We start from the raw sequence: 1,092,543 nt of genomic DNA on the forward strand, positions 1-1,092,543 counted from the left end.
GCTGTAGCATTATGCATCTTGTTCCATGGACCTCTTAGATCAAATGCAAAATAAAATCTGTCTTTTTCTGTCTATGTTGCTTAACTTCTCTGAACAATAGGGACACAGTGTCTGTTGCAGTGATGCTGGAATCAAGAAGGGTATGATTGATTATGAAAATAAGAACCAATTTTTTATGTAATGCCTTAAGAGCTCTTGCTGTTAAGGCTGGAATATTTGTGTCCTTGCATAATAAACCTGAAAGTTATATGGCTTAGGAAATGGTTATCACCTCATAAACAGGAAGCACCCTCAAGGTATCATCTACTATAGGCAATGTGATCACAAAAATCTGTGTTCCAGCTTTGCAGCAGTACTACATCAGTTCTTTTATGGCATCATTATGTTAAATGTTTTAAATGCAGGAATATTTCAGAATAATAGCAAACTATTTTCTGTTTCACTGCAGTTTCATTCAGGTCCATTAACATGTGAACATGAAATAGAAACAGAGATTAAATGACTTGTCTAAGGTCACAGTGATCTACTGGATTAGATGTGGGAACAGTGACAGAAAACACCTGACATCTGATATTGGTTTTGATTTGCTGTAGGACCTCGTACACATCACCTGTACGAGGTCACTTATGGGAGTTGTTATTAGAGCAAATGTGAACATGTATATCTAAGCTGCTTGTTACATATATTGTAAATATTCAACTCTGAAAGTAGAGAGGAGAAGTAAAATGTGATAGCCCATTTTCACCCAAAGCAATAAACATCAGTATAAGTTGCCAAGATATTGCTAATCTAAGTCTAATGTTTACACATTACATAATGTTTACACCTTAAATTCATACTTAGTTTTCTTCTTGTCATTGTGTGTAAACACAATGATCTGTATCATGAATATGTAATATAACAGATTTTGCAACCTAGGACAGCTTCAGTAGTGAACCACACTGCTGTTTTAATGCAAATGTTCTTGAAGCACTGGAAGGGGCAGAGCATCTCTGCACCTTTAACCTGTCAGCATAACTGCGTTGCTGTCCCCAGTGAACGGGGATGCAACAGAGGCTTGGTGTACACAGTGCTACTGAAGGACACTAATGGCAAGACAGAGTAGGATTTCACCAGCTGCACAACACAGAGCAGCTCTGTGGCCTCTGCACTTCTTAGAGCTGGAGAATGGCAGAAGGGCTTGGTTTGGAATGGACTTCAAAGACCATGTAGTTCCAATCACCCTGCCATGGGTAGGGACAACTTCCACTAGTCCAGGCTGCTCCAATCCTCTTCTAACAAGGCCTCAAACACTTTCAGGGATGGGGCAGCCACAGCTTCTATGGGCATCCTGTGCCAGAGTCTCACCAGTCTCACAGGAAAGAATTTCTTCCTAATTTCTTCCTAATTTCTTCCTGTAAACCTATTCTCCTTCAGCTTACAGCCATTCCTTGTGTTATCACCACATTTCCTTGTGAAAAGCCCCTCTCAAGCTATCATTTAGGTCCCCTTTAGGTACTGGCAGTCTGCTCAGAGGTCTCCCTAAAGCCTTCTCTTTCCAGCCTGAACAAACTGCAGTGCTAGTGACATGTTAACATGCAACAGACATGCTGCAACAGGAGCAAGTACCTCTCGTTATTTCCCTGCAAGCAGTAAGACAGCAGGAAGGGAATTTATTTTCCCCAAGCCATCATTTTGTCCTGAATCTTTTCCCCAGGTTTTTATTTCTGAAGGAACTAAGTTTCAGATGGACTCTTTACAGTGTTTCTGTCTTCTAGATGACACAGATTGCAGAGTTAAACAATAGTATTTTGCTGCTGTACTTATAGCTGCTCGAGAGTAAAAAAAAAAAAAATTAAAAAAAAAAATGGGCTTGTGTCAGGGCACTGGGGTGGAAAGGAAGAGAGTTCTCACTCAGAGCTCAGAGGTAAACATACTTGCTGCTCAGCTTTGCCTGTCAGCATGCTCACATTCTGAAAAATATCAATTTCTCTATTCAGATATCTGCAAATGTGAGTGCCACATGCGGGTCTCTTGCTCTTCAGACTTCAAAAACTGATTTCGTAGGTCTTTTCTATATATTTGAGGTCATCCATACTGAGAATAAGAACTGATAATCACCTGTCATATAAAAAAAAAAAAGAAGAACAAAAACGACAGAAAAAATCTGCTGAAAAATACCAGAAGCATGAGTAATTTGAGTGAAAAAGGCTATTGTTTTCTATTTGCTGAATTTATTCAACTTTACAAATTATTTTCAGAGGTGTATGCAACTAATGAAGAAGGGAAAGGGAAAGGAAAAGGAAAAGTTGGACAAAGAAGGAAAGCAAAACTATTTATAGGTTTGTCTCTTTTCAGGAGTTAATTGTATAAAAAAAACAAACAACTTAGTATTAAACTACTCTACAGTTTTGTAGAGTAGATTAAATCATGTGATTTTCCATTCATTTCACTGGTATTTCCCTTTGCACATGTGGTGTGGTGCAAGGATAATATAAAAATTTTTGGGCCAGGTTTTGTCCTTTAACACAAGTCACCCTTTTCCTTGAGTATAGTCATGCGATTGCAGTATGTAAAGCCTTTAAAAAATGCTTACTCCTATGTCATTAAATTTAATGGTCTAGAACTTCTTAACTCCATATTTTTTATATATAGTGACACTGACTTAGTTTCTTAGCTATTTTGTGTTTCCATTCCTGAAACATCTGGTTAAATCCATTCTTCCTTTGTCATACTACTACCGTCTATACACACTCACATCATCTGAGAGGATGTCCAACTATATGTAAATACTATTTTTGTCTTAATTGTCTTCAAATTCCTAGTTCAGGAGATTCATGCTGGGATTTCTGTACAATTTTTTCCCAAGCTTGGCTATTAATATTCCGTTGTAGATCAGCACATGATTTTCCTTTTGAATCACACTACTTCCATTTCATTGAGGACTGTACAAACGTATAAATTGATACTGCTGAGCTTTTTAGATTTAGCCAGCTGCTGGAAAAAAGGTTAATAGGCTTGGTTGCCTGGTGATACTATTCCAGTTCAAGTCTGTCAGATGTCTAATCATGTGTCTCAGCAGATGATATTGCCCATGATATTGCTCATAGCAGCTTTTTCTATCTTCTAAATTTCTATAAAGTTTGTAAAAAGAGGCTGTCCTATCACCAAATGCATGATTTAGAGCTGCGATTTTAAGAATCAGATTAAATCATGTATACATACATATATTTGAATCTATATTATGTAATATAAAATATTAATGTCATATACATAATACATATGTTAATATGGTTATATTTTTGTATGAAATTCTTTTAAGCACAACTTGTATGTTGACTCTCACATTAGATGAATCATTAGACAAAAGTAGGCATATAGGTTGTTTCAGGAATATACTCAGCCAAAAGAAAAAGAAAATAAAGGAAAATGCTTGGGGTTTTCTTGGATTTAGACAGTTTTAAGCTATATGTGGTTAAATTTGCCTTCCAAATGTGCCAGCCAGGTGTTTGCCCACTTGAAAACTACTCCAGCGACTGCAGTAGAGTGGCTGATTTGCTGAAGTGCAATAGTACTCAATTGGTCTCTTCAGTTAAGAGCTCAGTTTCCTTGAATTTTGGGTGTTTTTTTGTTTACATCACTAAAAAATGACCTTTTACAATTGTTTTTAAGTCACCTATCCCAGTGTGTGGGTGGATATAGATGTATGTGATATCTGCCTTGGCCAACACTTCATGGAATATGCGAAGGATGTGCTTATTTGTCTAATGGGTCAAAATTTACATCTGGGGAGAACTCCAAGTTAGTTTTCTCTGTGGATTAGATACCATATGGTCACACACACACATTTCTTGTAAGTCAAGTCTGTATTTTAAAAAATGACAAAAATGACAAAAAGCACATTAATTTTGCAGTTGTAGTGCTCATCTGTGATGGGGAGATGAAGCACATGAACATCATTTTCAAAAGTATACTAGACCACAAATAAAAGCAAAGATAATACTAAAATGTCTGAATACTTGAAAAACATAGGAAAAAAGAACCAACAAAACAAAACCAAGAGCTTTATGAGGTAATAATATATAGGGATTTAAAATTAAGAGGATTCCAGGCAGCACAGTTATCGTCATTGCCTCGAGTTTGCCCCTTAGAGTGTGTATTAATTGCTCCTTCCTATCAAACTTCACAGCATTCAAATCGGATCAAAGCTGGGTTTCATTTAGTTGGAAGCATTCATAGTAATTATTATTCCAAGGTAATTTGGTTTTATAAGGTGGCTGCTTAAACTTTCTACCTTTCAAGTGAAAATCCTTGCCAATTACACTGATAGGTAGATCAGCTCTGATTTACTTAATCAGTTTGGTTTTTTCTTTGTATTTATCTCCTGCAGCTTATAGTTCTAGGCTATTAATCCATGTTAAGGATGTGTTGTGAAAAAGGGAGATTTCCTCAAACCCCTAGTCCTTGATAGTCTGTCAGCCCACAGGAAGGATGAGACCCTTGTGTGCCATCAACCCATCAGCATCCCGTTATGGGGACCCTTAACTGAACAGTCCTCTGGATCAGAGGTGGCTTGACAGACTCGTTCAGGGACACAGAACAACAGCATAAAGGGGGACCTCTCAGTGGCTCTCCCCACTTTGTGACCCCTCTGTGGTCTCACCACTTTTTTCGAGTATGTTACCTGCTACCAGCAATGGCTAGCACCTGTGCAGGACACACACCAACAGTTTATGGAATAATGCTCTTTATTAATATAAAAGAAGGTTCAAGAATTGTCAGTGATAATATGTCACTGCAAAAAGATATTCAAAGCAATGCACAGACAAGCTCTAATCCCCAGTGAAATTAGTCACTACCGGCAGAGTGTGGTTCTTATCCAATAGGTGTCCCCAGGGGAGAAGCTGGGTTCAGCCTGTTGTTTGATCGCTGAAATTTTGATGAAGTCTTTCCTAAGTTCTCCCCATTCCTAGCTTACTTTAACATTTCTTTATGTTTAGGTGGAGCTTGAGTGACTCAGTCATTTTGTTACTGATATTCACAAAAGGCTGAATGTGCATTTTCAAGTTCACCATGTTTGGGCACATTTCTTCCTTGTGATTTCATTTTCTGTGGAGTGTGACAAGAAAAGGCACAAGCACGTTGGGCTTGGAGGATCTATAGGAATAAAAAAACTATATTCCTTAAAGTAAAAGAGGATTTTTTTTGTTTCCTCCCTCCCCTAGCTATTTATAGGAAAGTGTAAATGAAAGATGAGGATAAATTCTTTGTGAATTTCACCAGTCATCCCACCAAAAAAAACCACAAAAAAAAAAAAAAAAAAAAGACCAAAAAAAAAAAAAAGGTAGACAAATACCTGGAAAAAACCTCTTTTTTTTCCTTTGGCAGCTTGGCAGTGTGGGCTAGTTTTTAAATCTCTGCTGGAGCCTTTTAGAAGAATTACCTTATCTCTAATGGCAGCTGTCACTTTGTCTAAATCTACGCTTAGCGCTTTGTATTTTCTGCTTTCTCATTTGTGCTGTTATTCCCATTATACATCCCTTAAGGGCTACAGGCATAGAAAATAATATAACATAGCATCATAACAGGACATAACAGAACATAGCATGACATGACAAAACATAAGGAAGAAGAAAAATTGGATAGGAACCGAAAGAGTCGTTAAATCTTTACGGAAGTTTTTCAGTGAAGTATATGGTTTGGAAACAGATAATTGCAGCAGCATACCCACATGACAGGGTTAGATTGTGTTATTTCTGTAAAATTCCACTCTTCCCAATAATCAGTAGGTTTTTGAAACTGTGTGAAGAATATAGTACCTGGATAACAGCATTACCAAACAGATACAAAAGGCCAGACTAGGGCTTCTTTATTTTTCTACATTTTTCTTTCCTTTTCTGTGCATTGTAGTCTGTACAGACTTGGGCAATTTAAATTGATTTCCCTGACAGCTTTTTCTGTAGGTTTTCATTGTTGAAATCATGATAAGCTTTGCTCCTAACACCAGTGGAAAAGAAAATTAAATATACGCATTTGTAGGTTGAGAACTCTCATAGGTGTCTATACCCTCAATCTCTAACATCAGTAACGTGCTGGAGACATTGCAACAATAGAATGTACAACATGAGAGGAAATCCTATGAAAATCTGAAGACAGGCACTAGGTGTGTGGGTTTGGTTTTGTTTATTTTTAATGTGTTTATTTAACACTCAATATAATGTGACATGAACTCATGAGAGTTTCTTTTTTTATGTCAGTACTGTTGTGTACATACCCCCCCTAAATCAGGACAACTACCCTCAAAAAAGGAGGAACAGTTTTTAATTGCATTGTTTCCTAACCAAAAAGAGGAAAAGGTGTACTGAAGTGAGCTTCTAACTTGCTGTCATGGATCCAATTCCACTTAAATCAGTGCTGAAACTCCCACTGAGTTGAGTCATACAGGATCATGCCAAAAGTCCTCTGTCATCCTAGATTAGAGAGCACACAACTTCAGTGAAACCAGCTTTGAGTCCTGGGAGAGCTGGCACTAACTACATAACAGTGAATTTTAAGTATTTTACAGATGATTAGCTCTGTGGTTTTGTGTTCAGCAAAGTCAAAATAAGGCTGTGCAAAGAGCAAACTGGAAAAAGGAGGAGGATTCTACACTCAACACCCCCAAGGATATTATCTTCAGTGGCACTAACATGGCCTGATTAACATTATGACAGAAGTTGTTAAATCGGATTGGGAAAGTCGTCTGTATGGCATATCTTGTTCCTTCTCATACTGCCTTCTGATTTTTACTCTTTTCCCTGTATTATATCATACAAGTAGATTAGATAAAGAGAAATGGCTTTGAGCTTTGCCAGAAACTGGAAACCACTAATTAGCAGCTACTTAGAGTTGAAAAGTTGTACCATTTAATTAAAGATATTCATGGCATCATGGAATTAATGAAAATAACCACTTTTTCCTCATTTTTCTGCACACATAAATTTTCTGTGTTTTTCTGAGTCAAGAAAATTTTACACTGAGAAATATATTATTTTGCCCTTTTGTGTTCAAACTGGAAAATTGTGAGATAAATTTGGGGTTTGGCCAATTATTTCAGTTTTAAAGTATTTTTTCCCAAATTTTTACAATGGATAAATATTTCATGCAATATATAAAGTGTTTTAGCATAAAGACCAGTGGTAAAAAATGCACAATAAAACACATTGTAGCTCTCTGCCAGTGCAGCTTGCTGTTGAGTATGGGAATAGCACTACATGGTGCCAAAACATAGTGTTTGTCACACTGAAGACCATAGATCTGTTTCTGACCAAGAGATGAAGCATCTGTCAGGCTCCACGCTGGGATAATTCCTGCAACTTGCAGTCCAATTCAGTATTTTTTTGGTTTCCAGTAGCACTTTTGACCACTGCAATTACAAAATCAAGACCAAATAAAGCCTAGTGCAGCTGTTCCATATCCTTATATTGTGTTTCTTTGGTGTAGATTCAACTGTGAGCAAATGTGTCAATGGCTTGAAGATAAATTTAAACCTTTCTGAGATAAACAAAGTGAAACAAAACAAAACAACTTCATTTTCTGTAGAGGAGTAATTTTTGAGAAAGATTTATACGATACAAAAGAAAACTACAGGCCTGCAGTAAGGTAACCCATCTGTAAGTTTAAAGAGTTTTTTTTCCCATTGTTCACAATTTTTTATTTTCCATTTACAGAGAGATACAATCTGTTTTCTAATAGAATTATTTTCATAATTCTTTATGGAAATAGAACTTAAAGTGCATGAAAGGGAGTTTCATTTCATGAATATCTTTGAGAACATATGAACTATCAACATCTGCAACATGTTCAGAAACTCTGTCAGTATCTAATATCCAAGAATTCACTTAGCTTCTTGCCCGGACCTTGTATCTAAGAAATAGAGTAAAAGGAGAAAAAAATTATTTCCCAAGACCTTTCCTTCCTTTTATCTGGATAGCAATTATATTGACATTTTATCATTTACACATTATGGTTTTGATGATTGGCCTTTTTTTTTCTTGATTCAGAGAAAAGAGGTGAACAGATTGTACATTGGGCTTTGTTTAACTTCTGCATGGTTGCTTCTGCTGATGTTAAAGTTTAATAAGTTTCTTTCTTGCAGTATTTAAGGTTAGCTAGACCTTCACTGGTTTTATGAAAATGAACCAAATGTCTCCTTGGATGCATGGGCAAACTTATCAGAAGGACACATATAAGGCAAAGTGACTCCCAGTCTTCTGCCAGATGCAACCCCACCATCATTGACAAGATGAACTAGTGCTACAATGAGATTGATTCATAAGCAAAGAGTATTTGGATGTATCTAAGTGAGAGATTAATGTGACAAGCAAAGGATAATTCCAAAAAATAATAGTTTATTTTGGCTGAAGAAACAGGCTTGCAATGAATTAATGTCTTGGAAATGTTTCGGGATACAGATGCTGCTCTCTCATATAGCAATATATATGATTAAGACATCTGTCAGGTTACAAAATTACTTCCTTCTACTGGATGCTAGCCTGACCTAAGCTATAAATACTGCAATTTCCAGCCACGTGAACTTGAGCAATACTGGATTTAAGCATGAAGTACCTACAGAATCTAGTAAAAAACCTTGAAGAACCTACTTCTAGTACAAAATTTCCAGCCAGCCAAAGCTCTAGGAAGAAGACTAGGATTAAAAAGTCTGCGTATCCAACACATAATTTTTTTTTTTCATTTACACATAGACACATTTTTAATATAAATATGATAGTACTATAGTGGGAGAGTTAAGGAGGAAGTAAAAATGTGAGTGGTATTTCTTTGGCCTGCATTCAAGCAGGCATAAGGGTATAAATAATTAAAAAAATAAAAGATTTATATCACTCCACTGTACAAACAGAAGAGAAATGACAGCTGCCTCATTACAATCCCTTAGCAGGCAGATAGGACATATTACTGAATAAAAGACCTGATAAGAAATATAAATCTACCTACATGTAAAAGAAAGAACAATCACAACAAATTTTGTTCCAACCCAAGAATTTCCTTGTAAAAGACATTTCCACATGATTGTTTCAAAAATTTCTAATAGATGCCACTTGTCATCTGGAGAATAGCAGAAATACCTTAAAAATCTTGCAAATTTTTATCATGCTATTACCCTAACACTTTTACTCCTGTCTTTAATACTTCTGCTTGGAAGGATTGTCCAACCTAGCATATTCAACCACACCAATGATTTAAAAGAGCAGTTACGCCTTTAAGCTCTACTAGTTAAGCTGTAGCTCTTCACCAAACAAAATAGCTCACACATAAATAATGCAACACAGACTTGGGGAAAAAAACATCTCAAGTGACCAAACCAAATTACAGTAAAGCTACCCATGTCAGGTGTTACTTTTGATAACTACACAGCCAAAGTTTTTCTTTGGAAATAATTATAGAGCAATTGAAAATATTCATACACTATCGTATATATATATTATATATATTATATATTGTATATAAACACACTATTGTAACAGGATTGATTTTAATGTCGTTTAAATAGAGTTTTCTTTTTTTTTTTTCTCTTCCAGCAATTTTCTAAGTATAAATGAGTTGCATTTCCAGGACTCTTTTCCCTGTAGGAATTTTTTCCGTTCACAGAATTTTAGGTTGTGGTAGTTTCTTCAGTAAGCTTCAAAATTCTGCCTCTCTGTCTGTAATTAGTTAATATTTCTAAAGAGCTTTAAGAGATAAAAGGCTATATAAATGCTAAGTGTTGCCATTTCTTTTTGCAGAGGTAAATCTGATTCTCTCTTATAATGATGAAGGCCATAGCTCATCATCTTGGCTGATTATAGAACTTACGAGAACAGATTGCCCATAACCATTGCACACCCCTCTTTCCCATTTCGAAAATTATATTGCTCACAGCTTGACTCCTTAAAAGGTAGAATTATAATAGTTTTAATGTGTTTGAAATAGAATATCAACTAAGACTGGTTGCTCTGAAGAATTCCACTCAGGTTTATTGTCGAACCAGTCAAAGTTCAAAAAGCTTCAAAACAAAAAAGAAAAATAAAACAAAAAAAACCCCAAAACAAAAACAAACAAACAAAAAAAAACAACAACAAAAAAAACCCCAACAAAATTCTGAACAAGATGTTCTTTGAGGTTTTTGGTTTGGTATATTATGTTTTTGGGGGCTTTTGAGTTATTTTATATTAATCCCTTGAAAGGTACATTACAAGAGCTGAATTACGCTTCCTATTTCAGCCTGTCTGCATCTGCTATGTGGATTAATAAGGTATTCATTTCCATAGATGTTCTTCTGGCATCATTCTCAGCCTTTCTTTTCAAGCACAGAAGAAAATAGTTTATTTCTCACATATCAAGTATTATTTGTAGCAATAATGGTGAAAGAAATAGCAGGAAGAGAGTAAAAGAAGAGACTATTTCAACTGTTTAAGCAATAGCAAAGTGGATCTGGAAAGATTTTATTGAAAATGTCAATTTTATCTCCAGTTTATCTCCTCCCAACTTATTTAAATACCTTGACTAAAAACATTTCTGCTTGAGCTACTATGAGATTGGAAGTTCATTATGCATGCCTCCTTTTAGCTGTTTTTTACTGGACATGATTATGTTAGCATGACTTATTGAAAAGCAATTGCAAATATGAAGGGAAGGAACTGACTAAGAGCAGATGAGGAAGAATTTTTTTATAATTATGAGATGAACTTCAACTTTTGAAACCTGAAAAAAAAAAGTAAAATCTATTCCTCTTGCACTATGTTTCTCTTCTCACAAGTGACGTTTCATGATATGATTCTTTTGTGCTGTATTTAATACCAAATCAAGGACTGATTTTTGGTTTAGATGAATCTGGATGCCCAAGAAACTAAGTGCAAAAAACACCCAAAGCCAAAACAAAACCAAAAAGCAGTCTTCAAGCTCTCACATTAAAAAAAAAGAATTAAAAACAGTACTTCTTGAGCAGTTTGTAAAACATGAATGTAAGAAGATTTCTACTAAATTTTGATTTCAGTGTTCATAATTCCTTTTTGTCATAATCATTCATTACCAGCTGTGAACTGATTCTTAAATAAGTTTCCTTAAGCTATTAGTCATTGATGCCTCATTAGTATTGTAAATACTGCTTGTAGTATTTACAAATGCCATCCTTGCTTGGCATTCGAGGGTTTAGCCGAGCAGTTTGTTATTTTTTATTTATATTTCCAAGACTGAAGAGAAAAAATGTTAACCAGATGCAATTCTGCCTTCAAAACTTACTGAAAATAGGAGTCATCATGCTTTATAGTTTAAGAGATGCAAAATTAGCTATATTGCTTCAGGATTCCTTGTCTCTTCCTCTGGACTGAGACGTACAAGCTAATAAAAATCTATGGGAAATTCATTTAGCAAGATGAACATTAAATTTTAAATTTTTTTTTTCAGTTCATCATTCACATTTTTAAAAAAGTTGTTCTTTTGTACTTTTATTTTCTCCTAGTGACTCAAGGTGAAGTGAGATCAAGACTTTCAAAAAATCTGAAAAAAAATAATTACAATATTTTGAGCAAAATTTTTTAAAAGAAAATAGATTTTATGGGGTTATTGGTTGGGACCTTTTGTTTATTGCTTGCTTTTTTTTTTTTTTAAGAGATGTCAGAAACAAAATCACTGCCCAGTTAACTGTAACACTGAGTAGTGCCAAGCTTGGGATGTGGAACTAACATGGATGAGCCAATTCAGTGACTACAGTGAATCTGTGTAGGGTGGTGAAGGAGCCAAAAATAACAGTAATAATTACAGGCAGGTTTTTTTGATTTCTATTGTAACAAAAATGAAAGGGAAGAAGAAACATTGTGGAGCCAACTTAACATCAGTCATATCATTCCCTAAAAGGTGCTGCATGTTTCCTCCTGCTGAAACTAGTTTTAAAATGGAAGATTAGATATTCATGTGACTGTGAGACCTGGGTTGTTTCATGATGCCAGCTCTGTAAATTTCCTAGTAAAATCTGCAGGAAATGACAATGCTGTCCAAGACTTCCTAATCCTTTGCATCTGGAAAATCACCACCAGTGTCAGCATGACCAAACCATAAAAAGTCTTAGGCAAATTAAGCAAATACTGTCTATTAGTAAAGAGATCAGTGCTCTCAGTTTGGGGCAAATTGCTGTTATTTTTTATTTCTATTATTATGACACTCTGTCATTATTGATATAAAAAGAACAAGGAACATGTGCAAAAGTAAACCACATGCTGTCTCAGCTAGCCAAGAAAATATTTACCAGATGGGAGATGATGAGACAAGCCATTAGGATGTATCAGCCGTCATGGAACAAATGCCTCAGGGCTTACTTGCTAAACCCATGGTACTGACAACACATGGGATTAAGGTGTCCACCTGTGAAACTCTGTGAAAATATGCCCTGTGCTTCCACAGAAAGTGCAGTCCTGGCTTCAAGGTGACTAGAAGTAATAAGGCGAATAGTTTCTTTTCTAAAACTGTAAGACTTGGAGCATCATTCACTAAAGACCTTACAAGATTTGTGTGAGTAAAAATATTTTTAAAATTATAAGGAAAGCATGGTGAAACAATCTTCCCACCCTCAGTTAGTAGCTGAGAGATTTGAATTACTGATGTTCCCCTTTTTGAAGTTGTGCAGCATCTAACATTTTACAGATGTTGGGACTGTCAGTATCCAGGAGTTCTCTTCAGCAAGGACTGTGAAGAGGAGAGACACTACTCACAGCCTGAGATCATGCAAAGTAGCTCTTTCCCCTAGTCCTTGCAGCTTCATTTTAGCTACCTGACAGGTCATGTTTTTCCTTATTTCTGATGAACCAAAAGACAACTGACCTCTGCCTTGGCACCCTTAATAGGGTAAAATCACCCTTAAATTGATCTAAATCTAATAGACAAAAAGTCACACTTTTATACCCTTTCAGATTTTACCTGAAGTAGAGCAAATAGTACACCCACAATTTTATAGATGTTCCCAGTAACTCCAGTTTAAAATATGCTGTTGTGCTAATCTGGCAGAGTGTAGACATACACTTTACTTCTGTACTGAGATTTTTATAGGACCTATTATAAACTGTCCCCCACCCCTGTAAAAAAAAAAATAAAATCAACAACTGTGAAAATCAGCAAGAAAAATTCACAGAAATGCAGACACTTAAGTAGTAACTGAAGTGTTACAAAATTCTGATATAAAACAACAATGACTAATAAAACAGTAAATTTAGTGTATCATTGAAAGTTGTTGTACATATTATTTGGGATACTCATAGATGTATTGCCCTTCTGGGCAATTCCCACTCTTTAGATTTGTCATCAATTCGGGGATTCTATGATCATCTACGAATGACTTGAATATATAATTTCCTTACTTTTATTGCAGTGTATTTACGAACAATAGCCAAACCCCATTTATTTCCCAGTAGGAATATTTTTAGTAAGAGACTACTTCTGATTGATGAAAGCAGAATGAAAAATAATTTAAATATTTCCGTTTAACCAAGTAATTTTTTTTAGTCTCTTTACTTATTTGAAATAAGCTCTCAGCTAAAATGAGTCCACTGAGGGCTGTGTGGGGCTATAACAGGTAGAATAATATCTGTGTCTGAATCTTTATCTCTTCCTAGGTAGCTGACAAGGATTATCCATTTATCCATTTCCAGATTTTCTCTGAATTCCAAGAAATATACAGTAAAGATGAGAACAAACCTACTGAGAATATAGGCCAGACCACTTATAGGTTAGTGAGCATCACTACATATGTGAGCGTCTAAAAAAGGATCCTAACCACAAATCCTATCTTTCCATAACATCTTTCTTTTACTTCAGTTTACCAGGTGAAATGAATTTTTTTTCTTATTCTAGCTTGCATTAGTCTAAGCTTAATTAATTAGTAATTTAATTCAAAAAGCTTCTCAAACCTAATGAAACATATAGAAAATTTTGTATTGAAAAGACAGAAAGAAACAATTGTATTCATTATGTTCAGCAAAAGGTTGCTAAGTAAAATTTGGGGGTCACAAGTAAAATTTGAGAGTCATTTAATAATGGGGAGGAGGTTAAGGAGTCTACTATGATGATGCAATTTCACATTAGAGGTATATTATTGCCAGTGGAGGTGCTCCATTGTGAGCTGGGGATAAAGTCCTGTCTTACTGACTGGATGTAGGATTATCATAATTTATTTCTGTGTATGGAATTTCATTTGGTATTTTCTTTGCTTTGCAGTTTACCACGTAAAAGTAGTATTCCAAGTACTATGCAGCCATTTTAAAAGTTCTGAGAGAAAACTACTTACTGAGAGAGTTCAATATACATAACTCTTCCCCCCTACCCCCTAATTATTTCCATAGAAAATGTAGAGATTCCATCTTAAAAAAACCCTTAATAGTTGAAGAATATAATATGGTACTTAATCTATGAATAGGATTTTTTAAACTTTGGAAAAAAATTAGGGAGCAATTTTAAAAAAATGTTCATAAAATTAGATATATATTTCTGAGCAGTAATTATATTTCATTCTCTGATGCTGCCAAATCAGTCAGTTAAAATAAATTTATCTAGGAAATTGCAAGTAGTGCTTTTCCTAGTAGAAGGCCATAAACCAGGACATTAGTTTGCAGTAGGATACCTGCACTAGCAGCCATCTGAACAACCTACAGAGAGCTGGATCAGAGCTGCTCACTCAGGTTGGTTTTAAAGTCCAAGGAGAGGGACAAGCACTTTGAAAGTATCTCATCCAAAACAGGCAGCCAAAATAGGTGAGATGGACCACATTCTGAAAGTGATTCCTCATTTCCACTGACTACAAGGAACAGGGCAGTGGATTATTTTATCTTCAGCTGTGTGCTTCACAGACTTGCACACTGAGTTAAAGGAATTCCATTCTGATGAGAAAAAGCAATTAATCATGTTCAAGCCAAATAAGCCTTTGTTCATTTGGTGGCCCAGCATCTTTGTTTGTGCTAGCCACTCCCTGTATACCTGTATACATTTCACAGCTTCCCTCCTAGTCTCATCAAAACAGGATTTCAGCAATAAAAAAGAAAAAAAAAATTTTAGTTACCTTGTGCATTTCCAAATAATGAATCCCTGTGCATATGTCTACAATTTTTACTCAATATTTTTTCACTCTTTAAGACATTATTTTTGTAGTTCTATTTTTCCATTGGTGAAAGATAATTTGAAAATTAGACTAGCCTCAAGTTTGCATATAAAAGAGAAAAGGAAGGTAAGACCCCCTTGTAACTCCTCCCCTGTGAGTAATTTCAGTATCTCCACTGGGTTTGCAAGAAAATGCTATACTGCAGGACTGGAGTATTCATTTGAAATATAAGTAGCAGAAAAATCAGAAGTATTGATATTACAGCCAGAACTAGTATTTGGGAGTCTGCAAAGCCCCTGTAAATCAGGAAAGAGCACACTGTCCAAGGAAGCAAAAGGATTTGGTATCAGGGGAGAAGAAGCTGGAAGAGGAGAAGCTTTTCTGCTGCAGTCTGACTGCATTCATGATAGAAAAATATAGGAGCATATGTCTACCAGGAGTTGCCCATGTGTTGATGTGGAGTTGAGTTGAGCTATAGCAAAGGTGGGAAAATGAATTTTTAAAAAATTGATTTCTGAGTTCTCTGGAATGTTTGAGTGACCCAGGGTACATTGATGGCAAGTAGTACATCTATAACCCCAGAGCTCTTCAAGGTAGAGGCATCACTTTGATGAATCATCATTGATTCATCTCACAAGATGACTACACCTGAAGACCTATGATTGCAGTTACCCAAAAAATAACCAGGCTGGATCTAATCAGGAAACCACTGATTATTTAGTCAGAAAGGTTCCCAGAGTGGTCGTGGATGTCCCATCCGTGAAAATGTTCAAGGTTATGTTGGACAGGGCTCCAAGCAACTTGACCCAGTTGAACACGTCCCTGCCTATGGTAGGGTGACTGCACTACACTATCTTTAATGATTTCTTTTGTGGGGGAGCTCCTTCAGTGCGGGTTCTTTGGCGAGCAGCTGCAGTTTGAGCTGCAGTTCGAGCTCTGGGGTGCGGGAGCCCATGCCCAAGACAGTGAACAGCCGACCCTTCACGCAACAAAGGGCACCTCTGGCCCATATAGGTGTACACTGCACACTGCACAGTCATAGATACAGCAGGAGCTGAGAGCTCCACACTGTCCTGAGTTAGACTGAGTGGGTAAAATCCCAGGGTTTCCTTTGTTCAGGGTGCCTACTCAGAGGCACCAGCTTGAGCTGTTATTTAGTTGTTGCACCAAGATTAAATTGTAAGGATCTGGACATCTGCAACTCTACTATAGGAAATCTGGGATCAAAAAGGTAAGGAAACCTGCTCTGACTGTGAGTGTGGAGTGTGTAGGCTTAAAGGGGCCTCAGTTCCAGCTCAGGTGGTTCAAATGTGACTGTCAGAGTGGCTCCTGGATGGTCAGACGGGAGTTTCCTGAACACCATCTAACCCAAACCATTCTGTGATTCTGTGATCCAGTTTTCTTTTTTTTTCCCCCCTCTGGCTTGTTTCTGCTTCAAAGCTCATAATTCAAATATGATTCTTAAGTTAGAAACCGACTTTGAGTCCAAGTTACAGTAAAATGCAATTTCAAACCTTGGACTCACATTTTCTCAAGAGAAAAAGACCACAACACTAATTCTAAACTGAAAATCAAACTGTATCACTTTCTTGCAGTATAACTCACTTTCTTAAAACTGTTCCGCTATATTTTTTTTGAAAAAGGATGGTGAGCACATATATAATTCAAACAGGATTTTTACATATAACTTTCTGGCCATGCCTTAGTAGGCTTTTTATGGTCTCATCATGATTGCAATTTGTAGACCTGAACAATTTTTAGGTACCTCTTGAATATCACTACAATTACATTCTTTTTTTTTTTTCCTAGCTTTTCCTTTATCTTTGCATTTAAGTGTATTTCACTCTAATCCTCAATCTGCCATTCAAAATGTGTCAACTTGAGGAATACTAGACTATAGCAGTAACTGACAGTATTTTTAAAAATCAGTCTAGACTGTATGCAGTAGGTCTCAGAGAAAAGTGCTTGCCTATGATATATGGCATTTTAACATATTATTTTAAATTACTTCCATCAAGCAATGAAATGGCATTCAGTTCATGAGCATGTGAACAAGCTGTAGAATTTCCTTTGACAACATGCTCCTTGTGAGATCAAACTTGTAAAACATCACATCAGATTTAATGTCTAATACATCAACTAATTCCCTCGCTTTGTTTTTTTTAGTTCTAAAGATTTAATGTTGAGAGGATATTTTCCCCAAGTTGACATAAATATTAGAAATCAGAAGAAAATGTGATTTGTTCTTCCTACAAGAATTGTCTCTAAAAGACAGTGCAGCACTTAGAAATAATCAGCCAGCAGAAATAGAGAAGATAAGGAAATGACAGATTCATTAAACAGCTGTTTGCATCTGTCTTTAAAGCAGAAGCAGATTTTAGACAGCTGCATAACATAGAAATATGCTCTAATAGAGCAGAAAGGAGTAGTTGCATGCAATATAGCAATAACAGGAATTGTTGCAAATTTTAAAATGAGACAGCACTGTACAAAGTGACACGAAAATAACAACATTGAGGATTCTGTATTTTTTCTTCCTTTGATTTCTCAGTTGTCTTCCAGTCTGGAGAAGTGTAATGTATAAAATGAGGTGAGCAGCTGGTTTGATTTCCTTGTTTGCAAGAGGGGATGTGCATCAGTGTGGCTTGAGCTGGGCAGTGCTCAGATGAGGGCTGCTCTCACCTGTTGCTGCTGTGGTGTTCCTTGCTCTATGAAGCACTTCAGTGTGTTTGGCAACTGGCAGTCATTATCTCCTCTGTGAAGTAAAGGAGCTTATTAAAAAAGATAGCCTTGTCATTAATCTTTCTTAGTACAGGGACTACTATATTTAATATAGTTCTATATTGCATAAAATATTTAAAATAATAGAATACATATGTGTATATAATGTAAATATGAATATTTAATATGATGGTATGACCTGTGTGTCCCACGACAAGCACCTCAGTACTACCATCTTCCCAGGAGGGCCCTGACTGTGACTGGCATCTTTGTAACCAATGAAGCAGCTGAGAGTCTTGAGCCTCACCACCTACACCCCACTTCAGTGGCTAATTATGCAGTCTATAAAGTTCCTTTTCCCCACTTTTATCTTCTAGTGTACAAGCTTGACCTATACTCAGAAATATAATACAATACTCTTGTTTTAAATTAAAAACCAATTCCTTGAGGGAGTTTCTTATATTATTAATGATGAACATTTTTTTCCTCTTAACAAGGGCACGTGGCAATAGGACAAGGAGGAACAGCTTTAAATTGAGAGTAGGTTTGGATTGGATATCAGGAAGAAATTCTTCACTGGGGATGGTGAGGCACTGGCACAGGTTGCCCAGAAAAGATGCAGTTGACCCTTCCCTGGAAAGGTTCACGGCCAGGCTGGAAGGGGCTTGGAGCAGCCTGGTCTGATGGAAGGTGTCCCTGCCCGTGGAAGAGGGTTGGAACCAGATGATCTTTAAGATCTCTTCCAATGCAAACCATTCTTTGATTCTGTATTAGTTCGTAATCCAAACTGGAGACCTCACTTTACTTATTCTTTCTTTTTAAACAGTCTTGAACCAGAAATTACTATGCTATCACACTCTTACATTCCTATGCTGCCCCCATGAAATCCTTCTGATATAAATAACTCTGAATTCACCGTCATGGTTATTATATTTCTCTGGTATTTCTCTACATCACCTCTTCATTTACACCAAATTTCAGTTCTGGTACCTTGTTTTCTTTTAAATTTGGATTCTTGGCATACTGATCTGGGAAAAAAAAAAAAAAAACCTTTATGGTGGCCATGTTCTGCATTGCATCTTTATGAACTTGCAGCCATCTTTCAACTGAGTGACCTCTAGGTGTCTGCTTTTGGTCTGCCATGACCAGAATGAATGCAGCAGGAATTTACCCATTAAATCGTGTCACCACACCTCCTCCAGTGTGGAGGAGGTACAGATCCTTCCTTCCTTCCTTCCTTCCTTCCTTCCTTCCTTCCTTCCTTCCTTCCTTCCTTCCTTCCTTCCTTCCTTCCTTCCTTCCTTCCTTCCTTCCTTCCTTCCTGTTAATTTTGTTCACAAGCTAAGCAAAACAAAACACAATTTGCACCAAAAATGCTGCTGCTTTTCTGTGTGATCCCCTTAGCATTCTTTGTTTGGTCTTCTGTGCATTATTTATCTTAACTCCTTAGAAAATAATCAGTTTTTATAGGAATACATTTAATGCAATTTAAAAGTGAAAAACCTAGAGAGATTTTAGAGGTTTGGATCAAGATTTAAAAATACCATTAAAAACCTTCCAGACTCTAATTAGTCTAGGGACAATTTCTAAGTTACATTCTAGGTTTTGATATTTTATTCCAGGACAGTGCTGTTTTTTTTCTCTGTCACTAAAAGCCTAAATTATTACAGAAATGTATACTAGAGAATTCCCTTCATTCCACTACTGTATGTTTCTCTCTCTATTTTTCCATTACAAACTGATCAGGATTATTTTCCTGTTTTGTACTTCCACCACTGACAGTGCAAAAGAGAAACTGAAAGCTGAAGAGCTGTATCTGTCCTGAATGAGCAAATGCACAATCCTAGGTTCATCCTTTCAAAATGTTATGGTAACATTTGATCTAAAACAAAAATTATAGCTCTGGAAATTTTTGTGCGTTCACTCTCAGCCTTTAGAAATATATCAAATACTTAAATAAAGATCAGAAATGCTAAATCTTCTTTTGTCCTGAACGCCATAATAAGAAAATACCAGTTGATGTAGAGATTGGGATGAAGGCAAAGGAAGGCCTGATTTTTATTTTTTTTCCTAGAAGCATAGAGGGACTCCAAGAAAACTTAAATGAAGCAATAAATTAATAATTAATTAAAAATCTTCAAATAATTAATTTAAGAAGTCATATTTAAATCAAATTTTTTTTCATTTTTCTTTTCTGTATTCCACAATAAAATATATACAACTCTCTATGTGTATATACATATATATATATATATATGTATATATAGGCAATTTTTACTTCAAAGAGGCTGTTGATATTGATATTTTTGAAGCAGTATTGAAGCAATCATATTAGAGCTATCAAAACTAATTATTACATAGAAACTGATGTTACTCCCATGCTTGTATTGTAATTGATGTTTAATTTGTAATTGATCTTACTACCAAGGGCCATGAGCAAATATCTTTCACTCAGTCTCAAGGAGGAACCTTGAGGGGCATCCCTACTCAAGGGAGAAATCCACACACACTACAAGAAGTAGTTGGTTAGAAGATATTAACAATTGAAAGTGGGGTGAGACTTTTATAGTATAACGTGAATGACTGCTGGTCATACATCTCCAGGCCAGCTGCGTCAGATCAGCAGCTGTAGATATGTTATCAGTACTGTCACTTGTTGGTTCCTTTATGAGGTACTGTGTCTGCAACATCCTCACCACTGCCAGTTTCTGTCAGGAAACATTATCCTTCCACAGGGTGTTTAACTTTAGGGTTGATTAGTCAGGTTGGTTTCAGCACTTTTCAACACAAAAAGCAGCTTGACCCCCATTCTCCATCCATTATTGATGGCTTTTCAAACAGGGTGTTGTGAGTGCTGTTTTACCTCCACAGCAAGAACTGTTAGGGAAGCTTTTTCCTTTAAAGTTTCCCAATAATTTCTGTCTGGCATTGTGGACCATAATCTTCATTATCCTCTCAATATGTCAGTTGCACAGATGATCAGATTTGCTTAAGACTTAATTAAGCACTTGTTACTTTTACTAGGTTAAATGCAGACCAGTCCTACTACAGTTATTATAGAAATGGTAAAGCTTGTTAATAACTGGAAATCTCTACTATTGTTTTGCAAGAACAGGAAAATCTCACTGATTAAACATCAGTACATTTATGTCACTTTAATTGCAGCACGACACTGTTGGCCTGGGATTTAGCTCTGGGTTGTAGACATCTAGGAGCAGGTGTTGAACTAGATGCCTAATTCAGTTTTCTAGCTAATTGGGAGCTAGTTAATGCAGTCAGTGGAGCCTAGCTGAATGCATCTGCATTAGAGTGAGTTGGGCAATTCTCTAGGCTCCTTTCATTACATTGGTTACCACTGAGTATAATGAGAAATCAGCAATTCATCTCCCCTGCAGGCATATTGAGACATTCAAATTTAGGTACCTGCAGTCTGGAGTTGGGTCTACACTTAATGACCTGACTGGCTCATCTCTTGGAAAGGCAAATATTTTGTCCAAGCTGCTGGATAATTTGTAATGAAAGTATCTCCTAATCATGCTGTAATGGAAATAGAATATGTTTCTGGTGTAATGGACCTTCTTTCTCTTGTTTTCTTCTCTGTTTTCCTCTCACACATCTGTAAGATTTTTAGGTAGGTATCTTTTCATCTTCTACAGATCCCAAGTTGTTCTGAAAAATCTTTGTCTCACATACCACAGCATATACCTTGATTGTTCACCTCTTGTGCTTTTAATTGACTCATACCCCACTCTTTTCATCTTTTCTCTTTCTTTCCCTGAGTTTTCAAATTGCCAAGATCTCATTTTTGTTAATATTGGATTAAGCTGTATATAAATCACACATTCTCTGTTACCGAGTAAAGGGCTCCTTCCAGTTCCTTGTCTGGCAATGCTGCAACAAGACCATTTGGGAGGCTCAGGCAATGCCAAGCACAACTTGAGAGGTACAGAGGCTGTTCTGCCTTTTGTTTTTTTCTGAGCTCACTGGGATTTACACATTGGAAAGAACCACTGGTGAAGTCTAGCTCTGAACCACTATGCAGAAAGCCAGGGAGAAGGCCTGGAGCTTTACTCCTCTCAGTGCAAAACTGTTAGCCTTCTCCCAAGCTCTCTGCTGTGCTCCAATTAACTCCACACAAAATAAATCTCATCTGGAGGGAACTACTGAGTAGTGTGGACTCAAGCCAGTCAGAGTTGTTTGGTTCCAGGGTACTCATTACTCAGCAATACAAGTTTTGATCTCAAAATTCTGGTTAGGCCAGCATTTTGCCTTAGCTATATCGCTTACTCTTCTGATCCAATCTCCTGAGCAAAGAAACCCTGGGTTTTGAGTCAGTTTATTGTAAACTGAATAATACATAGTTTTATTTCTACCAATTATGAAGATATGATCCTACTTAGTGCTGGAGGACACCATACCAGTTTCTTAACTATTTTTCTTCTTTCATAGATGACACATAAAGATCACATAGGTAATTGTGTAAGCATGATGAAAGAAGCCTGAGTGTCCTAAACAAAATATAATGTGGGTCACATTCAGAAAGAACATGTGTGTAACTTAATAATCAAAAGAGAAATATTCAAGTGAGATGTTAGGATATCTTCTGGTCTAGGACCAATGTGGTATTTGTGCATCTGTGACTGGCAGCATCCAAAAGGTGAGAAATTACAACACTTAAATGACAAAAATTTGTTAAAGGAAGAGGTAGAAAGATTTTAATTTGCTCTAGAATTTGTGTCTACTATGAATTTTGACATTCTTTTGGTAGATTAAGTTTATTCATGATGTATATCTTTATTATTATTCACTTTAATAAGTTTATTTATCACATATACTATACAGTTAGCACATATATAATATTTATTAACATATATATAATATTTATTTCATATTCATAATTGGCCTGACTCCTTGCACATCTGAGATATACTATGTATCCATACATATGCTTGTAACAAAGGAAGAGAAAAAGAAAGGAAGAGAAAAAGAGTAAAGAAGAGTTAAAAGTTTTCTTTTAACAAACTTTGAATTTCTAAGTAACATACTGGAACTGCCAATTTAAAAGAATATAATAGTTGAAGAAAGCAAAAAAAAGTTAAAGAAATTATACAGACTTTGTTTCTCTTGAATGTAGAGAAAAAAACTACGTCCTAACTCTGTGTGTATAAGCCAATTTTGGAATACCATATTTAGTTTTTACTTGATCTAAAGCACTATATAATTTTAATAAAATATTGGATAACTAAGTATCAAGAAAATATTCTAAGGTTTGACCCCACAGGCATCAAAGTATCTCCATTTTTTTTTTCTTTTGCATTAATTCCTCCTTTCCCTTAAGATAGTCTAAGCCAGAAATAATTCTATTGGAATCAGCAGAGTTAAAATTCATGTAAGACCAGAACTTGGAAAACAAAATGCACTTGAAGTTCAGGCATGTTTATGTTTAGACTTTCCACTTTTCTTATCATAATAGAGAAATCTGAGCCTCTGAGCCAGTGCTGAATTTCCACTGTGTTTCAGATGGGAAAGGATATCTGCACTGGGAATATTGTCCAAACCCATGATTAGTTTTTTTTTTTTTTTTAAATAGCAAAGCAGACAGAAAACAGATGTTAATTGCTGTGAGAGAAAAGTTATTGGCAGAAAAGAGAAACTGAAAAAGCGATGTTTTAGCATAAAGCACCTTTAATTGGAAATGGCAATAACGCAGTGAAAAAGGGAAGCCATCTTAAAATGTAAGACATGGCTCAAGAGCAGCACTCAGGCTGTATTTCCAAACAGGAACTTTCTGAATTTTGAGGATATTTTGCATATCCTGCACGTAGCTAATAACATGCTGAAATGTCAGACTTATGTTTCATCTCCTTTCTCCTTACCTGCACTTGCCTTTGGATGGTAGAGGACAACATAGAATTACCATAGAAATACCTCACTTACCTTGCAAGGTATTTGTCATACAAATCTTCCTTTAGGGAAAAAGGAAATCACTGTGTTAGTGATTATAAGATCCCTTAAAGAGGCATCATTTCCCCTCTGAATCTAGTATTCATAGTTTAATGAAGTTAGAAGAGTCATTCCCAGCTAAGATGCCTCACATGCCAAATTTTATGTCTGTCTCTGCAGAAAGAAATTTAACACCAGTCATTCTTTACAGGGCAGTTATCTTCCAGTTCCCCCAATGCTGAAGGATGCTGTAATTGATGCAGTGGGTTAACCCCAAAAACTGCAAATCAGGATGAAAGCAGGGAGAGATGGAACAGGGCAGTGAGACGCACTACAAACCAACCAACCAAGGCTTTATTTCTGCTGCATCAACACTGAGAAAAATGACACTGGAAAAAGAAATTGACACACCTAAAGAAAATAAATGGAATTTTGGGGTTGCTTTTTTTTAACCTCCATACTAACTAGGTCTAACAATATTTGGCAGAAGGACAGAACACTTAAGCAAAGCAGCATTAATTCCTGATCACTACAGGAATGAAGTATCTGCATTAATCTGCATTAAATATCTGCATTAATAACATACTTAAAACTAAGTACAGCCTTAAGTTGGTCAGGATTTTGCTCCTAAGCAATGAAGCACACACATTGAAAGCAATCCTTTACCTTAAGCTGACAAGCTATTACTGCATAGCAATAATAGTTACCATGTTTTTCCTTTGTTCCCTTTTAATTAAGCAGGAAAATGTGCTAAGCATAATGTGTTTGAGTTGTACATGTCCCATTTCTAAAGGTATGGAGGTTTAAACCTACTTTATCTGGGTGTGCCATGGCTTCATCAGAATCTGTGTATTATTTGAGATCTGTGGATCAAAGTAATGCAACCATTGTCTCTCCTGCACCAAAGTGGGTAAGAGGTAGCAAATTACATCCATGGGATCTCAGGTCACAAAATGATGCAATGTTCGAAACAGCAGAGAAAAAACACCTTCCTCACAAATGTCATTACTAGAGCCAACAGCTCTACAAGCAGTCTGCAGAGGCTGCATGAAGAGCAGCATTTTTGATCATTTACCTTACATCCTCACCCACTGTGCCGGGGTGGTGGAACCATAATGGTTCCACAGGGCTGTGGCTCACGTTCTACAAAGTGCAGGAGACAGCACATCAACAGAACATGTATTTGCTGTATGACAAAATAAAAATACATTTTTCTGATGGAAATTGCAAGGCCGACCTCATCCTTATTAAATGACATGGTAAACAGTTTAGTCTTCACAATGCAGACACTCTTAAACCAATCAAAAAAGAATGTTCTTTTCAGAATTATGTATTAAATTCTATAAGTGACAGCTTCTATATCCTGCTCTGCATTGCTGGAACCTATCTACTTGCACTGAGGAATGGCTTTTCAGCCCTCCTTGGTAGATGGATGCTTTGAAGAAGTGGGCAAAGGTTCCTGTAGGTACTATGATATGCATGATCTTAGAAGTGGGAGGGTTCCCCCATCTTAGTGATAGTGGGATTTGGATGAACGCTTATTCCCATGGCCTATGAATGAACCAACACTTTTCATTATTGCCACAATGTCCTAAAACTTTGAAGAGTAATATCTTGATATTGCAAATAAAAATACACAAAGCAGTTATCTCAATTGTACTATTCCTGGTTGTGGCTAATTACTGGTACTCTGAGAGCTGAGAGTAAACAAAATTAAATTTTCTGCTTGTAGTTGTAAACTCAGTAGAATTTTAGGTAGGAGAAAAAAAATAAAATGGTGAGTCAATTTAAGCATGAACATATGAAGATCCTCATTAAAATGGAAACAGGGGAACGTACTGCCAGAAGTATAAAACAAAACCTGTTCCACACTGTTTATTACTTAGCATCCAGCAGATCATGCCTTCTAATCAGTGGGAATTTCTTGTAATGTTTTGATATTTAAAATTCCCTTTTCTCTAATTTTTTCTCTAATTTTTGTGGTTACTATTGCAACATGCCAAGTTGCCAAAATGGATTTTAAGTATTTTTTCCCTCCATATATGGACACATTTTGCACACTGCTGTATCCTCCCACCCTTGTTTGCCATCTCCTTACCAATATCTTGATTTGTTCTGTTGTAAACTGGTCACCTGTGCTTTCTAACTAGGGAAATCTTAATCCAGTGGAGACCTGGAAGTATCCTGAGCAGATTTAAACAAATCACATGGTGCTGGACAGAGCACACAGAAAGCAGCTAAGGTGCAACTTCTGCAGTCGCTGTCTTTACATGATGTTTGCTTTCAGATTTCTGTCAAATTATTTCATTCTGCTGTCTTCTGGGGAAAAAAGTGCATCAGTTTCTGGTGCCTGCCTCTTGCTTGTACCCAGCCTGGTTCCAGTGTTGCTGGTCCAGCAATCTGGGGACATAGAGTGAATGGCATCAGGGAGCTTGTGTGGCTGCGGAGTGAGTGATGCTGAGAGCAGCACCCATAGCACCACGGCCCTGGCTGCTTTGTTTGCAGCTTCCTGGTGATTTATTTTGCATGTTTTCCTCCCAATTGCACAGTGATAAATCTCTTTCATTGACATTTTGGAGAGAAATCTCTCCATAGTTCCCTCAGACAGGACAGGATGGGCACCACGCTCGTACATATTTCATTGCTTCATTGTAATTTGGGTTCTCTAAAATTGAGTGTTTTAACTGAAATTTTGCCTGCTCTACATTGTGTCCTTTTAGAAATGCTTCTCATCTTTGGGTGTAAGTTGAAGTAACTGATTATGTGATTATGGTTAAAGCTTGGATTTATCAGGAAACTGATGTTGAATTGTTATTGTAGTTGAACTATTGTAGTAGAACCACTAATATCTCTGATAGATGCTGTGGTCCCTAAATATAATCCACACATTGTTTGCCTTTTTTTGGTTTTGGTTTTTTTTTTCAGTTTCCCTATATGACACATTTTTTGATAGATAACTTCATAATAGTTACTGCTTTTGGTTGGGGCAGTCAACCAAGCAAGCTTGGTTCCTTAGTCTTCACCACATTACCCACATCCCATTTCAGCATCATTTTCAATTGTGGAATTCAGATCTGACCCCTAAATAAGCTCACGAGAAACACGAAGCGATTTGAGGCTGAGGCTCAAAGGGATGCATACATCAGGGAACTGGGGCAGAACCCTTGACTAGTTCTGTAAGTTCTTGATGGTACAACCAGGTTTCATGCCTCTGGGTGGAGTTAGAGACAATGAGAAACAAGCAAGGATCTGCTTCAGGCTGTTCAAGGAGAAACCCTCTTGCCTTTGATGTTTTGCTCTGAAATAAGCACAGCATGGTTAGAGCTGAGGGCAAGGGCTGTGCACAGACAGAGACGTATGCGGGCAAGTGCAAAGGTTTCAGTTTGAATATATTGGTTAGAGTTTTCCACTTCAAAGTATGTTTGGGGTTTTTTTGGTTAGGAGTTTTTTGTGTTTGGTTGTTTGAGGCAAGGGGTTGGGTTTGCCACTTCTCCAGTTTTACTTTTTATTTAAGTATGCAATGCAAACAGGTTAAAATCAGAGTGGAGAATTATATCTGCTCTATATTTAATAAAACATATCTAGTCTTATTGACAGTGTTCCTATAATGGAATTCAAGAAGGTTTTGAACCATTTAGCCTTTCAAAAAACAAAAATCCAAACTGCTCTTGCTTTGCTTTCCCCCTCTGTACTCACATCCAAAGGGAATCTGATTCTTCCTCCTTTTGCATCCTAACTGTATGCCAGCCTTTGTAGCAGCTGCATACTGATTACAGCAATTTTTTGCCCTGTCTGCAGGGTCTTTGTCCCTTTGTCAAATTTTGATAGTTAATTTATACCAAGCTCTTAGCTACTCTGCTAAGGAACATTTTTGATTACCTGAGCATTATTCCCACTCTATGCAGTGAGTTTCAAAAGAAAAAACAAATTCCAAAAAATTTCAAACCAACACTTTTATTGATATCATTTTATTATTTGATATTTTTCTTTACTGTGAACACAATCAATTGTTTCTTTATGCTTCTTTCTTCACTTTCTGGTCCCATTTTCTTGTTCATATGGCATGCAAATAGTTTTTAGCCTATCCTTAGCACAGTCCCTAATTGTTTACTGAACATGATTGCCTCCTGTTATTGCTTCAAGATTCCAATTTGACTTTAAAGATTGTAATCTCTCCTCCTTGCCCTTTAACACCTCTCAGTGCTATGACAGTAGATTTTCTGCTAAAACACAGTTGTTTTTCACCTTTCAAGGTCTCTTTCCAGTGCACTTAACATCAAAGTATGGACAATGAATATCTAAAATCTGATTCTGTTTTCTGCTTTTGTCCTGAATTGGTTTTGTCCTTATGTTTCCCATGCCCTCACTCCTCTTCTGTATATCCTCTGCCATGCTCTCCACTGGGAATCACAGCAAACACTCTAAAGAGCCCTAAGTTCCCAAAACAATATGTTGCTTGACTGTTTTTCCTTGCCTCAACTTCTGTTTCCATCAATTGAACCACAGACAGTATAAGATAGTTTTTTTCTGAATTGACCAATTAAGGAAATTGATTAGCAAACACAGTTCATACACTGATCTATTACTTGAACTATTTTCTAAAATAAAAAGGCACCTTTGCATTGCCACAGCAAGTATTGTTTTCATCTAGAGAGTCCAGGAGTTGCTTCCACTTCTGTATTGTACATGTAGCTTTAGATCAAGTGACCATAACAGTTTTATTTTATTTCTGAGAACTAGCATTGCATTAATTCATGTTTCTTTTATAGCTGTCAAGAAGAGAATATTCTATTAATCTATTGATTTAGGAGGAAAGCAATATCTTTTCTTTGTTTATTAATTACTTTTGAAAAGTGAAATTAATTCTCATTATTCACTGCTCCATTACTGAAAGGCACTTTAGAAAGAATTAGTCAAAGTTTCCAGAGTGAAAAATTGTAATGAAAAGAAATTCAAGAAAATTTCTGAAGAATTCAGCTGCAACATGCTGTTCTGCCCTGCCTCTGAAGGACACAAATAAAATTTACCTTGATGTCACTGAGAGTGTCCACCAGTTATCACAAATGAGGGACAAGTTAGGATAATACATCTCATTGTAACAATGTGTTGGGCCAGTCTCTTGCACATAACAAGTGGCAGAATGAGAAGAAATTACCTCAAGTATTGTCATGGAAGATTCATATTAAGAAAAATTTCTTCTCTGAGAGGGTGGTCAGGGATTGGAAGAGAAGAGGTTGTCCAGGGTGGTCTCATCATCCCTGGAACTGTTCTAAAGTTGTGTAGAAATTGTGCTTGGGGACACAGTATATTGATGAGCATGGTTAACAGTTGGACATGATCTTAGAGGTCTTTTTCAATAGAAATGATTCTATGATTCTATGGTCTGAGACAGATTTTAGTTGGGTTATTTTGAACAGCAAGAGAATGGTAAAGAGGTCTCCTATTTACTACAATCAGATCACAAGGTGATCAGATCACAAGGTAATCAGAATAGCTGAAAAATGTTGAAGTACAGAATCTCAAATGTGTTAGACTCTGCAATTCCAAGAGAAGTAGCCAAGAAAATAGTAAAACCCTTTGGCAAACCTTTGTATGCCTCACTAGGATATAGAGGAGTGAAAGGAGTAGATAAAGGAATTGCACTGCTAAAGTTGAACAATTATACAGAAGATGACATATTTCCCATATAGTCTCCTTCAGATGTTACAAAACTGGTAGATGATCCAGAAATAAGGCAAGACAAAAAGTAGCAAAACTGACAGCAATTTCAACTGATTACCTATGTAAAGGACTTAAAGTAGAGTCAATCCTAAATGGCTGCTGAGATTTTACAGTAATGGAACAGAGCATGCAAAGAAAGACTGAGATCATCAGAATAAAGACTTATGGCATTTTTCTGTCTCTTACCATAACCTGAAGAAGTCAAACAATGTTCCAGGTTAAAACATACTCTATTATGATATTTGCATTGATTTTCATATTAATTCATTATTCCATCTGCCTAATGTGCCATGGTAGTCTTAATTACATTAATCTTTATGCATTTAAAAAAAATTGTATTTAACCACTACAATACTGTTATGAGGTAAAGAGAGTCTTATCTGACAAATTATCCATACTAAACAGAGGATGAACTGCAGCACAAAGGAGCAGATTCCTAAGTCTTCTAAGGTGCTAGCATGCTCATTATCTTTTGAAATGGGGATCCAGTCCAAAGTTAGATGCTCTGAGTTAAAAAATCCATATCTCAATATGGAATGAGATTCACCTTGCCATACTCTAAATATCAGATATCCAACCTAAGCTAGTGGTCTGCAGTCTGTTTCTTTCCTGTTTTCATTTATTCTATAATTTAACATAATTCAACTTTACCCTGAAAAGAAAATAAAAACTGGTATGGGCATTGCTGCTCTACTAAGATAAATTTCCAGAGAAGCTTGCACATTTATCAGGGGGAAAAGCTTTGATTGGTTGAGAGTTCAAGGAATTCAATCCTGTCTTCCTCACAAACAGTTGTTTGTTTTTTTTGGTCTGTCATCTTCTTCCGCAAAGTCAGTTATTTTCAAGGACAGAGCTTCATTGACGTGCTGTTTCTCGTTGTTTCCTTTCTCACTGAAGAGATGACCTTAACAGCAGATCCTAAAATTAAGCACACAATGGGTGGAATTAAATCACAGTATCACAGAATGGCTTGGGTAGAATGAGACCTTAAAAATAATGTAGTTCCAGCCTCTCTGCCATGGGCAGGGACACCTTCCACTAGACCAGGCTGCTCAAAGCCCCATTCAATATGGCCTTGAACAAAAACCAAGGGAGGGGAATCCACAACTTCTCTAATTAAGTGGCACTTCCATAACTGTTTTGTCATTTTGTTCAATCAAAACCCTTACTGGGTCCTGGAGAGAGGTGAGAGGAGTGATGAAGTGGATTAAATGCATAGCTGGGTGCCCTTGTCGAGATCACAATTTACCAGCACTTATGTTTTCCTGTTCACTGACTAATTCTGAAACCACTTCAGTTGATCTCAGGCCCTGGAAAGGCTTATTGAGGTAGGAGATGAATCCAGAACATGCATAGACATATATAAAAAATTCCTTTTGAATAGAACAGTGAATGAGAATCAATTAATTTGCAATAGGACCTGACTTTACATCAGAAACACTAAAAGAGGGAATGCACATTTTTGTGAAAGTCACTGGAAACCAGGATGCTGGTTCTAACCTACAAAGATTCAGACAGGTCAAGAATAGCTAATAAATCATCTCTTCTTCAATCATGACAACCTTGAAGGAAGAATTCAGGCTAGAACTTTCACAGTGTGAAAAAAGCCAGAGCACATTCACTATGATTTATTTCATCTGGATTGTCTGCTTTTCCAGTCTGCATTTGTTAACCAGCTAGGTACCTCTTTCTTTTTTTACTTTTCCTTTGCTCTTTTAAGGCTGTGGAGGCTTTATAGTCCTGTGCTAACGGTTTTGGTTTTGTTTGTTTGTTTTTTTTTTAATTTATTTATGGAATAGATGCTCATAGCTCAATACAGATGCTGGTAATTTTAATCTAAGTTATTTTTATTAGTGTTTTCCTCCAGCTGTGCAAAAGACATTTTATTAATGTTAGGTAAACCTAGAACTTGTCTCTATTGGAAATCATCTGCCTTCTTTCCATCACTGGCTCCATACAGTGGTAGTGAGGATCACAGAAAGAGCCAGGCTCAGGGTAGGACTTCAGATGAAGCCACAAAGTGACAGAAAGCACAAATAAGCAGAGGAAGAGAAAGACCTCTCCTCTATTCTGCAACGACACACCTATCTCTGCTGCAAAGCTAGCTTCTTCAAGTAAACATATTGACATTTACGTCACCTTGCCACCCCACCTGTCCCTCTTGATGTCTACCTGCTCACATGCTCCATGATTTCAAAATCCTGTGCTGTGAACCCTCTGAGATGGCATCAGTTGTTGTGTCCCTTGCTCATATAGAGGCTTGCACAATGGGGCTTTAAAGCACAGCTCTAATTTCTAGGCACTAAGAGAATAATAATAAACAATATTAAAAGCTGTAGTAGCTGCAATAAAACATGCATTTACAGGGGTTAGCTTGATGCCTAGCTAACAAATCATTTAAACTTTTAAATACATATATATAAATAAATAGCAACAATAAATAAGATGAAACTGCAGCTGGGAGAGAACTCTTGTGGCTGTTAATTTTTTTTCCCCACTTATCTTCCTTCTGCATAAGGGATAATAGGTTTGCATTGCAAATTCCAGGCAGTCAATCTCTCCTCAATGACAGTTTTGCTATAATTCTCCTAATTTCCAGCTCCCATTTAAAAAGGTAACTGTAAATGGCATCCAGGCCATTTTTGCAGTCATCGGCAGCTGACTCAGTTGATTCATTTCCACAGATTTAAGTTGTTGCACACATAGTCAATCCCTCTGGAAAAAGGCTGCTTCCCCATATCAAATGGCTTGTGCAGACTCCAAATCCTGATTTTAAAATAAGCATAAAAGCTAAGGTTTTTAGGGTCTGTGTCATCACTCCAGCCCAGTTCTTGGGAGAGAGTTATATGCCATTTGCAAAATCTTCTCTTCAGGAGTTTTCATAATGATTGCTACAGCAGAAACACATGAACATACAAATATAAGATCTGGAGTAGCTCTTATTTTTCTTTTGAAAATCACATGTATATTGGTAATCAAATAATTTTGAGCTCAGCACTGATACCATCCAAAGGTCTGACCTCTGATAAGTAAAAAATATAGTTATGACACAGTAACTTGATATTATAAACCACTGGCCAGTGCTACTCATGTTAGTTCCCTCAATATGTTCCTTGCTATCTTTATAATTATTAGTCAACAGGAATTTCCTCTGCTAGAATCAAGAAATTCTGTGTAAATGCTGTGTAAAGCATATTTACAGTTTAAAAACTCTGTTTGGTCAAACAAGTATCACTATACATCTGTTGAATTTGTTCAAATTCCAAAAATGGCAACCAGACATTATGAAATCAGTAAAATCCCTAAAAAAGCTGAGACTGTTTAGTCTAGAGACCAAAAGACTGAAGGAAAACAGGATAATCATCTCCAAATATGCAGAAATGACCTTCAAAGAGAAAAGGAGTAAAACATTTTTTTTGTCCTCATTGAATATAGTTAGATGCAAAAGCTTCAACTGCATCAGAAAGCACTAGGTGAAACTGCTGGGAGAACTTTTTAACAAGAATGCAAAACACCAGACTAAGTTGCTTAGGAGACTGCAGCATCTTCCCCTGAGGGTTTTACAAAAAAGCCCAAATCAAGACCAGGAAGTGATTTTTGCACTCTCTACATAGGTATCAATGAATGTATTGACACTCTATTTTTTTATTTTATTTTATTTATTTTTAAATCTTATTTATTATATTTATTATTTACATTATTTTCTATTAATCTTTTACTTTTTTTTATCTTTTACTTTTCCCGGTTTTCCCGTGTACACACTTTCTACACTGTTTCAAAATACCAGTAAAGCTGGGAAATTTAGGATTAAATTTCTTTTGTAGAAGTACATTTTTGCTAAACTTTCTGCAGGTAGATGCTTCATCATGAGACTTCAGGTCTAGACCAAAAGTCAGTTTTTATTTTGTAAACTTTACAGAAATCACTGCAGTTCTGTCTTTAGGTATCCTGAAAATAACCTAACAATAGTCACAATGAGCAATGCTGGGTAAGCAGCTATGTAAGAGCCAAGGAGAAGAAAAATATAGCACAATTCTGATATGGCTTCTGCTGCTTCTGCTGTTGCTGCTTCACAAGACTGTTGCACTTTTGTGCACCTGCTGTCTACGCTTATTTTTAAATATATGAAATTTACAGGTAACAGCCCAGAGATGAAAGTAGTAAGAAATGTAACGGGTAGCAGAACTCAATGGAGCCCATATTTTTTCTTGCTAGAATCAGAATCTTGGTGTTTACAACAATGTCAAGTAACTTTCTTATGCTGCTGTTGTGATGCCATACTGACTTCTGCTGGCATTTACATTGTTGGCAAATGTGCTGCATGAAGGGAAAACAACCTCACCTTTGAGAATGAAAACCACAGGAACACATTTTTGTCAAGATATTTTATATACACATGTAGCTCTAAGCTCTCTCAGGTCTCTGCAAATAAAGGTGATCTCCTGTGACAGCTCTTTTAAAGACAATTCACTTAAGTGGATTCATTTGCATTTTAAAGAAGGGTGTAGGAGGTAGCAATTAAAGAAAAAATTCTTGGTTAAATTTGTTCCTTTTCATAATGTCTTAAACCCTTCTTCCTAATATCTAATTTCTACTTTACCATTTCTCCCTCTCATTTGACTAAAAAAATAAATAAACCCAGAAATATTTTCTTGACCAGATAATTGTTCAGGTTGAACTATGATGCTTTATATTGTGGCAAATGAAATGAGAATTAAAAAAACCCCAAAGTTAAATTATAAGCACATGTCTTTAGTCCTCTGTGTCTCTGCCTCGCCATTTATTTTTTCATCCCTGTTATCTGCATCATAATGACCTTTCTTTGGGAGCTGTATCATGCTCCTGTGGCAATATCATGGCATTCTAACTCTGATTGTGACATCTGTGTAGATAACAAAACTGAATAAACACCGATTCACAGTTTTCTGGGAGGGCATTTTCTTTTTTTACTCTAATATTTCTTTTAAAATTAGCATATTCAAATGGTAACAGCTACAAAAGAAAATAAAAATTGATTCAGTCTATTTATTACCAGGAAGCTTTTGATAAAAGACTTGAGGTTTCTTGTAATGTTTTAAGTTAAGATAAACCATGACTCAAAATTAAACTTGAAAAGCACATACTGTAAGTTAAAGTTATCCTGAATCATCAGATTAACCTGTTTGGGAGTTTTAAATGTGCCACTTAGTCTGAGTTTTTTGATCTCAAGGTGGGGTTATGTGGAAAACAATGCTGTGAGGAGCAGCCACAGTCTGTTTCAGGGTATGAAATTGCCAACATTGCTAAGACATTCTAACCTGTATTCGGCTCAATGTGTATTGGACAATTCATAGGAAGAAATGTTTTGCAACTCCTTCAAATATTCAGGATTTTAAATCATGAACTATCATAAAAAAATTGACTACATTTCTCTTAGTAAGAGAGTACTTTGCTTCATTCTGTTGTAAGTCATGCTTGGATGATTTGAATTCTGTAGTGTTTAACAAGATTCAGATAATTCATTTTCTCTCAGGATGATAAAAAGGATACAATGTCATTTATGGTTGTAATTCTCTTTCATAATTTTGCTCAGCAATATTTTTTTTAGTGAAATGCTCATTGAAAATGGAACCGTTACATGTAATGTAAACATTTCTGAATTGAGATGTTAACATTTAAAAATTGCCTCATTTCTCTTTAATGTGTTTTGCTGTTTTTCTTGCCTAATTATCATTCTTTTCAATATTTATGTTAACATGACCTTTCTCTGACTGAATGGCTTTAAGTGCTTCTCAAGTACTTATAGCATCATGATTTTTAAATTAAATTATGTTGTTGCAGAAGAGACTGCAATGAAGCCCACAGAATAGCAGGGAAAAGAACAAGTTTCTTGTCCCAGAATATGAATGTAGTGATAGTGTTTATTAGCTCACTCTTCGAATCAATTCGAAGCAACTGTATCAGAGGAAGTATGACTTTGTTTCTTGTTCATTATTAGAAGCATTCCAGCAAATTTAATGCTGGTCAAAATTGTCAGATTGAATAGCTGTGAAAGATTGTTTAATGTTGTAAAATGTTTATTACTTAGGTTTATTATGCCTTCATCCTGCTGACAGAATTAAGATTACACTACTGATTCTGTTTGCCCATGGGAAAAGATCACAGGAACACAGGCAGTAAGATCTGGCTCCACATCTTGAATTTTCAGGTCAATGTTGTTCCACAGCCAAAACCTACTCTTTTGAAATCTGTGAGGTCTAGGTCTATACCCTATGCAATAATAAGCAAATGCAGAATTTTCTTGTAAACAATGTGAGATGTTTACTTTGATTTGCTGCATATCTTTCAGTGTATGTGTTTGGTTTGTCTAGAATTTAAGAATAAAGACCAGACTATCAAATCAGTTTCACTATGAAAGCTGTTACTGTATTACCAGGCTTCCCAAATGTTTTCTCTTTTACCTTCACCCTAAAAAAATAGAACAGTTTTTCTCAATCCTTCCACTGTTCTCCATTTAGAGATGACAATGAGTAAGAATATGATGAGCTGAAAGACATGAATGACACACATCAAGGGAGAAAAAGGGAACAAAATAAATCACTGAAAAAAATTGAAAGAGACGCAGATTTTTAATATCTAACTTTTTAACATTGAAAAATGTGAACAAATATAAAGACAAAATAAGACTGAAGGAAAATAATGGGTGTTAAAAGACTTCCTAAAAATGAGACATAAAAGAAAAAAAAAAAACAAAAAAAGCTTGTAAATTGTAGCAAAAGGTAAGCTTTAACTGAAACAGTCACTAATTAGCAAAATTTCTGTATACTCATCTCACTTTTTAATTCCATTTGACATGAAAATGTCAAATAGAAAAAAAAGAACTGGCAGCGAACAGTCAATAAGTTCACAAAACTTACCACAAGCTTCCCACAGAACAAAGCCTAATCCAGAAGAATGCTGAGTCTTCAAGGTTTGCTGACCTCAGTGGTTGAGCAATTGGGAATGACCTGACACTGTACTTTGTGGAGAAGTTGCTTGGGCTGAGTTCCTTAGTGGAATTGAGGAGGAGTGGGGTTTTACCCTGTATGGAAAATGCATGTAGTCTGTTTCTTACTGACTTTCTCTTGTATTTATGAAGGTAGAGAATACAAAAAGGGAACTTTTTGCAAGGTCAATGCATAAGTCAGGAAGACCAGGATCTTAAGGCAAGTTACTATAGATGAGTGGTGTGCATGGATATTCCAGAATATGAGGACAAAAATAGCAAGGCATTCCTGGAATTGTAAATTGTCAAGGTTGGAAAAAACTTTAGTGATCATCAAATCCAACCATCATGCTAGCACCACCATCATGTTCAACACCAAAGCATCCACACATGTTTTTTGAACCCTTCCAGGGATGGTGGACCACACAACCTCCCTGAGAAGGTTGTTCTGAAATCTGACAGACCTTGTTCTCTTTCCCTGAAGAAATTTTTCATATATCAAATCTAAACCTCCTCTGGGGCACCTTAAGGCCCTTTCCTCTCATCCTCTTATTTTTTTTTTTCCAACATTGAGTGAAGTTTTCTCAGCCAACAAGTTTCTGTCACTCTTGTGCCAATAGCACTAATACAGCTTCTCTAACCCACCATCCTTCCTTCCTGGATGTCAGGCCTGGCCAGGTAAACCTTAACACTTGGTGTTCACAAAGGACACTCTAAAGTTTGGCAAGATATAGGAGAGCTTCCTCTGGGAGGCGTTCAACTAGAGTTAAACAAGACAGGTTCACTGCCAAGAGCTTTGGAAAAACAGCACGAAAAGAGATGAAGGGAAAAAACAGAGAGAGAAATAGAGAATGCAATCATCTTTTTTTTTTTTTTTTTAATGGGGAAAGATGTCAAACTGTCATGTTAGTCTCTGCTGAGGTTCTGAGCACGAACAGTTGCCAGGGTAACTGTTGTGCCAAGCCTCAGCACTTATGTATTTTTTCCATTGGTAATTGCTAATGTGAACAAGTGCTGGCTTGCACTTTACACCTGCCTGGCTTGTAAGTCTACTTTAATTGGATGTGCCAAGATTGAGGAAAAAGTAATCTGCCCTTTCAAGACAAGTGACAGATAGATGAAGTGTTGCTTAGGCCTTTACTGTAAAAATTTTGCTGACAAAATTACTATGAATTGTCTTCCCTCAGTGCACATATACTGCCTTTGTTTATGGAATTGAGAGTTTAAGCTTCAAGGTTCATTATGAGTAATTATGCCATAAAGTTTTTGGGAATATGTTGATGCTATGTGGCAAAATTCTACTTTTTCCCCGAGAGTTCAGAATGTCTTATATGCATATATGAAAACAGTTTTTCAAAGGGATGGAGAAAAATTAGGAAAACTCAAAGAATATTACCATCCTTATATACATATATGTGTGTATATATATATATATATATATATATATATATATATATGTATATATATGTGTATATATATATATGTATATACATGTGTATATATATATATATATATGTATATAAAGGTCTTAAAAAAAAAAGTGTTCTAAGTAAAAACCCTGGAGAATGAATAGGGACAAGTTTTAAAAAAAATATTCTGCTGATATTTTGTTCCACAACCTCAGAAATGATGTGGAAATTTGGAGTGATCAGTTTTTGAATGTCCTGTCCAAGATATTCTGAAGACTGATAGATAGCAGCAGCATCTTAAATTCTTAAAGAAGTTCCCCTGAAAACTTCAGACTGAAAACCAAGGAACTCGGGGACCACATAGTTTTTTTCATGTTTTTTTTCTTAACTATATGGTCTCCATCCATATTTTTGACTGTATTACAAAATCCTATTAATAAGGTCTAATTCACTACTAAGCTGCCCCAAAAGGTAAAGAAAAGTTATTAGAGGGCCTTCTTTTGCTGTTTTTCTCTCTCTTTTTCCATCCTTTTTTCTTTTTATCTTCATGATCATCAGGAGATTACAGCATTTCTATTTGCTATTTATTTGCTTTCCAGAGCTGTGTCAAGCCTGGCCTGCTCCATTGCTTAGTGTATTCATTGTGTGTAACTGTCTTTCTTTGATGTTGATTTCTTAGTGCACTTAAATGAAGTTTTCTGAAACCAATATGCCAGAGCAAATTAATATATGAATAATACATGGTGCTTATTTTAGCAGCTTTCATCAGAAGACCTCAAAGAACATCATGAAGAATAGCAGGGAGAAGGATGTTGCACTCCTTACATAAAATGGCACCATCAATGAGGGTATAAATAGGAGAAAACTATCCTACTCTACCAAAAATATCCTAAAAGTTAGACAGCATTAGATATGTCAGTAATTCTGATTGCATAACCTGACTTCATTCTGAGTTGTGCCAAAGGTTTCATGTGCATCTGTTTGCTCTTGTGGGACTGATTGAGGATTAAAAGGTTACAGTATAAGGCAGAACAGAGCTAGTCAGTCCAACCCACCAAGCTGCTAGTCAAGACAGAGAATTAAAAGAGAAATTAGTGAAATCCCAAACCTACTCCATAAAGCACTATGAACGCTAGATAGGAATTTCATGTCCAGAAGCACAAAGGACTCAGAGGAATGCTATTTTTAATTAATGCTATTGGTTAAAATATGATTAATGCTATTTAGGTTAAAAGCTTAAAAAAGGGAAGCTGCTGAAACTGCCCAGGACAGCAGAGGATTTCAAACACCTTACTTAAGATTCTTTTTAATGCATGTTTTCAGTGATATTCATGTACTTACGTAATTCCCCCATGAGATAGTCTCATGAGGCTAAATTCTCTCTCATATTTCTGCTTGGTCACAGTGTCATGGAGATGAGAGAATTTGGAAGTACACAGAAGTAAATGAGAGTGGCGTGTGGTAACCACAGTTGATAAGCCCCAACTGTAACGGAGTATTAGCTGGATGAGTGTTAGAGTCCTTTTATTAGTGGCTGCTGCACATAGAAGTGCATAATGTCATGCTATGGGTTAGTAGTGCTGATCAAAGTTTAGGAGTTCATCAGAGTTTACTCTATCACACTTTCCAATGTCATCAGAAAGAAATTTGATTCTGATGTGAAAGTGAAGAAATTGACCTAGATTTTTAGCTTCACCATGAAGATGCTTATAGAAGCATCTGTAATGGAGTTTATCCACAATGATTGTGACTAAACTGGAGCAGCAAAAGCATAATATAGTGGAGAACTGCAATGCAATAACAAATGTTGGTCTAACGACAAAGAAAAGTAAATTGTAGAATCAAGTGTAGTAAACAGATGATTTTAATTCACACAACAATCAAATAAAAAGTTATTATCTTTTAAAATCTGTATTACTGGCGAAATCACACTGGATGTTATACAGTGGTCAATTTTAATTTTATTTCATAGTCTATCAATCTGAAAACATCATAGCAGAGCTAACAGAAAAATAGATGGGCTCTGACATTATAGTTTAGTAAGAAAAAGTTGCTCCCTGGAGATATATGATCCATTCAGCTTTCCAAAGAGAATTTGGAAAAAAACACCTAGAAAGCAGACCAGGAAAATGTACTTCTTAGAAGCACTGTGGCTGCCTGGGGCTGATATCTGCCATTAATCCAGTATCATGTTGTAACAAATTGTATGATTGTCTTGTTACACTTGGCATTGTGAGGCTCCAGCTCAAGTACTAGTTAAGTTTTGAGCCCCTCACTTCAAAAAGGACATCCAGCACCAATGTCCTTTTGTCCAGAGAAGGATGAAAAATCTGGTGAAGGATCTGGAAAACATGTCTTTTGAGGAGCAGCTTAGAGAGCTGTGGCTGTATAGCCTGGGGAAGAGGAGACTCTGAGGGACCTTTTTGCTCTCTACAACTGCCTGAAAGGAGGATGAAGTGATGTGGTGTTCATTTCCTCTGCCGTGTTTTAAGTGAAAAGATGAGAGGCCTTAAGTGGCACCAGGGGTGTTTCAGACTAGATATTAGGGAAAAAAAAATCACTGAAGGATTGATTAGGCATTGGAATAAATTACTGAGGGCAGTGATGAGGTCAGTGACTCCAGAAATGTTCAAGAGGTATCTGAATGTGGTGCTTGGGGATATGGGCTAGGGGTGATTATGGTGGTGCTGGCCTGGAAGCTGGACTAGATGAGCTTGACAATCTCTGCTGACCTTGATGATTCTGTGTTCAAAGCCAGGTTGGATGGGACTTTGAGCAACCTGGTCTAGTGAAACATGCCTCTGCCCTTGGCAGAGGATTGGAACTAGGTATTAGTTATGTCCTTTGCAACCTAAGCAGTTCTATGAATCTGTGATAAGAAAATAGGATTATGCTCCTGTTGATATGTTAAGTCACAAAGTCAAGAAAGTTTATCAGCTGGGGTTGCAGCCATGTTCTTCCTGTGATAGTCCTTTAATCAACCACCCTTTGATTTATTATCTGTAAAATTCAGTATAAGGTAGACCAATTCATACATTTCCCTTTTGTACAATTGAAGTCAAAGACAAATCAGCAATGTCACTTATTTATGACCTACAATTTTGTTTGGGGGAGAGGCAAGGAATAACCAATGTCCAGTTTGCTTAGTCCAGTCTCACTATGATTTCCCTGGTAATTGCTCCTCACCACAAAATAAAAAGCCTCAGCAGGAAAAGGTGGGATCAGAAGTGGCTAGAAGGCAGAAGCAGGGTAAAGGTTTTTTACACTTTTCTGTATAATTAAATTAAGCACTGCATATAGTCTTTTATCCCCCTGTGAGGACAGGGTTTTTCTGGCATAGATAGATGGATAGATAGATAGATAGATAGATAGATAGATAGATAGATAGATAGATGATAAAATGAATTCTTTGTCTCTCCTTTAACTGTGATAAACTGTGTGAATGCAGTGTCTTGCAAGGACTATGTTGTTCCAGGAAGGACACCACTGTTGCTGGTAAAACAAGTTTAAATAGGCATATTCAAAATTATTATATTTATTTGTTTGCTTGTTTGTTTGTTTCACAGCTATTATAACAGACTTTTTTCTTCATTTTATTTTTCAACTTTCCTTTCTCCAAACCAAGAATTTGCTTTTCCTTTGAGTTAAAGAACAGCATTTCACCCTAAGTGCTCATCAATTGCAGCTGCACATTTAATTATTGTTAGACTTTAGAACTTTTTACTCGTTAGCATTAAACTGGTGCACAGCCATGTAGTTCCTACAGTGTGAGAAGTAACTAAAGTCAACTTATAAGAGCAAATCAAAAGAGAAGAGCACCACCAGTGTAGCAGAAATTAGAAAGAAAATAGAATGGAAGAAAATAAAGAAGGAAATCCTCCTAGATTTCAGAAGTCGTTATCATCCAATTCTTTCACTCACATTAGAGCACTGGTAGAGTACAAGGTAGAGTACATTCACTGAAATCCATGATGAAAAAACCACTAACTTTTTCCGTTAGGTACCGACTTCAGTTACACTGGCTTAAAATAATACACCTTACTCTTAGCTATGCCCAGGTAACTGCCAGCATGTCTCCTTGTAGCCATCCTGAGTTTAAAGTCAGGTTATTTAAGCTAATACATCTTCTCCTTGATTTAAAGTTTTATATTAACCTGAAAGGCAGGGAGAGCTGAAAATCATGAAAACAATAATTCATAGAACTCAATTGATAAGCTGTGACTCATTAAATCATTATAACTATATCACATTCATAAGTGTGGGTTCTTTCCTTGTTCTTGTCTAGGATTTGTGAAAGGCCAAGGCAAAAAATACATTTTCCTGATTTCTACACTATTAAACTGAGGGAGAAGCAAACACTTGACATAGTCATGATTTATATAAGTAAAATTTTGATCAAATAAATATGCAAATTACAAGAAGGAAAAAAAATCTGTTGAGGAAAACTATTTTTCTAGACACATTTTCTTTCTGGTTCATCTTTTTTACATTCATCACTTTAGCTATCAAAGGCAAAGGCAGCACATAGGCTTGGCTCTCTAAGTGTGAAGGACAATACACAAAACTTCAGTGACAAATATTGTCCCTGTAAATTTCAGCCACTGTTATTTTCCAGGCAGTTTGCCTGGGGTTTTTTGTTGTTTTTTTTTTTACTTTCACTGCTGGGTGTCAATAGCCTGCTGCTTAAAACATAACAGCTGGGAAACAGGAACAGAACAAGCTGGAGCTGACTATTTGCAAAGTCGCCTTTACCTGTGAAGTTATTTTGTGACTATGTTACTATGACATTGGTGACTGAGCTTAAACTACTGAAAGGGCTTGGTCACTTTTAGGTAAGTGCTAAAATGGTTGAGTCACCATCTCTGGAACTGTTAAAAAAACATGTGGATAGGGCACTTGAAGATATACATGGTTTAGTGGTGAACATGGTGGTGGTGTTAAGTTGATGGCTGATCTTGATGAACTTAGAGGTCTTCTCCAGCCTCACTTAGTCTATGATTCTAAGGCTCAGGCTCTGGGATGGCTAGATTTGAGGCTAAGACCCACATCAGATTCTGAACCTAGTTCAGAATTAGTTGCATCAAAATCCCTCAATTTGAATTTCAAACGACAGCAGAGTCTCCTTCTCAAATCACCTCATAAAACATAGGAACTAAGGGTTGTTTTAAGTTTGACTCCCCAAATAGTCAAGGCTAAGGGACCAGACAATACTGCTCTGACAATTTCAGGGAAAACAGGAAATACTCTTCCACTCAACAAAAGAAAAATTGATCAGCATGTTCAATGCAGCTAGCCAGAATTTGGGAAGAAGAGGAGACCAAATGGCCTCAAGTTGTGTAAGGGAAGGTTTAGATTAGATTATTTAAATATTCCCTTTGGAAGAGGTTGTCAGGCATTGGAACAGGCTGTCCAGGGAAGCAAAGGAGTCTCCCTCCTTGAAGATGTTTAAAAGATGTGTTGATATAGCACTTGGGGACATGAGTTATTGGGAGGCTTGGCAGTACTGGGTTACCAGTTGGACTTGATAATCTTAAATATCTTTTGCACCCTAAAAGGTTTTGTTTCTATGATTCTATGAATCTGTTCTGCTTTTGTACCAAAACTATCTCCTATGGTGTTTTAACAGTTTGGGAAGATGAAATGATATCAGAAGGGTCCTGACTTAATTGTTTTGGTTTTATATTACATTGTGTATTACCTTAAAAGTATATATGTATAAGTATATTTGTAACGTATGTACACATGTAAATGTGTGCGTGTCTTGAATGCTAAGTATTACAGCCTTAAGTGGATGGAGTATCTTTGCTGGCCTAGTGGGAAACAGGATGGATAACAAAGATGTGAAGTTGTATATAAGATAGATATTTTGATACTATTAGGTATACCTGGACCAGTTTTTTCCCATTGAGTGTATATATCAGTAATTCTAGGTTTAGGTCCAGGAATGGAGGCTCACTGACCTTGCTGCAGACAAATATAAAATTTGCTTTATGGTTTAATATGCTTTAATTGAAATAAAAATCTGCATCCTGTCAACAACAACTCAGAAAATCTCCTGTATAAGTATATGATATGAAATATGATATTAAAAAATGGTGACTTTCTAAAAGCTCTTTGAATCAGCCACACAAGAAGAGCCTTCAGTTTTGTTGTGTTGTCTTGGTTTAACACTCATTAAATGTTTCACAGTACTATGATCTCCTCACAGCAAATATAATTAAACTTCCTTTCCTCTGGCACTAAACAGAACTTCATTATTACTTTCTAATTCCATAACTGTATGAGAGAAGCAAACTTTCTGAAATTGAAAGTCTTTTTTCCAATTTCAGTTTTTCTTCCTCTTTATTTTTTCGGTAGGATGGACATATTTCTTTGTTTGGAAATTAAGATGTTCTCTGCTTCTGGGACATCATGGTGAAAATCTGTAATTAAGGTAAGAGAAATATCTTCAGATTTGCTACAATTTTACAGTCATGCAATTACTCATGGCTTCAGAAGTCCTGCCTGTAATTATCTTTCTGTACTTCTCCTTTCCTCATACTTCTTTTAGAAACTAAAGTTACTTTGTTGCATTTTTAATGACATAAAGACTAAATTGTTACAGGAGCTTATTTAGCTTAACCAGCACCTGTGGGCTTTTTGAGTTTGTTGTTAGAGATGCCATCACAGATTTAAATTTTACCAGCCTGCGGGAATAGATTGCCTTTCTAAAGAAAACAATTCTTTTTGTAATGTAATTCACCCTGCAGGAATTTTAAGGCCTGAGGATCTAAATCTGGTTTTGGAACACTTTATAGTTAGCATAAAATTTGAAAAACAGCTTTATAAACTAGGACCCTTCACTCCCACTCAAAGAAAATAAGACTTACAGGATTTGCAAGTTTTGATCCCTCCACCCCTAAAGAACTAATTTAAGAATTGATCTCTAGGTCACATCATTTTCCACTGAGGTTCATTTTCTAATATAGCCTGGATTTGAATAGGCAGTGTTGATGTATTGGGACTAAATTACACACTTCCTTCTAGAGGCATGGATTAACAAACATAAAGTTGTAGCATTTTAAAGGAGTGGAATACACAAACACCAACACAAGCCAGTGGGAGCAGATCTGGCTATCTCTTGTAAGGGCTTTTTCAAATCCCTGCTCTAAGCAGCATTGTGAATCAAATCAAATGCTTAAATCAAAGATAAATGTAGGAATGATGGGAGGCCAGTTCTCAGAAACAGATGGATTTACAGCCTCTTATGCTCTATGTGGTGGGATTACCACCAGCAGGTTCAGCATGGAGTTTGTCTGGCAGCCTGCTCAGTTTTCTGTATGGCTCATCACTTCTATAATTTGCAGTGCGCTGCTTGGAGAAAAGGGATGTAGGAATGTTGTTCTCTTTAGATCCCTCACTTATTTACTAATTAGAAAAACAGTGTGTTTTAAGCAATTATATAATTTCTTTAGGACACCTAAATGCTGTTCAGGTGTCCTAAAGAAAATTTTTAATGATTGCACATACATAAAATAATAAAAAACAGTGATATTTACTGAACTAAATACAGATATGGAGGTATGTAAAATGTGACTAATTCTTCACAGATTATTTCTGTCACATAATAGACTTGTCTAGATGCTTTCAAGAAAATCTTATAGACTTAATCTTTTTACAGTTGAATTGATGAGAGGTGAGTTTTGCTGGCTGCTGTTGTCTGGGATCACTTTTTCTGCATGGCATTGGCATGGTTAACATTGTTATAGTAATGTCCAGTCACAACTTCAGTAATAGTTTGGCTGCCAGATAAAGCCGTGATGCTTTAGTGATAGTTTGGTTAAGAAGTCTGTCATCATTGTTCAATTATAATCTATAAAGAAAATACCTAAGGTTATAACTGCGTAAATATGTTTATATATGGGCAACACTATGTGACCGTGGTCACAAGGGTTTTCAGGATGAAGAAGAGACGAGAATGTTGACTCCATGATCAGAAGGCTTGATTTATTATTTTATGATATATGTTACATTAAGACTATACTAAAAAGCAATAGAAAGGAAAAGGTTTCTTCAGCAGCTAGCTAAGCTAAGAATAGAAAAGAATGAATAACAAAGATCTGTGTCTCAGACAGAGCAAGAGCCAGCTCTGCCATGAGTGGTCAGTAAATCCAAACACCCACAGGAGACCAACCATGGGTCTACCTGTTGCATTCTACAGCAGCAGATAACCATTGTTAACTTTTGGTTGCTGAAACTGCAGCTTCTCACAAGGAAAAATCCTAAGAAAGGATTTTTCATGAAAGATGTCTGCGACAACACTACACACCCTCTATGCAGTCTATAGGTTGCAATTGATATTAAAATGATGGTTGAACCCATTCTTTACAGAAAATTGCAGATGATCAGTTTGTTTTTTATTTAGTTGCAAATTAAATCCTCAGTGGTGTAGCACCTAGAAATGCCCTAGTCATGCCCTTTGAAATTTCTGTGAGAACAGCCAAAACCATTCAGCATTTTTTCCTAAAAATACTCAAAAAATCAGAAGTATTTTCTGAGTTCTGCAGTTTCTTTACCCACTGTCATCAAGAATGCATTTTGCTGAAATATTATGCTCATGTATTCAATTTTCTTGGTCATATTTCATTATGTCTTGAAGTGTAAGTAAACTTGATTGATGAAAATTGACTGATTATATCCAAGTTCTAACCCAAGCCTTGCAACAGTTGTTAGCAGATGCTGAGAATTTTTTGCCCTACTCTACTTCAAAGCATAGGTCTGCATTTCAGATGATGTTTCTATAGTCCTGTGTAAGAAATAAAACCTATCATTTCTTGCTGAACTATATCCACAGCTCTGAATTATCAGTTCTTACCAGCCTTATGATATCTGGTAATTTATATGTAATGTGTGAAACTGGAAATGTGAGTTTGAGTGTAAATATATCAAAGCATCATTTTGACTGAATTTTAAGTTCTTTATATAACCTTGACTCCAATTTATGCCTATCAGCTTATAGGACTTCTATTACTTAAAGTAAACATAAATTTATATCCGCTGCTTCTAAAATCACTTTATTTCTTTTCAGTAGCATAAAAGTAACTTCTGACTGTTTCAGATGGCAGAAGTTTGAGTGGCAAATTGCTATTAAGAAAAGAAGGCCCATAGAGTTTGCAAACTCACATTTAGCAGGTCCTACAGTGAAAAATTCTGAAAAGCACAAGGATAGAACAACATGTGATTTTAATTGTAGGATAAAAATTGGAACAATTACATTTTTGCAAAAACAATCACCTTGTTTTTAGCTGTGTGAGCTAGTGAAACATCAGAGATTTTTAAGATGCTGCTTTCAAAGAGCGGTTTGAAAGCAATCTCTTGTAAAATGCATATAACCTCCAGAGTTTGAGCACAGTCCCTGTGTGCCCACCTGAAATAGCATGCAGCAGAATCATGCAAACTTCAGATTATTATTTTCCTAAACCCAGAATTTAAGTTAGACCTTCCTTAAGAATAAATAGCTGTTGAATATAGAGCAGAATCAGAACTATGGAACTGAAATAAGACATGATTCCTAAAATAAAAGCAATTTCAGACTTTAAATGAAATGTTATTTTATTCTGGTAGAGGCTATTCAGAGAATTTCTGGTGATTAAAAGGCATTCATCCAAGAATGGAAGGAATGTATTCAAGCCTCAATATGTTTTATTGCCAGGCTTCTAAAGACCCTGAATCCCAACCATAATGGTGAATGACAGCACTCTCTGTATTTTGTTAGAGAGAGAGGCAAGGCAGAACACCACAGCCTTTGTCACATGGATCTCACTCAGATGTCAGTGAATATAATATACATGCAGATTTATAACCTGATTTTTTTTAAAGTTGAATTATCAAATGAAGCCTAGTTGTAGCATTAAATGTCTAATCTGTTTGAGATTGTTTGATGGAAAATATGCATAACTTTAGTGGTGAAAATAAAGTCATAAACTGCTGTCTGTGAAAGGAACATGGATCTCTCTATTATCTTCCTTCTTGAGATAAAAAAACCAAAAAATAAGGAAAAGAAAAATAACAGCACCAAAAATGTGCTTTCTTATTGAACAGAAGCAAATAATTTTACATATAACTGTTGGAGAATCTCCGAATATTTTACTGAAGATATAGATGGTCTGCATCATTCAGGTACTGTCAGAGGAACAGAAGTGTCCTCTTCTGGGAATATATTGTTGAAATATATTTGTCACTGGATGCCATCTGGTCCATCACAAAACAGACCATGTTGTATTTCAGAGGTATCTATTCATAGTTCTTCCTAAGAACATAGCTACTGACAGAATGGGACAATATGCAGGAGGGAAGCAATGTATGGAAAGCACAGATTATTGCAAGGTACCTTTCTTCAAAGGTAATGTCCTGAAGTTCCCTGGGTTACACCACCCTGAAATACAGCCTGTTTGATAACTGGAGTCCAGTGACAACAAAAGCCATGTCTTCACAGTGTCTTCTGACTTAGGCGAAGTTTAATTTCAGTTATAAAACAAGACAAGAACTTGCTAGATGATGCTGGGAGCCTCCCCTGAATGCACTCCCCATGGTAGAGCCAGCAACATTTGTGGTCCTTGTACCCTGTGAAATTAAGCCACTGCTTTTTCAATGTTTTTCCAAAGGGAAATGGGCAGGGTATGGCATCAGGGTCCTTCTAGCACTGGGCTACAAGTGCTGACTATGGATACTGATAACTTTGTGATAACTTACTGTTGATGGAACTGTTTTCTGTGAGAAAGTACATTTTATCTGAAACCCAGAAGCTTAGAAAAAAAAATTATTTTAGCTTCCAATTAATGTGGATATTAAAAGAGGGAACATCATTATTTTCTTGGAACTAAAATTTATAGAGTAATGAGCAAAACATAAATAAAATAAGTTGTTTTGGCAAAAGCAGACATTGAAGTTTATGACTCTCAACATTCTTTCTGTAACAATTTGTTTCTGGTCAGAATTAAGAAAAGTTATAACAAATCACTTTGAGCAGAATTTGTTCTGTAATCAACTCTTTTCCACAATAGATCTGAAAGTTCAGATTTTCTTTTCCTGTCTTGATCACAAGTGTGTCTCTTGCCAGTTAAAGAGGTGTCAGGGCACCCTAAAAGCTGACCAGTGTTGGAGAACTGTTTTTTGCATAACTGGAAGCCAGACCTCACCCAATCATTTTGAGCATGGAGCAGCCTGGTCTAGTAGAAAGTATCCCTGTCCATGGCACGGGGTTTGCAGCTAGAAGGTGCCTTTCAGCTCAACCGTTTTATGGTATTGCATAAGAAGAAACTTGGCTTCCTCACTCTTTCTAATGTGACCAGACTGAGACTTCAGGCCTTCAGAGTGCTAAGATATCTGACTCTATGCCAGACAATCGTGTCAGAAAAACATTGAGGCAGACAATCTAGCCAATGCCTTGTTCAACAATCCTTCAAGCAGAACATTATGAGGGAGTCTAAGTTATCTCTGTTTCCTGTGAATAAGGAGGGACTGGTGAGATGCAGTGGGGGAGATAGCAGCCAGCTTCCAAATAGGATAAGCAAAGGTGATAAAAACGGTGATAAAGCCAAAGCTTTATGACAGAGGGTGGGGTTTTTCGTTTTTTTTTTTTGGGGGGGGGGGATTTTTTGGGGTGGGGGGCAGTTGTGCATTTTTGTCCTTTTATAAATTCTAATTTTGTTGGTTGTTATCAGAAACGATTAGTTCAGCTATCACAAGATAATGAGTTAGCTACAGTACTTTTAAAACAAAACTAAATCAAGACATTGTCCTGGAAGAACAGTGTTGATTATGAGTGGTGTGATAAACCAGAGATCATGTCATAGCAACTAACACATCACAGCAGTTAGGGCTGACTGGTTTGTTTATCAGCCTCACCATAATAGATCTATCATTGTTTCTTTCACTACTAAACCTCTTCATTATCATTTTCTGATAGTATCTAGAACTGGACTTTGTGACCCAGTTATTAACTCCTAGCTTTCTACATTCAATATACATCAGTAGCACAAAAAGCGATATGTATGTGTGTATATATATATATATATATATATATATATATATATATATATATACATATATACACATATGAAAACCTACTGAGTTATGATAATTGATATTTTGTAGTAGATACATCTCTGCTAATATATCACACCACAGCATATGTACAATGTCATTGTCTCCCTTGGGTTTTATATGAAATTTTGTAGAGATGAGACACATGATTTTATGATACCATGATGTACTCTATTCTCATTTCTTCCACTGTTGCATATGCAATTCAAAAGGCTTCTTAATATACTTCCCAAGGGACCTTTTCCTGTGCTTACTATTAATAGTTTTTGTTCATACCCTGTTTATTTCTAATGACAGCTTTAGACATAATTTTCTACACTTAAGTAGACATGGAGAATTACAGTATCAGATCAATATCTGGAACTATTATGCAAATTCATTATTTGTATGCTCCCCCCCAAAAATAAATTTAGAATAGAGAAAGATCTGAAGAAAACAGGTCTTTTGCCACATTTCTACTTTTTCAAGTCTATAAAATTCATGTATTTTGAGACAGATCCTGAGGTCTGCATGTAAAATCAGCTATTTCTTGTGCTTATATACCCTATTTTCCTGACAAAAATTGGGTATTTTTGTGATGAGGTTTCGTTATGGGGTTGTTGGGCAAATAATTCTTGTGCCTGCATTCCAGCAGCATACTAGTCAAACAGATATTTAATGGATACTGTAACTTCTGCCTGGCAAATGAAGCCCTGTTTGATAGAATTTCAATTTTGGTAAAAAAGTTCTAAATAATAATGGATCTTCTGATATGAAAGCAGAAGTGTTTAAAGTCAGATAATGGTATTACCACTTTATAGAAAATCTGGTTTCTAAACTCTTTATTTTCTTGTGTCTGTGGGATGTGACAGGAGAAGGTAATGACTGCTGTTAAAGGGAGACATCAGTTACAGTGCTGTTCATAAATGTAGTTTGTTCAGTAATAATGTCTTTTTTCTCTGGTTTTTCTTTTCTTCTTCAGGATTTTCTTATTTCAAATTTCTTTATTCTTTAAAGTTTAAGAAAAAAATTACATGATGACAAAGGGGGCCTATATCATCACTCTGACAGACAAAGTATTTCAGGGGGCTTGCTTACTCGAAAGGCAGATATGCCAAAGAGATCTTCAAGACACCTAAAAGCAAAAGCTCATCTTGATAGTGGGCTTAAACATTTAAAATAGTGCTGGTTTTTAACTTTATTCCTATGAAAATTTTAGCTGTAAACCCTGGCTGCAATAATTAAAAATGCATGGGAATCTCCAGTGAGCTTTCTCCCTCAGTCTATTTCTTTGTTTTGCATTTTGTTGGAGTATTTCTGTTAAAACCTCATTATGTCATTACTTTGCCAAAACTTCTGGCTCAAACTGCATTATGAGTTGTTTTACTGTGTATTCATTGCTGATGTGCTGTACATTGGCCCACACTGGATGCTCATTGCTGCTGGAGAGGTACTTAGTTCTCAAACAAAAATCTCAATATTTGCAAACCTGAGCTTCTATTAAATAACCATTATAAATTATTTACACAGATGACATAATCCATTTGAGTAAGATTGTGCTTAACTCCATAGGAGTTTTTATTCATCTAGAAAAAATAGTTTTCAGGATTTTTTACTATATTATTTGATTTGTGAATTTCCTATACAAATGCCTGCTTGAACAGTTTTCCATTAACTTTGACTTCTTCAGTTTTTGTTAAAGGAAGTGTTAAAAAATTGTTTTGTTAATTACAATTAACTAAGATTATACATCACACACCTTTTCTTTATTTTCCAAAATGTGTAAATATATCATATTGATATATATATTCTCTATATAATGTATACAATAGCGATACTTGCCAGGGAAGAATTTGTACAACCTGGCCAAATCACTTTCTGTCAAGCGACTTCTAGGCAGTACTGGGAAGTGAGCACAGCAAAGAATGATTCTCAGGGTGCAGTTTGGGTGCTGGAGGCTGACTAGTTTTGTTGGCAGTGCAGAGGGCTATTTCATGCTAGCTGGCCTCTACCTGAGGCTGGTGCTGGACATGTTCAGCTATGGATGTTCATGGTCTGGGGTTCACACTTGCTGACTGCTGCACTGACACATAGCAGAGACCTCTGGGGCTAACCAGCACATGCCCTCAGAGGTCTGTGTTACAATTTCTCTAAACATCCTGTGCACTAAGGTAGAGGCACAACATCAGTACCTTCTGATCACCCTGCTTTGAATTGCTTTGTCAGCTATTTTGGAAGGATTACCATTTTCAGACCTGCCACAGCCATGGGAAAATCTTCCTTACTGTGATCAGAACAAGCTTTACTGCTCCCAAGGAAAAAAAAAAAAAATTGAGACCGAAAAATTGAATGAACAACTAGTTGCAGTTGCATGAATAAAACATGAACTTACAATAAAACTTCTCTTCCAACATTTTACCAAGCTTCTAAAGCCACCTTGTAGGTTTTGTTATTTGCTTAAGAGACAGCATGCTCTAAAGAGTTCTTTTTTCCTTTCTCTTTTCCCTTCTCTGTGTGACAACTACTATGTCTATCAAGAAAAATTGCTTAGAAGGGTTTGTTTCCTCTGTAGTACAAGATGCTTTCCCCTCCTGATGCAGCTGTCCATCAGTCCCTGTAACTGGGTAACAGGAGGTCACATGAGACAGGATGACTCTGTCACTTCCACTACTTCTCTAGAATTACTTGAGCATTATTCCTATTGTGTATTTATTACATTTCATTAGAAAATTTTTGCCTGAAGGTTTCAGTCTTCCCTCTTTTGCTTACAGCTTTATCAGCCCAAGTGATATGTATTTTTTATGAGCTCTGTGTTATGAGACATAATACATAATGTATAATGTAAAACCTTCTAAGATTTGTGTTTAACTCCTACAAGCTTTGCAGGTTGAATACGTATGACATGCAAATGTTATTAAACATTCTCCAATGAATAAAATTGAAAAAATATACACTCCCCATTTGATAATTTGAAGGAATTTTGTAAGAAAAAAAAATTAATATGGCGTCAACATTTGTGTCATTAACTCATTCATAAGTAACTGTGCAAATACAGTCTAGCGACCTACTGCAAAGCAAGACCGCTGTGCAATTATGCTGGAATTACAACTTAATTACATAGAAATAACAATATCTGAATTTTACTTATACTGTCTTTTTTCAAATTGTAGTAATTAACCTTGAAAGTTCTAGGTTTTACCTTGCATAACAATAGCATGCATGACCTGGCTAAGTTCAATTTTTCTGCTCTTACGTTTACTTCTTATAAAAATTAACTCCTGATGTAGGATCATTCACTAGCCAATTTAAATTGAGAGTTCTTTCAAGACAGTCTGTAAACAATACGTAACTAGAAAAAATATACATGTGTCTATTTACTTATAATTTCAAAGTTTGGTCATCAAATATTAAGATGTCAGATCTTGTGTTAAGAACCTTTCCTTTGCAGACTTTTTTTTCTTTTTTGGGTTAAAAACTAAGGTTTGGCTCCATCTTCCATAACTCTAGATACGTAAGATGGATAAATTCCATTTCCTTTTTCATTTTTTGTAGAAGGAAAAACTTGACTAGCTCAAAGTGATGTGTATCTTTTAGGGGTGGTCTTCCCAATGTCCTCTGACTTCCTAAACTGGTGAATGACAAAGCCAGTTTTTCCCTCTGCATCTGCTTCTGTGTTCTTCACCTCTATACCTACCAGCACCCATAAGTCAAGTAGTCTAACAAAATGCACAAGAAATACAAATGTACAAGGATTGTGAAGTAGCATTGTCTTCTCAAAGTCCCAGTGCATACTCTTTATATCTTAGGATTTAAAGCAGATAACAACAGGATTTGAATATTTGTTACTTTATTATTAATATGAAACATTGCCCTTTATTCAAAAGGTTGTGTTTAAAGATTTTTGAAGCGTTCTTTGTCTTCAGACCTATAGACACAAGGAAAAGGGAAGTCTAATGTCCTGTTATCAGAAAGATTCATCCTTGTTTTTCTTGTTATTATTCCACAAAATTTCTAAATGCTGTACATAAAACAACTAAATGTTTCTAGCTAAATCCAGAGATTAAAGATGCATCAAATGAAATACAGGCATAGGAGAGGAGTCGAAAGTGAAGTAATCCTGATTAAAGGGTTGAGCAGCATTTTCAGAATAAGTCTCACCTAAATGTTACCCTTGTTGTTATCAAAACCAGATTCTCAGTAGATATTTTAAAGTCATGTTTTGTGCTTTGTTGTCATGGATTTTCTTTTTATAAAAATAGCTTAAGTTCCCTTTGCTAAGAACATCCTAAGCTGGACTCCAGCAGAACTACACTATATCTCCAAAGGGGGGCAGTGGGCGGGGTGTTAGATGTAAGAGGTTTTAAACCTGCATGTTGCCAGGAGCATCTGAAAGTCTAATCATGATGTGCTGTACATCCTTCCATTTCATGAGTCTATTTGTTCACACCTAATCAATGATGTAATTTTAAATAATCAGATTAGGACATTTTGCCTCAGGAACAGACAGCAATTCAAAGAGTTACAGACACAGTAATACCAGCAACAAGGATCAGTGATTTCTTATTCCTCATTATGACAAAATTCAATTTAAAGTTATCATATTTTATCACAAAAAAGGAAATTAAGATAATCCTGATATGTGCATTTGACATCCATACATCTTCTGTGCTACCAAGAAAAAAGAAGGCACAAATAAGAAAACAGTAATTTTATGAAGATGGGGAAGAGAACTGTATTATGTATTTTTGTTATAGGGGCACATTTATTACATTTTTTAGATATCTGTATATGCTGCTGTTTTCTCAATGTCCATTATGTTGTTATCTAACCATGAAATAATGTCATAACAGAAGCAAATGTTTGTTCTTAAACCTTTATTCACCCATATCAATAAATCTGAGAAGGAGTTTTCCTGTGGAGAAAAGTACACTGAAGAATAAATGGGTTCATGTGTTAATTTCTTTCTCCTTGAGTTTCAATTTAATAGATATATCTTTTTCTTCTAGGGTAAGCACATGGGATCTGACTAAAAATATTTTTATTTCACTGTTCACTGGAAATGCCAATGATTATACCTGTGTGCGCTACAAACATTTAGAATAATTATGTTCATTACAGTATACACATAAGTTTGAATTCATGTAACTAAACTGGTGGTATAGCTTTTAAATAAATCAAAACTATGTTTATGTTAGGAAGGAAAAGGGGCTGCCTAACTGACACAAAATATATCTCAGTATAAATTGATCATTAATAAATTTAAACTGGTAATTAAAAACGATGATTTAGAAGGGTGAGGTTCCAAAGCTGTAGTGTCATCATTGGGTAAAATTAAATCAAGTTCAATTTATTTCTGAAAAACATCAGAAACAGGTTATGCTTTTGATAGTGGGAGGGTGAAGTCAGTGAGCCAGGAGTTGTCCTCTTTGGTACCTCAGCAAGGTCAAAAGGGACACACTTTTGCATTAGAAGCAAGTAACTATGAGTCAGGGAAATAGCCAACAGTTTACCTCTGATTACAAAAAATGTTGTAGTAAAAATGGTTCATGAGAAGCATGTTGAATACCTCTAAATCTGCCAACTGAAGTAACTAGATTGGTGGAAGAGGAGTAAATGCTGATGGAGGAACAACAACCCAATTATCTCAACCACACCAGGAAAGGAACAATTTAGGGAGGGACGTTTTTGTTTCAACTTTATTTATTTTTTTTTCTTCAGGTAAATTCCCTGAAGTTTCTTGTTTGGTTAGCATTTCATGTCTAACCTGCCTCTTAAGCATATAATTCAAACCCATTAACACTCTTCTCTTGTTTTCTTACACACAGTGGTTTTAGAAGCAGGTATGGCCTGGTTCAAAGACCTCTGAAAGCAAAGGAGAACCTTGCATTAAGCTTTGGCAAAATCACCCTTTCTGTCATTACTGGTCTTGCAGTGTAAGGTGAAAAGTGCACCTTACACGCAGTGTAAGGTGAATAGTGCACCTTACACTAGCTCTCATTTAACCAGAGCTAGTTTTAGTGAACTTGCTACAATCTGAAGTCAAACTCTCCACGTATTTTTATATCTACAGAGTCACGTTTCCTATATGCTTAAACAGTTGAAAGGTGCAATTAGGAAATATCACTAAGTTTGCAGTCCTGATATCCTCATCTTCTGATTCAGAATGACAGGAAGGAGTGAGTGTAAAAATGGTAATTTTGTTACATCTGTCACTGCCATAGCCAAAGGTATCAGATCACTGTAAATTTGCCCATCGGTGTGCACATAGTAAGTAACTTCTCCTCATAGACCATTGTACATTTCCTGTAAGTATCCCTGGAAAACATTGCCTAGCTATAGGTTTTGGATTAATCAATCAACTTTTGTTTTTATAGCACCATTCTGGAAAATCCACTCATAGCATTTTCTGTAATAGAGATAAGAAAAACAAATCCATACTCTCCTTTTAAGTCCAAAGCATCTATCTTCTTGACTATGTTCACTTAAGACATTTCAGCTGTGCAAGTACCATCAGTTTTATACTTTTAGGAACTCTTTAACAACAAAACAAACCGACACAGCAGGCAATAAAAGTATCCAAGTCACAAAAAAGAATGTGAAGTCAACTTTGATTTGACCCTACAAAACATGTCTTAATTTAATAATTTGGGAAAATTAGGAAATATTGTGAAGTCATTTCTACAGGCGACAGTGTGGCTGCTGAAGGGCAGCTGTGGGATTATTCAGTTACCCATAGATATTGATAATGTGGATGTCTGCAGCTGAGCTAGGATCTTTTCAAGGTCACGAGCAATAAAAGGGTCTCTATGGCTCCAGTCAACTCAGTGGTTTAGGAACTCATGACTCATGGCCTTCAAATGTCTGTTTCTCTCTTTCAACCATTAAAGGCATTGAACATGGTTAGCTCTGGTGCAGACATCTACAGAAACCTCATTCATTTACTAAATGAGTTTTGTCATGAACTATAGCCTGACATCACAGTGAAGCTTCAGCTTAGCAGTGAAAGGGGAAAGAAGTCTAATAAGAAACTCAGCAAATTCCACATCAGACCTGTGTAAAAAGATGTTAGCAGCATGAGTTGGTGTATTTAATAGTAGTGTGCAATGCCATTAGAGTTTTGCAAGAAAATAATGCCATGAAATTATGAAGCAGAAGCTGTATTCACCAAATTAGATAAGATTTTGTAATTTTTTAGAAGAACTAAAATGTCAATACAATTATTACTTCCAAATATAAATAAGGTGGAAATTTACACAAAGTTCACAGAGGTGCCTAAATTCATTCAAAAGCTAGCTTCTCAGTAAAATAAGGTGCTAAATGGATTGATCCTAAATTACATGCCAGGTTTTATCAGATGGTTCACTGACCCCTGTTCCCACAAGTTATCCAGAGAAAAAGATTAACACATGTGGTGAATAGAGCTAGAGCAAACACAAATGTACAACTGAGCAGCTACAGAAATATACAGAAGGGCAAAATGAGGGAATTTCTCATATGTACAATACTCAAAGAGAGCAACATTTTGGGATCCAACTTGGAGTTCAAATCCTTGGAGAACTGGAGAGGAAGACCTCTGAACTATAAAGTGAATTTTCTGCTTCTCTTCATCTCACCGCCTCCTTGGCTGTTTTGCAAAACTTGCTCCGGTTCTGAGTTGTGTCTAATTTGTCCTCCAAGCACCACACCCCTCATTGTTTTGTGTTCACTTCATTTTATTTTGCAAGCTTCCGTTGTGCCAATTCATTTGGGGGCCAATGATCCCTCTGCCTTTCCTCTGTATGTTAGCACATTTACAGAGGAAAATTCAGTAGCATCGTACATATGCAACATATGTTTTTGCAGGAAAAATTATATACCACAGAATAAGTATGTCCATTCTGAAGGCTATAGAAAAGTGGCTTTTATTAGTGCAAAAAATCAAAGAGTTACAAGGTCACTTATCTCTTGCTGTCAAGATGCACCTACACATTTATTTGCACATTTGCTGACAAGCTTTCTTCCCCTGGCAGGCTTAAAACTTACTCCTTTCATCTGTTCTCAAGGTAAATGCAAGTCCAATATGCAAACAAAGGTCTGTTGAAACAGCCCTTCTCTCAGACCATGCTCTCCTGACCTGAATTTGCTCATTCAGTAGCAGTGAGATTCCAGTCATGTAACTGTACATAAAAAATTAATCATCTAGTGCTATCAATTAAGCTACCTATGGTCTTTTAACAATACAGGGATTTTCTGACTGTGAAAGGTGCTTTCCTTTTTTTGTGAAAAGTAGCACACACCCAAGGTGGTCTCTGCAATTTTTTCTTTTCTGGGTTGGCTCTAGGACATCAACGCTAGAGCATCAGAGACTGTTAATTCGTTCTGCTGTGCAGTCTTTCCCAGAACCTCAAAACCCAGTCCCAGCCAGCCATGCCCAAAGAGAAGAGAGCAAGTTCCTCCCTGCACTTCGTGGCATCTGGAAATCATAGGGGCAAAATCCTACCTTTTCACTTTCTCCAACATTCCACAGTACATTAGTTTCTCACATAATTTCCCTGTGACCATTTCTTTAATTGGAGCAACAAGTAAGGATAATGACGGGTTGGTGACAAAGGCAAGAAAGAAGACAATAATGTGAGCAAAATTCATTCTAGTTCTATCAGAGAGCCAGTAAACTCTTTGTATGGCTACCATAAGAACTATATTGAGGACTCCTATAAAGGCTAAAGTAATGGCTTGACTCGGGAAAATAAAATTAAGCTTTCAGAGCTTAAAGAACTGTACAATTTGCTTTCAGTCACTCATATGCATATTCAGAAACTCCAACTCCATGTTATGTGGAAAAAAAGGAATTGCAAAGATGTTAGTATTTTAGTATGTGTGCAGAAAAACACCAAATACCTGCACAGATTTAAGTACACTGCAGTTACCCCTGTCACAATGAAGAAATAACCCATTTACTTTTGACCAAGCAAGGTGGGTTGACCTTGGCTGAATGCCAGGTGCCCACCAAAGCTGCTCTATATATCCCATCTTCAGCTGGAAAGGGAAGAAAAAATATACTGAAATGTTTGTGGTCAATATAGGGACAGCAAGAGATCACTCACCAATTACTGCCATGGGTGAAACAGACTGGACCTTGAAAAATTTATGTATTGCAAATTGAATCAGAGAAAAAAACCAACCAAAACTGAAAACAGTTTCCCCCCTACCCCTCCCTTCTTCCTGGGCTCAACTTCATTTACAATTTTCCCTCTGTCCTCCCCCTCAGCAGTGCAGGAGGATGGGCAATGGAGGCTGCGGTCAGTTCATCACACATTTTCTCTGATAGTTCTTCCTTGTCAGGGAGTGGGGGGGACTTCTCACATTATTCCCCTGCTCCAGTGTGAGGTCCTTCTCACACGAGACGATTCTCTACAGACTTCTCCATCATAAGATTCTTCCCATGGGCTACAGTTCATTAACTGCTCCAACATGGAGCACCACTTCTGTCGGGTGCAGTACTTCAGGAACAAAAGGTTCCAGCATGGGTCTCCTTCAGGGTCACAGCTCTGCCATCAAACCTGCTTAACATCCCTCCATTGAAGAGAGAGCCAGGAGAGTGCCAGGAGCCTGCTCCAGCACAGTCTTCCCACGGGGTCGAGCATCCTTCAGGTTCCCCCTGCTCCAAAGTGGGGTCCTTCAGGGGTTACAGGTGGATATCTGCTTTACTCTGGATCTCCATGGGCTGCAAGGGGGCAGCTTGCTTCAACATGGTCTTTACTACAGGCTGAAGGGGAATCTCCAGTGCCTGGAGATTTTCTTCCCCCTGCTGCACTGACCTTCAGGTCTGCAGAACTGTTTGTCTCACACAGTTTCATCCCTCTCTTTGGATGCAGTTTTTGTCCATTTTTTTATCCACCTTTCTTCTTTTTCTAAAATATGCTATCCCAGAGGTGCTGCCATCATTGCTGTGGGCTCAGTCTTGGCCAGAAGTGGGTCCACCTTTGGATCTGGATGTTATTTGCTCTGTCTCACATGGGGGAAGCTTCTAACAGCTTCTCACAGAAGCCAACACCTGTAACTCCCCAGCCACCAAAACCTTGCCACACAAACCAGATAGAGTAATATAAAAGGTATGACAGCATAATTGTGTAGCAAAATAACTTGTCATTGCAAGTACATTCTATTGACAGAAGAGAATTTTGAGTTAATTACCTGATTTCTCAAAGCTCTTAGTTATCCACTTTCCAGTCACTAAGTATTGAACATTTGGTGATCTCTGATTTCTTACAGACTTCTTCTGCCATTCTGTTTGCTGGCCACTTACTGATGATTGTCCTGGGAATGCCCTGAGTTTCAAAACAGCAGTGTGTTTTCTACTGCTTAAGGTTGTCAATAAATTTAACAGATCTAGCAAGAAAAACACATCCTTATTCATGGGGCACAGTGAACATGAGGACTCATCAGATTGCCAGTGGGAGATTTAATAGTTTGGATTGCCCTGAAATGAGCTGCTATTTCATACCTCTAGCCTTCAACTCACAGAAAGCTCATTACTGACATGCTCCATAGTACCTCAGTAGAATTTTGGTGTTTGAGCAGACTTTATTCTTACAGAGACAAGAAAAACATCATTGAGAGGCTGCTTATCAATTATTTATCTTTGATGAAACATGAGTTCTGTGACAACTTTTCTACATATATTGTAAATACATCTCAATATCTTAGAATTATAGAGTCACAAGACAATTAAGGCTGAAAAAGATCTCTAAGATGGAGCTTAACCATTAACCCAGCACTGTCAAACCCACCACTAAACCATGTCTCCTAACATCACATCCACAGGTTTTTGAACATTTCAAGGGACAATGGTTACACCACTTCTCTGGGCAGCCTGTTCCAGTGCTTGACCATCCTTTCAAAAGAGATTTTTTTTTCCCTAATACCCAATCTAAACCTCCCCTTGTGAAACTTGTGGCCATTTCCTGTTGAGCTCATTATATGTGAGAAGACACTGACCCACACTGGGCTACAACCTTCTTCCAGGTCATTGTACATTGCAATAAGGTACCGTATGAGTCAGCTTTTCTCCAAAATATATAGCCCCTCTTCCCTAGAGTAATCCCAGTAATCCTTACAAGTGCAGGGAATAGTCTTATCTATAAAAATATATGTGTGCACACACATGATGTTGAAAACATGTGCCTTCCATTCATCCTGCATCTTGAGGAAAGTGAAGCAACCACGGGAAATATCTCAATTTTCCAGTCTTCTCCAGGAGAAACTGCTCAGCCCTGATGATCGCACCTTGGTGTAGTGTTATCCTACATGAGGACCCTGTGCCTGAAATTGTAGACACCTTTTCCTGCTCTTTCCCATGGCATTCTTTGCTGCCAACAAGGAACACTGTAATTTCTGGTTTCTGGTAATTGAAATCATCAAGCCCAAAAATTTTAACTATTTAAGCCAATTGTTGCTTAGCTTTTCTTAAGTGTTCAGTATAGCATATAAACAATGATCAGAGACTCATTAATAAATAAAATGGATTAAATAAGAAAGAGAAGGAGGAGACTATGGAGGATAGAGAGTAAATAAAAGTCACAGCTGGTCTGTGGCTGAGCAATTAATTTGGCACTAAATAAGAAACCCAGCCCGGTTCCATAAACCAGTCCCTGGGTGATACAGGGACCTCACCCAATCATGTTCCATCCTAAGCTGCAGACATCTCACTGGTCAGAGAACTGGGAGGTGTTAAGGTCAGACCAATCAGCAGCTTAGACCGGGTGTTTCAAACCCCTGTATAAAGTGAGTTTGAACAGTAAAACACTCTCTGTGATCACAAGGGTCTCAGAATTGTGTGTCGTTGACCACCGACCCTATGTAAACAGAAAAATAAGGAGCTTTATACCCTTCTCAATCTATTGGGATTCATCACCAACTCCTGCAGGGTTGGTAGTTATCTTCAGTCCTTTCCCATTTATCTGGTTATTTGTAATTCCACCAAAAAAACCCCAGAAATTCTATTTCCAGATTGTACATGCTGACTTTTGAGGAGGGAGTTTAAAATTCATTACAGGCATAAAAACAAATCAAGCTGACAGAATGCTCAAATATACTGTGCTGCCCAGATTTATAATTGAAAAACCCTCTGCTGCATGAAATGAGTGAAACAGAACAGATGAACCAGCAGACAAGCAGGAGACCAGAATTAAACAAATTTGTGTAAATAAATCCCACTTATTTATCAGATACCAGGAATTCATTTTCTCTGTATTTGGCCTCTCTGCCAGATAATGTGAGCAAATATTGGTTTGGATTGGAGGGCAGAGGGCATACAGATTATTTTTTTATTATTTATTAATTTTCTTTCAGGTAGATGATATCAAAGGCCTGTGTGAAGTTTTGGGAAGAAATGAAAGACTGAAAGGATGTGTCTGATTATGATTCATAATGCTGTGCGCTCAGTTCTCCTTTGGGATGCTCTAAATACTCTGTTTGGGAGCCTGGTTTGTTTTTCAGATATGGACCACCTGATGAAAAGTAGATGTCTGGCTTTGCCTAAACATTACTGTCGACATTACCAGAGTGTTTGGTTATGAAAGTTGAACATTGAACACTAGTTATATATCCAATTGTGGCACAGTTTAGCAAAAGTTAAAAGTACTAGCTTAGTTTTGATCACATAATTAAAGGTACATTTTTTTGTTTAGCAGTTGTGGATTAAACATTTAGTATTACTGTCTCTTTAATATGACCTCTGAAACTCTTGGACTCAGATTTCCTGAAGTCACAAAAATCCCCTTAATATTAAATATATAGTAAACAGTTGACCTGGCCAAACTGGTTGATTGTCCTTGGTGTCTATGTATGTCATGGTGGCAACTTTTAGGAAGAGGATTTGATTGGTAGAAGGAAGCCAGCCTTACTGTTTGGGCAGTGGTCCATGTGATTGTGAGCCATTTCTCATTGAATTTAACATGACTCCCACAAGCTGCAAGCCAAGCAATGCCAAGCCACTATGACCAAGAAGCCAATTGCTACAGGTAAGTCCAACAGTTCAGAGAGACTCTTCCAGCCCTTCTACTTTGTTAGTAGCATGATTGAACTACTAGTTCCTTAGGATCAACCATTAAAATAAAGGAAGAAAGGTGGTTTACAGTTTTTTCCATTTATTTTCCTCCTAAAAGTATTTTGTCCAGACACTTTCCCTGGGATCCTACTAATTTGTCATTTTTGCTTACAATATCCACCAATTTTTTTAACACTGGTAGTCAAACAAATATTATATGCTTGGCAACAGATAACTAGATGAGAACAACTCTGGAAGGTGGTAAAAAATATGAAAGAAATCTAATTAGAGCCTGTTTCTGAGCTCTTTGGCTCAGTGTAGTAAAAGTAGTTGTGAGAACAACCCATGAACAGTTATGTCTATCTACTGAAAGATGCTATTTCAGAAGAAAATTGGACATTAAAAATGTGCATAAGCCTTCAAGTTGAAAAGAGTTTTCTTCATCTTTTTTGAATTTATGACACACCAAGTGCTGTGCAGTGGAGACCTTTATTTGCTGGTGTTTAGCCATCAGAGGTAGCTTTGACATTAATATTGAAATACCAGAGGTAACCACAAATAAGGTTTTTCATTTCCTCTGGTCATCTTGCCAGGGAGATGACAAGAGTAAGTACCAGTGCTTAAGTTACCAAGTTGTAATCATTCAATGCTGACCATTTTAGAAATAGAAACTCCAGCAACCAGTCACGAGGAGAGTCAATATTTTATTCCTCTTGTGCAGTAGCACACCTAAGAGGTATGGAAAAACCTCAAGGTGAACTTGGATAAACATCCAAAAGCTCAAAGGCTTATCCAGACCTAGAGTTTACTAAACAAAGCAGAAGCTTTGTGATTTCTGGTGGATGTTTTCCTTAGAAATTTAAAAATTAAAGTTAAATGGATCATACAAAATAATTTGGAACCTTTGTATATGTTTGTTCTGAAATTTGGGTAAGTTTTCAAGGAGAAAGTTTCATGCCCATAATCTTCATAAAAATCCAAATTTAACAGCCTATACAGAAACAAAATGTATCTTTTTCTTCTGAGCTGAGTTTCTCCAAGTATACTTATTAAATGATGCTAACCTCAGAGAAATCTCAAAGCTTTCTGCTGTTAAGGAGTTAAATTTTGTGTCATACTGAGGCAGAAATTGATGTTGAGGGGGAAAGAAGGAGGGACAACTGTTTGAATTATTTTAAATCTGGTATCATTTTCCTACTTGTAAAAGGCTCGTTTAATAACCCAAGAAAATGCTTTTTTTCCCCTGTAGATTCAGTCTGGCTCAACAAATCTTAGCAGAGGATGGGACCTGAGGAAGTTCCACATTATCATTAACTGTGCTCCCTGGTGCCTTTCCCTAGTTCATCTCTCTACCCAACTTTTATAAATTATCTGTTTGGGAAATTACTTAATTGCCCATCTCCCAAGAGTTCTATGAGAACTATTTAATTAGTCTGGGAGGTGTTCTTGAAACTATTCATTTATTTCATTTTATTTATATTATGTCTGATTAATAAGTGCTAGAAGTGCAAACTGTTCAAAGTCATTGAAATTATGTCGGGATTTTCTTCTTTCTTACTTTTTTGTTTTATTTCCATCAGGCTGGCCAGAAAGGGAGACAGTGACTGAGGAGCTCAGAGTTTGGAGAGAGAACCTTTTAATACTTATCAGTGCCTGCTTCAAGTCCCTAGTCAACCATTCCTATGATTAAATGACAGAACAGGTCTATTTCCCAGTTCCAGAGCTAGATGATGATGATGGTAATTTCATTATATTTTCTCCATTGCTTTCAACTTGTCCTTTTAATTAAAATGTAAAGGAATGACAGATTCCCCTCTGCTCACTCTGACTTTAGTGAAAGTTCAACGTCCCAAGTGGGACTTGAACTCACATTATCACAGAACAAAAGTTCAAAGCATTAAAACAGGAGCCATTAAGGTGTCAAGCAAGTAAGCTAGCACTTACTAGGATCAATTTTCCACTTAGGCAGCCTTTGCCCAATTGTGCTAACTCCCACTGAATTTATACCCACTAATGGATCAAAGCTGAGAGGCTAGGAATTCTTAAATCAATCATTCATTCCCAAAGCTCATTAATATAATATTACAATTGCACCCACTAGCTTTTCCATGAGAGGTAGGTCTTTACAGGTTTGCTTTAATACAGGTGGCTTTGGGTTTTCTTGTTTTCATGTGGGCAGGATTTCTGATCCAGTATGAAAGCTTACTATCTGGATATTTCAAACTGACTTGCAGATTGGTGATCATTATTTATTCAATAAATTTGCATGAATGTTCAATGAAATGCTAAGCTACTATAGTAGTAATAAAAACAAGGACAAGAAAGTGTGATATTCAGTAGCAAAAGGACTTTTTCTCATTGTCATATATTCTACTAAACTACTGCTGTAACTTCTGGATGAAGACAATCACAACTCAGTTATGAATTTGTCTTTCTACTCCCACCCAGATAAGTAAAATCTTCAGAATGTAGGAACATTTTATATCTTCCACTTGTTCTTTTAGAAATAATATTAAGATTATAAACATTAAAGAAAACTTTTGCTTAATGGCATGAGGACAATGAAAACAATAACATTGAATTTATCAAGGTGTTTGAAAATAGTTACAATAGAAGATACCTCTCAGTTGTTCTTCTCTTCTCTTGCTATTCATTGCTTGGTTTTAAGAGGTAGACCTAATGTATATTCTCACAGTTCATCCACTGTAATATCCTAAACCTTAAAATTTGTTCATTGATGCAATTAAGTTGGAACAAAATCAGTAATTTGGTGGAGGTGCAACATCATCAGCAGCAGGTTTCTAGATAAGGACTCGAAGTCTCCTGGCTTTACCTATCCTCTTGAAGCATCTACCACTGACTGAAGTGATAGACTCCCACGATGCTGCAGGGTTGAGAGTATATTACAACAAAATCTCTGATTTTGATATTATCTAGCAGCTGAATTTATCCCAAAGGGTGATGTAGAAACAAAGGTGTGCAAAATATACAACCTATATATATATAGAATCTATGCTGCACAGTAAATAAAGGTAATTTTGTTATTGATCTGGTGTTCTTTAAAGATTTGATTAAGAAAGCTGAACAAACAACCCTTTTTGAAAGATTTTTTAGCCTTGAGACAGAAGTCCCTGTTGTGTGGAAAATCAGTGTTTCCAAGCAGAAATCTATACATAAAACACATTTAGTTTTGTAATAGCTACATACTTCTAGACTGTGAAATGCACAAAATCTCAAATTGCAAAATAGCTGCCTTTCAAAAACTGGGTGCTGAGGCAATGTCTGCAGCAAAGCTTTTCTTTGTATATTAAAATACCAGATACACATTGTTGCACATTCTGAAATGAATTGCCTTGCCATGAAAAACAGAAAAAGTTTGAAAAATAAAATGTAAGAAGCTCTCTGAGCAGAACTACATTATTGAAAATGTCTTTGGAAATAATATGGATTGTAGAGCAAACATTAGGAAGCCACAGTGATGTTACTCAGTCCTGCATGGATATACAGGGGAGATAGTATGATTTAATTATTCGCACAATATTTTAAAAAACCCTGATAGGTATGAACTTGATGTTCTGTAAACAACTGACAAAATAATAGAAGCGAGGGTTTGATCTGCATGCATTGCAATTGAATATCTCTCTATGCAATAATTCATAACATTCAGAGGTTAACTAAAGAGAACTTAACATCTTTCTGTTGTCAAGGTTGAGTTAATTTCTCATTATAAGCCATATTCTAACAATCTCACAAATATAATCAGTTGTAGGAGAAGCTGGTAGCAATCAGTACATTTAGGCTGCCTAATGCATTTCATTATGAGGTATTACAGTGACTGTTTTTTCCTCTGAGAAGCAGTAAGGCCATTGTCAATTAACTGTCACATTGTCATTTTTCACATGATCACAGGGGATGCCTCTTTAGTGCACAGAGACAAAGAATTTGGTTTGCAAGGAAAACCATTGAGTTGCTCACTTTTTCAGCCTCAATAACATTTTTATAACCTTGCTTATTTCCCTGTAAGTAACATTTAATGCCCACTGTTTTAATATCTATTATTCCTTTATATAAAAATGTCAGGGTTTTTTTTTTCCTGTTAACCCAAAAGGCTGCTTCTTTCATGACATTCTCCATTTTTCTGATACTACTCACTGTTCTCTTCTTACCTTTTGACATTTTTTTCAAAACTGTGTAATAAAAAATGTCAAAGGAAATTTAAATCACAAAATCCATAAAGCTCTCTGTGAAAAGTCAAACTGAGAATCTAGTGGTGGCTGTGTCAATGTGTGACATTATTTTCTCTGCAGTAGATGCTGAATTGACAATTGATAAATATCAGAATTCCATTTAAATCCTCTCTGTACATCCTATTTGCTGTTCATAGGTGATGAGGAATATTGCAAGCAAAATACATTAAGATGATCCAGGATGAAGTCTTTTTCATGTCCTCATGGATGGCAGTCAGTGTTGGGCTTTTCACATGCTAAGCAGGAGTTTGTTATTTCATCTTCAAGATTTTTGCTCAATTTAGGTGTGGACTGAGTGAATGGTCAATTTGAAGGGAAGAAATGCACTGAATACACCCACTGATGACTTCATAGAATCATTGAGCAGTTAGGGCCAGAAGGAACCCTAAAGTTCATCCAGTTCCAGCCCCCTGCCATGGGCAGGGACACCTTCCACTAAGCCAGTTTTTTCAGAGCCCCACTTGGCCTGGCCTTGAGCACTGCCAGGAATGGGGAATCCACAGCTTCTCTGGGCAACTCTCTGTGGTTTCGTAAACAGAAAGGCACAGACCATCCCAAGTCACTCTGGCTGGAGCATCAAACACTGCAGAACAGACTCTCACCTGGCTCATCCTGTGCATTTAATGATCAATAAATGCTCTTAATATGCACAGCAACATTTTTGATGACCATTTTGCAAAGGTGGTCTTTCTGCATTTTGTTAAACAATTTCCACACAAATAATAATTCAATACTGTTATGAAGCAGAATCAAATGTTCATATATAAAACAAGACGTATTTGTATGTATATCTTAAATTTTATTCCAGTTGATATGCAAGTATATTTTTTTTCTGTTTTCTGGTAGCATGTTAATAAAACTAGTTTGTATCAGATAAAGAAGTCTATCACCCTCAAGCTAGGGAGATTTCTTCTTTCTTTTTGTTTCAAGAAATGTCCTAGAGATAATCATCATAAAATTAAAGTCAGTACAGGTGGGTTCATGGTGCTGAGACAGTGGTGGAATCTAATTAAAAAATATGTCTGTAGGTTTTTATCTGTAAAATAATTCTGTAACATATACCACAAAGCTTAACAGTGTAATGATAGGAAGATGTGGAGACTGATATGAAATTGGGTCTGAGGTTCACGGATGCTACATTGTCTAGCTTTATCATTACTCATTGCATATTTATAGGCAACTTGACCAACATCCAAGGCACATTTTTTGTATGCAAATAGAGAATATAACACTCCATATCTGAAAAGATTAATCTCTTTTGCCAGAAATCGTTTTCTCAAAGTTTGATTAAATCATTTCAGATGGAGCTTTTGAAGGTCAGTGCCCCCCTTCCCACACATACCTTATAAATACAGGACAATGATCACGTTGTATAACCAAACCGTCTCAGGATTAAATGTGTCCAATCTTTAAAAAACAGAGATTGTACCAAGATTATTCAATTTATAGTCACTGTGGAAAACTAAGAAAATTAATGCAATTTAAACCATTGAAAACATCTTAGAAAACCCTACTCTTGTTTTATTAATTGACAACTGAACCTGAAAAAGTCAATGTCAAGGCAGTTGGACTCAGCCTGAAATGAAAATGTCTGTCACAGTGTTTTATCCTGACTATAAGTTCTGCTAATGGGTCTTTTCTCACAGACCCCATTGTCAACTCCACAGCTGTGACTGTCAGCAAAGTTAGGGCAAATGTCAAGTTAAGCTCAGCAATGATCAGATACTGGATTCTGATAGGAAAACAGTTTGGGTTAAAATTAAAAACTTAAGATTTGTGGGCAGTTTGTTCAGCCTATGTGTGAGAGGCAATTTTTTTTCCACAGAATCAATGAAATTGGAAAAGACTTCTGCAAACATCAAGTCCAACCTTTGACTGAACACTGCCATGTTATCTGGACCATGGCACTAAGTGCCATGTCCAGTGGTTCCTTGAAGACCCCCAGGGATGCTGACTATACAACCTCCCAGCTCTCTCAGCTGCTCTTCATCAGACTCATGCTACAGGCCTTTCCACGCTCTGGGCGCATTCCAGCACTCAGTGTCTTTCTTGGATTGAGGGGCCCAGAAATGGACACAGGATTCGAGGTGTGTCCTCACCAGTCCCATGTACAGGGGTCCTGCTGCACTGGTCCTGCTGGCCACACCATTGCTGACACAGGCCAGAATGGCACTGGCCTTCTGAGCCACTGGGGAACTCTGCTGGCTTATGTGCAGCTGCTGTTCACCAGCACCCCCAGGTTCTTTTTCACTGGACAGCTTTGCAGCCACTCTTTCCCCAGACCACAGCACTGCTGTGACCCAAAGGCAGGACCTGGCGCTTGTCCTCATACGACTGGCCTTGGCCCGTGGATCTGTCTGCAGAGCCTTCTGCCCTCCAGGAGATCAACCCTCCCACCCAGCTTGGTGTCACTGGCCAGCTTTCTGAGGGAACACATGATCCTCTCATCCAGATCACCAGTAAAGACATTAAAAAGGATTGGGCCTAACACTGATGCCTAGGGGACACTGCCAGTGACTGAGCACCAGCTGGATGTGGCACCATTCACCAGCACTCTCTGGGCTCAGACACCCAGCCACTTTTTAACCCAGAGAAGAGTGCATCTGTCCAAGCCGTGGGCTGCCAGCTTTTCCAGGAAAAAGCTGTGGAAAACAGAATGAGAGGCTTTGCTGAAGTCCAGGTAGACACCATTCACAGCCTTTCCCCCATCCACTGGAAGGGTCACCTAGTCATAAAAGATCAGGTTTGTCGGGCAGGACCTGCCTTTTCTAAACTCGTGCTCACTGGACCTGATCCCTCAGTTGTCCTGTATGCACCACATGATCACACTCAAGATGATTTTTCCTTGAAAATTTTTAAAAAGGTGATATTAAAGCTCATCCCAGACTTGTTTTTTCTTAGTGCTATGATGCTTTAGACCTAAATCCTGGCCAAATATGGGTCTAATAGGAGACAGCACAGCTAGAAATCTGGCCATCTTAGGCTGTAGCTAATGAAGGAAACAAGTGGTTTCATGATTTGTGGAGTCTGTGATTCTCAGGAGAAGTTTCACCTCATTTACCTGCAGAGGTTTTTAGTGTAGGCACTGAAATGAAATGTCCTCGGTCCTCCATAGAGGCAAAAATAATCGCTGCAGGGCCCCATTCATCTAACCTGGTGCAGATGTGCAGAGAGATATGAACCATGCTCCAGAATTATTTGTTTTTCTTCAGAGACTAAAGTACCCCTGGATGGCTAGCTTGGATGTCAAGTTCTCCATTGTAAATGCCAGACTTAGATGAGATTACTCTTATCCCAGTCTTCATAAATTTCACAACATATAGAACTAGTGGTTTTTGCATTATAATCAGGTAGCTAAAAAAAAAATGCCTAGGAAAAATTTGGATTTCCATGGATTTCATGTTTCTTCTTCTTGTAAGTAAAGCTTTACATAACTATGTATTGTTAAAAGCAAACTATAGAAAACAAAGTTGCAACTTGAGGGAATATTTCAAATATTTACAATTTAGATGGCACATATGTTCCCCAACAAAATTTTTTGCAAATTTCCAGCATAGTTGAAAGGAAAAGCCTAGTAAGGGGTCATTCTAGCTTTTTATTTATATCACAGTACTTCAGCAGCCTCCCCAGTGTCTTCCCTTTTCATTTATGCAACACCTGCCTGTAGTATCCTTCTAAAATTTTTTCACTACAATTTGTTGTCTCAAATTTTCTTTTTATCATATTCTTCTTCTCAATATATTTACAAAGCACACCTCAAAATAGTTTTTCATTGGTTTTCTCTTGTCCTTCTGCTATTTTTTTTAATTTTTTTTGCTATAATTTGGGTTACTAAGGTGTATATTATGACCTTGAAAAGCATCTCAAGACATAATTTGTCTAAAAAATATTCTACTACATGGAACATAATGACAGTACTGTATAATATTACTGTTAATAGTTAACTTGCAGGTACTTCTGAGCTTTTTGGATATTTTCAAGTTTGGCAGAACAATAGCACCTTCAGGTTGTTCATTGATTATGTTTCTCATAGGAATAGAAAAAGGATCTACAGGAGACACATAACTTCTGTTTTCTAGAGATGTTTTATAATTTAGCATTTAATACCTTTCAAGAGACTGAAGGCTTCATTTTTACTTAATCTGTTCAGTAGCTAAGAATTTTGGCAAACCTAATCATTCTTGCATCCAACACCTTCAAGAGAAACTGCTTACCTCAGATTAGGTCCTCTGCCTTAGCTGCTTGGTGTGGAAAACTAACATTCAGAAGAAGGAAGGGCAAGAGGCAATGCAAAACGTTAAGTCAATTTTTGGGATGCTTTCTGACCAAACTTAGGGATGAACACACCTAAATTAGGCGCCTTCTCCTTCCTGTGTCTCTATCTTTTTTATCTGTAGTTTAAACTCCTTGTGGTAACCTCAGGCTGATTTAGGCTGACATTTGCATGTCACTGTGAATGAATTCCTTGGAGGGGTTCCAAGACTGAACAGGCCATGCATGGTAGAAAGAAGCCCCAGATGCAAAGCTGACCTGAGGCACTCAGCCCATTCAGTGCATTTTAGCAAGATGTGGAGGAAATAACTGAGGAATGGGGTGTCTGAATACAGACAGCACCCTGAGAATCTCACTCTATCGCTGCCAGAAGCAAACTGGCTCACTGAGCACTGTGTCAGCTCTCCATACACACAGTGCTACTTCACATGTCTTTGAAGGATTTTGCAGAAGGTCTGAGGAGCCAGTGAAACATGAAGAGAAAGAGCTTCTCAGTTCTTCGAGGGAGAAACCACAGCTGTGTTCCATGCACAGTGCGCTAGCTTGGCATATAGTAGGATAGTAGAAAACACAGAATCTCCCAAAGGAGACAACACGCAGAATGTATCACGTCTTTTTTGTCCATAGATCTTGTATGTAAGGAGATCAAGCACCACAATTCTAGTTCAGCTAAAATGACGTTATCTTATACAACACCTTGGTTTAGATTATTGCTTACTGTTGGTATCTAAAGTGTAGAACTGATATAATTTTAGTGATTGGCAGTACTGTGCTATAACCTCCCTCAGCAAACCCAGTACGCTGCTTGTGTGCAGCTTAAAAGCTGACAATATCAGAAAGACCTGGCTGTATCCTTGATGGAAATACCTGTAAAACAATGATGGTGGAATAAGAGGCAATAAAAAACAATCTTTTTTTGTTGCTGTTGTTTTTCCCCTTAAAAAGTTCTGAGGAAAATATATTTAACATTTGTCTTTCAATGACCTTTACATTTGTTCTCAATCTATTTATAGTAATTAAACAAACACATGGAAATTAAGGAAAGGAGGAAGAAGAGTGAAATCTGGTAACAAAAGGAAGCAAAGTATGATAATCCACAGAAGTAATAAACATGGACAGCAGAAGTTATGCCACCCTCATATGTGTTTCTCCTTTGTAGATTCTTTGGTTATTAGGTCAACATTTTCCAACTCTGAGTAGAAGCATTAGAAAGGGAATCTCTACTTATTCATAACTATGTGAAATTTAAAGGAAATTAATATTTTTAATGTGTCTTCATAGTTCTTGAACTCATTTTGAAATCAGATTATTACAATTTAAAGAATTGGCAGTCAGTCATGCAAACATGCAGACACATAGACAAGCCCACATAGGCACATACATACTGTATTAGGACATTGCATAGACTTATGGAATCAGGCTACAAAAACACCTGATGTGAAACATGTTAAAATTTCATTGCTGATATAAACTTGTTCCAATGATGAAGAGTTAATTATTTACAATCAGAAATGAGTATGAAAATGCACAGAAATCACAGTACAGTGAGAGCCTTGGTGTTTTTTTTCTTTTTTTCCTTTTTCTTTTTTCTTTTTATTTCTCTCTGAAAACAAGCTTTTATGTTGAATACATGATTATAGGATATTTGAAAGAAAAGATCTAAAACAGAAGATTTGCCCTTATCTGTTGAGAAATAAAAGACACATAAAAGAACTCTAATGCCAGAGAATCAATTGGATTGAGCTCATAGATAGTGCTGTAGGCCTAATAGCAGGGGACTGCAAGAGACCAACATGACAGGAAAGGCAGGAGAAAGAAATACTGTATGATTAGATAAGGGAGACAGGTAAGATTGGGATTATGTGTGATTTTAGTCTCCCTAAAATTGTGGAGAAGCCTTTGAGATACTGGCTGATGGCATGTGGCATGACAGACATAACAAATTAATATTTTCTGAAGTAATATATCAAGGACTCTGCTAACAATAATTTATTTCTAGATTTTATGCATTTCATCTCCAAGATATTAAAAGGCACATATGAACTACTCATCTATTTTATGTAGTGTAAAAATGTAAAGATGGGATATTTCCTGAAAAACCTTACCAGAATTTCAGCAGATTCTGAATTATAAAATAATATTTTAGGAAAGAATTATGTGGGAGGGTGTGCCAGTATGATTTGCTCCTGGAAAGGAAAGACACATGAATAGTTCTTAGTGTCATTTCAGTCCCAGCATAAGAGCCTTTACACAGCCTAGATTCCAGTGTGCTTTCAGCTTGTGTTGCATTTCTCAGTTTCTGGAGCCTTTTATGCATTTTGAATGTTGCAATAAAACCTCCTCACACATTCAAACTTGCTCCAGAAATAAATCTGGGTCAGCAGAGGGTAAGAGCTGAGCATAAGATCAAAGAGTTGGAAAGCACTTCAGTATACCCATGGACCAACCCCCTAATAAAGAGTCATATAGAGCAGGATACTCAAGGCTAATTGTTTTCTGGATGTCTCAAAGGACAGAAAAAAACACAAGTCTTCTATTCCACTGGTTGACCTCCATCACAGTTGACCTCCAGCGCAGTAAAAAAGTCTGTGACCAAACACAGTCATCACAACATGACAGAGATTATTCAGGCAACAAAACAGTTATAATTTAAATAATCCTTAAAAAACTAAAACTGAGAACAAAGGAAAATGAGACTACTAAAGGAAAAAAATAAAAAAGAACCGGATCCAAGCTGAAATGAAAAATGAACAAGGAAGTTCCAGAAAATGCCAATATAGTAGAGAAATTTTGAAAATTTAGTACAGGAAATGAGCCAAAAACCCCTGTAAGGGTTTCATAACAGGCTATGTACATGCACAGCCTACAGCACAACAGCCCACAGCAAGTCATTTATTTATTCCACAAACAAGTAGTTCTCATCTATTCACTCCTTGTTTTCATTTTTTTATTTTGGAAGCAGTGAGAATTTACATCATCTTATGTATCACATGAATACAAAAAATTTTAAATGCTCAATCTCTGGTTAAATGGTATTTTGGTTATTCCTTAGTTCTTATTTGTTTGTGTAATCTCTACATTCTGTGAACTTTCACACTGAACTTTAATGAGCTGATAATTCTTATTTCTATTAAGCATTTGTTTATTGTACTTGATGTTTATTCATCACATAGAAATATATTTTTCATCCAGTTTCCTCTCATAGCAAAGAAACGTTGTCTCTTCCCAAATACACAATATCTTGTTGTCCACCAGCACCCTTGGGCTCTTCTCTGGAAGGAGCAAAGCTGCTTTCCAGCAGGTCAGCCCCTAGCCTGGGCTGCTCTGTGAGTTTATTCTTTCCCAAGTGCAGCACCCTGCATCTGCCCTTGTTGAATTTCAAAAGTTCCTCTCTGCTCATCTTTTCAATGTGTCAAGGCCCTTCTGAAGGGCTGCACAGCCCTCTGTGGTGTTGGCCACTCCTCTCAGCTTTGTGTCACCAGTGAACTTGCTGCCGAAGCATCTGTCCCTTCATCCAAACAAATGATGGTTAGTCAAACAACACTGGGCTCATTATTGAACCTTGGAGGACACAACACTAAGAGAAACAATCCAGTCCACTCACGTTTTAGGACTATATAATTGCAAAGGTGCCTAAATTTGACACAGAAATCTTCTTTCTGCATTCTAGTTTATTGTGAAATTATCCTAAATACTCCAAAATGCCTGCTTTTTGCCTGCAGGGCTATTGAAACTTCATATTGGGGGGAAAATATTTTTCCAACCCCTAACCGAGTGAGGAAGTTTAAAAGGTTTGTTATGTGGTGCATATGTGTTTTATCATACAGCATCTGAGAAAGTTAGATGCTCAGCCCAGAAATGGCAGAATTGTGTTCTAGACATTACCTCACCTATTGTGACTACTTCATACCCCACTTGTACCATGTAAAATTGCCCAGCTTCAACAGTTTTCCAAGCTATTTCTCTGGCATCTAGTGTCAATGGTGCAGGTATTCCCGCTCTTCTTCACTCCAGTTATCCTATTATTTAGAAAAGCAACTGTGAAAATTGCTAGTGCATTTTGGAATTCTATTGCATTTGAGCCTCTTCTGGTCATATGAAGCCAAAATGGTATAAAGCATGTACACACTCCTTTACAGTTCTGCGCTACAGTACAAAAAATTTGCTGCCTTTTAGAGCATTCACAGCCATGAGGAGTCATGCTTAGCAGCCCTGTGATTCTCTCAGAAGGATGTGGTTTATACCCATAGCATATGGGGCATGACAACTTATTTTTCAGGAAACTGTAGGTGTAGATTCACTTCATAGTATCTTGCTTGACACAAAGAAGCTGGGATTGAAGATGGAATAAAACAGTAGGTGCTTGGTGGACATAGGAGTTTTTGTAAAAAGGATTGTGTCAAATGGAGGCAGTGGTTACCCCAAAGGATTCTTCTAAGGTGTTTTTCTTCTGATTATTTCATTATCTGTAAATCATTAAGTCTATAAAAAATTGAACACCACTAAACCCAAAAATAAAACTTGGAATAAAATTTTAAATTTGACTATATATCACTGTATGTGATATCTGTAAAATATTGACAATTTTTATGTATGCTAACTCCCCTTCCTCAGTCTAACATAATTACAAAATTATATTAATCAGTTCTAATGACCAATAGTAATAATTAAGGAGAAAATGCACTGGGCAATGGACATTGTCCTCCTATCTAGTGCAACATGACATAATTCTCAGTACTTGAATTCCCTTATTGCCTGTGTATGCTGGAAATTATTGTTTCCAGAAGATAGACTAGAAATTGGAAGAGATCAAGAGATCTTACTGTTGAGATATTAATGTAATATTTTTATGGTATTTGCATTTTATGTACATATCCATATTTACAATATGATCCTGAGATTAGTTTAAGGAATATTGCACTATATAAGCCCTTCCTCTACAATTACCATAAATAAATGCATAACTATTTTTCTTTATTCTTAGCTGTATCTCTTTATACTTTGGTACTTCTTTTAAGACATAGCAACTTTCATACACTGCTTTTTCTGTCTTGCTTATTTTCTCATCTCACACAGAGTTGAATGAAAAAACTTGAACCATTGGAGTAAACCAGAAAATTGAATATCTAAAAGAAGAAAAAGTGAAAAACTAGATGAAAAATAATGAAGTCTGTAGGATAAGCAGCAGTATGACAGTAATGACAGCAAGAGTTGGACTGAAGTTGCTTGAACCTGCAACAATCATGCTTCAATATTAACTGACATGCACCAAAACAATTACAAGAAATTATTCTTAAAGAAATAATATGAAGATGGACATAAAATGATAAAATTATAAAATTAATGAATCAGAAGACATGTACAAGGTGAAGCAAAGGTTATGCAAAACTGACTGCAGCTGTGGCAAGGTGGGGGCAACTATCTTCTCCCAAGCCACTAGTGATAGGAAAAGGGGAAGTGGCTTTAAATTCTATCACAGGAGATTTAGGTTGGGTGTTAGGAAAAATTTCTTCACTGGAAGAATGGTTAAGCATTGGAACAGACTCCCTAGGGAAAAGGTAGAGTCACCTTCCCTACAAGTATTCAAAAAACAATTGAATGTGGCACTTCATGATATGGTTTCATAGGTGTGAGGGTATTAGGTCAAAGGGTGGACCTGATATCTTACAGGTCTTTTCCAACCTTAATGATTCTATGATTCCAGGAAAATATAACATCATTGCTTTGTACTATTTCATTCCTCTGGTTCTCCCTATTTCTTGTTTCTGTTTTAACATTCTCTTATTCTAAGTTTTTCAACTTAAAATAATTATTTGTTAAACTTGAAAACAGTGACATATATGCTGCTTTTCAGCAGGACCACTGAGGGCACAAAATATTAATCATGTTAAGATGCTCACAACACTGTTGAGTTCTGATTGAGTAATATTTCCTGTGAAAGGAATTATTTATCATGATTCACTGGTACATATTTTTTCTAAGTAGTTTATTCATCAGTGCTTCGACTGGCACAATTTTAAGTAATTTTTGTGACAATCCCTGTAATAATCCTTTTGACAGGACAGCTATTATATCTGTTAATAGAGAAAGAAGCTACTGACTCACCAGTGCATATATTTTCTCTTATTCAAGCTAAATGTGGATAAAGAAAAACCTCACATGTTAGGTTCAGGACTCTAAAACCTCAGATTACTCAACATAACCAGGGAAGCTTCCTTTTGCTTTAACAATATAAGAACACTGTATCTGATTTCCCCATTATGGTATACATCATCCTCAATAGATCATTTTCAGTGTGACATCCTCATTCATATACTTCTTACTTTAGATCCCTTAATTATTAATATTTTTTTTTAAATTATGCTCATCACAATCTCTCTGGGTGCCCATGTAAATTATTAAGAAGAATGAGTAATGGATGACTGATGTGAAACTAAATTGAAAGAGACTCAGCTGCACAATATAATATAGACCTTACCCAATGCCCTGTTTCTCCCCTAAGGCAAAAGCCACAGTCAAGGGGTTTGAAATGTGCCCAGAGGGTCAATGGGTTTAACCTGTACTGACCTTTACAGGGAAAACACATCAAAAAAAAGAGAACTTTCAAGTAGATTGTTCTCAGCCATTGTGAGGTCAAAATTATATATACATATAATTATATGAAACGTGGAAATAATTTCACCTATGTTTATGCTCCCAAAGTAGAGGTGTCTGCAGAGAAGGTAAGTTTTTAAGTCCCCATTATAGTGACTGGAGTTGTTGTCAGTTAACTCCAGAGAGCAGTTTCTGTCTTCATAAACTAAATACTCACTTCTCAATTTGGTTGTTTAAATATGGGCCCCTAACGATACCCTAGGCTATGCCAGGCATCTCGAGATGTGAGAGCCATGATGCTGAACTCACAGGAGACATTGCTTTCTGGGCTTGCAGCTGGAGGACAGATGGGACACCCCATCTCAAATGGCATCTCAAATGGTACCATAGCCTGTGATAAGGCAGCTGAATCATGTCCCTGCTGGTAGATCAGCTGACTTGATTTCACCACAGACAAAAAGTAGAATTAGAATTTAGGGCATTAGGAATTCCTGAAGAGGAATGAGTTCCACCTTAACACTTCAAATAAATGCAGTCACATGTGAACTTGATCTGAAGAGACTGGAAACAATAGTCTTCATGCCATTGTCAATATGGCAAGGAACTCTGCCTGCAATTGTCGAGCCTGAGATGGTCAACTATTTAAAGCATCTTGAAAAGACATGAAATCAAACTGGCAATGAATAGGTATCTTTCATTACTCTATTTAAAGCCCATTGTAAATATAATGTGTGGGTTTTCCATTTTAAAATTCTGTGCTTTGTTGAAAGCTGCAAACCTATTTCATGTTTAGATTATAGATATAATATTTTTCCTACAATGAACTAGAATTCACAGCAAGTGAATTGCATTTGACATCTTCTACAGTTGTTGACTTGTCAGCAGCAACCTTTATTCGTTAATATATTTTTTAATTAATTTCCAAAAACATGTATCTTCATTAACTTATTGTATTGTCCTTGGTCAAAAGCCTGAATATCTATTTTTCAAGCAAAAACTGCAAATTACAAAACTACTGAGGAGTAATATTAATGTTCTTGACTTCAGTCTTTTTGCAGATTTCTCTTCTTGGTGGCCTTCCTTTGTCTAATGAGACCACCAGATTTTCTTTCCAGAGTTCAACAAATGCATTGCAAAAATATGCTTTGCTGCACTTACCACTGCAGTGTTCAGTTGTTTCTATAGAGCAAAAGCAATGGGAAGATTATTTTCATTGTGATATCTTTTCATGTCTAAGTGTAGATCATCTCCCATGCAGCCGATGGCTGATGAATGGCTTCAAGACAAGAAAAACATGCATTCCGATTTTCTGTCTTTCCAGAAATCTCAGAAAATTACAGTACTGCCACTGTTTACAGTGTCCTTACCTTTCTATCACTGTCTGAAGAGATTCAGACAAGGAGACATTATTATCTAGTTGTCTCTCAAAAATACATCAGCAACAGGAGTAGGTTCACATCCTGTATATGATTTTTTTCACGAACATCTTCACAAAACGTGTTGCCTATAAAGTGTCAAAGGCGGTGTCCTAGATTGGTAGAGTTAAGATACATGTAGATGGGAACTCAAATAATCATTTTACATATCCATGGCTCTAGGGCAGAATCAAATTGACAATAGCTGATACATTTCTATACTTCTTTTGAAAACTCAAGTGATAGGAATTCCACTGCCATCCTTGGATATTCCATTCCTTAATTATTCTTATCATTATAAAGATTTCTTCCTACTATCTGACCTAGATCTCCACTGCAGTTTAACCCCACTACAACTATTCTCCCCCCAGTAGGTACATGGAAATTTTTGTTATTTCTTTCTCTATGGAGCCTTTAAAATATTTGAAAATCATTAGCAGATCTTCATAGGAGTTTCTATTACACAGATTCAACCACTATGTCTTTTGGACACTTACCTTCTAATTCAAGGTTTTTATTCCTTTAATTTGTTTTTGTCTTCTGGATCCTGTCTAAATGGTTTAGAGTTTCCTTGGAACATAGTGCTCACAAAAGGATATTCCAGAGCAGTGCAGTTTAAGGCAGTTGACTGGAAGTGAAGGTTGTTTCATGTCATTTAACTATAAAAATCCTGTTTATGAATTTGGTCTGAAGTTGCTTTTCGATGTGTCTGTATGAATATTACTGTAATTAGTAATCTCATTCTCCTCTTCCTTTTCTGGTGAGCTGTTCTGTACTCAAACTCCACTCTATATTTTGGTCATTGTAAAATGTACAGATAGTATATAGGTAGTTGAAACCCAAAACATTGGAAGAAGTTGACAAACCAAAGGCAAGTGATTTCCTGTAACATGTATTTGAGAGGCAAAGAAGGCAAATTCTGTGGCCAGACTGCGTATGAATAATGCATGTCTTTAACACTATACTCTCAAAAGATTTTCCTGTTTAAAAAAAGAATTTTGTACCTTGTTTTCTCTTATTTGTCTGATTTATTTCAGTGACATTGCCATTGAATTGTATTCTTCCAAGTTTTCTTTTGATTTTTTTGTAAATATCCAGCATATGTTCCTAATTTTAATATATATATAATCAATGTGATAACCAGTGGATGACAGCTCTTTTCAGTGAATATTTTCTTTTGTCTTTCCTTGATTTTTAATACTCTTCAAGCAAAATAGATGATAAAAAGATAGAATTTCATAGAAATGCACAGTAATAAAGACACTCTCATATTCTCTCAGGCAAATTCATCAGTGTTCTTTTAAAACTAATAAAAATACATTTTAAAGCAGTTCTCTCTTCTTTATGTTCCTGGAAGGAGAACTTTTAAAAAACTGTTGGCAACTTTTTCAATAGTAACAGAATAAAATTCCTAAAACTGTAACTCCTTAATTCTTGGGAATTTTAGATTTCTCTCCCCCTCATGTGTGCATATTAAACTGGAGATAATAACTTACATAAATTCTAAGAATTTTAGAAGTCAATGTCAGTCTTCAAATTTGAGGGGCCTTAAGACCCACAACATGCTAATGATAATGCATGCAATTTTTACTGGGCCTAATTAATCTTACCATGAATGTGTAAACCTGCCAGTATTGCCTGATGAAGAACAGCTACAGGACTGCACTTCCTCAAATACACAGGCTTCAATGTTTGAGTAGTGTGTTTCAAAGAAAATTTGTTTTGCATCTCTATTTAGAAATTATTTTATTTGGGGTTTTTTTTCCCATTGGAAGAACCACCATTAGATCTTTAAACCTTAGTTTTGCTGAGAAACCTTAAATCTGATGTTCTTCTGTCAACAGGCTGACACAAATAAAGCAGTTTCTTTTAAATTTCTTTTTTATTAATTTTTAAAACAATGAACATAGGAAAGTGTAAAGGAGAAGGAGTTAAAGATAGGCCATAAATAAGTGGTCTTCAGATACCACAAATAGCTAAGTAAATACCAATATGGATTAAAAAAAAGCCATTTGAAGCCCCTCTGGAGAGCCTTTTTACATAGGTGAATTATATATATTATTATGGACCACTGTATGAAATCCTTTATTTGACTGTTAGTTGCCAGAATGGTTACAGTGTAGATTTTTTCCTGGCAAATGTCTTTCTTGACCTCTGCTATCATAAATGTAACTTTAAAAATGGCACATTATCAACTAAACATAAATATTGAGATGAATTTCAGAGTTAGAAAAGATCACTTTTTCAAGTAACATAATAAAAACTGCCTTGATTAAGGGTGAAATTCGCCCCCTGCAGATCTGAAGGCATGTGAACCACTCGAGTGACATTTAAATCCTCCAAATGGAAGTGAAGTGGTGAACTTCACTCCAAGCACACATTTTAGGTGTTCTTCTTTACATAAAAAGTTTAGTTCCTAAAATTTTATTTTTAAAATTATTAGCAATGTTCAGAGCACTACACTTTTCATTGTGTCTAAATATTATTTTCAAGTCTATATCTCAAATGGATTTTGTTAATAAAGAAAATAATAGAGCCTCAGGAAATGGTGTAGTGACGGTAATAGACTTGGTTCAGTAAAGATTCTGCTGTTAATTAAGAAACTTTCATCTTTGAAGTGTAATATTAAAAAAATTCTTATTAACAAAGGTATGTCAGGTCAGCAATAAAGTAGATTTCCCTTTGAACATTATATCTAATCAATCCAGAGAGAATTAACACAATTATATTTTATCAGAAACATGGAGAGGGAAGGATCAACAAGGGGGATGGAGTGTGACTTTGGTATTAATTACAAAACTGTTTTAGGAAATAATCAATCCTTTGTTAATCAGGTCAGGTATATGAAATGACAAAGAAACTATTTATCAAGCCACAAGGGTGAAAGTCACACACAAGAGATTATAGTGATAAGTCTCTGAATTGTAGAGCAATCATATGAGCTTTTCTTTGCATTTTAGGTTGCATTTCTAATTGTATTCTATTCAAAATATCACTAATTAACTTAGAAGGAAAACATTAAATGCTATAAACTGTAAGAGACACATGAATTAAACCATTACATTTTTCAGTGTTCCAGTTAGACTCTCAGAACACATGATTATTATTTTTTCAGTTTTCATTTCTGAATGCATTTGATGTGATTTGATGGAAAGGATATGTTTAGTCTCTTCAATCATTCTTGCAATAAATCCAAACTGCTTTATTGAAACAAGAACCATGTGAAAATTTATTGAAAACTGCATAACAAACCAATATTATTCTTACATAGAGCAGTGTCATTTCCAAATTTTACAAGTTCCCTAGACCCTACTCTTCTTTCCAAAATGCAATACAAATTAACTGGAAAATAGGAAATTTTAAATTTCACTATAAAAAGATCTTTGGGAATAACTAAGCAGCAAATTTGGCAGCATTCCTATAGTCCAGTCACAAGAATGTCTGAGAGAGCATCTGTTTGTTCTCTTCTCTATTGCATTACATTATAACATTTAGCTCATAATTTTTCATCCTTATTTAAACTTCCTTGAAAAAGATTCAAGGTCTGTCAGAAGCACTACTTTTTCCCTACTTATTTCTTCTTATTTCCTACTTACTTAGTTCTCTGACTTTTTCTTTGATGTTTTTTAGTTAGTGCTTGGAACATCAAAATCTCTGCATAAGCCTGATAGGTGAAGTCCAAGAATAAATTCAATTCTGTTTCCACTTTTTTATCGATCGTACAATTTTGTAACTGTTCATATATTTTGAAATGTGCATGCAATTCCTAGTCTGTATGAGCTGCTGCCTATTTCACTCTCTGACACGTGGTAGCTCAGTGTCTATTACAGTACAGCCCAGAAACCATCCTCGTTGTACTACCTGACCAAACACACATGCAATGAGAGGTTTCGTTACATGGAGTTTGATGACCTGATGATCTTGGAGGTCTTTTCCAGCCATAATAATTCTATGATTTTATGACTGTTGATCAAAAATCTTTTTCCTAGGAATCATCAAATTAAAGAAATTGTCCTCAAACCACCTGCTCTTCCCCGGTCAGTTGTTTGATTCTCTTGTTAACATCTATCATAATGTTAATTGCCATTGGAAAGACACCTCCACAGTTACTAGTTTTAGTGCAGCTTTTAACTACTACCTCATGGAAGAAAAGAGATAATGGGATATACTATTCCTCTCCTGTGGGGAAGAAAACCAAACCAAACCAAAACAAAATCCTCTTTTTTCTTTCTTTTTTTCTTTTGGTAATATTTTTTCAACATTGTCTTACATTTTTTTTTCATTTTTCCAGGTGCCACTTTCATTAACAAAATACCTCTTCATTTACAAATCTTTTATCTCATCTCCACTCTTTCCTCTGCCAGGGATCTCTCTTGGAGATGTTACTGTCTTGCCTGTTGCAAGCATTTGCTGGATTTTTTGAATCGATCTCCAAGTGTCAGCTGCACAATGCCAATGCCAATTGGCACCCAAACAATATTCACAGTCAAGCCATAGACTTAACAGCTATGCATGGGTTTCCTTTTTCCAAATCCTCCCAATATCATCTCCTACTATATTCTGACATACTGTTCATAAAAAGGAAGGCTGATCCTGAATGCTAGAAATAACCTCTGACAAATACACCTGATGTTAACTGAGTACATTTCCATTTTTCAAAATACACCTGCTTTTTTTCTCCCTCAAGACCTTCATTCACCAGAATGTCTCTGGGCTATTTTTGTCAAGGTTTGAAAAATGGCTTACTGTGATTTTTTTGATGCAAGTTAATACAGTGATAAGCACAGTAAAGTCTCCAGGAATAGCAAATCATTTATTTACTTCAGAAAATAAGACTTCAGTGATGAATAAGCCCTATAAGGATTCTATAGTTTTAAGCAGCTTCACTGACAGTGAATATCTGAACTGGCTAAAAGAAAAGTAAAGCATGTTACTAAACCTGTAATTATTTTATACAGCTAACCAGCAAAGAAGTTTTAGAATGGAGGGTGCTCGGCAAAGTTGTTTGATATTAGATTTTACTAAAATGGATGACCTTTATTTTAAACATATTTTACCCCAAAATTATAGGACAAGAGAACTAGAAGATGCAGCTAAGAGGAGTACAGAAGAACATTTTAGGCAAAATAAATAATTTTGAACTACCATCACAATATAGACAATATCTTGAGTCACCTCCCAGTTTCATATGTTTTAATTAACTGATCAAACCCTGCTGATGGAAATATTCACAATGAAATAATTCAAGGTGCTGTGAGGCTTCTGCTCTGGAGTTCAGCCCACAACTGCAACCTCTGTCAGACCAGAAGCAAGACAAAGGCAATCTTTTCCTTTATCCTTAGTGATGTACCATTTTGCTTATTATTCTTGAAGTAATTTTCCCAAATCTCCCAATTGTCTTTTAAATCCCATCTCAGTTAAGTTACTCATAAAACACTATTGCAATTGAGAAGAGTTTGCAGAGGCAAGTACCTGATGCAATATCCTGAATTCAATAAGAATCCAGAATAATGCACTTCTTAGACTGTCAGCATAACACTCTGATGTTGAGATCCTTAGAAACCTTCCAAGTCTTTTTCATTAATTGAGATTTTTATTACCAAAACCAAAATATGAAGTGCTCTTCAGCCAGAAATTGTGAAGAGCCCATTTGTAGCATTTTTTAAGGAATGGCAATGTGTGAAGCAATGGTATTAGTGACTTCTAGCCAGGGAAAACTTGTAAATGGTCAAATGTCTGCTTCCTATCACAACCTCGGGTTATCTGCCAATATGTGACTTTTTGCAAGGGCATGTAGAGATAGGAAAAACGGGTGATGACTTCAAACTGAAAGAGACTAGGTTTTATTAGATATTAGGAAGGAATTATTTATTGTGAGGATGGTAAGGGAAGAGGTTGCCAGGAGAAGTAGTCCCTGGAAGTGTTCAAGGCTAGGTTGGATAGAGCTTTGAGCAACCCTGTGTCCCTGCCCATGGTAGGGGGATGGAACTAGGTGAGCTTTAAGGTCCCTTCTAACCCAAACCTTTCTAAGATTCTATGATATACACGTGGAACTTTGAAGAAATAAAATTTAAAACATCCACTTCTAAATTATGGTGATTCCTCAATTTTACTTCCCAGTAACAGTTACATTTCTGGTGGAAATCTATTCCTTCTGGATTTTTGGAACCAACTGTAACAGCTATGACATTATTTGGCTCCAGGCCCAGTTTGAAGAAGGATTTGGCAACTTTGTCTGATGAATGAAATAAAGGAGTTAGGCAGAAAAGTTTAAATCATATGATACTTTGGTAGCTGGGGTAATACTAGGTTCATGCATTGAGTAGAATTAAAGGTTTTTAATTCTTCTATGAGTTTTAGTATTTGAATTTTAAAACTTATATTCCATGCAGATCAGCAATGTGATATTTATGTTAAAAATGAGAAAATCAGCACTATTTATCCTTGTGGTTCTACAAGCCATATTATTCTGGACAAATCAGGACTCTGTGCTTAGTTATCTGAGGCCAAATCATACATCTGCAGAAAATGATAAATCCATATGGATTTTCATTTACACAGAACTGGTAATCTCCCTCATGTTACGAGGGGATTGGAATGGCAGGTACAAGATGATGTCCACTACTACGGCTCTTCTGCTCAAAAGCTTGGCCTGAATGGTCTCCTCACAAGCTCTTGAAAATCCAGAATAGCAGCAAATCAGAGAACTTTATGGTTCTGGAAGTTAAAAAGAACTTTAAACTTTGCATAAATGTTAACACTTTGCATATACATGTCATGAATGTATTGTTCATAGGACCTCACATAGCAAGGCAGATTTTTTCATTTTCCTCTTAAAAGACATTTTATTTGAAAAGGTAAAGACCCTCCATGCATCTTCCCGGTAGTCTGTTTTAAAGGATGAAAAGATTAATTCATTCTTCTCTAGAAGACAGCAAATGGAGGGTAAATAACTGTGCCAGAGAAACAGTCTGCCCAATGGGGACATTCCCTTGTGCACTATGAATTTCCCTGCTGATCAATAATAAATGTAATTTACTTTTTTTGAAGATTGTCTGGAGTGAGATGGGTACAGAAAACCCTTATCCAGCTTTTCTTATCTCTATTTCTTATGGTATGTCCAGAGGAGCAACATGAAATAATCAAAATTAATCCTGACATTTGGGGTTTTTTCACACACCATTAAAAAAACACTTTAAAGTATAAAAGTAAAGTGGAAGCCCCTGGACTAAAAAGTTAGAATTTCAGTCGTGGCTTTATTAAAAAAGAGTTAATTAATCAATTGCAGCAATAATGTTCTGCATTGGAAATCACATCTTAAACAGAGGGTCTCAAAGGAAAAGGAACACTGAAATGTCTTGGCCAAGATACAAAGAAGAAAATGTAGTCAGGCAAACTGTAATACATAACAGATTGTGTGAACCTTGTTTCATGAATGAATCAGAGCCATGACATCCTTTTGGAGATAACCTACTGGCTCTAAGATGGTGAATTTAGTCCCATTGCTCTTCACAGCTTAATGTCAACCTTACAAAAAAGCTTCGACAATTTGAAAAATAACACAGAAATAACTTGTAAACATGAAATAGGATCCAGAGCTCACAGAGCACAATGGGAAAATCCCATTTCCATTGATGTCAGTGCTATTTGCTTGAAAGTTCTTTAACGGACCTTTGGAAAGTAGGACTGTAGAGTTCTGCATTATATAGTTGAAAATTAATTCCTCCACAGCCAATCTAATGAGACTAAGAATACAAAATACTCACAAAAGAACAATAAATCAGCATGTTTTTGTGCAAAAATGTGCCATTTGCCTTTTTCTTGTCATCCCCAGCAAGGGACTTTTTGAACATGATATTATTCCATTAAATCTTCAGAGTATATACACAAATGCAACTATAGCTTTTGTTGTTCCCAGAGTTTGCCCAGCAGCTGAACAGTTTGGCTAAAATTTGGCATACTGAATCTTGATTGTTGGTTAAGATTCAAGAGAAACAAAAAATTCACTTGCTTACCACGTCTTTTTCTAGTCCACGAGAATTCCAGGCTGCTGATGTACAACACTAATGGGATGGCCTGAGCCACCTCCAGGGACAGGAATGCAGCCATACACTAAATCTTTTTGCTGGCTAACTTTTCACTTTGGGTTCACCTTTAGTTCATCGCATGTACACTGGTTTGAGACGCACCTTAGGACATCTGCATTGTGGTGCACTGCATGTCTCAGCTACACTTATTCCGTTCATATGTGCTGGGAACCATCCCACATTTTCTGCCATCCACAAACATCTCTGTTATGAGAATCTCTGGGTCTTTGAGAGGAACTCAGTGACTTGCAATGTAATGGAGTGACCTTGTGACCCAATGACCTTAAATATTGTGGAGTGATTAAGCAATTATTCTGACTATTTAATTTCTGCATATTCTGCATACTATAAAGTTAATGGTGTTCATAGCAACAGAGATAGAAAATCACCATAAATGCATTATATTTAAATCACTAGTCCACATTTCATGTCTTTATAACACTTAATAGAGCATCAATACAGAGTAAATTAGAAGCCAAGAGCAGCCAAACCCTATAAAATTACTTCCAAGTTACTTTGGCACTAATTCTTTTTTCTTAATCTTCACTTTTACTGTAATGTTAATTATGTAAATTAATATATTCAGAAAGCAGGGAGTCCTTCTGCAAAACAAAGATAAGATTGAGGCTATTCTCTTCTTCTCAGATGATGTCTACAGCCCCAAAACAAGGTACCTTTACCATTCATATTAGGTAATTCACACCTTTTATTTGTGTGTGCGTTACACTACAAAAAATCCTATCTGAATCATTAACAGCAGAGGAAAAGAAATCTTAAGGTTGAATAATTGGGGAGGCTGGCAGTGACAAAGAAATTGAAAAGCAAATTGAAGGAAATTTGTACAGAAGTGGACAAAAAAGACGGTGAAAGAAAACAACCTGATTTTTCATTTGGATAACTGAGAGAGGCTGTCAAACATTTTCACCTCCAGGGCTCTTTTTGAATTAGCACTAGTTTGACAGTTGCTGCTGTGAGGTGCCTCAGGATTAAAAGTGTGGAGAATAAAGATGTCATTTTGTCTCCAAGAGAAGATGACATTCAGTAGATTTGTATTGGATTGCATCTTTATCACAGCAAAAACCATGTCTCACTTGTTCTAGTAAGTGTCTTGCTTGCTTTTCATTTTCTGGACACCAAAAAATGCAGACTGACAGTCTGATTAGCTCATATAACTGCCATTAATGAGTCTTCATTCAATCACATTTAAGGGACATTTATTCTTTAAGATCAAGGTTATAAAGGACAAGGCAATAATGCTATACCAATTATTTTCTTCTTTCAGCTGTCCCCATGAAATACAGAAATTACTATGTTATTCAGCCAAAATGAGAAAATATTTATCTGAGTCGTCACTGAATGTAAATGTTGTCTCCCATGAGAGTCCTACCTGTAATTGAACCATTTGGAAAGCAGCATGGGTAGTTATATTTTCCATGTCTGTTTAATTCACATTTATAAATAAGTCTGAGAATTTAAAACAGAAAAACAAAAAATGAAAAAAGAAGTACTGATAGATTAATTTGAGAACTATTCCTAATGCTTCAATAAAAAAAAAAAAAAGCAATGTCCTCCCCTGGGAGAAATGAATTAATTTGTAGGGGAAATCACTATACAGAAATCATCCTTTTGAATAATATAGATATTATAACAACTTCAAAAGAATAATGTAAGAAGATATTTTGGAAAAAAAAGAAGATACTGTGAATATTTGTCCAGGATACATTCGACATATGTATCAGTGTTTTCTAAATGTAAAATTTTTAATATGTTCAGTATTTTGCAGCCAGAAATAACATCATCTTAAGTGGCTAGAACCTAATGATACTATTGATATCATGGCATCCTCATTTTTCCTGAGCTGCTTCCCTTCCCCCTCCCCCACTTCCTCCCATAGTTAGGATTCCATTTTGGTATGCATAAAATGTTAGTTAACTAAGGTATTCTTTAAATTAGGGGTTTCAAAAAAGTGGCATCTAGATGCTGGGAAATAAAGAGTCTTAAAAAATTATGAAGATGCAGTTCAGAAGCAGAACTACCAACAGAATTTATATCTGCTGCAGCGTTAGTCTTAAAGCCTACAAGTGTTAGTCTTAATGCCTACACTTAACAGTGTCCTTTCTGTATTACCAAATTGGCATAGAAATCCAAGTGGATTAAAGAAACCAAACCAAAACAACGATGACAAAAGCCAGTCACCCCCACCACCCCCCCCCCCCACAACAACAGCAACAAAAAACCCCGTCCTGAACTCACAAAACTTTATGGGAAATGTATATTTTTATTCTTTACTCAACCTCACCAAGATAATTATTGTCCCTAGTGATGCCTTTTGCAAAAAGAAATCATATTCCCTATTCAGGCTGTGCTTAACCTGATGAAATGAGACAAGCATTTTACTCTCCTTTGGGAAAAAAATAATCTGTTCTTTTTCTTATAGCATTCTATTTTCCCTAAGTTTGCTTTCTGATTTCTACTGAAAATGTGTTGCTTAATGCACTTCATTTCCACATTTGATTTCCACATTTGCCTTTTTCTTGATGGTTAATAATGACATTTTTCAGACATCTTGATGAACCAATGTCTTCTTCCCATGCTGTTTTTGAGCAAAAAGCCCCTAGCTCAGCTGAGAAATTTTAATTTTCAAGACTATTTGATGTCCTAAATGTCTTTACAATTCTATTCATTTCCTCCTTTGATCAAATGATTCTGCCATGATACTCAGATTCTGTTTCTGCTGTGCTGTCCTTCTTTGAAACATCGGCAAATTCTGTGAACTCACATTTAACCTCTGTATCCAAAACATTAAGAAACTTTCATAAGGCTCTTATATAGATCAGTTCTTGGGACTCTTTCCTGTTTACTGTCTCCTATTCTGTTTATCAAGTCCCTTGTTTACCTTTAAATTATTTTTTTACTGATCCTCTTTTTTCCAATTTCTAAATTAACCACCGATATGAGAATTTATGAAGTACATTATTGAGACATCAATTAATCTATTGCTTTTCCTTTCTTAAGAAAAGTATACACCTTGGAATAAACAGATCAGATTAAATATTTTGTTGTTTATTACGCTATCTATCAATTCTCTCAGGGTATAATGCAATTGCTATATATCTATAAAGCCAAGGTAAAATGGCCAGTTTAATTTTAGTTTCTGGGAGAGATATATTTAGACATGATGAAAGAACTTATTTTTGTTCACTAAAAATATGTTCGTATGTCAAATACAGCTGAAATTAGAGTAAAACTGCATCATGTCCTTATATTGGGTTAATAATTTCATTTAAATATTTTATTATTTTAATATTTCTTAATTTGTTAGGTAAAAATAACTTAAAAACAATTTTTTTTCAAAATAGAAAGTTTTTTCCCAAGAAATTAAAAAGTCATGATACATCATTTTCAAAGTGTTTTTTCTGTACAATACCATACAATACAAATTTGTCCAAGCTAACCTCATTTCACATAAAAAAAAATTGAACTGGTTTTGTCTAAGTAACATGGAACGAGAGAAAAACCCTTTGCATTGAATTTTTCCAGCCAGCTCTTTTATTACCATCCTTAATTTCCTGTGCTGGAGTTATAACTTTAATTAATATTTATAAATGAAATTTTACATTAAAATTCAAGTCATGCTGTGAACATGGCAAGATGTTGGACTGGTCACTTCTGGAACCTGCGCTCTGCAGGGAGAGACAGTAATAATGTAGGGACTATAGTCTCAGTTGTCCCTCAGCATCTCATTAACCAAGGACAACAATTTGATCCATGAAAATAATTTTTTAGAGAGCACAGAGCTGAGTGAAAGGGTATGAATTCTGAAATGGAGGAGAGCCACAAAGAAATAGCATCTGTTCCATCTGCTTTACTTTTGTAATTGAAGAACGAAGCCCATAGCTTCTGTTTGAACTGAAAGTTGCTTCATTTCTATGGGCATGAGAGGGCTCATTCACACAACTTGCTCCAGAAGTGTAAGATTGGTTTTAGATTAGTAGGTAGAAAAAGAGTTTTTCTCTCTTTCTCTTTGCTTCTACCAGAAAAATGGACTCAAATCCCACTGGGATGGGAAAAATTGGAAAGAGGGGAAAAAAATTTCCTCTGTTCTGTATAGATAATCTGTTGCCATAACTCATTTTTCTGTGATACTCAAAGGGTGTAAATCAGTAAAATTCCCTTCAATCATATTATTTAGCATTTTTCTTCTTGTGAAAACTTACCTTCAATGAAAATCTGATGATGTGTAGCAACTTCACATTTTTAAATGCTTGATTTTGTGAATAACACTGATCTTTTTGAAATGTAGATTTTTAGGCAACATTCTATGAAAGCAAAATAGAAGAGTTTCTGCCACGGAGACATGTTCCTTTCTATTTTCTCCTTTTACTGAGCTTTATCTACATGACATGCACTGTAAGAGTACAACACTGCTTTAACAAATGCAGAATCTAAATCCTAGTGAATTATCATTCTTCTTACAACTGCAGAAATCACTTCCATGACAAAGAACATATGAGATATTGAATGGTACACCTTTATTCTCTCCCACAGTTTTATTCTATCTTTCATCTCATATAATTACAAATTTTTTTGTACAGCTTTCTTTGGCTCTGTGTACAGTAATCTTATAGTAAAAAAAAAATTTAAAAGACGTATCCTCCCATAGACTGAATTTGAATGACAGACAATCTTGACTGCAGAACAGAGTCATTAAATTTAGAAGGTATTTCAGGTAGGAAAGTTTGATTAATATCAAACAAAGCCCATTTAATGCTACACCCTTTTCAGAATGGAGTGGCACATTTAATAATTATATGAAATGGCTTTAATTTCTAACACCTATTCCTTACAACTTTCATTTCCATAAGATTGACAGGATAAGAATACTTAATGCCCAAACAAGAAATTCTAATATTCAGAACCATCGAACTTTTGGTATTTTCTCAGTGTAACTCCATAATTGAAACAAAAATTGTGTCCCATGTTACTTCCTACTTTGTGATCCTTTCAGTACGGAAAAGAACAAAACAAAAACCCCTTAAACTCTTGCTTAAAGCTGTGTATTTCCTAGTCTTTCCACCAAGTTACTAGGCCAAAATATACCAAAACCATGTATTGAAGATGTAAAATTCCATCCAGACAGAAGTATTTTAAGAAGAAATTATTCCTTTTATTCATATTTATTCAACTATCTCTTGCCCTGATGAATAAAAAATGTGTATATAAATAAGAAATCTCCATATGTCAAAGAGATGTCAACACATGGAACAAAATAAATTATTCTATGCTACATTATAAATTACTATCTAAAACTGAGCATGTTATTTAGTTTTCCTCTTATTTCACATTCCAAACTCTAGACAACATCCCAGAAATGCTGCCTTTTAAAAAAAGCAAGCCACGATTGTTCCTGCCATGTTTTGTTTCTGCACACTCAGAAACAAAAGCCTGCCTCAAAAGATTTATTATGAAAAAAAAATTCCTTTTTGCAGTTATATTCTTTCTGAAGATTTCCAAACTCTTTATCCAGAACCAAGGTAATTGTCATATTGCAATACAAGACACTAAGGGGTATTATGCACTACCCATTCATTTGACAGTCCATGCTATTGCCATAAATCCAGCTGGCCTGAAGGATGGATCCACTGCTTATGGACTTTATTTTCCTTTATGCAGCCTTGAGAAAATCAAGAAATCTCTCTATCTTCTTGGTGATCCCTTTATTTGCTCAGAATCCTTTCCAACATATTGGAGGTGGAGGGCAGAATAATAAAAACAGAATAAAAGGAAATGGGCCAAAACAAGTGAAAGGAGTCATGGAATTTCTCTTGTGCTAACTCGCAGTGTTCCAGGACATTCCCCAGCACAGTGTTTTGGCAGTGTGCTGAACTAAGTTCTATGCCATGCAGGACAATAAAGGAATATTTTAAAAATTTTTAAAAAGAGGAAACTCCATGAACTTTCCAAACTTATCATCTCCCATGTTAATTCATTTTTACTTGCTAAAAGAAACAAAACTCACTTCTAATTTCCCCATGTTCCTCTCTGTTCTTTGGGATAAAATGGAGATGTTCTCACTGGAAAGAATATAACAAAGTGAGATGGATTAAACTTAATAGCTGTGACATCAATGTGTTGCTTCCATCTCTGGATTACCAGATTTATTTATTAATTTCATCCTTCTGAAAAATTATCTACTTGATGTCTGTCTGAATTAAGCTGTGTGTTGTACAAGTATTCTTGATTGATGCCTAACAGAGGTGAAGAACATGTACTCTGGTTTTAATTATATGGGAGTAAGGATATTATAAGTAATATAATAATTAGAATAAGTAACGCTGATGACACACATAAACTTCTTGTTTTCTGCAGTGAATTACCTTACTTTGGTGTCAGATGTCTATTTCTTAACATAAATTTGAAGTATACTTGCTGACAAAGTACTCTGTTATGTGATTTAGTTGTAGCGTTCTTTGCACACCAAAGGTAGATGAAATAGTTCTTCTAGAAGAGAAATACATGCCATACAGCAAGAAAAAATAACTGTATTTTCACTCTGGACATAAAAAATGGTATTCCGACTTGGTGAACAAAGAGGCCTGACAATCAGATGTGTCATCTCACCAAACACTCACAAGTTTAAAATTTGAAAGATCAGGAAGATTAGATTTTTTTTTTACATCCTTTTATGACCTCAAGATTCTTTGCAAAGCAATACAACACTTCAGAAATTACGAGTTATGAAATAACTAGTAACTTATGATCATCTTGATTGTTTTAGAATTTTCAATCAGTGAAAACCAGAATTAGAAATACAGCCCTTTCCTTACAGGCATCCTAAAACCTGACCTTCATCTTTATAGACACCACAAACCTGAAACTGTACTGATCAAGATTTATTGAATTCTCTTTGACTTGCAAAATCTGAAAGAAATGTTTCTTCTTTCATTAGTATTAAAGAAATGTGATTAGAGGAGAATTTCTTCTTTTAGGGGGGTTAAGTTTTTTCCTACTTGTTCTTATCTGATGTTTTTCAACAGATAATTTTATGTAATAATCTAGAATTTCTCCTCCAACAGTTTTCTGCTCAGTGTATTAGCCCCTAAAATGTTTATGTGTTTCAAAAATAACTACACAAGCTGAGATTGATTTTTCATATTATTTTATTACTCTTAGAAAACTCCTTTAAATTTAAACAGTTTGAAAAGCTCTTTCAATCATAAATAGCATTCCCTCAAGAGCCTCCATTTTGAGGATAAACACTCAAGTCCATGATTTTTGCTTTTTGTTTGATGCCTTTTACAATGAAGGAAGAAAAACACAGCAAAGTATAAACTTTTCCTGAAAAACACTGTTGTTTCAGCACATAAACAGAAAATACCCTTATTTTTAGTTTTAGATTTTGTTTGCTTTTTCCCCACCTTTCCTGTTCCAAAAGCAAAGTCTACATTTCTAAAACTTATAGAAGTATTTATTGTATCATATGTGCTGCTCAGGGACATCAGTTGTAATTAAAGTTGGCCCTTTTTGCATTGTTAAGAATTTTTCCATATTCCAATACTAAGCAAGAGTTGCACTAAGTATCTCATTTCTGTCACTTGTGCTAAAGGAAAGGTATGATGTAATGGGTAGTGAGTTTGTCCTCTTGGGTCCTGTTCCTGGCAAATGAAATCAGAATTCTGTTAAGCAGTGTTTTTCACACACTTTACTTGGGAGAAAATGCTGAGCCCACATTCTCTTTCATGAATAAACTTCATTGAACTGCATTAATCCATTAAACACACAGAAACACTGTTGAAACAAACCTTGGCACAGAAGGGAACAGCCCAGGTGATTTAATAAATCATCTCCCATTCATCACCTTTGACATGCAGCAAGCGCGCTCCAGAATTGGCTTCACCTCCATTACTGGGATCCTCAGCAGAGGTGCTGCCTCTGCTACGTTGTATATTTCCTGTTCCACATGAACAAGACCGTCAAAATAAAAGGAGTAGGGAGAATTAGATAAGAAGGGAAACCACCTTTCTCATTTCTTCTCTCACAGTCATCCCACTGACTCAAGCATATCTGTTTCTGCCTTCTTAATGTTTGAGAAATGATCAAGTTATTTAGAGTTGGACAGGATTTTATGTTCATTACATCCCCATAACAGGGATCTAGGTTTCTTCAGTGGTACGCTTCTGCATCTGAACAGTACACTTTTGTCTTAAAAGATCTTTGGGGTAGTGAAAACCTCAGTGTGTGAAAGTAGCCATAAAATAACACTTATCTTCCAATTGAAATTGAAGGTGATCTCAAGAAAAAGCTAATTGTGAGACTACTCTAGACTAATGTTATCCTTCTATGATCCTGTGGTTTTCAAAATGGAGGAAAGGATGTTCTTTCCATCTCATTATCTTTACTCTTGACCTTTTATTTCAAATGGACAAATTTTCCTTCTCTCACCCATTTCTTTCAAAGAAATAGGGAGGAGGGAACAACCTTGTAGATCTGATTTCCATTTTTCCATGAAATTTCTGATCTATTCAGGAATTTTATGACCATATAAATCCCTGAGTTGCCTGGAAAAACAAGGTTACAAATGTATTGGCTCTTTCTGGTGCATTGTGTTGAACAACATTCCTGTAGTTAAAAAGTCCATCCACAAAACAAGTCTTTTTCAGGGGTCCTACAGGACATATCCAAGTCAAAGCCAGTCTCCTTATAACACAGTAGCAATTTCTGAAGTCAGCTATGAACCTGGCTGAAAGAAAATCTAAATAGGCACATTGGAAGACCATAGAACTGTTAAACCTGGGAAAGACCTTTAGATCAAGTCCAACCCCCAGCTAAGTGCCACTACCATGTTTACAAACCAGGTCTTCAAGTGCTATAGCCACATACTTTTTGACTACTTCTACAGATGGTGACTACTTTACCATTTTTCTGGGCAGCCTATTCCAATGCTTTCCAATGCTTTATCCCTTCCTATAAAGAATTTTTTCTTAATATCTAACTACTTGGGCTCTGGCAAACTGTGAGGACAATTCCTCTCGTCCTATAACTTTTTACCTGGGAGGAGACACTGAAACCCCCACAGCCTCGTTTTGGGCAGTTGTAGAAGGCAATGAGTTGCCTCATGCGCTTCCTTTTCTCCAGGCTAAAAACCTCCAGCTCCCTCAGCTGCTCCTCATTGGTCTTGTGGTGCAGCTATTTCCCCAGTTCTGTTGCCTTCCCTGGATATCTTCCAACACTTCAATGTCCTTGTAGTGAGAGGCCCAAAAGTGAACACACAACTCAAGGTGCCACCTCACCAGGGCAGAGTACAATGAGGAATCATTACTGCCTGGGGTTGTAGTGACCCAGATGGAATTTGGCCTTGTTGAACCTCATACGGTTTGCCTTCTCCCATCAATCCAGCCTGTCCAGATCCCTTTGTAGGGTCTTCCTACTCTTCAGCAGATCAACACTCCTGCTCAGATTGGTGTTGTCTGCGAACTGTCTTAGGATCCACTTCGTTTCCTCATCCAGGTCACCCATGAAGATGTTAAACAAGGCTGGCTCAAACACCGAGCCACTTGAGACCAGCCACCAATTGGAATCAACTCCATTTGCCACCTCTCTCTGGTTCTTTCTGGGCCCAGCTGTCCAAACAGTTCTTTACTCAGGAAAGAGTACATCCATTCACATGATGGGAAGTCAGTTTCTCCAGAGAAATGCTGAACATACCCCTTGAAAGGACTCAGCTATTATCTGCCAATGAAAAACCCAGTTACTAAAGGATGGGCCAATATTGCTATATGAGGTTAAATAATCAGGAATTTCTGTTAAGCAGACAAGGAAGAAACAAACAAGCACATTTTTATATTTTCACTTTTTTAAAAAATAAGTATTTTAAACCTTTTAAAACAGATCTAGCAAATAAAACTGATAGGAATGAAGCTGAAAAGAAATTCAAAAGTATAAAAGTAATATCTTCCACTACATGAATCTTTCTCTGGCCCACATTACCTTGTGGGATTTACAGATATTTTTGTCAGTGCCAAAGTGGAGGGTAATGAGTGCTGGTGTGAGGACAAACAGATTACCCAGAAAAAGAAGGAAGGAAACTTCTTAAACTTTTCTTATATGAAGAAATATACTGATAAACTAATCACTGTGCATGAAAAATCTCAAAAAATATAGTGTATTTATTGGTTGCCAACTTGCTATATTCTTATCTGTACCCATCCAGGCTTATGAAGAATTTTTGTACATGTCTTTCTTATTACATACATCTACTGCCTGTGAAAGTTAAGGCAGGAGGGAAAGAGTTCTTAACTATGACAATTAAACCAGAGTTTCAAAACAGAAATTATTTCATTTCTGTAACATGAGGTCAATAATCCCATTAGTTGTTAATGCATTTGTATTCCCAGGCAACCACACTGCTGGCATTATAGATGCACATTCACAGTACTGGGCTAGCATTGCTTGATAAGTGCACTGACTCTCCATTGTAGTGGTAATTTGACTCTCCGCTGTAGTGGTGACCTGTGAAATGTCATTATTTTTATTGCGTAAACAGGAGATAAATCTCCATCCAATTTTTTTGCTGATGGATGGCTTTTGCATGGAGTTCCAGCTAAGCAAGAAGGGGCCGTGAAGACACTTCAAGGAGAGAGGGAAGGAAAATAATGGACAGAGAGAATATGTCTCTAAAAAATCAAAGTTGTCTGCTAAAAGTCAAAGTTATTCAGTAAACACCTCAATGGCAAAAACTCCTGAGTTTTCCAAGACTGCTGCTGTGACATGTAGAGTCAAATTGAAAATCTTTACTTTCTTTTTTAGTTACTCTTGTAGGTTTCATCTGGGACAATTTAAAAATGGTCATTTGACAGTTTTGACACAGTGTCATAAATTTGTAAGCCTGAACACTTTTAATTTTTCCAGCTATGCTACTTTCTCTTAAAACAAACCAAATCAAAAAAACTACCCTAAACCATGAGTTTTTCCTACTCATACTGTTTCTGGACTCGCTGTAAAGAGAAAAGAAAATACATCACATATATTTTTGCTTCTAATTGTTGAAATAGTATACTTGGTTGTATGTCTGGGTGTATTATCAATGAATTCACTAGTTCTCCATATTCTGACTTCCTTGTGGTCCTTTGAAGATGAATTTTTTTTCATTATTTGATTGTGAAGCTATTATTTTCCACCAAAAAGCTGATTTTTTGCTACTCATAATGGATCAGTACACTGTAAGGAGACACATAGTAGACATGAAGAGGTCCTTGGTATGATGATGTTTTTCCTATATCGTGTTCTTAGACCTGAGCTAGACGCTGGGCAAATACTACAGATTTAATTTTTCTTTACCTGTCGGAAGACAAAGTAAACAGTAGAGGAATAACTTTTAAGACAGCAATATGCTTGGAAGAGAGGATGTGTGGAGAGAAAGAGGCACCATCTTTTAATTGTCTTCTTAAAACACAAGAAATGTCCTATCAATATTTCCTACACTTATTCTTTCTCTGAAAGTAGCGGCATAAAAGGCCGTTTAGGGAGGATATGCAAGTCTAAACTTTGAAGGGAGATTACTTGTCCAAAATTATTGTAGTAAGGATTTTAGAGGGTACATACCTCCAAATTCCCTTTCATGTATGTTTAAAGTTTTCAGTTTTCCATGTCACTAAAAAGATAATAAAAAAGCCAACACCACCCACCCCCCTGAATCCTGCAAAACTGCTCAGAGCATGAATGCTGCTAAAGCTAAATCAGGTCAGCAGTGATTATTTAACAAGATGTGGAAAATCTCCAAGGATGTGGATTCTTCCTCCTGTTGCAGTGTTATGATCTTTCTCAGAGAGAAAGATCTTTTCAATATCTAGTCCCCTAAGCCCCAGTTTGTGTCCGTTCCACTTTGATTTAGCATCTGCCACTAATAAGAAGAACTGGACTCTGTAATCCTTGTAACTGTTCTTGAAGTAATTCCAGGATGACATTAGACTTCTTCTTTTACTCACCTTAGTCATATTAAATATCCTCATCTTCCTCTATCTCTCTACTTTCTGTAATCTAGGGCCTCAATCACACTTGTCACTCTGCTACCTCTGGTTTTGTTACACGCTTCTTGAATTTGAGAGGTCAAAGACTGAGCACTCTTCTAGGTGGAACTTTATCTGCAATGGTGAGAGTAACATCCACTCAGTCTCCTGGCAGTTCTCCTCATAATGTATACAAAGATGGAGCATGCATTCTTCACAGTGATTGTGCTCCTGGCTCCTGCTAAATATAGCGCCCACCCACTGTGCCCAGGTCCTTTGCAGCAAAACTATTTCAGCCTGTCCATTAACAGCCGTAATGATAAATGCCTTTATTCTGCTCATGTACAAGACATTGCTCTTCTCCTTGCCAAACTCCATGAAGTTTCTGCTCATTCAACCTTACAGTTCATCAAAGTCCCTCTAGACTAGGGCTTTTTTATTTGTTTTGTCAGTCACTCAATAGCATTGTATTGACTTTGCTCATTTAATGTCTAATTTGCCTCATCTAATTTGTCAGCCTAATTTCTCTAATCCTTTTTGAGCCTCTTGATACTCTGTGTCTCCACAATCTCCTCTGGCAACAAGCTCCAGCATGCTATTGCTTCACTCATATTGTTTCTACTTTCAACAAAACCCCAAAGTTTTAATATTCAAAGCAAAGTCAGAACACGTCTAGGGACGGTGATTATTTGTAATGTTACAACATACATTGCAGTTTCCTCAAAAAATCTATTTATCTTTATTTTTTTCCCTGTGATGCAGTATATGATTGTCATTAACATTTGAGTTCCATGGGGACATGGTTCTCCAAATATGAACTGTTCAGCCCTACTACTTGTCTTTCGTCATTAAGTCCCTAATTCAACATAAGACCTGAGCACATCCATCAGCACGTTCATGGCATGTTTTCTTGAATAATGATGATGTATGCACTGCTGCATTAGTGTTTAAATGGAGAAACTGCTCCTTTGCTTTTGTTTGTTTTTCTTTTTCCTCTGTCTGCATAATGAAACAACATTGCAACAGGTGTACATCATGTATCACAGCACGGTCAAAAATCACAACTGACACCTATCTGTTATATAGGGAAATTAAGGAAAGAGAAGGGTGCCAGTGTGGCCAAATACATCCTTTCTTTTCTAGAGAGAGAGTGTGTGAAAATCACTATGCTCTTTTAGAACATAAAACAAGGAAACATTATTCTTATTTCTATTCAGAGGGACAAAATTTTTCAGAGGAACCTCTACACTATGAGGAAGAGAGGACGCTTTGTGTCACTTACCCAAGTTGTCAGTGAGGATGTTATTTCAAAATCAAGTGATTTTATCAGGGAAGGAAAATATAACAAATCACAAACCTTTCCAAAGGGAGTTTCATTCTCCAGATTCTATCAGAAGTGTTTCTATAGGGTATAAGTAGGTTTTCCATAAATATTGTCTAATCTGTTTCTTTTTTCTTTGAGAGTGCTCATAAATTCTAACTTATTAATGGGCAGTTTGGGTAAAAAAAAGGTATAAATCATGACAAAGAAACTAGCTGAAGGGAAAAAGAAATATGGGATCCAGTGGGACTTTAACTTAATCATGGTATCCCAATATTTTCTTTTAAAATAAACCAGAAATGACAAATTCTTCTCATATTTGAACCCCTGACATCACTGGAGAGTTCTGAGATGTCAACACAGATGGAAGTGCAAAGAACAGAAATTTTAAAAAATGTATTTAATTGAGTTTAATACCTAAACCTGTTCTTCTGACAGTGACAAACCACTAATGTGAATAAAGTGTCTAAAATAAAATGTGTACGGATCATTTAAGATCTGTTTAAAAAATACATTTAAATTTCTATCAATTAAGGGAACATGACAGACTTCTTTGGGTCCTTTTCAGTTTGTCTACCTGCCCAGTGGAGAGATTTTCCCTTCTGCATCACCCCCTTTTCTTCTGCATGCTTCTGAGAAGGTAACACATACACCTCTACCTTCCATTATGTAGCTGAAGGCCACAGTAAGATTTCACTTCAATTTATCTTTTCAAGGCTGTCCAAAAACAACTCTTTCAGGGTCTGATTGCTTATACATCGCACATTCTTGAGCCTTGGGCTACCTTCATAGGTCTACTGCTGGACTTGCATCAGTGTATGAATAACTCTGCACAGCTGAGCACAGTACTGCACTTGTGTGCATGCCAATTTGGGGCAATATCAGGAAGAACATAGAGAATTAAAACCACATCAAAATCTGTCTTTTTACTGCAAGTCTTTTTACTGCAAACAGACACGTGTCATAAAGCCCAATTCAAGAACCATACCAGAATACATTTATATGCATCTTCCAGTTAGCATAGATCTATCCTTAATAGATTTTTAAATGGAGACCTTGACAACTAATTTTAATTTTTTAGCCACAGAAGAGTCAGAAATTAAGCTAGTAGATCTCAGTGTTTATTAAATTTAAATGATTGAATCTTTACTTGCTTTTAACCTAGGGAAACAAAAAGCAGGTAATAAAAATGAAGCTACCTGAAATATATTTGTTTTACATTTTCTTACTCCATTTTCTCCATGCAAAGTCAAAAGTGCATTAAAAAGTAATATTGTGCTGAGCTCACAAATATGCAAACGCCTCTAGATATCTTGTCTCAATAAAGTTTATAGAATGCATTCCCAAAGGTCTGACAACAAAACAGAATAAATCGCAAGGCTCATAAAAAGATAATGCATGCCATTTTTTTGCTTACATAAACACAAACAAATGCAGCAAGAGGCAGGAGTGACTCTGAGAGGCCTCTTCCTTTCAAACTAATTCCTCTTATCATCACATACATTTGTAATGAATTATCACTACCTAAGGCAAAAATAAATAAAAGATTTTGTGAAGCACATGGACATTTGAAAAAAAGTCTGCATTCTTGCAACTTCTATGGGAAATCATCTTTACTTCCTTTCCTCAATTCAGATTTGCTGTTGAGGATCATATCCTATGGGGACTACACTCTACAAAAGAAGGAGAAACAAGAGTGACAGAAAAAATGCCTAATGTTACCAAACAGCAGAAAGTCCCCAGCAAAGTCCATTGTTAATTTATAAAGAAAGGAAAATACATAGAATGATGTTACATATTCAGAGCACAAATATCCCAGGCAAATCCTTTCCTACATCATAAATTAAGGAGGTTGTTTTCCTCTTCTATGAGCAGGACCTTTAATCAAACAACGAGAGAAGTCAGGAAATGTTCCTGGTGTCAAAAATGAATCCTGAAAAAAATCTACATAACATTTAAGCCTTTTTAGCTGACTTACAGAGGTCTGACCAGAATTGTTAGTGAGTTATTATAGTCTCCCTGGCCACAGTTTTATACATTTTATTTATTGACATTTTTAAATGGTAAATGGAGTTAATTCCTGTTGGTGGCTGATCTCAAGTGGTGTTCTCCAGGGCTCAGTATTTAGGCCTGCCTTGTTTATATCTTCATTGATGACCTGGATGAAGGTATCAAGTACACACTCAATATGTTCACAGGTGATACCAAGTTAGATGGGAGTGTTGGTCTGTGGAGAGCAGGAAGGCTCTGAAGAGGCATGTGGGCAGGCTGGATAGAATGGCTGAAGCCAATGGTATGAGGTTCCATAAGGCCAAGTGCCAGGTCCTGCCCTTGGGTCTCAATAACCCCCTGCAGTTCTACAGGCTGGGGAAAGAGAGATTGGAAAGATGCCTGGCAGAAAGGGACCTCGGTTGCTAGTGAATAGCAGCTGAACATGAACCAGCAGAGTGCCCAGGTGGCCAAGAAAGCCAGTGACATCCTGGCCTGTATCAGAAATAGTGTCACCAGCAGGACCAGCAGAGGAGTTGCCCTCCTGTACTCATCACTGGTGAGGCCACACCTCAAATCCTGTATTCAGTTTTGGGCCCCTCACTAGAAGAAGGATATTGAAGTGCTGGAGTGTGTCCAGAGAAGGACAGTGGAGCTGGGGAAAAGTGTGGAACACAAGTCTGATGAGGAGCAGCTGAGGGAGCTGGGGGTGTTTAGCCTGGAGAAAAGGAGGCTCAGGTGATACCTCATTGTCTTCTACAGCTGCCTGAAAAGAGGTTGAATTGAGGTTGGGGGTTGGTCTCTTTAATCAACGAGTGATAGGATGAGAAGAAACGGCCTCACGTTGCACCAGGGAAGATTGACGTTGGATATTAGGGGAAGATTCTTCACAGAAAATTTTTCAAGCTCTGGAACAGGATGTCCAGGACAGTGGAGGAGCCATCACCTTCGGAGATATTTGAAAGACACGTACTTTTAGGGACTTGGTTTAGCGGGGGACTTGCAAGAGTTCAGTTAATGGTTGGATTCAATGATCTTAAGGGTCTTTCCCAACCTAAATTATCCTACTCCACAATTTTATGGAAATAACTTCTTCACCTTACATACAAATATTCACTATGAATCTTTGAGACACACAGAAGTCAAAGGAATTGTCTGAGACTGCAATGAACTCAACATTAGAGTCACCATTCAGAGTGGTTCCATGGTCATCATCCAAAGGTCAAACTATTTATGTCATTGTACCTGGAGACAGAAACAAAGATATCTAAGCTTTACTTATTTTCACCTGACCCTGAAATAGAAATGTCATGACTACAAATCTCAGGTGAACATAATAAAAAAGCTATTAATTTTGTATACCTTAAATATTATATTTAGCATCAAATATAGCAAATTAAAACAAGTTAGTTTGGGCTATTGTATCTTTGCTTTTACTTTTCCTTGAGTATACATACTGCTGATACTTAATTTTAAATCTTTTCCTTTGATCTGTGTTAACAATTTCATAAATTAAATGTGTATCTTTGCTGTTTCTTATGATCTCATTTCTCATTTATATCTTGATTGGAGATTCTATGCCCATAATGGGTGCCAAGTAGATGGTCTATTTTTGGTCCATCTTTATAGTTATCAAGCAGTGTTATATTCCCTAAGAGTAAGGGTGGGAGGAGCAAAATTATGGAAAAAAAGAGTAAAGAGAGAAAGCAAAAAAAATTCCATTCCAGGAATCATTTTGTCACAGATTAATGTAGGCAGCACTGTCAGAACTAGTTAGACCTAGACAATATGCAAGCTTTCCCCCACCACTATTTTTCATAACTTTGCTGATATTAAGTATGAATTTTCATGGCATGAACTATATCACTAGTATTTTAATATTTACTACTGTATTTTAGCTGTATTCATCAAGTCCTGAATAGACGGTGTGCAGTTTTTTGTCATTTTGGTGGGGTTTTTCTTTATGATATACCTCTGAAAAATAAGACTCTCTCCAGGATGATTTTCAATATTCTTCCAATATGGCTGGTGTGTTATGATTCTTCCATTCACATTGTAATAACTGCTGCAAAAGCAAAGCAATATCAGCCTATTTTTCAGAGTTCCTACCTAATAAAAATAAGTACGCTTGGACATGCAACTTCCATTATCATCAGTAATGGAACAATTACAATGTAAATCAGTGTGATGTTTCAGAATATGGATAATTTGCATATTATATGTGAGTTTAAACTTCCTGAAGGTATTTAAAATTAAATTGTAAAAGAAGGGAAAGATATTCTGTACAGCAAGTTGAGGTTCTTTCAGTAGCTGTATTACAAGCAAGAAACCATATCATTCAATTTTAAGACCTCAAGGTGTCCTATTATGAAGCGTGTCTCATATATCTATATATAAATATTGATATGAATTGCAAACATGTGTAGATGGAAAGAGATGTCTATTTTTTGCCACTTTTAATGCCTATCCTGCTGTACAGCAATTACAACGGAGCTCATTGAAGTCTTTCCACCGACTTTGGGTTTGTGGTTTATGTTCACTAATATTATTGCCTTAGTCCTATAGCACCTGAGATTCTCATGTGATCCCTGTCCAGTTATTAACAGCACCCAGGAGCCTTGTGTTGGATGGATTCAGTTTGGAGTGATTGTGGGCTGAAAGATGTGTAAACAGTAGAATAATGTTGGAATCCTGGATGCTGAGAATTTTAAACTTTCTGTGCTTAAAGGTACAGACCTACAAGAGAACACTACAATTGACCTGAGGCTGTGGAGAAGACTTTAAAAATTGATTGATAGCACTGGGATTACGGGTGTGTAGTTGGTTAGAAGCGTTTAAGATCACAGGGTGGAAAACTTAAAGTTTGGGGTTTTAGAATATAGAAATAAATATGAAGCAAGACGGAAGTTTTAGGGTGGAGACACATTGTTCATCTTTACCTTCTTAATCCTACTTCTTCATGGGTTTGGGAGATGTTTTGTAATTGTACAGAAAAGTCTGCATTGTGGGCTTTGAGGGATCAGTTATTGGGTTAAAAGGGAAAATAATCTAGGTGTCATTTCTTAATTGGATAGTTTAGTCTTAAAATACCTTGTACAAGAGATAGTTAGTCATTTTGTGCCTTGCTAATGAAAGGCTGCTGAACTCATGGTTGTGAGGCTGTTTCACTCATCAGAAATAATAAACACCTGAGTCCAAACATGAACTACCATCTCAAGTGCCTTCAATCCCGACCTTGAGAAACCAATTGAATAAAGCTGTCTTATATCCTGATTGAACTGATTTAACTCTCCCATATAAATGAAGTCCTACAGATACACAAGTGACAACACATCGGTATAAATGTGCCTGTACGAAAATTACCTTTCCCTTACAAAGAATGTAAGATACACCATTGCAAAGTGCTTCTACAGCTCCATAACCTGCCTATTTTAGGGGGTGCATCAAAATGCAGGGGTTGTCAACAATCATACTCTTGAAAGAAAAGTTATACTCAAACCAGCTGTGTAAGGACAGCGAGCTGAGATCAAATTTCTGTCTGTGGATAAGAAACCCAAAGTTACTAAGTTGGGTTCAGGCTGTACTCTGGGGCCATTTAAACTGTCCCTGCAGTTCAAAGCCTGAATCTCTGTTTTTCTGAACATTTTTACCTCCAACGATTGGCTTTCTTTTAAAGAATCCCCACAAAATCCAAGCAAGATAGATTATCTCATGGTCACCTCTCTGCTTACTGTCTCTTTCTTTTAGATGCTTCAATGTTATTGTGTCTGAGGACCAAATTAATAGAGAAAGCTCAATAAGGGGTGCTGCAAGACTACCCAATGTTTTTGACATGTCATTAGCCCATCTATGGCCTGAACACATCCTTCAAGGGACCACACCCCAAGTAGTTACAAAGATCATATAATTATAGATGAAGAAAAGCCTTTGATTAATTTCTTCAATAACATTTTTAAGGAAAACCAGTGGCTGTATTAGAATTCTCTAAATACCTTTTCCTTGATTGCTCTCCTCTCAGAGTTCATAATTCCTGTCCCTTCCTAAAGGACACTAAGTCCACAGTTGATGAGGAAGATGGGCATCTGTTTAGGGACAGGAACAACCTGATTCTTTTCCCTTCTCTCTGTTACAATTTCCTTTCACTTTCTAGGCTCATACACATGTAGGGCCATGCCTTCCGTTGACTGATTACTGGCAGGTTTGATTATAAAAATAGCACTCTGCAATTCAGCTGGGTTGCAGGCAACAATGAAGGATTTGATGGAGATATATTCTTTCTTTGCAGTCTCATTTATCAATGTACAGTTTCTCACTTGCCATTTATCATCTGCTTTTCTGTGCTTCCCTCGACATCTGGAGGATTTGTAGTCTGCTAAGTGGAGCAAGGCCTTGTCTTGAATACCTTACCATCCCTGTCTAGGCAACATACTCCTGATTTTTCCCCAGTTTAACTTTTCTTTAAATAAACTTGACAGGTTCAATATATCCTCACTGCAAAGAATATATTGAGAAGAGTAGTAAGCAATGGAGAACATACTAAAAAAGCTACAGCCCAAGGAAAAAAATAGTGAGACGGAGAGAAATGCACCTCTAATGGGTATATGAATTTATAATAAAAAGCAGTAGTGATAATTGTGTGTCTTTTAACTCGAGAGGACTATAAAACAGTGTGATGGAGTATACAGATGAGTGCCAGGTGGAAAGCAGGTCTTCCGTTTTGCAAGTACTTTCAGGATTTAGAGATGTGGGATAGAAAGAGGCTTCTTGCTCTTGTTGGTTATGAAAGAAGTAATGCATCCTGGCATATTTGAAAATTTTGCAAGATGTCTAAATATCTCACTGCCTTAGAGATGTTCCAGTACCAAATAGCTGAGGAATAAGGAGGATAGAAAGAAAAAAAAAAAAGGACAACTCGAGAGGGAAAAGAAGCAAAACAATAATAAAAGAACTCTTTCAAAGAAATTGAGTTAATAACACAGTTATAAATTGGGAATCACTTTGTTTTGATAGTGACCTTTCAAAGTTCCTTTTATTTTCATTTCCAAATGTCAAAACAGCGTATTTTGACAATTCCAAACCATGATATATTTTCTTTAAAATTGAAATGTGATATTTTTCACAACAGGTCCCTTTCTGCAAATGGTTTCACTTTTGAAGAAAGTTATTATTTTCAGGGTTCAGGAGAGAAAACAAAAGGTAAAGAATTTCTGGAAAATCATGATACTCTTTACCAGTAAAGTACGTGCTTGACATAATATGGGCTACCTGTCCAGTTTCAGAAAACAAAAGGTCGGGGCCCCTGTGAGTTTGAGCTTCACCTGGTAGGTCAGCCTAAATAGCGCCTTAAGCAGGAAGGGCATGATGAGCCGGGAAGTGGTCGGCCCTGTGTCCAGCACCTGGACTAGCCAAATCCCTGACCTGGCCACCAGGTGGAGGAATTATACAGAAGAAAGTGTTTTCCCTTTGCAACAGCTACCGAGTGCATTGACATTTATCTGAACGACTTTAGAATCTTGTCCGTAGTCAATGTACCAAAAGCTGGCTAAAGTCTGGTGGCTTGTCTTGACTTGTACCATCATGGAAAGGCTCTCTGGCACTGCTGGTTGTAGGGTTGGGATGTGACTTAGGAGAGGTGAGCTCACTCATTAGCTGTTGCAGACTGATATGGCATTAGGAGAACATTTTGGGACAGTTTCACAGGGGATCTTGCTGTGTTGCTGGTGCCACAGCTGAGCTCATTGAGTTTTTCGCACAGCTGAGTTCACACACTGAAGAATGAGCTGACACCCTTTGATACAGCTTGGTTCTCTCATATATCACAGTTCCATCTCTATTTGTTTTGCATCTCCAGGTTTTGTGTGATACTCAAATATATATGTCACAAATATTTTCAGGCACCTCAGCCATTTATCATTGGAACACACCCCCATTGTGTACTTCTATGCCCAAAAAACTTCTTGCATACTGGAGTGCAGCAACATCAAGCTCATGGGTGGGACATAGGAATCACTGAGTCATTTTGCAGTTAACAGGTTTTAACTAAAGCATCTGCCTTGGTTATTAGCTGCTTTCTTCTCTCAATTTCCCTATATAAGTCAAAAGTAGATCTCAATATTTTGAGATCTCTGTCCATCACTCAGACTATTTTGAGTTTTGTGATGCTGACTATCATAGCAGTTTCTGATCTCATTGCACACCAAATTAATAAAACCCAGTGTCCCAATGGACTGGGAGGAAGAACAACATGACAGAGCAGAGTCTTAAAGGGTGTCACTTATGACAACTCCATCCAAACTGATAGAAATGTGATGATTTTCACCAGCATCCAAGACTTCCATCCCCCCAAAATGAAATCCCACATCTGTTCACCCCATTGTCATTTCTTCAAAGGAATTCATATACCTTCTCAATATACACATTATGCTAAAATTTTTATATGTATTTAAAAGTACGTGGAAATTCTTTCAAAATATTCTAATGACGTAGAAGTACTCAGTTTAAAAGCAGGAAAAACTGTAATAGCAACAGAAAAAGCAGTAGTAGTTCAAGTAAAAGAATTTCTTGCCTTTATAATAACACTTTACACATTTGTCAATCTCTTAAATGGAGTTTCTATTGATGGACAGTGGATTAGTCTCAAAGCAACTGGCAAGACTCTCTTTGAAATATTGCCACTAATGGGTTCAGATAAGAAAATTAGCAAAAGACAAATAAAATAAACATAAATAGTTTTAATGGAAAGCTTTCTCTGAGCTGCTTCTGTCTTTCTTAATCAACTAAGAATAGGCTGTGATTACAGTAATCATTATGCAATTAATCACTATAATTACTTTTTACTGGAATAAGAGTTTAAAAAGCAACTAACATATTTTCTATTCTTGCTTGACTGGAAGACATTAAGTGCTTGTCAAGAAGTTACTAAAATTATGTCTTTGCAATTCTTTTCTTTTTGTCATCTTATTTTGGTTTTTTTTTTAATGTAAAAGTAACAGTGCAAGTTTATGCACATCCTATACACAGACAATATTCACACAAAACACGGCTGTGCAGTTCTCCAGTGGTAATAAGATGCAATTTTTTGTGTACTTAGCATGCCACATGTTTTTTATACAGAGTGCACTTACATATAGGTATCTATAGTTTGGTTGTGATCCTTGTATCAATGAAAAATCAACAGTAAATTAACAATTTAGACCAACTTATCATTGTGAAATTGAAGTTTTGATGTTCCTGGGCTTTTTTCTTTTTGACCTCAGGGTGAGAGTAGCTCTTAGCATCTGAAGGCTGGGCTATGTGTTTGTAGCTTCTCCTAAGACCAATCAGGGGACTCAGCCCTTGCAAATATTTCTCACCTCAAGTTTCAACGTAATGACAGCAAGGAAAGAGCTTGCTTCATAAAGAATTGCAGTTTGTGAACATTTTATACACAGATCCCTATTTCTGTATTGAGGCTGTAGTGGGAGGTGTACTGCCTGAGTTGGGCTTGTATTTAGTGTTCTTCCTTCACCTCTTCTCTCTTGGGAATTAGTCACAGTCCTGAAGAGACAATCTCCTACTGTTTTCCTTCCACATCTCCCCCAGTCACCACAAGCCTCCCAGGAACATTATCTAACCCAGCCCATCAGCATTTCTACCTGTCCTAGCTCACAGCCCAGGATACTTTTAGAATTTCAAATCTCTTTAATAATTTTTTTCTTACAGAATCTTTGCACTGCAGTGGACAGGTACAATCCTTTTCTGTCTACTTACTCTGCTGTTTCATACCACCTCAACTCTGAACATGTCTCAGACAACTATGTGCCCACTGAGGGGACTGTTTTGCTGTCTTAAATACAACCAGGACAATACAGGTTATACATGGCATTGTGTAAATAAGAAAACTTTTTCAAGGGGGTAACCAGCAAGCAATGCATGGCTGAATCCACTGATAAACAATCTAAAACAAGACCTTCTTGGACAATATCAAGGCTTCCAAGATGCTGAGGTCTTCTCCTAAGTAAGTCATTTTATGTTTCTTGCAACAATTATCCCTGGACCACAAACTTCTGGGTTACATGCTGTACTACTTAAGCAGGCAAGAAAGCTGTCAGAGTTAGGACTGATTTCAAGCACTGATTCCATCCAATGATTTTAAAATATGGAAGTAAAGATGTAGAGAGTATTTCATGACAACAAGTTCTTCTAAAAACTTTACTCTGAAATGTTGGTGTAGCACATGGGTTTAGTTACTGAGAAATTGCCCTATTTATAATTACTTTCTCCCCAGACACCTTTTAGAGACAGATCAGCTGTGGCTATTTTTTGTTTCCCTTGGCAGGAGGTAAAAATGCTTTTAAAAATGTTGATTGTCTTCTGACGATGGACTCTGACAATCTACTACTAACAGGCAAACTCCCTGAAATGACTGATAAATGGAAATCCTCCTCCCTACATCTTTCCAAGCAACTCTTTGACCGGCAGACCAAGAGAAATGCTTTTAAATAGCAGTTCCAGTCAGTGTGGAACCTTGCTGGTACCTTTCAAGGAAGGTATGAACCAACACAACTTCAGTTTGCCCTGCAGTAGAATTTTACAGGCAACTGCTGCAGCATTTGGGAAACTAGAGGACTTAGAGCAAAGATACTTGTGCAAACATTGACACATTCTTACAGAACATTTTTATTTGAAGACATTAATATTTTCTGACCTCTGGAAAATTTATGATTCTCCTAAGGTGAGTAAAAATGTTTTGTCTACACTGGGGCAAAAATTAACATGTCCTAATGGTAGAGTTTTTCTCTGTGGATGTCTGTGACACAGCTGCTGATATAAAAGTTATAAAAGGTAAAGATATGTCAATAACGTCTTTCTTTTCCATCCATTTGTTTTGAATTTTTTTTTTTCATAGAATAGTACAATTTCTTGAGTTGAATGGGACCCACAGGGATCACTGTGTCCAGTTCCTGGCCTTGCACAGGGCATCCCCAAGAATCACACCATGTGCCTGAGGGCATTGTCCAAACCCTTCTTGAACTCTGTCTGCCTTGGTGCTGTGAACACTTCCCTGGGGAGCCAGTTCCAGTGGCCAGCCACCCTCTGGGTGGAGAACCTTCTCCAAATATCCAACTTAAACCTCCCCTGACACAACTTCAGGCCATTCCCTAGGGGAATCCTATTAAAAAGTTCAGTACCAAAGTGACTGCTGGTTTTGAATAGTGAAGACAAGCTAGCAATTTAGTCTCTGATAAATCATACACACTGTGGGTTTTGAGGCTATTTTTCACCCTTTGCCTGTTTCTTTTAAAATAAATATAACTTGCAATTTTTCTTTTAATCCCAAACTAAAATAAATGTCTTTGAAATGGCTACTTCTTTATCATCTGTGTTCATAAAATATTTCATGAATTCACAAAGAATTTTAAGAGCTCTAAAACTAATTTTTTCAGTAACATTTTTGGCAAGACATGTGGGTCAGTTTTAGCCAAGTATGATGACTAATTTCCTGCTCTAGGCTTAAAGCTGTTTCCTAAGCATTTGAAAAGACACAGAGTTCCTGGGACATTTGATACTTAAGATGTGTCTCCATTTTGTTTTCTGCCAATTACACTGACGACTTTAAAAATTAGTTTTATCTATAGTAGGGCATTTTTATAGTCCTTGATATCAGTTTCCTTATCACATGCAATTTCTCTTAGAAAAAATAAGTAAGAAGTTTATGTCCACTCAAATTGTCACTAAGCTTGTTCAAGTTTTGTATAGCATTGTCTGACTTTTACAATCTTGCCAGGAAGCTTTAAATCTCCATATTATAAGTTATTTTGGGGTCAACTGAGCAAAACAGCACATGCTAGTTTCACAGCAACTCATGGAAGCACTTCCTCTCGCCTCCACTAGCAACAGGCTTTTGGCACAAAGGTTTTAGGGTTTAGTGTGTCAGCACTGCCACACAACAGCAACACAGATTTTCCCAGTTTGGGGTTTTATCACTGCCTGTCCCTGAGCCATTGCCCCCTCACTCCCAGCTGCTGGGCACCTGCATCCTTACAAAGGCTCACATGGAAAATAAATGAGCTTGTTCTGCAGCAGTGGGAGCAGTGTCCTATTTTCAGAGCAAAGCAGGGAACAGTTGTCCCCACTGCACCCCCTTAGGGAAGCCCTTTGTCACCCAGTGCTTCCAGCTGAGGGTGGAAGCTGTTGCTGAAGTGAATTTAAAGTCAAAGATCACATTTTCCTTTGAAAATACAGCTGATATGCCTAGCCAGCAGGGAAGTGTCAGTTCTCTTTCTCTCTCTGTTTTGTGTTTCACGAGACCAAAGATTTACCACTCCAATGGAGTAAAATTTGGGGATTTATCTTCATTCTGACAAAGCAAGAGTGTATTTTGCCTTTGAGCCATGTAGGTGAACACCTGTTCCCTTTGAGTTTTGGCTTTGAATCAATGGGGAACTTCATAATACTCTCAGTCAAAAAACATCCAGTTCTACCTGGCTTGGACATAAAACCCAAAAGCCTGTCTCGGGTTAATCTAAAAAAGATTTAATCGAAATATTTGAAGGCTTTTGTTTTCCTTTTGGTGAGTTTGGGTTGATCAGTAACAGAACCCAGTCCCATTAAGTTTGCATGGCTGCCTTAGGGGGATTTTTCTAAAGTGAAGTAATAATATTTTTCTGATGTCCAATATGCCTTTAAAAAAGAAATTTTGTCTTTTTTTTTTTTTAATTTATGGTGACTTAATTAATCCTTGCAAACCACCAAAGTAAACTAAGTCTTCTAAAATGCCTTGTGGTATGGTGCAACCTTTGTAAGCTGGTATTTAGGAACAAAATAAGCATGTCTGGAAATTGCAGACACAAGTCCCTGCACAACAACAAGATAAGAGGAAATATATAATATTGTGTTTAGCTGCAACTTCTTACACAAATATGCACCATGGATTTTTGAAGGGGTTCTGCAGCACTTTAATTCTGCTCAATTGACACCTGCTGATGAAAGGGAGCCCTGAGTGGCGATCTCAGATTTCTTTAGATCTGAACAAAACTGACAGTCTTTCAAACTAGGGCAGAAAAAACAGATTTTGTGCCAAGCTGGGCCATGCAGAAAGATGACTTTGACAAAAAGAACTAGGAAAAATAAAGAAAAATTAGGAAGGGCTGAGAGGGGCCTGTTTGCAGTGCTATAAAGTCACTAAAACCTTGAAGGTACCTAAAATATTTGATATTCATGCCACTATATCAAAAGGTTCGGACCTCCATTAAGTATTGAAATTTGTCATTTTAAATTGCTTTTTTTTGCTGGCACGAGCAATAGAAGTATTGAAATTTCCTCAGAAAGTGCTTATCTCATCAAGAGTAAAATTATAGTATATGAAATACTAATTACAGTATTGTGAAGAAAGGTGAACTTTCTGATGACATTTTATCTATTTGTAGAATACTAATTTTCTTCTTTCTTAAAGCAGAAGATGCCACACATGGTGGTTTCAGTTACTTTCTCATCAAAATCTCTTTTAAAAATATGTATATAAAAATGATTTTTTAAAATCTTTCAAATAATCCATGATTCCAAAGAAGCAGCTGAGTTTTGATCACACTTAAATCAGAGTTCATCAGTACTGAGGAGTACTGAGGAGTTTTTCATGATATCTAGTCAGCAGAATAACTCATCCTGGAGCTTTGGACAATCATGTAACTGAAAAAACCAATATTTTATTTTGGTTTATTTTATTTTATTTTACTCTTTTAAATTATATTTTTAATTTAATTTTATTATTTATTTTAATTGAATATTTTATTTTTAAACACATATTGCAAACTTCTGTTGGAATAGAGTAGTGAATTCATTTTTTTTTTTTTTGGTGGTTTACTTCTATTTACAGGGAATAATCTGTTTTAGATGACATACAAACTTATTTCAACCTTTGATAAGATCAGGTTCCATCCTCTTTTGAAATGTGATTATCATTGGCTAACATCTTCATTTAAGTATTTGGGGTTTTTGCCATGTGTTTAAACAAAATCCTTTGAAAGGAAAGATATACTGTTTTTGGCTTCAGAACTTTTTCTCATTTTTCATTTCTTTAGTGCATTTTTTCTTTGCTCTATGTTTGTTCTTTGTCAAAGGCTGTCAGTCTGATCTCATGAAATGTCATACTGGGACTATAAAATATTAAATAAGTTTGTATAAGTTTTGGATATCTAAGGAAAGTCATTTCATTATGTCTCAGTTGTACACAGTTCATTATGTTGTGCTTTGGTCAGGATGAAAATAACATTTTTAAAAAGTCTCCATAAATATTTTATCTGACAAATTTATCTTCTCTTTCTATCCAAATAATAGTATCTACAAATAGATGAGTTTACTTGCTTTTTCCCCCCATGTATTTGGGGATTTTTTTTCTTTTCTGTGCACAATGGCAAGCCTCAAATATCCTGTGTTCTCTGTGTTAAACTCCATCTAGATGCCTAGCAGAGATTTATTAAATCAACCACAGGGTTTTGCTTTCATTGTTGACAGCAAAAAGGCACAATCCGTTCAACCACAAATACATTTGCATGAATGTTCATCACAATGGTTCCACTTGCAATTTTAACATTTATTTCTGGTAAATATTTGGCCACTCATTCTACACAAAATGTAAACAGAAATGTACAGACGGGAAAAATGAATATCAATGCACTGGAAAACCACATATTTTTCACACCAAATTTTTTTTCTTCTCTTGCACATATTCTGACATTTTCTGATAGCTTTTAGTCTCTGTTTTTTGATTAAACTCTTGTCCAAACTTTTACTCTGTGTTCAGTCATTCCTGGCGTTGAGTAGGCAAATCATTTGGGTACTGATTTCCTGCTTGCGGAGTTTATTTCATTGCAGATTCCATGAGTGGTAGAGTTCACTTGTTTCTGATCAGGAAAGAACTGTTCAACGTGTCTTTCAACTGGGGTAATTATCTGCTGCGAAGGGACGTAATAGCACATAGAATTGGAATAAGAACCCATCAATTGATTTGGACTTTTGTCAGTGAGAGAGTATAGTTAAACAATTTATTTTAGTGACTATAATGAGTGCTTGCCTTTACCTGTCTTTTTATTTCAAAGCTGTGGCCAGTTGTGCATGAGGAGAACACAATCAAGTAAGGAACACCTATAAAAGCCAATTTATAAGGCTTGCTCCTGCAAACCTGATATATTACTTTCTTACTGATTTCAGTGGGTGGCCTGTGCCTGTTCCAGCTGCAAGCCTCAACCTGTGGATAAATCAGATCCTGTAAATCCTCTGTCTGAGGAAGAAGAATAGGAATCATATGCTATGTGAATATGCTATGTGCAAGCTGCTAATCATCATTCCACTGTAGTTCATTTCCACTTTTAGCACCAATTATGTAAAAAGGGAATATACTTCACTAAAATACAGGTTGAATTGATAGGAGTGGGAGTATAAAGAGTAGTGGTGAGGAACCCCTCACCTTCCCTGGGTTTGACCATACCACCATCCTCCCTGTCACTACACTGCCATTATGATCATGATTAGCTCCCTCTGATTGATGTCAGGCAGGTAAAGCAGGTTCTTGTGTTGCAAGAGGGCCTCCTGCTAAACACAGAACCACTTCTAATGGCTCTGTAAATCAAGTTCATGAAGATAATAGGTTTTATCTACAGATCTGAAGGTTGTTTATGGCAGGTGAAGTGCTCAAAAATACACACTGTCTTATTTCTCAGAGTAACATGTAGCCAACAGTTAAATCCTAATAAAGTATTTTTCCAGAATCCATTTGCTGTAAAGAAATGGCTGCCTTGAGCAATAAATATACACCTTGAATTCTTCACTAGCAGAGAGGAGAGTTTTCAGAGAAGATATGTGTTAAGGGCATGAGGAATATTCACTGTTGTAATGAATGATCATTTTGTATATACATAAGTATAAAAGCAATACTATTGACTCTTACATTTATGCCTTTCTGCTGAAATTTGAACCCGCAGACAACTCGGTAGGTGATGTTTTCATGCATCAGATAGGCATTTATCCAGATATTGAGCATATTACCATTACAGAATTTGTCTTACTGTGACTTTCAATTGTGTCCATCTGCACATATTTAAAATGAAACATGATCAATTGATTAAATGGAGAAGAAATTTATTTTTTTTTAGTGAAGTGTGATGACAATAGGCAATTTGACTTTCAAACATTTCAACCTCAGACATTCTTGGCATCCCTGACATCATGAAATCTATATTTTTTGAGTGTAAACCCTTCAATGGTAGCATCAGTTGTAGAAAAAGGTTTTATTTAATCATGTTTTCTTTGCTCCACTTATCCTCTTTCTCTGCTTGCCTGGATGTCTTTGGGCCGTGGGATGTCAATGTAGAATGTCAGGGTTTAGGAATGGTATTCCTCAATTTAGTATTTCCACTGAAACACCTCAGACAAGCGCTACGCTCTCACTCCTCCCCTCCTGTTGCGGCAGCTGGAGAGGAGAATTGGAAGCACAAAAAAGTAAAGATCACAGGTTGAGATGAGGAGCATTTATTAGAAACAGCAATGAAATAAGAAAGAGAACAGTAAGAACAATACAGAGAGTGTACAGGAAAAGCAAACAATTCACACGCAATTGCTCAGGACGTGGAACCTGGCGCCACCAGACCCCGTTCCCAGGCAAACCCTAAAGAACGTGACTCCCTGACCCTCTGTGTCCCCTTCACACAGTGAGAGGTCACCCCTGTATAACCTCAAGGTCCTGGTGCTGCTGCTCCTGCCTGCTGCAAAACTTAACCCCTGGTGTGACCAGAAAGGTGACATATTGTTTGGAGGGATTGGTAACTACTCTTCCAAATAGGATTTCCCTTCCAAAAACCTGCTTTAGCAGGACAGTTTCCCAACAAGCAAAATGCCTTCCTTTTTCTGTTTGTGTCCATTCTTATTCAACACATGGAGTAGTTGGAAAAAAAATTTGTTTTCTTTATTTTGTTAATAGTCTTTAGAAAGCAATTGTAAAGAAAACAAAAAGTTGCTGAAATACTATTTTGTGTAAAAGATAACCTGCCGAAATAAAACAGGAATTGATGCTTTCTGACATGAATGTATTACCTGATAATCCTTCCTCATGTGCTCTCATTACCTCCAAGATGTCTCCTTTTTTTAATGAATATTTATTTTTAATAGATTGACAAAATTTGAAGGATTTTTTAATGTTTCTTTAGAGATGTTGAATCTTTTGCTTGTGTTAAAGACTTCTTTTAACAGACAAGTGCATTAAGAAACATAATTTTGGGAATATTATAGTAAGAATTATCTCTGCATAGCACTCGAGAAGCACATGTGAAAAGCTGTAAAAAAAATAAAAGGCATGCACAGCTGTAATTGTTTTGATTTTTTGGTAAGGAACATGTATTATGGAAGAGAAAGCTCCTTTTTAATAGAGAGCATCTATTATCTGTCCCATATAAAAACACCATAAAAGAGAATTCCCTGCTCCAAAAAGTGTAGAGAATAGAACTGAAAAGCATAAAGGAAAAAATAGAGGGGTCAGACAAACAGTCTTTCAAATGTTCAGATTATAGTTTTGATTTTAAAATGTGAATAAATTGCCAGTTTTTATAGAAATCCTTCTGTATTATGAGGGTTATACAAGACAGTGTATAAACACTTTGATCCTCACAGAAAAAAAGCATTCAGGGCAATAGCAGAATTTCATCTGTCTGGGTCTCTGAAATAGTCAGATTTCATGAAGGGTGAAGTCTCTGGAGAATTAGAAAGCAGTTTGGGGTCATGTTTCCCAAAATAAGGATTGTGTTGTCTGACTGCGTTTTTTGAGGCTTCAGGTGTGTTGTGGAGAACATCCAAGGGAGTGCAGGGACAGGGCAAGGGGGAATGGCTACAAACTGAAAGAGGGTAAGTTTAGATTGCATATCAGGAAGGAAACGCTTGTTGTGAAGGTGATGAGGCACTGGCACAGGTTGCCCAAAGGAGCTGTGGATGCCTCATCCCTGGAAATGTTCAAGGCAATGTTGTATGGGGCTATGAGCAACTTGGTCTAGTGGAAGATGACCTTGTCCATGGCACTGGGACTAAATCTAGATGACCTGTAAGGTCTCTTTCAAACCAAACCATCCTATGGTTCTATGAACATTAAGATAGACTGCATTGATGACCTTTACTGATCCCACTGTCCTTAAAACCGTCATCCAAAACATCTACTGGTTGTAAAAAATATGAAAAGCAGAGAAAAGCACTGTTTTGATAGATTGTACTTCACTGTGTAAAATCCACACAGCGACACATTGCAATTTGAGGATAACACTTGGATCACCAGCTAGTGTCATGCTCATGCAGATGAGTGCTGGCCTGAACACTCCAGAAATTATTATTCACTCAGAGCTGCATTAGAAAAAAACACTTGCAAGCAGGTAAATGAGATGCTTGACACTTCAGGAAGACAAGAGAGAAATGAGAGAACCTGGCAGGATGACGTTCAATGGAGGATTTACACAACAACATAGTACTAATTCATGAGGCAAAATCCTGGATGGTGCAGGATTCAGGAAGCCAAGTCTGTGCTCTCTCTTAGCTTTGAACAATCAATTTAAGTGTAAGCCTAACTCTTAGCTGTGGTCCCAGTTACCTCAGGAGGAGTATTCATACACTTAAAATTAAGCATATGCTAAATATCTTGTACAATTGGGACACATTTACATCTTTAAGTAGGAGAAGCAGCATGGGTGATGGAGTAAGTAATTTCTGGATCTCAGGCAGAGAAACACATAAAATTAAAAATATGAAGAACAAATGAGTAAGAGCTGTTTTAGAGTGGTAAGTGTTTGCCTGTAAATTGTTAGCAAACTTGAGCCATTAACATGAATTCGCATGTTTCCAAAAAGCCAGTGTGGAGAGTTACTCTTAATGCATGTCATAAACATCTCTAATTATCAACAGACGTAAATTCCCTCAGTATTTAAAAACAGCAACCCACAAATGAAATGTACAAAATAACTCTGTGGCTATGCAGGTACAATTTTCTCATGTCTCACAGTTAGGAGTAATTTTCTTCCTCTGATCCCTGCTCAGCAGTCTTCTGTGTGGATATCCATGTTCAGGCATGGTGAGAGAGAGAGAAAAACCTCAATGAGGAAGTGTCTTGTAACATTGTATTTCTGCCCATTGTGTTGTCTGCGCACACAGCTCCCATTATGGCCCCATCCCCTGGAAATACTGAGGCTACCATAACATCTCCTTCTTTCATACTCTGTGAGGGAAAAAAGAGAAACAAAAGAGTCTGTGAGGCCAACGCAGCAGGGGAACAGTGAGGTTCATACAATTAGCCCAAGTCATAGAGAACACCTACTCAAATGATTTAAAGTATCTTCCATATGCCTCTGATCTTCCTCAGCCCACATTTCAAATAACTCTACTGAAGATTTCTGACAGCACAAGAAATTGTACTTTGGCCCATCTTTCGGAGATGGACCAGTATTTTCAAGCAGTTTGGGATTTTTATGCTCTTGAAACACCAAAGGGTCTTGCTTCATCCAGATATATTTTTTAAAAAGTAGGTTTTCCTTGGTCTTGCTTGGATAGCTGAAGAGGAAGATTCAGTAGCCATTTCCACTAGTCAAACTCTTCCCAGTCCTCTGCCCTCATATAAATCTGAGTTACAAAGGTTTGAACTCAGCCGCTCAAGCTGAAGTATTGAGGGAGCAGTGCATTCCGTGTTTAGATAGAAGCACAAGGCAGCAGATCCCAGTAAGTACTAAATCTCTTAGCTTAGTCACGTTCCTGCTGCGGTGAATTTGACCCATATTCAATTATTTATGAGCAAATAGGCTTGTGCCTATGGATAATAGGAGAAATGGAGTATAAATGAGTCTTTGCGGACATGTGCAGTTCATTGTCTGCATGTAGATTCTCACTTGTAATTTAATAAGATTTTTGTGAATATTTGGCCTATCAACTTTGGAAAATAAATTTTGATCTAAGTTTGCATTGTTCAAATATAGTGCTGTTAGTTCTTCCTTCCACTACATCACAGAAAAGTCACTGATAAAATTTATATTCATAAGCTTTTAGTCTTAAGAAACTGGCAGGAAAATTAAGTACACGTTGGACATTTGCCTATACGTAAGCACTGAAAATCCATCTCTTCCAATTCTTTCCCATTTCTTTAATTCTCATAGCACAAGCATTTTTCTGTGTGTGCAAGCACTCAGCTGGACAAGGAAATCACGATCAATAATACCAAATGAAGAGGTTTTGTGTGTACTCTGCATCCCACAAATATTCTGTGACGAAACCACTTATGAATGCACATACATCATTGTCTTTATTTATTTGTGACATCTCTGACATTTTGTAACTTACAAGCTAGTTCTCATCCATGTTTAGTTACAAGTGAAAAAGTACAGAAAGGAAAGAATAAAAAAGGAAGAAGATATCAGATTTTTTTTTTTTCTAGATCTTGGAGTACTAGGAATTTCTTTAATTTAAAGGCTGTCTCATTGACTGAATATGGAGCACAGATGTATAGAAACAAGAAAATTGAAACAAAAAGCATTCTGAATCTATCACTCTTATGTTGCACTCCTCACCATGTTATTGGAGTGCCATGTCTGCACACATTCTCAGCAAAGGCACAATTAGGCAGTGCAAGAATTATCCTGTAGGAAAACCATTCTCCTGGAATTCACATTTTACATTCACTGTCTGAGTGAATGTAAAAAACATGCCCTTGTGTTTCTGGGTAGTAATAGAAGCGCCAGAATCAATTATCTCTAAGAGCTCTTGGGCAGTAGGAACAGACATGTCTGACAAAGCAAGGGGCACTTGGCATGCCATTTATTGAGTCTAAGATATGTAACACAGACAGCAGCTCTCTCTGATTGCAGGATCCACTTCTCCTCAGGTCCTATAAGGGGCAAACCCACTACTAGAGATTAAGAACCAGGAATTACATGCCCAGACTGGATATTCCACATATACAAGGCAAGTTAGGAGTCTCTGGAGTAATTTCTATTAACTAACATCATGCATAGACACGCACTTGGGATATAAGATGAGAGAGAAGTGACAGGGCATGGGGTAGAGCTGCTGCTGCTGCTGCTGCTGCTGTGAAATAACATAGATCAGTCCGATGAGGCCATTTTGAAGACTGCTGCATATGTCTGCCCAAAGTGTGCTAAGCGAATCATCTGCTCACTGAAGAATTCATAAACTGCCTGTTAACATCATCTGGGGAGGGTAGGGTGCCTTTGACTTCTGCTGGCTTCCATGAACAGAGGTTTTCATCAGTAGCTCCTCATCAGTAGCTCCTGAAATCAGATATGCTACCCAAAATTTCTAAGGTTTTCTCCCCTAACTCATACACTTCCCTGGACTAGGTTGTGTTTGGTGGTTTTGGTTTGGGTTTTGTTTTTTGGGTTTTTTTAATATAAGCTCCTCTATTTAAGAAGCCAAGTAATATAACAAATTTAAACAATAGAAGGAGAAAAATTTCTATTTACAGTTATATTAACAGACTAATGAAAGATTTTATTAAGCCTGGGTCTCTTTTCCCTTCTCCTTGTTTTATTAATTGACATTCAAATAAAATGAATTTGCCTTATGACTCAGAAGAATACTCTGATCTGACAAATTAATAGCTGAATTGTTTTGGTGCGGTATTTCAGTGATTATCAGGAGGACTGTTAGTCACTGATGAACTTGCTCAAGAAAGATTAAAAACCCTCTTGTCAATCAATTTGCCAACAGTTGAAGCAATATGGAAAACAATCCTGCCTTGGACACCACAGCATAGCTTTGGGAATGCAGTAGGTGCTTTTGTTTTGCTGTTGTACCTGATCCACCCCACATCTGTCAAAGAAATGTGTGTAAGCAGCCACGTCAGTGGGACTGATATTTAAGCATCTGATTATTTTGCAAAACTCTGACTTCAGAAGAGGATGAAAAATCTTTAAATTTCTATTTTAATCGTATGGAAATCAAAGATGGCTACCAAAATACACCTCAGGATACATTTGCATCCAACATAAAAATATAGATAAATTATTAAGGGTTATCAAGCACTGTATCAGGCTTTTCAGGGCAGCAGTGGAGTCACCATCTCTGGAAGTATTCAGAAGATGTGTAGATGTGGAAAATGGGTATGAGTTTTAGTGGTGGGCTTGGCAGGGCTAAGTTAACAGCTTGACTCCATGACGATCATAGGGGCCTGTTTCAACCTAAATTATTCTTAGGTTCTCTGATTCTATTCTACATAAAAGCAATTACAAAAAAAAAGAGAGCGTGCCCTTCATCAGGTACCAAACTCTAAGAAACCATCAATGTAGCAAACAGACACAGCACACCTCACTGCTTTTTTTTGTTAATCACCTTGTCTCTTCTATGCTGTAGACTAAGAGCTGGGGCAAGGAGGCACAAAAACTCACTAAAGAGGTAGCTAAAATGAATGGAAATAACTTTATTTCTAGAACAAATAACAGCTGCATTTATGCAGATTTTTTTGTTTGTTTTTTTATCAACAATCTAGAGACAAAAAGGGTCATCCAGAAGGTTAGCACCTTGAATTCTGTGGTTTTTTTAAGATGGAAGGAATAAATGCCAAAAGCTTAAATTTCAGTTTCTTTGACCAAGAAATGAGAAGTCTGCTTCATTCTGATCAAATTCGATCTTTTTCAATGAGGAAGGCAAAACCCAAGAGCAGAATCCCAATTAGAGAGGGAATTAAAGAGAGGATAATTTTATCATGCTGATGTACTTTATCAATGCCACTGCATATGAGAGTAAAGAAGCTGCTCAGGACTAGCAGATGTTAGAAAGAGCTCCACTAAGCTAAATATTGTCAATAGTCCCCAGGTTACAGAGGTAGTGGCCAGGATAAATTCATTTTATGACATGCTTAAATTTCTACAGTGTCTCAAGCCTAAATCATAATATCAGATTATGCTCCTGCTAAAAAAAGTTTAAGACAGAGGTTGGTTTTCAGAGTTTTTCTATTTTGATACAACAAAAAAAATTATCTATAACAGTTCAGATTTTGGAAAAAAATAAAATGTGGGATTGATTTGACCATTCAGTTTAACAACCAAAGATCTTATGCATCTGCAGTAACCTTCCAAGTGACCCATAGTTAAACTAGTTTCAAAATTACATTAAAACAATTAAAGAAACACAGTGTTTTGATAACTGCTGAATTATTCTCTCATTGCTCTTGTTGTTTATCTAATGATTAGTTACAGAACTAAATCAAGATCATAGCCTTCAGTGCCAGATGTTTTATATGTGTAAAGGTTGTATGGACTGCTCTATCATCCAGCATTAAATTTGAAACTGTAATTTGGCTAAACATCAAACATTTTTAGGAAGAAGATCTACAGACCCAGTGCTTAAAGAAACCAAAATCTGATTTTGTAACCCCATCTTAGCATGTCAGCTATAGCTAAGATCTTGTATAAATAAGATCATATCTAACATGTTCTCCATCTGTGTGAAACATCTACAGCTCCTTTCTGTATCCTTAATATCTTTTCTGACTTTCCATCATGTTTATCAGAAGATCTGGCTGTCAATTATTCTTTGCTCCTGGATATTTTTTACTTGAGAAATCTCTTAAGGGAAATGGTGGCATTATGTCATGTACAGTGTCCTGGCTGGTCCTGAAGATATTGTGCTCATTGTGCAGACATTGCAGAGTTAGTCTATCAAATGCTCAATTCAACATGGCTCAAATTGCATGGTAACTTTAGTGAGTTCGAAACTGATTAAATTGCTATCTTCTTGGAAACCAGAAATGTAAGAAGATAGGCAGGAGCCTTTAATGGTTTGTTTGTTGTTCTTCTTCTTTTTTTTTTTTCTGAGACTAGCACTTAAGGAAAGATAGTATATTGGGGTCTTTTCATATTAGCCAGATGTACTCAGCCCTTTTTTAAGCAATTTTATTTCTACTGATGACTTGGATATCTAAACCTGCAAGTTATGAGAAGATTTATTTTCTGAAAGTACCTCAACCCCCCTATTATCTCTGCAAGCATATGTTGAAGTCTTTCAAGAATCTTCTTGTTCCTGAGTGTCAACTCAGAATCGAGAATGGATTTAAACTCTCTGGGCAAAAGATTATTTTCATTATTTGCAGCATAAAAGGGAACTGAGAAATTTAAGAAATTTTGGTGAATGTATCAGAAATAATGGTTCTGGTATTGACACAGAAAGATTTAATGATTGTCAAGAATACTGTCCCTTAAAAGGGAAGAAAATCCCAAACCAAAATAACCCAACCAAACAAAACCAAACCACTAGCAAACATCCCAAATCCAACAAATTTGTTTTCCAGACTGTCAATGGAATTTAAAACATCAGATGAGTTTGAAAATCTCTTTGTATTTACAGCTATTCTACTCATAAATGTCTTTTCCATATAGTTTTATAGAATCCTATTGATGAGACTCTTTACTGAAAAGCTAAAACCCCTTAGAGTTATTGAACATGAAAAGCTATCTTAAGGACAGTATTATTTAAAAAAAAAAAGTCTCTCAGAGCTTAAGATTCAAAAATATATTTATATACACTTATCTAAAACTAGCATCTTTTGTAATATGTAGTCTAACTTCTCAGTGCTGAATCTTGAACTACATGTACTTAGGCAAAATATTTCTATTTTTCTGAAGACTGCTGTGATCATGGTGAGATACCAATCAACTAATGAAGTCAATGAAGACATGCAAATGAATTGTGATTTAGCTCCTGGTATCTGTATCTGGTGTGTCTCATCCTATTACCATTTCCTTGACTTATAGCATTAATATGATCTGACAACTCTTAATATCAGCTGAAATGACACAATGGAATATGACAACAATGTAAAAGAATACACTGCTTACAGACTGTTTTTCACTCTTCATTTCCGACGGGCTCTATGTAAGCTAAAATAAACCAAAGTGATGAGATGCCAGTTTATCACAACTGTTGTGAATGCCTAGGAACAATACTGTCTACCATTTTACTGATCTGTTCTCATGCAGGTGAGATTAAATGCATTTTAAGTAGAGTTATGTAACCTAATTTATGTATTAGGTTATGTATAGCTCCTGTGTAGCCTGAGCACATTAAATTCATTAGAAGCTTAACTTGGAAGGATTTTCTTGATCTTGAGTGTATGGGCAGATTTTGCATGGCTGAGACGCTTCATTTATTCAAAGATTCTCAATCAACAAATTTCATTGCTCTTAAGCTTTTGACTGTCAGGTACTGAGTTGCTGTATACCAGCAACTCTATGAAAAATCTCCATTCTATTATTTTGTCACTTAATGGGGTTACACAGGAGGATTGGTCTCTGTCCCACAGCTACAATATACTACCACATCACCTTTTGGACTTTTTTTGTTGCCCCGGTGAAAACTGGTTAGCAAAAAAATTAAAGTTATCATGTGCATTAATGAGGGCTGATTAATGTATATACATGCTTCTGTGTCCATTCCACTTGCTCTCTGAGGGGTTTTGACAGAGCAGGTTTTCTTTCTCAAGGGAACAAGGTAGACCTCACTGAGAGCAGAAGCACCTTTAGATCTGAGTTTATTCTATTGAACTGTCTTGGAGCAAAAGCAGACAGACGTGCACAGCCTTGCAATGAAACATGGGTTTAAATAACAAACAGCGTTGAAAAACTGCTTGATCTTAATTCACATAAAGTTGTATCAAATTATCTACCACACATTACAATTCTTTGCCATGAGCTTGGAAGGATAACTGGCTCTCCTCAGGACTAATGTATGCATTGGAACAAACCTCTGGTTTTTTCACATTATAAAATCTTTGTTTCGTCTTGGAAGCACAAGAGTTTGACCTCTCCAGTAAATAGGATTAAAGTTCTTAGAACCTTGCAGGCATTTGCTAGTTATTACTCACAGCATTTTACTAGGAAGATAAGAAATTTCTGCTGCTTTATTTTATATCCCGGTAAAAAGTAGGAGGACAGAAAAGCTGAGGTATTTACCAAGGCTGTTGTCTGTATCTCACCTAACCCCAAGGACTCTGGACAGCAGGAGCTGAAGTTATGTGATTACATTGTATTTGAAGTAAATACAGGAAAACATTATCTTTAAAAGACCAAAAGCAGTGAAGCACTTTTTCTTCTTAAATACGAATGGTTGTATTAATGTTTTTCATATTTATTCCATTGTATTGTTTCTAAATGGGAGTATATTTTATAAATGTAAAGAAAATCTGAAGTTTAACCTTGGAGAATAAACACCATAAATGTTTACAGTCAGCAGTGCTCTGAGCAGTGCTTAAGCATCCAGATACAAGAAGCAGTGTTAATATTTCTCTGCCATTGCACATCAGCTGAAATCTCTCCTGTATTTTTCTACTAGGAAATTTTCAGATTTTTTTTTCCTGAAAGGTTACTTCAGTTTCTGTAATTATTCATAAAAACCCACATTTCCACTCTGATGTTGGGCTAACATACCCCTCACTGCTGCCTGCTAACACTGGTTCTTGATTCTGATCTGATTCCCTTCCTCACTGAGATTCTTCCTTCTTGTTATTTGCTAGAACTTGAATATGGCATCAAACAACTGATGAGAAACATGAGATTCTGGAGGGAATATGACAGCTAATGTCCTGGTTTTTGCTGGGATAGAGTTAATTTTCTTCTAAAGTAGCTGATATTGTGTGGTAGGGTTTGGGCTTAGTATGAAAACAGTGTTGCTAACACACTGATGTTTCAGTCTTTGCTAAGTTGTGCTAACCCTAAATGCAGCTTCCCATGCACAGGTGCACAAGAGGCTGTGAGGGAGCATGACCAGGACAGCTGACCCAAAGTGGCCAAAGGGATATTCCACACCATAGAACATCACATCAGTATATAAACTGAGAGGAGTTGGTCAATTGCTGCTGGGGATGAACTGGGCATTTGTCAGTGGGTGAGCAGTGGTATTATGCATCCCTTGTCTGTCTGGGGTTTTAGTCCTCTCTTTCATTTTTTCCCTGTTTTTTGTTTTTATTATTATTATAATCATCATCATTATTATTTTTCTGTTTCAATAATACATCGCTATCATTAGTATTCTTTTTAAATTTCAATTTTAAATTTCTTATCTGAAATCACTGATTTTACCTGTTTCTCCAATTCTTCTCATCCCCCTGGAGGTGGAATAGAGACAGTGGCTGCATGGTACACAGTTGCCATCTGGAGTTAAAACATGACATTAAATGAGAACTAATGCAGAAACTTCTTTTCTCTTGTGATATGGAACAGCTTTTTCTCCCTGTCAGATGCTTCACATCTGTCATAGACTATTTGATACCCCTGCATCCATCACATACTCTGTCTTAGATCAAATGCCATGCAGTTCACATCATTTCAATTCATCACAAAGCCAAATATGTGTCTACACGGGGACCAGGAAATACAAGCTAACAAATCCAACTAAATATAGTGAAGTCTTTGACACTTCTGTTGGTCTGTGCTCCAGGAGCAAACAGGGGTTTCACAAGTTTCTTGGTGTGGAAACCTTTCAAAGGAAATTTAACCCAGCTACAGAAAAATCCAAGTACCTCTGGTCATGTGAAGATGCTTTCACCTTTTCATTCACTTATTCTTTCCTTATAGTTTGATTATAGCTCAGGTAGCTCTGGGAGAAACACTAAGTTTCCTCTTAAGTTTTTCTGGAATTCCATACTGAGGGGATTCCCTGGAATGTCTGAATCTGCATTTTGGATAGGCAAGACAGGTTTACACCATGACCACTTTTTAACCCTTATATGGGTATTCTATACTGTTATTATTTTTATTTGAATTCAATAGTCATTGGCAGGAGATCATACGCAAATAGCATCGATTGCCAGGTGAGATTAGGAAAATTCTATTCTAAAGTTCAAGAATTATGAAGTAAAGGGTCAGATTTTTGAAATGAGCTGAGGTGTAGCAAGTGCTCCATAATCTTAGCATGAAATGGGGCTCCCATTTTCATCTCTCCAACAACGAGAATGGAGTATTTATGGACCTTTGACCTTGAGGGGATTTTGAGGAGTTCATTGGAAGAACTACATGCCACAAAGCCAGATATGATTTATTAATAAACAAGGGGAAAGGAAGGAGATGGCACAATGAGCAAGGAGGGCATTTACATTCAAACAACTTAATTTTTTATGTACTGTATAAATTCCTCTGTTTCTAAACCTCAGTGTTCTACTGCATTTTTCAAAGAAAACAAAAAAATTATATTTAGAGTGCTGAAGTCTTTGTGGTCCTTTCTGAATGCCGATTTTAAGGAAAACATATAGTAGTTCTTCCTCAGAACTCTGTGTGACTTAAGGTCTTGCCAGTGTTCTTTAACACGCCTTTGTCTGAGGCATGAAAATCTGCACATATATAGGGAATGTGGGCCTGGAGATGCAGCAGCTAGATTCAGTCTATTTCATCTGATGGGCTTTAAATCAGCATCAACTATTAAAAAAAAAAAAAAAAAAAAGGCAGCACAAAACTGTCAGAACTCAGCAATTATTTGATATTTTCAAGTGATCTGAAAAATGTGAAGTATGTAAATATCAGTGTTATTACCAAAGCCTCATGTTTATATCTCATTGTTTGTACAACCAAATGCTCATAGGCTTTTGAAATTGCCACTCCTGTGCAAGGTCAGTCTATCATCACATCATCTAATTTTATCCATATGAAAGTCAGTCATCGAAGGTAATTATCTACAGCCAACACAGAGAATATAGCACCTCTACAGGCAATCCATCCTAAATATCTCAGATATCTAGTCTTGAAAGGAATTAATTGCTCAGTACTGATGCCAGTATCTCTTCACTATAATCACAGGGAATTTAAGCAATTTGGTTATTTAAACGACTCAAATTTTTTATAATCAAAGTTGAGCAAAATAAATGGCCTTTAAGGCAATTTGTCTACCAGGGAGAGTTTTGGGAATCCACTTGAACTATGTGAGGTCTAGTGATTAGCAAAATCCTTAGCACTCTCTGTGGAATTTTCCCTGTTGAAAACCCTGTCCATTTGGGCCATTGAGGGTATAAGTTTTAGAGGGAGCTTTGTTGAAGATAGCCCTCAGAATCTACAAGGGAGGGATGGATTCATGCATGAATACATGGATGCTAAAGGCTGTTATAAAATGAAACAGCTAATTGAGTCTGGAGCCTTTGAGGGTTTGATGGTAATAAGCAACACCCAGGAATAGCGCAGTAATTTGAACATGACAAATTCTGGAGGTTTCTTTGATGTGTGATAGAAAGTAATTTGAATCAGCATGAGAGTCTGAATCAAACAACATAAGCCCTACCATAACCTGCTGGGGCTGGCATTCTTCTGGCTCGATAAAAGGTTTCTCAAGGCATTAAGTAAAGGCCATAGGGGGTGGGAACATAAACACAAACAGAAGCCACCAAAATGTTAACTCCAGTTTTCCCTTCCATCCCATCTCTCTTCCTTTTCCCCAGAATGAATTTGTCATGAGCTGGTTAACATAATAATGTGTGCTTTAAAAAAAAATATATATATATTTGTATATATACTGGACATCTAACAAAGTTTCTAGGGTGGAGGTCTTGTTAAGATAATTTTTCACTGACTTGTAACAAGCTTGGACACAAATATTTTACAAATGGGGCAATCTCCTATTTAAACACCATGGTTTTGGTCACATCAGTTTAACTCAGGTTCAGCATTCTCTGACAAAGCAAAGTTTGCAGCTCATCCCTGGCATGTTGGAGCTGAGGTGGCAGGATGTTCATCCATCGCCTTGCACAAACCTGGCTTGTTCATCGAGATCAACGTGTGCCATTGCCCAGAGGCATCTTTTGGGGTGGTTTTTCTTCCCAGAAGCACAGCTTTTGTCACATAAAATGTTGAGTCGAATCAGCTGCAGCTGCCACTCCACGCACTAAGATGACAGCTCAAGTGGAAAGCTTTAGCTGCTGAATGCTGCATCAGAACAGCTCAGCTTTAAAGCCTTGAGATTATTTAGAGCCACTGTGTTTAGAACCTTTAGGGGAAGAATACCAGACAAGTTAGATCACTATGAAAAATGATCACTAGGGACCACAATACATAATAAGGTATATAAATAAGTGTCACACAAAAGTGCTGTAGAAAAATGAAAAACAAAGTTTGCAACATTCTTCCATATAATGGCTTTATGGAAACATTACAACATTACACAAAGCTCAGAGTACAATACAAACCCCTGCAGACACTGAAATGTGGTAAGCTGTAGGGTACAGAAACCCACAGAGAAGCAAAAGCAAAGGTTTAATGGTATTTTAAATGTTATGACTACACAGAAGGAGAAATCAGCGATCTAATCCTTTTCAGAATTCTTTGTGCATGGCAGAATAGGCGGGAACTCTGATGCTGTCCTCTAAATCCAGCTGTGACCAAACAAGCACTGGTAAGGGCAGCAGTTAAGGGACAGAGTGTGCAAAGACAGGGCTTAGGATATCATCGAGGTCTGTGCAGCTGTTTCAGTGCTCTTCTTATTGCAGTGCACCACTGGCATGTGCATACATTTCCCTTTTGAGAGACCCCACCCTCATGCAACAAATAAATTATGCTCTCAAAGGAAGAAAGACTAAAAGGCTTCAATGTCAGACTCCATGAATTTGCCTTGAACTAAAATTCACTTCCCTGGGAGGTCCCTGGAAACCTAAAGGAAAGGGATTTGGCTTTTAAAGTAGGGTGCTGCTAGGTTAAAAGAAGTCACCACAAGATTTAAAAGTATTGTAAAATAGCTCAAGCTTCTGTGGAGTTTCATCATCTGGAATTCGAACAGCACTAATATAAGAAAAATAATTTAACAATGGATATTAGCCTCTGCTGGGCAGAACTGCCTACTTTGTCCTGTAACCCTTGTGTTTTTCTCTATGAATCAGATGCGGAAAAAAGGAGAGGGTTCATCACATGAAATTGTCATGGACATACATTTAATGTGCTAAAATTTCCTTTCAACATAGCTATCCTTTTACAACTGAGAGATAACCAAAAATGTTCTTGTTTTAGTTCACATTGCCTCCTGATTATTCTTTTTTGCATATCTTGTCAAATTTAGTCTTGAGCACACATATCTCAAGCTTGAAAAAGGAAAATGCAGATTAATGAAAATTATTAAGCAAACTAGAAAAGGAAAACAAAACAAGGAAATCAAAACACATCTTTTAAAAATATTTATTTTATTGCCTTGAAACAAACCTTTGTCTGTCATAAGTCCTCTTATTAGCCAGCTGTTTTGTTAACTGAAATATTGATCAAACCTGTCACACTTTCTTTGTCTGTCAGGAACAAGAGAAGGTGGTGACCCTTTCAGGAAATTGTAGTGACAGGTCTGTAATTTGATAATCACTTGTTCAGAAAAGATTTCACTTTGCTCCCTGATGTAAATTCAAGCTACTTAATTTCCTTTGATTTTTTTTTTTAAGTTTCAAGATTTGTCTTCTGAAAACTTCAGTTAGATGAAGAAATACAATATGGTTATTGTTTTTTCGGAATACACTAGATAGATTTTTTTCTCTCTTTAGCTGAGGTGACTGTGCTTACTGATGAGAAGCTATTTATCTTTTTTCTCCAATTTCTCATTATATGAGAAGAATGCCTATAGAAGAATCCTGCCATATTGCTTTTTTTCAGACTGGAACTATAACCTGCAGCCATTTCCAACTGGATTTTTACTGTTGATGTCAAAGGGTCACAGGATCATATAACAGTTTGGGTTGGATGAGACATTAAAGGTCATCTAGTTCAAACTTCTCTGCCATTGCCATGGACAATTTCTACTAGACCAGGTTACTCAAAGCGTCATTTAACCTGGCCTTGAACACTTCCAGAGATGGGGCATTCACACCCTATCTGGCCAATCTGTTCCTATGCCTCAGCAGCCTCACAGTGAAGAATTTTAACCCAATATCTCTTTTAAATCTGCCCTTTGTCAGTTTGAATCCAGTCCCCCTTGTCCTATGGCTACATGTTCTTGTAAATATTCTCCCTGTCACAACAGGCTGTTTTGTGGAATTGGCTATTTCCCATCTTGAAGTGACTGAGAAACTGAAAAAGCACCTCTCATGGGTTTTTTAGATACCCATGAGGCCCAGATTCAGGTTCCTGTTTCTCAAGGACTTTAAGATAACCCAATCACCTGCTTGTTCATCTTCCTTACCAGCACTTGAAATAGAACAGTGCATCCTGCAGAGTAGAAAAGCCTCTCTCTCAAATTTTTGAGTAGTCAAATAACTAAGTTAGGCAATCCTTCTGTAATTATTTTGTACCATTAAATGTTCTATCCATCAGAATTTAATTGTTGTAATTAACAAAAGAATTATTCTTCCTCTTCTCTCTATGTCACTGAAATGATCTTGTGCATGCCATTACTTGGCATCATTCACTGACTTGAAGATTGTGTGCCTTCATTTGATGAACAAGGCTGTCACCTTCCCTGGATTTTTCTTTCTTTTTGATATGATCAAAAGTAGTAAAATATTTTTCCCTACAGCTAAACTACAGCAATCATGCTCAGAGGTTACACACACCTGAACAGCTACTTCTGCAACAAATTTCATTTTCCCCTTAGATGAGCTACATTGAAACCAATTGGCTAAAAAGAAATTTGATGTTGGGGCACGTTATTAAATATAGCCCCAAACTGAAGGGGATTTTTAGTTTGCCATTATACTGTTGAGTGCCTGATCGTGAGTAATGTATGCATTCTCTTCAAGGGAAATACCCAAAATGGTGTCACAGAAAATTTTACCCAAATCCTGCCACATCTTGCAGGGTGGAGGTTCAGTTTTTTACAATCCTATATCAATCTTGAGATGCTGTTGCTTTTCACTTACTTAGGTTGTTTAAACTTGGAGTTTACACCTGATCACTAATGAGTTGATTCTGTCCTCAGATGGATTATCTGAGACCTATATGACTGTATTCTAGCCTTCAGAGATCAAGAACAAGGCCTCCTAAAATAAGGTGAAATTTGAAATCCATTTTACTTGATTTCATACAACAAAAAATTAGATTTTTAAGCCAAGATGAGGTTCCTTCTATATGTATTTAGCAGAGGGAAGCTATTTCCAACCTGAATACTCACGATAATGAACATGACCAGACCTTTTGAGGATGTCTCTGTTTTCCTACTAACCATAGGCAGAACCTGAATCAGAGTCAAACACAGAGTCACACGTGATATCCTGACTTGGAAGGGGCCTATCGGGATCATCATCAAGTCCAACACCCAGCCCTGCACAGGCACTATCCCCAAAGATCACAGTGGCTTGTGCCCAAGAACATTGTCCAAACACTCCGTCAGGATTGGTGCTGTGACCTCTTCCCTGGGGAGCCTATTCCAGATCCCAACCACTCTCTGGGTGGAGAACCTTTTTTAAATATCCAGCCTAAACCTCTCCTGAAACAACTTTAGGCCATTCTCTCAGGTCCTGACACTGGTCATCACAGAGAAGAGATCAGTGCCTGCCCCTCCTCTTCCCCTCATGAGTTTTCAGACTGCAAGGGTCTCTCAGTCTTCTGAATCACACCTAGCTTTAGAAACCTTGATGAGGTAAGCTCCAAACTTACTGACAAATTTTTCCTTATCCAATTCAAGAGACATCAAAATAACATTTTTCACATCTACAAAGTATCTGTAATTCCATGGCAACCTCTTCTGCCAGAATTTTGGATTGACATCTCATCTGTCTGTCTGATGTATACCCTCTTGCAGTTTTGTTATTGCCTCTGTAGCATCCTCAGAAGCTGTTTAAAACTCCCTTCATTCACACTGAAGCAAAGCAGGTGTAATTCAGTGAACAAAAAATAACTGTGCAGCAGCAGAATTAGGTCTTTTTTAAAACAAACAACTATGACAGGAGTATCAGGCATGTCATGTATACATCCTCTTAAAGACAGGGATGAAAAGGCTAAGGAGAAAAGAAAAAAGCAGAAAAAGTGTGTCACTTAGGAAGGAGTTGGCCAAGAATTTTATCTGCATGTTTCAGTAACTGTTGCTTTTTTCATTTCATTTTTCAGTTAGGCAAAATAGCGCTTTGGTTTTACCATTTTTTGAACTTACTACATAATAGAAGTATTTCTTCTAAGAAGTTAAGGGTTTGACAGAAACCTCCAAAAATATAGAGTATCACTGCTTACCGCTAGATGTGGCAAGGCTTACTGAAGTTGATATTTTTTAAGGTGCAATGTGATGAAATGTGGTGATATCCTGACTCATCTGTTGTAGCTATTAGACTGCTCATATTAGTATTGTGTTCACTCTTTCCCGGTGTCAGTGGAATATTTTCCTCCTCCTTTACTTTAGATAAGCATCACTTGGCTACACTTTTTGTGTAGTTTTATTCCTGGGTGTAGCCCTAACAATAGACACCCCTCCCATTGCTGCTACTTCAGCTCTTTAATATTTTTGAGTAAAAGTCCATTTCCTCCTGAGTACTTATGTCTCAACACTGTTGTTCTGAGGAGTTTTATCAACCATAGGTGGTGCTGTGCTGTAATTCTTTGATTATGTTTTTGGTTTTTTGTTTTTTTTAAGTGGCTAAAAGAGGCATAAAGGCCACCAAGAAAGAATCTGTGGTTATAGTTTTCAGAAAAAAATAATAAAATAAAATGGAAATGTATGGGATTAGTTCAAAACAAACTCAGTGGGTGTTCTGGTGTACTTCTGAATTCTCAACTTCTTTTACTCTCTATCTTTCTATTTATATATTTTTAAGCTTCTGTGTATTTTTTTTCCACCACCTCTGGCTATACTTTTAATTCTGGTACTTACTGGGTAGCCTATTTGGAAGATATCTCACAGCTTGACACCTTAATTTACTTTGTTTATCTGCAGAAAAGCATCATCATAGAAGCTTCTGTTCATATTTAACTTTATCAGTGTTTATCTTTTTGTTGATCTGTACTTATCATCCTTCCATCAGTATATGCTTCTGAAGTTCAACTGGAGACAGACTTGAAATCATGAAATGGAGTATTGAGCCAAAATCTGGTCTGAATTTCTCCAGCTAGGAGGCCAGGGTGATTTACCAAGCAAAAAGTGCAGACATTTACCTGAGTCCTTTGAAACCACTACTTTTCTGTATGATGATGACCTAGAAATGTCCTGGGAAAGCCATTTCTGGCAGGCTTTCTGTTTTTGTTTAGCTGAAATGGTCTGGAAGCACCCTGTCATAAGGTACCACTCTGAAAATTAGTGCAATAACTACAAGTAAGAATTTTAATTTTTTTTTTGTTCTCCCCCCCCCCCCCCCCCCACCACCACTGCACATTCTCTTTAGATTTGATTTTTGACCCAAGATTAATTCATTTATTTTGCCTTAAAACCAATGCCTCCTTTCCCATGTGTTGCAGGGAAAGAAAACCTTGCTCAATTCATGTGGTTAAAATCAAATCATTATGAAGGAGGTATGTCAATTCATTAATGACACATCATTATCTCACAATCAGTGAGCTATACAGTCAGGATCAATTCAGCTATAACACAAGCAAACCACAACATCTGACACTTGCAAAATGCTAACCAACACCTGTGCTTTTTGAGACATCCTCCCATAACTATTCCCCAAAAGTTTTAATCACACCCACATGCATGGGTTATGCAGATAGAGTTATAGAATCACAGAATGATAGAATTGCTTAGGCTGAAACATTTAAGATTAACAAATTAAACCATTAACCAAGCACTGCCAAGTCTGCCCTTTAACCTTGTCCCTAAGCACCGCATCTACCTGTCTTTTAAACCCCTGCATGGATGGTGACTCAACCAACTTACTTGGGTTGAGTTCACAAAATTTCTCCCAGGACACTGTAGTCAGAAGAACACAGCCCTCTCCTCAGAGCTGTTTTCCCCATTTTCACAACATCCCTGTTGGAGATATGCCGGCCGTACCACTGTGGGTACCCACATCAGTACCTGCAGTCCCTTAATTCCTACCTGTGTGCACTGAGACATGCACACACTGGCTGTGGGTCTCTCCTTGCTGTCCCTGCACTGCTAGGTAGGAAAAAAACTGATGCCCTTATCTTTCAATTTTTTTGTTGTGTTGTAGGCCACATTCTTGCAAACAACTGTGCACAATAGTTGACTCCCACCACTGCATGTTGCAGCACGGGACATGTCCTTGGGAATCCTGCTACATGCTTGGCCAGGCTGTTTTGTGGTGGTGAGCTCCACATGATCACTACTGATCAGTTATTTACTTTTCCATCTTTTGTTCGGTATAATCAAAGAAAATACACAGCTCTTTGTTAAAAATTCCCTGAAACTCCCTCTAGAATCACCCTGCAAGACCTCAGTTTACAGAGAATGTCTTGGTTTAATAAAAAAGGGAAAAAATCGTCCAAAAAAACATTTATTTTAAAACAGAGAATATCTTAATTCCTTTTTTCCTTTGCTTCCTGCTTGGCTATGCATCTTCATTCATTTTCATCTTGTAAACACAAGAAAAGGTCCTAGCAATTTTTTTAACGGAAGAGCTTAATAAACACCAGCTGGACTCCAGAGAAGCTCTATTTTGATTTTAAAAAATATTCATTTTGGACATCCCTGCAAATGTCATGGACCACCATAATATTCATGTTCTTCCTGCTTAAAAGAAAATGCACTGATCTGAAAAGCAAAAACTTTTTGATTGGCACTCAAGTGAGTAGAGCCTATACTGTACTTCTGTTGTCTTTGTTGTGGGCTGCCATCATTATATATGAGTGTTTAGCAGCTAATTGATGGGCAAAGTTGTATTCCAGATAAGATAACTTTTATGTGGAGATAATAGTCACAAATCCCATTCTGTTTATTATGGAAGATTTTAATCAAGCCAGGAAACTTCTTGATTCAGTCAGTCATGAAGTAGCTCAATCCAGTGCTGATGTTTCCTGGAAGTGCAGTCAACCTGTTCATCTCCAGTGAAAGGGGTTTTTTTTCTCCTGGCTGCTGTATGACTTATGCTGAAATAGTTAGAAAATATTCTAGTAGTTGCTGAGGCACCCAGAAAGGAAATCTCTAAGGTATTTGAAACCTTATATATGAATTGCTTTGAAGAGCAGAGTTCACCAACAGCCAGGGGAGCAACAGATAAGTTTATGGCTCATCTTGATACATGGGGGAGGTCAGTACCTAGCTGAGACTGTACATTATTTTCTTCCATTCAGCAATATATGCAATGAAAAACAGCAGTGCAACATAGAGGTGAAAAATGCACATGTCACCATAACTGCAGTCTTCTGTGGAAAAGTGAGGAAAAGATTCTTAGGTGCTGGAAGAGCAAGAAAATAGGATGAATAATATGATGCTTATAGGAAAGTATGTGTTTCAATGGTAAAAAAGTGTTGGTCGTACAGAAAAAGTCTTCAAAGGCATGACCTGAAAATATGAACTTGAGCAGGAGCATGTGCAAAGTCTGATGTACAAGAGGTCTATTTGGAATGTCTAGAAAATGAGAAACTTCTATTAAAGTGAGATCAGTTTGTAAATCCACTTTATATATACACTGGATGGGAAAATATCAGGGAAGAACTAGAACCACAAGTTAAATTTGTCTTAAACTGGACATAACTGTGGCTGAATTAGCAACTATGTAAAAAAAAAAAAACAAAAAAACCACAAAACAAATACTAGAAAAAAATCTAGACCTGGAAGAGTAAGGGAGAAATTTCTTCAGAACCAATTTCAAAAGGTAGTTTATGTTCTGAAAAAAGGTTCTGTGAGTTAGGGTGTACAAAGAACTGGAGTGACCAAAGAGATTTCTCTCTGTAATGCATCCCTAAACCTTTCTTCCAAATTTACACTGAATGGAAGCCAAACCATCGATATGCTCATCTGCCAATCTCTTGCTAGCAATGTTTCTGAAGGAAGACAGCATGGGGGAGAGATTCATATGGGTCCCTTGTTTGTGACAGCCTTCAGAAGAACATTTTCTTTCCTTGTATTCTTTGGCATCTGCTGGGATCATAAACATATGAATTATCACAGACTCACAGCTTAGACACTGTCTTGCTGTCCATCTTTTGCATTTCCAGGCACTACATATCAAGCAAAGACATGTAAACATAAGCAGTGGGGTGGAGAAAAATATAAGGGAAGGACCTAGGGATCTGAAGTCCCTCCTTTTATCCTAGTTTTCTGACAATTTTAGGGCCTACTAAGATGTGCAGATTATTAGAAACTCACAAACCCAAGTCTTCCAATTTTTTTCACATTCAGTTTTGTAGTGCACTTTTGTCTGTTGAGCTGGGGTTTACTTTCCTCACTTTCAAATGCCTTTTTCAGCACTTAACTTAAACTACTCCCCTTTTCCTCTCTGTCCTGATGCTAAGCTGATGTTCTGAAATTTATGTGCAATTGCCAGCCAATTACCTTTACTTGTTATAAACCTTTTTCCCCACCTACTTTCCTTTGTTTCTACTTATTCTTGACTGAGACAGAGGTCATGTTTTTTTCATCATATCTGAAGAGAACCTCACAAAGATATAACACTAGATAAATAGTCATTATTGAGGATGAAAAGGTGAAGTTAAGTCATCCAAAATAATTCTACATTTTAGAACAAACTGGGGTCATCTCAGCTTTCTCAGACACGTAGAAAAACTTATCCATTATGGATCTTTGTGGAGAAAAGAAGAAAAAGAGGCACCAGGTCTGCTTCTTTCAAACACAAATTTCCAGATTTTACTTTTTGCTATGTTCACTACCTCCCTTCCTTGGCCATACATTGCATATTTACATGCCTAGGTGGTTGTTTGTCTAATAGAAAATCACAGCAGATCTAGGAACCTTTTTCTGCCACGTTTATATGATAAATATTTGCATATGTATTAAAAATCAAATCTCTAAATCACACAAAAAATGTGAAAATAATTTTTGATCTGTTTAAGCAGTCAGTCAACATATTGCTAATAACATTGAACAGCATCTCTAAACTTCTAATAAATTCAGCTTATGGAAAAGAAAATGCACTAAGAGATTGTTTTCCTTACAGATGAATTCCATATAGAACAAAGAAATACACAGTGAATAAAATACTTTCTTTAGGGGCTGAAGAATTCTTCTACTGATCTAGAAAATTTACTAAAGTGATCCAAGTTATACAAAGATGGGACTTGGGTTTTGGGTTTGGGGTTTTTTAGCATCTTACATTTTCAGTGTTTCTCTGATTTTTTATTATTGAAGACTAATTTTATTTAACTTTTGTTTTGGGTTTTTTAAGTTATGTATACTTGTACCAGCATCTCTCAAATATTCAGCAAACAACTGCTTTCAGTCATGAGCCATCACAGTTATATTGACTGTCTAGCAAACTCTATACCCTTTCCATTAGGAACTATAAAATGCTTTTTTTTTTTCCCTTCTATATACAGGACATGAATAATTTCTGAAAAATGCTTCCAGTTCCACAGCGTTTCAACTTTTAAAAACCCTTATTAGGAAAAATATTTTAATCTTGAGGTCTTCCCCCAAGCACGCCTAATATTAACATTGCTGCATCAGTTTACAGACACTATGGCAACAAGACCTAAATTTTTCTGTGATGATCTATTCCAGCAGAATCAGATATAGATTTCAAAATAATCTTATTCTTACTTTTTCCATTTCACATTATATACCTTGTAAAGAATTGAGTAGAATACAATTTTTGTATTTATCAACAACAGCATCTAGTTTTGAGCAGTTATTAAGATATAGAATTTTCTCAAACATGTCATCTGCCACTCTGTAATAAAACTATGGCAGTCTCTTGGCTGACATCTTAGAAGATATGCACAATTAAATTCAATAGAAACATCACAGGTTTCTAGTTCCTAATTTTAGGGTAAATTTAAGGATAAATTTTTTACCTTAAATTAAATTTAAAGTAAAAATAAGCTATTAGTTTTACTTCAAAAAGGGCCACTCAGAGAGGCTGAAAAATCACTTCATTTTTTTTTCCTTTTTTTTTCCCCTTTTTTTTTTAATTAATTATAGATCAGAAAGAAATGCAGGGTGAGAAAAGGCACAGAGCATAAATATGGTTATATTAAGTTCACTTAAAATTCTCTGACAGGAATCGTCTGCCATTCCTCAGTTCTTCTTAAAGGACATCTTAAAGTGCAAACCAAATCACTCATACAAAATGTTTCTAGACCCTGATCTCTCCCCAGCCACAGAGTTGCTGAACTGTCACAGGTGCGCAGCAAACCAAGCCAGTATTTCAGACCCTTGAAGCTCACTGGTCTCTCTATAGAACAGAGTTTGTGAAATGTTCAATTTAATAACAATGACCCATCATGTGCCACTATGGCATCCGATAACCCAGGAAAATGCAAATCCGTGTGTCCCACATAGAGGGGAGAAGTGAGTATGAAAGGTAGGGCTACTGAGAAATGTAACATAATTTAATACGCTTTAAAAGACAAAACTCCTTGTAACATTACTTAGGCAGCAATTTTGATTCAAGTAATGTCAGTAACATTATTTAAAATCCTTTTAGATAAGAACACCCACCCCCGCACTCATCTCTTCATCAACTGACACCTGTCAAGAAGAAACTGTGGGGGGAAGGACTGCTCTTTAAAAGGAATTTGAATAATGTTAATACATTGCTCAAAAATATTTGGCAGACACTTTTCTTCCTAGCAGCTCTCTCTTTGACCTACATGTGCTTATGCAATACCCTTGAAGAAGAACAAGGAAAATATCTAAAACTTCAGACAGAGTTTAAAATTTCTTTTCTTTTAAGAGAAGGAGAACTAGTGGTAGTCTTAAATTACTTGAGTTTTCCTGAAAAAATAAAGCTGTATGAATGATACAGTATGTTAGAGACTGTGAAAATACTGCATTTAGAATCATAGAATGATAGAATTGATTAGATTGGAGAAGATTTTTAAGATCATTGAGGACAAGCATTAATCCAGTACTGCCAAGTCCATGACTAAACCATAATGACATCCATGCCATATATTCATGTATTTTAAATCTTTGGGTATATTCAGGCATTTTAGATCAATGGGAACATACAGGCAGATGTTACATGACCTTCTAGACACTGTCCTGACACGCTACCTGTGTTGCATAAGTTACAGTACAAGCCCTCTGTTGGTCTCCATGTGTTTGGCAACAGCCATGCCACATTCAACTTCTGGCTTTGTCCACAGCAGAAGCTGCCAAGAGAGCAGAAATGTGCCAGGTGTATGGCACATTTAGAATATAGATATAGATATAAATGATATAGATATAGATATAGATATAGATATAGATATAGATGATATAGATATAGATATAGATATAGATATAGATATAGATATAGATATAGATATAGATATAGATATAGAAAAAAAGGGTTTACATTTGTACTTCTTTCCTTTCTCATTGCCCCCTTTTATGAAAATGAATGCATGAGTAGCCATTTCCTATTCCATCAATCTCTGCCAGTACACTGAAGTATCAAAATTGTTGTGACTCATGCAGTCTGGGAAAGATAAAGTGAACATATACTACTTTGACTTTATCACTGCTCTGTAATTCAATTGCCTATGGTTTTTTTCATTCTCTTTGGTTTTGACCTTCCTGATCACATAGAAATATAAGCTTACATTGTCCAAATGTAGGTGTCTGAAGTTCTTTCAGTCAGAACAGAAAAGGAAGCTGCTACTCAGTACTTCTGAGTGACCAAAATGGTTTAGTTTTATGTTCCAGTGATTACCATCCCTGGTGGTGAATTAAGACTTCTGAGACTGCATCTGTATAAGCACTTAGAATAAGGTAGTTGTCCCTGTCCCTTTGTAGTGAAAATGGACAACATTAAAGGGAAATGTTTGACAAATATTTAGATTTTGGGTCTTGACACAGAGAAATTTCATCACACAAAGATGCTGTCACTACACAAGACCTATGTAGGATTCTATTTTACTTTAGGATTCCCACAAATTCAAAGAAGAAAAGAGGGCATGTCTAGAAGGAGGTTGATCTTAAGGTCCCCTATATTCCTAAGGTTATTCAAGTCAGCAGCACTGTTTCTCTTCAGCAGTTGGAAGCAGACCCTAAAGAAATAACTGTCAATGCAAGTATCTGCTCTATAGGCATTTAAAAGTTAGGTAATATAAACTTCTCTTGTTGGACATCAGCAACTTCCTGATAGCTCTCCAAGGATACTTACACCATGGCAAAGGTGCATAACTCAAGAACAATTATACTGCCAATGAATCCATGACACTGTACGCCAAAGCAGACATGGATATGTGCATACACAGGTAGCTCAGAACACTGCAAATCTTTCCATGGTGTTTGATTATGAAAGAGGCATGGATGTTTAAACCAAGATAGATAGCACAGTAAGAAAATTGTGTTTTGTGTCACTTCTCTTAAAGACATAAAATTGATATTGTCATCATTAATAGAAGCAAAACCCAAGGAAAAAGACTGGAAACCACTGAAGTAGGACAACCTTTTTACAGTGAAATCAATTAAATACATGCTGCTCTCTTAAAATGCACCACTTCATTTTAAGCAGCTTAAGGTATGAATAAAAAGGCCATAAAATGTTAATAACTATAATAACTGTAGCTTCTACAATATTTTTTAACTGTGCGGAACTGTAATGTGACAAGGAACAATAAAAAGAACTTGCAGACATTACTTGGGTTAGGAAAGGTTGAGAGATTTTACTGAGAAAGCTCTGCTCTTTCACCTCCTTGACCTTGAATGAATAAAGGTCCAGAAAAGTGAAATGACCAGGTAGTTTTTTCAAGCCATGGCTTGGGAATTGCCATCATATTTATTTTGTTGCTGCTGTTTATATATACTGTAATGCCTAGAGCCCTCGTCATGAGCTGTTGTGCTAAGCACTGAAAAATACAGATTAAAATGACAATCTCTGTCTCTCAGAGCTTGTATGTAAAATGTAAGGCAAGAGAAAACAGCCTCATGTGAAGAGACAGGACAACAGAAGGAAACATTTTCTTTCTTGGTCAGCCTGATAAGCAATGGCCAATTTCTTGAGGGTTTTTTCTTTTTCAGCAGGCTCAGTGGTAAAGGACCTGCAAGAAAGTACAGCTTTATAGAAGATTTTGGAAGGCCTCTGTCAGGAAAAGAGTCTGTCTGGTATGGATCCCAAAAATGTCTTTTACATATCTGGGAGCAGACTGAAGGAGATAGGACACTGAGCTGTAGATCTGAGCCAATCCAGAATGAGAAAGGTCCTTTGTAGGATATATGAAAAGAACAGAGCTGAGGGAATTTGGACCCATCAGAATCAATGAAGGGCAAAAAAAAATTCAGATATGTTGCAAATGGATAGCAAGCCAAGGAGAACAGGATGTGATGCTCAAGCCAGTTTCTGAAAGCTTGAAAAATGTTCAACATTCCTTCTCTGCTCTGCTCCTTGTGAGCACACAACTAATAGGAAGTAGAGGCATCTTTAGAATTATTCATTATTGCTTCAGTCAATGTCATTGAAATACAAGGGACTCATTCTGCCTTTGAGAATCACCTCACCTATCCAACACAAGAGAGAAGCATCTGGAATGTTCACTCTGGATGGGTAGCTTCACCCAAATTTACGTGCAAGCATTCAGGGGTTGCTGAAACTGATAGGCCAGCTAAGGTGAGGAGCTGGACCCCCATGTCCCCAGGTCCAATTAGCAGCAAGTCTGGGCACGTGCTCCCTGTAGGCACATGCCTGGTCACATGAAACAGCACATTCTGGCAAATTCAGTGTTTACATGAACACAAACAGCAGCAATGTTCTCATTCTGTTCTCTAGCAAGTGGAAAGCCCACTAGTTGGAAAAAACCTTTATGTATAGATATATAATGTGGATCCATTCAGTAAGGGGACTCTGTCTGCCCAGTAGCTGACACTGGAACACCAGTTTCCCACTTTCCCCCTCTAGAGACACACACACGCACACACTGTTAACTCGGTCAACTCCCAAACACTACAGTCTCTGCAGCATTTGGCCTGTACCCCCAGTCCCTACAGCAGTCATGTCATGGAATTGTAGAATCATGGAATCATGGGATGGCTTGGGTTGGAAGGAACCTTTATCTAGTTCCAACCCCCATGTCAGGGTATCCCTTGGTTAAGGGATATGCTCCACTTGACCAAGTTGCTCAAAGGCCCATCCAACCCAGCCTTGAACACCTGCAGAGACGGGACACCTACAGCTTCTCTGGACAAACTGCACTCAGCTGGGTCACACCCCCAGTTACACATAGACCCCACCAGCTTATGACCACTTCACCCTACTCACCAGGTAGCCTGACTTGATATTTACTGGTGATGGCACACTGCCATATGCACTTGCACTTGCTCCAGTTGCTGGTACCAAAACCACCAAACTCAAAAATCAACAGATGTTTCTGATGATGCTATACCTTGGTCTGCTCAGGGCTGCTGCAAAGCAGTACTTAGAGAAACCTAGGAAAGCAATCCATTGTTGCATTAATTCCTCTTGGCCATGAGAAAACTAAATTACCTATTATGACAAAATTGTACTTTTTGCCTGAAAAACTGTGACACAGGATTAGGAAGCTGGTGTTTGCTACTTATCCTCAGAAGCACCTAAGACTGCTTCTCCTATCAGCAGAAAGAAAAAAGTCACTACAAAAGGATCCATGCACAATGCAATCATCTTCCATTCAGAAAACACAAGATGAGGAGTCAAAATACTGTTTGCACCACCACCTTTTAAAAATGCTGAGTTGTTGGCACAGTTTGTGAGGCACAACTTTCCAGAGGAAGAGGGCAGTGGTGCCCTGCCTTCCTTTGGGATATGTTTCTTCTGGGGAGCTAAAGGAAATTAAAATTATAATTATACCTTCTCAGGTGCAACAGGAAAGTAATGCTGTTTCCACTGTCACCTCCTGTTGGGCAAAGAAGTGGTCACAGGAAACAGGATAGATCAGCAGGGCCAGGGGTTTTCCATGAGTTATACTCAGTTCATAGAATCATGGAATTGTAGAATGGTTTGTGTTGGAAGGGACGTTTAAGATCATCTCGTTCCAGCTCCCTGCCATGGGCCAGGAGACCTTCCACTAGACCAGGTTGCTCAAAGCCCCATCCAGCCTGGCCTTGAGCACTTCCAGAAATGGGGTATTCACAGCTTCTTCAGGCAGCCTGTGCCAGACCCTCACCATCCTCACCCTAAACTTAGTGTAGAACAGACCCTGTGCCAGTTCCTCTAAATGACCTTTAGATTTATGGGATCATTAAGTTTGGAAAAGTCCTCCAAGGTCATGGAGTCCAACCTTTGTCCAAACATCACCATGTCAACTAAATCACAGCACCAAGTGCCACATCCTGTCATTCTTGAACCCTTACACTGTACAGGCTTTGCATCTTATAGCGTGGGCAGAGGTGTCCATGGCCATGCTTCCTCACCATACAGCTTAGCCAGTATTTACTGAAATGTGGCAAGCACCAGGAAAGTATTTTTGTGCAGAGCACAGGCAGAAAAAACTGATATCTTTACTGTTTTTGTTCATGTACCCTTTCAAGATTTTTAATCTGTCATGAGTGACTGCATGCTAAATATCTAGGCAGATAGATTAGTTACATGCCAACCCAAAGAAAAGTAATCACCTCCTTCTGTAAGAATTTTTTTGCATGGGAGATTGCAGGAAATTAATTCCAAATTAATTTTTAATGGTTTAACGAAGCAATGTAAATACATATTATTAGGAAATCAATGTGTATATGAATTAGCTTACTTAAGTCACTTTACAGTCATATAGTCATGTAATTTGGAGAAGTTTTCATGATTTTTTGCTGTAGACATGAGTCCCAAGCATTTTAGAAGTGACAGATCTCTTTGGACACATCAAAAGCCATGCTCCAAAATATTAAGAATAGAGGCAATCAGAGATGTTTCCATTGAAAATTCCAGTCTGCATGTAAAGAGAAAAATTCCAAAAGCTGTTTTGGGATGAAAAATCTAAATACAGAAAAATTCCAGTTCTCAACAAAAATTTTCTAATTTGAGGCTGTAACCCCATAAAATAAAGTGCATTTGTTTGTTTGTTTGTTTGTTTAGTTCCTTTTGTTAAAAATTTATATAGCAAGAGACTGTCAATTAAAAAGAAAGTATGGTCATTTTTAAGCCTTTTTAAGCCACATAATTAATAAATCAGAATAAAATTCTTTAGAAGACAAAACTCAATCTTTTTAAAGTCATTCTAGCATTCCTGGAACCACTTAAGTGAAGAGTTCTGACCATTTAGAGGAGATCTCAGCACTAATTCTAAGATCTGTACCTAGATACATTGCAGTATTCAAGAATCGCTGCCTCCACACTTCTGCTATTCTTTTGTTTCTGATGTTTTAACTGCAGAACCAAATGGAAAGGACACATCTCCTTCCACTGTGCTGAAATACCCCTCAGGCAAAAGAAAACTCGGAGGATGCACACCCACATCTTCCCACTTTGAATCCAGAACTTTACTCCCAGGAAAGTGAAGTTTCATAAAACCCAGAAAATCATTTACTAAATGTCAGCTGAAAAGAGTAGGAGGGCCAGTTCTCACCTCTGAAAACACCAGGGGAAATAAAATAGAGCGGAAAAAACAAGTATGCAAATGTGACAATAAAAGACGATGAAAAGGAAATAAGAGAAGATCTGGTCCTCTTTATCAGCAGACAAATCTAGCTGTTATTAGACTAGTCTCAGGTCAGTTGGGATACTCAAGACCCCTAGTGTATTAAGGAACAGGGCCAGCAAACGAAGGTATTGTAGAGGGAGGAATTCACATTTGAGGTAGACACTCAAGAGTGCAGGTATATGCCCCTGCCTAGTGACACTGGGTTCATTTCACAGAACATGGACACTCCAAGAATGCAATTGAACTCATCACACACATCCAAAAAAGGTCAGATGAATCACAGCAAAGAAATATGTCTCTCCAGTGAGAAAAAAATTATCTTCAGTGACCAGCTAAGGTGGCAGACACACCACAGACAGATACTGATGACACCAGTCTCAGCCTTTCATCTTCAAACAAAACAAATTGTTAACTATAACTGAAGTAAAATTTTATATTTTTTTTACAATGCTTTCTATCTTCCTATAGAACTGAACACCCTGCAATTGTGGTGTGTAAAACACCTCATTGACCTCCAAGGGTAGCGATTTCTTATTCAGCAGTAATTAGGTGAGTTTATACTGTGGAAAGGTTACGGATGGACATTTAGCAATTCTGCAATGGGAACAAAAATTGAAGCAAGGAAATGTCTCCAATTTCTGATCAGGATGGATTTAGGACAGATGTAAGTCTCATGCTTCAGGGTCACCTATTCAAAGTTTGCTTAGCGCAGGCGAGCTGTTACTAAGTACAGACTAAAATGAAATCATTTGCCATTATTATTTAATTCTTCATCGCTCTGTATCAAAACTACCTCCACACTGCTGATGACATTACTTGCTAACCCACACATGCCACTGTTCTGCCCACAAATTAAAATATGATGCAGTAGCTTGTGGTTCCACTTTGCACTATTGGCTACATAGCCCTTGTGAGGTACAGACATAAGTCTCTAAAAATAGTATGTGTTAAATCTGTAGATTATATCTATAGATTATTCTTACAAAGGATCATATTTTGCACCTGGGAAAAGTGGAAAAATCCCATGTCTGACATAACAAGCATGTCATATGTTATAAGGGCATATAATAACCAGGACACAGGGGAATGGCTTCAAACTGAAGGAGGGTGGGTTTAGATTAGATACTAGCAAGAAATTCTTTGTGAGGGTGCTGAGGCACTGGAACAGGTTGTCCAGAGAAGATGTGGCTGTCACATCCTTGGAAGTGTTCAAGGCCATGTTGAATAGGTCTCTGAGGAACCAGATCTAGTGGAAGGTGTCCGTGTCCTTGGCAAGGTGGTTGAAACTAGAGGATTCCTAAGGTCACTTCCAGCCCAAACCATTCTATAATTCTATAAATGGATTTTCTGTACATATACAGGTCAACTGCACCTTTGCTGCAGTTGATTATTTGGACATTCTGTGTATTAAAAAAAGTGAAAAGTTGCTATTCTATGTTGGCCCATTACGAAACTATAATTAATCAAGTTGCAAAATGAAGATGAGTTTTCAGTAAAAAACATTTCATTTTACTTGGATTTATATATTCACCGAGGACAATTTTATAAAAATCCTCTTTAATAACAACAGCAAATTCTTTAATGCAACTACCAGCAATCTATCAATTAATGGCTTATTGTTGTGCTTGTTGTCCACAGATGGTGTGGATATACCAGGCAAACTGCATAGTTGCCACCAATTTCAGAAAAGTTGTAATCAGCCTTTAATCAATTTTCATAGATTTGGGGTTTAATATCAATGAAGCACTGCTGTCTCCCTACTTTATTCTCTATCATGTTTCTAAGAAAAATATTTGCTTGGGGGGATATTTTTTCTGGACTTACTGGGATGTATTCCTAGGACACATTGAAAGGATGGAGAGAATGGGGAGTGACCAAAATGAGTCCATTTAATTGAAAGAAAAGAAAGGCAAGAACTTTGTCCGAAATGCATGAACTCAAAAATAAATGAAGTTCCCCTGTACTTTCTTTCAAAGAGTCTTCACTCTAAGAAGAAATGTGTGATTTAGCCTCCAATATCCAATCTTTTTTTTTTTTTGAGTAAACTTTGATGAAGCTAAATATGAATTTCATAGAACTTCACTGTTGGTATTGCCTGCAGCATTTCGTTTGGTAATATTGTCACTCTTCAGAGGAAAAATTAATTCTTAAATATACTGGCTTACCTACTGGCAGACTCTGTCCCCTTGCATAAAGAATATATTTCAGCTTTTACTTTCCATATGTCATTATTGACAATAAAAGGAAAAATAAATCTTATATTTTTTGGTATCAAATACATTCCAAAAAACCGTGTCAAGTTACTTCTGGTGCTAAAGAGAGTTTTGCAGCTGGCCAAAATGATGCAGCATTTGAGGCATGCCTGATAAATCATTTTGCATCTTTCTCACCCATGTCCTTCAGGATAGGCTTCTGTTTCTTGAACTAAGTGTCCAGTATTGTACCAGATTCCCTGGGATATCCCATTAGGTTTTGAATTGCTATTCCAGAAGTTGCCCGGTCATATCTACCCACTCCATGGGAATGTTTTGAATAACCTGGCATGTCTAAAGCACCACTTCAGTATTTAGGCGATTGAATTCTTTCCCCTCTTTCCAATCCAGTGCTGTAACAGCTTCCTTATCAACAATAAAATTTATGAACTGAATTATGAGAAGCATAAATTCACACTGGGTGGCGAGAAGAAACTCTAAGAGGTGATAATCTCAATATTTATATACAATCCATGAAGGCTGGGCAGCTACATCCCCTCTGTCTGCCTCGAAGCTGTTTCAGAGCTTGGAGCACACCCCATGAATATGAAAAGAAATTATGTCTTTCTAATTATTCTTATAGAGTTTCTCCATGTGACATTAAACTGTGTGTTATTGCTGGTGTCTTTTCCTTTGAGGAAAGACTTGAAATTAAAAAAAGAAAATATGATAAGGATCTTGTACCATCATACAAGCAACTTGTAGTCCTGGTTGTCATATAAATTTCACTCTTACTTTTATTCTTGTCTTATGGTTGATTGTTCATATACAATGATTCTGAGATTTTTCATGCACTTATTTCTATTCTGTGCCCATGGATATATAGGCTTTCAGAGTATCTTCAGTGATTCCTTTAATAAAAAAGGTCAAATCAGAGAATTCTGTCCTTTTAAGTATTATAGTACCCACAATATTGCAAGTTTTATCACATGCTTTGGACTTCAGATAGAGATGAGGAAAATAAAGTTATCCTTCTGACCCCACATGCAGTGCACTGTATTTGGATCATATTTGTCCCAAGCAACATATGGATGACCATAAGAAGTGCATTAGTTGACATTTTGTGGCCTGCAATGGATGGAAAAATCTACCCTAATAACAACTAATTTAGCAATTTCTTCTGGCTACGGCATATTCAAAGCAGAGAATGGTTTAAATATGCCCATATATATATATACATGGTTTTTGGTTTTTTCATGGGAAAGGGTGAAAATCTTTTAGAATTATCTTAATAGTATTCACATTTGGACAAACAACCAAACTGTTTCTCATGATTCAATGCTAATAGGCTTTGCTCCTGAGGTGAGAGATTTCTTGGTGTAGGAGAGTCAGTACTGCCAAATACCTTAGTCTAGAACATTAAAATTTCAAAATTTTCCTTTTGTTCCAGTACATGAGACAATATAAGACACATTAAGAAAGATTTCTAATTTTTTTGATTTTATGTGCATGTGGTCTTGTAAATTATTTGCACTTAATACTTCCAAAGCACATACATTTTTAATGAATGCCATCTAAAATAAATTGAGGTTTATATATACAGCTTCTTCTCTACAAATCACTGGCCTAATCTAAGTATGGCTATATACAGCTAGAGAAGTCCTTCCTGCTTTACAAACTGAGAAATTAAAATAAATAGGGATGGTCACACCTCTGGGCATGTTCTGCAACAAGAATTTTTCAAAATGTGTTAATGCACAGAAAAAAGCCATGAAAATTACCAAGAAAATAAAATCCAGAGGCCAAAACTCTTCCTGTTCAACTGTAATCAGCTAGGTAGGCCTAATGACCAAATACAGGGAAAGGAAATGCTGTATTCATATTACTTAATCATGGAGAGTAGGGCAGGATTTGGGGGCATATAGGCCATGGGTGACAAGTCAGCTGTGCAGAACATCACAGCTGGACTCCAGCCCCTCCTCTATGGGTGTCAGGGCTCCTTGTGTCTTGTCTTTCTTGTGGAGAACATCCATATGATGGATGGGAGGCATCCTTTGCCCAGAACCCTGCTGGGAATTCCCTGCAGCCCAATAAGAGGTACAGAGGATCCTGGGATCAGTGTTCAATGTCTGTTAAGTCCTTTCACTGAATGTGGTTGACAAGCAGGAGATGAGGAGGCTGCATTCCAGACTGGTGGAAAGTTATTTCTTCCAGAAGAGCAGCAGAGCTGGATGGGGCCAACCGGGAGAGAAATGGGCTTCTGCATGCACTGGGAGCCACTGGGGCAAACACAGAACCAGGGCCAGAAAGATGAAGAGGACAATAAGGCTCTTAACCCAGAGCTTGTAGAGGAAAGTTGGGAAGAAAGGCGCCTCCCTATGGAACAGATCAACAGAGGGGTGTTTTGTTTCAAATTCATTTCCATTTTACTAAACAAGTTCTGTGGCTTCTCTGTTTTACAAAGTTTGATGATCACTTTGATATTCTTATATAAGTTAGGTCTAGATTTGTCAAGCCCCTTTGGGGTTTTTGGGGCCCTCTGTTTAAGAAGGAGGTGTTGACAGGCTCAGCTTTAAGTCCTGGCTGACTCTGGGACTCATCAAAGACACTTTCCAGACCCAAAGAGAAAATTACCCCCTGAAGCAGGAGGCCATAAAGCCACTATAAATATCTCCATTTGCCACACACCTTTTCTTCTCTCTGCCTCCTGTCCTTTGCTTGTCAGCTCTTGGTCTCCTTTACCTGCCTAGTGCTGCTTCTTCAGTACACCAAGAAGTCAGGTTTTCCTAGGAATTAAGATATAAGCAATAAAGTTCCTATCATATTTATTCTATAGCCTACCTTATAGTCTTACACTGCTCTGAGATAAGATGAATGATTACATAAAGCGAGGGGTTGTTTCAAGTGAGTCTCTTGGGAGCCGCGGATATTCCTGAACCAATCTGGGGTGGTTGCTATAGAGAATCATTAACCCGTCATTACAGAATAAATAACACGAGAGTCAGGAGAAGGTCATACCAATCCTGTCTCTTTTTGTAAAGTATCTTTAAAGTGTCTGGTCAATGTCACGTCTCACCTGCTCACCTACACAGCCGTTTGCATTTCTGCTCTATCTGCTTATCCCGCAGTGCAGTAAATCTGCAAAGCAATGCCATCCCTGTCATGCAGCTTTAGCATTGCCCTGTACCCTCAGTGCCTGCCCAGACAGCTAATCTGTGAAAGAAAAGTCTTCATTATTTCTAATGAAGGAGTTTAAATTTAAAGAACAATAATGTTATCATTACTATTTAATTCCTTATTACCTCATTTTTAATACAAACAAATGGGCACTGGCTACTGAGCTAAGAATTTCAAGATGATATTTAGCCACAGAAAATACACATTTGCAATAAAAAATAACTTTTCTTCCATTCTTGATCATTGCAATTTCCCTTCAGATTTTCCAAGCAATTTTACTGTTTGTGTTACAGTATTTTATAGCCAATATCACTGTCAAAGTTGCAAAGTGCTTGCATTTAAAATTATCTCTCCTGGCAGATGCACCTGAAACAGATGCAAACTGTTCCTCAAAAGAACTAAATATCTTGGTCTTTTCCCTTTATTTATGCTGGGGAAATGGCTTTCACCAGCCTTTTCTGGCAAAAAGCTTTTTTTATCCTTTTCTTTCAAAGGTCATATTTGTATGAAACTAAAGCAGTCTCTTAGGACAAGGAGGAACAGAAGTTCCTGCCTGTCTAAGCTTGGTCATTGAACAGACATATCAGCCCATGAAGCCAGTGTAGTTTGGAAAGCTGATCTGTTTTAACAACAGAATGCTGTATTTAATTACAACTGGACCAAGTTTAGCAGTTGGGCTGGGGAGTAAAATTTCATTGCTATTTATAAAAACACCCAAAACATGATGTGCAATGTATTGTGCATCTGTCTAATGTCAAATAATCTGCACTCCATAGAAGTTTCCATTCTTGTTGCTCAGCAGATAATGGCAGATAAACAGGTGGTACAGGAAATGGGGTTTTTGAGATTAGAGCGAGATTTGGGAGTGGGGAGTGATAATTTTTAAGGTACTTAGACTATTCACAAGATTCAAAGTTTGAGGGAATTGATAATGGTTGGACTCAATGTTCTTGGAGGTATTTTCCAACCTATAAGGTTCTCTGATTCTATTCTATTAAAAACTTGAAGAGAAAAACCTTTAAAAATTCCAAATACTGATGTCTGCTATAATTCCAGTTTCTTTGTCTCCCAGCTAGAATTCTATTTTGGAAATTAATAATTTCAAAATACTGATAGCATTTGAAATGGAGGAAAAATGCTAAAATGGATAGTAAAACTTTCAGTTAAAAGAAAAGTCTTTTACTGGCTTGAATGTTATTTCCAAAGGAAATACACATTATTTGGTAAGAAAGTGTGCATTTTGGTTTGGCCCAAAAAGAATACATAGTGAGTTTACACATATGCATATAAATGTTATGTATATATAATATTTATTCATTTATTTATTTATATCTGGGTATCAAGATTAACAGTCTCTCATCTCTAGGCTGCAAGTTAATGCAAATGTTATGAGCACATGAGATGGGGGGAGGGAACTTGGAACCCAGTTCAAGTATGTCAGCTTTAGGAAGGCATGAGCTCCAGTCAGAACAATGCCTGCCTCTAACCTCTGGGTGCACAGATATCTACAGAGCCAACTTGTTGAATCCATCAAACAATGCTTCCATTTATCCCTTTGATGGTGAATTGTCACTGAAATAGAGACTTTGACTAAATAGCTATGTACAGCTGGCAGCTAATGCAGTGTTGTCTATAGCAGCCTGAACAAGGTTTAATGGAGCTTTATTGCTTTTCATGGAGTTCTATTGTTTTCAGGTCTATTGTCCTACAGTATCTACTAGGATTATTTTAAATACTTTTGACACTTTTTGTTAAAAGGAAAAGACACCTGCTAGTCCTTGAGACCTGAGGATTTCTTCTTTCCTAGACTGCTGGATATAAGGCTGCTGTTTTTTCCATCTTGAGGTCCATCCATGAGCAGGGATGAATGTGCAATCCCACGCACACACTGAATGTGAACAGACCAGCACAAACAGGGAACCATGCCTTTAACAACACCTGCAGAAACAGAAGCAGTGTAATGTCACATGGACTTCAGTAGTATTGATGGCCCTGTCCTGTGCTTTCCTCTCCAGCTGGTCAGGCTTCAAGGTTATTCCCACTTCTTATTCTACTGCTTTTCTATTTTAGCATGCTGGTTCTTTCACCGCTTTTGTCGCTTCACAAATAAACAATCTGGACACAATTATTTCTCTCTATTGGCCCCAGTTCTGTCAAATCTGAACTCAAATAGTGTATTTCTGCTATAGTTGCTCATGTAATCTCAGCCCTAACCAGTCTTGCTGCTGCTGCTTCTGTGTGTACATTGTGTGTAGCCCTGACAAGGCTCTTCTCCTCAAAAAGCTCCTAAGCCCCCTTGTGTATTTATGGGTTTTGGCTGTGTCTGATCAGACTCTTCCTTAAACACCCACAGAATCCATCTATCCCTGCAAGCTTTGGCCAGAGTCTCACAGAGTAATTTGTTGCATTCCATGGTTTCTTGTGTGGTGTCCAGTGGATTTTTTCTCGCTCCACATTGAGCAGAGTTTAATCACCTGGCTTACATACCTTAACAACTCCTTGTCCCTAAGTTTTTATCACCCACTTTTAAGGTTAGATCCAAACCTACCAACCTCAATAGATACCTTCCATGAGCCTTGGATGAAATCTTTAATGCTACTGCCTTTCTTTGAAAGATAATTGGAAACCTTTAATACTGAAAGAGTGAGCAATTTTTTGTCACCATCTGGGCACAAATAATTTTCTCTGATCAGTAGAAGTAACCTTCCACATGAAGCAACTCTAGTAATTGGGAATCAGATACCAAGTCCATCTGCCTAATGTGTTGATTCTTTGGTTTGACCATCTGGCACTCAGGTAGAGGTGGATTAAAAGCATGATCTTTACAATATAATTGATTCCCCTTTGGCTGAATTCCCCAGGTAACCGTAGTATCATTATTTTCCCATTGCCGGTGTTTTTGACTTTCAGAGTAGAAATTTAAATTTAAAGCTGTTTAAGCTATATTTGTGTCTGTTATACTTGTGTTTAATTGCTAACCAGAAAACAGCAAGAAATGTTTCTTTCTGACATTACCCACCTCTTAAAATCAGTGCACGACTACAACGGATGATATCAAGATATCAGGAGTTCCTCATAAACCAGAACTAATGGAATTAACATTTCATATTCTCTGAGCTTTTTAGTGGACATTACTGTATCTGTAAGGGTTCTACATTTTTAACTCACTAATTCAGACATAAGGATACTACCTAATTAAGTGCACAGGGTAGTCCCAGAGAGTCTTTAGAAAAATGTTTGCATTCAGAAGCCCCAATTTATAAACTGTTATTCATTAAAAAAAAGTTAAATTAGTTCTCTTTTGAATAAGGATAGTATTTACAGCACCAAGATTTGGCTGAGGTCAGAATCTATTTCTGGTATTCACAAGAAAAATTGGAAAAGACAATGCATTGGGTGAACACTGATATATTGATTTAATTTTTTAATCTCTTGGTATTACTGACATTACACAGTCCTACACTTTCTAAGTGCAGTCCCCTTTCCCCTTTTGCCCTCCAAAATTGGTAATGTATTTTATAATATATTAACAAGGAAGAGAAGAACCACATAATTAAAAGCAAAGTTATTTTTTCTCTGTTGTGAAAGGTTATGCTCTGACATTTTTGACAATTTCTTCTTTAAACAAAGTTGCAAATGCATTTCTTTGCTTGGATATGTATCAAGTTCCATGTATTTTTAATGGTTGGAATCTTGCCATAAATATAAAAGCCTATAAAACAATTAGGAAGTACACAAGCTAATAATAAATATTAGATTTTTTTAATGGACTTTAATTAAATTATTCTTATCTGATTATATATGTTCAAAGCAACTTTTTAGCAGTTGGCTTTTTCCTAGATATGGCTATCCATGAAAAAAAAAAAGAAAAAAAAAGAAGAAAAGAAAAAAAGGCATCATCTTCTGCTTATTATCAAGGACTAAATACTGCAGAGGAAGAATTTTCTCTTCCTAAAGAAAAATATTAACATGCACAAAAATAAAAATACTTAAAAAGCAATAAAATGTCCTTTGCAGGCTTTAGGTGAAACAGAAGCTTAATCAGTGACAAAGGTGTAGTAGATTCTGGAGTTCTGATATTTAGTACTAAAACAGGGATATCTCGGTAACAGAGAAAGGCTTATGATGAATCCAAGATAATACAGATGGGAAGAGATCAAATTTGAGATTGAGAACTATACAGCTTGTCCAGACTGGGATAAATCAATCTCAGTTAGCTGGTGTTTCTAAGTCTAGACAAAGCCTCTGTGGCAGGCAGTAGGGGGTGAAAGAAATGCTCAGCTAGGTGACCTCAAGTAAGAATGTCAGCTTTTGTACAGAATGCAGCAATAGGGACTGGTTGAAAAACAGGCAAAGCAAATGCTGGAAAATTCATAGAAAGTGGCTTGTGGGAATTAGAAATAGTAATTAATTCTCCAGTGTAAATATTGGACATTTGCAATTGTCTAAATTAGCCTGAATTCAGCTAGGAGATGAAGTGTTGTTTATGTCTTACCTTACATCATACACTGCAGGAATTATAGCAGATGGTGGAAAACTAGAGAATTCTACCTAAGCTCTACAGAGAATCTGGAATCTGAATTAATAATGAAAAAATGTTTAAGAAATAAATTCAACCCAGTTTTTACCAACTCACATGTGGCCTACACACAGATTTTGCTGGGGAGACACAGCTGATCAGCTGTGTTTGCATGTAGATCACTAGGTGTGGGTGCTCACAAGCCTCACATGCTTCAGCAGAGCTGGGACACTGTCTCTTCCTTCCTGGTTTTGTTACTCTTACATGTTGTACTTTGGAGAGCATCATCACAGTTGTCCATGGCCCTTAAGACTTCTACAGAGCTTAATGAACTCTGATTAATTTAAGCTTCTTTTTGTAGGAGGCAAGTGTGCAGTTTCACAATGAATCCGAGGTTCACTTGATAGTAAATAACTCTCCCTTCAACCTTCAAAAGGCTTTCTGAGCAGAAAGGAAATAATAATGACAACTATATAGATGTCATAATAAGCAGGTTTATATGCCTTTCTCTGGCTTGGTTTCTTTTCTCTCCTGTGTGTTCCTGGGTAGTAGGTCTGAGAGTGGCCAGTATGGCCAGCCACAGCACCCCCGTGCAACAAAGTCTTCATCTGTGAACATACAGCCAGAATGTCTGAGTTTTTTAGAGGGAAGTTATCAAACTCATTGAACTCTTAAATGCTCACAAAAAAAAAATCCTATAAAATGAATTAACCTTTCAGTATACGTGATGGAGTAATGAACTGTTAAGATTTATCAGTGCATCTTTACAGAGAATTGTGTAACTCAGAATTTTACTATACCCAAGGATACCTTTGCCCCAAATTTGGGCCACCAAAAACCTTGTGTTGTACCACACTATTCTTTCATACCATTTCCCCTCTCAAGAGATATGATGACTTAGCTCTCCAGATCCTGTAAATCTACCCTGGCTCATTTAATTCAGTGGAACTTCTGAAAACCGCCTGAAACCAGCACCTAAAACTCGAGTGTACACTTTTAAATGCATACCAAAAACTTCCTGTATATTAATTCAGTTCCCTGAGGCCTCCCTTTTAGACCAGTGTTCCTAAACAGAATTCAATATTTGCCAAATATTTCACAGATCTACATAGACAAACTGTTCTGGTTCACAGTTTAAGATGGATCATTATGACCATGTTTTAACTTTTAATTGAGTATGTGTGTACTATGAAACTTGCACATTTTCTCATTCCAATTGAGAAAAAGAAGGAAAGTGTTAAGCACACAAATGAAGAGAATTATTTTTAAAGCAGACCTCTTCTCCTTCCAATAAAATAAAATTTTAATATTTTTACTGAAGGAAAGATGATAATTTTAATGTAACTCCTAAAGGAAACTACTTTTTAAAAAGCAACAAAACAATCCAAATCTTCTTAATAATACTAATAATCCTATTCATGTTCTCAGATGAAAAAATAAAGGCTGCTAATTTTTATCAGGATGTTCATTTTGTAATCAAAATTCTCACAGAGATGCTGCCATGTTTGTTAAATGTGAGCCTCATTGTATTAAGATAAAGGAGGTTTCTATTCATGCCACAGATTGCTTGTCCTTTTGAGATACATTTAGTCCATTTCCATAGCATGAAAAGAATGGAGAATTGTAATTAAGTGCAGTAGCGTATACAACACTATAATCATAATTGCTAGAATTATATTCACAATTTTCCTCACATGTTTTGCAGATGCATTCTCTTTTATCTACATGCCATGTAGTTCATATTCCCATTTTGTAGAAGTTGCCATCAATTTGTTACCACATGTTTTATGTGTCACCATGTTTTTTCCCCCTCCTCCTTTGTGGAGGAGAACAAGGGTCTGATTCACTAGAAATGTCCTGTAGATTTTGTTGTTTCTCCACTTCTCCAAGGCCCAAGGGAGACCATCCACTTTGCATCTGGTTTGTCATTTTCTCAGCCATGTACTGGATTATCCACTTCAAAAAAAAAACTGTACCAATTGTGTGCTCAACCCATCAGCCTGGAAGTTCAAAAAGTGCAAAGTACTTCTCTCTGGGAAAAAAAAAACTCTGTAAAATGCATTTGGGAACAGAGATTTTATTAATCGCTTGTGGCATTTGTAGGCCTCATGTGGAAACCAGCCAGAGTGCTGTAAATGGCATCATTTGTACCAATTTATAATGTAAAATGAAGGTCTCCATCCAGCTTTAGTATTAGTTACTGAGTCCTAGAAATTCATAGTTCATCATATATCAGGATTTTTTTCTTCCCTTGCAAAAAAACAGTCTATGGCAAGTTAGAAATTGTGACATCATCTGGAATTTAGGCTTGGTTGTCATTACTGGCTGCTCACCTTCTTGAAGGGATAAAGATCACACTTCTTTAGCATCTGTGAAATGATGGAGAGAAGAAGTGCAATAGGCCCAGTGAAGCATCAGGTAACATTGGACTTTGTGGTCTTGGAGGTCTTTTCCAACCTCAGTGATTCGATGTTTCTATGATTATTGTCTCACTCTGGCACTAGACCTGGACTAAAAGTCTGGCTCTGTCATTCTTCCAAAGAACTGGAAGTTTTCCCCCAGATGGTCAGGACCTTTGGTTAGGTCACAGGGAATGAAGAGAAGAGTCTGCACAGACCTTTCTTCACTGGTACTCTGTACTCCCTTCCTCCCACCTAGTACATAAGGTGTTCTGCATATTCTCTGCAGCCTTTTTTAATTGTCCTTTTTATTTTTATTTTTTTAAACATATATTTGCAGAATCTCTCAGCCAAGAAATGTAACACTGCCTGGATAGCCTCTTGCATCCAGAATAAAGTCTTCAAATATATCAGTGGTTACAATTTTGAGATTTTTTTAATGCATCACATTTATTAGTTTCAGAGTACTTGAAACATCTTGCACAAAAAATGAGACAAGTGTATCCAGTGACTGACTTCTCCCCCAGTCTCTGCATGGCTGATGATGTAATCCCATTTTAACATCTTCTTCCTATCATCTCAAAGTCCTCTGAACAAAAGAAATCAAAGGTTACATGTGAATCTTTTAATGGACACATACCAGTCTTTTTTTTGCTTCCCCAAGGTACCTTTTGTTCAAATTTAGTTAGAACTTTAAAACATTGCATGCTTTCTTGCTCTGTTTTTCATTTAAACTTTTGACTGGCAGACATTTCCTTAGGTACACCTTTGATTCTCTTGAGAAATAATTTGTCAAATTCAGAGCAAAATAGGGGGTTTGTAGTTCTATTTTGTCCTTCAGGAATGCATTTATGTTCCATGTTTATATTCTTTATTTATAATGGTAAATGCATAAAATATTAACACTGAAATAGGATCCTTGAGGGACAGTGAGTTGAAAGAGCAGCTTGGGATAGAGAGAGGGAAAGCATCCAAGAACAGATATTTGATTTATTTTGTAACTATAACAGATGAAACACAGCAAATGTTTTGCAAGGAGCCACAGTGGGTTAGTGTTGAACTCAGCAGAGTCTGTAACAGAAGATCAGCAGAGCTAGTGTTCACCAGCTCTGTGTGCTTCAAACACATATGGAAATGGAACAAGTGGTTGGGTTTCCTGGAAAAGATCCTGGTGGGATCTGAAAGGTCTGAGAGTTGCTCCTCCTGGTCACTATGAGTCCAGCTATGGACATGGCTCAGCAATGTGCCCTTGCAGCCCAGGAAGCTGACCATCAGAAACAGAGTGACCAGCAGGATCAAGGGAGGTGATTCTGCACCTCCTCTCTGTTCTTGTGAGACCCCTGCTGCATTACTGCATCCAGCTCTGGATCCAGCCCTCAGCACAAGAAGGATGTGGGCCAGTGGAATCCTAGAGGAGGACCACAATGATGGTACAAGATCTGAAGCACCTCTCCTATGGAGGCAGGCTGAGAGAGTTGAGTTTGTTCAGCGTGGAGAAGAGAAAGCTCCAGGAAGACTTTAGAATCCCTTCCAGTACCTAAAAGGGGTTATAAGAGAGCTGGGAAGGGACTTTTGTCTGGGGGAACAAGGGGGAATGGCTTTAACCTGAAAGAGAGTAGGTTTAGATTTGGGATTAGGAAGAAATTCTACACTGGGAGGTGGAACAGGTTGCTCAGGGAAGCTGCAGCTGCCCCATTCCTGGAAATGTGCAAGGCCAGGCTGGATGAGGCCCTGAAAAAGTTGGTCTAGTGGAAAATTCCCCTGCCCAAGGCAGGTGGATGGTAACAAGAGGTCTTTCATGCCCCTTCTGGCTCAAACCATTCTTTGATTCTTTATTTCTATGAAGTGCGCCTTCAAATCTCAGTGTCTGTTAGGATTGCATGGTTCAAAGGACAGCCTGTGTAGAGATATGAACTTTGAATCAATCAAAAGTAATTTGCCATCACACAAGGAGTGGAATTGGATGCTCGAGGCAGGAAAGTGATATTTCCTGTTTCCCTATCAGCAGTCTCAGCTTCTCAGTTTTGAGTCTTAACCCTCAAATCTGCCCTCTAACACAGGAAAACATTTTCATGCACATTCTAAAAATAACAATACTTAAGGCAAGAAATGAAATTTCTTCCCTGCCTAGAGTCTCAAGGATATCAGAACAAAAGCCAGGTTGCAATTCTTGACTCCAAGCCTTACATAGAGGTGATCCTGTGCCCCCTACCTTAACAGGGTACAAACCACACAGGGTTTCTGCACTGCCAGGGACATGCTCATGCTCCTTTCTCTGCATTTTCCACAGTGGAAACCATGATAAAACATCCTTTATAGCACCTTGGAATTCACCCTGTTTAAAACACATTTTCTTCTCTGTCTGTGTTTGCTCTAGAGATGAAATAGCAATTTATGTGTGACAATTTTCAGCATCACAACGCTGCTCCTTTAAAGATTGAAGGTAAATTTTTCTGAAATTACCCAGGTATTTTGTGCTGCCACTGCAAGCTTATGTCTAATTTGCTCTGTTATCCACACAAAAAAAGTCTGTCTGGCAGACAGCCTTGTTTCTGTACAGGGTTTTGGGTGTTGATGGGTTTGGGTTTTTTTTAATTACAGAATGGGAGTGTAGCCAATCATGAGACTACATTAAATAAAAAGGTGCTTCTGCTGCATTCAGCACTCAGTCAAAACAAAGAGGAAAGAGGCTTCATTTTCTCTGTGAAAATTCACTAATCTATTTTTATCCCATGGTATAGAACTGTAAATAAAATAATTTCATAGTATCCATTTCATGTATCAGTGCTGAGAAATTTCAAAGTTAAAACCTTAAAGCTTTGGTTCTACTTCATTGATTCAACCTGTATTTTGACATGATATCAAGGAAAAAAAAAATCTACTTTTAACTGGCAGCATGTGGAGAGTTTGTCTTAATGGAGAGAGGTCTGACCTGGGCTTCAGAGGATCTGTATTCGTTTTCCCTTTAACCCACAGGCTTGATGTGGTTTCATCTAACAAGTGCACTAAAAGATAGCACAAAAGTAGAAATATAGAGAGCTTATAGACTCAACAGAATTTGTAAGTGATACATAGACATCTCCCAATAGACTGGCAAAACACATTTTTAAAATAAAAAATACCCTCTCCAAGGGTGTTTAAGACTTACAGCCAGACTCAGTCTCCAATAGAGAGCTTCTCATTTCATTTTCACTCTCAGACTTCATCTGGGATTAGAAAAAAAATTGCATTGTATTACTTGAAGCTGGGATTCTCATAACTGCCAGGAATTTCACTATCTGCTGGATTTTTGCAGTCCTTGGAGGTTTGGATATGCTCCACAGGAGAGGCCCAGTTCTTGGAAGCTTATCTGAAAATCACTGATTATTTGGAAACACAGTAAGCAGGACAGACCTTCATGAGATGTCTAATAATTCCTACATGCTTTGGGTACCCTTTCATTCTTCGTGACACCAGTCTGCAAGTGCATGCCAAGAAATAATCAAAACACATTCTTGAAAGTTACATGTAACTTAAAACAAGTAATTTAAAAGTTATGTGATTCTTTGAAGAGTCAAGAAGCTTCTTTGGGTGTCTCATCGTTCCCTGAGCTCATCTAATGCAGCTCATCCTGCACAGAATGGAGGGCATATATGATCAGGATGATTCAGTGATGTGTTGGGGAAACCTAAGCAAGGTCAGAGTTAGATGGGGAGAAAAAAGTACTGGAAAGAGTAATTATACAGGGATCATGCTGAGACTGAAGGTGGCAACCCTCAAAGTTGTCACCTTTTTGATGTTGTCATACTGCTTTCCATTCTAAAGCCAGCCTAGCCTAAGGGATTTTTCATTGTGCCCACAACACAGCACAAGAGCACCCTGAATTTCCACACCCTTGAGGTGTAAACCTTTAAGGACATGTCTGTCTTCTCTTAGCCTGGTATGCTCCAGGCTCTGCAACAATTGAAAAATGTTTTTCCTCTCTCTCTACTAGCAGTCAAGCTGGTAGGAAGAGATATTTATTTGAGTCGAAAACAGGTTGGAACTAGGACAACCTAGGGAATTAAATTATTAAGAGCAGTGGCCCTGGAAATGGAAGACTAAGAATATAGATTGAGAGACGTTAAAGGGAAGCAAGTGGGCTGAGTATTGTGTGTGCTTCACAATATGTAGGATCCAGGAGAAAGGTATAACATCACTGTAGGTCAGAGGAAACTGAGGCCAGGTAACAAGCAGGAGTGAATAAAATGGACTGGAAGAACAAAATTCGTTGGGAGGGATTATGTCTGAGGAGAAGTGTGTGAAAGCAAACCTGGAGTTATTGAAGAGAAACAAGAGTATTCAAAAGGACACACTGAAACTGAATAACAAAGGAGGAAACTGAATGTAACGGTGTTCACAGGGGTTTTCAGACTGGGGAAGAGACGAGGATCTGACTCCATGTTTCAGAAGGCTTGATTTATTATTTTATGACATATATTACATTTAAACTATACTAAAAGAATAGAAGAAAAGGATTCATCAGAAGGCTAGCTAAGAATAGAAAAGCAAAGAATGATAACAAAGGTTTGTGTCTCGGACAGAGAGTCTGAGCTAGCTGACTGTGATTGGCTATTCATTAGAAACAACTCTATGAGACCAATCACAGATCTACCTGTTGCATTCCACAGCAGCAGATAACCATTGTTTACATTTTGTTCTTGAAGCCTCTCAGCTTCTCAGGAGGAAAAATCCTAAAGAAAAGATTTTTCATAAAAGATGTCTGCGACAACTGAAAGGCTGAGGAGGAAGGAGAGAGCCACTCTGGGCTAGAAGTCTGGGAGTAGCACTAGAAAGACTGGAACAAGATCATTTCATTAGCAGAGTCATGACAGATTAGGAAAAATAAACAGCAGTTAAGAAAGGCTGATATTTGTGTTCAACTAGAGAACCCATTCATACAACTGGTGTTGTGTGAGTGGGGAATGAGCCTCTGCTTGGTGCTACCAGCCCACACAGATAGTCTGCACACCTCTCAGCAGCTGGTTTACTGGCATGTTACTGCTTCTAACAGCCTGAAGACATTTTAGCAGTGGAAACTCTGCAATTCACATTTGCAGCATAAAGGTTTATGGGACTTGCAAAAGATGTGCCAACCATGTCTTAAGAGACACATCTCTGCTCTTGCTGCTGTCCCTTATTTTAGTGACAGAACTCATAGTGAAATCATAGAATGTTAGAGTATGCCTGGTTGAGAGTGGCCCACAAGGATCACTGAAATCCAACTCCTGGCTCTGCACAGGACAGCCCCAAGAGTCACATCATGTGCCTGGGAGAGTTGTCCAAATGCTTCTTGAAGAGCTGCCTGCCCTTCTGTTTCTGCCTCTTTCATTTACCTTGTGTAGTACTGAGGGAGTGCACTTAAGCAGTGGCCCTTAAGCAAAAGAGCAATTCATGGTCAGGAGGTGATACTTAGAAATTTAAAAAGGGGAACCCACAAGTCACTAAATGTGCTCCTGTGAAAGGGAACAAGTTAAAAATCCTAATGTTACCCTTGCCGGTGGAAACAGCAGAAATTCCTCCTGCAGTGCTGTGAGGGACAAGTTTTGTTAGGAGCATGCAGAACCTGAGGAGGATGTCGTCCAGCTTCCCTGGGCTCCAGATTGAGAGTGCTAGTTAATAAAAGAGAAGGACAGAGATTCAGCCTTACATGGTGTTTGTGGCATGTACCAGAATTTAAGGATTAGCAAAAGTCTGTGCTTTCTCTGAGCTGCTAACTCTGAGCTGTAGTGTTCCTCTGCACCTACATGGGTGCTGTGTTCACATTACACCCAGTAAAAACATCATCCCGATACACACATGGTCTAGGTTAGAAAAAACTACACACAAGGAAGGAAAGTTTAATGAAGAAAGCAAGGGAGGAGGAAGTTTAACAAGGAGAAAAGGGATCCAGCAAGAGAGTTATACAACACCAACTGCATAACAAAAAGGTAGTAAACCCAGAAGAAAATTCTTATTAAATGTTTATACTTATTAAATCTTTTAGTTTACCATGCAGAAGTTCTTATTTTTTAATTTCATTGTATGTAACTAAAGTTTCCAATCCTGAATCATGTAGGTTTTAATACTATGTCAAGGGATGAGATTTTGCTTTGTTTTTCACTACTGTAATTTTTTAAAATCTAATAAACTACATGTGAACACCCTCCCTAAAAGTATAATTATAACAATATTACAACAATCAAGCATCCAATATCTAAATGCATGAGAAACCTTAAATTATTTTATTCTTTTATCATACTTTACCCTGCACTAGAATACAGCTGGGGTTCATTAATATATTTGGAGCATTTCAAATGACAGAAACTCCCATATGGAATTGAACAGAAAAGCGTTCAGGAAAAACAAAACAAAACAAAACAAAACCCAAACTAAACAAAACAAATCAAAAACCCACCAAAACAAAAGAAAACAAAAAAACCTCCATAATGTATAAAAATAAGAAAACAACATTCTGTATCATTGCATTTCTGGGCCGAGAGAGATCAGGTCATTCAGAAAAATACCATCTGATCAAATAAGATATATAAATACAAAACCATACACACACACATATATCTACAGATACATACACACAAATTTTTTATGTTTGCCTAAGGACAGATAAGCAAATAAAACTCTCTGGAGAGCTTGACTTCCTGTTTGTTAATATTATTCTTTTAGTGCAGCTTGGGATGCAGAAGAGGGACAGCATCTCAGTGTGATTGTGTCTATGTGTATTGCAGGTAGTTACCAAGTCCATCGTTATCAGATAAGGTTTAACATCTAGCAATTTAGGACACACAAACTAGTTCACCAAGGGGAAATGATTTCTGTGGCAGTCCTCTATGTCAGTTTTGGTGTGAGGAGACCAATGCAATGGCTCGGCCTTGTGCTGAAGACATACCTCCACAACCCCTCAAATGTTATAAAATGCACAAGTCAAACTGAGATTTGTCTCCCTTTTTTATCTCAATGAAATGGCATAGTGATCCATCAAAAATAAAACTAAAATTTTAAAAAACCCTATATTTCCTATTTTTAGGTCCACTTCATTTTCATAATCACAGACAACCAGACTTGCAGGTGTAAAAACACCAGTGAAGGACTTTGTTCTCTTTGTACAATCCAATTTTCTAAGGATACAGCTGGAAAATGTTCATCTACAAAGCAAGAATTACCAAAAAACACACTAAATAAATTTTCATCAGTGTTCTCTTTACTACAGATTAATCCAAATACATATATTTTTAAGAATGCAAGTAATGCCTTCATATGCAATACAAAAACCTCTCCTGAAAAAAGGTTCTGCCTTGTAATATTTCTTCCCATGAGGTCAAAATGAGAAAATGGGACATCCATGACAGATGTTTCTTGCAATGCTGAATTTTATGCTATGAAGGCACTCAGCCTCTACTGAACAGATCTGCAGCATGAACACTTAAAAATGATTGGTCTTCTTTCCAAACGTGTTTCTGATGAATGTTGACAGATCAGTGTGGATCTGATGATCAATTAGTTAATGTTTGTACAGTGCTTTGGAGATGTAAAACGCTGTAAGTGCTGAGCATTGCTATTATTACGAGTACACTTCAAGATCCTTAGGTAACTGTTGGGAGCACAGCAGACACGATCTTAATCTATTAATAGCCCTTTATAAGTGCAGTCGTTCCGAGACTGCCAAAACATCCCTATTGTAGCATAATTCTTTTTTCTTTTCTTTTTTTTTTTTTCAGATAGCATGGGTGTCATGAATGTTAATAGCAAGGAACCAAAATTGCTCCTGTCATCTTCTTCCCATTTTTATACATATAGTGTATGAAAGGGTCTGTTTCCTTAAAATGACAGGAGAGAATCACATCGTCCTAAGACTCCAATCCTCTGCATAAGGTCTAATTTGGGATTTGACTGCCAGATAATTAGTAGTTGAGGTAGAACCACACTGTTTTGTGAGTCCCATGGCCCAATTAGTAAATCTGATTGCGAAAGGTTACTAGAAGGGGCCTTTAATCTTACCATCATTTTACTGTTATTGCATGTGGCAGACAGACCATCCTGTACCAGGGACAGGAAAAAGGAGAAATTTAGTGTCATAGCAAATTATCTGCTGGTGAAAATTGGTACATCTCCTTATTTACATCAGCTCAGAACTTGGCTCCAGGCCTTATAGACATTTCACATAGTGTCTGCAAATGGGTCTCCAGTAACCACTAAGGGTAAGAGGAAAGCTACTCAGTGAGGATGCACGTGTCTACTGATTTAAGGCAAAACCCAATAATCCAAAATCAGAGGTAGCAAGCTTTCTGAGCAAAAGAAGTCAGCGTAAATTCAATTAAGGCCAGTGAAGAAAGAGCAAGAAAACAATTAGGACAATAAAAATGTATTTCTGAGTTGTTCTCTTCTGCCTGCGCATGCAGGCATGCACAGTGACACTCTCACAACCCCAAGTGTGTGCCAGTGTTGGTAACTTCTGAGAGAGTGTTTGTCAAAAGGCTGTGTTCAGAGATAGGGTGGAGCTGCAGGTAAAGGTCATCACATGACTGATTTAATGTTCGCTTCTTCCAACCTGCCCTGATAAAAACACCACACCTGAAATGGGGCCAGCAGGGGCTGGAGGGACCTTCCAGCAGTCTGCAGTGATGCTGGAGGGGACATAACTGTCCCAGGTCCCCAGGGTGTCACCCAGCATTGAGAGAACGGGAGCAGTGTGGGTCAGGAGAGGGACCCCTCACCAGTGCTGTGTTCCAGTTGTGCAAGACGTGAGAGGGGAGAAGACAGGCTGGCAGAGGTGACCCGGGAGCTTTATCCAGTGCATCACTGCATGCTGGGCAACCACTGAATCTCTGTTCTGTTCATGCTTCTTCCCCAAAATGAAGTAACAACTCTGCAAAATGCTGCATGAATGTGAAGTAGTGGCAATACCAATCCTGTTTACAGGAGTATTTGCTCCTCTCAGTGTTATAGAAGTCTGTTATTAGTCTACAGATCTCATTTATTTTTACTCAGTGCTGTCCACACAATTACCAGTTCTCATTATGAAAATAATTGCTGCCTGTATCACTATGGTTTTGTTTGATAATATATTTCATGTTCAGAAGGGCCTATTAAAATTATCTAGCCTGACCTCCCACACAAGGAAAGCATTATATTCTCACTGAGACATTCTTACAACAACTCTCACAGTGGAGCTGTTAAAAATACCAGCATATGTTCATTGGCCATTGTACCAGACACATAACAAGGCATCACCCCTTCCCTGAACAATTAAGAATTTTACTGGATCCTGCAGTAGGGTGAGAAGAAAGAAATGTGGCTGTCCTTAAGATTATTAGTAGAATATGTGGAAAACCCAGAGAATAAATATAGCTCCCACTGTATTTATTGTTTTCCCTCCACAGCCATCCTTTTTGTGATGACTAAAAGAAAATCTTCCTTAGTAGTGGTAATTTTCCACCACCTCTTTTTTTTAACTGGTGTGATTTTTAGAATAATATTCAATTTATTTACTGAGATAGGAGACCTCTTCCAAACCTCTTTGGTCCTTAAGAACATCTGCATTGGTGTGACAGGATTTCTGCCTGTGCCATGTTCTGATCTTTCTTGATATTACACAGCACCTATCACTGTCATAGCCAGCAAAGCAGCCTGATGAAGATGGAAAGCCTACCATGTTAATTTTCAGAGGTGTGCTCTCAACCTGCTGCACGGGGCATTAGCCTCACAGCTCCCATTAACCCCCACTGTGTTGAGTCAAGAACCAAGTGCATAAAGGATGTCAGGCATTATGCACTGGGAGTAATCAGATATGCTGGTCACTTAGCCCTATCTGCACTTAAAAATGTGTGTTTGGAATAAAAATATTGGATAGCAGCAAAGCTGAAATGCTTGACAGCAGGGGTTGTTTTTCAGACCATCTAAAATACACTTGAGATGTGAACGTACAAGGAAAATTGTCCCAGATTGCTAATGCAGTGTTGGAATTTAAGTAGACTTTTACTTGAGCCATCATTGGTACTGTCACAGCAATTAAACTTTCCAGCAAGGTTTTCCTGCATGTGTGGAGTTATTTATGTGATTGTTTGCACTGTCCCCAGGCCACAGTCTCTCTCGAGCCTCCTTTGTGCTGAGTGTAGGATAAGTCCAAATAACCAGACAGTCCTTGCCCTGTTGAGCTTTCAGTCTGCAAAATGACATCCTAACTCCTCAGCTTGGTGTCACAGTTCAAGAAAAAGCACCCTGGCTGGAGGGGAAAGAGCTGAAACTGCAGGAGTGGTTCTGTCTCCCCCCTTTCATGGAGGAACATAACACATAACAACAGCTGGCTCTTTCCTCTTCACCCCGTGCTCCTGCTGTCAAATCTCTCTTGCTGCCGTGGCATCTGACAACCAAACCTTTCCTTCACCATCACCTTGGACTTCTTTTTTTACAGAAGCACATTATTAGCAACATAAATTATGGTCTGAGAATGGTGTCACTGAGCACCCAGGATTAAAATCTCATGCTTTAAAACAAAAATGCCAGTCAGACAGGTGTACATAACCTGGTCTGGGAAACATTTTTAACAAATGTGAGATTTCTTTTAACATAGAGATTTGGAAGGGAAAAGTATTTGCAAATTCATTTAAGGTTTGAATAAGTAAGAAATTGTCATCAATATTTTTTCTAGATATTCCTACATTTATTTAAAATAATCTATGCTGGAAAAAGGAAGATACATGGAAATACCAATTAATAAATGTTACTGCAATAAAATAGAGCAGTGGAACTGAATTAAAAATAAAATATATTAAACTTACTCAAAACAAGGCAAAATATTAGGGAGAGAAATATGCATGAAAAATAACATTTTTTCAGCTCTCTCAGCTTCTTGATTTGTTTTAATAACCAAGCCTCAGAGTTATGCAGCCCTGTTTATTACTCGAATTTTAGGGCAAGTTTTATTTAAATGTCGCGGGGAAAGAGTTCCAGGGAAAGGTCACTTGTATTTGAAATTGTCCAGACAGAAATTCCCAGTACCAAAACAAAATTACAGTGGGGGTTAGGACTGAGGTCGGATTTGGATTCCTCTTCAGCAACAATTTAAACACCATGGACTTGTGCACTACATTTAGATTTGCAAATGCAACAGACAGAATGAGTTATTTAGGTTATTTCAGGCTTATGGAGAGTTTGAAATGAATATTTCTTATCTGGTTTTGAAAGCACTGCACATGTTATAATTAGAGGTGTGATAAAAAGTCTCCATCCCTTCCTACTGGCATGGCAGCTCTGTTAGCCCTTTATTAGCTTTGAAGTTTACATGAAAAATTTGCATCGTCCAGGGACACATGGAAACTTCAAATTTCAAGTGACAGGACAAGGGAAGCAGGAATATTTGGAAATCCATTTTTATGAATGACACCACTGGTGGTTGTAGGTCACTCTGTCTTCTAAGTTCCTGACATTTCTTCTCCAAGCCCATAGATGCAAAAATCACAAACTAAACTAATACCTTCTTAAATAGTGTTTAAAAGTTCAATTCTTCTGTTTCCTTTCATTTCTTGTGTTTTCTTGATAATCCAAAAAAGACATGCAAGAGTTATTTGTGTTGAGGTGCAGCAGGGGTAGAAATTTCCCTTTTATTATATTTTTACTTCAATTTGCACATGCACATACTGGAGTGGATCACAAAGAGGCAGTAAGAGTTTTCTGGGCTCATCTGAGGGCTCTGGCACCTCTGCAGGGTTTCACCTCTGGGTTGTCTCGGCAGCCCTTATTAGATTATTTCTGCTAAACGCTTTGCAGCATTCAGGTCTCGCTTAGAGCCTGGCACTACTTGCCCCTTAGCTTGTGCCTGAGGATCCAGCCCTGAAGTGTACTATTTTTCCCCAGATCTATTGTTTGCTGCTGGCACAAGCAAATTCCAAAGGCAGGACACTGGAATGAAAAAAAAATTGCAGACACTTCTTCACTGAGGATTGAATGTCAAGAAGGCAGCTCTCTGCAGCTTAGTCTCTTATGCTATTTCTTCAACAAATTTAGGGGACACAAATTTTTGCTGAAAAACAGATCTATTTTGTGTATCAGAAATTTGTGTCACACCAATATTAAAGTGGAGTAGCAGATCACTTGGTTACAGCTAGAGTCCTTTAATTTACCATCATGAAAAAAGAATTCTTGGTAGGACATAGGGCCCCTAAGGCTGTGCAAAAGCAGTCATAAACATTAGTCTTAGATGAGAATAGCAGAGGAATTCCAGACAAACATTCTGGCTAAGATCGGACCACACATGTATTTTCTGATAGAGCAAGAGACTTTCGCTGAGAAGCTGTGATTGCAAGATTGCAGCTGGATATTGCTGACAGCATCTTAGGCTTTTTTTTTCTTCCTTCTACAATCATTGCTAAATATGAACAAAAATCTTCTCCATTGTCCATAATTTGAGGCATATGAAATGGGAATATAACACATTAAGCAAAAAACCACAATGCTTGTAGGAGGTTCTGTTCCAGTAACACGCTGTTTATTTGCTCCATTTACAGCAACTCTCCTGCTCTGGCTCTGAGGTATTAATCTATTTTTCCCAAGTTTCTCAACACTTACACTGAAAAATTTCCACTGACTGCTCAACAGCCCAGAGCCCTGAGTCACTGGTAGTCCGTGTAATGGACTTGTACAGGCATGTCAGCAAGAGCTGAGGACTGAGAGCTTCATGATTGTTCTTCCTGTGGTCCAGGCCAGCCCACAAACTGTTCAAATATGTTTACCTAGTTCTGTGACTCACTAATTAGTCCCACTGTGGTCACGCTTGTTTTTAATATTTCAGACAACTTACCCATCAATGTATATTCTGCAGTTACACTCCTAACTGCAACCCAGATTTCTGCTGGCACACATTTCACCATCACAGAGTGCTGTGGTAGCATATTGATTCCTCAGGAGCAGGCAGAGATTTCCTTCACTGTCATAGAGCTGGGACCAGCTGTCACTTCTCAATCACTAGAGTTCTTTCACTGGAAGCAATGCAAAAATAAGGAACTGGTCATTGCCTCATCTTGCAGGTCTGCAGGACCACTTGTATGCACCATCTTGCTTGTCTGAGACTCCTGGGAAAGCACTGTCCATATGTCATACAAGTTAAGGTGAAATATGGACTTGGTTTGCTGGGTCTGCGTTACCTGTGTGAGGCTTTGTCCTCCAGAAAGCCCTGTGAGTGTCACTTCATAGAATCACAGAATGGAATCATAGAACCATTAAGGCTGAAAAAGATCCAAAGCTACCCAGTGGCATTTTGGTACTTTTTGTGTTCTTTCCTTGTGTACAGGCTCATATGAATGTCTCATCACTTTTAACACAGGTTTCTGGACAGTGCTAAACAAAGGAAAATTTCACTAATATGCAATTATCTTCATTGAAAAAAATATCCAAGAGCTGAAATGCTCTCTATTTTAATATCTTTAGAAAATTTACCTTTGTGGATTCCTAATAAAATGGATAGGCAATAATTTTGAGAAAGCTGAGTTTGCCTTTAGGGAAGAATTAGACAATCTAAAAATTCCGCTCTGAAATGTCTCTTTTGTTGAGCAATTGAAGCTGCCATAATTAAGCAGTGTTTTGTTCTGCCACAGGTTTGTTTACATTTGAGAAAATGCAAGAGAACAATTAAAATTTAATAATATGGTAAACAAGATCTGAATAATTTATTCACAGCAAATAAAATGGATGTTGATAATCACTTTTTTTTTGAGAATAGAAGACAAAACTGACTTCTAAGACTGTATAGAAATTTTGTTCTTTTGTTTGGAACAAAATTTGATTGGATACATCATCAAAGAAGAAAACACAAGTATTTTTACTTAGGGACAACAGTAAATGTAAAGTATGAGCTCATTTGAAAGAGGATAAACTTGAATAATATAGAAATTATGAAATGGAAAATGCTGATTTTGAAGTTTTGTGTGCCAGCTTTTCCCCTAAAAGTAATTTTATATATGTGTACTCTGATGTGTAGTTATGCATTTCTTTATACTTTTAATGGAAATCATCAAGAACCTATTTTTTTTTTGCTATTAACTATAGTGGGATCTGTAAGATTAACTTCAATAGTGCATGACCAAGGTTATTATTATTATTATTTGTTACACCAGTATCTATACACTCTAGATAAATGAACAGATCAGAATCACATTGTAGCTAAGTAGAAAGGCTTACAAGTTAACAGAATGTTTTGTTAAACAGATTCTAGAAAACCTTTTTCCCAACAATACGTATTTAGGTTTTTTCTCTGGAGTAAACGAAGTCAGAAGGTACATCTTCCAATTCATAAAATATTTTCTATCTTATCGTTACTTACTTATACAGTCAGTAAAGAAAACATTCTTTATTTTCCTTTATATTTATTTGTTTTAAATATAGATTAATATTCTAAATACAGAAAAGAGTTCTGTGTGATTTGCAGCTCAAATTAATATGCTCAGAAACCATACTCATGGTTCATGGGTGGTTGCTTAACTCTGTAAGTCCTGGGTTTAAGTGATTCCTGGGCTAAAAGCAGGAAGGATAAGCTTTTTGGTCATTTTTTAAAATAAAAGAATACCACTAGAGCACCTTGCTGAAAAGCAATAGGAACAATCCTTCAGAACATTGTGTACTCCTGCCTCCAACATCCAACAGCCCAGTGCTCTAAATTTAAAGCCTAGCTGTGGGTTTGAGAGGATGTCTAGTCCAACAGAGTAGAATTATTGCTGTAATGCTAAGGAATGCAACAGAAACAACTAACCCATAAAACAACACAACTAAACCCATAAAATGCAGATTCAAAACTGTATGTGGACCATCTGAGGTTTAATATCTCCTGCAACCTATGGAGAATTTGATGCAATGTAGGACCAAATCCTGTGTCATGCTGGACTGAACTTTCAAACAGCTTAGCAGAACAGCAAGAAACTTTAAAAATAGCTCAGTGCCCACAGTGTTTTGTAACTGAAGGGCACAGCCTGTCTCCCATACAACCTGAATGTTGTATTTTTCATTTTTGTGGTATCAAATATAATAAGAAAGTAGAAAAACTGAGGACCATAGCACTATTCCAAGTTAACAATAAAAAAATGGGTCTCAAATTTCAGGATTATTTTCCTTTCTTGTAACAGGCTGTAATGCTATGCGACATCCACAGCAATTTACAGAGTCATTCATGTAAATATTCATCTAAATAGTCAGTCTTGTTCTTTCCATATGCTGTGCCTTTTTCCTTTCTGTCCTGTCCCAGTCCTCCAACATGGCAGTAATCTGGAGAGAAAAAAAAATTAAATTAAATTCCTCGTTTCTTCTGGTTACCCAACTGCACAAATGTTAATGTTGAATATTTTGGTGCAAGTTTTCTCTTTTTAGAGCGATAAATGAAAGCCTAGGGCTTGGGTCTGCAAAAACCTCCTCAGTGTGCTACTGGGGCAGTGTATGGGAATGGCATGAAGGATAAAGATATCAGGGCAAGTCTCAGAAAACTTGAATGAAACACGAAGCTGCTGAAAAATTTGAAGTCTGCAAGTCTCCTCTGGTCAGTGTCGAACCAGATCTCCATCACTGCAGTAAATGAAAGGAACCTTTGACATGCATCAGATATTTATGGCAAATTATACTTAACTGGTTCAGTGTGTCCAGAAAAGTGTTAAAAAAGACTGGGTTTTTGCTTTGGTTGGGGAAAATGGGTTTGATGATTCCTTCTCCACCAGTAGAGCTTATATAGTTTGAAGACCAGATATGAAATGGGCCAAGCAAGGGGGTCTCCACTCCACCATTCCTCTGGGCATGGTGTGAACTCACTGCAGCTGAAGAGGAAGACTGCTTCTGTGAGCCTGTACACACTCATAGCATAGATGTGATGTTGGCATGCCAGGCTGGAAGAGATACTTGCTGTGTTACCAGAAACAATAACTTTGACATTTAAAATATAACTTTCATCTTCAGGCCTAATAAAATGTATAGTAAAAAAGATATTCTGAAGTCTCCCAAATCTTGAAGTAGCCAACACAGTAGTTGGAATGAACTCACCAAAGAAATCAGTTTATGTTTCACTGCAGAATCTATGGCTTAACCTACAGTACCAACTCTAATAATATCAGACATGTAGTGTTAACTGCCTGAGACTGCTAAAGCTCATTAACTAACCTACAGGTTTTTTATTGTTGCTGCAAAGTCCATAAATGAAAAGATTCAGTCATCCATTAAGTGCACAGCATAAATCATTTGTACCTGCAGACTGTGTCTTTTGCAAAGCAAGAAGTCATGTGTACCAGTAATAAACAGGAAAAACTTAAGGAAAACTCACTAAGAACCTAGGCATCTTGGCAGGTTTTATTCTTCCTCATCCTTCACCACTAGCTCTTGTACTTTATTCTACAAAAGTTTCTCATTTTTAGCTCTTTGTTATCAGTGAGCAAAAATGCCTCCTACAGATGAACAGATATATTTTTTTCTCCATCTGTTGAGGCATTTTCTTTGCTGTGCTCTGGAAATTTGCCAAAAAGAAAGAAGATAACACTTCTGAACACAGGATGGATGGCAGACATAAATCCGATGAAAAGATGGACTACAGCAGCTGACTGATGATTTCACAAAGGCTGTTTTGTTGATTCTCACTGAACCTGAGGTTTTCTTCTTCAATTTGTGTCAGTGAGGACAAGGATGTTCAAATCACTCCCTGGAAGAAGTGCAGGGTATTTTTTAATTACATGACTTTTGTCCTTCTTGGATTTTTGGCACTCCAATTAAATGAAGCCAGACATTACCATTACAGGTGGGAATTCACTGGGGAGGTAAGAAAGTGGTACACAAGGTATCTGCCTACACTTCATAGCAATAGCCAACTGTATTTTCACTTTTCACTGTGTGTGAATTACACAGTTAAAGAACAAGATATTCAGAGAAATGGTCTTTGAAAGCCACTCAGTGTTTATGGGTTTTGGTGGCCTTTGAAAAAAAAAACAAACAGCTTGCTTCAATCAGGGTATCTTGCAAGGCTGAAGTTTTTGCTCATCGATTACCTTGCTTTAAGATACAGGAATAGTGGAAGACATATTAATGATTTCAACCTACATATCATTCTTTCATGGAAAGTTTGGATTATCCCTTCCAAATCAGGGAGGATATACCTCACCAAGCCCAAACTGGTGATTGAACCTTTCACATAAAATATCCATTCAAGCAGCAAAGCTCTTTTGGCCCAAGAGAGGGTTTGATATATACCTCAGTGTTAGTTATGATGCCTTTGCAAACAGGTACTAGTCCAACATGATAGAATTGATTGTGTGGTGGCTGCTATGGCTGAATGATACTCTTTGATTTACTGACCTGAGGATAAATCCACTTCCCAATGTCCAGTGGGAGTCAATGGAAAGTCTCCCATTCTATCAGAGGTTTATGGATTAGGTCCCTTCTGCACAATTAAAAGAAGTTCCTTCTCAGAGAAAAAGAAGACAGAAGAAAACAAGCTCGAAAGCCAGTTAAGGATGCTCTTCATTTCTTTCTCAGGGCTGCTTTAGGCATTGTATTGAACAAGTATATACAAACAGCCTCTCAGCCTCTTGTGAATTACAATTGTTATATGTTTCCTTTGAAATGAAGACTTGGCCCTTTGCCCTAAATAACACAGTAGTTGTTTGTGGGGTTCTTTTGGTTTTGTTGTTTGGGTTTTTGGGGTTTTTTTTGTTTGTTTGTTTTGTTGGTTGGTTGGTTTTGGTTTTTTATGATTTTCCATTAAATTACAAGCAGAACATTAAGTTTAAACACTAGCTTTCTTCCCTAAGGAATAGAATGAACTATTAATGTCTAGGTTGGTGTGTTTCAGTCAGACTTTTTTCTTCCCATTCTCTTCATTTATGTTATATTTAAACAAGTTTTAATTTTTAATTTTTTTAATGTACTTAGCTTGGGCAAATAAATATCTCCCACCCTCACTTAGTAATTTATGAGAAGAGGTCCTCCTTTTACTATCCACTTCCAAGTGTTCAGTGAGGCTACTTATCATTTTGCAGTTATCTTTGCCCTCTACAGTCCTGTTATTATACAATATTGAAAGGAAGACCTCCAGGACTTCCTACTTTACATGTAGTATTTCAACAGAGATCATATCATTAAACAGCAGAATGACAACAGGGATACACATTATTCTAACTAGATGAGCAACAATGATGATTTACTAGCACAAGGTGTAAACCCAAGTCCTCTTCTAGTAGGTACATCAAGTTGCATTAATGGCTCTTTTACAATTTGTTTATGACAACATTGCAAACTGGAGAAGTCAGGTCCTTTTTTCTAGCCATTCCCCCTTCATTTCAGTAGCTGAAATTTCAGTGGCTGCAGTGGTTTGACAAATATCAAACTGGCCCCTAAGAAGGGGCAAGGACAAGTTATCACAGAATCATAGAACCATAGAAACACAGAATGACTGGGGTTGGAAGGGACCTTAACATCATCTAATTCCAATCCTTCTGCCATGGTCAGGGACACCTTCCACTAGACCAGGTTGCTCAGGGCTCCATTCAACGTGACCTTGAACACTTCCAAAGGCAAGGCATCCACAGCTTCTCTGGGCAACCTGTTCCAGTGCTTACTACCATCACAGCATTGAATACCTTACCATCTAATCTAAATCTACCCTCTTTCATTTTAAGAGTAAAGATAGTGGGAAGTGAAATATAATTGGTTTTGTATCTGGTATGAAATAGTTAACATTCTGAAGCCAATTCCCCTTGTCCTGTCACAACATGCTCTAAAGTATCCCAATAATAGGTGCCACATTCTTCTCCCAGATGTGCCAGGAAGTTTCTATTCTGTGCAACCCTTTGTCTCTCAGCACCTCTGTTGACCAGATCAGGTCTTTGCCGGTTGAAGTCTGGTTTATCTGATCCTACAAGGCCATCTTCACAGATACATATCCTTCCTTATTTTACATGCTGGCTATTCTTATCTGTTATTGTTTCATGACCTTCAATGTGATTTTTATTCTCACTATGAGACTTGCAATACTTTCAAATATTTCTTCCATATAAACAGCTCAGGATTATCTTCCAAAAGAAAGTGGGGATGAAAGTAGATCAGATGTGAGAATTATAGAAATGGAACCCAAACCTCAGAAATCTAACACTTGCTGGAAATTCTTGCATCAAGGAAAAGGGCAGGCATGATTTTTTTCTTTTTTTTTTTGGTAGAGCCTGTGATAGAACATATACACTGAGGGAATTTGCTCAAATATTTTACAGTGTAGTATATTCTCAATAAGGCAAAAAAGCAGTAGATCAGTGAAAAAATACAGGTTTTTAATACTTTTTGCACAGTAAGTACATGAAATTTTGACTGTGCATGTGCCCTGAGATTTTTCAAGTCTCTGCATTGCTTGTAACTCATGAACAGCTGCCTGCTCTTCTGCTTTACCTAACTCCAGACAGAAGATTTTGACAAATAGTGTCCTTGAAAGTGTGAAAAAAAAAACTTTATCAAAGCAAATCCATTTATAGTTTCCTTCCTTCCTTCCTTCCTTCCTTCCTTCCTTCCTTCCTTCCTTCCTTCCTTCCTTCCTTCCTTCCTTCCTTCCTTCCTTCCCTTTTTTTCAGAAGTCCTTAATAGAACATTGCTGGGAAAAAAACAATAATAAAAATCAAACCAAAAGCAAATAAAAACTTCCCACCCCAAAACCACAAATCAATCTGAAATCATGGAAGAATCAGGTCTAAAAAGCAATTTTCTGCAGTCTTTTAACAACATAAAGGCTAGGTGTTCTCATTTGTGGTACAGACCACCCCTCCAAGAAATTGCATTAGAATCCACCAAACTAGCCACAAGGAACAGGCTGTGTTTAAGATTAGTTTGAGCCTTAAATATGCAAAAAAGCATATGCTAATAATGTTAAGCTCTTTAAGAACAGATTTTTCTCTCATCAGATGTGTTCTTGCAATATGTGATATAATGGATGGGATTCATCCACTGTGAAAAAAAAATGGGCACCTGGTAAAAACAGCCATAAAAACTCTTCTAAAATTGCTCTTTCAACTTGATCAACTCCTAATAGGCTTAAGTTTTTAATTGAAATTCCTATGAGAAGTCCTTCCTTCATTAAAAGAACTTCTTATATTGTTTCTAAATTATATCACTAAGCCAGTTTCTGATACCCTGATGCAGTAGTGAGTTTATCAGTGTTTTGATTCCAATTTTAAACAATAATTTTGTTTCAGTCAATGCATCATCCACTCCTGATTTAGCTAGATACAACAGTACAATGACCTCAGTAAGTGAGAAGAAGTAAATCTAATGAGAAAATTGTTTCTGGATTGCCCAGCAGAGGGAATGGTGCCTGATTTCCTTACCCTCTCAATTTACATAAGTTTCAGTCTGGCCAGGAAGAGCTGACCTTGGGCAAAGCTGGGAATAGTAGTACCCTAAGATATACTTCCCTACATAAGACTGAGGCAGTCTTCATTACTGAGACAGTGTGCACATTTTTAAGCAAATCAAGAGTTACAAAGGTGTATGAAAATCTATTTTAGTGAGAAGGTTTAAGAGACTTGCATATGGCTAAGTCCTCAATGACACAGCAGTTTCTAGCACCATTCTGGATTGGGATGCTGTGGCTGAAGGTAGGTTAGATGTCTGAGGTAGGAGAACACATTTTATGTCACAATGCAGCCTAATTACTGAATTATTAGAGGTGTTTTGTGTCAAGGATTTAAAGATGGGTCATTTTTCAAGTCACTCTCTGTCCCAGGACTCCTGTGGTCACTCCATTTTTCACGGTTTAGCATTTTCTTCCCTTAAGTTGCTTCTCCAAATGTAAGACTTACCCTACCTTCTCTACTAGCTGAAATCAGCACCAGGTCAAAGCAATTAATTCTCTTCAAAGAGTTGTATCTGCACAGACCCATATGGCTGCTTCCCATGTGACTCTGTGAGCTAATTAAACTTGACTTTATTTTGCCCTCTTCCATTTTCCTCTACCTGAGGAATCAGTTCTCCAGTGCCTCAAACTCTGCACCCACGTTCAACCCCTTTAAAGTCAGCTTCTTGCCACTAGGAAGTCTTCCTATGTATTAAACTTAATTCATCCATATATTTAATTCAATTACATAATTTTAATTGTGTAATTTTACATCTCCTTAAGCAGGAGGTTTTGGCACAGGTACAAGTTTATAGCTGAATAGATTTAAAGGGATGTCTGTGAACATCTTACTAGAGAAGAAGTCTACATTTATTACTGCCATGTTGAGGAGCTGGGATTAGGAAAACCAGGGCAGTTTTCCACGATCTTGGATGCTGGGGTCAGCAGGCCAAGTCATATGGCAAAGAGAATTATCCAATCTAGAAACAGCTTCTTCTTGGGGCAACCACATTTCTATTGCAATTATTTGTATGGCTTTAAGCTGAAAGGGGGTAGATTTAGCTTGGATGTTAGGGAGGAAACCTTTACTGTGAGGGTGGTGAAGGAACAGGTTTGTCAAGAAGAGATGTGCATGCCCCATCCCTGGTAGTGTTCACTGCCAGGTTGGATGGGGCTCTGAGCAACCTGGTCTAGTGGTAAGGTGTCCCTGCCCATGCCAGTGGGTTGGAACAATATGGTTCTTAAAGTCCCTTTCAACCCAAACTATTCTCTGATTCTATTAAATTTATTTGATTTGTGTTTGGTATACACTGGTTTAGAAAGCAAAACTAGAAAAGTATTTTATTTAATTCTTATGACATCCTACTACAGAATTGATCTTTATACTGTATTTTTCCAGTCCTTTGTACATTTTAGTTTTAAATACCGTGATGTAAGGTCGCAATTCAAGAGATTTCTCAGAATATGAAGTTTTCACTTAGGTCAGTTTAACAAAAGAAGAAACAATCCCACTCTTTGAGTGACCTCCTCCCCACAAATTTTCACTCACTCTTTCTGTCCTCCAGTGCTAAATCCCACAATGGGGTTACTACAGGCCATCTATGATTTGTCAGTCAATCCTTTGATGCATTTTCTAGAGCAGACTTTGGTCTAAAAAATACAGATTTGATTCATTAGTGGGTAGAGAAACTTATGACAGATTTTTGAGGCAGAAAAAACATTTTGTTTGATCTGTCACATGGCCTTTTATTTCAAGCTCTCTTTACCCTTTCTTATGCATAAATAAAATCATAGAATGCTTTTCATTTAAAGTGACCCTACAGATCATCTAGTCCCAACCCCCCTGCCATAAGCAGGGACACCTTCCCACTAGACCAGGTTGCTCAGAGCCCCATCCAACCTGGCTTTGATATTTCCATTGTTCAAGCAGCCATAGCTCCTCTGTGCAGCATATCCATCTATTGCTTTCTGTAGTAAAGACAGTGGGAAGTGAAATAATATTGGTTTTGTATCTGGTATGAAATAGTTAACATTCTGAAGCCAAGACCATCACTTGAATCCCAATATACCTCCCATTTAATCCATCTGCTGAGGAGGGATGCAATATTGTCAGTCATCAAGCAGGAGGATTTTAGCTATGCCCATAAAATACTCACATGAGTTCCCTTAGCTAAATGTTAATTAAAACACAGCAAGAAGTGGCCTGGGAACCCCAGTGGTTTTTTCTCTAGCTTTGCTATGTTAGGACTCTCCATACATGAAGTATTGAAAAAGGTTTGCTGTGCCTCAGAGACACAGGATAAGTGGTCAGTAGACCTGATTCCAATCTTATCTGCGCCACAGAGAGCTTGTCCAAAATATTTCCTTCTGCTTCGGGTTCCCCATGTACAAAACTTCTCTGATAGCATCTGTGTGCTCACAAGAAAAAACTCGCTGTGAGGCCTAATTAAGAGTAGTGCAAAGTCTTGAAATCCTCGGGCAAACAACAGATAAAAATATAACAATTGTGTTTATACACAGCAAAAATACCATTTTAGACAGCTCCACAGGGAATTTCCTGAGTAAAAATGGTTAAGTACTTTCCTTAAGCTGAAAAAATATGAACTGTTTTGTATACTCTCTATAAAGCAGCAAACAAGCAAATAATCTTGAGTGAATGAATTATAGAATTATTAAGTTTGGAAAAGAGCTCCAAGATCAAATCCAGCCTTTGGCCAAATGCCACCATCCCTATTTAAAGCATATCAAAAAGTGCCATGTCTACTTTTATTTTTTTAACACTTTCAGGGATGGTGATTCCACCACTTCCCTGGGGAGCCTGTTCTGAAGCTTAGCCACTCTTTCAGTGAAAAAAAAATAATTAATTGGTGCCAGAAAGAATCTACCTGGAAACATTCAGGTAATATGGTCACCTTTTTTTTTTTTTTTTTTTATAAATTTTCATAAATTTTTGTTTCTTTTCTTTAATATTGGAAGGATACAGAAAGAAGAAAATTTCTTTAGAAGTATCTATAATAGGTTTAATTGTCTATCATTTAGTGAGTTAACAAGGTGATTTTAAACAGAAGGCTTTCAGGGTATGCATGTGTGAGCCGGCAGTTTTCTTCCTTTATAGTCTTCCATATAGACAGAATTATGGAACCAATCATGTATATAGTAGGGTAACAACACTGTGCAAACAACCTTTTAAGTCTTACAGTCTGGGTATTTCCTAACCCCACCATTATTTTTAAAAATTCCTTCCGAAACCTTCAAGTGACTCAAAGCCCCATTTAGAAAAGTGTATCCAACCTTATTAAAAAATGTACACAGTTAATTATGCGGGGCATAATTTACATAACAGAACAGTGTCACCACAGCAGATCAAGGCAAATTAGTGTAAGAAACAGTACCAAACCTTCTGGCTTAATGAGTTTTGCTCATGACATGAACAAGTGCTAAGTCTTCCCTCTGCCTTACCCTGGTGTATATAATTGACCGTAACATTGCATGGTTAATTATTTGAGCATTTAATCTCAACATGAGAAAATACAGAATGCATTACCTCTTTCTTTTGTCAAAAGTTTTTATAATTAATATTGAGGGATTAAAATAACTGATTATAGCTTACATTGCCATAGAGCTGTTGATACAAACTGTGAGATCATTAGTTTGAGTCACACAAGTCCCTTCTTATCCAACTTTCTTTTATAATTCTTAGTATGTTCTGGCAGCTCACATGGAGCAAAATTTCCCCTTTCCTGTTTTTACCTAATTTGACACTTGCAGCACTTGATTTCAGAACCCCATAATGTGCAAGGAGAATGTGTGTCCTGGGAGATAAATTTTCTGTCTTCGGTTTAGGGGACTGTGAGTTGAAACCTTAAAGGGTTTTCTTTATTACATATTTTGTATGCCTGTTTCCCTCTCACTGGAATATGGATGGCTACATTCTCACCACATAATTATCTTTATTGCCTATAAACAGGCTGCATTTGACTTGAACATTTCAGCTTTTTTAATGTCTGGCAAAGAAACAAAACCTATAGTAAATTAAGTCTGATTTCCATGAAGCTCTATGTGCATTCAAAGCTTGGTATGTGTTTTGTGTGAAGCCTATAATCCTTGTATAAAATGTTTAATTAACCTCTTTCAGAACATTTGTAATATTTTTCCACTGAATTCATGAGACTGTGTGGGCACCCACTGCTGGCTAATTTACAATATGTTTGCTTCCACTTCCCAAAATGTTGTGTGTAACTTAGTGGATGATCCTAGATACAGATGATGTCATTGCAAATCTTGCTATTGGCTTTTACACCAAAAAGATTAGTGATTTTTTTCCCATTTTTCTATTTTTGTTCTTTTTCTTTTCTTCACATTTATTCAACACAGGGAGCTGAACGGTTTGCTTTGCTGTTGGGGCTTTTTTGTACAATACAATGGTTAACAATGTAAAGTATTTGTGCTGTTACCAGACTGAAGGTTTCTTCTGATTTATAGAAACATAGAGGCATTTAGGATGGAAAAGACCTCTAAAATCATTGAGTACAGCCATAAGCCTAACCTTTAATGGCTATCCTTGCTGTGCCTCAATGGCCAGCTCACAGCCAGCAGCAGCTGGAGGAGCGTTTTTACGAGTTACATCCTCTGAGATGGGCTTAAAACATGTTCTTCAATGTGTTCCCCCAGATGGCCTCATGTGGTGCTAGGGGAAGTTTAGACTAGATATTAGGAAAAATTTCTTCTCTGCAAGGGTTTTCAGCCATTGGAATAGGCTGCCCAGGGAAGTGGTGTAATTGCCATACCTGGAAGGTGTGCGGGTGTGACACCTGAGGACACAGTTTCTTGATCTCCAACGTGGTGCTGGTTTAATGGATGGACCCAATAATCTTGGAAATCTTTTCCAACCTCAATGATTTATGATTCTTTGATTCTATTATTCTTTGAATCTGTAGTCATCATTCTTGCCTTTCCCAGAGCTAAGAGACATCATGTGTAGTTAGACCCAGGAGAAAAATGCCCTTTTCTTTCCCACCTTGGTGGATTTTTGTGCTAAGAGGAAGAACTGCCTAGAGGAGTATTTATAGAGGAAAATGCCTGGTTTTTTTATTAAGTATGGGTGATCAGGAAAACAAAGATTAAACACATGAAGAGGTGAACAGGTGCTATGAAAGAACTCTGTATTCAGGTTCAGCTGTGTTGACTAGGTACAGGGAAAGTGAGGAAAGAAGTGATTGACATGTTATGACTACGGAGAGGCTTAGCAGCAGCCAATTTCCAATTGAAAACAAAAACTAGGCCCATGTTTGGGCCTTTTTATGAAATTTATTGCTGCAGGTCTTCCTCTGTACCAGGAAGTCATAAACTCATAAAACTCTAGATATTAGTGGTTACCTCTACTTCTTGAAGGGCAGGGGAGATGAGTAGAGTGGAAAAGAAAAAAACAGTGCACAGACTTATAGAAAACAGAAGAGGGATAGAAGTTACAAGAGATAGAAATTAAATTGATACCAAAAATTCAGGATCATATATAATCTCTTTCAGCATAACATCTGGCCTGTATTACTCTACTCTGGGAAGGACTTCCTTACCTTTTAAGATTTAAAACCAAGGGCATGAGATATTGACACAGAGCTGCAATGAAAGGTCCTTGTATTGTGGATAACTTCCAAAGTCCCTGACAGTGACACTGTCCTTTAGATTGGCTGCAGGATAACTCTTAGGTCAGCATTTTCAGGGGAAGATGGAAACAAGCAGTTATGCTCCTGCTTTGACCTCTTTATGAGAGACACAAGATGTGTTGCTAAGGATTAAGGTTACCTGTAATAGGGTGCAAAGGCACCATTGCCAGCTATTCCCAGTATGGTTTTTCATAGGAGAAAGTTTAAAATGGCTGCATGTGAAAGTAAATCTTGACAGCACATGACCTGGGAGGTAGTGAGCAGTGAAGAGACTTTTATGAACTACATTTGCCTTAATGTCTCGTTTTAGGGAGATGATTATAGGTGTTGATCTGGATATGTTGTCATACAGATAATGGAGTCCATTCACTCTCACATGTATCGACCCCAGTGGAATAGGGATAACCTATTTTATTGACAATAGACTATTAAAAAACCATAAAAATGGGCAAAAACATTCTTATGATTTCTAACAGATACAGAGGAAGAAATTGACCACTGCTCAGTGATCACCAAGGTAACATGCTGATGTTTCTTACAAGTTATTTCAACAGGTGAAAGGGAGAGGAGAGAAAAAAATAAAAGGGCTGTTATTCCTCTGTCTTTTGAGATATTTCATCAAGAACAGTGCTGGATGCCCTATGAACACCTTCTTTTCATCCCAGAAGGCTCCAGGGTTACTTTATATGACTTAGTTTCCACCATTGCTCAGATGATGAGATAAAGTCTTTACCAGATTTTATCCCGTTATCAGGAAGTTATTTCTCTTTAAATTTCCTTAGCCTGCTACTACATCTCAAGATAATATTTTGTATATTTTAACATATTAGTATAATATATAATATCCATAAATAATGATATAATACAGAATATCCATAAATGTATAGGAATTTCTTTTTTCTTCAATTCTTGTAACTATGTGGACCTTCCCTGACTTCTACTGCCACGAGCAGCAGTGGGGAGCAGTGCTACAGCACTGGCACTGGGTTTGCACCTGATATGCTGTGTTACACAGCATTAGCAAATCTATCTTGCCTCCTTTCCCCATGCTTACAATCTGCCAAAGGAAATATCCCAATAATACTTGAAAAATGCTTAGTCTGGAACCATGGGCAGATTTTTTGTTGCTGGTTCTGAGTAAAAGGCAAAACAGGAGAGGATTATGCAGCTGAATGAGCAGTAGTGATAAGAGAAATTCAGGGACAAAAAATGCCTTATTCCTGGAAAGCCAGGCAACACCTGAGGCTGAAAACAGATCACTGCTATGAGACTCTCACCAAGCAGAGAGAAACAACTGACAATAACTACCTGGAAGCTGCCTGTTGTCCCTAACTGCTAATACACTCTTCCATGTCAATTTGACACAGAATAGTCTAGCTGCAGTGGTCCACATAAATATGGTAGTGGCATGAAAAAGATGCTGCTATGGATGTCTGACTTGGGAGCACCAGAAACAGAGCCCATTTGTTCATCCCCTGACACCTGGCCCAAAGAACAGTGCCACCAAAGGACTCTCTTCAACTTGACCATGCTTTCCTTTTTGGAGAAAAATGAACATATGGTCACAGGAGATAGATGATGTGAGCCTTCTACTGAGGATCCCCTCATCCCACCTACTGCTTGCTCATAAAGCCTCAGCCAAGCACTCTGACCACAGGAATGAGCTCTTCAACCATCCAGGAGCATCTGCATGCAGTATGGTGTTAGCCTGTGTGTTTCAGCACTTCAGAGCCCAGAGCACATACTTAATATTTGGCTTGAGAGACAGAGTGCTGTTACCTTTCCTGTATTGGGGTTGACAGCTGCAGCTATAAAACTGCCCAGACAACTGATTCAGTGAAGTGATTTAATCATCTGGAGACACAGTCAGCAGCAGGCAGGGACAATTCATGCAGAGGCCTTGAGCAACCCTTTAGAAAGACATATGAACCCCAGAGCTTCAACAGAACTGTCTGAATCTGGTCCACCTTGGAAAACCCTTAAGAACTTTCTGGCTCTTTTCTCTTTTCTTGTGAGCTTTGAAAAAAATATTCTGGTTTGGATAGGTCAGTCCATAGTCTTCTAAAGAAATAAGGGCATTTTTACTTCTTTCTTTCTCTGTTTTACTTGGAAATATCTCATAGAATCATAGCATGGCTTGGGTTAAAAGGGACCTTAAAAATCCTCAAGTTTCAACCCCCCTGCCATGGGTAGACACATCTTCCACTAGACCATGTTGCTCAAAGACTCATCAATCTTGGCTTTGAACACTTTCAGGGATGTGACATCTACATTTTCTGGGCAACCTGTTCTAGTGCCTCACCATGCTCAGAGTAAAGAACTTTTTCCTAATGTCTAATCTAAGTCCCCTTCTTTTAGTTTAGAACTGATTTTCTTTGTCCTATTGCATCCTTCTGCATTCATCATTCTGTTATATTGTAAAGAATTGTGGAGTTTTTGATGTTCCTGGCTTGCAGACTTGTGGCTAAAGCATGGGAAACCTCATCAAATTAATATCACACAAAATGAAAAAAGGAAGCTAGCAGAAAATCTAAAGTGAAGTACCAAACCATAGACATTAAGGCAGGAAATAAGGACTTTGTCATAAAGAAAGTGCAATGAAGAAAGGATATTAAAATTCAGTAAACTGAATATTGCAATGAGTGTCACATCAAACACAGGCAACTATTTTTTGATGTGAAAATATATCTGATCTGGAGAGCACATTGGTGTTATTCTTGGTTTCAGATTGTGATGCGTCTGATCTGAACTGTGTTACTATGTTACAACTGTCCAACCTGCCTGGATGATATGGTAGCTGGCAGGAGACAGAACTGACATTTCTGGTCTAAAAGGCACTTGCGTTCACTTTGTTACGTCCAGACTTTTGGTATTTAGCAAACACCTCTTACTCTGAGGCAACTGATGTTACATTGCTATGGCTCTTAAGTTTCATTGCAGCTATCCAGATAGCAACCCCTGTGATCTGATAATGCTTCTAGTTTTAGCACCTATTTTACTTTTGTTTCTCCTCAAAATGCAAGCAATTGAGCCATTCCTTGCACCCTGGTTTTGTATCACTGGTGAGCACCGAGCATTTTCATTGTGGAAGTGAAAAGTGAAAGAGATGCTGGGAGGGTCCCAGAGACCCCCACACCAAAGTTTCATTGTAGAAACTGAGGGGTGATAACCAATGTCCCTGCAGGGAGCTCAGGAAAGACACTGAAGGATCCTACTCAGACCACAAGCCAGCATCAAAAGGCTTTGGAGAGTGCCAGCTGCCCAAAACAATGATCTTGGAGCCATAAGCAAAACCCCAATCGCACTATTGAAAACCAAGTCAGCTTTGGCCTGCCTTGACACAGGAATGGATTCCTGGTAGCTTGTCTTCACACAGCTTTTGAAGTAGAAGTGCTTTTCTTCTTACAAAATGAACCATATCTGTGCCCAAGCTTTCATTTACTGCTCTGCTCACACACAAGTTTGAGAGTGATGAAGCAGAGTTGAAGCAAAGAGCCTGCTTTATCTTGTCCAGCTTCCTTCTGTGCATCATAACTATTTATGTATTTATTAATTAATTTATTTAGAAATTTGGAAATACCCTGATGAATAAAAAGGTACATATTTTAGTTTTCTGATTATTTCATTTCCTTTAAGACTCCATTTGAAGCCTGCAATTATTTTTCCCAGTACAGCATTCCCATGTCTTGCCCATATGCCTGCCCATGGCACTCCAGGCACCACTGCTCGTGCAGTCTATGGTTGACCATGCAAGATATTCCAGTGCACAACAGTGGCTCTGCAAAATTGTCTCAGTCTTTCCATGTTGTATGTTCATTGTCAGTTGGCTTCTGCCCACAGGTCCTCTGGCTTCATGACTGCCAAAAAAGAATAAGTTCAGATTTTAGTTGCTATGTCTTCCTGTTCTCAAGTTCAAGTCGAAGGAGATTTGGAAGGGTTTGTTAAATACAACTTATCTTTTTTACTCAAATAAGCATAATAGATAATCCATCTGACATAGATAATCCACCAGACATAGATTGTTGACTGACTCCTACAAGCTTATGTTTCTCTATAGCCATTTTCTTTCTGAAAAGAAGCACAGCCACACTGAATGGAGATGTTTAATTATTTTAAAGAGATTATTTCATATTCTTTCCTCTGCCACATGGAAGCTTTCACCCATCTCACCTGGTGTGTGATTTAAATGCACGGTCTAAGCAAATTTTAACTTTTTGACTTGGATATAAAAACTATAAGGCTCATGAAAGAGCAAGGCTTGGTAGGATAGGTTTTCAGAGATCTACAATATATGCTGCAAGCATAAAATAAGGAATGGCACAGGGAAGGTAAAACACGTTGCAAAGTATCTTAGCACATAAAAATGGAAGAAGGAAGAAAACTCAGAAATTAAAAGTAGGCAAAGAAAATGTGGTACAAGGATATGCAGCCTGTGAAATACATTGCCAGATAAACAGCTTTGAAAAGGGGGATAAAGCTGGACTCCCTGGGTGGGCACATGCCTTCCCCACCATCTAAATGTGTACTGGAACAAGAGTGATCTGTGTGCACACCTCCCTTCTTTTTGGATGCAAAACTTGTGCTTTAGGGTGTAATTTAAGCATTAGCTGTTAGAATAAAGGGAGTTTTACAGTCAGAGACTTCTGATATTTTTGACAAAGCAGCATGTGTCTGAGATTTCCAGAGACTGCATTCTGGTTATAATGAGTCACTGGTCTGACCTAGAGCAGAAATTTCTTTGTGGCAAAAGGGATGTATTTATGTATGATTTCATAATTATTCCTCTTGTTCATGCTGTAGATGCTGCCTTTGTCTTGACTGTGCTTGATAAGGTCTGCATACAGCCAGGCTTGTGCTGACTATTGGCTTCTCTCCCCAGATAACAACATGAGGAATTTCAGGACAGTTAAGAAAGGGAGAGTAATATTTTCAGAGAATTATAGAATGATTTGGGTTGAAAGGGATCTTAGAAGTCATCTAGATTTAACCCCACTGCCATGGGCAGAAATGCCACCCACTAGACCAGGCTGCTCAAATCCACATCCAACCTGGCCTTGAGCACTCCCAGGGATGTGGCATCCACAGCTTCTCTGGGCAACCTGTTCCTTACCCTCTGAATAAAAACTACATCCTAACATCTAGCCTAATTCTCCCTTCCTGTAGTTCAAAACCTTTCATCTTTGTACTTATAACTGTCTTCTCATGCAAAAATCATTCTAAATCTTTTTGTAATGCCCATTTGATTGCTGAAAGGTCACAATGAGTTCTCCCATATATGTGGAAGTACAGCCAGTTCAAGATGTATTTCAGACTAATCTCCAATCATTAGTTGTGTCTTTCACAATCTAAGTTGTTTGTCACAGCAAGTACATGGCACCTGACAAGACCTCTGCTGCTTGCTATTAACTTTTTGGGACCAGAGGATTGGATCACTGTGAGGCTTGTCAAGTCTCAGCAGACAGTTGATGCTTTGGCTTAGAGGTTTATTTGGTGCTGCTCACTCATTGTAAACAAAAGGAAGAGTCTTCCATCAACATTTCTTTTCATTATTTTATTCAGTAATTGGATCTAAAGTAATGCACTTATCCCCAAATGTTGACACTCTTGCATTTAAGGTGACAATTTGTTGTAAACTTATTTTTAATCCTTTTGTGGATATTGTGGTATGTAAATGCACTATGCTGTGCCAACACTGTATTAGGGCTTAGGCCATTAACAAACAAATGCCCATGTGTCTGACTAACAGGCTTTAAACTTTTGTTCCTTACCTTATTTGTCCCTCCGGAAAGTCCTATTGCGTAAGAGCATTCAGTGTGTATTTGTGTTGAAAGTGTGTGCAGCACAAATGGTGTACCCCAGGATTCAGAAGTAAACTGGTCAAATTTCAAGTGTTTCTTACAGGTGAGAGAGTGGAATAAGGAAAATAAAGGAAGGTTAATAAAAAGAGACATAACCATAATAAAGGCACAGATAAAGGCACGGATATGCAATTGAAGAGATTTTGATAAGCCTTAAAAATGTTTTAAAAAAGATGACTGCAGTTTCAATGAATTTCTTATTTGAGGGAATTGGTATTTCAGTAGTAATCAGGCTGGTAGAAACAGATTTGGATATATTGCTGGATATTTGAATACAGCATTTCATAGATTCATAGAATCACAGAATGAGTTTGAATTGGAAGGAATCTTAAAGATCATGTATTTCCTTTCTGCCATGCCCAGGGATACATTCCACTAGACTAAATTAATCTAAGCTGTTGTCTAAAGGCATTGAATTTGCCCAAAATTCTCTGCATTTGCCTGAAAGCCATCATTTACCCAAAACAAATTTTTATACCTAACATGATAGGTGTTTACAGAGTCTGCAAAACTGAATAGAAGAAGACAATGTCCCTTTCTTGAAGGGTTTATGGTCCCTGGATCTGCAGAGCACAGAGCACATACCCCAGCAGCACATATCAGAGCACAAAGCACATATCCCAGCAGCTTTCAACATTTCCAGCAGTATTACTTAGCACACCATGGTGCTATCTTTAAATAGATTTTTTCGTAAGATAAGGCCTGGGTACAGCAACAAGACAGATATTGATGTGGCTTTATTTAAAATAAAATGTTTTAAAAAGGGAAGAAAACCCCCAAATAACTAAAAAACAATCAAACAACTACAGCAACAAAACCCACATCAAAACCACAAAAGTTAAAAGTTACAGAATTACCAGCTACAGCTGCCAAAACCCACTAGCAAAATAAGGTTAATCCCTGAGTTCAGAGTGACAGGTTGAATTTCAGGACAAACAAGCCCTCCTGTGTCCTTTGGCCCAAAAAAGCCCCCTGCCATGATGTTCAGAATAAACATTCCCAACAAAGCTAAGTGCACGTTCCCTGCCCGTGCTAAGTCGGTGGAGCTGGGAGGCAGGCATGTACTGATTCAACTGAGCATGGAAAATGGACACTGTCATGGTGATGGCTCAGTGTCTGAACAAAGAACTTATTCCATTTAAAAGTTAGCCTTTTCATATTGATTTCAGCCGATTTAAGGAATAAATCAGATGAGTTTAGTGGAGGAGAATGAAAGACTTTTGAATATATTCTGTTGCCAATTCTCAGCCAAGATAATTTATTTCCTTATGTCATTGTTTACATCCAGAGGGCACAGGGAGTGGAAACACAGACAGTAACAACAGTTTTTATACTTATTTTGCACCTTTTTTATGTCCACAAAGCCAGAGCAACAAGTAGCAATTTGCACACTGAATTTGTCCACTGATTTCAAAGTAACTCATATTTGAAAAAAATAAAGAATTTACAGACGTAATGGACTACATTTCTGCAACTGCTTACACATCTGCTTTATGGCAAGAGAGACTACTGGCCTAGTAGTGTGTGCCAATTAATGCACATGCAGAAAGAGGAGATTGTGCCTCATAAACACATGTGCTGAAGTGTGTGGACTTCACGATTTAACTTTGTTTCACAGTGTTCTAAAGCATGATAATGTGTAAACAGTTGTTTACTTATCTGAAACTTTCACCTCAGTCTCTCAACATTTCTGTAGAACTCGTCTCTTCCTGTGTGCAGTAATCCTCAGCTACTTGACAGAGCGATAGGTGTGCTGGGGAGCTTTGATTATGCTGAAGTCTGGCAGTGGCAGGGGATCAGAAGAGATGCTAGCCCCTGTTGCCTGATGTGCCCAGAGACCATTGGGCACAGAAGATGCAGGATATGGGGTGGCTCAGGGAGTCAGCTCACTGATTTTTGAGCTGTCTTTGGCATGTGTTAAAGCATCCTGGGGACTGTTTTAAACAACTCCAGTTGGGAATAAGCCAAATGCAGTAGTATTCTGGCCAAGTCCTGGCACTCTCCTTTCTCCAGGGCCAGTCAGGATTGATGGTATATTCGCAGGGTTCATTGACTGTGTGCCAGCAAGGGATGTTATAATGCCAAGAGAAATCTCAGCTGGTGAGATCTGAAGAGCTTCCAGGCTCTAAGGATTGCTATAGGAAGTTCATCTGAAAAACAAGTCCTGAAAGTGTGAGGTTCTGGATATCATTTTAAAAATGAGAAAAAGATGGCAGAAGTAAAAGGGAGCAAAGGTAAAGCACTAAGAAACTTGAGTAATAATAAGAATTGACACTTGGAAAAAATTTAGACTAGAAAAGACCTCTAAGAGCCCTGAATCTGACTGTTAACCCAACATTTCCAAGCTCACTACTAAACTATGTCCCCAGGTGTCGCATCTGAAAATCTTTTTAATACCTCCAGTGACAGTCACTCAACCACTTCCCTGGGCAGTCTCTTCCAATGTCAGGCAATCCTTTTGCTGTAAAAAATTTTCTTAATATCTAATCTAAACTGTCCCTGACACTACTTGAGGCCATTTCCTCTTGTTCTGTCACTTGTTATTCGTGAGAAGAGACTGACCGCTCACCTGGCTACAACTTCCAATAGAGCAATAAGGTCTGCCCTGAGTCTCCTTTTATCCAGGCTAAACATCCCCAGCTCCCTCAGCTACTCATCAGACTTGTGCTCCAGACCCTTCACTGCCACAAGAGCTTGTGAAGAATTATGAAGACACTTTGAAGTAGCACTGGTTTGGAAAGAAGACCAGCAAGGCCATCCAACAGCCAAGGCATGGACCATGGCACAGAAGAAAATACTAAAGAGCTAAAGCTGCCCAGTTTCTGCAGGTCCCCAAAATCTATTTGCTGGTCTCTGGTGTTATGCCTAAAACTACATCTTCTCCCTGCTCTAAATCCACTAGATCATTTCAAGACAGAAAATTAATGGCTTGGAGATCTCAGGTTTTAAAAATATTTTGGCAGAATATGGAAATGGATTTCCAATTACAGTGGTCAGGTTCCATCCTAAGACTGCCTTGTATTTTGCAGTATGTTCAGTCCTAGAGATCACAGTTCCTTGCTAGTCTCTGTTCCTTTCCATAGTCTTTTTATTGGAGAGCTATTATGACACCCTGTCCCTGAACTAATAAATATCTGACTAGTATCCACCCCAGTGATGTTGATGACCAGTTTATGTGTATCTTCCCTACATAATTATAGAGATAAAAAGGGAGAAGGGGAAAGCATATTTTTGTATATGTTGCAATCATATCCCATAAATACTTTCATCTTGTTAAACGAATAACTGGTTTAATCCCTTCTTATAAAATATGTTCTCTATCTGTGTCACTCATCTTTGCACCTGTGTCTGCATTTAGGGAAGTAAAAGATTTCAGCAACTAAACCTACCATAGCCTATCTTTGCAGTTGCTTCTGTACCCATATACTTTTAGTATCTGAATACTTGTAGCCTTAGAGTAGCTGACTGTTATGCAGTATTCCTCATTGTAACTTGGCAGATTTCATTGTTTGAATTTTTTTCTGTAGTTTAGTACATGTCTCATCACCACCACCATGGTTATTACTCTTGTTGTTGTTATTATCATTTCAAAAGGCTGCTCCTCTTAACAGCTCTTGATTAACCATGACAGCAAGATGGCCCTTACAGGAGCTGGTGTTCCAGCTCTTCCTGGCGCTCCAGCTCTTCCTGGCAATGCCAGTACTGAACAGAGGGTAGTTGTTTTAAAAATCTGCAGCATGAAAAAGTAAGGGCTTAGAATCACATTGGCATGTTACATCATCTAAAGGGCTTCTTCAAGGAACAGATTTTTAAGGACTGTGCTAATTAACATTGCCAATTGGCATTAGAAGTAAATAATTTGATTCAATTCTGGATGAGAGGTGCCCTTTAAGAGTACCTTCTGGTGAAAACCATCATTATAATTGGCATTGTTTCATATGTTTTTTGAACATTAACACACCTCTTTTCCTAACACCAGGCAACATCTCAAATAGATGTCCATTCTTTTACCACATTCTCTTTTAATTATCACTTTCTTTCTGCCAATGCTCAGTGGGAGTTAAACTGGGACCTGGTTGAGCCCTGGAGGATTTAATAACTTTGTGATAATTCACTGAATAGTTTCTGGGAGCCTGGTGCAAATTGAAACCTGTGCCTCTGGGGAAAGACATCTCTGAGAGGCCATCATGCTTCTTGGGTAATGCAGGAAGCCAAACCTCAGCTTTGTGTCAGAGGATTCTCACATTTTTGAGGTTTCATTTTCAAGTTCCATGCTTCATTTTTTCATTTTCTTCATGTACTGTTTGTCAGTGAGTGGGATGAGCTTCTAAGCTAGAAGCTAGATCTTGAGTTGTCCTGCATGTCTGACTGATGCTGTATGTTTTATTAGATCTGTTCTTAATAATTCTGCACAAACATGAGCCCTAAAGGAATCATCAAAACCTAAAAATTGTCCTCCTACATGCCCCTCTTGTCCATTTTCCCTTGTAAATATATCATTAACAGTGTCTCCTTAGTATGTCCCAATCATGCTTTAAAACTCAAAACATAAAGAATCAACTTCATTGCCTATTCTTATAATGACTCAATCCCCCAGACTTCCACTTTGATTCAATGCAGTTCCATGCACTGCTACTTTGCTATTCTCCAGTATTTTAAATTTTTGTGCAGGAATACATACAGTCTTCTTTTCATATTTTATTCATAGATGGTGATCCTAGTAAAACTGGACAGGAACTCTTAGGAATTTAGTGGGTACTGTTGTCCCTGAAAGCTCATTCACTTTCTCCATTGCCTTGACCCGTATCTGACAGGCAATTGTGGGACTTTGTGGCACAGCACTAAAGGACCCTTTCAACATATCAGTGCTATGTGACAAAGCAATGCTCAGGAATACTTTAATAAACACCAGTCCTGTGGTTTGCATAATTTTCATCACTTAATCAGAATTGTTCTTACATGCAGTTGTCTGGGTCAGACTGCTTTCTCTGGTTCCTCAAAAAGGTGAACCACTGGCAGCAGAATGGCTACTGCTCTGTCTTCCTAAAAATGCTGTTTGAAGACCTTTAGAGGTCATTGGTTGAACTTTCCACCCAGACTGGGACCGCTACCAACACCAGATCAAGTTAACCATGACTTTAGACAAATATAGAAAAACTACAAGAACTGGGATTCCATATCCACCCTGGATAACTACGGTTTTTCACAAAGTTGAAGACTGCTATGGAATGTCTCTTTTGTCAGACTAAACAAGCTCAGTTCTCTCAAACTCACTTCATATGTCACTTGCCTTGGCTAGTTATAATCTTGGCAGCTCTCTGCCACATTCCTTCCAGTTTTTTCCCTTAAATTAGCGAGGTCTAAAACTGCACCATTATTTCAAGTGTGGCCTCACTGGGAGTAAGTAAAGGAAGATACTTGTTTCTTTTATCTTGCTGTCCTTATGGAACAGTTTTGTTGTATTCTCATGCAGATACTGATTCATGCTTAGTCGACAACAACCTCTTAGGCCTTTTTCAGCATCCTCCATTCACATCAGTTGAATTGAGCCTATTGTGGTCATGCAACAGCTCAATCATTTGACTTATTAGTTGATTTTTTGGTCTTGCAAAGTAAAATGTGGTAACTTCTGGTTTTGTTAAGGATGTTGCTTCCCTTAGCCTTCCCTTTTTTTTTTTTTTCCTGATAATCTCAGTTCTGACACGCCTTTATTTGCTCTTGCATCGCATTAAACAAAACCATCAATCTTCAGATTCAAGGATCTTCATGACTTACCACCTACTAAGACACAGTGTCTTAGTTACCAGCTACAGAAGTCCACCCTTAGCACTTATGTGCAATACCTTCAAAAAGGCACCTTGGTGCTTTTCACCTGGCCCTCCGCGGGAACAGAAAGATTTTATTGCAAACCTCTGTGAAACTGTATAATGAGTATTTGTATGTGTATATACAACCACCTATAAAGATATAAATCTATTCAATATAGAAGCAGTCTCAGATCGATTGCACAGTTAGCTCATAAAATGTCTGTGATGCCTCTTGAGGATATCGTATTGGAAACCTTGTGTAGCTCTGGATCTCACCCCTCTGTAGCTACCTCTCTGTCCATATCCCATTTTGGTTTCTTATTTCATCCTGAGACAGTAAGTACTGTAGTCAGAAACTGATTTTTTTATTCTGTGTATATTTAGACACTAACTAATACAATTTAACCTGCTGCTTGAGCAGGTGTCCAGTCACTATCATCATAATAATGATAACGATAATAATAAACCCAAACAAGGCTAATTTTAGCAGACACCTGATCTTGGCTTTCTGAAAATTAGTCATTCAATATTCTTAATATCTAGCGTACAGTCTGTCTGGTTCTGCTTTGTCGTATGTATCACAGGGACAAAGTACTTATGTGCTTCTCTGTAGAGTAAATATATTAAATGGTCCTTTTATGTACCATAGTGACAATTTCCTATAACTAAGAATGCAAATGAGATACCCCTTTTCACATCAAGAGATGTAAGCTGGTCCTTTCTTCTCTACCATTAAGTGAGAAAACAGAACTGCTTCCAATTTTTACTGAAGCTGGGCTCAAGATGTAAAAACTTGCACCCTGCCCACAGAAATTGAAAGAAGAAAAACCAAAAAAAAGCCTTCTAGATAGAAAAATGCAGATTTTTATTTAGATTCTACAAACAAGCCAAATGGAGCATGCTGCTCTAGGGTTTCCCACTCTGTTTAACTGAATGGGACTTACAAGACAACTGAAAAGGAATGGTTTGCAAGGGCATGTAGTGACAGGACAAAGAGGAATGGCTTTAAAGTGACAGAGGGAAAGTTTAGATTGGGCATTAGAAATAAATCCTTTGCTTTGAGGGTGGTGAGACACTGGCACAGGTTTTCAAGAGAAGCTGTGGCTGCCCCATCCCTGGAAATGTTCAAGGCCAGGTTGGATGGGTCTCTAAACATCCTGGTGTAGTGAGAGGTGCCGCTGCCCACGGCAGGGACATTGGAACTAAATGATCTTTAAGGTCCCTTCCAACACAAACCATTCTATGATTCTATGACTGCCTTTTCCTCCAGGGAAGCCAGATGGCCCATCACAAGAAAGCATGAAACCTAAAGGGAATAAAAACATGCTAGAAATGTGTCACATGGGATAAAAAGAAAGCTAGAAGGGTGAATGTGGGTAACAGATATTTAGTGGAAATTGTAGTAGAATACAGGTTTAACTCTTCTTAAGTTCTTCTTACCCAAACTTTTATTTATTTTTTTTTAGACTTAACTTGAGCCATCAAGCACCCCTGTAAAGTAAATGAGAACTAGAGGTCATAGAATCACTGAATTATAGAATATCCTGAGTTGGAATGTTGGATGGGACCCAAGTCCAGTCCAAGGGATCATCAAGTCCAGTCCAAGGGATCATCAAGTCCAGTGCCTGGCCCTTCTCAGGACCATTCCCAAGAGTCTCACCATGTGCCTGAGAGCATTGCCCAAACACTTCTTGAACTCAGACAGATTTGGTGCTGCGACCACTTCCCTGGAGAGACTGTTCCAATGTCCAACTACCCTCTGGGTGAAGAACCTTTTCCTAATATCCAACCTCTGCTGACACAGTTTCAGGCCATTCCTTTGGGTCCTGACACTGACCACCACAGAGAAGAGATCAGTGCCTGCCCCTTTGCTTCCAGGGCAGTTGCAGACCACAGTGAGGTCTCCCCTCAGTCTCCTCTCCTCCAGGCTGAACAGACCAAGTGCCCTCAGGCACTCCTTATACGGCTTCCCCTTCAGAGCCTTCACCATCCTGGTGGCCCTCCTTGCAATGGACCCTAATGGCCTAATGTCTTTCTTTTACTGTGGTCCCCAAAACTGCCCCCAGCCCTCGAGGTGAGGCTGCCCACTGCAGAGCAGAGCAGGACAATTCCCTCCCTTGCCCGGCTGTGATGCTGTGCCTGATGCACCCCTGGACATGTTTGGCCCTCCTGGCTGCCAGGGCACTGCTGACATATGTTCAGCTTGTCATGCGAATAATATTTTAAACACTGCCTTGAGGAAAATTTGGTATTTCAGTATATTTTCACATCTTGAAATGTGAGCTGAAATAAACAAACAAAAAATTATTATCAAGGAATTGAATGTTTAAAAAAATCACAACTTGTAAAGGTGTGATTTCCTGTTAAATTTCCTTGCCTGCTTTTAGAAGTAAGTGGCTGGACTCCATGAATTTAGAGGTTTTTTCCAACCTCAATGATTCTACGATTCTATAAAAATCATGCAGTTTTTCAGTGCAAGAGTCCAACACATTCTTTTTTGAGTCACAGTCTTTAAATAAGAACAGTTGTCATGTTTCCTACTGATTTTTCTAATTACAAAAAGCTGTGGTTTTAAAGAACAAAATAAAAATTCCAGCTTTAAACTGTACCCTAGCTCTGATCGATAAACTGAATCTACCTGGTAGATGAGTTAACTGAGACTGTAATGATATCCCAATTTCGATTTCATTGACGTAAAGTGAAAGTGACTCCATTAGAATCAATTGAGTTACATCAGAAAAAAGCACCTTTAAAAGATGTTGGATTTCCACTCAGAAAGATCTTACTTACCACTAAATTAGAAGTTGATGATAAATCAGGATTGCAGTCGAGGAACCCAGTCTCACGGGCTATTACTTTAACAGCTGATCCACCACAGAACTCTTTAGACCTATTTCTTAGCCTATAATTATGAACTGTATATATCTAAGCACCTGCCTCCTGTGTAAAGAAGATAATTTCTTCTCAATCACACTGCTTAAAGTCCCCTTCTACTGTCTTGTTGCATAAACCTCTTTCACAGGGTTTTGTTCTTAAGCCACAATCAAAGAACAGATATGTTCTTTAGTCTTATGCAGCAAGTAACATTTGGGAAAGCAAAAGCACAGTGACAATGTTAGATGCCCAGGAAATAGAGGTGATGTTACAAAGTTTTGGAAAGCTAAAAATGAGCAGTGTAAAGCATAAAAAAGCAGTTTTAACTGTCAGTTTTACATCAGTGACCATACTGTATGATTCACTATCATGATAGACTAGTACAGCAATGATATTTAAAGATTTGAAAGGAGAAAGTTCTGATTTGGAAAGAACAGTTGTTAAATGCTTGTCTCCTAACTGCCCACTGTCACCCACAGGAGGAGTTGAGGGCACAGGGCTTGGTGGCTCCTGGGGTGGGAGAAGACAGAGGCATCCCCTCAGAGCAGAGCAGTGTCTCAACATCCAGAGCCCATCCCAATAACCACAGCCAGTCCCAGATGCAGCCCAGTGATGTCCTAGCAAGACTCCTAAGCCCTGAAAATAAGTTCTTGATACCAAAAGTGCCTATTAGGAACAGATCATGGACTGTACTTGACCATCTTAGGTTTGTTCTGTGCAGGGCCAGGAGTCAGACTTAGTGATCCTGGTGGGGCCCTTCCAACTCAGGATATTCTATGATCCTGTCAGCAATGTCTAGTTGTTGCCTGGGACGAGAAACGTGCTGAGAACAGAAGAGATCATTGCATGTCAGGATTCAAGCCCCGATGTGTACAATTGTACACATGCAACCATGTTGTTTGTGCCAGTCAGGTATGGGATTAGGATGGAGATTGCCTTGGGGACCTTCACCACCTGCAAGGACAGGGTCAGCTCTTTCACAGGCTCATCTCTGGGCCACGCAAATTCACCCTCTCCGGTATCAGTTCCATCAAGCTGGTGGTCACCATGGCCAGATGGTCTTGAGGTTGCATCAGAGCAGCAAATACAGTCCTGCCTTTAGCTGTGCCTGTGAACTCATCCTGTGTGTTGCTCTATCCCAAAAGTAAGGGCATGCCTAAAAAGGGGAAGATCTTTCTGTCTTCTCCGAAGTTTGCATTGTCATGAATGACTAGTGTGAAATATGTAGCTTGAGGACCCTGGTGCATCTGATAAGCAATGACTTTGCTCTTTTAAAAATGCTATTGCAAATTGCAACTGTAAAGCATTGTGTGCATGCTTAATAGGCTGCTTTATTTAAGATTATTTATCAAATTAATCTGATTATGATTCTTTTCTTAAACAACTATGCTACAATAACCTAGAACTTGTCCAGAAATAAACCTTCAAAACTCACTTTTATGATTCACCGAAAGGCTTGAAGTGCACTAGGAATAATTTAGCAGCACCTAAGCTGTTAAACAGCTTTCAGACAGATAAGGAATTACATGAGATACTCAGAACTGTAGAGCAGAATTCTTTGTTAAAAATTAAATAGTGTGCTCTTCTCTGCAGTATGCTCTTGTGCATACTTGTGATTAAGCAGGTTGTTTGGCATCTGTTGATGTGCTCCTTCTTCCCCTGCTGTAGAAAACTACATTAGGACTCTATGAGAAGCAGTAGGAACTCATCCCTAAATGCAATGTTTTCCACTCTGAAGGCAGGGTCCGAAGTCTAACTGAAGCAGCTACACCACACTTCAAGGAAATTGCCTCCCAGTAATCACAGGCAGATAGTCTGCCATGCAGGCCTCTTCATCCTTCCTGAAAAAGTAATAGTCATCCACAAAAAAATCATATGGAGTTTTGGGGAGATTTAAAATACTACATTCCACACTGAATCTGTATTATTTCTTCTCATATGGCTTCAAGGTTTATATGCATTTAAAAGAACCTTTGTCCTTTGCAAGGAACCTATTTTTGCCAGTAATTCACTCTGCTACTCTGACCTTATTTGCTGATGGCATAATTTGTCATGCAACCCTACATAAATACACTACATCAATAACATTTTCTCAAGGCTATTTTCCCCTGAACCACACAAGAGCAAATTGGTTATTTTTCTTTTAAGCAAAGAGGCAGACAACATATAACTTTTCTTGTACGGCTCTAATGTAAAGCAGGCATGCAGACAAGGCTTGTTTTGGTTTTATTGCTATATTTAAGATGAAGACAAGGTGGTAAACTAAAGTTCAGGGTTTTTTAAAATCTACATTTGAATGTGACCTTTTCCTTTCTTGTTCAGTTTGCACAGAGGAATAATTTTCAAAGTAGTGTGGGAAGGAACAATTAAAGTTAAATGTTAATTTTTAAAAATGAGGCCCAGCTTGCCTTCTAGTTTCTGAATTGCCTCTGGAATACAATTCAGGCTCAGCCTCCTGGGGAAAGGCATTGGAACAAACCACTGGTGTAACAAATAAGAAGGAGAATAATAACTTGTGAAATCAGACTGGTCTTTCTGAATAATTGAGGCTTGAGGTAGCAGTGTTCTCCCCCAAAGCTCTTTTTGCTGTAATTTCCTTTATTGCAGACTGTGGACTCCTACAAAGGGACCAGGAGCTGCACCCCAGGTGGCAAGGGCAGAAGATGTTGGAGTCTGTTTCTGGTAAGGGGAACCAGATGAGAATGTTCCATGTAAAGGGAACAGTTTCAGTGTCTTCCTTCATCATTGTTGAGGTCTCCACCACAAACTATCAATTGGCTAAACCAAATAGCTCTTGGCCCTTTAATGTTCTTCTTTTAAAAGTTCTTGGCTTAGGCAGATTTCCTCCCAGTGTGGGCACAGGACATCAGGACCAGAGGTGATCAAATTTTGCACCCTTCATGCTGAGAGCAATTATCATGCAGACCTACCCTGCTCTCAGTTTGACATGTGCTTCCATGTGTGCAGCATCTGTAAGATGAAGTCATGCCTGTGATCTACTGCCTCTGGCTGAGACCTCAGCCTCCAGGTAGTCATAATATCTTAAGTGTACATAAGCTGGAGCCTTTAATAAAAGTTCAAATAATTTTTTTGTTCACAATGAGAGGCAATATTCCAAATCACATCTGGAAGTGCCAGCTATTTCTCCACATCAATAAACACCATTCATAGATTTTGGTGGGCCTTAGGGAAGACTCCAATTTTATTACAAGTTCAAACCATGAGAGTACCATGCATCAATTCCTACCCAAAATGCAATAGTCAGAGTTGAAGAAAAGTGTGTGGTGTCTTGTGAAACAAACATCCTGTTCCAGCTTTATAGTTTCTAATAAGAGAAACTTAACCACAAAATTTTGAAAGTGATTCCACAGACTAATAATTTCCATTTAATTATCTTTTTTTTCTTTTCTTGCTGAATTCAAATAATGGAATCATAGAATGGTTTGGGTTGTAAGGGTCCTTAAAAATCACCTCGTTCCACTGCACTGACATCAGCAGAGATTTCACCTACTAGACCAGTTTGCTCAAAGCCCCATCCAGCCTGGCCTTGAACACTTCCAGGGGTCAAGCATCCATATCTTCTCTGGGCAACCTGTGCCAGTGCATCATCACCCTCAAAGTAAAGAATTTCTTTCTAATATTGAAGTTAAACTTTCCCTCTGCCAGTTTAAAGACATTACTGTTGAGGAACACACTCAGTGCAGGTATCTGGGTAAACAGCTGCAGTTGGAGCTGCATGTTCGAGCTCCAGGGGTGGCAGGCTGAGCCCAGAGGCTGTGAACAGCTGCCCCTTCACATAACAAAGACACCTGTGGTCCATCCTGGTGACCACAACTCCAGAGTTCCCGTGCTTGGTGTGGGAGGGGAAAAAGCACAGGGGCTCCTTTGTTCTTGGGTCCCTCCTTGGAGCCACCAGCTCTTCACTGTGAATAAATGGCTTTATGGAACAAGACATCAGAGACCCTGCCATGGCAAATCCAGGGTTGGGCCAGTCAGGAATCCAGTGTGGGTGTGGGTGTGAGTGGGGGGTGTGGGGGGAGTCTAGCAGGGACCCGTCGGGTCACTGGAGCCGCTGCTGTGAAGGGGCTTCGGTCCCAGCAGTGACAGTCCCTGGAGCTGGCAGCGCCACTGCCACAGTCTGTTAATGGTCAGACCAGGAAGTTTCCTTAAAAATTACCAATTGTTCCATCCCTACATGCCATTCATCTTGTCTTTCCTATATTGGTGTTGTTTTGCCATAATATTCTACACTGAAAAGACTGCTGTTGAATTTCTGTGGTCCACACAGACACTTAGGGACCATCGACTGACCCCGTAGTTTTCTCCTTGGAAAGATGGAGTACCTTCTGTCTGCTAGGATGCCAAATCACCTTCCAGGTTTTAGTTACTCCCCTGCTCTACTCTGAATTCTCTGCAGTTTTTTAGCATCTCTCAGTGCACTAATAGCAGAAATGGACAAATTATTCCATGAATGGTTTCATTATTGTCAAATGCAGATGTATTATAATCTCACAACTCCCACACACTATCCCATATTTCTATCCATTATTTCTTTTTACTGCAGTGTCACCTGGGATCTCATTATTAGTTGATTATCCACCATGGCCCTAAGTACTTTTCAGCATCACTATTTCCCAAGTTAGCAAACCCATATCATTATTGTAGTTTGCATTCTTTTCCTATATACATTGTCCTTGGCCATATTGAAGTAGATACTGTTTCACTGAAACCAAACTTTAAAATTTTTCATTAACCACTCCCACCCCTGTTCTGTCACTAAGAGATTTTTTTTCAGCACTAATGTAATTATCCCAGTCATTCTTAAAATGTCCAAATAACATAGAACACGGGAGTCCTCTGATGAGGGGAAACACAGGTACTCAGATAAAGTTCCATATTAATAATGATGTTTTCATAATGATACGTAAAGCAGTTTGTAAAATAATGTGCATATTTTTATTGTTATTGCAGCTTTTGTAATTTGAATTCATGAAACAGGACCTGTCATGATATCAGTTCAAATGTTTTGAAGAAATGTAATACATTTCATCAACAATATTTCTCTATCATTTAAACTCATCAAAATCAACATTTAAGTAAAATGACAAAACCTTTTTACTCCAACACACACTAACTAGTTGCTAGTTTGGAGTTGAAGGTTTTCAATAAATTATTTATTAGTTCAGTTCTGCATCTGCTATTCAGTTTGTGTAGGTTACTGCAGCAGAATATTTTTTTCTGTGGTTTGGATTTGCATCCTTCCCTTTATAAGGAAAGAGTTGTAATTAAAAAATTTCTCCCATTCCAAGTGGTATTTCACTTCTTTTTTTACCTAATTTCCAAACTAATTTGTCAATTAGATGAAATCACTACTGCTTTAAAATAATGCTTACAGTAACAATAAATATACTTAACTCAGATGCTCTATCAACCTTATGAGAAAAATTGTTTTCTTTTGCTGGTTCATTGTTTTATCTTGGAAAAAATACCTAGTTGCATAATTAACTCTGACAAATCACTCTTAAAATGAAAATGAAATATTTTTAGACCTGAAAACGGAAGAAACACAAATTCTAAATTATGTAAGATTTTTATATGAAATGTTTGTATCTAGCAATAAATTAGTTCCTTTGAAGACATATTTTCTGCATGAAAATAGAGAATATTTTCAGAATCCTAAATACCCAAATATTTAATTCATATTCATACCCCACTAACTGAATCTAACTATTGTCAATGCTAAAGGAGTATAAAATAAAGAATATTTATTAGAAATTTGATCACAGTTTTAATAAATCTGAAATTTCCATACAATTTTACCAGTAAAAAAGCATTTTTTAGAACATCCAGTCATGCTAGCATCTTGACCCTTTATGTCATTATATCCAAACACTGAAATGGCCTTTTTTTTCCAACAAGATCTGTTTGGAAACCAGGAATTTTATTTGTATCCTTAGGAAGCAGGGACTCTTGATTAAACCCCCCTGTTCCCCACACAAGAAATGAGTTTTGAATCTTGGCATATTTTTCCTAAACCAATGTTTCTCTTCAAAAGTATTACAGGGAAGGTGGAATTAATTAAACATAACTGCATGTAGCCCCTCTAAGTATGCCTCCATCTGAGATTATTGCCCTGGCTCCCATTTCTAGTCGCTGGAGGTCCTTTCAGGCCTTGACTTGTCTGGCTGAGTTCAGATGTCTGTTTTTGGAGAGATAAACTGCACTTGAGCAGGGGCTGCTTTTCTCACTGCTGGGAAAGGCTCTCTAGGGTTACTGGCTCAAATGGAGCTTTACCCACTGCACATATCTCACATTAGGGAAGGTGTTGCAGCAGACGCCTGTGGCTACATGTAGTGCTATTTTTCTGGATTTCCTGAGCCTGGGAAGGTCTCTCTGGCCTGTGAGAGAAAACAGGGCAAGCTTACTTACAGAAATCCACTAAGAGTTTAATTAACAGGGGAAACCAGTGTTTCTTGTTAATTTTCCCTAAGTGTGTCTCCATCATAAATATATTTGTTGAGTGTGGGAGACCATGAGGATACTCATTGTCTTTAAAACCCCTTTGTCTTGCTCAGCTGTTGAAAGGAGATATAATGCAAATAGAAATCATCCTAAAGACAGAAAAAACAGCTGATTTAGACCAAACCAAATTGAAGATTTTGCTCCCTGTAGCAAATACATCCTAAAGAATATTAAAAGACAATAACTGTGCTGTAAAACTGTGGAAGGTTTCTCACAGCAGAAAAGCATTACAGGTGGATCAAGTGCTTGGAAGTTAAAAGTAGACAAATTCTAAGTAGAGAGATATTAGGTATATTTAACACGGATTTGATTTTATAATTCTAACAGTTTCATGCTCAAATTGGATTTAAAGGTTGTACTCTAGTATAATGAGAAGTGATTCAGTAATGTTACTAGATTGATTTCTCTGATGTTTATGCAGATTATAGTGGGTGACTGTACAATCATGTTTTTCTTATGCAAAGTCCTATTCTTACAGAAGCCATTGACAGAAGTCCATGGTGTTCATTAGGAGCAGAATTACAGTGTTAGTCTCTGTTGTGTTGCACTAAATAGTTCATTTAGTTGGTTGTTTTGCACTGGGTGATGGGAATTTTGTACTGAGTGTGGTATGTCATGTAGATTATTGCCCCTTCCTCATCCCATGGTTTCTCCCCATGCACTCCTTTCTACACCCCTGCTGGTCTGCCCCATGGATCCCCTCCCCTCGCCCCTCCCCAATGGCATCCCATTGGCCACGGTCCTCTTTCCCCGCCCCCATCCCTGGGGATAAAACCCCACTGCAGGGGTAAAGGTAAAGGTTCGGCCTCTTTTGCCACCTGGGTGGTCGCTGTGGCCAGCAGTGTCCCCTCACAACCCAACAGACAGGACACTCGTCCCCACGTGGTGGAAGAGTGCTCCTCGTCTTTTATCTTCAGTCCGTGTGGGCTAAGGGTTCGAACTAGCTGGGTTGGACTTATATAAAGCCCAGAGAACCACAGATTATTGCAAGTCTCTATTATGCTATGCCTAAATACTATGTAATATCTGGTTTCTCAGCCTTTGTGAGTTTTTACAGGATGCACAGAGTTTATAGATGGATTATTTTATATTTCTGAGCTAATGTTGTATGCTGATACCTGGAGAGGGTGCTAGAATGTGAATACAGAGAAATTACTAATATCACAGAAACAGCTGAAGGGAAAAATAGGAATTACAGAGCAATATACACTGCTTATTGCAATCAGTGTACTTACAGCATAACACAAAACGGAATTTACTGCATTTATTCTAAGCAAATTAAAATTCATTGTTTAATCTTTAGTCTGTCCACTGAATGCACCAGTCACTGAAGTGTGCACTTCTGGGATAACCTGACACCTATGTTCATAATTAAAAACCAGTATAAATTTCTGTCATTTTTGAATATCTACCATTTTGGATGAAGAGAGAATTAGAACATACAGTAGAGCATGTCTTTGTTTCTGCCTGTCATGTTGATTGGTATTTGTCTTCAATCCCACATGGAGATGGTTTCTCTTTTTGAAAAGAACAGAAAAATTTTCTGTTGCATTAAAAATCATCAGGTGTCCAGAGCTGCACTAAATAGTCAGTTTTAAAACTGTCTGCGAGGAACAGGTTTTAAAAATAACAGAGAGAAAATCAAAGGCATTTTTTATGTTCTTTACCTAAGTGGGTTTTTTTTGGGGGGAGGAACTTTTACTTATTTTATTTTTTGATTTCATATATATATATATATATATCTGAATTCTACCAGAAGGGAAATCTCTGAATTTCTGAATTAAGACAGAATAACAATAAGCCCCATCCATTTTAGTGAAGGCAGCCAGTTTATTTTCATGTAGGCATGGAAAGTAGCTCCTCTGTTAGCACAGTATATTCATAACACCATTTGAACATACTTTTTCTAAGTCCTTTATTATACCATATATTTCTAGCCTTCCTTATGGAAAAAGGGAGAGTGGGGTGGGGAAATCTCCACAGTTCTATTGTCATTCAACATACATTTTGTTCATAATGCCATTTGCGCAGACTTCCTCCAAGTTGTGCATCACTTATGTATGTTTCAAGCTTTCCTACCATGGCAAGAAAAACAGAGTTTTGGTCTTCAAAGTAGTGGGGGGTTGTCCTCGAAATGCAGGCTCAACTCCTCTCTTTCTTTGTTTATGGATTATTGTTCCACATGGGAGCAATTTTAACAAGTCCTGATTGGACTGTAATCCAGAAAGAATTAAGCCATGACTTCTACCCTGACTTTTGTTACATTAAGAAAAAAATTGGTGAACTCAAAATAGCCTATCTGTGCTTCAAATGACTGTATTTTTAACAGATTAATTCCTTTTTTTTCTGCCATGGGAAAAGTCACATTGAAAAGCTATTGAGTTTGCATGCTGGAGGACTGACACAGGGTTCTCTGGTGATACCTGATGGACAGTATCAGCAGTGAGACAAAGGGGGATTATAAAATAAATAAAAGGATCAATCAATTGGAAATCAGTTGCAGAAAACCCAAGATTTTTAATGGGGGTTAATCTCACTCCTTTCAAACTATCAGAGGGTCATAGAAGGGACAGTTGGAAGGGACTGTGGAAGCCACCTCCAAGCTCAGAGAGGACCAGGGCCAGCACTGGATCAGGGCAGCCAAGGCTTTGTATAACCATGTACTTCAGAGCAGATTCAGACATGGGCAAATATTCTGAGCTCCACAATGGTAACACTGCCTTCTCTACTCTGGTTAATTAAACATAGATTTAAAAAAAAAATAAATAAAAGCCCTTCTTACTGACATTTACCAGGTTGTGCTAAATATCAATGCCTGATTTCAAGTAGGAAAAAAAAAAAAAAAGAAAAAAACTCTCCCCAGTGGTCATTTCCAACCATAACCATTCTCTCAAAAAAAGAAAAAAAGAGAGAACTACTAAATTAGGATTTTCAGGAGATAGATACTCTCAACTCATCTGTTTTATTAAATTCTGTTGGGGACTGAAAAAAATTTAGCTCCTATTCAGCACTCCATTATTAATGATTACATTTTTTTGCTGCATAATGGTTTATAAACTTTATTGCTGTGCAGGTATTTTAAGTCAGTGTCATCTATCCAGCTAGGAAATGATGAGGTGTACTGCATAGAATTTATTTCAATTTTGTGTTAATCACTATGTAATAAGAAACTGAAAAATGACATTTTAAAATATTTATAATGTTCTCAGCAATAACCAACAGTATTTTCTTGCAGATTCCACTTATTAGAGTATTAGAGTGCTTTCCCTAAAATCTAAGATATAAAGTTGCTCTTCTGAGATAGGTGCTTGATTCAATGCAACTAATAATGGAAGATCTTAGAAGTGGTTGAAATTGTAATGGTGTGCTAAAGAGCATAATGTGAACATAAAGAATTTCAGAGTTCATTTTGAGAGGAACTTCTTATAAAATCTTACATAGACGCAGAACTGATTGTATCCCTTTGCTTTTCCCTCCAATCATAAAACTGAGGCTGCAGAACTTGGAATACACTTTTACAGGTTTTAAAATATTTTAACAAGGAATATCAGAGCTAATTGAATTTGCAATAATGGTGGAGTTTGCGTTAATGCAAAAATGTTCTACTATTACTGATGAAAATCTCATTTTATTACTGATTGGTGGTCTGTGGGAATAATTTATTGATTTTCTTCTGAAACTCCTGATATGCCTGTAGCAGAGTGGGGCCTGTAGATATTTCGCCAGCAGCTCCAATTTTCTTTGTAGATGACGCAGAGAGAAATGCTAGCTGTGTGGTACAAGTCAGCTGTGGAAAAATACAGTCAAAGAACATTTTAAGAACCCCAGCTGAAGCAAAAGTGGCTATCATGGGACCGGTGGAAGGCACTGCTGCTATGTTTATTGATACAATTAACATCTGACTTCTGAGACAATCCAATGAGCCACAAATACAACTTGTGCAAAAAAAACCTGCTCCTTCAGTAAATTGCAAATCCTGTGAGACCATCATTCCGTCAGCCACAGCTCCTCTGTTAAACAACCTACCAAGCAAGCAGCTGCAAGAAACCTGAAAGGTGTGCTATGATGCTACATATTAATTTAACAGGTTGCTTAATAATCTGTAAATAAACAGAGTTATCAAGCTAATTAGCATTCAGGGAAAAGTTATGCTCTTTGAATTGCTGAAATTTAGAGACTGGTTAAAATTGCCTCAGACAAAGAAAAATAAATACATTCAAACAATAGTGAATATTGTATTACGAGGTAGTCCAGCAGTCTAGAAAGTCAAAACCCTGATTTACCTACATTTTATGCAACAATCTTAAAAAAAAATAAAATAAAAAGCCAAAAGAACTCAATTTTTCTAAACTTGTTAGGAAATCAGAGCAACAGAGAGAACTTCGGTGGATATTTTTTAAACATCCCTTGTCTTTGTCATTGATGGTTATAACCAATGTAAACTAGGACAGTAGTTTCTGAAAATTCCTTCAAATTTAGACATATATAATTAACTGTTCATATACTGTGCCAAACCAGCCTCCACTTGCTCTTCTAGATCCTTACAGGTGTAGATGCATAGAACTGCAACTGACATGACAACGTCAAAAGGCTCTTGGGCTTCTGACCCTCTTTTATTAGCTAAGTATATATAGCTAAGCACTGTTGTTTTCTTTTCTAATCTTACTAACATTTCCATTTCAAAAGGTTTTGAGGCTCCAAGGTATTATAGTAATTGTGCAAGCACATAGAGTAGATAAAAAATTAATATAAATAGTAAAGTTTCTTATAAAATACAGCATAATCTCTAAATAGTCTACATAAACTTTTTCTTGAGAAATGCAAAATATTTTATTACATTTATATATTACTTGCCACTTTGTGTAGCCACACAAAGACTGAGTTCAAATTTCCCACTTAACTAAAAAACAAGACAACTATAACAATTTTCTGCACTAATATTTAGAGATAAACAATTGAAAAGTAGTAATTTCTTGTTTTATGCAGTTATCAGATGCTATGAAAGGCTGTACAACTGAAAGTGTGTGGTCGGCATGATGAGAAAGCAGCACAGGAGGAAAAGTGGAAAAGTGAAGGGAACCTAAGAGTTCCTTGAGAGAGGAACTCACTTAAGAGTTAAGAGCTGTGGAATTCTTTTCTTGCATTGAAAAGAATGTAGTGTAGCAGTGTAATGATATTAAAAAACTGTAAGTGCAGTGCAATCTTTCTTGTTTTTCTCATATGGGATATTTAGTCTCTAAATGTGGTCTTTGGGCAGACAGTCCTACCTCCATGCTCTTCATTCTGTGCTCTTGGGTGTCTCCTGGGATCTCTGCACTCCTACTAAAGCCCCTGTGAAAGGCAATTAAAAAGCAAACCTATTGGCACTAGACTCAGCTTTACTATAAGGTGACCCATACCCCTGCTGGAAAAATGAGCAAGGTGCTGAAAACCAAAAGATGTTTATGAAAGATCATATCTCTGGAGGAAAAGGAGTCGTCAATAACATTCCCATTTATTTTCTTACTTAAACACTTTCTTACTCTCTAGACACCAGTTAGTTGCATTACAATATGGATCACATTCCTGCTAGGTTCTTATTTACTTCTATTGATGATGGCTTAGGATGCTTTTCTTGGTCAGGCATTCAGAACACACTGACAAAGGAAGCTTGAGAAATTTCATCCTGACCCTGCTCCAACAAACGATTCCTTTACTAACCCACACTCATGTATGTGCTTTATGTCCCTGTGCCATCTGTAAGGGGCACATCTAACAAGATTCCCAACTTTGCTTCAGAGGTTCAATCCCTGGCTGTAACTTGATAATTGTTGCAGTGGCTCATCCTTCCCTTCCCTTCCCTTCCCTTCCCTTCCCTTCCCTTCCCTTCCCTTCCCTTCCCTTCCCTTCCCTTCCCTTCCCTTCCCTTCCCTTCCCTTCCCTTCCCTTCCCTTCCCTTCCCTTCCCTTCCCTTCCCTTCCCTTCCCTTCCCTTCCCTTCCCTTCCCACTATTGTAGGCAAATTACATTGCAATAATAGGTGCTCATATACTGAGATCCCCAGAGTAAATATTTGAGGAAGGAGGACTGCATTTGCAGAGATACACCATAGATTACATATAATTTCCATCCAAAAAGAAAACAAAAGGTAAAATATTTCTTTTTAATACTTCACAAATTATTAAATTAATTCTTAACACGTGTCTTCCCAAAAGTTACTACATTCCTTCTAATGTTACCTTGGTCACTTAAATCAAGCTATACTTAGTAAACAGGAGAGATCTGCTGGTTTTTTCTGCCTGTCTGGTGTGTGAAGTCTGAAGAGATTTGTCCTGTTGCCTGAAGACAACTAAATTATATTTTTTCACGACTCCTAAAGGAAAGCAAATCTAGTGGAACAACTTCTCAGATTATAACTTCATTTCTGTGAGACATCCTGGGGGAGATATTCCTTGAGCTGTCTGAATTACGCTGTGCAAGGTTCTCAGCATGCTCCACACCGCCGATGTGCCCTCACATCTCACACCTTGTCAAGCACCGGTGATGCCCAGAGAGATGAGAATTAACCCATCATATCTTAGAAATGCCATTGACAGGACTCTGACTGCACCAGCCTGCAAGCAGATATGAAGGGAAGGGTGAAAGCATGCAGCAAACTATTTGCAAAGATTCCAAGAACTATTTTTTCATGCAATATTTACTCCCCCAAATCATATGTAAAAGCCCAGACTCTTCTTTACCTTGAAATTTGTCCTTTAAATAAGTCTGTATCACTTAAGAAACATCAGTACTACAAAACAAATCACTTTCCATTTAACATTTGTGCCAATCTTGTTTTAGCATGATTCCAAGTCATGAAACAGATACCAGCCTTGCAGTGTTAGAATGTGCAAAAATATTTTGAAAAACTAAAAAACTGAAAGAGTCTGCTTTTAATGAGACTGGCCATCAAAGAGAAACACACAGCTATGTGTAGGGATGCATGCAGTAGAATCTGTTTTCTGAGAGACTGCCATAAAGATCAAGTGCCATCACTTGTGTTGAGCTAAGTGTCTAATTTAGGCTGCTACTTTTGGGGTTGCAGCCCTCCAGAAATCCTGTATCACAGCATTTGGAAGCAGAGACTTATACACAGACTATTTTCAAGTAGTAATAGTGGATCAATCTAGGTCTTCATTTCAGTGTTTCAAAAACATACACACTGGCAGTGCCTAAATGGCACAGCAGAATGCAGAGCGGGTAGTACAGCAGATGCTACTATTTCTTACCCTTCAGCTATGCTTCTTTAGATTTTATTAGAACAAAATAAACTCAGCTAAAAATTCGTGTTAATATGTCTGCATTAGTTAACAGCCTGCTAGGAATTCTAATTATAATTGAGTTTATCATGGAGTACTACAGTATGCCCTTTCTTTAAATTTCTAGAGACCACTTAGGATGCAGATTGTTAGCTGTGTAAATATTTGTTGATATTTAAGATGCATAATTCATTTGTTTCCCCCAAAAAGCTGTGTAGCCTTTTTTGAAATACTGTTCAAATGATGTTATTTTATTGAAAACTATGCTGCTTAGCCAGTTAGGGTTCTTGCAAGAGATGAAGAGTTGTGAATTAGGGTAGATGAAAGAAGGTGAATAGGGTAGGAAAATAGGATAGATGAAGAGTTGTGAATTTGGAGATAAAGTTCTGATAATCCCTTTAAAATTATTCTTGGATATTCACTTAAGCATTGTGACTTTATATTTTTAACCCAGCTTGTAAAAGACAAGACACAGAATTTTTAATTGATTAAGGTAAAAGTATCAGTTGCAATGATTATTCATCCAGAGATTCTTACTCATAAGGCACAGAGGAATTCCTTATATTTTCCCTTTTTCCTATGAAGGTGCTGTAGGAATTCAGGGAGTTATTATTGGTCAGGATTAGATCAGAAACAAATTAATCATCAAAATTTCCATCTAATTCACAAGGCAGGCACTCTCTTTGGTTTATGTAGTTCAACACATTTCACAGAAAAATATGGCCATTAGCTACTGTTGCCTTATAAATAATATTTCAATTAGAAGTCATAAATAAATTATCATAGCTGCAAATCACTCTAAGTATCTCTTATTTAATGCTTGAAGAGTTTTTCTTTTTCTTTCAGCCTGGGTTTATCATTCTGTACTCAGTTTATAAAGATTAATTCAAAATACCATGAATATGTTGATTTGAATTTCATTCAAGCCCCATCACCCCTTTGACTTTTGCTACTTCCTTATTCTCCTAACCATTACATTTGTTGCTGAGCAGCAATCTTCACTTCGATCAGAGTTACTGTGCCCATGCCAGAATCAGCTGGTTTTCTCATGGGCTGTCTGTGGGTTAGCTTTCTCTCCTGTAGCTGGAAATTTGTAAGATAAAGCCTGTGAAGAGAAAAAAAACCCTCCACAGAACCCCCTCAAAGCTCCCCAGAATTTGTTCATGTACAGCAGCCTGTATTGTACTTCAATATCCTGTTTTGACATAAATGTTGCCTGCCAGAAACCTGAGTCTTTAATGTAGAAATAATAGTCCAGCTCTGACTTCTTTGCTTATTTGCTATATTATCATGTGTTCATTCTCTGATCACTGACCTCAGTAGCCCTTTCAAGCTAAAAAATTATATTTTCATGTCTTTTCCATTTTCTCTGGAAAAATATCAAATAATGACCTTTTAAAAAATACATTTTAGCATATGTGTCCTCTGCAAGCAGAAACCTTGCAAAAGAACCCAAACCAAAATGAAAAAACATTCCCCCAAACTGGATAGAATTCTTGTTTATTAGCTCTTGGAGACTACTGGGCTTTCTCCTCTTTTGAGTGAAGTTTCATTAACACTTTCTTGCCCCATATTAGTAAAATATGGACCTGATGACTTGCTCCTTTTATGATAAAGTGGAAAATTCACCAAAGACAAAAATGGAATGTGACATAAGTAGGGATGAATTACCAAAGGAATGGGGAGAAGAAAATATATCACCAAATATTCCTCTAATGAAACTTGTCACTTCTTAATGAAAGGAGTTGAAGGAATTTCTCATTTAAAACTGTTTCCTCTATGAATGCACATGTGAACTATTATTTAGGGGCAAAAAGCTTCTCCTCTAAATACCACTTCTTATATTCCATGTTTAATTGCAATGTGTTCAGACTCCTTACTATGATTCACCTTCCTTAGTTGTTAGTTCTCTTTATTATGCTATTCGGTTTTAATTCCACCCTCATTGAAATACTCATTCACTTGATCAATGTTAGCTAATATTTTTGTCACATTGCTGAACTCTTCCTTCTTCCTTCTTAATTTTTTCTTGTTTGTTTTTTCTTTTCCTTCTAGTCATCTGCAAAGTTAAAGTTTTTCTCTACTTGGTAATTTAACACACCAGGATATTCACAGTAGACATATGAAATTAATAAAGATACTGGTCTGGAGTGTCTTACCACATTTTTACCCAAATGATAAAATAATATTGCAAAACAAGAGAAGTAAAAGGGAGGGCTTTTTTTTCCCTAACTTTAAATATTTTAATTTATGTGAGGTGAGTTTCAATGAAGTAAAGGAATATGTTCTTTCCTAAATAATTTCAGGTGCATTCTTTGAATGGCACTGTGTGCTGGTTTATTACTATGTGGACATGATCACCTAATTATAAAGGCAAATGGAAGTTTAAAACTTGGGAATCAAGTCTTCCTAGACAGTTCTCAATGAATAGAAATTCTACATACATATTTATGGTAAAATTTTTCACTGAGTATTTAATTCCCTTTTGTTCTGTGAGAACCTGGATATAAAATCAAGAGATGTTACATTGCACTTTCATGCCTCTTGGCATTTTCCAGGAAAAGCAATGTAAAATTTGAGTTGACCTTGCTTTAATACAGTATAAAAGTATGTGCTTGTCAAAGAAATATGACATTGTACTAATAGTCTCTTTCTCTTAAATTGCAGCCTATGTAGTATTTTGCCCTCACACAGAACAATTGTGTACTGTAGTGTGTAACATATAGAAAAACAAGAATTTAAGAAACCTAAATATTTTCCATGTGATCATATACATGTAAATGTACAAAATTCCCAATAAGAGCTTCTGATCTGCCTTCAAAAAAGGTCAGCAGAACAATTTTAAGCTTTATTTTTTTCTAATGCACTAGCAATTTCAAAGTGCAACAAGATAACAGGGCTTCGTGCATCCTGTTCTCAAAAGACTGTGTTTCCCCTGATAGAGCAGTGGGCTGATGTGGTAATGCCACTTCCAAAACTCAGGCTAGACCCACTTCATGTCACATCATGGCACATGGGCACAGCCTCTCAGGTGCTCTAGTTTCTGGGTATCTGCATTGCATTTCTCAGTTCGGTGTGTGTCACACACTGTGAAGATCCCAGAAGTAAACCAACAGGAATACAGGACTTCTGGGGCAAAGGTAGCTATGTGACCAAGCCTGTGGTCAAGTAAATGTGATCATTTTACTTGACAGTCTCACAAAAGTTCTTTCATGGATGTCTGTGAACTGCAGAGCCCAAATAATTAAGATAAATGTAATTTGAGAGAACTGATGGAGTTATTGAGCTGTCAATATCAGCCACATAACCACCATTCTTCTAGGTGAAAGTGTGACCAGCCCTAAGAAGCTCGTAAAAAGAAAATGTATTTTAGCTGTTGATCAGAACTCGAAGTCTCTTGAAAATCCATATTAGTGCCTAAGTTATTAAGACTTACACCTCGTCCTTTCTTCATAAAATAGATTCTTCATAGGATTAATAGAAATATAAGGATTGGAGTCTAGAAGAAATTAACACACTGGACAGGATAATAATGCTTCCCATCTAGCCTGGAAACAAGGACACAATGAAATCCTCTCCAGTCAAAGAGATGTATCCTTGTACATCTTCATACTAGTGCAGAATGGATCCTCAGCTAGCAGAGACTGTGATGTGGTTTTGCATACTGTTCCTCAGCCAGGAATTATTTCCACAGAATAGTGACTTTTTCTCTAGGTAGCAGAGGGACCTTGCAATTGAGATTGCTTTCCTGCTCCTCCACCACCACCCCCTTTATTGCCTGTTAATCCTAATGAAATTTTTGACTCTTAGAAATCCAGCCTTAATATATTTTATGTATGGCATGTTTACATATAGCACCTTTTTCTTAAGGTGCAGCTGGTATTAGAAAGCAAAATATTTTTTAGTAAACAAGGAAAGGAAAGAAAAGCAGCATAGATTATACCATCCAACAGACCAGTGGTGTCCCTGCTTCAGTGTTGAGTAGACCACTAATCTCACACTGAATATTGCAGAAACTGAGATTTAGAAAAGATTGGCAGCATGGAAAAACTCAAAAAAAAAAAGAAGAGTAGAATTCCCACTGTACAAAAAATACCATTGATCAGTAAAATCAAACAAAATTAATAGTCATTTGAAAGTTTAACAGGAGACCAGATTAATCAGACTGGACATCCAAGTAAAAACTTATTAGTGAGATAAGCAGAATTCTGTTATCAAGAGATTAAAGACAAGAATTGAGCTGGATTTATTGCCCAAAAGAATATCCAGAAATAACAGCAAGAGCAGAAGAAGATTTTGTGAGAGAACAAAATTACAGCATTTTTTAGGCTTTAAACACTAAAATATTATTTCATAGATTAGTTTAAACCAGAAGAGATCACTGAAGCCAATTTTGTCCAATCTGCTCCTCAAAGCAGGGCCAACTTAAGCCAGATTTCTTGGAATCTTTTCCAAGTTGGATTTTTAATTAAGAGATAGACATTGCACAATCTCTCTCCAAAGGTGGCACAACCTCTTTGTGCCACCTTTTCCAATGTTTTGTTACCTTTCATCACGTATAATCAGAATTTCCCATCCTGCAGCTCCACCTTTGCCATTTTTTGTTCTGTATTTCTGTGTCTGTTTTCATCCACATTATACTGTCTGACTAGACACTTATAAACAACAGCAAGTTCTCCCTTTACCTTTCTGTTCTCCAGATTGAGGAAATCCATTTCTTACAGTCTGTCACAACCAGATCCCAGACTGTGTTACTGCATGGAATTATTCCTTCTCCATTCCAGGACTGCCTACTTTCTCTGTGGTGAAGTTCCTTCGAATCCATACCTTTTGAGTATCCTCTTAATGACTGACCTTATCAGCTTATTGAGTGCTCCCCACACTGATCTAGCTTCACCCAAAATCTTGCTGAGGTGCTCTCTGTCCCACTGCCAAACCATTAGCTGACTTTAAGCAGAATTATCTTTAGGAGTGATTCCTGAGAAACACCACTGGCAATCAGCACTCTTTTGGACTTCTTTTGGACTTCATTCTGTTGATCACAACTCCATGACCCAGCAATACCCATTTGTGTGACGTTTATGTATCCTTCTGTTGCATCTGGTGCTGGCCAGTTCTACAGATGTTTCCAAACATGACAGCTTTAACAAGTGACCCAATATGACCTTCTAAGAAATATTTCTCCGTGGTTCTTTAGCTTTAGTGAGCTATTCAATAGACTTTATAAATAAATGGTTCCCAATCATGGAATGTGCAGAACTGTTTAAACGAGTCAAATAAAATGCTGGAGTAAGAAACATTCCAGTCTCCTTTGTTTATTTCAAGCTACAGTTGGTGTTTAGATTTGGTTTCTTCTTGCAGACTTCTGTGAAAACTATTTTCACCAGGAGGATTCAGCTTCTGAGAGTCTTTTTTTCTTTTCTTTTATTCAGAATACTGCAAACAGTCCCTGATAAAAATTACATTAGTGTGATTTGCTGTTCTGTCCTTGCTTGCTATTGTACTACTGTGCAGTTAGTTCCTGACAAATCAAAGACGAGGGTATGAGTATTGCAAATCAGATTTGGAAAGTGTTTACTTCAGGGAAATTTGTACAGTTAGCATAGCATATTACATTCTAAGCAATGATTCACTCATTGTTCTCAACAAGACAAAAGATGAAACTAAAAGTAATATTTTGATGCACTACCATAAAAATACAAACCCTCTAAAGAAAAATTAATGGACTTTGTTTTATGTAAGAAATAAAAAGACTGGCCATTTCATGACTCTGCCTAGTAGTATAACAGCAGCAAATGGAACATCAGCTCAAGTATTGTAGTGTCATGATGAAGCAGGTACTTCTTCCCATAGTATCTGCTGCACAGTCACATCAGGTGGGGTTTTTGGTATCTGGGGTTGTGGGGGGTTTTTGCCTTTTTTTTCCCCAAATAAGCAGATTGCTAGTATTGAAGTGAATTCAAATTTTCTTAGCATCATTGGCATGAATTATTTTCCTGCCATAAAAGTTTTGCTTCAGTTTCTTTTGGCAATATTTGTTGTTGTTTTTTTATTAGCATGCCTAGGATAGTGGGAGTAGAGATTATAAAAAGTCTTAGCTGGAGTGTCAAATAAGGAAGATTCTACATTGAGAACAGCCTTTCCAAGCTGCAGGCCAGATGGTAGCTTTGGGACTCAGAAGCTGAAAGAAGTAGCTGGAGTTATGTCAAGACAAATAGTTAAAAAATAGGAGAAAAAGGAAGCAAAAGAGATTGTCAAGTCAAATCAGCACAAGCAACTATTTGTGCTACCCTTTTATATATGAATTAATGGATGTATTACTCACATATTAACTTAGCAAACAAATCTAAAGGAAGGAGAACCAAGGCGAAAAACAGAATATTTGAATAACCCTATACAAATATAATTCACTCTATTCACCTGTGGGATATTGTCAACCCATGATGTCATAATACAACTTTTGAATTAAAGATTGACACTGCTACTTGTCCAAACCTATGGACACTACATGGAGACCCAAATGCCCGGACAGCACAGTGCATTGAGAAGCCAATGTCTTCTACTTGTGCACCTGGAAACCTTATACCCTGATGTGACTGTACCACTCTGTAGCCTGCACTATACCACCACCCCTCTGGAACCAAGGCAAGGACTGGTGTACTTCTAGCTTCATATTTCAGAGCCATCTTAAAATATACTGAAGGATAATAAAGTGCTAAAATAAAAACACCTTCCAGATTATGGAAGTTTTCTTTTTTTTCAGACCTGACATTTTCAACCCCACCCATAAAAGGTGACAAGGACTGCTCAAAATAAAGTTCCTTGCTCATATGTGCAACTTTAATAGTGGGGTGATACCTTTCTTACCTTCAGCAGCAGCTAAAAGGAGTCAAAACATGACTGCTGTTACTGTGCTGTACTATCACAAAGGAAAAAGATAGATTGATCACTTCATTTTTTACTGAAAGTGGCAAAAAATACTGATATATACATATAGATACACACACACACACAAGAATTTTGCAGTCCAAGTCAGATCAATCCAAATCAGGTGTATAGCAAACACTGAGTAGCAGGAATTGCAAGCAAGGGGTAACTTAGCACCATTCAAAGAGGAATATGCTGTTGCTGCCATGAATTGATCTCAAAATTAGTGACAATTGTTTTTCATTCTTATGGCATATTCTTGCTGGAGGAAACATTCCAGAGTAATAAATTCTACAACAATTTATGTATTGAGAGAGAAGTGGAGTCTATAGGCCGTATTGAAGTTAACTGTAGCTCTTAGCTATTTGTTTAACACTGAGTTTCTGCCTAAGTGTGTGAGATAAAACAGGTTTACATAGCTAAGTTTTATATATAAGAGTTGCTTTGGATTACAAGAGAGGATTATTTACAGATTAGAGAGGCTGGATTTTTTTCTTATAAAGATGTGTAAAACCTTTCATATTTAGACAATGTGTTTCCTATATATAAAACTAGAAGGGGAAATCTCCTTACTGATAGAAGATTGAGGATAACTAGCTGGAAGGGAGTAACAGAATGGATTTTATGAGTAAGATTTAAAAATCTTTTTGAGAGAGCCTAACTGCTTCCATTCTCAAAAGACAAGAACTGTTGCATTTTAAAACATTTGGAAAACAGTTAGGCTTGAAAGGCAGACAGAGGGGAAGAATTTCACAGAATTTAAAACCATACCTCTCTTTTCTGCAACTTACTGCAGGCTGAGAAATTCCCGGCATGCACTGACAACATGTGTTTAAAGAAAGAACTACCATACTTGAATATTGGGTTTATGTTGTGCTGGAGATGTTGTGGAAGTCTTTAGAGAACATACTGGTATATTTGCTACCTAATAACTTCAACAAGCAATTAATGCCCTTTGAGGAGATATAGTAAAATTCTCAATCAATTTATCTTATAATGGAGTTTAAGAGGTGGTTTCATCATGGTCTACAAGCACTTAAGTGAGGAAAGCCATCTGATGGTAATGACTTTTTAATTCACTAGGAAGTCATAATGAGTTGCAGTGAGTAGAAGCTGATGCTAGATAAACCGAGGCTAGAACCGAGGTACATATACTAAGTAAAGCTAATTAGGCACTGAAAAAGCCTTCTTGGATGCATGATGGATTCCTCACCACCTGAAGTCTAAAAGCTGAGGTTAGACATCCTTTACGGGAGTTTGTGATAGTTCAAGCAGAAGCCATAATCTTGATACAGGAATTAGCATGTAAAGTTCTTTGTTATGTGCTTTTCAAGAAATCAGACAGGTATTTTACTGATCTGTTCTGACCTTAAATCCACACAGACTAGGCAAATGTTGAATATTTTTTTTATGTTATTCGGAAACTCCACAGATGTTTGCACATAATGGGATTGAAACAACAGTTTGGTGTAAGTACACCGGTGTAAGACAAAAGGTACCAGACAAAAGAGGGGACACATTTCCTCCCTCCTGAGCTTGCTTTCCAAAACAGGTTTCTTGATAGTTATCCAGAACACTAGAATGAAGCCTGTTCTTGCAATGACTCTCCAAGCTAGAACAGGGATATATGAATCTTCACAATGCAGATGATGAAAGATAGCAATAATCAACATTTATTTTCCACACTCAATTTTTTTATTGCTGAATTTGGTCCTGGACACTGGTGCAACGTCTTAGATCACCATGTTTCCTTTTCCAAATGAGGCAAAAAAATGTTATGATTGAAAACTCTTGATTTGAAGCAGAAAGTAGTGATTGAGGTTCTTGTTACAAAGCCAGGATCAGTAACCAGTTTTTTTCTTTTTGTTTTCCTAATCTACCCAAATGTAAAAAAATAAAAATTAAAATACTCAGGAGGTTAGTGTTGGAAATGATGGAAGAATATTCATCTCAAACTAAAGACTGAATCAATGGCATTAGAAATCAGAAGATTTCCTTGTTTTTTATTTGCAGCGTTTGGGTGAAAGAGTAAAAAAGATGTTAGGTCTTCCTGCGGAAATATCCATAAGAATCCGATCTGACCTTTCTGTTTAAGGATACAGTATAACATTTTTTTGATTTAGCTCAATAGATACATTAAAATTCTGCCCATTTAATTTTCTCACACCTGATTTCTCTCAGAAAGTAGAGAGAGTTTAGATACTTGTCAGCACATAATAAAAATGCAATCTTTAGGCTCATTCTGTTGATAAAGGAACTGATACACCTAACTCACTTTTTACACATGCTATATAAAATTTTAAAGGACTTTGCCTTTCTTAGCAATTGAATGCTAATTAAGGGTATTGATTCCACTTAATGAGTTGCAAACACTTTTTAAAAGGTCAGACCCGAAGTGGGTTATGTGGAAATGTATAGAACTTTCAATATTTTTATTTCATTGCTATTTAAGTATGCACCTGAAGAACATTTGATGAAATGTTAGAGAGCAATGAATAACACTAATGTTTTCCAGCTATGTAAATGAGTTGGATTAGAGCTGACAAGTGTTCTCTGTTATTTGGCCACCATCTCACATTGTATATCCTCAGCTTTTCAATTTATGTTAAAAGGGGTTGAGCTGGAGAACCTGGGCTCATTTAGCATTTCTCCTTCTCCAGCAGTAGCTGCAAGCAGACTGCAGGAAAAAAGGATGAACCGAACATGCAAATTTGATGCTTACATGTAATATTTTTCCATCCTCTAACCATCTTCAGGTTAGGGAATTTCCTGAATCTCTGTAGTTTAGCTGCTGTCTAGTAAATCACAAAAGCTTTTCCAAATGCTTCTTTAAAGACCATTTTTCTTATTTTTTGAAGGTATGTACAGAAGCAACAATCTTTTTTTTTGTCTTGTGTAGGTTTGGATGCAAAACAGCATTTCCTGTCAATACATATAATTGTGAACAGTCTAAATGCAAAACTGTATGCATAAGGAGTAAAAAAAACTCACTTGTATTTAAAAAGGTTGAAACACCATGGTTATAAAAAACATGGAGAGGAAAATCTCCTCACTGGGAGTTAAAAAGATGTGAAAGTTCTGACTGAAAATATTTATTGGGAATTTTTACATATATCTCCTACTGAAAAGTGGAGATATATGTAAAAGAGATACATGTAAGTGGAGAGTTGTATATCTGGCCCATTATGAGACCTCTCAAAAAAACCCCATAAAAGAACATGTCCCCTAAGTGTCTATTCATCAGAATCAGTATTAAATATGACAAGAAAAATGTATTTAATTTAATTAGCTAAATATTTTTATCAAGAACTCAGTTGCAGTGAACTCTAGCTCCTTGCTTTTCTCAAATATTGTGAGAAAGTTCAACTTGAGTGACACAGTTCTGTACGTTTAGCATGACAGCTGATACTGGGAAATGCCCCATGCTCATTCTGGGGGAGTTTGGACAGAGCAGAGAAAGGATTTTCGTATCTGATTTTAAACATCTACTATCTGAGCTAGTTAAGCAGACTCCAGTTATAATCAAAGATGAGAATCAAGGGGTTTTAGGGTGAAAAAACATGTCATCTTGGAGAAGAAGTCTAAAAGAGACAGATGTCTCATAATGTAGCAGTGCTGTTCACTCTTCCTGACTGGAAAGAGAGCCTAGGGTGACTGGCTCAGATGCAGATGTCCAACTTAGGTGTGATGAATCTCTCTCTAGGGTTTCTCCTGTCCCTCCTTGTTAACTATAGAAATAATCCTTCTTCAGATTGAAAACTTTGGAAATAAGTCTTGTAGGAAGCCAAATATCTTTATGGCTTTAAAGCATTATAAAACTTTTGCCATTTCAAGCATTTGTGAGCAGTGACTAAAGAACATTTGAGCTGGAAGCCAGCACTGCTGTGTACTTTTGCACTGTTTTCCTACTCAAGTGTCCTGAGCTCTTTCTCTTGCCTTCAATATAATCTCATTTTGTTGTAATAGTCTTTTCTTCTTTTCTCCTTTTCAATGCTTGGGTTGTTAAAAATGAAAATATGCCCAGAGACAGATGTAAAATTGCTGAGCTTTTCTCAAATCACTTCAGTCCAGTTTCCACTGTGTTCATCCTTCTACTGATATTTTCAAATACTTAAAATATCCATGTTGCCATTTCTTTCAAGTTAAAACTTGGTGTCTTGGATTAATCTTGATACAAATATAAACTCCAGGTCTATCTACAAAAATATAATACAGAAAGTAACAACAAAAATCTTATTATGAACTGTAGGACTTTGGATTTCATTTTGTAAATATGTAGCACCTAAGAAGCTTGTTTTTGTTTTCTTTGCACCATGACTGGCAGATTTCTAACTATTGTAAACCAGAAACTAGCTGCCACTAAAGAAATTTTATGAACGAACTGGTGTTAACTGACACTAGCAGTGCCAGTTAGCAATACATAAATGAATCATTACAGTGACCAGATACATCACCACATAGTTTGTCAGTCTCTCTCTTTCCACAAAATCTATACAGCATTCACAAGAATATCTGAGCTGCTGACAAGGAGCTCAAGACTTTCTGTTTAAATCACAGATGAATTCTGGAGAGGAATACATGACTCATCACATTACTAGATAACAGAAATTGAACTGCCTTAACAGTGCTGGCTTCATGAGCATTTTACCATGTTCCATGAAACTCCAAGTAGAAAATTGATTTTTGCATAAAAAAACCAAAAACAACAGTGAGGGGGTTGCAGGGGTACAAGTGTGTTGTTCTTCGTCTTTCCAAAGATCACACTTCTTTGGATATTCATGTGGATGTAAGAATGCAAGTAGGTGCTTACTCTGTAGAGTTGTCCAGTCCCCCTTTTTTTTCTGTAGCTTTCATCAGAACTCATCTTCCATGTAGTATTAACTCAAGGAGCATCATCTTTAACCTGGGCTTTGATCACACATAGAGATCTCTAAAATCGGACTACCTAGACAAGCAGGTGGAGCATGGTTTGACATTTCAGTGTAGGGCTACTGAAAAAGGTGATGCAGTGATGGTTCAAGTGCTGAGTGCTGCTTTACACAGCTACCCTGCTGTTAAAGTGGTATTTTGCAAGATAATTGTAACTTGATAGGAATGTATGCTACTCTGAAAAATCAGTGAGGATGCCAGCAAGAGACCAATTCTATATTGTCTGTATGTTTGAAGCAGGTGTTTATTTGCAAGAGAATTGACTGACAATTACTCATAAAAAGATCCTCTTTGGGGGACAGTTAGAGAAGCTAGCAAAAGTTAGTCTTCTAATCTGGATCACTCTCTAAAGGATCCTTTCCCTGAACTGACTATAATGGAAGCCTGGGGAAATTATTCTTAAGTTGTCCATGACTTGAGTTAGCCTTTGTGAATATCCCTCTGTGAGATATACCAAAGTAATATGTGTAAATGCTTACTATAGTCTTTAAACTGACTGCTCCTTCACATCACACTTAAAGTAACACATAGGCAAAATGGATGTAAATATAAATTAGTTTTGAAGTACATGGAGTTCTAACATTCCCTTTGTCAGCCACAAAATCTGAAGAGGAATCAAAGTGTGGGTGACCTGCCTCCCTGAGGTAACTTGAATGGCAATAGATAGTTGTAAGGAAAAAGGGAATTCAAGGCCAGATTTTCATTTCATTGCATTAAATCTTTCATGCCATGCTCCTAGTCTATCTTCCTTTTATCCATCTCCTGTGTGTATGATTTAATAGCAAGATGGATTGGAGAAATTTGGGGCCTGAGAAGGTGCAGTAGAATCCTATGAGTATATATATATGCAAATACTCATTTTTTACACTTCTATACAAACTCCCTCAACAAGGGAGTGTTCTGCCATTCCAGAGATATTGCAGGGTGCATCCCAGCCATCTACATGATGGTGTGTAAGCTGATGCAAGACCTCTGAGGTGTGTCCTTTAGGAATTGACCTGCTCTTTGGAATCTAAGGTGAGATGCTTCACCCTATTATGTAAGTGGCAGAGGCCACTTGTTATGTATCTGGTAGAGGCCAGTGTTCTGTGGCAACTAGGCTGAGACAGCTGAGCTGCCTTTTAGACTCTCTGAAGTCCTATCTTGTTGACTTTCTAATTTAAGAAAAAGCTCCATAGAGTTCACATTTCCGGACTCTAAATTGACTTCCACTCAAAATCATGTTTCCAAGCAGCCACATATCCTAGCAAACCATAGAATCATATAGAATTATAGAATGGTTTGGTTGAAAGGGACCTTGAAGGTCATCTAGTTCCAGCCTCTCCACTGTGTTTCTTTTCACAGTGATACCACAATGCAGATCTATCTTTCTTTGCAGTCCTGCTCTACCTTCTGTTCCTGTGCACGTGTCAAAACATCTTCAGTTCTGCAGTGTAAATCCTGAGAATTCAGTGCAAAATAGTCAATAAACAAGTTCCATTAAACAAATTTTTAGGTTTCTTATGGCTATATTACTGCAACTATTGAAATTCATGGTAAAGCATGATTTTATTGCTTAGTTATGACTCAAAAATCACTTTTGCCCCATCAGATTCCAGTTGGCTACATTAGTTTTTACTTTAGGCTGTTTGTACAAACCACCATTTTCTCTGAAGGTCAGAGGTACTATTTTAGGAGGGTGAATTTGTATTCTTTTGTGACTGATTGTCATAGATAATGGAAAATGGCAACTGGTTTTGTTCTCAGTGAGATATGTCTGTAAGTAATTATTAAGAAGGACTAGAACTTTCTATGGCTGATTGTCTCTTCTTTTAAAACTATAAATAAAAACTGAGAGCAATTAGGGCTAAAGGACAATCTGGATGTAATTTGTGTTCAATGCCTAACACAGCAGGACTCTAATTCAAATGGTGTTATATGCCATGATATTTCCACAGTTCTGCAATTCCCAGATTTGAGCCTGAAAAAGCTCAAACACTATAAAAAGTTATTTCTAACAAAGTGGATTTCTGGAAATGTTGGAATTACATTAATCTATTCTTTTGCGATATCTGGCACAGGTCCCCACATGCAAGGCTTTCCCAAAGCTCTGGCAAACACATTTTTGACATATCTTCATCCCAAGAAAAATCCTGTCTACAATAATGCTGGCCCAGCTATAAAATATATCATAAATACAAGGTCTAAGGGACAAAAGTAATGTATTTAGAAGCTGATTCTTTTGGAAAAAAAAGCTTTTAGAATGGCAAGAAAAGTAAAATGAAAAGCGGTAGAAAACCCTCCAGCAACACTGGAAACACCAACAAGGATTATTTATCATAAATAAAAGGCATTCAAAATGGCATGGCAAAGCACAATAGCCCCTAGTTGTGCAGAGACTGGGCTACCCAATTCATATTGGAGACAAATGGTATCTTATAAAGCTCATGGCATGTTAAATGCTCAGTTCTGAACTGCAACATGCCTGAAGTTTTTTAATTAGAAATGCAGCTGTGTCAATTAGATGCAGCATATAGTACTTACACTTTCTAGTAGTACAACTGGGGAAAAATACCTGCAAAAAATAAGTCTGTGTGAAAATCAAGCCAGCTTATAACTTGTGTTCATGTGTGGCGAGCAATTTATCTTCAGCTTAAAAGGCAGAAGAAAAAAATAGCAAAACAACACAAAACCTTTCAGATATTCTTTCATGCTTAACTACTCTGCAATCACTTTCTTTATTCACTCAGCATTCAGATTGCTTAATACTCTTCATAGCTTGTTTAGGTAATTTTTATATAATCACATAAATCAAACAATAACATTTCAAGCTTGGTTGATCTGTTATTTTGGTCCAGTAGTGAAACTGTGCATTTAGATCTTTCTTCAGACTCTCTCACCAGAAAGATAAAATACTTTCGATAAGTCATTTGGGATTGCCAAAACCTGTGTTTGGTTTGACTAATTTCTGCAAGCACAGAAGCAGGTCAGTCTGAACACCTGCCTCAGAAAGCTTCAAGTGTTCCAACATACAGGATGAGGTCTATCCCTAATGTCCCATTTTTTCCCCATCAGCCAGTTATTGCCCTGACTTCTGCTCCTCAGCTCCACTATGTGTGTACTCCATAATTCTGTGTTACAATCTGGGAAGGCTGTCCATTGATGTCAGCACCATGGAGCAGCTGCAGAAATCATCATAAAATACCCCAAAAAACCAAACAAAACAAACAATCTAAAAATTACTCTACTTAGGACTTTTCTTGATGAGTAGCACAGATGTCATGTTAGACATGTCATTCTACCTATCCAGAGAAGGGCAAGAGAGCTGCTGAAGGGTCTGGAGCACAAGAATTATGAAGAGAGGCTGAGGGAGCTGGGGGCATTTAGTCTGGAGAAAAGGAGGCTCAGGGGCCTTCTCACTCTCTACAAGTACCTGAAAGTAGGTTGCAGTAAGGTGTGGGTTGATCACCCAAGTAACAAGCAATAAGACAGGAGGAAGTGTTCACAGGTTGGGCCAGGGGAGGTTTAAATTGGATATTAAGAAAATTTCTTCCTTAGAAGGGTTTATATATCCTTGGCCAGATTTCTGCTTTCTTCAGATCTGCTAACCAAGTACTCTGACAGCTGCAGTGTGTCTCCAATTTTATTCCAGAAAGAAATAGAGGAAAAAAATCCACATACCTCTCTTCCTAACTACTGACTGGGTGGAGATGCTGCTCAGATCTGCCAATGGTGATGATCTGAGGCAGGGCTGGTATGCTGTCTCTAATTTATTTCGGCCATCTGCTTTTCCTCCTTCTAATTGGTGCATGTTAAGAGAGAAAATATTCTTAAAGAGCATTTAAGATGAGGATGCTCCTGGACTCACTAAAAACAGATTGAAATATAATATTTGTTTCTTATTGGGCAGATTGGTCTGTATCTCAGCAACCATTTCATATTTGGCAAGGCTATTCCTTTTACATAAAGTGATTACATGTACTAAGGTTGTTATTGGTATGAAGGATGCATTAGTAAAAGTGAGAAAAAATCTTTTTTAGCAGGTTCTGCTCACTTGTATAATATTTATGTTATAAATATTTGCAGTTTCTTTGTAAACATTGAGCTTTATGTGTCTTACTAATGCTTAGGAGATGAAAAGTGTATTCAAATAGGGGCCCTGAACACGGGTTTGTGTGCTCTGCTCCTTCACTATGAAACAACAGCTTTAAGGTTTGTCCATTGACTTCTCTCATCATCTCAGGGGAGGCCTTGGGAAAGGTGCATGAAGTTTAATCTGCAGTATTTCTGACCCTATACAATGGGTTTGTTCACGGGGAGTTAATTTTATTAAAGCCCGAACTCTCATATAAGAAAATTTCACAACCCTGAAGAAGCCTGCCTTCTGAGCCACTGCCACTTTGCAGATTGCAGGAGTGGGAGACAGCTAAACATTGTCAAAATAAAAATAGACAATGTGATTCTTGTTTCCCCTGCACGTTCTGGGTGGGATTCATGCTCTCTATGTCAACCAGCTGGCAGGTTGACATAGAGACATAGAGGCTGAGCTGACCATCTAAACAAATCGTGTGAAGAGAGGAACATCCACACAGGTGACTTGGTTTGCTCTCAGAGGTACTTCTCCTTCTCTACCAGCTTCAGATAAGAGTCTAATAACTACCTTAGACTAAGCTTCAAGAATGTAAAGCAGAGCAACACAAATTATACTTTCAAACAGTTTTTCCTCTAGCAAGACTGACATTGGATTTTCAAGGAGCACCAGAAAAACCTCTTCATTCAAGTAGATCAACACAATTTAGTTTTTATTCATTTTTATCATGAATATGCTTTTTTATAATATAAATTAATAAGCCTTTTTTGATTAATTTAATTATTAAGACCTGCCAGTATTTTGCTATATTGTTTTCAAATGTCATTTTTCCCAACAGTAATCTTAGTTAAATGCCTTGTAATAATAGCTACACTCTCCTAGTAGATATGATATTTCAATAGCATACAGTAATTCTCACTGACACTGTATTTGCATTTCTTATTTACAATATTCCTCAAAGAATTATGGTTTGTCTTTATCATTTTACAGGACACTGGTAATAATATATGGATTCTGTTGGAGACAGATAGAGTATCGTACAAGTATTGGATGAAATATTTACCTGGCAAACAGACTTGCTGGTAAGTCATTGTATTTTTTCTTCTCTTTTGCCACATTTCAGGTCCAACAATGTGAAGGAAGGTTTATAATCACGTTCAATTGGATTTTCACTAATTAAAAAAAAAAAAAAACCAAACAGAAGAAAACAAATTAAATTGTATATATTAAATATTTGTAGTTCCCTTTCCTAAATAGCTTCAGTACTACTATGTCCTATTTCCTCTCTCCCTTAGAAAAACATTTTCAGTTTCCACTTTGTGCTATTGTGTATCATGAGGCATTGTAGGTTTTTTTTATCTACAGGTACTCCCTCATCAGAAATGTCCAAAGTTCATTTCACAGGCTACTGCAAGATTCATAAAACTTCTTGCGATTTTTTAAATCCTTTTTTTCACTTTTTTTATTTTTTGGATTGGTCTTGTTTTATTTACTGTAGATATTGTGCTTTTGGTTTGGTTTTGATGCTAAAGAGTGTTTGTGGGGCTAGAAACATCAGTGCAGCTTTTATTTGTAGCTGATTAATATACGTCAGGTGCTAAAGAAAATCACACATTTAAAAGATTAGTTTTAAGGTCACTGGCCAAAATTTCCCAAGTTACAGTCCTATTGGTACCTCTGGTTTATTGTGTGATGTTGAGTGAGTAATTTCTGAAGAGCAGAAACTGTGCATCTGTGAGGAGGTACAGTAATGCATGTACAGTAGTGTATGAACTGAACTATTCTTCTTTACGTAATTGGAGAGATCACCAGGTAGCTCTTAAGAGTGACTAAACAGTCACTTATGTTCACTAGGCCTGATAAAACCTATTGCTTCTTAAAATATTAACAAAAATGAATAATATAAAATATATTTTTTTGTTTTAAATGGAGTTGCTTTAACTCTTGCATTTTCAATATTGTTTGCAATGCTGATTGCTACTTCCATCCATTGGGTCTAAGATCTGCACTTGAAATGCTGTTAGTGCTGGGATTTTGTATCAAAAATGTGGAAAAGAGACCAAAGGTGAAACCACCATGTTTGGATTGCTAGGTTGCTGCATAAAGATACATGTTCTAGAGACTGATGAAATACAAAGGACATTTTGTTTGTTGTTAGCCAAATAGACTGAAATACTTGACACTTTGAAATGTCTTGAGTTGGTCTCCTCTGTTAAGTCTTTATTGGGAAGAAAGAAAATATCTGGGAAAAGTATTAGTGTTGCATTTTCACACATTACCTGGATATGTACTAGGAGGAGGGGATCAAAGTATGTCCTTGGCAGAAGGGGGATTATTTCTACAGATAGTGTTCAAAACTCATCTGAATGATTTCCAAAGCAACCTCATCCAGTTAGACTTGCTTTTGAAGTAAGGGTGAACTAGACATCCAGAGGTCCCTTCCAACCTAACTTATTCTAACATTCTGGGGTTCTATGTAGTTGGGTGAAATGTGTGATGATCAGAAAACTATTTTATGATATACACACACCAAGGTACTTTACTTAATCTTCAAGAGAAATTTCATGATTTAATATGAGATGAGAGCAACGGGCCTCTAAAGATGCTGAGGGAAGTTGGGGAGCCAGAAAAGGGGAAGTGGGATTACTTTAGTAAGGTTAGGATCCAGCTGTGGGAGATAATTAGGTACTTAATACCATAGATGTACACATAACTTTTCCTGTGGTTTTAAGATTTTATTTTAAATGCTTTTGTTTTAAAGTATGACTTGCTCTCAGAAGCCTGTATGATCACTGAATGCTTTGATTGCTGGAGGGCACAGATTTCTACATGCTGAGCAAAACTTAAGCTCACTTGGGGAATCAGGACTGATTTTGCAGAGGGAACTCTGTCCAGTCTCCCTGCCAGAGGGCCATGAAACACCACAGGGGAATATGAGTGAAGAATACTATGTTTCTGTAAAAAGGAAAAATGTCATTTTGCAGTGTGGATAAAAGTATAGCCTGCAAAATGCAAAATTAACCACCTGCTATGCTCTGTTCAGTATTGATACAACCTCAGGAATATCCATGATGGGACACTTAAAAAAAAGCTAAAGACTAGCTGGACATGGACCTCTGAGGATAAACAAGGATGAGTATGCAAGATTCATGAGCAAGAATGAAAAGAAAGGTGGAATTGCTTGAGCTGATTTACAGTGATGAGCTTAAAATAAGTGATGGGCTTTTCAAAAAAGAAATAAATGCTTTATTCTCTCCATTAAATTAATCCTGGAGAGAGAAGAATGTTGGGAAATTAAATTGAACTCAATTCAGGGTGGGTAATAGCAGAGAGCTTAGACAGATTGGAAAAATACAGTGCTGGAATACACTGCTTGGATGTATTTTGGAGGGTTTTCAGAACAGGTTGGAGAATCTTCAGTCAGATATAACTGATCCCCATTGGGATATAGGATTAAGTCCATCTCCTGTGGTCTTTCCCAGACCTGCTTGTTTCTAGTACACTGCCCCTGAATCCAGAGCAAAAATTACCAGATGATCTTGCTCAAGGAAACAGTTGTGTAGAAAGGGTGGAGGGGGAAGGGAGGCTGTGGATAAAGTCAGCTCTCTGCTGTACATTATAGTGGCCAACAAATGCAACCTTCACCTGATGAAATTTGTACTGTCTGTCTCAGCATCCACTTGGGCTTGTTGGAAGGTGAATCCCTGACAGGAGGCTCTCATTAACAACCATCTCAAACTGCATTCTCAATGTGTTGAAAAGCATAAAGGCAATATCTATTTGCCCTGTTTGCTTTAAAAGGGTGTGGCTTGGATACCCTATCTGAAACCAACAGCCCTTATATTCCATACATGATCATATCACATTGACATATCTACTGATTAACGTCATAGATTGATGCTTTTAGCAGCAACCAAAGCCATATTGGGAATCTGAAGGCTTCTAAACACACCAGAAAACATCTGTGATGGACATACACAGCAACTGTACCACATGCATGGGCAGAATATCATTTTGGAAGCACAAGAAATCAGCACTGTGTCTGGAAATGAAATTATTATGAACTAAATTGATAATTACAAGAAGTAACAGCTCTGTTTCCAAACACTAGGAATCATAATCCTTTTAGCAAATAATCATGCTGTTTATATGCCTTACAATTAGGTGCATGAGAATTGGGAGATGAGACACTTCTCTGTATATCTCAACTGTATAAAAATATAAGTAGTTATAACAGTTCTTTTCTGTGTAACTAGTAGAATCTGAACTCTTTTGACAAAGGCTTTTTAGAACTGAGATCTAGCTTTTCATATCTTGTGCTCTTGTACTTCACCAGCTTGAATAATATCAATTAGAGCTGCTGCTATACAGTCACCTATTAATTTTCTGCTTCTCATGCCTTAGCATATTCCTAAATTTGGGTGTAGACTGTTCTGCTGGATTGCTTGAATAAGAAAAAATCAATTTAAGATAAAAACAATAGTTCTTTTATCTGCAAAAATTTCTGCCCTTAACACTATTGATACTCATCCAGCACAGGTGCTTTACTATATAATTGTTGGAAACAGCTTGAAATAAAACATAGAAATAGGACTGGCAATCTCAAAAATATTGCCATTGCATTAGGTAAAGGCAGTTGTAAGATTGCACATGTATCATCTTCCAGTCTTTCACTCTCTGATGATCAAAACAGTAGCAATAGTACAGGCAAAGACAATAAGATTGCTAATATCCACTCAAAAACCTTTTCCTGAGTGGCAAATTATTGTGGAGTCAAGTTAGAAGTAGATATTCACACTGCAGAAATCATAGGCAGCCACACCCAAAGAAATGCCAGGACTGAATCCATTGATCAAAAATGTTTCCATCCTTTACATTTCCTTATGGGTTAAATAACAATAATAACATTGAAGGGAGAGACTCCAGCTGCAGCTGGAGGATTTAGAATAAATAGTTAAATACAACACACAGCAGAGTCTGGGAGCTTTCTTCCATACTTGAATACAGCAAGCTGGTTCCTTTTTTATAGGAGACCCCAGGTCAAGAGGAAGTAATTAATCCTGCTTTTGATGGAGAAAAACTTGTAGTTTATCCTTGGAAATATTTAAAAATGCAGTTTTACTTTAGAAAAGTTACATTCATCATCATTGCTGGTTTTCTGACATTTATGGACATTTTCTGCCTGGCAATGAACAGTCTCTTTCTCTAGTCTTGAATCACCTGAAAAAGTCAATTTTTAGGTGAAAATTTGTTTGGAATTTGACTCTTCACAGCCCTCTCAGCACCACTGCATTTGTTTAGATCTTGTGAAACCCCAGCGCAAGTACTGCATCCAGTTCTGGGGTTCCCTGCACAGGAAGGATGTTGACTTGTTGGAGCAAGTGCAGAGAAGGGCCACCAAGATGATTAGAAGAAAGGCTAAGAGAATCAGGATTGCTCAGAGTGGAAAAGAAAAGGCTTGAGGTTGACCTGATTCTGGCCTTTTGGTACTCAAAGGGAGCCTATGAGAAAGATGGGGAGGGGCTTTTTGCAAGAGCATGTTGGACAAGGGGGAATGGATTCAAACTGAAAGAGGGTAGGTTTAGATTAGCTATTGTGAAGAAACTCTTCCCTTTGAGGGTGGTGAGGCACTGCCACGGGTTGCCCAGAGAAGTTGTGAGTGCCCCACCCTGGAAGTGCTCAAGGCCAGGCTGGATGGAGCTCTGAGCAGCCTGGTTAAGTATAAGGTGCCCCTTCCTATTGCAGGGGAGCTGGAACAAGATGATTTTTAAAGATCCCTTCCAACACAGGCCATCTAACAGTTCTAAGATTCTAAATTGCACTCAGGTAGGTAAAGTGTGCTGACAGAATCTATGCTAGGGTTCAAAACTGAGCAGTAAGATGGTTCAGTAATAAGAGTTTCACCTTTTTTTTCCAAAGACATGTTTCTTTTACTTTCTTCCTTTTACCAGCTTCATGATTAATTGCAAAAGTCCAAATCATGAATGGCTTTTAATTCAGCATGTAAAAAATTGGGCTTTTATATATTTTAATGGATTTTTTTGGCCAAGTGATAGTGAAGCTAACTGTACATGGATGTGCGTTATTTATTTAAAGTGTCTGACTTTTGCTGGTCTTAGTCATGCTACTCTTGTTAACATAAGGTGATAGGTGTATTGATTACAATTACAGAATGCTTAGTCTTTTAAAGGTGTGGTTTAATTTGTGTTTGTGTCTTCTTGAAAAGAAATAGTTCATTCTGCTGAAAGTAATACAGCCATTAACCAAATACCTGCCTAGAGAGTCTGGGAAGTCATATTAAGCGATAGTCAATAAATTTCTTGGCTCTCTTAAAAAAAAAAAAAGGCCAGTTTTTGCCAGAATTGCAAGAAAACAGAGCATTCCTTAAAGGAGAACTGAAATAACACCGGTTTTGGGTGTCTGCTAAGTGTTTTGCCTGTTTCAACCCTGTAGGAGGAAAAGGTGACCAAAGGAAAAGTGATTGCATTGCACAGTGGTTCACATCCATGCAAATGTTCAGAAGAAACTCTGACTTCTCAGAATTCATGCAAGATCATGTTGGTTTAATACTACCATTTTATGGAGCATAGTCTACAGCTTGGTAATCTGAGAAGCATAAGATTTCAGTCAATTCATACACCTTCTCCATCCCCATCACCTCCTCCTGGAGGTGCTCTATCCAGAACGGGGGTGAGGAAACAAAACGTAACAGAAACTGACTTCAGATTAGATTTGATCTTCCAGGGAAAAGACATAAAGTGGTGGACTTAAAACAGAAAGTCAAAAGAATTTGCAGAAACCTACAAAGAGAGTAAACTGGGTTAGTGGTGTGTTGTTTTCATGTGTTATTCCTGAAGTCTGGAGGTATTAGCTAAAATTGTAGGTTAGTTTGTAAGTAAGGATGGCTCACTCTCACAAGACATCTGTTTCTGAAATTAAAAAGCCAACAACTTCATGATTGTACAGATAGCAATCTTCATTTAATAGAGATCCATGATTCAAAGAGGTATGTGACTTAAAATCTTCTAGGGAACACAAAGCAATTAATAGTTGGAACTTTTTATAGCACCTTTTATCCAAGGATCTCAAAACACTTTACTGGCTTTAATTAGGCCTCACACTATGCAGTATCTACCTGGAATAGAGAAATGTTATTTTTTAATTCTGCATATAGAGGAACATGTGATACAGAGGTTAAATGACTTGACAATGATCATGTAGAAGCAAATAGTAATGGTAGGAATAAATCCCGAACCTCCTGCCTTTCAATCCCATGTTCTATCCATTTGCTAAGTTTCTATCCTCTGCATTAAACTCAAGGCTTTTTTCTTACCTGTTCTGTAACATGTGTGATTTTGACTACAGGATCAAAGCCCAGGCAATTAAAAAGAAATTCACCCTTTCCAAAGGAATAAAAAAATTGAAAAATCAGTGTAAGACCACTTTTTGCTCTCAGGTAGAAGAGAAACACTTACTATTTACTGCATTGAGAGCTGTGAAAGATATGGAAGAGCAGATTCCAGAGTAAAAACGTTGTCTTTGGAGATAATGAGTAAGAGTTTGTGTTTCTGCCTAAGAGGAAGAATAGGCTGGGCTGGGCTTTTTTTGCAGATGATATAAATTGTGAAGAATGCTGCCTGCAGTATGCTCAGGAATTCAGTGTCAGGAAAAAAAAAAATCAATCTTAAGGCCATGAAGGAGATAATCTCCTGGGGAAAGATAATAAGGAATCATCTCATGCAAGTATAGCCCCTGTAGCTGGGAAGTGTTGCATAAGAGACACAAGCATCTATACCCATGCAAACTCTTAAATGCTAGTCCTTGGCAGGAAGCAGGGGGAAAGAAAGTCAATATGCTTAAATTAGCAGATAATAGAGATAATTCTGCTGCTGTGTTTCTAATAGCAACTTGAATTAGGCTATTGGATAGATAATATGATTTGTTTCTTGTAGTTTAAAGTATATTTTGAAAATGGTAAGGGAAGGGAAACAAGCAAAATAACCAGGCTAACACTAGGAGCCTGAATAAAATCTGTGTTGCTTTCACAGCAACCTAATTTAAAGAGATGGATTTTTTTACTTGTAGAATTGGTTATTTGTCAGATGCTGATAATGGTAACTGGTAAGAGAGAAAGAATTCAGTTCAGTCCTTATGTAGAGAAAATCAGGCAGTTCACGAAAACTTGATTCATTTGCGTTACTAGAACATCTCTAGTCTTATCTTTACATCAAAGCTTGGAAGTGTGAATCCGTTGTTGTTTTTGCTTTAACTGACTCTCACAAATTTCACCATCATAAGCCACACTAAACACTAGAGCTGGCCAACCAGTGCAAATACTTCTTTACTATTTTTCAGTACCAGAAGATCCTAGAAGTTGTAGGACCATGTATGTATCATGGGAAGAAATATTCAATCAAGTTTAGAATAAATAAAGAAATGCTTCCATTGATTAAAGTGTCCACCATTCAACTGATCCCAAGAACAATTATACAGTCAGGTCACAACAATGTTTCCCAGGCAAAACAAGCCTATGCATCCTCATTTCAGAGGTGATGCTGTGAATTAATTCACAAGGGTTTGTTTCCACAGGTTATTTGCCAAATGTTCCTTGGAAATAAGCTAAAATACCAAAGGTATAGGTTAGGAAATTAGAAACTACTTGCATTGCACTTAGACACAGGAAAAGATGGCACTGAAGTGCTTTCACCGTTCACACTTCACAAAATCTGCCGCACATAGACTTGACTTTTAAATAAATAACCAGTCTTTGCAGTTCTCATCACAGATTCTAAAGAGGCAGATGCAGCCATTGCAAATGATTTTGCTCTGTGTTACATTTGTCAAAAGCTGTCAGAACGTAGTAAAAAGGTGTTTGTACAGAGTAATATACTGCTTGAACTCCTGTATGTCTCTTAGGCTGGAGATTTTAGGTTGCTGATTTGTAAGAAAGAAAGAGTTCCAAAAGAGCCTGGCTTTTTTTTTTTTCTGGCTTTACTAATTTATTTATGGTTCACTTCTACATATTTACATGTCCGCAAATTACAGTCAACACTCAAGCCTGAAAGAGGAATTGAATCAGATAGGAAAAGACCAATCTGCTTCACGCTGAGCTACAGTTGCATAGTTAGATAGTAGGAATTGTGAAAAATATAATCATTATTTTACCCATAATTTGGGATGCCTTTAATCATGTCTAAAATAGCTTTGTTTAAAAATGAAGTTTGTGTCAAGATTGGAGAGAAAGGGGAGGATTTGGACATATGCTCCAAATAACTCAACAAAGTTTACAAAAAATTTTCATACACACATACAAATGTGTGATTCTACTATCTTTTACATTGTGTCTCCATTCCATTAATAAAGCTCACCTGACCATAAGAAAAAAAAATCAGAACCAGATCAAGGCTATTGGGTTCTATATAATGCACCAATTTAAGGTGAACATTTAAAAAAATCAGTATATTACATATTTTCATACATTTCAGGAAATACTATATTTATCTGGAAAACAGACAAGAAAGTTACATCCGACTGGTGAACAGGTACATGTTGGTCCTGTTGCTGACTAAATGAATTTTAGAGCCGACATAATATTACAATTTTAATTCATTCTAGTTTTGTGTGAATATTATTAGCTGAAAATTATTTAAGGGAACCATGAGGCAGGGGCAGGCAAGCATAGAAAAAAGAAAGCAGGAAGAAAGAGAGTTGTTGAAGAAAGAGAGTTGTTACTATCACTTTTGGCAAGCTGGTTTAGTTACATTCATAAACATACTAATTAAGGAATGAACTGATGACAGAAAATGATACCTTAAAGACCATATATGAACCAGTCTTCATTAGTGTGAAAAGTTTTAAATATGTACCAGTGCTTGAAACTAGTATTTCTTATGTTTTATGAGATGAAGTATAAAAATGAAGAGGAGCTGAACCTGCTAACACAATTTTTTCCCTTTTTAAAATTTGGAGCACAGGGAGAAAATTGCATTTGTCTTTTGACAACCTCCAAAGACACTACTTGATTGTCCTAATTTTTCTGAGAAAACCTTGACCATGTTCCAGGGGCAGAAAGGCCTCAAGAGTCTCTGAACTGCAAATTACTAGAGATTAGCAGTTAACTGGGGGGTGAGTTCAAAATATTGGATGGATCTGCTCTATTTTTATGCCTCTGCTCTAACTGTGGTATGATGGACACTCATTCTCCACTGAAGAAAAACAGACTGGCTTCCATTTGAAAGACCATTCTCCTCATTTCCTTTCCCACTAGAAGAAACTGGCAAAGATCACATTCTCCAAAACTTGCATTTTATAAATAAATTTCAGAGAGGGATTTATTTCATGCCATAAGCATGGGTCAGAATTCGCAAAGTAGATTTGTTTTGAATTTTAGGCTTTGAAATGCAAACTATATGCTTGACATAAAAAATATAGCATATCTTCCCAAAATGACAAACATTATTTGATTCTGTTGGTTTTTGCTTGAGTAGAGTTAATTTTTTTCAGAGTAGCTGGTATGGGGTTAAGTTCTGAATTTGTGGAGAAAACAGTTTTGATAACACAAGGGATGATTTTGTTATTGCTGAGCAGGGCTCACACAGAGCCAAGGCCTTTTCTGCTCCTCACCCACCTACCAATGAGGGGGCTGGAGGTGCACAAGGAGTTGGGAGGGGACATAAACAGGACATCTGACCCTGACTGACCAAAGGAATATTCCAGACCATATGGTGTCATGCTCAGCAATAAATGAGGGGGAGACTGGCCAAGAGGTTGCTGCTTGGAAAATGACCAGCTGGTGGTGAGCAATGGTTTTCATTTACATCACTCGTCTTTCTCTGTTGTTTTCATTTTCATTAGGATAATTGTAGAGGTAATAGCAGTTGTACTAACTAGAAGCAATACTAGCAGCAGCAGGAGTAGTAGTAATAAGGTAAGATTTAATTTTAATTCAGTTATTAATCTGTTCTTACCTCAATGTGTGAGTTTTCTTTTCATTACCATTTGAATTCTCTGTCCCCCATTCTGCTGGCGTGGGGAGTGAGTGGGTGGCTGTGTGGCACTTAGTTGCTGGCTGGGCTTAAGCCATGAGAGATCTTTTTGACACCCAATGGGAGTCTCAAAGGGTTTCATTTAATAACAGATTGACCAGAGTGTATTAGAAGGGATTTATACTTGTTAACAGTTTTGGGTCACAATATTGATCCTTCTGTTCTTGATATTATTTTATCTGATCTGTACCCTTCCCTTTTTCTTGCTGTACATGTTAAAAAATGGTGTTGGCTTTTGCAGCTTGCTGTGCTCTGTAGTGGTTAGAGATGTTTTGCTGGGGAGATTTGTTATTAAAAACACTGACCTTGGTATTTGGGCTCTGTATTGTAGGTGCCATTTCATGAGGGCAATTAACAATAACGCCTTTTACTCATTTGTTTGGATGTTGGGTTTTTTTATTTGGGGTTTTTTTTTTGGGGGGGGGGGGAATTGGTTTCTTTTTTCTTGGTGGGGGTGGGTTGTTTGGGGTTTTCTTGGTTCTGTTTTGTTTTGTTGTTGTGGTTTGTTGGGGTTTTTGGGGTTTTTTTTGTGGAGGCAAGACAGAATGACAGCTTTTTTCTTCTATGAAAGTTGCAATAACTTTTCAGTATCTTGAACAACTGAGAATAATTAGAATATTTCTATTGGTATTTCTAGGGACTATTGCTTTGGTTTTGCCTAAAGCTAACAAGAAATATAGGAATATCACCCAGTCCTTATAAGAGTATGGTGATGCGTGGCACAACATGTGGGAGAATATGGGGAGGTGTCTCAAAGGTGACCTCAAATGTTCTGAAACTTAACTCCCAAAAGCTACAGGATCCACACAAAGTGGTAGAATGTTTGCAAAAAAAAAAAAGCAAACCACAAATGCTGTGGCTATTCCAAAGAGCACAACCCTGCTGGTTATGATGCATCACCCTCAGTGAGAAAGATGGAAAACAGACCAAAAAACAGTAGAGCTAATCCAGACACTAGATCAGTCACCTCCATAACTAAAAGGGAGAAATGGAATCACAGAATGGGTCAGGTTAGAAAGGACCAGAGTGGAGTCATCTGGTCCAATCTCCCTGCTCAAGAAAAACCCCTAGAGCACATTACACAATATTGAGTCCAGATGGTTCTGGAAGATCTCCTGTGAGGGAGAAGAGGACTCATTTAGTAAGATATGAAGAAGGTTTTCTTAAGAGGAAAAAGAAGAAAGAACCAAAAGACACAGCCAGTTCTGCAGAAAAGCAGTCACAAAAACAAGAGGAAAAGACTGAAATCATAAATGCAACAGAAACCTCTTCGTCCCTTTCTCTAAGTGAGCCTCAAGATATATGAAATGTTAGTTACCGATGATGGTCTATTGGGGCCACTAGTCAGGAATTAGAGCATAAGGAAATCTGGCAGCTGGGATCACTTGATGAAGATAAAGCCATTCACAAAGGCAAAAAAATAGCTCTGTCTTGTCCACTTAACAGAAGATAAACACAAGATTTCTTAAGTTTTGTAGGTTTTTGGAGAATGCACACTCCAAATTACAGCCTGATCATAAGATTTCTCTATGGAGTGATCCAGAATTGTGACTTTGAATGGGCCCTGAGCAGAAACAAGCCTTAAAAAAAATCAAATGGGAAATAGCTGTGCAATAGTACTTGGGACAGTCCAGACAAGACAAAGTGTGAAATATGTTCTTTGCACCTCTCAGCCAGGGATAACAGACCCACCTGGAGCCTCTGGCAGAAAATGCCTGGAGAGACTGAAGGTCAGCAGGTACAGTTTTGGTCCAAGGGTACAAGGGATCTGAAGGCTCTTTGTTATTTTTCTGTTCATCACTATAATTATTGTTAATAGTAGTATTAATTATATTAAACTGTTCTTATATCAACCCATGAGCTTTCTCACTTCGGCCTTTGAATCCACTTCCACCCATCCTGATGCAGTGAGGAGTGAGCAAACAGCTGCCTGGTGCTTAGCTGCAGACCAGAGTTATACCACAAAATTCATATGATAAACCTCCAGAAAGTCTCCAAATTAATCTTTACAAAACACATCCATGTTTTATATTTTTTCTTCTATCACTGGGATAATGTGGGTCTTTTCAATTTCCCACGTAGCTAAACTACACTACTTTGTGCAGTGATTACATTTGAATAAATTGTTTTAAGGTTGATAGTATTTTTTTTTGCCATTACTCTAGGTCCTCTGACAGAAGATGGTGAATAACATTGTTAAAGAGAATTTCACGATGAACAACCTCTTCAGAGTTTCTGTTATATTTTTCTTATCTTTAATGGGCATGTTGCTGTTCATAATTTAACCCCCTATAGGGATGGGACCTGGATACATAAACTTCAGTCAACATTCCTACCTTCTTTTTAGAAAGAAATGAGTGTACATTTAGGGAATGAATTTAAGTGTGGTCCACAGGCTGGAGGGCATAAGTACCAGGACCAAAAATGATATTGTAGATGAAGCCAACATAACGAACACAAAGCCCACCACCAAGATGGCCACTGCTCAGTTAAAATGATTTTTCTAAAAATGTGAAACTCATAAAATTCAAAGCAGTCTTCCTTCTTGGACTGTTCTATTTTCACTGGGATCATCAAAGCAAATTTTGCCAAGTTCTAATCTCTTACAAACTCTTGCTGAATGTTCAGTTAAATCTGTCATTAGGGAATCATTAACACATAATGATTATTGTATTGCTGTGAAGAGGCATCACTTCTAGTATAAATTTAAGATTTCACACACTCACACTCTAAAGCCAAAGCCAGCAGTTCATTCAGAGGATTTATATGTACATTTCTATGCCTCTAAAATAATGGGATTTAGTTTTGCTTTACTTTTTGATGCCAAAATCCAGAACTTTGATTAAGCCAAATCCTCAAACATAATTAAGCTCCAAGTTCCAACTGAAGGACTTGAAATCTTAGTTCCAGAGAGAGCTCTGTAGTCCCTTCCTCGCAAGAAAAAAAAATCTTTGCTAGTAGATCATGTACAAGTGACAGAAGTGGTGGGCTGAAAACAATTCCATTGTAGGAAATTAGAGTTAATACAGCTTGTATCTCCTCTATCCTTTGTAGAAGTTGGGATGGACAGTCAAGGAGCTACTCATGCACATCTGCCTGATGTACCTCTGCTTTCTATTTCTGCGATGAATATCAATTAAATAGAAATATGATGAGATGATAATTTCCTGAGGACTGGAGCTGGATGACCCTAAAGCTTGAAGAACCTCAGAGTTTGCTACCAAACCTATGACATCCATGTACAATAGAAGTCCCAGGTTCCCATCAGTCTTAGCCATAATTTATTAATTTCTTATTTTCTTGAGCATGATAGAAAGATGTCCTCGGTTCTAAAACTGCTCTTTCCCAAAGGAAAACATACCACATCAGTTAAGAAAAAAACAGGAATGGCAAGAACAGCCTTCCACTACCTGAAAGAGATGTATAAGGAAGGCTGGAGAGGAACTTTTGGCAATGACAAGCAGTGATAGGAAAATGGGGAATGGCTTTAAGATGAAAGACAGTAGATTTAGATTACATATCAGGGGTCAATTATTTATTGTGCTGGTGCTGAAGCAATGGCACAGGTTGCACAGAGAAGTTGTGGGTGTCCCCTCCCTGGAAATGTTCAAGGCTAGGCTGGATGGGGCTCTGAGCATCCTGATCTAGTGGACGAAATCCTTGCCCATGGCAACAGGATTGGAATTGGATGATTTGTAAAGGTCCCTTCCATGTGTTTCTATGATTTTATTAAAAGTGTCAAATACAATTGGGTATATGTTACAACAGATATTCAGCACAGACACCCACTAGCAATAAATTCTACCTAAAATATCACCTGTAATGCAGTCTGTTTGTGTGAATACCTTATCCAGAAGGTAAAGCAGTCCTTTCTATTGGTGTGATTGTATGATACAGCATTGTCTTTGTCATGTATTCACTGAACATATCAGTTCATCTAGCTCATACAAACTCTATTCATTCCTTTGAAGCTTCAGTAGCACATGCAGCTAGAACGTGTTTGAAAAGTGATGAAAGTATAAGGCCTTCTTGACAGAAGTAAAAGCACAGTTAAAGAAGCTCTGCAGTAACTGTCAGTCACATTTTGCAAAGTTATTATCCTGTTGCAGACCTCTGTTTAAGAGGCCTATCTCATTACCAAAATATACATAGCTATAACTATCTGAGAAAACAAAAAAGAGTTGTTTTAACTCTAATTTACGTGTGTGTGTGTGTGTGTGTGTGTGTGTGTGTATACACTTTTGAACACTCGTTTGTCCCTCTCTGTGTCCACATTTCTTCCTCAAAATGGTAGTTGGAAATGTAGGTCTCTGAAGCGGTCACGCTGGAGTAGAATTGTCCTTCTCGGATGTCCCGGCTAGCCATCCAGCACCGCTAGCAGTAGGGGAGCGCTATCCTGATTTCCATGGTTCAGGACAGCAGCTAAGGCAAAGGCTCTGTGCCATGACAGCCGTGTGACCTTGTAGTAGGAGATGGCTTGGCTTATGGCTACAGTCAGCAGAAATAAGAGAGCACTCTCCAGCTGTGGTGAACCCAGGTTTATTGGGTCCCAGGGGAAACCGACAGTCAAAGAGAGATGGGGGAAGTTGCAACAGCTTATAAGGAGGGAGGGAAACAAGGGACGAGTCAGTCCTTGGATGAATAGGGTTTCAGAGGGGAGTGGGATGCAAAAGATTGACTAAGGGAGAACACCAATGGGGATAACTTGAAGGTGGGGCCCCAGCCCCTGAGCCAATCACTCGACACTCTAGCTGGAAGTTTCTAGAGAGTTCTAGAGAGAAGGGTGGGAGGGCCGAGTGACGGACAGGGGACTGGGGGGGGGGATTTGAGAAAGGATACATTGATCTCCAAGGCAACTGTGGAGGAGTTGGGATAACTGGCAGCACAAGGGAGGGAAGGGAGAACCAGGGCAGAACCATTACGTGATAGGGGGGAACAGAACTGTCCAACTTATACAGACACAACACAACAGGTCTCTAAACCAAACAAACCATTCCTAGACATGAAATAAATTCTACCAAAAACTTTTCCTTAGATCAGAATTATATGACCATTTGTTGTATGTTTTGGTTATTCCAGATCATGTGTATAAAAAGGGAAAAAAATTTAAAATCTCACTAACTCAAGAAAATATTTCTTAAATAATAGTAACAATGAAAGAAATGGGGAAAAGCTATTCAGCGTGGGTATTTCCTTGAGCAGCTACACTTTGACATGAAGTGACACATCTTTGGATGCTGCCTTAGGAAGCACTAAGAGTCAAAACTTAGCTACAGTGTCTACAAAAGCTGCACACCAAAATCTTATCTATTTAAACAAAGGCTGTTAACAAGAAATCTCTGTTTTACTACCTGTTGTTGTTGTTGTTCAAACTGACTCAGCTTCTACCAAAAGTAGGGCAGAAAGGCTTCTTTGCTCTTTCTGTAGAAGAAAACATGTCTAGCATACTGAATTTATCCATCTGCATTTCTCTGAGAGAGGATGGCAGAAGGAAAAGAACTCATATTTTTACATACAAACCTCATACGAATTTCAGACCTCCACAAAGAACACCTAAAAATGACAACAGTCTATAAAAGTCTTATAGCTAAGAAATTAGAGTTACTTGCAGGGCAAAGCGAAAGGACGAAATTCTCAGTTACCCTAGCGAATAACACCTTGACAGGAAACTTCCTCTCTCAACAACTCAAATGTGAATTATTCAAACCACAAAATAATGTATCACAGAAGTGATGTTGTTGTTTTGGATGTTAGTGTGGGGAACCTCTGGAGATGATAGCATGATGCAACCCCTCTTCTTAGAGCAGGTTGTTTAGGGGCTGTAATATAATATAATTCCAGTCCACGCTGGAATATACCCACTTTTGGACAGCCCGCCACTTCTCTATGCAACTTGTGTTCAACCATTGTCACAATAAAAATACTGTTTTCTAGTTTTTAAATGGAATTGTGTGCATGTGGAATTGTGCAGAGAACACACCAACCAGTGTTCTCATCCACTGAGCCAATCATCATGGAATGAACAATATCAATCTAGTTAAGTAGGATTTCATTTTCATAAATGAGTGTAGACAACCCAATCCCTTTAGCCTGGAAATTGAAGCCAATCACCTCAAGTATTCTTCCCTACCAACCTACAGAAGTGATCCTTCATGTAATGGCTGTGCCTCAATTCTGGCAGCCAGGAGTATGAATTTTAGGACCTAGAACATGAATATGTGATTTGGTGAGGAAAATCCTGAAAGCCACGACACAAGTTTAAATGCAAGTGTCTTGCTTCAGAAGCAATGTATTCAACCTGTATTCAACAAGAGGATCTATAAAAAGAATTCAAAAACTGGCAATTAACATGACCACAGACAAGTGGAGATAATGAAACTAATTGTGTCTCAGTTTGGATTTGAGATTACTTTGGTTGGAGTATATCAGATAAACTATTCAGAATGTAAATCAAAAGACTCTTCCTTAAATGAAAAATAAATGAAAAATGTACTAATATTTAATCAATTCTGATTGAGTTTAAAAGCCTTATGTGATTCATGGGAGGATTTGATTTATCAAAATTTTTGTGAAAGACTGGATGGAAACAATTAATTAAATCAAGGAAGATGAGTTTAGTTTAAGTACTCAAGTGGTTATGGAACAGGTTGATGGGAGAGTTATAAAAGGTGTGTTGGAAAAGGAGCTATAACTGAGAGAAAAGATATTCATGGAATAAGTAGTTAGGGGTGTGTTTTCATGTAATGAATACATTGATTGCAAGATCAGTCAGCAGGCAGAATATTGTACAGGGTAAATGGGATCATTCTGAGGGTGGGAAAAAAAAGAGGGAGGACATTTAATAGTGAAAATTGAGATTCAGGCCTCGAGGAACTTGGAACATAAAGTCCACTTTAAACTGAATGCTTTTATCTGGAGGTGATAAGGAGACTTCTGTTTCTTCCAGTCAATCACAGGACACCCTTCAGTACAATGTGTAATATGACCATGAAAAATAGCAAATGTGATTCTGTACCCACATGATCTTTCATGTACTAACACCACCACCATTTGAAAATATTATCAAATTTGCAACAGGTATTCCAGTCCTAGAATATTGCGCACAGTTCCCAGTTAGGACATTCATATTTAATAATTATCAATGGAATTGGAACTGAGGAAGAAATGGCTATGCAAACAATATATAGAACTGAGAAAACGTTAGTTAGATTCATTGGAACAGATGTTCCTAAATGTTCTGCTAAGGCACGTGAAGAGCAGGAGGGTGATTTAAGACAGCCAATGCAATTTCACCAAGGACAAGTCTAGCCTGACCAGCCTAGTGGTATTCCATGTTGGAGTGACTACATCGGTGGACAAGGGAAGACGTGTGACTATCATCTTCCAGGATTTCTGTAAGGTCTTTGACAAGGTGCCCACAACATCCTTCTCTCTAAATTGGAGAGAGAGGGATTTGATGGGTGGACTGTCAGTGGGTGATGAACTGGTTGGATGGTCACATCTACAGAGTTTTGCTCAGTGGCTCAACGTCTAGATGGAGATTAGTGACAAATGATGTCCCCTGGGGATCTGTACTGGGCCCAGTAATGTTTAGTGTCTCCATCAGTGGTATAGACAGTGAGATCGAGTGGCACCCTCAGCAATTTGCAAGTGACATACACCTGAGTTGTGTGGTTGACATACCTGGGGAGTAGGATATCATCCATAAGGACTTGGACAAGCATGAGAAGTGGACTCAAAGGAACCTTGTGAGGTTTAACAAGGCCAAGTGCAAGGTTCTGCATCTGGGTCAGTGCAATCTGCAATATCAACACAGGGTGGGGGTTGAAAAGCTGGACACGAGCCAACAATGTGCTCTTACAGCTCAAAAAGCCACCTGTATGCTGGGCTGCATCTAAAGAAGTATAGCCAGGTGAAAGGACTCCACTTTCATGAGGCCCCACCTGGAATACTGTGTCCAGCTCTGAGGTCCTCAGCACAGGAAAGACATGGACTTGTTGGAGCAGATCCGGAGGAGGGCCACAAAAATGATAAAAGGACTGGTGCACTTCCCCTGTGAAGACAGGCTGAGAGAGCTGGGGTTGCTCAGCCCAGAGAAAAGACTGCTCTGGGAGGGCACTTCAAAAGTGGTTATTGGAAAAACGGGGCCAGGCTTTTTAACAAAGTCTGGTGTGATGGTACAAGGGGTAATTGCTAAACTAAAAAAGGGTTAGTTTACCCTAAATACAAGAATGAAGTTTTTACAGTGAAGGTGGTGAGGCACTGGAACAGGTTGCCCAGAGAAGTAGTAGATGGCCCATTCTTGGAAACATTCCAGGTCAGCATGGACTGGGCTCTGAGTCATCTCAGAAGGTGAAAGTGTCCCACAGTATTCCAGGAGGGGTTCGACAAGATGACCTTTAAAGTCACTTTCAGCAATATCATTCTATGGTTCTATGATATCATGAACTTTTTTTATCCAAGAAGTTTGAGCAATTTACAAAAGAAATTATAGAGCAGCCTGACAGAACAGGAAAAAAATTCCAAAAATAACAACAACAAAACAAAACAAAACAACGAACAAAAAACCAAAAAGATAATCCAGTCCCATTCCTTATGCTTTTGAGAAAAATTGATCAAATCTTTACTTTCAGGAGTTCCCTGAAGATCTTGGTATCCTTCTTGAAAGATGTCCTGTCAGCTGATCTAACGAATATAGCATGAATGGACCATTCACTAAACTCACACAATAATTCTTGTGAGATAAAGATATTTACAAAAATTTTAGTAGTACAGCTACTCATCAATGTTGTTTTACTGCCTCCACAGTTTTGAGCTCTGGCTATGATTTTGGGATTCATCAGAGGGATGGCTGATTCCCTGGGGCTTTTCCTACCTGATACATGGCTATAAGAGCTCATGATGCAGGAAAGAGAGGAGTTGGAGAAAAGAACTGGGGGAGATTATGATATTTTTTTCATTAAAAAGACAGGTCTATACCTCTGATCAAAGATGAGAAAAATCCTGTCATGTTTGCAGTGAGCAAGAACTTTCCATAAGAGTTTATTAGGTTGTATCAGTGGACAGTTACACAGGCAGCAAAGCTCTGTTAGATCTCTCATTAATCTCTTTGATAATGTGGTATTGTTCCCTAATGTACAGTTATTCACCTTTTGTTCAGTCTACTTTTAAATGTCAAGAAATGGGGTTTACGTTATTCCCCTTTGGAGACTACTCTAAGGATTAATAGGTCTCAGTCTCTTTTGTCTTCTTTTCCCACTTCTCCTCTCAATAATCAGCCATTATTTTCCATTTCTCAGTTTTATCCAATAACTCATAGCCATATCCAGCATTACAATAAATTAATTCTTTTTTTTTTTTTAACTAAAACTTTCAAATAGCTTCAGGCAGCTATCATTTTCCTCTCCACGTCTCTAGGCATGTTGCTATTCCTAAAAACCAGCAAATAGAACATGAATGGAAAGGAGACATTTAGTGACTATAGATCTCTCCTATTAGATGATGTTTTTAGGTTACTGTGTGTAAACTAGCCTTGTAAATAAGATATGGCTTATGCAAAAAGTGAGAATAGAGATAATGAATTGCTTACAAAGGTGATTTATACAGTAACAATATGAAAAATTGCATTTTGCACATCTTCTGTATAAAATTTGCACGCATCCCATAGAAACCAGCTAATGCTCTTCAGCAATTCCATCCTGACTTAATCAGCACACACAGCCTCAAATGAAGACTTCCTGAACTTTTACCCCTTCTCTTACTACCTAGTAATTATAAAATTTAAATTGCTTTGCTTCAAAATCTACTGTTGTCACAAATTTCTTATTCCCCTGGAAAGAAATTAAGATAATTCAGTCCTAGTATATAAAACTCAACATTAACTAAGTAGAAAAAACAAGCTACTGCACTTTTCCCTAAAATGCAAGCAGCTTTTAAATACTCTGCACACACATAAATCATAACTTGTTTTTCTTTCAAATACCAAATGGGATGTATCATTGTAATCAGTGGGAGGGTATTCATTCTGCTTGTTTAGTGAGGGTGAATATATATTATAAATAGAATAGAATAGAATAGAATAGAATTAAAATATGTTAATATAATAAAAATTAATATAATATAATATCTGATAAGAGTGCAATATGTGCTACTGCCTTTTGCAATTACCCTCTTCTGTTTTTCTACAGAATCCTCTAACACTCAGGGCGTCGGGTGTTATAAACCTTTAATTGGAAGGCCAGATTATATTCTTTTTTTAAGGAAGCATAGGATTCCTGAATTGTTTTTCTTAACTGTCTTCTGTGGAAAGATGACTAGAGGTGACCAAAGAGCAAAACCAGTGTCTATCTATATATCTGTTTATACAAAAATATAGATGTACATGTGCTTGTGCACACATATATATACATATAGATAATGTAATATAGTATGCAATTTTAAAGTCTGATTCTGCTGATTGTATAGGCTAAATCAGCCTCCTCATTAAATCAATTTCAAAGGGAAATGAATATATTTAAAGAGTGAGACATGTCTAGCATTTCTCTTGATGAGCTATATCCATTTTAAGTACACTAAAGTCATCAGAGTTACTGTGGGGATGCAGTCATCTTGGTGTTTGCATAGGATTAAAAATGTACCAAGGCATTTAAGTATTGTTTCAACTAATTATACTCACTACTTTTCATTTGCCAATGCTGGAATACTGAGCTGTGTTCCAGCTCTCAGAGATTATGCTGCCAGTGGTGTGGACTCTGTTTCTGTGGATATTCTATATAGTAAGAGTGAAGGATGTAAGCAAAATATATTTTTAGGAACTGAAACAAGCTTTGAGCACTAGGTTTTGAGGAATGCATATACCAGGAGCAAGAGTATTTTATCCCACCAAATTGTTATTCAAGTTGGTAGGGAGGCAAGAGCCTTTTGACTTTTACATGCCTGTCTTTTCTACCGCTTTACAGAATCATAAAAAGTTTTGTGTTAGAAGCGACCTTAAAGATCACCTAGTTCCAACACCCCCTGCCGTGCGTAGGGACACCCTCTGCTAGACCAGGTTTCTCTAAGCCCCATCCAGCCTGGCCTTGAACACCGCTGGGGATGGAGCATCCACAACTTGTCTGGGCAGCCTGTGCCAGTGCCTCACCACCCTCATAGTGAAGAATTTCTTCCTAATATTCAACCTAAACTTTTTTAGTTTTAACTCATTGCCCCTTTTCCTTTCACTATGTCCTACTCAAAAGTCCTTCTCCGGCACTCTTCAGATTCTTTAGGCAGTGAAAAGTCCTACATGATGTTCCTAGAGTCTTCTCTTCTCAGGCTGAGCAACTTTGACTCAGCCTTTCCTCACAGGAGAGATGTTTCACCCCTATAATAATTTCTTTATTTCTCCTTAACTTCATATTAGCCTGCTTGTATTTTGGTGGGGGATGAGTGATGGTCGCAGCTAGTCAGCTGTTACATGCTAGGCAGCTTATTAAAATGGGTGTGAGATCTACCAACATTGGTACATGGATAAAAGTTCCCAGAAAAATCTAGTTTGGTCTCAGATATTTGGTCTTGGTATCTTTTTCCTGTAAAATCTCATTTACTCAGAGAAAACTGCACAATATCCTGAACAAGGATAACGCAGTGGTCAATAACTGAGACACCCTTTGCAGAAATACAGGAGCAATGTGGCCTAACACTTGAAGGGAGGATTCAGTGTTCAGCATAAGTAGTACTTTATCCAGTATTGCAGAAAATCAGAAATGGTGTCTGCCTGCCTTGCATATTGAGCTTACAGTTTCAAGGTCAGAGATATGACCTAAAGAGCAAACAAACCGTTATGTAAATAATTTTTGTCTAGATTAGTGGATGTGGCTCCTATGTTTAAGTAGAAGTTTAAATGGTTTGTATTAGGAGAAAAAATCCAAACAAATAAACCCAAAGTAGAGACAATTTAGTCAATTGCTGGGATTTTTTTTATGCAGCTCAAAATGTTTTAGTCTGGTTACTTAGAAGAATAAGTTTTATTGTATGTCCATGCTCATAATGCCCACCACCCTTAACCATACCAGGCTAATTCCAAACCCAGTGATCAATATAGACTGGAGCTACAGAGAGAGAAATAGACACCAAGTCTCAAGTTTCAGTGGCTGGGTATAGAAATGAAATTTTAAGGTTCTTATTGAAGAAAAGCTCTGGGATGGCTTCAGTGAATGTCTTTCCAGGTCCAGTGTGGATGCCCATCTACAAATAGCATCTGCTTCCTGCCCCAGCAGTGCAAGGGGAAGTTTTGATCAGGGGAAGTTTTGATCAGGGTAAGAAGACACCAAGGACTCTATGGTGAACTGAAACTCTATATCTTGCAGTACTTGAGAGTTGTTGGGCATGCATTTGTAGGAGTACGTGCTACTTTAGTGTTGTTCACTGAAACACTTGCATAAATCATCCCACAGGAGACAGTACATGAGAAGAGCTCAAAATCTGTGGTGGCCAGGATCTAATTCCCAAGAGAAAAAAAAAGAAAAAGGAGAATTATCTTGACAATATTCAAGGCATTAAACTTGGGAATGTAGTTAACTGTTTCTTGAGATAGTATAACAAAAAGAAATGTAAGATATTGAGGCTTATAGGAAATTATTCAAAGGAACTATCTTGTTCTAATCTCCTTTTTTTTTTTCCACATATGCAAATAAAAAACTTTCTCTAATATTGTTTCCTACTGCATTTCATTTGGAAGCCAAGTACATATAGGTTAATGAGTAGACTGTAAGGTGAGAAAAAATTGACTGGATCATAAGAGTTAAAGAATGGTGATCACTGGCTGACAGCAACAAGCAGAGCATCCCACAGTTCATACTACATCCCATACTGTTCTGCACCTTCATCAAAGACCTAGACAACTATCTAGTATACCTTTAGCATATTTTCAGGTGACTATAACTTGGATAGAGACTGAAAGCAAATGTCAGAGCTTTTAGCGAGAGTGGCCTAAACAAACTTGAGGAATAATACAACAAAGACATTATTAGATTCAGCAAGAAGAAGTGGAAAGTTCTACACATATGGCAGAATAATCCCAAACATCCAGACAAGATGGCAAGAGTCTCACAGAGTAATGGCCCCACTGAAAATTCAATAGTCTCCAAAGTGGAATATGAGCTACTGAATGTGTTTTCACCAGAAAAGGGAAATATTACTCATTGAAAAGTACAGCCACCAGATCAAAGTAAACTATCATTCTCTTCCCAGCACTGGTGAGATTTCACAGAGATTGGTACTCGATTCAATTTAAAAAGTAATGTGGAGAGGGGTTGTGAGGTTCAGCAACAGCCAAAGGCATATGGCTGGTCCACAGGCAACAATACCTGGTCTTGTTTAGTCTAGAAAATAGAGTCAAACAGGTGAATCTAACACTGGCCAAGAACTGCATGTAGGGGAGCTTCAGAGAAGATTGACCCAGACTCTTCTGTTAAGTGAAAGGTGGCAAAACAAAGCATAAGGGAATAACAGCCACAATCTGTGGGTTAACAGGTTCAAATCAGATATTAGTTAAAAAATAAAAAATCACTCAGGAGGTAGTACAGAATTGGAACAAGTTACCCACAGAAGTTGTGAAATGTCCATCCTTGGAGGGCTTTAAGACTCTACTAGGCAAAGTCACAAGGTGTGCCACACCTAGTCATAGGAGCACTGTCACTGTTTCAAGCAGAAATGTGTGCTCAGAAGTCTTCTCCAGATAACATTTTTGTGAATCCATTGGTTTATGAATCAGAGGTCATGTTTCCCCAGTGAATAGAGTGATTCTCAGTGGAAAACTTGGTCAAGCCAATAATTCCTGTTAAGATTAATTTTTCCTGCTGTGAAATTAGATCCTTTACATTTTTAATGCATATAAATTATGTCATATCTTTGGTCAGGAAATGAAAGCAAATCACAAAGCTTGGTTTAAATATTTGGAAATCCTACCTATGAATATATTGGAACATAAACTACCTCAGCTAAGGTACAAATTGGAAATGAGGAAATGGTAGAGTCTTAATTAAGGAAAGAGTAGAACAATACTTGGAGAATAGGATCATAAGTTCTTAAAAAAAAAAAAATGCACCTCTGACCTGTTCAGATTCTCTGGAAAAGTTAATGAAACAGTACATAAAGGTGATTCAGTGGACATAACTTACTTTAATACTTTTTCATAAGGAACTCTCGGAGAGAATAAATCTCCACAGGGTAAGGAGCATAGTCTTGAGGTGGATTAGAAATCACTTAAATGAAATAAAACAAAATGAATGGTTGTGAAGTGAGTGATCCTTCTGCCTCAGTCATGCTGGATCAGTTTCATAGGCCCACGTGATGAAAGGAATGGAACAAGAATGAGAACAAAGTATTTACATATGGCACTAGGCTGTCTTGAGATGGAAAGAATCATATGGTACCCTCAAAAATATAAATGCATTAACATCTATACTGCAGTAGCTTCTAGTGTTGTTACCTTGCTGAGTTAGCATTTACACAATGCAGCAAACACAATGTTTTCTCCAAGTAGTTGTCTCCCACAAAGGAAGTGGCTTCACGGCAGTAGGTGAAATTCAGCGGTAGCAAACATGGTCAACATTCATTGAAATTAAAATGAAATGCTAAGGCAATTCTAATAACATTAACTTTGAACTTGTCTTCAGTTCTGCATTCTCCTCTGTTTTAATTTTCTCGGTTCTTGTCCCTTCTGCTTTCTTCTTCTTTAGGAGGTCAACATCTGCAAATTTCCCCCAGAGTTTCTCTCTTCCTTAGCTTGATTTTTCAAGGTCCAGGTAGTTCCATCGACTTCAGTGTGTAAGTTTTTCTTTCTGTTTCACTGTCATTCATCATTCCTGAAGATCAAGCACTTATTCCCTCTGTGACCTTTTGCTTCTTTATTTCTGTCATCTCATACACAATGACCTAAGTCACACTCAGCTTTGTTTTGATTTCTTTTTCTCAGTCTTAAATACAGCTTAATAACATGCCTGGTTCTACAGCTATTGGCTTCCTGAACAAGTAAAGAAGCCACTTGCTGAGGAATTTTGAAGTTTATTTTCTTCTCTTTCCTTTTTATCATAGTTGCAAGACACGTTCTCTGCAGTTCTGATTCTAGCATCTCTCCTCTTTTCCTTTATGATGTAAAGTTTCAAAGGTTCAGGTGAACTTTAGATAGCTCTCAATGCAAATGAAGCAGCAACCCAATCTTTCTGCAGAGGTTAACTACTTTGAGAAGTCAATGGAAGCTAACACATACCTCTGAAAACTTCCATTTTCACTAGACATCTCCGTCATTTCATTTTCTGGAGAGTTTTCCATTTGTGTCCTGAAGGTACACTGCTGGGAAAATCTTGCTGCAAATTTGTACCTGCACAAGCATGATAAAGACAAGGGAAAACCTGTGTTTACTTGGAGCTTTTGATTTTGCCAGTGATGGTACACAGCTCTTTTAACAGGGGAACAAACTGGCCTTCAGCAAGAATAAGGGTGTAAACTTGCACTCCCAAGACCTCAGTTTGTATCCACAGGGAAATGCCCATGTTACACTATTAGATGCTTTCTTCAATACCTAATTAGCATGAAAAAATAATACTGAATTATCCCAGCTTTTGAAGAACCTGATTTCAAGAGGACAGAATGAAGTAAGGCACTTACCCTTAAATGTAGTATTGAAATGATAAATTTAAACCATCTACAATTTGGGACATCTCCTAAGTAAGGCTAAGTAGACACAATCAAAGAGAGGGTCAGATTTACCAATGAAAAAAACAAAAACTCTTCACGGAACTTCCATCAGGATGAATTTATTTGTGTGTTCCTTCTACCTTGTTTTTTCTGATAAAAGTTCAAAATAGCAATAAAATTATAATTTAAGTTATAGGGACAGTTTAAGTGAACTCAGCTGAAATTGGAAAGTAAATTTTACTTCTCACAGTGAGTCTGATTACCCATATAGACATTTATCCCTTTATGCTGATAAAAAATGAATTCCTTTAGCTGATATATATTTATAATGATAGCCAAGATAGGGCAGTCCTAGGTAAAACTGTAAATTGGTTGCAGAATGTTGGGGTTTTTTTAATATAAGCTTCTTTTCTCCTTGTTTTTTCCCCAAAACATCAAGATACAAAGGAAGAATAGATTACACAGATCTCAGCTGTGAGAAACATTCAAGGTAAAGAGCTTTGTCACATGAATAGTCTTACAAATATTTCAACATTCACAGGCTGAAGAGGAAAATTCTTATTTTACTCATAGTATTGTTGTGTCAAATCAGAAGTTAAGAAGGTTTTCTATTTGTTCACAATCAAGGAATCTTGCTGAAAAAATGAACACCTCTTTGTAGCAAGGTACGGCTACCTGACACCTCTTTTCAGTGTAGGATGATAGAACTGTTTCACAAGAGGCTCCCTGACTGACGTTTGAGTGGGTGCAATATTAAAAAAGCTTTGCTTTTATCTTATGGGTTGTGGTGTTGTGACAGACTTTGGATGTCTTCACCTCAGAAAGTATCTGAGGAGGGAGGTGGCGTGTTATGCCTCTGGCCTCAAACTCAAGTCAAGATCCAATTCTGCTCTTCAGCACATCATTCCCACCACTTTCAGGTTAGAACTTCCATGGGATTTAGCTGCATAATTTTAAATAAGTCTCAATGGAAACAGATTTTTTTAATGATTCCTAGGTCTATCAATTGTTGTAATACTTATAAACTTGACAACTGCCTCTGGCAAGATGCTTTGAAGTGCCAATGTTGTCATCTGAAGTGAAATTCTGGAATTCAGTGACATTTAGGAGCTATCTTGAGTTACTCTGTAAGCAGTTCTTCACCTATTTGTCTAAATATATTAAGTTCAGGCAGCACAACAGTGTTCTTCAGCCACTGCAAACTGAAAGTACCAAGTTTTCTGGTGATTCAGACACAAAACCAAGAAACTTTTAGTAGGAGCAGAAACTTTTAGTAGGAGCTGTCATTACTGTCACTGTCATTAGTGCAAGTAGTCGTAGTAGGGTGAGATCAAGAGGAGATGCTTCTCATACTTTTCATTATGGCTTAGGCAGTTCCTTTGCAAAATAAGTCTCAGGACCTTCCAGTCCAAAAAAGCGAGCATTAATTTTAGGTAGGTTAGAGGTAAACCTGAGTTTGGACTGGTGTGGGAAGAGGGACACCTTCTATCTGTGCTGTTTAATCTGCACCACAGTGCAATCAGAAATGCAGTAGGTGAAATAAAAGAAGACAAGATGAAGCACAGCTTTACATCCCAAAGACAGGCAGTACTTACTTGAGAAATGTGCATCCTGAGGTTCTGAATCTACTCTCAAAATAGCTTGTATGTCTTACCTTCAGGAGTTACTGGATAAAATGCAGAATTTGTATATTTAGCATGTTGCTAAAAAAGTCCTTACCACAATCCAGAAACTAAAAATGCCCTTGCCTCAAGCTGTATCTCTCTCATATCTGTATGGCTCACAATCAGCTACAAAATCTTTTTTTAGACATAATGGAACATAGTAACTGGAGCCTGAAATCTCTAAGCCCCTCATCTGCCTGAAGGCCTAAAGTCAACTTTTCAAGATAGAGCGTGACCTTCACTCTCAATAGACCTTCATCTTTACACAGCATCTTTCATAGCACTGGCAATTGTTCACCGTGGTATTTACTGCAGAGGAGATATAGAAGAGAATATACCCCTTACACAAAAAGGGCCTTCACTCACATTGCCATCCTTCCCATTTTATGGAATAGAGCACAGAGTGAACAACAGTGCTCAAATCAATAAGGACATAACACCCACTGTTGCCACAATTCAAACAGCCACAGGACAATCTGTTTTAAATTAGCACAAGACAGATTTATAGTAAGTCTAAAATGTGGTGACTGACTTATGGAAACAGGCTCAAGCCAACTTTAAGACAATCCAGGCTTCAGGGTAGCAGTGGCACCATGAAACCTACTGTGAGTAACCATCAGAGTTATCTTCAGCAGATTTCCCAGTCTGTGTTGTTATGGGGTCCCAACTGCTATGTCTGGAAGGTAATTTAGCAAGTTCATTCTAGCCTTTCTCAGCTAGTTCAAATCTATCCTTTCTGGATTGCACTGCACATTAAAAAACTAAGGATTTTCCCAGAAACCTTTAATCAACTAAATCAAGAGAAAAATGCAACTAAGAAACTTTTCCACCAGGTGGCAGGTAGTGTTAGACACTGGGATGATCTCAGCATCAGGCATTGATATTTTTAACACACATTTTCAATTTAAAGAAGATTTTTGTTATGGTTTTAAACTGTGATATATACATTCAAATTGAAAATGGCTTCTAGAAGGAGATACTGACCCAAGCTGGATCCACTGGTGACTTTGACAAGTGACTTGTGAATATGGTAAGAAATTTATAATTGTGAAGGCATAAAGTCTGCTAATTTAGTATCTGATCAAAATGTTCCTTTCATTTCCCCTGTTTAATTTAACCCTTGTGTCTGATTCTTGTGTGACTCTAAGATCATGGGGACAGCAGTGATGGTGCTTATGGATTGGAAATGGATGTTCTTTGACAGTAGCTTGGCATTACTCTGTAAAATCCGCATACGAGAAATTAAGAGAGATTATAAACTACTGAATTGCAATTGGCATATGAGTAAGGGTTTTGGCAACAGCAGGGGAGTGATGGGATAAAGATAACTTCTGGCAGCACTCCAGAGAAAGCTCTATGCATGGAAACAGGCTGAAAAGCTGTGAGAGGAAAAAAAATAACCTCAGAGTCAAGGGCAAATCTTGGAATTTCCATCCCTGAAAGCAAAGTGAAGAATGACAATCACAGAGCTAAAGACACGGGTAAGCCATAACTCTTACTGCATATTGTGCCTTCCAGCTTTGAAGGATTCAGTAGGAAAAAGTTATGGTGTAGCCAAGAGATGACAGAGCTGAGACAGGCAGATAAATGGGAAACTAAAGGATAAAAAAGTCAGGGAAGACATAGAGAAGGCTGTCATCTAAGGGAAAATGATGGCCTATATAAGCCAACTGTGGCCAGTAGCCTATAACATATTTTCATGAAGTTTTCAGGATATATTATCTGGAGCCTTTTCAAGAGTTCATTCAAATACCAAACTTACATCTTAATAGTTCACATTTTTATGAAGGCTTAATTATGACAAGAATCCCCAAATCATTACATGAAATAGTCACCAAAATTCAGTTTGACACTTTTTTATTTTTTGCATGTATTACCCGAGTTAGGCAAAAGGTTGACAATGGGCCAAGATATATGCACCTTGCTCTAACCAGGTCCATTTAGCAGACTTATAGACAGAGACTCATTCTGCTCAAAATAAGAAAGGATATGTAACTATTACAAAGGAGTTTTATATTCAAAAATCTTTAGCGCAATGATTTAATCTTTACAAACACGCCTAAAGAGAGAAACTGAGTCAGAGACTGGTCAGAGGTTAGAAAAGTATTGGTGATGTTTAGAAGATTGAAGTTTGTAATTCTCAGTGTCTTGATCTGAGATCAGTAAATAACTCCTGGCTCATGCCATAGGAAATCCTATAAGGATGTGGAAATCCATCTAGGTTGCTGGTTCTGAGCTAATAGAGAACATGCTTTCAAAAGTCATCTAAGTGGGAGCCGATCATGATAGCCATATGTATACAAACAAACCTGTAGCAGAAAAATATTTCCAGGAGCTGGATTTCATCTGTCCCGTGATACAACAGTAAAACTGGGGTCTAAGTAAACTCTTGTTCCCCAACCTCTCTTGCCATGTTTCAGAATTTATTATGCATCTGGGACCACAGACAAGTTGCATAAAGCTATTCTCCTCTCAAATGTGGGCTGTTATGATCCAGCTGGGATCTGAACCAAGGATCACTCTTGGACAGACACTGATGACATCTGATGTCCAACTCTGGCAACATAATGATCATTAGGGTTCAGTAAATACTATAATATACATTATATATATATATATATATATATATATATATATATATATATACACACTATAATAATAGAACAGCTTTCCTCTCCTCTTGAAAGCTCCTAGTTTCACCAGGAGCTACCCTTGTCTATTTATGCACATCTCTCCAAAAAAGTCTTCCTGCTTCCCTTAAAGGAAACACCTGAGAACATCCACACATTTTCCCCATCTTGTTCTCCAAGGATTCTTCACCCATCTCCATCACTAGAACCACAGTAAGAGCTCCCTGAACACCATTCAGTATCCTTTGGCTTAACAAAGTGATAGACACATTTCTTTCTATTTGTCCAGATGTGGTGCTCTGATCCTTGTTTTCTTCCTCTGTAACAGGAAACATGTTCGCGGTACTAGAGTGTATTCAAAATACCTTTTTCTTTTTTTGCTATGAAGTTGCCCATCTTCACAATCAAATACAAAGAAAAAAAAGACAAAAAAAATTGTGGTCTCGCATATTCCTTTAAGATGTGATTAAAAAGCAGAACACAACCTGCAAAAACTCCCCCACCACAAAACCCCCTCCAAATGGAGCTGCCAGAAGCTGCTGCACAGGACTTCACACTTTTTATCTGTCTCACACTTCTAGCTCCTCGACTCCCTCTTTCACCCAGCCTTGTCATCCTTGGTAGACCTGGTTTCTCCTCTGTCACCTGGAGCAACCACTCTGCATTCTGCTGTCTCCTAGATTCAGCAGCAGACTTCAAATCTCTGTTTATGCCTCAGTTCTTTCTTTCCTGCTCCTCCTTGCCTATTTATGATTGAAGCGTGTGATTGTATTATTTACAGTAAGTCTGTAAAACGCTTGTGGAAACATTTTCCTGGACAGAATATCTGAACTAAATAATTGCATTCTAAGTGCTTCTCAGATTCCTTGTGGGCGATGGAAATAAGCATAAATATGCAATTTACCTTATCTTCTTATTTCCTTACCTTTGTAATGTTAGACAGGAAAAAAAGAAGCCAAGTTTTATCTGACTGCAAAACCAAAGGTCACACACCTCTGAATATTAAACATGTTTTTGCAAGGAGCAGTTCTGTTGCATTCAACAAGACACTCCAACCTGGTACCCAAAGTTCATCATTAAATGGTACTATGACGATTTTTTGCCTAAGAGGACAGAGTCCAAACCACTGAGATGATTGGCAGCATTTCTAAGTTAAACCTTATTGGAGAAATACTGTGCTGTGGTTGTCAACAGTAAGACAGGCTACAAATTTACTCTTGAATATAGCTGTAAACGCCCTTATACATGCCATTTTAGAAACAAAATATAAAGACAACAATATTTACAAAAGGTCATTAGCTCCAGAGGAAAGTACCTACAGGGAAACAAAATGGAAGGGGAAATGTCAGAAGGAAAATGGCAAGGAAGGGATGAGCATGGGTCAGTCAAATGAGGAGGGGGGACCGAAATGTTGCTTCAAGTCATTATGAATAGCACAGCCTGTGAAAGCATCTCTCTGTGGCATAAAGATTCCCTCTGAGATGCAGGACAACAGATCATAATACCCTGAATCTTGCTGGCAATACCCATTAGGGAGAGAATCCAGCATAAGTTGTCCATCTAATTTACTGTATCTGAGATTAAATTCTACAAGGAAATGAGGGGGAATGCTAGGAGTGGGTGGTTGCAAATCTACCACTGAGCATGTGAGAGGCAGGTTCAATCTCTGCAAACATTATTTTGTTAGGCTGTTAAAGTGACGTTGGCACGTCAGCATGTTAAAGCAGGGGCAAAGAAGCACATTTTTTATCTTCATCTTTTTAAAAATTCAGTGGTCCTGGCACTGTCATTCCTTCCTGCAAATAAAAGCCCTCCCCAACTCATTTACTGTTCCTTGTGCAGTGTGTGAGGCAGAGGGAGTTGTTGGCCCTTGCAAATGATAAAGCCAGCCTTGCTAAAAATCCCTGTTGAGCTGCTGGTCAAAGTCTAATTCTTTTGTTTTCAAAAAAACTGTCAAGTGCAGCTGAGCCATTTCCTCTATAAAAATGAGTTATCTTGCAAAAGACCTCCCTTTTGTCATTATTCTCATATATAAAGTTAGATTTGTTTATAAATGAGTTTGCGTGATGTATATTCCACCACAACTGTCTGTATTATTTCTAGGTGCAGTTATTAATGCAGAGAAAAAAAAAGCAAGGGTTTATTTTTATATCACAGACAGTTTCTTCAGGAAAAACACATAAACCTGTTCTTGCAAATTTAGCCATTTCTTATAAAGAAGCCATATTTCTAATATTTCTGTTATCACTACTGAAATAAAAAAGATTTAAGTATTACTTATAATTTCCGGAGGTTGGTTTTACATTGGAAATATGAATATTCAGTGTCATCTACTTGGTTAATAATAAAAATGGCATAATTATAAATAAATACACTCTTCATTGTGCTCTCCATTTATTAAAAAAAAAAAAAACCAAACTAATATTCTTAAAAGTGGTTGCTGATTTGAACTGCTGATTTGAATGTAACTTGGTGTTGAAGTTCAAGAAAAATCTTTCAAAATCCTGAATGAACTTTTTTAATGTAAAAAAAAAAAAATCAGATAATGCTAGGCTTTATAAAGCACGGGCTCTTCCTGTGGTCACTGAAATTAATTGCTATTAAAAATAAATAAAAAAGATACATCAACTCTCCAGATATACCTCTGTGTGAAACCAGTGTCTTTGTAGCTAGCCATCACACATAGAAAAATAAATGCAACCCTCTGCCAACCTGAAAAATACTGAAACAGTAAAAAATACAATGGTATCATTGGGTACTGAATACAGTAAAAAAATCCATCTGTAATTTATTACTCTTTGTCCCCCCATATGCAAAATTTGAGTTTGAGATGGCTGAAGGTGACTTTAACCTCATTCCTGTTAGAAGGCACAGTCCTGTTGATATCCCAAAACCCTTTTGAGACTAAGGAAAACAACAAAATACAGTGCTGAGGGTTGGTAATTCATATTTTGTTCCATGTTATTAGTCAAAGGCTAGAAAACAGGGAATTTTAATGCTTTCATGATTCCTCTAAACTGAACACTACGCTAGCAACATTTCTTATTATAACAATATAAGCTGGGCGGTGAAATTTTTGAGCACACTTTTCTTAGTCTTTTTTTCCCAGTCATAGTGAAGAATTTCTTTTACACAGATTCCTTTATATTATATAAATGCCCATTTGCCATTACTGTGAACCAAGCTTCTCTGTCCCAAAAAGGGCCATTCTGCAGGAATTTTGTCTAAGTGATTTGCCTATCTGTCATTGCAGAACTGAGCCCTAAAATAACAAATAAAAATGAGCAAATGGAATACAGGCTGAAAGAGACATTAAAAAATAGGTTGTGATGCCTGCTGTTCTTACAGCTATGTGAAAATAATCTTACACACCTGCTAGTCATTCTCTACAAGTATCATCATGGAAAGATCGCAAATTTCTACAAACACCTGAATGACTAAATATTGTTGAATATTTTGATTTTATCATCAGTGTTGGTGAAGAAATGCAGGTTTCAGAAGTGAAGGAAGCCAACAAATAATGAGTTGGAGTAACAGTCCTAAGTCACCAGCCCAAAATCTTTCTTCAAAGCACAAGATCAAATAACCTAATAGCACACGGTACACTATGATACCTTGCCACAGCTGTCAACATGTCCCATTTTTGAAGACTGGCCTTTTAGCTCCAGTTGCTGTTGAGTGTATTTGCCATGAGGGCATCTGTCACTCTGAAGTCCCACTGATGCCTCAGTCGTGACAAGATACTAGATTGGTGTTAATCACGAGGCAAAGGCAGCAACTGAGGGAAAAGGGGAGGCCACATCAATCATATGCATAGATAACCTGCTGAATACAAATGGATGCAAAACTGCTCTTAAATGCTCCCCCATGCAATGCATGCAGTAAAAAAATGTTCCCTACCCATCTACGTGTAATGATCAGAACAAAACACCTCTCTTCTATGGTGCATTCAGTGCCTTCTGTAAGTCTTTCCACACAGTTGGATTAAGATGGACTCATGTTATGCTTCAGTGATATATCATTCTGCACAAATATTTCAATAAAAGAAAAACTAACACTAATAGAAATTCAGCTAGTCACTGACAAGCACCTGCAACATATCAAAAGGAGATAAAACATGAAATCAGCATGCACCTCAAATGCTTAGGAAGATATGCAAATGTCAGAGAAGCTACAATCAGAGCCATTGCAAAATCACAAGCAGCAGGATGAAAGCACAGGGTTTGTAATCTAGTCATCATGCAATGATTTTCTTCCTGCTGCAAAGCTTGCTAATTACAAATCTATCAATTATGATGCTTGAAAAGCCCTACCTCCTACTCAATGAACGTTTTCAGAGGCCAAATGCCACTCTTATCTCTTGGAAGGATAAAGAAAATCTTTGTTATAGTTTGCAAGTTTAATACCACTCACCTTTTTTGGTACCCTGATAGGATAAAGGGGAAACAATAGGACAAAGGGTAATGTGTTCAAACTGAAAGAGGGCAGGTTTAGATTAGATATTACGAAGAAAATCTTTATTGTGAGCATAGTGAGGCCCTGGCACAGGCTGCCCAGGGAAGCTGTAGATGCCCCACCCTTGGAAGTGTTCAAGGCCAGGCTGGATGGGGCTTTGAGCAGCCTCGTCTGGTGGAAAGTGACCCTGCCCATGGCAGAGGAGCTGGCACTAGATGATCTTTAAAGATCATCTTTACTAAACCATTACATATAGAATGTTCTGTGATAGGGAAAGGGTGTTCCCTCAATGCAGGACTTTGACCTACGTCTACATTTTGTCCTCCCATGAGCTCTCTATATAAATTTAATCTAGTTTCATAATCTCTCTCGGAGAGTTCCTGAGCCTGGAGAGATTAATGGCAACCTCACTGCTTTCCCAGGCTGAGGTATGGAGATGGTACACGAGGGTATTGTAAAATGAAATTTGGGCTACAAGTGTACCTTAATTAACAGAGGCAGAACTCCGCTGCAGAAATTGCTGCATTTAGTCTTAAGTGAAAATGTTCTTGTATATGTTGTACAGCTCATAAAGTGTTTTGGGGCTTAGGAAGTAAAAATTTGCATAAATCAATGTACTTTTATTGTGTGATACAGCCAAAATTACGTACTTGCACTCAAAGTCTAGAATAAGGGAAACATTTTGTAGGGTCATTTCTTAATTCTTTTATTAAGACAGTCCTTGCTTGCTTGTAGCATTGTATATATGGGATGATTTGACAAAGAAGATCACAATTTTATTTCCCTTTGTCGGGAACCCCATCATCAATTGGGCATCCTTAGATCCAGCAAGCAGATGTGCACTTCCCACAAGCTAACGTGAAGGTTTGACAGATTTTAGTAAACATCCATTCAGTATGTCCATGGGAACCTTTCTGATAGATGGACAAAGAAAGTGGGTAATGCTTATTCAAAAGGGATAGGAAATAAAAATTCTGAAAAGCATTGTTGAAACTCCTTGATTATTCTTCCAGCAAGCATACAGTTTACAGCAGGATTTTACCAATGATTCTCTGTCTAATTATTGCCTGTGGTAAAATAATTTGGTTTATTTGTAACACTGAGGTTAGGAAGAATTCTCTATGTGTACAGTCCTTCTGAGTGAACTTTGTATTAAGAGGAAAAGGAAATACTTTAAAATATCTACTTAAGTAACTCAGTGTCAGCCACTTTGTATTCAAGTGTTTACTGCCTAACAATTTTTCCCTTGCTTTACCTTACCTATGCTTTAGAATGGACCTACAAAAGGGCTTATTGAGTATTCCATGGATTTTTTTGCTTCCTTTTAAAATTACTTCAACTTGGCCAACCAGCATCAGATTTTTGCTGAGGTATAGCAAGCGTAAATTCTCTCACTTCCTCTGAGAAGCCCTCCCCAGTGCTTTTGCATGTGTTTTTGTGTGCGTAAGTAACACAGAGGAAAAAAGCCAAAACTGTAGTTTCTCTTTCACATACACAACACCCTTCTCCTCAGCTGTCCTCTGCTTTTGACATATTGCTGGGACAATTCCAAGGAGGCTTGTTTTCTTGTTTTAGATTTAAGTAGGATTTTCAGCCAAAGACTTCACAGCACTTACATGTAAGGTGTGTAAGAGGATGGTGCCTCATTTCTTAAATAACAAATAAACCAAGGTGAAATGCACTAAAGTACACTTCCACAAGAAAATGTAGTAAGTCAGAGATGGAAGACGGGGATAGCAGAGCATGTTTCCTTTCCTAACTGTAATTAGGAATGGAAGAAATGTCATTTCTGACAGGGGAAGATCGATTTAAATCCTTTGATTTTTATCATTGCAGGCTTGAGATGAAGAAGGCTAATTATCTTCCCAAATTAATAAAAACCTAGCATCTGAAGTATACTCTTTCCTTGCCATGTGCTACAAGTATTTTCTCATTTAATAACTTCTGAAGTCCTTGGCAGCTCTTTCCTAGACTTCAGTCAGATCAGGCACTTGCTATCAATGAGAGGATTTAAAATTAATGTCTAGTGTGGATAAAGTAGGACATCCATAATTACTCCTTCTTGTTACAAGTCATTTGCTGTTTTAACCTTTTGATTCAAGGGTGCTGAAGAATGCAGGCTGGTCCTCAAAAATCAATCCTGACTTAGAATTTCATAATCCATTTCTGCTGTGGGCGGGATTTGCCTGAAATCATATGAAGCTGTTTCAAAGAAAAATAAATATGACCTTTTCTTGCACTCCTAAGTTTGCTTTTGTCTAAAGCAAGGGAAATACATTTTTGGCAGGGGTTGGGTTGTGGTTTGGGGTTTTTTTCCTGTAAATTATTGTTCACAAAAAGGAAAAGAGGCTGAACACTGAAAACACCATGCCCCGCTATATACCTGACCAAAGCATAACAGAAACCATTCCGTTTGGATCAGATATCCCATGATGAAGAAAGGTATCTTTTATGGCAGCATGCAACTACAGGATAGGATGTCACAAACAACTTCATATCAAAATTACTAGCCAGCAGAGCCTTAATGCCTAAACCAGAAATTGAATCAACCCCAAATAAGTTTCTTAACAAGAAACACCATTGTTTTCCCACTTTAAATCCTGTTAATGGATCCTCAATATTTTGACTGGATACAGAATTTTCAACCTACTCATCCCGTGAAAGCCAAAAGAATAAATAGATTCTTTTGCAAGACCAAAGTAAAATCTCATTTAGTTTCTCGTAATTATAATACTTTGGACAACAGCCATACTCAAGAATTTCTCTTTCCTCTGGGATGAATTGGTCTCTAAGTCAGCAAATGTATTAAACTGCTTTGTTCTTTTTATATGTAAATCTATACTTGGAAAATCATCAACTAATTTTAGTCTGTTTGGGTTGACATGATCTCTGTGCCAAAAGTTATATTTGCATTCTAGTTTGGCTTCCTCTTGTCTATCAGAAAACTGATTGATATATGTGTGTATACACACGCACGCACACACACACGCACATATATATATAATAGATATGTGAGTGTTTCTATTTATAACATATATGTGTGTGTTTAACTCAATGCTGACTAGTTTCCCCTAGGGTATAGAGATTTCCACCACACACAATTCATGGACAAAATAATTTTAAATGGGGATTTCATTAATAGCTTGCTGATCTCACCATTTCAGCATTAAAACACTCCATTGTTTATAGCTGTGTCCATGTAATCAACTATCCTATTTATTTTAACTTCCTGTTAAAGGCAAATGATAAACTTCTCCAAATATGGAAATTCTGGGTTGTATCAATTAGACGAGGACCTGGATTTGGCTCAAATACACTTATATAAACCTTGGAAAAATTGTTGCAAGTGAAGTCTTTTGTTCCTTGGTAGCATACAAAATACACAAAACCCCTCTACTTACCACCTCCAGATTTTGTGGTCTACCTTTAAAATTTTAGAAATATTTTAGTCACCATCAGCTCTCTGTATCTCATTGTTTTCATAACTATGAAATCAGGCTTTTATAATTTAATTATTTATTTATATCAAAATCATCAGAGATTTTTATCTTTATCTACTCTAAAGAGATTACAAAAACCCAAACATAAATAGAAGTAAAACAAGACAGTTACAGGATGTTGGAACTGAACTTTAATCTTTATCAGTAGTACTTATGTCCTTTTGAAAAAAGAAATCTCTCTGAGAATTCCTATCAAATGTTCATGGTGTTTCTTAGTTCCTTATCAATTCTATAGTCATTCTTTATTCCATAACCCAAAATCTCAACTCTGGAAAAGCATGCCTGGTTTGTTGAGTGTTTTTAGAACATGTCTATTCTCACTTGCATTTTCCTTCCCAAGAGTGAGCCTTTTGGAGTGATTTGGTGAAGAACTGACTGCTGAAGGGGTAGCTGGTGTCATTGCAGAAAACAATTAAGTATTTTGAGAGTCACAGCAACAATAGAGGGAAGAATTTGACTAGCCTGGGTAATTATGTTAGGTTTTTCATTTAGCATGTTTTGGTTTGCTTTTTAGTCTCAAACAGATCATTTGCAGCATTCTTCGGCAAAACATGCTGTTTTAAAGACACAATGCTGAGAATAATGGTTTCAATGAAATGTAAACTCAACTGACGACCACATTTCAGATATAATTACAAACTGATATCTCAGCTGCACTTCTTCTGAAAGCTGACAAATCTTTTTAATTTCATGAAATCCAGGTCAGCCTATGAAAGTACAGCCAGAATGCAGAATTCTACATGGATTTGACATGAAGCCAGACAAAAACAAAGGCTTTGACAAGCTTTCTTATTTTCTATTTCAAAACTAAAACAAATCAGAGGGGAAGGATCACCCACCCATGCAAATTAAAATCCTGAAAAATATTCAGTGTACTCCTCAAACCAAAAATTTCTGAGCTGTCTCAAATCAACCCCCTGGAGATGATTGATTCCATGTAATGAAGCCAAATAGGGGGATAAAATTATCAACCCCTGAAAAAATCTCGACTATGCACTTAAGGCAGCATTTTCAAACTTTAATGTGTTTTGTCAGGTAGTGCACAATGCCTTCATTACCACATGCAGAGAATTACACAATTCCTACTAAATAAATTCATTAGTAGGGGTAGTCAGCACCTACAGGATATAGATTTCTCAGTTTCAGCTGTCCAATTACCTGGAAAAATTTATTCTAGACTCACAGACTCTCGTTCTGTCACGGGAAACTCAAGGTGTTGCCACACAGATCACAGAATGGTTGAGGTCAATAGGGACCACTAGAGGTTGTTTTGTCCAGTCCTTGAAATGAAACATACTTGGGGTGTTGTAATTCTCTTTCAGGAATATAAACAAATATTTTTGTTGAATTCCATATTGGAACTGGATAATCTTTAAATAAACCCATTTGATTACTAGCTTTTGTAGCTTCCTCCCTTTACCTTGTAACTCACAGCGACTGCCATGAAGAATTATAATATTTACAGTATGCAGCATGGAATTTTATCCTGCCAATCTGAAGTAGGTTTGCCTGGTCCTATTTTAATAAAATAAAGAATAGCACATGGAAATCAGGTGTAGACCGAAGGCATTCGCTGCAGTTACTTGACTCCCTTTGCAGATAATTGACTCCCTCGTTTTCCCTTTTGAGGGAAGCCAAAGGACATCACAGGAGAGGAGACAAGGAGAGAAAAGCAAATAATATGTTTCCCTTCAGCATGTTAATGATCTTTGTACATTTTTTAAAAGATGTTTCATGTATATATACTATAATATATATACCTATTGAGTGGCTGGCCCACGAACAGCAGCAGTGAATCTCATTTGTGTATTCTAGACACATGAGACAGGGAGAGAGATTCATTGATTGAGTCTCTGTATTTTAAGTGTTACTATATTTACTAGATAACAAATTAGAGATTTGTTAGACAGCAGGCTAAGTAGCTGTCTGTGAACTATGTATTTATTATGCATGGCTCTTCCAGAGTCATTAGAAGTTGAAAAGAAAGACTCGCTAGGATGTGAAGGGGAATTCAGTTTGGAGCTGCTTGGGGACCAGAGTGATGTGTCTAAGTAACAGTCAGAGTTAATTATAGCCCCCAGGTTACAATTCTGGGGCTTAAATGTAAACTTTTCAGATATGTTAGCAAACACTAATATTACTATACAAATGGATAGACCACAGCATAGAGAGTCTTAACAAAGTTCTCCTTGGTATCTTCTACATCACTGCAATTGGAAAGATCAGAGAACACAGTAAATCTGATTTTCATTCCTTTTACTCACCTGCTAGATAGTACATTATATCCCTTGTGTGAAACTTCCTGAATGGAATGCAATGGTGTCTAGATGCAAAACTGTAGACTATTTCATTTCCTTCCCTTTCCATTTTGATATAACAGGGACTTTCATTTCCTGTCTTGAGCAATTTTCAGGTCCTGCTCACATTGGTGATGCTCAGCTCCAAAGATGGCAGCTAGCGACAGACGAAAAATGATGCTGCTGTAAAAGTTAGGAAGAAGTAGAAAAAGATATTGTGAATCCTAAAGTTCAAGCAATTCAAACAAAACAGCACGTCACAGTGAGCAGGAGAACATATTAGTCATGTTTTACACTAGCTGTTTTTTCTTAACCAGAAGCCATCAAGTATCTGATTAGTGGATCACTCAGAGGCTAGATCATCTGATATTATAACTGACTGAAAGTTTTACATGGACAGATCTTAACACTGACCTTGTCCTTCTAGTAAATGAAGTTATTGTATTTAGAAGGAGCCAGATCAAATAGTAGGATTTCAGTGTTGGTATATTATAAGGAATAATAAATATAGGAAAAGTTAGAAAACTGCCATGGCTCCTTTCACTCTTCTCAGACCTACACTAATTATAATTTAAAAGATCTTCATTGCATACCAAATTAGGAACGCTTCTATCAGGTTAGAAAAATGATCCCTGCTTCTCAGCACCCTGGCTCTGAGAATGACCTGGGGCAGATGCTTGGGGAAGGGTAAAGGAAAACAAGCTGATACTCTTTCTAGGACATTCTGCCAGGCTTCAGCTCTTCATGGGAGATTTTATTTCCCTCTGGATGATTTTGTCAGATCTAGAAGCTAAAATTGCTGATTCAAGTGTAAAATGGGGATTTTGATGTTAAAGGCAAATCAAGCTGGAATCTCTATAGAAGTTTCTGCAATACTGCTGCTCCAGTAAAAGCAACTAATTTCTATTGAAATCAATTTGATTTATGTATGACTCTCTGAAGGCAGAATACGGCCCTGTGAAATTTCTCATCAGTAAATAAAAGTAGGTGCTTTCTCAGAAAAACAACTTCTTTATTTCTCTGGGATCATAGAATCATAGAATCACCAAGTGTGGAAAAGACCTCTAAGATCATGAAGCCCAATTGATAACTGCCAAGGCCACCAGTAAACCATGACAATCTACCCATCTTTTGATTACCTCCAGGGATGGTAATTCCACTACTTCCCTGGGCAGCCTCTTCTAATATTTCTGATATTAGAAGAGGCCTTCTAGGCCACCTGGGCACACTGCTGGCTCATGTTCAGCAGTTTTCAAAGAGTGCTCCCAAGTCCTTTTTTACCAGGCAGCTCTCCAGCCACTGGGCCCCCCAGTAGCCTGTAGCACTATCTGGGTTTGCTGTGACCTAATTGCAGGACCCAGCACTCATACATATTGAACCCCAAACAATTGGCCTTGACCCATCAATCCAGCCTGTCCAGATCCCTGTGCAGAGCCCTCCTACCCTCCAGCAGATCAACATTACCACCCAACTTGGTGTCATCTGCAAACTGACTGAGGGTGACTTAATTTCCCTCATCCAGATCAGTGACAAAGATATTAAACAACACTGGATATTAAACAAATACTGAGCCCTGGGGAACCCCAGTAGGGACCAGCTGTTAACTGGATTCACCTCCATTCACCACTGTTCTCAGAGCCCAACCATCCAGCCTTTTTTTATCCAGCAAAGAGGGCACCCTTCCAAGCTCTCAGCAGCCAGTTTTTCTGTGAGAATGCTGTGGGAATGGTGTCAAGTCTTTACTAAAGTCCAGATAGACAACATCCACAGCCTTTCCCTCATCTTTCCCCTGGAAAATGTCCATGAAATGTCCACAAAACGTCTGTTGAATTGGTTTATGCTTTTCCGGAACATTGTTATTATTAAAAACCTTTTCAGTGCCATCTGTGGGATTAATAAAATCTGTCATTTGCAAAGATCTTGCTTTCATCACAGGTGATAAAATATATAGAATTTTCTAGTATGCATATATTGCATTTAGGTCAAGGTACAGAGGACATTTTAAAAATAAAGCTTAAATGAAAGAATTGCTTCAGCCATCAATGAAATGTGCTTTTAGGGGTGAAACACAACAGCTGTTTAACATCACAAAGCAATATCATTGAATAATTTAGTTCTCAAATTTGAAAAGAAAGGAATATTTATTCAAGGGAAACTCCAGATGGAAGTTGGGAAGGCAGATTGTCATTCTAAGATGGTGTTACAATTTTAACCAAAAAAAAAAAAAAACAACCCAGCAATTCCTGCAATACTTTTATTCTTTCACAATGTTCTGTAAAATGCTAGTTAGCAACAAGATTTTGCCCATTTCAAAATGTATCATATGTATTCAAAATGTATTATAATTCTGCCATTATAAGACTAAGCATTACTGTCTCCTTTTAACAAGACTCAGAAGAGTGCCACAATTTATATCAGAGGACATGGGGATATGAGATTAAATACAATGGATCACATCATTAATCTGTTTAAGGGAATATTTTTCTGCATCATTAGCTAGTATCAGATGTTTTCATAGCTAATACTAAACATTAAAGTTATCAGCAATATATAATCTGCAAACATGGAATAAACTGTAACTAAATTTAATCCTAATTCTCATCAGTTAGTTATTGACTTAAATTTAGTGTATATCCATTTTTTAGGTTAAATCTCCCTAACGCCACTGTTAATAGCAAAATATTACAGGAATATGAATTTTGCTGCCATTGAGCATATTTTACATAATCTTTTTTTTAAGATATATATTACTGATGACCTTGTAGATATGTGCAACATGGGCTGAAGAGAACTTCAGCAGGCAATTTCCTTGCATGCAGAATATGATCCTAGCAGGGTATGCTTCAGTTTGATAAGCCTAAAAGGAGAGTTTATTGTGTCTGAAATTTGAATTGAAACATGCTCTGGAAAATTTGATTGTATATTGAGTGATCAGTTAATGAGACCAGTTTTAGACCACTAAGAGCTTCAGCTGGTCATACCCAATTTTGCTTTTCTGACAAGAAAGTGCATCTTTTAAATTCCCAGACTTGTAGTAACAAAGTCAATCACCAGAAAGTTATTTAACTAGAAGTCTTAAAACCTCAAGGCATAGAAAGTTATTGCACCTCATGGATACTTACAAGAGATGACAGTAGCAAAAGAACTGTAAATCAGACAAAGAAAAAGAAAATTTTAGAAGAAAAGGGCATGTAAATTTTCTGAAGTATAGACCAAAGAAATCCCCAGAAAAATTTAAACAACTTTAAGTATATCTGGATAAGGAAAAGGAAGTGGGGACGGAAAGGAGTTCAAAGTCCAGGAAAGATGAAACGAAAATGGAAATGTAACCTGTCGATTTGGAAAAGTGCACTTAAGGATGTATTAGAGAAATTCCTGTGCTATTTTGAAATCCTGACTTTGAAATCTGACTACCGAAACTGGCCCTTACAAAAATGCATTTGCGATCTTTTCTCAAATGCAGTGTTATGCAGTGTTACACCTCAATAAAATGAATTTATTTGGGATCTTCTGAGCTCCTCCTCCCTTCTTCAACACTGTTTTGAGGTGTGGTGGTCTTTTGGGTGCTTCCATTTCAACCTGTGACTAGTGCAGTTTGGAACTTCTGAGGGACTTTGTAAGATCAGAGTCTTACTCTCTGCAACATCCAAGGTGATATTAAAACATGCTTTCAGGACAAAGGTCCCTCACTAAATAATAAAAGAAAATTTAGATTTGGAGGACAGATAGCATGCAATGTTGAATACTATTATGACCACTTATTTTCTGCTACATTAGCAGAGAGGGTAACTTGTGACACAGATTGTTCTGACATGATACAGCAGCTCCTGGAAGGTACTTCATGCCCCAAAGAGCTTACAGTCCAAGGTAAGCAGCTACCAGTGAACACAACAGCTGGGGAAGCAGAAGGTAGCAGTGAAATCGTAATCAGTGAGATAAACTGATGAGTCATAGCTCATCAGCTCATAAGCCAAAATACAAGATGTTATCTAGCACTGTTACTATGAGACAATTCATCATGTATGTTCTGCATTGTGCTCAAAGTCTTGCAAATACGGGAATTGTGGACTGTGGAAATTTTCACTTACTCCTATTGTTGAGTGAAATGTTAGCAATCAAACAAAAAAAAAACAAACCAAAAAAACCCAAAAAAAAACCAAAACAGAAAAAAGCAAAAATATCTTAAATGCTCTTTCAAGACACAGCAGTGATAGGAGGAACCTATGGTGGTTGGAGCCCAGACCAGTTTACCTTTAAAGGGCTGTAACTCTCACTTGGCTTTATCATCAGAACACAGTACATTCTTACCAAGTAATTGCAAGAGGTGATCTGATGTATTCTGCATTCTTTTGAAGCTTCTAAAAGCTCCCCTCAGACAGATCACACCAGTTGCTTGTGGACTACTGCTAACAAATCATAAAATACGAAAAATATCCATATCCAGCAGAGGTGGTATGGCTTCATGGATATCTAGGAAAGATCAAAGCAAATCCTTTCTATAGGGAATCTAGTACAGCTGCCAAGGAGGTGTATCCTGTACCACAAACTCCCAAACTGCCAAATATATGTATCATAGAATTATAGTATGGTTTGGGTTAGAAGGAACCTTAAAGACCTTCTAATTCCAGGCCCTACCATGGGCAGGGAAACATCCAGACACCCGCTAGTTGGAAAAGATGTGAAAGAGGGCCCAGAGGTACTGCTCAGGAGGGTGTTGAACTGTCAGAGGTGATGAGATGTCTCTGGAAATGGTCCAATTTCCCAGCATTTTGTGACATGATAACTGCAGAAGCCTGAACTGAAGCTGTCTAGAAATATGCTAACTGACAGAAATACACAAAATTTTTAGGCTGTAAACATCGGCTGCTAGGAATCTCTTGCTACAGTAAATGCAATTCAAAGGTTTTGTTTTTCCAAATTGAGTTTGCTGGCATCTAAGTCAGCTATTGACTATGAAAATGCACTTCAGAAGTGAAAAGAATGCGTCATATGCTATGTAAATATGAAATATTTTCAAAGGATTTAAAAAAGAGTGTGAGCATACTTAAATAAACCTCATAAAGAAGAAGCTAAACAGTCAGTATTGCAGTTTTTTCATTAGGCTGTGATAAAAGATTGGATTATAGATGGAACAAAACCACTTAGAAACTGCTACAAGAGACTGAGTTAATTTTCCAAGAAAAAGAGGTGACTCAATTCAGAATGAAGCATATGGAGGTTATTGGTGATAATAGAATAAATGTGCATGAGAATCCATAATGCTGAGAGCTCGAAATCATGGAAAGTGTAGAGAAAAACAAGAATAGCACATGGAGTAACTGCTTAAGACCAGCACAAATTAAGAAAATGTCAGATATATTGGAAAATTGAACAAGCTTCAATAGATTTTGCCACTTTTCAAAAGTTTCAAGCCATCATTTCACCATCATTGTATTTGGCTGTGGATAGTACAGTGTTAAGGTAGTGCTCTGTAAGGGGGCAGAGACAACTGTGACACAATTTGGATCAACTACCAGAAACGAAATGGCACATTTAAAACTTTTAAGACAGATGCTAATACAGAAGCCAATCTGTTGATAGAAGCATTCTGGAATCTTCAGTAGAAGAGCTGAAGATTCATATATTAGAATGGTAAACAGGCTAAATGTAAGGGAAGGGACTGTTTGTACTCCTTAAAGGAATATATGTCTCAATTGTACATGTAAATAAAAATAGAAAAGCTGCAATGTTTAAGGACTAGTATAGAGCAAAATATTTTGGGGTTGAAAACGCATCTTACTGATGTTCTTGATAAAATTATATTCGTTGAAGATGAGAATTGCGAAGAGTTTTAAAAGGTGTGTTGCTGGGAATTGATAGGCTGTTAACATGATACTCATAACTGTAATAGCTTATAACGTCTTTCTTCATGCTGTGTGGAGAGTTTATGTAAAAGGGAGAGTTAAAAGGGGAGATTGATAGGCTTTTTTGCAGTAAGAACTGTTGGACAAGGCTGAAAAGCTGCACCTGCTAATTTAGACGGAAGGAGAAAAACCCATGGCTCACTAAAATCATTAAATTATTATTTAAAATATTACACTTGCATCTGAGGTGTTATGTTTAGGAGGACTCTTGGTGGTTGCTCTTAGTAAAAAAGATTCCATGTCTGTGTAATCTTAAGAATCTCTATGGGACACATGCTTTTACCAAAATGACATTTGTGTTTTCTGAGGTTCTCAAGGTATTTTTCTTTATGACATTTGATCTTCTGAAGGATTGCACTTTATCACCCAGGGCTCCAAGGTGCTTTGTTATGAGTCAGACACAAGAACAGAAAGCATAGGTAACATATCCTCATATATTTATCGTCACCACTTCTACAGACAAAGAGGAAACACACAGTCCTTGAAGTACATTATAACAGACATTCACAGATAATCTGAAAGCTTTTGGTCAGCAGTCTAGAGTGTTTATCTATTCATCGCACTGAATACCACCTTAGATTTTGACAAGAGTCCAAAATTAATGATACATCAGCCTTGAGGTACTGACATGATACAAAACCAAGTTGTCTATGAATACCTCCAAAGACAATCTTCTCAGGATAAAGAGCCTATTTCCTTTATCACAGAAAGTCTTAAAACCTGTGTGTCAATACCAATAAATGAAAAATGAGTAATTGACCTTATTTTATGGAAGTAAAAATGCTCTCAAGTCTTTCTAAACAGTCTGGAAGGCTGTGTTATAATAAAAACCCTGACAGAGAAGGAGAAAGAAATAATGAAGAGAAAAGACATCCTAAATTTTCTTACAGAAGAAAAAAGTTATTCTCAACTAACTGTCCCAAGCAACTGAACCCAGAAGTTCCCACAGCAAAGCACAAGACTGAAGTGCAATTTTTCTAGATGTGTAACTTCATAAAGTTACACCTCCCAGCAAGACAAGTCAACAGGCACCATTCTGTGCAGCGTGACCTTAGTACACGTTCTGTTGGAGCGGTGCTGTCCCTGCAAGATTTCATCCTCTCAGTTTATCCATCCTGCAGCAGGTTAGAAGCTTCTGGAGATCTGCACTAGTGCCACTCACTGTTCATTGAGATAGAGCTAGGATCCAGAAACTCTGTTTTGAACTGACTTAGATATTTGGTGAAAAGTTGGAGGAGAGAGACTGGGTGAAACTACATTTTGTTGTTTTCGGACTGAAGCACCAAAAGAATGAGGCCAGCTGAGGCTCTCAGAGTGTGACTCAGAGCAGTTCCTGAGTAGAGCTCCCAATTCCTCTGCTCCATGAAGTCAGCTTTCACTGGCAGGGAAGCAGCTGGGTGGGCATGTGGTGGCCAGGTACAAAGTTCCATCTCCCGACATCTTGATTGTCTGTGAGGAAGTGTGGTGCCTCCCACATGGGCTTTGAACTACTGGGCAGCCAGCCCATGACCTAACGCCTCCCATTCCTCATGTGATGTGTAAAGGCAACTATTACTACAGTAACCATCCAAACAGATGATGATGGGAGCTTTACATGAGCAGAGAAGAAAAATGGACCAAGGAATAGGGCAGCAAAATCTTCCTGTGGTGTTCACCTCTTGTACTCCTTCCTCATTCTCTCTTTAGCTACATTTCAAGCAACCCTGTCTTGGTGCACAGAATATCATCCCATGAGGCAGTGCTGAGACACAGCTATTAAGAAGAGTGAGCACTGCAAAGAAGACTTTCCAACTTTACAGTAAGGTAGGACCTGTCACATACAACACTCATAGATGCACTGCACAAAGCTAGATCATCTTTTCTTCCCAAGTCATAGGAATTGTCTTTCCCTAACTCTCTGGTTCATTTTTTTCAGCCTTATATTCTGGGTTTTACCCACCTTTGTCACCCATGATCCATTGCTGTTTTAATTAACTCTATTCACTACCTTAACCAGATGAGACTTGTATTTTGGACTGTAGCAAAGCTAAGCTTGTTCACCTACGATGTGTCTTAGAAGTAAACTAATCATTCAGTTTTTAAGGGTTGTGTGACAAGGAAAAAATACCATTTCAACCAGTAAGGTATAAAAAAGTGTCTAGACCACAGAGCTCAATACAGTAATCAAGCCCACAAACCACTAGGAACCTGATACGTCCTTTTGATCCAAAAGGAGTAACTTGAGGATTCATGCTTCCATATTGTTCCTGTAGCAACTATTTTCCCAGGATTTCACTGAAAAGGTTACAAAAATAGTGGGGAAAATGTAAAGTACATTTCTCAGTATTGTCATATGTAATTCTTCAAGTGCTCATGTTAGAAATTTGTTCATCCATTACATTTCTCTCCCACCCATGTAGGAGAAGGAAGAATCATATACAAAATGTACAAATAAACAAACAAAACCCAACCGAGACCCAAAACCATTTCTATCACAAATCTCTGACTCCCACCATGACTAAATCAGTTCCTATCCTCATTTTCACAGGCAAAACAAGAGGTCTGTGGTTAGGGAGGGTAATTGGGTCAGCTTCCCCAAACAGAATTCAGAGAAAACAAGCAGATGGCTAACTCTTACACAACCAGAAAGAAGATTGTTACTGCTTGATCCTGCATATATGATCCATCTTCTTGCTTCTCCCACCATTGATCAGCTCAACTTCTTTTATTTGAGCCCTTCATTTTGTGCAATGCCTGAAATTAGACCTAGCTTTAGTAAGGCCATATCTTACTGAATGAAGCAGCTGGTATGTTGAAATCAGTTGAAATGCTCTTGAATGTATGAGATGTTCAGATATCATCCAAATGCTCTAGAGTTCACAGAGAATTATAGTTACAATGAAATGCAAAACAGGTCTGACAATTCACATCTGACATTCAGCCTGGGATATCTTAGTGTCCATCTTTCAAAAGAAAATAGACCAGCAACCCATCATCTTGATGCTGGATTTTTGTAAAAGTATCAAGTTGGACACTCAAAATAGACTCTTTTTTTTCAATGTCTTGGCCAGTGTTTTACATTTTGTATGTGGTTTAGTGCAGCTGCAGTAAAAGAGGTCTAATATGTTGGCTTGTCTGAATAGGGCTTGGTTATATAAAACCATGGATATTGTGCTAGCAAAGGGTTTCTTGATTGCATGAAGAATAGAGTGGCTAAAGAACAGAACATCTAAATAATAGGTATCAAAAAATGACTCAAATGCAATGATGAATATACCATAGCTTTTATGCATGAGGAGGGAGTAATGTTGAGCCTTTTCTCCTTTAGGAGCTGTGATATCATGGCAAAAGTATTTAGGCCAGAATGAGAAATGTTTTGGGAAAAGTTACATAATACATTTTTGTTGTTAGACTGGACAGAAATGAGAGGTGATACCTTTATATCATGCTAATTCCTCTTCTAAAAGCTGCAGAAATTTTGTCATTGATCGTAGTGGAATGGAATATGATAGTGTGAAAAATAAAGCTGTGGACTGCTTTTAAGGAGGTATTGTTTTACGGGAGCAGTGAAGTAACAAGGCATCCATTATAAGGATTTTAAGTCAGTTTTTATTGTCTAGGAATAGCCAAGAATCTTAGTGCTTATAAAGGAGCTCTTCATTGCCTGAGCTCTTTTTTTTCCTCCTTCACTGTTTAACTCCATACAAGAGCCAGAAGACGACTCAGGCAATGCTAAACTGCATTTGAAATCCCTGATTCAATGTTTTTAGTGGGTTGAGATAGTAGTACATAGGCCTCTTTCTGGCTTTTATGCATAGGAAATAGCTTCACTCTATTTGGAAAGAGAGGATGTTAATCTCCTTCCTACATTAAAAAAGAACCACAAAAACCTGCCACCCATATATGCACATCTATACTTTCAGTATGTCCTAGTTTTCAGCCTGGAGCTTTACTGTGGTGAATTGTACTGCCATGATGTCCCTATGTTTCAAAGTTAGGGCCTAGACAAGTCTCAGTGTATCCTCATATTTCACAAAGATACTTCTCTTGTAGACATCTGGTGTGTGACTCAGCTCCAGCTTAAAACAAATATCCTTGTGTTGCTGCTTGGAAATATCTATGTGTACATTAGAGGCTTCATTCAGCTCCCCATGTAGAGATGGGTGATACTCTTTAGGGTCTTCCAGCTGCTCCTCTAGGTGACCAAACTCTTCTACAATTTCTGTGTCATGTCCTCCAGTAGTTGGTATCCACTTTGGCTCCCCTAGAACATGTCAAATGGCACAAGAAAGCTTGAGCAACCTAATTCAGTTCTACATCTTCACTGAATACAGTAAGCTTAAGTGCCAAGTGCGACAGTAGAAGCATCCTATTCTGTACTGAATTTCAGTCCTAAATTCCCTTTTTTTGTCTCCAAAGTTGTGTTTGTAGGTCAGGTCTGAATTCAAAGAGAGCACATACAAGCCCAGACATCACCGCTCTGACTAACAGACATTATCAGGATACCACCACAGGATAATTGAAAGTTGACAGATGCTTCTTTACCCTTTGCTCTTCAGTCAGCTGTGGGGATCACAGGCTGATGCTTGAATGCAGAGAGCCTGTCACTATGAAGGCAGAAGTTGAAGGGACAGGACAGTTATCAAGGAAAATTTATCCAGCCTTTTTAGTTATAAATACAGGATTTTCTATTATGTTTTAAGAGACAGGTGTGACTTATACCCCAATGAAACATAAATCCTCAGGTTTCTTCCATGGATTGGAAATCTTCTGACAAGTTGTAGTGCAGTTGGTTTTGCTTACAGAATTAAACAGGGCTGTTTAAGGGTTGTTGTACATGTCAGAAGCCATTTTTTTACCTTGCAGAGGATTTTGTGTCATTAGGAACTTGAAATATTCCCTGTCTACTCAGTGAAGCATGTTATCCCCTCAGCTGAGCTAAAGGCCCTGTGGGGCTGCTCTAAGCGGGAACACAACCTTTCTTCTCATTTAGTGGCAAACAAAAATTTTTTTAAAAGCCAAATGCTTTTCAGTAGTTTGTTTTCTAAAAGCAGGATCATTTATCCATCCGAATTACCATCACAGCTAGTGATGTATAGGAGAGAAATGCTTTACCATAGTACAGAAACTCAGAGGTGTTGCACAGCTGGGATGAAGCAATGCTATGATTTCTTAGCCATGAAGAGCTTTATAGCATAAAGCCATGACTTAATGTTGAAATTGCATGAGATATTGCCATCAGAATCATTGCCATAAATAGCTTTGACATTTCTATACTCTCACACCCTTACAGCTTCCACCTCATCCCTTCACTGCTGCTTATCCCTCTCCCTTTGCTGCTTCTGCTGACAGAGCTGCACCAGGGGAGCACCATAAACCACATCCCTCACATGACCCATCCTAAAAGTAGACTTCCTCTTCCCAAGATGTTTCACTGAATAAGTTTGCAGACTTAAGTTATGTCATTTATAAGAATGATCATACACGACTATGGGATCAAACCACCTGTCCCTTTAGCTGTGTATCCTCTCTCTGGCAAGAGACAGTAGAAAACCGCTCAGGAACCTCCTGCTGAAGGAAAAATACTGCTCATTTGCCCTAGCAGTACTTCAAGCACAGCTGTGGGAATGACAAAACACAGTTTATAGATGGAAATGGGAGAATGAGAAAGAGAGAGGCAAACCCTCTCTGTATTGCACCTTTAACTATTTGTCCAAATAAGACGTAGCTAACTCACAGAAAAGAGTTTTGTAAGCTGTTTACTACTGCTAGTATTTATTCCAGATTAATTTTTGATTTTTTAAAATATTGTGTTTCTAATTATCAGGATTATGAAAATTAAATGCATCCACATATCTTTCTCTTCAGCTGCACTAGAGCCCAGACACTAGATCATAATTGACTTTGAGCACCTCTTGTTTCTGCATGTTAGAGCAGAAGTTGCAGAACAGAAATGGGAAGAGTTAGGAATACAGTTCGGAAGGTAACTTCTCCTCAAGGTCATGGGTCAAAGAAGAAGCCAGAGCAATGTGAATGCTATTAAATCTTCTGTACTGCAAGCAGTCTTCTAAATATGTATATATACACACACAGTCTGGCTGCAACCTGAGTATATTATCATTCATTACCCGCCCATTGGAGACCTTTGGGATAGTCTCAGAGAAAAGAAGAACAAGAATTGTATTAAGACTTCATGACTGTGATGCCAGGAGAACAGCGCAAGCCTTGCTGAAAGTGCAAATAACAATTAGCTCTTCAATCTCCTGGGAGTCAGGGGGTAAAACTGATGGAACATCTGAGAAATGCTTCCTGAAGAGATAAAATAATTCAAAAACCTTAAGGAAATTTGCAAGACTGAGAAATTTATTTTCCCGGTTCTGATTTTAGAAACTAAGAGGAAAGGTTACATTCAGATCCCTGTTTGAACATTTTATTAATTTAAGCCTCTAGCATTGTTTTTTAAAGTCAACACTGTTCAAGGTCAAGATTTTGAATCCTTGGTTTTGTCTGTCAATCCTTCCACAAACTTCCTCTGTAAGGCAACAGGAAAAGGGAAGAAAAATATAAGAAAAAGGAAATACTTTTAAAGCTTTGAAAAACAAAGTCTAGCCATTGAAAATAAGTGACTCCACAGAAAAGAAATATTTCTAATGGGATTTGTCAAAAACGTATAATACTTTGATTCAACGCCAGCAATTATCATCTAGATGGATGCTACCCAGAAAGGTAGCTTGCAAATGCTACTCTGAGAAACACCTCAGGTGTGTTTCCATTTCTGCCATATCATGAAGATCTGTGTAAAAACTAACACCATTTTCTTTGCCACAATGGGAATGGGTTCCACATACTTCAAAGAGCAATCAAGATAAAAAAGGGCTCCTATTGTGTCTCCAGAGCAAGAGTTCAAAGTATGATATCCAGAATTCATTTCCTATTGATGTGAACAAATTGATGGCACTGAAAATTACTGCCATGGAAAATTGAAAAGAAATGCACTTTAAAAAATCAAGGAAGTAAATCATAGAAATCACTGAAAAATACATTGTTAAGAACAAGCATGAATATAGATAAGAAGACATCACTAACCGACACCTCAAAATCATGTAAAAATGTTATCATTTTGCTTCTGGTGATAGATACTGAACACCAGAGTAACAAGGCTCTCCTGCTCTGTTTACCCTGAATATTGCAACTAATATGTTTCCAAAGTGCAGGGAAATATGCATTTGTTCAACAAATAAAAGTACCAGTGAGACACATTAAGAGTTAAGCTTCTGAAATGTAAAGCAGCACGGGGACAGCACCTGCTACTGAACTAGCTAACATTTTCTTTCATAGCTTTTCATCATCACGTGTCGGAAACATTGCTGTTTTCACTTGCTTTTTCCTATGCTTGGCATTTGCCTTAAGTGCTCATAGATGTAGATTTGAACAGATTGGTAGCAACAAGAGGATGATATGGTCTGCACTTGGTGTTTTCTTCCAGGCTAAGGATCTTTTTGTAAGCAGCAAGAATTTTGAAATTTAAGTTTGTGAGGTGAACTTCAGTATCATTGTGCCAGCACATTAGCCAGCACTTTACAAAGTGTTTCATTATGAGATTTAAATATTAAAGCCATGGCAGGGAGGAGATAGGAAAAAAGGAAGGGGTATAGGAACAAAGAATGATCTCGATATATTAATTCACCTACATACAAGAAAAAAATTAAATAAAAAATAAAAGATATAAAGGATATTTACTTATCATATAAGTGAAAAATACCTATAAAATCACAATAAAAAGTCACATTAAAAGTCACAATAACATAGCTCAGATAATGCAATTATCTCCTGCTGTAAGTAAAAAGAAATGCTCCATTTTTCCAGTCTTGCCATGCTGGCCAGTGCTGGCTATTTAAATGCTGAGTGCACTTTGTTGCTTGGTAGAAACCATTACCTCTTAAGTATTTAGCCGTGTGTGTAAAGATTCGGCCTAGAATTGATTTCCTTACAACTATGTTATAAAATCCAGCAAATAAGATTTTCTGGAAGACATGTTGACAGGTCCTTAACTAGATAGTGCTATTGAATGCCAATATAATTAGCTGGGCAGATCACACAAATTATGCAGACTGCAATTCATTTCTGACACTGCTCCTTTTATCAGACCTTTCTAATTTTGCACTTGTCCCTTCTGTCCTTTCAGCTGAAGACTAATATTGTACATACCTGGACTTACACAGCTGATAAGTCCGATTGCCATGAGGTGACATGAAGTCCATTCAGAAAAATTCCATACACAGTGCCTTAGTAATTGCTACTTTTGATAAGGCCTTGCAATGATAGGAGAAGGGGGGATGACTGAGCTGAAGGAGGGAAAATTTAGATTAAGTGTTAGGTAGAAATTCTTTCCTATGAGGGTGGTGAGGTACTAGCAGAGGTTGCCCAGAGAAGCTGTGGGTGCCCCATCCCTGGAAGTGCTCAAAGCCAGGTTGGATGGGGCTCTGAGCAAGCTGGTTTAGTGGAAGGTGTCCCTGTCCATTGCAGGGGGGTTGCAACTAGATGTCTTTAAGAGCCATTACAGCCCAAATCATTCCAGGATCCTATTAAATTATTCTAATATTTCTTTTTTCTATTAGTGTTTTCAATCTTCTACTAATTTTGGAGAAACCAGAACTATAAACCCTGTAGATTATTGGTATCCATTGCTTTTGGTTTGCTGATTTTTCTCCTTATAAGTGACGCTACTATAGCAATAAGGAGTACTTTTGCAGCCAGTCAAATTTCCTTCCAAATTCAGAGAAATTCAAGCAGAAGACATTTAATAATTAAGGTGTTAATTGTGGGTGATTCAACTAGTAGAAAATAGATGAACCTGAAAGTAACAAATAAGATATCTACTGAAACAGAGAAGGTACTCATCAAGGGAAATGCAGATGTTAATGTAAGACGCCTGATATCTCCTGAGGATTTTTTAATGTCCTATTTCAGTAATTCAACACTCTGAATAAGTGCTTCTACGTCCTAAATGACTACTTCTGAGGCACAAAGAGAAGAAGTATCATGTAGCTTCAGAAACTTCAGAACTCAGAAACTTTTTCATTCAGAGGGTGTTTGGGGACTGGAAGAGGCTCCCCAGGGAAGTGGTCACAGCACCAAACCTGATGTTCAAGAGTTCAAGAAGTGTTTGGACAATACTGTTGATCACATGGTATGATTCTTGGGGCTGTCCTGTGCAAGACCAGGAGTTGGACTCGATCCTTGTGGGTCTCTTCCAACTCAGGATATTCTATTATTTTAAATATGACTAGAATATTTAAAACAATTTCCCTAGGAATTTTATTTTTGTTATCCTAAAATTAGTGGGGTTTTTCTCCTCATCATTCCTGTAACTGGGCAAAAATTTTAGGAAGCCAACACTTGTGATGCCAGAAAAAGAAAATAAGTGCCACAGAAGAGATGTAGGAGAGTTGATTTATCTGATTTATGAAATAAGAGACTGCAGCAATATTCCTTTTATTTAATCTTGCAACCTTCCCTGACTAATTCTTCACCAGCCAAATGCCTTGACTTTGTGCTTTTATCTGTAGTTATCTACATTTGCCTGGAAGGGTATTAAAGACACAGAATGCAATTTTGGTTTCCCTGTGTGTTCTGTAAATCCTGACCGTGCAAGGCTTTGCTTACACAATGTAGCTATACTGTATATGTGAGCTACATCAAACCACTTTGCAAAGCACAACAATTCTGTTTCCAGTCATTTTTGCCATGATGTTCTGTTAACACCTCTGGAAATGCAGTATGGACAATAAAAAAGAACATTAACTTTCTTATAGAAATTTAAGCTTCCCTACAGAAATCTTTCTTGCAATATGCAACCTTTATTAAATTCCTTTGACCAACTTAAAATTGCAGAGAAAGGAGCTCAGTCATTAAGTATTTCATGTAAAGGGGATTATTCCATCTCTTTGTCTCAAAGTCTTCTGTCTTAATTTTGTCTTAAACCCTTCTAAAGATTTCTCTTTATTCCAGTCCTATTAAATTTTAAGGGACTCTTTTCTTTTGTGACAGAATGAGCTGTATAGACCGTCAGCTGCTTGTTGTGCAAATTTCCTCTTGTGGAAATGTTGCTCAGTAGGACACCACTTTCCAGAGCCTGTTTTGTTCATCTCACACAGCTCCCCAAAAAGCCTCACATTAGTAAGGTTCAACAAGCACTTCCCATTCTCCTCTCTTCATGGTTGGTCACATCCGAATTTGCATCATTACATATTGTCTTTCTCTTATTTACACAGGAGTGAGGCACAGAACTCAAGGTTAATGAATCCTGATTAACTTTGTCTTCACTGATTTGGAAGGAAATGTCTAATGGATTTTTTTTTTTAAATGTCTACATGCAGCTTGTATAATTGGGTAAAGGACAGTTTAGACATATCTACCAATGATATGCATTTGTAGATCATAAATTTTGAATAAAACCAAAAGAATGGTCATGTTATGTTTATTATGTTTTCCTGAAATATATTTTCAGTGTCCTTAGTAAGTTCTTCCACACACCTGACTTTTTTTTTTTAATTTTTAAGAAGTCACTGAAATTTCAAAAGTTTTGGTTGCATCTGGTCTAAATGGAGTAGGTATGACTCTTTTTGGCCAATAAACATCACTTTAATCAACAACAGTGGTTATGAAATAAACCAGTTATTTAATAAAAAGGGGTGTTTGTAAGCAGGGTGAAAGCTGTGTGGGAAGATTAAATCCAAGAATATAATCTGTGCAGATTAAAGGCATTCCCACCTTGAAGCTGAATCTCTTGACAGTCCACCTAGACAATACCTATCCTTCCATTAAGACTTTAACAACTCTCTGAATCCAGTAAAGGTCCTTTGAGAGTTAAAAAAACTGAGCTAGTGCTCATGGCAGGAGGTTGGAACTAGGTGATCCATCTTTAAGGTTTCCCCAACCCAAATCATTCCATGATTCCCTGATTTTGAATTTGCCTCCTTCATGTCCCAAAGTGATTTTCCATTTAGGGAAAAATCCAACAAATCCAAAACCAAATAAATGGAAATCCAACTACTAAATATCTTCTTAGAATATATATTATCCTTTAGCTATAGAAAGTGTGGCACTTACCTGCAGAAAGCTTACGTAGAAGGAAGCCTGTATAGTGTCAAAAACAGGTATATTCAGCTAGTTAGGAGCTTGTGAAGACCTGAAATACTGCCTTAGCTTAACTAAATCAATTTGAAACTAAGCCAGCTAGTGAAGACCAGATGCCTTTTTTTAACCCTTGCTTGAATTGCTCTGGCAAAGGTAAGCAAAAGCCTCAAGTAAGCAAAGCAGAGAATGATGGTAGTTAATTTAATTGGCATGCTTCTATATTAGAAGCTTGTGCTTCCTGTACCACAATCATCCATATAAAAATTCAAAGGTAAAGGTAGAGCCATGACACCAGCAAACCACTTCTGTTTGCTCAGTTTTCTATTTTCCCTTTCCCTTTATGCTTTCTGCCACGGACACGATTCATGGGGTTTGCTGCTGGAAGGAATCCTTAGATCACAGGTTGTGGTCTCACAACTCCACAGCTGCATTACCATGGCTTAACAAATTACCCCTGACTCTGAGCCACTGGCACAGTTGTGTGGCATGCTCATGGCCCACCCTAAAACTGATGTAATGCATTGAAGCTTAAGCTTCACTGAAAGACTTTTAAGCTAAGTTCCATTACCTCGGAATTGGGACAGATTAGGAGCACACATGGGCAGTTATCTTCCAAAAATACATCTCCTCCAAGAGACAGTAACCTATTAGTCTCCCATAACTCCTCAGTGTTCCAAAGCTATAAGTCTTGCCTCCTTTATAGCTTAAGCCATAAAACTTCAACAAGTTGCTCTGGTATTGGACGTGCAGTAATCTCTCTGGAGCAGGAAGCACCATCTCACTGCAGCACTGAGCTCGGTGTCACTGCACCCCACACACTAATGAGCTCATTCAGAACATCGTGATGTAAACCAGACAGTGTCTACAAGTTAGAGGGGAGTTTTAGTCTGGCATTTCAGGAAAAAGCCTGCTGTAGTCACATTGCATGTCAGCTTCTTCTTCCTTCAGTGTGCTTTCTTGGAGCCTCTGAAAAGATGGTCTTAAGTGAGAAATTTGGCACAGACATAAGGGATCAACTTTATTTTTTCCATAAGATTCATGCAAATAAACAGCTATGTAATGGAGTGCTGCCTCAAAAATCCCCCTGCTGAGAGGAAAACTGTGCTTTTAGGTCAACACTGTATTAGAAACTAGAAAATCCACTTGGGAGAATAAGTTGAAAATTATCTGATAGGGAAAGACTTTGCATCTTATTACTTCTCAATGAATATATGGAATTTTATCTTGTGCTTGAGATAGCACAAAATATGAGTGCAACTTCTGAAATAATCAAACCTTCACAAGATGTTTCTTCAATTTAAATTGCTTAATAACTAGCATAATGGCAGGTTTTCCACTGTGGCTTAGTGTTGTTTGCTGGCTCTCCCTGACCTAACTTAAATGTCACAGTTGGCATCAATAGCAGTGAGAGTGCAAGCCACACACAGTCCATATTGGGAATGGCAATACAAAAGTGCCTGCATCACTTGGATCACAGTCTGGCTTCATGAAGTCAAACAGAATTTCCACATTTCTTGGCAAAATTTTTGTTACCAGCGATGATATTGAGCCTGAGCCCTGCTGCATCATAGCCCTGCCTGTGCCTGGCTGCTAAAGCTGAATGAGTTTTTCCCCAGTCAGAGTGCCTCATTTTCTCTGACTTTGCAAGGCTTTATTTCTAGAGTGCTGCCTGGTAATGGATTGTTCATTCACCATAAATGCTGGAAATATCCCCCAATAAAACAACCTCAACAGCCTCAACAACTACAGGGTACTCCATGAAACATGAATAGGTCGTACAGAATTTGTCTAGATTGTATCCTAAAAAAATCTGTATATGTAACGTTCTTAGAGGAACATTATTTTTCCTGCAATGGAATACATATGTATTTTCATCCATGGAAGTTTTCCAGGTCAGTTTGGACAGGGCTCTGGGAAACCTGGTCGAGTGAAAGGTGTCCCTGCCCATGGCAGGGGCAATGGAATGAGATGATCTTTTAGGTCTGTTCCAACTATTCCATGATTTTGTGATTCTATGATTCCTAATGCATGTATTAATTTCAAAAGGTGGATACATTGGAATTCTGCATCCTTTCTTCTATTTTGAAAAATTAGAACATTCTTTTCGGTATTGTTTAGTGTTTTAACATTATGAACTAGAATTACAAGAGTTGCTGCAGGTGACCTCTGAATTGGGTATGATGACTCTGCTAAAGAAGATTTGAGCAGTTGCTTATTTTTTACTCTCAGCACTATTTTCAGATGCAGGGTTCAGATGCATGGCTGCTTGGAAGGGAATAATATGGCTTTGAGGAGAACTGATCATATAGATAGGAGCATAAGGTCAGCTTGAAACTGCTGCTAGGAGCCCTCAAAATTCAAGTTATTTTAAGTAGGTGGTTCTTATTGTATTTGTTAACCTCAAGGGGCAGTTGTTGTGGAATGCAACTGAAATCAGTAGCATGTAATGAGAAAAATGTGTTTAGCAAACAGATGTATCTGAGAAATGGGAGGGGCCCTATATGACCTTCAGCATCTTCCTTGTGAGGGAATGGAAGGTAAACCATCCAAGTGCACACCTAGATGTATTAACATTGATTTATTACAAGTCTGTAGGAAAAGGAAAAAACAACTTTTATGTATTACGTGTGACTCCAAAATGTACCAAATGTCCAATCTAGTAAAGGAGTGGAAGGAAACTGCCTTGTGTACTTGGTGATTTTGATATGTTGCTATTTAAAGCTTGTTTAAGCACTTTTCCACATGCTGAGGAAGAATCTACCAGGCATCATTAGAATGAACAAACCCTTGTAGGGTTGTTGGTGTCAAGTTTTGCATGTCACATCTGCTTCCAGGCCTATGGTAGTGATTTTTAGATTGATCTAGAGAGGTCCCTTTTGTAACAAATTGTTTCACTCAGTATTCATGGAGGGCTGGCAGCTGTGTTGGCTTTCACATCACGAAGGACAAGCCATTGTATTTAGACAGTGATGTCAGCAGATGTGTGGTTTCTAGCTTTCTTGAGATTTGTTGCCAATCTGAGTCCTGTCTGAGAGAAAGTCTTCTTACTGCTCCTTTTCCTCTTTCTCTAACAGTCACACTGTGGCATAGTATGTAAAAAGTTATCAAATGGGATGAGCAAATGGATTTATACTGAATTATCAGTGAACTGGATACAGTTTTGCATACAATCTAAGTCTCTAGATCACTCTTGTCAATGGCCATTTGCATCTGCCATCCTTCCTTGATATTTATATAAAATGTAGCCAATATATTAATGTGGGTATCAAGAAGACTATTAAGAAACACTGTTCCAACAATGGAGAAATTGAGTCAAGTGGTGGAGACACATTTCTCCAAGGGTATGGGGATATTTGAATTTCAGAGAGCAAAGACCTTTTTGTCCCAAACTCTGGAACAGCAAGAAAACTAGATGCCCTTGAGGCTACCTTGGCCTGGTCAGAAGATAATTCAAACAAAAGACAACATACCTCCAAAAACTATCAGCTTTGTTACACCAAAAACTGAATCTTGCAGATATCTGGTGATTTAGAGGAATGCACCTTACAGATGCAGTATTTGAGTCTTTGAAGATTTCCTCAACTTTCCACCCAGCAGTGTCTGCCCTATTATCCAACCAGGGACTTTCCATTTCATCCCAAGGTGCCGAAATCTAGTTCTCCACTAAAAGCAGATTTATGAAACCTACTTACACTGTCTTTCCACGAGAGGCCAGATTCCATACACAAGTCATACCTCTATCCACCACTGCATGGGGCTTGGAATATATCCCTGCCAGTGTTCAAGATCATGTTGGATGGGGCTTTGAACAACCTTCTAGTTGAAGGTGTCCTGGCCCATGGCAGGGGGGGTTGAACTAGATGATTTTTTAGGTCCCTTCCAACCTGAACCAATGAGAGATTCCATGATTTTATGACATACTGAAAAGAAAATGAAGGCTCTTCTTTACAGCGTTCCAACTAGCAGCTGAGCTGGAATAAGCATTGGAAGTGTGGGGATCTTGAAATCAAGTCTTTGCACCTTGTGGAACTAAACCTGCAACAAGAACAGATCAGACCCTGACTGCTGTACTGCAAGCAACTAGGTGGCTAAGGAAGGAATTTTAAGCAGTCAAAATGGGTAGCCTGTGGGCAGGTGATGGAGAACTAAGGCAAGTCAGGACATTTAAAAATATATTTCCATTCAGTCTGGAGTTTCCCCCTCTACCACACAGATCACTTCCATAATAGTGAGGGCTTAGAATACATTCTCAATGTGCCTTTTGGAAGCTCAGTTTACAGAGTAAACTTTTTCTGAACATTCCAAGGAAGAGACAGTGGGAACACAGCAATGGAGAGGAACAGAGTTCTGAAATGAGTCACTGTTGTGTCCTCAGGAAACTCACCTGTAAGAGCTGCTCCACAACCTGGCACTCTAATGAAGCTCTTAGGTAGAAAGTGAAGGGCTTTTAATGTGTTTCATAGCTGCACATGCTCATTTCCAACAAAAATAAACTTTGTAAGACTTTTTTCCAAAGATCACAGCATACACAGATGACTCATGGCTGAATTGTGTATTTACCTATTCCCTTGCCCTTTTAATTGCAGAACAAGCCAGTGCAGGCACTGAGGGGAAAGAATGATCTTCACATTCTTCATTACTCATTTGTAGCTTCACCTCCTTTGAGTTATGACTCATTTTCTTACTCCTGGGACATCTCTCATATAAACTGATCATATAATAATTCACTAGAGGGGTGAAAAATTAACTTGTCTTCTTAATACACAAGTTAAGAAAATAGGCTAATATTTCATTTCCCTAGAAGAAACCAATGTAATAGGAGCAGGCAGGTCATGCTCCAGAGTGTAACCCAAGTACAAATACACCTCAGCCAGACCAGGGGACTGGTGATAGAAAACTAGGCTGTTTCCTGCATGCTCCTAACTTACCTCAATATTTTTTTTACCCTATTTCATTCCTTCCTCCTTTTTTTTCACCATACTTTTAGAAGTTACTTGGGTGTGGCTGCACTGCAAACTGAAGCCTTTTTCTGAGTATGTGTGCATGGAAAATGTAGTTGTTTGGCACTGAAAAAGTCCCACAAGAGACAGCGTTTCTGCAGTGGAGACAGGTGTTCCATATTCCTTTTATTTTTCCTCTCTGTAATGTCTTGCATCATTCACCATGGGAGGGAGATATTCAATTGACCTGCTGTTGGTTTAGGATGACAAATTAATTTCATGTCAGTCTCGAAACAGCCCGTTTACAGGAATCAGCTGGGACCACCTCGGCATGGAAGAGACATTTAACTCTTGACAGACAGGCAAAAGTTTCTGAATCCCATTGCTGAGCCACCCACTCAGCATCCATGACTCTGTGATCCACACAGTCAGGGGATACACCTGGTGACAAAACTCAAGCCTACCAAAACTTTAGATTAGCCGCTGAGTTGATACTTTCCACAAAGGGGAAATTCAAGAATAAGGCTGAATTGTGAATGCATACAGCCTTGTCTCTTCCTATTTATTATATGCTCTCCCTGACACAATTACATACAGCAAGAAGAGTGTTGCTGCTTCACACTGAAGATTGCTGTGACAGAGGAGCACTGCTCACCAGCACAAACCCATTAAGTTTTCATTAGACCCCCTTGCCCTCTTTTTCATCTTTCTTGTCTCCTGCCTTCTGCGTTGTCTTTTATATTCTCACTTACTCCTACCTGGTAACGCTTCATTGCTCTCTCTCACTGCAGGTACCTCACTTCACCTTTGTCTTGGCAATCAGTTTGTTGTCCATTTCAAAGCTCTTTCATAGACAATGACCACTGGATCTTTTGGTCTTACATGTCAAACCCTAACTGCTAGTCTGGCTTGAAAAGTGGATGAGTGTAACAATGAGCTGATGCTGAAAGAAGTTTGTGCCTCTGTTTACATGTGTAGAAAACACAGGTGAAAGCAGCACTTTCACCCAAAAAATTGTTGCCCTGAACTTTTTTCTTTTTTTTTTTTTCTTTTTTCATATAAGTGCAGAAATTCTTATACAAAATAAATTATCATAAAATGGTTTGGCTTGAAAGATACCTTCAAAATCATCTAATTCCAACCCTTCTGTGATGGGCAGGGACACCTTCCACAAGATCAGGTTGCTCAGAGCTCCATCCAACCCAGCCTTGAACAGTTTCAGGGATGGGGCATCCACAGCTTCTCTGGGCAACCTGTTACAGTGCCTGACCACCAAACAATTATGCAACAATTTTTGACCCAAAAAATGCAGGGTCTTCCTATTGTAATTTAAATATTTCAGTAATAGGATTGACCCATAAAGTAGTGTCCTGGGAGGTCCCAAAAACCCTTACGCAGATTTTGGCCACATCATGCTGTAGAGACATGACAGAAGATATGGTGGCTGAGAAAGGTGCAGAGCCATATGTCCAATCTCCTTGTTCTGGGGTTTATAGTATCACCGTCAGCTATTGGATGCTGTGTGCAGTGCACACACATCTCCTGGGTAGAGCACAACAGCTGTTTGTCAACACACAGCAATGATGAACTGTCACAGAGGCACAAACAGGAGGAAAGCCTCAGCCAGCTCCATTTCCCTGCAAGAGAAATGTAGGTCAGTGGAATATCATTACTGAAATTGCAACAAATCTGGGACACTGGGGCTAATAAAACTCTTCCCGTACAAGTGCCACGTCATCATTAGTGACCACAAGTCTTCATGCCAGTATGTCCTGCCTCTGTACCGTGACATTGCCTTGCAACAGTGGAAGGGCACAGTTCAATACTGAGTTGCATCACTTGGTCCATTTCCAATTTATTTGCCAAATTAGAGCTTTCTTCAACCCTCTGGCTGTCTTCCATGCATGTGCTGCCCAGACCTGAGCCTTCTTAGCTGTCTGTTATCTAACAGGATCACAGCCCTGCTAGAAATGACCTATATTTGGCTTGTTCTCCAGCATCTAATTTTGAGCACTAAAAGCTAATTTTCTTTTGTGCTGGAAGAACATATGGGTTCATTGTGAGGGAAAAGAATTGTTTGAGTGCTCTATTGAAGTTGGATATTTTTAGGTGCGTGTAAGATCAAAGCTCTGATATCTCTTGGTGCAGTATTACATGTACCAATATGTAACAGCAAAGGAATCTTTTTCCAAGTCTCCATTCAGAGCATTTTCATTACATTATAAAGCTGCTTTTGACATTTTTGTGTCATATACAGCTCTTTAATGCAGCATTAGCTGATGTGAAGTGTGCCAAGCCCATTTAAGCACAGAATGTGTAGATATGGAATGAAACAAGTTTATCAAGATGGCAAACTTCAAGGTTTCCAGAGGCTGAGCTTAGATAAACCTTATTAAAACATGATAACTGTCGAAATAGGGTTCAGACTTTTCCAAGCAGTTTTTGGTAAAACTTGTTTCTCAGAATTTTGAAATACTGGTTAAGGGTATTTCACACATTAATTTGTTCTGTCTGCTTCAAGTCCTGGCTTCAAGTCAACAGAAATGCATCCAAGCTGTCAAGTTTATATGTAGGCTTTGCCAGAGTGTGAAGTTGTTTATATCTAGAGTTCTGGAGCCAGCTGACATCTAGACACTTAGGAAAATTAATTCAAATTAATTGGAGGTGTGAACTTGGAGCGTCACAGTTCAAGCATCTTAAAACCCCATGTGGAAACTCTTATTCAGATGTAAAGTGTCCTCAGTTCTGAATATAATCTTCCTCTCAGATGAGCTATATCTAAATTCACAAGTAAGATCTAGTATCATCTTTTAAAGCAGAAACTGTTGACAAGGAAATTTCACAGGTGCACCAAATAAGTGATAAACAAACTACTTCATATTTAGGACTGGTTTGGTTGCTGTAAAGTTGTAAAAAACATTTCAGCCTTTATCCAGTCAAGGAGCTTTGAGCTATTACAAGAGAGATAAAGTAAAGGTCATGTTTTATGACTCATTAATGGTCATACTTTTAATATAAAATTACATTAAATAGCTTTGTTTTGTGTCTAACAGATCTGAAATCAATTGATTTTCAGTAGCAAGTTCAGTATTCTTCCACCTAGTTTGCTAAAAGATACAAAAATATAATAACAAATAATCCTTTCATTCAGTGCAACTGCTATTTCTCTCATATCACAGTCTAGTAGGCTGACTAGTTTATCACCAATTTTGTTGTTTCCTCATGTGTTAAACACCTAAGGTGGATCTTTTTACATTTTGAACATTGAGATTGTACAGTGAGCACACAGACAAGCACTACCTTCTTAGGAAAGAATTAGCTTAGCTTTTGTAAAGGGAAGTTCCATCTTACTGTATGCTGCTGTTTAAATATTACGTTGTAATAAAAATACATAAATAATAATATATAATAATAATAAATAATAAACAATAAAATAAATATTACGTTGTAATAAAAATACCTCAATAAAAAAGGATAGAGTGGTCATATTGTATACAGATTTTGAAAAAAACTAAAAATAAAAAGCTTACCTTTGGTAAGTCTTTATGTCAAACATTATTAAAGTAAGTTGCTATAGGAATAGAGAAAGTAACTCTGAAAGGTAAGAAAAGGATAAGTAGCAAAGGCTTATTTGTTGCTTTTCAGGATGGAGCATAGTCAGCACTGGGAAGCCCCAGGACTGGTGTCAGTTTTATTTGATATCATCATCAATGCCCTTGAGGAAGCAGAAAACAGTGAAATATTTATGATTACAAATTATATTAAGCTCTATCAGGTAGTCAAATGCTTTATAACCTAACAAAACATAGCAAAGGGACCACAAGCTAGCAGATGAGTTCCTATAAAAAAAAATACAAGGCAATGAATTAATCTAGAGAGAAGACTGTGAAGCACAGAAATATGATGTTGCACTCAGAAAAGAGAATTGCAAGGAGATATTCTAGTCACCATGGATATTTTCCTGAAACAATCATTTCAACATTTCAACAGGTAATGAGACCCAAAAAGGTCAATAACATTGTCATCAATGAAGAAGAGGACAGAAGATAAGACAGTGCATTATATCCGTGCTTTGTAAAACTGGTTTGCACCCACATTGTGGATAATACATTCAGGCCTCTTTTCCCCAGGTCAAGAAGGGCATAGTGGATGTTGACCAGAAACAGAAAAGGGCAACTAAAATGATCAGGGGATCAAGTGACTGCTTGAAGTCATGAAGGCAGTGGGTAAAGTGAATTTAGAAGTGCTGCCATTTAGCAATACAGGAGCTGGGTGGACACTTAACCAGAGCATGCAGAAGATGGGTTTAGCAAGGAGAAAAGCCCTTCTTGAGCCTCTGAGCAGGAAATTACAGGCATTTTCTTAATGACTGGTCATAAAGGCAGATAACATCAGCAGAATCAAAAAGGGACTGAACAAATTGCCTAAATAAATCTCTATATACTTCCCTAACACGGCCATTGCAGATGCCTGGGAAACATAGGAGAAATGAACTGCCATGGGTGGGCAAGCTTGTATGCTCTCATTATTTATCATCACCTGTCACTCCTGAAGCTTCCTCATAAAAGGCATTTTTAAAAATTGTCATCAAAGTTTTAAAAGCAGTAATTATTATTACATGCCTAGAGTACATGCTTTTACAAGAAAAGACTGCTTGCTCCTCGCCTATACCAGCACATACCCTGTCTAGATACTTTATGAAGTCCACTGCTTTTGCACCTCTCAGACAAGTTTAACAAGGTCTTATTGGAGATCTGCAAGTGTGGAGAATAATGAAATCTCACAGTGACACTGCCTTCTTCTTCCTACCCTGGAAAGCCTCCAATGTTGTCTTTCCTTGTATATCCTCCTCAGGAAGACATTTCTCTTACTTCGCCATCCTCTACCCTGAGGAAGATACTCAGCAGGAGCAAAAAATAAAACAAAAAATATGTTTAAAAAATCCCTAGAAGATAACAAGAGCTCTGACAGATTTGGGAATCACAATTGCCCCCTTGAAAAATTATCCCTTTCCATTATTTTCCATGTGTATCCTCCTGTTTCCATTCTATATTACAATTTTTATCAAACTGACTAGAACAATTTTATCATCTGTTTTTTCCAATACTTCCTCTGAAAAAAAAATCATTTTTCCTTTTCCCTTTTTTTCTTTTCCACATTGGCACTGTGTTTCTGTACTGAGCACTCTGTTATAGGCAAAAAAAAAATACTCAACATAATTAATCATTTGACAATTTCATACTTCAATTTTTCTGGAACTCTTGGGTGAATACTATCTGGTCCTGGTGATGCAATACTGTTAATTTTTTTTTATTCCCTCTAAAATTTTCTACTGATAGTCTAATTTGAAACAACTATTCAAATTCACCTCTTTTTAAGGAAAGTTTCTGGTGTGACAATCTCCTCAAACTTATTGATAATGATCATGGTGAAGATTTTTTCTTGCTATAGCCCAATCTTCTCTGCATGATCTTTTTATTTCTTGATCATCTCAGACCTAGAAACATTCTGACATGCTGGGAAAAAAGTTTTCATTTTCATGGTTTTACCAATGCATTCTTGATTTTTTTTCTCCCTTTGTCCTTCTTTACTATACTTTTATATTTAACTGGCTCTTTTCTGTTTCTCATTTTTGGAAAGTTTCATTCTGCTTTTTGAGGATTATCTTTTCAGTTCAAACAGGGGTTTTCACCTTAGTTGTTTTACCACGTTATCTTTGGCGTTTTGGCCTTTTTTCTTTTCTTTCTTTTTTTTTTTTTTTCTTAATCTTTCTATTCTTTTTGATAGGTTAGCCCTTTCACAACAGCCTCTACTATTCACCCCCAACCATGATGTGAAAGGACAAAAAATCCCACATCCAAAATACTGTCTGTGGCTTGACACAGATACATACAAAAAGCTCCCAATTTCAAACAGAACTCATAGGCTGTACAGAAATTCCCTGCTGAGATTTTAAAATGATTCTTACACTTTCCTTACTATGGAAATTATCTTTTTTCAAGGACCAGAATTAAACACTAATAGGTTCCCTTTTTAGTTGTTTAGATATTTAATGGAGGTGTTGTTTCTATAAATACACACTGCAATTGCTTAAAATTGATTCCATTGCTTATTTAACAACTCTAATTTTCACTGAGTGCAGGGCTAAAAATGCTAGCACATGTCTTGTTCACCTGGGTCAATTTTAAGAATAATTTGATCTGCTAGATTTGCTTCCTTTTCAGTTTAGCTTTCCTGATGTAGGTTGAAACCTGCCCTTGAACATGTGTATGGCTCCCATTAATATCAATGGGAGCCATGTGTGTGTACTGAAGGACTAAATTCTAAATTTACCCCCTAAGCACTTCCCCCATAATGACTGAGTGTCCTATTACAAAGTCATTCTTTAATTACCATTTTTAGCACAAACTTATTCCTTTTAATATAGTCTAACTGATGCTACAACTAATTATTTGAAGTGTCATTGCATAGTAATAGAAAATACCATTAGTATTTTCTGGTGTTTTCCACAGTCAAACTGCTGTACAAATATTTACTTACTTTTTCACATAGCATTTTTTGGACTGCAGTGGTGTAGCTAGGTGAACATTTCCCAATTTTATATTCTAATACTTGCCTACAGCTATTGCTCCACCAGTACGGCAGAATACATAATTTTACATTGCCTGTAACATTTTTTTCTGATTGAACTTCGTTTCGCCTCTTTGTGTTTCACAGAGCTCCGCCACAGCCACATCTGTGTTTTCATTCTGAATTGGATTCCTTCACAATCATAGTCACTGCTTGCAATTAAACGTACAGAACCTGCTGCTTTAATTGAGTTCAGTCCAATTTGTCACTTCAAACTTCAGAAAATTATGTGGAAGGAAAGATTTACTTACCAGTTTGATTCAGTTAAGTTGATGGAAAACCTTTTGATCACTCAGCCATTAAACACATTTCAGGGCTGTGCCAAGCTAATTGCTTGAGCTTGCTGAAGTTTATTTGTGTTTAAAACAATCTACATTTGTATTTTCCAGGGCTGTGCAAACCATTATCTTTTCAGACACTTGTGTTTCCTTACTTATGAGTTTTGAGGGTCTGATTCTACTCTTACACACCCAAGATTAAACAAAACTCTCTCCCTTTTGGGAAAACAAGGGAGAAAACTGTGCAGTAGCAGGTGCCAACCCAAATTTGTATGTCCATCTGTTAAATGGTGCAATCAGAAAGTGACAGAGCCAACGCAATGTTTATTCATTACAGAGAACATGCTCCTGGTTATGACAGTAAATCTAAGGGTGCCTCAGCAGCTGAAGTGTAGACATGCCCTTTGGGATCCTGCTGGACCAGGGTGGAAGCATCCACTAGGAGCACAGCTGGAAATTACTAATAACAAGGCCTCCAGCTTTAGGGGGTCATGATCAGTAATGTTGCTGCCTTGTTTCTAAGAAATATAGTGGGGTTTTTTAATCCCTCGATTCCTGGATAAAACCATTAATGGGAACTGCAAATTGGTTTTGCTTTGGTCTCACTATATGAAGTAAAGGAAAATCTTATGTTAAAATCAAAGTGCAAGGTGCAGAGTCTCCATCTTTAAGACATCATTACAGGTCATGAAAGGCCATCTTAGGGATGTTTTGTTAAACAGTATAAAAAATATTCACATTGTCAGGCCAGTCCCCTCAAAGATATTTCCAACATAAAACTTCAATACTTAAACTCTGTAGATGTTAAAAGCAGATAGGAGCCTTGAGCATTACAGAAATACATATGATAATCTTCCAAGTTGAGATATGGAAGTGTGAAATATGTATGCAAGAGATGGAGATGGAGGGGACAGTCATTACTATTCCTCATATTTCCATTACATATATTTCTGAAAATGAGGACTAGAAACTACTGTCACCCACCTAAATTGCAAGATGGAGTTCTGGTCTGCTTCCTATCTACAAGTGGGCTACAAATCTTAAGGTATTATAACAAATTCTCACTGGATTCCTTTAGAATCAGTTATTCCATTAGAAAAAAATGATTTGCACATTCAGAATTTGAGGGAATCATCAGTCGAGTGACATACAAAATAGAGATTCTCTTCTCTTCTTAATCAGGCTTGTGTGGGTTTTAGCTGATCACTGAATTTCTCTGCCATAGACTTCTTATTTGGAGAAGGGAAATATACCAATTTTTTACCTTGGAGGTTAGTTCATAGGGTATCAACAGGTCATGGAATGTTTCTCAGGTATCAATATTTCAGATATCTTGGTATTTCATGAAGTGATTCAGATTGGTTAAGTAAGCACTTTCCACCACAAAATTCATTTCCCCAGTAAAACTGACAGCAACAACACAGATAAGAGCTCTAAAGTTCAAAAGGACATGTGGTCTTGGTCTGCTTCACTTGAAAAGAGGTTTGCTCTCTAGCAAAAATAGCCCATCTCATTGTCTTCTTGGTCCACAGCTGCTATGAAAGCACCCTGATAGACACATCAGATCTCAACAACTCAGCAACTGAACTGGCAATCCTCCCCCTGACCCTTAAAAATTCAGCATAAAGATATCATGTAAGAAGAAAGATAATTCTTGACAGTGACATTTCTGTGACTCCCTTCTCCTTCCTTGATAAAGTATGAAGGCGTTTCATTTGAATTGCAAGCAGTCACCCTTTGGCTTGAATATTCTCCAGAGCAATGCTTTCTCTTCAAAGATCATTGTAGTGGAATAGGCTGAGAGGAGAAGCACAGAAACACCCATCTTAGCCAGAGTTCCTTAAATTGTTAGAAAATTTACAGCAGTTTCTAGATTGGACCTGAATACCCAAAGCTCTATGCAGACATCTCCTTTAATTTGCTTTTAAGGATGCAAAAGCACAAATAAAACAATAATGAATCCTGTATATTTTTCAGGCTGTCATTTACATGGTGCTCTCAATAAGGTTCTCTTTACATTATTTTAGATTGCAATATTTATATTTATAGCCCTGATTTCCTGGGCACAATCTCTGAGGATACACTTGACCTAGAGCATACGTCTTAAAAGTGAGGTTTCGAACATTTAACTGCTATCACACAGGTTGACTTAATTACCATAAGCAGAAAAAAAAGACCAAATGTGAGTTCCAAAGGCAATTGTGTTTTGAACCCAGGGAAGCATCTGGTAAAGTGTTTTTAACAATCTTTGCATTTTAACTAAATAAGTAAGCGTTTACAAGGCACAAGAGAAGGAAAATAAAATCTGGCTGCTTCCCAGATTAGCAGCCAGCTCAAATTGGTGAAGACAAAATAAAAATAACTTTCAGCCTCTTATAGTACTTTTGCATTCCTCTGAATACTTCACAGTCTCAAAACTGTCCTTGTCAGAATTTCTCAACGTCCTGCTTGGGTTTTCTCTGTTTGTCTTTATTTTCTGTTATCCTTTATATAAAATTCACAACATGCTAGCAAAAAAGTTATTTTGCTACACTGCCAGTGCATTTATATGTCTGGACTAGCATAATTTTCCTTTAGAATTTCCTTGGTGCAACTCAGTTCTTAGCCAGTCCAGTAAGCCTATTTTGGTGGGAGAGTTGGTATCTCATTTACTCAGAGCAGATCCAGATATTTCGGTGGTTAAAGTGTTGATCTTTCTGCACAATAGTCCTACTCTTACAATTAGATTTATACCTTGCACTGAGGAAGGCTATCACAAGATGCTTGAGTAAAATGGTAGTTCAATAGGCCAAGGGGGAATTACTTTTAACTGAAAGAGAGTAGTTTTAGACTGGATATTAGGAAGTAATTCTTTCCTGTGATAGTGGTGAGGGAGGCACTGGCACAGGTTGCTCAGAGGCTGCCTCTTGTGAATGACTGTTTTAAGGTCATTTAAAGAATCATAGTGTGGTCTGGGAGAGAAGGGGAGAGGAAAAGCCACCACACTGCCCCATCCCTGAAGTGTCCAAGGCCAGGTTGGATAGGGTTTGGAGCAACCTGGTCTGGAAACCCTGCCCATGGCATGGGGGTTTGAAGATCCCTTCCAGCCAAACCATTCTAGGATTCCATGACACTGTGGTAAGATATCAGCTGAGCAATATGAAGTGCTCAGCCAGACAAGTTTACTGGCGCATAAGCCAAGGAACATACCCTGTAGGGTCCCCTATCTGTGAGCAGAAAGACATTCTCATGTAAAATCATGGTAGAGGAGCAGGCATGAACCTTGAGAGGTGGCTTGCTAATGTTTTCCAACAGTAAATGTAACTCAAAGCTAAGTAAAATGAGTCTGTAGCTACACAGCCCCTGCCAGATGGCTACAAAGAAGTCCATCCCTCACTGTATTTTATTTTTGTTCATTCAATAGGTTTATTTATGTGCCTGTGTGTGCATATTGGGAGATATTTCACTGTTTATTGAAGTGGAAGGAAGAGTTCTTTGGTGGTGTTGGGTTTTAATTAATGTAATGAGCCTCTATCGTAGACTGCTATTGCCTGTGATATGATAGACACTTCTCTATACAAGGAAAAAGAAAATGCAGATAAGAGAGACAGACTAGGGATCTGCTATAGGTAATTAGATCACTTTTCCAGAGAATTGAACATACGTATGTGCATGTGTGTGTGCATAATTGTAGGAGCTGTCCTGGCTACTGTAGTGTGTGTCCTAGAACATGTTCTTCTTTGCTTTCATGTTTAAGAAGCAAAAATTAAAAATGGTCAGCTGTACCAATAACTCAGCCTCCATTAGTACAGTTTCCAACTTCCTTGTCCCCTCAGAGAATGAAGGTAGCTTCCACAGGAGCATTCCTACCAGTGAGAGAAGGTCCATGAAGACATCCGTCAGTGTTCATATCCATGAAAGTTTTTGTGGAGTCTGCACCTCAGGCAGACTTCAGTGCATCCCATATACCTCCGGGTGGAGGGCAAGGACTCAAATACAAGCTCTGAATATTTTCCTTCTTTCTGCTGGAAAGCAGTTTTAGTTACTTATAGGCAAGTTTTTCTTGGAGATTCTCTGACACAGACAACTGTAACACTAGAAGAAGATTTTAAGATAACAGTCTTTCAAAATAAAACCTGACACTAATCCTAAAGATAGGTTTACAGAAAAAGAAAAATCCTGACTTCCTCCCACAACTGCCTTAAAACTGCTAATCTACCGTAGAACATGTAGTTCATGCTCTCCATAGTCTAAATCTTGTCTTCTGAAAATTCACCAAATACCTAAATTACACTAGAAAGGAAAGTATGAAAGTTCCAACAGAATAGGAGATATAGAGAAAAACTGAAGTCAGAGGTAACATCATTTATTTTGTCTTCTTGGGATTATGTTGGTTAGTGACATTCACATTTGCATCCATTAATTTTTACGTATACATATATTAATTTATATGCTTATGCAAAGGAATTTGATGTGGGTATATATATGATGAAAGTATGAAAGGCCCGATTCCACAGCACAATGAAAGCTGCAAAGTTATTTCATGATCCATCCAAGAATGACAGAATAGGGTTAAAGATATTGTGCTACACCTGTGATTTTATTGTAGCCATCCTGAAATGCCTGTTAACCTTGTCTGTTAAATCACATTTTAAAATTTTTGTATGGAAGTGTTTCTGAAACAGCATAATTTCGATTTTCCATTTAGCTTCCTCAGAGGGGAGGTTGACTGCATATATCTGCTTCCCAATTTATTCTTTTTCAAAAGGAGGCCATGAGCAGTCAGAGCACATAATGGGAGTTGTGTAATGGGAGTTATGAGGGCTAAAAAGAACCTCTAAACAAATTGTACCTTTTAAAAAACCCACAGAAAAAAATAACCCAAACAACAAAGAAACAAAAGCCATTAGTCTCATTAACTTCATAGCATTCCTGAAATAACTGACAGTAGCAAAGGGACCAGCACTGATGAAGTATTGCCCTGATAAGCAGCCTAAAAGGCACGTTGCAGAGAGACATGGAAAATTAATTTATCACTTTCTTCTTTGCAAGGAGTGTGAAGCTGTGCTCTTTGCACCTGTGGCTAATTACTACTGCCCTAAATTGAGGTTATGAGGAGGAATAAGGAAAAATATGCCCAAGAGAGGAGTTTGGACTGCAGAAAAGAGAGGATGGATATATGGATGGATGGATGGATGGATGGATGGATGGATGGATGGATGGATGGATGGATGTGGATGGATAGATAGATAGATAGACAGACAGACAGCTAGATAGATAGATGAGATAGATACATACATAAATGCATACATAAAACATACATACATACATACATACATACATTGGCTGACTGACAAATCTAGGAAAAGACACAGATGGAAATCCTGGCCTTTGTGAAGTATATTGTGTTTAAATAAAAAGGTTTTGACAGAAGGGGGGTTGCAGGGGTGGATTCTATGGGAAGACAAGCTCCCTTTTCAACTGGCTCCAAGATGGACTTGCCACTCTTCAGAGCTGAGCAAATGAGCAATGTTGGTGATGCCTCTGTGATAACATATGGGAAAAAGGGCTAAAAATGCTATTCAGTGAGAGAGGGGGATGAGAAAAATGTGAGAGAAACAGCCCTGCAGACACCAAGGTCAGTGAGAGAGAGGAGGAGATACTCCAAGCACCAGAGCTAAGATTCCTCTGCAGCTCACAATGAAGACCATGGTGAGGCAGCTGTGCCCCTGCGCACATGGAGGTCCATGGTGGAGCAGAGTTCCATCTGCAGCCCATGAAGGCCCATGGTGGAACAGGCTTCTGGCAGAAACTGTGGCTTATCGAAAGGAGCCCACAGGATCAGGTCTGCTTGAAGGGTCACCAACACACACTTGAACTGTCTGTTCCTCAAGGACTGCAGCCCATGGAATAATGCACTCTGAACCAGTCCTCGAATCCAATGGGAAAAACCCACCTTGGAGAGGTCCATGCAGATGTGACTTTGCCCTGTGGTGGGGACACCATGCAGGAGCAGGGGAACAGCATGCAGATGGAGGAGCAGCAGAGATGAAATGTTATGGGCTGACCACAACTCCCATCCATCCCCCTGCACTGCTCAGGGAGGAAGCAGTGGAAAGGTCATGAGGGAAGTTGAGCCTGTGAGGAAGGGAGGAGCAGATAGCTGGTGATTTTAAACGTATTTATCACCATCCTATTTTTGTGTTAATTATCTAGAAATTAAATAAGTTTCACCAAGAAAAGTCTGTTTTGCCTTTGAAGGTACGTGGTGAGTGATCTCCCTGTCTATATCTTGACCCATGAGTTTTTACTGTATTTTCTCCCATCTTGACGAGGAAGAGTGAAATAGCATCTTGGTGGGCTCATGGTAGTAAACCATGGTCAATCCACAACCTGATGGCAACTAAAACCTTGCAATTTGGCTTCTGAGGCCCTGTCTTAGTGGACAGGGAAAAAATGACTTGAGTGATAAATTGTCTCTTCCAGCTGACTCAGTGGAAAAGCCAGGTAGGTAGGGGGCCCCAACTTCCCTACCCCTCTGAAGACAGCCTCCATGAAGAGAAGGTCTGTGCCCCCTTAGTCCCTGTCTCCCCCTTAGTCCCCTTCTCACAGAGAATGTCTGCACTGCTACATATCAAGAGTATGTTCTACAAGCATACTTGCAGCTCTCAAAGGGTTATTGCTTCTTACGTTACCTGGAGTTACCTACATTTAAAGAGTTTTTTTGGTAGTTTCTGCCTTGCAGCAGGTGTCATGGATAGAGCCAAGGATGAGAGTTACTCCAAAGGTTGCACAATTTGGTAAAACTTGTATTTCACTGAAAGACCATTTTGTCCATAACCAGCGGTAGAAGGGGGGTGCTGAAGGAAAAGCAAAAGGACAAGGCAAGCATGGAGCTGTCTTTCTTCCAGCTACTGATGATCTGCAGCTCAGGAAATACCAGAGCCAGAGTAGGTTTCTGTACATCTAGGAATCATCAAGGTTCCCTTTATAGCCAACAGAAATAATTAGGCTTTTCTAAGGCCTAATTATCTCGCCATACGGCAGCTATTTAAAATCAGTCAAATTAATCATTCCCTAGGAGGACTTATTTCTTTCCTGTGACTGTGAGGAAGAGAAGCTGAAAAAGAGCTTGCATGCAGATGTTGGCCCTGGAGATGAGTGAAAGTGAGGTGAGATGACTCCTGTAGCTGTAGGTGTGCAGGCAGCAGGGTGGAGATAAACCTTCTTGGAACCCAAAATCAGAGCAGAGCTTGCAGTATAATGATTTCCAATGGTCTTCCTATGCGGATGCAAAAACACAAGGAATATTTTAAAGACATCCTTGCCCTGAGTACATCAGAGAAAAACTGGTAAAAAATGGCATGTATTGTCTACAGAAAATATATAAAATATCTATTTCTATAAAGTAGGTGGGGAATGAATAGAAAATTGGCAGAGTGTCCTGTGAGGAGTACACAACTGTGCTATTCCTTGCACTTGCATGGGGGGCATGACAGGGATCTGTGTTTCATAATTCATCTGAGACTTTATCTGCTGTCATGGCAGAGAAGAGATCAGACATCTTCAAACTCTCCTGTTCCATTAGTAGTTCCTCTGATCAGCACCAGTTTCCCTTCACTCCCTCCCTCCTTTTCTCTATGTACTTCATGAGAATTAAAGAGTAAAATTCCCTCTTCCTTAGCTCTGAGCTGCAGGAGGGCTCACTTTCCCAGCCAAAGGATGCACAGTATGGGGGTATGCTCTGCTGATCCTCTCCTTTTGAATGGCTTTTGAAAGCTGATGTGATTTGAGTAGAATTTCGCTCTAGGACTTTTCAGGATCTGCTGTCTGGTGAGTTTTATTCTTGGGTGATTAGAAAACAAATATTTGGAGCCAGGTGGCTTGTTGCAGAAAAAAATGTTGATATAAATGAGGAAAAAGAGCAATTATTTTGAAGTTTGCTTTCTCTCCTGTGGCTAATTCACCCAATTATAAGCTGTTTGCTTGGTTCAGGAAATGGGTCAATGAAAGGTTTCCTACAGGCATGAAGAAAAACTTGCACTTACTTTAGATAAAGAAAAACAAGCAAAAAAAATTGTTCCACCAGAAATTGTCAACAGAGGAAGTCCAGACAGTTCAGCATTCCTGGCCTCCAGAGATCTCACTTACAAAATAAGGTCTTGAAGTTTGAAACTACCCTTTAACTGTGTGCTTGGGAAATACCTAAAGCTCTGGATTGCCAACCCACATGAACTTTTAGGTAGTTTCAATGTGGGAATAATGTGATAACAAATTAAGTATCTGCATTCTTGTTGGACAGAGTACGTGGGATTCAATTAACTGAAGTGAGACTTTTGTTTGCCTTCAGCTTTGACTGGCAAAGCAAGACTAACTTGATTAGTCCAGAGGCAAATGCCACACTAGGGTGTGTGAATAGCATGAGTGGCTTTGAGTTGAATGCTTGTTAATATTTTCTTGGTTTCATTCAAACCTAAAAAACCCAAGACAGTAAGAAAGAACAAAAAAAAAAATAAAAAATAAAGGAATATTTCTCTGGCATGATTTAAAAAGCTTGGCTAGTTTTCAAGTGAATACAACAATAATGCAAGCCCATAAGAGCTGAGCAGAGAAGGGACTAAATGTGAAGAAGCTGAGAAACAATACATTCCCTCCCTATGATTTCAGCTGCCACCTTTTCTGCCCCCTGTACCAGCTCTCACTCTGCAAAGGTCATTCACAAGTTTGTCTCAAATCTATTCACCTCTGTAAAAGTCATGTGTACAGAGTTAAACTCATGTAGTTCATTAAAGCACAACAAGGTGAAGATAACTGTAATTGTACATAATTAACTTCTTTTTCCCTGTTCCTTAATAGTTGAGATTATGGATGTTGTTTCCACAGTCTGCAGTAATGAGGCCTGAACTCTCACTTTCTTAAAAAATGGGCTATAATAAGGCAGATGCTAGATGGCTGCAAAAAAGTTCTTCAGAATATCTGTGTCTGTGCTGATAATTCCACCTTCCAGTGAAGGTGGGAGGTTTCTTCTCCACAACTATGCTTTTCAGGCTAGACCCAAGTAGATCCAAGTTGATCATGATAAAGCATCATAGAAATGGGTAGTTTAAGCAGCTGGATTTACTTAAAATTGCTGAAATCTACCTCAATGTGTCAAGAGGTCATAACAAAGTCCCATAGCTACTATGAGACAATGAGTAAAGAAAGCACTGAAGATGCTGTTGTGTGTTACATCATTATTTTGGGTTCCATCTAGACTACATCTGTTAGAATAAAGCAAGGCACAGACATTTTTATTGCTTCTAAGAGTAGGCACACCATACATCAGTGTGCCTGTCTCTTGTGATTCAGGCACTGTTGCTATCACAGGGTAGCTGCTCCAGAGCAATAGAAATTGTGGGGGGTTCCTCTGAGCTCACTGACTGGCCAATTTAGATAGCTTGGCTTCTTCCTTTTCCTCTTCAAGGTCTTTTTAGTCAAAACAAGATCATGAAACATTTAATTTGACATTTATTACTTCTAAATATTCATAAGAAATTTAATATTAAGGACACGCCTCCTGCAGAATTCAAGCCTGACTGAACCTCTTGTTGTATGCATGTGAATACCAAGGTAGGGGCACCAGGCAGAGCTGTGGTATGTTTTGCACAGATTGGTTTTGTGAGTAGAAGAAATTAACTTCCTGTGTTCTGGAAGAGCAGACGGGGCAGCTGGAGTTGTGTCCTTCCCTAATGAGATCACCTTGTAGATCTCTCTGACCAAAGGAGTTCATTTAAACACCACTAAAATCATAGCATACTTTCCTGTGTCGTTGGCGGGCTTCCAGCGCATAAGGGTCTTTTGGCCAGCACAGAACCTAAACCACAAGATAGTCTGGAATCTGGGCATAGGAAGTTAAGTAAAAACCCTAAGGCTCCCATGATTTATGCTGGCAAACAAATGAATTGCTGGAATACAAATAAAGCCTAATTTGCCTTCAACCCAACCCCAAGCAAGCTATGCCAAATGCCATGATGAAATGAGGATGGAATCAAGGAATCAAGATGCTGAAATTATCTCTCTGTCTGTATTGAAACATTTTCCATGTGACTGTATTCTTCTACTCTGTTTTCTTATTATCACTCTTTTAGTGTTATCGTATTATCTAGCTCATTAAGAAGTATTTCCCCTTCATTGTAAAACCAGCACTCACATGCCCAATAGCTTTTTCATTGCAATAATACTAAAAAAAGGACAGTTAGAAAAAATGCAAGAAATAATATCACTTTTTTTTTCTTTGATTGGCAGAAGACTGTTTAAATGAGTGAAATTATATTGTCCAGATTAGAAAATGTCTAAGCAGTGGAGAACAGGATGGGTTCATACTAGAGTAGGCATGTAAACTGAAAATTATTAATCCTAACAGCTGACTCTAACAACAACAGAAAACATAAAAATTTTCTGCTTCTAAAGTTGTTTGTTTATGGAATTGTCTGTGAGATTTCAAAACCTTTTGAAATAGCTTCTGCAAATAAAGTTCCAGAGAATTCTGGTAAGGATGATTTTACAGGCAGCTATTTTGTTTTAGCACATAACTATATGTAATTTGTCTAAATATTTTGTTAATTGTTTATATTTTTAACATACTGCAGTGTGTGCATTCCTTTTTAGTATTTTCTCATTCATCCTTTAAATAGGACAGAAAAAGTTATGTCTGGGTTCCTCTGGCAGATAAAGTCCTTTTGTACACGATAATTTAATTCCCTTGGCTTAAAACACATCAAGTTACAAACTATGTGCATTCTTCAGGGAACACATAAACTCCCACATGCAGAGTATATCAGATGAAATTACTTTAAAATAATCCTGTAATTTTTTCCTGAGCAATGACAGATTTTTATTTTAAAAAACCCAACGAAAAACCAACAATACCAAACAAAACTGTTCCCAGGAAACATTTTGATAAGAGCTTTAAGTTGATTACTTTTTATATCCGGTGTCCTGTTTGGCTGATAAGCTCCCAGTCTCTATCCTTTCACATTGTTTTATCTTTCTGTTCTGAACTCATCTACTCAATGTCATCTTACAGTTGCCAGCATGATGGTGGTGGTGGAGGGGGAGCAGAGAAAAAACGTGAGGGTAGCACAGTCCAGCACCGAGTCAGAGATTAGGGGTCAGTCTGCCCACACAGATAACTGCTACATTCTCAGGAATTAAATTTGTTAATCTTTGGAATGCTGTTCATCTTTCATTAATCATATAAGCTATAACAGAGCCTTTGATCTAAATGCAGTGTAGCCAGAAACCTGCTGCTTCTTTTGGCTCTGATTTATGAATTTGAGTTGTCAAAAGGAGTGCCCTCCCTTCTTCTCTTAAACCTGTCTCCTAACAGTATTCCACTCTATTTGCAAAGAAGTGGGATGATTTCATGGCTAAGTCACTGTGCTGGTGTTTCAGCAGTCTGGATTTGGTGCACAGCCCTTGGCAAATGCTGCCTGCCACTATCAGCAGAAAGGTGATTCTGTTGATTGACAGGAGTCTATTCACTGCTGATCTCTGCTGGACAGTATCTGAAGTGCTTTGTTTGGTAGGGTCACCTCTATCAACTTGGCTCTGACAAAAGCGTGCTATTCCCAAAGGAGGATTGAGTCCTTTGCTGGTTTACATCAATTCCAAAATGCATGGCTTCCTTAATGCACAATTGGAATTGTTTGTTGGTCTGTATTTTGTCTGTATTGCAAATGTATGATATGAAGTCATGGTGAAATTAAATAATGGGATCTCAAACATCAGTGGCACTGTGAAATATAGTCATTATACTATGGATTGATGTGGATTACTGACACACTCAAAAATGCAGTTAAATTGGATAGCTAGTAAAAAATGAAAAAAGAAAAAAAAAAAAACCCAACCAAACTCATTGCATGTGCACCTATGCCACAAAATTCCTGCAGATATTATCTTGGAACAGCTTCACTGGCTTCTCAGCAACTCAAAACTTCTTCAAAGTGACCACACACCCAGCTCCCCAGAAAGTAGTCACAGCACAAACCTTGACAGAGTTCAAGAAGCATTTGAACAATGCTCTCAGGTACATGGTGTGATTCTGATGGCCATTCTGTGCTGGGCCAGGAGTTGGAGTTGATGATTGGTGTTGGCCCCTTCCAACAGAGTAGCTTCTATCATTCTGTAATTCTGTGATTCCAGCCCCATGACTGATTCTGCTTTTTTGAAATGTGTAGTTCGCCATGCATAGGGCAGGATGAGAGGGTCAAGAAGATTACATGATTCAACACGATGAGAAGGTAGCTTGGAAATTTGAGAAGAGGAAAAGTAGTACAGAGACGTGTGACAGCACCAAATGAACTGAGCTGATGCCTTTCAACATGGATGCTTAGATGGAAAATGATCTGAGACTCACTCAACTCATCAGCTTCTGACACCCATAGGATGCTCCACTCCTTCTTGGGCACTGTCTGCCATGAACCTTCAGCCTTGTTTCCTGTTCCACCAGATACAAACTCTATATTCCAAACTTTGCCCCTTAACTGTGAGCTTTTCTTATCATAGATTTTCTCTCCAATCTTTCCGTATAGATAGAAGTGCTGTTCCTCTAAGACTGAATCTTGATATTTAATTCCAGATTTTTAACTATCTTCTATAAAGAGTCACTTCTTTGATCATATTCAGCAGCTACAATAAATAGGGGTCCTTCCTAGAACACTGGTTCATGGAAAATATATTTGTGTGCAGTCTCTTACATTTTCAAGTAATATAATCAATATTAATCGTTGTACTACAAAGTAGGATTTATTCTTCACTGTGAATGGAATGGAATGGAATATGAGTTTCAGTAAATCTTCTCTATTTCAGTACAATACAACAAAAGCCAAATTAAACTACAGCTTTCGGAATTTCTGCAGATGGTATAAAAGGAATATATAAAAACTTAGAAAAAAAAGTCTGTTTCAAAAGTGTCAAAACATAATTCAACATATTTAGAGCATCCTTGTAGAATAACAGATAAAGAGAAAACATAATTGATTCATGAGACACAGTTGGAATCATCAGGTTTATACTTTGCTCTGACACTGTTTCTCTGAGTGACTTCTGGTGAAACCAGTCCATTTCCCCATGACCCAGTTTCCCAGTCATAAAACAAGGAGCAGGTGTGTGCCTACAGTACCCAGCAGTTGTGAAGATCATTTCTACAAAATTCTTGGGTAAACGCAGAGACATAAGAGTCCTGTAAGGTTGGCACTGAGTTTTTTGCAGTTTGCTTGAATCGAGGAGAGGCAAGATAATGTGAAGAACAGAGGTGTTGAAAATCCTTTTTGAGGGCTGATTACATTCTGCTTTTATGTTTATAGCACCTTCATATTTGGAAGAATCTAAGGGATAGGTTGATTTAAAAAAATACATCTGAAGTATATTCACTAGTTGGGAAAAAAACTTTCCAAATTTTCAGATGTACTGACTTAGTATTTTTTACTGAATCAGTAACCTAAACTCATGTGATTGGAATATGCTTATTTCTCACCTCTATTTCCTACTACAGTCTTTCTCAAATAATCATTCACTATGAAATTATTGATCCTTATGAGACTAAGGTAAAATCCAACTAGGGAAACTAGGAGTTGCTGTAGTAAAGAATGTGAAAGGAATAAGAAAGGGAAAGAAATGGAAAAAATAAAAAGGGAAGAAAAAAACAAAGAGAAAGATGAAGTATAAAAAAGTTGTGATTTTGGAGGTCAAAATGCCATTTTGAAAAATTGTGTAATTGATAAGATATAATTGCTATTTGTTACTTTTCATCTTTTCATAAGGCTTTCATTGGCAACAGGGGATGACTGACTCTCAGTGGCAGAGTGGTTAGTGTCAGTGTTATGTTACCACGGTTCACAGGCCCCAGTCCAGTTCACAGACCTTTCCATAAAAAACAGTTTAAAATTGCTGATAAATTGTAATAAGTTCTATGAAACAATGAAATTTATTAAATTCTACTAGTTTCCTCTTTAGAAGGAGAAGGTCCTGAATAAAATAATGAAAATTGTGGCTGGGGAAAAAAATCTCACAGAATGATGGAATCATAGAATGATTTGGGTTGGAAGGGATTTAAAGATCACCTGTTTTCAATCCCACCCCTGCCTGTTTTGAAACAAAAATTAGCTTGTTTTTTTCTTTCTGAAATTTCCATTTGCATTTTTTGCATACCACCCAGACACTTCTCATGTAAATTTCAACTTCAGAAAAAGTAGAGATAGTAGTGTCTTCATGGAAATGACAGACAGCAATGCTTAAATCTCTTTCTGCAGCAGCCTCCTTGTTAGGTGGTGGGAAATTCACTCAGTGTCTCTCCTGGTACATTATAACATGTTACATTTAACATGTGAGGTGAAGCCTAGGCAATTACATCCAGAAAATATTCAGGCACCAAATACCTTACGCTGAATTTTAGTGCTGACATCCTTTGGAGCCATTCAGAAATCAAATCAAATTACATGTTGACACTGCACAGAGAAGAGTGGCACAGGGAGACCTGACTTGGAAAAGTGTATGGAATCTGAGGTTTCTAGGACTGTTTCAACACTGTGGCCTACCGACAGCAATAAGTCTATTTCATACATACAGTGCAGCCAGGAATGCATCCATGTGGCTCACAGGACCAGAGCAGAAACTGGAATGAGGGCTACTTGCTCATGGCAGAGTTCTCATGTCCTTGAGTCACATGATTTACTTCTGGCCATCTGAAACTTCATGTCATGGAATCATGTAGAGCTATAAAACCACAGAATTCCTGAGCTGGAAGGGACCCATGAGGATCACTGAATTCATCTCCTGGCCCTGAAGAGGACAACCCCAGGAATCACTCTGTGTGTTTTCTTCCTGCCTGTTGGTGTACTTTCAGCAGGGAGCTAGAGCACAAACTAGTCTGTACTCAGGGCACCCTACAGATCTGTGAATGGTGTTTTCAACAAGGGAAATCATTTAACCCAAGTCTCCCACTTGCTGAACCAGGCTAAAGTTGGACATCACCCTTACTTATCTACTTGTGCACAGCAAAGAAATAACAGAGGTGTTAAAGTGTTGGAGACAGTTTTGGCACCAAATTGCAGTATCATATTGGCCAGGGCCAGCAGTGATATGTCCAAGAGGCAGGAGTTGAAATCTTACAGCAGACTTTCTTTTTGGCTCGTGCAAGCCTATTCTGGCCCAAAGTTGTGAATTTTGTTATTATGGATTGAATTATGCCTGGCATGGTTTGAGATTTATTTTTTTCCTGTAAGACTTTTAATATAGCTAGAAGCTTTGAAAAGTCAATAGCCAAAAAATAGCAAAATAAGTAGTTAATTTTTCTTTTAAAATTTATATTATTAGTGGTACTCTGTCTTATTATGCTGTTTATTTTTTTACTTCAGACCAAGTAGTCACTGAGTGAAAGTACTGAATGATGCACAAAACCAGAGGAATTCTGCTAGAAAGCAAGGGTTTATCCAGTGGGGGGAATATAGAGACAAAAGCTGGTCCTTCCTTGGATACACTCCAGAATTATTGTTGGAAGGAGAATGGGTCACTTCCTTTAAGCCTAATGACATGGAGCTAGAGAAGTGCCTGACTATATACGGTGATGAGGCAAGCTCTGTTGTTAGAGACTGAGTAAACACAAAACCAAAGCAAAGCTCTGGGAGGTTAGAAAAATCAGAAAAATCCAACGATTAAGAAAATGATTACCAGGAAAGAGGTACTGTCAATACATTAGTCTTGAAAGCTGGAACTGAAAGGGAGATGGGAGATGTGTTCCTCTTCTATCAAATGTATTAAAAAGGGATTGCTATTGTGAAATGTGGCTGTAAGCAGTCTTGTCCTCTAACACAAATGTGCAGATTTGTGGAAGCTAAACTGAAATGGCAGCAGGCTTGTTATTACTTAAATGAGTAAAAAGTTTTTGTAATACTGCCTCTAAAGAAGCATGGAATATGAAGGAACATACAGTGAAGACTTGCTCTGGGCTGGAGTGGACTGGGCAGCAGTAATCTGTGTTTAAGTGCTGAGTTAGGGACATTCACTGATCAACTCTGTTGCACGACTCTCAGGAGGCTAAAGCTGATCTCAGCTGGTTAACAGCCACACTAAAATTGGAGTATGGGCCATTGTAAAATGCTCTTCATTGCTTACTTCTAGCAAGAAAAATCATGCTTTTTTTCTTGATTTGCAAGTGATTTTTGATGACAAGAAGTATCTGAGACTGACAGAACTGAGACTTTCTTGCATCAAGATTCATCTGGCAGAAGGTGAGGGCAGGCTGACAAGGAAGTATAAGGGGAATAGGGAATATTTTGAATCACTATTTGCAAAATTAGTATAAAAAATAAGGCTTCCTATAACAGAAAGTGATGGCCTCAAGGGAGAATTTTTTGCAGTGTGGTCCTATTTTACCCTGTTTGCCCTCACATGTTAATAGGGAGATACCATGTGAGATACCAAACTTCTTATGCTGGCTTTATGATAACTGAAAGTATTTCTCCCTCTTGCCTCTTCTGAGAATGTTTTTTATAGAATTTAAATACTCCTAGAAAGAAGTATGCCTTTAATTAAGTCAGGATCTGGCCACGAGTTTGAAAATTGAATTTTAAAATATTGACATGCAACAGATGTAATTGAAGTGTTAACATATTTACATGGGGTTGAGGGTTCTAGTGTTGTTACAGTTTTCTGTAAGCACTACTTATACTAGGAACTGCATTTACAAAACAATTTGTTATTTTGACTTCTCAGACCAAAATAATTAATAAATGCCACTAGACCTTATGAAAGCCAAAGAGGAGTTCTGAAAATCACACTCTTCAGGTATCCAAGTCTGACCTGTGAATGTCGAGCCATCCAAGTTCATCAGTATTTTGAAAATGCAACCTCCTGTAAAGCAAGTTATTGTCTTAAATTCCCACTTTTTATCACTCACTGAATTGCATCCTTTGTAGGAGAGGCAGGATGTAGCAAGACTAAAGCTAAACTCTTCCACACTCCTCAAACATGGTGAGAGAGAATTAAACTGAAATCAGTTGTTCATTCATTGAACCACAGGAAGACATTCAGCCTTGGGGGACTTTTTTTCCCTGACTATAGCCACATGAAATTTAAGTATCTTATCTAGTCAGAGGAGATAGAGGGAGAAATATAACTTCATAGGACAGTATCTCATGTTGGACAGAGCTGGTTGTCTGTATGTAGCTATCTCTCTCCATTAGCCAGTTTGGATTAGATTATTTCTCTGATAAGTATTTCTAAAGACTTTGGATGTGTTGACTTGCGATGCTGCTGAGGGAGTAACATAAACTACCAGGCACAAGATTTGCCTCCCCTAATTTCAGATATCTGCAGTGTAGGTAGCATTATGTAAGCTGGTTGACTGGATCCCTCCAGAGTGAGTCAAGAAAATCATAAATTTGTTTTAAGATTAAGTGATTCTGCTTCTGGAGATGTGTTTCCGCTACATGAAGTCAGAGAATTACAAAAGAAGGTAACTCATATTGGCTAACTCAGATGAAGATATCTACACATTGTGGAAGTTTTCGTTCAGGCAAATATTCCTCCTCTGGAGCAATACCCATATTCTCTAGATAACAGACTACGAGACCCTCTCTACTTTCAAATGCAGAATTTAAATAACTTGCAAACTGTGCTTGTTTTGGTAGTTCAATAAAGTTGTTATCCCTCATGTAAAGGCTTTATCATGGAATTTTAAATTCATGCTATTAGTTCAATAGATTGTGACATATCCTCATACTTACTGCCTGTGTCTGTACTGGAGTACATGTAAGCACAGAGTGCCCAATACACAAGCCTAGCTGTGGTTTAACATACAAATGATGTGAATTCTGCAGGTCACCAATTTGTAAAGAGCAATGTAACCAGGGCATTATTTAGCAATGAGAAATATTTTGAAGATGTGTAGCCAGTGTCTCAGAGACACTTCTTCACTGCTATCATGCCAGTCTGAATGAAGAGTTGTGGTACATCTTGTACACAGCCCAAAGTACAAAACAGGGAAAGTGTAGATGGCATCTTAATGCAGAATTGATTTTTCCTGCTACTGTCCCAAGCTCCAGAGGTAATGTCTAGAACAATTAAATAAATAAACAAATAAATAAATGTCTAGAACATTTATATAAAATCATGTCTAGTTGTTTTGCTTGACAAAGTCACCAGATAGTCGCCAGTCACCAAGGCACTTGCTCTCGCCACCAAAAAAATGTGTGGTGAAAAGCCACAAGAATGCTGTTTTTAGTGTAATCTGCAGAAAACCACTTTCACTTGTGGTGAACTTTTGGCTCCACAAAAGTGATCTAGCCATTGCTGAGGTCAATGGGGCCAAGTTTTCGCCTTATTTAACTCTTTCACTGTCCCTGCAAGTGTAAGACCCTAAATAAGTATGTTAATTATTGTTTGCTTAGGGCTTTGGAGAGGCTGTGTACCTGCAAAGGGCTCATTAACAGTGGTAAACATCAGAGCTGTGTCCTCACTCCTCAGCCCTGGAAGCACAGCTGCTCTTCTTTCTCATCTATCAGCTGTAGTCTTTTCAGCATCATCTGGGTCATCTGAGTTGTTCAGCAGCTGTACTTCCATCTAATAAAATTCATGCTCCTGTGGCAGACATTGATCAAAATCCTCCTGCCATCCTTATTTCAAACTGCAAATACATTTTAATCTGTTTTTTCTTCTTAATGCTGTAATGGGAGAGAGGGATAAGATTAAAGTGAAACCCCAAACTATGTAGAAAAGGGGCACAAGCAAATAAAATTCTGTGGCAGGGGGTAATAATTATGGTAGTAAAATGTATTTCTAGAAGAGCTTCAAGTTTATGTATTAGACCTGGGCATTAATATACTCCTCTGCAGCCATGTTCCTGAATCCTGGGAGCAAGGCTGCTTGCAGAAGGTGCTCAGGAAGCCCTTAGCTGGAGCAAGACTCAAGAGAGCTGTACAGGGTTCCAGCATTTCCCCCAGCACCTCCTTCTCTTCTGATACTACAGAGGGTCTCATTGGGTGTTTGAGTGAAAAGTGCTGGGTTGGAGACGACAGAGTAAAAGAGAAAGAGGAAAAGAGCTTGCCAAGCTCAAGGGAGTATATAAATATATTATAAAGCTCTGGAACACTCAATAATTAATCCTAAGCAAAGTCTCCCTTTATATCTTAGAACAACAAAACAAAGCCTTTGGAATTCCCTCCCCCCACTAAACTCAGTCACTAAAGCAAAAGGGTGTTTGTTTTAAACCTTGACATACATAAAATTATCTGCTATTCACTCACATACCATAGAAAGGTTTGAGTTGGAGTGGGCCCCACAGATCATCTATTTACAAGCCCCCAGCATGGCCAGGGACACCTTCCACTGTACCAGGTTGCTCAAACCCCATCCAACCTGGCCTTGAACACTTCCAGAGATGGGGCTGACACAGCTTCTCTGGACAGCCTGTTCCAGCACCTCACCACCCTCACAATAAGGAATTCTTCCAAATACCCAGCCTGAAACTTCACTTTTTCTGTTGAAAGCCATTCCCCTTTTTCCTATTACTCCATGCCTTTGTCAAAAGTCTCTCTCCTGCTCTCTTGCATATGTCCTGCTTCTCCTTTGAAACTTTTCTGAACCCATAATAAGAGACCAACTTGCCTCCTACTTTCAGTTTTCCCTCACACAATGCTGTACAGGTTTTAATCAGGATTTCTGGAGCAATCCCAAACACTGCTTGTCTTTGTTTCCCCATGCAGTTCAGCCTTCTGCAGTGGCTCTCACTTTTAGCCACACATGCAGCAGGTGATGTCTGTATCAACCTTTTTTGCTGCTGAACCACCTGGGTTGTCTTATTTTCTGTTCTCTGTCTTGAGCTTTGTCTACGTCATTTAACTACAGGGTGATAAGGCTGCAGGATGTGTCTTATTGTAGCTGCTCCCAAGGCAGATCCAGACAAGCCAATGTGGTTGTGTGACCCTGGGAAATTTGTCAGCTGTGATGGTGCAGTGAGATACTGGAATTCAGTGTCCCTGGGCTGGCACTGGCTCCTCTTCTGCAGGTCCATGCTGCCTATCATGAAATGCAGGCTTGGGAATTTACTTGGTTTTGTAGAGATTTTTCTTGTGCTGAAATATAGCAACCCCTTCCCAGGAACCTCCTCTGAATTTTCCTCCTATGTTGTGTCCCAATAACATGTTTGCAAACATGTATCTGCAGAAAAAGTCGCTGATAGTTTAATTAAAAATACAGATAAAGTCACAGCTCTGTGAAATGTCAGCACTCTCTCCTGAAAATAAGCTCCTCTTAACATCGGTCATGTTTATAATTTCCTTCACACTAGAAAAATGCCCTGAACTGGGTCCCTCTTACATTCAGCAATGAGAATAAAACATAACCCCTGACCTGAAAAAAAGATGATTTTTGCAGGCTGAATAACTAAAAGGCAAAAGAGTCAGAAACGAGCAGAAAAAGGAATGTTTTCAAATGTCACGTTAGATTTACAACGCTGGTACTTCTCATTCTTGCTCAGTCTTTGTTGAATCTGCCTTCCTTTTGTTTGTCCAGGGGTATGTTCTATTGTGTGTACTCAGATGATCCAGGGTTTGGAGGGAAGGCTGAAACCAATGGAGTTATTTTAGGACACAAATTCACAATGGTTAATGGAAAAGGAGGCCCAGGCTTCAGTTATTACTCAGTTTTGTTCTCAAAATGGCCCTGTTGTATGGCTGTGCCAATGTCATATTTGCTAAATAAAAGTTTCTACATTTGAAGTGGTTTAAATACAATAATGCCCAAAGAAATTTAAAAAGACCAAAACAAAACAAAACAACAAAAAAAACCCAAACCAGATTAAAATAACAGAAATAAAATTAAGTTAGAATAAATACAATGAAATTAATATAAAATAAAATAAGATAAAATCAATACAGAACAGCCTATTATTGCTGTCCAACACTCAGAGCAGGAGTTACCATTCTTCTCTTCCATTTCAAATTAGCTGGTATCAATAGAAACATAATGATATTCAGTATCCCATTAGAGATAATGAAACAAATACCTTTTTATTTTACTTACACAGCATGAATTTATACATAAAATTTGCTAATAACCGAAGATTTTTTTTCCTCTTAGTGATGTTAGCACTGAATATAATCATTAACTTTATTTTCAGAAAATGGAAAAATAAGTTGAGGATAAGCTGATGCATTGGTTTATTCAGAACCAAGCATAGCACAATGGTTTTTATTATTACCTGAGATAATACCAAAGCTGATTTTTCTGGAAGATCCTGTAGTGTAATGATCCCGAGTTTGCTGGGTTTACACCCATTCACTCACCTTCCCAACTATAAAACATCTCTAATGACTCTTAGAGTTAATTTTCTGAAGTGTTTAGTGTTATATACTTGGGCATTTAGTGATGAGAAGCCCTAATATAAAAAAGGGGTAATAGGAACAGAACACAGGGCTTCGATTCAAATAATTTCAGAGAAACAATAAAAAGTATTGCCATTGCTTTACAACTAATCCTTCAGGAAATATATGCACTTGAAAAAATGTAAATTTCTGAGTTGAAAATTCAACCTTATTAAATATGATTATGTCAGACTGAGAGTATTGTTTTTTTTTTCTCCCAATGATAGCATGGTTAGCCCTGTGAAATGTGCAGAATAGATCAAAAAGTCTTTTCTATATCATGTAATGTTGCAAGTAGAATTTTGACTCCACTAATTATTCAGGACAGAAAAATAAGGAATTGTCAAAAATAAGCATAGGCAGAGTAATGCTTGCTTTTACCAAGCTTTTTAGGGATTAGGGACTGTCATTTTAGGTGTGTCTTTTTCTGAGTACATTGACTGTACTGAATAAATAATAAAATAATTACAAAGACCAAGCATCTAAAACATGAGGGTGAGCAGAAATAATGAGGAAAGAAAAGGAGGGATTGTTTTGTTACTCAGTCAGATTTGTTATGGAATTGTGATCTTTTAGCAGTTTCCTATATGCAAAGTGAAGGGTAAATCTTTGATTTAGGCCCCCAACGAGTTATTTTCCTAGCCCTGTGTATTCAGCTGAGTGAATGAGGAAAATCGATGTGTGAATGTTTGTGAAATTCCATTTGTACCTAATGAGAGAAAAGATTCATCGTGTCTGAGAAAGAGCAGAGGATGTAGACTCCAAAACATGATAGGGAAAAGGCAGAATTACGTTCTGCTCTGCTTCATACCCAGCCTTTATCACTGCACAATCTGAGTGCTTTCCAGTAGAGCATTTAAGCACTATGACTAACAACTGTCACATAAAGAACTGTTCTCCCTATCGCTTTTCCCATCACCACTCCCCTTGAAAAGTGGGAGAACTTGATGTGCAGGAGACAGTTTAATTTTGGTAGGTTTGGGGAGAGGGTGTTGTGTCTTTCTTTCTTTCTTTCTTTCTCTTTCTTTCTTTCTTTCTTTCTTTCTTTCTTTCTTTCTTTCTTTCTTTCTTTCTTTCTCTTTCTTTCTTTCTTTCTTTCTTTCTTTCTTTCTTTCTTTCTTTCTTTCTTTCTTTCTTTCTTTCTTTCTTTCTTTCTTTCTTCCTTCCTTCCTTCCTTCCTTCCTTCCTTCCTTCCTTCCTTCCTTCCTTCCTTCCTTCCTTCCTTCCTTTTGTCTTATGCACATCCAGCACTCTGTTTAAGTTGGAAACAGCTTATAAGGTCTGTAGTAGTCCTGCAGAAGTTTTTTTTAAACTCTCATATACTCAGTAGGTCCTAAAGTTAAAAGGTTTCTCTGTGAACTTTGAGGGAAAATGACCAATCTTGAGTCCTATCCAGGACTCGATGGAGCTGTGCTAACCACAGATTGAATCACAGAAGTGTTAAATCCTGAAAATCCTATTGGTAATATTGTGCATGGAATTTGGGGAGACTCTGAGGATGGGCCCAAGCTTTGATGTTCATACTCAGTCCTAAAGTCCCATATCAGTGAGGAAGAGTTTTGCTGCAGGAGGAACAGACTGAGGATTTCACAATTTGGCTTTGCTAATGATAACACTGATAAAACTCAAAGGTTTGTAGATGTTGATTCTGTTATACTGTGTTCTCTGCAGATGACAGTGCTGATGTTGATTTGAATTACATTTGCATTCATGAATTTCTTTCTCATTTTAATGCTCAGATAACTGGGAGCAGGACCAGTACATCTGGGTTTTAGATTTTCCCTGAAAAATGGTTGTTGAGATTTCTGTTATTAATTTTTAAAAGAGAACTAAATATATTCAGTCAGACTGTAAAAGATAAAATTATTAATTCCAGTGATTTTTTAGCCTTCTTTTATTTCAGAATTAACATCTTGAATTGGACATATTCCCCTCTAAGAGGTGTCACCTGTTTGAATTTCACTTGATTTCTCTCCGTTGCCTTTTGCAGATCTGTTAGAACTTTTCTACTGACCCCATTGTGGTTTGTGCACTGGTTTTAAAAATCAGTTAACTGTCTAAATTAAGAGTTCAGAGATTTAACAGGCAAAAGATTCACTGCAATGATTCTTTGACATTTCTGCTGTATTTTTTTTTAATTGTACCTCCAATTGTGATGCCTTCATATGAAGACCTGACCTCTCAGATATGTATAAAAGGAAATTTGAAAATATGACTCCAGTGTAGCCTTTTTAGTATCCTGTTGATACTTTCAGGAGAGCAATCAATGATTTTAGAATAGTCAGAGTTTTAGAATATTCCAAATACTGCAGGTATTTGGATCAGTTATAAAGAGGAGGACGCAGCTTCCCCTCTCCTCTTCCAGGACTATCAGGAAGGTTTGGGAATGAGTAAGGCAGAAAGAGTAGGTGATGGTATTGGCACAGAAAAAGAGGCATGTGCTGCATGCAGGCAGGACCCCAGGGTACATCCCATGGTTCTGGTCCTCCAACTCCTTCCAGGGTATGTGACTTAACTCAGTATTACTGATAGCAGGTTTAAAATGTATTACAGTGAAGAATGGAAAACTAATTGCCATAGTGCATGATGAAGACTCAGGACTGGTGGAGGGAAGAAGGCTGTGTACTGAGCTGGCAGATAGTAAGCTAGAGAAGCACGGAATTATTTCGCGCTGGGCATACTGGTTGGAGGGGGAAAGGTGGCTACACCAGCTGGCAGCTTTTTGTGATTTAGTCCCAGCTGGTTCTTCTAGTGAGGCTCCCAAAGAGACTAGAAAGCTGGCCTGCTCACTCGAAACTGTTGTGAGTTGGCTGATATGCTCAAAGTCAAAAGAGGCTGTTCAAAAAGCAAAATTTTGGAGGCTAACACAGAAATTTTTAATAACTTCCAGGCTAAATCTCACTGCTTTGGCAGCTCAGCTCATCAGTTCAGTGGAGTTCTTGAGATTGGTAATCTTCCTGCCCTGGAAAAGCTTAAATATATACTGATGTGCACTGAATAAAGCCCTACAAACATTATACCATGTATAGACTTAAAAGTGTCTATGAGTCTTTGTAGAAATGATGTTTTGAAATATAATGTCTTTAACGGAGATCCCAGAAGTTCAAATGAGATAACTTATTTATATGTTTATATTGACAGAAAATGGAAGAAAAAAATGCATTTTAAATAATATTTTTCCACTATTTCAGTTGTTGCACAGTACCTGTCCATGATAAGGGCATTGATCCTAGATGATCTTTAAGATCCCTTCCAACCCAAACCATCTTATGATTTTGTTATTATTTTTTATGTAGAATTCTTCTATCCACGGCTGTGTCCTATTCTTGAGATACCAATGTAGTAGAATCAGGGCTCATTCTCCTTTGAAAAAGTAGTAACCCTGTCTCATTGCCTGTATGGTTACCACTCAACTAGCACCTTTCCAGCTTGTCTCCTGTCACTTCCACTTCACTTTTAGTCCCTCTTAGCTCTGTCCAAGCTGCTGCAAATAAAATCATCATCATTTCTATCTGGTAGTGGCTATCCCCTTTCTTCTCCCTCCTTTTTTCACCTTTATAATCATCTGCAGGACCCAGTTGCTTTGCACTGATTTGAAGCACATTGTTCATGAGCCCACATAACCCTCCCTGGCAGCATCTCACTTCAGCTCATGTTATTTCATGTGTGCTGTCTCTTCCATCTTGTTCCACTCTCATCTCAGAGCAAACTTCAAGCACTGCATCTCCCTCTCCTCTTTCATTTGCTTGCTTTCAGGCTTGTTGCTCCTCAGGAGCAATCACCCTCCCTCTTAGCAATCCTCCCACAGACACTGTTGATGTGGTAATAATTCACTAGTGCAAAAGGTGACTATATTTTTTTATAATATATGTTATATCTATTATATATTGTATTATTAATAACAAGAAACAAAAATCAAAATGTGCAATTATGTACTTAAATATTATATATGTACAAATAGAAGATTAAAAAATACTAAGGATGACAGCATAATTAAATCAAACCTGTAATCTCTCATTTCTCTTACCCTTTCCTCTCCCATTTCTGCAAGAATCACTCAGCCCTGCTCCTTCATGGCAAGGCAGAACTCTGTATAAGAGTAATACCAGTATGCATGGGGGAGATGCTTCAGGAGGACAATCAAAAACACAGTGTCAAGCCTTAAGCTCTAGAATTTGGAAACTGATCTGTAAGGACACTCCTTTTTACATCCTAGGAAAATTCTGAGAGTGCCTTCTCACTTAAAGCACCCAGATTCCTGTTGAATAAGAGTCATTGCTTGTCCATCTGTTTGCTTTTTTTTAATTAGTAAGACTGACAAGAAGCTGCCTGCCACATTTTTTGTTGAATTCATTCTATTTATCATGGGTTGGCTGCAAAGCAACTCCCTGCTTCAGTCAGATGGAGAGACCTGGCAGATGGGACATCTTTCAAGTCATTTTTACGTGTGTCTGTGAGTATATGTGGTCAGAATAACCTTCACTGTGTCACTTTTATTTAAACACTTTTTTTTCCCACCTTTGACTGTAATATATTGAAAATAATACAACTTAAAATATTCCACAAATACAAACTCATTTTCATAGCCTTGATGCCTTTTAAATATGTCATCAAAGTTTATTTTGCTAGCAATAAAACCATAAAATGTGATAATTTATGGAAGCAGCAGTGTCAGTGTATGAAATTAAGGAATATGTGGTGAATGGTATCAACAAGAGAACCAAGTTGTAGCAAACATCCCAATTTTTATTATTTGGAACCCTGTCAGGCTCTGCCCTAAGGCTCTGACACAGCAGCTGTAGCTACTTAGTAATGCTGAGAATGGCCAGTCTGCCCAGAGGCTTTCGTTTTAGATTTCCCTTTATTGGTAGATTTTCTTTTTCCTTTATGCAAGACATTTGTTGCAATGAAGTTTTCCACTTGACTCTACCTAATTTTATGTCCTTGGTGAGGAACACAGGGTGGTTTTCAATTGTGATCTTTCCCCATCCTCCTTTAGTGTCAGCCTAGACTTCTTTAAATTGCACACAGTCCTTCCAGGCTGCTAACAGAAGCAGAAGGATCCTTTGGATAGCTAAGAAATACATGAATATGATGTTGTAGGCATGTACATATTTACTCACAGTGCCTCAGCACATCTGTACATATGTGTTCTATTAAAAGGAATAAGCACAGTAATGACTTGTAAAATACATAGTAAGGATCGAAGCAGAACACCTTTTCCATTCAGAGCCAGCTGTGAAAGAATGCAAACCCAAATCAGTTATTTTGGCTGAGCAGGAAGCTGATAGGTCTTTTTTTTTTTTTTTTTTCCCAATTGCAGATTTAGGTAAAAGTCACAGAGATAAAGATTGTATTACCTTGAGTTGCTGAGAAGAATCTCGTTGCAGCTGACCTGGAAATCCCAGGGTGATTTGTCCACTGGAAAGTCAAAATCTTTTGTGCTCTTTTCACCTTGTAAAATAACACAGTATTTCACTTATGTGTGGTGGCTTATGGATGAAAGAAAAAAAAAAGCATTACCATATCTCTTCATTCTTAAAAGTGTTTCCAACAGATCTATCCAAAGTCTGTTTGCAGTATTTGAAACTCCTGTAGCAGGTTCTACATACATAATGTCAGTCCTTTTTTTGCTATGCTGTTCTTAAAAGATACTCATCACAGTCAAATTTGGTCTAAACAAATAAAAACAAGGAAACAAAAATCTAATCAAATGAATTACTGAGGATAAGCTAAAGTAGATAAGGACTTTTTGCATAGTATACCTATTGTGCCATATCAAAATAATTTATTCATACTTAAAAAGTTGTGTAAGTTTTTGTCTGAGCATTTTTCTTCTATCCAGCAAGAAAAAAGGATCATACCTTACTACTTGTGAAACTTGGTTTTGTCACAATGGATAAATGGAGTAAAGATTACTTTAAGATTACTAATAGATACAGGTAAAATAAAGAAGTAAAAAATTAAATTATATGTGTACACATATATATTTATACACTTGTGCATACACATACATATACATACATAAGATAAATTATTATTTGCTTTTTGCCTTCCAAACAAATAGTGGAGGAAAAAAAGAGTTGTACTTGAAATATTTCTGATAATATTTAAAACTCCATAACTGCTAACATCCAAAATTGTTGAGAGTAGTTATGATGTTCGAGGAAAATTTTAGCTACATTTACATTGAGTCAAGGACTTTGCAGATTCTCACATCATCCCCACATCCCCACATCTGTGGGGAGTCTGCAGCGGGGCATAAGCAGCTGGGAGGAGACTTGGCTGGGGCAGCTGACTCCAGCTAGCTGAAGAGATGTGGTGATGGTTTTCCCAGGGAAGTGATGGAGTCATCATCCCCAGAGGGACTTAAAAGACCTTTAGATGTGGCACTTGGGGACGTGGGTTAGTGGTGGGCTTGGCAGTGCTGGGTTAACCATTGGACTCAGTGATCTGACAAGTTCTTTTCAACCTAACAATTATATGATTCTAAACCTGGATTTGTTTGGGGTACCTCAGCCTGTAAGTATAATGGTATTATAAAACTGACATGACCTTTTTGCTTTCAAAAGTTCATTCTGTAAATGTAGCTTGAGATGCACTTTCTTCAGGACTACAAAAACAAGCTGAATGTAGAAGATACTTGTCATATTTCTAATCACCGCCTTTTACAGATTAAATATGAAAATTGTATTATTTGAAAATGTGTTATCTGCTACAGTTAAACAATACATTTTTAAGATGTACTAATCTTTGTCAACGCTTAATGGATGATGATTAAAAAAAGTCATCATCAACACATCAGGCAGTTTTCTGGATGGATGTGTTTTTCTAGTGTGGGCTGAATCATTAAGTATAAACCATTCTGTATCCAAGGAGAAGAAAAGGGATGGGAATTATAATTTTTACAGATGCAAAGCAGTTGTGAATGAGAATCCACATGATCATCTGCCTTCACTTTCCTGCGAGGCAGCGTGGAGACATGGGGCAGTAATCTACCATGTGGGGAGTGGGAGGGCTGAGCATCTCTTCCCTAAGCCTGTGGGATATGGAAGAACTCCAGCCAAGGCACCAGGACAGGCAGCTACTGCTGCACACAGACAGCAAAGGTGAGGTCAGAATGAGGCACAAGCCCCTTGGCTTTTGCCCAGTGCACAAGTCTCTCACACATTGCAGGAGAATCACAGACAGATCAGGAACGGCTGTCTTCTTGGATTATTACCTGCTTGTGTCTGGAGGTCTGGGGCCAAGAACTTGGAGAAAACCCAATTTAGTGCTGGGGAATGGATGGGCTGCCAGAGCTTCAGCAGCAGGAAGGACACACTCAGACCTCCCAACTATATCCTTCAGTGACATGGCTGTCCACAAGAGACCTCACACTGGCAGATCTCTCCTTCAATTTTGTGTTATCCAGTAGCACAGCACTTACTCAGTAACTTCAGTGTCTAATTAACAACCTTTGCCTGTGTGTTTTGCTTTTCAAATGAATGTGCTGTAGCTCAAACTTGGGTTTAACTGATGAAGGGCTACTATGAAATCTAGACGCATTCTTTGAGGACATAATCATGCTACTGTTTCAGTATGAATTTGGAAGTTTCTGATTCCAAACATGGGCTGGTACAATTTGTTTGGTTTTATTTGTTCTGAATAAGTTCTTTACAACTGCCTGAAAGGAGGTTCAAGCAAGATGGGTATCTTCCAATAAACAAATAATATGACAAGAGGAAAAGTCCTTCATTTGTGCCAGGAAACATTTAGCTTGGATATTAGGAAAAACTTCCTCACCAAAAGGTTTCTCAAGCACTGGACGAAGTCTGCCCAGGGAAATTGTTCAATTTAACAATTGGAAATTGTTAATGACCACCAGCCCTGGTGGTCATTTAAATAATATGTATGTGTGGCACCTGGGGACGTGTCTTAGAGGGGGCTTGGCACTTGGCAGGGATGGGTTAATGGGTGGACTTGGTCATCTTAAAGGTCTTTTCCAACTTAACAGTTTCTAGGATTCTGTGAGATTAAAGATCAACTTACAGTCAGAAAGCTCTTCCTTCTCTCAATGCATATAACCTATGACCATGTCAGCTCTGCATCATCTACCAGTATACTAAACAGATTGGGAATCTCTGATTCCCCTTTAGAGGCATATTTCTCTATCCTAGATTATCCTTTTAATATAATTCCCAAAATCTTGTTTTAATTAATGTCTTTGTTGGAACTATGATTACTGGGAACAGTCCAGGGGAAAAAAACCTCATAAGTCACATCAACTTGATGACTAAGCATACAAAGATTTTATTTACATTCTTTCTTATAGCAACTCATAGTTTGTACTATTTTTTTCCAGTTGGTTATCCACAGAGAAACTTTAGATCTTGCTGGCCATAGCCTTTCCCTGCCTTTTAAGTATGGTCTGTTCAGTAAAGCAGTATCTCTGGTTTCCATGTGCCAGGATTTTGTGTTAGTCTGAATTAAAATGCACTTTTTATTAAATTAATAGCACTTAACAAAATACTGAAAGGGTCAGGATACCTGAGATGCTCCCTTTCTCCTAGTCTGCTGAATTTTATCCCTATTGAAACTGAGTAGGAGATGAGATTTAAAGGTTTTTAGTAACTACTTAAATTTATTTAATTATGTTCAAATGAATGCTAAACTTCATTTCCTCTCCCAAAGATGATGTAATCAGGCTGTTGAGTCTACAACTTGGTTTGATGGTAGATAGCCTTGAGTATTGTTAATGCCAATAGTTTAATATCACTCTGAGCCGCAACCAACCTTATAAAAAAAAAAAAAGATTGCTGCCTATAATGTCAGAAAAACAAACTGAGCTGGCCTCCTTACTGATAATTTGAAAGGGGGCGGGGGGGGGGGGGGAACAACACAAGAAGACTTGCAACTTGCCATAAATTTCTCATTTGTACTGTCTGAATGTTGCATTTATTTTCCCTTATACAAAAGTATAAATGTGATCTGTTAAAACTTCACTCAAACTTCCTTTGAAACATATTTATCTTTTGAGGAAGGCTTTTCTTCACAACAAAAATTATTGGAATAAAATCCCAATATTACCAGGTGGAACGTGCCCAGGCTCGTCTGACCCTTGCTGCTGGGCCAAAGGTGGCAGCTGTGGTGTTTCACCTCAGAGACACCTTTGGCTGGCTGGATGCTGCAGCTGGGCACTCGGAACAAGTCCAGGCATGGTAGAAACTCAGTTTACCTCTGATGGAAAGGCTCCAGGCTAGGTGAAGAGGAAAAGGAGATGGATTCTGCAGAGGGTTTAATCCAGAGTTTATTCCAGAGTCACACATGTCTGAATCTTGTAACAGCTCCACAGAATCCTGACTGCATGGTCGCCGTGTCTTTTCAGCTCGGGGACAGGGGGAGGGAAGGGACAGGTGAGCCACCAGCCAGGTGGGAGGGGGGGAAGGCTCAGGGGACAATGACACTTGGACGAGCCAATGACCCCAGAGCTGAGGGGCATCTTTTGAACTTTTGCCAATCACACGACGCCCCTGATGGAATGATAAGATTGACTGACAGCACTTAGCAAGGAGGCAAGGGGGAGGGGAAGGGAGAAGGTGTTGGCACACCTGGGAAACTACTGGGATAGCTGAAACAGGAAATTGCATCACACTGCAACAAAAAATTTTATCCAGAGGAAACATAGTTAGTTACATTCAACAAATTTACAAGGTCGTATGGTTAACATAGATTTTACTACCAGAGGTCTTGCTGAGGACCATACATTTTCTCCCTGATTATGTGATTTCCTCTTTGTTCAGCATGCTCCAGTCCATTCTTCCTTCTGGTCTCTCTGTAGCTCATTTCTCATGCTGTTGTGCTGCTGTGGGAGCTCCCATTTTAGGTGATATAAAACTTGTCACAAGCCATGTACTCAGTACTTTCCTCCTCGATGGAGTGGCTGTTCACACTGGCACCTGAGTCTAGAGGGATATCAGGGTTTTTTCTCTTCAGAGCATCCCAGTTTCTGCATAGCTAGAGTTTTCAGAAGAAAATCCCATCTTTTCTCACTCTGCAGCCAGTCCTTGCCTTCAGGCAAAGAGGAATGTATATAGGATGATGCACCAGTTTCCAGAAGACCAAGACAGATGCTATGGCTGGTCATCATTTTCAGTCTTCTCCTGCCTGTTATGTGGCAGAAGGTTTCACCAGCACATGCAGGACTTTTTGCTGGGAGTGCTTGGAGAGTGTAGATCCTGTGGTAGATCCAGTAGGACACGTAGGTAGTGTAGAGTAGGGTTAAAGACTTTCCAATTTTAGAGAATCACACCTGGAGAAGATCACACCAGGTTTAAAGCAAAGAGGATAGTGTGTCCCTGGTGTAAACATGGCAATAAGTCTGTATATTTTGGCTAACACAAAACAGAGAGAGGTCTACAGCAGCTCTGCTAACTTGGCATGGGGTCTGTTACATTTTCTGACTCTAATTGCTGAATCATCACTCCTTGCTTGGGGACTGCTTCCATGCAAACCAAACAGATGGACTGCTTTGGGATCCATCTGGAGACAGCTATCTCTTTTTTTCCTATAGAACATTGTCTGAAGAATCTTGCAATTTGTTTTTCAGTTCTCACTTACTACTTTTTCATGCCTGACCATTTTTGTCCTCCTTATGCATTCAGCCTCACATCTGGAAAGAGCTGCCTGACACACACAATATCCAGCACCTCCACAAAAATAAAACGGAAGGCCAACTGCTGAAAGGGGGAGGATGCATACAAAATGAGCTCAGCATATTTTATATTGTAATTAAAGCTATTAAAGTACTTCTGAATCCAACACCAACATTTCATATCATTTGTAGCAGCTTTTGAGTCAGAAAAAAATTTGAGGCTTTACTTACAGACAGCCAGGAAACAGCATCTTCTCAAGGCCATAAATACCTTATTGCCATCAACATGGTTTCCCTGCTCTCAGTGTTTTCCTGAACTATATAAGCAAGGATCAATGCTGAGAAAAGTTGCATATCTTTAGTAGTCATTGACTCCCATTGAACCAAGAGCCCTTGGGTCATTGCAGGATCTGGTTATTCACTGATCATTAAACTGATAACAACTGCCTCTTCTTAAAATTGGTGATATTTCTAGTGCTGGCCCTCCAGTCAAAAAAAACCAAAACTAACAACAACAACAAAACAAACAGCAAAAAAAACCCCAAAACTCAAACGAGGGAAAAAAAAAGCTAATTATTCTCAATGGAAAGAAATACTGAACTAGATTTTCCTCCTGTGACTCCTCATTATTCATAATTTAAATATTTGGATAGGAGTACATAAACAATGAATAATAGGAAGGCAAAAGATGAGAACTGTTTCACTGAACAGGTCAGAAGATTAGATACTGTGCATCTTACTGTTCAATAGATATTAAATTCAACTCCATGCATGAAATACAGACTTTCCATTAATGAACAATAAGACACAAGCCTCTAAAACATGACTTGAGTTATACATATATATACATATATATGGGATCTTATCAAAAAGTCATCCCTCTTTTTTTTGCTGAGTCCAGTAGCAGGGTGTAGTCTCTGGCAGGTCCTAGTTATATGGTTTTGCTCTGAAGATTTGATGGGGAAAGAATTGGGGAACAGAACTCTGTTTTGAAAACCTCTTGTCCTGGACAGATTCAGGTTAGAGGGCTTTGATGGACAATAAAGATAAAAAACCTTACAGAATCAACTGAAAATTTCTCAAGGCCTTGTCCAGGTTCATCTCCCAGGACTAGGAAATCTCAATTTCCAGTTTCCTCAACTCCTAATACATCTTTCATAAGAAAAGTTAGTTAAAAGTATAAAAACCATATTCTGTTCTATTGGATTGTTCCACCCCTTTTTCTCTTCATCATTTGCCTGTTATAAATTCTGATATTTTAGAAATGTTCACTTATATTTTTTTCCATTCTAATTCTATGTTATTTATACTCTGTGCAGTGGCTAAATAGTCCTTTTCATCTTCTTTTTTCACACATTTTGAACATTTGCTATTGATTAGCACATCTTTTTCCTTCATCAAGCAAAACTGAAAACCTCCCATAAAATTCACCAAGACCAAGCTTAGTACCTTAGTCATCACTTTCCCAAGTTATTCAGAGGCTGTTTCCTCACAGATCAGTCCTCCTACTTCTTTAATTGTTGGAGCCAATGCCTCTGAAGTGCCTCCACCTCTGCATGATTTATGAGGTGTTTCCACCAAGAACCTTTGCAGAGGTTGTGTCACCAGTTCTGGGCACAAAGAAGAGGTTGTAACCACCTTGTGCAGAAACATGGTGGTGATTCTTCTCATGCACTCTGGAATAAAGTCTTGATAGGGTTTTGGGAGGAGTTGGGTTTTGTTTGATTTTTTTCCCCCTTTATGTATCAATTGTAAATTTATGTTTAATTTAGACACAAGCACATTTTCAGCAGCTGTAACCTGCCATCTAAGGTGATGATACTTCATTTCAGTGTTAGTTGTTTCACTTCAAACTGTCACTTGTGCTGTGGGATTAGAACTCCAGGTTGCCCTCAGCTCTCTGGTCATCATTTTGAGAACCTGGCTGAAACACTTCACAGGGTGAAGATCACCACTTTCTGCCCCATGGTGATGCTTTTATCTGCTTGTTTGGTTTTTCATAAATGCTTGACCCACTATTTGACCTAGATGACTAGTACAGATCATGTCGGAAATAAATACTTCATAAATTTTAAGGCCAGAAGGGAACACTATGCTCATCTAACCTGGCATCCTACAAGCAAAAGGCCATGGAGTTTGACAGGTAGCTTCCATCTTCCAGTTTAGCTGGAATATGTCTTTTAGAAAGTCCTGTATCAGAGATTTTCAGTCATAGGAATTCTGCCTTATCTCCAGTTAAGTTATCCCAATGACTAATTGCCCTAACTGTCCCCCCAAAAAAATAAAAATTAAAAAATTATGCAGCATATCCAGAGTTAATTAATTCAGCTTTGGAGTCCGGTCATTAGATCTTCTTGTTACTTGATCTATTAGATTGCTATAATAAATCTCTTACCCATGTAAGCAACTGCACTTGCAAAAAAAATTACAAACTCAGAAGCTTAGATATATCATCTGCAGATGTTTGTTAAGGAAGAAAAAGAAGATTTAAACTGAGGGCAAAAAAATAACTATTAACTTGCTGATCTGTTTGTGGGAAATGCATTTTCCCTATAAGACTATTAAAAAAATTGGATAAATTGCTTATCATAAATAATTGGAGAAGGCTGACTAATAGACCAAATTGCCTTTGGCCTTTCTGTCTTCCTACTCCTTTTGTAAGATACTGCTTCAGAACTTTGGGGGGCTATTTATGGTGCTTTGTTGTTTTGTTTATTTTATTTTCCCTCAGATATAATTTGATTCAATGATGACTGTCCAGTGAAAGTGTTTTTGTTCTGAAAAGAAACTGTGAAAGAGAAAAAGAAAACAAATGTTAATTTCTGTTCACATAAACTAATGGCATCCATGATAAGTAAATTGGAATAGAAAGTAATTCATAAGTACAGCAGGGGTCTGGTTTTCTGTCACTGTGGAATGTAATTAAAACGGAGCTTCCATAGATATCAATCTGGAGTAATCAGAACGTTCCATCTGTTACTGCACCCATCTTGACTGGTTCCTGAGCTGTGGTATCTAGCTTCTTCCAAGACAACTGTTTCCTGACTAAAGCAAGCTGCCCAAGCAGTGGCCATTTCAGTTCAAATGCAGGTTGCACAAAAATTATCCTTTACCTTGAGATGGATTGTCAGGGTCTTTCCTGCACTAAATAGGTTGAGTTTGTGCTGAGTATGTTTTCTCACAGTATATGGTTTCATAGTTTGTTCTAACTCTGCAAAGCCCCTCATGTTTTGGCACAGAGCAGAATTTTCAGCCTCCAAACCCCATGCCAGCATCCTGTGCACAGTCTGCCAAAAATGATTGCTTGAAGATCAGCAAAGTGATGCAGACGCTGATCCAACTTTGTGATTCCTTTGTGCAGGAGGGAGGATTGCTTTGGGTTCTCATCTGTAGTACCTCAAACACATGCCTTACAGCCCTGGGTGGAAATATAAAAATGTGCTCCACTAATCAGAATGCCTGATTAGTTATGAGCCTCCATCCATTTGTGCACTAGGCAAAGAGGGCAAGAGTGAGCAGCGTGTCCTTAAGACACCAGCATAGCATTTAAAACAGCAGGATACAAACCCAAGGGACAGGCTGAGGATTACTGGAGAGGCTGGTGGCACAGAAGCCATCAAGATCATTTAGAGAACATAAAGACTTAGCTCTGGTGCTATAATAAGATTAGGTGCCTGTTTTTTAGAAATACCTGCAGTGAATCATTAACAATCCTTAGATAAAGCAGTGTTAATTTGATCCCATCATGTTTGCTGCCTTTCACCAGACCATGCAATTAGCATGGGATGAAGCACAAGGAAAGAATCTTTTATGAAAGCCTTATGAAAATTCTTAATGGGTGGGATTTAAACCAAATGGATTATAAGCCTTTATTAGCAGCTCACCTGTAAATCCTGATAACTTTCCTTTCTGTGAGTTTCCAGTGTAATATTTGCACACCCTGATTATAAATTTTGAGGAAATAGCTTATAACCGTGGTTAAAATGCAGCATTAAAGCAGTTAAACAGTCTCCTTATTAGCATTAGAACTAGAGACAAAACATATTATACTTGGCTAATAAATTTATTTTTTATGTAATGGAAATGCCATCAAAGCATAGTTAATCTGAATTGAATTAGATTATAATTGGAGCTCTTGTGCACAAGGAATGAAAATGATTCTTTATTGTTGCAAACTGACAATGCAGCATTTGTTACTCCCTCCTCACTGGCCTTCTAAGTGGCAGCTGTAATATAAGTGTGCTCATCTCGTGAGTTGTGCATACAATATTACTGTGTCTCTGAGAATGGAGCTTAGCAGTAAGACAGAGGAAAATGGATTGCTCTGGATGCAATTCATTGCACCTTAACCCCACTCATTTAGAGGTAAATGTATTTGAGAAACAGACCTGTGCATAAGCATACTTGCTTTTTGTCCTCACTTCTGGCTGCATGTTCTAGTGTGAGTGATGTGAACCTGAGTTCTCAGGACTCAGAGGAAGAGTTAAAATCCTCTTTTACAATGTTAAAGAAAAACAAAAAGTTATGGCAGCCACATGAAGACCTGTGTAACCCTATCACAGCCTTTTTGTACCTTAAGTGTATAAGAAAGATAAGAACAAAGGTTTTAGCAGGGACTATTGCAATAGGACATGGTCTAAAGGCTTTTCTCTACAAGAGGGTAAATTTAGATTAGATCTAAAGAAGACAATTTTTACAAAGAAGGTGGTAGTGCTCCGGCACAGGTTACCCAGACAGATGGTAGATGTCCCATTCCAGGAAAACATTCAAGGTCAGGCTGGAGGAGCAGCCTGATCTAGTTGAAGATTTCCCTACTCATTGCAGAGGGCTTTGACTAGATTTCCTTTAAAGGTCCAATGGTTTTCAGGCTGAGTGTCAAATATTGTATCCCAGGCTTTAACCATATACATCCACTTACTGACTGGTCACCCAAATAGCTGGAGTAATTGCCCCAAGAATTTATATGTGAAATTTACCTCTCTAGTGAACATGGCAGGATAAAAGGATGCTCATGTCAGGACTTCTGTGTCTTTCCATCACCTGCAGGGCATCAGGAAATATTTACACACAATTGTAATGTGCAGAGATCTGCTCTTACACTGCTGCACCGATAGATTCGCTGGAGAGAGGAGATGCAGTGAGGGCAGGGGTGGGCAGTGCTTTGCTAAGAGGGAATTTTTTGCATGCATGTATAATGAGGACAGGTATGTGTGTATTCCATCAGCCACATGGCCCAAGGTCCTGTGTGCACTCTGGTCTCTGCTTTAGGAGGAGAACAGGTGGCAGCAGCAAGAGGAAACCCAAAGCAAATAGCAAAAAGGGTAGATGTCCCCATTCAGAAACAAGCACACCTACCACAATGTCATTTAAGCACATCTTCAAGGAAACAGTGTGAGGATTGCTATGCACTTACCCTGTCACTAATATAACTCTTCCTCTAGTGTGGATCTGGGGTCTGGGAAAAGAGGAGAGCTGCAAGAGTGATTCTCTTTTTACCTTCTTTTCTTTTACTCTTGTTTCCCTATGCTAAACCAAAACAAATGAGCAAAATGCACTTCACCCACTCATAAAACCAATCAGTGCTGTAAACAAAGAGAAAGCAGGATATTAATAAAGTACAATTCAGCTGAGAGCAAAGGGAGCATCCTCTGTAAGTCTGTCTGATTTGTGTCATCTATCCCAAATTTACAATGTGGTAATTTCTTGTTGCTTATAAACCATTAAAATTTGCAGCACAGTGAGCAGCTAATGAAATTTTGCCTGCAAGTGGTATAATATCTTGGATCCGCAGGGAGACCAGCATACTCATGTCTTATCATTGCCTTCTGTGGTAGGTAAAAGTGCCCAGTGCTACTGGGCTTAGGCCCAGTGTGAGTTAGTTGAAGTTCATTACTGACAACCTGGGGCTCAGTTCCACTTATCTGCAAGTTCTCATTTAGCTTGAATCATCACAGTATCAGAGCATCTTCCAGAAAAACATGTTAAGCAATCAGATTAGTACATCTGGTTTTATCTCTCTTTTCTCTTTGTCTCCCTAACAGCAGCACAGGGCAAAGAGGCATTTTACAAAGAAGGATGACATTGCTACCCAAAAAAATTTGCATCCCAAGCCAGCCTGGACAAATGTTATTAATGTTTCAAAGTCAAACACTGAAAAATATAGCAAATCCAAAATGAAGGTTTCCTGTGAAGTGTTTACTGTCTTTTATTTAGTATTCATTAAATAAAATTAAAGCAGGTTTTGTTGGTAGGGATTTTTTTTTTGACTCCTTAGTTGTCTTTATCTATATTGTTTTAATTTTTATATGTGTATAAAATTATAAAAAGTACTATCCATGTGTATATAATTTTCACCTTTTTGTGGCTAATAGACTACAAGCAAAGAATTTGATTTACCTATGTTCCTTTTAGAGGTGTTCAGCAATTTTTCCTTTCGTCCTTGAGGAAAGTTAATTAACTGATATTTATATCTTTCGTTGAGGTAAGGGAGAGGCATTAGCTCCTATTTTCCCTTGCAGGGCTCATGTTTCAAAGCATAATACCATATAATAGGGTTCATCCTTTCTACTTTTGTCAGTCCCTGTTTGCTCTTGCCATCACCAATCCCAGCCCTCTTTCAGTTTTCTGCTTTATTTTGTTCTAGTTTGGCTTTTTCCCATTTTGCATTTTGGCCTTACAGCTTTGATGGTGTCACGTGGTCAAGATAAGTAAGTTCCTGCTAACTTAGTTCCTGACTCCAGCCTGGAGTAAATGGGGATAATTATTACAACAGAAAGTCTGGCTTTACCCTGAAGCCCTGTTTTGGAAACACTTAGTCAATTTATCCCATGTCATGTTGAAAACCTACAAAGGAATAAAAACTGGGAAATGACAGAAAAAGTGATATTAAAATAAGGGTCAAATCCTCCTTTTCCCACTAAGAACAAAAGAAGGTACATGGACTTTAACTGAAGCAGAATGGATCTGTGGAAAACTGTACCATGCAAATCCTATCTCCAGCTTGCTCACATATCCACAAGCTGTACAGCTGCCCAGAGCAAGAGGATGTCCCAAAATCTCATGAAAACAAGTGCTCCACATGTCACCCTCCCATTCCCAGCCGTTGTCCCGTGGCTGCACCTCTGGCTATAGGGCTTCAAACTACTCAGCTGGAAAGTCTGTGCTGACAGACATAACTTAAATGTTCTCCAAAACCTTTAAAGAGCAATTAGATCTCTAAAATATATTTCAAATCCTTCCTGTTGAAAAGATTTGGAGTAAAAGAGTCATAAGAAAGCCTGGGTGGTCACCCTGAAGCATGTAAGAAAGGTGCCCTGGTAAGGAGAAGAGCAGATCATCATGTTGTACGTCTCTTTTGCTCCTCAGAGATAAATCAAATCTAACAGAGAAGAAACCCAGCCACTTTAACCTTAGTTTGGTCCAGCCACTGAAAAGCTAGGCATTGTTTCTGGGAATGGCTGAGCCCTTGTTTGGTCCTGGCTACAGTCATAAACAGAGCTTGTGCCTGGAAGAATCTTTGGCAGGAAGCTTCAACTTAGCGATGATTCTGTCCCTGGAACTTCCTGCAGCTCAGAGTTTACCATCCAATGCATACTTCTGACAAAATACATTTTGTGTATTTTGTGGGATATGGGTCAGACAGAACTGCTCATGTGGTAGCAGCCCTGCACCTGAAGCCCTGTGGGGTTGCACCAAAAAGGATGTTAGGATGGACTAGTCCAGAGAGCGTTAGCAAAACAAGTCTCATACATCCCTTTGATAAGTGGGAAGGTCTGAGAAACCTCAAACCTCTCTGTGGCCTTCATTTCTCAGTGTCTCCATTTAACCGCCCACACGTGCTACGCCTGTCTGTCTTGTCTAATTTAGAGTGTAAATTCTTCAGGGCAGGGACTGTCTCTCACTGTTTGTTTGCATGGTGAGGTCCTGATCCTGATTGGCAGCTCCAAGTACACTACAAATCTATTTTAATATAACCCTAAATTGAAAATTCTGTATCCCGGAGCCTTAGGGAATGTGGGACTGCATTCGGGGAAAGCAGAAGCTCTGAAAAAATACTGAAAGGTCATTGCAGACAATGTACTGAATATAAACTGTGAATGTGGAACTGATGGCTAAGACACAAGGCTAATTTTGCTCTTGGTCAAATTTAAACAGGACAATGGAGGCATCATTAACCATGGATTATTTTACTGAGGGAAGCTGGGGCTGGCATGAGTCTCCATTTCTCATGTTCATCCTTTCAAAAAGTTGTGAGAAAATACAAAGGATATCAGAAAGAGACAAAAATTTTTTAAAGGCTGGAAACCTCACCAAACTCCAGTTTCTTAAATGAGGCATCCAAGTGAGAGTCATATTTGCCCTAGAATAGTTAAATAGATACTGAGAGAGACACCTTCAGGGCATATTTACAGTTGAAACTAGCTAAATTGTCTGGAGGAGCCTCCACTGATTAAGTAGGGATGCTCAGGCAAGTAGGTACAGGTAGTTGCCCGAGTTTGTCAATCTTCCCACCCCAAGAAAGAATAATTTTGACACTGAGTGTATTTAGCTTGTGGAAAGAGGGATAGGAGGAGACTTGCTGACACTGTAAGCACCTACACAGGAAGACAGTTTTCAGTAGGATGGGGCTCTTTCATCCCTCAGACAAAGGTATAACAAGATCCACTCACTGGAAGTTAAAGCCAGACAGATTCAACCTAAAGATAAGGTGCAAATTTTAGCAGGAAGAGTAATGAACCTTGGGAACAATTTACAAGGGAGGTGTTATATTTTCCATGACTTGGAGGCTCTAAATCAAGATGTGGTGTCTCTCTAAAAGATATGCTCTAATTTAGCCATTAGTCATGAAGTTACAGAAATTGCTAGGTGATATGTAGGTTACACTAGATGGTCATAAAAGCACTGTCTAGTGATAAAATGCACTAATCTAAATAATCAAACTAAATATTCCATCATAACAAATTGATTTTACATATGCTGTACCAGCTCAATGTTACTCAGTTAAAATTCCCTGCACTTTTATTGTCTGATGCAAGTGGACAAGGTACTTGGCTTCCTCTGCACCTCAACAACAGGTTATATATTCATGCCTCCTACAGACTGTTTATAGCCCAATCCATCATCTCCTGAACTCATCATTTCTCAGTGTGAAAGCTGCAATATTGTCCATTCATATATAAATATACATACATACATTCATACATACCTCCATGCATACATCAGCGGTGCCTTATGGAGTTTTTTAAGAAGCACATTTAGGCTCCTGAGAATGTTTTTTTCAGAACTGAAGTCCCTGGAGAAACTGCCTGTTTCACAGAGGTGCTGTAATTCTTCTGGACTGCACTCTCCACTCTTGAGGGAGCCTATGAAGGCAAATAGCTTAAAGAGGAAAAGATTAAAGGTGAGGAACATGGTTTCCTGAGCTTTTTTTAGTTGACATGGCTAAAAGAATCCTAGGAATTACTTGCCTTATTTTCCCCTTCTACTACTTTAAGATCTGTAGATCATTTTCATTGTACAGTGTCATGGTTTAGCCCCAACTTGCAACTCAGCCTCACTCAACTCCTCACTCACATCCCAGCAGGAATGGGGCAGAGAATCAGAAGGGCAAAAGTGAGAAAATCCATAAATTGAGGCAAAGACAGCTTCATAGAGAAAGCAAAAGCTGTGAACACAATCAAAATCAGTGAAGGAATTAATTCCCCTCTTCCCACAGGCAGAATGCTCTTCAGCCATCTCCAGAACAGTGAGGCTCCATCATATTATAACAGTGACTTGGAAAGACAAATGCCATCATTCCAGATGTCCTCTCTTTCTTCTTTCCCCAGCTCCATATGCTGAGCATGATGCCATGTGGTCTGGGATATCCCTTGGGTCACCTGGGGTCAGCTGTCCCAACTGCATCTGCTCCCAACTCCTCGTGCACCCCCCAGTGCCCTTGCTGGTGGACTGGGATTGAGGAGCAGAAAAGGCCTTGCCTCTGTGTGAGCACTGCTCAGCAATAACAAACCCATCCCTGTGTCATCAGAGCTGTTTCCAGCACAAATCCAAAACACTGTCTCAGTCTCCCATACTTTGAAGAAAACTCCATCCCAGTCAAAACCAGTACACCCAGGCGGTTGCAGAGAAACCTGAAATGTCCACTGTAGTTAAGAGAAGTTGGTGTTTACTCTGGAAGGAACCTTTTCTAGGAGGATTCTGTGGTGTGGTGCTCAGCACTGAGGCTGTCAAAGTACATTTGTCTGTGATATGAGGGACTAAACTTCATTTTGCTATGCATGCAGGACAGCTGTCAATCATACATGCCTGAAAGGTGTGCAAGGTGTTCAGATAGGAAGAAGCCAGTGCCAGCTACGAAATGAGAACAGGATTTCAAGTGCCAGGATACTCTGAATATTCATTACTGCGGTTTTGGATTTGGTTTTGTTTTTTAAGAAAATGATGAATTTGAGGAAAATTGAGCAAATAATTGCTGTCTGTGACAGCTGCAATTAATGTGCTAATAAGGGAAGGTCTCTGAAGCTCTTCTTTTCCAGTAACTAAGAAATTTCAGATACTTACCCTACTGCTGCATGTTGTCAGTGATCAGTCTGTAGGAAAAATAGCTATTTGGGGAGCACAAACACTCTGAAAATGAAAACTAAACCACAAAGAAAAGTTTCCCAGCAATGCCTATTATTAATCCAGAAAGACGCTAAAGGAAGGAAGCTTGTAGGGTTAATTCACTAATCTGAATACCAGGAGACCTGGACTTCATGGCAGCTTCTTAAGCATATCCATCTGACCTTGGTGAGCCAAATCAACCTCTTGTTGCCCTCAGTTCCTGTAAATAGCAGTTGTTTTCCTCTACCGTTTTCCCCTCTCTGTAGTCTGAGTTCAGTGGTGCTGTCCATCATTGCTCTGAGGCTGTATACTACCCAGGCCTCTTTAATCTCAGATGTTGCACATTGCATTTATGAAAAATTATAGGAAAGGGTGCTGCCATCCATGCAAATGGAAACTTAAACTCTACAACTAGCAGAAAATGGGCTTGGGTTTACACTCCTGGAAGGAAAAAAGTTTCTCTCCATGGAGAGAGTGAAAACAATTAGCAGTCACCATCATTTTCATCTCCATATCACAAAAGTACTTTGTGAAGGCTGATAAGTACCATTAACCCCATTTTACAGATGGGTGGGAAACAGCATCATGCAGCTGCAAAGTGAGTTGCTCAAGGCCATAGAGTAACTCAGCAGAAGTTATGCAAATAGAAACCAGGTCTCCTGATGCCAAGCCTTATTCCTTGGCCCACACAGATTCTACACAGGAGACCTGACCTAATTCCAACATCCGTGAAAGTGGCATCTTCCTTTGCAACAAGCCTAAGCAGGTATATGGAATGGATGAATGACCCCACTTCTCCAGTGCTCACCATTCTTGTGCAATAATTGCTCTGCAGACATTTTTGTGAGCTTGATGAATGTTTTATTTACATGGAAATGTCTCAGCTAACACCCACAGTAAACACAAGGCTGTAGTCAAAACGTTAGTGCATCTATTATCACACAGAGTGGGCTGAAAGATGTGACTGTGTCTGCTGTGAGCAGCCTTGCCCTATTAGCACTTCAGTGGTGCTTCACTGTCCATAGGGGAGACAAGCCATGCACTGTCACATGGTGAGCCATGATTTAAGGGCTCTCACCCCCTGAGGCTGCTCATTTCTCTAGTGTATATTTGAAACCAATTTTGAATTATGTTTGCAACTAGGACTCTGAGAAGGATACCCATTGGTGGGGTGGTGCACAGTAAATTATGTATCTGGGTTTGGCAGTGGTTCAGAGATGTTGCAAATACCTGGTGTGCAGGTTCCTGATGCAGGCTTTGCTCTGCCAGAGACGTATTATGATGATTACAATGGTGGGCTGGGAGCTGAGAAGCTGTTTGGCTGTCATGTCTGCAGCAATGAATCACGTATGGTTGGATCCACCCTGCTTAATTCAGGTGTTTCACGGAAGAGCCTGATTTCATAGTCTCAGGGCTCTTCTGCAATTGATAGATCCATAAGATCTCAGTCTCCCATTGGAGCTGCCTATATATGTTGACTGACAAAAAAAAACCCTCATTACATTCGTAGTTAATCTGCTCCTTACAGCTAATTGGTTTGGTGCAATTCCAGTTTTCAATGTTTCACTTTTTGACTGCACAGTGTAAGATTATAGGGTCTCTCATTAAATGTAAGGATCATGTACCAGTTTCACAAGCTGAATACTCACAAACTAAGGTCACTGGGACTATGATCTTTTGGGGATTTCTTTGTGTTTTGCACATTAAAATGGGTATAATGATGTTATACCTAATTCAGGGGAGAGCAGCAGCACAAAGTGAAGGCTGCATTACTGATCTATTTGCTCTACCCCAGATTTTATAGCCTGATTCATATTAGCAACGTTTCTGTAGTATACTAGGGAGGCCAATAGTAGCTTGTTCAATGATGACCAATGCCACATGCTTGAAGTGGCCAAAGGATCCTCAAAGTGTTTAGGATTAAAGGCATAGTGGTTTACTGCATTGGCAAATACCAGCAAGAAATGGATGTACAGAAAGCTGCTGCCAAAATACAAGTCCATGATGGATGGAAAGTGAAATGGAAATACTAAGCAAAATATTATCATTTGTTATTACTACCAAAGTGTAATGTGGTCATTTTTTATAGCTGAATATGTAATTTTTTTAAAATTCTTTTGCCTCGTTGCAACTTTGGGGAAGCTATAGCTGGTCTGCTAGCTGTGAATCTTTGCCTGCATATGTACAAGTCTGTGAATGTATAAGTACAGGTACTGATTTGCATGAAAGAATGCAATGGAAGCCTTTTATATTTAATGTAGGAGATAAAGGGAGAGGCTGCTTTGTCAGCAGTTTGAAGTATTCTGGAATTTGGCTATTCAAGTAAATTTGTAAACATATTTTCCAAGGCACAGAAAGCCCAAAACCATTCACAAATAAAGTATTACCTTGTCTTTTGATAGCTTGAGGTGGGGATAAGATATGGGGATGGTCTAACATGATTTGGAAAAAATCCCTACTAATGAAAAATCATCTGTATGACTCATTTCTAGTCTGTCTGATTTTTATTTGTGGATTAGGTTTTCCACTGACTAATACCTATTTGTCTCACTCCTACTTATTTTAACGCTATTAACACATCCAGTAACTGTGCTGATATTTCAGAAAATACCTTCCTTTATAAAATTCTAGTGCTTAAGAATATTTTAGTATTTTAATATTGCAGTATTTGAGTAATATAATTTACCTCAGTATCAAAATGTATGGTCCCAGACTTTGCTTACCAGTTATAAATGTGTGTGATGTGGAAGCACCTAAATTTGCCAGAAATAGGAGAGTGTGTACACAAAGGGAGAAAGGGGAGATGAAAAGGAAACTGCTGGGTCAATCTTCTGAACATTTTAAATGGTTAGACACTAATGTAAGCTGTATGGGGAATAAGCCAGAGGAACTGGGAATCTTAATACATAATTAGAATTATGTCTTAATTGGCTTAGCAGAGGTTTGCTAGGCTAATTCATGTGACTGGAATATTGATGTAAAAAGGTATGGCTTGTCCAGAGAGGACAGTGGAAAAGAGAGAAAACATGGTTTGTAGACCAAAGCATATCATTGGCTCTGAGAGACAGAATTCGGTGTGAGACTTGCAGAAACTATCTGGCTGAGGTAGGAAGGAAGCCAACAGAGTGATGGGATGGGCTGATGTAACCATCAGGTAGGCAAGTTAGATAAATGCCTTGAATAGCTACTGGAATCTTTCAAACCCCAGGGGTTGTTGTCTGGGGGGCATAGTGACACCAAACTACAGCTGGAACAGAGACACTGCAGGAAGAGCAAATTCCTTGGTTGCTCTGGAAGCTGCCTGTTATCTCTAAAAATTGGGAAGGTTGGTGTGAAAAAAAAAGCCTTTGTAGGTACTCTTCTGACCAATATATATAAATTGGTTAAGAAAATAAAGTAGAAAAACACATATAAGAGGATGACAACCTAATTCCTTTGAGGATAGAGTAACAGAAAAAAAAAAAGTATTTAGGAAAAGGTATATTAATAAATTCAACTGATTGGTAGAAGCGATCTCAGGGGAAGCAAATGTAGGGGGAAAGAGTTCCCAAAAGCTGACTAAGACAGCTCTGGGGCTTAAATTATCATGTGGAAGGTGTAGGAAGGTTAATAAGGGTTTGTCTGATGCATGATCTCCATGCTATGAAATTTAGAAAACAGTTAGAAAGAGAATGGAAGATAGGTCAAATCAGTGGAAGTAATATAACTAGAAGAAAATAGGCACAAAGAAAGGATAAAATGTTATGCAAAGGATTTACAGTAATATAAAAGCATATTGGGTAAGTGCAATAGAAATAATAATAAGAGGAAGATAAGAGCATGATGAAAAAACCCAGCAAAACATGTTTATTTTTAACTTCAGTCAGTTGATTTGTTCACCATGCGGTCCTGCAAACTGTTGTACTGGCACAAATGAGTGGTAAGCAAGGGAAGGAGGGATGGCAAAAAGAAAGGAGGAGGGGCAAGCTGCCTAGGACAGTTCTGTCACTAAAGGAAACATAATTGCAGGACCATTACTCAGTGGACAAAGAAAGAAGTTAACTGATGATGGGGCTGAAGCATTCAATGACTTTTTGCTTTTTTCTTCCCTAGAAAGATTAACTGTGATTGGATGACTAATAAAATTCATACCAGGGTCAAAAGAGTGAGAAACCAATAGTGAAACAAGGAAGGTATGGTGAGCAATGATTTGGACCAGTTAGATGTTTTCAAATCAGCAGATTATATCACATAATATTTAAGAAATAAAGTGTTTTGCTAAGAGTTGTCCTCAGTAAACTGGGGTAATGATAAAGTCCCAGTGTCAACCCTCTTCCTTGACTTCAGTAAGACTCTGAGACATCAGACTTTTAAAGATATGCTAAAAGCATCTTCTGTTTGTGTAGAGTTTCCACAGGAAGGTTGACAATGATCAGTTTTTTGTCTGATTCTGTTCAGTGTTTCCCTGAGGTTTGCAGTGATGAAATAAGCACCATTTCTTTGTACTGTAGGTCACATGTAACAAGGAGAGCTTGCAAACAGGTAGGAACAGTATAATGTTTGTAGAATTCAAATTCATCTTTTTAGATACTCCAAAGATACTTCTGCCTATCTGTGTCTCTGAAAAACATCAAGTTTGGATCTAAACTTGCTACTCTATACAACAGTGAAAAAAAATAATAATCATGTTGAGATCATGGTGGATGGAAACCTGGACATGACCCAGCAACGTGCATTCACAGCCCAGAAAGTCAATAGTATCTTGGGTCATGTCAAAAGAAGCATGATCAGCAGGGCAAGGGAGGTGACTGTACCCCTCTGCTCTGGTGAGACCCCACCTGCAATGTTGCATCCAGCTCTGGGGTCCCCAAGATAAGAAGGATATGGACCTGCTGGAGCAGGTCCAGAGGATGCCACAAAGATGCTCCAAGGGCTGGAGCACCTCTGCTGTGGAGACAGGCTGAGAGAGTTAAGGCTGTGCAGCCTGGAAAAAAAGCTCTGGGCAGACCTTAGTGCCTCTTCCAAGACCTTGAGGGCACTTATAAGAGGATGCAATAGGATAAGTTGTAGTGGTTTTAATCTAAAGCAAGGTAGATTTAGGTTAGCCATAAGGAAGAAATATTTTGGTGTGAGGGTGGTGATACACTGGCACAGGTTGCCCAGGTATGTGGTAGAGGTGCCATCCCTGTAAACAAGCATTCTGTATCACACTGTATTTTCACTTGTTCATTTCCAAGTCCTTTACAAAAGAGACAAGTATTACTGAGTATGGGCAAAACAGAATACCCTACTAAAAAAGCAAAACTGGATTAAAGAAGCCTGCACCAAAATGCAAAATCTTTAAATCCTAAAGTACTTGAATACACCCCTGCTTCTGTCAGGATAAAATATCTCTCAGAATAATTGCTTGCTGGATTTATCTCAGGGAGGAAAGGCTCATCTAGCACATCCTGAGTCTGCAAAACTGCCTAAGTAGTGGTGTGTGTTTTCTGGTACATGCTGCTTTCAGGAGGATCCCTGAATAATATCCAAACTATCCTTCATGAAATACTTGGCAAATATGGTCCCAAACCTGACAAGAAGCCAAAAATTAAGATTTTTTTTTCCAACATGCTGTGCTCTGCTGCTGTGCTCTGGTGATTTGAGCCAAATGACTTGATCTGTTTTCTGATGATAAAGTTTGCCGAGCTCTCTAAGTAGCTGTAGAGTGGGGGATGATGGGAGAGGGGAGGGAGTGATTGTAAAGGTGAATAGCTCTGCATTGCACAGCAGCCAAGCCTAGTCGAAATTCACAGTCTTTGAGCTAGGTAGTACAGGAGTCACCTGGCAAGTGCATTATGGCACGGAGTCCTTTTTGTCCGAAAGCACATATGCCCTCATTCACAGCACGTTAACAGGCAGGGTCCACAGCTCTGCCTATCAGCAGCAGTGGTGTGAATTCAGCCTTCCCGAGCCAACCTGGCTTGCCAAAACCTATGCAAATGGCATTCCTGAAAGGCCGTTGCCCCTCTGTGCCCATACACAATCCAGCTGTCCAGCCTGAAAAAGCTGAAACATTTTCTGGGAGAATATTAACTTCTGCAAGGGTAACCACTGAGGCTCTTGTTAAGGCTCATGGAAAGGAGAACTGTTGAAAGTGAGGGGAGACTCACTGAAAGGCAATTATGGAAAGGTCATTTCCTTGTGTGTACACCTGCCATATCATTGTATATTTGTGTGTGATATCATTTATCATGAGGAAAGGAGGAGGAGCAAGAGACAGATATCTATGAATATATCTACCTTCAATAGAAGACTGGGAGAAGAAGGACCTGTCAAACTTCCAAACAATTGATCCTCAGGTAATTTCTAGCCCAGTTTTACAAAAGGCTTCCACAAAGCAAAAAATCTTGAGTCTGAGTGAATTTGCACATATCTGAGATAGATTTGACTCTCTAAACCATAGCACTCTTGGCCCTGCTTAAAGCTCTGTTTTCAATGTAGCTGTTGCAGAAGCAGAGTAACACACTGCTCCTGTGAGACTGCTGCAAATCCCAGTAGTTGGCAGCTTTCACAGCACACTGCAAGATTTCTGTTGGGTTTTTTCTGAAGTTTTGGCCTATGATTAATTGGTTTAATTTTTTTTAGTAAAGTTCAATTTCTGCTTTACAGGCACCATTAGTATTTGAGTGTCTGCTTCTGTGGTGATGGATGCCAGGTAGAGTTGGGTGGGTTTGGAAATGGTTTTCCTGTCCCTACAAAACTGTTCAGGTTTAAAAAAAATTGATCTAAAGTCAAACTGAACTATCTGAAGCAGTGGGGGAAAGCAGGGGAGGGAGGGGAAAGAACATGTTTGTGTTATGCCATTAGTAATTATTTGGTTCAGAAAAGCCACTGTGGACATTAGGATTTTCCTGGGTCTCCCTGAGGCATATGTCTCTCCCTCATCTTCAGATGCCCAAACTCTTTGGGTGTATAAATGCATGTTTATTGGAGCAAGGACTTCAATGTGCAGATTTCTCTCATCCCAGATTAGATTTTAAGCATGGGACTAAAGAGCTTGTCTCTTTTCTGGCCGAATGAATATTTCATTATTTATACAGCTGCAGGAGGACTTGCTGGTCATCAATAGCCAGGTTTTTTTGAGTGAGTGACTTTCTGCTTCACAACCACATAGCCTCAGCCAGAAACCTCTTTCTCACAAAAATTTAGGCTGAAGTTGATATGTCTTTTCTGTCACTGGCACTAGTTTCAGCAAACCAATATTTTCACATGAAAGACAGAAAAGCAGATTTCATTAAAAATTGCAGGCCAGCAGTTTTGCTAAGCAGCTGGTCCCATACAAATCCACGGCCACCACGGTTTTGATTGTCAATTAGTTACAATGTGGTTTATCTGGTAGTGCTATGAACATACTCAGAGCTCCCAGCATCCAAATCCAGCTGCCCTGAGGCACTTGAGAATTGCTGATTTAGAAAAACATGAAGTGGATTATATGTGGCAGGCTTCTGGTTTGGCCCAGTCAGCTCTGTGAGCTAAACCCTGTTCACAGAAGAGAAGAGCATTTACTCTTTAATTGAGAAAAGTAATTTGAGATTGTTACATCTCATAATTGTCTAGAATCTTCAAATGGCAAGATGGCTGGGTAAAAATGTATTTTATTTTAAGTACCTTGTTGTGCTCCAGTGATAAAATGTTAAAAATGCAGGATGGCAGATATTTCAAGGGGAGTTTTGAGAAAAAAGAACGAGGGCTGCTATGTACACCTGTGCTAAGTTCTTTTTTCTGTCCAAAACCACATGATCTGAACTGCAGTGGGATTGCTTATTTATCTATTTATTTACTTCTCATGGGATTCTCAAAGCTTTTATTTTCACAAGATGATTGACTTAGCACAGTTGACTGCAAAGTTCTGACTGCAGAGTCTTTGCATTGCATTAGCACCTAGAGACATCAGTTGAGATCAGGACCGTATGTGCATACAAGGCTATAGTGACAAGCAAGGCTTGTCTGATGAGCCTATGATTTATTTCAGCCAAAAATGCAAGAATGTGTTTTTATACTACTTTTTAAGGTGAGGAAATAGCAGGCCCAAGGTCATGCAGACAGACGTCACGATAGACAGAAATCAAATCAAGGTTTCTCTAGTTAACTTAGGAGATAAGCATTTTTTTCATTTCTGATTCATCAATAAACAGAAAAACATAGAAAAGTACAGATGGAAAAACCCCCTTCCCTTCCCTTCCCTTCCCTTCCCTTCCCTTCCCTTCCCTTCCCTTCCCTTCCCTTCCCTTCCCTTCCCTTCCCTTCCCTTTTGTCTTTAAAAACAAGTCACTTTTTTTGCTGTATCTTTTTTCCCACTGGCAAAGCTACATTTGAGAAATGAAGATAAAACACATACAAAATATTTGTAGCTTATTAAAATTATTTCAGATGGTCTTAAGGCTATATTTTCTCAGGATATGTTGATAAGGAAAACACAGCAGCCACTTAATTTGATTACAAATAATTAGACTCGTAAGTGTAAACATGAGGTGTAGGAAGACCTAAGCACTCTGATTTAAAATACCAATAGCTGTGCAAATTACAAAGTCTTTCATGGGGTTCATTGAGTCCTTAATCACACAAATTCCCAGGGTTTTAAGAGTCATTCAGTCTGGGAAAACAAAGCTGAGTTTGAAGGACAAAGATTTCCCTGCTAAGCATCTCTAAATTCTCTTTACTTCATAACAAGAAGGTCACCAAACCAAATCAGGAGATAGAGATGAGGGGAAAAGGTTATGCCCAAGGACTTAAAGGAATTTTAAGATAGCTGCTGTGAAGAAAATGTGCAACAAATCCAGGGAAACTCAGCTGAGACCTAGACTTTTAGAGTAAGTTATGTAATTCCAGGCAAGGAAAGAGTCAAGGAATATTTTTTTTTTTTGGTTGACATCACCGAGAGGCAGAATTTTATATTATGGTTCCCAATGTTTGTTCATTTTCATCCAAGTCTCAGGTCCACTGGGGATGTTTTGTGGAAGGGAGCTCTCATCTGCTTCAAGGAAAAGAAGGGGCTAAGAGAATAATGTTGAGCAAGAGGATGAATCTGAACTTGAGGGGAAATGGTGCAGGAGCAAACCTAGTTACAGTAAGAAGTTGGGCATGGCCAGTATCTGTGCAGCAGGAGACTCAAGAAAATAAAGGAATTGCCCCATGGGATATGACAGGACCTGAGGATGAGCAATTGAAAACACACAAGGCAAATGTGTGGATCCAAGGGCTCAAGGTGGATATCAGAAGTAGTATCTTTAATCTTCAGAAGTCTAGTGAGTCTGCAAGTGATGTCTGTGTCCCTTACCCTTTCTGCCCCTCTACCCATGCAGGGATGGTGTCTCAGGTGACAGTACCTGCTGCCTGTAGCAGCATGGGTCAAGGATCAAATAAGTCAGGCCATGACAGCTATCCCAAGAGGTTCTCCATGGCTTTCACCTTTATTCCTAATCCTGCTTCATGACAAAACCACACCTTTAATAAAGAACCAGTTGAGTACACAGTGACTTTGAGTTACAGTAAAGGCCAGTCAAAAAAATATCCCTGGATCCACCACAGACTTGGTCTAGGACCTTGAGAAGTCTCCTGCTCTCTTCATGCCTCTGTTGACCCATTTATAAATTAAAGAACAGTAATATTTATCTCTCTGATGAGATGATGCCATGAATCAGAATTAATGAATAGATATCAATTCTCCTGAGGTCCTTAGAGTACAAACTTGGTGACAGTCTAGTTTTCTCTCTGGGTTCCTGAAGCCTTATGCAGTTGCTCTGCCTGTCCATCTGTTTATCAGTTCCCTTATGAAAACTTGAGATCATTTTTGAATTAGTCATATTGAACAACAACTAGATATCTCCCAGAAAATATAATGAGGTACTGATAAGGTTCATGAAAATTAATAAGAAAATGGGAGGAAAAGACTGAAATTAATACCCTTCAAATCTGGGAGCAACCCCTGGTCAGATAAATTATGATGGGACATTTTTCTGCATGGTCTGACCCTGCACAATCAGCCTGCATGTAGTGACCAGCAGTCATTTTGGAACCAGTCACAGCATGTGGGGCCTTTTGCCAGCTGATAATTGCTAGACTTAAAATAGAGCCCAGAGGCATGGAAGGTACCTAGGGAAAAAGATTATCTACAGGATATCTGCAGGCTTTGGAAGTGGGAGTTGAGATCATAGGGGAAAAAAAGAAAGTAAAAGAAAGGAAAAAAGAATGGGATGCTGTTGTGGAGGGTCTATAGATAGCATAGAACACATATTCCAAGGTTTGCAGGCTTTTTTAGCTTCTCACTCACAGAAATATTTGTTAATTATTATTGGAACATCTGTTTACTGTTTTAAATGTCTGATTTCAAGAATTGACCAAATGACAGGAAACAAAACAGAAATGTGAAACAATTTTTTTGTGACAACCAACATTTATTTCTGAAAGCACTTATTAATAAGGAAAGCCTCAGAAAGACATTTCAAAAATGTGTATTTAAGTCAAGAGCCAAAAATATAAGAATAAAATCAGCTTCATCTTTTATACTGACATTCTACAGACAGCCTTGAAAACCTGTTCTAGAATAAATCTGAAAAAACTCAGTAGCTGCTAGCAATTTTACAAGGAATCAAGCCATTGTGGGATCAGGTCATGGGATCAGGTACTGCTCCTGCTTTGACAAGGAAAGATTTGGGATGTCAAACATTCTGCATGCTGCAATGCATATCACATGATCAAGTGATGTTCAGTTTTTAAGGAAAGGTATTAGCCAGCAGCTTTATAACTCTGTACCTCCCTTGGTATGGTGATAAAAAAACCCCAGCATTGATGCTGTCTTCAAATTACTCTACTGGTCTCTACATAAGAAGTGTTTGGTGTGAAAGCTGAACAGTACAAGAGATGAAGCTAGGTAGTGGTAGTGGTTGGATGGCAACGTGTTGCTTTCATGATCATAAATGGTGTCTTTGTCCAAGATCACAGTTGGAAAAGAATTTGTGTCTGTGGTCTTATAAATCTTTTTCAATTATTACTAAATATATAATTGAATTCTTAATGGGCATAATTGTCATATGTCAGATCTGGCAGAGAGGGGATAAGAAGTCAGAGCTACCAAACCAACTGAGCTCCTAGGAAGCTTGCTATGATGATCAGATATCACAGATTAAATTGAGTTTGGATAATCTAAATGCCTATGAAGAGCCAGGTCTCCTATGCTTTCATACACCTTTGTTCATTGCCTGATTCTGAGGCTATTCTACTGTCTCTCAGATCTTTTTACTTTTCCACTCAAATTTTCCCAGGCTCTCCTGATCAAGAAAATTTATCTGAGAACATTAACAAAAGAACAGAGAACTTCAGAGACATCCTCTGTCTGGAAATTCTCTTCTTCAAACTTTTTAACCTCCTCAACATGCCCAGGAAAACACTCACTTCTAAAATACCCTATATCCTCATCCAGAACAGGCTCTGCCTTCCTGATCATCACTCAGCTGGGATCTACACAAGCCCTCTATTTGCATGGGCAAGTGCTAGGGCAGCTTTTTGCACAGATATTTCCATTCAGCCCTGCCAAGCAATTCAGCACTGCCATGCCCTGGAGGGATCTACATAGGAACTTTTGTGTCATCGGGTCTTTCACATCTAAAAGCATTTCTATGCAGAAAAAAACTGAGGTGCACTGCTGGAGTAGTCTGGAGGAGTTTCCTCTCACAGTGCTTATATGCTCTTCCTTTTGAAGAGACAGGCCTATCATTCCAAAAAATTTGCAACATAGTAGTTAAAAGAAAAATGGGGAAAGCCAATAAATCAGCTGCAAATAAAATCCAAGGAGGTAAATTGGAGTGCTTAAAATTGACCAATGTTCTTATCTTGAAATCCTGTGTACAGAGAATGTGTGTGTGGATATATATGTGCATTTCTGCATATCTGTGCACAAATTTAAAGAAATTCTCAGGAGTTTATGCAGTATTTTTATATAGTCTATCGAGACTAGTTTTACTTTTGTATATTTAAGCTATTTTTTAAGTTCATGAATCCAAGACACTCTCAGAAGTATCTGCATATGAACTTGAGCCAAGTCCTAAGGGAGACTTGTGTGGCATTTGCACACCCTGTTGACATTTAGAACAAAAGTCAAGCCCTGGAAACATAACAAAATTATGGGCTAGCTCTCTTTTCGGTGCCTGCATAAATTAGCAAGACTGTCATCCTTGTCATTTAACACTACGGCTGCACCAGCGTAGAAATCCACATTAACAGCACTGGCCCATGGGTCACTGAACCTTGAGAAGAGGGAAGAGATTTTGCAATGGGCTGCAATGACTTTGCTGTAGAAATCTTAGCAGAGCTGCTGCAGTTACCATGCATTATGGAGGTTTCAACCAGGGATCAGTGGTAGTGGAGAGAATTTGCCAGACTTTTCTTCTGTTTAGGAGCACATATTTGCCCTTAATTTGTCTAATGGCCCAAAACTCTTCTTGGAGTTCTAGATCTCTGCTAAATGAGGAATGCAATCCTCTAACAATCTTAGCTCTGATGTAATATTTAATAAGTATATTCCTGATTTTAGTGGTCACAGAGAGCTTGCACAAAGCCACCAGCCTGGTCAACAGTATTTCCTTCTTTCTGGAACTCTCTGTCCAAATTCAATGTGGATGATCTGGCAAGCTTTGAAAGCATTCTAGTTTAAATAGGGGAGCCTGAGATTTTCAGCATCCTTGGTTTAAAAATGTGCTTCTGAAAGGGCTTGGCTTCAGCCCCTTTAGTTGCCCAAATTATATTTATAGTCACACTTGGCATCTACCTGACACACATCTCAAGGCAGTTTTACAAATCACTGCTCTCCTCAGTTTACAAAGAAGTTAAGAAGACTTGAGTGCTCAGTAGCAGTTGTCCAGCCTCCTGATCTGAAGAGTTATGCTCTGAACCACTGTGTCCCTGCACTATATAGTCTGGAACAAAACTCAACAAAGCTATCTTGATTCAGTCTGAATACTACTGTGGTAGGTCTAAAGAAAAAAAAAAAAAGACTAAATATAAATTCAAGCTACAGATCCTATGGTTTGAGCATCAGTAAGGACATTTTAATGCTATATATAGAGAAAGTGTATATATAGTATTAAGGAGATGAGTGTATTTTATCTTCGGTCAGTGCATAAAGCTGTCTGAGTGTAATAATAACTCTCAGCTGAGTCTACCTCTGCATAGACTGCTTACAAATCACTGCAAACATTTGTACAGAGCAAAGTACAAGACACTGATGAATAGAAAAAAGCTGGAGACAGAGCCCTGTCCTTTGCAGGGACGCTCTGAAGAGAACTTTATACTTATTACAATGTAAAACTAAAATGCACAAGGATGGTGAAGTAATATTTAGCTCCATAATATTTCTTGTAGCTTGAGGCCTGATAGAGCTTTATAAAGCTGATGGTCAAATGCTGCAGTTCTTCTGAAAACAGTCTTACAGTGGGAAAACATTTTGTGTTAAATATTTTAACAAAATTAGCCTTTTTTCTAGCACAGGATAGCATAGGCCTCTGAAAGGTTCATTATTAACTAACTGTTATGGACAAGGAAAACTGAGGTTCAGCAGTGCATTGTCTAAGGGCTCAAACTTCATTGTGTCACTCTCTGTTCAGAGTCCTGTGAGAGCTGTGGAAAGAGGCCATGGAGGCTGGAGTACCACTCAGACCATGCATTAACAGTTACAGACCAGAATAATTTTCACTTGTCACACATGCTATCTAATTTTGTATTGCACCTTTACAAAACCATATTACATTTTTTTGGGGGGGTTGTTGTTGTTTGTTTTGATTTATTAATTTTATTATTTTATTTTATTTTATTTTCAACTTTAGGAAAAAATAGTGTCTTTGGAAACAAAATTAAGGTCAGCGTTTCCTCCCTCATCAGCCTTATGTACCCATTCTTTTCCCAGCAGGCTGCTGGACAGGCTGCAGCCCTGCCAAACTACTCTGTCCTCAGCCAAATGTGACAATCCCTGGAAAGCTCTTGGTCCAGATCTTGGCTTGCCTCAGGTCTCTCCCTCCATCACTGTCCTTGCTCAGGCTTACCCTACTACAGGCTGTCCCTCTAATGAGAGGGGAAAGTATTTTCCTTTTCATTCCCTTTGCACAGGAAATCACCCTCAAAGTGTATTCCATTTCTGATTTTGTTTGTGTGTCTGATTTCTTTTCTGGTCAAAGAAGAGTGGAAATGACAGAGAATGCTTGAGAAAGTACAATGGAAATAGTTTTAAAAGTCAGTTAGAGAGATTTTTATATTTCACATTATATCCAGTACCATACCCTACCTGCAGGGACATTCATTGCCTGAATACTTCATACAGGTGGAGATAATCAGGAATATTAGACAAAGATCAAATGTGGTTGGAATTAAAGCATCTCTAGTGTGGCCAGCATGCTCATTCATTTAGTTATCTTTCCTTGCTTGAAATAAGGAAATCAGAATTTTCTTATCAGAAGGAAGAAAGACAGAAGAAAATCTGTTGTTTCCTATTCATTTAGAGAGCAGTCCTTTTAATATACATCTTAAAACATTCTGGTTACATCTTTCTCTGTCTTTTTCTTTTTTCCCTTGATTTCCTTTATGTTTTCCTTTTTCCCTATTCCTTCTCATTTTTCTTTTTTGTTTTCCCTTTTTTGTTTTTCCTTTCCATATTTTTCTCCTCTTTTTTCTTCTTTTTTGTGTCCTTATTTCTTTATTTTTTATTTTTTGGTTTTAAATACAAATAAAGAAGTGCCTATGGAGGTTGCCATTGATTTGATACAAAAGTGGAAACCCAATTTTTCACACTTCCAAGGAGAATAAAATCTCAAAGACATGAGTGGCCACTACAGGCTAACATCACTTCTGTAATGTCTTTTGTTTCAGTACATGGGATAAATTTAGTAATTATTTGCCAATGGGAGCTAATAACCCACATTTTTTGTTTTACACAACAGTCATAATGAAATTTCTCAAAATTCAAGTGTTAGGCATTTAACTGGAGGGACAGTACTTAGATTATGTTCTTCCCTAATTTTTCCACTTATATTTGGTAACCTTCGTATGACAGCTCCTGTCCATGTCACAGATTTTTAGGAAGAATTCTGCTTTGGCATCTAGTAATATCTTGATATACAATGGTTTTAGTCTCTCTCAGCTGTCTTTTTCCATAATCATAACAAGATCTGTCCTACTTGTTTAACCCTCTAGTCCCTGTAGAAATGCTAAAATGCTGCCAACAGATAGGGGTGCTCAATAGCACCCACCTGATGCAAAGCTAAATGCCAATGTAGATACACACATAAGATATGGAAAACTTCATTTTGTTTTTAATTTACACCTTTATTTGGTGGCTTATTTAACAAAAATAAGCTCCTGTTTGCAGCAAGCATCTCTGTTGGCATGGATGGCTGTCATCATTCAGCCTGTGAGGAATTGCCATCCCTTTCCCCTTAGAAATAAATAAATAAGTAGTGAAATGATGGAATCTCTCCATATCTACCCACTCCCTATTGTTCTTACTAAAGAGGTATTTGTTGATTTGTTTTACTGAGGCTGGGTTTACAGCTAAGATTCAATAGGAATCACAGAGCAAGCTTGTTTCACCAGAGGTGTGGGTGACTGATTGAGGAGGTAGCATCTACCACACCACTGGGATGGCAGAAAGGCTAGGGTTAATATGCATCCTTTACAAAATTAGTCTATCTGAGGAAAATGGTAGATAAACAAGAACATTTCTTGCACAAAACATAAATTTGACTTCTTTTTTTCATGTTCTAATGGACAATATCTTTGTAATAAATGTAGTGCTTTCTTCATGCACTGGAAATTGTTGTGTAACTTGTTTGTGGCTTCCTGCAGTGGCACTGTGGTTTGGTTTTTTTTTTAACTTTAAAGGGTTTAGTGTATTGATGGCAAAGAGCTACTAGATTTTGATTCCTCTTGTAAGAGCTCTCATAAGAGGATAATGACAAGGCTGATATCAGCAAAATGAAAGAGTATCAAAACCTCCCTGGCTCTCCAGGACTTTCACACTACCTGTACTCCTAAAGATTGTGGCACTTAGTGGCCTTACAGGAGTGGTGGTCATAGAATAAAGAATCACAGAATGGTTTGGGATGGAAGGGACCATAACGATTATCTCATTTCAACCCCTCTCATGGGCAGGGAATCTTCCACTAGATCAGGTTGCTCAAAGCCCCAACCAGCTTAGTCTTGTTGGGACTGGTCCAGCTGGGGCTGGTCTCACAAGGCTACTGGAGAATGTCATCAGGATATATCTAAGGGCAAATATAAAATATTAAATATTAGGAAGTGTTCTGCATACTCAAGAGAGAAAAAACAATCATCTTCGTCTGAACTATCCATTTCTATAGCCTATAAAACCATTGATGTTCACAATCTCTAAGTAAGGGATTAGATGGCGAAACCTATTAGTTACACTGTATTATATCAAATATTTTAACAGCTCAAGATGATGCAAGAGGTGGACAGGGAAGACAGCTTGCAGGCAGGTTCTTTTTCTCTTCACTAATTCATTCAGTCCCCCACATTCCCTTGACCTGTGATCTTGTACAAGCTGCAAAACAAATGCATGGTTATATGGACACCAGTACACTGAACAACCCCAAAGCATTCCCTAACTGGTGCTGCACAGTGCTGGAGCTGGGGGAGGCTGTGCGTGACTGTGCAAAGCTGTGAGAAATCAGACAGTTCATTCTTCTTTCAAGAAGTGTTACATGTCCAGGCTGTGGTATTCTGGCTCTTTTCAAAATGTGTCAGCTTAAACAATCTCTGCAAAACACATCCCTTTCCTCTCATCCTTTTTCTTCCTCTGTGCTGGAAGAGCTGCTGTGTTCCACCCCCCAGTCAGCACTGAGACTTTTGTATAAATGAAAGTTACTGAAAGGATTTGTGGCCACTTCATTATCACTGCTGTGCCAGATGATAGGGGTTGGAGCATTTTTAGTACCTACAGAAATACTGTGGGATGGAGGGAGGCAGGTAACAGTCTGAGCTGCCTCCAGCAGAGGGAAGTGGTACACACACGCTTCCCAGCGTGCTCCATGCTGCCGCTGTGCAGAGCAGACAGCAGAAATGTCAGGTCTGGAGTTCGCAGAGCTGAAATTTCTCCCCCCTCACCCCACCTCATTCCCCTTGCCAACACAAATGCCTGATTTAATCCCCTCTGGTTCTTTGTCACATTGATCTCACCCTCGATTTCCCCCAGACCAAGACAGGAGGTGTCTCCCATCCAATTCTCAGTAACACCCCCCACCCTGCAATGAGACTTTACATAAGACATCGGATTTTAAAGCCTAGAGTAACTGCTGGGAAATAGAGGTGCAGCTAAGGCTTCAAAACAGTTTTGGTTTTAAGTGTAAGGTTTTAATATTATATTCCAGAGGCTATTTTAAACCAGGGCTGCTTTCCCTGAAACTCATCAGTAGATATGACAGAGGAACTGGGGCTTGTGCAGATGGTCCCAGTGCTGCCTACAAGTGAATCCCCACACAGATGCACACTCAGACCCCTGCACACCAACACACAGCTGGGGGCTGCCCAGACACAGTTTCAACTCTTCTTTTGTTTGTCACACATCTTTCTGTCGCAGGATTCCTTTTTGGAATTCCTTTTACACAAGCTGAACAGAAATGCACTGCTATGTCATACGGAAGAAATCATTTGACCACTTCTTCTTGACAGTTTTACACTTCTAAGATACTTGTGACTCTTCCCTCATCTTCTTTGCCTTTGGAAAAAGCAAAAGCCTGCTGGAGATTAATTCAGGGGGAAGCTAATGTCCTTTACCTATACTTCCTTGAACTGCCTTAATACTGTTTGCAAAGCAACCAGATGACTTTGTCTCATCCTCACCTCATCTAGAGCTGCAGGGAGGCAAGTTTTTCCTCCAGCTTTCAACCTTTTGATGCCGGGATTTTCCATGCTGAGATACAGTAGGTGGGTAACAAGAAGATCCTATTAAAGTGAAATGAAGTAGCAAAAGGATTGCCAGCTGAGCAAATAAGAAACATATAGTACCTATCCATCCTTCCCTGCATTCATACTGCTCACTATGAGAAAGAAAAAAGAAAAAAAAAAGGTGATAAAGCGGGAAGTGCAACAGAGAGCAAGAGCAGCAGTGACAAAGTCTTGATTTCAGAAGTAGAAAATGCATCATTGCTGCTAAAGACACAGCTCCTTTAATGAAGAGGCTGCTGCAATATCATCGCAACAACTAGCAACCCACATGTTAGATTACAACAGGTTGAGCCAGTGCACGCTCCCCTGTGCCACACTCTGAAAAAAAATAAATCAAATGTCTGTACCTGAGGCTCCTTCATTTCCCATGCAGAGCTCTCCTTTAACGTATGCTTTTCATGGTACCTTTCTTTGCCAAGAAGGGGCTGAGAATGGCTTATTTACCTACTTACCTGTCCTTGAGCTATGTGGCTTTTCTTTGAATAAATTAAACTGGCCGTTTCGAGTGATGCTTTCAGCCTCTCCAGTCTGGATCTAATTCTCAGAAGAGTTTTTGCTTAAAACCTGTTTTTCAAGTTTTCAACCAAGTATTGACTGCCTGCAAGATGCAGCTCTCTGAAAAGACTCTGGTGCCTATGGGTAAGGAAAAATATCCTATCTGTCTACCTTGCCTGCTTTTAGGCTTCCTATATACTTATGATAGACTAAGAGTAGAATGAGGGCTTGCTAAAACATGTCCTTGTCTTTTTTCAGTTAATTGCCTTGCTTGTTTGCTGCTTGTGACTCTGGGACCAGATTTTCAGCTGCTGAGACTTTCTTTAAATCCACTGCTAGGAGATAGGTTTATTTTTTAATGCTATAATAGCATTTTTAATATTCCTGAGTGGATATACAAATTAGCTTTGCTTTGTGTGACTGATTCTGTCTTACAGGAAATGGTGGTAAATACTTGAAAAACTGTCATAGTTAGGAAGTTTGATTTTAGTCTCCAAAGCAGAGGAAAATCTTGATTTCAATTTTTGGCAAAGGGTGTTTTTGTCATGTATTTTCCATGATCTCAGAAGCAACAAAATTTCAGGGGCCAAATGCTCATTTGTATGAGCTGACTTATCTCTGAGGCAAGGAATTTTATGGTTCATCAGAAAAGCTGTCTGTTGTCATGGACATGGGGTGATTTTTTTTCCCCTTGAGTGCCTAGGAGAAGAAATAAAAAAAAACAAAACAGTGAGACATAGAAAAACATGCTGAAATATCATGCAGAAAAGATGCCTTTTCTTTTTAGTACACTGTAGAAAGTTCTAAAGATGATGTCCCAGGCACATTAAAGCATAACATGTATTAAATCTGGCACACAGCTAGAGTAAACTGTTGTTTCTCTGTTGTTTGGTTTCTCCCTATGCATTACCACTGTATTCAAGCATATTGTGTTTTTACATATGCATATTCTTGTGGAGTGGGGAAGAGAGGAAACCATAAGGGTGGCAGAGACCAAAAAAACAGAGGTCCCTTTCATTGCTGGAGCTGTCATCAGGATCAGGGTGCAATACATATCATCAGAGTTCTCAGCAATGCTCAGGGAAGAAGTGAAGAGAAATATTCAATCCCAGGCCCTTCTTTGGAAATATTGGTTCACTATGTACTACCATGAATAGCTAGAACTAATTGTACACCATGCTGGGCTCTTCAGAACAATTCACTTCAAAATGGTCTCTGACTAGAGATCTGCATGCCTCAACCCAAATGATTTCAGGATAATTCTGTTGCAGGTCTGATGCACCTGAAATCAGAATTTGGACCTAAATAAAATAGCTGTTATTAAATTATTATTATCATCATCGCTATTATCTCTGTGTAAACAAAATACCACATACCATGACGAAACTGCTGCTTTTATCTCTCTTTGTAATGCTCCAAATCCTGTAATCTAATTGTTACACATCCTTGCTCTAAAGAAAGGCTCAAATATTAGCTTAAGGTTGTAATAGTAATTAGCACTGCAGAAGCTTAAGCTATCTGTGTAGATCACAGGGTTTGCTTACCACATACTTTATCAGTAGGTTAGCTCGGGCACCTTATCATCTGACACTAGGAATCCTGAGTTCAGCTGATTTTTTAGGAGTCTGTCTGTTCTGAATGTTTGTTCTTTATCTCTTAGACTGTGGTTGAACATGCATCAAACACAGAAAGGAATGTAAGGGGTGAGGGAGCAGGAGAATGGGGAAAACCAAGTGTTCTGGCAGTGAAATGGTACTAAATAATACCAAAATGTACTTGAAAGAGGAGTGGCAGTAAGATCTGTATAATTGATGATAGTACCAAGACAGAAGTAGGGTTTCATTCTCCACTGACAGAGCAAGGGTAGTAATTCACACCCAAACACTGCATCTGTCAGCTGAACACAGAGGTGAGCAGAGCAACTCTGCTGCCATATACACCAGGGAAATTCCAGCACCAGAGGTTTGGAGACTGGGTGCTCTGGCTTTGACACTGTGGCAAGTTTACTGTATGCCTTTACTGAGAGCATTTTAAATTGGACTTTTGAAATGCAATCCGGTTTGTCTTCTGGTGCCTCTGTTTATTAGCTGTGGAGAGGGAATAATAAGGCTCATTCCATAAGATGTTTTCTGCTAGTGTCCTCTTTTTTTGCTCTTGCCTTTATTTCAACCATCTGAAACAAGGTATAGGATTATAAGGATCCTTACTTTTAACAGAGTGGTTGTTTTTAAACTCTGAGGATAAAAGAGAAGGAAAAACCTTACTCAAGATATTACGTCCAGATATATCAGTGTCCTTCAAGAAAAACCAAGTCACTCTATTGACATCTTAAATCATAGATCCCTCCCCACAAAATCACACCCTCCAACTTTTGTTTCCTTCTCCCCTTCAATAACACCATTTTCTCTCTGACCACAGCCCTTGGCAAGTCTTCCTTCCCATGTTTGTCTCTCCCTGTGCACACCTACTCCCTCTACAAAAGTCTCCTCTCTTCTGCTGGCTTGCCAGGTGCATTGTGCGAAGATCCAAGAAGTCACTCACAGGTAGCTGAGCTGGCTGGTTTGCATGTACTGACTGGCCAGCTGGCAGCCCAAGCCAAGCAATTAGCTAACGAGCTTATACCACAGCCTTTCACTCACACGAGCTGTGCTTTGTCTCACACGCCACTGATTTTCATAATATATGTAGGATATTTATATCTTTTAAGCTTTTACCTCTCTAGAGAAAGGGGTGAAATTAGCCACCAGGTTCAGAATACATTGCTGGGCACAGGATTGACAGATGGAGAGCCAGATGGACAGACAGCACTCCTATAAAAGCCTTATTTCCTTAGGAAAAGAGGCCGTTGGGTCTAAGCACTACTAGTACAGGGTTACAGGATGGATGGGGCGGGATTATAACCCTCATTAACAGATGTCATGTGTCAGACACTCCTGCAGAGAGATGCAGAGGGAGAGTAAGGGAAGCACCTTATTTTGCTTGCAGGTGTGAGTTTCAGTCCTGTTCTGACTCAAGTAAACTCACAGCAGAATGGCATAGCTACACATTCAAAAGGGAAAAGGAAAGGAAGGCAGATTTGTCACTAGCCCCATTAGTCCTTTGCGGATTGTCATTTAAAGGCATTCATGTGGCCTTTCCTAATCTCACCCAACAAGCTCATGAAAGATTTTTTGATGTTTTCTTTACCCAGCCCAAGAGGGTAAATGAAGTAGCATATTAAGATTGTAGTCCCTTACCCTGAAAATTATTTGAACCCATCCTCTGGCCCAGCTGCACTCTGAAAATGGCTGGATCAGGCATGATCAGGTCTAACAGGCTACATAGTCTATATCTGGGGATTTCAAATAGGAAAAAAGGCCAGTTTTAAATGTACTGCTTACTGAATCTTAAAACCCAGCACATAACCTCATTTTCTAAATCTGTAGTCACTAAATATGAAAATGCTACAGCAAAAATTCATAGACACACAGAACAGCTTGGATTGGAAGGGATCTTAAAGATCATCTAGTTCCAACCCTGGTTCCATGGACAGGGTATTTAATCTCTGCAACCCTTCTCTGGGGTTTAGTAGTAGTGGTGCACTAGCACAGGTTTTGGACTGGTCCTTGTTAGACTCATGACTGAGTAACAGTCTATAGGATCAACCACCTGTTTTATTTTTTACCACTAGATAGAAATTTTTGTAGCATCCTTCCTTTGTAGTATCCTCAGCACCACAGTGAGCTACCATGTGAGGTGGGGAATGTAAAGGAAGTAAAGTAAAATGCCTTAATTGGGAGGCTTATCATGTGCAGAGTTGATATATGAACAAAATCTGGCCCCAGAGGTTATGGAATTCCTGCCAGGACAGTGGATGGAAACCCTTGGTTGAACCCAATTTCCTGCTTGAAGAGCTGTTGCTCAGCAAGCATGCTTTGAGTTGTCCTCACTTATGGATTCATCTGAAGCCTGGATGTTGGGTTGTGGATGCTCACTGCAACATGGGCAGTCCTGAAATGGAGAGAATAAAAAGTTTCAGAAAGTAATGTCAATTGCTGCATTTTAGAAAGCAATTGTGTTGCTCGCAGTTTTATTTAAATTTGTAGGATAGCTGTGAAAACATCTCATTATTTTAATGCTGTGCATAAAGTTATCATAGCCAAGGGTAACTAGTACAATAAAATAAGCACAGATGCTGCTGGAGCTTTTCAGAACAACTTTTACTCCACACTTTCCAGTAATATGATGCACCTTCAGTACTGAAAGCTTTGTAATCAATCCTTTTACTTTTCTTTCACTACAGAAGTTCCTCTTAAAAACACGCTAGATCTAATCTTCAAAAATATTTGCTGACTTCTGAAACATGTTCTCATGCCTCTGAGTTTGAAGTTAGAGTGGAATATTTATTATGTAGGATGGCAATCCAAATAATCTTATTTTATCTGAAAGTATATAAAGGTCGTATCAAAATTTCATTGGAGTTCTGTCTGAGGAAAAAGAAGTTGCTTGCTTATGAAATTCTGTTATAAATGCATTTAACATCTGGTCCTGCAAATGTACATGATTGTTTCTTTGTGACCCCTTGCAACGAATAAAGGCAAGAGATGTGAGTAGAGATGTGCAGGATTAGATCCCTTACTTTATGTAATTTTTTTTCCTATGGCATTTCAATGATAAAAGACCAATTTCTGCCCTTGCTTAACCTCCAGCAACCCCACTGATTTCCTTGTTCATTCCAGATTGTAATGAATGACTTTACACACTGGAGCCTTTTTATTCTTTCCCTTCCAGATTGAGTGTCTCAGCCCAGACAATGGGCCCCTGCCTCCAGGAGTGTGCAACTGAAATAAATCCACGGACTTGAGCAGCCGTGCTCCGTCGCGACCGCAAGCCGAAGCTGGATTCTGACACACAAACTTCCATGGAACGTAAGCCAGGGGACAGCATACAGGTGAGCAGCATTTTTAACTCCTTAGCATGGCTTGTGTTCATATCAGCCCTGACTCATGGGTTATATACATAGGGTATGTATTAAATATCACTGTACTTGCACCACGTGTGTCTAATTGAGATAATTGTGGCTGTTGGAGTGCTGGTGGGACTTGCAGTCTTTAATGCACTTATCCCCACAACATCTAATAAAGCAAGGAAGTCTTTTTATCTGTATATTATACAAAGGAAACTGAAGCCTAGACAGTTTTTTTTGCTATGCCAGGGAACTGAATCTGGGTTTTCCAAGCTGAAAGCTAGCACTCAGTCTGTTGGTCTGTCTTGAAATAAGCAGTACAAATAGCACAGAGAACAGCGCTTCTTGTAAATTGGGGATACTGAACTACTTCACTGTGATACGTCAGACATGATAAATTGCTACTGTTAAATAAAGTGTTAGGGAATTGTCACGTAGCTATGGAGAGGCCACGCTGTTATTAAGGATGCAAAAGGCATCTATTTCAGCTTATTCTTCCATATCCATATTGACTCTGAAGTGCAAACAATGATGAAAACTAAATTTTGCCAGTAAACTAACACAATTTATCTGGAGGACAGCGTAGAAAGTGGGAGCAGAGCTCGATCCTTCCCTGCTTGTGAGTGGTGACATGTCAGCTGATGAAGGCAGCCCAGGCAGAAGGCAGGGAATATTCATGCTATTTACTGTTCTGGTGAGGATTCAGTGAGACAAGCTGGGGGTTGAGTCCTAAAAAACTAACAAGGATTGGAAATGTGTATCAGAACCAGTCACTGTACTCAGATCTGCTGTGTCAATACCGCAAGATCATCATTTTCTCTGTTGTCATATAATAATGTGGGTACTTTGCCATCTCAGAAGTCAATGGTTGGTTCAACACATGAAAAGGAGGTGCCAGAAGTGAAGGTGTTGGGGAGGTGGGGGCTTTATTCTGCTGGCTCAGACATTATTCTCTAAAGGGCAGAGATGTCTCCAGATCTATTTCTTTAGTAAGACCAAGACTCTCTGTGATTGAAATAACTGGCTTTTTATTTCCCAAGAACATCTAACATGTGAATGGGACTATTATTATGAATTTCGCTATTGCACAGGCATAAATCTGGAGTGATCACAAAGTTAGTCAAGATACATGGCTTTATTGGAGAATTCAAAAATATCACACATGCGTCTAAACAAGAAGATTTCATCAGAAAAAAAAAGTCTTTTTCATGATGAGGTTATGTCTTGAATATGGCTGTAGATTGGCCTTCTAAGTTTTATTTGGTATTGTTTGATATGCTGCAGTATTTCATTGTAATTTAATGGCAATTCCTATTCACACAGCTATTCTAAATAGGTTCTTACATGTACCTATTACCTTGGTAGTCAGGTTTCTATATCAAATCCTGAACATTCCATTATTATTAAAAGTATAAAATCCATCTATTCTATCTGCTTTGTACAGTAAGGTGAACAAAATTGGATGTAAAGTCACAGTGTGGTAACAGGGTAATTATTTTTTGGAGTTTCTTCTAATATACTTATGGTCAATTGTATTGAAGATGTATTATATCACAGTTGTTCATGGCTGTTTTATCATGTGTTGTGAATTGAGAAATATTTTATCCTATCCCTGGATTTAAAAAAGCATGCTTAAGATTTTTAGAGAGGAAAATATGTCTTTGAAAAGGTGTAATTTGATCCTCTTAGCAATGTATACAATTCTTGACATGATCTACACCTTCTTGATGAAGATCTTTCTTCTTCCTAAGACATCACTGGAATTTCTGGGGATAAGAGAGACCTTATTCTACTTCAGTAGACTGAACAAATCAGCATCTCATTTGAAGTTCACTTTATATGGTAGATACAGTATGTTTACACAATCCCAAAATCCTTACTTCAAGAACAATTGTCTTCCATGGAAGTGGCCTCCTGAAATGTATAAAAAAAAATAAAAGGAAGAAAAAAAAAGGAAAAAAGGACATATTTACAGAGTTAAAATATAAACAATACACAGGGGAAAAGAATGTAATAGGCTTAGGGAAAGGAGAATACAGACCTATATGCTTACAGTACCTTCTACCTAATTGCCTATAAAGAATTGTCTTGTGCATATTACCCACATCAGAGCATGGTCTATAAGCCTGGGTGTCAGCTGCAGAGCTCAGCTGCTGTTTGTAAATGGTATTAACTGTGCTCTTGGTTTTTCTGTGCTTAACTGTATATAGTTTTGTTTTATTGGCACTGTACTGTAAGCATATTCTGCACTATGCAAATATAAGAGCTGAGAAGCATATGGGCCGAATCCTGCAACATTCACTCAGGCAAATGGCCAATTCACTTGATGGGAACTTATTCCTGAGTAAGCAGTCGGAGCAGACTCTCAGCTCCATTGTATGCCTCGGCTTGTTTTCAGGTATGACAACAGACATTGGTGCTTTGCAAGGAAGGAAAGGAAGGGTGTAAGACCCAGTACTGAGGGTAGAGGGGCTTAGCTCTGTTCTTCTCAAGAATTAAGATTACTGAGATGCTACAAAGGCACAGTCAGCATAGAATGATCCTCTCCAGCCTTTAGCAGCCTGTTAAAAAAATCTGCTAATAAAAGGAAAGACCCTTACAAAAGGAAAGAGTCTTCAGGATGAGAGGAAAGGGCCTCAAGTTGTGCCAGGGGAGGTTTAGGCTAGATATTAGGAAAAGTTTCTTCACTGAAATGTGACCAGATATGGGAACAAGCTGCCCAGGGAAGTAGGGGAAATCACCATCTTCAGAAGTGTTCAAAAGACTTGTGGATGTGGCACTTGAGGACATGGTTTACTGATGGACTTGACAGTGCTGGGTCAACAGTTGGGCTGTTCCAGTCTTAGTAATTCTGTGACTGAATACGTGATAGCATTTCTCTGTCCCCAGTCTGGACATAATCTCATGGTACCAGTAGTGGAAACATCTCTCTAGTCAATGCAGATGGATTTAAGCTGCAGGAATTCATGGAGTGAAGAGAAAGGTAAGGGAAATCCTGCTTTTGATAAAGAGGACCAGTGATTTCTGCTCCAGCACCTTGTTCAAGAGCTTTGTCAGAGAGACATAATTCAAAGTGGGAACTTCAGGATTCAGCTCTGCATCCAGCTCTGGTTCAGCCCTGCCATCTATCATACAGGAATGGGGTTTCACCCTTTAACTGTGTAGGTGGCTAAAAGCTCTGTCCCGTTTCCTGATCTCTATATATTACATAGTCCAAGCTGTGGTGACAAGCAATATGTGTGGACTTCAGGTCCAAGACCTACAAAAGCTCACACAGGTGCTTTTCTTAATTGACTCCAATTTTGTCTACACTGCCCCTCACAGCTTGATATGTATCAGAGAAGCTGGATTTGATCTAGCTACCATGGGAACCAGTGCAGCACTGATGCTGTAGCACACATTTCAGCATGATCCCCACACAGACCCTGGTTACCCACTTGGGGCTGCTAAAATGTGTTGAGCACTGGGCTGTGTGCTCCCAGTGCTAATGTCATCCCTAATAGTTACCCTGATATTAGCAGTGGTACCCATATTTTTCTTTCTCTTGCAGACATTTCTTTCAGCAGTGCCTGATTGGAAACTTAAGCTGCAGCCCTTACTCATGTTCCTCACCCTCATCCTCATGCACCTTTTAAACAAAATTGCTAATTCAAATAGAGGCTTAAAGGTCAAACACTCCAGACCTGGTTTTGCAAACCTTCTTGTACATGACTTCTCCCCTTGTATTTAAAAAAAAAAAAAAAAAATTCTCATCAGGAAATGTTGGCAAAAAGGTTTTAATTACAGAAATCATTTTGCACCCTATGGAGAAAGCATGAAGAATGGCATATTTCCACATTTGAATTGCACATTCATCAAGAAAAGAGTGATTTCCCCTTAAGAATTTTCTGGAGGAGTAGAAAAGAGCATTGAACCCTGGGGTGTGTATTTTATAGTCTCTGAAAGGCAAATGGTTTCACTTCCATTGATTAAAATACATGGGTTTTCCCTCTGGATTATTCTCCTGGATGTAGGAAAAAACTTAAAATCTTTAGTAGTGGCTGTCAAGTAGTGCAGCCCCTCAGGAGATGTCCCCACTAAGGCAAAAGGGCTCACCAAACCAACTGCTGCTGAACTTGGCCAGCAAGAAGCCTTTGACCACCACATGTTGCTTTTTTTGCTTGATGAATGGGGACTTTACAAAATGTGTTTTCATTGTTTCGTTGGAGAGAATGTCAACATGGAAACACAAACCGGCATTGGGAGCACCAGGTGCCAGTCAGAGTGGCAGCTCCAGGACTTGCTGTCCTTGCTCTCTGGCACACAAGGTCTAACAGGCATCAGTCTTGTCATTCACCTTCTTGTCCCACAGATGTGGCTTCTTTACAAACTCTTCCAGACCCTTCATGGAGGAAAACTTGGCTCAATAGTCACTGTTCTCAAGGAGCAAAGTGCAAAGTTGCTGGGGTGCAGGACCCAGGCACAATGTTGCAGGCTGATGAACACTGATACTTTGAATGTACATCTTCATAAAATATGCTCCAAATTGTTATGCAGCACACTTCTTTGACCACAGTAATTCACTGTGAATTGAAGCAGGAGCAGGATTTTCCTAAGCAAAGTCACTTTTTTCCATTAAATTACTATTGTTCTTTTTTTTACCAGGAGCATTATTGTCTAGTTCTGTTAAAAGAAAAAGGCCAATTACACAAACAGTGCTGACCTGTTAAACTTGAATTCACCAGCCAGAATTCAAATAAACACCATTCTACTCCCCACTTGAGTTTACTGATTTTTTTCTTAATAATGTCACTTGAGTTTAAAAAAAACCAAAAAAAATGTCTGAGGTGAATGGGTATATCAACTAAGTGTTTCAAAACCACAGGAAAGTAATGCAAACTGTAAGAGCACTAAGAACAAGAAAAAGAAAAAGTCATATGTAATTGGAAGAGAAGATGTTCCATTTCCTTTCGAAAATCAAATGCAAACTGCTCATGTGACTGATTTAGTATTGAACAAGAGAGGAAAAATTGCTTCTTGGCATTTAAATGGAAATGTTTCTTGTTCCGAAATTTTGGAAGCTTGCATACTGTATGATTTTTGAAAGGCTTATACAATTACCATTGAATTTGGATGAGGTCTATTCCTAACAATATATATATTTCTCAGTTAAACTTTTTCCTTCCGGAGACCTAAATTACCTTTGTCTAGAGTCTAGATTCCTGATGTGGAATATATTCCAGAGGTAATAAGGCCAATGCAAATATATTTCATTTTTAATATGTATGTCTGAAAAAAATCAGTGAACAGCAGCAGCTGTTTTGCAATGCAGACCTTTATGTCGAGGACTCTGCTGTTTTAGGATGATCTGATTTGCTGTGCACCTTTTTACTGAGATTTCTGGATTTGGAATAAAACACATATCTTACCTCTTGCTTTCCACAAAGGCTAGAAATTTTAGGACAGAAGAAAAAGGCAGACCACAGCAGACTTGCACCTGGCTGATTTAAAGGTATGCCATGAAGAGGACGATTCCCATGTAGCTCAAAGCACTGCAGGAAGTACTGCAGTCCATTATGTTCATCACTCCTCTTACAATGCGGTTTTAGGGCTGAATCCAGTGTCACTCCAAGATTTGTGATGTCAACACAAATCCTGTTGCTGAAAAGTTTTGTAAGAGTAAATTTTGAGGAGGGACTCGAAAGAGAAAAATGTGATTATTTGGTGAATGAGAAAATGATAGGCTGAGTGTAAATGGCAATGGGTGATAGAGGCTGACAGGGATAAGTTATTGAGGACATGCCCAAGGTCAGGCAGTGAAGCAGTAGCAGGGCCTGACACTTAGCAACACTGAAACCCTCTCTTTCTTCAGAGCATGTTGAATAGCAGCATTAAACAGACCTAAATTCTTGTCACTGCCGTTAAAAATTATTAAAAAACAGATAAAACCAAACAAATTCCCCCCCGCCAAAGAAATAAAAGGCAGAAACTGGTAGCATTGATCTTCTTTCTGAGAATTTGATTTTAATTATCAAACAGCACAATTCTGTAAAATAAGTTAAAAAATAGTAATTGATAACGATAGTAATGTCATCTCCTGACACCATTGTGGATGATGCCCCCTGACCCCAAAAGCAAGACATTATGCAAGCTGCCTAACTAGAGGCACAGGAGAAACAGAGGTTTCCTCCTCCTTACGATGTGTGCTGAAACTAGAGCCCACCTGACCCCAAGAAGAGAGGGAGTTTCACCATGGCCAGGACATGAAGGCACCACCCGAGGCAGATCTCCACTTCTTGCCTCCATCCTGATCCCCACTCCATTCTCATGCTAAAGCCAATGCCATTCCGACCCATCCCCATGCCTAATCCATGCCCAAGACCAACCCGTTCCTATCATACCCAAGCACGTCCTCTCCTGTCCTATTACCTTCTCATTCTCATGTCCACACTTGATCCATGTCCTCACCATGCCCATACATCTGTCCATGCCCACATCACGTCCATCCCTCCCCATAGCCCCGTCCATCCTCTCTCCATGCTATGCATGCCTATGTGCATGCCCAAATCCCCTTCACGCCCATGCCATTCCGGGCCCTTCTCCCAATGCCCCTGCCTATGTCTGTGTCCTCCCCGATCCATGCCTATGCCATGACTGCATCCTGCCCATGCCTGTGCCTATTCCCATCTCATGCCAATGTCTGTGTTCTCCCCATGCCCGTGTCTATGTACATCCCTTGCCCACGTCTATTCTGTGATCGTGGCCATGCCCAGGTCTGTATTTCCTCAGCCCCACGTCCCTGCCGTGCCCGTGTCTGTGTCCTCCTGCCCGGCCCCACGCCTCTGCCATGTCCATGCCCATGCCGCCCCACGCCTGTTCCCACCCCATGCCCCTCTCCACGCATCCGCAGGCCGTGTCCGAGTTGTTCCCACGCCGCTGGGGTGGGCAGCCGCCAGCCGCATGTGCGCCTGTCATTCCAGCCGGGAGCGCCGGTTCCTGCCTCCCATTCATGTAACCTGTGTGTGTCTCTCTTTCTCTCTGTGTGTAACAGCGAGAGGGAGAGAGCGAGCGAGGCACGGAGAGAGGGAGGAGGAGGGGGGAAGCTTTAAATAAAGCCTTTGGATTGCAGCTGCTTATTTTGGGCAGTCCTACCAGGACGATTCCTGTCAGGAAAGAAGCTGGACCAGTCGTTGTTCTTTTTTTTTTTTTAATTTATTTTGATTTTGATTTTTGGGGGTGGCAGCGGTGTATGTCTGAGCTGCCTGCGGAGATGAGCTCCGGTGCCTGCCTGTAGTTTCCACTTTGGGATCGCTGGACACAGAAGTGGCATTTCGGTGGGGGGAAGCTGCAGACATGGTAAGCTTCGCTTTTCCTCTGAAAAGTGTATTAATGCCATAGACCCTTCTTGAATTTTCCCTTCCCCCTTCCCTCTTCCTACCAAACAGCCAGGCACACAGTCTGGGGCTGGGGCGAAGCTCCCTGAATCCCTGGCTTTCCCTCCCCAGCATCCATCCTTCCCTCCTGCCCAGCTCCCTGCCCTCCCCTCGCACAGTTTGCAGCAATTCGGAGGGAGGCAAAGATGCTGCGGGAAGCTTCGGGCTGGGGCGGGGGGGGATCAGGCACCCCCAGACTGCCAAAACCTTGCTTCAGGGTATGTTTGGAGTGGATTCTCCCATCCAACCTTCCCCCTCCCCAACCCTTCCCTCTGCACCCCGAGCGGTGCGGCTGTACTGGGGGAAGGCAGCAGTGCAGATTGGGAGGCACTGGAGCAAGGATGCAGCTTTAAGATCAATCGGTGTTATTTATGTAATAACATAAAAGCAGGGAGGAAAGGAAGCAGAAAAAAATAGAATAAGAAAGAAGTGCCTTGGTATTTGTCAGCCCACAAGGCTCCTTCGGCTCTGAGTCCCCCATACTCGTGTCCTGCTGCAGGGTGGTGCGTGGTGGGAGAGTGTGTGTGTGTGTATGTTTACATTTGGATCCGTTTTAGAATCGGGGGTGAGGATGGGGTCTCCCATTTTCCAAGGAAAGGTGGGTTTGCCTCCAACAAAAAGCAAAAAAAAAAAAAAAAAAAAAGAAATGCGCCTGACTGCAAGTTGAGTGACAAGTCTGTTTCTTAGGCATTAAATGTTAAAGCCCTGCTTCCAGCCATGCCCTGGCAGGATTAAAAGATCGCCCAAATAGTGTGGTGTTGGAGAAATGATGCTGGAGTGCCTGGAAGAAATGCAGTGGTTCAGACTCGTGCTTGTATTCTCAGCAATTTGCATTCTCAAATACAAATTTGTGCTGTTGAACGTGAAACCAGGCTGCTACCAAAGGGCATTTATTTCCTGGGATTTGTTTTGATTGAAAATATAGTGTAAAATATCTGGGATATTTTACTTCAAAAGAAGTGGTAGTTAAGAAATTTCTAAATCTTTAAAAAATAATAATTAGCTCCCCCCAAAACTCTAGAAGTATTCACAAGGCAGTATTTATTTACTTTCTTATCATGACCACACTTAAAAATTCACGGTGGTTACAACCATGTAAGCACATGATTTGAAAACAAAAACAAAATGAAACAAAACAAACTAACAAAAAAGAATCCCAAAACCAAAACCCAGCCAAATAACCATATTTATGCCACTATCTTTTTTTATGGGATACATAGTCTGAAATACATTTTTCATACAGCCAAAACAGAAATTACTAAATGCTCATTGAATAGATGGGTAAGACCTTTCTGCATCTTGAATGCATTTTCTCATTGTTTTTCCTGGAAAGTTCAATTTCTTATGATTTAAAATAATAAATAAAGAAAGCAATACACCAAACTCCTAAATCAAACTAAAAATTAGTCTCTCCACCTCAACCCTATCTTCCTTCTTAACTTTTTGCAGTGAAGCCTCACCTTTACAGTCGCGTCTTTTTCTTTTTTTTTTTCTCCCCCGAGAAAAGTTCCAGGTGAAGGGGGGGCCATAAAATGAGAAAATGAGAGCAAGTCTTTGAAGTTTGAAGTTGTCTGTGTGCTTTTTATAGGTAAACTTCTGCTTTAGTCTGGCAAGTTGTTAGCATGCTGCTCTCTACTCTGGGGCGCCGGAGCTGGGTAGGGGAAATTGGCAGCTCCCAGCCTATCCCAATCCCATTTCTTTTGCCTTCGCTGACCCTAATAAAATTGCCTACTAGTAGTGTAGTCCCTCCTCTCCTATGGAAAGTGCTCTGCTCCCAACATGTGCACCATATGTGCCTGCAACACCCAAGGCTTAGCATACATTCACCTTTATCATGCCAGCAGTCCATGTATGCCACCCGCACTCTGGCTCTGGCAGGAGCCGGGGATTGGCCGTCAGGAACCCCAGCCTCTCCCCTGGTAGCTGGGGGAGGCTGGGGCTGAGCCAGTGATTTGTATTTAATTTATTTCATTGGCCTCTTCAGAGCCAGGCGCCTCCCACCTAGTGCCTCTGCCTGTAGCACTTTTATGGGCTTGGGTGGAAAAAACAAGGAGTATGTGTATATATATATATATAGAGAGAGAGATATATATATATATCTATATATATATATATATCTCTAGTGCAGTGGGGGGGAGCATAAAGGGAGGAAGACGCATCTCTTGCACAGTTTTGCAGTGAGGCAGGACTTCAGAGCAGCTCACTCGGCTCTGCCTGTGTTACAAGGCTGAAGGAATTTGCTCATTTGTGGCCATTGCGAGCTGCCCGTCCTTGCAAAATTCCCGGCTCCCAGACTCTGCCACGCTGCTGGATCAGTCCTTGCTGAAGTGGGCTGGTTTGTAGCCAGGAGAATTATTTGCTGCCATGATCCCTTGAGAATGCAATCCCCAAGTCAGTGCATGGCCAAAGAAAAGTAGGTTCTGTGCTAGTTTGCAGCCGGTCTGGAGGCAGAGAGGGGACCGACAGTGAGGTCTCGGTGTGTGGCCGGGCATTTCCCAGGCACCTGAAAATGTAACCTGTGTTGCACTTTCTTTGGGAGCAGGACCACTGCTCTGCACCCACCATCCTGGGAAGGGGATCTGCACACACAACTTGGGCAGGGGAGGAGGGGAGCTGCCTTTGCAGACAACCTGTTTTACTTTTTTCCCCTTTTTCCCCCCTTAAAAAAGAATCACCAAGATTGGGAATTACTGCCGCTGTTCTGAGATGCACTATATCTTTACAGAGACTCTGCCTCTGTGCCTCAGCCTCCTTTCTCATACATACACACATGAATGTGTTCACATCTTCACAAGGGGAGATTTTCAATTAATCTGTTATTTATGTGTGTGACCTGGAGAAGAAATGTGATATTTTGGTGAAGAAAGAGGGTCATTAATATGGAAAAATGTTCTCAGATTGTTCTTTAGCAAGGAAAGGGGTAAGAGGCAAAAGGAGATGCAGAAGTTTACTTCATAGTTTCCTTTTCTTATTAGCAAAGGGTCCTGGTTTAGAAAGGCTTTTCTGGGGAGATTTTGCCTTCTCTAATTTTAAAGGATAGGGAAAAATCATGGAGAGATGAGGGTAAAACTGCTCATCTGGTTTTCACTGGTGGGGGGAGATAGTCCCCCCTCCCCCTGATTTAATTTACTGCATGGATGGAAAAAGAGAGACATCTCTCTAATTTCAGTGGGTCCGCAGAAGGAGTGAGATTTGGGCTGAGAAGACTGCAATTTTAAGTCCATGTAGCTTAATTTAAGTCCATGTAGCTGAATTATTTTCCTTGACTCATTTAAAATAGATGCTTTCCTTTTATTTTGGTGAGCAGATAGTATGCTGGCAAGGGAAAATGTATTTTTGTTTTACAAAGTGAATTTTTTATTTTATTTTATTTTATTGGTTTCCTGGAGTGCATAATAACAAAATGTTATTTCATTCTGTCTACAACATGCACACTATTCCAATTAAAAACCTACTCTGATTATTTTTAACCTGGTAGTTTGCCATTTCTCTGCTCAGGAGAATAAAACATTGAGTTCTTGCACTTTAAAATAGCTGAGATGCTTAAGCAGAACTACCTTTTCCCTGGGAAAGTCATTTCCAGGTCCGTTGAGTTCCCGCTTCAATGGTTCATTTTCTGACAGAATCACATCTTTACAAGAAGAAGAACTATGATCTTTTGTAACTTGATGTTTCCAGATCAAAAGTTACAAATATTGCAGTAATACCATGAAGAGAGAGATTTGACAGGAGGAATGTTGCATGGCATACTTATTATTAGGATTTCAAATCAAGGCGGTTTTAAAAATTTATGGAGGAGAAAAGCAGAATTAAAAAAAGATGAATAAACAAAACCTTGCTAGTTTGATATCTTTAACATCACTTTTCCCTTTTATCTTAACTGTGTAGACAGTTGAGATTTTATTTTTTCTTTTCTTAAAGCTTACTCTTGTGTTTAAAAAATGTGTAGTTGTAATTTCCAGAGATGAAGTAGCTTGAAACTCGCTCTGTCTCAGATTTGATTCAAAGAAATGAAACCCTGTAAATCAATGTCAATTCAGATTTAAAGACTGGCTGTTACCTGCCCTGTTACAAGGTCCATCAGCATAGCTTATTGTAACTAAAAGCTAAAATACTCCGTTTCTGCTTTGAACTGACAAATTGGCGTTGTTGGGTGCTTTGACAGAGTAACTTGCACCACTTGCCAGTGAATCGGGCATTCATGGATCCTTGACCGATATGTTTCAGAGAAAAAAGTCCTATAATGTAACACTTTTTTAAAGCATAAGTATATATGTGCATTTCCTCTTTGCTCTAGATTAAAAGGAAAAAGATCATGGAGAAATTTATATCTTAATTATGTCAGTCTAACATGAGGAGTGGTGCTGTAGCGTGGCTATAGGACTTACAGTAGTTAGGAATAAATGTACAATTTTCATTCTTCTGTGCTGTTTCACCCTCAATTCCCTTGATAGATAAATAATTTTGTTAGAAACATATAACTTTTTTTTTTTGCCAGCTGTTCTACTCTCCCTGGAGCATCTGTAGAGACAGAGTTGAAATGTGAGTAGGAGGGCATGTTTCTTTGTCTGTGTGCAGTGACAAACACTTCTTACAGAAAGTTCAAATTTTGGAAAGTTTAAGCCTTACTCACGAAAATCCTTTTGCCTTTATACCAAATTGCTTGGAATGGAGCTGTTTGTGCTGTAGGGGGATTCAAACTTCATTGAATGTTGCCCTGCTGGGTATCAGCAGAGGTGATCTTTTGAATGTGAAGATGTCCATGAAAGCAGGCACAGATCTCTCTGTTCTTCCAGTGTGTTGGCAGCAAGAAGAAGGAAAGCACATTATGAAACAAATTAGGGCTGACAGATAAGTTTCCTTTTCCAAGTTAGAGTTGCTTTCTAGGATGTGACACAATCCTTGTTCTTTTTTTTGAGTGGGGGGAAGAAGGAAGAAGGAGAGAGGAGTTGCTGATGGTCAGTTTAGGAGGAGGAGCTCACTGAAGTGCATTTATTTATCAGTTCATTTAAATGGGCATGGCCCAGTGAGATTTCACCGATATCTCCACATTTTAGTGAAGTAGCAATTGCTGTGGTCTAGGATAAGCACTGCAATCCAGAATGTTGCTCCACTGCCCTAATCACTGCTAGGCACTGGTGGCAGATGTGCTACCCCAGCAGCAACAGCAAACATGAAAGCAGGAGATGTCTCACTCCCCATTAATTTAGGTCTTGTGATTATTCAGTGCAGTTTTCTCTTTAGGCACTGAGTAGAAGCTGTATCACTTGCCTGCACAGGTGTTTGCACACACTGAGCCTTCAAAGTATTCTGGAGATTCATTAGTTATACAGTAAAAAGTTAGAAACAGAAGATTAAATCCTATTTTTCTATTTTAGTCTAACCCTGCATCATGTATGCAATAAGGGCTCATAGGCTTTGTTCTCAACCCCTCAAACTCCAAAATGTGTACTGTAAGTCTTAAAATTGCTTTTAAAAAATCCAGTCTGGGCCTGTTTGTTCTGGGAAATATTTGGTCTATTCATAAGATCAGTCTTGCTTTTCTATATCAGGAGCTGCACCCAATGAACCTTATGGATCCCTTCCAACTCAGGATATTCTATGATCCTATGATATCATGCTGTGTGGAGTATAAGAGAAGTCAGGATTCATTTCCTAGGCAGCAGCATCTTCAAGCACTGTCTGTTCACATAAGAGCAAAGTCCTGGAGGCCTGAAATTCATAAACAATTTCTTCCACTGGGTCATCTGGACTTAAATGGGTCAGTCTTACAAATGAGCTGAACCCCCAAATTTTATAATGGAAGGTTTTCAATATTCTGCTAATTCCTTTTGAACTGCCTCCATGTCTTTGGATGCTGAAAACCATTTCATCCTTATCTCTGTAACATAAAGAAGAATAGGAAGGGAGAGTTTGGTTAGCCAAAAAGCTTTTAGAAGTGACTGCCAGAAGTGGTTGGAAAAACTGACAGAGCATGAGAGACACTGGAATTTGCTTTCTGCCTGTTGATACAAACAGCATTAGGTGGTTGGGCTGTGGGCAGCACAGATCCTGTCAGTTTGGAACAAGCAAATGCTTCTATTTCTAGAAAATTACCCTTTGGGCAGCTGGGTTTAAGGTGTGATCAGCCTTTTGGCACAGATTTTTGTTCTAGAAAGCAGAGAACCATTTCAAGAGCCAACTGGCCGATGTGTTCCCGCAGACAGACCTGTGATCATGGATTACTTACGGTGTTTCCTTACGGTGATGCTAAAACAATGCAAAGTTCACACAGCCTTTAATTGCTTCTTGACACTTCAGCAGATCAGCCTCTGAGCTGTCAAGATGATGATCCATATGCTGCAACACTCTGACACAATTTTGAAATGTTGAGTTGAATGGACTTGCCCAGCATTGCCCACAGTCCTGGGGCATCACTTGGCTACCTTAATCTGAAACACATTTGTCCTCATTCTACAATGCTCTGCTTAGTGAGTACAAACCTCCCAGCTCTGCAGCGGGTGAGACAGGCATTGTAAACCTCCTCTTCTACTCCCCATTCTCACTGCTTCATCTCCAGGCCAGCTTGGGTAAAACACTGTCTTGTAAATAATGACTGTTTCATTATTCAGACACTTGAATAAGGCAACTTTCATTGTGATTTTTACTTAAATTACGGGTCTCCAATATATACTTTTAAATCATATTATTGGTCTGTTAGTCTCATTTTTGTTGATTTCTTTTGGCTTTATGGAGTCATCCAAGAGATAGTAGCTTTGTGACATTGCCTCATTTTTGTCACTCTCTGTGTGTCAGAGTACTTAGTTTAACAGAGTACTCTGCTCCTCTAAACAGATCTCTCAGTCCATCCCACTCAGCCTAGTCTTCTCCTCATGCCCTGCCTCATCCAGCTCCTTTCTACAATCCTGTTTTCACCTCTCTAACCCCTGCTCTCAGAGTCTCTCATCCCAACTTCATTCAGTTCCTACCAGCTTGAGGTCATGCCAAGAACCAGAGAGCGTCTCTGATTGCAGTTCTGACACTTGAATACAGACCTGGCACTTCCCATAGCATAAAACATCTTGTCTTGTCATACACAGGTAGAAATGTAAGTGATGGAAGCTGGCAAATATGTACAAATGCACCCAGGAGCATGTAGCAACGGTGTTTTTATCAGAGATGTCTAAACTTGGCTTAATTCAAACAGATAGGCACAAAACTCATTAGAAGAAAAACAGTTCTCTCCCAGGCAAATTTCAAGTCCTTCCTCTAAAGTCCTAAAAATCCCAGAGGAGGTTTCAGAAAGAAAGCTAAAGCCTTTTTTTTTTTTTTTTAACGTTAGTAAAACAACATATTTTTCCTTAGCCTTGTTCTCAGAATCTGCTGAACTGTTTTGACTGAAATTTTCCAAAAAACTTCAGCCTGAGGCAGACAGCTGGCATGGAAATTTTCAGGCCAAACAATTTGCTTAGTATAGTTATAGGAAACTGTGAATGCTGTTTTATTATTAAAGCTGCTTCACTCTTCCCATAATTGACAGCACTATCAACTTTGCCTTTCCCTAATAAACAGAGAACTGGAGATTGTGTTACAAACTAATTTCGTACTTGTGTGTTTTATAGATTTTTTTTTTTTATATTGGAAATTTATTATAGATCTGACACATGCATTTCAGCATATGTTAGCAGATGATGAAATCTCAAGCTTCTTGGAAACTGAAGTGAATACAAGTAATGAGAATCCCACAAAGTCACATCAAAGTGATACAGCATTGCAGGATTTGTAGGATGGAATTAAATCCAAAGAAATCTCAGGAGATCTTGCACTGATGGAGCAAACCCACAAATTCCCATGTATCCCACCCTCAGGTTCAGTGTCCTGCTGACAGAGGAATTCTTATTTAGTATAGCAACCTTATATTGTAACAGCAACTGTTATCACAAACCAGAGCCAAAAAAAACCCAAAAAACAAGGGGGAAAAACCAAATGGAAACCCAGAAAACTGAAAGAACAGATAATTGCATTTTGATGTGGCCAGCTTTTTTCTCTGTTTATCATCATCACAGGTGACTCTCAGGCTGCAGTTTCACATCAGATCCAAATTCAGGACCCTCTGGCATGGAAGGAGAGGGGTCCTGCTCTCCCCCTCTCCTCCCATCCCAATGTCCTCCCTCCCCAGCTTCTGTCCTTTGACTCCTTCAGAACATGTCTGATGATTTATGCCTTTTTGACAAGGGCACTAGCGGTAGGACAAGGGGTGACAGTTTAAGATAAGAGAGGGCAGATTTAGATTAGATGTTAGGAAAAGCTCTTTCCTGTGACAATAGTGAGGCAGTAGCACAAGTTGCCCAGAGAAGCTGTGGATGCCCCCAGGCTGGATGGGGCTCTGAGCAACCTGGTCTGGTGGGAGGTGTCACTGCACATGGCAGAGGGAGCTGGGACTAGGTGATTTTTAAGGTGCCTTCCAACCCATTCTGTGATTCTATGATTCTACAGTTTAATTTATCAACCCAGGACAAAACAAGCTCCATCTTTTGCTTGGGGTTTTGGTTTATTTCTGATGACTTAGTGACTTACATTGAGTCAATGTGGTGGAATCATTTGCCAAGGAGAAGAGAGAAAGACGGGGGTACAAACAGCTTTGTGGTGGTGATGGGGGTTTAGGCTAGTCCCATGACCAAGGAGTTTTTCCTAGCATGCCAACTAGTTACAGCAGTTTGATTGTACTGATATGAAGTCTAATTTTATTCATGTTAAAATACAGAGTGCACTTTTTCATTACAGTCTTCTATCTTCAGGACAGTCTTTCAAGCCATCCTGTTTAGTGGGCCTTGAAGCAGCTGTCCTCTAACAATTTGCTGGACTCTTTTTGAACCCAGCATGTAGTTGTGATTGCCACAAGAAAAAGTTTCAAAATTTAAAGTCATGCTATGAGTGAATAAGCCTTCCTGTTTTTCTGCTTTAACCTCTCAATTTGGTAATTTCATTAGATGACTCCTACTTTGTGGGTTATACAGCAGGATAAATTCCTTCTACTCTTTGGTTTTGTTTTTCTATTCCAAGATGAAAATCCTCACCCTACTTTATCTATTCTGCAAGTCTTTCCATATTCCTGATAATCTTTTCAGCCTTTTCCTTTTCCTCTGTCTTTATTAGTTCTGCTCTGTATTTTAGACATGGGTAGAACCAAAATGTATGCAGCATTAAGACAGAAATGCATGTTACCTTATAAAACATCATCCCATATTATATTTAGCCAGGAGAAAAGGAAGCTTGAGGGGACCTTATAGCTTTCTGCAATTCCCTGAAAGGAGGGTGTAGCCTGGTGGGGGTCAGTCTCTTCTCCAAGTTACAAGTGACAGGACAGGAGGAAATGACCTCAAGTGGCACCAGGGGAAGTTTAGATTGGATATTAGAAAAAATTTCTTCACTGAAAGAGGGACCAGGCATTGGAAAGGGAGAGGGACTCAGGCTGCTGAGGGAATGAGGCTGTGATGGAATCACCATGGCTGAAAATGTTCAGTAAGTGTGTGGATGTGATTCTTAGGGACATGGTATAGTGGTGGCAGTGCTGGGTTAATGGCTAGGCTCAGTGATCTTACAGGTCTTTTTTAATATAAATGATTCTATGATTTTTCTCTTTTCATTCTCTATTTTTTTCCTAATGTATCTCAGAATTTTTCCTGTGCATTTAACTGGCACGAGCAGAGAGCCAGTAGTTGTAGAGGGCATCCCATGGAGACCCCTCAACCAACCTTCTGTGGGGCACCAGTTAATTTACAGCCCATATTGTGTATGCATTGTTAGAACTGTTTTTCCCTTTATGCATTATTTTGCTTTTAGTGATACTGAATTTCATCTGATGTTTTTATCACCCAGCTTGTTACCCAGTACTGTGAAAGTAGGTTGTAGCGTAATGGTTGGAGGCTTCATGAGAGAATCAGAAAGCCCAGCAATGAAACAGGCTCTCATTTTGACTTTTATTCTTGTCCTGGGGATAATCTGAGCAAATATATAACCAACAAAATACCCTTTATATAAAGTAAGAACAACCAGCCTGCCTGTCTTGTGACATCTGACTGTGAAGTTGTCTGTTGCTCAAATGTTTTTCTTCTCATTGTCAGCATCTAACAGTCTTTCTTTTTCTCATACTTCTTTCTAGCCAGTGTTTGCTCTTCCCAAAAGCAGGAAATTATGCCCTTGCTTCCTCCACACAGCACCACCAGAATCCTGATACCAAGGGACAACTTAATGATCATCTTTTCACAGCCTGACGTTTCCCCTGTACCTCCATCTTCTTTCTATCCTAAAATCCCTCTTGTGTTCATGATGCACTGCAAAGACACCTGGGATTTGGAAACTTTTCCTACTCTCTTGGTTTTGCTTTTATCTCACAAGAAAGTGTGAGCAGACAAAGCCACCTGCCTGTCACTTAGAGCCCTGTTTCATGGCAAGCACTTGGGTCTACCTGAACAGGGCTTTCTTTAGGGCTTAGCTTTTATGGATTATTATTGTTGCTGCTGTTCACAATCTTATTTGGGATTGAAGGGATGCACAAATGACTCGTTTAGAAGCTACAAACCATTGCTTGCAGCCCTGCATATCCCCCATATGCTTTAAAATGTCATCTGTTTGTGGCTTTCTGTGCTGAACGCTGTTGATCACAGGCTCTGGAGAGCAACTTTATTGTACACCTGCATCACTTTGCTTTGTATTCTTTTATACCTCCTGCATAATTAATATTTTTTTCAATTTTATGTATTTATTTATTTTGGCTGATGTCTTCTCCAGAGAGTATCAGACACAGCAAGCATCTAGTTGAGAAGATGGTAACAGAGAAGAAGGGTATATCAGAAGCTGATACTGGGGAATAAAAGTGGATCTTTTAGGGGGTGAGAAAATGGGGGAATACCAGGAAGAGAGGGACCTCTACCAACTCTTTCATCATTAGTGCTGGATTCCTGCAGCTGGTGCTCTGTTGTGCTCTGTGACCTGAGGACACTGATTCTTTTTTTCCTTTGTTTTCTTTCTTCCCACCCTCCATTTCAGAGCATGGAAGACTGAACAGTCTGTAACTTCTCTGCTGTGCAAATCAGTAAAATTGGGATACCCAGCCCCAGTAAAGATGCCTAATCTAATGTGTGGGGGCATATATTCTTCATATCTCAATACTCCTGTTTGTTTCTCTCTCCTTCCCTCTGCTCAAATGAAAACACCTGGAGTTAATGTTACACAGACTATGTGGGATCTCACCTTGCCATCATGTTTACTTATTAAGAAATTTCATTAAGGCCTTTTATATAAAATGTGCACTGCTTTGACAGACTGAGTGTTTGAAAGTGGACACTCCCAGCAACAGAGATTTTTTTTGAAGATAACAAAAGCCAATCACATTGCATCTTGTTTCAATCCCCAAAGCACCACAACGTTTTAACTTAAACCAGGGCCAGATCCAAGAATCATTACTGTTAATTCAAAGGCTCCTGTAAGTTTTAATGGTCTCTGGATCAGGCCTTTTCACTCCTGCTGTGGAACAGAGCTGGCTCCCCCAGTGCAGAAGCAAAAAATGGCCATGAAAATTGAAGGCTGGTTTGGAAACGGATGTCATTTCCACTGCTGGACTAATTGAGTATGTGAGGCTGGGAGTGGTATAGGTTTGAGGTTTTCTTGATGTTTCCAAGTAAGTCAAAGTTCCTATAATGAAAGCATGTAGAGTGGTGTTTTGTAACTATTTTTATACCTACATCAGACTTGATGTTAGTGGCTTTGAATTATTTAATGTTTTTCTTCCTCAGCTGTCATCTCCAGTGAGCTCCCATTGCAGGGCTGCGGGAGTTGTTGTGTAAGGAACAATGCAGGAGCCTGGCATTGGCTGCTTGGGGGGGTGATGTTGCCTGGTTTTGTTTTGTTTCATGTCTTTAATCCAATTTTATCCTTTTTCTTGCTGGTGAGAGGGACATCAGGCCAAGGTATTAAATCATACTGACCGACGTGGGCTGAATATGAAGTACATGCCAGCTAAATACACAAATGGGGAGTTTTCTGCTTAAACCACTGAGCACTAATGTCTGTCACATAGGAAGAGCCAACTATTTAACATTCAGTCTATTCAAAAAACATTATTATGTCCCAATGGTAATTTAAAATCACATCTGTTAGAACCATATGTGGGGAAAGTTTACCTTTTTTTTAAGCTATTTTTTTAAAAAATCCCAAGTTACCCTGTTTATAGGGTTATCTTCAATGTGGGCCTCTTTCAAAATTTCAGACTGATGGCCATGAAACGCCATCAGTCGAACAAATGAACTAAATGAATTCAACTATTATCTTTTTTCCTTTGCAATTAATGTGTGGGCTTTCAGAGGATATCTGCAAGTAGACATCCAGGTTTGAAAGGAAATCTATATATTGGGATCATGCTTCATGCTTCTGTTGTCTGTAACCTGATATTTGTTTGTTCATCTGAGTTATTGGATATTTCACAGGTTTTATTTGTTGCCGTTTAAGCTTCTATTAACAATGACTATGACCTTTGAAAATAGCTCTTTTGGGCAGTCAGATTCTCTAATTTTTACTTTGTGGAATTGCCACTGGGTTATTCTGTCCTTAAAAACAAAAGATAGAGATTTGTTTTCAAAGCCTCCCATCATTATTATCTAACCAGCACTAACTGGCATAAACTTGAGATCCTTATACCTGAGCAGTGCTAATAGCATATCTGACATGGCGAGTGGAACACCCAGGTCAAAATATCTGCTATAGGTCCCTCATTACATGGTGGATAAAGTGCTCTGTGTCACCTCTACATTGAGTGCAACATGTTTTGCCATGTCTTTATGTACCTGTTCATCCCAGCTAAATGCAAGCACCTGAGTGAATTGCTTTGACAGATGGTAATTGGGGGCAAACAGATTTCAAACACAGAAGTTAAAGGAGCTCTTTATTCCTTCGCCCTGTTACCTGCTCCCTCTGCTTGCTAAGGGTCTTCAATAAAAGCTGGACAAAACTAAATTCCCAAGTGGTTGGCAAGCACTGACACTCTCTGTGCTTGATGTGTGTGCACACATTGTGCATTGTGTTGTGGTAGGGAACATTTCCATTGTGCCGCCCCACTTCTCTGAATTCCAGTTTTGGATGGTGAAAACAGGAAGAGCTCTGCTTTGGTTATGGTGGCCAGGCTGGAACACCAAATATTGGTATTCAAGCTGTGATCCCCTGTGGGTAACTAAAATTGTGCGTGTTACGTGATGAATTTAGAACACTCCAGGCCTCAAGCCACCATTCCAAATAACCCCTCATAATAAACGACAAATAACTGCTCTTCTGGGACTTTTATATGTGTCAAAAGCTTAGCCTTTTGCAGAATCCCACAGAAATCTCAGCCCTTCCCTGAAGTAATGGATTTTCCCATTAAGTGCATCCACATCTGTTAGCAGCACCAAGCTTTCTACTGTTCATCCTTCACAAGTAGGCCAAGTACCTCAACGAAAAATAATCACAAAGTAAATAGATAAGCATGTAAGTACTAATAAAGCCACTGTTCATGAGTTACATCTTTCCAGTGGCATTCACAGCATAGAATATTGTGCATCCCCCTCCAGCTGTGTTTTAAGCTCTGAATTTCTTAGCTAAACAGGGTGCTCATGATCCCAATGTACAGAGCACCTGACAACACAAGAGTTAAATATTCAGCTATAAATAGCATGCCTACTTTGATGGGATGCATTGTATTGTAATTTTAGCACTAATTAAAGTGGTTGTAGGCATGAAATATCTCAGTCTTTCAGAAACATGTGTAAATATCCAAGATTAATCTGGTTTTGTTGTCTGAATGTTTTGGCAGAGTTGTGCCATTGCATATGAAGTTTTACGAGTAGCAGTATAATAAAGATGGGGTTGCATGTCAATGAACAGCATTTTTTTATTCATTTTGGGTTAATCAAGTGCTGAAGTTAAATTGGAATGCATTAATTTGTTCTTGGTTTAAAATGAGACTCCACTGTGTCCTGTAGCGAGTTTGATGCTCCGAAGGTTTTGTGGGGTTGATTGCTTCCAGATAAGTCAGAAAGTAGCTATGCTGAAAAAACCCACTTTAATTTGAATGATGTGCATGGAAAATGTGGGGGAAAAAATGAAGAAAGCTACAAGAGAAACAACACATTTTTATGTTTTTGGCACAGCTTACTTCATATTCCTACTCCCTGTCCTTGTGTGATCCCTGAACACTTGATGGATGAGAAAGATAATTGTTGATCATTTCATGAAGCTCTGCCAGTAACACATACCAAATATAATTAAACCTTCAATTTTATGCTTTTAAATACATTTTCTCACCTGATATAGCAATTAACCACTTTCTGTCAGAGCAGAAGGAGGCAAGGTGTTTTGGGTCCTATTTCCTAGCTCCACTTAATGTGAAATGTGGGGGTTTCATTTTCAAAACAATTCCACTTTTCTGTTAGATCATTTCACCTTTGAGGTTCCATGAGAGTCATTCTGGAACGTCAGGAAAATTGCCACAAATGATGATTTTGCTTGTTAAGCTGTTTTGCATGGTCGAATTGGATCAGTTCCAGTAATTTCTTGTCTCACTAGGTAAAACACTGCAAGACTTTTGCAGCTGGGACAACGAACAAGGGAAGTTTAATGCAAATCATCTCTGATTTTAACCCTATGTCTATGGTGTATATTTCAGGCTAATTCCTTGCAGACAGTCTTTTTAAAATTTCTGTTGTCAATCTGATTAATTTTGTCCAAGGTTATTGTTTTTTTGTCTGTAATATAGACAAAATATTTGATTGTGATCAATTTTGATGCAGCCATGATTCTACTCAAAAGGATGATAAACATTGTCCTTTTCTTGGGTAAGAATACCCAAGAAAGTATCATTTTTGAATGACAGCTGTCAAACAGATGAATCAGCTTTAAGGGAAAACAAAGGAAATGACAGACTGATATTGAATGTTAACACCTGGTGGACACTGAGCACAGCCATCCATAGCTATGGGTCTCTGACTGTCCAGAGCCCAATTCCACTGGGACATGCAGGACAATGCATTTTGCTCTCTCCTTGAGCATGAGGGCATGCTCCATTAGCTGAGACTTGTTTTTACAGCATATGTGCCAGACAGCTTGGGCAGGAGCTGAACAACCACCAGTCTTGCAGATCGTATCCCACAGGGCAAGATAGATGATTCCCTTTTCTTGGTTGTTACAGAGACATTAATTAAAGGGCATACTCCCCAGGACACCTTTTCCAGATCCTGGGTCAACTTTAAACTTGAAACATAAATATAAAACAAATCCAGACGTCTTGATCTAGTTACACTGACTAGTTATTGAGAAGACACCTTGACCATATGAAGTAGTTGAAAGGAGGGGACATGAGGACTTCTGGTCTGTTTGCAGCTCTCTTTTGTGAGCCAGGAGAACTCACTTGCGTTTTTGTCTCAATTCATCTGTCCATAGAAAAAGTTTCCTAATAACTTCCTATTTATTTCCTCTTTGCCACATCATTTTGGAGTCCAGGAAGCTCTGTCCCATTCTCCCTTCCCTAAATATATCACTGCAGTGTCCTGGCAGCATTCATTTTAGGCTACAGAAATTCAGTCCATCATTCAGTGCACAAAATTATTGAATGGGAATCAGATTTACAGTCACACTGTGAAGAAGAAAGTTAGTTGACTTGTCTTTCAGGACATTTGGTTTTATTAGGTTCCTGCACATGTTTACTTTGATCCCTTCAATGTTATCCTAGAAGATGATTCCAGGCCAGATTGTAAAAATGTCAGTTTCTTCAAACATGTGAACAAAATCCTTTCTAAATTTGTCAGATCTTTTGAATTACAACTCCAGTGTTCTGCGTGAGACAGAATTGTTACTTCCACTTTGAAAAGATTAGCCTTTTAGCTGTCAGGAGCTCACAGGATCCAGCACTGTCTGTAACAGGCTTTGTTCAGAACAGGTGCACTCCCAGACCAACATTGTCCCAAATTACCTAGAAATTATCTGAATTCTGAATTATACCAAAAGAGCTGAATCCTGTGTCACTGTTGCAAAAAGTATATCTATCCTTTCTGCAGATCCCATATTCATCAGAGATTGATAATTTCAGAGCACACACTTTGGCTGGACAGTGTCTTATCCTTACCCCATGTGGAGTTCTGCATTCATCTGTGGGCCCCTCAGCACAGGGAAGACATGGACTTGTTGGAGCAGGTCCAGAGGAGAGCTGCAGAAATGCTCAGGGCTGGAGCACCTCTTCTTTGAAGACAGGCTGAGAGAAATGGTGGTGTTCAGCCGGTAGAAGACAAGGCTTGGGGGAGACTTTATAGCAACCTTTCAATATGTAAAAGGAGCTTGTAAGAAAAATGAGGACAGACTTTTTAATTGGGCCTCTAGCAATAAAACAAGGGGTAATGTTTTTAAACTAAAAGAGAGTAGATTTAGATAAGATGTAATGAAGAAATGTTTTTATAATGGTGAAACACTGGCACAGGTTGTCCAGAGTAGTAGATGCCCCATCCCTGAAAATGTTCAAGGTCAGGCTGGCTGAAGCTCTGAACACCCTGCTGTAGTTGAAGATGTCCCTTCTCATTGCAGGTGAGCTGGTCTAAATGAGAATTAAAAGTCCCTGTAAATCCAAACCATTCTATGATTCTATGACTCTGTCTTCTAGGAAAGGGGGGAAAAACAATAAGCAAGGAAGGGGGAAGCACAGCAAAGCAGACCTGGGTACAAAAATCATGCCAAGTTCCTGCCCTTGGTGATCAAATTTTCTACTTTCTCATCCCAAACATAGTTTTAAAAGAGGAATAAGGTGTCAAAACTATCTCAGATGCAACATTAGTGGCGTGTTGGGTGACAGCCCTGTTGAATCAGTTTAGATACAGTCCCCTCATATAGGAAGCTGATAAGAGGTAACAATATGGTTAACTTTCCTGCTTGTTTTATCAGCAATGACTCAGTGTTTACTACCCTGAAAACTGAGGTGGAGACAGAAAATGCCAAGGGAAGCAGACTAGTTGGCATGCAAATAGAGAAAAGATCTGCATTCCTGGATGAAAGCAAGTTCCTTTGTTGGCTTAATTTTTCCTCATTAGTTTTACAAAAGAACCATGTAAAGAATAAAATCAAAACATACAGTTATCTCAGCTGTTCGGTCAAGTACCACTTATGTCCAGGCTGTTTTCTGCCTCTCTGAATGAAGGTGTTGGGAGAAGTATGTGACTGGGAGGTGGAGAAAGCCTCCTTAAGTCTTAAAGGTTTCTCTAACTAACTTGTGATTGGTAGGAACAACAGATGTACTAAAGCCACACAAATCAGAAAACTTATAAAAGGCCCATACAGGATGAGTCAGATTAATAAATAAGAAAAGATCAGATCTTCCAACTAAGACAGAAACACCGGGAAAGGAGGATCCAAAGCAAGATGATGAAGCCTAAATCTTTTCAAACCTTCATAACAATTACGTTAGTTTAGACATCATTTTGGGGGGCCATCCAGAGGAGAGAAAAAAGTAGGAAAATATATTTTAGGAAGATTAACCCAAGAAACCTCCATTTTCTCTTACAAGCTACAGTGAGATAACAAAACTCTGAGGCAAAGATGACAACATTTTTCCCAGTATCTGTCCAGTTAAAGCAACAATTCAGTGAGCCTATCCAGAGCTGACGCTGTGTTTCTCTTTGATAAAGGGCCAGTGCAGGAGCTCTGGACAGTGACTTACCCTGTGGTCTCCAAAGAGCAGTTTACTAATAGAAATTAAAGTAGCCACCATGGCACAACTGGTATCAAATCCGTTTTCTCCTCTCCTATTAACTTACAGTGAACATGGCGAGGCAAGTTTCCTAGCCAAAATCCATTGTGCTAAGAGTCAGAAAATCCTGTGGGTTAGGTCCCTTTCTTCTTCAGATCTCCTTGGCAGTAATCTGCATTGGCCAAGGCCCAGGGAATTCTAGCTAATAAATTATTATGTTGGAGGGACTGCTCACCCTGTAGCCATGCTAATTAGGTTCTTACCAGCAAATCAGGTCAGTTTATATTCTTGACTTTAATATAGGACAGGCATATGAGACCACGTGTTGTAGGGGTTTTTTATTGGAAAAATTAGGCAGAGTCACAGATTGTAAGAAAACTCATCTGAAATTCTAGGTTTTTCTAAGTCTCTCTGAAGTAAAACTGGCATGCCAGTAACTCCCTGTTATTTCTTGTTATTGGCTCTGTATCTTGACGGTCCTAACTGGAAATTCTTTGTTACTGATAAGACAGCTAATGCCGAGGTAAGAAGGTATGAGAATGACACAGATGTCCTTGGTATATATTCTTCGCACCCCAACTACTCTTTGAAAAAGTTCCATATGATTATTAATAAATCCAAGGCATATTACTTCCAACTTGAAAAACAGTGACTGAAAGAGATAAAGACAGAGGCATTGCAAAATTATATATTGCAGGACAATGTTGAGTATCGTTCAAAAAAGAAAAAAAAAATCCAGAAAAGTGTTTTACAGTAAAGGGTTTAGCTTTTGGAATCATGAGGGGGTCTAGTATTGCCAAGGACTTATGATGATAGAAGAGCTGCTTTAGTAATCAAACTATGTAAGAATAAAGCCAGGAGGTTAAAGACCCCTCTGTGAGATGAGTAAGTGTATAACGGTTTAAGTATTCCTGTTACTTGCCTGTAGTTATCTGCAGGTGTCAGCTGACTCTCAATAACCCCAACACATTAATTCAAAATGGTTTTTATCCTTCATAAAGTATATTGGATACAGCAACACAGAATAACTAAGCCCTGTCTGTGTAAGAAGAGCTATTTCTGTCTGAAGTTTTACTCATAAAGGGAATTGTTCACTTACAGTGTGTAAGTCTCTCTCCATAAGTTATTATTGATATTTTTACTTTCTTATGTGTCTTTCCAATTCACTTTTTAAAAGATTATAGACTCCATTTCCGAGATTTATGTTGCTGCCCATGTTTATCAGTGACTTGGGATAAAAAACATGGCCATTGCCAATAGTTTGCAGGTAATCTAAAAAGTTGGGTTGATGCTTTGAGGCATCAGGGGGAGTTAGTAATGGAAGAATAGGAGATACTGACAGACACCTACATGTTTTGGTGAGCTGTGTACAGGCAAGTGATCTCATCTCTAATGTAATGAAATATAAACTCTTCAAAGAGAAGTAAAAGCAAGGCAATCTTTTCATTGAGGATCCTCTATTCAGACACTCCAAAACTGCAAAACACTTCTCTGGCATTATGAATAAATAGGTAAAAAAGGAGCTTTCAGTTTAATGTGAAACCTTACTCAAGCACAGAAGCCTCATGTAGGCATAGTGAAACCATCTCACTATGTGGCATGAGTTAACTTCTGTTGAAATACATTTTTGGTTGGGTACTCATGGAAAAGACAAGGATATTGATAAACTACAGAAGAGATATGAGAATAATTAAAGGCTTGGTAAGAGATCACACTGTGAACAACAAGAAAAACACTAGTTGTTTATCTCCTCAAAGTGCAAGTTAAGGAGTGATGGGATTATTTTGGCTACTTGCAGAGGCAACAGAAATTCACTGGCAGGGGCCTCTGCTGGACAGATGTAGCAAAGAGGCATCAGTAAAAAATGTCGGGAAACTGACTCTAGACAAAGAGACCTGAAGCAAAATGGATATTATTTACTATGAAGAGAACAACCTGGGGAGGAATGTAATGATTATATAGGTGAGGAGTATGTTTTGCGGTTTTGTACCTTTTAGTAAATATTTTGTACCTTTTATCAAGCTTGAATTACCTACACCCTACAGTATGTATTGCATGAAGAATCTTTCTAGTGGTCTCTCTTATCTGTATAACATCTGAATACACAATATATATCTATTTTGATATTCAGGACCTCATTCTTGCAATCTCCCATGTGGATAGTAGTGATCTTTGCCCTGTGCATGTTTAGAAATAGTGACAACTACACTTCCTGAGCAGAGCTTTGATTTTCAAAACTAATCAGGGGTTTTTTTGGTGGATTTTTTTTTTTTTGCTTGTCAAGAGCTTGCTCTGAGGTAGTCACTTGTCCTAAATCTAAATAAAAGAAAACTGAACATGTAAGAAGGTTTTCTTTTAATCATCTGGATTGATTGCCATTCTTCATGTTTTGCACTAATCTGCATATGAACAAAATGAATGCAAATAACTTATAATTTTATAGCAGTTTACATCCCTGTATACCCCATATGTGACAAGAGATAAAGAATGTGAAGCAGCAGAAATTCAAGTGTCTCCTACTGGGTCAAGATTGAATTGGAATTTATGAATAGATACAGAAGTGAAATAAATCTTCTAAAAATGGCCAACTCTGGAAAGAGAAAATGGTTCTTTTCCGATTTTGAGCGGTTTGAAGTGGAGAAAGCATGGATATGAATATATAGTATTTATTTAATCTGAAATTTGTTATCTCTTGCTCATCCAGAGAGATCTCGGTACAAGCAGATGGGTCCCATTATGCACCACATTTGGTTTTTTGCAGTCTCAAGTTCCCTCTTAGTTTTCTGGTTTGGCCCAGCCTGCAATACTGCTTTCCCATCACACAGAGTTCTGTTTTCCTTTAAGAAGAACACAACAAGAAATCCATTAATCTTATTAATTGCAAAAATTAAGCAATTAATTTTTGCAATTAATAAGATTAATGGATTTCTAATTAAAAAAAAAAAAAGCAAAGAAAAACTAAGGAAAAAGGAAAACTGTTCTCTCCTTTCTTTGGTGTTACTGAAATGGAAGCTGGAACTCTGATCTGCTCCTAGTATTGTTCTATATTGCCTATGTATGCACCTCTTAGAGTAACTCTATGCCTGCATGGAAGTTGAGATATAAGCACTGGGAATGGCTGTGAACAAGCATGTGAACAGGTCTGGAGGCAGAGGAGGCTGCTGGCTTAAAACTTCTGTGCCTTGCAGCAGCTGCTGAGTTGCTCATTTATACATTCCCTCAAACTGCAACCAAAATAAGACAACTTAAATCCAGAATAATTTGATCCAAGTTTCACTTACTTGGACATTTTCAAACATCTGTAAACCTGATTAATGTGGCCACTGGATGGAGAAAATCGTGGAATGGTTTGGTTTGGAAATTCCAAACCAAAACTAGACCAAACTAGACCATCTAGCTCCATTCTGTCTGCCATGGGCAGGGATACCTTCCACTATCCCAGGATGCTCAGAGCCCCATCCAACACATGAACACTTCCAGGGATGGGGCATGTCCAACCTCTCTGGACAAACAGTGCCAGTGCCTCATCACCCTCACAGTGAAGAATTCCTTCATAAAAGCTAAACTAAACCTACTCACTTTTTAGGCTGAAGCCATTCCCACTTGTCCTATCATTCCCCATCCTTCTCAAAAATCCCTCTCCAACTCTCTTGCAGCCCCTTTGGGTACTGGAAAGTGCTCTAAGGTCTCTCTGGAGCCTTTTCTTCTCCAGGCTGAGCAATCCCCACTCTCTCAGCCTGTCTTCATAGCAGAGGTGTTCCAGACCTCTGAGCATCTTTTTTGCCCTCCTTGTTCTTAACTGGCATTGGATTTTGCAGCCATTTACACCAGTGCAAGATAAATCCTACAAGAGAATACTTGGACAAAGTCACTTCAGAAAGTTCTGGACTACATGGAGTAATACACCTTTTTGTACATAAAATTTAATAAAGAGCAAGCTAAATGAGAAGATAGTTTGAGGATTGTGGCATCCATTTGTCCCTTGGTGATTTTGGCCCATGGCTTTTCATAGTTTAAGGTCAAACAAAAAGAAGAGCAGATTCCAAAAGACTGGACTATAAAGAAAGAAATATTCCTGTCCACTTTGTATTTCCAGGAGTTCTCATTTCAGTCATCCCAATTAGAGCAGAGAGCAGCAATATCTTGTCTGCTGTCAGCAGAGGGGAGGGAGTGGGACAGGGATTTCTGCTTTATGGGAATGGATGTGCTTTTGGGGAATGGGGATGGCAGAAGCAAACTCAGCATTATGGGACCACATTACTTGTCTTTGGCAAGAAAACTTGTTGGACTCTACAAAATTTATCAGACCATAGGTTCATGCGAATTACTACAGGTGATGGTAACTTGTAAATGCAACAGTGCTCATGGCCTTATTCCTTTTTTCTAAATTACTATTTTGTTTGGCAAACAATAGCTTTTATTGCAGCTTAAAACCCCTGACAACTGATTATTGAACCAAAAATTGTGACATCATAAAATACCTACTCCTTGCATGAAGTCTTCCTCATCATTATCAAATTCAGGCTTTGCTGACATGGGGCCAACTTTATGTACTTCCTCACATTCTTTTAGTTTTTCTTCACTGCATTCCTGTTTTAACAGATAATTCCCAAAGCACTTAAAGAAGTGGAGAATTAATGAAGAATTATACAAAAATTTCCTCCTTTTCTAAGGGAATTTCCCAAATTGGGGCCTGAAATGCCTAATATACTGATTTTAGAAACACCGTATTTTTTATAATGAAGGTCCACTGGCAGTTTAGAAAGGGATGGTTAATCTGAAAAGCAATTGTTTCTCTGTGATACCTTTAGCCATATTTGTCACTGCTTTTATCTTTGTCATTTTCTGTTGTCCCAAGAATTGATTCTTCCACATGAAATTTAGCCTATCCTCCATGTGTAAAATTCCCCATGAGCAAAAATAATAGTAAAGGTTGCTACACAACATATGACTCAAGGCTGAGGTAGTTATTCTGACTGTCTATTTTTATTTAATGCTATATATCTATTTATCTTTACCCCTGGGATGGGTTTTCATTCCCATTACTGTAATTATAGGCTGGTGTGACTCCACTGGCATCACTGGAATGATATGTTCACCATCAGTGGTTTTATCGAGTGGTGAATCCCTATATCCTGGAAATTTGGTTTTGATCCATAGACTCATCCATGTTAAACAATGCAATATAGTGTCTCCCACAGTTATTTATGAGTCTGCTACAGTAAATGAGAAACAGGCTTCAGATTATAGGTGCTCTTTTCATTTCTCCAAGATGATTGAAAAGAGAGTTTCATCAAGCTCATGTTATCAAGTCACTGACCATCAAGTCACTGTTCACTGAAGTCTCTGTCCATTGTTTATAGACAGATTTGTGAGAAACAGAATTTCTTTACAGAGTGCTCCTGCCTCATAGAGATAGAAGACCATTTAGTGCCCTGGTATTTATGTTTGGTTAAAGGGGGTCCTTTGATTAGCTCCAGATTTGTACTATAATGACTGTAAGGGTTAAGGTAAGAAATGTTTTGCTATATGTGGTAGGTCTGTAGGACCCACTTAAATAGGAGAAGTAATTTTATCTATCAAGCTGTTGTGTGTTGACTCCAGACAGCATCTAACACCCCTCCTAGCTATTTGCTCACTCCCTCACAGTGGGATGGGGAAGAGAATCTGAGGGGTTAGTGAGAAAACTCATGGGGTTGAGATAAAGACAGTTTAATAGGTAAAGAAAAGATTTTGTACACAAGAAAAGCAAGTCAAGGAGTTAATTCACCACTTCCCATGGGCTGGCACGTGTCCAGCCACACGCAGGAGAGCAGGGGTCCATCATGTTTAGTGGTGACTTGGAAAGACAAATGCCATCATTCTAAACATCCCTCCTTTCTTCTGCTCCCAGGTTTCTTTATAAGCACAGCACCATAAGGTCTGGGATACCCCTTGAGTCAGCTGGGGTCAGCTGTCCTGACTATGTCCCCTCCCAACTCCTTGTGCACCCCCAGCATCCTTATGGTGGGTTGGGATGAGGAGCAGAAAAATCCTTGACTCTGTGTGAACCCCGCTCAGCAATATCTAAGTGTAGTGACACTGTTTTAACCATAACTTTGAAACAAACTGCTATGACAAAAATTGACTCTATCCCAGCCAAAATTAGTATTCAAAGTCCAAGATGAAATAAGTAGAGAAGGAAATGGAGGCTGGTGGAAGCTGTCTAAAAAGCTGGATATTAAGTGGTTTGAACCATGATCTCTTCCATGCTTCTGAAAATGTCATTGACTTCAGAAGAATAATCTGGTTTAAAAAATGCTGTTGCTATCTCCCAGCAGTGTGTTTGTTGGGAAATCTGGTACTTATATGATAGTTCAAGGCATAGAGCAACACAGTCCTAGAGTCCATGATATTGTAAAGTTACAAAACATCTTTTTACCTTGGAAAAAGGAACCAAATTCTGTTATTATTGTATATTTAGTCCCAGGGCAACACTGAAATTAACAGTATTTCACCTGGTTTGTGCCAATCAGAGTATGTCCAAAAATGCTTTTCATATCCAGCTCACTTCCAAAATCTCTCAAATACAATGTTGGATCCTCAAAGAAAAGTGCTGGGCCTTGTACCCTTCTTAAGGATCACTGCACATCAGAGAACTGCATGCAGGAGCCATTGATGCAGAAGCTTGTGCAATATATGTGTGTTTGTGTCACATCAACAGCAGAAGGTCACATTTAATTTTCTCCCAGAAGACCACCCTCTGAGCTGACACGTGGAAATTAAAGATACTACTCATTATAGCAGTTGTGATTTTTCTACCCAAATAGCTTGTGTGGGAAGGAGATCAGCCTCCAGTCCCTTGAGTACAAACCAATCTATACTTCAGCCCCTCAGCTTGCTGAGCCAGCAGAGCAGCTCCTGTTTGCTGCCTAATTTCAGATAAGAGTTAAACATAAATAATAATAATAACAAAAAGTCTGATTATCTTGCAAAAAAAAAAAAAAAAGTTCTGCATATAAGCTTAGGGGAAAAAAAAAAACCTGTAAAAAGGCAAAGAGGGAAAAAAAAAGCAAAAAAACAAAACCAGATAAAACTCCAAAGTGAGTATTTAGTTCCCTGGTACTAAAGTACCCAGTAGCCAGTTCTCTTTACATCTAAATTAAAGATGTAAAATGAAAACCAGGGCATTTTGAAAATATGTGGGATGATGTTGTCATTTTAGTTATATTCTATATTTCTATCTGAAGGACAGATCCTGAAGTGGCAGATCCTTGATTATCTTCTGAAAGAAGTTATATATTTTTATACCAATTGAGGATCTCATCTCATTAGAAATCTCCTGATTTTCCTAAATGAGTTGTGCAGCAGTCTCATGGTTTGTCATTAGGACTTCCCCAATGTCTGCTCATTAAGGGCACTTTCCCTTTGTCTGCAGGCTTGGCAATAAATAATTACCTATCAGATTCCCAGCATGAATTCTGAAGGGTTTTGAAAAAGGAATATAGGTAGGAAAAAGAGAAGAGGGAGTAATTAAATGGGATTATTGTGGAAAAGACAGCGGACAGAGAAAAATAGGCAAAGGAACCAAAGAAAAGAAACTAGGAGAGATGTTTCCATAATCAGGGAACAAATTAGGAGAACTCCAGGATAGGAATAATATTTCCTCTATAAGTAGCAGAATCTGGGGGAGAAGCGGTAAGAAGATGGAGAGGTAAAGAGGAGGAGAAGAAAGAGATTCATGAAGGCAGTGAGGAAAACACCACACAGGGAAAGTGACTGAAAAACAGCTGAGGAGAAAGACAGGGATCCAAAACCAGTGGGAAGATTGCTCTTCTAAGAATATTGTTGTATTCTTGCCTCTGTTCCCTTTCAAACTGAACTGCTTTCATTTGTTTGCTTGTTTTATTTTTAAATGGCTTTTTCAAGGTACAGTTTTATTTGAGTTATATGTATGCTCCGCCTGTGATAGCAATCACCTGCTTTGAATTTGCACATTTAGCATGAATAGTTCTGTGTTGACTTTCTTTTTCTATATGCACACATGAAAAATAGTGTTTAAAACGATAAATTCAATAGATTTGCACTTAGGAAACTTCAGGAAATGAAAACATAATAATGCAGAATAATTCTGCTTTAATCTGTTCTCTGTAGTCTGACATCCCGTAGTCTGGGATTGATAATCATGTTCATGATATGTGTGATTAAACAAGAAGCAGCGAAGCCTGGAAAATAAAGAAAACCAAACGAAGAAAGATTTAATCTCTGTATGTGTGTGTGTGTGTGTGTGAAAGTCCACAGCAATGGGGAGAGAAGAACTTCTCAAACCAGGATGTGTCTCAAAATGTTTTCAGCTCTTGAAAACACAAGGACCAGGGAGGAGAACATTAGTTCAAGAGATAAGAAGATTGGAAAGTGAGAAGGATCAAATCAAAACGACCTTCAGTTTATCTCTGGAGATCATGGAGAGAAGAGATGCTTGTCTGAAAAACAGAAACAGTATTACTAAGCATGGAAAGGAAAAAAAACAGCAGAAAATCATCTCTATGGTTTTTCATTTTCCAAGACAGAGCAAATATATGTTGTCTTCCCATTGCAAAAGAGCAATTGAAAGGTATTATCCCCATTTTAATAGCTTATAGTAGTAATTCCTTGATTCTGAACATATAACATTTAGGAAAAAAACATCTATAGTGAGTCCAAGAATGGGGAGAACACACTTTTTCATTGTGATTAATATCCTGCTGTTTCTTACATATGGTCCATGTTGAGTGAATAGACAAAGGTACCCAACCTTGTGGACAGAGGTACTCAGCCTTGAAATCAGTATGCAAACGTAGCCTTAATTAGGTGATTGGAAGGTCCAGTTTGCCTGACACCTTTTTTTTCCTGATTAAACTTTCCTATAAAGTCAAGAGATAGTACCAGTAGTGTCATGTATTTATGCTCCATAAATAAATTTTGCCTCTGGTTTTTGACAAGAAAGAAAATAGAGGAACTCAAAGCTAGAGTTTGGGTGTCTCCACTGGCTTACTTTTTAATGGTTATAATGTCTCATTTCTGTGAAGCAAAGGAAGGTAATCCTTATTGGTACATGCTGCCCACAGAATATCTGAAGTCCCTGACTGCTTCTCCTGATTAGCTCTCTTCACAGAAGGAATTCCATAAGGAATGATGCTAAAAGCCATGGGGTAGGTACTGGGGCAGGGGGGCAATACTTAACAGTGTCACCAGCCTACTTGAAAGAAAAATGTATCATCTGCATGTGTGCAGGGGACAGATGGGATTTAACTGTGTCTGATTTGTGTGCACCTCAGGTTTATCATAAATCCTAATGCTTCCCTTCATCACTGAGCTCTGCTAACCCCAGAGACACCTATGTTTAAGGGTCTCATTGTAGCTCTTTTTCTCCTCTTCCTTTCCAAGTTCTGTATCCAAATGCATGGCAAGGGCACCCATAACTTACTTCTTTTCTCTTTTCTCTCTCATTGTGTGTTAAAAAATGAGGGCTAAGGAAAGAACTTGAGAAGGAAGGGAAAAGGAATATGTTCCTTCAGTTAAATCCATGGTGAAAATTAAATCACACATATATGTGTGATTCATTCAGGAATATTTTTTCCCTGTCTGGATCCTCCTGTTTTCTCATTTACAGGCATAAAAATTATTCCTTACACTTCTCAGTACTCTTCAGACAGTAAGACTACAAATATTGCTTTTCCTTGTTAGCTAGTGTATCTTCTATAAGAATTGTTGTTTGACTAATTTTGGTAAAATGAAAAAACAACTCCAAATGTCCTTTTTTTAGGAACAAGGATAGTTTTTCAAACTTTGTACCATGCACTTATCTTGTGTTTTTGCACAACAGAGGAGAGAATGCACAGATTTTTAGCCACCACTTTTTAAAAATCAATAAATAATAATACAATAATAAGATAAATAATAAAGCAAAATTTTTAAATAATAATAATAATAATAATAATAATAATAATAATAATAATAATATTAAAATAAATAACAAATTAATAATAAAATACAATGTGAAAGTTAACTCTTTTAACCATTGGCTTCAGACTTTGAGCAACCTATTAGTCTGATTCTGTCTTCTGCAGATCATCTTCTCTGCAGCACAGTGATGTAAAATAAATTACTTGCCTAAAGAATTTGCGGTCACCAGAGAAAAAGCACCATGTGAATGTGTCATATCGTGATACGGGAGAATAATCATGAATAGCTAAAATAGCTAAAATAAATCAATTGGGAAAAATAGTACCTTGGGCAGCGAGACCAGCAAAAAAATAGCTCCAGTGACTTGGTCCGTCTTTCATCTTGAGTGATGGAAATTTATAAAGACTCAATGAAACATAAAACACTCACTCCATGGTTTCTTTTGTTTGGAGAACAATGACTTTTGTGTGCAATTAAAGGCAGAGGCCTGGAAATTTTTTCCCATGTGTTTTCATGTGCATGGAGCTTTGTGTCTTTAATATACCTCTCTCTGTTTAATTAATTATTCTTTAAAAATACTGTAAAAGTGCCTTTTTCATTTTTGCTTTTAAGTAGTCACTAAAAATTGCTAATATTACTTCCCTTCTAATCGCATATATTACAAGGCAAAGCCTGAAAGAAGGTTGAAACATGATATAAAATGTGCTAATTTGATAATGAACAGCAATGCACAGTATTGTCTTCTGTGCATTTTTCTTATATAATTCCTCTTGATCCCTTGGAATATCAAGTGCCAAATGAAGCAGCTGACTTAATTTTAATTCTTCTCCCTCCTTTTCTTCTGGTCATTTTTCTTCTGGTCTTGTCAGAAATTTTAGCTGTGGCTGGTTTTGATTCTGTAACAGTGAATGTTTCCTAATGTCAGGTATGGATCGGAGCAGCAGTAGTGGCTGCATGCACTGTCCAGCCCATCACAAGAAATTTTGGGCCCCGGAGCTTTCAGTGGTGTTTGAGCAAATCATGTAGACTATGTACCCCAGGAGGCAACACTTCCACTTTATTCAACTTCACAAGTATAAGATGAAGGTGGCTGTCAAATGGGGTACTGAAATTCAGTGTCTCCAGCAAATCATCCCTGCACGTCTTAGAAGCAGAGAATACTCTGTCCTGCTTTTTCTGTCACTATCTGGCTTCCGGCAATCTGTCAGCACTATCCACATTTGGGCAAAATTTGGAGTCTGTAGAATAGCTAAAACTCTATAGTAACCAGCTGCAATGAAGTGTAAGTGGAGGCAATCACAGGAAACGTTTTTCTCCACTGCATTTAAGACTCTATGTTCCTTTCCAGGTTATTTGGATCCCCAGAAATGATTAGCATAGAAGAGTCTCCAAAAAAGCAGATGGCCTCAAGGCTCTATCTTGTGGAGGGATCTTGAAATAAAAGGTGTCAAAAATGTAGTGGATATAAGCCTTAGTGTGGCAAGTTCTTCACAGGGCATCTTCTATCTTAGTAGGAGAGCTACTTGGTCATTTTCCAAATATCACCTGATACCTCCAGTCTCTGACCACTTGTCCCTGAGTACACAGTGGCAATTACTTCTACCATCACTTGGGAGAATGACTTTAAATTCAGTGGAAAAGCATGTCCCTTAGACCAGGCTCTTCATCACATGCAAAGCCACATAGATAAAGTCTTACGGACTGGTGGTAGGAATGTGAATGCCACACTGTATTTCCCTGTGGTCCCATGTGCTTATAATACATTATTGGGAGTTTGTCACTGAATGTGTGGGAATTTTTTTAGCATGTGTAATGGGCATCCTTATTTTCTCTGGAAAAATACTTGATTTCATGTAGGACTACACAAAATTTAGAATTACTTGGAAAGGCAATAAGTTCTTCATTTTTAGAATTACAGAAGTATGACACTGAAATTCTTCATCCAAGAATATGTCTCCAAATCATCATCAGGGCATTGCAGATCTTGGAAAGATAAATCAGCTGCACAGAGCTCAGAAAGGTGAACTTATGGATGTTTTATTCAAGCCTGTCAATGAGTTCCTTTAAAAGTTCAGTAGCTCTCTCTGTGAGGGCAATCTTTCTAAGACACACATTGTAACTGACAAATGGCAAAAAAAAAGAAGGGCCAAGATGGAAAAGAATTTGTGGTGAGGTCTGAGGAGTTGGCAGCAAAGAGTGGGAAGTACCATCTTTTGTTCCCAATTGTACTTCTTAGTTGTGTAGCAAAGCAATTGTAATGAAAGTCTTGCAAAACAGGCTTGGCTTCAAATTTAATGACTGAGTTTCCGTTCCAAGGAATGAAACTTCAGGACATCCCGAAACCAATGAACACACATAATAGTCAATGCAAAAGAAAGTATCACAGCAATGCTATTTTGTATAGTTGCTACCATTTGGTGATGTATGTGAGCTATATTTTCTTTCTAAATGTCAAACATACTACAATTTGTTAAAATCTTGGCCTCAGCAGAAGCAGAACAAAGCTTCCTTTACCCTCAGGAATGCCTACAAATGTTTCCCAAGAAGCACAAAAACTTGATGAGGAGTCAAGTGCAAACACTGAAAAAGCAATCAGAATGTGCCCCAGTGCAAAGTGAATGACAATTTTTGTCTGTTATCAAAAATAAAAGTATACACCTCTAGTAAATATGGCATCTGCTAAAGCAAATTCTGGCCAAACTCTGTTATAACCCATCCAAATACATACTTCATATTCTGGTTCATCTATCAGCTTCTCCTATAATCCACTTCACATAAAAAGAAGACTAATGATAGGCCTGAAGACACAGGAGCCAAAGTGCATCAATGTAGTATATATATGCTTTTGATGATAAGAAGGATGACAACAAAAAGGTTTCATCTGCATAAGCTATTCCCATTAAAACAGAGGTGCAAAGTATGCTAACTTGGGTCATAACCAAATATGAACCAAAATTATTCATGAAGGGTAGGAAGCAAAGCACTGAGTGATATTCTGCAAAATCTATCCCTCCGTGGTTATTCAAAAGGTAGAAGGAAAGGAAAATGATGGTCTGACCTAGCCTACTTTTCACCTTACACTTTATTCTTTACCCTAGAAAAAAGAAATTCACAGAGTATAATTCTGACTGTAATCTGACATCCTTCCCCATAGCTAATTTCTTTTTGCATCTTTTCCAAAGTTTCATTTTAAATGCCAAATATTTTGGCCTGTGTCTAGATTGCCCTGTATTGCAGTAACAACAGCCTTTCACTCTGCTTTTTAGCTCTTATGTCTCCCAGATTGCTTTATCTAAAATGTTTCTGCTGAAGCTTTCCTATTATTAGAGGATCATGTAGGTTGGAACGGACCTTAGAAGACCTCCAGCCCATGTTCCTGCTCACAGCTGGGTCAACATTGAAGTGAAAACAGATTATTTACAGATTCTTCCAGTCGGGCCTTCAAAATCTCAAAGGATGGAGATTCCACAATTTATTTGGGCTTAAATATCTCATACTGGATTTTTTTTCCCTTTAATCCAGATGGATCCTTCCCTGTCATGCATCACAATTTGGCTCTCTCTTCTTAAAAAACTTGCTCAGAAGTGCTGTAATGCAGCTATGAAATCCCTGCTGAGTATCCGGGCTGAACCAACCCAGCTCTCTCAGCCTTTCCTTGTACATCATGTGCTCCAACCTCCTGATCACCTTGGTGGCCTGTGTTGGACTCCCTGAAGTTTGTCAACAGCCTTCTTTTGTAAGGGGCCCAGCTGGATGCAGTATTCCAGATGGAGCTGGCTGGAGTGCTGAGAAATGGGAAAAAAGTACTTCTCCTGAAATATTCATTTTCTCCTTATTTCAAAAACTTTTTTACCCCTGGCTTCAAATCTGGTTGGATTTTGTTAGGTTTTTTTGAGTTGTGGTTGTTTGGTTGTTTTTGTTTTTGTTTTTGTTTTTTAGAAAATTCTCCCCAAACATTGTAGTAGATATTTGCCCTACAACACATGATTACTACTATTTACTTTATTTGCTTTTTACATTAATTTTCTCTGATTTCTCTTGCCATTATTTTTCTTCCCTTTTGGATTTTGCATTTTCTTCCACTTTTTCAGAGATTTTCTTCCGAGTTTGGTTGTATTAGTATTAGTATTATGATGTTTCCAGGGCTTTTCTGTATCAACCTTTATACCTCTAATATAGCCAACTTTGGAGTAGTTACAGGAACTGTTCAGCATGAACCATGCTCTGCCGTCCAACAATCTTGTTCATTTCTGAGTATTTACCCTCTAAGTTTAAATATCCTCAGCATTCTCCAACAAGTAACATCCAATTAATGACATTCTTTATATGTTGAGAATATAAACTTGTATTTTCCTCTTCAGATCCCTGGATCTCAAATAGTACCTTGTGGAAGGAGTTATCATGTGGAGCTGACTATGGAAAATGTCAAGTTTCTTGATGAAAGCAGGAGGCTGTCCAGTTAAGAAGAGAGAATTCCAGCTTTCTACTCAGCAGAAGGCTTGGGGACTGCAGTTCCTAACCAGACATGGGGGTTTGAAGTACTATGATTTCTCCCCACCAAAACACTGTCAAAGCAGGCAGGAAAGTAATTAGGCCTAGCATGCTTTAATTACTTTTCCCATTTTTTAATTTTTTTAAACTTCAGGGGTGCTGGCAACCAGTGCAATAAAAGGAAGTGTCTTTTTCAGCAACAGATCTTCTTCCATGTGTCCCCACATGGTAAACAGATGAGGAGGTAACCAAATACTTGCTGAGATACTGCTCATTATTTTGTTCTTAGCTAAATGGAACACATAATGTATTTCCAAAGTTAAGATTAATGTGATTGTGAATGGCCTCAGGGTCAGAAGAATATCCTGGTAAACAACAAGATTCTTGTATCTATTATCATCTTTATGGATACATTTTTAGAATTGCAGCTTCCTAGTGAATGAGACATCTGCAGATAAGAGATGCATTTGGTGGTAAAACTGAGTTTTGACCTCTCTATTCCATGATTTGTTTGATCTTTGCTCAACAGGAGTGAGCAGGAACACATTGGGTAGCAAAATTGCAAAACACAGCGCTGAGTTTTGATATATGTCTTCCAAACTTTACTTTTGTACATCAGCTTTGAGAGAAGGAGGCTGAAGACCTTTGCAGTGGCTACTTTCTGGTCATGAAATCATTGTCAATGTCTATTATTATAACACTGAATCTAAGATTGTTAATTTCCTTTGGGTTTAATGAAGGACAGGGCCCAGAAGGAGTCTGTTTACCCATTCATTATTCTATCACCATATGTTCTCAAATTCCCTGTCTCTTTCTTTCCCATTTGGAAAACAACTATAAAAACCTTGCCAGTTATCGAGATCTGCAGCTGAAAATCTCTGAATATTGGTTTGATTTTGCCTATCACATCCTGCTGCCAAGGGAATGATCTAAGAAGAGAGGCAGCACCTTTGCATATGCTCTCAACATGTTTTGCTTGAAAGGATTCCCAGTAACTGGTAGTTCATCCCTCTGCCATTTTGTCTCATCTTCCACCATCTTGTCTCACAAAAGGCAATATTAGGAAGGAGAGCCCTGGAGAAAAGAAATGTAGACAGTGAAAGCAAAAAGGTTAATTAACAAGTTAGAAAAGTGAGTGGATGTTTTTGTTGCCTTTTCTCTTTCAAAGTAGGGCACCTGTTGAGCTGTGAAGCTTAACAAGGAGCAAGCAGGGGAAAAAAACAACAGCTCTGTTCCTTTGTACTGGTTCTTTCAGTATTCTGCTTGAAATTCGAGTGGCTGCTGGAAAGAAGCATTTCACTCTGTTCCTCCCTGTTTCTTTGTGCCCCTGTTTGTCATCATCAGGGGAAGAGAGAATAAAGACTGAAAGAAAGGATGAAGAGCAATCGGAGATCACAGGGATGAAACCCTCAGACTGCACCTGCAAGACCAGATTCTGAACACTGATTTCATCTTCCTCACCAGTTTGGGATAACAAAACACATACTCGGAGATGGAGTATGGTTATGTGCCTGCAAACCCTGTAAGCTTCTGGCATTTCCTAGCTTAAAAGCTGGTTCTGCCCCTTCTTTCCTGCAGTTTCAGCACCTTTGCTTCTAGGTAACCAAAATAGCTGCCAACATGCCTGCATTTTACTTTTTCTGAAAAAAATTGTCTGTGAAGAATTTCCTGATTTATCCTTAAGAAAGGAACTTGGCAGGGATTAGAAAAAAAAAATGAGAGGAAAAAAAATTAAAAATTGGTGAAGACATTCTGGAAAAAAAGTTTTGTAAAGCCATTTATTGATAGCAAGGATAGCAAGCAATGAACACCTTGGGACAGGCACATGTGGGAACAGGGGTTGTGCATTCCTTTCTCCCAGGCCTTTTTCCCTTCAACCTGTTCAGCTTCTCACATACACATTTTCAATTTGTCTTATGGCTGCAGGAGGATAACAAACAGCTGAATTTTCAGGATCTGAACACAGTGTTTGTTCCTTGCAGAAGCCATAGAAATTATTTTTCACCTCCATTATAGCTTATTAGGGAAAGAGACTCTGTCATTACCAATATTAATGCCATACAAAAACCTCTGGGAGCCTGTGAAGTAAAGAAATACAAGATCCTCCCCCAAAAGCAGGTCAATGCCAGCACAAATTATGTTTTTTGTAGAGGCTTCAGGAAAAAAGAAGGATCCTCCTAACATACAAACTATATTAATTTCATTCCTCTTCTGTAATTGCAGTCTGTTTTTATAGTCTGTCCCAAGCCTTTCAAAGAGACAGGTTAGATAATGGTTCAGACTGTTACAAAATTGTCTGTTTTCTTTGTGAACTGTTTCACACACCTGTTTTTCCAAAGTTTTAGCTCTGCTGAGTTATTGACAAAACATCAAACTCAACCCAAATTCTTCTGTAAACTTGGAGAGTGTGTGCAGGAAATTATTTGGCACACTTCCGTTTTCAAGCTGTCCCACTCATGAAGCAGCTGATCATCCTTTATTCTCTAATTAATAGATGCCTACTGGGAAGATTGTGTTATGTGCTGCATTTAAAACCATAGAATCATTTGGGCTGGAAAAGACCTCTAAGATCATCCAGTCCAACAATTAACCTAACACTAAATGTGTTATCCCACCACTAAACCTAAGCATCACATCTACATGTCTTTTAAATGTCTCCAAGGCTGGTGAATCAACTACTTCCCTGGGCAGCCTGTGCCAGTATATTAGTATTTAGCTCTGCTCCATTAAAAATGAACAAACAAACCCCAACAAAACAGTTTAGCTCCACTCTTTGTAAATACTATGTGTCAGATTCCTGTTGGCATGCAGTCTGTAGTAGAGAGAGGCAGTATGGCGAAGGCCCATGGACTGAATGCTTTAAACACAGAACTATTAGAATCAAGGGCTCTCTTGTATCTCCCAACCAGTTTTACATTAAAAAAAAAAAAAAAAGAAATTTCACTGGTTTCAGTGAAACTGTTCATGATTTATTGTCACTTAATTGAGAAAAGGATGAGGCCAGTCATTTCTAGTTCTGCACAAGGGTAGAGGCTTCAACAAAGTGTCCTGAATAGTAAAACAAGGTACAGATAGGTACTGCTGGACATATAATATACAGGCAGATACCATTATGCTTCCTTATAACTAATAAAAGCCTGATACTTCTAGTAAAATATGCAAATAGCCATTTCCCTCTGAGAAAAGCTTGATTAAGAGAAATGATCCCTCTTAGCTCTTTGGTCAGATCATCTGGTAGCCCCTGAATTTCTTCTGATAAGGACATGATTCAGAGAGACACACCTGTCTGTGCTTTTCAGCAGTAATTTCAGCAGAATTACTGAATAGCTCAACTGCTTTGCTGGCTGGAGCAAGATAAATCAAACCATCAGGTGAGGGATTCTGCTAAATCTAAATGTTCAGGAGTGCATAAGATTTTCAGGAGATAAAAATAAATATATATATATATTGCAGTTTGAAGCTGAGTGGAGCCTTGCATTTAGTGGAGTTAATTTCTAGTTTTCTTTGGTGTTAACATGAGGACAGAAAATCTTGCTGACTGTGTCCCATGTAGCCCAGTCTTAAACCACAGACAAAAGTGGCAATAAAAGATGTTTAGTGGGATGGTGTGAGTGAAGCAACTATAATAGTCTCAAGTTTGCTGGTATCGGTATATGGCCTAGATAGTATGTTATACTGAATCCAAAAATATAAGAGCACTCCTCAAGGCTTGAAAAAGGCTCAAAACTCCCATGTGAATAAATCATTATTTCTACTTTAAACGTGATGCATATAGACTAATTGATTTTTCTAGCAGAGAGGAACACAACCCAGGTGACCACCTCCATATTCCTGTACTTTAAGGAGACTACTTACATTGCAATTAGATTAGATTATATGCAAAATAGACCCTTCACAATGTTCTTCAGCTGTGTTAGCTTCTTTATGGTGCATGCCAAACTGTTGGGGTTGCTTATTTCATGCTCACCAAAAGAACCAAAAAAAAAAAGAAAAAAAAAAAAAAAGGCACTGGCACAGCTTAAATATTCAAAATAAATCATGAGTTTCTGTCATATGGAAACAAAAAAGTAATGATACAGTGAAAGGCTACATTTCCATAACTCTTACTTGCATCTACATATTTCCCATTTGAAAAATCAATGGGAGCTGTGTGACTCTGAGAAACACAAAGGCAGCCTGCCTCCTCCTTGGCAGCCACAGCTCTGTCCTCCCGCTGAGGAATCACCTATGTGATTTGCATCTGATTTCCTTGCTAACCTGGAGCCAAACAGGAGGAGATGCACCAACAGGACCTGAATATTTAGCAGCATGAGAAGGAGGAGTAATTGATTCCCATTTTGGGCATGCTGGTGTAGCTCCGTTTTGCACAGTCAGGAGGGAAATGCAGTTGAGTTAAGCTAATATATTAATCAGCTGTTGGCTTCTCCAGAGGAGTCTTTTAACCCTGTAAATATCCTAGAATCATATCATCACAAAATGTTTAGGTTGGAAAAAACCTCTAAGACCATCAAGTCCAACTATTAACCTGACACTGCTAAGTCCACCCCTAAATCATGTCCTTAAATGCCACATTCACCCATCTTTTTAAAATCTCCAGAGATGGTGGCTCCACCACTTCTGTGAGCAGCCTGTTCCAGTGCTTGACAACTCTTTTGAAAAAGAAATTTTTTCTAATAATTATGATCTAATTCTGAGGAGCTTCAGGTCAACCCTTAACATATGGAAATCTATTTTTCCATCTATATCAGGCTGACTAAAAGTATACCTTGATAGTGGGATGATATTCTCTAATATTAAATGATTAAATAATAACATGGCTGCTTGGATGCTTTTCTATTGTGTATAGCTAGCTTGGTGCCACCGGAGTTTCTTCATCTTTTTAAGGCATGAACAAGATGACCAAATATTCAATGTATATAAAAACTAATGCCAGAATTTGGTTCCACTCTCTGCAATATAATTTCAAGTAATGTCAAGCTGGTTCTTTGAAGGTGCATGCTCAACTTGTTTATTTTTTTATTCCTTAAAAGAAAATCAGTTTCTAACTGTGCATGCTTTGTCCTGATTGCTTTAGTACCATTTGATTAAGAAAAAAAACAGAAGTGTTCAAAGCTTATTTCAGTTCTTTCAAAAGCTCTGTACAGCAAGGGAGAAATACATTAAAACCCTGCTGTTGCAGGGAAGTCTAACCAGTCACAGGCTTTCCCAATCACTTGAGTTCTCTGCCAAGGACCAGACTCCCGTTTTATAGTCTATCTGGTTGCACCAGGAAAAAATAGAAAAATAAGAATTACCAAGATTTGTGCAATGCACAGATAAAAAGCAAAAGAATCTGGGTTTAGGCTTCTTTTTTCAAAAATTAGATTCATGTAATCTCATTGTTCTTGCATGAGTAATGTAAGACATGGACATGGTATACTGGGGGACTTGGTAGTGTGCAGTTAATTGTTGGACTTCATGATCATATAAATCTTGTCCAACCTAAATGACTCCATGATTCTCATTCTCTTTTTGTCAGTGCCCCTGCTACCCCTTCTCAGTCAAATAACAGTCCCAAAGGTTGTTGAGTCCTGCAGTGAAGGTGACCCTCTGAACAATCTAAGCTGGGGGGGCTCAGGAAGGGCTCCTCACTTGCAAGAGAGAAGTGTAGAATCTCAGGAGAGGGCTGAAAGTGTGACTCTAGCTGGAGTCTGCTCATTTTTAGACACACCAGTAACTAATTACAAGACACAGCTCCATGGAAAAATATATGTCTGTAAATTTCAATTAAAATCAGCTTTCCTGGTCTTAATGTAGCAGTGGACCTCATGGCAGGATACACAGAAGCCATCGGGTTTGTTAAGGCTGTGGTTTTAATTTCTGTGAAACACAAACATCTGATTGCTTCCTAGGGTGTTCTGAGTGATGAGAAATTAATTTTTGGTAAATGTTTTGCAATCCCAGGAGTTATACAGGGAAAGGGAAAGCTTATAATTCTTAATGTAGGGCCCCCTGACACAGTAAACTCTTCTGCCATTCTTAATCCATTTGCTAATTCAGCACCATTACAATTTCAAAATCAACATGCATTTATAAAATAAGTTAAGTGACAATCAGGACTGCTATGGACCTCCAGGTTAGCAATTAAGAAACTATTAGCAGTGTGAATTTAGTCCTTTAAGTTGTTTGTGGTTAGTGTTGGTTTGGTTGGGGGTTTTCAGTGTTTTAATTCAGCCTATGTAAAACCAACAAGTGTTTAGCCATGTAAAAGTGAATTTGAGGTTCCTGCTTGAAAATGTAATATAGTAGCTTCGGGTCTTACTGACTGATTAGGCTCAGCTGCTGGAGGAGACTGGATTATCATGTCACAGGGCTGCCTCTTCTAAGGCTCCTTGTAGGGCCACAAAAGATTAAAAGAAAGCTGAGGAGAGGGCAATTTCACTGCATTTAAACCAGTCTGCTTTATTCATTATTCAAGTGGCTGTGTTGTCCGTGAAATTTTCAAGTAGTGATTTCCTGGGGAAAAAAAAATTGTTCCTTCTAGCTTTTCCATCTTACAGAAGCATTTTAACCTGCTATCCTTATTTCCCTTGATTTTAAAGCATAAATACATGCTTCCTTGCTTCTTTGGGAGTGAAGTACACCTTACCTTTAGTACATTTACAAGTGATCAGATTTACCCTTAATGCTTCTACTGTTAAAAGGGTCCCTGTCCATGGCAGAGAGGTTGGGAAGAGATGATCTTTACGAACCTGAACCATTCTGTGATTCTGATTTTATTAATTTTATTTTACCATTGAAGCTTGCTGCTGGTGAGCAAGGGATGTTAAACAATCAAGAAAGCTTGCCTTGAGGAGCAGGGGACCTGTCTTCTGGGCCAAGGAGAGATCTTCAGAGCAGCAAGGACAATATGAATTGCAGCCTTGGGTTGGCATAGGTTGGTGGCTTTTATGGAAAGAAATTCATTATTAATTTAAGTGCTCTTGTCAATGAAGGTCCTGTGCTACCCTCAGACCCTGCCATGGGGCAGGGGATTATCCAGCACCAGTGAGAAAGATGTTTGGGTTGGTTCCCTTTTGCATACATGGGGTTCAAGATTTGTCATTGCATGAACACCGCTCACGTAAGGGCTTGACAGCAAAGGGAGGGCTTTGCCTTTTGGCAGTGTGTTCAGAGCACCAGAGAATTCATCTTTCTGATTACTGCACCATCAAAATGTCCTCCTGAGGCTCCAGGGAGAAGGTGCACAGTGAACTACAGGCATGTCTCCCTCTCACACTCTCTTTGAGCTCTGACAGCTCATTTCACTTCTCCCTGAACTGGCAGCAGGCAGTGAGAAGAGGCTGACTTCCCCCATCACCTTTTTCTTTGATGAATTCCTTTCAGCCTTGAAAGACATCACCTTTGGGTGAAATGACCAGTAAAACCATGGAATTATATTTCGATGCTCAGCCTTCATTAGAGTTCAGCAGCTCATCTGTGCATTTAATGAAATTGAATCTGAGTTTAAAATTTATAAGCAAAAAGAAATTGTTGGAGGAAAAGCTACAGGAACACCATTTATTCAAAAATCTATTGCATTCTATAGATTTTGCATAAAGAAAAGGCAAAGGTGGTTTGCTGCTGTGTGGATTTGAGTTCCATGGAGGTGGAGATGCTTGTAGAAGACTTCAGAGGGGAGGGTCCCCATGAGCCCTGATGCTTCTACATCCTCTGTATAGAGGGAAAACTGGAAGAGCAGAAATTGTGAGCACAGCTGGGCACTGCAAACTCATAGCATTTCCAAAGTGGGTGATCTCTCATCCTGCTTAAAGTCAGCACTAACACACACAGATCACTGCCAAAATCTCAAGGAAAAATGGTGAGATAATGGGAAAGCACAGCCTGAGGTCTGTAAGGACTGCAGACTTTCAGAAAGCTTCCATTGTGCTGTTGGGCCCACTTCAGAAATAATGCATAGGCACATGATTAAATGTGTGCTGGAATCCCATGGATCTCTTTACGACCTTAAAGATGTCCCAACATCCAGAGATTTCCTTTGAAATCAGGATGGCTGTTACCTTCTTGCCAAATCAGGACTCAGGCACTTTCTTGTATGCAAGTCTGAAGCATCAAGGGCAAATGCCCCCATTTGCATTTTTCTGCTGGAAATCAGACATTTAAGGGAGATTTTTTGCTAAGGGGAACCAAAATATGAAATTTTGGTTTCCCAAAATTCATAGACTTGCCTTGATTTATGTCACTCATGCATTTTCTGGTTTTGCAAATCTCAGGAAACACATGGTGGTGCTTATACCCCTCCTGTCCTCAGGATGCAGGTCTAATGAGGGAGGTTTAATTTATATCCCACACTTTTCTTGATATATACAACCTGACATAGTAAAAACTATAACTTTGTCTATGGTAATGCTTTATTTAACATTTCACTATGGGAAGCATTTTTTAAAAATTCAGAATATTCCTTTCTTTGCACTGATAAGCACAGGGTGTTATCATCAATCTCTTTAGACAGTCCAGGAACCATGTATTTGACGAGTAGCAATATTTACCTTAGGAATGTATGTCTTCTACCCATAATCTTAACAGAGGTTCTCTTAAGCTCATGAGATGGCTTCCAGACTATAAAATGAATAGGGGAAATATTGCAGATGCTTGTTATTTTAGTTAATATTTTATTTTTTATTTATTTATACAACAGATGATGTATATAACATACTATATGTGGTATATCACTTGTTCTATATTATATTTTGAACACGAATGCAGATAGGCCATTATTCCGGCTGTTTTTGAAGGAGCACAGCCAACTAAAATTACACTACAAGCAAAAATTTTTAAAACCTAACTGTAAAAATGACCATTTAAACATTTACTTTCTTTGGTATTGAGTGAATTTGGAAAAGAAAGATGAATTAAATAAAAAAACAATTAAAGAACCTTTTTTTGTGCTTCATAGTCAACTTATTTTTCTGATTTCCAGAAGTGAGAAACCTGGCTTTCTTATATTCCAGGCAAGGGCTGCTTAAATAACATCTGTGTATATTTTCATGGGAACTTTTGTTCTTTTTCTATTTGAATAATTTATTAATATTACTAAATATGTCAATAAAGGTTCATTGAAACTGAAATTTTCCATTTAGCACTCCTTTGGAGCAGAGTAGAACTACACAGAACAGACTGTGTCTAACAGTGTCTCCTCTTTTTTATTTTCCATTTCACAGGGTGCCATGTTACAGGAAATTGGAATGAAATTTTGTTATGTATAATTTCTTTCAGTGTAGGCATGTAGTAAGATACAAGCAGAAATATGTTCTTTTCTATCTTATTCCCCAGATCTTGTTTACAAGATGGAAACAAAATAATTAGGTGATGAGTCTATCCGTAATCTTTGAAGGGAGAAAGTAGAAAAGGTATAAAACCTCTCAGCAATTCTGTGGTTTGGGAAAAAACCCAACAATAATCACACACAAACAACACTAAAGCTAAATTCCTTTTAAATCTTTAAAGACATCCTGAACAACATTTCAGACTACAGCCAGAAATGCTGCAGACCAAATCTTCATTGGGCTTGTCTTCATAAAAGTTGAGATTGAATACAATTCCCTGAGAAGCTCTGGAGACAAGGGCAAAGCAATTCAACAGCAGCACATACATTTTTAGAAGCTTTTTACAGCCCTGGCCATTTTGACCTCTGCAATGGTCTTGCTGTTGTTTAGGACAGAAGAAGTCTCTTTTTTATTTTTTCCTGCCTCACATAGCTGTTTACACGACATGCTGCTTTCCTCTATTCTGAATCATCTTGTTCAAAAGGATTTCCTTTGCCCTGCAGAAACTGGGGGGCTGGGGTGAAGGAAAAAAACCTTGACAAAACCAAGTGCAGCCACATTCAGGTCAGTTATGTGGGTACTGTCAGCTCACACGGTGCAGATGGGTCCACACAATTCTTTGGAGAACACAGATATACTTGCTGCTATTATTTCTCCCAGAGTTTTTCCAGGTCAGATTCCAACCAATGCCAGTCTCCACGACAAACTCCTTTGGAAGACTGCTCTCAACACTGTCCTGTTCTCAACACTTTGTGACCTAATATAGAAAAATGGCACGGGGGTTAAATGACCTGGCAGAGGCTCTACTGGACATCAGTGGCAGAGCACAAAATAAATCCTGCAGTTCAAGGCACAGGCTGCTCAGCACCCTTCCTGCTACCTTTGGTGATGGTCACTGTAAGGGGCACGATAACATTCATTTGACTAGCCCAGCTCTTCCTAAAACTTCCAGCTACATATTGTGGCCTGAGACTTACCATAACCACTCTGCCTTGCTTGACTTATCTTTACCACTCAAGGATAAACATCTAACAGTAGGTGCAAGCGCCTGGAGGCAGGAACCTGCTGTTCTGTGTGGTTAGACTTGAAAGTAGCCTGCATACTTTGGGGTGCTGTAGCTGAGGCTTTGAGAGATGCCTGTGGCAATTAGTCATCCAGATGCCATTGAAAGTCAATGAGAACTGGGTGAAATTCTGAGAATGGGTGAGCAGCCAAATGCTACCATATGGTCATAAGCTTTTCCTCTGTCTAGCACAGTGATCAGTATAAAATGGCAGGGAAGTGAGGCTTCAGACTGTGAATAGCAATTGAGATAAGCATAATAAGTACAAAAGCTAGAGCCTTGCTGCCTTGCTCTAACTGACTTAGCAGACATTATGACACTAGCAGGCTAATTCACTCCTGAAAGTTGTGAGTTAAGCATACACTGGAGCACAGGAATTTCCTGCATTATTTTTTCCCTTGCTTTTGTGGCAGTAAAAAGAAAGACCAAGGTGGTCATATAAGAACAGGGATTGCACTTCATCTTCTCTCTTCTTGGGATCAAGAAACAAATCAAAGCAGAATTAGTTTGTCTCAATCTCTCCTCTTCTCCTTGGATGCATAATTTGCCTCCCATTCAGATGATCCTAGCATTAATCGCATTACACATACGAAAGCATGAAAGATGAAAGCATATGAAATGTTCAAGGCCAGGTTGAATGGGACAATCTGCTCTAGTGGGTGGCATTCATGCCAACAGCAGGGGACTTGGAACTGGGTGATCTTTAAGATACCTTCCAACCCAAGCCTCTTTATAATTCTACAGGGGAAAAGAAAAAAGGTAACTTGTACAATTTCCATGCATATAAAACATAATTCTCCCTGCCCTGTTTATTTAGAGAGCACTTTGGAAAAACCCGGATGGGTTTAAGATGAAGAGGGACATGTGCAAGGAGAAGATCTCCTGTAGTCCCTCTTCATCTTAAACCCAGCAGGGGAGGGATGCTTCAGTGCTCCATCAGCACCTTGGTTTTGTCTTGCACTGTTCCTGTGAGGAGTCACATCATGCCTTGTAAAAGCGACACCACTGGAATTGTGTTGTGCAAGAACAAGAGAAAACAGAAATGCAACCCCAAGCTTTAACTGCACATGTCTGACAGCATCTTATTAAACTCAGAGTAGTCATCAGAAAAGTGAGAGCAAGCACAGGGATGAAAAAAAGAGGCTGTTTCTCACAGCATGAAGGAAAAATGTTTTCTACTAACTGAAAGAAAACAAGGCAGTAAAAACAATTCCTAGGTTGGGAAAGGTTCTTTTTTATGCAAGTCCAGTTTGGGATGTCAATTTATTAATGTGGTCTCTACAATTTAAATCTCCATCAAGATCATCAGCCCAAATATTTGCGCATGCTAATTTGTTCAACTGAGGCCCCTTTATCTGTCATATTTCTGTAAATTGTGTTTTCTGTTGGCTCATTCTTAGGGACAGCTTGCCTCCTTTTGGATTTCTTATTAAAAGATAATATTGACTTAGTTTCCTTTACACTGAACAACAACCTTTTCTCCTGAAGCCTGCCTTGGCTTGTGCCTGGATATGTGTGTGTGTGTGTGTGTGTGTGTCTGTATGTAAGACAAGCTGCTCTCAAAGACTCATTTCCTGCTGCTCTTAATGACAGGAATAATTAACATCATCTTCCCAGGAATACTCCAAGTCCTGTGTCCCACTGGCATGTCCTGTCTGCCAAGATTTCAGCCTAGATTAGAGAGTCTGTATAAGCTTTGGGACCTTATTTTGCTTGCACTTCCTCTTCCTCATACCAGATTCTGCTGGATGCCAATGAGGGTAACAGGACCCTCAGTACTAAACCTCACTGCACCACAGACCCTCAGCAGGGTAAATACCAGGAACCATTATGAATCCAGCAAACCTCTGCCTGCAAGGGTCTGCCTCTGTACCTACCTGTTCCCAGAAGCCACAGCTCTGGGGATTGCTTTGCCTACCTCTCCTTGATTGCACTCAGCTTTTGTCCTGAAAAATCCCTCACTGGCTGCCAGAATTGCTGCTGGCTGCTCACTGCCCTTCACAGATCCAATGCTGGGTGTTGCTGCTTTGAATTGTACAAGGCAGCTGTACAAGGGCAGCACCCCAAGAACTGAGCAGCAGGAACTTTCCCTGCCCTTTCCCATCATCTACATACCCAGGGCTGGGCAGTCAGGGAAGGTCATGCCTTAGCTGAGGAGCAGCGGTGTGTGCTGCTGCTGCCTGTGCTGAGCGCCCACCCTCCCAAACCTTGAAGGCTGTAAATCTGAAGACTGATGAGTAATGACTTTTCTGAGGGTATTTTTTTTTCCATTTCTACCCTTGTGCTGGTGCACTTAGCACTCTCTCTCTCACTGAGATTTCTTTGTGTGGTGGTGGAAAGCATTGTAGAGGAAAGATTCAGCATTGCCTCTCCCTCTGGAACTGTGATGATGGATGGCAAGCTCTCCCTCTGTATAAAATGCAGGCATACACAGCATACTCCTCTCTACTAGTCCCAGTTGTTGCTGTCTCATGCTTGGTAATGGCACTGGTAGAACACAGATAGGAGCAGATAGGGATGTTGGGAGCTTAAGGGATAATAAGAAAATTCCTTTTTACCTGTATTTTAAATTTCTCCACTTGCTTTACCAATGAGTTTAGATAATGTAATCTTTCTTGTGAATTTCTGTGGTCTGTTTTCATGTTTAATACTTACAAAAATTTCATTTCCACTGCTTTGAGACAAATTAATTTCAATTCTATTTCTTATTGCCTCTTGCTTATATATGGGAAAATGAAGTGAAACTCATCTAGACAATAGTATGTGGAACTCTTTCTTTCATGTAGGTATGAAGAGGTAGGATTTTTTTTCTATTTTTTTCCCTGTAATCTTCTTCTGGGACATTGAGGAAAGAACTTCATTATTTTAGAGAATAGTCTCAGCATTCACATAAATCCACAGAGGACTTCAGTTTTCTGTTAGGCTCACCCCTCCCTTCACACCCTCCTTTCTCCTCCTGGGGAAACCAGTAGTGTTGTTCACTGACTTAAGAGACAATTCAAAGGAATCGCACAACTTTATTTATGTATCAAAGCAATGTGATGAAGTTCACACTCTCTTCTCCTCTAATGCACAAATCCTGAAATTAAGTTGCTTGGTCTCTGTAGGAGTGATTTTCATTAAGGAAAAAAGCACAGAAATTCCTTAATAACAATCAGACCTATCCACTTCAGCTAAAACCCACAAATTCAGACAGAGAGCTCAGAGAGATCCTATTTATATCTTTTCCTGGGATACTGCAATATGCTTCCCATTTTGTAGAGATCATCCTCATTCTTCAGCTCTTTTTCCCCTACTCCCAGACTCCAACAGGAAACCAGCCCACAGAACAAGACTACAATTGCCGTGCTTCATTGGATGCAGAAAATAAATAACGTGTCTCCTGCACCCATTACTTATCCTTGCTGTGTGTTTTTAGCCTACCTCCTATAAAAAGAAGAAGTTAATTTATAATCATGCTGTTTGTCAGAAGTGTTTGTTCACATATGTCTGTCGGCAAGTTGTATAAATCAATTAGCCCCAGACAGACACACTCTGTAGCTTTCTGTGTTCCCACAGATGTCACTTTCTCATCAGCAGAAATAACAGTAGCCTTTGCTGGCTCCTAAGTTGGGTACATGTGGAAAACAATTAAGTATGTCTTCTGCACATGTGTATCAGAAGTGTTCCAGTTACCTGGCAACCAATCAAAAAACTGTGATGGAAAGCCAAACACCTGAGTACAATACTGTGGCCATTTGCATACATGTGCATATGTAAGCCTGTAAAGATATATGTAGAGTTATTTTAGCATTAAAGAGTAAGGACTTGGGGATTTTCTTAAAATAACTGAGTTAGTTTATTACCATTTCTGCAAATGTGAACTTAGGAATAAGGTAGAGGAAGTGATGGGGAGGGATTTTGGGAAGCCACAGTGGTATGCTGCAGTCAGGGGGATTTATGGGAAGCATTGAAGAGGCAGGTAAAGTTTACAAGCGCTGCACAGGACATAATTGCACTCAGCTGGTGCTTTATCAGCTTACTAACTCCCCTAGTTTGCTTGAAGAGTCGTAGCAATATATCCTGTTATTGCAATATATTCTGTTATCATCTCAAATCTACATAGAAAAAAACCGTCATAGATTATCCTGAAAGGGACCCACAAGGATCACTGAGTCCAGCTCCTGGCCCTGCACAGGATAGCTCCAAAATGCAAACCATGTACCTGAGAGTATTTTCCAAATGCTTCTTGAACTCCTGAACATCACAGTTGGTGCTGTGACCACTTCCCTGGGGAGCCTGTTCCAGTGCTCAGCTACTCACTGGATGAAGAAACTTTTCCTAACATCTAACTCAAACTCACCCCAACACACCTTCATGAGGATTGATATCTCTTTGGTTGCAAAGTTCTTGCTATTAAAAGCTTAGGCTGGTCAGTGCTTCAGCTTCATCTTCTGCTGCACACAATCGAACAGCAGTGAACAATGCACTGAAAGAGATCTTCACCCATGCTAAGTCTGCAGGGAGGATCATTGGATTAAAACACTGTTTTGCTTGAATGTGAACAAGTGTGTGATTTGAGAGAATGGCAAAGAGTGGGATACATGTGATGAAGAGGAGGAGGTAGAGAAAGTGAGATACACTGAGAGGAGGTGTGGAGAGGTGTGGGAGAGGGGGAGGGACATGGGGACATGAAGAGAGGAGAGGCTAACTACCAGTAGGTGTGTAGCTTCATCTTCTGCAACTCTTGCACCCAGACAAGGTTAAAGAAGAGGAAATGGAAACAACAGGGGTGAGAGCAACAAGAGGTCCCCAGACCACGCAATAAAATCAGGCTGTGAACCTTAGGGAACTACAGCACACTGTGTGATCAAACATAACAGATCTAGTGGACATCTTTTTTCTCTGGTTCTCTCCTTCTTTTTCCTCACCTTCACTTTACTTTCTTTCCTATAGAACAGTGGAGGGGTTAATCTTTAGTACCTTCCAGTAATAAAACTGTTTTAATTAGCATTAGTTTGGAATGACAAGACTACAAGTAATTAAGTTAGACTGGGATCTAGTTGGAATGAAATTGATACCAGGGGATAGCATAAACATAAATCAGCATTTAAATAAACTGAAATCAGATTGCTGTAATTAGAAGAAAAATTCATTGGCACTAAGAAGTAAAAGTAACACATACAGATTTAATAAACATAGTGAAGGAAAGTGAGGAGCCTGGAAAAATATAAATTGTTCCTTCCCACATACCCGCTGTCAAAACAAAAAAAAAAAAAACAACATAAGAGTTCACTGTTTGGTTAGTATTAAGGAAATACTATTACATTGGCACGGGGGAGAAGTTAGAGAAGATTATGAGTGTCTGTACAGAATGACTTACATTAACCTGATGCATTGCAAGTAAGTTCTAGTTCTGAAAGTAATTACTGGCTACCAAACCCATCTGGAATCTGCAATCAAATGATGAAAAGAGACGAATGAGTCAAGGAGCAAGTGATTACTTCTCCAAAGTTAAGACTGGCATGTGCAGTCAGAAGCCAGCAGCAGGCTCATGCATTTTTTTCACGCTACAGAAAGAGCAAGCCAGCATATGCCTACCAACTTCTCCTGGGCTTTTTAGGCTGCTTACCACCATAGGACATGACATTTTTGTATGATTAAAAATGATTCATTAGCCTTTTGAATTAAGGGAATCATGTACCTTCTTTAAATGTTATGGCAATTAAGAGATATTAGATGAAATGCCCTTTTTAAAAAAAAAATATTTTTTTGCAAGACAATAATCTCCTTTCAGGCAAGATAACAGATTTTGAGGAATTGATGTAGGAAGGAAGATTAAAAGAACTCTGTGTGAAGTGATTCCAGTTCTGTTGGGACCTCTCAGGTAAGAAAACCCTACCTGAGCTGGGAGCAATTCACCAAGGGCATTCGGGCAGATCATGGTGACAGTCGCAACAGAGTAAACTTTGCTTTACACTCTGGGTCTTCAGCTCTTTTTCAGACAGGTCTTACCTCTGACAGCAGGGTCACCCAAGATGAAGTTGTAAAGGCCAGTGTGGATCAATGCAGACAGAGAATAGAAGCACAACATTATTTATGCACTATGCAACAGAAAGTCTCAGGCAAGATTTATATAGACAGAACAAAAGATGTGGCTGTGTTTAGAGCTCTGCTGACTAATGTGAAAGTTTGCTCAAGGCTGAACTTTCTCTCTGGGGTATTTTTAGTCTGTGCAGGCTTACTTTGGCCTGCACATATGTCAACTCAACCCACCATATGCATTTCTGACTTTCTGGTCATACCTGGTGGATATGAAAACAGGTTGAAAGAGTTAGGCTAGTTCAGTCTGAACAAGAGAAGGCTCTGGAAAGACCTGGATTTTCATCCACTACCTAAAGGGGCTGCAAGAGAGCTGGAGAGGGACTTCTGAACAAGGGCATGTAGTGGGGGGAGGAAGGCTTCAAACTGATAGAGGGCAGGCTGACATTTGATATTAGGAAAAAATTCTTTCCTGTGAGGGTGGTGAGGCACTGGCACAGGTTGCCCAAAGAAATTGTGTCTGCCCCATCCCTGGAAGTGTTCAAGGTCAGGAAAGTATCCCTCCCCATGGGCCAGGAGGCTGGAGCTATATAGTCTCTAAGACCCCTTCCAACAAAAATATTCCATGATTCTATGCTGTAGGAAATCCATGTGTTATAGGACTGAAGTATTATGGAATCATGAGATCTACCACACCTGTGCTGATGTGTAGATTTGTCAAGTAAGTCTATTATCTACCACTTGCATCAGACTTACTGTTAACATGTGAGTGGGCTGTCCAAAGTACATAAGGAGTGATAGGGGCATCCCAGCTGAATTATACACCTTGTTTATCCAGAAGAGCATTGATATGCTCTCATATAGAAGACATTCAGTTGGGATTTCCGAATATTTTATAGTCATATAACAGCTCAATAAGAAAGGGACCTGTGGAGGTGTTTTTACCCAACAATTTCTTCTAATTAGACCTTTTTCCAGTCACAAGAATGCATATTTTGAGCCCTAAATTTCCATCTTTGAATTATCTTTAAAAAAAAAGTTTGGTTAGAAATAGATAGTGTTGTTGAGGTTAAGATGAAGACATTTATTTAAATGGATGTAAAAGCATGAGTACATGTTCCTATTGTAGGCCAATACTATTTTAATTTATGTATGATATTCAAAACATTAAAGAAGCAGGTGCAATTTCTGACTCAATCTAAGAATCTGAAAAGAAGTTTGTGTTGCTTAAGTAATATGGTGCAATGGTCTAATGGTGTAATATGGTCTGTTGAACATGATGGTAAGATGGAGTGAGAAAGACAGAGATCTGATTCTTAAAACTGAGGACAGAGAAAACAAGAATTGTAGGAAAGAGTAAATAAGGTCTTTGGCATGGCAGAGTGACATTTCCTTTGGCTTACTCAAGTGTAAAAAATGGTGAAAGTAGTGGATTTTTATAAAAGTGAGCACTGCTCATCTCATTCTAGTTACTGGGAGTTCTGCCATTAACTTAATGGGACTGAAATTCCAGTTCTTGTATTTAATCACTGGAAATATATTTTTGTTGATAGTAACAAAGCACTATTACACCACATATTAGATGTTACTTGTACACATTAAAGCTGCTCCTTCCACAATGATCCCATTACTTGGCCTAGGCTAATTAACATTTTAATTTTAATAATAGTGTTGTCATTTGCAGGGAAAGAGTCAAGATCAACCAAAAAAATTAAAAGAAAAACTTTTTAATGTAAGTTAAGCAGGCACTCTGACCTTACTTAACCTCCCATTCACTGGAGACTAAATGAGTGTTTTTAATACACATCTGCCAGTTTAATTTCAGAGCCTTAGGCCTAAATTGCTCTCTGAAGGTCATTAGATTTTTCTAGATACCTCTGGATAGGAGGGCACAAGGGGCTAGTTTGATGATGGGTCTTTCACTTGTTTTTAAAATGACAACCCATGGAGCCATCAGCTGGAAATTGTTAAGAGGGATGGGGAACTGACTGATGGTACCCTGGTTATGATGACTGTCATCTCGCACCTGCACAGCCCTGTCTGGAATCTGTTTTACAGATGCTGCTGGCAATAACTCTATCATGTACCTTTGTCGTGTCTTTGCACTATGGGTGAAACTCAGCATTGTCTTGACATCATCCTGCCTTGTTACATGAGAAATCTGGGGACAGAATGAGAAATTCTCCTACCAAGTGACAACACAGGGAGAACTTACTTAGCTCAGCTGTAACTGCCAAGGCTAACATAAAAACAGGACAGCTAAATGAATATTGTACTTTCACCTGGAGTACAGCATCGAGGTCTGGAGCCCTCAGCACAAGAAGGACGAGAAAGTGTTAGAGCAGGTTCAGAGGAGGCCACAAAGATGATCAGAGGGTTGGAACAACTCTTCTATGAAGACAGATTGAGAGATTTGGGGCAGCACAGCCTGTAAAAGAGAAGGCTGCAGGGAGACCTTGGAGAGCCTTCCAGTGCCTAAAGGTGCTACTGCACCTCTGCCTAAAGGAGAGCTGGAGAGGGACTTTTGACAGGGGCATGTAGGGATAGGACAAGGGGGAATGGCTTTAACCTGAAAGAGAAAAGGTTTAGATTTGCAATTAAGGAAGAAATTATTTACTGTGAGGGTAGTAAAATACTACCCTCAAAGCTGTGCATGCTCCATCAAAGCTGTTGGATGCTTCATCCCTGGAAGTGTCCAAGGCCTGGCTGGATAGGGCTCCAGGGAACCTGATCTAATACATGGTATCACTGCCCATGGTTGGAGGAGGTTACAACTAGATGATCTTTAATGTCCCTACCAACCCACACCATTGCTTATTTATGACATGAAAAAGTCTCCATCAGAAGGACTAAAAATGACATAGGACAGGTCCTCATTTTCTTGCTTCACCTTCTGTTCCATACTCGTTCCATGTGAACCAAGGCATTAACTCCTGTGTATTCCTAACAGCATCCCTGTTCTTATATAAATTCTTTGTTAAAACAATCATTGTTTTCTGGATTTTTAAGAAATCATGTCTTGCCATGACAATGTTGCAAAATGGAGCCATCTTTGCTGTGTTTTCCTAGCAGGGAAAAATCACATGAAAGTTTTCTGCTAGGCTACTCCTTCACAAGAGCATCAGATGTATTTGGTGCAGCACTGCCATCTCGTCTGGACAGAGCTTCCATTTTCCTCCTTGTGTCAGGAATTAGTAGCATAATTTTATCACTCTTTAGAAGAAAAAGTTGAAGGGAAGAGGCAAGAAGCCAGATTTCACAGCAGAAGTCCCTAGAAAGCTGGGGACCCAGTTACTTGCTGATGCTGCTTTTTTCACAGTTATCAGCTCCCCAATCACCATGTGTCTCTTGCTGTTCATTTTTGAAAAAATTCATCTTTAGTCTATCAAAAATATATAACAAAGCTACCTTCTGAAATCACTTACATTGACAAAGTGTCAGCAATCCTGAAATAGTGTTTTGATCCCCTACTGTGCCAAACTACAGAGTATGTCTAAATACACTGGCAGATCCTAAAATACACCCTGATGGATAGCAAGGACTTGTTGCACAGAAAAAATAATTTTTTGCAAAAATTGGGACTTGCTCATATGAGAGTGTCCTGCCTTACAATACATAAATCTAGAAGTTATCAGCAGAACATAACTTTTGAGCAATAGTAACATTAGGCAAGTGATCTTGTTTGTCACTGTAGCACAGACCATAATTCTAAGCAACATGAAATATGCATCAAAACCTGACTATGGTTTATCTTGACAGATACATAAAATATTGCAAAGGAAGGTGATAATTAGGTTTCGGGTTCAGATGAAGTTTCTGGACAAATTTTGGGTTTAAATCTAAAATGAGCACAATGCAGGAATCTAGTCTGAAGGCTAGATAGGATGAAAATCTTCACAGAAGGAATAACACCAGCAACAGACATATAGTAGAGTCAGTAGGCAGTTGGAGAAAACAGTAGGTAGGATTTGCTATGTTAGATAAAAGCAACAGGTTTGTGCTTTTTCAGAACCTCCTATTTGCCTTCTTCTTACTCGAGCTTCTGCAGTGAGGTGGGCACATTTTCCTCATTCCCCACTCTCCATTCTCAGTCTGAGGAATGAATGCCCCATCCAAGTCTAATGAAATAAAGAATGGGGTCCCATTGCATTGCATTGCATGTCTTTAGATAACTCTGTATGTGTTGTGGAATGAGCAAGAGGACCTCCAGGTACCCCATAGGTATGTTGTGAACAATAGCATTACATAAATATGCAATTGTTATGTCAACAAGGCAATTTCTGAGTGGGAAACTTTGTGGTCAATTCCAGGGTTTTGCCACTGCTGCATGATCTTGGTGAAGTCACTCACTTCAGCATGAACAAGCTGATCAATATTTAATATGGTGCTAACCATACTTAAAACCTTTTCAAGGTCCCTGACATTCACGGAAGACAAGTGCAACAGGCAGACTGTGTATTAGTCAGCAGTGTTCTTAGGGTTTCTTATCTCAGGATGATATATCCATGAACCATGTTATTGCTCCTGGTTGTCTCCTTTGCCTTTTGTAAACGGGATTGGCACTGTGGTCCAGCCCCTGCAATCCTCGGGATGCAGAGTCGCATCTGTTGTCAAAGGGTTTTGCGGGAGGATTACCACGGCTTTTGGAGAAATCCATGACAAGGACACACCATTCTCTCTCCTTCCTGCTGTCTTGCCAAATGCATGAGTTTAACCACCGAGGACAGTTTTTTCTTGCATCTCGCAGGTGTCCATGTCCCAATCCGGATCTGTCCTGATTTGCGAACAGATCCGGGAGGGCAGGGCAGGATGGATTCGAATAGACGGAGCGAGGAGACACAAACGAGGTCAAATGGTGGCAATCAAAACGATAATTCACTTTTATTCACCATCAAAGAAAAGAGCAAGGAATAACACAGAAAAAGAGCAAAAAGCCAATAATTACAGGAAGCGAGACAGGGAATGACCACCAAGAAGCTGCGGCGTCCCGCGAAGACCCCTCTCCCTCCCGCTGCCAGCGGCCTCAGCCCCGCTTTACGGCAGTGACTCGGCGCTTTCACGCCAGCCTGGCCACCATGGCAACCGCCCGCTCGCCACGTGCGCATGGTGCGCGCGAGCGCTCGGCGGCACGCGCAGCTCGGCGCTGAGGGCGCTCGGCTGCGATGGCGGCGCGGCAGAGCGCGGGGGCCGCCCTCGTTAAATTTCTGTTTGTGCAAGCTCTGGTGGAGGTTGAAGTGTTGTGCAATGCCAGCTCAGAGTTCAGTCAGTTTCTCCAGTGGAGTTTTATGTCAGTAATATGAAACTGAAATATTATTTCTTTCAGATTTTGGTTTTCTGGCCTCTTCTCTCAGAATTGTTCACAAAACCCAGCACTGCCTCCATGTCCCTTTGCAAGTCCCGCCATCGATGTATCTGGCTCTGTGCCCAGCTCTCAAGAAGTAAATCTCCACAGTCAGACCTGCTGACGAGCTCTTAGTTTCTTTTTTGCATGTTGTTGTTTGCTTGTTGATCCGTGCCGTGGGACAGAGCACAATTAAATGAAGAAAAATGAAAACATGGTGCTATGCCAGACAGTTTTGCTGCTGTCTTGCTGATTATGAAAGATGAGTGTGTTTCTGGGCAATAAGACAAGAATGGATAATGCTGTGTCCTTGATGTACTCTACCTCAGGCAGCATCTTCGGAGCTCTGGTCCTTCCTCAGGACTTGTGAGAAGAGTGCCAGCACTGATGTAAACAGAAGCTGCCCTTGTCCCTGGGCTTGTTTATTGTAGAGCTTTCACAACCTAAAGTGCGTGATTGTTTGGGATACCCAGACAGGCATTACTTTGACATGTATTCTTTTGTACTGATAGGATAAGGAATAATGGCTTAAACAGAAAGAAGTTAGGTTCAGATTAGATATTAGGAAGAAATTCTTTACTATGGGGGTGGTGAGGCACTGGCATAGGTTTCCCATGGAAGTTATGTCTACCCCACCCCTGGAGGTGTTCAGGGTCAGGTTAGATGGGGACCTGAACAGCTTCGTCTAGAGGAAGGCGTCCTTGCCCATGGCAGGGGGCTGGAATGGAATGATCTTTAAGATCCCTTCAATACCTACCATTCTGTTCCGTGATATCTTTGTATAGGATGTAAATCTCGCCTCTGCTGAGAAAGCCTGCTGCTACTTTGTACACAAACGTTCCCGTCATAAACCCGCCCATTCTTTACTGCGCCTGAAGTTTGTTGTTCCTCAGCAAACACACAGGATCTTGCATAACATCTGAGTGCTATTATTATCCATTACTGTTTGCACATTTGCTTGAAATTTATTCCCACATCTTTCGGTCTTCAAGGTCTCTGTTTTCTTCCTCTCTCCTCCTCACTCCTATTTCTACCCCTACATCTGTCTCTCATTTTCCCACCATGTAAATTCAGAGGCTCTACTACCACTTTTTATTTGCCAAACGCTGATGACTTCATTCAGCAGCTGTCTTGCTCTGGAAGTTTATTCTTCTGACTCCCTGTTCTTTCATAGCCATGTGGCATCCTTAATTTTCCGTTCTGAGCCATCACCCATGCACCCATAGAACCACGTAACCTTGTTCTGACCCCCTTGCCTCTTCTGTTCTCTGCTGCCCTGAAACCAGTATCTCTTACTTTTCATCCTGTCTTTGACCCCCATCTTCTTCTGGATCGTTCATTAAGGTTGATGACCACAAGATAATAAATATTTAATATAGTTATTCCTGACTGACTCATTGCAGTGTCCTCCTGACATTATTCAAGACAGAGGACTCCCATGGTGAAGCAAGGTTCTGGCAGATCTGCCCATCCAGAAATATTTAATGCAATGCTTAGCACCTTATTATTACAGGAGAAACTTTTTAAAGACCAGATTGAAAGGTCTTTAAAGGATAACACCATGTTTGGACATGATGTTATCTCATGGAGTTTGAATGTGAGATCTGTGGACTGGATGCAATCATGCAAAGGTCTTGGATGTAGAGTACTATCAGATTTAGAGCTAGATTTGCTGGATACTGTGGTAGGATCTCCAGTTTATTATTGGGAGAGCAAGTCCTTTCCATCCTTGAAAATTATAAATTCCTTTGCTGCAATGTGTAAAAAATATAGGTGCCTGGATGAGATTATTGTTTCTTGCCATTTTTTGAATACCTATACTGTTTTATTAATTTTAAAGTAACACTTGCAAGCTGGCGTTTCCTTCTAGAAGCCTAAATTATTTAACCCAGAGAATTATTTAACTCCAAACTCATTTCCTGTGTTCTCAGAGATAGAGAACTGAGGATGCTCATATGATATGAAAGGGAGCCCATGTTATGCTGGTAGTAAAATTGGATATCTGTCTCAATCCAGAATGTCCTTTCCATCCTTGTAACACAGAAAAGCCCAGCTTCAACAGCAAACTACATCCAGCATATAATAATCAGCCTCAGGAGTGATTTCAGCCAGATATTTCTCATGTTTTGGCTCTTGATCTCTGTGCTGGTTTGGGGTCTCACAAGATTAAGAACTCATCCTTGTTCTCTTCCCAGAATGTCCACCTGAAATTTTCATGGAGGCAGATTGTTAACTGAGAATCAGAATACAGTGCTCATTTTTCTTCTTCTTCAAGACAGTAATTTTTGATTAATTTTGCTTCATCGTCTTGATGTTTCATTGTGCCCGATGACCTGAAATGCTTTTTGTACCAGAAGGTTCTATAGAAATGACTGCACCCTAAATTATGTTAGAGAAGAACTTAAAAATTCCATTTCTAGCTATGGATTTAGTCTGAAATGAAGAAAGCACTGGTCGGGGACCATGTGTGGAGCAGCTTTCTCATTCGCACTGATAGCAACACTTGCGAAATGCAGTCAGCCATGAACAGGATGCTGCACACATCCAGCACCTGCTGGGCCTAAGTCTGCTGGAGATATACCCAGAGCAGTCAGTTTTCCTTTTTTCACAAGAGGGGAGAGAGATGGATTTCTTTAGTCCTGGGGGGATTAAATGCCCAGTTGGGTTGACTCGATAACATGGAATGAACAGGGTCAAAACAACGACTTCAACTTTCAAGTGCTGGGTTTGTCTGCATCAACGTGAACAAATTCCCCATTGTATTCACCACAAACAAGTTATTCTTCCCATATCAGCCTGCAAGAGCTTTTTGTTCCGAGGGGTTTTTTACCTACCATAGAACAAATATATTTGTTGTCAACACTGCAACCCCCCCCCCCCCCCCCCCCCGCCACTTTCCTTATGTCTGAGTTCCCATGTGTCTCTCTTACACTATCCTAGGGCATTAATAGACTGTAGGATCTTGTTCCAGGCCCTTATCTGGTTTTCATTTCAGTAGTCCTTTTTGAGAGTACTCCTATACAGCAACTTACCCGTGTATCTGTCTGACCTCCTGCACCAAAAACCACTCTTGTCTTTTAAGCAGTGAAATAGATTTTCCTTCTTTCATCAGCCTGGCAGGCAAAGCCCCAGAATTTGCCCCTAGCCCCACCCCTGCAGAGTTTATATCAACATTGCCAGAAATGGATGTTGAGGCAATGGCTTTCCAGGTCTCAACAGTGATATTATCAGACCATTAACCTGAGGAAGCTCTATCTCTCTACCTTCGTATTTTGACACCTCTGAGGTACTTTGCACTCTCAAGCAGCAGACAGCTTCTTTGTAGCACTAGTTCCACATTTGCCTTCTAGGATCTATAAAGCTTATCTGCTTCTCCTGTGCATTTTCCTTTTTTTTTCTTCCTTTTCTTTCCTGAAAGTCCGTTTTTCACTTGGTGTAAATGCAGGCAGTGAACTGCAGTGAAATTTACAGAAACCATTCTGCAGCTCCTGTATGAAGAGCTGTTAACCATTTGCTATTCTTGGGAAACAATTAAGTATTCCAGGTAAAATGCAGTAGCATAACACTTAGGGCAAACCATGCATTTAACAGAATGCATTCTTAGTAATGGGTGAATTTTAATGGGATTAAGAAAAAACATTTCTTCAGGTGTCTGGGCATTTAAATTGCTGTTTGTAGGTAGGTGAGAATATTGTCCCTTTGTCTGAGACGCTGCATGCAGCTAATTTCCTGTGTGTCTCTAGCTTAACCCCTGAAGTCTATTATATATAGACAGACTGAGAGAGCTGAGGCAGTTCAGCCTGGAGAAAAACAGGCTTCAAAGAGACCTTATACCACATTCCAGTACATAAAGGGGCTCTCCAGGAGAGCTGGAGAGGGTCCTTTGACACAGGCATGGAGTGACAGTAACAGGGGTAATGGTTTTAAGCTTAAGGAGAATAGGTTTAGATTAGAAACTAATTCTTTACTGGGAGGGTGGTGAGGCAGTGGCAAAGGCTGGCAAATGAAGCTGTGGCAGCCCTATCCCTGGAAGTGTTAAGGTCCTGTTAGATAGGGCTTTGAGCAACCTGGTCTAGTGGAAGGTGTCCCTGCCCGTGACTGTGGGGTTGGTCCCTTCCAAACCAAATCCATTCTATGATTCTGTGATATTTGAGTCTAATATATATCGAATATAATATAGTTTTCCAAATGGACTGAATTTTTTAGACTTACAGGTAACCCATATGAAGCAACTTTTAAGAGCTGTGTGGCTAGGTATTGGATTTAGTTTTGATTTTGTTTTTTTTTTCTTTTCTAACTTAAACAGGAATGTGCTAATTCTTGCTCACAAATCAAGAAGTCATTTAAAATAATTTAAACTTTATTCACTGCAGTGAGATCATTATCCATGTTTAATTTGTGCGTCATGTTTTGTTTCCTTTGTTCAGTGCGTAGGATGAGTTGGGATCTAGGCCTTAAGCAATAATCTGAATTGCTTGCTGCTGAGACCATAGTAGCCGCAACACACAAGAGAGGGTTTTAGAGTAGTTGCTCTATGGACTTTAGCCTGTTTTACACATTGAGAAGGAATGGAAACTATCCTCTGTGCTGGACAGTGTGGGCTCATAAATGGACAGTTTATGTCTTGCTGGGCATTTGTGGAGTGTGGAGCTGGAGGGTTCCGCATGGGCTGCTGGATCACAGAAACATTAACACATAGTGAGGAGGCATCTTCTTTCACTTCCTGCTGGATGAATGCAAATCCCTCATCACGAGAGGCACGAGTAATTTCTGTCATAGCAGGAGTGTCTCTGGATATATGATGTTAGACCTGAAAGGTGACTCTGCTGTTTGATCTCAGCAGGTACATGGTCGATCTGAAAACACGGACTCCTTACTTAGACAGGCAGCACTCATCATCTGATGATCAAAAGAGGAGAGCTGCTCATTCACCAAGTTAAATTGCAGAGAGCTGCAGAATTATTACAGAGGGGTATCATCTTTCGTTACTGATGCAATGATGTGCAGAAAACATTGCAGTATGTATCAGGATCAGTGAATCATAGAATCCTGAGGCTTGGAAAATGCTTCTAAGATCACCAAGTCCAACCATTAACCCAGCACTGCCAAGTCCACCACTACTAAATCATGTCCCTAAACCATGTCCCCCATCTTCATGCTTGTCATGTTTCCATGACTTCCCTGAGCAGCTTCTTCCAATGCTTGACCACCATTTCAGTGAAAAATACTTTCCTGATATCCAATCTCTCTCCATTTTGATCATTCTGTAGTTCCAGTAGCCTTATGTTATGTATATATATAGGCCATCTCTTCTTGCAGCTGCAAGGATGCAGGGTAGGATCACGCTCATCACCATTCACTGATGAACACAACTAAACCAGCTGCTGAGCTGTTTGCTCTAGCAATTACTCTGTTTTTCCTGCCAGTGCTTAAACTTTATGGGGTTGCAATACCTCATATACCCTAAAGCTAGTCACTTTCTTTTTAATGTCACTAAGTGTTTAAAAACTTGTTGATTGAATTCACAAAGGTTGTGTTTACTAACCACGGAACAACTGTATTCTTTTATATCAGGCAGAATTTGCTTATATGAAGTCAGTTACCACTGCTACAATTCTGGTGTATTAGTTCTGTTACATAATTAATTCTTTAAAAGCAGAAAGGCATATTTTCTCCTGCATCCGGTTGCAGGTACAGGTTAGGACAGTCTGTGATTTTTTTTAACCATATGCCCATTCCTTGGGACATTCACATTGGACAGCTGAAAGCAGCATTTTCCAACTACCCCCTACTCTGAATTTATGAGCTATATCAGCCAGGCTGCTGCTAGAACATCTGTGAGGGTGGGATCACAGCTTTCTGTAGAATTTCATTGTGGCCCAAATGCAGCTGAGAATATCTGAATCCAAACCTTTGGATACTGAGTAAGTGGGAAGGCCTCTGTGTATTGATCTCAAATATGAAGTGTGGTCTGGTTCTCAAATGGCTTTTTGGAAGTGTTTTGAATATTGTTGATGTGATGCTAATGGCAAAACTCCCTAAAAGAGTATCTGTAATAGCCAATAGCCACCTTGCAGTATCCTTAAAATTTCTGATACAATTATATTGAACTGCTGTATAACAATTTTGTGTAAAAACTGCATTTTTGCCAGTCCACAGAGAAAATCTTCAAGATAAATTTTACTCCTCACTGAATCCTCCAGCAGTCCAGATGTTTTTTCTCAGACTGATGTTGCTTTGTCCAACAGCAGTCATCATCACTCCTGAGCTACTGTTCTGTCTGTACACAGTGTGTGTTCCTGGAGCTGAAAAAGCTGCTAGTCAATGAACTTTTTCTCTCACTTTTTTGTCATTTATACCTCCTGCACTGTTCAAATAAGCAATGGGTTTCCTATTTAAGAAGCACGGTAGTTAAATTATAAGATTTGTTTAAAAACCTCTGGAGGACGGAAGTCATAGACAACAAATGGTCCTTATTTCATTTTATCAGACTTCTGAGTTCCACCGTGTAAGTACACGCTGTGCAGCACGGCTGTGTTCTCGTGGTTTGACCCCGCGACACACACGCACACAAATCCCTTCCCTTTGGTTCAGCTGGCCACCTGGCTTCCTTTGCTGTTAGCTAGCTCTGGTGTTGAAAGGGACCATGAAAACATCCAGACTGTCTCAGTCATAGTCTCTCTCAGCTGCCTCTGGCAAGCTGGAGAATCTCAGTGTATTTAGTTGTTCCTAATCAGACAGCTTACCTATACTTTTGTGTCCTTTAAATTTCTAGTTTTCACATCTTTTTGTCAAGAAAGTTCTGCTGTTTGGGAATCTGCATATAATTGCATATGCAATAATTGGACATACTGGGACTTTATTCAATGTTATAATAATACTTTTATTTCTGTTCTCTGTTTATTCCCTAATTTCCCTGGTACTTTGGCTTTTGCCATATGAGTTGCCACAGCATCATAGAAATAGTCATTAAAACTCTCAGGCATTTTTTAAGAAGTTCAAGGTCATCTTTGTGTACATGAAGAAGGAGTTCTTAACAGGACAGCTCATATCCTGGTCTGGTTTGCCCTCTCGAGGGGTTGTTTTTTTCTATAGATTGTTGTCTGCAGAGTATCCAAGATGGGCATTTCACTGGGTGTCTTGTGTTATACAGGATGAATCTGGACCTACACAGTGTAGTCAAACTGAATTTTTGAAATTAGTAAGGTGTAATGCTTAAATATAATGGCTTGTAACATAACATGCAGTCATGCAAAATGATCTTGCAATCTCTTCTGGCTTTAAATGATGAGTATATGTGATTGCCAGAGTCATTTTTAGACTATGTTTTCAGACCCTGCTTCTGAAAGTGTAGGCTGATATCTAAACCAGCTAGCATCAGTGAAAAGAGCAGTGCCTGAATCGGTGCCAGTCAAAACATGTACTCAGTAGCCACTCTTGGATAACAAAGACAGTTTCTGAGAGGATAAAACTAAAGGAACTGAAAATACTATCAAGACTCTGACAGCCTCCCCTGTCAAGTCAATACATGACTTGTGGGTGTCCTTGAAGGGGTATAAAATTTTCATCCAAAAAAGTTACAGGAATGGTTTAGAAATCTACTGCGCCAGCTGCTAGAAAGAAATAAATTAAAGATACAGGGAACTTAAAAACATAAAAGTTCCATGCCAAGAAATATTCTGAACACCTGTCTCACACTTCTCAGGTGAAAGATGCAGAGTTGTGTTGAGTTGTTGTCATAAAGGGGATCAATCTTCAAGAACAAAACTTTCTCTCTAAGAAATACTTAAAGGAACTTTATCATTGTCACATAATAGGAACAGGACTACTCTTTGGAAAATATCAGAAATATAAATACTTCCTTTTTCTTATTAGACTTGTATGTATGTAAATCTTTAATGATTTCTTCCAGTTAAAAAATTAATATTTTCAGTAAATAACAACAACAAAAAGAAATCCTTGAGGAACATTTATATAGCAATGGCATGTAAGTCTTCAGTTTCTAATTCAGTTAGTCACCAATTTTCCAATCCTCAGAGTGATAAGTTCCTTATTATCAGGGTGTCCTTAGTCTTCTTTTAAATTGTGTAGTAAAAATATTCCCTACAATATTTATGTAAATAATAGTTGTGATTTTTTTTTCTGTAGAAAAGAAGTTTCTATTAATATAAAGAAGCCACAAGAACAGAATGCTAGAATCTTAATAATATCACTCCAACATTTTTGACTCCTCTTTTGCAATATGCTTGGTTTTTTATATGGCTCAAATTTTTTAAATTCTTGAGTTAATGAATGGTTCCTTTTCTCACATCCTCTTTGATCTTCAGGTCTGTTTCTGAGAGCTAGAAGTCTAAGTGACAGTCTTAGCTCTCATGCAAAAAGAAAAACAAAATGGATTTTGTCTTTCATTGAACACATACAGTGCTATTTTGAAATGAAAGATTAACAGTTTCATAAAAAATTTAAATATATTAGGAGAATGAAAATGGTTGTTATGTGATACTTTAGGCACAGACGTGAAAAGACAGATTCTGTACAAAAGTGATCAAACCAGAAAATGGCAACTAAACCTCAAACATGTACACAATGCATTAAAAAGTGAAAGTTAAAAAAAAGTATGAAATACATAGTTTTTTTGAAGAACCTGAATTTCACAGAAATTACAAAAAAATAAAAGTCCATTAGGAAGCCATAATATCCACTTGAGCTCCAGGAAACCTTCTAATGACAAATTTCCAGGAATGGGAAGCTCAACCACTGACTTGTATAAATCTTCTTAGTAGCCTCTGATACCTCAAATATTTCAAATCTTCTAACACTCCATTGAGCAGGGAAGACTGCCTGACTCCCTCTTGGAAGCCAGTAGATTATCATTCTCTTAACTGTTAGCATTAATTAATTCAGGCAATAAAACACTGCAAATATCTTAGCAGACCAGCTTTCTCCTGGCATGCAGTTACTAATTTACACTGAACCAGTATGGCTTCATTCCAAGCCTGAGCCACAGATTCTTGTCTTTTGTAAACATTAAGTATCATTCATCGTGTTAGTGAAGCAGCCTTTTCCTACTATTTATTTGTAGCTACACATATAAGTACACATATAAGTGTATGTGTACATAAACATATTAAAAAGCACATAGATTCAAAGAGGGGTGTGGAATTCTGTTTTGAAAATAGCCATTTCAGGCTGTGATTTCCAACCAACTGTTTAACAGTTTGTAAAGTGTATTTCTTTGAGGAGCTTCTGATAAAATATTTCTGATTAAGGATTGATATGGCACATTTTCTTTTCCAGTTCTCCTAGAGATCCATAATGCATTGTACCTTTCCAAGAACCAGTGCGATCAACAGCTCCCAGTCAGAAATGGAATACTGCATCCACTGTAAATATGTAGAAATATTGTTAATTTAGGGAAGATATGGACCTATTGGAGCAGGCAATAGGTAGCAGTAGGACAAGGGGTAACATTTTTTAACTAAAAGAGTGTAGATTCAAACTAGATATAAGGAAGAAGTTTAAAATAAGCATGGAGAAACTCTGTCACAGGTTGTCCAGAGAGGTGGTGGATGGCCCATCCCTGGAAATATTACAGACCAGGTTAAATGGAGCTTTGAGCAACCTGGTCTGGTGGAAGGTATTCCTGCCCATAGCAGAGGGGTTGGGCTAGGTAAGGTTTAAAACTCCCTTCCAACCCAAACCACTCTTTTTTAAATTCTTGAGTTAATGAATGGTTCCTTTTCTCACATCCTCTTTGATCTTCAGGTCTGTTTCTGAGAGCTAGAAGTCTAGCTTCTAGCTGATGAGTCTGATGCCGACAGACCTCTGCCTCTGGGACTCTGTTGTCTGTATCAGCTACTTGATGGAAGTCAAGAGGCAATAAAAACTGATGGCAAGCATTGTCTCCTTACTTCACACAAGTAACAGCTTAGGCGGGCTTCAGTTTCTTAACGCTGGGCATTTAAAATTTAACTTTGCAAGTCATTGTAGATTGTGTCATCTTTTACTTTTCTTCTTGGCCTACAATTCATGATGTCGGCCACATTCCAGTGAATGTCCCTTTGTTTATCTCTCAGGCATTAATAAAGTCCACGGCACTTCCTCTTGTCTGATTTGTTTTTAACTTTTCTCTCATGTTGCTTAAATCAAAGCACATACTCAAAGGTGTTACTTCAGATAACCTGTAAAATTTAAGAATTTATCTCTAAACTCTCTTTTCCTTCATACAGAGTTGAATATTTGCACACACCCTCTCAGGATATTCTCTTGCCCATACAAGCTAAATATTCTCCAAAATAGTTTTTAAGTGCTGGATCGGAACTCTTCCAGGGATCATATCAGCTAAAATGGGAACAATCACAGGTTAATGCTCATAGTTTTGACGCTCTTTAATTTAGGCAGCATAGCTCTTTCTGATTACCAAATTTACAAAGCTACTATCTTAATATAGTTTTGCTGACTCAGATAAAATACTCTGTTCAGTGAGCACCTTATACGCAAGAATTGTGTTCAGTGGCATGCCGATACATATGCCACCTTTGGCCTTTTAAATCAGATCATCATCTTGCAATGACAGAGAAATAAACTGATGAGTCTTCTAGGTCAGGTGCATCACACAACAGTCAGGTTTTCAGCCATTTTTGCAAATCCTTTGCCAACACCTGTTTCTGATTCTTGAAGGAATATTGCATCTATTCCCACTTACTTACTTATAATAATGTTTGACATAAAAGGTCAGATCCCAGGCATTACTCTGTTTCTTTTGTGCTCATTCATTTGCTTCTTCAATTGCAGATATTCCCGAGACTGTGCATTGGAATTATGGAATTGGCAGGGATAAGATACCATCCTTTTAATAGTGAGTCTCTTAGGCTAGTAAAAGAATGCAACCAGCACGTACACTGTCAGAGCAGAAAATTTCCTCAGGAGCAATTGTAAAGCTGTTTCTTTATTCTATGTACTTACAGCTCATTGTTTACAAGAAAGCTAAGATTGCCTTTGTTTATGCATAAAAAAGCTAGTTTCATGGATACCACAGGTGAAAAAAAAAGGAGCTTTTATCACCATATGAGCTGCATTTCTCTCTGAGTTACCTGGATCTCTGCACTTCTCATTCAGATGCTTCATGTAAATGCTTACAATCCACGCTGACTCTGTGACTTGTCTGTCTTGTCCAAGCGTGTGGAAAATAAACAGATCAGGGCATCATCACAGAGTTGCTGAAGTGCTTAAAAGAGCAACATCCTGATCCTCAGACCATTTTGTAATTTCCTCTGTCGAAGTTCCTTAGGAGATTGTAGGAGCTCATCACTCACAGACACGGTTCACACCGAAAGTACCACAGATGCATGTTGTGTTTTGGTAACCTGGCTGGGGGGATAGTCTTCATTACCAGTTCCTTGTGATTGTAGAATCTTCAAGGTTGAAAAGACCTCCTGGATTATCCACTTCAACCTTTGACCAAATACCACCATGCCCACAAAACCATCTTTGCAAAGTGTCATGTCTACTCTTTTATGATACTTCCAGGGATGGTGACTCCACCACTTCTCTGGGGAGCCTCTTCCAATGCTTAGCAACTCTTTCAATTAAGAAATTTTTCCTAATATCCAACAAGAACCTCCCCGGCACAGCTTGAGGCCTTTCCCCTTGTCCTGTTGCTGGTTACCTAGGAGAGAAGACCAACGTCCACCAGAATACAGCCTCCTTTCAGGTAGTTGTAGAGATTGATAAAGTCTCTCCTGAGCCTTCTTTTCTCCAGAAAAGACCCCCAGCTCATTCAGCAACTCCTCATAAGACATATGCTCCAGACCTTTTATGAGCTTTATTGCCCTTCTCTGGACAGACACTGTTGATATCAGAAAAACAGAAGTTGGATGATACACTTCTCCCAGATAATCTGCATTTTTTTATTTGCCATTCTATTACTGATATTTTGCTATTTCAGCTTTTAAAGTCCACTATGAAGCCTGCTTTTCCTCTTTTTTTTTTTTTCACCAGTTTGAGCAGTAAAGCACAGTGAGGAAAACCTGCTATGCAGAAACTGTACTCTGTAGGTGATTAAACTACTTTAATGTGCACTGCACCTTCCTTGCTCCTCTTTTTACTTGTCACAAATTGTGAATTTATCACTACTACCTGCAACTAAGGAGAGTCATGAAATGCAAACAGTTTACAAGCTTTTTTCTGCACCAGACAGGTTTCAAGTTTCCTGAGGGCTCTGAGTATTTGTTTTTTCCAAGAAAGCATGAGACAGTTAATTCCCCAGCACTTCTTGCTGGTCTTTTACATCAGCTTCTTTGATAAATCATTTGGGATATCACATAATCAAGTGTTGCCATAAAACATTTATACAGATCTATAAACTAGATTACATTGTGTGGGGAATCATTAACCTCCTCTGCTTCAATTGTGCTGTTTGTACTAAAAAGGTGCAGGTGTGCATATGTACAGAACACTAGCTTTCATATTTATCCTCTGGCTCAAGAGTTAAACCCACACAGCAGCATCATCAGAGACAACATCTGGAAAGAAACACCTGGGGATTCCAAATTCTCTCTTGGTTTTGCTGGTGATGGTGGGGTTTTATCTCTGCCAAGACCTTGGCTTTTCTTTGTGACAATGGCAGAGTGGTTCTGAATAATTAAAACATTGTGCATTACTGTTTGGCAACTACTTTAATATTCCCAGGCCTTCCTGCTCTGGCATAGTCAGGGTATGTATTGAATAATTTTCCCTCTACAGTAGATGTTAGAGCTCATCTCACAGATGAGAATATGAAGACTATATCCAAGAAGTAAATTAAACAGTGTCTGGAAACAGTCCTAGGCACTACAATACAGTAATTTCTGCTGTTGCACTGTCAGAAGCATCTGTGATATGGTGTTTGCCTGTGTCAACTGGTGCCCTCCCAAGTAATACTTCAGTCTGGATCAGGAACTAAAAAAGAAAAACAGAGCTCATTTCCACCAGTCTCTTTTAGGCATCTATGTTGTTTTGGAGACTATGAAAGGTTGCTGGCTTAGATGCTCACTGCTCTGTGCCAGTTGGCCTCAGTGCTTGTGGATGGTTTTTGTGTATTTAAATTACCTCTGAAGATGAAGCTGAATTTAGCCCAGCCTGTGAGAACATCATCCTTGGGGTGAGTTCTCACAACCGTGATGAGCTCAGATGTCACCCTTGTCCTTCAGTACAGATGGGGCAAAACATTGGGCATATCTTCCCAGCCTCATAGTTTAGTTAACATGGCACAAGGGAGCAAATGGGTTAGATTCAATCCTATTTTACAGCTGTTTTGCTAACTGTGTAACAATTTCTCCATTGTACCAATGGAGAGTCTTGACTGATGGAAAACTACAATTACATGGGTCCTTATAAAGGTCTAGTGCACACTCTCAAAAAATCCTTCCAACATAGCATGAAGTTTGTTCAAAACACAGTCATGGCCTCAACCCTCACTTTGCTGACTTTAGTAAATCAAATAACAGCAAAATAAAATCAGTTACACAGAAAAATCAATCAGCCATCAAAACCACAAATCAAAGCAGGAGCAAAAATGGAAAACTCTTCTTCCTAAAACCTAAGAATTATTACCAAGGAGAAAAGCCATAGCAGCACCAAGAAGTTCTAGAACTTTTCTATTGCTCTTGGTTGCTCATGAAATATTGTATAGTCTGATTCTTTTTTAGATGCTGTGGTAATGGAGAATAATAGAAAGTTTTAAAGAAGGACAGATTATTGCTATGTTGAATCAAACCATTAATATTTATATGCTTCATGAATAATTTCATGTACTTGTTTGAAAACTTTACAAACATTCACCACCCTGTGGAAGAAACAACTGGTTCCCTGGTTTAACAGCAGAGAAATGGGGAGGAAAGACTGTATACTTTGCTCTTTGTCTCAAGATTAGAGTGGAAAGGTCTGTCTCCCGGTTCTGCATGCTGCATACTGAGCTTCTTGATAGACGACATAATAACAGTGTAGCACAGCACCCTTTTTGGTGTCAGATCTGCATGGAAATACTGGCCCATAAAGTGAAACATGGTTTTGTTTATATAATAAAATATTTCACAGGTATGACATATGGGTAAGTGCAGAGCAAGGCTGACAATTTATATACACATGTGGAATATAAAGATAGGATTGTACATTCATAACTGCTAACAACTGCTACTGGAATTGTGTTTCCAAGTACATCGGTTGTTTATCCCCATTTCTGTGCAACTTGCATTGGGAAAACATCAGTCTTTCTCTTGTAGGTTCTCCTGTAGCAAGTCTCTCTGCATCACCTAACAGACAAAGCTCTCAAATTTCTAAATATAATTTTTCCATATATATTCTAATAGACATCTGAAATTTAAATAAAAACCTGTCAGCTATTTATTTGAATTATCATTTCTTAATAGAAAAGTAAAGACAAAGTCAGTTGTTCCTTCACAAAGGATTCCTGGAATGCTGTTGACAAAATGTCATCAGCATAGTTATCTGCTCCTTTAGATCATACAGCTTTTTTGGAACTGGGAAATTATTATTCTGAACATTCAGTTCATTTTTACTCCTGAATATTTTCACTTTTTGAAAAGTAGGATTTTTTTCTGTTTGCTTTTCTGATTTCATGATTATGGCATGACGTAGATCAGGTGGGGGTACTAAACACACAAGATGGTTTCGGAAGCACAGTGCTGATGTCCTAGAGGGAATCCTGTCTTGTGAGAGGAATAATCAGATATCCTTCTGTTTAATTTTTGAATTGTATCAGTGTCAATTATGTTACAAATTCAGTTGTTCTAGACTGCCTTTTTAGCCAGTGAACAGAAGCACCTTTATCTATCAATAAATTATTTCCGTTCCACAAAAGGATAATGCTTTTAATTTAGCAGTCAGTTAAATGTTCAAAGTCAGGGTGAGAGGAATCTGTCTCCCAAAATCTTCCAGTGCTAAGCTTTAGCTGGATGAAGAGTTACTCATTTTGGTAAATCGTGTAGAAGCACCTGGAAAAGTCTTCAAATGCACAGAAAGCCTCTGGAGACCATTACCCTTGTCCCTGAGATGGAAGAGCTCCACAGCTTTTGAGTTTATTATGATTTTCCTGTTCAGATGATGTAGACTGTGCAAGCTGGAACATTTTCAGGGGGCGGAGCAGAATGTTTGCATAACTACATATATAGAGTCATAGAATCACTTAGGTTGGAAAACACTGCAGAGATCATCGACTCCAGCTGGTGATCCAGGATTGTTAAGTCCACCACTCAACCATGCCCATCCACCGTGAGTGAATCTCCTCCAGTGAGTCATAAAGTATTATGAGATTCCTCACCTGGCAGATGCTTGGTCATTTCCAAGAGAATGCTGGCACCACTCTGTTCCTGGGATTTCTCAATGCAAATTTGTCCCCTCATGCTTGACTATAATGGGGCTATTTCTCATGCTGCCCAAAGCACATTTTCCCAGTAATGATGTCTTCACTATTCTATCCCTTTTACACATAGACATTGGCTGTTCAGGGAGTATGGGAAGGAGTGGATGAAAACCCATAATGCCACCATCCACCCAGACTTTCAAGGGTGATTATATTGTCCACAGGGCATAATGCTTTTGCCGTTTTCAGTTTCTCTCTAGTGTCTGAGTTGTCAGCAGGGTAAACAGTCACCTTTCTTCATAAATAAGTAGTGGCTTTGTATCAGACCTCAGACCAGTCACAGACCAGTAAAGCTCTAAATTGCAGTGGAACAAAACATCTGCACAAATGTAAGAAGCTCATGCAATTTCTTCTGGTTAGGTTTCACTTTGACATTGTTTACCCATCCTTAAACACAAACAGGGAAGGTCTATTATTTGATCAGACCTGACTCTCAAACAGGGATCTCATTATAGTGGCTTTCAACAGTACAATTGTGTTTTCAAGCTTTGAGAGGTGCAGCAGCTCTTCATTATTACCAAAATGGGAGAGAGAAAGAAGTGGATGTTCATTTCTCTAAAGGCTGAACCCCATTTTTAATGAATCTATGTATCAGGATCCTTATTGGAATTAAAAAAGAGGGAGGCATCTGGCGCTGTAGTGAGCCAGGGAAATCTACAGTCACAAGCACTGCTAATATTTCCCTGGTACTGCCTTAATTTTGTAATCCATCATATATAAATGCTCCCCTCACAGACAAAATTTTTCTTTTCTACTCTTTTTTCTTTTCCTCCTTTCCTAGTTCACCTTTGCAGATGAGATTGGGGTCTTGGGGAATAGAATCTCATTTGAATTCTGAAACCAACTTTTAAGACTAACTCAGCACATCTAGTGAGACAACATCTGATCCGTCCAATCTCTAATCGATTTAACAGGGGTAAGGGCATGGGCAGACAGGACTTAGGATTTCCCTTCTTATTTCCACAAGCCCTTCTGGGTATTTCAAAAAGCTGCTAAAGTTCACATTCCAGGACAAGGTAGAATGTCTTTGAGGCATGGAGTAGCACACATTTAATGAAGATAGAAAGCCAATCACTTAGCATCAGATGAGGAACAGCAATTTCCTTCAGTCTGGCACTTTGTGTATTGAACAAAATTGCATGAGAGCTTTGAGCGCTAGGAGAGCTGTCAAGCGGCCGTTTGTCTGGGAGCTGGAGCAGTCCCCTCGGAAACAGCTTAAACCTTTTAAATGAAAGCATTACAAAATGTACATCTGTGTGTAATATATTGGCCATAGCCTCAACTGTCAGGGGCCGGGCAACACCGTGTTGATATATATTTGTGCCTGATAGTAATTTTCATGCTTACACATGTAAACACAGCCTGCTTTATGGTTGTAGAGTACTTGGCTGCTTGATCAGCAAGCATCATGCAAAATGTTTGCCTTAAAACTGATTCAGCTGGGTTGTGTGACCATATAACATGTAACTCAAAGTTTTTGATACTCCCTGGACTACTCTATTGCAAATACATTGAGACTGCTTGTTAGATAAGACAAAATGACAAATTTTGTCACCACATTGACAAGAATTAAAGGTTTGGGAGGAACATATGCTAATAAACATCCTTGTTGCCATATGCCATCACCTATATATAATAGTAATCCAAATTCAGAACTTAGTTATCATACCATCAAAAAGATATATGAATGTGAACTCTGAAGAAATGTTTGTTTTACTCCTTTTTTTAATAAAGTAATTTATTTACTCATACTTTTTTTCCTGAAAATGGAAATAAATGAAAGTGGCTAAAAAAAGATAGACAAAAAAATACAGGGATGGTATATATTAAAAAATGCATTCCCTGGGAACACAGTTGGTCTCATGTTCTTACGCTGCTGAAGATATGGGGCAGGTTGTTCTGAAATCAGCTATTTTAACATGTAGAACTGCTTTAAGTGAGAGGAAGATCAAGCCTGCTTTTTCCTAGTCCTCCCTCACTGTGAGATTTCCTTGATCCTCTCCCTACTCATTTTCTCCTCCAAAGCCTATTTGCAACTTGTACTCCCAGTAGCCACTTCCTTTAATGAAAAGTAATTCTGAACACTGAGCAGATTCCACTTCAGCTTTGACACTGGAAGTGGATTTAAACTATCTGACAGAGCTGGGGACTAGAGCTGATTGGGCATTTTGGCAGTTTAAAACTATTGCTTTTCTCTTCTTTTTTTTTTTTTTTTGCCTTTGGCATCTGACTTTTTTCCTTCTCGCTACTCCCATCTATTACTTTTAGTTTCCAGAGTATGCCTTATCCTCTCAATTCTGTCACCAGCTTCCTCCAGGAGTATTCAGTAACAGATAATGGTCTTAAACACCAAGACCATCTCCATACCCAACTCAGAGTCCATCCCATCAACCATGAATTTAGCCAAAGGGATTCTAAATCAAGAACCCCACAAGATCACCTTCAACCTTCATGATGTGGTTTATTTGCTATAGAGTATTTGTTGAAAGTTGGACATATTGGAGGTCTTTTCCGACTGTAATGATTCTATGATTCTATTTACAAATGAGAAAACTAGATGAGAAGCATCTTACTAAACAGAGTACAATGGAGAGCTCATCTTCTGTTGTATGTACAAAGACATGTTTTCTATTGTTTTATATTGAACTCAATGTGATATAACATAGGAAAAAAAAAGTTCCTTAAAGAAGATCCTATTCTATCTCTTTTCTCTGAATAACAATAGGAGATGCACATAAGAAGATTACAATTGTGACCTCCATCATGAAATTTTGAGTGCTCTTCTTACTTAAACTCCAATCCTTCTCTTATTATCCAGGAAGGCTTTCTTATTGTTTTTTTTCCTGTCATCAGAAGGAAAGTGATGCTGAATTTAGGGGAAATACAATGAGAATTGGTCCAAAAGTTCACTGAAGGACAGAAGAGGTGTACTACTGTTTTTCAAGAATCTTTGTGATGATTGATGGGATTGTAGTTGCTGTTTTGTAGATATTACTCATGCCCTGACAGTGATCCATTGTGATCAAAAGAAACCCACAGCAGCAAAATAAACAAGCCTAAAACAGTCCTATTGTAAGGAAGTGTGAGGGAAAATAGTAGTTATATGACAACTGGGTAGATTTTAGAAGTGGAAAATTGGGAAAGATGCCAGCCCATGATTTAAAAGACAGCTACTGCATGGAATGGGAGTTCATAGATCAGCAGAACAATCTATCAATTCTCAATAAAATACCAGGAGCAGATTAATGCAACCAACCCCCTGGGAAGTGTGGTGGGCCAAGTTCAGAGGGGCACTTGGAACAGAAGCCTTGGCTCCAGGCCACACCTGGAAAGTATGGTTATTTGCTGGTAGAAAGGAACCGTTTTCATTCCCCTTATCTCTCAATTCCTCCTCCAGCCTTAAGTTTTCATAGAATTATAGAATATTTTGGGTTGGAAGAGACCTTAAAGATCATCTAGTTCCAATCCCCTGCTATGGGCAAGGACACCTTCCACTAGACCAGGCTATTCAAAGTCCCATCCAGCCTGGCCTTGAGCACTTCTAGGGATGGGACATCCATAATGTGTCTGACATATGATTCTCAGTTACTCTGCTTTCCCTGTAGGTAATCTCACCACTTGATTCAGTCTCCCCCAAGCAGATACCCCACCCTCCTGAATAGTGTTCAAGCTGACAGTTTCTGTAGCATCATGGCTTTCTTCTCCTACAGAATAAAAGAGGGGACAGTACAATGCAAAACAGCAATAAAATACAGAGTTTACAGACTGAGCTGCTTCTTTATTAACTATAGACATCAGCAGATTACTTATCTAGCTGGTTGTGCATGTTTCAAACAACTTCATGAAGAAACATCTTTTGAAAGCAATTAATCACAACATCTGTCTCTGACTGAAGACCTGGAGTCTGGGAAAATATTCACAAGACATAGCTCTCAATATCCTTATCTGTTTTTGGACAGTTTCCTCAAAAGTCCATGTTGGTCACTTGAATTGATGAGTCACTGGTCCAAGCTAGCATAGTCATTCCTAGAGGAATCATGTAGACATCTTGGTTTTATTAATAGAGAGAAAAAGAAACATTTTCTGGAGGTGGTTCTCATTGCTCAAGCATAGAAGCAGCCTGGTGACTAACAGCACAAGAACATCTATCTCTGAAAAAGTTTTGTCTTGTTCCTGTCATGAAAAAGAGGTGTTAAGTGTAGGACCTCTTCAGATGTTGGGTGCTGGCAGCTGACGAAGGACTAGAGTAAAAGAGATTAGGGATGAGTTTCTGAGAGCTGTGATCATTTCACTTGTAGATTATAAAGTCTTTTTAACATGAAGTTTTCCAGGAGTAAAAGTTTGCAAGCTTCCAAGTAAGTGATTGGGTTCTTTTAGATCCTGCTGCAATTGAATGGGGTGAAAAAAGCTAATGGAATGTGGTGTAAGATGAGGAGTGTGAGCATTAGTAGAAATACAGCATTTCTTTATTATTTGCATTGCAGCAAGTGACAATAACATTGCATTGCAGGGATGACAAGTCCCAGTTACAGTTAGACCTCACTTGGAGAGATTTAAGACTCTGCAAGAGACCAAGAGAGAGTGAAATTACTGAGGTGATCCAAAAAAGATTACAAAGGAAGTTATTGGCAGAGCTGGGAAAACAGCTTCTGACTCCCAGGCCCCTGCTTACGGCAAGAGACTGTTGTGCTATCAACAAAGACCATGATTTATTCTTTCTGTGCAGCACCATTTATTATTGAACAGCTGTTGTCAGTCCTTTAGTCTATTTGAAAAAATCTGAAGAAAGGAAAGGTCTGTTCTTCCCTGAGAAATGGTTTACAGTTTTCTGGATATGACTACTTTAACTGCCTATACTTTTTCCTTTTCTAATTTCATCCCATCACATTTAATTCTCTGCCTTCAGCAACCCTAAATAATTCCTACATGAACTACTGTTCAGTAATCTAAAAAGACAGTAAAGTGTGTCTTGACATCCTAACCAAGATAGTAAATATTTAATATAATGCACTCTGTTAGAAGCAAAGTGCAATTAAATGAAAAGTCAGATAAAATGAGCTTAAATGCAATAAATACCAGTTACTATTCAGTGCCGAGAAGTTGCAAGTGTATTTGTTTCCTCTCAGTTAGCACTATTGGCAGCCTACTTTTTGTGGTTTTGAAATGGCAACAGACACCCACATGCAAGCCTGCTTCATCAGGTCTCCTAAAATAATTATTGATATTGTTGGCTTTATTGTTTGGCATCCCATTTTTTTTTTTCAACTGCAAAAATCTGTGTTGCTGGATTATTTTTTTTTCATTTTTGGTTTGCCTGGAAAAAAAGTCATAGAAAATTTGCAATAAATATTGAAAAATTGCTCATTTTTATGAAATAGATTTGGAAAAGAAAATGCAGATTTGATCCAATACCACTTTTAGCCTGCATGGTGGAAGAATACAAACAGAAGCAAAAACTGGTTTTGTGTTTTCATGTTCACTTTGAACTGGTTGTAGTATTCTTTATTTATTGTCCCATACTTTTATGTTCTCACCTAATGCTCTGCTCCCTCCAGAACTACATATGCTTTTCCACTTCATTTAGGGATAATGAGTTATTTTTTGTCCACTCATCATCTAAAAGCGGAGAAACCATTGTTTGGAGGAATAATTTTTGTCTTGTAGTATATGGGATGGCAGTGCTAGTTGAGATCCAAATTAGACCAAGTTAAGGATGGCTTCAAAGCTTCCTAGAACAACTTGTGAAGATTACTGCAGGCTTCTAGTCTTTAGTCTTTTAGAATTTTGCTAATCTTGACTATGCAAGATCAACTATATTTAGATTTTGTACTTATTGTACAAATATTAAAAATATTTATACAAATAGTACAAATTTTACAAATAGTAAAAATATTGTCTACAGTTACATGCATTTTCTAACCAGAATCTACAAATAATAAGTGTGTCTTGCTGTCCAGTGAAACAATTCAAGTAGAATCACAGAACTGTAGAATGGTTTCTGTTAAAAGGGACCTTAAAGATTATCTTGTTCCAACTCCCCTGCCATGGTCAGGGACAACTTTCATTAAAATGGCCCTGTGCAACCTGGCCTTGAACACTTCCAGGAATGGGAAAGTACATTAAGTCCACTAGTTAATTTAATTATTCTGATTTTAAAAGCACTGAAACAAAACCATCTTTTATGTTTTATTCTGAAACAATCACTTGAAAACTGTTAGCTTCTTGTATCAGAAATGTAATCCAGATTGCTTTTTTCTGTGGGATGAGGTAGAATCATAGAATGGTTAAGGTTGGAAAAGATCTCCAACATGGCCAAATCCAGCCTTTGACAAAATACCAGTCTCCATTAAACTGTAATGCTAAAGGCCATATCTACTCAGTTTTTTGAACACCTTCAGGGATGGTAATTCCACCACTTCTCTGGGAAGCCTGTTCCTAATATTTCACACGTCATGCTTGTAATGTTTGGAGTTTCAGTCACATAAGAGCAGGTTATAAACACACTCCCTGGTGTGTATGTTTTTCATGGATCATAGTCCTGGGGGACATGACAGACTTTATTTTGCTCTCCAGTAATGATGGATCCTTGTGAAAAAGCCAAAGTTTGGAAAACTTGTCCCTTTAATAAAAATCTCATGTGGCTGGCTGACTGGTCTGACCATGAACCAGCAGAGTGTCCAAGTGGCCAAGAACCTCAGTGGCATCACAGTCTGTATCAGCAATAGTGCGGCCAGCAGGACCAGGACATGATTGTCCCCCTGTACTTGGCACTGGTGAGGCCACAGATCGAATCATTCAGTTTTGGGCCCTTCAGTACAAGAAGGACATTGAGGTGCTGGAGTGTGCCCAGAGAAGGGCAGTGGAGCTGAGGAAGGGTCTGAAGCACAAGTCTGATGAGGAGCAGCTGAGCGAGCTGGGGGTGTTTAGCCTGGAGAAAAGGAGGCTTGGGGGGGACCTTATCGCTCCTACAACTGCCTGAAAGGAGCTTGTAGCCAGTGGGGTGTCATTCTCTTGTCCTGGCAACAAGTGACAGGCCAAGAGGAGATGGCCTCAGGCTGGGGGAAGTTGAGATTGAGTATTAGGAAAAAATATTTGACAGATTGTCCACATTCTATGGAGACGTCCTCCTGCCTGGAAGTGTTCAAAAAAGACACGGATGTGTCTGTCCATGTATGGGACATGGCTCTAAGGTGTACATGGCAGTGGTACTAAGGTGATGATTTGGCTTGATGGTCTTTTCAAACCTTAATGACTCTATGATTCTGTTCTACTACTGTCCACATCATCCAAAATACACCATTAATGCTAATATTCTGGAATTTGCTCTCACATAGAATATTTTAAACTCAGTAATAAAATCACCATTCCTAAGATACTATCAGTTTTTATACTGTTAATTAATTCAAGGGGATGTGCTAACCTGTATCTGGATGCCATGGTCTGTCATTAAAATTGATTTGTAGTTACAGTTAAATACACAGAACGGGCATTGCTTCTTTTGCTGCTTCCCCTTAGTTCTGTACCCTTCATTTTGAAACTCATTCTACCGTAGTCTCATACAATGGCCTATATCAGGATTTTTTTTTTTTTAATACAAGGTGTGTCACAATCAAACAGGATTTTCCCAACATTTCTGAATGAGATGTGCTTTAAAATAATTTTTTCCCCCAATTATCATCCTCCTTAAATGATGTACTCATTGATAGATACTCAACCCTCGTACTGCAGACTGATGCATAAACTTGAAGTGTAATAAAGAGTTACTTTGAGGAGGTACATACAGGAATGGAGTTTCACTTGCATTCATGTTGGAACTGTAAGGACAGCTTTACAATAAAGATTACCACTGAAATCAATAGGAACATGGTGAAGGAGGTGGGAATAAACCTGCTGAATAGGGCATTGTTACTGCACAGTCATTGTTCATTTTAGCACCACATATTAATAAGGTATTTGTTGCTATCACTGCAGCAAAGAACTGGTTTTCTTTTCTACAAAAACATTTCAGGTGTTAAAAAGATACACAGCTTACATTGTAAACATAAATTTTTGAGACTAGTGAGAAAGCAGGAGCCCACTGGCTTATAAAGCTGCTTAGTACATTGAATTTGATTAATTTTAAAAAGTGTGGGAAATGGCAATGGACAACAGAAGACCCCTTATAGGAACAGGAAAAAAAAGTGCTTAATATGCTATTCCAATTAATTCCCTGGAGGATTAGGTAGAGGAGTGTAATTAAGGTTTCAGATCTTTATGGAATGTTCCATGTTGTTAAACAAACAGTAAAAATCATAGCTATTCCTATAATAAAACTTAAAGAGATTTCCCATGTTGAAATAAACTTAATGTACAGTATCATATGGGAGGCAAGTATCTTCATATTTGGTAAGTTTAATGGGATTCAGGGACTATGTTATGGCAGAGCTTGAGAAGCCAGGTTATGATCAGAATTTCACCTTCAACTCTTCGTTTGTAATAGATTTATTAAGTTAAAAATCTGTGCAACAGTTGGCTGCTGCAGTTATAGTTGTGGTAAACTATCTTAACTTTTCTTAGTGAAATGATGCAAGAAACACTTGACTCTTCTGTATACCATTGAGAGAAATATCTCCTACATAAGTTTTTAAGGTAGTAAATATATGAGAGGGGTGGTTTGTTTTTTGTGCTGCTTCATTTGTTTTTTTATATTACCACTATATACTGAAATAATGAATATCATGTTTGTAATGGCACTGAGATACAATTTGATAATGAATAGCAGCAAGTGGAATAGTTGAAATTAAATTACAGAGGATGAAAGATATCAGTAGGCATCTGTCTCAAGACCTGAAATGAAAAAAAAATTAAAACAATTATTCAAAAACTGGATAAAGAATATAGTACTCAAGTACTATTTTAACTGCCTAGAAATCTGCTGGGTAAAACTCACTGTTAAACATGGATCATCAAAAATGCTCCTAACTTACACAGATGAAAAAATTTATGATGTGAGAAAAAAAGAACTAAATATGAAGAAGTTTTTATGCTTTTATATTTTAGTAGATAGAAAAAAATGAAAGAGTAAATAATGATGTCAAAGATGTCCACAATGATCTGCTGTTGTTTGTTGCTGTTTATGTATCTACAGCCAGGTCTACTGGACTCGCCCCATGTCCATTGAAATGAAACAAACATTTCTAGGGTGTAGCTTGTTAAACTTTGTTTTGATTCATATTTAGGGATGAGACTAGTTGTAACCTGAATGTGTCCATTTTTTAATTCCTTTGACTGTGGAAGGTTTTAGACTTGTTCAGGAGTGGATTGTCTACAATTAGTAAGATGATTGCATTTTTCTTTCTGGTTAACATGTAAAGGTAAGAGAGAGCTCCAGGGCTGCCTTTTGGAGGCACTCTACAGGCAGTCACACTGACAAAAAAATGAGTGGTCCAGCAGTGGACATGGGTGTAGCACACAATTGAATCAATGCAAGACATAAAAGGATAAAAGGACTGAAATACTCTGATCAAATCCTGTCCAAATCTTAATAAGGATCTTCCAACTTCTGCCTTGAAATAAAAAACTATGTTTAATTATTGAAAAGCAGTGCAATGAGAATGGGAGATGGCATAAATATGTGCTTTAACTAAGAGAGTGAGATCTGACCTAGAAAAATGTAGGCTAATAAACCTGAGAGGGAAATAATCTAAAGCACAGTTATTAAGTCAGACAAAGATACCTGGAAAGTGGAAATGTCAAAGGAGGCCTCGGGGTTTTAGTGGACAGCAAATGATATATCTGCATGCTGCAATGCTAGAGGATTACAAAAAGGGATGTTGTGACTTTGGTCTGTATGTGCAGTGTCGTCATTCCTTTGTCCATAGGGAGGTGATTTTTTTGCTGTACAGCAGTGATGAGATTGCACCTTGGATGTAGTGATGGATGTTGACGAATTGAAGGGAATTCCAAGAACAGCAGCAAAAATCATTAAGGGGCTGAGCAACCTGACTTGGTAGGAAACAGAAAGTCATGCTCTCAGAGGATAAAGGGAAAAGATTGTTTCTCTTATCCCAAGGTGACAAAGACTGGCATGATGGGATTATGTTGAACAAAATAAATTTTGAGCTGCAAAGCAGGAAGAAATTCCTGCTTACAGTGTGACTAAGAAATTGCTCATGCATATGGTCAACTATTTACACTGATAGAAGGAGATGTCAGCAGGAAAAGTTGAACAGAACTTAATTTGTTCTGGCATTTGTGCAGTTACTTCTTCTAAATTTAAATGAAATCAAACACAGTAACCTGTGTTTTCAAATTGTGCATTTTGTGCATCTGATGACCTGAGATATCCTGCAAGTATCTGGTTTGTTGCTGGTCGTATTAGACATATAATTATGACTTTGCATGAAGTTGTTTTCTGAATTTCTCTGGGAAATAAACATTAACATTAATACCTTGTGATTTTCTGCCACCTTCTACAGGTGTTTCAACACAGTGGTTTTTGAATTGATTTCAGCCTTCTAGCTGATGGGCTACATGTGTACGCCCTTCTGTTCAGCAGAATAAGTCAATGTTTATCCAGCCGTTGTACAGGCTTTTTCACTGGTACTATTTTGTATTGTTGATATTGCAGTGGTGATACAGTCTTCAAAGAGAAAGTGTTTTAATGTGCAAAATGCTTTGTAAATACCAGAACTCATAGTGCAGGCTAGGTTGAGCGGGGCTTCGAGAAACTTGGTCTAGTGGAAGGTGGCAGGAGTGTTGGAATTGGGTGATCTTTATGGTCCCTTCCAACCCAAGCCATTCTAGGACTTCATGATTTCCTAAGAACCATCAAGAGCAGGGTAGAAATTGCTGATTTAAAGTGCTTGCCTGTGTGAGCCTTTCAGACACCAAAATTCTATAAATACTCAATTAGAAAAATATTCACCATCCCTAAGTTGAACATCGCAAGATGGTGGCATTTACTGAACAAAAATGCACCAATGTTTGAAATTGGAAGGAAGCAATGAGCTATTTGCATTGAAAAGAAATTACAATCTCTGTCACTTGCACTGAGCTCAAATGCCTTTCTAATGCATAATGTATTTCAGATTGTGTAGGGATGTATAGCATAGAGTACTTAAAGACTACTTGCTAAGAGGTTTTACTAAAAAAAAATCATTTAGTCAAGTAGCAACAGAAGATTTCAAACCACTGAGTCACTTTTAAACCTTTTGAGTAGGAGACTTCATCAGATGCTCCATAGAAGAGGGGACATTGCAGTGGCAGGGATATGGATTAGTAAGTATTTTCTAGCCATAATTTCAATTATCTTGTGATGAGACTTTTTCACCACATTCCATTCATATTGGACTCCCTACACAACTAGAGTGTATGGCAAATAATAGAGGAATCTTATTTCTTTTGCTATTTAGCTCTGAAAAATTAATGGTGATTAACTTAAAATTAGTTGACAGGAAATAGAATCTTAATGCTGTTAGAACTTTAAACTATGGAATATTCATTCACTTTTTTATCTCATAATCTGTTAATCTGCTTTAATACTTATGGATAATGATAGTTATTATTTTCTCATTATTTTTACTGCCTCCTTCCTTCCCCTTGTCAGCTGAATCAATCTTATTTATTTAAGAATAAATAAACTCATTTCTGTAGGCATTTTTGAAGTGTGTATTTGAGAGGATCATCAGGTGAATGTCTGCCACATCATAAATTTTAGGTGTAAGCATCTCAGGAATTTCTTTACCCCACTACCATATGTAGGGCTGGAATCAGAACTGATCTGGAAGGGAAAGAGTCAAGGGACAAGGATCTGCTCCACAATTCCTCTTGCAGTCACACAAGCAGTAACTAGGGTGCACTGGGCAATGCCCTGAAATGCTTGCCAGCCTCCTACACCTTATGGTAAATCTGCTCCTTTACGAAGAGATCCCATGGTTAAAGGACTTTGATTCACAGGATCCTGGCATAAGCTGAGTTGGAAGGGGCCCACAGGGGTCACTGAGTCCAGCTCCTGGCCCTGCACAGCACCATTCCCAAGAGTCGCACACGTTCCTTACAGCATCATGCTAACACTTCTTGAACTCTGTGAGGCTGGTGCTGTGACCGCTTCCTTGGGGAGCCTTTGACAGTGCCCAGCCACCCTCTGGGTGAAGAACCTATATCTTCTATCCAACCTACACCTCTGCTTACAGAGCTTCAAGCCATTCTGTTGGGTCCTGTCACTGGTCACACAGAGAAGAGATCCGTGTTTGTCCCTCTTCCCTTCACAAGAAAGTTACAGACTGCAATTAGTTAAATTCAAGTTCTAGCAGTCTTCATGTAAATCTGCTCTGTACTTTCCAGTGTACTGTCATTATTTACTTGAGGAGTTACTGTGAAAAGGTGTTTCTGAAATTCATTAGCTTATATTTTAACTGAAAATCTTTTACTTATTCTCAGAGAGGGAACAAGAGGCTGTGCACAGAGTGTGCAAAGGGGTTCTGCAGCCAAGATGATTAGGACAAATTTAGTGGACCTCTTTCATTAGCTGTGGAGGTTATATCCCATTGACTTCTGTGGCACTGCACCAATGTAATTTAAAGCACAATTTGTTCCAGTAAAGTTGGATTTCATCTCCTGTTGCAGTCGTTCTAGCTTCTAAGCTACTTAGTAGTGTGAAGAAGTGTCAAAGTTTTGCTGGCGTGATTGGTTGTGATTTAAGATTCTTTGTGCATTTACTTTCTGGTTCATAAATGACTATTCAAGGAAGGCAACATAGGAAAGGTTCTTTGATTTCATTCGATTATGGCTTGATTCCATGCCATGGTAATTTCTAAAGAAATGTTCTCACACATTCTACATGTCTCAAAATATTTAACTTAAAAACATTTCCTCCATTTTGCAGTTTGAAAGGTATTTTACTCTCAGTGATCTTGGAAGTCTTTTTTCACCTAAATGATTCTATGAATCTACATCTAGGCTCCCTCTGGGTTCTGGTTAGACTTAACTCCACAGTTAGGTTTCACATGTAAGACAAACATATTCAGGTGGAATACAGGAGAAATAATAGCTTTTCATAGATTTGGCCCAGTTAACTGTAGCTAAACTACAGTTTGTTTTACAAAAAGAGAGAAGATAGGTCTTTCACAAGAAAAGGCCAATTTATGCAGTTGGATGGGTTCTGGTAAGAAGAAGGGCATTTTGATGCTCTGGTTTCCTGTCTCCCAGGGCATATCCTGTGCCCCATGTCTCTTTACTGTAGAATTGTAGAAATGCTGGCACCTTGTATACTCATAGTCAAATGCCATATGGGACTTCCTAATATCAATTGAAAACCTAATTAATATATTTTTTTAATGGCACAGGAATTCATCTGAATGTCACTGCTTTAAGTTTTTATACTTTAAGTCTTGACACACACCAAATAGCCTTAAACAAATCTAGTAACTGTGAGTTCAAAACACTTTGTTGTCATCCAGTGCCAGAAAAGCAGTGCTGCCTGTTATATTTAGATGCAGACAGATTGAACTCTTGTAGCTGAACCAGTACCATGTGGTTTGGTCCCCTAGTTGAAGAGGTAGACCAGCTCCTGTTTTTGTTGTTGTCGTTGCAACATTAACCTCCAGGAGGTTTTGTTTTATTGCTGGCCTATTCCCCAGATTACTGTTTTCAAGTGGAAGGGGAGGTAAATCTGACAAGAAGGCAATAATTCATAGAGAAAATGACAAGCAATAATGAAATGCTGCAGTGGTGGAAAGATTTCCCCAGCAGAAATGTGCAGCCTGGCTCACCTGATGGAAGTTCATTGTCTTCAGTGTGTCTCCTCCAGACATGACTTTGGCCCAGTGCATTTTGTTAAGCATGAGAATACTTTGCTATTTCAGAGCTCTCATTTATTTGTAACATTGACCCGAATCTAAACAGTTGTTATGTGAATCAAATTGTAATATCTAATGACCCAAGTGCTGTAATATGAACGTGCTGCCTGGGGAATTGCACTGTGTCTTGCTGGTTTGCATGGGTTGGTCTTCTGGCAAAGTCACAGGAAAATGAGAAGAACATTTCCATAACAAGGACCAAGGACTTAAGTAAACTTGGTTTTCCCTGTCAGGTCATTCACTCTAAGGAAATAGGTAGAGGGTAATAATTCTTTCATGAAACCAGGTAACAACCTTTTAATAAGCATCATTAAGTCTTTAGGTTGAAATAAGAGGCTATCCACCCTTTTATCCCATATTATATTGCTGAAATTCCTCGTTGCCATCCTCACTGTGGTTAGATGAAAGCCCCCTGTTTTCATATCGATCACTAAAAGCACTTTCCCCTTGTACCAGTTCACTGCATCACTTCTAAATGCAGTTCATCTGATCTCTTTTACTTTGGCTGCTGCTCATTCAGGGCTACAAAAACTGTATTTTCAGACAGGTCTTGGAACCAAATGATCATATTTCTTACCTCATTCCAAGGAATAACATTAGGATCTTTGTTTAGGTGGGATTCAGAATAAAAATAAAGCTCTTTTTGCTTTCCCATGCATGCCCACACACGTGCACACCCATATGTATATACACCACTCTTTCTCCACAAGGGTTATTTGAACCCAGAACAGTAGACATCTGTGTATGTTTGTGCTTATTTCTTTTCAGTAACACACTTTCCAAATGCTAACTGCTGAGGGAGTGTAACTGCACTGAAATGTTAACCCATGTACAACCTAAACTCTGCAGGGCTGGGGGTTGAATGATTCTTGTAATTATTCTTTCTCACTGGCAAAGAAATGTTTCTCTTTGACAAGGAAATTATTCAGGCAATGAAGTTTTTGGCTTAGGAGTTATGAAGAATTTACTTGTAAACAGCTCTTAGCTTATGTTGCACCGTTTGCCTTCAGTAACTTGCATGTGGCTGTAGATCTTCTTTCCACATGCAGTTTCTGTATGCATGGAATTTTACAAGCATAGGACTCTTAGTGGAGCACTTCCATGTCTGTTTTTTCTTCTTCTCTTTTATCCCTGCCAGACCAGCACAAAAAATCCATATTCTAGCTTGAAGGGAAACCATCCGCAGTGATAAGAACCAGCCTCACATGCCAGATAGATTGGAAAATCAGGCTAACATTTTAGGGACTGTTCCTGCACTAAAGTGAAATGACAGGTGTAGACCCACATAACAGGCTGGATTTTATGTATGCACATCAGCACAGTATCTGCGTGTTCAAAATATCCATCAGTGTTCAAAGCAGTCTGCAAGCTGCAAGGTAAAAAAAACCAAAACAAAACCAAATACACAGAAAAATTGTTTTTTTAAATAATGTGACTTTTCCATAGTCTGAATCTGGCCAGTCATAAGCAGTGATTTCCCCCATCTTGTTTACATTAATATTCCCCATTTTAGTGTTCCCCAGCTTCATTTTATGGTGACACAGGCAGCACTTTCTCTGCTCTTTTCCTTGGGAGCAAGCAAATTTTAATATTTGTCTGTTACCTTGGATTACATTGTCAGTAAATGAGAACACTAACTCCTGGCAAGTCTTCACCCTCCCTTCCCTTCCCTTCTCTTCCCACAAGATTTAATTGATCGGTTTCATCATATTCAGCTTAACCTTATGCAAGAACATGAAACAGCATATGGTTTTCATTCCAGAAAGATAATTAACCCCCAGGTGATTTCAGTCAAGTGGCAAGAAAAAAAAAAATATAGTGAGGTTGTTTTTGGAAGGGACAAGAGAAGGAGGAAGCAGGAAAATTATGTCACCTCTGGTAGCTTTTTGAACTTTGAGCCCTGAAATCTCAGTTTTAGTGAACACACTCAATCCACTCATTATGAGAAGACTGAAGCATGTTTAGGGTCCCCTGATCATGAAATTGATTCCCTAGGGCATCAGTGTGCACACTGCTCCCTGCATCAGCTAGCCAGTTGCTTTTTCAGCAAAGAACTCTTACTCTTGTTGGCAGATCACAGAAGCACCACCTCTCCCAATCAGTGTTAGCATTTAGAGAGTTAGTATTGTTCCTGTCTTCCCTTCGTTCCCTTAGGGAGACTAACTCCATGGTATTCCATTGGACCTTCACTACAAATTGTTTTAGTTGGTCTCCTCTTCCCATTGGCAAGTTATAAACTAGTTTTTATGTTCGTTCTGCCTATTTTATGCTTTTCTTTCTGCGACATTGCATCTGTGCTACACTGGCTGATGTATGATAGGAGAAGGGCTGCTACGTTTGTACATCAAATTCTATATCTGTAGTTTGCCCTACACAGTCAGAAAATATTTGTAGGCTTTACATCTGATAAAGGTCATCTTCTGAAATGCAGAGGTGCAGAAGAATCTTCCTGAGTCTGAAGATGGATTTGCTGCAATGATCTTTGCTATGGTTCATTTCTTTTGTAGAAGGAAGAAGCTCCACACATTTGGGACAGGTTTATCGTTGCTTAACAAGAACTGTGCATCATGTCAGTGCATTGTAGCTGCAGCATGGGAAATTTTTGAGCAGGAGTTGAGGTACTTGAAAATTTCAGGGGAGTTAAGAAATAAATTAATAGTGAGAAGCAAATACCAAAATGCTTCCTCCTTAGTCTGCCACCAACTTCAGAAAGGAAAGATGCAGAAAACCCCACATTTTTCTTTAAAAAGTTTAAATGGGAGACAGAGCTCCAGGTGTGTCACTTGCCTGCTAAGGGTAGGATGACATGAAATATGAAGCTGTCAAGCAGAGAGCAGAACTGATCCAAATCTGACAAGTCTAACATATTGAGCTCAATAGTTTTGACTCCCTCCTCTCCAGTGTCATCAGCCATCAGGCTTACAACTCAAGTGTTTATGCAGCACTGGACCATCAGCAGTCACCCCTCTCCCATGAAATGGTCCCCACCAAATGCTGTGGAATGGCAAGTGTTTAGTCCTGGAGACCCATGCTGAAATGAGACCTGCTTAGTAGCACATCTTTTTCAGGCACTACTTAATTCAAAATCTTACATTCTCATTACTCCTACTTACTCTCACTGGCTTTCCTGCTGGAAGGGACAATTCTTCCTGCTGGAGGCCTGGGAGGGACAGTTTTTATAAGTCATTCCTTCAGCTACCAAAAAGTCACAGAAACAAGGTGGTATATTCTGTCCTACACCAGGTGATTGCTCTTACATCTCTTTGTAAAAGCATTCTACACTCATTTGCTAGATTTATTTCCATCTTGGAGACTGAACACATTTGAATGAGTGAGTCCTGGCAAACATTTCAAGCACCTGCCTTGCTTCTGGCTGAATGCTGAGCATTCATACAGTTGGGCTGTTGCATGGGTCTTTCAGGCTCTGAAATCTTGGATCTGTTGAGATGGTTCTCCTGCAGCTCCATGGGATGCTCCTTTTGTCACCAACCATCTGCCAGTTCCTTTGGCTATGCAGGTATAATGTGGGCATGCCAGCCTGACTGGTGTCAGCACTGAAAATTCCCCAGTACTGTGTGCAAACAGAAGGCTCTGTTCCAAGTGTGAGGAAATACTGTATCATTCCGAGGAAAACTCCCCAGGCCCCTTCGGGGAGAAAGAAAAAAACAATTCTCCTTCTTGTCAAGATCAAAAGGGGATAGAAGGATAGGGAAAATGTCATTTATAGTAGGATGAACACATAATTAGCTAACAAGCTACATGGAGGGGGCTGTTGATAGCATCAAAATCTATGTGTATCAAGTTCAGGCAAGGTAGCAACATGTGACCACAAGGTAGAAATTGTGTTGGCAAGATGGACTTGACCCAGAGGATCCTCTTTGAGTTCCATGACGTATTACAGTATTACTTTTGAGCTCTTCCTTCAATGAAATGGGTCACAGAACCATTTATTGGCAACTCAAGAAGTAGGTGAAAGCCAATTTTGAAAGAAACGCTTTGTTTCTACTAGTTTTAACATGCGGTCAGTATTCCAGTAAAATTATCTGTGTTTTACTTTCTCCATTCTCATGCAGAGTTATTGGAGTGTATCACTGCTTTTGTACTATCCGTGCTGACAATGATGACACACAAACAGTGTGCCTGGAATCATACTAAATATTTGCATGGCAACTGTGCCAAGTAGGGCCAAAATGTTTTACAGAAGAGTTCACCTAACTGCAGGGGAATTCTGGAGGTACCATACCAAACGGTGGCCACAGGTTACTTCACATTTTCACCTGCATGCAAGAAAATTGGCATGAGGGTCTCCTAGGATTTTATTCATCTTTGCATGGTTAAACAGCTGGAAGCAGTAGCCAGTTACAAGCATTTTGGCTTTTGTGTGAGTACATGGAAGAGCCCAGAACAGAAACTGAGGAATTCACTACTGTGGCTTTATCTCATGGACTCAGAACTACAGAATATCACAGAGGCTTGAAGGGAGCTTGGAGATCATCTAGTCCAGTGCTCAAAGCAATGTCAGCCACAAGAGCCCAGGGATGTGTCCACTCATGTTTTGAATGTTGCCAAGGATGGAGTCTCTGCAGCCTTTCTAGATAAAGTGTTCCAGTGTTCAAGCACTCTGCCCCCAGTCCAGAAGCTTTACAGGACTAATGTTTTCGTTTCTCTGTGGTTGATTCTCTAATACAGAAGACACATCTGTGTAGAATAATAATGTTTAGTCAGTAGACCAAAAAGCTCTCTTTGCCAGCCTGACAGGTTACCAAGGCTGAGTCAGGGAAGTGTTCATAAATAATTGAGTTTTCTCAGATGAAGCAGTGTGACTCTTGGCCTCAGTATTATTATTTATCTTATTTAATAAAGGGTGTTCTGGGGAAACATTCAGAATCAAGAAGAGTTTTGTTAATGCTGAAGGACGGTACTGGTATCATAGCCAATTAATGTGCCTGTTCCTACCGATGATAAGTGGATCTGTCTCCTGTTCATCTGGCATTGAGCCTTGAGCCTTACATAATCATTTGTGGCTATACCCAAGGGTTTTGATAGTTAATGTTTCAGCTTTTACAGGTCATCAGAATTTTTCAAGAAAGATAGATTTGGTAAATAGTAGTCTGCAGTAGTCTGGAAGTGGAAACAAAACAATATTCAGAGGATAAGGTCTGTAAAATGGGCCAAAACTCGTCTGAGGAAGAATCTTTTCAGTTCTATTTCAAAGTTTAGGGATAGGAAGAAAGAAATGTGTGACAAAAGAAAAATGCATCAAAGGAGCTCTGGTGAATCCAGGCTGGCTTAGCCTTCGTGGGTTAATAGATAATTTGAAACTGCTGTTTTCAGTGGCTCTGAAATTGCAGGAAGTGGTTTGAGGCCAAGAGGGAATAATGACTCCAGGAGACATAATTTCTAGGGAGTAACTGAGGTCCTGCAATTCTGCTTTGGAGGAAACACAAGCCACAGAATGAAATTCCTTGCAGTTTCAAGGTTAGCAGAGAAGCTGATGGCTGGAAGAGAGAAATCTGAGAAGGGAAGCAGAAAATATGAAATTATCTCTGTGTGTCTATGTATGTGCAATGTTGTGCCACATTGCCAAGCCTTTTGTCCTTTAGCCAAGAATCTGAGCTGAAAACCCTTTTTTTAAGGTCCTTCCAAAATGCACCACAGCTCTCCAAATCCAAGTATTCATGTTAGTTCAACATGGAAATGTTGGGATATGGGTTTTGAAATGTTTTAATGATTACTGTCCTCAGAGAGATAATGGACAGGCAGAAGATAGAGGGAGGGAGGGAGAGAGGGAAGGAGAAAGAAGCTCTGCTCATTTGACATTTCTTCAGATAAGAAGACAGTGATAGCCATGCACAACTTGCACCACTCTCTTTGCTACTTCTGATGGTTTTCTATCAAAGGACTTACATCTAAGAATCATGGACAAAGAGAAAAGCAAGTCTTTACAGATTGATCCCACCAAAGCGGCAGAGGCACAGGAGTTAGCTCAGTCTAAATTTAATCTGCCAGTTTCCCTGGAGTCAGTGGAGAGAGGCACCTTCACAGGGCAATTCAGAGAAGGAATCTGACTGCAAGGGCAGCATTAACCTTTATGACTGTTCTGCTTTTGCCAAGAGTCAATGGGATCAATTCATAGCTGAGTGGAGAAGACTTATACCGGCTAAGAAGCAGTCCCAGTATCAATAAAACTACCACAGTGTGTTCTCTGTATCACAGAACTGCCATATGTCTCCACTTATGGGGATTGGGTATGGGGCTGTGGAGGGAATTGCTTTTCTGGGCAGGTTAATGTAACAAAAAGCAAACCGCTCTGCAGCCATTAATCTCCCTAAAGCCCATAGTCTCAGTCCTCCTGTGCTGTACTCAGTGCTGTGCTTCATTATGGAGTCTTTAAACACCTCAGCTAAAGAGAGAGAAAGTAATTTAAAAAGAAAACACAGCTTTGGCTCCTTTAGTTGGATTTTTTGAGAAGTAAGGTTCCTCTTGGGTTAAACTTCTTCGACTTTTCTAATTTTGTTTATATTGTATTACAAAGGCCAAATGCTATTGAGTAGACCCAAAAAGAATGCCCAATATTAGAATATTTATTAAATCAAGATAAAATAAGGTATGTAAAATTGTGAGTTTTAAGTATTAGAGCATTTTGTTATTTTTATTTTTCCTATTTCCAATTTAGTAATAAAATCAAATGGTCATGCTCTTATTTTTAATAATAATCTTACAGTACCTTAGGAACTGCAGCTTCAACAAGAAAACATAAATGAATGCTTATGGTATAAACCCTACTTTTATTTAGTACCTCGGAGGTTTGGTGAAGGGTTGTTTGGGCCTTTTTTATCATCCAGAGGTATCCAATAACAATTTTCTTTATTTTAATTATGTCTGGAATATACTGCTCATTGTAAACAAAACACATAGTTATATAATGTGCATATTTTAGCTCAGGGATTTGAAGCAGTCTACTGGGCTAGGATACATGCTCTATATTTCCATTTATTTTCTCATTGAACTTTTTCAGGACTTCTGAGATACCTTTGAATAATCTAAACTTTCTGTTATGACTTTTTCTTTTCCTTGTCAAAATAAAATTATAAATACATTTGTGGAGCTCTTGGTGAAGTAAAGAGTTACTGTTTCTGATAGTTGCTTCACTGCTGTAAATCAATATACTGCTACTTACATCAGCCAGGCTACTGTTTACCCCAGCTTGAACGTCTTCTCCTTCAGTTCCAATATTAACTCAGTTAAAAATAGTAGTTTTATATTTAAACCTCTGCTTCCTGAAGTGACAGTAGGTGGGCCAACTTGTAACATGATCAACATTTACAGCATTATCTCTACTGGAATTTATGCCAGCTCCTAACAAGCAAAACATAGTGGCTTTCTGGAATCCCACTGCTTTAATTTTTACAAAAAGGCAATATTAATTAAAGAATGAAAAATATGAGCTCTGATATAGCATGCATACACGTGCATAAGTAGCATACTACACAAAATTTTTGGTATCTTGTTATACAACTCATTCCCTGAAAATACCTGTGGAAAGGGGTGATGTGCTGCACTTGTATATGTGGAGAACAGGAGTGAGATGGGGGGATCACAGAGTCCTGTTGTCAATGCATAACTTGTGATTTAGTACAAAGTTTAATTTTACAATAAACTTAGAGATATTTGAGGTGCCCCAAACTGTTTTAGATGCCCAAGGTTATTTAAGAGACTGGCAGAAAAGATGCAGGATTTGCAAGAAACCCATGTCTTTCTGGACAGCAGCTGAAGGACAGTCAGAAAAACTAGGGCATCTCTAGTTGCACTGGACAGTTTTATGTGGACAGCTGAGCTGGGCTGCATCTTGCATCTGCAGTCACAACTTTTCAAGCTATTTTTTGATAACACTGAGAGGCATGCTAATTGTGACCTATCAGAAACTGTTGGCCCTTAGCAAGATCATATACTGGCTCATTTTCTCTGCTGTGCCACACATTATATTAGTGAGTGTTGTCACTAAACAGAGTGACATTACCCAGTGTGTCTCATGATAAATATAGATTCAAGTACCTCTAAAACTGAGAGTTGTCTTCAAGTCCCTATTAAATATAGAGCTGCTAAAAAAAGTGCCCAGGACATTACTGAGTGAAGGTGTCTGAGCAATATGCAGTAAGGGACTGAGATAGTAATTTTGATGATGTATGTTAAAACAGTTGGACTCATCCAGGTGTCAGACATAGGAGTGTCTCTGCTAAATTTCTTCCAAAAAAGCAATATAATCTGCAAAAACCTACAGTATTTTAGTGATATTTAAAAATAACAAAATATACTTTATTACCAGCATTAAGCATAAAATATAGACAGAAAAGGAAGAAAAAATGCAGTTAGAAAGTTTGTCCCACGAAAAACATACTGCCTCTTTCTTCATGCTTAAACATGTGTGCGTGCTAACTTAGGTCCAGTTTCATTCCATTCAGCTTGGAGCACCTTACATTTGATACACTCCTTATCCAGCCTTTAAGACCACATCTAATGTGTGAAGCCACCAATGGATAGTGGCATGGTGTCCATATCTTGGGCAGGAACAGGCCTGGAACATGTTATAACTATTCCTGGGGAAATCAGAGCATGGAAAGGCAGCATGGACATGGCTGGCCTGTAGATATGGAGGTAGATACCCATTTATCCAAATCAGTACAGACATTAAAGACAGGTACCAATTACTGTCTGATGTGATAGCCTGGCTTTTGATGGAGGTACTCTGGCAGATAAGAGGGAATCTGGGTCTTAGAATCCTGACAGCTGCCATGCAAACAAGCTTTACAAATCCATGCCAGTCTTGTCTGACACTCAACACCTGGCTGCTTTTCTGTAGTGAGGATGGCTGGACCATTGCAGTGGCGCACTGATTTTTGTGGATGGTGATCACAAAAAGGGAATTGAGAAGAGACCACCCGAGTTATTCTGACACATGACTTCAGTGCTTTCTATTCTTAGACAGATGAGGATCTGAAATATGTAAGTACACTATCATTGTTTTTTAGATTTATTTGTAAAGATGAGTCAAAGAAGTACAACTCTTAATCTATCATGGGTGTGGTATTTAGACATTTATAATTTTCTTTTGATGTGTGTTTGTATCTGAGTTGATAAATCAAGATTGTTCTCATGATATTTTAAGCAGTGTTATTTGTCTCCATCCTTGTTATTTTTAAAGAAATGAAAAGAGCAAAACCCATGAAATTATATTTGCAGTGTCATTTAAATTTATTGCCTGATAAGTAGTGATCACTTTAAAAATCCATTTTTTTCCTGTGTTGTTAAGAAGAGGTTTAACCAAAGTGATTTAATCAAGATGAGAAATGATCCCAGGTTCCTGAAGCTTGAGTAAATGATATTGTCAATGTTAATATGCTGGTCTGGAAGTTCATTTAAAGTATCAGAAATAACCTAAATATAATTTCATGGCAGCTCATATACTACTTAGCATAATTTATTCCTTACCACAGAACCTCCATTCCCTGTGCTTTACCAGCATTTCCAACTCACCAAATACCTACCAACACTCATCTATTTACCCCTGCATACTCCCAGTTCAAGTAAAGATAACACTTTTTTTCCCACCTGTCACTATAGGACACGAAAGAACACAAGCACACACCACTGTTCTCAAGGTGAAGAAAAAAGGGCAGTTTATTTTCTGACTCTAACATTTATAGTTTTCCAAAAGTTACAGCGGATTGGAGGGTGACAGTGACACCTTTCCAATGACACTGGTCAAACCAACAGTCTATCAACTTTCTCCTCCTCCATAAAGGAATGCAAAACAATGAGTTATTTACAGAAAGTGTGTGAGAAAGTTCACTACAAGAATGTCAACAGAAGGCTTAGAAGATCTTAAAAAAACAGGGTGACACCCACCAAATAAATTCTATATTGAAGTACAACTTCATCTTGACTCCCAACATGTTTCTTGAATGAGAGCAACCAAAATATCACGTGGATATACTATTTCTGATTCATCCAATGATGAGGTGCCTTTTAGATCTCTATTATCTCCCATAAATATGTTTGTCTGCAACAGTTAATAAGTAGAGCTTGTCAGCTGCAGAATGCTGTACCTCAGGTTTACCAATGAGTGTCCGTCCCAAAACATTTCAAAGAGAATGAAAGAAATTTGAAATGTTCCTACATGCACCAGGACTTCAATGAGCCATAAAGATTTAGAAACACAACTGGGCTTATTTCTACAAAATGAAGCCAGGAACACTGTACTTTAAAGTACAGAAACCAGTTAACAAGATTTGTAATGTACTTGTAAGGACAAGGCTGAGTCCTATGACACTTCTGGTTTTGAAATTCATCACAGGAGAATATTTTTACTCAGATAGGGTTCAGAGTGTAGCTTTATGTCTCAAGAATGTAAGGATTCTCCTTTGGTTTTAAGCAATAAGCATAAGCTTATAAATGTTTTCTTCCCCCAGTCCAGGTTATAAAATATATCTCAGATTATTGTGTTTATATTGTAATGAGACTACCCTGAATTCTTGCAGCTTTGGGCAAGTTTTTAAACATACACATTGTACCAGCGACAGGCAGATTGTTCTTGAAAGGTCTGAATTAAAATAAGTGTATTTTAAAGAATATTTTGATTTCTGACTGTAGCTGATTGGTAGAAATTGGTGTAACAACAGTGCCATGATATCAAAACCCTTGTTCATGTGGAGGTTCCCAGAGGTATTGCAAGAAAAAGAACTATAGCCTAGGCATCTTCACTGCACTAGAGGGAGAAAACAAGGCTTTTCAGGACAAATAAAAAGTTGTGAGGCAATAGTAGAGCTCTGGCATTTCATTTCAAAGAAAAAAATAAATAAAAAGCTTCTGAGTGGAAAAATGAAACTGTTGGACATTTTTGCAGCTGTGCAGATCTGTAAAGGATGCTGATGCTGCCATGAAGTATCTGCATAACTCTAGATAGAAGCTTTTGTATCATAATTTGTTCAGCAACTATCAAAATATCTCATTCCTGAAAGAAAATGCCCTCCTCATAAGTATTAGGACTTTCTTAAAGGAAGAAAAAAAAAAAACTTGATTGCCAGAATTAGATTTTAAGAGACCTATCAACCTAACCCAGACTTTTTGACAGCTATGGAAACCAGCCAAAATTGTATTAAAAAGTGGTATTGTGCTAGGGGTAACTATGCCCTGTCAGATGTATTGCATATACCCGGCTGTGCGCATGGATGTTTATGGATATGCCTATACAACGTCAAATCAAGGGGAAAAAAACAACTTACGGGAAAGTGAGCTAATATCTGGTTGTTCATGGCTAAAAGATACAGCGTGAATGCATTGTCCTGGCAAATGAAAGTGAAGAACATAAATGAAAGGGTATTCCCATAGTAACTTAGTGGTTCAAGGACATTTGTCAGTACTACATATCTGCTGGAAAAGAGTGGAAGGGGGATTCATTCATCTTAGTTCCCTGTGGTTGCTATCTGCTTGGAAATCGCATCCATTGCTACCTGTATAGGGAACCCTGACAGCTGGGGACAATTTGAGTTATTTGAACCATGCATCTCTCCACATGTCACCAGGAAGGGGATTTACATTTGAAATTGGAATTGGTTTATAACCTTGCAGAAGTGCACAGGAGTAATACATGGATCTTATCAGTACGTCTGGCCAGTTTTGAGTTCCTGTAGAAATGTTGCCACATAAGGATCTCCTGAGGTACTCAGATATCAGTGTGATTAGCCTGGCAGACAGACCTTTGTATTGGGGAAGCAAGGTCAATGCTCCTGGGACAGCAGGAGACATAAAGATTCAATAATAATACCTTATTATTCTATCAAATGATATTTGCAGAGCGTTTCAAAATCATTATGTGAATGACAAAGGATGCTGTATATATAGAGAAGTAAAGGCTGACATTTCCACGGTGCATGTAGTTACCAGAATTCCATGCAAGTTTGAGCTTTGGAAGAAAAATAATCTTTGGCTGCACACTGTGCATGTGGGGCCTCCATAATAGACACACAGGGAGCCACTGTAAGGCATCTACAGAATCAAGGTTATTGCTTTGCTGGTGCCATGTCCTCAAAGACCCTGAGGTTCAAAGACCTGTTTCTACAAGGTAGGGGGTTCATGGAGGCAAGAAACATATAGTTCTTGATATTTTTTGGTTTTGTTGCTTCTCCAGGCCCCTCTTGACCTAGCTGAATTCTGGTAAAAGCTAGACTATGTGTAGGTAGGAATATCTTCCCTGAGCCAGTTTATGGGAAGTGTTGTGATTCCTCTTGTTAAGAATGGTCAGATTAGTTAGCATGGTTTTTCTTGGTTTCTGCTAAGAAACTGACTTTTTTTCTGATACTTCTGACAGTCCTTCAAGTTACCCAGACTGCAGATTAACACACTACAAAATAAAGCACTTGGTCCTCCATGTCAGAGTTCATCTCTGTTGTTACGCAAAAGGGACACAGGAGATGATCTCAAATAGTCACCTGACCGTGCCCAGACCATATTATTTCACACATTGTACCCCTCGTGGTTTGTTCTCTGTTATCACATTGCAGTTTTGGGTCCTGCTCAGCAGTCAGAAGTTAAAGGCAGTGGTGTGGCCTAGTGTGGAGAACACAGGGCTGAGCTGAGGTAATTTTACATCTACTCTGGATTTGCAAGGGTTTGATAGATTATATCAGTCTATTCCACACATTTATACAATGAAATTAATAAGATTGGCTTACATTAGAATAAAAATACCCCTTACAAATGCATAGTTTTATTATATATTTTTTCTGTTAATGACATATTCTTTCCAGAAAATGGGCCCAGGATGGGAATAGGTGATATAATCAGACCCTTGAAGCCTCCACTATGCAAATTAATTTCCAGTACCCTAGAATATAAAAGTACTCTTTCATTAGACATGGATCATTTCTGTAATGAATGGTTGGCATTGCTGCATGATAATTTATCAGGATTTGGGAAAGGCATAGAATGCCAGCAAACTGGCAGATAAATTTGATTTTGTTTTTAGAGCTGGGACAAAAGAAAACATATTTGCTGATGTGTGGAGTAATTTTTTTCTCAGACATAAACCAGTTAGAAGAACTACAGTATGTGAAGTGAGGCACAGAGTTCTCCTAGAAACCAAAAACAGCTTTATAAACTGAATATTTTTAAAGTAATTTAAAGATTGACAATGTGCTAGCTTCAGGTTTGAAGTCACTATCAGTGACTTCAGCCTTTGAGAAAAAAAATTGCATAATAGGTGGAAAGTGGTTAAAGAAGGAAAAATGGCCAACAAATTTTTTAAAGATTTTCCACATAAAGGTAATCAGGTATTTGAATAAGTTGACCAGAAAAGTTGGGTAATGTCTACATGTGGTGACTTTCAAATAGTGGGGCAAGTTCTTGATCCACCTAATATATCTGGTCAAACTTGAATTATTTTGTGATTCTAGGAAGGAAGGCCATCAAAGATGAAAGTTCAAATTAAAATCTGGAAAGATAATTTTTTCATCATCCAAAGGCATCTCTGTAACTATGGATGTTGTAGTGGCGCAGGTTTTTTCTCTGTTTATTTGCTTCCAAGAGTGAAGGACAAGGCCACCTTCTCTGACAGCCCTTTGAAACAGTGTGAGAAGAGGTCAGATAAATTTGCTGACACTCATATTTAGCTTCAGCTAAGCATTAGCTGAAGTTCCCTTTCTCCAAGTTATCACTTTTGTAGTGGGGATTTAGCACTAGTCTTTTCTGCACTAGATATACCCATGTAAAGTAGTGGGATGAGATTCTTAGCTGGATACTTTCCCATCCTTACAGGTTCTCTTCATGTGTCATGTCATTGGACTGCTGTACATGAACAATGAAGGGAGCTGTTATCAGTCCCTTCAGAATATTCCTGTTACGGAGGAGGTTAATCCTTCTGGGTCCTCAACTCAGGCTGTTCCTGACAGCAATATGATGGACACAGTAGATAAATCCAAACTGCCTGAAGAGTCAACATATGGGCCAAATGGCTTCTCCCATTTTTAAATTTTCCTCCCAAAACCACTGTGATTTGCTTCAACATCAAGCAAGACAGCCACCCAACAGATAGGTCATACAGACAACACTTAGATACTCTGGAATTCTCCTACCATCTGCTTCCAGATTTCTCATCTCCACTCAGTTCCATCCTTTTATCATTTCTTCCTTTTCTACCAATGATGTGAGTGGGGGAAGCACATTTTTCCACTTGTCTCCTTGTTTCTGGACTAAAAGAAGGCAGGCCTATAGGCAGGAAATCACCAGTGCGTATATCAGGACTGAGATTTGTGAAGAAGGCTCCATAATATCCATTATATCTATGCTGTTCTCACAGGTAACTCTGCACTGAGCCAGAAGAGCAATTTCAGGCTCTTCAACCCTCACAGAAGTAAGATTCCTAAATTGGATATTCTTCTCAGGTTTTCCTGAAGTTGGATCTAGGTAGTCAAAATGTTCTTTTCTTGGCCACTGCTTTGTTGCACACTGTATTGTCTTCCCTGATTCTGATCTGTGCCATTTTTGGTGGCTCCAGCTGCTGTATCTGTGTAAGATACCCCTTGAAAGGTGTTCTCCTGCCTCTCCAAATTCACACCCTGCTGCACAAGTCCTAATTCACCATATTTTAGTAAAACATACACATCTGAAGGGTGTGTGAAGCATAGGATTGTCTGAGCCACATTCTTCTGCTATGTCAACTTCCACGGCACTTGGGTGGCCTTCAACTGATAGGAGAGATTTGAAGTTTCATACTGTTAGAATAGTTAAGGAGGTTTTCACAGGGAGAAGATTTACTGCGAATCTTGCAAAGTAGATCTTTGAAGCAGTTTTCTGAGTATTTTTTTCAATACCTATGTGGCTAGATAGCACAGTCCTCAGTGTATCAGCAGGTACAGCAATTATGTATTTTAAGTTGGTTCTTAAAAATGCACCCAGCCCTGTAAAAATACCTTTATCCTTTGCATATAATAAGGATGCAAGACTTTTTCACCTGCTTCTTATCTTCCTATTGCAGATAGGGCAGGTGGGAAGCAGGCCTTCTGCGACAAGAAGGTGAACTCTGAATTTGGTACGTGATCCAAAGGACAGAAACAGTTAATTCCTCTGGTCATCTTCTTTTCATTAGAGATGGCTTTTGAAAACAGAATTAAATGAAATCCAATGTCTTTTTCATAAAATACTTGAGGGAAATCATGTATGATACCTCTTGTCAGTCAGTCCTGTACTATCGTTGTTTCTTCCCCCCCGTTACCCCCCTCTTCTCCCCTTCCCTTTTTTCTTTTAACTGACATCTGTCTGGAAAGACACAAACAAATCACAAGCTGGTATCGTAACTAGGATATTGTGGAACTCTTTCAATCCTTCAGTTTTTCTGCTGATAAAGATAGATAAATTGCAAAGTCTATATTAATAGGTGCAAGGGGCAAAAAAATGAGAAAAGCTTCAAAAGGCATATGCAGAAACAATTCTGGAGTATATTGAGAGGATTCTTTTTGAAATCATATTTACCCTCTTACTAGTAAGTTTTAAAAATAGATGCCAGGTACTGCAAACTCTAAAATCATCGTACAATTAATTTGCCTTTTCTCTACAATAAGTCAGACTCAAGATAAGGATATACTTAACATTTGAACATTTGATGTTCCCTTTCCATTAAATAGTGATGATATTTCTAGCAGTTCCCAGTGTTTTAGCTGAAGTTTTTAGTGTTTTAGTTATATGCCTAGAACTTTTCAAAAATCAAGTTCAGGACATGTATAAAATTCTGTAGTAATATTTCCTACTAACTCTGCTATTTATTTCCATTTCACTATGGAGCAAAACATTAGGTTATTTTACATTTACTAGTGTTCCTGTAATCAGTTGTACTGCACTTATCTAGGACCTCTTATGAAAATTCCCCATCTCTTGAAGTGTTAAAGGCCATGTTGAGAAGGACTTAGAACAACCTGGTATAGTGGAATGTATCCCTTCCCATGGCAGGCATACTGGAACTAGATGGTCTTTAAGGTCCCTCACCAACCTATATCATTCTATGATTCTTTATCATCTGTGATAGTTTCACACTCAGTCAACCCCACACAGCTTCACACCTGGCTTTAGCTGCTCTTTCAAACCATCAGTACACAACTTAAACTGGAGTTCATACAGATCCACCTTAAGTACCTCATGCTGGTTGTGTAACAATAGGTGAAAGTATATGTAGGTCAAAGGATTGCTGAGCATCTTTAGCAGAAGAATTATTATGCACAGCAAAACAATTTTCTTTCTAACCTGTGCAATAGTATCTTTGATGATGGCATTTTCTATGTTAGAAGGATTCATTTTAAATTCAAACATTATAGCCCACCAGATTAATAAACAACATTTGTGAAATAATAATAACTCCCTGAATGTGTTTTTTCACTCAGGAGATTGGACACTGATATTGAATGGGTGTCTTTTTTCAGGATCTGGTGGTGATAGATGGCACACTTTTTGCTGGGCTATTGATGTACAGGGAGCCAGACTGCCCGATAGCAGTCACAGCACACATAAAGCCTGGATGTTCCTGCTGCAGTGTAGAGTTGTATAAGAGAGCATGGACAGATATTTTGCTGGGAGGTTCTTAAGTTCTGAGTTTTTTGTTTTTTCTTCGTTTATGAGTGGAGACGTGAATAAATCTGATACCTTCAGAAGATCTTTAAAAAAATATACAAATAAAGAACACAGAAAGACTTAAAAATTTCATCAGGTTTAAGTATTAGCAAGGATAGTTAACTGGACATCATCAGCTCTGTTTTGCTGAAGACACTTGAGAAGGCAGAAATTTTCAAGATAAGAAATCTGGCTTGAATCAAGTGTTGCCACAAAAGATTTAGAAAATACTATTTAGTTTTAGAGTGATAACTAGAACACCTTTTTTTTCCTCCATTAGTCACTCATATGTTCAACTTTTCAATACCAACATGGAATTAAGTCTGTGTTTACCATGTCTTCACAGTGACCCCTCCAATTTCTGCTAATTTTCAAACTTTAGCTGAAAAAATAAATAATATAAATAAATAAATAAAATCTGAAAATAAAAAATAAAATAAATGGACCATTCTTTCATGGTATGACTGGGAAAAGTCTAGATGAGAACATAGTACATTTTGACTGAGTGTTCTCTGCCCCTCATAGGTGTGATACTTACATCGTACAACAGTAAGTGAAGATTTACATCTCTTCCCAATGGAAATAATTGGTTACCAGCATAAGTATGCCTTATGCCACTGCTGCTGTTCTTCCCCTGTTGTAAAGGAAATAAGATGCAGAGAATCCTGATGCTCATAAATTCATAAATGAGTTTAATTGAAAACTGAGTTCTACAATACTATAGCCATACAGGCAACTAACTGCCCTTAAAAGTGACCAAGGCATATAGGTAAAGAAGTATGGTCTTGGCTTTTGAAAGCCTGGAATAGTGGGCCTGCACAGTTCAGGAAAGAAGGCAATGATGGTATGACACAGTCCTGTAATCTCATCAGGGAGCTTTAGCTCCATATCCATTTCATAATCATTTAAAACCACAACTGTATAATTGTTTTGCTAAAAAAAAAAAAAACAACAAAAAACCCGCAAAGTTCTTTCGGGATTCAGGATGAATATTTGGTCTACATTAGAACACATGGTCTCTAGAGAGAGACTAATATACTTGTAGCAAGGCAACATGTATTTTGCCTTGGAAATACATACAGCCTATTCTGCTGGTGTTAAGGAGAGTATGGCATAACTGTGCAAAGGACAAAGTGGCATTTGGATTTGACTGGTTGCAAACCATGACAAATCTGAATCTGAGTAAGTATTTAATTGTATGAAACCACTGCCTGGCCAGGCCTGTCAGCAGATTTGGTTTTATTTCATCAAGCGTCATGCCTTAATGCTGCTGATAGGCAGGGAACAAAGTGAAAGGCACCAGATCCACAGCACTGCTTGCCATCAAGAAATGATGAAGGCAGACCTGAGAGAGATTAATTTGTAAAATAAAAGATGAAAAAATACATCTGAGCAGGAGGAACAGCACAGAAAAGAGGGGTAAGAGTGAAGGGAAACAAGAGGGAAACAGCAAGTAGAGCAAGACCAGAGCTGAAATGAAGAGATGGTGAGGAGATGGTAAGAACTGTGGGAGCATAGTTAGGGGGCTGAGGGAAGAGAGGAGCTGAATTTCTACCTATGTTCTGAAGCTGCTTTTCAATAAATGAGTGTATGGATTACATCAAGATGAAGAAACCTACTTTCCCCTTCTGTTTAAGAGGCTCCCATTGTCTTAAATCTGTGTTAAGCCTGGCAGTTCGTATCCTTGACCTTTTCTCCTGGTCACTCACTAATCACAACTCCTTGGAGCCAACACTTTGCTCCTTCAGTTGCCTGCAGATGCTCCTTTAGGAAAGTGTGGAAGCAGTACAGGCACTGGTGATAGAAACTGATCCCTGGGGAAATACCAGTAGTACTGTGGGAAGGGTGTTCAGGCTGATGGCTGAGATGCAGAGACACACGCATCAACCTGGGCACTCTTGGTTCATAGTAATGACTCTTTGTTCCAAAGAAAGAGAAATTTTCTTGGTCTTCTCTAACTTTTTGTTTTACTTGTGCGCTAAAATGAGTACCAGGCCAGCACAAGAAGGGAATATTGACAAATCAGTTGCTACTCCATCATGGAGTAATACCAAGCAGACTCTATACTTGTTATTCTAATCACACCTTCAATTCACAGTGACAGATAATTCTCCAAGGGGAACTGGCCTAGACAATCATGAAAAATAGGGTGATTAGAACAATGTTTGACTTCAAAGGCTATTTGATGGGACGGACTAAAACATTGGTCCTGCACAGGACAACCCCAAGAATTACACATTGTGACTAATAACATTGTCAAAATGCTTCTTGAACTCTGGAAGGCTTGGTTATGTGTCCATTTCCCTGGGTAACTCAATATCTAAGTCTTAATTTTACAGGCTGGTCTTACTTTTATTTAAGTGGAAAAGCTTACTTGCAGCAGTTTTGCCCTAATAGTTTAGTAGATTATTTACGAATATAATGTCATGTCTGGACTCTCGGAGGTTCCTTAAAAATTTGATTTAATTTTTCCTTTATTATTGAGAAACATCTGTCCTGGAACCTGAATGTTAAAGAAATTTGAATCACTGTATTCACTGAATTAGTACGCAAGGCATATAGCTGCAGGAGTGCTCCACATTTCCTTCATCTGCAAAATGCTTGGATATAAAACAAGCATCAATAATTTTGCTGGATGTACTGCACAGAAGGAATTTAGCTTTAAAAAGACAAGTAAAATTAAACTTACAGCTCTGGGAAGAATGCCAATCTTTAGTATTAATAATTAATTCCATTGTTTTTAATTCACTTATAATTACATAAGTTGATTTTTCTTTATTGCTAATTAACAAATATTTAATTACTTTAGCAATTCAGTAATGTTCTTGATGACAAAATATTTAAAAGAGGATGCAGTGCAGAGAATGGCTTTAAGGGATTTTGAAGGGTTTTTTTTTCAAATTGTAGTTACTTAATGCCAACCAGCACTTACAATCTGCAAAAATCCCTTGTTTGTAGAGAGGCTGTGTCTTGAAAAATAACTAAAGGTTAATTATTGAATCTATCTCAACTATAGTAAGTCATATATTAAATTAAAAGCCTTTATAAAATCCCCACAATTCCAAGTGACCCAGACAATTAGATAAGTAACCTAATTTAATGGTATCATAATTTCAAAGATTTTTGAGGTCACAGAAACCACTAGCTCTTCCACCTTGACCTCCCATTTAATGGAGGTGATGGAATTTCATTCATTCCCAGTTGGAACCTAGCAACTTCTATGGACAACTCTTACCTTCTGAAGAGGCATTGAGCACATAAAGAGACTGAGATCCCATCACACAACTGTGCTTTAGTGGTCATGTGTACTAACTATTAATATTTAATTCACACTTTTTTCTAGTATGAATGTGTTCAGCTTTGCCTTTCAATCTTGATTTGTGCCTTTCAATACTAAATAGAGTGTGCTTCGACGTCTGCCTTCTCCTCTTGGATTTATTTGTGCACCCAAAGTTTTTCTCTTCATGTCTTTTCTAGTACTTTTACTTTTCTTGGCATATCATTTATTGGGACAGGGTAAGTTAATTGATCAGTTTCTCTATTGATTTCAGGCTGCTTCTGTTTTCTAGCAAATGACTGGCAAATTCTGAGGACTTATTTTTTTCAACATTTTTCTTAATTCTAACTTGGGAAAATAATTTCAGTTTTTCCCACCACCGCTCTTTTCTTAACTAAGACCTGCTGTTTAATTTTGAATTCCTGGACAATATCTATAAATTAAAATTAGGCCCTTCATTGTCACACAGTCCCAAACAAAAGCCTGTCAGTTAAAAAAATAGATATATTTATGGGTCACCTGCTCTGCTCCTACAACTGCTGATAACAAGCACATGGGAAGGAGCTTACTTTAGCCAACTTTTACCTTTCAGTCCAAGTGTTTCCCATTATTGTGTAGCTACTGACCCTATGAGAAAAGAATTCTTTTCTGGTATTTCTGTGTTAGAACCACAAGAGCCATGATTTAATAGACGTGCTTATAGCACATTATACATTACAGGCGTCTTTTCAAAGATTTCAAAGCCACATCTTGACAGTTTCATTTTTTTAAAAAGGTGCCTTTAATAACTGTTTCTTGCTGACTTAAGAAATGAGGGAAGAAAGTGTAACTTCAAAGTGTTGGCAAAATAATATGAATTATACAAATGTAGTTGTAAAGTTGTTTCCAGTTACAGTAGTAGTAACTCGAGACTGATAGCTGGTTTCCTCTTTTGCAAGTGTTTCCAATTTAAAACATATCTTTTGGAGTTGTTCCATGCTGTGTTGCTATTCTAGAACAAACCAGTTCATTCAACTGTATTTTCTAAAATTATTGGAAGCAAAACAATAAACAATACAAAAAATACTAATGAGTATCGTAAGTAATTGAGATACTCCCAGTTCTTTCAACTAAAGTGCTAAAAGGCATAATTAACACAAGTGGAACTAAAGAGATCTGTAAAAATTAAAATCTGAACATCAGGACTCGAGTTGCTCAACACAGGGTTGATAAACCTACTGACAAGTTTTACAGATATACTGTCATAGGCAGAGATGTTTTTGCCTGCTATGCAGTATGGCAAAGTAAAAGAAGGTAATGAAAGATATTAATATTTAAGTAGTTAATCATACATTATTAATAGCATTTAAAGTGGCATTAATTAGGACCCTTGCATACCTTTTCCCATCAGTCCTCTATGTTGCTGATCAGACTAATCATGTAACCTTACTGTACCATTGTCCTTTGACCAGATGCATAATTATTAATTATTATTCTTACTGCTGGCACTGGGACAACTAGACTTCACCTTCAGCACTGCTTTCACAGTTGCAAAATTTTGAATTTATGCAAATAAACCCATGGACCCCTGTAGGTTTTATTCTTTTATTCCCCTTTTTCTCCCTTAGACTTTTTTGTCCCTTCTTGTACCTTTTCCTGTTGTTGCACTTTCCTTCTTCTTGTCTTCCAATAGCAAGGGTGGATTTCTAACTCTGGGAAGGGAAGACTTTTGGTGATGAGGACACTTAAGACCAGGCACAGATTATCTACAGTGATTGTGAAGTTTCCATCACTCTGAGAACAAGTAAAACAAACATCTGTCAGGCATGACCTCCCTCTAGTTTACCCTGCCTCGGGGCAAGGGGAGGATCTGGATGACCTCTAGAGATCTTTTACTAGGTTTCTGTGAGGGGAATAAAGCAGGTTGGGCTCACCCCAGCTCATGATTATGACCTGATCTGTCCCATGTTCACATACCTTGCAGTGCTGTATAAGTCCAGGGAGCATCCTGACCTTGCCTGAAATATGGTGCATACCTGCCTGTAGATATGTGCTGTGACACATATGTGCACAAAACTGTGCACTTGGTGTGGTGCTTGGTGTACAGGCTTGGGGGCATGGTTTGGTGGTGGACTCGGCAGTGTTGGGTTAACAATAGTTGGACTCAGTCATTTTAGAGATCTTTTCCAAAACTAAATGATACTACAATTCCATGGATTTTCCCCCTCGGTCTTGGAAGTATATTGACAAAAAGAAGACCTAATAATGATTTTAAGTGATCTTCCGAGATCACTTCAACATGTTTATTTTTCTTCTTGGTCATCTGCAGTATAATTCATAAAGAGACATGGTTTGCTGGCAGTCAAAATAGAAGCCCGCCAATTTCTTTACAGTGTTGTCAAGACTTAAAAAGATGAGTTCTTACTAATGATGTGAGGTGTGCGTAATCCTGTGCCCAGAAAAGGATTATATGCTCTGACAAGGTCCTTTTGTTAGTGTTTTTGGGCTAGCAAATACTTTTTGTATTGAAACCAGTCCCCTTCCATTCTCCAATTGCAGCACCTGGTCCTGTTGCACAATCTGAAAATTTGTGTCTTCCTCATCCATACACACTCTGTGATTGGCTATAGACCTAGTAATGAATATAAAATCACTACAGGTTCACTGTTGCAAAGTGACTTTTCCTTTACTCCCCCATTTCACTGCTTTCATCCCCTGCCCTACAGAAAACCTGAATGAAAAGATAGAAAAACAGGTAAAGCTCAACCCCCCATCTCTATCCCCAGTCTCAAAAACAGAGACAGGTGTTGCATTATGCAGGGGGAGTGTTTTCTTCAGTAATATTATCCTGGGAATTATCTTAGAGAGATTGACCTGTGAATAATAGCCAAGCCTCAGGGTTAGCCTCACAGTAATTATTGCTAGACATTTTCACTAGCCATATCCTTTCAGGTCAAGAGGCAAGCATGAGGACTCACATCCCTACTTCACGGCAAATTATTATTCAATTACAGTGACTTTTGAACCTGACCAAATGTAAATTGATTTGTCCTTCCTTTAAGATGTTTATTTGTGAGAAAAAGTCCAGGGAATTTAAAATGCAAGATACGTAAGCAGCCCAGACGGTATGAAGAGTCTGCGACTGTAATGAAATACTTCGGAAGTTCTCCATCCACACAGTTTTGGAGGGATCTGTATTTCACAGGTGTGTCTTTATAGCAATTTGAACTATTCGGTGTCAGGCATTCTTCAGCAAGCTAGTTCATGACAAAGAAGTCACCCCAGTATAAGCATCTCTGTGCACAGAGAGGACATTTTAGAAGAACAAGACAGTTGTGATGCAGCAGCTCAGGAGCTCTATTAGCCTGACTCTATTCTAAGATGCACTCCCAGGATGGGTTTCATCCCGGCTGGAAGAAGCTAGTGGTATCAGATCAACAATTAGAGGATTTGTGCATGCCTAGCTCATGCGAAGGTGTAGTCAATACCCAAAGTTTAGTGAGGGATAAATCCTACCCTGCGCATGTTCACAGTAAGTGTCTCTTTGTATATCTATGACCTACCCTCAACTTCGGACGAATCTTGCTTGATTAAACCCTAATTGTGAGTCTCTTCTTGGAGCCAGAGTTGTCATGTGGTGGGGTACCATAGCTCTGTAAGCTGGAAAAGTGTATACAAAGCTCAGGGAAAAGGGGTTAGATGTTGGAGTAAGAGTACAAGTCCCATGGTAGCTTTTTTTCTATGAGAGAAATCATTTTAGGTTTATGATGCAGAGGCAGTAGAGAACTGTACGTGGTTAACAGCTTTTGGATAATGTAAATTCCTTTATTCTTTCAAGGTCATCAGCGTGAAAACCTATTGAAATGAATCCTTAAGTGGACATAATCCACTTCAAATCATAACTTGCAGGTATCTGTCTTAATCTGACTTATTGCAGGAATGCCTTAGACCATGGAGAGGGAACTAATTTGAAAATGCACTTGACTTGTTGTTAGTTATTGGTATTCTGTGTTTGATTTTGATTTTGCATGGGGCTTAGCTTGCATGGGGAAAAATCAATAAAATCTGTTTCAGTTTTGTTTATAGTCTGTTTCTCCCTCTGGCTGCCCAAACAGTGGTGGTTACATATCAGGGTCTATTCTAGGACATGAATGTCTAAAACCAGGAGGGTTTAATTTGATTTTTTTTTTCATTCTGGGTTTTATAAAGATTTTGTTTTAAGATAGTATGAAAGAGATTTCTTAACAAAATGCAAGTTTATTTTGGAAAGGAAGATGACAGAAACCCAGGCTGGGATTAGGTGCATCTGATCAAATGTAAATATTCACAGCTGAGACAGTCATCATAGACTTGTTTTTTTAGCCAGTGGAGAGAAACAAGCACATTCAGGTTGAAAGATTTTTCATTTCGGAAGACACACCTAAAATAAAACCACATCATATACGCCTAAAATTCTCTGCTTCTTTCTGGGGAATAAAAAGCAGCCCAGGATGACAAGTTTGGACAGAGACTGGGGATGACTAAAATTATATGATTTTCCTTCCTATCTGCATGGGATCTCTCTCTATCACTCATGCTGAAATTGCTCCACTGTGCAGAAGAGACACTCTTCTTGGATGAAAAATCAGGGCTAGAGATTAATGTCCTAACTGTGCAGCCATATGGTGATGATCCCATTTTTGCTAGTAGCTTGGCTGCCTGGTGTTCTTGCCTGCAAAGGGGAAAAACTTCAACAAGGAGGAAAAAGAGCATTCCCTTCCAAACAGCCTTTAAATTGGTTCTAAGATCAGTTAATAGAGAAGGAGTAAGGTCCTGTGTTAGAAGAAACCCTGTCTCACCTCTTTTTGCAGAGCAAAGTTTGAACCTAAATCTATTTCTGTTGTGAAAGTTCAGATCGATATGTTTCTGCATAAAAGAGTAAGGAACTGTGCAAGGTACCATTGTCCATGTCTTGGATGAACAAAGAGAGGGTTACTGAGGTTGAGAAGGGGTGGCCAACCTAGGAAACTCAAAATAAACCAAATCATTGCAGTTTTTAAGCCATGAATGTGGGCAGTGTCAAGGGGACATCCTCTCTTTAGTGACTTCCTCTGCCCTCTTTCTGGAGACAACTGTGATTAAATTTTATGCATGGTCTTGATGGGTAGCAAAGAAAAAAAAATTAATAAAAAAATTAATAGACTTTTAGACATGATGCAGAAGATCCTGCTGTAGTGGAAAATTCATAAGAGAGGTCACAGAAAGTAAAGCTTGACAATGACAATACAGAGGAAGTGTCAGAGTACAACTCTTACTGTAAGTTCATCCTTTCTTTGCCAGATAGAGCAAATTTGTACTGAGTGTGTGTGAGCCTTAATTCCTTGCTGATGATATGCTCTGATCTTTTGGTTAATGGTCATACATACACTATTTTGGATAGTTTGTTGTATTGGACATCCATATATTTTAACAGTACTCTCCCCGAGAGAAAAAAAATGAGAACTAGAAAAACATCCACATAAAATATTTCAGTGGCTTGTTAAAAATGGTTGGTTTAAGCTTGCTGGCCTAAAGAAATAAAAATGCAAGGGAATCAAGGTAAAATCCAGCCTCCACAAAGGAAAATATATCTGTCCAAGCAAAATGTTTCGGTTGATCCCATTCTGTGGTTTGTTTTTTTTTCTTTCGTGTTAAGCTTTGCAGCTGCCTTTCTTGTGAAAGGGAAAACAGTAAGCAAGCTCCCTCAAGTCAGTCCAAGATATAGTTGGTCCTTTTTGGTTTTTTTGGGATTCAACCTGTGAATCAAAAAGGCCAACAAAACCAGAGTCTTGCAAAACCCCTTCAGCAGCGTAAACCAGTGGCTGTAGTATGCATTACTCATAATGATAGTGGGTGATGTTTTTATTTTGCAGTGAAATATGCTATTACTTCATTTTAAACCTAGGCAAAGTTTATCTTCATGACAAACTGATGCTGGTTGGAGTGACCTCATAATGAGGTCCAGTGTATGGGAATGCTGCCCTGAAAATATATAGGTAATACTGGAAAATCAAAAGACAATGAAGACAGCAGTGACAAAAAGTCAGCAGAGCAACAGTCAATAAGATGTTGGCTGGGAAATAAAGTTTGATTATTAAATTTAATGAAGTGGTGTAATACTAGATCTTCTTACACATGGATAAGAAGAATGCTTGGTGCAGCAGAATTGAAGTAGTAATAATACTAATTTTCATGAGGAATTTTATATTCTACTATAGTATAAATATTTTCTGTTAATAATAATAGTAAAAAAAGCAGCCATCACACACATATGCTGGCTAGATTAGACTTTAATCAAATGCCTATTGGAATGATACAGAATTGAGTTTTTCAATCAACATTTACCATTATGATTTAAAAGATGATTTAAAAGACAATTTAAAAAGTTTTTTGCCTTTCAAAGAAAATGAAATATTTGTATTTTTTAGCCTTTAGGTAACTTGATTGTTCCTTTGAGTTTCTGTTGCTTAATTGGTAAATAATGAAAAAGCATTTTCTGACTATTTCAGTAAGAAAAAAAAGTAAATTAAAGGTTAAACCTTAAAAATAGTGTGTGAAAGTTCAGAAGGGAGGAAGCAGGTGTGACAGCTCAGAGGTGAAAAGAAACCTCATTGTAATCTTCACTGGTTAAAAAAAGTCAAATTTTTGTAATTCTTTAGCTATGTTATCAGACAAGACTTATAGTAATTCTCACAGAAGGTCGATGATCCATAGGTATTTAATGTATTCATGAAAGTTGTGCTGAGTATTGGGAGAATTCAGAGACTGAAGCGGAGACTTCCACATGAGGAACAGAGCCAGAGCCCCCATTGACTTACAAATGCAGTGAGCAGAAATATGTGCAAGCCAGCACCTGTGCTAGGCAACTGTGCTATGTACATCAACACATGTCAAAACCGGGCCTCTCATTAGTTCCCACCTCAGGCTGTGTTGGATACACAGGAAATGCATGTCCAAAAGTTGGACATGACTCACAAGGAAACAGGTGAAAAACCTGATGCTGTCACTGCTAAGCCAAGCAACAAATTTATTCTGCCTGACATTTCTTGTGACTGGACTCAAAATCCTTTTGCCCTCTGCAGCAGAGCGTAGGCAACTCCTCCAACCCACCATGTCATTACAGCCAACCTTGCAGCAAAATAAGAGATTTCCTAGATTTGTCAGCTAACAGACTGGCATCTGTTTCTGTTTCTCTGCTGGCAAGTTTTTTGCCTTTTGGCCTTTGCTGTGCACACGAGGGATGGGACTTTGCATCCAGAAGGCAAAACCCTGGGTTGAGCATCAGGAGAGGAAAGAACTGCTTTTCTTGATCAGGTCATTCCAATCCCATGACTTGTTTGACACCCAGCAGTCCCTGATTACTCAAAGGCTCTGAGAAGTTAAATATTTGACCTTACTCTGATGTCTAAATTGCTCTTTAATTGCTTTATTTGTAAGCCAAGAAGCTGTATACCTCTTCCACATTCTCAATGAGTAGCTAATTAGAGAAGATGTGAGGTTTTCCAGGCAGCAGTTTGTTGAGATGACTGTGCCGAGATCCATAACTGTGATACAAGTAAACAGTCCTTCTTCCATTGATACTAAGAGTGGTGAAGCTGATGCAAACCAGCTGGGCCTGGTCTTACAGTTTATTTAACAGTAAACTATCTAAAAATATTGATTTGCACTGTCTGTGCTTCTGCTCTCTGCCTCTGACCCGTGGCCTCCTCTTGTGTAAACACACATTCTTTGGTTGGTGAGAGACATAATGATGGTCTGGTTCCATAAGCTGAAATCACGTTTGTTTAAAAAGCCTCTCTAAGGACACTTCACCCACTGATGGTCCTTATAAATCTGACACTAATAACAATATTGTGACCTGGATAGCACTGTGGTGGTATTGACCCAAAAAGGCCCAGGCTCAAACAACACGAAGATAATTTTAACACTTTAGTATTTATACGCCAAGAGATTTCGAAGTTTAAATTGCAATATAGAAAAACTTCTTTGATGCCATGGACCTGCAGGGGAAGTGGCTGGCTCAGTATGGAAGACTAACTAGTACTTGGCTTGGCCATGCTCTTGTCTCCTGCGGTGGCATGTCTGCGGCAAAGAGGAAAGGATGTTGGTTGAATTTTGAGGGGTATGTTCCTCTTCATCAAAAAATGATTTTTTGTTTTTTGATGAAGAGGAACAGGGTGTTCCCTAGTGGAGTGACTGTCCCTTTAGCACCTATTATCCAGTCCTGCCAAGAAACACCAACCAGGACAGGAGGGCCACACGGGGAAAAGCACTAATGTAATGTCCTGAAGTACAGATATTTTGGAATATTTAGGAAATATTTATTTGCTGCAAAGGTGAATCTAGGTCTTGGTGGGAGAGTGCAATGGACTAAGGTTGGAACTGAGAACACTCATTGCTGCTGGTGGTAGGTGGGGAGGAGGAAGTTCCTTAGTCACAAAAGAGCAGTGTGTATGCTCAGATGAGCCTTTTCCAGATAATTCTGTCAAAGACTTCCATTCCTTTTTCTTTCTAGTAAAAAAGTGGTACTTGCTTTTATTGGACAAGGCCAGAGGGCCATTATCACCAGACTGTGATATGATTATCTCTTGCCCTTCACCCTGGTATCTCTGTAGAAGAGATGTAAATCATTTCAGTACTGCTAGTTGCATTTCAAACCAGGCTGTACTTGCAGAAATAATCAGTCCTTCCAGATTTAGTTAACAAAGGACTATATATAAACCTCTGACTGAAGCTGGTTATCACAGGGGATGTCAGAAGCATTCTGCACCTTTTTGATCAAAATACATAGAGTCTAACACACTGGGTAAGAATCACTTCACAAATATGGGCACTTGAAAGAGATGTGTCTTAAGGCAGATGAGATCAGTTTCATACATTTGAATCTTCTGCCCAGGTGAGTGGTGGAATCATCATACCTGGAAATATTCAAAAGCTATGTGGACATGACACTTGGGGATATGGGTTAGTGGTAGACTTGACAGTGCTGGCCTAACAAGTGGACTCTGACCTCAGAGATCTTTCCCAACCTTAGCCATTCCATGATTCTATTTGCTTTCCATGACCTGTTCTAATAAGTTGCCTTCTGGAGGTGCCTGCTTCTACTGGTTCAAAGAAAAGCTGAGGGAGCCTTGCCTGTACACAGAGATCCAATGGAAATTGATCAGCAGCCTAATCAAAAACCCAATATGAATATATAATTTATTGTATTCATTCCTTTTTTTGAAGTCACGTGTTCAGAGTTTAATATCCAAACCAGTCATATCTTTCTGGAAAGATCAGATGGATTGAAAGACATGTTAAAGGAATATATAGAATTCCTGGCATTGAAGCAAGTTGGAGAAAAATTTCCTCTAAGCCACATGTTTGGGTATTAGGAAAGCATTGAAATTCTGCAACTCTGGATGCAAATATACAAGTGGTTTCATATGTGTACTTAAAGCCGACCAGTAAAAAGCAGGGCTAGCATTCTTGTAGCCTGCTACAGAGAAACTGAGATCCTTGTCACTTATTAAAGTTTTATTTTGTTCCCCCACGAACAAGGCAATTAATTATTTAGAAAACCAATCAATCAGGGGTTAGATGTACTAATCAAACACATTTCAGCTGCTAAGTATTGCTCACTTAAGACATTGATCAGCTGTAGGATGCTCTGTAGACCATTTAGATGAGTATTTTCTGACAATGTGCTTTAAACCCCCTTGAGGTCAAATCTTTGACACCGTCTGCTGGACCGTGTGGAAGGTTGAATGCCAGACTGTCTGACAGACTGTAATTATTTTCTGTCCTGTTGCCCTTTCTGCAGTCATTAGGGGATCAGATTTCTGAGAAACCCAGAGAAGTTCCTTGTACTGCAAGCAGCTAATAGCCTGAAAATGAGCCTCTTTTGTTATGTTGATGATTTGCCACTGGATGTTGTTTGAGGCCCAAGATCGATTATTTAAGGCTAACTGCACTGGTATCATGTATTCTTGGTCTTGTGCAGTTCTGTGCTTTCTTGCCGTTTCCCTCATGCTGATAGATGTGTGGTCTGTATTGAAGTGCACTTAGTCTGCTGGTGGTACCTTCAGCTGCTCTGGTAAGGACAGATGCCAACAGGGAGCCCGACAGGAGTGCTGATCCAGGACTCTCTAGCTAGATGCTGAATGAGCATGAGGGAGTCTAGATTTTCTGCCTTTCAGGACAATGCCCTGAGTGTTCACAGAAATAGCTAAGCGAAATTAAGACGACATTTCCCAATAAATAATTGAAGAATGAGACACATTGTTTGCAGTCCTAACATGACTGCAAATTTAGGCTATTGCCTAGGAAGTTACTATATGAATTCCCCTTACACTGACCCCTGTGGTAATTGGAATTTCAATTATTCATTTTCAATTACAAGCATAGCATGATGATCACAAATGTCATTAAGTATTAAATTACATCTAATGATGGATGGATGGAAGGATAGATAGATGCCTCTCCAGATCTTTTCTTTATTTAATGCTGGTAAAACAAGCTCATGGATTTTACAAAATATCTTTTTAAAATTCTAAAAGGATGGGAAAGTGCCATTTGTTTGCAGCAGATAAAACCTAGTTAATGCGCATTACCTGAGCTCAGCGTTAAGTTTTTATCATCTGTGTCATTAAGACGAGTCGTCCCCAGTGTGTGTGTACAAAAAGGCAGGTACCTGGGCCTGCAAAGAGTGGCAAGGCAGAGAGAGGCCATTTGCATCCTGCCTTATTAGAAATTATATCCTGGTGCTCATAATTGGGATCTTAGTTTGGCAGCCTGTTCAGTGTGTTTCCATCCTACCTTTGCATGTAGAGCAGGCTTTGTCACACACTGTATTTTAGCAGCCTGGAATTGCAGAATCACAGAGTGACGGGGGTTGGAAGGGATATTAAAGATCATGTAGTTTTAATGCCCTTGGCATGGGCAAGGACACCTTCCACTTGATCAGTTTCCAAGCCTCATCCAACCTGGCCTTGAATATTTTCAGGGATGGGACATTCACAACTTCTTTGGGTAGCCCGTGACCATGCCTCACTGCCTCATAGTAAAGAATTTCTTCCTAATATCTGATCATAATCTCACTTCTTTTATTTTAAAGCAGTTCCACCTTGTCCTGTCATTCCATACTCTTGTCAAAAGTCTCTCTCCAGTTCTCTTGTAGCCCACTTAAGAACTGGAAGGAGCTCTAAGATCTTCCAGAAGCCTTCTCCAAGCTGAACAACCTCTGTCACAGGAGAGGGGTTCCATCTCTCTAATCATCTTTGTGGCCTCCTCTGGACTCTCTTCAACAATTCTATGGAAGTCTTGTTGGGGAAATTACCAGGATGAGGCAATGTCAGAAATACACTTGACCTGTTGCCTTCCCTTTTGTTCATCTCCCTGGGCAATTTTTATGCCCACACCCAAGAAAGAGGTTGAGAACAGGGTTTTTAGGCCAGGTTTGGCCCTGAACCAGCTCTGAACCTGCAGGGTGTGGTGGGAGGCAGAAAACCACAGGAGTGCTCTTGCTTTGAAGCACATGCAAAAGAACACTTACCTCCTGCTTTAGTTATATTTTGCTGTTCTGCCTGTGGTGTTCAGACCACCACAGCAGGAAAAATTATGAAAAGATTTCATAAAAAATTATGAAAAGATAAGAGAGTTCAGAACTGCCCACAGGAGAGCCAGGATGCTGGTTGCAGCAAGGTAGAGTTCATGTTGGCTCTCAGATAAATGGGGACATGAAGCACTGGCTTTTGGGGTCACTGCGGCCAGCAAGCTGTTGGAGCATTGAGGAGAAGCTTGCTGCTGAAATCCAAGCTAGTTTAGCTTCCACAGGAGGCAATGGGTGTTGACAGTGCTAAGAAAGAAGCATTTTAAGACTATGATAAATTTAATTAGATCGACAGAAATTCCTACTTTACATGCTTGGCTTTTTTTTTAGGGTAGTGCAGTAATCCCACTTTAGGAGAAATCCTGTTTCCACACTATTGCAATGAACTGCTCTACAGCCAGGCAGCCAGTCTAAAAAAAGAGCCTTGAACTATTGATTTGAACATGTGCATGGATGCCAGACTTCTGATTTTACATTTCTTGTGTCTTACTTTCCCTATTTCCAAAACTGATAATGATAAAATTTATTCAAGTGCTGTTGTGATACTTAATTATCCCACAACTGCAAGGTACTTTCACAATTATGTCTGAACATAAATAATGTCTATAAACTGGTTGTTGTTCCAGTCACAGTTATCTTTTAAGCAAAGCAGACTTGAGGCTCACAATTTTAAAATAGCTTGTTCACAGCTTCATATTGGCAGAGGCATTGTCAGAGTCAAGAGAGAACCTAGAGCTTTTTCTTAGGTATCCTTTTTCTATCAGGCCTTAGTTTCTCACTGTCCTATGGGAATGAGGGTATTCTTACCAAGTCTATATATCTATAGTTTACATTTACCACTTCTACTGTTAACCCATGACCTTTGTGCAGGGGTATCATTTTTCATGAATGCCACTCTTTCTACTGTCCAGGTTGGTTGTTTTACCGTTTCCACTGCCATCTTAATCTTTTCTGTCTTCCCTCTTTGTCTCCTTCTCTTTTTCACATGTGTCTATACAGGCCATATATACATGTGTATATACAGGTCATGACTTGGAAGCATTCTTTTACATTACGACATGTAGCCCTATTTGGTCATCAGCCCTTCAGACTTCTTCCTCAGGTTTTATTTATATATTTATCGACTGTCTCCTTTTTCATCCTGCCTTTTCAAAAACTGTCTTGCAGTGCTGTAGCAGCAGTTGGAGAATCATCCACCACTGTGACCATGGGTTGCTGTTGCAAGGCACAGCATTTGCAGCTCAGCCACAGTGTTGTGAAGCTGATTAGAGTTTCAGGGCCCCAATAAGGTTTGTGTTGCTGTCAGCATGTCCCAGGAATTGCTACCTTGCAGATTTTGCAGATGTGATCTCATCTAACTGATGAATGACTCTTCAGGGACAGTTCTTTTTATCATTTCTGCCCCCCCACTCCCCCTCCCATCTTACTCAGGTGATAAAACACACCCCTTCTTATGCACAAACCTACCATCTTCTGACCTTAAAGATTCATAGAATCACAAAATGGTTTGGGTTGCATGAGACCTTTAAAGGTCACCCAGTTCCAAACCCCCTGTCATAGGCAGGGGCACATTCCACTGGACTATGTTGCCAGGTTCCATTCAGCCCGGCCTTGAACATTTCCTGGGGTGGGGCATCTATCATTTTTCTGGGCAACCTCTGTTCATGCCTCACCACAATAGAGAATGTCATCTTAATATCTGATTTAAATATCTCTTAGTTTAAAACCATTCCCTTTTGTCCCATCACTCCATGCCCATGTCAAAATTCCCTCTCCGGCTCTCTTGGAGTCGACTTACATACTGGAAGGAGTCCTGAAGTCTCCCCAGGATCTTTCCCAGACTGACCAACCCCAGCTCTCTCAGCTTGACTTTATAGGAGAGGTGCTCCAGCCCTCTGATCAGCTTTGTGGCCTCCTCCAGACTTGCTCCAACAGGTTGATGTTCTTCTGTGCTGAGGTTCCCAGATCTGGGTAGAGGACTTCTGGCGGGGTCTCACTGAAATAGAGTAGAGGAGCAACACATAGCCAGACTCATGGTAGGATGCATTGTTTCTACAATTCTGCTGCTACTTCGTTTCACAATTTTATTTTCAACCACAGCTGAACTTCAATGCTCTTAAACAACCTTAATCTGATAAAGCTGATTGCAATGTTTTTCAAATTTTCCTGATATTACCTGATTGTTGAGTGTTTGCAAACCTGCACCCCCAGTAAAAGGGAAAAAAAGAAAAAAAAAAGGTAGATTCTGCTTGCACAAAATTCACTGGAAATTTCTCTAGTAATAGATCAATAGTAGTCAAAATGGCAAGAAAATATTACATTGTATGTTATTATGCTATAAATATTTTAAATATTGTGAAATAATGGTATAATTTTGCATTTTTTCAGTATTAACTTCAGAGAGATGCAACACATAGCAGAGAAATTATGAAATTGACTCTAGTTGAGGAGAGAATTTCTGTGTAAGAGGAAGAAGATTGAAACAGTAATTCAGACAGAGATGACAAATAATTAGTTAAACTTATGTAGCATAGTTTTTGTACTTTGTACGCAGTTTCCATTTAACATGTCAGGAACCTGGCTTTAAAAACAAGGCAAGAAGTTACTGAGTGAGAGTGTGTGGCAGTAAATTTAAGCTGGATACATACTTCTTTTTAAAAAACCAATGTACAGTATAGCAAGTATTATCTGGATCTCCAGGAGCCGGGAAAAAAAGCATATACAGTTAAAATCTGACAAAGAGGCAGTTAAAATTCAGAAATCTCTGTGCAGACCAAATCATCTGCTCTAAAATAGACAGAGTTGTATGCTTCTACTGGAAGAGAGCTGGCCCTGATGAAGATTGGATGGAGACAGATGGCAGTTCTTAAGACAGCAAAGAGAAACCCAACAGCCAAGTTGAGTTCTCATTCTGCCTGCTGGAGGTCAAGCATTCCCATGCCCACAAGATCTCCCATGAGTGCACCAAGCCCAGGGTGCCCTGCAGTCATCCTATCCTGTCTCTCCTCAACTGAGTTGAAGAGCAGTGAATGAAAACTTAGAGAATTGCAAGGGAGCCCAAAAACAAGGTCCGAGGAGACAGCCTATATGATATAGAGGTACAGAGTGACCATTTGCTGTTAATGGAAGTGCAAATTGACAAGGGCTTGGCTTCCATATGCAGGTACCAATGCCCAGATAAACTTTTAGACAGGGAGGTCTTCTTGGTCTTGCAAACCAAGGTATAACATGATTTATTGGCTGGAATACAAAGTTAAATTCAACCTTGAAGGAAAGTGCAATTCTCTGGCAGGGAGGGCAATTAAGTGTTGCAACACCTTACCAGGACTGGTGTTAGACTTATCATCATTCTGGTTCTTTAAAACAAGATTAGCTATCTTTCAGAAGGCTTAACCCACCTCTTGGGAAGAGCTGTTTCGTCTGTGTGTTGTGAAGGGCTGGAGACAGATCCCTCTGGCCTTATACCCTGCGCATCTCTGAATCATTCTGCAGATGATGAGTTGAGGCACCAAGGATGCAATTCACCCTGCTGCAGAGTGATATGACTACACCTGTGTACTGCTTAAACCCCTTCCTGTCTTCAGACTAGAAGGACTCATAGAATATAGGCATCCTGCTCAGTACTTACCACAGGAGATGTTCAAATCCCAAGTGTCTGCCCTGTCCCTGGAGGCTGCCTGAAAGGCAGACCCCAGAGGGCTATACATTACTTCTTAGTATGCAAAATTGGTAGCAGGTTAGTTTAATAAGATGAACAATAAACAGAAGCCATTCAAACAGTGCTTTATATGGTTTTTTTGTTTTTCCGGCTCATGAAGCTGTGCCCACAAGGAAAAAGTCATAGCCTGGGACAGTTTGGCTCCCAGACTTACTGACCTGGTGCATATGCACCCTTCCACCCATCTTTTTGGACAGGCCACTCTTACATGGCTTTCATTCTCAAAAAATGTGATTCATCTTGCTTAGACTTCAAAGTCTCCATCTATGCTAAGCACTTTGGTCTATACTTTGGCTTGGTGTTAAGGCAGAGGCACTATTAAAGGAGGCATTGTTCACAACTGTTGCAGATGTGATGAATTATGTCCCAGCAGTGCCTCTGTTTCTCCAAAGGTTAAAGAGGGAATCTGAAGTATAAGCTTGGTGGTCTTAATTTGAGCAAGTCAATCTATCAATAGCATCTCAACACCTCTGGAAATTTAACCTTTACTTTATGTTGGGCTAGCTAGTTATTATAGATTAACAATAATAATCAACCATGACCCACATTATTTATTCATTCTCCTGCTATGCTGCCTGCAAACTAATTCCTGTCTGGAAAGTGAAGCATTTGAATGCTTTAGATTCTCTGCAAATACTTTGGTTTGGCTTTTTAGAAGGGTCTTAGTAAGAGGTACAACTGTGACAAAAGTAAGTATTAATCTTGTCTGTCTCTATGTTTTGCGTCATGTGGCATTGTTTGCATCCAGTTATTTCCAGAACTTTAAAGGGAATCTGTCATTCATTGTTACCAATTAGCTGCCTTTACAATATGACCTGGAAACTGTTTTCCCGACAACTTGGTGTTATTAATAACATGCATTACAGCTGGGGTGTGCCAGCAGTTCAGGAGTCACAGAGCAGCATGACAGTTTAATTTGGTACCTTGATGAGATTTTTGCCTGTGAAGTTGCACAGAATATAAAAGACTCTGGCAGAACAACATTGGTGGGAGCACTTTAGGGGATTTCCAGACTGTCTTACTTGAAAGCATTTACATTCAGTGATTTGAAAAAGCATGTATCATAGCTTAGAAAACTGAAAGGGACAATTCTAATCACACTAATAATTAATAACATTATTAAAGTTTTTCAGTTACCACATAGACTTTCATTGACCAGTCAAAACAGTTTCATCAAGACTAGTTTAGAACCATTATTTCTTGTGGTGAAATGCCATGCATCCCCAGCATTGATGGAGTCTCCATGAAGTTGTAGACCTATAGGCAGGTCTTCAGCTTATCAAGTGTAGTATGCATGGCTGAAGAGCTGTAGCCATACCAAAGCACTGACTAAAGTGCATCACTGGAGCAAAAGATGTTTCAAATACTACTATGAGTCACTATATACAACACATCCTAAATTTGGCAGATAAATCACAGATTTGCTCTTGCCGTCACAGACTGTCTGTTGCCCTGGTGCCAGTGCACATTAATCTGACAGCAGTCAGTGGCTTTGCTGTGGGGAGGCTTATGGCTGGGGTCTTTACTGTGGTTGTACTCTGGGACTGCAGTCCCACTTTGGTGAAGATAGAGGAAGGCAGAAAGCAAATCTCTGCTTTATCTTACTCATTTGGAAACTTTCTAAATCTACACAAAAAAAAAAAAAAAAAGTACACAAATCTCCCAACACTGTCTTTTGCATGATGAAGTATCATCCCAATCCAGTTAATGACAAAATGAAAAAATGTCTGTCCTGAATCATTTATGAAGAAGCTGGGAAAATCTGGACCTTCTCCAGATTTTTGTTTAACCATTCACTAGAGAATGTAATTTAACAGTGTGTCTGTGTCTGTGCAAGTCTGCAAGAAACTCTGGAGGACTGTAAGTGGCTCACACTTGCTTGCAGTCTGTGTCAAATTGGAAAACTAACTCAGCACCAGACTTTTACACAAGCTTAAGGAGATAGAGGTGCCCACTAAGTACATTCTTGTTATTAACTGTATCACTACTAGGTAGAGTAGCAGGAATATATTTATGCAGTTACTATCATCTCTGAATGCTACAGAGACATTTCCTGTAGCATAACAGGGCAGCCAAGCAATCTAAGAGATTACAAAGGTGTCAGGGAAAATACTCATGGTAAAGTGTCATTGCATATTGGCATAGAAAGTTTCCTGAAAGTTCACAGCTTACAGTAGATAGGAGTCAACACAGGTAATGAGTGAACAAATGCATCAATGGGCAGATGAGTTCTCCGTTTCCCTCTCTTTTCTGAATGAAGCTAAGCACTGTACTTATTTTCCAGCTGAGAAGTGAAATTAAATTGTCTGGGTACTTGATGGCCTACTGTTTTTAGAAAGCTATTAAGATGCTGCTGTCAAGTGGAGGACAGCTTTCTTGACCCTCTTTAGCTGGCTTATCTAGCGGCCACCTGAGGACTTCATCACTTCACAGGAGGTGTATCTCCAGTGGTGACCACGTTTAACTGTGTCTTCCTCTAAGTGGCAATTTAACAAGTGAGGCAACACACCAAACTGACTTCTCAATCAGGTGGGGGGGCCTTCAGGAGGAAGGGAACATTCTGTGCCATTTATCTTGCCTCTAAGGACAGCAGTGGTACAACAGCTTTCCTGTTACTTCAGCTCGTAACTTTTTTGCTGGGACTATGAATTAGAAGCACTCATGCTAAAGATAAAGAGTCTCTCTGGGATCAGAATAACAAGCAGAAAGATCCAACTCTTTCTTTTAGAGGTTCTGTAGTGATAACATGGGCTTGTATAATACTGGCTTTTCATGGAATGTCTAGCTCCTAGCTTGTCGTTCTTAGCTGATCCCAGAAATTTGATAGTGGACAAAATTTGATTTTGCTAGTGAGGACAGTCACTGAAGCACATTAATGCCAAGTCCTGCTCACTTTGCTTGTCACTTTGTTAGCCTTCACACAAGAGAAAATCAACAGATTTTTTTTTTTTTGACTGAGAGAGGACCCTAGACATTAATAAGCAGATGTAATGCTCAAAGCCTTTTTTTTTTTTAAATCACATATTTAGCAACAGCTTTTTGACCTTAGCTCATTTCAAGATCTCTGTGGTCTGAGCATCCCACATCCATGTAAATTCTCTGTCAGGGTAATATTTTCTAATAAGGTTTTTGAGTAAGGGAGGGTAGACACATGGGCACAGGAGCACAAGACAGCTGCTTTTTGGGTCAGCAGCCCAGATACTCAGATGTTGTATAAGTGCTCTGCTCACACAAACCCCTGGTATCCAGAGACAGCTCTTTATTTGGTCACAAATGCATTCCTATTAAGGCAGCAACTCTTTTGGCATCTTCCTCCATTGGTTAGTCAGGCAGAAGTTAAATGTGATGCTTCAGGGGTGTTTAAGGCAAAGTCCTCTGTTTTCAATAACTAACCAGTGAGTGAGACTCAGATTTGCTCTCCTGGATTTCCAACACTTCCAGACAGAGGTATTTTCTCTCTTTCTTTTATTTTACTCCCTGGTCTTTGATCAATGCTGTTTAAAGGGCATAATGTTTCACCTAAAGGGGAGTGGTGGCAGATAGCAATCATTCATCAAAAAGAAACCCTTTCAGAGACAGAGGGAAGCAGAAAAGACAAATGGCAAAAAGACCCTCTAGGCAGATTTCTGGTTAAATACTTCTGGGGGCTCAAGTTCAGACACTTGCTCCAGGAGCAAGCAGCCTTTCTCACATGCTGGTTTTCAGTTGCTCACAAGCCACGCAGGTGCCTGAATTTTGTGATCGTGAAATGGATGAATGATTGTCTGCTCCGTCCAGCTCTGAACCTTTCACTCAGGATTTCTGAACCGTTCTTTGCAAAGAGCAAAGCTGCCCATCAGACAATGTCAGCAAATGAACCAAAAGGAGAACTGGTTTCACTCTGAAGTGAACCTATTGTGTGGGCACTTTAGAGTGTGGTGACAGCAGCTTAAGATGCTCCTTTATTTTTCTTCCTGCAGATTGTTCTTTTTAGAAAGCTAACCCTGAATCCGATTATTTTTATGATCTAAGAAAAGGCTGTGGCAACTGTTTATCTTTCTGTGTTTCTATATGTTCTCTAATCTAAATCTAATCACTCTCCATTCAAAAGCAAAAGAGACTTCTGTGGTATTCTGAGAAAGATCTTCTACTTGTAAATCAGCATATTACCATTGAATTTCAATTAATTTCACCCTTGGCTAAGTAAACTGCAAGGAATCTAGGTAGCTGAGTGATCTGGCCTTTTGGTTTAGTGGATTATAATGTGCAAACTTGTAGGAAATAAAAGAATGGGTTTAATTACAGGGCTTTACTCTGTGATAACATAGCTGTATATTTTTTTTGAGTTCACCAAGTATATTTCTCCATGGTAGATATTCTTTTGTACTTTTCCTGTTTTCATTTCTCTTTTTTGATAAAAGTCATTACAGATCCCGCTAAAAGAAAGTAATGAAGAAAATGCTTTCCCTATAATTTTATAGGAATGCAGCCTTCAGAGCAGAAGTATTCTTCAGACTTGGGTGACTAGCTTGCATTGACATGAGTTGGTATCACTGCAGAAATATTTTTCAAATGCTTGGCCACAAAAGAAAATTATCAACTTGTTGAAATCACACCTCCTAGTTGTTGCACAAATCTAACCATGAGTAGCTTTAATTACCCAGAAGTAAAGTGGTGAGCCTTCTTAATACAGCACTCAAGTTCAATTTCCAGTCTTGCTTATATCTCCATTGATTAATTGGTTGTAGGACCAGGGAAGTCTGTGAGCTGTGCAAGGGAGTAAAAAAAGAAATATTAATACAAGGGAAAAAAGACAAAAATTATTTTAAAAAAATCTTGTTCCTGTTTGTAAAGGACACATGCAAGGATGGAATGTGTTTGCAGGATACACTGATGTAAAATTATTGACAATAAAATTGGAGGAAATTCTCTTTCTGGAGGCAGGTGCCCTTTGCCCTCTGTCATGGTCCTTATACCTGCTGTCCTAGTTACCCAATCCAAGCACCTGCATGAGAGATCGTGGCTATTCACTCAGGTTTCCACTTCAGGAAATCTTGAGGATCCACTCACTGAGGATCCTGTGGACTCCATGATGTGATGTGGCACTCACCCCTGTTCAAACCCAACCCCAGAACTGGCTATTGTCTAGAAACAACCTTTCTCTCATTTCTTCTTTGCAGAAGTTAGGTCAGGGTGAAAAATGTAACATTATAACTAAAACCAAATTGCCTTTCCATGCCATACAATATCCACATATCCATAGGTGCATTAGTCATACTCCTAAAAATTAATAGCAATAATAGTAACAACAACAACAATAATGTGCAAGTGAGTTGATCACATTGAGCTGAAAACTGAGTAGTTTCCATGGCACTTAATTGTGTTTTGTGTGGTTCATCATTCAAACAGTCTCAAGTTCAACATGGAAAGAAGAACAAGAAAAAAAACAAAAGAGACAATGCCTTAAAATGCTGTATACTGAGAGGGTCTCAGAACTGGTCCTTCATTACCCCTGAGCACCAAGGCAGAAGTCCAGCTGCATTTCTCAATACCAGAATAATTTTCTAATAAATTCAGAAATGTGTCAGTAGTTTGAAGCAGCACCTACCACACATTCTCATCTCACTGGGGTCAGCCTACAGCCCACGATTCCAACCCAATTACAGTACAGCAGAATTTTCACCATAACTTAAGAAAAAGCAAGATTTTTTTTTTCTCTGGTCTTTTGGCTCTGGTTCTGGACTTGGCCAGGAGGCTGGTCTCTGCTGGCCACAAACGTGCCACATCCAGGATGAACTTGCTGAGGTCAGGATGCCTGTGAGCAGTTCGCAGATATATTTTCTCCACCTAAATATAATTTTCCAGCAGTCTAGAGTCTGCTATTACAGTATTAGAGAAGTTCTATTTCCTGTGTACATCCACCTTGCTATCTTCTTGAAAAAGAGATAGAGTATAGCAAACCATTTAATCAGTTTAAAACTCTTTTCTAACTTTATGTCCACTTCTTTCCCCAGGAAGTCTCTTAGACCTTCCTTGCTAACTCTTCTCCATTACTTTACATGCAGGCCTGCAATTTATGATTTTCTTCTTACTTGGTTTTTTTATTTTTTTGGTCAGATGTCCAGAGAACTTTTCACTGGTTTGGTGCCTTGCAAATGCTGCCAGGGCCAAGAGAAAGAAAAGCATAATCAGGAAAACTAAGTCAGGAACTTGGAATCAATCTGTGAATTTCAGACCAATTTTTGCTCTATACTTTTCCACTGTAACTTTAAACAGATCCTTATCTTTCTCAGCATCTCTGTTTTACTGATTCAAAGGAAGAAATTCCAGTGACTGCTCTGTACACTGGACTTCAGAAGCAGCTAGCTTATCTAGGAGCAGGAAAGAGAAAATGAGAGATGTTTATGTCATATCATTTGATAAGGTAAATCATACTTTTGCTGCTGCTGTAGAGTGAAATGGTATGCATTCTGTTTCGTAATGAATAATCAAAGCTATTCCACTTGGAGTTTTTAACTCTTGAAGCAATGTCACAGTGGATTTTTAATGACCCAGAAAGGAGGACAAGGGCCAGAAGTGCAGGTTGGGACCACAGCCTTATTGTCTTTCTTGTTTCAGACTCCTTAAATATCTCCCCCCCCCCTTTTTTTTTTCTTTTTTCCTTTTTCTTTTTTCTTTTTTTTTCTTTTCTTATTTTAAGCCTTTGTTCTCTGCCTTTCAACAGAAAGTTCTGTTGTATGGTTTTAAATAACTTTACAGGCTGTTTTTACTATCACACACACACACTACATTCTGCAGAGTGAATGGCAACACTGAAATCAAGAACCATGCTTCTCCAACCCCAAACAAAGGCACTTCTACTTCTCGGCAGCACCAGGATTTGACCTGGGGGTCCTCTGGAGCAGGGACTACAAAAGATTAACATTTCAGTCTGCTGAGCCCACCAGTGCAGTCTTGCCTTATCTCATAAGCTCTGCCAGAGGAATGAATTACCCTAGTTCATTAAGACTCGTTTTGAATTGTGGTGAGAGGTCACCACATAAGTCACCTCCAGTCTATTTTGTGAATAATATGGATTATGATAAAAGCTGGTTGGGAGGTTGAAGCCCAAGGATTTTGTTTTCTTTATCCTTCAAGGTGGGTAGAATACAGGGTAGGGAAACCCTGATCTGGACATTTCCTAGCACTGCATAGTAGATTATAAAAAAGTCCTTTTTTGTTCTGTTTTTTTTTTTTAACCCATGAATGGGTGACCTCTTGATCTCTCTGACCCCTTTATTTTTGCCGTGAAAGAACTAAAACTAGCTCTGCCCATACAAAACCTTCTTTCACTTCAGTTTTCTCATGATTAAATTCCCTGCTGTGTTTTTGTTTAAGTGCTCTGATGCTGTCCTTTGGAATTGGGCAGATGTTTGACTCTTTGAAATGGTGCTTTTTTTTTTTTAATTAGTAGTGGGCTGCAGTTAAGGCATGTTTGTCCACATCAGGAATATATGGGAAGTGTTTCTACAGTGGCATTCATGTCTCACCATCTAAAAGTACTTTGCAAGTGATACACTGGGATACAGTAATTGATAATTTGCATGAAAACTTACTTTGCTGCACAGAATGCCTTACAAAATAAAACAAAGGCTGCCTCCATGTTGAGTAGATGACAGGGAATACATTAATTACAGTTGTAGACCTCTTCAAAACTAACCATGTCAAACGTAGGTAATGGAGGGTAAGGTTGAAGGCAGATGGCATATGGTCTACTTTAATAACTTATGTAGAAATAAGTGGGAGCCAGTCATTGGGGAAAAGATGTGAAAATAATGTTGAAGGAAATGGATGTGCTTCAATTATCAGTTAGTGCTGTACGTGCATAATCCCACTAGCTTTGTGGGAGCTGTGTTAATTCATTAGTGTTGAAAGCATGGTCTTTAGGAGAGGGAAGGTAAACTTGGATAATGTTTAGACCTGGTGTTGGAAACAGAGATTTATCAGGATTCAACTAAATCCATATCCTTTTACCTGACCCTTTGTCAGGCCTCTGTAGACTGTGATTATTAAAGATGTGTGTTCACATAACATTAGCAACTAATTGAGATCAAGGCATCATTTTGCTACTTGCTATACAAATAAACTGAATTTTGTCCCAGAGGAAAGATAGGCTTGAGATTTACCAGAAGTCAGTAATATACCAGCTGAGCTAATGAGTCAATCTTCAAGTTTTGCAATGCTGGGCTTAGATTTGCTCTAAAAAGATGTAAGAATTAAATTCCACTGGATCTGGGCATGTCTTCCTGTACTCCTCAGAGAAGTGAACTAAGCCCCATGGCATCCCTCTCTTGGCTGCATTCCAGAGGTGCTCTGCATCATCTAGGTGCAGCTCCTGGCTGGATTTGGGGGTCCAGGGTGTAATACTCCTCTTCGCCATCTTTCTCACCCCTGTGAGCAATCCAAGTACCTAACTTTAGGTAATGCCTTTACCCCATCTATTTTTAATTCTATGCAGTCCAATATAAACCAAATAAACCTGAAAGAAATAATATACAATATATTAAATAGACTTGTACTGGCAACCAACTTGCACTGAAGTCCACCCCCCATGGGAGCAATCGAGTTTAATTATCCACTTTAATATGTGTCTAAGGTTTCAAGCACATTTTTTTCAACCTTTATTTAAAAAATAAATTTCACCAGAGGACTGATCTTGTTCTGATCCATCAGGAGGGTGCCTAGGATTGGTTTCAAAATGTAAATATAGCCCTAATATTTTAACCAAGAAAGGAGATTTCACATTAAAAAAACCTCTGAAACTCCAGTCTGGGAATGTCTTGCATTCAGGCTTGTCTTTCCATGAGATGCCATTAGTGTAGGCAAAGTGAAGCACAGGGAGGGTTCAGATTTCAATGGACAAGGCACAGACAGCTCCTGTTCACCTTATGCTTGGAAACTAATTTCAGTGAGATGTGGCTGTGGGTGAGTTAAACAGATCTGTAGTTTCCTTCCTTCCCATACTTCTCAAGAAAAAAGATCATTGTCTTTTCCACAGCCCTGGTTTACAGAAGGATGGATATGAGGAAGGGAGTGTGAGAGAGATTTAAAAATGTGTCAGCTTTATCCTGAGAATTGCTGTGCTGAAGTAAATTATTGCCTAGAAGTGAATTATCATTTTTGTGAGATCTTAAAAACCAACAGCTGTGAAATTGACTTCTAACTGATTTTAATTGAGATGGACCAAAACTTAAAATACCAGAAATAAAAATCCTGGATGCTGTATTTGGTCTGGCTGGAATGGAGATACTTTCCCCCCTAGCAGCCCTTAGAGTGCTACGGCTTGGTAGCTAGAAAGCTATCGATAATGTGCCAGTGCTTTGACTCCTGCTGGGCTGGGCTCTAGAGCATCCTGGATGACTCTCCAATATTTCCCCTTCACCAGTACACTGGGCTCTTGGGAGGGGGACACAGCTGGGACAGCTGACCCAAACTGACCAAAGTGATATTCCATATCACATGAGCTCTGCTCAACAGTAAAACTTAGATAAAGGAGGAGGAAGGGGGAACAAAGTCTCTGTCTTTCTTATAAGCCTCTTTAAGTACTGAAAGGCTGCAATAAGGTCTTTCCCAGAGCACGCTCTTCTCCTGAAGAGAGTTGGCTGAACAACCCCAATTCTCTCGTCCTGTGTTCATAAGAGAGTTGTTCCATCCCTCAGATACATCTGTGACCCCCCTCTGCACCTGGTTGAACAGATCTGTCCATGGCTGTCTTGCACTGGAGGCCCCAGAGGTCACAGGACAAAAAGATCAAAACATGGACTATTTCCCAAAATCAAACCCTTGTCTTGCTGGAAAAATTTACAGAGATGTTGTGAAGAACATCATTGTTCATGAGCTATGTCAGATATCTGTGGTCTTTCAGAGCCCTGGAGGGAACCACTGATGATGGTGGACAATCACTGGGGCTTCGGCAGCTGGTGTGATCCCAGCAAGAGATTATTGCAGCTCTGCTTCTTTGTGGGGAGAATTATTTTCAAACCCAAGAGAGTTAAAGAATGAATTATCTTTATTTAACATCCTGAATAAAGCTATGACAAGAATGTGAATATAAAACTATACTTTTTTTTCTGAAATCTGTAATATTTCAGAGCACGGAGCTAATCTTAGCAAATTTATTAGGACACCTGTATGGTATTTATTGAGTGCAAGTATGAAACAGAATGATAAAAGCAGAGTAGTAAGTATAACAGGTTAGTGACACAATGTGACTCATTTAAGCAAACATTCTCCAATTACTTTGTTTACTATTGTCTTTTCAGAAGGCTTAGTTTTAAAAATCATGTTTTCCTAAAATTACAGGGTTTTTGTTTTCTTTTGAGCCTCTTTTTTGACACTACTGCAAACCCCACACTAACTCAGAAGCCCACAGAGCTGATAGTACACAAAGACACCTTTTTGGATGACATTGTTTAGGAGTTAGTTAGTAAATGCAACCTAAGTTTGGATGGCATTCTCCATGGAGCCGTAGGCTTCTGTGCAATCACTTTTGTTTTGTCATTGCATTCAGACTGAGTTAGCCATTCTTTCTGCCAAAATGGCTCCCCCAGGGATCCTGAAGGCTACTGCCACTCTCTGTGAGACACTTTCTGGTTTGGTCTCATAATCAGAACAAATGATGAGAGTGTAATAGAACACAGACGGCAATTGAGAAATTATGAGCAATCTATTAATCTTTGGGGGCTAGTATCACAAAGTAAGGAGTGTAACACTACTCCCAGTTTAATTGAAAACTCTCTGCATAAAGGACAATTAATGAGAAATGAACAATTTTGTGTTTCAGGAGAGATGAAGTGATGGAACTTCAGGGTATATCAAAGATTCAAGAATTGTATTTGACTCTCTCCTGTGACAGGTGTGCAATTACTTAGTCAAAAAGACATGTGCAAATGTCTTATACTCTGTTGTGCTGTTCTGGCAAACAGGCCAAACTTTGCCCACTTCTTGCTCTCTTTCTCACACCTCCTCAGCATACACTGATGTCAGCGGAAGAACAACAAGGTTGTTAAAACCATTGGAACTGATGCCATGAAGAAAGTTGTGTTTTGCAAGTTGATTATTTGAGCTAACAATGTCATTGCTGTTGTGCTACAACTCAACAGGTTTAATGGGCTCCATTTCATACCAAAAGGGGGACATATGACCTCCTTTATAAAAGTACCTTGGAAGAAATAGAGCACAGAAATGATTGTCTGGAGAAAGTTTTTCTGGTTTTTAGTGATTTAAATGCAGGCTGGTATGCAGAAACTCTTGAAATTTCATCTCTCCTCTCAATTACTACATTTGTTCCCAGTCTGTGTAACCATCATATGGGGCTCATAGGAGCTACCTATACCAAAATAAGGAGGTGTGGGGATTTATCATTTAGCTTTGATTGCTAGACGGAGTTTGGCACATTTCAGGAATTTAAGTGTAAATAAAATGACCAGTTTGGGGTCAAATTTTGGCCTTTTCTGTCTCCTGTAAAAATGCTGCCTTTGATTCCACATAATCAATAACACAACACATTGGCCTGGAGACTTTACAGAAATAAACAATTTAATTGAGCTTAATGTTTCCTTGTTAGCACTTTGTCAAGGACAGAATAAGCTTTTATGAAAAATAAAGACAATTTCCATTCATTTCCTCCTGGTGTACTGTTTTCGATGAGGTCAAGCAATCTGTTTGGACATAATATGCTCTCACTTGAGATTTTTCTGATTCAAGGTGAGGAAAGATGAAAAGCTGTGAGTGCAGGTTATTTTGAATAATATCTGTTTTGTAGAAGTTGCTGCTTTTTGTTCTTTACAAAGAGATTTCTTTGGGAAAGAAAAAAAGGCAACTGAATAAAATAACCCTTAACATACAATAAATGGGGTTTAGATTGTTGTAAAATGGGTTTTATTGATTGTGTTACATGTTTGCTACAAGTTTTGGAGAGGTACTTGTATTTCAGTACTCCACTTCCATTGCACTGGCCTTGGCTTACTATCTCAGATCTGTATATCTGTAAGTATGCATGGGAGGAATTCATTAAAGTACGATAAGCTGGAAGATGAGTATGAAGGAGAGAGTGAGCATTATCAGAATGAGGGGAATGTAGAAATGTGTGAAATGTTTTTCAGTTTGGGAAAAGCATATTGCTTATTATCTTCCTGAAAATCTGCAGTTGCACAGCAATCAAGGCAGTGTGCAGTTTTTGGCTGCCTTGTAATATTGACAGACACCTGTAATATCATAATTAAAATGCTGATTTAGGTAAACCATAGAATCCTAGAATGGTTTGGGTTGGAAGGAACCTTAAAGACCATCTTGTTCAAACCACCCTGTCATGGGCAGGGACACCTTCACTAGACCAGGTTGCTCAGATCCCCATCCAAACTGACCTTGAACTACACTAGGGATGAGGCATCCACAACTTCTCTGGGAAACCTGTGCCAGTGCCTCACCACCCTCATAGTGCAGAATTTTTTCCTAATGTCTAATCTAAACCTACTCTAATCCTGCCCTTTGTAAATTTAAATCCATTACCTCTTCTTCTGTCCTTCTTTGCCCTTGTCAAAAGTCCCTCTCCAGCTTTCTTGTAGCCCCTTTAGGAACTGGAAGGTGCTGTAAGGTCTCAGATATGCTGTGCCTGAGCTGCTTCACTGCTTCATCTTAATACAGGTGTGGACATGACCTGGAAAGTGCCACATCAAAATAAATAAAGATATAAAAAAAAAAAAGCGTTGGGCAGGATTTATCAGCACATTCAACCAGACTAATTTTAGTGTCTTGTGAATCGAATTGTGAGCTAGATGGCAAAGTTCCTTTTAAACTTGATCTATTCAGTGTAGACAATGAAGCCTAGAGGGCTATTTATCTGACCCTGAGATAGACACCTGCATTTGACCAGCCAAATGGCTTTCTAGACTTCACTGACTGTGCTGATTAGGTCTCCTCTGACTGTAATTGAAGTGTAGAAAGACACCTGCCTCTCCTGTGGCGGTCTAATTTCAGGTGTCTGAATCTGGCCCTTTATCCACCCTTCCTCTACCAGGGCTGAAATGAAAGCTACACACTTCAGAAGAAAACAAAATGATTTCTACTTCACCATAGCTCCTGCTATTTTTTTCTGACTGTGTCTCATGGTCAGTGTCCTACTCAAATCATGAAGATCAGGGACTTTTAGCACTTTTAGTTGCTGGTTTATCTGAGAATTTATCTTTGATGCTGTTAACCTTTTCTATCTGCCTTTGCTCACATTCAGATTGCCTGAGATGTACCAGGCTTCTCTACAGCATCAGCAGATTTGGCAATAGGATTAAAGTACAAGCTGGAACTGGTCCAGCTATTAGCAGCTAAAATATATGATGAGACTTTGATCACTGCCAGTGATTGCCATAGTTCTCCCAGTGGCAGCTTTACAAGAGACCCAAATATTTTGCTTCATTTCTTCCTTTTTGTTTGTGTGCATTTGTGCATGTATATATTTGCTGTCATCATTATTCAGGTTTCTACATACTGGGCAGAACAAAACATGAACCATTAGGCTGTTTTTTGAAACCTTATCTCTTTCTCCTATACTTTTTACATGCAGTCTCAAACCCTATCTACAACTTAGTATGTTAAGCAAAAATGTTACTGCCTGTTTCTTCTGTAGTGCATCTGTTCTCTACATCATTAATCCTAGATTTGCACAGGAAGACAATTGACATTTTTCTTACGGTAGGATAGAGTTACTAAAAGACAAGAAACATGGAAATGATACAGACAACAGGGTTTTAGAAAGCTGTTAGTTTTAAGCTAGGGTAGAGTTGTTATTTGCATTTCTTGCTTGACAGCTGCATTTGGGAGCTTTCTAAAATGTGGCAGCTAATACAGACTGCATATTGTTTTACCAAAAAAATTGGGTTTTTTTCCACACCTTTCTGTAAGTCTGTGCACAGACTGGGTGATTTCTTATGTTGAGGTGGGAAGGATATGCCAGATAACAAAACCAGTATCTATGGGGCTGACCTAGGCTCATCCTAATAGCACCTTAGAAACATTTGGTTTCTTAAAGATCATCCCAAATTAATATTACTTGTCTTGAACCACATTAAAACATACTATTACCACGTTGGACTCATGATTTGTGTATCCACAGATCTCCATGTCAAAACATGGTTAAAAATTAGGTCATCTAATTAACTGAAACTAAGAAGGTGTTGAGTTGTGCCTTTCTGCCACCCCAGTAGAATGCAACAAACTTGGGAAATGACGTGTAAGACTTAATAACAGCTATGGAGCTCCTTCTGCTCTGGCAAGCAAGCAGATGGATGTTCTTGCAGCCAGTCTCCAAACACTTCCAAATGCAAAATGGGAATTTGCATCCCAGAAGATGCAAGAACGCTTTATCTTCTAAGCATGATTAGTTGTTTTCAGCTGAGCAGTTGCATGGAGACAGGAAATTTAGAAGAGCTGTATTGGAGTGAGTCCATTCAAAGAGCTGTTCCAGAGACTAAGCCCCATTTTGCATGCATATACAGGTTTTTCTGAGTGCTGTATTTATTAGATAGTCATCTGCTGGATATTAATATCAACAAATGTGACTTATGTGCTTAAAAAGGGGGTGGAGGTGCTCACATGAGCTGCATGATGCTGTGTGCTGAAGCTTGTTGTAGTCTGTTGTTGTCTGTACTGGGTGCTACTGAGTTGTCAGCTTAGCTTGCAGCAGGATTCAGGTTATTTGCATGTACTCCTTAACAAATTTGAGCCAGTTAGCTCCAAGAAAGCTTTCATTACCTCAAATGGATTCTTAGTCATCGAGAGCCTTCCCCTTTTAGGAATCGTAATGTATAAAAGTTAACCAAATGCAATGCACTCTTGGCTGTGAATACTGGTGTATAAAGCTTTTAGCTGTAACCTGATTCACATCTGCTCTCAGCACTTAAGCTGATGAAAAGTGACAAGCCTGAACGACTGCCACTGACCCAGCCTCTTTCTGTCTTTTTGCTAAGTAAATGGCAAAAAAAAAAATCATACTAATATCGATAACAATCTGTAATTTCCCAACCCTTTGCAGCATTATGTGTGTTTCTAAGCACAGAGTGCTGGCTTCAAGGGTCACAGTCCAGTTAGTCAATAAAAAGCACCAGGACTTGTTATGAGGATGCATGCCAATTTGGAGAAAGTAATATTTGTTTTCTCCTGGCAGCCTAAAAAAGCCAAAAATGACACCTAACCTTCTGCTCAGGCTTGAGATGGTTATCTGTATAATTTACTAACTGATCTTTGAAGAAGTTTGGATTACTTGAAATGTGGACACAAACAGCCTTCCAACTGCACAGATAAAATCTTGCAGTGAAATCTGCACATTCTGCAGCCAATGCTCAGTGTTCAGGGAAGTGCCAGTTGGACGAGCTGCAGTGTAGCACCATTGAATCCCACAGCAAGGGGATAAACACAAACATATTCCTCTGGACTGTGAAGCTGAAAAATCCTTCTTGCTTTTGCACTTCTCAGTGTTTTTTCTCATGAAATTCTTTGATTTTGGAAGCAATTCTTATTGTCCTTTCCAAAGGGATGAGTACCCATCATTGTGTGCGTTATCATGTGCCTCTTGATGTTTTCTGTATGTAGAAGAGACAACTCCTTTACTGCCATTAGGGAAGCACAAAGCTTCCAAATACACTTTGGTGCCAGCTCCCCTCACAGGTGGAGAAGGCAGTAATTCTCTCTGCATTATGGAATGCTGTGATGTGTGCCACTGGGGCCTGCATTTCCAAGCCAAGCAGCAAGCAGCGTTACCACATTGCCTGTGGCCAAACCCATACTAATAGGCTCAGTATTAGCAGGATATAAGAGCTCAGACTTGTAACCTTATTAACACAGTCACACTTTTTGACCTGGAGCTGAGCTGAGTCCTGTAGACACAGCAGTGTCATACCTGCTCACAAGATACTGCCCAGACCTATAAACACTATCTGAGTGACTGAAAGGTGAAAAAGAATCTAAGAATCTTCTGTTATCTGCATCCTCACTTTCCCACATATGTGCAAAAAAACCCCAAAACAACAACAAACCACAAAAACAAAACCACAGTACTGGAGAATATCAAGGAACAATTTCCAAAGGTAATCCCTTTAACTATCCTGGCTCTAAAAGGGAAAAGTACAGGATGGTTCAAGGGAAACCCAAACTAACCAGGTGCCATGACTTACATAGCTACAAATCAGAGGGCAGATTTAGATTAGATATTAATAAGAAATTCTTTACTGCGAGGGTGGTGAGACATTGACACAGTGCCCAGAGAAGTCATGGCTACCCCGTACCTTCAAAGTGTTCAAGACCAGGCTGGATGGGGCTCTGAGCAACCTGGTCTAGTGGAAGAGGTCCCTGCCCATTGGATGGAACTAGATGGTCTTTAAGGTTCCTTCCAACCCAAGCCATTCTATGATTCCATGAAATTCATTGTTGCTGTCAGTTCTAATAGAGAGTGAATATGCTGCTGGGACTGAGTTCAGTTGAAATTATTGAAAATCCATATTGAAAAAAAAAGATTTTCAAGCCACCTGGGATATTTGAGGACCTTTTTTATGCTTTTTAGATGATCAGACTTCAGAGAAGGGTGGGCTATTGTTAGCGACCAGTTTCAGTTAAGTCAACAAAAGTTGCTAGTAGTATACTAGTTGTTAGTAGTATACTAACATTTTTAGTGTACTGTGAAACTTTTTGGACTCCTGCAGCAGAGTTTTACTAGAGATTCAAGGCTCTTGGATTCAAGTGATATGTGAAATGAGTGCTGGAAATTATTCTGATGCTCTTTGTTTTGCTGCTAGGACTTATCTTTCCAATACCCTCCTGACTAAAGCTAACAGGGTGGGAAAAGTAGGAATGTTTTTTATAGAACCTGTGACATACCTTAGCATTAGCAAGGGAGTGTTTAACTACTGCTATGTGGGTGTGCATTCAGCTCTCTGTGAGCACAGACAGCAATTAATATGAATAAAAGTGGGGGGAAAAAAAGGAAATCTTCATGAACCCACTTGGATGCCATAGCTGAATTGTATTCTCTGTGAGTTAAAGCTAGAAAGGCAGACTTCCCTAACAGACATTACTTTCTCTTCCAACTAAATGTAGCCTGAGCAGTTGAATCCACTGACAAGGCACCTATTTTGGATAAACCATTTCATCATCAGTATTTTGACATCTTCCTCCCCTAATAACCCTAGTATTTCCATTTCTTAAATACATCCCCATGCTCCAAGTGTTTTGTACCATTTTAAATAGCTTACTCATCTCCAAGATGCTGACATCTCCCAAAGTCTCTGTGCTATTTAGACACCTTCTTTGTCATCACATAGCTGTATTTTGTATGTTTACTATTAGAAGTCATTCCTCATTAGTGAATCCTTCTACATTCCTGTGAACAAAGGGCTATGACGGTGCCTGCTTTTAATGAACCCCTGCTGTTTTGACATATCTTAGGCTTCATGAGACTTGTGGCTGTGAATGCAGCAATAGTCCCAGAAAGCTGTGTTCCTCATGATCTTGTGTGGATCATCAGAGCTGGACTGAAAATGGACAATGAAACTTTTGACAAATATGGTCCTGGGAGAAGAGACTTCCTTCTTGCAGATTTCCTTCTTGCAGGAAGTCTTTGGAGTTTTTCTTCCCTTACTCATTCAGATGTCAAGGATGAATGAATTCCTGCCGTAGCTTGAACCAGTTATTCACTGATCCAGAAGACAAAGATGCACAACTGGTAAACTATTGTACCCATAGTATAAAAAATGATTGCACTTTAATCTTAGACAAGGAACATTTTCAGGGTAATCCCAACAGGTTTACCATTCCAATTAAAAAAATAATGGCAACTTTCATCATGATTAGGTTTTCCAAATAATCCTTTTATTATTGTTATTATTTTATAAGCTTTTTTCATTAGCATCTAATAGGCCGAGGTTTCCATCATGATCTGTCCTGCGTCCTGCAGTTCTCAGGTCTCTGTGGCACACAATCTTCTGCACGGCCAGCACCAGAGAAGCTGTGAATGGAACAGAATATCTGCACGCTGCAGAAAATGAGGTGGGGAGGAGAGGTGTGCAGTGAAAACACATTTCACAAAAATAATATTGCCTCAAAACCAAGAATAATAAAAAGAATTTTATTTCCCTACCTCTGTGATTGAGTTTTTAGTGTTGTTCCATACATCTCTTACACTCAGACTGTATATAAGTAAAGGATTTCAAAGTGCTTTATGAATAAATAAGGAATACTAGTCCCTTTTACATGATGGGAAAGCGGTGACAGTAAGGTGAAATAATTAAGTTGGTGAATGGCAGAGGTTGCACAGCCAAGCTCAGCATAAAACCTTTTCCTCCAACACTTGAAATATATTTTTGGACCATGTAAAGGTGGTTTGGGAGGAGGAATAAAGCTCCATCACTTTTCACAAAAAATATGTTTGCATTTTTTTTCTTCACTGTTACTACTGTGGTGGGCAAATGTTTGTGGTAGGCAAAATGCTGGCTTTGTAATGGTGAATGCTCTCATGAGTTTGTGTGATATTTGAGATTAAATTAGATTCTCTTAGTGAGAGAGTATTCTTTTTACACCAGCCAGGAGAGAGAAGTTTTGATTTTCTTCATAAAAGCAGGACAGAAAATATCCAATTTTTTACTCTATTTAAAATAATAGTCCTAAATAACATGAGTTTCATGAAGACTTGCTCACAGGACCTTGAAGTCAGATATACAGAAGGCACTGCTAAATATATATGGTTAGAAAATGTGTGTTGTGGTTGTTTCTGTCTGCCTTTGGATAAGTCATTGGACTCAGTGTTTGGCTCAGTTACAGTGGATTATTATACATTTCTTTCTCCAAGCAGCCATGCTGATTGTGCCCAAGCACTGTAGCCTGCCTAAATGCTTCCTTTTTCTTCTTGTCTGTAGAAATACTTGACACTCCCTGGCGGAATGAGGCCCATGGCTGTACGGCAAATGTCATTCTCCTGCAAGTGCAGAATAAGTTCAGAATTGTTTGGCTTTGCTGCATTAGTCAGTCTTACATAAGTGAACAAACAAGAGTCAAGTCCATAGTAAGCCCCAAGGCAAGATATTGGCAATAGCAGCAACATCTTTGCAATGTAATCCAGCTTTTAGATCTAAGTCAGTAATAGCTTTCTTTATCTTCAGGCACAATTGCATGGGCCTGAATCTTCATTTGCATTTATAATTTAAACATGTATGTGTAGATCTTCACGTGTGATAACAGTTGATTTTTAAAGGGAAGTAAGATCCCATGAGAGAGAAAATGAAGGTGCTTGGAGTGCATGGCACAGTGCTAGAGATGTCACAGGAGATCTCTCCTTATAAGATTGCAGGCAACACTGGAAAACTGGGTTCCAGATAACCCATCATGGGTTGAAAATAGGAACCAGATCTCTCTAATGTTACTGGCTTTTTCCATACAAAGTGGATAAAACATTTTTACATAGTGTAATATAGGACAAAGACTAATTTTGAAGCAGGAGCTTCTTTTCAAAGGTTTCAGTGTTGATAATGTTAGCAATCTTAATGCTAGTCAAACCACATTTGGGATTCAACTTTCACAGTCAGATAATTAGACAAAAATCTCACCCTTCATTTAAAAAGGAAATTATTCTCAGATTTTCCAGTCAGAAGGAATGAAACTTGAAACCATGTCCTACTTCTGCAAGGAATTGTTAAGATCCAGGAGAAAAACTTCTACCCCTTTTCTTTTCTTTCCCCCCACCACCTTCTTGCTGAAATTGCTATTGGCACATAAATATGTATGGACTCAGGAAGACTGTGATGTATAAGAAAAGATAACTTTTTTTGGCCAATAATTGGCTAAAAAATGTTATCTTTAGGGAATGTGTCAACCCTATTGGATGGAAACACCACCATAAATGTCACTTCATCTACTTGTTGGATTTTCTCACCCTATATCCTCAGCTCCCCTGTCCATTTTTCTAAGAAGACTACAACAGGTAGAAGATGGATAACTACAAAGTATTCCTACTGGGTTTCAAACTGGCATGGCAGCCTTGCTTCTTTGCTGCCTGTTTGGCAGTTACTTCCCTTCTCTCCAATTTTGTTTCTTCACCTGTAAAATAGCCTCCTTCCTAAAACACTTTTGAATTCCACAGATTTCTGAAAAAGCTGAATATGAAGAGTGGAGCTGATATGTTAGAAAGGGAGGGTAGCCACTTTGGCAAGGAAAAAGGGGGAAGCAGAGGGTTCTTAAATACAGCATAAGAAAAATAGAGTGAGCAACAAGCTAGGGAAGGAGGGAAGTTGAAAGCAAAGAAAATGGATGGATGTGAGAGATCAGTTTAATGTGGGGGCTTTTAGAGGATAATAGCTAAGTAACAGAGGAACTTGCATTGGTCAGCTCTGAGGCTACAGAGGAATCATAGGATTATAAGTCTGAAAGAGGTTCAGAAAACCCCAGGGCAGGATCAGCTGTATCTCTGTCATTTCTGGTGCATGTTTCTGTAATTTGTTTTGAAGACTTCCTTTGATGAAGACTCCACAAACTTCTTAGATCATTTATCTCTGTGTTTACCTTACCCTTAGGAAGTTCCTCTCATGGAAATAGTCATGTAGGGAGAAAATGAATGTCATTTAGGACTGAAGTAATTTAAACGTTGTGGTGCCCTGCATATTGACATAAGATAGGTCAGGGAGCAGAGTCAACAAATATGAGCCTTTAAAATTGATTTGGGAAAAAAAATCCTTTCTTTCTTTCTTTCTTTCTTTCTTTCTTTCTTTCTTTCTTTCTTTCTTTCTTTCTTTCTTTCTTTCTTTCTTTCTTTCTTTCTTTCTTTCTTTCTTTCTTTCTTTCTTTCTTTCTTTCTTTCTTTCTTTCTTTCTCTCTTTCCTTCCTCCACTTCCGCCACTTCCTTCCTCCTTCTGCCACTTCCTTCCTTCTGCCACTTCCTTCCCAGCTTGTCTTCCTCTTTTTTTGGACTTCATGAGCGCTTTATAGGAAAAGAAAGCCATGAAGCCGTTACAGCACATCCTACTTTTATGATGATTATGCAGGACTGAACAAAACCCCCAGGAACAGTCATGTGCAGAGGAGACCAGTTCATCCATTCTGCTCATATATCCTTTTGTTTTTCTAGGCACTGAATTGTCATTATTAAAGGCATCAATACAAAACAAATGCCATTCATACCAGCATCTACTGCAGAGCAATCTCACCTGCACTCACTATGGCTTTAAAGTACTACATGCTTCATGCTAGCAGGCTCTAACCACAAAGGACCAGTAAAAAAGCTCTTTCTGTCCGACATGAATTAGGACACTCAGTTAAAAATTCATAGGAAGATTACATAAAACCATATGCTGCCTTTATTTTTCCCCTTTTGCATTAAAAATGTACAGCTGCTCTGCATTAGACATTCCATTAGCCTGTGAGTCTCACAATCTGGACTTTATAGTTAATGATGGGGGGAGGACTAACTGAGATGGGAGAAGGGAGAGAATGAAAGTGTTTTAGGCCAATATTGAAGGCTTCCTTAAAAAAGATAGCATATAAGGTGGATGGAGAGTTAAAGTGTGGGAGTAGAAGGCTTGCTGAAGAGAGCTACATAAAAGAAACCTGTTTTCGGTATTATTGGCTTGCTCTCAGAACCCCTGAGTAGCATCAGCAATAATTAAAATGATATAACCTGTTTCCTGTGGTCATTTGGGAAGAAAATAAAAAATCTATATTCCAAATGGAGTTAGGAAATGTTTAGACTCCTCTAACAGTGTTAAGTCACAGAGAGTTTTATGGCCACTCCATTTCTTCTGCAAGAGACCCTTTAATTTAGTTGGAAGTCTTGAAGGGTCCAGGTTTATTATTAGATAATTTACTGTGTTGGTCAGTTAATTGCCTGGGATTGAATATATGGCCACCTTAATGTACTAACAAAGTGAATCATTTAGCAATAACCTTTCTATACATTGTAATGAGATGCATTCTAAAGAGTCTTCTTGATGATGTTGTGTCAGTAAGTGTCCTAGAAGGCTCCGTAGGGAAGCTGGTAAAGATGCTGGTGGGTATAGGTATTTGCAGTATGATGGTCACAGGCTCAACAGCAAACAGGAGAGCTGCAGAACAGTCCGCTTACACAAACCTGCTCTGAGTCTGTCTTTGCTCACGGAGCAGAAGCAAAGAGAAAAAAGGAGTGATGGGTTTTATTTACATTGTGGACTCAGGTCTGTGTGTTCAGCCATTCCAGCTGGCATGTGCCATGTCCATACAAAAAAAAACCCAAACCAAACACATCTGGTAATCCAAACAGTATTTAAAATATCTTCAGCAGACCAAAAAAAGAAGTATTTTGTTGATCATTTATGAATTATGAAGGGGTTGTTTCATTTCCAACCTAGGCATATTTCAAGCTTTGTATTTATTTATTTATTTATTTATTTATTTAACATCAAATACAATAATGAGATACAGCACCAGAGTCTGTTCTCTCCCTATATGGCTGATCCCCAAAGACTCATCTTGTATTTTCTGAATATGTTTATTTCTTCTTTGTCTTACCCAGTATTAAAAATCATAAACATTGTGCCTTCTTGGATTGAATATGGTTCTTTGCACTTACACAAGATGAGAAAACGAAGCAAATAATTTTTTTGGGGTTGAGTCACAAATAAAATTTTAATACAACGTATTATAAAATGTGTGGTGCAGTCACCATTGTTAAGCTGCATGTTTAATTAATGTTGCCTGAATGCAGGTACTAAGCAACAAGAACACAGGAGCACATTACAGTGTCTTAATTAAATTATATGCTGTACGGTCATATTTAATTGTGCACAGAACATGCTTTCTCCTTCCTTTTATTCCTCTGTCTTTTGTTTCTACATCATCAAGTAGATGGAGTATATTAAAGGTACACATTATTCACAAGAAAGTGAGGAGGTTTTCCACACAATTTTTGGGGGAATGAATAATGAATAAAATTCTTCTGGTGCTTTGTTCCTTTAAGCATGATGCAGGATGAACATCTGATATGGAGCATCACAGCAAGTAGCAGGAATGATACCTCAGTTCAGACCATACTGTCTTGGAATTTAAACTGTGTATCATGCATCAAACAGAGCTCTCTGCATTGTCTTCTTGGTCTAAGAAATAATTTCATATGTGAATGAAGGTAATGCCTATGAATTTGTGGCTGATGACCGGTTCTTTCAGAGTATTACACAGACTGATTGGTTTCTAATAGTTTAGACAATTTATATTTTTTTTTAATTAGAAATGCTGGAATCAATCACTGAAATAAACACTGAGGATAAAACAAATATCAATAAAGTGGATATTTCAAATCTAATAAACCCTAATAAAACTGCAGAATGAAAAGAATCAGTTTGGAAAGCTGTGAGCTTGGTTACAACCCAGAGCAGATGTCATGGCCAGACATAATCTCTGCTGTCCCAGGGAGCACAGCTGATGTGCTGCAAAACCTACAGCCTCAAGAGCTGTGAAAATGGACTTGTTTCTGCAGGTTTTAAGGAAGCATCTTGACTGTTGTGTCTGGGAACACAGCTTTATGTGACTGTGAATCACCTTGAGCAAGTTGCTGTGTGCCAGGGAGATGCAGCACAGCCACAGTTCTCCAGGTCAGTGCGCTGAGTGGGAGAAATGCTGATCTGAATTTTGGATGAATTAAAGTGAGGTGTTGCAGTAGTGCCAAGCTTGAACTTGGCCAGTCTTAAAACTGAGTCTGATACAGCTGGATTTGGTAATACTATTTTTAGCCAAATTTTCCCTTTATGCTACAGAGAACCCTTTGCTTTGCTGCCAAACCTGGTTCCTTCCAATGGGGATATCATAGTCTACACCTCAGCCTTGTCTTTGTAGTAGCATCTTAGTCTCTTTGTAGTGACAGAAAAGATTTTAAATTATTAAATTTGTTATTCACTGGAAATGCCACTTTGCATGTTAATCAGAGGGCTTCTTAGAAGCCTTTGCAGCAGTGTGGTCTCAGAAATAGCATGTTTTAGGCCTTCCCTGTGCTATATCACATCTAGCTTTTCTCCAGCTAACCTCTCCCATGCTGGAGCATGCCTTGGCTTTTAATGGCTTGAGTAAGCCTTCTTCAGAGGCAAGACATGCCCAGCAGTGCAGGGCTGAAGGCTTCTCTTTACTGGTGACTTCATGTACAACCAGGTTGTAGCTAGTGATCTTGCAGAAATTTGGGGTACAGGAAGTAGGAAAGAGGACAGCACAGTGAGTCATGGATGCCTGCAGGAAGAGTGTTGGGATAGTGATTGAAGCACGTGAGGTGGTATCAGATCAACATAATTCTCACTGCATGAGACTTCACATGCTCCTGAACTTCTCCTCATACAGACTTTCTCAGGCTGGGGTTCTGGGGAGTAATGCTACTCTTTTTAACTCTGCAAGCAGAGAAGATGCAAAGTAATAATTATTGTCAGGGGAACTTCACCCACAGAGGCCTCAGTCTCTGTCATAGATAGCTTCAAGATGTCAATGTGGACATGAAAACCTGCATCCTTAACAAAGCTTAAGGAAATGTAACATTGTACCAATGCTTCAAAAAGGGTAAATGGAACAACCCAGGTAATTACAGACATGTCAGATTGACATTGATCCCAGGCAAAATAATGGCTTGGTTGATGCAGCTCTCAAATAGTAAAGGCATACAGGAGAGTAATGCAATTAATGCAAATCAATGTAGTTTTCTGAAGAAACTATATTTCTTGTCAAATAATCCTGATGTCTTTTTTAGGAGATTACAAGTTTGGTGTAGAAAGGTACTAGTTTTTATGTAATAGACTTCTTGACTTTGTACTGCATGGCATGTTGATTAGGAAACAAGAATGATAGAAGATGAAACCAGAACTCATTAAAATGTTAAAACCTGGATGAATATTATGTGTTAAAATGTGTTTGTGTATGGGAATATTAAGCTGGGCTGTTTCCAGTGGGTCAAGCACATATGATTTGCTGAATTTCAGCTTTTGATAATTCTAGGAAGAACACAGAAGAAGATGTACTCATTACTGATAAAATTTTCAGATTTCATGTTTTGAGGGAGTGATAAATCATGAATAGGACTGATCAGTGATACAGAACAATCTGGATTGCTTGATAGCAGGGTGTGAGACAAAAGTAAAGTCAAATGTGTGGGAACAAAGGCCACAGATTGGTTCTATTTTTAGAGTCAGTGATTCAGAGATATGCTGGGGTCTTAGTTTATCACTCACAGAACACTGATGCCAAAAATATGTGACATAGGTTTTGGGGACCTTGAATAAAATTAACTGTATAATCTTTGTGATTTGTGCTGATGAGACTGTTATCAGAATATTGCCTGTGGCTTTTACAGGGATGTTTAAAAACTGGGGATGATTCAGGAAAAATTCCCAAGAATGATTAAGCAATTGAGAGTCATGCACATAATGTAAGATTTCAGAATACCGTAAATACAGTTTGAGTTAAAGAAGCAGAAAGAGGCTTGATTAGGTTCTTACATGTACTTTTTCAGAAAATAAACATTGCAAATGGCTCTTCAGTCTGTTGAAATGAGCTGAGAGTATCTTGATGCAGCTTGAACTGAGACAACCTCAACCTTGAAATTAGGCACCAATTTCTCAAGGATCATATTTAATCCTGCAAATAACTGGGGATTTTAGAATCAAGATAGGATATCTTCTTAAAAGATAAGATCTAGTTACAAGCCATTATGCAGGAATGAATAATGGTGATTTTGAAGGTCCTTTAAGATCCATGAATCTGTGAGTATCAGTGTATAGCAACTACATGTGTTTTTGCCAGAGTCCGTGGTAAAGTTTGGATTTGCTTCATGGGTGAAAGATCCATGCCCTCCATATGTTAGCTCATCCTGCTCCTCACACTGAGCTCTCTTCTGTGACCACCTATGCAGTAACACATGCTGCCTCCTTTTCTACTGAAGAAAAAATTGACCTGTTCAAGAAGGGTAGGTCTCTGAAAAAGCTCATTTTCCAGAAAGACAGGGACATATAAAACATTTTATAAAAGCAGTGTTGGATTCTTTTTGCTCTGGGCAAGAGCTGCTAGAATTTGATGCTAGCCTCAAGTGGCTCTCCCTTTGGACCTTCTCTTGTTCCTTTCTCTGTGGCCCAACTTCCATCACATTTGAGCTGAATTCCCAGTTTCTGACTGTACCGTATAGAAAGCAGTAGAATAATAAGTGATCAGAGCTAGGGTCTTTTGCCCATATTTAACAGTGTTCCTTCAGCTGTCTACCAAAGAGTACTCTTGAGAGGACACAGAGATGAAAACCCTAACTCCTCATAGTGATGTCTACTCCTAAATAATTGGTTAAATAAATACATGCCCCTACTAATAGTGAGAGCTGTTTAGGAGAAGATTGCAGCTGGTGTCATATCCCTAAACCTTGATAGATACTGGGTATTTAGCAGGAATCCTTTTAACCTTGTACCTAGAGGAAAACAATCACTTGGCTACTGGGAAAGAACTTCAGAATGAGTTACTCTGAATATTTTTCTGTTAGAGCATTCTTTGCTTCCCACCCTTGATGTTTCTCTTTCTGGGAACCTTTGCCTATATGTATGAATCTGTGTTCAGTAATAATATTTATCTCTCATGGCATCAAGAGTTGCACACTTAATCTCCAAAGCACTTTCTGAGCATTAATTAATTAGGTCTCTCCTTCCTGACATGTGGTAAGGATTTGCTATCATCATCTTCTCACTTAGAAGGCACAGAAAATTTGTGATTTGCCAAGGGTCTCCTCAGTAACCAGTGTCAGAGCCATAATTAATGTTGTGGCTCCCAGTTCACTGTCCTTTGCTCTGATCCTTTAATGTCTCAATAGTGTCATTCAGGAAAAGTAGTTTAGAAGAAACAAGTACCAAGGTAATTTGCTAAGAAAGTGAAGCCACGCTCTTTGTAGTCTATTGTGCATTTTGTCATCTCACATTATTACTGGCTGTATTTGCCTGGGCTTTTTCTAAGAGAGTGGTTGTTATTGTGGACCAAACCCAAACCAGAGAGAGTGCTGAAATTAACAATGTGGTTAGTCACGCTCAATTCTCCAGCCCAAAACCCATCTGTGTTTAAATTGGTGAAATGGGTGTAGTTTTTAGATCTGAGTTGATTGTTTATTAACCTGAGGAATATTTTAAGTCCCATGTGATTTCATACCATAAGAAAACAAGCATCATGATACTTAATGTGCTGGATGGTGAATATAAGAAAGGATGTGCTTTTCTTTCTCTTTTTTCTCTCTTTTTGTTGTTCTTTCTTTTTGCCTGCATCTGCTCTTACAAACCACATTGTCCCTCCTTGGTGCCACAGTGCTTGCCCCTGTTATGACTTTGAGGCTGGATAGCCGCAGTGTGCATGATAGTATCAAAGCCCAGGGACAGCTCTGGTAATTTGAGATTCATTTTCCTTCATCTGTGAACAGGAGCAGACTATTATCAGCTTGATCCAGGGCTGTCTGTGTGCACCATCCTGCCCATCAGCAGCAGGAAGGGATTCCATGTGGATATTTCCCTTCATTTCTGGTTTGAATATCACAAGCACTTGTTTTGGGTGCTGGTCACCCTTGAAAAGACCAAAGCTGACTTAGCTAGCACTGATCACAGGGGGCTTCGCTAAGCAAAAAGGTCACAACTCAGGTTTCCTCTTAGGTTGTCTTTCTGCAGACAGGAAAGTCTCGGAAAGGGAGAGGAACATTTCTGATTCTGGTCCTTTTGTCGCTTTCCTGTTGCTAGAGATGATACAGAAGATTCAGTGACCTTTTCCATGAAAGAGAAGCTGAGGCTGATAGCAAGTGATGTGGGCTGACAGACCCCACTCGCTTCTTCCCTGCAGATGTGGATGTGAACAACTGTCCCACTGATGCTACCACATCTCTTTACCAAAGCTGCACAAAATGAGGTAGTTCAATATCTCAGTGTTGAGCTCTCACTGCTGTTATCACTACTTTTATCACCAAGGTTCAAGCTCCTGTTGCTCCCATATTGATGCTAAATTTCTTTGGTAGAAGAGTGTGGTCTGTAGGGCCAAGGAGAAGTGGCAGTATAATGAAGTCTGTGAAAAGCTCATTGTGTGTCCAGACAATTCCACAAGCTCTTTGGGCCTTTGAGGTGGGTTGTTGTCCTTAAATCTACTTGTATCCAGAAGCTTGCAAATGGGGCAAAAGTGAAACAAGAGATAAAGTTCTCTTCCACTGTCTGGGAGGCCTAAAGGTCTTTATCCAAACTGAAGGCTTGACTTTTGTGCTCAGAGATACAAGATGTCGTTTCTTCTGGACAAGTAAATTATCTGTATGCTTTCTTTGCCTATTACCCATGCAGGGGGTGTATGATAGATGTATGTAAGCACCTGGACTTGGACTGAGAACCTCAGTCCATACCTTAGGCAGCAGAGTGAGAAGTAGCTAGTAAAACAATGATCCTGGAATATGGGTTTGACCTTCATGTCACCTTACAAACCCCAGACTATCATGGTTCCCTCCTGCAGTTATTCTAATGAGCTGAAAAAATGGTTTTGAACATACTTCTTGGAGTGTTGCTGAGTCATAAATACACTCTAAGTGAAGACTACATAATGTTTTCCTGTTTGTCCATTAAATATAATAGAGCAGTAAGCCAGTTACCCAGAGGTGAAAGCCTGTGCATTCCATATTGCCAATTTTTACACATGCAAAATCTAAGCACATAACTTAATTCCAGTGCAATTATAGAGCTTTGTTGTGATTCCTCTAATCTCTTTTTCAGTAATTTAGATTCTAAGCACTCCCTGTTCAGGTCAGTAGTCTGCCATAGAACAGCCATCCCTGTTTCTTACTATTGGTGGGAACTTTTTCCGCTATAATCACTGGTGAACAGTCATTCCCACCTTTGTGTCCTGGCAGACAGGATGTAATCAGGTGGTTAGACACTGCAGGGATGTTTCTGCAGAGCTGGATCCACGTGTATTGTGACTGAGGCCAGATTCCTAGAGTTTGCAGCTCTGGGTCCTTGAGCTATTCTTATGGCCATCAGTCATCAGTTTTAAGGGCCAGGTGGAAATCCATCAGCAGCTTAGTTTTATTTGCATCAGGGAGTAAAGGAAAGCAGAAATTGAAGTGCAGTATTTTTTCCTGCCATTGTCCTGGCAGGAAAGTCTGTACGTGGCTGTAAAGTGCACATGCAGTAAGCCAAGTGCTTCCTGAACACCTTGGACTTCCAATGCACACACCAAAAGCTTGCTATGTGAGTCCTGTGTGTTCCTGGGGTTTGCAGCAAGAATCAGCAGTATGACTTTTGCAACCAGAAATTATGGAGTATGTGCAAGTCTGGCATTTCCAGAGGGAAATATTTGCTTTCCATGCCTGCACCACAGAGCTGATATGTTCAAGAAAAATGGAATTGTCTGTAATTTCCAGACCTGAGGCAGGCAACTGGATCCCACGTCTGATGGGCTGACACACATCAGACATCTAGAAGAAATGTAAAAATCCTTAAACTTTTTTCCAGAAAAAAAATCAACTTGCTCTAGACAGATTTTATATCCAGCAGAGACAGCATCTAGGAGACCATGGCCTTTACTTTGCTCCCAATCAGCAACATATTTTTGCTGTTATCCTGCAAATAGGAGGGTCATGCAGCTTTCTCTAAGCCACTGGTCTTTGTTTTTTATTCTCTGGCAGATTTGTCCCACTGCAGGCTAGGACACATAGACTTGGTGGTACTGTAAGTAAAACTGCTGCAGGCTTTGGACCGAGGCAATTTGCCTTCAGGGCTTAGGAAAGAGCATCACAGATGGACTTGGGAGTGGATTCACTGGACTAACTGAGAACTAGGTCAGTTTGCAGGGAGGCAAGATATCAGATTTAACACACCAGTGTTTAAACACCAGTCTGTCTCCGTATGAAAGACACCAGTCTGTTTCCATAGTTTCTGTTCTTGAACTACAAAAGTAGAACCAAGTTAATATCTCTGCTAAAAAGTACCAATTCAAGAGGAAAAAAACCCCAAAAACCTGTGGTTTCATAGGTAGTTCAAAACATGCCATGTCTCCAGGATAAATAATTCATTAATTTGTTTAATTCCATTGCATTTCTAACTTTTGGAACTCTATGTTCCCTACAAGATTGAAGGATAATAGAAGAGGCAAGAAAGCAGATTTCTCATGAATTATCTACTTGTTTCTTCTGTGTAGGTTTGCAAGGAGTATTCACTAGCCACAGAGCCCCTTGGGCAACTTTTTGTTGCGCTTGGTGCAGCATTCGTGTGTGTACCTCTGTGAAAATGATGGTATTCAGGTTTTGGTTTTACATGGTCCAAGCACTGTTGCTGTAAACAGCATTACTTTAGTTGCTGTTAATAAAACACTCTAATGTAATCATTACTTACCTGTTCCGGGTCCTCCCAGCAGCAGTCTGGGTAGACATGTCTATACAATTAGAATTAATGCAAACCACTTAAAACTTGAATGCCTAGTTTATTTTCGAAGGGGAAGGTCAGCATCATTATCCTTGGTGGATTCAATTACCAAATCCTGCATAATCACAGACCATGCTTCCTGTCTGCTAATCATGACTTGCTCTGCATACATTATGTGCAAATATAACCAAAACAAGAGATGGCATTTCCATATGTTTTGTGCCTATAATTACTTCTTACAGGTTGTATTTAACTTTCTTAGTATAATGTAAAATCCTTTTATTGGCTTTGTTTTTTAAAAAAACATAAAAGAATAATAAAAAACAGTGGCAAGCAGAAATAGGAAAGCATCTGTATGCAATTAATCCTTCTGCTTCATTAAGACCCCACAGAATCTGTGAACGTAAGTCACAGCAGTAGAACAAAGTTGTTAGAGACATCACATTTGGAAATGCCTCTCGTGAAGAACAGCATGTGTATTTAGTGGCTTTGAAATCACTTTGTTTGGTTTGGTTTAGTTTTGCTTAAGGAAGAGAATTCTAATAAACTTGTATTCAGCATTTTTTTATCATTAAAGAATTTACTGCTACTGTAAACAAATATCCTAATGACAAGAACAGGGAGAACTAATACATAATAGAAAATAAAGTTACCTAATTAAATATAAACATCCTCTAATGAGAGAAATTGCATTGTTGTATGGTAATCTTTATCTGTAACCATTGTGAAATCAACAGGTGTCTTTCCCAGAGCTCAGTCACTTTTGAGTCAGAGTTTCTAAATATGTGTCTTCTCTGTGCAATATTTAGGGCTTTGGAGGATTAGAAACTGGTAACTTTTTATATTCTTGAAAATACCATTTTCCCCATGCCTGTTTAGGTATTGGTGTGTAAGTCTATGCCCACACTTGCACTTCTTGTTGAGACTGGGACTCTGAAGCATAAAAGTTTGCTTCATTTTCTGCTGCAGATTTTGTTCCTCTGACATCTTCAGGGCATGTGAACATCCTCTCTTGTGGAACACTGTGGTAATATGCCATCTGGATAGAAAAATCATGTATTAATCTGAGGGAACAGAAGATCTCTAGTTTCTACCATGCCATGACAGGTATTGTGAAGCTGCTGTCACACCTGGTTCTGTACTTCCCATGAGGTGTGGAAGACTCATCACCCCACAACTGCCGTGTTTGACTAGCACAGAGAGGTGCACAAGCATCAGCACAATCCAGTGCTCCTGTCTCCACAAAAGTCCCTGTCATCTGAGGACTGGTCTGAAGCCACTGGAGGAATGAATCTCTGTCTGTGGGTGCTGCAGCACCGCAGGCCTGCTCGCAGCACTGCCGCTGCCACCACAGTAGTCCCTGCATGCCATCCAGCACAGGGGGGCAAACAGGTTTTTGAACTTGCTGTAAGAAGTGCATTCACTGTCATGAATGCACAGCAGTGACACATTGGGAGGGTGGGCAGGCTGAGAAATAGGCTGTGCTCAGGGTTGCTCTTCTGGTTGTAAACCAAGAAACCCTGGTGTAGGGACTGAAATGCAGAACCAGAGAGCTTGGAAGTGTCCTTATGGAGTTGCATCACAGAAGAGCAAGGAAATGTGGTGGTTGACTCTAGGCAATGCAGCTGTATGTGCAAAAACAACTTCAAGAATTCTTAAAAATTTATTTAGATTTTCTTACCTTTTAAAATGCTATGGAAGCTTTTATTCTGAGGTAAAAAGGTTCAGCCTCATTAAAAGAACAGAAACTTCTCAAGCAAAAAAGACATAGAATTTCTTACTAAAAGCATTTTTAATGTTTAAGCATTTGCATGCACTTAGGTTTTATTAAATTCTGTCTCTGCATTTACCTAAATATTTTTATTTATCTTTTCCTGGGATGAGGTTTGAAGTATAAGCTAACAACAATTATTGGATCTCTTTCGACAAAAGAATTTTGCTAGAGGGGAACTGAGTATGTTTTAAATGTACAAATAAGAGGTAGAGGGTAACAAGTCACAATTAGCATAATTAAATGAATCTCAAAATGACATTTTGTAGAACTTCACTCCTGCATGTGATCAATATTTGAGCTATTTTGAGAGCTGAGCATAGGGAAAACTTAGAAATCAATGTGGAACAGACTAGACCTGATTCTGGCTTTGCTTTATCTCAGATTTAAACCACTATAATTGGATGTAATTGAATTTTGGTGGTGCCCTTTCTCATTGCATTAGGGTAATTTATATGAGAATCCAACTCATTAGCTATGGGATTTTGCATATTGGAGAGTGGGATCATGTTTAGCAACAAGCAGCAGTTCATATTCCTTTTCATTTAAACAGGAATTGTGTAGAACTCCCACCAGGTAGTACCACTACAGTGTGCAAAGACTTTCCTTGAAATTCAGTTTCCAATATGCCAATAACTTTTCAAGCCTACAGTAAAAGACCCCCTAAAGCTTTGCAGTCTAAATAACTCCTTGCCTCAAAGAGTTTCAGTGAAGAGCTTTGACAGCTCTTGGGAGAGATATTCTAGGGTGAGATTTACCTCCTCCAGCGTCAGACATTCCAATGTAATTTTCTGCATGTGAGCTCCTCAGCTTAACTCCTGCAGTCAATGGAGGGGCAAAATAGACACTCTTCAGGTATGATTTCTCTGACCTGTTTTAGATGTCTACCTTGGGATGAGATGGAATTTCACCCCAGAAGCACCTTTCTTTCCTTTAAAGTGGATATCAAAGGATCAGATCAGATGTGAAGTTGTACTTTCTAGGTGTCTAAAGATAGGAGAGATTAATCTTGTCAAAACCCACAAAGCTCACAGTCTTCAGAACAATGCAGCAGAAATGAGATGGATAATGTCCTTTAAAACCTATACTTTAAAATGGCCAGAAACCCCCTTTAGGAGAGTGGTGAAAGTTCCTGTAGCAAGTGAAAAATAGAGCTTTGCTGCTCTGTTGATGCTGAGCCGTGATTTTTCAAGCTGGAGTAATACAGAATCATTTAATGCTTTGGGTTGGAAGGGACATTAAAGAGCATCTAGTTTCAACACTTCTGCCACGGACAGGGACACCTTCCACTAGACCAGGTTAGAGCCCCACCTAACCTGGCCTTGAGCACTGCCAGGGATGGGGCATCCACAGCTTCTCCAGCACTGTGACAGTGCCTCATCACCTTCAGAGGAAAGAATTTCATTCTAATATCTAATTTAAATCTCTCCTCTTTTAGTTTAAAACCATTCCCCTTGTCCCATCACTACATGCCTTTGTCAAAAGTCCCTCTCCAGCTCACTTGGAGCCCACTCAGGTGCTGGAAGGTGCTCTAAAGTCTCCCTGGAGTCTTGTCTTCTCTAGGCTGAACACTTGCAACTTTCTCAGACTGTCTTCAAAGAAGAGGTGCTTCAGCCCTCTGAGCATCTTTGTGGCCTCCTCTGGAGTTGCTCCAACATGTCCGTGTCCTTCTTATGTTAGGGACCTCAGAGCTGGACACAGCACACTCTGGGATGGCTCTCACCAGAGTGGAGTAGAGGGGGGCAGCCACCTCTCTTGACTGCCCGTTACTCCTTTCATTACTTTCACACTGATTCCTGATGGGGCCACCTAATTCAGTCGTGACCAAGGGGCCACTGTATTGAATTTGGTGACAAACAGGTGTTGGTACAGTGCCTCAAGAAGGTGAAAAGTTCCCTGCAGTTACTGCATGGTGAGATCAGCAAAGCCCTTCTTCTTCTGGTGTCATTCTGCTCCCTCCAGTCCCCAGTGCTCAATGTAGTGTTGGGAACCCATCTGGCCTTACTGATCTCTCTTTCACAGTGGGGTCAGCCTGTTTCTTCTCAGCAGGAGGTTGCTCTTGATCCTACTCTGTTGTGAAAGGCAGGGAGCATGAGGATTGCTTACAACACAATGTGTTTTTCTACCTGTAAGCAGAAGTCTAAAGAGACTGAGATTGTTGTGGGAAGGTCAGATCACACAACTTCCCACAGTGGGGTTAAAAAAAAAAGAGTAGTAATTCAGCTGCTTTTATAAAGCACCTTATGAATCATTACAATTTGTATTTTGGGTTGTGATTTATACTGCATATAAAGTTTTATCCTATATAAATCTAAGAATCAGTATTCCTCTGCTACCCTTGCCCCACAAATGGTACATCTAGTTAGTTACTAACCTTCAACTCCAGGTTTTCTAGGGTTGTGAATAGTTTAATGACACATGTCCCTTTGTCACAGAAATTTCTTGAGACAGTAGCCCTCCATTTCTATGTATCTCTTTGCAAGCTGCCTTGTATCTGTGACCATCTCTTTAAATAATAAAGTTTGCACATAATTTTGTTTTAATATGCACAATTTAGTGAAATGCTGAATATTGATATGCAATACAAAACAAGCTGGTGACCAGATCATGGTGAAAATTCAGGCTTAATTTCTGACCCTCTACCAACTTTACATTCCAGCAAGAACATGTATTTAAATATACTCCACCTGTTTAATGTGCCAGAGAATTACATTGATTGGACCTTGCTACCTAAATTAGGGAGACTGTTTCTGCATGTATTAATTGGACCGTGCGATTTAGTTGTTTCTCTGACTTTAAAATCTGGGGCCCTTATTATTCCTTTTAAGCTACACAGGGCACAGAGGAATCATTCTAGCAGAAATGCACTGGCAACAGAGCATGTACTCAATCCACCCATAACCTCTTATGCCAGGCAGGAGCTGATGGCCCTAGTGCTGATCATACACATGATCAGAAACATTCAAGAGTTTGGGTTATGAAGTTCTTCTGAGAGATTGTATATTCATCAGCAGTGTCCATCAACATTGTGCTTGGTTATCTTCTTCTGCTTCACTAGGGAGGAAAGATGCTGTCAGCTACATAAACTTGCTGTCAAAAACCTGAGGGCAGCCTTTTTAGTAGGCTCCGTGGTAATAGGTCAAGCAGTAATGATTTTAAACTAAAAGAAGGTATAAATAGATTAGATACAATTAAGAATGCTATTGCAATGAAGATAGTGAAACACTGGCACAGGTTGCCCAGAGAGGTGTCCTATACTTGGAAATGTTTAAGGCCAGGCTTGATGGGGTTTTAGGCAACTTTATATAGTTGAAGATATCCCTGCTCATTACAGGGGAGTTGGACTAGATAAGCTTTAAAGGTCCCTTCTAACCCAAACTAAATTCTTTGATTTTATGGAAATGGCAGCAGGTTTCCTCTCAAGGCTTGCTTCTGACATTTCTTGGGATAATGAATGTTTTTTTCCTCTTTTTCCTGACAACAAATTCCAGAGTCTAAGCTGTTTTCTTGACATACTTTCCTGGGATGAGCAGAACAGAAGCATGGGTTAGTTTTGCTTCATTTGGTTTATGACTTGCATACAGCATTCTTATTTTTGTAATTGATCCATCTTCACTGGTTCTGCTGCTCTCATGACACTACAGGGAAGCTGCTGAGTTCCCTTAACATTAATTTGCTTGTACAAGGCAAAAAAAGCAAAAATATTCAATTTTTTGTAAATGCAAACTGTGTTGTGTTTCTGGTATACACCAATAGGAAAGCATTTGCAAATGTTCCTGTCTCAGTTGCTGAAACTGCCTCTCCATATGTTTTCCTGATTAAGAAATTCAGTCCACCAAATGGCAGAGTTTGCTCAGCTGGAGTTTACTGTTTGGTTGGGATTAATAAGCAGTTCTCCTCTTCCCATACATCTTCCTGTTTAGCATAAAAGAAAACAAATTACTTTGGGGCTTTCCTGCTTATTTGTACTTACACAGAAAGTATGTTCTGGGAGCTTTTACAGTGCGTTGGCCTCCTCATAATGCCGCACGAGGCTGCCTCAGCCACTGGTGCCTAACAAGGTCTGTGCCTGGGCAGTGTGAGAGCCAGCTGGTTAAGCCGTGAATGCTGAGGGAGAAAGAAATAACTGACTGATCTGGGTTACACAAACCCTTATGGGGATTTATTGGTAGATTTTCTTTAACAAAGACAAGAAGCAGCAAATTTAGTGCTTGGATTGATTGCTCAGGTAGCTAAAAATCCTCTGAGGAGAGGACAAACACTGCCCAGGCCAAGTAGAGCCATCATTTCTCATGCTGTCTTGTATATGTGCCTGTTTCTTTTTTAACTTTTCCCATATGGCAACTGCTTTATAAGCTCCAAAATCTGTTGTTCTGATTCTGTTCAACTTTGAAAATGTCACTGAGTTTGACAAAAGGGTCACACAGCTTTCTAAGAGAGCAGTAAGAGCTAAGGATTTTTAAAGAGCCAGATATTTCAGGTGCTGATACCTGCACTTGGATTTTAAAAGATCCTATAACTCTCACAAATCCAGGCTAAACTCAGCAGGCTTGGGGTGCCTAACACTAATAGGCCTCCTGGCAGGTTAGGGTGCCTAATACTAATAGGCCTCCTGAACTTCCTAAAATTCTGTCTTTTGTGACCACTGATCTGACTAAGTCCACCAACAAGCAGTGGCACATGATGACTGTTTTGAGCAATGATGGTTAGATGGTACATTGATAATATTTCTGATTTTTTCTTCCTCTACTTTAGAATGAAGTTTCTCCTTTTCAACTTTATACATCAATAATTTTATTTTCTGAGTAACTCTGACATGTTATTACATACATACATGTATTGCAAATATCCAAAGTGATATTTTTCTGTTGGAGCCCACTGTCACATTTCGTGTTACAGATTCTGCTCCTTTATAATTCCTTACTTTTTCCTGCTGATAAAGTTTCTGAAAAGATCATTGCATCAGATGAAACTTTCTGATGTTTACTTCTGCTCAGAGTTTTTCACTGCCAGGTTGGAAACCAAATTATTTTCAGGCTTTTTCTCACATGTAGAAGAGCAAGAAAAAGGAAATAGTGTTCTGATACCTAAATAATCTAGATTTTTTGCATTTTCTTTAGTTTTCTGAGCAGACTGCAGGGACTTGGCTAAATGCTTGATTAAATGCTTTCAGATGAGAACTGAGCCCTGAATCCTTACAGCATAATAGATGAGTAACTTGTTAGCAGAGACTGACCTGAAAGAGATTTCTCTTCCTGACATCCAAATACCTTTGCACTTTAAAAGATTTATTTTAGGATCTGAATTTTTCAGTGGAATACAGCCTATGGCTGTCTAACCATGTTTGATAGGGATTTATTGTGGTACAAGCAACGCAGCCTGTCTGCAAACCCTTGCAAAGGGTAAATTTCACTGCATGTGGAGGTATCTTTTCCTGAAAGCCCCTTTAATTGGCTCAAATCCTTCATGAAAGCATCTTTGGGAAGCATCTGTTTCCAAAAGTGTCTGTTGAATGAAATGTTCTGAAGTGCTCATTTAACAGCAGAGCTTACAGAGAGCTGTACTGGCTGAGGGCAGAAGTTGCCGTTTGTGGTACCGGATCTCTGTCCTGCGGAGATGTGGGTGGGAGACAGACACATGGCATAATTCCCCAGAGCATCTCCCAGCAATCTGCTGCTCTGGGATTGCTTGGGCCAGAGGTGGTATCTTTGTGTTTAACAGCCCTTGATGGATTTCTCAGCAGCTGTCTGCTCCTACCTTTGGCATGTATTTATGCAGAAGAACAGGCTCAGAAAGCAGTTGTAGAGTCTTGTTACACATCAGCCAGGAGAAACAGAAAATGAAAACCAAAAACCTCCAAAGTTAGAATGTTTCCAGACTTTTCCATTTCCAATTGCCATTGTAATTCTAGCATTTAACCAGCCACTTTAGAGCACTTGTAGTCTTTGCCAAGCAGCCATGAAAAGTTGCCAGATTTCATTCTTTTGTCTTGAGAAACACATTTTGTTGTGCCTCTTTATTGGAAGTAGTGTTATTGTTACATGGGTGTTTCCTAATATCAGCTGTGTGTGGGAATCTCTGTTGTGCAATCAAAGGATAATTTCCCTCTAAGAGTTACACTGGTCCTTTGAAAGGCTATAGTATTTCCCGTTTCATCTGTCTGTAGCCTGTGGCATTCTACAGGGGGAGGAAAAGCAGCAGCAGCAGAGCCTGGTAAACTCTGATATATGGGCTGTTTGGCAGACAGCGTGGGTTTCATGCTGTTACCCATATGCAGAAGTGAGCAGCAAAACCCTGCTGATGAGCTGGTGAATGACCTGGAACTGTCTTGTGAAGAATATTTTGATACAGGACACAAGTGAACAGTAGGAATGTTTTCAATGAAGTGCAATACAATCTTTAAACTAGTGCCTTGGATAACTAAGTGAATGGCTGTTTCTCTTCCATTGAGGCAAACCATCTCTTTTGAACAGAAGCCCCTCTGCTCCAAAACCACCAGCAATATTTTTTTTCTCTCAGATTTTCTAATTAACACATTAATTAAACTTAAATGTATAATAATTTTGGCATTAAAGACACTTAAAAATTCTTATCCCCATCTTTTTGCTTCTTTTGCAGAGTCTGATTTTACAGTCGAACAACTCAGATTTAAAGAAAGGAAATAACACTCTTAAATCTGCATCATTTAATGCACTTATTTAAACTGCAGTGATTCAGATGGTGGTGCTGCCCCAACTCAGTGAGAATAGTAGGGATCCAGCAGGACTGAGTGCCTCAGAGTACAAAATCTTGCACCAGCTTTTCTGCCAAAGACAAAGTATTGTAGGATGACAAATTTGGATTAAATATTTTTAGTTTTGATTTTGCTTGGATTTTTCTGCTTCAAGCCTCAGCATGTGCCTAACATCTTACTCATTTTCTCCAAGCTAGTCTCTTGGGCTAATAGCAGATAAAATCTCCCCCCAAAAATGTTGCCTCTTTCAAAGCATATTTTCTCTTGAGTTCAGTGTTTGTTGTTTTTCTCATAATAAGTAGGAAAACCTGAAGGCAACATGACTGTGAACTATTCAAGAGTGGAGTCTTAAGAGCCAGTACTGAGCACCATTAGCACTGGATGAAGATTAATTTGTAGAAGTCTAAACTGATGTTGCTTTAGAAGTGTAAGATCTTCAGTTCCTGGTGTTATAAGTGACTAACTCGAGGCAGACTTGAATCCTGTTTCATGGCAGTGAATGCTTTGCATTATCAACCCCCTTTGGAAGCATCTCAGCTGGAGCAGCTAAACCCTGAGGCCCTATAAACAACCACACTTTTGCAAATCTTGGATTTCCTTTGGATCCTTCCTCATGACAGCTTTTTCCTTTCTGCTCGATTCTATACCACAGATGCATCTTCTCCCTGTTTCTATTCGCCTTCAGGGTAAACATTGTCTGTTATCTGGGTTTGTATGGTAGGCACCATTAATGCTGTTTAGAGTCTCTAAACACTACTGGAATGCACATAAATGAAATCAGGAACTACAGATTAACAAAACCAAACCATTTCAAGAATGAAATAACTTGTGGGAAGCTGGAGATTTTTTAAATCACCTGTAAAAGCATAAATAAGTGCATTTCTAAGGTCTTTAGAGTACTGTTTACTTTTGTAGTTATAATCTCTGCTGCTGTTTCTTCACAGGACTATTTTTTCTTGCCCTGGAGTTACAGAAATAGAAGTTGAAAGACCTACATAAAATCCCCAGCATTTATGTGTTCTGCCTGATTTGTAAATATGCTTGTAGCAGTGCAGAAAGCACCTCCGTGCTTTCTTCCTCTGTTGACAGTCGTGCTTGGAGGAGACTTTGCCCCTTAATACAATTACTGTTGCACCACTGTCCTACTTGTATTACCTTTAGAAGCCGTCCTTCTCTGGATTGCTGAAGAACTCCAGCCATCAGCCAGCTGTGGCAGGAGCACTGTGCTAAGGTTTCATCATGTTCTTGTGCTCTGCCTTCTCCTCTCTGTTCATGATCTGGAGGGTCACCCCTCCCCACAGCAGGTGGGGTGGAAATAGATGATGTGTAAGATCTCTTCTGACACAAGCCTTTCTCTGATTCTATGATTTTATGATTACTATGCCTTAAATTGTAATTTGTCAGGAGCAGGATTCCTTGCTGGAAGGGATCTTTGTCTTTGCAGATGTACCAGGTGGGACACAGATACCAGGTGGATCTGCAGCCTTTGTAGAAGTCCAGCATTATCTGAGCTTCCCACCTTGGAACGATAACTGTGATGTAAAATCCAAGCAGGATAGTATATAAGTAACTAAAATCCACCTGCATGTCCTACCTGTGACCCAAAGAACATTAGTGATGTAAGTAATAGCTAATAATCATGTCACAGCAATATTGATTAGGTACTTTTTTGTATTTTCACACAGCTTTTTTGCAGATCCACCATATGTATCATGCACTTGCTTCCTTCCCCATACAAAGTTATAGTCTCTGGAGCAATCTTTTGGTTTATAGCAGCGATTACACTTGGATAGGTGATTCCAGAAATTTAGACTTGCCCAAGGGGCCTGAGGTCTCAAAGAAGGTGTCCATGTCCTCTCTGTTTGACTAAACAGCTATGATTTTTTCCTGAATTACTTGCTCTGTGTGAGGTCTGACAAGAGAATGGAGCACGGTGTGATGGTCACTAAGGAGAGATGACCTGAGCAAAAGTCTCAGAGGCAAATATCTCTAAGCATTGGCAGGAATTCCATGTCGGATCCAAAATTCCATTTTGCGTGGATGCAGAGTAGTCTCTCCAGCAATTCAAACTTCAGACAAAGGACTGCCAGTATTACAGCCCTCAGGCTCACTAGGGGAGGGTTTGTGGAGAAAACAAAACAAAACAAAAGATAGGTTTTTGGGGATTATCTTTGGTTGTTTTGTTTTGTTTGGATTTTTTTGGCTGCTTGGGTTTTTTTTGGATTTTTTTTGTTTTGTTTTTTGGGTTTTTTGTTGTATATGTGGGTTTTCTAAAAAAGGCTTGGGAATGGACAGGGAAGGTGAAGGCAATCAAGCTGAATGCAAAATGGATCCTACCATCAGAGCAGCTGCATAGCAGAACATACAGTTTCCAGCTCTGCTCTCAGCAGCCACTAGGTACATTGATTCAATTTGCAGTGGAAAATGATGCAATTGTTTTACTAGTTCCACAAAGATAAATGTCTGTATTTCATCAGAACAAGCACATAAATGAGAAGCAGCTCTATAATCTATCCTTCTTGATGACACTGGCACTGCGTACATTTGGCTCTGAAATTATCAGCTCAGCTATGCTGGCAAGTCACTTGCTTGAACAGAAACAACTTTGAAAAGGAAAGTTTAATAACCCAATGGAAAGTTTCACATTCTTCTTTCTTCCCCTGTTCATCCTAAATCAAATACATATTTTTACTCCATTTATTTCTCTGGAGCATGTTGCATTTCTGTAGGTTAGGGATGAGCATTGTAAACCTCCTTGGGGCCAAACACATCTGCATGAGTTGGCTTTCAGATGGTTTTTGGTCATGAGGCAGTTCCAGATGTTGCTGTTCACAGTGTGGTGTGTACTTTCTGCACAAGATGCAGCTTTGGTGGCTATTTTTTTTCTTTATGCTTCTTGCTTGCCGTAGGCGAGAGTGGTTTAGGAAGCTGGGGCTGGTTTATAAGAGTGATATGTCTAAAGTACATGACATAAAGAGGGATGGACATTAATATTATTCATGCATCAATAGTTGGCAAGAGTTTGTCATCAAATAAAAACAATCAGTAGCTTATCTTTGTAAAGTGAGGAAACTTTCAGCATGATGACAGCCAATCTTCTTTTTATGGTCCAAAATCCCCACCAAGGTAAGGTTGTGGCAGAGAAACAACTCCAAGGAAGTCAGAGCTTGCAGAAAAAATTTTGAGCAAATACTTCTCTTGTGCTTCTTCAAGAAATGTGTATCTAGAAAGGGACAGCTTATCAACAGATGATTGCAGAACAGCAAAGGAAAAGGAAGGGCAGGACAGGTCTTCCCTTCTGAAAAGAGAACAAGGAAAAAGCTTTTGGAGGTCTGCAGTCCCTATTGCTCCCCAGAAAAGTCTGCCAATTTTGCATGCTCAGCATGTCTTTGTAGTTTTTGTGTATACTGAACGATGACAGATTTTATCAAACTAGGCTTGCAGGAGAAGCAGAGGCTATATTTTACTTTCCTATTGCTGCCACTTTTATTCAAGTCTTTAGACTATTGCTGTGTCTCTGGCTGCATGGGCAGCTGCCTTACTTCCCTGGCACTCTGTCTTTTGCAGAAGAGAACTAGTGTTAAAGTAAGAGCCAATGTGTCTGTTACATTTGTACATGTAGCAATTAGGGCACCACAAATGGGTTCGCTGTGTTTTCACGCAGAACTCATCAAACTATACTTCTGAAATTGTTGGTAAGCTGAAAATTTACAACAACAGTGGTATATTTGATTTTCCTGGGAATGAATATGGTGGTGATAGCTGAGACAGTGGAAGCAAGGAGAGATTGCTCACAAAGCAAGCTTCCTTAGGCAGAATGCACAAGGACAAGCTCTGAGGAGACAACTTTTCTGGGCAACGCCATCAGATCTGCACAGCGCAGAAACCCCTGCACATGCCAGGTGTCTGCTTTGTCACTAATCTTAGTAGAAAAGCCAAGGACTTTATAAAAAAATAGCACTTCCCTCGAGTTATATTTTGAAGCATTCAGCTCCCCTTGTCCTGAATCCTAAATAGATTAGTGCCTAAATAGAAACACAGTGACCATCATGTTAAAAGTCATTCCTTTGCATTGTGAACTCATCACAAGTCTTTCAAAGGAGTTAAAGAGCAGAGGGAATATTTGGTCTGTATTTGTTGGTGTATAGTAGCATGTATGTTCAAGCTTAAGGGATATCAAGTTTGTTTTAAAATCTGCGTCCAAGTGAGTGCACTGCTTTGGGATGGCATTTTCTGAAATGATAAAAAAAATAATAGAGAAGGCTAAGAACCAGTCAGCTGAATTGTACGAGCACCTGCAGAAATGTCTCCAGTAATGGAGTTTTAAATGCAGGAAATGCTGGTGAAGCTCCAGCATGCTGCACCTCCATGCTGTAGATAAGCAGAGGCCATCCTTCCCCAAACCTTTCACACTCCAGTCCTTCACTTGATTTTTCTTCCATTTGGGATGAAGGACAGGCTGTCATTTCCTGTCCCTTCAGATGCCATCTCACACAGCATGGCCTGCAGACTGTGCAGTAGAGTGGGTGCCAATCACCAAAAACACTCCAGGAAAAACGGACAGGGAGAGCAGTGAGGATGGCATAAAAGGTTAATCTCAGTATAGCAGTTAAGGTTAATTATTGGGGCCATCCTGGTAAAGTTGTATAACCCAATAGTTACTTATTAAATGAATACACAATGTTTCCTTCTTTTATAAGATAGGATGGAGGTTTTTTTTTACTCCATAGATCTGGAAGAGGCCTGTCTTGACCTTAACTGACAGTATCTGGATCTGTTTTGACTGTATTGATGAATAAGACAACAGCAACGTGATGGTGTGGAGAGCCCTGGGGAATATATATAAGGCACATTAGTATGGCAATGCAAACTCAAACAGCTATTGACAAGCATGAAGTTCAGAAGCTGTGATTTTGCCTGTAGCCATGACTGCTCCCCCTGCCTTGAAAACCCTTGTCAAGACTGATCATTACCATGTAAGGAGGCAAGAACAAGGTGCCATTTTCATGCAGCAAACCCGGAGGTATAGGGAAGGGCAGAAAAGGGCTTTGGTAACCTTAATGCTAATTCATCGGGAATGAAGGCAACAGGGAAGAGAGGCTCCATGTCTGGATCCCTTTTCATGGAAGAGATTAGGAAAAAGGTCTCAATTTTTAGGAATCCATCATATCTAGGAAATTTCAGCTGAATTTAATAGGATGGTACTTGCTTTTTGTGATGTGATTTCTGTAGTTCATACTAAAGGCTTTTCTGGAGTAAATAGAGAGTAAGAACTCATTTATAGAATCTTATGTGATGTTTTAAAAAGTCCTGTATTATGGATTTCTTTGTTAAAATAGTAGATAGCATAATTTCTATAGAAACCAAATCACACTTCCATAGAATTTCAGTGTGGGAATATTCGACTTTTAATCAACACAGAAGTACTACCATTGGTCCTTTTGTTTAGGATTCTTTTGTCCAACATACAACAGTCACACATCCTACTGAAAAATAGTCCAGGGCACAAAGCTAAAGGAAAATAATTAAGTAAGTTTTGTTTCTAGATTTGAAGGTCACCATTTTTTTGCTTGAATAGGGGTTAACATTTAATTTTTCTATTCCTCAGTTTCCTCGGTAAAATGAAGATAACACTCAAGCACACTACAAGAATGCATTCTCAGTCACATTTAATTACTTGTTTAGTGATTCATGTGAAATTTTATTTTGTTGAAGCAAAAACCCCTGGGTGAGAACCACCACAGCACACTAGAGTAAATCTTTATTTGTGTCTTACAAAGTATGCAACTTAGCAAGTGAGCACATGGGCCTAAAAGAGTCCCTCTGCTCTGCAAAATGTAGAGTGTCAATTGTTTTGGCAAGCATGACTGACTTTTAGTTGTTTAGGATAATTCCCCACTGGCTATTTGTATATTTTCTCTGGTATTTTTTTAAGAAATAGGATTTCATATTGTAAAGAACAAGACTGAGCATAAGGCATTTGAATTCACCACCAAGTTCCCTATGTAACTCTGGCAAAATCACTTAATCTTAGCATTTTCTACCTGTATTAAAAAAAAAAAAAAAAAAAAAAAAGGTAAAATTATTGTAATCTTTAGTCCCAGAGATACAGTTTGCATGTTAGAAACAGAAATGAGGTCTGTCCTTCACCTGACACTTGGAAATTCACTCAGACTTCTGGCTTTTCCAATTTAAGGTATCAACTACAGTTTTCAATGTGACAACCATCAGAGCACAGAGATTTTCATGCTTGTTAATAACATCTTTTCATATTAATAAAAAGAAAAGTGAATTGAAGCTCATTGTGCCAGATGATTTTCTCATTTTGTGATCTCACTCCCTCATTTTCACCCTTCTTCCTATGTTTACTTAATATCTTTGCAGATCCAGACAGTACATATTGTTTGCAGAATATTTTATTGAAATATTTGTCTGTCCAGAATATAGAGTAAGAAAACCTTGATTCCAGATTGCTTTTCCTGGCAGCTACTGGAAGATGTGGAATAAAAAATAACAACAAATAAATCTTAGAATCTGAAAAAAAGAGGATGACTTTTAAAACTTCAAGCCAGGAAACACTATCTAAAAATGGAGGAAAACAGTTTAGAGAAGGAAATCAATCTTACCAAATTATAAGTCCTCATAGAATTTTTCCTGCTCTCTAACAAAAAATATGGTGTATTTGAGGGCCAGCTTTGTTGTTCCTACAATATAGTATGAGACCCATTAATCCTCTAGAAGACAACAAGCATCCCAGTCTGCCCATTTCTCTTGAATTCTGTTTGGCAGGAATCAGATCTGTTTTTACTCCATATTCGAACACTGTCTGTGCATCATGGCCATAAATTCATGTCTTTTTGAGTCAAATTCCCTTTGGCTTCAGTAGCCACTTTTTGGGCCACAAGTGAGGAAGGATTAACAAAGGATTTGTCAGAGATTAGTAATAGATCAGTCCATGTTGACTAGAGGTTTTGAAGGGTTTAAATTTGCAAGAATGGAGGAGGATGGTGGAGAGTGACATTGAGAACATGGGCAGCATGCTGTCTGAGCATATCCACAGCAGCAGATAGTGTAATCTCATTTGCTGCATTAACTAACTCAGGGAAAGTTGCTGAGATACATCTTAGAAGAGGAACAGGAAAACAAAACAGTTACCAATGGATTCCACTGAAATTATAGTGGTGCATTCTCCTATACAGGAGCGCATCTCTGAGTTGTGGACTCAGACTCACACAGTGTCCTCAGAAGAGTCCTCAGCCTAAGGCAGCTTAAGAGGAGGAAGAGAGCAGATGCATAAATGTTGTCTCAAGGTCTAAAAAATAGTGAGAGTGAACAGGAGCTCTCTGCATCATAGACTTGAACAGGTTAAAGGACTCATAGTCAAGAAAGCCAGAATAGCAACACCACTGGCATCTATTTCAGAACAAGGACTGCAGCATTTCCCTGATGTCATGGTTTAACACTGACACAATGCCAGTGCCCCCCATGAGAATACCCTCTCCCTGGTTTCTGCTGTGAGATGTGACCAGGAATAAGCAAAGCAGGCTCCCACATAGGAAAAAAAAATTTATTAACTAAACTACAAGGGAAAGGGAAAAAAAAAAAAAAGAAACACACAAGGAAAATGAAAACTTCACAAATACATCTCCTCCTCCTCCCCACCAAATTCCCAATACAATACATCCCCCAAATCATTGACTCCCAGTCTGGCACTACCCTTCAGAATATTCAATCCTCAGTTCATCAAGAGGAGAAGGAGTCCTTCTTGTGCCAATGGTGACCTCTTCCTTTCATGTCCAGCGCTCTCACCACTGAACACGGACCAGAGCTGCTTCTAGGGTCAACTTTTAAGGATGCTTCCTCCCACTCCAAAAAGTCACAGTCTCAACTTTGGGACACCTGTCCCCCCCATATTTTTTCACTCCTGGGACCGAGGGGTACCCACACCAAACCCTCTTGGTCCTGAGGCATTGCCTCCCCCTAGAATGCAGTCCCTGTATCACAAGGAACATGGTTCTGTCCATGGCTGTACAAAAAGAGTCCAGCAAAAGCCACTCCATCATCTCTTCCCACTAAGATTCCTCTCTATTCTTCCAACATCTCTCACTTGCCCAGACCTCTCTCACACTTGCCCATTTCCTTCTTCATCTTCCACTCTATCTCTCTTCTAGGAGAGGTCAATGTTCTGTAAAGTTCTCATTCTCTGAAAAGGGGTTAAAAGCTCCTACAAGCGGCTGGCTGAACCCCCCGCTTTTTCTCCATCCCAGCCGTGCTGCCGGCACAGGCCCATGTTTATCCAGTTTCAATGTTACAGTCCCAGGCACCGGCTCTCTCTCTCTCTCTCTCTCTCTCTCTCTCTGTCTCTCAGGGGGGGCTGCCCGATGGCTCCCGGTGTCTCTCTCTCTTTCTCTCTTCCACCCTTCCACCCCGGGGCTCAGGCCTACCTCTCCCGGCCACATGGCTTTCCCCTCCCCCTGCCCAGCCAGCAGCTGGGCTGGGGGAGAGACCCGAACTCTTTCCCGCCGGAAACCCAAGAGAGCCTCCCAGGGGAGAGCCCTGCTTTAACCCCGTGTTCTCAGAGGCGTGTCCAATGTCCCAATGGCCACATTAGGTGCCAATATTAAAATCTGAGCACTAATTGGCCTAACCACAGCATCCCAGAAAACACATTTCCTGTCAAACCACCACACCTGAGCAGTGCCCTTTCTGAGTTGCAACATATTAAGTATTTGTGTGGCTGGGACTTTCTCAATCAATGCCAAAACATGGTATATTGGTGACTACTGGAGCTTTTGGCAAGTTTATAACTATTCTCACTGTTCTTTGAATTTAAACAATTTTAGTCAGAATTTAATTAGCTTCTGCTTTCAGAAATTTTGCTTTCAGAAATAAATGTTGCTGTCTCTTCCTTTGATGGTCCCTCTGTTAGCAGACATATTTCACTTAGTACCATGGATATTTCTTTCTGATACAAACTAACCCCATAATGAAGGAACAGACCTCTGAAGTTAAAACTGAAAGAGGAACTCTTTATCAAGGATTCTTCCAGTGCTTACCTTTTTTTCTTTGATACTGAGGGAAATTTGTTGCTTTAAGAGTGTCTTAGAACATGACACAGAATAAGGTCTTCTTCTTTAGCCTGTTGGGTGCAATTTCTTCAGTAATTCATATGGCCATACCTACTGCTTCCTGAGAGAGCCAATGGGTCCAGATTCTTCCAAACTTGAAGTGTCTGTATCTGGTGTTCATTTGGCTAAGTATTCCAGTGGACATAGCTAGTAACTGTATATTGTGCTGTATTTAATAATAATCCCATTATTTCCGGGTGGGGCGTGCCTGGCCCCGTCTGACCTTTTCTGCTGGACCAAAGGCTGCAGCTGTGGTGTTTCACCTCAGAGATACCTTTGGCTGGCTGGATGCTGCAGCTGGGCACTCAGAACAAATCCAGGCATAGTAGGAACTCAGTTTACTTCTGATGGAAAAGGTTCAGGCGACGGTGAAGAGAAAGGAGAGGATTCTATCATAGAGTCTTAATCCAGAGTTTCATTGCAGGGTGGTAGACCTCTGAAACAGCTCCCAATAGAATGTGGCCACATGGTCTCGTGTCCTTTTAAGCCCCCGGGGACAGGGGGAGGGGAAGGGACAGGTGAGGCACCAACCAGGTGTGAGGAGGGGAAGGCTCAAGGGATACAGACACTTGGACAGGCCAATGAGCCCGGACCTGAGGGGCATCTTTTGAACTTCTGCCAACTACACGATGCCTTGCTGGAATGTTAAGATTGATGGACAGTTCTTAGCATGAGGGCAAAGGGGGAGGGGAAAGGTTCGCACACCTGAAATGGCATTACACTGCAACAGTGCTGGATGCCAGTTTGAGTCCAAGTGTTTGCATGTTAAGTCAAAAATAAAATTCTCAAAATGTGATTATGGAAGATGCAGAAGGTGGAGTTTCTTCAGCAGTTGTCCAAATATTAAGCATACTTTTTCCTTCCTTGCTCAAGTTCTTTCAGCTAAGTTGGATTCTGTTAAAGTACCTTCAGTACTTGCCTTGGGAACTTTTGATACAAACATGCCAAACCGTGCACTCTCTGATCTTGTGGTTCTTTAACTGGTGAAAGCTTGTGGACTCTGCCCAAGTGAAAATACAGAGAATGATTTAGTGCATTTGGACACCTTAAAGAATTTGCCTTTCCTAGAGGTGATTTACATTTGCATTTGTTTTTCTTCTCAGAGCTATGGAATATGTTTGACAGACTTTATATGAACCCCCTTAGAAATTGTTTGGTTTGGCTATTATGATGCTTCATCCTTCCCACATTGGGAGTCCTGTGAATTCTTTACTAGAGGGTATATGTCAAGTTTTCTGTCAGGATAATGCAAGCTGACAAGTCAGCAGGGACATGATAAATCTAGACTTGAGGTCTTTTTCATGGTAGGGGAAGAATAAGCTAGAACTGTTTTTGTAGAGAGGAGTAAATCTCAGTGGTAATTTGTTCAAGCAAGGCATCAGACAGCGTTGCTCAGAATGAGTTTATTGTGAGCTTGATAATTAAGAAAGTTGCCATGAAGCTTTACTATCTCTTTTTCTTGATTGCAGTAACCCCTTCTCTGTCGTATCATTTCCCTGTCTTCTCTGCTTGCTCTAGTAATTTTTCTTTAGCGTTGTTTGGCTGTAAAACATCTCTTTCCTATTCTCCTTCGTTCAACTTTCATGTCTTTTGACAGCTCTCTTTCACATCATCTTATGTTCAAACCTCTTGTGGTGTTCAAAGCCTCTGCCCTCGTCCCTCAAATACCTCAAATATCTGTCCTTCTCCAACCTCTCCCTGAAAACCCACTTCTATCACTGTGTCCGTAAGAAATGGATTGAGATCAGCCATGAGATGGCAAATAGGACCTGCTGATATTTCTGGAGCTGAAGTGACTGGCATGCAGAGATTTAGCTTAGATAAACCCCTGCTTTTATGACTGTGATCTTCTCCACAAAGCTCCCTTGTATTATCTGCTTGAAAAAGTTATGATTCTATTTTCCTATGCAAAAAAAAAAAAAAAAAAAAATCACTGAAACTGAGACACAGTCTGCTTTAAAATTTTCTGCTCTGGAAGAAAAAACTTACTTTACTCACCAGAATGTGTCCCTGTGAATATTTGGAGCTGAAGCATTTCAGCTGAGGCTTAACTTCTCCGTCTGGCTGCGACACCAAATGAACAACTTTGCTACATATGAACAATATGTATACATATACATAGTAGTATGCTGTCACACATTGTATCAGCCTCAAAAGCCACTGATTTTTTCCTTTTACATTTCCTTTGTGTGTACCATGTCCCTGACCACAGTGTGCTTGCAGAGCCACACTCTGGCGACTCCAGCAGCAATTGTGTTTTCACATCACTAAGAGTAGAGCTTCCATTGATGTCATGGGAGTTTGGTGTGGGATGCCAGCAGAGGATGCACAGGAGGAGAGATAAGAAAGCACCTGATAAGAGTTCACAGGCCTGATAAGAGTTCTGCCGAATAGATAGGAGAGCAGCATTTTCACCTTAATTATCAGTCTCCTTTTTTTGTGACTCGATGAAGGATGCTCCATTTTAATAGAACATCAACACAGGCACCTAGGAACTGCCTGAAGTCCCATGGAAAATGGCACTGATACCATCTTTAAAGTATGCATCCTCCTTCTCCTGTGAATTTTAAATAAAGCACTCAGCAAGCAAGAGAATATTGAAAAACACAGTGATCAAACACAGTCCTTGATGATAATCTCCAACAAACTAGTTCAGTGCTGAGCAAGAAACCAAGAAGAATCTTTGGAAAGGATTTACTTTTTTAGTATGTGCCTTAAAAATGAATTGCAATATTTCAGTTTGTATGACAGAAATGTGGAGGATTTTTCGAAAGGCAGTGGTGATAACAATAGGCTTATTAATACTAAAACCCGAGCTATATAATTATAATAAAACCGTTGAGTCTCATTTCTTTTATATAGATGGCAGTATGCAAATAGGGAGCCATCCGCCTTGATAGCTGCAGAAGCTATGAAATCCTTATTTGAAGAATTTCAATCCGTTTTTCCTATAGCATTCAGTGCTCATAGTCAGAAGCTTCCCCCCTCCTCCCCTCTTCTTTCTCAATATAACAATGCATTTTAAACTGCTCCAAAATTGCAAAGCTATTTCACAGTTTCACAGAGAGAAAATGGCTTGAGGGAACCATTTGCTTTTTTATGCCTGGAACATCAAAATAAAATACCAAATGGGAAAATGAATTCTGTTGTATAAAGGATGGGAGCAAGTCAGAAGGAGCTTTGTGGTGGAAGGTGAGTTGTCTCGGGAGCCTGAGTAGGATTGCAGAGCCTAGCAAGGGACATCAGAAGCAGGTGCAGATACATTGAGGCTCCCTGAGCATGGCAGGAAACCTTATAGGAACCCACAGCTCTTTGTTCCTTGCTCATTTAGGGACATGTTCTTTGTGGTCCCCATCACAGGAGAAAGGAAGGCTATGTGGGATGTTAGAGATCTCAGCGATGTAAAAATCAGTAGATTTTTGTGGTATCTGTGCTTGTGAAATAAAGGACTCTACATAAATCCATTCTCTTTAAGGCTTTGGTACACCTTTATGGTTTTTTGTGAGTGATGATCCCTGCTTTTAAGCAGCAAACCATCAAGAAATGCTAAACTTTTTTGAGAACCTTAAGACGTTTATTGCTCTAAATTAAAAAGTAGCTAATAAGCTTTTCTCTCAGTGTCTTCAGTGGGAATCAGGATATGTTTAAATGCCTCAAAAATGGGTATGTTCTCAGCAAAGTGGAAATGTAATCAAACTGGAAATTAATTTCAGGATTAATGAAAATTTTGACAAAGCATTCACTGATGACCTGGTAATCATGCACTAACCAGTGGGGAAGGCTCAGAGCTTGGCTGCATCTTTGATTTCAGCTGCTGTACATTGGCCAGGCTGAGATCTGTTCTTGTATTCTCTTGCTTACTCAGAGACTTCTTCAGTGAAATTTGAATGCTGCTATTCTCCAAGGTCCAGCACATGTAGTTCAACACTCTAGAGTGACCTTGGGCAAAGTACTTTGTGTCTCTACTTTTTCTCTTCTCTGCAGGTTGCAGGAGAACCTGAGCACTGTAGTCAAGGGCACTACATAACGTTGAGAACCATGGACAACATATAAAGGTCCTCTTCTCTGACAGCCAAAGAGAGTTGTTCAAAGACTTACAGCATTTTCATAGTGGTCTTTACCTCTTGATAGCCAAAGCCATCCTGGACAAGGGAAGGAAGTGTTTCTACTAAGGCACAGCACTTCTTTAACTGCAGGGTTTTTTGCTACACTTCCAAAGGTCTTGAAATGCCTTTCCTGGGGTGCATGATTTATCCTTAGGGACAAGGCTGATTAACTTTATCATAAATTCATGGTGCTTTGGGAATACAAGATAGAATTCTAGAACTGAAAACTTAAAGGTGATTGAAGTGAAAAGGAATTGGTTACATACAACCTCAAGTAGCTCTGAAAAGCTGTGACTGCATTATTCCTATGTGGCTCCTCATGTAGTAGGGAAAGAACTACACTTGTACCTGAAAGAAATTTAGAGACATTCATGGGCTTGTTTTTCCTTTGAGGGCATAAACCTGGTCTACACAGGGACAGATTTTGTTGGTATAGCTGTACCTACAGGCCTGGTTTATGAAGATTTATGTTTTTACTGGCAAGAGATTTTGACTGTTCATTTAGCATTAACTCCTTGAATGCTGTTTTTTAATGCTAGTGACAAAAGTGGTTTGAGGTGCTTTAACCAGATCATGGCAACAGGTCTTGGTGGTATAGATTAATAACATCAAATCATGCTGTATGTTTACACAAAAGTACATATTTCCATTTGAGCATATTTCTGTACATTGAGAACTGCTTGTACATACAGTGCTATATATAAAACTATCTATGGATTTCATTCTATATGTGTGAATATGTATTTATATAAATCTATGCCAACATGCACTAGAGAATTAAATACCCAGTGTTCTGTGCCATTCCTTAACATTAGAACTCCCTACTCAGTATCCATATTTTGTTACAAAGTTCAGTTAGAAATAAAATGGCTTTTTCACTCATGCAACCAGAAATGTCCTTCAGATGTGCTTGAATTTAGGCCACTAGATCTTCAAAAGCACCAGACAGGAGCACTATATCCCAGAACAAAATGATTGTCACAGTTTGGTTCCCCTAAACAGAACAGACCTTCTCACACCACGGAGCATAGAAGGTGAAAGACACAGGAAACCAGACAAATTGTAACTGTTTCCCTGCTGCAAATGATATTTTCTCTAAAAAATATTTCTTTTCCTTTAAGGAGAAAAATTAATAAAAAGAAACCTTAAAAACCCTAACCCCTTGGTTTAACAAGTTGCATACTGTAATGTCATTTAAGCTTCCTGTGAACTATTTTTTGGACTACAAGTGAACAGGACGAAAAATATCAGAAAGTCTATCAGTTGTCTTTTTTTTCCCCACTGAGCTCTAGCTCTCATAGGAAAGTCCAGATTAGGTTTAGTGACTCCTCTTCTTAATGATTTATTGAGGTACCTATCTTCAGAAATCCTGACTTAGTTTAACATTTGTCAATACAAAAACACATCGATGCTTGAAAAGATTGAGGTAGGTATATACGGTAAATGATATAAACCTGACTGTACTTTGGATTCTGCAGATAAAAGTTTTTCCTCCTAATTTTGGACTGCCGAAGTCAGAAGTCTTAAGGAGTCAGAAATAATCCTTCCAACTGATGGATTGAACCTGAATTCCTAGAAAACTTAGAGTTCAGGCAGAAATGCTACTAAATGCTGTGTTTTGAGTGCGGGAATTTCTGAGTTTAAAAGAAATGGGACAAGAAGAGAAACAGATAAAGGGGGACAAGTCATTTTAAAGGAGGGGAGATCAAGGGAGAAAGTGTTTAAGTTTCACGTCTGTGGTATCCAATTTGACTGGAATAAAGGAAATCACGAAGATATAGATCATACATCTTTTACTCCATACATCTTTTACCTCCCAGGAAAAAGGGAGGTAAAAGACTTGCACTGCAACATGCATCCCGGCTCGACATTGCCAGTGCGAGACTGACCTTCAAAGCTGCTACTTCATGGTAAAGGGGCTCAATATTGATTTTTGCATTCAAGGTGGCAGGATGTTTTTCAGTTTGGTATCAGGATTTCAAACAGCCACAACTCTTCACAAGCATTTAGGAGTACCTAACACAAAGAAAACAGATATGATGGAGTTAAATAAAAGATCGAAGCCTCCTTCTAGATACTTTTCAATTTTTTTTCTCCTTTGAGTACAGGCATTCCTGTTCAGTCCTTCTAAATTACATTCTGATGGTCAAGTTCAGCTGTCCCTCAAAAGCAAGTTTTTACATTCATGTGTATTTTACAGACATATTTTTGCTGTTTTACAGCAGACCTGACTGTTACTTACAATTTCATGGTCTAGTTCAGAACTGAGCATGGCTGAAGACATTTTTTTAGAGTCACGAGCTTGCTTTGGTGAAATTCAGCTTCATAATAGCAAATTAGTATAACAAAACTTAATGCTCTGGGATTCATCACATATTCAGCATCCCAAATGAGCTATCGGTAACAGTCAGTCTTAGTTCATCATTTAGTTAAAGCAACCAAAGAGGAATGAGGAAAAAAAATGGATCCATATACCTATTGCAGTTTAGCATTTTTGAATGTAGATTTCACTAAATCTTCTCAATCCTTTTCTTTGCTCTTTCCCTTTCTACCCTCCAAAAGACAACACATCTAGTTGTTTTAGGAAGAGATCATGTATCAGATTTACAAAATAAACCAGAGACAAATTTCCTATGAGGTATGGCTGGGGAAACTCTATTGAAAACCTGATACCATCACAACTTTAAAGTCTGTATCCAAAATACACACACTAAGGCAGGTGAGGATTACAGTGCAAATGAGGAATCACAGGTGGGACATCTTTCATCAAGGCAGCAATGGAGCATAAAGCCAAGGCTTTGTCTGTTCTTGCATTTTGTAAACTGAGTAATGCCACTGGCTCATGTTCCTCCACTGGTGGTACCTTTCTCCAAGCTAGAAGGGAGCAGTACAGAAATTCCCAGCTGTATTTTGTCTTCTCAGTGTACTCCAGTGCTTCTCCTTCCCTGCTTAAACCTCTGCATGTATCAAGAAGCAGCCAGCAGCCAGCCAGACTGCTGCTATCAGCAATGCTGCCTTAAAGGCTGTCTTATCCCACCGAGGTGAATATCAAACTCCACAAGCGGGATGTTACAGGAATACATCTGTGAAGACATCCCTGCTTGCTCTGAGCAGGTACACACTGTTCTCCTCATTATCCCTGCTAACCAGGCTAGCTTCTGCAACTAGTCCTGCCTCTCTGAAATGTCAGATGTAGAGGAGCAGCAGTGCCAGCAGCCCAGGCGCTGTCTTTGTCAGTACTCCTGCTGCAGTATGGAAGAAATTCCTTCTTAAAGAAAGCATGCACAAGTCTTAGGAGACTCTCTGAGAGTCTGCAGAGATGGGAGGAGGAGGAGAAAGACACCTGTCTGGATGAACTGTAGCAGTTCTGGGGTTGCAACCCCTGGGCTCTCTGCACTGCTCGGCTCTTGACCTGGCTCTGGGTAAATCACTTGAAGCTTTAATACATGGATTTTCTCTTGCCATCCTTAAGCTCACATCAGGCACATCAAAAGCCCACCTCATCTCCTGTCTGTTTCTGACAGTAGCCACGTGTCAGCACTTAGAGAGGTGTTTGAGAACAGGGCACAAATGCCATGGTGTTCCCAAATACTCTTCAGCCCTTTGCTGGTCAGATTATAAATTCTTTAGGATAGCGGTAGTCTTACCCTGTGCTTCTACAACAGGATCCCAGTCAATTTTGAGGCCAGGTAGTGTTTGTATCATATAAAAATAATATTAATTTGTGGCCTGTGACTGACAACTGGAGATGGGTTGACAGCAACATGTTTGCTGCTGCTGCTTTCAGACAGACTGGGAAAGTCATTCCCAGTCTGAACAGTTTACTGCTCCATCCCCATTGCAGGGATTAACACAGACACTGCTAGCAAGGACCCACTGAGGGTCTAAAAGTGTTACAGATGATAAGTGTATAACAGGAAAGTCAATTATCAGCTAGTAGATCCTGGTGTTACCTTCCAAGGCACTGAATTATGGCCTGCCGCTTGCCTTTTGCAGGTCACCTTTCACAGTGTTACAGACCCACATTAAAATGACTTGTGACTAACAACCGAGCAGGGCTTAGTGCCTCTTTATCACTCTGCAGTGAAAGGAAGGTCTGCTCTTTAATATTGCAGAAAAACCTTTGTGACTGAGATTTCAGACTGGCTACAGAAGATTTGCATCACTAAAAAGAATTGCTTGGTTTATGTTTTGACACAATTCAGCTCACTGTTTGCATTATTCAAAAGCCTGACAAAATCTATTTTTACAAAGATCTTTGGTTTTTGTTTTGGTTTTTTGTTTTACACACATACTATGGTAAATGCTTGCTCTGGTCTGGTACCTGCTTGAACTACCCTTTTTAATATAAATGCTATTATTAAAACGTCTAAAGGATTAGGGATTTCTAAAATGCATTTTAAAAAGTAGGTCAGTGGCACAGCTTCCATAGGATATACATTTTAAAAAAGGTAAATAAAAAATAAATATATAAATACGACCACAAAAAAAGGAAGAAACTGAGAATTGCATGCTCAGGGAAATTTCCCTTGGAAGTAGGCGGTTTGTTTGGGATCCCTGCAGCTGTGTTTATGCTGTTTAAAAAAAACCCAAAACCAACAAAAACCCAAAAACCAAAAGCAAAAACAGAGAAAAAAAGATTTCTAGAGACTTAATTAACAACTAAAGGACAAGCATCTATAGCCTAAAGGACAAAACCAAGAAGCTCCCATCCTCATTCCTACCTTAGCCAGAGCTGATTTGTTTTGGTGAGTTCCAGCAGGAGTGGTCAGAACCAAAACCATGTAACACCAACGGCCAAACAATGTCAGCAACTGGCAAGTCAGGTGGAGCTCAGCCACTGGCCCCAGTAGTGTAAAGGGGTTGATGTGATACCTGGGACAAGACCTGCTTTCACCTGGAATAGAGAGTCTGGGGCATGCTCCATCTTAGAATCACAGACTTGTTCAGATTGGAAAAGACCTTTATGGTCATCGAGTCCATCCATTGACATAGCACTGCCAAGTCCACCATTAAACCATGTCCCCAAGTGCCACATTTACATGTCTTTAAATTACCTCCAGGGATGGTGACTCCACCACTTCCTTGGGTAGCCTGTTCCAGTGCTTTGCAACACTTTTGGTCAAAATAATTTTCCTAATAAACAATCTAAATTTCCCCTGGTGCAACTGGAAGCTATATCTTCTTGTCCTGTCACTTGTTGTCTGGGAGAAGAGACCAACCTCTACCTAACACCTCCTTTCAGGTAGTTTTAGTTAATACTAGAACAGGTGAGTGAGGTCACCCTGAGTCTCCTTTTCTCCAGGCTAAACAGCCCCAGCTCCTTCAGCTGCTTCTTATCAGACTAGTGCTCCAGAATTTTCATCAGCTCCGTTGCCTTCTCTGGACTCACTTCAGTATGTCCATGTCTTTCTTGTAGTGAGGGGCCAAAAACAAGACAGGATTCAAGGTGCAGCCTGACCAGTGATAAGTATGGGAGGAAAAGCCAGATGCAAGTCATCATCTCCCCCTGACTCTCTGCCTCAGTAGAATTGTACTGACATTCACCAAGTGTGAAAGCATCATCAGTTTAATGCACAGCCTTTAGAAGGGCTGCACATCATGAGTCAGTTACAGCAGCCCTGAAGAAGCCAAGTACTACAGTGTTCCTCTCTGAGTCACAATTTCCTCCATGCCTGGCTCTTTCCTACAGCTAAAGTTGTGTTATTTGGTAATAATCCACATCTCATGTTCCACATGTACATACCAAGAAGTGTTGAGGGAGAGCTTAGGCTCTGCTCAGGCATGCTTCCCTCAGCCTGAAGCAAGTAGGAATGAAGCAGTGCAGCTGTGAAATAAGATTGGGATTCACCTAAGGTTCCAAAAAACAGAGGGCAGAAATATTGTGTCAAGCAGAGCTAAAGCAGATATACAAACAACTGCTCAAGGGAAAAAAAAAACAAAACAAATGCATGTACTTCAGGTCAATTAAAATGCCTCAATTCTTGTAGAGTTTCTAAACTTTTTTTTGAAAAATAATATTACAAATAACCTAGAGAAAATTTATAATCTAAGACCTTCTTTGCAAGAAAAGGTTGAAATAATTCTATTTATAAAGAATAACCAACTTACAGACCTGGTGACCATATACCACCAGATTTGGTTGCTGCTTTTTTATTTGTCAATTATATAGTTAAGGTTCACAACTGAAACTGAATTTTTGAAGAAAATGGACCAAGTTGCAAAGATTTGGCAAATCTACAAAAATTTTTAAAGTGCAGTGATCTGGTGAAGAACTGAAAATTCCTTCATTGGACAAACTGAGTATTTAATCTATCACATATACATTAAAACATTGAATTAATTTTGAGATGGTGGGTGGTTTTGACTCACAGAAAACATTAACCAGGCCTTTTTCATAGTATTCATTGTCCTGCTGCTGTGTTCACACAGAGTTGCTCAAGTAATTCAGATTGCTGTATGACACTTCCTCACACATTCTAATTTGCAAAGATCTTCAGGATTTTCTGAAAGTAAAGATCCTGCAGTGATGTAAATTGTTAGTATCATTGCATTCACAAACTGTGTTCTAAAACCGCTTAATTGTATTCTTTTAATCCATTGGAAGAATTACTCTTGTTCCTCAACTAAGTATCAAGTTAAGAATATTCTTGTCTTTCTTTTTTTTCCCTGGAATGCAGTTATTGTTTCATATCATCTTGGAAGAATGGCAAGAAAAAACAAAAAACCACGCAGAGTGACAATCCAAGTCAATTGACTGGTGCACCATTTATAGGTTGAACTTAGATCAGTGTGGGCAGTAGATTTTTTGGGAAGTACTTTCTGGACTTATCAGCTTGGGGTAACAAGTTTTCAAATCTTACCAGTGGCCATATAGCATGAATTGTGAAGAAAATGTATCCATAACAGAACCGAATGCATGCATGTAATCTGCCCACAATCTGAAGGTGTTTTATTTATGTGCTTGCTCTTAATTGTCTAATTAATGAGTGTCTAGTGATGGAGATTAGTGTAACTCATGTCCAGCATGTAATTTATAGAGCAATCCTAGCCTGCTTGATAGAGTTTCCAACCCATGAAGGTATCTTCCCCTTCTACCAGCTTGGTATGCAAAACCTTGATCTGGGAAACGTAGCTTCCTGTTCTCATTATAATGCTCTATTGGCACAAATTGCCTTTTGATGTGGGGAAAAAAAAAATCATCATTAGCAATGAAGCTTACTAGTAATGGATTGCTAATTAATTTAATCCATGTGATGGTCTTCCCTTCACTCCATGTTGCCTAACAAAATGCCAGCATGAAGTGAACCCTCCAGTTACAAGTAAGCAGTGAATGGACACCATCCCTTCCTTAGCCCTGGAAGACACATCCAGCTCTGACCATCACTGAAGCAAATGGTCAGAATGTTTTATGACTGAATGAGAAAGCATCTTTAAAATTAATCCAAAGCCACTTGTCTTGTGTGCCATTTTTCTCTTCATCTTGTATCAGACAGATATCTCTCTAGACTTCAGGAGGAACAGATGGATCTATCTGACTGCATCTTCATTTCCTCAAAGCATCATATTTGCAACCATCTACATCCAAGCCTAATCAGATTTGATGACACGACTAGCTCTGGTTAATGCCCAAGCTCCCCACCTGAAGTACTGCATTGAGTTCTGGGGTCCTCAAGATAAGACAGAGATGGACCTCTTGGGCCAGGTCCAGAGGAGGCTCTGAAAATGCTCAGAGAACTGAAGCACCTCTGTTAATGGAGACAGGCTGAGAGAGCTGGGGTTGTTCAGCTTGGAGAAGGGAAGGCTCCAGGAAGACCTTAGAGCACCTTCTAGTGCCTAAAAGGGGTACAAGAGAGCTGGAGTGGGACTATTGAAAAGGACACAGAGGACAAGGAGTAATGGCACTTCTAGATTAGATATTGAAAAGCAACTCTTTCCTGTGAGGGCGGCAAAGCACTGGCACAGGTTGCCCAAAGACGTTGTGGCTGCCCATCCCTGGGCAGGTTGGATGGGTCCCTGAGCAACCTGGTCTAGTGGAAGGTGTCCCTGCCCATGGCAGGGCGCTTGGAATTAGATGGTTCACAAGGGTATGGAAGCAAACAGTTACTTCTGCTTTTGTATGTCTCATACACAAGAGAGGAAGGAATATCATTTGTCATACCCTGATGAAGGAAGGTGAGTGAGGCTTCCACTCAGGAATAACAGAAATTTGAAGAGGGCTTTAAGCTGCTTCAGCAATAGGAGTGGTTCCAGTCATCTACAGTAGTGACTTGAGGACCTAACGAAGCAAAGAGGGCAGAGAACTGCTGTGTTCTAGTATGAGCAAAGTCTGCCAGGGGCTGCAGTTTGTTCTGCTATGGAGATGACATGACTAAATAGAAACGGAAGTTGTGCTGTAATTTCTTGTGAGAGCAGTTAGACCACCATTAGGAAAATTCCACGGAAAAAACAGGAGAAGCGTTAGACTGAATCCTTTTCCATTTCCTGGTTGCCCTCTGAGACTGTCATTTTGCACTTCTGCAACATAGCCCAAGTGTCATGTCCATCAGACCTGCCCTTCTGCAATGTAAGTTTGCCAAAGACAGAATAACAGTGTCAAGTAGCCTCCACTATTATTCCAGCCCTATTATAGGCATTCTTTTGTGTAATGCGCAAAAAACCGAGTCTAAATTACTATTTACTATTGCTATCTTTACATGGGTCATATGGGATCTTCCTTCTCCCTAGAAAGAGCTCCTTGGTAAGTGGTAAGACTTCAAAATGATAAAAAACAAACAAGTCTTCTCATATGCATTGAGACTTGCATTGTGGAGAATCAGGAGAGTCAATTTGCATTCAGTCATTTATTACCATAACTCATTGCAGCACTCAAGTGGGTCAAGCTAATGTTATCACTGAGCATTGTGATGGGGATGAAAGTTAGTGCTGGCTTTGTGTCCCAGAGGCTTTTAGGAGACAAAAGCAAATCAGCTAAAGAAATAAAATAATATGCTGATGAATTTTACTTTTCTTTTAGCTGAGGGTCACTACATCTGATATTGTGAGGGCTTTGGTTTTTTTCTTTTTCTTGAGCAGTACAGTGAATTTTGCTTGGAGGAAGCCAAGTGAATCCAGGTCAACTTGATTAGAACAAATGAAATAGGCTTTGCGTATGATGGAAATTTGCCCTAGTCCTTAGCTGCAAAGAGCACAAAATCTCATGGGCTTGTGCAGGTTAAAGCCTGAAGAGTAAGGCTGCAGCCACTTCCAAGTTATTTAAATACCCCACATTATTTACAGTTATTTTGATTTCTGTTTCTGTGGTGGAATTCTGAATCCTTCACTTGAATCACTCAATATTCACAGCAGCATAACAAGGATCCATAGCCTGTCATGTTTGCAGCATGACAGGATGTAAAACACCATTGCCTGTCCAGATCAAACAAGGTCAGATTATTAAAAAACAAATCAATCTGTTATTGTTTAATGTGTGGCTCACTGTGACTTGCATACGTGACTGACCAAGACAAGCACATCATGTTGTGTGCAAGTCATTTTAGGTAAAGATGGCTCATCAGGGATGAGATAGTTAAGGGGTATGCACATTTTTGGGAGGATGGCAGAAAAAAACATGCAATTGACCTTCCTGGGAAGAATTTAAGTCAAAAATATAACAAGGTAATGAGGTATTTATTAAAAATACTCCTTCGCACTTTCATAGGTCTGCTCATATGACAGATGACAGCCAGCTAATCCTCCTATGCACTTTGCTAAGTGGTTATGTAAGTGCTGTCCCCGTTTTGTAGGTGGGGAAAGAAAGGCTGGAAAAAAACCCCAATCATTCTCATAGCAACAGAGAGAATTCATGCAAGAGCTGGAGTCTGCAGGAATTTTACTTTTCCCTTTGCATTACTCTTATATGTACACGATGTTCCCTTAGTGGTGACTTCTGAGCTCTGTTTTTGTCTCATTCTTTCTTCTCTCTGTCTTAAGTGACCTGATTTTATCTTTTTTAATGTGAAGAGAGGCTCAGCAGCATCTCTTGTTTGTGTGCATACAGAGGCTTAGAGAAGCACTTCAAATGTGGGGCATCTGTTGTTGTAACCCTTCCCTCACCATGATGCCCCCTTCTAAAAAATGCCCGGCTTTCTTTGCCTTGAAAATCATCAAAGGGGTCTGTAAGAAAGGGAAAACAGAAAGTTGGACAAACTGATCGTGTATAAGCTCATCCTCTACTGGAGATTTTCTTAAGGCTTGGAAGTTCTGCAATTTCTCAAAAATTAACTCTGTAAGTTCAAGAAAAATCATAGTATCTATTTCTATCACACTACAGTCAGCCTGTTTTCTGTCTCCCCCTTCATGTGATTATTTTACTCTGAAGAAGATTTTCTTGATAAAAATCTTGCTGCTCGCTGCTCTTTGTAGCAAGATGTAAACACCATGCTGGCATCTTTAAAGATTTTGTGAGTCTTTATTCTGCAAGTGTGAGGAGTGAGGCAGAGCAAAGGAGTCTGTTATACACTGCTGTCCTGGTGCAAATGAGAAATTCGCACCCAGCCCATGTGCATTTGATTCTCCATTACAGCTTCCAGAGAGGGCTCGTGCTTTGTGCAGGGATTTGCTTACCTGTTTACATAAGGCTTCACCACCTTTTTCGGTCCCACCTTCATACGTGGGATTATCCAGATAGATGAACTGTAAGCTCAAAGGAGTTTTCTAGGCATAATCTGTTTTATCATCTAGCCGATTTTTGCCACATACCTTCACAAATCCCCTTTTGTTTAACAAAGTCCTATCATAGGCTGTGGTTTAGCTTAGGAACCTATTTGGAGCGACATCATTTATAGGAAGGGTGTCAGATACACGTTCCCTGCCAAAGTGCTTTTGAACTTATCTGTCCTGTGTAGCTAATGGGACAGAGCTCTGGGTTGCTTCACTTTTAAAGATAAAGATAAAAACTGGCTCTGTTTTCTTAGAACAAGCATATTATGTGCTTGGGAAGTTGGCATGACTTCCACCAAGCCTGGGAGTCAAGTGGCTCCCAGGTGGCTGCACTTGGAGCTGGATATGAAAAAAGTTCTTGGCAAAACTTGCCTGCCCAGCCTTTATGAGCAGTGCAGAAGCCTCAATTTTTTTTTTCCATATGTGTTAGCTTGCTGTTGAAAGAGAAACATGAAACAGGTAGCTTGGGGTTGCTTTGTCTTGATCAAGGATTTGGATGGATCTTCAAACATCCCAATTCTTGAAAGCGTGTCTCTGCAGCTAGATCTAATGTTTGCAATTAAATTAGGTAGAGCTGGTGCCCCAGTGCTGCAAATGTGGAAGCCAACACTGTTATGCAGGTGTAGAACTGGCATTAGAGCAAAACTCAGTGAGCTTTATATGAGGCATTAGGCAAATCCCTATTTAACAGGTTACAGTTTTCAATTTTCAGTCTACAAATAGGAAAAAAATTTAAGACCTGACATCCAGACCTAAGAGTTTTTCTTCTGACACTTGCTGTTTAAAAGCTCTATCTGCTCCCCGTGCCAGCCGGAGACAAAATGAGCTCTGTGCTGTTCACATGCTTTCGTCCTTCCTCTGCAGTGTTTTGTTCTCCAAGGACTAATTGCCAGTGTGATCCAAGCAAGAAAAGAAAACTTTCTGCAAACTCTGCCATCTCATCACGAACTAGCCTTGGGGTAAAACTGTAGCCTGGAATATACTGAAGAGCTCAGGTACCTGACACAGGCATTCACTGCTTTATGAGATGCCATAAGGTGTTCTAGAAGGTAGACATGACATAGGCAAGCTGTGGGATAGCCCAGGAGATCTCAAAATTAGAAGCCCCTACTTAGGCAAGTGAGTAACTCCTTTGGAGTTTTACTGTTGAACTCATAAATGCTAAGATTTTTTTTTTCCTCTGGATGTGGATCCTGTAAATATGTGGCATAAAGTATAAATATATGGCATAAAATCTGACTTTCATATAGAAGCAAATTTATTTTAGACTCTATAGTTTTGGAATAATTTCCTCATTATCCTCAGCCAGTGTGGGAAAGCCAGGGTGGGGTCTGAGTGCATGGAGGGATGGTTTTGTGAAGCTGATGGAGGGTGTTGAGTTAATATCCCCAGTCCCCCCAGACTGCTGTCTGGCACCTCATTCATCTGAAGACCTCTGAGCATATAAGGTCTGTGATAAACAAAGGCGGTCTGTCTTGTGCCTCTGGGTTTCCAGTGGCTTATTAAAGATTGGATTGTTTAATGTTATCCTTTAACAGAGAGATATTTCTGTGGATAGGGAGACTCCTGTGTCACTGGAAAGGAAAGAGCAAGGCTTTCATGTTCCTTGTTTAAACCATTAGGCAGTGATGTTTTGCTGTTTGACATGCCATTGCTTCTTGCGCTTTCTCAGCAGTCCCATTCCTTCATTCCTTGTGGTTAATTATTGCTCTCATTCTCTTTCCGGCACGTTTTCTGCTCTGTTACTGGATCCGTAGGGGAAAAGTGACTGAGGGAAATAAGCACAGGACCAAGGAGCAGAGAATTAACTGTCCCCATGGGAAGCTTGAGTTACTGGCTGCCACACATGCACATTTTCATTGCTAACAGTGAAGGAAAAGTTGACAAAGAGCTTGTCACCAAGAGCAGAATACAGAGGAGCAGGAAGAATTTCTGCAAGTCGTTTGTATTGCCCACACATGACAGCCCAGTGCATGCAGTTCGCATTCAATTATTACTTTTTATTATTCATTATTTTCATTGCAGTAAAATCCACAGGTACCAGCCAAGATTGCAGCAGCATTGTGAGAGATTCTACTCTAGCACAGACTGGATTTTTTAGCAGTATAACTATGTCTTCTGAGAATATAAACATTCTACTAAAATAACTGTACTGTTACAAACCATGGTACTGCATCACAGCAGACCTGACTTTGACTTTTGCAGCTTATTCCCTTTCCCATACAGAAAAGATATTATGTAGGTGTAGACATTTTGCTGTTGTTTTGAGTATTTGTATTTGAATACCGCCACAGCAGTTGAATGCTGCTGTAGTTTCAGGCAACATCAGCCCACAGCTAAATGCGTGTGAGAGAGACCCTGTCCCAGACGGCATCACATCTCAGTAGACAAGGGGGAAAGGAATAGGAGGCATAGATGAGTCATAATTCTGTTAAATGATGGCAATGGACAAGATGCAGGTATCATCCCTTAATCTGGATGGCATTGGCCTTTTGCAATAAGAGACAAACTACTCTTCACACTAATTCCATGTCAGTGTCAATGCATCTCTACTGAAGTTAATGAAAAGCAGGGGTAATTCTAGCTAGACCCCACCTGTCTAAAGGTCTTGTTTGTTGTTTGCAGCTCTGGGGCTTCTCAAAGAGTAGCTGGCTGGAATCTTTATTTTTGCATCCTGAAAGAACACTTCCATACTGATCCACCTTGTAGTGTGTCTTGGGCATCTTCTTCCCAAACACTAAATAAAACAGATATAAGAAGGAATTCAGGTCCTGTTACAGTTTGATATAGTTTCTGCCACATTTGGGAAGTTGGCTTTGACTTGTGACCAGAGATGTTAAAAAAATTGTGAGAATAAATGTACCTGGAAGATTTTTTTAAAGGCTAAGTGTGACAAGTATTAAAGCAGACAACTTCTGATGACTTTCTCCAGATTTTAGTGCAATGGCTCTGAAGGCAGCTGTTGGGCAGCTCAGGAGCTTGTTGGTCCTATAAGTGGGAAGGTATCCTTTTTGTAGAAGAGATTATTACTCAAGTTGGGTAGCATGGTCTGTGCAGCATGTAGGCTTTGTTAATGCTTTATATATCCACAAAGCTTTGTGCTTGAGATAAATACTGTCACTATCCATGTTCTCAGAATACTCTTTCCGGTTGGCACCAATGGCATAGTGCTCATTTGTAGTGGGTGTAGAATCAGAAAAAGACTGAACAAAGCAAATAATCCTATAAATTCCCAGGAAATATACTAGGTTGTGACAACAACCTCTAAATGTTGCTGAATTTTTAGGATATTTTTGTCAAATATAGTTATAAAAGCAGCAAATGCCAGTTTATAAACTTTTCATGGCTGTGTGGAATATTTCTATTGATCTGTATGTTTTAAACACCCTGTCTGTGCATAAAAATGCATCAAAGCATATGAATTATCTTGTTTTATCACTTCCTGATTGATTATGATCTCCACAGTTCTAACCAATACACTAGTAGATTTAAGAAACATTTTTATTTCAATTTTAGCCTAAAGTAGAGATACACATGTCAGAGCTGAAGTGATGTGTTGACTTCGTGTCTGGCAGTGAGTGACAAATATGAGTGAGAAAATTGCTGGTATGGATTTAAATCTGGGAAAACAATAGGTTGAGCTACTTAGGCATGGCATGACATGGCAGTGAGCTAAACTGCTCCTCTGGTGAGATGCTTGTATGTGGTGTTTTAAAATATGTCTGGTATGCATGATGAAGACATGTCAAGTATAAACAGTTAAAGGACCAAAGAAAGGCAAATCATCAGTGGGAAACAATGTCATGATGTCACAAAAATAAGTAAGTCATTGCAAAAAGAACTGGGATCACAACCTTCAAGCTGGAATACTAGAAACCTTCTGAGATGCCAATATGCCAGTACTGCTCCATATTACCGTAGCTTGGGAAAGAAAATCAGGTATTCAGAAACATCTCATAAGCATCAGATACATCACAAAAGGGTCCCTGGTAATGGGAAAAAGAGAAAAGTGCTGGAACAAGTGCTTGTGACTAGTAGATGGTCAACAGCCTCCTTTATTATATGAACTGGAGTATCAGAAAGGGACTGGAAAACTGTGGGCTAATGTCCCTGGAAATAGTAATGTATGGAGCTCATTCCATATAGACAGGAAACAAATCAGTGTATCCTGCTTCCCAGTTAGTGCTGTCTCTAGGCAAGACTGAGTCATTGTCTCCTTGTTTTGTCAGCAAAATGGACAATTCCTGTGCTATCTGTGCCATCTGTTAGTTAAATACTAATTTTAAGTGTTACCTTATCTGGAAATTTCTGCATTAACTAGCAGAAGGTTTAGGTTCCTGATTTTATGTGCATTGTGTTGCTTGTAAATAAGTGCCTAAAATACTCTGAAGTGTTTTATATGAATTCTCACTTACTGTGTTTGTTGTGGTCACCTTCTGCATATGGACATCTAGCCAGGAAAAAGTTGCCTGAAATCTCCACTTACTGCACATTAAATTGCCTTGTTATGCTGTGAGTAGCCTCTAGACTGCTTGCAAAGGTTCTTGGCTGGTGTTTCTTACTGTGTTCTGATAACCATCAGATAGATAGATTACAAGGATATATATGTTTTGTCTTCATCCCAGCTTCCCATTTACTTCCCTAACTGTGGCCTGTGTTGGTATGAAAAGTAGCTCTCTATCTCTCTCTTTCAGAATGCATGATATGACGCTGTTAGCAGGAAAACACAAAACTTGTTACCCAGATCCAAATCCTTTCAGAAGATCTATCTCCTCAACTCCTATAAAACAGGAAGGGGAAGAAAAGGACTGGATATGGGCCCCTGGTGTGTTAAGCAGAAGACTGTAACCAATAATTTTACAAAATTTTACCTGTGTTTAGCATCATCTATTGAGTCTGCACTTGGCACAACTGAGTTTTGAACTGTCAGTGGACTGGTCTATCTCTAATCACTGGATGTAGGAGCTCGAACCTTGTTTCAAGTACCAGGGTGCTAGATCAAAGGACTTCTTACTTCCAGTTAGTAGTAATTATGCTATCTTTCTCTTCCATGGATAGTCTGGGCTGTACCACAGGTCAGAGCATATTTTCATTGCATGCTGATTTAACTCAGAAGGTTTCTGCTGGATTAGGTGAGATACAATGCATATGGGAGGAGAGATCCTCTATCTGTAAGTGCTGCTGTTAAGAAATATTTCTGGATTTCAGACTCATTTGGAGGCTGCTTAATTTCCAAAATAAGCTTCTCTGATTCTCCATACATAATCTGCATACTCTACAAGCAGACAGGGATCAGCTATTCACTCCACAGCCTGAAATGCCTGAGGCTCTTGTCTCTGCTTATATCCATTAGAGGTAAACCAAGGCTGATTATAGGGAACACTGTACTTCTGATCATGTCAATGAGCATAGCTAGCAAGTGTTCTGGGGGCAGATTCTCATCTCATTTGCATTGGTGCAAATCAAGAGTAATTGAGTTATTCCAGATTCAGAGCAGGCGAACTGCCTTAATAGGATTTTCTGTCTCAATAAAGATATTATTGAATTCAGCCAGTGACTCTGTTTTGACACTGTTTTCCTTTGATTTTATGCTGATATACGGTGTTTAGCATTAGTTCAGAGCAACGTCTACATTGTGTAGACAAGGACACTTGGGAACAAAGTACATTTGAGTCGCAGTTTTGGGACCACATATTTGCTGAACAGGGTGAGGTAGAGCAGTTACTCCTAAAAGAGGCCGTTTCCAGCAAGTCACGTACCTGCGTGCGGGCCCCAATCAAGCCCAAGCTCCAAGGAAGCCAGTAGCCTCTTGTGCCATGATTACTTGCTGCAGAAATGGTTGAAGAGAAAGGCATCTCATGCAGCAGAATGACATTAAGCTGAGAGATAAAAGGCACTTAAAAAAAAAAAAAAAAAAAAAAAGAGAAGCTTTAAAGATGATTTAAAAACAGAAAATTCTTCACATGACTCTTTAAGACAGCATAAGCCTCTTTTTGTTTCCTGTCTATTTCGGCCTGTTCCTGGTCAAGAACGCCACAGCTAATAATTGTGTCAGAAAACCTTCCTGTCTGAAAATGATCTCTTCCTAATGGATAGATGATACCATATGGTTTCATATGTCATAGATGGAGAGAGAACATATTGGACGACTGGCCACAGCTGGCAATTCGTGTTAGTGCCATATGGATAAATGAGCGAGCTCTCCTGCATTGTGTATTTCAAGTAAACCATTTATCTAAACAGGTGCTGACCCACTGGGAATGCATTTTTATGGTCAAGCTTGAAGCATGCAGCGACACGAGCAGCTCTGTTCACCCCTCCTTTGTCTGCAGTGCAAACCCACGACATTTATGTATCATTTGCCTCCATTCTGCATAACTCCAATGTCCATAAAAGCGCACCTGGGCAGACTCTTTGTAAATGAGACCTGAGTCTGGCTCATTGAACTGTGTGGATATTGTAAGACCAGTCTCCTAAATCCTCTTTGGGAATCAGCCTGTGATATTCACTTCTAATAGACATTGCTATATCATATGCAGGGGATTAAAACCACCCCATTTATGAGGCTATATAAATAAAGAATCAGACTTTCCACCTCCTTGAGCTACTGTGCTCCATCCCAGATGAAATTTTTACACTCCTTTCCTCTCCATGCCATAATTGCCTCTTTGTCTAAACATGCTTCATTTTGGAATTCCTCTTGCTTACATTCCTAATATGTGTGGTTCAAGGTACTCGCTGACTGATTTATGCTAGGCTTGTGTGGCTCCCTTGGAAATGGAGCAGAACACATTCCATCCACCTGCATAATAAAACCAGCTGGTGCAGGGTGGGAGCGCTCAAACTGCAGCAGAAACAAAATTCACCTAAGTTTTGACTCAGTTATCTGTCTCTCTATCAACTCTTCTGATTGTCTGTAGTATTAAAATCATGCCTAGGGAGCAAGCCCTTATGAAAAAAAGCAAAGTCTCTAATTATGCTGTTTATTCTAATTATTCTGTTATTTCTGTGTCACTGCCAGCACCAGATACTGGGGTGAAGGAAAATGTTTTTTCTGCATTTCTGAGCAAGTATTTTGATAAAAGCACAGCCCTTTTAATATGATCCTAACATTCAGAAAGTTTTAATATCAGTAAAACTCTCTGGGCTCCTTCTGGAATCACTGAATCACAGAGTGGTTTGTGTTGGAAGGAACCTTTAACAGTCATCTAATTCTTCCCCCCTGCCATGGGCAGAGACACTTTCCACCATACAAGATTGGTCAGAGCCTTGCAGTCCTCACCTTGAATGTTTCTAAGGATGAGGCATCCACCACCTATGTGGGCAACCTGTGCCAGTGTCTCACCACCCTCACTGTAAAAAACTTTCTACCTACTCTAAATCTACCCATTTTTAATTTAGATCCATTACCCATTGTCCCATTATTGCAGGCCTTACTCAAGTCTGTCCCCATCTTTCTTATAAGCCACTTTGAAGTTCTGAAAGGCTGCAGTAAGGTTTGTTCTTTGCCTCTTTCCATCAGCTCTACAAGCAGTGTAATTCTTGTTTTTATCACAGGAGGTAAGATTTTATATGAGAATAAATTTAGTCAGTTTGGTGGTAAATCAATCTACAATCCAAAGCTCAGGTAAGTAATTTCATTAATGAGATTTGATTTGGATTCCCTATTCACAGCTGTATCAACCCTATGGTATGCAAAGAGGGAAAGAGTTATTTTGGCTAGGAAAATCAGGAATTCTGCAGTGGTTGGAGGAATAAGCCCTAACAGTCACCCCATGCTTTTCCCTGCTCAGCAGTTTCACATCACTAATAGTTCACTTGTAGCTGCTTGTGAAATGAGAAAACAGAATAAACCTCAACCCAACACTATTTCTTATCCCCTGTCAACTACTCTGCTGTACCCACATTGAAGATGCCTGTTCCCTTGTGTTTGTTCATTTGTGCTCATCTCTTCCAAACAGGAGTTAAGCTTTCGTAGCGTAACAGTAATAAGGCAGCTTAAATAGCAACTTCTCAGCTGTGTTTGGTGCACACTGTGCTGCAGGAGATTAAAAAGAAAATCAGAAAGTGCGTGATGGAGATTAAGATGGTTTTGAATTGCTGCATAGAAGACTGAGTCCCCTTTGTGCCTCTTATTTGCTGTTTGAAGTACCGTTACTTAAGCTCAGCGTTAGGGGGGAATGAAAAAAAAAGTCTTCCTGAGAGGATGTGAGAAGCCATTTCAAAAGACGATGCCTCTCCAGTAAATAAAGCACAAATGTTTTGGGTCAGCACTGAAAGGGTGGATGAGATGGAGTTTCACCCAAAAGAAAACTTGTTTAACCAGAAGTCTTTCAAATCTCCTGGCTGAGATAAAGAAGATCAAAGTGTTTAAACACGTTGATCCACTACTGAGGAAAATTTAGTGCTGGCAACAGACAGCAGCTGCAGTGGAGCTGGTGTGTCTAAACTCACAGCGGGGAACTAATTGCTCTTATGGATATAGGTTTGCTTTAAAAACCAGGTCTGAAGGATAGTCATTCTCATTCAGAATGATGGAGATCTATTGATAAGAAGTAAAATACCAATCTACACTACACAGCAGCAGGAGGAATATAGTCCTGGGGGCTGAGCAAGAGGGATGCATGAGGATCCTCTGCTTTTATTCAACTTCTATTGTGTGGGGAAAGTTCCCATCAATTTACTTGAGATGATAACATTAGCTTGACACTCTCCTTGCTAATTAAATGTGGAAGAGTAGCTGAAGTCAAAACTTAATGTCATTGTCCTGAGAGGTATCTTGGAAAGGGATGCTTTTGCCATTAGAGAATTACAAATTTTCTGTAGAAGCAGAAATGTTATTTTTATGCAACTTATTAGCTGGGCAGGGATGCGATAGTAGTAAGGCTGATTAGAAAAAATAATTCAGCGAACTATTCCTGAATTCAGTGAATTTTTCCTGGTACAAGCACAGCTGTAAAGATACTTGTGACAAGTCAGGTGGAGGGGCTGTTATGGCATCTCATTAAACAGGTTCCTTCTTGCTGTCCTAGCACGTGAAAAAATGTGTGCTCCTGTTTAATTAAGGGGCTAAATAGAAGGTCCAAATTGAGGGTTAGTGATGAGGCTTTTCTCATGGCACAGGAACTAAGTGGGATTTTTGCATTTGGGTGTGAATATTGTGAGGTTTGAGTTCTTCTGAATGCCCATTTTTTATTTATTTTAAGGGAAATTAAGAAAAATGCTGCAATTCTTATCTACAGCATGTTCTTTACAAGGTATCATCAGAGGTACTCAGTAAGAAAAAAAGGCGGCTCAGCCACCCCAGTCTTTCCAGTTGAGAAGGAGAGACGTCATGGCTCTGGGAGGAAATTAAATGCTCCTGTGCTGAGTCACTACAGTACAGTACAATATACCAATCTAGCTCCAGCTGTTCAGCCCTCATGTGCTATTTGTAGTTATTTGGAGAACAGAAAATCTCACTATGTGCATATATATGTGCATGTGTGTATGTACATATATGTAGATACATTTGTTTGTGTGTGTGTGTGTCCAGCCACATAAATAAATGTGTATGCTTTGACCTTTTTTAATACCACCTCATTCTTGCGATTTTCCAGAAGTATCTAAATTATTCACCCTGGGTTTTCAGAATAGGCAAAGTAGGGAGCAAAGGGCATTCAGAGGCCACAGACTTCTCCTGTCATCACAAATGAACGCCTTTTCATAGCTCTAACCTTGATTGCTCCCTTGCAGTAGGGACTCCTGTTAAAGCCATTCAAATGTCAATATGCTGCCTAAATACATGAGGTAAATTCTTCTATGGTTTCCAGAGAGGGCATCACAGCATGCCTACATTTGCCTCAACATGAGGGCCAGCAGGACAGTCTACCAAGCACACAGCAACGGGTTAGACATAATGTGTTGTGGGCTGCAGAGGTAAAATACAGCTATGAATGTATCCTCTGATGAATTAAAGGTTTGATTCATTTGGGATGTCGCAGGACATCCAACCTGGCCTTTCTTTACTGATTTGGAAAGGTTCAGGTCTTCCTTAAGTGACGTGTCTGACCCACCAGCCCAGAAGATGCCTGACATAGGTGGTGACATCTCTCAGGGTCAGAAGCACACTTGGTCAGCACCTGTAAACCACTGCCCACACCCCGTTAGGCCTGTCAAGTCTTGGGGTGTGATCACATTGAGCTGGAGGGAGAGGCACAGGAGAAGGAATCACAAGTCCCTGCATGATCCACTGGGAGTGTTTCCCTTTCTCAACACCCTCCCTAGCAGTGTTACAGCACCAGGAAGCGAAGAGTCAAGGGCGAGGAACACATCCTCCCAACACAGAAGCACTCAGATTCAGGAGCAGTGTCCTTGCCCTCTCTTCACATTGTATTGTTCTTATTAATGCAACTATCTGGCCCACTACCTGTTGGTCCACTCTAGAAGCAATATAATTTTTTTAATTTCTGAGAAAACAGCTTTTAAAAATATGTTCAAATATTATTTAATGTCCATTTCAGGTATCATTAATTTGATGCAATGGTTATATTGAGAGCTTTCACTTCGTACATCTTGTTAATCATTGCTGTTGCGTATTTTGTATTCTACCCTTAAGAAATTTGCCAAGACAGATTTTTCAGTGGATTTTTTGAGGTGAAAGTGGCAAGTGGCATAAAAACTTTGCAGGGAATTCCTACTTTTCTTCAATATTTCCAAGCCAGAGGATGTCAAAGTTAAAATGTACAAATTACTTAGAAAATTACCAGATTGGATCTGTAAGGTGAGATGCAGCAGTATTCATAGTTTACAAGAAATGTGGGGTCCATATAGCTTAGTCCACAATTTCCAGCCTTTATTAGGATCAAGTTTTCCATCCTTGAGCTCAATAGTTGTGCTGCTCTAAACTTCTCAATGTCAGCTTACCTACCCTCTGGCAAAAAAAATAGGGGCAGCAATTACCCATCCTTTGAATGCTTTGGAAGGGTTTTGGATTAGATCAGCAATGGATAAAGGGGAAAACTATTCCTTCCATTTAACAGCTTTAACGAAAAGTGTATTGATGGTCAAATTACATTTTATTGCTGGTCAAGGCTCTGCTGAAAGACCTGAAGCCGCTACAGAATCAAGGAACAATTACAGAAACATCTGTTGTGAACTGGGCAACATACTATGATACTTTTCTAGGCAATACAAAAACTCTTTCTTTTACAATGACATTTAAAATACGCAGTTCAAATAGGCCAGAAGAAATGTTTTTACTTATTAAATTAACAGAAAAAATATTTTTCCCGCAAATAAAGGAGTAGCTGAAAAAATGATCCAGAAGCCAAAGAAGAATTGTTTTCCACAGTAGACCAGGAAAATATTTATTTTGACTATGCTATTGCATAAAAGTCATATTTTAATGCTTTGAATTTTGCTATATGGATTATGAGCATGTCAAAGCAAATTTTGAAGTACAATCCAAAAAAAGGTTTTGCATGTGCAAGAATGATGTCTTTCTAAAATGTTTGCAAGCCTTGATCAGATGGATATTGAATCCTATAATGTTTTGGGTTGGAAGGAACCATAAAGATTGTCTAGTTCCAACCTCCTTGCCATGGCAGGGACACGCTCCACTAGACCATGCTGCTCTGAGCCCCATCCAATTTGGCTTGGAATACTTCCAAGGAGGAGGAATTCACAACTTCTCTGGACAGCATGTTCCAGTGCCTCATAGTATGGTGTGTTAATTTTAAACTCTGCAAATAGAGGACCAAGTTTTCTGTGAGAGAAAAGTTGTTGCCTTTTGATACAATTTCTTTGTCCACCTGAAATCTAAGTTCAGTGAGTGAAATTTGCACAATCGAAGCAGCTCAATCAAGGTTGCAACTTTGCAGGCTGATGGAAATGCCCTGTTTCTTTGCTCCAGTTGACCAGAAGAGGATTTTTTGTCCTTGAGTTCTCCTGGCTTGATAAAATAATTTATTTACCAAATTTGTTATTGTAGTCTATTGCAATACTTTGAACAATGTCATTACTGAAATGCTGCTCAGCTTTTGTCAGTGTAGCATTAAAATTAATGACTGGTGGAGCAGTTATTCATTTACACTGAGAAAACATATCTTGGGGTGAGACTCACTGACTGGTAACTCATTCAACTAAAACTAGACATGTAACTTAGACTAGGCCATAGCTCTTTAACTTCTATTATACAGATGTCTGAAGTTAGCTGGATACATCTCTGATGACCAAAGCATATGCAAGAAAATGAGACTTAGGTATGGCACAGTTAAAAGTAGAACATGAAAGCTAATTTTTCACACAAAGCATATCTGGTGATCTTCCTTCAACTGAGAAAGAAGAGCTTGGTATGCAAAGAGCACAGCACTGCAATTCATTGATGAACATTAAAATGTAATTCTTCTGCAATGCATTCGACATCCTTTACTTGTTATCATTTTGTTATCATTTCCTAGAAGTCCAATTTTTCACTTGAAATTACTACACACCAAGAAAATTATCTTATTTCTGAGAAACCTCCAAAGCCTCCACTGTGCAACCTTTTTTTAATCTCTTCTATAAGCTACTTAAAAAACAGCTTCACCCTTCTTAAAGGAAAAAAAAAACAAACCCCAAAACCATAAAAATAACAACCAAACAAAGAAAACATAAGAGACAAAATACAGTGAAATGGCCCTTACAACAGAACTGGAACAGACTGGGATGTGAAAAACACCCACTGCACTGGGGCACCATTCTGGCTCTTGAAGTTCAAAATTGCACAATTCCCTGGGCAGCTTGTTCTAGTGTCTGACAACTCTTTCAATGAAGGGATTTTCCCTGATATTCAATCTAAACCTCCCCTGGCACAATTTCCTCTTGTCCTGTTGCTTGTTACCTGGGAAAAGAGACCAAACCACACCTTGCTAAAACCTCCTTACAGGGAGTTGTAGAGAATGAAAAGGTTATGGTGGTGGTTGAGCTTCAGTCACTGCAAAGCAAAATGCCATCTTACAGAAGGGTGTCCTTTGGCTCTGCATAACCCAAATAGACTCTCTTCTGCTTTCATTTGCTGCCTTTTGGAACATGCCTATGATCTCCAAACATATCAGCCATGCCTTTCTGTTCTCCATGGGGGAACAAAATAATGAGATGTTGTCCTGTGAGCAGGGCTTCATTTGGGAGGATGATTTTCAGCTCATTTCTGCTTGTCCTGTCTCCGCTTCCTGCCTCGCTCCACTTAGTCGCTGTGTCAGCGTCATCTCTTGCAGCACAGGATGATAATGGAAAAGGAGCTGGAGAGAAATATGCAGCACAGACACAATTAGAAGCAGCAGAGACCAGTATATGCAGGCATATGTATTTACTCCTGGTCCTTAGTGTCTCCAGTTCATCAGACTGTCCCCATTCAGCCACAGCCCTCTGAGGAAACACTTGACTTCAAGCACATGTTGAAGCTCTGATGTCCCCGGTGAGACTTAAACCTGTACTTAATGGTAAATGTCTGCTAAAAGAATTATTTGCAGTTGGAACATGTTTCCTACCTGGAAATGTGTAACTGCTTTGTGGGTTCTCCTATCAGGAGCAAAGATAAAGTATTCTTGGCTAGAAAAGCAAGTTAGTATGAATGTCCTAGGTGAGGATATGTCCATGATCTTTCCTCACCCTCCCACTGGCAGCCAAGTAGCCAGGCTATCTATGACCATTTCTGGTGCCTTTGAGGTTGGCACTAATTGCTGTCTCAGGAAAAACAAGGTGGGCCCTGTCATCAGGAACTCAGTTGATACCACAGTAATTCAGGGGCACCTCACCTACTGTGAGTTAATCAAAGCAGGACACCAGCTAGGAAAATCTCTGCTCTTTCCTGCTCTGAACACTGCTTAGACCCTCCAGTTGCTTTTTTAGTATATGATACATTTGGAAATAGAGTGTCTGAAAACCCCCAAGCAGGCAAACTCCAAAGCAATCCAACCATCAAAAGTCTGGACTAAAGAGCACAGGTGGCAAGAAATTTTTCTTTCCTTGTGTGTGAAGATGCCTTGTTTTCGCAACACTTCTAATGAAAGCATTTTTATTTTTGGATGCTCTTTAGGGTAAAATGCAATACATCAAAATAAATCATTGCATCGTATGCCTGTTACAAATGAAAGCTGATGCACCAAATGTCAGGGTTGCTTGCTTTGATGAATCAATGAATATTGACAGTTTTGCTAACTGTGTAAGAAAGAAATGGCAGTGAAGGGGAAATGTTGACTTGATACAAATATATAAATATAGTAATTAAATTTCAATAAGATCATACAGATTTTGTGATAATATTGTTTCAAATAAGGCAAAATGTCTCCTTGTGCTTTAATAGAGAAACCGTGTATCTTTTCCCTTCCCATATTTTCACTTACTAAATGAATTCAGCAAACACCGTCTTTGAAAAGGCATTCATTTCAACTGTTCTGGAAAAAACTTCTGATCAGACCAAGAACATTGGCTTCAAGGCCACTCTCCTTCCTGTGAGACAGGGAGTATCTGTGTGATAAATTACCTGTGGGTGAATGCTAAGTCTTTAATGAGAAAAAACATGCTCTGTTGGATTCAACCTTTCATGTGAAAGCTGTTTGGGACCTTACCTAAAAGAATGTGCTAATCAAGAGAAAACCATAACTACTGTCTTGTCAATGGACACAAATGAATAAGCCTGGTTAAAATGAGGTTGAAGTGAACTCAGAAAAAGAACCAAAAAAGAGTTTTTCTGTGCTGTTTTCTGAGAGCTTGCTTTACACTGCACAGTGATTTATGGCAATTGGAATCTCACTATTTCTGCAATTAATATTAGTGGATGCTTCCTATTCAGAGGAATGTTAATCATAATAATGCAAATGGAAGTATTATTGGAGCTATGCTTCAGAGTTCGTATTTCACATTGAGCTGAAAGTTCAGTACCCAGCATCATTCTCAATGGAGCATTCACATTGTATGGATAGATGGATGTGCACTAAAGGTAAAATAACTGAATTAATATAAGCCAGAATAATATGCCTGGCATATAGCTTCCCATTTTCCCATTTTACTGTAAGGATCTGATTTTCAGGCTTTTTAAACCAATAATAAATTATAGCAATGCACTGTTAATTACACCTTACAGAAGTGGCGTATAGTATAAATTGCACTGGTGATGGACTTAGATTAAGTTTCTCGTGCTTATTTTTAGCATGTCAAAGGCAATTCATTTCCAACTGGGCCATGTTTAAAAGTTTGGAGTGAAAAAACTGTGTAATTATTTCCTAATAGAAAGAGAATATTGGTGACAATATTTTATCCTACATATCTTCTTGCACTAAATATATTAATGGGAAAGGAAGAAGCAAGAACACATATTAATTTCAACATGTGTTTAAAAGATATAATGAGTATTTATAAATTTTGCTTCTGCAAATATTTTCTAAATTGTCCTCTTTGTATTGTTACCTCCCTCTGTGCTCCCTTAGATAATTTCTTAGCTTGTGATTGGTTTCTTTATGATTGTTGATGCTCTGGAAATATTTGGTCCCTGTCCTTTTTCATTCTTTTTCTTCCTTTCCTTTCCTTTCCTTTCCTTTCCTTTCCTTTCCTTTCCTTTCCTTTCCTTTCCTTTCCTTTCCTTTCCTTTCCTTTCCTTTCCTTTCCTTTCCTTTCCTTTCCTTTCCTTTCCTTTCCTTTCCTTTCCTTTCTTTTTTTTTTTTTTTAATGGGGGTGGAAGGGTTTTGTTGGTCTGTTTTTCTCCCCACGTGTTTTGATTTATAAAGAGGGTGAGTGGGAAGAGGGGATAATAGCAACATTTAAAAAAAGTCCTGCTGGCTTTTATTAAAAAATGCATAAACTTCAAGCTTTTGAAAATAATTCAGAGCTCATTCAGAAACATCAATTAATATTTCAGAAAATAAATTACCCACATAAATAAATCAATGCTATACATGCCTTTTTGCTGTAGCAGAAAGGTGTTTTTAATTTTCATCCAAGAGGAATGTAACTACCATATTAAAATTGTTTATCAGGAGGTGACTGTGGAGGATACTGTGCATGTAGTCAGTAGGACCCTACTTTTTAGGGAGCACAGAGCTATGACTGGAGCTGAAATATCCATCACATGACATAATTATACTCTTGATAGGAAAGGAAAGAAGTTCTTAGGTGGGGACCACATTTTAGACTTTGTGGATCTGTATTCAAATCCAGTATAAACATCCTGTATAGCATCAAGGAAAGCATTTTGGTCCAGGACTTCAAGAATATCTCAAAACTCAGCTGAGTGAGAAAGAGATGCCCAAATAACTTTAAGGACTAGATCCAACAGGTACTGCTATAAGACTTATTCTGTGTCCTGTGGTCTGGATTAGGCAGTTATATGTTCTGAATACCTGAGTCTCAACTTTTCTGAATCACTTTACATTATTTGGGCCTGTTCTTTCAAAATGGCATTCAGGTCATGATATAAATACAGATGTTCTGACATTTAGGGGTTTGTATTGTTTTGGTTGGATTGGGTTTGGTTGGTTGGTTATTTTTTTGTTTAAGAGATGAAATCACTTTGATGTTGCATTTGATGGGTCATCCCAGAGATATACATGTAGGCATGTCACAGTAACTTTCAGAAGACAGGTGTAAATGCAAGAGCAACCTTAAACCCTCAGTTTCTAACCATGACTGCTAAAGGAGCAGAGCAGACCACTTCCTTATATTTTCTGTGCTGCAGCTTATTCTCCAAAGTGAGAATAATAACACTTCCCTGCCTTAACAAACAGTTCTAAAATACTTATATTGAAAATCAGGAGTGGTATAGGTATTATGGTGACAGGGGATCCTAAGACTACCAGAGTCCTGAGAGAGGAAAGTGAACAATTTATTCTCACTACCTCCTCATTTCCAGGTCTCACAGAAAAGCATTCTGGTGAGTGATGGCCTCTTCTGCTTTTGTTTTCTTCTATTTGAAGTGAGCATCACCAAGAGAGGATACTCAGAAAATTAATTCAGATTGGCTTAGATAAGGACTCTGTGATGTTGATTAAAAACTATCCACAGGGCCATTAGTGAAGTGAGATAATAAATGAAAATGTGTTGAATCACGTGGGTTTTCTAGTGGGGGAACATCAGGGAGCATTCCTGAGTCCAGTCTTCTTTAAATATCTTCATTCATTAGCCAGAAGACAGGAAAAGAGTACATGTTAATTAAAATCACAAATGATCCAAATTGGGAGGCACTGCATAAATCAGCAAAAATAGAGAGACTAGAAACCTTAGGCAGGAAATGACAAAATGAGATGCGGCTTTGAAAAATGCATGTGGAGGAGAAATAGTCTGTACGAGAGCACAATCAGCAGCAAGGAGTGTTCTTGAAGAAGCAGAATTAATTGGAAGAAGACAAAGGATGTGGACCATGGAGTAAAGGGCAATGTAGCAGAGCAGCTATTTAAAGGTGACCTTTGCACCTTTTCAATAGACAGCTTGGATTCAAATTAATTTGCAATTGGCAAGATTCAAAGGTCAATGCAGTTTTGGATCATATATGCAGAAAGAAGTTGCCAAAGAAAGACATGGAATCCCACGTCCCTAACAGTATGCTACCATATCACTCAGCCTTCTATTATTTTTTTTCCAATTCTTCAAGACCTTGTGCACCAGAGTGAATGTAAAATAGATGCATATCTGACAAAGTGGGTAACCTGGGAGAGCTGATGGGTCTGACAAATGTGGCTTTCAGTGAAACTACACACACCGTCTTTCTGTGTTCTCTGCCTTTCCAGTCTATATGGGACATGGTCTCCCTGAGACAAGGAAAGGAGCTAAGAAAAGGGACTTGAGACTAACTAGCTAATGAGAGGCAGAAGAGGAGCCCCAGTGCTGCTCTACACTTTCGTTGAACCTGCTACTTGTAGTGTGGTAGGTTTGTGACACATGCATCATTAAATTTGGACTCTTAGATGCCACACACAATTTCACAGGATATAGTTTACTGATGTGAGAGTGGAAACAGCAAGAGGCATCTTTGGAAGATCTCAGCCATTTCTCTCTAACAAAGGAAGAAGACTTAAGAAACTAGATATTTGGGATAACCATATAAACTAAAAACATATATATTTTTATTTTTATCTTCTGAAGCCTGCGAAAACACAGAAGAGGAAAGGAACAACTGCTGTGTTAATTGGAAACTCTTGAACCTCCAGTAGAGGAGTTGATGAATTACTCTTTTGGCAAGGGGGTGGATGTTTGCACAGTTGGTCAAGGACAGGCACCAATTCTGAGTGCTGTACAAAAGAACTTAGTTTGTATTTACCAAATGCATTTCTTTCTATGAGATAACTAAGCATACCCTAGTAGTGCTGATGTGACATTACAGCAGGAACCATGTATGTATAGATCACTGTTTTAGATACCCCGTATAACAGTAAGTAGTTGTTTTAATTTATTTTTCTATAGCAAATAAGTTAACAATCACTGAACAAAACACTGATTTTTTTTCTATGTCTGTGTATTTTTCAGGTAGACTGAGAATAACACGTCTAGGTTAAAACAGTATCCTACAAGAAGCATTTGATGGATTGTTCCTAGATATTTCTAAGAAGGCAACTACCAAAAGTGAGTACTAATTCCAGTATCTGGGATGTTTTAATCATGTTTTGTTGTTTAAAATAAAATTATGATATTTGTAATGTTTGTTGAGGAGATTTCCCTAATTGGAGTCATGAGAAATTTCACTAATTTCTCTAGAATGGGTCTATTATTGACCCATGTCTATTTTTATTAGTTGACAAGGATAATGTGAATCACAGTCTCAGTCATGGATTCATTTCTGCTGTGCCAGGCACTCTAGAAACATAGACATTCTCTGCATGAAATTACTTATGTCTTAGTAGAAGTCAAGAAGCTATGGATAGTGACAGACAGAGGAGACCCATGGATGTGATAAGAAAGTGCTGGTCAGTATGACAGGCAATGCTAATAGCACACCTGCAACCTAGTCCTTGTCAGAATTTTAGATGTTGCTGCAGAGAAAGAAAGTCACTAGCAAGGTAATTTTATATGTGTTTATGGAGATCAGCATGAAAGAAAATACAAAAGCACTCATTTGAAAATCCAGTGCATAGACCATGGAAAATGCATGGGTTGATTGGATGCAGACAGCCTAGTTTTGATAGAAATGGGGAAGGAAACTCAATGCTATATCTGGAAAAATGGCCTTTGTATCCAGGGAATATCAGGGCAAATTTACACCTGTGATGTAAGTGACAGAAAGGAATTCTGCAGTAATTGACGTGTTCAAAGATAAGGACTGAGATAAGAGATTTACCTAGATGGGTAGAGAGCAAGGAAAGGCATTATTTGTAGTATGATACACAAAACATACTTTGAATGTATGTGTAGCTTCAGTGTTAACTGGGAAGTGGCATCTGGAGTGGACGGGAATATGAGTTGAAGATGATATCAAGATTACAGGATAGTGGCATTGTCCACAATGATGAAGAGGGAATGTTGCTTGGAGATCATTGCTGGGACATGTCAAGCAAAGCTGGGACTATTCAGTAGACAGAACATTACAAGGAAATGGTAGAAAAGCAGAAGCATGAATCAACAAATTGTGGAATATTTGATGCTGGCAGGGACCACTGGAGATTGTCTAGTTGCCTTTCAAATCAAAACACACTTTCTTGGAGAATGTTGCTGAGGGGTGATATTTAAGAACTTTTCACTTAGAACTGAAGAGCTGGGGCACCTGTGGCTCTTGCCACATAAAGAAGCAGCTAATGTTCACCTCAGCCTGGGAATCTTGAGTGATGAGTGGAGAGAAAGAAAGAGAAAGAAATGTCTGTTAATATTAAAACTACAAGTACAGTAGGAGGAGTCCTAAAAGTCAAAGCCATGAATATAAAGTGATATTTAAATTAAATTGATGCAGAATTATGTGTACTTGCTAGACAGAATGAAAGTGATTAGTGAACACCAGTGCTTTAATCACCAGCACTACACAGATACTGGCATAAGAAAGAAGAGGCAGTTCCCAAAGCATGAAAATTTTGCCTACGAGTCATGTCCTGGACTTTGTTCATTACTCCTTAGGGAGAAACTATGTACTCCTATAAGGAATTAAATTGTGCTTTTTTTTTTTTTTTCCCATAATCTTAGAATTATAGGAAGGTTTGGTTTGGAAGAGACCAAGAGACCATAAATATCATTTAATTCCAATCTCCCCCTGCCATGAGCAGGGAAGTATTAGGGCTGGTGTGAGCTGAAATGTTGTGTCTGTAGCAAGAGTTCAAAAAGTTAACCCCTGAGAAAGATCTCACTGCAAGATAATGACTAGGCATAAAAAACAAAGAGAAAGAAAAAGGGAAAAAGAAAAAGAGTAAAAGTATTTTCAAAGTCAAGGTTTCATAGTAAGTGGTAACAGTATAATGAGGTGACAGAAAGCTGAGTGGAGTAAGGAAAAGAAGAAGAAATCTCTAAAGTAAAACTTCTCAAATTTCTGGGAGTCGCTGCACATGATAAGCTCTCTATTAAGAGATAAAAATTTCAGAGGACATGTCTAAATACCTTTTTACTAAAGGCGAATTCTTACTCGTCAATGTAATCTGAAGACTTTTTCATTACAAAATACTACTTGTTTCAAAATGCAGTCTTTTACAACCATGATGCATTTGATAACCTTTTTGCTACCAGGAGATCTGAGTAGTGACATAAGGTCAAAGAGTCAATAATAGAATCCAAATCAGCTATTTCCTGTGGAATCACAGTATTTTTCCCCAGTTACGTCCAACGGGGTAGTGGAGTCAGTCATGCCAGCTATGAGGCACATTTTCCCCTCAACGGGTCTTTCCAGAGCTGTTTCAAAGGTATGCCATACTAGCTGGTCCCATACTATCTGCGAAGTCTTGGAATTATAGAATGTTTGGGGATGGAAAGAACCTCAAAGATCATCTAATTCCAAACCCCCTTCCATGGGCAAGGATGCTTTTCACTAGACTAGGTTGCTCAAAACCCCATCCAACCTGGCCTTGAATGCTTCCAGTGATGGAGGAGTCACAGTTCTCTGGGCAACTTGTGGCTGTGCCCCACCACTCTCACAGGAAATAATTTTTTATTAATACCCAATTTAAACCTGACCTCTGCCAGACTGAAGCCATTCCCTCTTGTCCTGTTCCTCCATACCATTGTCAAAAGTCTGTCTTTCAGCTATTTTACAGCCCCCTTTAAGTTCTGGAAGGGGCTCTAAGGTCTCCCTGTAGCCTTCTCTAGGCAGATCAACCCCAACTCCATCAGCCTGTCTCCACAGGAGGTCTCCAGCCTTCTAAACACCTTTTTGTCCCTCTTCAATGCACACACAAGATGAATATGAACAGTACAAACAACAGGGTCTGTTATTTTACTGTCTCATTAAAAGTAACAACATGCCTCAGGGGATATAGTGTTTCTCAGGAGCCGCCAACATTAATCTGGAAAGAGGATGATTTTTGGAGCTGCTGTCCTCTTGCAGCTCTCAGTGGAAACTGTAGCTCATTGCTGATCAGACTGCTCTTACTCAGGTGAGGAAAGAGGTAGTTGGTATTTGGTACCCAGCTTGAAAACACTGATTGTCATTGTTGACTGTCATGCTATTCTGCTGCAACCTGTGCACTCTTTTCCTTTCTATTTTCCTGTTAAACCATAAGGCAACTCTTATGTCTTTGGGGACTTTTGCAAGCACTTTATATTGATAAAGTTTTGGGAATAAGTTTTTGTAAAAATCCCCTTGTCCCAACAAATTAGAAACTGCTAAACAATGTGTATGTGTTTTCTAATTTCCTTAGGTCCCCTGTCTTCTTAGCCTTGATCAACCTGTCACCAGAGCTGTGTGGCATATCTTCTTGTTTACACTACAAATCCAAGATAAGCATCTTCAGCAACTGTATATTTATACAGCATCTAACACATTGTGCTCATGATATACTTAAAGCCTCCAGGTGCTATAACCATAGAGATGTTACATAATCCTGGGGAGCTTGTCATTCTTCCCACAAGGCATCTTGTTTCAACCCACAATATAGAGAGACATCCTTCTAAAAGGTTCTATTTATTCAAATTAATGTCATGCAGTGTTAATTAAGCATTGATACTTAAGGCTTATTCTCTGAGGTGCCAGATCATCATTTTTCTTGAATAACCCTTGAAGTTTGGCTCAAGGTACCGAAGGTATGATAGAAGAGCCTTGTCTTGGAGATGACTAGATTAATTATTTATTTAGTTAGTTATGTATTCATTTGCTTATTTATTTTTGCTGTCAAGTGCATCAGTTTCCCTAAACCTTTATCCTCCCATTATTTAGCAGAGGAGGAACTGGAAAACAGCAGGAAGGCTGTAATTAGCAACTTGGTTGTGGAGTATGCAGCAGGTGGGGGGTGGCTGTACAAACCAGTATGAACTCAAAAGTTTATTACAAGAACTGTTTGTACATTGTCTGTCAATCATTTTCTCCCTGTTTAGATTTACAAGTGAATTGCAGATGCGTTTCTTGGACACATCAGATTTTGCTTTTCTTTTGCTTTGCTGCAGAAATCTATTTTCAGCCCAGTTTTTTTCCTCCTCTTGTGACACGCAGGAGATATGATCTCACACCCTCCAAAGAACCAATACACAACAGCAAAGAAATAACAAAGATCCCATCATTACTCTGTTTGGAAAAAGAGATAACTTCATAGCAGGGGAACCACCTTTAGCTGCAGATATAGTGTATCTCAGAGAGATGGGGATACTTATTGCTCATCTTCTTGTAGGTTTAACAAATACACCAAAATATCATAGCATTTTCCTTCTGGAAACCATGTGCTGTGTGGAGAGCATAATGACATAGGCTTAACCCACAGCCTGCAAGTGCAACAGCTTTTAGCCATACCCCCCACCTCCATGAACAGGCTGAGCCATCCCAATGTTCTGGCACAGTTTTACTGCTTTTATGATCTTACAGAGTTTCACTCAGGATTTCTTTGTGTATCTCTGGATGATCTCATAATGTACTTTATAGACCTATCTAGCAGTGCCATGCACGAGGCCCACACAGCTTGTGTGTGCTGCTGTCACAGCCAGTGACTGCAAACAGCACAGATGCCTTGGTGGGAGCTGTGCATCCTCAGTTCCCTCTCCATGCCTGCATATCTTCCCCTTGCAGCAGATGTGTAGCTCCTATAAGCACTGTGCCGTTGTCCTAGAGCTGGTCAGAACCCCACTGTGCCATGGCCAAAGCTCTTTGACACCCCTTACTTTGCAGCCCTGATTGAGCAGCACAGCCCGTGGTGCCACATTCCACCCCTGGGGACTGTGTGCAAGCCCTTGTTTGTCACCCACAGCCATGGTACAGAGAGCTAACTTATTGAGGACTCAAGGCAACTATGCATCCATGAATTATCATCCCAGTTTTCTTTTCATAAAACCATAAATTCATAGACTTACAGAATGGTTTGGGTTGGAAGGCACTGTGAAGACTGTCTAGTTCCAACCCTGTGCCATGGGCTGGGATACCTTCCCCTAGACCAAGTGGTTCAAAGCCCCATCCAGCCTGGTCTTGAACACCTCCAGGGATGGAGGACCGACATCTTTGCAGCCTCTGCCAGTGTCTCACTACTCTCATAGTGAAGAATTTCTTCCTGATACCTAATCTCACCCTGCCCTCTATCAGTCTGAATGATTTCCCCTTGTCCTGTCCTTCCACACCCTTGTCAAAAGTCCCTCTCCAACTCTCTTGTAGCCCCTTTAGGCACTGGAAGATGCTTTTGCTTACTCATGATAGCTGAGGTAAATTCACTTGTTCATGGCAAAGCTTTCAAATTTTCCAACTGTCCCAATCTAGGCTTGTTTTAATTTACATATTCTCATTAGACATTGACTTTTAGGGTGAGGTGACAGTGGGTGAGGGAGCAAAATTTGCTTTGGGGCACATAAGCATACTTTCCATTTTGCAGGAGAGCATGAAATGTTTCTGTGTGGAAAAGCAGAGCTTTTTCATCCCATTTTAATGCTAATTTTGCAACTGTGTCTGACTATCCTCAACTCTGCTGCTGGGGAAGTTTGTATTTTGTGTGCATTCTCACCGAGGTTAAGAAGCCCCTGCAGGTCGTGAGGCAAAACAAACAAAGTGAGTAGAGGCATTCATTTCTTATGCAACAGAGTAATCTAAACAACAGAAGTATGGAAAAATAATTGAAAGTGAGTTACAGGATCTGTCTTCACCTGGTACAAGAAAGCACCCTTGAGTACTGTTGCTGTAAAACTGTTCAACATGTGTTTAGCTCCTGTGAGGAATCCTATTAAGCCCTAAATTGAAGGACAGGCTTAAGTACAGAAGACAATTTAAAATATACTTCCACAGGTGAGATTCTTCCCCAGTTCCATTTTCTAATAACAGCATAGTGTTACCAGTGATAATAATGGACAGTCATCAATTTGGTAAGGTTTAATGCCTTAGAAGTAGAGCAGTCTCTTTTTTTGCTCTATTGCTAATTTTTGAATAGTTTATTTTCTTCTTTATTTTCTTCTTTCTGCCAAGCAGACACAGTTGTTATCTGGTCTAGGCAGAGAAATAAGTTCTTTATTTTATCAGACTTAAGCTGTTAGCAGGAATGGACTAGTCTGACTGAGCTGAAACTACCATTCTGAGCACAGGTAGTGCTAGTAATATTAACAATATACATAAATGATATGTGTGTAGGTAACTCTTACACTGTTGGTATATTGTCAGTATATTAACCTAACATGGCATTGTTGGTAAAGGTAGCTACACTGGGTTTTAATAGAGATATCGGCACCTCTGAAATACAGGCCAGCTCAGAAAAGACAAGTTCCATGCAACCGTGCTCACAAGGATCTTCCAAATCTAGCTGGACCAACCAATACATGTGCGGATGAGAACAGCAACCTAAGTAGAGAGAATCCAAAGGCTGGAGAAATGTTTTTTTAATCTGGACATCTGGCTCGAGGAGGATTGTTCATCCCTGCATGATAAAAACAATTTGTTTTCTTCAAGGATTACTAAATGGAAGGTACTTATTGGGAGGGGCAGGCAGGTGCGTGCCTGAGGCATGCACTCAGACCTACAGACCATTCAGTCCTTTTGAGAAAATAAAAATTAGCTTGGCCAACCTCATGCAGATTTGTTGTCCTGTTTGAGGCGAACACACAATTCACCTGCAATCCTCATTTTTTGCTGTCTGTGACAGGGAACTGGCACTTTCATGTGTAATTACCAGGCATAAAGGAATAATTCTTCTGGCTGTCCCATCAAGGATGGCATAGAAGAGACTCCCCAAGGAGGTTCTTCAACAGGCAAATGCCAAATACGCTGTTTATATTTACAGGATCTTAATTCACCCATATTAGACTGTGTATAAATGATGTGGCTCTGCTGGGAAGTGCTCAGCTGCAGAATTTGCTCCAAGGGCTGTTCCCAGTTAGACTCAGCCACACCCTGCCAGATGTTGGCAAAATATCCTTACTGTCCATAAAACATGTGCTCTGGAGTCACAGATGATGGACCTGATGAGGTGAAAGGATCTGAAAGGACATTTTAGCAGTTCTGCACACTTCCTTATGAAGAAAACCATCTTTGACCCTGAGAGCCTGAGGACGGAGTTTCAAGCTGCTATTTATCAGGACAGTGGTTTTGAGTTTCTCTTTATTTTCTTAATTCTATTGTGGGGGGTTTTTTTAAATTTTAATGATGTGACATTTGCCAGGGAAAACATTTTCAGCAATAAATCTCATCAAAATCTCCACCAAAATCTCATCTATTGCTTGACATTAATTTCAATCCTTTCCACTGCAGCTGTCTCCCTGCAGGTTTCATCTTTATGCTGCAAGACAGGGATTTGCTCATCCTGCTCCACTGCTCTCAGAGCAGCCTCTGGGTATTAGATGGTAGTAGAACACAGGGGAAAGTTTTTTATTTTTGTAGTTAAATGCAGTGGCATAATTTTCACATTGTTGCCCATTGTTTGATCTTTTGATCTCTTTAACCAATTCCTTACCATTCCTTAGTGATCTGTTAACACACTTACCCAACTAGCAGAAGTTCCATTTAATCTGGGAATAAATCCACTGGCAGAACTGTTTTTCCTGTTTTCAATTGCCCTGCTTATGTAGAGAGTCTACAACAGCCACCTCTGTTCCATTGGCTTTTGGAGAAGGGACACTGTCTCTCTACATCTCTGTCCGACCATGGCAAAAGCAAAAACCATGTGTGCCATGACAAAAGCAAACAGCACATGTGCACTGACATGGTTTTCTCTTTGGACAGGAGAACTGTGTAGCTGCAGCATTGAGCTCTCCAGAGAAGAAAGCAGGAGATCTGCTGTAGGGGGTCAAAGAGCTGATGGCATCCTAAAAACCATCCTCCCAGGCATTATGCTATTAACTTGTTTGGGAAATTAAATCAATTTGCAAGTACATGCAATGAGTGTAAAACTGAAATTCCTAAAAAGGTTAACATTGAGATTAGCTGGCAAGACCTTGGGGCAGCAGATAGGCACCTCTGGGGCACCTCTAAGAGGAGAATTCAGCTTTCTGCCTGGACATACTGCATTCTTCTTTGGCAAAATATGTGAACTGGACCTGTTAAATGTTGGAAATACAGCAGAAGAATTTCCCAAAGAATTAAAAAAAAGAAGAAAAATAAGTGAGCTTGTTTGTTTCCTTGCTCAGTATTTTAAAGCCTGTCGTTGTCATCCAGGGGGGAAACTGAGGGAATCAACTGGGACACAAATTGCTTTGTGATGGCATGACTTGCTGAAGTGATGAAATGCATGATGTTTCCTGACACATACATATTCTTAGTAGCTGCTGATGAGACAGGATGAGTGGTAGTGCAAATGTTTGCCAGCTTGGGGATGGCTTCTGATAAAGAAGGTATGCAGAGCTATCTTTGAAGTCTGTCACAGCCAGGCACATATGTAACTGAGAACAGTGGTGGGTGTTCATTCTCCAAGGACACCTCAAAGATTGTGTCCAAAAAACCCACGAATCATGTCACTGGAACCCTTTCCAAGTCATGATCATCTTGGAGTGCTGACCATCCATGTCGGGGATGCAGGATGTAGGCTGTAGATTTGCAATGTTAAGCAGCAGGATATGGATTTAGGAGTGACTCTGGGCTTCAGTTTGAAAAATGGTTGCTTGTTTTCCCCTGAGATGTCTTTCCATAGTCCTGCCAGAGGAATTATCAATTTCACAGCTTTCTGAGACAGCTTGGACTTTCTGGGAAGACACCTGTGTCTATTTTTCCTCTTGTTCTTTGGCCATCTCCTTTATTTTTCCAGGCTTGCCTCGAAACACTATGAGTGCGTTTTGAGTCTTAGGTCAGTTACTCCCTGGTGAAAATAAATGTATTTAGAAAATCGTCTTGAAATCCAGATAAAATAATTAAAAAAAAAAATACTGCCCTTCAGCTCACCAAAGCCTGGACCATTTTTGTCTCCTTTATTTTCTTTATGACCTTTACAAAAATTTTCATAAAAAAAGGTGGCTGCTGTCAGACCTACAATGCTTCTCCTATCTGTGTGTCTCTGTTGCTGGAGGATGCTAATAGCAGAAGAGAGATAATTGTGCTTTAATTGGGTTCTGCTTGTTCAAAGAAGGAGGGGGTAAGGGATGCTTCTTGGTTCCCATGGCCTTGTAGATAAGTTTCCATATAATGCCAATTAAGAGCAAAATAAGGAGTATGCAAAACAGGTGACAACTGCTCTCACCAAGAATCGTTCTTTTGTGGCTAAACCAATAGGGCCTTCAACCAAGGGTGCTCTTTTTGCTTTTTCCCTTGATTTTTTTATTGCATTTTGCATAAGCTTTGCTGTTGAATGGATCAAGTATAGAAGAGATTAAGATAACTGTGACGGGGGGAGACTGCCAATTGTGTATATATATATGTGAGCATGTGTGTATACTTGCCACAAGTAGAAAGAAGAGTCAAATTAAGTTATTTTTTTCCCCTATTAGTTATTTTTATTTTGTTTTTATTTCAAAGGGATCTATTGTGTCTGGGGAGAGGTCAAGGGTTTTTTTCTTCTCTTTTTATGCATTTTTTTTCTTTATCCTTGTTTGTTAGTTTTAAGGGTAATTATTCATCAGGGCCTTTTCAACTGTCAAATGCAACAAAAGATAATCCAGCTTCTTCTCTCCCCTGCCCCCACAGTCGCCTTTTCCTCCAACAAAAACAGCCTTTGTTGGGATTGGTCATCATTTCACAGGGATCCTTCTTCATCCCACAAGTTAGGAACACTCTTCTACTTTATATCAAAGTGACCTCTTAAAAATGCAGGGAGACTCGGGATGTTGCAGCTGATGCTCTGCCCTGGCTGATGTTGCCCATCAATACTTACCAGCCTGACAGCTTAGATGCTCTGAGCACTTTCTTTTCCTTCAAGCAGGATTTCTAACTTACTACAAGAACTGTTTATCAATTTATCTACAATGAACAACTCGGCATTAATCAGTCTCCATCTAAAGGACTGTCTGTAATAAGTGACATGGGTTTGCAGCTGCATTTGACTGGGATGAGCCCTCTGACTTTCCAAATTATGTTTTCTTTTTTCTTCATGACTTTCAGCTCCTTGCTCTTGAGGAAGCACATAGAGAAAAGAGCACTGCTCATTGCCAATGCATTTTGCAGCAAGAATTATGGTCCTTATAAACAGATCAATATATGCCAATCTCCAGCTTCACACAAATATTTGCTTAGATAGTAAATTGATCTTGTCCTTGATTTGCCATAATTTAAGTCTATGAAGCTATAATCAAGACTCCTTGATAATAAAAAGAACCCATCAGCAATTATACTCATTCACTTCCCCATATTCAAGGCTATTTCAGCATTTCACTGATAAACTTCTGTTTTCAATCAAATTTGCAACATAAAAATCAACACTGCACACCAGTTAATGATGTTGGAGTGCTTCGTGTGTGGCATTTTGAAGTTATATCAGTGTGGAGATAGGAGTGATTTCTCAGGGACTTTATCTGATACGGAAAAAAAAGATTTTGCTAAAACTATACCTAAAACCTTCTGTCAAAACTCAAACTGAGTATCATTCCTGTGGATTTAAATGTACTTTTATATTTCTGAAAGTTTCTAGTAGCTAAATTTCTTGGAAACAGGAGTATCTAGGAATGCTTCTGTCATATGCTTACACCTTAATCACTTAGCGATTTTTTATGTAACTATCTGGTAGTGTGAGTTAGTGTGAGAGCTTTTGCACAAAATACTAGACTCCCTATCCCTAAATGTTTTTGTTCTATATAAAAGGAAATGGATAGGAAAGTGTGTTTGTTAAGAAATGTTATTACTATTTTGCAGGTGACGAGTGTGACCTGAGGGAGATTTGTAGTCTTACAGTGTCACAGAGGAAGCATTTTAAGGAAATAAATTGAAACATCCCAGAGTTTATTCTGGTCCACATTCCAATAGTTTGGACTCCTTACTTTCAGCAGATCTATACCTATTTATATATAAAATAAGAACTCAATGGAAGGCATATTATAGTAACCACTAATAGGAATAGACTTGTAGGCAGATGCTGGTAAGAACACTAGATGGCAAGTGTCATGGGTTATACTCACTGGAGGAAGGGGCTAAAATCCCTTCACTTTGAAAGTGACTGTGTGCGTGGCCATAAGATAAAGTTCTGCATCCTTATGGTTTTTCAAGGTGGACATTACTGTTACTTTGAGTCATGGCAAGGTTAACAAGGTTTTCAAGGTTAACCCACTGTTGTGGTTTAGCTCTGGTAGGCAGCTAAACCTTACAAAACTGCTGGCTCACTTCCCCATGTGGGTTGGAAGAGAGAATTGAAAGAGTAAAACTGTAAAAGCTCATGAGTTCAGATAAAGATAATTTAACAGGCAAACCAAAGCGAAATAAGAAATCCATGTACTACTACTATGTTTGGCTATCCCTGAGAAGTGAGGATTCCATCAAATGTAATGGTTTCTTGGGAAGACAAGCATAGCACCATACCAGTTGCCATGGACAAACGTAACTCTATCCTCGCAAAAAATTTTATCCATCACCAAAACTTTTTCTGGACTAGATGTGGCTTCACCGTGGCATATCCTAGCATTGGAAACATCTATCCTCATCCATAACCATTAAACCAGCCTGAGAGTGCTGTACAAATAGCTGCATTAACTTATCCTCTGAGTCTCTCCCAATACCTTGTTTATCATGTATGGATGCACCAATTTTTAAAATGGACCTATGTTTGGAGTGCTGAAAAAAATCACTCTTTTAAGTAAAGAACTACATGTGCAAAGAAAAGGTTTGGGTAGGTCAGAATATTACATAAATAATGAACAAATGTATAATTAAGTCAAGGGGTAGACATCACACTTTCATTCCTGTTAAAGATTCATGGGGATTTTTATAACCAAATAAATTCTGGTTTGATTCCTCATTTGGAATTCTTTCAAACTCTGCTATACCCTTATAATCTTTGCTAATTCAGAAAAAATATCTGCTAAGGACTTCCTTTTCCTCTCTAAACTGGAATTAGCATCCTATATGGATGAAATACATATTGTATAGTGCAGAGTGCACCTGTGCTCACTGCAGTTCCACTACTGCTTGAGTAGCTCATATTTCCTAAGAAGCCTGGAGCATCCAACAACATTAGCAACCCAAAGGCATCATGGTCCTGTCATAGACATCTTTTTGTGAAAATCTTTTCTTAGGATTTTCTTTCTTCTGAGAAGCTGAGGCCTCAGAAACAAAATGTAAACAATGGTTATCTGCTGCTGTGGAATGCATCAGATGTGTCTGTGATTGGGCCATTTTGAACGTTTACAATTAATGGCCAACCACAGACCAGATAGCTTGGACTCTCTGTCCGAGCCAGCTGCCTTTGTTATCATTCTTTTCTTTTCTATTCTTAGCTAGCTTCTGAGGAAACCTTTCCTTCTATTTCTTTTTAGTATAGTTATAATGTAAAATATATGTATATATCATAAAATAATAAATCAAGCCTTCTCAACATGGAGTCAACATTCTCGTGTCTTCCCTCATCCAAGAACCCCTGTGAACACTGTCACATGGTCCCCTAGAGGAAGACAAATAGAATTAGACCTATTTTATAGATAAGAAAATTGAGGTTAGTTTCCAGCTGATGTCTGAAAGTAAGCCTAAGTCACTGCTTTCAGCTGCGAAATTATCTCAGCGCTGACAGCCTATGGCACTGGCTCTTTACCTTTGCTTTTGGTATCCAGACATTCAGTTCCTACCATCCCTTCCTCTGTCACCCATGCTGGCTGTCACAATATTTCAGGTTTAGTTGTCAGGAGCGCAGAGGCCCCTGCTAATCATAAAAACCTGGTGGATGTTCAGCACCTTCTGAGTCCCTTTAGTGTCTGGATTTGTGCATAAATTGAATGTGACTTTTCTCTGGTTGTCACCCAAATTTTCTGCAGACAAATGAGTTCTGACCAGAAAAATAAGAACTGCAGAGAGACCTGGAAGCGTTCACCTACTTGGTCTGCAAAAGGCCTTGCAGACTGTTTTGTTGATAAAGTAAACAAATTGCTATTTAAGGCCTGGACTCTAAATAAAAGAAAACACATGAAAAAGTACCTAATAAGCAGCACTCATTATCAGTTTATCAATGGTTCCATATTCTCCTACTCTATTTCTTTTATCAGTCCCACCAATACCTGGAGCCAACAATGATACGTGGAGTTGTCCTTTGGGATTTATTGCCACCTCCTTATGGCTGATCATTAAAAACAAAATTAAAACTCTAAAAAGAAAAGTTGAATACTGTGTATTTCCATAGGAAAAGCAAGTGAAATAATTTTGATGTTAGTTTCTATGCCAGCATGCTGAATGCAGTCCAGAGTTGCTGGCCATGGGGGAAATAATGAATTTTGCCCAGCAATTAACAACTGGGGATATCTTTACTGGGTGCTGTAGAGACGTGTGTCACATCACATCAGCACAGCCGTCCTGCCCCTGCATGCCTAACCCTGCTTCCCCTCACTTGAGGGTCATCTCCCAGCAGTCATGCTGGCACCAGAGATTAGAAACTCAGCTGCACAATAGCAGGTGGAAGGCTTTATTTTCTACCGATGTTAAAAAAAAAATTATATATAATAAAGGCAGTTCCTTTCTGTGTTGCTCCTGCCATAGTCAGCAGTTGTCAGGGTGGAAAGGTGGAAGTGATGAAGGATTATCATCCCTTGCATGAATGGTGGTGTCTTCTTTCTTAGAGCAGCTGCATAGCCCTTGGGAACTAAACAAGACGAAAGAGATGTGTCCAGAAGTAGAGATGTGACACGTAGGAGAGCAATTCAAGAGCAGTCCCTTCCAGCTAAACCATCCTGTTTCTTTTTTTTTTTTTCATAGAAATTTTATAACCATTTTTAATAGGATTTCACTAACCCCTCTCTGATTACAAGAAACAGTGGATTTCCATTTTTCACAGTACAGTAAGATAATGAATAGGTGAGTTACAGCCTGGGATCACCCTGCTTGTCCCTACTTCGGCAGTACATCTCACATAAGAAAACCCTCAGTGTCTCTTTTAAGCTTTGTAAAGAAAAGGAATTTTAAGTGTTCAGTTCCTCTCATCTTCAGTGAACAAATAAAGCAGGATGGCCAAATTGAATACAAAAGTGTAATTTTTTATTTTCTATATGTTAGGGGAGTCTAGAAAACTAGCAAGCGGCAGTTGTTTTGTGAGATTAATCCTATTTCCTGCATCCCTTGGATATAGATATGGTTACTTCCAGAGGAGATTTATAGATCTTAATGAGGAAACTACCCTCAGGAACTTCCATTCTGTCTGTACTCTTTAGTGGAAGAAAATCCATATTTTCATACCTAGATACATCAGCCAGGTTGGGTGAGATGGAGTTGAACCTCATGTTGCCCAAAGGCCACACAGGTGTGAACACTGCCTTGGTGTCTTCATGGAACCATTTATGTCAGAAAAGAAGTTTAAGTTCATTGATTCCAACTGTTCTTTGCATCCCCGAAGACAAAGTCCACCACCTTACCCTGTGCAGCTGCACAGCCAGTGCTGCAGGAATGCTGTCTCTTAGTTACCATATGGAAAAATCATTTAAAATTAACCTTAAGGCTTCTTGATGAGTGTTGTATGCTGAGTGATTGAAAAAAAATAGAAGCAATGGGCTAATGGGTGTATTAATCAAAGCAGGACACACAACTTGAGAACATTAAGATAAAGGCCCCCTTTCAAATACAGAGAAGGTGAGGTCAAGGCCGACTTGCTGTTCTTTCATACTCAATGGCTTTTAAGGGGATGTTATGCAAAGGGTGGAGAATTGGTGCAACTCTGCATAGATTACCCAAAAAAAGGAGACTAGAATGAAATAAAAAGCACTAAAAATGCCAGAATATGGTGATACAAAAATCTGTGCTTCTCAAAGTATGGTCTTTGAGAATATAGAGGAATTGAAATATAGAGGAATTGAACTTGATTTTGAAGTCCTGTATTTCATAGATTTGTGTGCTCATTCCAGAGAAGCACATAATCTGGAGATGTTAAACTGAATATGTTTTTTTCAGTTTAATAAACTAATAATTTACTGGCATGTTGATCTTCCCAGATGTTGAATAACTCATGTGGGCTTGTTGAGTACTTAAAAGATCTATCAAAATTTTGGGTCCTGAGAAATTAAGCAGATTAAAAAAAAAATCATAACCACTTGGCAATTCATAGAAGTTGAATTTGCCATGCCTTATATTTTAGCTCTCAGCAGTGCAGGCATCCACATTCTGGCTAGTCACTCTGGACTTTATCTACTGTCAGTGAAGGGAAACAGCCTTCTGCAGAGCTCCTTAGCGGATGTATTTTATATGCGTGCATTAGGATAAGATGAATTGCACCTGTAAATCCCATGAAGATACTTATACCACAGACATTTTAATGAGGGTGGAAAATTTGCCCCTTTTTCATCATTTGAACTGAGGTCTGATGTTATCATGTCACAGATTTGCAAGCTCTGTCATCTACCTTTGCCATGTTGATAATGCACCTTCTAACCCAAATAAGTACAAGTTGGACATCTTTGATGTCCAATAAGTACAATTGGACATCTTTGAAGAGTAAAGCTTGTGCTTTTGTTCTTTATCTCAACATTGCTCTTTTGCCTCACGGGAGGCTCAATACTAATAATCAGTCCTGTTCCCATAAATTTAAGCCACAATAACCCCTGCCTAAGTGTGTGGGAGTTCAGGTCATTCTTTGCTTCCCAGGAATGGACTGCCAGGAAGGAGAGATCTCAAGGAGTTGGAGAGTTTGAGGGACTCACATTTTGAAGGTCTGAATAAGAATGACTGAGAATATTACAGCAAACCACCTATTTCCTGAGGAGGTGGAAGAAAATTTCCCTGAATAATTGCCACTTACAAACGATTTTCCTCTCCACAAGATTTAAAAAGAGGCATTTTTAAATAACATAGCACACCTCCTCTTCAGCTGGGAAGCTGAGATGCTGTGTGAGTAACTGGTTTTGAGAAAGCATTTGCCTGAATCGGTGGTGAAGCTGCAGATAGTACTACCTCCTAGATCTACCTCCCAGTAACAAAATTGCTCTTTCTCTGGTTACTTTTGTGACCAATCACAAAACCAACACACATTAAGATTTCAAAAATCTGTGCATTAAAAAAAAATGCAACTAGCTAAACTTCTGTAATTCCTTGTAAGTAGTGAAGACTGGATGTGAATTTAAATACATAGTCTGGGGTGTTAGACAGAAAGATGGATGTCAGAGTGGCTGTGATAATCTGAACTGTGTAGTGTTACAGGTTCATATTTAAAGATGGGGCTGAATGTTCCATGCTGGGGAATGAATTCCAGCTTAAGGATCTCTCTCTCCCACAAGTTCAGTGTGGATATGGTGCCTAGTCCTTCACACCTTGCTAATAAGTGATTTAAGAAGATTCCTCCATAGATTTTACTCTTGGACACCATACATCTCCTCTGTGGCAACAGAGAAGAGAATTTGTGGGTGCCCCATCTCTGGAAGTGTTCAAGGCCAGGTTGAATAGGGCTTGGAGCAAGCTGGTCTAGCAGAAAGTGTTCCTGCTCATAGCATCAGGATTGGAACTGAATGATCTTCATGGTCTCTTCCAACCCAAACCATCCTCTGGTTCTATGCGGCAGAAAACATGGCAGACAAGACATGATCCCAAGGATCACATCCAAACCCTAGACTATCTTGGTCTAATATGCTACATCAATGTCCAGTCATGTTGTTTAACGTTTACGTATATGTATAAGGAGTAAAGTCTTAAAAATAGACACACACACCAAAAAACACAAACCTTTTTGGCATTTATACCGATAAGGCCAATTTTATTGGCAAATATTTTGCTTGGCACAGATTCAGCATGTACTAATAGCTTAATAATTTTGGCAGACACACCAATGAAAAATGTTACTGAACCAGACCCAATTATGTGTGTAAAATGTAAACAGTTGTGTCTGCTGGGGATAACTGCAGTATGTTGTCAAGCCATGACTGTGAATTACATATGGTAGATTGGTCTAAATTTGTTTCTGACAAAAGACCATCTGATGACATTGTTTTGGGGCCACACTATGGATGGAAGGACATCATCAGCAGAGTGGATTACCAGCATGGCTTTTGTTCCACCTCTGAGGTCAGCTTTCCAAGTTTGGCAGCCCTGGTAGAAGTTTCAGGCTGGATTTCTGCTGTTCGTTTTTGGTAGACTCTCCACAGTGTCCTCACACTGAAGTTATAATGAGTTAATAATTATTTCTTATTCTCCATATTAGACACTAGAGGAATAGCTATTTAGGTTATTTCTTACTCTGGAAAAATTCCTGTGGCACTGGCAGAAGCTGAAGCCTTGAAAGCACAACAAAGCCCTTTTTTACCTCTTTTATGTACCCATTTTGCTAAGCTGGGTATACATATGCCATCGAAGCTGCCATTCAGTACTCGCAAGTGAAAAGCAACTCTGGAACTGCCTAAAAATGCTTTCAGGAAGAATTTGATTTAAGCTTGGGCTGCAATTAAAGAATGGCCATGCCGAAAGCGGGGTGGGTGGGCATTGGAAAAAGAGGGGTAAATAACGAATCTTTTCAGAACATGGCTGTGAGGAGCCCCCTCCAGCCCAGCACCTGGTGAAGCCATCGAGCAGGCCCTCCCACCAGCTTAGATTATACTAACAGTGCCACACAGCAGGCTTCTGCTAAAAGCAGGGAGAAGTCTTAAAAAGAGCCTTTTCTGATGCATTCAGGTAGAAGAGTGTAAAGTAAATAATGAAGCCGAAGGGCAGCACACAAGAGCATGACTTTGCATTCCTTTCGTGCCCGCTGCCACAAAGCTCAAAGAGAGCACAGAAAATGAGCTGCTGAAGGATGCCGAGTGCTCTGGTCCGGCTTTGCTGAAAGCCGGTGTCAGTGGGGCAAGGAAGTTTGAGTCATTTGGAACATAGCCTACCACCAATCTCTGTCCTTATCAGACTTTTCCAGAGAGCCTATAAACATGCACACTTTAGTAAATGGCATGTTATAAATATGGGTGAGTAACGGCGTTGCAGTGGAAGAGCAAACAGGATGTTATTTATCACCACCTTTCTATGATCAGCATATTCTTGTAGAAGAAGGTAGTTATTAGGAGAGGTTATTGACAGCACTTTGCCAGGCTTCATATGAGTAAGCCTAATTTTTAAATAACAATGGCTTATTTATTCAGTCATTCTGAAAATTAAATTTGCAGCAAAAATTCCCTAGCTTGGGAAGTCAATTTACTTCCTTAGCTCTAGAGCAACATTGCATTAATTGTTTTTTCAGGTATCCACTGACATAAATAGAGAAAACAAAGGAGAATTATTGGTATCATTAGCTGGAAAATGTGGGTTTGGTATTGATTCAATTAGATTTTTATTTGTGTACAGTTACACACATTGTGAAATACATCTATAATAAGGAATGAAAATTGAACAAGTAATAATAATTATATGGCACAGAAAGTAAGGAAATGGCTCACTTTCTGTTGAGTTCAATGACTTTGAGCCAGGTGATATAAGAAAAAATAAAGTTATGGGTTTGAATAAGTGTGGTTTAACTTTGTGAGTGCTACTGATACAGAATGAGTAATTCTGATAGTGTATGATTAAATTTCAGGAAGAGATTCATTAGGGAAGATAGGACCATGAACAAAATTCTTTAAAGATAGGAAGTTGTTTGTTTATTGAGGACTTTGGTGCAATCTCTCTCCTCCTCCATGAATTGATGTATAATAATCTCCAGTGTGTTTTAAATAAACATCTTCATTCTCTTGATCCACTTTCCCTTCTGAATAGTGTCAATGGAAAGTGGAAAGTAATCCTACTTTGGAACTTTTCTGAGGTCACACTCTCTGTTTGCTCTTGTGTCCCAAATCTTTACTACATTAGGAAAAAAAATCAAGCCCAAATGAGAAGTGCATTGGCCAGAAATTTTCTGTTTACCTGCTTGGGAACTGATGGGAGCTCTCTCTTCATCCTCAGTGCTCAGTCAGTGTGTGGAGTAAGAAACTGGGCAGCATTGTACATCTGCAAAATAGGTTTCACAGGAATTCTTCCAAAGGGGGATGGAGAACTGCCTTGAATAGTGCACATATTCAGGAGTTCCATATTCAGAGTTAGGAACCCAAAGCAGGAATCTTGGAGAAGAATTCTCAGTAGGATTTCAATGAGGAAGAAACATCAAGTCCATTTGCTATCACCGTTCTGTCATTTAGAGTTTTGCACAACTTTGCTTCTTCCTTGTCCTTCAATATTTATTACTTTATTTTCTCTTTCCCCAAAAGACAATTCCTATCTATTTCCATTTGCCCAAACATCCTTTTTAGTACTGACTTACTCCAAATTTAGGTCTCCATTTCCATTGGGCAGACACTTTTCTTCCCTGGTACTTGTATGTTCACATGGAGCTGTAAGTTCATGAGAGGACATGAGTAATAGATTTCTAAAGGACAAGAAAACGCTCAAAATGGAGATTAGAAACCTTGAGAGAGCTGTTTTAACACCAGAATATAAATCAGATGTATTTCAATTTAACACCTGTAAGGAATTCATACTCTGTTTTTGTTCTAAATTGTTGTGTAGGACTAGCTGGATAGTTGCCCTTAATCTAAAAAACAATGTTTATCTATGTATAGGGAGGTAAAAATATGCAGATTAAAAGGGGGAAAATCCAGTGGAGAAAGGTATCAGAAGTAATATGCACTACTCCTTCCTTGACAGACAACTTAATTCATTTCTCTGGGCTGCATACATGAGGCAGAGATCATAATAGTGCTTGTTATTTTTCTGGCCAATGGTGGGAGAAAACTAAAATTGTTCAGAAGTATAAATTGCATTGCTTTCCCCCTCTACCATCACAGCAAATTCTGGTGGTTATAACCCACTCACCTGAGCCATTTAAATGGAGAACAGTGGCAAAGTCCATCAGGAACGTGCAGATATGCAAGGAGCATCTGATTGCACCATGACCTGATAGCACAGTGCAGACATCAAAAGACTGATCATCAGTAGGAATGATTTACAATAAGGCTGAATCCTGACCCTTTGAAAAACCTGATATGCTTGGCTAGGCCTACAGCCACACCGTTACCCTATACTTACTATACTGCTTTCTATTTCAAAAGATCTCTAAAAAATCTCCATGAGAGCTGCTCACACGTTGCTGACTGACCATCCTTTGGGGGTAAACAGGTTTACAAATAAAAAATAAATAGAGAAAGAAATTTTTACCAGACATAGGAAAAAATATTTTTAACAGAAGAATGCTGATGGCCCTTTAAAGGTCACCCCCCCCCCCCCCCCCCCCCCCCCCCCCCCCCAAAAATCAGACAAATGTAGTGGGAATTTAATCCTCACCTGGAAAAGGAAAAAAAGCACATATCCAGGAAGCTGCATACAACCAGGTTTGTATCAGAAAGACAAAAAGCTGGTTCAGGAAACAGAACTGCCAGTACCTTCACCAATCATACACAAATTTCAACTCCTCAGATTATTAATTTTTTTAAAACCTAAATCTGACTTTAGATGTCTATTTCATGACTAAACTATTCATCTGCTAGAAGTTCTTGTTCCACTCTAAACAGAATCTGGAGTCTGAGCATACCTCAAATATAAATACACAACTTCCTGATGTGTAAATTTGGGGATCTGAATCCCACTTGCCACCTGGACATGAGGTACACTTGGACATTTTAAGTAATTTTCAGACTTACGTATGTTAAGAATTACACTTTAGAAATATTCTTACATGTGTATTTGGTGATCTCCTGTAGGATCTGAGATTATCCTCAACATTCTTTCTGTCTCCCTCAGATTTTACTAGGAGCTATGATGAGCAATTTTGCAGCACAGTTCTCTGCTCAAGTCACTGGGAGTATTTACTGAAAAACCTGGCAAATCTGTGTTGCAATGGTACCCAAGCCTGGTTGTGCTCAGCACTGTGCAAACTTATAGTAAGATACATATGTGGCCTTGAATAATATGTTAAAGGTGAAAAGATTTGGCTTTCCATGAAGGCTGTAGACAGTAGCACCCTGGGGAGAAAAGTTACCAGTAGCTCCCTGGTAACATCCTATCCTTAAGTTTGCAGTCATCAACTCAATTAACTATCGCTCATTAACTGGATTAACTGATTGACAGGAGAGTGTGTCTTTGACAGAGCAGGCTGTGCCAGGAACACCAAGAGTCTTGCAGGTTCGTCAAAGAATTTTCCCTGGGTGATATTAGCCAGAATGACAAAGCTTTTCCAGAAAAGTGGCAGGTGGTCCATTGAGGAATTTTCGCAAGATAATTCCCACCCTTAAAGGGGATTTACAACACTGGCCATGCCCTTAGTTTGCCCTGGTTTTTATTGGTGGCCCAGTGTAGATTTTACCTCTTGTGGTTATACGTGCTGAAGGTCTTTCCATTGTTGCGCTGTCTAGAGGAGTGATTTACAGCTTGTGCTCAGGGTGTGTGAGTGAATGTTGTGTGGGCAAGGGCTTGGCTTTGTTGCTGAATAACTCAGTGTGTGCATTAGGAGCCTTCCTGCCAAATTAGGCATCTTCAGGGTGGCTTTGCTGTATCTGATGTGGGCTACTCCAGTCCTGGGGGAAAGACGGATCCATCAGAGTGTCTTAATTTAGGTAGGTCTTAGAATTTGATATAATTGCGTGTGACTGTGGGGGCCTAAACATAAAGGCATTCCCTTCTGGTACTCAGGGAGATAATGATGACCTATGAATGGTGCTGTAGCTCTTTTTTACCCATTTCTTTCTGTTTGCTAAAGAATAAAACAATGGAGTGTGGAGTTTCAGCTCTCTCATGAGCTTAACCAATTACTGTTTTCCTTCAAGCTATATAAATTGTGTGCATTTAATATTTAGTTATCTCCAGACTGTTTACACTAATTTTCATTTATACAATGCATCTAGTAACAGAGGTAGAGTGCAATTCTTTCTCTATTTCTCCTTTGAATGAAAGCCTTGAGGGAAGCCTGCAGTTTTTGATCATGCTCCACTTTGATGTAAGCAAATGTTTAAGTTATGCTCTGGCAGAATGTCTGAGATTCATGTTCATGAATGATGCAGGATTTGTCCTCCTTCCTTAGTGGCTCTATTTATAGCCACAACTGTTTGTATTTTCCAGGTTGCCTCCTTCTCACCTTCTCTCTCAGTCATGAGAGAGAAGGTGAGAAGGAAGCAACCACAAGTCCCTTGTCTAAGCAGAGCTAAGTTTGTTCTCATGCTTTGCTGTGTTTTATATTCCTCCATGCTGCATTTCATGCCTCTATCTATAGAATAAATGAAAGGTTTTTCCCAGCCTTGGGCTCCAGGGACCAAAATCTCTACTGCTCAGTGCTCCCCAGGACCATGTAGTGTGCAGTCATGTAGCTGTAAAGAGCCTCCAGAGGAAACAATTCACCTGTTTCAGTGTTCGCAGAATCACAGAATGAGTCAGGTTGGAAGGGACCACAGTAGGCCATCTGATCCAAGCATTGCTCAAACAGGGCAATCCAAGAGCACCTTGCACAGGATTGTGTCCAGATGGTTCTTGAGTATCTCCAGTGAGGAAGACTCTACAATCTCTCTGGGCAGCCTCTTCTAGTGCTTGGTCACCTGCACAGTAAAAAAGTTCTTCCTTTTCAAATGGAGCTTCCTGTGCATCAGTTTCTGCCTCTTGTCTTATTGCTTGGCACCACTGAGCAGAGCCTGGCTCCATCCTCCTGACACCCTTGTTCAGGACATTAGCTCATTCCTTGTTCAGTGCATTAGTCAGGGCCCCTCCAAGGAGGGGTTTGAGGCTGAACAGGCCTAATTTCCTCAACCTTTCCTCCTAAGAGAGATGCTCCAGTCCCTTAATAATTTTCATAGCCCCCCACTGGACATGCTCCAGGAGCTCCATGTCTCTCTTGTGCTGAGGAGCCCAGAACTGGACACAGCACTCCAGACATGGCCTTACTGGGTCTCAGTGGAGGGGCAGGATCACCTCCCTCGCCCTGCTGGCAGTGCTTTCCCTAAGACATCCCAGGATACCATTGGCTTTTTTAGCAACAGGAGCACTGCTGGCTCATGGACAGCTTGTTGTCCACCAGCACCCCTGGGCTCTTCTCTGGAAGGAGCAAAGCTGCTTTCCAGCAGGTCAGCCCCCAGCCTGGGCTGCTCTGTGAGTTTATTCTTTCCCAAGTGCAGCACCCTGCATCTGCCCTTGTTGAATTTCAAAAGTTCCTCTCTGCTCATCTCTCCAAGGCCCTTCTGAAGGGCTGCACAGCCATCTGTGGTGTTGGCCACTCATGTCAGCTTTGTGTGAACTTGCTGCAGAGTAATCTGTCCCTCCATCCAAGTCAGTGATGGATAAATTGCATGATACTGGGCTCAGTATAGAACCTTTAGTTCCCTTAGAGTGCTTTCCTCTGAGCTGAGCACTGCTTCTAGTTCTGCAAGGGTGTAAATTCAAACCAGCCTCCATCTATAGACAGTACAGGCTAAATCACAAATTCTGATTGTTTGGGGGTTTTTACCAGCATGTAGGTTTTTTTTTGTTTTTTTTTTTTTGTTTTTGTTTTTGTTTTTGTTTGCTTTTGTGCTTTCAGAGCTGCTCTTTGATCCTGTGAGACAGCAACCCAAGGCTGTGTTTCAGTCAGAATGGTTGGCTGTGTTAAGGGCTGAGATGTTGTGATAGGGTTGTGAAGGGTGCTAGGAATGGACAGTCATTCTCCATGGGAGTATGTGCAGCTCTGAGCTGCTGCAGGCTAGAAGTAAAGGAACCGGCATTTCTTCCCAAGGACATGTCTTCAGTGCATTGTTTTTCCAGCATTTCATGGAAGGGGTTGGGTTGAAATGGACCTTAATCACCTAGTTCCAGCCTCCATTTAATGGTAAACTTTCCATTTACCTCACAGTGGGAATGAAAATTATCTATGCCTAGCAGAAACCATAAAGTACACTAGGATACTGGTAGGGAATTCGTGCAAATACACCTGAGTCCTTTGTCAAATGAAATCCCTGCTTTTCCATAAGTTTCTGTGATTCAAGGCTACTATAAATGTCAGTGCTGATGGTATATTGAACCCTAGGAGTCTTGGATCCGATCAGGAGGTACCTTTAGAAAGGGTGATAAATAATGACAAGAAGGGTTGTGCTCAGTGCACACTCAACAATCAGTTTCCCTAATCAAGGCAGAAGAAGATGAAATTGGATACCTCCACAACATGACTTTCTTTAGGATGAAAACAGAAAAAAGTAGCCTCGGAACATAGATGGTGCTTTTAGGGACACAATAGCAAGATCCAAGACAATATGATGATCAGAGGTTTAATTTAAGCCAAATGACTCAGAAATGCAAGTTAGAGAAGAACCCAACAATTAATTTCTTTGTAACAGAACAAAAGCTTAGCAAATGCTATAGAGTTTGCTTTGATGTGATTTTAGAATCATAGAATTCTAGCATGGTTTGGGTTGGAAGGGATCATAAAGACCATCTAGTTCCAACCTTATTGCCAAGGGCAAAGACAACTTCCACTAGACCAGGTTGCTCAAAGCCCCATCTAACCTGGTCTTGAACACTTCCGGGATGCTGTCCTTTTTCTCCTGCTTGATTCTGTGAGGGAGTTTGGGAGTGGGTTTGTTTTTCAACTACTTTGCATTTCATCACTTTCCCTACTTTTTGCTTTTCAATCTGAGTTTCACTAAGGCCAGTGCTCAGAGCAGACTGTGTGGACAAGGAAACAGTAAATCAGATGGATAGAGAGAGCCTCAGTGTCTTGCAAAGCTTGATGTTTCATGGCCAGTTCGAGAGAACCCTCCGGGGAAATCCAGCTGCTGAAAAGATATTTTCCAGTCACCCATTTTGGAAATTTTCTCCACTAAAAAGAAGGACACATTTGCCAAGCACATTACATTCTAACTCTACCCTATATTGGCTGTGTTTTAGTACTCTGCATGGTAGCTTGACATTTGAAGTCTCACAGTTACGATATTTCCAAGTAGAAACTTGCAGTCTGATTTACTGTGTCCTAAATTTTTAAAAGTTGCCCTTCACCAAGTTGGGTGGAAGTGTCAATTTGCTGGAGGGCAGGAATCTCAGCAGAGGGATCTGGACAGGCTGGACTGATGGGCCGAGACCAGTGATGCGAGATTTAAAAAGACCAAGTTTGAGGTCCTGCACTTGGATCACAATAACCCCTAAGGCAGCACCACAGGCTTGGAGTAGAGTGGTTGGGAAGTGGCTCAGAAGAAAAGAACCTGGAAATGCTGTTCAACACTGCCATGTGCCCAGGTGGCTAAGAAGACCAATGGCATCCTGGCCTGTATCAGGAGTAGTGTGTCCAGCCAGACCAGGGAAGAGATTTTGCCCCTATAATCGACACTGGTGAGGCCACACCTTGACTTCTGTGTCCAGTTCTGGGCCCTTCAGCTCAGCAAGGACATTGAAGCATGCTGAAGCATGTCCAGAGAAGGGAAATAAAGCTGGTGAGGGGTCTGGAGCACAAGTCCTGTGAGAAGAGGATGAGGAACTTAGGGTTGTTTCACCTGGAGAAAAGGAGGCTCAGGGGTGGCTTCATTGCTCTCTAAAACCACCTGAAAGGAACTTGCAGCCAGGTGGGGGTCAGTTTCTTCTCCCTGACAACTATGGATGGTACAATAGGATGTAGTCTTAAATTGTGCCAGGGGAGGTTAAGGTTGGACATCAGGAGGAATTTCTTTACAGAAAGGGTGTTTAGACACTCGAATGGCCTGCCCAGGGAGTTGGTAGAGTCACCATCCCTGAAGATGGTAAGGAAAGACTGGATATGGTACTTAGTGGCATGGTCTATTGACATGGTGTCTGGTCCATAGGAACTTAATGATCTCAGAGGTCTTTTCCAACCTAATTGATTCTGATCCATTAAAATGGAACCTCTATTACAACTTTTTGAGACTAATTCTTGACTCTAATCTCTCTGGATTGTTTTCCTACTTTTTAAAATTATTATTATTATTTTATAATTTTTTTACCTTTCTTTTTATGTTATTCTTCAAACTTGGAAAGGTTCTTGTTCACTTCATTAGTGCTAGTTGGATGTAGTTTAATCAGACTATTCCTGTTCCAGTAACCAGAAGTTATAATGTTATTAGTACAACATCCACTGTTAATATTGGCAAATGCAGCTTTTTAATGTTACCCATTTGCTATTGACTTGCCCAAGGTCAAACATCAGGGCAGTGGCAGAGTGCAATAGGTCCCTTATCTGGGTGTCCCTGTCTCTGAAACCCTTTCCCAAAGCTCTGTCTGGGCAAGCTAAGTCAGAGAGCAGAAGAATATATAAAAGCACACAGTGAGTGCAGGATCAGGGAAAGGATTTAAATAAGGCCTTCTTTTAGGAAGAACTGATGATAGAAAAATACTGTATGGAAAGAATTGAGGCAAGGTTTGAGATGGACAGGGAAGCTTATTTTAAGTTTTGAAAGGGAGTTGTTACTTTACAAAAGACTGGTGTTGTTGATTATAGTGAGTTGCTTTAGTTAGAGAAATAGCCAGAGAAGTTAGGGGACTATTTAGGATGCTGTACAGTGAGCAAGCCCAATGAACAGCACAAAGATCAGACCCTTGTTTCCCATTCCTTCTTCTTTTCTTTTCCCAAAGGCAGTACTGATGAATGCTGATCAAGAAATAATAGAGAGCAGAAGCCAAAAGGCACAGGCTTCCCAGCAAGCCTTTGAGTCTTGACCACCTCTGAGATTTGTCTTGCCACGTTGCAGATCTGTGAGAGTCAACAGCTGTGTTATCCCTTCTCTTGCTCTTGTAAAAAAAATAAAATACAATAAGAAAAATGAGCAAAGGGAAGAAACCATGTGGAGAGAGAAAAGGAGAACATTACATGGGCACTAGAGACATCAAGGCTGTGTACATCTGTGAAACACAGTTCTCTAAGCCTCGTGATTGTAGCTGCAGCATCATGAGTGTACTCAACAGGGTTCTACTTGAGTTTCAGTTAATATAATTTTAGAAGCACTTTAAAGTGCTGAAACCCATTGGAAATAATTCTGAAGTAACCCAGTGGACTGATTTTTCTTCCACCAGCTTCCACTTAAAAAATAATGTACACAAACATCCTATAATAGGAGGCTAGATTCTGTTTCCATTTACATGTGTGGAATGAATTCCACATGATTCCACCATTAAATAACATTAAAATATTCAATAATGTCACTCAGAGAACTAAATAGCAAAAGGAGTTTATTGTTTTTATATTTTCTCATACATATTTGGATTTTTTAACTGTGTTTTCTTGCAGTAAAATGCAATGATGAAAGCAACATGAATAGCAGATGAAATTATTTATGTTCACAACCTTCCAAAAGAAGCAAAATTTAGCTGCATAAACACAGGTTAAATGCAAAGTGGAATGAGGGTGCTCAATGTACTTTGTTTTCCAAACAGACTTCTAAGAAATCATGTCTTGGCAATAATACCTGATTGTAATACAATGTAGAAGTGTGACGATACTTTGTTAATGTTTTGAAGAAGGCACAGGGAGTTAGAGTTTATTATTGCATCAAATTTTGCAAGACTCATGTAACGTGCTTGTCTTTCATTTACTTCACATTAATTGAATTAATTGCCACTCTCTACAGTTTAATCAACTGCTAAGGATCACACCATCAAGCTAGAAATAAATGAAGGTGGATTAATGAAATAGTCAAGGAGTATGTCCAAACACTCATCTGGTGATTTCTTTTTTTACTGTTTTTCTTTCTATATTGTTGAAAGACCAGTGCTGTACAATTGGACTTCCACTGTAAAATATCAAAATTTTTTGCCACTTTATCTCTCCTGTGTTCATTTATCTCTGTAAATATAGGTAAAAATCTATCAAATGAGAATTGTGGGCAATGACTTTCCATTTGCATTTGCTGTCACTACCTACATGGCTTTGGTCTTCTCTCCTGCATAGCTCCCTCTCAGCCCTTTCCAATGACCAGAGACATCTCAAATACACAATGAAACAAGTTTGATCATCAAATTGACTTTTTGTTGCCCTATTTTTGTATCAGTTTAAAAGGAAAACTGTCTTACATCCTTCAAATGCTCTCCAGGCCTTCTCAGTAACATGCTAGCGAGCTTGTCAAGGGGTGTCTTTTTGTTCCCACAAATCGGCTCATGTGAGATTTCCATGCCACATCTCAATTTTGTATACACAGCATGTTTTCCATATGCAAACTCCATCTATAGCATCATTTCTTAACTGGAAAGGGTTGTGAATCTACTAACTTATGTGTGTCTAAGGAATTGTTTTCAATTCATGTGGAGGAGGTATATATATCTGATGCTGAACTGGGCTTGTCTGTGACTGTCTCCAGTCTGTTATGAGAGTTTTCATGTCGTTGCAGAACCACTTTGAATATTGCATTCTTCATCCTTCTCCAGGAGATGCAATATATAGTAATGATAACTTTGAATAATACTTTATTATACAGTAAATCGTTGCCAGATAAGAGCAATTAATTGCATCTGATTCTGTCAGAGCATGTGTAATAAAAGGGTCTGAGGGTCTGATTTTCAATACTGTGTTCATTTCACTCACACCATCAGTGGAAGGATTGTTAGCACAGATGTAGTCCAGAAATGTCAAGAGACAGAACACTTCAAAAGATAGATAACAAACAAGATAAATTTTCCCTTTTTTGGTAAATATTTCAGCAGATTACATCTTGTGGTTATCTGGATAACTTATCATAGAACCACAGAATTGTCTGAGTTGGAATGGACAAATAAAGATCATCAAGTTCCAGCCCTCCTGCCATGGGCAGGGCACCTTCTACTAGACCAAGTTGCTCAAAGCCCCATCCATCCAGGGATGGGGCATCCACAGCTTCTATGAGCAACCTGTGCCAGTGCCTCACCTCCCTCCTGGGAAAGAATTTCTTCCTAATACCTAATCTAAACCTACCATCTTTCAGTCTGAAGGCATTCCCCCTTGTCCTGTCACTCCATGCCCTTTTCAAATTACCCTCTCTATCTCCCTTCTAGCCCCTTTAGGTACTGGAAGGGGCTCTAAGGTCTCCCTGAAGCCTTATCTTCTTCGGGCTGCACAACTCCAACTCTCTCAGCCTGTCATTGCAAGAGATGTGCTCCAGCCCTGTAATCATCTTTGTGGCCCAAAGTTGTCTCAGACCTGGGTTTATTTTGAAGAAAGAACTTGCAGCTGTGCACCACAGAAATCCACATGAAGATGGAGTCCACAGACTATCAGCTGAAGAATAAAACTACCTTAAATTTTTCCTGACCAAAGACTGAGAAAAAAAAAAAAATTACCAACAAAGAGTAAATATTTTCTCTTGCTAGGCTGGGAATAGCGTTATGACACATTTACACTCCCATAAATGAGATCAAATTTGGCCCCTCTTAATTAATCCTGGGTCATAGTGAGACTTCACAATTCTTTACTCTGGAAAGCTTGAAATAACTTCAAAGAACATATTTTAATTGACAAGTGTATTCACTGCCAGAGATGGGTATAACAAGAAAAGGGGATTAGCACTCAGCTGAGCTCTAGAGGAAATTTAAGGCACAGATGTACTGTACATCAGATAAAGTCTGCGTTACTGCTCACAAATGTGGTATTTCATTGTCTCCACTAATGCTAAGCAGTTCACATCTGTCAATTAAATGCCTCTCCATTCTGGTGTCCTCTCTGTAGTGGTAGGTCTGTTCGCCCTGACTCACTGTTACTATTGAGTTAGTGCAGTTAGAGTTGCACATCTTCAGAGTATTTGCTTCCTCCCTGAGGGTACTACAAAGCTGGAAAAAGCTGACAGTTTCCAGATCTCCAGTATGTGTGCCTCACAAAAGCAAGAACACTGGGGTGTTTTGAAGCTTAGTGCTGTTACCCGGTGGCCCTGACTCTCCTCTCCATCAAAGCTGCAATGAGAAGCATCTCCTGCCCTCAATCGAGCTGTCAACCCAACCGCCCTCCTGGGCTGCCTTCCAACAGCTGTTGCCATAAGTTAAGGATTGCTAAGGGCCCATGACAAACTGCTGGGAATTACCATTGAGTAAGAAATCTAGACCACACTCCACCCAAGTAACAAGCAGATATTTGGGTCAGGGAGAGACTTATTCAGAAGTTCTGCAGTTTCAGAGTTTTTCCTTACAGAGAGTTGATCTCCCAATGCTGAGGATGTGAATTCAGACTTACTTTGGGTCGGCAAAGCTTTCTGGTTCCCTGGAGGGTACCTCAGCATTGCGATATGGGTATGGATCTCCACTAATTGGAAGCAACTTGTTTTCTCTTTCCATCAAAAATCTTGGTGGTCCCAAAGTGGTTAGGAGCTTGGTCCACATCTCCTTGGTTTGGGCTACTGAGGAACAGAGACAGGCTTTTGATACAGATTTGTCTAGCTCCACTGTAAATGACACAGTATCATAAACTTAAGAAATGGAAGAGAATCTATCAGGCCCTTCAATCCCCAATCCAACCTAAGACTGCTCATTTTTGTACAACACTCTGTTTCTATAGTGCTTTGGGGAGTCACAGAATGGATCAGGCTGGGAGGGAACCCTGGGTAGGTACACCCTCGCTGCTCCAGCACAGTCATCCTAAAGCACATGGCACAGGATTGCACTGGATGCTTCTTGAATACCTCCAGTGGGGGAGACTCCACAATCTCTTTGGCCAGCCTGCTCCAGTGCATTGTCACCCGCACAAGTAAAGTTCTTCCTCATGTTCAACTCCAGATGTTGTTGTTGTTGTTGTTGTTGTTGTTGTTATTATTATTATTATCATCTTTATTATTTATTATATTTTACTTCCCTAAGGGATCTTATCATTAGGAAAATATTTCATTGTGTTAATCAGAAATTTCCTTTTTTTATTCAAATTTTTTTCTGAATTAAATCATAGCACTGATAATCAATTTTTTTTTCTTGATATCCTTCAGATTCCTCTGGATTTTATAGCCCCTTTGTTTTTTACTGCTTGCCAATCTGCATACATTTATTGCAGATGTTTAATGCACCAGTTCTTCTTACTTACTCGCTTCAAGCTTTACTTAAGTATATCCACATGGATATACTTTTGCTAATCACCTAGGGATATGTGAAACACTTCAAGCCTGCTCTTAGCAGTCATGTAGAGAGAGACAAACACTTCCCTGCTGTAGAAGGTAGCAAACTGTAAAGACTTAGTGATGACACCAATCTGTGAATTAAATAAAGGGGTCACTCTATCTTCCCCATCCTTCCTCCTAGGAACACTTTAAATCAAATGTACAGAAAAGCATCACCACTCCGTTGATTGTTCATGTTCTGTAGCTTGACTGTGATGTAGGAATAAACCCCATCACAGTTTATTTTTAAGATGTTAGGGAGTAGCAAAGCAGCTGAGGCCTCTGCTGAGATCAGCTGAACCTTGATATTCTGTCCCCTTCAGCCTCAAGGGACTAGAAGGAACCTTGAAGATCATGTAGTTCCAACCCTCCTGCCCAGGGATGGTGCCACAACTTCATACCCATCCACAAGCAATAGCACTAAAATACAAGACGCGTGATTGTCCTTGGGAGAGAGAAAGATGTGGAATAATTAATAAAGAAAAAAGAATAACCATGACCTATGCTATGCACTGTGAAGCACATATAGAGAAATGAATAATCCTTGTTTCTGGTCTGCCGATAAAATTACCTCCTGTTTTACAAGTGTGGAAGGCAAAAGCAGATTTTCAGACAGTCCTTTGCAGGTATTGATCTATAGAGACATGATTAAACCATTTAAATTTTATTAGTAGTAGAGTCTGGATTTACATGCACTGTACTGGGATCACTGGGACTCAGTTGAGCTGGACTAGGTACAACATTTTCTTATTTGGGACAAGGCAACAAATTTTTCTGCATGGGTTATGCCAACTTCCTCTTACCTTGAAGCTTCTAATGCACCATGACAAACCCTGAGATTCTCTTTCACTTTTTTCTTGTATTTCAATAACAAATTATGGAATATGTGCACCCTCCTCCTGACCTTTAACAGATAAAAACTAGGTTTTGCTGCTGCTGTTACTGTTTTAAGGAGATAAAAGAGTATCTGTCATATTTCTGGTATAATTAAGAAGATAGAAATATTACATGAGTACCCTGCTGTCACACTGACTATGCATTTCAGTGGCTCAGGTCATAGTTAAGGGAAGTTTGAGGAACATCCTATTGAAACAGGCATTGCTGATTATCTTCACTGCATGGTGTTTTCCAGGCTCTTCTTCGAGGTACTATTTTTTATGTCCTGCAATGAGTCACAGGGCAGTGACACAAACAGCATGGGCTACATGGACCTTCTACGCCACACCAATCCCCCTCTCTGTTTCATGGCCAGCATCCCCAGCCAAGTGTGACAGAATGCATCTGACCCATTTATCAGCCAGCTCGCAAGTGGTTATCAGGGCCTGCCAGCCTCAAGCTGCCAGAGCCTTTTAGAAACAAATGCTTCAGGTTCACAGCTCACAGTTCTGCTGTGCATTTCTTCCACCATGTCAGTCTCTTCTTAATTTGGGTAACCTTTACTGCCTCTTACAGCTCCTACCTTAAATTTTTCTCCTGTTTACATTTCAGATCCTGGAGCACACTTAATTTTTTTAAGCTCCTATGCATGTTCACATCCTGTTTGTTTCTTTCATAGTACTGTAAGCTAGTTCTCTTGATTTGGGGAGGAAAACTCCATGGTGGCTATAAGGAGCCTGCATCCATTTAAGGTTTCTTCTTAACTTTTCCTGGTGTCGTCCTCTCCCTCTGTGCCTGCCAAATTAACAGGCTCCACCAGGCTCTGCATAACCTCCTCTTCCCAGATGATATGGAAGTGTTTCCTGCTTAGACTTGAGCCTTGCAGGCAGGACCTCCAGACATTGTCCTGGGACTAACAATGTCCAACACCAATTTTTTAGGTGTGGTCCTCCATGAAACAGGACCACACCTAAAAAATCCCCACAACCCAGTCACCATCTGCGGGTGCCTCTCTGAGACAAGGCTTGTCTTTGGATGGTCTTTCAAGCTGATCAGATCTGAAATAGCAGCAGTTACTTCACTCTGTGAATTAGGCTGCTCTGATTGCAGAAAGTTGGCCAGTCCTCTGCCATCAAACTGGTGTCTTTCTAGAGAAGTAAAACATATGTCTGACAGTTTCTGTCTTGAGTCTTCATATTGAATGAGACCTGAACAGCAATACAGATAATAAGAAATGTCTGACAATCTAGCTCTGTTTTATTTAAAAGACAGTTAAAGAAAATTGCTTACTAGATGAATTTAGGAGGAGCATGTGAAGTCACCACTGAAATATCCACTCCTGAGTTCATTGAAGCATCTGCATATCTGAATACACTTAACTGGGAAGGAAAAAAGCCAAGCCAAGGCAAGGGAGGAAAAGAGGAATTTCAGCTGTTAAGCCTGCAAGTTTAGGATGGAAACATGCTCTCCAGTGGATAATGTTTACTCTGCAGTGACAGAAAAGCATAAACATGCTTTCAAAGTTGAAACCGACCTAATTGAAAGACTTAGGCTGGATCTGGACTGTGAAACAGAAGATCTCTGTTCAGTCCCTGGTTCTGCTGCCAGCTAAGGCAGTGTTTCACCACATAGGTATGTCCCTCTATTTTCTTCCTCTATACCTCCGCTTCTCCAGCTGCAACTGGAGTTCTGCTTTACAGCACACCGTCTGTGGTCATTTCATAGCTGTTTTTAATGAGTAAGATCATTTTATTCATCCCATCAACAGCTCAACAAGTAAATCTCTATTACTAATGAGTGCTAAGTCCTTTAATTATTCTACCTCCCTGTTTACCTTGGTGTGATATCCACATCTGAGAACCATAAAATTATTGAAAACAAGTGGAAATCAGTAGAAAGGGCTCAACCAGAAAACAAGCCAGTCTTTTTTATCATGATGGATGGGCAGGAGTGTGGGTCATTGCTACAAATAGTATCACTTAGCTGCCTGTGCTTTGGCCAGGGCCAGGGCATTTGACCTGCCTTGGCCACACTTTCTATCATCTTGTGAGTCATAATTAATTCATGTAATGGATGGCACTTTGCAGATGTCAAGCAAAGTCACAGCCCTGGCCTTCAGGGAGACTCCACCTCTATATCAACCATCCTGAAGATAAACACCAACATAAATGCTGCTAGGGTAGGTAGCCTTGGTTTGGTTAGGACTCTGATAAGTCTTCTTTCACAGAAAAATGTACAAAGAGCCCAGGCTTTGATTCATTTGTTGGTATGCCACTCCAGTACTAGCTCACTCAGTTTTCATTGAAAAAAATCATTGAAGCATATAATGGTTTAGGTTGGAAGGGATCTCTAAAAGGCCATTTGGTCCAACCCCCTTGCCAAGATCAGAGACATCTTAAACTTGATAGGGTTGGTTAGAGTCCCATCCAACCTGTTGAATGCTTTCAGGGATGGGGCATTTGCCATCTCTCTGGGCAGACTGTGCCAGTGTCTCACCACCCTCATTTTAAAAGACTTCTTACATATATGTAGTCTGAATTGATCCTCTTTTAGTGTAAAACAATTACCCCTTTTCCTAGCTCAGCAAAACCCGCTAAAAGTGTTTGTCCCTCGTGTAATGTGTAATTCATAAGTAATTTTACAGTAATGTTGGGAATTCATCTTGAAGGCAAGATTTCTGAATTAGGCCACCAAGCTGCTCTGCATTTCTGTCCCATGGCTCTAAGAGAGAGCTTTGTTTTCTTGTTTGTTTTTTCTTGTTTTTCTTCTGAGAAGACTCATGTCTGACCAATGTTGGCAAGAAGGCCAATTCTCCAAATATGGCAGGATTAAAGTGTTCTGAATCCTGTTGAATTCCATGTGCTCATGGGCTTCAAAATCAATTGTTCATAATGTACTTTATTAAGGTGAACACTTGAAGGGAGAGAGGGGAGAAGGGAGAGAGAGAGAGAGAAGACATCTGTTTCAGAGCAAAATGAAATCATAGCTGCAGGCAGGCATGGGAGAGATCAAGGGATGCTTTTAAAATATTAACAAAATTGCAAAACAATCCCTAGGGGTGCTGTAGGAATATTTGATTTGACAACAATGCAGTGGCAATTCATTCTTTGCCAAGAGCTGGGAGAGAGACCATTCATGTCCAGTAATCCCCCTGCAAATGGCATCTTTCTTTCTTAAACACGCCTTTATTATTGTTCACATTGTTTGGTGATTTGCAGAGCTTCATGTAATAGCTCAAAATCAGAGATTAGAGTCAGGAGGGCAAGTTGGCAGCATTTCCTTTCTGGCTGATGTTGCCTTCACTCCCAGACAACCTGTTCTAAAAGATATCTTCTCCATCAATGGGTTTCTAATGAAAGATCAGTTTCATTTAATTTGCTTTTTTTTCCTCTTAAATTAAAAAAAAAAAAAAAGAGAGGAAGAAAGAAAATTAAATTGAATGTTAAGAAAAGTTAAACTGCTCAACAATCTTGGGAGTGAGGAGAAGGAGCAGGGTTTTCCTTAAAAAAACAAACCCAAGGTCTCAATTATTGATTATTGTTATATTTGCACCTGCCAGCTCTGAGATGACCAACATGCAGCTCTTTCAAGCTCTGGAATGCATGTAAGGCAATGCTAGATTGGGTTTTAGAACAGGATATCACACTTATTTCAGGGCTTGCATAATTAACTCATAATCATAAGAAGAGGGTTTTCTTTTACAAATGGATCTAAAAACTATTCTAAATATAGAAGTATCTATTTCCTTACAGTTTGGCAAGAGGCAGTTTTGGCTCTGCTTATGCTAGTAAATGAAACAATACCAAGGGGTTATTGTTTATATTGTTGAATAGCAGCTAAACAGAAATTAATAGAGGTTCCTAGCAAGGTTTTGACCTGGGCATACAATTTCCGAGCACAACTAAGGCACCAGCATAGCCCAGAAACCAGTCCCAAAATGCAGACTACATCACCCTGTTTTGGATCCCAGGAGGGTTTTTTATATAGTTGAAGGCTTCTCCATGACACTGGACCTCAGTTCCAGGGATTAGTCCCAGACAGTTATTTACTGTAATAAAATATTTAATTTACTAATGTAGATATCTCACTTGTGTCTTGGATTTCAGTTGATCTGAGTTCCCAGATTAGATTGGTGAAAAATCTGGTTGAGGACCAACACATTACTAGCATTTCTGTTTAGCAATAAATATGACCATCAAAGCCATTTACAGCTTTTGTTGCTGCTTGCTTGTTTGTTTGCTTGGGGGTTGGGGGGGGGGGGGGGGGCAGGGGGGAGGGGGTGTTAAGTTTATATACATTTGTTTCCAAACCTAAAAATTACTGAGACCATTTCTTATGTCTTAGTGAAATAGTTAAATTTCAGCCTTAGCCTATATAAAACCCTGGGCCAACTGTAAATCTTCTATAGTTCTTATACCAGTTTATATACCAGTTTATAATAAACACAGGGAAGAAAAAGGGTGGGAGGTGTCAGCTAAGGAAGGGACAGAGAGAGGCCTGTTAATAATATTGACACAATTAATGCACTGCTTAAGCATTTTCCCAGGAGTGTTTCTCTTTCTGCAGTCCCATGGGAGAAAGTGTTGGGCTCAAGGTAGGGATCTCAGCCACTGTCTCTGCCCCCTTCGCACTGCATTTACCTACTTTTCACAATTCTGGAGTCAGATACGTGATCTACACCTTCCCTCCTCCTTCTCCCATGGAACAGCTGCCCTCTCTGACACAGATAAGCTAATTTGAGCTGAAAAGCATGAAGTAAGAAAGCCACAGGCATGTTTGCCTTGGGCTAGGATCTTGATGGTGTCTGTCTGTGATCCTATCACCCCTTCCCTGTACATTTATGCTGAGGCCTCATGTTGAGAGCAGCTCTGCACAGCAGCATAAAATCAGGAGCTTAAAATATGCTCAAGCCCAGCTGCTCTCCTGCCCTTGTCACAGCAGAGACAGTGGAATGGAAGGTGGAAGGAGGCTCATGCTTCCATCCTCGTGCCAACCCAGTTTATGCAACATTAATAAATAGGTGTGTGATGCTGGGCTTTACACTAATGAGGCTCCAGGTTAGGCACATTTATTTATGCTGCTGCCCTTAGAGGACCATTAACTCTAGAAGAAAGGGTGATGTGGAAAACCAGTCAGGAAGGGAAATACTCCATGTCCCCACAAGTACAGCCACATCACCTCTTGTCACACCCCTGGGCTGTATTTTTGGCATCAGTCATATCGTGTGTTTTCAGAGCTGCAGCTACCTGCTCCTCAGCAGGCCACAATGACCCCTTGGTGCAACTTCTTGCTCTTGATTTCCCATCTGAGAAAGTGCCAAAGAAGGCACTGACTGATATAAGAGTTGGCTACAGAGCACAGTCCCTAGACCATATGCTCCTTCTAAGGATGGTGCCCTTCCACTGTCCCTTCTGCACGTGGCTTTGGCATGTTCCTTCCCAGCTCTGCTTCAGAGGCAACTATTTAAGAAACAGTCCTCTCCAAATCCGGGCCATGGGACCTCTGCTTGTTTCCATTAAGCATATAATTATGCAGAGAACATTGTTTGACCCCCTGGCTCTGGTCCAAGCCAACACACAGGCAATAAGCAATGCCAGGGTAGGAGTTAAAACACATATGAATAAGAATTCACTTGCAGCTCCTTGCTTTGATGCTCTACTTATTCCTCCTTATACACATCCTTCACCAAATTACAATTTGTAGCCTAACAGAAGCTCAGGTTAGCTGAGAAAGTTCAGCTATGGGCTTCTCCTCCACATTCCAGGAATAGCTGAGGTGTGAGGGAGGCAAAAAGGCACTTAAGATCCTCCAGTCTGGCAAAAATCTTCATACCCTCTGTCCAGATGATGCAACTTCTGGGTATGCAGAGCAGACTGGAATTATATTGCCATCTTGAACAGTACAGCAGGATGACACAGACGTGGGACCTGCCTTTACCCTAAGCACAGAATTACTGTCTTTTATAAATCCTTTCTTAGGCTGTAGCTTTGGCCAGCAGCAGATTCTGGCTGCCCTACACTCAGTCCCACCATGTAGCAATTGGAACCAGATTGGATCCCTGGATCCCTAGTCTGCAGAAAGAAAACCACACTGATTTATTTTAATTTCTGCAAGCATTTCATGCCAGATGAAAGTCACACAGATGCTAGTATTATCTCAAAGAAGGAGACGTGCATGGGTAAAAATAACTAGCCAGGGTGAGATAGGGAAGAGGTCTTTAATTTTTTTGTCTGTGCAGACATTCCTCTGCCTCGGAGGACTGTGAGGTGCACAAGCCTTGTGGTACCCAGGACCACTCCAAAGCAGTTACAGGAAAAGAAATTAAAATCCAATTTCCTGTTACAGGGAAAAGGGGAAAAATGTATTTGAGAGAGGAAGGTCATAGAGATGGGAGGAAAAAAAATTCTCTTAATTAGATTTATCCCTGACTAGAGCCCAATCAACTGACCTGCACATTTGGCTTTTTTTCCATCATCTTCCAGTGGAAGGTTTCCCTGCCCATGGCAGGGGGGCTGGAACTAGATAATCTTAAGGTCCTTTCCAGCCCAGATCATTCTATGAATCTATGACATCTAAGTGTCCTAACAATATCCCTTCACAGAGGAAGTAGTTGAATGTTCTTCAGTTTATGTCACAGCACCATGCCCTCAGCACATTTGAGACAGAGCAGCTGAAGATACTGAAGCCCACCCTCAGGTGGGGGAAAAAGCCAAGGAGCATGGATCATCCTCTATATTTCCCTAAGAGCAAGCCAGATTTTTAAAAGAATCACATACTTCACCTCTTTTCACTTTTAATTACTGTTTGCAGGGTGCAACTCCCAGCAGCAGGACCTTGTGTCCATGCCAGCATAGAGGGGCAAGGGTCACATTTACAAAGTCAGATGCACCAAAAAAGCTGCCACTGGTGTCAGCTGGACTGAAATATTTCCATCTGCACTAATGGCCTCTGAGTGAGCCCCAAAGAGCCTGGTGTGTGTTCCCCTCCTTTAGTTTCATTGTGAGTGTTTGCCTCCAGCCTGCTGTGCCTATCAAGGATGGAGAGAGGCATTTTCTCTTTCATTTCCATTCCCATTAATACAGTTGTATTTTGTGAGGTGTTTGTTTACATGAGCCTTCTCAGTTCTCTCCTCTCAGGGGAGCCATTAATTTATCTGCTTTGCTTTTCATCAACGGGAGTTGACAGAGGGAGTTATGGGTTAACTGCTCTGTTTAGAGCAAGTGGCAGGTGCTGGTATCACTCAAACTAAATGAAAATATAAATATCTCTTTACCTACCCAAGAAATCAGCTTAAAAACCCGAGTGTTTAAGTTTAACCTGTTTGTAAGCCTAATGACCCAACTCGGCACTAAACGTGTTTATTGACAGCTTGAAGGCTGGACTGCTCCAGACCCCAGCTACGTATAATTATGGAAAGAAAATTTTTAAAATGCCTTAATCATAAAAGGCACTATGCTTATTATGTCAGAAAGGAGCCTAATTTTGGAGAAAAACCTGCTCCATCAAACCCAGGCCCCCTCAAGGGTCCATGGGGGCAAATCAGCAGCCCCAAGGTCACAGGTTGCATCTGAGAAAATTGCCAATGTGCTCTCTGACATGTTTCTTCATAGTTTCATTTTGGCTCACCCTGAGAAGGAGATTTTCAAAAGACTCCAGTTTCTTAATTTCATTCCTCTTTGTCCTCAACACTGACACTTTTGGAGACTGAAATACGAGGCAGTGCAGCCCATACCATAAAAATGAACATTAAAAGGTTTTGTACAGAGAGCTGAGCTTATAAAGCCCTATTTTACTCCCCAAGTGAAATGAATGGAAAATACTTCTAAGTAATTTAAAAGACTGTGGATCAGATGCACAAAAGTTACAAAAGCCATGGTGGTATAAAATTCAATGCCAGTCAGGAGATGGCACAACAGATTCATTCCTCATTGGCCAGAAATATATGAATAAAACCAGTGTTTTGTGGAATGCCTTAAGATATAGCTTATACACAGCATGATTTCCAAAGGAAAAAGCTAAAAAGTAGTAAGAAAGTTCTGGGTTGTTTTTAACATTAATTTTTCCTACACAGGATACCAACAATTACTACTGAAATAAAAGGAAAGGGGAAAAAAGGAAAAAAAAAGGAAAGAAAACCAAGGAAGTGAAGGGAGGAAAATATGTTGGGTGCATTTAACTGGTTTGCTTACATCAGTTTTCAACTCTTCTTGAGAACAGTATGATAAAGGTAATGGAAGAGAGAATAAAGTCTCAACAGAAATTCCAATGAAGGGCAGAGAAACTTTGCTCTGTAAGCAAGGAGGAGGACTAGATGGGCTGTGGACACGGAAACCCCTGAAACCCCTTGGGGTTTCAGCATGACAAGGCGGCTTCCATGAAACAGCAGCAGCTCTCTTGTCAAGGAATGGAGCAATACTATCTCTCAGAGTCACAAAATGTACATCTGCCCATAGATGGAAGGGGCTAGTGCTGGAAAAGATATTCTGGAATGGTTATTAGAACCCTCCAGTTCTATTGCTTGAAAACTGGTTAGAAATAGGATTTTTAGGTCAGGCAAGTTATTGCATGCATGACCTAAAGTGGAAACAGCTCCATCTGCCAACTTAGATGATAGAAAAGACTACCTCAATCTGTCTTCCTTCCCTTCCCAGTGTATTTCTTCTTGCTTGAGCCTTGCATCTAATTGTGAAGTGCCCCTGTAGAACCAGATTGATATTAATCTCGCTTGCATAAAGTTGGGATAGGCTACAAAAATAAAAAGGTAAGGATTTGGGAGATAAGGGCTCTTTTTCTTTTAATTTCCAGACAATTTCCCTGATCTGCTTATGGTGTGGTTTTATGAACAGCTGCATCAGTATCCCCAGGGAGGCAGGAAGCAGCAGGGCGGCTGAGCCCTAGCAGGAGGGAACATCTCAAGTAGGGTTTGTCATCAGAAACATTGAAACAGGGAACCATTCCTCTACTGAGGCTGACATTTTCAAACCCAGGAGCCTGCACTTTGGTGAAAACAAACTTATGTTTAAAGGATTCTTGGCAATTGGATTTCCTGCAGATTTCTGCATCCAACAGATGCAAGCATTGATCCAGCTTCACTTGGGCAATGATAAGTACAATAAGACATTTGGCTTCAGGAGTGTGTGACTGAGGATGTTGCTGTCTCCTCTGTCTCCATCTGTACTCTTCCTTTACAGACATAATTGCTAATAAATTAACATTTGTATACTGCCTTGGAAATCGTGAGCTTAAATATAGGTTTTTATTAGCTCATATCCTGGCAAAATATTTCTTTCATACAAATTACTTTTTGTAATTGAATTATCCCTTGCAATTTTTAAAACTTATGAAGTGGTTAGACCCCTGCTATTTATCATTCTTCTCTGCAAGAGTTTGCCAAGGTGGGAAGGAAATTGGTAGAAAATTTATTGCAAAAAAGTAGATAAGCATTTTACTTTAGGGTTCTTTTATGTCCATGGTTCCAACAAGCCTAATAATCTTTGCAAATCATTAGCATGTTATAGCCCAGAATCCATCCTGAAACTGTATGATCTCACCTCATAAGTTTCTTGTTAGACTCCTAGACTCTCTCAGACATCTTCTTAATAGTGATATGTCTCATAAATTATTTATTGAAATGACATGCTTAAAAGCATCAAAAAAGACCTTTTACTTGGCTGTGAAACAGCTGGAGAATGGTTATATCTGTTTCTCATAAAATGGGCCCAAAAGGTTAAATGCCTTGTCCAGGATCACACAATAAATTAGTGGTACAGCAGGGCATAAGACAAACTGGTGCTATTTCCCAGAGTCTTGCTCTTGCTTCTCAGCAGTAGACATAACTATCTCTTCATCTCAGCAACTGTTGCATGGCCCAAAATGAAGATGGTTTACTTGCTACTGAAACCCATGGTCTCCATCTCTTAAATTCTCTTATTATTTTGACATTGGTGGAGCTGGTAACCTTTGTGCTTTGGGTGGGCTTTGTTGTTTTTTTATCATTTCCCAGAATATAGGCTTTCCAGAGATAGACAGTCACCTGTGACTTCACATGAAACACTTAGGATTCAGAGACAGCCACTGAATGAGGCTCCATGTGTTTTCCCAAGTGTTATCTGATAGGTCTCAGCCAAATGATGGAGGCTGTTAGTGAGTTTTGCTTCATTGTCTTTTACTTCCTAAGGCATATAAAAGATTGTGTTTGTTGCATCCATTTGAAACAAATAGTAATAATTAACATTTATATAGCACTTTTTGCTTTTTAAGCACTGCTCAAACACTAATTACTCTTGGTTTAGTGTAAACTATTGTAAACTCACTGTTTTGCAATCTACTTGCATCTTTTGTTGACTGAGAGCTAGTTCAATTTCTTCTAATCTTTGGTCTAGTTAGGCAGTAAAGGTATGACTAAGAAGAGACATTTACATCTTCAATTGCTTTCTCCCCTCCTCGGCTCCTTTATTTGCTTTTTCTTTTTCTTCCCACAATGTCTTTTTGCTGAATATTCTTTAAGATGGATTCCTTAGCATGGCAGCAAAGCTTTTCTTCAGCAAAAGAGTGGGCCTTTCAACTCATTCTGTTAAATGTTATCAAAACTTGTTCTTATAAGAAAGATTTAATAAGTCATTCTGTTTTGCCACAGAAAGTCAAATATAAGATATTTTCCTATGGCAAACCAGAAGATTTATCACTTAGTCTCTAAACTAGTGATCTTAATACCAACAGTGCAGAATTCATTTTTCAGTTTGGACTTGGATAAACCCCTTAATCTCTTATCTAGCATTTTACCAACTGAAAGATGATTGAATTTCATTATTACTGGCACAGAATCCAAGAACTCCAGTAAACAGGCTTCTGATGTGCAAACAGGAGCTGGGGTTTGCGTAGTCTGTGCCACTGACTTCCTGCATTATTTGGTCAGGTCACCTCCTTTCTGTTGGTCTGTTCTGCCTGTAAAATGGGAGAGATGAAAATGGACTTCCTTGAAGGCTAAATCAGTAAGAAATCTGAATTTTTGCTGTGTGTTTAAAAAAAAAAAAGGAAAGTAAAAATATACCCTACTGTTACTCTGTTAGCTTTGGGCAAGTAGAAAAGCAGCATTTTGCAAGAATAGAATAAATGTAATGTTTGATTTTTTTACCTGAACTACTGTATCAGTTATCATTACCTTATTAAGATCCCTCCTTAATGCACCTTTCAGTCAAGTGGCATTTGTACATCTGGAAGAGTGTATTGATGTCTGTTTTGGAAGGTGATTGAATCATAGAATCATGAAGGATTTGGGTTGGAAAGGGACCTTAAAGATCATTTAATGAGCAGGGACACCTTTTGCTAAACCAGGTTGCTCAAAGCCCCAACCTGGCCTTGAACACTGCCAGGGATGGGGCAGCCATAGCTTCTCTGGGCAACCTGTGGCTGTGTATCAGCATCCACACATGGAAGAATTTCTTCCTTATAGCTAATCTAATCCTACCCTCTGTCTGTCCGAAGTCATTCCCCCTTGTCCTATCACTCCATGCCCTTGCAAATTACCCTCTCTAGCTCTCTTGTAGCCTCTTCAAGCACTGGAAGGTGCTGTAAGGTCTCCCTAGAGCCTTTTCTCCATATCCCTGTAAATGCAGTGCTAAGATGCAACCCAGCAGTCAGGTTTAAGTCCTCTTGCATGTGCTTAAAATCTCTTCCTAGAGGTGATATCCCACCTTGTTATTCCAATGAAGGGGACCTTTGTTTCAGAAAAAAACCCCAAACACTTTCTATTTCTAATTTACTATTTTTACCTCTCTCTTTTTTCCCCCATAGACATTTTACTTAAGAAAAATACACTTTCTACTGCATAAGCTTATTGTACTGTTGAAAGTGAAGCTCTGGACACAGTAGGGGTTACACTGATTAATCAATCCCTAGCATGTCTCAATGCACTCTGATTATCTCACAGAGAAGTCCTAAAATGAATCAATTCATGAGCCCTTGCAGTATTTTTTTACAGATAATTCATGTTTTAATAAACTTAGTTTGAAGTTCAACCCTTCAGGGAATTTTATCAGAACAAGAAAATAGGTTGGTTTCTCTCCCCGCTAAAGGAAGGCAAGGAGAGATTACCCAGTACCACAGCATCCATGACAAGAGCAGGGACATTTTTACATGTGATACTGTAGTAAGACAAGGACAGGTTGGCCTTGTGACTAATCCTGCAGGAGTTTCCTGGGTTGCTTACATGAATTCAAGTAACTGGATAAGATAGTTGCCCTTGCCTGTAGAAGAGGGGTGGTAATACTTTTTCCCTACGCTGAGTGTCCTGCCTGATTGGGTGAGAGCTTCCCCCTGCTGCAGGAAGCTTTTCATCTTATTGTTCTGCAGTGTCTATAGAATTAGTCTTAATAAATAGGCAGATACAAAATAAATCTGTCCCTAGCAATACTTTTTGAGCATAATTCTAAGTATATTCCTCCAAATTCAGTTGAGGTTATGGCATTCCCTGCTATTCAATGGCAGTAGTGGAAGGCAGTGCTGTCCAAAACTACTCTTCTATTGTTTTCACAGTCAAGCCAATGACAAAAAGGAGAAAAAATTCAGATCTTGGAAGTTTTATACTACAGGTCTCCTTCAATTCCAGCTGTCATCCTGTGAGCTGCTCAAACCCCAGGCTGCATCTGAAAGGTGTAGAACAGAGGATGCTCTGTTCAAACAGGAGGTGCACATCAACATGATACGAGGAATATGGAGGAATATGGATACAGGGCGGTGGCTGCAGGCAGAAAAGGCAGACATGCTTTCTTTCCTAGAAGAGTCTCAGCCTCCATTCAGCTCTTTTCAGAAATAATGTGTAATAGCAAAAAGATACATCTGAGAGTGGGTATGAGTTCAAGGTCTCTTTTCTTATGGAAAAGGCTGATGGCTCATCAATACTCCATGAAAAAAACCATAAACAGTAACTTCAAATGAAAAAAGTACTTGTTCACACCACACACAGTCACATTGAGGCACCGCACACAGGATGTGGTGAAGGCCAAAAGTATTTAGAGTCAAACGGGGTTAGGCAAACTCTCAGAGGACAGATTCATGAGGGACTGTCACACCCAGTGGTCCTGCAGAGAAATTTGCTGAAGTGGATAGAGGTGAAAGACCAACCTTGATTCCTAAATCACCGTTCACAACCACTGTCCCCTTTTTGTCTTCCAAATTGACTGCATCCAATCCATACAGGGGTAATAAAGATGGATAGTTTCCTTGTTCAATTTATTGACAGGGAAGTAGGGATACAGAGCTAGTGTATTTTGGCGTGGGAATTCACTTATCTAATTGTGAAATAAAGAGGTTGGATGGCACAAGGTGTGCATGGGAATTGTCTTGGGATTGTTGCTACATTTTCATTTGAGTCACAATTTAATTACAAAGACTTCCTGTAGACCACAACAGAACACTGAGAATTAGACACAAAGCTTACCCAGGAGTGGGTATAAAGCTTAACACCCTGAGTGAGTCCTGTACCAGGCTTTTCTTACTGTCTAAGAGATGACACACTGGCACAAGGTGCCCAGGAGAATTGTAGGTGCCCCATCCCTGTAAGTGTTCATGGACAGGTTGGAAAGGGTTTTGAGCAACCTGGTCTAGTGAAAGATGTCCCTGTCCATGGCAAGGAATTAAAAATTGGTGATCCTTAAGGTCCCTTCCAAAACAAAGACATCTTATTTGTTGTCATGGAATCCATTCTACAGTTCTGTGACTAGAAATTATCTTCTTTTTTGTTTGTTTGGGTTTTTTTTTTTGCTGTTGTTGTTGTTATTTTTTTTAAACAAACAAACCCCAGGATATGTTTTTATTTTCTGGAAGAAAATAAAGGAAAATTTCTCCCAAACAGATTGAGAAAGGCTATGCCAAGGGCTTTCACCTAGGAGGCTTGAGACACATTCAAAAGTTTGTCCTGACTCAGATGAAGGACATAAATTTTAGCTTCCTGTATCCCAGGTAAGAGCCCAAATTAGAAAAATGTGGGTAATGGAGAAAGAATGGGAATACTTTCAGTGAATACCAGCATTTTATGTCACCAGTTCTTTGTCACTCTTGAGATTTGCTGATAAATGAGCTGGTTTCACATAGGGTTTGGATGTGTGGCACATCATACACCCAAACCTTGAGTCTGACAAAGACAGTTAGGAAAAATTTGTAGGCTGATCATAATAGAGTGTACGTGGTCAGGCTGTATCTTGCAGCATTTATTATTTAAATGCCATTATGCACTCTCTATTACATTGAGGTTCTGAAGAAAACCCACTTCATCCAAGAATGGCTAATAGACTCATAATGAGAATTTCAGTATAAAACTAAGATTTTTTTCCAAAGTAATTTCCATTTTGGAGTAAGCCAGAGTAGGGTTCTAATGGCTGCAACTGCAGACTGCTTATACTTGACAAAAATCATTCAAAAGAATTTTTAACTTCAGGCCCTAAAATCTTCCAATAGCACAAGTTAAATGTTCCAGCCCATGACAGAAGACTTAGGGCGTTACAAACCAGAAATAATTGAGATAATTGCATTCCAGACTCCTCCATGTTTTCCCACCACTACTGTTTCAAGCTTTCCTGGGCCTCCAGCTTAATGTAGTTTTAGATTTATTCATGAAAAGGTCACAAACCACATGTTTTGGACAAGGCACTACCAACTGTCTAGCAAGTCTCTTACCAGTAGAAGAAAGGCTTAGTGGTTGAGACCAGAAAAGGGAGGTTTTGTTACTTTCTTTGAGTACTGGATTGAAGCCAAGCAGTATTAATTCAACTCTTCATTCTCCTCCTCTCTTGTGCCTGCTTCTTTCCTAAGTCTTTGCCAAAAATGTGAGAGGATGTTATACCTATAGCTTAATTTATTTCTTATTAAGATCTCTTGGGATTTGAAACTCTGTTATAAATCTGAAGCTTAAGGTTTAATAAAAAACACAGGAATCCTTTATGTTGTGGAAGAATCTCCCAGAAACAAGGTAAATGGCATCACACTGTTTAAGCCACAGTAGTGTATTTGCTAAGATCAGATCATTGCTGATTCTGATCACCAGGCAATACAAATTTGATTTGAATAACCCCTGAGTACATACTGAAGTATTTGCTGAATGCTTCAGAAAGAACATTCACCTCTACATTTATGCCAGCTTTGTGGTTTAGATGAGGTAGAATGGGAGGCAATATCTTAGACAATTTTTGACAAATAAAAATGACCAAATAAGATTTCTCAGGTTCAGAATTTTGTATAAAGAAGGCCTAAAGGACTGAACTAGTGCATAGCATCCCTGCCTGTGGCAGTGAGGTTGGAACTAGATGATCTTTAAAGTTCCCTCCAGCTCAAGCCTTTCCATGAGCCTAAGAAATCACAATAAGGAGACTTGAACAAGGCATTTCATCCTCATGGAAGTGGTAAGACTGTCAGAGTGGATTGCCTTCTTTCAAATATGATGAAAGAAGGTGATGACTTAATTTGGTGTAGGATATTAATAATCACTGACACAAAGTCATTTAATCATCTGAACTCGCAACTTCTTTGATTGCAGCTTAGGGTCCTGAGTTGGAGCTAATTTCCTAAATAACATTGCTGGTTTGCCCCCAGCATCTGTTGGTGTCTTTGAGAAGGTTGATATAGAAGGTGAAAATTTGTCTCCCTTTTGACTCTAAGTGCGGTTTTCATCACTCACTATGGGATTTCATAGGTCAGATACAACTACAACAGTCCTTCTGACTGAAGGACACTGTTGAACATGAAAGAGCATCTTGTTAATAATACCTGAGGTTCATGCTACTGTTCTCCAACAAAGATTTCAGGCATGCATTGGCCACAGTTTTTTTAATTAATTATACTACTATGCTTATGTGACTTGGTTCTCAAAAAAATCAAGGGCTCAGTATCAGACTCAGACTTGGAGATGAAGTTGCTGCCCTCAGTTGTGTTGTTTTATTCTTGTACCACCTTAAGCAATTTGCTTTGACTTCCCATGGCTCATCTCCTCCTCTATAAAGTGTAAGAAAGGATACTTGCTCACTATTTACCAGCTTTAGGTCTTAGTTAATGATTCAATTTGTGCAGCCCAAAGGAGGGAATATAAAATTAAGCTTACTGCTCGGCATCCTATGGCTGTGCTCATTCTACAAGGGGCAGCAGCAATAAAAAATAGGGAAAAATATTGCCCTAAGCAGTTAAATGAGATCGAGTTCAAGAAGACAAAAAGCATTCCCTGCCAAGTAAAATAATGCCATTTTTGGATAGGCAGTTTTGCAGAGGAAAACAAATGAGAAGTGAAAAGTACTTCTTTTGCTTCCTTCAGCACAAAGGTGGAGGTGGAATCAACCCACCAGAGCTCATGCCCACGTTTTCTTGCAGACAAGATATTTCACTCTTCCAGCTTTCTCATCATCCTGTTGCCATAACTATATGGGAAGTACATAAAGCTATCTGTGCTGTTTAAACCCTCACATTTTGACAGAAAATTGGATGATATGACATGCTGCCTCCCAGAACAGGCGCTGTCTATCACCTTGCTGCTAATCTCTGTGATTAGTGACCTGCAATGTAAGTCAGCTATCAAAGACCACCTGTCCTTTTTGCTATAAGCACCTCCCAGCATATCACTTTGTGGTGTCACACTCCCTTGTCTGGTTTTTGATTGATGCAAGTTTCTCTTTTGAGCAGTGACTCAGAAAATAAATCATACCCCTTGCCATTCATTGAGTGCGATTCTGCAGCACAAAGCTGGTGTGGTTAATCAAAGCTCCAAAGAGCAACACAAACCAACAGAACTGAGAATGAGGAGGAAAGGTATAAAGGATAAAACATCATAAAAAGGATTGTTTGGGAGCCAGCCAAAGCAAAAGCAAAATAAAAAAGTGCTGCAAATAAGCATTATGTTTGCTGCACTACTGCACCAGAACCAGAACGCTGATTTTTTTACTCCACTCCCTGACATGTGTGCAGGGATGTGAGAAGGGTCCCACACTCCTGAAAAATATAACTATATCAAGGAATCTGATTTTACAGGCTTTTACTTCTAAGTAACCCTTTCTGGGGTCAGTGGGATTTTTCTGAGTAGAGTAAGTAAAGACAGAAGGAGGCTTCTGTTGTGAGCTGTACTCCAGACCAGTTTGTGATTCGGCTGGGATTGGATCCCCACACACAGAAGGCTGTCAAAAATAGGAATGGCTACTGCAAGTAATTGGCCTTAAAGTAGAATTTTAAAAAAGGAAAAAAAGGTGAAATTTTATATGTTATGCAGAGAGCAGTAAGATGAAAGAAACAAACAGAATTAGAAACAATGCATTATAGGACAAGAAAGTCCTTTCCAAATATAAATGATTCAGAGCAGAAGAGTTTTGTGGCTTTTATAGAGGAAAATGAACACGGAAGTGAAAAGGTACATATTAGAAAGCCTGGTTTTTTACATCCAGTCCAGGAAGTTTATGGAAGCTTTTAAAATTATGAGGAGCAATCATGAGCTAAAGACGGAAAGAAACTGCTGGTTGAGTATGTAATTGAGACGAGTGTGATTCTTTGTGTTTGTCATGTGCCAGAGAAGTCAGGAAAAATGTGAGGTGTTGATGGCACTTATGAAATTGTAGCAGAAGTAAAATCTAGGCACAAGGAGTAGCAGAAAAAAAATAATAAACTACCACAGAAAAGCTATGAGGCAAACTCTCAGACTACAGAACTCCGTTGAAAGTAAGGTATCTAAACCATCTGGGAATTAGGCCATAAAACTGAGATGACAAGAACTGCATGTCCATGGAGAAGTGCTGGAAACTTACTTAAGTCAGGTAAATGCAACAATTCAGTCTTTAAAAATAGCTTTAAAAAATCATTCATTATGTTTTATGGAGGTAACCTTTCTATTTGGAAAGTCAACCCAAGTTGTGAGGGAGAGAGAAATAAAAAGTTGAGAGGAGTTAAATTTATAAAGACATGAATGAGTTGGGAATAGAAACACTGTTGCAGAGGAATGTGCATATGGATGGTGCAAATTTACAGGGCTATTTTTGATGAACTGTAGGAGAATTTTCAGTTTTTCAGCACCTTTCCTTACAAAAAGAAAACCCTTCATCTGGTGGGAATTCAGTCAATTTCCTTATGTTTTTTTGTCATTTCCTAAATTGCAAGGTTACTAATGGTAATTACAGACCCTGTTTGTACCTTGTGGCTCTAGCGCTGCAAAAAGATTTCCTTGGCACATGTTACTCTCCTGCTAGTGGGATTTTAAATGACCAGCCCTAGGTAGGAATTGCTACAATACTTGGGAGCAGACAGAAACCACCTTTCCTCATTTCTTTCTTAGAGAGTAACTACTTCTCACTCACATTCTGCTCTCTTCATCCTCCATAACAATAAACCACAATTTCAGTGTTCATTATAGCGGCTCACAATACTGGGCTTTTGTGAAGGAGCCTGTTTTAAGGTGTTATATTCAAAAGTATAACAAACCTGCTCATGTTTGTTTCTAAGGTTTTCAAACAGAGATGCTATAAAGGGGACAAACAGATTCAATAACAAGTGTAAAAAAAGTCATAATTTTTCAAGCCAAAAAACTCTTTTTTTTAAAAAGACAGGGGAGATGACAGTGCACTGAAAGGCAATCAGATGCTCTATTTCTTTTATTTCTTTCCAGTGTGAAAGCACCATATGTTTGATTCAATGCAAAAAAAAAATCTCCTATTTGGTAGATCTCTTACATGCTGCTATTGTTCTATAGCACAATGCAATCTCCTTCACTATTGCTTCTACATTCAGGCCTTAGTTTTGTACCCTTACTCTGCAATACATTTAACATGTCAGTTTTGGCCGGTGAGTAATCCCATTTGCATTCACTGTACTGCATTTACCTTAATGAATTTAAGTCAATGAGTTTGGTGGGTTTAAAAACATTTATTTGAAGTCAAAGTGGTGCTCAAGTCTCTGTGGATGACTTAGATAAAGCCTGTTAAAGACACTCCTCCTTCCCCGTCTCCCCTCCTAAGTGTTCAATAGTTTCTATGCATTTTTCTGACAAACAGAATGTATAAACTTGGTCTGCCACTGTCTCTGGAATAGACTAGAGACAATGGATTTTTTTTTTTTTTTTTTTTTTGTTATAGTAGTGCCTTAATTCCAAGGAGGAATGCTACAGAAGGCATACAAGGTGTTGGAATTGGGGTGTGTCATTGCAAAGTTGGTATTGGAGGTTTTTTTTGGACTAAAACCCTTTAGCAGTTTTAGCACAATCAGAATTGCCGAAATAGGACTGTGTCATGGTTTAACCCCACGAGAGGCCCAAGAGTGTAACCCTGCTTCTTTGCCCAGCTACCAGTTTGCCTCACAGTGTTCCTGTCATTCTTGCTTCCTCCTGCAGTGTCTCTTCGACTCCAATATTTTTGTAGTTGTGCTTTTGCCAGACAGCTTTTCAAGCAAGAAATTAATAATAAAATTTGTCTTCAGGCTTCAGGATTACTATTATGATTTTTAAGTTATCAGAACCTCTGCTAGGAGTCTCCCGTCCTTCACACATCCTTTGTTTAAAACTCCTCAGTTTTAAAACCCACAAATGCTACCTTACACCACATCCCTTTAAGCTGACCTACAAAGCTCATAGCACATCCATCCTCAACTACTGCACATTAGCTGTGTGAGGGCAGATGTACATTTGGTATTGGGAAGAAATTCTTCCCAGTGAGGGTGGTGAAGCACTGGCACAGGTTGCCCTGAGAACCTGTGGATGCCCCATCCCTGGCAGTGTTTGAGGCTTTGAGCAACCTGGTCTAGTGGAAGCTGTCCCTGTCCATGGCAGGGAGTTGGAATTAGATGATCTTCAAGGTTCCTTTCAACCCAAACCATTCTAGGATTCTGTGATTCTCTGAAATCCAGGACACAGCATCTGAGGCAAGTCTAGGATCTGAGTCATGGATGAGAAAGATTTGATTAGTACATTCAGGGTTTAGCTTTTCAAGAAAGAAATGCCAACAGAATGTGATTCAGTTCTTGCCATATACTTCCATATGTATTTGCTGTGAAAAAGACCAAGAACTGATAGGTTCTTTATGAACCTTTCGCTTTCTGTTTTTAAATGCTGATGGTAAACAATATCCTGGGGTGGCATTTAGAGAGTCAACTTCTGTTCTTTAGCAGTCAGGAGGATTCAGTTTCAGAGAAGCTCTGTGCATAATTACAGATTTTCCATGTTTGGTTTGTGTATTTCATCATTATTTTTCCTCATAAACAAGTTTAGATATTAACAAACATTTTTTTCCATCTTGATGCAAGGCATTGCCTTTATTTTTTCTGTTTTCTGTCACATTTAATAAACTTGAAGTAAAAATACTATTTATTAGTTATTTTGACAAAAATACTTTTAATACCTTTTATTTCTGATATCTGTTTTCTCTGTGTGCAGATATGTACACTTGTATTGCAGTGTTTATATACATTGGTTTTTCCACAGAAATAAATCCCAGGCCATGTTGTTACATGAAGCAGAAAACTATCATTTATTTACACTTTCTCAGCTCTGCTTAAATTTTAATATATTTCCAGCTGAGTAAAGATGAGCCCTCTGAAAAGGAAGACATTTTTATGCAATTTCCATCCACATGTCACTCCTTCAATCCTTCCTTTCTCCCTCTCCCTTCCCAGTTGCCTTCTTATACCATCTCAGTCTTTTGTTCATACATTCTAACCTCATGATCTGTGGAAACATTTTTAAAACCACAGGACAGCATTTTTCCAAAGCCCTCCAGTTGCCCAAATAGAGACATTTCAGCATTACCTGATTTTCCAGAGATTAGATGACTGATGAATACATGCCTCCTTGAGGTGTCTGAATCACTTCCTACAGAAAGAAGACACACAATATCACAATCAGTTTCAAATTCCCGAGTGTATGTCTAGTTCAGACAGATGCAGGTTGGTGCATATATGTATCCTGTTAGCAGTGGCAATTATTAAATGAGTCACACATAATTGAGACTTTCTTTTTATTGGTAATTGTTCTAAGAGGGTTTTTCTGGAATCCATTAAGTAACATCCCTTTTCTTCAGTGTAAGAATGTATAAAGAAGGCAAATTAGCCACTGAGGGCCCAAAGGCATGACATTCTTTAATTCTCTCTTTCAGGTTATTCCAATCTGACCGCCACAGAGACGTCATTATTTTAATGTTGAATAGTCAGACAAGGGTGCCATGGATGTAAAGGAAAGGAAGCCGTATCGATCTCTGACTCGGCGCCGCGACACTGAGCGCCGCTACACCAGCTCTTCAGCCGAGAGTGAGGACAGCAAGGCACCCCAGAAATCCTACAGCTCCAGCGAGACCCTGAAGGCTTATGATCAAGACTCCAGGCTCACCTACAGCAATCGGGTCAAAGACATGGTGCACCAGGAGGCTGATGAATTCTGCCGAGCAGGTGAGTGCTTTTCAGCAGATGCAGCTGTAAGCAGCATGAGGCAATCAGCTGAGAGCCAGAGTTGAATTGGAGGCTACCTTTGAAAGACTCTGAGGCCAAAAGCATGATGTAAGAGAGAGACTTAAAGAGAGCAACAGAGATCACCTTCACTGTATTGCGCAAGACACTGTGTGCAGCCCAGTGTCCTTAAGTGGCATACCCATATCCCATGTTCATTAGCACTTATAAGACACATTTTCTATGTCTTAGTCTTTCTGTCTGCAGCAGCACTTTGCCACTTCCCACCATGAGACTAGAACCCTCTGTGCACATGCTGCACGGTACTGACGTGGCATGGAATGTTCCTGCCTGCTTAGGAGACCTTTCACTGTGTCACATGTCTGCTCTGTCATGAAGGAAGTCAACAAGGATGCTGAGGCAGGAGGCAACAAGTGGAGAGTGTCACTGTCCATCTGGTCTACAGCAAAACCCAAGAGGCCTGGAAGAAAGGAGACAAATGGGTTCCAGTTGGAATGACCCCTCTTGGCATTGTACACAGCCTGCAAGCTTTAGGTTTGCCTTTGGGACACACTTCAGTGTTAAAGGAGTAAGGAACATCTTTAGGACTTACAGGAGCGCATTTAGTGAATCTGAGTCCCAGTATCTGTGAAGATGCGGAGTTTCAAGAGTCACCACAGACTCCACAGTTCTAACAGAGATTCCAGATGCCCTGAAGTCAGTGCAGTTACAATTTTCACTGCTGGTATTGCCTGTATGAGGTAGATTTCTGTCCCCTACCATAAGACTCATCTTCATTTTTCTGTAGAGATGTAGTTCAGATTCCAACCAGGACTTCACATAAATTGTTTTTAGAAGTCCATCAAGAAAAGCATAAAATGGTAGAGTCAAATAGAGTAGGCAGCATTCCAGAAAATGGACATAAACTAGTCTACCCAGAGTACTCTGAGCACATCCTCTGCAATTTGGAGAAGCTGATTCCCCAAAAGGAATACATATAATTACACTCATTAAAATTGGGGGCTGCTTGATTTTTCCTCAAAAATCATGCACTTGTGCTTTTGGTGCAAGACTCCTCTTCAAGGCACACGCAACCAAAATGATTTGCTGAAGTATCTTCATGCATATGGCTTTGGTGTTTGAGTTTCAGATAGCTGCAATAGGCAACAATCAACAAAAGGGCCAATAGTTGATGTAAGTAACACTGTGACATCATGAAAGCAGTTTCCCTCTTAGCAACTCTGAAGTACTTCATCCCCTCTAAGGAATGTATGACATTATAAAGAAAAGGAAACTTTTTAGGTCATTGCATTTGCTTACTTCATACAATATATTCACCATGCAGGATAGATGTGAATTAGTCCAGGTCAGTGGTTTTCAACTTGGAGGTCCATGAGGCCATGCAGATCTATGGACTTCTCCTAAGAAGTCCACAAAAGATTACTTTTCCTGAAAATCCAGTCTGTTGGCAGGGAATGTAATTTTTCTATACACAAGTTCATGCTTGCCTAGGAAAATTTTGAAGGTACTGAGAAATAGTAAAAATGACTGGTCAAAGTAGCTGAAATTCATTGAAAAGTTAAGATTAACCATGTCAGAGTACCAGTTCTGTTTCTGATATAACTCTCACAAATGGCTACACTTAAAGCTTTCTCCCAGTTTATCCTGAGGGTCCCAAAACTGGCCTGAAGAGTGTTAACAATTCTCCCAGACTTTCTGTACCACATTTTTCACTGGCAGTAAGCCATGAATGGACCTCTCTTTGTGATGCTGCTTGGCTTGAGGCCAACTGAAACCAAGCCTTATTAGCCTGCTTGACATCAACAAGGCAAAGTGAATTTCTCTCCTGCATTGGTTTGGAAGGCAGAGGAGGGAAACATTTCAAATTGACCAAATAAATTCAGTAAATAAACAAGTCAGCATTTAAATGGTTTTAGCTAGAGTAAGTGTCAGCAAATGTGCAAGTCAGCACAGGAGAAAATAGACCAGATCTGAATTAAAAAGTCTTGGATATTTATTATCCTCCTTTTATTGACTTGAGTTCTTCCAGCTTAAAAGGTAACAGTGAGCATAGAATATGAAAATCAATGCATCTGCTGCTGTTTATTGCAAATAAATTTGATTTTGAGTTAATTGTAGCAGTCATTTTTCATAATTTATGAGCTGCTGTTGCTGGAGAACATCAGTCATGCTGCACATTGATGTGCCTGATGATGCTGAGTGTGGCTTCTTTCAGGCAAAGGTGGAACATGACATCAGTGACTCAAACACGCAAGGAAAACCAAAAGATATTTTTCAGCACTCCACAAGGGATGGTTTAGAAAAACCATGGCCTCAAACATAAGTTGAACCTAGAAGAGAAGAGCAAGGTCTCTGGGGAGATACAGCTTCCTAGCATTTATAACTTAGGTCAGGTTTATTTGCTTCCTTATGCGATGAGAATGTAGAGGACAATCTCTCAAACTACTTTGTAATTATGTTAAATTATTACTTTGCCACAAGCTTGCATTGTGCTTCCCAAGCAAGGGTCGGGCAGAGGTGTGAGCCCCAAGCAACCTTTTCTGTCCACTCTGTCTGAAAGCTTTAATCTTGTTTGGTCAATTAAAAAGGTGTGAAGTTCATGAATCCTTTATGCAGTTGGAGTGTTGTCAGCTGCAGATCTGTAACCAGCTGAATCTGAATTTTCTCCTGCCATCAAACAGCTCCTTCTCTGAGCTATACATGAAAATGTTGTCCAGTCCCACTATTCACCTTTCATTCAGATACCTTCTCTCTGTTCACGTTGAGCTATAAAGTCAACTGAAAAAATGAAATGAAAAAATGTAATAAAATAGCATTTACTTTTGGCCAAGTGTCATCTGATGCATGTGTGCTCTAATATGAGAGACCTTCCCCAGTCATCAGGGCTCAAGGACAAACTAGGGTATTTCCACACGTATGAAATCGTACTCTGGAAAAGTAGAAAACTGACTATTTCTGTTGGATACACATTTTCTACCATATGATATTTGACATCAACAAATAGAAATGTGAGAAAAACCACACAATTTTGGGGTCTTGAGAAAGGAGAAAATGGTAATTCAGCTTTGGATACAACCTTGAGATCCAGATTTGATGAACAGATTTCAATAATGAGTAGTTATGAACTTCAGTGTTCAAAGGAAGGTTAGTGCCTGAAATTTCCTGGAGATTGTGCATTCAAATTTATCTTGTTGAAATATGCCTGAGCTGCAAACTGCTCAGTTCTTTAATCCATTCAAGGCATAGCATAACAGAAGCAGGGGTGCATTGAGCTGTATAAATGCACTGTGCAGCTAAAGGCACTCATGGCTGGCCAAAATCTTTTCAAGATATTCAGGGTTGAAAAATAAATGCATGCATTAATAAATAAATATGGATTAAAATTGCTCTCCCCAGCCTCTTGTGGAACTTTCCAAACAAAGTGTGCTAATATTTGAAGCCTTATTCACATCAATTCAGTCTGATTTTGAAGCTCTGCAGGTAACTAGACATGGAGTCAAGAGTCACTTTCCAGGTCATATTTTTAGTCAGCTAAACAATTGCATCTATTTGTGGCCAAATAACCTCTGCTGTGACTCTATCAGAATGAATAGCTAAATGTGAGGCAAGGTGTGAGTGGTCAGCATGGGGAAAGTGAAATCGCCAAAGGAAATTTAAATCCCCAGTATGTAATTTCAGGGTTTTCAATGAGCAGAACTCACTCAAATTGCCTATTGTAGGGAAGTTGTCAAGTGTATGGTCGGACTTTTGATCACTGCACGCCTCATTTTGCTTTTCCCACAAGAAGATTACATTTTGCCTCTCCTAAAGTATTGCACCATTTCTACATCCGTTTTTCGTTTCAAACTTGATGATTTCATTGAACATGCTCTGCATTTTTGTCAGGTTCCAGAAGCAGGAATCCAGCGACTTTTTAGTCCTGGCATGTTTGAAAAGAGATTGTCATGAGGTGGGGACTGGTGTCTTCTCCCAAGTAACAAGGAATAGGACAATAGGAAATGGTCTTGAGTGACACTAGGGAAGGTTGAGATTGCATATTTCAAAAACTTTCTTCAGTGGAAGAGTGGTCAAGGATTGGAACAGGCTGCCTACAGAAGTGGAGGAATCACCCGTCTCTGGAATTGTTATAAAGAAAAGTGTAGATGAGATGCTTAGAGACATTGTCTCGTGGTGGACTTGGACGTAATGGTTGGACTCGATGATCTTAAAACCTTAGTGATTCTATGATTCTGTGATCTCTTGGTCTCATTCAGAGCAAGACCACAGAAGAAGGGTATCTTTGGTATGATGTTGCTGTGTGTTACTGTGACACTGATGTGCCCCACGTGAAGGTAGAGGATGAACACTTCAGCTCTTGACTTGTGCTACATGGCACCGTGCCCTATTAAAGAATGACCCAGCTGATGTGTTTTTCTCACAGGAGCCAACTTCTCTTTGCGAGAGCTGGGACTTGAAGATGTGACACCGACACACGGGGCTTTGTACCGGACCGACATCGGGCTGCCTCACTGTGGCTACTCCCTCAGCGCCGGCTCGGATGCCGACACGGAGGCAGATGTGGTCATGTCACCCGAGCACCCAGTGAGGCTCTGGGGACGCAACACCAAGTCCGGGCGCAGCTCCTGCTTGTCAAGCCGGGCCAACTCCAATCTCACCCTCACTGACACAGAGCATGAGAATACTGAAACAGGTAAGTGGTGACAGTGCATGCAAGTGTCAGCCTTGAGCTCTATAAGGAATGTCTCTTCCTACTACTCCACCTTAATCTTCCTTAGGTTTAGTGATGGGGTTTTTTATCAGACTCCATGAAAACACTCTTCTAACAGCCCCAGTCGTGGCCTTTTTACTGTCCTACAGAGTCTTTGTTAATGAACTGCTGGAGAAGCTCCTACTTATTTATCACTGCGACAGAGATCATTAAATAGCTGTAATACTCTCCCTGCTTTTTGCAGCAACCTTTCAGAGGGAAGGCATTTAAATCTCCCCTCCTCTGGCCAATGCTACTCTTATCTTTGCTCAGATTTTCTGGGCAGATAATTTTCTTCTCTTCCTTGCTGGTTCCTTGACAGGGGCCGCTTCATTTATGTAAATTGGCTGACTGCTCTCTGAAGGAAAACAATGGCGAAATATTTTTAGAAGCCTTTTTCTTTGTGTGAAATAAAACCTGAAGGTCACAGATTTTTTTATCTCTGTAACTTTGTGTCCCCAGCTGCGGGGATTCCTGCGTGCCTTTGTAGGTCTGCGAACCTTTTGGTCAGCAGTTCTGCCCAGCAGTGTAGGAGAAGGAAAGGGGACTTTGATTCAATTGCAACTTGACCCAGGAGTTCATCCAGTCCTATATGCCTTTGCACCTTTAATTCAATTATAGCACAGCCTGCTTCTTGATATAGCTGCTGCATGCAAGTCATTGGGCACTTGTGCTCGGCGTAGAAAGCTCATGTGAAATGACTGTATCACTTGTTCTTTTCATGCTTTCTGCCACAGTATTATAGTGACAAATGATGATAAGTTTTCCTCTGGAAGCCATGACAGTGAGACATACACCACCCACATGATTTTATGTTTAACTCCAACAAAATTACAGTTGAAGCTTATTAAGTTTCTACTCAGAGATAATGATACATTAGGCAGAGTTCAAAGATAAATGGTCTTCTGTTCAAAGGATGTACAGAAGAATCTTTATAAATTATCTTTACCATACTTTTTAAAAGATTCTCAGTGTAGTGTCTTACAAGCAGACACACAGTGGCAGGTTGCATTGTTTTCCTTCTGATCCTTGTGTTTTGATGAAAAATCAGAGGGATGATCACAGTCAATTAAAGTTTTGCAGATTCACAAGAAATTGCTAGAAAGCAGGCAAAAGCAAGCACCTTGCACTTCCATCCCATTCTCCTCTATCCAGGCTCTCTTTTGTGCTTTCCATGTGATGTGTGAGCAGCTGCAATCCTATCCCATACATTTTTTCTTTCCATGCCTACTAAGAAAAGAAGTATACAGAATTCTAGGTTGGTCCCCCCTTTGGTCTTAACAGAGAAGAATTGCATTATCTATGGGAGTCTTTTTCCCTGCTCTCTACACCTGCAAATGCAACTTTGTACCTACAGATCACTTTCAAATGAAGTTACACTAGAAACAGCACAGTAGCAACTTCACATGCCTTGAAAGGCTTTACTGAAAGTAATCACAGAGGGTGAAGGACTCATGTCAGGTTGGAGACAACATTCAATTCCTCTTTCCTTAAGTTTAATGGCACACTAACCATTTGTTGAACCATCACTTCATAGCAACTAGAAAAAGAGAAATGAGAGGTGGAGAACATACAATGCTGTATAAAAGTAGGAGTTTCCTTGGAGGCTAGGCATTTGCAGTCTTAGATGTTGGGTAGTTTGAATGAGAAAGGCTGTATCATACTAAAACCAAAAGTCTGTGTAGCACAAATAAAACACAGATTGCTGTGGTGTCCAGTATGTAATAGTATTGTTCATACTGACAAAAAAAGAGGTGGTGGAGCTTAAAGGAAAATATTAAGATCTAAACTGTGCTGGCAATGAGCTTCATCTGATGCTTAGACTTTCCTGGGAAGATGTCATAGACATCAGACCATGTTCAGGTCAGAAAAAGTGGTCCAGAACTGAGAAAAAGTTCACTTTAATGTAGGGACTGTGGTTGAATTGGTGATATAAACATATGCAAACAAATGTTGCAAGGTAGAAAGAAAAGAAGGTTAGGGAAAATTCTTTTAAGTAGGCAGAATTTGAGCATTTTCTTTTGTAATTGCTTGGCACAGATAAAGGCATGAGAAATCTTTGTGCACAAACTCCTCACAGCCTGAGATCCTCTCAGAAGCTTTTTCTGCTGAACATAAAGGCATTTTCTCCCTCCTCACTCCACATAAGTAGTGTTTCTCTGGGCTGCTAGCTATCACACATGCTATTTTGAGAAATCCCAGATTTATAGAAGAAACATTTTCAAGAAGACATGAAATTTTGCTAATGGCAATGTAAAGTAACATAATGCTATGACTCAGTTTACAGGATGCCTTTATGAGCCAATATTAATTGTTGACAGTATTGATAGAAGTTATAGCCTTTAGCGGAAGTCAATATGGACTTTATGAACCTGCCATCAATAGAAGAGTTTATGGGGCTCATTAAACCAACTTCTCCAATGAAGGTCAAAGTCAGCAGTTTTTATGCTGTTCATTATTTATCTAAAATAAATAATCAGAATTTACTTCTGATGCTTGTAAATCCGAAGTTGTCAAAGGATGATTCTGCCAAAACATTTATTATGTTCCTAGAAGAGGAGAGGAGTCACTCCCTTGAAAAGTAGGTTTGTTTTTATTTCAGGAGTGGTGATGCCTAAAAGGAACAGATATGCTGCTCAGAAAGGACAGTCACAGTCCATCCCTGTCCTTAAGGAAGTCTATGAAGTGCTCTGGTTTCACAGCATTTTGTAGTCCATAGATCACTTAAACAGGGAGCTGGCATGGAAAGCCATCCATAGCTTTATCTAAACTGTTATGAGGTTTTCACAGAATCCCAGAGGTGTTTGGGTTGGAAGGAACCTTAAAAAACATCTAGTTCCAGGCCTCTGTCCTGAGTAGGGACACCTTCATTATGTTGAATGCTTCTAGGATCCAAATGCTTTTACTAAGTTAAGAGTTTGTTTTCACTAAAGAGCTGAGTTATAACTCTGGCATTGCCCTGAGCTCACATCCTGCCCGCTCAAACAGCCACGATGGCTTCCCCTCCAGTGGACAGTGCGTTTCACTTGACCTGGATAGTCACTTTGCACAGTGAGGGGACAGAGGCACAGCTCAAGTTGCTGCATCTTGCCTGGGGACAGTGCCATCATTCTGTATTGCTGATGTAGCAGGCACTTTATATGGTTCAAGGGGTTTTCTGCAGCATGATCATGATCTGAACTGGAACTGTGAACTCCCATTAACAGTTCAGAACCAAGCACAGAGGGAGTCTGGTTCCTGGAAGTCTAGGAGATTTTAGGAGAACTTCTTTCCTATAGTAGATTGCACTATTTCTCAGCAAGACTGATTCAAGCAAAAGAAGTTCCTGAAGTGGTCATTTGGAGTGAAGCCTGGAGTTTCCTGGCGGTACCTTAGCTAACCCCGAACAGGATTTGTACTGAGCCAGCAATTGTTTACCATAGAGAAGAGCACATTGAAGAAAAATGAGGTAATAGTCTTCCAGAAATTGGCTTATTTTTCAGCAACTTAGTCACATACAAAAAAAAAAAAAAAAAAACCCAACCCAAAAAACTTCTAGTCATAAGAACATCATTATAAAAATACAGTACCACAGGATAATTTAAACTGAAAGGCATTGCTGAAAGTCTCTGGTCCCTCTCCTGCTTAAAGCAGGGCTAAGTTGGAGGTCAGGTTGGGTCACTCAGGGCCTTTTTCAGTTGCAATTTGAGTATCTATCAGAATGGAGAGGCCATAGCCTCTATATCCCGGCTCTGGAGGTGACCACGTTTGCTGTGAACAGCTCTTTTTCTAAGAGCTGATATGGATTTCAACTGCAACTCGTGTCCATTCCTCCCACTGAGCACCTCCAAGAACATTCTGACTCCATCTTGTGAACATCACCCATTGCAAAAACAGTTGAAAGACAGCATCTAGAGTCTTCTCTCCTCATAAGCAGTTGGAAGGCAGTTTGGCACTAGAGGAGATCAGAGGAGTCTGAGGACTTCCAGTACTTAAAGCTTTTAAGTGTAAACTAGACAAAGATCTGCTGAGAAAGGTCTAGACTAGATGCTGTCTTGGTCAGAGTGGCTTTCCGTGTGGATCTCTCAAGCATCCCTCTTTCTCCAGTTTCAATTCTTGCAGCACTGCTGTGCCTTTTTCCTCTGGGGCTGTGCAGGACTATTCAGGCTGGGCTTTTGTACTGTCTAGGGGACTCCTAACATATGTGGACATGGACAGTGTTTGTGTGCAAGCATGCAGGAACTGGGCTGTGTCTATTTCCTTTGGGTATATAATAGAGATCTTAATCCAGATCCACCCAAAGTATTATGAATCATGTTGGTAACCCCTGGACAAATTTGAACTTGAGAGATAGGCAGAAAATGCATAGATATTCCAATACAAAATCCCTACTCACAAAAAAAAAAAAAAAAAAAAAAAAAAAAAAAACGAAAAAACCAAACAAACTCACAAACAAAAAAACCAAAACCCCACCAACAAAAAAAAAAGCAAAACAAAAAACTACCACCAACAACAAAACCAGACCACTTTTTCCACTACCTTCAGAGTGATAATGAACTATGTGGTTTACTCAGTACAATCATTACAGTGTTACTGTACACCTGGGTCAACAGCATTTTTAAAATTGGTCTTTGTGAAAGTGGAATTGCAGCCCTTTAAAAACAAACAAACAAACAAACAAATACAGCATAACTTTCAGCTATTCCAAAGAAGCCATTCCAAACCATTCCAAACTAAGGATTTACTTTAGTTGTAATCTGGGCTCAGCGTTCATATACACCAAGGCAAGTAGTTGGTTAAATATGAGAAGGAACAAGAGACAGAGGAAGCAGTTTTTTTCATTAGCAGGACAAGTCAGCCATGATTAATGCTGTGAGGAGTGGCATGATGTTTCTCTCTGTCATCATCTCTTCCTTGGAAGAATGTGGGCAGTATCAAATGGCCAAAAGGATCTCACAGACAGGATGATTAGCATCAGATGGCTTAAGACAGTTCAGCTGAGTTGAAGATGCTCAACTGTGATCTATCATGTAAAGAAATTCTTGCAGCAGAAGTGTAGCTGAAGTGTGACTTCACCTCACTGAAAGATTAGTGGATATGAACTAAAATTTCAGATCTATCCACCCAGGAGGCCAAAATTCAAGCTGCAGGACCTTTTCTGTCAAATTGCCCTGTGCAACGTCTTTCCATCTTCACAATTCAAAGACATGTGGGAAATATCATCTTGCAAAAACTTCTTCACCCCTTCTATGATTGCAAAAGGGTTTACTATTGGACTCCAATCACCCATTTAATGATGAATTGGATATAGGCTTGATCACCCCAACACTTCCACCATACATCTGTTGATCATCTCTGTTTAGGATGTACAGTTTCATCTCAGGGTTCATTTATCTTTAGCTTCATTTGTGAAAGCACCAGACAGTGCCAAAAATTATATGGTGACTATAGTAATACAGACACTTACTGGTGAAAAGGTTTAAAAGCAGCATTTTGGACCCACATCCTACAAAGAGGAATAATTTCCCTTGTGTCCCATCCCTGGAATTGTTCATGGCCAGCCTGGATGTGGCTGTGAGCAACCTGGTCTAGTAGAAGGTGTCTCTGCCTTCCCAGGGCAACCCAGGGGTTAGAGCTAGGTGGCCTTTAAGGTTCCATCCAACCCAAACCATTCTGTAATTTTTTTCTTTTAGTCAATGCTGTTCTGGATTGCATTTAAATGAATGCATTTAAAACTGCCAAGCAACAACTAGCTCAGTCTCCAAGCATGCTCTCCAAGCCTTACCAACTTAACCAGAAAGGTAGTAGATATGTTACACTTAATTTTTGCTTTCTCATCAAATAAATTGCCTTTCTGAAAAATTCTGATAGGCTGTTGTGAAACTGAAGCATAGCGGCAATCAGGAACTTTAAAGCTCACATGATAGCTCTGCCTCCTCTACCATCCCAGACTCAACTCTTAGCCGTGTTAATTGACATAATACATGATTTACAGAGCATTCCTTGCAGTAACCACCAAATTCTCTGCTTCCACTGCTTAAGCCATTACTGTTGCTAGAAAGAGTGCTTAAGAAACTGCGTAGGGTTTTAGGACTCAGCAGAACTGAATGCATATAGAACATATTATAAACACAGGGGTACATTAAAGCAGGAAATAATTAAAGACAAATATTTCAAACAAGGAACACCAAAGAAATACTACAATTTTATTTCTCTGGGGCAGTTAATAAATATTACTGATGCTTTCATTTATTCAGTAGTGACTGATACAGAACTCACCAAAGCCTTTGAAGGCTCCTGTTGCCATCAGCGGTGTTACACCAGGTCCTAGGTACATGTGGATAACAGTCTGCTTTTTTGAAAACAGCATGCCCAAATGGTATAGATCCTAATACTTTTGGTTAAATACACCACAATATGCTGTTCACTGCTAGTTTTCTGATAGCCATTTTGGCCTCTTATTAAATCAAGCCACATTTCATCAGCTTTTTGAAAATATTTTCTCCTCAGAGTCATTTTACAACAGCTAAGAGAGCTTTAGACAAATAGTAATTATTTCTGTGTGTTTTCCTTGTTCTCTTAGTTTGTTGGGAGCTCTTCTCTTAATGTTGTCTGTATTTGCTACTGGGTGCCTTGCAAGGTAGCTTCTTAATAGCTCTGACTCTCTGCAGAGGAAGAATTTTTACTCAGTTTTCTTTGCATTCACCTTCCTGTTTCCCAAATCATGTTGACCCAAATCACTGGCCCAAAGTACAGTTCAATATATCAGTGCAATTAGCAGTCCTAGAATTACTGTGTAATCTCTGCATTACAAATTATTTGTTAATACCCCAGTTGATAATCCATGGTGACTTTTCTTTTTATTACCATGTTTTGCTGAGTAATTTCCTTTCAGGCTTCATCCACTCCATTGTTAATATTGTTACCGTGGTTGCAGCAACATCATCTCTTTATTTTCTCCTCTGAATTAAACAGTGCATTATAAAGCACTTCCAGTAAATGAGAGTGTGCTTCAGACATGCTTCTTCTGCAAACCATGAAGGCAAAAACGTGATGCTCATATTCTGGAGAATTCAAAAAGGAATTTTTTTTAAAAAACACAAAACATTTTTCAAAATAAATAATAATTTTAAAAGGATGTACTATGAGCTATATTTTATTAAGTTTTCCTTGTGACTTTTTAGTAAGGGAAAACAATAATAAATTAGAACTACCCAGGCAAGATCAGACATCTGCTGGCTGTCATCTTTCACTTGTCTCACATCAGTTGTAACCTTAATATTAACAACATGTTTCAGCTTGAAATAAAAAATTAGCCAGAATCCTTACCACTAAATATCCATCATCAATTGCAGAAGTTAGTGAAGAACTACACAAAGTAGTAGCACATCCAGAAGGGAATTTTCACTGATACCTTTCCTTATTTCAGTTTCTCAAAACTCTCACACTGCCCCTTTCCAGATAGAATTTGCAAAAAAAAAACCCATTTTAACTGTGTGTGGATACTGTTGGGATATGGCAATTTACTGAAGCTACAATGCAGAGATATTCAGAGATTTGGTGATCGCTTAAAATGTGAAGGTCAGGGGAAGAAATGTGCCTTCAGGCTCTCCGAGCGTAAAGATACTAATATTCCAATGAAGAATGTTAGTCCTATAAAGGAGACTTTTAACTGTATGACCATCAAATGCTACATTTTCCACTGAAAAATGGCTCCCTTGAAGGCTGTTACATCTTCTTTACTTGTGATCCAACTTTCTAATCACTGACATTCTTGATGATAGATACCTCATATTTTCTATCCTCTTACCTTTTTTGTCCTTTTTAGATGTTAGTCCTGAGATACTTCTTGAAAGTGAATAGGTGAGTCACCAACTCACCCCTTCACAAGAGTCTTAGGGAAAGTTTTACCTGGATGGGACCATGAATTCATGGGGTTTAGGACCACAGACCCTTATCTCCCTTCATATTCAATGAACTCCCTGCCCACTGGGAGTAAAACAGCCTTTCAAAATGAGGATGTCACTGCCTCTCAGACAGGGTTCAACCCACTTGAGAGACAATTGACCCTTTGGTAGCACCACAAAGGGAACCAGAAGCATCTTTGCTCCCCATTTAAGAGGTGAAGGCATATGAGATTAATCTGAATTTAGTATTTCAAGTGCAGCATTAGTGGTCAGTATCTTGATTCTGTAAGTGAAGGAATTCCCACTTATTTCTAGGGCTAATTTATCTCATTGCTGGCCTCTTTGTCCCTAGAGGAAAAGAAGTATTTCCTTTTTTTTCTTCTTTTTTTAATTTTCTTTTTTTTGTTGTTAATTTTATTCCTGTATGGTGTGTCCCATAGAGAATGTACTTTCTGTATTACTGTAATCTGCATCTGAAAGGATGCTGACACTTAAGTCCTTCCCAATGTTATTCTTCTGTAATGAACTGCAGTTCAGTACAGGTTAGTGTGTAGGTTTCACGTTGTTATTATTATTGTGATGATGATGAAACCATGAGGCAGGGAAAAAACGCTAAAAGACGCTCATTATTAACCTGAATATTGGTGAAGAGGGCATGTAGAAACAACATCAACAGGTAAGAATTTACCGTTCTTGTAGTTATGTGATTAATTTTTGTCCTTTCTTTTGCCACTTTAAACTGCCTTGTCATGGTGATTTTTTAAAGGAAAATAATTGCATTTATTGATATTGCAGGCAAGCTGCCAAGTATTTTGGAGGCAAATCTATGCATTTTTCTATGCATTTTTTACACTGTTTCTGAGTGCCATAAATAATTTCTTGTGGTGTGATACACCCCAAGGGGAATAAACCTATGTTCAGCAGCATGAAACCTTTTGACAGTACCTTTGCTTCCAGCCTGGTTTTGAGGTGGGATTTGTGCATCATTGTCAATCAGGAATGGCTACTGCCATGGACTGAGGATTATGGTCAGGACACTGAGGGCCATCAAAAAGCTGGCATGGCACTGGACATCAGTACTGGAGTCGGGGTGGACCTGCAGCTCAATGGTCACTTGGAGCAGGATTTTATTTTTAGGGTCTGACCTAAACTCTATTCTAGGCAGACAATTGATCCCTCTGGGATACATGAAAGAGAAGCAGCATGGAGAAAACCCAAGAATTAGAGGAGACAGTTAATGTTCCATCAACAAGGATGGGGTGATGGTTGAGAACTCAAAATGGCTGGATATCTACCTTGTGTGGCCCACAGACTCCTGCTTCCAGAGTTAGCCAGCTGGTTAAGCATGGAACAGGGAGACAAAGCTTGTTTCCCAATTGCCTTTTCTCCATTTTTTCCTTCATCTTGGATCTCTAGGGGTCACATCGAGCTGCAGTGGGTAGGACATGTCCATTCACCATCCCAGCATTTCAAAGACATGCATTATTCCCTGAAGAGTAGAAGAAATTGGGAAGAAAGCCTGGTGCACCTGGCTTTCAATACCCACTATTCCCTCTACGCTATTCCCAACTGGGCATTTCCAGATGCTCATGTATTTCTAAATTCCCATTTGGACCACTGAATCTGCTTCTGAGTTCAGCACACAGTGTTAGCCCACATCTGGTTAAGTCTCCAACAATGCCCCTTGAGGTATCTGGCTTTGTTTCTTTCAGTGAAGATGTGTCTCCATCTAAAAGCAGAACAAAGTGAGAGGAAAGAGCATGTTATTTTTGGTTTACCCATGCCCAGAGGTGCACACTGAGCTCCAAATAAAGGAAAGCATAGCTTCTGCCATGAGAATTTATTCATTAAAATCTCATTGTTTTATTTCTCAAAGGATTTTGATTAACTTTTAGCAACTTTATTCAATCAAGGGCAGTGATTGAAAATGCATTACTGCCCTAATTCTGCAAAGTTTTCAGTTTTTCTTTGGACTGCCCCTAAAAACTTTAATTATATGCTCTAGGGCAGATTGTTGTTTAGTTTTCTCCACCACAGCAAAGATCTTATTGAATCATGTATATAAAAAGAAAACAATAATTCACAGCTATTTACACAGGCAGATAGTGACAGGACAAGGGGAATGGTTTTAAACTAACAGACAAGAGATATAGATTAGATGATACAAAGAAATTCTTTACTGTGGGGATACTGAGGCACTGTGACAGGTTGCCCAGGGAAGTTCTGGATGACCCATCCCAGGAAGTGTTCAAGGCAAGGTTAGATGAGGTTCTAAAACACTTGGTCCAGTAGAAAGTGTCCCTGACCATGGCAAGGGGCTGGAACTCCATGATCTGTAAGGTCTCTTCTAACTGAAATAATTTTGTGATTTTATGATTACATCTGAGGGACCAACTTGTTTAATAGGTTGCCACCCTGGGTACCCATCCCCATGACCTTTCATGGGTTCTCCATCCCTATGGTCATGATAGTGCAACTGCTTATGGATCCCAGCTCTGACTTATCCCCTAAACCCATGTGTTTTAAAACCTTTTTTCAAGGGTGCCAGCACACAGATCTCCTGATTTCACAATTTCCACTCAGCTCCCATGCCAGAGAGATCAATTCAATGTCGTATAGAGCAGCAGAAATCCTACCCAACAGAAGATCCTCCTGATTTGCGTCAAATAAGGGCCAGTGACTGAGGGTGGCATAACAGAAACATCTGGGGGCTATTTAAACCAGTGTTGCCAGCAGGGAAGGAGCATTGCCAAACTCTCTTGGAAATGCACTCCAGCTCCAGCTCTCCAGCAAGAACGGTCACTGCCTTTGTTCTCACCAATTCATTTTCTGTGCAAGACTTATTTTCTTCTCAGTCTCCAGCATGGTAAAGTACTTCTATTACCCTTAGTTTGAGAGGAGGGGGTGAAATTATGACCATATTCCAGTTTCCATTTAAATGCAGTTTTGACGTGAATTTCAAATAAATGTAAGACAACAAAAAATACAAAAACCTCCAGTAATCATCTACTGAATAAGAAATCTGTTGTTCACCATTTTCTCTTCATAAAAAATGTAAAAAAGTAGGAATCTGAATAAATGCATGCTAAACTATATAATTGCTGAAATAAATATGTATAGATATAGGATACTTTCTGATTTAGCATAAAGAAGCAGCAAATTATACCAATCAGTGAGAATCAACCAGTTTTAAAAGAAAATAACTGAAAAGCACACATGCAAAACAAGATTAAACCTGATTATTTAAATCAAGATTCTCTGCTTCCTGGTTTAAACCATGATTATAATTTAGATGAGGCCACCCTGCCACAAATAGTTTAGAGACAATGATTTCTCCCACTCGTATAATGTGCAGATTTTATAGCTGAGGTAGAGTCATGTTGCTTGTATGGAACATTTATGTACTGAGCCTTTATCTCCAGCCACTTTCTTAGTTTTCTACTAGTTTGGTTTAATTGTTTGAAGAAGGCAAATGGTAATCCTCATCTGAAGGAGTGGGAATCTGGTATCCCACAGAAAAATTCAAGATGCTTTTCCTTTGGGAGTTTCGCTTCTTTCTTAGAATGGAGCACTGCAACCTCAGTCAGATGCTGACTTCCCAGTAACACAGGGACTGGAAAAGCAGCTGTAACCCCAGATTAGAGTATGAGGGGAAATGTCTCCCTCTCTCTGCTTTGGATAATTACATTCCACTTAACAAAATTCCCTTTGCTCCTATAGTTGGAAGGGGTGTTTCTCCTTCATTAATTGCTCTGGCTTGCTGCTGTGCTCTACCAAGCAGCTGTTAATGTTCCACCCCAGAGGAGTCTGCAGTTCAGTGATGGGTGAAATGATTAAGGCTTGCAAAGCACTTGATCATTTGGAATGAAAGGTGTGACATAAACATACCCCATTAGTTTCATTAGTGCTCAACAAAGCAAACTTTACCTGTAGCTGGTTCCACTACTCCTTGGCATTTAATACAAGGTGTTCCCTCTGGAACATGGGCAATTTGCTGGATGCATTCTTAGCTGTCCTTAAAGAAGCCTGTCACCCAGACTGGTGATTTGACCCGTCATATATTGGGGAACTGCCATGAAATGAGTGCTGTGTTTGCAGAAATTTGAAGGTTTGTTAATCCTGCCTTAGTTCTCAAGAAGAGAAAGGTAGTGACTTTGGATATTACAGATATTTACTCCTGGTGTCTGGAAAGTAGAAATTCTGACACGGGATCAGTCTACAAAGGAGTATAAGGAAAGGGCTTAGAGGAATGTTACCTGATGGAGCTGTAGAGAAGCATATTAGAAGTTTGGTTGATAAAGATGGTTAGGCTGGTAAAGGTTCACTTAAACCTTCTATTTATGCAAATAGAAGAAAGATGTATGTATTTGTAAATTATGTGCCTAAACTAGACTTGCTGTGACACACAGCAGCAGGGTTCCATGTCTCTTGTCAGGTCACAGTGTCCCTCAACATCACCTGAATATTTTTGGCTGTTGACTGTCCATCAAGTGTGGTTCCCCCTGATGGGAGTCCTTGCCATTCCATCTGCACAGGACCCCTTCCACTGGTGTGCTGGCTACTCTCAAATCAGAACAAATTTACCCTCTTTGGTCACTTTCCTTCTGTGACTGGAGCAAGCAGAAAGCAGAGATCAACTCACACAACTTCCGTGGGTCCTAAGGCTGAATGGGATATTTTCATAGCTCCCTTCAATGGGGGTCATGTGTGTGAGCTGTTAGACTTTATGATTTGTGTGAATTGAAGCAGAAACCTAGAGAAACATCAGTGGACAGTCTTATCTCTTCAAGGCAAATGGATAAACACTCTCATTATTTGATCAAAAAATATTGAAGTTTTGACAGGAAAAAAAAAAAAGATATTGCCATGTTAATTGTTGAATTGTTAGATAGAGAACTTCCAGGGCTCGAAGGGTAAATATTGAGGCCATGAGTTCTGGAACTCAGTTCAGTGCTTCTCAGCATTTTAATGGATATCTAGAGACAAAACTTAACCAAAAGAGTTCAGAAAATTTCTCTCTATAAACTGCGTGACTAAGGAGGAGACCAGTTCCCAAAGGAATATTTTGGAAGGTAATAATGCTTTTTCCTAGGGAGATATTTTACCACCTCACAATAGAAGATTTTTTGAAGACCTTTAGATAGAGCCTCAGTCTGGACTCTGAAGCAAATGCAGTCCTCAATCATTTTTATCTCAGTCATTGGCACCAGTGTTTTGCATTGACTACATCAGATTATGGTTAGTCCCACATAAGCACAAAAAGTAAGAGAAGTTCAGGAAGGGTTCCCAAAGAAACCGTAGACCCGGAACATCTATTATTGCCCCTGAACAGTACTCTGATAGATTCGTTTCCCCATAGACAGTGATGAACTTAGTCCTTAACCTTCCCTTAGTTCTTTTCTTCTGGAGTTTCTCACTGTAAGTAATGTTTTCCAAACCTTTAATGCTCTCATGAGCCATGCACTGTTTATCAATGTCCTCCCTGAATTGGATTTGGTTAATTCATTCTTGGCTTTGTCTAAAGTTCTTGCCAATATATTTGCATCCTTCAAGAGAAGAATGTCCAGACCAGATTAGAGATGGGGAGAGGTCAATACCCCTTTTCCCCAGCAGGCACAGAGAGCAGATAGATTCTGCAAAGGAATCACTCAGATGCTTTCCTGGAGAAACTACTAAAAAATCTCTCCCAGAGCTGCTTCACAGATTGATGTTTTATCGATGGTGGCATGTGGGGGTTGAGAGGATAGGAGGGACAGATGGTCCATAAGGTTTCTTTGAGATACAGCCAGACTCAAAGAAGAAAAAGGAAGATTGGTGAATTTCTGGAAGAGCTTATTTCCTCCTTGGACTTGAACAGGGTGTTGAAATTCATCCAACAGACTCTGTAAAGCCTTTTGGATTCTAAGAAGACGACATAGATCTACAGCCTCATTATTGCCTATTGGGCTGTAAAACAAGGCTGTAAGGAATGAGGGAGACAATAGGGTTTGCTTCTTTCCTGTTTGTACCAGCTCCTCTCCAATTGGAAATGTACTAATATGCCTTTTATGAAATAATTATTTCATCATTGTTTCCTTTGGCACAAGTATCTGATCATTCTGATTCCACATAGAGAATTACTTTGAAATGAATAATTCCAAATCATTTTCCAAGAATAATTATATTAATACATTTTCAAGTCTAGATAAGCCTATGAATAGCATTCCAGACTAGGATGAAAAAAAAAATTATCAGATTTTTACTTGCATGTTTTTGGAAATATGCAGACATACCTTCCCTTGCAAAAATACTATCTTAAAACTGGTTAGTTACTCTAGTTTCTAATATTTTAAAGTAAGAGTGTTATAAATTACAGGGAATTCAGAAGGTCACTAGCAAAGAGTATTTTGAAAATATCACTGTGCTAGGAAAGTTGGTATGAAAAGAGCAAAAATTAGGATTTTTTGAGGATCTATGTATCCCTGCAGTTAGGGAGTTAGGAGGCAGGCAGTAACTCCCTTTATCATGATGTGCTGTAAAATCTCTGAGATGCCGCTCAAAACCATTGAGATCCCAGCCCACTTGGGCAAGAGAGAGAAGAACAGAAGAGCTGGTTTTGTCCATCTGTTGAAGACATGACCTTGCCCTGGGGTCATTTTTCCTACAACGATTGCATGAAAGGTGTCTGAGGTGGGTTGTTGCAGCATCTGCTTTACACAGCTTTGGGGAAAAAAAAATTTGTTGCATGACTCAGACTCATCCAGCTTCTCCTCAGCATTTACTATTTCTTCCACTCAGATTTTGCATTCAACATCCTCACTCAAACAGCTCCATTTCCTCCCTCCCTTTCTCCACCTTTATTTCTTCCTGATGAGCAATTCAAACAGCAAACTGTTCCTCTCCTTCATTCCCATCAGTGACTCCATTCAAAGTCCTGCCCATGTTCTTATTTTCTTGGCAGAGCTATATTCAGTGAATGCATTTGTTTCTTTAGCTAAAGAACAAAAATATCTGCAAGCAAGCTCATTTCCCTCCCAAACTGCTTAGGAAACTAGTGCTGGGAAGGGGGGCAAAGTGCTTTGTCAAGTGTTAGAGGAACAAGAGAGACATCTTCTCCCTCCTGACATCCCTCTTTTATTATCATTTGGAAGACTCTGTTAGTCTCTCACTTCCTTGGGGACTAGAAACATCTTGAAAAGATCTTTCATGCAGGCAGATAACAAACTCACTGTAGAGCTGCATCAGAAAAGGAAAAATTACTTGCTAGTAATGATGTTTATCACAATTCTTCCTCCTTTCCCAGTGCTACAAAGGAAGCTATCTCTCAAATAAAGGCTAAGTCTTGTCCCTTTTATTTTTTTTTTTGGCAAACTACCCATTGCGAAAATTCAATGCATGTAAGCTTGGCTGATGGAAGTTTTATACAAAAAGTGGGTGGAAGGAGATGACAGTGTGGGCTGATATGATTTATTTGAGATAGACCTGATCTGATAATACACGACATGAAAAAAGCCATATTGTTTCCGCTTAATAAAGTGGCGTGAGGGCTGTTCCTGTGTCTGAGCAACATCAGTAAAGCCTGGGCCAGATGTTGGGAAACTCACACTCCCACTGGACTGAACTCATCAGCCTAGTCTGCTTGGCTTTATATCACACTAGGACAGAAAAACACAGCCATGTGGCACCGTGGGTCATTGCTTTGAAGGAGACTTTGATTTCATGTGCTCTGCAGGGATGTTAAAAATCTCAGAATGCTTTAATGGAAAGGGTGACCCAGGTTTTTGTGCTAAGGTGTCTTTCTCATCATCATTGTATAGTTAGCACTGAAACAACTGGCTACCATCCTCAACACTACAGGCAAACCCATAATAGACTAATAACTCCCTGTTGCTAAAAGATAAGGGAAGTAAACTTCATGACACTGCTGTAAAATGGCAATGTACAAGTCTGCAAATTGATGATGTGCAAGCCTGCAGAGTGTGTGTATGCATGGGCAGCTGCAAGGCAAGGTGATTCCTTGGGATGTATTTCCATCTGTGTTAATTGTATCTGCTTGATGTTGCATTATCTGCCATTGAGAAGACCCGGACTAGACCTCAGGACTCTTTGACACTCAATCCCCTGAGTCTACCCAGAATGTTACTGAGATCTTCAGGGAATAGGAATTGATCTTCCACTACTGACTCCAGCCCTCTGAAACACTCAAGAAATTATGGTGTACACCTCTAGCATGCTCAGTCCACTGAATTTATGGGACTAAAACAGAAAACTTTCTCGCCTTAGGACATGGTATTATTTATTAAGTTCAGAAGGAAAGTATCTGTATATCAATTTTCTTTTTCACAAAGGTAAAAAGAAAAAGTACTCCAAAGTGGACATTAATTGCTTAATGTCCAAGTAAGCAACAGTTCACCTAGTAATATTTCACCTAATGTCTCATTATATGATGATTAAAGTATCAAGGTGAGTCAAGTTCAAGATGTTGAAGACCTTTTCAACATGACGAGAATGAAATGCAGTTTTCCTGGAGAAGTGCTCAAAACCAAATAAAAATATTTAGGTATAGAATCATAAAATAGTTTGGATTGGAAAAGCCCATTAAGGTCATTGAGTTGAATCATTAGTGAAGCACTGGCAAGCCCACCATTAAACCGTGTCCCCAAGTGCCACATCTACGCATCTTTTAAATCACTCCTGGGATAGTGACTCCACCACTGACTGCCCTGGGCAACCTGTTCCAATGCCTGACAACCTTGCGGGTCAAGAAATTTTTCCTAATATCCAGTCTAAACCCCCTGGTGCCACTTGAGGCCACTTCCTGTTGTCCTGTTTCTTACTACCTTGAAAAACAAACTCACTCCAGCCTTGCTACAACCTCCTTTCAGGCAGTTGAGAGAGCAATATGTGAAGTATAAACATATGAAAACAATCTAACCAGATGCAGAGAACAAATTTCTGGAGGATCACAATTCAGTCATCAGTATCCTCCTGTCTCAATTTCTTAATAAATATCTGTAAGAAGCTGTACAGAAGGAGCAGGTACACAACTGAGGTACCAGTTCGAAAAGGTCATCTTTTCTGTTTTTAACAGACAGATCCCTTTTTCAAGAGGAAGATGTTGCTGCTAGAAATGTATATAAATATATGACTTTTTAATAAGGGCATGTAGCTCATTACCCTCTGCAAATTAACCATATCTAATCATAAATTTCCTAAAAAATAAAATAGCACATTGCATCTGTTAGTCTTCATTCAGATACAAACCAAATATGTATGAGTACTGTAGTATAAACTGTTCCATCTGTTTCCATGAATATATAGTCACGCTGGTCACCCCCCACACAAAACAGAAGGGTCTTTTGCTCTTGGCATCTGTCTCCACTGAAGAACTGTATTTCAACTGGAAGCAGTTGAGCTGGAGTAAGAGTAGTACTACTGTAAAAGACCTTGAATCCTGGTGGCCATGCTGACATGGTCATCATATATGCATGGCTTCAGGAATACCTGAGGAAAGTATTTTGGGTTTTATCACTAGCACAGAATTGATATTCACCATAAATTCTTAAAGAAACAATAAAAGAAATGTCTGTTCTTTCTGGGGATACAGAGGGAATTGTGGGAAGCTATGGAATGACAGACATTACTCGAGAGGCATGAATGGACAATGTCAGAATTTGGTCTGTAATGCTGCTCTGGGTTTCATCCCACATATACTTCTGAGCAGATCACTTCCAATGTATTGCATTGCCTGTTGGATCAGGAGCTTTGGTGCCTGACCAAGAGGAGATTTACAAGCAAATCTGAATCTGCAGTGCAGGTCAGTGTTGTGACAAAGGCAAGTCACTATTTTTAGAAAACATGAATTTGCCATTCAGTGTGTGGCAAAGTCACCACCATTCTCACATTCTCTTGCTCTTTCCCTTTGGCCTGCACATCTCAGCTACTTGCACCCACATCAGTGAAGGATGCTAACAAGCAATGGCTTGCCAAGATTCAGTTCCTACTAATGGATCACCAACCAGTCCAATATAGCCAATTCCTCTACTGGAAGAGGAATTTACAGTCCACAGAGACCATGGTGTCTCTACTGGGGACTGTGCTGGTACAACCTCAGCACTGAAAAAAGCCAACCTTCTTCCTCATACAGTTGTTCACTGCTGTCATAGTTTCACTTGAATTCCCCTTCTTGCTCATCAGGCTTCAGGATCTGTCTCCTAGCCCAACAACTTGCTTTTTTTGGGTTTGACAAAATCAAAGATCTGCTTGGGGCTTTGGTCATGGGCTAGAGAGCTGTTTCACCCAGTGCCCCTGAGCTTACTCTGGTTTCACCAGAGCCATTCAGCAAAATAACGGACACAAGTAGAGCCCAGATCAGTTAGTTTTGCTTTAAATGTCTAAGATATTATCCTGATAGGACACTGTGCTATATTGTGTGTGTGTGTGTGTGTTTTGGCCCAGTTCCCAGAGGTGTCCTAAGTTCAGCTGTGCTAAGCAAAGCAGATTCATTCAGACTCTTTAGGTACTTCTCTGAGTTACCATTTTACCCTCCAAAATCACATCCCTTTTGCTCTGGTTTCCATCTTCTTTTACACTTCCATTAATATGGCTATTACAGTTGCCACATTTGCAACTTATTTCTGGGCAAACAGGATCCTTCCTCCTATGATTTCCACTTGGGTTGCTGACAATACATCAGAGCAGATAGAGAAGTGGCAACTTCATAAAACACTGCCAAATTCCCAAGTTGTGTGCAGACAGATGCCCCCCATCATCATGAGAACGAAATCATGTCCTGAAACAGCAGTGATGGTGAATACTCCTTGGTGACCAGCCTGGGAAGGCTGATGAAGAAAGGTGTTGTGGAGAGAGATCTGTCCCAGCTGGCCACTGGTGCCAGTGCTGTCATTTTAATTAGCTGTGTGTGTATATACGCTTAAATAATACACGGTGTACCTCTTTATCAGTAGGATGGGTTCACTAAATATATGTCAACTGAAATTACTTTAGAAAGAGCCTCCACACTCAGCTTTCCACCTGTTTCTCTACAACAGCTGCCCAGACTCTGTAAAGCACATGAGATGAAAGGCTACAGCACAATACTTTTATTACATCTAATAGATGAGCAATCAGATCTGAACTGACCAGGGACTGAGCATATGAGGCAAGAGGAGAATCCTTTGGGGAGAGCGTTACCATGAGAGTAATACAATTCAGTATTTGTACCAGCAACTCTGAAATTCAACAGCAGTCAACCTAGTACTAGCATCCTTTTAAATATCATCTTTCATTTCTTAGCAAACAGCAATATCCTGTAACAGCATTAGGGCAGGAAAGGGAGGGGAGCTGCACAGCAACCAAACTCACACACAGCAGGCAAAATGGGCAGGCGGGAGCATGAAAAGCAAAACACTGGTGAATTTGTGGGTGTTCTGAAAAACAAAGTACAGGGACATACTTGTGTCCCTCAAGTGAATTTTAAGGAAAAGGCAAGAAACAGAGACCACCAGTGAGATGGCTAGGGGAAGAAACATTCAGACAGAGGTCACAGCCCTGCTGATACTCCGAGCCCATGATTCTGTTTTCATTCCTGGGGCCCAGCAAGCTAAAAGACAGTCTAGCAATATGCAGGGAACCCAAATGGGTCAATTAGCTGAATATCTGTGCAGTGGGCATTTGTTTCATCTTCAGGAGAAAGGAAAAAAACGAAGAAAGAATGAAACCTGCTTTGACCATTTAAGACAGCTTTTAGGGAAAGACAGTGTAAAAATAAAATAAACAGCGGCCCAATGATTTGTAAAGCCTTGAATTGGCAGTGGGAAGACATTGAAGTTCTCTTTAAAAAATTTATTTTACTCTGTAAGGTTATCTTTTCAAAATGCATAAAGAGCAGCAGGCTATCAATGAGTCTTATGTTGTACTACACTGATTTCCTGGACAAGCTCAATATCAATAACTCAAAATCTGGGAATAAACCAATAAATGTGGATGGCAGCTGACCTTAAGTGTAACCTTCAAACTGCATTTTTGGCAAAGGGGAAAAGCAAGGAAGATGATAATGAAAGTTCTAGTTTTTGCTGATATTAATATGCAGAGACAGCAGAGCCTTCCTGATAGATTTTCATTTCATGAACAAATTGGATGAGACTTACAAGATCACAAGGTGAAATGCTGGGTTTGAGAACCAAGTGTCTCACACCTTAATAACCCTTTGCTATGAGGGAGGTATGCCATGAAGAAGAGTGTTTGAAGGTAGTGGGCTTGGCATCAGGAGACTCAGAATCTCCTCTTGCTTTAGTCCCTTCTTGTGTCAACATATTCAAATCTCTTTTTCTCTCTAGACTTCCATTTTCTTCACAGAAATACTAACTATAACACTTTTTTACCTCCTCTCCCTCCTCGCACCTATATTCTGTTGAACATGTTCAAGAAGGAAAAATATAAACTGCAACAAAAAAAAAAAAATGGCAATCTGGATGGCTACAGTGCAGGGAAGCTTGGGATTACTGCAAAGCCAGTCTGGGTTTCATTTCTCACAGGAAGGGTTGGAGGAAGAGGGCAGGGAAATGATAAAATTGCAGACTCTAAATATATCCGCCAGGTAAATACTAGGGAGGGACCAGAGGTCTTTAAGCTAAAAGATGATGCTGGCACAAGAACAGATGACTACAAATATGCCAAAAATAAATTTAGACAGGAAACAGATTAGAAGATTAGACAAGAAAGTAACCAATTTTTAGACAGTCCTGAGCAGGCTTGCATGGGACAATGCTTCTTATGTTTGGTGGTAGTGTTGGTGACCTTGAACATCCCTCTTAATCCCACATTTGTCTTTCATTTCTGTGTCATCCAGCACCTGCAGTGTCCTGTGTAACATGGCAGAGAGAGCTGTGTCAGGCAGGTCACTTTTCAGTACCAGTAGCCCCTGTTGTAATGCACTGCCAGTTCTCAGGGCTGAGAGTCACAGCAGAGGGAGTGGATCACAGACAAGCCATGTTTGAAGGCTTGTTTCCCATGCAGGAGAACAGAGGGCTTTCTTAATTGCAAACTATCTCTGACAGAAACGATATCTCTGCATTCACCACAGGAATACAGGGACAAGGGAAATTTGAAAGTAGCTTGAAATTAACCTACCCAAGTACTGTTATCCTTGCAGTTTGTGTATTTTTGCCTAGCTGCAAATTCAAGCCATTCGATGAAAAGTCAGAGCCCTGCTGGGCAAAGTGCTGCTCATTTCACATTAAGGAACAATCCTCATCCTAAGGGAATTGCAAGACTTGCCAGCAAAAGAGGTTATTGTCCCCACCTCACACATAGGGAAATGTAACAGGGGCTTCATTAGGGCTTTATATTTCTAAAAATGGCCTCAGCTTGAGCCCCAGGCTCAATCTTACTTTCAGCTCCTCTGAAAACAAGAGCAATTGAGGATGAAGCCTGATACTAAAACAGCTAATTTTTAATTTTTTATTTTTTTTTTTTTTTTTAGTAAACACAATGCTGTTCTTACACTTTTTGACTCTTGGATCAAACTGTCATCCCTGATGTGGTGCATTTCTTCTTGTGTTTGGTGGCTGTTGAAGCCACTTTCAAACTACTCCAGTACTAAAGCAAGTAGAGGATTCCAGTGTGCCTCTATGGGGCAGAGCTGCCTGGCCATGGACAGCTACCCAAAAGGAGGCAGGGATGAAGTAGTGAGATGGAGGTTGGTCTCTTCTCCCAAGTAACAGATGAGAGGATAGGAGGAAATGACATCAATTTGTGCCATGGGAGATTGAGATTGGATATTAGGCAAAATTTCTCCACAAAAAAAGGATTGTTAAACATTGGAACAGATTGCCCAGGCAAAGGGTGGAGTCAGTGTCCCTGGAGGTGTTTAAAAGACGTGGAGACATGGCACTTAAAGACATAGTTCAGTAGTGGGCTTGGGAGTGCTGGGTTAATGGCTGGACTCGATGATCTTAGATGTCTTTTTCAACTTAAATAATTCTGTGATTTTATGTATTAAATAATTCTGTGATTGTATGTACTTTAAGAACTGAGGCAAAAACATGGCTCTTAGTTTTCCTATATAATAAGAGTTTAAACTAAACACTTGCTATTGTATTTTTTTCTCTGTTACTTCAAGCTATCCCATTTCTATATTTTTTGCCTTATCCCTTCATCCTTGATGCTCCCTGTTTAACAGAATTATCATAACCCCTAAAGAACATGTTGTTCAGCAGTGATGGCTTAGTATTTATATCGTACATTTGCCCTCAAAACTTTTGACATGGGATAAGAGAGCAAAACAATTGAAACATAATATTCTGCTACATGATGATAATTTTCCTTCATTGGTGAAGATTAGAAAATGGCATTATTGTAAAGATCCAATTACCTTTTTTATGAGCATTGTATATTTGGAAAGTAATAAAACAGAGTTATAAAACTCAGATGATTAGGAATCTCAGAGATGCTCTGCATTTTAAGAGGAGGGTGTGGAATATTCTTTTAATTGCATCTAAGCACAGCCCAACCAATGATTAGTTACTTTCAAAGCAATAAACATTACCTGGGAAGCAATAAAAGGAAATGCAGGAAAGTTATTTGATGGATGATTCCCAGAAGACATAAGGCAAGGGAAGGGAATGTGGTTTAGTGGTTAGAATAACAGCCGTGGAGTCAGGACTCCTGCCGTCTCATCCAAGCTGGAAAGCTGACTTACTAAATGTTCTGGAGTTCATTTTATTTTATTCAGTGTTAAAGTTGGTCTAATAATACCCAAAGAATCGATAAGAAGCTAAATATGCAAGTGTTTGTCAAGGCTTTGAAAGGTAGGATGAAAAGAAGTCATTATAAATACAAAGAAAGAGCTGAAAAACAAGGAAGGTATTTTGTTGAAGTCAGACTCTATAAATGCCAACACAAGTGAAAATGGACTAAAGGAAGTTCCTGTCATATACAGAGGCCAGAGATCAGCTCCTTATTTTTATCAAGGAAAACACAAACATCTTTGATTTCAGTTCTTTGAGAGCTCAGTGAAATTTCATTTAATTTCCATAGTAATTTCCATAGTGCCAGCTTTGACCCTGCAGCCTAAACCTGTTTAACACAATCCCATGCCCTCCATACCCTAGAAATACTGATTTCTCAGCTAAAAAAATCGGTCAGTGTCCAGGCAGAGCACGAGAGCAGAAAGCACAAAAGAGGGATATGCAGCCGTTCAAAAGCCAGAACAAGCTTCCAGAGCATCCTAGAAAGCCAAAATCAGAACAAGAACCACCCATGATTCATGACAGTCCACAAACTGCACAGCAATGATTTTCAGGTTCCAGTTAGAGCAATAAAAAAGATAAAGTCAAGAAAGAAAAAAAATTCTTATGTTCTTCCACGCCTTTGAAAATTATTCTGTTACCTTATCCTTGAAGGCTAAGAGACAATGTGACACGCTGGTTGTTACTTCATCAGTCATCTCCATTCCTAGAACTGTTGGAAGCCCTGATGAGAAAAAATAAGGAACTGAGGATTTAGACACATTACTTGAGTGATGAATATAAATGTATTGAGAAATTTGAAAGAGAGCAAGAGGTAGAAGCAGCCAGACACTGGTCCATCCCTTATGCTGGATTCTCATGTTCTTGTCAAACTTCATGTGTGTTTTTGCCAACAACACAGAAAAATGTGGCCTCTGGCTGCCCTTTTTGAGCACGTGGAGGCTGTTTAAAAGTGCAGAACTGAGTTTCTGAGTCTCCCCAAGAACACATATCTAAGAAGAGGTATGAGCACAAAGAAAAAGGGCTTTAGGGGACTGGTTGCTTTTTCATCTATACAAACCTGGGAAAAAAACCTATTTTTAGAGTCTTTGAAGCTGATTGTCCTTATTTCCTCTGCCATAGCTAGGTTTTGGATGCCTATCAGCCTTGGTAAGCATTATTTTTAGTTCGTATAACTCATTTCACTGATACCAGAACTAACTTAGTGTATGAAAAACATGAGCTGCTTCAGATAGACTGTTTTCCCCCAAGTTCCAGGCTGTGGTCTTCAGGGACAAACACTGTCCATAAAATAATTAGATCATTTCCTTCCACTGATACGAACAACCCGCCAGAAAATGAGATTGCATGCATGCCTGGGTTTCTGGTTTTTCTGTTTCTGTGCTAAAGTATTTCTTTTCCTTAATTACAAAGAATTTTGACCATGTTTATGCCAGATTGATACAATCTTTTTGTATATAGCTACGTGACACTGCAGTGTTTTATTCTGTAATGCTGATGCAACTTTCTGAGTTCCTGATATATTGGTGTCTGAATGTGCTTTGGGATCTAATGCTTCTACAACAGCAGAGGGAGGAAAGTTCTGTTTAAGGACCCTAAAAGGTTGTTTGAGATCATCTGGTTTGTCCTTTTACCATCATATTTTTTTATAAGTATTCACAGCATGTAAAGCACTTCAACAATTTTAATGCCTAAACAGAGAAAGCATCCAGGAGCTTCCTGTGCTTCTCCAGTGAGGCTGAGGAGCACTGCTCATCTCATCTCTGCTTAAACAAAGTGTCTCTAGTTATATGTCATGAATCTGGAACAAAAACCTGTTGGTGTCGTTGGATATAATCAAGACCTTAAAATTAAGCATAGCTGAAGCTCCCTGCAAGATCAGGACTTCAAAGCATGATGCTAAAAGGTGCCAAAAACCTTTATGCTTCATTTAATCATCAAGAGCATAGGATATTCAACATTTTGCCAAGCTGGCCTCTCCAGCTGTGTTACATTGGGTTTGATTGCTTTTAGTTCACTCATGTTCATGCCCCGTTCAATTTGATTTGAATGGCAACCAAGCCTACAAAGGGACTCTGCTGAGAGCTCCACAACCTATCCAGTTCTGTCTGTAAATGGGGCAAAATAATATGTTAGCTGCATTTTTAAAGGACAAAATCGCAACAGTTCCTATTGAACCACTGGTTTTGAATGTGGGGTATTGATGGCACAAAACTTGAAGGGAAAGGAAGTACAGAAAATCAGGGAAAAGTCATTTGAATAAAGATAATGAGAAACTTAGGAACCAAGTGAGGGGAGAGAAAAAACATATAGTCTGATGGTTTGCTCATTACAGTCAGTGATAAAAATCCTATTGACTTTAATGGCACATGATCAGGCTTCCCATGTGTAAAGTTAACATTGAATAGGAAGCAGCCTTGTTTCTGAAGGATTCTTCTGGTGCTATCATCTGGAACTGAAAAAAACCCAAACATATAGGAGCAAACTTTTCATTATTGGGTACATTAACAGGCTGCAAATTAGTGAAAATCAGGTTCAGAGTTGTTATAAAAAGTTCAGTTGGGTATAGGAGCATTCTTTACCATTCTAGCTCACTTTGTGGCAATATAAATGATTTCTCATGTTGCAAAAAAGCAGAGAATCAAGTCTGACTGTTTTTTATTTTTAAGTCAACAGCTTTTGGGATACCTTATGCTCTGCCAAATTAGCTGAGGATCTGGCTCAAGTAGCACAGATTATGGGGGGAGAAAAGGGAGGATTCACAAACTCAGACTTGTTTTGCAGACCCAGGGTGATGCGGAAGGAAAAATCATGTCTCAGATTTGCAGTCATTCATTTTCCATGAGGTTAAACTACCTTTTGTTGAAATAAGATGAAAACACCCATTTGAATTATTTGCCTCCATAGCCAGAGACACTGACTTAGTCCAGATTCCGTCTGCATTCTTAAACCTCTGAGCAATTGTTGGCAAGCCCCACATGAGTGCTGGGGTTGCAACTAAACGTTTTCACAAACATCTGCTAGATCTGTCTGATAATCACCTTTCCTTGGTTTTTTTTGTTGTGCATGAGGTTTTTAAGAGTCAGAAATCTATTTTAAAAGCTTCAGAACAATAGGATTCAAGCCATGGCACTGTCTATAGGAGCTGGTATCTCCCATTGCTTAATTGCGAGGAGCATTTGAGTCTTGGACACCATCCCGGTTCATAATGTTGTTAAGTTGATAGGGGAGCTGTAAACTAGGCTTATTATATCCACATTCTGCTATCCTCTGCATCTGACATTCCTGGAGACAACTCGTGAACAAACAATGCTGTATATTTCTTGTGTTCTGCAGTAAAGTCCAGATGACAATAGATGAAATAAGCTAAATGAGAATGGAGATGACATTTCCTTATGTCATTTCAGTGTTTCTTTATTTCCTTTCCATTGAACACACATTGTTCTTGACTTTTCTTTCTAATCTTGAGTGTGGTTTTCTAGCCACTTTGTTCAACTGCAGAAGTAGCTGCATAGGTAACAATTTGTCTTGAGACACTCCTGTGTCACTTTAAAGAGGCTCTTTCAGAGCATTAAATCGTATGTGAAGGGATTTAATGACCCTGTCTTCAACCTGCTCAGACTCCAGCATGAGTCAGTAAATGACAAGGATTGTAAAAAAATTGTTTCTGCAGAAGATGCAAATGATTGTTGGATTCATTCAATTAATGCAAATAATTTTCCTGTGTCTTCATGAATGTTATTCCAGAGAGCAACCATAAACAGAAGAGAGATTATTGCCAGTATGTGGCATAGGGTCTGTCTAACTCTCAAGATCATCGAGCAATAATGGTTAATATGAACAAGGTTATGAATTTTTATATCCACACATACAGCCAAATACTCAAAATCCTTCAAAAAGCTTGAATATTTCTAACTCATCAGAGGCTCTTCCCTCATTATTTAGAGTTTTCTGGACTGTTAATTTTAATTTTCTCATTCATTTTGTTTAAATTGTTCATTATCTCGCTGCCAGGGTAAGTTGAAGCTTGATGAAAGCACTTGCTGTGAAGTTGTCTAACATCTGAGGCTTTGAAAAGTTTAAGGCACTTTGAAAACTATTAAGAATTACATTTTCTAAGTTGTTTGACATTTGCCAAGAAACTTACACCCCTGCCCATCCAAATACCATTGTGAGGATGATGAAGAAATACAGAGAAAAAGTACTTTCAGGTCCGTACTGATTTCACAGAGTTAAACACAGACATTAGAATGCTGTGCTTCTAATGTCCTGGCATTTGCATAACTCTGTGCAACGTGACAGATAAGAACAGTGAAGTAGAATTTATTTATGACCTTTTTTCATTATTACAAAGGAAAGTGATTTTCCTATGTCATTGAAAATAGATTATTTTCTTTTTTTGTTTTTTTTTGGTATTGCATAACTTGCTTCATCAAGAGCATATTGAAAATTCATCATATTAGCATATGTAAACTGGTAAGTCTGCCAGGCATTTTTCAGTTGTGCTGGAGCAAGGTCCAGGCAAGAACTGAAGTTTGTTTCACACGTCAAGACAAGAAAAGAAAATAAGCATTATTTTAAGTAAAAAAATGTCACAGTTACAGCAAGATCAGAGTGTTCTGCTGAGCATATTTAGGTTGTTTCTGAAGGAGAGCAGAAACACACCGTTCATTCCCATCTTAGCTGACGCTGCAGAGCTGAGTCACCTCTGAAAACTCAGGCTCACACACATCCAAAACTCCCTCCTTGCCTCAGGACATGCTTTGCTCCAGTTCCAGTTTCCAGTTTCCCCATCCTACATTAAACCTGGCTGCCCTTCAGGTAGGGAAATCCTACATTGCTGTCCTAGCTCCAAAATCCTTTCACTTCCTTTCACAGGATTGCAACATGCATCTAGTTTTAGTCCTGTTGCTCTGCATTACCCCACTGTTCAATAACCCTTCTTGTACTGTATCTTTCCTTCTCCCTTTGTACAAAGAGGAATTTAGATCCTTTTTTGCCCTTTCCCAGGAAGTAAGGGGATTGATATCTAGCTAGGTTATGAAAGATATATCAGGAATTCTCAGTTGTTTTCTTGCTTTACTCCTGCATCATGGCCTGACCCTGTTAAAATCATTTGCATCCAGATCTAGATGCACTAAAGCTGCACACAGTGTAGATGAGGGGCTGCACAGCTGCTCCCACCAGACATGACCAGCACGGCAATAGAAAAAGGAGAGCACTAAAGCAAAAGCAATTTTTTAGTTTCTCCTTTTGCAGCAGATATCTCCCTGTGCATCTCTCCAGGGTTGCTACAAGAAGCCACACGCGAACAACCCCAAATTGATTAAAAGGGATTTGCCCATGCAAATTGATGTGGCTGATGTGGTCCCTGCACAGGGCTATTTCCCTGTTCTGATTCTTTGATCAGTAATTTTCAGAGGAAAAAAAAGAGTAAAATGCAATTCAGAAGAGAGAAAATAAATAACCTAGGTTTCTTTGTGCCCACACACCGTAGGGCAAGCTGGACAATGGGCTTACAAGGCAGGTCCTCGTGACAAACTGTAACAGAGGAATCTCAGCAGGACAGTGGAGAGACTGAACACTGAAGCTTTTTAGCCTTTTAGCAGCAGTACACCTCCATGAAAATGTGGAAGGAGAAAGCAGCACAGATCACATCTCACATGGTTCAGACCAATTGTTGTTGGGATGGCTCCAGTATGGAAGGAGAATTGGTACAGCAACAGACTTCTAAAATCTCAGGCTTAATTAAATGTAAAAACCTAAAATCAACATATTTAGGCATTTTTTTTTTTTCAGACATCAACGAGTTAGTGGCTGTTAATTAAGAAATGATCCCAATGAGAGCTGCTGCCTAATAAATCATTCATTAACAGACCACTTTAGTGGGGCTGTTGTTTCCAAGCACTATATTCAGCTGTTTGAAACAACCTTCCCATACTTCAGGGGAATTAAGCAGTTAGCATTTGGTCATTACCTGATGGTTAATGATGCAGAGCTCTGTGAGCTGGTCTGGGAAGTGATGGTTGTGTTCTTAGGTTTTTTTTTGCAGATCTGGATGATTCCAAGGGAGTGGTAGGAGATTTGTGGGGTTATTATGGTGGTTGGTGCCTGATAAAACCACAGATGGATGATGGATGTGTGTTGCAAAAACAGATATGTAGACCTTGCTTCTCTCTATGCTTTCAATGCTCAGAAGATTTTGATATCCCTATACTATCAATTAGGTGAGATTACCTCTTCTGCTGCTCCTCCAGGTCAACAGCCCTTGAAATTTAAATAGCTGAATGCTTTTCACTGCACAGTTACTCTGCACTGCTGTTGGGGTTTTTCCACTCTACTTCTTTAGTAGGGGTTTAGAAATGGCAACACACGGATTAAAGATTTGTTGGTCCTTCCTTACATTCTTGCTTTTCAGTTGCAGTTCTGTTTTCTTGTTCAAAGTCAGAGGCTGGATACAGAGGTGCTAGTTCAATGTTTTCAGCCTGTGGGATAGAGGAATCCTCTCCACTCTCATTGCAGGGAGAAAGTGTATGTATCATTTTCTGTCCTAACAGTGGTGATGGGACTCTAAATGCCAATCCCTAATTTCCTCGTGCATTAATTCAATTTCAAATTTGAATCCCAATTTCAGCTGGCATGGGAAGCTATTCCATGGATGCAGCATTTCCACTCTACAAAGAACTCTGTTTCAGAATGTTAGACCAATCAGATTATGAGTATATGGATGGACACATATGGATAGCCCACCTGTAGTCTGTAAATAATTCAAATGTTAATTGTTGTGTTTGGCACTTCAGTGATGGCTTTTCCTTCAGTAACACCTCTAGCCCTCAAGCAATTATCAGGATCCTGCTGTGTTGAGTCTGATACACTCTGTTATAAAGGGCAGTCCACAGCCCAGAGAGTTTGCTCTCTAGTTACACAATCCAGGCTTTCAGGAAAACATCATTAAACAAACCAAAAATGTGCAAGATTCTTTTATTCCTGATCATCATGTCAATTAGCCATGATCCACTTCTGCTGATTAAAAGTTTGCATTCAGTACATTGCTGGGCTGATAGAAAAGTGCCTAATGTATTGCCTCACAGAGGTAAAGTTCCAAAAATTTCCATGCCATTAAAAATGAAGTAAATAAGGATTCCGTCTTTCCTGATGCTCCAGCTCACAGTATTTCAGGGAATAACAAAGGTCAATCCAGCCTATATAGTGTAGAGACCCCAGCTGCTTGTTTTAGGGCAAGGTTTGTTGTTTGTCTTTAGCCATTGATGTGATTAAACACCTTGTAAAAGTGTAGCATCTACACTTCTCTGTGCAAGGAGAAAGAATACACAGTCTTAGAATGAAAACACAGGACTAGAGAAATTTATTTCTGGCTCTTCCTGAAAGAGAATGGCATTGTTCAGTCTGGAGAACAGAAGACTCCAGGGAGACCTTAGAACATCTTCCAGTACTTCCAATAAATCCCGTCATTTTACGTGGGCAGATAGTGATAGGAAAGGGGGAATGGCTTTAAATTAGAGGAGGAGAGATTTAGATTATATATTAGGAATAAATTCTTTAGTCAGGAATAAATTCTTTGCAGTGAAGCAAAGCATTCCCAGAGCAGCTGTGGATAACCCATCCCTGGAGGTGGTCAAGACCAGGTTGGATGAGGCTTGGAGCAGCTTGGTGTAGTGGAAGATGTCCCTGCCCATAGCAGGGGTGTTGGAACTTTGTTTGGTTGATCTTTAAGGTCCCTTCCAACCCAAACCATTCTGTGATTCTGCCAATAACTCCATAGGCGTCCCTTGCTGTTAGCAGCACTGCCTTGGTTCCCTATCTGCTTTGCAAAGTCTGTGTGCAGGCTCTTGCCTGCTGTAGGAGATGCTGCACGAGCACAGTTATCCTGACAAAACTCATCCAATATCATGGGGATGAGTTCTTAGAAATCTTCCTACATTAGAGCTTTTTCTTTTCTTTCAGTCAAGTCTAACATGAAGGTGAAAGAACCACTGCTGTCCTTCACTGTATTTTCTTTGTTGACTCATCAGCCTTTCAAGGTCCTTGAGAAACACTGCTGGAATGTGCTTTCCTTTGTCTGGTGTGTGTGTGTCGCTCAGAAGCTCTTCTCATCTAAATTGTCTTTACTCTTTGTGAGGCCAGAGGTGGGTGCTTCCTTTTGTTAGCACCACTGTTACTACTGAATAAAATCTTCATGTTTATATTTTATATATTATATATAAAATTTCTATTTTTATATATCTATCTATATCACTCTCTCATCAACTTTACCCTGTAGTACCAGAGCCTTTCTCTATAATAGTGAATTATTTATATCTTCTTGTGGGTAGTGGGGTTTTTTCTATGCTGGACTGCACTGTGGTGTTTTCTTAACTCATGAGTGGTTTGCCACTCAAAAAAGGACTTAAAAGCGTAGCACTGTTACAAAGAGAGGATCAAAGCCTTATCCCAGCATCCTGGTTGGTTTGTCCTTTTCAAAACACTTGAAAACAGAGACAATATGCTGTCTGTGATTTGATCCTACCTACTCTGGGGCTTTGTGTACTTTTCTTGTTCACATATCATATTTCAATGATGCCAGTCCAGCATTTTATTTATAAAGCTATTCAATCACCTGTCTTTAAAAGGTGCTTTTTAATAGGTGCCAGCATTGGACCAGCTGAGCCCAGGCAATCCTGTTGATGCCAAGTGCAGGAACAAATAAAAAATAGATCTTGTTTGAAATATATATTAAATATATAAATATTTATTATCTATTTAATGTATTTTATATTAAGATGTATCTATATGATCTATCAATGCATACTACAATATGTATATATTGAACATATAAATATATTAAATGTTAAAACTTCTGTATGAACATTAAGAGAAGCTTTTTCATCAGCCTCAGAGAACCAGCTTAGGGTCTTTGGGTCACTACATTTTCTTCCCTGTTTCCACATGGTAGATATGTGGGAGGTTTGGCACAGAGAACTTACTTTCCTTAACAATGTGCAGACTTTTACAAACCATATGTTGCTAACTTTTCTGAGTCAGAATAATTAATTTATATTCCACCCAGGAATATTTATTGCACTTTCTAAATTGCCTCAGAATCTGTAGATCAATGTTCATCTATATATAAATATATGCATGTGTGTATATATATATGCACACATGCACATGAATATATTTAATGTATGTATATATGTACATATATATGTGCGTATGTGTGTGTGTATACGTATATACACATATGCATATAATAGAGAATGTCTCATGGTTGAAAGGTTGCAGCAAGTTGCAGGGGAGGGCAGAAACATAAAATGCACAATGATATAAAATATATCCACCTTCTCTTTAGATCAGGAAAACCACAAGAGGGAGAATTTCTCACCAATTTCCCTTCTGCTCTGGTATTTTGAACCACTTTCTTGCAGAGGTTTTCTTGTTTTCTTCCCTCCTTTTCCTCCTTCCTATACTTGGCCTTTTTATGCTTACCAGCCAAAATTCAGAGCTCACCACCTGTGCACTGAGCAAGCAATCAAGTACTCATCAGCACAAAGATGGATACCAGTTGTTTTTACAGATTCATGATCAAGAGGATGCTTCCATTTTGGTTCCCATTTGAATGGAAATCTGCTCTGTCAACATCAAAATCAGGCTTTAAATAGATGTTTGTCATTCAGGCTTGATTGTTGCAACAGCACCAGAGAAAAGTGGGTGAAAAGCCAGAAAACATTACTTAGTCCCTGGGTATTTAATAGCTCTGCGTGACCCAACAATACATCCTGATGCTGAAACCCCTGTTAGAGGCAGCACTTCCTAAATTCTGTGAACAATATACTCTGAGCAGTCACTGTGTAGCAGAGAATTTTAACTCAAGATAAAGATATCTTAGTGAAATTCCCATTTAAGGATGGAAAGGGGAGAAATGTGACCTCTGAGATCATCAGATTCAACCACTAACAAAGCACTGCCAAGCTCACCACTAAACCATTTCCCAGGTGCCATGTCTACATATCTTTTAAATACTTTCAGGGACAGTGACTCCTTCACTTTCCTGGGCAGCTGGTTCCAAAGCCTGACAACCCTATCCCTGAAGAAATTTCTCATATCTAATCTAAACCTCCTCTGGTACAACTTGAGGACATTTGCTCTTGTCCTATCAGATGTTACTTGTGAGAAAAGACCAACCCTCACCTGGCTACAATCTCCTTTCAGGCACTTGTAGAGAGGTATAAAGTCCCTCCTAAACCTTCTTTTCTCCAGGCTAAACACCCCCATCTCCCTCAGCAGCTCCTCATCAGACTGGTGCTCCAGACATTTCACCGCCTCCATTGCCCTTCCCTGGACACACTCCTGCACCTGTAGTGAGGAGCCCAAAATTGAACAGAATTAGAGGTGCAGCCTCACCAGTGTCCAGTACAGGGTGAATACCAAGGACAGAAGAACAGGTGGCCACATTCTTATCTGATGCTGGTCTCTGTGGACACATTTCTAGTGAGTCAAGAACAGTTTGTGCTACTGGAAAATCTGGTCCTATTTCTTGGAAGAATAATTTGGCCACTCTAAAGAAGAAGCACATTGCATCATTTTTTTTCTGGGCTTTGTTTCGAAGAGTCATTGCCAGCTGACCAGAGCGAGGGTAACAAGAGCTACTGAGGTCATTTGTCTCCCTCCTCCCTAGATAGCACATATGGCATCATAAGGAGCTCAGCCCTTGGCTCTTAGGGAAGACAAACTGCAGGCTCATTCTACAGAGGAAAACTTGTTGAAGGATTACAGAAAAACAGATAAAATAGTTCCATTAACCATGCAGGAGAAAACAAGTATACTTCTCTCAGTCTTCACTGTATGATGTAACTGCCATCCTACAATGCACTTTCCTGGCATGCCAGATCACATCTTGTAGTAGATGGAGCTTCATGTTAAATTATGCACTGCAAAGGAAGAGGATCAGAGCCCTGAACATAGCAGTAGGCATTATTGGATTTACTTTATTGCCTATTGCATAGATTGGAAATAGCTCAGAAGTTCTTAACTCCTCAAACAGAGGAAATTTTGCCACCCACAGGTTGAAAATTTTGGTGAGAATCTTGCTTTCATTTCACAAACAAGTGGTTAAAATGTGTATTGTCTGCATTGCCAAAGACCAGTATGCAGAGTTATTGAATAACCTGTAAAAATTAATGAATTTAACTTCATAATAATGAGACTTGAACACAATGAGAATACAGATTTCTTCTTTCTCTTTACCCTTTGTTTTTGAGCTTGCCAAACATGTATTTTATGGCTTTTTTTCTGTAAACCAATTAAAAGCCCCGACCAAGTCAGGAAACTGAGGGAAGTTCTAAAGTTTTAAGAAATTTGCCTAAACCAGGATCTTCTGCACAACTGTGAAGTTTACAGCACTGTCTCATCTCGTGCATAGGGAGCTGGCCTGAAGCAGGAGGAAGGTGGCAAGGACATAGAGGAGGGATGCGTTAGCTGCCAAAATTACTTCTTTGTGTTCCTGCTGGTAAATATCAACAGGGTGCTAGTTGTAAGGCACAAGCAGAGAAGTTACTCCTTTTAATCCTGGACCACTGGGAAAATTATGGAAGGGGAAGAGAGAAGGTCTTCTGCTTAGCCTAAATGTATGAGCTAAACACAGTCAGTGTTGGATACAAAATACAGAATAATTTTTAAAAGTTCTAATTCCTGAAGTAGGATAAAACATGTACTTACAGGTGCGCATGCAAGCACCTGTGATTCAGTTTTTTTTTTTAAGTTGGTTAGAAAAGGTATATATTGATTTACATCAAGTGGACATTTGGCTCCATGGCTAGGATCCCACATGCCCAGCTCTCCTCCATGTCAGATTGTCTGAATCCCAGACTTTTCAATGGTGAAATACCAAATATTCAATGGTATATTTGAAATAATATTATATATATCACAATATTATAACTATGTCTAATGTATATAATCTCAGCATTAGTGAAGCCAAACTGACCAGTCCAGTATAATTTTCTTACATACCAGGTCCTAGTTCTGCTTCTTACTGATGGCAAGAGGCTCAGATCAGTACCCTGCGTGGGAATGCTGTGCTTCTGCTGTGCAGCTCATGCTGCCAGGGCATCACACACTATTTGTATTTACAGCTAAAGACAGATATGCAATTGTGCCTTGACATATACATGCAAAGCTTTCTGTTCCTGTTAGTTTTGGAGCTCACTGTTTGGATCATGTTCTATTATTACAAAAAGTTAAGTCTCGCAGACAAGGTATTTACCCAATCCTTGACAGCATGCATTAGCAGTTCAGGCACCACAGGTAGCTCACAGCTCGAGGAACTGAAAAAGCCTTGAAGAGATGAGAAACACACTGCCAAGCACAGAGCCAAACTACTCATGCTTTGTTTCTTGTGATCAGATAACTTGCTTATCCATTTAATTTGACTCTGTGCAGATTTTGTAAACAATGAAGAGAAGCAAATTGCATGCCTGGGCTTTGGTAAATTCCTGGCTTCACCATTGCTACTCAACCTGTTTGCTGCAGGACATTTTACTCCTTGGCCAATCTCAAACCAAGGCTGGAGAGAGGGGATAGAGGATATTAACAGAGCCTAATTTTTATAGTTTTCAGGAACTTACCTCTCCTTTACTTGTTTGGTTGATTGGTTTTTGCCTAGGAAAAGACACTGCTTTTCCCATTCTTTCAAAGTGAAATATATCATAGAATCACAGAATGGTTTGTGTTGCAAAGCACCTTAAAGATCGTTTCATTCCAGTGCTGCTGCCAGGGGCAGGGATACTCATTAGACCAGCTTGCTCAAAACCCCATCCAACCTGGTCTTCAGCACTTCCAGGGATGGGGCATCCACAGTTCCTCTGGACAACCTGTGCCAGTGCCTCGCATCCCCTAATATCTAATCTAAATTTACCCTCTGTCAGTTTAAAGCTATTCCCCTTGTCCCGTCACTACCTGGCCTTATAAAAAGTTCCTCTCCAGCTTTCCCCTAGGACCCCTTCAGGTACTGAAATATTGGTCACATGCACGTAATTCCTGTCCTGGACTGCAATGCATAGGCATAACCCAAGTGTCTGGTAATGATGACCTGTGCATTAAGCCAGAACATAAAAACAAAACAACAAAACCCCACCAGTAATTCTGCTCTACAGCTGAGACTCAGAGGCTCATGCTGGTTTTGCCATTTAATTTGCCACAGGATAATTAGAGCCTCCTACGACGATTTTCACTTTGTGGAGAGGGAGATGCAGACCCTTCAGCAGAGTCTCCCTCCATGCAAAAGGCATTTATCTCCTGCAGCTCTTTTTTTGCCAGCATGGGGTGCAGGGGCTGGAAATTGACCACAGCAGATTGAGAAAGCATTTTTACTCATGGATATAACAGTGTTTATGCTTTTTATTTTTCCATGTGAGATAAGCTTATTTGTTTTGTTAGTGCATTAGAAAAACACATTAAATACATTTGAAGTGGCAGGAGAAGGAAGAGTTCGTATTTTTTGTGACCCTATAAGACTTCATACCCATTGCAGTGAAGGCTCATTTTCTCCTATGAAGTTCTATAGGTCTTGAAATTAGCCCTATGTGAGGCTAATTTTTCTGTGGGGTTATGACAGCTCCCTGGAATTAAGCATATTTTCCTATTCTGTGATGTTTCAAAGATTACTCTTCTTCCCTTGGGAATTTTTCTCTTTACTCTGTTGAATGGCAGTTTTAATAAAAAATTCTATGCAATGAAGGACGTACATAGAGCTGGTGACCTAGACATCAATATAGACATGGATCAGAGCAATGCCACAGCTTACTATGCCTCTGCATTGTAGAAGCATCTCTTTGCAAGAAGGGTTAATTTTTGTAAACCTACTTTGTGCTGGACACAAGCATGAGATGGCTAAACTGAAATCTGTGCATGCAAGATGCTGAAGGATCCTTGCTCTTATCTTGTGGTTATTTTACTCTTTTCAATCCTCTTTAATATATTACATCAAATACTCATATTCACTCCCATTTCCTTAATGAACTGGCTAACAATATTATTTTCAAAGAAGGTCCTTAGATTTCATGAGCCCTACTTCTCTCTTCTCTAGTATTATTATACAATTTATATTGCACTTGATTTGCCCATCTCATGCTTACCCATCTCATGCTTGCACTTACACTACAAAATCTAAATAACGTTATCCAGCCTTGCAGCCACCACACATCTCACCTTGTATTTTACAACAAGCTTATTCTTCCTGGTGACTCTCAATTTCTCTGTGGATGCAAAAGAAAAATAATTAAAAAGAAATGCATTTAAATCCCAAAAGATACATGAAGATGCTGCTTGCATTTTTCTGTCTGATAAACCTCTGCATTTTTCTGTAGTTTCTTATAAGTCTCAAATATTCAAATATTTGGTGCTTATAAAGTGGAATAATATGTGTGTGTGTGTGTGTGTGTGTGTGTGTGTGTGTGTGTTTTGGAGGTATGGCAATACAGAAGGTGTTACAGAGTTTTTAAGTCTGTGCCAGTAATGGATTAAACCCAGGTTTTATACTTAAATCTGAGGATTAGTTTTCTCTGTAAAACTTGGCACAGACATCTTATGGCTTCTCAAAGACATGTCTTGGTCTAGGCATGGCATATCCAAATTCTGACTCTGGCCAGAGGTTGATAAAAGATGCTAGTATCCCGGGTTCCTCACAGACAAATGCAGGGGAGAAACCTGCACTATATTAGACACTGAGAAAGGAGCTTTCCTTTCAAATATTTCTTTGAAAGCAACTTTCTGTGAGGAGAAACAACTCCAGGCTACTTAACTGTAAAAGGGACAGCCTGTGGATCTGATCTGAATCTGGGAGTGAAGAGAACTATAGTCTTAGAATCAGAATCATTTAAGTTGGAAAAGACCTGTAAGATTCCTGAGTCCAACCATCAATCCAGCACTGTCAAGCCCACCACTAAACCACGTCCCTAAGTGCTGTATCTACACACCTTTTGAACACTTCCAGGGATGGTGGTTCCACAACTCTGACCAGCCTGTTCCAGCACTTGACAGCTCTGTAGTAGTGTACCTTGAGCTATCCCAGATGCATTAAGGAGGGAGAGATTCATACTCTTGGTCACACATGTGAGGATTCCAACACAATCCTTAGCAGCGGTGCTCAGACTTTTTAAGGCATTAAAGCAGTAAGAGTGAGACAAAATCATGACAAGACTTGGTTGATTATGTGGCAGGCATGGCAAGGAGCTGCAAAGGTGTGGGATGGCTCTTGGTGAGCCGTGCATGGCTTCAGGTCTTCTTTGGGGTGGCCAAGCTGACTGTGCCAGATGAGCATGAGAAGCCAAGGTACGGGCCAGTCAACAGCAGTACAGACTAGGATATAGGTATCCCTCAGAGGCTGGCTAACAGAGACAGGCAGTCACAGTGGGGTGTCACCTGGAATAGATCATAGAATTATAGAGTGGTTTGGGTTGGAAAGCACCAGTTCTAACTCCCCTGCCATGACACCTTCCTCTAGATAGGTTTCTCAAAGCCCCATCCAAAGCCCAGTCTTGAACACTCATGGGGTGGGACATCCACAGCTCCTCTGGGCAACCTGGGTCAGTGCCTCACCACCCTCACAGTGAGGAATTTCTTCCTAATACCTGATCTTACTGAACCCTCTATCAGTTTAAAGCCATTCCCCCTTGTTCCATCACTACACGCCCTTGTTAAAAGTTCCTCTTTGGCTTTCTTGCTGGTTTAGATTTTCTCAATACAGTTTTGCTCAGGAGTCCCGACATCTGAAATTCTGGATGCTGCCCCTGTACTCCAAAGTAGGAGCTGCAAGTTGTCTACCTCTCTGCCAGGTTCATGTAACATGGACACCCATCCAGCCATCCAAATACCAAAGTGTTTAACAGCTCTGCCTCACCTGCTTACCCTGTGCTTCCTGTTTTATTTTTATAACTAGAATTTACAGTTGCACCCTGCAGCACCCACAAAACACAAAGGAAGGAATCACATTCACCACAGCAGTACTAACTCCAGTAAATGGAGCTGACAACTTCCTTTCCTCCCCCCAGCTGTTCATCTTCTGCAAGGGAAAGAAAAGACAACCCATAAAGAGAGACTGAAAAAGAAAGTCACATGAATCCACACAAATAGGAGCATCTCACACAAAGAACAAGCTCAATCAGCTGGGCAAGGGACCTGGTGGGAGTGACATACCCACCACGCTGCCAATTACAATGGAACCTGACTGCATTGTGATGGAAAAGACCCTTTTCTTCTCCTTCCTTATAGCTACTTTGGTAATGGGCAATTTATCTTAATAACAGTAGGAAAGAAAATACTCTAGTGGAAGTGGTCTATAGCAACTAACTGTGAAGTAGGCAGAAAGAAATGCAGAAAAGAAAACTTTGCTCCAGCCTCCACCACTCTTGTGTACATACAGTATTTCCTTAAAAATAGAAAGGAGAGGCTTTTTAAATCTTCCTTTATGTTTGCCTTCCCCAGGATCTAATGCTACTTCCTGGGCACCTAGTGCAGAAATTCAGATGGCTTGAATCTCACCCACAATTTTTGGAGCTCTATTTGCAGCACCTCCGAACCTGGCAGCACCTAGTAGGCCACTTCCATCTGCCTTGAGCTGCCATTCTTCTGGTGATTTCTATGGGCTGTTTTGCTCTGCAGTGCAATCCTCAGGTATATTCTGGCCTTAGAGAGTGTTTTCATTATTTGACCTGCCTAATCAGAACCAGTTTTCAAACTCCATTTTTATTAACTTGGAAAAAAAAAGAGAGGTTTCAGACAAAGCTGATGGTAAACAGATGCTATTCAGCTAACTGTGGTTGGTTCTCTAGGTACTCAAACACAGGGATGGGTCTGAAAAGAACAAAACCTTCCCAGCACTTGTTTTAATGAGTAGGCTTTCTTGTATTTGATCATCTGTTTTCTCAGAGGAAAATGTTAAGAAGGCTTGTGATTAGCCAGAGGCAATTCACTACCCAATATAACACAGACATGGGGGAGTGAACTGCTGATGCTCCATGTCCCCTTCCCCCTCCCTCCCCATCCTCAGCTACTGTTGCAGCCAAAGCCAAGCCACTGGATGCACAACCTGGAATCATAGGATCAAAATAATTGCGAGACAATAACTTCTGTAGCTGAGCAAATCAAGGCAGCTTGCAGAGACTGTCAATCCCCACACTTACAAGCCGCAATCTATTTTCACTACCGTAGGCTGCCAGGTTAATTAAATGGGACTCCTCGTGGTGTCAGGAAGGAAGTCAAGCAGCAAGTGTTTGTAGACAGAGGCTTTAAAGAGAACAGTGTATGAGAAAAGAAAGAAATTTCCTGGGAGCACATACTTCTGTACATTTGTTGGGAGATGTAATATGCCTTGGCTGCTGCAGAGGGTCCCTTCCTAAGTGGTGTCCTAGTTAGCCTTGGTGCAGTAATGCCTCTGCTCCTCACTTACAGGGATGCTGGGATTCATCAGCTCAAAGTATTTTGTCATCAATGCTATTCCCTGACAAAAAGCCAGTCCAGAGAGCTACTGAATGCCTCCAGCATCTATGTTTTTCAGGATAAGCCGTGAAAGTCTTCACATCATATTTTTCTTTTTTTCCTTTTTTTTTTCTTCTTTTTACAGCCAGTGAGATAATGTTCCTGTGTTTCCTTCTATTTTATGACTCATAAAACTCACTCTCCCTTTAATGTAGAAGCAGCAGCATCCTCCTTCTTTGTGCTGAAAAATGCACAATTACCACAATTAAGACAGTCATATAACATCCGTCTGCTTTATTTTTCACATTATGGTGAGAATGCTGCAGGAGTTTCCTAGACTTGATAGCAGGACTAGAAAAATGACCATTTTCAGGAGTTCCCATTTCCTTATGTAGTATCTCTTCACCTTGACTCCTTTAGGCATTTAAAGCCCTAAAGTCTCAAAGTCACACAAGTAGTTGTCTATTACTATAAATCACATCAATTTTGTTAACTGTTCAGTGCAACTGTTAACACTTACCCAGGTTGTGTCATCCATGATGACATCCATCTTGTCTCATCCATGATATTCCCTCCTAACTAAGGTGCATCCATCCTTCCTTGACTGTTTTTCACACCACGGTCATGTAATTAGAAAAAGAGGATGAATACAAGGTTATATAGGATATATTTCAATTAACATCACCTGTTTTGTATATTTAACCCAGACAGCTATGAAAAAGGGCTGTGGATTACCTGTGGCATTACTGAAGTTGCCCCAGAAGTTCAGAACTGTGACAGGGAAAGGGACCAGCTAGATTGTCAGACCAGAGCTCAGGCAGCAGGAGTGTCTGCTGAGGTGGGAGATAAATCTGCTGGCTGAATTGAGCAGTCCAAGTATGAATAAGCCTAAACCACTTCTGTTCTTCTTTAGCACAGAATAATTCTGGTGGACTTAGTGTTGCCTGGATAGACAGTGTTGCATTGCAGACCTGAACCTAACTTAATAAATTATGATTCCCACATTATCCTTTAATGGTCACTTGGCCATTCAGTTAAAAAAATTTGAGGATATATCTTAAAGAGCCATCTTGATTCTTATCATGTTTTTGGTAGATTCCTTGCATCCTCCCAAAAATTCCATCTCTGACTTACCTAAAACAATCTCTTTTCTATATTATTATTTAGCTATTTGTCAGGGTATGAATATCCACTCCTTTCATTTATGTGCAGATACAAGTTTTATTACTAAACAGACAGTAAACAAAATCAAGCTTTTCTTCTCATATGAAAAAATAAAGAATTTAATGGAAAAAGATGGATTATCTATAGGTTTCTGAGAAGTCTTACTCAATTTAGAAGATAAAATTCTAATTCTCTGTCATGTTTAATGTGAGTTCAGAGTTATTCCTGTGAAAAACCCTTTGGCATAATTCCTGTTCACCCATTTTACACTTTCCATAAGAGTTGTAAGACTGTATATTTGCAAGAAAGAAAACCTTGGCTGTTTTTAATGCTTCATTCCTTTCAAAATAAGTATAGAGCTCAGCAAAAATTACTATCAGACCCCAAGTATCAATGACCATTCTTTATGCTAATCTTTCCATTTCCTGCTATTACCAGTTCCAGGGTCAACAGCTAAAAAAAATAATATTGAACTATTATAAAATCATCTGTCATTTTATTTTCTCCCCCCAGTCTCTTAAAGTGTGTCTGCAATGAATTACCTCCGTGTCTGAAATGAATTACTGCTCCATCCCACACAAACACACCATCATTACCTGCCCCAAGCAAGGTCTGGAACTATATTGCTCTTGTATGTTAAACAATAGTCAAGCAATGGTGAGATGCAATTGATTATGTGAAACGTTAGAAAGCTTTAGTAAATCAGCTTCTCTGAAGTCATCTGGGCTTTAGGTGTAGCTGGTTTTGGTTTAGAAGGTTATTACACCTTCTTTCTTTCTATCTTTCTTTCTTTCTTTTTCTTTCTTTCTTTCTTTCTTTCTTTCTTTCTTTCTTTCTTTCTTTCTTTCTTTCTTTCTCTCTTTCTCTCTTTCTTTCTTTCTCCTTCTTTATTTCATCCTTTTCTTTCTTTCTTTCTTTCTTTCTTTCTTTCTTTCTTTCTTTCTTTCTCTCTTTCTCTCTTTCTCTCTTTCTTTCTTTCTCCTTCTTTATTTCTTTCTTTGCTTTCTTTCTTGTTTGCTTGCTTTGCTTTCTTTCTTTCTTGCTTTCTCACTTTCTTTCCTTCCTGCTTTCTCTCTTTTCTTCTCTGCTCTCTCGTAATTTTTTTTCTTTTGCTTGTTCTTTTGTTTTCTTTCAATTCCTTCCTTCCTTCCTTCCTTCCTTCCTTCCTTCCTTCCTTCCTTCCTTCCTTCCTTCCTTCCTTCCTTCCTTCCTTCTTTCTCTTATCTCCCCTCCATTATTTCCTTCTTTTTCTTCTCTTTGAAAACTATCTTGATGCTGACCCTGAATAAAGTAAATTGTCCAAATCTTTGAGAAACATGCTCTGTCATTACCAAGATCCTACTCCCTCATCAAATCCCAACTCACACTATAGACAGAGATAAACTTTTCATCTTGAAGTCAGATTGGTGCCTTGCTCTGATCTCTTTTACTGGAAACAGCTACTTCATTCTTCTGATGCTCAGGAATGTTAGTCTCATTTTCAGTCTCAAATTATTCACATCATTTTATACTACCTCAGTTGCTTTTCCCTCTTGCCAGTGTTTACCTGCTTGAAATATTGTATATTGCCTCCCTGCATTTGTTTTCCTATATTAGGCATGATAAATCAGCTTAACAGGTAGTTCTCCTCCTTTGGTTTTTGTTTGTTTGTTTGTTAGGAATGGCCTATTGGAATTTAATTTTATTTCTTCAGGGGTAAATCTTCCTAAATCAGAAGAAGCCACCTATCACTGTCATTCAGGTAACAGCACATTAATGAAACTGTAATCTAGAGGCAGTCCTCTCCACTACATTGCAATTAAAATCCCCCTAAACCACTAATTGCAATTAGAATACCACTGTCCTATAACAACAGGCAGCCTATTAAGTGTTAAGACAGAGTTTGGAAGACAAACCAGAACATCCCTTCAAATTTTAGCACAAAACTGGCTAAAGTTTGTGTTCAAATTTATGTCCCATTCCAAACCAAACTTCAATCCAACCAGATTCCCAGCACCATTATACAAGCTGTAAACAGTATCCATACATTTCCATTTTTTAAGCAAAAGCCATGTGTACTGATGTCACTGCAGTGAGATTCCACAGACATAATGTGTGTACCCTTTAAAAAGTTTACAGTGGAAATGGGGCTACTGTGAGATTCACTTTTAATGCCATGTGGCCCAGGCACTTGTTGCTCCCGGTTTCAACTCTTGGTTTCATTCCTCTGCTCAGGTGCTGCTTCTATTTAAAGGTATCGAGTTAGCTTGAGGAGAAAATATGCTGGACCCCAGTATAAATGAGAACAATCCCTAGTAGAGCTGCTGCATGATGCGCATAAATCATGCCAAGAAGAGGTGAAGGCTGAACTGTGCCGTATCAGGCAAGAAATGCGTGGAAATGAAGCACAAATGCATGGCAGGGCAGCGGCTCATGCTGCAGCACCTTTCTGGATGGCACAAATGAGAAAGTCTGTGGAGCTGAGGCATTGTATCACTATAATGGGGGTCAGGATCCAGAGCAGCAGTACTGTATCTATTATTGGGAAATAGCAGATACAGACAAAGAAATAATCAGACAGTGCTTTGCCCTGCAGATCTCTTACGGTTTTCGTGTATATTGGGATCAAGGGGCAGAACCTTCTTTTCAAGTGGTGTGCTGGGTTAGAGATTTGGGTCTGATGTGCACTGAGATTTCTAAGACAGATTTCAAAAGCCTGTATGATGAGCACTTCAGGCATGGGGAATAAAAGGATTTGTAGTGTGGTCCCAAACATTCTAGTTTGCATGTCTAGTCCACATTAAAAAATTGCTTGCAGTGCTGTTTGTGTCATCTGTTACTTGACCTGCTGAAATGCAAATAGATGAAGATCCTGCCTCAAACACAAATCTGTAATTATTTTGAATGCTTAAAATTTTTTCATGGGATTTTTCCTCAGCCTACACCTGCAAGGAAAGGAAGTCATGGAACCATAGAATCATAAAATGGTTTGGGTTGGAAAGGACCTTAAAGATCAACCAATTCCAACCCCCTGCCATGGGCAGGGATGCCTTCCACTAGAGCAGGTTGCTCAGAGCTCCATCCTACCTGGCCTTGAACACTTCCAGGGAGGGGGCCTCCACAGCTTCTGTGGGCAACCTGTACCAGTGCCTCACCACCTTCACAGTAAAAAAATTCTTCCTTAAATCTAATCTAAACCTCCCCTCTATCAGTCTAAAGTCGCTCCTGCTTGTCCTATCACGGCCATCACCATCTCCATATCTAAAACATACTGTTGAGTGAAATGAGGGGACTTCCCAAGGTTTTGAACAGAAAGTGGCGAAAATTTACTACTTTTGAGGCATCGCTTAAAGAAAAAATACCAAGAACCCCTGAAACATCCTAAGGCAGCCAGCTATCCAGCATCCATCCACTCATCTATGATATGCAAAGGCAGAAATGGCACAGGCAGTGTTGAAAATACAAAATGTTCCTGTTAAAAGGGAGACTCATTGCTGAGTTTAATTACTTTGCTCTGTGCATAACAGAGCTGAGAGCTGGTAGAAGATAGGACAAAACTGGTTGGGCATGGTAGGAATGATGTACATATCTTTTCCATCATTAGCCAGGAACAATAATTATGGTTTAAGAACAAAAGCCTGAAACAAAGCCTGAGCAGTGCAGAGGTTTTGCAGGGGTTCCATCATATTGCGTACCTTCTCTGGTGTATTTCTAAGCCAGGGGAAAGCCTTTCATACAGCTGTGGCTGAGCCCTCACTTTATAACTGAACTTTAGATTTCATCAGTGATTTATCAGTGATAAATCGAGTGTCTCACAGAAAGTTCTGTTAAACCACTAAGCACTAGGAATTGCATCAGATCAGCAAACATGAACAAGAAGCAGAGTCTGTCCACAGAGCAGTGAATTACTTGGCAAAGGCTCAATGGCTTGGGGTAATTCCAGTGTTTTTAACAGCAGAGAAGCAGCGATGCTCCCAGCTTCTAGTCTGCACATCCTGTGTATGCTCAGCACCTTACCCTTTCTGATCAGTCCTTACACTGCTTCAGTGCCCTTCACCCAGCTACCTGATGGGTAGCCTGCCTTCATTATTTACTGTTGGCAAGATAAAAACAATTCTCTGTAAAATAGCCAGTGGGGAGTGGGAATTTTTATGGCTGACTGCAGAATTTTCCTTTATGCTTTTTATCATCCCTATTTATTGTCACCTCTCCACACCACTCCAGAGTCTGTCTGTTTCTCTCTCTGTTTACTTTAGGTATAGAAATTGTGCACCAAAGAAATGTGCATTTACCAAGGGGTAAATGCAAGCCATCTTCCTTGGCTGGCATTTATGGTGATCTGGCCCCTATCCAAAACATCCGTCCTGGCCCATTTACAGCATTGTGTGGCCAGCATTCAGCTGCTCTGCAGGGCCCTTAATGCTGTTGGCCATGGCTCTCAGCAGCTCTCATCTCAATAAAGCAGCTGAACAGTGAGTCAAGAGGCCGCCGACACGGTCTGTGCCTATCATGAGGTTTTTTGGAGGACATGGGCACACAGTCAAACCTCACAGAATTGCTGTACTTCGATGAGTTACGGCTGTGCAGCTGGGCCACATGTTCTGAGCTCCCTCTCTGCAAAATAGAAGAATTTAACATTAGGAAAGAATAGGAAAGCTACATTTTCCATCTCACAATTAGGAATATGCCTCAGGATAGGAGCAGATTTACCATGTGAAGATCACAAGTGTGTTTCTGTGCTTCTCAGCATCAGCCAGTGTGGAATGGATCTCTGCATCACACAACATTGTCCCCTCCAGACACATGGGACCTGCACCCACCCTGTTGAGATATGGCAGCACAAGTGATGGCATATTAATAGGCCTCCATAATTCAGCTGCATTTTTCTGTGTGTCTTGTCCTAGAGAGAGAGTTCTACAGTCACTGTGGATTCATTCCCCAAAGCAGTATAAGCAGTATTGTTTTCTTTATATCATTAGGGCTGCTATCTCTCAAAGGGACTCTAGTCCTCGTTCCCTCATGCAAACATCTGACAGATGTTCAGAAGAGGAATGGGATGGTTCAGGAAGTCTTTGAGAAGGACAAAGGAGGGTTTGTACTTAGCAAATGCAAATTTGTGGAAAAAAGGAGGAGTATCTCAGAAAAGGTGATGGGAAAACTGCAAAGGGCTGCAGTTGCTCCAGTGGCAGTTCCACAGATACTGACTTTGGGCATCCTCACTAAATCTACTTAAGAATAAAGTAAGGTGGTGGTACTTCCAATTGTTTTGTACAACAGCAATATCCTCAGAGATGTCTGCTGTTTCTGACTTAATCAATAAAGGCCATTAGAAGCTCACTTTTCTGCTAATACTACTCTGAGTACATCTTGTTGGGAGGGTTTTTTTTATGACATTAAATGACACAGTACATTGATTTCTTGTGAGGGATACAGCTTAGGGTTTTTGTCATCCCATCACATAACACAGTTTCCTTGCTACATTTCTAACTGCTGCAACTTAATATTCACTGTCAATTAAATACCTTACTAAGGAAATTTTTTTTTAAAAGAGAAATGAAAGCAAATGTCTTTAAAATATTTATATAGATATAGATTCAGCTGGTATGAGAATGTCTAGTCACCTTATTTATACACACACACACATATATATATATACACACACACACGCGCACACACACACATATATATACATATATACACACACACACACATATATTTATACAGGTAATACCATCATCTTTCAAATGTTGTTTTTTAAAGGAAGTGGGTCCTAAATTTTCTCCTGAAAAGCATCCTGCAGTGAAGTTCTCTTGACTATATATTGCATACAGTAAAGCATGATACTTCTAAAACCTTTGTCCTTCTACAGCAAGCTGAACAGCATTTATGAGAGGATAAGTGCAGACCTCAGGACTCAAGCAAACTATGCCAATGAGGCTTTGGGATCTGAAGTTGAGCTGGCAGGTCCTTAACACATGTGTTCCTATTGTGGGGTTGACAAACTAGTCCACAAATCAATGCAATATCCTTAGGCCATTCCAAACTGAATTTCCTTCAAAATCATGGAATGACGAAGTGGTTGATGGTGGAAGGGACCTCTGCAGATCATCTGGTCCAAGCCCTCTGCCCAAGCTGGACCACCTAAAGTCCATTGCCTGGGGCTGTGACCATTGTGACTTTTGAATATCTCCAAGGATGAAGACTCCAAAAACTGTCTGGGCAACATGTGTCAGGACTTGGTCTACCTCCCAGTAAAAAAAAAGGTTTATTCCTTAGCAGTTTCCACAGTCTATTGTCAGTCTGCTGAGCCCTGCAGCTCCTCATGCAGTCAAAAACAGCAACAGAGTTGAATTTGAATGCCAGAGACAACCATAAAAAAAGCATTATGTTAAAGATTCTCAGGTCACTTAGTGAAGGATTCATCTCAGGAGTTTTAGTCAGGCAGATCAGAGCCATTAGTTCCAAGCTGGTCCCTTAGGCAGTCCTGGTATTCAGCAAAAAGAGACCAGTATCTCTAGAGCATGATGACCGCCACCAAAACAAGCACCTCAGGGAACAACTTGCACTTCAGAGGTGCTACAGTATTTGTATTCTCATCATTATAGGAAGTGCACTGCTGCTGAAACAAGACTGCTGAAATCAAGTGCTTTAGATGCCTCTCCTGGTTCAGAGGCACTCATTCTCTGGCAGCTACTGGGAACAGTTCTGGTGCTGCTCACAGAGAGGGAAGATTCTAACTCAAGTTTAGTTTTTAGAGGGCTGAGCATCTTCTGCTTGCTTCTTCAGAAAGAAACTGGGATCTCTGGATAATGGGGCAGTGAAGAGTTTGCTAAAATGGAAAATATTATAAGTGTTAGATTACAAATAAGCCACATGTACCATATGTACATGATGGAGCAGATGTAAACATGCTTTTTCTCTCTGCTAGTCTTGTCCAGGCTACTTTGAACTTGATTGTAACAGTGGATAAAAAAACCAGTTGATTATATTTAACATGGACTTCAAATAAAGGTCTTTAGCAGAAGAGATTAGGGAAAAGATGTATGATTAGAATAAATTCAATAAACCCTTTCCTGACTTGAAAAAGCAGTGAAGAGGGGTTGGTGCCTATAAACAACAGGGAGATCATGCACTCAGTGCAGAATTGTGTGTAGGAAAATGTTTACATTGCTAGAATATTAAAACTGGATTTTAAGAATAATACCACAAACAGCCTAATGTCTCATGGCTATGGTGGCAGGAGCTTGATAAGAAAGCAATGACTGGTTCAGGGCATTTCAAATCAGACCTTCAGAAATTAGATTTCAATGCCAAAGTCATTGTAGTTTTCCAGTTAAATAGAGAATAATAATAGAGAAGAAAAGAACAGATCTAAATAAACACCTCATTTTATATTTAGAGAAATAGATGGATTCAAAATGGAAGAAGTCTTGCACAGCACAGAAAATATTAGGAAGAATGCAAAGGTAAGAGAGAGGAACAGTCACTTTAAAGAAAAGGTGAAAAAAAAGGTGTCTCATGGAAGTATATTACATCCTGAATACTACAGAGACAGTAAATTGGCAGCCTTATTTACTCCCACTCATAAAATAAAAACAAGAGCCATCCATCGCAACAGAAGGGCAATAAATTTTGAACTGATAAAAGGCAGACTTCTAAAGATAATTTTACCTGTAAAATTCACTGCAACACAGTAATGTTAAGTTAAACATAAGCAAATTTGAAAAAGGAATGGAAATCTATATTAATAGCAAATATAACCAGAGTCATGTTGGACAGGAGCTAGTAGAAATCCTTCAGACTCTAAGCAAAAAAAGCTTTATTTTTTGCCAGAAGTTAGGATAAGCCTTCTTTCTATGGGAAAGTTGTTCCATAATTGGTCATGAAAGGTTTCTTACATTTTCCTGTGATTTACCAAAACATGTAGTATTAGTCACTGTTGGAGAAAGACTACTGGATTATATGGGCCATTGATCTGACCCAGCATGGCAATTTTTATGGTCCTGTGAGCAAAATCCAATGGATTTGCAAGGAAACTGTACAGAATAGCAGCTTCAGTTTGAATTTTTCTTACTGCTACAGAGGCCACAGAAGAAGCAAGTAAATTCCTGGCAATGACATATTTCTGCAAGCAGGTGTGGTAGCAGTACAGGTATCTAATGCTTTTATGCCATTTGCTAAGGATTATACAGCAGTAATCTCTCCCATTAACTCTTTGTCTTGTTCTGTGTTGAAGATCCCATAATCTTCTCCTTCCCTCCACCCTCTCAGAATGTACTAAAACAAAAACTAAATACTGCGTGCATGGACTAAAACTTGTTAACAGAGATTAATTATCAAAGCACAGAGCTGCTGTTTATTAATCTCTCAGAACTTTTCAAATGAGCCTATCCTCACAGAATTGTATCAATTGTGGTTTTCTTTTCTTTCTTTCCTTCTTTCTTTCTTTCTTTCTTTCTTTCTTTCTTTCTTTCTTTCTTTCTTTCTTTCTTTCTTTCTTTTTCTTTCTTTCCTTCTTTCCTTCTTTCTTTCTTTCTCTTTCTTTCTTTCTTTCTTTCTTTCTTTCTTTCTTTCTTTCTTTCTTTCTTTTTCTTCCTTTCTTTCTTTCTTCCTTTCTTTTCTTTTCTTTTCTTTTCTTTTCTTTTCTTTTCTTTTCTTTTCTTTTCTTTTCTTTTCTTTTCTTTTCTTTTCTTTTCTTTTCTCTTTTCTTTTCTCCCTTCCTTTCATTCCACTTATTATTGATTATCTACTCCAGGGTAATGGATGTCTTTGTCACTTCCAAGTCCCCTTGGAAGTGCTGGTCTGTGCCCATCAGTACTGGTTTTTTTCTATCTCAAGGAGACAGAGACACTTGTTTGACAGAACAGCATTTCTGAATGCATTCTCAAAAAAGGCCAGAAGCTTTTAATTTTTCCTCAGATTCTAAACTAAGCAAAACTGAGGTCCATGCTCTGTTCTTGGCACAAGGACAATGAATCAGTTTGGTGAAAATTCCACTAGAGATGGTGCATGGTTGCCTTTTTTTAACCAAGTAGTGCCTACCAGCTTTCAGAACAATGCTGTGCATCAGCAGCTATGATGGGCCAGATCCAACTTAATTAGAAACATGTGGTCACACACTGGGCATCATGAAAGGAGCACGGAAACTTCTCCTGGAAAGATGCATGGATGAAGGAGGATGGATTTGGCCCCAAACACAGAGTCAGGCTGACGCAGGAGGGTCAAACCATGACCACAGTGAACCCAGCAACATTAAGCAGGAAATTTATGTGAACTGGAGCTTGAGCACTCTTTTACTTTCCATGTAAGCACAGTCACAACATGTTTATACTGAAACTTGGTAAAGATTCCTTCAAATTATACGTACTAGAGGTGAAGTTAATCCAGCCAATATATTGCTTGCAGCATTTCATTTTTTCTAGGTACCAGCTTTCCTTTTACAGGATCTCATAAAAACAAAACAATATGTTGCTCTCTTATAGATAACCTGAAAGCAGCAGTTGGTGAAGTAGTCCCAGTGTCCAGAGTTACATTATATCTTTGATGTCTGGCTCTGCAGTACAAATATTTCTGTAGAGCAAGACATAATGAAAGTTTATGAGCTTGTTAAGGAACTGACTATTACAAAGGACCATGCTCATTTTGACTCTATTAGAAACACAAGAAAAATAATTTGTCACTTTCCTGTGACTAGAGGGATCTCAGGGCAAATCTCAGATAAGGCATCAACACTGTCAGTGATTACTCAGCCTTTTTTCATTACAGTTTATAAAGCCCTGAATAAGAAACCCGTTTATACTGGCATTCCAATCCTGAAAATGCAACTTTACAAGACCCAGCTGTGGAAAGGACATTTATTTCCACTTTAGAGATGAGGCAAGCGAATCATGGGTGATGGGTAACTTGCAGAAGTTCACAGTAAAGGGGCTTTGGCTCACTGTGAATGACAACATAACAATATCAATAATAATTCTAGTAAATAGAAATTCTGGGTGCCCCTTCTGGGCTGTAGCTTGGAGATTTCTGCTATTCTTTCTCAGCCATTTCTATTTGATTTCTGTTTTATTTTCCTAAACTGAGCATAAGGTAGGTAAAAAAAAAATAAAATTTCTTTCCTTGGAATTTAAAAGCTTTTCAGAAGTATACAGCTACTAGATGATGTTCCTCTCTGACTGATATTTAACACATTTTTTCTGCTGTAATTGAGAGCACAGTCATGCTGGAGGAGAAATTCCAGAAATGTCATTGCAATAGTTTGAGTATTTTCTCCATTATGTGTCTTTACAACAGATATAACCTTTTGCTTCTTGAAATATAATTGCATAGGGAGATAGTTTTTTTAAGAAAAGAATTAACAATGCTAGCAAACATTTTGCAGAGATTTTCCATAACAACCTGGTTTTATGTCAGCTTCTCTAGAGCACAGCATCATTTATAGTATAAAATTAATTGAAAATCAAAAATTGAACAACAGGAGATCTTTACTTTTCTTATAGCACATTCCTGGAATTATCTGCAGTATAGAAACTCCATAGAAATGTCAGTGATTTTTTTGTCAGCAATTATCCCACATCAATATTAGGATTCTCTCACAATTCCCCCACTCCATATATTGATATAGGAAGATATTGATATAGCTGTGATAACTTTGTATCAATAGATGTGGTGTTGTGCATTGATAGATATTCAGAATGATCATAATAAAGGCAGGATGTGCCACTGCAATTACTTGTTTTCAACCAATCGTCTCCCCAAGCCTATTATTAAATTAAATGAAGTATTAATATATTATTATTATTATTGCACTGAAACAGTGATATGAGCTTGTTTTACTTTACTACATGGGAGAGCAGATCATGGCCTTTCATGTTCCTCTTTTCCAAGGCAGTTTGCACTCTACTACTGCTAAGTTTTGGCAAAATTATATTCAGAGCTGGATGTGTAGCACTTCTGATCACTGAGGCTTCGTTCAGGAGTAAACCTGTGTGCTACACTGAGAGCAAATCTACAGGCACAGGCACAGTGTCCTTTTGGGTGTGCAGGATGCTCGCATGGGTGCTGACTTCAGTCTGCCAGCAGGGAAGTCCAGGACAGACATGCATTTGACTTGGGTACACTGAAGGAGCCTCCCCACGGAGTGTAAGGATGCAGCCAGAGCAACATGATCCAAGGGAATGTTGTGGCAGTGTGGGGAAGAGGATGAATGCCTGCACCCTCTTGCCTAGTGGAGTTTAGCTGTGATTGATAGGCCGATAGGCCAGTGCTGCTGGCTGTACCATGGCATGACTGAGTTGTAACAGCACCCACAAGGTCCACTTCTGAGTTCCACAAAAAGATCTGGTCTTCGTGTCTGACCTTCTGAAGACTCATCCTTTCATCCTTCGATTTCTAGCCTGAGCTCTTGGTCATCATTTTTCTCTGGCCACTCCTTCAGTCAAGGTTCCAGCCACTATCCTCCTCATGAACTGCTCCCCTTGCACTGTGTCCTGCCCCTCAGCTCAGTGGTGCTACCAGTCCAGTCTACCAGTCAAGCAGTAATTCCTCTTCTTTGTACAGTAAGGAGCCTTAGCAAAGAACTCTCTGCTGACAGCAGCAGTGCTGCTTACGAGTTCTGTTTGGTAGAAAAGATCCTAAGGGACAGGTAACAGGGTTTTTTTCTTATTATTTTTTTTTTTTAATGATTTGGAGCAGACCTATTTCAGTAAAGCAAGGAATATCCCTATTCCACAGAGAGCATCTTTGCTGCAATCAGCAACCGGTGAATCAGAAATGCTTCACTGTGCAGGAGGTGAGGCACTGTCCCAGGTTGCCCAGAGAAGTTGTGGATGCCCCATCCCTGGAAGTGATCACGGCCCCATTGGATGGGGCTTTGAGCAATCTGTCTATGGAATAGGTCCCTGCCCATGGCAGGGGGTTTGGAACTAGATGATCTTTAAGGTCCCTTCCAACACAAACCATTCTGAAATTCTCTGATGCAGAAGCAGAACACAGGGGGAGCTCAGCCATGCCTTGGCAAAGCCTCTTTTGCTACCAAAACCATACAGTGCAGAGTTACCTTCAGGCTATTCACATGAGGCAACAGTCACCACAAGAGTAAGAGGTTTCTTACATGGCCACTTATTCATTCTGCTCACTGAAAGTATTTGACAGCAATAGGTCCCAATCCTTTGCAGTAGTGGTTTCCTCTCCTAGTCTAACATCATTCAGGATTGGAGATTAGTTGCCAGGAGGCTGTTCTGGGAGTTTGTTTTCCTTTGAGTCAGGCATCACTAACCAGACCTAGCACTTCCTCCAAGGCTTTATGAAACAAATCTCTAATCCAGAAAACATTTCGAATTTTAAGACTAATTAAGTGTCATAATGTCAGCTAGAGTAAATAAAGCACAAAAGGAAAGAAATAAGCTCTGGGAGTGGAATGTGCTTTATTGAACACATATCCAGTATTCTGACCATCACTGTCACTCAGGAAGACATCATCCAGTAAACCTGATCAGAAAAATCCTCACTGAACTGATAAGGCAGAGTAACTCTTCAGGTGGCTTAGCTGTCACTTGAAAATCAGCTTGCAAGCCTGTGGGCTGACATTAGTGCTGGAAGGCAGTGAGGGTTTGAAGCTCAGGTAGAGTCTTCTCTGGACTTCAGAAGGATCAACATCAGATCCTGAGAGCTCTCTGCTGCTCTTTTATTTTCCCTTGCAAAGGGAAATAAGTCTCTTCAGGTGTATTTTTTCACTTTTTAAAAGATGTGCAGAAAATTCAGGCATAGTGAGTGATTTCCATCCCAGGTATGTCTGTTGTGTCATTTCTGTCACTGCAGAGCTGGGGTTTTAAAACTCTACCAATACAAGAGTTGAATTGTAGTGTGTATAAATATACTGTTTATGAAATTTCTTTTTCTTTTGGCTACCTGTTTCATCTTAAAAAAAAAAAAGAAAAAAATTTTCAGGAATAAATAGGTTGAGAAATGTTATTTAGTCATTCTTAGTTACAGAAACTACAGGTCTATGTATCTTCAATCTGGCTTTTTCTTCCTCTCCTCATCTTAAAAATATCTTGTGGTGTACTATAAATAATGAGCAGAAGGGAAAATGATGCTTCATGCAGCAGGGGAAAAGCAGCAGTTTAATCATGTTCAAACACAGCTCTGGAGAATGAATGAATGTTCCTCCATGCCTTTCCAGGCTTGAACAGGATAGACTGAGTCTGCAGGGATTTGTGTTTCAGACCTTGGTGTCAGTATGCATTACTGTGGGCTTTGAAAGATGCTCTTAAGATGTTTCTAAATAACCAAATGGAGCAACCCTCTCCAATGTGATAATCTGTGCAGTTACTACCGCAACTCCAGCAGCAAGGAAAGAGGGAAGGGAGCAGAACTCTCTCCCAGCTGTGCCCCAGAAATCCTTTGCCATAGTAAGCAAATAACATTGTGTTTAATCTTTCACTTCAGGAAAGGTGAAAGTATCAAGAAGGTAGATGACGGTGTAACATCTGCATGTAGTTTAGACGTGCAGGCGTAGGATTTCTCTGTGCCTGGATGACAGCATTGAAAGGGTCCCTAACACAGCTCAATAAGTAAAGAATGTGCTCAAGCTTTGTTTAAACAACACAGGGAGATGGATTCACTTTTTCCTGTAATGAACATGAGGCTTTAGGCACGTGGCACTAGATTCTGCTGCTGTTGTGCAAAAGGCACAGCCCTTGGAAGAAAAAATGAGAGATGCAGCACAAGGTATGATGTAAACTGTAATAAACTCTTCTGAAATCTCCATTTTTGCCTGCCTGCCTTTCAGTGACAGCATTTAAACTCATGTTTTAGGGCCCTTTTATGCAAAAAAGCCTTATTCCTAGGACAGCTCTTGCAAAATTCATGGCTGGTATGATTCCATGCCCTTATGACATGACAGTAACATCCATTTGTATCTGTTTGGCACCGTGTAAGTAGGTCGCATGATTACAATGAAGTTAAAATTAATTTTGCCTTTCTTTAAACGGTAATGGAACAGTTACTAACTGATTAAGGAAAACATTAGCGAGTAGCATTATAATTGATTTGAATGCATGTGTGTTTTGTATTGGTTTAGTTTGAGGGCATTTTTAAACAAATAGGACTGTCATTGTGAGCCTTAATTAGATAATAAATTAATAGATAAATGGATTAGAAAGTTCAGTATGGCTTTCACAATTGCTGCTAGCGGCATAAAAATGAGGTGCTTGGTATTAGCAATGCTAATAAATGGCCTAAGGAATGCACTTGGGAAGAATGATGATGTGGCAGCTGAGTGACATGTGAGGACCATGGTCTTTCCTTTGCCCACACCTACTTTGAAAACAAAGGTGCTCCTGTGCTTTCTTAGGAAAGATAACATGGTGCTGATCTGGAAGGGTAAGTATGTCAGTTCCCTTAGTGCACCTCAAGGCCTGCAGATTTAATGTGGGATTCATGAAAAATTCACTAAGCACACAGGACATCTTCTAGGGGTTAGGCTGCTCAGCCATCAGTTCAGAGATCTGACGAGGAAAAAGGCTCAGTGTGTGCCAAGTGTATTCATTAATGGGAAAACTGCCTAAGAGGGAGGGAAGTCTGGATCAGTTGGGCTGGATACCGAGTTCATGAGAATCATTAGGATCCTTCTGAAATAGACCGATTTGGTGGATGTTGTGCTGCTTATTTAATTCCATGAGGCAGTAAATCAAGCCATATGGGTCTTGCTGCTGTTCAAAGAGGTAGTGACAGTAACTCAGATAACAGACACAGAGTGCTGCAGGTTGGAAAGTGATGCAAATAATCACTGGCATGGGTTCAGGCTGGATGTCAAATACCTGAAATTAGAAAGTTGGAAGACCACTTTGGTATGTATTGAGTGTTACACAGCTTGCCTGAGGACACAGGGTAACTTGGATTTGTTATTTTTGAGTTGATTGCCCCTCAGATATAACTGCCTACTTCAGGGGTGGCATTAGCCCACAGCAGTTGGTCACCATAATTAGAGCAAGTTTGCAGAAAAGGGTTTGAAGCCTGAATTCTATTAAAGTCACTTTTAGATTCTTAATAGAGTATCAAAGAATGGGAACTTTCTGCAGTAATGTGTACTAGATGGCCAGTATGGCAGAAATATGAATATTACTGAAATATCTTCAGCATAAAGAAAAAACACTTGGCAAGACTTTATTCCTATTTTTTAATGCTTTTGATGTAATCTCCTCTGCTAGTCACCTGAAGCTTGATTTTTTATGCCAATGATTTTCAAGGCAAAGTGAACTTTTTTGGCAATCAGATCACCCTTGATAGAAATTAACTGTTGTGACAAACATCTTTTGTTATGCATTTCAGGAGCATTCAGATAGATGCCTACTTTAATTGTAATATGAAGCACTCTGTGTAAAAATTCTGTTGCTTTTTTTAATGAGGATTACAGGAAATTAGTTCCATTTCACTGAAGGTCATCTTGATAAAAAGTGAGTAGTGTTTTACTCCCTCAGCTACATCACTTTTCTTATCAGTCTACCTAAAATATGAATCTGTATTCAAGAAATACTGCAAATACTGTGCAGCATATTGCATGGTCTGTAGACCTAACCACTTGATTAATTAAAAATCTATCAGAGTAAAATACATGATAATATATGAGCATAGTGTCACACCTGATCTTTGGAAGAGGTAAACAGGATGCAAATGGTCTTTTTCACCTCTAGTTTTCAATGGTGGAGACATTTGTCATCTGTTAGGTTCTTTAGCAAGTTTCTAATTAGTATCTTTTTCAAGTCTCTTTCCCATTCAAAGGGCTCCCATCCAAAGAAAATCTAAAAAGGTTCAGAGATAGTAAATACATTACACTGGGTTGTTGCATAAGCTCACATAACCCCAGTTCTTTGCCAGCTCCTTTCATGTCTGGTGTAAACCCTAAAGTCCTGCAGCCATGTATCGTGCTGAGTGCTATGTAGTGCTGAGGCCAACCATTAAACCAAGGCAAAGGAGACCTTGACAGAACCGCTTCTGATGAGCTTGGTGCACAGGCAGACAAGCCCAGGTCTTATTGCAAAGGCTGCATCCCTGTATTTATTGACATATTTATCCTCAGATTGCCAGAGTGGCAGGGAGAGTTCTTAGCCTTAGGACCCACTAGCAAAACCAGTCTTTTTAAGAAGCAATGTGGGTTTAAGCCGGGCTAAAAAGGAAAGAGAGCACAGCAGGAAGAATGCAGTTTCCATTACACATTCAGGATCTGGAAAAAGGTGGAAATCATATAAAATCCATAAAATGGATTGCATTGGAAGAAACCTTTAAAGCTCATCTAGTCCAACTTGATCAGGTTGCTTGGACCCTCATCCATGATGCCAGGAATGGGGCACCCACTACCTCTCTGGGAAACCTGTATCAGTGTTTTACCACCCTCGGCATTAAAACTTTCACTGTTCTGGTTTTGGATTTTACTTAATTTCTTTCTGTTTCAAGTGTGTAGCTGGGATGGTCATTCATTTAGGCCAGCTCCCCATCTTTGTACTTCTGCTCCAATCTTGCACCTTCACTTCTGAGAGTTTGAACTGCTGCCAGGTGAGGAGGCTGTGGCTTGCCTTCTTGCAGGCTGATGCAAACTTTTGCTTTACATAAAGCAACTGAGCTGGAAGAAAGGGGACTTGTCAAAAAGGAGGGAAGCTAAAGAAAACTTTGATCAGAGGTTAGTCTCCAGAATCAAAATGACAGCAAGCTTCCTGGGCTTTTTAAAAGGCAACAGAAACAACACTGGACTTCTTGTGAGTAAATTGCTAGCACTGTTTCACATATAGCAATGGCTTTTGTGACTCCTGTTGAAATTTATCTTTAGTTTGGCAAGAATGTTGCCTTGAAGTGCCATAAGGATCCCATGTTGAGGTAGGCATTGTTCTCTTGTCATGTTTCAGACCTAAGTTCTCTTGCAGAGTGTGTAAATCAGCATATATAATACAGCCACATATTGAGCTTATGAGTGCCACACATGGCCACAAGCTGAAATTTTTCAGAAATTGTCTTCACATACTTCTGCAATTTCTTCCTCCCTCCTCTCTGTCCCTGATTCCAGAAGGATGACTTGGAGCAATTTCCTATTCTTGTAAGATCTCACCTTTTTTTTCTACATACCTCGCTTTCTACCACTAAAAATCATGTCCTTAGGGAAGGATTTGCACTTTGCATTCAACTGGTAAAACAGCCAGTTTTGTTTAGCAGATTTTTGTTTGGTGTGAATCCCTGCACTGTACATACCTGTTTCAAACATTGTGGAAAGAAAATGTTTCCCTTCTGGACAGGAATATTTGTTAAGCCTTGCAGAGAGTTTAATGCATGCTGGTATTCAGAACCTATTAAAAAGAAAAAATAAAAGAGGGAAGATGAAGGGGAAACAGACAACAAACAAACCAAACCCCCCTTCTTGTTTTTTAAATTCCAGTTCATGGCTTGCAGTTTAATATTCTTTCTACAAGAGATTGACTGAGGACCCTAAATCAAGCTGATTGTACAGTGCACATATTAAAATCTACATTTTGGTCAGAGAAGTCTGCATGCAGTCTGAAACACAGGACAGAGCACTGAAGCAGAATAATTATGGTTCTTTCTGTAGGTCTTTTCCATTCCTAATGCCTCCAACTCTGAACCATAACTTAGTATTCATGTTTAGGCTGTTCATACAGTTTTTGCTTTTTTCAAACCTTCCCTCTTTGCTACAGGGATCAACAACATTGTCCAGTTCACTGACCTTAAAACATTTTTTGTGCTTCAGTACTTGACTTACGCTTAAGTTCACATATTGCCCCCTGTGCCAACAGCCCAGCTCCAATCCTGCCACTTCTCTACAAGAACCCACTCCTTCAATGGGCCACCACCATGTGATTTGATAGGTTTCACTGAAGATTAAGACATCATGTTCTGTGACATAACTGAATTGGAAAACCCTGAGTGTTAGAAATAAATTGGTTTGAGATATCTGAATTGGTCCTTTTGGATCTGAAGACTTGATCTAAGTTTTGGATCCATTAGATGTATATATTCACATCCCTGTGAACTTTTTGGTACAGAAGTCAGGAAAATAAACTTAAGAAGTGAGCGTTGTCTTCAAGAAAGTAGGAAACCTTTTTGCTCCATATTTATAGTAAGAAAGCCAAACAAATGCTTAAGAAAGCAATTGTTAAATTTATGCCTAAACCTGGACAAGCACTTAAGTTCCCAGCACTCTTTATCCATGTCTGTTATCATGCTTACTGGGAATCTGCACTCACTGAACCAGAACTATTTAAACAGCTTCCTGCAAACATCCCATTCCATCATTTAACCCTAATAGCAGATCTCACCTGTTCTGCAAACACGGGTCTCAGTTCTCTGAGGGAACCTTTACACCAGTTTTTTTTAATATGATCATTTGCCATGTGGACATTTGGCTCAAGCTGGAATATGCTGGGGTTTGGAACAGAAGCAGGATGGGTATTCTGTGCAGCAAACACAGGTCTGGGAACTGAGCTGACAGCTTTGACAATTGATTTGCCTTAATACACAAAACAGGACAGGTTTTGACATGATATAGTGATGGACTAGGAGACACCATCTTAATCTTTTGGGTGTCATGGAGAGGTGATAATTTCTCGTCATCCTCCCTAAACACAGACTTGCAGATGGGGATTAGGAAGGGGTTCAGGTCCTACAAGTCTGAATCATGTTGTGATGTGTTCAAATTCAGTTGTCCCAATCAGTCAACCAAACCTCCTAGGAACAACAATCTGGTCACACAGCCCCACTGACTCCCCAAAAGAGCCCTGGGGATGTGGCTGTCTTGCCCTGCATGTCTCACGTTGTGTCCTTCCAGAGGGATTAGTTGCTGTATTATTTTGATAAATGAAGCAGGGCAGGGTGATGGCATGGGCTTTTTCGAGTTGAGATGTAGCTAGAAAGGGAAAAGATAAACTTGGAGCTCTTAAGGATTAACTTATGGTTTCTAAGAATAACATAGATAAGGCAGTCTCAATTAGATTGAGCTTAAAATCACATATAACGAATCTGAGATGGAAGAGATTGCTGTATCTGAAAGACAAGTCACCACTGTTCTTCAGATAAGCTCCCAGATTTTCAGATGAGAAAAAATAAATATTGCAAAAAAAAGGGTTTCCTTACTTAACCTTCTCAGACAAACCCAAATTGCCTACCATCAAAAACCAAGGCAGCCCAAACACAGGGATGGTTTCACCACCAAATCCTTCTACTTCTTCTCCTATGTGGTTTTTTTTTTATACCTATGTTAAAGGGTTGCACTTCTCCTTACATGTGGGACAGCTTTGGAATGGTTTCCTCTCTTTTTTAACAAAACTAAAGGTTTGACCAAAAGTTTGCAAGTGAGGCAATCTTTGGTAACAGAAACAGGCAGGGCTGTCTCACCCCAAAGTCTGCACAAAAACTATGCCTGCTTTTTATCTGTCATGGATGTAATTTATTTTTATAAATGCTAGAATTCACCCACAAAAATAAAGCAGGGCAGCATTTCATCATGACTCTGTTTCCTCAGAGGTATTTCCTACAAGGTGTTGGATTCACTTTCTATATGATAAGCAGCTATGGCTGTGCAATTACCAGTGAGCATGTACCAGTTCTGAAGGTCATGCTAAGAGACTGTATGTGCCTTGCACAGCTGCTTCTGTTTAACATCCCTAATAAAGGGAGGGAGACATTTGATTTTCATCAAGGTTTTAAGAAACACCATATCTACAGAGGCCGGACATTTTCCTTCACACTTCATCAGGAAACTTTTCGAGATGGAAATGCAGGACGAGGCAGTTTATCACAGAGATGACCTGATTTTGGCAAGCCTTGGAGAGGTCACAGGCTTCCCACTGCCACTACAGAAGTCTTTTATCCTCAAATACAGCAGAAGTCATCTGTATACATCTTCTGGTCTATATTTTGAGTCAGCTGTAGGATGTTCTATTTTTTTCATAGTTCTTACTACAAGTTTAAGACAAAAGTGCATATGTTTGTGAAGAGATGGCTCATTTCTTTTTTTTTTTTTTTAATTTAAACTGCCTCTTTATAAAGGTCACCCAAGTCCAGAGTAAAAGAGGATTAATTACTAACAGCCATAATTTAGAGACAAATTACCCTCTTGATATTTTGGCTGTCCAGGAGACAACATGTAAAAGCCATCTATCTGACAGAATGACACAGCTGACTGCAACCTACTGTTGTGTTGAGCATTGCTGTGCTTCATCTCCCCTGAAGAATGATGAGAAGTTTAATATATTAATAAGAAAGTATATAAAAATAATGCTATACTTCTATGCTACTTTTTTCACTCAAAGAAGCCAGGCTGTTTTTCTCCTAGTCCAACTGGTCAAAAAGTTATTCTACAGAGATACACATTGATTTCAGTGGAGTTGTTCACAGAATAAATGCACTTCTGCATGAACACAGCCAACAGGAACTCTCTTCCCTCGGTCTCATTAAATAGTGCCTTATACTATTAGTAATTCAATTAAAATTAGTAAGAATAGTCCATGTGGAAAACTGCCTTTGGTAATCAGCTCCATCAAGGCGCGATATGCATTTTGTTCAGATGCTCACACTTGTCAGTGCTGGACTTCAAACTAAGAATTGCAGAAATGTGCCTCCCTCCCAAGCCTTTATCCTTCAAAGTAGGTAGGTACCTTGAAAGATCCGAATCTCAGCCTGGTTTGTGCTTCTCTAGAGACCTGACAAACCTGAGGGCTGGTATGTGTCTCTGGTATGTGCTGGCAGCAGTGCCTCGGGGTTTGTGATGGCTCTAGTCTGTGCTGGCAAGTCTCTCTAGTCTTTGGCAGTCCTAAAGAGGCTTTTTAAGGTCAGGGACACACCATGGAAGGGTGGCTGTGAGGCAGCAGCTCATTTGTATGTATGCAACTTCTTCATTTCCAGAGCTGACATGTCTGAAGCCAGCTGTGTGTGCCTCCATCTCCTGAGAGTCTCACAGAAAATTTCTAAGCCTATTCCATCAATCTTACATCGTAGCTACACATTTTTGTCATGTGGCTTATAAATACGTATGGATTTCCTATAGTGCATGTTTCTACCTACAAGTCTTTTTATAAAGACCAGGTTTTTTTGTAGCACACTTATCAGATAATATCTCTCTTTAGAGGTCAGTCATAAATATACTCATTCCACTTTATTGTTCATAGTGGCTTCTGCTTGATTTCTGGTAAGTTCAGGCTCTGGAACAATCTCAGATGCTCACTGCACTATTGCTTCATTCTCCTGAGACCCCACCTGCAGTGCTGCATCCAGCTCTGGACCTCTCAATATAAGAAGTATGTGGACCTGTTGGAGCAGTTCCAGAGGTGGCCAGGAAGATGCTCAGAGTGTTGGGCCACCTCTGCTATGGAGACGGGAGGAGAGAGTTGAGGTTGTTCAGCCTGGAGAAGAGACGGCTCCAGGAGATCTTAGAGCACCTTCCAGTGCCTAAAGGGGCCTCAAAAGAGCTAGGGAGGGACTTTAGACAAGGACATGGAGTGACAGGACAAGGAGCAATGGCTTGAACTGACAAAGGGCAGCTTTAGGCAAGATATTATGAAGGAATTCCTCACTGTGAGAGTGGTGAGGCACTGGCACAGGTTGCCCAGAGAAGCTGTGGATGTCCCATCACAAGTGGAAGGCATTCAAGACCAGGTTGGATGGGTCCCTGAGCAGCCTGGTCTAGTGGAAGGGTTTGGGAGCAGGTAATCTTTAAGGTCCTTTCCAACCCATGGCAGGGTTTGGAAGTAGGTAATCTTTAAGGTCCTTTCCAACCCAAACTGTTCTATGATTTTGTGATTCTATTGCCAAGTTGCAATATTTTAAGAAAGAACTAAAGTAGCTGTTTAAAGAGTTCATATAAGTCATTTATGAAAAGAAAAAAATAAGAGGAAAAATTTGTCACATAGGAAGAGTTTGGGTGCACAAAACACCTGGCTAGACATTAATCAATGAGGTGTCTTCTTTAACACTTTCCATGCTTTCATTTGGGAATAATGTATGATTCTGCTTGCTATTGCAAGATAGTTAATTAGCATTCATAGATTTATGACTAGGATTTTACCAAGTAGCAGAGAAGCTGGTATTATTAGTGTTCACTGCAGTCTAGTTCTAGTCCCTTTTGAGATGAAGGCAGGTTTTATTAAAACAGACCTTTCACAAAACTCATCTATTCATGGCAGATTTCTATTAAACACCACGGTGTAAGGGGCAGATTAGTCTAATTTGCTTTCTTTTCAGTCTTGATGCCACTTTTCGTTACTAATACTTAAGTTTCTTATGCAAGTGGGATGATCAAGTGGATAGAGCCCTATGGTGGGAATCAAGGGAAGTGGTCTGCTCTTATCTGACCCACTAGAAGATTTTGGCCTGGTAGCTTTATTGCTCATCTGTTTTTCTCCTCTAAGAAGCAAACTTGTTTCTGTCAGTCAGTTTGTCAGATATATTGTGCTGCTGGACAGATCTGGAAATTGAGTTTGGATTTTTAGTTTCTTCCAGTGATTCATAAGGCCTTGGTGAACAGGTGGCAGAAGAAGATGCTATTATTCAGAAACTGTTCTAATCAGTTCTAGAATTTGCATAATGCAACGGAGATTTTTAAAAAACCCCTCAGGCTCAAGGGCATGTGCTTATCACTTGCCAGGGATCTGAAGGGAGCAATTTCTGCCTACACAGCAATGTGCAATTTGCTGGATGTATCATTTCTCTATGAATTTTAGCACTGGCTGTGGTAAGAGAGACAGCTGAATTAAGGAACAAATGAGATTGGGAAAATGGAATGATTTGAAAAGCACCGTTCCAAAAACTATAACCCAGTTCCATCAGTCCAGTTTTCCATTACATGGTTTAACAACCACCTTTTACTATTGGGAAGGATAAAATGGGAAGTGTAAAGAAGACATTCATTAATCCATCTCTTGGCTGGCTTCACAGCTTCCCAGCAACAGCAAGTAAGAAAGAAGAATGGATCATAAAACCTCTGTTCCTCTGACTGACCTTTGCCCACAACAAAAGCAGACCTTGAATTTTGTTTACTTTTTTAAAAAGCAAGAATTTTTACAATGCCTGGCCATGGAATTTTGGATTTATCTTAAATATACCTATTTCTTGAGGAAACACAGAAGTTAATGGTTTAAAGAGCTGTTTTCACAGTTAGGGAAAATCCATACTTATTTGAGCTTTAAACTAGCATTTGTGTATAATCAGACACAACTGCTTTCTCTACCCTAAAACGTTACCATTTTTCACCCAGCATTAACAAAAGTAGCAGATATGCCTGTTGCTGTGGAGATTTTGAGCCACAGACCAATCTCAGTTCTTCTACCTGACTTTACTCACAAGTTACAGCATCTGAAGGGGTTTTCCCATGAAACATTTTCTGAACTTACATGTGTTTTATTGAGTAAACCAGATGGAAAATCATTTGCACAGCTATGCCTTCTCATCCTGTGGGTCCAATGGCCAAGTTCATTACCAGTTCTTTTTCTGTGTATCTTATTTTGCAATGCCATACAAAACTCTCACGTCTTTTTGTCTCTTCCCCATATCCTGTAAGTTTTCCCTATTAGTTCCTGGTGGTCTTCCCCATTCTGCTTCTAGCAGATTTAACTTCTAGTGACACAGTGCAATGTGTGTTTTCAGACTTCAGTTCATTATTTGTTCCAAGTAGTCCTAACAGCCTTTGCTCCTGTTGCCTATATTTACATGCTCACATGGATGGCATCAGTGACAGGGAACAGCAAAGCTCAGAAATTAAATCTACATAAAAATGATAGATCTGTCCATAAATGGACACATTCAGATTGCTGAGCTTTTCTTTTTATCTGTGTGCTTGAGACCTGTGTTAGATTTTCTTATGTTTTAAAGTATAGGTTTCTTTAATGTAATTCTCATCATGTTTTCACATCATTGTATTACTGGAGGTCAGAGTGCCCCACCAAAAATAGAACGATGTGGAGAAATCTGTTTGGTGCTCTACTACCAGAAGAGCCTTACATGATTATATTACCAATACAGTTATGCTCCCATGTTGGAGCAGAAAGTTATTTCTCAAAATAAGCCACCAAACATCTGTATGCCATTTCAGACCTTGAAATATTAGCCTAGGGGTGGATTTTTGTAGGTGTGATAATCTGACAAGTTAGTCAAGGAAACACAAGCACAGGTAGAATCTTTTATTAGAAGTGATATACTTGGAAAAAGTGGACAAGCTTTCTTCAAATCTGAAACAGAAGCAACAGACTTTGCAGCTAAGTGCAAGTTTGAATAAATTTTTAAGAATTTATAACTGAGTGTATATATTTTTGCAGGGTAAATGGCACAGAACAATGGCTATCTGAACTCTTTTGCATGACTGTGTGAGAGAACTTTTAATATTCACACCAGAATGACCATTTTAATTCTGAAGTAGCTTTATTGCTCCCTGGTTCCAGAGACTCTTCTTTCATTGACTGGAAGACAGAAACACTCAAATAGCACCAGGTGCTGGTTAAGCTACCTTTGGGGACACACATAATAAAAGTCATGAGCTTCTAACAAAAAGGAAATGTCATGCCTTTTCACATTTATCTTTGCATCAGCTTCCGCATATAAGAAAACATAAAGAGAAAGGAAAAGATAAAAAAGAAAAACCAGAAGGCAGCACAGTTATTGTAGATCAGCAGATAGATCCAAGCAGAACTGCCTTTGAAATAGCCTTAGATAAGGAGTGCCTTCAGGAACCTTCAGATGCAGAACAGTTTGTCAGCAGCACCTTTACCTGTCCACGGCTAGAATCCCAAACGTAAATGAGTTTTACTGTAGCTCAGTATAAACTGAGCTGTGACAGGGAGCAATGAGCTTGTGTTTTTCTTAAAGCATCTCCAAATGTGTGTTGTTTTCCCATGGGCGTGTGGTGGGTTAGTTTATGCCCAAAGGCACAGGGATAGACAGTAGCTTTTTTCAGCCAAGAACATTAAAAATACAACTCATCCTTTCTGTACAAAGTCTGTGTGCAGGTAACTCTTGATAGTTTGAGATATATTTGGAAATATTCACTGTTTATGATTATGTCTGTTAAAAATTTTGAGCATTGCCTCTTAGGCATACCATTGTTTGTTTGATTATAGAAATAAAAACACCAGAATTTACTTACTGTCTTTACCATAAGCTCTTGGTTCTCTGCAATTATGAAAGAAATCAGCTCCAAAATAACAAGAAAACCCTGATGTGCTCTGTGTCAGGGCCTCTCACTTGATGACTTCAGCATTTCAGTTTAAGAAAGGAAACATGAATTTAAGTTCTTTCCTCTAAGGACTAAGATCTGCAAATTGCAGCTTTTATGCATCCTTCATCACACAAAACTTAGGAGTCCAAGAAATCTAGTGAAATTTGGGAAACCAGATCCCAAACAGTTTGGGAGAAAAGCAGTCTGTACACTAAAATCCAAATTTTGCTCTTTGTGTGTGTAAATAGAAGTGGAAGAAAGTAGAAGGCCTTGAAGAAAAGCAGGGGATGTTCTAATCAACCTATCATATGGAATTCCTTCCCACCTGGACCAGGCATAAGAAGCCTGAGTGTCTCCTACATTTTTTCCTACATGATTTTCTTAAAATCTTCCAATGCAACTAATAGGAAACATTTGAGTGTCAGTCCTTCAGGCCATCTTCTAATGTTTGATGATAACACTGATCTCTCCTAAAATAATTTAGGAATTGGAACCTTCCCCCAGGAAGTGGGAAGCCTTGATTCTTGGCTCCACTCAGTTTGGGTGGTATTAGTGACTTTTCAGTTTTTTGAGAATTGAAGGGGGCTCTGTATCTCAGCAGGGATGTGCCACAGACAGGCTTCTCTCTCTGATAACACTCTTTTTAATGTTAAAAATTAGGGAACAAGCAGGTTAAGTAGGAAGACACTTAGTGAGCAGAGAAGCCTCCACAACTGGGTAGCCCTTAGAAGTGATCAAGTTTACTGACCATCCACAACCTCAGGAATCTCCCCAGAATCATTTATTTACATTTATTTTGCTGTCTCCTTTGATTTTCACACTTTATGAACAAGGCAACTGATCATATATAGAATCAAAGTCATACATTTTGAAAGGACTTTTCTACTTCTAGAGTTTTCAAGGGGTTTTTTTATGTTTGTTCTTATGTTGTTTTTTTGTTAATGAAAAGCATCACTTGAAAAATAGTCCTAGAAAAAAGAGCCTCTTTTCTGTGCATATAAGTGCTGCTCAACCAAAATTTAAAAGAGTATGGGGAAAACATAGCTCATATGAATGCAGACATAGATAGCCAAAAGGTAAAAATTAGGACAAAACTGAAGCCAGAGTGGCTCACAAAGGGTGGTGGAACTGCTGTAATGTCTGCAGAAGTGCCTCAAGTGCTGTTTAGTCAGAGGTTCTCTACTCATAGGCATTTGGCTGACACACATGTGGACTGATGAAAGGCAGCTGGGTCTGCTTGCTGCTAGCAGATCAGAGTCTTTAGTTCTAAAGGAATCATAAGAAAGAAAATAACCGTATAAACTATTGAATAGTGTACAGAAGGTCAAGCCTGCCAAAAAGGTCAGGCAGGTAATCATCAAAATTGGAGATAAAAGAGACCACGATGTTATACAGTCTGCTCACCAGCCTGCTGAGGAATGTTCAGTGCAGTTTAGCAGAAGCCCTCTGAGAGTGGGCATTGTTAGACCTCCAAAACTCTGGGTCAGGCTGGCCAGACTAATTGATCGGGAATTTAGGCTTTTTATAGCAGGGATTCTATGCTATAGTGAATAACCACTTCAGATGATGGACAAAACCAATAAGGGCTGTTTTATCACCCAAAACTTAGGGATTCTCTTCTCCCATTAGTATTTTACCATGATTAAAACCATTACATATAAAAAAGAAAAGCAGAGAATATTTCATAAGAAGCATGCAAAGCTACCTGTTACATGTTAGTTTTGGAGCAAATAGATTGAGGGAAATAATTACCAATGATCTAGAATACATAGCACATACTGTTTCAATAGTCGGGAAAAATGAGGTATCTTAGCCATCCTGCTTCCTTTCCTTGCTTTGGTTACTAGGCAGTATCAGAAAGAGTTTCCCCCCTATACCATTGAGTATTATAAACTGTTTTATTGGAGCACTGCATGGTGCAATTAGGCATTGATGGGAAAGGGACAGGTATATGAGGTGGACCAGTAGTGTGTTCTGTTATGGCAAAACCAGCAGCACATTTTCATGTGGGCTCAGGTGCCTTATTTCCAAGAACTGAATTATTTTCTAATACTGCTCTCATCTTTTTAAGAGTTTTTTTCTTGAGTATGAATTAATTCCTTTAACTATCTCTCTGAAAAACAGACAGAGGCTGGGAGAAATAAGAGATAGAGAGACCATTCAGTGAATGAGACCAGGTATTATTCTCTCCATATTTAGCTTTACTGCTTATAGCCACTCTTCTCTGAACTACTGGAATTTTTAAATAATTCTGATGTGCCTGCAATTTGTGTTTTGAATTATCATTACCTTCCCTCTATCCAGAAAATCATCATTTGGGTCCAATCTCTTTATAGTCACTTGAAAAATTTCATCTTTTCCACTGTGCAGGGAACTGAACAAAAGTCAAAGTAAAGTTTCTTACAGGGTAAAAGTCAGTAAAGCCATGATTGAGGTATTTAAATTGCAGCTTTAAAGATATTAATTAATGCTTTGGAGAAAAAAACATAACAATAACATCAGTGGTATCTCAAACTTTCTGAATTTTTGCTATTACATTTCAAGTTATTTTGTTGTCTGCTGAAATACATAAATTATTTTGGAGGGAAAAGGATTGTTCCCATGTTTTGGGACTTGAAATGTCAGTCAATACCTGAAAATTCCTCTTGATCCATTTCTTTTCTTTTTGTGGGTGGCTGTTAGTATTTAGTTTCTGAGTTGTTCCAAGACTGAAACAAATGTAAAGCAAATCACAATTTTTGGTCAAACACTTTTTTTCCTTGCTCAATATTGTCATATTCCTGCATTACCTTCTTGGGCAAAACCATAAAATGGCAATCTTTCCCAGGAGAGAAGAGCATCCTCTACAGATGCATAGCCTCAGATTCAGATATGTTTGCATCAGCAAAAATTCAGAAAGTTTTCTGGGAAGACAAAGCTGAAGTCAGGTTTATAAGGTGAAATTTTGGAATACAGCAGTGAGGGTGCACATCTTCCTAGCAACTTTCTCAGTTAAGTGTGTGATGTTCACTTGGACCTCCCTGGAAACACAGCACTTATCCTGCCTGCAGATTTTAGTGAAGGGACACTCTCAGCCTCTCCCTCCCTACAGAACACTGAAATGCTCTCCTCCACTGTAATTACAGCTACCTGAGCACAAACAGCTTCTCTATTCTTACCGCTTGCATTGCAAGAACACCTAATGGCTAAACACAAGATCAAAGTACTGCAGTTTTGCATGCCTCACATGCACACAAGGAGAAGGAGTCCATGTCTGAAAAGCCTGCAGAATGAATAGACAAAACTGATTGAAATTGCTGGAAGATGCAGGATAGGTCTGGTTTTTAATGAGCTGTGCCAGGCGCAGGGTATGTAGAATCTTCAGATGCATTCAGGAGTATGAGGTGGATGCCAAATGAGAGTCTGGCACATAAGGATCAGATCAGACAGGTCTGAAAGAGTTCTTCCCCAGGTTACAGAGTGGGGAGTTACTCTCAGAATAAGTTGGAAAGGATTAACACCCACTGTCAACCTGGTTGCAGACATGAGCCATAGAGGTGCTGCAGGCTGCACATGGCAGCACAGCGCTGAGCACAAGTGTTAGTAGGGCTGCAGCCCCTTGAACACAGCACCATGCTCTGCTGCTGGTGTCTGGAGCACATGGACTGAGTCTCAGCACCATCCTGGGGCAGTCATCCTGCTTCCCCTTCTGCAGGAGCCTCACACTTTCCACTGTCTTCAACTCCAGATCCCCAGGGCTAGCTCACATACAATGTGATGGAAAATAACCTTTCCTCTTAATCAGATCCCTCTAAAAGTTCATCTAAGAAGAGTCTTTCAGCACAAATTGCCTTGATCTCTTTCTCAGCTGAAGAAAGAAAGTGATCTTCTGAACCATGACTCTTTGATGTTGCAGGAAGGGCTGTTTGCCTACTTTGAAATCATGCACTGCGGAAAAAGTCCTCCAAAAATCAGGGAGCTTGGCTAGAATATAAGAATTAACAGTGACTGGAAAACAGGTCCCATACAACTTTAAGGATGCAAGCCTCCAACCCTCATGGGGATAAAGACTGGGATTAGGAGGAGACTGCCCCAGTAAGTGTTAGAGGCTGAGCAAGTTAATTTGTTTTATGCAGTGCAGAAATTCAAAGCCAACAGTAATCTTAACAGTAATCAGAACAGATACAGTCTCTTTATTCAGGGAACATTCGGGTCACCCCAAATTTCCTCCCCAGAACACTTATGCCTAGACAAGTAGGGTCTCACTGCAGTACACCTTTATCACCCCTTTGCCAGAACCTGCAGTTGTTATGTTTTCTTTGGACTGTACTTACTCAGGCAGACTGTTTTTTCCCAAGAGAAGCATAAAATAGCCTTGCATCTGAGTTTTCCTTCCCGAAACTTTTATCTCCAGCTGCCTGTGTGTTTCATCACCAATTCTATTGCTACTGTACTGTACTGTAGTGTACTGTACCTTTGTCTTTGAGCTTGGGAGGGAAGTGTCAAGAATGCACAAATGATGGGCCAATTACACCTTTGTATTATGGAGCAACCCAAATTGTCACTGCCAAAAGCATCTCAGTGAGATTGTCTTACCTTCAGGCAGATTCTAGACATTAAACCCTGGGTTCATGACACTTTCACTTAAGCACAAGTAAGGATCACCAAGGCTCCCTGTATAGCCAGTGAAGAGAAATGTGACATTCGAGCTCAAACTGGAGACAGAAAAAGTGGCTGCTGGAAGATAAAGGTTGTATTTCCCCTGACTGTAGGGAGACACTGTAGTGACTATGCTGCACAATGTCACATTATCCTTCTGTTTCCTCAAGCAGCTCTGGGATTTCTCTTAAAAACTGCAACCTTCACTCCTTTCAAGAGATGCTTATTTGTGACTATCTAGTTAACAGGTGGAAATACACGTTTTCTTCCTTAAAAGCACAGTTTGCCTCATCATGTACTGTTTTACACATATGTGTTAGAACCCATCCCCAGGGGCCAGGACAGTTGCAGAGTGTATCACTGATCGGGAGCTGAACTTGTGGATGTTTGGCGCTTTGGCTGTAGGATGAATTAGTTTTGCTGTCTGTTACATGGCTCTAACATCACGTGATTTTTGTTGGTTTCTAGCACTCCATAATTTTGTCTCCTGGCATTACTTTAAGGTTAATTTTAGAAAATTACTGCCAACCACCCTGCATGACATTTCTGTAAATTTTATTTGCTAGGGCAGGTGAAAAAGCCTTGCAGTGGCCCACGCATAATAACTCTTTCCTGCTGGGATAGCAGGAGCATGAACAAGTTCTTTGCCTTGACCAAGCCTTTCAGGGAGAGTTCTCCAAGGCTAGTGTAAACCATTTTGTTAGCACTAAGCTTAGAGAAAGCAATTTCCATAAAGCCTACAGTTTGGTGATCAAATACAGGAAAATGGACCTTTTAGGAGATTTGCATGTAATCACTTGCAGAGAACTTCATACTTTATATTGGGTGTTTGGATCAGATAGAGCATTAGTGTCAGACTGAGAGAGGCTACTTCACGGGCAGCTCATCAGACTGCCTACTGATTACATTATTCTTTTACAAGTTGGTTTTGAGTAAAGCTGCAGAACCATTTGTAATGCTGAGCCATAAATAGAGGGTCGCATTTTCCTAAAAACTTTAGATGATGTGAATTACTTGCATAAATATTTTACAAGGCATGATATAAATATTCTGCAGTGATTAGGATTGTTTATACTGTCTCTATCAGAAGAAAGTCTTTCTTTCTTGATCCTTACTTCTTTGATTTTGAAAAAGATACAAGGAATCTCCCACATATTTGGAATTTATGTTACCTGTTTGTGCTTTTAAATAGCAGCACAATTTGAGCCTTGGTGACGCATCTTGTAGAAAATCATGTAGCTAACTTACACAATCTGCTTCTACTGTTGTGCCTACAAATCAGCAAACTGAGTATCTGGCTCGGGCAATTGCCCGTGTAATTTTCTGAAAATCTGCCGTATTATTTTCTTCTGTTGGCAAAAAATTCTAAGTGTGGCTGTGCTGCTCCAGAGCACCCCAAGCCATGGAGGAACTGCGCTTCAGAAGGGAACAATTTTCTCCCTACTACTCTCCATCTTGCTCAATCAATAATTGCTTTCTGCTGTTTTGGGTCAAGTTAGTAACCTCTACTGGGGGAAAGGGAGATCTGAGGTCTGCCTTGTTTCTTGTCCCTTTCTACCTTCTGCTTCATTTGGGATAATTGCATAAGATCCAAATGCTCGCTCCAGATCTGTGCTGGGACAGTGGCAGGTAACAGGCATTCAGCTGTGATGCTTTTATATATCCCAGTATTTCATTCCTCACAGAGCTGTTGCCAATCTAGAGGTTTTCCATCCGGAGGAGAGTCTAACCAAGGTCTGCTCTGTACAAACAAAAATGCTTCCTAGCCCTGCTGACAGTGATTTTTTGACTTCCTCAATAGAAAATGCTAGTAAATGGCTAAAGAAAATCATTGCCTATCTTCACAGCATAGTGGAGGGGAAAAACACAATTTGGAAGAGTAACACAAATCACCCACAAGGCAGGTGAAGTCCATGTAATATGTGTTCTTCATGCTCCACTTCAGCCCAGGGGAATTTATTCATTCCTTCTTAACCTCACATGGCCCTTATCCCCCCAGTATGCCAGTCTTCATACAGGGCATGTGATTATTTCTCATTTTCTAGGCACAACTACTCATTTCTTAATTTTAGCGACATGGCAACTGCCCAGGTTTTTCTTGTTAAGATGATATTCATTTGTCCCCTTCATTTCATTCTTTTTCCCCTCTGGCTCTAAAGCTATAAATCAAATACATGAAATTAAATTAACTGAAATAAACATAAGTGCAGGTGGAAATTGAGGAAATATAAATAACTAAAAGTAGTTTTCCAAGACTGCTTTTTTAATCAATTCTAAACACAAGATATATATTGCCTGTTGAACTAAGAATGTTGTGACCACCTATTGTTAAAGAGTCGCAATAAATCTGCGCAACAATTCCTTACTCCTATGACTCACTGACACATTTTACCAGACAGCTAGTTCAGCTTACACTTTTTCCAGAGGTGTATTCTGCTGTTCACTAGAAAGGCTTGATATGCTGCCATGAGAAAGACATGAAGGTGTTTGTCCCTTAGGAAAATTCCTTTTTTCTCCATCTCTGAAGGAGTGAGGCTTCTGGATGCTAAACCAGTCTTCTAACATGTGATAAGCTGGGCTCATCTTCGTATACATTCCCCTTCACCTTGCAAAGCAAAATGGCAGATATTCTCCCTCTCTCCTCAGTCCAGCAGCATCTCTGATGCCCTGAAATAGCAGTGGAGCAAATCACTGCCTTTTCTATTCTGCAGGGAACCAAACACTGCTGTGCAGGCAGGGCACTGTCCTTTCCACTTCATCCTATGTGTCACCAGTCAGGGATGTCCCGGTGCCCACCCTGCTTGCTACTTTGCAAGGATAGCTCTCACACAGGATCTCAGCTCTGCAGGACTGCTTCATGCTTGTGGGGTTTTAATCAATCAGATACACTCTGAGATGAAACTACCTGAGTGTTAGACTTAATTATTAATTTATTTCCTTTATCATACAGAGGTACCTAAGGGTTATTTAGGCAGGTCATGGTTTTCTCCAGTACAAGACTAGCTACAAATTAATATTGATCAATAAGATTTCACAACAATGTCAGTACAGATCACTCAAAATTCCTGTGTAAAGTAAGGAGAAGACATAAAAAACAGTTAAAAGAAGTTTGTCTGTTTACACTCTTTCCTTTGACAGGATAATAAACTCAGCCAGCACACTACAGAATACACTCCGCTATCATTTACACAGCCTTCCTGTGAACCCACAAAGCAAAGCCTCATTCTAAAGGCCAGAGCTGTACTGTGATGTCTTTTGTTTGTAGTGGTCCTTAACATCATTGGTGCACCAGTTCTAACCTTGGTTAGAGACTTTGCTATTTTAAGGTGGTACAAAGGCAATGTCAGTGATAGGACTTAATGCCAATGTTCTTATGTGAGAACTACTGCAGTTGTTGTACTGAGGTAATTGCAATCACTTTACAATCAATTGCCCATGCCTGTTGTTTCTTTATGGGGGGAATCCAGCTAATTAAAAATATTCTGAATGTGACAACAGCCTTTTAGACTGTTTCTGTGGCTAGAGATACAACGTGCAGGTACAGGAAATGACAGGATTTTGAATCAAATTATTACACCTCTCTGTGCCTCAGTTTACTTATCTGTTGGCAGTGTAAGTCTGGTCCCCAGAATGGTTTGTGCTATAAGGGACCTTAGAGATCATCTAGTTCCACACCCCTGCCCTGTGCAGGGACACCTTCCACTAGAACAGGCTGTCCAAAATTCTGTCCAGCCTGGCCTTGAACACTTCCAGGGATGGAGCATCCCCAGCTTCTCTGGGCTACCTGTGCCAGTGCCTCACCATCCACACAGGGAAAAGTTTCTTCCTAGTATCTAATCTAAATCTCCTCTCTTTTAGTTTAAGACTCTTCCTTCTTGTCCTATCACTACCTGCCTGTGTAAAAAGTCGCACTTCCTCTTTTTTACAAGTTTCCTTTAAGTACTAGAAGGCTGCTGGAAGATCTCCACAGAGTCTTCTTTTCTCCCTGCTTAACAACTCCAACTCTCTCAGTCTGTCTTCATATCACAAGTGTTCCAGCCCTCTGACCATTGGATCAGCCAATCTGATAACAGATCCCAACAGATCTGATAACACTATTTCAAAGTTTACATACCTAATGCTTGTAAAGCCCTTAAAAGTTCTTGGATGAAGAAGTTACCAGGTGAATAAAGCTGATACTACTTCTTTATTGATCACAGATAATACCATTCTGGGTATATTGAACACTATTAAATCCTGTTGCCTTGTCATTTCAGCTCTGTGAGAAGTCAGCCGTTATATATACCCACTCTTTTTCAACCTCTTTTGGGACAAATTACAAACATATGAGTATAATCCACTGAATATAGTCCATGAAACAATTTACTGACCTTCTTTAGAAGTATCTCTGTGAATGTTCTATATTTCTGGCAGCCCTTCTATTCACACTAGCATGAATACACCCGTTTTAAATCAGCTCTTGATCTCTGAATGCCAAATCCTATGAGAGATAAAGTAATTCTTAAATATTACAGCCAAATGTGCAGCATAAAATGAAGGCGTGTTTATTGTTTGTCTTACTTTCCCCAAACTATTTAGGGTCTGTTCTGCTCGTCTCTTCCCTAAATTTAAAGTAGTTGCCTGAATATTGCAGAGTTCCTCGGTTAAGTTGAGAAACAGATTCTTTGTACTAACCTATTTCCAAAGTTTGTGTTTCCTAAGTACTTTCATAAATCTACCAGACACTGCAACATATCTTCCCATGAATTTTTTTTAATTTTAATCTGAAATACTGGCACATAGATAAAATACAAGGTTCTGTTCTCTTTTCCTCTGAATATGTGCTAGTATCACATCATTCATACAGAGACATTCAACGACTATTATTCCTGCCTCAAGTCCAAAGAACATAATTTTGACTGTTCACTGCAAGTGGATATATAAGATTGTTACAAATGGATGCCAAGGGGCCCATACTTGGAATCCGTTTTGTTTTTCTTTGAGTTAAAAGTTCCAAATTGCAAGACTGTACATAATGAATGTGTTATCTAGTCCTTCTGTTTTGTATTTTTGAAGGAGAAACAGCACATTCTGCAAAATAAGTTGTCCTACTTGCTCAGGTTCCATGGCAACCCAGTATTGCTGCAAATTCATTTTGCTCTAATCAATTAGAAATTTTGCTCTGGCAGCTGGAATGAAAGTTTATGGGCTTGTTTTACTTGGACTTGCAGTTGCAGTAAATTCAATGAGATACTTGTCTGAGAAGGAAACAAACTTGTAGCTTTCGTCTCTCTCTTGGTTTAATTTTTGTGAAAAGGTCAGATTTAATTCTTGGTTTTCTGTCCAAGCAGGAAAAAAAGGAGGCAATTCTCTTAAAGGATCCACAACTTAACACATGCTTGCCTTACAGCCTTGTTGACTTGCTAAAAAGGAAGGTATCGCTTTGCTTCCCGTGCATTTTATATCTGGTTGTTGTCAGCAGAGCTGCCTAGTGCACACCTTCCATTCAGCAGCTCCTGTTGAATCCACCCCGTCATTCACGCCCAAAAGGCAATTTTCCACAGAGCACAGTGGTACGTGCCAGTGCCCTTCATAGCAGCACAGGCCTGAGTGGCTAGTCTGCACAATTCCTGGAGAATCTGCCCTTGTAAAGGGCAGCTCTCACACTGCTGCAAGTGCACATAACGACCATGAAAGCCCATGGGATCTCATGTGCGCTCTGCAATGGTGTAGTTGATTAAAACCCAAAGTTGCCATTAGAAAGGTTCTGGTATTGTTTTTTTTTTTTTTTTTTTTTTTTTATTCTTGTCAAAACTGCAATACTGGGAGATGGGAAAACCTCCTTCCAAAAGAAACTCACAACAACTTGCAACCATGTGGAAATGGCAGAAACTTTGTGATGTGGACTGAGAAAAGCACTGACATTTTGCTTTTAGGGTTACAATTCCAAATTCAGCTCATTCTGCTCCTGCTCTTTACATCCAGACTACAGAATTCATGTATAGTTATGCCAAGCATACTGTCTAAACAAAACACAGGGAGAGCTTTGGGGCTCTACTGTACTTGTCCACTTTTTTTTTTGGTTGGGTAGCCACACCATTAACTCCCTTTTATGCATTTCACTGGTATTTGTGTAAATGAATCATAGGCTTGAAATAAATTTTTAATCTAGACTGTCTTTCTCAATGGCTGGAAAAATTTGTCCTCTCCTTACAAAGTACACTGAAAAACTGTATGGGTCTACAGGAAGACATTGATTTTACACTTTTTTTCCATTTCAGTCACCAGCACTCCAAAATTCAGCCTCTGACTACTACACAGGATTAGAAATACAGGTCACCCTGTTTTGTAATGAAAGCTTAGCAAATCAAAGTTCTGATTTAAACTTTGTTACATGTCAGGGCTCATCAAATCTCTATTGCCACAAAGAGGATGACACAGAGTATACTTTGCTTCTTCAAAAGCAGATCAGAATTAGAGCTGAATCTCAGTTTTCATATCAAGGACTGTGACAAGGAAAGCAGTGCTCATCCACTTGCATGTGGTCCTTTTTCTTCCTGTCTGTCTCCAGCTCCTACCACTAGTTAGCATAATGGGAAGGTTACAGCCTTGGAACCATAAAAAGGGTCAGGGAGTGTGAAGTTGGCTGCAGATTCCTTAAAAGCTGCATTCCTAAAGGAGGAACTTGTCTGTCTGGAGGGTTGTCAGAAAGAAGGCGATCCAGACAAATCCACTGCTGATCGTAACAAAACACACAGGGCTCAATTTTGGCTCGTGGTCTGCATGCTGCACAGGCTGCTGTTCACACAAGGGAGTGTAGCCTCTCAACCAACACTGGCTTTTCTCCTTCAGGTGACAAGTGTCTCTAAGCACAGGTACAGTCCGGTATTCTCCTTGGATCTCAGGGTTTGCCTCTGATGCCACAATTTCTTGTCTGATTATAATTGGCAATTTATAGGACTGGCATATGCCAAGGATGTGACATCCAAGGGCTTGTGATGAGAAAAACTAATGACCAAGGTGGAAGGAAATATACATGCAGAACCAGCTTTGGGGGATTTAAATGTTAAACCCACTTTATTGTTTTAGGTTTGTGTCCGTTTCTAAAGTGTTCACGTTGTGTTTACTAAGAAATATTGTACAGCTATGTTGTGAGCTATGCAATGTTCAAAACGTGTTTTTATAAAAACGGATGATTTTTTAAGTTTGCTGATTTTCTTGTGCTGACTGTTCTTTTATTTTGATGGATTTTGCATGATAAAATTTCAGTATTCGGGAAAATGTGAGAAATTAATCATTATGATGTTCAGATCAAATGTAGCAAGGGGAAAAGTTCATGTTTAAATGCATTGTCCTGTATTATATGTCTGTGTTCATATTCCCCCTGTTTTTATTGATGTACTGCACATATCTGACCTCCACATTTGCCTGATAGTTTTTTTTTGTCAGTCTGGCACTTCTGACTTCCCCGTTTTGTTTCAAAATATGTTTGGAATAAGACCCTGATAACCATTAATTGCTTATAGCAAGCTTTTCCAATTGGATCTACTTAACCTACATGTACCTGATTAAATTTTCTTGCAGTCAGTTAGAAGCTCTTCCTCAGTCAGGCACAGGTCTATATAAAATATAATCTTAGAACCCTATTTGTTGTGTTTTTCATCATTTAATCAACGAAACGACGCTGGTCTGAGCTGTGCTTCTGCTCTGTTATCAGTGTGGTGGTTTGCTCAGTTGCTTCTACCCCACACAGCCGTGTCCACACCTTTCCTCCACCTCTTGCCTGCATGGTGGAGGTCTTGAGCCGTTTGCTTTATAAAATAGAGGGAAGGGAATTGTTAAACCAATCCCCAAAAGGACTTTACACTTTTCCCTTGAAATCTGAAATAATTCGCCTCACAATACGTCGGGCAAAGCTTTCCCGTTAGTAATCCGGAGCGCGGCCGCATCAATGAGTACGACTCATTGACAGTGAGCGCCCACGCCGTGGGAACAAAGCGCATCTCGGATCAGGGGCTCTCGCCAATGTCAAAATCTTAACAAAACCAAACCAAACCGAAAAAGCCCAACAAAAAACCTGACGGATGCGAGTTTTAAAGGATGGATACTAGGAGGACAGGAGTTTTAAAGGACCGTAACAGCCCGAGGGGCAGCAGGTAATGGGGTCAGATACGTGCAGTCGGCCGCCCCTCAGGCAGGGCTGCCCCACTGGGGCAGGCGGTGGGGTGGGGGGGCGGCCTTCCCTGGTGCCCCGGCTCGACTTTTATTGTCTCTCTGTCCGTGTTTTGCCGTGGTTTTTTTGTTCATTTTATTTCTTTCTGTGTTTTTCCCCCCCTCCCTTCTCTGTGTGTGTGTCTGTGGCCCGCAGGTCCCCCCCTGCCCTGTTCGTCCGCCTCCTCCACCCCCCGCTCGCAGTCCCCCTCCCCTCTCCCCTCGCCGCCGGCCAATGAGGGCCCGGGGCGGTCGCTGGGCGACGGCGCGGCCCGGGCGGCCGCGGGCTCGGACTCTGAGGAAGAGTTTGTCCCTCAGACATTCTTAGTTCAAAGTGGCTCTGGAAACCTCTGTGCCGCCGCCAACGGTGAGTGACTTTCTCGCTCTCTCTTTCTTTCTTTTTTTCTCTCTCTCTGCCTACTTTTTTATGCCCGTCTTGACAGCCTTGCGCGGGGATGTAGGATGGCTGGGAGAGCGGATGTTCCCTTTGGGTTGGTTTGGGGGTTTTATATAAAGAGTTAAAAGTTGCCTGACAAAGGTTGGCAGCTTTGGGCAGGTCGGTGCCTGGTGCGTGCACGCTGCGCGGTGCACAACCCTGTTTGGTACCCGGGCAGCGCTCACAGACTTGGCGTGACTTGACGGCTGGAGCCCGCTCCCTTTTGCGGGGCTGCAATTTCGGGGTGGTTTGGCTTTTTCATTTTATTAACTTCTGGCTGAAAGACTGGGCAAAGAGCTTTCCCCTTCTCTGTGAGGGCGTCAAGGTACAGCCTGGGGGCTGGCGGGGCCGGAACTTGAGAAGAACCTGTCACCCAAGGGCAGCATGGATAGGAAAGGAGACGGCGAACACGAAGAGTTCCTGTGATAGTTGGTAGTGGCATCAGCACCGTCCCAGAGGAGGGTGTCTGTGTCCAGTCTCCCTCCGAGGCACTGAAATGTGTCTTCAGGGGAAGTATTTGAGGAACAGCAGCAGAACCACATCCTGCTGGGATGCTCTGAGGACTCCCCGATGGCTTGCTGAGGGTGCTCAGCACCACCGGATGGTCCACGATGCTTAAGCAAATTACAAGGAGAGGAACGAAATTCACAGTTCTCTGTTGCAAAGACAGTGAGTCATAAACGGAGAGGTAATGCTCATTGGCAAAGAAATGTGAAATTTCATCAAGGGTAGTGTAACCTGACGAAGTGCAGATTACAGCAGTGGAATAGCAGTGGCCACTCAGGCCGCTGCCATCCGGCTTGAGCGATAATTGCTCACAGGTCTGATTTATGATGAAGGAGAAGGCATTCAAAGATATCTTGAAAGAGAGAAAGAAAGGTGAGAGAGAGGTTTACTGCAGCTGGCAACAGCTTAACTGCGTTTATGTTAAGCTTCTAAGAAGGTTTCCTAGTATGCTGTTATCTTCAAGTAAGGAGAGAAAGTTTGACATTTAATTTGTCTGCCCTCTCCCTTTCCCAGCTTCCCTCTTCTTTTGTTGCATTTGTTATGGTAAAAACAAACTTTCCTTTCAAGGTTTTTCAAAGGAGAAGGTTATCTCCTCTGAATTGTCATCCTAAGGAGAGTAGGGGGAAATACAGTGTTGTATTCATTCAGGAAACTGATTAAAATTCATATCCTCTGTTCAGCTTTCCCCTTCCCCTCCCACCCTATAACACACACACATCTGACTGCTTGCAGTCACAGAACATGGAAATCTGAAATAATGTCAATTACCCTCTTGTTGGAAATAAAACCTAACTCACACTCCACCTCATGTTTTCCACGTCATAATGTATATGTATGTACTTTCTCTTTGCTCATTTAGGAAATACATGTGTACACATACATGAACACCCTCCAGGTAAAAAGAGGGAAGAAAGAGCAAGAGATTAAAAACCTTAATCTCTTCTTTTACTAATTAGCTGAAAACCAAAAAACTCCTTGTTCAAAGTCCACAGTGGATTATCAATGTGCTGATGAGTTAGTTAGACTTCAGGCTTTTCAGCAGCCTGCTTATTTATCCTTTTTCTTTTTTTTTTTTTCTCAGTGCTTTTTGCATCAGCTTGTAGACATATTCCATTCCCTGAGGCCTTCTTTGTGTGCAGGATTCAGTAGGTTGGTAATAAATATGTCCCACACAAAGACAAGGCATCTGGGGTCTCATTTGCCTGCTTATTCTGGTTGTTCAGTAATCAGAAGTGCAGGTAATGGCAGGACACTGGTGACCTGCTAGGATCAGCTCAGCGTCACTCTGCTATCAAGAGGAAAACAAAGGTGACTATCACTATGACTTTGCCACCTATCAACCCATAATCTAAAAGTTCATGTGAATGACAACCACGGACCATACAAGCCCATCATGCTTAAAACCCAGAGACTCTTCTGACCTCTGTAAATGGATTTAATTGCTTTAGTTCTTTAATGTTCTGTTTCTATGAGGCTTAGTCAGCTTAAATTTTAAATGACAAAGGCAGGTCTTTGTGTTCCTTAAATGGTGAAAATTAGTAAAAGCTTATTTTGGTTAGGACTAAGTTTAATACAGTTAGAGCACTCGTTCTCAGAGAATAGTAGCTGTCTCAACAGCAGGACAGCCTGAGAATGCTGTTCAAAGGATTTGTGTTGCACTTTTTAATTGATTGTGGCTAGGTTTTCCTACCACAGCTGTGTAAACTCAGCCTTAGAGAAGTCCATCCAAAGTAAGTAACACCCAGGGAGCAGCACTGCTGTTACAAATCCCCATGTAAATTGCAAATATAATGCACATGGAGCTTAAGAAACATGCTACTTTTTTAATATACAGTAGGCTATTCTTTATCTAAGTTCCTTTTATTTCAGAAAGGTAATATTGTCCCTGATATTATTTTTACACTTCCAGAAAAATGTCCACCTAAACTTTCAAATGCAGGCTGGAACCAGCTAATATGTATATAAATAATGGGCATCTTATAGGGCTTGAAGTTTTGTGATAGATGTGTTACAAACCATGGTTTGATTTTCTTTATTTCTAAGTAATTTAGGACATTGAAAGTCCAATTTTTTATTGTACCTATTATATTAGCAGGCACATGATTTTAAGGAAAAAGAAACAGATTTTTCAGACTTGGACCTTTTCATTTTTTCTTTTTATATATGTCAAGTCCAGAAGGCTTTTTACCTAAAACTACCCAACATAACTAAGGTGTGAATGTCTCCATTTCAGAGAATCCTAGAAAGCTTTGTATTGGAAGGGCCTTTAATCATCATCTTGTTCCAAACCCCTGCCATGGGCAGGGATACCTTCTGCTAGACCAGGTTGCTCAGAGCCCCATCCAACCTGGCCTTGAACACTGCCAGGGAGGGGGCAGCCACAGCTTCACTGGGTAACCTGTTTCAGTGCTTTATCACTCTCATAATAAATAATTCCTTCCTTATATGAAATTTAAATCTATCCTCTTTCAGTGAAAAAAACATTTTCCCTTATCCTGTGAGTACAAGGACTTGTAAAAAGTCTCTCTCCATCTTCCTTATAATCCCCATTTTAGCATCAAAAGGTCACACGCCTTCCAATCTGCAGACTAAACAGTCCTGTCTCTCTGAAACATCTCAGGATGTTTCCCTTCAGAAACCTTAAAATTTCCTGATTTTAGGATTTCAGCACTATTTTAAAAGTTGGCTGACGTGTGCTATCTTGGTGGACATTAAGAAACACTAATTAGTTTTTCAAGTTTCTTTTTATACTGGTGTGTAGGTATATATGTGTAGGTATATATGTGTAGGACACGGGAGAAGCCAGAACTGTCTGAAGGCATCCAATCTTTAATCTCGTTGTACTAAGAAACTTAACAACTGCTGTGCTTGATCAGAACATGCAGTCCCTGACAAGGGTATGGGAGAAGAGGCGTGAACAAGTGGGGCTATAGGGAGGATCTTGGCCCACTGAGAAAGTTGGAGGACTAGCCAAGGAGGGCTGTGGATGTGGGTGCTTAGCTCATTAGTGGCAGCTTTCTTCCATTTGAACCAGTAAATGACATGAAAAATACATTTTAAAAAATGAAGTGCCTGTAGGGAATGGTGTTCAGGAGGAGCACATCAGCCTGACCATTTCTGCCCATGTCCCTTCAGCATCCACAGCTGTGGCACTGGGGACATTAGCAGGTGCATCTCTGAGGTAGGGAGATGGCTGTTGTACAGAGTGACAAAGCCCGGATTTGGAAAGATATATAAAATCTGTGGAAAGCTGACGTCCAAGTTCCAACACTGGTTGTGTTGCCTCATAGTCAAAGCCAAATGTGTGACATCTTTCAACTCCTCCATCGGTGAGCAGGCGTTCCATGAGAAGTGTGCTTTTGTCATTTGGTGGGGTCTGCTGTGTTTCTCTTAAGCTGATTGTATCAGGGAGACTGGATGTAGTCACTTAAAACAGCCTCTGCACATGGGAGCCACAAAATCCCAAATCACCTCTGGTTTGAGGTATTTTAGTATTTTCAAATACTAACACAATATTTGAGACCAGAGCATGGAATTTAATTAATTCTAACGGAAGTAAAGCAATACCAGTAAATTGTAAGAATATCTAAAACTGATTCTCTGGTCCTAGAAATTGCTTTGGTGCTACTGAAGGTAACATCTACTAAAGTCACTGGGAAGAATCTAATACAGTTTGGAGTCTTATCACCCACCTCTGAATATATGTACCCCAGTTTCTTTGGTTTCTCCCTCAAATACATCCCTATTACAAAAACTTGTGGCTCACCACTGCTTAACCAGTTTTGCACCTTTTCTACCACTAAGGGCATTTTTCACAGAAGAAACAACAGTGGAAGGTCATGATGCCAGTCACCCAAAGTGACACTGCTGCAGGAGAGAGAGGGAGAGGAGAAAGGCAGGCATAATTCTCAGTATTACTGCATTTTGAATTCCAAGACTAGGGTTAAAAGTTGCATAAAGCATGGATGGTGCAGCCCTTACCTTGGCACAGGTTACATTGGCAGTGGACAAGGAGGGAAATCTATATTGAGTGCATGCATAAATATCCTAAGGTTAGATCCTGGGAGACGTGTGCAATTTCTCTATGATCCATGATTTTGGTGGAAAATAAACCACATCAGGATCAGCTTGCCCCCAGCATCTACACCATGCTTCTTCTGCACAGTGGGATCTGCATGAATGAGCTGCTTGACCAACAAAATCCATGGTCCCATAGTTAATGAGCTATAGGTTCTTGTATTGCTTTTCCTACTTTTTCTTGTTTGGAGTGCTAGACAATTTGAAGCAGTAAAATCCCCCAAAGATTTTCATTTTCATTTCATTTCTGACTAAATCTGGGCCTCCTGATTTGTAACCTATTTTCTTTAAAGTTTTTTTTCTTAAGCTTTAAAAAGCAGCCTTGAGATGTTAAATACAATCACTGTTTGGAATTTACCTCCCTTCAGTAATTTACCTATCCTTCAGTAAGAACTTCTCACTATTTATTCAATGGTTTGGCCCAGATTTGAGAAGATAAATCCTTTGTAAGAAGGCTGCTGGGGACTCCTATAGCCTTATCTTTTTTTGTCATATAGTTCAATTTTATATAAATGGTGCATTTCTCACAATTTACAGTAACTGACCAGATCATGTGCCACTGCTGCTGCTATGGCTGGATTTTCTCAGGATCTAGAGGGAAGTCATCTTCTTGAAACACAGGGCACTATCTGCTGAAAGTTTTTGATGGGTCTGTGAGCGCTCAGTGTTTATTTCTTTTGTGTCCGTGGTGTAGTTGGTGCCGCAGCGACGGCTGTTCTCGGATCGCTCAGCAGCCCCGTGTGACCACTGGCAGGCTGGATGCAGCATCAGCCTGCTCCGCATCAGGCAGCGCTCCTCTGATCTTTGGGCCCAAATTCAGACACAGCAGCTGTACGAGTCCTGCTCAAGCACAGGGTTAGGTGTTCACAGCACCAGGACTGAAAGTACAGAGAGATCAAACTGCAGCAGGGAGGCCAAAAGACTCTGAATATTAAAGGATTTTGAAGAAGGAATAGTATCATGTGAGGTGTCTTAGAAGTGGAGAATTTTCAGGAATCTGACTGAGGAGAGCAAAAGAACCTTTGATAATGTAATCTGAATAATTGATATTTTTCTCATCTAAAAACTAACAATAAATTCCAATTAAATTCAGTTTTCTTTTATGGAAAGCTTTCATTTTTCTTTCCAAAAAAGCTTGTGAACAGAGGCTCTATTCTCTTGCTGTGTTTTGTCCTTGCACAGTGCTTTCAATTGCTTCTTTTTTACTACTCAAGCAAGTGTGTTAAGTAAGAATAGCAATTAATCTCTGCATCCTTTATCAGAGATTTGCAGAGTCCATTAGCAGTCAGTGTTACTCATAATGGTAATTCATAATTACAGAAGGGAAACAGGAATTGGAAGATATAACCAATCAATTTCCAAGTGTCTTTTAAAAAGTTTTAAATATTCTTTGTTATTGCATTTCCTATTAAAACTTTTTTAACATCATCACCCTCCTCCCCCTCCTCTCCTCCTCAACACTACATAAATTTAGTAAAAACATCCTAAGGAGAAGAAAGGTTTAAAAGATGTTTAGTTTAGCAGTATTTTAAAAATATTCTTTAATAAAATTATGTTTTTTTAAAACAGTAGTGATGATTAGATGAGGTGCTTCAACAAAAGCATTTTGAAAATCAGTTTTACATAATTTTTCAATTAATTTATCCTCTAATTTGGGAACATGCTCAGAATTCAGCCTGAGAAACTATAACCTTAATTCCTCTCTTTTAATTTTAAGCAGAAAACAAACAATAAACTTATTAACCATAAGCTTTCAATTTAGACAGAGACATTTCAAGCCACCAGGATTTGAGTCATCCTGAAGAGAGTTCTCTTTTTGCACTCACTGTGGCTAGAGCTGTGTCTTGACTATGGGTCCCCAGAAGCCTGAGGGGTTAGAGTGGAGATGACCATTTTGGCTTGATTTTCACAGTTGATGCTTACTCAAACTCACTGAAACCTTCCAAAAATTTACTTACGTATTTGAAAATTTGTCCTCACATCATTCCTCTGAATTTATCTCTGATGTAAAGATGAAAACAAGGTTGAGGTTTTGAGTTTCCAGGCATCAGCTCTTGCCTTTTAGACCCTGAAGATCAAGTAAGAAGCTGTTAACTGGTGGCTGTGAGGAGGATCAGATCATGAATTATTCCTGTTCTTATTCACTGAGCAGTGGAGCCATCCTGTTGAGTTTTTGTTCCTCCTGTTTCACTCTTTCTTCTATGAGGAAAGATCAGAGAAATGCCAGTGTGTGAGCTGCAGATCTCTCAGAGGACATGAGGCTCTAGATGTGCCCACTTACATTGCTATCCCTTAAGCTCTTGCTTTGTGAATTCACTTTGCATCCTGAGAATATTTGTTTAACCTGGCAATTGTTTGGCTTCAGGATGAGCCAAAGGTGAGAAGCAAATCATTTGCTATAGGACTAGATTCTTATCACTGGTATCAGTGGGAGGCATTTGGATTAGATTCCTAGCATAGCCAGGGGCACATCCTGACCCAGCTCAAATCCTTTTGGCTCAATCAGAGGGACCCTTGGTCAGGAGGGGATAGTATGAATACACAGAGAGGCAGCTGGGGGGCTTTTGGGAGGTTTTTTTGCAAGGAATAAATATCTCAGAAAGAATAAAGCAAAGTTATGATTGTCACATTCAGTGAAGGGCAGCAATGAAGCAAGTCACCTTTCCAGGCCAAGGAACACACTGAATCAGTTAAAGCAGATTTATAGCTTTTTAGCTGTGATAAAGCCGTATCAGTGTGTATATGAATTTACATAGGAGCAGGAGGTTTTTTTCCTTTCTTTTAATGCAAGCCACATTGGAAAGTGTGCACAAAGGAGCCCCACTCCAAGGAAAGACAACTGGAACAAATTATATGCATTCAGACTTGTTAAATGGAATTGGCAGCAGAAATATTCCTGGTAACCTGAGATTACAGCGGCATTGGTATAGTTAAGGTTATGTCAGCATTTCCATTAGAAACCCCTACTTTCAGGGGTTTATATCTGCAAAAAAAATTCACTGTGGGTCGAAACTTGACAAGCTGTGGAAGGTCTCATCTGAGATAGATTTTTTTACCTTTTTACAAAATTGGGGAGAAAAAACTGTTTGAAGAGTCAAGATACAAGAGCACAAACAAAAATAGCAGTGTTCTGGCTTTGATCCTTTTTGACATTAAAAAACCCCATTTCTTTCTTTATAATGTAACTATCAAATGTACAACAAAATCTTGCTCTGAAGAAGGAATTAATCATTACACTATTAAAGGAAATGAAACATTAATTTATGGCCCATTAGATGCTTTTTCACTGCAGGACTGCCAGTGTTTTGGTCTACCTGAGGTTATACTGAGAGATTTGTGACTAACATGAAACAAAGACCCCAAAGCAGTAGCTTCTGTGTGGAAAAAATGCTTTCAGGGCAGCTTTAGAAGAACAAAACATTGAAGGCAGAGTTGTCCAGGCACTGGAGTGAGTACTAGGAATTCAGCCTTCTGATTTCTGCCACAGGCTTCTCAGATACAAAACTTAAACCACAGTTTTCTCAGTTGCAAATGAGAGCTATAGCAAACCCTAGGATTTGGTATCCTTCTGAACGGCTTTCTTATTTATATGCTATTACTGCAACTAGACATGGTTTACACTATGGTGAACAAGTAGACAAGAAGGGACCTGTGGCTCCAAACTTGCAGACATCAGGTTTCAGAGAGTAAGCTAATCTTTTTTCTAAATCTTTTCAGATTTTTCTGTGCACAACATTGAACTTTTTGTTTCTGGGTAAGTATCATCTCTGAGCTGAAGCCTGTGTGGCTGAGGGTCTGTATATGTTCTCAGTTCCTGCAGTGCCTTCTACACTTTGAAAAGTCATAACTGATGTTCATCAGAACTTTTTCCACTCACCAGATAAAAGCTGCTGTGGAAATGCAGAGAAGTGTATTATAAAATACAGGAAGGAAGTCTGAAGCTCATGTACTCATGGCTGCACTGTGTTATTTCTGTGAAATGGATCTCTCAGTTGGGAATGAGCTCAAACTTTGGGAAGGCTTGTTCCATTAGCTGTTTGCAAGCCATATGTCTCCATTTTTAAATGAGGACCTGGGGGCTTTGAACTTTATTTATAAGCTGAAATTTGCTGGTCACTGTGAACTGGTGATTAATTTGTAAGGGAGAAGATGCCAGAAGTCTCACTCTGACCTGTGTGTTCTTTCAAACTAAACATCCAATAACTGCATAGCCTCAGAAGATGTATCCCCCCCCCACTTCCTCCTCCATAGTTTCTGTACTTTGCATTATTCACTGTGTTTATTGTAACACACTATTAATCTCAACCACAGCTTTCAAACCATCATGTGACCCCAACAAATTTTTCAGCTAAAGCAATGATAGCTTTAGGTATTTTGGGTGGAAGCTTTTGAGGCTCTGAGTAAAAGAGAAAGGATCAGGTTAAAAAATATTTGTGTCAGTAATTCAGAGGAAAAAGTGTTTTTTGTGAATCCAGCGTGATTTTTCTGAAAAATGATACTTGAAATATGACATGAGAGGATCATGCAGCTTCTTGCTGTGTGTGTATAAGCCATGGTGTATCCTTTGAAGTTGCTTCCCATGTGTACCTGGGTGCAAAGCAGTAGAGTATTTTTTCAAGGGAGAGCAGTCCTTAACCATGTGTCTTAACAGCAGGACCAAGCCCATAGTGCCCATTCTTGGTAGTAAAGCCGATGTGACGGGCAGTTATGGCACAGAAGGAACCTTTGCTATGAAGAGCTTTGTATGAAAGACTGTCACAGTTCTTTAAGAGTCAGTTGGGTTGAAGCTTTGAGATCCACAAGCCCCAGTGTACACACCCAACTTAAAAATTCAATTTGATGGAAATTTGGAAAACACCAGAATTTGAAGGGTTAAAGGTTTTGTTTGTTTCTGAGTCCTGCCATATGAATTTAGAAAAAAGCCCCCAAGAGAGATGGAATAGCTGGCATAGTGCTTTAAAAGCATGATTGGCATTAGCTCAGAATCTACATCTGCAAGGTCTGTATTTTGTAGTAAGTAGTTCAGTGGGAGTCAACACCAGTCAAAAAACTGATGGCTGGTTACAGTTGGTGACCTTGGCCAAGTGACCTAAATGCTGGTGCTGGACTCTTACATAAATAAAATGGGGGATAATCACTATTGTTTGCTCCTTAGAAGTTTTGGAGATTTTAATATTCTTAATTTCAGACTGATTATGAAAAATACTGTTGTATTCCCTCTCCATTCAGCTGATAAATCCGTAGTGTCTCAGAGCTTTACTGCTAGCTTTTAACACATGCTCTGTCTCTGGAGGTAAGGGATGGTGATGCTGCAAAGTTTAGTCAGCCTTTTTGTAACACATCTTCTCAGTCTGTCCTCACTTTTAACAGGAAAGATTTAGTAGATGTTTTTTCTCTTTCCATGTAATAATTAGGTCTGTTAATGGCAGCCTAGTAGTTGAGGCCTTTTCCATATAAAGTAGCAAAAGTGTAAAGATAAAATGTAATATTGTATGACAGAAGGTGATAAAATTCAGATGTAGTATATGGTATTTCTGTTTACAAGAGGTCAGCTAATACTGACATGTCAAAGTACCATGAAAATGTGCAGCCATTCACTAAAGACAGCAGTGGTGGGCCAAAAGACCCACATTACACGTGGGCTATGTGACTTCATGTTACTTCATAGGTGCAGTGACTCATTAAGGGTAGAAAATACTCTAAGGTCACTGAGTCCAACCGTTAACTCAGCACCATCATGTTCTGCACTAAACCATGTCCTCAGGTACCACATGCAGCACCTTTGGAACACTTCCAGGGATGGTGATGCCGGGACATCTCTACCAAATGGCAGAGACCTCGATATCTTCATCTACTACTTTCTACCACTAAAACACAAATGTATGTGGAAAACAGTTGCTAACAGAATGGTGGTTGATGCATTTCTCCCTAGCTACATGCCATTTAAAATTCTAAAACAAGCAAAGCTACTGAGACCCAAATCTTTTGCTCATCAAGGGTCTCAAACACCAAGTAGCCTTATTTGTAGGAATAGTCAAAATAAAAAGGCTGGACTGGCCCTCATTAATTACCGCCTAGTTGTTCCTATTCTTTTACGTCTTAGGACAGCAACATTACTCAGAAATTAACCTTGCAAAATGTAACAAGCGTCTTTGAGATACCTTTCAGGGTAACCTAAAAGCTGCTAATCCAACCTCTTGTCTTTCTTATCTTTCCTAACTGATATCCTGGCAAGGCAGTAAATTGATAGAAATCATAAAATACCTGGAGTTGGAAGGGATTCATACCTGCAGGTCATAAAATATATTGGTCCTTTCTGGAGGATCTGAGCCTTTTTCTGTTTTGCTACATTTCTGTAGGTTCTCAGGGTGTTTCTAAGTGTCCTGACAATTGAGTCTCTTAATCATGCTGTCTTTCATTTTCTTTCAGTCGAAATAAGACCCCAATTGTAGAGATAAAAATTGGCCTCTCAGAATATTTGAGGTTAAGTAGGTTATAATTTCAGCATTTTGGACACCTCAAGATATTAGGTGTTTGGTAAGTACAGTATGCTGTAAATAGGAAAAAGCATTCTGAAGCCATAAATGGCTATATTTCTTTCAGCATTTGGGAGGGAAGGGGTGTTGTGGTGGCCAGGTCAGTAAGATGAGAGCCTGTCATCATATGCACTATTCAAAATCAGCCAGCCATGACGGCTCAGGAATTGGACTCTAGGTTCTCCCACGTGAGGGGAGAATTGAGCTTTGTGACCTACTTCAGAAAAATTAAAGTAGCGACACATGGCTCATTAGCATGACAGCTCAGGGAGTGGGCATGGGGTGTAATAAAGTGCTGCAGGACCTTGGAGTGCTCCAGCAGAAAAGCTGGCAAGTGTAAAATCGATGCTTCTGATACATTAGGTGGTAATGGAAGAAGCACAGCACAGAAGTGGTATGATCGGATGATTTAGTTAGAGCCATAAATCTAGTGGCAGTATCGTGGCAACGTGATAGGACACAGCATTTCATAAGGAGCACAGCATAAAGATTCATGCATTAGTCAAGTCTGGGGTTGAAGCACATGTGGGTGGGAGTTGCATTACTGATACAAATGATAGAGTGGTTCATCCTTGCAAACACACTGAGTAAAACAAGGGCACTTGGTGGTAAATGAGTGCTTTAGACAGAGGTGCCAGTATTTGCATTCTGTATGGATATTTCTGGTGTAAAATGATTCTGGTGAAATAGAAATCAGCATGGATTACTCCGGGTTAAAACTACTACTTTCACACTGGCCCCTTTCTTGCCTTACCCTTCCTGGCCAAGTGTGGAGATTTTGTAAAAATTCTCCAGAGTCACATTTCAGCAGTAAAACTACTGCTACTTGATGGTTGCTTGTGATATTTTTTAATGTAAATCATCTCTTTTCCTTGCTACTCAGTTTACATAAATCCTGCCCAAATCACCTTAAACAACTTCTCTCTCTAAAACTGAATGGCTACATGAAACTATCAGAAGGATCTACATTTTACCTCAATTTAGGTATCTTGTTTTAAAATCAGTCATCCTCTTAAATTACCATAATTTTTTATGCCCTTCTTAACATGGCAGTCAGTTTTTCTACACCTCTCTAATAGTGAGAGACAATTGAGCTTGGTATAGCTTCACAGATACAGTGAGCACCCAAAGACAGGTCAGGTAAAACCAGAAAGAAGTGACACTGCTTCCTGCCATTAACATATGCTTGATTAAGAAAAATATCATTAGGACTAGTACAGAGGAGTAGGATGTCAGAGGAGATAAAACAGATTGAAGTATTTTTGTAGCATGAATTATAGAAACCCTTACTGTTGCTGCCTGTAACTTTTCTGATACACAAATGAAACTTGAAACAAGAGGTCGTCTCAAAGGGTAATAGCTTCCAGCCAAAATGTGCTTCAATCTACCAGACCACCCATCCTTTCTTTATCAATGAGGTCAAAATAATAGCAGTACTTGACACTTTTACACAGATGGGTAAAATCTATTGTGTTGCCAGTAGATATTTCTAGAAACCTAACCCATGTAACTATATATTGTGCCTTTCCTGTGTACATCTCTAAACAATTAGGAAACAGTAGGTCTCCTGGTACCCCCTTGAATCAGATACGTGTGATTATCTCCATTTTACAGAGGTCACAACTGACTAGCTCGAGGTCACCCAGGCATTCTGCAATACCCCCACAGCAGGATTCATGTCCCGTTACTCTCCCATTTCTTTAACAACCAGTACTCCCTGTTTTCTGCCCAAAGCTACACAGACACACCTAATCAATTGGAATGAGAGCTAAATGATTTTTAAACATAGTGGTGGAATTTATAAAGGCAGTTTACTTACCTATTTGAAAATTACATCCCAGTGTTTAGTCACATGGCTTTCGGAACATAGAATTTTGGCTTCTGCTGAATATTATGGTAGCTTCAATTTAGAACAGTTTGCTTTGTCTTCCATTTATTCTCTGTAAAAACTCTTGAGCAGTTTATATCAGTGTCAGTTCATGCCAGAAGTTCTTCCAATCCATCTTGGGATTAAACACAAACACTTCTCCTCTGACTGAACTGTGGGTTGGTTGCTGTCACATGGAAAGCTGACTAAAGCCCTTTAATTTATGAAATGCTACATATCCTCAAGAGATTGCCTAAATATTTTACTGCATGTCACTTTTTGTTGGAAACCAGAACCCATATTTTCTGTGCCATCCATTAAGTAGAACTTGTTCTAATTACTTCTGCTTCTAAATAGGAATTTGTATGTGCTAACTTTTATCTGAGGACTTCAGACATGTCTCAGGGTTCTTGCATCTTTTTTACTGCTTGTCTCCATCTTGGCTTAGCATAATATTTATGTGAAGAATTTAGAGGTGATCTTGAAGCTTTAATTTTTTCTCCCAAATTGTTCTTTTCAGGGTAAAGAAGTAGTATTTAAGATTCTTTCAAAGAATGTGGGTAACCTCCATCTGCTGAGATGCTGAGAGTAGGATCTAGCCTTGTAGCATGCTACAATGCTTGATAAATTATTGTGTACAAGAAGTAATGACAATGTTTGAAGTTTTACAAAATAATTTCCCTGGAAGGGTTTAGGCACAGTAGCCATGGAAAATTTACTTCATATAAACCAAGAAACAGAAGGAAGGAGAAAGGCTCTTTTGAGATTGGCATAAGTGACTTGTGTAGCAGAAGGATAATCTCTGCACACACCTGTGCAGCAGAAACACAGCGTGTGGATTAGTTTTGTACTTAATCTGTCACTCTGGCATTCCCCCTGTGAGCTGCCCAAGTGGTTTGTGCTCCTCAGCTCAAGTGTCACTGCAGCTTCAGCAGCAGCCGTGTGAGTGTGGTGGGTTTGGATAGCGAACAATGCATGTTTGTTGGTTCACTTTGAGTCTGGTGTCTGAGGTGGAATTTTAATGGTGTGAAAAATGAGAGGAGGAAAGAGAAAATAATAACCTGAGCACTGAAACACAGCACTCAATACAATTCCTCAACCTTGGCATTCACATCTCCTGCCATTCTCATAAGCACCATCCCTTATCCCAGTAAAGTGGAATTCTGCTGTTAGTGTTTTTTTGCCAGAGAGTGGAGCATAAGGGGAGTCTAAAGTGCCTAGCGCTGCACTTATAATCCTTCCTGCATGCCTTTGCACTTGCTGAACCAGAGTTTCTCTTGTATTACAAGTTTTCTTGTGTTTTCTATTTTGTGCTCTGAGAGTCAAAGGTCTTGAACAGAGAGACTGCATTTCTATAAAAAATGAGTTTTGTAAATTCAGAAAAGTTCTTCTTGACTTTCATAGTGCTCCATGCAAAAGGAGGGAAGCAAGAAACAGAGAAAAGATGATAATGATCTGTCTGTGATTTCTGCCACTGCTGTGCATTTTGGAGGAAATGGCACACTTGGATGAAGATATTTCTTGCAAAGGCCAAACTTCTGGCAGAAAAAAGAGCACTAAATTCCAACCTGCAAACATTAAAGAGAGAAGGAAGAAGAGTGTAGAAAAAGACCTAAAAGCATGGAAGAAAGCTTTGTTTCAAATATATTTGAGTTTCAGATTGGCTTGGTGTACTTCCTGCGGTGTTGGAGTGCTGTAAATTGGAAGCGCTCAGGTTGGAGACAGGTCTGAAGCACTGATTTCTGAGCCCAAACAGAGTTGTTCTTACTGCCAGACTAGTTTATTCAGCTTGCTGGATGGGAGCCAGAGGAACTGACCGCCCTGTGAGCTGAAACCAATGCCAGGCAGCCAAAGAATAACATTGCTTTGACTGAAATGGCAACTGTTTGTTTGTTCTTCCAGCAAAAGGGGGGAAAAAAAGCAGCTTTTAGTGCTGGTGGTGACAGAAAAGGTTAAAAATCGAAGAGAAAAAAAATTATTGTGAAAGAGGATGAAAGGTTTGGGGCAAATTTTTCTCCCTGGTTACACTTCTCTAGTTGCTTGGTCTTCTCTGGTTTGTAATTTTAAAAAAGGCTCTTCATTAGTTTTACAGATTTTCTTCTGTCTTCTGCTAAAATATGGTAATTTTTATTATACGAAAAATTGCCCTTACTGGTAGTGATTATAATGTACAAAAGGGACTATACTGTGACAGTGTAGGCACTGTCACAGCAGCATGTGGTAATTGTGGAGATTGTAAGGGACAGTTTTCCATGTGTTAACAGAAGAATGCTACCCTGAGTAAATCAGCAGTCGAATGGGACTTAGGCCTCAATTTCAATCACTTTAGCAGGAGTTTAAGGTGAGGAAAATATGCAAGCTCAGTTTATTTTCAGGTCTCTATATTAAGTGCCTTGTGGAAAAGGCTGGCTTTCCTCCTGACGGTGCTGTGGGCTGTCACACTGTGAGTTTGGGATGTTTCCCTTCTTGATCTCAGTTTGTAGCGTACAGCAGCTCCCAAAACACTGTATTGCAGAAGCGCCTGAGTGCTGAAACTGCCTGAGCTGATGGACTTGTTTGCTGCTGCCATTTTGCACACACTGTTTGAGTTGATCTTCTTTCTGGTTTATTTCTCCTGAGAGCTTTCATACCGTTTGGATGATGAAGGCTGGCCCCATTGCACACGAGAGGCACTGGCAGAGAGCTGGCGGAGTTTTGCAGTGGGAATGGCTGCCTGCTGGATTATAGCTGGTCTAAGGTCAGGCTGGCAGCACCCAGCAAGCTCAGCTGGAGCCAAGTTACTGTCTGCTCCCTGTTTGTGCCACATTCATCCTCAGGGAGCATCCCTGTGTCTTTTTCTTGTTGCCATGCAACTGTCAAAGCTGCTTTTTTTCCCACTGGCCTCTAATGTTTCTGGTAAGACAAACAGTACCAGTTAGGAGATATTACTGGTGATATTGGTAACAATTTTTTTTTCTGCATGTGTCAGGGAAAATCCTGCATTTTTTTTTGCTGCTTCTAGAAATATTTGGTGTTTATTTTGTTATGCCAGCCCTATGAACTTTCCAATTACCCATTAACTTTAGTCCAACTAAAAGAAGAGTAAAATGAAGTTTCTAGTGCTCTTTCTTTTATTTTATAAGGTTTGTATATGGGACAGGTACAGACAACCAAAGAAAAAAGGAAAAAAAAAACCAAAACATGCTATTAAAATAGATCTTAATTTTAATAATGAAAACTATTTAAATATTATCAAAATTATTAACTTTTTTAACCTTCAGAAATTTTTAAGAAGTCATGTCAGTCACATGTGTTTTGGGGGTCTGCTTCTTTTTTGAGAGAGTTTACCCAATGCTTTTGGGTTGGGTAGACAATATAGGGGACAAGAGCTGGTGAGGACAGGTGAGTTTTTCCTATTATTCGAATGAAGAATGCAAAGAGGAACATGGAAGATGGTATTCTTAATTTCCATTTTCCAGATACTGTTGGAGAGGAGCATATTCTTATGCAGATATTCTGAAACTCAGGGATGGTTTCAGAAATGACAGGTGCTGTAGAGAAACCTGAAAGGAGTCTGAGTCATCCTCTGGTTCCTTTTTGTTTTTAATGTTCCTGGAAGATCTCATCTGTCCTTTGCATTCCAGGAGTATCACCTGGATGTATCCAAGCTGTTTGGTCCCTCCAGCCTCACCATACTGTCAGCTTTCCTTCTGTCTCCCAGAGGGACTTTGGGCCTGCTCCCACCATGTCTGACACTCCAAGGTTAAATTTGAGTCACAGGTTGCTTGTTGGGAGGTTCTGTGGTTTGTCACACTTCCTCCCTGGCAAGCATGAACGGGCTCCACTTCACACTCCACTAAGAGCCAAGAGCCCCACTCCACACTCCACTAAGGGTTAAATTGTATTTTTTTGTGGTAGTGAACTCCAGCACAGTTCAGTTTTGCTCCAGGTGAGTGGAAGGACAAAGATTTGGCCCACTGAATTTATACTGCTCCTTTTCAGTGATGTGCCAGAAGGAGAGATTCCTCCTTGCAGCAGATGTGCTCAACTTTGGAATTGCCATTCTGGGTATTTAGAAGGGAGGCAGAATGACAGGCTAAGCACCAGCATTGCTAATACCTCAAATAAATGTTTTTCTGATTAATTAAAATAAATTGGCATAACAAGAAACACAGTGTGCGTCCTCAAAAGTGCAAAGTTGTTTTCTAATGCAGCTTCCTGTTAGAGCAAGGGCTTTAATTATCTCTGTTTGTGCTCAAAACCAAATTTGGATTTTGTTTTTTCTTAGAAATCAACATTGCTTGATTCCCATTGCTGTTTAAAAGGCAGCAGTGTAAAAGGCACTTGTCTTAAGCTATGAAATGTACTTTCCCCTATGCACACAGACTGTTCCCTTCAGCCTCCTTTGGGAGTGACCTAAGCACAGCTCTAGGTAAAGAACTTTAATCTGTGTTTGTACAGAATCACTGTCTTGGTTTCCATTATTTTATTATTTAAACATAATAGGCTTCAGTAGTTCATGAACAGGACATTGAAAGACAAAGAGTTGTGATAGTAGAAAAAGCAGCAGATTTTCCTAATTCAATATAGAGCCTAAAAAGGAATGAAAGGGCTCACTGGACATGTCAGTCATAAAATAGTCCCACCACTATCAGTAGGAATGGGAAGAGTTGTGTTCTTATAGTAGTTATTATAGGTATTTGCCAATTCCTTACACATGACATTAATGCACAAATATATTTCTTAATATTTCTAGATTTCAGATTAAGATGAAAATGAATTTTCTAATTGCTTTTTTGTGTGCAAAGTGTTAAGCAAATTGCTAAATGCTGCCTCCTTCACCATAAGCAACGGTGTTTATGTGTTAGAGTTACACTAGGCTGTCTGAATAAACTTGCCATGTATTACTTTCTTTGATGCAATCAGGTTTTGGACTGGATCCATCCTTGCATTGGAAATCTCCCAGGTACTCTTGCGGATCTTGCTTGGCTTGTTGCTGGTACTTCCTGAATGATCAGTTTTTGTTAGCAGTCAGTGCTGTGGCACCGTATCGAGTGCTCTCTTTAACTGAGACACAAACCAAAACCTTGACCACTTCTTTGTGGTCCCTTAAAAATCTCTTGTCATCTTTGTAGTACATGGATATTGACCTCTCTGTTCTAATTGCATTCCAATTTCAGTAATTCTTCTCTCCCCCTCCAGATTTCTCTGTCTTTGCAATTGGTTCAAATAGTCTCTTTTATATTTTTTCCCCACAATTTGTATTCAAAACTTTTGGCTTACTGTTCAGTGGAGTGAAACATGGTGGACTGGGTTACCCAGGAGATGAGGCTAGGAAGCCAGGTGGTCCCTTTTTATCTTGCAGTGCTGTATCTTAGGCATCTGTGATGGATTTCACTGCAGAGGCACTCGAATACTGGTGGTGTGTCTCCAGTGTCTCTTTACCTACTGCATAACAAGGTGGGGAGGAGCAATTAATTCCATTGTCACAAAACACTCTATTATCATAATCTCCAACCTAATGCAAAGCAGTGTTACCTTAATGGTTAAATAGCACCTGGCTACTGTGTGACAGTCACTGCCTTTCGGACAGCCTCAAAAACCAGTCCCACTGCAGCTACGCTGCCTTTAAAATCTTTGCAGATTTGCAGTAGAAGTTAGTGGATATACTGTATATTGAAAGAACAAATGCCAGAATAAGAAAGTTTCTGTTGTATAAAATATTTTTTTTTCTAATGCTCTTGTTTATGCATCCCAGCTGTCCTTATTTTGCAAGTCCTGTGATTTGAGTTTTTGTAAAAATGTTTGTTTATTGGTTTTTTCCTCTCCCTGCCTCGTACACACACCAGGAATTTTTTTCTGTATGATAGCTCAGCTTTTATTTCCAGCAAAATAAAAGAAAACAAACCACAGCTAATTGGCTCTTTGTTCTCAATTTTTTGACAAGTGACAAACACTGAGATCAGATTGTAGTGCATATCCTGCAGCGGTCATATGGAGCCTGAGTTAGGGAATCACGAATTATCTGTAACAGACTTCCACTTGCTATCACACTGCCTGTGTTTGGGGTATTTGTGTTTATACTTTCTCTGCCCCAAATGCTTTCTCTCACACTTAAAGGGATAAGCTGTGGCCTCCCAGCATGATGTGGAGAACAGCATTCAACATTTATGACTTTTTTCTTTGCTTTATTTCATAGCTTTTGAAAGATGGAGCATTTGAACCATTTGCTATGAAATGGTGAAGGTTTGGGTAGTACTTCTTAGGCTCAACTCATCCCAGAACACCCACCAATATATGACCTGCTGTTGCCTGAGAGCTGTTTATGACTACATCAGTATTTTTCCAGTGCATGCTGTTCTAGAAGGTCTGTTCTACTCAAGTTTATGTCAAAAGTGGAATTCCTGTTGTCTTCATTAAGAATGGACAAGGACCAAACCGTGGGTAATCAGAGAAGGAAGACATTTCCTTCCATGGATTAGGGCAGTTACTGCTATAAATTGCCTCTGCCAGCCATACCTTGTAAAATCCAATGGACATTTTGCTGCTGGGGAGAACATTGCATCTGATAGACCGTGTAATTAAGGAGTTATCCATTACATTCTGTTCTCCTTTGTGCAGGACAAAATGCCCCAGCCATGTTGTTAAAGCAGTGGAACCTCCAGCAGAACCAGAGGTGAAGTTCCACAAGGGTTTAGTTGAAGTTGTGCTCCACCATGTCATCTACTTGGTTATTTCTTTATCTTTACCATAAACAGTCTTCATCAGCAACATATTTGTACTAAGATGACATAATTTCCTTCTTTAATTTACAAATGACCACCTTTCTGCCAGTGGGCAGTTTATATAACCGTGTGAATGAACAGGAGGGGATCATGTGAATTTAATTTACAGATCCTTCCCCCTCCACCCCAGAACTGAAGCCAGCACTGACTATTCTATAAAAACCATGATGATTATTTTAAATAACCATTTGTCTGCCTCGATAATTCTCTCTTCCTCATATCCTACTGTGTGTCTCTAAGCAGAGGGGAACCTCTGAGGGCTGAATGGCACTTCCTGGGCACAGCCAACACTGGCTTTGCCAGCACATTCCCTTGCATACCTCTTTGTTTAGGTGAGTACCAGGGAAAGGAAGAGGAGGCTGGCATTTCTTTCATCACTTCTGAGCAAACATCATGCTGCTATTGGAGACTGCAGCTCGTCTCAGGGGAGTTTCCTTGACCTCCACATTTGCTGCTTGAAGCCACATACTTTAGAGTCAGACACCCCACAAAAAGACCCGGAGACTACCAAGGCTTTAACTGGGTACTTTTTCTTTTAAGGGAGAGCTGATGGGGTACGTGAGAAGTTCCCCTCCCCCCTGGTACCTACTCTGTTCTTTCTAAACTATGCAGAGACTGTAAATCTTCATTTGCTGAAGGAATAGCAGGTATGGCCTGCTGGTACATAGCTGGCAAGTAGAAAGCAAAACATTTTCCTGGGTTGTTGAATATTGACATTCCTTAATTTCTAGTAAGTTATTAGAATTTCTAGATTTTAGGGACAGCAGTTCTGTGGTCAAACAGTTATAGTCTGAAAGGAGGGGCAAGGTTTCTGATCAGTTTATTGTCGCTTTAGAGGCGTGTTACTCAGGAAGATTGAGTAACATGGGGAATTTCTGTGGTGGGAATGCCAGTACCAGAGAAATCTTGTCGTCATAGTGCCTTGCTTCTCCAGTTTAGTGCCCAGAAGAGAAAATCTGAAGACCTCCTTGGACACCACGAGTGCTTATGTCCTTATTTTCTGTCATCCATTGAACATCAAGAGGAATATGGTCATTGAAGTTGGGAGAGCTATCGGCTGGCCAGGGTGTCTTGATGGCAGAGCTGTTATCATCTTTGCAGACCATCCCCCAGATGATCTGTCTGTGTCCTTTGCTTTAACACTTGTAGGTCAGATTGGGCTGTTGGGGCTGGTAGGCTGCGTTTGAGCTGGCATTGCTCCAGCCCAAGCAGTAATTCTGTATCAGTGATCACTGGGAGATTTGATTATCAGGGATTTATTGATACACACACAGTGGCCTTGTGTGCAAGTTGTCCTCTTGCTTTTAAAGGACGCTAGAGGACAAGGTGAGATTTATTTATGCATATAAAAATGCAGGAAGATTCCCAGGGGATTTATAAAGAGTGCCTAGCAGGCAAGCAGCCTCACTGTCCTGACACTTATGAGAGGTACCTCGCTGCTACAGGCACTTTTGTACATTTACTGAAGGTGTACTCTTCAGAAGTGCCCAAGTGATGTATGAGCCTAAGTCACAGTAACTTTTGGGAACACTTAGACTCTAAAATGCATGGCATACTTTTGAAAATGAAGCCTCACTTGGGCCTAAGGCTTTTTAGAAAATGCACCTCTGATGCTTTCAGAGGTATTGACCTCATCATTTCTCTCTTGCACTTTCACACACCTAAATATCCCTATAGACTCAGCCCTATGCCGCATCAAACCTTGTATTTTACCACTGTGACAATAAGTAGCTTCATCACTTTGTACTCACAAACTAAAAGGCACTGCTTTAAAGTGAATGAAGAAGAATGAGGAGACGTGTCCCTACAAGTGTAGCTTATGTCATAAATCACAGTCATAGGGGAGCTGATTGTTTTGGGATAGTTTTGTCCATTCTGTAACACTGGCTGTGTGCCTTTGAGAGGGAGGATTGGCACACAGGAAGGGTTTGCTTGAAGCTATCACAATGATGAAGTGAAATTTAAAATTACATTAGATGTTTGCTTAACAGGCAGCAGATGAGGCCCTGCAGATTCTCAAATCCTCCTTGCTACACTGTAAAATGGAACCATAACCATTTGTTATTCTAGTGGGGACAAGGAGATCAAGGCAGGAAGGAATCACCCTTTAATGATACTTTTTGACTTTTAAAAGGTTTGAATGTGTTGCTTTTTCTGGTTCTAACCAAGGTTCTGGTCATAATATGAAACTACCTTTTCTTCTCTTGAAAGTTTGAAATATTTTTGGGATTGCACCAGTGAGATCTTTAAAGGCATTTTAGTCCTCCTTCCCAGATTTTGCATGAATTTATCAAGCCATTTGAGGTAATATGGTGAGAGCTTAATTTAAAGTTACTCCAAGTGGCAAGGGAGTTGGCAAATGAATTTGGAAACACCACCTCTGGTCTCTGAAACTCTTAGCTGATGTGCTGAGCCTTCTCTCTTTGAAGGAATATCTCTGTTTACATAGCTTACATTGCAAAATATAAATTAGGGCTCTAAAGGATTTCAATGATTTAAATACAGGTTTGCACTTAGCCAATGATTGCAGTATAGTTTTTCCCATCACAAGGCTAATTTTAATTAGACTTGGAAATGGAGACTTCTCAGTATAATAGGAGGGCCTTTGTTTTCTCTGTGTTGTGACTAAAAATGGCACATCTTGCTCTAAGTTAGTGTATAAAAAAAGCTAGCATTTTCTAGGTTGTGAACTTTTGACACCAGTGAGAATAATTCTGCCAAACAAAAATCCATTGCTGTTCAGATTCCTTGCCTGGCTGTATTAATGCAAATGTTCCTCATAGTCCAGCATGAAGTGGTGTATTATAAACCATTATAACACAGTCATCCTTTTTTCTCAATTTCAAATCATTAGCATAGGTCCAACAGTATAGAGGACCAATTTCCATGATAAAGAACGTCCTCTCCCATTTAATCACTTACCACCAAATGAACCATTTAATGCCACATTCAGACATACTGTTTGAGGATTTCCCAAGGCTCCCCTTGATCCACTTGCGCTCCCTTATCTGCCTTTTGTCTCTTGTTAACCTGCTTGCTTATTATAAGTTGGGGAAGGGGGAGGAAAAATCAAATCCATTGCAAGAGGTCCACAGCTGTTAACTTATTTTTCTTCCTTCAAAAGTTGTTTGAGATTTCTTGGAGCTTCTTCTTAGCAGTGCCTAATCACTGTAGTTAAACAGATTCTGTAATTACCTGCCTCACATGAAAATGGCTTGATTACTGCCTCTTTGTCCAATCTAGTTCAACTTCAAATGACAGCTGAATTTTTTCTAGATGAATAGCATATGCTTTAGGAGCCTGGCAGGGTGGTCTTGATTTATTTGCAGCCTTAAAAGCTTCTAAAAGAAGAGAAAAACTTAGTTCTAATTTAACAGAAGAGTGGAGGTGCAAGGCTTCTGTGTTTATATACTGAGGAGTAGCCCCTCTAACCTTTGCTTTGAGCAGAGCATGGCACTCATTCGGGAGTACATGGGTAGGTAAATTCTATTCCACAAGAAGAAAAAGCTGTGGAATATGCTTCAGGTGGTGTACAAAACCTACCAACACTTTGAGTAATGATTCCACACTCTGACAAATTCAGACTGTGATAACAGTGTTATATAAGCCAGGAAATTGAGCATTTGACTCCAACTGTATTTAACTTAGCTGTGGCTGTGCCTAAATAGTGTTGTCTGTGTTCAAAGAGCCGCAGTTGCCACAAGGGATGTTCATACAGCACTCTGCAATGGTTCTAGTCTGGCTGTGTCTGTGCTTGAAACTTGGAGTCTGGGTATCAAGGAACAGCCCACACTCATTCGAGTAAAAATATATCTGCTAACCTAGAAAACAGTGAGGCTGTGTGTGCACAGGCCATTGGGCCTGGCTCCTGGATTCTGGTATGTCTTGAATGTGTGGCGAAAGCTGTGTCAGGAAATGCAGGTGGTGTTGTCCAGCCACTCACAGGAGCACTGTGCCAGTGGGTGTGCAGAGCCAGAGATCAGCCTGGTTAGTGCTGGACTGGGTGATGGGTTTGTAACGTGTGCTCCTCCTGGTGATACTGAAAGAAAAGGAAATGCTTTTGTGGATGCACAAGTGAGCAAAGCATCCTCTTCTCCACTGTGTGTGAAGTTTGTAAGGTGGGAATGGTACAGCAGAGAGTAAACGTTCAGGAAAGAAGAATGAGCTGGAACAGTTTGTCCCTTCAGCTTCCATTGCAGGATTGCTTCCTGCAGTCCAACTTTATATACTTTCTACTCTTTTGTTTTTAATGTTCAAGCAATGAAGTTTCCTTTAAACATAATGTGGAATTAGGTAACATTAAAAACACATCCAGAGATGTAAAAAAATGACAGTCTGTGCCTATAAACTAATGCAAAAAATAATATTTATTTAAACACTGTGCTCCCTAGGACAGCCTCATTTCCTAAGGGTCTCAAGAGAAGAGCAATCATACGGTATAATCTTGTTAATTTAATAAACGTCAGTGCAATGCAAACAATAAATACAGAACATTCAGACTAGAAATTGCAGTAACTATATTAAGCAACCAAAATTTCAGTTTATTATGTACTGACTAGCTTCTTAAGATAAAGATATACTATTTTCTTTAATTCAAACAATACGTCACATTTTTAGTAATAATAATAATATTTAGCAATTACATAGCATGATTCATCTTCAACATACTTTAAAAATAACAATAATGTTTTAATCCCAAAGACATGAGTAGGTAAATATTATTAATCTGTTGAACAGATGGAAAGATTTATATGGGTTAAATAGCTTGTCTTGGACCACAAGGATAGTAGTCACAGTCACTGGTGGGATGAGGACTCACGTTGCTCTGTTTTATGTTTACAACTTTTTCGTCTGGTAAATCACTTGAGGGATCTCTGGAGACCATCAGTCTCTTCCACAATGTGTCCCCAAACTCTATACATTTCTGAAGCTGTTCCCATTCCTCACTATTGTTTTTTGGTTGGTTTTTTTTTCAGCTGAGTTGGCCTGTGTATCTTCCTTTTTATGCAAACATGTGTCTTCCTGGAAGGCCAATTATTTCTTGACTTTACATTAAAGTAGCTGTTTAGATAAGAGAAGAGATAATTCCCCTGGATTAGTATCTTTGGATTTATTTTTCTTATAACCTTGTAAGAAAATCCAGCCAGATCCCTGTGTCTCTTTTTTTCTCTCTCTCCCCCCTGCGTGTCTTGAGATACAAATTCAGGATTAACATTTCTCTTCATCTTTCTTTTATCAAATGTTTATTCAAGCAAGAGAAACAAAGAGGCATGGTTGTAAGCTCCAGGACACCTACTGACCCTTAGACCTGTGCCTGTAGACTTGCAGAAATTATTATGTGGGAGATTATTTTTTACTTGGAGCTCTCACTGAGTGAATTTTACTTTCTTAATAGCCACACATCCAGTTTTCAGATCCTGCCAAGAATAAAAACATAGTAAAATTAGCTGCCTCCTGGTATTCTCAGGAATCCTATTGACAACAGGATTAGTCCAAATGGATTTACATGGTAAGAAGGTGGATTGCTCAAGGACCAAAGTTTTTTAAAATTCAAGCAGAGCTGGTGCTGGTATACAGTTTTGAAATCAGTATGAAAAAGGAAGGCTTCATTTAATATATTTACAGGATTATTCACTCTGTTTACTATGTAGGTATTGAGTAAGCACTGAATGAGGAGTATGAAAATGTCATTTCAGGTCAAGAAGTGCTATTAAAAACACCTCATGAATATATATTTTTTAAGTTTTTACAAATATATATATATATGTTTTAAATTTTTACAATCCCATTCAATAAATTTTTTTGATTTTATTTTTCTTTTTACACATAAGTGCCTGATTTTTGGAACTGGTCAGCACCCTGTTTCTCAACAGTTTCAATGTGAGCTGACTTGTCCTGTGCTTCTGTATGGGAGACCTAGCCAGTGAGAGGCGTAGTCCTGTAATTTAACTGAAGTTGTGTGTGTGTGTTGTGGTCTGGTGCTACTGAAATTTAATGAAGATAAGTAAATATTTCCTTCAAAAGCAAACTGGATAGGTGGTAGTCATCACAAAATGTTTAGATGGAACTAGAACTCTTCTTGTTCTAGTGATTCATGAAGTATTAAGAGAGTTGCTTACATCAAAAATAGTAAATAAGGATGGTGATTTAGCTTGATGGCTGTAGAACTTTGAAAGCCTGCTTCAGATGCCCTGTACAGCAAGGCTTTTTCTTTCTATTCATCCTTGTGTTGGTATTGAGAGCTGCTGGGGACAATGATAGAAATATTACCTTTAGCCTGTGGAACTGGACATTCATATGTGGGTTGAAAGAGAGCAGAATTAGGGGACTATGAAGTACTGAATGCAGGAGTGGTTGTTTGCAGGTAATAGGATAGAAGAGCATTGTCTGGCACATGATAGAAAGATGGCACATAAGGTAAAGCTGATGAAATACAGCTGAGGAATAAGACTGTGATTTACAGTAATATCTATGCTATTATTTGAAGTGTTCCCTTCAAAACAGGTTATTTATCTTCCAGAAGTGTGGGAATCTGGCAATGCAGATGTCAGAGCTGATGGTTGCCTGCGGTTACACGTGAAAAGCTTTCATGAACTCTTTGGTGCCTGTGACCAAATGCACCATCTGGGTTTTCCAGTGCCTGTTTCTTTGCTTTACTCATGTTCCTCTTCTGTTTTCTTTTAGTCTTCTTTTGTTTGGACTTCTCAACCTACAGAGAATTTTATTTGCCCTGCTTAGGGCTCTATGGCTGATACTGTTTAACACTGGGTCTTCATTAACTCCTTCCATTGTATTTTTTTTGCTTACTTTTCAAGCCCCCAAGTATTGCTCAGATCCTTGTCCTTTGTCTTGTTCCCTTTAAGCCTTCAGTCTGCTAGTAATGCCACCTGCAATGCCACCTCCCCCTGCAGGCTCTCCCATCTTTGTGATGGCTGCAGGGTAGTCCCCAGGTTCACCTTGTTTACTAACCCACCCTCTTGACATCCTCGCTGGAAAAACATTTCATCCATCTGTCCCCAATAAGCAAATTAATGTCACTGTTGCTCTTCCCTGGCTTGTCAGTTGGTGATTCTTTTACTTTGAATTTAACTAGGGACTTCTAGTTAAATTGTTTGCAACATTTTAATTTTCTTTCTAAGAAAATATTGTTTCTTTCTCTAGCAGTAAAGACACTGTTTTGTCCGTATATCTGTTAGAGAACTCAGTTCTCTAGGGACCTCAGTTCTTAGGGACCTCAGCAACAATTTTTTTTGTGACTTGCAGTAGCTCAAGAGGAGGTGCAGCCTGAGTATCTTCACACTGCTTTGCATGCCGGGAGAAGCAGGAGCTCACCCAGGAGCATCCCAGTGCCATTGTCTTGGCACCTGAGCAGCTGCTGTAAGCAGTGTGTGCCTGAGGTGCCGAGCGAGCACAACCCAGTGTTGCAGTATGGCTGAGCCTCTTGCTTTCTGCAGGGGTGGTTCTGTTACCCCTGTGGACAAAGTGGTGTCTGAGCAGCTCACATGGGTAAGTTGATCTTCCCATTAGCTGGCTGAGACAGGACAGTGCTGGCAGTAGGGCTGTACTGGTGTAGGCTCCACGACGTGTAGTGAATGAGCAGGTGTGATCCCCTCCAGCAGGCAGTGGTTTTACGGATACGCCGCATGGATCTACATCTGAATTACACCAGCACAAGTCTGCTGAAGTTAACAGATTTATTCTACACTAACATTAAATGAACTACAGAGCAGGTTCTCTCTCATACAGAATTCATTTTACCATCAAGTTCTTCTCTGATCCGATCCAGCAATAACTATGCAAGTTGCTGTACAATACGGTGCAGTATGTGAAATAGCTTCACAGTAGAAATTGCTATGATAACATACAATTAGTCTGTGCATTGACACTGAATAGGGAAAGGATGCTGAAACAAAATCTAAACTGTGTAGGAAGGGAGACATTTAACATCTCCAAGAAGTACCTTGCAGAAGCACTTGTCAAATTCCTTTTCAGTTGTCATTTCCCCTGTGCATGCATGCTGTACTATTGCTTGCACAAAAGCCTACCTTTTAAAATGTCTTTCAGTGGGTACTAAAAATAATTCTATCATTGTCCTAAGGGACTTGGAGTGCTGAATCAAAAATATATTAAAATATTTAGTGCCATAGAGGTAATTTTCTATGATCTAAAATTGCTGATCTAGGTAGTAGTCCTCATTATTGAAACTTTTTGAACCTTGATACATTCTCAAACACTTTGCTGTAGTTTAAATGGAAATCTAAATTTTCTTCACAGTTACTCCAGTGCAAACAGGTACCTCCCACAGAGACAGGAGCAGGATTCCAAGGTTCTGAGAGCATCTTCAGCTGCTATCACCAGCTAGTGGAAAAACAAAAAAAAGTGAAGAAAGTAAGAGGGAAGGGATGACATCTCAAGGTTTCTGCAGAATCTGTTCTGTCTTGGGATGCCTCAATAGAATAATTAACCAAATTGCTTTCACATGTGTTTCTGTAAACCCAGTAAAGTCAATAAATAGTCTTTACATCAATTTATCTTCAGATGTTTTATTAGTGGTAATACCTAAGGTTCAAACAAGTCAGTTTACCCCTCATTGTCAGGGTTATGTCAGCTGGTTTTGAAAGTTAAACTTGCAAAGCGGGTATTCATTATGTGAAACTGTTAAACACAGTGTTACTTTCTACTTGAACACTGTTGCAAATATTACAAAATAGCAGTTTAAAGCAATTCTATGAAAGGATTTCCAATTCCAAGAGAGCATAAACATGTGGAATAGTGTATAGGGCAATACATTTTCCTAACTATGTATATGCACTTCTATTTTCCAAATCAAATGCATCTGACTTTGGTGAAAAGTAAATACTTCCACGTGTGGTAGAGATACAAAGTCATGGCATATCCATTCTCTCATTTTGTAAAGGTTCTTGCATTTTCTCAGAGAGGAATCTTCACAGAAAAAGCTGGTAATTACACTTCTCATCCTCTCACTTGGATACAGCTGCAAAGATATAATACAGTAGCAGACTCATGTTTGAAATGGCATTGACTCAACTGTAAGTCCCAAAGGTCACCATCATTAAAATCTAGGGCACGAGTTTTACACATGTCACTAAGATCACGCAGATGAAGAAAATAATCTACAAGGAAAGAGATTTTAGGAGCCTTTAATTCTCCTAGCTTTTAAAGCACTGGTTATATAATGCCTAAGCTAGTGGGGCTGCAGAAAATAAAAGTATATGAAAAAAAAGGCAAAAAATTACGTGTGAGGTCAGTCAAGGCAAGTAACACTGGTGCTGTAAGGTCAAGGCTGCCCCCAGTCTTCAGTGCCTGGACTTCCCCATGTTTTCCTTCATCCAGCAGGACAATATTGGGCATTACTATTCACAGGATAATGAATTAATCATAAGAGGAGGCTGGCAGATGCAGTTGCTCAGCTTCTCTCCATCATATTTGTAAAGTCATGGCAGTCAAGCAAAGTCCTTGAAGAGGGAAGATATCACACTTTATTTTAAAAAGGGTAAATATAGGACCCATCAACTAGTCAGATATTTCTGTGTCTGATAAGGTCATGGATCGTATTCTCCTGGAAGGTATCTGTAGGCATATGGATGACAGGGAGGTGGTTAAGAGACAGCAACATGGCTTTGTGAAGGGCAAATCAGACCTGATCCAGTGTCCTTTTGTGATGCAGTGACCATGTGGGTGGAGAAGGGAAGAGCAACTGGTGTAATGTATCTTGGCTTCTTTAAGTCCTTTGACATGGTCCCACACAGCATCTCTGGTGCTCAATTGGAGAGCTGTGGTTTGATGGTGTGGGCTGACCTTGGCTGGCTGTCAGGTGCCCACCAAGCCACTCTGTCACTCCCCTCCTTGACAGGACACAGGGAGAAAATACAACAAAAAGTTAATGGGTCGGGGTGAGGACAAGGTGATCACTTAGCATTTACAGTCTCAAGCAACACAGACTCAGCTTGGGTAAATTAATTTCTTTTATTGCCATTTAGCAGAGTAGGATAAAGAAAAACAAGAGGAAATATAAAACTACATTGTCTGATTCTGTGATAGCACTGATGAAAACAAAAGTCCTCGAACAAGTGTTTGTCCAGGCAGTGGCATTCGTTCCCAGCAGCCTGAGTGTAATGCATGCATTTCTGTAAGTGTACAAAGGACTCAGCCCCCTTCAGCATCTTGGAGTACCAGTCATTTGTTTCCTTGGTGTATATTGATTCCTGTGCTATGTATTGACTATCAGATCTCTTTCTTGTCATTTTCTGTATGTTCTGTGCAATATCCAGATAAGCTTTTGTTGTGCCTCCCCACCCCTGTCCCTCTAAATCCTTCAGCATGCTTCCAGCACTTCTGATACTGCCTGTTTTGTGTCAGGTTACAGGATGATGAGCCACTGCATCAGTTCATATAAATCCATACTGAATTTAAATGACTATTCATTTTCATTGTAGTATCCTTGTTTTTCATGGAATTTTTGATTGTGTTTGCATTGCATTATAACTAAATGAGAAAATGTAAAGTTTTCAAATTTTGATGCAATAGTAACTATTCCATGGGAAAATATGCACTCTAACTGTCTGTGCAAAGAATAGAGCTAGGAATTAAGAAGTATTTTGTCATTGTTTACAAAGATACAGAATGATCTCTGCTTACCTGGAGAGAGGGCTTGAAGAGAAGGGGGATGGAAAACAAAAGACAGAGTGGTGATTACTATAATCATGTGCATATAGCATGTATATAGCAGGTAAATTATGAGGCAGATAATCTGACAAATGGTCAGGGAATTTCCTTTAAGATCTGTATCTCAGACTGACCTCACAACAAGCAGATTGAACAAAAGTTCCATACTGGTGGATGAGATACAATCTTGTATGATTAGAGGGAGAGGTTGACTGTTCAGAAGAACCTGATAGAAATTCTGGCACTGATTTAATTATGATCAGATTTGGGTGTAATATGTTACCATGGCAATTGTTTCCTAATTACTGAGTTCTCACAGGGATAGTACAAATGAAAAACAAACAAAAAAATTCAGCAGGAGTGTTTGATCTTTTCTACCACAATTGCAAAGGACTGGGTCTGATGTAGAAACGATGGGGAGATATTCTGCGACCCATAGCATATGAGTTTCATTTAGATGATCCTCATGGTCCTCACAGCACAACTGGAGGGTCTGTAAGGGGAAAAGGAGGAGACAGATAAGAAGATCATGCCTAAGAATGGAATAATGTATGATTTACTGAACTAGATTCTGATCTAACTAATTCCCTGGATTCAGTGGAATTTAGCTTGGATTTACATTGGTGTAAACAGGATCATATCTGATCCAGATCTGAATCACTGAAACTTATATAGCCACAAGAAATATATATGGCATTTCCTGTAATGTGTGGTATATTATACCACTGTAGTATTTGCTAAGTCACATCTCTTGAACCTTAGCCTATTTTGGAAGGGCAGTTAGTAAGGAAAGAGAATTATTTTTTTAAATGTCATGTTTGATGTCTTTCTTTCAAGATAACTTCCAACCTCCATCACATTGCTGTTTCATTCTAATTTAAATCATTAGATGTAGGGGAGGACAAGCTAATCCATCCTGAAGAAAAAAAATAATCAATGCCAAGTAGGTGTAATTAGTAGTACTTTCCTCTGGTGAGTCAATGGTGTAGAAAGAGCTGAAAAACCACTGCAGACTGCATTTGTTCTTTGTCATATGTTGTGACTCCCTCACAGCTTTCATAATGAAGTTGTTTAGATCTCCCCTAGGACAGATATGTCTTTTTTTCCTAGTTAAACAGACTGACAAGCTGTAATATGCCATGAATAATTTTATCTATGAAGAAAGATCCAGACATACAGACTCATGTGGGCAGCAGGAGTTTTAATTTTCTTATTTGTTGAAAACCAAAATAAGCTTTTGATGAAGTGCTTACTTCACACTTCATGTTTTTACTGAGTTTATTAAGTATATTTATAGGTGTAATACCTTGGGGATATTCTAGCTAAACCTGAATGTGCTTCCAGTCCCTGGGAGGCTAGGTACAAAGATTTGTGAGCTATATATATGTTGTTGATCGCTCCTTTGCATTCATTCTGATTTGCCAAGAGAGTCTTCCTTTCTTGCCAAGTTTAGTAAAATAAATTAGAAAAAGGAAATAGTATGCCAAAAGATGAGAGCATGACTACTCCATGTGTTTAAACTTCTCCACCAGTCATGTTATTTGTTTCATAAACCTGAGCTAGTGGGAATACACGTGGAATAAATAAGTCAGCATTTGAAATGAAAAATAAAGAAACAAACCTTACATCTTCTCTGGATGTTGGTGTAGAAGAAGATGCTTAACAATAATATCTTGCACAGTTTGCACAGATTTTGCCTGTTGGTTTTGTGCACTCTTAATGGTTTAGAATACTTTGTGCAGGATGCCTGGCAGTTTTTGGGTGCTCCACCCACTTCATTTTCCCCCCTTTTTACATCTTGCTGGAATCTTCCTTTCAGTTGTATCTTGTCCAGCGTAGAGTGTTGCCTCTCTAAATTGCATCAGAGCAGTATCTGGGCAGGCTTTCAGAAATGCCAGGGTCGTGTGCTTAAGGAAAAGTGTAAGAATGCATTATGTACATGTATAGAGAAGCCTTCACAGCTACGAGAATAAAAAAAACAACCTAAGTTGCCCCTCCCGGGATTTTTCTGTTTAAAGAAGCACAGTTCTCCTTCTTGCTGCTGATCAAAGGTATCTGTGGCTCAAGCTGTGTTTTTGTTAGATCTGTGAGGAATCACATTGGCATAACTTTGACCCTGGCTCAGAACTAAACCACAGTTGCTTCTGGCGCTGAGATCTGAGCAGTAGATACCAGTGTGGCACTGCAGCCTGCACCAGACACCAGCTGTCGTGGCACTGACCCCTCAGAAGCCCTCTCTTGTCCAGGTGAGTGCATTTACCAGCAGGTCAGTCAGGCAGCCTGTACACTCTCACACTACCACTTGAAACATTCTGTGTTTCTGTGCCAGAAATGTACAGCAGATGAAAGCTTATGAAAGGCTGTTCAGATCACTACCGAGATGGAGTCTTTGCTAATTTTTCAGCAGGAAACCACTCTGTTCCCTTTGTTGTGCCAGGTGCTGAGTTTCTGGACAACCTTACACAGCTCAAACAGCTGCCTTTGTCTGCAGATCAGCTGTTTGAGCCATAATGCTGTTCCTTGCCAACCAGAGCCTTCCTTTTGTTTTCCTATCTGTTTGTTTGGTGCGCTTCACAGGTACAAAGCCTTTTGGAGTCAGCAGAGTATTTATCAGCAGCTCCAAGTCAGCTAAGAGGTAGAAACACTGTCGATACTTGTTCATGGATCACTGCTTGATTTGCTAGAGAGTCTGGTCTCCAAGGAAGGATGATCATAGAGAGAAAGTTATCAAGTTTCTCTTGATCTCTTTGGGTACAAGTGTTATTATCTGCCATCCTTCAATTCTGAGCAGCTAATTACCCATGGTGGGATGCAAACTTCTAATAAAAGAAAATTTTCAGAATCTGTTGATTCCCACTCGACTGCAAAGTGCAGAGTTACTGAAAACTTGGGTGACTGTAGGATGCATATAGAGGATACACCATTCCCTGCAGTTTGAATGACTCCCAGTGCATCATCCACAATTTTGACAACTTTTATCATTATGAGGGCGCCATTTCATTGGACAAGTCCCTCATCATAATCTGGATGCTGTCTTTCTGAGGATTACCTTAAAAAGATCTTAATTCTCTTACAGGGAGAAAAAAAAAGAAGGTTCTTTCTGCACTGAAGGTGCACTGAAAGTGCAGAAGGTGCAGAAAGAACATTTGGGTGATGTCTCACTTCACTGGAGCTTTTATACTGATTCCTTAAAAAACTTCGAACTTCCTTCAAGACAAAAAGTTGATTGTCACTACTTCTTTTTCTCACCATAAATCATAGAATCACAGGATGGTTTGGGTTTGTAGGAACCTTAAAGATCATTGAGCTCAAACTCCCCTGCCTTGGGCAGGTCCATCTTCTACTAGACCAGAATGCTCTTGAACTCAAGATGGAGGTAGCCTTTTATATAAAGAAGACCATTTGCATATGTGTAACTAAGGAAAAGTTTGGCTTGGTAAAGATTGTTTTGTAACTCATGATAAAATCTGTATTTGTCCCCCCAGTGCAATCACCGTAATTTTTACCTATTTCCTAAGAAAATAAGGTCTAAATACCTGTATTGCCTGTCTGCCTGACACCCTGTTATCTGTATTTTTAAGCTGTTGCCCAGTTTTGGCTGCTTAATGGGGTGCAGAGGTCTCAAAGATACCAAAATCCTGCAAGTTTTGTGGAAATTGACACCTTTGTGACAGGAAAGATAAGAAGAATTGCACCAATGCCCATTCCTTTTGTCAGCAACCATCAGGTTAGCCAAAACATACAAATTCCTAGATGGAAGAGGATTAAGAAATGAAATACATATGGTCATGTGTGCTTAGTCACAAATCTTTGTGCTCAACTTTGTTTTCATTACTTCGGAGTTCACTATTTTCATGTACAAATTGAGCTCTGTTCCTTTCATCATTCAATACCTTTAATTATAGCTATAATCATCTAATATGGAGTCCTGTTATTGGATGCTCTTAACTAATTAGTGCTGTAAATTACTGTAAGAATCCTGGGTGAAAGTTCCTATGCAATAAAAATTATTATTTGTGTTTCTGGTTCCCAGTGTGTCTCAGACAGATTATTTTAAAAGCACCATGTCCCAAATAGGGAAATTATCACTTTACTCCTCCATTAAACGCTGTGCAATTACACAGAAGCTTGGGGGGCTGTAACTGTCAATGTTACTACTGTGAATTTAAAGAAATGGAGAGTCTGCATTCCCTGCTGCCCAGAGTTTTTCTATGAGGTCAGGCCACCTCTTGAAGGTGAAGATCCACCACCTGAAGATCCCAGCAGAGTTGGTTGGGTCTGTGGGGTCACTTCAGGGAGCAGTCTGATGCTTTGCCTGTGGATCTTTGAGTAGATACAGATTGGACTGGGTAGGAGAGGAGTACAGGGAAATTTGAGCATATACATCCAACCCTTCTGGCTTATATGGCTTATGGGAGCTGGGTATAAGGATAGCTTGGCAGAGATTGTGAATTTCAGATTGGACTGATGGGGGAAGATCAGGGATGGTCCAGATGAAAGTTGATAGTTTAGAAGAAAAGTTGTAGACGAGATTAAGATAATTTGGTCTGTCAGTGGTCCTTCTTGAGGGCTAATGTTTCTCTGCCTTACTCTGGCTGTTCTTCTCTGGCATCATTTGTAATTTTTCTGGCTAGTTTCTGGCTGCTGTTGCATTTCCCTCACTCACTGTATCCACAAACCCTGCTCATTTGTTTTTCTTCAGTGAGTCATCAAATACTGATTAATCTCGATGCATCCCCAGAGTCTAAAACTTTCCTTAGGAGCCAGATATTGCCTACACTGTGCACAAAACCTCTGCTGACATCAAGAGTTACGTTGCAGATCAAGGCGAGTATTGACAATACAGGAGTTTTGCTGCAGATCAAGGGCAGTGGATCTCTGTGGGAGTTTCTGCACGTTTCTTTCCAAATGGCTATGCTGGCAGGGAAGTAGGCTGCTGGATTCGTAACAGCAGACACAGATCTGTCCCTGTCATGGTTCGATCACTGGAACTGAAAAATAAAGAAAGCCCTGCCTGGTTTCCACTATTAAAGTTACCCTCAAGTATTAAGATTTTTTTTTTTTTTTTCAGAAAATGAGCTGTAAAATTCCAACCTTACTAAAGTCTTAAAGAGTTTGATAGTTGTTTTCAGTGCAGTCAGGGCTTCATCCTTCATATCAAAGCTGTCTTGCTCTTTGGCAGGCTTGGTGGCTGTCCAGTGATGAGTTGAATGATTCTTTCCTGTAGTTTTGATGTCAATTTGGTAAATATGTGAAGTGGTTTGACTTAAAAGTGAGCAACACAAAGTTCTATGCGTAAACAAATTCCGTGAAATTCAAGCCTAAAAATTTAAAGTATCCAGTCATTATTAATTTAAATCATGTTATTAAGTAATTTTACTTCTGCTTCAGAAATGTATTTTTGGAAGAGATTCCCTCACAGTAGGCTGAATAGGATGTGTTCTGTTAGCATTTGTAAAACCCTGTAGCCAGTTATTCATCCCACTGTTTAATTTGCAACTTGTGGTTTGTGATGGGTCCATTCCAAGCTCTACATCATTCATCTAGAGGGTTGAGGAGGCTCTGGGACTTTGAAGGGAACAAAAATAAACCCTCGTTATCACATGTTATTTGTGAATTACAGAATAAAATATATCTTAATGATCATCTGTTTAATTAAACCAAAAAATTTTGTCACCCTCCTGGAGTTGTGTCAGTTAGTGCTGGTGTGGTGGCGGACTAAAATAGCTTTAACACAATTGCCCCTAAAAAAAACAAGGCAGTATTTTAATACAACTGCATTCTGAACACCATTTTTTCCATTTAAAAAGAGATAGAAGGGATATAAATTTTATAGGAAATGTTTCCAGCATGAAGCTGGTACAAATTGTTTTGCTCAGAGAATAACTAGCAATGTTTGAAACAGAGTTTCATATATAGCTGAAATGTATATTGTCAGGATACTTGGAAGTCATAAAAAATCCCTTTTCTACACTGAACAGTTGTTCTAGTTCTCTGACAGGGCATATATGAAATTATTGTTTATTGTTTTGATCACACTAAAGCCTTTGATAATATAGAGATGTGTGCATGTTTGCATTGTCTTCATAAGCCACTGATCTTTTCTAAATCATGCCGTGCTCACATTTGTTGAACAATATTATAAGAAAATTATTACTTTATTTTGACATTTTTCCTAGGAAGCTCTCCTAAACTGCTTCAAAGAATGTCAAGAGCACTTACAGGAAGTAATGAAAAGAACCTTACAAAACTCATCTTTCATGATAATCTGCGCTTAAAGCCACGCGCTTCATGCCAAAGCGTTATCGGAGTGCGCTGTCACTGTCCTGAACTGCCACGTGCTAAGGGAACCTGCAGCTAATACCAGGCTTCAGACAGTGCTAGGACTCTCTGTTTCCAAAGAACATTACTAAACAACCTAAGCACCTGGCTCTGGGATCTGCACTAATATCACTGATTTGGGGCTTGATTTTCAAATTATCCTGGTAAACTTTTTAAGGCCACAGGTATCACTGAGTGGCAGAAAAGGGAGCTCGTACCTTACTTCTGTTAGACCACCTGAAAATCTTTCTCTCTTTGCATATGTAGAGATACCAGTAAGAAATCAGTGACAGTTTCACACATGGACAGTTTGTAGGCTTGTGTCGGTGAGGAATGACTTGCAGAAATAGATCTGCCTTTCTCAAACTGCTTATGCCTTGTGCACATGAGAATAACTGCTGAATAGCCAGGTACCCTGGCTTTTCTCTGTTTCCCCTGCACTGAAAAAAACCACAAAAAGCACTAGGATTATAAATAACAATTTTTATTATAAATAATAATTCTTTTTTGCAGAAAAGCTAAGGCAGTCTTTTTGTTCTACCAGAGGCCTTTTCATTTTAAATTAGCCTATTTTCCAAGATGGAAGTTGAAGGGCAGCAGTCATCACTGCCAGTAAAGGCAATAGCTCATGGAAGGGAAACAAAAGTTAAGAGGAGGAATTAAGAAAAGATCAAAATCTTTTTACTATAACATGTTTTTTCCATCTCTGTAGCACAGTATACGTTTTTCTCACTGTATCAAGGCAGAGAGATACACAAAGGTACATCCAGAATATTAGGGTGAAAAATTAACATCAGAACATGTATAAATGTCTTTATGATCTATTAATAATTAGGTGCAGTGTATTTATAGTTTTGTTTATGTAATTTAAGCATTACAGGTTTGCAACATGAAGTGTAGAAGTAAAAAAAAAAAAAAAGAAAGTGATAAATGAGACTCATCATGAATATTTCCTCTCAGACATGTGTTGTCAAAGGGTCTGTATCAATTAGTACAGAGATTTTTTTGGGTGGAAGCATTATGAATAGTTAGAAAACCATACATGCTGGATAAGCTACACTGCCATTCCATCATGGTGCTCTTGTGAACAAAGTGCAGCATTGCTGAGGGGTGTCTTGACAGATTCATAGTTTTGATTTTCTTTTAGTGGCCTCTTCAAGTGTTAATAAAAATATAAAAGTTTTATGTCTGTTTCAGAATTACTTGGAGTGCAGCCGTCTGCTATAGCGCTTCCAAGAATGCCAAATAGAACCTGAAGGGAAAGGTCATGGAGCCCAGCTCTCACAAATCAGATTCCTGTGCCAAAGGGAATAAGGTTTCCCACATGTGCAGAGAGATTTTACTCATCTGCACCCATGGTTTTCACTAAAGGAAGTCAGTCGGCTTTGTGTGCGTGGTGGATGGGGCGGGTAGGTAGTAATCCCTGTGACAGACATCATGTCAGTCACAGATGTCAGATGGAGTCGTCACCAGTTTATGTTGTGCTTTGGAGATGTTTAAAAGGATTTTCGTTGTGAAACCTTTAAAGGCAGGAAAAAAATTAAAAGGAGGATAGGGGCAAGGAGTGGGTAACAAAGGAAAAACTGGAGAACTGGTTATGTATTGTGCAGTGCCTCTGTTTGGTAGCGCCTGGGGGGCAGCATGCAAAGAAGTTGATCCAAAGTCATGAAAAAAAAATCTCTGTTTGCCTGCAAAGACTTGAATTAGTTTATTTCAGTTGCTGCCAACATAAAATCTCCCCATTTCTTTCTCAAGACTGAATAATTAAAATCATTAGTGCTTGTTAGCATTGTGCTGGACCACATCATGTTGCATTCCATAAGCACTTTGCTGTGAAATAATGGAATTTTGTGTTTCCACAGACTTGTTCATTTACAAGCCTGGGTGACATATAAATGAAAAAGAAAGAACAAAACCCTACCTCAGGTGTTTGTGCCATGCAACTCCCTGGTGGCTGTGGGATTTACATGCCATTTGAGGTGGAAATCCAGACCCAGAGCTTGCAAGTTAACATTAAATACAGCAAATTAAAAAAAAAAAAAAAAAATTGCAGGATATTAATCTTTCACCCTGACCACTATGAGCACATACGTGGTCCTGACACATGGTCAAACTGCATGAAACTTGTGTGCTTCATATTTGCAAGAGGATGGGCTCTGGATTGTCATGGCTAACAACATTGTAAAAAATACATAAACCAGACTATTTCCTCAGCTGGTATTAATAGTCAGCTTTGCTGATGGAGCTGGGGATCTGTCAGTCCTGTCTGTTTGTGCACAGCTAAGTCACAACAGTGTTGCAATTTAGATAAGATTTTTGAAGGGCGTAAGCAAAATAGAGACTTTTTGTTCATTTTATTTTTATGGAGAAACAGACAAAGATCAGGTCTATATTTCAATTTTTCTAATATAGGTATAGGAAAAAACAAAAAGCCAGCAATATCTGAGAGCTTTGCTGGCAAAATCCTGAGTTTATTTGTTATAACAGCAGCCAGAGGCACCTTTTGGTGATGTACTTCTGTTTCAGGAACCACTTTACACAAACAATTCAGAGATTTGCTTGTGTAACTGTAAAGGTAATCATGTCTGGTTTGGACAAGGGTGAACTGGGTGGTTATCTGTTTCATATAAATGTATAAATATTTGTCTCCATATGTTACAGTATGAAAGGATCATGAAACAGACACAGGAGAGAGTGTATGGATAGAAACGAGCAAATCTCTCCCTGTATCAAAGAGTTCCTTGGGGCCTCAAGTCAATAAACTGCAGACATCAGAGAAATGCACTACATTTCTTTCAAGAAGAACAGTCTTAGGTGTAATAACAGTTGTGTTCTTAAATGTGCAGTGGAGGGGGCAGCAAAACAGAACTTTTTCCATTTCCCCAGGCCTGAGGGATGACACCCAGCTGCTTTTGCCAAGTCTGTGCAGGTTGGACACTTTGGACAGGAGAGTAGCAATGATCTAAGTGGCATAGTTGGCTAAACTACAGCTACTGGGATATCATGGGTGACTACAAATGAGAAAAGAGAAAGCTGCAGGATCCCAATTCTTCAGAAGCTAGGTTTTGAAGTTTTAGACACACAGGTTTAGAAGCATTCAACGAGCCTAATTTGTAGCAACTTGAAATCAGAGCACGGATGCACCATCCTTAGCTCCAGGCCAGTGGATTTTCTTGCCTGACATTATGGTGCTGTACCCTGCTAAGATGCAGTGCAGGTGGGTTATCTTCAGTCATTTAGCTGAAGGGAGCTTACAGGAGCCATCAATGCTGTCAGAATGGCACAGCAAACTCATTTGAGCATCCTTGTGAAAATTAGGAGAGTAGCAGTTATGGGTTTCCAAACATGAGAACCCAGACCTCAGGGGCTGAGAACACAGTGTGGTTTGCTGCAGCATCTCACCTGACTGGTGTGGCTCACAGTCAGGTTTTATGTTTGGGGCATTTCTGAGAGGCAAGGAGCTCTAATGAAGCATTGTTTATTTGTTTGTTTATATGCTTAGACCAGAAAGGCCAGCAGTTCAAGAGCTTGAGACTTCAAAGGCTACTCTTGCCTCCAGTGTGTGGTGTCAGGGTAGTTAAAGATGTTTCTTTTCAGTAAGTCCAGCAGAAAATTCAGCCTTCAGGGCTGCAGGAAAATTTGCTTAGCTGGGCACAGTAGAAGCTACTTTCCTGTGCTTCCCATAAATTATTTCTCAAGTTAAATATGTTATTTGAATTTGCACTCTGCCAGATACTGTGGGTTTTTTTCACTTTCCTTTGTGCTAAAGACAATGATTCTTCATAAACTGTCAGAGGCTAAACAGTAATATTCTGCCTTGATTTTATTAGATTGTGACTCCCTTTTATTGAGTAATGAACATCATGAGTTAAAAGTCTGCATATCATCCTTTGATGGTGACCTGAACCTTTTTAAAACCATTACTTGTAGGGCATTCAATCTAGTCAGATGCATGCTGATGAAAAAACACCCACCCAGAGCTCCTGCTGACTATGTACAGGCAAAGCTTGACAGCCCAGCATCAAACAAAAAATTGATTTCAAACCCAGAAGTCAATATCTTGCTTTTGCAAAGGCACTTTGGCACTTGAGAGGAAAGTTTGCATGTAATGTACACATTTGATGAACAAAATGCAGAGGAGATGGCTTGTTTGGACTTGATTTGGTGCACCCATGGTTTTCTATAAACAGTAAACCAATGAAGTGTTGATCTGTGCAGCTGGAGGGGAGCTTCAACTCATTTTACACATGCATAGATAGAATCTAAATGGGCCTGATTTTTGATGTAATTGATCTAAACAAATTAAGTTTCTTAAGTACAGGTATGACCTGGTAATGTTTCAGAATGAAGTCTTAATAAGTTTATAAAGTCTAGTCTTGTCAGTCAGTAACAAAGTGCCATGTTATCTGCTGTCTAATTTTGAGATCCCTCATTTTCACTTGCTACTTGTTATGGTCAGTTTGTGAGGTGAAGAATGACTGCCTCTTTCACACGTGGTATACTGTTTAGATTGTGATAGTTACAGAATCAAGTTTAGATTGTGCTAGTTACAGAGTCTTCCTGCACTGTTCCTGATATGTGTAGCTTTACAAACAATATCTAGAATAGCTCTGGCCAGTGTCTGGAGACATTCACGGGGACAGTGAGTAGTGTCATGAAAATACACTGCAGGTTTTATATTCTGCAGCTTTTTTTGGTGCTCAGTCTTTGTAGCACATGCTATTGCAGATTCATTGTCCAAGTTGCACATTTAGAGGGATGCTCAAAACTATTTACATCTACATAGCTGATGTTCCTCTAGTAAGTGGTTTCCAATGTTTGTGGATTTCTCTGAACAGAAGACTGCACCAAAGTTGTATGGGAAAACTCTTCTTTAGGCTTTAGTCATCCACAGTCAGTTGCATGTTTAGGCAGGTAGCATCATAAAGGGTGAGATACAAGGTTGTGAAGATTGCAACACAAGGAGTTCAGCTGAAAAAAGACTCTGAGCCAGAATACTCTCTAGAACCAGGACACAGACACTGATGTTTCTAACTGCATCATGAGGACTATGCTCTTCTCTAAGTGAGAGCCCTTAATGGAACAGCTTTAATAACCCTGTTATTCTCTTACATAAAATAAAACAGAGGAAAAAAGGTAAGGTTAGCTGTCCTGTTGTTGTTTTGTTACGTAATGTAGGTTATACATCAGCACTTTGCTTTCCTTTTATGTTTCAGTGTCATTTTGAAAACTGGGGACACAAGATGTTGCTACAGGAAAAGATGTGTTTCTCAGTCTGTTGAAAACACTCCACTTGATAGTAGGAGAAGCTAGTCTTAAGTGAAATTCAGTGGTTGTGTGTATTAAGGAGAGATACAGTCACTCAAGTTGTAACATTGATTCTAGTTTTTAAGTGTTAGTGAGGGAAAACACTTCTGCGTACACTTCATCTCTGCTCAGATAAATCATCTGACAGCTGAGTGACCTATTTCACTCCATCTCTTTTCATCCACCCTGTGGTGGCTTCCTCACTGGACTGTCCCATGGAGACAGACACTGTTGTCAGACATTGCTTGAAGGAGGAAATTCTCCTCTGGGTTGCAGAATGTCAGTGCCAGCCATGAGGTGGACCAGCTTGGTACAAAAGAGGTACCTTTGCACACTGCTTCAGCTCAGTCTGGATGTTACACTTTCAGCTGGATTGTCTGCAGATAGAAGAAAAACTGGGTCTGCAATTTGTCCTGGCTGTAATCAAAAGCCACTAAGGTGCCCTCCAAGCAGGCAGTTCCTCCCACTTTGATTTTCCTCCTAATATTTTTCCATTATCAGCCAAATTGGGGGTTAAATATCCTGCTCCCTTTTCATTTTGTAGACACCATCATTGGCTTGGCATGTGTCTGATAGGGAACCTGTTTCTGGCAAGCAGTCTCGCTTCTAGTAGCAAACTTCCTGTGTCCCCTACAAAGGTGGTGGAAAAGACCCAGGTTAGTTTTTCCTAGTCCACCTGACCTTAAGTGCCTCATCAGATTCATGAGAGAAGCACCCCAGCTCCCATACCCAGTGGCACCAGGACAGGGAGCCCTGTGAAGGTGAGTTCAGCTGGCTGGTGCAAGTGCCATGAGTGTACATCTGCTGCAGATTGAAGTGGGTCCTGTAGCTGAAGCATGGCTCTTTGCTGTTCTGTCGATTGAATGCAGAGTTCATTGTTTTTAAAAAAAAGAAATTGTTTATTGTTTCCTCTGGAAGGGCTGGCAGGATGGGGGCTGGGGGTGTTTCTCCTTGTGAGTGGGCACAAGCACGATTGTCCAAAGTCACACTAGCAAGTTCATCATCACAGCTACTGTGGAGCTCAAGTTCAAGGGAGCACAGAGTGATTCATTCCACCTGGCAATATATACAGTGAGTAAAGAGAAATATTTCCTGTACCTAATCCAGACACCAGTTAGGCATCAGTCTGTCTGAATGTGAGCAGACGTACAAATGACAAATGTGTGGAGGAACAGAATAAGCTGGGAAAAAAATGAGAATGTATTTTTCACTCAGAGGTTAGCACATTTGCTTTGAATACAATCCCAAAACCTAATGAATCAGAAAGTGTAATTGTTACATAGACTAATTTCAAAACAGTACTACTCATTAAAGATTAAGGGAGAGAAAAGGAACATGAGGTTCGGACCTTTTATTGAAATTTTGTCATACTGGGTCCTCATTGGTAATTTTTTATGGTTTACATTTATTCAGCTCTTCATTCACAGCCTTCTGTCAAGGCTCTCTAATACATATCAAGTACAAACTTCATTAACTGTATTATCTTTCAGCTCTGCTTTATCTGTGATTACCAAGCCAGTGTTTGTCAATTACATTTTAATGTTAGGAAACAAGTTTAAAAAAACCACAAAAAACATAACATAAAAGCAGCTTGATTTCTATCTGTTTTTTGCATTCAGATTACCGAAGTTTCCTTGCATTTGAATACAGACATGTTAGGTGGTTTGGCTAACTATTAGAGAAAATGAGGGTTATGGGGAGCTCTTTAAGTTCTGGCTATTTAGACTTCCAGAGCTGCCAGGCTGTCTTCTAGAAATGAACTTTATCTCTGGGATGCTCTTTCATTGGCACCTGGTGTCTGAGACTGGGACTGGTGTCTAAGACTCCTTTGCTATTGACAGGTCTCTTCTGTTCTCCCTTCAAGGCACAAATCAAACTGTTTATCTTGACTCTGAGACTATTAGAAATTTGGATGGGTGAGGGACAGGTGCTTTACAAGGAGTTTGTGTTATTCCTTGGTGTTCTGTTAGCTCAGCTGATCCCTCTGAGTAGCTCATGTCAAGTTTTTCATTCTGACAACGAGTGGAGAGAGAATGATTAAGTCTGTGTCTTTTTAGAAACCAAAGAGGAAAATTGCAAGAAGAAAAATGTTGAAAATTCTCTCTTTTGGAGTAAACAAAGATAACTTACAGATAGTCACATTTAGCTTTCTCATACTTGGTTAAGAAAGGTCTTGGGGAATCTTGTTCAATTTATGCACTGGCCACAGTGTCCTGCTCCATTATAATATTTTCTGAATTCCTGTGCTGCTGTTGTCCCAGTAAAGGCTAGCTGGTAGATGTAGAGAGCTGTAGCAGATTTCCTTTGTATCCTACCTACGTGGTGGGATCTGTAAAAATTCAATTCTGTAAAAACTCAATTCTGTGTAGTAAACAGTGGATGATCCGAGCATCTTCCCACTGTGTAAGATCTACGCTCGATCATGATGTAAGAGAGCCATTGCAGCCAGCATTAAGTTCTCCTTCCTGGGGAGAAATACAGTCACACAGTTTGTATCACTCAAACATTGTGGGTCTAGTTAATACTCATAGAATCATAAGTTTGGGTTGCATGGAACCTTAAAGTTCCAACCCTCTGCCATGGGCAGGGACACCTTTTATTAAACTGGGTTGCTGGAAGACTCATCCAACCTGTTCTTGAACACTTCCAGCAGTGGGGCATCTGTAGCTTCTCCAAGCATACTCACAAAAGGGGACAGTTGAAATTTTAGGAAATCAAGAAAGATTTTTTTTTCCTTTTGCTTGGCTTTCATGATCTGTTACAAATCCCATAGGAGCTGTGGTCACAGCAGAGGGTAAGAACCTAAACAAGTTTTTTTGCATCAAGGAAATTCTGCACAGTTGCAGTAATTTTCAGTAGGATAACTTCCTGGCTTGTGCTTTTGTCTGTACCTTATTTCTGATGTTCCTTAATTTGGAAGAAGACAATAAAAAAAAAAGGATCGTAAGGCAAGGAAAATAATTACTAATTCTAGTCAAGGTATATTAAATTCCATAGTGCTCAGACATGACATAAGTGTTCAGAATTTGTATATGAGTGAAATAAAAAACATTCTGGAAGGAAAAGCTATCTAAATGTCAGAAAAAACAAAATGCAAGCTATAAAATCCTGTGAAAAATCTCATAGACCAGAGTGAGATAGATATGCTGTCTTTACTTAGCAAAGAAATCATGGAGGATATGAAAATAGAGAATGAAAATAACACATTTTTACTTGATTCAAAAGCATTATCCATAATAGCATCTGCAATGTGTCTGTAATAATATGGTGTAAATTGAAATTTACATAACAGATCGTTGAAAACAGTCTCTGACTCACAATGTGAAAATGGTGTGCCTCCTGAAGGAAAAGTCAACCAATAGCAGGAGAATTTTGCAGAAGGCCTATTTCTTGTTTCAAGATCCACCCATTTAGCCCCTTTGGAGATTGCATAGTATTCATCTCAGATATGAGCTATGCTGAAAACTTAAATAAGCTGGTCTTGGAAACCTCTGGTATGTTTCTCCTGAATAGACAAGTCATTTTCTCTGGGCTGAATTAAATTCTTATTAATGGTGATAGATTGACAGCCCTAAAAGTTGGAAACCATCTATTTGTTGGATACCTTCTATCTCCCTCAGCTGCATTTAATACTCTCTTCCTATCTTGATTCCTGTCTGTTGAGTAGGAAAACAGTCATTAATTTTACTAAACCAGGAGTAGAATTCCTTCACTGTTGTTTCTATTGTCTCAATGGTCAGGACTTCAACTAAGCAAGAGTCCCCAGTAATAACCAGTCCAAAAATGCTTGGACACTTTGATTCACATGGTGCTGCAGAGCTGAGATCAAACCTGGTTTAGTTCTGATACTTGTCTATAAGGTCTGCGCTCATTGCTCTTCCCTTTCATTTGCTGGCTGATGTGCAAGTCAGAGGCCAGTATTATTGGCATTATAGGGCTTTTTTAAGTTTGTTTGAACTTGCTAAGTCAGATTTTTTAATAGTTCCTTAAATTCCTGTGAAAAGTCTGTCTGTCCAAATGTAGATGACAAGTATAGACCTCTGTTTGAACTTGTTTTCTGTGTTACTGGCATAAAATAGAGAGACCAGTATGTGTGTGACTTTTCTGGGTATTTAGGGTAAAATTGGGATTTTTTTAAGATTGGGACCCTAAAACCACTCAGTTCTCCCTATGGCATATATACTCCTATTTGTGTGTCTGACTTGACAAAGCCAGAGGTAAATATATGTCCAGTCAGAATAATGGCACCCCTGTAATTAACACGTATTTTTTTGCTAGACCACTTCCAACACCATAAGATTCTAGTGTAACCTGCCATAGTTAATGATGAGGCAGTGGGAGTCAATAAAGGGTGAGGAGCGGCAGGATTGCTCTCTCACACATCTCCCTGTTTTATCTAATGTGTTTAACTATCTGAGAAGCTGCAGAGACACTGTGAATGCTTCTTCTGTTCCTCTCCTAAATCCAAGTCCTAATCCAAATTTCAAAAGTACCATTACATGTCTGATACCATTTGTTGTAATTTATAACTACATATGGTTTTTTCAGTTCTGAGGTCTCTAGTGAATAAATGGGGATTAATTTCTCGTTATGTAGAAGTCTGGTAAGTATTAGACTGATAGGATAGACACTCTTTTCAGATAAGGCATCACTAAAGTGTTGTGTACTACAGAATCACAGAATGGGTGATGCTGGAAGGGACCACAGCAGGTCATCTGGTCCAAACTTCCTGCTCCAGGAGGGTCGTCCCAGAGCACATTGCACACAATTGGATCCAGACAGTTCTCAGATATCTCCAGTGAGGGAGACTCCTCCACCTCTCTGGGCAGTCTGTTCCAGTGAACAGTATTAATGACTTTTGAGCATGAACCCACTCAAAGTAGAGAGAGATATGTGTCCTGTTTCTCATATGCGGTGTGCTATACTGTCAATCTCCCTCCAGTTCCATCAAATACTTTAGTTTTCTTCATTTCCAAAAAACAATGAAAAAAAATGCTTTATGGTTATCTAAAAAAAGTAAAAATAGAGATATGATCAGCATTTGCTTCATCTTTCCTGGGTGTTTGTCTTCCTCAGTCTGCATCCCTCAGTCTCTTGGCTAAGAAATACTCTGAGTTTTACTCAAAGTAGCCATACAACTGATCTTTAACATCTTCATTCATTTTTTGTTGTTTCATTTTCCTGACACCGCAGATTTTATGCCACATGCATTTTTTACTCAGTTTGAGTACATTTCTAACAGTACAAACTACTGGATTTTGTTAAATTGTATAACCCTGACATGCTTTTATGGCTTTCACCAAACCCAATCTGTGATTAAATGTATTCTTTGTCTTCTTCTTGACTTAACTATTGAAAGTTCTCAGGCAAAACGGGCAGAACAAACTTCTCTGGGAGCTGTATATCCATCATTAACTAGCTCTAACATGTTATCTATCCAGACTGGTTGTATTTTTCATGCTTTATCACAAATCAGTGCCACAGATAGATTGCAGTTTGCAACCTGCAGTTGTTCATCAGAGTTAACTTGGCTGTCAGGACAGCCTTTCTGCAGTGCTTTAAACTTTCATAACTTTTGTGCATGAGACTGAACTATTTTTCTAGCTGGCTCAGGGATCAGTGCTGTGGTATTAGAACATGTGAAACAAGGCTGTGTTACCCTATTGATTTTCATTTAGGATGTGTGACACCCCAGCCTTCATACTTTTTAGAAGTGTCTGCACATAGATTAACCCAGTATGGAACTACTCAAATCATGAACCTTAAAAGTATTTTACTTATGTTTTAGATCATCCTCCAAATATTCAAAATCATTCAAGACTTCGAACTCCACCTCCTCCAATATCACATGCTCACACCCCAAATCAGCATCACGCAGCCTCCATCAATTCCCTGAACAGAGGGAACTTCACTCCACGCAGCAACCCTAGCCCAGCTCCTACGGACCACTCTCTCTCTGGAGAACAGCCAGCCACTACTCAAGAGCCAGCCCATGCTCAGGACAATTGGTTACTCAACAGTAACATCCCACTGGAGACAAGGTAGGTCACTTTCTTTAGCACTTACAATGTTCTGACTCTGTGTGCTCAGGATGTTATGGACAATACACACATCTGCATAGCCACCTAGTTTGTGAACTGGTGTTTGACTTATGCATTTTGCATTGTATTTATTATTCCTTGTGTCTTTTTATTTGGACTAGGAGAAGAGGAAATTGCTCTTCTTTCATAAACTAAAAATGTTGTCTTTAACAGCTGTTTATAAGGTTATTTTCCTCATGTATAATTGGAATCAGGATCATAGATTAAAATGTTCTTGGTTTTCTTTCTTTTATTTTCCTTTAATGTCTTTTCTTCCTATGTAGTAGGATAAATCAATATCCTATTTAAAAAACTGAAATCAGTCAGTATATTGAAAAGATTTAGCCTTATAGCTGTGCCTCATCAAGCAGTTCTTTCATAGTACGTAATTCAGGAAATCTTGTATCACCTAATGAAGAGAGGTCAGCTGCTGCCCTTTTCAACATTTCTCCAAAAGCATGAAACACTGGATAGCCCAGCATCAGCCATCTAATGGTGTTTGCATTTAGCTCTCAAATTCTTTTCCACCTATGCAACAGCTGAAGGATGTAACAAGGATGTACCAAGTTCTTGTAGCACATAGCTTTGTTCAGGTTCTGTGTAGGTTCTGGAAAAGAGAACTCTCACACTCCCTCAGCCTCAGTCCTCCTATCTGATGGTGAGTGCATCTACTTGCAGTCCCAGTTGCTTTCTCCAGAGGTTTTGCTTCACTATTTCCTTTGCTACCAAGCAGCCACTGGGGATGCTGGAGTCATTAGCTCCCATACATGGTGTCTGTTTCAGTCTGAAAAGGAGTCTTCATAGCCTAAAACATGGTGCACTGTCTTTGTCTAACCTTCTCAAACCAACAAGATTTTAGACAGCAAAAATCATACAATAAATGAAAACTGAGACAGGACCCAAATTTTTAACATCACTGCCTGCAGGAATCTCATTGAGAGGCAGCAATAGTTGTAGCTGTATCATGGGACAAGTTGTACCCAGTTCTGCAAACTTCTGCTAAGAGAATGGTTTTTTGAAAATGAGCACATGTGTCAGTCTTTCTGAGGATGAGCTATATCTGCTGGCCTTCTGAAACTTCCAAAACAACCTGAATATCACATTTTGTGGCATTTAAAGATAATTAATTTCTCTGTGACTGCTTGATTAAAAAGACTCAACTAAGAACCTGGATCCAAAAGATTAAGACAAAATTATAAGCAAATAATGCAGTTGTGATTTGGCAACAGTTTTAGTAATTATATTGTGTTAGTAATTCTCAAGCACAAATACCAAAGCATTGAGTTTCATGTGATAATTCTTATTAAAATTACATTAAAAAATACTTAGGCCCTACTCCTGCAGCTTTTTTTTGATAATCCTCTATAATTCTGAAGGAAGTCCTGTACCTTTTCCTAGCCAGGTGGTGAATTCTTTATAGAAGAGATAATACACTGTTTTAGTAGTGCAAAATCTTAAAGGCTGTCCTCATTTATTCTCTGAGAAATCATTGTGGATGAAAATTTTTCAAGATCTGAAGCAGACTGCTCTTGTTGCAGGTTGGATTGGTCATGTTATTGCTGTTAATCAGACTGGCAGTTGGAGGTCTACCTGCACAAAGAGCTCTTCCTGCATCACTTGATGATTTCACTCTAGCATCACACATCAGTCACATTTGTACTTGGTCCTCAGTCTAATCATTTTATTAATTTGGTAGAAAATGGGTCATTTCAAGACTGATGGTGAGGCTTTTGACACACTGGTTGAAATGGTGTAATTTCACCCAGTATTTCTTTTTGACAACAAGCATGTTGGAAAATATGCAATTTTGTGCCAACAGCAAATGAGCACTACTCACTGTTCCTTCACTTACACAACATTAGGAAAATAAAATGTGTTATAACAGTGTCATAAAGAGAGTAGGCTGAACTGCATAGACGATCAGTGTATCTGGATTAACTTCCACTCTGACAGTCAGCTCTTCTGGCATGCAGAGGTCTTCCATTTCCTTCAGTGGGAATTGTGTAGACATAAAAGATCAGGCTTCAGAGCTTTTTAGCAAACTTGGATGCCCAATTCAGCCTCTTCCATGAGACTGATCTTCCCCATCTTCTCCACTGCAAAGATTTTTAGAGCCAAATAAAAAGACCATCACCTATGAGAATAAAATGTCCAATATGTAGAAATATAAATCCTGGCCAAGAGACATTAATCCAAGAATAAAGATTTTTGAAGTTAGGAGATTATGGTAATCTCATGTCAAAAATGGAATTCTATTTCCGTTGGGTTTTTTTTAATCCCATATTAGTCAACAGAGAGAGAACACAAGAAGAAAAAAGCTGTATCTTTTAAACTAGCATTGTCCCAGGCTGTGGACTGTGCCTGCAGTTACAGAATTTAACCAGTTTAAAGTGGCTTGATTTTGACTGCCATGGACTCCAGGCAGTTTTCAGAACTGGGAATTCAGACTGGTTTGTCACTGCCTGGAAATTTCTAAATTGTAATGCAAGGGCAAGCAGAGATGTGCAGCACAAATATACAACTGACAGGATAAGCATATCTGAGAATTTTGTATGTTGCAAGAGGAAGAGCCCCTCCTCTTCTCTCCCTCCTTTTCATTAGTTTCCCTTTACTCCCTTTTCTCTGTTTCTCCTTTCTCCTTTTTCTTTTCCTGTCTGCTCCCTTTTTTGTTGCTTTAAAAGCCATGTATTATCAGGGTTGTGATGAGAAGATCTTTGCTCAGCAGTCACTCCTGACAGGTAAGTTCCCCCCATATTTATTCCTCAGTCTTCTTCCTTCTGTGGCCTCCTTTCTGTTCCTTTACATGAGACCTTGTGGGAGCAAACAAATGCCAACTAGATGGATGTTTAGTTGACAAATCAACAGTTTTCAGGAGACTTCCATTTCCAGGAAATTTCATGTGGTAATCATGTAAGGTCAGATTTCTCCCACCACTACTGCTAATGAGAAAGGAGAGTTTTTTGTAACTAGCCAGCGATTTACAGGTAATCTCCAAGGGATCAGGCTCCGTGAGCCTTCCATGAGGAAGACAGTCATGCATCAGTCCCTGAGGTGACCCAGCGACCTGTCTGTTACAAATGCATACATTATGAGATTGTGTAACCCTCCCCTCCTCTGTTCTATTGACAATCCGCAACTGAAATTCATGGAACCAATTTGACATGGATTTTAACTAACGATGAACTTTTATTGATTGGTGTGTTGCTAGGTGCCTTGCCTCTTACCCATTAAATGCTCAGTGCATGCACATATGCTGCTTCTTTTTGCATTGAACTCAACATCCAGTCTTTCCTGCATTCCCAGGGAATGTAAGGAAGCCGCAAACACTTGGGAATGGATTGATGTCTCAAGTGCCATGGCACACAGCTCATGCATGTTGATCCACTTTACTCCACAGCTATGAATAGGAGTTACTTCACTTTTATTCAGATCAAGGAGTAGATCTGTTCTGTCGAAGCAGCCCAAAGGCCTCCAAAAGCAGGGAGTTGAGCTAAACAAGTGCTGGCATAAGCAGCAGGAAGAGGAGGCAGTAGAAATGAAAATTAGGTTTGAGAACATTTTAGAAGAAACAGTATCAAGGTTTGTATAATGTGACAGGGCTGGTTTCTCTTGGTTGAGCATGTTACCTGAATCCAGTTTTTTTGACAGGAATTCTTGTTTGAGTTCATGTTACTTACATGCTCTAGGCTCTTAATCCTGCATAAGTGATAAAATGTCACAATGCTGTTATATTTTTTTACTAGTTTTTGCCAGGGGATTTATTCACATTCATGCTTAGATTCAGTTTTGATGCTGAAAACAGACATCGGCAAAATCAGGACTGTATTTTGTTTTAAAAAACAAGGGAAGAATGTTCTTTTGCCAGGTCTTGACAAACAAGCCCAAATGTGAGAAAGACACAGTTTGTTCCCAGCTGTGCCTCTGAGTTAATTCTTTATGTTCCTGCTATTCTCCTCAAAAAGTACAAAACAGTTTAGCATTTGTAGGTCAAAATGTGACTTATAAAAGACCATGCTGGGAGGACAAATACTGCAAATTATTGCTGCTCTGTGCAGTGTCAGTCCCAAGCATTTGCATGTGCAGGCCCTAAGTATCTTGCTTATTGCCTGTATTTTCCAGATTATAGCCAATACTCTGATGTTGAAATTTGTGTTACAGCTTAACCTGTTTCTGGCTTATATCTGCTTATCACCAAGAGACTTTCATTTGGAATACTCATATTGAGCAAAAGTCACATTTTGAAAATTTACATTTTACTCTATTTAGTGAGTTATTATTCAACAAGGGAAATAAATTAATCAAATTGGAAAATAAAAAGTCCTCAAATCCAAAAATGAAACTAAAGCAAAGGAGTGGCAGATTTTTGCTGGAAATCCTTAAGAAAGTTAGATGCAAGAGTGCTACCAAGGTACTGGCCACAGTGGGATTGAGATACTGTGCTGTCCCTTTTCAGAGTTAGAGTAACACAGGTGCAGGAGTATAACCAGATTACAGCTTGGCTGGATTGAAATCTGGCCCTTTGGATCCAGGAGTTTGGAAGGTTTCATGTGTCAGTGGCAATAAATAATGTGCATTGAACAAAGACATCCACTTTTTTGATACATGCACATGGGCGTGTGTGCTTGTATGTGTGTATATGCATATATATAGTGTATATATAAAGAAATGAACATTTTAAAAAGCTATATATGTATATGTGTAGCATCTTATACATATAAATATATGGTCCATCATTCTAATTCCATGCACAACTGCACTATAACCATTGTGGTTTATAAGATCACACTTCATATATGCATGACTCACTGGCTTCATTCATGTTTCCATATGTATGTAGAAACATAGCAAAGCAGACATTCCTAGAGACATTGCAGGACAACCTCATTGAGATGGACATTCTCACCTCCTCCCGACATGACGGTGCTTACAATGATGGGTATGTGACACTTACGTGGTCTTCCTGTTTACTGTACAGTCATTATGATCTTTGCATGAAAGCCTTTGGTCACACCAGTGATGTTTAAGGGCAACACCATTGCTGACCTCTTCCAATGTGACTTTAAAAAATGAATTTCTGGGGCTTAGAGCATTGTGTCCTGTACATATTAATGGAAAACTCATTAATATGCTAGTGAGCCCCTGCATGCCATTTGCTTTTTATCCCCTTATTGTTTTGAAAGTCATTTGATTTGTAAGAAGTACCTACAGCAATTTCAACTCCCATATTAACCAAAATTAATTGAATTTTCATAAAAATCTGAAACCTTTATTGTGCTGACAGCCTGGTACTTCACTGTTTAACTGATGTCTTCCGCATACATTATCTGACAAGTGTCTGCTAGTGGTGTATGTCAGCCAAGCCTTGGAGTTTGACTTTAACTTTAACATTCTGGCACCTTTATGCGAATTTTGATCACATAACTTTTAAATTATAGTGGACTTTTAACTTGATAATTGGTGCCAAAACTGTTGAATCTTGTGTTGGCATAATTGGGTAGCCATCATTCACACAAGAGCTTATTGGTGTACTTGAGCACTGCAGGTGCCTCTTTGCTCAGAACAGATACATCCCTATCTAAAGAAATACTTTTCAAAACGGGGATAGTATCTGACTTATTGTAATTTTTTTTCTTTTTTTTTTGTAAAGCATTAGTAGAAATAAAAAATAAAGAATCTTTCTCTAATGCTCAGCGGTCATGCTTAGAATACCAGTAGAACCATGGCTGTATTATTACAGACACCTATTTTGGATAGTTATGTTACATTTTCCTGCATGAATTGGTGGCTTTTCTGCACTATGATGTTTCTGCATGTGATGTTTCCCCCATCACTGCACAAGTAACTTCATGGGGAAAATAGAGTCACTTCTTCATCTGGTATTAGCCACTGACTGACTCCCATGAATCCATGCTGATTGCATTTACTCTGGCTGCAAATCTGGCCCCAAATCTGGCCCCATAAGCTGTGGCAGAATGTGCAAAGGGCACTGGGGCTGTTTGTCAGTCCTCATAAGCTGCATTTTTGTTTAACAGAAGCATGGTGTCAGATTAGTCCACTCCATTTCCCTGGTTTCATTCCCAGAATCTGAATGCCTTTTACAGCATGATGTCCCACCTAAAACAGGTTTTTCATTTAGTATTCCCATGGACAGAAGTTCCATTGGGACATTTCATTTCAGAAACTCATGGGCTTCAGTGTGTTCTTTTCATGCTGACTTCCATGAGTGTCGCCCAAGGTGCTCATGGGCTGGCTCTCAGGCTGCGTTTGTCATAATGGGCAAAATATGGTGCCTCCCAATGTGTCACTGGACAGGAAATGCTGTTGCCTTTGACAGTAATTCACACTTTTATTTTAAAAGTAGACTTCAATCCAAGGTGCACTGGACTGCTTTGTGAAAGCAGGTGCTTCTCCCCACTGGCAACACACAGCACTTTGATGCTTTTAGCCACACCATTGTCTGACACTTAAATTTGCTGAATGGGGACAGTGTGAATATTCCCCTCTGTGACAATTTGGGTGCTATGTAATGGCTTAAGCTCCTTTTCCCCATCTCCATTCACCAATGCCACACAAAAAACGCTCTCATGCAGTGATCAATAAATTGATAAACGCCCTCCCTTCTTTAATCTGACCTCTGCTCCTCTTCAGCCTCCGTAGGGCATTTCTGCGGGAGTGCGAGCAGGCTCCCAGTTCTGCCCGTACCACCAGTCTGTCGTAGCTGTGCTTGGGGTTTTCATCTCACTCTAACGCCAGCTCTTCCACAGAGGGGACTCCTGCCCTTGAAGAGTTCTCTGTGGCATTGTTGGCACTTTGATTTTTTTTGTTTGGTTTTGTTTTCTTTTACTCTATGTGACTTGCCTTTGATTTTTATTCTTCTCTTTTGTGCATGCCGTCCATGTCTGTAGCCAGCATTGTGTGGAGCTGCTTTCCTCGTCCTGGCAGCAGTCACCATTCTCCCACCCCACGCCTCCTTCAGCATCGATTTGTGTGAGGAGTCACTTGCTGTTGGTCTTTCTTCCCTCAGGCACTTCCTGTTCAAACCTGGAGGCACTTCTCCCCTTTTTTGTACAACGTCGCCAGGATATCCCCTGACGTCCAGCACTGTGTACTCGCCTCCCCCTAGGCCCCTTCCCAGAAGTACCTTTTCTAGGCCTGCCTTTAACCTGAAGAAACCCTATAAGTACTGTAACTGGAAATGTGCTGCTCTGAGTGCCATTGTCATCTCAGTCACGCTGGTGATCCTGCTGGCCTATTTCATAGGTAAGCTTGTTGCTGTTTGTTTTTCTTTCTTTTATTTCATTTCTCTACAAACCCTCCCGTACTGCTAATGTTTGGGAAACAGAGGGTCAAGACTGTGGTGCAAAGTGATGGGTAAATAAGGCATCTGTTGACTTGTTTGTGTTGCAGTGTTGTGGTAGGGAGCTTAACACCTGTCATAAAGCCAGAAGGGCTTAGTAAAACATGAGTCATATGAGGGAGTTGTATTCCCTTCAATATCATGGACTGTTTACATTCTGCAAAGAAAAGTGTACCTGGAATGAGGCAAAGAAACCAGGGTTTCTCTAATCATCCCATTAAAACAGGATGTCCCAGACACATCCAGGTCCCTCAGTGCTGACTTTGGTGGGACAGGTCAGAACCAAGATACTGGTACACAAAAATGTGGTTTAATTCCAGCATTTGGTGACACACCCATTTCAGTGACATTTAACTAATTATATTGGAGTTGACAGAGTGACCAGGAGGATGGAGAAGGACTGGGTTGAGATTGTGGTTCATCAGGGCCTTTTTAGAGTAGGTGCTGCTCGTGATATTTGCATCTTGTGTGGAAAAGCAGTGGATTTTTCTTTAACTGTGCATGATCTGAATTTCTTTGTTTTATGCAGCTGTCAGTGTTCATTGCAAAAAAGCATTCTTTTTGTGTGTTGCAAAAGTAATTGAACTGCTAGAAGTGAAAACTGTATTTTTAAGCCTGTAAAGCTGGAATGTTACCATTACTTTTTCTTCAGTTCTGTTTGATATGTGTGTAATAAATGTCTTTAAAAAGTCCATTCCTAGACTTCTATGTTAAACTGTCTGTGGTGCAAACTCCAGTTGTCAGACACTTTTAGATGTGATCATGGGTAAAAGAGCCCATTTCTCATGGCTCAAATGAGTCTTTTTGATTTTGCTGTGACTTCCTGTACGCTAATGATCTATAAAAGGTTGTGGTTAGAATTACAAATCTTAGTCTGGATCAAAAGATTTTGCTTTCATTTTACATGAATATGATTAGCACCACCACAAAGGATTGCTTTTACTGTGTTCCTTTTATATACACTTCTTTAATGACTGATACTTTTCCACTTCTGCCTTGCATCATACTCTGGTCACTTTTATGTCTCCTGTAAGAGAAACAGGAATGATTAATTAACTAACATTAAATCAGCAGCAGTTTGATGAAATATGCAGTCAGTTTTCATCATTTGCTATGTACATTTAGAGTCACCTTTCTCATTTGTCTGGTATTCTCCTTATGTCCTGAACATGGTTCCTTTGGACATAATCTCCGTGTACCAGAGGAGAAAGGAGAATCATTTCAGCTCAGCATAGCAGTGCCAGTTCATTCTGGAGGAGGAGGAGGAGGAGGTGTGTGCTGGTTGATAGATGGAGAGGAGTTTGTTTGCTGCTTTCCAACTCAGAACACTATCTCAGAGTTCACAAAAGATCACATGCCTGCTTAAAACCACAGTTAATGTTGTTAAAAGGAAGGTCCAGTGAGTGCCCTCCCATCCTTTTTATCCTCTCCATTGAGGTGAATTCCCTGGCATTTGCCAGACACCACAGAGGGCTGGCAAGGTTCCAGAAATGCTGAGCAGGTTGAACCACTGTAATTAAGGGTCATAATTACTAATTTCTAAAGGAACTACCAATTATTAAAAATCAAATCCAACAGTTCAGTTCAGCATAAACATATTTAGCAAAGATTGTCTCTACCAGACCCAGTGTTCTGATCAACGAGAAAAAAGGCAGATATTTAATTAGATTTTGATGAAAAATTGTGTTTAATTTGAAGTATAATCAATTATTAATTACTGTAATGAGCGATTCTGGCGGGGTTTACTAATTAACTCATTTAAAAATTATGAATAACCTTTTCATTTGTAATTATTTTTTACATCCTGTCAAGTTGCAGATGAGAATTGTATCACCTAACCCAAAAGAAAAGAAATGAATGAGACAGTCAAAATGTATTTTCACTAAGTTAAACTGAGACATTTTGCATTTTGATATGAACTACGTAATTCTTAACAGGAACTTTTTTATTATTCCAAGTAACCTGGTCTGTTTGCAAACAAATTACTGTTTTTCCTCCAATTTTGGGCTTTCTTCCCCCTGCATTTTCTTACAGATAATTTTTCTCATGTAAGCAGTACCTTGCTCTTTTAAATGCCATGGGGACAGTCTGAGTGGTAAGGTATAACTTAGTAATGAGTAAAAGGTCTAATCTGTGTAACAGTCTGAGTATTGGGAACTTGACTGCTTTCCATCTGCTCTTGTTAGTTAAAATGGAAGTTATCTTTTAATGACCATTTTCATTCTCCAGAGCAAACTGAGGTTATTGAAAAGATTCCCATTTAAGTGAGTGGACTTTAGGTTGGGTCCCACTGCAGCAGCTTGGCATTTAATCTGGTTTTTTTGTACACTGGTTAGATAATGGAAATACTTCAGAGTGGTATATAGGCCTTCAGGATGTCCCTCACGTTATCAGGCTTGTCACAGTTTTCTGTTTAAATACTAAAAACTGCCCACTGCAGGCCTTACCTGTGTGTAGAAGTGTGGAGCTAAAGACATATTGAAGAGACCCTGCTACGGGCAGTACTTCCTGCGTGACAGACGCTCAGGCACAACTGTGGTGGGTGCCCATCTGAGGCTGGCAGGGCTTCATGGAAACAGCAAGGCACTGGTCATTTCTGAAGTTTTTTGCTGAAGCCAGTTTCTTTTTGAAATTCATCTGGAGAACTTCTTAAATCATTTGTTTGAGGCTAAAAGGCAGTTTCTATTATTTCATGTAAGTCTTTTTGACATTTAGCAGCCTGAGGTTCATTTATCTTGCTGGGCTGTTTCAAAGTGAGGAGAGGAGACATAAATAGGTGTCCATGGCAGCTGAATGGCTGCCGTCATGTGTCAACATTGTGATCAAGGGGAAGGTTTTACAGTGCTGAGTCACTGGTCTGGAGAGATAATGACCAAAAAAATATAACAGAGTGTATTAAACACCAGAAGCTGATTTTCATTTGAATTAACCAGCTTTTGATTGACTTGTTGCCCCTTTTCTAAGAGTCAGACACCATACTAAGGCAGTGGTGACAGTGCCCATCAGTGGTTTGCACACACAGAGCTTATGCAAATCCCACGAGCTCCACAGAAGTTTGTCTCATGCCATGAGAACACCAAGGAAAAAAGTACAATCAGGGCTGCAACATTATAGTGATGGAACCATTGAAATCAAAGACCTCTCCTTGAGCAGCTCAGAACTGCCCTGCAAATTTGCTATTCCAGGAGTTCCTGAAGAGACATGACTTTAAAATTGAATTCCCTATTTTAGGATTGTCCATTCAGTGGACAGCTAGACAAGAAAAATTTTCCTGGCTTTTGCTGGGATTTGGTGGGGTCTGTATAGCATCATTGAGTTCTGCCTTGGAGGGCTAATTTCTAGCAAGATTCTAATGGCAGATAGAATCTCACAAACTGTGTTGCTATGCTAATACTTTGCCAGCAGTTCCTGTACCTTATAGATGCCAGACCTGCTAGCAGAGCATTGTAAAGGGTCTCTGACATTGCTGTACTGCTTGGGAGGAAGTTTAGAAACAGAAAATACCTGTTTGATTGTCCAGATCTCCATGCCCAGCAGCTGTTTGGCTAGGTCTGTGGAACAGTTTCTGAATTAATTAGTGATGGAGAATGGTTTCTGGCTGTTTAAACAGAAGTTATTATCCTTTCCCTGATGTAGATTCCAGACTAGATGGAAGTGCAATTTGATGGTGTTAGGCACTTGCAATTTTCCTATACTTAAGCATGTGCTGCGGTTGCATTGCATGAACAGCAAGAAAGATGGGCATTTGATTTAGATTAAAGCTAGGGCTGGAAAATATATTATGAAGCCAAAACCGTCATTCCTTTTTATTGGAGTCAAGAGCTCTCTACTTTTCAGCTCTGTGTTCATTTGAAGTCTGTAGAGATGCAGCTTCACTTGAAGAACGGTGTTGCTTGCTGCAGGCAAAATGCTTTGACAGTAAACGTGTGCTAGGACTATGATGTGTTTTATAAAGAGTCTTTCTTTTTATTGTCTAAGAATCACCCCAAAAGCTAACTTTAGCTCTGTTTGTCCATGATTCTTTGATGCTATGGAGCAAATCCAATTTAAAGCAGCTCTCCAAAGCTCTTAGAAATCTAATTAGTTAGCAATGGATGCATAGTGTACCAATTACCATGGTGTTTACATAGTAAGAGATCAATAGGGAAAGTTGCTAATGCTTAATTATTAAACTTGATCCATATCTATTAATCCTACATTTATACCTTGGTATTAAGGTTATAAATAAATATAACCTTAGCAATTTATTACCCTGCCAACAGGCTACTTTCACTTTCTGCTTTAATATTTATTTTCTGATCCCAGATTAAGTTCTATTTTGCTACTCTTGACATTTGTTCTTTTGATTTACAAGGATTTTAAATCAAAATCTTTGAATGTTTTTTATTTCCATCTTGTCTTTGATAAAAGGCAGAAATGGGAGCTAAACAATCTGTTCTAGGAAAGCCTTTATGTTATGAAGTCAATCTGTTACCTCAAAAAGAGCTTTGAGGTCCTTTTTGGGTTCCTTCACATCTTCACAAAATCACTGTGTTCTGTTCACTCAGTAACTGCAAACTCATTTACTTCATTTTACTCTTAATCAATAAAAGTGTCAGATCCAGTCTAAAAGGTGCTTTAGTATTACCAGTGATATATTTTGTGTATTATAAATGTTTGTGAAACTACATTCCAGGACACTGGTTGAGTTGGACCACCATCACGAGCCTGCACTACATTTTTTTCCTGTGTAGTATAACTTGAATATGTGGGGTTTTGGTTTTTTCTATTAAAGCTGGCTCTTATTGTACCAAATGCAGACAAACACTGGTGGGGCAAGAGGGTTAGTGCCTCCATCACTAAGCAGGACAGTTTAGATTACATTTAGCTCTTCCTTTCACACCACTGACATTTAGGAAATATGTGTCTTACTCTTCTCGTGTGTATGCTTCTCTTAAACTGCAGCAACTCCATTTCCTTCAACACTGGTTCAAATGCAGTCAGAAGTCAGTGGCATTGGGCCCAGTGTTTGCAACAGGAGCTGGAAAAATCTGCATGTATTTTTATAAATTCCTGGTTCTGGAAATTGACCTGACTGAAGATAAAATATAAGTCATGACAGATCTTAACTCTTCAATCCAGTTTTGAATGATCTTTTTTTGTTGTGTTACAAATTTTGCCCCTGTAGATTTTCTCAGAAAGGCTAAGGCATGAAAATAGTCTCAATCCCATGGAGAGATGCCATCAATTTAAGAGTCTGTCTGACTACTCAAAAATGCATGGAGTTGCAGAAATCTTTTTGCATTTTTTGTTCTGTAGCAGAGAGATGCGAAGGTCACAGGACTCCGTGTTCACCTCAGTCACACTTCACTATGTTAGAGAACCAGCAAGGGCAGCTGCTGTGGGTACAATTTATAAGAGGCTGGTGAGTAACAGTGAGCTCAGGAAAGCTGCCTCAGGTAATCTGGCAGAATAAACTTTCCCTAGCCATTTCCACAATGAAATAGTGACTCAAATGCTTCTTTACTAGCATTGCCCCACCTCCCTCTCAAATTGCATGCACACATGGAGAGTAATTATTGGAGAAAAGAGAAAGACACAAAATTAAATCAGAGAGTAGGTTTAGATAGACACTGGAGAGAAATTTTTTACTGTGAGAGTGGTGAGGCAGTGGCATGGGTTGCTGGAGATGTGGCTGCCCCATCCCTGAAAGAGGTCAAGGCCAAGTTGGATGGTGCTTTGAGCAACCTGGTCTAGTGGAAGGTGTCCCTGCCCATGGCAGGGTGGTTGGAAACTAGATGGTTTTCTTTTCTTTAAGGCCCCTTCCAACCCAAAGCATTCTAGGATTCTGTGTAAATTAACTACAGTGGGTTACATTCAGTCTTACATTTGTGCCTGTTTTGTTGTCATTTGCTGCAGCTTTAAGTACATGGCGGTATGAATTATAATGTAGATCTTTTATTTTCTATCACTTGCAAAGTCATCAAGAGCTCTTTGTATTATTAGGTGATTGTGTGCATCTTTTTTTTTTTTACTTTGAATTTTCCAGTGTATGTTTGGATAGCAGCTACTCTTAGCTTTATAATTTAGAGCAAAGGAAGTACAAGTGATTTATCCATTATTGTGCCTGAAAATAAAAGTGATAAAGGTACAAGATGCCACTTTAAATTTATTCTTGTGAAGATCAATTCATTCAGATGGGTGTTAAAAACCTTGCCATAGAAACTCCATTAAAGAACATTCACTGTTTCAATCTAAATAAGATTTGTAACCTGAACTTAAAAGTGTTGTGATTAGAGAAATGATGGATAGGCATTTGAAAGAATCACAGAATCACTTAGGCTGGAAAAGACCTCTACGATCATTGTGTCCAACCTTCAATGGAACATGACAACGTCAAATAAAATACAGCAAAAAGTGCCATGTCAAGTTGTTTCTTGAGCACCACCTCCCTGGGCAGTCCATTTCATTGCTTAACAACCCTTTCCATGAAGAAATTCTTCTGTTGTCTAGCCTGCACCTCCTCTGGCACAGCTTGAGACTGTGTCCTCTTGTCCTGTCACTTGCTGCCTGGGTAAAGAAGCTGACCCCCCCCCAAGCTCCTTTCAGGTGGCTGTAAAGAGCAATAAGGCCCCCATTTGAGTCTCCTTTTCTCCAGGATAAACACCTCAGCTCCCTCAGCCACTCTTTGTAGGACTTACTCTCTAGACCCTTCACAGGCTTCCTTTCCCTTTTTGGACTCAAAGGAGAGACACTTCTGCAAGAAAATATTACTAAAAAAGTGGAGCAGAAGATATTGCAGACCTGCTTATTTTGCCAGACTTGCCCAGTCTGTGGAAACTGGGAAGTACTAAAATGTAGGTATCCATGTGATGACAATATATTCTGAACTTGGCGGCAAAATTTCTGCTTTGCAAAGTAGTTAGTACTTCTTCAGAGTCTACAGTATACTGGGACAGTTTACATTTTTTCTCGACTAATTCAGTGCTTATTGGAGGCAGGAAAAAGCCTAAGGATTCCCATAACTTTCATTTAAAACTGTTTTCTCAATTTTTTGTAAGTTAAAATCCATTAACTATCACATCATGCAGACTGACCTCTTTGCACATTGAAGCCCAGCAAACCCCAGCTCTACTTACTCTACCTGTTTTACATAGGTAAGTCACATATGTCCTTCAGCTGGCTTCTTCCCAGCTTATATGTGTAAGCATCCCATTAGGTCTTTGTGGACTATAAAAGTTACACTAGGATATTGTTGTACAGCATTTTCTTGTTCTTACTCCTAAAGTCATTTGCTCTCTCTGCTTTCCAGTTGCCAGTGTCCCATCTCATGGACAGTTTGTGGTCTATTATCCAAAGTATATAGGCTGACCATTGACACTGTTTGTTTGAATAATTGAAATTTAGTTACTGCCCTGCTCTCCTGTTTTTCTGTTCTGCCCTCATCATTGTATTTCTCACTTGAAGTATTGAGCTACATGTTTAGTGATCCATGATTTTATATTTACTTACATAACACTGATGCAAATGTTGAGTAATTTCAGACTAACTATCAGTTGTTCAACTTCACAAGAAATTCTAACGTGATGATTATTCAACAGCAGTGATAATTTTAATGTCTTTCAGTTAGTTTTTAAATACATGTATGCATGTCTTTATATCCTTCAAAAATGCTTGTTTGTTTAATCACATCAAACTAAATCACATATCTTACCAAACTGTAATCTTGTCAAAGAATGAGTAACTGTTTCTTAAGATCTGTTTTTCAGAAAAGCAATATGGTTGGCCTGAGATACCATACATTGACTTTCTTTATTCTCTATCAGTTCAATTCTATGGTTTTTGTTATTTTGTCTATAATAGATATCAGACTACCAAAACCAAGTCCTGTCCTTTTCCCTTCTTAAATATTTGTAGAACATTAATCTTGTTCTAATTTCGTGGTAGCTGGTTCAGTATTAATCAGTGAGTCAGACTCTTCCTTCTTCTTTACAGGGTACAAGTTAAATGAGCCTGCAGATTTAAAAATGTTTGTCCTTAAATAGATGTACTTCAGTATAATTCCTGGTTACTAATGGACCGGAAAAAACTTATTTCCTGTGAAATGATTGCATTATTGTAGTTATTTTCAAAAGCTAGAACAAAAATTCTTACTGAATGCTTCAGTCTTTACTACAACATTATTAGCAATTTCCCTATCTCCATCAATATTGCTGCTCATTTTGCTAGGTTTCAGTACACTTAAAAAAATGTTCTATTGTTCTGTGGGTTTTTTTCAAGACATATATTTTTTTCTTGATGTCCTCAGCTTCTTTTTGCCTCTCTCCCTGGCTTTAGATTTATATAGATTACTCTCTGTTCCCCTATTGTTCTGGCTTTTATATATTACTTTTTTTTATTTCCACATATTGTTTTATTTTGACACTGATTGAAGAGGTCCTTTTGTCAAAGTCTGATCCTCTTTCATCATTGTAGGATCACTGGAAGAATGACTTCCATTCAGAAGTAGATCACCAATATAACTGATTATTTAACCAGTTGAAAGTGGGTTGTGGCTAAGCATCCAGCGGGCTCCATCTGATCTGGGAGTCTGCATCAGTGTGCCATGAAACCACGCATTAGTTGGCCCTTTAGATGTCTGATCCTTCCTTAAAATTAAGAATCTTTAATACAAGGAGAGATTAATGTAATTCCATCTGGTTTTATTAAGTGGTCAGATATGGGCTCTCAACCCACGAGCTTTTATCAGTTGCTTTTAGTGAGGTTTTACAGTTGCTCTAAGCCCCCAGAAAAGAAAATAACAGCAGGCTGACTCCAGAAGTGCTGTCCTTGTCTTTATGACAGTGGCACAGATGTGCTGCTATAATCTTTATTTCATGAGTTAGATTGACCTTTGCACACAGATGCTGAAAAAATCAGTTTTACGGATCTTTATATGTCTTGTGGAAGGAGTTCTCTTTGAGTCCATGTTTTTATTTCATACTAATTAGTGTGAAATAATGGAATTTAATTGCAGTTAAGTGGAGACAGAAAGAATTGTTTCCCGTAATGGGCTTTTTCAGTGTTTTTAAATACCAAACGCTTTTGTGGGTAACTAGTCATAGAGTAATCTCAATTAGGGATGTCACTGGCAGTGAAAAATGCTCCTTGGTTATAGTTTAGTGTTTATCTCCCATTGTTTTCTAGCATAAATTAAAAGATGGCTTCAAAGCCTGCTTTGCAGCCAGGTTATACATTTCTATTGAATGTGCGCAGCGATGTTTTCTCAGAGGTTTTTACCTGTAGTTAAAATTGAGCTATGTAGTAGATAGACATCTTTATAGGGTGAGGTGTTGTTGTTAAGTATACTGCTCAGGTAACATCCTGATGACCTGTAAAATAATGAACAGAAAGTCCAGTCCACTCTTTTCCTCTTTGTCAAGATTTCAAGCCACTGTTTATGCTGAAACTTAAAAGCTCCAAAAGGACCACTTCCATACTTCCCTTTGAGATAGTAGGCTCTGGTGCTCTATAGACAAGAGGTTGTTGAATCTTTGTATTTCAATGCTAGCCTATAAACTCTCCCATCATCTCCAGCTTTTCCTATCTTCCTCTCCATTTGATTTTATCATACCTTAACTTCCAAGTGTGTCCCTGTTGCACTCAGAAGCTCTTGCCTAGGCAGATGATGAGAACAGGATATGTTGGCTGTTTTCAAATATGGTAGCATGTGAAACAGCAGCAGCATCTCACCTTGCTTGCCCAGTACAACTGCAGCATCACTTCATTGTGAAAATAAACTCTTTAAAAAGCAAATCAGAACCAGGCAATTGGCAGAAATGATGGCTGTGCTTACCGTGTTTCAAAAGAAAATCTAATTGGAGTATCAATGGACAAAATCCCTTTCAATTATGGCAGAAATGATGATGAAATCAAGCATCAAAAGAGTTTCCAGAGGCTTTTGGTAAAAAAAAAAATAAAATCCTTCAATCTAAGCATAATGACAAACAGCATTAACCTTGATAGTTAGTAACAATTTATTGATTTTAGTATACCTTCCCCAGTCAGACTGTATCATGGGGTACTCCAGGTTGTGGAACATATACGTGGGACCATTCTAGGCGCCCAACTGGTCCAGAAGGGATACATTTCTCTACTGTTAAACTCCTATGGGTATTCAGACCCAAACCAGCTATTAAGAATAATCTCTGGTCTTTGCCAGCTGAACAGTGCACAGGAATTTGGAAGGTATTGGCTGATCAGAGCCACTGCCATGGGTAGAGTTCTTTCTAACAAATAAATGTTACAGAATATCAAGTTATCCTGCTTAGTACTGTTTAATTCATTACTATCAACTTAGTCTTTGGGGATGCAGGGACAAAGCAGTGTGTTGTGCCCCCGAGCAAGCACCTTCTTACATTTGTATTTAATGATAAACCAGAATTATCATGGCCTAAGTTATCACAAGGGAATGTCTGGGCATCTCCCTACAAGAAAGACATTGAGGTGCTGGATGGAACATGTCCAGAGATAGACAACAGAGGTGGGGAAAGGATGGACCACAAGTCTGATAAGAAGCAGCTGGGGGTGTTTAGCCTGAAGAAAATGAGGCTCAGGTGGACCTTATATCTCTCTACAACTGCCTGAAAGGAGATTGTAGCCAGGTGAGGGTCAGCCTCTTCTCCCAGGCAGCCAGTGATAGGGCATGGGGAAATGTCTGTAAGTTACACCAGGAAGGTTTAGATTGGGTATTAGGAAAGGTTTCTTCATTGAAAGGGTTGTCAAGCAGTGGAACAGGCTGGCCATGGTGAAATCACTGTGCTTGGAAGTGTTCAAAAGGCACATGGATGTGGCAGATGGAGATGTGGTTTAATGGTGAATGTGTCAGTGCTGGATAAGTGATTGGACTTGATGATCTTAGAGGTCTTTTCCAACTTTAATGATTCTGTGACTCTATAGCCTAAATAGATGTGAGAGTAGGCATCTGGATCCACCAGGTGATGTGGCACTCATTTAGGCAAAATTCTGCTTTTGGATCTACTGTTGTTCTCTATTTATATTGCAGAAGTACTGAAGTGATGGAGAATGGTGACACCTCTTTTTTTATTAGGTAGAATAAGCAATGGTGTGTACTTTATCACACCTCTGATCCACCCTGAGCTGGCTACCACAAAACTAGAAAATCTGAGTTCACACATGCTCAGTAGGGACCTAGTTAGAGTGCAGTAGCAAAATTGTCCATGCCGTGTTCCTTCCCTTTCCAACCCCCTCCTACTGCTACCAAGCAGACTGCACATATGGCATCCCTAGAAAGCAATTCAATGTGCTACAATGCTGGAGTTGCCAGGGTTGAGTGGTAATTTCTGTGCAATTGTTCTGCTCAGCATTGGGCCAGTGGAAAAAAATAACCTGTGATGAGGGAATTAAAGGCTATTACAGAGTAAATATGCATACAGAGGCTGATGTAAAATCACAAAAGCAATCTTAATTCTGTTCTTTGCTCATTTTTGAGTGCTTGACTTGGCAAACTTCAGGGTTTTTTAGCAACTGCTTTTTTTAGGTAAAATTAAATTTAAAAATGGCTGTGGGTCTTTCTAGAACACTGTGGGTTGCACTTGCTAGCACTTGCCTTATTCTATGTGCTGGATTTAGTTCTAAGTCCAAGGGAACAAATTGTCAGGTTGTGTTTTGTTATTGAGAGAGCTTTTTACACTGATCTGAACCTTTCATTTTGATTTATAGCACCTGAAGGTATTGTGCTGGATTTTGCTCATGGTCTCTGGACAGACACAAAAATTATTGTACTGTTAATTGTGCTGTGTCACCCACTTTATCCGCTTTCTCAGACTGTGCATTTGTATCCATTTGCCAAGCTTTTGTACAGAAAAAAAAAAAAGGGATTTTTTCCCCTCTAAAGAGTGTTTGTTTTTCTAATATATGTAAAGAAAAACTAGAAAAGAAATTAAAACATTCCTAGACTGCTTTAAACATACCTGTGCTTTTGTCATCCAAAGCAGCTAAAACAACAAAATACTCCTGAACACTGGTACAGTTAAAATTTCTTCGTATCTCTTCCAGCAGGCTCAAGGCTGACAGGATTCTGCTTAGAGCTCAGTTTTGACAATGCTGATGAACACTCTGGCCCAGATCTACAAAATGTGTAAATTTGTTCTGAACTTTAAACACCTCCATCATCCTCTTGAAGTCACCAGATTTACTTAGGCTAAGTAAAGCTCAAGTTAAACCTGTGCTTTGGACATCAAGGGATTCTGAGATTGCCATTTTGTTAATTTTTCTTGTATCAACTAGCACAGCCCAACTGGGGCTCTGGTGCTTTTAGAATGTGCATAGTGACTAATAACACTAATGCAGTTTTCAGCTGATTTTAGGATTAAAACACAAGCGGTGGTCTCAAAGACATTTACTTGTCTTACTATAATAAAATCATGTTCGTGTTCAGAAGGACAGATGAGCAGGCAGCCATCTGAGAGATCAGCTCGCACATCAAATTCTACAGCAATATTTAGATCTTCATGCTTAAACTGGGATATTTGATTTAAACTGTGATCCCACCTCTGTTGTGTTGGGGTTTTAGAATAAGAGCGATATATTTTGTGACTTGTGCGCAGCAAACTGTGGTTTTTAGTGTTTGGGCAAATTATTGTATTATTTTTGGAAGGTAGGTTTTCTGAAAGTTCTCTAGTTGAGATAACAAGGAAGGAAGCATGTGAGAGCTTGTGGATTTACCTATGTAAATGACACCTTTTTTAATTAGTGCCTTGCAGTTTATATGTGTGTAATGAAAGGGCATTTGTAAAATTATACTGTCCACAACAGGCTAGCCCAGAATTTTAGTAAATGCAAAGCAGGATAAGAGGCCCTCTGGTAGAGCTGCCTGTCCTCATTTCTCTAATTGAAGTGAATACCCCAGTGGGAAATCGATTTTTTCTAATATTATATACACAAATTAAAACTCCATTTAGAGGTATAGTGGGACCATCTTATAATTGACTTTGATCTTGAATAAATATCTCCATAATATTTATTTTAATACGGTCTCTGCCAGAAAGGATATCTAGAAGGCAAAATATGATTTTACTGAGAAAGGCCTGAGCATGTGTAACACCAATTCCACCAGAGCTTTGAGGGCTGAAATAAGTTTCTTTGTTGCAGTTGGCTGCCTAATAGCAGCCAAATGCTGCTGAGGTCCATCTTTCCACTTCCTATTCTATTTGAAATTAGTGTAAATGGTAAAGGAAATTACCAAAGGTATTTAAGCAGTCAGCTCCTCAGATAAGCCACGCCACTTTTATGTCTGTACTTTCTATAGGTTAACACTTGAAAAATATCCTCCTTTAAAAAGCATAAAAATATTTAAATATACCCATTTAAAACTGCATTTTCCCTTTCCTGCAAGAAATTACAAGCTACTGTAGCACTGGAGGGGCCAATGATCATCTATTAATGATTTGAATGGACAGGCAATCATTCAAAAGACTTTGATCCTCAGGGGCAATTAGGAAGACATTGAATAGGAAGTGCTGACTCTTTGCATTGAACAAACATTGAGTTTAACTGCTTCATTTTAAAACATGCCTTTCTAGTCACTTCCTTGAAGGTTTCAAAGAAATGTGGTGCTTCAGCTGGAAGCCTTTCTTCTTCCTTATTAAGAACAATTGGGAACTAAATTAAAATATAAAGTGTTTTCCTAAGAAGAAGCTAATTGTATTTGGTAGACCATCTGCTTCTATTGTGGAAATCGTGGATACAGCTCTTCTTCAATCAGAAGGGGTCAAAGAATAGCTAGTGTCAAATCAAAGCAAGTAAATGTGTTTGTGGCAGGATTTCAGGTGATTAGCACGATGCTTTGTTTTCTCAAAAGGTAGTTCCCACCTTGCTGGCAAATTTTTAAAAGGTAGGAAGCTCTCTGTCATTTGAATTCCTCCTTTGCACGTGGTGATTCTGATTGAGGGAAGGAGAAGTGAATTATCTCCAAAAGAACCATTTTTGGTGCTTGCATAGTTTAAACGTGAAGCAATAGTCAGGCAGCAAGGTAGGATCCCAGGAATTGCTAGATGTATCCCATAGCATATGTCAGTACTGAGCTGGCTGTGGAAGCACCTACATCCTATTTTAGGACATTTGAGGTCCTAAAAAAGTCCCACAAACAAACAAACACAGATACCTCTCTGTTTTATCAGCCAAATCCTTCCTCCTTTAACCCTGAGATGGGTGGATGCAGGTTGTCCAATTCTTAGATGAAGCAATCACATCCCAGCCCAACAAAGTGTCTTCAGCCCCAAACTATGAAGGAGGCTTGAAAACCCTTTTTTTTTCATTGAAGGCAGATCATTAAGCATTTAGGAGGGGAGGCAAATGGGGAATTTACAATGGTGAGCATTACCCTTAATGTCCCTCCTGGTGCTTTTTTATTTTTCTTAACTGTTGTCTTGTGTCAAATAAATCAACAGGCAGGAAGCAGAGCCGTGGGACCTCCCAGCTGCAGGCTCAGAGTCTTCACTTAAACAACATGTAATCAAGCTGCCTTTTGGGCTCCATTCCTTTGTGACCTGTTAATTTTACATTTCTAGCTGCACAGCAGCTCTAATCCATCTGGGTTGTGGAGAGCCTGGTATGCAGGATTCTCTGTTCCCACATGACTGCAGTCTTGTCCTGGTGTGCAAATTCACATTCATTCGGGCAAAAGATGATTTATGAAGTCAGGTTTTCCATTTCCTGAGTGAGAGTTTTAGGCCACAGATGGAAAGCATTTATGTATAGGAAATAATTTCAGACACTAGGAATGACACAGAGTGCTGTACAGAGTTTTTGGTCACAAGGTAACTGCCGAAATCCACATAAGAAGTGGCCTTGCAGAAATCCCCCTCTTCTTGCCCCATGGTGCCTGGCTGAGTGACCCGGGTATGTATGTGTAAAAGATGTGAATTCATGATACTACATAACACTGGCATCTTCAGTCAAGATACTAGGTCTCAATTCCAGATCTGTGAACATGTTCTTGGGGTATTAAATCACTACAACACTCAAAATGTCCCCATGCTCTTAGATGAGCAACAGCTTGGATCTGTCTAGTCCAGGACTTGACCATACAAACAAGTAGAGCAGATAGTATATGCTGCATCCAGCTTTTTGCCCTCTTCCTACACCAGTAGGGCCATAAAGCCACTTCAGCCCTTGACTGTCGTGTGTTCTGCCACAGAAGCCTTGGCCAGCACTGAAATGGAACAGTAGTGTAAGAGAAAAACTGTTTGATTTTTTTCTTTAATGTTTGTTTTACTGTTCCCATTCTTCCTAATCTTTGTTGATTTATCGAAGACTGACAAACCAGTGATTATTTCATGCTGAAAGGCTCCTTTTCATAACACTGGATGTCACAAAAATATGGTTTATTCTGCAACAGTCAATTCTACCACTTAGACAAAAATCATATGATTTCAGTGTAGAGACAGTTATCCAGATAATTACAGTCAAGTTTCTTCCAGAGACAGGACTGAAAGCAATACATTTACTTGGTTAAAATTAACTCTGAGTAATTCAGTGGTGAGATTCAGCTTTTTCTCAATTAGGAGGAAAAAAGCAAAGCTCAGGTATCATTTTGGAGAGCATGTTATTTTAGATCTGACTAAGCACGAAGGTTAAAGGGGAATATGTAATCACCACATATCTTATGCTTGTTTCCATACAAAGAGGGGAGAGCACAGAAACAACCTGTAAAAATGTCTTCTCAACCACTGAGCTTCAGCTGTTTTTCCTATTCCAAATCCCTTATACTTTTTTGTTTAACTTATCTTTGCTCTATTCTAACCTTCTTTTTCTCAGTTTCTCTCATTCCGTATTTTTCTCATCTTCCTCCAATATCTCATTTTTATTCTTGTCCATTGTGACATCAGTCCGTCTCATTTGTTCCTTCTCACACAGTGTTTTCCCATTTTCTCCTTTTCCCCATGCTGCACGGGCTTGTGTTGGCTTAGGCTTAGCTGTCAGCAGTGCAGTGAGGTGCTTGTAGAAACCAGTGGAGTAGCAAAGCCAAACTTCTCCAGATGGAGCCCAGTACACGTGAGCTGGGGAGGGTGGGGTGGCAGTGTAGAGGTGGACTGTGAAGCTTTTCCAAAGCTTGTGCCCTCCCCTGTTATTTAAGCAATTATACTGACATATACGAGCATATATTCTTACATAAATATGGATTCAAAACCTGGAGTATTCTTAGTGCAAAGCAACTGGCTGGGATTTTCAGATGAGAATCCCAAAAGACTTCTGTCTTGCCTTTATGCCCTTTACCCCTGTGCTTGCTGTAAGTCCAGGCTCAAGTAGGGATCATTAATGTGTTTTGTTAGGCTTTGATTCTGAGAAAGTCTTTATCCATTGTTTAGGGCAAGATCAGTTGTAGCTGGAAAAAAATTGCTATTTTCTTTTTTTCTTTGTTTCTGTAGCAGCTTTGCCTGGGTGAGCAGTCACCAGGCCAGCTGTGGTACCTGCTGGACTTAGCCCTGAGAGGGCAGGGGAGAAGGAAGCAGCAGAGCCTGGGAGCTGCTGTGAGAATGCTTTTAACAAACACTATGGAAGCACCTGGTGGCTTCAGCTGTAGCCTTAATCCAAACATCCTAATTGATTGGTTTGGTTATTTATTACACTTAGCTTGCTGCTTTGGGCAAAGCAACAAGCTAATAAAGGGCCAGCAGTTTGTTTTTCAATTTTTTGCTGACTGGTGTGCTTTTTGGGGGTCTCTTATGCTTCAGTAAGCATGTCTTGTCTTTTCTTCTCCCTGTGATCTATCACAATCATCTGCCTCTCTCTGCTAACTCCTTCATTCCATCAACCTGTCCTAAGAGATGTCCATTTTGTTGACCATGTGAATTATTATCTTTGTTTGTCCTTTTTTATTCTAAATGCTGCACCACTTCTTTTGTTCTCTGCTCCGCTGAGTAAGTTGTTTTGACTTTAGTGTTTTGTTGTCTCATAAGCAAGTGGCAATAATACAAAGATACTCAAAAGCCTAAATGTCTTCAAAAGAAACTTGGAAAGAATGTTCCTCTTTATTTGACTTAACAGCGTCTGCTGCTGCTGATTTTGGTGTCCACAAGTAGCTATGGAGTAGGAATAATGCAATATAGGAAAAAATAATATGTTAAAATCAGAAGAATCATGATCCTGAATACTTGGTTCTATCAATATGAGCTTTGATTTATTTGCATGATTAAATAACTCAGATCATGCTAAAGTCTTAGCAAATTTTCTCTGCTAAAGTGAATCTGAGTCCAGAAAAGAACAGCCATATCACACTGGCATGGTTGAATGCTGAATTCTGTGAAGTAATCAAACCCTGAAAGGACTGGAGTTTGATCTCCAATTTTTTTCCACCAAGAAGGCAGCCACAGGTGACTTAGGACTAAGGATAAGGGGATTTAGTCTGGCACAGAAAATTCTGTTACCCATTCAGCAAGTTTTAGGGCATCTTTTGCTGGCACTTAGCTACAGGGGAAAGGTCATGCAAGTCAAAGCTTTAAATTCAAAACATGAGCATAATGGGCCAGAGGCCCCAGATGCCTTTATATCATCTAAGTTGGTGGTGGTGAAACAGCCCAGAGAGCAAGCAGGGTTTCTCCCTAAGTATTGTTTTCATTCCAGGAGAAGGGAGACAAGAGTTTTTTTCTCCATGGGGAATATAACCAAAGCTTCTGCAAAGGGCCTGTCATGGAGCTTTCTAGGCAGTAAAAGCTACATGGTATTTTACAAAAGTGTACACTTTAATGATTGTTAATTGCTGAGTGCTCTTTTAATACATGGGGAGCCTTCAATATCTGAAAATCTATTGAGCGTCATGGTGGAGACGGAGATGTAGAAGGACATGGGGGCTTTCAGGAGGGCATTTACTCTGTGTCAGCAACGTCTTGTGTCTAGCTGAGCAGGGGTGAAAAAAAGCCAGAAAAAATGTCCACAGTGGGTTCCATTGACCCCAGACTAAGAACATCAGGAATCTGAAACTATGTGTACAGCTTTACTTCCCTCTTAGGAACATTAACACTTCAAAATATATTATTATGGCTCTCATTCATGGTTACAGGGCTTTTCTATGATTATGGTGCTTAGTTGATTTTTTTTCTGTGAGAAAGAATTTGCACAGATCAAGGTTGATTCATAAAACCTTTAAACACAACTGTGTGCAACAACAGCTTTACACATCCCATTGAGATGTAAAGACTCAAAATATCCAGTGCTATTACCACTTTACTTTTTAGCACCAGTGTGGCAGTTAGAGCAAGAAGAGAAATGAATCTTCCACCAGGTTGCCAATCAGACACTGCTGGTATTTGGAATATAGTAATGAAATCACTTATTCAGGTGACATCCTCATAAAATACCTGCTACAAGAGTGTGTTTCCAAAGTAAATCAGACTCTTTGTTCTTGTTTCAGGTTGACTTTTGTGGTTATTGCCTACCTATAGCAGAAATTGCATGATATCTGTTTGCCATATGAATGGGGATATTTATAGGCTTTTATTTTGTGCTTAAAAACATCAACTCAGAAATACTGAATAGAGCAGTAGCTCTCAGCTTTTTCACTGTTTTCGGAATTTTTTAAGCCACTTGATAATCAAAATGCTATTCAAATAATTCTGGTTTTCAACGTTTTGCACTTTTGTGTGCATGGTGTGCATAGTTGTCATTCTCATGGCTTATCATTGGAGAACTTCTTACAGCCTTTCAACACTTAAAAAGGAGGCTTTTAAGAAAGATGTAGAGAGATGTTTTACTAAAGTTTGCAGTGACAGGACAGGGCCATAATGGTGTTAAAATGAAAAGAGAATAGATTTAGATTAGATATAATGAATTGTTATTTTCAGGCTGATGAGGCGCTGGCACAGGTTGCCCAGAGAAGCTGTGGATGCCCCATCCCTGGAAGTGTTCAAGGCCAGGTTGAATGGAGCATTGAGCAACCTGGTCTAGTGGAAGGTGTTCCTGCCCATATTAGTGGGGTTGAAAGTAGGTGGTCTTTAAGGTCCCTTCCAACCCAAACCATTCTGTGATTTTGTGACCTATGTGATGATGAGGTCAATGTACGCAAGAAGCTTTTTGCTTTAGACAAAATCTACTAGCAAAGGACAAAAGTTAACATTAATACAGTCTTTTAACTACTGTGTGGTAACACAGCATCTATGTTACAGATAATTTGGTTGTATTTTCTATTTTGGGAAATTGCAAGACGCTTTTCAAACATTGAGCATTGAATGATGACATGGAATGGTTGATCCACTTGCGCAAGTGGACGGATAATGTGCAGAAAAGCTGTAGCATCTTCCAGAGTGTCAGTTCTGTTGTTAAACTGAAGCAAGATGATCACTTGTTAAGACATTTCCTCTCATGTATTTTAAATTAATTTTAATGCCTGGAAGAAATGCCCACTGCACCCAAAGCAGTGTTGAGTTTTTCACTTTTATTTGCTTGCAATTATTTTATTTGTAAATAATGATCTACAATAAAAAAATTCCTCCTAAGGGGAGGAGAAGCAGCAATAGCCTTTTGGGGAAACAATGGCCCTGCAATGTGTTCCTAAAGTCTGTGTGGCACTTAGGTTGTGATGTCCAAAGGACAGAGGAAGTCAAATGGTGTTACAAAGAAAGCAGACCACTGGCTCAGTTCTGCCTAGACCAGGAATGCCACTATAAGCTCATGCAGGTCATTCTAACATGAAGATGTCTGAGAGATGGAGCTGATGTTAAGCACTTAGCACCAGCAGAACTTAGGCCTGACTGCTGTCTAGGAATGCCTGAGTTTGGAGGACTGAAGAGTACAGTTTCCATTCTGCTTGGAACTACAAACATGCATGTAACTACAAAGATCCCATGTTAAATGTAGGAACTTGTGTGCTCAGAACATCTAAGCCCTTGAGCTCTGTAACAGCTCTGTGGCACCTGGGTAACACTCTGGTCCTTGGAAACGTCCAGCCTGGATGGAATTATAAGACAGCATCCAGTACTGAGCTTACAACAGAACTGCTGGCAGAGAGCTGCATGAAATGCCTCTTGGAGCTTGCAACCCTGTAAGCATACAGTAAGTTAAGTGAATTAACACAAAATTGCATTTTAATGCCCAAACAAGTGAATTGAGTTAGTCCTTTAATCTACTGTAGTTCTCCTTTTCTTTTCTGTGTACTAGAAAAAAGCAGATTCCTACCTGATGAGGTTTTGTGAGGTTAATAGCTATGAAGTGCCCAGGCACTCTGATGATGAGGGCTGTATAAACACAAAGATATTATGCAAGCATAGTGATGCCAAATGCTTAATGCAGATTCCTTGTTCATGGTCTGATTTCCTCTCTTCCCTTTCCTCCCTCTTCTCAATTTCTCTGCCAAATAAATATATCCCTTTTAGATGAAAATACTTGTTCCTCTTCTTAAAGTACCCTTATACCAAGAAGGAATGTTACCAACACTACTGGTAATATAACCAATAGTGTTGGTAACATTTCTTCTTGGTATACGTACCTGTATAAAAACAAGTGTTGAACAGGCCCTCAGGAGACATTCCTTGCTGTGCTTCCTTGCTGTGTGGGAGTTTAAGGAGTGTATTTTCTTTCCTAACGGAAAAAATTATTAACAAACACAGTCTCCATTTACATGGTAAAAAAGAATTTTGCACTCATGTTTTGTGATGTTGTAGTTGTGCAAAGACAGCCTTGTTTATGTTAGTAAATGATAGGTGACCTAATTGAGACTGAAGTGGAATAAATCCCGTATTTTGCTAAATTGCCTAAACATGCTGTCTTCAGAGAGCTACTCAGATTACTTTTCAGTTCTCTTGTAATCTCATAAAGATTGTTTCTGATGCACAGGTTTAAATAAACTAACCACTTGTCCCTAACAATGGTTGCCAATCTCAGGTGTACGTTTGTGAATAAAAATAGAGTTGTAGGCCATGGAAATGCTGTTTCTTTACTGGGTTTTTGGGTTTTGTTTTTTTTTTTGTTTTGTTTTGTTTTGGGTTTTTGTTTGTTTGTTTTTGTTTTCGGGGGGTTTTTTTGTTTATACTAAATGGTATGATGTTAGAGCCATTGTATAGTTTCTTGGAGAAATTATAGTGTAAAATATCAAGCCTTTCCCTTAAAAAAGAAATGTCATTCCAAATGTAGCAAATATCAGATCATTCAGCTGTGTAGAGCCTGAAGCTAAGCTGGATACTGATTGAGTATGAAATGTTTATGTTGGGGATGGAAGAACTGATATGGTAAGCCACAAGCCACATTCTTTTGCTTTCTATTTGGAAGGGGCAAGTATTAGGTGTATAAGCATATGATTTCCATACTCCTCACACATGCATTTGCTTTTTAAGTAGTTTGTCTTTTTCCTTAACTTTACTTGTCTTCATGTAATGCCTTGAAATAGACTCACATGTGCCCTGGGTGACTTTGCATGGCCCAGAAACCTACAGAGAGCTTTGCCCTGCTATGACACAAATCTAAATGGTGATGCTTGTTTTCAGTTCTCAAGGATATGTCTTTGATCTGAATAGAAGAGGCTGAGTTGTATGAAAGAATGCTCAGGCATAGTTGCTCACATTTGTGATGCAGAGCACAAAGGCATGTGCACAAGATGGGCCTTGAATTGCCTGTTTTTACTTGGTCTTAACCAGAAAAAGCTGTCAGAGATGTCTGTAAAGGCTTCTGTGTATAATTGATGGGTAAAAAAAAAAGAGAACCTATATAATACACTTGTGAATATGGCAAAACAAACCGGAGTGCAGTTCCTTAGAATTTATTGGTATGTTAAGAAATAATACTTCTTGTTTTTCTGTGTTCACCTCATTGTCATCCCAGCCTTGGGAGGTTTGTGAAACACTGTGCCTGGTTATGGAGACCATGAGTCAGGAGTGGTTCTGCTGGAAGAAGCAGAGCGAATTGTTACAGGTGATCTAAATCAAGTGTAAGTGGGTAGAAAGACCTAGGGAGCTGGTATGGTAGAAGCAGCAGGGGCTGTCTAATTACATTAATCCTATTCTTGTCCTAAAGCAATGACCACTAATAAGGCACTGGAGCGAGGGTTTAGAAAGAGAAAGTGCCCCTGTAGTTCTGAAACTCTCCCAAACAGAAAAAGATGACTTTTCTCATTGCTCACCACAGCCATGCACCTGTTTGGCCTAAACTGGCACCTGCAGCCGATGGAAGGGCAGATGTATGAGATCACGGAAGACACAGCCAGCAGTTGGCCAGTGCCAACGGACGTCTCCTTATATCCTTCGGGGGGCACAGGGTTAGAGTTACCTGACAGGAAAGGCAAAGGAACCAGTGAAGGTATGGTTGGTGTGTGTCCATGTTGTGAGTCCTCTGTCTGCCTCTAAACTCCAGCCGTCCAATCTCATGTTCCATTACCCTCAGTGCTGCCATCAGCAGGTGCTTCTCCAGTCTTTCATGTCTAGAGCTAGTAGCTGTCAGTCCTGTTTCCATATGTTTCTAAGTTTCATACCCCTCTGATGTCCACTAATGCAATAAAACTGTGAAACCTTCTCCACACATTCAAGGCATTCTCACAGACTACAGAAGGCCAGCATGAAAACCCTGCCTCGAGTGGTTGTTTTCATGGAAAAACTTTGTCTCTTGAAAATTAAATGATTCCTGGAGCACTGGATCAAGCTTCTTCTACAGAACTACAAAAATGTTTGAGTTGGACTATTTGTTGCCACTTAGCAAATGTTTTGAGGACCAAAATACTTACTGAGAGCTATTACACTGTAAGTTTTGGCATTCCAGAGTTGAGCATAGCTTTGCAAAAGTAGCCAGATAAAAAGCCTGGTCTCCGTAAAGTATCATGGTGTTGACAGAAATTAGAAGCAGCTTATGGGTCCTCAATTCAGCAGCACCTTACTCAGCAGCTTTAGATCACTGTGTTCTTTTTTTAGAGGCACCACTGTTAAAAGTACTTGTAAGCTCTGCAAAGTCTTATCCCTCACCAGACATAGCTGGAGAAATGAGAAATGCAAACTTTCAGAAAGCTTTTTTGTTTGTGCGTTAAGCTTCTCTATATATAATTATGAGATACCAGTAAGGTAATAGACTATTCTTGATAGTTATTTTGGTGGAAGTTTTTTTTGACAGATAAGATGTATGCTAGTGTTCTTGCAACTCACTGAACTCAAACGTTTCCACAGAGTTCCCTAGGCTTTGGCCGACAGCCTGTGTTTACATGTTTAATTTAAATTAATTGTAGCAGGTTTTTCCTATAAGAGTTTTTCTGTCATTATTAGTCCAAATGAAGGCCATAATTAGGTGTGTTCCTTAAAACAGTGCATTTACTGGTAACTGATAGCCGCCATCGAGTTGCTACAAGGAAAAATCAGCTAAGCAGGTTATTCTCAGCAAACCTTACTAGACAGTACAGCAAGCTGCAGACAGCCCTGCTGTTGTACTCAAAAATACTTCACGACAGATCCTTTTCTTTTCCCCTCTAACTTGCCATATGGTTCATTTTTGAATCATCTAGCTTTGATCTGTCCATTTCCTTTTAAAAGTCAAAATAAAATGTAGTCATTCAAAGCTGCCATCCAAGTGAAAGACCTTCACTTGATTTTATTTTAGCCACATTTATAGTGACACGAGTAGAAATTTTGATTGCTGCTCTGTTAAAAGAAATCTGAGAAATAGCATAGTTGTGTCATGAGAAGACCCCTCAAGTTAGTGCTTTGTATAAATCTTAGGGAATCTCTAGGCTTTAGAGGAAAATACCGTGTCCTGACTAAAAAACACATCAGCACATCTTAGGTGCAGGAGTAATACTGTCCAGCCTTCAAATGCAGCTCTCTCCCCATCAGATAACTGTGTAACTAATTTTGGACTAGCAGTGCTGCCAGGCTTCTGTTCTAAACCAGAATGTCTGTGATTGAAATTTATTTTAAAGAGAATTGAAATATATTTGAATGTCTTCTGAATCAGAATGAAATAGGCTAGAATGTGTTAGGAGCATCCTTAGAGCTGATCTGAATGAATCATTACCAGTGTCTTGCCAGCTCTCAGTAACAGTCATCCTTTCTCATCTGTGGCTGTGCTCCAGAACAGCATTTACCTCTGTTCAAGCCCAACCCCGTTTACCAAAGCCCTTAATCACATGCTTACATTTAAGCATGTAATTGACTGTGGTTAAGTCAGAGCTGTGTGTGTTTTTAAGTGTTTTCATGGGTGATGGAACCATCCTGTGAGAAATACAGAGAGATTCAGCAAGGTCTGAAATGAAGTAGTTCAGTTTGACATAAAGAAATTAGGAAGAGTTGCTACAGTAACTAAAAAGTTCAAGGTGATGTACAGAAAGAGCAAAGTAATTGACAGCCCAATTAAGAATTCAGACCTGAAGTTAATTTTAAGGAGTCAGGTATTCTGATTAAAAGCCAATTTCTGATTAGAAGCTGAAATGGCTTTTTTATTGTACTTTCTTTGTGAAGTATCCAGTCCATAGGGCCTGATCTTATTGTAGGCTGCAACTGGTGAAACAGAGAGGGATTTCAGGGACTGAATTCACAAGAGAGATTCTCCTTGGACTTCTCTATCAGGACAAGCTTCAACCTCTGGCAACATGACATAACAGCTCTTAGGATATGTGCTTTTCAGACATACAACTGTCCACCAAGAGGAGACATAAACTTTGTAATTGTGTGTACAAAAAAAAATATTTCTGTGAGACTGTCTTTTGTAATCACAGAAGCATTTTCGTTTGCATGAGCAAGTGCTGATCTCTCTACAGAATACACCCTGTGCTCATTTTCTTCAGGCTCTATCTTGCATAGCAACATCTGTCATATTAAATTCTCACCTTCCCTGATTCACTCTGATGTACAATCTTTATTAATGAACAATCATGGGGTATATCAAATACTTCAGGTTTTCATCTGAGTATCTAAGAATCTATAAAACATGTCAGTGGTAATCAGAAAAAATATATCCTTCATTTGAACCAAAACATGTGATGTCTTTAGCTCTTCTTTAATAGAATCCTCAATCTTTTCATCTTACAATAGTTCAGTAAGAAACTTTGCATGAAGACGTTGGAACTGTTTCTCATAATCCTGGGAGTGTGAAAAGAAAATTTTAGTATGCCAAATAAATACTATCAATCCAGTTGATAAAGTAATTCCCTTCAGAATGTAGCTGGTTGATTTTCCGTGTACAATTATACTCTATTAGCCCAGAAGGATTCAGAAAGAATGCCCATTTACCTAAGCTGTTTCCTGTTATCTCCTTTAATATGTACATGGACTGAAAAAAGATAAAAAGTCAGCAGATTTCCTGCCTGTACTTATTTGAGAGTGATGAGCAAAGATAAATGGAGATCTTATAAAATTAAGAGTAGCTTTTTTTGTGTGAACATGCAGCCTTTGCATATATAAACCTTTTGGACTGGTATGCATAGAACTTCTGCCTCAAAATAGCTCATGCCATCAAGTACTGCTCCAGCAGTATCCTTGCTGACTTTAAATCAGGGTTTAGTGTAACTGGAGCCAAAAATTCTGCAAGGAAATATTCTCCATCCTTAATAGTTAATATGCATATAATTTCTATATTGATTTTCAGAGACAGCTAACAATTTACATCTGTTTCTGGAGAGTTTGTGTTGGGATGGTATGTGGAGAAATTTAAGACAATACTATATTTAACATTATGTAATCTTCATGGAAATGTCATTTGAAATAATAAAATGCAATGTTTTACCAGTCCCATTTACAACATGGCAAGTAAATTCTGACACTATTTGATATAAATTCATGATAGATGGGAAAGGATTTTTTCCCCCCATCCTCAAATGTAGGTACTGGAAGAAAAAAACATTCATAATGTGATTTTCCTACAAAAGAATGTATGTAGTCAGAAGTTTGCTTCTCATTTTGTTACAATTGTTTGCTCTGTGAAATGCAGAGTAGTCTGTGCTGTAATGGCATGGAGATAAGAAAAAAAATTTATTTGCATTTCCTAAATTAATAATTAATCCTTGTTGGTGACATGTTGCTCTCCTTGTTAAAGCCATAATCTTTCAGGTGATGCTACTACATGCTTTTCCACTAGAAGTGTCCTTAATAAAGGCTATTTGCTAAGCAGTTGCCTTCTTCATCATCCCTGTGCCCTGCACCCAAAGCTGTGGCCACTGGTTATAGCACAGGCTGAAAAGGGAACATTCTGGCACCTGATTTTTCATTCTGCCCCTCATTCCCTAGTCTTCCTTTGGGTCAAGATTTTTTGAGGCAGCCATCTGCTTTGGGAGCTATAACTGCATAAATTTCCAACCTGGAATTCCTCAGGTATGTTTTTAGGGGTACCAAGCTCCCTGCTGACTCCCTTGGACATTATGGCATGTCCTGATCCCATTTGAATACCCAGGCTCTCCAGCCTCGTAGTTTTAGAAACAGATGCCTCCATTTGTCTTCTGAAAGAAAATGGATAATAATAGCATATTTTACAGATTATATTGAAACCCAGTTAAAACCTCTAATGGTTCTTCATAGATACTACTCAAGTGCAGGATATGGTCTCCTTTTTGTATCTCAGTCCTTTTTTTTAATTTGCTTTTTTTTTACTATTTCAAATACTGTTACCACTGTCAAGGATTAATTTAATAGAGAAACATTTTCCTTTCCCCATTTAGGCATTGTTCATGCTGCTGTTCCCCCCCCCCCCCACCATTCCACTCTGTGGCACATCTATCTCATTCTCACTACTACACTTCTCTTTACTAATTTAATGATGACTTCTCCATTCCTAAACTTATATTAATGTAGGATATAATGTCAGATGATTTATTCTTGTCTTTGGAATGTAATTACACACTCTCTGATGTTACAGTTTAAACAACACGCCATTTTTCTCCAGGTTGCTCTTCCCATGCTCATGTTTTCAAACAAAACAGTTATTGAAGCCAGAAATAATCCTGCCAGTTTTTTTTTTCCCATAATCGTATGGATTGGCTAGACAAAGTACTCTGAAGACTTCAGGACACTAATAGACTGTTTCTCAAGATCAGTGTCAGAGATACCAGTATGATTAGATTACTTTCAGGATCTAAAGACTAATTCAAGAATTTTGTTCCTGTGTTTTGGCAGGAAAGCCCAGTAGTTTCTTTCCAGACGACAGTTTTATAGACTCCGGAGAAATTGATGTAGGCAGACGAGCCACACAGAAGATCCCTCCTGGTATCTTTTGGAGATCTCAGGTGTTCATCGACCACCCAGTGCATCTGAAATTCAATGTGTCTTTAGGAAAGGCTGCTCTCGTTGGCATCTATGGCAGAAAAGGACTCCCACCATCACACACACAGGTAATGGGACCTTATTTCCTTAATTAAATTATGTTTCACTTACTAAATTATGTTGTCTCAAATTGATGTTTGTATGATGTATTATTTCATCTGTTTCTTTCAGGAGTTTTTTGCATGCTTGTAAGATGCCCAAGATCATTTATCCAGAGAACGTGAATCAAGGGATAATTGAAAAAATTTACACAAATTTATCTGGTAGGCTGTAGGCAGGGGAAGAACAGGCAGTTGTCTGAGGCAGCAGGCTGCCAGAGGAGGAGGGTTTTGTGAGGCTGGTGGTAACTGAGGCTACCAGCTGGTTTCTCCAAAATCAGATTATACCACCTCCTTCTTCCAGTGCTTTGCACAAAGGCATCCAAAGGAATCTTTTCTTAAGCAGATTCATATTCATCAGGTCTGTCTCTCTTTCAGCCATTGCCTTTCCTGTCTCATGGTAAGGGCAGCAAGACCCCATTGGTCACCATTATGGGAGCAAGATTCACTTCTGTCTTCCATGTCAGAATGCCTTTAGCCAACCCTTCACATGATGTATGCTGACTATCTGCTTAGACTGAGGTTTGTAAGGGCCCAGTAATTAGTTATAAAAAAAGAAAACCAATTTTTTACAGAAAGCCACCAACTTAGGCAGAAATCAAGATCTAAGTTACTATTCTGTAGGACTAAAATGAAAGCAGATGCTTTTTTAATACACCTGGATAAAAAAAAATATCAAAAAATCACTTTGTGAGAAAAACTCTGAAGAACCATCCCCTTAAGTAAGGAATTTATACTTTTTTTTTTCTCTCCTTTCTGTTTCAGCTTCTAAGCTGCTCTTACCCAGATTGATTAATACATTAGGGCATAATACACTGGTAGTGCAAAGTATCTTACTCCCACTTGCATCAGCAGGTTATCAAAGAATTAGCAGGTTTATGTTAGTGTATCTTGCCCTTGCCCTCTACTATTAGCTGAAAATACTAGAGATTTATAGAAATATCCCGCCTTTTTTGGTTTTGAACAAATAAATATGTTTATTATGATCTCTGTGGATAATATGGTATTTTATACATATTAACACACCTCCCACTTATTTCTGTCAAAGAGATGTCATAAATCTATGCTTTTCTATGTATACTTTTCTGCAAAATTAAAATATTTCAGTAGGATCAGCACATCATAATTCCAGTACCACAGTAATGGTGTTACTGCCCTTTTCTAATCTGTCTCTTTTTACAGGGAGATTCAAACATTTATCACTTAAAAATCCTGTGTTAGTTAAAGAAAAACTCAAGTCATGATTGCATAGTACTAACTTTAGATCAGAACTCTGTATTCATTTTATTTGTTTATTATCATCTTAAATTTTGTTATGGAACAGAAGTTATTACACAGATAAGTTCAATTGTTTAAGTAAAAAACCTAAAATTTAACAAATAAACCTCACTTTTTCCACAGAGTGCAGTCATTGGTTTCCCATGAGATCATAATTCCTGCAAGCAGATGTGCTCAAGTGTGGGTACCATTGTCCATGAGGCCAGAGGTCCTGCCAGGAGCCTGCTCCAGCACAGGCTTGGGATGGGGTCACAGCCTTCCTTCAGGCATCCACTTGCTCCTGCATGGTCTTCTCGCCAGGTTGCTTGCAGAGGTCTCTGCTCCCCTTTGGAGCGCCACAGGCTGCAGGGGCACAGCTGCCTCACCATGGTCTGTGCCACAGGCTGCTGGGGAATCTCAGCTCCAGCACCTGGAGCACCTCCTGCTTCTCCTTCTGCACTGACCTTGTGTCTGTATAATTGGTCTCACTCCCCTCTTCTTTAGCTGCAGTTACTTCTGTGCAACAATATTTTTACCTTCTTAAATATGTTATCAAGGAGATGACAATTGCTAACATCACTGAGGGGCTTAGCCTTGGCCAGTGGCAGGTCTGTCTTGGAGCTGGCTGGCATTGGCTCTGTCAGACACAGGGAGAGCTTCCAGCAGGTTCTCAAAGCAGCCACCCCTGCAGCCCCCCCTGCTACCAAAACCTGGCCATGCAAACCCAATACAAGGCTCAAAGTCATGGCTATCCATGCTTAAATAGCAAACTATTCCAAATTCTCTTTGGGAAACATTCTCTGGCTGTGGTGATTGTTTTCTATTCTAGATTGCCAACAACTATGGTCACTACTAATAAGTAGGAAGAAAATGTAAGTTCCAAATTTCTATAGTCTTAGAAATAGATCATGCAGAAGCCCATAATAGTTTACTATTAACAAAAGGCATTTCTTCTCATTCTTCTCAACAAATCATAATAAGTTACACAATTTTGTTATGGTCTATTAGATTTAATCTTCCTAGATCAAATCCTTTTTTAAACTCATTTTAATAAATCATGAATTTTAGGGATAGGTCATCACTGCTTGCAGAGGGCTTTTTTCCATTTGTACAGTTTGAATTGATTAACATGGTATTTTATCGATCATTTCCTTGCTAGCAGTAACTAATTGCCTATTAAAAATCTTTGAATATATTAAAATGCAATAAAGCCCAATCCATTTGTGGGTCAGTTAATATTTACAACTAGTAACTAGTAGCTTGGCCAAATTCATCAACATATGCAGCAGCATCTTGCAAATATTTATTAAAAAAACCTTTTGTTTTTGGCAGAAAGCCCCAACTAAGCATAACCCAGACTGAAGTGGATCAGCAGCAGCTCACTGTACCTGAGTGCCTTGAAATTGTTTTCATCTCACTACATCTAATATATAGCAGGAAGTGGATGCTTGTAAGCACAATCCACAGGATATTTCTTAGATGTCTGCTTTACAATGAGGCAGGTTGCATCCTAGAAGTATCTCTGCTTGCAATCCAGTGATTCTAGAAAACTAATTCAAGCTGCCATGGAGATAGCAGCACTCGGTGAAGTGAACTTTACCTATGGTTTCTTGAATTCTATTTTAAAAGTCGAGTCAAGCTGTTGCATCATGCTCCAAAATGAATATGAAAATACTTTAGGTTTTCTCTTACTGGTTTTACCTTCTCCAGTTCGCTTGTTCCTTACTCAAACTCAAGCTCTGTTGAGACATTCCCAGCACCCAGACACCATGATGATGTCCTCTGTCACTGTCCTGCTCAGCTGTGTCAGGCATGGTCACACTAAGACCTGAGGAGGCATCAGCCTAGGCAGGAGTTTATGCTCAGAGTGGCTGCAGAGACCTGGGTCCCAAAGTGTCTTTCAAACCAACTACTTGCCAGTATCCTCTTAAATCCTTCTGTTTTCATAGAATCATAGAATATGCTGAGTAGGAAGTGACCTATGGAGATCACTGAGTCCAACTCCTGGCCTTGCACAGGAGACCCCAAGATGTGCCTGAGAGCATTGTCCAAACACTTCTGTGACAACTTCCCTGAGGAGCCTGTTCCAGTGTTCAGCCACACTATGAGTGAAAAACCTTTTCCTGATATCCAACCTTAACCTCTCCTGACTCAGCTTCAGGCTATTTCCTCAATTCCTGTCACTGGTCACCACAGACAAGTAAGAGATCAGTGTCTGCCCCTGCACTTCCCCTCAATGAGGCAGTTGCAGACTGCGGTGAGATTTGCCCTCAGTCTCCTGTTCTGCAGGCTGAACAGACCAATGGCCTCAGCCACTCCTCATGCAGCTTCCCCTCCAGAGCTTCACCATCCTCATCGCCCTCCTTTAGATACTGTCTAAGAGCTCAATGCTTTTCTTATATTGTGGCACCAAGAACAGACCCCAGGACTCGAGGTGGGGCTGCCCCGGTGCTGAGCAGAGTGGGACAATCCCCCCCCTTGCCCAGCTGGCAGTGCTGTGCCTGATGTCCCCCAGGGCACAGTTGAAACAGAAATGCACATTTTTAAATGCAAGTGTTTAGAATTTATACTTGCCTTGTATTGTTAGATTTTAGATTGCATATTTTTATAGTTTATATACATATATATATGTCATATTTTTCCTAAACTGAAACTCTGTCTCTAGCAAAGCTAACTTGTATAGACACCCAAAAGGAATGACCTTTGCAGTATGGCAGCTTTTACATTCTCAAAAAGACATTTCAGCACCAAATTTGTGATCTGTATACTGAAATACAGCCAAAAGAAAATAGAAGTTAAAGCAAGGATCAAAAATAATTTCCTCTAAATAAATAATTAAAAATACATAATTAAAATAATCTAGGGATGAATTTTGTCATTTTGTATGCGAGCTATGTCATACATAGCTTATTGCTCAAAATGTTCTTGGAAATAAACACATCTTTTTTTAACTTAGTAGCTTAACTTTTTTTAACATTTCCTACATAGGAAAGAACATGTCATCAAGTCCTTATCTTGGTTGACTTTGAAGACCATACCAGACAACTTAATAACAAGCACCCAAATTTTGCTACAGTAAAGTGTAAAGGGATAAGCAGCCTAAATGTTGATGCCACAGTCAACTAACACTCAGCAGCCATTCAGTGCAGCAACATTTATGGATTCAGAAATAGGTCGTGTTGTTTCTTTCTGCCTGTTTTTCTTCTTCCTTCCAAAAAAAATCACAAACTTACCTGATCAGCTTGATGAGAGAGGCAAAACCAAGTGAAGTCAGGGAATAGAAAAGCTAAATAGTGCCTCAACTGTTGGATTCTGCTTGCAAGGTGTCCTGGTCATCTAAACACACGATACAAGTCAGATTAGATAAGGTTCATTTAACATTTGTGATGTCTGCTAGGCTTATATCTGCCTCATCCCATTAATATAATACTAGACAAAATACAATTATTGTGGAAAACCAGTGGAAGGTTATTTAAATAGGGGACTAAAGGGAGTTGCAATACTAGTATTAACGCAAAGCAGTTGTTCAGTTAAAGTTACCTTTGCAAAAAGCAAATGCATCCTCTTGAAGAATATACCTACAGCCACTCCTTAAATGAGACTTTTCTATATTATCTCTTTTCCATCTTCATTTTTTTATGATCTTTTAACCACCTTTCCTTTAACCACTTTTTCCACTTTTTTTGTTTTAAGATAAAATCCTTGTTGGCTAAGCAAAATACTTCTGCAAAACCTCTACCAGAGTTCACTTTAAAATATTTTTTATTTTTCCCTTGGTGACCCCTAGCAACTCCAGCAAACAACCCAGTTGGGCTAGATATATTTTTCTGTCTTATTTTCCATATTAGCCAAGATATATAAAAGATAACAAATAAGCTGCTTAGTGTCATATTTACAGTGCAGTTGAGGCATGGTCTCATTATTTCCTGCCTATATTTCTACAGAATGAGAACACCTCAGTAAGGCCAATATGCTGCAAGTCACCTTCTAAACAAAGATGATTTCAAGATTTATATAATTACAGGAAAATACATTCAAATACTAGCTATTTCCAAAATGGTTACTTGCAGGTAGTCCAGGAAAGTACTTGAGTTACTAGAGCAAATCCTGTTTATGATACTTCTCCAGACCCAGAATAAGAGACTAAGCTTGAGGATACCTGATAAGCACACAAACATCACTCCCTCTTATGTTTCAGTTTGACTTTGTCGAGCTCCTTGATGGAAGACGTCTGCTGACCCAGGAGGCAAGAAGCTTGGAAGGACCTCAGCGGCAGCACAGAGCTTTTGTGCCCTTGGCCAGCCACGAGACAGGATTTATCCAGTATTTAGATTCAGGAATATGGCATTTAGCCTTCTACAATGATGGCAAGGAATCGGAAGTGGTTTCTTTTCTTACTACTGCTATTGGTAAGGATTTCCTCTATTATTCCTAAACTCCTAAGTACGCCTTGGGGCCAGGTATTAATGCATATACTCGAATTGCATGATGGCTTTGTGCGGTTTGGAGAAAATGCTTGGAGGGGATTGTATTTAGCAATATGCTGAATACTGTTAGACCCTAAATGTTGAGTAAGTATTTTGTAGGTCTTTTAAGTAACTATAATCGTAACAAGATTCTGCACAGTGCCAAACATGGATTACAAGCTGGAAAATCCTTGCTTTATTTTCTTACTTTGATTTTCCTTTTATTTAGTTGGCTTTTGTTGGTTTTGTTTGATTTTTTGTTTGTTTGATGGGGTTTTTTCTCTTTCTGTAGCAGAGGTGTAGGAGTGATTGAAGAACAGACAGTAGCACCATTCCCCAGTTCTGTGTGACAGACAGTTCTGCCATTGAACGCCATCAAAATCACTCAAGCTGGAGTTCAGGCAGAGTACTGGGGTTAAAACTCCAATAAAGGGCACTGTAAGCCTTGGTAGTAGCAACCACAGAAACAGGAATCCCTGTTTCTCCTTGCTAACAGAAGGAAGCTGAGATTGCTTAAGAACAAATTAACTAAATAGGTCTTCTGACTTCTCTGGCAGTAAAATGCCCTGTCAGTTCAGCTCACAGGCATGGATTTGTTGCTGTCCAAGGAGAAAAAGATGCTGCCAGTGGGTGCCTGACAGCACACTGAGTATTCTTCTTCCACCCTGCAAATATCTAAATCTGTTTCCGATTCAGTAATATTTAATTTTACATTTGTTTGACCTGCTTAAACTGTTCATATACCAAAATTCATTTGGTTGTAATTTAAAGATTAGTCCATAAAACTAGCACTCAGCTTTCTTCTGACCGCAGTGTTTAATGGACTTTTTTTCTTTGCAGAAAAAAGCAGACTCATTCCAAAGCTGCCATTAATCCCTCTCCCAACAGAGGCATTGGTGTTGAGTCTCAGCTGTCTGCAATAGTTACCTAAGAGCTAGGGGCTGTAATTTGTCTTGGCAGGTTAATTAAAAAGTTTAGGTCTTACTAAAGCAAAGTCATTAACATCCCAGTATTCCATTTTAGCACTAAAGTTTATCTAATGCAGAAATGGAAACTGCTGTAATACTGTGATTTAAATTTAAAACCTGGGAATGTGAGTTTCTGTCTTGTTTGCAGCTGAGCAACACTAGCGGTAGTTACTTCTAGAAGTATGTTAGCTTAGGAAATTGAAGTCTTACTTTATAGAATGCAGATTTACTTCCATTTAGTTTACGTTACTAATTTGATTTTTTACTTACAACAACCACAGAAGCTTAAGATATTCTTCTGAAGGCAGCTTTTTCTCCTTGTTGAAGAATGTCTTCAGTTCAAAATTTCCCATCACAGGAAAGAAATCAGTAAGGCTCTTAGAGCAGAAAACGTGTTTAAAGCACTGTCACTATTGTTCTTGTTTTCAAAGTGATGCTTAAGTGTTCTAGCCAGACTTTTCTCTTGGCCTTATTGCACTAATATAGGGAAAAACAAGGAGATAAAAAAAAAAGAAAAGAAGCATTCTTAATTTGCTTTTGAGCATCAAGGGAATGGTGAGGGTGAGAAGCATGTCAGATTGTCTTCAAGGCAATCTTTTTTTTTGTTTGTTTTGCTCTGCTGTACCTTCATGACTGCATGATAAACAGAGCAGTCCACGATATGGAGCCCATGATATATTCAATATATCCCCTGCTGACCTTGAATCATTCAAGGTTTCTGTGATTCAGAAACAAGGAAGTTTTCTTTTGCTACACAGGTGGGAATCACTTTATCCACTGGCAGCTTTATATCAACACAAAGCTGTAGTGTAAAAAACCTGTTTAGGTACAAGCTATGAATTTTGAAACAGACTTAAGTAAAAATTTTAGGTAGGAAAATGTGGCTTATTGGCTAGAATCTGTCCAGAAAAGTGCAGCATTTGTATAAGTACCATAACAATCACTGTAATAGCTTTAACAAGGTGGTACCTTTCTCCTCCATCTAGTTTTCAACAGGTTGTTTGAAAAAAAAATAAATAAACAGTCAGGTGTTTTATGTAACTCTAATGCTTCAGAGCCTTTCTAGTGTATTCATGAAGTCTGGCAAGACATGGCTGCTAGATTGTAAGTACATAAATACTGTGGTACTGTAGTGATACTATTTTTTTTCACTGCCCAAGTGAAGAGAATAAGGCAACCTGACAGTGCTTATGAACCAGTGTGTAACATTGCAACACAAAACAAATAAATCAAGTCACACATGATGGGAGCCTTAGATCTGTCTGTGCAGGGTTAGGAACCTTCAAAGGAGTTGTGTTGACTGTCAGAGGCAAGCTGCCATTTCATTTGATTCCTGTGGCAAGACCACCTAAAATATCTCCCTTTATTATTCCACTAACATAGGGTTTACGGTAAGAGCAAGTTTGAAAAGTATAGCTGTGATGCAGGAGGAAGTAGGATCCAATGATCTGAGAAGCAGACCAGCAGCCTAGAACTCCTGAATTGTGATTGATGTGTTAATTCCTCCCCAGCCTAGGCTCATGCTTCAGCTGCTCACTGTGTAAAACTGAGGAGAGTGACATTTCTCTGGAGATGCTGTGAGGATGATAGAACTGCTGGGAAAATGAATGAAGCATTAATTAATAATCACAGATAGTAGTAGAAAGCACAAAATTGATAATGGTGATCGTAATGATAAGTTCATAAAGCCAAACTGTGCAGTCATTGCTTCAGGCAAACATCCCCTGCGAGTGAGGACTCACCAAAATAAATGGCAATAGCTTTTACTTCAGCAATAAACATGTTGGATGGAAAGACTGCTGATTTTCCAAGTCTTATCTGCTATGTTTCAACAGACCGAGCTGTTCAGAGCCAGCAAATCATTGCAGGCTCTGTATGACAGTATCAACTGCAATTACTGTGCAGTGCTTGCCTGGAATGATTTGGCTTCCATTATTCTAGTGAAAACTGGAGAAAAATGGAAAAAGGCATCTGTATTCCCAGTTTGATAACACAGAGATAATTTCATAAATTGTGAGGCTGTCCATTATACAGCTTTGGAATGTGATAAAGCTATAACTAAATCCACTCAGGAACGTTAGCATAGATTTTGAGGGCGGGAGATGGCAACTTGGCCTGTTTTCTAAATGGGTGTGGAATCATCATCACTGAAGGGCTAGGTGTTTTCAAAATGTGTGCCTGTTACATGCACTGAATGTAAACCTGGGGAGAATACAGCCTTGTAATGCCTGTCAGAGCTTAAACTTCTGAATAATAGAGGAAGTTCAGATGGAGGGAAAAATATTATTCTGGAAAAGTTTTCCGCCTTTAACAGCATTTTTATATCCCATTCTTCCGAATTACAATTCATTCCATTATAAAGGAATGGACGGTCAAAGTCTCTCAATAATAAATTAACCTTTTTGTAAATTACATTGGTGGCACTTTCTGAAATTCCTAATAGAAACACTTCTTTGAGAAGCACCTTGTGGCTTCACAATCTGCCACGATCTGCCTGATAGTGGTAATTTATTTAGAGCAATCTTGTCTAGTGAAGCAAAATTGTAGGCTGAGGAATCAGCTGGAATCAGCACATCTGCGACAGATTTTGGCCAAAAGTCTGCTCAGTAGAAGCAAGAAACGTCTGAGAACCTGAAAAGAGCATCTGTGGAGTCAGTGTCTTTCAGCAGCTGTTACTGCTGAGCTCAGGCAGTCTCGACTGTGCAGGACCATTGAGAAATCAAAAGGAAAAGCAAAATCAATTGTCTGTGAGAGGAGAGCATCGCTGTTTGCCAGCTTGTCACCCAGCAAGCGACAGGAAACACATATAGAACACCCGAGATAGGATGCAAGGTCTCATCTCATTCCTATCTCATTCCTATCTTCTACATGAGACAATGCTTAAGTTAAGAAAAGGACCATTCTTTCTCCTCCCTCTGCCATCTGTAAAAAAACCCTGCTGTAAGTAGTTTCCTCCACTGAAGTGCAAGATGAACTCCTGTGTGATTTATAAGGGGCTGCCAGCACATCCAGCACCTGGTAATAGACACCAAAAGGCACATGCCCTTCCTGCAATAGCCCAGAATGGAACCTACCCCATGCAGTCCCTAGGACAGCACTTCACACTCAGGAATGGAGAGTGTGAGCAGAGGAACACTTCATAATAGGACTGAGCTCAAAGGAGAAATTGCAGGGCACAGAAACAAGCATGGGACTGGGAACCCTCCTTGTGTGAGCGGTGACAAGAATGGCTTCCTTAGCACTGTATGAAAGTGCCTTTGTATTTAGCTTATTCTTAGCAAAGGGAAAAGTAAGCATCTGAGTAGCTCAGGTTTGCTTCCATTGCTTTTGCTGCTTATGTTTAAGCTAACTTAAACTCTAGCAATTTCCACTTCAGAGAGGGATACAGAAGTGTGACCCACTTAAAGTCTCAAAGACATTTGTGTTATTTACACTTGCTTTGCTAATGTCTGGAAAAATCTTAATTGGTTTAATGTAAATATTGAGGAGTCAGGATACTGTGCAGAGTAACATGGGATGTGATCTGTTCTGGCTTGCACTTTGCTTTTAGCTTCTTAATGCCACAGTTACTCGACTTAAAAGTCCCCCATGTACTATTAGATCTTCAGGACTCTGAAGGAGGAGAGGTGGTTTTAATGTCCCAGCTACCCTTTTCTGAACTTCTCCTTAGGCTAAAGAGGCTGAAAGTTCAGCAAGTACTTTGCTGAATCAGAACTCCTTAACTGCTAATGAGACTCCAGCTGCTCCGTGGAAGAGCTCAGTTCTCCCCTATTGCATGAGTATGGTCATCTTAGCCCTTCTGTTTCAGAGAGGGACATGCAGAACTTCCACCTTGTGGTAACCCTCTGCAGATAATTAGTTAGTAACCCATTCCTGCCCACACTCACAGCTCTTTTTTTGCTCTGGGTAGAAAAAGAAATACAGCAATATGAGAACTGTGCCAGGAAGGAAAATCACCTAATTTTTGATGTTATTGATCTCTGTGCTACAAAATAATAGCAGAGCTTTGCAGGCTCTGTAAATAGTTGTTTCGACTTTGGCTCTGTATGCCCATCTACAAGCAGATATCTGATGCTCTGTCACATGGGTGATGCTTTTTTTTGATTTCTCTCTTGTTGCTGCCAACCCTTTTTTTGATACTTTGTTTCCTGCTTTCTGCTCTTATTTAGCTTCTCTGAGTGTGGCCAAGCTCATAGGTTTCAGGTAGTATTTAGAAAAGATACAGTCACTCAATTCATGTAGAAAGCAAAAAAATGCATTTATGAGTCCCTGCCAGGCTGTGCTAGGTTTTTCTTTCCTTGTGTATTTGATGTCATGAATGACATTCTGTTGACAGGTCTGCTTGACTGAAAATGCTTATCCTCAGAGCGGGTTCAGGTTATGCTGCAGAACTGCAAAGTGTCTTCCTTTAAACATCCAGCTGGCCACAGAGTGTGAGGGGTCTTCTGTGAGAATTGAACTTATCCATACAGAAGGTTGGCAAGAAGACAGGAGACTGCCCTCTCCATCCTAGCCAAATCCAGCCCAGTCAGATAGGTTCAGTATCACAAGTCGAGACAGAAGTGTGGGGTGAACTCCCTCTGCCTGAGCTTTGTGAGCTGCAGGAATTCCCCACTCCAAGCAGGTGTTATGGTGTGCTTGGTGAAAATTCACTTTCATCCAGCCCATGTGCAAATCTAGTCTGTTCTCTTTATAGGGCTTAATAAAAAACAAGTGTGGGCTGAGCCTGGATTTGGAACTAGAAAGAGGGGTGTGCAGAGGTGAAACTTTTCACATTAGCTTGCACTCCTTATATCCAGAGTTTGTTTGCTATTCTCAGTAAAACAGTGATGATGATTTTGGATAGATAGTGACACAGCCCTTAAAACTTTAGCAGCTGAAAGTCAACAACAGCTTTATCAGTGCAGCCTTAATCTTTTCATGTTTTCCCTCAAAACTGATGAACAGCCTTATTTCCCAGTGAAGTGAGCCAAGAGGGTGAGCATGTTCCAGTGTTGGAGTTTATCTCTGTGTCTGCCTTTTCAGACAACTCCTACCAGATCAAACATTCCTCCTGGTTCTTAAATCCCTTTCAGCTTCAGTCAGTAATGTTTGTACGTGATCCCATGGTACACTGCTTCCTAAATGTTAACTGCAGCTTTCTGCCTGCTGCTGCTAAGATCAACAGCACTTCCAAGGAACAGGAAGTCAGACCAATTGTTTCAAATCTAGATGTTACTTGTAATGACCTTTTTTCTCTATGCAAGTGTCTGAAACAATTCTTGCATAATAACCCTTCTTCCCAAGCCATAATGGCAGGCAAAATTATTATTTCTGGATTTTGCTATTGAAGATGTAAGGCATCTCTAATAAAGAGGAAATTAGGACATGTCTCAAAGATAATTAAATAATAAGAAGCCTGTAAAGGCCAAATGCTTGGCTGTGAAAACTTCCATGGCCTCTCTGTGTAGAGGGTATCTCTTCACTGATGATCAGTGAATAAAAGCAAGCAGTAGAAAATTAAAATGTGTAAAGCTAGCTTAGTTTTAAAGCAGAGATGCGGTAATTTATTTAATGTTAGATTTTAACTTTTTCTTTAATTTTTTATTTTGATTTTTATATGTACACACCTCTTTCAATAGCTCTTACAAGTGATAACTTGAGTGGAGAAAATAGAAAAATGGACAGGTACTTTCATTTATATTGTTGTATAAAAGAAATAAGGCCAGGATGGATGCCAGTAAGTATTCATCTCAGTAGAAGTTAGATGTCTGAGTGTCTTTAATGTTCCAGATTTTGTCTGGTTTTAATCATGCTTTAAAGTGGTAGAAAAATGAAGGTAGATTTGTCATTTTTAAAAGCTTTGCCTACATCTGTACTTACATGGACTGCTAGCATTGAACTTGCATGTCCATGTGCTGCTTTCAGGCAGGCAAGTTCTCTTGATCTGACAGAGCTTGTACAAAAGGTTTATTGATTGGGTTAATTACTTTAGTTTTAGGGTCAAGAAAAGGTTTATTTATTGCTGAAGTATATGCCTCTTTCTTTCTTTTCTTTCTTTCTTTCTTTCTTTCTTTCTTTCTTTCTTTCTTTCTTTCTTTCTTTCTTTTTCTTTCTATTATTCCTTTCTCTTATTTCTTTCTTTTCTTTCTTTCTGATATTTCTTTCTTTCTGTTATTTCAGTCCCTGTGTTTTTCTGTTCACTTTTTTTCAGAAGAGCATAATTCTGCCTTAATAACATGGCATGTAAGTGCTGTCTGAGGGGTTCTGGAGAAATGTGTAAAACAGTGCATATGGTTTTCGTTTTTACACTTTTGTATATAGCTCTTTCCACGCAGCCCAGACTGTGGGCTTATGTAAGCACAGCTTGTTTTATTCCTCTGTCGTATTACCAAGCTGCTAGAGCAGCTTTGTGCATGCTTTTCTTTCCATGAATGCTCCCTGCTAAAGCACAGAAATAAGGTTGTGGGAGTTACTCGTCCGCTTTGTCAAACAAAAAGGAAACTCTGTACTTGAACAACAGACACTTTAAAGCCTCACTTTTCCAAAGGCTGTATTCACGTGTACATACTTGCATTTGAGACCACAAAAAAAACCAGAAGCCAACAACATCAGCACCTCAGGAGTCACTGGACCAATCTTCATTTTGCATGGGGGCCGAGCAGATGAGAGGGACATGGTCTGTGCAGTCGCTCCTGGCACATGTTGACTTTTTAAATAATAACAGTTGGTCTGTATATTAGATGTGTGACTGCTTTCTTTTGTGGAGTGCTACAACAGTCTCAGAAAAAGTTCCATAGATTATCTTAAACTGATTTCTAGACAGCTTGCCAGAGGCTCTGAGAAGGAGCAAGATTTGACCACATATGTGCAGCAAGTCTGCAAGGGGCAGGAACAGAGCCATAAGTACTGCTTTTTGTCTGGCTCTGACAGAAGACCACCAGAAGAGAAGAGTTCAATGCAGCTGCCTGAGATGCCCCAGAGAACTGGGGGCATCCCTACAGGGGGGAAAGGCTGAAAAAAGAACCTGGAGGGGAGTCAGGCTCTTGTGTAGCAGCGGCTACAGGTCAGGCATCCTGCTTGGGAGCATGTCCCTGGCACCAGGCACTTACATAACTGAACCTCACATATCAGTCATTCCAGCCAGTGCATCCTTAGTTATCAGGCTGGATATATTAACTAAAGACTTGGAGTAAAATGAAATTTATTTTTTATGCACCCAAAATTACAACATTGCCAAGGTTTCGTGGCATTTGTTTGACCAAAAGAGATTACATTTGTAGTTCTCTTTGTGTGTATGCAAGAATGGTTTGGGCTTTTTCCTCCTGTATTACACCAACTTAAAACATCATTTAAAATGAAACTCAAGGCCAGATTTAGCCTTGCCCTGAGCTATGACAGCAGAAAATGTAATGTACTGAACGTGAAGTAACTTCCCTCTTGCTAGTACAGCTCCAGAAGTTGAACCCTGAAGGCTGAATAATTGTTGTTTCCTGTATTAGTTTGTAACAATTTATGAGAGTGGGAAGGAACAAAAAAAAATTCTATGCAATCCCCTGGGGAAATATGGGATATGAGAGTTTCATCTACTGGAGTGAAATTCAGGTTTAAAAATATTCCAACTGCAAAAAAAGGAATCTAAGAAGAAAATAACTGTTCACAGTGTGTCTTTCTAGATCTCCACAGCCATGTCACAGTTACGTTACAAGTACGGATTAAAGTCTTATTGTGCTTGGAAGCTGCATTGTAGAAGGAAAATTAAGAAGGCTTCAGTCCAACAGCTACTCTTTGTTTAAAATCATTCACTGAATTTTTTTTCCCAGCTAACTTCCAACCTGTGATCACATTTCAAGTGCTTTGGAACAGAGGGTGTTTTCAGATGGTCAGTGTATGATTCCTTAAGAACTGTATTTCAAGACCCTTTTGTGCTTTTAGCATTGCTCACATTGTAAGAAAACAGTGTTCCCTGTTTGGCCCTATGGACAACAGAAATACATTATCAGGATTTCCTGAAAGTTGGTGAAGTCAAGGGAGATTTTACCATCAAGTTAAATGGTCATATACATTGACCAGTGCCCAAGTGCTTTTGAAATCCCATTACACTTTATGCTTTCAGCCATCTGAGAGCTTCAGATTATAAGGCATTCTGCCCTGGAAAGATTTCTTCTTAATAAGGAAGCAGTAAGAGAAAGGAATGAATCAGGGAGATAAAGATAAAGCTCTCTCTCAAAGGGCAACCCAAATTCAGACCAAATGTGGCAAAGGTTTCTGAAATAATCAGGCTTGTTCTCTTCTTTATTTACTCCCCAGCTATTCCCACTTGGTCCCTCTTTCTATAGAACAGAAGTTCAAAATAGGACAGAAAAAATCTGACTTTTTAGTATTTCCAGCTGGGACTGGAGTCAAAGGTGCTTGAAATAGTGTGAGAAAGACTGATATGATTGTGGTGAGAGCCATTTGAGTACCTGGATATACATCTCAAACCAGGCCTAAAAAACTAAGTATAGACAGCTCAAGGGAAAATGTGCTCACATGATGTACTGTGAAATTTGGCAAAATCAGCAGCTCTTGATTTCAATAAGTGTCCTGACTGCCCCTGAGCACCAAACCTTCTGTGCTTCACCATCACCTTGTAAAATGTCCCAGCCTGCAGAGTCACTTCTGGCAGGGGCAGGTGTCTCTTGTCAGTACCCTCATGGAGATGGGGGTGTATCTGCACTTGCAAATTGCTTTTTTAAAACATTCTTGCAGAAAAAAGAGGAGGGAGAATAACATTCAAGTCAATATTGTGGATATGTCCTCTCTCCCTTTCCAGGTTCAGGAGTGATTTAAAGAGCTGTTTAAAAGACTGCCTGCTTGTGGCCCTTTTCCTAATTTAGCATCCTTATATCTGCATGTGAAGATTAGTGTTCCACTGGGATGTGAGAGCAAAACAGGGTTATATGCATGGGTCCTTAATTAAAACAGACCTCCCAGCCTTAGGAAAAAGAAAATAAAATAAAAATCTGGCACAACATCAACCAGCATTAGTAGTATCAGCATCATGCTAGGTGCCCTACAGAAGAGGAAACTGTGAAAGAGCACTCAAAAATAATGACTGAGTTTCCATGATGATGTCAAGACTTTGACATCTCAGGCTGCCAGGTGTGGAATACTTGAGCTAGAAGTATAAAAGCTGTACAAAATAAAAATGAAGCAGAAAAATTGAAATCTCAGCAGGTGATGATGTACTGTAAGAAGGAATCAGTCCTTTAAAGCTTCATCTAGGGAAGGAAGAGGAGGAGCAAGAGAATACCAGACCCAGCATTTCCACATTTCCTTTGTTTCCAGGGCATTTTCTTTCCACTTACATTTGTTTTCATTTTTTTTTTCTTTTTTTTTTTTTTTTTGGCTCATAGTGTCAAATCTGATGCTTGAAGACATCTGAAACCTGTTTTATCCCCTCTCACCTCCACATCTGCCTTGGCATTGTTATCACAATTAGAAGGGCAGTGACAGTTTTCTAGGCTGAGAATCCAGCCTCTCCTGCAGTGAAATTCAATTGAGTAGCATCATTTCTTTGAAAAATAAACAAGACTGCAAGCTCTGCAACTGGGAAGTAAATTAAATGTGTTCACAGAGCTTCAGAATCCTCTTTGCCTTTCATGTTATACTGCTTGACTTACTATTAAAATTATTGCTAACATAGTCAGGGCAGTGACAAGGAGCATTTTTGTTAAAGAGAGATGTTATTGCAATGAACTTCTAGGTATCAGTTTTATCCTGGATGAGCAGATCTAGGAAAAATAGTATGTGGCTTTCTAAGGTTGCTCTAGTGCAGCAGCAAAGAGTAAGGTGAAATAATGTGGTGTCCCTTCACTCTCCCAAGCAATATAATTCAGTGTACAGTGAGAGGAATGCTGGGCACGCCTCATGGCCCTTTTGTACTGTTGTGGCTGACAGAGGATTTCAAGGTCAAATACAAACCATGGAGTCTCCCTGCTTGCTGCCTTGCTCCCTGTGCCCTCCCTCCCTCCCTCCCAGCAAAACATTTCTGTTAGCCAAGGGAGCACAACTAGGCAGAAAATAGATCAGTGGACAGCTAGGAACAATATATTTCTGTGTGACAATAAATATATGTATTTGTTTGATACAGTAAACAGTTCTATTCTAATTATTTTATTTACCTCCTTTTTTAGTTTACTTGCTGTTTTTGAATTAATGCATCTTTGTATAGAGATAGTCACCATTTATTAGGAAAGGGTAAAAACCTTTTATTGTACCAATTAGTATGTATGCAATATCTTCCTGGGCTGGTAGATGAGTAGCTGTAGCAATTTATTTTAGGCTGTGCAGCTACATATATCTTCTCACCAGAACTGAACAAAAGATTTTGAGGCCATTTCTTACATAGTGGCGGAGTAGACTACTAGTTGAAGGGACCAGACAGGATACTTAAAAAAACTCTGCTCTTTTCTTTGCATCTCATTTCTAATATGGAATATTCTCACTGGTACAAGTTTTTTGTATTCCTTGAACCTTGATTCCTGAACTGAGATTGGCATTGATTCATTAAGGCCTAATTGTCCTGCTCTAGTGCTGTTCCTACATGTTTCTGACACTAAACATTGCCATCTCCAAAGCATCTTTTTGAGATTATCAAATGAAACAGTTACATTTGAATTCATACAGCCACACAGCACTGAATGGCATTTAATCAGTTCTTAGAAAGCAGTCCTGGTGCTTATTAACACCCAAAAAGCTACTGCCTTCAGTTGCCAGCTAGATAACTATTTTTTCTTTGCCAATAGATAGTTGCCTCTAAATGCCTAGGGAATGATGATGCTTGGTGGCAAGTGCAAGCTATAAAATATTTATCTTTAACACACAATTGTATTACTGCAGCCTCTAATAGGATTTGGTGTCAGGCAAACATCTGCCTTGGCCTCTGGCCCAAAGATAGGGAAACAAGCTATTAAGTTGGATATTGCATAGTAAATAAATAAGGCAGAAATACTGTTAAAGTAACTATACTGCTGACCAGCAAACATGGTGAGTATATAAAAAAGAAGTCCATCAAAAGTCTAGAAATTTGTCTAGCTTCTTAATATGTTTATTGTGTTGCATCTGGATAAAGGTAATTCATGTCGGTAGTTGTGAGCCAGGCTGACAGATCTTTATAGAGTTCACCACAGTAGAATTGGCTTTCATGGGGCTTTTTGTCCACAGCAAAGTGGTCCCCTGAGCAGACCATTAGCCTGGGAGCTTTGTCGCTGTCACATGGGTCAATTTATAATGTGAAGCAAATGCTGTGTTGTATTTGTGTCCATGCCTCAGATTAACAACTCTAAAAAATGGGAATGGTAACAGTTAGTGATTTCATATTGAACTTGATAATACCCTTAAACAAAAGATAGTGTAGTGTGAAGTCTTACTGTGGGTGGGGGCTGGATCATGCCAGTTTATGGCCTCTCTCAGAGGAAGGGGTGATTACAGTGGGAAAACTAGCAATGGGACAAAGGTTTCAGCCAAGTTTCCCTCAAAATCTGCCAGCTGTGAGTTTACTTGTACTGAAAAACATCCCTGAAAGAAATGGCAAAAATAGCAGATCAATGTTATTTTTTGCAATATGTTGAATTATAGCTGCTGAGGATACTTGGAGAATTTTTTTTTGTTTCTTTCTTTGCTTTGATATTTAAAGCTCATGAGCAGAAAGATCCTTAAAGAGTACTTCAGAAGAGTTTTGCTCTTGAAGAAGTCTAGGCTTTTGCACTTAATGAATGTTTTCCCTTTCTTATTTTTATGAATCCAGAAAGTGTTTTGTACATCCTCCTTTTCCTGTCTGGGGTAGGCTGTCCTAGAGTAGGGAGTACCTGCTCTGTGAGACATGGCATTAACATACCATTCTCCAAAATGACAGTGTGGCTCTGAAGACCAAGTGTCTCATTATGTCATTTAGACTTTCTGTCAGAGAAGTATGAGGATATTTATAATGGAGAACTGAGAAGACGCCCAGAGGGCTTGAGCACCTCTTCTATGGAGACAGGCTAAGGGAGTTGGGGCTGCTCAGCCTGGAGAAAAGACGGTGCCAAGGAGACCTTAGAGCTCTTCCAAAGGGTTACAAAAGAGCTGGAGAGGGGCTTTTTATAACGGCACGGAGTGATAGGACAAGGAGGAATGGCTTTAAACTGACAAGTAGGCAGGTTTAGGTTAAATATTAGGAAGAAATTCCTCGCTGTGTGATGAGGCATTGGCACAGGCTGCCCAGAGAAACTGATATGTGGTTGACATATCCCTGGAGGTGTTCAAGGCCAGTTTGGATGGGCTGTAGAGCAGCTTGGCCTAGTGGAAGGTGTCTCTGCTCACGGGAGGGGGATTGGAACTGAGTGGTCTTTAAGGTCCTTTCCAATCAAAACCATCAGTGATTCTGTGACTCCATTAAATGACTTGCTTTTTCAGTTGCTAATTAGATTGTGAAGCTGGCAGAACACTTAATTCCATAGGCAAGCTTCTGCATTCCCTCTTAGAAACCCCACACCCCAAGTTTTGCCCATGTGCCCCTGGTGTGAGTTGTTTGCTTTCAGAAGTTTCACTCCTGCTGGTGGTTGAAAGGTGGCATGGAAACTGTGTTTTCAGTGTTCTCTTTTCATTCAGAGCAAAACCTGATGAAGGCATCATGCATCATCCACTGGCTGGCCCTCAAGTTATTAATCTCTGCCCTTACCGGCTGGTGTCAGTCACATCTCTTCAGGGATTTGGAAGCCAAGAGAAAACTGTGGGAATCAGACTGGAAACAGAGAACATATGTATCTCTTTCTAAAATAGAATTGTTCATGGTCTCACAGTGAACTTTAACAATTAAAGAAAACAAAAACATTGTCATAATTCTCTAAAGGAGTTCCCATGGTACTATTCATAAAACACCATATGGAATTTTGTATATATTGGAAAATACTCCTCTAATTATGTGAACAGCTTACAGAATAAGCTGTGTAATGGAGACTAGAAGCCAGCCATAACTGCAGTGGCCTGTTTTTGCTTATTGACTGATAGTGTGCCATCTCTCTAGCAATGCTGACTGTGAACATACTCAAAAGGAAGACAGCTGCTTTGTGCCACTGACTTAGGGACTCCCTGAATGTTAAAGTTGTGTCCTTCTATCCCATATGATAATAATTTGGCTAAGCCCTAGCTTCGGAAAATGTCTGCCTGATTCTTTATTCTTTCCCGGGTTCTCCCACCACAACTCCCTAATCTCTGATGCCAAGTCACCCTCCTCCTCCTGTTTAGCTTGAAATGTAGTTGTTAGAGCACTGTGCATGAATGCATGTGCACTTACACATGGCAGAAGGGCCAGAAAATTTTCTGAGGTGCCCAACTGGCAGTCTGTAACCACTGAAACAAAATTCAGTCGTAGGATGAAAATACAGAGGTTTTTATGAGAAGCCTGGAGTGAGTATAACTTGCTAATGCCTGCAACTTCAAAGTAGAAAGAAATTCCAGGTTGTGATTCTGCCTAAGAATATAAATAGGAGCAAGTTCAATGTTGCACACACAGCTTGCAGACTTGCTCCTCACAAGCCTTAGTCTCTGCCTTGTTTTGTGCTCATTAGCTGTGGAGCTTCTGAGGAAAAAAAGTGTGTTCATTTAACACTTCCTTTATGGAAATACTTTGGAGTTGTTTGGGAGTAGCTTTGAGACAAGGATACACTGCATGAACCTTCATCACTTTTCAGAATTGATTCTCAGTAGTGAAGAACTTTTGGGAGTGTGTGAAGACCATAATTGCCCTGAATCACCAGGAAAGTTTGCATCCTTAACTGCTAAAAAACAGCAAGTGGCACAAGTCACAGGGGGAGTAGAGTTTCTTTTCACTTCATCTCATCTCTATCAGGCAGGTTATTCCAGGGCAAATAGAGGTAGTGTAAAATGAGAATACATTAAAAATGTTACTTTTGGCAATATTAGAAAAACAAGGGACATCAGAGAAAGCAGTGAAATGGAATTAAAGGATTTTTAAGGGCCTACTCTATTATTAATAGCAGAGGGTATTCAGGCCACAAGTAAGAGCTACTGAGGTGCTTCAGTGAGGAAGGTAACATGGGTTTCATCCACCTGTTTTTTAATTCCTTTTGAATTCCTTTAGCTACTCTATGGCAGCTTGGCCACACTTGAAAACTATCTGGGAAACCAAAGAGGTAGTGACAGATGAAGTTATATGTGTGCATATCACTGCAGCTTTACAATGAGGAATGCCAGATCTGCATATGAACCAGAAAATAGATGTGAATATTTTTTTTAATGTGTTAGTGTCAGTCACTGTCAGCAGGGATTTGACCAGTTATAGGTGTCTCTGCTAAACCAGTCAGAGGAGGAAAGGATGCACCACCAGAGTAAAGGTTCTTACATGGATTCACCCAGAAATTCTTGAAAGGTTGGTTACCTAAGCACAGGTCTGCTCCATTTCTGTGATTACTCTGAACTTCTAAATCCCTTTATACATAGTCATTGTAGTGGACAATGTAATTCAGTTTAATCTGCAGTGGACATCAAATTGGTGTGCAGAGTCTGACCTGTCTTGTCCTAGGCATCACAGACACACCAGCTGAACCCACTGTAACTGCAAAATGTTGTTTCCAGTAAGAAAGATTACCATTTAGCTGATGTAGTGCATTGTCACACTTTGGAGCAGTTGCCATACTTGATGTATGCTACTTTTTACATACTTTCTAGATGTTTCTGTGGGTCTTTTTACTATTTTATTTAAATATTATATTACAAAAATATACCAAGAAAGCTATATGGATATTTACTCTTTTTCAAGATTCAGTTTAGTCCGTTAAAGCAAAAACTTGGGAAAAAACTCTTTAAAATAGTTTTTAATATTCTGAAGGTGTTGTTAATGCTGGGAGTCTGTCCTGCATCATGCCCTGAGGTATTCCACTTGACTTCAAAGGTCACATGATACATCTTTGCAGGGTTGCTCCACCTTGCAGCCCCTGACCCAGTGTGGCAGTGGGGTGGTGAGGTGTCATGGGACAACTGCACTGATGCTGAATAGCACAGCCTTTCTCTTCCCAGTTTTCAGGCAGCAGGAAAAAAAAAATTCTCCATTTTTTTTTTCTGCTGCATTCTTTTTTTTGCCACCTTTGAGCTTAACCACCTCATTGGAGGGTCTGACAAGTGCCAGAAGCAGCACAAGAAGAGGGAGCTTAGAGTTGTTCTTAAGATGAGAAGATTAGAGGAAAAGGACTGACCTTTTCAGCAGCAGGAGTGGTTAAATCTCCTTGCCCATCTCATTATCTTGTTTCACAGAACTCACACTCTCTATGTTCTTCATGCTTGTAAGTATGTACATAAATAACTTCCTTTTCCTAAATCTTTGGGTATATTTCTTGAAGAACAGAAAAATACAAGTATTGTAAAAAAAGCATAGAGAAAAAAAAAGTCATAAAGTGAATTAATTTTTGTTTTCAGAAAAACAAAACTCTGACATTAACCCATGTCAGAGTTCTGAAGATTGTATACACGTGGGCTAATATTAATTTTCATTTACAGGATAGATTTGTGTTTATACCTGATATGAAGTGAGAGATGATATTCCCAAATATCACTATAAATGCACAAGGCCTTAGTTGTTACTTCTTTATTCTAGGAAGCATGGCTGCTCTTTAACTGGAGCAAAGATGGCAGTTCAAGCCTAAAGGGTTGACTGCATGTTGTGACTGTATTTCCACACACCATCAAGTGAATACCTGCTTAACTAGTGAGTGTTAGAAAACTGACAGCACTTCCTTGTACCTTTCTTGCTGCATGGAGCTGTCTGCTTATGAGATGTCTGAAACCAAGACTTGAACCATAAATGCTTTAAACTGGTTTTATTATTTAAATTTGCTGTTGTCCTTTGTGAATTACTGAATTTAAAATGTCAGCCTTTATTTAAAATTACAGCCTTTAAAATGTCCTTCAGAAACCTCTGCTCTTTGGCAAACACCCATCCAGAAACTGGCTTCCTTTCATTTGTGATTGGAAACTAATCTGCACATCTCTGCTGTCGCTGGTTCTCTTCACTTGCACTGATTGGGAGTTTACAAATAACTTTGCTCCCACAAGGTCGCATGAAGTGTATCTGTGCAAATGCAATCATTATTCACAGGGCTGAGATTTTCACCCCACTCCATGTGTACCACCAGTGCCTCTGCTCTGTAACCAAATCCAGTTTTCATCTGATAGGCATCTCCCTCAGAGAAGATGTGAAATAGCACTGTAGAATGAACCATGGTATTTATTACAATGTCTTTCAAAGCCCCACTCACATTTACTCAGTTTTCACTCAGTTTAGTGTAAGAAAAAAGGATTATTTTCATTCTCTTTTTGATGTGTTTACAAGCTTGTGTTGTTCTTTTATGAAAGATATGTTTTAGTCCCAATATTCTGAACTCTCTTCGAAAGAGAAGTGCTAGATAACATTTTGCTTACCTGTTAACTTCCCCTGAAAAATGAATAGCTGGTGTTTTTGCCAAAGTCAGGCAATTTAAGATGATAACTAGAAATAGAAGAAAATGTGAAATAGACCCAATCCTGTTCCACCAAATAGAATATTAGCCCCAGCACTTTGAGCTGTTAAAGATACAAACTATATAAAGTATAATGTATTATATTCAATATAATATTGCAGAGCAAGTAAGAAGAAATTTGGTTGAAGGTATTTCGTCAACAAGCAGATAGGATGAACCAAGGGTCTCTGTTCAGTAAGTTCAGAAGGGAACATATCTATCATCACTCAGCTCTTTTTGGCGCAAATAAATGCCTCAAGGTCACTTAATCAAGTCAACAAAACTGGACCAACAGTGTATGTTCTGCTGTGAGAATGGTGTGTATTGTATCCCTGCAATAAATTCAAAGACGAGAAATGGTCATAAAAATATACAGGAAGAAAAGAAATTTGGAAGTTTCCAGGTACTGAGAGAATGCCCAACCTGGTAGGTGCTGAGCAGCTCATATTTAATCACAGAATTTGCAGTTGAACCATCCGTTGATGTAAATGGATGAGCAGGGTTTAGTGCAGCTCACACTAATGCTTTCACCCAAGTGCAGCAATTGCTTTGAAGTTTCAACTGTCCTGCCCATCCAGAGCTCTCCTAAACTCAGAGGTGTTTTCTTGCCTAAAGAAGTGTCTGAATTCTCTTTTGTTTTCCAGAATCAGTGGATAACTGTCCCAGTAATTGCTATGGGAATGGAGACTGCGTGTCTGGGACTTGCCATTGCTTCCTTGGCTTTCTGGGCCCTGACTGTGGCAGAGGTAAGAATTTATGCTTGGTTAACTGTTACCCTCTCCCATTCAGTTAACTTTTTTGTCTTGGAAATTATATTCATGACAGTGCTTTCTGCAAAGTACTCTTCACCCAGTGTGGGGATGCTGCAGTAGAGTGGAAAGAAGTTGATCTGTGAATTTTGTTTGCCACAAATTTGCTAAAATTTCTATCAGCAGTTGAGGCACTCATGGGTGTTTACCCTGGAGAAAATAAGGATCAGGGGGCATCTTACTGGTCTCCAGAACTACCTGAAGGGAAGGTGTAGTCAGGTGGGGATTGGTCTCTTCTCCTAAGTGATAGGACAAGAGGAAACATCCTCCAGTTGTGCCAGGGGAGGTTTAGATTGGCTATTGGGAAAAATTTCTTCAGCAAAGGATTCAGGCTGCTCAGGGGAGTGGTGGAATCACCATCTCTGGAAGTGTAGGTGTGGCATTTAGGCACATGGTTTAGAGGTGGGCTGGCAGGGCTGGACTCAATCTCAGAGGGCACTTCCAACCTTAACGATGCTTTGATTCTTTCCTAATGGTGCCTGCTGTGCCCTTAGCAACAGCACAACCCCTTGGGCTGCTTGTGGACAGGCAAATGTCATGTTGGAAATTTTCTCTCTGGAATTGACTTTAGAAAACAGGACTTATAAATGTGGCATTATGGTTTGTTTAGCAGAGCACTTTTATCATGGTGTGGCATGACAGTATAATGATACTTTCTTTTAAGATACTGATTGTACAAAAAGTACCTGGCAAGTCTGCCTGAGCCTGGCTGTGGGGAATAGGGCAGCATTAGCCTAAGGCTAGGAGTGGGATAATGGCAGGAACAACTGGTTACTCTGGCCAAAAGTGAAAACACTGGGAGGACTGGGAAGGAGACTTACCCCAGTAAACAGTATAATAAATTTTTCTGCTCAAGTGATAAGTATTTTTAATAAATGGTTTTGGAAGAGTTTTCTTTGGCCTGAATTTTTTAGGTTATTTAAACATTTAAAAAACAAACTGAAATACTTTTAGTAAGAACACATTTCCAACCAAGATATGAAAACCTTGCATGTGGGAAATGACAGGATACTGTGCATCAACCTTTTCAAGGCCTTTTTTGGCTCAAACAGTCCAACAAACTAAGTACAGATTTATAAATCTGGAGAGGGAGGTAGCATAAAACGTTAGTGCCCACCCAAGGAGCTGTGGTAAGGCTGCAGGTCAGGTCTTTACCCCACCTCATCGCTGCTTTAGAAAGCAGGCTGGCGCCTTCCCAAGAGAGAGCTAAACTCTGTCCAACCCCAGCCCTCTCCCCCTCCAGCTGAGCTGGGTCACATCCCAGCAGCGAGGCGGGAGACAGAGATAAGGAGCCGAGCACCCCTAGGGCAGGCGGGAGCTCCCTGCCAAGGCAGCGGGGCCGGGCTGAACCCGGCGGGGTTTCAGAGTTCACAGCCCAGTAAGATGGATGTGGCAAGCTGTGTCCCTGAGAGCTGTTATGTCAAACTTCTTGCTGACTCAGGTTACACTTGGTTTGCATTTCCTTACACTTGGTTTGCATTTCCAAGCTCCTTTTCAAATCCCTAGAGCTGGAGACAAAAGGAGTTTTTTCCATGTCCCATAGCATATTCCAGCTCACACCTCCTAACTTTCAGTAGGGGCAGAAGTTCAGGGCTTATTTCCCCCAAGGCTCCCTGTAGAGTCTGTGGAGAAGAAGAACTTTCTTCACTGTGAGTCAGAGTACTTAAATTCTTGTTCTGAATCCACTTGCAGAGGAGCTCACCTCCCCTCCCCGGCTACCCTGAACTTTCTCAGGCTTTTCAAGGGAGCGATGTGAGTCTCCCATTTCACCAGAGCACATGCTCTAGCTGCTATGAACACCTTTTGTTAAACTCTGTCTTTTCACTCAGAATCATCTGGGTTCAGATGTTGCACTCTGCCTTTAGGAAGACAGGAAAATACCTGGAATGCCAAATTTATGTTTGTATATGCATGTCCATTCACTGAGTGTGTTAAATAGATCATACTGCCATGGGCATGAGATCCAAGGATTCCAGGATTGTCTTACTGTTGGTTTTCAGGGGCATCCAAGACTCTTCTTTTGACCTATAAATCCCTCAAAAGGCAGCAAGTGTAAGGCAGTTACAGTATCCATCTGCAGCCCTTCACGATCCTTGGATGGAGCAGTAATCCTTAACAAGCGGGTTCCTGCTCACACGAAGCATTCCATGGATTTCCTGGGTGTTCCTTTATTTCAGTTCAGCCTTGTAATTTACCATCCAAATGAATGGGAAACTCTGGAGCAGAAAGCCTTTCACTTTTTAGTAATGGTTAATTACTAATGTATTATTAACTAATTATTTTTAAAAAATAAATGAGAGCAAGTCACCAGAGGTGTATTCCATAGGCTTTTTGAAGGTTTTCTTGGACATGGGAGGTTGCCCTTTCAAGTTCTGTTTAAAGTAAACAAACAAACAAATGATCTTACTCACTGATGCTCAACTTTGCAAGAAACAAGAGTATGCATTTGGATTGCTGCTATCATTACCACACTAGAGAATTTCTGTAATTTTGCCATCATAGACGTTGTTGGAATCCGAATGATCAAATAATAATTATATTTCTTTATATATGGAAAAGAGTTGCATAAATAACAGGAGAAAAATTCAGAAACCTCTTTTGTCTTTATTCATTATTGCATGCTACAGAGGAGGTCTTGTTCTCTCCATTGCCTTGACATTTGTAGCAGTGCTTTCCAGGTGATGCTGAAGGACTTCTCCACAGAAGGCTCTGTGGAGTGTCAGTCCCACTGCAGATGGCCAGTAATTTATCTGATCCTTTACTGAGTAATCAGCTGTCTTGTCAGGAAACATGTAAGTCTTTCTCAGCAACCTCTCCCTGGTTAAAGGCAGTTATTCTTTCTTCTTGTTGAAAAGAGCTGCAGACTATCCCCTGCCAGTGCCTTGAAAGAACAATGTCCATTACTGAGCATTGAAATTTGAGATGGGAGGGGCAGAAAATTCCATCACTTAGCTGAAAAGTGAAATTACAGAGTGAGTGTGCTGTGAGCCGTGCACACAATACAGTGTATCTTACACAATTTAAGTCTCATATTATATAGGTAGATACTATCTTGCAAATTATGCACTTGCAATGCACTACGGCATCGTGTTTCCTTTAAAGTGAACAGAATGCTCCTTAGTAATAACAATTGCCAAATTCCTTTCTTTCCTAAACCTCTTTTATCTTGGTCAGGCAAATACAGTTCACTGCATATCGAACTGGTTTAACAGTCAGAGTTGGCAGTGCTTTGTATTTTATTGAGGCTGCTGTAGTTCTGGAACACTCAAACTGACTTGACTATAAGGACGTGTGGAAACAACTCATGATGCACTTTGTGAGATTACTGTCTGAAAATATGGAAGAAAAGGAGAGGAAAGCTTTCCTTAACCATGTAATACCCCTTCCCACACATAATCAAAGTCAGGAACAAAGCAAAAGAGGATTCATCACATGCCTAATCCAGTTGGATTAAGCAGCAGAATGGAATATTCATTTCACATTTGTCCTGCATAAAATTGTTCATAAATTGCCTTTCTGAGAGGCAGATGAGAAGGCCAGCTGCTCTCACCTAAGGCTGATGTGCTACAGTGAACAAGAGCAGTCTGTGTTGAATATATGTCCTTGCAGCAGAGTTTCAGCAAAATAAAATGAAAGAGAATAGGACTTAAGCAAGAAGTTTCAAGGCAGAGTGAACAGGAAAAAGCTGTTGTTTCTGAGGGACTGAAATCAGCATCTTCCTTGGCAAAATCAGAAGAGGGGACAAAAGGAGCATAATGTGGCTGGTGTGGAGAATGCCATAAGGAGAAGGCATCATCTGAAAGCAGCTGGAGAAAGTTTGCAGGACAGTGATTACAAAAATCTGTGGTCCTGGAGGCTGAGTTCTGGTCCTTCATGCCCTCTGCTTCCTTGGGGAACTTGTTCTGTATCCTTCATTTCATCCCATCTAACTGCCTGGCATTTTCCAAATTTAGCTCTGAAAATGCTTAATCCTGGGATCCATCATGCCACAGCTTGAGCTTGTCATTTTCTTCTTCTTCCCTTTATCACAGGGAAGAAATCCTGTATCTGGGTGGCCTTGAGAGTCACCTGACTTCTCTGGAAACAAGGACAATTAAAAATACTTTATAAGTCCTTTATAAATTATACAAATTTCAGAGGATAGATTTACATAACTTTTATTACAGGGAGCTTGGAAACAGTAGAGGCCAATTTTGCCTTGTGGCTGGTGATGAATGGAGTCCAGCAGAGATGATGACCAAAAATGGGGGCTGGGCATTCAGTTAGAACCATAGAATTGTTAAGGTTGGAAAAGACCTCTAAAACTCTTTTCATCAAGTTCAGCTATTAAGCCAGCACTGCCAAGTCCACCACTAAGCCAAATCCCCATATGCCACATCAACACATCTTTTAAATTCCATCAGGGATGGTGACTTTGTCACTTCCCTGTGTTGCCTGCTCCAGTGCTTGACAACCCTTTCAGGGAAGAAGTTTGATAGCTGATGGTATGACATGAGCTAAATCAGGGAAATAGTCTCAATGTGGTATTCTGGGCTCTGAGCAAAGCAACTGAAACCCATAAAGCTGAGAGTTAATTCAGAAAAAAACAGGGGAGTGATTTGTGTGCCACTGAGGTCCACAGCAGAGGCAGTGTCAAGGAAAGTCCGGCAGCAGGTCAGGGATAGTGATAAGCAATCTAAGGTCAGTGATGCTCCAGAAAGAAGACATCAGTACATTGTGAAATCAGAATACGAGAAAACTATGAGTTCAGTTAGTGAAAAAAAGGTGTCAGAGACACAAAGCAAAAAGATAGTCTAACTTAAGAGCACTGTTTGTTTGTTTTAAACACTCGCAGGAGAATACAGTTAACAGCTGGGTATCATCCATATAAAAGATTGGGTTTTGGCAAAACAAACAGCAGCATACCCCGGTGAAGATTGTGTATGAAGAATGTAAATTACAAGCTCGACTCTTGTGCTTCTTTTTGAAATGATTTTCCATTTGTTTTAATGTGATTTTTGTTGTCTGTCCATAGCGTCCTGCCCAGTGCTGTGCAGTGGAAACGGGCAGTACATGAAAGGAAGGTGTTTGTGCCACAGTGGCTGGAAGGGAGCAGAGTGTGATGTCCCAACCAACCAGTGCATTGATGTCTCCTGCAATAACCATGGCACATGCATCATGGGCACCTGTATCTGCAACCCGGGATACAAGGGCGAGAGCTGTGAAGAAGGTATTTGCAGGATGCATTCAATTAGCCTTTTGCTTTGATTGTTGTTCTGTAATTATATGGATGGAGGCAATTCAGCATCGGACTGGCACTTAAACAGAACAATAATAGGCACCTTACAGATACAATAGATGGATACAACATAAAAATGATATGTTGTCATAACTCCTTGTTAGCTATCATACTTGTTCAATAATTGGATGAAAAGCCATCAAATGCTTCAGATAGAAGAATCTAGTTGAAAGACCAGAACATCTAATCATATGTTCAAATGTTCTTATTAAAGCATCATTTCCATTTACACATCTAAACGTATAATTACTTTTACAGCGCTTTCTTCTCTGCTGCACTATACCAAGCAATTTCAGTTGCTTACATACAGAAAATGGTGGCGTATGAGAAAAAGTCCCTGGTCCTTGTCAGCTTTAAAAGCTTAGAAATGCTTAGGACTTGAATTAAATTCTGCTTCAAAGTCAGATATTATTTTAATGGCTCTTCCATAGCTTTTTTCTCACATTAGCCCCCCAAAAATTTCATTTACATTTAGATTTATGGCTGCTTTTAGTACTTATCTTTAATCTTTTTGTGTAGGAACTCACCTGCCAACATAAACCTTTATCTTCCTGAGTCTGTGACTGCTTCTTACTGCTAATGAAAAAGTGGACAGTTTTGCAAGTGTATAAATCATTCAGGGAGTATAATTATATATCCAAAAGTGCATTATTTAAAGAATAATGTTCAAAACTTTTGAAAACTATTCTCAGAGTTCTATGCTGGTGACCTGATAAATAATTATTCTTAAATTGCACTTCTACAAGTACATATATAAGGCCTCTTCCCTGCTTGATAGATTAAAGACATCATTTGATACATTCAAGAATGACAACGGCTTGAATTAATTTATGGTGGTCTTCATGTATGCAGGATAAAGATTTATCTAAAATGGCTTTATTTTATAGGCAATGAAAATAGGCTGAATTGGATTCAGACATTCAAATACCATCTAATCTAGCAATTCTTTTGATGTGTATAATGTATTGGAGTGGGACATCTCTGATGTAGCATGGCTTCAGTGTCAGTAAATGTTAGAGATGAAGACAGTATCAGCTCTTGTAACAATAAGCCATCTCTTGTGAAAGCCACATTTTGGCTTAAAGCACAATTCAGTGAAGCTGTGGGGCGTACAAAACCCAAAGATTGTGGCTACTCAAGTATCTTTAAAGCATCTCTGTAGATCTCCTATTTACTAGATCATATCTTTACTGGATAAACAGAAATGAAAATATCCCGATTTTGCCTCCAGCCAGAAGTGTTTAATGTGTGTAAATCAGAGTGAGATTTGCCCTTTTTCTAACAGGAACCTTTATTTCCCTGGTCACGTTTAAAGCAGAAAAGCCAGGCACTGCTCAGTTATTTTATGTTATCACTGTAGCAGGGGACAGTGTCAGTCCCACTAGGTCAAAACTTGAAAAAGGAGGAAGAACAAAGAGAACGTGGTTTTTTCTTATGGGCTCTTTAGTATTTTTCCAAGCATGCATGTTTTTGATACTCAAGGCATAATTTGTACTACGTTGTGAGGGGGGGAAGCAGCTCAGAAATATGCCATGTGGGAAATCTTGAGAACATATATATACATATTTAGATTTAGTAAAAAAGTTGATTTATACTATTTTTTAAATTGCTTTTACTCTTTAATTTCTCTTCTAAGAAGGGCCATCTGGTATTGATTACTTTTTATTATTTCTCAGTTCTCGTAGCTTCACTGCTTGGTCCATGTTTGTAATGGGTTTTCATTCCAGGGTTTCTCCTGTCTTTTCTTTTTCCCCCATAGAAGTTCAGCAATGTTTATAAAACATCAGCCAACAATCCTACGCGAGATTTTCTTTTCTCTTTCCTTAGTTTATTGGCCCATATTTTATAAGGCATGGCCTAAGCCAGCGAGACATTGCAGGGAGGGGAGCAAATTTAAGAAGTGAAATATGAGAAGTTACTCTTTGGGCACCGAATAAGCCTAATAACTTGTGTGACCAATGAAGCATGAAGCATATTGGGGAAAAGTGTAGAAGAGGCACTAACCTTGCTTGCTACATGATTTATCTCCCTGGCAAAGATTCTGCACAAGGCTTAACTATAAACAGGGCATTTTCCAACCAAGAATTTGGCCATTTGGGACATTTTCCAACCAACAACACGGGCATATGATTTTTTTTTTCTTTTCCAGGTATACCAGATCTTGTCAGCTCTGCCCTCGTGCCCAGCTCCTCATCTCTGCTTCCCCCAGAGCTGAGCAGCTAAATTTGTCAAGCAGAACTCCCTAAAAATATACCATTGTACTCCATATCCACTAAGTAATTGATTAAGAAGAAAGCAGAAGCCTGTAATCCTGTCCCAGGGCCCTTCCAATGGTGCAGAAAGCCTAAAGAGATAGATCCAGTGAGGCTGAGATTAAAGTAGCCGTTGTGTGTGACATTTTCTGAAAGGGCTCATTTCAACATGAAAAATGGCCTTGGGATTATGATAAATGGGGGGTTCTGACATGCACATTCTCCTCCTATAATCGTCTGTGTTAGAGCTGAGATAGCAGATTGTCTGCCTCCTGTGATGGAGGCCCCTGCAAAACTCACCTTTTTCCCAGCTGACCTTCAGAGGGGATGATTAATTGCCTGGAGGTAGCCTCTTGTCAGTTAGCCTGTGATCTTTGTTCTCTATGTTCAAACCATCTGCTGAGAACTGACGAGGCTGCTACTCCATCCCTTAGTCCTTTTCATACTTATTACTGCTGAGAAAGAACAGGGCCAGGGATTCAAGGGTCTCATGCTAAAATTGGCACCCTTGCTCCCAGCTCGCTAACAGTGAAGGAGATTTATGGACTCATCCTTTCCAGCCTCTTAAAATTTTTGAGGATTGTTCCAGCTATGAGCAGAGCTCCAGGAATCAAACAAAAAAGAAAATTCTCTCTCATGCCTTGGGATAGTAATAACTGAGCCATTACATGTCAGACTGAGAAGAGTTTGAGAATCCAGGGAATTATCAGAGCAGCTGTTGTGTTTCCTTTTAAGGTTTCTGGATCTTAAACAGGTCAGTGGAATTCTTATTAGCTTTTCCAGGGGTAAAAACTGAACCACAAACCTGTCGTGTGTGTGTGGTAGCCATGTTCTGCTCTGCTGTATCAGAGCCAGAAACTGGACAGTTTTCCTGTGCTGCTTAGCCAGACTGACACTTGTCACCAATCCCCAGGGAACTGCCACACACCGTTTCAAAAGAAGGGAAGAATTTTTCTAGGCTGTCCTATCAGCTTTTATCTATAAATAGACGATCGACTCCTCCAGTCAGTTTTTCTGGGAGGGTGTCTGGTGCATTTCATATTTTTCGATTGCTGGGTGAAATTCCCCTGTGGGCAGAGCAGCTGACAGTTGCCTACAAAACACATAACTCAAGAATCAGGGAGGGAGGACATTTGGTCTTTTGGTGTACATTGCTATACCCCTAACTAAATGGTCTCTGATTTTGTTAGGAAAGTTCCTCTTTTATGGGGGGAAGTAAACCTCAAACATTTTAAAAAAATTGACCAAAAATAAAATCAGAAGAACACCATTATAAAAAAGGCATGATTTTATTTTAATCCTTATTCAAGAAAAACTGTCTATGGATATATTTCAGTGTGAAATTTCTTTAAGTCTCCATGAAACCTGTATAGATTTAAGCACATTCTTCAATTTAAGAATGTATTTTGCTGAATAAGAATGTCAGCCTCTGCTGAATCTTTATGCAAAATTCTCTCAGAAAACTAGGGCTCAGCTTCAAATTCATTAGTAATAGTAATTTAGGTTATTTTAATAGAATAAATGAAGACACACTATGTGTACAATAGAATATTATTCTTATTCTATTCTTAATTTATATTAGCCTGTTCTTACCAGAAAGATCCCTTATTAGTGCAGACCTGCATAAAAGAATGGATTTTATCACTAGATTTTTCTCTGCTTTTCATGTAGGTGTTTTAGGTCTCACTGCCTTTTAGGGCCACTGACTTCTTGCATGAAGCATCTGTTTTGTTCACAGCAGGGCTTTTTGGTTGAAACCTTGAGATACTGTGTAAATATGTTTGTGTAGACAGCAGTCTGATAGCTTTTTTCCTGAAGTCCCATTTGCTTTCTCTGTCTGCTTCCTCTTCCTTCTCCCATGTAGTGGACTGCATGGATCCTACCTGCTCGGGACGAGGCGTGTGCGTCCGAGGAGAATGTCACTGTTCGGTTGGCTGGGGAGGAACAAATTGTGAGACCCCAAGAGCCACTTGTCTGGATCAGTGCTCTGGTCATGGGACCTTCCTCCCGGATACTGGACTCTGCAGCTGCGATCCCAACTGGACTGGCCACGACTGCTCAATTGGTAACGTCAGCGCTGACTTACTGTTGGTCTTTCGTTAAACTTTGTGAATCACTCTGCAAAAAGGTGCTACAGATGTATTCCAGTGAAGCACTGGAATTTCTCCTTCCAGTCATGCCCAATGTAGGGCATGACTGGAAGGAGAAATTCCATAGCTCAACTACATAAATAATCCTGCTACCATTGCTGAGCATAGAGTAATATCATAAATAACTCCATTAAAGCCACCTAGGTTTGCTATTGTTCATTATATGGCTGTTAATGTAATTGATGGTCTACATATAACTTCTTGTTCCAGTGATAGTTCTTGATGAACCCCAGGACCACTAAACTGTCTGTTTTGATTTTTAGGAGATGACTAAATAATCTTTAGTGGCTGTAAACAAGAAGGACGATTTGGTAATCTGTCAGATCTCCTTTCCCTTCTGAATTCAAAGCTTGTGCTTTTCTAGGCTAGAGGAGGATGAGTGCCTCATGAGGTTCATATTAAAAGACTCTCTTCTACCAGCTAAAAAATAAGTATACTGAGTGAAAGTATTTATTAGTACAAGCAGCTACCAAGAAGACAGATTTTTATGGGCAGTTTTGTGTAGAGGTTTGGAACAATGACCTTCATTCCTCCTCTGAATTGTCATCTTGCTCAAAATCTGCATCAGGTGTGAGAATTGAAGGCTAAATAAAAATTGTTCAGGACCCTTTTCTTCCACATGAAATTAGCTCTTAGATAAGACCACACTGAGAAATAGTGGAATACATTAAATAGTTAGAACTTACAGAGCATCAGTCCTTTGGCTTTTGTCCTGTATTGTGTGCTCACAAAAAAAAAGACCTCAGCAATAAGAGTTTCTATACCTTACACAACTGGAGTGGAACTAGGCCAGAAATCCAGGGCAGCTCAGTATAGGCAGTGAAATGAAAGGAATTTTCAGCAAAGCAGCCCAAAATGAAAAGCTATTAGGGGACTGGATATAGTAGAAAAATTATGTAAACAACATTTTCACTGAGGAATTGCTATCAGGAGTAAAGAAAATCAGGTTAACTGTTTGCAAGTATTTTAAGAGAGTCATTTCCAAGGATGAGACAAACTGAATAAACTGGTGCTAAGAACATAAGAAAACCCTTTTGACAATCATCATTTAGGCTGGGTGTTAGAAGCTTGTCATAAAGTAAAATCGACTGGACTGAGGAATAATCAGAAGAGGAGGCCTGCTCTACTTGCCTAGGGCTGAAGCTAGGTTGATCAAAACTTTTGCAGATGTACGTAGGGAAACTATCATGCATTGAAGGGAAGATAAATTTGGTGCCAGGCTTTTCCTTTCCCCATATTAATCTTCAATTAATATGGGGAAAGGAATTCCATAGGAATTCCAAAGGAATTCTATCTTCAATTCCATACTGTGTGAGTTTATTTTTAAAACCACCATAAGGGAAAAGGTAGTCATGTATTTGTAGTTTGTAGCATAGATCATAATTGAGTCATTATTCTGTGTTTGTACAGAGGTTTGGGGATTGCAGGGATGGATTTAGAAAAATGTTTATTTCAATGTGCAAACAGAATTCACTTTCCCTTTGTTAACCTGCAGAGTCATGTACAGATGATTTATAAGCTTTCCTTATACTGCTTTTATAAATCCATCTAGTGCAAACTTTCTCTGGCAGCATGAAGTTATTTGAGACAAACTTGAGCATCATTCCAAGACCTTTTTCCTCACTGAGCTGCTTGTAACATTCAGGTTATTGTGCCTCACAGCTAAAATCACAGCTAAGATGATTTGTAAACTTCCATTTCTAGCCCAGACCTTTCCACTGAATTGATGACTTGATTTGAAAGACAAATTTACTCACAGGATATGTGGTCCTTTCTTACATCATTAAAATAGAGTGAGCAGGCATGCTATTGCATGTAATAACACACTGCCCAGCCCACTGGGGTGGAGGTTCTGTAGAAGGGTCTAAAAGGGACGGATTTTTATTGTCCTTTAAAACAGGACCAAACAGGACAGAAGAATTACTAAGGGGAAGAGCTAAGTACTTGCAGAAATCACCCTCAGCTCAGCAAAGCAGTTAGGTCTGTGTTCAGTCCCAATGAAATGTATAGAACTGTGCCCATTTGGATTTGTGCCAAGGATGGCCCCTTTCATAAACCACATGGAGAGGCATGCCCTGGAAACAGCATAATTATCTGAAAACCCAGAATATGAACAGGCACAGTGATTTTCCAGCTCTTACCATCTTGAATTTAAGAATAGCACCTGTCTACAGTGTTGTATGTTGTATTCATTTAGGTTATCAGGCAGTATGGAAGCAGTAGCTGAAGTCTGTGGATTGTCATATGTAGAAAGTAAAACTAGGGCCTCTTTGAACCTTAGACTGTGTCTTTCAGCTAAGTAGGTAGATTTTACCTGCCTTTAGTGGTAATCTTAGAGAACACACACTACTGGGTAAAACCCTCACTTTTCACAAAACAATAATATTAGAGAGATTTCTATTTCCTGTTTATATTATCTTTTTTCATTCCACTTAGCCTTCATAGACAAGCTGTGCCAGTTCAGTCTCTTGTGAGAGATTCCCATTCTGAACTGCATTGTAGGAAGAAGTAGTTATATGGTTTGGGTTTTTTTTACTTTCTGTGTCTGCCCGCTGCCAAGACATGCTGAGACAGGGCTGCTGCTGTACTACCTCAGAATTGTCACTCAGGGAAAATGCTTCTCAAACATATTCCACCCTTTCATGCAAGGGACAGTTTGTAGATCACTTTTCCCTCCATACACACTGGTTTTTTGGCTGATTCCTAAATACTAGAAAGTGTATCTTAGAGAAAGGTACAGAAGTAATTCCAAGCGATTACTTGTACTGAGCAATAAAAGTGGTATTTTGTTTTCTCCATGGGATAATTAAATCACTTCCCTTTTGCATCTTAGTACTGTTGCACAAGCAAATTTAAAAAAGGCCTTTATAACCCAGTTCAGCTGAAAAGTCCAAGGCAATGCTTGGTAAAATAAAGGGAATTAAGGAACCACTTATCCTATCTCCATTCCTCCAGTCTGCTATCACAGATTCTCTGTATCCCAGGCTTTTGGGTGGCTATCTCCCTTCACCTCTTATGAGCCCTATCTGGCAACTAATACAGCCATCATGGGGCAGGTCTCTTAACCTCTTATTGTCTGAGTGTAGTGGGAAGAAGGAAATGGCCTGTGCTGCAGTGTGAAACAGAACTTACTGTGTGATATAGTCTCACTCTTGACCTATTTAAACTGGGCCAACTATTTCTAGTGAATCAAGAGGCAGCACACCACATACCTTAAGACATGTTTGCTGACTGCAGTGAAATGAATAGGTGAGTCATGTCTTCTGCACTGGGGGAATGCACCATTTACCAGGGGGATTTCACTGATGCATCAGTATAATCCCAGGCCCATCAAAACAGTATTAGGCTTGGATGCAAAGTCATTATTAAAGGAATTAAGTCATCTGGTGTTGTCCTTCACTCTCCTCAAATTTACATCAGCAATTTTCACACTGTTCTGTCTTTGGTAGTTGACATCTTTACATGCACAGTATTCATTCAAATCATTGCAAAGTTGAATATACTTAGCAGCAATAGAAATTATGTTCTCTGTGTCTTAAGTGTACTGACTTTTTCTGGGCAGTTGACAGTGGTTGTAGATTGACCTGCATGCAGATAAGGATCCCTTCTCCATCACTCATTCATAATGACTCATGCAGTTTATGCACAGTTGACACCCAGGCAGTACTTCAGACCCTTAAAAATACACTGGAGAAAAGCAGTAATAGGGATAGTACTTTGTATGTGGTAGTCCTAAATTGCCAGTGGAGACATAAAATCATGGGCTGCACATTTAACAATAAGACTTAGAAACTGGAAGCTGGGGCTCAGTAAAGACATAAGTTATGATATCTTACATCATATTTTGAAAAGACTGAGAGAGCATGCCTGGCCAGAGACTGAGGCTGAGCTTGCACGACCGTATCTCATGAAATCTGGTACTTTGGTCCTATTATAGCTCCTCTCATCACTTCTGCTGCTAACCTGGTTTTCTGAGGATATGCCATTTGGCTTTATGACTTTATGCCCTTTTGTCCCCACTGTGGCAGGGATGAAATGCTGCTTCCCAGGGTCTTACTGATGCACTTTGTTATGAAGGTCTACAATCACAAAAATATTTAGGCATTTAAAATTTGCCTTAAGCAAATGCAAATCATCAATCTTTGCTGCAGGGTTGTGGAGAACTTCATATGGCAGATATTCCTAGATAAACTTGTCCTCCAAGCACAGTGGGGAAATAGTGTGGGTAGCCACAGGGTAGCAGAAGACCAGGTATTTACCCACCTTCCATGACTTTACTTACTTTAGCAGGTTGAGAAGTTGGATTTAAAATAAAACTAGCATGGTGTGTGAATCCATGTCTCTGGTTGCAGGGAAGCCATATTCTTATAAATTATTGCACAGTGAATTGAAGTCAGTGGAAAAGCTCCTATTTACTCTGCAGGAGTATGGATCAATTGAAGGTTATTCACAAACAATTATTAGATTTAAGACCCTGTATCAGTTACTGGTAATGACTGAATTTTTTAGTATCAATTTCATAGTATAGATTAACAATGGCGACAGTCTTTCAAGTAGCACGCAAGAGTTCTCCACCACAAAGTTGGTACAGTTTATTGAAACAGGCATTTTTTTCTCTATTCCAATTAATAGATAAAGAGACCATGAAGAATGAAGTTTTAAAGAGTTAATCTGAAGTAGATGCAGCTTACATTGCAATGTCTTTTTTTTCACCAGGAATTGTGCAGGAGACTATTGCACACACGTGTATACACACACACACACACATACACACACACACAGAGTCACAGAAGCAGTTCTCATACATTTTATCACACCATGTCATATCCCATTGTTCAAACAGTGCCATGGTTAACCCAACATCTGTGATAAAATTTGATTTCCTTGGGCTTACTGGTATCAACTTTTGCAAATAAAATCCCATGTTAATTTCTTATCATGCCCAAGGCCACCAAGATAAAAATCCATCCTTAGAAAACATTCATATAAGCCTTCTGTAAACAATCATTTCTTCAGGGGTAAAAATGTCTCTGTAAAAGATGGATATAACATCAACTTTGACGTGGTAGAGGCTTGTACCATACTACAGACCAAGACCGCTTTTAATGCCTAAGAAGTTGCTGATTTGTTGTTTTCTTAGCTTTAAAACGCATGAGGAAAGAAAAGAGAACTAACCTCAGGATGCAACACCTGAAATTGATAAATATCTTCATCACTAAAGAAAAAGTCACCAGACACAGCTATGTAATCAAAGGCCACCTTGAATGCTCTTTCTTCAGCTTGTAACTTGTTCGTCTCACTACCCTGGCAGACCTATGAGAAACATTAGTCTGGGGCAATTGAAACTTTGGTAGCACAGTGTCTTCAAAGCTGGTCTTCAGAAGATACAATCACAATCTCTTCTGGTTCAATACCTAAATTGCAGACTCATCTCTGAAAGCCTTACTTTGGTCCTTTAATGGTCATTGAAAGCCAGGAAATGTTTTGTACCAGCAGGAATTTCATCCTCTGCCTTGCAGAAGCCTAACATGCTGATTTCTGAACTTGTGATCTTCTCCATTTTGTACAGAGAGAAGTAACTTTTCTCTCAAAGGGAAAAGTATGTGTAGCCCAGTGCACACACAAGGCTCTCACAGGTTCTGCCTGGCAGATACCTGCTTTGTGGATTGTGAAGAAATTAGTGAATCTAGAGAATCAACAGTGTTAGTAAGAACTATCATTGTGAAAAACATGAATTTTTTCATGTAGTTGAGTTTGTGAGTAGAGATTTTAGCCTACCCATTGCCAAGAGAAACTTAGCCTTTAAAGGCTTCTAAGCTTTTTATTAAAAATGCAATAAAAAACTAAGATCTGCCCAAACCTTTGAAATAAAAGCATTCAGGGAGGCTTTCATTTGAATATCCTTTTACTCCCTTTCCTTTTGTTTATTAAAAATGTGTGTAAGGAGACCCTGATGTGGTGGAAAAAAGATAACAGTTGAAATGGGCTGCAGTTATTTTTGTGGTGAGTCCAATTCTTCAAAAGTCCAAGTATCTTTGTGCTCAGCAGATGAAAGGGACATAATAAAGGGAGGGAGAGAACTCCCACTAAGATAGAAAATACAACTTACCTTTCAAATATGAATTCCTACTTTAAGTCTGATGGCTGAGAAATTGTTTTAGGACATTTTCCTAGCCAATCAGAGATGCATCAAACTTCTGTCAGCTCTGGGATGTGTTTAGGATTTTATTTTTAACCCCTTCTCTGCAGCAGTCCATGCAGTCTTGATCAGACACAATGACAAAGGGAAGATTGAAGGACCTGAAAACTTGTGTTCTAGCTGTCATTTCAGACTTGGCCAAAACCAGTGGAAGCAATGATATCATCAGTCTGTCTCTGACCATTAGATCACAAAGCATTTGCTCTGATTAAGTCATGTCTCAGGCTGAGAATAGTGTGTGTCCAGTAATGTAACAAGCAGTCCCTGGTTCTCATTGACCTTAGGCATTCTGTGATGAGCAAAGCTTCTCTCTTGTATCAGCAGTAATCAGTGAAAATTTATGGACCCCTACAAAGGGCAGTGAGAAGACTATTCCATCCCCTGTTTGTTTCCTACAATAATTAGGGCTAATTCCCAGCATGCCAGTTTCAGTTCAACATCTTTCCCTATCTCCAAATGTGACCTCAGCAGTCACACCGTGAGCTCAAAAGTTCTTTTTGTTTGGATCAATTATGCCTTGTGTTGCAGTCTTTTCTGACTGAAAACAGCATTGTTGTACTGGAGTCAGTGGGGCTCATGTTAATGTGACTAGTTTGAAAAATTTCACAACACCACAAGATACTAAATTCCATGTTTAAAGCAGAGTACTGTTAAAATATCGTGTTTTGAGGATGACTGAGCAATTAGCATGTTTGCTTGTATCACTGAGAATATCATTTGTATCACTAAGTCTCAGATGACCAAATTTTGGCTTCTTCTCCTTTGAAAGGAGGAACCTCTTAATTTTTGACTCTAGACCTCTGCTGCTGACTATTCCTACTTTTAACCAGGATACTGCTGCAATATCAGCAGGGTGATACTTGTGCAGAGTCAGTCTCTGCCATGATCTACCTTGATTATGCTGGATAAAGCCACTCATGGCTCAGCAAGGATGGTTGTAGGTTCTATGTCACGGCTTCTCCACTGGCATTCAGTCAATTCCATGCTGTTCAGTCAATTCCATGCTGTTGTTGGTAGATACCTCCTGTGACTGTCACCTTACACTCCAACCCAGTTGGAGCTCATCACAATCAGAGTTCCTGCAAAAGTTTATTGGATGTTTTCAGCTTCATCAAATCATATTTGAGACACTGAACTAGGTTGCCCAGAGAAGCTGTGGGTGAACCTCATCCCTGAAGGTGTTCAAGGCCAGGTTGGATGGAGCTTTGCACAGCCCGTTTGTTGGAAGGCGTCCCTCCCTTTGGCAAGGGTGGGGGAGTAGTAGGAGCTGGTCTTTAATGTCCCTTCCAACCCAAATGATTCTATGTATCATTCTCAGTTAGAATGTCCAAGATTAGGTAACAAGGAAAAGAGTCTGTGAGTCAGTAAAACAGAATAACATAAAAAAAAGACAAAATAAGACCAGTAATTGTCGTGTAGTGGATTGGTGTCTACTAAAGCCCATAAATCCATGATTTAATAAGCTGTCTGAAGTGGATGCACTGGAATTAGTATATTCTCTCTGCCCTCTTCCAAATTACAAGGTGTTCATACTCTAAAAACTATCATCACAATTTGCACTAGTGAGCACTTCCTAATGATGTTGACAGACGGAAGTCAGAAAGCTCTGCTGCTTTTCAGTAAAGATGATCCTTCCAGATCAGTGTTGAGGCGCATGGACAGCATAGCAAACAGAAACCTTCTGGAACAGCTACTGCTGCATCTGGTTTGTGTGGATAGACAGACATCCAACTTCTGGATATGTCAGCTCTGCATGTTTCATACGTGTTCTGTGTCTCCTTTTGAAGAATAACAATAAAATTTTTAAGTTCTTTGGCAAAATGTTGTCTAAAGAAAAAGGAATCCATATTGGGACTGAGCTCTGAGTAAGGGAATCTCAAGAAAATCTAGTTTGTGATCACTTGAACATACACTGGTGACTGATCTAAGTTACTTTAGAAAAAACCAAAATGTACAGAATTGGAAAATAAATCCGTTCTTTTTAAGCATGAGCAAAGCACGTTTCTGCTGTCAAATTATCTCTTCCTGGTGGACAGAGAGGAAATTAAAATTAGCCCAGAGAAGAATCCTTCTTAGGAACTTCATTTAATATATTAGAAATTGTTTCTTTTCTGGGAAGCTTTAACACACCCCAGAAAGCATAGAGATTCAATTAAGCATCAAAGAAAAAAATACAATCCTGCACTTTGGGATATTTATTTTTATTCAACAAATCTCGGCTCCAAGCCTGAAGCCTGACTATACCTGGCATTTCATGTCCTGCTATTCAACAAGAGACAGTTTAAAGTAGAGTTCATAATAATAAATAAATGAAAGGTTGACACGAGTATGAAAGTAAATCACAGCCATAGAGGAGATACTTCAGACAGAAAGTGATGGTCAGTCCTTACCATTTAAGGCAAGGATGAAAATGGAGTATAAATACTGTAGGAAGTAGGAGCTGATAAAAAGCACCACAGCAATTTAATGGAATTTCATCACACAGAATTACAACTTTCCAGACAGGAACTGGAAGACCTTTATGCAAATATGAAGCAAGCTGAAATTGCATTTCGAAGTGAGTGTGTCTTTTATTAAAAGACATCCCAGCTGTACCAGTGTACATTGTGCAGCTAATTGTGTCTGTTGTGCTCCCATTCTTACTGTTACTGTTTCTGGCAAGAATTCCCAATAATCCCATTGTGCTCAATCCTCTATGGTTAGAGTTAGAGGCTCAGTCTTGGAGGATACACATACATCAGTTTAAGTATATTACTATACCAAACCCCTTCATTACTCATTTTGGAGATGGAGGGTGGGTCCCAGGGGAGTTACAGACACATCTCCTGGATCTGCTCAGCACCAGGTGAGGAGCTTTCTGTGGACTATTTATTCATCTCGAAATGAAGCATCTCAGAGGTACCCTGTTCCTGATTTGGATCTCCAGAGAGAAATCAGACCTAGAAGGTGGTTTGCAGAACCCTTTCATTTAAACACAAAGCTGTTGATGCCAGCAAATAACTAAATACCAGGAGAAAACTGGGGGAAAAAAACTGAAGTGGGGTTAAACTTCTGTGTCTAGTTGAGGGCCAGAGCCAGAGATGGGTCCTTTTTTTTATTAGGGATTTTCACCACCCTTCTCCTAGATACAGCTCAACCACTTTGAGTGAAAAATCTCTCTCCTCTTCTGTTCTGTGTTTTATACCTCCTTTGTCATACCCGGTCTTTCCTACAAGTGCAGAGTTGCAGTTGTCCTACCTGCACATGTATTGGAGACCTGTACTCAGTCCTCCTGCAGAGCTGGCAAGAATCAGCATTCAGGCCAACTCAGGTGTCCTGGTTAGGGTCACTCTGTAATGCAGGATGTGCATTCCCCAGTGCAGGCATTCTGGGATGCTCCTTGGGGCTTTGTGTTCAGGAGGTGAAAATTCAGGTGTCCAAGTTGCATTTCAAAGCCATTGCTGAAGGTCAGTGTTCTTCCTAATGAGGGGTGATAGCAAAGCTGATGGATTCATTTTCAGTCTCTAGAGAGCATCCTTTAATCATGATTTCCTCATGCATGGAAAGAAAATAAATAGCTGTTACCTTTTAGTTACATTCAGTTTACTGAGCTGTGTAAAACACATTGAGGCCCTTGAGGGGAGTGGAGAGTCATCAAAGTACCAAAAGTTTAATTGCACTCCTAAAAGAACAGGTTTTATATTTATAGACATACATAATTATTATTTTTTCTACATTAGTAATATTTACATATTTGATGTATGCTTTAAAAATTGATTAACAGATTATTTGTTTAAAGGTGTTAAATTATGCAGACATTGCTTTCAGGACATGATCTCTGAAGGAAAAATACATCCTTCAATTAATGACATGGACAGAACTTACACAATCATTGCCTGTTTGTTACTAAACCAGGATGGTTTTCAGAGGATTTCATGGTACAGATCAGCTACTGGCAGTGACAGAAAATCCACACCTCTTCTTTCAGGTTTTTTCTTGCTCCTTAGTTTGATCCTTTCCTTATACATTTGAAAAAAGGATGGTTTTAAAAGCTAATGTGCTTTATGTCTTCTTCAGTAACAGCACAGGAGTTCATGTCACTACAGAGTTATCAAATCACAGGAATGAGAGTTTCATAACACTGCAAAATGTGTTTTGTTATGAAGAATGTCTTTAGCACTTCACTGCTATCTAAATCATGCTGATCACACACCTTCTGGTTTTTTCATCTATATATTTCTTGCTTTTCCCAGATATTCCCCATAAATTGCTTTCTAAAGCAGGTTGTGAAAACAAGGCTTAGCTCCTCACCAAACTCAGCTTTTTAGCTCTGTGCAGTGCCTCTCTCCTGTGCTTTTCTGGAAAAAAAAAATCTGTCTGAGGCTGGAAATTACCTCAAATGAGCCAACTTGAAATGGGAAAATCCTAGTTATGGCAGATTTTAATTATTAAATTTTCTATTAATATATTGAAGGTCAGTGGAACTGACCCAGTTTTCATGAAGCTCTGAGCAATTTCACCTGATCTTACATTTTAGCACTAAATCCATATTTATTAAAGGATTTAGCAGACAGGTCAGAACCAGCTAAATCTCTGATTCTGCATCACATGAATGCTAAAGAAAAATTTTCATCTGCATTGCTCTTCTCTAAGCTGGAAAGCTTTAAACTGTTGTCAAGCTAGTTTGAGGATATATGGGGGGATAGGGGTAAACATGTAAAAATGGATTTGCTAGAAATGAAGCACAAATTAACATCATTATCCCTTTCCCAACTCCAGTCTTTAATGTAATGTGAAAATAATGTGAAATTCTGAATGATGCCATTTCCTGTGTTGGAGGCTCCTGTGTCTGTTCCATCAATTAAAAAGGGCCTGAGCAAAGCACTGCATTGTTGGGTTAGTGTTTGATGGGTTTCTTTTCCCACTTTCTTCTGAAATATCAAAGACAACACAGCAGACTTTTTGTTCTTAAGGGGACAGATTTATGCCAGTTTTTAGCAGGATATGAAAAAAAAAGAGAAACAGGTACCAGTTTTTTATTTGTAGGAGTAATTGCTTTAGTATTCTAACTTCTGAAGTGCTGTTAATGGACTGTGACCTCATTATACCTGGCACAGTGCAAATGCAGAACAAAAAGGATAATAGCCTCAGATAGTTGAGATTCTTAAACTTTAAGTGAACAACAACAGAGAGAGACATACTGATGGAGACAGAGTAAAATTACATTACAGTTTTCCTCAACACACTGTGGAGAAGTTAAGGCATGTCAGCAGCCACTGTCAAGATTTTGGGTAGGATTCAAGATGGATTGGGATTTTTAAGAGAGCCTTGAAGAATTCTGAGGCAGTTTTAACAGACCAGAGGGAAGTCCCTCCCCCAGTCATGAGGAGATAATGAGGGGAAGAAAAAAAAAAGGAAAACCATTTGTCTAAAAACTAGCCAGCAGGCAGTTGAGTCTAGGCTCACAGAGTCACAGAATGGTTTGGCTTGGAAGGGTCTTTAAAGGTCAGTTATTCCCACCCCCTGTCCTTGGGCAGAGGCACCTTCCACTAGACCAGGTTGCTCTAAGCCCCAGTAATGGGCTGGTTACTGGTGGGGATAAGCAGTGATGAAACAGAGCAGGTCCTGGAACTGAAGCGGAGACATTTCTTTTTTGATTATTTGCATGAAAAATATGCAGAATTGTATTGGAATGGCATTATCCTTTCCAAAGAATAATGTTTCTGATAACCTGAGACCTCTGGGTGAACCACCCCAAGCTCAACAATGCCTTGAGCACTGTCTTCTCCAGAAATTCTCCATGAAAGAGGTTTCAAGTGAGTCATCCTCTGGAACTATCTCTCTTTCTTTCTTTACCCAAAGAGGGCATTTAAGCTCAATTCAATTCTTCAGGTAAGACTGACATAACGTGAGGTAAGATTCAGGCAATGTTAGACATCACTCCAAGACAATAACATGACAAAACCCCCCATGGGAATGTTGATATGAACTTGATTCCTTAAAAAAAATTTTGCATCCATTAATCAGTTCCTATCCATCAGTGCCCTCTGGTAAGTACATAAGGGAGCCAAACATAGGGTAATACTCAAAGTTCAGGTGTTTCTCACAGAGGTGCTTGGCTTGATTGTACTTTTTGAGGACATTAAGCCTCGTATTTGCTCTTAGAATTGGGCACCAGGTTGACTCAGAGGATCCCCTCTCTTCAAGGAACTACAAACAGCTTTGAGAGCTACACTGTGAAATGAGGTAAAACAGTGCACCTCTAGGAAAGGATAAGGAGTGGCTAAGCTGTTCATACAAACACTGGATGAGATTAAAGATGAAAGGAAATATTTAGTCACCTTTTGGGAGCAGCTGGTGTGAAAATATTTAACAGGCAGGTCTTTCATGCGCAGGCAGAGCGTTCTAACTAAGCTTAAATAGGCAGGAGCAATATAGTGCAGCTGGCCAGTCTGAGAATATTGTAATAGGAGAATTTAAAGCTTTCCTTCTCATTTGTTCATGCAGCTCAGATGGTAGCTAATCATGTCCTCTAATTTTAACAACAGAATTGGGAAATGTACCAAAAAATGCAGTTTGTAATAAGAACAGAGGTGACAAATTCTGTCCCTGGGACTGAATGACAAAGAAACTATTCACCTGCCCTTTTCTGTAAAACAGCCTTAGCTGCCTTTTTCTGTCCAAAAAGACATGTATTTAAGTGGAAGCTTAATATGAAATCCATTTTGATCATTTCTTAGCATGCCACAAGAAAAGTAAAAGCTATTCTGACTATTTAATCACTCATTAGAAACCTGTGAGCATTTAAGAGGGCTGTGTTGTAAAGGTCCAGGACATGTAGCAGGTTGTGTGTTGTAAAGTTATTTAAATTGTAGGGTACCCATCTATCTTTAAACTGGCACTAAGTGAAAGATTTAGTTTTGAGAGTTCCTGGCTCCTGGTTCCCTGTCAGAAATAATTAAACTACATTTTAGGGAGACTGTCCTAAGTAGTTTGTTTCACAAGTGTTTTTCACAGCTGAGAGTCTATATTACAGCCCTTGGGGCCTGGGAGTCCAAACCACCTCATATATCCAATATATATGAATTACACATTCATAGCCTGGGACCTGCACACTTCTGTGTGCATGGGTGGTGGTTTGGCTGGGGTCTCAGCTGGGTGGGAGATGAAACCCAAAATGTTCTCAGCATTCCCTTTCTGGGTTAGCCTAAGATCTGTTTGTTTATACCATGCAGTGCATATCCCTGGCCCACGTGTGCAAGACTGTTCCTTGGCAGCATGTTGTCTGAGAAGTATTTCAGTCAAGATGTAAATGTCCCAGGGGGTTTTCCATCCTTTTTCATCGGAATGGCTGCACAGACTCTGCTTTTCAGAACATGATTTTTTTTCTCTCTTCACCATTTTTCAATGCACTCCATTATCCTAGTTTGATACCTTTAAATAACTCCAGGAAGGCTTCTGACTGTCACTATTCCTATTATCTCTGGGTTTTTTTCCTCCACCACCAATCTGTAGACATCTGACGTTTCCATCTTATCTATAGGACACAAGACTGCATATTGGGACATCAAGGTGTTCATGAGCCTGTCTCAGTTCACATTTACCTGTGGATCCATCACTTTCCTTCTTTATGCCTTGGTTACTTTATCTGAAAGGTGCTGCACCTGAGTCAGGGGAACCCTTGGTATCCATAGAGGCTTGGGGGTGAGGGATTGAGAGCAGCCTGAGGACAAGGACTTTGGGATGGACGAAAAGCTGGACATGACCTGGTCATGTGCTCTCACAGCCCAGGAAAGCCAGTAGTGCCATGGGCTGCATCCAAAGCCATGTGGCCAGCAGGGTGAGGAAGGATTCTGCCCTTCCACTCTTGTAAGACCCCTCCTGGAGTGCTGCATCCAGCTCTGGGACCCAGTTGTGGGGGTCTCCAACACAAGAAGGATATGGACCTGTTTGAGCAAGTCTAGAGGAAGCCACAAAGATAATGAGAGGCCTGAGGAACCTCTGCTATGGGGACAGACTGGGATAGTTGGGTTTGTTCAGCTTGGGGGACAGAAGGCTCTGGGGAGACTTTATTGTGGCCTTTTTGCTACTTAAAAGGGGCTTATAAGAATGATAGGGACAGACATTTTAATAGTGCCTATAGTGATAAGAAGAGGGATAATTGTTTTAAACTAAAAGAGGGTAGATTTAGACTAGATATAAGGAAGAATTTTTTACAAAGAGGAAGAATAGGATATAATGAAGGTGTGAAGTGGCCAAGCTGGCATCCTCTGGATTGCTTGGTAAACTGGGAGCAAGAAAAATTACTTCTTATTTGATATTCTGAGATCCAAGTTCAACGCTTATGTATAAAGAATGTGAACTAATAACCAGAGAAGGGATTGCAGTCTAACTAGAGTAAAATGGTAAAAGTGTGCTGGAAAGCACCAGAGGCTACAATAATAATTTTTGGAGTTTGGGCTTAAATACCAGTACCCTCAGACCTTGTACTTTCTCAATGTATTTCTTGTCAGCTTGCTGAAATTTTAGCAGCTTAAATCTAGCTTTTGGTTTTCAATCTACTGTTTCCTTTATCCTCCCCTAGACTTTGTTTATCAGGTCAGCCAAGGAGAACTAAATTTACTTTTTTTTTTTTTTTTTTTTTTTTTTTTTTTTTTTTTGTGCATCTTTACTACTATATTAACCAACTTGCAGGTCATGTGTTTTCATCACCACCCTGACCAGCCCACGCTCCATTGCAGTGCTGTCTGGCAGTTGGGGAAGAAAGTAGAAAACACATGTCTGGACTCCAGCCCTTCAGCAAGGATGGGTTTCAATAATTGCCCATCCCTTCTGCTCTTATTGGGTACTGTAGTATGATATTACCTCCATCACAGCTAGGAGCTGTGAAAATCTGTCTCTCAATGCCAGATGCAAAGTAAAAACTTCTGACAGCAACTCAAGCCCTTCCTCAGCCATGCCTTTATTGTTTGATAGTGCAATTTCTATTAGCTTCCAATAAATTCTACATTAGTTTCTGTTACATCTCAACAGCAAGTGATGTGTGCACATGCTCTGCTTAAGTAGCCAAGATACCCAAATACTTTTTTGTATTGTATATGCAAGTTTTATTCCAAATGATACAGACAAGTCCCTGACTGTCTTTAGCCCATTTGAACTCCAGAGTTCTTTCACTAGGAGACTTAAGCATATAAGCCTAAATGTTTGAGGAGATTTGGAGACATCCATGATACTGCAGTAAAAGGAGTTTTACTGGAAACTGTTCCACCACCCTGAGCTTTTTGGGAAGCAAGAGCTAGATATTGTTCTCATGTCACATTTAAAAATAAGGTGTTTTCTAGACATGCAAGGCATTACTGTTGTTCCTATCATAAATTACTGTTCTACAAAGAACTCTCTGATCCTTTTCACCATAAGGGACTGAAGTCCTCACAGCTATCTGCTGTGGTGGAGCTGCAAGGAGCTTTCCTCCTGGAGCTGAAGTGGGTGTTCCAAACCTATATCAGGAGGATATCAAAAGTTGTTGAATAGCCCAAGTGTCCCGTAAATGGGGTATTCATTAGCAAAAGACTAAAAGCAACTTAAGTACGGCTGAATTTCAGTCAGGTGTGATGTTAATGCAGGCTGAGTAGTTTTGAATATTTTATATGCAGCCAGTGACACAGAGAAAAAACGCGCACTGCAGAGTACCCTGGTACCCCTTTCTGTGCTTCCAGCCCAGCCCTGCTCAGCATTTCTTCTGTTCACTTCTCCATGTCCCCAAAAAAATCTAAAATGTATAAAATCTATAAAATGGCTCAGTGAAGCCAAAGGCTTGACGTCAAAACATTTGGGAATTTAGAAGTGCCAGGCAGAAGTCAGAGAGAAGACCTCATAGGCTGAAATACTGTGAACTGCTTCTCCTTCAGCTGAGGAAGGGAGAGTATAGTCAGAGCTTATGAAAGATGGAAAGTAGCAGCCAAGTAATGAGTCTGGAGAAGAAATAGATTCATTTCATTTCATTTGCAGTGCTACACTGCATCAGTATTTGGGGTTTGTTTTTTTTCCTTGAAATCAATCCTGTGTAGTAATGGTGGTAACAGGTGCTTTAACACCTGATTCATGGGCATCTCTTCTCCACCAAGTCTCTGTTTTGCCAGACAAGTACAATGTAGATGAATTGTACAATGTTTCCCAAATTCATGCCAAGGCTATGCCAGGTTTTAGACAAAAGTCTAGTGATGGTTAAAAAAATTATGCCCATGTCCTCAGGCCTGCTGGGGCTCAGGGAGGTTTGGGAAGGCCATCATCCCTGAAAAGGCAAGGTCCTTTAGCTCTTTGCTTTTTGGCGGTAAGTACCAAAATATCCAGCTGTGACTGTGCTTCCATTAGCTCTGATAAGACTTGGGAACAAGCACCATCCTATCAGCTCCAGTACATGTGGCTCACAAAAGATACAGTTGTACCTCTGAATGTCTGAGAGGGGAGTTTTAATGGGTAGTAGGAGAATAAGGACATAGAGGATGTGCAGATTTGGTAGAAATAGAAATATCCTTTCTTAAATTTAAACAGAGAATAAGGATTTTAATGAATCCCATCCCCAAAAACGTGGTTTAAGAAGTCATGAACAGGCTTTGCCAGGACTTAACTTTAGCATCAGTAGTTTATCAGCACACTGTTTCCACTTAAACAGATTTTAATTAAATGTGACTTCCGTTCTGCTTATTGGAAGAGCCTTCCCCTTTGGATTTGAGCATCACAAAAGCTTAAGGAGTGCAAGAGAATTAGAAAGCAAATAGGAGGATCAATCACAGCAGACCCTTGCAATCCATGTCCATCTCTTTTTTGTAATATACTTATTAGATTCTTATTGTCAGGAAGGATTAGCGTTATGAGCTCTAGGAATTCCTTTCATTGCCCCATAAGGCGAGGTAGTGAAGTGTGTCTGCTTTTCTTGACAATAACACTCTGGATTTTCCCCCTCTCCCTTCTCTCTCTCCACCCATATCCCCTCCTCTCTGTTGTCTCCTCTCCCACAGAGATTTGTGCAGCGGACTGCGGAGGACATGGCATTTGCGTGGGAGGCACCTGCCGCTGCGAGGAGGGCTGGATGGGCACAGCCTGTGATCAGCGAGCGTGTCACCCACGCTGCAACGAGCACGGGACCTGCCGGGATGGCAAGTGTGAATGCAGCCCGGGCTGGAACGGAGAGCACTGCACCATTGGTAGGGAGAAAGAAAACCCGACTCCTTTGAGAGAATTATTGATGATCAGGGAGGAGAAAAGGCGCATGCTTAATTGAATATGTGTGATCTAGTGTAGCATGAGCACCTTTGTTCTTGGATTTCAAATTCTGACATCATACATTTTCATGTGGGAACAAGACAATATGTCCTTTCATTTGCTGGTGACATTGCTCTGTATATTTTTTATTATCAGACGTGAAGTACACCTATGTGGTGTTTGACAAGCCTTTAAATGTCAGCTAGAAGCTTTTTTTGAAAACATCCCACTTTACCTCTCTTGAGAGGTCTTTCTGTGGTCTCCAAGACTCCTCTGTACTATGGTGACAGCATTTTTAAAAACATGCATCTGCTTTTAAATTTTCTTTCCTTTTATTTGCTACATTATTTGCACTGTCACTTTGCTTGCCAGTATAAAAGAGGAAACTGCAGACAGATGATTTCTGGCTGGTATTTAACTCTGTCTTGCTTATCCCTTGTCTGTTCTGCTACCTTTCTAACCATTTCACTTCCCTCTCACTTTGCTTCTGTATTCCTCATGTACTGGCACTATTCATAAGCTCTCTCTGTCATGTCTCTTATTATGGATGTTATTATTAATAAGAAGCCAACAATATGCCTAAATCATGCAAAGAGCTTCAGTTCTCATATTAAGCAATTTGCAGCACCATTAATAAACTGCCTTGGCTTCACCTTTTCCTTCTCTCACTTAACTACTTAATGCATTTTCCCTTCTTCCTACTTTCTGATTGTCAAGCATTTAGCCTCTTCAGTTCCCCTTCCGTAGTCATGCTATTAAATCAGTAGCCCTAAATTCCCCAGATACCTTTTATTGTATATTAATAGAAAACTAAATTAGTGAATCCAGTTCTATTCTCAATAATGCCTGTGTGGACCTGAAAAAATTCAGTTGACTTTAAAAGAATTGTTCCAGAATGAAAATTCTCCTTCAGTCATTTTATTTTAATCAGCTTCTTTTAGAGACAAGAAAAATTTACCTCTATGTTACTTTCATTATGTCATGATAACTAAAAATCACACTTCATCAAGACTAACCACTAGGAATACCTGGGCAAATATCAGCATAGTTATTGTGTGGATTAGCAGCTTAGTTTTATGAGACATCACTTCCCTTGCTTGAGCACCAGGTGCATTTGCACACGCAAAGACAGGAAATGAAGCCTGATCTCAGTATTTTAATTTCAGCATTAGGATAATGGTACAAACCATATCTGTGGCTCAATTCTACTTATCATTTATTTATGCTAATGTCACCCTATCACATTATGGTCTCCACATGCATCCCCCTAATGAAAAATATCTTGCTTTTAAAACTTCCTCTGTCTCATTAGACATTGCATTCTGCTTTCTTGTTGATGTCCCTAGCAGCTTTCATTTCTTTTCCTGAGAAAAGGATTGAAAAACCCACATTTCTTAAATGACTTTAAAATGAAAAGAGAGCAGTCCTATGTTAATTGAAATCCTGTTTCCTTAATATTATTTTACAGCCTTTTATTCAAGCAGTTTGATTTGGAAAGCATCACAGATTCATGCGAGTAAAAAAAAATTCAGCAAAAGGCCCCAAATCCAGGGGACAGTTTTATATGGAACTTATTTATGCAGGAAAAAAAAAAAAGCCTGATTCATCCCCTTAGTGCCATTTTATTAGTTCTGCTGTAAAACCAAAATGCCATTAGTTCAGTATATGATAATTCTCCACACAGCTGATATGCCTGGACTGTTTTTGAACAACAAGCTTTTATCTTTCATGGTAATTAACTTTATTTGTAGTATTCCTCACTCTAAGTATAAATGTTATCATGGGGAAGGCCAGCACTGCAATGCAGTCAGCATTGAGATTTTACTGGTGCACACTCTCATTTTATGTGCTGCTGCCTTCCTGTTGCAGTCTGCCTTGGTTTAGGAATCATTCTTGGATACATAACATCCTGGAGCAACTCTGTTTCTTTTCACCTTCCCCTCTCCTCATCTCCTTGCATGGTGATTTAAAAACAAATTTTACATAGTCTCCTGCCTCTGAAGCTGTAAACACTATTTCCTACAGAATATTTCACTGGTAAATGTGTAGAATGCAAAGGAGATTTGGCAAAGTTGTGAATACCCAGGAAAATTGAATGGTTTTAGCAGGAGTAATAAGCTAGTTATGTTGGCACAAATGAAAGGACATTGGCTTGGAATTACATTAAGTACGTGGAAAGCATTCCCCTTGTCCTTGTGTAATTTCCCTGCATGGCAAATTGTTCTGTTGATGGTAATTCCGTATATGTCTGTGTCATGGCCCGGTTTGCTTTAGCACTGACAAGCATAAAACCCCATTGCTGAAGTGATGCTTGACCAGTATTGCCGTGTGTGCAGGTAACACAGTAGAAATGGACCATACCAGTAGGGGACACTTCTTCCATTCCCTGTCGAGCATGTGTGAGAGTAAGACATCCTTTTGTTTTGTAGGTCATAGGAGGCACTTCCTTATGGTGTTTAAGGTATTCTGATCCCAGTGGATTAATTTTGTTTGCTCCTACAAAGAGTTGTGTCACTAAATGTACTATCTTGATTGCTCGCATTCAGAGATTTCATTAGAGTAACCCCAGTTAATTCCCAACTAGAAAATTGATGCCGAAGCTTGCATTCATCATCCCAATTCAGCAGACTTAGTGCAGGAGAGTAGAGCAGAAAATTGATTATCTAACTGCAGGAATCCTGAAACCCAGCAGAAGGTTTCAGTCATTTTCTGGAAGGAACAAAACGCACTGTGACAACAGCATCAGTGCCAGACTCCTGCGATGGGTTCTCCAGCATGTTCCTAATTCATCCCTAGTTAGAGACATTGCAGGAATTCAAGTTTATTCTGCTCTGGCCCAAACTACATCCAGGAAGCATGGTGGGTTTTAGGAGCATTGAGTTTAAAGATGAAATAAACCCTCTTACTGCGAGCTCTGAAAGGCCAAATTACAGCTCAGCTCTGTAGTAGGCTGCTCTAAGGGTTTGCCTCACAGAAAGCAGCACAGAAAATTTCCTGGGTTTAAGAGTCATAGAATCACAAAACTGTTTGGGCCTTTAAGATCATCTAGTTCCAACCCCACTGACATGGATAGGGAACTTTTTGCTTGACCAGGTTCCTCCAAGCCCCATTCGATGCTGTCTTGAAAACTTCCAGGGATGAGGCATCCACAGTTTCTCTGGGCAACCTGCCAGTGCCTCACCACCCTTAAGTGTAAAAAAATTTCTTCCAAATACCCAATCTGAACCTGTCCTCCTTCACCTGAAGGCTGTTCTCCCCTGTCCTATGATTATAAGCCCTTGTGAAAACTCCCTATCCAGCTTGTATGATTCATACAGGGGGCTTCCCTGCATGGTGGAGTTGGGATATTCAATATCCTTGAATGGCTTGGACACAAGACGAAAGCCATCTCTGGAAGTTCAGTTGCTGCAGCTAAATACTCCAGAGTCTCTGGAGACCTGAGGGACCAGCAGCTAGCTCTCCAAACACTCCACAACCTACCTAGCAGGATTTCAAAGCACCTCAGTGCCTAATCCCCATTGATCTCTGCAAAAGCCACATGTTTAACTCCTTTCGGAAATCTGGTCCTGGCACGCACGGGTGATGGATGCAATAACAATGCCCAGACAGACAGGCAGACAGCCTGTCCCACGCTGGCTTCTGCTTATGGCGCCATCAGCCTGGGGTTTGTTTTACATAGCAAAACTCTGATTTTTGAGAAATCTGCCCCTTTAAGTTTGCCTTTCATCAGTCTTCTTGCATAAATAATCACACATGTTCTGAATAACTCTAGGTTGTAATCAATGCTTTGCCGTTTCTGCTGGAGCAGCTGGAATCCAGACAGGGCACATTACAGGTGGATCCTGATCTCTTTTCCCCAGCTTTCTAACACATCATTTGTGCCCTTTGAATCCATAAAGCAACACAGTCCATTCATGGCCCAAGACAAAAATAAGCCTCCCAGTGTCTGGGGAAGGTTCTTGCTATCTTGTAGATGTGGTGCTTAGGGACAGAGTTTAGTGGTTGCACTCGATGATCTTAGAGGTCTTTTCCAGCTCTTATGATTCTGTGATTCTACCCACTGCCCAACAGTCAGTGCTCAAGTGCATCCACAGCAGAAGCTGAGCTGTGTTTTACCCTCTGGCACTCACTTCTCTGCCTGGTTGAGATGGGTACCTTTGGGCAAGAGAAGACCATGATTATAGCAGTCAGTGGAAAATATGCACTTGCTGCTTTGTTCTGACATGATCTTCAATCAATCTGAAGGTAATCTGGCCTTAAATAGTTTGGCAGCATATTTGCCAGTAAATATTAAGCACAGATTAACTTCAAAGACAGCATTTCCCTGACCCTGTAGCATAAACTTCACATGCTGTCCCTGGTTCAGCAATGAATGTTTACTTTCTCCTCTCCTTCACATTTGTGTGATCTCAGTTTAACTCCAGTGATTTCCCTGAGGCTCTGTCCACTTCACCTCATAGGAAAGATAAAGGGAGAAAGAATATTTGGGAAATGAAGAAGGAGAGCATAGTGGGAAACAAGTCCTTCTCAGGGACCTGCCTGCAGCATCTCTCACTTCTCTTCTGTTCTTTCCCTCCCTCTCTGCAAGCCAAGAGAAGTACTTGTTATCATTCCCATTGTGTTTCAGACAAAGCAAACCAAGTCAAGTCAGCTCAGGCTGTGAAACAAGGGGGCTTTCACACTGAAAAATGGTCACAGGAGCTCCTCCCTAGCAGTTCTAAAGTGGCTTCCAGGAGTAGGGTGGTGACATGGAGCTGAGTGTGGTGGTGCCTTTCAGTGCAGAGGACTCCTTAGAAAAGTAGCTTTTCTTCTAAACTCCTGCATAATTTCTCAGCATGTCCCGCATGCCCACGGGGTTTCCAAAGGAGTGTCTGTAGGGAATAAGTTTATATTTTAGTGGCAGAAGTATAGCCTGTATGGATTTAGAAAACAAAGAGTCCTGCTGCTCCTGTAGGAAGCCCCATTGTTTTTTCAAATTACAAGAAAACATTGATACATAACTGACACATGGTTGGCATTGACAAATACCTTCACTGCCATCAGCTGCACAGTGAGCTAAGAGGTTGGGCTGCTGGGGATGTCAAAATCCAGGAGATACATTCCTAGGCTTCAGCCACCATCCAAGCAGATGATGATGCTGTGCTTCCTACATTGCTCCCCACACATCAACATGATTAATTCACCTCTTTGCCAAGCCTCATAACTGCCCCGCACTAGGTGAGCTCTCCCAGCCCTCTCCACTTGGTTCCTGTACAGATCCATTACATTCACAGAATGGAAAAATAATTCCTGCAAGGGAGGGCCATGACTTCCCAGGAAGATAGTCTGCCTGAACGAGCCTGAAACAAAAACTTCTTCAAAAAGTACCAGGACACAGCTGATGCTGAGATTGCAGGGAGCAGGCAAGAGAACAAGGGAAATAATGTTTAAGTAGATATTGAAATAGAGAAATGCAAGACTCAGAGCCTCTCTTTTGTTATTAAAGGCCAGCAGGTGTTAGGACAGAGAGTGCCGCCTGCTGGCATGAACCAGGGCTCTCCGAGGCAGGATGTCTTTGCCACCAGCCTTCTGCTCGACACCAGAAAATCAGTAAGAAGGTGGTTTTCCATACCAGTGTTCAATGGGAATTGGGTAAATGACTGCTCCCATGACATCTATAACTTTCTTTTTTTACTTTTTCTTTAGCCGTCCTTAAAATTAATATATTAATACTTGCCTGTCTGGTATAGTTGCCATGAGGTTAATTTAATATTTGTAAAGTAATTTGATCTAGGGCTAGAAAATGCTGCATAAATGCAGTATATTACCATTAAAAAGATCCAGGGAAAAGCCTGTACCAGTCTGGTAAGGTCACGGAACTGTGCCTTTTTGAGTGGAAAAATATAAGACAATCAGGTAAGGTGGAGGACTTTCAAATGTCTCTGCTTTCCTGATGAAATGCAAAGCAGTCAGTAAAGTGGAGAGAGACTTGCAAATCATCAGAGCATTGCAATATCCTGATATACATATATACACATATACCTATATATATATATATAAACACATAAATATATATATAGAACTTTCCTGTTTTTCTTCCTGATCTTAATGAGCAAAGATGACTGAATGCCTTAACACAGCTTTCTCAAGCCATTTGACTGAGGAGCACTGTGCTCCACTCTTCTTCCTTTTTTCTCTCCTCATAATCAAGGTTTTTCTTTTCATATCACAGCGAACTCTCCTTTGCCTTTCTAGCACCTGCACAGTCTCGTAGTAAGCCGCAATGCACTTATTCAATCCTACCTTAAATGTCCTGTCTTTTATCTCCCAAGCTCACTATCTGGATAAGGTAGTGAAAGGTATGCTCTTCCTTCCTTTTTTTCCTATTGTCTTTGTGTTTCTTTTTAAAAAATGCACCATGAACATGCTGTGTTGAGGTTGCATCTCTTCCTCATTGTCACCAAAGTGGTCCCTAATGTCTGGAAGGGTGAACTTTCCAGTCATTTATGTAGGAAATACCTCTGTAAGTGCTGTGACCCTGTGTTAACATCGTATCAGTGTTCCTACCCATTCCCTTGTCCCTCCTCTCCCCTCCAAATCATCTCTCATCCTCACCCTTCCCACTCAGGTGAGGCAAGTCAGGAGAAAACAAGTGTCTGTGAATACAGCAGGAACCCTGTACAGTGATGTGTTTTAATTAAATGTCTATGGTCCATTTTGTAACACAGGTGAGTGCACTTTCTATGTGGAGTCTTCATGTTTTTGATCCACAACTGCCAACTCTTACATGGGAGCTTTAAGTAACTATATATTGAGGGCTTTTTTCATAATACAGAAATGTTATGATCCCAAAATCTCTGGTTGTATAAATCAGTGGAAATTAGTGAATGCTGCATTAATGTACACTTCAACAAAATCCAACCTTATGCTCCTGTTTGTAAGTGTAACACAAGTCTCGGACACAGACCTTTCTTCAAAAAAGAAGAACTGTTCGAGAACAGTGATCACCTGCTGTTTTTTAAAAAAATCAGTTATTTGTTAATCAGAACAATGAGCTAAATTGCTTTAGGACTTTTTAATAGAAACAGACAGTTCAACAATGCACTTAGCTTTTGAAAAATATTGAAATAGCATGCATATGGTTAAATACAACAGTCTGACAATAAATATGATTGAGTTGGACTTAAATATTTTTCTACATGGCTGATTTGACACTAACAGCAACACAAGGTTGACACCATGCTAGCTTCATATGTTTGCTGGTTAAACAAACCAAAAAATCAGGTTGAACAAATAAATTTTTTTCTGTAGTACTATCCTTCTTTTCAGATTTTGAGCAATCAAAAATAACAGCTGTGAGAGGCTGAGGATGAAGAGCAGATATGCTCAAGTATTGACCTCTTAAGCAGTTAAAATTAAGTCTTTGCTATATAGGGCTTGTGTGGTGTGACAAGAAACATGGTTGCCCTACTGGCTTCACTTCTCTAGGAGACTTTACAATGCAGTGTTTTTCTTTTTTTAAAGGCAGATTCAGGAACAACTGGAAATAGGCAAAATGTTTGAATAGACAAATACTAGTGATGAGGAAATGTCCATAGTTGAAATACTTCCATCATCAGTGTAATGCAGCAACTAGTAGCTGTCCTTGGACCCCTCTTTATGGATTAGTTGATTGTACAGTGGTAGTTAGTTTTCTCTCGTTGCTTAGCACCAAAAAACCCCCGTGTTTGACTTTATTTAAATTGGGAGGAAAAAGTACGTTCCCTTTCTTAGATCAGGGAAAGAGGGACATTTATTGTGCCCTTATGAAGTAAACATGGTGGCATCCTCACAGGAAGATATGGGCCATCACTAGGGAGCTGATCAGAACCTGCTGTTAATGTTCCACACCTCAGTGTTTTGCATTTCAAAACCCCAGCACTCCTCCTTTTCATCTTAATGTGTATTGGAGAAGGCTGCATCAAAAAGTAGCAGATAAGCATTGAGGGCATAGAAGAGATGAAAAATCAACCTGCAGAGCCTGGCAAGGAACCTTCAGTACTGATTTGCCCATTCAGTTGCCCAATTTTTTTAACTAAGTCTTTTGTAGATGTCATTTTTCCTCTAGGTAGCTTTTTGACTCACCTTTATGCCCAATAATAAAGACACATTATATTTAATGAGTCTTTCAGTAGGTAACAGTTAAAGTAACATACTAAGAATAAAAGATCGTCCCTTGCTATGCATGGCTGCTTTTGGAAAGATTAGCAATAGCTGAAACATTAAAAGTACATGGTTTTCTACTTGGCTAACTGCATGGTGTGCATTTTTCAAAACTAAATTGCTCATGCCCTTTTGGCTTTCTTAATTATTAACATCTTTCTGGTTGAAATCCCTTCCCAGTAATCCTGTTGTCAAAGGGTGAGCCTGATTTACTGCTGAATCTTTCCTACAGCTTTACAATAAACCAGTCAGTCAGAGAAGATGTAGAATTGTTCCTAAATGGGAGGGCAACTTTTAATAGCAAATATCAGCATAATTAAACCAAAAAGCTCTAACTAGACTCAGAGTAGAGTCTTCTAAACTAAGGCCTAATTAACACTGGTAGTGCTTAAAATGAGAAGAGGTGCCTATTATTTTAATAATAATTAAAAGAGATGCTGATTTTAGAGAGAGTTTCTCCATCCAGAATATTACTGAATCTGATGGTACATCAGTTTAATTAATTTCTATTACTGAATATCAGTTCTTACTCTTCAAAAATAATCATTAACCACATTAACACTGTTGTGATGCATATATAAACAGCTAGTTTGAATTTTAAAGTTGCTAAACAACATTAGAATTCAGGGGTGGCTGCAAGGGCTGCTCCTGAAGTGTGAGAGCAAATGAGAACCCAAGGTCTGACTAAAGCCAGTTCCCTCATTTGTACAGTTTCCAGTGTAGGAGCTCTGGTCAGTAACTTCTTAACCTTCCTATTAGAGGACACATCTAATTAAGGATTTCTGGATTCCAGTCACCACAGAATATCACAGTGGTAGTTTCAGAGTTGGGTTGGTTTTGGGACAAGCTTTCATAGTTTGCAGAGATCAGCTGATACTTTGCTCCTCTCCTTTAGTCTTAGAGAAACTTCTGCAGGTCTCATAGCGTTTGTTGTTCTCTCAAGCTTCAGGCATTTGCATCTTCCCGTGTTGCATTCAGCCATGTCCTACTTGTCCCAGAGCTCAGCTGCTGTCTGGGACTTCATAAGAACCTCCATCAGGGCTCTCCTACTGACAGTGAAGGAAAGATAATAAATAGCTTTTTCTTCTAAGTCTTATTTCAAGTGGCAGTGAGGTTTGCCTTGAAGAAAAATACCAGTAAATGTTGCTTATAGTTGGACTAATTAGAGAAGGCTTTAACTGTACAGATCATTAAGAGCAGATAATTTTACCAACAGTCTTAAAAATTGCAGGATGACTTCTGGTGACAGTCTCCTTTGACTCTGATGGTCTGTACTTCTCTGTTTCAAAATTAACCCACTTTTTATATTGCTTCCCTGGTCTGTTCTCTCACTTGCGTGGCAGACTGAACATCTTTGTGAATGCCCTTCAGAATCTTTCAGCAGCACTTACATGTGCTTAAGTTTGAAACTCACGTAAAGGGTTTCCTCCCCCTTTTCCGAAAAAGCCCTATTCATGTATTTAATTCTCTTAGTCACCCAAGTACAGTTGACATTACAAACAGGAATAATGGATCATTGGTGACTTCTAGCCATGAGAAACCAGAGCTGCAAGATTATGGTGGTGTAAATCTCCGAGGATTAAGCCATCCTGCTGTGGTCACATTCAGAAGCAATTTGGAAACAAGATGATCTCTTTGCTTTATTCCCCAGCATGGGGGAAAGGAGAGGATAAGGTTTATTTTGTATCATCTTTTCATCAAGTGCTTTGAAGTGCACTGTCTGTGGAATGAGGAAGATTGTACCATCCTATCTGTGTAGTGTAAGTGATGGTGAAGTCTCTGTGCACTGAACCACTTCAGAAATGGTAGTACTTATAGGTCCATTATCCTGGATATATTGGCTTATGCATCTCTGTTGTCTTCTAACTTTCTGAAAGCCCAAGTCCTCTAACAGCTGCTGTATTTTTTTTCCCTATTAATGGTTTACTTTCTCTATTCATCTTTAAAATACCTGCTCTCCTACCAAACCGTGATACTAGGGGTTCAGTTTAATCCTCACAGCATTGAAATTTTAATGAACTGTGTAATGTAATGGTAAACACTGGAAAATCTCTATGTTCCTATGCCTGTGAAGAGCCATTTCTGTCATCACGAAAGCAAGAACTTTCTGGTTCCTTGGAAGAGCTTTATCTGCTAAGAACCAGAGATCACATTCTCCTTAGTGGGAAGGGACAAACTTACTTTCTGGACTTAAAGGGTCCTAAGACAGTAGAGTATAAAATTGCAGGAGAAGTTACCCTACTTTAGGTATCTACAGATGCTTATCTCTCATCAGGGCACCCTGGATTCCTGTAGTATTCAAGAAGAAGAATAGATATTTTGGGAAGGCATAATCTTATGAGATACTTGCTCTCGTCTCTCCTCTCCTCTCCTGACTGATGCTTTTCCTCTGCTTGTCCTCTTTCTGAAATGCTTGGCTTACTTCTCTGGGTGCAGATCAAGAAGATTTCAGAGTAAATCCTGAAAGTCCATTCAAATACTCTCAAGCATGTTTCATATAGACAATGACTTGCACACAAAATTCACATAGGATTGAAAGGGGTCTCCTTAGTTAGAGTACAGTCTTCTGCTGGCAAGGACACATTGTGTAAAACTTTATATAAATTTACCAAGCTCTATGGAAAAGTAACTGAAGAATCTTCTCCTTAACACTCCCACAGGGAGTCTGCTCCAGAACTTCATTCCTTTGATCCTTGCAAATGATTTTTTTTCCTAATTTCCAGCCAGAATTTATTCATACTTGGTTTATGTCCATTTGTTCTTGTGCCAGCAATACTCTCTTTACCTTAAATAGCTTTTAAGAAGTTTTCCCTTCTCAATGTTTATGTGTTTCATTAACTTTTGGGAAAAAAAATTATAGTCTTTTCAGTCACTATTGTCCAAGGAAAGACAAATCAAGCTCTTCCCATTTCCTCAGATGCCAAAGGTGCTTCCTCCAAACCATAGCATCTGTTTTCTGCCACTCCAAATTTCCTTTTTCCTAAGCCTGGGAGAGTAGAGCACATGCAGTACTGTATGAGGTCTTTGTTTTCATAGCTAGATTAGTTTTCCCTTACATTTCCCGGGCACTTCTCAATGAGCCAAGATCATAGTGTCTTCAATTTCATCCAACTCTTTCTGGTTCTCACTTCACTCCTATCCAGGTCAACACTACAGCCCCTTTGTTCTGCCCAGTCCCTGCAACTGTAGGAGAGAAGAGAACTTTTTTGGCAAAGGTTTTAGAGAGTCTGAGGAGTAAAAACAAGAGGTGTGCTCAGTGGTGATGCACCAGCCAAGCTCTAATGGAGCCATCCAGTATACACATAAATCAAGATTTCTTCAGAGGCTTTTCATCCAGACAAACCAAAGCAATGGCACAGGTTTCCCAGGGAAGCTGTGGATATCCCACCACTTGAAGAGCCGGATTGGATGGGACTTCAAGCTTCCTGGTCTAGTGGAAGGTGTTCTGGCCATGGCAGGGAGATTGGAATTCCATGACCATTTAGGCCCATTCCAACCCAAACTGTTCTACGATTCTGTGATTTTTAGAGAGGGGAAAAACTCCTATCTCTACTGTCAGGATGGTCTCATCCAAATTGGATGTATCTACTCCAAAATGGGATTACCTACCTAGCCAAGTAATTTTAGGAGGTTAGTTAATACACTTCTTCCTCTTTCATTCTCAAAATAGCTGAATGCTTTCAGCTTGTACTGAAAGTAAGTAAAGGGATCAAATATATAAATTAGCTGTAGCATGGAAAAAATGTGATTAAATGGTTAAATGTTTGGCGCTGTTGTAAGTAACTAAAGGCGGGATATTAAAATTAAGAATTTCAAGTAGCCTTGCTTATAAATAGCTCTTCTGTAGTATATAAATACTAATATAGTGTGTAAATACCAAAATACACAACAGCATGCTGACACATACAAACACATTTGCTGCATCCCAGAATACACATTTAAAAGACTGAAATGCAACAAATTTGTTTGTAAAGGAGAAATATATTTAAGATCCTTCTAAAGGACTTTTCCTTACCACCTTTGTTCTGTTTTCCATTTGGCCCATGTATATCAGTCACTTGTTAAAAAAACAGTCCTAAAAAAATGTTTGTTTTTTTCTGTTCACTGAGAAAGGTTCTGTGAACTTAAAAATCTCCCTGTGAAACAATTTTTTTTTGTTTGAAAGGCATTTCTAAGCCCCATTTCCCCAGTGCAGGACACACTATGACATGGGATGCTCTAGATGGGGTCCCAGCTCTGCCTTGTGGAGACCCTCACACATCATATGGTCAAACAGGTGTGGACACAATGCACACCTCTTCACTGTCCTTTAGCTCAGGATAGGTCTGTGTCATTCACACAGGTTCACAAACCTGTCTTGCAAAGCTGAGGACCTTAAAAAACTCAGACTATTGGCAGGATAGCACTACACACACATAAATAGAGAAAGCATTAAAACAGGGCTTAGGAAGACTGAATTGTTTCCCTGGTGTAATCAGTCCTGCTGAGTGACCTTCACAGTCACTTCAGTCCCTTGTACTTCAGTTTCCTAAGCTGTTAAGTGTCTCTTACATTTCTGACAGCTTGGTGGTAAAGATTTTTGAGCTTGGCAGGTAAAAAGCCTCCAGAGGGGTTTAAGCTAAGCAGCCTCCCTCACACCACTGCTTACTGTGGAAATTACTCTGCTGTTTCCTTGAAGGGGTGGGGGGGAAGTACAAAAATCTCAGCAGGAGGACATCAGATGAGAAAACCAAACCCTAGTGAGCAGATGGGGAGGTTGGTGTTCATCCTCCCTAACTAAATTTTATCAACTATAAAATGCCTGCCTCTGTACAGTGACTCTCTCTAATCACTGGGGAGAAATGGATGTTTCCAGAACATGCTTTAGCTCATCACCATGAGCATCAAACCAACATGAGGAGTCTTCTGCCCTGGGACAGTCTGTTTCTCTGCTGACTACAGAGAGTTGAAGGTATCTCAGTTTTAGATTAATTTGAACCAGATGAGATGAATCCCTCCCAAAATTACTACAGTAAAGAAACTGTATGTCTTCAAAATATTTTCTACCTTTCCCTTTCCAGCTGGTTTTGAATGCTTACCAGTCTGAGATCACAGAATTATTGAAAGCCATCTGCTTTATTCTGCTGGGTGTTGTGAACTTTATTCCCAAATGCAACTTAGGTAACCCCAAGTACTAGTCTCCACATACCAAATGTTTTGAGAGGCTCGGAGGGCAATGTGCTGCCTTGCTTTTGCAACCAGTGAAGCAGGAATATCTCAGTGCCTCCCTGAAACTCACCATTCCCTCAGGGCAGTGAGTGTGGTTGTGCTATGAGGACTTCCTGGGAGAGCCAGAAGCAGCTGCCCATTGAGTAGTCACCACCATCCTGACACCAAAGCAGGTTCATTCCAGGTGGGAAGACACCAAGTGGGAGTGGAGAAATCAACTGAAGGCAAAGGGAAAGAGCTGTTTAATGAGGCCCTTTCCAGGCTATGTTGCTTTGTGTTTTGAGTGTGTTTGAACGTGTGGCTGTTTGCCTTGCAGAGGGATGCCCTGGCTTGTGCAATGGCAATGGCAGATGCACTCTGGACATGAACGGTTGGCACTGCGTCTGCCAGCTGGGCTGGAGAGGAGCAGGCTGTGACACTTCCATGGAGACGGCATGCGGTGATGGGAAAGACAACGATGGAGGTAGGACACGAGCACATGTGATATGTCAGGCTTCACAGAGCCTATAAACCTCTCACACTGAACAGTCATCTGGACTTGATTCTGCAGGGCAGATTGTTTTTTGACAGCTGGTAGAGAGCAGACAGCAAAATCTGCCAGGCTGACTCAGCCAGAGTGGATTGGAATTCAAATTAAATGGGTTTGGATCTGGGGTGCCAGGGCTGAAGAGGGACATTTGTTTGTCTTCAAATCAAGTCCATAGAGCAGAGAGCAGGCGGAGGCTGTGCACCTGTCCAGTCCCTCTACTCCAGCCAAGTGGCTCAGCAGTGACACGATGGGACCACCTCAGGCAGTGAACATCCCTGACTGTTCAAACTTTGCCCTCACTGCCTGAGGCTTTCATCAAGGCTCTGCAGTTGGTCACTACTGACTTTGGATGGGTATTTTTCATAAACTTAGAGACTTGGGTGACTGATCCCCATGCCCACAAGCCATCCAATCCCTCTCAAACCATGTTTTATTGATTACTGTTCCATATGTAATGATGTCAGGCCTGTGAATAATAGCTCTGTGTAATGCAAACTTAATATTCAGAGTTATCTCATTACAAAGGAAACTGTGGTGCAGTGTGAAGGTTTGAATTAGAGAGCAGGAGATGAGATATTAAATTTAAGGCATAAGGGAGACTGCATAATTTGTTGTGTTGTCACTCAGCAAAAGGCTTTGTAAACCACAAGTCTGGGCCAGGACCCAGACTGTGAAGTGGAGACTACATTTTGCAAGCCTCTGTTTTATCATATTCACAAGAACAGTACAGTTTAAAAAAAATAGCCAAGCCAAGTCTGTGATTATCTGCTTCACAACAACTGTGATTCTGATTGAATATTTAAAATACTTCTGCACATCTGGCATGGCAAATGGACCAAATTAGCCCATTAGAAAAGATGGAAAAATTTGAGTACCATACAAAGAGTACACACTATAAAACAAAGATGGCTTTTTACCTCATATGGAACTGAATATCACTGTACTTGTCTTTTCTATTTACAGCTAACACAGGGCAGCAATAAAGGTCATCACATCAGATGTGTAAAAGTATGGTAAATAGACCAAAGGTCAGTCCCAGTTTCCATGGAAAAAAATAACCAGCGAAAGCCATGTGAAGTTTTTAGTAAGAGAGAGACAGAAGGAGTAATCCAGCCTAACACACCATGTAAATCATAACTGTATGATATCACAAAGAGCATGAAAAGACCCTGAGCATCTCTTTATATCTCCTGAATCAAGGGTTAACCTTTTTACCTGGGTTACCCTCACCTTGAAATGAGCTGCCTTGCAAGCCTGCAGGACAGCGGGTGTACACGGGAGAGACAAAAGGCATTGACAGGTTTACAAGTTAGTGCACATCAACTACGAACTGGCATTTGGTGAACCTGTGTGGAGCAGTGGTGTGCACAGCAAGAACAGAGCAACTGATAGGTTGTAACTTACTTGTGGCAGCTTGTTCATGTGTCAGAGCCCACAAATGGGTGTTGACTTTACTCTTGGTACGCTCAAAAAAAAGAAAATGTACATGGTGTGCATTACAGATTACAGATAATCAGTCATACACTGTGCCTTTGATTTGGCTGTATTAGCATATATGTATATGCTAAGGGCTCTCTTCAATGAGCACTGTGCCATCTCCACCTTTTGGAATTCTGTCACATACACTGGAGTGATGCATGCTCAGGGCTGAAGAAAGGTGGTTTATTTTGGTTCACTGGAAAGGATCCAAATGTGGGATTTGCTCATGAATGTTGGTAATGGAGGTAGAAGTCCTTCCATGAAGCTTTAGAAGTCAAACAACTGACCTAGTCAAAATGGATATCACGAGTGGTGAGAAAGAGGTTAGTGGGCCTGTTCACAGTACCGGGGGGTTCACTCTGCCTGAGCTCATACCTGGCTCCTACACTATGGTGTCAAGTGTCTGCTAATCAAAATCTCTACAGCCGGAAATTCCTCAGGATAATGGGAGCTGAAGTCAGAAACTTTTTCATCAGCTCCCAGCCTAATCATACCCTGAGGGAGACGGGTGCTAAATTACAGGGTGTGTTCGGCTCTTAAATTTGGAGGCTGTTCAGATAAACAATAACAAGCTGAGCAGGAGTCACTCAGAAAGAAACTTGGTGAAATTTAATCTTTGTTAAGGCTAGTAAAAAGTTGTTTCTGAGTGCAGTTCCCTCTCCACAAAGTGTCATTTATCAAAGCTAGCACTTAGGTTTCACACCCAGGTCCACTTTGTTTACACTTTTAAAAACCAAGCCCATCAACTTGAAAGAAGCTGTAGCGAGTAACTGAGAGCAGGTGATCATCCAGTATCAGTTAAGGAAAAACAGTGCAATGACAGAGCTGTAACAATCTGGGTAAAAGGCCAAGATTTTGTACATTTGACCTAAGAGGCCACCTGTATTGCAACAAACAGGAGGTGTTTCTTTAAAACAAGATGAGAAAAGTGGTTCTTGCCTCACTTCAGCAGAAAATAACCTCTAATTCATGGCTGCAAACACTCACTACCTAAGAGTAGGTGTGACAGGTAGTACCTATATGTCTCACCCCACACTGACTGTTCTGTCATGTACTTGAAGAATAAGTTTGAAAGTTTAAAAAATCAAGGAAATTATCTTCTGTGACAAGTCCTAAAAGTAGAGTTAATGGCATTTGATAATACCTTGAGAAGAGGCTGGTATTCCATAGGCTAAATATGGGCTCTGTTGCATTGGTAGACTCCTCTGTTAAGAACATAGTGTACGGGAAAAACTGAGGGGAAGAGAGGATATTCTTAACTAATCTCATGAATATACTGTTGAACAGCAAAGCTGTGTTACCTGTCCTTGTTCTGGAGAAATCATCTAACTGTTTGAGAGCCAGAGTTGTCCAGTTCTCCATTTCAATGAGTTTTCATGAAGAGAAAATCACACTGAGGTGAAATCATGAGAGGACTACAGATGTTAATTGAAATTGCTCATTTGGTTCAACAAAGTTCAACACAGTTACTTTATCTGAGGGTCTTTGTTGTTCTTTGGGGCTTCTCCAGAGTAGCCAAGTCTTCCAGGTAGGGTGAAGCTTGCTGGTTTTCCAGGAACTGGAACCGACCCGTCCTTCATTTTCTGCTTTAAACAATTCCTGTTCCTGAGCAGCTGCTGAACTCTGTCAAACTTGAATCTACCTTATTTGTGGAAGGCAAGAGGCAATATTTTTCTCATATGAAAAATATGTCTGAAATGACAGTGTTCACAATATTATCTAAACCTTCATGTTGATTAGCAGTTTCTGTTCAGTTGTCTGCTTTTCTCCACTGCCTCTTCCCAACTGAAATACGTCCAAAGGTGAGTGTTAGTGGTTAAGGGATTAAATAGGTAGATAGATGGCTAGATAGATAGATAGCCTTCCCAGTCAAATAAGCCTGGCTTGTCATAATATATATTGCACACCATTAAATAAAACTATAGAAACTTCATTTTTCTTAGCTGTCATCTGGTCAACAATCTTCCTTTGGGACTGAGAGAAATAAACCATCCTGCTTTCTTTTTCTGCAAGAATTGTATTAGCGAAGCTCCTTCCCCTCAGTTTATGTCTCATTTAGCCTAGGACAAACAGAGAGTTCCAATGTACCCATGGCCCCATTTTGCCTTTGCAAGTTCAGTCTGTGCTCCACCAGATGCTTCCCAAAAGCTAGCAGGTGGAGCCATTTGTATGCTTTCCTTGACTTATCCTCCTGGACCAGAACAACTAAAGGTTGCCTTAATCTCCCATCCCTGGAGCAGTGATCAGGTCACTTCAGGGACAGTGTAATTCAGGAATGGTTTCTCTGAGGCAAATCAGTGATGTTTGTTTAACTGTACCAAAGCCCACTGGCAGCTCCACAGTGCCTTGCCCCGTTCAAGGATCAGGTAGTGCTTGTGGTAAGGTGGAGACTTACATAATGCTCTGGAACAACAGCATTTCAAATCTTTCACAAGAGAAACTTTGGCACAGCAACTCTGGCCTTCTTAACACCCATGTGTTCACCATCTGTCCACCACATGCCAAATAGTGTTAGAGAGCTGGCAGAAGTCTGCACTGATCTTTGCAGTGCATAGGGGTTACATCTGAAGTTAGTCTCAGGGTTTTAAAGGGAACAGTAAAGAATCCAGGAGAACCCCAGAATGCAAGCCTTTGTCTTTGCAAATGGTTGAGCTGCAGACAAAGTAGTGGGGTGCTTTCTGATGCTTCCTTTCTTCTTTTTGCCCTCATGCCCTTGGCTTTAATAGATGAGAAGATTGTCTCCTGGGCATGGTGTGTGAGCTGTCTGCTTCCTCAAAACCATAAAAAATTACACAATAATGTGCTGGCTACATTTGTGGAGGGAAATATTGAGATCTGAATGCACCTGGGAAAACAGCCATCATAAATTATCATTTTTCATCACAGATAGATCCAGTCAAACAACAGGGTCATCTTGGAGGAGCCACAAAGCACTGCTAAAAGGATTAGAAAGCCTGCTGTACTTAAAAGATTGGGTAGCTGGTATAATTTGTTAGAAATCACCCAGCTTCTCTTCCTCTGTTTCATGGTGACTGTTAATTGACTCGTCCTCAGATAAAATGACCAGTTCACATTTTCAGGTTTCAGCTCTTTGCTGATTTTGTGTTGGGATGGTAACACAGGGTGTCTCCTGTGGCTGGTTGTTGGCAGCAAGGCTGGCAGGAGAGCATTGTTCACCCAGGGCATTCCGGCATCCTGGAGCATGTGTTTATCATGCCATTGGAGAGGATTATGTGTTGTGAACTGGGGGGTCTAGCAGTGTCTTGTCTTGACACCTTGGGAGAGCTCCTGGTACTTTGAAGGAATCCTTAATGAAATGCCTTTAATTAATTGATTCAGAAAGAAGCTATGTAAATGCTCTCTGTGTTGAGAGAAACCTAGCATTGTCTGCTGAAATGAGAGAGCTAAGTTATGGGAAGGAGGCACTGCTTGTACACAAAATGTAACAGAAGGTGACATGAACCAGCTTCAGAAAAAAACAGATTGGACACTTAAATCACAAAGCATTTCTGCACTTCAAAAGATGCTTAAACAGAGTTTGAGCACCAGTGTTTAAAGCAGAAATTCAGGAAAGCTCTACCAGACCTACTTTAGCATCTAAGGGAAACCGCTGCAATTTCTGTGAGACAGAAAGTCCCCTTAGAATCCTAAGGTTTTGCACTGACTATGCAGAACATTGCATAGACTGCATGGCCACTTTCCTCTTGACCAGGATTTGAGAAACATGCCAATATCTGAGTTATCTGAGACCACTTTCCAAGATGTTTTCAAATGATTGCTTAAATTGGCTTGGATTCAGTCAGAGCATGTTAGGGTGAACTTTTCAACAGTAGCTTAACACTTGCAGCACTTGCCAGGAAAGTGAGAGACCTTGGTGACAAGGATCTCTCAGCTGCTGAGGGTGTGAAACCACTGTTCCCACCAAAAACATTTATAAGTTCTGAGTTACTTTTGCTCAGAAGAATCACTTTTAAGATGTGCTTTGACTCCTGAAGGAGGCAGTTTCAGGTACACTATTGCATGACAGTCGATCAGGTTAATTGTCACAGACATCTTTTCATGAAAATCCTTTCATTAGGATTTTTCCTGCTGAGAAGCTGAGAAGCTTTAGCAACAAAATGTAGACAATGGTTATCTGCTGCTGTGGAATGCAACAGGTCCATCTGTGATTGGCCCATCTTGGATGTTTACAATTAATGGCCAACCACAGCCCAGTTAGCTTGGACTCTCTGTCTGAGACACAAACCTTTATTATTCATTCCTTTCTATTCTTAGCTTAGCTAGCCTTCTGAGATGAAACTTTTCCTTCTATTCTTTTTACTATAGTTATAATGTAATATATATATCATAAAATAATAAATCAAGCCCTCTGAAATATGGAGTCAGATCTACGTCTCTTCCCTCATCCTGAAAACCCCTGTGAACACCATCACAGTTAATCAACTTGTGCTTACTGTCCTGTCCAAATGCTAGTCACAGAATCATCGAATATCCTGAGCTGGAGGGGGCTCATAAAGATCATCAAATCCCAGCTCCTGGCCCTGCACAGAACAACCTCTACTCTGTCAGGTTTGGTGCTGTGACCACTTCCCTGGGGAGCCTGTTCCAGTACCCAGCTACCCTCTGGGTGAAGAACCCTTTCCTAATAGGCATCCTAAACTTTCCTGACACAGCTTCATGCCACTCACTCGGGTCCTGTCACTGGTCACCACAGAGAGGATATCAGTGCATGCCCCTCCTCTTCCTTTTGAGAGGAAACTTCAAACCATGATGAGGTCTAGCCTCAGTCTCCTCCAGGCTGAACAAGCCAAGTGACCTCAGCCACATCTCATACAGCTTCCCATCCAGAGCCTTCACATTCCTCACAGCCCACCTTTGTACACTCTAATGGCTTAATACCTTTCTTATATTGTGGTGCCCAAAGCTGCACACAGGCCTTGAGGTGAGGCCGCCCCAGTGCAGAGCAGAGTGGGACAATCCCCTCCCTCACCCAGCTGATGATGCTATGCCTGATGCACCCCAGGACACAGTCTCTCCTAAGCTAGAAAAGGCCCTCACACGCCTTGCTCAGCTTCATGCAATTCCCTCAAATCCTAGGTTGCTTGGTTTATATGCTGCTTTGCTGGCTGTTAAAAATCTGCTTGGAGAAAGGAAGAAGCCCATGAAACCAGCTGCATCAACTCTATTCTCCAGAGCAGTGATGAGCTGCGGGTTGCTGTGAACTTGTAGATTCTAAACACATTATTACAGGTCTGGTTTATGCCAGACAGTGGTGATTATCATGTGTTTTCTGTCATTTCCTCCTTCCACTTCCTTTCTTTCTCTATTCAGATGTTTTTTTAAAGAATGTAGCTCTGGATTAGGATGAACATTTTGCGGAGTCTTTCTGTAGTGACTATCCCCACAGAGGTTCTGCACAAGAGCCCAAGGAGTCCTGTAATTCAAACACTTGACTGCTATTACATATGACTGTGTTATTTCAAATTTGCAAACAAGTGCTGAACACTTAGAGAAAGAAGTGAGGGCAATTCCTTTCCCAGGCAGCCAGCAATCTAATTTAGCCCAGATACAAGCAGTGAGAAGCTTATTCAGGTGAAATCAAAACAGAGCAGGTGGGATAGAAGGAGCAAAGAGAATATGAATAGCTAACGTGAACACAGGGAGTTAACAGTCATATTGCCATTGTTCCTTACAGTTGTGTTTTGTTTTCCTTTGTCTCCTTAAAGGGGAACCAAAAGCTGCAACTCTTGTTGAATAAGTAAAATTTATCTTTGAAAGCACTGGAGTAAAATCCATTTATTCCCCAAATCCAATTCAAGTAAATGGAGTGTCAGTCCTCAGCTCAGGAATTGGATCAGAACATCATTATTCCTGTAAAACCTTTATCAGCACAAACATCCACGTGAACAATAACTTGTTTGTGCAAGTACCTTTAGAGCCTTCCTCTAAACCAGTTTAGATTAGAACTGAAAGAGTAAAACCTGATTTGCTCAAGGGTAAGACTAAGACTGTTATCTTTACCTTTGAGCATTTACATTTAAAACCTTTCCCACCCAAACTCTCCCAATAATTCATCCAAAAGCATCACAGGACAAGACAGTGTCCCCACAAAAAGTGATAATGTTGCCTGATGAATGGCACAGAAAGGGAACTGAAAGATAAGAACTGGATGAGGCAAGAGACACGATTATTTGTATAATCAGTGCATTTTATTCTTTTGTTGCCAGTGGAAATTCTCCCATGGGAGACAATGGGGTTTTATTGTTGGTTTTACTTCCTAGTTTTGCTTTGCCGAATACAGTTTCTCATAGAGGCTCATCCCATTGCAGTCAGTAACAAAAAGTGTCATGGTCTTTGGCAGGAGCAATCCTTGAGTTTGTCATGTGTGCTGTCCCAGATTCACCCTAATCAGGCTCCTTAAGCTCACCTCCCTCTGACTGCCTGCCTGCCTGGGGCTCCCAAAGTGCATCACAGTTCACAGAATGCTCTCTGTGTATAAACATGTCCATCCCTACCCATGGCCTGCCTGTTCCAGCCTGAGACTTGACATGCAGCACCCTGTCAGAGTCTGCTTAAACACATAATAACACCACCTCTGGCTGCAGGTTATTTGCATTCTGTTGGTGATGTTAGCATAACTGATTTTTGTTGCTGCATCCATAACTCCGTAGAAATGCTCAATAATTCAGTCTCAGCCACTTCAGACACTGCCCATTAAATCAGCCAACACAATTGTAGGGCCATGAAAAGTCACAGCTAATTGGAAATTTTATTAGCTTTCAAGATCAGCTCTTAGCTGATCTTGTTTACTGCAGAAGCAATGTCTCAAAATCAGGCCTTTGCTTCTGTACAAAGCTCTAATTCTTGACACTTTTTGGGTGCTGCATGGCAGTGAGTGAGGAACTTGGAAGCTGACTGCATGGACACGAAGGAGAAATGAGACTACTGTGGGATTTGTGAGCACTTTTCAGCCACCAAGTGCAGCAACTACTCAAGGAGGGCAGGGACAGCAAGTAGCTCCATTACTGCTGAAGAGTAATTATTTTGCAGGAATTTTAAAATATCTGGTTGGTTTGGGTGGATTTTTTTTTGCATGCATGCATCATACAGACAAACGTCATAAAGGACGTGATTTTCAGAAAGTGATGGGTCATGAGCAGTGTTTGAAAGCCAAGTAATTTTAGCTCCTCTTAAATTTGGTATCCAGGTGACTATTTGTGGAAGGCAGTGATGATAAGGAGTATCTTGTGAAATTCTTGAGTGAGGTCAGTATTTCCATCTGTTGTCATTATCTAGTGTTGCTGTCTTGATAGTCATAGCGAGTGTTTAAAGTCAGTTAAAATCAGTTGTTCTCCAGCTGGCATTATGCAAATGTTACACTCATTAGGCCGAGGTCCTGCTCCAAGAAGACACAGATACCTTTGGTGTTCAGCCCCTTCCATGAAACAATGCTCCCATGGAGAAAAAGCTGAGCATACATTGCAGATACAAAACTTTAATGACAATTGTGGTTATTTCATTGGGCTGTGCTGACACTTCAGAGGCCTTTGAGACTAGAACAGATGTTTTGTGAACAGAAAATAAAAAGACAGTCTCTACTCCCAGGGAGTTTGCAGTCTAAAGTAGTAGTTTGAAGAGCTCACTAATGGGAATGGTGGATTTGCAGTCTTTAAGGGAGTCAGAGCCTCATTCTAAAAAAAAATTGCAACTCCACCCACAAGATAAGAGCTAGATAAGTCATCCCAAAATAAAACTCACTGTGTAGTGATATAAAGAGTGCAGATTACCTGATAAAAATGGTCTTGGTCCCCTAAAATACAATGTTGGCTGAATAAATTGGAGCTGCTTTATCCTCAATGGCAGAAAAGAAAGGGTTTCTGCTGAGCCCAATTAATTTTCCTTCATGTCCCTCTCTACAGGGAATGAGCCAGGGCTCACAAGATGACCTGTAGAGGTGCCATCCACTCTGCTTTATTCTCTGATTACTTGAATGTTAGTGAAAGATGCAAACCACTGAACACATTATTTACCAGATGTGACAATGTCTTGCCAGTGGCTCCCTTTTCACAACAACAGTGGTTTGATTCACCCCATGGTAACTCTAAGATTGCAAAAAGGTGGTTATTTCAGGCTTCATGCAAAGGAAGTGGGACAAAAGAGTTTGGGTTTGGTTTTAGGAGGACTGTCAAAGGATATATATGTGTATATAGAATGCATAAACAGTCTCAAGATGTCTCAAAAATTCCCGTTGCTTGGAAATCAGAAGGAACACAAGAGATGTCTTAAAATCTGGCTTAGTGACACATCTCTGAATTAATTTATTAATTGGAAGGCATCCATGATTGAAGATGTTTCTGTAGGGATCCCTTGGAATTGGTTGTTGTATCCAGCCCTACTCAGCATTTTTATTATTGTCTTAGAATATAGTTTACTTCTCTCCTGGTAAAATTTTTAGGTCACCTAAAGCTCAGTATGGTGGTAAATAACGTACCTGATCATTTTGACACAGAGTGATCTGACTCACATCACTGCAAGGTCACAAACAAAATATATCATAATGCAGCAAAATGCAAAACAGCCCTGGGAACAAATAAATGATGTTATACTGGAGGGTTGAGAGATTCTTGAGAAGCAATGACTCAGAACAGAATTTTGAGGTCACTGGAGGTAATTGTCTCAACATGAGTTCTCAGTGCAAGGCTTTTGTAGCTTCACCTCTGTGAACCTTAGGAGTATAGAAGCCCAAAAATTCTTTGGGGAAGAGGAAGTGGTCTCTTTTCTGCACCCAATATTGCTGACATAGTTCTGTGTCCAGTGTTGGTGTCCACACGTAAAAGATGTGAAATTACTGGAAAGAGATCAAAGGATGTCATACACCAAAACATCCAGTGGATGGGAAACAAACCTTAAACTGGGAATTTTGTTCTTCCTCAGCTGTTCAGAGAAAAGATTTGAAATGAAACAACAAGGATTTTTATTCTGTGTGGAGGTACTTGCACATGGAAAAGACATCAGAGCATGCAGGGCAGAAGGAACTATGGTAACTTTATGGACAAAGGTCAGACAAGACCAGTTGTGGGATACCAGAGTTAGACAAATCCAACCTTGAAATATGACACAGTTCCCTAGCAGTAATTAAGCATTTCAGAAGTTTCTTGGAGGAAGTGGCTGACTCACTGTAGTCAGCTTTCTTTGGTATATGAGATATTTTTCTAAAACACAGGATTTAATCCAGTTCTGGATGGGAAAAAAATCAACAGCCTATGGGCATAAGAGGTCAGACAAGCTGATCATATTAGCCTTAAAACATATGAATTGCAGTAATCCCCCTATGCAAGACTTTAAACTTCTCACAGAGATAATTCAGCAACACATTTGTTCTCTGCTTTGAAGTGCCATGGTCATATTACAGTTATACTTAATTAAGGAAGCTGTCACTTTTTAAAACCAAGGGCTGTATAAAGGCATCCATAACTAAGAACTTACTATGCAGCCTACCTGTGCTCTGGGAGCTACTGGAGTTAGGAATCCACATGCAGGTGATGGGTCTCTGTGGCTTTGCTGCTGCTAAACTTGGGGTGCAGAGAGCATTGACCCCATGTTCACCTTTCTCTGTTACCTGTCTGAAAAATTTGCTTTGATCTCTTATGAAAATTCACCTTTATGCTTTATGGATTTCAAAGGTGTTTTGAATTACAACTTCATATTGTTTTGTTGAATTGGACAGTTAATGCCAGAGTTATGGGTCAGGAGCTTCTCGCAAATGTCACTTTATCCTCACTCTTCTGATGGATCCAGTGAGAGATCTCAGGGCATGAAAAGTCATAGCTGTGTACACTGTCATTATATCTGCTGACAAGTTGCTGTAGGGTACCACTTGGATGACTTTTCGACCATACAATAAAAAACCCCAAGAAAACAGTATGCACAGACATCACTACTTATGATCTTGTAGATTAACTCTTGCTGTTCTGCATGACCCAGACAAAAATAGCCATTACATTTTCCTAAGCTAAAGAAATGCTCTGTCCTGAAACTGCTTTTGGTATTAGAGGGAGTTGAGTAGCTAAACACCATTTCAGCCCTCAAGTGCCTTCATGAATTTAGGACATCAGTGACAAACCTTTCTGGTGTAGTTTTCCTCAATTTATTCCATTTAGGTCCAAAACACATTAGTTGAAAGTCTTATCTGCAGATGAGTCCTCATCATTCTCACCTGTTCAAAACATTGTCCTCTGCATCTATTCTTCAAACATTTATCTACAGTTTCCTGCAAAGACAACATTTTCTTGCTGTCTTGCAGCTTCAGGCCTCAAAACACATTTCTGATGCCTGGAAAAAAGACAGGTTAATGAAGAGGTATGGTACAGCTGGTTTGCCATCCTTTCAGCCAAGTGTCTGTAGCCTTAGAAAACATTATTAATGTGTGTGAGAAAATGACAACATTTTATCTTGCTTGAAATTGTAGTCAATATAGTAACAAGACTGGTTTGTTGTTTGTTTTTCTTTTCTTTTCTTTTTTTTTAGTAGGTAGCTGTGACTAAGCCTGTTGCATCTAAGCTGGGCAGTGTTCTGTGAATGGTCTCTCAAACTCCATCTGAGATTTGACCTTCCAGAATCCTACTGATCTAATCATCTGCAGCAAGCAATTTTTTTAATGGGCAAAGAAATTCTAATTAGTTCTTTTTCATTATCACTAGTCATCAAGAGAAAAGGCCAATGGATAAGTTTAGTGTCCAAGATGAACCTTTTTGTGTGGCAATTTTGTAAGGAGTTATAAAGATGTAGAGATGTTAGGACAGACAGAGGTGTGGGTAACAGATGGGATTTTTCAAAGCACTGTTGCTGGCTTAATAGTGCTCCCATTATCATTAATGGCAAGTCCAGAGCACTTGTGGAAATGACCCAGTGTCTGTGTTTGTGTGTGTGTGTGTGTGTATGTGTGCACAGAGCAGATTCACATTGTCTTTGACCTACTTGGAAGCTCTGGGAGCCCCTACCAGGCTTCTTCAGCTTTCTGTGTGTGAGTAACCACATGAAATGATGATGTCAGTGATGTTATAAACACTAAACTATTCCAGGATTGGAACAGGTATAACTCAACAGAATCCAATTCCATGACGTGTGAGCCATTTTAAGTACTAGAACAATGAAAGATGCAATTTCATCCTATTTATATTGCAGTAAATACAAAATAATGCCAATAACATTAGTGAAAGGACTTCTAATTCATACTGGTAAAAATGGGACAAAATGGAAGCTCACAAACGGTAATAATAACAAAATGTCTTGTTTTAATTTACTGTTTCTTTGAGATAAAAAAATCCATTATCCTGAAAACTAAGGATTTCATCCCACTTCAGGAGGGCTCTGCCTCTCAGGACAGTGTTGCTCTCCAGGCACGTTCATTTCTTGCCTCTCTGCTGGAGTTGTTAGTAGGATGCTTGCTGTAAAGGTGGTGTCTGTGACATATGGAGCTCTCAGCAGCTACACAGAGACCAACCACTCATTTCACATAGGTCTGGGAACAGCCATCACATGGTAGTAATTTTCATTCCCTGTCAAACTGTCTTGCTTGAACTGATGAGTTGGAAGTGAAGGGCTCCGTATCCCATTACCCCAGAACAAAATCATCCAGTTCCCTTATCTGATTTAAAGATCTGTCTCTACTACATGCTAACAACTTTTATTGCTAAATGTGATGCTTCATCAAACCTCTTTTGAGCTTTTTTTGGTATTTCTTTTCCTGTCACTGCTTTTTACTGTGCTGTTTGCAATGAGCAGTGGCATCTCCAAATGAATGGGGCATGTTGCTATGGTGGTGGGAGGGGAAGTGGTACTGCCTGCATTTCATGGCTTGACAGATATGCAAACCCTCATTTTACTGGAGTACACTCAGCAAGCCTTTTCATGTGTGTCCACTGATATTATTGTTGTTACTATTAATTTAATGGTGCTGAAAGTGCAAGATTTATATCCTGAGAGTTTGAGGTCATCTGTTACTCTGTGTTGGTATCAAATCAATGTGACCAAGGTCAAAAGAGATCACACCTTCCCAGCAAAATATCCTTTACTTTCTACTCTATTTTACTAAGTTACATGTATAGATCTCTCTGCAGCCGTGTAGATACCATGGCTTTATTCACTATTTAGTCCTGCTGAAAGCAAACCTGGTAGCTTTGGTGTGATGCTATTATTAGAAGAGGGGTACAGAAGTTGTGTATTTTGGCAAAAAACCCCATAACAATCTTTGGGGGCTCTGGAGTTAGTTATCAAAGTGACTGAGTTGTGGAATGGCACATCCTAGGATTAATCTAAAATATGCTTTTTTGAGAGCCCAGTGTCATATATGAGTTTTCATGTATTACATACTACTGCATATATGTGTTATGTATTAATGTGTATTTTGAGTTCCTTATTGTGACTTTAAGTGAACATGCCTTACTTAATGTTGATGAAAATCCACATTTCTCTACTGTGTGGATTGGAAGGAGTTCTTGCAACCTGAAGCCTGCAGCACTCCATGTTTCCATTGCTCTAAAATGTTCCTTACCCTTCTGTAGATGGCCTGGTGGATTGCATGGACCCAGACTGCTGCTTGCAGCCACTGTGCCACGTTAATGCACTGTGCCTGGGCTCCCCGGACCCCCTGGATATCATCCAGGAGACGCAAGCCCCCGTCTCCCAGCAGAGCTTGCATTCCTTCTATGATCGAATCAAGTTCCTGATTGGCAAGGACAGCACTCACGTCATCCCAGGGGACAATCCTTTTGAAGGCGGGTAAGTGAATTTTGGAGTTGATTCAGTAAGTGGTGAAGCATAAGCCACTTGGCCATTTTAAGACATGGAAGGGCAGCAAGACGCAGAATAATGAAAATTGTTTGGATGAAGTAGATACCTGAAGGCTTTTGTGGCTGATGTAGTTCTGCTGACTGTCTCTTCACCTACAATTTCCTGCCAGCCAGTATGGCAAGATGCTCCTCTTCCAACATATATGACCAGTTCCATGTTTCCTCACTTTCCTTATTTCAAGGAGTGAAAGGCATCCATTCAGCTCTTCTAGATGAAGTGATTGACATTGTGCACAAGTATCTCCTAAAGAGCAGTAACAGATCTTCCTTTGACAGAGACAAAAGAGAAGGAAACTAAAATGCTATTTGCAATCTATAGTGTGAATATTAGAGACTTCAGAAGAACTGAGGAAAATCATACCATCTAGGGATGGCTGTTAGAGTGATTTGCAATATAAGCAATCAGGTTGAATATAGATTGGTTTTAAAATCAAGAAATTCTTTATCGCTGCAATCATCATCAAGAAACAGGAACTGGGAAACAAAACATAGCAGTTCACTTCTGTGACTGCATCTCAGGTATTTGGTTTAAGTATATTACAGTCTGTCAGGGCTGATCATCCCTGAAAATCATTTCTTGTAGCAGGGTAACTGGGGTGTCAAATTCCTAGATCACTCAGTGTCTGCCCTGAATGGTGCCTTTCAGAAGTAGTGACCCTGATCCTAGAGGTGGCTGTCAACACGTAGGTTTGAACTCTGTTGAGCTTCACCCAGTCATGAACTGCTTACTTTCAGCTTTCCCACACACAGCAGTTAATAGGTTGGCACTGAAAATACACAATCCTCATGTTTGTGTGGGTATTTATTTCAGCACTTACATCTCAAGTGGCCTCTCAGGCCCCTCTAGCTCTAGCTTTTCGTGGAGGGACACTGCCAGCATCTCTTGGGTACCAGCTCCCATATATTGCCTGTTTTGGTAGTCTACAGGCTGACATCATCATCACAGCAGTGTCAGGAAATTGGCCTGATGTGATATTTGCCCTGATACTTGTTGCTTCCAAGGTCTTCAGAGTTCAAGAAAACTGACAACAGTGACTCAGATTATAACCAAACACTTTTATGTTGCAAATTGTTGTCCTTCATTGGCATTCTGAAGATCACAGGTACTGGATACTGAACAGTCTGGACTCTGGACAAGGCGTTGTGATTTGTTGCTGTAAAACCAGGCTTCAAGTGCTCACCTTTCATTCTTCTGATGTATTTAGGGTAGCAATTCCTCAACACTTCCACAGAGGACTCTGTTATCAGGTCCATATGTATCCTTTCTGACAGGCAGAGAATTTTGGTACATGCTTAGTGAACTTTCCATACAACTAATGAACTATAGGAATCTTCATATTTGTGCAATAAAATATAAAATTGCAGCTTCTCTTGAAGGGCTGCTTGCATTCAACAGCATACAGAGCTGGGGGGAAATAGTGGGAATTTCTAATTATATAGTGAATTTGTTTCTGAGAGTGCCACCAGAGGATCAACAGCAAGAATGTGTCATTTAGTGTAACATAAATTCTTGCAGGAGTTACGTGTGTTTCATAGGTCTGATGATAGATCTCTATGTAGGAAGGACCTACTAACCATCTGAATTCTGAATCAGGAGAGATTCAGAATTCAAAATGAGCACCTGCTAGCATAATTGTTTGTCTGGTATGTAGGTTACTGGAGTGGGGGAATGCAAAGATTCAGATCGATAGGAAGGGTTTTAATGACTGCTCTTGATTAAATGCAGTGGAAGTAATAAAACTTGTTCTACTTAAGTTAGGATGAAGAATTATACAGAGGTAGAAATGATTTATGAGGTTTCTATTCTCATGTTATCAGTATAGGGTGTGTGCCACTAAGTGTGGTCTACAGATATGTCACCTCAAGCTGTGATTGTATTGCATCTCTCAAGTTAAGTATCTTGATTTGTAAGAGTGATTGCAACTAACATTGAAGAACCTCAACAGAAGGTATATTTTTCCCTGAGACAGCACCTGGTCCAGACTCATGAGAGTGTTGGGTTGTTGAAAATGCCACTACTCTTTTGGGATTTTAAAAGACATCACATGTTCCTGTTAGTTCTTAAAGATCTGGATAGACTATAGATCTGGATAAACTCAACCATTGCAAAGGTTTTCTGCTTATTTGGCCTCTCTCTGTAGTTCAGTTGCTTGTTTCACCTCCCAAAAAGCTGGACCTTTGAACAGCTCCTCTGGTCACCCTGGAAATGACAGTGCTTCAGCAGTAGACAATGACTGATATGTGGGAAAGCATGGGCTGGAACCATCTGGAACCCAGTTAGTCTGGACAGGCAAGATTGCCTGTTTTTGCATGTGTGGATATGCCCTTTATTCAGTAGCATTGTCACTGAAACTTCACCAGTTGCCTTTCCAACAGACAGGTGATAATATCCCTTTTATCCATGGATCCTTGCTCGGTGTCTCTATAAAAATCACAGCAGCCACTGGAGGCAAGATGAGCTGTTTTCATCACTTCTTCCAGCTGCTGGCTTAAAAGTTTGTCTGACAAGAGGGAGTTATTCTTATAGAGGGCTCCAGCATCTTGCTTTAGGACAGCCCTCTCCTATTGCAGGTGGGATAATTCGTAAAGTCGTCTCCTTCTTGGTGTAGATCAGGACTGTTGACTGCTGTTCATGGAACTTCCTATATCTTTCTGTCCCAACGCCATCATCCTCATGGAGTAGAGTTGGAGTTGGATCCATGTCATTTGCTGTGAGCAGTCCCCCATGAGCAGGCAACACAGAGGTGGCGTGGATCTCTGTCCTGTGTGTCTGGTATCCTGCATGGGCACCAGTGGCACAGGCACATTCACCATTCAGGCCAGGAACTGAGTGCTCCTCCAGGCTTCACTAGGTCATGGCTGACCGATTATCACCCTGAGGGAACTGGGGCACATTTGCATCCCTGTCTGGCCTGTGCAGAAGTGGCAGCAGCATGAAGGAGGTGACTGAATATCTCTGCAATATATTTCCTGAGCTTCAAAACCACAGCTAAGCCACTCTTCAGAGAGAACAGCAGTGCAGATCACCTAATGGATACAAATAAATGGATGTCTTGTGACAGCTAGCCTGTGAGTGAATTTATTATTGAATTACACTCTGGCTTCTTAAGAAGAAGCTGAGCTGACAAGCTCTCTCACCAGTGCAGAAGAAAAAGAAAGACAATGATAAATTACCCTGATGGATAAAGGCAAAGACCTTGTCTCTTCCCAAATACCAGCAATTATATATTATTCATGTTTGGGAAGAAAAAATAATCATCACCCATATTGAAATGAGTGTTTATGATGATAAAGCAAGTAGCTAAATTAAATTTTGAATGCGCAGAATGTCTTTTCACATCATTTTGATGAACAGATAACAAGTACTCCTCTACTACTTGGTCATTCTTGTATTGATTTTGAAACCACTTACTCTTACTGTTAGCTTTGTTGTTTTTAAGTCATTCTTAGTTGTCCATCACCATAAGGAGTAGCACAAGATGCAGTGGTGTCAATAAGTTGACTATAAAGTAGGATACCTGATATATTTGTTCTCTTTTGAGGGTTCATAAAATGGCAAGAACAGCCCTGGTCCACAGTCTTTTATGCTAAATTTTGGCATGGTTAAAGTGCCTCAGAAAACCATGTGTAGAATTGGCACTTTTGTAAAGAGAATTTCAAATCATTCAATTTTGAAGTAAGTGTATTTTATACCCCTCCTTTTTTGAGACAGATTGTGTAAATCTACTTGCTGCCAATAACATCAACCTGCTCTGATTACTTGGGCAGCTAGAAATAACCATCTGAGTTACATGAAACATCAGAGAGCAGCATTTGTTATTAGCTGCAAGAGTAGTCCCCAATTGCCCTCAGTTCAGTAGTCTGCGTACAAAGCTGGTTTTGATGATTTAAAATTCTGATTGAATTAACTTTGTACATTTTTTCCCATTACTGAGTAACAAGGCATCTGTAAACATGTCACTCAACCTTCCTGTGTCCCCTCTGTGTGCCAAGCAGAACAGTGTACCTTACTGATCCAGGTGGAGAGGATTACACAGCACAGTTAGAAACTCAGAGAGACGGGTATGCTCTACGTGCTTATATGCACTGTTTTACTGTGAATAAATAAATAAATAAATGGGGTTTAGTGTCAGAGTTAAATTGCATTGGTCCCAAGTCCAATCAAAACCAAAACTGTGAATATTGATCATGGCCAAAGAAGAGCTAAGAAAATAGGGGGGATCGAAATGTTTTTTCAGAATGTTTTGATAGTCCTTCTGATCACTCCTAAGTGATTTTGAAGAACATTGCTATGTTTGCTTAGTATCCTTGAGGGAGTTTGCCCAGAGAAGCTGTGGCTGCCCTATCCCTGGAAGTATTCAAGGTCAGGTTGGATAGGGCTCTGAGCAATCTGATCTAGTGGTAGGTGTCCCTTCTTATGGGAGGGCATTGGAGCTGGATGGTCTTTAATGTCCAACACAACCATTCTCTGATTCTATGCATATATTCAAAGCATCTTCTCTTTTCTTTTCACTCATTTTGTCCCATTCATGGAGGGCTGTGGGTTCACTCCAGCAGATCTTTCTGAGGTTTCTTCCCAAGGAAACCAAGGTGCTCTATCTTTTCCATGTTTTTCCATCAAGAAAAGTGTAACTTTGATACAGTGACCTAAGAAACACTTCTTTAGTTGAAGACAAAGTTAGAGGTCAAAGAACCAAAACTTACCAGGTGTAGCTTTAATCCTGATGATTTCTCCTGAGCTGGCTAATCCAGCCCTTGGCTCTGGTCCAACTCCAGGCAGATGTAGCTCCCTTCAGCAGCAGGAAATTCTCTGGGTCAGATGCACCCACTGTACACAGACATCCAGAAGCAATGGGGTGGGTGGGACAGCTTGGGTTAGGACATCTTGGAATGCTGCATCTAAAACTTTGTCATAGAGATAAAACAGCATCTAGTGTTCTGAGGGTGAGCACTCATGGCACAGCATGGTACCTGTATTGATGGAAGCAAGGTCATATTTTTCCATATTTTAGAACAGGCTAAGACAGCAAGTCTTCAGATCCTGTTCTTCCCAGCATTATTGTCTTCCAAAGGCATTATTCTTCTTTTGATGCTTTCTACTCATATGAACTCCTTATTAGGTACAAGTAATACCTTTTAAAAACTTACTGGTTTTTATTTTGGTAATTAATCCCTTCAAGAGGAATTAAGAGCAAAGCATACTTTTAAAATTTACCTTTCCTATGTACAGGGCTTATTTTCTTTTCCAGTGTTTGCCCTCTGATTTTCAGTTTAGCATAACATTATTCCCGTATAGTAAATTAATGCAATATATGCAGCTACTTACATCAACTTTGTGGAATTTGTACCTGCAAGATTTAATGAAAGTAAAACTCCTGTCCATATTTATGTTCTTTTACATGACATAGATAGTGTAACCATGAGGCAATTATATTCCTCTTTTGTAACTGTCAGTAAAAGGAATTTCATTGGACTCAATGATCTTTGAGGTCTTGTCCAACCTTAATGATTCTGTAATTCTATAAGTCCTGTGTACAGTCATTAGAGAAATCAGGATGCAGCTTTCTAAAAATATTTTTAAAACATTAGATATTTATGACCAAGCACAAGGGAAGGAGTAGGATCTTCCTTGTGTGATTTGGGCATGCTTGCAAGGCCCAGTGAGGCAATTGATAGAAACAATGCACCATCCTGCACCTGGAATTAAAAGGTCTCAGGTGATACCTATGCCCCAAGGAGCTCTTGAAGTGTGCAGAAAACAGCTCATTAGGAGTGTGCAGAAAACAGCTTATTAGGAGTTTTTTTCATGCTTGCAAGTTTTGAAGGCTTGATATTTTAGTACCTCCCAGATTACAGAGGTACTGATGTGCACTTGTGGATTTAGGAGTCCAAACTATGGTGTACGTGTTGATGCATTCTCTTGGATCTGCACATGGATATTTGATTAAATATTTATTCAGTACTTAAATTACTGTCCTCTGAAAAAAGCTGCCATATCAGAAAGAGTCTGTCCTTTGAGTTTAGTATTTATTTGCTAAATTGGTTAAAACCTCCTATATAAAAAAGCAGTTTTATAATCCCAAATATAAAATCTTTTGTATTATCCGTAATTCCTTTTGATAGTTTACAAATCTATCAGACAGCTTATATGTAGTTAAAGAACTTCCCCTATGGTCATCAAAAGAGTGATAATTTTGTAATTAACCTGGAGTAATGTATTTTTCCTCCTCTTCTGCTTGGTTTTGTTTTCATCGTGCCTCAGATTCAATGAAAGGCAGTGCTTTTATTTCTGTTCTTCTGCAGAGCTGAATATGTGGCCAATGCTTACAAAATAAATACCAGATGTAAAATACTGTAATAATACAGAGCTACTAAGTTCTGCAGACATTTTTAGTGAAGACTTGACATGAATACACTATTCATCTCTGAAAGTTATTGCAGCATAAATTCTTTATCTCTCATAGAAATAATAGCTATAAAATGACTTCTGAAAAATCATGAAATAAGCATAATTCAGTATTAGGTGGAAAAATTATCTTGTACCTTACGTACTACTAGACACTTGATTTGGATTGTACAGACCTAAAAAAATATGAGTGTGATTGTGTTTCTTTAATACCTTATGCAAAGCAGGAGTGTTTCTTTGGTTTTACTGGAGAAAAGTAGAGAGTCATCAGCTCCTAAAGCATTAGTCAATCACATTGTGAGTAAAAGGATTCTTCACTGAAACTTTGCAATAAAGCACAGCCCAACTTTATGTGTTGCATTTCCTATAAAACTCTGTTCTAAAATACTTTAATTTAAACAGTTGGAGGCAGTTTTACAATTCCACAGATGTCATCAGCATCTTTTCCTCTGCTGAGTAGCCTTCCCATATCCCTTACCCTCCCACCTTACAGTTATAGTTCAACTGAGAAATCTTGAGGTGTAAAAATAGTAAGTCAATGAGGCATAGAGAAACAAGATGCTCTGGACGGCAGGAGTGGCATCCAAGAGTGGCCAGATTGCTTGGCAGATCAGAGAGGAAGATTGTGCTGTCATAAAGATAAAAGGACACACATCAAGAAGGTGAATAATGTTCAGTTCCTGGGAGAAGTATTCAAAGCAATAAGGGCCTTAGTCTTTCAAGAATGGAGCCAATAGGGAATTCTTGTGAGAGCAATGATCATGGAGTTTCTAAGAGTGGTAGGAGGTCCTCAAAGGATATTACATTTTGTTACCAAGCTGTCATGCAATAAAGATACCGCCTTTTCCTTTTGGAGGAGCTACAACCAGCAGTCACTAATGCTGCTGAAAAAAGATGATGCCCAAGGAGATGTTAAAGAACCATCAGTTTATAAGTCTTCACAGAGCAGAATGGAGTCAGGTGCATACAGTGGGAAGCCTAAGAAACTGAAAAATTGATCACAAAACCAAGTCCTTGCATGTATACTAAAAATATCAGAGGAAGAACACTCACTGGGTTGATACTGTCAAGTTAGACCAGATCTAAAGAGACAGCAAGAATAAAATCTGTGTCTAGAGATGTTATTGTAAATATTGATTAATAAGCACTTCTTTTTTGACTTCAAAAACCAACTTCATTAGCCACATCTATAAAAGTATCTGAGCATTATGTAGCTTTTTCCCCTGTCCTTCAGACAATTTAAGTAATGGGTGTTCACTGAAGCTTTTCATTCACTTGGCTTTGCTATTTCTTTCATGGAATATCTAAATACTGTAGAAGACCTCTTGCAAAAGGTTAACAGCTAAGGACCATGCCCACATAATCATCAGCATCTCCTGATCCTTCAGAGATGAGACCTTTTTAGTACCTTCACTGAGTAGGTAAAACAAACAGGGCAGGTGCAGTTTCTTGCTTCAACTTAGAATTGGCTTTCTTTTACTGATTCTGTTCAGAGCTCTTAAAAACTTTGCTCTTTGTCAGCCATTCTCCTTCTCCAGGGTCCCTGTTCCATCAGTGGCTCACAAAGCAGAATGGCAGGATCTGTTCCAAGCCATGTCTGTCAGTGCCACTTAGCAGTCCCCATTTGGGATACAGTCAAACATTAGTGCATTTAGTCCCTTTGTCACATTGACACCAGCATTCTGCTGCTCCCCTTAGTGCAAACTCCTCAGATGAGCCTAATCAGTTATTTAGAATCATAGAATATTTTTGGGTGAAAGGGACCTTTAAAGGCCATCTAGCCCCTGCCATGAGTAGGAACATCTTCAGCTGTATTGGGTTGCTCAGAGCCCCATCCAATTTGGCCTTGAATGTTTCCTGGGATGGGGCAGCCACAACCTCTCCACACAGCCTGTACTGGTGTTTTGCCATCCTCATCATAAACTGCTTCTTCCTTAAATCTAATGTGAATCTACCCTCTTCTAGTTTAGAACCATTGTTCCATGTCCTATGGCATCAAGCCCTGCTAAATCCAGCAGGATTGTATCCCTGCTACCCAACATGTGCCAAACCCTTTCAGAAACTCACTGGTGCTGTCCATGATAGTGTGGGATTCTTTCTGCATGAGTCCTCTTCAATTTTAATTTCCTATATAAAAATCTGCCTTTTTTCTTTTTAACAAGGAGACCTTCAGAAGGATCATTTGCATTCTTTTTCCTTACCTTAATTCCTTAATTCAGATGGCAGCTAAGAGCAGTACATAGATTTTGACTTTAAGCTTTTCTTACAACTAAACTGAACTAAAAAAGTCAGACAGATTTAGTCATTTCAAGGAAAGACTGTCAGGAGGTTTTTCTCCACAGTTAAGAGGCGAGTGGGCAGGGCTGTTTTTACAGACGGCTTTTGAGGGAAATACTGCCACAAGCAATGAACTTGAACGTCTCTATGTTCTGATCTTTCCTCTTCTTCTTTTGTCCTTCATCTGCCAGCTCAGGCATTTTCTGTGTGTCCATGTGTTTGATCGTGATGCCCTTAGCTTTTACCTGGCATTCTACCAAGTGCTCTGTCTATCCTGGTACAAGACTGCCCTGAGGTTGTTTGACATTAGACAGGCGCATTCAACCCAAAATGGACGAGGTACATTTTGCTTTATCCTCTCTTACTCTCAAGCAAAAAGGGCGCAGCCAAGGCTAAAGACAAGAGATTGTAGCACATCTGCACTTCTAGGCACTTATAAGACTGAGCAGATCACAGATGAATGCCATGAGAATGTAAAAATCCCTCTGCAAAGGGATTATCACATTGCTACAATTATTCTTCTCATGTCTCTGTAAGGAGGTGATTCTTATTTTGCAGGTGCAGTAAAGAGACATAAACAGAACAGCTGACATGACTGGTGTCACACAGAAAGGCTGTAGAGATTATTTTTCATTAATAACATTCTTCCCAATGAATTATAACTTTCTAGATTTTTGTTCTATGGAGCTCTGTTGAAGTTTTATCCTGAGGAGAAGGATAAATCCTATGTATATGCATATATATTTATATATACCAATAAAATATTAAAGTGGTAAGTTCAAAAGTATTTATAATGTCAAATTAAAATATTTGTTATTAATAACTTGGCTGAGGATGGCTAAGCAGTCATGATAACCATTTTCACACATTGAAACATTTAAACGAGAATGAGGATGTGGGAAGTATTTTGAGGAGCAACAGAAATTAATCAGAGTGAGATTTCCCATGTCACCTATCCTCAGTCAAGGCAAGAACATACATTTCCTGCAGAAAAAGTGGGATTTAGGATGCATGGAATTTTCTTCTTACAATGAAAAATGCTTAACAGAAACAGTATTTTTCCCTTATTTCAAAATGCCAAGCACACTGTCACCAGAAAACATCTGTTACTAAAATGTGTTGGAAGGACTGGTGTCTAGGTTGTGAGATGCTGGATCAGAGTTAGTATTAAAGACAAATCTTTAATGTGCTCCCATGAGGTGAAATGACTTTTGTGGAATTTACTTTTCTGGCTTCTGTTCTAAGGCTGGTTTGGTCTGCTTGAATTTTGTTGACAGTCTGTCAAATTTTATTTGTCTCTGAGCAATAGGAACATAAAGGCATCAGAGTACCCCTGTCTGTTTTGCCATTGTGGCCCGGATCTTAGCAGAAAGACTTAATTTAATTTTCTTGGGAATAAAGGGTAACTTCACAAAGCAACAGTGTAAAATTGTCTGATACACCATCTGGCCTTGTAAATGGCATTTTGACAATGATTTGGTCTTTCAAGCAAATTTTTATGACAAATAAAAAAAAATTAAAAGGAAAAGTCTAATTAAAGAAGAGGAAAAATGGAGACAGCTTTTCCTTGTAAAACAAGAATCCATATAGTCTTATGTAACAGTAGTGAAGGAAACAAAACAAACAAAAACAAACCAAAAACCAGAGGCAATAGGTGGAATCTGTTAATAATTTATTGAAAAGATGAGACTCAGGCTACAAGAAATTGAATTTTGTTCAACTGCAGAAAACACTCTGAACTAGCAGGCCTGGACTGATGGAATAAATCTCTTCTATTAACATGAGAGATAATTTTATGTAAATGTATTTGGAGACCTTCTAGCAGAGCTGAGCATCTTAGCAGTGCCACTTAACTTCTTTGCAGGGTAATTGCATTTAGACCAAGGTCAGCTGAAGGAAATAGCTGACTAAATTAGCATTAACCAGGATCCTGGGGGGCTTGGGGCATTGTAGACACTCAATCTTGTCTCCATAAAGGACATGTTGACACTAGAGAAGCCAGCTGCTTCCAATGCACTGTGTTTTATTCAAGTGGGGCAAATTTTATCACCCAGGGAAGTAGAAGACTTGAGACTCATCAGAGACAGTCTGGGCTTGAGTTTTCCTCCAGTTTCCATCTCTATCTCTTTTAAATGGATTCAGATTCATGCATCTTGCTCCATCTTCTTTTTACTGCTGTGGGTTGGGAATGATGTCCCCTTAGTGGTAACATCTTTCCTTAAAGCATGGAAATAAAGCAATGGTTACAGTCCTCAGGAGGGTGGGGATGCAGCTGGGTTTGCTGACAAGCTGCTTCTCTGAGAAGAGACAGCCTCCAAGTCCATGAGCACATAGGCGTGTTAGAAGAGTTGGATGAGTGCTGGGAAGCATCATCCAGGATAGGAACTGAGTCTCCTTCCAAAGGTGGGGTGTCAAATGCATTTGCTACAGCTGCCAAGGTAAGAGGAAACTCACTGTTTGCCCACCTTGTGCTGGTGCTTGTAGAAATAATTGTCAGTGATATGTAATGGAGAAGATGCCTGTGGATATAAAGCACATCCCCAATTTACTGAGCCAAGGTTCTAGGCCAAGCTGCTTGCACTGTTACTGAGAACTTTAAAACTGCCTGGACATGTCTTGTAGGGCAGCAGGAGAGACACCTGCAACATGTATTTTTTTCTTTACTTGCTCTGACCTCTTAGAAGAAAAAAAAAAAAAAAAACACGTGGAAGTGTTCTTCTTGGGTTCACAGAAATGTATGATCTTGTTCTTATTATTTTAAAACATTTTTAGTTGCAGTGCTTATTTGAAGATGTGGTACAGAACATCAATTCTTTTGTACTCAGGTGTTAGTATTCATGAAAGAGTTTGCAGTGATTCTTTGTCTTCCATAAAATGTTCAGCTCATTTGATGAGAAACTGAGAGAAGGAAGTTTCAAACCCACTCTGGTCTCTCTGAAGGATGGAAAAGAAGATGGGGCAGAGTGTAGCAGATCATGAAAAAAACTGGGAAGAGAGAGCCTAGGTTCTGCTGTTGGCTCAGAGGTGTGCTCAGACACGTTCACTTTACGCAAAAATTGCACTGCAAGTGGTGACCTGTTGACTTCATTGGGGTTATTCCAAGCATCGACATTTTTCCAAGCATATTCCATGGCATCTTGATTCTTTTTGAGTTATGCTCTACCTGTGTGTTAGAGAGTGATGTGCGTAATACTGTACTGGGTTATTGTCTTTCAGTTTTTATATATGGAAAGCTGAGTTAGAGCCCTTAATGGAAGAAGCAAAAGCAGTATTAAGGATATTATTCCCCTCATTGGCCGTATCCCAGAATATGTTCAAGGCCAAGTTAGGTGGGGCCCTGAGTAAAGCAGTCTCGTGGAAGGCAGGAAGTTTGGAACTACATGATCTTTAATATCCCTTCTAGCCCAAACCATTGTAGGATTGTTGGATTATTAGCTCTAAACTTGGTCCAAGTCTTTTTCTACATGACTCCTAAGTCAGTGATGATACATCAGAGAAAACTCCGTGCCATAAAAATAATTTCCAGTATCTAATTTTCTTGTGACCTATTCCAAAATTATATGTGAATATAGTCACATCTTAGATTGCAGACACATTTTGGCATTGCTGCAGTAATTTTTGATAATATTGGAGCTCTCCATTTAGATCAGCAGGAATTTTTTTAAGACTCCCTGGCAAATGGTCTGTTTGCTGTACTGTGGAATGTAAAAATTGTGCAGCCTTTATTAAATAGAAGTTATACTTTATCTCCTTGCATTATACAATCTCAGATTTTTAGGTGGACTGTAAGAAAATAACTGGCTCTTTCCCTAATGATCTATGTTTATGAAATCATCTTTACAAAACATTGCAGAAATCATCCTTTGCCTCAGTGAACCAGCAAAGCACCATTGCTCTGTTGAAGTGCAGCTGGGATGATTTACTCTAGCTGAGATCTGGTTCTGCACCTGGAGAAACATTGGCTTTCAATCTCTGCTCTCCAGCAGGACAGCACTTAGAAAAATTATTCATTGGGTCACATTAGCACACTGACACTACAATTTGCTGTTGCTGCTCAGAAAAATAGTTACCTTCAGCCAAAAATTGGGTTCAGACACTCTCACAGACATGTGATGTTTTGTCTTTATGGGAAGATCCTGAGGTAGCAATGTAGTAATGACTTAGAAGTCTGGAAACAGACTTTGGAATGAGAACCAAGAAAATTTGTCTTTGGCTTTACTGCAGGTTTTCTGACTGACCTTGGACAACTGAAAATCATTCCATGTTTTATTTCCTCTCTCTGTAAAATACCAATCTGGCTGTATTAATCAGTGTTTGTAAAGGTCCTTGAAATCCTTAGATAAAAGAGCATATTACAGATCACAGAGTAGTTGGAATAGATGTAGCCTATAAAATGGTGCAATCTACCAAACTTGGGAAGAAAAAGAGGGGAAGAAAAAACCCATCCTATTAGTGTGCTCAGCTCCCCAGGCAGATTGTAAGGAAGCTTTCTGAGCCCAGCAAATTTTCTGTCATGGTTTTCCCAAATAGGAAAGAAGTGAGCTGCCAAGCGTTGGTCAGGATCTTCTGGGGCTTTTGTGCCTTAAATATGTCCATGTACTGCATGGTAATTTTCAGCTCTCTTTGATTTTAAAATACACCTTGCTTTTAATTAGGGCAATACTGTTAAGACACTACTGGCTGTTAGGAAAAGGTTCATCACTCAGAGGGTGGTTGGGCACTGGAAGAGGCTCCTGATGGAGTGTCATGGCACCAAGCCTGCCAGAGTTGCAGACGTGTTTGGACAACACTTTCAGGAACGTGGTATGATTTGAGTGCTGTTCTGTGCAGGGCCAGAAGCTGGGCTTAGTGGTCCTTGCGAATCCCTTCCATCTCAGGAGATTCTGTGATTCTGTGAAATTCCAATGTGATGTTGTAAATCCTACAGAAATTTATACTTAAGGATATGCTGCAGCAGTTGCTTTCATATAATAGGGTAATTGTAAACCTCACTTTGATTATCCAAGGTTTTTACGCAATGCCTGAGAAAGCCTTCAAAGGGCAGCATCCCACCATCAAAATACATGGTATGGCCTCCAGCTTTACAGGTTATAAAGGCCTTGGCTTTTTAATCCATAGGAATTCCTAGCCACATCAACGGAGGAAGAAACTGCATTTGTCCAAACAACTTACTATTTCTTATCATTTTTCTCTTTCTTGCAGACATGCATGTGTGATTCGAGGCCAGGTGATGACAGCAGATGGGACCCCTTTAGTTGGAGTGAACATCAGCTTTGTCAACAATCCTCTGTTTGGATACACAATCAGCAGACAAGATGGCAGGTGGGATGTCTGTATGGGATTTACAGTGTTCAGGCAGCAATAACAGCATTATTGCCATGACCACTAAAGAGAAACTCCTTCCAAGAGCACATTTATTATTCATACCTTTTGAAGATGTTGGTGCATTAATGTTTGTTGTTTTGGGGCTGCATCTGGCTGGTGACTGATCCCCAGTTCTGTTCCTTGCTCTTCAGTTCCAGGGCCAGTGTTGTTCAATGTATTTATCAATGGCCTGGATGCAGGAGTTGAATGCACCATTAGCAAGATGCTGATGGTACCAAACTGGGAGGTGGTCTTGATGCTCCTGAGGGACAAGAGACCTTGCAGAGGGATCTATATACATTGGAACATTGGGCTGTGATGAATGGGATGAATTTTAAAAAGTCAAAATGCTGGATTTTCTGCACCTGGAACAAAGTAACACCAGGCACAAGTATAAACTGGAGAGGAATGGCTGGAGAACAACCCTCCAGACAGGGATCTGGGGGTGCTGGCCAGCAGCAGCTGAATAGAAGCTGTTAGAGCAGTGTGTCTTGCAACCAAGAGGGCAAACCCCATCCTGTGGTGTATCAAACACAGCATGACCAGCCAGTCAAAAAGGTCGTTGTCCTGCTGTATCCAGTGTTGGTGCAGACTCGCCCAGAACACTGCGTGCAGTTCTGGGCCCCACAATTTAAGAAAACTGTTCAGGTCCCTTAATGTGTCCAGAGGAGGGCAAGAAAGTGGTGACAAGGCTGGAAGGAATATCTTGTGAGCAGCATCTGAGGACTCTGAGTTTCTCTAGTTCAGAGAAGAGGAGACTTGAAGGGTGTCCTCATTGCTTCCTAGAGATTCCTAAGGAGCAGGTGTGGAGAGGGAAGTACTGAGCTCACCTCCTTGGTATCCTCTGATAGGACTCATGGGAATGGTTCAAAACTGGGAGAGATTTAGACTGGACATGAAGAAACATTTCTTAACTGAGAGGGTGCTTAAACACTGAAACAGGCTTCCAGTTAAGTAAACTTCCCTGTCCAAGTATCCAGAAGCCACTCTGGCAGTCACACTCCCACCACCAGAGCTGGGACAGGGGTCACTTCGCAGCCACACCCCACACTCACACAGTCACACCGGGGTTCCTCACCCACTAGACCTCAGGTTTTCCATAGCAGTGTCTTGTGTCCAGATCCCTAAAAATATTTAATATTGGTACAATAACTAAATAACAAAAGAGCCCAAGCTGCTGCCTGCAAGGAGGGACCCTGAACAAAGGAAACCCTAGACTTTTATCCCCTCACAGTCTAAGCCTGGAAAAGTCTGGAGTTGTCAGCTCCTGTCGTCTCTCCATGTGGCTACTTGGCAGTTCCCTGCCTCTTGCTTCAGGCTTTGGCTGGGCCTTCTGCCCCCCAAGGACCTCAGCTGCAGCTCACACTGTAGTTGCACACCAGGCTACCAGCACCAAGTGTAACCTCAGCATTCCTAGAGGCATTCAATGCCCTAAGCCTGTCACTGTTTAAGAGGCATTTGGACAATGCCCTTAATAACGTGGTTTAATTTGATCAGCCCTGAACTTGTAAGGCAGCTCGACTTGATGATCCTTGTACTTCCCTAACAAATGTATAGCCTCTTCTCTTCTCTCTCTTTTCTCTTCTCTTCTCTTCTCTTCTCTTCTCTTCTCTTCTCTTCTCTTCTCTTCTCTTCTCTTCTCTCCTCTCCTCTCCTCTCCTCTCCTCTCCTCTCCTCTCCTCTCCTCTCCCTTCCCCCTTCCCCCTTCCCCCTTCCCATTATTTATTATTATTAATTTAGTGATATCACCTAGAATCTTTAGCCAGCAATTCAGTAATGCAGTGCCCATGCATTTAAAAAGATGTCTCCTGCTCTCAGGAGATCTATTCTTGCTAATTCATGTTGAAATTATTAGGAAGAAGTCATTAGGATTACAGTTGTGTTAGAGGCAGAATCTGAGCAATCATGCTCAACCAAAACAAAAGCAGTGCAAATTGGGAATGTCTTTCATCTTATCTTTTGTTTGTCAGTGCTAATTGGCTCCCTTTCTTTTAAGAACAAACGTAACAGAAGGGCTTCCAGCTGCATATGCTCTACGTATTGACTACTAACCACTAGCACTTGGGAGAGGATTTATGGGTTTTAGCACCTCTCTAATCCACAACTTTCATTTGAGTTGGCTAGAGAAACAGATAGCATTGTAATGAAAAAGAAGAACATGTGCTAGCAACGTGTGCTTGATGCTGTCCAGTTCACACTCAAGGATGTTTGCACCTCTTGTAACACTGGTAGGGACTGGGAGGCTTTCCAAGTGATGCTCCAACCCTTCAATGATATGGCAATAAAATGGAGATGATAAAGAGACATTCCAGGAAAAGGGCACCCCTGGAGCTGGTGTCTTTTTATTGCCACTAGCTTAGGCATTACTGCAAAAAAGAGAAAATTTTAACATTTGTGCTTAGGGTATCTCTGGCAACTGTACTGAATCTACTTCGTGGGAAAGTGGGATCCAAACCACGCTCTCATTATCAGCTTGTTGTGTATGGATCAGCACAAAATCTGTATCCCGTAGAACAGATAAATATGACTAAAAGATCGCTGGACAACAATGCCTGTCATAACCTTTTGTTCTGTCTGTCTGTCTGTTTCCCTGTGTTTGTACAACACCCAACTGCTGTATGTAATCATTAATATAGATTACAAATACTTTGAGGAAAGAAACCATCTGTTTGCATTGCAGTTGTGCTGTACTTAGCACAGAGGGGCCCTATTGTAAACTGGACCTCTAGCCAGCAAACATGAAGGCTAAAGGGACAGAGCATGGAGGTGACTGCTGCTATCCAGGCTCCAGACCTTTGTAATATTCAAGCAACTATTTCTTTCTGATTCTTCAGTGGTGAGAGGTAACCACCCCTGCTACAAATCTACTTCTACTGGAAGTTCAAGCTAGGGATGCTCCTGCCATGCTATGTCCTTCCCAAGGTCCAGGTGAGCAGGGGCACAGGGCAGAAAGCAGTGCAGCCAGAGCATCAGTATGCTCCACCAGGCTTTGGTTGACTTCTGGTTCCTTGGAGTGGCTGCCAGCCTCCAGAAGCTAAATTAGTTTCAAGGAGCTCAGGGCTGCAGTTTGCTGACTCAGCCCCGAGCAGATACTCAGCTCTAAGTGATAAAAATGACAGAGATCAGCTGTCCCAGAGCAAGGAATCTGGGACCAAGTGGGATTCATCCTAAAGCTGTGATTTCTGTAGGCAGCTGGTGGGGGTCAGTGTACCCCCTGACTCTGTGGTGTCAGCTCTTCTGATTTCACTTTCTTCACTTTCCTCTCAAGTCAATCTGCTTCTACAGAAACCTGGTGCACAAACATCAAACAAATTGTCCAGTTGCAGTGCTGACCCTCCAGAATAATGAATATACCTTCCAACTTGGTGAAGGGATACATGCAGATATTTTCTCAAATGAACAGGCACGTCAGTGCATCTGCGTACTCTGTAGGTACTCTATGGACAAAAACCACTTGTCCACAAATGGACAAGTTAAAGAACACCAAAATCCATAGAACCCAATGGTTTGGGCTGGAAGCAACCTTAAAGATCATCTGGTTTCAACTCCCCTGCCATGAGCAGGGACAACTCCTGCTAGATCAGGTCACTCGAAGTCCTTGAAATCCAGCGACTTCCTCAGTGGTTTGTAAATTACCTTGAGCTATATAAGACCATTCAAGCTAAAATTTGTCAGGGCAGAATATGTTGTCAGACATCCTAATTTCTAATCCCAGCTTCTGATTTAGTGGGTACCATTAGATGCATCTCTTGACTTTCCCAGTCCAATGAACCAGCCAGTGAAAGAGAGTTAATATTTACTTGTGTTCCTTACTGATTGTCATAATATTTATTTAATGCTATTTGTAAAGCACTTTCAAAATCATGTAAAGAATTCATGCTGTTCCAGTTTTTATTATCTTTTCTATGGGTTTGAGTATTTTTTTAATAGAGCATATCTCATCAGCTTTTGTACAGCAAAGTTTTCATGTGATTGGGTCAACTTTGTTTTAAGGAATTGATACTCTTATACAAGAAGCAGGTTCTCCTGAACTACAGTAGCAGGCTGCATGCAGTCCAGAGCATTCCCAGTCATAGAGGGTCATCCCTCCCATCTTTAGTGTCATTCTGGTTTGGAGAATAAATGGGAGCACACATGCAAGCAGTTACCTTGTTCCAGGGGTCATGAGATAACTGCATAAAACTCAGCAGGTTTATTCTTTGGCATATTCACCATAGGAATATATATTCTTGAAAATGTGCACTGAGTTGCCTTAAATTGATTTAGTAAATCAGTTTACTGATAGCAGGGAAATAACTGGGGTTTTAAAGTTAGGGACTTTAAAGATACAATTGCATCAGTTTAGCTAGATTGGTTCCTAAACTGATTTTGTTGCTCCAGGTTTGGGGGTTTTGGAGTTTCTTTTTGGCATGATAAAGTCTCCAAATGTGTAAGTAAAATTTCAGTTTTAGAATTACAGTGAGTTAAATTTTTCACCTCTTTAAGGGGACTCACTTTATTCCAGGTCTCTTCTATAACATTGCTCAGATACAGCCTGAAATAGTGAAACCCTGGTCCTGTTTAAGTCACATTACTTAGACTGAGCAAAACTCCTATAACTTCAAGGCTTGCATGTGTTTTTAGCCTAATTACTGCACCAGAGACTTTGTTTATATAACAGGGCATTAATTTAAACTGACAACTCTCAAACTATTCTGTTGTATGCATTTCTGCGTAAAGCAAAGTTAACAGACAGTTCAAAGTATCAGTACTGGATTATAAACCACATTTTTAAATAAAGTTTTAAATTTGATTAAAGCGGTAGTTTAAAGCAGCTGCAGGTCCTCAGTATCCCTGGGTTGTAGGAACACAATAAAACAGCAAGAAAGTCTCCAGACCTTTTCCATATTGCATTCAGCAGCCTTTGCATAGCTTTTTCAGAAATACCAAAAACAATGAGCTTTCAGAGAAGTGAGATGAGAAAGGGTTACACTTTCCTGTAGAGTTTTTATTTTTTGAGCTGCTTTGGATAAATAGATAATTTCATCCCTCTGCTTGTCTCTCCAGAGTCTTTAAAGAAAAACAACAAAACAACTGTACGACAAGTATGATTTTTATGGAGTGGTAAAAAATACATCAGAGATGAGCAGCAAAAACAGAAATAAAATTATCTTATTCCTTCAATCCCAGGACAGTTTTCTTTTTCTTAAATTTAATTTCACCGAGGGAAACTGGGAGGTGTTTTCAGTTTGTTTTTTTCTGCTTGATTTTGGGTTTACCTTTTGTTTAGTTCATCAAGGTAACTTGAAAGCTGCGCCCTGGGACTCTGGGAAAACCAGCTTGTGAGTGACACTGCTTGCTAAAAAATACTGCATGGTTCTGTTTTCACAGCTGCTGGAGCCTGACATGGAGGTAGTGCTTTCCCTTCTGCATCCTGTTTTGGGGATGCAGGAGAGGCCAAGACATTTCCCCCCAGCAGATTCCATCTCTGATCCAGGTCCAGTGAAGCCAAAGGAATGAAACAGAGGTGTTTGCAAATAAGACCTCTTCCAACTTGCCTAAAAACTTGTTGAGAATCATTTGTAATGTTTCTTTCCTCCCTCCTGTTGGCCCGTTCAGTGCCCGGATCCATGCAGAGCAAGCATCTCCCTCCCAGCTGAAGGAGTTGCCAAATGCTAATTGACTGTTAGAAACATTCACATCAGGGTACAATCGTTGTGCAGCTTTGCTGGCAGGAACCAGCAGGTTACTCCTGAGGCTGCAGCAAGCCAAGCTCCATAGGTCTGGGAACATGATGCCCCAACTCAAGTGGTAGAATAAATATGGCTTTGGCTTTTTGAAGTGCTTTTCACTTCCTCTCATGGACTCGATTCAACATTCTTTAATGAATAACCTTTTCATAATTCTATTTCCTAAATGGCACCTCAGTCCATAAACCATAAAATAAAAAAGGTTCCCCCAAAAAATTGCTTGACAAAGACATTTTTTAGAAATAGTTCATGCCCATTGTTGCTCCTCTGGGGTTTTTGCACCCAATCTGAAAGCCTCACAATTTATTTTTAAAAATAATTTTTAGATAGTCTTTTCACTTTCTTTCTTACCATTTATTTACAAGGTGCATCAAGTCTGGCTTTGGGCAATCAAGAGTGTTTCACATCCCAGTTCTCATGCAGAGAAGCACTTAAGCTCGTAGCTCTTTAAGCACATGAGCAGCTCTGCTGAAACCAGTGAACCTGATCACATGCATAAACTCTCAGTGAGAGTGTCATACAGCAGTACCAAGCATGAAAGTAAGAAGCAGGGATGAGAAAACTTTCTTTGCCTGAAGCACGTTTGGCATTGCAACCGAAGAGACAGTGAGAAAAACACAAAGGAGCAAAAACAAGAGGTCGTCAATTTCTGTTGAAATCCTTTCCTTTCTTGCTTAACACCTCTTTTTTTGGGTCTATGCATAGTGGATATATCCCTGTGGTACTTGATAAAATCTCCATCTGTGACAAGATGTGAAGTTTAAATGTAAAACTAAGAAAACCACCAGAACCTTATCCCAACATCTTTACATCCAGAGGATAAACATTTTCCTAATCAAGGTAACATTCTTTCACACAGCTCCAGAGGGCTGTCTGTTATCCAACAGTAACACAGGCAGATAAGCCACTTGGCAGGAGGTAGCTTAGGGTGAAGTCAGAGGCCACAGGCAGTGATTCATCTGCACTGTTCTAAATGTTTAAGAGTCAAAAAAGATGATGTGCAGAGTGCTGTGGCACACAGACACCCTGCACTGTAGGTATTTCTAGTAGACTAGGTTCAGTCCATGACTGGGCTCTCCGCGTTGACTGGGTTGCATTAGGCATTAGTCAGGTTAGCAGAGATGCCAAGACAATTCATATGGGGATGTGTCAGAGAAACCTCTTTCCAAATAGTGTATTTCATCACATGAATTGATCCAATCTGTGCATTTGTTTGGATAATCACAACTTAAAAAAAAAAAAAAAGAAAATGAGTATATATGGCCAAAATAAGTTGGTGCTAGAAAAGCACTAACAAAGATAAACATGTTTCTAAAAAGGGATGGGTATGATTTCAATATACATGAGGACAAAGAAGCTGAGCTTGGCCTCCTGCCTCCAACACTTGCTGTTATTCAGGTAAACTCTATTTGGGCTGCAGATTTTAGGTTCATAAAATGAGACTGATGACATTTCTTGCAGTTATTTTTCTGGGGTCCTTGCTAGGCAGTTGAAACAAACAGATGGGGTAGCGCTTGCACTAATTTTGTATTCCATCTCTTAAAACAGCTTTGATCTTGTTACCATTGGTGGAATCTCAATTATCCTGCACTTTGAGCGGGCTCCCTTCATCACCCAGGAGCACACGCTGTGGCTGCCGTGGGATCGCTTCTTTGTGATGGAAACCATAGTCATGAGGCACGAAGAGAATGAGATCCCAAGCTGTGACCTCAGTAACTTCGCCCGGCCCAACCCTGTGGTGTCTCCTTCTCCGCTCACTGCTTTTGCAACTTCCTGCTCAGAGAAAGGTCCTATTGTTCCTGAAATCCAGGTATGAGCCGTTTGAGCGGAGGGACAATAAGTCATAAAATCATAGAATGGTTTGGGTTGGAAAGGACCTTAAAGATCATGTAGTTCCAGTCCCCCTGCCATAGGCAGGGACACTGTCCATTCGACCAGGTTGATCAGAGCCCCATCCAACCTGGCATTGAATTGGGGTTGGGGCATCCACAATTTCTCTGGGCAACCTCTGCCGGGGCCTCCTCATCCCCATCTTCTTTCTGTGCTTCTTTTGACAGCTTTGAGCAACACAAATATGACTATTCCCCTGCTTTCCTAACAATGTGCATTCCTCATTGGATACTCCATTTTTCAGACATTTGGCGGGAGCACTCACTCCCAGGCACTCGCTTTACCAGATTTCTTTTCTCCTATCCCTGAGAGATGGAGGTAGAGCACTTGTGGCTAACACATGAGCTTATGTGACCCTTATGTGACCAACAACAGGCCCTTGGTCTCAACTCTTTGGTATTCAACATGCCCAGAACCAGGCTGATGTCCTTCTAGCTGATGCTCTAATGCCTGTCTTCTGTTCAGGAGCAAATTCCACCCTCTGGGCACTATAAACCTTGGTGGTGGAGTGTTGGAGTGAACTTTCTCATGGTTGGAAGTCACACCCCCCCACTCTACTCAGCTGCTGAGACATGCAGTCAGCCAGCAGGAGGGTGAGAAGGGCCAGCCTGCAGAGCACCTCAGTTTTATTGCATTTCATGACATTTGGAATAGATGAGCAGAGTGAGAGGGTTACCTTTAATTTCTCATCTCCATTTTCCTTTTTTATGAGTAGGTATGAGTCAGATAAAGAACCTTAACAATCTGCTGTGGCTTCAATGTACTTTGTCAAATGGAAAGTTGTGTTTTAAACAGAATAGTCCAAGGAACTAAATATCAATTTTCCTTAAAAATACTAATTCTGTTGAAACACATGGATGTAGCAGCATTCAACCTTTGCTACATTGGACATGCTGTTCTCTCGATTTTATATGCCAGCATTCAGCATGTCCTGAGTATTGCTTTTAGTGACAATAATCTGCCAAGGAGGAAATGATAACAAGTGTAGAGACAAACTGTGTGCTTCCAGCGTGACTCCACTGGGGTTGCAGTACCATTAATGAGGAAATAAGTAACTTTATACCTTCTAATTTTAATAAACTAGGTGCTAAACCCAGCAACAAATAAAGCTAGTAGTCTCTTTACCTTTCTCTCTGGACCAAGTCTTATGATCCTTTCTCACACTAATTTACAATTATGGTCCCCATGTTTGTCCCAGCATAATTACTAATTAAGTCCTGTATCTTGTAAAGTCCATCATATTATAAGTTCTTGGTTCAGAATCTTGGTTTCCACATCTTTTTATGAAATAAACAAACATCATGAAAGGTCAGTGCTGCCTGGGAAAAAGCAAATATCTGATACAGTGCAACTATGATCATAACCTCAGTCATTATTTGGTACCACAAACACCTTCCAGTAGACCAGACTGCTCAGAGCCCCATCCAACCTGATTTTGAATGTTTTCAGTGTTGGGGCATCTGCCATCTCTCTGGGCAACCTGTGTCAATGTTTTACCACCCTCATCAATTTGGTGCCATTTGAAATGTCCTGATGATATCCTGCTTGAACTTCAACTGCCAATCCAGAATGATCCCCCTATCAGTGTCCTGCATTATATCTTCTGGATATCTTTGTGAATGGCAGATCAATTGTACATCCCAAGTCCCACGAGACACTTGTATTTATGGAACCTAATACATAAGAAGGATTAATTTTGAGATTATAAGGAGTTCACGTGCAGTTGTCTGGATATGTGCCAAATATCCGAGCTCCCATTTAAGTGGACAGAAATCAAAGCAGTACATCAGTGTGGCCTACACATCACTTAAGCTGACCACCCTGAAGCTTTCTGGTTCTCACTGATGGTATCAGTTTGATTCCACTGACTGAAATTGATGGTATCAGTTTGATTCGACTGACTGAATTAATGTGTGTGTTTACATCACGTTGTTTATGTGATGTAAACATCACATAAGTTGACATCTGGATTTAGATGCCTTAAACTGGAATTGAACCCCACTCTTAAGTTTACAAGGCAACACCAACCTTCTAAAGAGTCTGTCTGTATCTGCTGTTATCTATAGGCAAGACCTAAAAGAGCAGTTCAGGGCAGACACCTAACTTAGGTTCTTAAATTGACATAAGATGAATCCCATACATGATGAACACAGTGCTTTTCCTGTGTGCCATATGTCTGAGCTAAAACCTGTAAATCAATATTCCACCTCAAATATTGACAGCTGAAGGTTAGCAGAGTTTGTGGTGCAGGAGTTTACAAGAGAATCTGATTTGTGGCAGAGTCCTGACTGTACTGCAGTTCAGAAATGGACTACTTTTCATTTCTGTACTGGATGTACATACAATAAAAAATAACCTAGCTGTCCATTCCTGCAGCTGAATTTTATAATACACAGTTCTCAGTAGGGAAATGTTAAATATAAAAGGTGTAAGCACATAGCTGAGAGGAGGTGACAAGCAGATAGCAGGGCTGGGAAAGAGGTTTTGACAAGTGGGTAGATAAGAACCCCATGAGCTCCAACAAATAAATGCAGAAATAAATGCAGTGGTCTTTACCTGGATGCATTCAAAAAACATAGTAGTATATTTTTAATATTTGATTCAGGTGCCTATAGACAGATTTGGGGCCATTCAGAATGCCCTGAAGTGTCCCTTCAGGCCTCTAGCTGTAGCTTCAGAGAGGTGGAGATGTCAGAAAGGTCCATGTCAGAGTTGTCGTGCCCTTGCAGAAGTTTTGGATACCATAGAGTGTTTCAAAAGCAATAGATGTCTATGTTAAGGCCCCTGAATCAGACTCAAAATGGTTTTCCTTTTTAAAATTCTCTCTGAGCATCTTACAAAAAAAAAAAAGACATTGACTGTTCCTTGCCTGTCTGCTGGCAGATTGAAGAGTAGCTGTAAGAGACATGTGTAACCCAGCACACAGAAACAAGATTTCCTACCTTGTCTCATACTAAGAGTAGAAAAATTGCTACTAAGGCATGAACAGATTCTCACCACAGAGAAAGATAACATGACAGTGAAAATTGCGACCCTGTGTAAATCCCCAGTAAGCCTGAAGAATCTGCTCTTCTGCCTGCCCAGCCTTGTGGCTGGATCTCTTTAAAAGAGCAGATTATATTGGTTAGTCTGGGATAAACCCTAAGAGTCTATCACAAGGCCTGCAGTCACAGCATACGAATGTGTCTGGGCCAAACAGCAATTATCAAATAGAAATAAGGGCACAATTTAGCTCTTATTACTTCTAGAACATTCAGATTACTTTAAAGCTTGTTTTCCCCCTTTTCTCCCTCTGATATTCTACTGAATTATACACTCCCCTACCAGTGCTGTGTTTTGTTGCTAGTTTGTCACAATTTACAAACTACAAATACATTTTGAATCACCTGAATTACTATTTGAACCCTCTCTTCAAGCAGACACCTTTAAACACAGCCCCTTGTGCTGCTCAGTACCTTGGCAGTGTTGGGCTGACCTTTTCTTTGGAATGGTGGACAGCAGAGATAGATCACGACAGAGAGAAATAATTACTTATGACAAGGATCTGAAGCAGACTTTCTAAATAGTATCTCCATGGCAATTATTTTTGCCTGTTTTTATCCTGATGGGGTTACATATGAAGACAGATTTGATACAAGGGGCCACCTTTACTGCAGTTTGGCTGAGCTCATCTCTGGTTGAGCCTGGTCCCCATCCAGCTTGTTGATGATCTCATAAAATATATTTTTAAAATCCTGGGTTTTCCCAATTCTGTCATATTTCAACCTCCTAAGCACTGAGATATGTAAATTAAAAAGACTGCATTAGAGAAGGTAAATATTTATGAGCACAGTGGAATGGGGTTTTAACTGCTGGATGTGTCTGTTTTCAAGTGCTGCAACACTCCAAGCCTTTTAGTTATCACTGTAAAAAGTGTTGGGCCTTGGATAATATCTCAGAAGAGGTGTTTTCAGGGGGCAGATTACAAGATTTGTCATTTTTGATAACACTAACCAGAAAACCTGTAAGAGTTGAGCAACTCACTATGCCAGGGGAGTTTGCTGCTCCCACATAGACAGAGCTTGGTATAGGAGTGACATAACTTGGAAGGCACAAGGATCATGGAATCCTAGAATCTCCTGAATGGGAAGGGACCCACATTGAGTCCAGCTTCTGACCCTGCACCCCAAGGACACCCCAAGAATAACACTGTGATAGATGTGATCCCTTTCTGATGGGTAAATCTCTTGACCCACCTGCCTTCAAGGTTCCCTGTCCTTAAATTCAGAAAGATGATTATTGCTAGGGATGTATTTTCCATGTCATTTAGGGGCCAGCACACTGAAGAACTTCAGAAGTGGCACAGGAGAGGACTGTGCCAGCTGTGACCTTTTAACTCATCCCATAAAGCCACCAGGCTTTCCTGCTCACTGATAAGCTTCTGCCTTCATTTTTCAATATTCCCCAGAGGTTGCTGACTTGTGCCAAAAATATCCAAGCTGGGTGTTTACCCAAGAGTGAAGTTTTCTTGAAGGTGACAATGTTTTACTCCTAAGATTTTTTTATCAGCATTTTGCACAGAAAGATCGGCACAGTGTCAGGGATATATTTGTATCACTTTCCATAAACTACCAAGCATTTCTCCATTAAAATAAAAAAAAAAAAAAAAGAAGAAGAAAAACAAAACTTTAGGTTCTGGTGATACTTTAGCAGGTAAATTAGCTGAAAATCTCGTCTTTATTGAGACTTCTCTGTTCTCAAAGCAGAAAAGGCATTCCCTGATGTTTCTTCAGTCTTTTCTGAAGTTTTGTACTGTCATGGGCACCTGTTAGATAATCAGGAATACCCACACTTATGGCTGGGAGAGAAAATAAATAGAATACTGAGGAGTTTGGAAAAGAAAGAGAAGGAAGAATGCAAGGGAATGGAAAGGAGTTGTAGGTGGTAGGTCAGGCCAACAGTTTTATCACCTAAGTAAGTAGGCAAGGAATTTTAAGCAAGTACCAGAATAAGTAGAAGCAAATGTGAGGTCAGAAAATAAGGGCAAGAACACAGATTAAAAGAAGCTAGAGGTAGGTGGTATATCAGGTAGAGTGGGTCAGAGAGGAGGTAGGAAAGGAGCAGTTTCAAAGTAGGAGAGATGGGTAAGTAAGTCAGAGGAGGGAGAGTGGAACCAGGATTCAGTAATGTCTTGGAGAGAATTGCATGTTATGATCAGGACCAGGAAACATCCTTAAGGCCTAGTAGGCTGTGATATTTTACTGGGAAAAGGAAGGAAGGAGACAAAAATTAGAGGCCTCTAAAACCTATGATGATAAAAGACAGAAAATGGAAGCTAAACGCATGAGCTGTAATTATCTGAGATCCCAGGCTCTTTTCTCCGTGGATCCTGGTACTCCTTTTAAGAGTGAGTCTCTTTGTAAACACTGACTTAATGTGACACTTTGTTCTCCTGTTCTCCCGTGTAACAGAGATGGAGAAGGTGCAAGGCCTCCCTTAGCTTCCAGAAATAAGTTATGTACATGATTTCATACTTGATGCCTACTAGGTGCCTTTTTAGACATGCCTGCCAGAGCTTTTATACAGGTGTGTTTGATAAATTAGAGCTTCACTGCCTTTTCCTGTCCGCTCGCTGCTGATTTAACAGCTCGTGGATTGCTTTTCCACAGGCTCTACAAGAGGAGATTAACGTTTCCGGCAGTAAAATAAAAGTGAGTTACCTGAGCAGTCGCACAGCTGGCTACAAATCAGTGCTGCGGATCAGCATGACCCACCCCACCATCCCCTTCAACCTCATGAAAGTCCACCTCATGGTGGCCGTCGAGGGACGCCTCTTCAGAAAGTGGTTTGCAGCAGCCCCAGACCTGTCCTACTATTTCATCTGGGACAAGACAGATGTCTACAGCCAGAAGGTGTATGGGCTCTCAGAAGCCTTCGGTAAGTGACCCCAGGGTTTGTGCCTCCTTTTAGAAGCAGCTAAGTGGCAGTGATAAGACTTTGTCCTAGATCAGTATGGTCTGACTGCAGACACATGAATGGTCCCTACAGATTCACTACAGCACCCATTCCCCAGCAGATGAATCACAGAATGGTTTGGGTTGAAAGGGATCTTAAAGACCATTTAGTTCTAATTTCCCAGTCATGGGCAGGGATGACACCCGTTAGATCAGGTTGCCCAGAGCCCTATCCAACCTGGCCTTGAATACTTTCAAGGACAGAGTGCAAGTACTTACCTGTTAGCTGGCTCATGGCCCAGCACGTACATCCTAAACTGCTCCCATCATATTCATACAAAAGGAATTAACTGGGACTAGAAGTGTTTGGCTACCTCTCACCTATGGCCAAAAACTGTCAACACTGCTTTGAAAGGAATCCCTTGGACAGAGCCCTGATTGCCACTGCTCCTTGTGCCTGACCTTCAGGGTTGGTCTAATCTTAGTTTCCTCTTTGTTACCCATTCAAAAATGCCATCCCATACTGGGTGTTTAATGAGCAGAAGTAATGCAGTTCTGCAGTGATTGCTTCCCATCTGTCAACACCCAGTGGACATTCAGTTACAGGTCTTCAACTGAGTCTGGACTAGTCCCTTCAGGCTGCCAGGAAATGGTATCAGCAAAATGGGAGAGATCCCAAATTAGCAAATACAGCTCCTGTTGACAGAAGGATGGTTCATTATGCCTCATAGCTCAACTGAAGATAAGTCTCTTTAGAGGAGTTGCAGGATGCCTGGTTTTCTAGGAGTAAGAATAAGTGCCTTCCCCTCTCACTCAGGCTTAGCTGCCTTGAGCAGGCTGGATTATGCACCCTGCTGAGCCTTACCCAGCTCAGAGTCCACACTGAGAAATGTAGCATATCCCGAAGCACTCTGCATGCATGCTCTTTAAGATGCTAGATCATCAGTAGGTCCTGGAGTGCTCCATGAAACAACTCTGCAGCTCCAGACTACACAAGCAGGTCTGAGGACATCAGCATTCATGCCTTCAATGATTCCCACCTCCAGAACAGTGGAAAACATTGACCTTTTGTATCCTAACTTACATCTTTTTCTGATACAATCTGCAAAAGGCTATGTTTGATGGCGAATCCTGAGTTCTCTCAGAGCTCAGCACTTTTCAAAGAGGCTGGTAAACTTGTAAGATCAGACAGGTTTTTTTTTCTATCTAGTAAAAAAAAAAATCTATGTAATTGCTTTTCATTTGTGTGGAACTTGCAGTTCTATTTTGCTTCAGCTGTAAAGATTAGAAGAAGAAAAGCAGACCAATGAAAATGGTGCTGCTTCTTCTGAGAAAATCGTAAAAGAATCATTGTTCTGTCAAAACCATTATTTTCCTTCTGCTGACAATTTTAAGCAACTTAAGCGTATTCAGTGGAGTTACTCCTGAAAGGCTCTGATTAGACATCATGGCAAGCAAACTTTTGACATTAACAATGACCACAAGTCAACCTGACTGAGACTGCTGCCTCTGAGGGACTCACTGCCCCGTGCATGAATTGCGCAAGTCTTTACCTTCCAAGAAAGATCATAATCAAGATTAGGTTCCTAGCATGCATTCTTTGATCAGAGAAATTAGATAGGAGTAAAATTCTCCCATTGAGAGTCCAGCAGTGGTGTACACTCTCAGATCATAGAATATCCTGAATTGGAAAGGACTCCTAGAGATCAAGTCCTAATCCTAATATCCGTTGTTTTAAAATACATCCTTAAACAGTATCTTTTGAATTTTTAGCACATTTGCCCAGCACTGACAATGACATTGATCTTTTTGGATTCAGAATACACCTTTAAGAAAAAAATATTTGGACTGTGCATTATGATGATGACATTTTCAATTGAATTAGCAATTTTCTGTAGAAATTCTCATACCTCTGCTCAGTTGTGACTCTGTGTGTGCTGGCACTGCATTTCTGAGTTCCTAATCTAAGGAGTCTTGTTTCTCTCTTGTTTACAGTTTCAGTAGGTTATGAGTATGAATCCTGTCCAGACTTAATCCTGTGGGAGAAGAGGACAGCTGTGCTTCAGGGTTATGAAATTGATGCTTCCAAACTTGGAGGATGGTCCCTGGACAAACACCATGCCCTCAATATACAAAGTGGTAGGTTGTCTGCAACTCATAACAAGAGTAATGCAGCATTGCAAGACCCAGTTGCTTCTTATCACTAAGAATTCAAGAAAAAGAAAGAAACCTGACCAACACATGTGCTCTCTCATGTATTTTACTAACAAATTATTTCTAGTTACCTACATTTAGAAGCAATTTGGTTTGCAAAATGTAAAAGAAGCTGGCCATCATGAAGTAGTTGAATGTCAGCCCAACTTTGTAGTGTTGTAAAAGAAGGGTATTATCAAGGAAAATATTCCTAAAATAACAAAGGGGAGCCTATTCAGATTGGAGCTGCCACTAAGAATAAATCCATCCAGAGGCATCCTCCAATATGCAAGGTGTACTTGTGAAACAAGAGGCTTCATGGGTCCTAAAAGAGAATGGAAGGTTCCAGAGTCCTTGAAGACTGCTGAGGACTGCAGAAGAGAAGCTTAAAAGCTCATCAGAACATGTTCAAGGGTGGGAGCACTGTGTCCCTTTGGATAATAGTGGTATGGGAGCAAACATCTAATTCAACCCACATCACTGCTGAGAGTGCTACACTTAGAGGGAAAATAGGCAGAGCTTCTCTAAAACTTTGCAGATAAAACATTTTTCTAGAGAATGTCCCATAGTTTTCCTGGCCCTTACTTTTCCATGAGCGATGTAATTTCTTTTTTTTTTTTTACCTGGTAGACTGCAAATTGCAGGACAAGGAGGAACAGACAGGGCAGGTAAAAATTCATAAGATTCTGAAAAGTGCATTTCATTTAAAGGCAAAGACAGTCTTGTTCTCATATTTACCTTCTGCAGGAAATGTTACGGGTCTAAAAGAAATACTTAATTCAGAAAAAAGGGTCCTCATTTGAAACTATCACAAAACAATACTATGAAAGATGATTAGCCTTCTTGCTACGGAATAGATTCCCCAGCTGGCATGCAGCATTGCCAGTTTGTGCTCCCTTTGGTCTCAGTCTCCCTGTTTGTTTAATTTCCATAGTACTGTTTTCTCTCTCTCTAGGCATCTTGCATAAGGGAAATGGGGAAAACCAGTTCATTTCCCAGCAGCCACCTGTAATTGGAAGCATTATGGGCAATGGCCGCAGGCGGAGCATTTCTTGTCCAAGCTGCAATGGTCTGGCAGATGGAAACAAACTCCTGGCTCCTGTTGCCCTAACGTGTGGGTCTGATGGAAGTCTTTATGTTGGAGATTTCAACTACATCCGAAGGATCTTTCCCTCTGGCAATGTCACCAACATACTGGAGCTGAGGTACTCTGTGCTGAATGTGGCCATTAGAGTAATGCTCTTAAGTTCTGCAGAAATCCTATGTACCCAAAAGAAAAATGAGCAGAACTCTTAAAAAAAATGAAAATCAAACAACACAGCAAAACAGAGAAAAAGCTGTCTGGATCTGCCTCTTCTGCAACTCTGCTGACTTTGATTTACACCAGAGAAACACAGGCCTAGTGAGTTCTTCCAGAACTGAATCACATGCCAAAAATATTGACACATTTCTGTGCTGCTAAATCAGGCTGTGCTGATGTCTGCCTTTTCCTGTAGTCAGAAACCAGTGGGAATGCTGAAAATTAACAAGCAGCCTCTGAGATAACCTAAACTTGGAAGGACACAGCACTGATGATGATATGTAAAGGTGAATCAGGACTGATAATCACTCATAATTTAGACAAGATTATCACTCTAGGCAGTCACAGACTGGGGTTTTCTAGTTGTTTTTTGAGGGCACATCTGTAGCAGTCCCCTTCAGTTCCCAATTGAGCAGCAGTGTCAGGCTGAACATGCAGATGGGAAGCATCTGGAAGTAAGTGGAGAGTTTCCTTTTAATGCCAAAAAGCAAAGGAAAAAAATATACCAGGAGAAATAACAAGGAAGGGGCAGGAACATCCATTAAAAATAATGAAGCAGAGAGAAAAGTATGATTTGTCACAAATTCTGAGAAAATTGAATAAATTGTGACTGAACCAAATTTCAAATTGACCTAACTGAGGATATTTTTCCTATCTAAAATTTCCACAAAAACAAGCATCCACTATAAAGCAGTGGGGCTTTGCGTGGCCTGAGAAGCCTCACTCCAGGAAAGTCAGACAGAGTTAAGGGAGTGTTCCTGAATGAGTCTTCTGTGCTTGACAGGCCTGAACTCAGGTCCTGAGAAGTCAGTATGAGGATAGCCTGCTAGGAAGGTTCAATATTCCCATTCACCTCTCAAAATCTGGCCTGAAAGTGAGAATCTTCCTGAAAGTAAGACCCTCTCTCCTTAGATTTAATATCCCCTGCTGCTGAGGACAAACATATTACTGCATTTCTGCAAGGACTGCAGCCAAATTTGTGCAAGATCCCCTTTGTCCCTCATGCACAAACATGCCATGGTCATTAGACCTCACCAGAAGTCTTATTTGGCATTCAGAACCATCCTTGTAGATCATGGTGTATGGAAAAAAAAATCCAGACAGGCACCACGGAAGGCTGGCACTTACAGAATATCTGCCTTGGTATGGGCACCTCAGAGGGCTGGGGCACCTTTCAAGTAAGGAAGCAAGAACCTCATTTTTGCTATTCTGTTCCATGATACATGAGAACATAATATCTCTCATGTTTGTAAGGTGGGAAGCTGGGATAAAGCTTCAGACCTGGTCCTCGTTAGAGTGTAATATCTATCCTTCTAGTGCCAGAAAGTTATTTTAATGACCAAAGGTGAAATTTCCAGAAGAGCCTAGGTGAGTCCAAATCCCATTTCAACAGAGTAGGATTAATATCTCTTTCCCAGAAGTACAATTCTGAAAACCCAATCCCTGTTTCATTGTCAGTGGAAATACCAGACCAAACAGAGGTTTTGCAAAGTATTTCCTCATTGGGGAAGAGAAAATTGGAAGCCTTGACAGAGTAGCCTTGCTGGCTGTTGTGTAGAGGCACAGAGTTAAATTTACTCCAGAGTTAAATCTGCTGCAATGATTGCTGCTTCATCTGTGCAAACACTCAGGTTACTGGATCTAATAAACATTTCTTCACTCTGGTGTGCTATAAAGTAAGTGGGTTCAGATGTTGGCTGGCTAAAAGGAAAGCCATTGCTTTTGGACTAAATGGAGTTTGCTTGTGTCTTCTCAAATCAGCATCTCCTTTGAGATTAACACCCTCACTGTTTGGCTCCAAAGGTTGGAGGTTTGTTTGCAGTGTAGTGTTCTGGGAAGCAAATGCATTGTGGGTCACAGAGAGCTGCAGCTGTGTGTGTAACTTAGACCTATGAAAAATGTCCAGCTCAGCATAATTTCAGTCCTCTGGGCTGGGGTTCATGAGGTTACAGCAATGAACTGCCACCCGTAACTGTGCATCTCTTAAGTTACCTTTCTAAATCACAAGGTGTTGCTTTGACTGAGAGTGAAAAAAAAGTGTAAAGATATCTGCATCTACATCTATTTAGCTCAGTGCTGCACTGAATGATAGATAAAGTCGGATGGTCCTATCTCTTGTGTGAGTGAATAACTCTAAGCAGGTGAGATCACAATTCTTTTGTGATATGCAGCAGTACATAAGTGAGCTTACTGCCAAGTAATATCCAATATAAAATACATCAGTGTCATTCCAGCTAAGTCTTTATTTATTATTGCATTGTGTGATACAGTTACTGTCAAGTTTTCAATCTGCTAATAATGCATCGAACTGAGCTGCTAACACCTCATTCTTTCTTCTATTCCCTGCTTTCCTGTCTTCTGTCAGAAATAAAGATTTCAGACATAGGTAAGCCAACCAGTGGAGAATTCTTATGCTGCTCCCTGTCTTGTTGCATGTTGTTACACAGTGAGCCACAAGTGCCATTTCCAGATGATTCAATAGCAAATGAAGCTGGTGTGATTAAAACTGGCGTAGGCAATCAGTCATCAGAACTGGGAGCCATTAATCACAATGTGAGCCATGCAAACTTCTGCATGAGCTGTTATAGCTGGAGACAGGGGAAATACAGGCAGGAGAAGCAGGGTAACAGGAGGAAGAGGGGGGAAGAAAAATGGATGGGAATTAACCAAGAAAGTAGAATGGGAACAGCATCAGGATACAGATTACTGGAACAAATAGGATGGAAAAATAATTCTCATACAGTGAAAAGCCTTCATTTGGGTTTGGGGGGGGGTTAACAAGCAAAATGAAGATCCCTATGTGCCCCAGAATTACTCACCCAGGGAAATTAGTTTTTGTAACATTTTTCAGTCTGAGCTTTCATAGAGAGCTTTGACACGTGAAAGTCTGTCAGACTCAAATAGGAGGTAGCACAACTCAGAACCTTAGCCAGGAAATGCAATAAAAGAGTAATGACAAGAAAACAAGATAAAAGAGAGACTCTTAAATTGGAGCTTTGTCACTAAGAATATTTGTCACTTGGGTTCACTGGAGTTTCAGTGGGTTTGATCCAATCAGTTGCATTCCAGAAGATGTCAACTTCCTGTCACTGACTGTGTTTGCGAGGACTTCTCTGACAAGTTTCCCATCCTTCTCCCTGGTTGCTTTTCTAAATCAGAAGCTTAGACTGTGTGGAGTTGAGATTTTTGTTTGTGTGTGTTTAGTTTTCCTTTGCATTTGGGATTGGGGATTTTTCTTGCTACATGCTTTGCATTTACTATTTCTTTGACTTCATAGAGGCTGTGCTAAACTAGAAATGTTCTTTCATCTGCATGCCTGGAAATGAAATGGAGTAGAAACTGATTTTTTATCCTATTGCCAGAACAACAATGAAGGGCTTGAGCTTCACAATATATTGGACTGGCCCAAAGCATCTATTAGCAGGGCTGGGAGGTTGGTACCCAAGAATTTTTCACTGGTTGTCCTCATCAGGCTGAGTTCCAGTCCCCCAGGTACTCTTTCACATCATTTGAAGACTATAGAAAAATTCATTTCTCTTTGGAACAGCCAGGTTTTATTCCTAATGCCCAAGAAATACACAGCCACTAAAGTGCATCTGCTTTGACAGTGAAGGGCAGCAGCTGGATACCTGTTATGAGAAGAGGTTTTGTGTATGAAAACAGTAACTGAAAGAAGATCAATGGACTGGCCACAAACGCTGCAGATTGGCAAGCAGAGTTGGCAGGGCTTCAGCCTTTAGGCAGTTTCTAAAAACTAAGAAATTAAGTGAAAGAAATCCAAGACATGCCTGCTTCAGTGTAGCCTAAAGGGGATGAGGGAGGGAGGAAGCAGGTGAGGAGCTCCAGATCAAATCCTTCCATCTGTGACTGTGTTGAAGGAGTCACCCATCTCTTAGTGCCTGTTCTGTGACATTTGCTTTAATACTTCTTGCTAGGAAGTCTCTTTGCTCCTGACCCTCAAGGAAACGAGTGTGTGTAGTCTCAGCTACAGCTCCAGTGCTTTAAACTCCAGAAGATCCTAAGCTTGACACCAATGACCAGTAATGGTGTAAAAGGGGAGGTCCACAGGGCTGAATCACAGTGGTTTGGAAAAGCTGAAATCCATATGCTAAAGCTGCCTCAGTTTGGGGAAAAGGAATTCCTCCCCAGTATGTAGGCTGTGATGAGCTTGATCTCCAAAGGTTCTGGATCTACCCACTAGGAGGCTTGGCTTTACAGCTCTGTGTGTGTAGCCAAGAACTAACTCTGCAACAGCCTAAATGAGGGATGTCAGCTAAGCTAAAAAGCATCACCAAAACATGATGCCTTCTCTGCAGGAACGTGGAGGGCAGTGAGGCATTTCTGTCTTGCAAATATACAAAAACTGTCCACTTAAATTTATTCTTCCTTTCATGTTTCCATTCATACTTTAGAGAGAAGTCTACAATTAGTGACAAAGAGAGGTATCTCAGCAAACAGCTCTAGGATCAGATGAAAAGTCCCTTGCCATCTCTGGTTTGGCTTATGGCATTGGTATAAAATGTTATTGTCCAGCATGTCACACTAGAAAGCTTTGGGCATCACACACAAACTGCAAACACTAAAAGACCAAGTGCAAATCCAGCTCACTGCACTGTGTGGCCTTCTTAGGTATTAATCTATTGAGTTTCACCCAGGGAAAAAAGACCAGTACCTCACACAAGCTACAATAATTAAATCCTCTGGGTCTGAGCTGCAGGGTGCTTAGCATGAAGCCATGGAAACACAGCCCCACTGAACAAAAACCTCCTGACTGCAGGAATTTGGTGGTTCTTTAGTCACCAGCAAATGTACCTGGCCAGCAAAACTCAGAGGGAAAGTGGGTAGCTGGCAGAGAAAAATAAGTGGTTTTGTGTCCTTAAACAGAGACATCAGATCCAAAGAAGCCCCAGGGGTTTATCCAGGTCAGTGGTTGTGGGTAACTAATTTTGGAGGTGTGACTGCTCCTATCTGTTGGCCACAGTGGGTGCCAGAGCTGTACAGTTACCAGTAACAGAGGTTGTCCTTCAAGGAGGTATAGATGCCCTTGCATTTGAAAAACTAAGATACAGTTAATCTTGTGAGACAAATGTTGAAAATAGTCAGACAAGTCCTACCCCAAAAGGTGATACTTCTCTCCACTGCTTGTAAAGGGAATTAAGGCAGCCAGCTCTGGTGTAAGCATCCACTTTGTAACCATCTAAAGCTTGGTGAAATTAATCCCTTGGCATTTTACAAAAACCAATAAAAAGGTGTAGTGTGCTGTGCTGATGTTTTTTAGGGAACATGCTGAAAAAAGGAACCATCTCCCTTTTCTCATCTCTTTTCCTTAGAGACTGGCTTCCCAGTCTGGAGCAGGAGGTTCCTTCCTAGGACTCCTCCAAAATATGGGCTCTGGGCTCAAAGGGAAAATGCCAGCCTTTGTTCAAAGCCTGTGTACATATTATAATACAACTGAAGCAATTCACAATTCAAACCTCATACCTCTGCCAGCTCACCCAATTTTTTATCCTGTTTCTTCCCTGTACCTGTGTGTAAGGAATTACATAAAGCACAAGCACTTTAAAATAGAGTCTCAATCTCTTAACATACCTGCAGAGCTTCCTAAATGGTACTGGTACTATCCCCTCCAAATAATGAGAATGATAAAAGGGAGAAGGCAGATGTATGGAAGAGACTATACACAACCCCAAAGAAGTGGGATCACTGTGGACTTGGAAGATTTCCCTGTGCTTTCCCAGCACATCACTGTATCACAAGTATACAGGGAAGCAGTATCACCTCTATTTCACTTTGGCTTGCAGAACCATGAAACTGTTCTCATTCCCAGTGACTACACCATCATGCCCACTAATACCCACCAAAGTGTCAGTTCTTGGCTAGGGACCAGCCCATCCCATCACTGCAATTTCAGTGTTATTGCTTCGGGGGGTTTAAAATATCAATGCATTGCTCAGGTTTTCTTCTAAAAAACTGTAATAGCTCAAGGAACACTCTGAATGGGAAATCAGCTCTTCCTCCACAGTGATTTTCTAGTGGCAGCGCCGATATGGGGATAGATATTCTAAGACTACAAATAATATAGCTGATCAAGTCTTTTGAATAGTAAAAAGTCTTGTCTTTTGTTTTGGACTGTTACCTAGCTGAGAAATAAGAAAGGATGAAAGGGGAGAAAATGTCTTCTCTGCTTCACCCCAGGCATATTTATTTCAGTTGCTGTTCAGCCCCGTCCAGTTTACCACTTGGATTTGCCTTTTGATTGTGGCTTTAAATAAAAAGTGAATCCCCAATGTTCCTGGCTCCACCACTCATGCAGTATCACAGATAAAGGAAAGCGGTTTGGGAGATTTTACATGACCAGTGTATGTTTATTTAAGCATCTTTCACCCTGAAGGATCTCAAAGTGACAAAAAACCCTCCAGTGTATAACACTGTGCAGTTCATGGTAGGGCAGAGTACAATACTAACTCTCTGCAGTGATGAAAACAGTTGGCAGAGGCCAGGGGGGTAAATTCCAGCTTAACCGTTTTAACAGGTTGTTTCAGCATGTATTCTATACAAGAGCTGGCAGTAGAAAATTGTTTTAAGAGCTGTCTTTTTTACAGAAGATTGTAATCAATAATAAAATCCACTAGAGTGGGGCTGTGCAATCCAAAAATAAATCACGACAATATTGCTGGGAGAGGGGAACAGGAATTTCTCTCTCTCCCCATTTTTCTCCATCTCTGAGTAAGTCATTTGCCGTTGCCCATCTGCACATAGCCTGCTCTAAAACTCTGGGAAAGTTATTTGTGCTTGCCAGTCAAAGATGGTAAAGGATTGCAAAGTGCCATTAAATCTGTCCTCCTCTTGTCCACCTCCCATGCAAAATAGAGATTATGAACAGCTCAAGAGCTTACTGACATTCAGCAGGGCTTTGTTAGGACAGTCAGCAGAAAATGCAAGGCCCTGATCAAAATGGATGATGGATTCCCACAGGGAACTTCTTCCACCAGGGTTGAAGCCACTTGCTTAGTGTGAGTGACATGCAGGTAAATGAAATAATACCCTCCCAGCCTGCTGTCATTGGGAAGGAATACAGATGGAGACTGAACTGTCAGGCTGGAGCTGTCTTGAAGGTCAGAGCATTTTATTTAGCAAGAATCAGTGTCATTTTTGGAGATGAAATCTGTTCAGACTTTAATAGGATAAATCACAAGGGATATTCCAGAATAAATCAGAAAGGTGCTTTTCCCTCACCCCCATAGTATTAAATAATTTGAATGAAGAACCAATTTACTGCTTTTTAAATATGAGAATAACTCAGTAATTTTTACATGTCTGAAGAGGGGGTGATTTTCTTAATATAAAGGTTGAGAGGAATTTTCTATATGCAGAATAGAGTCAACTGTGATTGGCACTCAAGTTTCTAGTCAACTTCTCCTGGAACAATTCCATTAAGTGCAAAAATGTGAACTGTGGCCTAGATTTTTAATATGAATTCTTTGGATTTGATGAGTTTGGACAGCTTGAAAATGTTCTGGAGAAAAGTAGATACTTTTCATACTTGTTCTAATTACTACTTAGGCTTTCTTAGAAGGAAAATAAATCTCTTCAGGACAGACATTAAAAGTCTAACCTGTTAGTTTCAGGCTTAGAAGAGATGCAGCTCAATACACACTAGTAGTCAACAATTTTGATAAAAGACATTAATATCTTAAGTATCTATGTTAAAATACAGGTAAAGTCCTTGCAAGACAATCGTTTAAATTCTGTCTAAACCCATCTGGTTGGTTTTTTCTGGCCAGTTCTATTGGATGCTTTCCATAAAGTGGATTCTAGTTTATTAATTTCTTCAGTCTTGGGCTCATTTAGTGTTGCAGTCATGGAGCTAAAAATATTATCATTCTGTCTGCTCATTTGGTTTTCTCAGCCACCCTTTCTTGTGTCCAAGGAAACAGTGAGCAGAGGGTGTTCAACAGGGGACTGATGTTCAGGTTCCTCAGTTCATGCTTTACTTGGGGCAAAATCTGCCACTCAGGAATTATTTTGTTTCTCTCATCATTGAGGTCCAGCTGAATTCAGTGGTAGGATTCCCTTAATCTCCCTGAGGGCAGAACAGAACTTTAGAGTCTTTGCTGGAGTCAGCAAGAGACCAGATGAACCTTGATGCAGTGATCTTGAAGGGTGTATCTTCAAGTGCTTTATACAGGGAGTCTCCTTTTGGAGTTTGTATTAGTCTTTGTTGGGAGAGCAGATTTTTTTTTCATTATTATTTGTTTTATTTCCCTAATGTTCTCTGTTTTCCCTTCACTTCCTGGCACTGCACGAACACCAGTTTCAGGACTATGTCTGTAACAAGTAAATTAAGTAAACACAGGCACTGGAACTCAATCTGTAGTAGTTCCTGGCATGGTTTTGGCTCAGATTCAGACCAGAGAGCCCTTTCCTTCGGTTGCTTCCCTCCATGCCAGAGAGCACCCAAGGCACAGTGATTGCTAATGGATGCAGCTTGGGATCCCGTGCTGTAACACACTGTGTACTAACCTTGTCCAAAACAGCACTCCTTCACTTTCCCAGTCTCTCTGCCCCTTGCGTTTTTATTCTCTAAAGTGTTTGCATTGCCTGTTGACTTAAGGAAACACATCATCCAAAAAATTAATGATGTCATACCCTTGTTTTTCAGCCACAGCCCAGCTCATAAGTATTACTTGACCACAGATCCGATCACTGGCTCCATCTACCTCTCGGACACCAACAGCCGGCGTATCTATAAAATCAAGTCAACCACATCAGTGAAAGACATTGTGAAGAACTCAGAGGTCTTGGCTGGAACTGGGGATCAGTGCCTCCCATTTGATGATACCCGCTGCGGAGATGGAGGCAAAGGCACTGATGCCACCCTTACAAATCCCAGGGGTGAGACTTCTTCTTCTCCACTGGCTATTTTAAAGGGTTTTTTTTGAAAGCAGCTTGTTTAGTCACACGGGAGATTGCTCTCCTCTCCAATTCTGAAACACATCCTAAGGGCTTGCTCGTGGAAATAAGTGAGTATGTCTCACCTTCAGCTAGTTGTGTCATGTTTCTTCAAATTCACATGGCTGGGAGGAATGCCAAGCCAGAGGGGTTCAGTGATGGGCACATGTCCAGAGGGCAATGGAATAAATCCACCCATCACTTTTATATCTGTGGAGCCACTACTTCTCCTTACCAACAGTGCTTGGTTCCTCCCAACATGGGCAGGAATCACTAATATTCAATTCACTGAGGCTTTCTTGGCATTAAAAAAAGCCCTATAAGCATTGCTGTGTATATATATATATATATATATATATATATATATTTATAAAAGGGCAGCAAAACTAGCATACAGCTCAAAGATATGCAAATGGTGGTTTAGACATTGACATGATGTATCACAGCATCTAGCTTAAATCCTGTGGGGGTGGATGCTAACTTTGATATGGGAGTGGTCTAATTCAGCTTAATTTTACCTGGTTCCAACATCCTGAAATGTGATAAAAGCACAGTTGAATCAGAATAAAAGCATCACACAGCCTTCATGGCTGTGAACTAAATTGTTCAAAACAGGTTTAGCCAAACATATGCAGTCCTGTGTGTAGCCAAGACTTCAGTCTGGCAATCTCAAGGTAACAAGCTCTGCAGATGGAGGATGTCACTCCTCCCAGCTGTCCACAGCACCTCAGGAAAAAAAAAAAACAAACAGGGGGATAGAGATGAGGTGGAGAGGGTAGAGATGAGGTGGAGGGGATAGAGATGAGGTGGAAGGCACTCTTTGCAGCCCTCTTCACAAACACAGTCAAAAATCTGTGCACAAAGGACACCCATGCAGGAATGTTTTTTGAGATGGGGTGTTTTTGCCTGTTATGTGTTTCCTTCTGTGCAGTTGTTCAGAGTGCAAGATTATTTAGGTCCTTGGCTTTGACATCAATGTGCTGCAGGCTTTTTTTTTCATTGCGCTGCGGAGTGGTAGCTCCCTCCTTCCTCAGCACAACAACAGCCAAGCCTATCCCAACCTCTTTGTAAAGCAACCCCTCAGCAAAACCTGGGGATCCTTTAATAAGTGCTCCTGCCTATGGCAGCAGGTTTGGACTAGATGACTTTCAAAGGTCTCTTTCAACCCAAACCATTCTGTGATTTTATGGAAAGTTATTTCACTGAGAGCAGATGAGATTCCCAAAGAAGTTGTGGCTGTCTCATCTCTGGAAGTGTTCAAGGACAGGTTGGATAGGGCTTTCATCTACCTGGTCTAGTGGAAGGAGTCCTAGCCCATGGCAAGGGTTTGGAAGTGAATGATTTTAAAGGTCACCTCCAACCCAAACCCTTCAATGATTCTATAATTCTCAGGAAGTTATTTTTCATGACACAGAGATGACATTGTTGTTACTGAATCCAGGAAACCCAAACTGATTTAATGAGCTTTTGTGCCAGGTCTGGCTCTGATTTTTTGGTTTTGGTTTGGTTGGGTTTTTTGTTTCTTTGGGGTTTTTGTTTTTGTTTGGGTTTGGTTTTTTGTTGGTTTGTTTGAGTTTTTGTTTGGTTGTGGTTTTTTTTTGTTATGTCAGCTAGTTGTTTCCTGTCAAGGATGCAGAAAAATGTACTTTGGAGGACCTATTTTTTTGCCAAAAAGCATCAAAACTCAGACTTCTACCCCTGTAATATTCAAAGAGTCCAGCATGGTTTCCAAGCTCTCTTGGAAACCCATGAGTTAACCATTATATTGGGCTAAAGAGAATCCCATGAGTTAATCATTATATTGGGCTAAAGTATTGCCAGAAGCACAGATAAAGTAAAGGAACAGCTACTGGTGGTCAGTTTGTAGTGTAGAATTTGTCTCACTGAAATGAGAAGGCCGACTGAAAGGAAAATTAAGTGACTTGGGCAGAGAGATCCAGGCAGTCCAGCAGATGAATCATGAGATCAGGGAACCCAGAAATCTGTAATCCAATTTTCTGCACCTCTTTGAAGTTCAATCAGTGCAAAAAAAAAATGCCCCACCACTTTTGTTGGTCCTCTGTTCTCCCTTCTACAAGATAAGAGGAATATTATTCATTTCCATCCATGGGTGAATGTTACAAGGTTTAGATGACTTATGTTTCTTCTTTGCTATAGCAAACAGCTCTGGAGTTCAAAGTTTTCAGCACTGAAATCCATCTTGTTGGCAACTGAAGCTCTCAGGAGGCCATTCTTCCACCTCAATCATATAACAGCAAAATTCATGCATTCATTCCTCATAGCTCCAAAATTTCACAAAACAGAAGTAAATTGAGGGTGAAAGAGGAAATGACATGAAGCAAAATGACAAGAAGAAAATACTAATGCAGAAAGCCTGCACTGCCAATAGAAAGTTCCTAAATAGTGTTCCCTGATCTGATTCTAACCTGACTGCAAATTCTGCTGAGGCAATGGCTGTGGCAGGTGTGACTCACTCCCCAGTCCCCTCAACAAATGATGAACAGTGAAAACTCATGCTGACAATGTAATGTCACCGTTGTTTATGCTTCCACAGTGGTTCATCCTAGCAGAAAAATCCAGCAAATGCTCTTCCCTCATGTATTTCATAATAGTTCAAAATAAAAATGATTTATTGTATGCGTAACCGGTAGATCTCAAGTGACCCTCTGCTTCTGTGTCTTGGCAGGCAAATAAACACTCATAAGTGAATGGTCAAAGGAAATTAGAAGACTATTCTGTAGCTATAGAGATATCAGCTGGCCAGGGAAGGACTTGGAAAGTCAGTTTTTCAAGAATCATTGCTCTTCACAGGACTCTACTTTTTAAGCCTAAAGCTATTTTTTTTGCTCTGAACATAACTGCTTCATGCCAAGTAGAATTTCTGTATTTTAAGGACATCTTTGCACTTTTTCAAAAATCATAAAGAATAAAAGTCTTACCTTTCATGATGTTTTAATTAGCTGATATTTTCAGCTTGCTGGAAAACACTGAGGGATACCTTCTGGCCAGATGAAAACCAGCAATCCATTAAGGCTGGAGAAATAATCATGAGCTGTCATTATATGCCTTTGCATATATCTTTAGTCCCTTGGACCAGTCAAGCATCTGGTCTAAGTAGGTTTTTTTGGGTCTCTTCTCAGTGGAAAGAAACTAGTACCCTGAAGGTGGTTCATTCTGTGACAATGCACATGTTCAAGGTGAGATGAACCACATTCTGGGAGTTCTGGTCTTCTCCTGGATCTGATAGCCTGAAGAATGAGGTCCCCACTGCAGCAAACAATGTTCAGAATGGTAGACTTTTCCCCATTGTTCTGATCACTTCCTCCAGTTTTCACCTCAGCTCCCTTGAGTTCAGAGGGAATGCTTTGAGTAGAATGCTTTGGGTTGGAAGCAACCTTCAAAGACCATCCAGTTCCAGCCCCACTGCCATGGGCAGGGACACCTTTCACTAAATCAGGTTGCTCAGAGCCCAATCCAGCCTGGCCTTGAGCACTTCCAGGGATGAGCATCCACAGTCTCTCTGGTCAACCAGTGCCAGTGGCTCACCACCCTCACAGGAAAGGATTTCTTTCTAATATATAATCTAAATCCACCCTGTTTTAGTTCAGAATCATTATCCCTAGTATTGACATTTCTCTGAAATACCTTCTGGACAGAGGTTCTTGTCTCAGTCCAGTGAAGGAAGAACTCCTTTTAGACCATTCGCTTAGAAAAGACATTAGAAGGGGTAAAACCCTCCAGGAGTTTCACACTTTACCCATCTTTGGCTTGTTTAATAAAGGTAGGCTACAGAAACACAGGACAGATAGATCCACAGATGAAGTAGGGGTGGCAGTGGTTTGGTCAGGGTATTTATTATAGCTATTAGGAACCAGTCTGAGCCATCCAATTCATTTGCCACAGAGCACAGCAAAGCTTTCAGATGCTAATGAATTTCAATATATCCTTGCAAATTAAAGTGTTACCACTTCCTAATTATCATCTGCTAATAATGATCCTCTTCTACAAGCAATCTAAAGAAAAATTAAAACTCCAGCTTGTCAGAGCATTTCTTTTCATCTGAGTACTCACCATTGGTTCTTCTCGGGAAAATGTTGTGGCAGAGAAATTACCAAGGAGCTTGCAATTAAGAGAGATTGCAGTGACAAGTCTGACACAATAGGAAGGAGGTTTCAGAAGGCACGTGGGGAGAGAGAGGACATCTCATTCATTTAGCACCATAACACCAATGTGAAATGAAGTAATTAATTTGGGGACAGATTGGTTCTTTCACTCTGCCCTGCTGAATGTGTAAACAAAATCTCAGTTGTTCTCTAAGTGTTGAAGAGTTCGACAGAACTAATTGAGGAAACCAGCCCTCCACAATCTGTTAACATTTTTATGGTCAGATAATAATAGGACCATTTTGGGGAAGACCAGAAGCTGACTGAACAAAATTTCTTGTCCCTTACTCTGGCCAGAAGAGACTTAGGGACAGGGGCAATGTGGTCTTCCTGTGCTAACACTCCAGATGCTAGTCATCAGTATTTAGGGGAATTTCTGAAGAAGTTGCACCAGACCTGTGCTTAATATATCAGCACCAATTGGCTAAGAAACCTTTCTGAACACCTAGTTTTGTTCTTCCAGGCACCCTGTGCTAATAATTTTCACAATTTCTTTAGCCAGGTCATGAAAAAGAATGGTCCTTTTGAGGCCAAGCCACTGTTTTGTTGGGGTTTTTTCTGTGTCTTTGCTAATTCCTTGCTGTCTTGTGGTCCCCTTCTTGACCACTGCATAGCACAAAACTGATCTTAGCAGAAAACTTTTCACAGGAATTCCAGAATCTTTTTCCAATGTGCTCTTTTTCAGATTGTCAGTGTATATGGGTAGTTAGGCTTTCTCATTCCCCTGTGAATTCCTCTGTACTTACTGACATTGATTTTGATCTCCCATTTTATTACTCAGTCATTCAGCATCCAGTCAGACAAGAAAGGTCCAAATTTGGATTTCTTTTAAGCACCTTGTTTTTCAGTGAAAAGGGTTTTCCCCTTTTGCTTTTCCTAACTAGAGCTATATGCACCATGCAATCACTTTTAGTGGTTTGTCTTCTACAAGAAACTCACCATGTCCCAGTGGCTATTTGCAGCATAATGTTGTGCTGTCACCTCTTCATGCTGCAAGGTCCTGACATTTCAAGCAAATGTCATCTCATCAACTTTCTATCAGCACAGCTCACTGCTGAGATGCACGTGGTGCTACAAGCCCTTGTTTTGTGAGAGATGTCTGCTTGTGCAAGGGGAGCCAGCACGATTTGATAGCGTATGTGTTTCATATCTCAGAACTTAAGGTTTGGATCTGCAACGCTACCTGGGTAGTGGCAGCAGCTGTTTCCTCTCAGTAACTGTGAGGCTGAACTTGGAGCTATATGCTGAGAGACTGTAATTCCCTTATGTTCCTATGGAAACATGAGAGGAGCCTTCTGCCAAAGCAAGCCAAGGCCTTGGGCTTAACACGCATAACATGTGAATTACCCATTTCTGTGCCTGTTTGCAGAAGCCAGCTCCCAGCGCTGGAACTGTGCCTATATCAGAAAGAAAACAGAAAGGTCCAACCTAACCTCTACAGTCTGCTGCAAAGCATCCATGAGATGCTTCTTTCCCTTTTCACAGAAGTCATCCATCCAAAGACACTTGTCTGTGGGATAGCAGGGCTCTTCTCTATAATTAGTTTTGATTCCAAGACACTCAGCAAAATCAGGAAGGGATTGGAGCAGCTGCCATGTAAGGAATGTGTGCAAGTGGGAATTTGGGGCTTTAACAAACTGCAAACTCTGCTGCCCTACAGAACATCTCAGGAAATGTGAGGCAATTGAGATTGCTTAGCCATTATGAAAGAGGGATAAGCAGAGAAGTGTTCAGTGATAAGAGCACATACACGTACCATTGCTCTGGAGCACGGTGATAAGTGGTAACTTTGCTATCCCACTTCCACTTACCTGGGTGTGCGAGCTCTTTGTCTAAGCTGGAATGCAAAATAAAGTTGTGCTTTATCATCTGATCAGAGCTGGTTCGAGGCCCACAGTGCATCCAGGTTATTACTACTGTAACTGGGTAATCAGACCAGCCATCAAACCCCAGCACTGCACACAGTGAGCCACTGCCAGCAGACACTGCTGATAAGTCCAATCCAATACATATGGAACTAGCTAAGGAAGAAAATTCTGCCTCATTGAAAATCGCATTATCCAGCCTGCCACCCTTCACTGGCTTTTGGCTTGTCACACACAGTAATGGACAGGCACCTGGAAAAATACTTGTTGTGAACCAAGGAATAGGTAAGAGACTCTTTTGAGTGTTTGACAAAAGCTAATTAAGATCAACTGAACCTTCTATCATCAAAAAAAAAAAGCATGTCTGCCATATTGCTTAAAGAGCTTAGTTGTTGGTTTTTAAGCAAATACCAGCAAACTTGAAAGAACTTGACATTCAGTAGGCAAAATAATTAAGAGGAGCAGAGACCTTCAACAGCAGATGACAGTGACAGGTGACATGTGCCAGTATCTTGGATGGATCCATTGAAGAGGGCGTAGTGCTGACAAATCTCATGGCAGGTAAAGATAGTTTCCTGAAAGCCATGGATGCCAGTGAGATATTGATGCTTATCCCATCAGATCCTTCTGCAAATATTTAACAAAGTACTTAAATACAAGTGATGTGTTTATATTTACAGTGAGAATAAATGGCCACCACTACTGTGGCTTCTCCCATAGCATTCATCAGATCATAGAATGGTTTGGATTGGCAGGGACCATAAAGACCATCTAGTTTCTACCCACCCTGAGGGGGAACACCTTCCACTAGACCAGTTTACTCAAAGCCCATCCAAGCTGTGATTGAACAATTCCAGGGATGGGGCAGCCACAAATTATTCGGGAAACTTTTGCTGGTGCCTCACAATTCTTAGTAAATTCTGATGTTCAACAGTTACCTTGTGCTCCTCTTCGAGACTCTTGTTTCATGGCCCTGCAAAGATGAGTCCTTGGCATGAATTCAACACAGGTATTAGTGTAGGACTAGAGGCAATCTTTTAGGTCATTCAGTCCTGTCATGCATTATCTCAGCAATCCTGCTATATAATCCCCTCCAAAATTAATGAATTTCATCTTGAAAGCAGCAAGTAATTTTTTTCTTACTGCCGTAGAGGCTATTCTGAAACCACACAGCTCTGATGATCAAATATCTGATCCAGGTCAAAGTGATGCCCTTCAAACAGGGTGATGCTGTGAAGAAGTAACGAAAATGCTGGTTTTGCCTCCTGGCAATAATACACAGCTCCCATTCCACTCAGTGATCTGAAACACCAGTTTTCTGACTCCTAATTGACTTGGAATCAACAGGTTGCAACCATGTCTGAATCCCTTCCTTTATCTCAGCTCAATGCAGAAGTTTGTTCTTTCTCTCAAACAATGACTTAGTCCTAATGTTTTTCTGCCAGGCCAGATTATCTTCTGTGGATTTCCTTATAATGAAATCTGCTATGTTCTTCCACATATCACCTACCTCTGTGGCTTCCAGCCCATGCAATACTTACAGTGCTGGCTGAAGGCCATGATTTTAGTTGCCAAAGCAATCAGAGGATTAGTCCTTACTCTATGAAAATCTAGAATTTTTGATCTGTGAACTGCTGCATCTGCACTTCACAGCAGAGCTCACAGTGGATGGAGGCTGAGAGTGTAGATGTTTCAAATAAGGGGATCTGGCTGCAAAACAGCATTTTGGAGGAACACAAGGTCTGATCACTCCTCAAACATTCTCAAAGCTTTCTATCTGAAACAGCATTTCCATCATTTCTGTCACCAAGATGACAGCCAAAGAGACAGTCTAGTGAGAATTCAGCTCAGTAATTTAATCTGCCTACAATATAAATGTTTTCTTTAGAGATATTTGCTGTAGTATGCTTTTATAGTCAAATGGGAGGAAAAGGTATTTCCAGCAGGATTTGTATAGTGTCTTGGGGATATGGGCTTTAGGGTGATACAAATTACACTTTCAAAGTAGATTTCTCTCTCCACTGATTGGAATAGCTTCAGATACTTGCTTAGATGCACAGTGCAGATGTCTGCTTTTTGCCAAGTGATTGTTAACCCTGAAAGCAAAAGAAACCAAACAGGAAGATCCTAATATTCATATATTTCAAGCAGAATTTTCACTTGCATAAAAAAAGATGTTACAGGCCTCTACATTCTTTTTCTGTTTCTTTACAAGCTTGTAGTGTCTTTAACACATTCAAATATTATGCTGGGTGACATTCTGCCTCTATAGGGTAGATGAGGTGAATGACTGTGGAGTTATTTTAATTTATACATGCACAAAGAGGAGGTAAATAGAGCCCCTAACTTCTTACTGCTGCCTCAGTCATGACCTTTCTCTGCGCCTTTGTGAGAATTGCCTTGTCTGTTAATTTTCTGATATGTAAAATTAGAATGACCACACTCATAGACTGTTATGAGTTCTAATTGGAAAGTGTAGAGCACTGTCTGCAGGGCAAGAAATGAGATCAGCAGCCTGTAACTGCTGTCAGCAGACCTCAAATCCACTGACAGGAGTATGTCTACAAAGGAGGTTTGAGCAATGAAATTAATCACTTGCAGAGTTCAGAATCAGGTGAAACACTGTATATTAGTGGGATTATCCCAGGGAAAACCCTTTCTCATTTATCCCTCTGGAATTTGATTGACCTGATGGACCTTTCACAGCCTTTTTTTTATTGCCATTTTTGAAAGATTCATCAGTGTAACATTTTTACGTGCATGGCTTACCATTCATACCATGAGCAATAAAACCAGGTTCCTGATCATGTAAGACATGTGATTATTAGGAAGCCTTTTCATTTCAGCAGTTCACCGAATGCCATGCCCTTTTCCAGGAGTGAGCAGGGATTTCTGAATTGCATTGAAAAGTGCCTTCCATGGAATGCTGCCAGTTCAAAGCTCTTGATAACCAGGACTCCAACATGCCCAGCTCTCCTCTTATCCATTTGGAATGCCTTCAGATATATTGCTCCCCGTGTCAGGCTGCCATCACTTTCTGACTGTCTCTCTTTGATCCTTTCCAGGCATCACTGTGGACAAGTTTGGGCTGATTTACTTTGTGGATGGCACCATGATCAGGAGGATTGATCAGAATGGAATCATCTCCACTGTGTTGGGTTCCAATGACTTGACATCTGCTCGGCCTCTCAGCTGTGACTCTGTTATGGACATTTCTCAGGTAAGACAGTGGCTTGGTTTTGTTTTTACAGAATGCAAGCCTGCACCTTCACCCTTACCTGCATGTCTGTGTGCTTCCCCAGCATGTCTGACAAAGAGGTAAGGGCTTAAGGAGAGTTGCCTTTCTACATAGTTTATGGTATAAAATTGACCAGATCATAAAAGAATTACCCAGTAAAGACAGAAGGAAGGACAGAAGGAAAGACTTGACTGCCCTAACTCATAGATTTTTGGGGGTGAAATTTTTGAAGATGTCCCAGCCACACAACTGACTTCTGTCAGAGTTTCCAGTCAGTGGGAAGGCACAGATTCCTGGGAAGGCAGGTTTTGTTACCGTCATGTCTCACTATATGTCATGGACTATATGCCATGCTCCATTATAACGTCTTAGCTAATCACAGGTTTTTTTCTTTTCTTCTCCTCATCCTAATTTGGCCCAGCACAATTTTAGACCTGAATCAAATTAACATAGGAAATACTGATTGGAGGATGTGGTGCCAAAATTAGCAACAGCAGGGAAACAAGAATCTTGAATCGTATCAGATTGCAAATTGGTTGCAGCTACCATCATGCTGGGCTTTTAAGTCCTGCGGCTTCAAGGTTCAGAGAAAAAAAGAAGAGGAAATCTCATTTTGATTTTGATTGCTTTACTGCTGGATGGTGCAGAAGAGAAATCTGTTACAGCCCAGCACTCAGTTATGTGTAGCACTGGCCAACTTATCAAATTGTGCCAGTTTAGGACAGTGTCCTTTGAAACCTTTGTGCCACTTGTTGTTTGCCTGACTGCAGGAATGTTGCCCTCTCCTATGAAAATATAGATCATAGCTGGAGGGCTAAGTACTGTTATTCAGCCACAATAGATGTCAGTGGGGTTTCCTTTTTGTAACTACCTAGATAATTTCCATGCTCCCATATGGAATCTATTCTTGTTTTTTCCCTCTAATTTGAAAAGATTATTCTTGCTTCCTTGCAACTGGCTCCCACTGTCTGTAATTTATGAACAAGCTGAAATTATGACTTTAAAAGTTTTTCTGCCTTCTATAAAAGGGAAATTTTGATGGTTAAAGGCCACCTTGTAGTATGTTTCTCATCTTACAGACATAGTTTTTTCTTCATGTGAATTTCAGGGTCAGTTAGCAGAAGACGGTTGTATAATCAGACTTTAGAAATTATTTACTTCCAGGTTATGTAGCTTCTATGTAAACCAGTGTCATGTTCAAACACTTCTGAGATGAACATGTATCAGCTGAAGACTTTTTTTCCCTGTCATAAAATGACAGGAACCATTTTTAGATTAACCTGTACTGGGATTGGCAAATTAACCACTCCTGTTGTAGAGAAACATACTGAATACAAGCTTAATTTAAAAATAAAATCCAGCTTGGGAAGCAGCTTTTCATCATTTACAGCAGATAGAAGGGTCCTTTCTGTCAGGCCCTTGAGGCTGCCTGGGACATGAGGACATGAAATATTTAGCTGCCACTGTTGACAAGGAATGGTTTTTAAGAAATTGAAAATTCCCTTGTCAGTTCAGAATAAACTCAGCTCTTGATGCTAACTGAAGACTGCAGAGCTTAAAGACCACTGGAAGGGATGGAGGCATGAATTATTAAAGAGAAAACCACAGGCTATAATGTTTTACTACAAGAAGGGTTAAAATAGGCCAGGAGCTGAGAAAAGGAAGGAGATTTTGCAAGCAGAGAACCAGAGTAGACAGAGCTCATCAAACTGCTTAGCAATGAAAATAAGCTTCACGCACTCAAGCATTAGAAGACACAAAGAACTAAATACCTTACATCTGATCCTTTAAAATAAATGCTGAAAAGGCATATAGGAGCATCAAAATAAAGCATGGCTGTAGCAGAGATGTTGAACTACAGGCCTTAAAAATAGGAATTTCCTGTGTTTCTGAATCTTACCTGGTCTCTCCTTACTCAGTTTTAAATAAAATCAGAGTGAAAGATGGTTTCATGGACCTGACTCTGCTGGCATCCACTCCTCCTTCCAATAAGATTACAAAATAGTCCTCTAAACTTAGTCACATCAGACAAATGAGAAGAAGCAGCAATGGAGATGGATGGTGGGAAAAAAGGTTCAAAACAAAGAAACTACATTGGAATGGATAGGTTCCCATCAGCACAAGACCAATTTTTTTTTCTATATAAACCTGAAATAAAATAAAATAATCAAAAAAATGCACAACTTGGAGTTTTTTACAAAAAAAAAAAGTTCTGAATTCTGTTGGTAAACATTTTTTAGGTTTAGCAACTAAAAGCGAAGACACACTTGAAAAGAGTGTATTGCAGAAGGAGAGCTAGAAATGAAGTCATTCTAGTTCTTACTCACTTGTGGTGTTGCCAGTCACTGTTTTAGTGGATTATCAGTGTAGAACTGGGATATGTTGCTCCTGAACCCATTTTTCCATTATGCTAAAACAAAATGTGAAAATCACCATGAAGGCACAAGTATTCTACTCCTTGAACTGAAATTGCCTGTGTTTCCTGTGAATTGGTATTCTGCATTTTTGCAGCATAAAGCAGAAAACCATAGGTTATAACAGATATTCACACATGCTGGCACAGCTGCCAGTTTTGTGTCTATCCCTCCTTGTCATTTACCAAGAGGAGTTCAGCCACTTATGTGAAAAATCCTTTAGTAAAAGAATCACTGTTCTGTGTGTCTGATTTCACAGCACTTCACACAGCAAAATTTACAGTCCCAGGTCTCTGCTATGAGGTCCAGCTTCCAGCAGTTCAAAAAACTGGAGAGGGAAAATTGTAGAATGGTTTGCCTCTGTCCATCATCCTGTTCCCACCAATGTTCCAGTGCAGAGTGTGGGTGTCTCCCTGTGACTGCTTCACGTGCCCAAGAGCTAGGCCCCCTTGCTCACAGCAGGTTATATCCTCTATGGCCACCTATCAAGTAATAATTAGTTTTGGGGTTTTTCACCCATTCCCCCTTAAATCCATGTTGATTCCATCCTCATTGTGATTGATTTATAGCAATCATGTACTAGAAAAATGTCTGGCTATAAAAGTTCCCTTGTGGTTTTTTACCATGAAGGTTCGTCTAGAATGGCCCACGGATCTGGCAGTGAATCCCATGGATAATTCACTCTATGTCCTCGACAACAATGTTGTGCTGCAGATCTCTGAGAACCACCAAGTGCGCATCGTGGCAGGGAGGCCCATGCACTGCCAGGTGCCAGGCATGGATCACTTTCTCCTCAGCAAGGTGGCAATCCACGCCACGCTGGAGTCTGCCACCGCCCTGGCCGTGTCCCACAACGGGGTGCTGTACATCGCTGAGACCGACGAGAAGAAGATCAACCGCATCAGGCAGGTCACCACCAATGGGGAGATCTCCCTGGTCGCCGGTGCCCCGAGCAGCTGCGACTGCAAGAACGATGCCAACTGCGACTGCTTCTCGGGGGACGACGGCTACGCCAAGGACGCCAAGCTCAACGCGCCCTCCTCCCTCGCCGTGTGTGCGGACGGGGAGCTGTACGTCGCCGATCTGGGGAACATCCGAATCCGCTTCATTCGGAAAAACAAGCCCTTCCTCAACACACAAAATCTCTATGAGTTATCCTCACCCATAGACCAGGAACTGTACTTGTTTGACACCAGTGGGAAGCACCTTTATACTCAGAGCCTTACCACTGGAGATTATCTCTACAATTTTACTTATTCTGGAGACGGAGATATAACCCTGATCACTGACAATAATGGCAACTTAGTCAACATCCGAAGAGATTCCACAGGGATGCCCCTCTGGCTGGTGGTGCCCGATGGCCAAGTCTACTGGGTGACAATTGGTACCAACAGTGCACTCAAAAGTGTAACAACACAGGGGCATGAAGTAGCCATGATGACTTACCACGGCAACTCTGGTCTCCTTGCCACTAAAAGCAATGAAAATGGTTGGACAACATTTTATGAGTAAGTATTTTATGAATATTGGCACTGCTGACTTCATTGTGTGTTCTCTGAACCATGCAAGGTTGGTAGAATTTAATTCCCTGATCATAATTATTGTCCAAATAAAATGGCCCGAACAGAGAGTATTGGATTTCACGCAAACACTAGATACTGGCAGTTGGTGCATTAGAGCTTGAATAAGCTCCCTTTACCAAGTCAAGTCAAACAGAATTTCTGCTGAGTTTTTCTAAGTAATTTGGACACCTGGTTCTCCTTAACTGTAGTCAGGACTGGAGATTTAGGTTGTGTGTCAGAGAATTTTTCTTGGCTTTGAAAGCCTTGGAAGTATGAAAGTTCCATCAGAGCCTCTTTTTTCACAGCTTTTCACCTACCTCCTATGCTGCAGTGTCTTTGTTGAGCCTGTTTGAAGTGTCTGGTGTAGAATGACAACTGGCAATGACTAATGAGAGCTTGCTCTGGAAACAATTCTGTAATTAATGGACTGCTCAATTCCTCCTGTTGCAAGTTGCCTCACTAAGCTTTAAAAGTAGTCTTGAAACAGTTCAAGACTATCCCCAAAGATTTTTAAGCAGAGAGAAGATAGGATGCACTGAAAGACCCAGAGATGGCAGTATCTTGAATATTTGTACTTCTTCTCTGTACTGCTGTTAGCAATTCCCTGCTTTTAAAGCGAACACATCTCTGATATAAAAAAGGACAAAGATAGATAACTGGGTGAAGAGCACCTAGAAGGATTCATCCTGTTGTTGAGAGTCCCTTCCCCTCCCTCTTCCTTAGTTTAATTTTTATTTACAAGTGTAACCTGTTTGAAATTCTCCTTTAAGTGCATCATTCCCCACATGGTTTGAATGGTTACATGGAAGTGTTCAGCTGCCATAATAATAGACCCATTCTAAGAATCCAATTTGGATAGAATAGGCAGTTCCCAAGATGATAAACAAAAAAGCTGCTAAGAAAAAAAGGGATTCAGGAAAGGAAAGCTGGATAAATCCACATATCTGTGTGTTGATATGTGGTTGCTTTGGTTCTCTCCTTAAAATGTTCCAGGCCCAGTTTCAAATTTCTTTGCTTAATACTCACTGCTCCTGCTCTTGCCTTGAAAAGAACTGATGGAAACTCTGTGATGAATCTTTTGAAATGTTATTAGCATTTTATCAATGTTCTGTTTGCAATTACTGTAGCAATATTCCTCAGTGAATCCAAGTTAATACTCTCCATCTCTTTGAATTTGCTTGAGAAAGGCCTTAGGGAGGAAAAAGAAGGTGTCTTTCTCCATAGGAGTGAAAGCCAGCTATATTGTCAGGACCATTGTGCTAAGTCAAGGAGGTGTTTTCTTTTTGCAAAGAACCCAATACTTCCTGTGCTTGAAAACAGATGCAGCCACAGACAGTGAAGCAAACTAAACATTACAGCTAATAATGGTCAGATTTATACCTCAAACATAATCTTTTATTTTAAAGTGCAACTGAAAATATAAAGGAGATAAAACAAGACAGAAGCTCAAAACTAACTTACTCTGTGGATATATTTATAACAGTGATCCATTATTTCTTGCTGTCCAACAAAATAGAGCATTTGTGAAAGTCATCATTCTGGTCCTTTTATGCACTTCAGAAGAGTCATAAGAAAGCTTTTTAGAGCTAAATGGAAGACAGTATTCTCTAGTGGCTGGACTATGAAAATCTTGACTAGAGCAAGTGTTGACTAGAGCACTGTATGATAGCACAGCATAACTGAATATAGATTTGTGACTGTGCCTTCAGAGATACTTCACACCTATGATCACTTACCTATGTTTAACTATTTCTGACAGTTTCTGATGCAACTATATAAAACTACAGGGTGAAAGTCTAGATCTGAATTAGTTACTTCAGCCACCCTTTACAGGCAGGTGGAAAGAAATAGGCCCATTCAGAGTTTCTTATGAGTTATGTTATTTCCTTTAAGATGAGAAGAGTTGTATTCTGGAAGTTTATCTCTGCAAAGGTAGTAGAGAATGATGAGTTCAGATACAGATGTTTATGTTGCTGATGTCTACAGTTTGGTAAAATGGATCCTGTCAGTCATCTGAGTTTTTTATAAATATTGTTAGTAATAACAATGTATTTACCTGTATTATTGTTACTTTTAGAGAGCTTTTTTTATATGCTCAGCCTAAATTTTCCATGCTTGAATTGGAGACTATTATTCTTTTTCATCCATCTTACCCTTTCATATCCTATCCTATCCTATCCTATCCTATCCTATCCTATCCTATCCTATCCACTAGGGTCTTGCAAGGCAGATCAGTGATTTAGAGGGATCGATTCTGTCCAGGTTTTGTATGTGTAACCAGGGAAAGAACATAAACTCAGACTGATAAAATTAGAATATGAAATAAGAGTCGAATATTTCAATTGCTTGCTAAAGTAGGTTTCATTTAAACAAAATATATTTTTGTACAGTCTGATGCCAGGATACACATGAGCCTTGGCTCTCAGAGTTGTAGCAAGGCATCAAGTCTTCAGTGTGATCCTCACATGAGTCCATGGCAAATCTGTCTAACTTGTTGCTTGGATGGACAAACTAAATTAATACATTTACACACTCTACTTGTAGTGGTTAGTAGGAAGCTGATTGTTTCTTTGTCCAGCATTGATGTGACTAATATTGTCAGCTCATAAAAATGCAGTTTATGAAGAACTGGGAAGAAAAACTCTTAAAAAATTCATTCATGGGGAGAACAAGAAAGACTTGATCTATTTATCTCAACATGAATGAGACTGGGAAGTGTCCAGATCAGAACATGTCAGCCAAAGCTCTTGCCTTGAGAGGGACTCTCAGTCTAACAGAGAAAGGCTTGAGAAGGGTATGGGGCTGGAAAGCAAAGCTAGAGAAATTCAAGTTGACAAGAAGGTGTGATTTTTTTAAGGCTGAGATGACCTAACTGGTTGAGTAACCAAACATGAAAGCAGTATATTCTCCATTTCTTTGTATCTTAGATCAGGACTCTGATGCCTTTCTTATAATGTAATCTCACCAGAGAGAGGATTTGCATGACTGAAACAGAAGCTGCAGAGATGAGTGCAGGCGTGGCAGGATGAAGACTAAATTCCTTGTTATCAAAGAAGCTGAAGAAGATGGTGTAAACCAAATAAAATCAACATTGACTACCTTTATGTTATTGGTTTCTCTGCCAGAACATCGAGAAATGTACATTGGGAAGGCTTAAGTGGTTTAGAGAATTCCTGTGAACATTAGTGGCTAGAAGGTGCTCTAAAGGAGTTTTCAGTCTTGACTGAGGGGAAGGGTGAAGTTCATATTTCTGTTTTGCTCATGGCCAAAGAAATAAAGGTATCAAATCTGACTCTGAGGGAAAGTTTCATGTTTCTCACAGCACACAAGAGTTGTTTGTGGGCCCGGACAAGCTGGACACTGCTGCCTAAAAAGTTAACAGTAAAGTAAATCCAGATGGCAAGTTTACACTGCACCAGTGGCACCATGTTCTTCTACCCATGAAGAACATCCTCAAAAGATTTACCTTTCACCTGGCTGTCTACAAAGGACCATAAATCAGAAACCTAGCATGGCAGAGCAGTGGTGTTGTGAGAGTGGCATCACTACGTGTTCATCATGGAATCACAGTATCATAGTATGGCTTGGGTTGGAAGGGACCTTCAAGATCATCTAGTTCCAGCCAACATAGCCAGTGTCTCTGGTTCTCCTCCAGGTGCTGTTCTTACCAGGCCATTTCTTAACCTTTACCATAAGGCTGCAAAGAGCTCTAACATGTGGGCACATTGGCGTGACTCTGCAAAGGAGGGAAGGAGGAAGGATGTACTGGTGCAGTACTGGAGGTCTGTCTTCAGGGCACACCAGGGAATCCAGGTCCTCCAAGGCTTCATGCTGGACTGGCACATTGTCCCTGCCTTTCTGTGGGGAAAGAGACTGGTGCTGGCTTCAGAGAATGGCAGTCTCACTCACAGCACTTACAGCTCTTCCTTTCACACATCCTACACCCAAGCCTGCTCTAAAAATCCTGTTTTATCAGGTTTAGCTCTGAGTAAGACTCAATGTATAATGGTGTGCAGTTTCCCCTTTTGTTTGAGTGAAACTTAGCTCCTCACAATAATTAGCCTGTCTCCAAAGACCTATCTATGACTACTTTGAGGGTTTTAGCATTATATAGACCTTTCCTGCCCCTGCAGTGGGCTTGACATTAGCTGTCAGTTAATGCAATGCAGCTCAGCTTGTCCAGTAACTGGATTAAAGACTTCTCTTCCCATTGAACTGGTGACAGTAACAGTGATAATCAGCAGCAAAGGAAGTTGATCTGGAAACTGAGCCAGGGAAATGACTTCTTGTTCCACTCTTCCAGTAAAAGACAAAGGATGCTGTGTGACTACTTGCTGCTTTGTTGTTTCTGCTTTTTAACTTGACCTGAAAAAATTGCTACCAGCCTTTACAAAGTTTCTTAGCAGTTGCTGTTTGTCTGCTTCAGAATCCGGAAATTCTTATTAATGGATTTGTTAAAATCAAGAATATGGCAATTATCTTGATTAGTTCACTGAGATGTTATCACTGTACATTAACTCAATTTCCCTCTGAGCCAAAGTCAAACCTTCTATGCATTATTTAGCCCAGATGAGGCTCTTTTACTTAGGTCCTGTGTGTGTCCAATTAGTTTTGAAGGTCGCCTCCTCCTGTACAGACTCAAACACTTACACATTGCTCCAGCCAAGCCCAGAAATTCAAAACCTTTTCACAGACTACCCAAGAAGTGGCTCATAGTTGTCTGGAGGGCAAAGGATCTCATGGAGCCAGATCTTCAGAGGAGTGGTAAGGGGAGTTTTGACCCCGTAACACTGGAGGCTGTTTTACAGAGAACCAAACTCTGCCAAACCTCACACACTGTAATGGATGGAAGGTAGGAGCCAGCTGGACTGAGCATGCAGGAGGATCTTGAATGGTTTCCCAGTGACCCCCAGGGCTCAGCAGAGGTCCCACCCCAGCACCCACAGCTTTTAGTGCCAAAGGCAGTGCCCTGGTCTGTGTGACTGTGATTTATCAGATCATACACAGAGTTCTACAGGATTTGATTTAGTGTAGTTCAAGTGAGGGTTTTGTTCTACTCCTGCAGGAGACTGGAGTATGAGAAACACCTTTGGCTTTTTTTCCTCCCTCCTCTTTTAGGAAGATTTCTTGGTTCCACTTGTTCCACAATTTCTACATGATAAAATGATGAGATTCTCGTTATTGTTCCTCTGACAAAATTGCAGTGAAGCTCCACTAGGTGCCATGATAAAATAGCAGTTCTCCAGTACCCTCAGTAAGTCATGAGGTCACATTTTGAGCTACTGCCCTGCCCTGAAATGCATGCCTGATAGCAAAGTTTAGTTGAGAACCAAGGGAATTATGACTATCATAAAGCTAGAAAGAGATCTTCCTCTTCTTTCTTGGGCAGTCAGAAAATTCAGTAGACTGTGACCACAACCTGGTCTTTGGTCATTAGGGAGAGGACTTGCCTTCATGCATTTTTGAATATTATCAGTTTGTCTGTTATAGATTTATTTTTAATGTTGTGTTTAATGTTGTTTGAAAAACTGGGATGAGGCGAGCTTGTTAAGAGGCACTGGGTGCACGTTGGTATAATCACATGCGAAATATAGTTTGCAAGGTCCATTTAGACACTTTGGCACTAAATGCAATATTATTATAGTGAGGTTTTTTCTGATCTATTTGACTTGTGTTTTAAAAGGCTGATGAAATGTGAAGAGGCTAAAATGAGGAAATGCAAAAACTCAGGCAAGAAATTGATTTCTGAATAGATGGTACTAAAGATGCCCTTTAATTCCCTAGGTCCAGGTCTCTACACAATGGTAATGTGATAAATGAAAGCTCTGAATGTTTACAAGCCAACAATTAGACCTCATAAGCACCAAATACCATTTTAATTCTGTGCATTGAACCTTAGCTAAGTACGTTTCCAATTGGGAATGGATGGTAACGGATTCCTTTGCTGGCCTAATAATTGCCACTGTAATTGTAAGTGCTGAGGCTTTGCAGCAGGTTTGAATGGGAGGCAGCAGCTGTGTTAGCAGGTGATGGATTCATTGCTCCAAGTGGCTGCTGTGTGCACTCCCATGCTTCAGTATTTCCTTAATTCTGGGGCTTTCAGAGCATTTGGAGAACACAGAAGTCTTAGGCTGTGATGAAAACTGGCCCAGCCCTAAATCCTGATGCTGTGGAAACAGGCTAGGCAGCTTAGCTGCAAAATGAGGTGACTAGGAGAGATTTATGTTACTGCAAATACCAGGGCACACCTGCAGCTACCTAAGAGCCAGTCGCTTGGCCTTCCTCTCCAAGCTGAGTTGTGCCCTGAAAGGGCCTTTATAGGGATGAAAGCAAAGGTGGAAGGAACCAGCACATTCAACTGTCAAGCATATTATCTCTAGGATGTGAAAGTCTGCACATTCCTGGGAGACTGTGGGTATGTGACAGGTATGTGTTGTGTGAGCTAAATCAGGAAAAAGGGGGAAAATGCTCCAGTTCGGAATAAAAACAGAAAAGAGAAAAAGAACTGCTTGCCAAGAAGAAAACACTCTGTGTGTTCATGCTAATGGGCTTCCCACACCTCCATTTGCGTTGCCACCACAGTGCTAAAAGGAGCCTTAGTCTGGACGTGAGCATTTTACACTTCATCTGTCACCAGTTAAAATTAATAATAAAAATGGGATCAGTGTAATTGTTCTACCTTCTCATTTTTCTTCCTTTGTAAGGCAGGATCTCCTTGCAGCTGCAAATCAGTAAGCTGTCCCCCCAAAGCCAGTCCTTGGCAGGTTCCTGTCTGTCTGTTGGGCAGAGAGGTGCAGCAGCTCCTGAACATGCAGAAAACACAGGTGGTCCTTGTTCCTTCTGAAGGAGGTTAATGGGGTGACTAAGGATGTGCCAAAAGTCTAATGTACTTCTGCAGACATCTTAAACCAGTTCCAGCAGATCATTCCAGACTGTTCTGGTCCAAAAGGAGCCTTGCTTCTCAGGATCCAAAGTCCCAAATGGAAGTCCTTGCTTTTGGTGAAGTACTGTGAGTTTTGTACACCTGTAAAAATGTATCCATGTAAATTAAGTGCATTGTACGTAGTCATTTTGACTTCACAAGAAGAACGTGTGCACAGAGGTCTAAGTGCCATCACACTTTTTCATTCTTTTTTTTCTTGCCATTTTAACCTAATTTGCACAAGGAAAGGTTACTGGCAGATTTCTCCAGTTGCATATTTGCAAATATGATTTATTTGCCCAGCAGAGGTGGAGAACCATTTGTGAGGGTGCTAGAAGTTTGAGGTCCAGGAATATTATAAAAATATTACTAAAAAGGCACTACAGAAATACTATGTAAAATAATATTTCTTTTACACTACATAATATTATATAAAAAGGCACTACTTGCCTTTTAGTAAGAGCATCCTGCATTAAGACCAGGGAGAATGGCTTTAAACTGAATGAGGGTAGGTTTTAGAGTAGATGATAGGAAGAAATTCTTTACTGTGAGTGTGATGAGGCACTGGCACAGGTTGCCCAGAGGAGATCTGGCTGCCCCAGCTCTGGGTGTGTTCAAGGCCTGGCTGGATAGGGCTCAGAGCAGTGTGATCTTGTGGAAGGTGTCCTGGCCCATGGTGAGGTGCATGAAACACGGTGATCTGTAAGGTCCCTTTCACCCCAAACCAATTTGTATTTCCATGATTTGATGAATAGAAAGAGTTGGCTGTCTGCTGCTGCTGGGGGCTGTTAAACTGAGTATCCACAGGGTTTTGAGGCTTTCTTGGGAGCACATAAGTAGGACTTGCATGGAGTAAAGGTTTTGTGCTCACTCTCAGCATTTTTCTGAGTGCCATTCAATTAGGATAAAAACCTGTGACTCACAGGACATTGACTCAGCACTTATTACATGAACAAGCTCTCTGCCTGCATCCTGCCTTTTGCACTCCTTATTTCCCTAACCTGCAGACCTGCTTCCTTTTATACACCTGTTACACCAAACTCACCCGTTGGACTTCAGTGGAACACATCTAGATTTGTGACATTATTTTCAGGAGGTGAATCAGGCTTACTTTTAGGACTTTTAAAATCTAAATGAGGGAATAGAAATAAATCCCTCACACCTACTAATCCACCAAGTCAGAGATGCCAAATTCAGATTCATCTTACTGAAATTCCAGAATGTTTTCAAACTTGATTCTACCCTTACAGTTCAGACTGATTTGTATATCTAGGACTATTGATGTTGTGGTAGAAGGAATGTGGGGTGTTACACAACACACCTTCAGTGATAACAATGTTTTCTCTGCTCAGAGGAAAGACTAAATCATATCCCTTGTGTCTTGTATCAGCAGATGGGGTAAAGAGACTGCCTGTGATGTTTTTCTGTTTAAGATTCACATGCTGGTTTAGGAGGAGATGTGCAGGTGACTGGAGACAGTACAAGCAAAACACATTTGTCTCAGTGCAAACAGGGCAGCCACAAATCTGGAGTAAATTGTTTGGTACTGGGAGCACTTTAGTTCTGGCTCTTGCATGGAGATGCAGCTCACATCCAGGCTGTGTGCTGTTAGCTGCTTGGAAAAGCTTTAACTGATCTCTGCCAAACTCCTGCAATGCAGTCCTGTTTTCAGCCTTGTCTTGTTTTGGGGTTTTTTTTCTTCTTTCTTTTCCATTTTACAAGTGGCTCATTGATTGCCAGGATATCTGAGAGGAGGGGCAAGGCTTGGATAATCCATGACTGAGAGGCTTACTGTGGAGGGCAAATACTTTCTTCTATCCTTGTGCCTCCCCTTCTGCTCAGTGGGCAAGAAAAGCCTCATGTGATGATGTGTCCAAACCTGAGGGATGCAGAGATTTGCAATGAGGTCACCCACTTAGTCACTATAACCCAAGCATTAAACTTGGGCAAAAATCATCTTTTCAATCAGCCTTTCCTCACATTAAATCACTGCCACCATATTTCAAAAGCGAATCGTGATTCAAACCAGCACTGTGTTCGAATCTGGAAAAATGAGAGTGGAAGAGGAGACAAATTTTTTTCTGTATAGTGCAGAGCCAGTCTAGTGACTGCTGATGGGTCTCTCATCAGCTACAGTTCAAGAGTACCTTGTCATTGCCTTGCCCTGCCTTGCCCTACCCTGCCCTGCCTTCCCCCCACACCCCCCTTTCCCCTCCACTCCCCTCTTCTATTTGGATATTTTTTTTGTTTGTTTCTGGGTTTTGTTATTAGATGGGGTGTATTTTCTTATTCCGTAGTTCAGAGTAGTCCCAAAAAAAGCATCAAGAGCTCCTCAACCATCTGCTCCCTCCAAGGTCTGATCATCTGTATCCAGATCCCCTCTAAGACATTTCTCTAACTTATTCTTAAAAGAGTTGGACAGTGGGGTTTCCAGTGCTCCATCTGTTCCTCTGCTTGGAGCAACCATGGGCCTTGAAAATGTTCTGCAGCTTCTAATCTGAATTTTCATTGTTTTCATTTACTTTCTGTCACATCCTCAGTAGACACAATAAGCAATTTATTATAATCCTCTTCAGAACACCCATTGTTAGGGTGCCCACCATTTACTTTGCATCCCCAAGTGATAAATTTTCATAATATGATCTACTTAGTTTCATATAAATCATTCTTAAAAGAGTTGTGGGCAGGACTTGAAAAAAGCCAAACATTTATCCCTGATTGATTTGCTGGAATTTTTTTGTTTCACACTAACTATTTAAATACCCCTTCCCTGAAGGTCCTTCTCATTAGAAGGTTCAACAGCCCTTCACAGATTAGCCAGTAGAGCTCCCTATTGCTCTCCATTTCAGCTACAATAACCTCATTGCAAAGGTCCCTTGCCAGCCTTTTGGGTCTGTGAAACTTTTTGTAATGCCACAGATGGGAGGCATAATGAGGTGTTTGCTCCCTTAACTCAGGAGAGCCCTAGACACATGTGTCTGTTTTTCTTTTTACCAAAAAATAACTCCCCCAGCTTGTTAACTGTTGTGGGGCCTGCGTGTATGAAGCTTATTTTACCTGGGCCCTGGCACACAGGTGTCCACATCACAGAAACCTTCCCAGATGGTGCTTATGTTGATTCCTCATTGGAAAGGCCAAGGACACAGTAGGGGTGAAAACTTGTCTGCTTTTTTACACTTTTAAATCAGTCCTTCCATATGGTCTTAGGAACAGTAAAAGGTAGACACGGGGGTTCATCTGTGCTCAGGACTCCACACCACATTCACAAAGAAAATTCTCTATCTGATGTGGCCAATCTGGTCCCTTGCTGCTACTTTAATATATAGCTTTTTAAAATTAGATAGGAAAAAAAAATTAAAATAAATTGCTGAGCTCAGGACACAACCAGACAAATCAGTTGGTGAGCTTCAGAAATTCCTAGTTCTGCTAGACAGGATGCAAAGGCTTTTCTGCAAGCCACAGCATAGGAGATGGGAAATAAAGTTACTCTTTTAAACAAGAAGCATAGTGCAGGTGTGAGGAGTGTTGGAAAAATATTGTTAAAGTACAAGCTAATATATATTTAGTATTTTTCTATTCTTTACTTCAATTTCTTCAGCTAAAAGCTGTGATTTTCTTCTCATGAGGACAAAAAAAATCAAGACTGTCTAAAAGAGTGACAGTGCATTTTTCTCTCTGAAGAATCTGGATGATGAGTTGAAGAATTGATCTCTACTTTATAGGATAATTCATCCTCTGTTGATGCTGTTGACTTCATTACATTCTCTCTTTCAGATACGACAGCTTTGGCCGCCTGACCAACGTGACCTTCCCTACTGGGCAAGTGAGCAGCTTCCGCAGCGACACCGACAGCTCCGTGCACGTTCAGGTGGAAACCTCCAGCAAGGATGATGTTACAATAACAACCAATTTGTCAGCATCAGGGGCCTTCTACACCCTGCTCCAAGGTGGGTTGGGCCACCATTCCTTTCCTGACCAGGCTGCACACAATGGATCAGGAAACAGGCATCGTCTTGATAATCCCAGTGCCAAAAATCACCTGCATTCTCAGTGCACCAGAGCTCCCCACATGCTGGTACAGACACACACACCTACTTAGCCTCGTTCCCTAGCACAGTGGATGCTCTGCAGCTGTTTTTCTGCTCCATTCTCAGTCAGTCCCCTTGCCATGCAGGCTCATGCAGCACAGTCCTCCATCATCATTACCATTATTGTAGTAACTAAAAGGGTTGCATAAATCAAGCCACACTTCCAGCCAACCCCTTTGCTTCAGTCTCTTAATGGCTTCTGACTTAACAGTTGCTATCCTTCTGGAACAGGCTTCCAGCTGGTTGCTGGAGATCTGATTCTTTGTTCACTGGTGTTTCAAACATTCACAAGGAAGTATCCAGAAAAATGACCGTCCCTGTGCCCAAAAGGTCTGTATTTGAACTAAAAGGTAGTGTGGAGAGGTACAAAGGAGAAGTGGACAGGTGGGGTAGGACTGGTGGGACCAGTTTATGGCTGTGGGAAATGAGCATGGTTGTGCCTGTGGTAGGAAGGTGGGAAGCAGAGGACTGATTAGGTGGAGGAAAAGGGAATTAAGTGGGAAATAAAAGGAATAAATAGCAGGGGAGCACTGTGCTGACATGCTGGTACTGGCAGAACCTGTACTGCACAGTGCCAGCCTGGATCTCCAGGGTCTGAAAGCTGAAGCCTCTTTGGGATCAGGATGAGCGATCACACCTGTTCTCTGGGGCTTGGGGAAAGGGAAGGAACTTTCAGACTCTGCTTTCTTTACTCCCCAGATCTCATTCACTCTGGCTGTGACTGATTACAGTGGGGTGTGAAACATTTTTTCTCCTTGTGAGGAACAAACTGCTCCAAGTGGGGAAAGCATGTTCCAGAATGACATTTATTCCCACATCTCTGGGATACAATTTCTTTCCCCTTCCCTGTAACAACATTAACCTTTCCTACAAGAAGGTACCTGCTATGAAAAGCCTGAAAACTAAAAACCTGAAAGCCTGAAACACTGTTTTTACCCTTCTGGAGAGGACAGCTGAGAGGGTTCCAGCCCCCTCAAGCTGTCCCCATATTCCTGTAGGGAAACACAATGACTTTCTTATTCTTTACTGCTAGACAGATGCAACCTACCCCACCCCATCTCACTCACTCACATTAAGATGTGTGGCAACAGCACAGACATGAGGTTGGCTTCACCTGAAGAGCCTAATTAAGCAATGGAGCCCACTGTTGGGGGCCTTTTAGTGACAAAATTGACTGTGGTGTGATTTATTCACTCAGCACTGAAGGCACAGTTACATAATGGTGCCACAGTCAATTCTGTCATTGTCCTGCCCTCCAGCACAGGGACATTCTGGCCATTAGGACATGCAGAATTACAAACAGCTTAACTATCTTCAGAAGTATAGAATTATGAAACTGTTTGCATCTGAAGAAACTCACTTAAAACAAAGATCTGGATAATGTTGCAGAAGAGGTGGGTTGGTGAACCAAATTCTTGGTGAAGCTTTCAGGAAATATGGATCACACTGTGAACAGGTGAGATCTGAGAAGGCATTTTCAGAAGATTGCAAATTCCTGTAGGATGGATTTAGGAGCTTCTACAACAGGCACATCAACATTCCAGTGGGATTTTGTCTTCTGGACTAGTGACAAAAAGAGCATTTGTTCAAACCAAAGTAGGGCAGTAGTGCCCTAGAGCCAAAGCAGTCTAAAATACAGCATTCAACGGCCCATGGATTTCATGTAGCCCTTGAGAAATGCCTTCCAGAGCCAGGGAAGAGTCTTCTCTTGGGAAAATTTTGAAAGTAGAGGATTTACATTCCCCACACTGTACCAGAGCACTGGTGACAATAACCCTTCTGTGGTGCTTATGTAACACGAAGAGAACATCATGTGTCTGATTAATTTCATGTAAACCTTCAAGCTTTCCTCTGCTTCCTGGTGAAGGAAAAAAGAGAGAGGAATATATTCACTGTTCAGGAATCTTTCACTGATTTGATTTAAAGCCCATCTCCTTGTATTTTAGCATCAAACCACGCATCTAAGAAAGGTGTGGCAGCCAACTTGCTGGCCCTTCTCTCCATTTGCAGACTCAAGCATGGAGGGGGTTTGATCTGGCTGGAGTCTGTGTCAAAGACCATCAACTTACATACTCAGTGGTAGAGCTAAAACACTTGGATCTGCATTATGGATCACTGCTGTATGTTTTTTGGCAAAATCCTGTGCCCCAGTGGTTTCGTTATCACTGCTGTGTAAAGTTGAGTGATGGTTCTGCTGAGGTCTCTGTGGCAGAACTCCAGCTGGCTACCACAGGAGCAGGATGAGACCCACATAAAAAAGGACCAGTTGGTGTCATGTTTTCTTCCCTAACTACACCAAACTGTGCTCTTTGCCGATCTATTTCTTGAGGACAAGAAATGGTAATTTCACTGTGATCTTGTTTCCTGCTGAGCTATGGCAGAGCAACTTGTGAACAAAACCCAGCTTGCCTCAGAAAGGAAAGACCCTTAATGGGAATTTTCAATGGGTGTTTTTATTCACAATTAAGAGTTTATGGCAGCCTGAGAGACAGAAATGGTAATATTTTCCAGCTTTTGAAGAGCTTCAGATAAGGCAGTGTTTGTATAATATGTTTTAAAGCTATTCTGCTTTAAAGTCTCATGCTTTCTTACACTTCATGAGCTACTCTCTGCAGAGATAAATGCCGGCTGGAGATTCAAAGGATGAGCTTTCAGCCTGCCTGATTCCTGAAGGATGTAGAAAAGAGATTGCTCTTCTGTTCAACTCCTGAATTCCCAAATACTGGCCTCAAAATCCGATCTTTCATGAGCTAGTGGAGGCCAGATGTATAGAGTCGTGTGGGAGCTTAATGCTTCTGCTTTCTCTCCAAACATGAGGACTTCAGTTGCCTCCTGAAAGCTTTCTCAAGGGAAAGGATTTGGCTGTTGTGTGGGGAACTGGTTAGCATTAACTTGCTGTGCAATTTCCTGTCACTTGTGAGACAGTGAATGAGCTGAGGAAAGTAGGTGGCCCCAAGTTCTCATATACTGTTGTGAAATTAGGATCTTTAGGATATAAAAGCATGGAAAGTTTTCAGTCAAACTGATTTAATACAAATACCTCACCACAGTGTTTTAGCCTAGAGGAAGAGGTTTGAACCTGCATCCTTTGGTAAGGACTGCACATTTTTTTCACTTTTTTAACCTGTGCAAGGCTTTCTGCAAGAATATGAGGTGCCGAATCTCATCAGAATGAAAAAACAATTATCCGTGTTTACTTTCCCTGATGGACTTGATGTTTTGCTCCCATTGAGTGGGACTGTGAGTAACAGAGTGTGTTTGGTTACAACCATCCGAAATGCTCATGCAGCCTAGGTGAGGGAGCAAACAAAGAGCTGGAGCTGTATCACCAAAGTTCAGCAAAGAACTCTTTTCTGTCTTCAGACCAAGTCCGAAACAGCTACTACATTGGTGCTGATGGCTCCCTCAGACTGATGCTCGCCAATGGCATGGAGGTGGCCCTGCAGACCGAGCCACATCTGCTGGCTGGCACCGTCAACCCCACGGTGGGGAAGAGGAATGTCACCCTGCCCATCGACAATGGCCTCAATCTTGTGGAGTGGAGGCAGAGGAAGGAGCAAGCGAGAGGGCAGGTCACCGTCTTTGGACGTCGGCTGAGGGTAAGTGAGAACCACGAGCACTTTTGGCCTCCCCTTCCCATCTCATCAGTGCCCAGTCTCGTGGCAGAAAGGGATGGGTATGATCTGTATTGTCTGCAAGAGGGATGGAGCTGCAGGACAGGGAATTGTCTGTTTATCCTCAGTGACATAACCTTTATGACTGTAGTATATCATTATGCCTCCTTATGTGCTGATGTTCCCTTAGCCATCAAAGGTGGTGCTGCTGATCTCCCAACCTGTCCTCTGCATCACTGGGAATGTGTGACCTCCCATCAGACACCACAGGTTTAGCCATCATCTCAGGCTGTTCAAGCAAACCAGGGACAGTTGTAACTATAAAATACCAGACCAGTTAGTGCAGGTGTTTTCTACCTGTGCTGCTGGTAGTCATAGAGCAGAAGACTGAAAGCCTTCTAAGCATATCAGGACAGGCTGAGAGAGCTGGGGCTGTTTAGTCTGAAGAAGAGAAGGCTCCAGGGACACCTTAGAGCACCTTCCATTACCTAGAGGGGCTCCAAGAAAGCTGAAGAGGAGCTTAGGGCAAGGGCATAGAGTTATCGGGCAAGGGGGAATGAATTCAAACTGAAAAAAAAGATGGTTTGGATTAGGTATTAGGAAGAAATTCTTTTCTGTGAGGGTGATGAGACACTGGCACAGACCACCCAAGTGTTCAAGGCCAGGTTGGATGGGGCTCTGAGCAACCTGGTCTAATGGAAGGTGTCTGTGCCCATGGCAGGGAGGTTGGAATTAGATCTTTGAGGCCCCCTCCTACCCAAGCCATTCAATGATTCTGTGAATACTGTTCATTGGGAAACCTCAGAAAAAACTCTGGATTCCTGAAATTGCTAGTCTTTTGAACCTGTTGAAGAACTGGGCTCACAAGGCATTGCACCACAATTGCTATTGTTCCCTGAAGTGTTACAAGCAGCTCCAGCCTGACAGTACTCTCCCTCCAGGAGTGCCTAGACCTTTCCGTGCTTGAGACTGATGTGTTTTGAAAACATTGTTCCGCACAATGCACCTCATACTTGTCAGGGCTGTTTAAAGATCTTGCCCTATAAGCTGTAATTCATCTGTTAACTGCTGGCAAAGCTGGGAACTTGTAATAGCAAGTCCTGTGCACTCACCCTGTACCTTGCTAGTCTCAGAGTCACAGGCTGATGAACGGTTCCTGGGAAGCTGCTCAGCACCTGGCAAATTCAGACCCTCTGAGAAAAATGCTTAGTGCTGTGTAATGCCACCCCAGCAAAAGGACTGCAGCTATTTATTCACACTTAAACTTGGCAGTAAATATCAATGCTCTGGTTTCAGGATATGTGTTTCCCAGTCCTTGCTCTTCACCTCTCCCTATTCCCTGCTGTATGACCCCTGCCACTTTGGTGTGATTTTTCCTGTCTCTCCTCGCTCACACTTGTCAAGTCTTTCTCTTCAATCTCTCTACCCCAGCCTCTGTTTTTTTTCCCCATGCATTGATAGCCTCATATTTTGTTACCAGAAGAAAAAATGCAAACAGTAATGAAAGCTGAAGCTGCTCTTTCAGTGTGAACTTCTGTGTATCTGCAGATCAGTTGTCACCATGCTTTTTTGTTGGGTTTGTCCTGGGGGGTTTATTTTATTTTATTTTATTTTATTTTATTTTATTTTATATTTCATTTTAATAACTGATGAAATTTTCAGAAAGGTCTTTTTCTGAAAAGAGAGGGCCTTCTGAAATCTGCAGCTGGGTCACAGCTATTTGGTGTTCAAAACAGTTTCCACTCATTTAACCACAGCTTAGCTGCCCATATCAGTTTTTATCTCCCAAAATTTTTGTAGTAGATTCAAACACAGAATATGTCTGTATTTTATATTGTACTACAGTTGGAAAAACACTTGCAAAATGAATTTTCAGGCTAGTTGCTGGTATCCCTATAAATCTGCCAACATTTATTCACATTTTGATCCTATCAGGACCCTTCTGGTGAATCAGAAGTGCATCTTACATGGTCAAAGGACTTAGTTATGGCTGTGTTCAGGGGTTCAGAGTTGTTGAGGGTGTACTAGATGTTTTAAGCTCTGTGTCTGTGCATGCATGGCAGCATCTGCACCCCTTATACAAAAACCTGCAAGGTGCTAATTGCCTCCCTGGGGATTGCACAACATTTAACATACTCTCTGGGTGATGTTCCCCTCTCCCCTCACACCAGTAATTGCTGCTTTCCCTGGCAGGAGAGAAACTTAGGAAAGTTAAATTCAACGTTTTTGTTGATTTTGGGAAATGTTACCATTTTCTGCTATATGTGACTAAGTTACTACTTTCGCACTCCCCTCACCCCACTGCTTGCATGAGGCAGCAGCAATGGCATAGTGCTTCATGGGGAAAGAATATCCCAAAGAGGCTCCAGCATCATTTCATGAAGCCTTCAAAGTGAGGACAACAGGATCTGGACACTGTAAAAGAGTGATCCTTGCTGCTGTCATCACAAGGATCCACTTTTTATGGGCTGTGCCTCTTCCTCCTGTGGTGTGCTTGCGGACTGGCAGCCTGTTGCCATGAGCTCAGCCAGCCCCCAGCACAATGAGGCCACTTCCAGAGCTGCCTTCCTGATCCTCCCTAGGAAATAACACAATACACAGTTCTTTATTGCATGGATAAGGCACACAGCAGGGACTTCTGCACGGATGAAGGGAAAGGGGACAACCCTGACACCTTTTTCCCTGTTCCGTCGGTGCTGACCTGGCTCTGTACTTGGCCAGGCAGCTGTAAAGCATCACAAATATGTTAAAGCAGCCCCTTTCACTTTTTCTGTCCCACACACCCCATGAAAAGTTGTGATTCTCTATCCACCCACCCAGCAGTGAGATATGTCTGCAGATTGGCTGGCTATGAATTCCACCTGTCCCTGGCCAACAGCAGCAAAGACTTCATTTGCAGAGAGAGATAAGAGAATTAAGTAAATCCTGCTTCAAGGAGCAGGACTCCTCCTTTTTCTTTTTTTTTTTTTTTTTGTTTTTTTTTGTTTTGTTTTGTTTTTTTGTTTTTTATTAAACAAACTTGAGTTTTTCAATAAAGAAGGATGTAAAATAATCTCTGGCAATAGAGCAAATAGGACAGCAAAAAGAGACAGAGTTGCTGGCTCAGTTCTTTTATTTATTTAACCTGGTATGGTAACTCCTGTCATAAATCACTTTTTTTCCCAAGACCTTGGCAGCAGGTTATGGTGGCATCAAGACCTAGTATCCCAGAAATCCCCACAGCTAACATGACCAGAAGGGGATATGGTGCTAACCATTCCTGTTATGCTGACTAGTAAAGATGATCCAGGATGATCTCCACAATTTCTGCAAGACATTGAGGTCTAGCTATGGCCACTCCAACAGTTTTAGCAGTTTGCTAGGGAAGTTCCTTTGTAGGCAGCCGTTCATCACATGGATGTCGCTGGCACCTGGAGTCCTCACTGCAGGAGCATTTTGTGCCCTCCTCTGCTGAAGGTTGCCAGGCTGTTTTCATGAGAATCCTCTCCCTTTTTGTACTCTAGTGTTCCCAGGGAGATCAATGCACATTGTTTAATTATCATTTAAGCTAAAGGAGTGCCAAAGAAAGCATTGGAGAAATCAGAGATAGTGGTGTGTTTATGCTCTTTTTTCTGCAGAGGAAGCTAAGGGATTGAATAAAGTACTGTGGAACATGAGTTAGGGGTTAAATTTAGTGCCTCACAGATTTTAAAGGGATGTCAAATCCACTGTGAACTGTGGATTTAAATTTACCCTGTCTTGATCCTGTGCTGATCACGAGCCTTGTCAAACACTCTGAGGGGCAAAATCTTTTTGCAGGAGGTTTTCAGACTCCATTCCAGAATAAGGTCTGGGATGGAGGATGGCACCTTATTTAGCTGCTCACCATAAAACACAGTTATTGGACTGCAGCCTGCAGCCCTGTCACTTCTTCTGCAGAAAATTCACTTCTATACAAGGCATGCCCTTGAACAAGTATGAAAAAGATTTAGACCCTCTTCAGAGGCTACTAGCAGGGTAGGGTTCACTTTGCTCATCGCCTTGAGGGGTTACTGTTTGCACTGCAGCACTTCACAGATAAAAGAGACAGTACATCAAGAGAGCAGAAGAAAACAAATCATTAAAAAATAAAATACAGGAAAAGCGAGATTGGTTCCAACTAGCCACACAGACATTGCTTGCCAGAGCATAGGGAGAGTGGAACAATTTATGGCACCAGTCAGAGGATACAGACATTTGGACTGAGCTTAAAGAGCTATCCAGGGACCTGCTGTTTGGCCCTTCCAGCCCAGTGAATGGCACTGCTGCTAACATACTTCTCAGGAAGACCTCATTCAGCCTGGATGACTGTTCCAGCCCTAGAAGAGCTCTTCCCAGCTTTCTTGGCAAAGACCTGAAGCAGAAGAAGCTGCAGCTGCCAGGATGGAGCTGCTCTGTGAATATATGGGAGGCAGAGATGCTATTACTTCCTGCTTTGCCTTTCTTTTTTTGCAAGGAATTGCTTCTCGTGTTTCTCTCTCTATGGCAGGAAGTGCCTAGGAGATACCAAATTCCTCTTAGTTACTCATGTGCATCTGTACTTAAGAGTTTTGATACCTTTTTAATTATTTTCCAGCTTCCCTGTTATAGTGACTGATTTCTTCTCTCCCATTGCACATTTACGCTCTATATCACACATATTTAATTAGAGCATTGTCTACCTTTCTACAGAGTTTCTTAAACCCTGCAGTCATATGCACCTTTTATCATTGTTATCCATAAATTGAAAATTGTTGTTGCACTTGCCTCTTACATCATCCTCACACTTACATCATGGCAACAATTCCTTCTCTCCCCAGCTCCTGTGATACCTTTTTCTGAATTCTGTCTTTCTGGTGTCCCCGTTCTCTAGGCTTCCGCATAGATGTCTGCCCATGCAAGACTTTCCCTCTCCTATTCTTCAGGGCTGAGAAACCCCTTTGTTGTTTCAACCCCATCCTTTCTCTTGCAAGTCCAGCCGTACAAAGTCCTACATGTCAAACTAAAATAAGGACCACCACCATATTCCCCACCAAACCATGTCCTCAAGTGCGACATCTGCATGTTTTTGAAGACTTCAGTCAGGAGTGTCACTGTTACCCAGAGCAGGATAGGGCACTGTTTTTAACTGGATCTGAAAACTTCATAGCAAGCAGCAAACTCTGACTGTAGCTGAATAGCTGCAAAGGGAACTGAAAACCAAGTCAGCTTTTTGGAGTTTGAGATTCATCCAAGAAGAACCTACACCCTTCCAGCAGAAAGATGTTCACTAGCTGAAAGAGGTTTGGAAGTGGTGGGATGGAGAAAGAGCTGTCTTCACTGGCAAGCTCTTACTGGGTATACTGGTTTTCTTCCTTGCTTTCAAACCAGTACTTTGCTACTGTGGTGATGTGGTTTTGTAAGTCTCCTTGCACACATGGCTAAACATGAGTTGTATTATCACCTCCTTTTTGTATTGATGTGCACTGCAATCCCTGAGTAGAAATGTATTCCTGCTCTTGCCTTTGAAGTAGATACCTTTGCTTACCTCGAGTGCCTCTGTATTTCCAAAGATCAGAGTATAATTATGCCACTCTGAATAACCCCAGGACACTGAAGTTAAAGGTCCAGCTCTTACAGGAAAGCTCTTGGTCTTTGTAACATCTACAGTGGTTAAAGCCTCCACATTTCATCTCAGGAGAAATGCTTAACCTCCAATGCCTGCATTATGTTCAAAAACTCACAGAAAACCATTGATTTCTGCTATGGTGGCACAACATCCATCTCTTTTCTACAAGTGTTTTCTGATATGCATGAAAGCAAGACTCAGTCTTCAAGGTTTGATAAGTAGAATATCTTGGAAATATTCCTTGCAATAAGTTGTCATTCTGTCTTCTGTAAGTCACATCTGCTGTAGCAGTCCTAAATCTAGATTTGGGATATGAGCAATATTCCTTCACTATAGTGTTTCAAAATTGCCATACTTCTGCCTCTCTCCTCACTGAAGTCAATTTAAAGCAACGTTAGGATAACTCTTTGCTTTAAAAAGTGTGTCTTATCCAGTAGCAATCAACAGCTGGATACTCTGCAGTGCAATGGAAAGAGGTATTTGGTGAAACAAGGCTAGTCTTTCTAACTTACATGGTTTCCCATTCCTGATTCTCCCTCTTTTTCCTGTAGGTTCACAACAGAAACCTGCTGTCCCTTGACTTTGATCGTGTGACAAGGACTGAGAAAATCTATGATGACCACCGCAAGTTCACGCTCCGCATCCTCTACGACCAGGCAGGGAGGCCCAGTCTCTGGTCACCCAGCAGCAGACTGAACGGGGTCAATGTCACCTATTCCCCAGGAGGACACATTGCAGGGATTCAGAGGGGCACAATGTCAGAAAGGATGGAGTACGATCAGTCTGGCAGAATTACCTCCAGAATCTTTGCTGATGGTAAATCATGGAGCTACACCTACTTGGAGAAGGTAAGAATGGTCTTACCACTCAGAGATGGTGCATTTGAGGCACATGGGTTTTCTCCTTTGACACAGTACAGCTGCACTCCTTCACCTCAGCTAATTGCTGGTCCTTACGGTCCAGTCCTCCTCTTCTGTCCCACTAAGGTGCACAAAGTGGCTTTCATGCCAGACCACCACAGAGCAGTTGAAAATTGTCAGAGATGTTTTTTTCCCAGTCATGCTGAGAGCATGTGAACAGTGAAGCTTTGACATGTGATTTTTTAAGCACAGTCTTTTTTTATTGCATTGCAATAAAATATGCTCAGATAAAGTCAGCAGAGTGAGCTGTAGCAATTTCCAGTAGGATTTTGCATATGAAAACAACCTATAGAGTCTGACATCCTGCCTTCTTCAAGTGGTCGGTTTCTACTTACAAAAATACATAATAATTAATAAGTGAGGCATTAATTCAGCCATACTTGTAGCACACTTTGCAGTGTTTCCTGGGGCCTTCACTCTGTAGGTTAGCATGGAACTTATATTTTCTAGGTATTACCATTCAGCATTACACTGCCCAATTACCTGCAGCTCCATGTATTATATAGCTGGGACTGGAATTTTTTATTCCTGGTTTTTGGAATTTTTTTGTTTCCCTAAAACAGTTTAAGGAAACTGTAGCTGTGCCATATCTTTTAAAAGGGAAGAAGTATTGACTTATTCCTTGTGTTATACAATCTATGTGGATTGTTTGTTATATGCAAAAAAAAAATCCCAGAACAAATAAGTATGCAGGCAGAAGTTTGGAGGAAGAGGATAATAGAAGATGGGTTGATACAATGAATTAATTCATCATTGGAAGGTGTTGGGGGATACCTTTTCAAGCATCGTTTAAGTAGCTCTACCAGTCTTATTTAGTTAGCTTTCAAAGGATATTGGCACTTTGGTAAGACAGCTATTGGGTAGTGATTTAAAAAACTGAGCATTCTGAACTTGGACTTTCCTCACTGCATTAACTGCTTCTTCCACTGACCCACTCCTGTTTGAGGATACTTGATGTGCCATGCACAGCTCCTTACCTTTCACTGTTGAATTCTATGGACACAGAGATTTGTCCTACTTGCCCTGCTCTTTGGACTGAGGAATCTTACAGGTTTTGTGAGAGTATAATTTTGCTGGAAAAACAGGGATATAATCTATACTTTTCTTCTTTCCATCCAGTCCATGGTGCTGCTCCTTCACAGCCAGAGACAGTACATCTTTGAGTTTGACAAGAATGACCGGTTGTCCTCAGTGACCATGCCCAATGTTGCCCGTCAGACTTTGGAAACCATTCGTTCCATTGGTTACTACAGGAACATCTACCGGCCACCAGAAGGCAATGCCTCAGTAATTCAGGATTTCACAGAGGATGAGCAGCTCCTCCACACTTTGTACTTGGGCACAGGGAGACGTGTCATCTACAAGTATGGGAAGCTGTCCAAGTTAGCCGAGATGCTCTACGATACCACAAAGATCAGTTTCACGTATGACGAAACTGCGGGCATGCTGAAGACCATAAACCTGCAGAATGAAGGGTTCACCTGCACAATCAGGTACAGACAGATAGGGCCCCTCATTGACCGACAGATTTTCCGCTTCACTGAGGAGGGCATGGTGAATGCACGCTTTGACTACAATTATGACAACAGCTTCCGGGTGACCAGCATGCAAGCGGTCATCAACGAGACACCTTTGCCTATCGATCTCTACAGGTACGATGACGTGTCAGGCAAAACTGAGCAATTCGGTAAATTCGGGGTCATCTACTACGATATCAACCAGATTATCACCACTGCTGTCATGACCCACACTAAACATTTTGATGCCTATGGCAGGATGAAGGAGGTCCAGTATGAGATATTCCGGTCTCTCATGTACTGGATGACTGTGCAGTACGACAACATGGGGAGAGTGGTTAAGAAAGAGCTGAAGGTTGGCCCTTACGCAAACACAACTCGTTACTCATATGAATATGATGCTGATGGCCAGTTGCAGACTGTGTCTATCAATGACAAACCTCTCTGGCGTTACAGCTATGACCTAAATGGAAACCTCCATCTGTTGAGTCCAGGGAATAGTGCCCGCCTTACACCACTCAGGTATGACCTCAGGGATAGGATTACTAGACTGGGGGATGTGCAGTACAAAATGGATGAAGATGGCTTCCTGAAGCAAAGGGGCAATGATATTTTTGAGTACAATTCAGCTGGCCTGCTCATCAAAGCCTACAATAAAGCAAGTGGGTGGAGTGTGAAGTACCGCTATGATGGCCTAGGAAGGAGAGTCTCCAGCAAAACCAGCCATGGCCATCACTTGCAGTTCTTCTACGCAGATCTGACCAACCCAACCAAGGTCACCCACTTGTACAACCACTCAAGCTCTGAAATCACCTCCCTGTACTATGACCTCCAAGGCCACCTCTTTGCGATGGAGCTCAGCAGCGGCGATGAATTCTACATAGCCTGCGATAACATTGGCACTCCTTTGGCTGTCTTCAGTGGGACTGGCTTAATGATCAAGCAGATACTGTACACAGCGTATGGGGAGATCTATATGGACACTAATCCCAACTTCCAGATCATCATTGGCTACCATGGAGGACTGTATGACCCCCTCACGAAGCTCATCCACATGGGCCGGAGAGACTACGATGTGCTAGCGGGTCGCTGGACAAGTCCAGACCATGATATGTGGAAGCATCTGAGTAGCAATAACATAATGCCTTTCAACCTGTATATGTTCAAAAACAACAACCCCATTAGCAATTCTCAGGATATCAAATGTTACATGACAGGTAAGACATTTAAATTAATAAACATTTTTACAAGCTTGCCGTCGGTAAATAGGTGTCACAGTCTAACGCCAGGTGGAACTAAGCCCCACACCACAGCCACTCGGTCACTCCTCCCAGGTGGGATGGGGAACTGAAAAAGTGAGAAAACCCATACACAGAGATTGAGATAAAGACAGTTTAATAGGAAAAGCAAAAGCTGCTTGTACAAGAAAAGCAGAGCCAGGAATTCATTCTCTACTTCCCATCAACAGGCAGCCATCCCCAGGACAGCAGGGCTCCATCCCACAAAAGAGTGGCTTGGGAAGACAAACACCATCACTCCAAACATCCTCTCCTTCCTTCTTCCTCCCCAGCTTTACATGACACCATATGGTCTGGGATATCCTTTGGGTCAGTCAGGGCCAGCTGTCTGGCTGTGTCCCCTCCCAGCTCCTTGTGCACCCCCAGCCCCCTCTCTGGTGGGGTGGGGTGAGGAGCAGAAAAGGCCTTGGCTCTGTGTGGGCACTACTCAGCAGTAGCAAAACCATCCCTGTGTTACCAACACTTTCCAGAACAAATCCAACACACAGCCCTGCACCAGCTACTATAAAGAAATTTATCCTCACCAAAACCAGTACAATAGGTCATTCCTCTCTCAGTGTCCTGATCACCATGAGGTTTTCCATTCTTTAATTAATGGACATAAGTTTTAGAATGCCAGTTGGACCCCCATGTAAGGGGCATGTTTAATTCATTAGCATAGATTGAGATTGTAATTCCCAAGCCTGTTTCCTTTCTCTTCTTAGGTGTTTGTTCTTTTTATTTTCCTTACAGGTTTTTGTCCCCTCAGATATCTGAAGTTTAGCTACCAATTAATGTCCTGATAACCTTTCTCTTTTTAGAGGGGCAGCTCTGTTTACACAGTTTTGCCTAGAAATTTATTTGCAACTAAACAAATGGCATACAGAATTGTTTCAGCAGAATGGCAAAGCAATTCAAACCTTTTATTACAGTCAGCCATTTCAGAGTGTCTATATGACTACTACACTACTAGCTATGTAGCTCAAAGTTAATCAGCCTTGCAGAATCAACAGTATCTACAAAAAGTCAAGAAAATAAGGTGCTTTAGACTTAGAGGACAGATTTTGGGGCACAGCTACCCCAAAGCTTGATGCAATCTCTGAACTGCTTCCCCTGAAACTTTGTAAAATTGCTGTAATATGAGCTCTGGGGTATTTTTACAGAAAATCCTTTTGTATGTTAAATGGCCTTCCTATATACATAGAATCATTTAGTTTGGAAAAGACCCTAAAATTATAAAGTCCAGCTATTAACCCAGCACTACCACTTCCACCACTAAACAGTGTTCCTAAGTCCTTCAACTACATGTCTTTTCAATCCCTTCTCGGATGGTGTCTCCACCACTGCCCTGGGCAGCCTCTTCCAGACCTTGACAACCCATTTTGTGAAGAAATGTTTCCTAAAACCCAATCTAAACCTGTCCTGGTGCAACTTGAGGTTGTTTCCTCTTGTCCTATTCCTTGTTACCTGGGAGAGCAGAGCAGCTCCCACCATATACTCCAGCCTTGTTTCAGGCAGTTGTAGGAGCGATAAGGTCCCCCCTGAGCCTCCTTTTCTCCAGGCTAAACACCCCCAGCTCCCTCAGCTGCTCCTCATCAGACTTGTGCTTCAGACCCTTCCTCAGCTCCACTGCCCTTCTCTGGGCACACTCCAGCACCTCCATTTCCTTCTTGTAGTAAGGGGCCAAAACTGAACAGGATTCAAGGTGTGCCTCACCAGTGCCTTGTACAGGGGGACAATCAATGCCCTGGTCATGCTGGCCACACCATTGTTGATACTGCCCAGGATGGCACTGGCCTTCTTGGCCATCTGATCACACTTGAATGTTTGCTGCCATTCCCTGCCTGTACTGAGATGGCAACCTGAAGGACCTCACTAGCAAATTGTCCCCCTACCATTGGTGTGCTGACCCCAGGTTTATCTCCAGCCAGCTTTGTTTTATCCCCTTTCTCTAGGCTCAAACGTAGTTTCATACTGTGTGCAGTAGTGGTAGCAATGAGGAGAGTTTGAGAAGTTTGAGAAGACTTTTTGGTGGGACTCTTTTCTAGATAATTCGCATTGAAAAGCCAAGTGCCACAATCACACATCAAGTGTGCATACTTCTTAAGGAGATAGAAATTTTTAAATGCTCCTGCTGCATCTATCACAACCTTCCCAAATTAATATTTCAACAATAATTGCATTCCCCTGAGTTACAAGATCTGCTTAATAGCAAATAAATGTTACAAAGTAAAAATCTTGGGTTATATATCCTGCTTGTTTTTCTAGCCATTAGGATTTGTGCTTTCAGGTTCTTCTGCAATAATCATAAGGATTAGATCATGGGTTTTTTTCATGAAAAGTTGTTTTCTCCAGAGCTGAGAAGATGATGCCACGAGGGAAGTAAAATATGTCAAAAGATGCAGGCTAAGTTCCTGTATGTTGCACTCACTCTGATAATAAAGGCTGGGAGGGAATACCTCAAGATTACTTTTCCTACCAGAAAATGCTTATTTGTCAAAACTGAATTTGTTTATGGGGGAGGGTTGAGCTTGAGAGATTTCTCAGGAGAAGCATAAACAGCTTTCAAAATTGTCTAAATGACAAATTCCAGAATGTCCCTAAACAAAATTAGATTTTGGATTTTCAGCTTTTTCAAGTGTAAACTAGTGATTGAAAACTGGAAAAGAAAAATAAGGAAACAAAATCAACATGGAGTTTAAATCAGAAGTTAATTGGAAATTTTGGTCTGAACAGATCTAGTTTTTGAACTGTTGCTTTGTGGCATATTAACAGATTTTTGTTTTCCTACTCAATTTAAGAAGGGACAGAATATTTTTTTCTAGCCCTGTCTTAGAACAGGTGCACAGCTTCCCACACAACTCTGACAGTAAAATCAAGATGTCAAAAACTGATACACTAATATTTTATATGCAGCAAATGATTTTTTTCCATGGCCTTATATGTTCTATTTTTAGTTTTTCAAGAATACAGAGCCCAAATACATTTTTCAAGTTTCTCCTCCCCCAGTGCATGGAAGAATCAGGCCATGCTATGGGATGAGTGCTGTGACATGAGGCTGCTGCACCAACACTTTTTGCTCAGGCTTTCAGGCACCTTGTGGACAGGACCCATGGTAAGACTGTCCTTGTCATCACAACCAAATCTGCCCAGATCTGGACACAAGGAACACCTCTCTGTCCCTCCATTCCCCAATTGGGACCTGTTTGTCCTTAGGGGAGCCCAGTGCTCAGGACATGGGTGACCAGCACATGCTTTGGTCCACAGTGATGAGGTCTCTGAGCTTGAGGAAATTGAAGGTATGTGGAGGGGAGAGCAGGAGAAGCAGGTATTTATGTTTTGAGAGGCCCATTGTTAAACATGAATATTTTAGTGATTGTACACTTCATGGCACAGAGCTTTGCTGCCAGCTTCAGCAATCCTGATGGATTGAACTGACATTTCCATTACATGTGTCTGCATTAAGCACTCTTTTTCTTTGCCCTCAAATGAATTTACTGTGAAATGTGTTGGCAGGGTTACTGTAGCTGAAAAAAACCTCTGTGATGTGAAATGTACTTTTCTGTCAAAAAAGTTGTCACTGCCTCCTGGCAAATTAGTATTTTCCCCTCTGTTTTCTCAGCTCCACACCTTCCTCTCATGGTTTCAGGTTGTTTGTTTTGGTGGTTTTTTGTTCTGGGTATTCCAACACCTCTCCCAGAAAAGAACAAATTCCTGTTGTAAATGTTTTGGAAGTCAGTTTTCTGAGAAGTATTAAAAAAAAACCCTGTATTGGATATTTCCAGACATGTTACATATTTTTCAACAGTTCACCATCTATGCTCTGTATTCTTCTAGCATTTTTCAAGTGCTTGGGGAATGATTCCTGCACCAATGCTGACCTTCACTGTTTTACTTTGTTCTCCTGACCACCTGGTCCACAATATGTACATCAAAGCTCTTCATTTGAGATAAGAAGGATTTGGAGGCAGGCTGTCTTAGCACTAGGCAACAAAATAATCAAATGAGCCTTTTCATTTCTCTCATACCCCCCCAGCCTCTCTGTTTCAAAGACACTCCAAAAACAATCTGTACATTGAGTGAACAGAAGTGTTTTTATTACAGAAATCCTCCCTCTTCCACATGGATTGTCGCAAGGGCTTTTTGGACATCTGCCCAATCGCAACATTTTGGCCTGTAGGAAAACAAGCAACAGATAGTGTGTTTGTTTGGCTCCTGATTCTCCAGTCATCTGGAACGGCATTATTTGCCACTTGCATCCATAATTTCTTTTCCAACCAGTTCTTCAAAACATTAATTTAGCCTCATGGGAATAAAGAAAAAATATTCAAAGATGCATATTTTATTATTTAATTTTTTTTCTGTCTTCAGATGGTTTCAACAATGCTTATTGAGCTTAGCAAAATGAAATTCAAGCCTTTACACTTCCAGCTTGAAGCAGAGCAATCACCAAGAAAATTCCAGTTACATCCAGACACTTAAGACTCCTGGGAGCTAATATTAGTTAAACTTCCCCTTCATACAATTTTTTGCCTTGCAATTGCTATTGTGTGCCAAATCCACACCATATTGCTCAGGGATTGTAGCAGGTGTGTTCTCTGGAGCTAAGTGAAGGCAAACAAGGTGTGCTCATCAAATGCTCTGAAGTTAAGGGAGGGAGTGATGCTAATCCCAAGCAGATCTAGGAGTTACCTAGCCTCATAATTTTTTCCTCCAGCAGATTAACTTTCACCTGCCATTTTTAATAGCTGTGCAATCAAAAATCAAGAAAGACTTTGTAATCTACTGGCAAGTAAATGCAGGAATGATGTTCCAAATGGCTGGTTTTCCATCACATTCCCTTTAGTGCTAATGGTCCCTTGTCTGTATAAGACAATAATTTATCACTGGTAGCCACAGTTTTCTCACCATTCATGGACTTTTTTAAAGGTGTTTGTAAAAAGTACCCAAGCAAGATACCTCTCGTGTTTGTACACTTATTTTCACTATAATGTACCTTGCAGGTAGTATGAAGTCTAATTACAAATACCACTGTAAAAGATGATGTGACTTTACACTGGTATAATACTCAAACTGCAGCTTCTTATGAAAGATGCCAGGAAGCTCTGGACTGAGGTGGAAATCCATGGAAAAAGCAGTGTATATGTCCAGAGCCTCTTCTGTGAGCACCAGCTAAATGCCTGAGCTGTCCATCCTGGATGTCCTGGTATTCTGGTACACAGTTCTAAATTTAGTCATCAGCCTACAGGCCCTTTGAGTCCTCAGGGAGAGAAGTATTGGGGCTGAGGTGTTCCGAGCTGTAGGAGTGGATAACACTTCCCAGTTGGCTGGAGCATCTCAGCCTCCAAGTGTGTTGCTGTTGCTGTACTTCTGCACACCTTCAAACAGTGCTTGGTTTCTGCTGATGAAGGACAGACATGAAGTTGGCTTTGATTTGGGCCATTTGCTCACTGCCAACGTTTCTGTTTCAGAGCTGGGAAAGCACAGGATTTGGCTCTGGCTGGAGGTGGAAAGGCCGGATTTTGGCACACGGCTCATTGTAGGACCATTAAGATTCCTGCTTTTCACACAAAGCAGAAGCTCATAATTTTGTCCTGACTGCTGCAGTGCCAGCCACTGTGGCATCCTCCTGTGGGCCTTCTCCTGGGAAATCCTGCTTGAGAGATCAGATAATCTTATTTGTGTTTCTCTTCCCTTGCAGATGTCAACAGTTGGCTGCTCACTTTTGGGTTCCAGCTGCACAATGTCATCCCCGGCTACCCCAAGCCAGACATGGATGCCATGGAGCCATCCTATGAGCTAATCCACACGCAGATGAAAACCCAAGAATGGGACAATAGCAAGGTGATTCATGTAACTCCATACTGTATCTCATGCCCTTATCAGCAAACTACCCATTTGCAATGTTGTTTAAAAAGCTCTACCAGCATGTTGTGAGATGAAGAGCGAGTCAAACCCCATTCCAGTATTGAAATCTGACCAAATAATCACATATTAAGATCCCTACTGCCATGGTGCTTTTTCCTGTGATATTTTCTGGTGGTTGCTCAGTGAAGTGGTGTGTTACTGTTTCTTTCTTCCATTATCACATATTGCAGGCTAAATTCAAGGCCTTTGCACTCAGGATTTTTAGAAGTTAAAAAAAAAGTGAATCTTGATACAGAATTGGTTTATAAAGTTTGGGGGGTTTTTTGTTCTAGAAACCTATTCATTCTGGTTTAAAATATCTTAAACAAGAAGTCACACTACTTGCATAGGAAGTTCTTTTGTATTGCAGAAAGTCTTTCCAGAAAGAATTTTTTTATGATCTTAAACTTTCATTTCACCTGACCAGGTTAAATCCCATGTAACTGTGTCCTGCTTTTAAAAACAGGCTTGTTTCCCAAGGCATTTTGGTAGATGCTGGTGCAAAATTCAGTGATAAAATTGGCAAGAAAAAGGCTTTTACAGCCTAATCACTTTCCATCTTCCTGTTGGGACTTACTCAACTGAAAGACAGAGGCAGCACTGTTAAAAGTTAGAACACGGGGTCAGGATTTGAGAGCCCTAGGTTAAGTCCCAGCCCTACTCCTTATCAGTGTATGACCTTGAAAGTCACTTACCTCTCAGGATTCTCTTCCATTTCATAGCCTGATTGTATTCTGGGGAGGCTTTCATCTGTTTAGCCTGAATCCTCTTTAGTCTGAACTCCCACTTGCTGTTGCTGGTTGTTCGAACGTTGCAAGAGCAGTGAGGCACCAACATGACTGGGGAGATCAGGACATGCTCTCCCATTTCTGCTAATAATATGATAACAGTATGCAATGGAATTGATTCCATCTGCCCTCCTAGCCTCTCTACCTATGGCTTCACTGAAATCTTGATGACCTGCAGCAGATTCTTGAGGTATGCATCTTAATCCAGGAGGTCACGTTTCCTGAACCACAAAAGGTATCACTCAAAGGTACAAACAAATTACTGTAGATTGATAGTAGTCATGTGTCAGTCCATATTGGTACTCAGCCTCACAGCCGTGCTGAAGACAAGGTAAAATGTACCAGCTTCAACTTCAACAAGAAATTTATATGAAGTGTCACTTAATAATATTGGTGGAACTAAAAAAATTACCATGGCTGGGTTTATGCTTGAAAACTTTTACAGTGAAGTAACTCAATTGTGGTTTGGAGCTCAGAGACTCCCTTTCTGTTTCTTATTTCTTTGGATTAAACAATAACATGGTAATAGAAGTTATCTCTCTAATGAGAGAGACCCTCAGGACTTTTTCTCCTCTCTGCTGGGACACAGTCTCCCTGGGCAAAGCTGTGCAGGAGTAGGCAAACAGGAAAGACCCACCCAGAGACTACACAGAAGACCATCTCTGTATTGTTATGTGCTGTAGATAATAACTCTCACAGAACCACCACAGAAATTATTATTATTGGTAGTATTATATTATTGTTTTATCATTAGTTCATTATGTGTATTATAGTAGGTAATATATATATATATATCTTTTTCATGTGTATTATACTATCATTATTTGACTTACTGAATAGCCAAGTAACTTGAGTGACAGCTTGAGGTGATGACTGACCCTTGTTCATACAGGCAGATGAGCCAGAAATAAAATCAAGGAGAACCCTCCCTTCTGTCCACCTATTTTAGGTGAATCTGCTTTAATGAGCAATAAGAAGAAAAGGAAATTTCCATGGCCCACACAGATTTTTAAAGCCAGAAGCTGCAGTGAGGGCTATGCAGGCCCCTGCTCATTAAAAGAGGGCTTTATACAGCTGTCATGCTTCCAGATGAGTCCCTTTGCACTCAGATGTTGAAAATGTAATTTAACCATTGCAGGTTAAATATTCTGTTTCATATTCTTCCCCTGTTATGACAGCAACAAAACATGAGCATTTTTATTTCAGTCTACTATTGCAGGATCGTGCTGTGATAGCAAGTAGTTCCTAAATGCTGTAGAGCAGGATTCCCTTGCTTTCTGTCACACCCAGCATATTGTAGGCATATATTTGCATATTCCAAATTCATTCACATATGATACCTGAATACATGATCCATTTTCTCCTATGCCTATCCATGCATCCAACACTGATGCTTCCATGAAGTTCTGTTCACTCCCAGCCCTTCCAGGCATCAATACACACTCCCAGACACAGTCCAATCCTCCTTGTCACTGTTGTCTCTGTATTTATTGGTGAAGCATGTGGAAGAAAATAAAAACTTTTGAAAATTTCACATAGGAAATGACAAAATTAAACCAAGGTAAATGAAAGCGCAGGCAACCTTTTCAGTTAATAAGACTGATCAAACTGTAAAATGGTATTGCAGAGCATACAGAGTAAGCTCCAGATCTTTTGTCATTTAAAAGCAGCCTGGACAAGGCATTGATCACTGAATGATGTACCACAACTTTCTCATCTCCATGTCTTCTGATTCCTAGTTTCTCTGGGTCACATACCTCCTTGTGATAGACAAAAGTATATTTGAGCTCCTCCACTGGCATTGCTGATAAAAGCTGGCCTAGCAGATTAAGTCTGTTCTTTTATCAGAGAGAAACAACTAACAGGAGCACAATAACAAAGCAACTAACACCCATAAATGGCTGCTTCATCTCTCTTCAGAGTGCATAACCAGAGGGCCCTAGCATCTCCTTCCAAAACATTTTTGGTACTTGCCTTGCCAGTCTGGAAGACAGGAGACATAATTCTGACTTTGAGCATCCGCCACCTCAAAAACAGCCAGCATGTCATAAGCCTTGCACTAACCCCCTAAAGCTCTGAAGTGACATTTAAAATCCAATACTCCATTGTGCAGCACTTCCCCCCTCCTCCCCACGACTGTGAAGCTGTCACTAAATTGTTTGTTGAACATGTTCAGTGTTATTGGCCACTGGGGGACTCTGGGTGACCTCTGGCATATTGTGGAACTGCGGCACCTGAATCCAATTTCTCTTCTGATTGTTTGTTGGTTTTTTTTTTTTTTTCTCCCCTTCCTTGTTTTGTCTCGTTGAGCTGTCAGGTAATTGTTGGAGCCAGAACAACTCTATTTCCAGGGAGGGGTGTTTTGGAGTCAGCACTTGTATCATTATCTACATCCTGTTATAACTACCATTCTCTCCATCCCATGGGCACTGTCTCCAGGAAGGGTCCTGTTTTCTGCAGTGCCTGTTACAGGCTTTGCTGGAGAAGTAGTTTTTGGCATCCCCTCTGGAGCAGCATTTTGAAGGCAAGGGCTGCTCTGGGATGCTCAGCCAGGACGTGAGCTATAAGGCTGTGCTTTCTGGCAGAGCTTCTTCCAAGGACAATCTGTTTGAGGGAGTGGCTCTGACAGTGTTCATCATTCAGGGAAGGTATCCTGACATTGCAGTTGTTTTGGCCTGGGCTTGGACTGTCACACTGTCTGCACGTCTGTCCATCAGCTCCCAGTTATATTTTACAAATGCAGTGGTCAGTTTTCAAAGAATCCAATGCAGGGAAAAGAGTTGAAGTCTCAAAAACATTAAGCTCTTGAGGCTATATGAAAATAGATGAGAAGTCCATAAAGTGATGAGCAAGAGGAGGAGGCAAATCCTCTTACTTCTCCACACTTGAAATCTGCTTAATGAACTCAACCTCATTATCCCCATACAGTCATATACAGTGGTGGGGTGGAGGAGAGACCTGTCCTCTAAGCCCTGAGTTAGTGCTCCTGTTTGGCTCATTCCCAGCCAGCCAGGATCCAGAGCACTGGCCTTGCTGGCCCATGGCTCACCTCTGCTGCACCACACATCACCTCTCATACAACCCAAGAGCCTGCAGTGCAGCCATGCTGGTGGGCACATCCAAATGGAGACTTGTCTCCAGGTGCTGGCCACATGGAATATAGGGAGGAGGCTGATGGCTGAACAATGGCTTTGTTAACAGAGAGATACAGGGTAAATAAAAAGAGGGCTTATAAAAAAGAGGGAGAGCAACTTTTTACACTGGCAAATAGGGACAGGTCAAAGGGGAACAGTTTTTAATTAAAACAGTAGAGGTATAGATTAGATGTTAGGAAGAAATTCTGTAACCAGAGAGCAGTGAGGCACTGGCACAGGTTGCCCAGACAAGATGTGGATACCCCATCCCTGGGATTGTTCAAGGTCAGGTTGGATGGGGCTTTGGGCAGCCTGGTCAAGTGGGGGCATCCTGGTGGGGGGGTTAGAAGAAGATCATCTTTTAGGTCCCTTACAGACCAAGCCTTTCTGTGATTCTGTGATAAATAGGAAGGAGTTAAAAATGAATCATATATCAGAGAAATCATAACTTCCAAACCTTTTGGAAAAAGTAGCTTTCTGCACTGTAAGCCATATGGTGGTAAGAGAAACACCTATCTGTCTATAATGGCACAAGGATAGAAAGAAACTTGGAAACATGTTCACGTATTTCACATCTTGGATCCTTGATGGGAAATTAAAGCTTTCAGTCTCACACTGGAAGGCGGTATTTAAAAACAACAGATGATAGGATCTGGCGATGGTATTTCAAATCCTCAAGAGGTGCTGGCAAAATACAAGAGGCTATTCAGAGATCCTGGTAATGTGCTGCTCTCCTGAGCTTTGTGCAGCAGAGAACAAATGATGAAGGTCGTTCTCTTCTCTCCAAAGGGTTGTTACTAGATAAAGTGAAATGTCACCTAAGGACATCTGATTAAAAAAGACTGTGAGGAAAAACAAACCCAGCATATTTGTCACTCACATCGAGCAACAAATATTGAAATAAAACAGCGATGAATTCCCTTCTTTCTTCTGTAAAACTGGTTTATAGATGCCTTGGTTTACAGTTGCTAAAAGCAGCAGCAATTTTTAGAGAATAGCACATGCCATTGCAGCTTTGGATGGAAATTTTCTGTTTCTTTTCCTTGCCAGTTCATTGAAATGAGTTCTAAGACTGAACAGAAATGGTAATTTCAAAGTCAGGGATACTCTGCTTCTTTGAACTACATATAATCTGTTTGCCTCCACCCTCTTTATATTCACAGCACAGCATACACGCTGGCTGTGTTCTGGTTTGCTTGAATTTGTTGGTTGGGGTTTTTTTCTGTTGGACGTGGTTGCTTTTCCTTTTAATAGAATGCTGTTCCCAAATACACTCTTTTATCAAAGAAATGCACTCAAAAAGTCATTTCAAAGTCATCCTGGGCTTGTTTTCAAGGTAACAGAGATGCATTTGGTTATTGAAATAGTTGATAGCTAATAGTTAGGTTTGAGCAACCTGGTGTAGTGGAAGTTGTCCCTGCCTGTGGCAGAAGGTTTGGAACTAGATGATCTTTAAGGTTCCTTCCAGCCCAAACCAGTCTGTCATTCTAAGTGATGGTGAATGTTCAGCGTTACAGCTTTGCACATCTCATTTCCTACTTCCCTATGTGAAAAAAAAAGGTGGAGAGAGCCCAGAAGTAACCAGTCCTCAATAGAAAACCCTTTTTTGATTGTGTTCTTGTTCTTGATTAAGATACCTGAAGGTAGATCTCTGCCTGCGAATTTTGATATTACGGTGGTGTCCAGGTCCACTGGTTTGTTGGGGCAACCTAATTTGGAGACATTAATAGAGGATCTTTACCTAATAATTTGCTCATAATTGAAATACTGGAGTTCCTGCAGCTCATCAAGAATAAGGTGATGAAGACAAAATTGAAGGGGAACAGGGGCAATTTCTGATAGGAATTATTAGTCCATGCCCAGTACTGCCTGACCTCCCCGAGCTCCCTTCTCCAAGGTGATAATCAGTAGATGGTGCAATTAATTCCAAGGACTCTTTATCACTCACCTGCTGGTAAACAAGGCGATGTATATGTATATGGTGATACATAAGTGATCACAGGACATAGCAGTGTAGTCAGAAGACCTGATTTACATTTACTCCTTGAGTGAGCAGTGATTTGGTATGAGCGCTGGGAGATGCCTTTTCCCATCACTGGTAAATGTTGCTGAGGCAAGTTGGAAAGGCAGTATGACATACAAAGTGGTTAAGGGACCAGCTAGAGTCAAGCCCTATGAGATACACCTGAGAAGAGCTTTCCATTTAAACTTCTTTGAAGAGGAAGCAGCTAATTACCAAGGCTGTGCGGTATGCACTTGTTTAGGACAGTAAGTATTTCATGAAGCCTAGAAGACTAATTGTTCCATGTCCATCATCACTGACATCTACATTAATTACATCCATTTTTTGCATAATTAGAGCACTTGTGCAATTGACAGAGAAGCTGGGCTCGGCTCCCTATCAGTCTGTTAATTATATTGCTCTCTAGGGGATGTGTGAGATGCCCCACAGGCAGGATGGAGAAAACCAGAAAGAGCTCCTTTTTCATAGGAAACTGGTTCCTGCTCCACCTGCTATGCTATCAATCAAAAAGGGAAATGGAGAAGGTACACCAGCCTGCTCAGCACTTTGAACAAAAGTAATTTCTGGGAATTTTAATGTTCTACAACCTAAAATGTACTCTTGAAATTGTAGTCCTCTATTCCCTTATAGTTTTCTCTTTTAACAGTCAAAACTGCTCAAAACTTCTGAGTAAGTGGCAATGCTCAATCCCTTTTTCTTTTTTTTTTTTTTTTTTAATACTTTATGACTCTTCCCTGGAAATGGCCACCATGGAAATGAGGGTTTATTTCACTTCCCTTGTTATGTTACAAGTCTTGTGTGAGAGTCCACACTGAAATGCCTGCATCATCTGAATTGTCTTCTTGCACCCAGGAAGTGAATCTCTAGTTCATGGACAGTTTAGGGCAATATTCTTCATGGGTGTTTAATTTCCTCAAAATAATTGGAATGGAGTAAACTTTGTAGCCTATTTTTAATCCTGGGTGTCATTACATTATTGAACTGAGCTATTGGCAGTGCCAGGAGAATTTTGTCATAGAATCCTCTTGCTTTTGTGAAATTTGAGCAAATAATTGTTCGTGAACAGGAGTCTGTAAGTCAGCACTGCCATGAATTGATGGGAGCATTTCCAGAACATTTTGCAGTAATGATGAGCTGCTGACTCGCTGTGTGCTTGCTCCATTATACCCTAACAGCAAAAGTGACTTTGTGTTTCACCAGACTGCAAATGATCTGGGCTGTTGTCTCTCAGTTTTACTTCAATATAAGCTAAAACTTGAGCATCAGGTGTGGTTGGCTTTAACTCGGGGAGCCTGGTGAATTGTAGAGGGTTTCCAGGAAATAAGTTTTGGATATAATGCCTTCCTTGAGTTTTGAACAACCTGCTTTGGCCAGGCTGAAATGGAATATGGAGAGGTTATGGCCTCTCTGAGGGTCATACAAGTCATGCAGGGCCTTTGAAGGCAGCACAAGGAGTTACAATGTGGAGTTAAAATAGAAGAAACTTTTACAAATACTTCCACGTTTCACAGAAAAGCTGAAAGCATTTGGTAAAGCATCATGTCCACAAGACAAATTGTTTCTTATATGCAGAAGAACACTGAAACACAACCTAATTATGCATCCAAACTCAACGCCCACACCACTGAGGCAAAAAAATCATTTTCTACCTTTACATCCTTCAGTCTGAGATTAAATACAGTTCAGTTTTCAGAAACAATGAGCATTAGGAGAGGACAACGTGTATCTCCCATGAAAAGGAATTAAAATTTTGAAAAAATATGATAAGGGGGAAAAAATAATTGAGCTCTTCATTACATATTTCCAGTATGTTCTCCTGCTCTCCAGCATCCTAATAATGCTTTTGGGTCATCAGATTTCTCTTTCTAATATGTCGTTCTCTTCTTTCTCTCCCTGCTCAGTCCATTTTGGGGGTCCAGTGTGAAGTGCAGAAGCAGCTGAAGGCTTTTGTCACCCTGGAGCGCTTTGAACAGATCTACAGCTCCAGCATCGCTGGGTGCCGGCATGTCAAGAAGAACAAGAACTTTGCTTCTGGAGGCTCCATCTTTGGCAAGGGCGTCAAGTTTGCCATGAAGGACGGGCGAGTGGCCACTGACATCATCAGCGTGGCCAATGAGGATGGACGGAGGATCGCAGCCATCCTGAACAATGCCCACTACCTGGAGAACTTGCACTTCACCATCGACGGGGTGGACACGCACTATTTCATCAAACAGGGGCCATCGGAGGGCGACCTGTCCATCCTGGGCCTCAGCGGCGGGCGGAGGACCCTGGAGAACGGCGTGAATGTGACAGTGTCCCAGATCAACACAGTGCTGAGTGGGAGGACTAGACGCTACACAGACATCCAGCTCCAGTACGGCGCACTGTGTCTAAACACGCGCTACGGGACCACCTTGGACGAGGAGAAGGCACGCGTCCTGGAGCTGGCCCGACAGCGCGCCGTCACCCAAGCTTGGTCCCGGGAACAGCAGAGACTGCGGGATGGGGAGGAGGGTATTCGCTCGTGGACAGAAGGGGAGAAGCAACAAGTGCTAAACACGGGCCGAGTACAGGGCTACGATGGCTATTTTGTGATCTCAGTGGAGCAGTACCCTGAACTCTCAGACAGCGCCAACAACATCCACTTCATGAGACAGAGCGAAATGGGCAGAAGGTGACAGAGAGGGTCAATGCGGTGACTTCTTGCCAAAGACAGCTACTCTTTTGTGGCCACTTACCTGACTGTGTTGTACTCAATCCTTTTTCTAAACTGAACAAAGTGGGGTGGGAGGAAAATAGAAAGAGAAGGAATAATACGGTTGCACTGTAACTCATGCAACATATTTTTTCCTGCTTTAATTTGGCCTTCATGCATTTTTTGCAATGAACAGAAGGTATATTTTGCCGTAGTGTGATCACAGTGAAATTTACTGTCTCTTGTCCTTTTTTCTGTTTATTTGTTTTGGGTTTTTTGTTTCTTTTCCCCCTCTTTGTGAGGAATTTGAAGTGGGGAGTCGTCAACGTAAGTCCTTAGGTGTAAGTGCGAAATGGGTGTCTGTGCTAACTTGTGTCATCCTAACCCTTTCTGATTTGGGGCAGGGACATAGCCTTCCACCTGGAACAGGGGGAGCCCGTGGCATGCCAGAGAGCTCTTCCCAGAAAGAAAGGAGATGGAAGACAACGCTGATTCTGATACTCTGAAAGTGACCATCTGAATCATGTGCCTCAAAAGGGACCTTACAAGTAGTTTTCACGTTTCACTTGGGACATAAAGTGTTTCTTTGGGGGCTCCTGCTGAGCAGAAATAGATTATAGAGGCAAAGGAGCTGATTATATTACCTTGCAAGATGATTCTCTTCCTTCCTGAACTGGAATAAAAAAAGAGAAAAAATCGGTCTTTTTTCATTATGAGAGTAGATACTTTTTGGGTTTTTTTGTGTGTGCGCAAATCCTGGTTTTAGTTAAATAACCTAGCAAAAGCCAAGAAAAGGGACTCCTGCTCTATTGAGAAAAGCTAAAATAAATCCTCTCTCATACGTAGAGCTGTTCTATAGGTGGATTTAATGCACCCATGTTGTACATTTGCTAATGGCATAACTTCATTAAATGTATAGTGTTTCAGTACATGAGGCTACGTGTTTAACAGTCCACTGTGCTGTATCTGATAAAACCAGTTAATTTCTAGGAAGCTGATTTGAATTTAAAAGTAGTTATAGTATCCCAGTGACATACCACTGAAAATTAGAGCCAAACCCTGCTTTTCCTGATTCTGGAGCTTGTATTTATTGGCTGGGAAATGCAGTTTGGAGTAGCATGCTGGCAAGTCGTTTATGACTATGGCAGATAAATGTCTCCTGGGGACTTTGGCAGCAGGGATTTTAAAATGTTTAATAAGTAGCAACAGCTTGTGCGTGGTGGGACAAGAAGGAGAATATTGAAATCAACCCTCTCACTGTTTCTTACATGAGCTCAAATTTAATGGAGAGCCCACTTGACTGTTAGCAGTGACGAGGGGGAGGTTCAATGGAAATGCCCACTACAGAGAGGACCAAGTGCTTTAATAAGAAACTGCTGACAAAGTTGCTCGGCATGCTAATGTAATTTTTATTCACATAACCTCTGTGCTCTGGTATTTGCAAGAGTCCTTGAAATTCAAGGGAGCAAGGAGATGAGCTCAGCATCCTCTTCCCCGCCTGAAACAGTCCTGTGCTGTTCCTGCAGGCAGAAGTGTTACCCCACCTCTCAGTGGAGCTCTGGCTGGAGGTGGCCAACCCTGGTCCTAGATAGATGTCTCTATCATACTGATGCCTGCATATGTCCTGACTGTAAGAGCTCTCTTGTGTCTCTCTGGGAACAGCTCAGCCCTGATTTTTTTTTTTTTTTTTTAATTCCATCCACTTTGGCTTTTCCCAGTTCTGCAGAGAGATAACCCAAGACGTGCAAGTCCATGCCAAGGCTGTTTCCTTACTCAGAGTCCTACAATGCACCTGTGTACTCGGAGGCAGCTCTTCTGCACTCATGCCACCACCACTGCCATCCTCCAGCACAGACTGACACCCCTCTGCAGGATCTCCGCCCCAGATACAGCGGGGGCGTGTGTTGGCCATGCAGTCCTCGAGCAGTGAAACGTTGGCAGCCCCGGTGCTCTCACGGTTTCTCCGTAGAAGCCAGCTGCCAGCTCCGTCTGCCTTGCCTGTCTGTTCCCCGGTGCTTGCCAGGAGGAAGGTGATGGGATGGAAAATCCCCTAACAGACTGTTCCTCCTCCATTTCTGAGTCCCAAATACCTTTGGCTGTGTGGCAATGACCAATGTTATGGGTTTGATTTTCTGCTCTTCTCTCCTGCTTGCAGCAAGGGTGTTGATGCTGGTGCTGTGTCCCAGCGCTGTACTCTGAACCACCCTTTGCAGCACACAACCTTTATTACTTTGGCAGGAGTGAACCACAGGCAGCTGGAAAGGGTATCCAGTTCTGGCAGAGCCAGGTGGGAGTAGACATGTTGGCCAGACCTGCTCCAGGCTTTTACAAGGGAGCAGTTGCTTTGGCAGCTGCCTGCCAGGGATGGTTAAAAGGCCATGGCATTGCCACCTGTATGGTATAAAGTGCTTGGCAAGTCTGGGTTGCCCTGAGGATGCACAGGTGGGGGTCAAGGGCAGTGTTAGCCAAACCAGCAGTAACCACCTACTCAAAGGAAGCAGCACCTTCTTGCCAGTGCTGTCCAGCTCCCTGCTTCCTTCTCTCCAAGTCATACCAGGGACAAATCCCTCTTAAAACCTCAAACTTGTGATGGCTGTGAGTGTCTCAAACAGCATGAATGGAACAAAAAGAGACCTGCAGGAGGCAAGGTCAAAAGGTATGAACCCCTGGTAAAAGACCCACAGAGCAGAGAGAGCTCTTTGAGCCTCCCATTTACACTGTCCCATTTCAAGCAGCTCCGAAGAAAAGTGATGCTTCTGTATCCATCTGCGTCCATGTGTTACAATGCTAAGAGGTGCAGTGCAAGAATAAATGGGCCATTTTTCCACGGAGTCAAGAAAAGAGATTGGAGTGTAAAATATTCCTACTGGAACCCTGCCAGCCTGAGATGGCACCTCTACAGCCTTACGCAGACTCTTCAGGTTATTACATGAGCTAATGACTTTGAGGAGTTCACCCATTTTTCAAGAGTCTCCCAGTCCCTCCATGCTTGTCCAGCATGCCCAGAGCCAGGAGCCCAGAGCTCTGTGCCATGGCCAAGGCAAGACCCTCGTGTTGCATTTTTCTGCATCCTCAAGCAGCACTGGGATGTGACTACTCCTGTCTGCCTGCCAGGTCCATGACAGTCTTCTCTTGGGCCTGCAGCCGGTATGGAAACTATGGACATTGTATCAAAAGGGGGGAAAATATATCTGTAAAAGTATATATATGTATATGTTGCTCCTTTCTATCAAAACAAAAATTTAAAAGGGATGGCTGTCTAATACTGGGGACAAACCTGTCCAAAGACAGCTACTACATTCCTGAATCCTCAACCTCTGTGAAAGCTTTCCACCTCACCTAGATGGCAAAACATTTTCAGTCCTGAAGCACTAAATTTACCCATTCATTAGTGAAAAATGCTTTTTCTACAGGATCCCAAGTGCATTTCCACTTTACTGATGGCCCTGCAGCTCCTTCCCAGCCTTTTTGTTGTCCATTTTGCCTCCCCATGGGACCATTCTGGTTGCCTGGCCCTTCTTGCTTTGTCTGTGTGCCGGCGTGAAGTAATTTATTGCTTCCATAAGAGTGGAAGGTCTTGGGTGCAAATCCCACAGCACTAACTCCCTATCATAGGATCCAAGATTGGTTTGGGTTGGAAAGAACCTTAAAGATCATCCAGTTTCAACCGCCTGCCATGGGCAGCAACACCTTTCACTAGACCAGGTTGCTCAAAACCCCATCCAAGCTGGCCTTGAACCCTTCCAGGGATGGAATATGCACAGTTTCTCTGGGCAACCTGTGCCAGTGCCTCACCACCCTCACAGGAAATAATTTCTTCCCAATAGTTAATCTACTCTCTCTTTTTGAAGCCATGCCACATTGTCCTGTCACTCCATGCCCTTGTCAAAGTCCCTCTCCAGCTCTCTTGGAGCCCCTTAGGCGCTGGAAGGGTCTTTAGGGGATTCCCAGAGTCTTCTCCAGGCTGAGCAACTCCAACTCTCTCAACCTGTCTCTATAGCAGAGGTGCTCCAGCCCTCTGAGCATCTTAGTGGCCTCCTCCAGACTTGCTCCAACAGCTCAACATCTTTCTTGTGTTGGGGGCCCCAGAGTTGGATGCAGCACTCCAGGTGGGATCTGGTTAGGGCAGAGCAGGGGGCAGAATATCCTCCCTGGCCCTGCTGCCCACGCTGCTGGTGATGCAGCCCAGGACGCATTTGGCTTTCTGAGCTGTGAGTGCTCACTGATGGGTCATGTTGAGCTTCTCACCCAACAGCACTCTCTTTTTCTCCCTAGGTGTGCACTCCATCCATTCTCTGCCCAGCCTGTATTTGTGCTTGGGATTGCCCCAGCTGAACTTCATGAGGTTCACACCAGCCCACCACTCAGGCTTGTCAAGGTCCCTCTGGATGGCATCCCTTCCCTCCAGCATGCCGACAATTGCTCTAGATGATGTTTCAAAGGCCCATTGAAAGGTTTGACAGACCACCTCCTGGGGAAAATGTCACTGTGCTTTAAGTCTCATGTGCTTTAAGGTTTGATTTTTGAGAAGTCATTTTCATTCTTGACTCCCAAAAAGAGGACTCAGCCCTCACCAAAAGGAGTTCCCCATCAAAATACAAAGATGTAACTTCACTTACTTTCAACTCTGGTCTTGTCTCCAGTCCAAAGAGCGGTGAGAAGGATCCTGACCAAATCTCACAGCTCAGAGGAGAAAATGCAGTGCTTTGGAGCAGAGGCTGCATCTCTCAGTGAGAGCAATGAGCAACAGCTCAAGTCTTCAGTAGCTGGAGCTGGTACTGAAACATGCTCCATTTGAAAGGACAACAGTGATGGGACAGTCATGGTGTGACATCCAAACATAAGCAGTGCCATGAGGACTCTGCAGCTGAAAAACATCCTGTGAACCCAGCCCAGGGGCAGAAGAGCAAGACTAATTAGGCATCACGAGAAATGCCACATTTGTTTCCTCTTAGATCTTTATTTTATTTTATTTTTTTCCCTTTCAACTGGAGATTGGCACTTGGAAAAATCATTAAGCAGCAGTGACCGGAGGGAGTCATGCAGCTCATCATATCTTTGTCATCACAGCTATTGATCAGAGCCACAGTGAAAATGGGCCAACAATGCTAAACAATACCAGGAGAGAGCTAATGAGATGAAGGTCATTAAGAGCCCAGTGCTTGATTCAGGTTTAGAAGACACAGATGACTGGGAGCAGTCCCTGAGACACCATTTGGCCGTAACTTAGGAACAGTGAGGGATTTCTGTAACATATCTGTAGTTGCTTTATTGAGCGTAGGGACCAGCATGAAATTCTGCTCAGTCTATTATACAGACAGTGTAATCAGAATAAATCAAAATTGTTCAAAAAAAAATAAAAATCTAATAAAGTACTTTTTCAGCTGTGACTTGTAAGTGTCACCATGATGGATGGCAGCGCAATCCATTATGCAAAGACAAGGCTCTTAACATGAAATTTTAGAATTCAATTTTACGATTTACAGAGAGGGCCCCCCTCATATTTACGGCACAGCAGTCTGTTTTGATTCAATCTCGGCGTAATTGAAACCAGGGCCAGGGATCATGGTTAGTTCTGTGGCTGCTTTTTAAAAGGGGAGGAGAAATGACTGCCTGTAACATTAATAATGGAGCTAGGGAGATCGCATTGCTTGTTAAATTTTACTCAGTTTATCTCCTCGCCCTGGTGGCACTGCCAGACCTGGTGAATATGAACACTGTGCCTCCATGCCAGGGATGCATTTGATAGGATAAAATCTGGCTGCCATGTGGCCAGCAGCATCCTCCATCCCACAGTGAGCATGGCCTGGGGCATTTTTGCTCCTGTTGCTACAGTCCTCCACAGGACAAGCTAGTTTTTCAGTACCTCTTTTTATTATAATCACTCATTTTATTATGATCATTAAATAGTCCCCCGTTACACCAAAGAATTTTCATGAGTTTTGTAAAAATAAAAAAATAACCCAAAGCCTTCTTGTGTTTGTTTTTTTTGTTATTATTTTTTGGTTTGTTTGTTTTGGGTTGGTTTTTTTTCATCTCTTGAATATATTTAAATAAAATTACTTGCGACTGTAGAGCAAACTTCAAAAACTTCAAACAGACACCCTGGGGGCACAGAGAGCCCTGTCCAGGACCCCCCTTCTCCCTCCTGAATGAAGGGCCATTGCATGTCCTGGGGGCCATTTCCTGTGGCAATTTCCCATCCTCTGCTACCCCAGTCAAAAACAACCCAGCCCACCCTAGGGAAATCTTCTGTGTTTCTTTTGTACTCTCCTTTAATTACCATAAAACTTTGCGTTCCTGACCAAGTGTTAAATAGCTCAGCTGTTAACTCCCATTCCAGAGGTCAGTCCTTTCTGGGGAGCATAGAAAACGACAAATGAAAACTAACTAAAAAAATATATACATATATATATATAATTTTTTTTCCTTAGAGATGGAAATTGTTCAGGCAAACACTAAAACTTTCAAAAAAGAAAAATAAAGTGTTTGGACAGTTCATAGATATTGTTGAAATAGCCAATCAAAGAATCACACTTTTCTAAAAAGTAAAATGTTTATTTTGTGAGAGGACTTCTAATGCAGCTCCAGCCAAGAAGAGGACTTTGTATCAAAGCTGCATCTGTAAGCCCAGCACTGAAGACTCTTGTCATTACCCCGTGTAATAATTTTCCTGAAGTCTGGAACTAATTTTTTGAGAAATTTTTTTTTCTCGATACTTTGTGTTTCTAATACTGTATTCTTGACTGTGTAAATACAACCAGGCTGTAAATAAGTGCAGATGTAGATACCTTCTAGAAAAAAAAAAGCAAACAGACAGAAATGACCATGTGTAGCCTTCAGTGACAAATAAAAGAATATTTTGTGTTTAAATAGTGTTTTCTTTTTTTTCTGTGAAAATGTTGGATTTCTTCACCCCAGCTGTTTGGTCCTTACATGGGAGATGCACCTGGCAAAAGAGTTGGCCAAAATGTACCCCCACTCCTGAAATTTGTACTTAAATGTGCATTTCCCACCTGTACATAGGGTGTGGGATTGCAGGGGCCCCAAGGCTTTGCCAGTCCAGGAGGTGATGCTTGGGATTCAGAGCCTCCCTCTACTGCGGGAGCCCCCATTCCAGTAGAAGGATAAGCTAACTGAGAAACTACACTATGAGCTCCAAAAGATGCTTAACAAATTAAGATAGATAGCATTAGATTCCATGATACATGCAGCAGAAACCTGTGCATCTGATCCTCATTCAAGAGAAGCTGCTGCAGCACATTCCACAGTGACCCAGGGAAACTCTCTTGCGACTCTTGATACTGCCTGGCCCAGCCCCACTGGCAGCTTGCTTCGGTGCTTCAGACAAAAATCCAGAGTAACTTCAGGAAATGGGCCAAAAACGTGTGTTCAGAAAACATGTGTTGAGGGAAGTATCCTTGGTGGTCCTTGGGGAGAACCTAATGGGAAAATGAAGCATAGAACTGGGCAGTGATCACTGGAGGAGGAGTGGGGAGTTGCTATCCACTTTACTGCCTGAGCATTGTTCTGCTCTCCAAAACCAGGTGAAATTGGGTCTTTTATAATAAAGCCCAGTTCTGTGTGGAATCCCTCTCCTCTGGAGGTAGATGGCTGTGATAGGGGAAATAAACAGCATCTCTCTTTCTCCCTTGACACCAGGCAGAGCCACAGTAACCAGGTGAGGCCATTTTGCATGCACATCTTGAGAAGGTGAGGGGAGTCCAGCTGCTGGTGGATATTGATGCCTGCAAGGTTTCCCTAAGGTTTCTACCCTTACTTGGCCATTCCTTGTGGGATGTTATCTTCTCCACCAATATGTCTTTTCTTTCAGGGCCCTGTTCCACAGCCTTCATTTTCCAACTGCAGCTCCTCAAGCCATCCTGCAAAGCAAACGTCCCCTTGACACCAACCAAGTTCCCCCTTTGCTCTCTCTGTGCTATGCTGAGCAGGATGGACTCTTGCAGCCTCATGGCACAAAGTCCACTTTCCAGTTGCTGGATAGTCTTAGTTTTTCCATCCTCTGACATGCTTGGCCACCTTACCTTCAGCAGGATAGTTTAAATTACCTTGTGCACAGGGCAGGGTCTCACTCCTATGCTCATCAGAGATTTTTATCTCCAAAGGAAGGCACTGGCCCCTTCTTTTTTGCCCTAGAAAGTGGCTACTGAGATAATTACACAGCAACCCTGACATCCCCCCTGAGCCTCTGGTTTCCCATGGGTCTGGTCTGGTCTGTTTTCTCCAAATCAGATGCCTTAGTTTGCATCAGGCTGTTACTCATGTGCCTTTTCCTAAGCTGTGCTTAGCCAGGGAATTCAGATTCCCCTGTGACAGTGATCTGCCATCCCTCACTTCCTGTGCCACCTGCAGTTTATCATCAAAAAAGACCCTGCCTTAAATCATTGATAATTATATTGAAATGCACTGGACCAAGGACTAATCCCTGAGGGTAGCCAAGGAAACAGCAACATTTCAAGTTGTCGGCGAACTAGGTTTGTCTCTGCCTCATGTGGCTGGGCCAGATAAGACCAATGTTTTAATCAAAATATTATGGGTAGTAAATCAAGTGCTTTTGGGACAGCGACCCTGCCATGCCAGTCTGATAGGCCAGGGCAGACTTATCACATCATGTCTTTAATAGGGGCCATAGCCTGAGGACTATGGCTTATCTTTCAGAATGCTACAAGGAGTCTCTCCAGGCTTTCAAGGTGGGAGCAAAGAAAAAAATTGTCCTGCATTCCCACAGGGAAGCAACTAAAGCCTCAACCATGGACCACATGTCATATATAGCTGATAAGTACTAAAACCAAAGAATGGTGATTATATTTGTCTGGGAGAAGTGACCACAGGTAGAACATAAGCAGTGTGCCTTCAGGTGGGTCATCCCTCCAGGAGTCAGTGCTCCAGCCTCATGACCCTCCTCAGGGCCAAAACTGTGCTGCTGGCTTGCTGGCACAGTGCATCACACATCACATCACACAGCTCCCCTGAGCATGGGTCCCTCCAGCACTGTTCAGCCTGCAGGTGTGTGTTGTGAGAAGCTCCATGTGCCCATGCAGTGATGAGACAGCGCGGGCAGGTAAATCCCGGCTGCAGCGCCCTCCCTTCCCTCCCCTGCACAGCATGGACAGGGCACTGCTGCAGCCCCCAGGCCTGCAATCCAGTGCTCCCAATGCTTTTGGGCCTCCTCCACAAAGGTGTAGATTCAAGATACAGAAAAGCTGAGCTGCTGCTGAGAGCAGGGACAGAGACTCTTCAGCAAAGAGATTAGGTTTAAAAAATTATCTGGTCATTAATTCGTCCCTTTGAAACAACTTAGCTCAGCCTTTGTCAAATCATGGCAGTTCTAGTTGGAAACAGTCATTTTTAGGTGGTGATTCTTTGCAGAGAATTTTCCAGGGCAAAGGAGCTCTTTTGAATGCAGCCTGCTGAATCGACGACAGTCCAGGCAGGGGAACCTCATGAATTATTGTGAGTTGGATGCTTTAAAAACATTTCTTGGGTTCTGTCTAAAAACCAACTCCAATCACCAACCCACTACATAAACCACAAACTTCGACACCTCCTTCTCCTCCAGCATAGTGTTTGTAAAACCACAGGCCTTCCTAAGCTCAGCCAGCACATCCTTGTCAGGATTTACTCAGAGAAGGATGGGATGGAATACAGGAACAGGGTAAGCGCCACATCCTTACTGTTAACAGCACAGCATGCTTGGGCTTTAAAACCAGCTCATCTCCCACTCTCTGAATTAAATTATATAGAACCACAGGCAAAACACAGCTCTGAGTTTGGACTTCAATCTCCTTGAGCATCTCCAAGTCTCCCTCTCAAGGAACAGTGAGGTTTTTTAACCCAAAGCTTAGAAAACTTTCTTACCCAGGGTTTCTCAAGCAGGAGGCAGTGGGCAGATGATTACAGCAAGTTTATTCAGCAGAGTCACACCACCAGTGAGATGCTGCAAACCAGTGAGACCACAAGGTTGCTTTGATTTCTCCCTCCAAGAGCAAGAGATGAGAGGGATCTGTTAACTCATTGCTATGCTGTTATTTTCCATCTGGAAGACACTCATGTCCTCCAGGAGTTTTATGCAACCAGACCTCATCACAGAATCACAGAAACTTTTAGGATGGAAAAGCCCTCAAAGACATTGAGTCCAACCATTAATTGCCAAATGCACCACTACACCATGCCCCAAGTGCCACACCCTCACACCCTTTGCATCCTTGCACGGATGGTGACTCCACCACTTCCCTGGGCAGCTGGTTCCATTGCCTGACAAGCCTTTTGATTAAGAATTTTTGGTGAACTGCCTTGCAGCAGTGACAGTTTTGGGCCATTTCAGGAGTGTTGTTTGTACTCCTCAGGCTCTGGTGGTGGCTCAGGAAAAGGATCCATCAGCCAGCCAGCAGCAGCAAGAGGGAAGTTCCAGAGACAAGGTGGATAAGGAGGAGCACAAAGAAAAATCCAGTGTTGCACTGGACATGTGGATCAGGAATGTCACCTGGAGGACCTCAGCATGCCTGGGTTTTGGTCCAGGAGCCTGAAGTGGCAGCTGTAAGAGGTTAGAGTGTTCTGTCTGTCATTTTGCACAAATGTGCTGCATTTGATCTAGGGCCCTCTGCTGTGCATTCTTGCTTGGGTCAGCTCTGCATTGGGGTAAACAACTGGGGAAAGAGGATTCTGTGGATGGCACTGCTCTGCCTCTCCTCCAGACCCTCCCCAGTGCTCCCTTGCCTCTGGATGTCACGCCAGAAAAAGCCACCTCCAGCCTTTGATAGGGCAGCACCAGGGGAGGTGCTCTGCATGCCCATGGCCTTGGGAAGCTCGAGGTTTTAAACCTACACAGCACACAGGCACACCAAGCCTCACAGCCTGCAGCTGAAATGGAGCTGTATATTCACACAGAAATATCTGTGCATAGAGAAATAAGTGTGGCTTTTTCAGAGGAGCAGCCTCAAGATAGATTTTCATGTATTTATATGCATTTAACAGATTCTCCATCCCTTCCTGTGCTCCCCCTCATTGTCACAAAGACACACTCCCATCCCTGCTCTCCTCCCTGCAGGTGCACTTTGAGCAAGCAAAGCACCGTGTGATTGCTCCGTGCCCTACATCCCCAGGTCTTGTCATCTGGCAGCTTTTCTAAACACGGCTTTCTTCCTCTCAGCAATTCTGTGGGGACCTTGAGAAATGAGTGCAGCAAACATGCCCTGTCACTTCAAAGTTGGAGGGCTGACGACTCTTGAAATGCACTTTTCTACTCGTCTTTTTTTTTCCTACATTCCCCTCTCATGTCTAACAATGCCATCTGTGCTGGCACAAGCTCTGGCTCTGGCCTTGAACCTCTGCAAGAGAGTGATCAGGGTCCAAGGATGTTTTCAATATTTCCTATGATCAAGCAGGGAAAGGCAGAGACCTCTACGAAAACCCTTGGGAAGACATGAAAAGCAGTCCTGTTTTTCCTGTCCACTTTGCGACACAAAAGTACTTAGAGATGGCCAAATTTTTCCTCCTAAGTTTAGTTTTCTAGGTAAAATGTGTAGAAGAACCCACTGCCACTCACTCCTGTACAACCAACAAAGAAGTGATTGAGGTCTTAGGTGGGCTGGTCCTCTGGCCATCCCCCTGTCCACAGGACCAGCGTTCTGAGGAAAGTGGATGAACTGGCTCTACAGCAAAATAAATTCAGCTGAACTTGATGGAGAAAACCCAACCCAACCTTTTAACTCAGGCTTTTCCTCTTCATCTTGAATTTTCCACTCCTGGAATAAGAAATTAAATGCTCCCCAGCATCCTAGCAGGAAACATGCTGTGAGGAACTCAGCTACCAAACCAGCCAACAGGATGAAATTGCAAAGCCAAAAATGTCTTTCAGAAAGGTCCTCATTCAGGAATGGGCTGAAGTACTCATTTCAGCTGGGATTGCAATGAGCATCAGAGCCCCACTTGTAATTGCTCAGACACTTGAATCTCACTTTTTCCTTTTTGCTTTCTCCAGCTCTAGCTGCTGCCTGCCTCCTTCCCCTCATGCCCGTGTCTGTGACCTTTCCGTGCCCCATTAACCCTCATTTTGCATAACCCCCATCTGTGGATTCTCAAAGACAGGAGCCCACAAAACAGCACACCAACCCCATATTTAAAACTATTTGTTTCTTTTCTTTCCTTACAAGACCTCCTCCCTTGTGTATTCAGACCTATTCCTGCTTGTTTTCCTTCTTTTCTCACTCTGCAGTGGATTTACGCCTCCCTGGGCACACAGGGGACTGGAGTCCAGCTGTGACATTGTGGGGCTGGTCAGGCTGCATGGCCTTACAGACACAACCAGCACTTGACTTCACCACAGCAGCTGCACCTGCAGCACCCTCAGCAAGGCTGGCCTGCAGCACAGCCCGTGCTGCTCTTGGGCAGCTCCTCTGCCAGCTGCCGTCCAAATCCCTGGACTGATGAAATGTTAATGGTTGGTAATTTCCAAGGCTTACAGCAGAAGAAAGAGGCTGGACTAGGCAACCTCCTGTGTCTAGGCTGATGAGCTGAATTTGAGCCTCCTGTTTTCAGTCCTTTCCTGGTGCAGCTGCTGCTCTGCTGAAAAAAGTGGGGAAGAAAGGAGGTCAGGTAGAGCTGGAAGGGAGAGTTTGGACTTTTTGGGCAAACAGTGGTAAAAAGCTCACACAAAACCTTTAACTCTGTACAGAATGATTTGGGTATGTTTTTAAAATTTTATTCTTTTAACACAAGCCAATCTTTGCAACAAAAAGGCTGTTATACAATAAAGATTTGTTTAAATATCACTTAAATATGTAAAAACACTCACTTTCATTAATCCATAAAGGAAAAGTCATGTTTTGATAATCCTAGAGTTTTCCTGGAAATTCTTACTGAATCTATTCAAACATGACTGAAACTCACAAAGCATTTTGGTTGTCCTACACGACACTTTGACAAATGTGTTTATGCTCCAAACACCGTGGTTGTTACCTGTCAGCTTGTGTGTAAGGGGGATAAAATAAGAGGTTTAAAGCAATCATTTCCCTTTTAACATCTTCTTCTCTTAAAAGAAATTCTTGAGGTGTTTGTCAGCCTAACTTTTGATATTTGCTCTGCCAATGGATCAGACTGCTCTGATAATAAAAATGAAATAAAATCAAAATATATGACAGCTATGGATAAATATCCTTTTTTGAAAAATAATTTAAATACAAAAAAATAACACAGCTGAAACCTGCAGAAAATGTCCAGTACTCCAATTACTGGAGATAAATTCTACATAGCCTGTACATTTTTTTTTAAAATATGAGTTTATTTTGACATGATCTATGCATTTTCAGCTGCTGGAAAGGAGAAAAAAAATCATTCCCAAGGCTATTCAAGATAAGCCATAGTTTCCTATCTCTTTTGACTGAAAATACCAATGAAACTTCTTCCAGCTATTCCCCATCTTCCTCTGGTCTCTTCTTATTAGTCTTATCATTTTAGTGCCTCCTTTGATATATAATCCCTTTATGTTGTGCAATGATAAATCAAAATAAAGTGCACCACTGAATGATTTTATTGTTATTAAAAGGTCAGCGGTAAGAGGGTCGCATCCTATCACATATCCTAGAGAATTAATGGGAGGTGCATTAAAAAAAAGGATGCATCATGCTTCTTGAATATGTTTAAAAGCTACAGCATCCCTACAGCTGGTCTTTGTGATGGATCTTGCACCACAGCCTGGCCCAGGTTGTAAAGGCTACAAGAAACACGTCCCTGTCCTTTGGAGGGGCTGCAAATGTCACCCTGGCTGATGGGAACGCTGAATTAGTAACAGGCCTGCTGTGTGGAAGGTGATGTGTCCCCACAACCTTCCATGTTATCAGGGAACCTTCTGCACAGCCAGACTCTGCATTATCCCCACGACAGCCCCCTGCTGCCTTGGCAGCCAGGAGGTGCTGGCGATGCCTCAGGAAAGGTTGTTTTGGGACATTAAAATCTTCTTCAGAAGGCTTAGCACTCCCTCTCTCACACAGTAATGACGTCTGGAAGATGCATTTATTTAGCATTCATCAAGGACCTGTCAATAAGCTCTTCCCGAAAGTGTATTTAAAATACATCGCTGTGCTTTTTCCCATCACTGGCATGAACGCAGCAGTCAGATCCTGCAAGAGCCTAGCATGATGCCCAGGAGAACATCTCCCAGGGTATCAGATTTTATTCCTCTCTGTACTTCAGGAGCAGCAATCTAAGCGCTGCCAGGTGAGGGCAGAAGGTGTCCAGCGGCAGCTGAGGACAAAAAAAAGGGAAGGTAAGGAAATGCTCAAGAGGCAGCACAGAAGGGAATATGGAAAATGTGTGGTTCCTGACAACCTAAGAAAAAAAGTTGATGAAAAGTCCCCTCATAGTGGGGATTGGGAAAAAAAAAAAAAAAAAAAAAAAAAAAAGGGTTGGATTTCCCCCCATGCAGTTGCAACCTGCTCATTTTGGAAAAAATTTTTAAAAATAGCAAAGAAAGATTAAGTTGCTCATGATTGTACATTCTCAGTTTCTTACCCAGCTCATTTAAAAAAAAATTTCTTCTTGTTTGGATGGAAGAACTGGATGGAAGAAATCAATAACCAGACACAAACACTGACAGAATTAACTGCTAAAAGCACAGGCAGCAACGGGCAAGTCGAAACCCCCAGATCCCTGAGTGCACTGGGGAACGTGGCACGGGCTCGACTTCCTGTCCTGCCAATTTGGGCAGCAAGAGGTCATCGACCACGCCTGCTCTCCCCCTGCTCTGCCTGATTTCTGGAGCAAACCAGCTGCCAGATGCGCACCCATCCAGCAGATCTCCTGCCTAGGACCAGCCTCCAGAAACCGCCCAATTTTCAGCGGCTTCTCCTCTTTCTCCTGCCCTCTGCCACACGACGCGGGGCACGGAGCTTCAGGAGCTCAGTTTAGTGCAGAGAGGTCCCCTGTGCGGGGCTCCGAAGGGCGGGGATGCCGTGTGCGAGCAGAGCGAGCAGAGGCAGCGGGAATTATCGGGGAGGAGGTGGCGGATGTCCCCGCCGGCCGCGCATCAGCGAGGCACACGGGCTGTGCGCGCAGCACAAACACATCACACATGTTTGCTCAGAAGTGGCTGGGGAGACCTATTAACACTTCATTAATACGTGATGAAAGGCAAATTTAGAGAGCTCCCCAAAGTGACTGAGATCTCCGAGGGGCCCATAAATGAAATGATAATGCAATGTAAATAAGGCTGCGGAATACAAAGACTGGGAATTAGCGGGTGATCTAACAAAAGCAGCTGGATATTACCAGAAATGCATTCCCCATCTTCCTTCCACTTTCCCCAGTTTCGCGGAAAGGTGATACTGCAAGATTATAAAATGCAAGAACAAAATTTCCATCTTCAGAAAAAAGAAAATTTAAAAAGAGTTGAAATAGAAAAAAATACAGGTTTATATAGATACATCAAATTCTCCCACATTTCTCTTTAGTGGGTTTTTTCCTTTTTCCTCCTCCCCTCCTCCACCCTGCCCTACTCCCTGGCTATTTCTGTAAAAAAAAAAACAGGGATAGAAAATACAGCAGTATGCAGAGGACACAGTCCTAGCATTTCAAAAGTTGGATTTGATGTGTTTCTTTGGACTATTTTGAAGCAGCATCAGTCCTTATCTCACTAAATATTTCACAGCTGTGCCACCTGAAATCCCTAGAGGGGTGCCTGTGTTGCTCATTAACTCACTCAGACAGAATTAGCTTGGGTGATATTGTCTGACTTTGGCCAATGACACCAAACACATTTTAGGCAGAGAGTGGATAGCAAGGAGAGAAGTCCATCAACATTAACGTCTTTCTAACCATTAAAGAGGCCATTACTGTTTGTGCTTATTTTTAGTATATTCAAAAAGGACTGAGTGAATCCACTCTCAGCCCCATAAATACATCTCTGCCCATTTTTCAGTATTTATTTTGCATCAGGATTCTGTTCCAGCCTTGAAGTCACTGTGCCACCAGCCATCCAGGAGAACAGATAGATTTTCATGCACACGTGAGACCAAAGCTGTCAGTGATCCTTTTCAGACCTGTCACATACAGTACAAGCAGCTTCTCCTCCAACACAAGTGATCAAAGGAGGTGTCCATCCTGTCCACCATTAGGCTCCTAAGTGTTGCCATCCATCCCGCTAATTGTGATGCTCTCCCATTACAGTCAATCCAGAGCAATAGGGCTGTGATCCATCTCATCCCAAGACAGATGGCTGCATTAGGGCAGCTGCTTCATGCTCCAGAACTCACTGTTCCTCTTCACTGGCCATGAAGGAGGTGAAGCTGAGCTCAGAGTTGCCTTTGGCTGCCATGAGTCTCTCCCTCACCGACACCTCCTTGGCCGCGTGCACTCATCCCACCCAAGGGAACAGACTGGGAATGTGGCCTCAGAAGATGCCTGCATGGAAAGGAAAAGCTTGAAATATTCTTCAGCAGTAAATCTATTCCTTAAAAACAGTTTTTTAGCAAGTAGCTGGGAGAGATTTTCTTGGAGGCTCTGTGAAGAGTCAAGGAAGCGTGGAAAGTTACGTGTCTTTGGGGGGAAAAGAAATTCCTGGCTTTCCAAGGGGATATTAATTACTACCAGATGGTTATGAGACTAGGAAAAACAGACAGTTCGCAAATGCCATAAAATAGAAGGACTCCTACATCAGGCTACCCATTGCATTAAAATATGAGTTATTCCTCCTTTTGTGAATGGAATCCACCAGCACTGATCTGGTCAGGCCAAGACAAGAAGGTTTATATCCATGCCCCAGCCAAGCCCCTGGCTGCTGCTCATGTGAGCCTTCTCTGATCAGGTCAGTGGGCCCATTTTTCCCACCACCATGCTCCTGGAAGCAATTTTTCACAGAAATGCAATGTGAAGTATGTTTTTCATCGCTTCTGGCCCTTTACACTCTCATTCCACATCCCTCTGTGTGTTGGCTAATGTGAGAACGGTAGATGCTGCCCATTTCCAAACTTGGGAGGAAAGTCTAGGGATATTTTCATCTTTCCATGAGCCAGTTTGGTTAGCCTTATTATTGCTATTGGCACATGGACCAACAGTCATCAATAGCCAAATGCATAGCACTTGCCACAGCTTCTCTGGGTGGCAGGGCCTAACAACAACAGCCTGCTACTTATTAAGTCGAATATATCCAGTTTTATATCAATTGACAGATGTCTGATTATTTGGCACAAAAACAGGAACTGAATTCCCACAGATGCACAATTATTTTGAAATACATGTTATTCAGAAATCTAGTTACCTTCACAAAAAATGCAAACATCTACTTCTTCCATGATGAACAGCAGCTCTTCGCATCCTCAGCTGAATTAAAGTAATTTATTTCCTTGTCTCTGAGGGAAAAAGAGAGAAAAAGAAAAGGCCCAGAATCACGTCCAAAGCTTAGCAAGGCCAATTGCTGACTAGCAAACATCTGTCCTGTACCCATGCAAGCCCCACCAGGGAAGTGCAGTCTTCCCAAGTTCTGGAAAGGAGGACAGCAGCGCTGCTGGATTCCCAGCTGGAAGCGATCCATGCTGTCACATGGCTTGGATGCAGAGTGCTGCAGGAATGCCACTGCAGTTTAACGCCAACCAGCAACTCATGTTTTCATCCATTTTCTCTGCACACACTGCAGGGTTTATAAATCTCCACTTTGTATCCAGAATATTCCTGGGAAACAGATTGCTTATGACAAGTATTTCTTTTTTATTTTTTTTTTTTTATATAAGGTTGGGGTTTTTTTTTAATACAACGTGCTTCCATTGTGTTATATATTGCAGAAGACAAATTTCCCAGATGGTAATTTCCAATCATTTATAACACTGTCGTGAGACTCTGTATTTTTATATCATACCATATATCTGAAATACATTGGAAAATATAAAATTATATGAAACTGATAATAAATACATCTCAACAGACAGACACACACATGAGAAAAATTTCTGATTTTCTTCTCTGCCATATTATGTCTTTATGTATTCTCCACGTATCACTCTCCAAGGCTTTTGCTGGGAGTTTACCACCAGGAAACCAGCAAAAGTGAACAGCCTGTGCTGAACAGCATCCATTTAATTGCAGAAGCTGTTCTCTCCTAGGCTCAGAAAATCTCAGGCTTTCTTCATGTTAACGAGGCCTTAAAAAAAAACCCTCTATGTCCATTACTTTAACTGTCCATGACAGGGCAATAGACCAAACCAACCCTGGTTAGAGGGGCAGCAGGTGGGAGAATTGGAGCACAGGCAGCACTGGCAGCTGGGCTGAATTAACCATGCCCTTGCAGATAGCATTTGTGACCCACTGGTGAGCCTGCAGTCAAAGTTATGTGTCTTCTGATGGCTGTCTTGGTCTGGAGAAGGGGCATCATTAGGATCCCACACCTACCAGCTCTTAGAAACCCATTGCAAGCAGAACTGGCTACACAGGAGGCCCCAGCAGTGAGGAACAGAGAAGAAAGGGAGAAGCATCTTGCTGAGAGCTGCTTATAGCACACACAGGTGGCAAGTCATGTAGCATCCATCTCTCCTATGATCCCCTAGCCCCTCCCTGGCAATAAGGAATACAACCTCAAGGTAAGGGAAGTCATAATATTCTCATGGGAAACTGAAACTCTGAGACCTCAAATAACTGGCCAAGATCATGTAGGAAATACGTGTCAGAGCATGTCAACTGAAAAGCAAATTCTTGCAGTTTCACACTGTCTATAAAGCGTTCCCCCCTTAAAATGAAAGGGTTTGATGAGACATCAGTAGCCTTCCTGGTCTCCCTGGGAGAAGCAGCGCAGTCCCAGGATATATCACTGCATCTCCAGCTCAAAGGGACACTTGCCTGCAGCAGAAGTGGTTTGGATATAGAAGGGGGTGACTCTGTACCAGACCCACCAAAGTGATCCTCACCATTGCTTCAGGATGTTCTTTACTTTGCGAAATGGCCACAGTCAGGTATTGCCAACAAAAGAACATCACAAAAATGTGCCCCAGCAATGGGACACAACAGTAACTATGAACCTGGGGCTCCCCCCACTGCCACTCAGGACACTGCCACCCAGGTGGGAATCAGGGGGTTCCACAGACCAAGCTTTGCTCTTAACCAAGTTGTTGCCTTTGGAAAAGGCACCAGGAGAGCTGGAAACAAGCTCTGTGTGACCCATCACAGAGTCAGGCAGCTGTCCAGGACCAGGGGCACTGCACAGCAGCATACACTGGTGTCACCATGGGGTACCAGCTGCTGACCCACATCCAGCTCTTGTTTCTTCTACCTGTGTCCCCACACCCCTGAAAATGTCCTAGCTGAGTTTTCTTTCACCCACTTTTTTTTTCCTTTTTTTTTCTTTTTTCTGTATTTTTTTGGGATGCTGCAAAGCATTCACAGCAGGCATCACCAGTCTCTGCTTGGGGTGGGAAATATTTCCAGATGCTCTTGGAAGCACCTTTGATTCACAGCATGCTTTTTGTTGCAGTTAAACAGGAAGAAAAGCATCTCCCTTCCATGAGTGTTTTTGTGGGATGGAAAAACTATTCAGAATTCAGGGTGGGGAGAAAATCTAACAGAGTTCACTGCTTTCTTGGATTTTACCCTGTTCCAGATGCTCAAATTCCTCTTCCATCAGTTGTCACTGCCTATTTTTCTCCTGTTACTATAAGGGAAAAAAATAACATTTAAGTATGAAGCCCCAAAGAGAAACTGTTGTGTGTGGCTTGTTTTAGTTCCACCCTGAAAGACACAAAACAGAAGGTGGGAGGTTTTATAATCATGTATGATACATTTCATAACAAACTCTTTTTACAAAGAGAAGAAGGCAGCAAGATCTTCCTGTCACTGGAAAGTTTTAGGGGTCTTTATGTGAGCAACCTGACATGTGTCAACAGGACTACAGCATAACTTTTAGATGCCAGAGGACCACACTAAGTCAGGTGCCCAAAAAGAGAAATTTTCAAAACAAGATCAGAAAATCATGGCTACAATTCTGGTGCTTTATTTGACTTGGCTGTGAAGAGGCCCTCAAACTGTGTGAGTGAGCATTTGATGTCAAGAAGGTGAGATTCTAGGGATGCAGGAGCCATTTGGGGTGGCTTTTCTAAAGCAACCAAACGTTGCCATTTTATGGAACTGGCTCAGGGCTTAGGAAGGGTTTCCAGCAGCCCCTGACTCCTGGCAGGTGCAGGAATGGGAGGTGCCTTTAGGCACCACAGCATGAACAGGACACCATACCCTATTAGCAGCTCGTGGTCACAATAAGGCATAAAGAGCCTGGCCTTCCCTCTAACTGGCTTTCTAATTTACTGGTCAAACTCTTCTGTTCAGTAATCCAAGCTAATTAGGAAAGGTTACATAGGTGGTTTGCCCTCTTTTTTGGTGCAGCAGATGCCACACTGGTCAGGACCTGCACTGGAAGGTGCCATTGGCACCTCCAGGATTAACCATGGCAGTCTGGATTTGCTGAGCTCACAATGTGCCAGCGGCACAGGCAGAGGGGGCATGAACTTATTTAAGGAGCAGCAGCCTAGGACTGGTGAGGTTCAGAGGAGACAGCATGCTTGCAAGATTCTTAATCCCCAGTCTGTGATGTGCCAGGATTATCCTCCAGCTCCTGCCTCTACAGTCACACTGCCAAGTGGCCGTGATAACTTGATGTTTGGACAAAAATAATAGTTTCCTAATCTTAAAGCAGAATTAAGCACTCCATAAAGATGTCAGCAAAAGGTTTTAACCCACATCCACATAAAAGCCAATACTGGTTGTGAATGCCAAGCAACCTACGTGGCTGGAGGTAGCAGGGTCACAACTGCTTCCATGAAAACCCAGTGCTGTAGCTGCTCATTGCCTGGAAAAAGGCTTCCACATACCCATTCTAATTAGGGCATTAACCCACAAAGTTCATCCACTCTGTGCCCATGAGCATCCACCGGAACTGGGAGGTTGGCTCATAATAAATTCCCATACTGTTAGACTCCAAACACTTTTGGTTTTCCAAAAAATGCCATCATGAATAATGTACTTTATTGTAATGCAGTTAAGAATGAAAGTGTGTTCCTATAAGACATTATTGTTTGCAACTAAAGCACACATCATGGTTGTAATTAGCACATAGAGAAAAAATCTGGTCTATGACAAGTGCAGGTGATCATGGTAATAATACCTGCACAGATGCAGTCCCTGGACCATAGCCCAGTCTCAACTCCATTGGTAATAAACCAAGGGAACTTAATGAATTTGATTGAATTTGTTCAATGTAACAGAAAAAAAATGCCCCACTGGATATTTTTAAACATATGTACATGTGTATGTGCATTTTAGATGGCTTGATAAATCCACAGCTATCTGGATTTGGAAGTAATCTTACCTGGTCTGTAGCCAACATGCTTGAAAAATTACTTTATGGGCAGCAAGAATAATTCCTCTTAGCCATAAATCAAAGCTTTTCAGGAGGGAAAGATGCATCATGGAATTTTTTTGATTCCTCTTCCCAGAAGGTCTTACATGCAAGGCCATATTAAAAGACATTTTCAAATGAAAACTGAAAATAGTTTCAGAAAATAAGAGAGCAGAAAGCACATGGGGCTTAGTTTGATGCTAAGGCAATATAGGCGGAAGGAGAATATTATCAGCCATGATTCATCTGATGCAAGAGACTTTGCTTTCAAAAATAAAGCTGCACGGCAGAAGGGTCAAAATTTTACCTGGGATTTAGGATTATGTTATCTGCAGTTCTGCAACATGGTGGCAGAGAGAAAAGTCTCCTTGATAGTGCTGATAGCGGGAATTGGAGACTGAGGATTAAGCAGCGGCACAGATAGCAACCAGCTTTCTTCTGTTAGCCTTTCATACTTTGCAAAAAATTGGAAAAGGATGCCTGCCCACATGAGGCAGACATAAGCTCTGTGCCCTGTTGATGAGGTGCTGGGCAGAAGACAGATAACTACCAAAAAAAGTTGCACTACTATTTAAACCAGGGTGAAGGAATGTCTGAGACCTTCTAAGAGGGCTGTGGTTTGGAGGAAAGTTTCCAAAACCCAGGAAGCACAGATGTGAAGAGGAGGGTTAAGCCCTGCCCCAACCTTCTCAAACCAAGGGCACTCTTCACTGTTCCTGTTGTGAGCTAAGGCTTGCAGTTGTGCTGGAGACATGGTTGTGGCAAACAGACTTCTGGTCATTGGTATTCCCTCTTCCAGCTGCTCACTCCTGCTCTCCTTCTGGGACAATGGAGCTTCTCAGCATCCATGTGCTCAGCCAAGGGCTGCTGATGGCCTAGAGCCTTGTGGCAAAGCCAAATGGTGGCATCTGCTCCAGTTGAGGAACAGGCCCTCATATCACTCAAACATTTCTGTGCATGCACTGCAATCTCTCTTTTCACCAGAGCTCTCAGAAATAAACAGAGGATCCCTCTGGGGATCCACAGGCTTGAAATCTGTTGTGAATCAGGCTGATTTCCAGGCATTTGTCCATAGAGCAGAGGATGTGCAGAGGAAAGGCTCCACTCCACATTTTGGCACCATTCAGCCAAAAAGCTCTTTCAAACTCAGAAGATATGCAGACCAGACAAACAATGGAAGGAATTTTGCAATGAAACAGTATTTAAAAATTCAGAATTCACTTAGCCTTGCACAACCAGTAAAGAAATTGCTGGAAGCCAGCAGTACAAGAAGCATTACCCTGCTTTGAATGTGAGGGGTTGAACAGGTGACTGCCACAGGTCCCTTCCAACCTCAATCACTCTATGAATGAGGGTCAGAACAATGCTTTGAATTTTCTAAGGCTCCTTTCACCAATAAACTGGCCTCACACTTCTTTCCAAATGCCAAACTGCACCACACCCTATCAAGACCATTTTTGTGCTTTTTAACAACTGCGGAAGAGCTAAAGGCTCTGCTGGGTTGAAAAAACAGATCCAAATCTCACGAGTGAGTGACACAAGCCCAGCAGAAGAGCCCAGATCTTGCAACACCCAAACTAATGCCATAACCTTGCTTATTAAAGGCTGCTCCTTCCCCAGCTGCACAACTGTGTGCTGCGGGTGCACGTGCTCCTCGCTCGCAGAGATTTGCTCTTCCCACAGCCAGACGAGAAATCCCAGCCAGACCCCGTGATGGGAGACAGATGCGGAGCCACTCCCAGCATCCTGCTCTGCCTCACGCACTGTCTACCACATCACCACCTAAATTGGTTCCAGCATCATCCTCGCTGCTGATGAGGTGCAAAGCAGACGAAAGGCAGCCAGCTCTCGCTGTGCCAGCTGGAAGAGGTGAGCTTTGGTGTACAGCAACAGACTCGACTCAAACGGGCGCCACCAGTCAGATCTCGTGCCAGAAGTTCAAAATGCCTCTTTACAACACAGGAATCACTTGGGCCTTGAATTTATCCTCGGTGCTGGATAACATTACCCACTAGTGTTACAGAAGTAGATAGGAATGTCCAGGTTGAGCAAGAAATTGCTTGAACAGGTGCCAACAAACCCCAGACTAACTGGGTAAGAAAGCCAATGTCCATCCACGCTGTTTGCTGCTTTCCAGGTCTAAATTCATCCCCCATTTATTTGCTCTTCTGCACCAGGGCCAACATGAAGTTGTGCTCTGGCCACCAGAGCCAAAAAAATTATAGATTGGGTCAGACATTCAAAAAGTCAAGTGGAAGAAAGAAGGCTGAGGGACTCTTCTTCCAAGGAATGGCAACAGGTGGTACATTGTGACCAGGTTTTGGTGGTGGGATTGCACAGAGGCAGCCTGTAAAGCTCTGCTCTGAGGGAAGAACATCACACAAAGAGAATAGATAGGGAATAGGGATGTGAGACAGCAGGGAACCTGATAGGCAGATTTTGGCTGCTTGCAACAGAATTGCAGTGCAGAAGAGAGGCTGGGCTTGGGCCAGAGCTCTCAGCAACCTTTGCTCCCTGAGGTAAATGTGGTTGACAACCTCCCTGGTTAAGCTGTGCAACAGGGTACTGTTAGATTAATGGTTGGACTCAATGAGCATAGGGATTTTTTCCAACCTTAATGGTGCTGTGATTCTGTCACTGAATTTCCTAATTCTTCTGGCACCGAGCTGCAACAAGAGGAAGCTGAGCTGCAGGAGAACACCACAGGCCAGCATGTGCTCAGCACCAGCAGGAGTCAGAGGTGGCTCAGTGCAGTGCTGGACTCTGCAGCTCCAGCCCTGGGCACAGGACCTTATGGGAGAGCATCTCTCACACTGAGATCAGCCAACAGTAATTTGAAGGCAGAAAGTGCAGCAGCTGCACTGGATTGGACAACTGGATGAAGTTGGATGAGGTTTTCCAAAAGGAGATCATAGAGCAGAGTTCACAGGACATGATTCCAGTGTTGTTTGTAAGGAATTGGCTGCTTGTGCAGAGGCTGGATTTCTGTTCCTATCCTTGTCCCATCCTGCCATGTGTCTTCTCCAAACTATTCACTGTACATCATCTGCTCAAACATCAGCTTCCTCAGCTGCTGCCCCTCTGGATCCATCTGTGCTGGGTAAAAGTGTGCAAGCCTTCTCAAATGGGGCTTGGCTGACCAAGGCTGTGCAGAGGCAGAAAGGGATTTACAAATAGTGAAGTGCACATGTCAGTTCTGGTATGCTCAGGAACGGGACAATCCTGTGAGTGGCTTTTGGGCACTGCCCTGAGAGCCAGCATGTACCTCTGGACTGCTTCTCCTGTGCCATCCTCCTGGCCAGTCACCTAGTGCTGCACCAAAACCCATGAAGTTTTACCTCTGGCTTAGCTGGATGCCAATGCAGAACAAAACAAATTCCCATGTGCCTACTTATTCATTGTGTTCTTTGATTTCCTGAACACCTCCCCTCCTTCTCCTAAGCAGTAATGCAAGGCACAAATTATCCACCATCCCCTGACAGCTATTGATTCATGATGCTATCAACAAACCAGAACGACACATACGTCTTATTCAATGAGCAAACACTCACCCATGATAGCACTGGCAGCAAGGGGACCCAGATAAATTTTGTGAATAACAAAAATTCATGAGTACTAGAGAATTAATAAGAGTTCTAAAGCTCATAGAGTACATAAAGTACTAAAGAAGACATCCAGATTCTTTTTATACATCCTTAAACTGAATTACTGAGGAACAAGGTATTTTCTCTGTAAATTACTTGTTGTTCTAAGTCACGGATAAAGAAAAAAATAAATCCAATGTTTGAGAGCAATAATGGACCAGTTCTTTCCTCTGACATGTCCCCAGATAAAGTCCTCCAGAACATCAGCACAACAGTTCTGCTGCTAAGCAACAGGCAGATGCCCAGACAGCAGATGATTTTACCAAATAGATGAGTGCCAAAGGTAAAACATGGGCAAAACCAGCAGTAGATTTCTTCTCCCCATTTATTTTTCCCACCCCCAGCAACTTCATTCAGATTTGACAGGCAGCAGGTGTTGTTTCAGATTTTCTTCCACATTTCCAGGCAAATGGAAACAGAAATGCAATGTATTCAGACTCATGCCACTGACACCTAGACCTAAAGAGAGCTTCTTTACTTGGCAGGAATGTGTTGTTTTGCACACCAAGATCCAAAATTAGCGGGCAGCCTTGGACAGCTTCCTTGGTATGCTTCAAGGATGCATCTAAGTCTCCATGTGGGGTTAGATTTCCCTTCCCTTGCCAGGTGATTTTTCCTACACTCTGACAGTCTCATGTGTGAAAACAGAATGAACTGTGGTGAGACAGCAACAAGATGAGTTGGCAGAGAGTGTGCATTCCCACGTGCCCTGTGTGTCCCTGTGCAGCCAGCTCTCAGGCCAAGGAAGAAGGCTTTAATCCAGGAGATAAAGCATGCCCATAATCTGTACAAGTCCACATACATGAGCTGCATGACTGAATTTTCTTACAGCAGCTTTAATCCAGGGCTTTTCCTCTCCACAGCACACAAGTGCAACTTTGTGGAGTGTGGAACAAAATCAATATTCACCCAGAGCTGTATCACAGAAAACTCACACTCCATGAATATAAAATGTCTGTGAGGAATTTAAAACATTCCTGGAGTATAAAATCAGATATAGGGCTGAGCATCCAGAGCTTCCCTCAGTACTTTTGGAAAACAGGATCTTTCCAGACTCTTTTTGGAAGTGAAGGTGCACATCTTCTTGTGTAATTCAGAGAAAAGTAATTCCCACTCTCTGGGAAACCAGTTCCAATAAATGGGTAATCTAAAGGTTTAAACTGAATCTGATTCCTTTGAGACAGCTCAAGCCATATCTCCCTACTTCCTCTGCTGCTTGTCTTGAAGACTCATTGCAATGCAAGAGAACTCCATTTTTCTGAGGTCAGCACATATTTTTTAACAACTTTAGAATCCGCACAAAACACAAGACCTGTCTTTCTTCTGTTTGTTTTTTTTTTTCAAGTTAGACAAATACCTTTTGCACTATGCACTATGGCTTAAACAAATGCTCAGGTACAGTGTAAAATAAATGCTACACAGGATCCTTCATTAGCTTGTTGCCCAAAGAGTTTGGCACTACCTTAGTAGAGCCTTCCTAATCATGGAAATTGTACAGATATGTTACTGTCAGACAGAATGGAAATGAGAGAAATGGTGGAGACCTTCTAGGGGCCTCAACCAGAATTTCTATTGAAATAGCAAATCAGATAATGTCATTGTGTGCTGGTTTTCAGTGCTATGCTATACCCAACACATGGTTGGTTCAGTGACTGTCATCAGTAGAGGAAAAGGAAATACATCACAGATTTTTGGTCACGTGGCCTTAATTTGTATGAGGTTAACGTTCATTATCACATATAAAAGAAAACATCAAGATGTCGAAATCATTTTGTCCTTATCTCAGGACAAAATGGAAAGGAAAACTGTACATTCACTATCCACCTCTAAACAATTAAGGAGTACAATGCAACTATCAAACACCTTCTGAACCAGGACAGAAATTGTCCCCTAACCATAGGGCTCATCCCATTCCCAGCTTTGCATCCTCTTCTTTTGCTAAAGAAAGAAGTGTCAGCTCTTGAGAATGAAGGCATGGGGATAATACTCCAATCTCAGACTGTGATAACTCACATAAAAAGCCTGAAGAAACAGTTAATTTTGGCATGAAGTCACAGCCAAAGTCACAGCCAAAGTCACAGCAAGAAGATTGGAATTTTTTCATTTAAAGAATCTGACAGGAAGACCATTAGGTCTTCTGAATGGCTCAAGTTTCAAATTTCAAACAACTCAAATCCGTATTGAACTTCCTGCCTGACAGCACAGGTCTGGAAAAAGTGCCACTTGCTGGTGAAATTTCTCTTTGTTCAAGGTTATTAGCATAAATGAACAGCAACCCGTAGGGCTACTCAGACACACTGTTGATATCTTTGCTTTCAGCAGCAATTTCTTCTTTCTCTGAAAGAAACACTGTACTTGATCCCCTCTGCTCAAGGCTTCTGGCTAGGAACTGCTCCTCCTCAGTACATGGGAAATTTTCTTCCTATTAAGTCTCTGTTTCACCTACCCCAAAATATTACTGAGATTTTCTAACTGGGATTTGCAAAACTTCCTCGTGAACATGCCCTGAATTCTCTCTTCCTGTTTAACTGCTTAGCTCCTACAGTCTGTATTTTTTATTTTCCTGGAGGCAAGTTCGATGTAATCTCTACCAAGCTCTCACAGCTTTTCAGAAAGCAGCACTGAATGCCTTGGAACTCACAGAATCTCCCTTGTAAGCTCATACCATTGCAGAATACATCTCTTAAAGGTAAGTGGGACACGGTGAAATTTAGTTATGCAAAATCTTGCTGTCCTGAGCTGAAATTTTGCCTGAATGAGGGACTTGATGTGATTCAAAAAATGGTCAGTCAGCCTGGAAAAACGCCCCTCTATTTCTGAATCTGCAATTTCCCATCCTTACCAAACCCACCACCACCTTGTCCCATGAGATGTACGCAGAGGACTAGAGGGTGCTTTGCAATCACATCTCCTGCTGGACCACAGGGAAACAGAAAGATGACAGAGAAAAAGCAAAGTAAAGGACCCAGACACTGATGTTTTTTGTGTGGCATCAAAAGCTGTTAATTTCCCAGGGCAGGAAACCTTCCCCATCTGACAAAAGAAAGCAACTGAAAAGGTGCCAAGCTAGAGTGTGGAAATCGGGGACAAGAAGAGGTTTTGCTTAGCAAAGGAATGGCTACATCTCAGCTAGAGACCTGTGTATGGGATCCATAACCTTGTCTCGGATACTCTGCGGTTACCTGGAAGAACAAAGCTTTGGAGAAATAATCACAAAACATTCGGAAATTCCTGGGTATTGGTATGAGGGAAAGCAAAGGAAATGGGAGTTTATTTTCACTGTAAGAGGCAGAGGGGAGGCAGTGATCTAATTGCCAACTTTGGAAATTATGGAAAGCCTTGAAATTCCTCCTAACAAACCGCCGCACATTAGGAAAACATGGCAGTGTAGAAGTGTGCAATGTGAATGCTGGCGTCGCTTTCCCTGGAAGGAGAATAAACATATGGACCATATTACCAGGGAGATCTAAGGATGGAAAAAAAGAAAAAGAAAAAAAAAGGTATGAACAAGATCAAGAAGGAATAGGTGAAAAAGCCCCAATCATGGTTGGGGCACCAGCAGTTAGTTCTCTTTCTCCCTTCTCCAGGGATAGGTTACTCAGCCATACATAAATGTTTTGCTCAGCCTTTTAAAAGGCATTTCAAAGCTTTTCTGCCCAGCTTGAATTTTAAGCATGATTTGCAACAGTACTTCCCCCACGCGCATCCAAGGGAAGAAAATCTCTTGCCAGTGGATTTTGTGCCTAGTGCCAGATGAAAAGAACAGCTCTTTGCAGGCTAAGGCTGGAGCTGTCCAGAAGAAGATCTGAAGACCAGGTTGGACCCTGCTGATTCTGACTTAGCATTGAAAATTTGGCTCAAGAGATGAAAGGGTAGCCAACTCTTTAGATGTTTGCTTCACAGAGGAGAGCACCATCCAACACCACACACAGGGTTACAGACAGCTCTCTGGAGAACTAAGCAATCAAGAGAAGCTTATTCTGGATCAAGACACACAGGAATTTGGAGAGCAGGGAAAAGATTAAAAGTAGCTGGTGGAGAAACATTTTCTGAGGAGCCTGGGTTGACAACAGAGTCTGGCATGGAAGTTCTGGGACCATCAGCTACAAAACTTCATTTAAGAGGGGTCCCCTGAGAGAAGAAGAAGTGGGGCCAGTGTCATGGGATGCATGCAAAATGCATCTCTCCAGCAGCAGCAGCAGAGCCTGCTGTGGGACTGAGCCCATGCTGCTGCAGGTTGGCTCTTCTCCAGAAACCGGCTGGCCAATTCCAAGCTTGCTAACAGCCTGCTGACATGGGAATAAGAAACTAATGAGGCCTTAACTCCTGTATGACTGCAGGCCAGGGTTTGGCTCAGAGCATAGCTTGGAGCCTGGCCAGGCTACATGGGAAATCATCACCCACATTCAGAGGAGGAGGAGGAGGAGGAGGAGGAGGAGGAGGAGGAGGGTGGCAGTGACAGTGTGCCATGGTGACACTGCTCTGTTTATCAGGGCCCCATCACCAGCTCCAGGCATGGGGCACCCCATGAGTGCTCACCCCACTGAGCACCTTTTAAACGTGCCTGCGTTCAAGCTGCAAGCCCAGTAGTGACATTTCCTATGTTTGCTCTTCTTTCTTTCAATTTACAGCATGGTAATGAAGTATAAAAGAGACAAAGGAAAAGCAGCTACCATAGAGAGACCAGAGAAGTCCAACTTTTGCACAGAAAGCAAAGCAAAAGGCCCGATTTTGCTCATGAAGCAGCTCTTGGGTTTTTCTGCTGAGTGCAAAGAAAGAGCTGGTGCAGTGTGACTGTTACATGCTGTATCTTTACCATCAATCACATTTTAATGAGAGTAAATTGAAATTCCAGGCACACATTAATAATGAATGGATGAATTAACTCTGAGGAACCATCTGATGATGCTTTCACTGGGCTGTGATGTCTATAGGCTAACGTCATATTAGGTTACTTTCTCTACATTTATAGGGAAAACTTTGAACTAAAACATTTGCTCCAAGGCCCAGATCTGCAAAGGGACTTATGTGCCTGCATTTCAGTTTAACTGGAATTTTGGAAGCCACAAAATATGGTGACTGACACAAGCCACACATAGTCACCCAGGCATTTCAGCACTCACAGGCACCAGAGTCACTGGAACAGGCTGCTCAGGGCAGCGGTGGAGTCACCATCCCTGGAGGTATGCAAAAGGCATGTAAATGTTGCACTTAGGGCCATGTTTCTGGCATTTCTAAGTTGATGGTTAGACTTGACCATCATGGAGTCTTTTCCAGCCTAAACAATTCTACGATTCTGTGATTGCCATAAATGTTCCTTCAATACCTCAATTTTCACCAGCAATTTTCACCAGACACATTGCCCCTTAGGCGACACTGCTGAGGTTGTAGCTATTGGACTTGGAATAGCACCCCAAAACTGTTGCATGAAGTCTCAGAAAGGCCTGTTATGGCCCAGGTGGGGAAGCAAGTCCCCACCCAAATCCCAGAACAGATGCTCTGTCACCTTTGCAAGACAGACAGATGTCTTTGGCGTTCACTCGAGTAACAGAAGAGTTTGATTTTCAAAGAAAGCAACTAAGCGGCTCTAATATCTCCTTTCTGCTGTAAATGATGCCAGGCTCCAGTAAGACAGAGCAGACATCAGGAGTTTGTTGTCAGGATAAGCATCAGAAATCCCTTAAAACCCATCAGCTGCATTCCCTGGAAATGCAACCCATCATTAACATCACTTAAAATTCCAGTTTATCAAACCTTGGCTTCTCACTCTAGAGATTCCCAGCTCATTTCCCACCATGGCAGCCAAAAAAGTGGCTATTGTAGCTGGTAAAATATGTTTGCCTGGATCTGTAAAAGTACCACAGCATAGGACGTTTACTCTGTTTGGCATGGGGATACTTGTCCATGTGAGGATTTTGGAAATACCTTCCTCTGCAAAGCTCAGAACACATTTCCTGTTAAAGTGCTGGGATTTTCCAGCACAGAGTTAATAAAGAGGTCTGTTAGACAGAAAATAAAAGATTACATCAAATCTTGGGGATGGATGGCTTTGGTGGACTTTGGTCATATTTTAGTTCCTAAAGAGCTGCTTGGCCAAGGCAACAAAAAATCATCTACTACACCCAAGTAGTTTATTTGAATTCACCACTCCTTTCTCTGATGTCTGTTGATGACATCAAGAAATTAATGTTACTGGAGTCTGAGGCAGGATCTTTCTCAGAGCACTGTTGGGCCTCCATGTCTCCACCAGCCTCAGGCACTGCTGCAGTGCATCTCCTCTCTCCTCTCTCCTCTCTCTCCATCACGACGTGACCTCTTCATGCTTCCCTGCAGAGGAGGCTTTGCAGAGGGGTCTCTGCACTCTGCCACTGCTCCTTGATGAGGTGCTCTGCAGAGCTGAGGTCCTTCCCCTGTACCCTCACCCTTTCCTCTCCCAGCAAGACACTGACTGGAGACATCCCCTCTCCAGATGTGTTTCTGATCAATACCAGCCTCCAAATCCACACATCCACCCTTCAGAGCGGCTTCAAAACCAGAGGTGCCTAACACCCAATTTCTTACACCATGCTGCCAACTCTCTTCAACACTCTCCAGTTTTATGGGCAAAACCTTCCTTATGCCAAACAGACCAATCACTGCTGGTTCAGACATGTGGGTCAGAAACAGGTCTTTCCTCCAACTCACAGCACAGCTGGAAGAAGAGACCAGTCTGCTTCTCCATCTTATTTTCCCTTTATCATAAGATTATCTTTTGGATCCCTTCACCCCCATCCTAATATCCACAATCCCTTCCTCCCCACTGTGGGTTTTTTTCCCAGCAGCCTGTCGACATGCCTCCTGAACTTATTTATAGCATGGCTTCAGCCACCTCACATGTTAACCTATTCCATATGTTTATTCTCCTTTGTGTGAAAAGGGGCTCTGCCAGCTCTCCTTTATCCCTGTGGCTTTTATTTTCAGGTGGTGGCCCAGCTGCTCAGCCCTTCACATGAGACCTGTTTTTTTTTTGCTCCAGTGAACAAAAGAGCAGCTCAGAAAGGGTCCAGGGTGATGACAGACATGCCAGCTCTACACCAGCCCTAACAAAGATGGATACCCAGCAGAAGGCTGGCACACCCTCCACAAGCTGCATAGCCACTTTTACATCCCAATGGGATGAAAGTGGACTAGGTCATCTGTATCCAGAGGGATAGAAGCTGGGGAGCAGCTCTTACCGGGGATTTATCCTTGGATTTTTCCTTCACTGAATTCCCAGCACTGTTTGCAAACTCTATTGTTAACTTTTCTCATCATCTGTTGGCTCATCCCTGTGGCTACTGTGATCCAGCCTCCCAAACAACTTTGAAGCCACTGCTTATTTCTGGTGTCCCACAGCTGGCCAGTGTCCCCAGCACACTTTCTCCCACCCCAGATCTCAGGGATCAGCTTACCAAAAGCAGCCAGGTTTGGGTGGCACTTCCTGCAGCTGCAGCTCCAAGTCCCTGAACCTTCATACCCATCCAAAGTGAAACATGAGCAACATCCAGGCACCAATGACTGGAAGCAAATTATATGATGAGTTGAGCCACTATTTTAAGGAAGAAATTCTCTATGATGTGGGTGGTCACACACTGGCATAGGTCACCAAGAGATGTGGTGGATGCCCCATCCCTGGAAGTGTTCAAGACTAGGCTGGACCACCTGATCTAGGGAAGCTGTCCCTGGTCATTGCAGGGCAGTTGGGCTAATTGACCTTTAAAGGTCTTTTCCAACCCAAACCATTCTATTATTTGCCCAGCTCCCCATTTCACTTAACTTGCTAGCAGAGATGGTTGCTAAGCTTCTTACATTTATTCCTCAGAGCTGGAGTGGCTGTGTGGCAGGTGCAATTTGCCCACAGGGCCCCATAAAAAATCACTGTAGTGGCATATCTGCCCTTCTCACCTTGTCTGCAAGCCCAGCTGCAGCCAGCCAGAGCTCTGCTCTGCAGAGCAGCCCCCAGCATGCCATAAATGTGTGGAATAATGGCTTTCCTGGGGGACCATCAGAGATTGCAGCCAGCGGTGAGAGCCCAAGGGGCAACATCAGAGACACAACAGGTCCATGTTCAGCACCAGGGCAGTTTTAGAGCTGCTAAAATCAAGCTGAAACAGCAATGGATCTCTCCTTATTGACTCACTTTTTCCTAGCAGCTTTTCCCAAACCACTGCATGGGGCATTCTGGTTTTTCTTCTCCTGACTTGCAAAGAACATGTTGGTGGAACTCCTTGGCATTTGCATTCCTCATGCCCTAAAGCCAGTCTGTTGTAAACCCCACATCTCATTCTCCTCCCCAACTGCTCCAGCAGCTGCTCTCTATTTTTTTTTACTGTGACAGCTTTTGATCCTTTCAATGGAAAACAGTGAAACACCCTGTGTTTTTTCAGCCTCATAGCATCCCTTCCCCATCGATTGCAGAGACCTTGAGAGCACACTGTGACCAATACCCTGTTCTTCTCATTTTCCAAAGAGAAATGTTTTCAGTAGTGAACTCCCTAACCTTGGTGTTTCTTACGTAAAATGAATCAACAAACAACTGCCCACAAAAAGGAAAAAAAAAAAAAAAAGATAAAAGTAATTTTTGACCACCAGAAAGCATCAACCCAGGCTTGCGTTCCCCCTGCCTTCTTCTTTGCTCCTTTTTTTCAAGTCAGCTTTAGACAGAAAAAACTCATGCTGACAGTGATATCTCCAAGGCAATTCAAGGGTCTCCCCTAGGAAGCAGCAGGAGTCTCATTATTTTATATTCTCCCGGACAGAATACTAAATTTGGGGAAAAGCCTGCCCCAGCCATAGCAATAAGAAAAGAAACTTTTCAAGTTGCTCTCCAGAGCCTTCAGATTCCTGTTTCATTACCTCGGCATGAACAGTCCCAGGTGTCTTTTTTAATCCCTGTTGATCAACAGGGGCAAGGCTCGGCACGTCTCTGGCCAAAGGCTCATTCAATATTATGAGCAAGCTTTAATATGAGCACAGGGAAAGGAAAAATATGCACTCTGCAAATTCACTTCACCTTTTCCGTTGTAAAACATGCTGGATTTTAATGACTTCTACGTACCAGAAACCTCAGATTAGCTTTAAAGCCTTTAGTTGTAATTTTGGGGTTTTTTCCACTGTGCAACAAAAAAATCACAAACAAACAAAAAAACCCCTACAACCAAATAAAAACCCAAACAAGCAAACAAACTAAAACCAAAAAAACCCACACAACCCTGCTTAAGCCTGAACATAGACAAGACTGAGAAGTCTCATTTTTCTGGAAAACTGCCATGCGAGCAAGGGTAGAAAGAGATCATTCAGATACAAAGTGGTGGTGGTGGGGAATCAGATTCAAATACATCTGCAGATAAATATTTTATGCCCTTTCCGAATAGCTGGGTGGGATCAGGTGAGCACACGAGAGCCCTGCGCTGTGTGAGGCTGCCACCTCCTGGAGTCGACAGCCCTGACGCCGGGGCATCCACCAGAGATTGTGCAGGATTTGATATTTTAACCCAGAAATAATCATCTCACAGGGAACATGAACTGATGTCACCATCTGCAGCTTTTATGAAGAGCGGAGAGGTTTTCTAAGAAGTTGGTTTGGAGATTAAACAAGCAGGTGTGGAGCAGAGAGGGTGGATGTTAGCACCTGAAAAAGTGCTACAGGGAACTGGGGAAGGCAGCATTTCATCGGGAAAGGCACACGTTTCCCCATTTATTGCAACTTCTGCTCTTTTATTGCAATGATGTTTCCTCCCATTCTGGCTCCACCAGCCCACAAACAATGACATCTGCTCTGTCCCTTCTCCTGGAGCCACCCCTGGCACCACAGAGGTGGATACAGAGAGTCCAACAGTTTTTGCTGCATGAGCAGTAGTCTGAGAGAGGGGAGAGATGAGAGACCTCCCCTACTACCTGCTGTGACTACACAGCTCATGGCATCTTCTGGGTGCTCTGACTCCCTCTACATTGATCAGAATAGCTCGGTGTGGGAGTAGGGACTGATTGCAGCCATTTTTTACAGGGACAGAACCAGTCTGGGTGCACCTGCCATGGTCTTATGCCATGGATAAGTTTTGGGTCTGGGGATGGTGGTGTTACCCTTGGCAGAGGGCAAGCTGGATGCTTATGTGTTTTAGGAGCATAAAGGTGTTGGTTTACTGCAGGAAAACAGTCCCCTGTGCTGCACATGAACAAGTATTTAGGTGAAGCAACCCAAGTTCAAGAGCAGAAGAGGAAGGTTTTGTCAAGTAGACTTCCTCCTGTTTGTCGCAGGCAGATTGCCTCACCACACACTGGACACAAAGGTGACAAAAGCCTGTGTCAGGACATAAAAGCTACCCTTCATCTAAGATCCCTTAATGCTAAGGATAGAAAAACTCACAGGCCCCCAAGTGTCCTAATAAAGAGAGGAAAAGCCCAAGTTGCTCACATGTAGGCTGTTGGCTGCTGCCAGGCTCTCTTGCAAAGGGAGAACCTGAATGGGATGCTGCAAGGAGTCAACCTGGAAGTGACAGCATGAAATGCCCCCCACATCCTGCAAAGTTTCTGCCTTCTTCCAAGGAGTTCTATTGACCAGGAGCAAACCCCCATAATCACTCTGAAACTGCTAGCAGCTCTCTGGGATTCCAAGAGAGGAATTAAAAACAAATTAGAGGTAATGATCTCTTAAATTGCTTCTGAATCTACTCTGTGGCTGAGAGTTTTGGTAGATTTGGACAATCAAGTCAAGCAGGGGCCAGGGCATGCAGAAGGGTGACATGGAGTTTAGGAATATTTTCAAGCTTCCCATTAAATATTAGATGCAATGCAACTGCCTCTTCTTATTGAAAACAGTGGTAAAAAACTCAGTGAAAGCCAAAGCCAAGAACCTGACTCATCCTGGAGAAAGGCTGTTTTCCCCCATGTGAACTGTGTCAGCAGAGTATTAATTGACTTCTGTTTTAGTTACTTCTTCTGTCCTTCTAGAAGGAGCTACATATAGTTATTCTTCTATTTGTAGGTACTCCAGAGCTAAATGGGTGCAGAGGATCTGCAGATAGAGAGCCAGAGCGATGGGAACCAAGGGTCTCTTCAGTACTCTCCATCTTTTTCTGCACTGTAATGCCATGTTGGTTATCAAGGCCTAAAAGAATGAGTACTTACAGGTCTTGGGACTGATTTTCAGAAGGCGTAAATGTGCCACACGCTCTCATAGCATGGACATCCTGTGTTTGGCTGTCCAGATGAAAGTCAGCGTGGACACCCTGCACCAAAACACCACGAGTTCAGTTCTGAATGTCACAGACAAGGTGGTGGGGCACATCTTGCTGTTGACAAATTGCAGAAGCTTATCTGTAGGAATTCATTTACTAATCATAATCAAAGGCTTATGTGTTTTGGAAGGTGAAAACAGCAGAAGTCAGTATTTAGAAGCAGGACAGGATGAACCCTAAGCCACTTAGCACAAACTTGTTTGCAATGTCCTACTAATCCCCTGCCATCCTGTCTTCATTACCCTCATGTACACTGCACCTGTACAACTGATAACACAGCGATGTTTGGGAAGCAGATTTCAGACAGCCCCCCTTCCCCACCGAGGGACCACATCCAGCACTGTTTTAAAACAGGTTTTGTATCTCATTGGAAGGTTTTTTTCTCCAAGCTTTTAGGGAAATAAAGCAAGCCAGCCTCCTGGGGAATGTGGTTTTTGCCAGTATCTCCAGCGGTCATCTCTGCTTGGAGTCTGGAATGTCCCGCTTTCAGCCAAGCACTGTCCTCATGCACAGAAGTCATCAGCTTTTCCAGGTCATCCCTGATGGCAGCTCTTCTGGACACTTCTGTGAGTGGATTTACCCTCCTGAAAATCATACCGTGAGCGGAGAAGTTAAGACAGGGCTGGGAGGAGGGATGGGATGCTTCATGCATTAAGGTTTCCTACAGATATTCCCCAAAGCACAGGGATGTTCCCCTCAGTGTTTAAGAGGCCTTTGAACTATGCCCTCAATAATATGCTGTAACTTGGTCAGCCTTAGCAGTCAGACAGATGGACTTAGAGGACTCCTGTAGGTCCCTTCCAACTGAAATATTCTGTTTTTTTCTGTGTCACCCTACAGCACCCAGGGATGCCTGGGGAATTCAGCTCCAGGATTGTGCCCATAAACACCTTGTGAAGCCCATGGCCACCCTAAACCTAATCTTGCCACACACCTGTTAAAGTCATATGGGTTTCTGTTCCCACATTGCTCCTTGCTTTGCTGATCCCATGTGTCCAGCCAAGGTGGGAACAAAGATTCCTAACAGTTTCTTATATGAAAAGGAGGGCTGCAGCATCCTGTTACAATCTCACCAGTCTCCCTTTTTTTCAATAATAAAAATTGTGATTTTAAGGCTTGCTTTCAATGGAGAATCGGTAACAGACATAAAATAATGCTTCTTCCTTTTGCATGGCAAATAACCTGAGAAAAACACCACTTGACTTAAGCCCCTCCAAATTGCCTTGTTAAGCATTCAGACCTGATTTGAGATATATTGTTTTAACGAAGAAGAGCAACATGATTTGGTTATCAGACTACTTGCCTCCCAGGCACATCTTGAGGCATTGTTGGGCCAAATTCTGCACCAGACCTTGCTCTAGATAGATGTGAGTCAATTCCTGCTGCAGCCCATCAGGTTTAGGTTGCCATCTCAAGGAAATTGCACATAAGACTGCCATGTAAGCAATGCCAGAGTAAGGAAAAGCAGATTACCTCCAGGAGTTAATCTTCCTATTTTCCTCTAGGAAAATTAATCTTTCCACTCAATGGAACTAGGGCATGAGGCCTCTATGCTCCCCACAGTCTGGGCAAAGGTTTTGTGCATCCCATCCTCTGGCAGGTGTGTGGCACTTTCCCTGGGTAGGCCAGGATTAACATAAAGTGGTTAACTTAACTAGCAACATATGTCTGCCTCTTTTTTCCCACTGCCATTTAATCTCTCTTATCCACTGACCATGCAAGCCTCCTGTAATCACTGCAGAGTAATTATGTGATTATTCCAGCCCTCTAAATTACAGCTGCAGCTTGGACCCCAGCAATTGAGGGTGATGCAGCAAGGCTGACTTTCTCAACTGTTAGTTAATTACAATTAGACAGAACAAAAAAAAAAAAAAAACCAAAAATGAATCACATAATAATAAAAATAAACCACACAATAATAAAAACTAACCTACACAATAGCAATAATAAAACAACCTGCTAGAAAATGCAACTTCTGCTGAGACTTTTCACCCCTATCTCTCTCATCACAAGGAAGATTAGAGGGGGAGCCATTAATAAGATGGCAATTTATGCTAATTTATCAGCACCTAAGCCCAAGAGCCTTAATAAAACTAGCTAAAAGGAACTTTATGATAAACAAAGGCAATTATGTTGTTGCTGTTGTTACAGTGGCATTTCAAATCCCATTATGCTGGAGTTTATTGTTGAATTGGCTTGAGCAAGTTCTGGTCTCTTGGAAGGTGTCTCTGCTTGCTCCAGTGGGGCTGGAACGAGATGGTCTTTAAGGTCTCTTCCAATCCAAAGTATTCTATGATCCTTTGAAATGAGGCTTTTACAAAAGAAGAGATGAACTGTATAAAGATCAAGCTGCAGTCCCTCTTCTTGCCTTTATGATCCTTTCCTGAGTATGACTTTCCTCCAATGTCAGGGTTTTCCAACTGGTTAAAAAATATTAAAATTGAAGAAATCTGAGGGGATTTTTAATCATTTGACTGACTGTGGCTTGAGTGAGAAATATCCATAAATGTTCTTCCTGAATCTGGCAAGTTTCAGTCACATTCAGCTGAAGTGTCCCAAGCTGCCCTTCTGCTGCACACTGATATTCCCAGCCTGAGGAAAAGGAGTTGGGCAGAAAGCTGGAAAGGGCATGAATGAAAAGAGAAAGGGAAGGAAGACACCTTCCCCAAGGAGCACATTAAGAGTCTACAGGTGAACTCTATCAGAAGTGGAAAAGATGAAGTTTTAAATCCATGATAATCTAAACCCCACTGAAATGAGTGGAGAAACACCTGATGAGCAAAGATGATGTCTTGACTCTAATGCAGAACCACACACTACTGCACCTGGGCTGAGCTGTGCCCACAGTGGATGTGAACTCTCCAGGGGTGTAAATCCTCATCAGGAGGATTTGATCCAGCATTTCTGTCTGGACTTGCTTTCCTCCTTTCCATTCAAGCTTATCCTTCTGTGCTGCAATATAACTTGAATGCAGGTCTTCCATCACTCTTAAATTTATCTACCAGACAACATCACACTGTCCAGCTACTCCTGGGTCCATTCAGGGCTTGCAGAGGGACAATGAACTGAAAGAGTGACCCAATCTGTAATTGATGCCATTGGCAAATTCAGAGCCATGTTGGGGACTGAAGTACTGTAAGAGGCCATTTTAAGAAATAAATCATGTTGGGTCAAATGCCTCATGGTGGTAATGAGCAGAGCCCTGAAGAATGGCAAATGAGTTTATGTGTACTAATACCCATGGGCCACTGAGATTTTCCCCACAGTGTGTCGAAGAGACAATGTTATTTTTTTGCAGTGTGACATCACAGGGTGATAAAAATAAAAGGAAGAGCAAAGAAACTCAAAACTGGTGATAAATTGCAAAATAAACTGTTTTTTCAGCAGACCAATAGAAGGAGAAGAATATCTTCCATCTCTGGAGGGAAGATGGAGAATGGCAAAGATGCACTTTACAACCCATTCTTCTGGTGGAGACTAGGGGTCTGCTGACATTAATTTTACACATTCCCTTCTCTTCTCTCAAAAGAAAATTGAGCAAACCACTATGATTTAAGAAATGATAGCCCAGCAGACTTGCACTGCAGGCAACCTCCATCAAACATTAGCCTCTAGGCTGCACTGCAGAGCAGTCAGTTTTCAGTCTGGTTTAGAAGATCCTTATTTTATCACTTGCTGTTTATGATCAGAATATTTTATCTATTTTCACAAAAACCTTCTGTAAAATTCCCTATTCAACTGAAAATAGCAGGAGTTTCCCAGTCATATTTGGGAAATAGTCATTAAAGTTCAGAAGGACTTTGCTACTGGCATAATTTTTTAGAAGAGATTAGAATTGATATTGCTAAACCACACTTCAAAAAAATAAGAGAGGAAAAGCTTCAGCAATTCTTCTAATCTGGCTTTGTTTGTTCTGTACTAATTTGTGAAGTGTTAGTGTCTGGATTCGTGTGAAGGAGAAGCAACCACAGCAGTTAATAATTTCATGTATATACCGCATTCGGGCTACAGAGATCAAGGACCTGAGGAAACAGAGGAACATCAATGAACCAGCCAGCCAAAGATAACATGAATCACTGGCACAAATGGTAATGAAAAGCAAATCTTCTGGTTTGCCAAGACTCCTGTGAGCCATTGGCAGTGCTTCCACTGGAGGTTACAGCCAAAGGAAAGTCTTATATATTCATGAGATGAGCAAGTGGTTCACAAATGCTTCTGGCCTTACAACAGGATGAGAAGGGAGTAAAAAACCACCAAACACCTTTAATGGATTACCTACACCAGGGAGTTAAGCATTCTCAGGACCATTGCCAAGCCCTGCTTGCATTTGCAGTCTGGGCTGCTGCTGTGTCCCTCTCACAGCTGTGACACAGCTGTGATAGTATTCATCCAAGCTGTGGGCAACACAGCTTCTGCCCTGCCTCAGTCCAAATCTGCACACCCCCATGCTGTTCCAGGCACCTGTGTTTTGGATGATATGTAGCTGGGCATAATCCCACTCCTCCTGATTTTACCTGGTGGAAAAAATGACTACAACAGCTGAAACACAGAAGCCAGAAGTTATGAAGAATCCAGAATAATCTCAAGAGGGATGACCTGGTTGGAGGTCTTAACTGTGAAGACCAAGATGCAAACGAGAAATGTTTGCTTAAGGAGAGCCCAGAGCTCTGAGCTCCTTCTCTCATTGGGAACTCCCTCAGAGTAGAACTGCAGTATAAACATTTTTGCTCAGGCCATATGATGCTATGCCCATCATCAAACAGGCTCAGCAAGACACCTGGGACAATGGACGATGACAGCCATGAATCCAAATGCAAAACCTGCTGCAGAGGAATCAAATTAGTCTCTCTCCTTCTGCAGAGGTGCTCCAAGCACCACATGGTGGAGGTAGGGATCCTCTATTCCTTCAGCCCTGTGTGGAGTTCAGTGCAGAGCAAACCCAGCACAAGCCAGATATACAAGGTCAACCTCATCATTTGGCCTCAGCTCACACTCATTACTCATAATACTGGAGACCCTTAGGCCAGGGACAGATTTAGGGTGTTGGAGAAGGTTAAGTGGCAACAAATAAGTTTGTGAAGCACACAGCTACCTGCAGAAAGAGAAGCAGCCGAGCAGGACGGGAGGGGGATCTCCATTTTCGATTCAGTACCTGCAGGGCAGTTATGTCCTTCAGTGAGCATAGCCTGTGGTATTTAGGCACCTCCAGAGAATAACACCCCCACCTAAATGGCTTTTTAGTCAGGCCCAAGCACTGCTACCCTTGTCCTAAGGGCCAAGGATGCTGTTGGGAGCTCCATTATCTTTTTGTGCTCAGCTCACATTGCTCTGTTTAAAAGATTAATGAGACACCTATTCTCAATCAAGAAGCAATTTCAGAAACTCTTACTTCCAATCGTCTGTACAGTCCAGCTAGGAGCATTATCTGCCCTTCTTTTGGTTGGGAGTTCCAGCAAAATATTTTATGAATATTTATTTCCCAGAGTAGGATTTGCACATTGATGGACTGAATATTGATGGTGCTGAAGCCAGGTAACCAGTGCCGATCTAATGGTGCACAGAGTGTGCTGAACTGTCCAACAGCAATTTGGGGTAGGAAGGTGCAGAGCTGAGGATACTCAGGCTTTTTCCTTGAATGATGTGATGTGTTTTGCATTTGAAGAACACATTGTCCAGGGGTGACTAGCAAGGAGGTGAATAATACTGGGATGTAGGTAGATGAAGATCCACAGATGAAGATCCACAGATGGTGGATCTCAGACAGTCTGAGCTCTCCCAGCTGAGCTTAAGAGGGCTTCTCCCACTAAACAAGGTATTATCCTATTTCAACAATTCATAATTTGTGTCTTGTGAGCCTCACCCTGTCCGTATCATTCTGCCATGTAATGTCTGCCCCCAACATGAATTCCTGGGAAGTTTTCTAGTCCCCATGTAGCTCAGCATCGAGCCATGGCAGGAAGATGCAAGGGGAGACCACAGGAGCAGGCTACTTCTGTCCTCTGTTTTAAAGGTAAAACAACTGGCAACACTTCAACTTGAGACACTCAAAGTCATATTACATGACTTGTAAACAGAACACAGGAAGCCAGAGGCTGTGTCCTGCTCTGTCACCAGTCTGGGATGCTCAAAGGGAAAGGTTTTGGCCATGATTTTCATGGAGGAAGAATCAAGACATTGGCTCAGGCTCCCATCAGGACAACAGCCTGAGCTGAACATGCACTAGAAAAGTCAAGTTGTAGTAATGACATTTAACTGACTCCAGAAGCCTGCTGGTTCCTTTTTGGGCCTCTCTGGTCAGTATCACCTTGTTTCTTATCCTGGAAATCAATATCCTCATAACACAGCTCCCTGTTTTTCAGCCGTAAATTAGCTCACATTGCAATTTGTATTATGGCACTTAGGAAAAAAAATACACATTCAGCTCCACTTTAACTGTTTTAACAGCACTCAGTCAGTCTCTCAGGAGCTCCCAAAAGCACTGTGTGTGCTGGCTGCTCTTCTAAGAGGCCCATCCATCTCTGTCCCTCTGCTCATTCTTTTACAGCTCTGCAATGTTCTCATTTTTTCCTTTACTTTTAGGGCTATTTTGACAGGTTTCATAACCCTATTCCTCTTACTCAGAATAGCTTGAAAGTGCACTCTGATTCTCCCACAAATCTTCCTCCAGCATTTGTATCTCCCTGATCCTCTGTGGTAACAATGTGTACCCCAGCTGCAGGGTCTTGAACCCCTAGGTCCTCCTCACCCATCCTCAGATTTTGGGGTCCACTGTGTAGACATCTACCTTTGCTGATATCCTCCACCACATTTTTCTGTAGGGCTTGAGGCAAGGAGAAACTCAAACTCATGAACAACTACAAATTGTTTGAAGTCTTGTCTATTGAACCAGAGGGTTATTTTTGCTTCTAATTATTGCTGGGATCCTACATCTGGAAAATATCAGACTAGGATGACTGATGATGGATTTGGTGTTAGTTTTTCCACTAAAGCAATTAGTGTTAGGATGAGTATGCTAAAGCTGAGAAATAGTCACTCTTGTGTCATGTACATGTGGTCCACAGCTTCAAATCCTGATTTATTAGCACAAGTTTTTGTTTCATTGCAGTTTTCAGCACATTTCACACATTTCAAGATCTTGTTTGTGTCCACTTTGCATTTTTTACTCTGAATAGTTCTTTTTATACCCTTCTTTAGGCTCTTCAAGGTACATTCACTTACACTTCCTGTATTTTTCTGAAGCATCTCAAACAATTCAGCACCTCTGAAGGCAATGGGGTTGTCTTCAGCTAGCTTGTTGTGAATTGCCACTTCAACACTTCAGGTGGAACTGGAAGTATTGGTTACACGTGTGCACAATCAAAAGCATGGTGGCTTCCAGTGATGTGTCACACTCAGCTGCAGATTCTGTAAATTTATTCCACATTGGTTTTGAAACTGGATAATTCTTTTTGGTCAAACATGCATGTATTATACTGTATCATTTTCAAGTACAGCCTCATGTAATACTCTCAGGAGAGTATCTGCTATCAGTAGTGGTTTTCTTGGTTTATTCTCTACTTCAAATCCTACAACTGGCACTGGAATTGCATTCTCTATTACAAGAGTGACAACAGTTAGTCCCTTTAGTGTCATGGATATGTGGTAACCCAAGTCAGTTTTTTTGCCACAAGATTTGAATCAATACATAAAATTTCTCATCAAAAATCCAGTACCAGACACTCTTGCACAGATAAATTCAAGGTCTGTAAGTCCAGTACGGTAGAATTTTTCACCAAATTCCAAATTCACACAAGAAATGCCTTGTGAGGGCAGAGTAACGGTCTAATTGGACCATCTTTTTAACTCCAAATTTTGCACCAGCAGTATTCTGCTGCAAGCACTTCAGCACTTCACTTCCTTGCTGTGGAACGAAATAAAGCCTTTACATATTGGGAACATTGTTCCTTTTAATTTCATTTTAAGGAGTAAAATACTCCCATCATTCCGTTCCAATGTAATGATTCTTGCATTGGAAACCACAATTAGCTATTCCCTGTTTGGCTTTTCCTTGTCACTCATGATTTTATAGATTCCTGTCTCCTCGGTTTTATGTACAGAAACCAAGCCATATCTTTCATTATCCTTGCTATTCTCCTTTCTGCCATTCCCACTTCTAGTAGATTGGAAGTAGAGGAAGCAGAACTGCACAACATCTCTTTGAGGGTTTTGTACAACAGCACAATGGTATCTTGTGGTTTGATCTGTATTGTTTTCCTAACAGTTCCTAAGATGGAACTTGGAGATTTTTTTTGACAGCTCTTGTGCATCGAGGTGCTGCTTTCTTCAGAAATTTTTGTTACCATCTCAGCAGTGAGAGGTGACAGTCAGCTCAGAGCCTTGCTGTATGAGTACAATTAGGACTGGGTTTTTTCCTGAGTGCATCACTTTACAATCCTACATTTTTACAACAATTTTGTACCACACAAACCGAGAGACCTCGAGACACATAAGACACTGTACAAGAGGAGCTGCAAAAACTCCTCTGCTCTGTAGCCATGAGATAAATCAATGACATTATGCAATATGAAAACCCTTTCCTGGTAAAACTGGTGTTCAGGTGAATTTGCCACCACTGGAATCTGGAGGAAGAGGCTGGCATTCCACAGCAGCCCCATGTTTTTCCTTTGAGAAAACCTGCTGGGTGAGATTAGGCCCTGAAACGTAAAGTCTCAGCAGCTGCAAAGAGAGATCTAGCCATGGGCATCACCGAATATCTCCTGTTGTCTGTGTCTTCTGCACCTCCCATTTGCTTCTTTTGCAGCCCATTTTAGTCCTTTCTCTAAAGCCTGTTTCCTCTTAGCTATAACCTATATTTACCTCCTGGTGCTTTCCATCACCTTGTGGCAAATTGCTACTCAGTTTTTTAGCCTTTGCAGCAGGAAATTTGATTTCAATAAGGAAAGTAACACCACAGATCTGTTTATCTGAAATTTCAATGGAATGTTTAAGAAATAGATTAATGGATATCTGTAATTTAAAACCCTTTTCAATCTTTTTTAATATCTAATAAATAATATATTCTTTATCATTATATGCTACCAAAACATTTTGGTGGTGCTATTAAATTCTTTACTTCCCAATAGTGACAAATACACTCCACACATACAATAGTGCTGCATACAAAAGTGCCTGCATATGTTTTATCTTTATAAATACTGATAAAATAGGTAGGGAAATTACGGACTTGAAAATAAAAAGCATCAATATTGTTGACTTGCAAAAAAGAAAGATTACATCCTCTTATATTGTCTTGCAGACAAAGAAGAAAATCTTCATCATTCAGGAGGAAAGATCAGAGAAAAAGGCATTGTTATATATATATTCACAATAATTCAGTATAACAAAGCACTGTGAAGTACAAGTAGTAAAGTCTAAAAACTGTGGAAATCATTGCTATTAATATTATACAATATGATATATATTGATATCATTGGGAATATTTATTAGTAAAAGGTAGAAGTGCAGTAACAATAATATAATACTTACTCTAAAAATGTCCAGGTTTTATTCTGAATGCTATTTTTCACATAAAGTACATTTTCTGTATTTCCCCAAATTTTTAAGTTTTCTGCATTGGGCAGAAGGGAGAAAAAAAGAACAACCAACCCAACAAAAAAAAACAAAACCAAAAGCAGGCAGAGGACAAACTCAAAAACTCAGGATTTTTTTACAAGTTTTCCCACCTCTACTGGAAACAAAGAACAGAGTTGGGACATCAAGCCAGGCTCCTGGGCTTGTTGAGTCCTGGCTTTACAAGGACAAACTGACTCATACAAGTTTTGCTGGTTTTATGTGTAGAATGCCAGTTTGGCTTTGCCCACCTTGGGTTTGCCTTCGGTCAAGCTTGGTCACGACTATCCAGATGAGGCATCTCATGCAGCTTCCCACAGCACAGCAGGGACATGTCCTTTGAGCACAGAAGCCAATCCAGAAGAGCTGAGGTGTGCAGCGTTTCAAGACAGGCAAGGCAAAGGCAATGCTTTGCAATAACATCACCTTGCAGTTTGGCACTGGTTTCACAGAGCCCAGCACACTGCAGAGGGCTGAAGCATGCACTGTGCCTTCACACAGTCAGGAAAGATTTGCTGACCTAAAATGGAGACCAGCAGATAAGGCCCTCCCTAATACTGTATAAAAATCCCCACTCATCTCCATGAAATAAAAATATATTTAAAGCAGTTTTACTTTTACATTTCCCATCTTGAGTCAACTGTGCAAAGTTTCATGGCAAGTCAGCAAATTTAAGCTTATTTGAAGCAATTCCTCAGAATAATTTACCAAGTTGACTGATTTTTGATTGCATATCCTTTTGGCCTCTGTTATTTTTTGATTAACACATCTTAAGTTAAATATATAATTAATTACAGATATAACTGTGGCTCTTTGTAACTGGTTTATTGCAAATCAAATTTAAATGCCATCCTTAGATTATTTCGAAAAAGAACTTGAAAATGAATGAACTTTTAATTAACTTTATGCTTTCTTAAAATTCATTTAATAAGTATTCCCTCCACTGTCCAATGTGTAGCATCATTTCTTGATTTTCTTCTACCAAGATTAACTGTCTTTTGGGAAAATATGCCCTGGTGGACTCAAGGGTTTGGGCTCAAAAGAGGAGCAATGGGGTGGAATTCATCAGTCTGTTACACAGCTGGTCACATCTAATGGTCCTTTTGGCCTTCAAATCTACAAAGGTAAAATTACCCCTTCTCTTTCCCCTCTCTTCTCAAAACCAGTAGTTAAAAGATGGCAATCCATATGAGTTAAGTCTTGTACTTTAATTACTAGTTTTGTGTTTACATAAGAACCAAATAGTTCAAAGTTGACTGTGCAGTAATTAAAGTATTTCCAGATGTGTTCAGTGATCCTACCCCGTTTTTACAGCCTCCAGCTGTCATATATTTTCCTTCAGTGGCCGTATTAGACAAGAAAGTGAGCAATTTTATTTTAAACTGTGTTTTTGAACAAGAAATATTCCCGGATGTCAAAGATGGTGTGACCAGTATCTCAATAATGAAATCTCTGATCCAGCAAAACACTTCAAGATGATCCTAACTTTCAATATTTGACTCACTCCCTATTGACTGAAATCTCTGAAAACACAACAAACAGAGCAAAGAATTCCAGAGATAATATGAACCACATCATGGAATTACAAATGGGTGGAAAAAACCTTTTCCACTAAAATCTGCTGAAGAAAATGTTCTAATTTAAGATTGTGCTGGTTTCCCATTTTTTCCCCAGTAAGCTATATAATATGGTTATTTATCATGCTTATGTTTTACATCACTAAGTGAATACTGAGGATCCTTGAGTTCCAAACTTACTTTGCAAATTAAACAGAAATAATGGCATTATCAACACACAAGGAAAATGTTTTTAGCACCAGGAAAAAAAGATTCCAAATTGCAAAGTGAAAATCTAATCTCTACCTTGGCAATGCCTGAGTGCTCCTGCCCATCCCAGCAGGAAAATTACCAATGGAGCTAGCAGCAAAGATGATAGAAGAGGTTTCTCATGCAGAGAGATGTGCTGTAAGCAAGGGAGCAGAGCTGTAAAATTGTTAGGATGAATAAATTTGTGCACAAGGCAAAAAAACCCCATCTTACAAACTCTAAAAAGCTTAGCGGCTGCTAACAACTTGACAAACCTTCTTCTTTTCCTGATTGGTTTTGATAGATCCTAATTAAAATGCTATCTGGCAACTTTCCGTGAAATCAGAAAAGCTTAAAAGAGTCATCTCTCATGTTTTCAGGCTCTGAGCTGTTCCCCTCCACACAAACCAACCCCACCCACTCAGGAGATGAAATATAACAGTTCAGACAAGATGAAATGCAGTGCTCCTACAGTTTTATTTGATTTATTAAAAGGAGAGAAGTAACCAAGTGGGAGGATATGCTGGTTTTGGCTGGGGTAGAGTTAATTTTCTTCATAGTAGCTGCTACAGGGCTGTGTTTTGGATTGTGCTGGAAACAGCGCTGATAACACAGAGGTGGTTTCACTATTGCTGAGCAGTGCTCACACAGAGCCAAGGCCTTTGCTGCTCCTCACTGACCCCACCAGCGAGGGGGCTGGGGGTGCACATGGAGTTGGGAAGGGACACAGCTGGGTCAGCTGACCCCAAATGACCCAAGGGATATCCCAGACCACAGGGTGTCCTGCTGGGGAAAGGAGGAAATGGGGGACATGATGGATTTGTCTTCACAGGTCACCATTACACAGGATGTAGTCCTGCTTTCCTGGGGATTCCTGAAGACTTGCCTGCCCATGGGAAGTGGTGAATGATTCCTTGTTTTGCTTTGTTTGCATGCACAGATTTTGCTTTTGCTATGAAGCTGTCTTTATCTCAGCCCATGAGTTTTCTCACTTTCACCCTTCTGATTCTCTCCCCCATCCCACCTGGGGGGAGTGAACAAGCAGCTGAGTTCCTGGCTGGGTTAAACCACAGTAGAGGAAAATAGGCCAAACATTCTAGATCCTTATGAAAAGCCAAAATCATTGCTCTCCATTTTCAACATTACTTTCAAATGTAAATGTACAGGAGGGGCCGGAGTGAGGAAGGAAGCCTGGGTCACCTAAGGATGATGATGAGTGGAGGGAAAAGCAAAAAGATGACTTTTCAATTGCCAAGTTAGCATCCCACAACCCAAAGTCACAGCAACGGTATCACACTCTTGGACAAGAGATGGAACAGGACAGTGAGGCATTTCTAGCCATGCCCACACCATTGAGCCAAAACTCTGGCCATCTCAGGGCTCATCCATGAAGTTGTGTAAAAAATTTTTCCATGAGGAACATATTCTCTCAGGTATTAAAAGGGAAGTAGGGAACTATTGAATAAGAAAAAGCTATCTCCCTCTAATCTGCTTCTCTGATTTTTGGGAGTCTCAGCCCCACCCATCTGATTAATCAACATATCATTTAATTCTACTTTTCTCCATAAAAACATCCAGCTGTCTCATAACCTTCTCGTCTGTCTTTGTTTCAATGCCCTTATTGGTTTTATTGCTCCACCTCTTATGGTATGCAAATCCTCAAAGGAATACATCCTTTCTTTTCCAAATAAAATTGAAATTTTATTGCTGTTATCAGTGCTGGGATGTCCTGCAGGTAGTATTGTCTTCCAGCTGACTACTGGTGGAAAATAGGTGGGGATCATGAATACAGTATCTGTGTAAGCAGATAGTCTGTGTAACCTGCGTAAGCAGATTGTCCCTGTTGGACCACTTTCATGCCTTGGAAAAAGGAACAATCACATATGGTGGTCAGACGCTGCAAAAGCCAGGTGTTCATTCATACTGAATCAGCTAATTAGTCTCCAGTGACATCACAGGTGGCTCTGCAAGACAGCCGTGGTTCTGCCCTGTCACCTAATCAGTCACCTGTGACCCGGCCATCCAGCCAGTTTTTCACCCAGTGAAGAATTCACCATCCAAGCTCTGCTCTGGGTGCATCACTGGCCACTTCCTGTTCCAAATAAAGATTTGTGAAGCTTTTTCTCCATTGCTGCTGTGTGCCAGGTCCAGCTAGGCACAAAGCATCCTTGTCTCTCTCCTCAGTGGGCAAAGGACATAATTTAATATGCTCTGGTTGGCCTGTACTGTCCTGAGCCCTTGTGGTTTCATGCCTACAAAGGCCAGAGTCACCACAGCACAGCCGGTGAACTCATTCATCCTCATGTAGTCATGAGCACAAACCACTTATGGACTGGCTACGGCTAATGACTGCATTGTCTCTCAAGCATTATTGCAATAACTCCCAGAATAAACTTCTCCATGATTTTACCAGGCACAGAAGAGACACTATTGTCCTTCTTGAACACAGATCACCTTCCCATGGTGTGGGACCTCCCCAGCCGCCCACAAAACAGTTCAGGCAGGCACTGTTCATGTTAATGGTCATGTTAATCAGGTAGGTAAAGAGAATATGAAACTTGAGGTGTTTAATGCACATTTGCACTTTATCCCTGGCTCTGTTTGGCTGGCAGTCTGTCACCTCTCTCCTCAGCAATGATCAGCCAGATGCTCTTTTCATGAGTCAGGGAGAGCCATAGCTGCTTAGCCTGAAGAGAGGATGGAGAAGCAACCTGAGTGCAGGGAATCCAAGCAATTCCCTCACTGTCAGCACCAAGAGACAGCACTCGTAGGAGCTCTTCTTGGCTAGTGATGATCCTGCTGTGCGTGGTGTGTGAGTGACTTCAGGAAGGTCACCAGAAGGACACACAAAAATTATATCCTGCAAAAAAGTGCTAGTAAGTCCCCTCACATCTGTTTTGGTCTGGATTCAAGCTGGCCCTCCTGGCTGCAGATCCCTGGTCAGATACTTCAGTACAGCTCTTTCATCTCAGTCTTCCTTGCAGGCATAACTCTCTGCATTCAGACTCCACACCTTCCCCCTGGTTGCCACCTCACTAAGCCTACCTGCTCTCAGTTTCACTCTTCAGAGGACACAATGATCAGCAGGTGAGAGAAAACACACAAACATTTGGCTTGGAAATTTTTTAATCATGTCACGTCACTTTTAGAAAGAACAAGAGATCTACAGTCTTCATAAACTGAAGATTTTGGAGGATGCTGTGCCACTGGGGCAGACCTTCCTGGCATTTAGAGGTCAACCAGCACCTCTGTCTTCAGATTAGCTTACTTGCATGTGACAAAGGATAAATTTATCTTCTGAGCCCTAAATCTTCTCACAGCTAGTCAGAGGTTCATTTTCTCCATGTATCCCATCAGGAAGCACATCCTTTCCTCCCATGTTGAGTAGGGGAAAAAAATGTCCTCAAATTTATTATGGTGATCCCACATTCAACAGCATAAGGAAAATAACTTAGGCTTCATTAGCTCTTGCCAGGCAAAGCTTTTACAAGAGCAAAATCCTGTGGCAGGGGACAACAAACTCAGTACTGCCTGTCACATCAGCAAACAACAAAATTGAACCTCCTTTGAAATACAGCAGGTTAAACTGATTTCTCAAAATAATTAGGTTCTTCACCATATGAAAACTATTTTAATTGAAGAGAATTGAATTCATCTCTTTCACCAAATGTATTCTTGTGCTTGTTAAATGAGACTCATGGGCATGTGGGCATACCTCTCCTATAAATTTCAATTTGAACCATTCTTATACATGCTTACAAAGAATTATGCTAATTCATGAGGACATCATGCAGAGATTACTTTCTCTTCCTTGGAAAAAATGCAGAATAAAATCTTTGTCTTTTGTAATTTGGTACATGAACACAAAGCATGTTGCAGACATCTTTTTGTGGAAATCCTTTCTTAGGATTTTTTCCCTTCTGAGAAGCTGAGAGGCCTCAGAAACAAAATGTAAACAATGGTTATCTGCTGCTGTGGAATGCAACAGGTGCATCTGTGATTGGTCTCGTCTGCTTGTTTGTGATTAATGGCCAATCACAGAGGAGCTGGCTTGGACAGAGAGTCTGAGGCAGCTGCCTTTGTTATCATTCTTTTCTATTCTATTCTTAGCTTAGCTAGCCTTCTGAGATGAAACTTTTCCTTCTGTTCTTTTTAGTACAGTTTTAATGTAATGTATATATCATAAAATAATAAATCAAGCCTTCTGAACATGGAGTCAACATTCTCGTCTCTTCCCTCACCTGAAAACCCCTGTGAACACCGTCACAAAAGCAAATGATGAATTAGAAGGGCTAAACACATAGACCCACCCAGCTGCAAAGAGTAATAGTTCCTCCTGCCACTCACAGCCCAAGGAAGATAATTTTCTGCCATATCACTCAGCTAGTGAAAGAAATATACGTGGTTTTATCCACAATTTCTCCATGATGATCTCTCAGGGATGTGGCAGACTCTTTCTTTGATCAGGGCACTGGCAGGATGACATTACTGCAATCTTGCAGTGAATGGGGGTAAGTATAAAATCAACAGATAGCACAAAATGGAGACTCTATTCCCAAGCTGTATTTATAAACGGAAAATACAATGCTGTGCAAAAGTTAGCATGGAAAATGGGGTTCATAACTTGGCACACATACTTTCAGATTGGTTACATTCATGTCTTTCTAAGAAATGTGCTACAAACTCAAAATTATGAACTCAACACAGACATTTATGGCTGATGTGCTTTGAGCTTTGTTATGCCAGAGGTGGGACTACAAAATCATAGCGATGTCTTTAAAATCTATAAATACAAAGCTTGCCTTGTGATTAAATCATCACACACCTCCAAGAGGAAAGGGAGTTATTGTCTCCCCTTTATGAAGTGGGAAATTAGGCACAGCTTTACACCAGTCATAATTATCTTCTCCACCTATGGGTTCATAATGGCTCACTGTGTGGAAAAACTCTGCTCTGCAAGTCATTCGTGAAAAAGACCATGACTCATTTTTAACCTATCCCCAGGACAAAATAGCCCAAAATGTGTAGTTGTACACATGCCCTTTCCAATGTCAGCAGGAAGGCTTCAGAGGCAGGGATGGAAGGACAAATGCAGCCCTGGTGTGTTTCTAGGGGGCTAGAGAAAGCAAGAGGGTGGTTCTGTCTGTGGACCCTCCACTGTGCTCTGAAGGATGTAGGAGGTGTGCTCTCCCCTGAGCTGGGACGACCCTAGGAAGGGCAGGTAGCTCTTGGGCTACTAGCCTTGCAGGCTTCAGCCCAGGGCATGCTGAGAGGAGCGGTCTGAACATAAGGAGCTGCCTCTCATCGTGAGTGTGAATTGCAAAGGGATTTTGTGCTTCACACAGTCACTTCTAAAGAGGGGAATGCTAGCTATATAATTTGTATTTCACATGCCAGGCCTCTGCAGAGACTCTGGATTCTCATCAGAAATGCCTCATAGAAAGAAACCCTGCAGGGAAGGGCTATTTTACTTGCTTTTGAATTTTAATAGCAGACTATTTTGTACTGTTACCAGGCGCCTTGAAAGCATCTGGATTCTCTAGAGAGAAAGATCCCCAGGAGACATGTTCCATTTGTTTCTTGTGCAATGCTCTGTAGGGGGATGGTGGTCTACAAACTCCAACATGTTCTAATCCAGGACTGACCAAAAGTCATTTTAACTGGGTTTCACTTTACCAACATTAAATGACATTGGTGACTGCAGCCCATTTATTGTGGGACAGGCACAATGAACAGTGAGCTATGGCAAAAAAGAGTAAAGAGTTGGTATGGAACAAGAGGTTTGGTATATTTGGATAGAGGCCTAGAGTTTCTGAATTAGATTTATGATGGAAAGGACTTCAGGCAGGAAGAGATCTGGCAAATTACAGTACAAAGGGCTCTGGCCAGGAAATATTAGGCCTTCCCTAACTCTTCTGACCTGGATAGTCTCAAATGAGAACCCATCTCGGGGCAAGAACAAACCCCCTGAGAACCCTGCTCTTACCTCCTTTTGCTATGGGAGGTATGGTCACCCTCCAGAGTGGATCCCTCCTTTCTGCTGTGGAGGATCTGATTTAGAAGGAGCCCAGAGAGTGGTTTAATCCCTACGTGTCGGTGTCTATGTGCAGTGTTTACATGAGCCACACGTGAGTTTTGTCTGAAATATGTAAGAGCTCGTCAGGGCATTTGTGGAGTTGGGAGAGCAACTGAGCCATGCATGTGTAGGTGTCTGCTTCCCTACAGGCTGAACCATTCCCTGTTATCCATGGGATGTATTGACTTGCAGTTCTACTTGGCTGCCCACACTTATCTGGTCAATGCATGTGAATCATTCTGGTGTTCTGCCCAATCTCCAAGACTGTATAGGTGTCTCACAGATTCTATATTCGGCTTATCAGCCTTCTTTCAGATGTCCCAGGACCCCCATAGCCTCTGTACTGCATTAAGTGCTGCCACCTGGGCAATGCAATGAGCCTCAGACCTCCATTCGCTGAATGCAAATCATGTCATAGTGGGCATCCCATCTAATCCAGCCCCTGGGCCTCCATCCTCAGTGCAGGCAGCAGGGACATGTTCACCCCATCATTCAGCCACACCAACTTCTGCACTGCATCTTCTCCACCACAACCACCACAGCATCCTCTCCCCTACAGCCCATGGTGGCCTCTACCCAGCCCTCAAGCAGTCTGTCCACCCCGTCACCCATCAGACACAAATGAGTGACCTGTCCCAGGGATTTCTCCCTCAGTGTGTGCTGCACAATGACAGCTCTCGTGTTGGACCGTGGCCCCAGGGAGCGAGAACAGCTGCTGAGCTTGTGAAGTGATTTCCTTGTTGTACTGATGCCTGCAGAGCAGCAAAAGGCATCAGGAGTACAAATAAGGAATATTAACATTAGCATTGTAGACAAATTCTGCACTACAATACTGACACCAGGAACTCCAACAATCTGGCTTAGCAAAGGGTAAACCTGAATCTTTAACAATTGCAAAGCTTTTTTGCCTCCACTAAAAAGCCTTATCTAATTAATCCTCATCTTCCTCATGGAAGATGGGAGAAAAAATATAGACCCAGAAATAGAAATATAAAAAGGTTAAGTATAATTTCTCAATCCACCTGGAAAATTTAATCAAATTCAGGACTAGACCTCTGGACCACTTGACTCCAGGACAGTTTCTAATCCAACTTCAGCTGCAAGCCATTTGCCTGGTGGTGCAGGAAAAACTGCACTGCTTCTGGGCTTATGTGAGTTTTGCTGCTAGCTAGAGGACTGCAGCCTCCAGGGCTGTCTAAGCACCTTTTGCCAAAACTGAATGTGGAGTGGCTTATGCAGTTTTGCTTGATTTACTTGTTCCTTTGATGTGCAAGGATTTAGTGACATGCTTAGCAATACAGTAGCATGAAACTCGTTGCATAAAATCAAATCACTGCTGGGGCAGATGCTTCCAGATTTAAAAGCTCAATTGGTACCACAGACACGTAGCTGACTAACTGCAGGCTGTTTCTCCCGGGGCTCAGCCTGTAGGGCCCTTTCAGGACCCCTTTTAGTCCCAAAACTGCAGTAACAAGGCTTAGAAGTCATCCTTTGAACCTCAAGGTGAATGTTTTAGGTCATTAGTAGCTGATCTATAACATTCAGTCTGTACCAGTGTCTCTAAAAGGCTGCTTTCAGCTCTCATTCATCAGTAAGTGCCACCCTTCTCCCCTCCCTTCTCCACCCTGCCAGCTGTGGACACGGCCAGGATGACCTAGATACTTGTCACCTCCAGGCTGGATTTTACCTTGATTCACAGTTTTTAAAACAGGACATGAAACAGATGGACAGATCCTAACTGGTTCAGATAGGAACTGCTTCATGCTCTGGGACATGTCAAGTGATGTTCAAGGTCCTCTGCTGGTGATGGGCATGCTCCCAAACACAGTCAGACTCTCTCGGTGATCCATCAGCCACCACCTGAGCCTGGGGACAGGGCAGCTCCCAAATGTGTGGATGAAGCATTTGACATCAGTGACATCAGTGGAAATGAGGTATTTGCATGATTTTTTTATGAATATTTCACCTGCAGCTGCAGAAGCTTAAATATCTTTCTCAGATTGCCCATGCTATCCCTCTCCCCACTCTCCCCCTCCTCTCCTACCCTCCCCTCACAGTTACAATGAACTGGGAAGCCTCATTCCCTAAAAAGTTCCATCTTCTAGGAACAATTAGAGCATGACACCAAAGAAACAATACCCTCTTTTGTCCTTCATCCAGCTGTTCGACAGAGACCGAGTGATCAGAAATGAAAATGCTGGCTGTTTTAGTTTTTCCATCATGATGCACTACAATAGCTCCTTAGGACTGTGATCCTGCATGGTTCAAGCCAATAGAAGCACAGGGCACAGGATTGCTTATGAAGGACTCCCAGTATCTGCAGGTTATCACTGCCTTTGAGATTATAAATTACACTGCAGGTAAAACCGGCAACAGCAACAACCTCTGTAAGAATCAATGTGTGAGCTTCTAGTCACTGACAAGAACCTTGAGATACATTTTCTAATTTTGCAATATCTGAAAGATTCAAATGGTCTCAGTATCTCCTCTGCTCTCATTTTGACAAGAACAAAATCCTGGACCATGCCCAAAAGCTGCAGGCACTGAAGATTGCTGTTGGGGATGTAGGTTTGAGAATTTTATAATAAAAATCCTCCTTGTGAAATATTGTCACAGAATCTCCTATGAAACTATGAATAAATCAACCAGAATGTCTCCTAAATTGTCCTGGCCTTTCCTAGGAACATAGATCATACCTTCCCCACAGAATACCTTTGTACAGATCAGAGACCTGGTTCAGTTAATCATCAGACAAGGTCCATGTGCTCACACAGAGCTCTCTGCTGGACCACAGACTGAATCAGCCTCTTTCAGAGCACCCCAGATACAGAAATCACCCATTTGGTTGACTCATGTGTCAAAAATCCATACCTTTTCTTTCTTGTTATCTGGTAAGGGTATTCCTGATAACAGAATTATTTGTAATTAAGTAATTTTTTTTAAATCATCCATTTCACCCTTTAGCTATGTCAGTTATCTGACCCATATTCCACCAAGAAGTAATTACTTTACATTCTAAAACCCATCCATCCATCCATGCATTCATCCATCCTATCTAAAGTATTTATGCTCATATTTAGGTGCCAATTTCCAGTTATCAGAGAAATCCTCCCTCCAGGAACCACCTATCTTTTGGGAGCTCAGCTCTATGTCTGACAGTGTTGAACAGAAGCAAGTTGTTGGAGTGTGCTTCAGTTGCTTATATCTGTAAGGGCTCCTGTTGGATTAAATAAAATGAATTTGGAGAGCACAAGCCAAGTACAAAACAAAAGGCATCAAGTAAATGTGAGAGAAAAACTCTTAAAAATAGGATGGGGATGATGGAGGTGATGAAGCATGAAAATCACTCAAGTAGCTCCACAAAAAAAGCCTAAGATTTGACTTAATACAGCATTTGTATATAATCTGCCAGATAAATAAGTAGGTAAAGAGTTATTAAAAGTCATCGGGATGCCTTGGGGCACCCAGCCATGAACTGCCTGGTACAGAAGTGGTGCCTGCCCTGGATTCAGAGCAGTCCTTGATGTGTGTCCTCTGCTGTCATCTAGTGACAAAAGGGAAGAAGTAACCGAAAAAGAAGGAAAATTGAGGTGAAAAGATGCCAGTGTAAGTTGTGCCTTAGAAGAAGAAAAAACTGGGCATTTTGAACACCTGAAGCTTACTATCAGCAGTGAGGTCTCGCCTGTAAATTCAAAGCCACTAAAGCTATTTTTAAAGATCTCTCCCTTTCATCCCAGGGTGGATCTAACTCCTCAAGGATCGCCTGCAGCCAACAAAGCTCTAATGGGTACATCCAACTATGGAGGCTTCATCACCCAAGGATGCCATCACACCTTGGCATGCATCTAGGCTATTTTAGATTTCTAGTTCAGGGTGGGGCATCTTGGTCCCTAGAGGAGCTTATTTGTCACCAATAGCTGTGAAGGCAGTAGGAACATCTCCAATGCAGACACCTGCATGGCAGGCTCTAGAGTTAAGCAAGATCACTGCTGTCCCTTAACTGGGAGGTGACTTTCACCTGGAGAACAGGTCAGAACATTTCCTTAAACCTTGTTGTTCCTATACTCATTTTTGTTGATTTTGCAGGGGAAAAAACTCCAACTAACAAGCCCACAAAACAAATGACTTTGAGAAGAGACCATGACCAGGTCTCTTCACACATGGTGATGAGTTTATCCAGCCTTTCAGAAAAATGTCCTGCATGGGGACATGTCCCCTGTGAGGACATGCTGGAGGCAGCAAAGAGCATCATTGGCAGCTGGGAGAGATTGAAGGCAGGAGAAACTATCTGGAGTGAAATGAGGCATGAGAAAAACAAGAGCTGATGGTGCATACACAGAAGGAGACATCAGAAGGTCAGAGTTCAAATCCCATGTGTGACCTTGACCTTTTGTGTGATTTAGGACAAGTTGTTTCACCAGTGCAGCCCAGTAAAACAACAGGATACTAGTTTCCCATGGGAACACTTCAACAGGCATTAAAGTTGGCTGGTACAGAACACCACAGTGATGCTGGGCACAACAGCCTGCAGACACTCCAATTTAAAAGAAATTTCTTTTCCCTTCCTCCCCAGCACAGAAACACATCTTTTCACTGAGATGGGGTTTTCTTACTGCCAAAGGGATGCTGAAAAGAGTTGGCAATGCACATCACCTTGGAAGGTGATGCAGGGTCCCCCTACCCCAAATGGTAAGTATCGGCATGGAAAAGACATAGTAGCAAAAACAGACAGCAGCAAAAACAAAGGCAACATTTCACAGCAGCATAAGGTACATGCCATGGATGAATAATAAAAAGCACCCGTTTTCTTGAAGTGGAGGCTGTCATGGAAACCCTGGCAGTGAATGGCATCATTGAGGGAATTCAGTTAGAAGTGACAGAATAAAGCATCAGAATTCAGAGATTAAACACACCTAGCAGGGCTGAAGTCTCAGAGAACTCAGAGACTCTGGAACCCTTCAGCAGGTTGCGCTCATCCAGCCAGGATATACTGCTACTGCTATCTTTCAGTGCCTTTCCTGCAAGCTGGAGTGGATTTTCCCCGTTAGACTTGTTGAAAGGGTGTAAACCCTGCAGGACAATAAACATCTCTGTGTTTAGTACTTAGGCTACCATGGGAGAGATTCTTTGTAACTGTGAAAAAGTGGTTGCTGTGGATATCCACCATGAGGTTGGCAGCAGAGCCTGAAGAAAAAGAGGTAGAAGTGCTCTGTGTGCTCTCCCGCCAAAAAGTGATCAAAGTGGTCATGGCGACTGATGCACTCTGTCCAGACTAGCATCCTTCAGTGCTGAAGGCTCAGGGAAACACCATTTGATCTGGATTAACACTAATCATCTTTTTCCAAAGCTGGATTTATCCTTTTCTCATTGAAAGATCACAAATCAGGATGCTCGTTTTGCTCTGTTGTCTCACGAATATGCAAGAACCCTTCTCCTGGCACTCATTGATGAGGTTTATGTCTTAATTGGCGTCCCCCAAACCACTCCAGCATGAGGACAGACAACCTGATAAATGTAAGAAACTGCCCTTCCTTTGGTGCCTTTTCCAGCGTGCTTCCCCTTCCAGACAGCCCAAGATGTTTTATCACTTTCTCCAAAGGAAAGCACCGCCGAGTCACCCAAACCTCACAGCAGCAGGGCTCTGTAGATAAGGCAGGGAAAATATTTCACTCGCAAGGAAGCTGTGCTCATCTCGCACTAACGTCCCTGTCCTCTGGAATCCAAGGCAATAATTACAGCAATTTGTAGATAATTATTTGTTAATTAAAAACAGGCTTGCTGGGTACAGTTACCAATTTCCTCCGCTGGCTGCATAGGGCTGCACAAGGAGACACTGGGGGATTGTCGGTCTTGTAAAATCGTTTGCTTGTTCTGTTCAGAAAAAAAGTCCCCAGTGGGTCATCTCCCCCCTCTCCACATATCCTGGCAGGTCTGATTCATTCTCCTAAGACACCCTCAATACAGATTTGTGCCTAGCTTTCCCTTGGTAATTTCCAAGGAAGGTGACTGCCACATTCCCCCACTGCAGCCTGTTTTCTCAGCTAATTTAATGTCCCTTTGCTTACACAGACTCATTTCCAGACACTTTTAAGTGAGTAGCTCCTAAAGGAATTGTGACTCCAAGCTGAGGTTGTGGACCTGAAAGGAGCTCACCTCCATCCCACGTTTATGTGAATAGTAATAAGTAAACCGTGTGGAGATGGAGTTGCAGCTGAGTACAAACTGAAGCTGCTGGTTCAAAGAGTGCTGTTGGGGCAATTATTCTGCCCTTAATTGGGCAATCTGGGGTTCATGGTATCTTCCCAGGCATAGTTTTCAGGACAGCTGTGAGAAGAAATGACAGGATTTCAGATATCCCTTCATCCACAAGGAGAGAATCTTGGGATGATGGTCCGCACACCTTGGGATGATGGCCCTCATGAGTATGAGGAATTTCAATCTTCTATGTCCTCTGTCTCTGTTTCTGCTGTGGAGCACACCATCTCCTGGTTCTACCACATTCACCTCCTCCAGGGTCTCCCACAGCTCCAGAACCAGGAGAATTATTTAGCCCTGGATATAAGAAAGTCACATTGGTCCGGATCTATTTCTGGATTAAACTGGGCATTCATTTCAGATGCCCCTTCTTCTGTGGCACTGAGGAAACAGCTCATGGAGATCTGAGAGTTGGCTCTGTGGGTTCCACACAAAAATAGTACCAGTAGCATCAGTATAAAACATCACGGAAAGGCAAACCCATGGGGAAGTATCATGAAGGGGGAAAGTGAGCAGCATCCTCCTCCTGGTTGCAGCAGAGCAGCTTGGAGCCATAGTGACAAGGATGGGACAAAGGAATAACATGGACATTTTGTCCTCATGTGCTCAGAAGCAGATTGCTTCCACCTCCCTTAGCAAAACAGCAGCATCAATGAGAATAAACCAGAGATAATGGGGAGGGGAAACAAATTAGGCTGTCAATATCCTCTTCATGGAAATGATCTCAAGGTTGTTAGTCACACAGGGCTGCTTCGCCCCTCTAATTTTCTCCTGTACGTGGGCTTTCGTGTTCCTCTCATCACCTCAGCGGCTCAGTGCCTGCACCATGTGCAGAGAAATCACAATTAAGCAAAGTGGCTGGATGTCATGATATATGGGACTACATCTCTGCTTCAGCAGCACAGAAAGCTAACGAAGAGTTGAGATTAAACACTGGATTAATTAGTATGCTTAATTAGTTCACAGTTATTAAATCCTTTCAGACCCTCAGATAAATCTTTCAAAATACAAAACATTCCTTGGAAATGCTACTGTGTACTCCCCCCTTCTCTCTCTCCACGTAGGTGCAGGGCTGGGAAGCTGTAGCCTTCCTCCTGCTGCTTAATGCAGGAGTAATCTCCATCCAAGCCTCAGTGGCCCAGCATCAGTCCCTGAGACTACCCTTGAATCTGCAAGTCTGCCAATTTGCAAATTCAAGCTCTTCTGAGAGGGGATGAGGCAGTGCCCTGCTAACTTGGACAACAGTTAGTAGGAAACGAATAGTGTTGGAAAAAAACAGGGAGCAACAGATCCTCTTAACCCTGAGAGACACACACAGATTCAGAGGTTTGCTGTGGACATAATCACCCAGCAGTGTGTCCCCTTTCCATGTCAACTTCCTCTGTGGATGCAGTAGGAAAGCAGGGCAGCCCTGCAGGAAGAAGGAGCAGGAATGGGCAGAGGAACTTCTCACACAAGCTTTGGAACATTGCCAGTCACTGTGCCAGTTAAGAGAGGGACAGGAAAGGCTCCTCCAGGCTCCTGTAAGCACTCTCCCATATTCACAGCACTGAATGATTACCCTGTGATTTCCATGTTCATCCCAAGGATCCATGCTACTCCACAGCAGAGAGCTGCTAAGGTCCATGGGGTCAGCTGACCTTCAGAGAGCCCATGGCAGCACTGGGATGTTCTCATAAAGGATTTATTTATGGTGGAGGAATCCAGTTTCTGAGATCACCTTGGAGACTTACCCAAAGCATTTATCACTTGGATCATGCAGGGCTCTGAACAACACAGGTGCAATGAGCTCAGGCTCTGGGCAGGCTGGAATACTGACACGCATGGAGTATGCTGTTTTCATCACAGTTCTCTGGGAAACTGATGTTTGGGTCCAACAAAGGGGATTACAACATTTTTTGCACCGAGTCTTTTTTTTTCCCTAGTTATTAACAGCTGTGGTAGTGGGCAGGGAATTCAGGTTCTCCTGGTGCTGGAGACCTAAATCCATAGGCTGAGAATTAATTGGGGCAAAGAGCTACATTAGATGTGGCTTGCTTAAGGGAGTTTGTTAAGGAAAAAAACTAACAGTACAGGATTAAGCTGAGGGATATTCCTCATTTCACCAGGAAAAATATCCCTGAACAATGACTCACCCAGTACTTGTTTGTGATTCTAGTAATTATAAATTATTAGAAAGCAGAAAGAAATGGCTGGGATAAGGTACTGTTGCTCAGCAAACCTGCATTTTGAGAACAAGAATAAAGCTTTTTGGAAGATAATGTCTCTCTTTTTTTCCCCTGTGCAGTCGCAAAGAAAGGTATTTAATCCTTCTAAAAATAAGTATGAATGTGTCTGCTTCCAGAGTCTATAAAATATGTCTGCATCAAAGCAATGTGGAGACATTTGGGAATAAGTAGCTAATTTGATACTCATAACAAACCATAGCCTAGGACTTTGTGTCAGAGAACTGGGCTGACCTTTCAGCAACATTTCAGTTCTGAAATGACTTCTCATCAGTGAAAGCCCAATCTATCATCAGTTAAAATAAATTAAAAGCTATCACTGGCTTCTACAGATATTGGATTAGACAATATAAAACCCACTTGAATGCTGGGAACCCAATGAAATTATCATGGTAAATCTAAATTCTAGTGAAGCTTTACAGGCTTTAAAATATCTCTCTGCAGCCCCATTAAGAATGGGTTTCTACTTAGCTCATGAATATTTCACTTCTTTTTTTCTGATAGTGTCATCATGAACTAAGACAGCACAAAGCCCAATATTCCAGCCTCCTTTTTGCTCACAGCAGATCCAGAGCATGTTTCTGTAGAAAGAGCAGTCCAGAGAGTAAAGGCCTGAACATAGACACTGCTTCCCCTCAAAGTATCTCTTCTGATTTCCAGCCATCCCCACAGAGCTAGGAATAGCTCTTCCCAACACTTTTTCATCTCCCCATTTCCACAGTGATAGTGTGGCCACGGTGATAGTGTGATTTCCAAAATGTCCAGGATCAGGAAAGATGAAGTTTCCTTTAGGAGTTGGTCCTCATACACAACTTTGTCCATCTCCTCCTGCTCATTTTTGAAGCACTTGATCTTCCTTTCAGAAGGATAAACCTTGTTGCAGAACAAACCTGCTAGCTGGGGTAGCCCCACAGCTCTGTTACCATGGGAGAAATTCTTTCTGTTCAACCAAAAAAAGAGAGAGAGATGAAGATTGCTGGCCAGTGCTCCTCAGGAATCACTCCTAGCAACAGGAGGAATGGATATCATACATATTACTCCCTCAAGCCATTTGTCATTGCATCCTTTGTTCCAAATGCACTGCCTCTAACATGACCTCACATTACACATCTCCCAGCCACATTCACCTTCAATCCTCTCTCTTTCTTCCCTCAGTGAAGCACCATCTTAGAAGATAAATTTGCTTCTACCAGAAACATCTACTGGGAACATTTCATGTCTCCTAAACCCAGATGTGAGTACAGAAGAACCATTATTTTTCATCATCCTTTTAAACCTCCCTCCCTGCAGACACTCTGACTACCGGCATCCTGCTTCCCAGCCCAGACTGACATTGCTACTCTGATCCACAAAGAGCACCAGTGCTCTCTGGAAAGCTTTTAGAAGGGCTCTGCTCTGCATGGCAAGAAATGAAACATACATTCATACACAGCCACATCTTTGCCAACACCTGAAACATCTCCAAAACACCCAATCTATGTACCAGAGAGCAACAGTGCTGGGAGTTAGCTGCAGCACTGCATCGACCCATAAGGACCTACTCAAAGAACCTGAGATCTGGGGTCATCCCTGGGGCTATGGTTTGTGGTTCTGATGGTGCCAAACTGCTGGCCAGTGAGGACAGCATCCAGCAGTGAAAAGAAGATGGGCAGCTATGGGAACTGAGGCCTACAACCCTGAGATTATGCTGTGAGATGTGTGGCTAAGGGATTTCCATGAGCTATTCCATGAGATGTGTGGCTAAGGGATTCCTGGGGCATGAAGACTGGGGAGGGATGGTTTATCAGGTTAAGGCCAGGTGACCCTCACCACTGCAAGAGGTGGAAGAGGGAGTGATGCTAAGGTGTCATGGTTCTGTTCCACCCTTGTGCAAGACCCACAGCCTTTGTGATCTCTCTCTTTGTTCCTCTTGATATCCCTCATTAATAGACAAAGTGGCTGCCCACCACTTACGACAGCAGGAGCAGAAGATTTGACTACAGTCTCACCTCCACTTCCCCCAAAAGTATAGTGATACCATTTGGGCTTTGTAGAGAAGGATATTCACCTGGATGAGAAAAGTTCAAGTCCAGTCCAAAAACACGTGAGGCCAGACTTTGCTGTGTTATGCCCTTGCTTCCAATTGCCCACAGGTGGTCCTAGAGCAGATGGGTCTGAGGGGAAGGACCTCGCCCCTTTCCTGGTGTGTTTAGACATTGTCACTGGTGCTACCCTCTAATACTTCCTTACATTAATTGTTTATTTGGCCTGAAGAGGGCTTAATGAGTCAAATAACCCTGGAAAAATTATTCTGGGCAGTATGGCAGAACAGGAGGAAAAAACCTATAGCTGAGAGCAGTAAGGAATGCACCATGTGTGACCAGGCACAGAGAACATGTAACATGCACTGAGCAGTCATTACACACATGTTTAGTTCTCACATTAAGCCAGGAGTTCCCTGAATGACAGAGGCCTAATTTCCTACCAATTCACATCCTGTATCTCTGCCTGACACTGCATCAGCACCAGCTCCTTCCTGCACTGGGATTCTCTAAGAAACCACATCACAGCAGTGTACCAACACACAGCAAAGCTCAGTGCTGGCCCTTACAGGAGGGGATGGTGGTTGGCATTAAAATAAAACTAATTTTGCTCACTCAGGAGTACAAAGACATGTGTGCCCCTGTGTTTCCATCCAGCACTGAGGCAGTAACCATGTGTGTCCAGGCAGTCCGCACGATTCCGTGCAGTGGCACAGAAGTCAGATACTGGCAAAGCTGTCCTCGCTGCCTGAGGATGTGCTTCTATCCCTCCCTGTACCTCCCCTCCCTGCACCCTACCCCTGAGGTCTCCTGTCCTACCTCTCAGTGTCTTTCTCATCCACCTGGTTATGTCTGTGGCCCTGCCCTGCAGCTCTAATTCCTCAGGATGATGTTTCAAGGCAGGGCAGAGCTCAGGTCAGGACTGAGCCAGGGGTGGGGACATTGGCTTACTTGGAGCAAAAGCAGAGGTGAAGGAAGGCCCTAGCAAGCAGCTTTGGACTTTGAGGACAAGAAGCTTTTCATGCACAGATAAAAAGAATCACATGGGAAAATCAAAAAAGCTTTCCTCTCTCTTTTCCACGAGCCCCACTTGTTTCTTCTAAAAGCAGCCTCTGGCCAGCAATTCCTTTCTTACCAGGGACTTTACAGCAAGGTAAAGGGTTTGCCTCCCTGCAAGCAGTGTCACTACCAAAGCTGCCTCCCAGCACCTCCTGGCCCTGGAGCATCCCACTGCTGCTCTCTTGTGTGACCCTCAGTGCTGCAATGATCAAAGCACAGCAATGAGGTGACCTCTGACCACAAGCACAGCAGTGTGTTCAGCTGCTGCCCTCCTGCAGTGAAGCTGCAGAACAGAGACAGGCAGGAATCAGGCAAGCAGAGCAGCAAGGGCTGGGCTGCATGGGGAAGCAGCACTGGCTTTACACATTTCAGAGAATCACAGAATGTTTTGGGTTGGAAGGGACATTTTAATATAATCTAATTTCAACATTCCTGCCATGGGCAGGGGACGCCTCCATTAGACCAAGTTGATCCAAGCCCCATTCAACCTGGCTTTGAACACTTCTAAGGTTGAGGCAGCCACAGCCTCTCTGGGCAACCTCTTCCAGACCTCACCACCTCACAGCAGAGGATTTCTTCCTCGTGTGCAAACTAAATCAACGCTCTTTCATTTTAAAACCATTGTCCCTTATCCTGGCACTAAAGATTTCTCTGTCTTTCTTACAAGCCCTCTTTAAGTTTGGAAGGCTGCAGTAAGGAAGAAGCCCCCTTCTCTCCAGGCTGAGCAGCCCCAACTGTTTCCACCTGTCTCCATAGCAAAGGTGCTCCAGCTCTCTGACTATCTTTGTGGCCTCCCTCCTTTGTACTCAGTCAATAGGTCCATATGTTTCCAGTGCTGATGACCCCAGAGCTGGATGCTCCAGGTGGGGTCTCACAGGAACAGAGGGCAGAATCCAGAATCCCCCATCCCGCCCTGCTGGTCCCATGCTGTGGATGCAGCCCAGGATATAATAGGCTTTCTGGGTTGCAAGAGCACATTGCTGGGTCATGGCCAATTTTAAGCCCCCCTCTCTTGCCAAGTCATTCCCTGCAGGGCTGGAGACCCTGATGGCTGCTCCTCACCATCCACCCACACCATCTGGAAGGACAGAGGGGCATAAGCTTCAAAAAGAAAGAGGAGAAAAGGTTTATTCGTTACCAAGGCTTGCAAAGCAGACCCAAGTCCTGTGCCTCTTATCAGGAAAAGTGAGGACTGTCGGGGGGCATGACAGAGTCAATGGTCCCTGAGAGAAGCCCAGGAGGACGGGAGAGTGGCTGAAGGTCCTCGAGAAGCACACACACCATCCCCAGACCGCGCTGCCGCTCAGGTGGCCCCAGGGGTCCGCCACGGGGATCCCTTGTGTCCCAACACGGGATTCCTCTCGTGGCTACGGAGCATCCTTCCCCCCACATGCGAGGATGACAGTCCCACACGTCCCACTAGGAGCGGACACCCCATAGGAAGAACTACATTTCCCAGAGCGCTTGCGCCCGGGCGGCGGAATAGGTGGGCCGCGTCGCGCATTCTGTTCTGATTGGCTGGCCGGGGCAGTCTGGGCGGCCATTGGCTGGGCGGGCAGTCACGTGAGGCGGCGGGAGGCAGGCGGACTCACGTGGGCCCGTGTGGGAACCGGGAACCGGGCACCGGGCTCGGGCCAGGCTTTGGGGGAGCGGCCCCGCCGGGCCTCGCCATGCTGGGCGCCCGGGGCGGGTGGCGGGCCCTGCGCCGCTGCGCCTCCCTGCCGCGGGCCGTGCGGCTGCGGGTGTGCGAGGCGCTGGGGGCGCGGGAGCCGGCGGAGGCGGTCAGAGTGCAGGTGTGTGCCCGGGGCCGGTCAGAGTGCGAGTGTGCGTGCCCGGGGCCTGTCAGAGTGCGGGTGTGTGTGTGCCCGGGGCCGGTCAGAGTGCGGGTGTGTGTGTGCCCGGGGCCGGTCAGAGTGCGGGTCTGTGTGTGCCCGGGGCCGGTCAGAGTGCGGGTCTGTGTGTGCCCGGGGCCGGTCAGAGTGCGGGTCTGTGTGTGCCCGGGGCCGGTCAGAGTGCGGGTCTGTGTGTGCCCGGGGCCGGTCAGAGTGCGGGTCTGTGTGTGCCCGGGGCCGGTCAGAGTGCGGGTCTGTGTGTGCCCGGGGCCGGTCAGAGTGCGGGTCTGTGTGTGCCCGGCCCTGCCGGGGCCCGAGCGGAGGGTAGTGCCTGGAGGGGCACGGCCCACGCCCGTGCTTCAGCGAGCGAAGCGGGAGCCCTGCAGAGCGTTTTGCTGAGCTCCCGGAACTGCTGTGCCGTCGTGCCGAGCCGCTCCGTGTGTTCCTTTTCCCGCTGTGCGTGCTCGGTTCGCTGCTGTCGCAGCCAGCGGAGCCTTGGGGTCACTCGGCATGTGTGGAGCAGCGTTGTCACCGTGATGGGTTGTGCTGAACGTGCTCTCCGCCGCGTTGGATTTATCTGTTCCGGAGAGCGAACCATTGCCGGTGTGCTGCTGTTTATAAAGCTTTTTCACAAGTCTTGTGCCACGTACGTCCAGGTTTAGAGCAGTGTCAGTAGAACCATCGGTAACACTTCCCCTGACGTTTCTATTTGGCTCCTCTTGTGAACCAAGATAGCCTGGAATTAATGGGCATTTTAGCTATGGAGCACTTTTCCTTGGCATAGGATTGTTCCCCGGTTTTGTGGTGTTTGCGACTGGCAGAGCAGTGGTTGCACACACAGAGTCCCTGCTTCCATACAGGGCTATGCACTTGTCAGTATTTCTGCATGAATATGAAAAGGACTGGGGTACTTGGTAACAGTTTTAAACAAAACTGAAAGAGGATACATTTAGATTATAAGAAGGAAATTTGTCACTGTAGAGGGGTAAAGCACTGGCACAGGTTGCCTAGAGAAGATGTAGCTGCCCCATCCTTGGAAGTGTTCAAGGCCAGGATGGGGCTTGGAGCAACCTGGTCTACTGGAAGGTGTTCCTGCCCATGGCAGTGGGGTTAGAACTGGATAACCTTTAAGATCCCTTCCAATTCAAACCTTTCTGTGATTCTACTAACCCAAAAACCAGTCTGTAGCATGCTGGTATTCCTGCTCACACATAGGTGAAGCCTAATAGGTCAGGAAGAAGCTCATCCAGTGTTGGTTCTTTTTGGATGTAGTTGGTTGAATAATGCAAGCTAGAATAAACTGATGCTAAAGTTTGCAATACTTCCATTCCTCCGCCTTCCCTGTCCTCCAGACCATTGCTGCTTTGCTCTTCCCCTTTGCTACCAAAATGCGGGGGTTTTTTATTAAAATGGGCTAGGAATCTGTCTGGCTTAAATCCAACCTTATAATGGCCAGGTTGTTGGAATGTGCAGTCTAATTGTTACAGTCAGGGTTGTCACTTTTATTGTACATTCATTCTGGTAGGTGTGAAGTGGTCAGAACATTGCTGCTGCAGCCTCTGCTGTTCCAATATATGCCTGGGTATGCTTTTACTTCCTATTGCAGGATGCAAGACTCCTTCTCTTATTTAATAGATTCCAGAACAGCTTATGAGGTGGTAAGAAAAGCTCTTGAGAATGTTTCTTTGTTCATTTTTAGTGTGTTTTGTTAGGGAGTGTTTGTGGGGAGGAAAAATACCTGCCATTATACATTAAATGTGCATCCAGTATAACATACATGGTGTGTTCTGGGGATTTCCTGGAATATGGAGGATAAGCACAACAGCTTCAGGCATGTTACTGTAGGAAATACCTTTTACTTTCACCATACAAATAAGAGGATGCCCAGATGATCTTGTTTCTTGCATTAGTTCTTCCTTTGGGTGGTTTACCCTGTCTGACTCACTAGATTCATGTCTTTAAAATCTTCCATGGTTCTTATATGGAGTAAGGAAAGCATGTTATGCAAGCCCGTGTGATGCTTTGCCTGTGCTAGTAGTCATTTTTAAAACTATAACACGCTTTACTTCTGGTGCTGTTTAATTCTTGGTTTGTTCTGTCTGGGTGGCAGAAGTAGATGGATTTGCATTGGTTTGTCTGGTAAGAAAATCTCTAAAGCACTTGCCTAGTTTGAAGTCATTGGGACTATTTGGTCGCTTCCAGTTAAGAAAAATACAAAACTGGTTGGAAAAGAGGCAGTTTGGTGGTTTAATCAGCACTGGTTTTAGTTGTTCTCTACAATATTGTTAGAATTTGATCTGCAAGGCCCCCAGCAGATGATTTTGCTTTGAAGGCCAGCTTTGTCTCAACTCTGCTGAGCTGAGGAGCAACTATGGGAGTTATATTTTGCATGCAATTACTATTGCTTGCTGCCTTGGTACTGACTTAACATTTCCCATAAAAAAGTAACTAAAATTTATATGTCATTAAAAAACTCAAGACATTTAGCCTGCACTGTACATGGTCAGTTTTCCTGTTTTGCTGTTACAAAGAATTGGGGTATCATTAGTTTTATTATTTTCATGAAACTCAACAAAGTATTTCTAAATTTTTTTCTTAATAGCTTTTTTTTTTTTTTCCCATGGGCTCAATGAAGCAGTCTTGGTTTTTGAGATGAAAGGAGAAACATCCAAGGCAATAATTTTTATTTTTGTTTTGCACGAATATGTAGTTTTTCATGTGAATCTATTGGCCGCAACATGCAACATTGTTTTAGCAGTCCAGCATTTTAGGGCACATAAACTAGTAGTGAACAGATTGGAAGAGTTGAAACATTGGAATGTTACTACAAGGATACAACAACAAAACTGATATTAAAAACCATTAGAATGGTCTTGAGTGTATTGTAATGAAGAACAGTGCATTACTGGTCTCTCCTGTTTTAGTAAGAAGAGCTTGGAAGGGACATCACCGATAGGAATATGTACTTTACCAAAACACTTCACATCTTCAGAGCAGTGCATTGCTTTCTGTATTCTCAGCTCCACAAAGATGCAGGTACATCTTTTTAATCCTTGCTGTTCTCAGGAAGAGACTGCCTCAGAAGGATGTCTCTGCCTAAGGACTTGTTTCTCTCTGCTTTGAAGTCAAAAGAAAAACTGACACGAACTTTTTTTGTCCTTTTGTTTTTTATTATCATTATTTTTTTTGCCTCTAAAGAAACAGTTACTTTGATTTCAGTAAGAAGCTGAAGTAGGCCTGAAGTGGTGTGTCTAGCTCAGCTGCAAGAAGAGCATGAGCACACAGCGTTCCTGCCAAAAAATAACAAATCTCTTTCTTTTACCTCTAGGGCTGGGTTCGCTCTGTCCGATCCCAGAAGGAAGTATTGTTCTTGCACATAAATGATGGGAGTTCTCTGGAAAGCCTCCAGGTGGTTGCTGATCCCAGCCTGGAAAAGAGGTAGGTCCATTTGAAATAACTGGAGAAATACATGTGCTGAGCAGTGCTTGGAGGGGTCTGCTTAGGCCTCCTTCCTTGTGCCAGGGATTGGCCAACCACATTTGTCTCCACCAAGAGCCTCTTCTGATAAAAACCTGTCACTGTTCTCCCTGCTTGTCCAACATTCCTGCCTTGTTCTAAATTCTTTTGTAGCTTTGTGAGTCTCTTCTCATTCCCACCTCTGCATTTAATAATTTTTTATTTCATCAGTTAAGCTCTATGGCTACAGCATCTCTTGTGATCCTCAGTAATCCAGCTAAATTAACAGGAATCTCTCTTCTGAATGTAGTTGTATCAGCACCTAGTTAAGCTGTTGTTTCTTCTTTGTTTCTTAGAGACTTGACTTTTGGAAGCGCAGTGGAAGTGCAAGGGAAGCTTGTCAAAAGTCCTCATAAGATGCAAAACATGGAGCTGCAAGCTGAAACCATTCATGTGGTGGGACCTTGTGATATTTGGGTATGTCACTGTAGCAGAAGGGGTGGGACTGCTAGAAATCAATTCTTGAAGGTCCAAGTATCCAACAAAACATGCTTGAAACTGTATTTTCTTTAAGTCTGAGTGATCCTGCAGACTTTGATTTGTCAGCAGTGTCTGTAGGGTGCATCAAAAGAGAAACATTGGATCACGATGAAAGGCCATTTCTGTGACAGAGCCATTTCTCCACGGAAAATGTGCACAGGCTGACAGTTTGGCGTATGCCTTTGTCCCACCCTGAAGCACTTACCTGTGCAGGTGGCTTACCATGAATTGGAGAAACAGTGGAACTGGTTAGACACTCCAGGTTGTGCAGCTGGAAGAGCCATATCTACCACAGGCACATTCAGAACCAGCTTGCTGTTGCAGCAGTGAGGTGAACAGCTGGGTTTCAGAAGGGCTCAACATCCAAAAGGTGGAGTGTTCTGGAATGCCAATACTTCGTGTCATGTTCATGGATCTTGCTCTGCTGTAAGCATTGTAAAATACACAAAACAAGCAGGAAAAGATAGGCAAAAGCATCTAGTTCTTGTGTGCTCTGTAATGGTGATTGAGTTTTAGTAGGGAGAGATGAATGCATTCCATGAATAGCAATAAAACTGCGTGGACTCCCAAGTTCTCATCCTCTTACTTTGATTTCCTTGTTGTTCCCAGTCATTTCCCCTGAAAATGAGGGAGAGGCACCCACTGGAGTATCTCCGACAGTTCCCTCACCTGCGCTGCAGGAACAACACGCTGGGCGCCCTGCTGCGAATCCGCAGTGAAGCCACTGCCAGCATCCACTCCTTCTTCCAGGTAATCCCTTCTGTACCCAGCCTGTCGAGTAGAACTCTCCACCCAGGCTGGCTGTATGGGAGCAGGTTAGGAGGGAAGGAGCATGACATGGATTTTGCACACAGTGCTTTTCTTTCCAGGCCAGAGCCTGGCTGCGCCTTGGCCAGACTGTTGCTTATGACCAGGTTAGTGCATCTGTGGCCTGTCAGTGTCTTTCCACCCATTTCCTGTTATTTATGCCTTTCACAGAGTTGCAGTATAATTGCCTCCAAGTGTGTGGTCTGTGGAACACAACATAATGTGATTGTGTTTAACCCATGCTCTGCAGTGACCTTATGGTCCTTGGACAGAAACCTCCGCCCACGTGGAAAAATCTGTGATGCAGGAACACAGACAAACTGACTCAGAGCTTCATGTTATTCTCAGTTCTTGCCTCTAACTGCAATACAAGTCTGTGTGGATGCTGTTGGCTGACATTATGAGACTCCTGGTCTGGTGCATTTGAAACTCATGGGTGGGAGCCACCTGTGTTTTCTGAATGTGTCACTCTTAAGCTGTGGGCACAGCACAGACTTTTTGCAGGCAGGGGAGCAGTGAATTGGCTCTGATGCCAGGTGTCACATAGATTCTAGTCACATGTGTGAGTAGAAAAAGAAAGGTAGTAAGTCCTCTAGCACACCTGAGCCTTTCTTTAAAGCTGTTCCTGGAAGTAAGCATGTTTTAGTTTAGACAAGCTGGCTTTAGATAGAATAGAATCACATTCAGATAATTCTGTTGACAAAATTCATCTGTAATAATTAGTGTGGCCTAAGAAACAGGTTAGAAATGTTGAGATGAATTTCTGGTTCCAGGTTTGCTGGTCTTTGTTGCCTGCAATGGCAAAAGTTTGCTTGCTCTGAGAACTGCCTGTGTGGAATTGCATGGCGTTTGAATGAGTTTTGTGGGTTTTGTTGGGGTGGAGTGGGGGGTCCCGTGTCAGGTAAAGCTGCTGATTTCAGGATTGTGCCTGCTCCCAAGACAGAAGCCAGCTCTGTTGGGAATCAGTCTGTGCCGGTGTTGAGCCACTAGATGGCATTGCCTACAACGCTTTGTGCTTCCAAACCTGGGCACCGCAGGCAGCCGAGGTACAAAACAGCCTTATTCAGGTTTGCTTCGCCAAACCAGCTCCTGCTCAGGCTCTGACATACCTTCCTGTTTACAGTGCTCAAGAGCAAAACTCTATTTTGTAATAGACTCTATCATCAATTTAGCAGCAGCAGCTACGCTAAAGTTATTTTTAAAGGAATAAGCAAGATTTGATCCCAGACCTGATATTTATAAATGCTTGTGTGAGAACTCTCCTAGCACCAGGAATGTCTGTGGTTTTATTCTGTCTCTAATGGAAGGAAGTCTTAAAATGGCCACTTGCATCATCACAAGACTATTGCAATTTCCAACTTGACAATGTCAGAACATACCGTAGCTACAAAGTATAATTTGACCATTTTCACTGGGCAAAGCTGTAAGGAGCTTAATGGTGGAAGAAAATAAGTGGAGCTGTTTGAATACACAAAATTATCAAGACTCTTTGTAACTTTAAAAACCTCTCTTTTTTAAAAACCTCTCTTCCTGTTCATTTCCAGGAATGAATGACTAGTGCCAAGTGCCTTTGGTTTGGATGTTGAAAGCTAAAATGTCCTTTTTAAATCTTCTGAGAATTGTGGTCCATGTGGGGTAGGAACATTGTTCCTAGGCACAGTAAGATAGCTGCATTGTGAATGGCAAATTCCATTCTGTACATTAAGTTCCAGGTTTGTGAGAGCCAGTAATGCAACTTGAATTATTTTAGAAGCTTTTATAAGGGGAATTATCCAAGAGGTTTTATGGGGACTCTCTTATTTCAGATCTGTGCAGTTTGCATTACTTTCCAAAGCATGTAAGGGATCTTCTATGTGAAGTGTGCTTCTTTACTGCTACCACTGTATAAGGAATTTAGGCATTTTTAAACATCTCATGTGGAGCTGGGAGGCCATGTAACCAGCAGGGCTCTGAATATGCAGGGAACTGTGTCAGAGGCCTGCATTTTGTACTGGTAGACTGAAACTTCCTTCTCCAGGCAAAGCAAGTAGCTCTGGATCCAAGTCTTCCTTCTGTGCAGTAACTGGATCCCAGTGAGGAGTCAAGGTCTTTGCACCTGTAACCAAGGTAGCCTAGAGCTGACTGCAGGGACTTTGCTCCCTCTTGGTTGTGTTACTGTACTCCCACAAAATGCATTGCAAGTCCATATGAGGTTTTTGTTCCAAATTCATTTTAGAGTGGGCAGCAAATACTACTTCTGTCTTCCTAGTCCCTTAACAAGCTGGTGAGAAGGACCAGGACCTCTCATGTGACTGACTGGATTGTATTATTCTGGTAAAAGCTGTGCAGCTAAGATGTATCTATCCACTGAATATTGGGTTGCAGCTGTTTTAAAAGCCTATGGCTGCACTGCAGAGAAATCCAGAGAACAGGGGCTCTCTTCATTCAGCCTTACTGGTTTCAGAGGCCTCTGCTGGATTTATGAACTATTACATGAATGTGTAATTCTGCAGTTACCTAGAACACAACCAAGCCAGGGTATACCCTGTCTCTTAAAATTAGCTTGACTTCAGTATCTTAGAAGATGCAAGGTAGGACTGACACTTTATTGGTGGTTGGGTGTTTTTAAGGTCTCTTTCATCCAGTATGTGATTTTTGTCATCCAACACATTTGATCACTTCTCTTAATGCAGCACGCAAAGAGTGTTCTTTGCCTACCACTGCCTTCCAAAAAGCTGAAAGAAACAAAGTGTTGAGGTCTTAGGGGTGAATTTGATTGAAACTGCCCAAAACTATAAAAATGCTGGAGGAAGTGAGAAGAAAGGAGAATGGTATGGAAACAGGCCATTGCAAAAAAACTCATAGTAATGACATAAATCTCTTTTGGCTTTGAAACCTGGAGGAAAACACACAGATAGTAAACAATGATGTGTAAGTCATGGTAGCATTTAGTTTGTCATCTGTCCCAGAAGCTGCCCAAAAGACTCCATGTGCTGTCCTGGCTGGGGGCTAATGGCCTAGTTATGTGTGCTGGTTGATGTCATCCTTCAGGGTGACAGCTGTTAACTTTGCTGTTCTGTCTGTTCCAGGATAATGGATATGTGCATATTCATACCCCCGTAATTACATCCAATGACTGTGAAGGTGCTGGGGAACTCTTTCAAATTGAGGTAAGTTGGGTTGCATAAAGTTTGTTTGGTTTGGTTTTTTGTGTTTTTTTTTCAAAGCAGTTCTTGAGTTATTAAAGGTTAGAGGAAATATTTATCTTCATAAACCCTTTTATGTACTTCTGTGATTTTTTTAATAAAGCAATCCTTTGTTTCAACTAATAATTTAGACAGTTAAACAGATACATTATCTTTTATTTTATTGCTATTTTGTGCCTTAATCAGCACCTTTTTTTACTGATGAGGTTGTTCTATTCCTGGTGCTGTGGAAAAATTTACAAAGAATAACAGAGGGAGGTGGAACATCTTAGTAAACAGAATTACGTGATCATAAGAGCCCAAGAGATGGATTGGGTCATTCAGGACAAACTACTACATTCAAGTACTTCTTAGCTTTGAAACAAATAATATAATTAATCATGAGATAATTCTTAAAAAAAAAAAGTCAGCAATATCTGAAACTCCTTTTCACCAGCATGTACATACAGGTTCCTCCCTACAAGCTATTCCTGTTGTATGTTGGAATTCTCCCCCAATATTGTCAAGCTTCCCCATAAACACCAAATTACTGCCACAATCTATTGTTATAAGAGTACTTCACATCATGGGTCAGAAGCTCCTGTGAAACTGAAACACAGCCATAACCACTAAGATCTCCCCCGCAGATTTCTCATGATTCCCAACCCCACACAACAGCCCAAGCTACACGGATTCTTACAATTAATCATAGAGAATTCCACTGTCTTTTATACTTCTGTATCTGAAATTCAGTCTTCTGTCTCAAACAACGGCATCCATTGCCTCCTATGTGTATCGGCTCCAGCTTTGCTGGTGATTCATCTGTAATCAAAAGAAAAATTGTTGAGGTAGCAGTTACTTGCTGTGGGACCGTGTCTTCCACTCTGCACAGCCTTGTGACAAAAAAAGCTTCTGTCTGCTTGTTCTCCAGGATCTCAAGGTCTAACCTGTGCTACCAGTGATTCCCTTCCAGACCAGTACATGTGGCTCAGCTTTTTGCTTGCTGGGACAATAGGGTTGATTAGCTAAACTAAATTGTTCCTGTTTAATTGAGATGCCTTAATGCTACCCAAGGTTCACTCCAGGCTGTTGCATGCAAATTAAGACGTGAAAACAAGTGACACTTAATGATGGAAACATTATGCAGTTTGCAGCTGTACAGTGTATTGCGTCTTCGGGACAAATTGTATCCACTTGAAAGCTGTAGAGGATGCAGGACTACAGCGTAGGTGGCTGGTAGTGACAGCAGCCCTGATGCAAATGTTGATTGAGGTGCTAAACTGTGAGCCTGAAACTTGTATAAACTGGATCTTATTGAAATGCATGGTTCAAGGTGGATATTTTACTCCTTTCCAGTGGGAATGCTGAGGTGCAAATAATACCTGTCTTGGAGAAATGTAACTACAGCTGTGCTTGAAAGGTGTGCACTAAGTGCCAAGCCAGACCCCATTAAATGGCCTGTGCCATAAAGGAAGGAATTCACAAACCCACTTGCTGCTGGGAGGAGGGGAATTCTCCCTGATTTCCTGTTTTTTCTTTGATTACAGCTTCACTGTCTGGCTTAATTAAGGACTTAGTTTAGTTTCTGCAAAGCCCTATTCACAACTGGTCCTGGCTAGCAGAATTCTGAGGCTGCCTGCTATCCTGCTGGGGTCACGTCACTCCACTGGAGCACTGATACTGTTTTTTGACAGTGAAAACATAGGGAAGATGAAGCCTGCCTTGGCCATGTATGTGATGCTGTCAGACACAAAATAGGAGTCACAGAAGGGTGTCAGACATAATAATAAGGATATGGTGTTTGCAGCAAAGCCCAGAATCTTCATATGCTTTTAACCAAACCAACTATCAAGACATTCTTGTCTGCTGTATTCAGTCACTTTTTAAACTAGCCTTTAATTCACTGTTTGAACAGGACAAGGGAGAATATGAATTCATGTGCCACTTATATTTGAGAAGGAGATAAGACTTTTGATGAAAACAACCTTCAAATTGGATTTTTCAGTTTCAAAAAATATTAAAATCCTGTTCCTTAAGTTTTAAGATGTATCTTCTAGCTGTAACCAGAATTGGTGTTCTATTACTCCTGAATTTGTAGTAATTGCAATACATCTGCTAACAGGTTGGGGTTTTTCTGCCTTTTGGGTTTGGTTTTTTTTTTTAGCTCCCTTGGGCAGTGTGTAGAACTAATAGTCTCCCCAGTTTTGCTGATCTGCTGCAGGTGAAGTAAGTTGAAGACTTTAGTTGAATAGCCTTGAGGACCCAAGTAGAGGCTGCTTTTGTACCCACTGTGTACTATTGCCTTTAAATAGCTGTTTTCTCTTACATGCACAGTTTTAATCCTCTGACTAACAACTGATGGCTGCTCAGGCCTGTGCATTCTTTTGAAAGGATGGAAAGTGAAGAGAGTATGAATATGTTTTTACATGTGAGTTGAAGAAATGGGGAAAAATGTATCTGAAGTTAGAATGAAAAGGCTTTTTGAAATGTGGTTTTTGATTCCCAAAACTCTTAATCCTGTAGGATTTGTGTTTGTTTATATGTTCAGCTTCCTCATTATCTTTGTTTGGTTTTGGATATACTGATGAGTCTGTACATAACTTTGGTTGGGATGCTCTCATATTAGGGCTTGGGATGGGGGGGAATCCATATTCCCTCACTGCTGGGCAAATCAACCAAATGTTTTTAAAATTAAGTACTGTAATGGTGAAAAGAGTGCAGTAAGCAGAGGACATTTTAAAGAACAAATAAGTCACAAGATGGATAACAACTCCAGAGGAAACTCCTCCGCCTGAAAAGTGTAGGTTTGAGGAGAGACTGCCAGAAGTGTGAAGACTACTAGGCAGACCCTAACCCACATCAGCAACACCATCTTGTGGCTTTCTGCTCTGTTGACAGTGTCTTCCTGTAGTGGAGCATGTAGGGGAGAAAGCATCTTGTTTGTGCTTCTTTCTATAAAGTAAATATATTGAAAATACTAGAAGACCTTTGACTGTTGAAAGCAGTGTTTTAGTATCATCCAAAGCAGGATGAGGTAATTCTTGAAATAGGGAGAATGCAGATCAGCAGGGGCAGATAGCCCTTTTTCTATTTTAATCTGAAAATAATTCCCCTATACCAGCAGTTTTAGCACCTACTCCTCAGCACAGATTTTTTCCTTGCTTTTTTTTTTCCTATTTTTCTCTTTTATTTCTTCTGAAGTCTAGAATTCTTAGCAGTTTTTTATGTTGCAAGAAACTTTACCCAGTCCCCTTCTGTGGCTGCGTCCTAAGAAATTTGCCATACTTTTGTCCTTGTGACCCAGCTGCATGTCTGTTCCCTGCTATTTTCAGTAGCCTCCCACTCTGTCTGCAGTGTTGAAGACTCCCTGTTTTCTGAGTCTCTTGCTCTCTTTTCCACTTTGCTGCCTGGAAAATTTTCTTTGTATGGCTGCTTTCAGCTGATGTGGAGAAGGTGGAGGCTTCTCAGTGCTCTGTAAGAGCCTGTCTGGCCCAGGACACTCCAGCTGGTTCAGCGTGGGTCTCCACAGCCACTTTCCCTGCTGCCCAGCTGCAGCCTTTTAAGGGAACTCAGTATGCAGTGAGTTCCAAAGCATAACAGCTGTATCATGCATTCACAGCTCCTTAAAGAAGATCTCACATGTAGTTTTTATTGCCTGTGGCTGTATTCCTTCCTGGGACCACTCTCTATGTGTAAGGAGTGCTGCACTCTCCCTGTCGGAGGTAAAATGTGCTCTGTGTGAGGCTTGTCTCTTCCCATGCACACCTCAGGGCACCTGGCTGAGCCCAGGGTCTGGATCAAGCCATTTCATTGCTTGAAAGGTTATCTAACTGTAAGCCTGAAGAACTGTCTGGGTATAGTTCTTCTCTAAAATGCATCTGGAGATTGTTGGGCTTTCAAGGGTTTTTTGTCCCTCGCTCACAGGAGTCAGTGTCAAAGTTTTTAGGTTCCTGACAGTGCAGGTTTGTGGCTGTGCCAGCTGTGGCACCAGCAGTATGTACCTGCTGCTGAAGATGCAGAAACTTACTCCTACCATCCCTTTGGTACTACTGAAAAATATCCTTGTCAGCACTGAAGAAAGCTGGGATCTGCTGGGGAGGATCACAGTTAAGCACAACAGTATTAGTGTCTGTAAGGTGTTTTCCCTTTTAGAGATGTGTGATGGTCTGGGAGGCAGCCAGTGCCTGAGAGACTGGTACTTCAGAGAAGTGCTCAGCAGGGATCAGGGTAAGCTGGACCTGAGCTGAGGGACGGCTGGCTTTTTCTAGCTCTCCCAGTTTCTCCTCATTTCTACCTGATTCATATCTGCCTGTCCAGTCTGTATTTATGAGATGTTATGCATTCCAGTACATATTTATGAGATGTATGTCTCAGCAGAACCAGCTGCTGTTGCTCAGTGCAAGTCCAGCTGGTCAGAATTAGGACTGGAATTGCAAGGAGGACTTCTTAGAAGTTAGGAATTTTGCAGGGGTTGTCTGAAAAGGAAAATCCAATCATGTTTATGATGGGTATCACAGAGGGCAAATCTGGATTAAAGATGTGTTTTTGGGAAGCTGCAGCAGCATGGTTGTGTGGGCCTGGGCTAGAGCTACAGCAATGATTTCTATGAGCTTTTCAAGTCTTCTCTGATCCCTTCATGCTTTTGGCTTGCATAGAGTGTAAGACAGAATCAAACAGTTTGTACTCTCCTGAAGCTAATTGCCTCAAGGAGAAGTTAATACAAGACTGACATCAAAGGGAATAATTTTAAATTAAACCATTAGACATTTGAGGAGATGGAGAACAAAACAGGTACTAAATCCAGTTGTTCTTGTATTTAGAATGAGAATAAAAAGCCTTTGAAGTTGACGTCAAATACTAGCATGTTTATAGCACATTTGCTCTGAGACACCAAGATGTTTCATACAGATTCTCTCTCCCTTTTCCCCCACTGTAATTTGGGTAGTTTTCGACTCTGGGATGGAAGGAGCTTGAAAGGAAACCCATAATTCACCTCCTAATCTTTTATCAAGTCTGTGTTTTGGGGTTGGGAATGGGGAGAAGCGTACATCTAATTGAAGTAAAAGCACCACAGTGTTGTTGCTTCATTTTGCTGGTCATGTACATGAAAACCAGTCTCACCCAGTGTCAGCAGTGAAGGGATAGTGTCCCCTACCGTTTGTGTATCAGTAGCTGTGGTTTCATATAATAAAGAAGCCATCTTGCTCTAAAAGGCTGAGCATGAATCACAGGCACTTGGGAACATTGGCCTGTGCTCAAATGTATAGGAAGGAGTCACCTCCAGCGGATTAGCTGATACTTGTACCTATGAAATATGCAGCTGCTAATTTTGGAATCTCCCCTTGCTGAAGGTGTCCCTTCTGAACAAAAAGGGAGGCATTTAATTTTTCCTGCATAGGAAAGTTTTCTGCATGAGCTGTGTTGTACTATTGTATTGAGTATTGTGCCTTAGGATGAGAGAGAGCAAGTGGGCAGCTGTGGAGAGGGGAGGTGATCAGATGGTGATGGGGCAGTAACATTCAATCTAAATACTGCTGTGTTTATGTTTCACCTTCTGTCAGAAGCCATTCAGGAGCTGCTCACAATGCAGACAAATATCTTGGGATCTCTCAGTGACCTGTCAAACAGGCTGCAGGTTTTCAGGAGCCCAGTTGAGTTGTAGATTGTCTCACTTTATCTAGTCACTTACTGTGTTTCTCTTTCCCTTATGTCTCTCTGAGATCACATGTGATTTGGAGAATGAAAAATTACGCAAAGTCATTATAAATAAACCAGGCCCCAGCTCCTGGAGACAGTTGTATCCTGTTTGTGGATCTGGGAGGAAGCATTGAGATTTTGTGGCTGACTTCTTGTTCTTTTCTTGCTTCTAGTTTGTCTCTTTCTCATTGTTTAGAAGTTGCATCCTACAGGATTAGGTGGGATTTTTCACTGGTGAAACAAGGAATGTCTGAACTAAGCTTGCAGGAAAAGAGAAGCCAGAAGCCATGGCTCTTCTCTTTAGTGTTCTGGCCATGGTTCTGGGGCTGCAGTATGTGAATGTTTGATGTTTATTAATATCCTTATTGTTTTTGAGCAAATGCTCTGGGTTTGTTTGATGAAAACAGTAGGGACCTGCTTCTGCATCCTCAGAGTTTGGTGTTTGGTTTTTTTAGAACCACAAAACCTTTGAAACAAAGGAAGCAGTCCTGGGGTTAGAGCCACAAATTGTCATCTTTTCATTGATCTTTGTGGAACAAGGCAAGCTTGCTCTTTTCTTCAGTGTGATGCTGTGAAGAGATAAAACTACCTTGTCATCTGAGGTTTTTGGAAGTCACTGTTTTATCTTTGTGATGAGCAGCAGAGCTTTTTGAGAACAAAAGCAACACCTTCAAGCTCATAAGAGAAAAATGGCAGGTTGTAGGCTATCAACGACTGGAGAACAAGGCTCCCTGTGACAGAGCAAGTTGGGGAGTTGGGTGGCTGGAGGCAGTGGCATACTTAGCTGAACTAGCAACACTTAGCATGACTCCTAGGAGCTACACCTTGGGTATTTCAAACTTATTTCAGAAGAAAGTATTTGGAGATGAATGTAGATCAGCCAGACCTCAGATTAGCTTTGAAGTTTCATTCTGTTTTTCTCCTGAACCTTTGGCTCCTCCAAAGTTTAGGGATGATACTGAAATATACAAGATGCTGAAACACAATATCATTTATCTTCGTGTTTCTTTAAAAGTCACTGAGTTGTGACCTCTAGAGATCATCTAATCCATCTCACTGTGCTCAAACAGTGTCAGCTGGAGCAAGTTAGCCAGTACTCTGCTGCTGAGTTTTTTATATCTCCCTAGATGGAGACTTTACAGCCTCTCTGGACAACCTGTTCTAGTACTTGACACCCACAGTAAATATTAAAGGTTATTCTTGTTTTCAGATGAATTTTTGTGTGTCTTTTTTAAAATCTGTGCCTATTGTCTCTTGGGGACTTTTTTTTCTTTTGAGGTTTTTCATAATGGAATACTGAACTTGTTAAATTTTCTATTACTTGTAGATTTTTTGTGCTTAAAATATCTGATGACCTGAAAAAGGCATGCAAAAGCTGAAATGAAACACAGTTTATTTTTCACTGCCTATATAATATGTAAGCTGTGATGTCTCCAAATTAATATTTTTTCAGTTGAGTTATTTTTAAAGACTGAATAGCAAACAAATCTTAAGAGGATATTGCATTGCTTTTTTTTTTTATTACTGTTTGTCTTTTTCCAGTGGAAACAAATTCATTTCCCTGTGAAAAGAAAATAACACTGTGTTAAAAGCTTTTTCTGAAAGTCAGTGGGGCTGACACAGAAAACACTCCTCCATTTTCTTATCAGGCTTGAAATTGAATTTTGAAGGCAATGCTGTATGAAGCTTCAAACTACAAATGATAGAGATTCTTCTCTTCCTCCTCTCTGTTCATCTTGGTAGGAAAGTGAAAATTGATGCTTTGAAAAGAGGGAAAATAAGCCACGTGCTGTGCTTTTTATTTAAACACCAATGGTCTGACTTGTTCCTCATTGTTACAGACATCAAGAGAGGAAAAGGAGTCAGTGGAAAAGAGCCATTTCTTCAATGTGCCTGCCTTCCTGACAGTTTCTGGCCAGCTCCATTTGGAAGTAATGGCAGGGTGAGCAAAATGAGAAGTTTTCGTCTTTGTCTGTGGGATATTCCCAGCTGGTATTTTTGGTATCCATCAGGTATCTGCCATGGTTATCTGCCAGAAATGGACTGAGTGGCAGTGGCTGGATGATGGGTACTGAGAGGCCAGCCTAGAGAGAGAGCTGGAGCACCTCTTGTGTGGACACAGGCTGAGAGAGCTGGGATTGTTCAGCTTGGAGAAGAGAAGGCTCCAGGGAGACCTTAGAGCCCCTTCCAGTACTGGAGGGGCTACAAGAGAACTGAGGAGAGGCTTTGGACAAGGACATGGAGTTACAGGGCAAGGGGGAATGGCTTCAGATTGAAAGAGGAAAGGTTTGAATTAGATATCAGGAAACAATTCTTTACTTGAGGGTGGTGGGCACTGGCACACGTTTACCAGAGAAACTTGAACACATACAGGGATGCATGCCCCATCCCTGAATGTGTTCAGGGCCAGGTTGGGTGGGGCTCTGAGCAACCTGGGGTAGTGGAAGATGTCCCTGCCCATGGCCAGGGAGTTAGAACAACATTGTCTTTGGAGTCACTTCCAAAACCATTGAATGATTCTATACTCTGGAGGGCCTCACAGCATCTAGAGAGTTAATGCTGTGTGATGTATCTGTGCAGTGCTTTTGCATCCAGAAGAACTTCATTTATTTTTGAAGACTGAAGGGATTCAATACCATTTGAGCTGCAGGCCTCAAAAACTCAATGTACTTTAATAAAGTAAAAATAAAAGGAGCAGGTTCCCAGAACAGCTATGCTCCATTATGAATAAACACATCTAAATTTAGATGGCCCTAGATTTATTCAAAATGTCTGTAAGAACAACACACTCCTGTAAAATAGGAACATGAAGCTGTAATGTACTGTATGCTGAAGAGCATTGATTTTTTTATTTATCCATCCTTAGAGAGCAAGGTACATCTGAGTGATATCAATGGAAAAAGTATTTACCAGACAAGGAATCTGCTGAGTTTAGCTTTATCTTAGAGCAGGCTGTGTACTATTTAAGGGGTACAGCCTGATGTAATAGAGTGAGATTGTATTTCAGGTTGATCATTAGAATCCACGTTCCTTCTTTGGACTTACTTGAATTACATCTTTCAGTAAAGGTCACAATGCATGATAGTCAATTAAGTCTAACACATACAAACCCATGCCATCTCATTTTCCAGGGATCAAAATCTCTCCCCCTTCAATTAAACAAAACTTGCCCCAGCTAATATCTGAGATGACACAGCTAATATCTGCTGCCAAGTGACCTGTGCTTTGGCCACAGCAGGCAGGGCACCTCATGAGAAACACCCTGTCTATCAAGAATGTCTAGCTTGAGTGTTTCTGCATATTGCAGACATTGAGCTGGTCTGAGAAGAGACCATGTCACTCAGGGAGAACAAACCAGGCAGAAAAGAGATTTCTGAAAAAATTTATATGTTTTGATTTGTATGCAAAAATTGCCCTTTGAACAATTTCATTGCAGCTATTTATCAGCAGTCAATAAACTGTGCTACAGTGATTACATAGAAAAACTCCACTACTGATTCTCAGCATTGCATATTCAGGCATGAACAGCAAACACTATTAGAAATACAGGTCAGAACTCCCAGATGAAAAGGCCAATCTTTAAAGTTCACATTTTCCAAAGCTAGGATTTTATCCCTCCCATTTTCAGAAGGTTTCCACTCCACAAAAACTGATCACTTTAAAAGTGTTTTTAAAGTCACCATAAGTTCATTATGAGCCCTCCTTGGTACATGGCAAACAACTGCAGTGATACCTGCCTGAGATCTGGTCTCTGACAGGCTCTATCAGCAGTCCAGCTGGCCAGCAGTGGTTTGGCTGAAGTACCATGTCTGAGGAGAATCCACATTGCAACTGCTCAGAAAAATGTGCCTTCAGATAAGGGTTGTTGCCCTGATTTCATGCCAGCTACTCAATGTACTAATTTAGTTAATTTATTGGGAAAATTCAGTGTAGATGAAGACCAAACCCATTATAAAAGAGAACTTTCTCTTTGACAGACTTGAGACTTTCACTCTTAGTCTTAGAGTGGTAAAAAGTGAGTTTTCCACCTCCAAAATGGAAATATTCTGGTCTTCCCAATAAACAAATCAGGTAAAACAGTAAAGATTTATCTGTTTTGGATTTGATTCCATGAAATTTACGCTTTGTTTTAGCCAGACTAAATTCTTCACATCTATAAAATTATCTAGTCATCAAAAATTACTTTAGCTTAGATATAATGTTAAGTGTTGTAGTCTTAAGGCTCTCGAGAACACTTTGTTCCTGAGAATTTGTGGGAGGAGACTGAGATAAAATTGCTGAGGAGAACCTTCCCCATCCAGTCTTGACCATATTCTCTTGTGACTTTTAGGACTTGGGAGAGGGACAGATCCTGCTTAAGTCCATTAGAAAGTAGAGGTGGAGCAGGATAGGTGTGAGAGGCAGGTAGGAATTTGTCCTGGGAGAGGTGTACGTAGAAGGGGAGCAGAAGGTCAAGTAGGCAGTCATGTAATTTTGGGATTAGCTTTTAGCTTTACAGAGCTCATAAGCAACCTCCAAGCTGTGGCTGGAAAAGGCTGGAAAGGGAGGTATGGAGGAGACTTACAGATGAGTCTGGAATCACATCTTCTGTGTCCTTGCAGAGAGTTTATCTGCAGACCTGAATGCCCATGCTTGTGTGTTGTCCAGGGCTCTGTTTCATGGCAGGGTTGCTTGGGATGCTATTCCTGACCACAGGAGAGAGCAGTGCGCCATTTATAGTTGATGAGTTTTTTCTTTGAGGAAAAGTGGGAAGAGAGATGTTCCTGCGTTTATTGACCGTCTGCTGTGCTGTGTGTGCTTGTTACTGAAGGCAAGGTCAGAGGAGTTCATCTTGTCTCTCAGTGTGACACACACGGCCTACTTGGCACAACTTCTCGTTTCATTGTGCCTCAGCAATGACAGCATCTAGGTTGTCTGCTCAGCATGTCTGAATCATTGTCAGCTGCTGTAAATCCATGGGCTTTTTAAGGTCTCCAGAAAAGTCTTTATTCAGTAATAGAGCTCTCCCCTTCGGTCTCCTCAGTCTCCGATGAGTCAGTAGCCAGTGTGTGTGGTACAAGTGTAGGGCTGTCTGTGTCCTCATATCTGGTTTGAAATGTCATTGGTTTGCTGTGAAGTCCGTGTGGTATTCCTTGCCCCCAATCCTCTGGCGAGGACAAAAGCCCCCTTGGGGACCTGAACTGGGCTGGAGGGTCTGTGACAGCTGAAGATGATTCAGAACCATACTGGAGACAGCCAAAGCCATTTGTTGTAAAGAAGTACAGCTCACTGGCTGCAGTAATTATTTTTTTTATTCTCCTTTCCCACAGGCTGTACATGCTCCTCTCTTTTCAGCCCTTCTTGTTAATAGTTTAACATCAATGTTTTTCCCTTGTGCCACACTTCATCCCAGGCCCTGTCTGTTCTGCCTTTTGCATCATGAGCTTAAATAAAATTGCTTTTCTTAAAACTTCTGGGAGCTATCCCCTCCCTAACTGGTGGCATATGTTATCTCATCATTCCTTGCCCTCCTTAGCCCTGTTTCTTTTCTCTCTTATCAGGCCCTCACTAGGTTTCTCCTCTCATGTTCATCTCACATTGTGTTGAAGTTCCCTGCAAATGGCTAAAAGGCTGAGAGGCAACCATATAGCAGCCTGTTAGGATCTGCAAGGAGGTTCTCCAAAGACAGACCCACTTCTTGCAGTGATGAATGACAGGAGGACAAGAAGCAGTGGGGATAAGTTGAGAAAAGTGAAGTTCTCAGTGGACATAGGGGGGAAAATAATGGAGAAATCAGTCAAGCATTGAACAAGATTGATGAGAGAAACTGTGTGCTCTTCATCAGACACGCAGCTAGGTGGAGCCTTGAGCTGGTCTGGCCTTCTTGCTGACCCTGCTTTGAACAGAAGACTGAACCAATGACCTCCTGAGGTCCCTTCCAGCCCAAGTAATTTTCTTCTTCTAAGTTTTTTCCTTGCCTTTGTTCTCATTGTCCTCTCCACCTATTTCAGGCACAATACCATCTCGGTGAATTATCTCTCTAGCTGAGATAATTATCTCTCTAGTTGAATTTCAGTTCAACATCCCCAGCACTTATTTTTTCCTGCTAGCTTAAAATCTCAGCCTTTTATTCAGACTTCTGCCTGCTAACATCTACTTATCAAGCTTGGTTTAGATGCAGCATAATTAATCCCTCTCTCCTCAAGCACATCCCCTTGATTGCTAATCCGTCATCTATTCTGCTGCTCTTCTGCCTAATCCAGATGTTCTCTGCAATCCTACAACTGGTTTTACAGGTTGCAGGGAGGATCTAAAAAGCATTTCAGTCATCCAGACTATTTTGGCTGTGTCTGCCTGAGTTTGTAGAGAGCTGAACTCAGTGAATTTCCTGTTGTTTGCAGAAGGTACTAAAATCACACTGATCTCACTTTTAAAATGCCAGTACTTCAGTGTTTTTCAAAGCGTGGAGAATGAGAGAGAGCTGTCATTTTGATGTTCAAGAAAACACTGCAGAGCTCAAAAGAGATGTGTTTGAGGCTGCCTTCCATAAAAAAGGCTTCATTCTCAGCAGTCTGGCAACACACGCTCTTAAAATTTTATTCCAAAATGACTTGCTAATGATGACACGGATTACATTGTCTTTAAACAAATATTTGCTCTACACTGTACAATTTTAAATTCTTCTGAATACAGCTGCAGGAATGATGTCCAGTTGTATAACATTCCTGTTGCTAAGAAGTAACAAAAATAAGTGTAACTATTTATCTTGGATGTCTGAAAAAAATTTTTTGACATTTCTTGCACAACATTTGTTTGAGTCTGAGTCATAATGCAGACTCTTATAATTAGTGCACTAACTTCCATTAATTAGGCTGACACTTAATTGGATCTATAAAAAGCAACCGTGACATGTCTGGTTTTAATCAATTACTGCATACTTCAGTCTGGTTCATGACTGCTGCAGTGATTGTTAATGACTTTGTCTTACTGGGAGGCCAAATACATCAACTCTGTAGGTACAACAGTGAGTCTAGAGTTGCTTGGCTAGTTGGAGCTTTACAGCCACATGGATATACTGTTGGTCCTTTTTTCCTCTCCACATTTTGGGGAGGGTAAGCAGGTAATCTGCTAGCAAGCATGGTGAGTGTGTGCTGAGGTTAGCTGCAGTTCAGCTATGTTCTGGGATCCTCACATGCAGGGCTGAATGCAATCCCTGCAGTCTTGGACTATGTGTTCTTTGTCTTATATCCTTGCTGTAAAAATCAAGTGCAGGGAGCAAGAGAAGAGACAGTTTTATGCTCATCTGGTGAAACGTGTCCACAGCTGAAATTCTTGGTCCTCATTTTACAGGTAAGCTAAGTTGAACCAGTATGTGTCTTGAATCCAGTGCATAGTCTCTTTTCCTTCTCTGAATACCTGATCATCCCTGTTCCAGTCAGTGGTAGGTGCTGTAGGGTCTGTGGCAGGAGAACCCAGCATCCACGTGTGTGGGGGGCCCTGCAGCTCCACTGCACCCGTGTGCCTGGACAATGCTGTGAGAGCTGCAGGGGTTTAAGAAGCTGTGGCTTTGTGAGTGACAGTACTGGCTGTCACAGCTCTCTGCCCACATGTTCCTCTGCCGTAGTAGCCACGTTTGTGGTGACTCCTGGAAACTTATTTTACTTTGTGACTGAGGCAGGCAAGAAGCCTGTGGGCAGCTCAGCTCACCATCAGTGGCAAAATAACACCTTGGCAAACTTAATACCCTATGAGAGCATGAACCTGCCTTGTGTCCAGGCTGCAGCTCCTGCTTCTCAAGGAGACTCTATGCCTCAGGAGATGGCTCCAGGACGAGATGTGAAGTCAGGCAACTTCAACCCTATTTGCTCCCACAGCTTTCCTTGAAATAGATGCACAAATCCATTAGCACATGCCCTGAAGTTCTTCGATTTGCTGCCATTGTACTAAAGTAGAATAGAATATAGATACATGTTGTAGTCAGCTGTAACATGTTGCATTTTATATGGATTTTAGTAATTTTTTTTATACAGTTGCTTACTTTGTTTAGTTACTGTAGAATTTGAGGCTTTGGAGGTTTTAAATAGTTACACCCAAACTTTGGAATGTGGCCTGAACCATGACTCCCTTTGCTCAGTAATGCACCCACTGATGCTTTTTTGTGTTGTGATTGATACTTGCAGAACTCATATAACCAATGTTCATCTGAAAAAAATGAAAAAAAAAAAAATTAATTATCCTCTTCCTGGCTGTTATAATGCAATTTTTATAGAACATGGGTTTTTTCCACTTGGAAAAGAAAAAGATTTAACCCAGTTGTTCCCTCCCATCGTGTTGGTAATGTATTTTAATGCCTTAGAGTAGGAGTCAATGGGATGATTAAGTTTGAAAAACATTTTAGCTACCTGTTTTATTTAAATCTTTAGAACATTTTGTATCACTCCTTTGTAGAATATCTCTGTTAGCTAGAGAATGGGAAATGATTATTTGAATAAATCCTCAGCTACTCTGGTGGCTTTCATCAACCCAGCTTGAGTTTTCATTGCTAATCAGCCATTTTATTGACTTTAATTAGAAACAATAATATCAAAACTAGGACAGAGCAAGACTCCACTGACAATGAAGTACAACACTTGCATAGAAGGGTGGAGAACCCAGGCTGATGAGGTCTTTCAGCCTGGAGCAGATGACTTGTATGGCTCTGAGTAACTCTTAATGTCCTTTGTCTCAGTTTTCCCGTGTTCTCCTGCCATCTGTAGACTAACAATCCAGTGTCTAGCTCTGCTGAGAGGTTTAATAAACAAACTTCTGAGTGCTTTGCCAGATAATTAGGGTATATAACACTTTGTTGTTAATTACTCAAGTGTGCCTGGATCATATCCAAGCAGAGGGGGATGACCTGGGAAGGATCCTTGTCCCATCTTCTGTTTTGTGCCTCTGAAGCTGGAGCAGAGGCTGTGGCAAGGGGAGAGCAGGTCCTGGAGCGTGGCAGGAGGGTGCTGTGCACATGCAACCTCGCGGGCATCATGGATCCCTGCCCTTTGGAAGTTGCAGCGAGAGAAGCTGCTGCATTGCTTCACTCTGACTGGCTGCAGGGGGAAGTTGGCACTTCCCGGTCCCTGTCTGGGAACTTAGACAGCTTTCTTTTTCTTTAATTTATGTATTTATTTTTGGCTGCTTACAAAAGGAAGTATGGTCCCATCTCGTCGCAGCATGAGCCAAAACCTCAGCACTCTGCACACCAGCTCTGCTGCCCAGGCCTGAGCCTCACATACTGCTACAAAAGTCCTTGTCAAGATGCAGCTTTTCTCATCTGCATTTCCCCAGAGGGCAAGCAGAAATGGCCTGTGAGGAGTCTTTAAAAACTCATTTTTCTGGGTAAAATTCAGCCCCTTCTGCTGCCTTTTCAACAGAAATGTATATTTTCATTGGGTAGAATACAAACCACCAGACAACAGTAATGGGAGCATTATTTTTGCACTGAGGTTAAAACCCAGATATTGCTGTCCAACTCTGACAAGTATTTTTTAACACAGTCTACATAGCTCAAGGATTATTCTCAAAAATAAGCTCAAAAATATTCTGTCTCTTGTCCCCACTGCTGGGCATCTGTACCTCACTATCATCATTAGGAGCTCTGGGCTTCCAGCTTCTCCAAAAACTAGACCCAGGAAACATTGGGCTGATATTTTGTATGGTTGCTTGTGTATGTGGTTTTGTGCACAGGGCCAGAGCATCTTTCAAAATACAAATTTCAGCATCCCTGAACAATCCCATTCATGTTCAGGTCAAGCACTGCAGCTAACTGGTGCATCCTGGCAGCTGAGCACAGTCACCTGCTTATTTCAGTGGAGCAGGCAGGTCCTCCATGCTCAAAATGAATATGGTCATGCCAGGACAGAGTGGAATTAAATCAGATGGCTCACTTATTAACTTCTTCCTTTCCTAAGAGATAGGACAATGGGTAGATAAACTCCTGGGCTTCAGGGTCACCTTGCTGAGGGTTTCTCCCTCTCTGCTGACACTGTGTGTTCTTTTGTGTTTGGGTTAGAAGTTACTGTTTGTAGATTTTCTTGCAATCTAGATTTTAGTATGTGTATGGCAGGGAGGAGTTGGTGGATTATAGTGCAAGGGAGCACCCTGTGATGAAGGGTTACATGCTGTATTCATTTAGCATGGCCAAAGATGAGATTTGGCACAAGTCACTGTTCAGCTTAACTTGTCCCTGAAGATAGTGCCAGAGTAATCAATGCACGTGCTGTATTTTGGGGTGACAGCGACAGCACCATGAAAATGAATTCTTCCCCCTCTGCCAAGTTGGTAGTGTATTTTTATGGCTTACAGCAGAAATCACAGGGGTGATGAAGTTTTGAGAAACATCTTTGCTCCTTGTGTGTACTGGTGTGGTTTAGTGCTTAGCCCTGAGTCACAGGAACCAGCTTCTGCCTCCAGCTGTGTCACTACTGTGTGGTGTGACCTTGGCATTGGTTGTAAGCTGACTGTGCAGGGATTGCATCTTCTTGATTAATAGCCTTGTTCAGAGTTATATGCCCTTGGTTCGACAGCACAAATAAGTCTTTATTACCTTGGTAGCAGCATGGAGTCCTGGCTCAGAAAAGGAGCACAATCCTTTCCTGGCTTGGGAACCAACAGCACAATTAATTCTATTTGGATTGCGCCATAAAAGGTGCCAGTAAGGCAGAGACGCTGAGGCCTACAAACATTGCATGAGTTTAATTAAAAGAATGATTTGAAGCAGCTTTGGGTACGGATACTTATTACTTCTCTATTGGTTCCTCTCACTTCCTCTGTAATGAAGTGTCAATGAACTCGAACAAAATGAGCTTTCATTTAGCATGGCAGAGAGCTCCCAAAGGTGGCTGCTTCTGGAGACTGTTTTAGTAGTGTGTGAAATAAAGGTGAAAGGGGGGAAGTTTCTCCCTTCCTGGCTGTTCATAGGGTGGAAAACACAAGTGTGGCCCGTGCAGCAGTGAGCCACCCCCATCCATGCGGAGGATGGCTGTGTCCCAGCAACACTTCAGGTACTGCTTTGGTGTCCAGAGGGACTCCTGGGAGCCTGTAGCTAAAAGTGGCTGGGCCCTTCATTGGGCTGGGGTGAGAAAGCTCAGCGATTTGCAGGATGGGGCCCTGGCTTTTGATGCATTTCAGTGTGTTGGAAGGAGTACTGTGGGTATTCTCTTGGCCTCCACATTAAGCTCTCAAATTTTCCCAGAGAACTGGGCAGAGGGAAATACAGTCACAGAAAGGGAGCAATTAATTAAGCAGCTCTGTGCCTTCTTGTGGTGTCGACCCCAGCAGTGCCTGTGAACTGCATAAATGCACTCAGGCTTGCTGTCCAGAGCTCTGATCTGGGCAAAGCTGACTGCAAAAGGACTCGTTTCAAAGCCTCTCTTGTATTCTTTGGTAGCACGTACAAGGAGAGTGTTACAGACATTACTGCTCTGCCTGTAATGGCTAGGGAAAAAGGCTCAACAGATTAGTGGGCGCTTTTTTTTACCTCTCCTGTGTGTATGCTTTTGTTGGAGATGAGGAATTAGCATTACTGATTTTTTTTTTAAAGACTGTGAGTGCCCACAACCCAAACTGACCTAGGCACTTTTGGTGACTTAGACAGAATTTTCAAGTTATTTTTAAATGCTGGAAGTCTTGCAGAGGTCTGGGAATGTTAAATGATTGATTATTTGCATCATAGAGCCTAGGAGTCACAGCCCTGCACTGAGGCTCCATTGTGCTAGGTGCTGAATGCACAGAGAACAAAATGACTGGGTTTGCTCTCAGTACCATGAAATTGGAGCAGAGGCAACTCCCATCCCTCTTTTCTGATATATCTCTGCATGCTCAGTGTGATACAGCAGTAACAAATCACAGATATGTTTTTTATAGCAGATGAAGTACAAATTAAGACTTGATTTGTATAATGGGCATTTGCTTAACATCTTGAATGGCAGGGCACAGTAAACAGTATATAAATGCCTAGATGGAAAATAATTGTTCATGCACAGAGCTGATAACAGTGACTATGTGTACTTTCAGCTGTGTTTCTCTGTTATGTCCAGGCCTCTGGTCAGTGCTACAGTGCTGTTACCAGATGACTTGTATTTACTGCTCTCCTTTGATCGCTTTGCCAGCGTGACATCTGGCTAGTTTCCCTTTGCCAGGGTCCCAGGATCCTGGGGAAGTTCTCACAGTTACTCGTGTCTGTCTTTCCCCTTTACAGTTAGCCTGAGAAGTGAATGATTCCTCCCCTCCCTGCAGGTGGTGGTTTATTTGATGGGGAGGGGGGCTAGGGGGTGAGTGTTGTTTTTCCCTTTTCTCAAGGGTCAGAAAATTCAGCCCCACATGAGCAATGTTAGGTTCTACAGGCTATCACAAGGCCCTTATATTTATTGTCACTTTGAGTTAGTCCATAGAGTCACAGTGGTAATAGTTTGTTTTGTAAACATAGGTGGTTCTCTGTGTGCAAGTGCCTAGAGCTGAGGAAAGACAGAAATTGGTTCCTGTGGGACTTGTTCTGCACTTGCCCTCCCTAAAAGCTGTCTTGGGCACAGAGAGGCTTTATTCTTGTAGTACAAAATTGATCTCTGACTATGAAGTGTTTTACCATGGCTGACATCTTGGAGCAATAAGAGGGTGGGGTTTTTTTATTTCTGATTACTTTTAGGTATCTTGCAGGCAGCAAGCCCCTTGGAAGATGAGTAACTAGTCATCATGCTTGGGCTGCTGATCAGTAGGAAGTAAATGCAGTTCAAATTGCTCTTGGTAGCCTGTGTTGCTGGAGACTGTCCTGCCCCAGTAACCTACAGTAACTGAAGTGTCAGTGTCTGTGCATGGACAGCCACTGTCCATGAGAGAAATATCTCTCCCTGAAGCCAGGCTATTGCTCTGTGGGAAAGGATCTCATGCAAGCCAGCTAGCGTCACACTTCAGTTTTCAGTGTTACTTTGAAGCCTTCATGTCAGTGAGACATTAGAGACCTGCACATCATACTGAGCAGACCTGAATGAGTACTTACAGCAATTGTAAGCTTTTCACAATATTTTCATCTCGTGTCTGATCCTGGCTCAGTCACAAACTGAACTTGTGACTAAACTCATTTATTTAGGAAAAATTCTTTCTTTAACTGAAGGGCCTTAAATTGAAATATTTTAGCAAAACCCTGAAACATGGGGGCAGGTAGAGCAAGAACCTGCCTCTAACTCCTGTTTCCCACTGCAGGTCAACCTCCACAACCTGGCAAACAAAAACTTTTGACTGGTTCTGCCTTAAACATAAGATGATTTTGACTGCATGACTCACTATTTTGTATTTGTTGTTTGTATTGCTATAGCAGTTGAGGCTCTTAAACTTTGGATCCGAGACCTTGTTGTGCCAGGTGCTGTTAGGAGCATGGGAAAAAAAACAAACCAAGGCCATGTGAGGAAGAACATGAATTTCTGCATAACTCAAGACAACAGGTGGCTACAGATGGGGGATTACAAGGAACTGATGAAATAATAGTGAATGACCTGTGCAGTGAGTAATAGTCTTGGCACATCACTTATCGAAACATTGCTGAGGTTTTGTAGATGCTACAGCAAAGGGGAGTTTGAAGGAGAATGATGGAATAACAGAAGTTTACAGTAACATCTCAGCAAGTGAGAAAGGCAGCAGAGGGAATAGTGGCATGCTGAAAATGATGCTTGAAGGAAGATGTTTGCTGCAAAATCTAGTTAGTTGTTTGTGGATGCTGTGGTCATATATGAGAGAGTACAGATACAAGAGCAAAGTGCAGACAGAAAGTGTGTTTTTTGGAGGAAGGAAAACAGAGCCATGGGAAAAAGAAACCTACAGGCAGGCTATATATTCAGAGTTTTGCCCTGAAACTTTTGGTGTGTTTGCTATTAGCAACTCAAGGAAAAAGAAAGTGCTGTTTCTTTGGATCATAACCTTTAACCAACATGTGACATGAGGGAACAGATGAGTGAAACAGAATGTGTGTGTTCCTTTATTTGTAGCACAGATGTCTCCATAAGGGGCAAAGGAAAAATGCTGCTTTTTGTAGTGTTGTTTATTTAAACTTCAGTTTAACAAAATTAGCCTGTTCAGAAACTTCAGTGAACGTCCTTTTTAAGTTGAAAGCTTGCAGAGCAAGATGCAAGTCAAATGCCAGCCCCAGTAATTAGCATGCATCCTTTCATGAGTGTCAAACTGTGCTTAATCTCTACTGATCGGGTTCTTTTTCTCCTACATGCTGTCTGCAGCTAAAAATAACACCAAGTTAAAGATGTACCAAAGTTAGAAGCTGCCCAGTTCATGGTTTTTCTGAAGCAGCTTGCTCTCTTCCCTAATCATGGTTTTTCTTCCCATGAAGCATGAGAGGAAACATAGATGTCACAGCATGTATTTGGGAAGCTCTCACTGGCTTGAGGGTGTCCAGGAGCTTATGTGCTCGTAGATCACAGTGTAAAAGGTATTGCTTGAAGTGCAGCTTCCCACATAAAATCAAAAAGGTGTGTTGGTGTTTGATAGGAAGGTTTCTCATGAAGGAAGTGGAAACACAGCATGACATGACTGCAGAACAAGAGAGGATGTATTTAAATAGACTCCCCAGAAGGTGGTTAGAGAAATGGCTTCATAATAGGAAATGCATTGGCTGCTTCAGCATTAAATGCTCTCCCCATGTGTTCTCTGCAGTAGGGACCCCTCTCAGCTGAGCCATTTTTAGCTGTGTGAAAGAGCCCAGTTATTTATCTCCATGGCTCTCTGAGCAATGAACTTCTGTCGTACCACTAGAGGGGGACTGCACGCCGTACACCTCCCGTCCTGCTGGGCCTCACTGGAGTTGCTGGGCTGGTGGGCACTGAGGGGTGGCCACCAGCCCAGCAACTCCAGCTGCACGGCCCACTCTGCTCTGGTGAGCACTGGGGTTTCACAGCACCTGTGAAGGTCAGGCATTGCAGGCAAAGAAGTGTAAAGGCACATGGATGAGGATAGCATGATTGGTGTAGTATCTACATACTTCTCTAGTTATCCAGGTCTGCAGAATGTTGGGTTTTATTCCCACACAGTTACAAAAAGTGTCCTGAGCATGACTTGTGTTCAGAGAAAGCTGAATAGTGTGTGTGTGCAACATCTCTGAGTCACAAGGTGTGAATAACCTCTCTCCACGCCTGGATGAAGGAACATAGCAGCAGCTTATTCAGCAGTGCCTTTAACTGGTCAAAGATGAAATGGAAACATGATTGTTTCTAGATGCTGGGAGAAAAGTGAGGGCTTTAGGTGTAACAGGGTGTAACAGACCCAGTTGTGTGCTGGACCTGACCTGCCTGTTCCCTGCTGCTTTGCAGGGCTTTTACTCACGTGTTCACCTTTGGCCCGACGTTCCGAGCGGAAAACTCGCAGAGTCGCCGGCATCTGGCGGAGTTCTACATGGTGGAGGCTGAGCTGTCCTTCACTGAAAGCCTTCAGGACATCATGCAGGTGGGCACTCCAAATGTCTATGCAGGACTGGTACCAGTGTTTCTTCCTCCTGTGCTCCCTGCCCTCAGCTGGGGTCACCGCTCCTCTCACCCTGTGTGAATCAAGTAGAGGTTGCACAGGTATTTCCCAAGGAGGAGGGTTTGCTCAGCAGAGATGAGGCCATAGAGAGGATTTGGAAGGGAAGATACAGGTGCACACAGCCCTCATCTGAATGGGAAGCTCCACAGTTGCTGTATTGCCAGGGAATGTAAATGTGCTTGACTAGTGCTAATGAGTGGCACTCTCCCTTTCAAAATGTTCAGCACCTTTCCACTGAGTGAGCAGTGTTTATGCAGTGTGCTCTGTAAAGGCCTCCTTGAAATCTGCATTGAAATCTGAAGAAGAAATAACATACACTGTTCTGGCATACACTGTTCACTGTGGCTTTAGCAGAAGACTGGAGGAAATCCTTCGTCAGCTGGTTTTTGATTTTTAAGGATTGACCTCTCAGATGCAGTTTAACCACATGATAGATGCCTATACACCTTACTAGTCTCAGCATAAGCCAGCTTATACCCAGTAGGACTTGTATGTAAACATACACACACTCTCTCATTTATCAGATAAGCTCTGTGGAAAGTGATTGAAAAAATAACCTTATAAAGAAAAACACCTGAGGCACTGGCTGCAGATTTACAAAATAACATCCAGGTGGTGGTTTCTTCAGCATGGGTCATAAACAGTGCTGAAGCAGCATGGCCTGAGAGCACAGTTGGTGTGCTCTGTGTGCTGCTTTTGAATCTGGGATGTCTCCATGACACTGGCCTGTGTGGACTGATCCATTGGGAGTCTGTGCTCCATCATGAAGAGCATCCTCCTCTTTAGTCTCTCCTTTTCTCCACAGCTTTGGGTATTCTTAGAGCATATACAGCCTGTGTATATGTACACACCTTAATTCCTGAGCCCCCTTGTTTCTCTATGTAATCAGGAGTCAATTGAAATCTTCACTACTTTTATCTAGTATAGTAAACAGAGTCTTCTGTTGAGTGGTGTTTGAGCCCTTCAACACAGAATCAATATCCCTTGTGCGGAAAACCTTAATTTCCTGGTTTTGAAGTATAAACAGCCAGTTCACACAATTCAGAGAATTAGATTTGAGAACTGTTCTGGAATTTGTAAGGCTTTTATTTGTAGAGAAAGGAGGAACTTTCCCTCTCAATTTTTGCCTTTGTTGTTGCTAAGTATCTTGTGAAGTTTCAGCTTGTGCTCTCTTTAAATCTGCCCTCTGTCTCAAAGTCTTTGACAAGCACCTTTCCCTATAACAGAAAGTCTCCTAGCAGCCATTATTTTGCATTTCTCATAGTGAGTATGTATTGCAACAGGCTTAATTTTGTGGTGTTCTTACTTGGGGAAGTGGAGTTCCCACTTTGTTTATTTTTAAACCATTGAGCAATCTCTCTTACAACAAAACAAACAAAAAACCTCAATCAACAGAAAACCCTGCTAGTTGCTCTAAAACCTAAGTGTCTCTCCTGGTGTAACTGACCTAAATTCAGTGTTCTCTTATGTATCTGCCCATCGGGTATTTTGTCTGTTTGTTATCATCTGCAAGTTCTTTATTCAGTGAAAAACGCCCAGTTGAAAGCCTTCAGGGCTCTTGGCCAGGGTTATTATCTGAACTTTGTCCTCACATAAGGAGCTGGATTGTTAAAATTTTATTTTTAAAATTGCTGTTAGACATTTGGACTAAGTATCTCTCACTTGAGCAAGTTACTGTGCTGGGAATGCTCAGCTTCTTCAAGGACATCTTGAAGTATTTGCTTACACACCATTAAAGAGCCTTGCTACAAGGATGTGTATGTTTACCATTCACTGGTGAGGCTTGAGATCTTTCAGCCAAAGCTCCAAAAGAAACATAATTTTCATTATGAAATAAAAGGGAAAAAAGGAGACTTAATAACCAAGTTACATGTATTTGGGAACAAAGGGCCTGAAGTCTTAGAGCAGCAGCCTTTTTTGCCCTCTGTAATTGCACAGAGTAGAGCTCAGTTATTCCTAAATTAGTAGCACAGTTCTTGTGAAGTCTCATGTGTCTTAATCATGCAATCTAAATTTCTGTTCTGTGCCAAAATGTGTTTTAGTGCTACAAAGAAGCTTCTACTCTCACAGTGCTGGTTTCACAATACTTTCTGTGGAAAGTCCCATGTGCTCAGTGCAGTACTTCATGCTGCATGGCTGGGTGATAGTATTTCTGCTTTAGTGTGCAGGGTACATGTAAGGGTATCTAAGGAGGGACCTCTTTTCTCCTCCAAAATGGGTGAGAAAGAGAAGGATTTAGAAAAAGGTCAGACAGACAGGAGAAGAGGTACAGTTGTGGAAGTGTCTGGACCCCCTAGAGCCATCAGCCCCCCAGTAACTGAATTGGTGATCCAATTTTTTTGTCCTCTGAGATGCCTGTTATCACTCCCTCCCTCCCTCTTCACTGCTGTGTCATGTAGGTGTATTTGTAGGCCATTATCTTCTATTTTTCATTCCACTGTATCAGCAGTGCAGTATATTTAAGGGATCCCACTTCACTCATGACACTAATGGAGTCTCAAAGAGGCCATATGATACAGTCATTATTGAATTTCATCAAAAGCACATACAAAGCCATGGTAAAAAAGGCATTATTTAGGCTGTAAAGTTAGGAAATGCAAGAAGGAAGTTTTCCTGAGGGCATTGTCAGGGGTTTATGCATAGTGTTAGTCTTCCTTAACAAGATTATATCCTAGCACTACTGTCTCTTTAAGGGATGGAGAATATTTCTCTTTAGGATGGGGTATACAATTTAACACTCAGTATTTGAGCTGTGCCCTGAGGGCAGGAGTGTTGTCTTCCACTGGTTATGTACTTCATCAAAATTAATTTGCTGTCATTACAGCTGAGTGACATGGAGCATTATTACCTCCATTTTACAGAGGGCAGTTCAGGCATGAAATGAAATACCCGTTCTGGGTGTCAGCTTTAGAGAGCTTGTATCTAAAACATGTATGTGGTTTGATTTCCAGACTAGTTTTCACTCAGCATTCTGTCTTCAGTACCAAGTCTGAGGCACTTGGGCAGGTCTGACTGCAGTCTTGAGGGAGCAAACACTGGTAATCACATGAGAAAGGTTCTCTTCCCTAACTTCTATCAGCATTCAGCTTCAATGGCCAGTGGAGCAGTGGTCTGGCAGACAAGTCTCTTTCCTTGCACTGCAACAGCATCTCTCCAAAATGGGGCCTGAGCTGTTGGTTGTATTGCTGAGAGGAGATTTTATGACCAAGATCAGATGTGAATCTTCCCCTCTGTGTGTATGTGCACCCGTAGAGTGGGTGTGAGCAAGCATGGAGGCAGCAACAGTGGTCCACTGGTGAGTGTTTCATATGTAAGGAGCCTGTGACCTACACTGCATCCATATGCATGGCCCAGGTAAATATATACATAAAAATCCTGCTGGCAGGTCATGTGATTTTTCTTATGTAATCTCTCTTACGTAATAAAAAGGATGATTTGAACCTTTCTTGGAGAGCACAGCACCTTCAATTGCTGCTGCTGACTTGTACTGCTGTTTTATTGATGATTTGCTCTGTTTCAACTCTGGTCATAATTGTATTTGGGAAGAGGATAAGTTGCAGTATCAAAAGATCCAGAGGAAAACGAAGCAAAACCCTTGGGAGCTGCTCCTAATCAAAACTGAACTGTTAACCATTAAACAATAGAGGGTTGCCACATTGGGGAAGGCCAGTGTTGAAACTGCTGAAGTTTCAAACATGAAAATCAAAAGAGAAAGGCTAAAAGGGTTGAGGGAAGGGAGAAAGCTTTAACCTCTGTTCTCCTTGCTTGCCCCCCTATCAGCACAGTTTCCACACCACCATTGTGAAGCAACCACATTATTGGGCTTTTGGAACATCCAGGGTCCCACCTCTGAGATGAGCTACTTGCTGTGCTTCCAGTCCCTTTTTTCCTCTGTGTAAGTCTCCTGTCAAACATGTATCTTTCAGAATATGTTCAAACCAATCACTTCACCTATATCTCACACTCATGTGTTCCCTTAAACCAGCAAGCCAGTGATTTCACTTCTCCACTCATTTTTCCTATAGCCGACTTTGCAGTCCTTTATTATGCTATCTGCTTAAAGACATAAATTCTCAATTTGAGAGGTTTTTTCCCTCCTTTTTTTTTTCCATCTACTGTTTGTGCCTAGTGCTTGTTTGGCATAAATAAGAGCAGTGAGGAGGACCATGTATGACCCACGTGTCTGTCTTTTTTGCCAGGATAAAACCTCAGTCTCAAACCTGGAAATATTTCTCAGATTGTTTTTCCCATACCACCCACATCTTTTTTCCACAAGAGGAAGCTGCTTATGTTGAATGCTGTGGGAACCTAATTGTTACTTTATCGCACAGTGAGGGAAAAAAGTGCTAATTAAACAACATGCCTTTCCAAAACCAGATGATACTTTCATTTTCTAGAAAGAGGAAGCTTAATGTAAAATCCCTTCGTCTCTGCCTGGTGAAACCAGATGAATTGCTAAGAAGTTTTCTAATTTCATTTGCATAAGCCTTTTTCTAGCTACTTTGAAGAAAGTTCAAAGCTGACTGTTTGGTTATTTGCCACTCAGCAGCAGGAATGCTGGCTTTTCATTTCCTCTGTGTTTGAGTACCAGGAGGCGTAAAACTGTTCATCTGCATATGATAATGCTGTTCCCTTATTTGCATCTTCCCTTTTTTTAAAAGGAGAGCCCAGGTTGATGCAGGAGTCTTGAGTCTGAGTTTGGCTCAGAGGAGTCCAAATGGACTTTACCAGCTCCACTAGGCTGGTGAGATGCAGAGTTTGTTCACCAGCACAGAGCAATGTTTCAGCAGCTTGGGGCAGGTGTGAAGAATGTTCATCTAGGCATAAGTTTGATCAACATGCCTGAAATCTCATCTTGGCTATGTCAGTAGTCCAGCTGCTTTGTTTCTGTGCCTTGTGTTCCTCTTACCCTATAAGATCTGGTTCCTTGTAAGGCATAGACCTACTGCTTGTTCTTGAGGTCTGCTGACTGATCTTTCCACAGGTTCATCTTTCCACAGTCACAGGCTTTGTGGTGTCTAGGGGCTGCTGCTCACCCAGATATTATTAGTGGAAACTTCAGTTCTCTCAACTCTGCAATTAATGAAGCAGTTGTTACACTCACAAAAAAATCCCAAACAACAAAATAAAACAACCCCCCCCCCAAAAAAAAAAAAAAAACTGACCAAAAAAAAAAATCAAAAATCCACAACCAACCAGGAATGTGCCAGAACTTTGAGATGCACTTTGTTAGGAAAAACCTTGTCCCATCCCAGGCTGAGATGACATGCAGCCCATTGCTCTGTTTTGACAAAGAAAATGAGACTGGGAGGGTGATTTTGAATAAGAGGTAGGATGATCAGTTGATACCACAAGTGTCAACTACCTGCTTTGTGCTGGTGTAAGACTACAGGGAGCCGTGGGAACTCTTAGTCTGCGCAACAGCAAGTGTCTTGGATGGTCTGCTTTGCTTAGCCAAAAGAGAAAGTGACTCTTAAAACAGGTTGATGAAAATGCAGCAGCATCCCATGTGGGGGCTTTTAATGGCATTTTAATTTCTTAATGAGTGAAGCCCGTTTTACTGGCTAAGTATATCCAAATTGGATGATAATGTCATTTAGTTAATCCACATTCGTTTGGGGAAATGGAACCACATCTTTTTAGTTTCTCAAACATCCCTGCATTGATGTGTCCTTTGCTTTAGCTCTCTACTCATCTTGTACATCTTCACTTTGCCGTTACTGCACAGAGTCTCTCTAGCTGAGATCTGTTTGATGGGCTTGCTCTACACATTGCATGTTTATTCTCTTTCCTTCAGTTTTGCCTTTTCTAACAACAAAGCATAAATCCAGAATTGTTCATTACAGGACAGATGCCTCACTAAGAATTAATCTGAAACCAGACCCACAAATGGTTGTAACATGTCTGTGGCTAGCCAGGGTTGCTACTTGAATATTTTAGCTGTGATTTTTTCCACTGGAGATACCTGACTGAAGATACTGACTCCATCAGCCAACACTGAAACCCTAAACCCATAGCAAAAATTAAGGTTCTAGTCCTCTTCAGCTACTAAGCAAGCCTGCTAATTAGGAGTATTGGTGAGGTGGTTCCCTCTTATGCAGTCTTGCCATGCAGAAGGACAGAAACTCCTTCTGTACTCTTTGGCTGATATGTACCATGTTTCATTTAAAGTCTGGGACACCTAAGCAATGTTCATTTTTCATGCATTCCTTTTTTCTCTATTAGGTTATGGAAGATCTTTTCAAGACAGTGACAAGCACTGTGCTCTCCAAATGTCCTCGTGATGTTGAGCTTTTTCATAAATACATAGCTCCTGCACAGAAGGTAATGCATGTGACAGGAAAGAACTGCAATCCTGTCATGTGTTTTGCGGGTTCTTGGCTATAGGAACACTTAATTTGTTTAATTTTTTTTTTTACTGTGTTGTCCTCTGTTAAGAAACTGAAAAGCTAAATATCACCTTAAGCTTAAGTGATTGTTCAAGCCAACAGAGAGAGGACACAATTTTGTGTAGCTGGTAGCAGGTGTGGTAGAACTGTAGTTGTCACTTCATCTGGTAGCCTCTGAATCATCAGCTTCAATAACTGGGTACCCTTTTAGCACTGAATGGCCAGGAGTGGATTTTGACCCATAGCTATATCAGAATGCAATCCTACAAATTACAAAATAGAGGGAGGTCACTTTCCTGAGTTTTCCCCTGAACCATAAAGGGTAGCTTTACATGTTTATGTTTTTCTTGTTTTGACCAAGGGCAGGTTGGAACAAATGCTGAAGCACAAATTTATGATGTAAGTACTATTTCAAAATGATCTTGCAGAGGGCTTTTGGGGAAAGAGAACATTTTGCATATGTTCTTTTTCTTTCACAACTCAATATCTTCTGGGTTAGCATAATGTCTCCAAAAGAGCATGAGCTGCAGTTCCCTTTTACTGTTTGTCATGTATGCCCTTTCAGTTCTGCATGAGACTGACACCTGAATCTGCTGGCCTTTGGCTTTTGCTCCCCTGGACAAGATCCTCTCCTTCCAGCATGTACCTGCTCATTGATTGATCACAGTCCTGCTTGGTTTTGGCTTTGATGCTCTGCTTTCATTCACACTTTCACTTCAGTGGCTCTCTTTATATGAAAGTATTTTATGACAGTTAACAATCCCAATTGGTTTTCTATTCCCAGTTGATTGTGTAGCTCCTCATCCCAGTTCTTTGTGCTAAAGAGCTGAAGGCTTTGGGTTTCCCTCACTGACCCCTGAGAGTGCCACATCCTCCCTACTCCTGCTTGTCTCTTCAAATGGTGGAGCTCTCAATTTATCTCACAGAACATTGCAGGCATGCTCATCCCAGCACTGGTTATCTTGTTAAGCAGCTACAGCCATACCTAGGCAACAGGATCATGATGGATCCCCCCTGTGCCTCTGCCTGCAGGAGCACCGTGGGAGTCCTCAGTGAAGTTAGCATCTCTTTGGACTTAACTGATACTCCTGAAAGGACAAAATTGTGCTCATCTTCTCCCGTGCTCCAAGGAAAAGGAGAGAGAGGACAGATCATCTCTTTCTCCCTCTCTGTCTCTCTCTCCACCAGCTGCTGGCAGATCTGGGCCATTCCTGGCTTACGCATATGGGTTACATGTGTTGAACCTGTGCCAGTGATACACCTCATTTGGTCTGTGGCCTCACATAACCCAAACATGTGGAGCAATATATTCCTTCTTGAGGTATTTCCTCCAGAAGCCTTCCCTGCTTTAGTGAAACCTTGTAATGGGGTGTAAAGAGCTTGTGCTCCTTAGGGAATTTGGTTAAGTGGATTAGCCAGTGATACAAGGATGAAATTATTGTGATCGTGTTATTCTTTTCTTCTCTCTATCCACAACATTTGGCTTGGTATGTGGAAAACTTGGCTGCCATATTATCTTCTATTGAGTCTTGATTTCCAGCTACCAAACCTGGAGCATTATTCACTGCACTTTTTCTGTTTGCTTTGCCATGATGCTGTTCTTTTGTGCTGGTGGAAATTGGTGGAGAATCTGCTCTCAAATCTGCCAGAGAAGTAGAGAAACATTGCTGCACGTAAATCTCATGGTTTTTAAAGTAAAGTGGAAACATTTGAGCTACAAGCCCTTTTGCACCCTGGGCTGTTATTTTTGCCTAACACACCCTGGACTAGAGCTGTGTTGGTGTAGCTATGCTGATGGGGACGTATTGTTTTCTTTAAAAAAATCCACCCATTTCTATGAAGCAATTCCCTGCAGAGTTCACTTCTGACTAAAATGCAATATTGCAATAATGCAGAAGTGTTGAGAGCTTAGCACTTCCTGCCCTGCATGTAGTTGAAGCACAGGAAAACATAGGATTCTTGCATATTAAATGCTTTTTGGTTTCTGTCCAAAGAAGCATTGCTGGGAAGTCTGACATTACACGCAAGTTGGCATGGTGGTGGGGAAATGCCTCCTTAATTTTCCAGCATGGCACTTAGCCAGAAAACTTTGTTGTTCCTTTCATAGTTATCTTAAAGACTTTTTTCTTCCTCTTGCAGAATTTCCTACAGTGAAGCAGTGGAAATTTTGAAGCAAGCTCCTCAAACTTTCACTTTCAAGCCAGAGGTAGGTCACTGCCAGCTGGTTTGTCCCTATGCAGAACCTGAATCTCTGTAGAATCTCGTTTCTCTCTTTGTCTCTCTTTCTTTGATACCACAAGAGTTGTTACTTTGCACAGATTATCTGCCTCCTGGGGTGTTTTGTTTGCTGGGTTGTAAATCCAGTGTAACTTTTGCCCTTTGGGGTTGAAATGGGAGCAGTACAAGGAGTGAGATGTGTAGCAGGAGAACATGTAACACTTGCAGGGAAGGAAGTGATGAGATTGCAGTTGAAGGACCAAGGCTTTAGCAAAGGCACTTCTCTTTCCTGTATGTGAGTAGTGCTGAGAGTGTTACAGATTCAGTAGCAATCATCTAAGAAGAGTTGCTGTAATAGTTCTCAAGAAAAGGAAAGATAAGAGGATAGCACCAAAAGTTTGACAAGGATTAATAAACCAATACCATGTGAAAATGCCATGTAATGTAGATGTAGGTAAAGGGAATCCCTTGTCTTTCCAAAGCATAGATGTTGACTGGGAAAAAGAGTAACATGCTAGTCTTTCTAAAGCTATGAGGTTGTGGTTTGCTAAAAATCATATTTTGCCCAATTTCAAATGTCCCACTCCAGTATGGAACAGCATTTATGGTGGTGCTCATCTTATGTCTATATTGTTTAATCATTATCTCATTATGATACTTCAAGGAAAATAACCCTCTGGCTGAAGCCACCCTCATAGCCAGTTGGGTAACTGTCTCATCTCTCTGCACAAGTGGGTGTAGAACCTCAGATCTTTTCTCTGTGCTACCTGGATCTGAGACAGCAAACTTGGGATATTTTAATATGAAGAGAGTCTGGGAGAGGTCTGTTCCCCCCTTGCCCTTCCATTCCCCCAATGTTCATTGGATGTCCTATGAACAGACTGGGGGTCTCAAGCCAAAAGCCACAGGATTTATAACATCCCTGGAAAAAAGGAAAAGTGAAGAGCATTGCAAATGTCCATGGTTTCTGATAACAAAGAATTGCTTAATAGGGTGCTAGGTTTTCTTAAGTGGGGATTAATGTAGCATGTAACAGGGCACAGCAGGGAAGAGAGTAATCAGCCTAGGAAAGCTGCTTTCTATACACCAAAGGTAATACTGGAATAAGGCTGGTTGGCTGGGTCGAGTAAGCTGGCTTTGGAGAGGTGCCTGTTTTCCTTTAGATATGAGCATGTGGTTTGGGGTTTTTGGGGCTGGGATTTTTTTTGCTTGTTTTGGGTTTTCTGATTTGATACCAGATGCTTGGGCTTGATACGATCAAGGGACAGGGAGGATCTGGCCCTGTTTGTTAAGTTAAATCATATTATTTTACATGCTTTGCTCTGCCTGAAAACTTGAGAAACTGTCTACTTCCCAGTGACCTGTATGAGAAGTTGCTTTGCTTGGTTTCATGCTGTTCAAAGCAGCACATCTCTCTGTGTGCAGGGATTTTGCTGGGTCTCTTGCCATGGGCGAGAGGCACCAAAGCAGATTCCCAGGCCCCTTTTGCTGTCCTTACAGTGGGGCTGTGACCTCCAAACAGAACATGAGAAGTACCTGGTGAAGCACTGTGGGGAGGTTCCTGTGTTTGTGGTGAACTACCCATACGACCTCAAACCTTTCTACATGCGGGACAATGAAGATGGACCTCAACACACAGTGAGTCCATGGGTCACACCTCCACCACTTCCCTGTCTAGGAACATGTCTTGGCCTACTGATAGACATCATCTGCTGGGCCTGCTCCCAAGAAGTTCAAGATAAAATGTGACCATCAGGTGATCCTGTTCATTTTTTTTCCTGTTGTAGAAGAAAATACCCAAAGCAAGAACAGGAGGAGGAAGATTCAAGGGTTGGGGCAGTGTTAACTTTTTACTTAATTGCCTTGACACAAGTTTGCCATTGTTTATTTCTTTTCCTGGTAAACTTCTGTACTATTAAGTGAAAGGCCTAGAATTGGATGGCTCCAAGTAGTCTGTGATTCTCTTGTCATCCAAATGTAGCATCCGTGTAATGCTCAAATAGCATATGGGCAGAAGAAATGAGCTCTTTATCAAGTCTCATGCCTTGAAATTGTGATTTCTCAACTGAATTGAGACAACCTGAAGCATTGCTTCTGCTAAAAAGAGCAGCAATACCACCAATGTGTCTTCAGTGGCTTTAATTCTAGCAACATTTCAGCTGTGGGATAAGAAAAATAACCCTAGAAGACAAACCAGAGAACACAGACAGCCCAAACCTAACAGCCTAAGTGGTAACACTTGGATTCTAACACTTGGATCCAGCACATGAGTGCCATTGCTACCATATCCATTAGAACTGGTTATAGGAATGGGGATAGATAGGGCTGAACACAAGCAACAGCATCAGAGCAGGGAATCAGGGCTTCAGAAAGCTTGCCCACATGTCCTTGCCTTTTTCTGAGCTGCTGTTGGGTTCTTCATAACCCCACACAGGTTGTCACCAGAGTAACTTAGTGAGATTCAACCAAGTGGTTGAGTGAGTTCAAACCACTTGCAGTAGATGTCCTCAGTCTGAGACATCAGTGCTGTCATTTAGGTTTTCTGTAAATTTCTGATGTTAATCCTTGCAAAATTTCCTCCTAGCCTTCTCCTGTCAACAAAAGACTTTTCAAGTATTTGCAAATCCTTACCTAGGCGTCCTGGACTCTGAAAGAATTACAGTAGGGTTTTACAAAAAACCATCAGTGTTAACTTCTTCTGCTAATCACTATGTGGCTATGTGGCATGACTTCAATTAGTTTTCTGTCTTTGAAGGTTGCAGCTGTTGATCTCCTTGTACCAGGAGTAGGGGAGTTGTGTGGAGGCAGCTTGAGAGAGGAGCGCCTGCCCTTCCTCGAATCACGCTTACAGAGGTATGGAAAATCCACAGATGCCAGGAGACTAGCCTGAATAGGAGAGTGTTTTAGCAGCTGTGGTTGGCAAGACAGAGGAGTGGAAGGCCAGATAATAGTATTTAAAAGAAGTCTATTTTTGTCTTTGTGATATCTATTTATATGAGTAGGTGACTGCAAACTGGTGAAGAAGTTCTTGTGCTTCTGTCATAGGTGTGCAAAGCACCTCTGTTTTAGCTCATCAGAGAAGAAAAGTTTTCTTTGTGCTAAGAGGCCAGGGCAGTAGAGTGCCTTAGTTCTGCTGCAACTGTCTGGAGCAGGGTCTGCTCTGGGACACTTCATCCTTTTCTTCAGTTTTTGTGGCTGAAAGTGGATTATGAAGGTGGAAGTTGTCACATATACAGAACTTAGATATCTGTCATCACATTGTGTAACTAAGAAATTGCATTTTTGGTCAGAAGCTTTGCCAGTTGTGATGCAGCTGGCCTCAGTGACTGGCCTGATTTCAGAGAATATGGCTCTTTGCTAATAGTTTCATGGGAAGCTTCACTGGAACTGCTCAAGACCTGTACTGTGTTGCAGGGGCTCCTCTTTCCCTGCTGCCTTAGTCTGCATCTTGTTACTTTTGGTAATTTTAGGTAACTTCAATGTCAGAATCTCAAAGCTGCTTTTTAGTTAATAATTGACATTATGTATTGGGTAATTCTCCATAGACAGTTGTTCTCTGGATCCTATCTGATGGTTCAAAAATTTTGTAGAATCAGGATGGTTTGGGTTGGAAGGTACGTGACAGACCATCTACTTCCAGCCCTGCTGCCATGAGCAGTGACACCTTCCATGAGATCAGGTTGTGCAAAGTCCCATTCAGCACTTGAACACTTCAATTTGGGCCAGTCATACGCTTGTGCAAAGCAATACTGGGGGAAGGCTAATCCCAGAGTAGCACCATTTGCACATTGGGAATTAATTTGTTGCTTAAATTAGCCACATGCTCACACAGATATATCTATTCAGTGGAGAAGAGCAAAATCTACTTCAGCATAATGAATCCAAAAGGCACCAGGCAATTAAAATCACCAGAACATTAGTTCTCAGTTGTTAGTATAGGATGATGATATTCCCTGTGTTTCCTGCTACTCTCCCTGTCAGCTCTCTGAAGCAGGCATGCTTCAACTCATGTAAAGTACAATGTTGCCTGCTGCATTTTTTCAGTCAAAACTTTCTGCTGGTATCTGACTCCACAGTCCTAAGGAGGAGGAGAATGGTCCATGTGGAGTTCGAAGCCAGACTTTCTTGTTTGTCAGGAAAGTCATAGAAAGCATTTCAAGGTACAAATGGGGTGTGTCTTTGGTAAATCACACCTCCTTTCACATGTTTTTCTCAATTTTGAGTCCTCAGGATTTGGTTTTGTTAAGCCCAAATACTTTATACCTTTAAATTCTATTTCCTGCAGAACCAGCATAACCTTAGAGAGATAAAACAGGATCCTTGTCTTTTTATGCATGCTTCATACAATAGTTCACCAGGTTTTCCCTTTTTTAGTAGCATGGTCTTCCAGGCAAGTGCTGCTTGTGCAGAATAACTCTGTTCCTTTACTTACAAGGGATTTTCTTTTTGTTTCACAGATTAGGACTCACAGATGCCTATCAATGGTAAGATGCCACCTTGCTCTGTAAGCTCTTTTTCTTCTTTTGATACTTATTTAAGTAACTGGGGTTTTGTTTAGGTTTTTTTGTTTGTTTGTTTTGGTTTGTTTTAGTTTGGTTCTGGGGGAGCAATTTTTTGGCCCTGTTGCCCTGCCAGTCTAAATGAAATAGATTCATTTAAACAAAGGTTAATCTAATGCTACTTAGTTTATGCCTCCAATTTGTCCACTCACAGCACAGGTTATTCCAATTTGTTCACTCACAGCACAGGTTATTCCTCTCAGGACTGCATGGATTAATTTATAACCCATAATGATTTTTGATATTAAATCATTAGGCTGTGTTGGAAGCTGGGTCAATTCTGACCACCATGCACGAGATAAACAGGTTACAGAACCACAGCAATTTGTGACCTTTAAGAGGTCTCTGAATAACTTCCTTTGTAATTGACAGAGCAATTGGGTCGAAAAATCTCCCCTAACAAAGCAGTTAAAGCAATTAAAACTGTCCTTCTAAGGAGACGGATCAACCTTTGAATTAACAGTTTAACCCATTAAAACGACAGAAGGTTCTTAGTGTTTCTTGGTATGTACTTCATCACAGCTACTGAGAGAGGGGTAGTGTAGAGAATTTTAAATTTAGAAGAGTATTTTTAAATATTCTGCAGTATTTGGATTGATCATTAGGAAGGCTGCCTTGAAAAAAAGCAAAGTATAGGTTCTTAACTCTCATCTTCTCACAATATGAAATCACTGAGGAACAGCCCAGTGTATGGCAGGTCTTTACATCATCCATGTGCAAACAGGGTGAATTTAATTTCTTCCTTTGTTGTTGTATTTGTGGTCCAGAATACACCATATCCCTTTATCAGAGGGAGGGATTATCCTGAACAGGGTGATAAGCTGTGTGGTTAGATGCTGAGATACAGCCCAAGGAGGTCTGGTGTTCAATGGCAGAGCCTTCCAACACTACTAAGATAGTGCAGCCCTGCCTCATGCTTCCCTCAAAAAAAGATGAGGACATTGCCTGTGACTCATTTGCATTTTCATGTGATATGTAACAATCACATTCTGGAAACTCTTCCTGCTGTAATCTTGTTTTGGAGACTCTTTCCTCCTTTATTCCCTCCACTCCATCAGACAATGAAACTTCCTGGAGGAGATTAAAACTGCTGTTAGCAGGGTCTGGTGTCCTAGGAAGGTGCAGGATAGTAGTAATTCTGGATGCTTCTGGACTGCAGTCCAAAATCTGCCAGAATATACAGGTAGGTGCCTTGCCAGCATCCATCTTTTCAGTGGAGGTGGTAGGAAAGACTAAAATTAATCTCCTCCAATTTAGTGATTGAATTGAGTCTCCAAAGCTGGCTCACAAAGTCCTGGAAGAACAGTTGAGTCATTCCTTTTTAAATATAATATTTGCTGACTTTTGAATGTGATCTCCTTTCAAGTTCCTTAACCATTGCCATATCTCTGATTCTACCTGTTTTATTCCTTCCACTAAGCAGGAGGATATTGTGGGTCTGACTGTTTCTAGGACAGTTTCAGGATTGCCTTGTTCCTGGCTGAATTGTAAGGCAGAGGCAGCTGATGATCTGAAATACTGCTCTGCTTCTTGCCATTCCTACCTTTTAGTAAGTTTTTCAAAAGATAGATAAAGTGACATGGTCAAACTATGAGTCTTCTTCGGTACACTACATCTTTCCTGTTAGGCAAGTTTCTTTCCATATAAAATTTGAGTTGAAGTAGTATTTGGCTTGATTTTGTAGTTATTTTATCTTATTTTCACACTTTTTCCTTTGAATTGTAGATGGAAAATAGCTCAGAACTGTAGATTATGATCTTGGCTAAACTGAGAGGTCTGTGGAAATGAGGTGGGAAAGTGAGTGTGAGGGTACTCTGGGAGTAATTATATATATTAGTAATTAAGAATATTAATAATAAATTATATTAATTTCTCTGTGACCAGGGAGTATTGCCTTGTAAACAGGAAGCTTGATCCTGTTTGCAGCCTCCAAGTGCCATTTTAAAAGTAACAAAGCAGGTGCTTTGTAAGGTTCCCACAACCATCAGAGTGAGCAGTGTTTCAGACAGTCTTCCTACATGTAAGGCACTGCTTCCTTGCTCTGATTATCTTCACGTGCTTCCGTGGAGACAGTTGTCTCATACTGAGCCCTTTACAGTCCAGGTACCCTTTTGATCTTCTGGTGTAACGCTGGTGAAAGTACACAGTAGCAGAGCAGGTGTTGTCTGCTGTCTTCAAGTGGATGTTACTGTGTTTTGGCCCTGCTCTTGCTCTGGATGAAGAAGATTGAGTTCTGTTGGGCTCTTTCAAAGATTAGCTCTTCTGCTAATCTTTGAAACTTGAATGTCAGAGTGTTCTGTTGGCTGCTTGCATGGCAGGGTAAAAGGAGGAGTTGGCCTTAGGGAAAAGTAGCACTGATGAGCTGCTTGGAGCCCATGGCCAGTGACTACACTCTCCTTTAACCTTCTTCAGAGCCCAGTGAAACCAGGTAGCTCATCACTGTCCTTGGCAGCCACCTGGTCCTATTACTCCTCTTTGGGAAGAGACTGGAGTGCTGTGCTGGGCCAGACAGAGGCAGGCAGAAAGCCAGGGGGGTTTTTCTTACGCACACATCCAGTAGAATATTCAGGTTCACAGACTATAGTATCTTTGCTCTTTCAGCCTTACCTTTTTCAAAATGGCCACAGAACCTTCAGCATAGCAAGGGGATTGCAGAAAAGGTTGAGATTATGTATGTTTTGAAGAGACTAAAAAGAGCACATTCAGTTTATGAATGGTCACTAGGAGAGTGCTGCTCTTCATAGTGCTTTGCTGTGCAACACAGGGAGCTCACAGTGATGATAAAAGAATATAAATCTTTAAAAGGATGAACGGAAATGTTCTAACGGCACATAACGGGCTCCTGGAATTCATTGCTGGGTGATGTTGTTATAGCACACACTTTAGTAAGATTCAAATCTCTGAAGATCTACCAGTGCTCAGGTCTAGAGCAGGAGCACCTGGGCTAGCTGGGGTCACAGAAACTTCCTTCTCCTGTGTAATAATGCTGCACAATCCACCACTTGCCAATAGAGTGCTCAACTCTGCTCTTAAGTATGAGCTACTGGCAAAACCAGCTAGACTACTTCACGACTCCTTTTGAGGTGAGAAATATCCAATGTCTCTAGACTATTGAATGTAGGAAAACCTCAGGGAGCATTTTCCAGCCTAAAGGGATTTTTCTCTTTATCTGCAGGCAGTTACTTTTTCTTTCATCTGTGAAGAATGGAAAATTTCTCAATTCTTCTGCTTCTTCTATGCACAGTCATCAGAAAGGATTCAGAGTCTTGATCCTCAGCACATTTAATTCAATGGACTTTTTCCATTAACTTTGATGGGTTTTGTTTCGCTCCTTTTGCCAAAATGGCTTCTCAAAGTGCTTTGAGATCTACAGATCAAAGTCCTGGATAAGCAAGGGTAGAATTTATTATTATTGTTCATCTGGAAGTAGCTGCCTTATTTCATCTTCTTACAATGACTTTATAAACTCTGTTGCCAGCAAAAAGGGAGAGAAGATGCTGGGCTTAGTCACAACTGCCTCTGCAAAGGCTGATGCACTTACAGACATCATCAGAAAAGCTTGTGCTGTTACTTGTATTCCTGATTACAGCTAAAGTAGTTACCAGCTGCTTTGGCAGTTCTGAGCTGGGTCAGACTGATCTGCCACGCCCAGCACCCATATCCCTCACATTTATGAGTGTTTTGTGAGTCACCACCCTCAGCATCAGGTCTGCCCATCACCTTCCTTGCAAGGCCTTGTAAAGCTGTGCAGTGGAGCTCCCCAGGAGCAGTTAGGGTATTTGCAGAGACTCAAGTTCTTCTTAATGCAGTCTGTGTAAAGGGGATAGAGATGCAGACCACCATGCAGTTGCACAGCCTGCGTGTTCTTATCCTGAGCACAATCCTTGTCACAAGATGTGGGGTGCATACACCAAGCCTTAGTGAGCCAAGCTAACACCCAGCAGCACGGAGAGAAAAGCACGTGGGTCCCAGTCATCAGAAAACATGTCCCACTCTTGGGCCTGCTGTTCAACTTGCAAGCTGCACTTTGTGTCTCAGTGCTATGAAGAAGAAGTAAGCTCTGCTTCTCCTTTTGCTGTTTGGGCAGTGGAGGGGAGAGGAGAAACACTGGGGAAGAAAAAACCTGAATATTGGATTGAGTGTAATAAATGGTTTCTCAAATTTTAACTACTACTAATGAGCTGTAAGGAAAAATAGTATCTCATGGTATGAAAGGCATACTGTGAAACTGAGTGGCAGGGCAATCTTGCAGCTATAGAATTTGTGGGAGAGTACTCTTATTTTGTGAGTAAGGGTGACCATGGGCATTACTTTGTCTTCATTCTGTTAAAATACAGTCTTCAAGCCAAGAAAGATCTGATGTCCAAGCAACTGCACTCAAATATACATAACAACTATTTTACATATTTATACATATATAAGTACATATACATACAAATATAATATTTCCTTGCAGTTCATTAACAGTATGTAAAATTTGGGAAGCCATTTATTGCAATCAATCCAGTCTTAATTTCTTTCACACTGTTCTGCCCCCCTCTACTCCACTGCATAAGCAGTAAAACATATGCATTTATATTTAAGTGCACTTGATTTTTTTTTAACTGGGATGATGAAATATTCATACACCAAGATTAGAAGCAAGTAATACATCTGGAGTCACTCAATCCCCTACTGGTGCATTTATATAAAGAAGAATAACTTGGTGCCCTCAGCAACCTCAGAAGTGGCCCCAGAAATCAATAGAAGCACTGAGATGTTTTTCACTTCTATTAAAATAAAACTGCTGGGGACAATTTAGCTGCAAATACAGTATCACATCAGCCACAGTCCAGCTGGGAAGTGAGTAACTATAGAAGAACCATCATAATCTTGTTGACACCCATATACTCAGAGTATCTGCTTCCAAATGTTTTCTGAGTTTTCTGTGCACAACAGGTGCTGTTCTGCAAAATAAAATGTCTTGTTCCAGATCTCATTTTTAGAGAAGATACGTTCAAGGGGTTTTTTTCTGGCTTACTATAGAAATAAATTAATCCGTCTGTAAGAGTGATTGGGGAAAAAGTAGCCAAAAGCCATCATAATTACCTTAAAAGAAAAAAAAAATGAAGGAATGTTGAGTAGACAGACAGCAGGACCTATTGAAGCTTCTAAATAAATTGCTGGAAATGAAATTACTTAAGCAATTGAAAAGCAAACAGAAATTGAAAGAATTTACAGGACAGATTTCCACACCAACCTGGCAAAGGCTAGACAAGCCCAAGCAGAGAGCTTCACCTCCAGCAGGGGAAGTGCTTTGTGATTCTGTAGGAACCTGGGTTTGTGTCTCTGCGAGGAGCATTTTAGGTACTAAAACTACAGAGCTGTTTCCAATATGAGCAGAGGTATGGTGCTCAAGCTGTTCTTCATTAGCCAAATACGTTCTTGCTCCTAAAAAAACATGCACAGCTATGCTGGTTTGACTGGGTTTAAACTTGGGGTTTCTGCTGATACAATTCTGCTTCTTCATACCCCTGACCAACACAGAAATCACAGTGGTTAGGGTCAAAGGGAAGTAATTAAGATAGAAAGCCAAGCCCTAGATGAAAAGCTCACTTTAATGATGTCGGCATAACTGTGCTGCAAATGTAACTGTCTGTTTAAATTACAGGTATCTAGACCTCCGAAAATTTGGATCAGTTCCTCATGGAGGCTTCGGGATGGGGTTTGAACGCTACCTGCAGTACATCTTGGGAGTTGACAATATCAAAGATGTTATTCCTTTCCCCAGGTTCTCTCACTCCTGTCTCCTGTAGCTCAGCAGTTGACTCAAGTGGAGAAACCACTGGTGTAACTGTGTGTATATAACATACTAGGATATGACTGAGTGTGTTGCAGTGGGAAATCAAGGTAGTTTTTATATCAATGAAACTCTTGGTCAATTTAATACTGGGTTATTGAAAATAATGTATGTTCTGGTGAGATTATGGAAGGACACTGGCAGTTAATTTGATAGCAGCTTATGTCTTCAGTGCACTTCAGGAGTATTAATAAATCCCACTTAACTAAAGGGTTATGATTCTCATGAGACTAGTACATGCCATGGAAGTACTGAACAAGCACTGAAGGTAGCAGGGGGTTTTCTGTGAAATATTAATAAGGAAGTGTGACCTAAAATATTGTCATGGCTGTGATACACTTGCTACTGCTACAGTCAGCAAATGGCTACTGTAAAGCATGATTCTCCCCACTCCGAGTTAAAGGCAAATATTGTTTACCTTGGAAAAATCAGCCAAACCTAGCAAGGAACAATGTCATACTGGAATTGCTGGAGTGAGTTTGTTGAATGATGTTTGATTTTGTGAATCATCAATAAAGATGTACACTGGGTTGTTTTATAACTCTCTATGGTTTCTTCTTCTGTTATAAAACTGTTGCTCTCAGCATGAGAGAGTTTCCTTCAGTATCTGGTAGAGGTTTCATTTTCTGTACAACCAAATTAGTTGCACAACTTTTGCAGAAGGTATCTGTTTTCTGTCTCCAAGAAAGCACATATTCAGAGCAGACAGAAATGTTCAGTTAGATGAGAGTTCATTCATCCATCCATCCATCTCTCCAGAGCCAACTTGCAGTTCATGGTGGGGTTTTGTTGTTGCTTTGCTTTTCTGTTGTTGTTGTTGAGAAAATCTCTCATGTGCTCATCGGACCAAGCAGTTTGGTTTGTATTGTGAAACAAACAACATAAGCTCCCAAGCATTGCTGTGTATTAAGTAATTGCTTATCACTATAGGATCTGAACTCCTTGGCAGTCTCTAATGGGTTTATGCTCTCAGCTTCTCTGCCAGGTAAAGAAATACTCATTTCTGTTTTGAAGATAGTATTATGGGAAGAGCAAGTGACTTGCCTGAGGCAACTGGAAACCAGTGATTTATCTGGGACTTGAACTGAGGGTTTCCAGCATCCTTCTTCCCTTCCAAATGATCATAATCCAGCAAATTATCATTTTCATAGTGCTTGCTACTCATAAGCCCACTACAGCTGGAGTATAAACCATGTATATAAAGAGGAAAAGCAAAGTAGTGGCCTTCCTGCTGATGAACCCCATGTATATGGGCACACACTATGAGAAGTGGCTGCAGGGCAGCCCTGAAAACTTCTTTTCCAAGTAGATGGAAGTAGTTGAAAAACTGTAATCAACTAGCACTGCACTGGCAATACTGCAGTCACAGTTCTCTCTGGTAAGGCTGTGTGGCACTGCACCTGCAGCATCTAAAAATACCTTGGGAGGTATTTTTAGAGGTTTATGTCATGTGGCACCTGCCATGTCTCAGTGTGCTCCATGGCTGGGGTTTTTACCTGTTCTGATCATGCAAGCAACATCACCATGAGGTCATTTCTTTGGGGGGTTTCTTGTGTGCACTGAGACATCTCCTGCATATCAAGATGTTTTCATGTCTCCTTCATCCACTTGATTAGGCAGGTGTTAATTGTGCATTTGCTGGTTTGCATTTCCCAGTACAGCCCTGAGTTGGCAAGTCTGGTTCCACAAAACAGTTTGAGCACCTGCCTTCCCTTTGAAACCACTGAAAAATTCCCACATCAGACACTGAAGTATCTTCTGCATTTGGACCATCTCTCCTTCAGTATGTTGTCTTAAGTGTTATTGCTGGCCTTTATGTTTTGGAATGACTTCTCTGCAGAAAGATGTGGAAAGAGTACAGCTGCCAAACAGCCCCATCCATAGCATATTCCCTAAATGACTTGCAATGAGCAGGTGTCCTTATTGAGGTCCTTAGTCACTGATTCTGTCACAGTCACTCTAAATGAGAGTGCCTGAACTGGAAGCCCATCTTCTGAGAAGAGAGTGGGGTGATGGCAAAACATCTCCTGTCCACTCTGCTGTCAATCCCCAACAGCAGCTCTGGGCTGCCTGTGTTGGTTTTGGCATCAATGGGAGGTTGTTGATTCTGCTCTGAGATGCCAGATCTGATGGGCAAGGTGGGGCTAAACAGTGACAGGTGAAAAACAAAATGTAAAAAAGAAGACAATGGAAGGTGCCAAAAAGTTCTGGGTTAATGTGACATGAGTCACAAGTTACAGGGAAGGACACAACTGCTTCAAACAGGTTTGCAGGGTGGCTGTCAGGGTGACAGGGCAAGAACAAAGAACTGGTCTAATCCACCTTTTGTTCTTTGCTCTTTTCAGAGATTGTTGCATGACTGAAGGTAAAGGTTGAACCTTTGATTTGCAGATAGGTAGATGTAAGTAAGAAAGAAGTAACAAGGATGCACTGCAAGTGAGTTTTTGTAAGTTTCCAACTAGGTATCCATGAGGAGCAGTCTCCCCAGTCTTCTACATGTCCTGGTTCATTTCAAGGTGCTTGATGAGCTGGGTATCCAGTGAGCTAAGGGGACATTGCCCTTGGGTCCAAAAGCTCAAAAATATTAACCCTGGTAATTTGGCAGATGAAGCAGGAGCTGAGCAGGGTTGTCCCAAGAGAGGTAACCAGATGGCTCAGAAGGGGAAGGAAAGGTTGTCTAGTCTTGGTAGCAGCCTTCGACATGTGCTGGTTTTGCTAGTGTTGAGAGAGAGAAGAGGCTGAGGCCCTTTGCATTATGATACTGCTCAGGGTTAATACCAAGATTGGCATTCTTGTGAGAAACTTAATTTATGGGTAGACAGCAAGGGTGGGAGCCACTGTTTCCCTCCAGGCTGGCATTGTTCACCTCGTGCTGTGTATATATAACATGGACTGGTATTGCCAAGGAATGTGACATGTTTTTTCTGGGATTTCCATGAGGAATGTCGTGTATTTCCTTTGAATCTCCTTTCTAGAATGAAACGGAAGTTAATCTGGAGGACGAGGAGGTCATTTCTCTTCGACATGTAAGCAGGGAAATGCACCAAGATTTTAATTCAAGCAGCTTCCCTTGCTACATCTTCTCTTAGAGTCTGCGCCTGACAGTGACTGAAGCCAGATAAAAACTGTGACACTTCTTCAAATACAAAGCTGTTACTCTTTGCACACAGGAATCACCTCTTAGGCTGACTGCAGTGCACAGTGTGGTTTTAGTGCTGGGGTGTTTTAAGTGCCATAAGCAGTCACCTCTCAAGCCCAGGTGACCAGCACTGTCTCTGCTAGCATCATTTTGTAAGTATTTCTTGAAGTTTCAGTTCCTCAGTAGCCCATGCTTGCCTCTTTTCAAGTTTGTCCTCACTTTGAGCTTCAGAGGAAAGAATGAGTGTCATTGATTACTGCGTCGGTATCTTTGCAACATTAGAACAGAGTGATGGGAGATAAAAGAGCTACACCGTAAATTTTGCATAACTAAATGCCAGCCTCTCAGAAGAGTGTTTAGAGGAAAACGTCTGGTTTTTTCACTTCAAGAATATCAGATAATCCCTTCACTTAAATTTTTAATGTGTAAGATCAAAGTATCCCAAAGTACTCTATTTTTAATTGAAAAAATAATACCTGCAGAACTAACACCCTGTTCCAGTCTTCTCATTTTTAAATCCACAGGAAAGCAAGTGCACACTTGGAAGCTAGGAGTAGAGATTGCTGTTTTCTCCTTTATGATTTACATTGTGATACTGTGGCAGTGCTCAGATCCTGGGCTGTTGTACCTTCTGTATTAGCAGAGACAGAAAGGTACATGGGCCAAATGTTTAAACATCAGCAGACCAGCACAGGGATTTTAGCTGAATTACCTGCATTCAGGCCCCCAGACCTGAGGGAAACACACAGCAAGGTGCCCAGGTCAGGCCCCCAGACCTGAGGGAAACACACAGCAAGGTGCCCAGGTCTCTCTGGTTTATTTGGTAGTAGTTGTAATTTATAAGGCATCACTTATTTGAGGGAATGCCAAGACTTTGATGGGAAACGTAAAGTACAGTTTTGCTTGCTGGACTAATATTGATTGTTTTGGGAATAGCCTATAGATGTGACTTTCCTCAGGGGGTGAGGGGGGCTAATTTGCCAAGAAACACTTTTGTCATTGTTTCCATTAAATGTGTGTATAGAGATAAACGTGGCTTTGCTGTTGCTGAAACCAGTAACAGCCATTATGACTGTTGTTTTAGCCTTTACCTTACACTTAGGGGAAAATGAGAGATGGGTCCAAAGGAGAAATAAGATTTTGTATAAAGATTGACAGAGTTCTAATTTCTTCAGACCTATCCAAAGCTGCTAAAGCCACAAAAACGGTGGTCTCAGGGGTGAATTTATTGTTTTCTCTTACTGTTTGTTGCAGAGCCATGACCTTCAGAAGGGTTGTAAAGTTTTATTTTATGATCCTGCTGATAAAGAGACATATGTAATTTACTATATGAGTTCTTACAGACTTGGCTAACAACAAGTTTGACCCAGAGTTCAAAGAAATTATGGCTCCCGTTGTTTTATGGCTGCTGTGCTGCAGTGTCTGCTGCACAAGGTGTACAGAAAAGATGCTGTAAAGGGAGAGCTTTCACATAAAGGGCCAGAGAGGGACAAGACTGTATGGCCATTTAAAGTCATGTACCAGCTACATCAGAAATTGTAGGCTCTATTGTGAGTGAAATATGGATGAAATTACTTTGGAATCCATGTAGCTCTTATTGCTGACACTATTATACTGCAGAAAATTGAGGCACAGAGCAATTAATCTGCTTGCCCAAGGTTAAGGAAGATGTGTGGCAGAAGCATAGAAGTGACCCAAATCAACCAAATCCCTGCTTGGTGCCTGCTCATGAGAGTTCCCTCTATTTGCCTTTGGGTGCAGTGCCACACCAGAAACAAGGCAGGTTGTTTGCAACTGATCTGGTTTCAAACGCATTTTTGGCATTTCTAAGATCCTAGACCGTGCTTCAGTGATTTTTATCTATCCCTCTATGTCCTGAGGCCTTTCAGAGATAGCAATCCTGCTGTTTATTTTTATTACTCTTAAAATTGATTTTTTTTCTGAATAATTTGAGGCAGCCTAAAGAGTAGATTTTTAATTTTCTTTGCAAGGGTTTATCTTGCACTTTGCTCTTCATTGATATCTTTGTGTCTTACTATTTTCAGCAGGTTAATGTACTGCTACTTGTGCTGAAAGAATGGAGTTCAGAGTTTTTAGAAGTCACTGATCATACAGGTTGCTGGCAAAAAAGTATGCAAACTGTTCAGAAAAAAATCAGTGTGGTCTGGTAAGAAGCCTTGGTAATCATGTAAACATTTAAGTTTCAGTATGGAACTATTCCCTACTATCTGTCATGGATTCAAAAAGAGGCTACATTTCCAGTCACAGTGGAAAATAATTACATTTCACTGACGCAATGTTTTTTAGTAATACTTCCATGGTGTCTTTACCTTCAAAGTGATTTTTGAGCAATAATTCCAGTATCTCTGATGGCCCTTTGAAGATCCTGGGCTCTCTGTGCTCAGTACTGTGCTTAAAGCTGTGTGAAGCAGGCATATGATCCATATTTTTCTGAGACACAGGTCTCCCATTTTCTGCTTGTCTCCCAGCTTTGCTGCTGCTCCGTTGATGAACGTTGTGGCCATGCACTGCACATCCAAGCAGAAGACAGCTGAACTCCCACCATAGCCAGCTCAAAGGCTGACTGACCCCTCAGTGTCAGCGCTGCCAGGGCTGTTCACACAGCTGGGACACTCCAGGTCAGTGACAGATGAAGGGACTTGCCAGAGGCTGTGGAGGGAAGCAAGAGTCAGGATTAGGGTTTCATTTCCAGGCTGCCCTGTCAGAGTTGAGAACAGGTTTCTCCCATTTCTGCACAAAGTTACAGAAACTCAGTGCTCAACTGGTAACCAGTTTGCAGCTCCAGGAGATGCAGCTGTGAGCACTTACCTACTGCAGAGATTCTGTCATCACTGTAACTGAGGAGGTCTCCTTTTGGCAGGTTGGGCTCACATGATGGCATCTCTGTGAAGCACTTGAAATGACCTCTGCAGCTGTTTAGTATAAATAAATCACCATGTGCTTTCAGGCTGGCTCAGCAGCATGTAAGTGGCGTCATAGCTGCCGAGATGGGGCTCTGCACAGCAGCTGGAGTTCTGGGAAAGGCGTGCTTTAGGTGCTTCTCTGTAAACATGCATGGCTGGTGCTTTTCCAGATCACCCTACAGGGCTGAACTTTGCCATCTGCAAAACTTGAATAACCACACAAATCAAATCCGAGGGCCTGGTTTATACAGCGGCTTCAAACAGTCTTTCGAATTCCTTTATTACTAATGGCATTAATAAATTCTTAGAGTTCACAGTGATTTAGGAAGTATAAGGTTCAAGTATTTAACAAATTTCATGGGCCTGTTTGTTAATGAACTTGATGGATGACTTGCCAGGCAGGATTATGTTGCCATGTCCTTGGAGTACATGCTAAAACACGATGTTTTTAGCACTGCGTTACTCCAGTCCCTAATTGAGATCCAATACCATCTGTAACAGTGCTGCCATGGATAAAAGGAAGAAAGTTTGTGCTAAACCCTCTGAGATAGAACATTATGAAGTGTTCATTTCCCAGATCATTAGAAACTTAAAATAGCCATCTGGCCAAAACCAGAGATGCATATGCCTACAACTACAGCTTAACAGCATTCAGCTGGGAGGGTGGCTGCTGTGCAGCATTTGGGACTGGCAACTGCAGAGCAGCTTTTGCTCTGATCTCAGCTAAGTCTCTTCACACTTTAGACTTCTAGGAGATGTCTGTTTAAAATGCAATTGACATCTCAGCCAGGAATATAATAATACACTCTAGATGGGCTAAAATGCTTTGAAACCACAAGGGCATATCCCCTCCATGCACTTCTCCAGTGATTATTTTCACTGTTAAAAAAGCAAAAATATTTCCATATTTCAGTCTTTGTTTGCCTGGGCTCAGCTTCTTTTGGGAATATATCAGTGTGTCTTAACTGTCAGCATTTGAGGGGCATTACAAAAGACAACAGGTTCTTGAATTTGCAAAATTTGACCTAAAGTAGGATGGTTTTCACATGCTTCTTCCATGACTTAACACTGGTAGCAGCTGGGGGTCTGAAAATAAGGTCTTTATGCTGCTGGCTTTCTTACATTTACCAGATGCCCCTTTCTTACCTATAGATTACCTGCAGTAAAGCTATAGGTCTGCTATGGACACAGTATTCTGTATATTCCTGGTTCTCAGACAGTGGTGTAGAGTGGAAAACAGGACCTGGGGGAGTCCATCCTCATCAGCCACTCACTCCTGCTCATGGTCTCAGCTTCCCTACTTGTATAGTTAGAATAATAAGATTTATAATTCTAAAGGCTCACGTGCATAGTAGGTCTGGGTTCCAGTAGTTTTAGCTCTAAGCTGTGCATGATCAACAATTGTAAACAAATGTAGAGATACATATTCTAAGTAATTTACACTTTGTAGAAGAGGCCTGGACATAATACAACAGCAATGACTTCCTTCTTCTAATAGAATTTTTAGTTCATTATATTGGCTGTACAGGTCAAGCTCATATCCTGGAGGGGTGTCACTGGAAGGAGGAGTAGGGGGAAAGCATCTGTTTTTATTCTGGCTTCTGTTTTCTCCAGCAGATATAATGGCACATGACCGTTGAGCCAACAGTAATCCAGTTACAAAAGTCTTCAGAGTTACTGCACCAACCAAATTAAACTTGATTATAGCCAATTATGCTGAAAAGCCAGACAACAGCTCTTAGCTTGGGGTGAAGTAACTTCTTGCAATCGCATGTGGGGAGGCCTTGCAGGGTGTCAGGAGGATAATTGCTCGTTTGCTCTACCACAGAGCACCATCTGCTCTTGAAGTAATGCCTAAGGATGTGAGAGTACACCGGGGTCGGGTAAGCAGGCAGGGCAGCACGGCAAAGATTTCTCCCTGCCTGTTTTATTATCGTTTGTTTTATGGTTGCTTGCCCTGGGTCCAGCTGTGCTCAAAGCCCCATTGTGCCAAGTAGTGTCCATAGAGGGAGTCCTTCCCATGCTGAGCTGCCGGTCTCATCGGGGAAAAACAAAGATGAAGTGGCCTTTATGCTTATGTCAGAATAGTGTCTGTGTCTGGAGCATTGCCTGGTGCACTTTCCACCAAGCAGCTGTATAATGGTTTTCTGTTTTGAGGAGGTGAGAAAAAAAGGGGAAACCTCCTAGTTTTCCTCACTTCCGTGGTAAAAATAGCAAAAGGGGGGGGAGGTGGGGGAGAGGAAAAGGTAAATGTAGCTGCCAAAAATGTGTCTGGGTCCAGGCAAGAAAGTTTGCATGAGGAGCTCATCTGTCCTAGAAAGAATCACCAGGTGCAAAAAAAAACTCTACCTGGGTCCAGAACTGAGAAATGCATTATTAGTGTTCTGCCCCAGCTCAGCTCCAGGCAAAGTTATTTCTAAGTGTCTAGTTTGGTGAGAGAAGTGGGAATGGGCTTCAGTGTTGACTGAATAGGAATAGGAAGTCTTCTTTAATAATCTTCAAGTGTGAGGACTGGAAGTGTCCTCCAGCTGCATCCACAGACACCATCCAGCTCAGCACACCAGGCTTCTTCCTGTCCTGTCTGGGGGGGGTCTGTATCCATTCTGGATGGGATGTGCTGGTTCTGGCCAGGATCTCCAACAGAGAGAGGACAAAGAAGGACCATCAACTCCACACAAGCCTGTGTGCCTTGAAAACTGCTGACCTGCAACTCATCTCTTCTGTTTCAGCCTGCATTAAGGCATCAGAGCTCTGATGCCCCTGTTTGCCACAACACTCTACTGAAGATGCTTCAAACTGTCTCATTATCTGATCAAAGCACCTTGTGCAACTATTCCCTCTGCTCATGGAAAGCAGCCCGTGCTGCTGGAGCTGCTGTCTGTCACAAGAAGGAAAGGACTGTCTTGTGGTTTGGCTTCAATTGCAGTCGTTCTGGGGGGCTTGCTGTGCTCTTCTACGGAGGGTGGAAAGCTTGAAAGGACTTGAGTTCTTGAAAGAGGTGATTTTTTTTTTTTTTTAACCTTGAAAATTCTTCATTCAATCAAAAAGCTGCTCCCATCTCTCTCTGCTGCAGGAACTGTTGCGTGAAGATAAAGTCAGGTCTTATTGTTGTCGAGCTGCATCTCAGGAGACTGAGCATTCGCTCAGAATTAAAAGCAGGCAAGGAGCACCAAGCAGCACAGCAGATTTGTCAAGCCTTTCCTTCCCCCTCCCCGCCCCCCCGGCCTGTTTCGGTTTATATTAACCGCCGTATAGGCATTTCCAAGGGATTTGTGCCTGGCTGGGGTAGGTAGCCCGAAGCGTTTCAGCCAGCTGGTCCCTAATCCACAGGAAATGCCCGGTGTCTCCATCCCGACTGCTTGCACCAGCGGCTGGGAGCGGAGAATTGCTCCGCTTGCAGCTTTCCCGTCTGCCAGCAGATGGCACAGCTCATTTGAATAAATTTGGAGCAGGAAGGAGTAGCCGTGGACATTGCGGTTTCTTTCTTAGAAGTTCTGATTTTTCGGTTTCAGACATGAACAAGAAACCACACTGAAGCTTATGATTAAAAACCCCAGAGGTTTCTGCAGAAGAAAGTGTCACTTTGTCGTGCACCCCAGCACGCTAAAGACAGTACAAGGGCTTTTTCTTATAAAAATGTTTCTCTCTCAGCCTTACCCTTGTTCAAGGAATATTATTTCTTATATGGCATCTTTTAATTTCTCCCTTGCTATGTCTGCTAATTCTGCTGTTCCTCCTTCAGTTGCTTCTGCTGGCAGAGATGGATTCTCAATGGCTTCGCATAACTCCCTTGTCAGGTTTTTCCAACACAGGGATGTGGTTTTCACACAGTTTTCCGCCAAGGCTGCTGGCTGTTAGCTCACACACCAGAGATTTACGCAGTCAGCTGGGGCCAGCCTGAGTTCATTCTCCACTGCCGGGTGGAGGAACAGCTTGAAGTTGGTAAAAACTGTTACGAACGTGCAAGCGCTGCCAAATCGAGCTGTGCTCATGACAGACATGGTCTTTAACTCCCAGGGGCACTGAGGGTAGTATTTGTGTATCCTCCTGGCCAAAAGCTTTAAGGAGGGCCAGCATTATAAGGCGTTGTAAAGTTACATGCATTGGATCATATGTAATCTAGAAGCCTGATGCCAGAATTAACTCACTGTTCCCACTCTGCGTACAGCCACAGTGGAATTGGGGAGGCACGTTCACTTGCAGCATCTTTGTCTGAAGCATTTTTCTACACAGAGCTTATATTACAGTTGGACTCAATCATCTTGGAAGCATTTACCAACTTTAATGATTTTGTGATTCTGTGTCACATGTGAGAACAGCAGCATATTCAAATGTACAGAAAATGCAACCCATTTCCCAGCCAAAAGTCCCAGCAAACTGAGATACCTGTCAGGTATCACCAAAAGCACAGAAAAAAGAATTCACAGGGGTACTTCATGTTTTGAACACTGTTCAGATATATCTTGTGATACAACCAAGTCAGTAAATGTGATCCAGAACAGGAGATGAGTGGAGAGAAGGAATAGTACAGCAAGGGAGCAGGGTGATAAACCAAGGGCTGTCATAGAACATGTAGAATAATTCATTCCAATTCACACAATGATAATTGTGGAGCATTTCTTTAAACATCCATCACCCAAATGAAGTGTTCCAACTCTGTGTGATAGAAGTTGTTAACATAAAAATGCAGACAGGGTTCTCTGCAACTGGTATTCAAACTGATACCACTTTGCATTGGTGTCAGTATGAGTGGATTCCTAACCTGTGAATCATTAACATACACCATGGGATAGTTTTGCATGATACCTTTTTATTAATCATGATCATCTGTTCTTAATTGAGTCTTTCTAAATACCCAATAGCTCACTGGCCTCCCTGAAATTTCTGTGTTTTGGGAAGATTTCTCAAGTGCAGGTCACCAGCACACAGTTTTGTCTACAAATGCACAAAGTGCCTCTAACCCAGGAGAGTTTTGCAGGTGAGACTCTGGCTCTCATGCAGTGTAAATTGATATGGCTCCAGTGCACTGAATAAGGCGATGCCGGCTGAGGCCAGCACAGAACTGGTCTCTCCGTCCTTCCCTGCTCTCAGCCCCATCATGCACACTGCGCTGGCAGAGATGGACAAGCTGATCTGAGCATAGCCTCTCTCTGCAGAGATTGCCCAGCACTGGAATAGGATCAAGCCCTTCCTTTGGGTAGTGAGAAGGTAGAAAAATCTTCCTATGTAGCCTTTGCATTTCACTGGCAGCAAAACAAAGCTGTTGAGAAAATACATTCCTTACAAATGACTGACTTGTTCTGTAAGGGGTTATTCCCCTACTTTACGCATTCACAAAGATGATAAACAACATATGGCTTAACTGGGCTGTCCCCATCTTGAAGAGGTGTTGCTCCTACCTCCCAGAGGCACTGCAAGTTGCAATTACTGCTCTGAAGTGATGCAAGATCCCTGCTCGAGCGACATTATATAAAGGTTGTTGTTGTGTGACATACAGTAGCACATCCAGCCAGCATGGAGTTGTTATTGCACCAGCTACAGCACAAACACATAAGGAGGGACCATCCCTGCCCACAGAGGTTGGACAGGCAGAGAAGCTGAGGCAGGGATGACTGAATGTGCCCAAGCAGGTTTGGGGCAGAGCTGTTGTATAGAGACAGGTCTTAGAAATTCATCCCTAGCAAATTGTTGTGTTTTCCACATGAGCATGGGCTAAGAGGACTCAGCTTTTTGGGTGCCATGCCCAAGTTTTGCTTTAAAGGGTGCAGTGCATAAAGGTTAGAGCATAACCCAACTCAAAGGGCTGTGGAGAGATGTTTTATTACTGAGCTGGGGAGGAGAGGATCAGGCTTTGAAATGTACAGTGTTTCTAGATCTAAAAGTTGATAGCGAATCTCAGCCAGGGTATAATACACTGTAATACAAAACCTGGTTTGTCTGCATGAGACTCCAATGGCAGTCAAATCCCCTTTCAGTGGCCACTGCTCCATTACTTAAAAATCAATAATAAAAGACGAAGCTTTTATTGATTCCCCTCGTGGTTTTTTATTGCTATTTTTTTTCTCCAAGAGAGTTTTTGGCATCACTAGTGTTTAGCTGTTTCTTGCTCAACCTC

General features: G+C 39.9%; 2 protein-coding genes across 18 annotated transcripts; both read left to right on the forward strand.

Annotated features, from left to right (window-relative positions):
- Nucleotides 1–44,237: 44,237 nt before the first annotated feature.
- On the forward strand, nt 44,238–971,870 carry TENM4 (teneurin transmembrane protein 4). 15 transcript variants are annotated; one of them, XM_071432902.1, is made up of 37 exons: nt 44,238–44,288; nt 202,862–202,936; nt 230,968–231,059; nt 365,966–366,125; nt 465,554–465,696; nt 573,243–573,338; nt 626,312–626,600; nt 631,039–631,308; nt 710,785–710,994; nt 758,917–759,169; nt 764,046–764,144; nt 766,233–766,468; nt 788,658–788,828; nt 793,613–793,827; nt 799,313–799,523; nt 817,707–817,808; nt 822,886–823,080; nt 827,266–827,466; nt 844,748–844,933; nt 851,303–851,329; nt 858,697–858,843; nt 872,952–873,168; nt 887,125–887,244; nt 894,564–894,825; nt 900,554–900,821; nt 902,834–902,977; nt 903,987–904,236; nt 906,697–906,717; nt 912,994–913,226; nt 922,377–922,531; nt 925,594–926,471; nt 937,222–937,394; nt 940,899–941,134; nt 947,306–947,602; nt 948,794–950,408; nt 956,170–956,312; nt 964,222–971,870. In XM_071432902.1, exons 7-37 carry the CDS (start codon nt 626,378–626,380, stop codon nt 964,978–964,980), a joined length of 8,517 nt encoding a protein of 2,838 aa, XP_071289003.1. In that variant the 5' UTR covers nt 44,238–44,288; nt 202,862–202,936; nt 230,968–231,059; nt 365,966–366,125; nt 465,554–465,696; nt 573,243–573,338; nt 626,312–626,377; the 3' UTR covers nt 964,981–971,870. The 15 variants fall into 15 exon arrangements, with proteins under 15 accessions (XP_071289003.1, XP_071289004.1, XP_071289005.1 ...); XM_071432903.1 differs by lacking the exon at nt 202,862–202,936 and having other exon boundaries at nt 44,241–44,288; XM_071432904.1 differs by lacking the exons at nt 44,238–44,288; nt 202,862–202,936; nt 230,968–231,059; nt 365,966–366,125 and adding exons at nt 373,097–373,475; nt 378,051–378,094.
- A 60,021-nt stretch (nt 971,871–1,031,891) lies between these two features.
- NARS2 (asparaginyl-tRNA synthetase 2, mitochondrial) lies at nt 1,031,892–1,080,906 on the forward strand. Of its 3 annotated transcripts, XM_071432916.1 has the most exons (14): nt 1,031,892–1,032,124; nt 1,035,492–1,035,601; nt 1,035,976–1,036,096; nt 1,036,769–1,036,909; nt 1,040,035–1,040,115; nt 1,047,669–1,047,769; nt 1,061,151–1,061,283; nt 1,067,587–1,067,685; nt 1,068,112–1,068,149; nt 1,069,890–1,069,956; nt 1,071,468–1,071,605; nt 1,072,723–1,072,820; nt 1,074,425–1,074,451; nt 1,080,177–1,080,906. In XM_071432916.1, the coding sequence occupies exons 1-14, from the start codon at nt 1,032,002–1,032,004 to the stop codon at nt 1,080,319–1,080,321; spliced, it is 1,422 nt and encodes a 473-aa protein (XP_071289017.1). In that variant the 5' UTR covers nt 1,031,892–1,032,001; the 3' UTR covers nt 1,080,322–1,080,906. The 3 variants fall into 3 exon arrangements, with proteins under 3 accessions (XP_071289017.1, XP_071289019.1, XP_071289020.1); XM_071432918.1 differs by lacking the exons at nt 1,061,151–1,061,283; nt 1,067,587–1,067,685; nt 1,068,112–1,068,149; XM_071432919.1 differs by lacking the exons at nt 1,031,892–1,032,124; nt 1,035,492–1,035,601; nt 1,035,976–1,036,096; nt 1,047,669–1,047,769 and having other exon boundaries at nt 1,036,770–1,036,909.
- The last annotated feature ends 11,637 nt before the right edge of the window (nt 1,080,907–1,092,543 follow it).

The sequence above is a fragment of the Agelaius tricolor genome, unplaced genomic scaffold, assembly GCF_023055355.1.
Source record: "Agelaius tricolor isolate 1412-34295 unplaced genomic scaffold, bAgeTri1.0.p SCAF_9, whole genome shotgun sequence".
Classification (NCBI taxonomy): Eukaryota; Metazoa; Chordata; class Aves; order Passeriformes; family Icteridae; genus Agelaius; species Agelaius tricolor.

What these genes read in the sequence shown, in the direction of transcription:
- NARS2 (XM_071432916.1), top strand. Translation starts at nt 1,032,002, where the DNA reads ATGCTGGGCGCCCGGGGCGGGTGGCGGGCCCTGCGCCGCTGCGCCTCC. An exon ending in CTTTCACTTTCAAGCCAGAG is followed by an intron (nt 1,069,957 to 1,071,467) that starts GTAGGTCACTGC and finishes CTGTCCTTACAG; the next exon opens with TGGGGCTGTGACCTCCAAAC. An exon ending in AAGATGGACCTCAACACACA is followed by an intron (nt 1,071,606 to 1,072,722) that starts GTGAGTCCATGG and finishes CTGTCTTTGAAG; the next exon opens with GTTGCAGCTGTTGATCTCCT.
- TENM4 (XM_071432902.1), top strand. Translation starts at nt 626,378, where the DNA reads ATGGATGTAAAGGAAAGGAAGCCGTATCGATCTCTGACTCGGCGCCGC. An exon ending in CCTGCTGGCCTATTTCATAG is followed by an intron (nt 766,469 to 788,657) that starts GTAAGCTTGTTG and finishes TGCTCACCACAG; the next exon opens with CCATGCACCTGTTTGGCCTA. An exon ending in TTTTCTTACTACTGCTATTG is followed by an intron (nt 799,524 to 817,706) that starts GTAAGGATTTCC and finishes TTTGTTTTCCAG; the next exon opens with AATCAGTGGATAACTGTCCC.